At 39.6% G+C, this 1,153,433-nt stretch overlaps 1 protein-coding gene across 1 annotated transcript; it reads right to left on the reverse strand.

Annotated features, from left to right (window-relative positions):
* Window positions 1–787,627: 787,627 nt before the first annotated feature.
* On the reverse strand, window positions 787,628–789,432 carry LOC149163048 (putative N-acetyltransferase HLS1). Its single transcript, XM_089435915.1, has 3 exons — window positions 789,200–789,432; window positions 788,917–789,080; window positions 787,628–788,668 (listed from the first exon to the last, which is right to left on the reverse strand). The coding sequence occupies exons 1-3, from the start codon at window positions 789,395–789,397 to the stop codon at window positions 787,801–787,803; spliced, it is 1,230 nt and encodes a 409-aa protein (XP_089292041.1). The 5' UTR covers window positions 789,398–789,432; the 3' UTR covers window positions 787,628–787,800.
* Between the last annotated feature and the right edge of the window lie 364,001 nt (window positions 789,433–1,153,433).

Raw genomic sequence — 1,153,433 nt, forward strand, 5'->3', positions numbered from 1 at the left:
GACTAGAGTCATCTTTAGCTTTTTCTCGACTCTTTAAAACTGAAAAAGCAAGTTGTGTCTAAAGCGTCGTTATAAAATTTATTTTAAGCGGAATAATCATCACCTTTCCCTCGTTGATCGTCGAAGTTAGTCCACCACAAGTGGAAGTTCCTGTAGAATCGCTAAGAAGCCTCTTGGATAGACTAGATATGTCTGAACAACCGTCAACATCTAGGACTGTGTCGTCCGACACAGCAGCAGCAGAGCCTCCTGCTACTACTCCAATGATGTTCGATGGTATACCATCTGTCCCGGCAAATTGTCAACAACAAGCCGGAGTCCAATCAGGGACAACGACATGGTTAGTTCCTATTTCTTCATCCGGATTATCATCTGGTATTTCTTATGTTGAAACTCAACAAATTGATCCAATGTGTCTTCAAAGGCCAATTTACCCTTTAAGTACTGGATTTCCACCATATGGAGGGCAGTATGCTCTTTCATTGTTCCCTCCCAAAGAACAACCATATGGGAGTTTACAACAAAGTTCAGGTCAAACTGGAATTACATCCAGCGGTTGGGTACCAATACTGCCTCAGCAACCAGGGGTTATATATTCAATGCAACCAGTACACCCTGTGTCGAATATTCCCACCATACCTGCTATAGTGAATGTGTCGCAAGTCTCAATGACTCAATCACAATCTCAGGGTAGTGCCTCCTTATCTAGAGCGACTCAGGCTCAAACAAGTACTGTGACTCCTCATCCTGGTCAATCATCCAGTATTGGTCAACAGAAAACGGTCCAACAACCAGAGCTGGTTCAATCTCAACAACCGCCATTCCAGCAATCATATCAAGGACCTGAGCAACAAGTCTTTGTAAGTAATGAGCAACCATGCTATAATGGTTATGCCCATCAACCTTGTCAAAGTTGTCAGCATTATGCTGGTCTGCAAAGACCCATTGCTCAGGCGATACCATCTTATCCTGGATATGCTTCGCCTAACCTGAACCAACAGTTGCCCTTTGTAGCAACTCTAGAATTACCAGATCTAAACCAGCTGTCGAATGATCCAATTGCTTATGCCCCTTGGTGGCCGGCGATTCCGCATAAACTTCCATCCGACATTCCTAAATTTAATGGAAATCCGGGTGAAGATCCGTCAAATCATGTGATGACATTCCATCTATGGTGTTCATCAAACACCCTGAATGATGATTCGATAATACTTCGCCTCTTTCAGAGGACGTTAACGGGTCCAGGGGCAAAATGGTACATTGAATTGCCTAGAGCTTCGTTCGAAAACTTCAGTACCTTAGCCACAACCTTTTTAACCCATTTTCAATTACCGATAAGGTATGAAACGGGAACATAACTCCTTACCAACTTCAAACAAACGACTGCCACCCACATATCTGATCATATACATGAGTGGCAACGTCGTCGTAGGATGGTAAAAACGTACATTCCCAATTAGCTATTAGCTGAATGGTTTATCAAGTCATTACTTCCTGCCATCACGGAAGATGTGGCAAAGGGGGGAGTCGTAACGGAAGAGCAGGTTATCGCTCGTGCGCAATATCTGGACTTGTTCTATACTCAGTCCAGCACGCTCTACGACAAAATACCTGACGCCCCTAGACCGGAATTCTTAATTTCTCCTCCTCCTAAATCAAACAATGACTCTCACGCTGGCGATGGCGTGATTGGCAAGCACAAAATTTATAGTCAAAATGCAAATGAAGAACTTCTTGCCTCAGAAGTAAATGCCATGTCGACCGACAAGGGCAAACAACTAAAGCAACCAGGGGGCAAGAAGAAAAAGAAAGGGAGAAAAAGGAAACCCCCGGCAGGGTGTCATATATGCGATGAGGATCATTGGACGAAAGATTGTCCACATATAGCTAAAGTTAAGAAACTCTTTAAGAGTTCGAAAACCCCAGCAGTATTAACTGATCCGTTTCCTAATCCAGGTCAAAATCTGGTTGCTAATAGAAATGCTTCCCGATCCCAAGTGCTTATGTTGTCTACCTCAGAGCAACACAATGATGCTTTGACAAGGAATAAAGATTACGGGAATCCAAAGCTGTCGAACAACAAGGTTAATGAACGACCTAGTAGTTCAACAACAACTTTGACCGAAGTTGTGCCACCCATCATTCCTGAGCCAATGATAAAGTCACCAAAGGGAGTAGTACACAAATCGACATTTAATCCTCATGCCAAAGGAGCGCAAAATTATAATATAGTAGAGGACCTAGCCCAACCGCCGTCCTCTATGTCGACACTTGAGGTACCGCAAAATTGCCCCTCCCAAGAGCAAACTTTATTATCAGCAATAGGTGGGATTGGCCCAATAGATCCCAATCTTGTGGCCTTTGATCATAAAGGATATGACCCTCAGTTACCAGCTCAACTAGCTTTCCTTATTCAAGTGAAAGCCCTCAACAAAACTGTTCATCGAACAATTATTGATGAGGGGGCATCTACATGTCTTATGTCGATGAGTTGCTGGAAAAATTTAGGCTCACCACCCTTGTCGAAATCGTCAACGACGTTAAAAGCATTTGATGGACGATCATACACTCCATACGGGATTTTAAGTAACTTGCAAGTTGAACTGGGGGGAAAAATAGTAGAAGTTGAGGTTGAAGTAATTGATGGAAACCTCGATTACAACATCCTACTGGGAAGGCCCTGGATATATGCCATGGCCGCAGTTGTGTCGACCTACTTCAGGAAGATTGCATTTCCCTTTCAAGGAGGAATTACAGTCGTCGACCAACAAACTTTCCTCCCCGACAGTTCACAAGTTACGGGAAGCATTCCAATGATCCATGGAAGCAATCATTCGCTTCAAAATATTGGAGTAGGTCTCCTAAAAGACCCTGCCTTAATGGGTACTTTTGCCCTACCGCCCGCAAGTAACATGACGAAAGTGGCCACAGTGGAAACCTACAATATGAAATCTTCTATATCTAATGGATTTGGAAGATTCCTAAACATTTTGTCAGCGTGGATCATCGCGCTAATAGAAACACTGTAAATACAGTGGGCTCTGAGGACGGTTCTAACCTCGTGTCAACCTCATTAAAAAATGAAACAAGGAGTCATGAGGATAGTTCTTTTACTGTGTCAACCTCATTAAAAAATGAAACAATCTCCTTTCCAAAGGTAAACCTTCATTCCAACCACCAAGTTGAATGCAATGAAGCTTGGGGGGCATGCACCTCGATTTGCGTTGTTATGCTGGGGGTGTGCAAACTTCTCATCGAGCAGTTTTAGCATAAAGTTCATGCTTGTTAAAAAATAAACGCAAGATCCGAGCAGTTTTAACGCGGTCTTCATGCTCGTTAAAAAATAAATAAAAGCAGTGAGCGATGTTTCCTCCAGAGTTCAAGCTCATTTTTATCTAAAAAAAGAACCTATTCCGGTAAATAACCATTGTGATCGTAAGTTTATTAGCCATAAAAGCCTTGGTCGTGTTTGCACCCGCCACCTCCATTCCATTTGGCCGATCGTTCACCTCCATATGATTGTTTACCCATTTTGAGGAACAGCTGCGAAGAGTGATTTCACTTAGCCATCCTTGTGACACTGCCGTGGTTGGAAAATTCCAACCTGTACCTAGAATCTGCTGCTATCCCTGTTTATCACTCGTTCCTCAAAAGACGAGTCTTCTTTGAGCTCTTTTCATCTGACTCGTAAAATATGAAAAGTTTGCCGAGTTTTGGCCTTCCAGCTCGTTAAAAGGACTGGAAGAGCTATCCCTCCTCTAGATTTTAATCTTTTTGGACCTGAGGGATTATTGCACAAAAAGGTCGAGCGCTTGTTTTATTCGGCTCGTTAAAGTTATCGAAAATTCATCCTTTTGTATTGTTTTATACTTTTTCGGACTTAAGGGATTAGATGACGAAAAAGGAATTTTGGAGTTAACTTTCTGTACCTTTTCAGACTCTCTAAAAATGAAAAGGACCGAGTTGTCTTTGTCGCTAGACTCGTTAAAATGATTAAATAGCGACAAACTTGTCTTTAGACGAGAACGAGTTTCCCTATCGCTAGGCTCGTTAAAACATAGCGATGGGCTTGCCCGAAGGGCAGGTTATAGAACAAGAATATGTTATCCTCCTCAAGCTTGACAAAAATAAAGAGGTACTGGTCAGAAATGACTGGGGAAAAATTGGGAGAACCTCGAAGCTTTGATGGTAGCAAGTCGCTCTTGAACATGACACTTTGTCCTCCATACCACATCGGGTTGGGTTGTTTCATTCACCGGTCTCATCACCATGGTCCTCGCCAAACCATCCGTATTTGGGGTAATGCTACCGATCCATCACATTAGTGTCATTATATGTTCAAGAGATGTGTTCAGAAAGAGTCAACCATGTCCCATCCACTGCCATACATTATCCTTCATCCACCCATGATCGCCACCCTGAATCATATCTCACAGTTTGTTTTCACCTCCACTAAAGTCATTAGCTCCGTTCCGTGTCACTGATGTGGGATTCATTAAGGCCCTCCTTTGATGGATCGCTTCTTGTCGACTTCAGCTCATTATCCAAGAAGTTGATCTAGGAACACCCCCCCCAGTACTTTGAAGCTTGCATGCCTCAATGGCAAGTTTCTCACTTCCGGCGACAGGTATACATCAATGACCTTCGACCAGAAGATTTTGCGTGGTGTTCGACGCCAAGTCCTTTATTCACACCACGTGAATTGTACTGTAGTACCTTGAGGGTCATTGTCATTATTGGTGACTCCTCTCGCGCTTGTTAACGGTTTACATTATTGACCGGTAATCAAGCGATGTCTTTCCATGTTCGACTTCAACGCAGTTCTCACATGGATCGACCTGTACTTAGAGTGAAGATCGAACGAGATTGAAGACCCTGGATCTAGTTTCATCCATCCGGGCTGCGATATATATTCAGGAAATATAAAGACATTTGATATGTACATTGTTGCAGCAGATGATCATCCTACTCAAAGGATGATAATTTCAGCAGAGAATTATCAGTCTATCATCAGACGGTCGTCTGTTATATGTACCAAAATGAATTTATAAAGTTGAGCATGGGAATGCCCGCCTCAGCTAGATCATGAAAGCAGAATGAAAAATAATGTATTTTATTGCAGGGCACCTCTCAGCCGATTGAATGAACTTCGGATCCTCCTAATAAAGCATTTCACCCGATAAACGACCTCATACTTTAGGGGGCAACTGTTATCGACATTTTTGTGCCTATTAGCATGGAGCATGAAATGTCAATAATCTGAGGGATCCAAAGTCCCTAAACATGTTGTTCTTACCCTTAGAGGAACAAGGTCTGCAAACCACAACACTGAAAATCAGTTCTCCACCCAAAAACACTCAAAAACAGGCTATTTCTGGATCATGTCAGCTGCTCCACTGAGCATCTGCGCTGAATGTCAACTGCTCCTCCTTGTACCTACGCTGGAGGTCAAAACTGATGAAGGCTACCTGCGCTGGGCGAGATTGGCCAAGTGGCACAGTCATTCTGCAAGGTGTCAACTGCCCAGGAAGCTTCCAAACTGACACTTGGGTCAAGGAATTCGCCTAGTGATGAGTAAGAGGGTCTTGATCTCCAAGTGGAAGCAAGATTCTCCAAGTGGACTCAAGAACTGAAGATTAACTAAAGTGGGAGAGGACACAAGTCAGCTTCAGGCCAGTCTCAAGATGACTCATCCTTTCTCCAAAAACCCTATATATAGAGCTCTCTCATGAGGTCTAAGGAGGCTGGAATTTTGTGCAAGTAAGGAAGTGATGTTGGTTTGTGTATAGAGCTATTTGGTGTTTTGCTTGAAGGAGGTGAAGAGGAGATTTCTTTCAGCTGGGAGGTGTTGCTGGATTGGGCCCATTGTGGTTGTAACTCTCTCAGAACTTTACTTCTATTATCAATAAAGTATTTGAGGTTCTTCTATATGCATGTGTCTTTATGATGAATAGATGCTTGTATATTTGATTTATGCTAATCCTATAATCGATTATGGATGTATGCTTCTTGTAGTTTCTTTTTCGTGTGCTTTTACAGGATCTGTGTGTAGCTGGGCCGGTGAAAGGACAAGGAGCTAGGAGCAAGCGGCAAGGAGTGAAGACTGGGTCGACTATTAGCGCAAGATAATGGTTAGTAGATCATCCTTTTCTTCCCTCTCTCATCTCATAAAGAAGAAACTTTGAATAGCTTTGCATTCAGTTGTTGCTGGAGTACTATCACCTTCAGAGTGGGATAGAGGCATTCTGCATTAGATACTTTTCCCCCCAACAAATTGGCGACTCCGCTGGGGAGCGTATCTTGTTGGTTTGTTGTGTTTCTTGCTATTCATTTCATAAAAAAAGGGAGTACCGAATCGAACTGTGTTTGAGTCCATCAAACACAAAGTAGAGGGCAGCTACTCTAGCTCAGTTTCTGGGCAATTTTATGGTTTGAAGAGCTGATCCACAAGGACTCTAATAAGCTCTTAGTGATATCGTTTCATCCTCCTTTACATCCCTTAGTGTGTCCTTGACTGATAGCTTCTGATTTGAGCAAAAACTATGAATTTTTGAGCAATATGTGACCCGGAAACCAAGACAGACGAAAGTCTCGTTCTTCATTGCAGGCTGTACAAAGGCAGTCTGCATTTCAGCGCAGTTCCCGAAAGGGCTACCCGCGCTGAAGGTCAAACAGGCAGTGTTACACCTACGCTGGACCAGTCTTGGCTTGAGTTACTGAGGTTTCCTGTTGTGTCTTGCCTTGTTTTCACTATTGTTTTTGCTGTTTGTTGCCAGTCAGTAGGCCTATCTGAAACCATCTTCCTTTGTCATTATCCCGCCTCAGTTGTATAAAGAAACTGTATTTGTTCTTTTTTATTTCTTGTATCATTTACAGTTTCCCATAACGAAAGTGAACTAGTCTTGCTGTGACCTCTTAGATCTAGACCTGTGATTAAGTGTCATTTTGATCTTGAGAGTTAGTTTATTTGCTGTTCATAGCTGATTGAGCTTTTACTTTCGTCATATGGTTTGAGTTTATATATTTCTAGTGTCGAAACAAGTAAATCTTAAGGTGTCTTTTGATTTTGGACAATCTTGTTTGCTTTCACTTGAAATTGAATTCAAAGTTATACAACAACTTTCTTTTTGTATCGCACAAACATTAAGAAAGAGAAAAGAAATACCTGCATTTTTGCATTTTGCATATAAGTTTGTATGTTGATTTAAGGAAAAAGTGCATTAGCGAGTGCTCTTTGATCTGTGTGAAAAGATTTTGTCTCTCTTTTCCCTCAGTAGTTAAGATTTTCATAAGTCGAAAAGATTGAAAAAGCTTGCTTATCATCTTAGACTGCATTTAGGAATTTGTATCAATACATCTCGTGGTGAACCTTGAAAGGCAAACTTTAAAAAGATCAACTTAAAATATATTGAATGAACCTAACAACGCTTTGAAACATAACGCAAACATCTAGAGGTCTAAGCTAGAGACGTGTTCCGGCATCGTTAAACGTAGTGACTGTCGATCTCGACGAAGGTGGGTGATTCCTCCTAAGAGTCGGTGGCACTAATACGGACTTGTGCTCCCACGTACCGTCACGTATATATTGGGAGACCCCTATAGGCATATATCTTTTATCCATAGGAAACCGTGTCGGCCGCCCTACTGATCGCAATGCAGTGAACACAACATTCACGAAGATCGACCACTCGTACCGTAAAACGTATTATGTGGTTTTGCGAAAAGTTTGGCACACCCTCTGCCTAGATCTCCAGAGCAGTTTCTTTTGGCCTTCTTCAAACTCTATAACTGAAAAAGTCCATCCGAGCATTTGTCACTTCAGGCTCATTAAAACATCGAAGGAGACTAGAGTCATCTTTAGCTTTTTCTCGACTCTTTAAAACTGAAAAAGCAAGTTGTGTCTAAAGCGTCGTTATAAAATTTATTTTAAGCGGAATAATCATCACCTTTCCCTCGTTGATCGTCGAAGTTAGTCCACCACAAGTGGAAGTTCCTGTAGAATCGCTAAGAAGCCTTTTGGATAGACTAGATATGTCTGAACAACCGTCGACATCTAGGACTGTGTCGTCTGACACAGTAGTAGCAGAGCCTCCTGCTACTACTCCAACGATGTTCGCTGGTATACCATCTGTCCCGGCAAATTGTCAACAACAAGCCGGAGTCCAATCAGGGACAACGACATGGTTAGTTCCTATTTCTTCATCTGGATTATCATCTGGTATTTCTTATGTTGAAACTCAACAAATTGATCCAATGTGTCTTCAAAGGCCAATTTACCCTTTAAGTACTGGATTTCCACCATATGGAGGGCAGTATGCTCTTTCATTGTTCCCTCGCAGAGAACAACCATATGGGAGTTTACAACAAAGTTCAGGTCAAACTGGAATTACATCCAGCGGTTGGGTACCAATACTGCCTCAGCAACCAGGGGTTGTATATTCAATGCAACCAGTACACCCTGTGTCGAATATTCCCACCATACCTGCTATAGTGAATGTGTCGCAAGTCTCAACGACTCAATCACAATCTCAGGGTAGTGCCTCCTTATCTGGAGCGACTCAGGCTCAAACAAGTACTGTGACTCCTCATCCTGGTCAATCATCCAGTATTGGTCAACAGCAAACGGTCCAACAACCAGAGCTGGTTCAATCTCAACAACCGCCATTCCAGCAATCATATCAAGGACCTGAGGTTGGGAAGTCTAGCCCCAGGGCTACTTGCTTGTCTCTTTGAGGTTAAAGTTGCCTTCATTGGTTTCACCCCATCTTAGTTGATCTGAAGATGTTGATATTAGAATCTTTCTTTGTTCCAAGATGACTGAAAGAGCTTCTGCCCGGGCTTTCAATGGGGAGTCATCATTGTAAACTAGGTGTTATCACTCAGAATTTGTTAGAAAATTATATATTACGAAGAAATGGAACACATAAAATATTGCAGAAATATAAACACATAAAACACATAAAACAAGAGAGACACAGATATACGTGGTTCACCCAGTTTGGGCGACGTCCACAAAGAAACAACCAGTCCTTCCTTTTATATTATCCATCAAACTAAAGAGATAAAACCTACAACAGATTCGTTGTAACACCCTCTTCGCTCTCAATCTCCTCTCTCTTTCACACTGAGAATACAGATCTACATATATGCAGTACAATTCCCTCATATATAGTGAGGGGTTGCCTTCTAGGACAAAAAACCCTAAATTAAACATAACTTCTATCGTCAGATCTCCGCCTAATGAACGACCCAGATTGACTAGAAACTACTATACTTTTACAATGCAATTTTACATCTATTCTTAGCTTCAAGGGGGCTGCCCCCAAAACCCCTCGTTAGGGGGGGGGGGGGGGGGCGCTACCCAAAGGTCGTAGTCGCCCCCCCAGATCCCCCCCTGCAGTGAATATTTTTCGGGCGGCATTGTGATCCCATTTCGAACTGGGGTCCAATGTGGCAATACCTTTGAATACAGAAGATAATCAGGCTCCACACCCAACAATCTCCCACTTGGAGATTGATTATAGCAACTCCACCACTGTTTCATTTGCTGGACAATGACTCCTCTTTGGACTTGGATGTTTCTTATCTTCTTCATCATACTTGAAGACCAATTGAAACTGAACATATTCTCAGTTTCTCCCTGGTTACAACTTTTGTTAGCATATCTGCAGGATTCTGGCTAGTGTGTATCTTTTCTAGCTTCAACTCTCCATCTTCCAACACTGATCTTATGAAATGGTACTTGCGCTGTATGTGTTTAGTCCTAGAATGAAATGCTGAGTTCTTTTCAAGATGAATGGTACTTTGGCTATCACTGTATAACACACCCATATCATGCTCCTTACCCAATTCACCCATAAAACTTTGTAACCAAATCATTTCTTTACTAGCCTCCATAGCAGCAACATACTCTGCTTCCGTTGTTGAATGTGCAACAACATTTTGGATTTTTGAAACCCAACTGACAACTATTCCACCTACAATAAATACATATCATGTAGTGCTCCTACTGTTATCTTTGTCACCTGCCATATCTACATCAACATATCCCTGTAGAGAAATTTTTGAACCACCAAAGCATAATGCTTGATTTGTGGTACCTTTCAAATATCTGAGAATCCATTTCATTGCCATCCAATGTTCCTTTCCTGGATTGTTCATGTACCTGCTTACAACTCCCACTGCATGTGCAATATCAGGCATTGTGCAGACCATTGCATACATTAATCTTCCAACTGCTAATGCATATGGAACTTTAGACATATAATTCATGTCTTCTTGGGTCTTTGGGCACATTTCCTTACTAAGTTTAAAATGGCTAGCAAAAGGTGTACTAACTGGTTTTGCATTATGCATATTAAATCTTTTCAACACCTTTTGTATGTACTCATTCTGAGACAATGTTAGTTTGTGATTTTTCCTATCTCTAGTTATTCTCATACCAAGGATTTGTTTTGCAGCTCCCAAATCCTTCATTGCAAATGAATTTGCCAATTTTTTTTTGAGCACATTTATTTCCTGCATGTTAGACCTGCAAAAAGCATGTCATCTACATACAATAACAATATAATATAGCTGCCATCATTTTGCTTTTTCAGATAGACACAATGATCAGAGTGACATCTAGTATAACCTTGTTCAGACATAAACTTGTCAAATTTTAGATACCACTGCCTTGGAGCCTGTTTTAAGCCATACAAGCTCTTCTTCAACATTCACACTAGTTTCTCCTTCCCTTTTGCCTCATATCCTTGTGGTTGTTGCATATATATCTCTTCCTCAAAATCCCCATGGAGAAAGGTCGTCTTTACATCTAACTGCTCAAGATGCAAATCTTTAGCTGCTACTAGACTTAGAATAGTTCTGATTGAAGTCATTTTAACAACAAGAGAAAATATTTCATCAAAATCAATACCTTTCTTTTGTGCAAACCCCTTCACCACAAGTTGGCTTTGTACCTCTGTTTTCCGCCATCTTCTTCCTTCAGCGTGTAAACCCATTTATTCTGCAATGTAGTTTTACCTGCGCAACTTGAATAAGTCCCAAGTCTGGTTATGCATTAAGGAGTCCATCTCTTCTTCCATGGCTAGCTCCCACTTCTTCTTGCTTTCAATCTTCATTGCTTCTTCATAACATTCGGGTTCACCAAAATCAGTCAACAATAAATAATATAATGAAGGAGAGTATCGTTCAGGGGGTCTACTTATCCCGGTAGATATTCTAACACCACTTTCAGGTGTTTGGGGTGCTTGTTTCTGTTGTGGTGGTTGTTGTTGTTGTGGTTGTTGATTATTATTATTTTCAGGCACCTTTACTTTTTCAGTGATCTCATTAAGAATTGTGTATTCCTTGTTTTCTTTTTCCTGTTTCTTTTCCTACAACTGATTCTTATACAAGACCTTTTCATTGAATATTGCATCTCTACTCCTAATGATTTTGTAATTTTCATAATCATATAAGCGATAACCAAAATCATTAACACCATATCCAATAAAGGTACATTTCTTTGATTTTGCCTCAAGCTTTGTTCTATTTTCTTTATTAATATGGACAAAGGCCTCACAACCAAAAGGCTTTAAAAAAGAGTAGTTTACCTTTTTACCTGTCCATGCTTCCTTTGGAACACCACCATCCAGGGAACTTGAAGGCCCTCTGCTTATTAGATAAGCAATAGTATCTATAGCATCTGCCCAAAATTGTAAAGGCAATCTTGCATGCAATATCATGCACCTTGCACACTCCATGATTGTTCTGTTCATCCTTTCTGACACACCATTTTCTTGTGGTGTTCTTGGAACTATCTTCTCTCCGCGAATTCCATGCTCTGAATAGTACTATCAAACTCGTTGCTGTAATATTCACCTCCATTGTCTGATCTGTGACACTTCAATTTCTTTCCTGTCTTAATCTCAACCAAAGTTTTCCATTTCTTGAAAGTACCAAATACATCAGATTTATTCTCAATACAATAAATCCAAGTTTTTCTAGTTGCATCATCAATAAAAGTAACATAATAATGAGAGCCACTGAGAGATGATACCTGAGCAGGTCCCCATACATCTGTATGCACAAGCTCTAATTTTTCACTCTTCTTTTCTTTCCCAACTCTGAGAAATCTGACTCTCTTCTGTTTTCCATAAATGCAATTCTCATAGAAGTCCAAATCAACATTCTTCAAACCCGGTAACACATTCCTTGAGTGAAGGATCTTCATCCCCTTCTCACTCATGTGTTTGAGCCTATGATGCCATAATGCTACATCTGCTCCTTTGGAAGTCAAGGAATTAACAGAGTTAGAAATGCCATTGCATAAATACAATGTACCAACCTTTTTGCCTTTTTCTATTACCAGGGCTCCTTTGGTGACCTTCCAAGCTTTATCTATGAAATTTTTCACACAAACCTTCACTTCTTGACTGCCCTACTGAAATCAGATTTCTCTTCAGATATGGAACATGCCTTACCTCCTTTAGTAGCCATTGGTTTCCATTCTGCTGTTTTACAAGAACCTTACCCTTTCTAACAATTTTACAGGGCTTATCATCACCCAAATAGACTTGTCCAAAATCTCCTTGAACATAGTCATGAAAGTATTTCTTATCAGGTGTGGCATGGAATGAGGCCCCTGAATCTACCACCCAGGAATCAGTAATATTTTCAAAAGAAAGAATCAAAGCATCTTGTAACACCTCACCTGTCACATTTGTTTCATGATTGTTTTCTTTCTATGCATCTCCTTATTTTCCCTTCCGAGATCTATCGACTTTCTTTAGGTGTCATTTCTTTCCGCATTTCCAATAGACTATCCCTGATTTGGACTTGGATCTACCTTTCCTTGATTTACTACGATATCCTAAGCTCTTTCCTCTTTCCATTTTTCTTCCCCTAGACTCTACACTCAAAGCATTACCCGATGTCTCACCGGAGCTTTTTCGTTGCATTTCCTCGCTAAGGATAGCACCAACAACATCATCAAACTTTAAAGTACTAGATCCAGAAACAGAGTTACTAATGGTCATTACTAAATCATTCGAACTTTCTGGCAATGAGCACAAGAATAACAGAGCTCTAACTTCATCATCAAAGTTTACCCCTACAAAACTTAACTGACTTGTAACAGTATTAAAATCATTTAAATGGTCTGCAACAGATCCACCTTCCGACATCTTCATATTAAATAAACGCTTCATAAGAAATACCTTATTTGAGGTCGAGGGTTTTTCATATAGTTTTGCCAATGCCTTAATCAAACCCTCTATCGTTCTTTCCTTCGAAATGTTGAAGGTGACCGATGTTGCGAGGCACAACTGTATTGTTCTGAGTGCCTTTCTATCGAGATGGTTCCATTCTTCATCTGTCATACCCATTGGCATCTTTGTTTTTCTGCCCAATGGTAGGTATAGATCTTTCTGATACAAATAATCTTCCATTTGCATCTTCCACAATGAGAAGTTTTGGCCGTTAAATTTCTCGACCCTAAACTTACCATCTTCTGCCATTACTCCCACTCGAACCAGGAATGCTTCTCTCCTGCGAGTTTGTCAGCCAAAAAAAGACCTTCGACTTTGATACCAGTTGTTAGAAAATTATATATTACAGAGTAATGGAACACATAAAATATTGTAGAAATATAAACATAGAAAATGCATAAAAAAAGAGAGACACAGATATACGTGGTTCACCCAGTTTGTGCTACGTCCACGGAGAAACATCCAGTCCTTCCTTTTATATTATCTAGCAAGCTGAAGAGATAGAACCTACAAAAGATCTGCTGTAACACCCTCTTCGCTCTCAATCTCCTCTCTCTTTCTCACTTAGAATATAGATCTACATAGACGCAATACAATTCCATCATATATAGTGAGGGGTTGCCTTCTAGGGCAAAAGACCCTAAATTAAACATAACTTCTATCGTCACATCTCTGCCTAATGAACAACCCAGATTGTCTAGAAATTACTATGCTTTTACAAGGCACTTTTACATCTATTCTTAGCTTTGGGGGCGCTGCCCCCGAAACCCCCCGCCAGGGGGGCCTCCCCAAAGGTCATAGCCGCCCCTCTTGGACCCCCCCTACAGCGAATATTTTTCGGGTGATGTTGTCGCCCCATTACGAACCAGGGTCCAATGTGGAAATACCTTTGAATACAGAAGATAATCAGGCTCCACACCCAACAAAATTTTCTAAAGGTTAAAGAAAGAAATTTCTAAGGTAACCATAAACCAATCTTTTAGACTCGGGTTTTAGCCAACCTAAGTGTAGAGAGGGCTCTCTCTTTATGATTTAGCTATGTTTGAAAGGATTTTAGGCTAGTTATTAATGTTCAATGAGGTTGTTTTGTTTGAGAGTGGTGGGGTTCTGAAAGAAATGGGTAAACTAGGCTTTTAGGCCATTGGGCTATGGAGCCAAGTAGGGATAATTCACTGGAATAAGTCAAATTGCGGAGGTAGAATTTCAACAGATAGGATAACAAAGTCAAAAAAAACTTTGGGGCTTGAATGGATGATAGTTCTTCTCAAAACTAGAGGGCGATCAAGAATCCTCAAGTTAGGATAAGAAATAAGAAGGGAAGATAGGTCAACCAGCAAAGGGCAATTAAGAATCCTATACTATTATAGACATTTTTGTGCCTTACAACTTTGAGCATGAAATGTCCATAATCCAAGGGATCCAAAGTCCCTAAATATTTTGTTACAGCTCCTAAAGGAACAAGTTCAACCAATGACAACTCCTCCCAGAAGTTCTCCACCAGAAACTGCTCAAAACTAGTCAAATCAGGATCAATTCAGAAGCTCCACTAGCTGCCTGCGTTGCAAAGCACCCAAATACACTGGCTAGGTGCGTTTCAACGCACTTGAATGCACTACCCAGGTGCGTTGAGCGGGAAATGACAAGTGGCAGAGTCATTCAACGAGGTGGAAAGACCATGGAAGCTTCCAGAATCTTCTCCAATGACACTTGCCTCACTGAATTCGACCAAGTGATGAGTAAGAGGCTATCAGTCTCCAAGTGGAAGCAAGAACTGACAGAGAGAAGCCACAAGTCAAAACATAAGCTGACTCATCCTCTCTGCTTACATCTATATATGGATCCCTCATCCCAGAGATCCAGAGGCTGGAATTTTGTACTTTGCAGAGAATTGTTGTTGGTTTGAGATTGAGATTAGTACATTGGGTGATTTATGCTTTGTTGGAGGAGAGGAAGGGATTCCTTTGCTGGGAGGTAGATGCTGGATCGAGACTCACTTGGTTGTATCTCCTCATGGACTTTCTTATCATATCAATAAAATTATTTGAGTTTTTCCTACATGCTGTGTATCAATGATGTTTTGTTATATTTGCATGTTTAGCTTAATCTGATCCTGAGCTTTTTATGAATGTATATCTATATCTTCGTGTAGTTTCTCTCTCTTGTGATATTGCAGGAATTCGGTGACGCTGGGCTGGTAAGGGAGCAGGGAGCTGGGAGCTATTGAAGAGAGGAGCGATTGGATCAACAAACTAGCGAAAGACACAGGTTAGTTACATCCTTTCCCCTCATTTACATTTCATAAAGAAGAATACTCAAGTAGTTTTCCTTGTTTGTTGCTAAGGCACTGTCACACCATAGAGTGGGATAAGGGCATTCTGAATAGATACTTTTCCCAACAATAAATTGGCGACTCCGCTGGGGATTGTATCTACTTAGTTTGTTTGTGTTTCTATGGTTGTTCTTCTCATAAACTTAGGAGTGGCGAATCGAACTGCATTTTCCATTTACAAATGCAAAGTAGAGATCTGCTACGCTAGTCCATTTACTGGACCTGTTTATGATCTGAACAGCTGATCCACAAATGCTCTAACTGCCCTTTGTGATAGCTCTTAGTCCTCCTTTAAATCGTCCTTCTAATTGTACCTTATTGATAGCTTTTATCCGGCCAAAAACCATAGATCAAACTGCAAACCGTGACCCAGAACCCAGAGACAATTCTCGTTTCTACTTCATCGAAGGCTCTGTGAAGAGACTCTGCATTTCAACGAAGGTCTCGAGAGGGCTACCTGCGCTGCAATTCAGTTTCTCTGTGCAATAGGTGTGCTGATCAGCCTTTGCCCTGTGCAGCTGTGGTTCTTTACATCCTTGTGTTCATTTTTATCTTTGTTTTTGCAGCCTGTTATCATTTTGTGTACCTATCTGAAAACCCCTTTTCTTTGCCTTAATTCCGCCTCAGTTGTATAAAAGAAACTTTATTTGTTTTTGTGTATTTTTTACATCATTTGCAGTTTCCCATTACAAAAGTAAACTAGTCATATTGTCGCCCTTAGATCTAGACCTGTCGTAAGTGTCGTTTTGATCTTAGGAGTAAATTTGTTTGCTATTGACAGTTGATTGCACTTTTACTTTTGTCTTTTGGTTTGAATTTGTGAATTTCTAGTGTCGAAACAAGTGTTTACTTCAAAATCATATAGTGTCGTAATCATCTTTTTGATTTCAAAAAGAAACTTCTTTGTGTTTTCACTTGAAATCGAATTCAAATTTGTACAACAACTTTCTTTTTAGGCATCAATATTAAGAAAGTGAAAATAAATACATGCATTTGTGCATTTGCATATTGATAGTTTGTATGGTTTGATTTAGGAAAAGTGCATTTACAGTGTGCTCTATGGTCTTTGAGAAAAGATTGTGTCTTTATTTTCCCCTTGTAGCTAGGATTTTCATTGTTGAAAAGAGATAAAAGCTTGCTTATCATCCTTAGACTGCATTTAGGAATTGTATCTACATCTCGTGGTGATCCAAAAAGGCAAACTTCTAAGAAAGATCAACCTAAAATAAATTGAATGAACTTAACAACGCTTTGTAACTTAACGCACAACATAGAGGTCTAGGCTAGAGACGTGTTCCGGCGTCGTAAAACCTGGTGACTGTCGGCCTCACTGATGGTTGGGTGATTCCTCCTAAGAGACGATAAGTGCCAGTACGGATTGTGATCCCACGTACCGTCGAGTATATATTGGGAGACCCCTATAGGAATAAAACCTTTATCCATAGGAAGTCGTGTCAGCCGCCCTACTGATCACAATGCATTGAACACAGCATTCGGGAAGATTGACCGCCCGTACCTTAAAAAGTATTCTGCGGTTTTGCGATTCGTTTGGCACACCCTCTACCTAGAACTCCAGAGTAGTCCCTTGCATTCCTTTTCAGACTCCTTAACGGAAAAGGTCCATCTGAGCACTTTTCACTTCACGCTCATTAAAAATCGAAGGAGACTAGAGTCATATTTTGCTTTTTCTCGACTCTTTAAAATTGAAAAAGCAAGTTGTGTCCAAGCGTTGTTAAAATTTATTTTAAACGAAATATTAATACCCTTTTTCCTGCATTGATCTTTAGGTTGAGAAAATGGAGCCTACCAACCAAGGAATTCCCCTTGGTGGAAATCCTAGTCCTTTCTCCTCTTGGGGAGATGTTGCTGCGCCCCATATGGCCACATTGTCGCTTCTAGGGCTGACAATTGGCTTGCCAGTCTGGCTCTTCTCAACCAATGTCGTTCAGAACACCACTATTCCTAATAGTCGAATTAGCAGTTAGACCAGTCCAGAGTTACCCACCAACCTTCTACTTCCTCTAATTCTTCCTCTCTCCCTTCCTCTTCTCTTGACGGGACTGGCAAAGCTAAAAACCAAGTTCCTAAGGAGAAGAAGGAAAAGAAGAAGAAAGAGAAAAAGAAGAAGGAAAAGAAGAAGAAAGAGAAAAAGAAGAAGGAGCAAAAAGCGACTAGGGGCAAACGAGTGTTGTCTAACGAAAATCCACACACTGCACTGACCAGGCCTAAATCGCCATGTGTCATTTGCAAGGGAGACCACTTTCACAAAGATTGTCCCTGCATCCCTCGGATACTAAGGGACTGGTCTCCCCGTTTGCACAATCCGGTGGCGTCAACCTCTGATAGCCATGTAGAAAGCACACCGTCAACTAGCGAAAGTGAAGTCCCAGGACAAAAAGGGAGAGCTAGATCTCCATGTAAATTGTGTGAAGGCAATCACGCCATCCACCATTGTCCCTTCTTAGACGAAGCTAAAAGAGTTTTGGATGATTGTCTGGTTTCACCGTTACGACTTCCTCCTGGATATAAAAAACTCTTACCGAGTCCTTCATTAGTTGAGAATCCAGCTGGCCCGCTCAAGTGGTCAGCTGAAGCGCTGGTCATTGAAGATGAATGAGCTGAATCCATACCCGACAAAATTCAAAAGGTCGAGGCGGTAGTTGACCCGGTCTTGCCTTCAGAGGATTTATCTTCGAATGACACAGTCATTGAAAAGAACAAGGATGACACCATCCAAATTCTCTTCATCAACACAGACCCCGACGAACACGGGGGCAACCTACCCATTGCTTTATCGCAGGAAGGAAGTTCGTCAGAGCCGTACCCGACCGTTTACTCGGTCCCACCTCCAAGCAACCTAGTTGTCTCCTTCGACTGGAATCAACTAGGCAGACCCCGTTTACCAGCAAACATACCATTCAGAATTATCGTCCAAATATACAGAATGGTCATGGCTGGCACCATCATTGATGAGGGGGCATCTGTGAGTATCCTTTCCTCTACTGCTTGGAAAGCACTGTGTTCGCCATCGCTTTTGCCTAAAATGAGAAATATAACAGGCTTTGATAAAGGAACCAGTCGACCTTTAGGGATCCTCCCCAATGTGCCCATAACATTGAAAGGGAAGACCGTTAAAATGAACGTGATGGTTTCAAGGACCCTTGGATTATAACCTACTCCTTGGACGAGACTATATATATTGCATGGGAGCCATCGTCTCCTCACTCTTTAGAGTAATGTGTTTTCCGCACGAAGGAAGAGTGGTCAAGCTTGTGGATCAGCTTTCATTTCCCGGACCACGCGTGGAAAATAGTCATATACCATCCCTAAATGGTCTCTTCACGCAAGAAATGTCTCAACCTACGGTCCATCCTCCCGATGAGCGCGAGTAATTGGGAGGGATATGACTGGAACCCAGGGGGCATGCGTCCTGGTCTGCTCCTGCAGGAAAATTTTGGGTATAGGGTAGGTTTCCGCGGGAGAATATGACTAGTCCGTACCCTGTCCATGATTGGAAGAGGGGTTGTTGTAGAATAAGATTCTTTCTTCAAAGTTATGTGTTTGGCACTCGTTGTCACTCACCTTTGTCTATCTCGGTAGACATCGCCGCAGAAGTGTTTTGTTTGAAAGATTAATAGAACAATCTTTGGTAACCTGAAAGAGGTAGGCCTCTCCCGGTTAAACAAATGTTTTTCCTGCAAATTGAGGGGTAACCTTGAAACTCTATTTTATACCTGGGGGAATGCAAAACTTTTGTAATGCAAGCAAGGGGCGGCTATTTATTTTTTAAATTTTTAGGTCCTCCCTTTAAACCTGTAGGTCTAACCCTTTAAACTCGTAGGATTAGGCGTTTCTGAACTTGCATAACGAGAGGATGCGGGGCATAGCTTTGTAAGGCGCAATCTCCATAAAAAACGGCATTTTATATGAGACATTCTTATCATATGACTGGATTATTGAGCAGTTTTAGCGCATAGTTCATGCTCGTTAAAAAATAAACATAAGATCGAGCAGTTTTAGCGGATAGTTCATGCTCGTTAAAAAATAAACATAAGATCGAGCAAGTGTTTTAACCCGCGTTTAAGCTCGTTAAAAAATGAACTATCCTCTGGTAAATGACCACCGTGAATGTAGCATTATCAGCCATTAAAGCCTTGGTCGTGTTTGCACCGTCACCTCCACTTTTCCATTGGCCGATCATTCACCTCCATTTGATTGTTTACCCATTTTGAGGAACAGCTGTGAAGAGTGATTTCATTAGCCATCCTTGTGACACTGCCGTGATTGGAAAATTCCAACCCTTACCTGGAATCAGCTGCTACCCATTTTATCACTCGTTCCTCAAAAGACGAGTCTTCTTTAAGCTCTTTTCATCTGACTCGTAAAATATGAAAAGATTGTCGAGTTTTGGCCTTCCAGCTCGTTAAAGCGACCTGAAGTGCTATCCCTCCTCTAGATTTTAATCTTTTTGGACCTGAGGGATTATTGCACAAAAAGATCGAGCGCTTGTTTTGTTCGACTCGTTAAAACTATCGAAAATTCATCCCTTCTGTATTGTTTTATACTTTTTCGGACCTAAGGGATTAGATGACGAAAAAGGACTTTCGGAGTTAACTTTACGTACCTTTTCAGACTCTCTAAAAATGAAAAGGACCGAGTTATTTTTGTCGTTAGACTCGTTAAAAACATTAATAGCGACAAACTTGTCTTTAGACGAGAATGAGTTTCACTATCGCTAGGCTCGTTAAAACATAGCGATGGGTTTGCCCGAAGGGAAAATTATAGAACAAGCATATGTTATCCTCCTCAAGCTTGACAAAAATAAAGAGGTACTGGTCAGCAATGACTGGAGAAAAATTGGGAAGAAACTCAAAGAACCTTTATTGGTAGCAAGTCACTCTTGAACATGACACTTCCACTCCATGCCTGAGTCGGGTTGGGTTGTTTCATTCACCGGTCACATCACCATGGTATCGCCATACCATCCACCTTTGGGGTAAATGCTACCAATCCATCACATAAGTGTCGCCGATATGTTCAAGAGAAGTCATCCGGAGAAGTCAACCGTGTCCCATCCACTACCATACATTATACTTCATTCTTTCATGACTGCCACCCTGAACCATATATCATCAGATCATTTTCACCTCCATCAAAATCATTTGCTCCGTTCTGTGTCATTGATGTGGGATACATTAAGGCCCTCCTTTGATGGATCGCTTCTTGTCGACATCAGCTCATTATCCAAGAAGTTGATCTAGGAACACCCCCTTCAGTGCTTTGAAGCTTGCATGCCTCAATGGCAAGTTTCTCACTTCCGGCGACAGGTATTCATCAATGACCTTCAACCAAAAGATTTTGCGTGGTGTTCGACGCCAAGTCCTTTATTCACACCACGTGAATTGTACTGCAGTACCTTGAGGGTCATTATCATTATCGGTGATTCCTCTCGCGCTTGTTAACAGTTTACATCATTGACTGGTAATCAAGCGATTTCTTTCCATGTTCGACTTCAAAACATTTCTCACATGGATCGACTTGTACTTAGAGTGAAGATCGGACGAGATTGAAGACCCCGGATCTAGTTTCATCTATCCGGGCTGCGATATATATTCAGGAAAAATAAAGACATTGACATGTACAGCATTGTAGAATAGATGATCATCCTACCAAAAGGATGATGATTTCATCAGAATCATTAGTCTACCATCTAATTATTACAGGTCTCCTCCCAGCATTGAATGAACTTCGGATCCTCCTAATAAAGCATTTCACCCGATAAACGACCTCATACTTTAGGGGGCAACTGTTATAGACATTTTTGTGCCTTACAAATTTGAGCATGAAATTTCCGTAATCCAAGGGATCCAAAGTCCCTAAAGATGTTGTTACAGCTCCTAAAGGAACAAGGTCAACCAATGACAACTCCTCCCAGAAGTTCTCCACCAGAAACTGCTCAAAACTAGTCAAATCAGGATCAATTCAGAAGCTCCACTAGCTGCCTGCGTTGCAAAGCACCCAAATACACTGGCTAGGTGCGTTGCAACGCACTTGAATGCACTACCCAGGTGCGTTGAGCGGGAAATGACAAGTGGAAGAGTCATTCAACGAGGTGGAAAGACCATGGAAGCTTCCAAAATCTTCTCCAATGACACTTGCCTCACTGAATTCGACCAAGTGATGAGTAAGAGGCTATCAGTCTCCAAGTGGAAGCAAGAACTGACAGAGAGAAGCCACAAGTCAAAACATAAGCTGACTCATCCTCTCTGCTTACATCTATATATGGATCCCTCATCCCAGAGATCCGGGGGGCTGGAATTTTGTACTTTGCAGAGAATTGCTGTTGGTTTGAGATTGAGATTAGTACATTGGGTGATTTATGCTTTGTTGGAGGAGAGGAAGGGATTCCTTTGTTGGGAGGTAGATGCTGGATCGGGACTCACTTGGTTGTATCTCCTCTTGGACTTTCTTATCATATCAATAAAATTATTTGAGTTTCTCCTACATGCTGTGTATCAATGATGTTTTGTTATATTTGCATGTTTAGCTTAATCTCATCCTGAGCTTTTTATGAATGTATATCTATATCTTCATGTAGTTTCTCTCTCTTGTGATCTTACAGGAATTAGGTGAAGCTGGGTCGGTAAGGGAGCAGGGAGCTGAGAGCTATTGATGAGAGGAGCGATTGGATCAACAAACTAGCGAAAGACACAGGTTAGTTACGTCCTTCCTCTTCATTTACATTTCATAAAGAAGAATACTCAAGTAGTTTTTCCTTGTTTGTTGCTAAGGCACTATCACACCTTAGAGTGGGATAGGGGCATTCGGAATAGATACTTTTACCAACAACAAATTGGCGACTCCACTGGGGATCGTATCTAGTTATTTTATTTGTGTTTCTATGGTTGTTCTTCTCATAAACTTAGGAGTGGCGAATCGAACTGCATTTGCCATTTACAAATGCAAAGTAGAGATCTACTACTCTAGTCCATTTACTGGGCCTATTTATGATCTGAACATCTGATCCACAAATTCTCTAACTGCCCTTTGTGATAGCTCTTAGTCCTCCTTTAAATCATCCTTCTAATTGTACCTTATTGATAGCTTTTATCCGGCCAAAAACCATAGATCAAACTGCAAATCGTGACCCAAAACTCAGAGACAATTCTCGTTTCTGCTTCAGCACAGGCTCTGTGAAGAGACTCTGCATTTCAATGCAGGTTCCGAGAGGGCTACCTGCACTGCAATTCAGTTTCTTTGTGCAACAGGTGCGCTGATCAGCCTTTTCCCTCTGCAGCTGTGGTTCTTTGCATCCTTGTGTTCAGTTTTATCTTTGTTTTTACAGCCTGTTATCAGTGTGTGTACCTATCTGAAAACCCCTTTTCTTTGCCTTAATTCCACCTCAGTTGTATAAAAGAAACCGTATTTGTTTTTTTGTATTTGTTACATCATTTGCAGTTTCCCATTACAAAAGTAAACTAGTCATACTGTCGCCCTTAGATCTAGACCTGTCGTAAGTGTCGTTTTGATCTTAGGAGTAAATTTGTTTGCTATTGACAGTTGATTGCGCTTTTACTTTTGTCTTTTGGTTTGAATTTGTGAATTTCTAGTGTCGAAACAAGTGTTTACTTCAAAATCATAAAATGTCGTAATCGTCTTTTTTATTTCAAAAAGAAACTTGTTTGTTTTTTCACTTGAAATCGAATTCAAATTTGTACAACAGCTTTCTTTTTAGGCATCAATATTAAGAAAGTGAAAACAAATACATGCATTTGTGCATTTGCATGTTGATAGTTTGTATGGTTTGATTTAGGAAAAGTGCATTTATAGTGTGCTATATGCTCTTTGAGAAAAGATTGTGTCTTTATTTTCCCCTTGTTGCTAGGATTTTCATTGTTGAAAAGAGATAAAATCTTTCTTATCATCTTTAGACTGCATTTAGGAATTGTATCTACATCTCGTGGTGATCCAAAAAGGAAAACTTCTAAGAAAGATCAACCTAAAATAAATTGAATGAACTTAACAACGCTTTGTAACTTAATGCACAACATAGAGGTCTAGGCTAGAGATGTGTTCCGGCATCGTAAAACCTGGTGACTATCGACCTCACTGATGGTTGGGTGATTCCTCCTGAGAGACGATAAGTGCTAGTACGGATTGCGCTCCCACGTTCCGTTGAGTATATATTAGGAGACCCCTATAGGCATAAAACCTTTATCCATAGGAAGCCGTGTCGGCCGCCCTACTGATCGCAATGCACTGAACACAACATTCGGGAAGATTGATCGCCCATACCTTAAAAAGTATTCTGTAGTTTTGCGATTGGTTTGGCACACCCTCTACCTAGAACTCCAGAGCAGTCCCTTTCATTCCTTTTCAGACTCCTTAACGGAAAAGGTCCATCTGAGCACTTGTCACTTCAGGCTCATTAAAAATCGAAGGAGACTAGAGTCATCTTTTACTTTTTCTCGACTCTTTAAAATTGAAAAAGAAAGCTGTGTCCAAGCGTCGTTAAAATTTATTTTAAACGGAATATTCATCCCCTTTCTCCCGCGTTGATCTTTAGGTTGAGAAAATGGAGCCTACCAACCAAGGAATTCCCCTTGGTGGAAATCCTAGTCCCTTCTCCTCTTGGGGAGATGTTGGTGCGCCCCATATGGCCACATTGTCACGTCCAGGACTGACAATTGGCTTGCCAGTCTGGCTCTTCTCAACCAATGTCGTTCAGAACACCACTATTCATGAACAGTCGAATCAGCAATTAGACGAGTCCAGAGTTTCCCACCAACCTTCTACTTCCTCTAATTCTTCCTCTCTTCCTTCCTCTTCGCTTGACGGGACTGGTAAAGCTAAAAACAAAGTTCCTAAGGAGAAGAAGGAAAAGAAGAAGAAAGAGAAAAAGAAGAAGGAGCCAAAAGCGACTGGGGGCAAACGAGTGTCGTCTAACGAAAATCCACACACTGCACTGACCAGGCCTAAATCGCCATGTGTCATTTGCAAGGGAGACCACTTTCACAGAGATTGTCCCTGCATCCCTCAGATACTAAGGGACTGGTCTCCCTGTTTGCACAATCCGGTGGCGTCAACCTCTGATAGCCATGTTGAAAGCACACCGTCAACTAGCGAAAGTGAAGTCCCAGGATGAAAAGGGAGAGCTAGATCTCCCTGTAGACTGTGCGAAGGCAACCACGCCATCCACTGTTGTCCCTTCTTAGACGAAGCTAAAAGAGTTTTGGATGATCATCCCGTTTCACCGTTACGACTCCCTCCTGGATATAAAAAACTCTTGCCAAGTCCTTCGTTAGTTGAAAATCCAGTTAGCCCGCTCAAGTGGTCAGCTGAAGCGCCGGTCATTGAAGATGAACCAGCTGAATCCATACCCGACGAAAGTCAAAAGGTCGAGGCGGCAGTTGACCCAGTCTTGCCTTCAGAGGATTTATCTTCAAATGACACAGTCACTGAGGAGAATAAGGATGACACCGTCCAAATTCTCTTCATCAACACAGACTCTGACGAACACGGGGGCAACCTACCCATTCCTTTATCGCAGGAAGGAAGTTCGTCATAGCCATACCCGGCCATCTACTCGGTCCCACCTCCAAGCAACCTAGTTGTCTCCTTCGACTGGAATCAACTAGGCAGACCCCGTTTGCCAGCAAGCATACCATTCAGAATTATCGTCCAAATATATAGAATGGTCATGGCTGGTACCATCATAGATGAGGGGGCTTCTGTGAGTATCCTTTCCTCTACTGCTTGGAAAGTGCTTGGTTCGCCATCACTTTTGCCTGAGATGAGAAATCTGACAAGCTTTGATAAAGCAACCAATTGACCTTTAGGGATCCTCCCCAATGTGCCCATACCATTGAAAGGGAAGACCGTTCAAATGAACGTGATGGTCGTTCAAGGACCCTTGGATTATAACCTACTCCTTGGACGAGACTATATATATTGCATGGGAGCCATCATCTCCTCACTCTTTAGAGTAATGTGTTTTCCGCACGAAGGAAGAGTGGTCAAGCTCGTGGATCAGCTTTCATTTCCCGGATCACGCATCGCAAATAGTCATATACCATCCCTAAATGGTCTCTTCACGCAAGAAATGTCTCATCCTACGGTCCGTCCTCCCGATGAGCGCGAGTAGTTCGGAGGGATATGACTGGAACCCAGGGCGCATGCGTCCTGGTCTGCTTCGGCAGGAAAACTTTGGGTATAGGGTAGGTTTCCGCGGGAGAATATGACTAGTCCGTACCCCGTCTGTGATTGGAAGAGGGGTTGTTCTAGAATAAGATTCTTTTGTAAAAGTTATGTGTTTGGTGCTCATTGTCACTCACCTTTGTCTATCTCGGTAGACATCGCCGAAGAAGTGTTTTGTTTGAGAGATTAATAGGACAATCTTTGGTAACCTGAAAGAGGTAGGCCTCTCCCGGTTAAACAAATGTTTTTCCTGCAAATTGAGGGGTAACCTTGAAACTCTATTTTATACCTAGGGGCATGCAAACCTTTTGGAATGCAAGCAAGGGGCGGCTATTTATTTTTTAAATTTTTAGGTCCTCCCTTTAAACCCGTAGGTCTAACCCTTTAAACTCGTAGGATTAGTCGTTTCCGAACTTGCATAACGAGAGGATGTGGGGCATAGCTTTGTAAGGCGCAAGCTCCATAAAAAATGGCATCTTACATGAGACATTCTTATCATATGACTGGATTATCGAGCAGTTTTAGCGCATAGTTCATGCTCGTTAAAAAATAAACATAAGATAGAGCAGTTTAAGCGCATAGTTCATGCTCGTTAAAAAATAAACATAAGATCGAGCAGTTTTAGTGCATAGTTCATGCTCGTTAAAAAATAAACATAAGATCGAGCAAGTGTTTCAACCCGTGTTTAAGCTCATTAAAAAATGAACTATCCTCCGGTAAATGACCACCGTGAATGTAGCATTATCAGCCATTAAAGCCTTGGTCGTGTTTGCACCGTCACCTCCACTTTTCCATTGGCCGATCATTCACCTCCATTTGATTGTTTACCCATTTTGAGGAACAGCTGTGAAGAGTGATTTCATTAGCCATCCTTGTGACACTGCCGTGATTGGAAAATTCCAACCCTTACCTGGAATCAGCTGCTACCCATTTTATCACTCGTTCCTCAAAAGACGAGTCTTCTTTAAGCTCTTTTCATCTGACTCGTAAAATATGAAAAGATTTCCAAGTTTTGGCCTTCCAGCTCGTTAAAGCGACCGAAAGTGCTATCCCTCCTCTAGATTTTAATCTTTTTGGACTTGAGGGATTATTGCACAAAACGATCGAGTGCTTGTTTTGTTCGGCTCGTTAAAACTATCGAAAATTCATCCCTTCTGTATTGTTTTATACTTTTTCGGACCTAAGGGATTAGATGACGAAAAAGGACTTTCGAAGTTAACTTTACGTACCTTTTCAGACTCTCTAAAAATGAAAAGGACTGAGTTATCTTTGTCGTTAGACTCGTTAAAAACATTAATAACGACAAACTTGTCTTTAGACGAGAACGAGTTTCACTATCGCTAGGCTCGTTAAAACATAGTGATGGGTTTGCCCGAAGGGAAAATTATAGAACAAGCATATGTTATCCTCCTCAAGCTTGACAAAAATAAATAGGTACTGGTCAGCAATGACTGGGGAAAAACTGGGAAGAAACTCAAAGAACCTTTGCTGGTAGCAAGTCGCTCTTGAACATGACACTTCCACTCCATGCCTGAGTCGGGTTGGGTTGTTTCATTCACCGGTCGCATCACCATGGTCTCGCCATACCATCCACCTTTGGGGTAAATGCTACAAATCCATCACATAAGTGTCGCCGATATGTTCAAGAGAAGTCATCCGGAGAAGTCAACCGTGTCCCATCCACTACCATACATTATACTTCATTCTTTCATGACTGCCACCCTGAACCATATATCATCATATCGTTTTCACCTCCATCAAAATCATTTGCTCCGTTCCGTGTCATTGATGTGGGATACATTAAGGCCCTCCTTTGACAAATCGCTTCTTATCGACATCAGCTCATTATCCAAGAAGTTGATCTAGGAAAAACCCCTTCAGTACTTTGAAGCTTGCATGCCTCAATGGCAAGTTTCTCACTTCCGGTGACAGGTATACATCAATGACCTTCGACCGAAAGATTTTGCGTGGTGTTCGATGCCTTGTCCTTTATTCACACCACGTGAATTGTACTGCAGTACCTTGAGGGTCATTATCATTATCGGTGATTCCTCTCGTGCTTGTTAACAGTTTACATCATTGACTAGTAATCAAGCGATGTCTTTCCATGTTCGACTTCAAAACATTTCTCACATGGATCGACTTGTACTTAGAGTGAAGATCAGACGAGATTGAAGACCCCGGATCTAGTTTCATCCATCCGGGCTGCGATATATATTCAGGAAAAATAAAGACATTGACATGTACAACATTGCAGAACAGATGATCATCCTACCAAAAGGATGATGATTTCATCAGAATCATCAGTCTACCATCAGACGATTGTCTGTCCTATGTACATAAAAATGAATTTATAATTTTGAGCATGGGAATGCCCACCTCAGCTAGATCGTGAAAACAATATGAAAAATAATGTATTGTATTGTATCTTATTACAGGTCTCCTCCCAGCATTGAATGAACTTCGAATCGTCCTAATAAAGCATTTCACCTGATAAACGACCTCATATTTTAGGGGGCAACTGTTATAGACATTTTTGTACCTTACAACTTTGAGCATGAAATGTCCATAATCCAAGGGATCCAAAGTCCCTAAAGATGTTGTTACAGCTCCTAAAGGAACAAGGTCAACCAATGACAGCTCCTCCCAGAAGTTCTCCACCAAAAACTGCTCAAAACTAGTCAAATCAGGATCAATTCAGAAGCTCCACTAGCTGCCTGCATTGCAAAGCACCCAAATACACTGGCTAGGTGCATTGCAACGCACTTGAATGCACTACCTAGTTGTGTTGAGCGGGAAATGACAAGTGGCAGAGTCATTCAACGAGGTGGAAAGACCATGGAAGCTTCCAGAATCTTCTCCAATGACACTTGTCTCACTGAATTCGACCAAGTGATGAGTAAGAGGCTATCCGTCTCCAAGTGGAAGCAAGAACTGACAGAGAGAAGCCACAAGTTAAAACATAAGCTGACTCATCCTCTCTGCTTACATCTATATATGGATCCCTCATCCCAGAGATCCGGGGGGCTGGAATTTTATACTTTGCAGAGAATTTTTGTTGGTTTGAGATTGAGATTAGTACATTGGGTGATTTATGCTTTGTTGGAGGAGAGGAAGGGATTCCTTTGTTGGGAGGTAGATGTTGGATCGGGACTCACTTGGTTGTATCTCCTCTTGGACTTTCTTATCATATGAATAAAATTATTTGAGTTTCTCCTACATGCTGTGTATCAATGATGTTTTGTTATATTTGCATGTTTAGCTTAATCTGATCCTGAGCTTTTTATGAATGTATATCTATATCTTCGCGTAGTTTCTCTCTCTTGTGATCTTGCAGGAATTCAGTGAAGCTGGGCCGGTAAGGGAGAAGGGAGCTGGGAGCTATTGAAGGGAGGAGCGATTGGATCAACAAGCTAGCGAAAGACACAGGTTAGTTACATCCTTTCCCCTCATTTACATTTCATAAAGAAGAATACTCAAGTAGTTTTCCTTGTTTGTTACTAAGGAACTATCACACCTTAGAGTGGGATAGGGCATTCCGAATAGATACTTTTCCCAAACAAAGGAAAAGATATCAATGATAGGGGTGATCTCTAAATTAATTGCTTGGTTCCAGAATCATTGATCAAAGCGTATCGAACCCAGAATGGAGAGAGATTGATAGATACTTTTCCTGAATGTATTTATCCTAATCTATCCCTGATTTACAGTCGGGAGCAGACACTCAATGAGGGATAGGGGTAACAATTATAGGTCGCCTTTGGATCTCTGGGATGAGGGATCCACATATAGATGTAAGCAGAGAGGATGAGTCAGCTTATGTTTTGACTTGTGGCTTTTCTCTGTCAGTTCTTGCTTCCAGTTGGAGACTGAGAGTCTCTTACTCATCACTTGGTCGAATTCAGTGAGGCAAGTGTCATTGGAGAAGATTCTGGAAGCTTCCATGGTCTTTCCACCTCGTTGAATGACTCTTCCACTTGTCATTTCCCACTCAACACACTTGGGTAGTGCATTCAAGTGAGTTGCAACGCACCTAGCGAGTGTATTTGGGTGCTTTGCAACGCATGCAGCTAGTGGAGCTTCTGAATTGATCCTGATTTGACTAGTTTTGAGCAGTTTCTGGTGGAGAAATTCTGGGAGGAGCTGTCATTGGTTGACCTTGTTCCTTTAGGAGCTGTAACAACATATTTAGGGACTTAGGATCCCTTGATTTATGGACATTTCATGCTTATAGCTGTAAGGCACAAAAATGTCTATAACAGTTGCCCCCTAAAGTATGAGGTCGTTTATCAGGTGAAATGCTTTATTAGGAGGATCCGAAGTTCTTTCAATGCTGGGAGGAGACCTGTAATAAGATACAATACAATGCATTATTTTTCATACTGTTTTCATGATCTAGCTGAGGCGGGCATTCCCATGCTCAGCTTTATAAATTCATTTTTATGTACATAGGACAGACAATCGTTTGATGGTAGACTGATGATTCTGATGAAATCATCATCCTTTTGGTAGGATGATTATCTATTCTGCATTGCTGTACATGTCAATGTCTTTATTTTTCCTGAATATATATCGCAGCCCGGATGGATGAAACTAGATCCGGGGTCTTCAATCTCGTCCGATCTTCACTCTAAGTACAAGTCGATCCATGTGAGAAATGTTTTGAAGTCGAACATGGAAAGACATCGCTTGATTACCAGTCAATGATGTAAACTGTTAACAAGCGCGAGAGGAATCACCGATAATGATAATGACCCTCAAGGTACTGCAGTACAATTCATGTGGTGTGAATAAAGGACTTGGCGTCGAACACCACGAAAAATCTTTCGGTTGAAGGTCATTGATGTATACCTGTCGTCGGAAGTGAGAAACTTGCCATTGAGGCATGCAAGCTTCAAAGTACTGAAGGGGGTGTTCCTAGATCAACTTCTTGGATAATGAGCTGATTTCGACAAGAAGTGATCCGTCAAAGGAGGGCCTTGATGTATCCCACATCAGTGACACGGAATGGAGCAAATGATTTTGATGGAGGTGAAAACGATCTGATGATATATGGTTCAGGGTGGCGGTCATGAAAGTATGAAGTATAATGTATGGTAGTGGATGGGACACGGTTGACTTCTCTAGATGACTTCTCTTGAACATATCGGTGACACTTATATGATGGATTGGTAGCATTTTTCCCAAAGGTGGATGGTATGGCGAGACCATGGTGATGTGACCGGTGAATGAAACAACCCAACCCGACTCAGGCACGGAGTGGACGTGTCATGTTCAAGAGCGACTTGCTACCAATAAAGGTTCTTTGAGTTTCTTCCCAATTTTTGCCCAGTCATTGCTGACCAGTACCTGTTTATTTTTGTCAAGCTTGAGGAGGATAACATATGCTTGTTCTATAATTTTCCCTTCGGGCAAACCCATCGCTATGTTTTAACGAGCCTAGCGATAGTGAAACTCGTTCTCATCTAAAGACAAGTTTGTCGCTATTAATGTTTTTAACGAGTCTAACGACAAAGATAACTCCGTCCTTTTCATTTTTAGAGAGTCTGAAAAGGTACGTAAAGTTAACTCCGAAAGTCCTTTTTCGTCATCTAATCCCTTAGGTCTGAAAAAGTATAAAACAATACAGAAGAGATGAATTTTCGATAGTTTTAACGAGCGCTCGATCTTTTTGTGCAATAATCCCTCAGGTCCAAAAAGATTAAAATCTAGAGGAGGGATAGCACTTCCGATCGCTTTAACGAGCTGGAAGGCCAAAACTCGGCAATATTTTCATATTTTACGAGTCAGATGAAAAGAGCTTAAAGAAGACTCGTCTTTTGAGGAATGAGTGATAAAATGGGTAGCAACTGATTCCAGGTAAGGGTTGGAATTTTCTAATCACGGTAGTGTCACAAGGATGGCTAATGAAATCACTCTTCGCAGCTGTTCCTCAAAATGGGTAAACAATCAAATGGAGGTGAATGATCGGCCAATGCAAAAGTGGAGGTGACGGTGCAAACACGACCAAGGCTTTAATGGCTGATAATGCTACATTCACGGTGGTCATTTACCGGAGGATAGTTCATTTTTTAACGAGCTTAAACGCGGGTTGAAACACTTGCTCGATCTTATGTTTATTTTTTAACGAGCATGAACTATGTGCTAAAACTGCTCGATGCGGGTTTATTTTTTAACGAGCTTGAACCCTGCGGTAACACTGCTCATGATAAGTTTTCATGCCCCCAGCATAATAACACAAATCGAGGTGCATGCCCCCCAAGCTTCATTGCATTCAACTCGGTGGTTGGAATGAAGGTTTACCTTTGAGATTTGGAAAGGGGATTTGTTTCATTTTTTAATGAGGTTGACACAGTAAAAGAACCATCCTCAAGATTCCTTGTTTCATTTTTTAACGAGGTTGACACGAGATAAGAACCATCCTCGAAGTCCAAATCCATTAGATATAGAAGGTTTCATATTCCACTGTGGCCACTTCCGCCAGATTTCTCAGAGGCGGTAGGGCAAAAGTACCCATTAAGGCAGGGTCTTTTAGGAGACCTACTCCGATATTTTGGAGCGAATGATTGCTTCCATGGATCATTGGAATGCTTCCATTAACTTGAGAACCATTGGGGAGGAAGTTTTGCTGATCGACGATTGTAATCCCTCCTTGAAAGGGAAATGCAATCTTTCTGAAATAGGTCGACACAACAGCTGCCATGGCATATATCCATGGTCTTCCTTGTAGGATGTTGTAATCAAGATTCCCATCTATGACTTCAACATCTATTTCTACTGTTTTCCCTCCTAGTTCAACTTTCAAGTTATTTAGGATACCATATGGGGTATATGTCCTTCCGTCGAATACTTTTAACGTTGTCGCAGACCACGACAAGGTTGGAGATCCTAAATTTTTCCAGCAACTCATCGACATAATACATGTAGATGCCCCCTCATCAATAATTGTTCGATGAATAGTTTTGTTGAGGGCTTTCACTTGAATAAGGAAAGCTAGTTGAGCTGGTAACTGAGGGTCATATCCTTTATGATTAAAGGCCACAAGATTGGAATCCATTGGATCAATCCCACCTATTGCTGATAATAAAGCTTGCTCTTGGGAGAGGCAATTTTGCGGTACCTCAAGTGTCGACATAGCGGACGACGATTGGGCTAGGCCCTCTATTATATTATAATTCTGTGCTATTTTTGCATGAGGATTAAATGTCGATTTGTGCACTACTCCCTTTGGCGGATTTATCATTGGTTCAGGAATGATGGGTGGCACAACTTCGGTCGAAGTTGTTGTCGAACTACTAGGTTGATCTTTATCCTTGTTGTTCGACAGCTGTGGATTCCCGTAATCTTTATTCCTTGTCGTTATCAAAGCATCATTTTACTGCTTTGAGATAGATAACATAAGCACTTGTGATCGGGAAGCATTTTGATTAGCAACCAGTTTGGTTCCTGGGTTTGGAAACATATCAGTTAACACAGCTGAGGTTTTCAAACTTTTAAAGAATTTCTTAAGCTCAGCTTTGTATGGACATTCTTTTGTCCAATGATCCTCGTCACATATTTGACACCCGAAAGGGGTTTCCTATTTCCAAGAGGGTTTGAAGAATTTTTTTCAGGAGATGACTCATCCTTCTTCTTCTTCCCTTTGCCTTTCTTCTTCTTGCTTCCTGGTTGTTTGGTTTCTTTGCCCTTATCTGCTGATACGACATTTACTTCCGAAGCAAGAAGTTTATCTTTTGAATTTTGATCTGAAATCTTACGGGCCTTCTTAGATGTAGCCTTTGTCAATTTCGTGTCTATTTTGACAATCACGCCATTGCCGGCGTGAGAGTCATTGTTCGATTTAGGAGGAGGAGGAATTGATAATTCCGGTCAAGGGGCGTCAGGTATTTTGTCGTAGAGCTTGCTGGACTGAGTATAGATCAAGTCCAGATATTGCGCACGAGCTATAACTTGCTCTTCTGTTACAACTCCCCCCTTTGCCACATCTTCCGTGATGGAAGGCAATAATGACTTAATAAACCATTCAGCTAAGAGTTGATCGGGAACATACGTTTTCACCATTCTACGACGATGTCGCCATTCAGAACACTAGAGATTCTGGGTTCAATCCGCTCTGATCACTGATTCTGGAACCAAGCAATTAATTTCCCAGTTAAGATTAATCCCATAATTTAATTTCCCAAATGTAGATACTTTTGGTGATGCTTGGAGACTGAGAGCCTCTTACTCATCACTTGGTCGAATTCAGTGAGGCAAGTGTCATTGGAGAAGATTCTGGAAGCTTCCATGGTCTTTCCACCTCGTTGAATGACTCTGCCACTTGTCATTTCCCGCTCAACACACCTAGGTAGTGCATTCAAGTGCGTTGCAATGCACCTAGCTAGTGTACTTGGGTGCTTTACAACGCAGGCAGCTAGTGGATCTTCTGAATTGATCCTGATTTGACTCGTTTTGAGCAGTTTATGGTGGAGAACTTCTGGGAGGAGCTGTCATTGGTTGACCTTGTTCCTTTAGGAGTTGTAACAATATCTTTAGGGACTTTGGATCCCTTGGATTATGGACATTTCATGCTTATAGCTGTAAGGCACAAAAATGTCTATAACAATTGCCCCCTAAAGTATGAGGTCGTTTATTGGGTGAAATGCTTTATTAGGAGGATCCGAAGTTCTTTCAATGCTGGGAGGAGACCTGTAATAAGATACAATACAATACATTATTTTTCATACTGTTTTCATGATCTAGCTGAGGCGGGCATTCCCATGCTCAGCTTTATAAATTCATTTTTATGTAAATAGGACAGACAATCGTCTGATGGTAGACTGATGATTCTGATGAAATCATCATCCTTTTGGTAGGATGATTATCTGTTCTGCAGTGCATAAAAATGAATTTATATTGTTACCTAATTTATCCCAATTATTAAATTATATTGTTACCTAATTTCCCTATTATTTCTCTGATTTCCCTATTATAGGGATCTCTTATTAATCTTTCAAACAAAACACTTCTTCAGCGATGTCTACCGAGATAGACAAAGGTGAGTGACAACGAGCGCCAAACACATAACTTTGACAAAAGAATCTTATTCTAGAACAACCCCTCTTCCAATCACGGACGGGGTACAGACTAGTCATATTCTCCCGCGGAAACCTACCCTATACCCAAAGTTTTCCTGCCGAAGCAGACTAGGACGCATGCCCCCTGGGTTCCAGTCATATCCCTCCGAATTACTCGCGCTCATCGGGAGGACGGACCGTAGGTTGAGACATTTCTTGCGTGAAGAGACCATTTAGGGATGGTATATGACTATTTGTGATGCGTGATCCGGGAAATGAAAGCTGATCCACGAGCTTGACCACTCTTGCTTTGTGCGGAAAACACATTACTCTAAAGAGTGAGGAGACGATGGCTCCCATGCAATATATATAGTCTCATCCAAGGAGTAGGTTATAATCCAAGGGTCCTTGAACGACCATCACGTTCATTTGAACGGTTTTCCCTTTCAATGTTATGGGCACATTGGGGAGGATCCCTAAAGGTCGACTGGTTCCTTTATCGAAGCCTGTCAGATTTCTCATTTCAGGCAAAAGCGATGGCGAACCAAGCGCTTTCCAAGCAGTAGAGGAAAGGATACTCATAGATGCCCCCTCATCAATGATGGTTCCAGCCGTGACCATTCTGTATATCTGGACGATAATTTTGAATGGTATGTTTGCTGGTAAACGGGGTCTGCCTAGTTGATTCCAGTCGAAGGAGACAACTAGGTTGCTTGGAGGTGGGACCGAGTAAATGGCCGGGTACGGCTCTGACGAACTTCCTTCCTGCGATAAAGGAATGGGTAGGTTGCCCCCGTGTTCGTCGGAGTCTGTGTTGATGAAGAGAATTTAGATGGTGTCATCCTTGTTCTCTTCAGTGACTGTGTCATTCGAAGATAAATCCTCTGAAGGCAAGACCGGGTCAATTGCCGCCTCGACCTTTTGACTTTCGTCGAGTATGGATTCAGCTGGTTCATCTTCAATGACCGGCGCTTTAGCTGACCACTCTAGTGGGCCAGCTGGATTCTCCACTAACGAAGGACTCAGTAAGAGTTTTTTATATCCAGGAGGAAGTCGTAACGGTGAAACCGGATGATCATCCAAAACTCTTTTAGCTTCGTCTAAGAAGCGACAACGGTGGATGGCGTGATTCCCTTCGCACAGTTTACAGGGAGATCTAGCTCTCCCTTTTTATCCTGGGACTTCACTTTTGCTAGTTGATGGTGTGCTTTCAACATGGCTATCAGAGGTTGACACCACCGGATTGTGCAAACGGGGAGACCAGTCCCTTAGTATCCGAGGGATGCAGGGACAATCTCTGTGAAAGTGGTCTCCCTTGCAAATGACACATGGCGATTTAGGCCTGGTCAGTGCAGTGTGTGGATTTTAGTTAGACGACACTCGTTTGCCCCCAGTCACCTTTGGCTCCTTCTTCTTCTTCTCTTTCTTCTTCTTTTCCTTCTTCTCCTTAGGAACTTGGTTTTTAGCTTTGCCAGTCCCGTCAAGCGAAGAGGAAGGAATAGTGGTGTTCTGAACTGGTCTAACTGCTGATTCGACTGTTCAGGAATAGTGGTGTTCTAAACAACATTGGTTGAGAAGAGCCAGACTGGCAAGCCAATTGTCAGTCCTGGAAGCGACAATGTGGCCATATGGGGCGCACCAACATCTCCCCAAGAGGAGAAAGGACTAGGATTTCCACCAAGGGGAATTCCTTGGTTGGTAGGCTCCATTTTCTCAACCTAAAGATCAACGCAGGAAAAAGGGTATGAATATTCCGTTTAAAATAAATTTTAACGACGCTTGGACACAACTTGATTTTTCAATTTTAAAGAGTCGAGAAAAAGCAAAAGATGACTCTAGTCTCCTTCGATTTTTAATGAGCCTGAAGTGACAAGTTCTCAGATGGACCTTTTCCGTTAAGGAGTCTGAAAAGGAACGAAAGGGACTGCTATGGAGTTCTAGGTAGAGGGTGTGCCAAACCAATCGCAAAACCGCAGAATACTTTTTAAGGTACGGCGGTCAATCTTCCCGAATGCTGTGTTCAGTGCATTGTGATCAGTAGGGCGGCCGACACGGCTTCCTATGGATAAAGGTTTTATGCCTATAGGGGTCTCCCAATATATACTCGACGGTACGTGGGAGCACAATCCGTACTGGCACTTATCTTCTCTCAGGAGGAATCACCCAACCATCAGTGAGGCCGACAGTCACCAGGTTTTACGATGCCGGAACACGTCTCTAGCCTAGACCTCTATGTTGTGCGTTAAGTTACAAAGCGTTGTTAATTTCATTTAATTTATTTTAGGTTGATCTTTCTTAGAAGTTTTCCTTTTTGGATCACCACGAGATGTAGATACAATTCCTAAATGCAGTCTAAAGATGATAAGCAGGCTTTTATCTCTTTTCAACAATGAAAATCCTAGCTACAAGGGGAAAAGAAAGACACAATCTTTTCTCAAAGAGCATAGAGCACACTATAAATGCACTTTTCCTAAATCAAACCATACAAACTATCAATATGAAAATGCACAAATGCATGTATTTGTTTTCACTTTCTTAACATTGATGCATAAAAAGAAAGCTGTTGTACAAATTTGAATTCGATTTCAAGTGAAAACACAAACAAGTTTGTTTTTGAAATCAAAAAGACGATTACGACACTTTATGATTTCGAAGTAAACACTTGTTTTGACACTAGAAATTCACAAATTCAAACCAAAAGACAAAAGTAAAAGCGCAATCAACTGTCAATACCAAACAAATTTACCCCTAAGATCAAAACGACACTTACGACAGGTCTAGATCTAAGGGCGACAGTATGACTAGTTTACTTTTGTAATGGGAAACTGCCAATGATGTAACAAATACACAAAAAAAAATACAGTTTCTTTTATACAACTGAGGCGGAATTAAGGCAAAGAAAAGGGGTTTTCAGATAGGTACACACACTGATAACAGGCTGCAAAAACAGAGATAAAACTGAACACAAGGATGCAAAGAACCACAGCTGCACAGGGCAAAGGCTGATCAGCGCACCTGTTGCATAGAGAAACTGAATTGCAGCGCAAGTAGCCCTCTCGGGACCTGAGTTGAAATGCAGAGTCTCTTCACAGAGCCTGCGCTGAAGCAGAAACAAGAATTGTCTCTAGGTTCTGGGTCACGGTTTGCAATTTGATCTATGGGTTTTGGCCGGATAAAAGCTATCAATAAGGTACAATTAGAAGGATGATTTAAAGGAGGACTAAGAGCTATCACAAAGGGCAGTTAGAGCATTTGTGGATCAGCTGTTCAGATCATAAACAGGCCCAGTAAATGGACTAGAGTAGCAGATCTCTACTTTGCACTTGTAAATGGCAAATGCAGTTTGATTCACCACTCCTAAGTTTATGAGAAGAACAACAATAGAAACACAAATAAACTAACTAGATACGTTCCCCAGCGGAGTCGCCAACCAACGACTTAATTAACAAGCGCAAAAGGAAAACTGTTATAGACATTTTTATAACAGATCAATGATAGGGGTTCGATCCACTCTTATCACTGATTCTGGAACCAATCAATTAATTTAATAAGAGATCAATGATAGGGGTGATCTCTGGTTAGAGGAGGGATAGCACTTCCGGTCGCTTTAACGAGTTGGAATGCCAAAACTCGATAATCTTTTCATGTTTTACGAGTCAGATGAAAAGAGCTTAAAGAAGACTCGTCTTTTGAGGAATGAGTGATAAAATGGGTAGAAGTTGATTCCTGGTAAGGGTTGGAATCTTCCAATCACTGCAGTGTCACAAGGATGGCTAGTGAAATCACTCTTCACAGCTGTTCCTCAAAATGGGTAAACAATCAAATGGAGGTGAATGATCGGCCAATGGAAAAGTGGAGGTGACGGTGCAAACACGACCAAGGCTTTAATGGCTGATAATGTTACATTCACGGTGGTTATTTACCGGAAGATAGTTCATTTTTTAACGAGCTTAAAGCGGATTGAAACACTTGCTCGGTCTTATGAGGGAGATTAAATGGCGACTTTGCTATGTTGTTGAGAAAAGTATCTATTCAGAACGCCCCTATCCCAATCTAAGGTGTGATAGTGCCTTAGCAACAAACAAGGAAAAACTACTTGAGTATTCTTCTTTATGAAATGTAAATGAAGAGGAAGGACGTAACTAACCTGTGTCTTTCGCTAGTTTGTTGATCCAATCACTCCTCTCTTCAATAGCTCCCAGCTCCCTGCTCACTTACCGGCCCAGCTTCACCAAATTCCTGCAAGATCACAAGAGAGAGAAACTACACGAAGATATAGATATACATTCATAAAAAGCTCAGGATGATATTAAGCTAAACATGCAAATATAACAAAACATCATTGATACACAGCATGTAGGAGAAACTCAAATAATTTTATTGATATGAAAAGAAAGTCCAAGAGGAGATACAACCAAGTGAGTTCCGATCCAGCATCTACCTCCCAGCAAAGGAATCCCTTCCTCTCCTCCAACAAAGCATAAATCACCCAATGTACTAATCTCAATCTCAAACCAACAACAATTCTCTGCAAAATACAAAATTCCAGCCTCTGGATCTCTGGGATGAGGGATCCATATATAGATGTAAGCAGAGAGGATGAGTCAGCTTATGTTTTGACTTGTGGCTTCTCTCTGTCAGTTCTTGCTTCCACTTGGAGACTGATAGCCTCTGACTCATCACTTGGTCGAATTCAGTGAGGCAAGTGTCATTGGAGAAGATTTTGGAAGCTTCCATGGTCTTTCCACCTCGTTGAATGACTCTGCCACTTGTCATTTCCCACTCAACGCACCTGGGTAATGCATTCAAGTGCATTGCAATGCACCTAGCCAGTGTATTTTTGTGCTTTGCAATGCAGGCAGCTAGTGGAGCTTCTGAATTGATCCTAATTTGACTAGTTATGAGTGGTTTTTGGTGGAGAACTTCTGGGAGAAGCTGTCATTGGTTGACCTTGTTCTTTTAGGAGCTGTAACGACATCTTTAGGGACTTTGGATCCCTTGGATTATGGACATTTCATGCTCAAAGTTGTAAGGCACAAAAATGTCTATAACAGTTGCCCCCTAAAGTATGAGGCCGTTTATCAGGTGAAATGCTTTATTAGGAGGATCCGAAGTTCATTCAATGCTGGGAGGAGAGCTGTAATAAGATACAATACAATACATTATTTTTCATACTGTTTTCACGATCTAGCTGAGGCAGGCATTCCCATGCTCAGCTTTATAAATTCATTTTTATGTACATAGGACAGACAATCGTCTGATGGTAGACTGATGATTCTGATGAAATCATCATCCTTTTGGTAGGATGATTATCTATTCTGCAGTGTTGTACATGTCAATGTCTTTATTTTTCTTGAATATATATTGCAGCCCGAATGGACGAAACTAGATCCGGGGTCTTCAATCTCGTTCGATCTTCACTCTAAGTACAAGTCGATCCATGTGAGAAATGTTTTGAAGTCGAACATGGAAAGACATCGCTTGATTACCAGTCAATGATGTAAACTGTTAACAAGCGCGAGGGGAATCACCGATAATGATAATGACCCTCAAGGTACTGCAGTACAATTCACGTGGTGTGAGTAAAGGACTTGGCGTCGAACACCATGCAAAATCTTTCAGTCGAAGGTCATTGATGTATACATGTCGCTGGAAGTGAGAAACTTTCCATTGAGGCATGCAAGCTTCAAAGTACTGAAGGGGGTGTTCCTAGATCAACTTATTGGATAATCAGCTGATGTCGACAAGAAGCGATCCGTCAAAGGAGGGCCTTGATGTATCCGACATCAGTGACACGGAATGGAGAAAATGATTTTGATGGAGGTGAAAACGATCTGATGATATATGGTTCAAGGTGGCGGTCATGAAAGAATGAAGTATAATGTATGGTAGTGGATGGGACACGGTTGACTTCTCTGGATGACTTCTCTTGAACATATCGGCGACACTTATATGATGGATTGGTAGCATTTACCCCAAAGGTGGATGGTATGGCGAGACCATGGTGATGTGACCGGTGAATGAAACAACCCAACCCAACTCAGGCACGGAGTGGACGTGTCATGTTCAAGAGCGACTTGCTACCAATAAAGGTTCTTTGAGCTTCTCCCCAATTTTTCCCCAATCATTGCTGACCAGTACCTCTTTATTTTTTTCAAGCTTGAGGAGGATAACATATGCTTGTTCTATAATTTGGCCTTTGGGAAAACCCATCGGTTTTGCCTGAAATGAGAAATCTGACAGGCTTTGATGAAGGAACCAGTCGACCTTTAGGGATCCTCCCCAATGTGCCCATAACATTGAAGGGGAAGACCGTTCAAATGAACCTGATGGTCATTCAAGGACCCTTGGATTATAACCTACTCCTTGGACGAGACTATATATATTGCATGGGAGCCATCGTCTCCTCACTCTTTAGAGTAATGTGTTTTATGCACGAAGGAAGAGTGGTCAAGCTCGTGGACCAGCTTTCATTTCCTAGATCACGCATCGCAAATAGTCATATACCATCCCTAAATGGTCTCTTCACGCAAGAAATGTCTCAACCTACGGTCCGTCCTCCCGATGAGCGCGAGTAATTCAAGGGATATGACTGGAACCCAGGGGGCATGCGTCCTGGTCTGCTTCGGCAGGAAAACTTTGGGTATAGGGTAGGTTTCCGCGGGAGAATATGACTAGTCCGTACCCCGTCCGTGATTGGAAGAGGGGTTGTTCTAGAATAAGATTCTTTTGTCAAAGTTATGTGTTTGGCGCTCGTTGTCACTCACCTTTGTCTATCTTGGTAGACATCGCCGAAGAAGTGTTTTGTTTGAAAGATTAATAGAACAATCTTTGGTAACCTGGAAGAGGTAGGCCTCTCCCGGTTAAAAAAATGTTTTTACTGCAAATTGAGGGGTAACCTTGAAACTCTATTTTATACCTGGGGGCATGCAAACCTTTTGGAATGCAAGCAAGGGGCAGCTATTTATTTTTTAAATTTTTAGGTCCTCCCTTTAAACCCGTAGGTCTAACCCTTTAAACTCATAGGATTAGTCGTTTCCGAACTTGCATAACGAGAGGATGCGGGGCATAGCTTTGTAAGGCGCAAGCTCCATAAAAAATGGCATCTTACATGAGACATTCTTATCATATGACTGGATAATCGAGCAGTTTTAGCGCATAGTTCATGCTCATTAAAAAATAAACATAAGATCGAGCAGTTTTAGCGCATAGTTCATGCTCGTTAAAAAATAAACATAAGATCGAGCAAGTGCTTCAACCCATGTTTAAGCTTGTTAAAAAATGAACTATCCTCCGATAAATGACCACCGTGAATGTAGCATTATCAGCCATTAAAGCCTTGGTCGTGTTTGCACCGTCACCTCCACTTTTCCATTGGCTGATCATTCACCTCCATTTGATTGTTTACCCATTTTGAGGAACAGCTGCGAAGAGTGATTTCATTAGCCATCCTTGTGACACTGTCATGATTGGAAAATTCCAACCCTTACCTGGAATCAGCTACTACCCATTATATCACTCGTTCCTCAAAAGACGAGTCTTCTTTAAGCTCTTTTCATCTGACTTGTAAAATATGAAAAGATTGTTGAGTTTTGGCCTTCCAGCTCGTTAAAGCGACCGGAAGTGCTATCCCTCCTCTAGATTTTAATCTTTTTGGACCTGAGGGATTATTGCACAAAAATATCGAGCGCTTGTTTTGTTCGGCTCGTTAAAACTATCGAAAATTCATCCCTTCTGTATTGTTTTATACTTTTTCGGACCTAAGGGATTAGATGACGAAAAAGGAATTTCAGAGTTAACTTTATGTACCTTTTCAGACTCTCTAAAAATGAAAAGGAACAAGTTATCTTTGTCGTTAGACTCGTTAAAAACATTAATAGCGAGAAACTTGTCTTTAGACGAGAACGAGTTTCACTATCGCTAGGCTCGTTAAAACATAGCGATGGGTTTGCCCGAAGGGAAAATTATAGAACAAGCATATGTTATCCTCCTCAAGCTTGACAAAAATAAAGAGGTACTGGTCAGCAATGACTGGGGAAAAAATGGGAAGAAACTCAAAGAACCTTTATTGGTAGCAAGTTGCTCTTGAACATGACACTTCCACTCCATGCCTGAGTCGGGTTGGGTTGTTTCATTCACCGGTCACATCACCATGGTCTCGCCATACCATCCACCTTTGGGGTAAATGCTACCAATCCATCACATAATTGTCGCCGATATGTTCAAGAGAAGTCATCCAGAGAAGTCAACCGTGTCCCATCCACTACCATACATTATACTTCATTCTTTCATGACTGCCACCCTGAACCATATATCATCAGATCGTTTTCACCTCCATACAAATCATTTGCTCCGTTCTGTGTCATTGATGTGGGATACATTAAGGCCCTCCTTTGACGGATCGCTTCTTGTCGACATCAGCTCATTATCCAAGAAGTTGATCTAGGAACACCCCTTTTAGTACTTTGAAGCTTGCATGCCTCAATGGCAAGTTTCTCACTTCCGGCGACAGGTATACATCAATGTCCTTCGACCGAAATATTTTGCGTGGTGTTCGATGCGAAGTCCTTTATTCACACCACGTGAATTGTACTGCAGTACCTTGAGGGTCATTATCATTATCGGTGATTCCTCTCGTGCTTGTTAACAGTTTACATCATTGACTGGTAATCAAGCGATGTCTTTCCATGTTCCACTTCAAAACATTTCTCACATGGATCGACTTGTACTTAGAGTGAAGATCGTACGAGATTGAAGACCCCGGATCTAGTTTCATCCATCCGGGCTGCGATATATATTAAGGAAAAATAAAGACATTGACATGTACAACATTGTAGAACAGATGATCATCCTACCAAAAGGATGATGATTTCATCAGAATCATCAGTCTACCATCAGACGATTGTCTGTCCTATGTACATAAAAATGAATTTATAAAGCTGAGCATGGGAATTCCCGCCTCAGTTAGATCGTCAAAATAGTATGAAAAATAATGTATTGTATTGTATCTTATTACAGGTCTCCTCCCAGCATTGAATGAACTTCGGATCCTCCTAATAAAGCATTTCACCCGATAAACGACCTCATACTTTAGGGGGCAACTGTTATAGACATTTTTGTGCCTTACAACTTTGAGCATGAAATGTTCATAATCCAAGGGATCCAAAGTCCCTAAAGATGTTGTTACAGATCATAAAGGAACAAGGTCAACCAATGACAACTTCTCCCAGAAGTTCTCCACCAAAAACCACTCAAAACTAGTCAAATCAGGATCAATTCAGAAGCTCCACTAGCTGCCTGCGTTGCAAAGCACCCAAATACACTGGCTAGGTGCGTTGCAACGCACTTGAATGCACTACCCAGGTGCATTGAGTGGGAAATGACAAGTGGCAGAGTCATTCAACGAGGTGGAAAGACCATGGAAGCTTCCAGAATCTTCTCCAATGAAACTTGCCTCACTGAATTCGACCAAGTGATGAGTAAGAGGCTATCAGTCTCCAAGTGGAAGCAAGAACTAACAGAGAGCAGCCACAAGTCAAAACATAAGCTAACTCATCCTCTCTGCTTACATCTATATATGGATCCCTCATCGAGAGATCCAGAGGCTGGAATTTTGTACTTTGTAGAGAATTGTTGTTGGTTTGAGATTGAGATCAGTACATTGGGTGATTTATGCTTTGTTGGAGGAGAGGAAGGGATTCCTTTGCTGGGAGGTAGATGCTGGATCGGAACTCACTTGGTTGTATCTCCTCTTGGACTTTCTTATCATATCAATAAAATTATTTGAGTTTCTCCTACATGCTGTGTATCAATGATGTTTTGTTATATTTGCATGTTTAGCTTAATCTGATCCTGAGCTTTTTATGAATGTATATCTATATCTTCGTGTAGTTTCTCTCTCTTGTGATCTTGCAGGAATTCGGTGAAGCTGGGCCGGTAAGTGAGCAGGAAGCTGGGAGTTATTGAAGAGAGGAGCGATTGGATCAACAAACTAGCGAAAGACACAGGTTAGTTACGTCCTTCCTCTTCATTTACATTTCATAAAGAAGAATAATCAAGTAGTCTTTCCTTGTTTGTTGCTAAGGCACTATCACACCTTAGAGTGGGATAGGGGCGTTCTGAATAGATACTTTTCAGTGAAGTCGCCAATTTGTTGTTGGGAAAAGTATCTATTCAGAAGGCCCCTATCCCACTCTAAGGTGTGATAGTGCCTTAGCAACAAACAAGGAAAAACTACTTGAGTATTCTTCTTTATGAAATGTAAATGAAGAGGAAGGACGTAACTAACCTCTGTTTTTCGCTAGTTTGTTGATCCAATCGCTCCTCTCTTCAATAGCTCCCAAATCCATGCTCACTTACCGGCCCAGCTTCACCGAATTCCTGCAAGATCACAAGAGAGAGAAACTACACGAAGATATAGATATACATTCATAAAAAGCTCAGGATCAGATTAAGCTAAACATGCAAATATAACAAAACATCATTGATACACAACATGTAGGAGAAACTCAAATAATTTTATTGATATGATAAGAAAGTCCAAGAGGAGATACAACCAAGTGAGTCCCGATCCAACATCTACCTCCCAGCAAAGGAATCCCTTCCTCTCCTCCAACAAAGCATAAATCACCCAATGTACTAATCTCAATCTCAAACCAACAACAATTCTCTGCAAAGTACAAAATTCCAGCCTCTGGATCTCTGGGATGAGGGATCCATATATAGATGTAAGCAGAGAGGATGAGTCAGCTTATGTTTTGACTTGTGGCTTCTCTCTGTCAGTTCTTGCTTCCACTTGGAGACTGATAGCCTCTTACTCATCACTTGGTCGAATTCAGTGAGGCAAGTGTCATTGGAGAAGATTCTGGAAGCTTCCATGGTCTTTCCACCTCGTTGAATGACTCTGCCACTTGTCATTTCCCACTCAACGCACCTGGGTAGTGCATTCAAGTGTGTTGCAACGCACCTATCCAGTGTATTTGGGTGCTTTGCAATGCAGGCAGCTAATGGAGCTTCTGAATTGATCTTGATTTGACTAGTTCTGAGTGGTTTTTGGTGGAGAACTTCTGGGAGAAGCTGTCATTGGTTGACCTTGTTCCTTTAGGAGATGTAACAACATCTTTAGGGACTTTGGATCCCTTGGATTATGGACATTTCATGCTCAAAGTTGAAAGGCACAAAAATGTCTATAACAGTTGCCCCCTAAAGGATGACGTCGTTTATCGGGTGAAATTCTTTATTAGGAGGATCCGAAGTTCATTCAATGCTGGGAGGAGACCTGTAATAAGATACAATACAATACATTATTTTTCATACTGTTTTCACGATCTAGCTGAGGCGGTCATTCCCATGCTCAGCTTCAAATTTGTTGTTGGGAAAAGTATCTATTTAGAACGGAGCTATCCCACTCTAAGGTGTGATAGTTCCTTAGCAACAAACAAGGAAAGTTACTTGAGTATTCTTCTTTATGAAATGTAAATGAGGGGAAAGGATGTAACTAACCTGTGTCTTTCGCTAGTTTGTTGATCCAATTGCTCCTCTCTTCAATGGCTCCCAGCTCCCTGCTCCCTTACCGGCCCAGCTTCACCGAATTCCTGCAAGATCACAAGAGAGAGAAACTACACGAAGATATAGATATATATTCATAAAAAGCTCAGGATCAGATTAAGCTAAACATGCAAATATAACAAAACATCATTGGTACACAGCATGTAGGAGAAACTCAAATAATTTTATTGATATGATAAGAAAGTCCAAGAGGAGATACAACCAAGTGAGTCCCGATCCAGCATCTACCTCCCAACAAAGGAATCCCTTCCTCTCCTCCAACAAAGCATTAATCACCCAATGTACTAATCTCAATCTCAAACCAACATCAATTCTCTGCAAAGTACAAAATTCCAGCCTCTAGATCTCTGGGATGAGGGATCCATATATAGATGTAAGCAGAGAGGATGCGTCAGCTTATGTTTTGACTTGTGGCTTCTCTCTGTCAGTTCTTGCTTCCACTTGGAGACTGATAGCCTCTTACTCATCACTTGGTCGAATTCAGTGAGGCAAGTGTCATTGGAGAAGATTCTGGAAGCTTCCATGGTCTTTCCACCTCGTTGAATGACTCTGCCACTTGCCATTTCCCACTCAACACACCTGGGTAGTGCATTCAAGTGCGTTGCAACGCACCTAGCCAGTGTATTTGGGTGCTTTGCAACGCAGGCAACTAGTGGAGCTTCTGAATTGATCCTGATTTGACTAGTTCTGAGTGGTTTTTGGTGGAGAACTTCTGGGAGAAGCTGTCATTGGTTGACCTTGTTCCTTTAGGAGTTGTAACAACATCTTTAGGTACTTTGGATCCCTTGGATTATGGACATTTCATGCTCAAAGTTGTAAGGAACAAAAATGTCTATAACAGTTGCCCCCTAAAGTATGAGGCCGTTTATCGGGTGAAATGCTTTATTAGCAGGATCCGAAGTTCATTCAATGCTGGGAGGAGACCTGTAATAAGATACAATACAATACATTATTTTTCATACTTTTTTCACGATCTAGCTGAGGCACGCATTCCCATGCTCAGCTTTATAAATTCATTTTTATGTACATAGGACAGACAATCGTCTGATGGTAGACTGATGATTCTGATGAAATCATCATCCTTTTGGTACGATGATCATCTGTTCTGCAATGTTGTACATGTTAATGTCTTTCTTTTTCCTGAATATATATCACAGCCCGGATGGATGAAACTAGATTCGGGGTCTTCAATCTCGTCCAATCTTCACTCTAAGTACAAGTCGATCCATGTGAGAAATGTTTTGAAGTCGAACATGGAAAGACATCGCTTGATTACCAGTCAATGATGTAAACTGTTAACAAGCGCGACACGAATCACCGATAATGATAATGACCCTCAAGGTACTACAGTAGAATTCACGTGGTGTGAATAAAGGACTTCGCGTCGAACACCACGCAAAATCTTTCGGTCGAAGGTCATTGATGTATACCTGTCGCCGGAAGTGAGAAACTTGCCATTGAGGCATGCAAGCTTCAAATTACTGAAGGGGGTGTTGCTAGATCAACTTCTTGGATAATGAGTTGATGTCGACAAGAAGCGATCCGTCACAGGAGGGCCTTGATGTATCCCACATCAGTGACACGGAACGGATCAAATGATTTTGATGGAGGTGAAAACGATCTGATGATATATGGTTCAGGGTGGCGGTCATGAAATAATGAAGTATAATGTATGGTAGTAGATGTGACACGGTTGACTTCTCTGGATGACTTCTCTTGAACATATCGGCGACACTTATATGATGGATTGGTAGCATTTACCCCAAAGGTGGATGGTATGGCGAGACCATGGTGATGTGACCGGTGAATGAAACAACCCAACCCGACTCAGGCATGGAGTGGAAGTGTCATGTTCAAGAGTGACTTGCTACCAATAAAGGTTCTTTGAGCTTCTTCCCAATTTTTCCCCAGTCATTGCTGACCAGTACCTCTTTATTTTTGTCAAGCTTGAGGATGATAACATATGCTTGTTCTATAATTTGCCCTTTGGGCAAACCCATCGCTATGTTTTAACGAGCCTAGCGATAGTGAAACTCGTTCTCGTCTAAAGACAAGTTTTCGTTATTAATCTTTTTAACGAGTCTAACGACAAAGATAACTCGGTCCTTTTCATTTTTAGAGAGTCTGAAAAGGTACGTAAAGTTAACTCTGGAGTTCCTTTTTTGTCATCTAATCCCTTAAGTCCAAAAAAGTATAAAACAATATAGAAGGGATGAATTTTCGATAGTTTTAACGAGCCGAACAAAAAAAGCGCTGGATATTTTTGTACAATAATCCCTCAGGTCCAAAAAGATTAAAATCTAGAGGAGGGATAGCTCTTCCTGTCGCTTTAACGAGCTGGAAGGCCAAAACTCGGCAATCTTTTCATATTTTACGAGTCAAATAAAAAGAGCTTAAAGAAGACTCATCCTTTGAGGAACGAGTGATAAAATGGGTAGCAGCTGATTCCAGGTAAGGGTTGGAATTTTCCAAGCACAGCAGTGTCACAAGGATGGCTAGTGAAATCACTCTTCGCAGCTGTTCCTCAAAATGGGTAAACAATCAAATGGAGGTGAATGATCAGCCAAATGAAAAGTGGAGGTGACGGTGCAAACACGACCAAGGCTTCAATGGCTGATAATGTTACATTCACGGTGGTTATTTACCAGAGGATAGTTCATTTTTTAACGAGCTTAAACGCGGGTTGAAACACTTGCTCGGTCTTATGTTTATTTTTTAATGAGCATGAACTATGCGCTAAAAATGCTCTATAACATGGTCTTGTTTTGATTTTTTACCATAAATAGCTTTGCTTTTCAAAGATAGTACTGTATCTTCAATTGCTTCATCAAACTAGTTAGAAATGAACAACATTTGCCTAGAAATGGGATTAAAACACTAATATTTTACTTTGAACTACGTAAAAAGCAATTAAAAAGTGTTTTTACCTCTCATTTTACCATTTCATTTGAACTTGGTTTGTTGGAGCTTTGGAGGTGCCTCTTCCCCCTTTATTTTCATCAGCTAATTTTGGGAGATTCTGTGGACGATTCTCGGCGCCGTCTGGACCAGGTAGGAGCTAAACCTGAGCTCTTTCATTTCATGGTTTCTTTTCTGCATTCTGTGCTTTAGTCCCTGCTTTTCTGAGCCCCTGGGGTTTGATGGGTGCGTTCTGCCATCAACGCACCCTAGGCTTATCGAAACCTGCACTGATTGTGGGTCATCATGAAGGTGACTTGACATTCAACGCACCCATAACACATGTGTAGGTGCGTTGGGTGCAGAAAGGAAAGATGTAGCACAATTTTTAATGAAACTTTTCCCTGTTTCTCATCAAAATTAGGATTTAATATCCTCTCTTGTTTGTTTTTGCAGAGATATTGGAGAAAAATGACCCTTACATGGCGAGAACGAGAACATGAAGAGGACATGATTGCCCTACATGATCCTGTTACAATGAACGCGCTGCAGAACTGTGGTTTGCTTAAGTTCTTCCGCATCTCTAGCATGAGACAGCAAATCAACCTACTGCAGTATTTTCTCGATGCTTGGGACCCTATCAATCAATTTTTCCAGATTAGGGGCAAATCTATCCTCTTGACCGCAGTAGACATTTACTTCTTGACTGGCTTGTCGCGGCGGGGTGCCCCCATTTCTTTGTCAGGTTTGGCCCGAGGGAGTGACTTTGTGAGAGATTATGTCCGCCAGTATTGGAGGGAAGGATCTCAGCCGAGTAAAGACGACAAGATCATCATCCGAGATGTCAATGACAGGTCCCTCAGGTCTATCCTGTTTACTTTTGGTAGGATGGCCGCGAGTGCGTCTCTTCATGTAGCCAATAGGTCCTATATGCAGCATGCCTTGGAATGCCTCCAACCGAAAATATTCAACTGGTGTGATGCAGTACTTCTTGTGATGAAGAGTCATTTGACCAAGATAAAGGATGGGAGGTTGAAGAACTTTGGGTTCAGTTCTATTTTAACCGCCTTTGCCTTGGAGAAGATACCACTGATGCAGCCGCAGTACATTGCACTCGACATACCTCCTCATACTGAACCATGTATGCAGAGATGGGTTGACCATATGTCTAGGCATGCTGGTCAGTCTCATATTTCGTTTTCCGATACCTTCTTCAGGTGGTTTGATCGGCAGGAGATGGCTTATGCCGAGTATCCATATGCTGGCATTGATTTCTGGGGTGATCCGGATTTAGTACTACCGGATGGCGAGCAGTTTGGCGCTATTGGTAAAATCTTTGACCATATCACTGTTTACTGTTTTTATTTATAATGCCCTCATCCTTTATTTCTATCAAGACTTTTAATCAAACTCTTTTGTTCATGCAGATGTTGGTCCTGTTCGTCCAGTAGTCCATTTGAGAGTGCCAACCGCTGCCCCAGCAGGAGAGGCTGCCGAGAGGGTTATCCTTCATGACCTTGATGTGGCCAAGACTCTCACAGCTGTGCAACAGTAGGTTGAGAGCCTTACTCTCGGTATTCCCGATGTGAGGATCGACGAGCTACCTTTGTAGTTACAGTGACATACTATTGGTGTGCCTAGACGATGGACTCATCTCTTACGCATGATTGCATAGGCCGTGACTTGCTATCACGAGCATCATTAGACTAGGGTGCCCCCTAGCATTTTGATTTTTTGGGTCATGTGACCGATTTTGTCTTGGTTACAGAAATTATATGTAAACCATAAACAACTATATATATTTTGATTTTCGGGGTTTTATTCTGGTTGAGTTATATGATCCACATGTAAAACATTGATGATGTGTTCCTTTTTACAAATGTCGCAAATGCCTATCTAACACATAGTTTGCTAATGAGTCGGTTAATGTGTTTAAGTTTCTGGAAATATGTTGGTATTGAATAAAATCATATTGTCTTTCCAAAATCTTAACCCTTAGGAACATGCGATAAATAGCTGGGTTTCGGACGGAATATATACCATTGAGTTGTAGAATTACGAGTTGTGAGTCTAGCCTGACGATTAGTCGGCGTATACCATGGGTGATGGCATCAGAGAGAACTTCTATCAACGCGCTATACTCAACGATGTTATTCGTTGATTGACCGATACATACACCTCTGAAACTTACTAACTCGCCGCTTGGATCAAAAATGGCCCAGGCTGCGGAGGACAGGTTCCGAAAACTACGACTCGCTCTGTCGGCATATCCAACACATGTCTCCAAAAGGTTTGACATTTGCAATAAATTTAAAAAGGTGGATTACTCGACCAAAACGAACACTTTAGCGAAAACAAAATACAACAAAAGCATATTGGTTACTATTTAAGCATAGTAACTCTTGAGGTACAACCCATTATGAGGTTGCGCCAGTGGAATTCCGTCATAATCCATTAACTCGTAGGCTCCTTTTGCTAACACTCGTTTAACAATATAGGGGCCCATCCATAAAGAATTAAATTTACCTGCTCCCAATTTATCGGATTCTTGGTCATAAAGCAAGACCAAGTCACCTTCTGAGAAGATACGGGGTTTGACATTTTTGTCGAACTGCGCCTTGACTCGTTTCTTATGGGCTTCGTTAGCCAAAGTAGCATCACGACGGGTTTCATCCAATTGGATTAATTCCAAGAAATGGGCCTCTTCTTCTGAAGTTCCGGGGAGGATATCGATTGCGAGTTTAAGAGACGAGATTTCGCACTGGACTGGTAAGACTGCTTCCAGGCCATATACCAGTTGGAAGGGTGTGAACCCGATTGCATTCCTTACCGATGTTCGGTAAGCCCACAAGGCTGAGTATAGGATTAGGTGCCACCTTCTTTTGTGAACTCTGATCATCCTTTGCAACATACGCTTCAGGACCTTGTTGATCGCTTCCACTTGTCCGTTGGCTTGCGGATAATACGGAGTAGAGCTGTTGTGAGACAATCCTAGCTTGGCAGCTAATTCAAGCATCATGTGATTGTGAAAGTGCAATCCATGATCCGTGACTATAGCCTGTGGTACGCCGAATCTGGTGACTACATGATTGAAAAAGAAAAGGGCAGCTGTTTCACCAGTGTTATCTAATGTAGGCATCGCCTCGGCCCATTTGGTAAAATAGTCAACTGCGACTATGATATACCCATGCCCCCCGGTCGAGGTCGGGTTACATGTCATGAAATCGATGCCCCATTTGGCGAACGGCCCAACAATAACTATTGGCCGCAGAGGTGCGGGTGGTTTTCTGGTTTTGCTATCAAAAATTTGGCAAGCATGGCAACTTCTGACTGCGGATATGCAATCTTTGAACATTTTTGGCCAGAAGTATCCTGCTCGTAAGATTTTTTGTGCTGTAGCATAACCAGATTGATGCGCCCCACAAGCTCCTGAATGACACTCATTCAGGGCTTTTTCGGCCTCCTCATGGGTGAGGCACCTTCTCAGAACTGTATCGATACCACGATGGTAAAGTGTATCACCGACGATCATGTAGTCTTTTGCTTGGTATCGTATACGTTTCTTTTCAGAGTGAGAGGCGTTAGGCCTAAACTTTTGGGTTTGGAGATAAATTATTATATCTCCATACTACTTATTGCTTGTAGATATCAGAAACAGATTCTCATCCACGATTGATTCTTCGGATGTTTCATCGTTGGACGACGATGGGAGATCGCATAATAATTCTGCAAAAACTAGAGCTTTATTTGATTTGGATTTTACAAATTCCAGATCAAACTCTTGAATGATCACTATCCATTTTGAATATTTTCCCCCCAGCAACTATCGCGACAATATATAAGTCATGGGGTTGCAATCATACAGAATGGTAGTTTTCCGAAAGAGGACATAGTGTCGAAATCTTTGTATCGCTTGAACAGCTGCAAGCGCTAGTTTTTCAACATAAGAATATTTACTTTCTGTATCATTTAAGTTTTTACTTAAATAATATATAGGGTGTTCAATTCCATTGACTTCTTGAACTAAAACCATCGCGATGGTCGATTCTGCTGCAGCCAGATACAGGTTAAAATCTCTTTGATAATCGGGGGCATACATTAATGATGCTTTCATCAAGGAATCTTTTAAAGCATCAAAGGAAGCTTGCGCAACCTGATCCCAGACGAAGGGTACCTCCTTTTTCAAAAGACGTGTATAACCTTTAGCAAGTTCGGCGTAATTTGGAATGAACCTCCTCAGAAAGTTTTCTTTCCCTTGGAGTTTCTGAATCTGAACCAAATTTGAAGGTGGAGGCAAATTTATGATTGCCTGTACCTTGCACGGGTCGAGACGAATCCCATCCTTGGAGACTACAAAGCCAAGTAAACGACCAGAACTGACGCAAAATACACATTTGTGTGGATTGGGTCATATCTTGTAGTGTCGGCAACGTAGAAATATCGCTCTTAAATGCTGCGGATGATCAGTCTGCTTTCGCGAATGAGCTGGAAGGTCGTCGAGGTATGGTTGAACGATGTTCTTGATGTCATGGAAGGCATAATTCATTGCCCTCTGAAATGTCGCCCCTGCGTTCTTTAAACCAAAGGGTAATTTTCGATATGCGAATATGCCCCACGGACAAATGAATGCAGTCTTTGACTGGTCCTGTGGGCGGATATTTATTTAATTATACCCGAAAAATCCATCCATGAATGAAAAGATTTCGCATCCGACGCATTCATCAATTATCTGGTCGATGAAGGGTGTAGGGTAGTTGTCTTTCGGACAAGCTTGATTTACATCCCTATAATCGACACACACTCTAATTGTCCCTTGTTTCTTCATAACAGGGACAATATTTGATACCCAATCGGTTAGAGGAACCGGGTAGATGATACTCGAGTCGATGCCTGGCATTTCACTGTTTGACGAAGCAAAGACATATCTGAATTCGCGAAAAAGAGCGTTATATATTTCCAGTTCTGAAGGAGAACAACATTTGCCAACATATATATTCTCTACAACATCTGTTTTAGTCGAGATATTTATGGCTATAGTCTCTTCATTGTTGGATAAGTTTCGCTAGGAATCCACCGTATTTACAGTATTTGAAAGGAATTCAAAAACTGAAGGATGATAAAGGTCATCTTGAGTATCCTCTTCATAATCCGGAAGAAGGGAACGATGGTGGAAATCATTCCATGGTGCCCCTTCAATCAACATTGATTGTACAATTCCTTCGTCGGTTCCATGCACTCGCGACCAAGGATCTGAAGGGGTACCATATTCTCTAGACCTATCTACGCAAATGCTTGACGAGAATTGATTCGGGTTCGCCTCCCATGCTAGAAACATTGATTGCTATAATACTTCTAATTGGCTTGGGGGCAAAACCATTGCATGATCCATGTTGATATTGTTTTCTGAAATCTTTGTGGAAGATATCATATTGCAGGTTCCTATCGACGCTACTTCCGCCAGATTGATTAGAGGTGGAAGAGAGAAAGTTCCCATTAGTATAAGATCTTTTAGTAGGCCTACTCCGATATTCTGAAGCGAATGGGGGCTTCCATGGATCATGGGAATGCTTCCTATAACTTGAGAACCATTAGGGAGGAAGTTTTGTTGATTGACGATTGTAATCCCTCCTTGGAAGGGGAATGCAATCTTTCTAAAATAGGTCGACACAACAGCTGCCATGGCATATATCCATGGTCTTCCTAGTAGGATGTTGTAATCAAGATTTCCATCGATGACTTCAACATCTATTTCTACTGTTTTTCCCCCTAGTTCAACCTTCAAGTTATTTAGGATACCATATGGGGTATATGACCTTCCGTCGAATGCTTTTAACGTCGTCGAAGATCACAACAAGGTTGGAGATCCTAAAGTTTTCCAGCAACTCATCGACATAATACATGTAGATTCCCCCTCATCAATAATTGTTCGATGAACAGTTTTGTTGAGGGCTTTCACTTGAATAAGGAAAGCTAGTTGGGCTGGTAACTGAGGATCGTATCCTTTGTAGTCGAAGGATACAAGATTGGAATACTTAGGATCAACCCCACCAATGGCTGATAACAAAGCCTGCCTTTGTGTTATAGACAATTTTGTGCCTTGCATGAATTGTCAATAATCCAAGGGATCCAAAGTCCCTAAACATGATGTTACTACCCCTAGAGGAACAAGGTCAGCAAACCAACAGCTCTCAGATCAGTTCTCCACCTGAAAACACTCAAAAACAAGCAATCCTGAAATCAAAGCAGGTGCTCCACTAGGCTTCTGCGCTGAAACTCAACTCCTCCATGGTGTACCTGCGTTGCAAAGCAAGTGGAACAAAGGCCACCTCCGCTGAGTGAGATGGGACAAGTGGCACACTGAGTCATTGCTCTGGAATCTTCCAAAAATGACACTTGGATCAGGGATTTCGCCTTGTGATGAGTCAGAGGCTCTGTTTCTCCAAGTGGAAGCAAGGTTCTCCAAGTGGACTCAAGAACTGAAGATCAACTGAAGAGAGAGAGGACACAAGGCAGCTACACATCAGTTGCAAGCTGACTCATCCTTTCTCAATTCATCTATATATTGAGCTCTCTCCTATGAGCTCAGGAGGCTGGAATTTTGTGCAAAGTAATGATATGTTGTTGGTTTCACTATAGAGCTATTGGGTGATTGCTTGAAGGAGGTGAAGAGGAGAAATTCTTTCTGCTGGGAGGTGTTGCTGGATTGGGGCCTTCAATGGTTGTAACCTTCTCAGAACTTTACTTCTTCATTAATAAAAGCTATTGAGGTTCTTCTATATGCACTTGTTTCAATAATGCATTGTGATAATTGTATATTTGATTTTTGCTAATCCGTGAATCAGTTATGATTGCATGCTTCTTGTAGTTTCCTTCTTTGTTATTTTGCAGGATCTCATTGCAGCTGGGCCAGCAAAAGAGCAAGGAGCTGGGAGCAAGCAAGCAAAGAGAAGAGTTTGGATTCGACATTAAGCACAAGGAAACGGTTAGTGCATTTCTTCATTCTCTCTTGCTTTCATAAAGAAGTAAACCTTAAGTAGTTTTCTTTACAGTTGTTGCTGAGGTACTATCACCCTTAGAGTGGGATAGGGTCATCCGAGTCGGATACTTTTCCCTACAACAATTTGGCGACTCCACTGGGGATCGTATCTGTTTGATTGTTTGTAGTATTTTGCTATTCATTTCCTGAACAAAAGAGTACCAAATCGAAAAGCTTTTGACTATATCAAAAGCGAAGTAGAGGGCAACTACTCTAGCTCATTTCTGAGCATGTTCATGATTTGAAGAGCTGATCTACAAGGATCCTTGTAAGATCTTAGTGATAGCTTTTCATCCTCCTAATCATCCCTTGGTGTGTACTTGACTGATTGCTTCTGATTTGAGCAAAAACTGTGCATTTTTGAGAAAATTGTGACCCGGAAACTGTGAAAACGCAACTTTCTTTTTCCAAAGCAGGTAGTACACAGGCTACCTGCTTTGCAACGCAGGTCCCGAAGGGGCTACCTGCGCTGAGAGCCAAACTGGCTGAGCAGCACCTGCGTTGGCCCAATTTTGCCTAGTGCAGTTGGGGTTTCCTCCCTTTTTCTTGCCTGTTTTCACTATAGTTTTTGCAGCAAGTTGTCTCTCTTGTACCTGTTCTGAAACCAACCTTACTTGCCATCATTCCGCCTCTGTTATATAACGAAATTGTACTTGTTCTTTTGTATTTCTTACTTCATTTACAATTTCCCATAATGAAGAGTAAACTAGTCTTGCTTTGGCCTCTTAGATCTGAACCTGTGTTAGGCATTTTGCTGGTCTAAAGAGTTAGCTTGTTTGCTGTCCATAGCTGATTAGTCTTTTTACTTTCGTCATTATGGTTTGATTTCATGTATTTCCAGTGATTAAACAAGTAAATCTTAAGGTGTCTTTTGATTTTGGACAAACTTGTTTGTTTTCGCTTTAAATCGAAATCAAAGTTATATAACAACTTTCTTTTCGTAACCCATCAACATTAAGAAAGGGAAAAGAAAATACATGCATTGTGCATTTTGCATTTGACTGTTTGCATGACGATTTAGGAAATATTGCATTAGTGTGTGCTCTATGATCTGTGTGAAAAGATTTGCCTTTCTTCTCCTCAGTAGTTAAGATTTTCAAAGTTGAAAGATTGAAATGTTTGCTTCTCATCTTAGACTGCATTCAAGAATTTGTTACATACATCTCGTGGTGATCCTTAAAGGAAAACTGCTAAACAAGATCAACATTAAAATAAATTCAATTTACATAACAACGCTTTGTAACATAACGCAAACACATAGAGGTCTAGGTAGAGACGTGTTCCGGCGTCGTTAAACATAGTGACTGTCGATCTCTACGAAGGTGGGTGATTCCTCCTGAGAGTCGGTGGCACTAATACGGACTTGTGCTCCCACGTACCGTCGCGTATATATTGGGAGACCCCTATAGGAACAAAGCCTTTATCCATAGGAAGCCGTGTCGGCCGCCCTACTGATCGCGATGCAGTGAACACAGAATTCACGAAGATCGACCACCCGTACCGTAAAACGTATTCTGTGGTTTCGCGAAAAGTTTGGCACACCCTCTGCCTAGAACTCCAGAGAAGTTTCTTTTGGCCTTTTTCAAACTCTATAACTGAAAAAGTCCATCCGAGCATTTGTCACTTCGGGCTCGTTAAAACATCGAAGGAGACTAGAGTCATCTTTAGCTTTTTCTTGACTCTTAAAACATGAAAAAGCAAAGTTGTGTCTAAAGCGTCGTTAATAAAATTTATTTTAATCGGAACATAATCACCTGTTATTCCCACGTTGATCTTTCAGTTGAAAAGTATGGAGCCCACCAACCAAGGAAGTCACCTTGGTGGAAGTCCCAATCCCTTCTCCTCTTGGGGAGATGTTGGTGCGCCCCATATGGCCACATTGTCACTTCCAGGATTGACAATTGGCCTACCTGTATGGCTCTTTTCAACTAATGTAGTTCAGATCGCCACTAATCCTGAGCAGTCGAATCAACAGTCAGACCAGTCCAGAGCTACCCACCAGCCTTCCACTTCTTACAATTCTTCCTCTGATCCTTCATCTTCGCGAGGTAGAGCCGGCAAAAGTCAGCCTCCCATGGAGAAGAAGGAAAAGAAGAAGAAAGAAAAGAAGCAGAAGGGGCCTATGGTGAAGGCGACTGGGGGCAAGCAAAAGACATCTGACAAAAATCCACACACTGCACCGACCGGGCCTAAATCGCCATGTGTCATTTGCAAAGGGGCCCACTTCCATCGTGATTGTCCTTGTATTCCCCGGATACTAAGGGACTGGTCCCCCAGGTTGCACAATCCGGTAGCATCAACCTCTGGTAGTCATGTTGATTGCAGTCCGTCAACTAGCGAGAGTGAAGGATGAAAAGGGAGACCAAGATCACCCTGTATGTTGTGTGAAGGCGATCACGCCATCCACCGATGTCCATTCTTAGATGAGGCGAAGAGAGTTTTGGAAGATCGTCCGGTATCACCGTTACGACTTCCTCCTGGATACCAAAAACTCGTGCCTAATCCCTCGATAGTTGAAAATCCAGCTGGCCCGCTCAAGTGGTCAGCTGAAATGTCAGTCATTAAGAATGAACCTGCTGAATCCAGACCAGACGAAAGTCTAAAGGTCGAAACGGCAGTTGACCCGGTTCTTCCTTCAGAGGTTTCATCCTCAAATGACTCCGTCATTGAAGACCCATCTTCAAATGACACCCTCACTGAAGAGGATAAGGATGACACCGTCCATATTCTTTTCATCAACACAGACTCTAATGAGCATCAGGGAAATGCGCCCATTCCTTTATCGCAGGAAGGAACATCGTCAGGGTCATATCCGGCCGTGTATTCGGTCCCACCACCAAGCAACCTAGTTGTATCCTTTGATTGGAATCAACTAGGCAGACCCCGGTTACCAGCCAGTATCCCATTCAGAATCATCGTCCAAATCTACAGAATGGTGATGGTTGGAACTATCATTGATGAAGGGGCATCTGTGAGTATCCTTTCCTCTATTGCTTGGAAAGCACTGGGTTCCCCGGCGCTTTTACCTGAGATGAGAAATCTATCAGGTTTTAATAAAGGAACCAGTCACCCGTTAGGGATTCTCCCCAATGTTCCAGTTACATTGAAAGGGAAGACAGTTCATATGAACGTCATGGTCGTCCAGGGACCCTTGGTGTATAACTTACTCCTTGGACGAGACTATATATATTGCATGGAGGCGATAGTGTCCTCACTCTTTAGAGTCATGTGTTTTCCACACGAAGGAAGAATGGTCAAGCTCGTAGACCAACTTTCATTTCCAGGATCACGCATCGCAAATAGTCAAATACCATCCCTTAATGGTTTATTCACTCAAGGAATGCCTCCACCCCCGGTTCTACTTCCCGATGAATGCGAGTGATTCGGAAAGAAAGAACTGGGACCCAGGGAGCATGCACCCTGGCCTGCCTTGGGCAGAGGAAACCTTGGGTATAAAGTTAATTTCTGCAGAAGAATAGGACTAGTCCATACCCCGTCCGAAGGAAGGAAGAGAGGGTTGTTCTAGGATAAAGTTCTTTTGTCAAAGTTATGTGAGCGAAATAATCGTCTCCCTTTGTCTAGAAATTAGGCTCTCCTTTGGGAGGAGATCCATTTGTGGCAGCAAGTAGCCACCATCTTTGAAGGCAAGCCTCACCCATTAAAACATATGTTTTGAAGGATAAGTAGGGGCAGCCTCCAAAGAAAGAGATGAACTTGCTGCAACAAGTAGTCACCATCCTTAGCAACCTAGTAATAGACATCGCCGGAAAAAGAGTTTAGTTTGCGGCAGTGAACAAAACCATTTTTCGGATAATAAGTAAGAGGCAAACCTCCGTCCGTAACGCCAATGTTTTATCTGTTGCAATCTTGCAAAAATCAAAAAGTGAACTGATGGGAAGACAAGTACCATCGGCACCGAAAAATAACGAGAAGACAAGTATCGTTAAAAATATAGCAAGACGACAAGTAGAAAAACGGAGGTGGGACAGAGGAGGGGTAGCCTTGAAATTATACTTTATACCTGGGGGCATGCGAACCTTTTGGAGTGCAAGCACGGGACGACTATTTATTTTTTTAATTTTTAGGTCCTCCCTTTAAACCTGTAGGTCTAACCCGTTAAACTCGTAGGATTAGCCGTTTCCAGCTTGCATAAAGAAAGGATGTGGGGCAAAAGTCAAAACTTGCCAAATAGGAGCATAGCTTCGTGAGATAAAGCTCCTTAAAAAATAGCTATCTCACCTGAGGCATTTCTTGTATTATGACTGGTATAATCGAGCAGTTTTAGCAATGTTCATGCTCGTTAAAAAATAAATGCAAGATCTGAGCAGTTTTAGCACATAGTTCATGCTCGTTAAAAAATAAACATAAGTTGTGAGCAATCTTCCCCTAGAGTTCAAGCTCACCCAGAAAAAATGAACCGGTAAATAACCTTGAGAAATGTAACCTTTGACTGCCATATTAAAAGCCCTTGGTCGTGTTCTTGCAGTCTCACCTCCATCCGTTCATTTGGCCAATCGTTCATCTCCATATGTTTGTTTACCCATTTTGAGGAACAGCTGCGAAGAGTGACTTCACTTAGCCATCCTTGTGACACTGCCGTGATTGGAAAATTCCAACCTGTACCTGGAATCTGCTGCTATCCCTGTTTATCACTCGTTCCTCAAAAGACGAGTCTTCTTTGAGCTCTTTTCTCTTGACTCGTAAAATATGAAAATTTTGCCGAGTTTTGGCCTTCCAGCTCGTTAAACGACCGGAAGAGCTATCCCTCCTCTAGATTTTAATATTTTTTGACCTGAGGGATTATTGCACAAAAAGATCGAGCGCTTGTTTTGTTCGGCTCGTTAAAGCAATCGAAAATTCATCCCTTCTGTATTGTTTTATACTTTTTCGGACTTAAGGGATTAGATGACGAAAAAGGAATTTTGGAGTTGACTTTATGTACCTTTTCAGACTCTCTAAAAATGAAAAGGACCGAGTTATCCTTGTCGTTAGACTCGTTAAATTCATTAAATAGCGACAAAATTGTCTTTAGACGAGAACGAGTTTCCCTATCGCTAGGCTCGTTAAAACATAGCGATGGGCTTGCCCGAAGGGCAGGTTATAGAACAAGCATATGTTATCCTCCTCAAGCTTGATAAAAATAAAGAGGTACTGGTCAGCAATGACTGGGGAAAAATTGGGAGAACCTCACAGCTTTAATGGTAGCAAGTCGCTCTTGAACATGACACTTTGTCCTCCGTATCACATCAGGTTGGGTTGTTTCATTCACCGGTCTCATCACCATGGTCCTCGCCACACCATCCACATTTGGGGTAATGCTACCGATCCATCACATCAGTGTCGTTATATGTTCAAGAGATGTTGTTCTGCAAGAGTCAACCGTGTCCCATCCACTGCCATACATTGTCCTTCATCCATTTCATGACCGCCACCCTGAATCATACATCACAGTTTGTTTTCACCTCATCACAATCACTAGCTCCGTTCCGTGTCACTGATGTGGGATTCATTAAGGCCCTCCTTTGACGGATCGCTCCTTGTCGACATCAGCTCATTATCCAAGGAGTTGATCTAGGAACAACCCCTTCGGTACTTTAAAGCTTGCATGCCTCAATGGCAAGTTTCTCCCTTCCGGCGACAGGTATACATCAATGACCTTCGACCAGAAGATTTTGCATGGTGGTCGACGCCAAGTCCTTTATTCCCACCATGTGAATTGTACTGCCGTACCTTGAGGTTCATCATCCTTATCGGTGATTCCTCTCGCGCTTGTTAACGGTTTACATCATTGACCGGTAATCAAGCGATGTCTTTCCATGTTCGACTTCAAGAAATTCTCACATGGATCGACTTTTGCATCGAGTGAAGATCGGAAGAGATTGAAGACCCCGGATCTAGTTTCATCCATCCGGGCTGCGATATATATTCAGGATATAAAGACATTTGATATGTACATCATTGCAGCAGATGATCATCCTTCTCAAAGGATGATAATTTCAGCAGAGAATTATCAGTCTACCATCAGACGATCGTCTGTTCTATGTACCAAAATGTATTTATAAAGCTGAGCATGGGAATGCCCGCCTCAGCTAGATCATGAAAAAGTATGAAAAATAATGTATTGTATTGTATCTTATTACAGGACACTTCTCAGCAGATTGAATGAACTTCGGATCCTCCTAATAAAGCATTTCACCCGATAAACGACCTCATACTTTAGGGGGCATCTGTTATAGACAATTTTGTGCCTTGCATGAATTGTCAATAATCCAAGGGATCCAAAGTCCCTAAACATGATGTTCCTACCCCTAGAGGAACAAGGTCAGCAAACCAACAGCTCTCAGATCAGTTCTCCACCTGAAAACACTCAAAAACAAGCAATCCTGAAATCAAAGCAGGTGCTCCACTAGGCTTCTACGCTGAAACTCAACTCCTCCATGGTGTACCTGCGTTGCAAAGCAAGTGGAACAAAGGCCACCTGCGCTGAGCGAGATGGGACAAGTGGCACACTGAGTCATTGCTCTGGAATCTTCCAAAAATGACACTTGGATCAGGGATTTCTCCTTGTGATGAGTCAGAGGCTCTGTTTCTCCAAGTGGAAGCAAGGTTCTCCAAGTGGACTCAAGAACTGAAGATCAACTGAAGATCAATTGAAGAGAGAGAGGACACAAGGCAGCTACACATCAGTTGCAAGCTGACTCATCCTTTTTCAATTCATCTATATATTGAGTTCTCTCCTATGAGCTCAGGAGGCTGGAATTTTGTGCAAAGTAATGATATGTTGTTGGTTTCACTATAAAGCTATTGGGTGATTGCTTGAAGGAGGTGAAGAGGAGAAATTCTTTCTGCTGGGAGGTGTTGTTGGATTGGGGCCTTCAATGGTTGTAACCTTCTCAGAACTTTACTTCTTCATTAATAAAAGCTATTGAGGTTCTTCTATATGCACTTGTTTCCATAATGTATTGTGATAATTGTATATTTGATTTATGCTAATCCGTGAATCAGTTATGATTGCATGCTTCTTGTAGTTTCCTTCTTTGTTATTTTGCAGGATCTCATTGCAGCTGGGCCAGCAAAAGAGCAAGGAGCTGGGAGCAAGCAAGCAAAGAGAAGAGTTTGGATTCGACATTAAGCACAAGGCAACGGTTAGTGCATTTCTTCATTCTCTCTTGCTTTCATAAAGAAGTAAACCTTAAGTAGTTTTCTTTACAGTTGTTGCTGAGGTACTATCACCCTTAGAGTGGGATAGGGTCATCCGAGTCGGATACTTTTCCCTACAAGACTTTGGGATGGGCAATTTTGTAGCACCTCAAGAGTCGACATGGCGGATGGCGATTGGGCCAAATCTTCCACTATGTTATAATGCTCCGCCGCTCTAGCGCGGGGATTAAACGTCGACTTGTGTACTATTCCTTAGACGAGACTATATATATTGCATGGGAGCCATCGTCTCCTCACTCTTTAGAGTAATGTGTTTTCCGCACGAAGGAAGAGTGGCCAAGCTCGTGGATCAGCTTTCATTTCCAGGATCACACATCACAAATAGTCATATACCATCCCTAAATGGTCTCTTCACGCAAGAAATGTCTCAACCTACGGTCCGTCCCCCCAATGAGCGCGAGTAATTCGGAGGGATATGACTGGAACCCAAGGGGCATGCGTCCTGGTCTGCTTCGATAGGAAAACTTTGGGTATAGGGTAGGTTTCCGTGGAAGAATATGACTAGTCCGTACCCCGTCCATGATTGGAAGAGGGGTTGTTCTAGAATAATATTCTTTTGTCAAAGTTATGTGTTTGGCGCTCGTTGTCACTCACCTTTGTCTATCTCGGTAGACATCGCCGAAGAAGTGTTTTGTTTGAAAGATTAATAGAACAATCTTTGGAAACCTGAAAGAGGTAGGCCTCTCCCGGTTAAACAAATGTTTTTCCTGCAAATTGAGGGGTAACCTTGAAACTCTATTTTATACCTAGGGGCATGCAAAACTTTTGGAATGCAAGCAAGGGGCGGTTATTTATTTTCTAAATTTTTAGGTCCTCCCTTTAAACCCGTAGGTCTAACCCTTTAAACTCGTAGGATTAGTCGTTTCCGAACTCGCATAACGAGAGGATGTGGGGCATAGCTTTCTAAGGCGCAAGCTCCATAAAAAATGGCATCTTACATGAGACATTCTTATCATATGACTGGATAATCGAGTAGTTTTAGCGCATAGTTAATGCTCGTTAAAAAATAAACATAAGATCAAGCAAGTGTTTCAACCCGCGTTTAAGCTCGTTAAAAAATGAACTATCCTCCGGTAAATGACCACTGTGAATGTAGCATTATCAGCCATTAAAGCCTTGGTCGTGTTTGCACCGTCAACTCCACTTTTCCATTGGCTGATCATTCACATCCATTTGATTGTTTACCCATTTTGAGGAACAGCTACGAAGAGTGATTTCATTAGCCATCCTTGTGACACTGCCATGATTGTAAAATTCCAACCCTTACCTGGAATTAGCTGCTACCCATTTTATCACTCGTTCCTCAAAAGATGAGTCTTCTTTAAGCTCTTTTCATCTGACTCGTAAAATGTGAAAAGATTGCCGAGTTTTGGCCTTCCAGCTCGTTAAAGCGACTAGAAGTGCTATCCCTCCTCTAGATTTTAATCTTTTTGGACATGAGGGATTATTGCACAAAAAGATCGAGCACTTGTTTTGTTCGGCTCGTTAAAACTATCGAAAATTCATCCCTTCTGTATTGTTTTATACTTTTTCGGACCTAAGGGATAAGATGACGAAAAAGGACTTTCGGAGTTAACTTTACGTACCTTTTCAGACTCTCTAAAAATGAAAAGGACCGAGTTATCTTTGTCGTTAGACTCGTTAAAAACATTAATAGCGACAAACTTGTCTTTAGACGAGAACGAGTTTCACTATTGCTAGGCTCATTAAAACATAGCGATGGGTTTGCCCAAAGGGCAAATTATAGAACAAGCATATGCTATCCTCCTCAAGCTTGACAAAAATAAAGAGGTACTGGTTAGCAATGACTGGGGAAAAATTGGGAAGAAACTCAAAGAACCTTTATTGGTAGCAAGTCGCTCTTGAACATGACACTTCCACTCCATGCCTGAGTCGAGTTGGGTTGTTTCATTCACCGGTAACATCACCATGGTCTCACCATACCATCCACCTTTGGGGTAAATGCTACCAATCCATCACATAAGTGTCGCCGATATGTTCAAGAGAAGTCATACGGAGAAGTCAACCGTGTCCCATCCACTACCATACATTATACTTCATTATCGCTTCTTGTCGACATCAGCTCATTATCCAAGAAGTTGATCTAGGAACACCCCCTTCAGTACTTTGAAGCTTGCATGCCTCAATGGCAAGTTTCTCACTTCCGGCGACAGGTATACATCAATGACCTTCGACCGAAAGATTTTGCGTGGTGTTCGACGCCAAGTCCTTTATTCACACCACGTGAATTGTACTGCAGTACCTTGAGGGTCATTATCATTATCGGTGATTCCTCTCGCGCCTGTTAACTGTTTACATCGTTGACTGGTAATCAAGCGATGTCTTTCCATGTTCGACTTCAAAACATTTCTCACATGGATCGACTTGTACTTAGAGTGAAGATCGGACGAGATTGAAGACCCTGGATCTAGTTTCATCCATCCGGGCTGCGATATATATTCAGGAAAAATAAAGACATTGACATGTACAGCATTGCAGAACAGATGATCATCCTACCAAAAGGATGATGATTTCATCAGAATCATCAGTCTACCATCAGAGGATTGTCTGTCCTATGTACATAAAAATGAATTTATAAAGCTGAGCATGGGAATGCCTGCCTCAGCTAGATCGTGAAAACAATATGAAAAATAATGTATTGTATTGTATCTTATTACGGGTCTCCTCCCAGCATTGAATGAACTTCGGATCCTCCTAATAAAGCATTTCACCCGATAAACGGCCTCATACTTTAGGGGGCAACTGTTATAGACATTTTTGGGCCTTACAACTTTGAGCATGAAATGTCCATAATCCAAGGGATCCAATGTCCCTAAAGATGTTGTTGCAGCTCCTAAAGGAACAAGGTCAACCAATGACAGCTTCTCCCAGAAGTTCTCCACCAAAAACCACTCAGAACTAGTCAAATCAGGATCAATTCAGAAGCTCCACTAGTTGCCTGCGTTGCAAAGCACCCAAATACACTGGCTAGGTGCGTTGCAATGCACTTGAATGCACTACCCAGGTGCGTTGAGCAGGAAACAACAAGTGGCAGAGTCATTCAACGAGGTGGAAAGACCATGGAAGCTTCCAGAATCTTCTCCAATGACACTTGCCTCACTGAATTCGACCAAGTGATGAGTAAGAGGCTATCAGTCTCCAAGTGGAAGCAAGAACTGACAGAGAGAAGCCACAAGTCAAAACATAAGCTGACTCATCCTCTCTGCTTACATCTATATATGGATCCCTCATCCCAGAGATCCAGAGGCTAGAATTTTGTACTTTGCAGAGAATCGTTGTTGGTTTGAGATTGAGATTAGTACATTGGGTGATTTATGCTTTGTTGGAGGAGAGGAAGGGATTCCTTTTTTGGGAGGTAGATGTTGGATCGGGACTCACTTGGTTGTATCTCCTCTTGGACTTTCTTATCATATCAATAAAATTATTTGAGTTTCTCCTACATGCTGTGTATCAATGATGTTTTGTTATATTTGCATGTTTAGCTTAATCTGATCCTGAGCTTTTTATGAATGTATATCTATATCTTCGTGTAGTTTCTCTCTCTTGTGATCTTGCAGGAATTCGGTGAAGCTGGGTCGGTAAGGGAGCAGGGAGCTGGGAGCTATTGAAGAGAGGAGCGATTGGATCAACAAACTAGCGAAATACACAGGTTAGTTACATCCTTTCCCCTCATTTACATTTCATAAAGAAGAATACTCAAGTAGTTTTCCTTGTTTGTTGCTAAGGCACTATCACACCTTAGAGTGGGATAGGGGCGTTCTAAATAGATACTTTTCCCAACAACAAATTGGCGACTCCACCTGCATGTCCTCCCTTCATCAACCTGCATGTCCTCCCTAAGTATGTCTGTTATAGACATTTTTGTGCCTTACAACTTTGAGCATGAAATGTCCATAATCCAAGGGATCCAAAGTCACTAAAGATGTTGTTACAGCTCCTAAAGGAAAAAGGTAAACCAATGATAGCTCCTCCCAGAAGTTCTCCACCAGATACTGCTCAAAACTAGTCAAATCAGGATCAATTCAGAAGCTCCACTAGCTGCCTGCGTTGCAAAGCACCCAAATACACTGGCTAGGTGCATTGCAACGCACTTGAATGCACTACCCAGGTGCGTTGAGCGGGAAATGACAAGTGGCAGAGTCATTCAACGAGGTAGAAAGACCATGGAAGCTTCCAGAATCTTCTCCAATGACACTTTCCTCACTGAATTCGACCAAGTGATGAGTAAGAGGCTATCAGTCTCCAAGTGGAAGCAAGAACTGAAAGAGAGAAGCCACAAGTCAAAACATAAGCTGACTCATCCTCTCTGCTTACATCTATATATGGATCCCTCATCCCAGAGATCCAGAGGCTGGAGTTTTGTACTTTGCAGAGAATTGCTGTTGGTTTGAGATTGAGATTAGTACATTGGGTGATTTATGCTTTGTTGGAGGAGAGGAAGGGATTCCTTTGTTGGGAGGTAGATGTTGGATCGGGACTCACTTGGTTGTATCTCCTCTTGGACTTTCTTATCATATCAATAAAATTATTTGAGTTTCTCCTACATGCTGTGTATCAATGATGTTTTGTTATATTTGCATGTTTAGCTTAATCTGATCCTGAGCTTTTTATGAATGTATATCTATATCTTCGTGTAGTTTCTCTCTCTTGTGATCTTGCAGGAATTCGGTGAAGCTGGGCCGATAAGGGAGCAAGGAGCTGGGAGCTATTGAAGAGAGGAGCGATTGGATCAACAAACTAGCGAAAGACACAGGTTAGTTACATCCTTTCCCCTCATTTACATTTCATAAAGAAGAATACTCAAGTAGTTTTCCTTGTTTGTTGCTAAGGCACTGTCACACCTTAGAGTGGGATAGGGGCGTTCTGAATAGATACTTTTCCCAACAACATATACCAGGGACTTATTATAGAAAAACTACAGGCATAGAGGAGCAGTCAAGAATTCCTTTATCGAAATAATTTAGAAGAAAACATATAAATGGTAGACTGTTGATAGTAGAGAGCAATAAAGCTAGTTTTTGTATACTTTTACTATTTTACCATTTAGATTTAAGATGCATGAAATATTGAAACATATAGAAAACACATAAAATCACAAGGATAGAATACTTATTTGTGATCACACTGCACAAGAATCTGATGAAATGTCCTCAACTTTCATTCCTTTTCCAGCGAAAAATCAAAGTTTGATTACAAGAGCTTTATCAACTTGATAGCATAGATATACAAAAATTTAATAGAATCCACCCAAAATACTTCAAATGAAGAAGTATTTGTACTAATTCTAAACTGAAATATCTTGAAAAAATATCAAGATTGGTTTCACAAATATCTCCAACGGTTTTACATTAATAGAACTTAAATAAAGGACACTCAGAACTAATGAATCTATTTGGCACTATGTTTATGGATTTATGGTGACAAAGAAGAGAAAGTATAATTTGATAGCAACTCTTAAGTGATGACGAGGCATCCCAGTCACTAACTACATCCTTTCTTTGTGCATTCTACCCCAGAAATCCTGCAAACGTAGGGTTCAATGATACACATTTATGTCTCAATTCGAGATAGATATGTCAAAAATGAAAGAGGTTATTATAGATAAGTATGTTATTGAGATAAACCTCTCTCCGTTTCTCAAAATTCAGCTCCATATGTTCGCAATACTCTCTGCAAAAAGATGTCAAAATAGGACTTTGCACAAAATGAAAAATAGGCTGTGAAGACATGCACTTATCTCCCTTTTGGTAATACCTGTGTAAAAAGTGAGATAATTTTTTGTAGATTGGCCTGTTAGGAACAAAAAACTCCTCCAGTTTCTTGAAATAGTTCTTGGATTGGCCAGAATAGTTTCTGCAAAACTATGACTTAAACAGGAAATTTCTGAAGAATGTACCATTTCTACTCTGATTTCATCTTTTAACCTTAAATTTCTTTTAACTATTTTTCACTTTTACTTTGGATAAAATTCATTATTGCTGGTGAAAGTATTTTCATCTCTATTTAACCCTTACTGTCTCCAAGTTTACTTTTACTGTTTTACTTTTACTGCTTACTTTTATTGCTCTGTTTTTTCATCTGTCTTTACTTTGACATGAATTTGTATGCTCTATAACTGTCTGCCTGTCTTTACTTTGACATGAATTTGTATGCTCTATAACTGTCTGCCCTGTTGTTTATCTTCATGCTATATAATTTACTCGATTTGGTCTTCAGTCTGATACTCTTTAATCCTGATACACTTTGACTATTCTTTACTATGTCCTTTTACCTTCACTGTATATCTTAGGTTTTTCACTGTCTATTTCAACAGTAAATCATTTAATTCCATGTTTCCTTTGTTTGTCTTTTAACTGTATGTTTTATTTTTCATCTCTGTTTGAATAGATTTGATAACAATCTCAGAGTAAACGGGTCTTATGACTAGTATTAAGACTGTTTATCTAAGGCTGCGGTCTTTTTATTACCTGTAAAACAAAACAAACTGTTAGGAAAACGTTGGCTTGAGAGGGAGGGTCATTAATGGATTTATCGAGCTTTATAGATCTATGAAATGAGTCCAAAATGATTTTGGGAAGTAAACCATGCTTGAATTGGTTAGCAGAGGCTTCTAGTGGAGCATAAGGGTTTCATAAGTTCATACAGTAGAATGGGCGAAGGACGAGAAAACATGCATTCTTGGGGTTTTGAACTTTAATTGGAAAACTTTCAAATATAGTGCGAACTCAACTATAGATGGTTTGTCACGTAGGGGGTAGGTGGTAAGTGGGATCCATTGCACAACTTTTGGGAGGTTGGTGGTTTTGGTGGAGGGTCACGCGATGCCACAAATTGGATGACACGTAGCATCAACGAAAAGTCAAAACATCTTATATCGTGTGGTTAACGTTCGACCAAAAGGCCAACACGATATGGGCAAGAGTCGTTGGATGAGGGAAGGTCGATCAGATAGTAGTTGGTAGCGGAAAGTGTTAGGGAGTTAAATGGAGGGGCCCGATTATAACTAAAATTATTTTAATTATATCAGGGATGATATGATTAGACGAATGAAGGATTAATAACTTTAATGATATCGGAGGTGATATGATTGGCAGGGAGGCTATTAATTAATCCAGGTGATTAATTAATCCCTTCTTAACACGTCGGGGGTTTTGGCTCTTAATTAATCATGATTTGATTAATTAACCCAATTTAGTTAACTTTATTTATGGTTTATTTTTTAAACCATTGGGAAGGGATATTTATTTATTTTTGGATTTTTAGTAATAATACACCAAAGGGTAAGTTGTTTTAGGAGTTACATAAATAATAAAAATTAAAAGTTAATATGACCATGGAAAGAAAATGCACTAAGTAAATGTTTATGAAAATACATTCATCATCTAACATTATGACTTAGGCTAAAATGTGTTTGTGGGGTTTTATAAAGAACCATTTATTTTTCCTAAGTAAAAGAGTGATTTTACCTTAGGAAAAGGATTTGAAGGGGATGAATGAATTATGAAAGGGGGTGAATTTTGATGAAGGGGTTTTAGCACTTAGGCCTCACAAGTTATTGGGTCGAGGGTCGGTCCCTCTAGAAGTCAGAGAAATGCTCTTAGCCCCTTTAACTTTCAGGTTGTTGGTGCCTTTAGTACTTAAGGGAAATTAGTAAAATTTAGGGAAAAATGAGTGAGGAGGTTAATTAGTTGACTTTATGTAACTGCTCAATTATCATCCATACTTTAAGTGCTTTTGATGATGAGAGTATATGACTTGATAATCTGGATAATCACTCATCATACATAATTCTGCAACCAATCATCTACTTACCCACCTACACATCCTACCATTTTTTCTTCTTTTATTAGGGTGCACTTAAACTGGCAAACCCTTATCAAAACCTCTTTCTCTTCTTTTACAATGGTATTCTAACTAAGTCTAACCTTATTACATCCAAGGGCTCAAATTAAACTATTGAGCTCCTTTTATTCACTCTACCTATCTACTTATCTACCAAGATTAAATAGTTTGGTCAGATTTTTATTCTCTATATCTATAAACATGAAATTCAAAACATGGAATAACCAAGATTAAACTATTTGGTTATCATGGATTGTGGCATAAGTAACAAGTTGCACACAATATTTATTATACAAAAAGTAAAATAGTAGTGGCATTTGGACTTGCACACTTTCATGGTCTTTTTCCTTTTTCTTTTGGGGTTCATTTTCTTTCATTTTTTGACCTTTTCTTTATTCTTTTTGTCCTTTTATTCTTTTTCTAGGACATACCCTCTTTACATTTTTTTATTTTTGATTTGTGAATATGGAAAAAATTTGCAACAAGCAAAGGTATGTACATATTTCAGAGCTAAACCAAGTCAATCATGATATATGACACCTATTGGTATAGGAATCTAACACTAGGTTCTTCCATTTTCTCCATTTTCCATCACTTCTTTCCTGGTCCCAAAAGTCATTTACTTTGTGTAACCCTTTATCATCAGTTTCATTCTTGAGATTGACAAATTTTTCTTTTAACAGTTTAGGTTCTTGCTGCCAATTATCCTCCCAAAACCAAGCGACGTTTCCATCTCTGATCTCCCAGAAACTGTGTTTCTGAACTATGGCTCTATTTTCCCAGGCTTTGTTCCAAATGTTGGAGGCATTGATGAGTCTCGTCATCCTAATGTAATCCCTTTCATACCAATTTCCTGCATATTTCTGTTTCCATATTTTGGCCTAAGGGGAAGTCGAGTCTTTTAGCCATGGCCACCATAGTTTTTCCCCCAAGACTTTGTTTAGGGTTTCATGGTCATCAAGTCCCAAACCTCCATGTATCTTTGGCTTACATAATTTATCTTAGGCTACCAAATCCCATTTCTTCTTCTCTTCCCCCTTGCCCCAAAGAAAATCCATTTGGATATTTCTGATGTGTTGCATTACTCCTTTATGAGCTGGAAGGACTAAGAGCATGAAGATGGGGACATTTTGAAGGATAGCTTTTGTAAGTACTAGTCATCCTGCTATGTTCAAAGACCTGATAGTCCATTTCCTGATTTTGTCTTGAAGCTTATTAGTGACCGGCTCCCAAACTGCCTTTCTTAGAGGTTTGTCTATTAGAGGTACTCCCAAATATCTGGAGGGTAGCATATCTCGTTGGAAGCCTAGAATTCTGGTGAGGTTTCTTTGAATAGCAATGTCAGTATTAAAAAAGAAAATCTTAGATTTGCTTAGGCTTACCTCTATACGCATAGCCATAGAAAAGTCGTTTAAGATTTGTTTAAAGGCTTGAGCTTCCTTGACTGTGGGTATGCATTGTAGCATGGTGTCATCCACAAATTGTTGATGGGTCAGGGCATCCCCATTTAAGGTGAGTTTAAGACCCTGGACTTTTCCCTCTCCTTTGGCATGTATTAATCACATTGCCTAACCCTTCCATCATGGGAATAAATAGGAAGGGTGAGAGCAGATCTCCTTGTCTAAGTCCTCTCGAGGGATTAAAGGTCCTTGATGGTGATCCATTTAGCAGGATTGAAAAACTTGGTGTGGTTACAAGGGCCATTACCCATCTTATCCAGTTATGGCCAAAGCCATATGTTATCAGTACTTCCTTGATGTAAGCCCAGTTTAGTTTATCATAAGCCTTTTCTAGGTCAAGCTGAATGATCATACATGCCTGTTTATTGCTCTTAAGTGAGTGTACCACTTCATGCACCTGAATGATGTTATTAAGAATTTGCCTACCTTCCACATATCCTATTTTCTCCTCAGACACTAGAGTTGGGAGCAGGGGTTTAAGTCTATTTGCAATTACTTTTGAAATAATTTTATACACCACATTGCATAATGCTATGGGTCTAAACCTGTCTGGAGTGATATCATTCTCCTACTTTGGAATCAGGGCTATGAAAGAGGTGTTGAGTGCTTTCAAAACAGTTTTGTTCTTCCTTGAGTCCTCCACCACATCGAGGATATCATGCTTGACTATTTCCCAACATGCTTTGAAAAAGTCAACGTTGAAACCATCTGGACCTGGAGCTTTCACATTTTTCATTTCTTTGATGACTTCACTGATTTCCTCTTCATTCACTGGCCTGTTAATATTATAATTGTCTTCTCTTCTCACTAGCTTAGGAATATGCTTTGAGAAGTTATTGATAAATTGAGATCTGTCTATGAGAGGCTCCTTGGCTATGTCTTGGAAATGTTGAACCAGAATTGTTTCTATTTCTTGGCATGTGGTGAGTTGTTTTCCATGAGTATCTTTGATTTTTAAAATCTTGTTTTGCAACCTATGATCTATGGTAGATTTGTGAAAAACCCTTGTATTTCTTTCTCCTTCTTTTAACCATTGTAGCCTCAATTTCTGTTTCTAGAAAATCTCCTCTTGCTTGCATAAGCCTTCCCATTCTTGTTGAACATGATCAGCTTGTTCCTTACTCTCCTCTATGAATCCCTCTGTAATAATGGTTTGGTTAATTTCCTGTAGCTTCCGTTCTACTACTTTTTTGGATTTGAATATATTTCCAAATACATTCTTATTCCAATCTTTAAGCCTTTGTTTAACGTGTTTCAATATTTGTTGCAGAAGGAACGTTTTAGTACCCTGAACTTGTGTATCTTTTGTACATCATCTTTTAATATTATTGATGAAGTCAGGATGGCTAAGCCAAATGTTTTCAAATCTGATTGGTCTGCTTCTTGGAGTTCCTATAAAGGATGCTTCAAGTTGAATAGGCCAGTGGTCAGAGCCTCCAAAGGGAAGTATCATAGATACCAGGTTATGGCTTGTGATATAAGGTCCTCTGAGATAATGAATCTATCAAGTTTAGAGGCCACTTGAGCTGCTCCTCCCCTCTTATTATTCCATGTGAAAATGCCATTACTTGTCTTTGTATCAACGAGTTTCATGTTGTGTATGAAATTCTAAAATGCTATAGAATCTCTGCCTAGTGATCTGGTTCCCCATTTTTTTCCAATAGAGACCTAATCATATTGAAGTCCCCTCCCAGAATCCAGGGGATATCCAGATGTCTTGCTTTTAACTCCTCCAATCAAGTTAGTAGTCTAAGTTTATCATCCGGCTTTTGTGGACCATAAACATTTGTGAGTAAATAAACTTCCTTGTCCCTCAAAGGTTGGATAACCACTGATAAATAGTTCTTGGATGCTTCAGCATCTAGGATGCCAAGTTCTGAGGGTTCCAGAGTGTTAGAATCCCTCCTGCTACTTTGTCTGCTTTAACTTCTAGATATTCATATTTGATAAGCCATTTGCTATGTATCTCTTTTATTTTTTCTATTGAACATTTTGTTTCCTGGATGAAAATAAAATCTAGTTTTTCTTCTTTCATTCTATGGCTAAGATTTCTTTGCTTCCTTTTACTTCCTAGACCTCTAATATTCCATGTTGTGAGCTTCATTAGAAAATATTTGTAAATGAGTAACTAGTTAGGTCTTTCATATTACCTGAATCTATCATGAGTTTTCCACATTCTATCAGCAACTCATTCTATTTTTTCCTACCTGGGTTCCTAGGAGCTAGTCCTAATGTTGCCTTCATTGTTTTCACCCCTTTGTTGTCCTGATTTTCATGGTTTCTTTTGAAACCCGAACCGTTTTCCTGGGTTCTCCGTAGGAATAACTATTTCACTCTATTAAACTCCTTCTAAGGTAGCGAATCCATTCCTTTGGTAGTTCCTTGCTCCATGAACTTTTCCAGATCTAGATGCTCCCTACCAAGAATGTCCTACAGTTCATGATCCTCCGTTCCCACCTCCTTTGGGGTCATCTCTTGGTCCCTATCAAGTTCCATAGTGTTTAGCAAATCCTCCTTTTGTTGGTTGTTTTCAGGCATATCCTCCACGCTCTCTTCCTTTTACTTCTCTACAGGTATTTCCTCCAGTATCTGGTTCTCTTTATCATGTTCCTCTTCTTCTTCTAATATCTTGAACCTATTCTGACTTATCTGCTTTACCTCATTGATTTTTTTTTGGTATTTTCTCCCTCCTCTACCTCTGCTCCCCACTTTGTTGTAGCTTTCAATTTCTTTCCCTGTTGTTGGTTTAGTTATGCTTTCCACTTTGTTTAGGGGGCAGTCTTTGAATAGATGCTCGTGTTCGTGACATTTACGGCATATGAAAGGAATTTGCTCATAGTCTATTGCTCGTACCCATTCTTCATCAAAAACTTCTAGAATTAATTCATTTGGTAGAGCTCCAGAGAGGTCCATCTCTACACATATATGAGCAAAGGAGGTATACTTTTCCCGCATTGTGGCCTCTGATATTTTTACAAAATGCCCTAGTTTATTTCCTATTGCCTTTAATGATTTTGGCTGCCAATAATCTAGAGGTAGGGAATAGAGCCTTACCCAAACTGGGACTGAAGTGAATGTCTCAAACTCCAGGACAAAATTCATCACCCAAGGGCGCATATAGAGGCCTGCACTAGCATAGAAGTACAACCCTCCTTCAAAGACCCTGTCTTTATCCTCTATGTTTGTAAAAACTACAGTGAAGAAACCCTTGGATCAAAGGTGTATATCTATATCCCCTATAGGTTTCCAATGATTCTTTATCCAAACATGTAAAGTTTTCTCCATAGGCCATAACCCCATGAATTTACATATGACTGCATAAGTTTCCATGTGTTCCCTATGCGCCTGTAGCATTGGATCACTTAACACCACTCAGGGTGTGATGGTTGCCCTTGGCTTAAATGGTCCAGTCTGATTTCTTGTGTCATCATTCTAATTTCCTTCTATTTTCTTCTCCCTTCTGACTTCTTCCTGCATATCTTCCTTCCCCTTTAAGCTTTTGTTTTCCTATTTCCCTCCTCCTAGAACCCCCATTTCAGTCCCCAATGGTTTTTTGAATCTATTAGAGACTACCTGACTGTAGGAGGGAGTGGAACTCCCCCCTTTTGCCTCTCCATGGTGCCCAACACTGAACTTCTACTATAAGCCATAGCTTTGCGATTTTTCTCAATCCAGAACAAGGCAGCAACATCGTCTCAGTTAAGAAAACTCAATTAATTAATGAGTCAAATTTCAATTTACTTGTGTTGATTCCTAAAAATTTGGAGTCTAACTCAGTTAATTCGAGTTGAGGGCATGAATTTCAGTTGTATGTAGTGATTCCTATATTTTAGGATCCTAGGCTGAGTTAACTTCAGTCGTAATCAATTTAACTAGTTCTAATTGTTAATAGAACTAGTTGGTGGTTAGTTAAGTTTTGGAAAATCATTCCAACTTAGATATCATATATTTAACTAATAATTAGTTCATGCATGCAAATAATATGATTTGGCGAGTTGTGGTGTGTTATAGACATTTTTGGGCACTACAACCCCAAGCATGAAATGTCCATAAACCAAGGGCTCCTAAGTCCCTAAAAGTGTTGTTCTAACCCCTAAAGGAACAAGGTCAACATATTACAGCTTCTCCCAGAAGTTCTCCATGAAAAACTACTCAGAATTGGTCAAAACAGGATCATTTCAGCTGCTCCACTAGCTAAGTGCGTTGCATCTCACCTAAATACACTGTGAGGGTGTGTTGCATTTCAAAAATCCATTCTATGGGGTGCGATGGGTGAGAAATGACAAATGGCAGTTTCATTCCGCGAGGTGGAGAGGCAATGGAAGCTTCCAAAAACTTCTCCTGTGACACTTGCCTCACTGAATTCGACCAAGGATGAGTAAGAGATCATCAATCTCCAAGTGGAAGTAAGAACTATCAGAGGGAAGACACTAATCAAATCATAAGCTGACTCATCTCCATTACAGATATATATATATATATATGGATCCCTCATCCCAGAGATCTAGAGGTTGGAATTTTGCATATTGTAAGGAATTGTTGTTGGTTTCTTGAGAAAAACATCAGATTGTTGGGTGATCTAAGCTTTGTTTGAGGTGAAGAGGGGCTTCTTTGCTGGGAGGTTGATGCTGGGTCAGAACAACTAGTTGTAACTCCTGTTGGCTCTTTCTTGTTTATCAATAAAATCTATTCAAGTTTTCCTCCATGCTCTTGTGTCATTGATGCTTGCTACATTTGTATGGTCAATTTACATCTGATCCTAGATTGTTTATGATTATAGGTCCATGTCTTTGTATAGTGCTATGCTACTGTGATATTACAGGTACTTTGTGAAGCTGAGCGTGCAAGGGAGCAGGTAGCTAAAGACTATCAAAGAAGAGGGGAATCAAATCAGGAGATTAGCGCAAGATAGAGGTTGGTCTTTCTGTTCCTCTCTATCTATAATTCATAAAGGAAAAACGAAAGTAGCTTTTCTCTGTTTGTTTCTAAGGCAACTGTCACACCTTAGTGGGATAGAGCAGTTCTATATAGACACTTTTCCCTGTAACAAAATGGTGACTCCACTGGGGAAAAATTAGTTTGTTTGTTTATCATTCTTTGTTGTCTGTTTCATAAACTTACAGGTAGCATTCGAACTACATTTGCCATAGCAAATGCAAAGTAGATAACTGCTACTTCAATCCATCTACTGGATCAGTTTATGATTTAAGCAACTGATTTACAAACTATCTAATTGCCCTTGTGATAGCTCTTAGATCCTCCTTAGATCTACCCCTGATTGTTGCATTACTGATTGCTTTTTGCTTGGCCAAAACCCAGGAACTGAACTACAAACTGTGACCCGAAACCCAAACAGAGTCTCGTTTCTGTCCCAGTGCAGGTATTGTTTAGAGAATCTGAACTTCAGCTCACTTCCCGAGTGGACAAGGTGCGCTGCATTTCAAATTCTCTGTGTTACAGGTGCGCTGATCATACTAGGCTCTATGCAGTTTTGGTTTCTATGATTCATTCTTTCCAGTTCTATTCCTAAATTTTTCTACCTGTGATCGGGATATGTCTATTTGAAACCCCTTTTCCTTGCTGTTATTCTGCCTCCTTTGTACAAAAGAACTGTAGATGTTTTTGTGTGTTTGTTAAGTCATTTACAGTTCTCCTTTGCAAAAGTAGCATAATCGTACCGTCGTCCTTTGATTTAAAACTATTGCAAGTGTCGATTTCAATCGTAGGAAAGAGTTTGATTGCTGTTGATGGTCGATTATCTTGCTACCGTTGTTTTTGGTCTGAATTTGTAATGTTCTAGTGTCAAGAACAAGTATTCATTTCAAAATTGTAAGGTGTTTTGATCGTCTCCATTTTTTATTTCGAAAAGAAACTTGTTGATATTTGTCGCTTGAAAAGAAATTCAGATTTGTGCATCAACTTTCTTTTTAGCATTCATATACTAAGAAAGTCGAAAACAAATACATGCATGTGCATTTGCATATAGACAGTCTGATTGGCTTGATTTAGGAAAGTGCATTTAGAGTGTGCTCTTTGCTCTTTGTGAAAAGATTTTGTCTTTCTTTTCCTTAGTAGCTAGGATTTTCATTGCACAAAGAAGATAAAAAGTTTGTTTATCATATTAGATTGTATTTTAGGAATTACATCTACATCTCACGGTCAACCTGAAAGGAAAAATTCATAAACAAGATCAACTTAAAATAAATTCAATGAATCTAACAACGCTTTGGAACTTAACGCACAACATTTAGAAGTCTAGGCTAGAGACGTATTTCGGCGTCGTAAAGCCTGGTAACTGTTGTTCTCACTGATGGTTGGGTGATTCCTCCACTTTGAGACGATAAGTGCCAGTATAGACTTGTGCTCCCACGTACCATCGAGTATATTTTGGGAGACCCCAATAGTCTTAATCCTTTATCCATAGGAAGCCGTGTCTGTCACCCTATCGATCGCAATGCACTGAACATAACATTCGGGAAGATTGACTGCCTTACCGTAAAAAGTATTCTGCAGTTTTGCGATTGGTTTGGTAATCCCTCTACCTAGATTTCCAGAGCAGTCCCTTTCGTTCCTTTTCAGACTCCTTAACAGAAAAGGTCCATATGAGCACTTGTCACTTCAGGCTCATTAAAAATCAAAGGAGACTAGAGTCATCTTTTGTTTTTTCTCGACTCTTAAAAATTGAAAAAACAAGTTGTGTCAAAGCGTCTAAAATTCATTTAATTTGGAAACATACTTCCCCTTTATTTTAGTTGATCGAGTAATCCGCAATCGTGGAAGAAATTAAATTGAAACCCCATCATTCACGGAGGCTTATGAGTCAACCATCTTTGTCTCCGGAATTGAAGATAGTACGGACAAAGCAAACTCGTTTAACTGATTCCAAATCTCTTGTTGAAGTTAGAACAAGTGTTCCAACAACATCAGAGACTCCGGTTACTCCAAACATTTCTGGAATCCCTGCCTCTACAGAAGAAGTTCAGTAGCCACAGAAGGACAGTAGTACTGATCCTAGTCTGAGAGTAAACACTTGTGTTACCGAACTAGTTCCATTTACAACCGGTTCGGAGAGTCTTACTCCTCAAACATCTGTCGCTTCCGATTCCATACCTTATTCGGCACCAGAAATATTCTATGGACCTGACGGTCTACCCCTTCCACCTTGTCTGATTTCTATAGAAGAGATTGTGGAAGATCCTCCAACTAGTACTCCATCACATTTTGGAGTCGGATCACTCTGTATCCTTCTTCATTAGAAGTTAGTCTACCGCCAGCAGAAGCTGCTGTAGAATCACTAGGTAATCTTTTGGATAGACTAGAAATGTCTGAACAACCGTCAACATCTAGGACTGTGTTGTCTGACACAGCAACGATGGAACTCCTTGCTATCATTCCAAAAATGTTCGCCGGTATACCATTTGTCCTGACTAGCTCTCAATCGCTAGAAGGAGGCCACTCAGGGGCCATTTCGATGGTATGGTCTGTTCCTGTTTGTTCATCCGGAATAATATCCGGGAAGTCTTATGTTGAGTCTCAACAAATTGATCCATTTGGAGGTCAATTTGGGCAGTCCGACCCTCAAGGGCAAGCCATTCCCTTGAGTTCTGGATTACCACCGTATGGGGGGCAGTATGCCCTTTCATTATCCCCTCTGGGAGGACAACCATACGGGAGTTCACAACGAAATTCGGGTTATGTTGGAATTACTTCAACTGGTTGGGTACCGATACTAACTCAACAACCAAGAGTTGTATATTCAATGCAACAATGCTTACCTATGTCAAATATACCATCTACGCCAGCTATTGTGACGGTGTCACAAGTTCAAGCGCTGCCTGTTGTATGCCAACCTCAGGTATCTCAGGTTGTAATGCAATAGCCCCTTGACCCTACGACTCAACCACAATCGCCAACTGGTGGAATGACACAGGTTCAGACAGGTATAATTACCCCTCATCTTGGTCAAACAGTTAGTATTGCGCAACAACACATGGCTTCACAACCATGGCTAGTACAATACCAACAACCGCAATTCCAACAAGTATACCAAGGTTCTGAGAAACAAATCTTTGCAAATAGTGGATAGTCGTATATTCAAAACGGTCAAAATCAACCATTTTACAATGGTCATGCCCACCAACCTTACCAAAGTTACCAGCATCAAATGCATTATGCCGGTATGCAGACCAACTGCTCAGGCAATCCCATCTTATCCTGGGTATGCTTCACCTAACCTGAATCAGCAGTTACCCTTTGTGGCAACTTTAGAGTTACCTGATTTAAATCGGTTAACAAACGATCCAATCACTTACGCCCCTTGGTGGCCAGCGATTCCGCATAAAATTCCATCAGATATTCCTAAATTTAATGGAAATCCGGGTGAAGATCCATCGAATCATGTGATGACCTTTCATCTATGGTTTTCATCAAACACCCTAATTGATGATTCGATAAGACTTCGCCTTTTTTAGAGGACATTAACGGGTCCAGTGGTAAAAAGGTACATCGAATTGCCTAGAGCTTCATTCGACAACTTCAGTGCCTTAGCCACAACCTTTTTAACTCATTTTCAATTACCAATAAGGTACGAAATGGGAACGAAACTCCTTACCAACTTCAAACAAACGACAGCCACTCACATATCTGATCATATACATGAGTGGCGACATCGTCGTAGAATGGTAAAAACATATGTTCCTGATCAGCTCTTAGCTGAATGGTTTATCAAGTCATTACTACCTTCCATCACGGAAGATGTGGCAAAGGGGGGAGTCGTAACAGAAGATCAAGTTATCGCTCGTGCGCAATATTTGGACTTGATTTACACTTAGTCCGGCACGCTCTACGATAAAATACCTGATGCCCCTAGACCGGAATTCTCAATTCCTCCTCCTCCTAAATCAAATAATGACTCTCATGCCGGAGATGGCGTGATTGGCACAACAGACACGAAATCGACAAAGGCTACATCCAAAAAGGCCCGTAAGATTTCAGGTCAAAATGCAAAAGATGAACTTCTTACCTCAGAAGTAAATGTCGTATCGACAGATAAAGGCAAAGAAACCAAGCAACCAGGGGGCAAGAAGAAAAGAAAATGGAAGAAGAAAAAACAGGAAGAATCATCACCTAAAAATTCTTCTACAAACCCTCCTGGAGATAGGAAACCAAAAACTCCATGCTTTATATGCGATGAGGATCATTGGACCGCAAATTGTCCACACAGAGCTGAGCTTAAAAAATTATTCAAGAATTCAAAAACCTCCGCAGTGTTAACTGATCCGTTTCCAAATCCAGGAACAAATATGGTTGAAAGTGGAAATTCTTCCCCGTCTCAAGTGCTAATGTTGTCGGTTTCAAAACAGCAAAATGATGCTTTGATATCGACAAGGAACAAAGATTATGGGAATCCACAGCTGTCAAACAACAAGGATAAAGATCAACCTAGTAGTTGGACAACAACTTCGACAGAAGTTGCGTCGCCCATCATTCCTGAATTGACGATAAAACCACCAAAGGGAGTAGTACACAAGTCAATGTTTAATCCCCGCACTGGATTGGCACAGCATTATAATATAGTGGAAGATTTGGCCCAATCGCCATCCGCTATGTCGACTCTTGAAGTACTACAAAATTTCCCATCCCAAAAGCAGGCTTTATTATCAGCCATTGGTGGAATAGATCCAAAGGATTCCAATCTTGTATCCTTCGATCATAAAGGGTACGATCCTCAATTACCAGCTCAACTAGATTTCCTTGTTCAAGTGAAACCCCTCAAAAAAACTGTTCATCGAACGATTATTGATGAGGGGGCATCTACATGAATTATGTCGATGAGTTGCTGGAAAACTTTAGGATCTCCAACCTTGTCGCGATCTTCAACGACATTAAAAGCATTCGACGGAAGGACATATACCCCATATGGTATTCTAAGTAACTTGAAAGTTGAACTAGGAGGGAAAACAGTAGAAATAGATGTTGAAGTAATCGATGGAAATCTTGATTACAACATCCTACTAGGAAGACCATGGATATATGCTATGGCTGCCGTTGTGTCGACCTATTTTAGGAAGATGCATTTCCCTTCCAAGGAGGGATTACAATCGTCGATCAACAAAACTTCCTCCCCAATGGTTCTCAAGTTATAGGAAGCATCCCTATGATCCATGGAAGCCCCCATTCGCTTCAAAATATCGAAGTAGGCCTACTAAAAGATCTTGTATTAATGGGAACTTTCGCCCTTCCACCTCCAATCAATCTGGCGGAAGTAGCATCAATAGGAACCTGCAATATGATATCTTCTAAAAAGATTTAAGAAAATGATATCGACATGGATCATGCAATGGTTTTGCCTCCAAGCCCAATGGAAATATTGTAGCAATCAATGTTCCTAGCCTGGAGGGAAAACCCAAATCAACGCTCATCAAGCATTTGGATAGATAGATCTGAATAATATGGTACCCCTTCAGATCCTTGGTCGCGAGTGCATGACACCGACGAAGGAATTGTTCAATCAATGGCAATTGAAGGTGCACCATGGAACGATTCCCACCATCGTTCCCTTCTTCCAGATTGTGGAGAAGATACTCCTGATGACCTTTATCATCCTTCAGTTTTTTATTTTCTATCAAATACTGTAAACATGGTGGATTCCGAGTGAAACTTGTCCAACATTGAAGATACTATTGCCATAAATATCTCGACCAAAACAGATGTTGTAGAGAATATTTATGTTGGCAAATGTTGTTCTCCTTCAGAACTGGAAGTATATCACGCTCTTTTTCGCAAATTCAGAGATTTCTTTGCTTGGTCATATAGTGAAATGCCAGGCATTGACTCGAGTATCGTTGAACATGAAATTAAGATGTATCATGATGTCAAACCAGTACAACAACGGCTACGGTAGGTACACCCCAAGAAAGTCGCAGCCATTAAGGTAGAAGTTGAGAAACTTCTCCATGCTAGTTTCATTTACCTGGTTCCTCTAACCGATTGGGTATCGAATATTGTCCTTGTTATGAAAAAACAAGGAACATGTTAACACCCAGGTTGTTCCCTATGACTCCCAAGGGAATACGGCCGGGGTAACCACTAACCAATCTTTGGATCACTGTTTCTAGCCAAACTGTGATCAGAGAGGGCTCTCTCTTTATGATTTGTAACTGTTTATGATAGGGTTTTAGGCTAGCTATTATGCACTGGTTTTGTTTATGTTTTGGTTGAAGAATATCCTTCAGATCTCAGTGATGTAGTTTTCAAAGAGGTTGAGTACCATTGGGCAATGGAGTCTGTGGCTATATGTGTTTGAAACTTTGAGATGAAAGATGGAACTTACAGGGCCATTTGAGTGCTTAATAGAACAGATTTTTTGATTAAATGACTGGAAACAGGTAACACAAACAGTGAAAGCATTTAAGAATTTTCACTTATTGTTTATATATTCCCAACAGACAGGTTTAAGAGGAAAAGACAGAGGTCTCAGGGGCAAAAATTGAATCCCTGAGAATGCCTATCACAGTAAAAGACACAGTTTTGAAATGCAGCAATTAAGAATTACAATTCTGTTACTGTATCTGAGGAAAACATGTATAATAGCTCAGTTTGAGTCCAGGGTAATCATGGGTTAAGTCCTGGAACTATCCTTTCACCTTGCTATCAAGTGTAAAACATTTAAACAACAAAAGAGAACAAAAGACTCGAAAACATATAACAAAGAGATTTGAGAATACTTATTGTTTTATGCAACACCCTGGAATCCTGTAACATTCATCTTTCACCAAAATACATCAAAGTACACCAAGCCTTGGAAATTCCATTCTTCCTTTGTATTACTTCTCTCAAAATATTACAGTAAGAGAGAGTTCTCAAAGGAAAATTACAACAACCCTTTTCAACTGCTGTGAAGGGTGAATATATACTTGCGGTGATTTACAAAATATCTGAGTTCTGAGTTATCTCAGATTTTACATTCTTACCAACTACTTAAGATATTATGACCAAAATTTAATACAGCATTGATTACAGAGTACAGGCATTTTAATGCTCTGTCAGAAGATATTTTAGCCTTTGGAAACAGCTAAGTCGGTCGAGATATTCTGAATAAATGCTGGAAGACCTGTCTTTAAGGCTTGTACGCTGTATCCTGGACTTGTCACCTGTGATTGTGACTGCTGCTTGTGGTGAGTCAATGGTCCTGCTGAGTTGGCTCAGCCTCAGCCTCTTCCTTGTAGATATCTTTCTTCAAAATTGTGCCTGCGCATGTATGCTCATTTGCCTGGAGAATTAGCGCTACTGATTCTGGCCTGACAAAATTGTCTGTGTCAAATTTCTCCAGACATCCTGTGTGGGCAGTTGGTGTGCTAAGATTGCCCCTAGAGTTTCATCTGCTTCTGTGAATTTGAAGAAGTTAGGTGGTGTATCAAACAGATGCTCAACTTCATTCATGAGGAAAAATAGGTTCTCCACCCTGTCATACATAGTCTGCCCGGTGGCTGGCCCTGCGTCTGCTGAAGTGCTGGGCGGTTTTGCAATCTCTGCTACTGCATGGGCATCAATTCTCTTATTGTAATTGTCTAGGGTGAGCAGTCTTCCTACACTGCTTAAAATGCTGGGGAGGCCTCTGTTCTGTAGTGCCACGAATTTTTCCAGGAATCTGTTGATTTCAGTCTGCATATCCTGTGTCCTCCTCTCCAGTGTTCCAACCAAGTTCCTCAATGTTATGACTCTTTTGGCTACAGCAATTGTTTCTGTCCTGTTGGTGATTCCTATGACAGCTAATTGAGAGCTAGTCTTATAGTTCAGAATATTGATCATCCTAGTAGCAGCTTCTGGCATGTGTCCAAGGCTTGCCCTGGCTCTCTGTATTTCTCTGTTTGCTTTAGTGATGAGCACCATTTGCTCATCCATGGTCTCAATATATTGCCACTGGTTGGCAATGGACCGCCCAATGTTGCTCCATAGCACTGCTTTCATTTCAGCTGTCACTTTTTCTAGTGCAAGCTCTTTCTCTAGTTCAGCAATTCTCCTCTTAAGAGCTTTTACCTCTCTCTCCTTGGCTGCCTCATTCTGTTTGCTCTTGTCAAACTTTTCATTTACCTTAGCCAAGGTTTTCTTAAGTTCATCCAGCTCTTTCATTTGAGATTCCATGGCTTGGATCTCAGCTTGCAGCTTTTGCATGTCTAAACTAGTAGCCTGTTCTGATGTTGTAGTTGTTGTTGTAGCTTCTGTTTGCTGAGGAGGAGGAGTAGTCTTTGGAGGGACTTCCTCAAGATTTATTATCACAGGAGGAGGCTGGGAGGGTTGGCCCTCTTCTCTTTGCTTCAGTGCTTCTTGTAGTGCTGCCTTTGCAGCTTCAGTTTGTCCTAGCTGGTCTTGAGTCCTAACCAGCTCTTTGTATAGGGATACCAGCAGGTCTGTAGTATCCTTTTCTTGCCTTTGCTGGGCAACTTCATCTGTTTGTGGATGGATGGTGGCCGGGAGTTTGATTTTCTTTCTTAGGGCCGCCATGTCTGCATCCCTTATCTTCAGGAGTTCTTGGATGCCTTTGACATCTTTAGGATCATGCCCTATATCTATAATTACCTCTTCCAAGGACTTGATCCTATTGTCCTTGGCTTGTGATGATGCTCTTTCTAATTCCAGCTGAGAAGCTGTGTTATCCAGGCTGCTCTTTAGCTTGTAGTTCTCCAATGTCTCATCTGCTAGGGAGGCATACACCATTTCACCAGTTTGTTTATGTAATTCAATCTTGTCCATAGGGTGTATGTCTTTGGCAAGAACCTCCATGTTGGTTCTTAGATAGTCCGAGGTGGACTGAGGATGCAAAGTTGTGGGCATGAAGTGGCTCATTATCATTTTGCCTTCGCTCACATCGAAAGCAGACATGAGTCTCTGCTGGTTGCTAGGAGCTAGGTTTAACAAGTGATTATACAGCTGCACTTTTATGGGATCACTCCTCCTTTTGATGTCAATGAATTGCTGCTTTATACTTGACTGCCCTTCTCTATGTTGACCGGAGGAGCTGACCTCTCCTCCCATAGTCATGTCATGTCCACGCTGAGATGAGCTGGCCGAAAGTTCTCCACTGGGTGGGCCCATGCCCATGGCTTGCCTTACTGCTATGTCCTCCTCTTGGGAGTCATTCAGTCTTTGTCTCTTCTCTCCTCTGATGAAGGATGAGGTCTGGGGGGTCTCTCTCTCCCTTTTCCTGGTCAAGTCCTCCTTCTGTGGTGTTTGGAGGACTGAGGTGTCTACATTGGTGTCTGTCCTGGGAGGCACCTCTGTTTGGGGCTGCTGCTCAGTGTAACTAGGTAGATCTGTCCCCTTTTCCTGCTGCAAGGGCTGCTGTTCACTGGACTGTGCTTCTTCTTGTTGCTGCCCCAGTTCTTGCTGTTCCATTTCTTCTTGCTGCTGTAGCAAGGTGTCAACTTGTTCTTCGGTCAATATAGGTGGCTGTTCCACCTGTTTTCCTTTGTCTTTGCTTGCTGCCTGGGATGTCTTCTCAGTAGTTTGCTGCTGTGCTGCTGAAGATTTAGCAGCTGTTCCAATTTGCTTTCTGTAGGAGAGGGGCACCTGTCCACAAGTTTCCAAGTCAGCTTCTTTTTGCACATTCCTAGCTTCTTTCTCAAGTAATTCTACCTCAGTGACTTGTTCTACTAGTGTACCCTCTTCCCAATCTAGTGCATTGGCATACTTTTCAATTTCAGGTTGTCTTTTATGTGCATAGTTGCCCAATTTGTATCTAATTCTCCTGAGGGAGATAGAATGATTGGGGTCATAGGGAATCCATTCAAAACTGGTCTGCAATCTGAGGCCTTCCAGGATGATGTCTGCCTCTTTCCACCCTTCCTCTTTCCTGTTATATAGGAAGGAACCTAGCTGGTTTCTTACCTTCAATTGTGACTTCTTGTTTCTACTCTGAAAGTGAAGGTAATCTGAGTTCCCAAACTGCCTGAAATATTCTAAGGCAAAAAGCCTCATGGGGACATACCTCGGCAACCTAAATGGGTTCAATTCACAGCCATATATCCTAATGACTGTGTGGTTCTGGTAGAAGTACCAGTTGCCAATATTGTAAGATTTGTTCAAATGTAGAATCCTCTTCATATCATTTGTTAATCTAGGAGGAGGAGTACCTTGCAGCGCTGTTAGGGCTGGATGAACAAATAAATCAATAAACTCACAGTATGTATAGGGTGATACTGAGGTAGAATGAAAAACAGAGGTCCAGAAAACAACTGATCTTGGGATTCCTTGGGCATTGAGTGGCCTCAAAGGAACAGAGAAGGTAGCTGGCTGGTAGAAAAGGAATAAATGATATATATAAGAGGTGTACCTGAACAGTCTCTCCCTTTTCAAATTCATGAACTGCTCATGGATTTTCTCTGCTATGTAAGTTGCATAATCATACTGCACAGCTGGAGGCTTACCAGGGGCAAATATAGACAGCATTGCCATTATGCTGTCATCTACATCTTCCAACCCCCTGAATCCTAGGACATAGCCAATTAGATCCACCAACATTCTGCCCAACTCATTTAGATATTGGTACCCAATAGGAGGGGTTCTGACTGTTTCAGAGCCTGGTGTGACAAACAGTTGGTTGATTTTGACAATCTGGTCACTGGACAGCTTGATTCCTCTGTTAATCAGATTCTGCATGGATAGAGGGGTCAATTTCTTGGCTGTTTTGAAGCGCAGCATCTGGTTTATGCTCTCTGGGGTGATGTGGAACAGGACTAGGCCTGTGGGGCTCATGACTGCTCTTTGGCTGGGGTCATAGCATTCCTGGCAGCTATAAATGAGCTCTGGCATAGGATTGACTTGGGGAAGGTTGTATATGGGCAAATTTGACTCCCAAATCCCCAAGATATCTGCCCCACTGAGGTGCTGGGCTCTTAATTCATTCAACATTTGAATATTGTACTTGGTTCCCATGGGGAACCAATCCAGCATTTGGTAGTCCATGTCTCCCAGGGCTTTCCATGCTAATTCCTGGTGAGGAGCATTGATGGGCTTAATATTCAGTGCAATAGGGGTCTCCATAGCTCTTCAAGTTGCAAGAATTGCAGGTGGACAGGTGGAATGGTAAAAACACAGTCTGGAGGCAGTTCTCTGTGGAAACAGTTGATGTTTTGAGTATCCAAGGGGAATTCTCTCAATAGCAATTGAAATACTACTGGAGTCTAGTGACAGAACTTCTCTGTGGTCTAACTGAACTCTCCAATCGGGTGAATTATATCTATTAGGAACTCTGCCGGGAAAACGCAGAATTACAGTGGTTTTATGTGAATTGCAGGTTTCTAAAGCTCTGCAGGTACTTCTTGGCCCTCACAATGACAATGGTGGATGAACAAATGGAAATGAACGGTGCAAATAGCGTTTTTATGGTTCTACTTTCCCTCTGAGCAATTTCAAGCTTAATGAAGGTCGTATGGAGGGCGAAACGGTCTAAATACCTGTAATTCGATGAGCAGAGGTTGAAGCAAAGGTGTACAGTTGCTGCTTGAGGAGGTCGCCCGGGCTAATAGACAATTTGGCGCTTTTTTCTGCTGACGTCAGCATGACGTCATTGGGCGACGTGGCAGCAGGTGACTGGTCAATGGGCGGTGAGGTGGCAACCCAGTCAGCAGTGAGGTGGACCAATAACAAATGCAGGTATGAGCAGATAAGGACGCGGCAGCGAGTCAGCGACGGGTAGGTGGCAGTCAAACCGCAGCGGTCACGGTTAAGGCCTTAACCGCCACGGTTTCTCGGGGCGGTTTAGGTACGGCGCAGAAGCTGTCAGACTTGGCTCCGAGATGGTTGATCGATTGACGCGTGGAGAAGGCGTGACAAGGCACAACATCACTTTCTCGGAAGTTAAAGTGCCGCCATAGGATGCGCTCCGATATTAATGTGGACCGTCGGATCTGATGGGCTTGATCCGACGGCTGGCGGAGGAGAAAGGTGCGCGCTTCATACTGCGGGCGGAAAAGATTAAAGTTTGTGGGTTTTTATGGGTTTTTCAAATGTTTTCGTTTAACCACTAATGTGGTAGGATTAGGGAACGTGCCAGAGGCGGGTATTAACCTTTGCAAAGGTTTTTATAGGCAAAAGGGGTTTGGAGAGGGGGTTTTATCAATGCAGAGGTGATTTGAGGGTAAATTAACTTGCAGCAAAGGGGGAATAGGGTGGAATAGGTTCACCAAAGTGGCCAGATGCCATTTTGGTCCCTTTTGAAAAATACCCGGCTATTATGCCTAGGGGAGGGAATATAGTAGAATTAGGAGTTAATATGAATGAAGGAGGGGAATTAGAAAGGGGGTGTTAGTGATGGACTAGAGAGGAAAGAAAAAGAAGTTAGTGATCCTCTTTGCTGTGAGTTCATGGAATTCACCACTTTGTTTGCTGATAGATTTATTGCCTTGGCAAGAGACCTATTGATACCTGTGTAATGGTGATCATATTCTTTCTGCAACCACAACTGCCTACCCAACTATTTTGCCTAGCATTTTTTGTTTCTTCTTGGAGGGGCACTTGGACTTGCAACCCTCAATTGCCTTTTCTTTTCTTTGGCTTTTTCCTTTTCTCTCTATCTACTTCTACCCTTATGTCTTCCAAGGTCCCAGATTAAACTTTTGGGAACCTTTGCTTCTCTACCTGAACTACTTGTCTGCCAAGATTAAGCTGTTTGGACAGACCTCTTTCTCTATTCTACAACTCAAAATTGAAACATGGCATGATCCAGATTAGACTGTTGAATCATCCACAAAATTTGAAATAAGGTCCTCAATACTTGAAACACTTTACCCAGCTCTTGCTTCCTAGGAAATATGGGATCTTTGGGATACCAGAGCAGAGCATATTTGGCTTTTCTCTTGCCAATCATGAAATATGAAACCTATTACTATAGGTATCCAACAGTGGCTCCACATGGGGATGGTTTTTCTTTTGAAAGACCAAGAACAGCAGGTCAGATTGCCTTGTTCCTTGACTGCCCATCTTTGTCTTTGAAATCTGCTGCATGAATGTGTCAAAATAGTGTGCTTCTTTCTTGGAAGACCTCTGATTGTATCAGCCTCTTGCTGATTGGTGAATTACTTGGGAAAACTACTCTTTACAATTTAAATCAGAAAAGAATATGTACAACTGCATATATACAATGAACCTCTGAATTTCTATCATAGTGAACAGTCAAAATAGTGCTTCAGCATCCTGCCATTGACAGGACCTTCATCCAGTTCAGTTACAGTCAAACTTTTTAGGAAGTAGGTGTTATTACCTTGTACTGCTTGGACAGCAAATGGTCCTTTCCATAAAGAATCAAACTTCCCATGTTTTCCTTTCTCTTCTCTTCTTGCATCCCACTTTAAAACTTTGTCCCCTACATTGAAATCTTCTGCTTTAGTTCTTCTGTCAAAGGCCTTTTTTAGTTTCTCTTGTAGTATCTGCACTCTGCTGAAAACTTGTTCTCTGGTCTGCTGTAAACAAATTATCTGGTTAATCCTTCTTTGCATGTCATTTGGCTCTGCTTGGCTTTCTTGTAGGAGTTTCATAACCGGCACTCCTAGTGATGAAGGAAATCTGGCCTCTAATCCATAGACTAACTCATATGGGCTGGTCCCAATTGATCTTTTAGTGGTTAATCTGTCTGCCCATAAAGCATTTACTAGTTTCTTATGCCAGTTCTTTTTGTTCTCTTCCAGCACTTTCTTTATGATGTTTATCAGGTTTTTATTTGAGGATTCAGCAAGGCCATTTCCTTGAGGATAGTAAGCTGTAGAATGGCCCAAAGTAATGTGAAATTTATGGCAGAAGTTCACCATCTTCTTGGATCTGAAGGCAGCAGCATTGTCTGTTATTATCTTGTCTGGGCAGCCAAATCTAGCCAGTATATTGTTCTCCAAAAATTGAATGATTACTGAATCATTTGCTTGTCTGCATGGGATAGCTTCAATCCACTTGGTGAAGTAGTCTGTTGCTGTCAAGATCCATCTGTGTTGTCCTGAAGATGAGGGATGAATTTCTCCAATGAAATCCAAGCCCCATTGTTGAAAAGGTCTCTCTGTTGCAATGGGCCTCAAAGGAAGTGGCAGCAACTGTCTTTTGCCTTCAAACAGTTGGCACTTGTGGCATGATGTTGTGAATTTCTTCACATCAGAGAACATAGTGGGCCAGTAATAACCAGCCCTTAATATCTTGTCCACAGTGGACTTCCAGTACAAATGTCCACCACAGTCTCCAGCATGGAATTCTTGCATGATATTGTCAGTTTCACTCTCAAGAACACAGTGCAGCAAAATACCTTCATGGTTTTTCCAGAGTAGATTCTCATCTATCACACAAAATTTAGATGTTTTCATTTTTAGGAACCTAGACTTAGTTCTGGACAGTCCTGGGGGAGCACACAGGTTTTGTAACACATAACAGATATCAGAGTACCATGGAGATTGTTCAAAGGCTACATTGATCTTTGGAGTCGCCAGCTCTGTTTCACTGTCCAGTTGGTTAATATCTAAGGCTTGGAAATTTGCTTCTGTCATTAACTTGGCCAAACCTTGTCCTTTTATCAGCTTTGTAGGCTTTATTTCAATGTCAAATTCAAGTATGTTTGCAATCCATTTTCCTCTCCTACCCTCTAAGTTTTCTTGTGTGAGAATGTCTTTGACAATAGGACTTGGTACATAAGCCACCACATGGGAGTAAAGGATGTAAATCCTAAAGTCTTTGATAGCTTTGATTAAGGCATAGGCTTGTTTTTCCATTATTTGGTACTTTAGGGGGGCATCTCTAAGAGCTCTGCTGAAAAAAGCAATGGGCTTTTCATTCCCTTGGTCATCTTTCTGTAATAAAACAGCAGCAATAGTATGTTGGGAAGCAAAGGAGAAAATGATGAAGTCTCTGTCAAACTGAGGATTAGTTAACACTGGGGTTTGAGTCAAGGCCAATTTTATACTTTCAAAGGCTTGCTTTGCTTCAACGGTCCACTTAACTTTTGAATCTTTCTTTAGCATATTGTTTAGTAATCTGATTAACTCTGCTAAATTTGGGATAAACCTTCTCAAAAAGTTGATTTTTCCTAAGAATCCTTGCAGCTCCTTGACATTCCTTGGGTGAGGCATTTGTAGGATAGCTTGTATCCTATCTGGATCAATTCTTATGCCATCTTTCGAAATGATGTGTCCTAAAAGTTTCCCTTCTTCCAAACCAAATAATGACTTCTTGGGGTTTAAGGAAATGCCATATTTTCTGCATGTTATGAAGATTTGTCTTAAATGTTTCAAGTGTTCTTGGTCAGATTTTGAAAAGGGTGTAAGATCATCTAAGTAAATGACCAAGAAATCATGAATTTCCTTTGCAAAAGCAATGTCCATTGCTCTCTGAAATGTTGCCCCTGCATTTTTCAATCCAAAGGGCATCTTTACATACTTGAAAGTTCCCCATGGGGTAGTAAATGCAGTTTTGTCTTGATCATCAGGGTGTACCAGGATTTGATTGAAACCTGAGAAACCATCCAACAGTGATATCCTTGAAGCCCCTACTACCCTCTGAAGGATGTGATCCATTTTGGGTAAGGGGTAGTTGTCTTTGAGTGACACTAGGTTCAAATTCCTTAAGTCTACACAAAGTCTAATCTCACCAGTTTTCTTTCTTGTAGGGACCAAATTTGAAATCCACTCAGAAAACCTGATTGGTGCTATGATACCGGCTTTGAACATTTTTTGTAATTCCTTTTCAATGGAAGGAAGGAGCACAGGATTGATTCTTCTCAATTTCTGTTTGAATGGTTTTTGATTAGGCTTGAGGGGAATGGTGTGCTGGATAACAGAGGTATCATAAGACTTCAAGTCCTCATAACCCCAAGCAAAGACATCTTGGAACTCTTTAAAGAGATCAATATATTTGGGTTTTTGGTCAGGGGGCAAAGCAGCAGATAGCTTTATTATTTTAGGCTTGTCAGTGGTACCAATGTTACATTCTTCAATTGTTGCATCTAATGGCTGCATCTTTGGTTTCCTGGGGACATCATTCGAGTCAAAAATGTCCTCTAGTGGGGTAAGGCCTGCTGGAAGAAGATTGTCTTTGAGTTGTATGATTTCATCTTCGGCGTTGCTCAGCTCCTCACAGTCAATTTGGTGAATTTGCTGAATGTTTTCTTTGTTGAAAATGGTTGGACTGAGTAATTGTTTGGCTGTCCTAGGTGACATTGGGTGGGCAGACTGTTGAAACTGTAATTGTGATTGACTTGCTCCATTAACTATTTGAGATTGACTTGCTGTCTCAAGGTCAATATTTAATCCTGTAAACTCTTGTTGCAAGGTTAAAAAGTTGTTTATTTGCATGTCATTCTCAAATACTTGCCACTCTTTGACATTGTTTGGAATAGAAGGCCTATATTTGACCTCTGCTGTGAAACAATTGTTAGGTTGTAGTGGGAATTTGAAGGTGCTGGCAAATGTTGCCAAGCTGTGAGCATGGAGATTGTGGCCCCTTGGAATCTTTGTGATAACAAACTCGGAGAAAGTCTCTAGTATTTCAATTACAGCAGACCTATAGGACCTTAATCTTTTGTCATTGGTAACAAAATTCCCTTTCACTTGTTGAATTATTAGATCAGAGTCTCCCACGATGGAGAGTTTAGGAGCTTGTAGTGATTTTGCTAGCTTTAGACCCAATAGCAGAGCTTCATATTCTGCTATGTTGTTAGTGCATCTAAACTTCAATCTGTAAGCCCTGCCTTCTGCATAGCCTTTCTCTTTGTTATGTATCCATACTCCAGCTCCTGCCCCTAACTTGTTAACTGAGCCATCAAACTCTAGGACCCACAGACTATCTTGCTGGTCAGGAGATTTTAAATTCTTTTCATGGGATGGCAATGTGAGCATGAGTTGAGGTTTCTTTTCCCATTTGTATCCTAGGATAATTTCATCATTTGTTTGACAATCTTTGACAACTAGAGGAGGGTTAATGGGTATTGTTGGGCTGACTGAAATTCGGCAGGTGTTACTTGTTTGATCAATGTTTTGTTCTTGTATGAGTGTTTCGGTCTTAATGTCATTGTTTGAGAAGCTTGCGCTGTCATTGAAAAGGATGAAGGAGTCTATGTCCGAATGGACAGCATATATTGGAAAATTTTGAGGCTTTTCTTCACTGCTGACCATATATTTCATGAGTGTTTCCCTATAAAGTCTCTTTGGTTGTCCAAAGACAGAGATGGTTGCATATGACATGTCTAATTGCAGGGAGCCTTGGAGTTTGGCTCCCCATGATCTTGATAAGAGCATCCCATATTTGGGTGGGATATCAGCAACAACAACATCCATTAGTATGGTTTTGTTGGGAAATTGAACTAAGGACACACATAAATCCTTAATTAGGCCCAAGCATTTGACTTGACTAGAATCAAAAGAAAACAGGTCTTTGTATGGTCTTGTTACATCCAAGTTTAATCTTTCCATGACAGCTTTTGGCATAAGGTTGTGAGATGCACCTGAGTCAAACATTGCATTATGCAGTATTTTATCATGAACATGCAAGCTGACATAAAAAGGTAAAACCCCTGTGACTACTGTTTTTCCATCTACCTCTGGGCCAAACAGTAATTCTGGAGTGTCATCTAGCACATTTACATCATCTTTGCTGTTGGTGAGCTGAAGGGATTTTTTGATCTGTTGCTTATATATGTCATGCTTGGCTAGCTCTGAAAGGGGAATTGCTATCTTTAACTTGCCAATCTCTGCTCCTAGGTCAAAGGGTTTGTCCACCTGAATTTTAGAGTCACGGATAGCAGTCCTTTCTCTGTTCATTAAATCTTCTTGTTGGATTTCATCTTGATTTTGGAACCTGCCCCTTATATTGATATCTTGAGGGGTAATGTTCGGATTTGGGTGGGAGGATGAGGTTGCCGTGGGCTGTTGTGGTGTGGACAGTAATTCAGTGACTTCCTCAACCACTACTTCTTTTGTAGGTAAGTTTGTTTTGTCATTAGGTTCAGTGACTAAGGTTTCTTTAGATTGCTGTTTCTCCTTTACCTTCTCAGGTTGATTTGCATTTACAGTCCGACTTCTTAGTTTGTATTGCTTATGGACTTCATAGACAGCAGTATCATATCCTTGTTTAAAGTCAAAGGATTCTCCTGATTGAGTTTGGAATGTTTTGCTTTCATCCTCCTCATGGTCCTCCTGAGTTAAGAATACATGACTTTTGCCATCCAGACCTATTAGGTTGATTTCAAGATCCTCATTGAGCTGATTTGCTGAGGAAGTTTCTGCATAGTTTTCTTGAAAAGGGGGTCTGATATCTTGGTCAGCACCTGTCTTTCCTATATTGGGGTTCTGGACTCTCCTAAAATTTGGGTTTCTAGGAGGGTTGTTTTGTGGTGCCTCCCATGATGATTTCCTTTCTACTGATTCCACTCTCTCTCCCAATCTCTTCATGCTATTTAGAATTGCATCTAACTTTTGATCAAAACCCGAGGGTTCTTCTTTGAAACCAACCTTCTTTTCCAGCTTTGCCCTGTTTCTTTTGGCAATTAGGTTGGCCTCTACAGTGACTGCAACTCTTTGGGCTTCTGCAAGGGTTGGAGGGTCTCTTTCTCTCAACTGATAGGCCATATCAGAATCAAAACCATCAGGGAAGTTATAAAGGGCCAAATCAGGAGGGGGCCTTAAGTTCTGGGGGATAGCATTGTAGATGTTGTTAAACCTAGCACAATACTCCAACACCGTCTCTTGGGGACCTCTTTTAATAGTGTTATATTCACCAAGTATATGGTGCGGATCTCTCTTTTTCTCCCATCTGTTGGTAAATTCCTGGTATAGAACTTCAGGGGTTGCAATGGAATTTGCATTCAGGGATCTAAACCAAGTTCTGACATCCCCGGTTAAGCTTTGGACAAAAATTCTCATCCTAACACTGTCATCATCTATTTCAAAGGTCTCAAAGTGGTCTTGCATCTTCTTAGCATGCTGGACAGCTGTCAAAGGGCCCTGGGAGTCAAAAAATGAGAGTCTAGTTTGGTAGTCTTGGGGTAGAGCTGGAGCATTGGCTGGTATCTGCAGAGGTGCATATCTGTTAGCCATGTTTATGGGATTTATAGGGTTAATAGGAACAAATGGGACAGCTGGGATTACCGGTGTAACCGGGTTAAGAGGATGGGTAATAAGTGGGGAACTGGTTGAGGGAGTATGTGCAGATGGTGAAGATGGAAGGAGAGGACTTTGAGGGGTTGATGGTGAACTGGGGGAATTGGGTGTGGAACGGAAAAGAACTTTGCAAGGAGTGGGAATGAGGATAGGTTGGTCCGAACTTATATTTGAATTAGCAGGCTTGTCCTGCTTTTGCTGTCTCCTTATGTTCTTTGGTATGATATTTGGATTATCAACAATGATGGGTTGATCAGGGTCAGGGTTTGCCCTAGTGTGCCTTGGGTTTCTTTTGGGAGCCAGCTTCTAAGTATGCTTTTAGAACTTTATACAGGAGTTTTATATGTACAAGGACTGAACAAGCATTCTGGAATGACTATATAGGTCTCAAAGCTAAGATGAAGTTTCCCTAGCTAGCTCTTCCCTAAAGCTGTCCCTGTATTAGAGAAACAGTCCTAAGGCCTCTTCGCTAGTTTCGGGCTTGATGGTAGCTTTGGAAGATAGTTAGTAATTACAAAATGTTAAGGGTCCCCAGCGGAGTCGCCATTTATGTTAACACCCAGGTTGTTCCCTATGACTCCCAAGGGAATACGGCCGGGGTAACCACTAACCAATCTTTGGATCACTGTTTCTAGCCAAACTGTGATCAGAGAGGGCTCTCTCTTTATGATTTGTAACTGTTTATGATAGGGTTTTAGGCTAGCTATTATGCACTGGTTTTGTTTATGTTTTGGTTGAAGAATATCCTTCAGATCTCAGTGATGTAGTTTTCAGAGAGGTTGAGTACCATTGGGCAATGGAGTCTGTGGCTATATGTGTTTGAAACTTTGAGATGAAAGATGGAACTTACAGGGCCATTTGAGTGCTTAATAGAACAGATTTTTTGATTAAATGACTGGAAACAGGTAACACAAATAGTGAAAGCATTTAAGAATTTTCACTTATTGTTTATATATTCCCAACAGACAGGTTTAAGAGGAAAAGACAGAGGTCTCAGTGGGCAAAAATTGAATCCCTGAGAATGCCTATCACAGTAAAAGACACAGTTTTGAAATGCAGTAATTAAGAATTACAATTCTGTTACTGTATCTGAGGAAAACATGTATAATAGCTCAGTTTGAGTCCAGGGTAATCATGGGTTAAGTCCTGGAACTATCCTTTCACCTTGCTATCAAGTGTAAAACATTTAAACAACAAAAGAGAACAAAAGACTCGAAAACATATAACAAAGAGATTTGAGAATACTTATTGTTTTATGCAACACCCTGGAATCCTGTAACATTCATCTTTCACCAAAATACATCAAAGTACACCAAGCCTTGGAAATTCCATTCTTCCTTTGTATTACTTCTCTCAAAATATTACAGTAAGAGAGAGTTCTCAAAGGAAAATTACAACAACCCTTTTCAACTGCTGTGAAGGGTGAATATATACTTGCGGTGATTTACAAAATATCTGAGTTCTGAGTTATCTCAGATTTTACATTCTTACCAACTACTTAAGATATTATGACCAAAATTTAATACAGCATTGATTACAGAGTACAGGCATTTTAATGCTCTATCAGAAGATATTTTAGCCTTTGGAAACAGCTGAGTCGGTCGAGATATTCTGAATAAATGCTGGAGGACCTGTCTTTAAGGCTTGTACGCTGTATCCTGGACTTGTCACCTGTGATTGTGACTGCTGCTTGTGGTGAGTCAATGGTCCTGCTGAGTTGGCTCAGCCTCAGCCTCTTCCTTGTAGATATCTTTCTTCAAAATTGTGCCTGCGCATGTATGCTCATTTGCCTGGAGAATTAGCGCTACTGATTCTGGCCTGACAAAATTGTCTGTGTCAAATTTCTCTAGACATCCTGTGTGGGCAGTTGGTGTGCTAAGATTTCCCCTAGAGTTTCATCTGCTTCTGTGAATTTGAAGAAGTTAGGTGGTGTATCAAACAGATGCTCAACTTCATTCATGAGGAAAAATAGGTTCTCCACCCTGTCATACATAGTCTGCCCGGTGGCTGGCCCTGCGTCTGCTGAAGTGCTGGGCGGTTTTGCAATCTCTGCTACTGCATGGGCATCAATTCTCTTATTGTAATTGTCTAGGGTGAGCAGTCTTCCTACACTGCTTAAAATGCTGGGGAGGCCTCTGTTCTGTAGTGCCACGAATTTTTCCAGGAATCTGTTGATTTCAGTCTGCATATCCTGTGTCCTCCTCTCTAGTGTTCCAACCAAGTTCCTCAATGTTATGACTCTTTTGGCTACAGCAATTGTTTCTGTCCTGTTGGTAATTCCTATGACAGCTAATTGAGAGCTAGTCTTATAGTTCAGAATATTGATCATCCTAGTAGCAGCTTCTGGCATGTGTCCAAGGCTTGCCCTGGCTCTCTGTATTTCTCTGTTTGCTTTAGTGATGAGCACCATTTTCTCATCCATGGTCTCAATATATTGCCACTGGTTGGCAATGGACCGCCCAATGTTGCTCCATAGCACTGCTTTCATTTCAGCTGTCACTTTTTCTAGTGCAAGCTCTTTCTCTAGTTCAGCAATTCTCCTCTTAAGAGCTTTTACCTCTCTCTCCTTGGCTGCCTCATTCTGTTTGCTCTTGTCAAACTTTTCATTTACCTTAGCCAAGGTTTTCTTAAGTTCATCCAGCTCTTTCATTTGAGATTCCATGGCTTGGATCTCAGCTTGCAGCTTTTGCATGTCTAAACTAGTAGCCTGTTCTGATGTTGTAGTTGTTGTTGTAGCTTCTGTTTGCTGAGGAGGAGGAGTAGTCTTTGGAGGGACTTCCTCAAGATTTATTATCACAGGAGGAGGCTGGGAGGGTTGGCCCTCTTCTCTTTGCTTCAGTGCTTCTTGTAGTGCTGCCTTTGCAGCTTCAGTTTGTCCTAGCTGGTCTTGAGTCCTAACCAGCTCTTTGTATAGGGATACCAGCAGGTCTGTAGTATCCTTTTCTTGCCTTTGCTGGGCAACTTCATCTGTTTGTGGATGGATGGTGGCCGGGAGTTTGATTTTCTTTCTTAGGGCTGCCATGTCTGCATCCCTTATCTTCAGGAGTTCTTGGATGCCTTTGACATCTTTAGGATCACGCCCTATATCTATAATTACCTCTTCCAAGGACTTGATCCTATTGTCCTTGGCTTGTGATGATGCTCTTTCTAATTCCAGCTGAGAAGCTGTGTTATCCAGGCTGCTCTTTAGCTTGTAGTTCTCCAATGTCTCATCTGCTAGGGAGGCATACACCATTTCACCAGTTTGTTTATGTAATTCAATCTTGTCCATAGGGTGTATGTCTTTGGCAAGAACCTCCATGTTGGTTCTTAGATAGTCTGAGGTGGACTGAGGATGCAAAGTTGTGGGCATGAAGTGGCTCATTATCATTTTGCCTTTGCTCACATCGAAAGCAGACATGAGTCTCTGCTGGTTGCTAGGAGCCAGGTTTAACAAGTGATTATACAGCTGCACTTTTATGGGATCACTCCTCCTTTTGATGTCAATGAATTGCTGCTTTATACTTGACTGCCCTTCTCTATGTTGACCGGAGGAGCTGACCTCTCCTCCCATAGTCATGTCATGTCCACGCTGAGATGAGCTGGCCGAAAGTTCTCCACTGGGTGGGCCCATGCCCATGGCTTGCCTTACTGCTATGTCCTCCTCTTGGGAGTCATTCAGTCTTTGTCTCTTCTCTCCTCTGATGAAGGATGAGGTCTGGGGGGTCTCTCTCTCCCTTTTCCTGGTCAAGTCCTCCTTCTGTGGTGTTTGGAGGACTGAGGTGTCTACATTGGTGTCTGTCCTGGGAGGCACCTCTGTTTGGGGCTGCTGCTCAGTGTAACTAGGTAGATCTGTCCCCTTTTCCTGCTGCAAGGGCTGCTGTTCACTGGACTGTGCTTCTTCTTGTTGCTGCCCCAGTTCTTGCTGTTCCATTTCTTCTTGCTGCTGTAGCAAGGTGTCAACTTGTTCTTCTGTCAATATAGGTGGCTGTTCCACCTGTTTTCCTTTGTCTTTGCTTGCTGCCTGGGATGTCTTCTCAGTAGTTTGCTGCTGTGCTGCTGAAGATTTAGCAGCTGTTCCAATTTGCTTTCTGTAGGAGAGGGGCACCTGTCCACAAGTTTCCAAGTCAGCTTCTTTTTGCACATTCCTAGCTTCTTTCTCAAGTAATTCTACCTCAGTGACTTGTTCTACTAGTGTACCCTCTTCCCAATCTAGTGCATTGGCATACTTTTCAATTTCAGGTTGTCTTTTATGTGCATAGTTGCCCAATTTGTATCTAATTCTCCTGAGGGAGATAGAATGATTGGGGTCATAGGGAATCCATTCAAAACTGGTCTGCAATCTGAGGCCTTCCAGGATGATGTCTGCCTCTTTCCACCCTTCCTCTTTCCTGTTATATAGGAAGGAACCTAGCTGGTTTCTTACCTTCAATTGTGACTTCTTGTTTCTACTCTGAAAGTGAAGGTAATCTGAGTTCCCAAACTGCCTGAAATATTCTAAGGCAAAAAGCCTCATGGGGACATACCTCGGCAACCTAAATGGGTTCAATTCACAGCCATATATCCTAATGACTGTGTGGTTCTGGTAGAAGTACCAGTTGCCAATATTGTAAGATTTGTTCAAATGTAGAATCCTCTTCATATCATCTGTTAATCTAGGAGGAGGAGTACCTTGCAGCGCTGTTAGGGCTGGATGAACAAATAAATCAATAAACTCACAGTATGTATAGGGTGATACTGAGGTAGAATGAAAAACAGAGGTCCAGAAAACAACTGATCTTGGGATTCCTTGGGCATTGAGTGGCCTCAAAGGAACAGAGAAGGTAGCTGGCTGGTAGAAAAGGAATAAATGATATATATAAGAGGTGTACCTGAACAGTCTCTCCCTTTTCAAATTCATGAACTGCTCATGGATTTTCTCTGCTATGTAAGTTGCATAATCATACTGCACAGCTGGAGGCTTACCAGGGGCAAATATAGACAGCATTGCCATTATGCTGTCATCTACATCTTCCAACCCCCTGAATCCTAGGACATAGCCAATTAGATCCACCAACATTCTGCCCAACTCATTTAGATATTGGTACCCAATAGGAGGGGTTCTGCCTGTTTCAGAGCCTGGTGTGACAAACAGTTGGTTGATTTTGACAATCTGGTCACTGGACAGCTTGATTCCTCTGTTAATCAGATTCTGCATGGATAGAGGGGTCAATTTCTTGGCTGTTTTGAAGCGCAGCATCTGGTTTATGCTCTCTGGGGTAATCTGGAACAGGACTAGGCCTGTGGGGCTCATGACTGCTCTTTGGCTGGGGTCATAGCATTCCTGGCAGCTATAAATGAGCTCTGGCATAGGATTGACTTGGGGAAGGTTGTATATGGGCAAATTTGACTCCCAAATCCCCAAGATATCTGCCCCACTGAGGTGCTGGGCTCTTAATTCATTCAACATTTGAATATTGTACTTGGTTCCCATGGGGAACCAATCCAGCATTTGGTAGTCCATGTCTCCCAGGGCTTTCCATGCTAATTCCTGGTGAGGAGCATTGATGGGCTTAATATTCAGTGCAATAGGGGTCTCCATAGCTCTTCAAGTTGCAAGAATTGCAGGTGGACAGGTGGAATGGTAAAAACACAGTCTGGAGGCAGTTCTCTGTGGAAACAGTTGATGTTTTGAGTATCCAAGGGGAATTCTCTCAATAGCAATTGAAATACCACTGGAGTCTAGTGACAGAACTTCTCTGTGGTCTAACTGAACTCTCCAATCGGGCGAATTATATCTATTAGGAACTCTGCTGAGAAAACGCAGAATTACAGTGGTTTTATGTGAATTGCAGGTTTCTAAAGCTCTGCAGGTACTTCTTGGCCCTCACAATGACAATGGTGGATGAACAAATGGAAATGAACGGTGCAAATAGTGTTTTTATGGTTCTACTTTCCCTCTGAGCAATTTCAAGCTTAATGAAGGTCGTATGGAGGGCGAAACGGTCTAAATACCTGTAATTCGATGAGCAGAGGTTGAAGCAAAGGTGTACAGTTGCTGCTTGAGGAGGTCGCCCGGGCTAATAGACAATTTGGCGCTTTTTTCTGCTGACGTCAGCATGACGTCATTGGGCGACGTGGCAGCAGGTGACTGGTCAATGGGCGGTGAGGTGGCAACCCAGTCAGCAGTGAGGTGGACCAATAACAAATGCAGGTACGAGCAGATAAGGACGCGGCAGCGAGTCAGCGACGGGTAGGTGGCAGTCAAACCGCAGCGGTCACGGTTAAGGCCTTAACCGCCGCAGTTTCTCGGGGCGGTTTAGGTACGGCGCAGAAGCTGTCAGACTTGGCTCCGAGATGGTTGATCGATTGACGCGTGGAGGAGGCGTGACAAGGCGCAACGTCACTTTCTCGGAGGTTAAAGTGCCGCCATAGGATGCGCTCCGATATTAATGTGGACCGTCGGATCTGATGGGCTTGATCCGACGGCTGGCGGAGGAGAAAGGTGCGCGCTTCATACTGCGGGCGGAAAAGATTAAAGTTTGTGGGTTTTTATGGGTTTTTCAAATGTTTTCGTTTAACCACTAATGTGGTAGGATTGGGGAACGTGCCAGAGGCGGGTATTAACCTTTGCAAAGGTTTTTATAGGCAAAAGGGGTTTGGAGAGGGGGTTTTATCAATGCAGAGGTGATTTGAGGGTAAATTAACTTGCAGCAGAGGGGGAATAGGGTGGAATAGGTTCACCAAAGTGGCCAGATGCCATTTTGGTCCCTTTTGAAAAATACCCAGCTATTATGCCTAGGGGAGGGAATATAGTAGAATTAGGAGTTAATATGAATGAAGGAGGGGAATTAGAAAGGGGGTGTTAGTGATGGACTAGAGAGGAAAGAAAAAGAAGTTAGTGATCCTCTTTGCTGTGAGTTCATGGAATTCACCACTTTGTTTGCTGATAGATTTATTGCCTTGGCAAGAGACCCATTGATACCTGTGTAATGGTGATCATATTCTTTCTGCAACCACAACTGCCTACCCAACTATTTTGCCTAGCATTTTTTGTTTCTTCTTAGAGGGGCACTTGGACTTGCAACCCTCAATTGCCTTTTCTTTTCTTTGGCTTTTTCCTTTTCTCTCTATCTACTTCTACCCTTATGTCTTCCAAGGTCCCAGATTAAACTTTTGGGAACCTTTGCTTCTCTACCTGAACTACTCGTCTGCCAAGATTAAGCTGTTTGGACAGACCTCTTTCTCTATTCTACAACTCAAAATTGAAACATGGCATGATCCAGATTAGACTGTTGAATCATCCACAAAATTTGAAATAAGGTCCTCAATACTTGAAACACTTTACCCAGCTCTTGCTTCCTAGGAAATATGGGATCTTTGGGATACCAGAGCAGAGCATATTTGGCTTTTCTCTTGCCAATCATGAAATATGAAACCTATTACTATAGGTATCCAACAGAACAATTAGAGTGTGTGTCAATTATAGGGATGTAAATCAAGCTTGTCCAAAAGACAACTACCCTACACCCTTCATCGACCAGATAATTGATGAATGTGCCAGATGTGAAATCTATTCATTTAAGGATGGATTCTCTGGGTATAATCAAATAAATATCTGCCCACAAGAGCAGTCAAAGACTGCATTTATTTGTCCATGAGGCACATTTGCATATCAAAAATTACCCTTTGGTTTAAAGAACGCAGGGGCGACGTTTCAGAGGGCAATGAATTATGCCTTCCACGACATCAAAAACATCGTTCAACCATACCTCGACGACCTTCTGGCTCATTCGCGAAAGCGGACTGATCACCCGCAGCATTTAAGAGCGATATTTCTACGTTACCAACACTACAAGATACGACTCAATCCACACAAATGTGTATTTTGCATCAATTCTGGTCATTTGCTTGGCTTTGTAGTCTTAAAGGACAGAATTCATCTCAACCCATGTAAGGTCCAGGCAATCATAAATTTGCCTCCACCTTCGAATTTGCTTCAGATTCAGAAACTCCAAGGGAAAGAAAACCTTGTGAGGAGGTTCATTCCAAATTACGCCGAACTTGCTAAAGGTTATACGCGTCTTTTGAAAAAAGAGTACCCTTTGTCTGGGATCAGGTTGTGCAAGCTTCCTTTCATGCTTTAAAAGAATCCCTAATGAAAGCATCATTAATGTACGCCCCTGATTATCAAAAAGATTTTAACCTGTACCTGGCTGCAGCGGATACAACCATCGCAATGGTTTTAGTTCAAGAAGACGATGGAATCGAACATCCTATATATTATTTAATTAAGAACTTAAATGATACAGAAAGAAAATATTATTACGTTGAAAAGCTAGCACTCGCAGCTGTTCAAGCGATACAGAGATTTCAACATTATGTCCTCTTTCGAAAAACTACCATTCTCTCAGATTGCAACCCCATGACTTATATATTGTCGCAACAATTGCTGGGGGGCAAATATTCAAAATGGATAACAATCCTACAAGAGTTTGATCTGGAATTTGTAAAATCCAAATCAAAGAAGGCTCTGGTTTTCGCAGAATTATTATGCGATCTCCCATCGTCGTCCAATGATGAAACGTCCGAAGAAACTATCATGGATGAAATTTTGTTTCTGATATCTTCAAGCAATGAGTGGTATGGAGATATAATAATTTATCTCCAAACCCAAAAATATAGGCCAAACACCTCCCGCTCTGAACAAAAACGTATTCGATACCAAGCAAAAGACTACATGATCGTCGGTGATACACTTTACCGTCGCGGTATCGATACAGTTTTGAGAAGCGTGTGGGGGGCATCAATCCGGTTATGCTACATTGCAAAAAATCTTACGAGCAGGATACTTCTGGCCAACAATGTTTAAAGATTGCATAAACGCAATCAGAAGTTGCCATGCTTGTCAAATTTTCGATAGCAAAACCAGAAGACCACCCACACCTCTGCAGCCAATAGTTGTTGTTGGGCCATTCACCAAATGGGGCATCGATTTCATGACATGTAACCCCACCTCGACCGGGGGACATGGGTATATCATAGTCGTAGTTGACTATTTTACCAAATGGGCCGAGGCGATGCCTACAATAGATAATACTGGTGAAACAGCTGCCCTCTTCTTTTTCAATCATGTAGTCGCCAGATTCAGCGTACCACAGGCTATATTCACAGATCATGGATCACATTTTCACAATCACATGATGGTTGAATTAGCTGCCAAACTAGGGTTGTCTCAAGAAAGCTCTACTCCATATTATACGCAAGCCAACGGACAAGTTGAAGCAATCAACAAGGTCCTGAAGCGCATGCTACAAAGGATGATTGGAGTTCACAAAAGAAGATGGAACCTAATCCTGTACTCAACTTTGTGGGCTTACCGAACATCGGTAAGGAATGCAATCGGGTTTACACCTTTCCAACTAGTATACGGCCTGGAAGCAGTCTTACCAATCCAATGCGAAATCTCGTCCCTCAAACTCGCAATTGATGTCCTCCCCGGAACTTCAGAAGAAGAAGCTCGTTTCGTGGAACTAATCCAATTGGATGAAACCTGTCATGATGCCGCCTTGGCTAACGAAGCCCATAAGAAATGAGTCAAAGCACAGTTCGACAAAAATGTCAAACCCTGCGTCTTCTCAGAAGGTGACTTGGTCTTGCTTTATGACCAAGAATCCGATAAATTGGGAGCAGGTAAATTTAAGTCTTTATGGATGGGCCCCTATATTGTTAAGCGGGTGTTAGAAAAAGGAGCCTACGAGTTAATGGATTATGATGGAATTCCACTCGCGCAACCTCGTAACGGGTTGTACCTCAAGCGTTACTATGGATAATGGTAACCTGTATGCTTTTGTTATGTTTTTTTTTCTCTAAGGTGTTTATTTTGGTCGAGTAATCCACTTTTTACATTTGTTGCAGATGTCAAACCTATTGGAGTCATGTGTTGGATATGTCGACGGAGCGAGTCGTAGTTCGCGGAACCTATCTTCCACCGCCTGGGCCATTTTTTATCCAAGCGGCGAGTTAGTAAGTTTCAGATGGGTATGTATTGGTCGATCAACAAATAAAATCGCTGAATATAGTGCGTTGATATAACTTCTCTCTGATGCCATCACACATGGTATACGCCGACAGATTGTCAGGCTAGACTCACAACTCGTAATACTACAACTGACTAGTATCTACTCTGTCTGAAATCCAACTATTTATCGCATGTTCCTAAGGGTTAAGATTTTGGAAAGACAATTTGATGTTATTCAATATCAACATATTTCCATAAACTTAAATACATTAACTGACTCATTAGCAAATTATGTGTTAGATAGGCATTTGCAACATTTATAAGAAGAAACATACCATCAATGTTTGCATTTGGATTGTGTAACTTAACCAAAATAAAACTCCGAAAGTCAAAAATATATATAACTGTTTATGGTTTACACATAATGTTCTGTAACCAAGACAAAATTGGTCAAATGACCAAAAAAAAAAAAAAAACTCAAAATGCTAGGGGGCACCCTAGTCTAATGATGCTCGTGATAGCAAGTCACAGCCTATGCGATCATGCGTAAGAGACGAGTCCATCATCTTAGCACACCAGTAGTATGCCGCTGTAACCTCAAAGGTAGCTCGTCAGTCCTCACATTTGGAATACCAAGAGTGAGGCCCTCAACCTGCTCCTGTAATGCTGTGAGAGTCTCGGCCACATCAAGGTCGCGAAGGATAGCCCTTCCAACAGCCTCTCCTGCTGGGGCAACAGCTGGCACTCTCAAGCGTGCTACGGGCCGAACAAGACCAACATCTGCATGTACAAATGAGTTTGATTAAATTCTTGATAGAATAAATCACAAGGACATTATAAATGAAAAACGATAAACAGGAATATGGTCGAAGAATTTACCAATGGCGCACCACTGTTCGCCATCCGGAAATACTAAATCTGGATCACCCCGGAATTCCATGCTAGCATATGGATACTCAGAATAAACCATCTCCTGACGATCAAACCACCTGAAGAAGGTATCAGAAAATGAAATCTGAGACTGGCCAGCGTGCCTAGACATATGGTCAACCCATCTCTGCATACGTGGTTTAGTAGGTGAAGGTAAATCGAGTGCAATATACTGTGGCTGCATCAGTGGTATCTTTTCCAAGGCAAAGGCGGTCAAAATAGAACCATACCCAAAGTTCTTCAACCTCCCGCTCTTTACCTTGGACAACTGTTCTTTCATCACAGGAAGTACTGCGTCGCACCAGTTGAACACCTTTGGTTGGAAGCATTCCAAGGCATACTGCATATAAGATCGGTTGGCTACATGGAGAGCCACACCACCAGCCATCCTACCAAAAGTAAACAGAATAGTCCTGAGGGACCTGTCAGTGACATCATAGATGATGATCTTGCCATCTTTACTTGGCTGAGATCCCTCTCTGTAATACCGGTGAACATAATCTCTCACAGATTCACCTCCTCGGGCCGAACCTGATAAAGAGATGGGAGCACCCCACCTCGACAAGCCAGTCAAGAAATAGATGTCTACTACAGTCAAGGGGATGGATTTGACCCTGATCTAGAAAACTTGGTTGGTAGGATCCCAAGCATCGAGCAAATACTACAGTAAGTTGATCTGTTGTCTCATGCTAGAAATGCGGAAAAACTTTAGCAAGCCACAGTTCCGCAGTGCATTTACTGTAACCGGATCATGTAGGGAAAGCATGTCCTCTTCTTCATGCTCACGTTCTCGCCATGTAATGGTCATCTTACTCCAAAGATCTCTGAAAAACAAATAAGAGAAGAGTTAGATCCTGATTTTGGTAAGAAACAGGCAAATTTTCCATCAAAAACTGTGCATGACATTCCTTCTCTGCGCCCATCGCACCTACAGTAGTGCTCTGGGTGCATTGCATGTCAGATGGCCATTAGATAGGCCAACATCCAACGCACCTTTTGATACACAGAGGGTGCGCTGAAGGCAGAACGAGTTTTTCAAACCCTGGAGGCTCAGAAAAACCAGGAATCAAGCTCAGAATGCAAAATGGAAAGAATGAAATGAAAGAGCTCAAGTTTAGCTCCTACCTGGTCCAGACGGTGCCGAGAATCGTCCATAGAATCTCCCAAAATCAGCTGATGAAAATCAAAGGGGAAAAGCACCTCCCAAGCTCCAACAAACCAAAGTTCAAATGAAATGGTAAAATGAGAGGTAAAGACACTTTTCAATTACTTTTTACGTAGTTCAAAGTAAAATATTAGTGTTCTAACTCGTTTTTCAAGCATATATTGTTCATTTCTGACTAGTTTGATGAAGCAGTTGAAAATACAGTACAATCTTTGAAAGAACAAAGCTACTTATGGTAAAATCAAAAAGACCAATTCAATCGAGCAGTTTTAGCACATAGTTCAAGCTCGTTAAAATAAACATAAGACATGAGCAAATTTTCCCCCCCGCGTTTAAGCTCATTAAAAGATGAACTATTCACCGGTAAATAACCATTGTGAATGTAGTACTTCAGCCATAAAAGCCTTGGTCGTGTTTGCGCCATCGCCTCCACTTTTGCATTGGCCGATCATTCACCTCCATTTGATTGTTTACCCATTTTGAGGAACAGTTGCGAAGAGTGATCTCACTAGCCATCCTTGTAATACTGCCATGATTGGAAAATTCCAAACCTTACCTGGAATTAGTTGCTACCCATTTTATCACTCGTTCCTCAAAAGACGAGTCTCCTTTAAGCTCTTTTCAACTGACTCGTAAAATATGAAAAGATTGCCAAGCCATTGGCCTCTCCAACTCGTTAAAGGGACCAGAAGTGCTATCTCTCCTCTAGATTTTAATCTTCTTGGACCTGGGAGATTATTACACAAAAAGATCAACCGCTTGTTTTGTTCGGCTCGTTAAAAGTATCAAAAATTCATCCCTTCTGTATTGTTTTATACTTTTTCAGACTTAAGGGATTAGATGAAGAAAAAGGAATTTTGGAGTTACCTTTACATTCCTTTTTAGACTCTCTAAAATTGAAAAGGACCGAGTTATCTTTGTCGTTAAACTCGTTAAAAGTATAATAGCGACAAACTTGTCTATAGACGAGAACGAGTTTCACTATTGCTAGGCTCGTTAAAACATAGCGATGGGTTTGCCCGAAGGGCAAATTATAGAACAAGCATATGTTATCCTCCTCAAGCTTGACAAAAATAAAGAGGTACTGGTCAGCAATGACTGGGGAAAATTGGGAAGAAAACTTGAAGAAACTTTGTTGGTAGCAAGTCGCTCATGAACATGACACTTCCACTCCGTGTCCGAGTAGGGTTGGGTTGTTTCATTCACCGGTCACATCAGCATGGTCCCATCTTACCATCCACATTTGGGGTTAATGCTACCAATCCATCACATCAGTGTCACCGATATGTTCAAGAGAAGTCATTCAGATAATTCACCTGTGTCTCACCCACTACCATACATTTATACTCCATTCTTTCATGACCGCCACCCTGAACCTTATATCACCAGATCGTTTTCACATCCATTAAATTCATTTGCTCCATTCTATGTCATTGATGTGGGATTCATTAAGGCCCTCCTATGACGGATCGCTTCTTGTCGACATCAGCTCATTCTCCAAGAAGTTGATCTAGGAACACCCCATTCAATACTTTGAAGCTTGCATGCCTCAATGGAAAGTTTCTCACTTCCGGCGACAGGTTTACATCAATGGCCTTCGATCGAAAGATTTTGCGTGGTGTTCGACGCCAAGTCCTTTATTCGCACCACGTGAATTGTACTGCAATACCTTGAGGGTCATTATCATTATCGGTGATTCCTCTCGCGCCTGTTAACAACTTACATCATCGGCTGGTAATCAGGCGATGTCCTTCCATGTTCGACTCCAGAACAGATTTCACATGGACCGACTTGTACTTCGAGTGATGATCGAATGAGATTGAAGACCCCGGATCTAGTTTCATCCATCCGGGCTGCGATATATTCAGGGAAATAAAGACATCAAATGTACATCATTGTTGTACAGATAATCATCCAATCAAAAGGATGATGGCTCTATCAGAATCATCAGTCTACACTCAGATGATTGTTTGTCCTATGTACATGAAAATGAATTTATAAAGTTGAGCATGGGAATTCCCGCCTCAGCTATATCATGAAAATATTATGAAGATAATGTATTGTATTGTATCTTATTACAGGTCTCCTCCCAGCTTGACAGAACTTCAGATCCTCATAATAAAGCATTTCACCCGACATCAAAAGATTAACGACCTCATGCTTTAGGGGGAAACTGTTATAGACACTTTTGGGCACTACAACCCCAAGCATGAAATGTCCATAAACCAAGGGCTCCTAAGTCCCTAAAAGTGTTTTTCTAACCCCTAAAGGAACAAGGTCAATAGATTACAACTTCTCCTAGAAGTTCTCCATGAAAAACTGCTCAGAATTGGTCAAAACAGGATCATTTCAGCTGCTCCACTGGCTAAGTGCGTTGCATCTCACCTAAATACACTGTGAGGGTGTGTTTCATTTCAAAAATCCCTTCTATGGGGTGCGATGGGCGAGAAATGACAAATGGCAGTGTCATTCCGCAAGGTGGAGAGGCAATGGAAGCTTCAAGAAACTTCTCCTGTGACACTTGCCTCACTGAATTCGACCAAGGATGAGTAAGAGATCATCAATCTCCAAGTGGAAGCAAGAACTATCATAGGGAAGACACTAATCAAATCATAAGCTGACTCATCTCCATTACAGATATCTATATATGGATCCCTCATCCCAGAGATCCAGAGGTTGGAATTTTGCATATTGTAAGGAATTGTTGTTGGTTTCTTGAGACAAACATCAGATTGTTGGGTGATCTAAGCTTTGTTTGAGGTGAAGAGGGGCTTCTTTTCTGGGAGGTTGATGCTGGGTTAGAACAACTGGTTGTAACTCCTCTTGGCTCTTTCTTGTTTATCAATAAAATCTATTCAAGTTTTCCTCCATGCTCTTGTGTCATTGATGCTTGCTACATTTGTATGGTCAATTTACATCTGATCCTAGATTGTTAATGATTATAGGTCCATGTATTTGTATAGTGCTATGCTACTGTGATCTTACAGGTACTCTGTGAAGCTAGGCGTGCAAGGGAGCAGGTAGCTAAAGACTATCAAAGAAGAGGGGAATCAAATCAGGAGATTAGCGCAAGACAGAGGTTGGTCTTTCTGTTCCTCTCTATCTATAATTCATAAAGGAAAAACGAAAGTAGCTTTTCTCTGTTTGTTTCTAAGGCAACTATCACACCTTATTGGGATAGAGCAGTTCTATATAGACACTTTTCCCTGTAACATGGTGGAGTTTCCAAGGCAGTTAACTAGCAGTTGTAAACTAGTTGAGTGCAAAGGTGTTGCATGAGGTTAGGTGATCAGCCTAAGGAATTGGACAATTCAATGAGAGGAATTCCATAAATAATAAGGGTTAATTCCTTGAGGAACAACGCAAGGAAATAAGAGCTCATGCCAAGGCAAAATTTGACTATGTCTCAGTCAGAGGCCTTCAGTGAGCAAAGAGATAGGTTATGCACTTGCAGGGTGTGCTCAGTTGAGAAAAGCAATTGTAAAAAATATCCATTCATTTGATTAATGCAAGCATGCATTTGGGTTTTTAGCAATTGCTTTCCCCGGATAAAATTACTTGTTACATGTGTGCTATTTCTTCTTGCATGTCTGAGATTTTTGTTCTCAATTCTGAATTTACTTCCGTAGAGTAGGGTGTCTTGTGATTTTTATTAAAACTTCACAATCAGTTTCAAATATACACCATAATTTCTACATGGTATCAAAGCTGGATTCACATTAGAGGAGGAAATTCAAAGTTGTTTCTGAAAGGTTCAAATTTGAAAATCAATGTAATAGAATTTCTTCAAAGCTAAGAAGATGGCCTTCCATGGACTAACACTAGAGTATTCCTTGGAAGGAACCTCTAAGTTTTTTTGCATGGAAGGATCACATGGAGGCGTAGTGGATAATAATGGATAGCTAGAATACATCAAGTCATATGTTGTCAAACTACAAGCATATGATGCCCATAACCTTTCTGAGTGGAAGAAATATGTAGCCAAGGTAAGGAGAATAACCTTGGACGGAGTATGGGATCATATTGTCTTGAATATCTGTGGAAAAGAAACTCTATTCACGATGTGGAAAACAATTACAGAATTGTTCAAGAATTGAAGTGACCACAAGAAGCTGGAACTCAAGGACAAACTTCAAAGAATCAAGATAAAGAAGAATGACACAATTCTACATTATCTAAGAAAGTTTACATAGTGTCATGATGAACTTGGTGGGGTTGGTGTTAATGTCCCTAAAGAAGATATCATAAGTATATCCCTTTTGGGCCTTCCCAAGAGATAGCATAACTATCAATATTCGGTGAACGAGAGGGAGAAACTACCTAATTGGTGGTGCTTATGGTTTGATTTCATACAGGAGGAAATAAGGAAGAATAGTAGAGATGGAACCTCATCCAAAGAAGAGGAAGAGGAATTTTCTCTAGTCAGCAAAGGAATGAAGGCCAAGGGAAAGAAGTCCCAAGGTGAGGTTGAATCTAGCCAAGAGGGAAAGAAGAAATACTTTCCCAAAATTATATGATTCAACTGTCATGAATTCGAGAACTATGCCACTAAGTGTCTACACAAAAAGTCTAGCAAGAAGGATTCTATAATAACATCAGTAGGTGAAGCTTTGGCTTCATAGTTTGAGCTAGATTTCACCCTTATTGCATGCACATATATCACTGTGATGGGGAGTGTGTGGTACTTGGATTTGGGTGCCTCATTCCACATGACTGGGTGTAGAGAGTTTTTTAGTGACCTGGAGGATAAATATCTCGAGATGAATATTGATTTTGGAAACGATGGAAGGTACAACATGACTGGGATTGGTACAACCACCTTTCAGAGGGAGTTGGGATTTTTTCTCAGAATCAAGGATTTGATGTTTGTTCAAGGTCTAAAGAAAAATATAATACTCTTTGGCTTCCCTCATGACTCTTTAAATTCTTTATAAAATAACTCTTCAATTTCATTACGTCATGACTCTTCACATCCCACAATTGATGCTTGGAATTCCACTTACAAATTAATTATAAAGTAATATTATAATACACTCATACCCATATGAGACAAAATTGGGTAGAGCCAATAAGACATCCTAATAAGACAAAATAGTTAAGCTTCAGTTAGGGGAAACTACATCTCATCAACTTCCACTTGAGGTTTTTCGATCACATAACGGTGCCAAGATTTGTACTATGCAATGACATCCCCAAACTATGCAATGATGTCATCATGAAAGTGGACTCTAGATTTCATGTCATCTGGGTACACTGATTTGGAACCAGTATGTGTTTCCTTCTTGAGTAGGAGCAACATTGTATTGATTTAGATAGGGCCGCCAATGAACTTTTGCATATTTTGTATGTTTACTTCAATATGTTTCCTAATGGTGATATATCTCAAGTGCTCCAAGTGTTCTTCAATCTCCTACCTGACTTGATTCCTGCGTTTGGTCTCAATGAGTGAGCCAACTGATGGGATCTCGTGCGATTTCACCAAGAAATCGAAGTTATTGTACAATCGTGCCATTCAATGAGGCATTCGATGAGAAAGTTTTCCCCACCAAATATCCATACCAGAAACATATATCCATACCAAAAACCTATATCCATTCGATGAGAAAGTTTTCCCCACCAAAATACCTTGATTAGTGGATCTGGTCCCCAATACTACGAATTTGCATTAAATGGAAGGTAACACATTCCTAGATTTTCTTAATCATTCCCTAGAGGCACATTGGACTTGGTACTTATACAAAATGATTAGGAATCATTCCCCATGAATGGAGGAATCTTTCCCCACCAAAATACCTTGATTAGTGGAACGCATTCCTAGATTTTCTCAATCATTGGAGTTCCACAATCTGTGTCATAATTCCATAATATATTTTTGATTTATTATTTATTATTGATCCTCATGTAGTAGGGAACAAGTCCCTTAATTATCTCCTCCTCCAAATCTTCATAATCTTCCCAATATTCTCATAATATTCCACAAAAATAAATAATATTAGGCACAAATATCCAATTATTCATAAACCTTCCTAATGAATATATTAAGGTTAAAAATAAATTATCTAATGCAGAAAGAGAGGTTTAATATGCTGAAGGAATGTCATAGGCCCTAATTTATGTTTTAATTTAGAGGCATGGAACTTAATTTATGTCTAATTTAGAGGCCCATCATACCCCCCTGCTGAAAGTGTTGCTCATCCTCTGAGCAACTTAGTGACCTCATTGTGCCTCATCCATGGCCCTAGTGGCCTCTCTCTTATGCATTAAGAATATTGGCTACAAGTTTTGTAAGGACAAGCCCAAGAACATATTTGTGCAAAGAAAAATCATTGTTTCTTGAGACCATTAAGTTGCTTTCTTCTCCTTATTCAAGATGGGTTCTTGAACATCTTTCAGTTTGGCAAGGTCTTCCACACCCTTATCATCCTTCTGCTACCTTGTTCCGCCTTTTGGACACCTCTAGCACCTTAAAAATGCATTTAGATGAGAACTAGGACATCCTGTAGTAATTCCTGTCAAAACTACAAGAAACCCTATTAAAACTATAGGAAACTATTTTTGAGCATAAATGATAGACCGAGCCTAGGACAGGCCGTCAACTTGACTCTCATGCCTTTCTCTCAGTTCTATAACATTTTTTAGGCCTTGGACAAAAGCTAAAAAGAGATTAGAGACCTCTTGGAAAGCATGTTTTCATTATTGTCGTTTGAGTTCTGTTTTGATCGTGGATGTCTCATTTCCTTTTGTTTCCTTCTTCTTCTCCCTTGTGGCCTAGATGATTGCTTAATGGCCTTGGAGTTCTCTGTTTTGATTAGGTTTCTCTTAGGCACTATCATTTTCGGTTTTAGCACAATTTTTTCCCTTTCTTCCTTCTTGTAGTAGAATTCTGCCTTCCTGTAGTAGTCATTCCTTCTTCCTTTAGAGTCTTCTAACTATATGGGAGAGATGAGAAATGATGAAGAGGGATTGGATGATGATGATAGGGCTCAACAGGAGTATTGTAGGTTTGTGAAAATGGAGAGGATGCTCTGTTTGTTTTTTTTTTCAAGAATCAAATGGGATGGATGAATGATGAATATATAGTGAATATGAAATGGTTGGAGGGCTTGGAGTGTTGTGGTGACTTGGCCCTTGTAAAAATTTCTTCTTTTAACTGTTTTCCTCATTCCTTGAAATCAGTACCCTTCATAATTTGACTTTTCAATATTGCATGAGTGAAGGAGTGAGCTGCAACTAACTAGTCGAAGGTGGCTGAGACTGCTGACACATCCTTAGCTTATAAAACCTCATCTCTCATGCATTGACAACAACTTTCTAACTATAATATGCTCAAGAGAAGAGGTCAAGAATATTGCATATCTGTACCTACGTGATGGTTGTTGGAGAGACATGCATGCTGCTGTTGAGTTGATGTTGATGTGAAAGTGTTGGATGGTGATGCTGATGATCCTGATGTTGCTGCTAAGCTCTGGAGGAGCTTATTTGACCTCTAGATCTCCACGCTAAAGCTGACTACAAATCTCTGGATACTTGATCATCATATTCCCTCAATTTTTCAAAGAAACCCATCCAATTGTGCCTTGTGAATATCTCTAGTACAAGAGGGTGTTGATGAATCCTCACTGTGTTGATGGGTTTCCCTCCTTATCACTGCTTGACGAAACCAACCTCTATTTTTCCCTTTTAAAACTGCTCATTGCCAATCCTATAGGTGTTGTTCTGTATCCTGTAAGATCTCAGGGAATCCTATAGGTTTTTCAAGACAATGAATTGTTTTGTCCATATATACCAAACGATAGAATGGATTGACCTGAAACTTTCTGAGCACGTTTCCATCATCATTATGCACCTCCCCATAAACAAATTCTGGTCAATGGATGCACGGATCTTGAGAAAAACTAAAAATGGTTGAAGGTGATGGAGGCCAATTTCTTGGAAATCGTGCACTAGAATTTTATGAAATTTCTTGGGCATGTTACCATCATTCATATGCATCTCCCCATGAAACCGTTTTTTAAATGGATGCATGAATATTAAGAAAATGCAAAAATGGTTGTAGGTGATGGAGGTTGATTTCTCGAAAACTGTGCATTGGAATTTGATGAAATGACTTGGGCATGTTACCATCATCCATATGCATTTTCCTCTGAAGCCTCTTGGAAAATGGATGCACGGTTTTCAATTTATGGCAAAAAAAAATTCTGCTCTATGTATTTTTGTATCCTATAGTAAAACATAACATCCTGTAGTTTTTTAGGACAAGAAGAAAATTGAATGGTAGAATCTTGAGAATGATGGGTGGATGGTGGAAATAGATGAGGATGATGGATTGGCATGGCCTTGGCCTTGTTAAAGAATTTGAGCAAAGGAGGAGAAAGTCAAAATGTGACTTCTTTTGACTAGGCTTGACCAATTTTCCTTTTGGTACCAACTTGTTCTTGTTGCTTGCAGATGTTGGAGAGTACATGCATTCATCAAAGAGATGCATGGAGCAATGATTTCTTTTATTTCTTTTTTCTTTTTTCTTCTAGGCCTACTAGCCGCCTCAATTAGGTTTTCAACTAGTAGGTCTACCTAAGCGCCTCAAAGGAGGTTTTCACCTAGGATCTTTTCTTTTTTCTCTTTTTTTTTCCAACCCATTGATTGCCTCATTGAGGATTTCAATCAATGAGCCAATCACAGGCGCCTCAAAGGAGGTTTTCACCTGATATTTTATTTTTTCTCTTATTTTTCATTTTTTTTTTCTACCCTACCCTACTTGAAAAGCAAAATCACTTTCAAGTATAAGAATACTTCCAGTGGAGACATGTGCACATCAAGATGACAAAAAAAATGATGTGGAGGCTTGAAATGTATGCTTTTACATGTACCTAGATTTTAAAGATCAAATGATTTGACTTTGATGATATCAAACACATTTGAAGAAGAGCGTATTTCTGCAACTTAATGACTATCTAGAACCATATTTCAATATAGTTGTGATGCCCCTGGTCCACTTGCTGATTTGGATAGTCTTGGATGTCTTCTTCTACCATGGCCTTCAAATCTTCCTTTTTTTGTTGATTGTTATCGTGAATACATGGAGGATTTGATGGTAACCATGAGGGAGCTCTCTTGATCTCTTATTTTTATGTCTGTTCTTCATCGCGTGTAGCCCATGATTCTGTGGTCTTCTCATTTGAATCTTCTTCTTCTAGATGTGGTCCTTCAATGATATCAAGATAATATATTTTTTGAAATACTCTTCCTGAGCTATGGTGAATACCATTGATCTGAAGAGGAGATGTTTGGAAGCGTTGTACCTCAGCATTGTAAGTGGGCTGAGCTACTTCAATGTGTGGGTTTGGAAATGGTGGTACAGGTAGTTGAGTAGGAGTGGATATTTGAGATGGATGTGGTTGTAGTTGTGGTTATGGTGGAGATGAATAGTATGGATAACATGAAGTTGGGTATGGAGGATATTAAGGAAACTACTGAGGATATTGTGGATGCCTCTCATAAGTTCCTTGCTAACCTTGTTGCGAAGATTGGTTTTGGGGTTGAGATGGCCAATGTTGCTAAGGAAAGGGTGTGTTCCAATTACTTTGAGGTGGATGTGCATAAGCTTGAAATTGTGAATTAGGCTTTTTCATCATATCACACTGAATAGGCTGCCATGGTCCTCTTGGAGCTACATAACATAGCTGCATTGGCAATTGACTTGCTCCATTGTCCTCTTGGTGAACTTCCTTCAACCTTGGTAATGAGGAGCAACATTTAACATCATGTGATTCTGCTTGGACAACACAAACAATATCTTTTTTCTCATTTTGTATTCTTAACATTTCTACTTGTTTGGTTAGATTGCTAAGAATTTTTGTTTTAAAGTCATCAAACAAATTTCCAAGTTTAGCTTGACTTACCGATCTTGATGTTGATTTACCTACTCTTGCTTTTTCTCTTGATATGTGTTTTCATGTTCCACAAATTTCTTCAAATGATAATTGGTATACATCACCTCTACTCATGAGATGAAGGAGACCACTACACGCATCCCTAATTGTTCTAAGTACGAGGGTTTTTAGTGTGTCAGATCCTAAATGATGTAGTTTTTCCCTCTTAACATTGTACAAGAACCTCTCCATTAAATCCTCAAGGATCTCATCTTCTCTTTTGATTCATTCTAAAGATTTCTTCTTTAAGATCATGATCTTTATATTTTTCTAGAAATATCTTTTGCATCTCACTCCATGATCTTATTGAATTAATCCCTAAACTCATGAACCATTTAAGAGCTCTATCCTTCATAGTTGCTGGAAACAATCTTAGTTTTTGAGTTTTTAATAAGTAACCATAAGATCTACAAACAATTTCAAATTCAAAGAGAAAGGTTTCTGGATCCTCTGACCTTAGACCGTGAAATTTTGGAAGAAAAGATGGAGGGATGTTCTTCATGTGCACACTACCATGAGTATCTTGAATGGGAAATATGAGAGGATCTTACTCATTGTCATCATCTCCATCCATTTCTTCTACATTCTTTGCCAGATTCTTCTTCTACCTGCAAAAGTGAATGGTGATGTGGATCTAACTACACCACGTGATCAAATGGGGGAGGGTGGGTTGGCATGGGATATTTATTTGTTTTTATGATTGAATGAAAACACTAATGCAATGCACTTTTCTATTTTTTAAATGAAATATGCCTAATGCATATTTTATTTTTTAATACAAAAAGTAAAAAGAAATGAATCAACTAGGGAAGAAAACAATTCATACTTTGACACCTCCCTCACAACGGCGCCAAAAAGTGATGAGCCTTAGTTTTGCAACAAGAATGCTGCAACTCCCAAGGCTGTTGACTTTAATTATCAACCCGGGGTTCGTACAAATTTAAGAGATATCAACACTATATGTGCGACATACAATGTGTCCTTCCTTTGATATCATGATGTAATGGAGTGCATGTACTGAAGTCAAATCCTAAACTAATTGTAGAGAATGAAATGTTCGAAATGGAACCTTAACCTATTGCAAGAAAGAAAGTACAACGAAAGAGACTGAAATCAAATCCTAAAACACACCATTTTCTAACTAACTACTAAGAGGCTTTTCTTCAAAAGAATTCAAAGTTAAAATTTAGGCAATCCTACTGTCCTAAGCATGCAAATTCAAACCATCAAACCTTTTATTCATGTGCATGTAAATTAATAATTTTTTTTTTTCTTTTTGTCCTTTTTCATGCAAGAGTGTGAAAGCTAATCTCTTTTGATGATGTGGCAAGTGGCTTGGAGATAATAGTGGATGGTTGGAAGGCTTGGAAGACCCTTAGGTGACCTTGTGTGGCTTCCTCAAGGTTTTCCCTCAATTCGGCCTCAAAACAAGCCACTATAGGAAAACCTACAGGATGTACTAAAAACCTATAGGATCCCTTGAAAACCTACATGATACAGCCGAGAGGAAAACGATGGGTGTTGGAAGTGATGGAAGGATTAGGGAAGGTGTTTGGTTGATGGAATGGAGTGAGAAAATGCCTAGGATCACTCAAAACTCAAAACCAAAGTTGGGAGATGGATGGATTTGTTCAAAACGCTTGGAGAAGTTTCCTTGTGAAATGATGAAATTGGTGAGGGTTTAATGACAAATAAAATCAAATCCAAATTGGATGGGAAGAATTTTGTTATTAAATAGGATGTCTTAGGTCCTTATTCCAAGTGAAATCACTCAAAAAGACCTTTGTTAACCCATGCAAAAAAAATAAAAAACATTACTAGTCGAAAATTTAGAAATTCGAAAACTAGTGAGCTAGTAAATATAAAAAATGCCTAACCAAATCATGTGAAAATGGAAAGCAGTAATTTTTGTTATGAACTCGAATGTTTTTTTTATCTAATGCAAGTGGAACAAACTCGATTGAATCTTGTTAGCATGCTCTAAAAAATAGCAGAAATTTATTTTTCTTTGCTAAAAAGGAGGTTTAGCAATCTAGATTTGGGAATAAGAAGACTAATCCAAGCAGCTCAATGATTACTATGAACTTTCAAATATTTTCCAAGGATGAAATAATGTTTGTGATCTTGCAAAAGAAATTACATCAACCATTTAACTCAATCCTACAACAATAAATCATTAATACTAAATGCATAAATAGAAAGAAATAAAAACTAGAGATGCATGTGAATAAGAAGTGAAAAGAAGGAAAAAAGATGATACAAAAGGGCTATAAGGTTCCTGGGATGGCCAAGCCCAAGGAGAATCATATACCTATGGAGGAGAACAAGATTTAGAAGCTGAACATGACACTAATCTTCATTATTTTCATCAATAGAATTACATCCTTGCAAGAAAATACAATGGAGCTGCAAAAATACAAACTCTCTCCACAATAACACTCATGAAAATCTATCGCTAGAGGAAAATTCGACTTGGTACTTATACAAAATTATTAGGAATCATTCCCCATGAATTGAGGAATATTTCCCCACCAAAATCCCTTTATTAGTGGATCTGGTCCCCAATACTAGGAATTTGCATTAAATGGCAGGGAACACATTCCTAGATTTTTGCAATCATTCCCTAGAGGAAAATTTGACTTAGTACATATACAAAAAGATTAGGAATCATTCCCCATGAATGGAGGAAGCTTTCCCCACCAGAATCCCTTGATTAGTGGATCTGGTCCCTTGATAAGTGGAACACATTCCTAAATTTTCTCAATCATTGGAGTTCCATAATTTGTGCCATAATTCCATAATATCTTGTTGAATTATTATTTATTATTGATCCTCTTGTAGTAGGGAACAAGTCCCTAAATTATCTCCTCCTCCAAATCTTCATAATATTCCCAATATTCTCATAATATTCCACAAAAATAAATAATATTAGGCACAAATATCCAATTATTCATAAACCTTCCTAATGAATATATTAAAGTTAAAATTAAATTATCTAATGCAAAAAGAGAGTAATGTACTGAAGGATGGTCATAGGCCTTAATTTATGTTTTAATTTAGAGGCATGGGCCTTAATTTATGTCTAATTTAAAGCCCCATCAGGTTGAAGAAATAATTTTGTGCTGCAAATAGAGGAGTAAACAACATCAAAATTCCATTTAAGGCCATGTCCATGTGTAAAGTAGGTCAAGGCAGTATTAAAATAGGAGATTCTAGTTCTGCTGCTAGTAAAAACCAAAATTCAATGGAAAACATAGGCCCTCACAGTCTTGGATTAGTAAAATGGACTCCAAACTATTGTGAGATGGTGAAAATGCCTACAGAGGGATATCGTGACTTAGAATGGAAACCCCTTTTACCAGAGTTTCAGCAGGTTAACACAAAAAACTCAACTTATAAGTGGATCTTCATAAATGAGAAGCAATATTTGGGGATATTAAAGCGCAGGCAAGCTAGGAAAAGGAAACTGTTGAAGGAAAAAAGACTAAGTATGATCTTGCCGAAATTAACAAAAAAAAAACTATGTGGCAGCAACTACAAAGGGCCATTCAATAGTGAATAAGATTGAACATGGATTTTAAAAAGGCAAAAAGAAAGAGGCATTATCTTTCCGGGAAATTTTGGGGTGTGTTATATTCTTTCCACGTAGTTAACAGGGGGTTTGAGGGGCACCCGTAACCCCACTTTATGGGGTTCGGGGCAGTGCCCCAAAAAATTTTGGTTTTGGACCCTATGTTAGGTTGGGCGGACCCACCTATGATTTGTGCATAATTTTCGCACATGTTTTTTTGGACACAATGGTTTCGGTCCATGGTATTGGACGCGATGGTTTTCGGTCCATGGTATTGGATGCTTCGGCATGTATAATTATGTATTATAACATTGAAAGGAACATAATGAAAAATCAAGCTGGTAGCCTCGGTTTTGGGATCCAGGGTAAAATCTCTGTGTATATGTGTTTTATGTGTTTTGCTCTTGCATTAATTATTTTCTAGTGTTTTAGAATTCATATGCAAGTAATTTTTGTACGGGGTTAAAACCTACATTTGGTATCAAAGTTGTTTTGGCTTCAAGGGGACGCCTTTGTTGCTGAGGGGTTTCGCTCGGGCCTGTGGTAGACCCTATTCAGTGGGAGATCTGCGAGATCAATTTTGGTGGTGAAAGAAGATGACGAGAAGTGGAATGATAGAGATCGAGAAATTTAATGGTCAAAGTTTTGAGTTGTGGAAACTCAAGATGGAGTATCTGTTGGTGGATAAAGATCAATGGATCGTAGTAGATCTGGGTACTAAACTAATGGGAGCGTCCGATGAAGAATGGAAGAAGTTGGATTAGAAGGCAAAGAGCACAATACGATTGTGTGTCTCAGATTCAGTATTTCTGAATGTATCAGGGGAAGCTACAGAAAAGGCTTTATGGGACAAGTTAGGGACTTTGTACTAATCTAAGTCTCTGGTGAATAAACTATTCCTGCGGAAAAAGTTGTATAACCTGAGGATGAAAGATGGAGACTCGATGACAGAGCATCTGAACGCATTTAATACTGTGGTAAGTCAGTTGGCATCTATTGATATTAAAATTTCGGATGAATATAAGTGCATCAGTTTGTTGTGTTCTCTACTAGATTCATGGGATAGTCTAGTTATTGCAATAGGTAGCAATGCAACTGCCTTGCAGTTTGATGAAATAGTCTTAGCCTTGCTGACAGAGGAGATGAGACGGAAAAATATGGAGAGCCAAAATGGTGATGCCTTGTCCGTACGAGGACGGTCCCAGAAAAGAAACAAAAATAATCTAAATCTCTAGGAAAGCCTGTAAAGGTGGTGTGCTAGAAATGCGGAAAGGAAGGCCACTTCAAAAGGGACTATAAATCTAAAGCTCTTAACAAAGGAAAGGGATTTGATGAGGCTCCTTCTGCAAAGGCAAAAACCACCTCAAATGAAGGTGGGGATGTGTACTTGGCTTCTTCAAGTACACATGTAGATCACGAGGCATGGTTGATTGACTCAAGTGCATCCTTTCACTTCACTCCCCATAGAGAGTGGTTCTGTGAGTATGAGAAATATGATGGTGGTGATGTCTTCTTGGGGGATGATAGGAAGGCTAGAATCATTGGTTGCGGAAAGGTAAAGTTGAAGCTGCAAGGTGGAAGGGTTAGAACACTTCCAAGTGTTCTACATATTCCTGCATTAGCCAGAAATCGGATTTCTGTTAGTAAGATGGATGATGCAGGTGTAAAAAAAGTGTTCGCGAAGGATACATGCAAGAGGGTTCGGGGAGCACTAGTATTGATGCAGGGAGTTCAGATTGGAAATCTGTACAAGCTACAAGGTAGCACTGTTATTGATGGGTGCAACAGTTCTGTGGTCCTTGAAAGTGGAGCAGAAAATCTAGTGGTCTCTGGAGAGAAGACCATGTTGTGGCATCAAAGGCTTGGACATACTGGAGAGAAGGGCCTTCGAATACTTCATGGTAAAGTTATGGTAGAAGGTATGAGTAATAGCTCTCTGGATTTTTATTTTTGTGAAAATTGTGTATATGGGAAGCAGAATAGAGTGAGTTTCCCCTCTGGTAGTAAGAGGGCGAAACAGATATTAGAGCTTGTGCACAGTGATGTGTTTGGACCTGTGAAGGTTCCATCACTGGGTAAGTTTGTGTACTATGTATGATTTATAGATGAATTCTCAAGGAATACATGGATATATTTCATTAAGAAGAAATCTAAAGTATTTGATAGGTTTAAAGAATTTAAGGCTCTAGCGAAAAACCAGACAGAGAAGAAGATAAAGGTGTTGAGGACAGATAATGGTGGAGAGTTTTGCAGTAAGGAATTCAAAGAATTTCGTAAGAAGTGTGGTATATCATGGCAGAAGACTACTCCATATACACCTCAACAAAATGGAGAGGCAGAAAGAATGAACAAGACATTGATGGAAAGGGCAAGAAGCATGCTCAGTGGTGCCGGGTTAAGACAGGAATTCTGGGCAGAGGCGGTGGATACTACATGTTACCTGGTCAACAGGTCACCTTCATCAGCGTTGGAGGATAAGACTCCACAAGAGGTATGGATTGGTAAGAAACCCTCTCTTTCACATCTGAGGGTATTTGGATGTGATGCATATGTACATGTTCCAAAGGAGAAAAGAACAAAGTTGGATAGTAAATCTGAAAAGTGCATATTTATTGGGTATAAGGATGGTTTAAAGGGTTATAAGCTTTGGAACCCAGTAACAAGGAAGGTTGTGTACAGTCGAGATGTGGTGTTCAGAGAGGTGAAAGATGTTATTAAACATGAAGTCCAACCAAAGGAACATGAGAAGGTAGAGTTTGAGCTAAAGGAGGAAGAATCAAACTCTACAGCAGAGGATGAATCAGAAGATAAAGAGCCACAAACTCCAGGTGTGAGAAGATCAATTCAAGAAAGAAGGCAGCCAGAAAGGTATAGTCCATCTGCTTTCTGTTCAAATTTTTCTTTGTTTGTTATTGATGATGATCCCAGAACTGTGAAGGAAGCAGTGGATTCAGAGGATGGAAAACTCTGGAAGGAGGCCATGATTGATGAAATGGCATCTTTGCACAAAAATGAGGCTTGGGATCTGGTGGAGTTGCCAGCTGGAAGGAAACCCATTGGTAGCAAATGGGTGTTCAAAAAGAAGACAAATGCAGAAGGAAAAGTGGAGAAATACAAAGCTCAGTTGGTAGCAAAAGGTTATTCCTAGGTGCCGGGAATTGATTTTGGTGATATTTTTTCTCCTGTTGCCAAGGTAACTTCTATTAGATTACTTTTATCTGTTGCTGCTGCTTTTGATTTTGAGGTAGAACAGATGGATGTGAAGACAACATTTCTTCACGGGGATCTGGAAGAGGAAATATACATGAAGCAACCTAAAGGCTTTGCGGTGAAGGGTAAGAAAGAACTGGTATGCAAGTTAAAGAAGTCTTTGTATGGGTTAAAACAGTCACCAAGGATGTGGTATCAGAAATTTGATACATTTATACGGGGACTTGGCTTCACCAGAAGCAAAGCAGATCACTGTGTGTATTTTAAATTAATTGGTGACTGTGTTATTTGTCTGGTCTTGTATGTGGATGATATGTTGCTGGTTGGAAATGACAAACAAATTATCCAAGATTTGAAGACCCAATTGTCGTCCAAATTCGACATGAAATATCTTGGTGCTGCAAACTATATTTTGGGCATGGAAATTAAAAGAGATCAGGCAAAGAGGAATCTATGGTTAAACTAGAGGAAGTATGTCGAGACAATACTGCTGAGGTTTAATATGCAAGATAGTAAACTAGTGAAGGTTCCTATTCCTGTAGGTGTGAGGTTATCTGCTGAACAGTGTCCCAAGACTCAAGAAGAGGAAGAGGACACGTCCTGTGTTCCATATGCAAGTGCAGTCGGTAGCCTGATGTATGCAATGGTCTGTACTAGACCAAACATTGCACATGTAGTGGGAGTATGGAGCAGGTTTATGTCAAAACCAGGGAAGGAGCATTGGACATCAATGAAGCGAGTTTTCAGGTATTTGCGTGGCACTAGTGATTATGGTTTGTGCTACCAATGAAGACCAGGATTGGACAGAGTGTTGGATATTTGTGGCTTTGTTGATTCAGCCTGGGCCAGAGATCTGGATCAGAGAAGATCTACAAGTGGGTATGTGTTTAACCTATTTGGAGGTGCGGTCAGTTGGATGGGTAAGAAACAACCTGTAGTGGAACTATCAACTACAGAGGTAGAATAAATGGCAGCCACTCATGCAAGCAAGGAAGCAGTTTGGTTGCAGAGATTGTGTTCAAGTATGGGGTTAGTACAAGGAGCTATAAGGATAGACTGTGACAGCCAAAGTGCAATTTTATTGGCAAAGAACCCTGCCTATCATTCAAAGACAAAGCACATTGATGTTTAGTATCACTTTGTGAGGGATATGATAGAAGACAAAAAGGTGTTGCTGATAAAGGTGGACTATAGATGCATTGACAAAATTTGTGAGCTTTGAGAAGTTCTCCTGGTGTAGAGAAACAATGGGTGTTTCAGGGCTGGAAAAATTACTAAGCTCTCCTATGGCCCCCTGTGGAAAGAAAACAACAAGTGGGAGAATGTTGGGTTGTGTTATATTCTTTCTACGTAGTTAAAAGGGGGTTTGAGGGGCACCCGTAACCCCACTTTATAGGGTCCAGGGTAGCGCCCCGGAAAATTGTGGTTTTGGACCCTATGTTAGGTTGGGCGGACCCACCTATGGTTTTGTGCATGATTTTCGCACATGTTTTTTGGACGCGATGGTTTTCGGTCCATGGTATTGGATTCTTCAGCATGTATAAATATGTATTATAACATTGAAAGGAACATAATGAAAAATCAAGCTGGTAGTCCCAGTTTTGGGATCCAGGGGAAATTTCTGAGTATATGTGTTTTATGTGTTCTGCTCTTGCATTATTTATTTTCTATGTTTTACAATTCATATGCAGGGAATTTCTGTATGGGGTTAAAACCTACAAGAAACATATAAGACAAACAAATCAAAACTGAAACCTTTGAATTAATCAAAGGGAAGAGTAATGATGGGCATCAAAGGAACAAAGAATTATACAATCCCACAATCTTACCTTTAGTATGGTCTACAAAACTATATATAATTGATCTTATGACTATGAAAAAGAAGAATGAAATTTAAGAGGCAAAGGTACAACAAGAAGACAACCAGATAAAAGAAATCACAAATTACCTAGAGGGAGGATTGAAAGAGAGAACAGGTTGTTGAAAGAATAGGTAAGAAGCATAAAAAACAAAATGGAGAAAGAGAAACAAGAGCTAATCAACTTAAAGAAAGAAATTAGACCAAAAAAAAAAATTCATTTTGCCAATGGGAGCGGCTAACACAATTCAGATGGAAAAGTTCTAGTTAGTAATGGTAGACACAGAAATAAGAGAAAACAAGATAATGGAGAAATAAAAGAGGCTAAATCCTAGGACCAGGTAGAAAAATAACCAACAAATGAACAAAAGGAAATTATAGAAAAACAAATCAAGATACAGATGAGAGAAGAAAGGGGCAGAGAAGAAAAATCGACAAATATCATCATCAAAGGTTTGAAATACTTTTGGGAAAAAGAGAGAACAAATATTCTAGCAAGGAATTTTCTCAATGACGAGATGCCCTGGAAAGGTGGGATTCAGCAGAAAAGCATGATAGGTAATATTGTGGGAGTAGGAAGGAATAAACATGTGAGAGTTACTTTAAGAGGCATGGAGGAAAAGGTGAGGATATTAAAGAATAGAGGGCTGCTTAAAGCCACTCATATCTACTTAGATGAAGACTTAACACTCCCCCAACAAGAAGAAATGAGGAAATAATGGGAGAAAGTAAAGTCAACAAGAGAGGCAAGAAAGTGGGCATGGTTGAAAAACGGGAAAGCCCAAGTCACTGATAGGTTAACACACAAGAAATAGGGATTTAGGCCCCACAGGAGTACCTAAACATGGTAAGCTAGAATTGGAGAGGTTGTCCATGGAGAAGGGGACTAGGGTTCGGGCCCATAGTTGAGGGTAAAGACATTATTTTCCTTATGGAAACAAACAAACAAAAGGGATGTAGAATTCCAGACTTCGAAGGATACACTAAAATCTCTTTTGGAACGAAGAAACTAAATCAGGTAAAGGACATGAAGGAATAACAGTCCTAATGAAAGAAAGATGGACTAGGACTATAAAGTTGGAGAAATAAGACCCAAATAAACAATTTATATGGCTGAAAATAATAGATATGGACGCAACAATATGGATGGTTGCTTGTTATTTTGCTCCAGAAAGCTCAAAATTCTACAAAAAAAAGGAACCTAGATAGTGAAGACGCATATGGAACATTAAAAAAACACATTTCAAACTTTAGAAATATGGGAGAAATATTCTTAATTGGTAATTTTAATGCTAGAACAAAAAATAATCAATGTATTCAGTTGGGAAGCTATATGAGAGAGGATAACAATCCATTATGGCTTAGAGAGAATGAGGAGCACCCTTAGAGGAGGATATCACAAGATGGGAAAGGGAAGGTTTCACACTTTGGAGCTGAACTATTATGCCTTTATACCTAAATGACATGGTTGTATGTAATGGCATGAAAACTCGGTCGAAGTCCAACAGTATTACTTGTAAAACGTACAACGGGAAAAGCACAGTAGACTATGTTATATGCTCTCAAAGGTCTATTTCCAAGTTGTTGAACATTAATATTGAGTGATGCCCTCTAGATCTAGACTCTGAAAATTATCCTCTTCTTATTAAGCTTGGTATAAATACAGAAGATTGAAAGGGAGAACATCCCCATCATTCACACAATAATGTTTATGAGCATGGGAGAATTATCTTAAACCAAGAAAATCAAGAGCTCTTTAGGGTTTCTCTTAAAGAACACCTCTAATTGGCCAAAAACAACAATAGGGGCTGCAAGGGTGACAAAAGTGATAAAATATATATTTATAGTAGTATGTTGATTCCCTTAATACACAAATCTTTAATTGCATGTAAGAGATGTAGGCTTTTGAAGAGGATCTCAAACACCTTCCCACCTAATCCTTGGTATGATAAAGAATGCAAAGATGCAAAAATATTTCTCAAATAAGAGTCAAGCAAAGAAAGCAAGATTATATATAAACAATTAATAAAATTAAAGAAAGAAAGTTATGTGATTTCAAGAAGGAAGGAATTAATTTCTTTGAGAAAACATAGTCCCAAAGGTTTCTGGAAGGAACTACAACAAAAGAAAAAGAAAATAGAAAATAATATCACAAAGGCTCGGTGGTTAGACTATGTAAAACTTCTATATGAGTGTATAAATGAGAAAAAGCCTCCCATAATTGTCTCCTCAAAAGAGCTATTTTCGGTTGCTGATGTTGGAAAAGGTATAAAGAAACTGGAAAATGGAAAAGCGCAAGACATCGACAATTTACATGCATAATTTTTAAAATTGGGAATGAAGCTTCTAGCCCCACTGTTATAGGCAATTTTGTGCTTTACAGCAACAAGCATGAATTGTCAATAATCCAAGGGATCCAAAGTTCCCTAAACATGATGTTCCTACCCCTAGAGGAACAAGTTCAGCAAACCAACAGCTCTCAGATCAGTTCTCCACCTGAAAACACTCAAAAACAAGCAATCCTGAAATCAAAGCATGTGCTCCACTAGGTTTCTGCGCTGAAACTCAGTTGCTCCATGGTGTACCTGCGTTGCAAAGCAAGTGGAACAAAGGCCACCTGCGCTGAGCGAGATGAGACAAGTGGCACAATGAGTCATTGCTTTGGAATCTTCCAAAAATGACACTTGGATCAGGGATTTCGCCTTGTGATGAGTCAGAGGCTCTGTTTCTCCAAGTGGAAGCAAGGTTCTCCAAGTGGACTCAAGAACTAAAGATCAACTAAAGATTAACTGAAGAGAGAGAGGACACAAGGCAGCTACACATCAGTTGCAAGCTGACTCATCCTTTCTCAATTCATCTATATATTGAGCTCTCTCCTATGAGCTCAGGAGGCTGGAATTTTGTGCAAAGTAATGATATGCTGTTGGTTTCACTATAGAGTTATTGGGTGATTGTTTGAGAGAGGTGAAGAGGAGAAATTCTTTCTGCTGGGAGGTGTTGCTGGATTGGAGCCTTCAATGGTTGTAATACTCTCAGAACCTTTACTTCTTCATTAATAAAAGCTATTGAGGTTCTTCTATGTGCTCTTGTTTCAATAATATATTGTGATAATTGCATGTTTGGTTTACACTAATCCTTGAACCAGTTATGATTGCATGCCTCTTGTAGTTTCCTTCTTTGTCATTTTGCAGGATCTCATTGTAGCTGGGCCAGCAAAAGAGCAAGGAGCTAGGAGCAAGCAACCAAAGAGAAGAGTTTGGGTTCGACATTAAGCGCAAGGCAACGGTTAGTGCATTTCTCCACTCTCTTCTGCTTTCATAAAGAAGTAAACCTTAAGTAGTTTGCTTTACAGTTGTTGCTAAGGTACTATCACCCTTAGAGTGGGATAGGGTCATCCGAGTCGGATACTTTTCCCTACAACAAACTGGCGACTCCGCTGGGGATTGTATCCGTTTGATTGTGTTTGTAGTATTTTGCTATTCATTTCCTGAACAAGAGAGTACCAAATCGAAAAGCTTTTGACCGTATCAAAAGCGAAGTAGAGGGCAGCTACTCTAGCTCATTTCTGAGCAAGTTCATGATTTGAAGAGCTGATCTACAAGGATCCTTGTAAGCTCTTAGTGATAGCTTTTCACCTTCCTTATCATCCCTTTGAGTGTGCTTGATTGATTGCTTCTGATTTGAGCAAAAACTGTGCATTTTTTAGAAAATTATGACCCGGAAACTGTGAAAACGCAACTCTCGTTTTCCAAAGTAGGTAGTACACAGGCTACCTGCTTTGCAACGCAGGTCCCGAAGGGACTACCTGCGCTAAGAGCCAGATTGGCTGTGCAGCACCTGCGTTGGCCCAAATTTGCCTAGTGCATTTGGGGTTTCCTCACTTTCTCTTGCCTGTTTTCACTTAGATTTTGCTGCTAGGTGTCAGTCTTGTACCTGTTCTGAAACCAATATTACTTGCCATCATTCTGCCTCTGTTATATAACGAAATTGTACTTGTTCTTTGTATTTCTTACTCATTTACAATTTCCCATAACGAAGAGTAAACTAGTCTTGCTTTTGGCCTCTTAGATCTGAACCTGTGTTAGGCATTTTGCTGGTCTAAAGAGTTAGCTTGTTTGCTGTCCATAGCTGATTGGTCATTTTACTTTCGGCATTATGGTTTGATTCCATGTATTTCAGTGATTAAACAAGTGAATCTTAAGGTGTCTTTTGATTTTGGACAAGCTTGTTTATTTTCGATTTAAATCGAAATCAAATTTATATAACAACTTTCTTTTTGTAACCCATCCACATTAAGAAAGGGAAAAGAAAATACATGCATTGTGCATTCTGCATTTGACTGTTTGCTTGACGATTTAGGAAAAATTTGCATTTAGTGTGTGCTCCATGATCTGTGTGAAAATATTTTCCTTTCTTTTCCCTCAGTAGTTAAGATTTTCATCAGTCAAAAAGATTTGAAAAAGCTTGCTTCTCATCTTAGGCTGCATTTAGGAATTTTTCATATACATCTCGTGGTGAACCTTGAAAGGCAAACTTTAAAAAAGATCAACTTAAAATATACTGAATGAACCTAACAACGCATTGTAACATAACGCAAACATCTAGAGGTCTAGGTAGAGACGTGTTCCGGCGTCGTTAAACATAGTGACTATTGATCTCTAAGAAGGTGGGTGATTCCTCCTGAGAGTCGGTGGCACTAATATGGACTTGTGCTCCCACGTACCGTCGCGTATATATTGGGAGACCCCTATAGGCAATTATCCTTTATCCATAGGAAGTCGTGTCGGCCGCCCTACTGATCGCGATGCAGTGAACACAGCATTCACGAAGATCGACCACCCGTACCGTAAAATGTATTCTGTGGTTTCGCGAAAGGTTTGGCACACCCTCTGCCTAGATCTCCAGAGCAGTTTCTTTTGGCCCTTTTCAAACTCTATAACTGAAAAGGTCCAACCGAGCATTTGTCACTTCAGGCTCGTTAATACATCGAAGGAGACTAGAGTCATCTTTAGCTTTTTCTCGACTCTTAAAACATGAAAAAGCAAAGTTATGTTTAAAAGCGTCTAATAAAATTCATTCAAATCGGAAACACAAATTTTCCCCTTTATATTTTAGTTGATCGAGTAATCCGCAATCGTGGAAGAAAGTCAATTGAATATCTGTCGTTCTCGGAGGCTTGCGAGTCAACCATCTTTGTCTCCGGAATTGAAAACAATCCGGGCAAAGCGAACTCGTCGAACCAGTTCAAAATCTCCTTTAAAAGTTAGAACAAGTGTTCCAACAACATCTGAGATTCTGGTCACTCCAAACATTTCCGGAAACCCTGCCTCCATAGAAGAAGTTCAACCGCCACAGGGGGACAGTAATACTGATCCTAGTCTGGGGGCAAATACTTGTATGACTGAACCAGTTCCATCTGTAACTGATCCAGAGAGTTTTGTTCCTCAAACATCTGTCGCTTTTGATACAACCCCTTCTTCGGCACCGGAAATCTTTTACAGACCTGACGGTCTTCCTCTTCCACCTGGTCTGATTGCGATAGAGGAAATTATAGAGGAACCGCAAGTATCCACTCCAATTCAGTTTGGAGTAGGGGTCACTCTATTTCCTGCTACAACAAAAGTTTGTCCATCACCAGTGGAAGTTCCTGTAGAATCACTAGGTGATCAATTGGATAGACTAAAAATGTCTGAACAACCGTCAACATCTAGGACTGTGTCAAATGACACGGCGATGGCAGAATTACCTGCTGCAAATCCAACAATGTTCGCCGGCATACCATCTGTCCCAACTAGCTCTCAATTGCTAGAAGGAGTCCACCAAGAGACTATCTCGACAGTATGGTCTGTTCCTGTTTGTTCCGGAGTAATGTCTGGTAACTCTCATGGTGAGACTCATCAAATTGACCCTTTTGGGAATCTAATTAGGCCATCCAGTCCTCCAGGACAATCAATTTCCTTGAGTTCTGGATTGCTACCGTATGGGGGGCAGTATGCCCTTTCATTACCCCCTCCGGGAGGGTACCCATACCGGAGTTCTCAACCTTATTCAAGTTATGGTGGAATTACAACGAGTAGTTGGGTACCTATGCTATCCCAGCCACCAAGAGTTGTATATTCTATGCAACAGTGTGTACCTGTGACAAACATCCCAACTACACCGGCTATTGTGACCGTGTCGCAAGTTCAAACAATGCCTGTTGTATGTCAACCTCAGATTTCTCAGGTTCTCATGCAACAACCCCTTGACCCTGCGACCCAACCACAATCGCCTACTGGTGGGGCAACACAAGTACAGTCCGGTACAACTACCCCACATCTTGGTCCAATGGTTAGTATAGCGCAACAACCCATGGTGTCGCAACCGTGGATAGTGCAATACCAACAGCCGCAATTCCAACAAGTGTACCAGGGTTCTGAACAGCAAATCTTTACGAATACGGGACAACCATATATTCAAAATGGTCAAAATCAACCACTTTATAGTGGTCAAGTCCATCAACCGTATCAATCATACCAACATCAACTCCATTATGCTGGTATGCAAAGACCAACTGTTCAGGCGATTCCATCGTATCCTGGTTACGCTTCACCTAACTTGAATCAACAGTTACCATTTGTGGCGACTTTAGAGTTGCCTGATTTACATCGGTTAACCAATGATCCAATTGCTTACGCCCCATGGTGGCCAGTGATTCCGCACAAACTTCCATCCGACATTCCTAAATTCAATGGAAATCCAGGTGAAGACCCGTCGAATCATGTGATGACATTTCATCTATGGTGTTCGTCGAACACTTTAAATGATGATTCGATAAGGCTTCGCCTCTTTCAGAGGACATTGACAGGTCCAGTGGCAAAATGGTATATAGAATTGCCTAGAGCTTCGTTCGACAATTTTAGCTCCCTTGCCACGACATTCTTAACCCACTTTCAATTACCAATAAGGTATGAAAAGGGAACAGAGATATTGACCAACTTCAAACAGACAACCGCAACTCATATATCAGATCATATACATGAGTGGCGACGTCGACGAAGAATGGTTAAAACATACGTTCCTGATCAGCTGTTAGCTGAGTGGTTTATAAAGTCGTTACTTCCGGCCATAACGGAAGATGTGGAAAAGGGAGGAGTCGTAACAGAAGAGCAGGTTATCGCTCGTGCACAATATTTGGACTTAGTATACACTCAGTCCGGCACGCTCTATGACAAAATACCAGACGCCCCTAGACCAGAGTTTTCAATCCCTCCTCCTCCTAAATCAAATAGTGACTCTCATGCCGGTGATGGCGTGATTGGCACGGCAAACACGAATCCGAAAAAGACCCATCAAAAGAAGGCCCGTAAGGATTCGAATCAAAATGCGCATGAAGAAGTTCTTGCTTCGGAAGTAAATGCTGGATCGACAGATAAGAGCAAAGAAACCAATCAACCAGGAAGCAAGAAGAAACAAAACGAAGGGAAGAAAGATCAAAGAAAGTCATCTCCTCGAAAAACTCCTCGTAGAAAGGAGAAACAACCTAGGAGATGTCACATATGTGACGATGATCATTGGATGGCAGATTGCCCGTACAAAGCTGAGTTTAAAAGATTCGTAAAGAATCCGCGCACTCCAGCCGTGTTGACTGATCCATTTCCCGAACCAAGTCAGAATCTGGTTGATAGTGGAAATGCTTCCCCATCACAAGTTATGATGTTGTCAAGTTTTAAGCGCCAAGATGATGCTTTAAATTCAACATTAAACAAAAGCCATGGGAATCCGCAGTCGTTGAATGGCGAAAGAAAAGGTCGACTAGGCAGTTCGACAACAACTTCGACAGAAGTTGTGCCACCATCCAATACAAGAAGCATTCCGACGATCCATGGAGGCAATCATCCTCTCCAATATATCGGAGTAATTTTCCTAAAAGGACCTTCTTTAATGGGCACTTTTGCCCCACCACCACCAAGTAATCTTACGGAGATGGGTGCAACGGAATATGAAGCCTTCTATTTTTAATGGATCTAAAAGTTTCGAGGATAGTTCCTATCTCAAGTCAACCTCGTTTAAAAAATGAAATAAAGAGTAAAGAGGATAGTTCTTTACGATGTCAACCTCATTAAAAAATGAAATGTCCCCTTAAGGATTAGAGGACATATGCCTCGTCTGCATTATTATGCTGGGGGCATCCATAATCGAGCAGTTTTAGCAATGTTCATGCTCGTTAAAAAATAAACGCAAGAATCGAGCAGTTTTTGTATAGAGTTCATGCTCGTTAAAAAATAAACATAAATTGTGAGCAATCTTTCCCTAACAGTTCAAGCTCACCCAGAAAAAATGAACCGGTAAATAACCTTGAGAAATGACAGCCATATTAAAAGCCCTTGGTCGTGTTTATATGCCATCACCTCCATCCGTTCATTTGGCCAATCGTTCATCTCCATATGTTTGTTTACCCATTTTGAGGAACAGCTGCGAAGAGTGATTTCACTTAGCCATCCTTGTGACACTGCCGTGATTGGAAAATTCCAACCTGTACCTGGAATCTACTGCTATCCCTGTTTATCACTCGTTCCTCAAAAGACGAGTCTTCTTTGAGCTCTTTTCACTGACTCGTAAAATATGAAAAGTTTGCGGAGTTTTGGCCTTCCAGCTCGTTAAAAGGACCGGAAGAGCTATCCCTCCTCTAGATTTTAATCTTTTTGGACCTGAGGGATTATTGCACAAAAAGATCGAGCGCTTGTTTTGTTCGGCTCGTTAAAGAAATCGAAAATTCATCCCTTTTGTATTGTTTTATACTTTTTCAGACTTAAGGGATTAGATGACGAAAAAGGAATTTTGGAGTTAACTTTCCGTATCTTTTCAGACTCTCTAAAAATGAAAAGGACCGAGTTTTCCTTGTCGTTAGACTCGTTAAAATGATTAAATAGCGACAAACTTGTCTTTAGACAAGAACGAGTTTCCCTATCGCTAGGCTCGTTAAAACATAGCGATGGGCTTGCCTGAAGGGCAGGTTATAGAACAAGCATATGTTATCCTCCTCAAGCTTGACAAAAATAAAGAGGTACTGGTCAGCAATGACTGGGGAAAAATTGGGAGAACCTCACAGCATTAATGGTAGCCAGTCGCTCTTGAACATGACACTTTGTCCTCCGTATCACATCGGGTTGGGTTGTTTCATTCACCGGTCTCATAACCATGGTCCTCGCCACACCATCCACAATTGGGGTAATGCTACCAATCCATCACATCAGTGTCGTTATATGTTCAAGAGATGTGGTTCTGCAAAGAGTCAACCGTGTCCCATCCACTGCCATACATTGTCCTTCATCCATTTCATGACCGCCACCCTGAATCATACATCACAGTTTGTTTTCACCTCGTCACAATCACTAGCTCAGTTCCGTGTCACTGATGTGGGATTCATTAAGGCTCTCCTTTGACGGATCGCTCCTTGTCGACATCAGCTCATTATCCAAGGAGTTGATCTAGGAACATCCCCTTCAGTACTTTGAAGCTTGCATGCCTCAATGGCAAGTTTCTCACTTCCGGCGACAGGTATACATCAATGACCTTCGACCAGAAGATTTTGCATGGTGGTCGATGCCAAGTCCTTTATTCCCACCATGTGAATTGTACTGCCGTACCTTGAGGGTCATCATCCTTATCGGTGATTCCTCTCGCGCTTGTTAACGGTTTACATCATTGACCGGTAATCAAGCGATGTCTTTCCATGTTCGACTTCAAAGAATTCTCACATGGATCGACTTGTACATCGAGTGAAGATCAGAAGAGATTGAAGACCCCGGATCTAGTTTCATCCATCCGGGCTGCGATATATATTCAGGACATAAAGACATCTAAAAATTAAAAGGACCGAGTTTTCCTTGTCGTTAGACTCGTTAAAATGATTAAATAGCGACAAACTTGTCTTTAGACGAGAACGAGTTTCCCTATCGCTAGGCTCGTTAAAACATAGCGATGGGCTTGCCCGAAGGGCAGGTTATAGAACAAGCATATGTTATCCTCCTCAAGCTTGACAAAAATAAAGAGGTACTGGTCAGCAATGACTGGGGAAAAATTGGGAGAACCTCACAGCATTAATGGTAGCAAGTCGCTCTTGAACATGACACTTTGTCCTCCGTATCACATCGGGTTGGGTTGTTTCATTCACCGGTCTCATAACCATGGTCCTCGCCACACCATCCACAATTGGGGTAATGCTACCAATCCATCACATCAGTGTCGTTATATGTTCAAGAGATGTGGTTCTGCAAAGAGTCAACCGTGTCCCATCCACTGCCATACATTGTCCTTCATCCATTTCATGACCGCCACCCTGAATCATACATCACAGTTTGTTTTCACCTCGTCACAATCACTAGCTCAGTTCCGTGTCACTGATGTGGGATTCATTAAGGCTCTCCTTTGACGGATCGCTCCTTGTCGACATCAGCTCATTATCCAAGGAGTTGATCTAGGAACACCCCCTTCAGTACTTTGAAGCTTGCATGCCTCAATGGCAAGTTTCTCACTTCCGGCGACAGGTATACATCAATGACCTTCGACCAGAAGATTTTGCATGGTGGTCGACGCCAAGTCCTTTATTCCCACCATGTGAATTTTACTGCCGTACCTTGAGGGTCATCATCCTTATCGGTGATTCCTCTCGCGCTTGTTAACGGTTTACATCATTGACCGGTAATCAAGCGATGTCTTTCCATGTTCGACTTCAAAAAATTCTCACATGGATCGACTTGTACATCAAGTGAAGATCGGAAGAGATTGAAGACCCCGGATCTAGTTTCATCCATCCGGGCTGTGATATATATTCAGGACATAAAGACATTTGATATGTACATCATTACAGCAGATGATCATCCTTCTCAAAGGATGATAATTTCAGTAGAGAATTATCGGTCTACAATCAGACGATCGTCTGTTCTATGTACCAAAATGTATTTATAAAGCTGAGCATGGGAATGCCCGCCTCAGCTAGATCATGAAAATGTATGAAAAATAATGTATTGTATTGTATCTTATTACAGGACACTTCTCAGCAGATTGAATGAACTTCGGATCCTCTCAATAAAGCATTTCACCCGATAAACGACCTCATACTTTTGGGGGCATCTGTTATAGACAATTTTGTGCCTTACAGCAACAAGCATGAATTGTCAATAATCCAAGGGATCCAAAGTTCCCTAAACATGATGTTCCTACCCCTAGAGGAACAAGGTCAGCAAACCAACAGCTCTTAGATCAGTTCTCCACCTGAAAACACTCCAAAACAAGCAATCCTGAAATCAAAGCAGGTGCTCCACTAGGTTTCTGCGCTGAAACTCAGTTGCTCCATGGTGTACCTGCGTTGCAATACAAGTGGAACAAAGGCCACCTGTGCTGAGCGAGATGAGACAAGTGGCACAATGAGTCATTGCTTTGGAATCTTCCAAAAATGACACTTGGATCAGGGATTTCGCCTTGTGATGAGTCAGAGGCTCTGTTTCTCCAAGTGGAAGCAAGGTTCTCCAAGTGGACTCAAGAACTGAAGATCAACTAAAGATTAACTGAAGAGAGAGAGGACACAAGGCAGCTACACATCAGTTGCAAGCTGACTCATCCTTTCTCAATTCATCTATATATTGAGCTCTCTCCTATGAGCTCAGGAGACTGGAATTTTGTGCAAAGTAATGATATGCTGTTGGTTTCACTATAGAGTTATTGGGTGATTGTTTGAGAGAGGTGAAGAGGAGAAATTCTTTCTGCTGGGAGGTGTTGCTGGATTGGAGCCTTCAATGGTTGTAATACTCTCAGAAACTTTACTTCTTCATTAATAAAAGCTATTGAGGTTCTTCTATGTGCTCTTGTTTCAATAATATATTGTGATAATTGCATGTTTGGTTTACACTAATCCTTGAACCAGTTATGATTGCATGCCTCTTGTAGTTTCCTTCTTTGTCATTTTGCAGGATCTCATTGTAGCTGGGCCAGCAAAAGAGCAAGGAGCTAGGAGCAAGCGGCCAAAGAGAAGAGTTTGGATTCGACATTAAGCGCAAGGCAACGGTTAGTGCATTTCTCCACTCTCTTCTGCTTTCATAAAGAAGTAAACCTTAAGTAGTTTGCTTTACAGTTGTTGCTAAGGTACTATCACCCTTAGAGTGGGATAGGGTCATCCGAGTCGGATACTTTTCCCTACAACACCCACACATCAAGGAGATATTCAATAGAGTCAATCAAGGAAACTTTGTGGTTGAGTGGACAACTAGTGTTGTTATACCTCTTCACAAAAACAGAGACATAAATAACCGTTCTAACTACCATACTATTATGATCAACCCTCTTCTTGGAAAAAAAATTGGGAGCATGTTAGAGTGAAGAATCGGTGAATGGGTAGAAAAAGAGAGAAAAATAGAAAAGGGATAGGTTGGCTTCAGGCCTAAACATTCTACCATTGATCACTGCATCACTCTAAGACACTTCATTGAAAAAGTTTGGGACAACCAATGTGATGAACCATTTTGTTGCTTTGCTGACTTCAAAAAATCCTTCACTATTGTTCTTAGAGATAAACTATGGCAGATAATGGAAGAACTAAAGGTCCCAAAGAAATATAGGGCAGTTGTTCATAAGCTTTATTAGTGCATTAGAGACAAAATCAGAACAAAGGAAAGCATGTCTGAATTATTTTCCAGTGACAGAGGAGTCAAAGAGGGATGTCCTCTTTCCCTAGATTGTTTGGTTTATATATTAATAAGCTTAGAGAGTGGATAAAAAATACCGAAGGAGAAGGAATCCAACTACCAAGATGTGTGGTGAAACTACATTTATATGCAGATGACCTTATTCTTATCGTTAAATTGGCACTAGGTTTGAGATAACACTTGACAGCTTTGAAACTATTTTTTCAAGAGGTGGGAATGCAAGTAAATACCAGTAAAAATAAAGTCATGATTCTTTCTTTGAAAAGAAAGAAACACCAGGTTACTTTTCTCTTTGATAGAAACCCCTTGGAGGTGGTAGATGAGTACAAGTATTTAGGAATTGATATTCACTATAGGCTTAGTTGGGAGACATGTAGATCAAAGAGGATCCAAGGGGGTTGGGAATCTTCTTACCTTCTCCAGAACAGGTGTAGACATGTATAACTATGGGATTAGAAGATTAAGAAAACCCTCGTTGGTCTATTAGTGGTGCCAGTTATCCTCTATGGTTGTGAAATATGGGGGAGAAACATGTCAAGCCACAAATGGCGGCAAATAGAAAGAATTCAAACGTAGCCTCAAATTCAAGTCAATGGTCCCATATGATATCTTTTAGGTGAGGTTGGTATGTTTCCAATTGAGGCATTAACGATCATTCATTTCCTAAGTTATTTGAAGAAGGTTTAAAATATGGATACGCATCAGTGGCCTAAATTGGTTGTTGAAGAAGAGATAAACCATTGGAAAAAGACATGAATGAAACAAAATAGGAAGTGCTTAGGCAACTGGGACATAAATTTGCATGATTTACCTCATGCTAAGGAAGAGGTAAAAATGTGGGTTAGAAAAATTTAGGATTTCCATGTGGACAAAGAAGGTAAGCCAAAAGAAATCATATTATGTCAAATAATTTAACCCAACATGGAAACATGATGATAAAGAGTACTTAAGTTCATCAATCAAGGGAACAACTAAAATTTTAATTGCTCAACTCCCATCATCTAAGATGTGAAACTAGTAGATGGACGGTTCATAAAGAAGATTGGGAAGAATGAACTTGCATTTTTTGCAATAGAGGTGTGGTAGAAACATAATGTCATTTTATCAAAGAGTGTGCCGCATATGAAGTTATTTGTCATCAGTTTGATCGAATCCTAAAGGTGAACAATCTCAGTGAAATTTTTTAGGAAATAAGGCTTCACAAAACAATGAATTCCTTACTGAACATCCATAACACCAGAACCAACCTAGAAAAAAATTCTGAATATGGACTAAGCGATAGTGGGTGGTCCCTTAGACCGCGAGGTCTCGTGGATGTCATTAAAATACATTTCATTTCATTTCATTTCACGTTGACAACCACACATGAAGTACCAACACCGTAATGAGCATCGTAAGGGTTGGGTCATCACCTTTGCTCCACCTGAGGGATGACAACCCATGTTCCCAGGCTCAGCCCATTGCCCAACACGACGTATATGTCCTTGGGGAAGAATTCCACCATCCCCATGCATTGCTGATATAAACTCTTTGCTTCCACAACCTCAATATTGAGTATGTTTTATCTAGTGGAGATGCATTTGGATAGGCAGTGGAGGGGGTGGACTAATATGGCGAGTGTTCTAAATTTTATAAAGCCGAATTTCTCTACAAAAATATAGATTCACGCTTTGTTATCCTTTTTGGTGACCATGTACACATAGTCAACACCATTTGTCCTTGACCACTCTTCTATAGCTTCTACCAACCTCAATGTTGTCCTTTCAGTGACCATGTATACATAGTCAACACCATTTCTCCTCGACCACTCTTCTATAGAATCTACCAAACTCAACGTTGTTGGATAACAATAATTTTAACCTACCTTACCAACTACATTAAAGTCATCAGGAAGGTTGTCTCATGGCTTTTGGATAGTTTATCAAGCTTCTTGAAGAAATCATTGTCACTAACAATCCAGACGGTCCAGAAACTTCATCTCCATGTATAAATCTCCTTCATTAGCAATGAAATGATCATGTTGCTCAGTTTGCATACTCTAATTTGGTATCAGAGCAAGGTTGAGCGTTGACAGTGTGAATTTTTTTTGTGAGTGATCAGTCTAAGAGATCACTATGTGAGTTTGAGATAATTTTATGTTGAACAGAAGTATCAGAGAGACTGTTGTGTGAGTTTGAGAGACCGTTGTCTTGCTCAGAGGGTAATTGTAGAGAAATCAATGTGAAGCCAATGTGAGAAATCATTGAAAGTTGAGATTGTTCCATCCCCATGTGTGAGAGCCTGCATGTGACAGTGAGACTTGAAGGAGGTTTGTGTTGAAGGAATATTTAAGTTTCTCATTGTGCACAAGTCCTAGTCAAAGGGCTCTAGAACCAAGATTTCATAGTTACAACTCCTATCTCCTCCCGAAACCATAATTGTTGAAAAAAAAAGGAGGGGGTATATTTCCTTTGAAGATAGTTGCATATATCATGAAGGATTCTTGTCCATCCTCTAGTGGTGCTCATATGTTCTCTTTCTGAATATCTGATGTTAAAATTCTTATAAGGGTTAAATAATTTAGAATAGTGTTTCATCTTTATTAATCCAAAACTTTGAGTTTGAAATTTGGGAAAAATAGTTTGTGGTCGTTTTTTTGGGTTCCTAAGTTCATGGAAATTTCCAACTAAGTAAAAAGTGGTTTGTGGTGTTGATTAGTGATTGGCTTCCTAATCTTTTGAAAATTGGCATTTTCATTTTAGGATATTTTTCAATGATTGATGGGCCCTATGGTGAAATCATGCTTGGTTTTTTTTTTATTATGGAATATATATATATATATATATATATATATATATATATATATATATATATATATATATATATATATATATATATAAATGACCCTTTTTCAGTTGGTCACCAATAGTAGCTAATTTATAGTATCTTATAATGTGACCAACTTTTAGTCGTTTTTAGCTTAGTCATTAGTTGGTTGTCTCAATTTTATCATCTAATAGTACATAAGTCATAAATTTGGTCATTAATTGTGATAATTAATGACCAAATATACAACTAAATATATTACTATATGATCACCTAAAAAATTCAATTAATGACTAGATAAATATGACCAAAATATTGGTCGTGTTATAAGATACTGTAAATTAACTACTAATAGTGATATATATGCAAATTTTAGTCATCATTTGAAGCCAAGTAATGACCAAAGAAATATGACTAAATTTCAGTCGTGTTATAAGACATTGTAAATTACCTAGTAATAGTCGTATATATGCAAAATTTAGTCGTTATTTGTAATCACAAATTTATCATTTGCAATAGTAATTTATTTATTTTTTCTAGTTTCATTTTCATTATATAAATGACTAATTTAGTAGTTTATATTCATTTCATTTACTTTCATTAATAATCATTATAAATGGCTAATTTAGTTGTATATTCATTTTATTTGTGTTCATCATTAATCAATATAAACTACTAATTTAGTAGTTTTAGATTGATTTTATGTGTTCATTATTTATCAACATAAATTAATTAGTATGATTTTGCAACTAAATTAAAAAAAAAATGTCATACAATGTGCATGTTCATCTAATATGAAAATACAAAGTTACATATGTTAATTACAACACTAAATAATATCAAGTGCAACTATAAATAATTTCAATCACATAAATTATATTATATAAAATGTCAAGTTTTACAACATGAGTTTCCAACTTAATATTTGTTGGACTACAATTTACACATGAAATATTATTGTTTCATCACTTCAAAACATTGTCAAGGCATTGCAGGTGAATTCAGAAAATATAACGATTTGACCATCAGTTCGTATGTGTGTGTCTCATGTAGGGTATTGACTTTAAGGGCATCACTAGAAAAATTATCTTCTTTCTCTCTTTCTACATTTATCACTCTAGTGTTATTGTTCTCCTGTTTCTTCAATTTTTGATTCTTACGAACAATATTGTTTTCCTCTTCTAAAAATGAAGGAAGACACAATGCAGAGTAGAAGACATGAAATAAGATAAACACTAGAACATAAACTAAATTAAACTAATGTAAACTATCAAATATTTATACAACATATACCTCAACATCAACAATGTCTACCCTTTTTCTCGAGGAAAGAAAGAAACTCAAACAAGTTTTCTTGAGTGGGATGATAGTGGCCACCATGTGGTTAGTTGACCTATATAAACAAAGAAATAAAATGTCACCATAGAAAAGAACACCTTAAAAACTTAACATTCAACCTTCAAGAAAAAATTAGGCACAATCATGCTAACTAAGTTACATGCTAAAAATCTCAGGTTGTAGATATCTCGTGAAAACAAATGGAAAGAAAAAGACAAGCTATAATAAATAATGTATGACAGTTGGTTGGAAAATTGCATCATAAAAGAAACAAGAGCCACGTGGTGGCAATGTCACTGCTCTTGTTTTTTTCTCACATTTTCACGAGGTGGTTTTTGTTTATTGTGCAAGAATGACATAAGATTATGTGTGAACTTTTAGGTTTTTTTCATATAGTACAATGTTGGGTCCATTTTGAATAAATGAATTTATTAAAAGAAAAACAACCTTTTAAATAAAGTGCAAGAGTGATACACATTGCATATTAAGTCTTGATATTATTCCCTGTAAGTTAGTTGTCTGTAGTGCCATAGGATTCATTGTTGGATCTAAAGAAAATATGAGCTAAATTCGAAACATGCCTGTTAGGGCCTAAATCTACCTCGGGCTGAGAAAGGTAGGATCTAGGGTAACATCAAACCATGCTTAACCTGGTAGCTAGCCCTACCAGGTCAGGAGAGGGATCTCTCCTTGTCAATCTCAGAAAAGATGGCCTATGAAGCTTGATATGACTGATGTAATGACTGATTTTAGGTTAGGTATGTGTACAGAGGTGTTTGATTGAATTTGATGATGTTTTGTTAGCTCAAATGTGAAAGGAAGATTTGGGTCCAGGGAATGAGGCTTAGTTTTGAAAAGATCTCTATGGGGCGAGGTAGGCAAATCATTTGTTTCTTCAAATTGAGTGAGATGGAGAGCTTTTAGACTGGCGAGGAGTTGAATAGGGCATGAAATTCTCAGGGATCCTCTTCAAATAGCTGAAAACATAGATAACTAAACAAACCCTAGGTAAAGCACTGCACTTTCAATGTATTCTACCTTTATCCTTGTTTGATTTAGTTAAGATGAAGTAAAGAGAGATAATGACATACATAAAACACGTGTAAACTTACAATTACAAAAGAAAACACAATACCGAATCAAGATGCCACAAGAATCCCATAAAGTGTTGTAAACCTTGGTCTACTCCTTTGCCAAACTGCTGAAATGAGTATACAATGAAGCTCCAAGCTTTCCCAAAAGTCAAACCTTTGCCAATGACTGAAAAATTACAGGATATAGGCAACCAAAAAATCATCCTAGCCTCTAGGGGTCGAGCTCATAAGTTTAGGAACCGTTCCAACAAAATCTAAATTGAGAACTAAAAAGTAGGTAGTGGAACAGCTTGCCTCTAAAAACTAGGGCACCGATTCATTCAGTTGCAAACTATCTTTTGATGGATTAATCTACCTCTATGAGTGAAAATTTAGCATAATTACATCAAAATACATCAAGTCACATTAAATTACATCATGAGTTTGACTATTATAAAGAGAAAAGTCAAACTGTGAAGAAACTAGGCAAAAAACAAAGTTTTTTGGCCAAAATGAGCAAATTTCCTTCTATGCGCTGAGTTGATTTCCCTATGCATAGTGCCTTTTGTAGCTGATTTTGGAGGCCTTCTCGGTGTCCAAATTTTCTCCAAGTGGGCTTTTTAGAAAGGCCTACCTGTCTACTTTCTGGAACAAATGGAAGTTCTGAATTTGGCCTCCATTTTCCCCTCGAAAACTGAGTTCTCCCAACACAGCTTCATGTGTGTCCAAAAAGGGGCAGAAAGGTCATTTATGAGGTGTTTTTGACCTTTTTGGAAGCTCAAAACCTTTCAAAATTTCTTGGAAATTTGTGGGCATTCATATCTTTTCATGAAAAATCTAGAAATGCTGAGTTTTCCTCAAAAGGAGGTCCCTAGCAAAAGCGCGCGCCAGGTGGCGCGGCGCATCAGGTAGAAAAACCTGTTTTTTAGGCCAAAAATTTCAAAATTGCAAAAAGTGTCCCAAATTTCTTGAAATTTGGGCTGAGTGTCCTTCATCAAGTGTTGTTTTGGGCCAAGGAAGCCTCAGCCAAGATCTAAAGTCTATCGTGCTCTTTTTGCTTGCTCGATGCCTTCTTCAACTTGGCCTTCAAAATCCTGATTCTTGCTTTGCACACCTTGTTTCTCGCCAAGTAATGATGGGCCATGTGCCTCAACATAGTTTTCTCTCTATTGGCCTTCTCTAGCATCTTTTCCAAGTGGATATTTTCCCTCTCAAGCCAAGATTCACAATCAGCATTGATTTCTTTTTCAAGTGGTGTGAGCTTGAATTTCCTCCTCTTGGCAACTTGTCGGTTTTCTTGTATATTTTGTAGCTCCATAATGGTTTGCTGATCCTCTAGCTATTTGTTTCTTTGCTCCAGATATTTGATTATCCACTTGGCACTTTCTAGGTTGAGAGACAAATGTTGAATGTCATCTTGTTGCTCCTGAATGATCTCTCTAAGATTTGAGCTTTGTGAGCCCAAATCGGTGTCGTCATCCTAAATAAGAATGAAATCTATCTCTTGCCCTCCTGAAGGCCCCTCATCATGTAATGGGTGCTTTCCCTTGTCCTGTACCTGCTCTGCTGATGGAGGAAATGAGACCCCTTCCACCCCAGGTGGATATAATACTCGTTTTGCCGCTACAAACAACCTTCTAGTGCCCTTTTGATAGGTGACAAACACTGGCACACTAGTGGTTTGTGTCTCATGAATCTCTTGCTGATGTGAAGACCCTCCTGTCTCATGAAAAACTGCTGGGGGTACTTGAGGACCTGTGAAGACCTCATGTGAAATGAATTCCTCCCATGAAATGTTCTGTAAACCAAGATGATGCAAGGCCACAAATTTTATTAGTGCAAAATGATATATACAGTTATACTTCTGCTGAGGAGGCTTCCTATGCACTAAGGTGGTCATCTTCTCAATGTTTCAACAAATAAAATTGGGGAGATTCATCATTCTCACCCTAGTGAAGTGCATCAACAATATGATTTGATAGGCATATAGGTGAGAAAACCGGCCCTCATAGCTGAAATATTTAATTATGAGTTTCATCAAGGGAGCATATGTGTCCTTCAGATATCTGAAGGGAAAAACTCTACTGAGATGCCTCTGATAACCAACCTTGATGTAAGGCTCATAATGCTCTCTATCAATCTGCTGCCTTTTATTCCACTGCTCACCAACATTTGGAATGCCAGTTGCTTGAGAAATAGTCTCGGGTATCAAGGTGAATTTCACACCTACCAAAGTGACTTGACCATTATGAAGATGGAGCACAAACAATCTTGCCAACTCATGATGGTACTGGACTCTCTCTACCATCTCACAGAACTGATAACAAGATTGGTTTTGAAAGCATGTGACAGCAAGAGGATAGGCCAGCAACTCGAAAAGTGAAGTAGGCTCTTCTAGTACATGTTTACCACCCTTGTGAGGTCTCCTTGGTGCATGCATTTCTCTAGAACAATCACTGAGTGTCTCCTCATCTTAATCATAGGAAGGATCTGACTCCATGTTTGCCAATGTTTGAGTTTTCTTGATGAGTATGAAGAGATTTATGGTGTCTTTAGGTTTTTGCTGTCAAGGATGAGAATGTATGAGGGACTGTGGAGGGAAAGTGTATGAGGGGTTTTGGGAATGTTGTTGACAGGATTTTGGGGAATAGAAGGGTTTAGGGAACAATATTTAAGCTTTGGGGCAGCAGTTAGGGTTTGGGAATTTTTAACTAGGGTTTGGGATAGTGGGATTAGGGATTTAGAATTAGTAAACTTAGGGATATGGGGATTGGGGGAATGGGTTGATGAAAATGTAATGAGAGGGAGAAAATGAATGAGGGAATGAAAGAGTGAGGGAGTGAGAAATTTTGTGGAGTTAGCAGCAAAAAACACAAGTTGTAAACCCTATGCAATTATTTTTGACAAAAATTGCAAAGAGGTAGGGTTTCAAGTTTTTCTCATTAAATCACCATAAACCCCATAAGAAACTCATTCACTGATCATGGAGGAATGTTTGACTTACTTGAACAACTGAAGATTGAGCAAATTTGGCAATTTGGGAGGTGGTTGTGAATGAAATCGGCTTCCAAACCATGTACGTCGTGCCACAAACCTAGTGCACCGTGCCACTTCAATGCATCGTGTCTATGTAATTTTTACACTAAAGAGTGTGGCCCAATGCGCCACGCCAGATGGATGTGCCATGCCCACGACCCAATGCACCGCACGCCTGAATTTTGCCAAAGTTGCTACGATTTTTCTCTTTGGCTTCAAGACGACCTTTCTCTTGTTCACTCTTTCTCCTTTAGATGCAAATGAACTCTTTAAACATAAAAAATGGTTTATATACAAAGGATTTTAATTTTTCACATATAAAAACCCACTTTTTAATATTTGCCTTTGACTTGCTTTTAAAACTCTGTTTCTGGGCAGTTTTCTTTATTTTTGCCTTTGATGAACTGAATGCTTTGACTTTTTATTTTCCTTGCAGGTGATGGAGTTGCATAGGCTTGGCAAGGTGACCAGGGTTTCCATTGAGGTTATTACATATGAAAAAAAATGAAATTACATCAAATTTACACATGAAAACATAAAAACTCTGTTTTTCCTCAAAACAGGAAATCAATCAATGAGCAAGTGATTATGGAAATTATTGTTGCTGAAACTTTATTTGACCTCATCATGCACCTGCTGACCATTATTTAGCATTTTGAAGATCTTATTGACGAAACCCTAGACCTAATGAGACCTAAAACCCTAAAAATGACTTTTGCAAATTTAAAGACAAAAATTGACTGCAGATGATCTAGATGAATGGAAATGGGCCAGCACATGAGGGAAAATGTATAATAAGCCACTACCGTAAGATGATCTATTACCCTAATGGAATGCAGATGATTGGGTGAGACACCTAACATGCAATGCAACAAGAGAATTTGATCACTGACAGAGGGATGAAGATACCGACACTAACAATACCTATGATTTGGTCTAAAGTAAGTTCCAAGTGCTACCTTGTCTAGGTTCGAATGGTATTCTTCAACATTTTAAAAATATAATTTTAATAATCAAGGAATCCAAGAAGAAAAAGGTATTTTGACTTTATTGTTTGTACGTAAACAAAGACTTTATTACTTATAGCTCCACTGCAATCGAGGCTCTCTCCAAAAAAAATGGAGAGAAACATTCTCGAAAATGGAAAAACATCTTATTGATTTCCCCACATCATAAACATTAAAAACATTCTTGAACATGAGAAAACAATTTTATTTAGTATGGTTGTACAGGCTTGCAGAAAATTGCACCTGCATACATTGTTGTCGACCCCAGTTCCACCACAATTTGTAAGAGATGCAAAGGTGACAATAAATACTATAAATAAAAGGTAGAACAAATAACTGATTCCACAAAAATAAAAGGACCAAATTATGAAAGAACCTAATTATATTTGGCAAGTCACTCAGACCTGCAAGGGGCACCTACCTTGATTTGGCCCTGATGATGCAGATACACAAAACATATAGATCAAAAGTGAATTTATACCTTAATTCCTTCATGATAATCATAAACCTGTAATCCTAAAGTATATAACAGAACAAGGATTAAACACTCAACTCCACACACACTAAGGTTTCACATTTGACACAACTTGAACTCACTAATATTTCTACTCACTTTAAAGCAAACAAATACTAAAAAATGAACATTATCGTGGCCAATCCCACTGTCAGATATGCAATAGATGTGTCTTATGTTTCGCCACTACATACAAACAATGAGAGAAACATTAAAAAATACACATCAATATCATATATCTCTCTCTCTTTCTGCATTTGTAACTCTAGTGTTATTATTCTCCTCTTTTTTTAATTCATGCTTCTTACCATCAATATCGAGTTACTCTTCTGAAAATGAAACAAAATACAATGCAAAGTATAAGACATGAAAGACGATGAACACTGGAATATAATCTAAATTAGACTATAAAGTATTTATACAACATATACCTCAACATCAACAATGTCAATGCCATTTCCCCCAGAAAAACAAGAAACTTGAACATGTTTTCTTCAGTTGGGCGATAGTGGCCACTATGTGGCCAAATGACTTGTATAAACAAAGTAAATAAAATGTCACCATAAAAAGAACAACTTAGGAACTTAGTATTCAACCTTCAAGAAAAACATATCCATAATCATGTCAACTAAGTTACATGCTAAAAATCTTAGGTTGTAGATAACTTGTGAAAACAAATGGAAAAAAAAAACATATAATAAATAATGTATGACAGTTGGTTGGAAATTTGCATCATTGAAGAAAAAATTCCTCCTATGGTTACCCATACATGTGGGTGGGTAACATGCCCCAATATTCCATGATCCTTAGGGTCTAGAGCAAGTAAACCTCCTACTAACATAATGATTGATTGATTACATCTTTGCCTTGCTTCTCCTTTGCGAGTCCAAAAAATAAAAATTCAAACCTCCTCAGAGAAATGCCTAAAAGCGTGGGGTACAATATTCTCTTTTCCGAAAATTCAATCCACAATATGTTAACTAGGTCACCTCTTAAAGAAGTTGCTCATTCTTTTAAATGTAGGCTGGAAATGTCAACCAATTAGTTGAAAAGAAAACACAGGAAATGGGAAGCCTCTCTAAAATTAATTTTGGATTTGAAAGTATGAAAAGGTGGAGGGTTGATCTTGTTCACAAGGTCTATGTTGGGCATGGAACCCCCCAAGGCATGCTTCAGGGGCTCAAAGCCCAAGTTTTGACTAAATCGTGTTGTAAAGCTCCGCGAATTGTTGGAACGGGGCATGAAAGTATGAAAGAGTCACAGGGTTGTCCACCCTAGTTTTGTAATGTAATGTCGGCTAGATAGACCTACCCATGGTCTGTGGACCATGGGATTGTATAAATAGAGCGAGGCTCTAAGTAAAAAAGGAAAAGTAAGAAGAAGTCTAAGTCAAGGTGTAAAGTGTGTCTTTGGGTCGTAGAGTAGGACAAGGCTCTGCAGCTGAGTGCGCAAAGGCCTAGTAGTCCACAACTGAGTGCGCAGACCCCTGCAGCTAAGTGCGCAGGGTAAAGTCAAGTCTATAACTGATAAAGGAATTAATAAAGAGAAGTTTTGTTATAATTTTGTGTATCTGTTCTTGGGTTGATAAAGGATTGATATAATTTACAAATATATTGTTTATTTACTGCGTGCACCTGTATGAATGGTTTATATTGTTAAGTATACTTAAAGCACTCAAGTAGGAAAAGATAATTAACTAACATTGGAATACCTTTGAGGTCTTGGGTAATAACACATAGCACGACGTTTAGCCCTTGGGTAGGGCTGCACGAAGGCAGTATATCAGATTGCGAAGTATGTTAAAGTGCGCAAGGCAACCTGCGCGCAGGGTCAAACCGCGGACCACTTGAACTCATCAGACATCTCAACGGTGCAGAAACCTGGTTCCAGCACCCTCCCATACTACTTCAGGTGAGACCTCAGTCTGTGCTCCGCAGACTATTGCCTAAACGGCCAGTACTACCGGGATTTGTTTGGCTAATTAACTCTGAACCTGGGTCAGTCCCCTTTCTTATGTCAATCTCATCCTACTATCACAGAGCATGTTTCATTTTTTGGATAGAGTTTGATCTTATTACTGTTTATTCTTGTTCATTCATCAATTTTCATCATTGCTAGAATAAGTGACATTACAATGTCTTTTTGTTGATCCGACAGGTGTACTTTCAAACTTGTGCTAGAAGAAATATGCCTAAAACCAATAATAATGCTATAGTTTCTCCATTCTGGTCATGGTCTTCAAAGAACTCTGCAAACTGTGAGTTCCAACTACACTTCAGGGATTGAGTAATGCCACGAATCATCAATGTGGTGTATTTTTGCACTGAGGAGGCATCAAATGTGCCCAAACAAGCATATAAATGCTTTCTATTTGGAATATGAAGAGGGTTCAGCCCTAACATGGGTCTAGGAATAAGTCCACCCTAGAAATTCTTGGAATAAATTGGCCCTTGATCAAATTCCTCCTTCAAAATAACACATTTAATAGTGTAAAAACCCCCATTCTAGGCTAAATATAAGTGATGAACATGCTTTGTATAAACTCCCATACAACCCTCAATGGATTGAGCCATTCTACTCGTACGTACTCTAACATTGAAGTAGGATGGCTCTCCTTCACCTACAAAAGGCTTAATGATTTCAGAAACAAATGCACGCTCAGAATATAAGGATATGGAAACAACTCTTTCCATCTGTGTCATACTGCTTCAACTTTTGAATTTTCATGCAAGGCCATCTTGTAATCATTTGGTACTATTTTGAATTGTTTGTTTTCCACTCAAAAGGCTCCATTTGGGATATAATAGACCTTTCCCAATTCAAACTCATTCTAAAACTTCTCTGCAACTTCCTTAAACATAGTTCCCTAAATATGCTCAATTATTAGTCTAGAATTCTTGAAAAACAACAACCATAGGGACTGCATAAATCACCCTTTCCATACACCCCTTAACAAGTCTAATAATGTTGTAAATAATATGGAGTATGTTGATTAATAATTAAGCAAAAAAAGAAAAGAAAAATGTTGTCTTCAAGCTATCAATATAGATCTAAAAATATTCAATCGAGAAATGCACAAGGTATGTACCAATAATGAGGATGTTCTAATCCAAATTTGTTTATAAGAGAACAGAAGAAATATGTCGATGATGTAATGCTATAGTTGAACTTTCCCTATTTTCCTGAGTAGAGCAGCAACCTCCTGGTATATATAGAGTGTCCCAGTGGTGGTTAGGCCAAAGAATATGGATGGAGGGACCATAGGAAATCTTACAACCTTTATATCATTTGTCTCTACTACCAATACACTCCAATATCTTCTTGAATACAAATTCCTTTTGCATCTCCAGAATGTCATCAATTTGCATCTAGAATTTTCATATCATCTTACTCACAAAAACACTGAAATGTTGCTTTCACCTGTTGTCTTAACTTCTTGAAGTTTCTTAGTCTTAATTGTCAATCTTAGTGTTGTAGATGATGGTATTCCTATGGGTTTATGGGCTGCAATGTTCATTTATGATGTCTAAAGGTGTCTTCTTTAACTACTAGTATAAATGCTGCCACCAAAATGATCCTGAGAAATACATCTTTTACAGAGTTGCTACTACATATTTTGTACCTTATCATTTGTTTTATCATAACTATGAGTACCCCACATTAAATCTAGGAATGCCACATGAATTTCATTGCTTGCACAAGTGTGAAAATATAAATGTAGATGTGGGATTATGAATATAGGGGAGAGACAACCATATAAGGTCACACCTTACCACTAAATTCCTAGAAAAAATTACGAGCCTGAATTACAAAATGAATATTGGCATCAATTAACATTAACACCAGTCATCATTATGAAAACCTAGTATATCAAGGAATTGAAATAAAGAAAAGAAACTAAAGATAAAATTAGGTGCTTGTCTTTAGGTGGAAGCAGAAGAAGGAAAAAGACCAAAACAGTTCCAGCCAGAGTATGTTTAGATTCTAGAATATTAAACTGGCAGCTGAGAATTCCAATTTATTTTGTATTTACAAATCTGTGAAAGAAAAATAAGAAGGCATGAATGGAAATCAACAACTTGCAGAAATAAAAATATTATATAATAGAATATGCTTACAAGACTAGAGGTGGGTGTTGGCTATGTGGGGTCTGACCCAGGTTCAGAAGTGATCTAGCCAAGCAAATCCCAATATGGACTGAGTTCTAAAGAGAAGAGAGACCGGATCGAGGGACAAATGGAAGACACCGGTAAGTCTATTTATCTCTCTTCTTTCACATTTCATAAAGGAAGAAACCATAATAGCTGTCCTTGTTTGTTGCTAAAGCACTGTCACACCTTAGGTGGATAGGATCGTCCTGCATAGGCATTTTTCCCCAAAACAGTAGGCCGACACAAATTTACATTAAATTACATTATTTTAGGGTGGACAACCCTATGACTCATCCTAAACTTTCGTGCTCTACACCCGCATTTCGCAGAGTCTTTGTATCACATTGACCAAAACTCGGGCTTTTAACCCCCAAAACCCTACTGTGGGGGGATCCGCTACCCAACAGGCCGCCAACAGAATCATCGTGACTCGTCCCGAGTCACTCTGTGGCGATCTTGGCATGAAGTCCTTCCAACTGTGTCTGGGTTCCGCGAAGGTCCACAATGCACTACTCTGTCGTCTGTTGGATCTGCTCTACTCGCTCAACTGAATGCTCACTGTCAAAGGCAAATCCATGTCGTAAAGCTTGCATCACTTTCATTTGCATAATATTTCCTTCAATGTCGGCAGTGATGATGAAGGCTTCATCAATCCAAGGCTAGACGCGTGCTTTAATTAATGCCTCCTTTTCACTCATGACATCCACTTGTTCCTTCAACGCCTTCACCTGCTGTAGCTTCACTAGCAGCTGAGTCAGGATCACTATCTGTGTCATCCCACACACATTGTCATATTGCATTTGAAGCTCCTGTGCCTCGGTTTCTAGGCACTAAATGGTGGGGTCCTCCTGTAAGGCAGTGAGGACCTCAAAGGATTCTTCCAACAGAGTTATACAGGTCTGCACTGCTTGTCCTATTTCTTACAACCCCTTTTAGATAGCATCAACGTGTTGTTCCCAAACTTCTAGGGGCGTGGACGACTGCACCTTTAATCACAGTTCAACAATCTGTAGGTTTAGGTCCAGCTGGATGGTCCTTGCTTCCTCATTTGCCTCGTGGAATCCACTGACCAATTTGTGGATCCACACTCCTATTGGTAGGTCTGTCACAATTTCTAGCTCTGGGGCGCATCGACATACTTCCTCTATGATTTGCTGCAGTTGCTGATTCTGCGCCAATGCTTCATTGCGTTGTAGGCTAAGCTACTCGATGTTGATTCGCTATTCACTGAGAATTTGCACTGCACATCCTTCCCTAGTGCAGAGATCTGTTGTCGCTCCGTCCTGTAGTTGGTTTAATATATCTCATGGAAGGGCAGCCATGTTTAGGCAAAGTCCCTTGATCTAGACCACCACAGCTCTGTCCTCCGTGTTGTCTGCTGTCAGTGATCCTCCCAACAGCACGACGGTGTTAGCCATTTTGGCCCGCAATAGCTGCTCTTTTGCCGATGTACCCGCAGCACCGTAGGTGACTACTGTTCCTTCTTGTGGGCACTGCACCTGAAGTCCCTGCAGTTGCGCCCTGAGGGCCCCCAACACATTCTTCTGCTCCATCATTGCTTACTAGAGTGCTTCCCTGGTGACCTCGCGAACTATGTCACCGATGTCATATAGGTCACCCTCTGTCAGTGTAATAGATTCCCCATCCATCTTGGAAGCTTTGGTCTTCTTCTGTGGCCTTGTTCGTTCTGTACCGCGCGATCGTTTTAGTTGTGTAGGTGTCATGCTTAGGTCTATGCCTTTTGGCGTGTCATTTGTTCTTGTCCTATGGGCAGGTCTGGGCCTCTTTCCTCTTGCGTTGCGGTGGCCCTAGTTGCTGCTGCTTTTTTGGCGGCCTCGGTCTGCTCTGGGGCAACCTTTGATGCCTTACGGGAAGCTCTTACCTCCTCGGTAAACTGCTCATTCCACTTCTGTTGTGCCAGCAGCTTGGCGACATCCTTCTATCTTTGTATCATTGTCTCATCACACGTTGCCAGATTTGGGGCATCCCATTGAGGTGGCCATTGGTCAAGCACCATGAAAGCAACGTCATTAATTGCGATGAAAGGGAGTTTGGTCCAATTCTTCTTCGGATCCTTTCGCGCCTTGATATACACATTGTGCATATCCGTCTTAAAGTCTGCAAAGCTTCGTAGACTGGAATACACCATGGGGGATAGCCACGGCTTTTGTTGATCCACATCTGAATGCTTGCATCCATGAGTATCCAGAAGATCTTGGTCTCACGGATTCGCGTGGCGTCCTTTGTCACCCAGAGCGACGTGTATTTTGATGCATCTAGCAAGTCCTATTTAAGAGGAGGAAACTTACTGTCCTTAGGCAATTCCCCTACAACCAACAAGGTGGATAAGAGCAACCACGCGTAGTGGAAGGTCTTACCCTACTCTTGGGCCTCCTTGCAGTTCATTAGAAACTCCTTGTAGAGGAACTGCATCCAGTTGAACTGTACCCCCTCTGGAGATTGTTTGGCCAGTGTGATGACCATTGCTGGTACCTCATTGCCGCAACATTTTATCATCACTTTTCCTGCCAGCAGCTGGGTGGCTATGTGCACCCCTTTGTCTTGAATGCTAGTAATGGCGTAGCCCCTTTGTTTTTTCTCGAACTTGTATTTCTTCTTCATGGCCTCTATGAGCACCAAGTCTCTGCTTTTGCCAGCTATTTCCGTGGGGTCCCTTCTCGTACAGGGAAGCTAAGAAATCCTATGAATAAGCTCCACCATGATGGGAATAGGCTCCTCCAACCACAAGTACCCATCATGCACTAAGAAAAGTAGTTTCCTGATGACAAATATCATGATTGGTGCCTGGTGAAAGTGTGGAATCCATAGTAAGTGGAGTATCCCGACCTCCTTCACCCCATGCAGTCATTTCCGTGGCTGTGGTGTTGAAACTCATCCCTCCTTGCTTTGTTGCATGAGTTGGCTAGTCTCCAAATGTGGGAACTTTTCACTGTCTGCAAGGTCCTAATATTCAAATTTCATCGTGGGTACGCAGCCCAAGACTAAACTCTCAAATAGAATTCCATCTGGGAGGAGTGGGGTTTCGAGTGCGCTATTAACGGCATCCAAATCCTTGGGCACTTTTGCTTTCCCTCTCCGTGGGGGGACATATTTGGGCAGTTTTGCTGTAGTGTGCACTAGTTGAATGTCTTCCTCCATTTCTTCATCTGGTTTCATCTCTTCTATGAAGGCTTGTAGATCCTCCTCCTCCTCATCTGTCTCAAGATTAACCGTCTTGCCCTTTTCTTCCATAGATAGTTTACCAAACCACGCATTTCGTGGAGACATGTGGACTGGTCCTGATACCTGTGGATCCTTTTTGGGCCTCGCCATCTGGGGCGATTTAGGAATTTCTGGTGCATCCCCCACTCACGGCGTAGGGCTCTGCGCGGCTCCCTCAGCTGTTGTCATCACTCTATTCAGGAAGTCCTGCGTTTCTTTTGGCAATGTCTCAAACACTGAACTTGCTCTCAAAGCCTTTAAATTCATAAGGTCCATACCCAATTGATAGCGCACCAACTGAATTCTCAAGACACCAAGGGTTGTTTAATGGATAACCACCTGCGATTTATAGGCCTTTTTGAATTCAAATTTGACCATTCCCCCCTCATTCATCTCATTAATGTGAGATTGGCAGTAGATCATCCCAAATCTAGTTCTAACTTCGTGTATTAATTTCCCACCACCCGCTCCTTGTTGTCTTCATTTGGACAACTTGTCATGAAAAGTGACACCAACGGTTACTTCCCAACCTACCCACACGGAAATGCGTCCCACTATTCGTGGCCGTGACATCGATGACATACTGATCGTGCATGCAACCTCCTTATCGTACAACTTCCATACAGACTCTTTTATAGTTCCGCACTCTCTTTCAACTACTTGGAACATTGAGACTGTGCTCCCTATCGATAGTCAGGTGGTCACACCACCTATGCAAGGCTTCAATTCACCTTCCAACCTAGTCCGTGGACCCTCCTCAATTTCCCTTGTGACAGTTAGTGCCACACGTTCTTCCTTATGCGGTGTGCTCCTTAGTTACTTTGTCTGGTAGTGTGCGGTCGCAACCATGGTAGCAGAGCGACAAATTCTTGGCAGAAATCTTCTAATACAGTAGTATTTCAGCCCATATCTTGTCCTGTCATTCTTACTTTATTGATGTGGCATGCTTGCGCAGATTCAGTTTCTGGTTCATTGATTTCTGCATCCATTAACAAGCTTTTCTTCCTCAGTCGTACCTGATCTTTGAGTTCGTGAAACCTAAGGTTCCCCCGCCGAATGGATTCCTGAATCTGCATATGTTCAACCTCGTGCGGCTACATAATTCCTTTGTCCTAGTCCCCTCATATTGTTCCAACTATGTGAGGATTCCTTCCTCCCAAAACTATAGCCTCGACTTTTCCCGTCATCTTCAGGATCGTCTCTGCACTCAGGTTCTTGTACATGGCCATAGAGGCCCATCGGACCGCTGGTATGCACAGGTCCCAATCAATTCGTCTGGCCTGGTGAACCTTGTTCAGGATCCTGCATACCTTCTTGAATGCTTCTACATGGAATGTTTGTGGTGCACGTCGCTTTTCCTGCTATTGCGTCTAGTTCCGATTTTCGATCCTTAGTCTGGGGTGTGCTTGTGTGGACTGCAAAGCACACATCTGAACCCAACGACACAGGTGGGCGCGCAAGATACTTCGTCCTGGCTACCCGACTCTCGTTCAACACTGGTGGCTTCCAAACCATAGGCGCATCCTACTTCTACATTCGCGCCAGTTTACAATGGTCTCCTAATGTGTACTCCACCATTGTGCGGGTGTTGTGCGTAATGCCCATTCTAGCTCACCATATCGTTGTTGTTCTGGTATTGCACTTTCAAATTTGTCTAGGAATTCATCCACCACTGTCACTCCATCATATGTTGGCAGTTCCCTTGCCTCTCTCGTTACGCAATGCAGTGATCTAATCATCATGTTGCAATTCAGCATTGTCATTTCATGCAACCGGTTCTACCAATGCTCTACTTCTTCATTTGAATCCGAAGTATAGGAGTTGTTGCGCTCCCACAAGATTCTCCCATCTGCAATCAGATTCACCCAATCCTAGTCTCTCGCCGTTATCTAGTAAATAAAATCCAACTCATCGTCGCTTTCATCGTAGCGCACTAGTTCAGTGTAGCATGCTCCTTCGGCTAGGTCTAGCGAGACTACTATGCATAGTGATTTTTTTTCGAATATCATCTTTCGCTTCTTCAAGTTGATGACTCTGTTCATATCAGTGGCCCAGTTTATTCCTAACAACGTGGGATAGGGATTGTTGTCATCAACAATCTCTATTACTTCAAAATCCATCTGCGTGCTCGTGCCTTCAATATCAACTGTTACCCCCTGCAACCTCCCCATGGGAAAAATCTTTTGTTGGTTCGCCGTTTGTAATTGAATAGGGGACCACTGCAATGCAGGCCTGCCCATGTGTTCACATGTTTGCTTCGGTAACACATTTGCGTCCAACCCCAGATCTAGGATGACCTGATCCATTTCGTACTCACCAATCTGCGCCGTCAATCTCATTTCCCTCCCGGTGCACAATGCATGCTTTCCCAGTTTCCAGACTATGCACAGTTCTCCTGACCCTCCACACCTGGTGATCAGCTCATGTAGTCCCTTCACTACCTTAGTGTCGCACAGCAGTTTCATGCATGTCTCCAGAAAGGTAGTGAGCATGGAAGGATCCATTTCTGGCTCTGGTTGATCCTTACTACCTGAAGTGGAGACCTCCGTGAAGCTCTTCTTAGCTTCCATAAACATCTCCTTTGTGCATTCTAAGTCAAACTCAGGTTCCTTTGCAGGAGCCTTGCAAACCCATGTATCTTCCTCGGGCTACTTCCCCTTATCTTCCCCTATGGTCGCGCCACTTCTAAGCATCATGTTCACATTCAGGTCTTCTTCGTGTGGTTCAGACCTCATCATTTGGATATTCTGGGTCAGAGGAGGCTGAAATACCCCATTTTCATGCATATGTCTGATCAACATAGGACAATCTATTGTTTCATGATCAAACTGAGCACAGTACGAATAGAATATCCTTGTTGTATAGTACCCTAGTCTTCTGCAACTGTAACAAATTAACTGTCCACAGCCCCTTCCTTGTCCCATTCCTCCTTGTCCTTGACCTCGCCCCTAAAATCCAGCACATGCCATCCCCACAGCTATGTCGAGGGCTCGTGTTTCTGTTTGCATCCTATAGGTTGGGGTCCAATCCATCATTAGCTCATAGCTGCAACAAGTGCACTCGTTGTAGCCTACTGACCTGTAGAAATTACAAAACAACTGTTGGGGAGTTTGTGTATACTTCTACAACAAATGACAATTGTCCATCATGTGTTTTCCTCCTATCTGACAGATCACGCACCATAACGCAGGTGTCGCACTCAGCCCTACCTATGCCTCTGGCCTCAATGGCATTGGTCTCCCTCCTACCAAGTAGTTCACAAATACTGGATAGTGATCCTTGTCATGGCCGTAGCCTTTGCATTTTATGCACCATACTTCCTCGCACGCCTCTAGCCATGGTGCCCTATCTGTTGGCATTATGATTCAGGTTTAGCACTATGGCACAAGTATTGTACTTGATGGCAACTCACTCAAGTGGAAAAACTCTGTTCAGGCTCTCAAAATGATGAAAAATAAGAGGTTCGCAGGTGCAACGTTCAAAAGGTGTGGACCCGCAGGTTCGCCGACCAAGAAGTGCAGACATACCCGCAGGTTCTCCATTCAGAAGGTGCGGACCCCAGTTCACTCACTCCAATGCACAGAAGCATGCTCACGTGGGGTTTCTTATGTTTGGCCCTTGGTATTTAGCCCGTCGTTCATGATCCTATGGTTTTGCCCCATGGTATAGGATCTAAATTATTGAACCCTGGTTTGGATCCCTTGTATTGGATTTCGATGATTTTGTCCCATGGTGTGAATAAGGGCTTGACTATAAAAAGGAAAGGAGATCACTTGGCTACACTTGTGAAATTTGAATATCTTAAGATCTGAAATTTTGAGTAATCGGTTTAAAAAAGCTAGATCTAAATCAAGGTGAAGTCTGTTAAGTGTAAGGTGGATCTGTTGATAAGTCATGATCTCTTGGGTGCATGATCAAATCTGTGGATCTGACTGTCTGTGGCACATTGGAGGACTGTTAATTTGGATCTATTCAGAGGTCTGCAGGCGATCCACGGCGTAGGTACGGAGGTCCTCAGCGCAGCAGAAGGCGTAGGTGTGGAGGTCCGCAGCGCAGCAGAAGGCGCAGGTGCGAAGGTACGCAGGCAAGAAGAAGGCACTAGTGCGAGGTACGCAGAGCAGCAGAAAGCACAATGCCGAGGTACGTAGAGGAATAGAAGAACCAGTGCGGGGGTATGTTGTCAGACAGACAGTGCAGGTGAGGATCTGAGCTTAGGTACGCAGTGCAGCTGAAGGAGTAGGTGCAGAGGTACGCAGAGCAGAAGAAGGATCAGGTGCGGATCTGCATAGTTCAGGCACAGGAGAGCTGCGGACATCCGCAGGTTTATATTGCTGAATTTGCGGACTTTTCTTGAAATATTTGTTGGCTGCCTTTTATCTATTGCTGCAGAGTTCTGGGTTTAGATTACTGGTATTGGTTTTCTGTTTACAACATTTTGAGAAGCTGGGTGGTTCATTGGTTTGATTGTATAAGGATATTGGTTGATTCACATGTACTTGATGATTATTTGATGTTCTTGGATCCAGTCTAAAAAATAATGAAACGTGGTCCTTAAAGAAGTAGAAGAGAAAAGGGGGTTGTAACTCCCTTCCAGGAGAGACTGGAAAACGAGAGAGAGTTGTAGCTCTCTGCAGGTTGCAGCCTGCGTACTGGTAAAGGACTGCACCAGTACAAAATCATTGTAAAAGAAGTTTGTAATTGAAAGAAGATAGAGACATATTGCAGCAGGTGGTTTTCACCCACATTGAGTTTCCACCTTATATCTGGTGTTCTTTGGTGCGACTATCTGTTTTTCCTTGTTCTTGTTCATTATTATATGGTACTGACACACTAGCTAATGATCAATATCTGAAGAATAAATTAAAGTATAAATCTGGAAGGTATATTGAAGAGAATTTGATAATACTGATTCACCCCCCCTCTCAGTATTATTTCCAACAATTGGTATCAAAGCAAGTCCTTTAGAAGAAGCTTGATCACTTGAAGGAAGATCTTTCATCATGAGCAACTACGAGAGGGAAACATCAATCAGGCCACCGGTTTTTGATGGGACAAACTTCGTATATTGGAAGGTAAGAGTTACTGCCTATCTTCAATCTCTTGGTACAAAAGTCTGGGATATCAATACAGGGTATACTTTTCCATCAACAACTCCTACAAATCCGACTGAGAAGAAGAAATATGAAACAAATGCAAAGGCGGTCAATACTCTATTAGGATGTCTATCTCAATCAGAATTTGTCAAGGTTATGTAGTATAAATCCGCAAAAGAAATATGGGACAAGATTGTCCTCAGCTATGAAGGAGATGATCAGGTAAAATAAGCAAAACTTCAAACCCTCATAATTCAGTATGAAAATCTCAGAATGTACAATGATGAAAGTGTGGCTAACTATTTTCATCGTGTAGATGAGATTGTTAATTGTATGAAAAACTTGGGTGAAGAAGTAAAAGAGACTATTGTGGTTGAAAAAGTTCTAAGATCTCTATCCCCTAGGTTTGAATCTAAGGTTTCTGCTATAGAAGAAAAAGAGAATCTAGAAAATCTTAAAATTTCACAGCTACATGGAATTCTAACTGCTTATGAAATGAGGAAAGGAGGTCCATCGGACAGGAGAGAAGCTGCCTTCAAGGCTTCAGGCAAAGGAGAGTACTATGAGTCAGGACACGTGTCAGAAGAAGAAGAAGAATCAAATTTTGTCAGAAATCTTCAACGGGGTGCTGGACGATTCCGAGGTAAGTTACCTTTCAAATGCTTTGCTTGTGGAAGAGTTGGTCACTATGCTGCCAAATTTCCTCATAAGGATAAGATTGACAAGGGGAAAGAACCTGTTAGATGGAACAAGAAACAGAATGCAAATAAGAAAAGTTATTACACTCATGAAGATAGCTTTGGACTTTCAAATAGTGATGAAGATGAACGAGGTAATAATTATAAACTTTTACTGGCTTTTGAAGATGATGATTACATGGATGCTATAGATGAAGAAGGTTTATATGAAGAAATTTGTAAACTCAAAGTCTGTTTAGAAGAGAAAAATATGATTATTGATTCTCTGCAATGTCAACTGGTTGAAAGGGAAAAACATCATGAAAAATTGGAATGTGAAATTGTTGGTCTTAGAAAAGAGATTGAGAAAACAAAAGCTATTAATCTTAAATTTGTTAAAGGATCTGAAACTCTGGACGAGATTATCAATGTGCAGCGTTCTCCACTAATCAAGACAGGTCTGGGATATAATGGAGGAGCATCACAAGCATCCACTTCCAAAAGTTATCTTGATGGAGCAAGGAAGAGCGAGCAAAGGCCTAATAGATATCATCAGGTAAATCAGGGACAATTTTCCTCAAGAATGAACAAAGACTATCACGAAAATCGGGGACAATCTACTTTAAGGACAAACAGAAGCTACAACCAGCCACAGGTAAAACCTTCTCAATTTTCCTCAAGAATGGATGCCAATAGAAAATACAATCATTTGGCTGGTAGATTTGAAAATCACAGGAGTTTCTTCAGTGGCCAATGTTTCGCTTGCCATAACTTTGGTCACAAGGCAACTCAATGTGTTTCCTATAAGACAATCATGACTAGAGAAGCTCAAAAACAAAGAAGCATGACTGGAATCACGAAAAGGACCTATAACAACTTTTCGGCCCTTGAAAGTGAAATTGAATGTTCTATTTGTAATAACTTTGGTCATGAGGATTCTGAATGCAGGAGCAGGTTTCGGAAGACAATTTAGAAGGAACAAACCTCAAATGCCAGAACATGGAGAATGAAGGAGCTGCAACCAGAAAGATGCGGGATAGCTTTATATGCAGAAGGACGGGAAAATCAATGGTACATCAACAGTGGGTGTTCGAAGCATATGACAGGTGATAAAGAAAAACTTCAATCATATAGTGCTTTAGAAAAAGGAAAGAAAGTTTCTTTTGGAAATGATACCCCTGCAGTCATAAAAGGAAAAGGTACTGTTCAGTTGAAAGAAAAAGTCAAGGCTGGAAATGTTTTGTATGTTGATGGCTTGAAGCATAATCTACTAAGTGTCAGTTGGATGTGTGATTAAGGAACTTAGGTAATATTTCGATCAAATGGATGTAGTGTTCGTGATCTTGATACAGGGAAAACAGTGATCAAAGGCATAAGAACTCCAAATAATTTATACATATTTGAAGAAGGACAACAACAATGCTATCTGAGCAAGGATGATGAACACTGGTTATGGCACTGGAGGTTGGGGAATCTAAGCTTTTCACAAATAAGGAAAGCATGCAAATACCAGGCAGTTCGTGGTCTTCCAGATATCAAAATTCCAGACAACACAATATGTAAATCATGTCAGTTTGGTAAGCAAACCAGAACTATCTTCCATGAGAAGGAAGGATCAGCTAGCAGGCCTCTTGAGATAGTCCATACAGATGTATGTGGTCCATTTAGGACAAGGTCACCTCGAGGAGAAGAATACTTTATATTATTCATTGACGACTTCTCTAGGATGGTTTGGTTAGGACTTTTGAAGCACAAAGACGAAGCATTCGAAAAATTCAAATCCTTCAAAGCCTTGGCTGAAAACGAATCAGATCACAAAATTAAGTGTCTCAGGTCCAACAGAGGTGGGGAGTTTACCTCAAATGAATTTTTCGATTTCTGTGAAGAACATGGAATAATAACGGAATTCTCTACAGCTAGGACTCCTCAGCAAAATGGAGTGGTGGAAAGGATGAACAGAACGGTCCAACAAATGGCTCGTGCTATGCTTGATGAGTCTGGAACTCCCGCAACCTTCTGGGGTGAAGCTGCATTTGCTGCGATTTTTATTCTCAACAAAACAAATGTCCGAGTGAACAGCACTCAAACTCCTCATGAGCTCTCGTATGGTGAGACTCCTTCGGTAAAGAATTTCAAATTTTTTGGAAGAAAATGCTATATTAAGAATAATGATGAACATATTGGAAAACTTGAACCTAGAGCAGATGAAGGCATTCTCCTTGGTTAGTCTCCCCATAGCAAAGCACATAAGTGTTACAATAAAAGACTTGGAAGAATTGTTGATAACATTGATGTAGTGGTTGATGAAAAAGGATACATCCCTAGGCAAGTAAATTATGAAAATATCGAAGAGGATGAAGACTACTCTCCAAATCAGACAGATGATGAAGAAGAACCTCAAGAGGCACTAGAGGAATAGATAAGGATAGAAGAGAAGACTCCATCCAGGTACATTCAGAAGAATCATCCAGAATCTCAGATTTTGGGGCAGAAAGAGGCAGGTGTACAAACAAGAAGAACAATTGCAGAAGCCTCAAGCTATTTGGCATTGCTCTCCTCCACTAAACCACAAAATGTAAGAGAGGCATGCAAAGATGAATGTTGGGTCAAGGCAATGGATGAAGAACTTGAGCAGATCAAAAAGAATAACACTTGGGAGTTGGTTCCTAGACCAAAAGATAAGAATGTCATAGGGACAAAATGGATCTTCAAAAATAAGTTGAATGAAAATGGGGAAGTAATTAGAAACAAGGCCAGACTTGTTTGTAAAGGGTATGCTCAACAAGAAGGAATAGACTTTGAAGAAACTTTTTCTCCCGTTTCTAGACTTGAGGCCATCCGAATGTTCCTTGCTCTCTCAAGCTTTCAGAAGTTCAAATTATTTCAAATGGACGTGAAATCAGCCTTTCTGAATGGAGACTTAGAAGAAGAAGTGTACATTGAGCAACCAGATGGTTTCATCCTTGGGAATGATCCAAATCTTGTATGCAGACTAAAAGAGGCTCTCTATGGTCTTAAAAAGGCTCCAAGGGCTTGGTACTACCGTTTGGACAAATATCTTCATCAACAAGGTTTTTCAAAGGGATCACTAGATAGCAATCTTTATATAAAAATTGAAAATGACAAATTGCTAATACTTGTTGTGTATGTAGATGATATTTTCTTTGGCAGCAATAAAGAAGCTATGAGTCAAAGCTTTGCCTTGGTGATGTAGAAAGAATTTGAAATGTCGTTGCTTGGAGAACTGACATATTTTCTTGGATTGCAAATCCAGCAAAATGAAGGCGGGATCTTCTTGTCTCAAACCAAGTATCTCAAGCAGATTTTGAAGAAATATGGCATGGAAGATGCAAAACCAATATGTACCCCCATGGTCACAGGATGCAGCCTCAGTGCAAATGATGAATCAGCAGTAGTGCATCAACCAACCTATAGATCTATGATTGGATGTCTACTTTATTTGACAGGTACCCGACCAGACATCATGCATGCAGTGGGAATAGTTGGAAGATTTCAGGCAAATCCAAAGGAAACTCATCTTCAGGCAGTGAATAGAATCTTCAAGTATCTTCAAGGAACTCAAAACTATGGCTTATGGTATCCTAGAGATACAGATCTCACACTTCATGCTTATACAGATGCAGATTGGGCCAGAAGCGTGGATGACAAGAAGAGCACAAGTGGTGGTGCATTCTTTATGGGTTCCAGTTTAGTATCTTGGTTCAGCAAGAAACAAAGTTCGATTGCTTTATCTACAGCTGAAGCAGAATATGTGGCTGTTGCATCTTGCTACACTCAACTCCTTTGGATGATGCAAACCTTACAAGATTTTCAAATCACTTGTACACCACCCATCTCCATCTTATGTGATAATACAAGTGCAATCAACATTTCAAAGAACCCATTCATGCATTCAAATACCAAGCACATACCGATCAAGTATCACTTTCTCAGGGAACAAGTGCTTGAACAAATGGTCAAGTTGGAGTATGTTCCTTCTAAGGAACAAGTTGCTGATATACTCACCAAACCATTTCCCAGGGAAACCTTTGAATACCTCAGGCAAAAGCTGGGGGTAGTTGATGCATCATCTTGTTGTTGAATCTCATCTGTTTCAGAGATTTTTGGTTGTACACAAGGTTCATATGGGGTATACGCATACATTTGCTGGTTTATGGATTGGTCGAAGATTGAATGGCACAGGTTCAGGGGGAGCATATATAATGCATTTTTGGCATTATGGTAGCTCAAAAGGAGAACATGGATGCTGATCTGAATATTGCTGCAATATGTCTCTATCTCTTTCACGGTCATTTATGGTGTATGGTGGATTATGGTTCTTCTTGAAGAAATTTTTCTTCTTTTACAGATTTGGTCTATAGTTAGGGGGAGCATGATCAGCAAAGCAAAGACTTAGGCATGTTCTTAGGGGGAGCATAACCCTTTGCCCTTGATGTCAAAGGGGGAGAATGACGTTGAGGATCTTGAGGTTGCCATCAAGTCCAAAGGGGGAGATTGCTGGCATTATGATTCAGGTTTAGCGCTATGGCACAAGTATTGTACTTGATGGAAACTCACTCAAGTGGAAAAACTCTATTCAGGCTCTCAAAATGATGGAAAATAAGAGGTTCGCAGGTGCAACATTCAAAAGGTGCAGACCCGCAGGTTCACCGACCAAGAAGTGCGGAGATACCCGCAGGTTCTCTGTTCAGAAGGTGCGGACCCCAGTTCACTCACTCCAATGCACAGAAGCGCGCTCACATGGGGTTTTTTATGTTTGGCCCTTGGTATTTAGCCCATCGTTCATGATCCTATGGTTTTGGCCCGTGGTATAGGATCTAAATTATTGAACCCCGGTTTGGATCCCTTGTATTGGATTCGATGGTTTTGTCCCATGGTGTGAATAAGGGCTTGACTATAAAAAGGAAAGGAGATTACTTGGCTACACTTGTGAAATTTAAATATCTTAAGATCTGAAATTTTGAGTAATCGGTTTAAAAAAGTTAGATCTAAATCAAGGTGAAATCTGTTAAGTGTAAGGTGGAACTGTTGATAAGTTGTGATCTCTCGGGCGCATGATCAGATATGTGGATCTGACTGTTTGTGGCACATTGGAGGACTGTTAATTTGGATCTATTCAAAGGTCCGTAGGTGATCCATAGCGTAGGTGCGAAGGTCCGCAGCGCAACAGAAGGCGCAGGTGCGGAGGTACGCAGGCAAGCAGAAGGCGCTAGTGCGAGGTACACAGAGCAGCAGAAAGCACAGTGCGGAGGTACGCAGAGGAACAGAAGGACCAGTGTGGGGGTACGCTGTTAGACAGACAGTGCAGGTGCGGATCTGAGCTGAGGTACGCAGTGCAACGGAAGGAGTAGGTGCGGAGGTACGCAGAGCAGAAGAAGGATCAGGTGCGGATCTGCGCAGTTCAGGCACAGAAGAGCTGCGGACATCCGCAGGTTTATATTGGTGAAGTTGTGGACTTTTCTTGAAATATTTGTTGGCTGCCTTTTATCTATTGCTGCAGAGTTCTGGGTTTAGATTACTGGTATTGGTTTTCTGTTTACAGCATTCTGAGAAGTTGGGTGGTTCATTGGTTTGATTGTATAAGGAGATTGGTTGATTCACATGTACTTGATGATTATTTGATGTTCTTGGATCCAATCTAAAAATTAATGAAACGTGGTCCTTAAAGAAGTATAAGAGAAAAGAGGGATGTAGCTCCCTTCCAGGAGAGACTGGAAAACGAGAGAGAGTTGTAGCTCTCTACAGGTTGCAGCCTACGTACTGGTAAAGGACTGCACCAGTACAAAATAATTGTAAAAGAAGTTTCTAATTGAAAGAAGATAGAGACATATTGCAGCAGGTGGTTTTCACCCACATTGGGTTTCCACCTTATATCTGGTGTTCTTTTGTGTGACTATCTGTTTTTCCTTGTTCTTGTTCATTATTATATGGTACTGACACACTAGCTAATGATCAATATCTGAAGAATAAATTAAAATATAAATATGGAAGGTATATTGAAAAGAATTTGATAATATTGATTCACCCCCCCTCTCAGTATTATTTCCAACACTATCTTGCTTCAAACTCTACATTTCCAGGCATAGATTCTCAACCTCATCACCATTTCCAACGCTTCACCCTGGGTGGAAAGTTTATGTTGTGACAGTGTCGTCCTCAAGTGCGATGTTAAGGTTGACACAAAGCATGAGCGATGCTGGGCATCTGTTAGCATCATATTGGCCTCATGGATCGTACTCTTTAGCCATTGATCCAGATCCCAAGGGTTCTCTCTTGGAAGCATCACGATCTCTTTAAACCTGATGATTGACTGTGTCTCTAATTTTGGCCGACTAAATTCTATGTTCAACGCATTCTGGATCTCTGCTATCCCTGCATTTGGGTGGTCGTTAGAGTGCTTGATATACCATGTCAATGCGAAATCCTGCAACGCGATCACTAATGTATCCTTCTTAATGTTGTCGTTCGTGACCCCTTACACTTCCCACACTGCTCTTACCATGAACCAGAACTAGTCCGGATCTTCATTCCCTACTCCTCTGAATACGGGTAGTTTGATCGCACTCTCCATGTTGAATTGTGGGGGTGGTGGAGGTGGAGTGGGTGGATATGGAGGTGAGGGAGGTGAAGTAGGTGGTGGCGTGGATGGAAGTGGTAATTGTGGAATGCGCTGCCTTATCAAACTGACCACACTCCTTGGAGAGACCCGAGCGAGCTCTTCCTCACTGTCTCGCAAAGGTGAAATTAAGGGACTGTTTTCTAATTCCCTGATGCCTTTGTAGATCTTTCCACTCCACATCATCCTAAACATTAATGTATTCGTATAACCCGCTTCTCACATAACAACATCTTAATCCAAGTATTCAAATATTTAGTATACTTACCTTGCGGTCCCTTGAGAAAACATTGTTCTGCTTCGTTGTAGCTCACAGTCGTGTCTACCGCAAACTTAGTGATAAAACCCCCTATTATCAAGCCAATGGTCCACAACTCGTGCTATCTTATCCTGTGAGGCTTCTAGTCTGCGCACTAGCTTCGGAGTCAACACTATCGGTTAGTCGAGCCTACACCTTCCCTGGCTGTCGACTAAACTCGTTATCCACTCATATAGTTCAGATGGAATGGATGCAAAGAAAATATCGTGGATTTTCGTATACACGTAGCGATCTAGCCACATTTTCTCAGATATTTGCGGAGTTCTGTTTACCTATGTCACGAACTTGTGAATATTTTGGTCCAACCACTTTTCAATTTCCTTCTTTGTTGGGTTCCAGTGGCACAACATTAGACATCCATTAGGTATATCCCGGTCCCGGCAACGAAACCATTTGTTGGCTATGTGGGGCCTGACCCAGGTTTAGAATTGATTTAGCCAAGAAAATCCTGGTACTACTGGCACTTTCGGCAACAACCCGGAGAGCATGAACTGAGGTCTCACCCAGAGTAGTATGGGAGGGTGTTGGAACCAAGTTTCCGCACCTCGGGGATGTCTGATATGGGACGATAGGTACGCGATTCAACCTTCGTGCTTACTAGGTTACGCGCACCAGCGAGCTTCTTGCGTCTTGTGGTACTGCCTTCGCGCAACTCTAGCCGTAGTGCGACTAGTGTTAAATACCTGTCTTACTTAATTAGGTTTTGTTTGCTTAATTACTTAGAATGTTTTCATACATAAGCATTCCTACAAGTGCACGCATATAAATAAACATATACCATTAATTCATAACATCAAAATATAGATCTACGTAATAGATGCACAATATGCCAAATCAACTTAGCTTTATTAATAATCCTTTTCAAGTTTAGTTCAATACAGACTCGACTCCGCCCTGTGCACTCAACTGCAGGGGTCTGTGCACTAAGCTATGGAATCTACTAGGCCTCTATGCACTCAGCTGCAGAGCCTCTACCTACTACTACGACCCAAGACACTTCGGATCCACTTCTTTCTTCTAACGATGCCTTCACATCTATCTATTAATTGCTTCCCAAAAACTATCTTTACACTTAGAGCCTCGCTCTATTTATACAATCCCATGGTCCACGGACCATGGGTAGGCCGACACAACTTTACATTAAATTACATTATTTTAGGGCGGACAACCCTATCACTCATCCTCAACTTTCGCGCTCCATGCCTGCATTTCGCGGAGTCTTTATATCACATTGACCAAAACTCGGGCTTTTAAGCCGCAAAACCCTACTGTGGGGGGATCCACTGCCCAACAGTGAGACTAATACATTATTTACAAATAAAAATGTTGAATTTTGATTAAGAAATATTAAATAGAGCGACAATAATTTAAAAAACAACTCCCAAAAAAAACCACTTTGAAAAGTGAAATCAATTGTTCATTTTCAATACAATATTTAAAATAAATCAAATAAATTCACAATATGCAGAAACAATGTTCCAAAGACTAACCACATTGTGGTGCCTTAAGAAGTCAAGAATGGAATTAAATAGGATCAAGATACAATACACAAATACACAATCCACCAACAATATTATATCGGCTTAAATGGACGAGAAGGGATGGTTATTGCCAATAAGTAATTTATTGAAAGTTATACCACGCAAAACATGTTGGAGCGTTGGTCATCTTGCATTGGATCCCACCTTGAATCAAGTCCTTCTTATGGAGGTTCCTTAGACCACCTATAACAAAGAATTGGTTACATAATGTAGGTGTTAAATAGGGCATTATCTATTGAGCGTCAATTTTTCCTGGAGAGCCAAAAATCTTTGAAATCCGACTAACTATTTTCAAAAAATCTAACAATGGTGCTTCAATCTTGTTTTTAATGATGGAAATGGATTCAAAACCATAAAAAAAACCTTAGGGAACCCAAAATATTGAAGCTTGACAATTGTAACCCAGATTTCCAAAAATTCCACAAGATTTTATCAAAATCATGTGGGAATTTCCATTGTTTTCTGAGAAAAAATGATGCCTCGTTAGACTACAATGTTAAATATTAATGGAGCATGTAATTTTATCTTTGTTGTAGCCCTGACCTTGGTAATCATTAAAGTTGTTCAAGTGAGTTTCATAATAATTCTTTTTCAATAATATTAATAATTACATTTATACACTCTTTTTAGAGGTGTATATTTTGGAATGGGTATTTCATAATTTTAATTTAATTATCAATAATTAATAGGTGGATGGTAAGTATTTTAATTTACAAAATATTTTTAGTAATATTTATAAATAAAGGATTGAGATCCATGGTATTGGCCCATGGTATTATAACAAAGCCTTTTACAAGTTAAGAATCTCCATGTTAAAGGGGTATGCCTTTGATAATGCCTTGAGCACTCTTGCTCTAAAGAAGTTGATCTAGCACTTTTGTTAGCATCACAAAAAGGGAAAACAAAAGGTGGAAACCTTGCCAAATTTCCCTGAACAAGCTAATTTCCTCTAACCTAACCTAGTTAGTGGACAAGGAAATAACATCAATGAAAAAGGTTTCTGTCACTTTAAATTGAGAAAGGGAAAAACCCCAAGGCCTTCAACATAGAAAGAACGAATGGCCATCACATGATATCATGTGCCTTTTCAAAGTTAGTATTAATGAACATAGCTTCTAACCTAGTGTACTGGCCTTTTTAATTCCATGTTAAATTACAATGACATTGAGTATAATATAACACCCATTAGTGAAACTTGTTTGACCATGTCTAATGATCTTTGGAAAATATGTCTCAAACTTTGTGCCAATGCTTTGACTATGATTTTAAATGTGACATCGAATAACATTATCAAGTGCCCATTGGTGATTAACTCAAAATATTTAAGTTTTGCAATGAACATGATCAAACCTTTGTTTAAGGAACTTCTAAATGATTTTCAGTAAAGCGCTTCATTATACCCCTTTCATGGTTAGGTTTGACAAAATCTCGCGTAGACTTCTAAAATTCACACGAGTAGTCATTAATCCCTCGAGACTTATCATTGGCCATTTTTCCAATGCAGTGATTTAATCATTTAAAATTAAACCATGATCACATAGCCTTTGTTGTTCATTAGAAAACCATCAAGGAACTACACCAATAGACATTTGCATGGCCACTTTTCTTTTTTATATCAACTTGTGTTTGAAAAGTAATCTTATAATGATTTCAAACACTTTTTTGATATCTACTTCATTAACCCTCCCTTCAATATTGTTAATAAATTTGATCTGTTTCATTGCTTCCTTTGATACAAGGAATCTAAAGAAAGCTTTGGTTGGCCCATCTCCCATCTTTAGCTAGTGTAAGAAAGCTTGAATTTTAGCCTCTTAACCTATATACTTTTTCAATTTTAAGAGAGTATCTCAACTTTGTTGCCCTAACTTGAGTCTATTAAAAGAGTTTCCTTGCAATTGTGTAAACCCTTGTTACAATTGCTTCATTATAGCCTTATTCTTTTTTATTTTAAAAGTTAATATCAAACCTCACATAGCCTTGCACTCAAACAATGACTCATGTCTTAACATATATCCTAAGTGTATACAACTTTCGTTTTCTCTAGGTCAAGGCATCAAATTCCAAATACACTTAATAATGTCAAGAAGGTTGCTTCTTTTGAGATATATTCAACATAAGTCCTAAATTTTGATTCTTTTCCTTCATTAGAATCCAAGAAATGGGGAAAACAATATCTTGGTCATTTGAAAGGTTGAGCTCATATAAACCTTGCATTGGATTTATATTCCCATTGTTGAAGAAGGAAAAAACGTTTCTTTGATAGCATGGCTTTATCTAGCCTTTTCAAACTCTTTTAGACAAAGTGAACCATGTTGTAGGCGAGTCCTTATAACATTACAATCATACACGTTGAGTATAACCTTAAGGACATTATATGCCATATGTTCCCTTGGTGGAATGCAATTAGATAGTATATCATTTTTATGGTCTCTATTTTTCCACTAGTGTCTAAACATTATGGGGATCCTGAAGACAGTGCCATTTGACCTCTTGAAACTATTGAATTTAAGGTGTTGTCTTGAGACTGTCAGTACAGTTTCACACTTCTCTCAAACAACCACAAAATTCATATCTATGATGTTGCTTGCATCTCTTGAAAGCTGGTATCAGATACGTTGTATGTGTTGCTTGTGAGTTGTCCAAGTAATCGACCTCTAAATCATGATTCCAGAACTTCATTTAAAAAAAATACATTCATTGAGACAACATCGTTCTTGTTTTGCAACAATTTAGATTGGGTGAGGTCAATTTTGAAGCCCTATATAAGTCACCAGTTGATGATGAGGCATGATACTCTTTTGACAGAATCAGGGATCAAAATTATCATTATCATTGGATAGTAACAACTGTAACTTTCCACAGAAAGTAGGGTAGATTGTGGATAAAGGTGTAACATGGTTCTTCATAAGATGAATACCCTTATTCTACATAATATGAATCACATTTTCTACCTTTATCGATCAATAATAATCTCCAAATTTGGATCCACCCCAAGAAGGACATTACTATTTACAAAAAACACAAGAAAACTAGTGAACAGAGAAACAAATAAACACATATCACCATTCTCCACATACTAAATGCCACCAATATGTTCATCAGTACTTTTATAATTCATTTTTAATAGAATATTTTCCTAAAAAAATACACATTAATATTAACACTAATTACGTACATGGTTCACCGTCCTTATCACTAGAGTTTGGGCCCTTTCCAGAGCACACAACCTACATGTTTCACCGTCCTTATCACTAGACTTTGGGCCCTTTCCAGAGCACACAACACCATTAGAAGATACAAATGTATTACCATCATCACGAGATATTGTTTCAACTGTACTTGTATTATCTATTTCTTTTTTTCCTCTCGTTTTAGCCCTTGCTGATGTTGAAAAAATAGTGGTTGGCAACTTTGCAGTTGAGGTGGTTGTTGGAGGTGCCATTGGATGAGGATACTCAAACAATGAAGGTTTTGCATCAAATATAATGTTGAGCCTTAGTTTTGGTATTATTTTTGCTCAAATAAACTTACTTATCCATCTATTTTCCATCCATTTTCCCTTCATTTATCCCATTTTGATGTATATTTGATATCCATTCAGGTATTTAATTTTAATTTTTCAATTTCTAAAGTTTTTATGAAAATTTGGTTTTTAGTGCAAAATTGGCAGATTCAGAAATTCTCGTAATAGCTCTATGGTTGATATGGTTGCAAGACACTTGGGCACGAATGGAATGCATGGATGGACAGCTTGGGAACTAGGACTAAGCCAGCAATCCTTAGTTCGAACAGAACAAGCTTTATTAGGCCCATTTGGTGCTAGTCAACTATGACTAGTCATGCAGGAATCCCATAGAAATAAGGCAGTTTTGAGATTTCATAGGAATGGTAATCTTTCTTGGGATAGGGATAATGAATTCGACTTGGATAGGTGGATGAGAGTAGATGGGTTTGTTTGAGTGAATATAGATCAGTTTGTTCATGAGACTTCTTATTTAAAGCCAAAACTTTGATGGCTTATGTATTGATTTTGTGATATACTTTTATGCTGTGACATCTTTGGATTGAGGAGTTAATTTGAAGAATTGTGTTATTATTATTTTGCTGTTAAATACTATGGATGTGTGACTGATCTAAGCTTCTGATATCACCTCCCAAAGTGTGCAAGGCAAGGGTGGAGGGCCCCCACTCCAAGCTAAGTATACTTCCTTGTTAAACTAGTTTTATTTCCTTGTAATTTGGTTGATTGTAGCACTAGTTTTTCAAAGCTTTATTTCAGTTTGCTTTATGTTTTATGCATAATGATTGATTTCATTTGTTAATAGCCTATTCATCACTTTATTGAGTTGGAAAAACAGGTGTTCAAGTTGGGCATCCCTTCTGCTAAAATGATGAATCAAAACTAGTTTCTTTTGTTTGCATGCAAGTAGTTTTATTTTCATTAAGATTTGGATATTGAGATGAATGAATTATGATGGAATATCTTCTGTGTCTCTTAAGTTAAGATCTTCTTTCATTATTAATTTATCCATCTTAAGCTTTTGGTTTCAGTCTCTGATTCATTAAGTGATAATTGAGGTGAAGGTGGACTTCTTGAGGTCAAGAACCCTTTCAATATTTCTCTCTTTTTAAGTTGATTGAATTAGAGTTATAGATATATTATTTTTAGCTTTTGAATAACTTATCTTTTAAGGTTTGGTTATATCTGATCTTCACATATAGTGAACTTGCCTCAAAGCATAAACAACCCAGATTGATAAGAAATAATTGTGTTAATTTAGGACCATAAATTAGCCCAACATATAAATTCAAACTTTGGGGTCTTTGAGTTATTATTAAGCCAAATAAAATAAGTTGGTACAAAAGACAAGCTCAAAAAGTAGATGAGTTGATACCGATACCAAAACAATGTGAAGACTGCCATTCCAATAACTGCAATCATTCTATCATACTTATACCTAGAAGGTACTTTAATAGTAACATTCCTACCACATGCATCTAAAATACCAGAAGCCAAAATTTCACCCATCTTACTCATGGTATCCTCATGCTTATCGAGAATTATTTTCTCTAGTTGACACCTAAAACAATATCAAGAAATCATTTCAGCTTGGTGAAAATTGAAATAAATGTATATACCAACATTTTGAAAACAACTTGGTAAGCAATGGAAATATTTTCTTTTAAAATTTGAACTTCCATGAAGTACTCCTAAGCCATTGTAAAGTCTAGGGGATAACATACTTGAAGTTACCTACACGTGATTCACACGATTCATTTGTCTGAACAAGAACCATAACCATTGCTATTAAAGCTCCTTGAACAAAATCAACTACATCTGATGTTAAAGGCTCTAGCAGTGAAATGGCTTCACTCAATCCTGTACCAACACAAGAAACACCCACTACTATAGCTACTCCATACCTAACATGTGGATTGTAAGACTCGGAAAGAAAAGATACAAACTATGATGTCGATGAAAATACAGGGAAATTGTCAAATCAAAACAGGAAAATAGAAACAATAGTAATGTTGCCAACATATTTATGAAAAACATTCCACTTATGATTCTGACTAGAAAAAGATAATTCTATCGAGATGCGCAAAAAAAATTAACCTTCTCAGGTTCTGAGTATAAAACAAACCCAAGGGCCAACACTATAGTTTTTCTCACATCATCACTGACATCTGAGACAACAAAGTGGAGAAGGCGTCAGATAACCTTTGTTATGCTCTTGACCTGCGAGAAATTCTAGAACACCAGGAATGCGAAGAAATATAGCCCAAACACACAAAATAAAATAAGAAAAATTTCTAGTATTTTATTATTCATAAATAGATTCAATGTTCACTTGCCTCTTCCAGGGGGAAACCTCCGGCAGAGCAGATCTCGATTACAATAAGACTCGATAATCATTCCTTTACTAACTAAGTGTATTTATAGCTAAATGACATCCAAAACCCTAACTACTAGTGGCCCCTTACATAACACGACTTAACCACTTTATTTATTAACTATGGCCTGTTACAACAAATTGTGGTCCCTTTTCTCTAATGCGGGTCAACCACATACAATTATTAATTCGAGATTTATTTACTCTCCAACTAACTATGAATATGACTCGGCCCATTGGGCTTATTACATAAATAAATGGGTTAGGGTTGGACCCTAACATGCCCTCCCACATCAAAAGCAACCTTGTCCTTTAGGCTGAAGCTGGAGAAACTGATGAAGAATAGTGGTTGGTTTCCAGGTCACATCTTTTGGACATGTGTCTTTCCACTTGATGAGGACTTCCTTCATCGTGCAACTACGGAGATGTCTTTCATGGGTATCGAGGACCTATTCTAGTTGGAGCTAGAGTGAGCCTTCCTCATCGAATTCGGGTAGACTAGCTTGATTTCTACAATTGTTCCCCACCACTTTCTTGAGGCATGATACATGGAAGATTGGATGGATTTTTGAAGTTGGTGGCAAGGCCAGATTGTAGGCGACTGTTCCGATGCATTGAAGTATCTGATAAGGTCCATAGAATTTTGGTGCTAGTTTCTGGCAACCCTTTTCTTTGAGAGATGTTTTCTTATATGGTTATAGTTGTAGGAATACCTGATCCCCTTATTGAAATGGGCGCTTGGAACGATGTTGTTCTACATATTGCTTCATTCGATTCTGTGCTTGATGTATATTATCTTTGAGATGAGCTATCACGGCGGCATGGTTTTGTAGGATATGATTAACTACCTGCACCTTAGAACATCCATGGATATAGGAAATAGGTGAAGGTGGGAGTTGGTCATACACTGCCTCGTATGGAGTCATCTTGGTGGGTTTATGATAATTAGTATTATACCACCATTCAACTAAAGGTAGCCACTGTACCCATTGATGTTTCTTTTTTGAAGTGAAGCACCTTAGATATGTATCCAAACATTTGTTGACTACTTTTGTTTGACCATCGGTTTGGGGATGATAGGTTGTGCTTATTTGGAGTTGCATGCCTTGTAGCTTGAAAATTTCTTGCCAAAATTTTCTTGTGAAAGTGGGGTCACTATCCAACACAATGGAAATTGGCATGCCATGGATTTTGAAGATCTACTCCATGAAAGATTGAGCCACCAAAGTGGGGGTAAATGGGTGGCATAGATCACAAAAATGATCAAATTTTGAAATTATGTCCACAACCACCATGATGATGGATTTGGTTCCCAATTTTGGGATACCAGTGATGAAATCCATGGAAACATCCATCCAGACAGAGGTAGGGAGTGGAAATGGCTGTAAGGTTCCTAGTAACTTGACTATTTCTCCTTTGTTGTGTTGACACACATCACATTCAGCTACAAAAGTAAGAATTCCACTTTTCATGCTAGTCCAAAAGAAAGAATGACAAGTGTGAGCATAAGTCTTCTGAAAGCCTGAATGCCCTGTAGTTGGAGATGAGTGCAACTCTTCCAAAATATGGGTTTTGAGGGTGGATTCCAGTGATATAACTACTTGAACCTTGTAGTGAAGAATATCATCCATCCAAGAGTAGTCGGCTGACGAATTAGAATCTTCTCTTAAGTTATTAGAAAGTTGGGAGAGAGAGAGGTGTGGTAACCATCCCTTGCGAGCCTCTTCAATCTAATCTAGTATGGGTAAAGCTATTGCTAGCAGGGTGTTTTCATCCTCAAATTAGCGCAATAAAGCATTACATACTACATTGTCATGCCATTTCTTATAGATTACCTCATAATCATATCCCAGCATTTTGGCCAGCAATTTATTTTGTTGTGGCGATGATATACATTGATCCAAAAAATATTTTAGGTTTTGATGGTCCGTGCAGATTTGGAATTGTCTTCCTAACAAGTATGGTCGCCAAGTGTCTACTGCATGTAATATGGCCATTATTTCTTTCTCATAAGTAGATTTACCCATATGTTTTCCACTCATTTGTTGTCTGGTGAAGGCCAATGATCGACCTTCCTACATTAATACAACACCAATACCAGTACCAGAAGCATCACATTCAATCACAAAAGATTTGGTGAAGTCTGGTAGGGCCAATACAGGAGTGGAAAACATGGCCTATTTGAGAGCCACGAATGCCTGATGAGCTGCATCAATAAAGAGAAATGACTTTTTCTTGAGAATATTAGTGAGGGGTATTGCAATGCGACCATAATTGTGGAAAAATTTGCGATAGTAGCTAGTGACACCCAAGAATCCAATCAAACTCTTCAAGGTTTTTGGTTGGGGCCAATCTTGCATTGCCTATATTTTTTTGTGGATCAACCCTCACTCCTTCACGACCCACAATGTGTCCCGAATACTTGAATTCTTCCACACCAAAAGAGAACTTGGACAATTTGACAAATAATTTGTGATTCTGGAGCAGTTGCAAGATCAGGTGTACATGTTGAAGATGCTCGTCCCAGGTTAGGTTATAGATGAGAATGTTATAAAAGAAGACGAGGACACATTTTTGGAGATATGGTTTTATCAGGTGGTTCATGAGGTTTTGAAAAGTAGATGGAGAATTATAGAGACCAAATGGCATGACCAATAATTCATAATGGCCTTCATGAGTTCTAAAGGCAGTCTTGGGAATGTCTACTTCCTTCATGTGTATTTGGGGATAGCCCATGCGAAGATCTAGCTTGGTAAAGAATTGAGCACCATGCAATCCATCAATAATATCATAAACAACCGGAATAGGAAATTTTTCCTTGACAGTGAGCTTGTTAAGGGCTCGAAAGTCCAGACACATGCACCATTCTCCATCTTTCTTTAGCACCATGACCACTTGTGATGAATAAGGATTGACGTTGGGACGAATAACACCAGATTTGTGGAGTTCCTTGATGATTTTTTCGATTTCATTCTTTTGGGTGAAAGGATATCGGTATGGGTGCACATTAGGTGGTTGGGCCCCCAAGACCAAAGGGATGTTATGATCATATTGACCCCTAGAGGGTAGAAGCTCTTTAGGTTTGTCAAATACCTACGGGTGGCGGTCTAAGGCCTGTTACATCTCAGGATGAATATGAGTAGTAGTGGATTCAATGGCTTGGATGGAATTAAATTGGGCGATGACTCTATGATGGCCCCTTTTCAAAATCTTTTCCATTCGATGTGAGCTAATAAAAGTAGGAGCACCTGCCTAGAGTCCTTATAATGTATGAATGTGATCATTTTTCTTAAAGATCATATACAACCCTTGGAAATCCATTACGATTAGGCCTAATGTGCGAAGCCATTCAACACCCAAGACAATGTCACAACCACCCATTTCACTAGAAAACATGTGGGTCTTTAGGTGGTAGTATCCAATCTTAAGCTTAATATTTTCACATCATCCTTCACATTTCATGGTCCCCCCATCAGCGATAAGGACTTGGAAATTAGCTACTACCTGCACAAAGAAACAAACAACTTCTGTGACTCACTTATGGATAAATTTATGAGTGCTGCCACTATCAATCAATATCACAACCGATCGATGTTTAATAAAGCCTCGAATTTTGAGAGTTTGAGGCGAAGAAATGCTAGCCAAAGTGTGTAGTGAGATAACCATCTCATCCGACATAGTTGTGAAGTCATTTTCGGTTTGAGTTTCCCTAAATTTTTCCTCGAGCACCTCAAGGGATGGAGCTTCCTCATGTGAACTGTTATCAGTAGTATCAATTTGAAATAATTTTGGTTCCTTGCATTTATGTCCAGGAGATTAGTACTTGTCATCACAATAGTAGTACAATCCTTGTTTTCTTCTTTCGGCCATTTCTGTTGGTGACACCTTTTGAACCAAGTGTTTGGGTGGGGCCTTGAGCCTAGGTGGGATGTGCCTTGGCATAAATATTTGAATGATTGGATTGGAAGTTGATGTTATTTCCACTTTTAAGGCCTTTTTGCAGGCGTCCATCCAAGTAGATTGGTGGTGCATCCAAACATGGGCTTGGATGGCTTCTTTTAGGCCACTGATGAAACAATCTGATTAGAACTCATCTCCTAGACCGTCAGTTCTGATGGCCAGTTTCTCAAAGGATGCAATGTAGTCCTTTACTGTTCCAGTTTTCTGGAGATTAGTGAGATGATCCAGAAAATTAGATTCGCGGTCAAAGCGATCACATATGGATTTTGAGAACATATACCAAGTTAATTTTCCTGGATAACATTTCTGATGCCACTGGCACCATTTCCATCTCTCTTGATCCAAGTAAAGGGCTCCCACATGTAGTTTATTTTGATCTTCCCACATATCATTAAGGGAGAAATATTGTTCCATTTGTGTTACCCATACTGCAGGGTTAGAGCCATCAAGTTTGTAAATGTCTAGCTTGGGTGTCTGGTAGTTGGAAGAGTGGTGATTTCCATGGAAGTGAATGTGATGGATAGATTCTCCTTCTAGGTGTGCATCAACACTAGGCTCCTCCATATGAGGAAATCATATAATGGATTATATTTGTGAGAGGTGTTTCAAAACCATGTCGTTGAATACCTCGAATATTTCTTCAATGCTGGTGACCCTCTCGAGTGCATTTTCCATAGCCATAACTTGAGATTGGATACCCTGCATACACCAATCCTAGAAAAAAAATTTGAGCTTACTTAAGAGTATTCTTCTTAGAAAGAGGGCAAGCTCAAGATTCTAATGGGGTGGATGACTTGAGGCTGCATTAGGAAAAAATTTGGGACAGCCAAAAACTTTGGGGCTTACAAGTGAATGGTAGCACTGCGATTAGCTTGTTAACCTCAATATTATGGGCTAGGTCTCTTGCAGGTGCCCTAGGATGGTCTCTAACTCTTTTTTTTTTTTTTTTTTTACTCCAAAAGGAGTTTTACTCCCGGGTGATCAATACTGCAGTAGCCGAATTCTAGAAAACTTGATCTTGCCTAATGTCCTGTGAAATAAGGCCCGAACAGTAGTAGCAACAACCCTCACTGTAAAAAGAGTCTAATCAACACTATGAATATCCCAACTGCTAAATGTGAGTTGCATGTCGGTGGTAGAACCCCCACTGCTGGATCTGATTTGCACAGTGGCGGCAGAACCACAACTGTTGGATCTGATTTTCACGATGAAAGTAGAATACCACCTGTTGGATCTGATTTGGAAGATAAGTTAGAGGATGATCTTCAGATAGAAGATGGAACTATGGTCACAAAGGAGTGTTAGGTGCTATAGATTGAAATGTACACAAGGGTCCAACAATACTACTCGGCCCAATCTTTCAGGGCGCTAACTAAGGAGGATCGACCGTACCCTTAGCCGTACTACCTGACTACCCTATTGTAGGCACGAGTAATCTGCCCAAGTGTTTTTCTCAGTGTATTGTAGCAGCAAGATGGTCAACAACTTATCTAAGGCGAGGTTTTAGCTTATTCTAGGGGGCTTCTGATATACCCAAGGGTACGTGGAAGTGCAGTGCATGTGTAGTTCTATCTAATGCGCTACTACTCAAAGGGGTACCCATAGGGGTTACAAGGGAGTCGAACAAGTGTGACCACCTCTTGTAGTTCTTGTGTGCATGCCTCCCCAAATCCGCAGGTTTATGTTCTCAACAACAAATCTCGTGGTTTAAAGACGCCAGAACAAGTCTCTGTTAGGATATTCCTACACATAGGAAATAGTTAAGTATAACTTGGTCTAGTATAGAGCTAGGTAAAGTGTGTTTCTTTACTATGTACATTTTGTAACTTACAATCCGACGGTCACGATATGTAGTGATCCGACGGTTCATTCTCTCCTCGGTATTATAGACACTTGATCCGTGGCTTAACACCCGATTGGTCCATGACCTCTATTTAAAGAGCATGGAGGGTCATTTGTAGGTTAACCATTCATGAGAGAAGCTTATGTAAATTTTCATTCTTTTATTAATAAATTGCCTAAAGTTGCCGCGTTGGCTCAGGCCGTGGACTGTTTCCCTCTTTGAGGGTTTTAACCACGTCAAAATACTGGTGTATTGATCTGTGATCTGTGTGTGAGCGATGTCCTTTGGTCTTATGTCTGAGGAACTTACCCTGTAAATTCCTACATGGTATCAGAGCTATTTGAGGGCCGCGTCCCTTGGTGATCCAAATCTAAAGCCGGTAGAACTGCATCCGACTACCGTTTCCTAGATCTACTTTTTCTGATTGCTTTCGGGCCAAGAGGACTACTCTGTTGTGTTGGGAGCATCTTTTCCAGTGAGGAACCCTTTTCACTTCACGCGAAAAGGTTTCTGGTAGCCCTAGCTGCGTCATTTTTAAGATCTGGAGGTATATAGTGTTTATTTGCATTTTATAGTTATTTTCTCTCTGTTTATTTCGGTTTCAGTTTATTTAGCCTTTTTTATTACCGGATCTATACCTTTCATTTTTACGTATGCTCTTTGCCCCGCGACTCTATGCGATCTAGGCAAATTAGAAACAGAAAGGAAGGATTTTTCTCATGCGTATGCTCTTTTCTGTTGTGCCTTAGTGTGATCTCGGAAAACCAGAAACATTGAGGAAAATATTTAGTTTCCGGCTAAAGCTAACTTCGAGCTGCAAGGTTCGTTTTTTTTGTATGTCCGTGTTGGGTTTTGTGTTTTTTTGTTTTGTAGGGAAAAAGAGCTTTCTCAAAGCAAGCACGCAACCCAAAGCTTCAACCCGCCCCGCCCCGCCCCCCCCCCCCCCCTCTCTCTCTCTCTCTATCAAACTTTTTGTATAGCTCACTTGGTCCAAAGCTAATTTATGAGAGTAGAGGTCTTGAGTTCAAGTCTCCTTTTTGTGGGGGCAGATTTTTCATTTGCGCACATTCCCGCACTTCGTCGGCGACTTCATCAAATTTTCTTCAAAAAGCCATAACTTCTTCATCCGGAAGCCATTTTAGAACTGTTTTTTTTTTAAACAGCCTAATTTTTCGAGATCTTTCCATTGCAACACTTAGTTTCAACATCCATAGCTTCAGTTTCTGTTAAAATGGAAAGTCCATGCTAAGTTATTCTTGACAGCACCAACTACTTCCAATGGTGGTCCTACATTGTGGATTTACTTAGAAGTAAAGGTCTCTACAGAATAGCATGAGGCCAAGAAACCGAACCGAAAGATGAAGATAAGGCAGCTAAATGGGAAAATAGGCAAGATCAAGCATGTGGGTTGACAGGGATGTCTATTTCTCTAGATCTTAGATTCCATATTGTAGAACTTGATACTCCTGAGGAAGCAATGAAACAGATCACTAAAGTCTTTGGAATTAAAAATGAACTTAAAGCCCATCAACTCGAAAATGAGTTGCTTACACTGGACCCCAATAATTTTTCTTGCATTGAATATTTTTTGTCCAAGTTCAAGACCATTAGACTTCTCTTGGAAGGTGTTAAGGTTAAGAAAGAAGATAGCAGCCTTATCTATTCCATTCTTACTAAGCTGGGACCAACCTATTCTGTGTGTGTTTCCACCTTCCATTCTACAAGAGAAGCCTTCATTTCTCAAGGACAAGACTACAAGCCCGCTTCCTTTGATTCTTTTTGTGATTCTTTAATAAGAGAACAAGAAAAACTCTTACACCTTGGTCTTCTTAACCTTGGAAACTCTTCTAAGAAAGCGTTAGCCACCCATCAGCAACCAAATCCAAATAATCCTAAGAAGTTGTATCCTAAAAGGAATGGTCCCAAACCAAACAAGGGTCCTAAGCAATTTCAGCCTCAAAATTAAAAATCATTTCAACAAAATGATAAGACAAATAAAAACAAAGGGAAGAAGACTGATAGACATTGCAACCTTTGTAATCGAGATGGCCACTTAGAATCCAAATGATTTAAGAAGATGGAAGCCTTGGAAGCAGCAATGAAGAATCATAACATCCATTTGGAGCAGTCTTCAACTTCAACTTCATCTTCCAGAATGGCACTTTCTGCATGTGGTTGTCAAGCATCTCGGTCTGGCTATGCACTAAATGTATCTTCTTCTTCTCATTCTCATGAGTGGCTCAATTATTCTGGAGCTTCTTATCACATGGCCAAAAACAAAGCCATGTTTTCTTCTTTAAATGATTGTAACACCAAAAATATATATGTTGGTGATGATAGATCTCTTAGTGTTGTAGGGACTGGAACTGTTCATATAGACAATGGTCAGTTTAATGATGTATTATGTGTTCCAACCTTATCCTGCAACCTTCTATCTATATATCAGATAACTCATTCAGGTGAAGGTAAAATCGTTGAATTTTCACCTCACGATGTTGTAATTAAGGACCTAAGAGATCCTAGACAGATTTTAGCTACTGGCATTGCTGATGACTCTACAAGGTTGTATAAGTTTCATAACTTTGGGTCATCAAATCTTCCCTCAATATTTGTTGCTCATAATGATGAAGTGAGAAAACTTTGGCATGAGCGATTTGGTCACTTAAACTATCGCTCTCTTCAGAATCTATGTAAATAAAATATAGTGACAGGTCTTCCAATGGTATCTTGCAGAGATGGTGTTTGTTCCAGATGTGTACTCAAAAAACATCATCGGGACAGTTTTAAAAAACGTGCCTCTTGGCACGCCTCAGCCCCTTTACAGCTCGTGCATAGTGATTTATGTGGTCCACTTCCAGTTGTTTCATTCTCTGGCTACAAGTATTTCTTAACTTTCATTGATGATTTCTCTAGACGCGCTTGGGTATACTTCTTAAAACTCAAGAGTGAAGTATTTAACATGTTCTTGGCATTTAAGGCCTTTGTTGAAAAACAATCTGGACATAAAATTCTTAAGCTAAGATCTGATAATGGCGGAGAATATGTTAACAAAAAATTCATCAACTTTTTCACTGAGAATGGAATTCAAATGCAACATACTATTTTATATACTCCACAACAAAATGGTGTAGTTGAAAGGAAGAATCGCACCTTAAAGGAAATGGCTAATTGTATGCTTCAATCTAAAGGACTTAGTCTTAGTTATTGGGCAGAAGCAATTAACTGTGCAAATTACATAATAAATCGCACTCCTACTAAGGTTTTAAAGAATATCACTCTAGAAGAAGCATGGAGCTCAATTAAACCTGAAGTGGCCACGTTGGCTCAGGCCATGGACTGTTTCCCTCTTTGAGGGTTTTAACCACGTCAAAATACTGGTGTATTGATCTATGATCTGTGTGTGAGCGGTGTCCTTTGGTGTTCTGTCTGAGGAACTTACCCTGTAAATTCCTACAATCTCTAGACTAAAAAAATATTTGTGGAAATTAGAGGTACATTTGGCCTTGGAAAGTGCTTTGATACCACTTATTATGCTCTTAACCTACAAGAAATTCCAAAATACCATAAATGTGAAGCTCAGAACACAGAATAAAATAAGAAAAACTGCAAGTATTTTATTACTTAGAAATAGATTCAATGTTCACTTGCCTCTTCGAGGGGGCAACCTCCAGTAGAGGAGAGCTCGATTACAATAAGACTCGATGATCATTCCTTTACTAACTAAGACTATTTATAGCTAAATTACATCCAAAAACATAACTACTAGTGCTCCCTTGCATAAGACGGGTTAACAACTTTATTTATTAACTATGGCCCATTTACAACTAAATGTGGTCCCTTTTCTCTAATGCGGTTCAACCACTTACAATTATGAATACAGGATTTATTTACTCTCTAAATAACTATGTGTTGGCTTGATGGGGCCTGACCCAGGTTCGGAGTTAATTAGCCAAACAAATCTCGGTACTACTGGCCCTTTTGGCAACAGTCCGCGGAGCGCGGACTGAGGTCTCACCCGAAGTAGTATGGGAGGGTGCTAGAACCAGGTTACCGCACCCTGGAGATGTATGATGAGTTCCACTCATCCACAGTTTGTCCCTACGCACAGGTTTCTCTGCGCACTTTCTTGTTCCTCACAACCTGATATATCGCTTTCGCGCATCCCTACCCAGGGACTGTGCACCGTGTTATGCATTATTACCCAAAACCTTGCCTATATTCCAATATTAGTTAATTATCTTTGCCTACTTGAGTTCTTTAAGTTATACTTAACAATATAGAAGCTTCATACAGTTGCGCACAATAAATAAACAGTATATTTGAAAATTATATCAATCATTTATTAACCCAAGAACAGATACACAGAATTATAGAAAAAGCTCTCTTTATTGATTCTTTCCATGGTTACAGACTCGACTCACCCTACGCACTTAGCTACAGGGGTCCATGCACTCAGCTGCAGACTACTAGGCCACTGCACACATAGCTACAGAACCTTCTCCTACTCTATGATCCACAGAGACACTCTACATGTTGACTCAACCACTAAGACTTCTCATGCTCATCTATCTCTCTCCTTTTCCTTCTCTTTTACACTTAGAGCCTCGCTCTATTTATACAATTTCCATGGTCTACGGACCATGGGTAGGTCTATCCAGCTGACATTACATTACAAAACTAGGGCGGACAACCCTGTGACTCCATCATACTTTCATGCCCCACACCCGCAATTCGCGGAGCTTTTACAACAAGATTTGGTCAAAACTTGGGCTTTAAGCCCCAAAACATGCCTTTGGCTTGTTGGGGCCTAACCCAGGTTCGGAGTTAATTAGCCAAACAAATCCTGGTACTACTAGCCCTTTCGACAACAATCCGCAGAGCGCGGACTAAGGTCTAACCCGAAGTAGTATGGGATGGTGCTAGAACAAGGTTTCAGCACCCTAGAGATGTTTGATGAGTTCAACTGGTCTACGATTTATCCTTGCACATAGGTTTCTCCACACACTTTCCCGTTCCTCGCTGCCTGATATACTTCCTTTGCACAGCCCTACCGAGGGGTTGTGCACCGCGTTCTATGTTATTACCCAAAACCTTGCTTATATTCCAATATTAGTTAATTATCTTTGCCTACTTGAGTGCTTTAAGTTATAATTAACAATATAGAACCTTCATACTGGTGCGCGTATGTTGAAGCCCCGAAAATTGGGTCTACAACAAGGGGGATACCCACCTGGTTCGGACCTTGGTTGGCAGCTCCTTATCCGTTTGGTATAGCAGGTCCGACTGGGGATATAGGACCAGTTTCCCAATCTATGAGTGTGTGTGTGTGTAGAATTTGATGTTTCTGATCTAACAGTTCCTAATTAAGATATTCTAATTTTAACTTTAATCTAATGCTATGCTATTGTATTCTAATAAGCAACAACATCTAAGTCTATACTAACCCGGGATGTAATTCTTCTATTATGCGATCTAAAAATATTTCAAATAACAATTGGTAATAAAGATCATTCAGCTATTATGAGAAAAGAAATCAATAAGGATGAACCACTTCGTATAAAAAGTTAGACGAAACAGCTGTGAAAAACATATCGCATAATGAGCTATTCATACATCAAGCATAGATAAATAGCTATCACCATACAAAAGTGCCAAATGATAACTCAGGCATTCATGCAATAATACATAAACAACTAAAAACTGTATATCACTTTAACACATAAGCAGAAATGGTTAAGAGATAAAAGTACCATTTATAATTAGCCCTACTCATGAGCTTCAAGCGACAATGATTTATCTATCCTTGATCTAACATCCACTAAGAGTACAGAAGTGCAACATCAGTAGCAGATATTAAATGCAAACATCAACAAATCCTGTTCCATTCATTCATCAAAACCTCCTTGGAGGGTGCAAAAGTGCATGTTCTGAGGACAAGTTTTTGACAAATTTATGGACCCTTCTCTAAATGCATGAGAAGGGTTTTAAATACTACTAACTAAATCTAAAAATAACTTATTTACAAAAGTTCAAGATGCGGTTTAAATGACCGTCCTTTTTCTAGGAAAATAAAACAAAATTAAAGCTAAAATTGAACCTAAAATTAAACTACTTTTGTATTTGGTCTTTGAAATTGCACGTATGCAACATCTATTTAAGGAGAGTCGGCTGGCTGACTTCTACTTTTAGCTGAGCTGAGAAAAAAGAATCAACGAGAGCTGGTGCCATTTTTTCAACCGCATTTATGATACACTTAACAGTCATCCACTAGCTATGCAGCTTCACCAAGTATGCCCAGTAATACTCCCAGTTTAACTTGCTTAGCCCTTGAATTGCTTTTGCCTCTTCTTGCGCTCTCTATTTCCATTCTGCCTCTAGTTGTTGTGCGTTCGGTAAATATCTTGGAGTAGTATCTGCGATCAAATTTTCCCTATGCAAATTTTCATTTGCACAACCAATAAGACTGCTTACTGCCGTGGCTGCTCCTTTTGCCGCTTGTTCTGCCTCCCTGATTTGCTCGTCCCACATGTTAAAGAGAATTTCTTTATGGTTTTAATTTATCCTTGGTGCACCTGCTCCTTTTCCCTCGTATTTTTCTTGCCAAGCCAAATATTCAGTCACCCATTTATCAATTAGATCATAGTCACTTCATAAATCTACCACTTGATTAGTGGTTTTATCACTAATTTCACAATAATAACTCCACTGTGATATCTTTTGGCCCAACACTTCTTGCTGCTGTAGTAATTGTTCATTCAAGGAAATGGACTCTGTAATAAATTCTCTAAGCTTAGGGTCGTCTTTGTGCGTCTCCTGTAAATCCTGTAACTGCTTTCCTTTCTCATCCAAAATTTTCTGATATCCTATCTACATTTGCTGGAAGTCCTGCTCCAACCTGTCAAGCTATTTCTGTGCTTCATTATTGATGTTAGATTGTTGCAACTATTGTTACAGTACTTGTATCTGGTCTTCCCTTTCTTTTAACAACTGTTGTACCTCAGATGCTTTATCAATAGTCGCAGAGGATATGCTCCTGCGATCTGAGATTGTTTGGTGAGATTTTCAGTAGGATCGCTAGTGGGATCTTCCCACAAGACGTCTAATTGTTCTGCGCCTTGAGAGAGCGTGTTTTCCAATTTACTTTTCTTCCTCTTTCTTCTTACCACTGCTTTGTGCTGTGGGCTATAAAATATATCTAGAGGGGGGATTTCTTCTATTTTGAGTATAAGCTTAGAAGATGGGGCAACAGGAATATGCTCCATATCTGAGACATCGCTGGCTGTTCTTGTGACTACTTCTTTTGCTACCTGTGCATTGCTCACATGTGTTTTTATGGCTTGTCCTTAAAGATTGATCAAGTTGTTGAAGGTTTCCCATTCTTTGTCTAATTCGGTTATGACTGGCGGTGCTTGAATGATGAGAGGGGGAGGATCTCTTTGCGGGGAGGTAATAATCTACTGATGTGGAAGTTTCATTGACTGGGCAGTATCCTTTACTGATCCTTCGCTCTTATCCTGTTCATTTCCGGATCTTTTAGAGTGTTTAGACATTTCTTTTTCAGACTTGGGTTTAGATCCGTTAGTGCTTGAACTCCCACTAAGACTAACACCTGGAGTTGGTTCTCTTGAGGGTAGGCGTAGTTTCTCTAGAGAAATACTGGCTAACCGTATTTCTTTGTATATTTTGAACTTTTGGAATTCTTCTGGAGATAATTGCAATTGGGCTTCGTGCAGAATTTTTTCAAGTGTGCTTTTTTGTTGGAATATATCATCAAATAAATCCTTTTCTCCAGAGAACACCTTTATCTTTACTGTAGTTGTGAAATTCTGGGCAACCCCATTAGGGTCAAATGGTCTTCCCGAAAATTTGAATAGTTGTAAACACATCATATTCTTTACTTCCGTGAATGCGTGGCCTACATCAAATAGCGAAAAGGCCCCACAGGCTATAGAAATATGTGGCCATATAGCCTTCCTTTTGTCCTTTAAATCTTTAGTTAGACCACCTTCCCCACAGGTTTGATAGGAAATCTCTCGAGCTAAGAGTTTATCAGGGATATACAAAGGTAGGACATGAGGGGGTGCAGTACTTCCAAAGACCCTGACATAAGTAAACAATTCCTCCCCGAACCATATTGCGACAGGGAGGATGTCTACCTCTGCTTCAGGCGAGCACCTCGAGGGGTCTTTATCATACAACATTCTATACAAGGGCAGCATAATTCCATGACAAATCTGGTAGAAGTATGGAGTGAACTAGAGTCCCACAATTCTTTATGATAGACATGGATGGGTAAGGGGTCTTGAGTTGTCCACTTCCAACCCATAACAAGAAACTTAGAAACATAACATATTGTATCCATTATATATGCAGATAGTTAAAAAGGAGGATAAATTCTCTGGGCTGTAGCTCTTTTGGACCGGTAACTGACAATGGCCGTGACTAGGTTATCAGATAAAATTTTGGCCTAATCTACAATAGTTGCATTTGTGGCAGCATCCAATAATGGTAGCCATTCGGATGAAAATTTGTTGATATCTGGCATTCCGAATATTCTACAGAGCGTGGCAGCAGCAAAAAAATATGGGGAGGTAAGGGAACCAATACTATACATACCATGTTTATCTTTCTTCAGCGGTTCGTCTCTCCTGGACCAGTCTTTGGTGGTTTCTGCCAGGTCCTGATTTTCCTTTACAAATTTCTCCATAAATTTCTTGTTATAAGTTGCCTGTGGCTCCGGCAGATGATACATGAGCTTTAAATCCTGCGCAGCGAATGAACCGATGACTCCTTGACCATGAATTTTGAACTGTCTATTTCTGATTTTTGCGCTATCCAGTATCCACTTGACCATGTCCATGTAGGGGAGTATTTTTGGCCTTGCTGCTATCCAATGTAAGAATGAGCAAGCTAGCTCTATTAGGGATGCTTCAGAAGGACTCTGTGAGCCTGCAATAGCAGTAACTTCCATTACTCTGGGATTCTCCTCTTCGAGCAGATTATACATGCCTTCCCACATAGCTATTCCCGCATCTCTGTTACAAGCCGTGTCTGTATACAAAGGTGCCATTTCCTTTTCTTCGGAGCTCGGGGCTTTGCTTTTCTTTCCCATTTCAACCTACGTATTGCTTTGTATCGTCCTCTGTTCTCCGTTCCTGCAATTCACAAGTGAAGTAGAAATGAATGACAAGGAAGGGTGATGGGAGAGTCTTAAATGTCGTAGACATACCAAATATACCACCTTACGTGAAATGATTCTTCGAAAAGCATGCACTCATATTCCATTAATAACTAAAAACTAACTCCTTTATTAGCATTTAAAGCGCATAACCATGTGTCAGTTTATGGAAAATACTTTTCTTGAATAACGTGCCCGAAAGATCTGCGATGGAGCGATTTTGCGATTTGCTTTGCAACATCGCAGATCACAACATCGCAGAATCGCAAAAAAACAACATCACAAAAACACAACATCGCAGCGTTGATCTGGCCTAATGTTGCAACATTGCTTTATCGCGAAATCGTGATATCCCAATATCACAGATCGCAGGAGTGTTATGTATGACAAATTTCGTTTACCTACTTCTTGCGAGATGCGATCTTGTGATCGGCGTCATTGCAATTTGGCGGATTTTGAAGTGTTTCATGTAAGTTATGCTGAATGCGACGCGATATTTGTTCATTATCGCGATCTCAAAAATGTTGGGATTGTGCTTGTAAGGTGGCATCCCGCTATCTTTTTGCAATGCGATTTTCCTAATTAGAGATTTATTATCTTATCATAAACTTAGATTTTAAGAGTTTCCAAGGAGCTTCCTAAGCCTATGATGGTAACTTTATTTGCGGAAAGGAAATTTAAGCACTACTTTGATTTTCCTGGATTTTATAACTAAGAGTCCCCACTCATTTAATTACAAATAACACTAAATGAGAAGGGGGGTTGTTGTTGGCTACAACAATTGGCAATTCACTTGGAAGAACCAGTTATCTCCGTTTTTCTATTGAATTTTCTAAACTTCCAAAACTGAAAATTTTCCAGAAAGTTAAACTTTATTATGGAAAGATAAAGTATATTATGCTCTAACCTGTCAATAACATTTTGTTTCAACTATTTTCAACTTTGATTATTTTCTTCCTCAAGCTAGTCCTTGTATTTACATTAGTCATTACTTGGTCTGTAAAGATAAAACAAAGTCTTCTCTGTAACCCAGTTTTAAATATGCTCATTTTTCGTAGGTAGAGCCTTTGCTGCCAGTAGGCATTTATAGCCTCGACAAGGTTACTTGTTACCCAACAATGATCCTGTATCCTACTTAAAGCAACCTACAACTCTCAAAGAAGAATCCACATCCACACTTATTGCTTTGATTTTCTTTTTACTCTTAAAGAACAATGTCTTGGTTTGATAGCCAATTTATGACACAGTCATTCACTTGATTTATAACTTTGCTGAACAAGCTGGCTCGTGATGAGACCCCTTGTATTTTGATTGCAACAATCTTAAGTCATTGCCGTGTTGTGGTGTACAGTATTTGGCGAAGTCAGCAAGTTATAATATCTGTGATTATGATAAGTCGGCTCGTGATGAGACCTCTTATTCTTAAAGATGAAGTGTGTCCTTGGGTTGTTCCTCTGAAAGTTGTGATTTCCTTAGCAAGGAGGAAGTCATTGTTTCCTTAAGATAGCTCTGGACGACAATATTAGAGTTTTTGGAAATAGCTGTTCTACAGAGAATCTTTATTTTGTTATTGATACCTTTCATTGTACTGACATAAAACAATTTCTTCACAAAAGGTTGTTTTCATCAAACTTTATGAAGTTAAAACTAGTATCATATCTAGGCTAGAGTCTTTAATTGTATCTATCAATAATAAAGATCAATTTTCCAAAAGATTTGCTATTTATACAAGTGAAAAATCAAAATCTGAAAGAGAATTGGTATCTCATTTGTAAATGCCTAATGTAACTAACGACAATAGATTTTATTATGGAAGATATATTTAAAGAAGATGAGAGGTAACTATTCCCTTGGATATTTATATGATATGAAGAGGGCTAATTACTTCCTTTATTTTTACCTACAAACTGTTAAAAATAAACTATCAACATAACAAACTAACTAAATTAATTCTACTCCTATTTTAACTATATACATGAAATTGACTAGGTATAGTCATATTTCCAGTGTAACCATTCTCTCATTTTTATTCCTGCACATATATACATTTCAAATATTAGTACTAGAAATAAAGTTCTTGCTGAACTGAGAACATTAAATGTGGAATTAGAATGTACAACTATTGTTAGAATTTTACTTGAAATCTCCTTCTTATGAAATTTTCTTTCCAATTGAATACCTATTGGATCATAGAAATCTGGATGGATTTCTATTACAGATTGATAAACGTTCAAGGAAAGAGATGACATGCCCGATTGAAGATATGAATTTTTAGATTTAACAGCCTGTAACATACTATTAATGTTATGTGTGAAAGTTAAACTTTTGACAATTTTCGGTGAAAGAAAAGTTTCCAAATATATTTCTTTGAATGGGTCAATGAAGAATGGATGGAAATATTTCAAAGGAAAATTATCAATTAAATTGAATTGCTGGCATATTTCTAAAAATACATCCTTTTGTTGATATTGTCTTGGATAGGATAGAAGCTTTTGATAAAACATTGACATTGATTGAAATTGAAATTGAAACAGCTCTACATTCTTTTGAAAAACTTCAACTTTCCAACAGGGCAATACATCACTTGAATGTCTGATAGTAAGGTGCTCAGTATGCCAGCGTAATATATCAAAAGTCTGAAAATTAAAATCTAAAACTAAATATGATTTTATACAAAATGGGTGCAAATGGAATAGAATGCAATGACTATCTGTACAACTAGTGTTATAGCACAATTGGGATCGTTTTGAAATATTTTCTCTTTCACAAGGGTTGGCTAGAATTATGAAATTCGAGTAATTTCGAATTCCATCTTGTGAATTAGAAAGCAAATTATGATTATGAACAGGCGTGAAAGCTTGATCATGATATGAATCATAGACTGGAATACTTTCTTGGATAGTGAAATCATGCAGATGATTTGCTGCTTTAGAATGGGGATCGGTTGAAATGATTTCTGAATTAAAATACCTCTCATTCTCAGTTGTTATTTGAAGTTTCTGATGATTCTCTCGAGATAAATCAACATCTTCAATGTCAAAGTAATTATCATAAATGACTTCACAAGATTCTCTAGATTTCCCTTCAGTTTCATCCAGTATATTCAAACAAGGAGGGACAAGCCTTTCATGTTCGTTAATGGCAAAAGAATGTTCTATAATTGCTTCTCTATCTTGAAAAAAACTTAATGGTGATTTATTTAGATCAGTCTCTGTATTTTCTGAAATATCATTAATACTGAGAGGGGAAAAATTACCATCATTAAAAATATCAGGATAAAGAGAAAAATGTGACTCTGAAATAATGCATTTAAAAATATCTCTTTTTGAGAATTCTTGTGCATTATGTTCGTCGTAGATTTTAGGTTTTAGATCATACCTTTGTGTGATCATATTTTTTGGAAGAAGATTACTTTTCTATTCTAACCTTGGCATTTGCATTTGTTGAGTTGCAATCATATTTTCTGAATTTGCCTCAAAGTTGCTTCCCGATTCCAAGGCGACCTTTCTTCCAAAATTGTTGCTTTTGTCTTTTGTATTTGATCAGAAATATCCTCTAAGCTTTGGGAAACTTCTTCATCACAATTTATTTGCACATCCAAATTGGATTTCTCATTTATGTTAGAAGGGAATTGAACAAATCTTGGACTAATCTCATATGGATCGGGAATAGGAGGCAGAGAATAATTATGATCAACACAATCTAGTGATTCTTCACTTATGGGGTCATTTTCAACATCAAATTTCAAACAATTTAGATGAAATCGAATATTAAAATCTCTAACAGATTCATATTCTTTTCGTAGATACTCAATTACAAATATACCTTATCATAATCATAGCAGTCAAATTTACAAATGAAAACTGTGACAAATTGATCCCAGCTGTGAATTGAGGCAACCGGAAGGGTTCTACACTAGTTTCTAGCTTCCGCTACAAATGTGAGAGTAAAAATTCTGCATAAAATGCCTTCATGAATTCCTTGAAAATTAGAATTTGAAACATTTTGAATAAATTGAAGGGCATGATTAAAAGCAGAAGAATTTCTCTTACCATTGAATTTTACCTCAGACAAGAGCCTTACCACTTCGGGTGGAGTGTCGGAAGATGCACGTACATGGATGCAACTCCAAATTGGAAGTTTAAGAGAGGCCATCGTAATTCAAATATTAAAATTGAAAACAAACCCCAACAGACAACATGTTTCAGGCCCTCCTTCTAGCACCAAATATGTTGAAGCCCCGAAAATCGGGTCTACAACAAGGGGGATACCCGCCCGATCCGGACCTTGGTTGGTAGCTCCTTATCCATTTGGTATAGCGGGTCCGACTAGGGATATGGGACCAGTTTCCCAATCTATGAGTGTGTGTGTGTGTAGAATTTGATGTTCCTGATCTAACAGTTCCTAATTAAGATATTCTAATTTTAACTTTAATCTAATGCTATGCTATTGTATTCTAATAAGCAGCAACATCTAAGTCTATACTAACCCAGGATGTAATTCTTCTATTATGCGATCTAAAAAGATTTCAAATAACAATTGGTAATAAAGATCATTCAGCTATTATGAGAAAAGAAATCAATAAGGATGAACCACTTCGTATAAAATGTTAGACGAAACAGTTGTGAAAAACATATCTCATAATGAGCTATTCATACATCAAGCATAGATAAATAGCTATCACCATACAAAAGTGCCAAATGATAACTCAGGCATTCATGCAATAATACATAAACAACTAAAAACTGTATATCACTTTAACACATAAGCAGAAATGGTTAAGAGATAAAAGTACCATTTATAACTAGTCCTACTCATGAGCTTCAAGCGACAATGATTTATCTCTCCTTGATCTAACATCGACTAAGAGTACAGAAGTGCAACATAAGTAGCAGATATTAAATGCAAACATCAACAAATCCTGTTCCATTCATTCATCAAAACCTCCTCGGAGGGTGCAAAAGTGCATGTTCTGAGGACAAGTTTTTGAGAAATTTTTGGACCCTTCTCTAAATGCATGAGAAGGGTTTTAAATACAACTAACTAAATCTAAAAATAACTTATTTACAAAAGTTCAGGATGCAGTTTAAATGACCATCCTTTTTTTAGGAAAATAAAACAAAATTAAAGCTAAAATTGAACCTAAAATTAAAATACTTTTGTATTTGGTCTTTGAAATCGCACGTATGCAGCATCTGTTTAAGGAGAGTCGGCTGGATGACTTATGGTTTTAGCTGAGCTGAGAAAACATAATCGACGAGAGCTGGTGCCATTTTCTCGGCCGCATTTATGATACACTTAACAGTCATCCACTGGCTATGCGGCTTCACTAAGTATGCCCAGTAATACTCCCAGTTTAACTTGCTCAGCCCTTGAATTGCTTTTGCCTTTTCTTGCGCTCTCTGTTTCCATTCTGCCTCTAGTTGCTGTGCATTCGGTAAATATCCTGGAGTAGTCTCTGCAATCAAATTTGCCCTATGAAAATTTTCATTTACACAATCAATAAGCCTGCTTTCTGCCGTGGCTACTCCTTCTGCCGCTTGTTCTGCCTCCCTGATTTGCTCGTCCCATTTGTTAAAGAGCATTTCTTTATGGTTTTCATTTATCCTTGGTGCACCTGCTCTTATTCCCTCGTCTTTTTCTTTCCAAGCCAAATATTCAGTCACCCGTTTATCAATTAGATCATAGTCACTTCATAAATCTACCACTTGATTAGTGGTTTTATCACTAATTTCACAATAATAACTCCACTGTGATATCTTTTGGCCCAACGCTTCTTGCTGCTGTAGTAATTGTTCATTCAAGGAAATGGACTCCATAATAAATTCTGTAAGCTTAGGGTCATCTTTGTGAATCTCCTGTAAATCCTGTAACTGCTTTCCTTTCTCATCCAAACTTTTATGATATCCTATCTGCATTTGCTGGAAGTCCTGCTGCAACCTCTCAAGCTGTTTCTGTGCTTCATTATTGGTGTTAGCTTGTTGCAACTGTTGTTGCAGTACTTGTATCTGGTCTTCCCTTTCTTTTAACAACTGTTTTAGCTCAGCTGCTTTATCAATAGTCGCAGAGGCATATGCTCCTGCGATCTGAGATAGTTTGGTGAAATTTTCAGTAGGATCGCTAGTGGGATCTTTCCACAAGACGTCTAATTGTTTTGCGTCTTGAGAGAGCGTGTTTTCCAATTTCCTTTTCTTCCTCTGTCTTCTTACCATTGCTTTGTGATATGGGCTATAAAATTTATCCAGAGGGGGGATTTCTTCTATTTTGAGTATAAGCTCAGAAGATGGGGCAACAGGAATATGCTCCATATCTGAGACATCGTTGACTATTCTTGTGACTACTTCTTTTGCTACCTGTGCATTGCTCACATGTGTTTTTATGGCTTGTCCTTCAAGATTGATCAAGTCATTGAAGGTTTCCCATTCTTTGTCTAATTCAGTTATGACTGGGGGTACTTGAATGATGAGAGGGGAAGGATCTCTTTGCGGGGAGGTAATAACCTACTGATGTAGAAGTTCCATTGACTGGGCAGTATCCTTTACTGACCCTTCGCTCTTATCCTGTTCATTTCCAGATCTTTTAGAGTGTTCAGACATTTCTTTTTTAGACTTGGATTTAGATCCGTTAGTGCTTGAAATCCCACTAAGACTAACACTTGGAGTTGGTTCTCTTGAGGGTAGGCGTAGTTTCTCTAGAGGAATACTGGCTAACCGTCTTTCTCTGTATATTTTGAACTTTTGGAATTCTTCTGGAGATAATTGCAATTGGGCTTTGTGCAGAATTTCTTCAAGTGTGCTTTTCTGTTGGAATATATCATCAAATAAATCCTTTTCTCCAGAGAACACCTTTATCTTGACTGTAGTTGTGAAATTCTGGGCAACCCCATTAGGGTCAAATGGTCTTCCCGAAAATTTGAATAGTTGTAAACACGTCATATTCTTTACTTCCGTGAATGCGTGGCCTACATCAAATAGCGAAAAGGCCCCACAGGCTACAGGAAACTGTGGCCATATAGCCTTCTTTTTGTCCTTTAAATCTTTAGTTAGACCACCTTCCCCACAGGTTTGATAGGCAATCTCTCGAGCTAAGAGTTTATCAGGGATATACAAAGGTAGGACATGAGGGGGTGCAGTACTTCCAAAGACCCTGACATAAGTAAACAATTCCTCCCCGAACCATCTTGCGATAGGGAGGATATCTACCTCTGCTTTAGGCGAGCACCTCGGGAGGTATTTATCATACAACATTTTGTACAAGGGCATCATAATTCCATGACAAATCTGGTAGAAGTATGGAGTGAACTGAGAGTCCCACAATTCTTTATGATAGACATGGATGGGTAAGGGGTATTGAGTTGTCCACTTCCAACCCATAACATGAAACTTAGAAACATAACATATTGAATCCATTATATATGCAGATAGGTAAAAAGGAGGAAAAATTCTCTGGGCCGCAGCTCTTTTGGACCGGTAACTAACAATGGCCATGACTAGGTTATCAAATAAAATTTTGGCCCAATCTACAATAGTGGCATTTGTTGTAACATCCAATAATGGTAGCCATTCGGATGAAAATTTGTTGATATCTGGCATTCTGAATATTCTACAGAGCATGGCAGCAGCAAAACAATATGGGGAAGTAAGGGAACCAGTATTGTACATACCGTGTTTATCTTTCTTCAGCGGTTCGTCTCTCCTGGACCAGTATTTGGTGGTTTCTGCCAGGTCCTGATTTTCCTTTACAAATTTCTCCATAAATTGCTTGTTATAAGTTGCTGTGGCTCCGGAAGATGATACATGAGCTTTAAATCCTGCGTAGCGAATGAACCGATGAGTCCTTGACCATGAATTTTGAACTGTCTATTTCTGATTTATGCGCTATCCAGTATCCACTTGACCATGTCCGTGTAGGGGAGGATTTCTGGCCTTGCTGCTATCAGATGTAAGAATGAGCAAGCCAGCTCTGTTAGGGATGCTTCAGAAGGACTCTGTGAGCCTGCAATAGCAGTAACTTCCATTACTCTGGGATTCTCCTCTTCGAGCAGATTATACATGCCTTCCCACGTAGCTATTCCCGCGTCTCTGTTACAAGCCGTGTCTGTATACAAAGGCGTCATTTCCTTTTCTTCGGAGCTCAGGGCTTTGCTTTTCTTTCCCATTTCAGCCTGCATATTGCTTTTTATTGTCCTCTGCTCTCCGTTCCTACAATTCACAAGTGAAGTAGAAATGAATGACAAGGAATGGTGATGGGAGAGTTTTAAATGTCGCAGACATACCAAATACATCACCTTACGTGAAATGATTCTTCAAAAAGCATGCACTCATATTCCATTAATAACTGACAACAAACTCCTTTATTAGTATTTAAAGCACATAACCATGTGTCAGTTTATGGAAAATACATTTCTTGAATAACGTGCCCGAAAGATCTGCGATGGAGCGATTTTGCGATTTTCTTCGCAACATCGCACAATCGCAGAATCGCAAAAACAAAACATCGCAGCGTTGATCTGGCCTGACGTTGCAACATTGCTTTATCGCGAAATCAAGATATCCCAATATTGCAGATCACGGGAGTGTTATGTATGACAAATTTCGTTTACCTACTTCTTGCGAGATGCGATCTTGCGATCGGCGTCATTGCAATTCGGCAGATTTTGAAGTGTTTCATGTAAGTTATGCTAAATGCGACGCGATATTTGTTCATTATCGCGATCTCGGAAATGTTGGGATTGTGCTTGTAAGGTGGCATCCCACTATCTTTTTGCGATGCGATTTTCCTAATTAGAGATTTATTACCTTATCATAAACTTAGATTTTAAGAGTTTCCAAGGAGCTTCCTAAGCCTATGATGGTAACTTTATTTGCGAAAAGGAAATTTAAGCACTACTTTGAGTTTCCTGGATTTTATAACTACGGGTTCCCACTCATTTAATATTACAAATAACACTAAATGAGAAGGGGGGTTGTTGTTGGCTACAATAGCGTATTAAATAAAAAATATATCTACAAATTATATCAATCATGTATTAACCCAAGAACAGATACAAATAACTATAGCAAGAATTCTCTTTATTGATTATTTCCACAGTTACAGACTCAACTCGCACTACGCACTCAGCTGCATGGGTCCGCACACTCAGCTGCAGACTACTAGGCCTCTGCACACATAGCTGCAGAGCCTTCTCCTACTCTATGACCCACAGACGCACTCTACACTTTCACTCAACCACGTAGACTTCTCATGCTCATCTATCTCTCTCCTTTCCCTTCTCTTTTACACTTAGAGCCTCGCTCTATTTAGAAAATTCCCATGGTCTGTGGACCATGGGTAGGTCTATCCAGCCAACATTCCATTACAAAACTAGGGCGGACAACCTTGTGACTCTGTCATACTTTTGCACCCCACGCCTGCAATTCGCGGAGCTTTTACAACAAGATTTGGTCAAAACTTGGGCTTTAAGCCCCAAAACATGCCTTGGGGGGATTCCATGCCTAATAGGCCCCCAACACAAGCATCATGACTTGCCCTTGAGTCACTCTATTGGCGCGGCGATCTTTGTGCAGAGTCCCTCCAAATGTTCTCGAACTGCGTCAAGGTCAGCAGCACACTGAGCTGCTACTTGCTGGATCTGCTGCATTCATTGTTCTGAGACCTTTGTGTCAAGAGTGATTCTCTGCATCTGTGCCCATATCCCCTACATTTGCTTATTGTCCCACACCTTTGCCTGGGTCCTTGGAGCATGAACACTGTGCTTCTACTGGTTAGTTAAATAATCGGGCCACCTGTGTAGGGCATTAAGCGGTTGCCATTCACTTTGCCTTGGAAAGGCTCTCCATTTAGTTTGACTAGCTATACTGTGCCTCCATCTGTGACCTCCTAAACGACAAATGGTCCCAACCAATGCATTCTAAACTTTCCTGGGAATTTATCAAACTTATTGTCATACAACAACACTAAATCATTTACCTTGAAGGTGCAAAACTTAATATGGTGATCGTGTCAGGCCTTCTCATGTTGCTTTTGCACCTGTTGATGAAATCCAGCCAGGAACCGTTCCTCCTTGAGTTCTTCCAACTCTGCAAGTCTTTCTTCCAAGGCCTCATGATCCGTCATACCGATGAGCACTGCTATGCACAAACTAGGGAAAATATACTCCATTGGCATGATAGCTTCCACGCCATAAACTAAGCGAAAAGGTGTCTGTCCCATCAATTTATTGCATGTCATCCTATAAACCCATAGTACTGCAGGTACGTTCAGGTCCCAACCTCTCTGCTGCACATTGCATACTTTGGTTAGCGCAGTCTCCAGTATTTTGGTGAATGCTTCTACTGTCCCATTGGCTTGTGGGTGATACAGTGTGCTTTTCTGATGATACACCTAGAATTCTTTTGTTAGCGCGCTAATGGTTTCGTTCAGGAAATGTGTACCGCGATCACTCATTAAGATTTTCGGACAGCCAAATCGAGTCAACACGTGTTCAAACAAAAACTTCTCAGCCATGGTAGTCGTGCAGTCTTTGATCGGTTGTGCTTCTGCCCAGCGAGTCAAGTACTCCATCCCAGTGATTATGTATCGCGCATCCATTTTTCCTTGAGGTCTGATAGGTCCTACAAAGTCGATTGCCCATTTTTCAAAGGGTTGCAGCGTCATTTGTGGATTCAAAGGCATCTCGTCCCTTCGCGATGTTTTACCTGTCCTTTGACATATATCACAAGCCTTACAATGTGCTTTTGAATCCTGATGAAGGGTTGGCCACCACAACCCTGCGTGAAGAATCTTTTTTGCAGTCGCTCGTCCTACATAGTGTCCTCTTGTAGCGCCCCCATGTGCTTCCATGAGGATATGACTTCATTCAAATTCAAGTACGTACCTTCACAGTATCTCATCATTTCCCGTTTTGTATACGTGCCTTGTGATGATGAGAAAATCAATCGCACACACCACCAGTTCCTTCTACTGCTGGATGAAGTACTCCTTCGGCATAGTCCCTATTGTAAAAAAAGTGGATGATATCTTCAAAGTGTCCATTCGCGACGTGCACAACAAAGAGTCGTGCATCAGGTAATCCTTCCTCCAAACTAGTAGGTTCCTCGCCCATCTCAATCTGTGACAAGTGATCTAGTCCTGTGTTTAGGCATCCAAGCTTTACCATGACCTCAAAGTCATATTCTTGGAACAATAAGAGCCACCTGCATATGCGCCCCCCCAACACAGGCTTATTGACCAAGTATTTTAGTGCGGAATGGTCTGTATACATCTTGAAATGTCTGCCGAGTAAATAGTGCTAATATTTTTAGAGTGCATGCACCATAGCCAGCCCCTTGTGCTCGGTTGTGGAATAGTTCTTTTCTACTTTAGACAACCTCCAACTTGCAAACGTGATAGGGTGATCCAAGCCCTCTCCACCCTCTTCTGTGAGCACTACTCCCAATGCTATATAGGATGCATCAACATGGACATGAAACTCCACACCCCATTTTGGGAAGACCAAGATTGGGGTGGAGGCCAATTTCTCTTTTAGTACATCCAGGCTCTTCATGCAGTCATCATTCCAGCAAATGTGACATCCTTTTTCAATAGTTTCTCCATTAACATGGTAATCTGTGCATAGATTTTGATGAACTTCGTATAGTACCCCGTATGTCCCAAGGTAGAGCGTAATTATTTAACACTTTGCAGTGCTTTCAAATTCAGAATTACTGCAATCTTCATGGGGTCTACCATTAATCCTTGTTTGCACACCACATGTCCCAATAGGTTCCCAAAGGGAACGAGGAACGTACATTTTTTAAGGTTCAGCACGATTTGGTGTCATCGGCAAGTATCCAGCATCAAGCGTAAGCTCGCTACATGTTGCTTTACCAATCCAAATACAATCCAATCATCCAGGTAGACCTCCAGAAATTTGTGGATATATTCTTTGAATGTGGCAACAACTATTCGCGAAAAGATGGTTGGCACATTCTTTAACCCAAATGACATGACGGTGTATTGAAAGCAGCCCCATTCAATCGAAAAGGTTGTCTTGCTTGATCTTCCGTCACGATTTTGATTTGGTGGTACCTTGAGAACCCATCAGTGAAAGAATATGCTTCTTTCCCGTTGACATTTTCCAATACTTCATCTATGAATGGGGTTGGGAATGGGTCATGCACAAAGGCATCATTCAATTTCCTGAGGTCCACACATTTTCTTATGTCACCCTTCTGCTTCTTCTCTTGTACTACCATAGGGCTTACCCAGTCAGATTCTTCCACTGGTTCAATAATTCTAGCTACGAACATCTTGTTTAATTCTTCATGAACCTTTTCCTTGTACCTCGGATTCAAGCGGTAAGGCCTATGATTAACTGGCTTTGTGTCGAGTTTGAGGGTGATCTTCATCATCCCTAAATCGCCAATGATCCCCTTTAAGTCCATGATCTTGGTCGGAAATAATTATTGATACTCATGGAGTAACTCAGCAACCTTATCCACTGTGGCATCATCCTAGTAGTCGCCGAGCATTGCATAATTTGGTTAGGCCTCTGTACCAATGTTCACTTGCTTCGTCTTTACCAGTGCAGTAATGTCAGGTTCTTCAATCAACAGCCCTTGAACCTCATGATAGCCTTCAATTTGTGGAATGTTAACTTTTCACGGATCTTCGTCGTCTTCTTCAATGTTTACGTTGTAACACTCCAGCGCGTAGCTCAGCTGGGTCACCCATTCAGGTTGCAACACGTCCATTAGTTCCTGGGGTATTTTAAAGATCATTGTTTTTACTGCTTGTAGCACATCATCAACAGTATCCCACCAACTATCCTCAAACATGAAGGTTAACAGGAATCCTTCATGCAAGATATCCCATTCATTCGTGCCATGGTGGAGCTCAATCTCTATATACCAATTCATGGGTATACTATCCAGGGTATGACAAAACAGGTGCACCCACTCAGGTTGTGCTTCTTCCCCATAGACCTTTGTTCATTTTACGAGGTGTGCACGTGGATCATCTCATCCGTCATACTTGTCTTTCAATTACATCTGAGGCTTCCCAAATTGTATGTGCATCATCCTTCTGCACTTGTGCCAGTCCTCAAAACTTCTTTGGTGTGTACCCCACCATCTTGTGGGTGTAGCTCTCAGTACCCATTTCAGAGTGTTGAAACGCTGATGTTCTGGCACTTTTTTTCAAATTTGTTCAAGAAATCATCCACCTCACCCAACTCATCATACGTAGGCAAATCTCTTACCTCTGTTGTGATGCAGCACAATGAACTCGTCATCATGTTATAATTGAGCATGGTTACCTCGTGTAACTGGTTCTACCATCGTTCTATCTCTTCATCAAAATCTAATGTACATGATCTTTTACACTCCCATGAGATTCAACCATCCGCAGTCAGATTTACCCAGTCTTGATCACGCACAGTTATCTTGTAGATACAATCTAGATCATTGTCACTGTCTTAGTCGTGCACTAGATCTATGTAGCACGATCCTTCCGTAGGGTCTAAAGGTACCACTACGCACAGTGACTTTTTCTAGAAAATCATCTTGCGCTTCTTTAGATTTATCACTCAATTCATGTCAATGGCCCAATCTATTCCCAGTAGCACGGGATAGAGATTGTTGTCATCAACAATATCTATCACTTCGAAATCTGTTAGCGCACTCGCTCCTTCGATATCTACTATGATACCCTACAATCTCCCCATAGGTAGGATCTTTTGCTGGTTCGCCATTCACAGTTGGATAGGAGACCATTGCAACACAGGCCTACCCATGTGTTCCCATGTCTGCTTTGGTAGGACGTTCGTGTTCGGCCCTAGGTCGAGAATCTCTTGGTCCATCCCATATTCCTTGATCTGCACGTTCAATCTCATCTCCCTTCCTGTTCGCGTCGTGTGCTTCCCAAGCTTTCGGACTACACACAGTTCTCCTGGCACGGACCTAGCACATCTAGTTATGAGTTCTTGCATCCCCTTCACCGACTTGTTGTCGCGCAACAACTTCATGCATGTATCTAAAAACGTAGTGAGCAATGACGGGTCTATTTCCAGCTCCAGTCTGTCTTTACTCCCTGAAGTGGAGGAATTCGCGAAGCTCCTCTTGCATTCCATGAAGGTCTCCTAGCGTGCTCCAAATAAATTTTTGGTTCCTTTGTTGGGGCTTTGCGAACCCAGGTACTTTCTTCAGGCTGCTTGCCTTTGTCATCCCCTGTCGTAATACCACTTCAGAGCACGATATTTACATTGGGGTCTTCCTCGTGCGACTCAAACCTCATCATTTGCAGGTTCTGAGTCGAGGGTGGCTGGAGTGCTCCTTTATCATGCAACCTCGCTATCAGTGTGGTACAGTCCTCTGTCTCATGATCAAACTGCATACAATATAAGCATGATGGTCTCGTTGGATTTGTACAATCACGAGCATAATGCCTCGGCCCTCCACAATTGTAACATATTAGTTGTCTGCAACCTCTTCCTAGCCCCATTCCACCTCGGCCTCATTCGCGCCCCTGAAATCCAGTACGCACCATTCCTGCATTTTGATCAGGGGACGTGTTTCGGCTTGAACTCTGTAGGTAGGAGTCTGATCCATCATCAGTTCATAACTTCTACAAGTGCGCTCTCATCATGTCTTACTAACCTGTAGAAATTATAGAACAACTATTATTCTGTGTATACTTTTGTAGTAGATGGTAGTTATCTGTAGCATGTTTTCCTCCCATATGATAATTCATGCACCATAATGCAGGCACCGCACTTGGTCCTACTTGTGCCTTCAGTCTCAATGGCATTGGTCCTCCTCCCGCAAGGTAATTCGCGAACACCGGGAAGTGGTCTTTGTCGTGCCCCTGGCCCTTGCACTTTACACACCATACCTCGTCATGCACTTCTCGATGAGCCGTCCTATCTTGTTTCAAACTCTGCATCTCCAAGCACAATTTTTTCAATTGCGCGTGAATCTGTTGGACTCCCAGGTTAGGATATTTTATCGGTGTCTTGTGCAATCTCATCGCGACCTCCAAAGCTTCAGCCTGAATGGTTAGCCTTTGTTGCGATAGTGTGTTCCGTAGATGCAGTGTTAATGAAGCTACAAACCATTCACATTGTTTCCCATCTATTAAGGTCATGTTCGCTTCGCAAATTATGCACTTCAATCTTTGATCCAACTCCCATAACGTTTCGCCTAGTAGCATTGTGATTTACTTGAATCCAATGATCGACTGTGCCTCTGATTTTGTCCTGCAAAATTATTTGTTTAGCACACTTTGAATATCCGCTATCCCCACATTTAGATTGTCATTGGAATGCTTAATGTACCAGGTCAATGCATGATCCTGCAGAGTGCTGACCAATGTGGACTTCTTTATATTGTCATTCGTGACACCTTGTGCTTCCCATACAGCTTTTACCATGAACCAAAATTGGTTCGAATCTTCATTCCCTACTCCCTTGAACACGGGTAGCTTTATTGCACTGGCCATACTGCTTCGTGGTGGTGGTAGAGGTGGTATGGGAAAACTCGGGGGGAATATGGTGAAACTGGTGGTGGTGTGGGTGGGGGTGGTATGCACGGAATTCTCTACTTTATTAGATTGATCACACTTCTTGGTGAAACCTTCGGGAGCTCCTCTTCGACCCCTCGCGGAGGTGATATCAAGGGGCTAGTTTCTAGTTCTATACTACCTTTGTTTCTGTAGATTCTCCCACTCCACGTAGCCCCAAACATCAATTTATTCGCATAACCCACTTTTCACATAGTAGAATTTTAATCCAAGTGTTCAAAGATTTAATGTACTTACCTCGTGATCCCTTGAGGAAGCATCGTTCTGCGTCACTATAGATGACCGAAGTATCTACCACAAATTTGGTGATGAACCCTCGTATGATTTGATCCAGCCAGTGATCGACAACACATGCGATCTTATCTTCTGATGCTTCTAGTATGCACCAATTCAAGAGTCCACACAATAGGTTTGTTGAGTTTACACCTTCCTTGGATATCTGCTAGCTTTGCGATCCACTCGTATAACTTAGTAGGGACGGATGCAAAGAAAATTTTGTGGATCTCCGTATACAAGTAGTAATCTAACAACTCTTCCTTTAACAGTCATGGATTCCTGTTTTCTTGCACCGCAAACTCATGAATCTTTTTGTCCAACCACTCTTCAATTCCTTTCTTGGTCATATTCTAGCGATATGACATCAAACATCTCTATGTAGATCCCAGTCCTGGCAATGGAACCATTTGTTGGCTTATTGGGGCCTAGCCTAGGTTCGGAGTTAATTAGCCAAATAAATCCCAGTACTACTAGACCTTTTGACAAAAGTCTGCAGAGCGTGGACTAAGGTCTCACCTGAAGTAGTATAGGAGGGTGCTAGAACCAGCTTTCTGCACCCTAGAGATGTCTAATGAGTTCGACTAGTCCGCGGTTTGTCCCTGCGCGCAGGTTTCTCCGCACACTTTCCCGTTCCTCGCGGCCTGATATACTGCCTTCGCGCAGCCCTACCTAGGGGTTGTGCACCATGTTCTTCATTATTACCCAAAACCTTTCTTATATTCCAATATTAGTTAATTATCTTTGCCTACTTGAGTGCTTTAAGTTATACTTCACAATATAGAACCTTCATACAGGTGTGCACAGTAAATAAACAATATATTTGAAAATTATATCAACCATGTATTAACCCATGAACAGATACACAAAATTATAGCAAAACTTCTCTTTATTGATTATTTCCACAGTTACAGACTCAACTCACCCTACGCACTTAGCTGCAAGGGTCCGCGCACTCAGCTGCGGACTACTAGGCCTCTGCGCACACAACTACAAAGCCTTCTGCTACTCTACGACCCACAGACATACTCTACACTTTGACTCAACCACTTAGACTTCTCATGCTCCTCTATCTCTCTCCTTTCCCTTCTCTTTTACACTTAGAGCCTCGCTCTATTTATACAATTTCCATGGTCCGTGGACCATGGGTAGGTCTATCCAACCAACATTACATTACAAAACTAGGGTGGACAACCCTATGACTCTATCATACTTTTGCACCCCGCACCCGCAATTCGCGGAGCTTTTACAACAAGATTTGGTCAAAACTTGGGCTTTAAGCCCCAAAACATGCCTTGGGAGAATTCCATGCCCAACATTATGACTATGACTCGGCCCATTGGCTTATTACATAAATAAAGGGTTAGGGTTGGACCTTAACAACCTTGCTATTGGTTGTTCCACAATATGCCAGGATGAGTGCATACATTCCACCATATTGCAAAATAGGATCTTGATCCCATGTTATTTGTTCAATAAGTGTATCTGCCTCCTCTTCTCTTCCATAAACAATAAGGGTTATTCCAAGTGCCAAACCCCTGCATGTCATTTCTAAATTGGAATCATATCTTCTAGGTAGACCGAGGCAAAATAAGAAAATTTAATAGTTTCAAGTAAAAAGCTTATTTTGAAAGTAGAGTTCTTTGTTACATAAAAAATAATTAATACCTGATAATCTTCTCATGTTGTGTCATGTGCATATGCAAGCATTTCACTAGCTTTTTCACTTGCAGTCCCAACCATAAGGAGACCCATGCTAATACCTATAGCTTCCCCAACAACTGCACTATCTAAATAGAGAATATTCTTTATATCCTCATAAATTTCTTCATCGACAGTTCCTAAAGCTGCCAATCCCAAACCCAAGCATGCACCATGTTGAATTACTTGTAGAAATTACAACACACATCTGTAATGGCTCCCTTCAGAGAAAAACATGCTAGAAAAATAGGGTGAATCAACTTTTTTATTATAAAATAGTGCATATTTTCAAAGGAATGAGATACTTCAAGATTTGCACTATGTAAGATTTCACGAAGAAACTGTTTGATCCCTTCTCCATGATTTGCATGTATAAGTCCCAAGGCATATAGGGCTCCACCCTCAAAAAAGGGACTTCCACCTCCACTAGCACCATTCTAAGGAAGATAAGGAGCCATCAAAGAACATCCTTGTTGAATATGACCCCTATGAATGACTCCCAAGCCAACCGTAGCACTAAATTTTTCCTAGTTTGTGGCTCTGCTCAGCCATTCCTGGTAACACAGCAGATCAAAACCATAAAATACCATAATATAAAACAAAATTCTGTAAGAAACAGTTAAATGTGAACACAAACTTATTGTAAATATAAAAGCACAGTTGAATCACCAAGTTTTCCCTGAGGAAAGTGTCTGCAGTTGTTCCAACATGCATCAATGCATTGGCATAAATGGTCGCACTGTGGCATACACTATTGTGCATTTCAATATATTATTTTATGGTTTACAGTATGAGGAGATCTGACCTACACATAATAAATATTGATTTGGGTTAGAAAAATCTCTTGCATTTAGAAGTAGTAACATTGACATATCTAAACTTTCAATTTTAATTTTAAATTTAAAAAAATAAATAAAAATTAAAAAATCCAAGCAGTAGTAAAAATAGAAACCTATCCATCATTATCCCATCCCTTGGAAAAAGAAAATTACAAAACTAATTGGAGTATTGCCAATACCGAAGGTATTTAAACAACATTAAATTATATTATATGATTTACAAAAGAAAATTGATTCACCAAGGCCAACAAGGATAAAATATTTTGAGGGGGTCTTTAAGTAAGTGGGCTTGTTATTAAATAGTTGGTCACTTTAATCTAGAATATGAAGTTCCCAAAAGATCATAGCATCTCTCTTGTGTTGGCCTACAAGCGCTTGTAAGGGCTAAGGCCCACATTGAATTGTTGGCCTCTCTTATCTCTCATATAAATAGAGGAAGGAGAGTTTTTCCATTAAAATATGTTCATTCACACTAGTGCACGTTGCACACAAGGAGAATTTTGCAGGTCTAGGGTTAAGTTTTATCCCTTGGAGATTGGATATTAGGGTTTTGCGATCAAACCCTAGGGTGGAATTGTGAAGAAGAGAATGAAGAGAGGACCTCTTGATTTAGAGGATGTGTTAGAGTGATGCTTGCATATTGGATCTTCTTGGTTGCTAGGGTTTTATCGATTCACCCTAGCTAGGGTTTGGAGCACAAGGAGGGGATTTGTACCAGACTTGAGAGAAAGCCATGATGTGTACATGTACTTCATCTTGAGCATGTTAATTAAGTTTGCAGTTGTCCAAAATCTTGTGCAATTTCCAAATTTGATTTAGTTACATATGTTCTTTATGCATTGTTATTTACAACTATTATCACCTCAAGAAACTATCCTAGGTTGTATCTCAAAGATGCTCGGGAACATTACAAACTCAAAAAGTTGTTGGAAATGGATGAATGGAAGGAATGCTACATATTCAAGATAGATAACCACTTCTACTATGCTTAACGCCAGACATGGGTGAACACCCCCAGACTACAAGGCTTTAGACCACTAATTACTCACAGTTTGAGGATTAAGTGAACATGGAGAATACTGACCACACCAACAGATGCACAAGACCATGTGATGGCCGGCTGCAACCAGTAAAGAGGTCTGCAAATCTATTTCCTAATGCACAGACAAGATGACAACTCTCTAGCACTAAGTAAACAGAAACCTGCATAACAAATTCAATGACACATAATAGACTTCAACACAGAGGTGGGATGACAGCCCCTCTAATGCTAAATATCAAAAGCACATGAACAAATGCATAACAGGCACAGCCTAGAATATAGTAGAAATGGAAAGTGAGCAATTAACAACAAAATAAGCTTGTATTAATTGAAAATGAAGACCAGACGTTGCAAGTATCACAGTAGTTACAGTCTCCAGAAGTTGAACCTTACATCAAAACAACAACCATCAACCATCATCCCCTCTTGTTTCTGGGTATATATAGAGGTTGACTACAAAAATGCTTTGCTATTCTATGCGTGGAGGGGTCATAATTGACCACTAACCACATTATCTACCTAAAATGGGCCTCTGCTACATTCTGTGTGTTTTAATGAACAAATTTTACATTCTATGGTATTCTATTATACTCCTCGAGCAGGTGAAGTGTCATAAAGGATAAAATTCCTTTACTGCTGGATGAATTCAACTGCTCGAGGCATGTCCTTTTCATTCTTGGCCACTCCGTTTGTTGAATGCGGTGGTTGAAGATTAACTGCACAGAGTGCTGGTAGGTGATCGCCTTCATCCTTCGGTAGCACCGAACGGTCAAGGGTGGTACAGACAGTATGGCAGAGGCGTGAGTATGACGGGAACGATTATCGGTCGTTGGATTGCACAGATGAATGGCTGAGATTGACTTGGAGGGAGACATCAGGAGAAATGGGAGCGAACAAGCGTGAGCCGTTGGATCCTGGGCAGGTAGATCCAACGGCTATCAGGCGGATAACGTGCAGGGGCGATAGTGAGCGGGGAATGGGTGAGCAAGCAGTAAGTGGTATTCCCTGAACTGCTTCCAGAGGACGGTTGTAACCGTATGTGGGGGGAGCGATCCCATTCATTTCACGACGCGTGACAGATGCGATGGGAGGGAAACCACTTTCTCCATGGGCTAACGCGCGGGCAACTTATGGGTGCGGGAGGTGCGAATGCCATTCGATCATGATAGGATAGATCGGACAGTGCGGAGGAAATGTGCAGGTTACTCGCGATGAGGACCATCGGATTGGGCAACGTGGATCGACGGTTGCGATTGCAGCGGAGGGTTATATGGGCGTGGTTTCATGGGTTAAGCGCTCAGAGCTTAAGGAAATATAGGTTTATGGTGAAATATAGGTTCATGCTGATTTTTGAAGGAAAACATGGCTAGTGGGGGGGGTATGGGAGTGTGAACAAAGTGAAGGAGCAAGAGAAGAATGACAAATGTGAGCCCTCTTTGAACAACAGCAACATGGCCAGGTTGCTTATGACTTCCAAATATTGAAAAATGTAGCAGAGCTAACACTGGCTCCTTCTGGGGATGAGATCCTCCTTGTGAGGTCTCGGGAACCTGTAGATCAATGCCTTTCTGATGAAAAACAAATTAACAAAATTCCTAGTGTTCCATTGGGCATGGAGTCTGATTGAACCTACACTAAGACTGATAAAATCAAATATTTACAATTTTAAGGCCAAAAGACCTTAAATCACATAAATTTTCAGAAAATGCCCATTAACTGGGCCATCAAAAACTGTTTCTCCACCCACACTTTTCAGTATGAAGGTGTTGTTCCCTTGAACTTGAGAAATGATAAAAGGCCCCATCCAGAAAGCATCAAACTTCCCATGGTTTCCTTTATTTTCTTTTAGTGCATCCCACTTTAGAACTAAGTCTCCAACCTAAAAATTATTTGATTTTGTCATCTTGTCAAAAGCATCCTTGATCTTTTTCTGATGTGGTGTAGCCTTTTCAACCAACTGTTCCCCAATTTGGTGTACCTCTGCCAAATCAGTGATCCTTCGTGCCATGTCTTCTTCCTCATTCTGTTCTGGTTGCAGGAAATTCGCCACAGGGAGACTTAACTGAATCGGGAATATAGCCTCAGTGCCATACACCAACTTGAACGGAGAATTCCCTGTGGATTTCTTAATGGTCACTCTGTCAGCCCACAGTGCATACCTGAGCTTAGAATCCTAGTTCTTTTCGTTGTCCTCTAGCAGCTTTTTGATTATCCTTATCAGGCTTTTGTTAGAGGATCCTGCTACACCATTGCCTTAAGGGTAATATGAGGTGGAATGAACCAGCTTAATGCCCATTGAGTCACACATTTCCACCAATTATTTTTTCCTGAAGGCTGCTACATTATCTGTGACTAATTTATGTGGACATCCAAACCTGGTAAAGATATTCTTTGTTAAAAACTCGATGACCACATTATGATTAGCCTTTCTGGTAGGGATTGCTTCAATCTACTTAGTAAAGTAATCAGTGGCTACTAATATCCATCTGTGCTAGCCACTGGAATGTGGATTGATTTCTCCAATGAAGTCTAAACCCCACTTCTAAAAAGGTCCATTTGCATGTATCAGTTTCAAGGGTAAGGACTTCAATTGCTGCTTTCCTTCAAATCTTTGGCACCTGTCACAAGATTTAACAAATGAAAATACATTAGAAAATAAGGAAGGCCAATAGTACCTTGATCTGAGGATTTTGTGGGTTGTGGTTTTCCAATAGTGATGTCCTCCACACATGCTAGAATGAAACTGCTGCATAACTTTCATTAATGCAATATTTAGCTGCCCTAAGCTTAATAGTTATGGCTTGACTTATGCTTAAGCCTGGAGGAATTTCTAGCTTCAACAAGAAATTAGCTATTGCAGAGTACCAATCACAAGAAGCTAGATTTTCTACCACTGACTGCTTTCTCTTGGGTTCAATTGCTTCCTCTTCTTTTGTTTGACCACTTTCTGCATCTGTGCTTATGAGGTTTATGTCCAATGTTCTACAATTTTCTTCAGCTAACAATCTGGCAAGACCTTGACCTATGACAAGTTTGGTGGGCTTCAGTTCTATATTAAACTCAATTAACTTTGCAATTCATTTAGCCCTTTTTCCACCAGCATCAGGCTGTGTTAGGACATCTTTCACTGCAGCAGAGGGCACATATGAAACTGTCTTGGAATGTAGAATGTAAACTATGAAAGCTTTCAAAGATTTGATAAGAGCATATGCTTGTTTCTCAATAATTTCACACCTCAATTCAACATCCCTTAAATTTTTGCTGAAAAATGCCACCGGATGCTCTGAGCCTTCTTCATCTGCTTGCAATAAAACTGCTGCAAGGGTGTCTTCAGAGGCAAATGAAAATATATGAAACTCCTTGCTGTAATTTGGACTGCTTAGAGTAGAAGCTTCCATAATAGCTTTCTTAATGGACTCAAAGGATTTTCTTGTTGCACTAGTCCATTTGATTTCTGCCCCTTTCTTCAACATGGAGGTAATATGCTTCACCAATTCTGTAAAATTTGGTATAAACCTCCTCACAAAATTTATTTTGCCCAGAAAGGACTGGATATATTTCTTTGATCTTGGGACAGAAAAAGTCTGTATTGCTCTTACACTTTCTGGGTCAATTCAGCCACCTGCAGCAGAAACAATATGCCCCAACAGCTTGCCTTCTTCTAAAGCAAACTGTGACTTCTTAGGATTGACTGAAATCCTAAACCTTCTGCACTTTAGGAACACCTTCTTCAAGTGTTGCAAATGATCTTGATGGCTGCTGGAGTATACTGTTATGTCATCAAGGTAGATAAAGACAAATTTATCCTTCTCTCCCACAAATGCTATATCCATAGCTCTCTGAAAGGTAGCTCCAGCATTCATCAACCCAAAAGGCATCTTGGCATACATAAAAGTGCCCCAAGGAGTGGTGAATGCAGTCTTCTCTTGATGCACAACAATCTGATTAAACCCTAAAAATCCATCCAAGAAAGACATTACTTTGGCTCTTGAGACTTTTTGCAGCAAATGCTCCATCTTTGGTAGGGGATAATTGTCTTTTTTAGAGCACTTGTTCAAGTTTCTGAAATCAACACACAGTCTGATTTCTCCACTTTTCTTCCTCACCACCACCAATTTGGCTACCCATTTTGAATATCTGAGAGGGACTATGATTTTGGCAGCCAGCTGTTATGCTCCTATACCAATAGGTGTCATATTTCATGATTGACTTGATGAGCTCTGTAATATGTTCATACCTTTTCTTGTTGTAAAGGTTTTCCATATTGTCAAAAAATTAAAAAAAATTAAAAAATGTAAAGAGTGTATACCTTAAAAGAAAAATAAAATGGTAAAAAGAATAAAATGGTCAAAAAATGAGAAGAAATGAACCCCAAACAAAAATAGACCAGGAAAGTGTGCAAGTACAAAATGCCACTATTATTTTAGTTTCTGTAATAAGTAATTGTGTGCAACTTGTTAATCTTATGCCATAATTGATGAAGAGTCAAACTGTTCAAACTTGGCTCTTTCATCTTTCAATTTCATGTTGTAGAGATAGAGAATAAAATCTGACCAAACTGTTTAATCTTGGCAGATAAATAGATAGGTAGAGTAAATAAAAAGGAGCTCAACAGTTTAATTTGAGCCCTTGGATGTAATAAGGTTAGACTTAGATATATTTCTATATGTAAAAGAAAAAGTGTGATAAGGGTTTTCCAGTCTAAGTGCACCCTAATAAAGAAGAAAAAATGTCAAGCTAAAGTAGGTAGGGTAGGTAGATGATGTTGTAGAATAATACTTGTGATAAAGAAATGCTTCTAAAATGTGTTAACTTTGACTTTTATCACAAGGGCAAGGAAGACACTTTACTTGATGCAGTTCAAACAAACAGATTTAAATAACTAATTCCTCTTTACATTTTTCCCTAATCATTCACTAATTTCCCCTAAGTATCAAGGTCTTGGAAAATCAAAGGGGCTCATAGCATTTCTCTGACTTCTGGGGGGACCGGACCCTCGGCCCAATGATTTAAAAACCTAAGTATTTAATATCATCCATAAACTATTCATTTCATAAAGTTTTTTCAAGTAAAAAACCTATTTTACTTAGGAAATGCATAATATCGCTTGAAAGACCCCTTTTCCACTTTAGCCTAAGTTTGAATATATACTTCAATGTTTTTTCTTAGCACTTTCCATTACATTTTTCATATTAACTTATTAACAATTATTATATAACTCCCAACGAAATCATTTACCCATTTCCCGTATTATGTAATTATAGGTAAAACCCCGAAATGTTATATAATTCCCGCCCCAGTTAAATAAACCATAAACGCTATTTAAAAAGGGATTAATAAACTTGTCTGGAGTTTGTTAATAACCTTCCCCGCCATGCAATACGGGATTAATTAACCATTTGGGTTAATTAATAACCTACCCATCAACCAATAAAATTGGCCCCGATACGATTAAACCATGTTTTATTGTGCCGGGCCCCGCTGCATAACTCCCCGCCATCTCCAAAGCCCGTTAACCGTCCGATCAGTGCATTCCCATCTGACGGTCGACGACGATATCGCGACCACCCTTCCCACCTCATTTTAACTCGTGATCGCCTAGCAGTTTTCCGCCGTACCCCCACCACGCGTCCCCGCTCCATATGCTCGCTCGCCCTCTGTTAAAAACCGCCTAGGCCAAAAGTGGTGCGACGCTTACTGCTTAACACCCTTCCACATAATGACAAAGCATCACATCACACTGACATCATTCGCCCGATAAATGCCAAAAAGTCTCGCCAACCTTATTTTTGCTAAATAAAGCAGAAAAACATCATTTTCACTGTTATTCACTGCAGACTATGCTCCCATGCAAAACAACGTCCCAATCGACTGTTCGAGCTTGCAAACCACCACCTGGTTGAGAACCTTGCTGCGAAGCCGCCCGAAACCTGTCATCCTCCCATCTAGGCAATATTCACCATCTTGAAACAGGTATTTATCCAAGCTGCGCCGAAACCCTGTGATTTTGGTTTTTGCTTCAAATTCTACAAGAAACAGCCAAATTCAGGTCTATTCCACGTTTGAATTGGCCATACAAATCTCCCAACCTATTGTCTTGCCTATTGTCCATAGAATTTCCCCTATTTTCATCTTTGAATCCACAAGAACCAAATATTGAAACCCCTGTAGCCCTGAATGTCGCACCTATTAATGCTCCTCACAAAGACTTAGATTATCTGCCTCTCGCAGATAAATATTTCCAAATAAAATATTTATCTGGTGACAGGAACCATCTTCAGGCCTTCTTCCAAGTCAAAGATAGCTATCTAAATAAGTCTGACATTTTTGGACTGTGGGAATCTAATCTTCCCATGTATTTCCTCCCCTCAGTCCATGTTTTCCCAGAAATAATTCATCATTGTTGTGCTAACTATGACCCTGTCCATAGAGCAGTTATGTCCCCATCCCAAACTGTCCTTTTTCCCATAACTTATAAGTCCATTAATGAAATGATACAGTTCCACTCCACTGAGCCCCTCGCTCCTCTTTCCATGGGGTATCTACTTGAAAAAGCATCTACATTTTACACATCAGAGATAAGTCGTATTGTTCAGACCTTCATGCTACCAAAGCACCAACCTAAAGGCCCACCTCTTTATCTGTAGACTTTTTTCACTGACACTGGCAGACTCATTGTTGAAATGATATCCCTGATCATGGGATTCAATTCCAGTGAGTACGTTGATGATATCACCTTAGTTTTACTATCAATCTTTACTCCAATACAGACCCCTACTATCAGATATGATTATGCCACTTTCATTGCCAACAAAATCCATGATCAATTCATAAGTTTGGAGAGGGAAGGAGCCTTCAAATATACATCTTTTATATACCATATTTTGTTGTATCAATGGCCAGACAACTTTACTTTCCCCATCAGGAAATTGGACTCAAAAGGAAATCGAAGGTCTGTGATTTTTTGGAGTTTCATCTTTCATAATACCAGTGAGTCCCCTTATACTTATAATGAGTTCACTAACTGGTTTGTACTTCCAGGAAACACTTTATTGATAGGAGTTTCCCCTCCTAGGATCACTGGTGACATGAAGAAGATTCCGCAGCTCTCTAAACAAAATGGGATAGGTGACTGGTACCTATATGAAAATCACACAAAGATCAGGATGTATGGGTGTGAACTTTTCCCTTTCAAGTTACCTAAATATGTGCCTATGAGATTATTTTCACTAGAATATTTTAGACAAATGCAGACTTAGTCCATTTCCATAGCACAAAGAAAAAGGTTCAGCTAAGAATCAAGAACCAGTTAGGCCCTTTTGTCATCAATTCTAGGGATGCATGGTAAGAAGCTAAAAAGATTTTAGAAGACCACCTTAGGTTGAAGAAAAGTTTTTGGTGGGTGCCATATGACCCAAATAGTTTCATATGTGACAAAAGGACAAAAAATAGGCTATCATTTTATATACATCATATGATCCCAGAAATTGAACAGTTTGCAAATCATGATGAATGGGGAGAAGGGACCCTAATAGAAGAGATTAGTGAATAGGAAAATATGGAAAATGCTATGAGAGATCTTGAGAAAATCCTTGACCTGTATTATTTTAGGCAGGTATTTTTCAAGCTATCTCAAGGGCCAGAAAGGGGGGCATCCATTACTGGAACTTCTCAACAGCCTCCACCAGAAGTCAACATACCAACCACAAGCACACCTAAAGGGAAGGAAGTAGAGACCACAGAACAGCCCACAATGACAGATCAGCTTGGAAAGTCCAAAAAACAGGGTCAAGTACCAACTCCTCCACCTCAAACTAAAGCAGTAGAAACTCCAGTTTTGCAAACTCCTCTAAATGAGGAAAGAGGCAAAAAGAGGGACAAGGAAATCACTACTCCTGCCAGTGGACCCATGGAATAGCCTAGGACTAAAAGACAAAGATTGAATCCTGTGTCAGAAGAGGAAATGATGAAAGAGACTATATACAACCACAGAGAAGAAAAGGCAGTGAGCTAGCAAACTTCTCCATTGCGATAAACATCTCTTAGCTCACAAAGGTAGGAGCTAGAAAGACAACAGAGTGTAGACGTCTTATCCACCAGACCTCAAAGCAAACAAGCCTCGGACATTAAGAAGACATTTACAAAGATAAAAGCCAAGAATGATCCAGTCAGGGTTCAAATTTATAATCAATGTCTAAAAATGGCCCCCTCAAACCAGCAGAGATTGATGTCAGCTTATGATATTAAAGAAGGAAAAATGATAATGAGTTATTTTAAGCCAAAGGTGTAGCCCCCCTAGTCAGCAGAAGATTACATCAGAATAAATTTGGAGGTCTTAGCAAAGGATATTCATCCTATGGACCAAATTGAACTTCATAAATAGATTGGGGAAATGGTCTATTCTAGACTGGCTGATAAAGCAATTCTAGCCCATCAGTTACAAAATTCCTTGGACAACACAAAAGCGCAATAACATTTGGAGAAAGCCTCTTCTCTAGACAAGGATAACAGAATCAAATCATTAGAAGAGATCATCATTGGATTGGGACATGATCCCAAAGATGCTAAAGGCATACAGGCTCTGATCAAAAAGAAAGAAGAGAACATCGCTGCCCTGAGGAAACAGCTGAAGCTACCTCCTTCAAGGCATCCTCAAACAGCAGAAGTTATACAATAGAAATCAGAAGAAGATATGATGGACCTGCTCCTAAAACTTAATTAAAGATTGAATGATATAGAGCAGGCATTAAAGAAAGCACTGAAGGAAAAGTAGGGAGAGTCGACCTCCCATTCTCTTGAAGTAATCCCCATAGTCTCAACAGTAGTCCCTTCTACACTTGGAACAACATTAGCTCCAAACGTCCCAGCAGCCACAACAAAAGTAATCACAGGTACATCAACAGCAGGTGGCAGCACCAATTTAAGCACAGAAGAATTGATAAAGGCCGTGGAAGAAATGAAACTACAAATTTCAGAATTAAAACAAGAAAAAGAACAATTGGCTAATATAGAAAAGAAGTATGATGCCTCAAAAATAAATGTTGTAGAAAAAACCAGGGAGATTAAAGCCTTAGAAAGGAAAGTTAAAACATTAGAACAAGAGCTCACTTTTGACAAGCCTCTGATAGAGATCAAGAAAATCCTTTGGGCCAACATCATTCAATCTATAAATGATGTATGGGCATCTATCCAAGTGATCTATGAGCAGATTGATTTAGTGAAAGCAGCACATGGAGCAATTCAACAGAGAAGAGCAGAGTTAGGACAAATGCCTGAACAGGCCAATAGGCTTATACATTTTTTGAATACGAAAAATAAGGAACAACTAGAAGCACTTGGCATCCCAGACAGGACAGACACTATTTTGGAAATCAAAAGGGTATTTCCAAAAGGGTGCTAACTAAAAGAACTCTAATGCAAATCTAGAAAGAAGATGTCAAGATATGCAGGTGGAAATCAATTATTTTATGGAGAAATTCACAGTTTTGCAGAATAAAGGTTTACCAAGTCCTTTGGTCAATGACAGGTTAATGAAGCACATTGATTATGTAGATAAATTGAATAAGTATGTTGGAGATCAAGCTAGCTCATCAACAAGTGCATCAGGAATAAAAACACTTCCCACAGGCTGAATTCTCTATGACAGCTTGGAGAACTCATTCTATATTGAACATGAGGTAAAGCACTTATTTCAACTCCAGCGTAATTTTTTCAGATATACAGAAACTGATGAGACTTTGAGGAAACTTCAGAAACACAGATTGCCAGAGCAAAAATGGTGGGAAGACATATTGAAAATTTTGTAAATTTAGTTTTGGTAAAATGTAAATTTTGGACTTTTACCATCGCAAGATGAACAAAGATGAAGAGGGGTCAAACAGGTTGAAGTGTATCAGAACAGGGGAAAAGTATTGGTTAAAACAAGGAAACTAGCACAGAGTTACTAAAGAGGACAACATCAAGCCAAATAAAAGGGCTTGCCTCCAGCACATTTAGTGAGAAAAGGAACAGCACAACATCAGTTCACCTTTCTCCTATCTTCGAGACTAAGTGTCTCTATTTTGGAATAAAGTGTTGTTTGGACCAACTTTGTGGCTTGTTGGATGAAGAATTGGAGCTAAGGACTTTTCTCAAAATTCTTGATCAAACACCAGATCAATAAGTTCATCTATACCTTGCGTTTTACCATTTTCCTTGTTTAAAATATCATCTATGTTTCACATCTGAATGATAAACGAAAAAGAATAACTCAGAATTTGCTTAATGGCACTCTGATTTCAATCGTTATTATTCTCCATGTTTTCTTCTGAACTAGTATAAACAGTGAATTATTGATTGCTCATGTTTCCTAGTTTGTTCATTTTAATCATTTAATAAAGAATTTTTAATTTCGCTTTATTGATGGTTAGTCATGTTTTGCTCTTTGAAAGTATGTTAAAGGATTCTTAATTACCCTTTAACCCTTTAAAACCATCCCATATTTCAGTCTCTAATTGCTCCCTATTTGACTACCTTGCTCTGTTAAACAATCCTTTTTGAAGAAACCAAGTCCAGTTAAGCCATTTTCTTTGAATCCATTAGCCCAGTGGACTAAGCTACTCAGTCTTACCCCTTTGCTATTGAATCTCACGACCCAAACTCAAACAAAACCCCTAAACTTCACAACTAGCCTAATATCTTTCAAAACCAAGCTAAATCATAAAGAGAGAGCCCTCTCTGAGTACAGATTGGCTAAAATATGTACTTAAAAGTTGGTTTGTGGTTACCTCAGACCCCTTTCCTCTTCCCAACAACTTCTAAGAAAATCTAAGTGATAACATAGTGGCAACTCCACTAGGGATATGAACATTTTGTTTGTTACTATTGTTTACTTTATAAACTACAGATGGAGCCTGAAGTTAGCCAGGTAGCCTTTGAAATGCTCTTGCTTTGCGATTGTAGAACTAAATGAATGCTGCTTCAGTCTATCTCTGGTCTAGTTTATGGATTGAACATTTAGTTTCAAATTCTGGATTAGTTCCTTTTATCAAATAAGTCTTTAAGAGAATTTAAATCCCATATCTAAAGCTTTTAAAGAAACTGTAAGAAGTTGTTTTGCCCAACCCTTTTAAAGAAAAAACCCAAAAATAGACCTAGAAACCTCGCTTCAGAAAGGACTCGTTACACCAGAGCTAACTTTAATCCAAATCTACCCCCTATGTTCGAAAATCCTAATATGATCCCTAGGATTCTGAGGAGACAAGATAGCCAAGAGAGTTCTGCTAGTTCACGGCCTTTACATAGATCAACATCTTATCCAGATAAGTGGATTTACCTCAAGGAGGAACCTTTTGACGAGTATTTTGAGACTTCTTTATTTGTAACCTTTTCTGAATCTTCCTTAGCCCGCATGGTTCATGATCCTTTAGTCATCGAAAATTTACAACTTGAGATTGTCACTTCACATCTTGACTGACATTTGCAGAATTCCATTCAATCTAAACTTACCTCTGTAGGAACATCAAACCTTTCTGTGATCACTTCAGCCTCTCCTAATTCATCTCAACCCAGGCTACCCCTTCCACCCCGCCATCTACAACTCACATTCCCATTATTATACTTGCTCAACCATCTGTCACATCTACCCCTCCAGCCATGGCAAACAGATACACTCCTCTGCACTTACCTGCCAACCCAAGGGCTATGCCCCAAGACTATCAAAGAAAAATCACTCCTTTTGATGGCATTGGCACCTACACAGCTCAACAACATACCAAGAAAATGACTGACTATTTTGAGATATATGAAGTTGATGCTGATGAAAAGAAGAAAGACCCTCTCCATATTTTGTCAGAGCATGAAAACTTGAAGAGGGGAACACAAGAAACTGTACAAGATTATTGTACTAGGTTCAATAATGTCTACAATGCTATCCCTCAAAACCTTATACCTCCTCCATATTTGGCATTAATCAAATTCCCTAGTGGATTTGATTCAGATATGGCATACCAATTCAGGGAAAGAGCTCATCGTACCTTAGAAGAAATGCAAAGTATAGCTATTAGCATTGAAGCTAACCTAATATCAAAAAGAGCTAGAGCCATAGCTGAAAGGAGGATACCTTTGAAAGAAGAAACCTCAGCCTTTGAAAAAAAACTTGATGCTATTATTAAAGGTATGGAGAGATTAGAAGATAGAGTAGAAACAATCGAAAGGAAATCCCCTTGGGATGGACAACCTAGCAACAATGGGAGAAATCCAAATTTCAAGAAGAACCAAAATCAGAATACTGGGAAGACTAGCGTTGATCAAAACCTTAGGCCCCCTTTCCAAGAAAATTATGTTGAAGCCTCCACTTCTGATGAACCAATAGAAGATACCCAAATCAATTTGATGGGACTCAACAATGGAGAACAAGTTTTCTTGACCCAAGACGATCAAGAAGCCTACGTTCTGAAACAATTTCAAACTCAATTAGGTGAATCATTTGGCTTTAGGGAGGGATATGATACATCCATTTATGAAGTCCACAAACAATACAATCTGAGGAGCAGAAGAATAGATGTTCCTGACACTAATAAACAGAAAGCCACCAAGCAGCCTAACAAAGGTAAGACTAATAATATCCCTGTACATATTCTTTCCAAAACAAACTCTAACCTAGCTAACCCAATTATTGAACATGTATCCGATAATCAACCCAATAATAGACAACTTTCCACTTCTATTCCCTCCAAAGGAAACGTGGAAGAACCTCCAGAAGGTGATGTGGAAACAACTTCAGCCCATAACCCTACTCCTTAGAAGGAGAGAAACACAGAGAACACAGATGAAAAAGAGAATCCAGCTGTCCGGAATGCAAAAACTCAAACTGAAAAGCCTTTTAATCGGGAAGCTGAAGTAGGCAAATTAAAAATAGTTGTTCCATTGTCTGAACTAGCTAAACATGATGTCTACAGAAGCCAAATTAACAAGTCACTCAAAATCTCGATTAATGAAGATTTAGTAAATGCTTTTGATGATCAGCCTGAATTGATTTTTGGCCCTGAAGTGAATGGGAAATCAGTAGATGGAGGAGTTCCTCCTTTCTATGTAAGTCTGAACATACATGATAAAATACTTCATAATGCCATGTTTGATTCTGGTGCCTCTCATAACTTAATGCCTAAATCTGTAATGGAGAAATTAGACTTAGACATCACCAGACCATATAAAGACCTCTTTTCTTTTGATTCAAGTCAGGTCAGGTGTTTAGTTTTAATCAAAGACTTGTGTGTGTGACTAGTTCAGTATCATGCCAAAACAATTTTAATGGACATAGTAGTAGCTGACATTCCACCGAAGTATGGCATGTTATTGTCTAGGTCTTGGGGTGCAGAACTTCAAGGATCTCTACAACTAGACATGCCTTATGCTACTATTTCAATATTTGGTCAACCCAAGAAACTGTACAGAAAAAACTTAATGAAGTACGTTGTAAGTAGTCAAGAGAAACCTCAAAATTTCCCTATCTACTTAGTTCACTCTGATATGGATTATTTCATTCTCTACAATGCTGAAATTGATCCTTCAACTGAATTGGAAGTTTTAGCAGAACCAAAAGAAATTGCAAATGATAAATCTAGTGTTTAAATAAATGAAATTTCTGAAAATGATGAGACATCAGACACCCTAGAGAAAACAGAAGAAAGCAAGGAACCAGATCTCCCTATTAAACAAATTCCTAAGACTCCTAACACAAATTATGAACATGAGATTCTATGGCACTTAGAATTTGATGGTTTTGTTAACAAATTAGGAGCTGGAGCTGGAGTCTGGGTGCATAATCTTGAAAATGACCATGCTGAAGGCCATGCCTAGATTAAACTTCAGGTGCACCAATAATACGGCAGAATATGAAGCTCTATTGTTAGGTCTTAAACTAGTTAAAAAATTAGGAGCGATTAGGGTGTCTGTCTTGGGAAACTTTGAGTTAATAGTTCAACAGATTAAAGGAAAGTATTCAACAAATGATCCCAGACTGAAGTATTACAGAGATACAATGATAGAGATTCTCAACACATTTTTAGAAACTAAGCTTGCCAAAATCCCAAGAAAACATAATTTGCAAGCTCATAGTCTAGCAATGTTTGCCAGCACATGCAAGTTACCATTTGAACCTAATCATCAGTTCACAGCTGAGATTAGACATAGGCCAGCTATAGACAATTTAAAGAACTGGCAAGTGTTTGATGGTGATAAGCAAATTAATAATTTCTTAACCTTAGATGAGTAATTTTGTAACACTAATATAGATGTAGATACAGTAAATGAATTTGATCAAACAAACAAGATAGAAACAAACATTTCAAAACAAAGTGCAACTCAAATGCTTCACCCAACCAAATTCACCAATAAAGAAATGCAGGAACTTCAAGAGATGGATATTGATGAAATTGTTGAAGGAGAATCTGAAGTAATCAATTTAAAATACAATCATTTGCCTCGGGGATTAATATCTTTGGAAGATCTTTTTGATTTCAATGATATTCCTTAGAAACCCAAGATGGAACCCTTAAGAGCAGATATTGAGGACTATAATTTGGGAACTGAGTATGATCCTAAAATAGTGAAGTTATCTAAATCTTTGCCCCCTGAACAAAAACTCAAATTTGTTGAGCTAATGAGAGAGTTCCAGGATATTTTTTCCTGGAGTTATGAAGACCTGAAATCTTATGACACCTCCATAATTCAACATACAATACCTCTGCAGGAAAACCAGAAACCATTCAAGCAAAAGCTTAGAAGAATTAATCCTGTACTTTTGCCCTTAATTGAAAAAGATATCAAACGAATGTATGAAGCAGGAATAATTGCTCCCATCAGGTTTTCAGAGTGGGTGTCTAATTTAGTACCCACTAGGAAGAAAACTAGAGAAATCAGATTATGTGTCGATTTAAGGAATGTTAATAAGGTTTCTCTTAAGGAAAATTACCCTTTGCCCAAGATGGATCACATTTTACAGAGGGTGGTAGGTGCTTCTAGGATTTCACTCTTCGATGGTTTCTCAGGCTATAACCAGATTCTGGTTCATCCTGATGACCAGGAAAAAACTGCATTTACAACACCATGGGGTACATTCAAATATGTTAAAATGCCATTCGGACTTAAAAATGCAGGGGCGACCTTTCAGAGGGCAATGGACATAGCATTTGCAAAGGAAATTCATGATTTTCTGGTTATATATCTAGATGACCTGACTGTTTTTTCTAAATCAGATCAGCAACACTTGGATCATTTGAGACAAGTATTATTTAAATGTAGAAAATATGGTATTTCCTTAAATCCTAAGAAGTCATTGTTTGGTCTAGAAGAAGGCTAACTTTTAGGCCATATCATCTCCAAAGAAGGCATCAGAATTGATCCTGCTAGAATAGAAGCTATTCTGCAAATACCCCACCCTATAAATATTAAAGAACTTCAAGCTTTCCTAGGAAAGATCAATTTTTTGAGAAGATTCATATCCAATTTAGCTGAATTAATTAGATTTCTTAATAATATGTTGAAAAAGGATTCTAGTATTAGTTGGACAGTTGAAGCCAAGCAAGCTTTTGAAGAGATTAAAATGGCTTTAACTAGAACACTGGTCCTCACAAGTCCAAAGTTTGATAGAGATTTCATAATATTTTCCTTTGCATCAGAACACACTATAGTTGTTGTTTTACTGCAAAAGGATGATCAAGGATGTGAAAAACCAATAGCCTTTTTTAGTAAAGCACTTAGGGATGCACCACTGAAATACAAAATCATGGCAAAACAAGCCTTTGTACTGGTGAAAGCTATTAAAGGCTTTAGAGTCTACATATTGTATTCCCATGTAATAGCCTATGTACCAAATGTTGTTGTCAAAGACATCTTAACTCAAGATGGAATCGAGAGCAAACGAGGTAAATGGATTGTTGCTATATTGGAATATGATATTGAAATAAGACCTATGAAGCTTATAAAAGGACAAGGATTGGCTAAACTCATGACTGAAACAAATTGTCAAGCCCTAGATATTAATGAACTGGATAACGAACAGGAGATGGTGACTCCACAAATCAGCCAGGCCTTCTTAGAATCACCTTGGTATGCTAATTTAAGTTATGTATTATTAAACCTACAGGCTCCTCCAGGGTTATCCAGAACAAAGAAAAGGTTTTTAAAGCTGAAAGCCACAAAATTTTGTATTTTAGATAATGTTTTATTTTGGAAAAATCATGAAGGTATTCTATTGAATTGTTTAACAAAATAAGAAGCTGACAAGGTTCTCCAAGAATTTCATGCAGGAGACTGTGGTGGACACCTTTACTGGAAGGCAACTGCAGACAAGATCCTAAGGGTTGGATTTCACTGGCCAACCTTGTTCACCGATGTAAAGAAATTTGTTACTGCTTGCCATAAATGCCAAATTTTTGAGGGCAAGAGAAAACTACTCCCTTTACCCATGAGACCAATCTCCACTGAAAAACCCTTTCAACAATGGGGCTTAGACTTCATTGGAGAAATCCATCCTCCATGTTCTAGCCAACGTAAATGGATTCTCACCGCCATAGATTATTTCACCAAATGGATAGAATCCATTCCCTCTAGAAAAGCCAATGATACTGTGATTATAGGATTCTTATAAACCAACATATTGTCTAGATTTGGCTGTCTTGAGAAGATAATAACTGATAATGTTGTTGCCTTTAAATCCAAGAAAATGATATGTTTCTGTAATAAATACCATATCACTCTAGGCCATTCCACATCCTATTACCCTCAAGGTAATGGTCTAGCTGAGTCTTCCAATAAGAGCCTAATCAATATTATTAAGAAATTATTGGAAGAAAACAAGAAAAATTGGCACGAGAAACTTACTAATGCACTGTGGGCAGACAGACTTACTACAAAGAAATCCATTGGGACTAGTCCTTATGAATTAGTCTATGGCATGGAGGCTATATTTCCTTCATCTTTAGGAGTTCCAGTAATGAAACTGCTTTAAGAAGCTCAAGTGGAGCCCAATGATATTCAAAGAAGAATTAACCAGACCATCCATTTGCAGCAGACCAGAGAGGAAGTATATCAGAGATCTCAAGTGGTACAAGAGAAACTTAAGAAAATATTTGATAAAAGAACCAAGGCAGAGGACTTCTACATTGGAGACAAAGTTTTAAGATGGAGTTCCAGGAGAGAGGATAAGGGAAAACATGGGAAGTTTGACTTCCTATGGAAAGGACCTTTTCTTATCCTTGCTTTACAAGGGAACAATACCTACTATCTAAAAAACTTGGATGACACACAAACAGAAGAAGGGCCAGTTAATGGTCGGATGCTGAAGCATTACTATGATCCCACTTGTTAATGTATTCTAATTTTAACATGTAAATACTATATCCTTGGTAATGTCACAGTTTGGATTGGATAGTAACTTACTGGAGTTGAATCCTGGAGAGAAGGCCCCAAGCTTCAGAAGGATTATTGTCATACATACAATAAAGCAACCAATAGAAGGAGATTTCAGAGCATAGTCAAAGTCATTCAAAAGGCCATTTGACCTACTGTTCTTGACTTTCCACCAAGAAAAGCCATCCCCAAGTGGAGCCAATGTTATGCTCCTATACCAATAGGTGTCATATTTCATGATTGACTTGATGAGCTTTGTAATATGTTCATACCTTTTCTTGTTGTAAAGGTTTTCCATATTGTCAAAAAATCAAAAAAATGTAAAGAGGGTATACCCTAAAAGAAAAATCAAAGGGTAAAAGGAATAAAATTGTCAAAAAATGAGAAGAAATGAACCCCAAACAAAAATAGAATCCTTTTTTAGCATGTTGTTTAGCAATCTGATCAATTCTGCTAACTTTGGGATAAATCTCCTTAAAAAGTTGATCTTTCCCAAGAAGGCTTGTAATTCTTTAATATTTCTTGGATGGGGCATTTGCAAGATGGCCTGTATTCTGTCTGGATCAATTCTAATGACATCCTTTGAAATGATATGACCCAAAAGCTTACCTTCTTCCAAACCAAATAGAGACTTCTTAGGATTTAAGGAAATTCCATATTTCCTGCATGTTATGAATATTTGTCTCAAGTGTTTCAAATGTTCTTGGTCAGATTTTGAAAAAGGTGTAAGGTCATCTAAGTAAATAACAAGGAAATCACGAATCTCTTTAGCAAAAGCAATATCCATTGCTCTCTAAAATGTAGCTCCTGCATTTTTCAACCCAAAAGGCATTTTGACATACTTGAAATTTCCCCATGGGGTTGTGAATGTTTTTTTATCTTGATCATCAGGGTGGACTAGGATCTGATTGAAACCTGAAAATCCATCAAGCAATGAGATTCTTGAAGCCCCCACCACTCTTTGGAGAATGTGATCCATTTTAGGTAAGGGATAATTGTCTTTGAGGGACACTTGATTCAAATTCATTATATCAACACAAATCCTAATCTCACCAGTTTTCTTTCTTGTGGGGACCAAATTTGAAATCCAGTCTAAAAACCTGATTGGTGCTATGATACCGGCCTTAAACATTTTTTGTACTTCTTTTTCAATTGAAGGGAGAAGCATAGGATTGATTCTTCTTAATTTTTGCTTGAATGGCTTTTGATTAGGTTTGAGAGGGATGGTGTGTTGAATAACAGAGGTGTCATAGGATTTCAAATCCTCATAACTCCATGCAAACACATCTTGGAATTGTTTAAAAAGGTCAATGTATTTGGGCTTTTGGTCAGGAGGTAAAGATGCAGACAATTTTATTATCTTGGGTTTTTTAGTAGTTCCAATGTTGCATTCTTCAATGGCAGCATTAAGAGGCTGCATTTTTGGTTTTCTAGGAACATCATTTGAGTCAAAAATGTCCTCCAACGGAGTCAGGCCTGTTGGTAGAAAATTGTCTTTTAGCTGTATGATTTCAGCCTCTGCACCAGTTATTTCATCAAAATGCAATTGTTTAAGTTCTTGTATATTTTCCTTGTCAAAGGTTGTTGGACAAAGTATTTTATTTGATGTTTTGGGCGATATAGTTGTTCGGTCCTGTTCACTTAGTGGTTGTGTGTCTTTTACAGAATCAATGTCAATGTTCAAACCTGAAAATTCATGCTGCAAGGTCAAGAAACTATTTATCTGTGTGTCATCCTCAAATACTTGCCAATCTTTAACATTGTTTGGGATAGAAGGTCTGTGTTTAATCTCAGCTGTAAAGCAGTGGTTGGGTTCAAAAGGCAATTTGCATGTACTAGAAAATGTAGCTAAACTATGTGCATGAAGGTTGTGGGTCCTAGATATTTTGGTCATTTGAAATTCAGTGAAAGCCTTGAGTATTTCAATAGCAGCAGACCTGTATGATCTTAGTATTTTGTCATTGGTGACAAAATTGCCTTTAACTTGTTGAATAATGAGGTCTGAATCTCCCAGGATTGAAACTTTTGTGGCCTGTAAGGATTTTACCAGTTTGAGGCCTAGCAAAAGAACCTCATACTCTGCCATATTATTAGTACATCTGAAATTAAGCCTATAGGCTCGACCTTCTGCATGATTGCTTTGTTTGTTATGAATCCACACTCCAGCTCCTACCCCTAATTTGTTGACTGATCCATCAAACTCAAGAAACCAAAGGATTTCTTGATTTAGGGGAGATCTAGCAGCTTCTCTATGACTTGGGATTATAAGTTGGAGATCTTGTTTTTCATCTGGTTTGTCTTCTAGAACGGTCTCTTCAATTGATTGCCCAACCTTGATTTCTTAGGAACTTGATTGCTCACTCATATGTAGATCTTGTTCAAGTAAGACAGATTTGTCATCACATATTGGACTTATATTGTCATTGAACAGAATGAAAGAATCCATGTTAGAATGGACTGCATAGATAGGGAAATTTTGAGGTTTTTCTTCATTGCTCACCATGTATTTCATGAGTGACTCTCTGTATAGCCTCTTTGGTTGCCCAAAGACAGAGATGGTGGCATATGACATGTCCAATTGCAGGGAACCTTGGAGTTTGGCTCCCCATGATCTTGATAACAGCATTCCATATTTAGGTGGGATATCAGCAACTACAACATCCATTAAAATTGTTTTATTTGGGTGCTAGACAAGGGAAACACATAGATCTTTTATCAAGCCTAAACACTTAACTTGGCTAGAGTCAAATGAAAATAGGTCCTTATATGGTCTTGTGATGTCTAGATTCAATCTCTCCATTACTGACTTAGGCATAAGGTTATGAGAGGTGCCTGAATCAAACATTGCATTGTGTAATATCTTATCATGAATATGCAAGCTGACATAAAAAGGTAAGATCCCAATACCTCCTGTCTTTCCATCAACTTCTGGACCGAAAATTAATTCTGGGGTATCATCCAACACATTGACATCATCCTTATTATGGGTCAGTTGAAGGGACTTCTTGATTTGTTGTTTGTAGATGTTACGTTTAGCTAGCTCTGATAGAGGAATGGCTATCTTTAATTTACCAATTTCAGCCTCTAAGTCAAAAGGTTTTTCAGATTGGATCTTGGTGTTCTGGTTAACAACTTTTTCTTTCTCAATTGAGTTTTTAGAGGCTTCTTCTTGACTCTCAATCTGATCTTGAGGTTTGTCCTTTTTGCTCACTTTTTGAAAGGTGTTACTTGGATTGTGCTGTAGATGCGGTGTAGCCATTGGTTATTGATTTGAAGGAAATGCTTCGGTTACCTCTTCAACTGTTACTTCATTTGTAATTGTATCAGTTTTGTTGATTGGCTCTATGACAATAGCCTTCTTAGACTGTGGGGTATCCTTTGTTTTTTCGGGCTGTCACATTTATAGTTCTGCTTCTCAATTTGTATTGTTTATGAACTTCAAAAATAGTTGTGTCATAGCCTTGTTTGAAATCAAATGATTCACCTGATTTAGTTTGGAACGATTGATGTGATCATCTTTGTGATCCTCTTGACTCAGAAAAACTTGCTGATCATCATTCAGGCCCATCAATTTAATGTGGGTATCATCTATCTGCTCACTAGAAGTGGATGCTTCAACATAGTTTTCTTGGAATGGAGGCCTAATCTCTGGTTCAAGGCTGGCCTTGCCAACATTAGGATTTTGATTTCTTCTAAAATTTGGATTCCTGATAGGATTGTTCTGTGGTGCTTCCCATGATGACTTCCTCTCAACTGATTCTACTCTGTCACCTAATCTATGCATACCAGTGATTATTGCATCCAATTTCTGATCCCAGCCTGAAGGCTCTTCTTTGAAGGTAGTCTTTCTTTCAGTTCTGGTCCTATTTCTCTTAGCTATCAGGTTGGCTTCTACACTAACTGCTATATCTTGCATCTCAGCTAAAGTTCGGGGAGCTCTTTCTCTCAATTGGTATGCCATATCTGAATCGAACCCATCAGGAAAGGTGTATAGAGCCAGATCAGGTGGGGGTCTGAGATTTTGGGGAATAGCATTGTAGACATTGTTGAATCGAGCACAATAGTCCAAGACAGTTTCTTGGGGGCCTCTTTTGATAGTATTGTATTCAGATAAAATATGAAGTGGATCCTTTTTCTTCTCCCATCTATTGATAAAGGTTTGATACAGGGCTTCGGGGTCAGCTATGGAGTTTGCTGGAAGTGACCTGAACCATGATCTTACATCTCCGGTTAGACTTTTCACAAAAAATTTCATTCTAACCCCATCATCATCTATCTCATAATTTTCAAAATAATCCTGCATTTTCTTAGTATGTTGAAGGGTTGGATAAGAGCCAGTACCATCAAAATATGAAATCTTGCTTTGGTAATCTTGAGGCATAGGCCCTAGATTGGCAGGTAACTACAGTGGAGCATATCTATTAGCCATGTTTGGTGGGACAATAGGGATAACAGGAACGAATGGGACAAGGGGAGGAAAGGGGATGAGAAGGGTATGTGTAGTTGATGGAGGGGTTGAAAGGACACCTTGTGAAGTGGATGAAGAACTAGGAGATTGTGGAGCGGTGGTATGAGGATGTAGAGAAACCTTAGCAGGGGTTGGAATATTAGTTTGAAATCCTGCTTTAGAACTTGAATCTGATAAAGTCCCTTCTGATTTGTGTTTCTTAAGGATTCTTGGGATCAAGTTTGGGTTTTGGAACTCATGTGATGGATCTGGATCCGGGTTAGATCTTGTATAACGAGTTTTCTTCTTAGGAGCCAGTTTCTATGATTTTCTTTGGGAGCATTTTCTAAGAAGTATTGATATTCGACAAGGACTGATCAGGTATAGCACAATTGTATGGAACTTAAGAATGAATAAAGATTGACTGAGGTAGCTTATATATACTCCTGCAAATGCAAAGCAGAGGCAGTTTCTAAGGCTGTCTGGTTGTCACTCAGGCTTTATCTACAGTATTAAGAATTAGACAGGGGTTTATGAATTTCTTTCAGTCCCCAGTGGAGTCGCCATTTATGTTAACACCCAGGTTGTTCCCTTTGACTCCTGAAGGAATACGGCCGGGGTAACCACTAACAAAGCTTTGGATTACAAGTTCTAGCCTACCTGTGATCAGAGAGGGCTCTCTCTTTTAGTTTTAGCTTTGTTTTTTGAAGATTTTAGGCTAGTTATTAGGTGAGAGTTTTGTTTAAATTTTTGTTTTCAGCTATTGTTCAAAGAAGGGCATGCAAGCATCAAACAAAGTTTAGTCCATTGGGCATGTGGAGTCCAGAAATGAAAAGTATTTGGTGTCTGTGATAAAGAGAGGTTCACTGCAAGGCTAGATGGGTATTCATGATACAAACTTTGATTTTTAGAGAAGAAACAACATAAATTACACCAGGAAAGGCAATCAAGAGTTCTTTCACAGTGCAATACGAAATGAAGAACAAATCTAACTCAGCAGCAAAAGAGAATTATTGAATAAAGACTTATCATGTGATTAGGGAAAATAGGAGCATTTAAGAATTCCATAGTTGCAGCTAACCCTGAAGAAAACATATTTAGTAGTAAGGATTGTGTTTAGGGTGTCTTAATGGACAAATCCTGAACTAGTCTTTTACCTTTCTACCAAGATTAAACACCATACCTCACAGACATATTATACAAGAAATGAAACACAAATACAGTTAGAGAACACTTATTGTATCACGCCATAACATGAGAATCCTGCAGCAGTCAATAGTTTCATCACAGCACATCCAAGCCAAACATATCTTCTGGAAACCAACAGCTCCTTTTTATTATATCTTTCAGAGGTTAAACAGCCGAGTTCTCTTGAACAAATGAGTAACAACAACCCCCAATAAGCTATACGGGGGTGCATATATATACAAAATATCATAGAAATATCTCAACAGTGAGTTATTGCACAATAACGGCTCTTACCAACTTTCAACGATATTTCTTACAAAATTAAAAGCTACTTAAATGAATGTACAACAGCTGCTTGTTGTTTGTCAGAAATTCTTGACTTTTGGGGTAACTGGGTCTGCCGGGTGCTTCATATTGATTCTGAGTAATAAGCCCTTTATTGCTTTGTCGTGCTGCAGTTATTTCAGCCCCGTCATCTGCATCTGTCGGTGTTGCTTTAGTGGCCAAATTTGTTTGCTGATTTGGCTCTATCCACTCCTCTCCAGTCATAGTGAATATATCAATTTTCTAAGCATGATGACTTATAATTGATGTACAAAAATTTGGTGAAAAATCTGTTTCTTCACAGCAATGTCTGTATCATACTTGTCCACCATTCCTGAGTAGGCAACTGATGTCTCAAAATTATGCCTAAGGTTTCATCTGCCTCAGTATATTTGTAGTAATTTGGAGGCACTTCAAATAGATGTTTAATCTCATTCATGATAAAAAAAAAAAATTCTCTATTCTGTCATAGAGACTCTGCCCAGATGCAGGCCCTGTCTCCTCTAGAGCACTTGATGCTGCAGTGATCTGATTTGTAGCAAATATATTTACCCTCTTGGCATAGTTTTCATGAGATAGTAACCTTCCTGCACTGTTTAGTAAGCTGGGAAGGCCTTTGTTATGCAATGCTGTAAATTTCTCCATGAATTTGTTCACCTCTGTCTGCATTTCCTGGCACCTTCTATCCAATGTTTGCACATGATTTCTCAAAGTGAGCACCCTTTTTACTAGTAAAATGGTATCAGTTCTGTTAGAGATACCCATTGCTGCCAGCTAGGGGCCTGTGCGATTGTTAAGGAAATTGATCATCCTATTGGCTATCTCAGGCATATTGCCTAGAGATTCCCTTGCTCTTTGACTTTCTTTTTGGGCCCTGCCTATGAGATCTATATGCTCATGGATGGTTTCAATATATTGCCATTGATCTGTTATAGACTGACCAATATTGGCCCACAAGACTTTCTTGATTTCAACCACAACTTTATCAAGAGAGAGCTCTTTCTCCAGTTCTTTTATCTTCTTCTCAAGAGCCCTTACCTCTCTTGTTTTTTCAGCTACACTTTGCTTTGATTTATCATATTTTTCATTAAGTGTAGCTAATTTTTCCTTGGCCTCGTTTAATTCTGCCATCTGGGCCTCCAAAGATTGAAGTTCTTTCATCATATTTTGCATATCAAGGCTGGGTGTCTGTCCTGATGTTGTTGCTGGTGTTGAAGGGCCTGCCTCTGGTGTTTGTCCTGTGGGAGGACTTATAATTTGAGGAGGTTCCTCAAGGTTAATTATTGGCTGAGGGGGCTGAGATATCTGCCCTCCTTCTTTCTGTTTCAGGGCTGCTTGTAATGCACCCTCTGTTGCTAACAATCTTCCTTTTGTTTCTACCAATTGTTTGTGTAGTGTCAACAACATGGCCACTACATCTTGATCCTTTCTCTGCTGAGCAACATCTTCTGTTTGGGGGTGAAGCGTTGCTGGAAGTTTGACCATCTTCCTCAAAGTTGATATATCTTCATATTTTTTCTTCATGAGCACCTGCACAGCTTTAGGATCACTTGGTTCATGCCCAAGCTCTATAATGATATCTTCCAAAGACCTAATCCTGTTGTCTTTGGCTTGAGAAGAAGATTTCTCCAATTCCAGTTGGGCAGTAGTATTATGGAGAGAATTCTGCAGTTTGTGGGCTAGAAATATTTTATCTGCAAGAGTAGAGTAGACCATCTCACCCGTTTGCTTATGTAGCTCTATTTGGTCCATTGGGTGGATGTCCTTTGCAAAAACTTCTAGGTTGGTCCTGATGTAATCTGCAGCTGACTGTGGCTGCAGCAAGGTAGGCATGAAATGGCTCATAGTCATCTTCCCTTCTGTAATGTCATATGCGGACATGAGCCTCTACTGGTTGGTGGGAGCCATCTTGAGCAAATGATTGTAAAGCTGGATTCTGACTGGCTCATTCCTAGCTTTTATATCCATAAATTGTTTCTTGATTCCAGACTCTGCTCTTCTTTGCTGGCTTGAGGAACTGACCTCTCCTCCAAGTGGTCTCTCTTGTTCCTGCTGGAAGGAACTGGCTGATGCTTCCATGCTAGGGGGGCCCATACCCATGGATGGTCCAATAGGCATCTCTTCTTCAGAAAAAGGGTTTAGCCTTTGCCTTTTCTCCCCTTGTTGACTTGCTGATGTAGTGAGGGGGGTTTCTTGCTGTCTGTCCCTCTTCCTGGTTCTCTCTTCATTTATTGGGGTTTGAAGTACCGATGTATCCATTGTTGTTTCCTGCCTTGGAGGCACACTTTCTTGTGCCTGCTACTCTGTGGATACAGGGGCCTCAGCCATTTCCTCTTGTTGTTCTACCTGTTCTTTCTGTTGTTTTGTTGTTGGGAGTGTTTGCTCCTGTTTCGTTTCTTTTCCCTTTTCTGTGCTAGCTGCTTGAGGAATAGTTTGAGCTGCTTGCTGGGGAGTTGTAGAAGATGAGGCAGCTGATCCAAGTTGAGTATGATAAGAAGAAGAAACCTGTCCACAATATTCCAAGTCAGCTTCCTTCTCAAGTTTCTTTGCTTCTTTTTGTGCTATTTCCTCTTTAGTACTTGCCTCTTCTAAAGTGCCCTCTTTCCATCTTAACAGATTTGCATATTTTTCAATATGAGGCAACCTGACATGATCATAGCTAGCCAACTTATATTTGACCCTTCTAAGACTAATGAAATGATTGGGATCATAGGGTATCCAGAGGAAACTGGTTTGCAACCCGAGGCGTTGCAGGATCTTATCTGCTTCTTGCCATGCCTCTTCTCTTTTATTATAAATAAATGGGCCTAGCTGGTTTCTGACTTTGAGTTGTACCTTCTTATTTTTGTTGTGGAAATGGACCATGTCTGCATTTCCAAATTGTCTGAAATACTCTAAGGCAAAGAGTCTCATAGGGACATATCTTGGTAGCCTATATGGGGCTAACTCAAAACCATATATTCTGATCACTGTATGGTGTTGGTAAAAGTACCAATCCCCAATGCTATAGGCCTTTGAGAGCTGGAGGATTCTTTGCATCTCATCTATCAATCTTGGAGGAGGAGAGCTCAACAGCAAGGACATGGGTGGATGGATGAAAAGGTCTATGAATTCACAGTAGCTGTATGGTGAAAAAGATATGTGATGAAATATTGAAGACCAAAATACCACAGACTTTTGGTTTCCATGAGCATCAAACTTCTTGAGAGTAATAGGGAAGTTATCAGGCTGATAAAATAGGAACAAGTGATAGATGTAAGAAGTGTATCTAAATATCCTTTCCCTCTCTAAATTCATAAATTGCTCATGAATTTTATTGGCAATGTATGTAGCAAAATCATAGTGAACAGAAGGAGGCTTTCCAGGGGAGAAGATAAACATCATGGCCAGAATAGTTTCATCAACATCCTCATATGATCTATATCCCAGGACATAACTGATCATATCCACAAGCATTTTGCCCAACTCATTGAGATATACATTTCCAATAGGAGGAGTCCTCACAGTTTGAGAGCCTGATTGAATGAATAGTTGATTAATCTCTATGATTTGGGCACTGGACAGCTTGCCTCCTTGCTTTATCAAGTCCATCATAGATAGAGGAGTCAATGGCTTTGTAGTATGAAAGTGCAGCATTTGATTTATAGACCTCAGGGGTGACATGGAACAAAATTGAGCCTGCGGGACTGAGGACAGCTCTCTGACATGGGTCATAGTTGGCACTGCATCTATGGATTAAATCTGGGAGAACATTGACTTGAGGAAGATTGAAAATGGGCAAATTGGAGTCCCAAATCCCTAGAATATCCTTTCCACTGAGATGTTCGGATTTCAGCTCATTGAGTACATGAATATGGTACCTGCTGTACTCTGGGATTATTTCTGCCATCTGGTAGTCTCTGTCAGCCAGGGCTAGCCATTCTAGCTCTCTTTGTGGGGCATTTAAGGGTGCAATGTTCAATGCCACTGGAGTTTCCATGGTCAATTGGTACTTTGAATTGTATTTGAACTTGTTTTTCTGGGCACAGCAACACAGAGCAATGAATTTTGCAGGAGCAGGGCAATTTGCAGAGGGGAAGAGGCAAACTGGGGTGAAAATAAGTCAAATTGCTCCTAAGATAGATTCAGAGAGCAAATGCCAGGATTTGGGACTTGCTTTCCCGGTGAATTTATCTAGCAGAGGTTTGGATTTGCGAATGCGCAAACAGACTGTGAATTTGTGGAATTTCGGCACAATGGGGACTTTTGTGAGGGAAATTGGTCTTACAGAGTGGAAGAGGATCACTGGTTCATGAGAATTTCTTGAACTTACTATGTTTTTCTTCTCTTAGCTTGTTCAGTGAATAATGTGAAAAACCAGGCGCGGAAGGGAAATTTTGATAAATACCTGGTATACTCGGGCAATGGTGGAAGAGCAGGTGAATTCGGGGCACCAGTAGTGAGGAGCAATCTTCAAAGTTGGCGGAGAACGACGTACCTGCTCATGCAAGAGCACAGTGCACAATATTGCAAATAACACAAAAAAATGGGTTTTTAGGCAAAATAGTGAAAATTTGGCTTTTGGCACATTTTTTCAGATGATGTCAGCATGACGTCATGGGTGGGGTCAGTACGGAGTGATGACGTGGCGGCCAGTGAGTGGCTCCACGTGGGTAGGTGACATGGCAGACAGTTGGAGCAGTGGCGGGTCGGGCGCTGACATGATGCTGATTCAGCAACGACTTGGAGCTGACGTAGGGGTGACGTGGTGGGCGGTAAAACAAAAGGCGGTAAGCGTTAATATCGGACCGCTTAAGGTACGGGCACGGTTTTGGCAGGCGGCCTCCCGATACAACCCAGGAGTGACGCTTGTCCGAGCCCTGACGTCACCCTCTCACAGATTTCGAGCGCTATCATCTGGGCATCGGAGGTGGTCCGATATTGATGTGGGCCGTCGGATGGGGGGGCCCTGATCCGACGGTCGACGGGAAGAAAAAGGTGATAGGAAAATACGGCGGGGAGCGGGTAATAAAAAATTATTTTCTCTCGGGATGCGCGCCAAGGCGGGACTTTAGCCTTCGGCGGGTTTTTGGGTTTTTTCAGTGTTTTGTGGGCAAAAATGGGTTTATTGCTATTTATTCACAACAAGGGGTTAGGGCTGTTAAACCAAGTGGATCTTGGTTTAATCCCAAGATATCATATTAGCGCTATTTTGCCTTTAGCGCTCTAATTTCTTTGCGCTCTGACCTTTTGGAATCATAAGGCTATATTGCCTAGGGGAAGGGGTATATACACTTTTTGGGGGTTTTTATGTACAATAGTGATATAATAATAGGGAAAAGGGGAAGATAGGGAGCTAAGTAATAATAGGGTTAGTAGTTAGTATTGGATGGGAGATATGGAAGAGAAGAAGCAAACACTAAGCTTTTTAGGGAAGAGACTTAGTTATGAGAGTAGATCAAAATGAAAATATTTTTACACAGGAAATGTGGCTCTTTATGTAACAAGAACCAACAAAAGAGTTTGACTCCTCTTATGAACAAAGGTGACAGTGGGATGTTAGAAAGAAGTTTAAAAGGGAATGATTGGGAAGTTAGACATGCTTCAGTTTGTTGCTACAAAATTGCTGAATAGGAAGATCTGCACTTGCCACCATGTGTTTCCTTTGCTTAGGCCAGTGATATGAAAGAAATCATGCTTCTGCAACCCCATCTACCTACCCATTCTATTGCCTAGCATTTTTTATTACTTCAGGGAGGGTGCACTTAGACTTGCAAACCCTCATGTGCCCTTTTCTTTTCTTTTGGCATTTTCTTTTGATTTTCTATCTAAGGCTAGCCTTATTACTTCCAAGGCCCCAGATTAAACAGTTGGGAACCTTCATTCTCTACCTAAATACTTATCTGCCAAGATTGAACAGTTTGGACAGATTCCTTTCTCTAGTCTACAACAAAAATTGAAATGTGGCATGACCCAGCTTGGACTGTTGGATCACCCATTCAGAAGTAGGTCATGCATCAAACAACTGTAGATAGGTGTTTTCCACAAAAATATGAGATCTTTGCATCACCAAAGTAGAGCATATTTGGCACTTCCCCTGCCAATCATGAAAAATGAAACCTATTGGTATAGGTAGCTAACACCGCTTACCACCCTTCCGCATAATGAAAAAGCGTCACATCACACTGATGTCATCCCCCCAATAAATGCCAAAAAGTCCCGCCAACCTTATTTTTTCTAAATAAAGCAGAAAAACGTCATTTTCACTATTATTCACTACAGACTATGCTCCCATGCAAAACAACGTCGAATCGACTGTTCAAGCTTGCAGACCACCACCTGGTTGAGAACCTTGCTGCGAAGCCGCCCAGAACCTGTCATCCTCCCATCTAGGAATTATTCACCGTCTTGAAACAGGTATTTATCCAAGCTGCGCCGAAACCCTGTGATTTTGGTTTTTGTTTAAAATTCTAGAAGAAACAGCCAAATTCAGGTCTATTCCACGTTTGAATTGGCCATACAAATCTCCCAACCTATTGTCTTGCCTATTGTTCACAGAATTTCCCCTATTTTCATCTTTGAATACAAGAACCAAAGATGGAAACCCCTGTAACCCTGAATGTTGCACCCATTAATGCTCCTCACAAAGACTTAGATTATCTGCCTCTTGCAAATAAATATTTTCAAATAAAAGATTTATCTAGTGACAGGAACCATCTTCAGGCCTTCTACCAAGTCAGAGATAGCTATCTAAACAAGTCTGACATTTTTGGATTGTGGGAATCTAATCTTCCCATGTATTCCCTCCCCTTAGTCCATGTTTTTCTAGAAATAATTCATCATTGTTGTGCTAACTATGACCCTGTCCATAGAGCAGTTATGTCCTCATCCCAAACTGTCCTTTCTCCCATAACTTCTAAGTCCATTAATGAAATGATACAGTTCCACTCCTCTGATCCCCTTGCTCCTCTTTCCATGGGGTATCTACTTGAAAAAGCATCTCAATTGCCCACATCAGAGATAAGATGTATTGCTCAGACCTTCATGCTACCAAAGCACCAACCTAAAGGCCCACCTCTTTATCTGCAGACTTTTTTCACTGACACTGGCAGACTCATTGTTGAAATGATATCCCTGATCATGGGATTCAATTCCAGTGAATATGTTGATGATATCACCTTAGTTTTACTATCAATCTTTACTCTAGGACAGCCCCCTGCTGTCAGATATGACTATGCCACTTTCATTGCCAACAAAATCCATGATCAATTCATAAGTTTGGAGAGGGAAAGAGTCTTCAAATATACATCTTTTATATACCATCTTTTGTTGTATCATCAGCCAGACAGCTTTACTTTCCCCATCAGGAAATTAGACTCAAAAGGAAATCGAAGGTGTGTGATTTTTTGGAGTTCCATCTTTCATAATACCAGTGAGTCCCCTTATACTTATAATGAGTTAATTGACTGGTTTGTGCATCTAGCAAACACTTTATTGATAGGAGTTTCCCCTCCTAGGATCACTGGTGACATGAAGAAGATTCTACAGCTCTCTAAACAGTACACGATAGGTGACTGGTACCTATATCAAAATCACACAGAGATCAGGATGTATGGGTGTGAACTTTGCCCTTTCAAGTTACCTAAATATGTGCCTATGAGATTATTTTCACTAGAATATTTTAGACAGCTTATAAATGCAGACTTAGTCCATTTGTGTAGCTCAAAGAAAAAGGCTCAACTAAGAATCAAGAACCAGTTAGGCCCTTTTGTCATCAATTCTAGGGATGCATGGCAAGAAGCTGAAAAGATTTTAGAAGACCACCTTAGATTGAAGAAAAGTTTTTGGTGGGTGCCATATGACCCAAATAGTTTCATATGTGACAGAAGGACAAAAAACAGGCTATCAGTTTATGTACATCATAGGATCCCAGAAATTGAACAGTTTGCAAATCAGGATGAATGGGTAGAAGAGACCCTAATAGAAGAGAATAGTGAACCGGAAAAGATGGAAAATGCTATGAGAGATCTTGAGAAAACCCTTGACCTAGATTATTTTGGGCAGGTATTTTTCAAGCTATCTCAAGGGCCAGAAAGGGGGGCATCCATTGCTGGAACTTCTCAACAGCCTCCACCGGAAGTCAACATACCAGCCACAGGCACACCTAAAGGGAAGGAAGTAGAGACCACAGAACAGCCCACAATGACAGATCAGCCTGGAAAGTCCAAAGAACAGGGTCAAGTACCAACTCCTCCACCTCAAACTAAAGCAGTAGAAACTCCAGTTTTGCAAACTCCTCTAAATGAGGAAAGAGGCAAAAAGAGGGACAGGGAAACCACTACTCCTGCCAGTGGGCCCATGGAACAACCTGGACTAAAATACAAAGATTGAATCCTCTATCAGAAGAGGAAATGATGAAAGAGACTATAGACAGCCACAAAGAACAAAGGGCAGTGAGCCAGCAAAATTCTTCCTTGGGAGAAACATCTCTTAGTTCACAAAGGTAGGAGCTAGAAAGGCAGCACAATGTAGAAGTGTCATCCACCAAGCCACAAAGAAAACAGGCCTCAAACATTAAGAAGACATTTACAGAGATAAAAGATAGGAATGATCCAGTAAGGCTTCAAATTTATAATCAGTATCTGAAAATGGCCCCCTCAAACCAACAGAGATTGATGTCAACTTATGATATTAAAGAAGGCAAAATGATAATGAGTTATTTTAAGCCAAAGTTGCAGCAACCCCAGTTAGCAGCAGATTACATCAGAACAAATTTGGAGGTCTTAGCTAACGATATTCATCCTATGGACCAAATTTAACTTCATAACGGACTGGGGAAATGGTCTATTCCACAATGGTTGATAAAGCAATGCTAGCCCATCAGTTACAAAATTCCTTGGACAACACAACAGCTCAATTACATTTGGAGAAAGCCTCTTCTCTAGCCAAGGATAACAGAATCAAATCATTAGAAGAGATCATCATTGGATTGGGACATGATCTAAAAGATGCTAAAGGCATACAAGCTTTGATCAAAAAGAAAGAAGAGGACATTGTTGCCCTGAGGAAACAGCTGAAGCTACCTCCTTCAAGGCACCCTCAGACAGTAGAAGTTATACAACAGAAATCTGAAGAAGATATGATGGACCTGCTCTTAAAAATTAATGAAAGATTGAATGATATAGAGCAGGCATTAGAGAAAGCACTGAAGGAAAAGTAATGAGATTCGACCTCCCAACTCCCTGAAGTAATCCCCATAGTCTCAACAGTAGTCCCTTCTACACTTGGAACAACATTAGCTCCAAATGTCCCAGCAGCCACAATAGAGGTAATCACAGGTACATCAAGAGTAGGTGGCAGCACCAATTTAAGCATAGAAGAATTGATAAAGGCCATGGAAGAAGTGAAACTACAAATTTCAGAGTTAAAACAAGCAAAAGAAAAATTGGCTAATATAGAAAAGAAGTATGATGCCTCAAAAATAAATGTTGCAGAAAAAACCAGGGAGATTAAAGCCTTAAAAAGGAAAGTTAAAACATTAGAACAAGAGCTCACTTTTGACAAGCCTCTAATATAGATCAAGAAAATCCTTTGGGCCAACATCATTCAATCAATAAATGATGTATGGGCATCTATCCAAGTGATCTATGAGCAGATTGATTTAGTGAAATCAACACATGGAGCAATTCAACAGACAAGAGCGGAGTTAGGAAAAATGCCTGAACAAGGCAACATGCTTATACATTTTTTGAATACCAAAAACAAGGAACAACTAGAAGCACTTGGCATCCCAGACAGGATAGACACTATTTTGGAAATCAAAAGGGTGCTAACTAAAAGAACTCTAATGCAAAATCTAGAAAGAAGATGTCAAGATATGCAGGTGGAAATCAATTCTTTTATGGAGAAGTTCACACTTTTGTAGAATAAAGGGCTACCAAGTCCTTTGGTCAATGACAGGTTAATGAAGCACATTGATTATGTAGATAAATTGAATAAGTATGCTGGAGATCAAGCTAGTTCATCAACAGGTGCATCGGGAATAAAAACACTTCCCACAAGCCGAGTTCTCTATGACAACTTGGAGAAATTATTCTATATTGAACATGAGGTAAAGCACTTGTTTCAACTCCAGCCTAATTTTTTCAGATATACAGAAACTGATGAGACTCTGAGGAAACTTCAGAAACACAGATTGCCAGAGCAAAAATGGTGGGAAGACATATTGAAAATTTTGTAAATTTACTTTTGGTAAAATGTAAATTTTGGACTTTTACCATAGCAAGATGAACAAAGATGAAGAGGGGTCAAACAGGTCGAAGTGTATCAGAACAGGTGAAAAGTATTGGTCAAAACAAGGCAGCCAGCACAGAGTTACTAAAGAGGACAGCAGCAAGCCAAATAAAAGGGCCTACCTCCAACACATTCAGCGAGAAAAGGAACAGCACAACATCAGTTCACCTTTCTCCTATCTTCGAGACTAAGTGTCTCTATTTTTCTGTAAAAATAATTAGTCATCACTAGAAAATATCTCACTCTGTTATGAGATTTTTTGTAAATTTTGTTTGTATAAATACCCCCTCAATTGGAGTGTTGAGGGTGGATTCTTAGACATTGCTGTAATATTGACTATTTTGGAATAAAGTGTTGTTTGGACCAACTTTTTGGCTTGCTGGATGAAGAATTGGAGCTAAGGACTTTTCTCAGAATTCTTGAATCAAACACTGGATCAATAAGTTCATATATACCTTGTGTTTTACCATTTTCCTTGTTTAAAATATCATCTATGTTTCACATCTGAATGATAAACGAAAAAGAATAACTTAGAATTTGCTTAATTTCACTCTATTTTCAATCGTTATTATTCTCCATGTTTTCTTCTGAACTAGTATAAACAGTGAATTTTTTATTGCTCATGTTTCCTAGTTTGTTCAATTTAATCATTTAATAAAGAATTCTTAATTGCTCTTTATTGATGGGTAGTCATGTTCTGCTCTTTTAAAGTATGTTAAAGGATTCTTAGTTGCCCTATAACCCTTTAAACCCATCCCATCTTTCAATCTCTAATTGCTCCCTGTTTGACTACCTTTCTGTTAAACCATCCTTTGTGAAGAAACCAAGTCTAGTTAAGCCATTTTCTTTGACTCCGTCAGCCCAATGGACTAAGCTACTCAGTCTTACCCCTTTATTATTGAATCTTACCACCCAAACTCAAACAAAACCCTTAAACTTCACAACTAGCCTAATATCTTTCAAAACCAAGCTAAATCATAAAGATAGAGCCCTTTCTGAGTATAGATTGGCTAGAATCTATACTTAAAAGTTGGTTTGTGGTTACCTCGGACCCCTTTCCTCTTCCCAACAACTTCTATGAAAATCTGAGTGATAACACCAGCAACTTTTTTATTTCATTTTCAATCAGAGGGAGGAGCATAAGATTTATTGGTCTCAGCTTCTGTTTGAAAGGTATGGTGTCTTTCTCTAAAGGTATTTTATGCTGAATAATCTTTTTATCATAGGTTTTCAGGTCACTATATTCCCAGGAAAACACATCAACAAATTGCTTCATTAGATTGCATTATTCAGAACATTGATCAGCAAATAGATGAGAAGAAAGATTTATGTATCTAGGCTGACCTGGACTCCCTATATCATGCTTACAGACTACAGATTGGTCTTCTTTCTGGGTAGCCTTGTAAGGCACATCATTCTGGTCAAATAGTCTTTCTAGAGGAATTAAACCCTTAGGTATATGATTCCTGGGAAGTTGGACAATACTATCTTTGCCAATTTTGTTTCTAAGGTGGGATTTGGGTCTTTCTTCCAAGGCTTCATTCTCTTGGTCAATTTGAATTTCGGAAAATTCACCAATGATTTGCAAGAAACTATTCACTTCATCATCATCTTCAAAAACTTTCCAATGGTGGACATTGTCAAGCAAGGATGGTCCGTATTTCATTTGGACTTCATAAAATAGTATGGGAGGCATGGGAGGGATAAACATGCTAGCAGACACAACAAGGGAATCAACAAGATGATTTTTGGCTCTAGGGATATATGAAATACATAAATTATCAAAGGAATCTTTGAGTCTCAATACCTCATCTCTATATGCTTTCAGCCTTGGGTGCTTTGCCTTAAATGTTTTATTTACTTGCTGAATGATAAGATCAGCACCTTCGAACACCTTTATGTTCTTGATTTCTCTGTGTTTTGCTGCATTAAGGCCCAATAGCAGAGCCTCATACTCTGATATATTGTTTGTGACTTGAAAAGCCAGCTTGAAAGACAGATGGGTGCTTTATTGTTTTAGAGATACCAGCACCACCCCTACTCCTGCAGTCTCTCTGGAACATTCTCCATCCAAGAACACCTCCCAAACCTGACTTCCTTGCTCTTCCTCGGCCTGATTTGTTGGTTTCTTGAGCTGCATTGAGGTCTTCTGGGATTCTTCTATTTGGAGGATACATGCTCCAAAATCAGTGTCCACAGCATATATGGGATGATTAGTAGGATTTTTCTCATCACTGATGATGTATGCCAACTGTGCTTCTCTGTACAATCTCCTGCTTTATCCTCCAAAGACTGGGACAGTGGAATAAGATAGATCATTCTGTAATGTCCCATCTAGTCTCTTAATCCATCCTCTAGACAGCAGCATGCCAAACTTAGGAGGGACATCTGCCAGCACAATATCCATCATTATACTCTTCATGGGCAGATGAGTTAAGGTAATGGCTAGATCTTTAATCAACCCCAGACATTTCACCTTCCTTGAATCAAAAGAGAATAAATCATGATATGGTCTAGTGATATCAAGGCCTAACTCTTCCATGACAGCTTTAGGCATCAGATTGAGGCTGGCCCCTATATCTAGTAGGCAATTGTGGAGGATTTTGTCATGAATGGTCAAGGAGACATAAAATGATGGAGAATTATTATCAGCAGGTTCAATCATGGGGCTAAGCACAATGGTAGGCTTGTCATCTTGCAAATTGACAGAGTCAGTGGAGGTTTGTGTAGTTTCCAGCTCAAGAGCTTCAAGGATAGGCTTTCTAAACACTTCACTCTTTACCAACTCTACCAGAGGCACAAATATTTTTAACTTCTGGACTTCTGACTCAAAGCTGAAAGAGGAAGGTAACTTGTCAGAACCTCTTACCTCTTGAACTAGAGCTTTGAGGATGACTGGATCAGCTGCTGGTCTTCTCTGCCTGATATTCTGTGACTCTGTTTGGATAGCAGCTCTTTGGGCAGGATTCTACTTGGCATTTTTTGCATTTGACCTCAAATTATATCTTTGCTGCTCCTCAGTTTGTAGGACAACCTCTCTGTCCCACTTTTGACTGTCTTGTTCCTGCAACAATGATTCTTCATATGTAGCCAATGTCAAAAATGCAGCACTGCCTTTATCTCCCATGCAATGAATTTCATCCTCATCTTCAAACTATTCCTCCTCCATGACTACATTTTGGAAAGGATCTTTAACCTTTTGTTCTTCATTTGTTTCTTTACCCCTTTGAATGATTTGCAATTGTTCATTTACTCTTCTGAATGGATTCAGATTTCTTGGAGCAAATGTGTTTTGAAACCTTGTTTTCCCAGAATTCTGCTTGACTTTCAACTTGGATATTTCAGCGGCCAATGACTCTATCATCTTAGTCATTTTATCTAATTTGGTCTCTGAAGATGAGGCAGAGGAAGAAGAAGCCTCACCTCTCTGTCTCCTTTTGTTAGCATGTGTTTTAAGCTTTTCTGCAGCCATAATATTAGATTCTACTTCTAGGGCTGCATCTTGCATATCCGCTAGAGTGGCACATCTTCTTTCTCTCAACAATAGGCAGAAATCAGAGTCAAAAGCATTGGCATAAGTGAGTTTGGCAGAGATGGGAGTAGGCTTTACCTCAGCTAGTATCTTACTATACATACGATTAAATCTCTTATTAAAATCAAGCAAAGATTCCCCATTCCCCCTTTTTAGGTTTCCAAACTCTGTATGGTAGTAGAGCAAGCCTTTCTATCTCCCCATTGCTTCAGGAATGCATCATCCAATGCCTCAATGTCTATTATGGACCTATGGGGTAATTCTCTAAACCACTTCCTAGCCTCACCATCAAGGCTCTGGACAAAAACTCTCATCCACACATCATCCTCACTGATATCTAGGTTATCTGCATAACTATAAAAATATTCAAGGTGTTCTTCAGTTGTTACCCCCTCTGTACCAGTGAATTTAGGCATATATTTCTGATATTCTCCTGCATGCATAGCATTCAAAGGAACAGGAAAAACCAGGGGTCCATACCTAGCAGCAATAATTCTTTCCATCTTCGTAGGTGCTTGTTGTCCTGCCATGACTGGGGTATGTGGGAGGACACTGGCAGATTGGGTAGATTGAAGCAATGTAATGGATGACAAAGACAAAGGCATTTTATGGACTATATGGGAAGTTTTATTTGGACTGAGATTCAAAGGGGAACTGACTGAGAAAGGAGCTTTATTAATCTCTGAAGGAATTTCTTTACTAACAATGTTAGGCTCTAGATCTTCAAAGCGTATATTTTCAGTTATAACCTTCTCTTTCATAGATGCATAAGTTTTCTTAAGCTAATCTGATCTTGATGATCCTTTCTATGATGTTTTCTTCAATTTGACAATCTTCTCAGGGTTAGGCATTGGTTCAGCTGGTGATTTTTGAGGATTTCTTCAAGTATGCCTCACAAACTGAGCCAAAACTGCAATGTGGAGTCGCCAAAGGTTGGTATTCCTCTAGTGGAGTCGCCAGATAGATGATTACAACCAGAAATGTGCCCAGACCTTTTCTATCATCAAAATCGGGAACTGTGTCGTCCACCCAGGGAATCTGAGCTTCAATCTCCTCTCCCCGGAAACGGCGCCAATTAATGTTATCACCCCAAGAAACTCTCCTAGGTTGTATCTCAGAGATGCTCGAGAACATTACAAACTCAACAAAATGTTGGAAATGGATGAATGGAAGGAATGACACATATTCAAGCCCGATAACCACTTCTACTATGCTTAACTCCAGACATGGGTGAACACCTCCAGACTACAAGGCTTTAAACCACCAATTATTCACAGTTTGAGGATTAAGTGAACATGGAGAATACTGACCACACCAGCAGATGCACAAGACCATGTGATAGCCAGCTGCAACCAGTAAAGAGGTCTGCAAATCTATTTCCTAATGCACAGATAGGATAACAGCTCTCTGGCACTAAGTAAACAGAAACCTGCATAACGCATTCAATGACACATACTAGACTTCAACACAGAGGTGGGATGACAGCCCCTCTAATGCTAAATATCAAGAGCACATGAACAAATACATAACAATCACAGCCTAGAACAGAGTAGAAATGGAAAGTGAGTAATTAACGGCAAAAGAAGCTTGTATTAGCTGAAAATGAAGACCAGACGCTGCAAGTATCATAGTAGTTATAGTCTCCAGAAGTTGAACCTTACATCAAAACAACAACCATCAACCATCATCCCCTCTTGTTTCTGGGTATATATAGAGCTTGATTACAAAAATTCTCTGCTATTTTATGCGTGGAGGGGTCATAATTGACCACCAACAACATTATCTGTCTAAAATGGGCCTCTGCTACATTCTGTGTGTTTTAATGAACAAATTTGACATTCTCTGGTATTCTATTGTACTCCTCGAGCAGGTGAAGTGTCATAAAGGATGAAATTCCTTAACTGCTGGATGAATTCAACTGCTCGAGGCATGTCCTTTTCATTCTCAGACACTCTATTTTTTGAATGCGGTGGTTGAAGATTAACTGGGCATAGTGCTGGTAGGTGATCGCCTTCGTCCTTCGGCAGCATAGAATGTTCAAGGGTGGTACGGACAGTATGGCGGAGGCGTGAGTATGACGGGAACAATTATCAGCCATTGGATTGCACAGATGAACGGCTAAGATTGACTCGGAGGGAGTCATCAAGAGAAATGGGAGTGAACAAGCGTGAGCCGTTGGTTCCCGGGAGGGCAGATCCAATGGCTATTGTGCGGATAACATGCACGGGCGATAGTGAGCGGGTGGTAAGCGGTATTCCCCACACCGCTTTCAGAGGGCGGTGATAACCGTATGTGGGGGGAGCGATCCCATTCATCGCACAACGCGTGGCGGATGCAACGGGAGGGAAACCACTTTCCCCGCGGGCTAACGCACGGGAAACTTATGGGTGCGGGAGGTGCGAATGATGTTCGATCGTGGTAGGGTAGATCAGACAGTGCGGAGGAAACGTGCAGGTTACTCGTGGTGGGGACCATCGGATCTGACGATGTGCGATCGACCGCTGTGATTGCGGTGAAGGGTTATATGGGCGCGGTTTCGTGGGTTAAGTGCTCAGAGCCTAAGGAAATACAGGTTTATGGTGAAATATAGGTTCATGCTGATTTTTGAAGGAAAATAGGGCTAGCGGGGGGGGGGGGGGGGGGTATGGGAGTGTGAATGAAGTGAAGGAGCAGGAGAAGAATGACAAATGTGAGCCCTCTTTGAAGAGCAGCAACACGACCAGGCTGGTTATGACTTCCAAATATTGAAAAGTGTAGCAAAGCTAACAACAACCATATATGGTTTGCTCATTTGACACAAGTAAAATCATAACTGTGAAGTTATTTGACATCTGAGTGAAGAGTATAAGTTGCTTATTTTACTTTTACCATACTGCCATTATTACTGTTGTGAAAGGGTATTTTCAGATTTGGCTATTGGCAAATGAGTTTCCTTAAAATGGATTGAAACTTAACCCTTTGATTTGGTATCTTTTCTCCTTGAATTTCCAAGAAGTTTGGGTTGTTCTGAAGTGAAACATTGTACTCTTTCCACTGTTGTTTCATACAGGGTTGAGATCCGAGAAACCTTCTAGGATGAAGATGAAATTTCTTATTTACATTGAATTTTGAATTCCAAGAGATTTCCAATTTCCAAAGGTGAGGTCCAAGTAATCTGGATGTAAAATTTGTAGACGTCCTCTCTAATGGCCCAATTCAATTCTTGTCTAGTCGGCAAGGGATGGCTTGGCACATCTAGAGAGTACCTGAAGTGGGAAAGGTGCTCTAGGGAGAAGGTCATCCACTGGAGAAGTCAAGAGGCCTCTTAAAACCAATCTTGGGGATTTATAATTGATTGTGGATGCCATTAAAAGACACCACTCTTTCCAAAATCATAGAATCAATAGGATAATAAAAAGGTGTCAATTCACCTTGTAAAAAATTTCAAGTATTGATATCAGACATGTAATGAGAAACACAAAGATGAGATTATTTGAATTCTGTAGTAGGTAAAATAATGCCCTCAGATCCACACATAAGTGGTATCTTTGGGTGGGTTAAATATCAAGACAAGAATATATCAATGTTTGATGGAGCATCTGGAAGGAATTCCATCCCTTCTGAATCTGGAGTAATTTATGACACAGAAGAGTCCAAGTGTAAAGTTGCATGAAATGTAAGTATTCAATCAAGTAATATGGTAGAACCTCTGGCAGCCATGATAGGGCTTTAATTGTCAATTGATTACAAAAGCAAGCAATAATTTGCATACAATACTCAAATTGATTGTGGAAGCCATTTAAGTACACCATTTTGTCCAAAATCACAAGATCAACATGATAATATAGATGTGAAAATTCACCATGGAGAAATTTTCAAACACTAAGTTAAACATCTGATAAGAAGCATGACAAAAAGGTTCATGTGATGGAAAATGAGGCCATTGTCCCAGTGGGAGAACTAGATATCCATTTTCCTGACAATGATTTCAACATCTCAGTCCCAAGTATTCCCTAGCACCATGGCCAAGACAAATGCTTTTCAAACATTGAGATTGGAAAAGTGATGAGAAATAGTGAAAGCATATCAAAGAGGCTAATGGGATGGAAAATAAGGCCATCGCTAACACCAATGGGGGAACTAGAGATCCATTTGCACCATAGTGACATCAATGTCTCAGCTCCAAGCATTCCTTAGTACCACAACCAAGCCAAATTCTTTACAGTACATATCTTGTTACCAGTTGTATATGTATGCAATCCCAACATTTCCAACAACTGCAACTTCTGAATTCTCAGTTGTCAAGTTAATTAAATTTCATTATTTTCATAAACTTAAAAGACAGGGGAAGCATGGATATTTGGCTATAGAGTTTTACTCTTGTTTCTCGGTTGTATATTTTAATAGTGGTATTTTTCATGTCCAAGTAAAGGGTGCTTCGTGTTTCCCTCAACTTATATATGTAATCTCCAGTTCCAGTATTAATATAAATCTTTGTCATTGTTAAGAGAAAAACAATAGAAGAACTGTGACCATTTGAATTCGATGCTTAAGCTCCCCACTATGTGCCCAACTATCTCTGTAATGATGCCTTTGGACAAAATCCCAATATAATATACTCACAACATTCATTGATAGAACTTAGAACAATATTATCTTCTCATTATTTTAACATGGTTGCATACTAGTTTCATTAAAAAATCCAACTACAAGTTAAAGCACACAAAAGTCATAAATGCAGATTAGGGAATACTAAATCAAATTGCAAAAAAAATAAATTGACATTAAAAAACATTGCACAAGATGAGACTTCAGACCTGTTGTGACTGTACAAAAACTGCAATATCAGAAGTATAGCCATTTCACCAGACAAAATTCCTTTAATATTTTCTAGTCTTTCTGCATAAATGACTTCTATTTGTTATAGACATTTTTGTGCCTGACAGCATGGAGCATGAAATGTCAATAATCTGAGGGATCCAAAGTCCCTAAACATGTTGTTCTTACCCCTAGAGGAACAAGGTCAGCAAACCACAGCACTGAAAATCAGTTCTCCACCTGAAAACACTCAAAAACAAGCAGTTTCTGGATCATGTCAGCTGCTCCACTGAGCATCTGCGCTGAATGTCAACTACTCCACTCTGTACCTGCGCTGAATGTCAAAACCAATGAAGGCTACCTGCGCTGGGCGAGATTGGCCAAGTGGCACAGTCATTCTGCAAGGTGTCAACTGCCCAGGAAGCTTCCAAACTGACACTTGGGTCAAGGAATTCGCCTTGTGATGAGTAAGAGGGTCTTGATCTCCAAGTGGAAGCAAGAATCTCCAAGTGGACTCAAGAACTGAAGATTAACTAAAGTGGGAGAGGACACTAGTCAGCTTCATTCCAGTCTCAAGTTGACTCATCCTTTCTCCAAAACCCTATATATAGAGCTCTCTCATGAGGTCTAGGAAGAGGCTGGAATTTTGTGCAAGGAAGTGTTGTTGGTTTGTGTATAGAACTATTGGGTGATTGCTTGAAGGAGGTGAAGAGGAGATTTCTTTCTGCTGGGAAGTGTTGCTAGATTGGGCCTCTTATGGTTGTAACTCTCTCAGAACTTTACTTCTTCTATTAATAAAGTATTTGAGGTTCTTCTATATGCATGTGTCTTTATGGTGAATAGATGCTTGTATATTTGATTTATGCTAATCCCTGAATCGATTATGGATGTATGCTTCTTGTAGTTTCCTTTTCTTGTGCTTTTACAGGATCTTTGTGTAGCTGGGCCGGTGAAAGAGCAAGGAGCTAGGAGCAAGTAGCAAGGAGTGAAGACTGGATCGACTATTAAGCACAAGATAACGGTTAGTAGATCATCCTTCTCTTCCCTCTCTCATCCCATAAAGAAGTAATCTTGAATAGCTTTGCATTCAGTTGTTGCTGAGGTACTATCACCCTTAGAGTGGGATAGGGTCATTCCGCATTGGATACTTTTCCCAACAACAAATTGGCGACTCCGCTGGGGATCGTATCTTGTTGGTTACTTGTGTTCTTTTTGCTATTCATTTTATAAACAAAGGGAGTACCGAATCGAACTGTGTTCGAATCTTTCGAATGCAAAGTAGAGGGCAGCTACTCTAGCTCAGTTACTGGGCAAGTTTATAATTTGAAGAGCTGATCCACAAGGACTCTAATAAGCTCTTAGTGATATCTTTTCATCCTCCTTGTCATTCCTTAGTGTGTCCTTGACTGATAGCTTCTGATTTGAGCAAAAACTGTGAATTTTTGAGCAATCTGTGACCCGGTAACCAAGACAGACGAAAGTCTCGTTCTTCAATGCAGGTTGTACAAAGGTTGTTTGCATTTCAACGCAGTTCCCGAAGGGGCTACCTGCGCTGAAGGTCAAACAGGCAGTGTTCCACCTGCGCTGGACCAGTCCTGCCTTGTGCTGCTGGGGTTTCCTGCTATGTCTTGCCTTGTTTTCACTCTTGTTTTTGCTGTTTGTTACCAGTCAGTAGGCCTATCTGAAACCAACTTTCCTTGTCACTATTCCGCCTCGGTTGTATAAAGAAACTGTGTTTGTTCTTTGTGTATTTATTGTGCATTTACAGTTTCCCATAACGAAAAGTGAACTAGTCTTGCTGTGGCCTCTTAGATCTAGACCTGTGATTAAGTGTCGTATTGATCTTAAGAGTTAGTTTGTTTGTTGTTCATAGCTGATTGAGCTTTTGCTTTCGTCATTTGGTTTGATTTTGTATATTTCTAGTGTCGAAACAAGTAAATCTTAAGGTATCTTTTGATTTTGGACAAGCTTGTTTGCTTTCACTTGAAATTGAATTCGAAATTATACAACATCTTTCTTTTTGCATTTCACCAACATTAAGAAAGAGAAAAGAAATACCTGCATCTTTGCATTTTGCATATAAGTTTGTATGTTGATTTAGGGAAAAAGTGCATTAGTGAGTGCTCTTTGATCTGTGTGAAAAGATTTTGTCTCTCTTTTCCCTCAGTAGTTAAGATTTTCATAAGTCAAAAAGATTGAAAAAAGCTTGCTTCTCATCTTAGAGTGCATTTAGGAATTTGTATCAATACATCTCGTGGTGAACCTTGAAAGGCAAACTTTAAAAAAGATCAACTTAAAATATATTGAATGAACCTAACAACGCTTTGAAACATAACGCAAACATCTAGAGGTCTAAGCTAGAGACATGTTCCGGCGTCGTTAAACGTAGTGACTGTCGATCTCGACGAAGGTGGGTGATTCCTCCTGAGAGTCGGTGGCACTAATACGGACTTGTGCTCCCACGTACCGTCGCGTATATATTGGGAGACCCCTATAGGAATAAAGCCTTTATCCAATAGGAAACCGTGTCGGCCGCCCTACTGATCGCAATGCAGTGAACACAGCATTCACGAAGATCGACCACCCGTACCGTAAAACGTATTCTGTGGTTTTGCGAAAGGTTTGGCACACCCTCTACCTAGATCTCCAGAGTAGTTTCTTTTGGCCTTTTTCAAACTCTATAACTGAAAAAGTCCAACTGAGCATTTGTCACTTCAGGCTCGTTAATACATCGAAGGAGACTAGAGTCATCTTTAGCTTTTTCTCGACTCTTAAAAAGTGAAAAAGCAAGTTGTGTCTAAAAGCGTCTAATAAAATTCATCCAATTCGGAAACACAAATTTCCCCTTTTAATATTTTAGTTGATCGAGTAATCCGCAATCGTGGAAGAAAGTCAATTGAAAACTCGTCGTTCGCGGAGGCTTGCGAGTCAACCGTCTTTGTCCCTAGGATCGAAAACAGTACGGGCAAAGCGAACTCGTTTAACCGGTTCAAAATCTCCTTTGAAAGTTAGAACAAGTGTTCCAGCTACATCTGAGGTTCCGGTTACTCCTAACATTTCTGGAAACCCTACCTCTATAGAAGAAGTTCAATAACCACAGAAGGACAGTAATATTGATCCTAGTCTGGGGGCAAATACTTGTGTAACTGAACCAGTTCCATCTGTAACCGGTCCAGAAAGTTTTGTTCCCCAAACAACTGTCACTGTCGAAACAACCACTTCTTCGGCACCAGAAATATTTTACGGACCTGACGGTCTTCCTCTTCCACCTGGTTTGATTGCGATAGAGGAAATTGCAGAGGATCCGCAAGCAAGTACTCCAACTCATTTTGGGGTAGGGATCACTCTCTTTCCTTCATCAGAAGTTAATCCACCACAAGTGGAAGTCCCTGTAGAATCGCTAGGCAATCTATTGGATAGACTTAAAATGTCTGAACAACCGTCATCATCTAAGACTGTGTCAAATGACACAGCGACAGCAGAAGCCCCTGCCGTCACTCCAACGATGTTTGCCGGCATACCAGCTGTCCCAACTAGCTCTCAACAGCTAGAAGGAGTCCACCAAAGGACTATGTCGACAGTATGGTCTGTTCCAGTTTGTTCATCCGGAGTAATACGCGGTAATTCTTATGTTGAAACTCGACAGATTGATCCTCATGGAGGTCAATTTGGGCCATCTAGTCCTCAAGGACTAACAATCCCTCTGAGTTCTGGATTGCTACCATATGGGGGGCAGTATGCCCTTTCATTACCTCCTCCGGGAGGATATCCATATGGCAGTTCTCAACAGTATTCGGGTTATACTGGAATTGCATCAAGTAGTTGGGTACCTATGCTACCTCAACAACCAAGGATTGTATATTCTATGCAACAGTGTGTACCTGTGACGAACATCCCAACCACCCAGGCTATTGTAACAGTGTCGCAAGTTCAAGCGATACCTATTACATGTCAACCTCAGGTTGTAATGCAAAAGTCGCTTTACCATGGGTCACAACGACAATCGCCAACTGGTGGGGCGACACAAGTACAAACGGGTACAATTACCCCAAACCTTGGTCCAATGGTTAGCATGGCGCAACAAAACACGGCGTCACAACCATGGCTTGTGCAATACCAACAACCGCAGTTCCAGCAAGTGTACCAAGGTTCTGAGCAGCAAATCTTTGCGAATAGTGGACAGCCGTATATCCAAAACAGTCAAAACCAACCACTTTACAGTGGTCAAGTCCACCAACCATATCAATCATACCAACATCAATTACATTATGCTGGTATGCAAAGACCCACTGCTCAAGCGATTCCATCGTACCCTGGTTATGCTTCGCCTAATCTGAATCAACAGTTACCATTCGTGGCAACTTTAGAGTTACCAGATTTACACCGTTTAACCAACGATCCGATTGCTTATGCCCCTTGGTGGCCAGTGATTCCTCATAAACTTCCATCTGACATTCCTAAATTCAATGGAAATCCAGGTGAAGACCCGTCGAATCACGTGATGACTTTTCATCTGTGGTGTTCGTCGAACACCCTTAACGACGATTCGATAAGACTTCGCCTTTTTCAGAGGATATTGACAGGTCCAGCGGCTAAATGGTATATTGAATTGCCAAGAGCCCCTTTCGACAATTTTAGTTCCCTAGCCACGACTTTCTTAACTCACTTTCAATTACCGATAAGGTATGAAACGGGAACAGAAATATTAACCAACTTCAAAGAGACAACTGCTACCCATATATCTGATCATATACATGAGTGGCGTCGTCGTCGTAGGATGGTGAAAACATATGTTCCCGATCAGCTATTAGCTGAATGGTTTATAAAGTCGTTACTTCCGGCTATTACGGAAGATGTGGCCAAGGGGGGAGTCGTAACAGAGGAGCAAGTGATTGCTCGTGCACAATATTTGGACTTAGTGTATACTCAGTCCGGCACACTCTATGACAAAATACCTGATGCCCCTAGACCAGAGTTTTCAATTCCTCCCCCTCCTAAATCAAATAGTGACTCTCATGCCGGCGATGGCGTGATCGGCACAGCAAACGTGAAATCGATAAAGGCTTCATCAAAGAAAGCCCGTAAGAATTCGGATCAAAATGCAAAAGAAGAAATTCTTGCTTCGGAAGTAAATGCCGTATCAGAAGATAAAGGCAAAGAAACCAATCAACCAGGAAGCAAGAAGAAACAAAACAAAGGGAAGAAGATGAAACAGGGTGAGTCATCCCCTGGAAAGAATTCTTCAAACCCTCCTGGCAAAGGGAAACAAAATTATCCATGCCTAATATGTGATGATAAGGATCATAACACAAAGAATTTCCCATTCAAAGCTGAGTTAAAGAGGTTCTTTAAAAGTTCCCAAACATCAGCTATGTTAACTGATCCATTTCCTAACCCAGGTCAAAATCTGGTTGATAGTGGAAATGCTTCCCCGTCGCAAGTCCTTATGTTGTCGGCTTCGAAACAGCAGAATGATGCTTTGATTTCGACAAGGAACAAAGATTATGGGAATCCTCAGGTGTCGAATGAAAAAGGTAAAGATCAACCAAGTAGCTCGACAACAACTTCGACAGAAGTTGTAACACCCACCATCCCAGAATTAACGATAAAACCGCCAAAGGGTGTAGTACACAAGTCGACATTTAATCCTCGCGCCAGAGCGGTGCAGCATTATAACATAGTGGAAGATTTGGCCCAATCGCCATCCGCTATGTCGACTCTTGAGGTGCTACAAAATTGTCCAACCCAAAGGCAGGCATTTTTATCGGCAATTGGTGGGGTTGGTCCCAAGGATTCCAATCTTGTATCCTTTGATCACAAGGGATATGATCCTCAGTTACCAGCTCAGCTAGCTTTCCTTATTCAAGTGAAAGCACTCAACAAAACTGTTCACAGAACAATAATTGATGAGGGAGCCTCAACATGTATTATGTCAATGAGTTGCTGGAAAACATTAGGATCTCCGACCTTGTCGCGATCATCGACGACATTAAAAGCTTTCGACGGAAGGACTTATACCCCATACGGTATCCTTAATAACTTGAAAGTTGAACTAGGAGGAAAGACAGTAGAAATTGATGTAGAAGTCATTGATGGAAATCTTGACTATAACGTCCTACTGGGTAGACCATGGATTTATGCCATGGCAGCTGTCGTGTCGACTTATTTTAGGAAGATCGCATTCCCGTTTGAAGGAGGGATTACGATCGTCGACCAACAGAACTTCCTCCCTAATGGTTCACAAGTTACAAGAAGCATTCCCATGATCCATGAGAGTAACCATTCAATTCAAGATATCGGAGTAGGATTATTGAAAGACCCCACATTGATGGGAACTTTCGCGCTACCACCTCCTATTTATACAGGAAATGTACCGTTTGTAGCAACCTACAATATGATATCTTCCACGAAGGTCAACATGGATCATTCAATGATTTTGCCCCCAAGCCCTTTAGAAATATTGTAGCAATCAATGTTTCAAACATGGGAGGTGAGCCCAAATCAACGCTCGTCAAGCGTTTGGGTAGATAGATCTAGAAAATATGGAACCCCATTAGATCCTTGGTCGAAAGTACATGGGACTGACGAAGGAATCTTACAATCAATGATGATTGAGGAGGCACCATGGAATGATCACCACCATCGTTCCCTTCTTCCGGAATATGAAGAAGATACTCAAAGTGACCTTTATCACCCTTCAGTATTTGAGTTCCTAACGAATACTGTAAATACGATGGATTCTGAGAGAAACCTATCCAATATTGAAGAGACTATAGCCATAAATATCTCGACCAAAACAGATGTTGTAGAGAATATTTATGTCGGCAAAGGTTGTTCCCCTTCAGAACTGGAAATATATAACGCTCTTTTTCGCGAATTTAGAGATGTCTTTGCTTGGTCATATGATGAAATGCCAGACATTGACTCGAGTATCGTTGAACATGAAATTAAAATGTATCCTGATGTCAAACCAGTAAGACAACGGCTTCGGCAAGTGCACCCGAAGAAAGCCGCTGCCATTAAGGCGGAAGTTGAAAAACTCCTCCATGCTGGATTCATCTACCCGGTTCCTCTAACCGATTGGGTATCGAATATTGTCCCTGTTATGAAGAAACAAGGGACGATTAGAGTGTGTGTCGATTATAGGGATGTAAACCAAGCTTGTCTGAAGGAAAACTACCCTACACCCTTCATCGACCAGATAATTGATGAATGCGCCGGATGTGAAATCTTTTCATTTATGGATGGATTTTCCGGGTATAATCAAATAAATATCCGCCCACAGGACCAGTCAAAGACTGCATTTATTTGTTCGTGGGGCACATTCGCTTATCGAAAATTACCCTTTGGTTTAAAGAACGCAGGGGTGACGTTTCAGAGGGCGATGAATTATGCCTTCCATGACATCAAGAAAATTGTTCAACCTTATCTCGACGATCTTCCGGCTCATTCACGAAAGCAGACTGATCATCCGCAGCATTTAAGAGCGATATTTCTACGTTTTCGACACTACAAGATAAGACTCAACCCGCACAAATGTGTGTTTTGCGTCAGTTCTGGTCGTTTACTTGGCTTTGTAGTCTCTAAAGATGGGATTCGTCTTGACCCCTGCAAGGTTCAGGCAATCATCAATTTGCCTCCACCTTCAAATTTGCTTCAGATACAGAAACTCCAAGGGAAAGCAAACTTTCTGAGGAGGTTCATTCCAAATTACGCAGAACTTGCTAAAGGTTATACTCGTCTATTGAAAAAGGATGTACCTTTTGTCTGGGACCAGGTAGCGCAAGCTTCCTTTGATGCTCTGAAAGATTGTCTATTAAAAGCATCATTAATGTACGCCCCGGACTATCAAAGAGATTTTAACCTGTATCTAGCTGCAGCGGATGCAACCATTGCGATGGTTTTAGTACAAGAAGTCGATGGAATTGAACATCCTATCTATTATTTAAGTAAAAACCTAAACGATACAGAAAGTAAATATTCTTATGTTGAAAAACTAGCGCTTGCAGCTGTTCAAGCGATTCAAAGGTTTCGACATTATGTCCTCTTTCGGAAAACTACCATCCTATCAGATTGCAACCCCATGACTTATATACTGTCGCGACAGTTGCTGGGGGGCAAATATTCAAAATGGATAGCAATCCTTCAAGAGTTTGATCTGGAATTTGTAAAATCCAAATCAAAGAAAGCTCTAGTTTTTGCGGAATCGTTATGCGATCTCCCATCGTTGTCCAACGATGAAACATCGGAAGAGTCAATCGTGGACGAAAGTTTGTTTCTGATATCTGTAAGCGATAAGTGGTATGGAGATATCATAGTTTATCTCCAAACCCAAAAGTTCAGGCCTAACACCTCTCGCTCCGAACAAAAACGTATACGATACCAAGCAAAATACTACATGATCATTGGTGATACACTTTACCGTCGTGGTGTCGATACAGTTCTGAGGAGGTGCCTTACCCATGAGGAGGCCGAAAAAGCCCTGAATGATTGGCATTCAGGCACGTGTGGGGGGCATCAATCTGGATATGCAACAGCACAAAGAATCTTGCGAGCAGGATACTTCTGGCCGACCATGTTCAAATATTGCATAAACGCAGTCAGAAGTTGCCTTGCTTGTCAAATATTTGATAGCAAAACCAGACGACCACCCGCACCTTTACAGCCAGTAGTTGCTGTTGGGCCCTTCGCCAAGTGGGGCATCGATTTCATGCAATGTAACCCCACCTCGACTGAGGGGCATGGGTATATTATAGTCGCTGTTGACTATTTTACCAAATGGGCCGAGGCGATGCCTACATTGGATAACACTGGTGAAACAGCTGCCCTTTTCTTTTTCAATCATGTAGTCACAGGTTCGGTCGCATTTTATCACATGATGGTCGAATAGCTGCCAAGCTAGGGCTATCTCACGACAGCTCCACCCCATATTATCCGCAAGCCAACGGACAAGTTGAGGCAATCAACAAGGTCCTGAAGCGTATGTTGCAAAGGATGATCGGGGTTCATAAAAGATGGCACCTAATCCTGTACTCAGCTTTATGGGCTTACCAGACCTCAATAAAGAACGCAACCGGGTTCACACCTTTTCAAGTGGTGTATGGCCTGGAAGCAGTCTTACCTATCCAGTGCGAAATTTCATCACTTAAACTCACAATCGACCTCCTCCCCGGAACTTCAGAAGAAGAGGCTCGTTTCTTGGAATTAATCCAGTTGGATGAAACCCGTCGTGATGCCGCTTTGGCTAACGAAGCTCATAAGAAACGAGTCAAAGCTCAGTTTGACAAAAATGTCAAACCCCGTGTCTTCTCAGAAGGTGATTTGGTCTTGCTTTATGACCAAGAATCCGATAAATTGGGAGCAGGTAAATTCAAGTCCTTATGGATGGGCCCCTATATTGTTAAAATGGTGTTAGCAAAAGGAGCCTACGAGTTAATGGATTACGATGGAATTCCACTGGCGCAGCCCCGCAATGGGTTGTACCTCAAGAGTTACTATGCTTAAATAGTAACCTGTATGCTTTTGTTGTATTTTGTTTTCGCTAAAGTGTTTGTTCTGGTCGAGTGATCCGCCTTTTTCATTCGTTGCAGATGTCAAACCTTATGGAGACATGTGTTGGGTATGCCGACGGAGCGAGTCGTAGTTCGCGGAACCTGGGCCATTTTTGATCCAAGCGGCGAGTTAGTAAGTTTCAGAGGTGTATGTATTGGGCAATCAACGAATAACATCGTTGAGTATAGCGCATTGATAGAACTACTCTCTGATGCCATTACACGTGGCATACGCCGACTTATTGTTAGGCTAGACTCACAGCTCGTAATACTACAACTCAATGGTACATATTTTGTTCGCAATCCAGCTATTTATCGCATGTTCCTAAGGGTTAAGATCTTGGAAAGACGATTTGATTCAATTCAATATCAACATATTTCAAGAAACTTAAACACATTAACTGACTCATTAGCAAACTATGTGTTAGATAGACATTTGCAACATTTATAAAAAGGACACATCATCAAAAATTGTACATATGGATCACGTAAATCAACCATAATAAAACCCGAAAATCAAAATATATAAGCTGTTTATATAAGTTCATACATAATGTTCTGTAACCAAGACAAAATTGGTCATGTGACCTAAAAACTCAAAAAGATGCTAGGGGGCACCCTAGCCTAGTGGTGCTCATGATAGTACGTCACGGCCTATGCGATCATACGCAAGAGACGAGTCCATCATCTAGGCACACCAATAGTATGCCGCTGCATCTGTAAAGGTAACTCGTCAATCTGTACATCCGGAAGGCCACACGTAAGGCTCTCAACCTGCTCCTGCACAGCTGTAAGGGTCTCAGTGTCGTCAAGATCGTGAATAACAACTCTCCTAGCAGGCTCCCCTACCGGGGCAGCAGCTGGCGATCTAGGACGAACTGCTGGACGAATAGGACCAATATCTGCATGCACCCAAGATTACAATTAAAATTCTTGATAGAATAAAGCATAGCAACATTATGAACAAGAACAATAAACAGTAATATGGTCAAAGAGTTTACCAATGGCTCCCCACTGCTCGCCGTCCGGTAACACCAAATCCGGATCACCTCGGAAATCCATGCCTACATATGGATACTTAGAAAACGCCATCTCCTGGCGCTCGAACCACCTAAAGAAGGCCTCAGTAAAAGTAATTTGAGGTTGACCTGCGTGCCTAGACATGTGGTCGACCCACCTCTGCATGCGTGGCTCGGTCGGAGAAGGCAAGTCAAGTATGATGTACTGAGGCTGCATCAGTGGGATTTTCTCCAAGGCAAAGGCAGTCAGAATAGAACCAAATCCAAAGTTCTTCAGCTTCCCATCCTTTACCTTGGTCAATTGACTTTTCATCTGAACAAGTACTACATTTGAAGAGAGAAAAGCTAGTAATGGTAAAAAATCAAAATGTGACCATATAATCGAGCAGTTTTACTGCGGAATTTATGCTCGTTAAAAAATAGAAAAGCGAGATCCGAGCAGTTTTAGCGTCATAGTTCATGCTCGTTAAAAAATAAACATAAGCTTTTGAGCAAGGTTAAGCTCGTTAAAAAATGAAATTCCGGGTAAATAACCATTGTGATCGTAAATTTATTAGCCATAAAAGCCTTGGTCGTGTTTGCACCCGCCACCTCCATTTCATTTGGCCTATCGTTCACCTCCATATGATTGTTTACCCATTTTGAGGAACAGCTGCAAAGAGTGATTTCACTTAGCCATCCTTGTGACACTACCGTGATTGGAAAATTCCAACCTATACCTGGAATCTGCTGCTATCCCTGTTTATCACTCGTTCCTCAAAAGACGAGTCTTCTTTGAGCTCTTTTCTCCTGACTCGTAAAATATGAAAAGTTTGCCGAGTTTTGGCCTTCCAGCTCGTTAAAAGGACCGGAAGAGCTATCCCTCCTCTAGATTTTAATCTTTTTGGACCTGAGGGATTATTACACAAAAAGATCGAGCGCTTGTTTTGTTCGGCTTGTTAAAACTATCGAAAACTCATCCCTTCTGTATTGTTTTATACTTTTTCGGACTTAAGGGATTAGATGACGAAAAAGGAATTTTGGAGTTAACTTTCTGTACCTTTTCAGACTCTCTAAAAATGAAAAGGACCGAGTTTTCCTTGTCGTTAGACTCGTTAAAATGATTAAATAGCGACAAACTTGTCTTTAGACGAGAACGAGTTTCCCTATCGCTAGGCTCGTTAAAACATAGCGATGGGCTTGTCCGAAGGGCAGGTTATAGAACAAGCATATGTTATCCTCCTCAAGCTTGACAAAAATAAAGAGGTACTGGTCAGAAATGACTGGGGAAAAATTGGGAGAACCTCAAAGCTTTAATGGTAGCAAGTCGCTCTTGAACATGACACTTTGTCCTCCGTATCACATCGGGTTGGGTTGTTTCATTCACTGGTCTCATCACCATGGTCCTCGCCAAACCATCCACATTTGGGGTAATGCTACCGATCCATCACATCAGTGTCGTTATATGTTCAAGAGATGTGTTCAGAAAGAGTCAACCGTGTCCCATCCACTGCCATACATTATCCTTCATCCACCCATGATCGCCACCCTGAATCATATTCCACAGATTGTTTTCACCTCCACTAAAATCATTAGCTCCGTTCCGTGTCACTGATGTGGGATTCATTAAAGCCCTCCTTTGACGGATCGCTTCTTGTCGACTTTAGCTCATTATCCAAGAAGTTGATCCAGGAACAAAACCCCCAGTACTTTGAAGCTTGCATGCCTCAATGGCAAGTTTCTCACTTCCGGCGACAGGTATACATCAATGACCTTCGACCAGAAGATTTTGCGTGGTGTTCGACGCCAAGTCCTTTATTCACACCACGTGAATTGTACTGCAGTACCTTGAGGGTCATTGTCATTATTGGTGATTCCTCTCGCGCTTGTTAACGGTTTACATTATTGACCAGTAATCAAGCGATGTCTTTCCATGTTCGACTTCAGCGCAATTCTCACATGGATCGACTTGTACTTAGAGTGAAGATCGAACGAGATTGAAGACCCCGGATCTAGTTTCATCCATCCGGGTTGCGATATATATTCAGGAAATATAAAGACATTTGTTATGTACATCATTACAGCAGATGATCATCCTACTCAAAGGATGATAATTTCAGCAGAGAATTATCAGTCTACCATCAGACGATCGTCTGTTCTATGTACCAAAAATGAATTTATAAAGCTGGGCATGGGAATGCCCGCCTCAGGTAGATCATGAAAGCAGAATGAAAAATAATGTATTGTATTGTATCTTATTACATGGCACCTCTCAGCGATTGAATGAACTTCGGATCCTCCTGATAAAGCATTTCACCCGATAAACGACCTCATACTTTAGGGGGCAACTGTTATAGACATTTTTGTGCCTGACAGCATGGAGCATGAAATGTCAATAATCTGAGGGATCCAAAGTCCCTAAACATGTTGTTCTTACCCCTAGAGGAACAAGGTCAGCAAACCACAGCACTGAAAATCAGTTCTCCACCTGAAAACACTCAAAAACAAGCAGTTTCTGGATCATGTCAGCTGCTCCACTGAGCATCTGCGCTGAATGTCAACTGCTCCACTCTGTACCTGCACTGAATGTCAAAACCAATGAAGGCTACCTGCGCTGGGCGAGATTGGCCAAGTGGCACAGTCATTCTGCAAGGTGTCAACTGCCCAGGAAGCTTCCAAACTGACACTTGGGTCAAGGAATTCGCCTTGTGATGAGTAAGAGGGTCTTGATCTCCAAGTGGAAGCAAGAATCTCCAAGTGGACTCAAGAACTGAAGATTAACTAAAGTGGGAGAGGACACTAGTCAGCTTCATGCCAGTCTCAAGATGACTCATCCTTTCTCCAAAACCCTATATATAGAGCTCTCTCATGAGGTCTAGGAAGAGGCTGGAATTTTGTGCAAGTAAGGAAGTGTTGTTGGTTTGTGTATAGAACTATTGGGTGATTGCTTGAAGGAGGTGAAGAGGAGATTTCTTTCTGCTGGGAAGTGTTGTTGGATTGGGCCTCTTATGGTTGTAACTCTCTCAGAACTTTACTTCTTCTATTAATAAAGTATTTGAGGTTCTTCTATATGCATGTGTCTTTATGGTGAATAGATGCTTGTATATTTGATTTATGCTAATCCCTGAATCGATTATGGATGTATGCTTCTTGTAGTTTCCTTTTCTTGTGGTTTTACAGGATCTTTGTGTAGCTGGGCCACTGAAAGAGCAAGGAGCTAGGAGCAAGTAGCAAGGAGTGAAGACTGGATCGACTATTAAGCGCAAGATAACGGTTAGTAGATCATCCTTCTCTTCCCTCTCTCATCCCATAAAGAAGTAATCTTGAATAGCTTTGCATTCAGTTGTTGCTGAGGTACTATCACGCTTAGAGTGGGATAGGGTCATTCCGTATTGGATACTTTTCCCAAAAACACTATTATATCCAATTCATTATCAGATCCATTTGGAATGATAACACCATCTATCATTTGGACACCATCAGAGGTATCCATTACAACAAGTGTTTAATCCAAAGCATTGTTGCCATTATTAGAAACATCACTTGGAACAACTGAAGATTGTCCAACATCTGCACTTCTAGTGCCTTGCTACTTGAGCTCAGGAAGTTGGTTTCTAACATTTATTAGGAATCATGATCCTCATTTTCAAGAAAATCAAATGCTATCTAAAAGGCCAACAAGGCATCATCCTACAAAAAAGGGAGAAAAATATTGGTTTCAATTCTAAACAGTGAACATGCAACCCAATATCAGTTTAAGTTCATCCATTATCAAAATTTCCTTAAACAAAGAAACATGCAACCACTATCAAGATTTCCTAAAAATTTACCTTGTCCCCTCTTAGGAGTTTCTCCAATATACTTGCAACAGTGCCAGGCTCCTTCAGAAACATGAGGCACTGACAAATGCTTAAATAATCAGGTGAGGGTAGTTTTTGATATATTTTAACAAGGAGTGCAAGAATCTACAAAACCAACATAGATTTTATAAGTCAAATAACATGTTGCATGTCCTATAATGTGGTTATCTGACTCCAAATAGTTAGGGGCAATTAGAACATTAAATTGACTTAACATATATGAGTCCCAAAACAAAATAACTTTAGATGATGAACATCAAAAGCAAAGCATGACATTTACTGCAAAGAAAGTGAATTTGCAGTGGCTAAGAGTGAAATTATAAAAGAAAATCCAAGCATGTTGATTCTTTCTAAACATGGCTTGTAATTTACCAATATAAAACCATATATTTAAAATGGTACCATAGATTTTTGAACGTACCACCTTTACATGTTTTAAGATTTTTTTTGCTAATTACCATAAGAAAGCCATGCAAAAAAGGTAACTTCCAACAACAAAAAATGCCAATAATTCATTTCTTGAAAAATAGATACATGAAATGTTTAAAGACACTTGTAATTCTCTCTTAGTAATTTTCTTAATATTTGAGAAACAATAATATAGGAAGAAAGCAGTATAGTGCAATAAGACTACCTCTTCCAATCTTAACCAATATCTGGAGTATTCAACAATGCTTGTAAAAATTTGTGTCCTAAATTCCTAATTACTAGTAAAGTCCCATGCAAATGATTATAGATTAGTGAAAAACACTAGAAGGTTTAACAATCAACTAAGAAAACATATAATTTCTTCATAGATGCACAAAATTGTTAGATATCTTTACCTCATGTCGACACTCTCTTCTACCAACAAATCCATGAGAAACATTAATGCAGTATGAAAGCATTCGAGCAACAATATTACAATAGTAGGACCCAAATATAAGGGAATAGTATGTTTCCATTGTCACAAGAGAAACCCAATAGCTACTTTCTCGCACCATACATATTGTGCTCCAGTCTGAATTATATTCAAAAGAAATTTGTTAGTACTAGTAGTTGTATTTGAACTAGAAAATATTGGGGGCTACAACCATTCCTATACAACCTAAGACAAGAGAGCTAAGTTGAGCTGACGAAATCCTTTCTCTCCCCTTTGTTGAAAATGGCAACAAGAAATGGTAAAAATAGAAGTGCTAAAAATATCACTGCTATAAATAACAATTCAGGTACCAGTGCTAGACTAAGCAACAAGGAATGAAAAATGCAAGTTCTAAAAATAGCATTGCCATTTTTAGCTGTTCGGGATAGATTCCTATTTTAGTTAGTCCTTGAACTAAAATAGCGAAGTAAAATTTGAATTAATTCATTCATCTTGAGTTAATTAGTTAAGGAAAATCAAACATGAAGTCTATGTGGGGACATGCAATAGTTTCTCCATTATTTGAGGAATTTATCCATCTGTTAAAGAGATAAGCATGAGTTGTAATATTAAGTTGTAATTAGTTGGCTTAGTTAACTGAGTCAAGTCTAGTTAGATTAATTCAAACAGTTTGTTGAATTAATTGTGAGTTCAATTAGTTAAAGCTTGCATGCATGTAACTGTTGCACTTCAGATAATTGAATATTCTCTCATAAATAACTCATGCATTTCAGTTCAAATAGAGACCCAGTTGAGATCAGAGGAGGGACATTGTACTATGAGTTGGATGGATTTTTCCTATAAAGGAAACTCATCTATGCAGAAGGATTGATCTCCTTCAGGATTGCACAGTTACTATTGGGCCAAGTGAGCAGTGTGAGGTGGGAATTCACATGTGTGGAAGCACTGGACCCCAAGAAAAATTGTGCAAGGAAGTAGGACGATTGGAGGGCAGAGGAGAAGGTTTGTGAGAGGCCTTTGACTATCTATGAGTAGCAGATGGATTATACTGAGAGTTGGTTGGCTTCCAACCTAAGGCTTTGTGTAATTCTATGACTATTTTCCACTTGTATGATAATACAGAGATTGGCTTTTAGGTTGAGGCTTTGCCTGGGTTATTTCTTCTGTGTTATGTGTGATTGATTTCTCATGCTCAGCTATATGTGTTCTCTTGATCTTGCTCAATTTGATTAAGCTTCCGCAAAGTGTTGTAGAAGTAGATCTTGTATTGTGTTTTAGTATATTGCATAATCTGTTGGTCTACAGTGGGAATTTCTAACCCTTCCCCAAGCCAAATCAGGGAGAAGGAATAATTTTTTTACTTGAAATTTGTTCACTGCCATGATCGGTACCACATGAGTACTGTCTAAGAAATTGATTACATAGAAATATACATTGACAAAAAAATACCTAATACACAGAGCCTAGTAAAGAATAGTTGAACTTGGAAAGCAAACACTAGGAAACCAATGTTTTATTCCACTCAACTTCTCTTTTGTGTGATTATTTTCTTGTTTTTCTTCCTCTCATGATAGGCGGGGAACTAGTGGTCTATTTAACCACTCTTGCATATGAAGAATTCCTCTCAACACCCTAGATTGGAGGATCCTCCTTTGGTGGCTTGGCATCATAATTCAAAGCCTGTTCAACTTAAATCTTCTTTTTCCCCTCTACATCCTTTCATTTTCCTCATGGACCACCAAAGACTTAACTTCTGCTTCTTTTCCTTGTTACTTCTCACCTAATACCTTGAAATTTTTGTAGACTGAGCACAAAACCAATAATTTGGTTTGAGTGGATTGTAATAAAGGTTGTCAACATCTCCTCCTAGTTATTGTTCACATCAATTTCTGTTTAGTCAATTTAGTGTTGTCTAAATTGCTATCATAAAATCTCAACCCGGGGCTCGTAAGCTGATGAAGTGAAGGTGTACTATATGTACTTAAGCAACCTCTTAGATCTTTTTGTCGTTTGGGGTGTTGTGGTCAATTTAACTTCCTAAGATGGAGTGATGATTTTTTAAACAGATGAGTGATAGTGTGTGTAAGGTGATTTCTAAATGAGTGAGTGTGTGCAACTGGTGTTTTCTAACTACCTTCTAAACTTTGCAAAGAAAGAGATTGAAAGAAATAAACTTGAAATGAAACTGAAAGCAAAGAACCACTTTCTAATGGCACTAGTCACTACTCATGCTACTGCAAATAAAAAGGTAAGAAAAACCACTTTAAAGACCAATTATAATGTTCATCTCTTCCTAACACTCTGCTTCCAACATATAGTACTATGTGAAACACGACTAAGAAGTAGTTAGAGATAAGTCTAAAAAGTAATCAAACTCTAAGATGACAAATTATAACACCACTGTGCCTCTCTTCAACATTCTGCTTCCAACATACATTGTTATGTGTAACAAGTGAAGAAAGAGTTAGTGATATAAGTCAAAAACTACTCAAAGCAAGTTGTAATTCATTAGTATTCTGATCTCTTAAAGATGAACAAATTATGATAAGGAGACCATCAATATGTTAGCATACAACTTGAGAAACTAGACTAGAAATCAAGCTAGAAAAACAGAGTAAAGGCAGCAACTATGAATATGATAGCTGAAAATACCACCAGAGATAAAGCAAATACAACAAAGACACACAATCCCGGGCTAACACCTGCAGAAAACAATCCTGATCAGTTTAAAGTAAATGCTGGAAATGAAAGTAAATCAAAACTGTACATGTGCTAAAGAAAAGGAAAATTGCTGAATTCGAAAGAAGGAAATGGCAAGAACATAAAGGTAAATTTACTGTGCAAAGGCTGTTATGAATGGGGGCCCTCCATCCACAAAACCTAAGGAAAGATCAGCTACTTGAAGTCAAAACAACACAGTCTTCTATTAACTCATATGCAGAAATTACAGTAAAAAGTGCTGAAACAGTAGCTCTAAAACAGAGTTTCTGTATACACTAAAATTGCAGCAATTACATAAAAACAACAACTAAAGACTAATCCTTAAGCATACGCAGACGCTGGATTTATAGGCGTATGAACAACTGCCTACTGCGTAAAACATGAAACGAGAAATTAACTAACAGTCATGCTAATTGAATGGTTCAGCAACATGTAAACAGGTCCGTGTGCTTTTCTGGAGGGTACGGTCGTCATGGAGGTTGAATCCAAGGTTGGATCCTGTCTACCATAACCTGCGTAGCGTGGAGGAATCGCCATCTGGAGTGACGTGACCTTTCAGCTTACGCAGCACCGTTTGAGCTGGCTTTGTTGACCGAAGTTTGTTCCACGTTGACCGGAGGTGTGCGTGGCATTGCTGGCCGAACCAATAGCATAGGAACCTTTAACACCTTCATTCCCACGTGCCCATGTGATTCGTTTTTCAAAATGACACATGGAACATAGAGATCAATGAAAAGGCTGCGGAATGACTAGATAGCTGCGGAATTGCTGAATGGCTGCGGAATTGCCAGACAGCTGCGAAATCTCTGTGCATATGTCAAAAATCTAGACAAACAGTCAAACATTAGCAAAGTTAACCAATCATGCTTAAAGACATCAAATGTAATGATCTGGGTAGGTTTATGAGGAAAATAGGGCAAAAGAGAGGGATAAGTGAGGAAAAGCTGTAGGTAATGATAGATAATTAGCTGCAAGTTAGAGGCTCTGCATACCCCCACTACGAGGGTGTTGCATGTCCTCATGCAACGAAAACATTGTTTAATCTACCTGCTGAGATGCCTCTGCTAGGACATCTAGTCTTCTCCTCTTCCTCTGTGTAGCCACATTGACTCTTGGTTTCCTCACCAAGCGTCTGAATTTTAGATTGACCAAAGCTCCGCTTAGCTTCCTGCATTTCTTCTTTAGCTTCCTGTTTTTCCTTTGCCAAAGGCCCAGATGAAGCATGGTATTTTCGTGGATCATCTTGTCCACCTTAGCTTGCTCCTTCAATTTTTCATTCTCTTGTATGATGTGGCGATTTAAAACTTCAAGCTCAAAATTTTCCTGTTTGAGTGAGTGAATTTGCTGCTCAAGAGGTAGAACAGTGCTTGGACCAGCAGCAGCTTGTTCTAACGTCTCCAGGTAATTATAAACCTTCTGCTGATCTGGGTCAATCTCTGGTGACCTCTTTGGACTAGGCTCATGCTCAAATTCGGGTTCATGCTCAAAAGGACTTTCCTCACGTGGAGGACTAGTCTCATCATGCTCAATATGTGGAGGACTTTTCTCAAAGTCAAGTCTTGTAGCAACCTTTTCAGGTGTGCTCAAGTCAATAATGAGTGACTTTTTATCCTTTGTGGCCCCCATTTTGCCTTGTAGCCTGCTGCTCCTTCTCACGGTGGTGATGCTCTGTTTTTCCTTTTGTTGCTTTTGCTTTTGTTTTTGCATCTTCTTGGAAAGGGCAGCCTCATGAAGTTGGGCCAATCTATGTGCTAATGGCTGAGTGTCCTCTTCACTGGAATTTTCAGGAGTAAGGTAGGTTTCTTGGGCTATAGCTTTTCCTTTATCTTTCTTTTGTCTCTTCCTACTCTCCTTTTTCTTTTGAGCAGCCTCTTGGACAATTTCTTGCAGGGTTTCTGTAATGATTTCTTGGGCTGTTTGGTCAATGTCTACAACAGGCTCAGGGTCATTTTCTTCTTCAAAATGATGTGCAACAATTTCTTCTTCAACAAGGTCTTGGACAGTTTCTTCTTGGACAACAGTTTCTGGGGTAATTTCCTCTGTTCGTTTCCTTCTACCCTTTTTAGGCACTTGAGGAGAACCACCAGAGGCTTCCCCTATCTCTTGGAAATGATTCCTTACAAGAAATCTTTCCCATGTGTCTCTTTTTGCTTTCAATTGTTCTTCAACTAGTATCTTGACAAGCCCATGATGGTACAAATGTGGCTCAATGTTTCTTGGGTTTCTTTGTACTATTGAGCACATTTTTCTAAGGCTTGAGAGTAAAAAGTATGGAAGGTTAATGTCATGCTCTCCTAAGAAATGCATCATAACTTTGGCATGATAGACATACAAAACTCCAAATCTTCCTTCACATGTAAAGAATTTATGTATTAACAGAAGCAAAGTTGTCCATTCTTCTTTGACAAGACTAACAGGGATTCCCTTTGTAAAAATGCTAGTGTCCATACCTGGATTTTTCAGAATTTGCTTCCATTGCTGGTCTTGTACTGATCGGTTTTTGAACCATCTCTCCCCAGTTTGTGGTAGTGAAGTGGCCTGTGCCAAACTGCTTTCGGTGACTGTAAATTTCAGATCTCCTATCTCCACTTGGTTATCTTTGTCTCTGAAAGAACGTGCAAAAGCCTTCGTGACCTCTCTATGATAACCCTTGAATTTTTGGATGCACTGGAGCCAATTTGCCTTCTGCAAAGCGTCTTTGACTTGGGGATATCCTTCCAGAAATTTAGAGCCCTCTGGCTCTGCCCTCAAAAGTTTACCCATCAGCTCTCTGCTTGTCTTACGGCTCTGTTTTAATACTTTGGAGAAAGGGTTATACGGCTTCAACAGTGGCTTCAACACAATAGATTTACGGCTTCAACACAACAGCCGTAATACACTCACAACAGTGGTCGAAGTTTAGCAGAGGAGAAAACAGAGTATGGTTACGGTGGCAGAGTAGTGAATAAGGCAGAGCAGTGGAAAACAAGGGAAATGCGGAAGTGAATCAACAGCGTGAATGAGATTATGCGTAGGAGGGTTATGAATAATGGGAAGAAACGGTTAAGTCCCTTAGACATCGGTCATGAGTGTACATTTGGCTGCGGAATCATAATGCAGAGAGCCGTAGTACAATTGTCTACGTCACTCAGGTACAGGAATTTAAATGGAAGAGCAGCCGTGCTTGAGTTTTAAAAATCGTGATGAATAGGGACTGTCAAGGTTGAAGGATACGTGGATTTCCGGTCGAGTAATGGAAAGGACTGGTAATCATTACATTAAATGGCTAAAAACACAATCCGTAAACCATGCAAAATGTTATAACTGTAGGTTTAGAAATTAGATCATACCTCATGTATCCGCGCTTTGATTCCTTTTGCTCATCTGTGCTAACCTTTCATTGTTTATTGCTGCTACATGACCTTTTTCAATTTTTGCTGATTACTTTTGGACTGCAGATTCCTTCTTAAACAGACTGTGTTTTTTTATGCAGGTGCAGAAAGTGTATCGACTGCGGAATTGGGATGTTGGTTGCGGAATTGCTCCTCAGCTGCGGAAACTGCAGTGATACCCTTCTGTCTACACAAAACAACTTTAGCTGTGTGAAATAAATCTGACAATTACTTTATTGGTGAGATGGAATGTAATGGATGGATGGATGGAAAGAAATGAGGTGGAGTGAGAATGATTGGATGAATGAGATGGTGAATGAAGTGGATGAAATGGCGAAATAAGATGGAACAAGGAGGAGAGAGAGATTTTTTTTTATTTTTTTTTTTGGAAAATGTGAGGTGTCAGGTGACCCTAATTTTCACCTCAGATTTTCTGCATAGGACTGCCAATCAGAGACTGGTTTTTAGGCCTATACATTTATTCTTTTTTTTTTTTTTTTTCTTCTTTTTTTTTTTTCTTTTTTTTTTTTTCAAAAACCAAAGATTGGGCTGGAGGAGAAGAATCCTTCTCCACCAACCTGATTGCAGAATCTTCTTTAAACAACTTGACAAATTCCTCTTTTGAAAGTGGCTTCTGGTAGATCTTCAAGCGATGGCGATTCACAATAAGAGGATTATGAAATTCATCAATAGTTTTCACTCGAACTGCTCCATTACTAAAGACTTCATCAATCTCATATGGCCCAAGCCAATGAGTTTGAAATTTTCCTTTGAAGTCTTTAAACTTTGAATCAAACAATAGAGCCCAATCTCCTTTCTGAAACTTTCTTTCTTTGATATGACGATCATGCCATTTAGATCTTTGGTGCTGAACTAGATCAGTCCTTAGAATTGCATCTTGTCTTATTTCATCTAGCTCATTTAGCTGGTCCATTCTGTGTTTTTGGGCTTCCGAGAGGCTCATCCCCAATTGGACTGCCATCTTGAAGGTCTTGATTTGGAACTCAATGGGGAGCAGGACTTCCTTCCCATAAACAAGTTCATAGGGAGAATGTCCTGTGGTGTTCCTCCATGTAGTTCTATAGGCCCATAAGGCTTCAGGAAGCCTTTCCGCCCAATCTCTTCTATGAAGATGAACAGTCTTGGTGATAATGCCTTCAAGAACTTTATTGGTAAATTCCACTTGGCCATTTGATTGCGGATGGTATGGAGTAGATGTTCTGTGCTTGATCTTATATTCCTCCATCATCTTCTCCATCAATTTAGATGTAAATTGGCTTCCCTGATCTGTCACAATTTCCCTTGGGACACCAAAACGAGTGAAAATATCCTCAAAAAGAAATTGAACAACTGAATTTTCAGTGGCAGAAGGAAAAGCTTTTGCTTCTACCCACTTAGTAACATAGTCAGTACAAACCAATATATACTTCTTTTGCTTTGATGGTTGATTAATAGGTCCAATGAAATCTAGAGCCCATTTCTCAAAGGGTTCGATGCATACCTGTGGCTGTAGTGGCATTTCATTTGAAGGAGTTGGTCTCCCAACCCTTTGGCAGCTGTCACACCTTCTAACATACTGCTTTGCATCTTTAAAGAGAGAAGGCCAATAATATCCTAGAGAAAGGATTTTATAGGCTGTCCTCTTGTCAGCAAAGTGCCCGCCGCATGGTTCATCATGACATGCCTTAAGGATGTCAGGCATTTCATCTTCCCGAACACATCTTCTGATTATACAATCTGGCCCTGTTTTGAACAATTCATTAGAAATCCAAGAATAATGTGAACTCTCCTTAATGATTTTCCTTTTCTCATTAGGAAAAAAGTGTAGAGGTAGCTTCCCTGTAACTAGATAATTAGCAATATCTGCATACCAAGGAGTCTTGGTAGTTACTGCAAACAAGTATTCATCTGGAAACTTATCTTCTACTAGAGAATCTTCATTATTGTTTTGGATTCTAGACAAGAAATCAGCTACTGTGTTTTGTTTTCCAGGTCTATCTAACACAGTAATGTTGAATTCTTGTAAAAGTAAAAGCCATCTTGTAACTCTGCCATTAGTAACAGGTTTGTTCATTAAATATCTTATGGCAAAGTGATCAGTATGGACAAAGGTTTCATAGCCGGTTATGTAGTGTCTAAATTTATTGATCGCATGTACCACAGCTAAGAACTCTTTTTCTGTAACAGTATAATTTAACTCAGTGGGAGTCAAATTTTTACTGGTGTAATAAATGGCATAAGGGATCAAATCCTTTTGTCCCAAAACAGCTCCTAGAGCTGTATCCGAAGCATCAGTAGAAATGTGGAAAGGGAGTTTCCAATTTGGCCCCCTTAAGATGGGTGCTTCAGATATTCTAGTCTTTAAAGCTTCAAAGGCAGACTGACACTCAGGATCCCATTTGAACTCACAGTCTTTGGTAAGCAATTTGAAAAGAGGAGATGCTATCTTAGTGAAGTTTTCAATAAATCTTTTGTAATATCCAGTAAACCCAAGAAAACTTCTAACATCTTTCTGGCAATTTGGAACAGGTAACTTAGAGATGACTTCAACTTTGGATCTATCAGCCTTAATCCCATCTCCTGAAATATGATGTCCTAAAACAATCCCTTCAGTAAACATCATAAAACACTTTTCATGACTTAAAGAAATATTTGTTTCCTTACATCTTATCAGTACTTTTTCCAAATTTTCCAAAGCTTCTTCAAATGTATTACCGTAAACTGTAAAATCATCCATATAGACCTCTACACAATCATGGATTAGATCTGAAAAGATACCTAATACAGCCCTTTGAAAAGTAGCAGGTGCATTGCATAATCCAAAAGGGAGTACTCGGTAGGCAAAAGTTCCCCATGGACAAGTAAATGTGGTTTTGTCTTCATCTTCAGGTGCTACCTGAATTTGATTATACCCACTAAAACCATCCAAGAATGAGAAATACTTTTTACCTGCTAAAGTGTCTAGTACCTGATCAATAAAAGGTAGAGGGAAATGATCCTTTAAGGTTGCCTTGTTCAATTCTCGATAATCAATGCAAACTCTCCATTTACCATTCTTTTTGGGTACTATAACCAAGGGAGAAACCCATTGGATATCTGAAATGGGGTAAATGAAGTTTACCTTAAGTAATTTCTGGAGTTCTTCTTTCACGATTTCCCTAAGGTTTGGATTCATCCTTCTTTGTGGTTGCCTAATAGGTCTGCTGTTTTCTTCAATATAGATGTGATGAATACAAGTCTTAGGATCGATTCCTTTCATGTCAGTGTATTCCCATGCAAATGCAATGGAATGTTTTTGCAAAAGTTTGGTTAATTCTTCTTGTTGTGGTATTTCCAAGTTTATGTTAATGTTCAATGTTTTTCCTGGAAGGATTTCAACTGTAGAACTACCAAACTCTTCCATTGAGAAGAGAGACATCTGTCTAGAGGAGAGATATTCAATGTCCGCATCTAACTGAAACTGTGTAGAGTCATATTCTAAAGGTATTTCAAAATTTTCTAATGTATTTAGAATTTGACTGTCTTCACTGATCTCAGAGATGGTTAGAACAGGTTGTATAGTATCCTCATCATCGACCCACTCATCTTCTCCTATTTCTGTTATTGCCTTTGCTGGAGGATACAAGTTGAATTTCTTAGTGGAATTAGCATCTGATATATACATGTCTCCATACCTACAACTGATAAAAGCATCAGCTGTTTCTAGCCAAGGTCTTCCTAGGATAAGAGGATGTCCTCCTAGATTGTTCTTGGGAGTTAAAATCATAAAATCAACTGGATATTCCCAAGAGTCTAGGGAGACTAGAATGTCTTCCAATACACCATCAGGTTTAATGATTGATCGATCTGCAAGTTGCAGTAAAGTAGGTGTAAAGAGAAGGTTAGGAAGCTTTAACTGATCCATGGTCTGTCTACTCATGATGTTGATAGCGGCTCCTAAGTCAATCAAAGTATTTGGGATTTCAACCCCATTAATATGAGTCTTGACAATAGGGCTACCGGGATCCACATACTTTTGCATGGTAATCTTACCCATCATAATGTCTATAATTTTTCCAACCAGATGTATCCTTTTGGTATCTCTGGTTCTCTTTCCTGTTTTCTTCAAACTCAACTCCTTTATTGTCTTTGCTAGAATGGGAATTTCCTTAATGGCTTGTAACAAGGGGATCTTGATACAGACATTCTTCAATTCATCTCGAAAACTATAGTCAGGCAGCCAAATTTGCTTTTCCACTCCTTTGTCAATTTGTAATCTTTCAGGAAAAGGAGGTGTAGCTAAAGATGTAGGTTGCTCAACTATGGGAGTTGTAGAGGTTGATTCTTTTTCTTTTTCTTTTTGGATATTTTGGTTTTGAAGTGATACTTCAAAACCCTTATTGACTTTGAGAGATTCTTCCTCAGAAATGCTTGGTTGTTGAACACTTGTAGAAGGTTTATCTAGGATTCTACCTGATCTGAGTTGTACTTCATTGAGAGGAACAACCATATAGGTAGGGAATGGTTGACCTTCCATCATGTAAGCATTTTGAGGGTTCCTATTATTTGGATTTGGTAATGGCTGAGAGGGAAGTTGATTTGACTTCTGCTGGGATTGAAGCAAGAGTTGAGAATTTTGATTTTGTGGAGGAGGTTGTTGTTGTTGAGGGTATGGCAATGATAGTTGTTGACCTTGATTTGGAAGTTGTGGAGCTTGTTGATTCTGAAAAGATGGAGGATATTGATAGAATTGAGCAAGTCTCCCATAAGGATTTTGCATGCTTTGCATCCATGCTTGAAAAGGATTTTGAGGTTGAGGCCAAGGTTGTTGCCAAGGATTCCAATTTGGTTGGGATTGAAAATTCATAGAGTTGTTAAACCCTTGATTCTGTTGCCCTTGCCAAGGTCTCCTTGCAACAAAATAGAGAGATTCAAGTGTATTTGGATCCTCTTGAAAGACTGCTTTGAGGCCAGGAATTGAAGGACAATCCTTGGTCTCATGAGTTTCTGAGAAAATTACGCATGTTTCTACAACGTGTGCATCCAAGGGACATTCCCTTAAAGCATGTTTCTTTCTACATTTCGGGCAAAAGATGGCTAAAGCCTCAGCTTCTGCTTTTTGTTTATTGTGAATCTTAAGGGTATCTAATTGTTCACTAAGACTCCCTAAGATGTCCGTTTTGAATTCATCAAGCATATTGCCGATTTCAGCCCTACTTACTGATCCTGTTGCAGATTTATTTGCTCTAAGGAGAGAAGGATCTCTAGGCCCTTTTTGAGTTTTTGATTTGCCCCTTGAGAGATGGATACATAGTTCTGCTATATCATTGAGTGAAAGTTGAGATATATCCCCTTTCCCCATCATGTTCAAGATATCTATCCATTCATCCCTAATGGCTTTTAATAGGAGGGCTTTTAAGATCTCTTCATCCAAATTACTCATTTTTGCTCTTTTCAAGTTATATTGAAATCTTTCAAGTAAATCTTCTAAGCTCTCATCTTCTCTTTGTATCATTTTAAATACCTCGTCCTTGTGATTAGTAGGCATACAATAGTCCAAATACCTATCCAAAAATGTTTGTTTCATTTCATCCCAAGACCTAATGGATTGAGTGAGTAACCCCATGAACCATTTCAAAGCTTGATCTTTCAGTGTTGAAGGGAACAATTTGAGTTTCTGAGAGTCATCCAGATAGTCATAAGTTCGACACACAACTTCAAACTCAAATAAGAATGTTTCAGGGTCCTCAGTCCTTAACCCATGGAAATTTGGGAGGACAGATGGCGATATGTTTTTCATAGTAGCTCGAAAATCCTCATTAACAATGGGAAACCCAAATGAGTTATCCCCATCTCTATTTCCTCCTCCAAGGGGACCTCTACCTCCTCCATTGTTGTTGTTATTTCCTCCTCCTCCTCTACCTCTACCACCTCCTTCTTCCTCTGCCATAATGGTTCTCCTAGGGATTTCAAAATCTTCTGGTTCCTCTACAAAGGGTAAATGAGAAGATATTTCTCCTTCTTCTTCAGATGATTCTACTTCCTCAATTACAATTGGTCTTTCTGTAGGAGAAAGAGAAGAGTCCCTTCCTGGTTCAAATTCAATAGAAGGTGTGGGAGAGTCAACTCTTGGCTCTTGAATTCCAGAAATTCTAGGGCTAGGAGTGTCGGTTGGAGATGACGGGGGTATCTCCTGTCTATCCCTTGAAGCAGATGGACTTGTAAAAATTGAACTTCGAGCTCTAGCTAAAAACCTTCCCCTAGAATCTCTAGCTCTATGCATGTCATTTTTTTATTATTATTTTTCTTCAAGTCAAGTCAATAGTCCTTTTTCTGATCTTCCAGGTCACTCTAGGTGCAAGAAGAGAGCATACTCAAGAGACTACTAAATCAATAACTTTCTCTTTTCTGATCCTCCAGATCACTTTGAAGTGCAAGAGGAGAGCATACTTTGATAGGTTATCAACTTCTTTCCTTGAAATTTTATGTTTTTTTTTTTTCTAAGAATATGGCTACTTAATTTCACTTCCTCGGCAACGACGCCAAAATGTTTAGTCAATTTAGTGTTGTCTAAATTGCTATCATAAAATGTCAACTCGGGGCTCGTAAGCTGATGAAGTGAAGGTGTACTATATGTACTTAAGCAACCTCTTAGATCTTTTTCTCGTTTGGGGGTGTTGTGGTCAATTTAACTTCCTAAGATGGAGTGATGATTTTATAAACAGATGAGTGATAGTGTGTGTAAGGTGATTTCTAAATGCGTGAGTGTGTGCCACTGGTGTTTTCTAACTACCTTCTAAACTTTGCAAAGAAAGAGATTGAAAGAAATAAACTTGAAATGAAACTGAAAGCAAAGAACCACTTTCTAATGGCACTAGTCACTACTCATGCTGCTGCAAATGAAAAGGTAAGAAAAACCACTTTAAAGACCAATTATAATGTTCATCTCTTCCTAACACTCTGCTTCCAACATATAGTACTATGTGAAACACGACTAAGAAGTAGTTAGAGACAAGTCTAAAAAGTAATCAAACTCTAAGATGACAAATCATAACACCATTGTGCCTCTCTTCAACATTCTGCTTCCAACATACATTGTTATGTGTAACAAGTGAAGAAAGAGTTAGTGATATAACTCAAAAACTACTCAAAGCAAGTTGTAATTCATTAGTATTCTGATCTCTTAAAGATGAACAACTTATGATAAGGAGACCGTCAATATGTTAGCATACAACTTGAGAAACTATACTAGAAATCAAGCTAGAAAAACAGAGTAAAGGCAGCAACTATGAATATGACAACTGAAAATACCACCAGAGATAAAGCAAATACAACAAAGACACACAATCCCGGGCTAACACCTGCAGAAAACAATCCTGATCAGTTTAAAGTAAATGTTGGAAATGAAAGTAAATCAAAACTGTACATGTGCTAAAGAAAAGGAAAATTGCTGAATTCAAAAGAAGGAAATGGCAAGAACATAAAGGTAAATTTACTGTACAAAGGCTGTTATGAATGGGGGCCCTCCATCCACAAAACCCAAGGAAAGATCAGCTACTTGAAGTCAAAACAGCACAGTCTTCTATTAACTCATATGCAGAAATTACAGTAAAAAGTGCTGAAACAGCAGCTCTAAAACAGAGTTTCTGTATACACTAAAATTGCAGCAATTACATAAACACAGCAACTAAAGACTAATCCTTAAGCGTACGCAGATGCTGGATTTATAGGCGTATGAACAACTGCCTACTGCGTAAAACATGAAACGAGAAATTAACTAACAATCATGCTAATTGAATGGTTCAGCAACACGTAAACAGGTCCGTGTGCTTTTCTGGAGGGTACGGTCGTCATGGAGGTTGAATCCAAGGTTGGATCCTGTCTCCCATAACCTGCGTAGCGTGGAGGAATCGCCATCTGGAGTGACGTGACCTTTCAGCTTACGCAGCACCGTTTGAGCTGGCTTTGTTGACCGAAGTTTGTTCCACATTGACCGGAGGTGTGCGTGGCATTGCTGGCCGAACCAATAGCATAGGAACCCTTAACACCTTCATTCCCACGTGCCCATGTGATTCGTTTTTCAAAATGACACGTGGAACATAGAGATCAATGAAAAGGCTGCGGAATGACTAGATAGCTGCGGAATTGCTGAATGGCTGCGGAATTGCCAGACAGCTACGGAATCTCTATGCATATGTCAAAAATCTAGAAAAACAGTCAAACATTAGCAAAGTTAACCAATCATGCTTAAAGACATCAAATGTAATGATCTGGGTAGGTTTATGAGGAAAATAGGGCAAAAGAGAGGGATAAGTGAGGAAAAGTTGTAGGTAATGATAGATAATTAGCTGCAAGTTAGAGGCTCTACAGTTTCTCTTTTGATTGAGTCTAGGTCACTAGCCTTTCTTATAGTCTCTTTCGAAATGATCATTGTCATGACAAATGTTGCATTTGAAAAGGAGTTGTTTGTAACCTAGTCTATGAAGGTGACACCAATGGTTTGAGTTCAATTGAATGGCTTCAGGCATACCTTTCGCCATCTATTAACAAGTCTTTGGGACTACTCTATACAATAATTTCCCAATTCTATTTCATATAAGCTAGTAGGTCAAGTCATCCAAAAAGTGAATGAAAAGTGCAAGATGTGAACCCACACTGGAACTATCTTAGGGATGTCCTCTTCTAAATTGAAGTCCAAAGACCAATGATTCATATACACACCTTTTGATCCTAAGAAATAAGGACCACACCATGAACAAAGAAACTTATTGACCCCTTCATCAGCGGAAGCCAATATAGAGCTCAAGAAATTGGAAACATTTCATGGACCAGACAGGGGCGGAAGGGATTCAAAATTACTTAGGTTTCAACTATCAGTGTCATTTCCAGGCTTTAATGTATGCAGCAGAGGGCATACCATCTTCCTTTAGGTTTCTTATATATGTTATCAAACCCCTCCTTCAAAATTCTATTACTGTTTACTTGTCATTACCAAGTTGATATCAAGAAATGCAGTCTGCCTTTGATTTCTTGGAGATTCTGCACTTTTCAGAAGAAGGGAAACAAGCTTGGCTTGATTCCCAAGGAACTATGTTAGTAGCTAAATGCCTTGGCAAGTACTAGTATGAAATTGTCTTCAAAATCCTATGCACATCCATGGCATCTCTGATCCTTCCATACTTTGTGACATAGTTAGCCCAGTTGAAACCTTTAAATTATCTGGATCCAGTTTTCATAGTAGAATGTGGCAGGCCATAGGCTTGGAAGTTGGTATCTAAGCAGTTGCATTGGGATTCTCTAGACTATTGTCAACAATATAGAGTTTCTCCAGTGATTGAGGACAACTTGGGTAACTTCCCTCTTTTACCAACAAACACCTAATGAAAAAGGATTTCATATGTGGCATGAATTCTGGGATATGAACAAAGTGTAATGGCTATCGGGTAAGAACAAAATGTTATCATCAGCTTCAACCTGTTGAACACCTATCGTTTACTACAATATGTCAGCTAATTCTAGAAAATGTTAGTTTAAGCTGACATTAGATGTTCATGGGCTCATTTGGAAGGGACTGGTTATGGTCTTATGGGAGGCCTTGCTGAATTGTGAAATGGAAGATCAGTGGTTCTGAAGCCAGGTGGACGTAGGGTATATTGAGGTGGTTGACTTTTCATAAAAATTTTGTAGTCAAGGATGATGACATCACTCTGGTTTTAATGATTGAGATGGTTCGGTTTGTGGAAACATGAAACAGTCAAGTATGTGTTGATGAATGGTTCAATTGCCTGAACATTCAATGCTTGAGTAGCTATCGATTATAACATTCTCTTAGTTGCTCCCCTCCACTAGAAGGGATTTATGTTGGAGAAGATATTCCACTTGGAGAAGATGCAATTCAAACTTCCTTTCAATCGGTTTAAGAGTGGTATAACTAAAAAGACATAAACCAACCTCCTTAATCACCTTTGGAATGGTATCATACAAAGTTACATCCAAATTGATATGCAAATTGAGATATGTTGCCACACCAACCAAACCTTTTAAATATTACATTAGATTTGAGAACATTGTGTAGCATATGGGAAAAGTGTATATATTTTATGGAATTACTAAAACCCTTGCAACCTAGATGTTTAAATAATAATAGAGAAGTTGCACCAATGGTTCACTATATTTCTTCCTTTTCTGCATATATATGTTCTAACTATCGTGGTATTTTTCCATTCTTTCATAGAGAATACCAACTTCCTTCCTCTTTTGACTGTAGGGAAAGTCAACCTTGGATTATATGAGGGCAGTGTGTGACTGAGGAGAAAAGAGAGCTGGTGATTGGGATGGTTGGTTGAGTGGGTATCATGAGTATCAGTTTGTCCTTGGGATGAGAGCAGAGTCATAGTTTTCCCTTGTGGTGTCCTATGTCACATGGTGTGCTTTATATGATGTATTTAATGTGTTATTTTTATGTGTTTAATGATTGTTTAACTATGTTGTTCTCCTTCTACAAGATAATATGTGTTATGCATGGTGAATATGATGTTAGGCCATTATGTCTGCTCATATGCAGGGGATGGTCAATGCATAGTATTAGAAATATTAATGATTATATGAGTATTAGATATTAATGCATGGTATTTTGTATTTGACAGGTGTTTGACAAAATAACCAAAAAGAGATGAGGTTTCATGGATTGTCATAATTGCAAGATACACCCAAAATGGGTATTGGGAAAAGACATTGAAAAACTTTGGTCAAATGCTACAAGCAAGAATGAAGCCAAATCATTTTACTATTGCTAGTGTCATTGATGTTTGTTCCAATCTAACAGTCATGGAAATTGGAAAGAAGGTCCATTATTTTGTTATCCAAAGTGGACTTGGCTCAGATATCTCTATTGGAAATGCCATTGCTGACATGGATGCAAAGTTTGGAAGTTTGGGAGATGCCTGAAATGTATTTGATGAATGTGAATGTGAGATTTCCTCATGGAATGCATTACATTAACAATGGAGCATTGTGTATATGGGTGACCTTCTTGGCCATGCTGGGAAACTGGATGGTGCTGAGGATTTTATCAATAAATGTGGTTTGAGCTAAATGCTTTGGTATGGCAGACCTTGTTGTCACCATGCAAAGTCCATGGCAATTTGGATGTAGAGAAATAAGCAACATAACATATTCTCATGCATGTGCTTCCGTATTATATATATATATATATATATATATATATATGAATGTATGTATGTATATACATATATACATACATACATACATATATATATATATATATATACATATACATATACATATATATACATATACATATATATGTATACATATACATATACATATATATATATATATATATACACACACATATATATATACATATACATATATATATATATATATATATATATATATACATATATATATATACACATATACATATATATATATATATATATATATATATATATATATATATATATACATATACATATACATATATATATACATATACATATACATATACATATACATATACATATACATATATATATATATATATATATATATATATATATATATATATATATATATATATATATATATATATATATATATATATACATACATACATATATACATATATACAACTGAAAAGTGTATTATCTTGCAAATGTGAGAAAAAAAATGATGAAAGACAAAGGAGTAAAACAGAAGCTAGGATGCAACTAAATTTGAGTCTAAAATAAGGATCATCAACTTTTTTGTGAGACAAATCACACCCATAGTCAGAGGATATATATGCAAAGTTGGAGAGATGCAATGAACAGTTAAGGGATTTGGGGTACTTCCTTGCTACAATATTTGTGTTGCATGAAGTAGATGAGTATGAGAAGGAAACCATCCTTCCACTCATAGTGATAAGCTGGCAATTACATTTGGTGTTATGAAGAAATGTCGAGGACACCTATATGTATCATCAAGAATATTTTTATGTGCAAGGATTGTCATAGTGCCACCAAGCACATTTCCAGGATAGTCTCCCAAGATATATTTGTGAGAGACAAACCGTTTTCATTGATTTAAGGATGGCGTGTGTTTATGTGGAGATTACTAGTGACATTCTTGCACAGAGTGCAGACTAAATCAAAGCATTGAATGGATTAGTAGACCAAAACCAAAAATCATGGAGCAACCACTTTAGAGAGACTTGGATAAAGGTCTCGATCCAGATGTCATTACCTAAGGGGTGTCTTTAGGTAGGAAATATACAAAAAAGTGTATGTACTTCTCAATAACATAATAGGGTGTGGATCCTTGAATTATGCGGATGAGTCTCTCTATGACACTGTCATCAATGGAATTTGCAAGAAAGGGAAATTTGATATTGCTATCAAAGTCTACAATCAAATAGAAAAGGAAATCATATTGCCAAGTATTAGTAAGCACATGTCATTCCTGAGACGACTCATGAAATTGGAAGAAAACTTGGAGCTAATAATCTTGTCAACAATATCCTTTTTTTTAAGTTTGGCTTCTGATTTAATTTGAAATATATTGATTCCTTGTTTGTGTAAGCATGATAAATATGAGGAGGCATCCATTCTTCTCCTTGAAATGGAGAACTAGAGCATTCGACCAGATACATTTATGTTCAAGTCACCAATTAAACAACACTACAAAATTTGTCATATATTGTTATTTTGACTAGAGTTTGATATCTCATTGTGCAAAATTCATCAAATTTCTTTATGATGAAGGAAAGATACAAGAAGCATCAAAAATATTGTAGGAATTGGAATTATCTGAGAGTCAAGCTACTTATATTTCAACTTGATAGATTATGTGATGATAATGAACCTAAAACAACCTCCATGTCAACAACTAATACATATGGGAAAGTATATGAACTCTATTATCAAGATTTGTAAGGAAGGTAGGATGCAAGATGTTTTGATGCTTCTGATGACATGGTTGAAAAGATACCACTGCCAAATTTTAACTTATAGTGTTCTCATTAGTTCAATTTTCACAAATGATAAGCTACAAGCAACAAACAAGGTAATGAAAGAAATGCTAGTACTTCCCATCCATATCACTTCAGTGATGCACACAACAAATTGTGGAAAATGTCTGAGTGGACATATTCTCATTCATTTTGAGGAATATGTGCTTAAGTTGTATCAGGTTGAGATCTTTTGTGCTTGACTGAGATAATGAATAGAGGGAAGAGTGTACAACACTTCCACAGATTCTTTGTGTGATGTCAGAGTCTTCTTTAACGATCATCACCTTATTTTCACTGGTATGTTGCATGCTTATGGAAGGAAATAAATAAGTAAAGTTGTACATTCATTCATGACTTTAAAACAGGATAAATTTCAGTCCCTTACCTAGTAGTTGAAGTCGACACAAACCAATATCCCCTGATTCACTTGAAATCTGAAGTAGACACTCAAATGTTGGGCTGATGAAAAATCTCCAAAACCTCAACCTTGCCACCATCACTATTACGTTGTGATTCTTCTTTCTTGCCCTCAAAACTCCCTTTAAATCCTCCAAACCAGGAGCTACTCTCCCATGGCTTGAGCTGGCTCAACCCCAGGACCCCCAATATTGGCAGGCATGGGTCCATAGCCTTGAAACCTTGGAATAAAACCCTGCATATTAGGCACATATTCAACCATCAGTAGAAATTGTTGTTGCACACTCAAAATCTTATTCATCATAATCCTGACACCCTCTATCAAGGCAAGAAAAAAACCACAAAATATAGCGGACTTGGTGGCATCCCGGGTCCCTGCCGCATTTGGAGAAACCCCCCGGTGGCAATTGTGGCGATTATAGAATTCAAGGGATCCTCTTTTTTCGTGATGTACGCCACTAAGAAATCGAAATCTGAGAAAAAACATCATCATATTGTGAAGCTTCCACCAATGCAAGGGGCGTTCAACCTCACACCCTGTGTGCCACCAAGATACATTCAACCTTCTAGGAATTGTAAATTCCCTTCATCAAATGGAAGATTGATACTCCCACGTCCCCCATGCCACAATCAATTAGGAAAATAAATTTCCAAAGCAAGTTTCATCTTCATAATGGATACAGGGTTTTAAAGGGGATGATGCTAGATATGAGTCGTTAGAGATTAAACATAATAACTACCTCTCAACCTTGGCATCGAAGCTAAAAGAAGCCCATATTATGCAATGCAGCCCCTGACCTAAGGTTTTGTTTCTCAAAGAAACTTCAAGAGAAAAACACAAATATCTTCACACTTTCTATTACATCAGTTGAGCCAATTCTCACCTTTGCCAAGCCATTTTCCTGCCAAGATGACCAGAAAAAATAAGTTTTCAAACTGATTTCCATTTGGATTTATGTAAAATTTTTCAAGCTAGGTAAGAACTAAACACACCATCATCATTTTACTAGACTAAGGTTTGAAACAATTATTTCATGGGAAAATAAGAGGCATCAAGCCTACAGCCAACAAGAGATTGAAAATGATTGAAAATGTTGTCGGCCGCGGCCATCTAAGCATATATTTTGAGAAATTCCACCCTGTATAAATTTTTTCTCACCAAACTAGAGCCCCACCATTGTGGCTGGCTTGCAATGTGGAGATGTTTGTTTTCCTATTTATATATTTTATGGTATTCGAACCTAGTTCCACTAGATTGCATGGGCTTCTCATTAGAGCTCGGCCTATTTTTGGTCCCACACCTCTGAAATATGTGAAATTATTCATGGGAATGTCAATTGGTTATGTGTCCAACTTCCCGCCAATGTCTCTGATTTAATTCCCTTCTAGAAAGACCATGTACAAAGACCAAAATATTTCATTTGAGGTAATTATTTAAGTTTAGACTTGTATGTAATTATTCTATTTTTTTGTGGGTGTAAAATCGTAGAAAAAATGATGATTTTAAGATACTTCATCATAATATTGATGAACGCGGGTGAATTAGATTTTTTAAAAATGGCATTATTATTGTAATTTTTTACAGTATAGTCGATGTTATTCATATTGTCATACTATTTTATCAAAATTTATTTATATGTGTAGTAGTTGCACTACTACTTAGTGAAATTTACGCGCCAATTTCTACACTAATATTTGTATTTCATGGGAAGGGGGATGGTTATTTTGGTTTTGAAAGGATTATTTGAAGATCTTTTCCATGGAAAAAAGAGTAGTAGATATAACTTTGAGGTAGTCGAAGAGGCAGGTTAATTCACAGTTTAAGGTGTAGAATTCCTGCAGAAACTTCGATAGAGCTAGAATTCTAGTTAAATTAAACACGAGTAATTTGCTGATATTCAAGAGAGGATAGAAAGAATTTTCTCCATAAAATTAATGTATTAAATTAATGAACAATATTATTACATGAGAAACCAAGCCTCTAATCCCAAAGGGAGGTGGTTATATAGAAATTGCCGAATCTAGAAAACTAGGAAAAAACTAGTAAAAAACTAGAAAAGGCTAACAAAAGCTAAAGGGAGGCTTAAAATAGAAACAATGACTCAAAGAAACCTATGCCAACTATCAGCCATGAGGAAAGCATGAGGAGGAGTGCATTTCTGAAGGAACGCAGCTTTAAAACGTGCTAAAATGGTCTGGGGGACCAAATCCCTTGATTTAAGGGGGAATCTTCATGTGGGGCGCCAATCCTCAAATAACTCAAGTGGATGAGGTGTGGTTAGATGTGAACATGCACTTAGATGTCTAAATGGTTTAGGAAATTGGTTGGACCAATATTTCCATAATATTAAGCCTTTAAAGACAAAAAACAAGGGAAAGTTTATCCACCGAGCTAGTTTACCAAAAACCAAGTGTGAACATGATTTTTAGTGAATGTGGCTAAGTCAAGGATACTTAGGCTAAAAAATAAATGTATATGTCAAGATTATATTCCAGCACCCCCCCTTCATCCTAACTCACTTATCTAAACTGAGTCCTAACCAAGATTCCATGTTAGGTACTGAGGTACAATAAATAAAAGATCCTCATAAAATGAAGAAAGAGGGAAAACCTCGTGGGAACCCCTCCCCCCCCACCCCCCCCCCAAAAAAAGAGGAAAATAGGTCTAAGTCGCCAGAAGTGTTATAGACATTTTTGTGCCTTACAGCTCTAAGCATGAAATTTCCATAAACCAAGGGATCCTAAGCCCCTAAAAGTGTTGTTCCAGCCCCTAAAGGAACAAGGTCAACAAATTACAGCTTCTCCCAGAAGTTCTCCACCAGAAACTACTCAGAATCAGCCAAATCAGGATCATTTCAGCTGCTCCACTAGCTAGCTGCGTTGCATAGCACCCAAGTACACTAGCTAGGTGCATTGCAACACACCTAAATGCACTACCAGGGTGCATTGAGCGGGAAATGACAAATGGCAGTGTCATTCCGCGAGGTGGACAGACAATGGAACCTTCCAGAATCTTCCCCAATGACACTTGCCTCACTGAGTTCGACCAAGGATGAGTAAGAGGCTCTCAGTCTCCAAGTGGAAGCAAGAACTGACAGAGAGAATCCACTAGTCAAATCATAAGCTGACTCATCCCCTTTGCATACATCTATATATGGATCCCTCATCCCAGAGATCCAGAGGCTAGAATTTTGGACATTGCAGAGAATTGCTGTTGGTTTTGAGATAGATATCGGAGTATTGGATGATTTATGCTTTGTTCGAGGTGAAGAGGGGATTCCTTGCTATGAGGTTGATGCTAGATCAGGAATCATTGGTTGTAACTCCTCCTGGATCTTCTTGTTATATCAATAAAACTATTTGAGTTTCTCCTACATGCTTGTGTTTCATTGATGTTTGTTACATTTGTATGTTTAGCTTAAATATGATCCTAAGCTATTTATGAATATAAATCCATGTCTTTGTGTAGTTTTCTTCTTCTGTGATCTTACAGGAACTTTGTGAAGCTGGGCAAGTAAGGGAGCAGGTAGCTGGAAGCTGTCAAAGAGAAGAGAGATTGGATCAAAGGACTAGCGCAAGATACGGGTTGGTTCATCCTATTCCTCTTCGTTTATAGTTCATAAAGAAGAATACGAAAGTAGTTTTCCCTGTTTGTTTCTAAGGTCACTGTCACACCTTAGTGGGATAGGGTCATTCTGGATAGACACTTTTCCCGTTAACAAAATGGCGACTCCACTGGGGAGGGTGTCTAGTTAGTTTGTTTGTGTTCCTCTTGTTGTTTGTTTCATAAACTGAGAAGTAGCAATCAAACTGCATTTGCCATTAACAAATGCAAAGTAGACATCTGATACTTCAATCCATTCACTGGATTTATTTATGATTTGAACAGATGATTCACAAATGATCTGATTGCCCTTTGTGATATCTCTTAGACCTCCTTTAAATCTACCCTCTGATTGTGCATTACTGATTTCTTTTACTCGGCCAAAAACCATAGATTAAACTGCAAACCGTGACCCAGAACCCGGATAGAATTCTCGTTTCTGCCCCAGCGCAGGCTTTGTGAAGAGATTCTGCATTTCAACGCAGTTCCCGAGAGGGCTACCTGCGCTGCAATCCAGTTTCTCTGTGTAACAGGTGCGCTGATCAGCCTAGCCCTGTGCAGCTGAGGTTCTTTGCTTCATTTTTTCAGTTTTGTCTCCGATTTTTGTAGCCTGTGATCAGTGTGTGTCTGTTTAAAAACCCCTTTTCTTTGCCTTAATTCTGCCTCCTTTTTACAAAAATACTGTAGATGTTAGATCATTTACAGTTTTCCATTGAAAAAGTAGAATAGTCATACTGTCATCCTTTGATTTAGATTTGTCGTAAGTGTCGATTTTGATCTTAGGAGAAAGTTTATTTGCTGTTGACAGTCGATTATGCTTTTACTTTTGCCTTTGGTTTGAATTCGTGACTTTCTAGTGTCAAAACAAGTATTTATTTCAAAATCATAAAGTGTCGTAATATTCTCTACCTTTTGATTTTGAAAAGAAGCTTGTTTGTGTTTGTCACTTGAAAGCAAATTCAGATTTGTACATCAACTTTCTTTGTAGGCATCAATATTAAGAAAGTGAAAAACAAATACATGCACATGTGCATTTGCATATTGATAATCTGTTTGGCTTGATTTAGGAAAAATGCATTTACAGTGTGCTCTTTGCTCTTTGAGAAAAGATTGTGTCTTTCTTTTCCCCTTGTAGCTAGGATTTTCATTGCTGAAAAGAGATAAAAGTTTGCTTATCATCTTTAGATTGCATTTTAGGAATTACATCTACATCTCGTGGTGAACCCAAAAGGAAAACTTCTAAGAAAGATCAACTTAAAATAAATTGAATGAATCTAACAACGCATTGGAACTTAACGCACAACATTTAGAGGTCTAGGCTAGAGACGTATTTTGGCGTCGTAAAGCCTGGTAATTTTTGTCCTCACTGATGGTTGGGTGATTCCTCCACTTTGAGACGATAAGTTCCAGTACGGACTTGTGCTCCCACGTACCGTCGAGTATATATTGGGAGACACCTAGAGGTTTAAAACCTTTTATCCATAGGAAGCCGTGTCGGCCGCCCTACTGATCGCAATGCACCAAACACAGCATTCGGGAAGATTGACTGTCGTACCGTAAAAAGCATTCTGCATTTTTGCGATTGGTTTGGTACTCCCTCTACCTAGATCTCCAGAGCAATCCCTTTCGTTCTTTTTCAGACTCCTTAATGGAAAAGGTCCATCTGAGCACTTGTCACTTCAGGCTCATTAAAAATCGAAGGAGACTAGAGTCATCTTTTGTTTTTTCTTGACTCTTAAAAACTGAAAAAACAAGTTGTGTCAAAAGCGTCTAAAATTAATTTAATTCAGAAACATACTTCCTCTTTTTATTTTAGTTGATCGAGTAATCCGCAATCGTGGAAGAAAGTCAATTGAAACCCCGTCATTCGCGAAGGCTTACGAGTCAACCGTCTTTGTCTCCGGAATCGAAACCAGTACGGACAAAGGGAACTCATTTAACCAGTTCAAAATCTCCTATTAAAGTTAGAACAAGTGTTCCAACGACATCAAAGATTCTGGTTACTCCAAACATTTCTGGAATCCCTGCCTCTATAGAAGAAGTTCAACAGCCACAGAGGGATAGTGATACTGATCCTAGTCTGAGAGTAAACACTTTTGTTACCGAACTAGTTCCATCTACAGCCGGTTCGGAGAGTCTTGCTCTTCAAACATCTGTTGCTGTCGATTTCACCCCTTCTTCGGCACCAGAAATATTTTACGGACCTGAGGGTCTTCCCCTTCCACCTGGTTTGATTGCAATTGAAGAAATTGTAGAAGATCCTCAAACAAGTACTCTAACGCACTTTGGAGTCGGGATCACTCTATATCCTTCTTCATCAGAAGTTAGTCTACCACCAGCGGAATTTCCTGTAGAATCGCCAGGTAATCTTTTGGATAGACTCCAAATGTCTAAACAACCGTCAACATCTAGGACTGTGTCATCTGACACAGCGACAGCAGAACGCCCTGCTGTCACTCCAACAATGTTTGCCGGCATACCATCTGTCCCGACTAGCTCTCAACCGCTAGAAGGAGCTCACTCAGGGGCTATTTCGACAGTCTGGTCCGTTCCTGTTTGTTCATCCGGAATAATATCTGGAAACCCTTATGTTGAGTCTCAACAAATTGATCCATTTGGAGGTCAATTTGGGTAGTCTGGTCCCCAAGGGCAAACAATCCCTTGAGTTCTGGATTACCACCGTATGGGGGGCAGTATGCCCTTTCATTATCCCCTCCGGGAGGATATCCATATGGGAGTTCACAACAATATTCAGGTTATACTGGAATTACCTCAAGTGGTTGGGTACCCATACTACCTCAACAACCAAGGGTTGTGTATTCGATGCAACAATGTGTACCTATGTCAAATATACCGACTACACCGGCTATTGTGACGGTGTCACAAGTTCAAACGCTGCCTGTTGTATGCCAACCTCAGATTTCTCAGGTTGTAATGCAACAACCCCTTGACCGTGTGACTCAACCACAATCGCCAACTAGTGGGGCGACACAAGTCCAGACGGGTACAATTACCCCACACCTTGGTCCAACGATTAGTATAGCACAACAGCACATGGCTTCTCAACCATGGCTGGTGCAATACCAACAACCACAATTCCAACAAGTATACCAAGGTTCTGAGCAGCAAATCTTTGCGAACAGCGGACAACCGTACATTCAAAACGGTCAAAACCAACCATTTTACAATGGTCATGTCCACCAACCTTATCAGTCATACCAGCATCAAATGCATTATGTTGGCATGCAAAGACCAACTGCTCAGGCAATCCCATCTTACCTTGGGTATGCTTCACCTAATCTGAATCAGCAGTTACCATTCGTGGCAACTTTAGTGTTACCTGATTTAAACCGGTTAACAAACGATCCAATTGCTTACGCCCCTTGGTGGCTAGCGATTCCACATAAACTTCCATCCGATATTCCTAAATTTAATGGAAATCCGGGTGAAGATCCATCGAATCACATGATGACATTTCATCTATGGTGTTCATCAAACACCCTAAATGATGATTCGATAAGGCTTCGCCTCTTTCAGAGGACGTTAACGGGTCCAACGGCAAAATGGTACATTGAATTGCCTAGAGCTTCGTTCGACAACTTCATTACGTGACAACGGCCACTCACATATCTGATCATATACATGAGTGGCGACGTCGTCGTAGGATGGTAAAAACGTACGTTCTCGATCAGCTATTAGCTGAATGGTTTATCAAGTCATTACTACCTTCCATCACGGAAGATGTGGCAAAGGGGGGAGTCATAACGGAAGAGCAAGTTATCGCTCATGCACAATATCTGGACTTGATCTATACTCAGTCCGGCATGCTCTACGACAAAATACCTGACGCCCCTAGACCGCAATTCTCAATTCCTCCTCCTCCTAAATCGAACAATGACTCTCACGTCGGCGATGGCGTGATTGGCACAACAGACACGAAATCGACAAAGGCTACATCCAAGAAGGCCCGTAATATTTCAAATCAAAATGCAAAAGACGAACTTCTTGCTTCGGAAGTAAATGTCGTATCGACATATAAGGGCAAAGAAACCAAACAACCAGGAAGCAAGAAGAAAGGCAAAGGGAAAAAGAAGAAACAGGATGAATCATCACCTGAAAAATCTTCTTCAAACCCTCTTGGAAATAGGAAACCAAAAAATCCATGCTATATATGCGATGAGGATCATTGGACCGCAGATTGTCCACACAGAGCTGAGCTTAAGAAATTCTTTAAAAGTTCGAAAACCTCAGCAGTGTTAACTGATCCGTTTCCAAATCTAGGAACAAATCTGGTTGAAAGTGGAAATGCTTCCCCGTCCCAAGTGCTAATGTTGTCGATTTCAAAACAGCAGAATGATGCTTTGGTTTCGACAAGGAACAAAGATTACGGGAATCTGCATCTATCGAACAACAAGGATAAAGATCAACCAAGTAGTTCGACAACAACTTCGACAGAAGTTGTACCACCCACCATTCCTGAATTGACAATAAAACCGCCGAAGGGAGTAGTACAAAAGTCGACATTTAATCCCCGCGCTAGAGCGGCGCAGCATTATAACGTAGTGGAAGATTTGGCCCAATCGCCATCCGCTATGTCGACTCTTGAAGTACTACAAAATTGCCCATCCCAAAGGCAGGCTTTATTATCGGCCATTGGTGGGATTGATCCAAAGGATTCCAATCTTGTATCCTTCGACCACAAAGGATAGGATCCTCAGTTATCGGCTCAACTAGCTTTCCTTGTTCAAGTGAAAGCCCTCAACAAAACTGTTCATCGAACAATTATTGATGAGGGGGCATCTACATGTATCATGTCGATGAGTTGCTGGAAAACTTTAGGATCTCCAACCTTGTCACGGTTTGCGACGACATTAAAAGCGTTCGACGGAAGGACATATACCCCATATGGTATCCTAAATAACTTGAAAGTTGAACTAGGGGGAAAAACGGTAGAAATAGATGTTGAAGTCATCGATGGGAATCTTGATTACAACATCCTACTAGGAAGACCATGGATATATGCCATGGCAGCTGTTGTGTTGACCTATTTTAGAAAGATTGCATTTCCCTTCCAAGGATGGATTACAATCGTCGATCAAAAAAACTTCCTCCCCAATGGTTCTCAAGTTACAGGAAGCATTCCCATGATCCATGGAAGCCCCCATTCGCTTCAGAATATCGGAGTAGGCCTACTAAAAGATCCTATACTAATGGGAACTTTCACTCTTCCACCTCCAATCAATTTGGCGGAAGTAGCATCAATAGGAACCTGCAACATGATATCTTCCACAAAGATCTTAGAAAATGATATCAACATGGATCATGCAATGGTTTTGCCCCCAAGCCCAATAGAAATATTATAGCAATCAATGTTTATAGCATGGGATGCAAACCCAAATCAACGCTCATCAAGCGTTTGGATAGATAGGTCTAGAGAATATGATACTCCTTCAGATCCTTGGTCGAAAGTGCATGTCACCGATGAAGGAATTCTCCAAGCTATGGTAATTGAAGGAGCACCATGGAATGATTCCCACCATCGTTCACTTCTTCCAGATTGTGAAGAAGAGACTCAAAATGAGCTTTATCATCCCTTAGTCTTTGATTTCCTTTCAAATACTGTAAATACGGTGGATTCCGAGCGAAACTTATGCAACATTGAAGAGACTATAGCCATAAATATCTCGACTAAAACAGATGTTGTAGAGAATAGTTATGTTGGCAAATGTTGTTCTCCTTCAGAACTGGAAGTATATAATGCTCTTTTTCACGAATTCAGAGATGTCTTTGCTTGGTCATACAGTGAAATGCCAGGCATCAACTCGAGTATCGTTGAACACGAAATTAAGATGTATCCAGATGTCAAACTAGTACGACAACGGCTAAGGCAGGTACACCCCAAGAAAGCCGCTGCCATTGTTGTTGGGAAAAGTATCCAATACGGAATGACCCTATCCCACTCTAGGGGTGATAGTACCTCAGCAACAACCGAATGCAAAGCTATTCAAGATTACTTCTTTATGAGATGTAAGAGAGAGGAGAAAGAGATCCACTAACCGTTGTCTTCCGCTAATGATTGATCCAATCTTCTCTCGTTGTTGCTTGCTCCTAGCTCCTTGCTCTTTCACTGGCCCAGCTACACAAAGATCCTGCAAAAGGGCAAGAAAGGAAAACTACAAGCAACATACATTCATAACTGATTCAAGGATTAGAATAAATCAAATACACAAGTATAACAATTCACCATTGAGACACATGCATATAGAAGAACCTCAAATGCTTTATTAATGGAAGAAGTAAAGTTCTGAGAGTGTTACAACCATAAGAGGCCCAATCCAGCAACACCTCCCAGCATAAAGAAATCTCCTCTTCACCTCCTTCAAGCAAATCACCCAATAGTTCTATACTCAAACCAACAGCACTTCCTTACATTCACAAGATTCCAGCCTCTTTAGACCTCATGAGAGAGCTCTATATATAGGAGATTTGGAGAAAGGATGAGTCAGCTTGAGCTTGGCATGGAGCTGACTAGTGTCCTCTCCCACTTCAGTTATTCTTCAGTTCTTGAGTCCACTTGGAGGTTCTTGCTTCCACTTGGAGATCTAGACCCTCTTACTCATCACAAGGCGAATTCCCTGATCCAAGTGTCATTTTGGAAGCTTCCTGGGCATTTGACACATTGAGGAATGACTGTGCCACTTGGCCAAACTCGCCCAGCGCAGGTAGCCTTCATTGCTTTTGACATTCAGCGCAGGTACAGAGTGGAGCAGTTGACATTCAGCGCAGATGCTCAGTGGAGCAGCTGACATGATCCAGAATTAGCTTCTTTTTGAGTGTTTTCAGGTGGAGAACTGATATTTAGTGCTGTGGTTTGCTGACCTTGTTCCTCTAGGGGTAGGAACAACATGTTTAGGGACTTTGGATCCCTTAGATTATTGACATTTCATGCTTCATGCTGTAAGGCACAAAAATGTCTATAACAGTTGCCCCCTAAAGTATGAGGTTGTTTATCGGGTGAAATGCTTTATCAAGAGGATCCGAAGTTCATTCAATCGTTGAGAGGTGCCCTGTAATAAAATACAATACAATACATTATTTTTTCATTCTGCTTTCATGATCTAGCTGAGGCGGGCTTTCCCATGCTCAGCTTTATAAATTCATTTTGGTACATATAACAGACGACCGTCTGATGGTAGACTGATAATTCTCTGCTGAAATTATCATCCTTTGAAGAGGATGATCATCTGCTGTAATAATGTACATATCAAATGTCTTTATATCCTGAATATATATCGCAGCCCGGATGGATGAAACTAGATCCGGGGTCTTCAAACTTGTTCGTTCTTCACTCTAAGTACAAGTCGATCCATGTGAGAATTACGCTGAAGTCGAACATGGAAAGACATCGCTTGATTACCGGTCAATAATATAAACCATTAACAAGCGCGAGAGGAATCACCGATAATGATAATGATCCTCAAGGTGCTGCAGTACAATTCACGTGGTGTGAATATAGGACTTGGCGTCGAACACCACGCAAAATCTTCTGGTCGAAGGTCATTGATGTATACCTGTCGCCGGAAGTGAGAAACTTTCCATTGAGGCATGCAAGCTTCAAAGTACTGGGGGTTTTGTCCCTAGATCAACTTCTTGGATAATGAGCTGAAGTCGACAATAAGCGATCCGTCAAAGGAGGGCCTTAATGAATCCCACATCAATGACACGGAACGGAGCTAATGATTTTAGTGGAGGTGAAAACAACTTGTGAGATATGATTCAGGGTGGCGATCATGGGTGGATGAAGGATAATGTATGGCAGTGGATGGGACACGGTTGACTCTTTCCGAACAACATCTCTTGAACATATAACGACACTGATGTGATGGATCGGTAGCATTACCCCAAATGTGGATGGTTTGGCGAAGACCATGGTGATGAGACCGGTGAATGAAACAACCCAACCCGATGTGATACGGAGGACAAAGTGTCATGTTCAAGAGTGACTTGCTACCATTAAAGCTTTGAGGTTCTCCCAATTTTTCCCCAGTCATTTCTGACCAGTACCTCTTTATTTTTGTCAAGCTTGAGGAGGATAACATATGCTTGTTCTATAACCTGCCCTTCGGGCAAGCCCATCGCTATGTTTTAACGAGCTTAGCGATAGGGAAACTCGTTCTCGTCTAAAGACAAGTTTGTCGGTATTTAATCATTTTAACGAGTCTAACGACAAGGAAAACTCGGTCCTTTTCATTTTTAGAGAGTCTGAAAAGGTACAGAAAGTTAACTCCAAAATTCCTTTTTCGTCATCTAATCCCTTAAGTCCGAAAAAGTATAAAACAATACAGAAGGGATGAGTTTTCGATAACTTTAACGAGCCGAATAAAACAAGCGCTCGACCTTTTTGTGTAATAATCCCTCAGGTCCAAAAAGATTAAAATCTAGAGGAGGGATAGCTCTTCCGGTCACTTTAACGAGCTGGAAGGCCAAAACTCGGCAAACTTTTCATATTTTACGAGTCAGGAGAAAAGAGCTCAAAGAAGACTCGTCTTTTGAGGAACGAGTGATAAACAGGGATAGCAGCAGATTCCAGGTACAGGTTGGAATTTTCCAATCACGGCAGTGTCACAAGGATGGCTAAGTGAAATCACTCTTCGCAGTTGTTCCTCAAAATGGGTAAACAATCATATGGGGGTGAACAATCGGCCAAATGGAATGGAGGTGGCAGGTGCAAACACGACCAAGGATTTTATGGCTAACAAATTTACGATCACAATGGTTATTTACCGAGATAGGTTCATTTTTTATTTAAAAATGAGCTTAAACTCTGGAGGAAACATTGCTCACTGCTTTTATTTATTTTTTAACGAGCATGAAGACCGCGTTAAAACTGCTCGGATCTTGCATTTATTTTTTAACGAGCATGAACTTTATGCTAAAACTGCTCGAATCTCGCTTTTTTATTTTTTAACGAGCATAAATTTCGCGGTAAAACTGCTCGATAATACCAGTCATAAGATAAGAATGTCTCCTGTGAGATCTCTATTTTTTATAGAGCTTCATCTTCACTAAGTTTTGCTCCCTCTCATCCTTTCTTCATGCAAGTTTGGAAACGGCTAATCCCAAAAACAGATAAATAACCGCTCCTAGCTTTCACTCCAAAAGGCTTGCATGCCCCCAGGTATAAAATACAATTTCAAGGCTGCCCCTCCTCTCCCCCACCTCTATTTTTCTTTGGGTGTTCACAGCTACTTGTCGTCTTGCTAGTCTAATGTTAACGATACTTGTCTTCTCGTTATTCTTAACGGGTCTTACGCGGTACTTGTCTTCCCATCGGCCCAACTTTTGACAGCTCTTTTGCAAGATCGCAAGAGAACAGCTACTTGCGACAAGAGAAGAACACTACTCAAAGACAAAACATTGGTGTTATTGAGGGAGGCTTGCCTCTTTTTGGTTACCCAAAGATTGTTTTGTTAACACCATCAAACGAAAACATCTCTTCGGCACTGTCTACCGAAGTAGACAATGGTGAATGACCTTTGTCAAACAAGTAACCTTATCAAAAGAATCCTTTTCTAGAACAACCCCTCTTCCTTCCACGGACGGGGTACGGACTAGTCATATTACTTCGCGGAAATTCTACCTTATACCCAAGGTTTCCTCTGCCCTAAGAAGACCAGGATGCATGCCCCCTGGGTTCTAGTCCCATCTTTCCGAATCACTCGCACTCATCAGGAAGGAGGACTGGGGGTGGAGACATTTCTTGGGTGAATAGACCATTGAGGGTTGATATGTGACTATTTGCGATGCGTGATCCCGGAAATGAAAGTTGGTCTACGAGCTTGACCATTCTTCCTTCGTGTGGAAAACATATTACTCTAAAGAGTGAGGAGACTATAGCTCCCATGAAATATATATAGTCTCATCCAAGGAGTAGGTCATAATCCAAGGGTCCTTGAACAACCATCACATTCATTTGAATGGTCTTCCCTTTCAATGTAACAGGCACATTGGGGAGGATCCCTAATGGTCGACTGGTTCCTTTGTCAAAACCCGAGAGATTTCTTATCTCAGGCAAAAGCTCCGGGGAACCCAGTGCTTTCCAAGCAATAGAGGAAAGGATACTCACAGATGCCCCTTCATCAATGATAGTTCCAGCCATTACCATTCTGTAGATTTGGACTATGATTCTGAATGGTATACTGGCTGGTAACCGGGGTCTGCCTAGTTGGTTCCAATCAAAGGATACAACCAGGTTGCTTGGTGGTGGGACCAAATACACGGCCGGATATGACCCTGACGATGTTCCTTCCTGCGATAAAGGAATGGGTGCATTGCCCTGATGCTCATCAGAATCTGTGTTGATGAAAAGAATCTGGATGGTGTCATCCTTATTCTCTTCAGTGAGGGTGTCATTTGAAGATGAATCTTCATTGACGGTGTCATTTGAGGATGAAACCTCTGAAGGAAGAACCGGGTCAACTGCCGTATCGACCTTTAGACTTTCATCTGGTCTGGATTCAGTAGGTTCATTTTCAATGACTGACACTTCAGCTGACCACTTGAGCGGGCCAGCTGTATTTTCAACCAACGAAGGACTTGGCACGAGTTTTTTGTATCCAGGAGGAAGTCTCAACGGTGAAACCGGGCGATCTTCCAAAACTCTCTTCGCTTCATCTAAGAAGGGACAACGGTGGATGGTGTGATCGCCTTCACACAGTCTGCAGGGGAATCTTGCTCCCCCTCTTTGTCTTGAACCTTCACTTTCGCTGGTTGACGGTAAGCATTCAACATGATTATTAGAGGTTGATGCTCCCGAATTGTGCAAACGAGGGGACCAGTCCCTTAGTATCCGGGGAATACAGGGACAATCTATATGGAAATGGTCTCCTCTACATATGACACATGGCGATTTAGGCCCGGTCTGTGCTGTGTGTGGATTTTTGTCAGATGTCTTTTGCTTGCCCCCAGTCGCCTTAGGCTCCTTCTTCTTCTTCTCTCTCTTCTTCTTCTACTTCTTCTCCATGGGAGCTTGGCTTTTGCCGGCTCTACCTTGCGAAGATGAAGGATTGGAGGAAGAGTTATAGGAAGTAGAAGGCTGGTGGGCAGCTCTAGACTCATCTAACTGTTGACTCGACTGTTCAGGAACCATGGTGGTCTGAACTACATTGGTTGAGAATAGCCAAATAGGCAGGCCAATTGTCAGTCCTAGAAGTGACAATGTGGCCATGTGGGGCGCACCAACTTCTCATCAAGAGGAGAAAGGACTAGGATTTCCATCATGTGGAATTCCTTGGTTGGGGCGTTCCATGTTCTCAACCTAAAGATCAACGCAGGAATAGGAGGTGATTATGTTCCGTTTAAAATAAATTTTATAACGACTCTTTAGACACAACTTGATTTTTCACTTTTTAAGAGTCGAGAAAAAGCTAAAGATGACTCTAGTCTCCTTCGATGTTTTAACGAGCCCGAAGTGACAAATGCTCGGATGGACTTTTTCAGTTATAGAGTTTGAAAAAGGCCAAAAGAAACTGCTCTGGAGTTCTAGGCAGAGGGTGTGCCAAACTTTTCGCAAAACCACAGAATACGTTTTACGGTACGGGTGGTCGATCTTCGTGAATGTTGTGTTCACTGCATTGCGATCAGTAGGGTGACCGACATGGTTTCCTATGGATAAAGGCTTTGTTCCTATAGGGGTATCCCAATATATGCGCGACGGTACGTGGGAGCACAAGTCCGTATTGATACTTATCGCTTCACCGTGGAGGAATCACCCAACCACTCAACGCTAAGATATCACGTTTAACGACGCCGGAACACGTCTCTAGCTTAGACCTCTATGTGTTTGCGTTATGTTTCAATGCGTTGTTATGTAAATTCAATTTATTTTAAGGTTGATCTTGTTTAGCATTTTGCCTTTATGGATCACCACGAGATGTATAGTAACACTCCTAAATGCAGTCTAAGATGATAAGCAAGCTTTTCAATCTTTCAACTTTGAAAATCTTTAATTACTGAGGGAAAAGAAAGACAACATCTTTTCACACAGATCATAGAGCACACACTAATGCACTTTTTCCTAAATCAACATGCAAACTTTCATAATGCACATGCACAATGCAAGTATTTCTTTTCTCTTTCTTAATGTTTGTGCGACACAAAAAGAAAGCTGTTGTATAACTTTGAATTCAATTTCAAGTGAAAGCAAACAAGCTTGTCCAAAATCAAAAGACACCTTAAGATTGACTTGTTTCGACACTAGAAATAAATAAACTCAAACCATATGACGAAAGTGAAAGCTCAATTAGCTATGAACAGCAAACAAACTAACTCTTAAGATCAAAATGACACTTTATCACAGGTCTAGATCTAAGAGGCCACAGCAAGACTAGTTCACTTTCGTTATGGGAAACTGTAACTGATACAAGAAATACACAAAGAAAAAATACAGTTTCTTTATACAACCGAGGCGAAATAGTGGCAAGGGAAGTTGATTTCAGATAGGTACATTGACTGGTAACAGGCAGCAAAAACAAGAGTGAAAACAGGGCAAGAAACAGCAGGAAACCCCAGTAGCACAAGGCAAGACTGGTTCAGCGCAGGTAGTACACTGTCATTTTGACATTCAGCGCAGGTAGCCCCTTCGGGAACTGCGCTGAAATGCAGACATCCTTCACACAGCCTGCACTGAAGAACGAAACTTTCATTTCTCTTGGTTTCCGGGTCACAGATTGCTCAAAAATTCACAGTTTTTGGCCAAATCAGAAGCTATCAGTCAAGTACACACTAAGGGATGAAAAGGAGGATGAAAAGCTATCACTAAGAGCTATTTAGAGTCCTTGTGGATCAGCTCTTCAAATCATAAACTTGCCCAGAAACTGAGCTAGAGTAGTTGCCCTCTACTTTGCATTTGAAAGACCCAAATGCAGTTCGATTCGGTGCTCCCTTTGTTTATGAAATGAATAGCAAAAAACACAAACAACCAACAAGATACGATCCCCAGCGGAGTCGCCAATTTGTTGTTGGGAAAAGTATCCAATACAGAATGACCCTATCCCACTCTAAGGGTGATAGTACCTCAGCAACAACCGAATGAAAAGCTATTCAAGACTACTTCTTTATGAGATGTAAGAGAGAGGAGAAAGAGATCCACTAACCGTTGTCTTCCGCTAATGATTGATCCAATCTTCTCTCGTTGCTGCTTGCTCCTAGATCCTTGCTCTTTCACTGGCCCAGCTACACAAAGATCCTGCAAAAGGGCATGAAAGGAAAACTACAAGCAACGTACATTCATAACTGATTCAAGGATTAGAATAAATCAAATACACAAGTATAACAATTCACCATTGAGACACATGGATATAGAAGAACCTCAAATGCTTTATTAATGAAAGAAGTAAAGTTCTGAGAGTGTTACAACCATAAGAGGCCCAATCCAGCAACACCTCCCAGCAGAAAGAAATCTCCTCTTCACCTCCTTCAAGCAAATCACCCAATAGTTCTATACTCAAACCAACAGCACTTCCTTACATTCACAAGATTCCAGCCTCTTTAGACCTCATGAGAGAGCTCTATATATAGGAGATTTGGAGAAAGGATGAGTCAGCTTGAGCTTGGCATGGAGCTGACTAGTGTCCTCTCCCACTTCAGTTATTCTTCAGTTCTTGAGTCCACTTGGAGGTTCTTGCTTCCACTTGGAGATCTAGACCCTCTTACTCATCACAAGGCGAATTCCCTGATCCAAGTGTCATTTTGGAAGCTTCCTGGGCATTTGACACATTGAGGAATGACTGTGCCACTTGGCCAAACTCGCCCAGCGCAGGTAGCCTTCATTGCTTTTGACATTCAGCGCAGGTACAGAGTGGAGCAGTTGACATTCAGCGCAGATGCTCAGTGGAGCAGATGACATGATCCAGAATTAGCTTCTTTTTGAGTGTTTTCAGGTGGAGAACTGATATTTAGTGCTGTGGTTTACTGACCTTGTTCCTCTAGGGGTAGGAACAACATGTTTAGGGACTTTGGATCCCTTAGATTATTGACATTTCATGCTTCATGCTGTAAGGCACAAAAATGTCTATAACAGCCATTAAGGCAGAAGTTGAAAAACTTCTCCATGCTGGTTTCATCTACCCGGTTCCTCTAACCGATTAGGTATCGAATATTGTCCCTGTTATGAAGAAACAAGGGACAATTAGAGTGTGCGTCGATTATAGAGATGTAAATCAAGCTTGTCCAAAAGACAACTACCCTACACCCTTCATCGACCAGATAATTGATGAATGCGCCAGATGCGAAATCTTTTCATTCATGGATGGATTTTCCAGGTATAATCAAATAAATATCCGTCCACAGGACCAGTCAAAGACTGCATTCATTTGTCTGTGGGGCACGTTCGCATATCAAAAATTACCCTTTGGTTTAAAGAATGCAGGGGCGATGTTTCAGAGGGAAATGAATTATGCCTTCCATGACATTAAAAACATCGTTCAACCATACCTCGATGACCTTCCAGCTCATTCGCGAAAGCGGACTGATCATCCGCAGCATTTAAGAGGGATATTTCTACGTTGCCGACACTACAAGATACGACTCAATCCGCACAAATGTGTATTTTGCGTCAGTTCTGGTCGTTTACTTGGCTTTGTAGTCTCCAAGGATGGGATTCGTCTCGACCTGTGTAAGGTCTAGGCAATCATAAATTTGCCTCCACCTTCAAATTTGCTTCAGATTCAGAAACTCCAAGGGAAAGCAAACTCTCTGAGAAGGTTCATTCCAAATTACGTCGAACTTGCTAAAGGTTATACACGTCTTTTGAAAAAGGAAGTACCCTTTGTCTGGGATCAGGTTGCGCAAGCTTCCTTTGATGCTTTAAAATATTCCCTAATGAAAGCATCATTAATGTACGCCCCCGATTATCAAACAGATTTTAACCTGTATATGGTTGCAGCAGATACGACCATCGCAATGGTTTTAGTTCAAGAAGTCGATGGAATTGAACATCCTATATATTATTTAAGCAAAAACTTAAATGATACAAAAAGCAAATATTCTTATGTTGAAAAACTAGCGCTTGCAGCTGTGCAAGCGATACAAAGATTTTGACACTATGTCCTCTTTCGGAAAACTACCATTCTGTCATATTGCAACCCCATGACTTATATATTGTCGCGACAGTTGCTGGGGGGCAAATATTCAAAATGGATAGCGATCCTCCAAGAGTTTGATCTGGAATTTGTAAAATCCAAGTCAAAGAAAGCTCTAGTTTTTGCAAAACTATTATGTGATCTCCCATCGTCGTCCAACGATGAAACATCCGAAGAATCAATCGTGGATGAGAATTTGTTTCTGATATCTACAAGCAACGAGTGGTATGGAGATATAATAATTTATCTCCAAACCCAAAAATTTAGGCCAAACACCTCACACTCTGAACAAAAGCGTATTCGATACCAAGCAAAATACTACGTGATCATCGGTGATACACTTTACCGTCGTGGTATCGATACAGTTCTGAGAAGGTGCCTCACCCATGAGGAGGCCGAAAAAGCCCTGAATGAGTGTCATTCAGGCGCCTGTGGGGGGCATCAATCTGGATATGCTACAACACAAAAAATCTTACGAGCAGGATACTTCTGGCCAACAATGTTCAAAGATTGCATAACCGCAGTCAGAAGTTGCCATGCTTGTCAAATTTTTGATAGCAAAACCAGAAGACCACCTGCACCTCTACAGCCAATAGCTGTTGTTGGGCCGTTCACCAAATGGGGCATCGATTTCATGACATGTAACCCCACCTCGACCGGGGGGCATGGGTATATCATAGTCGCAGTTGACTATTTTACCAAATGGGCCAAGGTGATGCCTACATTAGATAATACTGGTGAAACAGCTGCCCTTTTCTTTTTCAATCATGTAGTCGCCAGATTCGGCGTACCACAGGCTATAGTCAGATCATGGGTCGCATTTTCGCAATCACATGATGCTCGAATTAGCTGCCAAACTAGGATTGTCTCATGATAGCTCTACTCCGTATTATCCGCAAGCCAACAGACAAGTTGAAGTGATCAACAAGGTCCTGAAGCGCATGTTGCAAAGGATGATCGGAGTTCACAACAGAAGGTGGCACCTAATCCTGTACTCAGCCTTGTGGGCTTACCGAACATCGGTAAGGAATGCAACCGGGTTCACACCCTTCCAACTGGTATATGGCCTGGAAGCAGTCTTACCAGTCCAGTGTGAAATCTCGTCTCTCAAACTTGCAATTGATCTCCTCCCCGGAACTTCAGAAGAAGAGGCTCGTTTCTTGGAATTAATCCAATTGGATGAAACCCGTCGTGACACTGCTTTGGCTAACGAAGCCCATACGAAACGAGTCAAGGCGCAGTTCGACAAAAATGTCAAACCCCATGTCTTCTTGGAAGGTGACTTGGTCTTGCTTTACGACTAAGAATCCGATAAATTGGGAGCAGGTAAATTTAAGTCTTTATGGATGGGCCCCTATATTGTTAAACGAGTGTTAGCAAAAGGAGCCTACTAGTTAATGGATTATGACGGAATTCCACTGGCGCAACCTCGTAATGGGTTGTACCTCAAGTGTTACTATGCATAAATAGTAACCAATATGCTTTTGTTATATTTTTGTTTTCGCTAAAGTGTTTGTTTTGGTCGATTAATCCACCTTTTTACATTTATTACAAATGTCAAACCTTTTGGGGCCATGTGTTGGATATGACGACGGAGCGAGTCCTAGTTCGCGGAACCTGTCCTCCGCAGCCTGGGCCATTTTTGATCCAAGCGGCGAGTTAGTAAGTTTCAGAGGTGTATGTATTGGTCAATCAATGAATAACATCGCTGAGTATAGCACGTTGATAGAACTTCTCTTTGATGCCATCACCCATGGTATACGCCGACTAATTGTCAGGCTAGACTCACAACTCGTAATACTACAACTCAATGGTATATATTTTGTCTGAAACCCAACTATTTATCGCATGTTCCTAAGGGTTAAGATTTTGGAAAGACAATTTGATCTTATTCAATACCAACATATTTCCAGAAACTTAAACACATTAACCGACTCATTAGCAAACTATGTGTTAGACATTTGCAACATTTATAAAAAGAAACACATCGTCAATGTTTTACATGTGGATCATATAGCTCAACCAAAATAAAACCCCGAAAATCAAAAATATATATGGCTATTTATGGTTTACATATAATGTTCTGTAACCAAGAAAAAATCAGTCACATGACCCAAAAACTCAAAATGATAGGGGGCACCCTAGTCTAATGATGCTCGTGATAGCAAGTCACAGCCTGTGCGATCATGCGTAAGAGACGATTCCATCGTCTAGGCACACCAGTAGTATTCCGCTGTAACTGCAAAGGTAGCTCTTCGATCCTCACATCTGGAATACCGAGAGTAAGGCTCTCAACCTGCTCCTACACAGCTGTGAGAGTCTCGGCCACATCGAGGTCAGGAATAATAACTCTTCCGACGGCCTCTCCTGCTGGGGCAACATCTGGTACTCTCAGGCGAACTACTAGACGAATAGGACCAACATCTGCATGTACACATGAGTTTGATTAAAAGTCTTGATAGAATAAAGCACAAGGACATTATAAACAAAAACAGTAAACAACGATATGGTCAGATATTTTACCAATAACACCCCACTGCTCGCCATCCGGCAGTACTAAATCTGGGTCACCCCGGAAGTCCATGCCAGCATATGGATATCTCCTGACGATCAAACCACCTTAAGAAGGTATCAAAAAATGAAATCTGAGACTGGCCAGCATGCCTAGACATATGGTCAACCCATCTCTGCATACGTGGTTCAGTAGGAGAAGGTAAGTCAAGTGCAATGTACTGCGACTGCATCAGTGGTATCTTCTCCAAGGCAAAGCCGGTCAAAATAGAACCGAACCCAAAGTTATTCAACCTCCCGTTCTTTATCTTTGTCAACTGTTCTTTCATCACAAGAAGTACTGCGTCGCACCAGTTGAACACCTTCGGTTGGAGGCATTCCAAGGCATGCTGCATATAGGATCTGTTGGCTACATGAAAAGACGCACTACCAGCCATTCTAACAAAAGTAAACAGGATAGTCCTAAGGGACCTGTAAGTGACATCACGGCTGATGATCTTGTCGTCTTTACTCGGCTGAGATCCTTCCCTACAATACTGGCGGACATAATCTCTCACAGAATCGCCTCCTCGAGCCAAACCTGACAAAGAGATGGGGGCACCCCGCCTCGACAAGCCAGTCAAGAAATAGATGTCTACTGCAGTCAAGGGGATAGATTTGCCCCTAATCTGGAAAACTTGATTGATAGGATCCCAAGCATCGAGCAAATACTGCAGTAATTTAATCTGCTATCTCATGCTAGAGATGCGGAAGAACTTCAACAAGATACAATTCTGCAGCGCGTTCACTGTAATTGGATCATGTAGGGCAATCATGTCCTCTTCTTCATGTTTTCGTTCTTGCCATGTAAGGGTCATCTTGCTCCGAGATCTCTGGAAAAACAAACAAGAGTGGAGTTAGATCCTGATTTTGATGAGAACAGGAAAAAATTCCATCAAAAACTGTGCAACAAATTCCCTTTCTGCGCTCAACGCACCTGCAGCAGTGTTCCAGCTGCGTTGAATGTCAAACTGCCTTCATACAGGCCAGCATTTAGCGCAGGTTTTGATGTACTAAGGGTGCGTTGATGGCAGAATGAATCCCTCAAACCCCAGGGGCTCAGAAAAATAGGGAATGAAGCATAGAATGCAAAAAGGAAACCATGAAATGAAAGAGCTCGGGTTTAGCTCCTACCTGGTCCAGATGGCGCCGAGAATCGTCCATAGAATCTCTCGAAATCAGCTGATGAAAATCGAGGGGGAAAAGCACCTCCAAAGCTGCAACAAACCAAGTTCAAATGAAATGATAAAATGAGAGGTAAAAAACACTTTTTGATTGCTTTTATGTAGTTCAAAGTAAAATATTAGCGTTTTAATCTCATTTTCAAGCAAATATTTTTCATTTCTGACTAGTTTGATGAAGCAGTTGAAAAATACAGTACTATCTTTGGAAGGACAAAACTATTTATGGTAAAAAATCAAAAACAAGACCATCTAATCGAGCAGTTTTAGCACATAGTTCAAGCTCGTTAAAAAATAAACATAAGGCATGAACAAATGTTTCCACCCACGTTTAAGCTCGTTAAAAAATGAACTATTCCCTGGTAAATAACCACCGTCAATGAAGCATTTCAGCCATTAAAGCCTTGGTCGTGTTTGCACCGTCACCTCCACTTTTCCATTGGCCGATCATTCACCTCCATTTGATTGTTTACCCATTTTGAGGAATAGCTGCGAAGAGTGATTTCACTAGCCATCCTTATGACACTGTCATGATTGGAAAATTCCAACCCTTACCTGGAATCAGCTGCTACCCATTTTATCACTCGTTCCTCAAAAGACGAGTCTTCTTTAAGCTCTTTTCAACTGACTCGTAAAATATGAAAAGATTTCCGAGTTCTGGCCTTCCAGCTCGTTAAAGCGACCGGAAGCGCTATCCCTCCTCTAGATTTTAATCTTTTTGGACCTGAGGGATTATTGCACAAAAATATCGAGCGCTTGTTTTGTTCAGCTCGTTAAAACTATCGAAATTCATCCCTTCTGTATTGTTTTATACTTTTTCGGACTTAAGGGATTAGATGACGAAAAAGGAATTTTGGAGTTACCTTTACGTACCTTTTCAGACTCTCTAAAAATGAAAAGGACCGAGTTATCTTTGTCGTTAAACTCGTTAAAAAGATTAATAGCGACAAACTTGTCTTTAGACGAGAACGAGTTTCACTATCGCTAGGCTCGTTAAAACATAGCGATGGGTTTGCCCGAAGGGCAAATTATAGAACAAGCATATGTTATCCTCCTCAAGCTTGACAAAAATAAAGAGGTACTAGTCAGCAATGACTGGGGAAAAATTGGGAAGAAACTCAAAGAATCTTTATTGGTAGCAAGTCGCTCTTGAACATGAAACTTCCACTCCGTGCCTGAGTCGGGTTGGGTTGTTTCATTCACCAGTCACATCACCATGGTCACGCCATACCATCCACATTTGGGGTAAATGCTACCAATCCATCACATAAGTGTCGCCGACATGTTCAAGAGAAGTCATCCAGAGAATTCACCCGTGTCCCATCCACTACCATACATTATACTTCATTCTTTCATGACCGCCATCCTGAACCATATATCATCAGATCGTTTTCACCTCCATCAAAATCATTTGCTCCGTTCCATGTCATTGATGTGGGATTCATCAAGGCCCTCCTTTGACGGATCGCTTCTTGTCGACATCAGCTCATTAGCCAAGAAGTTGATGTAGGAACACCCCATTCAGTGCTTTGAAGCTTGCATGCCTCAATGGAAAGTTTCTCACTTCCGGCGATAGGTATACATCAATGACCGTCGACCGAAATATTTTGCGTGGTGTTCGACGCCAAGTCCTTTATTCACACCACGTGAATTGTACTGCAGTACCTTGAGGGTGATCATCATTATCGGTGATTCCTCTCGTGCTTGTTAACAATTTTACATCATCGACTGGTAATCAAGCGATGTGTTTCCATGTTCGACTTTAGAACATTTCTCACATGGATCGACTTGTACTTCGAGTGAAGATCGGACGAGATTGAAGACCCCGGATCTAGTTCATCCATCCGGGCTGCGATATATATTCAGGAAAATAAAGACATGGAAATGTACAGCATTGCAGCAGAGATAATCATCCTACCAAAAGGATGATGGCTCTATCATAATCATCAGTCTACCATCAGACGATTGTCTGTCCTATGTACATGAAAATGAATTTATAAAGCTGAGCATGGGAATGCCCGCCTTAGCTAGATCATGAAAACAGTATGAAGATAATGTATTGTATTGTATCTTATCACAGGTCTCCTCCCAGCATTGAAAGAACTTCGGATCCTCTTAATAAAGCATTTCACCCGATAAACGGCCTCATACTTTAGGGGGCAACTGTTATAGACATTTTTGTGCCTTACAGCTCTAAGCATGAAATGTCCATAAACCAAGGGATCCTAAGTCCCTAAAAGTGTTTTTCCGGCCCCTAAAGGAACAAGGTCAACAAATTACACCTTTTCCCAGAAGTTCTCCACCAGAAACTGCTCAGAATCAGTCAAATCAGGATCATTTCAGCTGCTCCACTAGCTAGCTGCGTTGCATAGCACCCAAGTACACTAGCTAGGTACGTTGCAATGCACCTAAATGCAATACCAGGGTGCGTTGAGCGGGAAATGACAAATGACAGTGTCATTCCGCGAAGTGGACAGACAATGGAAGCTTCTAGAATCTTCCCCAATGACACTTGCCTCACTGAGTTCGACCAAGGATGAGTAAGAGGCTCTCAGTCTCCAAGTGGAAGCAAGAACTGACAGAGAGAAGCCACTAGTCAAATCATAAGCTGACTCATCCTCTTTGCATACATATATATATGGATCCCTCATCCCAAAGATCCAAAGGCTGGAATTTTGGACATTGCAGAGAATTGCTGTTGGTTTTGAGATAGATATCAGAGTATTGGATGATTTATGCTTTGTTGGAGGTGAAGAGGGGATTCCTTGCTAGGAGGTTGATGCTGGATCAGGAATCATCGGTTGTAACTCCTCCTGGATCTTCTTGTTATATCAATAAAACTATTTGAGTTTCTCCTACATGCTTGTGTTTCATTGATGTTTGTTACATTTGTATGTTTAGCTTAAATCTGATCCTAAGCTATTTATGAATATAAATTCATGTCTTTGTGTAGTTTTCTTCTTCTGTGATCTTACAGGAACTTGGTGAAGTTGGGCAAGTAAGGGAGAAGGTAGCTAGAAGCTGTCAAAGAGAAGAGAGATTGGATCAAAGGACTAGCGCAAGACACAGGTTGGTTCATCCTATTCCTCTTCGTTATAGTTCATAAAGAAGAATACGAAAGTAGTTTTCCCTGTTTGTTTCTAAGGTCACTGCCACACCTTAGTGGGATAGGGTCGTTCTGAATAGACACTTTTCTCGTTAACAAGAAGGGCCTACTTAGTTGTCGCCACCACTCCAAGCATAGCTCTGAGTTCTGAAAATTTCTTTTCAGTGAAAGACTTGGTGAAGATGTCTAAAACTTGTTGCTTAGTGGGGCAGTACTGTAGTGATATGACTCAGTCACGGACCAACTCGTGGATGTAATGCATGTGAATCTCGATGTGCTTGGTCCTCTGCCTCTGAACTAGATCAATCGATATCTGAATGGAACCCTAATTGTCACAAAATATGACAGTCGGAAATGGATACTGAATACCAAACTTGGAGAGAAGCCCCTGCAACCAAACAGCCTACGTAGCTGCATTCACTGCACCTCTATACTCTGCCTCAGCTGTAGATAAAGAAATCGTGGATTACTTCTTGCTAGAACAACAAAAATACCCTAAACCAAAGCTAGAAACATAACCAGAGGTGGACTTGCAGTCTGTACCATCGCTAGCCCAATCAGAATTTGTGCACCCAATCAGTGAAAGTGGGCAATCTGCATCATAAAAGATACCAAAACTGGAAGTACCTTTCACATATCTAAGGATTCTCTTTGCAGTTTTCCAGTGAATCTCATGGGGCTCCTACATATATCTGGAACAAACTCCTACTGCAAAATATATATCAATTCGAGTGTGAGTAAGATACAACAAACTCCCAACCAATTGTCGATACAGTGTACTGTCCACCAAAGATGTAGTACATGCATCCTCAAATCTGATCCCCGAAAGAAAGGGAGATGATGTTGGCTTGCATTTTGTCATCTGAAAGCAGACAAGTAGATCTAATGCATACTTATACTGTGCCATCTTGATCCCTGAAGTAGACTAAGAAACTTCAAGACCAAGAAAGTAGTGCAACAGTCCAAAATCTGTCATGGAAAATCGATCGCGCAATGCTAATTTTTCCGAATCAATAGTTGAGGTAAGGTTCCCTGTCATAAATAAATCATCTACATAAAGTACTATCATCAAAATGGAATCTTCATGTTGCATCAAATAAACATTCGGATCAGATTTGCATCGAATGAATCCAATGGAAAGCAGAAAAGAATCCATCTTTGCATACTATGCTCTGGGAGCCTGTTTTAGGCCATACAAGGATTTCTTTAATCCGAAAACGAGGGAAGAATTGTGAATGTATCCCTGTGGCTGCTCCATATATATCTCCTCCTTGAGATCTCCATGAATAAATGCACTCTTCACAGCCATGTGATGAACTTCCCATCTGCGAGAAACAGCAATGGCTAAAACTAAGTCGAATGGAATCCATTTTTGCAACAGGTGCAAATGTCTCTATGTAGTCTATGTCATGTACCTGTGAGTATCCTTTTTGCAACAAGTCGAGATTTTTACTTAATGATCTCACCATCTGCAGTAATGTTCGTAGATCCATCAGCATCAAGCAAGCTTTCTTCCTTTTGGAAGTGGAACCAAGTCCCATGTGTTGTTTTCCATGAGAGCGGAGTACTCTTCATCCATGCCAGCCTCCCAAAGTGGGTTTCCAACAGCCTCAGAGTGTGACTGTGGATTTGAACCAACTATGATATAGAAATGTATGGGTATCAATGGTTCGGTGGTAGCCAGGGCTTGAGGAGCCCCAAAAAAATATGATCTAGTCCTTCTCACATCCGCAGGATCACCGACTAGTTCACCCGCATCTTGCAGGGTTTTCTCTACCCAAGTTGGCAGCTAAGTTGGAGCAGCCATGACCTGCTCGTCATACTCTGAAAAAAACCCAAGAGGATTCTCTGATGGCTTCTCTAAAGTGCTCAAAGAATTTTCGGACTCCTCCTCATCAGTGGAAAAAGTTGGTTCCTCGGCAGGGTCTGCTGAAAAATCATGCAGTGATTCTTATTCAAACTTCACACTTCGAGCTACAAGGAAATTTTCAGTGTGAGAGTCCAAAAACCTATATCCTTTGACACTTTCAAGATATCCAACAAAGATACATTCAACACTTTGAGGCTCCAAAGCCTTCCTCTTATTTTTTGGAATGTGAGCCCATGCTCATGAACCAAAATGCAAAAGTGCGACACTTTCAGTTTCTTATTGGTCCAACATTCAAATGGAGTGGTGCCTTTGAGTGCTTTGTGAGGAATGTGGTTCTGAATGTATGCTTCACAATTAATAGCTTCATCCCATAGCTTAAGTGCTAATGATTTGGACTATAGCATACAATTGGCCATCTCTTTTAACAACCGGTATTTCCTCTCCGCGACACTATTCTGTTGTAGTGTATATGGCACTGTGTGTTGTAGTCATATACCTGCATCAATATAAAGTTGCTGCACATATTTGTTGACATACTCCCCCCCACTATTAGTATGGAGTATCTTAATCTTACACCCAGACTCATTCTCAGCAAGTGCTTTAAATTCTATAAGGCATTCAAATACTTCTGATTTTAATTTCAGAAAAAATACCCAAGTAAAGCGAGAGAAATCATCTATGAAGGTGAGTACATATCGAGCCTTACTAATTGAAGGCTGAGAGAATGGGCCCATGATGTGACTATGAATCAGCTCAAGAGGTGAAGAAGCTCTTTGTGCCTTCCCTTTGTCAAAATTTTTCTCCGGATGCTTGCTAAGAATGCATCCTTGACATACACCGCTTGTGAATTTAATAGCGGGCAATCGTTCTACCATGTCTTCCTTGCTGAGTTGATGTAAGTACTTATAGTTTAGATGGCCAAATATTTCATGACATAACCTGTTGATATCATTATATTGTGACAGAAATACAGTGCTAATATATTTAGGAACAAAGTGGGAGAAGAAATACAAATGAGAACCGTGATCTACAATTCCATGTGCAAGCTGTGAACCCGTGGAAATGTCGGTAATCACTGCAGAGTCCGGAGTGAACTCCACCTTCCTTCCAGAGCTGGAATGAGTGATCTGAAATATCGGGAGAAGATTTTTGAATAGCGAGGGAACATGAAGCACATTTGTGAAGCAGCCCCCTTCAAGGTCTACAATTCCTTCTCTGCACACCTTTGCGGGTGTGGCATCTCCCAAGTAAATTGGGAATTTGGTGCTTTCTTCGATGGAGGAAAATTCATCTTTTGATGCAGCCATATGGTTCGATGCACCTAAATCAACGATCCAAGCTGATGGAGTGGATTTGACAGCCATTAAAGCATTACCATCTCATGCTCTCCCTCTCCCATCTCTCGTTCTGTTATCATCCTTCTTCTTTGCATTCTTGGGCACAGTGAGATTGTGCTGCTGCAATTTCTTAGCCATCTCATCAATTGTTTTCCTCATGAAATTTTATTCGGGATGAAAACCTTTGGAACAGTAGCTACAAATTGTTCTTTCTTTCTTCTTCTTACCCTTAGGCAAAGAATAACTCTTTGAATATTGTACTTCTCCTTCTTCGATTCATTAAATTTACCCTTCCCTTTTTGCTTGTCTCTTCCACTCCTCTTTGGAGCAACAGTAGCCGCAAGTACTTGGTTCTTTGAATGCTTGATGGCACCCATTTGGACTAAATTAGCTCACTCTTGAGTCAATGCTACAATGAGGTCATTCAATCGAGGCATTTTCCATTTTTCCTGAATTAATTTAGATGCTTGAAAAGACAATACAAATACGGAATATTCAGGGCCTAATTTCGAGAGAATCAAAAGGATGAGTTGATCTTCCTCTTTCTTGACTCCACATGCATCAAGTTCAATGAGGAGGGATTTAAACTTGGTGAAGTATTCTTGCAGGTTGCTGAAATGAGTTGGACTAAGGGATATGATTTCATTCTCCAGTTGATGCGCTCTCATTTCATCTTGCTTGCTGAATAGTCCTTCCAATGTGGTCCAGACCGCATCGGGAGTAGTGGCTCCACTAACATGAAAGAGGAGTTCTTTGGAAATTGATAGGCATATCATACCAATTGCTTCATCTAAATTATTTTAATACTTGATCTTCTCCACTACAGAAGTCGGTTCAGTCTCCGTTCCCATTGTTACCCTATAAAGCCCTTTGCTTCGGAGGAGCAGAGTGATCTCTGTCTTCCATTCGAAGTAATTGAAAGGATTTGATAGAGTTTTGTGGGATAAGAAAGATTATCCATTGCTGATTTTTGCACCTCCTGATGATCTATACTTGCAAATAAAACCTTGTACAATCCACTAGATTCGAACTAGCTTTGATACCATGTAGAATTCCTACAGAAACTCCAATAGATCTAGAATTCTAGTTGAATTAAACACAAGTAATTTGTTGATATTCAAGAGAGGAGAGAAATAATTCACTCCATAAAATAAATGTATTAAATTAATGAACAGTAGTAATACATGAGCAACCAAACCCTTAATCCCAAAGGGAGGTGGTTATATAGAAATTGCCGAATCTAGAAAACTAGGAAAAAACTAGTAAAAAAATAGAAAAGGCTAACAAAAGCTAAAGGGAGGACTAAAATAGAAACAATGACTCAAGACAACGTATGCCAACTATCAGCCATGAGGAAAGCATGAGGAGGGGCACATTTCCCAAGGAAGGCAACTTTAAAACATGCTAAAATGGTCCGGGGGACCAAATCCCTTGATTTAAGGGGGATCTTCATGTGGGGCACCAATCCTCAAATAACTCAAGTGGATGAGGTGTGGTTAGGTGTGAACATGCACTTATATGTCTAAATGGTTTAGGAAAGTGGTTGGGCCAATATTTCCATAATATTAAGCCTTTAAAGGTAAAAAACAAGGGAAAGTTGATCCACCGAGCTAGTTTACCAAAAACCAAGTGTGAACATGATTTTTAGTGCATATGGCTAAGTCAAGGATACTTAGGCTAAAAATAAATGTAGATGTTAGGATTATATTCCAACATAAGGTGCTCGCAACTTTAGAGGCTAAATATAATCTTACACTCTGGTTTATTTTCCCCTCTTTAACTATAACTCTTCGAATCTCTTCCATGTGTTGAAAATGCAACAAGATGATGGAGCTTAGTGAAAAGAAGTCACCTTCACTAAGTGGGCCCGCAGGCTATTTTTGGCACAAAGTCTATTTTTAGACATATGGATCATGGTCTATGAGTTGCAGGATGATATTTGCAGATGATTGGTCATGTTGGTAAAAATAGATGGACTTCTATTTTTAGACTGCCAGGATAAAAATAGAACAGCCGAATATTATTAGCTCTTAATAATATTTGGACTATAAACATTCTCTTATCCTCTTGGAGCACTTCAGTTTGAGCTACAGATGTGGCACATGAAGCTGTCAGAAGGAAATACACTTTTCTTATGGGTCAGTTGAGCTATTGCATGGTGGACTTCAGTTAGAACTCATGTGGTTGAGTTTGGTGGAGTTGATTGTGGAGTTGATGGAGTTGTGTTCAGCTTGACTTGGTTAAACTAGTTGTATTTAGTCTAACTGCAGAATACACTAGTGATGAGTGATGTGAATTAATTGTTAATTAATTCACTAATTATTAACTCATAAAGCAACTAAAGAATACATCAGTTAACTCAGTGCATGGACAGTTCAGTGGAGACAGGTGTTAGAGGTTGAGATTGCTATCAGTTGTGACTATAGTTGTGCATGCGATTTTGCACATGCATGGATTGAGTATTGCCAATGACGATTGCGTGGTTCATCCAAGGAAATATGAGTTTGGATCAGCCATTCTCATCTATTCTCATGCATGATTGCGCAGTGGAGGAAGGCAAGAAGCGGAGGAGATTTGAACCTGTGATTGATTCAGATCTGAGATAGTTTTGTGTGTAGCAGGTCGAGATAGTACTGAGTACTGAGGAGTATTGTACTATGTATTGTTACATGTTATCAATCATTATAATATACAGATAGTGTGGGGTTTTCAGCTGTATGCTTTCCCCGGGTTACATACTGTGTTAATGTGTGCATGCGATTGATGTTTCATTGTTTTTAATTCTGCAAAATTGATGATCAACATAGAGGAGGTTATGTATTATGCATGCATTCCACAATAGTGTATAATCAGGATAATCTCTGTGAATAAGTGTCATATTATTCAAAATTTCTACATGGTATCGGAGCTGTTGATCATCAGATCTATTATTTAGAAAGTGTTTACATTTTATTTCTTCAGGGAGAGTCTGTAATCAGGCCAGGTAGCCTCTCGATTCATCCTTCGTTTGGAAGGTGAGATATCCAGTAAAAGACCATATAGTCAATCTCTATACGAGAAATACTTTGTTCTCACGAATTTTAGATCAGAAGAGGTTGAGTTTTTGAGCTGGTGGAATTCGAATTTGCAGTAGTGTTTTCTTGGTGTCAAAGTTGAAATGTCTTTCAACGGATTGCGATTGGAGTATGCTCTTGAAGGCAACTCAAATTATATTGCATGGAAAGACAGGATGGAGGCGGTGTTAGATGACAATGGGTTGAAAGATTTCATAGAGGCTGAGGTCCCAAAGCCTACTGATGTTGCTGAAGTTGTGGCTTGACAAAATAAGACAGCAAAGTGTCGAAGGATTCTGTTGGAGGGCGTGAAGGATCACATTGTGTCCAGCCTGCATGGAAAGGCTTCTCCATACTTGATGTGGAAAGCGTTGACAGATCTATTCCAAAGTAAGAGCGACCAGAGGAAGTTGGCGCTCAAGGATAAACTTAAAAACATTAAGTGTGAGAATGGAGATAGTATGCCCAAGTATCTCACGAAGTTCACCCAATGCAGGGATGAGCTGGGAAGTGTGGGGGTGACTGTCGATGATGAGGACTTGGTGAGCTTGGCTCTCCTTGGTCTTTCGAAGAGTTGGCATTCCTATGAGGACTCTATCAATGGTCAGGAAAAATTGCCAGGATGGGAGAGACTTTGGTCAGATCTTGTGCAGGAGGATATCAGGCGGAATACCAGGGACGGATCTTCATCAAAGGCATCTGATGAAGAAAATTGCGCTTTGGATACCAAAGAAAAGAAGGGGAAGGAGAAGGGTGATCTTTTCGAATCCAGTTCTTCCAATAATGGGAAGAAGGTTGACAAGTCGAAGGTGAGATGCTTTCGTTGTCATGAGTTGGGCCATTATGCTACTAATTGCCCAAAGAAGAAATCTAAGAAGGGATCCGGGGAAGGATCTGAAGGTGAGGCACTTGCTTCACAGTTTGAGTTGGATTTCACACTCTTCGCATGCATGGTTTCATCCATGGTGGGAAGTGGTTGGTTTCTTGATAGTGGAGCTTCTTTCCAAATGACCGGTGACAAGAGTTTGTTCAGTACTTTGGAGGAGAAAGATCTCCAAATACTCATACAGATGGGTAACGATGAGAAGTATAGTGTCTCAGGTGTAGGCACGGTTATTTTTCAGAGGGAGCATGGAGCTCGCCTTACCTTGACCGATGTCAAGTATGTACCAGGACTGAAGAAAAACTTGGTGTCGATCGTGACGCGAGAAGACCGAGGCTATGATGTAGTCTTCAGTAAGGGAAAGGTTTTCCTTAGACACATCATCACTAGACAGGTGAAGCAGATTGGTTCACGGGTCAAGAACCTGTATGCTCTTGAGGTTCAAGATGCATGCAAAGCCTTGAGCAGTGAGGCAACTAATGGAGACTTGGTGGTTGAGAGGGAGCGTATATTACTTCTCAACATGTAGAGCCAAATGAAGTCTCAGACGATTGTAGAGGAGCCATGATTGGTGCAGCAGCTTCAGGAGGTTGTGGAGCAGCCACAACAAGGGAAGCTGAGAGGAGATCGAGTAAAGACATCTACTCATGCAGAGACCTCCAGTAGGGGGAAACTTCGAGCCAGGTGAGCTGAGGGATCACATGCAGCCATACCTCTAGGTTGGAGGTGGGGCGATATAGAGTGATCATCCCAAGGAGGAGGGGCAGGATCCTTGAGGTGCCCAACCTCTTGGATGGGACCTTGCTATGGGAGCCCCGATGTGGAGTAACAGGAACTGAATAATTGGGTAGAGACAGATGCGGATGGAGCAGCAGAGAGAGCGACAATGTAGGGAATCCCAGGACAGCGCATAGCTAGCAGGCTGCAACAATGCGAGAGGCACAAGTGTTTTGCACAGTGCTAGGTGGCACAGAGAGGTGTGCAATGGTGTGATACGCATGGAGATGTTGCAGTAGCACAGATGTCAAAGAGGGAGCACTTGTCAGCAGCAGGTAGAGCTTCAGCATCAGAGAATGTTCCTAGCCTAACAGAGTGGCCAGTTGGGAGTGTTTTTGTTCCAAGTGTTGTTGGAGCAAGTGGACCGGGCAAATGTGTTGCATGCAGAACATTACAGAGGCAGGATAGGGGTTGCAGATAATCCATATCTTCTTGAGAGGGAGTGTTGAAAATGCAACAAGATGATGGAGCTTAGTGAAAACAATTCGCCTTCACTAAGTGGGCCCGTAGGCTATTTTTGGCACAAAGTCTATTTTTAGACATATGGATCATGGTCTATGAGTTGCAGGATGCTATTTGTGGATGATTGGTCATGTTGGTAAAAATAGATGGACTTCTATTTTTAGACATATGGGCGGAGTCTATTTTTAGACTGCTAGGATAAAAATAGAACAATCAAATATTATTAGCTCTTAATAATATTTGGTCTATAAACATTATCTTATCCTCTTGGAGCACTTTAGTTTGAGCTACAGATGTGGCACATGCAGTTGTCAGAAGTAAATACGCTTTTCTTATGGGTCAGTTGAGCTATTGCATGGTGGACTTCAATTAGAATTCATGTGGTTGAGTTTGGTGGAGTTGATTGTGGAGTTGATGGAGTTGTGTTCAGTTTGACTTGGTTAAACTAGTTGTATTTAGTCTAACTGTAGAATATTCTAGTGATGAGTAATGTGAATTAATTGTTAATTAATTCACTAATTATTAACTCATAAAGCAACTAAATAATACATCAGTTAACTCAGTGCATGGAAAGTGCAGTGGAGACAGGTGTTAGAGGTTGAGATTGCTATCAGTTGTGGCTATAGTTGTGCATGATATTTTGCACATGCATGGATTGAGTATTGCCAATGAGGATTGTGTGGTTCAGCCAAGGAAATACGAGTTTGGATCAGCCATTCTCATCTATTCTCATGCAGGATTGTGCAGTGGAGGCAGGCAAGCAGTGGAGGAGATTTGAACCTATGATTGATTCATATCTGAGCTAGTTTTGTGTGTAGCAGGTGGAGATAGTATTGAGTACTTGTGAGGAGTATTGTACTATGTATTGTTACATGTTCTCAATCATTATAATATACAGATAGTGTGGGGTTTTCATTTGTATGCTTTCCCGGGGTTACATACTATGTTAATGTGTGCATGCGATTGATGTTTCATTGTTTTTAATTCTGCAAAATTGATGATCAACGTAGAGGAGGTTATGTATTATGCATGCATTCCGCAATAGTGTATAATCAGGATAATCTCTGTGAATAAGTGTCATATTATTCAAAATTTCTACACCGTGAACCAGTTAAACAACCAGATGGAAGCCCCCTTATTGATTGTTCGGCTAAACCGAGGATGATGGGTGGATGTAACAAGATCCATTACGAATTTTTTGTTGCTAACCTTCACCAATTAGTAAACCAATGATAGTGGTTGTAAACCCAATGGCTAATCACTATAATGAACCTTCATTTTTCAATCATGAGAGATAATCACTAAAATGAACCTTGATTTTTTAGGTGAGTTGGCTTTTAGTTATGATCAGGTGACTAGTCACGATGAACATTGATTTTTCAATGACAATGAGCAATGATTTGTTATTGTTTTATAAATTATTATTTATGTTGTGGGAAATTATTGATTTAGGTTGAAGAATTTGGAAATGATTTTTTTTAGTATAATTTATTGATTTAGACATAATATTTTTAGTAATTATTGACTTAGATGGTGGGAAATAACATAAATTTGTTTTCCAATAAGAAAAAACATCATTTTTGTATTAATATTAATGCAAAGGTGTAATTTATATCATCCAACATATACTAAATCTGCTTCACATGTATGATGTGATATTCTAATATGTGCAACATTTAATGTTCGAGCAATATCAAAATCCCCATAGGATTCAAAACAATTTCATAAGAGTCTAGTATTGCTATGTTCATAATGTACGTTCAAACTAGATAAAGAACTTGATATCCAAGTTAAAAAATAGTATCTTAAGTTCAATGGATATGACCCTGATAATAAAAAATGTAAATATGCATGAAAAGTTAAGTCTTTAACTAAAGGAAATGTGTCCTCTACTAATTAACCAACACTTCTCCTTGCAATTATTCTTCATAATGTATTTGACCTAGTTGTAAGTCCACTCCCATTTTGGATAATCTCTTAGTATTTGAATTTAATTCCCTATGAATGTGATCAAAGGATATAACCCTAATGATTCTAATAAAATCCATAACTTTATTCATTCACTGATCCAATAAAAAAGTGTTTAAGGAAGTATAACCTTTCAACCAATCTTTAATGGCCTTTGAATACCCTATCACTTGTAAGTTTAGATTTTCAAAGTGACACAATTAAAATGACTAACTTAAATTATTGATTCATATTATTTTTGTACTTGTTAGTGTAGGTTTTAACCCTGTACAAAAATTACCTGCATACGAATTCTAAAACACAAAAAATAAACAATGCAAGAGCATAACACATAAAACACATATACACAGAGATTTTTTCCTCGATCCAAAAATCAGGACTACCAACTTGATTTTTCATTATGTTCCTTTTAATGTTACAATACATATATGTAAATTCTGAAGCATCTAATACAATAGACCGAAAAACCATCGTGCCCAAAACCATAGGTGGGTCCGCCCACCTAATATAGGGTCCAAAACTAATTTCCTCGGGGTGCTGTCCCGGACCCTGTAGAGGAGGGATAACTGCCTCACTCAAACCCCTTGTGATCCCCATGATGCATAGTCGGTGCAACAAAGGGGGGGCTCCGCCCTCCCTTTAACCCCCCGATTAACTAGGCTAGCTAGTCGTGGAAAGAATATAACACAACCCAACAGTTAGGTAGTTGTATTTTTGTTCTTGGACTAAATTATTCATTAACGTTAGTCATTTTTAGTTGTATTACTTATTAGTTAGTCATATATTTTAACCAGAGACTAAATCAGTCGTTCATGTTAGTCATTTTTAGTTGGGTCACTTAAGATTTCTAATTTTTGGTTGTATTTCACTAGGAAAAGTTGTAATGACTAATGTTTTTAGTCACCTAGTCACTAATTTCTAATTTTCAAATAGTTATATATATTGTCCAATGATATTTGACTAGTGAAGCTTAATAAAAAAATTGTATGATTTGTGTCTCAGGGTTTACAATAGTGTTATTTTATAAGTTTAAGTGTCATGGAAAGTGTATTAGTCGAGTCTTATCTATCTAAGTCTAACAAGTTAGATGGATAAAACTATGAAAATTATAAGTTTAACAAACTTTGATGGAAGGCTACAATATATCAACGATCGTGTTTGGAGTTGAAGACAAGCTAGAGCCCCATCAAGCCACAACTACCACAATTGACGATTGGGAGTGACAGGAAAACAAAGCAAAGGTGTTTTTGTTGATGTCCGTTAAGGACAACATTATTCCACACATTAGGGAGTGAAAAACATCCAAGGAGGCGTGGGACACTCTCAAAGGTTTGTATGAGACGAAGACTACAAACCGAATATTGTATTTAAAGAGTAAGCTTCTTTCGATTAAGATGGAAGAAAATGAAACTATCAGTAATTTTATTTTCAGAATTAAGGATCTAAAAGATAAATTGGGTGACATTGGGGAAACAATATCTAGTACCAATTTGGTTACTGTGACATTAAATGGAATACTTGATGAATATCAGATGTTTATTACTAGTCTTGCAGCTAGAGAAAAAGCTCCTATGTTTGATGAGTTGGTAGGTATATTTATGCAAGAAGAAGAATCAGGAGGAAAATTTTGAATCGGAAATCTCCCAATTCATATTTAGCATTGATGGCTAAAGGGAAGCAGGCCTTCAAAGGAAAAAAGTGGGAGAAAAATAAAGGCAAAAGGCCATAGGTAAAATCATTTCAAAGTACACCATCACCAAAATAAATTTCAAGTAGACATGATTTTTGTTATTACTGTAGAAAACCTTGTCATTTTGCTAAGAATTGTATGAAAATAAGGTCTGATCAATTTAAACAAAGAAGGCATACATGAAATTACGTTGATAGAGATGAAACAATCAGTCATGATTTTAGCAATCTTAAATAATTTGTGTCAAATGTTGCTTTATCAACAAAAACGAATGTGATAATGCTTGGTTCATATATTTTGGTGCACAAATCCACATGTCATGCAAAAGAGATCGGTTTGATACATATCGTGAAGTCAATAATGGTGCACATATTTATTTAAGAGACAATAAATTAAAGGATATGGTGATATAAGTGTTACTATACCTAATGGACAAGAAAAACAAATTCAAAATGTGGTGTATGTTCCAGGATTAAAGAAGAACTTAATTTCAGTATCTATTATTATAGATCAATATTTAAAAGTTGAATTTGTAAAATCACATTGTTTGGTAAAGGATATGCATAACAACTACAAGGTTGTTGCAGAAGGAATGAGAGTTGGGGGATTATACAAGTTGGATGTAACGAAGAATGTGAATCAAGAATTGGCATCGACAAGCATGTCAAATATAGAACTTTGGAAAAAATGTAAGGACACTTAAATCATAATGACCTAATGTCACTACAATATAAATTGATGGTAAAAGGCCTTCCAAATATTAAGGGAGGAGACTTTGAATGTGAAGGTTGTGCACTAAGATAAACATAGGGAATAATTTCATGTGCATGAAGATAGAAGAAAATGTGAAATACTTGAACTAGTGCATATCGATGTATGTGGTCCTATGTAAAGTAGGTCACTTAGAGGAGCATATTACTTTCTTAAATTCATTGATGATAACACTAGATCCTCTTTTCTGAATGGGGACTTAAAAGAGGAGATTTATCTCGTTCAAACAAAAGGATTTGTAAATAAGGGGAAAGAACAACTTGTCTGTGAGTTAAAAAATGCTTTATATGGATAAAATTAAACACCCAGATGTTCGTATGAGAAAATTGATAAATTCTTCTTTAGGGAAAATTTTAGGGGCTAATATTCCATTCTTTTTCTAAACTTTAAGATAAACTTCGATCCTTAAAAGTTTCCATGTTCTTCTTTCAACATGGATTTAACAAAAGCATAAGTAATCCTAACTTGTATATCAAGTTATATAGAAATCGAAATATAGCATTAATCTCTATATATGTTGATGATCTAAGAATAACAAGGAGTGTTGCTAAATTAATTAAGATATAAAAAGATAGTTATCAGAGGAATTTGAGATTCTTTGACAAATGCACTATTGTCTAGGTCTTGAAGTATGGAGAGATAATGGAAGGATGTTAGCCACAGAAAACAAATATACAAACGAGGTACTAAATAGGTTTCATATGAAGGGATGTAAAGAAGTGAGCACTCCATTGGAAGAAAATATCTTATTCAAAAATGACGATGGAACACAAGAGGTTAATGGAACATTGTATCGGCAATGAGTGGGAAGTCTGGATTATTGCACTACCACTAGACGAGACATTTCTTATGCAGTCAACATACTTAGTAAATTCATGGCTAAGCCTCGTGAAAGCCATTGGATAGCCGCAAAATGGGTCCTTTGATATTTAAAAGGAACACTAATTTTGGTATTGAATATACTAATGATTGTAATGTTGAATTGACAGGTCATTCTGATTTTGACTGGGTCAGGAATCCAAATGACAGGAAATCCACCATTGGATATGTGTTCAATATATGGTCAAGAGCTATATCATGGAGCAGGAAGAAACAACCAACACATTCCTTGTCATCAACTGAAACAGAGTATAAAGCATTATGTAGTGCCACCTGCGAAGCAATATGGCTGAGAAGGATACTTGAAGATGTTGGAGAAGCACAACAAGAACCTAAAATAATCCCGTGACAACCAACAATCCTGTATATCATGTAAGGTCAAAGCATATAAATAAACAACATCATTTTGTAAGAGAAAAAGTCCTATAAAAGGAAATCGACTTAATATATTGTAACACAAATGAAAATGTGTCTAACATATTCACTAAGCCTCTTGGAAAGACTCAATTTGAGATTTGTAGAATTAACTTATGTGTTGTAGAAAATTCAAAATTATGTTGTAAGCATAGCTAAGACTTAGACCAACAAGCATGCAAATTAAGAGTGTGTCTATGTCTTATGTAGTTTATTTTGTGTATTTTTCATATGATTGTAGTTAAGGGGGTCTTATGTAGTTTATTTTGTGTGTTTGTCATATGGTTGGAATTAAGAGGGAGTTTTGGATAACAATAATTCCAACCTACCTCACCAATCGCATTAAATGCATCAAGAAGGTTGTTCCATGGCTTCTGGATAGTTCACCAAAAATTCAAAGGGTCCAAAAATTCTATCTCCATGTATAAATCTCTTTCATTAACAATACAATGATCAAGTTGTGCAATTTGCATACTCTGATGAGCGCGATCCCCATATGCCTGTAAAACTATAGAAGAAAATATGAATGAATAGGTAACTGTGGGTGTACAGGACACAGAAGCCAATAATGTAAGCTATGTAAGCAAACAACAGTATTTGTTATTCCCCAGGGCGTATTTGCATATTCCTGCATACGACCGCCTTGGAAATATTTATGTGGATCAAATTCTCTTATATGAATTAACTTCTGGGATTCTTCTAAATTTCTATAAGTCAAAGCATGTACATCCATTTCTTACTGATTAGACTATTGTTTGCTACAATGGACAAAAAACTGCATGCAGGGATTCTCTAATAGTAAAACCACATAACTCTGTATATTGAACTAGTGCTCTTATGATAAACAGAGTTTAGAAGAGGTATGGAGATTGCATATATATATATATATATATATATATATATATATATATATATATATATATACAAACGGAGAGAGTGCATTGAACTCTATAATCTTGTTGCAGACACATACAAAAGCGTTGCCTTTGGACAAACTTCATGCTTCCGACAACCCTTATCTCGATTGCAAATTCTCTTAACATGATTACATGGATTCTCATACCCACTTCTCTATCACCATTTTTATAAATGAACGTTGGCATTATTACCACAATCTTTTATTGTCAGTAAAATTTTCATATCCGAGAGCCTATGTACCCTATATCTTGTTATGTTTAATGTCTCTCCTCTGTCCTCGCACTATTTATTGTGGAGCTTGAAGCATGGAACTAGCCAGTTATGATGCCTCCATGGGTCCTATGCAAAGACAAAAGTGTGGAGCTCGAAGCATGCAACTAGCTTGTTACAATGCCTCCATGTCTCCTGTGTACAGAGAAATTCAGGTTGGAGCAAGTTATTTTGTGGTTCCACACCAATAATTTGGAAACACTTATTGCCCTAGTTGTATATGTTCAGGGAAGGTATAACATGGCTTATGCTTCAATGAAATTGTATTAGCATCTCAACATAAGATATATGAGATTTGAACAGAGAAAAATTGTAAACTTGGGATTTTGTGTATTTTTATTCTTTGTTGGTGGAATGTAGTGATGGTATGATGGAAATAAATTCATGGAAAGGAAAAGAAAAAAGAAAAATTGTTTTAGTTTATGCATCAATAATATATAGATTTGAATTATAGAAATTATGAGTCGCTGAGAATGGAAGAATTAACTTTGTTTATAATTTGTAATTGAGATGTGATAAAATTCACAGCAATAATGACACATTTATGATCAATTTTAATTTTTTTCGTGTGTGTGTGTATATATATATTAAGATATATATTGGTTATTAAATACAAAAGGTTGAATATATACTTAAATATTTTAATTTTTAAACCCTTTAATTATAAAGTTTTAATAATATATAATAAATTATTATCTATTATTATTTTTATAAAAAATGTTATTAATGTAATATGATAAAATAAAGTATTTATAATATATATTGAAAGTTAATATATCTTAAAAAAAAGTGTGATTGAATAAATTTTATTTTATAAAGGTTATTTTGGGTTTTGAATGTTCTTATGAGTTCCAGAAATAATTTGCTTATTGGTCCCTATTAGTTTGCATTGACCAATGTAACTTATAATGTTTAACTTTGAAAAACATGTATTTATTTTTCAATATTCTTATTGCAATATTTGCACAAGATAATGCCATGTGAATAACTGCCTCACATATTTTATGTCATAATTTATGAATATTGTTGAAATATTCATGCATTATTTTTAGATATTTGTGTATACTTTTATTGCAATCTTTGCACAAGATAATTTCATGTGGATAACTGCCTCACATATTTTATGTCATAATTTATGAATACTGTTGAAATATCCATGCATTATTTTTAGATATTTGTGTAGTGATTTTTCATTTTTAAGCATTGAAGGAAGTATTTAACATCAATTACTTCCCACCATAATTTAAGTAAGTCATTTGCATAAGAAATGGATATGAATAAGATGTAAATAAATATATTTACTAAGAGTTACGTGTCAACGTTATTTATGTTTTCCTCGGCACTTATGTAGGAATAAAATTGTAAAATTGTAGGCTTACTAGTGGTTACTATCCTCACAAATTTATGGAAGTCCATGTGTCCACTTCACATCTCAATTTATTAGTTCCTCCCAAATCAATATTATAGGATTCCATTTTCCTATTAACCACTATTAATTTAGCTAACATTGACTAATGTGGATAATATTTTTTATACAATTTTTCCCATAACATAATCTTTAACTTGACTGGCAAGGACTAAGTTGCCTGCAACACTTGTTAATAATAATCTATTTTTAAGATGACACTCAAGTAAGGCACCAAATCGGTGTATGAGATTCCCTTATTTATGGAACAAGTGACCCACCTCCAAATAACAATTATAACTATTGAATTATTTGAAAAAAATCTAAAAATCTAAAAATTATTTAAATAAATTATAAATATTATGTAATTATTATTTGTTGATAATTAAATTATAAATTAAGGGTTGCAGAAGGGGGAGGGATTTTACTCAATCCCGAGGGAACAACAGAAATAAAATTATCTTGGGTTCTTGGAAAGAAATCCAACAACCTGGTAGAGATGTGTGGGCTTCTACAAGAACTAAACATAGCTAAAGATAAAGGTGTGAAAGATATCACTATTTTAGGAGATTCTCTACTTAATATTTAGTATCTTAATAATGAGAATAGTCCAAAAGATAATTCTCTTGGATTGGTGCTCCAAAGGATCAAAAGCTTGGGTGTTTTTTTTTCACTCTAAGAAGATTTATCATATTCTCAAAGCTAATAATGAGGAAGGAAATTTGCAAACTAATAAAGTCTGCTCCTTGGAATATGCCATGTAGAAATCAATGTGATATGGATTGGATCATAGTATTGTTTGTCATCCATATTGATGCATTGAGAGTGGAAAAAGTGGAGAAATTAGCTCATGGGACCGTTTTTACCAATGTGACCCAGTATGGCAAAAAGGGGTCTGGAACCTTTTGGGAGCATTTTGAGGCATCAAATGATGTTTTTGGGGGTAAAAAATTGCCACTTTAGAGAAACACCTTTTCATGTTATTATACACACAGATATCTCTTCAACAACATAAGAAGCACATTAATTAGAGTCTATATGAGGAAATTATGCCACTAAGAAGTTGACCTTCCTATTTTCACCACCACGGTTCAAGAAGATGTCGCGTTAGCCCCCATTATTCATGGAAAAGGGGCTAGACACATGATTGTGATGTAAAAGACTCTAGAAGAGTCCATATTGTAACTCCAGTTAAGAGTTGAGGAAGTCAAACTTAACCACTAGTAGGATATCGGTTTGTGTTATAACCAGACCAATCAGAGGAAGTGACATTCCATTCTTTTGAGAGCATTTATTCCATAGCTGAGAAAGAATAGCCAAGAGGGATAGGAGGTAGAGCACAAAAAATGGATTTATACATTGTAGCATCCCATGAACTACATGCCATACTTCCTTGTATTTGCAACCATATTTCCAAATAGAGAAAGAGAGTGGAGCGACTTCACCTTCCAACTGGGTTTTCTCCCAAAAGGGTTTCCCAGAGCATATCTTGTGTCTTATGTGTGTGTTTGAGATTTTATTTTGTCGTTCTTTATTTGCTGCATAATTTCCATTCGTATGCATGCACTAATTATAGTAAAATCTACAGATCTAGAAATTTAATAAAAATGTAATAGTGTAGAATTTTAGATTTTTAATATAATATTATCAAATCTATTGTGATGAACTCTCTAATGGAATATCCATGGAATTTTACGGATCACAGTGACTTTAAAAGAATTTTTCCAATACCCTAAGTGTTTTATGGTCACATTTGTTTTGTTGGGTGTGGAGCCTGATTATCTTCTTTATTCAGAGGTATCGCTGCATTGGACCCCAGTTCATAATGTTGTCGCTCGTTAAATATATGCCGCCAAGGGGGTCGAGGGGGATAAAATGTTGTAACTTCGTAGTCAATCTGGGTCATTCATTAGGTGGAGATATGGCGGTAGAAGTTATGTTTAATTTAGGGGCTTTTTCCCTAGAAGGCAACCCCTCGCTATATATGAGGGAATTGTATTGCATCTATGTAGATTTGTATTCTGGATGAGAAAGAGAGAGAAGATTGTGTGAGAGCAAAGAGGGAATTACAACAGATCTGTTGTAGGTTGTATCTCTTCAGTTTGTTGGATAATATAAAAGAAAGGATTGGTTGTTTCTCCATGGACATAACCCAAATTAGGTGCACCACATATATATGTGTCTCTCTTGAGTTCATAATGTTGTCGCTCGTTAAATGTGTGCCGCCAAGGGGGTCGAGGGGGGTAAAATGTTGTAATTTCTTAGTCAATCTAGGTCGTTCATTAGGCGGAGATATGGTGGTAGAAGTTATGTTTAATTTAGGGGCTTTTTCCCTAGAAGGCAACCCCTCGCTATATATGAGGGAATTGTATTGCATCTATGTAGATTTGTATTCTGAATGAGAAAGAGAGAGGAGATTGTGTGAGAGCAAAGAGGGAATTACAACGGATCTGCTGTAGGTTGTATCTCTTCAGTTTGTTGGATAATATAAAAGGAAGGATTGGTTGTTTCTCCATGGACATAGCCCAAATTAGGTGAACCACATATATCTGTGTCTCTCTTGTTTTATGTGTTTTATGTGTTTATATTTCTGCAATATATTTTATGTGTTCCATTGCTCTGTAATATATATTTTTCTAACATGTTTGGTTTCCACCTTGGTCCTTTCACTATACAAATATGGTTCACCTCAAAATTAATTATAATCCCTATCCCTTTCCCTGAAATCCCTCTTCCCTCTGCTGCATTGCTCCTTACTTCCTTCAGAATTATGTAAAATACAATAAGGTTTGGCCTTATGTTATCATTCACATCACCCTTGACGTGGAAAATATTGCAAACCACTATCATGCAGTAGCAATGATATTCCTCTCACATGCTTGGGTTAACAACATCCCTCTGCCCCAGACTTTGAATCACCCTCCTCTCAGCATAATGATGGATCTCTTTAATAGCAATATTGAGAAATTTAATGTCAATATGGTGTGAATTGTTTGACTTGGCAAGGGAATTAATGATAATTATGGGTTGAGCCCTGATCTGGATGCATTCATACCTGTGTGTGCTTCTTCGTCTGCCCAATTCTCTCAGAAGTCTGTAAATTTGGTTTTGGTGTAGTGTTGGGTTTCAAGTGTGGTGTTAAGGAGGTCAATTTTATGAATGCTTTGGAAAGAGCTCCGCTTTAGATTATTGCTTCCCCATCTATGTGATCCAGGTGGATATTGGTAGCCACCTGCATATTCCACTTGGACCCCCAACATTTTCTCTTTCAGTTTTTCGATTTCCTTAATTGTAGCACAGTTTACTATTTTTGGTAGTTTTTTGGGTCCTGAACTTCCGGAGTCGTTCTAAGGCCCTAAATGAAGTTTTTGGGGAAAACAGAGAGACTAGAAATGTCTCGAACCAAATTTCTAGTTTGCTTTTGGCCCTCTCTACGAGATTTTCGAAACGAAGTATTATGATAGCCAAACAGAGATCGTATGCCAAAGTTACGACGCCGGGAAGTTGATGTACCAATTTACCCAAGCGGGGCCCACAGTTTTGGGACTTCATCTCCTAGGGTTAGGTTTTTGGATGTTTAGGGTTTTCCATTGTTTCTCAATAATAAATAGGCCTTTGAGCCTCATTGTAACACAGTTCAGAGGTATGTAGCCGCCACATCTCTTCTTAGAGATAAGCTACCATCACCTGAGCTAGCATTATTTCCATTCTATTTGTAAGCATATTTCAGTGTATGATATTAATGAAACGAAGTGTTATTTCCACTGCATCTTTGTATTTATGGTTATATCTGTAATTTATTGTGTTCATGTTTAAATATGAATCACTATGTGGGTAGTGTTTGTGGGTTCATCACTCCAATTCATGGGAATTCTGGAAGTCGAGGCTCACTGGCTCATAGCCACCTCAACATCACCTAGGATTCCTTTCCTAATCGACATCAGTTTGGCTCAACCTCTAATTCAGGAAGGTACATCATTGTTTCTTGTTTGCATTTTGATTTTTGGAAATCTTCTCAATTTGGATGGTAATTCCAGAAGCCTAGGCTGGCCTCTTGGGGTTCTGAGTAGTAACTCATTCCAATTAAGAATTCCTAAGGCTTCGTTAGATGAGAACCCAACAACTCAGTGGTCCTTTAGAGCTTTGTGTTTGTCTTTGGTTCAAGGAAGGATATGTAAATTTGTGTTCCCTGTCATGCAGTTGACCCTAATTTCCTCATCAAAGATGTTTGAAAATTCACATCCTGGAAAAGTTGAATTGGAACATTTAAGCTCACAATTCTCTCAGACATGCTTTAAAGTCATAGTGGGGATTATTGGGTGGTTTCCCTTTGCTCTTTGTTTATTTCGAAACTCTAGTCAGTGTTCCATCATGAACTCAAATTATAACTCAGAGGACTCCTCAGTAGCTAACCCCTACATGCACTTTCTGTATGCACATGAAGCCCTCCACAGGGTAGATTATGATTTGCAAGTGAAATTTTTCCAAATATATCACATTAAAGTGGAACAAACTAAAAATGTATTAGTTCTATAGAATCGAATATCCCACTTGACTAAATCTTTTGTTTGTAAAACAAAAGACCCATCTCAAAGCAACAATTTTACTACTAAAATCAATAAAATATTATAATGACAATATCAAAAAATAAATAAATTAATAATTTAGATTGTATATCTATATATAATCTAATAAATATTATAATTAATCAAAAAAAATATGAATAAATAAATATTATAATTAATCAAAAAAAAATATGAATAAATAAAAGGAAAATAAAATTACATGAACTGTACCTTTTTATTGATTTTAATGACTAACGTTTTAATGACATTTCCGAGTATCATCTATAAGTATTCATGCCATATTTGTGAAGGTACCATGGATAATGTTTTTATGTTTTATATTTATTTTTATTTAATTAGCCATGCTTTTGTACAATATTTGTTTTATTTTTATTTAATTAGTAAAAAAAATTATGAAATCCGTTAAGACATATTTGAGTATGTTGGTGGAAAATTTTATTAATTGTTAATATTTTTGTATGAGATTTGGTAGGATATATTTAGTATAATATTTTTGATAATTTTTTAAAATGGGTGAATTATATATTTTACGTTTTGGAATAGAGATTAATTGATTAAAAAGAAATAGAATATTTTATAATAAGTTTAAAATATTAGATAGGTGATAATTTAATTTGTAACAAGTTAATGTTTTCATATAATTTTTTGGGGAAACACTTTTATTTGATAAATTCATATAATTTTTCAAAAAATTAAACGTTCCTTTTTATATAATTATGAAATTATATGACTTTATTAATATGAATAATTTTATGTGAATACAAAGGTTTATTATTACATTTTAGATATGATGAGATTTATATGATTAAGGAAGAGAAGATAAAGGAATTTGGAACTTATAAGGGCAAGGAAATATAGATATGACCAATAAATAGGTACAATGTGTGGGAAAATACATGTTACTAATTATTTTAGGAGTAGTCTAACTTATAGACGAACTAACCCTTTTTTAGGGTATTTTTCCACGTTTTTTTTTTTGTAAGCTTAGGTGGGACCTTCTCATTTTCGAGTTTTTACATGTCCGTTATTTTTCCACATTAATTTTAACCAAATCTAGTAGAGAATTTTAAAAACTTGAGTTTGAGTTGTTTAATTTGTAGAATTCGATTGCCCCAAGGAGTTTTTAGGTTGAATCCATTCATGCATCAAAAAAGTATTTTAAACAATAAAAAATCACAATCTTGCTTGAAATTGTGTCACTGAATTTAGGTGAAAAATGTTATTTCATCTACGCCATTATTTTATGTATATTTGTCTTTTATACATGTCTTGATAATATAATTTTATATTTGTCCTCGTAATATAATCTTTTGATACAGTTAATGAAAGTAACAACTTGACGATAATGGCATAATTTGAAAATGCAATTCCAGTTAATATGAATGATGGGTTCAAATATAAAATGGATCAAGATGATTGTTGAGCCTCACTCCTAATTAATGGTTATTGTATTGTCTTGCTTTGAGGATGTTGCATCTTGGAGATGGGAAGAATGGTGATAAAAGTCTAATTATGGACATTAAAAAAATATCATCAGACATGAAGAACATACAATCACATAATATGCTAAACTGACTAACATAATATGTGGAAGTAAAGAAGACAATAGTCATTTAGGCAAGATGTGGAGATGATCAATAAATTGTCTTGGATATTCCATTGGAACTGTTCATCACAATAGATCTGATAAAATATTGAAATTTTTATTATCAATGTTAATTCCTTTTAGATCTCAGATTCTTTATTTACTTTTTGTATGCTTAAAAATAAGTTAGCTAAAATGCGAGGAATATAGAATGAAAATAAATATGCACACCAACCAAAATAGGCACAATTTTTTCCCTGGGAAGCCCTTACATGAGAAAACCTAGCTAGAAGGTGTGGTTTCTTTTCTCTCTATTCTCTAGTATGGAAAAGTGAAAAATACAAAGAAAGAGGCACTCTCTATGGAGTTACCTAATACATGTGGCTTGTAAAGCTACTACAAAATATTAACCCCCTTTGTTTTTCTCTCTAACTTTCCACTCTAAGTTTATTTGCTCAAATATGGAATAAAATACAATAACATTGAATGAAACCCCTACTCCTCCTAGTGGTCCAGTAGGGTAAGGTTTGACTCCCTCAACCCTCAACTATAGTTACAATTTTGGACCTTCTAGAGTCTTTTTGAAAGCACACACATGACTGCCCCCATATGCATGAGCAGTGGGGGTTGACATGATATCTACTTTTACCATGGTGGTCAACACGATAGGCCAACTTGCATGAGGCATAAATTTTTTATACGAACTTCGAGCACTAGAGGGTCTTGCATAAGTGAGTGTTTTTACCCTAAAAATATCCTTTAATGCCTCAAAATGGCTTTGAAATGGTTTCAAACCCCATATTTCCAAATTGGGACCCATGGATAAAAATGACTGTACAAGTTGATTCCCTTGATTCCTCCACTCTAAAAGCATTGAGATAGTTGAAAAATAAAATAATGATCCAATCCAAATCATGAGAAATTAGAAATGAGAAATAGTCTTGTGATTCCCTAAAGTACATGTGAATGAAATCAAAATTGGAAGAAACTCACCCCTTAAATGATAATAAACCTATGAGAAGTTAGAAAAGTAAGTATAAAAAAATGAGGGTTTAAAGAAATGAATGATGATAAACTATTGTAGTGCTCATAACCATGACCAATCTAGAATGATGAGATGAAAATAAAAGAGTAATACATAGATACATAAAGTGAATATGTGGAAGTTTCTCAAACAAGTGTAAGAAATCAACTAGAACATGATGGAAGCCTTCAAAAGTAGGGAAAATTCATGATGAAATAAATTAGCACTCTAGTGATATCTTGTAAATGAATAAACATGTGGTAAGTGGTTGTGGAATCACATAAGTCATGTGTGGAAAAGAATTCATATGTGGTAAAGGAAATTAATTATGTAGACCAATGGGAAAACACCTAACATGAACTGTGTGAAGAAATGTTGCGAGAAATTCTATAATAAGACCATGAGAAGGATTATGCATAACTGAAAAATAATTGAGAATTGACTAGGGGAACATATACGAACATCATGGCCCTAAAGTGGCAATGGGGCCATCATGAACACGTTCCCACAGGAATGTGTGCTCGTTCTTAGGAACGCACATGTGTTCCAAGGCATTTAGGCTTAGCAAGGCCTAAGATTCCAACCAGGACATCAACAAGGTTTCCAGCTTGACATGGCTCAAAATCACATGTGCATTCTTAGGAAATCTCATTATGCAATTTGAAAACCATAATTTGTGCAATATGAAAACCCTACATTTTGTGGAATTTGAAAATCCTAGTAATGTGGAATGTGGAAACTCCAACATAGTGAGTTCAAACTTGAGTATATAATTAGAAAATCTAATTAAACTCACCATATTGATCATGCATTGCAAGTTGGAAATTTTCATCAATGTATATTGAAGTAGCATTTGAAAACCGATGCAGGAAAAACCCGCGTTATCCATAGTATGCATATAAAAATGCATAATCTCCTTCATCCCAAGAATTTCTATGACCTACTTGGTCAAACCTTCATAAGCTAAGGTTAAGGCCCTTCATTTAATCTTCATGTGGAAACATTTCATTAGACTTTCTATAGTCTAACCCTTCATCAATATTTCTATCAGAACTTTATAGCTCAATAGAACATGCCTTCGGAACTCTCGACTTGCGATATGTGATTGCCTTTCCCCAACATTGATTTCACTCAGCAGAACAATGGTTCTCGCAATATCGCATCACATCAACATGTGCTTCCATCGCCTCTCGCAAGTGACGTGCAACAACATCATCGGACTTCAAATACATTTAAATCCGCTCCTATAACCTCTTCGGGTCTGCCTTTTCCAATTTCTTTATCGCGATCTTTCTCCACCATCAATCTTACCTTCAATCCAATGGATACACTTCTTCCCATCAACAAACTAACCAGACGCTTTATAACCATTGATCAAGATCTTCTTGATCCGATGGTCCACAACAATATCGGGTGGATCATTTGCATGACCTTTAACGCTTTTACGGAGCCGATGAGAATTATAAGCTCGATCTATAGAAGTTCAGGTCTGCCCTTGTAGTTAAAGCTCGATCTCTTTACAGCCCGATATCCGTTGGATGACAAGGCTCTTAAATTCTACGATCTGCGGCCCTTCAACTAGCATGCAGGTTATCAACTCACTTAATCCTGCAGTTGACTGTGATGTGGGCATTGACTTTTGTGATTGACAACTAAGATTTAGTACAGGACTTCAACCACGATCAAGCTTCCATACTCTTTCTACACCCGCTACACTTTACTTTAGTTTTATGTTGTTTCTTCAATGGCTTTCTTTTCTGATGTCAACTTCCTTCAGGGTTCTGGTCCCTCGCTATTCTGCCACAACTGTCTCCTTAACTTAACTCCACTCGCGCCTTTATGCTCTTCCACCTTCACTGTAACACTAAAGGCTTCCTTCTTGAACTGTCGATGTGTACAAAGCTATAACACTCTATCGTTCTCTCCTCGAACCTCTTCTGACTAACAATTCTACCCAACACTTCTTTTGCTGGAATTGTTCTCTATAAGACAACTTTACACACAAGCACAACTGTGGAGCTACCTCAACAACTTTTACCCAATCGCAGTTGGAAGTTGTTCTGTTACTCTTCTCTGTATTTCGCCTCCCTTTTGCACCTGCAACATAAGTTACGTAGAATTACTCAAGATCATATACCATATACATCCTAATTACTCAATACACACACATGAACTCATAATCGAGTTGTTTGTATTAATAAACATGTATTTACATAGGAACTCTTTCCTTGGCCTGATCTTTTGTATCAGTGGCCTTTGTTCCTCCTGCCCATAGGCTTACAGTTTGACTGATTGACTCACTAACTACTCCTCTCACTACTGACTCTTTATGCCTTTTAGGCTTACATTTATACAAAAGGTTTTGTTGAACTAATTCTAGTTCAGATCCTTAACCTGTTGAACTAACTCCTACTTATCCCTAAGAATCCTCTCTAGATCCTCGAATCATGAGACCAATAAGAGTTACAATTGATTTCCAACTCTATCATCATCATTAATCACTCATGTTCTCCTACATTCGAGAGCATTTACAAATATCCTCACCTTACCTAATTAATTCCCACTTTAACCACTCAAAACATTAATAATTACATACATAGGAATCCAACTTCCTTGAAAACACAAGACCCCTAAGTTAACTAGATTATGATGAAATTGTTGAACTGAATGATCCTGCATCAGACTCCCAAGGTTAAAATAATCACGATCTCATGATCATGTGCTTTTTTTCCTTTGTCTCCCTGGATCCCATACTTTGTTTTGTGATTTGCCTTTGGTTGTTGATGTTGTTTGTTGTTGTTCTCCAGGTTTCCACACTTTATGTTGTTTTTTTGCACTAGCTATGCTTTCATAGTCTGTTGCTGTCTTTCTTTTTCTGCTGCTCCTTGGTCTTCTTACTTCTGTTTTCTTTTGAGGCACCTTCATCATCAATCTTATTGTTCTTTCAATCTCTATGTCCAATTTATCCTTTGACTGATAATTACTTTGCCAATTCTTGTTGTACGTTGTCCACTCATCTCCAAACTGCTTTTTATTATCTTCTCTTTGAAGTTGTTGGATCCTTACTACCACCCTTTCATCCTTACCCTCTTGTTGCTATCCAAACAACCTTTGTTCAATATCTGTAAATTTACTTTCAAAATGTAAATTTTCCTCCAATTTCATTTGTACTTAATTCCCCTCAAATATATCACTATGTTTTTCATCAGTTCCAACATATTTTCCTTCTTCTTCCTTGACAATCCTCAGTAATTGTCCTTCACTTTCTTGATTGATTCTAACAATCAGTTTAACTTCTTCAAGCATAGTATCTTCATGCTTTTCCTTTTCCTCATCAGCATGTCTGTCTTGGCAACTTCCAGTCTTCTTCAATTCTAAAACTGACTCCTCAATTTGAAACATGTCTATCTCATTTTCAACAAATCCTGTATGTTAGCTACCTATACCAATAGGTTTCATATTTCATGATTGGCAAAGAAAGGTCCAAATATGATCTGCTTTGGTGATGCAAAGATCCCATATTTCCAAGAGAAAACAATGTGTGTACATAGCTTGAGGTTGACTAAATTTTGATGGGTGGTCCAACAGCCTAATCTGGATCATACCATATTTCAATTTTCTGTTGTAAAATAGAGAAAGAAGTATGTTCAAACTGTTTAACCTTAGCAGACAAGTAGCTTAGGTAGAGAAGTAAGGTTCCCAACTGCTTAATCTGGGACCTTGGAAGCAATAAGGGTAGTTCTAGATAGAAAATCAAAAGAAAAAACCAAAGAAAAGAAAAGGCACATAAGGGTCTGCAAGTCTAAGTGCACCCTCCAGGAAGTAACAAAAAAATGCTAGGAAATAGATGGGTAAGTAAATGGGGTTGCAGAAATCTCATTCCTTTCAAGTGAGTGTTTGATAACATGTTTGCAAAGGAATATCAGTGGATTGAGAAGGTTCTCTTCTCCATCTTGTTGCAGCAAAACAAAGGAGCATGTCTAACTTCCCATTTTCCCCTTTCACATTCATTTACTAACATCCCTTCATCAATACAAATTCATGGAAGAATTTAAGGTTTTATGTTGGTTCTTGCTCCTGTAAAAGCCACATTTCTTGTCTAAAAATTCTTTTCATTTTGATCTACTCCCTAATCTAAGTTGTTTTCATATAAACTTAGTGATATCACTCCTCATTCACTTTTCTCACTCATATTAACCCCTAACTTCTTATTATCTACATCCCTTATGATTCCCTTCCCCCTACTACTATAACACCATGGTGTATAAATCCCTAGCATTGTATAAATATTCTCCCTTTTAGCACTATAGCTAAATAAGTTTGTTGAGGGAGACATTGGTCCACCAGGGACCAGGGTCAACCCTATCATGGGATTGCTCTAGCCTCTGGTTGGAGTAACAACCTACCCCTAAGCACTCACCTCCCCTCCGTTCAGAAATTCCACAAAGAACCCCCTTACCATTGCTAAAACCCACTAAAAACCCTTTTTCCTACAGAAAAAACCCAAAAAACCCATAAAAACCCTTAAAACCTAAAGTTCTCCGCCCAAAATATTAATTTGAATATTTTAATATGCCGGCGGGACCCCCCCCCCCCAACATGCACGATCCGTCGGGAGGCCCGCCAGCCGTCCATCGTCTGCCACCCCCGATCCAACGATGGGCGGGTATTTCCAGATCTGGATCTGCCGACCTTTAGCATCCGGGGAACGGTGGTTTTCCGCCCCGTACATGGGATGCGTGGCAGGCGGCGGGGTTGTTCGAAGCCCCCCTCCCCGATACCGCCTTTTCCCAAAGGTGGTGCGGGGAAACCGCTTACCACCATCCCCGTTACCACCTCCCCCTTATGTCATCCATGCGTCATCATGACGTAGCACCATCTCCCGCCAGCCCTCCACGTAGCCCTGCCACCTTATCCGCCCGCCACCGTGTCCGACCACGCTGGCCTACACCTCAGCAGCCACGTCACCCTCCGCACCCGGGCCCGCCATGATGTCATGCTGACGTCATCGGCGGAAAGGCGCCAATTACTCATTTTTTCCGAATTCGTCGTTAAAAGTCACGGTTTGGGCCGTTTTATGTCATTTCCGAGCGAAAAAGACATAGCCGTTGCCGTTGGTTCACTGCCAAATCGCCTCCAGACCTCCAAATTCAAACTTGCGATCGTGCCAACTCATCAACTCAGCTACATTCAGCCTTCACAGTTCGGCCCGCAGGATTTCTAAGCGATTTTATACAGGTATTCACCATTATTCTCCCATTTCGCCCATGCATACCATTTCTCTGCAAAATTCACCATTATAACACCTGTCAAGTTCCACAATTAAGCATTGTCTGCTACTTAAATGAGAGCTAAAGAAACCTGTATTGCCCCAGCACTATAAGTCAACATTGAAACAGTCAATTCGCGGACCAAAATTGTAAATTTGTCCTCCAGGTGCCCAGCATTGTTCCCTTTTACCAGGTGTAGACCAGCTGCAGCTTTTTACCAAAGTAAAACTCACATACCCTCTGCAATTTGCCCCTAGTAATTCACAATCCCTGTGAATTTACCAAAAACTGTAGAAACAAGCAGAAACAAGCCTGCCTTTTCAACTATGAGGAGAATTTCAAGCATTGTTTGCAATAAGCCTGTCACTCAAATCTTTGAGCAACCTTGCAAACCATTGTAATCACCTCTGTTAAATTCAAATTGCATAATGGCTACTCCTGCACCATCATCCCTCAGTGTTGCTCCATTAAATCCACCAAATAAAGACCTGGAGTCCTTGCCTCTTGCTGACAAGGACTACCTCATTGAAGACTTTGTGGGTAACAGGGACTTCTTGCAGACCTTCAGGCAGTTAAGAGATGACTATCTGAATGGCAAGGACACATATGGGATATGGGAATCAAATCTACCATACTACTGTCTCCCCTCTGTCAATGTTTTTCCGGAGATTATTCGCCTATGTTCTGAGAACTATGATGTGCAGCAAAGATCTATTAAGTCTCCATCTGGGAGCATCCTCTTTCACATCAATCCTGAAACCATCAATAAGATGCTCCACTTTGATCAAACTGAGCTGTTGTTCCCATTTTCCATGAATTACCTGTTGGACAATGGTGCCAAGATGACCAGTGAAGAGATCCAAAGAATCACCAAGACATTTATGAGGCCTGAGTGCTAGCCCACAGGGCCACCTCCCTACCTGGATGTCTTTTTCACTGATGTAGGCAGGCTTTTGCTGGACATGATTGCCTATGTGTTGGGGTACAGAACCATCGAGCATGTGGATGCAACAATGCTGGTATTGTTAGCTGCTTATAGCCCAGGCCAGCTCCCTGCCCGCAAGTACAACTTTGCTAAGTTCATAGCTAACAAGATCCATGATCAGTTGAGCAAAGTGAACAGACAGGGTGTCTTCAAGTACTCGGCCTATATCTATCACCTTTTCATGTACTATCAGTCTAAGGCTTTTCCATGCTACATCAAAAAGCTGGATTATAGAGGGGAAAGAAGATCTGTTATCTTCTGGACCTCTGTCTATCACAAAGTCTCAAATTCACCCTATTCCTATTGTGAATTTGTTGACCAATTTGTATACCCAGTCTCTTGCCTATTGATGAGGTCCCCTCCTCCCAGAATATCAACTGAGATACAGAAAGCTCTGCAACTTTCCAAAAAATACAAAATAGGTGATTGGTACCTATATGAGAATCATACAGTCATCAGAGTCTATGGCTGTGAGCTCTGTCCATACAGGCTCCCAAAATATGTGCCTATGAGGTTATTTGCCTTGGAGTATTACAGGCAGTTGATTCAGTCCGACCTCACCCACTTCCACAGCTCCAAAAAGAAGGCCCACCTCAAGTTCAAACACCAGTTGGGCCCCTTCATCATGAATAAGAAAGAAGGATGGGAAGATGCCAACCTAATCCTCAAAGATAAATACAAGCTGTCATATAGTTTTCGGTGGGTCCCTTATGACCCTCAAGGCTTCATTACTGCTAGAAGAACCAAGTACAGGCTTCTAGGTTATAGGCATTGTCAATACCCACACACCAGAAAGAATGGCAGCAGGGTACTCTAGTTGAAAAACTAACTGAAGAAGAGACAATGCTAAAGAATGTAAAGGAGCTTGAGAAAACTATTGACCTAGACTCTGTGCAGCAGGTACCTTTCAAACGGCCTTATTCAGTAGGAGAAGGGACCTCGGCCTCAAGGACTCCACCAGTCGCACAGGCACCTTCCACAGCAGCACCAACTACAGACAAAGGCAAAGGGATAATGGGTGCAGAAGAAGAAACGGTGAAAGAAAAGCCTGCCCCTTCAAATGAGCAGTAGCAAGAGCCCCAACAAGGGCAGCAAACAGAACAGCAACAGGAGCAGATTGCCCCTCCACAAACGGGGCTACCAGCAGCTCCAACAATGTAAACTCCACCTCCATAAACTGAGCCATTGGCTACTCCAATTTTGCAGACCCCAGCACATGAGGAAAGGGGTACGAAAAGAGCCAGAGAAGAGTCCACCCCTGCTAGTGGATCCTCCCAGCAACCCCAGACCAAGAGGCCAAGAGCTGATTCCCCGGAGGCAGAAGACATCACTGAAGAATTCCTTGACAGTTCAATGAAAAACAGGGAGGGTAGCCAGCACACAGGGACAAGCTCCTTTCAGCAGCAACAAGGATTGCAACTTGGTTTGGAGGTGTCTTCCTCCTCCCAGCAGATCAAGAAGCCCAAGAGCACTAAGGATTCTTTCAAACAAATAAAGGCTCAGAATGATCTGCTGAGGGCAGAGGTCTACAAACAATTTATAGATGCAACACCAGCCCAGCAAGAAAGGCTAATGTCTGTATATGACATTAAAGAGGAAAAAATCATCCTCAGTCACTTTAAGCCTACAATACCGCAGCCCAAGTCAGCTGCAGATTTTGTGAAGACAAGGGTGGAGGTCATGGCCAAAGACACCCATCCCATGGACCAAATTGAACTCCACAAGCAAGCTGGAGAGATGGTTTATGCAACCTTGGTGGAGAGGGCAACCATGGCCCATGAGCTAAAGGAGTCCCTAAAAAATAACAACACACAGTTGGATTTTGAGAGAATGTCCTCCCTGGCCAAAGACAATAGAATAAAGTCACTTGAGGACATCATTATTGATCTAGGACATGATCCTAGTGATCCAAAGGGTGTAAAGGCCCTTCTGAAGAAGAAAGAAGATGACCTAAATGCATTAAAGAAGAGGTTAAAGCTGTTGCCCACAGAGCACCCTCAAACAGCAGAGCTACAAAAGGAAAAACAGGTTGATGACCAACTGGACCTCATAATGCAGCTAAACCAGAGGGTCCTGGATTTGGAGAAAGAGCTGGAAGGAGCATTACAAGATAAACAGGGAGAGTCCACATCCCAATCTCCTCCAACTACTTCAACAACAGCAAAAACTACAGAGGCAGCAGTGGCCCCCACAACAGAAACAGCAGCAACAACAACAGCTCCAGATGCCAACACAAGTGTAGAAGAATTGACTAAGGCCATCAAGGAAATGGAGCTCCAAGCAGATGAAATAATGAAGGCCAAGGAAAAATTGGCAGAACTGGATGCCAAGTATGACAAATCAAAAGTAACTATAGCAGAGCAGGGCAGAGAAATAAAGGCCCTAAAAGACAAGATAAAGGCCTTAGAGAAGGAGCTGAATCTAGAGACTGCCATGGCCGACATAAAAATGATTCTATGGGCCAAAATTGGCCAATCCATCAGTCAACAATGGAGGTCAATCAAAACAATACATGAGCAGATGGACTTAATGGGCCAAGCACAAGCAGAAATCCATAAGGCCAAAACATTACTGGGAGACAGACCTGAACAGGCTAACAGAATGATAGACTTCCTGAACAGGCAAGAAAAGGAGGAACTAGTAGCCATAGGCATTGCCAACAGAAGAGAGGTTGTCCTCACTGCCAAGAACGTACTAACTCTGAGGAATTATGTACAAACAGTGGAGAGGAAGTGCTATGAGATACAGGGTGATGTGGAGGAATATAAACTCAAGATGGCAGTGCTGCAAGCAAAGGGCCCGCCCAACCTCCTAAGCGGTGCAGGAAGATTGGTCTCCCGAGATCAATTTGCCAACAGAATGGCAACTTTCATTGAAAATCAGATCACTGCATCTGGCAGTACATCTGAGAAAACAGGGCCTCCTACAGGACAGAGCTTATATGACAAACTTGAAGGCCTGTTCTTTATTGAAAATGAGGTAAATCATATTTTTGAAACTCCTCCTAACTTTTATAGATATACAGAGGCCGATGAGACTTTGATAAAAATTCAGAGACATCAAATGCCTAAGGAGGATTGGTGGCAAGCAATGCTTCAGATTTTGCCACGGTAGCCTCAGTTGTTCGGCCACTGCCAGCTCCAGGTCACTACAAAACAAACAGCATGACAAAGTCAGCATTAAAGGCAGTTGAAAGGTGACTCAGCACATGGACAATGACAGCTAGCCTAAGGGATAAGACAATACGCAAATTTTGACAGCGTATCCTCAGCCGACTCCAACAGCCGCCAAACCAACTGCTTCTGACTATTTTTGACAGCTAAGGCACTAAAGAGTTATTTCAACATTAACTCTCTCAGCTACAATGCTCCAGGAGTTGGCATAACATAAATGAGCCATTAACTCATTCTTTGATATTTTTCTTATGTAAATTTTGTATATATACCCCCCTTGGCAACGCATTAGGGGTTGGTGATTTTGACTCTGAGCCAAATCTATTGTATAATTTCAGTTGATCTAATACAAAGGGCTGGACCAGCTAAGTGATTTCCTGAAATATTTGATGTATGGATGATGCTATGTGTACTGATGCAGAATTCCTGTGCTGCCTGATGAAATAACAAGTTTTCCTCCATCTCTGTTCTTGTCTTCTTATGTTTATTAAATCATACTCATGTTACACTAAAATAGCAGTAAAGAAAAAGAATAGTGCAGGATTTGTTTTATTACACCTTGCGCTCAATTTTTACTGCTGTAAATGTTTGTCTTCAGAATTAACCATGGACATGAATTCTTAATTGCTCATGTTTCTATTAATTCTATATGTATGAATGTTATCTAGAAATTCTCCATTGCTTCCAGAATAATATTCTCACTGTCTTTCTTTAGTAGTTTATTATAAGATTCTTAATTGCCTTGCATAAACTGGATACACCACATTCAATCACCATTTCAAAAAATTGTTTCTCAGACACTAATCTGGCTCTGCATCATCACTTCATTATCACACAGCACATCAAGCAAACTAAAGGACCACTGACTCCATGCCCAATACACTAAGACATGCTAGTAAGCACCTATATATATTGACTGTAATCATCACCAAACACATTCCAAAAACAAAACCTTGAACATCATAGCTAGCCTAAAATACTATCAGAACAGAGACAAATCATAAAGAGAGAGCCCTCTCTGATTACAATTTGGCTAGAAACTGTTACCCAAAGATTGGTTAGTGGTTACCCCGGCCGTATTCCCTTGGGAGTCATAGGGAACAACCTGGGAGTTAACACTGTAATCATAAACAATTATCAGAATTAAAAATATAAGGCTTCATTACCTTTTCCTTCTCTGGAAACACATTAGTATGCTGCTCTGATTTCTCCTCCTCTATCAGCGCATCAGTATGCTATTTTGAATTCTCAAAATAATTCATGAGACTGTCAGCTAGTATCTCCTCCATACCATCTTCTTCAATGATATCTCTTTGCTCTGGTTCACAATAATGAACTCCTCCTTCTGTAATGTCAATTTGCTGAACTTTCATTACCATCTCCTTTTCCTTATGATTGTCATTCATGACAATTTCTTTGTCTTCCTTTTTCAGCAATCTATCCTAAGTATATATTCTCTACTTTTCTAACTCCCTTCTTTGAAATTCTAATTTTCCATATAACTCAATAATTTCAATTGGAGTAGAATTTGGAAATTTCACACAATTTTCCATACCTTCCTTTGTTATTGACAAATCATCAAATGTCCTTCCTCTTTTTGCTAAATCTTTTGCATAGACTTCTTCTTTCTTAACATCTTTTAGTAGATGTCATTCTTCTTCAATACATTTTTCCTTGATGTCCCTCTGTAACCCTTCTTCCAGAGTTATCCTTGTCTAATCTCTACATTAATATTCTCCTGCATTTTTTATTTATCAATAACATTAATCAAACTCATTAGATTACCTCTTTGAGAAAATATTCCTTCATTCTTCATCAGAATAAGATCCTGATCTTTCATCTCTATGACATCTTTCATAGACTCATCCATAGACTCTTCCTGCTGTATCTAGTCAAATTCTTCCTCTTCTGAGAAATTTTATTTGTCACCTTTTACTTCTAGATCTTCATCTATTCTTAAGACATTTTCAAAAGGTTTCTTTTCTCCTGCAATACCTACAATCATACACAAACTATTAGTTTTAAAAACATAAGACCTTGTGGTCTCACTTGATGCTTCAGTCATCATATCTCCTTGCTGTTCAGAATCCTTCACATGATTCATAAAATCTTCCACAGATCTCTAGTCTTGATCTTCACCCAGAATTTCACCTTGTTCTAGTTTACAAATGGAAACTTCCATTCTCAACACAGCTTCTCTGACTTCTTCCACCAGGCTCTTCACTTACCTTTTTTGTAGCCTTTTCTATAACTTAGGCCATTTCACTGCCTTTTTCCTCAAGACCCAACCTAGTCTTTGGATTTCCTTAAGTATCATCCTTAATACATTGATTTTTTCTTTCATCTCAGTTATCTCCTTGTCAATTTCCTCTTGACTCATCCTCTTGCCATTTGTCTTGGCATCCTCCCTCTTCACTTTTCTTCTGTTGTGGTCTTCCTTAGAACCTATGTTATCTCTGTTATGACTATTAGTAGTCATCTTCTTATCTATCTTAATGAGTTCCTCACTCACTTACTATGAGCTACATTAAAGCCTCTGTAATAGCAAGTCCTCCTTGCTGCCACTTACCACACCAAGCTTTCCTCTATACTTGGTCTTTTGGCAAGCACTTGGTTCTCTATTCTATGGTACCTATTTGAGCACTTCTCTCTACTCCTTCTAGGCTTCAACTCATCTGCACCTTTTAAGAACACAACTGTCATCTTGTACTTCAATCACAAATGAAATATTAGGTTCTGACCCCCTCTTCTTTCACTCAGAAACTCTTACCAGCTTTCTTCATCCCTTAGCAATTCTACCCACGTCCTTTGTGGAATTGCCTTTGAGAGCTGCAACAATACCTCTGCAGTAACAAGTATCCTTCTTGCTACATATGTCTCACTAAGCTTCTCTCTTATGAGCTCAGTCTTTTAGCATTTCTCTGGTTCTTTCCTCTAGAACCAGTTGAGCACTCCTTGCTCTAGGTTGCGGCAATCTTCTCACGTTCCTTTGTTGTCACCTGCATATCAATGTTATTCAAACCAAATATCATTCCCAATCTTTCAAAATCCTACTTCTCAGCTTCCTTCTGAGAACACTCTTATCCTCTTTGTCCAACCTTCAGTTGGATTCTTCAGGTTCACTGTCATTGCATGGCTTCACAAGCAGTCTCCATCCATTCTTCACATTTGAGTGAACCTCCACTTTCCTCAAGAAAACAAACATCACTGTGTTTTCTTTATGCTTCTACAATATCTTCTTAAGAGTATCACTTACTCTCATCTTATCTCATGCCTTTATCAGATTCAAATAACCGATCTCCTCTTTTCTTTTGTAATCACACTTGTATTCTGCACAATTCTGCTTTAATTAAAAAGATCTTTAACTGCTTTGATACCACTACGACGTAGGAAAAATCCATATTACCCACAGTATGAATGTAAAAATGCATAATCTCCTTCATCCCATGAATTTTTATGACCTGCTTGGTCAAACCTTCATAAGTTAAGGTTAAGGCCCTTCATTTAATCTTCATGCGGAAATATTTCATTAGACTTTCTATAGTCTAACCCTTCATCAATATTTCTATGGGGACTTGTAAGTCAATAGAACATGCCTTCAGAACTCCCGACTTGCGATATGTGATTGCCTTTCCCCACCATTGATTTCACTCAGCAGATCAACGGTTCTCGCAATATCACATCACATCAACATGTGCTTCCATCACCTCTCACAAGCGACGTGCAACAACACAATTACCTTCAATCCGATGGATGCACTTCTTCTCGATCAACAAACTAACCTGATGCTTTATAATCATTGATCAAGATCTGCTTGATCCAATAGTCCACAACGATATCGGGTGGATCATTTGCATGACCTTTAACGCTTTTACGAAGCCAATGGGAATTATAAGATCTCGATCTATAGAATTTTGGGTCCACCCTTGCAGTTAAAGCTCGATCCCTTTACGGCCCGATATCCATTGGATGACGAGGCTCTTAAATCCTATGATCCGCGACCCTTCAACTAGCATGCAGGTTATCAACTCACTTAATCCCGCAGTTGACTGTGACGTGGGAATTCAATTTTATGATCGACAGCTAAGATTTACTATGGTACTTCAACCACAATCAAGCTTCCGTACTCTTTCTACCCCCACTACACTTTACTTTGGTTTTATGTTGTTACTTCAATGGCTTTCTTTTCTTATGTCGGCTTCCTTCAGGGTTCTTTTCCCTCGTTGTTCTGCCACAACTCTCTCCTTAACTTAACTCCACTCACATCTTTATGCTCTTCCACCTTCACTGTAACACTAAAGGCTTCCTTCTTGAATTGTCGATGTGTACAAAGCTGTAACACAAGCTCTATGGTTCTCTCATCGAACCTCTGCTGACTAACAATTCTACCCAACACTTCTTTTGTTGGAATTGTTATCTATAAGACAAATCTACCCACAATCGCAATTGTGGAGCTACCTCAACAACTTCTACCCAACCACAGTTGGAAGTTGTTTTGTTACTCTTCTCTGTATTTCGCCTCCCTTCTGCACCTGCAACATAAGTTACACAGAATTACTCAAGATCATATACCATATACATCCCAATTACTCAATACACACACATGAACTCAAAATCAAGTTGTTTGTATTAATAAACATGTATTTACACAGGAAATCTGTCCTTGTCCTGATCTTCTGTATCGGTGGCCTATGTTCCTCATGCCCGTAGGCTTACAGTCTGACTAAATGAATCACTAACTAATCCTCTAACTACTCCTCTCGCTACTGACTCTTTATGCCTTTTAGGCTTACATTTATACAAAAGGTTCTTTTAACTAATTCTAGTTTAGATCCTTAATTTGCTGAACTAACTCCTACGTATCCCTAAGAATCCTCTCTATCTCCTCGAATCATGAAACCAATAAGAGTTACAATTTATTTCCAACTCTTTCATCATCATTGATCACTCATGTTCTCCTACATTCGAGAGCATTTATAAATATCCTCACCTTAGCTAATTAATTCCTACTTTAACCACTCAAAACATTAATAATTACATACATAGGAATCCAACTTCCTTGAAAACACAAGACCCCTAAGCAAACTAGACTATGATGAAATTGTTGAGCTGAATGCTCCTGCATCAAAAACCCTAGTTTTGTGCAATTTGAAAACCTTAGTAAGGTGGAATTCGATGGAATGGAATTAAATGGATGGACTTGTTGTTTATACCATTATGTCCAATTTATACCCAACACTATTTATCTCTCTCTCTCTCTCTCTCTCTCTCTCTCTCTCTCTCTCTCTCATTTTCCCGTAGGTACTTCATCAACTCTCATTGAAGTATTTCTATGAGCTTTCTCATCGTTGGAATCATTCGCCTTAAAATAGTGAATAGTTTAGATATGGAAAATATATTATATTGTAGTCTGTGAAAAACATTACAAAAGTATATGTAATGAATCTCAATACAAATAAAATTAATCTTTTTATATCGATTTTAAGAAAGTGAAATGAAAACTCTCTAGACATGTTCACATATAAGAATGTATTGAAAATAAAAAATAAACTAGTTCTAATTCTATAAAAAAAACATAATCAATTTTTTCTCTCAATTCCTTTTCCTTAGCATCTAACTTTAGTTTAGATGACTTTATTTCATCCCCAAAATCACTAAGGTCAGTGTCAGAATGCACCTTTTCAGCCATGTTAATGTGAATCTTATAGTTCATCGTTGGATCCCATAGTACATCAGGGGATTCCCCTTTAGAATTGCATTCTGGAAACATGCACAACTCAATAGGTTCATAGATATTTGTAACTACCAATTGAAATTTCCCTAGCATAGATATTTCTCATACAAAACAAGCAATAATTGAAATAAAAACTCCACAAACTCATCATTTCAGACATTAGAAGGAAGACTATTCAAACTCATTAGAAGAATGATCAATGCTGCCAATGAAACCTTGAGTGTTAGCAACAACTTTGTGGGTTGATATAAGTCTCCAGCTCTTCAGTGGTCATGAATATAGTTTTGATATTAATAAGTCTAAATCTCTTTAGTGATCATGAAAATAGTGTGCTCTTCCTCACAATCAAAATTGTAGCGAATAATTCCAATATGTGAATCATTTAGTGCTTCTACCACCCTTCACACTTTTGGTGTGTCTGCCACATTTCATGTGTTCAACTTGATCACACAAAGAGCATTGAGTAGACACTTGTGTTAAGTTACCAACCTCCTATTTCCATGTGGCATTGCCCTATCTTGTTAAAAAACAGACCCGGGTTAACATTCACCTATCCTGTAAAAAAAAACAGAACCAGGTTAACATTTCAATAACATGTAAACAAAATGGAGCCATCTGACTTTAGAAATTAATGCAGAAAAATTATTGAGATCAATTATTTAGAAACAATAAAATAGAGTTTCTAGTAGGATGATTTTGGCTCTTTTTTGGTTTTATGTATTTGTAAGAAAGCTCAAATTCAACAACTTTGATGAATTTGTAAGTGATTTTAGTAGAGCTTGAATAATTAAATTCCACTAAGGACATATAAGGTGGAAAATGATTGATTAATTATCGAACTATTATGCACACGAAAAATCACACATTAATCACTTATGACCCAGAACCATTATTAGTTGACTTTTGTAGGGTTAATCTGTTGTGTGGATTTGGTGAAGCTTGAGGAAATTTAGAGTCCCAATGAGAAGATCATTTTTTTAATAGTGGATAAGTGTCAATTGGAAATACATGTTAGATGGTACAAAAGTGAATTTGAATGTCAAGGAACATGCATACATTATGTATTTGTTTCAATTTAATGGGGAAATTAGATAAACTTCTCAAATTTTCAAGATTTAGGGAAAAATATCAAACAACCAATTTTCAACTATGATAAAAGCTCATGATCATGGTTTGTAGTCAATGTATTTTGGTCTTTTGCATGCATTATGATAAGGATAAACATTTTTCACACAAAAGTACACATACATATGCAAAGAAAGAGTGAAATCATAATGAGTGTAAACATGTAAGATCAATAGGTCTATGGATAACAAGTTAAGACAATGTTTTGAGTAATTATCAACTACTTAGTTCATGATAGATCTATTTTATTCCAGCCTTTAGTGACAAAGACTTATGATTTCTTAGATGAATGGAAACATTATAATATTTTGAATCTCATTTTGTAATTCTATGGCCCTTAAGGGTAGTTTTGGTTGTCTTGTGTTGTAGTAAGAAAATAGGTAGCATAGAAGTTTTTATAATTTTGTGAATCACTAAGTTGTGTTTATGGTATAACTAATGTAGTATAGGGTGGTTATGAACACCATTATAAATATTATAGATATGGGATAAGAGAGCTTGCTAATTTTCTACATTAGTTTTGATGTAAAATGATTTTAATATATTGAAAATACAATATATCCTTTTGTTACTCTTTTATACACTTGAATGCAACATGGTAAGACAAGAAGAAACACTAGTTTTGGTCATTTATAATTTTTTAGAATGAAGAACGAAATATAAGGGACAATAAATGATGGCTTGTAATATTTCACAATCTCTCTAGCTTTCCTATTAAAATTGCATCCATGGTCTTCACCCAATTCTGATTAGGTAAGCCTCTCTAATCCTAGTGCTTAGTTCATTCATAGACGTAATCACAAGGTGAGGACAATGAGTGACAATGGGGTTACTTGGAAGCTTGGAGAGAGCGAGGGAATGGTGGTGGATTAGGGTGCAAAATAAGCTTATGCAAAATAGTGGTGTTTGGCTTGACTAGGAAACAAAATTTTCCTAACATGATATGTTCTTAGTGCTTAGTGCTCATAAGGGTTTGAAGTTACTAGCTAGGAGCAAGTAGAAATTTATTTATGATTGGACTATTTTTTATTGTCATTTTCCTATGGTTATGTTGGTAATGTTGAAAAGTTTTTGTAAATATATTTTATAAATTTTGAAATGTTACATATTTGTTTTAATTTACCACAAACAACACATTCACAACTACTCTTTAAAGATGATTATCCAGAATTTATTTTGAAATGTGATATTTTTTTAGTCGCATGTACTTAATAAAAAAAAAATCATGTACTCCCTTTTTTTTAATAAAAAACTAAATATATATTTATTTTAGTTTAATGATTAACATTTTATTATAATTATATAATATTATCTATTTATAAACAATCAATTTTACAGTATTTATTAATTACACTATAATAAAAAATTTAATATTGTATTTTTTAATTAAATTATATTCTTTTGCTCATTTTAATTTTCATATTATTTGATTTTAATTTTTTTATTAATACATATATGACTAGTAATTATCTTTCTAATTTGTTTCTTTTCCCTTTCCTATTAGTAATCGTATATGCTGGATGGATTTATAAACTCACTTGTTACACAAATTTTTAAAAGATAAAAAAATTATTGATGCAGGAGCATCCAGACACCTCAATGAAAAAAAAAATAGAGAAAGAGGACACATGGACAACCACATGGACAACTAGGCCAACCTTGAACAAGATTTGGTTAATGAACTAATTTTAGTTAAAAATTCAGTTAAAACTGAATGTATGTATAATAAGATATTGAGAATTCATTAGGAAGTGAAGAAAGAGAGGATAAAACCATGTGCGTGTGAGAGAGGGAAAAATGTAGTTGCTGGAGAATTCTTGATTAAGGTTGAGATGCCTTAAATTGTAATCTGAGTTTGTAAATAAATAAAATGCCTCTTTGTGAATTTGTGCCTTTGTATGTTTTTGCCTGGATTGTTTGCCAGTGTTCTTGTTTTATTTTTTTTACTTTTGTGAACCAGATAATGGGCATCTGACTGATGTAGATATGGGACTAGTCCCTAAAAGTACTTCGACCCCACATGATTCTTTGATTTCAGAGATTGGACTTCCATGTTTTCAGGATGTTGCAGTACATAATGATGTTAAGAAAGGTCAAGAAGTTCCTAAAACTGCTTCTGAAGGCATTAATCATGCAGATCAAACCAAATCAGTCTATGATGACAATGCGGCAGCGTTTTCGGAGCAACCATTGAATGAATCTGTATCAGAGAAAATTAAGCTGAGTGAGAAGGTTATAAATGGGTGCAACAACTTGGTTAATTTGATAGGGCCTGAAAATTTTGACTGTGATCATAAAACAACTGTAGATGCACATAATCTTCGGGTGGTTGCATATGTTGGCTCTGCCACTGCACCTGACAGTGAACATGTTTCAAAAAATAGGGTCAAAAGCCTCAAGCTTATAAAGCTTCGAACAGAATTTGAGCCCAGTTTTTCTTGCAGTGGAAGAAAGATGGAACTCTAGGATGAAATAACTGAGTCTCTATGAGAATAATAGGTTTTTAGGGATGCCCAGCAGATTGGCAGGTCACCATATCTTACGCGGTAGAGAGTTTCTAGTCTACGAAACATGAAAAGTCATTGATGATCGAACATATGTGGTTGGCGTGGCTTCACTTCCAAAACAGTTGGGAAGAGAAGTATTAATAGAGAACAACTAGTGAGTGCAGGGAGAGCTTGAATTGGGTTGGGTCATTCAAGCGCTTGAAGAAAATAGATGTTGTAATCTCATTTTTCAGTGCAGGTGAATCCTTGAGGATTGGCTGGTCGTGGTGGAGCAAGAATCTACAGAGGAAGCATGGTGGCCACAAGACGATTTTATTGGGGAAATGGGATTTTGGTTCAACCCAGAATCTCATCACCATTAAGTGGTATCAGAGCGGGAAAAGATTTCCTGTGGAGAGGGGTTTTTTCATGGGAAGAAAGAAGAGGTATAGTTGTTGAAGATTTGTAAGCTTGTAATTTATTTTTTTTAATTTATTTTGTGAAGATGAGAAGATTGCAGCAAACCTGGAGCAGGAGTGATCAATTGGTTCAAGAGGAGAGAACCATGAAGATGCCGAGAGGACTAAGCTCAGGAGAGAAGCTTGGTAGGGCATCTGGTAGAAGGGGGGACTTGCTATGGCAGAGGTTTGGTTGCAGCTCACAGAAGACCATGAAGGCAGTTCCACTGAAGAAGTGAAATAGTGGGTAGAGTTGCTAGGGAAACGCATATGACCAGGAGGTCATAATTTTTGTACCTCGGGAGCATATGACCAGGAGGTCATAATTTTTGTACCTCAGGAGTCTGATGCAGGAGCATCTGGACACCTCAATGAAAAAAAAATTAGAGAAAGAGGTCACGTGGACAGCCAGGCCAACCTTGAATAAGATTCTGGTAATGAACTAATTTTAGTTAAAAATTCAATTAAAACTGAATGTATGTATAATAAGATATTGAGAATTCATTAGGAAGTGAAGAAAGAGAGGAGAAAACCCTGTGCGTATGAGAGAGGGAAAAATGTAGTTGCTGGAGAATTCTTGATTAAGGCTGAGATGCCTTAAATTGTAATTTGAGTTTGTAAATAAATAAAATGCCTCTTTGTGAATTTGTGCCTTTGTATGTTTTTGCTTGGATTGTTTGCCAGCGTTCTTGATTTATTTTTTTACTTTTATGAGCAAAATAATGGGCATCTTACTAATGTAGATATGGGACTAGTCCCTAAAAGTACTTTGACCCCACATGATTCTTTGATTTCAGAGATTGGACTTCCATGTTTTCAAGACGTTGTAGTACACAATGATGTTAAGAAAGGTCAAGAAGTTCCTAAAACTGCTTCTGAAGGCATTAATCATGCAAATCAAACCAAATCAGTCTATGATGAAAATGCGGCAGCGTTTTCAGAGAAACCATTGAATGAATCCATATCAGAGAAAATTAAGTTAAGTGAGAAGGTTATAAATGGGTGCAGCAACTTGGTTAATTTGACAGGGCCTGAAAATTTTGACTGTGATCATAAAACAAATGTAGATGCACATAATCTTCGGGTGGTTGTGTATGTTGGCTCTGCCACTGCACCTGACAGTGAACATGTTTCAGAAAAGAGGGTCGAAACCCTCAAGCTTATAAAGCTTCGAACAGAATTTGAGCCCAGTTTTTCTTGCAGCGGAAGAAAGATGGAACTCTGGGATGAAATAGCTGAGTCTCTGCGAAAAGAACAGTTTTTCAGGGACGCCCAGTAGATTGGCGAGTCAACATATCTTACACGGCAGCGAGTTTCTATTCTGCGAAACATGAAAAGTCATTGATGATCGAACATATGTGGTTAGCGTGGCTTCACTGCCAAAACAGTTTGGAAGAGAAATATTAACAGAGAACAAGAAGTGAGTGCAGGGAGAGCTTGAATTGGGTTGGGTCATTCAAGCGCTTGAAGACAACAGATCTTGTAATCTCACTTTTTCAGTGCAGGTGAATCCTTGAGGATTGGTTGGTCGTGGTGGAGCAAGAATTCGCAGAGGAAGCATGGTGACCACAAGACAATTTTATTGGGGAAATGGGATTTTGGTTCACCCCAGAATCTCGTCACCATCAAATATAAAAAATATATATGAAATTTAAACTTACAAACTATGATGGAATATATTTACTTAAACTTGGTTTATTAATAATAATAAGAGTGGGCACACTGCAAGAAATGAGTATTGAAATTGAGCCATGAAAAAAATAAATTTCAAATGATTAGTAATGCAGCTAATATGTTAATTGGTGGGCATATGCAATGTGCATGGACAATAAACATAATGAATTCAGCCCGATAGATTCACTCTCTTTTGCGAATAGTTGATGACCCAGTAGCCATACCATTTAATGCGGTCTGTTGTTTCAGCTGGTACCCCAAAGTTCGTATATTTTTCACAATGTAATGGTTTCTCCCTCAAAATCTACTAACCATTCTTGCTAGCCCTGAGTGTCCATAGTGTCCCCTAGAACAAGTCACATGAAAATTGTGCACAACAAGGTTTGCATCCACAACAACAATGCATATATGAATGCAAGTTTGAGTGTTCTTATTGGAATTGCATCCATTCTATGTGGTGATCACATTTTTTTGACTTGCAATGGATTTTTTTTAAATTAGAGCGTAGGTCTGAAATACTGTTGCGGCATTCCCAAATATGAAATCCACGGTGCCAGAAATATTTCATTCCCTGTAGAATTGGTGAAGATAATGCTTGTAACACTGATTAGCTTGATGTTTTTCTGTGACGAATGCTGTCTTGAGCCATAAATCCCTTCCCTACTCCACATATGTTTAAACATTTCATGAATATCAAATTTGAAAGAAGCAACCTGCTCAAAATAATTTTGGTCAGAATCGTTACCTAAAATTATACTAAGCTATATGGATAATATGTGGACCAAAGAATAGAATAGCCATAGAAAGGTGAATCGTTCAACTTCTTTTGGTCCCTTTTGTGTCTCAGAATGGCAACAACAACTTGTTCTGCCATGGCCCCCTCACGACTCCTCTTTTGCCTACAGTATTTGAACTAGTTCCTTCCAAATCCATTCAAATCAAAATTACACCGAAAATTCAAAATGAGATTTTGAAATTCAAAATTTAAACTTAGTTTAAATGAAGCCCATAAACATTGTACGTGTAAATAAGATCCATCCATCAAGATGAGCTCATGGATCCATGGGTTCTAAAGGTGGGTATGCATAATTGGTATGTATATCCGCATCAATCGGACTCCATAACATCCACACAGGGGTTAAATTTGACGCGTGCTGATGAGCCCCAAATTTGCTAACATTTTGGGCTCATTTGGCCTAACTACCTTTGCTCAATCCTTCATTTTTCATAACTTATGCATCATTTTTTAGTATGTTTATGTCATTTGTATGAATAAGGGCAGTCACTATTCCTAGGTGGATAACACGTGCTCATTTCAGGTTTTTTGACACATGATTGGAACAAAACTGAGCAGATAAGGACCAGGAGACAGCCAAGATGGGGTTGAGGATTCGTAGGAGGGCTGTCCACAGCATTAAATGGCCTTCCTCTGGATCTTCACCCCCAACTCCGAGCTCCAGCAACCACCACAACTAGATTTAAAGACAGCCAAACGGATTTTGAGGAAGCCGCAGTTCACTCCTAGTTTGGTCATCCAAGCCCCACTGATTTAGGAGGCTAGCTTGGGGCCTCGTGATGTATAAATGATAGGGATTTAGCCTTCGAAAAGGACTTTTGAAACATTGTTGCACATCCTGCACTACGAGCTGCTAGCTTAGTTTTGCTCTTTTGTAGCCATTGTTGGCATGCTATTTGACTTATGATTATTATTTTTTAATGGAGAGTAGTCAGATTTCATCTCAGTTCTGAGCTTTTAAAGGAGCCATAACTCTCGGGGTTGGGCCCAACCTGAGAGCCTAAGGCCTCCTTCTTCTGTATTATTATCCTTTCTTTCAGCATTATGGTTTTTATTTACATGCATTTGAAACACAATTTGTTGAGTTAGATTTCTTGGTGTGGTTAAGTAGGTCATTGGTAGAATATAGAATTGCTTTAGCTGTTTAGAATAAATTGAAGAGATTTGAGTTGATAAAAGTTCCCGAAAAGGGTTGCTTGCACACTCATTTTCACCTCTTTCTAGGGGCTGGAATTGCAGATAGTGCTACCCACCAAAAACATTGGTTTACGAGTACATGTAATTTGTGGTGCAATATTTTTGTTTGTAGAAGTTGTCCATGCATTTAGACCTCTTGGAATATCTCCTTGCTTCAGTACTATACATGGTTTTCCTTAAGAATAATGTTGTTGTTCATTGTTTCCATTAAACAGTTAGGAATGTTTTGATTTTATGCAGGACGTGGAAGAATTTGATTCAGTTTGCACTGTGCAGTGCTACTCCCTCACTCTCTCATCCTTCTAAGCCATGCCCAGGCCAACTACTCATCTTCCCATTAAGCCCCTTGTCTCTCAACTCCTCTACCACCCACGTTCTCCCACCTTCTCAGCCTTCCATTCCCTCTACCCTCCTTTAGACAAACCAGCTTAGCACACCCCCTCATCATCTCATCTCTCTGTCACTAAGGCATTACAAACCCCTCTCCTACCTCCCTATCCACCCATGCAGCCTCTTCCACTCACCTATCACCCAAAAATCCAATTGTATAACATCATGTAGGAATTACTGAACATCCTGTAGAAGTTCTGAAACATCCTGTAAAACCCCTGCAGACTTCATGTAGAAGCTCATAAACACGGTTTCTTGGGATCCAAACTTTGTGAGACTCTCTGGAAGGGTGTTAGGGACCCCTTAGACCCTCTCTGAACTTTCCCAACCTTTTTCAAACCTTCCACCTCCTTCATCCACCTCTGCACAGTAAAAATCTAGTTAAAAGCACATGCATGATAATTCTAATAATTGGAACAAAAATACAAAAAGTGTTTTCTTCAGATAGAGGTAGTCTAAACACCTGCATTTCACATTCATAGAAGTAATGGCATCGCTTTCAATAGTTTGCATCCCCATCTCTGCATCAGTAAGACTAGCTGGTAGAATTAGGGTTTGCTAGGGTTTGTATTTCTTGTTGGCTTTCAATTCCTTTTTGCAAATAGATTAGCTTCTTTTGATATTAGCTTTCACCCATCAGTTCAAAAGCTTCTTCTAAGAGCTCATAGAAGTTCGCTTGAGCCCCTAGCGGACTTGTGCCAGCTGACCAAGTGACAGTTGTGACAAGAGCTAGTACTTGTGCATACAGCACCGTCGCTTCCAAGTTTGTTACGAACTACCGGGTTGATAAAAGTAAAGAAAGAAGCTCCAGGAGTTGTAGCATTATTGCTACAATACTGGAGCCCACCATCTTTTTGGCGCCGTTGTCGGCGAAGCGTCGGAGTATTGGTGATTGTTGCTTTTCTTCCACTTTCCTAGTCTTGCCTTCTGCTAAGTAGTATTTCATTTCCATTCTACAATTTCCTTTCTGCAAGAGTAGCATAGACATTTCTTGCTTTCATAGATTAACATTTCAATCCCGCAATTTCCTTTCTGCAAGCGTAGACTAGCATTTCAATTCTGCAAGCATAGCTTAGCGTTTCATTTCTACAATTTCATTTGAGCAAAGTAGATTAGTTCTTTCATACTTTCATTTCAATTCCACATTTCCATTTCAGCAAGATAGTTAGTTGTAGTTCAATCTGTTTTAGTTTTGCAGGTACCAGAAAAAACAAAAGCAATCAGAAGTATTTTCATTTCATGCCTCGTAGAAACCGCGATAAAACAGGCAAATTCTTACCCAACACCCCCACCACATCACTGAGTCACCCTTGTATCTTCTTTGGTGACAGTGATCCAGAAGAACCTATAGGTGAACCTCCTGAGATATATGAAGATCCTATAGCAGAAGAAGAGTTAGAGACCACTCCATCTGAAGCTATGGCTAACAATAGGGGAGAAGATGAGAGAATTTAAGGTGCCTTCCCCATCCGAGAGACCAATGGAGACATGAAAATGAAGAACATCAGCCCCTCCGCTTTACCTCACTTCCATGGACTGACTACCGAAGACCCTGATACCTTCATGTTTGAGTTTTCTGTCCTTTTTCGAACCTATGACTATACCGAGGATGAGCAAAAACTGAAACTCTTCCCCTCTACCCTTAAGGATGCAGCACTACGCTGGTTCATGGGCTTACCTGGGAACAGTATCACCACTTGGGCCCAGATGCAGCAAGCTTTCAATACCAAATACCGGGACTACTATAGGTCCAAGGAAACCAAGTGGGAAATCTTTCGGATGACCATGGGGAATGATGAGTCTTTAGAAGATTACGAGGAAAGGTTCCAACTCAGCTATAAATGGGTCAGGTGCACACTTGACCCTGAATCCCTCATGTTGGTCCTGCTCCGAGGAGTCCCTGAAGACCTCTTGGATACCCTTCACATGCTAGCTGGAGGGGATATTTACCAACTACCTTATGAGGACATAAAGATTGTGTTTAGAAACCACTCTAGGGCAGCCCGGAAAAGAGGTAGAGGAAACCCCCTCTCAGCTGGTGTTCCTTTCTCCAAACATGAGTTTGAAAATCAATTAGAGGATCTCAAGAGTGAGGTGAGATAGACCATCGCCATGCAACTTGATACATTCCGAATCCAGCAGAAGAAAGAGGAAGTTGAGAGGGCTTTGGCTATTTTCTGCCCTAGGTGTACAAGGAAACACCCTAAGAATGAGTGCCCATTACATTCGGTTGAGGTATGTTTTGTCTGTGAGGAGGACCACCCCACAAACCAATGTCCAACTTTACCTGGGCTTAAAGCCATGTATCAAGGGACAGAAGCGCCCACTGAACCTCTCTATTTCCGCAACCAAAGAAGGCCACATGGACCTCGACCTTACCAACAGGGGATGCAAGGGACACCCCAAACCTATTACAGCCCCAACCAATCTGCTCCTATGCCTTCCTGGGGACCCCATGTTCATCCTTCCTGGTCTATACCTCCTCCATGGTATTACCCACCTCAGTACCATACTCAGCCCACTACTCCTTCGTTTCACTCACATGCCCAGCCACCGCCTCAGTGGAATGCACCTCAACCGGGGTGGAGGCCCCAGTACAATACTCCTCCTGCCATTTTGCCTCCACCACCGGCTCAACCACAACCATTACCTCCTGCTCCTCCAAGGCAACCCCAAATGCCTGCTCAACCGAACCCGAACCCCAACAACAGACAGGCCCAACAGGTATATATTGGGGAAAAATCATGCCCTACCTATGTTGTGGAGATCCAGGAGATCAATCTGCGATCTGGAAAGACTCTTCCGGATCGCCAACCTCCTCCCCCAGAGGACGAGGAGGATAAACAGGAAAGTGAACCAAAGGCTATTCCACCCTTTCCTGAGAGACTAACGACCACCACACAACCCAACCCAGAGGAGGATGAGCATCTGGGAGAACTCAAACAGTTGTGTGTGAGGATACCACTTCTCCAAGCCATCAAAGATGTGCTGATATACAACAAACTCGTGAAGGAAAAGTGTTTCAGACACCTAGGCAGGCGAAAATGAGATGCTTCAACCATCAATGTCATAGGACAACTGTCCAATCTTATGTTGGGGCAGGCCATCTGCCCAAAGTATCTGGATCCTGGGAGTCCTGTAGTGGATGTACACATCAATGGCACCATCATACCTCACACATCGATTGATCTAGGGGCTACCATTAATGTGATGACCAGAGATACCATGCTCAAACTCAACCTTTAGGGTTCCTTGAGAAAGACCTCGACAGTCCTACAATTAGCAGATCGCTCCACCGTGACTCCCGAAGGGATTGTAGAGGATGTCTTGGTCTCTGTTGACTCTTGGGAGTACCCTGCAGACTTCTTGGTTTTGAAACCAAAGGAAAAGCTTACGGGATACCCTCTCATTCTGGGAAGGCCTTGGTTAGCCACTGCAAATTCTTACATAAGCTGTCGTGCAGGAAACATGACCATCAAAAATGGTCCTATGTCCAAGCAGCTAGTCGTGTACCCTCCTGCCCAACCCTTATTAGAGCATGACTTACCACTTTGGTTGGAGGAAGGAGAAGAGGATGAGGTGTACTCAACACCTTTGTGCACCCTAGACACCACTAGGGGAGGCCTCCCAACAGAGGATGATTTGATTGAGACCTTGATCCAGACTCCACCTCCCAGTGCATTGTCCTTAGAGGAATTGGTGGAGGACGCCCAAGCCAGCACCTTAGTGGACCTTTGTGTGACCGAGCCTGTCACTCCCAGAGTCAAAAATGTGGAGTTCGGTCCTGAGAGAACGTTAAAGATCAGCTCCTCCCTATCTCCTTCCCAGGAAAAGGAGCTGTGTAGTCTGTTGGCCAGTCATCTAGATGCTTTTGCTTGGAACTATAAGGAGATGAAAGGAGTTCATCCTTCGGTCTGTACCCATCACATCTACATCAAAGAAGACTGTAAACCGGTTAGGCAACCCCAAAGGAGAATGAATCTAGCCCTTAAGGACATCGTCAAGGAGGAATTACAAAAATTGTTGGATGCCGGATTCATTTACCCCATCTCGGATAGCGAATGGGTGTCCCCTTTGGTGTTGGTTCCCAAGAAAAACGGGAAGGGGAGAATCTGTGTGGACTACCGAGAACTGAACAAGGCCACCAAGAAAGACCATTTTCCTCTACCCTTCATAGATCAGGTGTTGGATGGCCTGGTAGGGAAGAAGTTTTTCTCTTTCCTAGATGTGTTTAGTGGGTATAACCAGATACAAATCAACCCAGAAGACCAAGATAAGACCACCTTCACTTGTCCTTGGGGTACCTTTGCTTACCGAGTTCTTCCCTTTGGACTATGCAATGCTCCTGCCACCTTCCAGAGAGCCGTCTTGAGCATCTTTTCCGAGCTGGTCCATGATTCGGTGGAAATCTATATGGATGACTTCACTTCTTATGGGTCCAACTTCCAGGAAGCATTGTCCAATCTGGGAAAAGTCCTAACCAAGTGCATTGAGATGAACCTGTCCCTTAGTCCTGAAAAGTGTGAATTCTTGATGACTGAAGGGACCGTGCTAGGTGTTATCACCTAGAACTACAGTCCATGTACTACAGTCCATGTACATAATGTTTCCCAAACAAAAAAAAAAAATTCATTGTCAAAAGATGTGTGTCAAATGGTTATGGTCCTATGTGTGTTACTTAGGGATCATGTTTTAAAAAGGTATTGATGTGAATCATTTTCAAAACCGTTAGTCATCCTCCATCATAATTCTTTAAGGCATGTCTTGTCTTGTTTGCATCATTGGTCCTTTGCGCAGTTTCGCAGCGCAGTCTGATTGGCCAATTTGGCAGCGCAATGATGTTTCTGCTTTTTCGTAGCATGTCATCTACCAGCCATTTCGTAGCGAATTTTGTTTATTTATAACTGTTTGCGCTACGGAATCGGGGATTCGGGGTTTCTGCAGCGCGTTTTCTTGAAATGTCAAGTCTGGGGGGATGAGTCATTAGGTCCGTCCATATATTGTCAGTTGATGTCCTCTCCAGGTCATTATGGGTCATCATTCCGCTATGAGGTTCAAAACCACGCACATAAACATCATTCAAAGTGATTTTATGATGTATGGTAGTGTCATGATATTTGTTATTAGTGCGTGAACTGACTTGCTTGTATGACAAGATTATTGAAGCGAAAAGGAGCCCGAGTTTTCATTTAAAAGGACCTGATTGCAAGCGAGCCTGCATTCCAAAGTTTGAAGTTGCCTTCTGAGTTGAAGCTGTTGTTAGTTCTCTGTCCGAAAGTTTTCAAAGTAAAATGGAGAAAAGGGAACATCGATCCGGTAGGTGCCAAAGAACAGAACCGGAGGGGCTTGATATTACGTTAAAGGATGAAGGTGTGGCAAGAGCTTTTAAAAGTGCTGGTTGCTGGAGGTTTTGTGAGAAATTGCGAGGAGGGAACGCAGAGGTAACAAAAGCTTTTGCGTTGAATTTTACTGGTTTAAACTCTAAGGTGTCAATGCTAGAATTCCCTGTATCCCCAGAAGCCATTTCTAATGTGACTGAGATTCCTAGAGGTGGACATGAATGGTTCAAAAATTTTAAATTCGACATGAGCCCCTGTAAGGAATTTTTGAAGGAGCCTTATGTAAATAAGGATCTCACAAAAGCTGTGCCAAGGAGTTATGTGAAGGAACATTTTGCCCTGCTCCTCACATGCATCCAAAAATATTTAACATGCGAAGGGAGGTATAACAAAGTTTATTCATATCATTTTAAAATTTTGTTACATTTCACATGCAAAGCATCAATAAATATCCCTTTCTACTTGTTCAGAAGCCTCAGTAAAATGTGTGATAAAATTCAACTGAAAAAAGATGACTGTGAAACATCACTGTTTCATCATGGTTTGGTAAAGTTGTTAGTGTTAGATGGTTTGCAGAAGATTGGTAAAGATTGGGATTCCTTTATTTTTATGGCTGGCTTTCAGAGCAAGACAGGCCTTACTCCATTGCCTGTTAGGGAAAGAGAAAAAGCAATTGAAGAACCTACTCTTGCTGAGCTCAGAAAGGAGGTGAAAGATCAGAAGAAGTCCAAAACCAAGTTGAAGAAACCAGTGAAGCCTTTGGTGATCAAGGAGACACCTCAATCATCATCAAAAGAGAAGGTCAAACAGAAGAAGGATGCACCTGCACCAAGTGAAGTTGAAAAGGTATCAAGAGTAAAAACCAGAGGTCAGTTAAGCAAGGAAAAGGGCAAGTCAATTGCTGTTGAAGAAAGTCCTATGTCAAAAGCTAGTTTAACTGATTTACTTGAGGCAATTGAACTTGAACAAGATCAGTCAGTGCAGATTGAGCCAATAGAGTTTGAGCAGGACCAGCCAGTGCAACCAATGCACATTGACTTAACCCAATCCTCACCAGAGAGCATGAAGAAGTCAAAGGCTTCGAAAAGGTTACGGTTTGAGGAGCCTAGTGAAGAATATGTGTTCAAGCCACGGAGGCCAATTACAAGAAGACAAATGAAAGAGGCCGAGAAAGTGCATAAAGAGGAGGCAGCTGTAAAAATGCCTAGTACAGAGTTTCTTGAAGTTTTGACTAAAACAGTGCATGCAGCCAAGAGTAGAGATAAGAGTAAAAAGGTTATTATTAGCCAAGGAGGAAATGTCATAGCTATCAAGAACCAGGCAGGAACAACTCAGGAAAAAGTGGCTCAGATAAAGAGTTTTTCTAGAGAACGTGCAGTGAGATATGCTAGTTATAGAAGGGCTGTATTGAAAGGTAGCACAAGTCTACTGGGGAAAGCTGACTCAAGGTCTGATGTATTTTCATGGATGGTACCAGCACTTAAGCAAGCAAAACTCATAAGAAAGATGAACATGAGCCTGAGATCAGAAAATAAGGCTTTGAAGAAAGAGGTTAGCAGTTTGAAGGAGAAGCTAGGTAAACTAGCTCACTGATTTAAAAGGAAAGGTGTTTTTCAAGTTTTGATAAATTTTGGTTTAAGCTCCATCATTTTGAAACTATTTAGGTCCCTAACACCTGTACAAAATGTCTGAAGAAATCATGAGTTTAAGCAGAAAGCGCTTCAAGATAAATATGTTTTGTTTGGACAAAAACAGTAGTTTCGTAGCGCACTACGAAACTACTCTAGATGCTGTTTTATAAGAAAACTATGAATTTGAGGATGAGGTCAGCGAATTTTGAAAGGAATGCCTCGAGGACAGGAGGGAGATCATACAAGGCTATCATAGCAATTCAAACAATGACAGGTGTAAGTTTTGAAGAAAAAGTGAAATATTTTGTTTTTTGCTAAAGGTTTCTTAAAGGCACTTTATGACCGAATTACTAGGGTTCTGGTAGGGTTACCGGGATTTTTGGTTTGTACACCTGTTCAGTCCACAGGGCATCCAGATCATGAGGCATATGGTGTTATGCGTTGTTATTGAAGGATTAAAGAGCTTGGAGCGTGGTCTTTAAATAGTAAAGAAGAATGGAAGACAGGGACCGTGAAAATAGGGTACTCATCTTTACTAATTAATGAGCCATCTACACAGCTAGCACCCGAGGCCAGCTTGTTCAGTGAATGTTCCTCTAACATATCTCAGCCACAACAGAAAATGTACAGGTGTCAAAGCTCAAGAAAGGCATCATGCATACGAGGAGATAGAGTTGGACTTTCAATGTAATTAGGACTCTATGTATTTACAGCACAATACCTTATGTATTTAATAAGTTTGTTTAAAAATAGATAAGGTTAGTTAATGATAGACCATCGAGCTCTCCCCTCATGCTTGAGGAGGAGACTCAAGGTAGTTTTAGTTTTTGTTTTCCTATATATAGTGAAAACTCTGATGTAAGTAGGGTTGGAGATTTATGAAAAAAACAGAGTTTTTATATCAGCTTATGTAAAAGACTTTTGACAGTAATAGAAAGATTACTTTTTCTTCCCAAGATTCATCTCGTGTTCAATGCTCAGAATATATGTGGCTTTGTCTTTATCCTTTTATGTTTTACAGCTCACTAAATATGCAATCACTCTGAATTCACCTAGTGCTCAGACTTCCTGTGTATATTTATGAGTTGAGGTTCCTTTTGAGAAATGTTCTGAGTGTTTAAACATTATATGCCTTGGCTTCCATGATTAAGTAGTTAATAGTTTACTGCAGAGGTGTTTGACTCCATGAGCCCAATGGAAGAAATGTTATTTTGTTGTTCCAACCAGCTTATTTTCATAAACTGTTTGAAGAGTTAGCCATCTTTTCTTGTTAATGATTCATATCAAAAAATCTGTGAGAGAGCCCTCTCTGACTAAGGAGGCTAAACCTTAGTCTAAAGCCTGGTTTGAAATAGTTGCATGAGATCTTGCTAAGTAGCAGCCCTTAGTACACTATTTTGTGATAACACTAGGCCATACCATTTCTCGCCAAGGATTACAGGTGGATCCCAACAAAATTGCTCTCATCAAGAAGGTTCCACCTCCTCAGAAGGTAAGAGATGTTCGAAGTTTCTTAGGATTAGCGGGATATTATAGGAGATTCATTAAAGACTTCAGCAAGCTAGCCTCGCCATTGTTTAGCCTCTTGGCAAAAGATGTTGAGTTTAAATGGACTGACGATTGTCAAAAGGCTCTGAATGAATTAAAGGACAAGTTGGTGTCTGCCCCAATCTTGAGAGGTCCAAACTGGGCCCTACCTTTCCACATCCACACTGATGCCTCGAACAAATCCATAGGGGCAGCCTTAGGACAAGTTGAACAAAAACTTCCATATGCCATCTACTTTGTCAGAAAAAACTTATCCAAGGCAGAACTGAATTACACTGTAACTGAGAAAGAATTCTTGGCCGTGGTCCATGCACCGAACAAATTTCGACATTATATCACTGGATATCAAACATTTTTACATACTGATCATGCTGCAATTAGATATTTAATGAATAAACCGGATGTGAATGCTCGTATTATTATATGGTTACTTTTGTTGCAACAGTTTGATTTGACTATTGTTGACAAGCCAGGTAAATAAAATGTTGTTGTTGACTTTTTGTCTAGATTGGATTTACCTGCAGGAGAGGATGGAACAGTGGAGGACCAGATTCCAGATGAACATCTGTTTGCTATCTCAATACTCTCTCCATGGTTTGCTGATATAGCAAACTACCTTGTCTCAGCACAGTTTCCTCCGCACCTATCCTCAAGAGAGAAGAGCAGGATCATACGGAAGAGTGCCTCATTTACTTGGATCGGGGCAACCTGTTCAAGCTTGGCCCTGATCATATCTTAAGGCATTGTGTAAGGGAGGAGGAAGTCTTTGATATCCTCCTAACCTGTCATGAAGGGCCTTGTGGAGGACATTTTGTAGCCAAAAGGACTGCCTTCAAAATCCTGCAGGTAGGCTACTATTGGCCCACGCTTCATCAAGATGTCAGAAGGTATATCAGCCGATGTGACCGATGCCAAAGGATGGGGAAACCGACTCCAAGGGACAAAATGCCTCTCCAACCTCAAGTGACTTTTGAGCCATTTGAGAAGTGGGGTATGGATTTTGTGGGTCCGATCAATCCTCCTTCGAGGCAAAGGTCTTACATTATTGTGTGCACAGACTACCTGACAAAGTGGGCAGAAACCAAGGCAATCAAAGAAGCAACAGAAGAAAAGGCGGCCGAGTTCTTAAGAGAAAACATCTTCTACAAATTTGGCTACCCAAGGGAGTTAGTCACCAATCAAGGAAGCCAGTTCACCTCCAACTTAATTGAAGACCTACTCGCTCATCACAAAATCAAGCATAGGACTTCCACCCCCTATCATCCTCAAGCAAATGGGCAAGTGGAAGTCACCAACAGAGCATTAGAAGGGATCTTGACTAAGGTGGTGAGCAGTAGCAGGAAATATTGGGCAAATCTTACAACACCACTTGGAAGACCACAACCAGCTTCACACCTTATGAGCTGGTCTATGGGAAGAAATCTTTGTTGTCAATTGAGTTTGAATACAACACCTTGAGGATGGTAGCTAAGCTGGACCTGGATCTCAGCCATGCCCAACAAGAAAGGCTATTGCAGCTGAATGGATTGGACGAGCACCGAATGCAGGCCCTTCTCCACTCAGAAGTGGTTCAACTTCAGAGGAAGGTGTGGCATGACCAACACCTCAATGACAGGCAATTTCAGCCGGGAGATTGGGCGCTGTTGTATGATTCCAGGCATAAGGATTTCAAGGGGAAGCTGAGAACCAGATGGCTGGGACCATATGCAGTGGAAAAATGTAATGACAATTGATCTGTTCTTATTCGGACCATTGATGAGGAGGCCATCCCTATGCTTGTCAATGGGAATCGACTAAAGATCTACAGGAAACCTCTCCCAAGACAAGAATTCATCAAAACTGTGGAAAAATCAGTGCTGGTCATAGATCAGGGTTCTGCCTCTGTTTTGGGCATACCTTGAAGATCTTAAAAAAAATAAAAATAAATAAAATAAATAAATAAATAAAGATCCTTGGGTGAAAACCTTTCTGAGGCTCCCAAGGTAGATGGTAGGGGTGAAAACCTCATTGAGGCGTCCCTACTATCTTTCTGAAAATGTTTGAAAAAACACCCTTGAGTGAAAACCTATTTGAGGCGCTCAAGGCAGATGGTAAGGGTGAAAACCTCATGGAGGCGCCCCTGCTGTCTTTCAAAAAAAACAAAAAAACAAAAAAAAAGGAAAGCAAGTTCACAATGTGGCAATGCATGCAGGTTGCAGGTATTCTATGAAGGAAAAGAGGCCCCTCAACTCAAAGACAAGGGTCCTTACTATGCTACCAGGTGACCTCACCAGCACCCCCTCCGGAAACACTCATATTCTCCAAGTTCTGGGCACGATTCGATCACAGTTTAGCCTTCTACAGGAAGCTACAGGACTTTCTACAGGAAGTTCTGTATTTCTACAGGAAACTTCCTGTAGAAGTTTTGGACGGCCCAGAACCAATTGTGTGGGGAGATCTAATGCCCGAGGTCCGACACAGAGGTATGCAAGCTAATATTTTCTCCATCACACACTACTGTCACCTCCTTCTACCACCCCAGTTGCCATGCAATGAAAATACCTGCATAGTCAACGCAGAACATTGAATTATCAGAGGAATCAATTCTCAAATAAAAAAAAAATTGTTGCAGAGACACCATGCACTACTTATCAAAGCCATCCGAGGGTCCTGCGATCGTGACTGTGATGCCACCGTCTCCACTGTCTCAGCATGCACCTGAGGAGGAAAAACTACTATATGAAATCCTACAGGAATCCAGTAGCAGTTCATCCAGCTAGAGTGTACACCATCAAATCGCCTGCAACACATAGAGCGGGCACATGAACTACCCGCAGCCGAGTCGAAAGCTTCATCATCAGCGACAGTCTGCAAGGAAGGACCCCTAGGCCTGTGCAAATAGCAGCAGCAAGCAAATCCAATCACCCTCGTCCCGAAACCTGGAAACAACGTCGCGGCCGCATAGGTAAGTGCCTCGCCCTTTCTTTCGTCAAATTACATGAGTAATACTGTAGAATGTTTGCAAGTGTGGAAATGAATGGGTTGAGCAGTCGGGTAGCCATTCAACTAGCCACCACGACCAGTCAGATGGTCCAGTCAGATTTGGAAAGTGGTGGTCGTGGCAAGCAAAACGGGTAATGGACACGTGAGAAGCGTCCAGTCGGGGAGAAGCGGCGATTTAACGGAAATGGCAGTGGCAGATCTGCGGGGAATGATGCGGCAGTCAGGGAGATTTGCAGTGAAATGAGTAGGTGACGTCGTCCAACGGTCCGGCAGGGACAGCTCACCCCCGCGCCACGAGTTCGGCCGGGATTCAAATCCACCACCTAGATCGTCACTCCACTCATTTATCACCAGCCGTTTTGCAGTCGAGTAGCGTCTGAATTTCTCTGAAGCTCGTTACTCCAAGTCCTCGGCTCGTTCAGACGTCTAGTGGTGGCACAGAAGGAGCAGAACCACTGACGTGCTCTCTGAAACCTGTGCGCGACTTCTATAGTAAGTTGCACTACAGGAAGCTCGCCTCTACGAAGGAAAGTTGGTCTATTCACGTCAAAGGTGGAAAATTGGAAAAGGTAAGCCTGAACCTGTTCCTCCCATGCAACTGGTTTAAAGGGTGGCGAAGTCGACGTCGTCAAAAATGTAAAACTACAGTCTTCCTTTTGCATGAAAGTTTTCGTCGAAGCATATGCGGGGTTTTCTACAGGATGTGGTGTCTAATCGAGCCCCTGTCAAGGCTCATCTGTAGCTAGCGTAGAATTCACGAATTGTGTGCGTGACAGAGGCGTAGTTCTACGCTCTGTCCCAAAGAAATCCGAGAGACCATCTCTTGATACGCACCCGCCACCTTCGGCTAACATAGCAGGTTTTCACCATGCCGGGTGGATTCATCAGAAAAGAACCGATAGACTCAAAGAAACTACGGGAGAACCCGGAGGTGGTATAATTGTTCACTCGGGCACGATGGATGTCGTTCTGCAACAAACTTCAAGGCTATGATGATGAGGTGGCAGAGGAGTTCCTGCAAGCGTTGAAACCAAAATCAAAAACGCTGGCCATTGTTAATTTCAGGGGTTTGAATCTCAGACTCACCCCACAGTTCATCAGCAGAGTCACTGACCTCCCAATGGGGGTACCGTGGGACAAGGAGGAGAGGAAATTAGGCCAAAAGGCTAAAAAGGATTTCTTCCCACTAGAGGAGCAATTCTCAGAGGATAAGAACGGGGTTCGCAGAGCTAGCTTACAGCCACTTTAGAGTGAGGTCAGCCTCCAAATTATGAAATACATCACATGCGAAGGACGGTTCAGCATTGTATATGGGTACCATTTCCGGCTACTCACTGAATTGAGACACCAAATGGACCTGCCTTCAGAAAACAAGCTGAGTATTCCTTACTTCCTCCTGCAGGCTATGACTGAATGTGCCACCAAGTTAAAAGAGGGCACGCCAGACCAGGTAGCCCATCATGGGCTCATTAAGCTCCTTGTGGACGATGCTCTCCACACCTACACAGTCCCGCTCTCTTGGGAAGCCTTCCGAAATCTGAATAAGGATGGCGATATCAAGATGTTGACCGAGGAGCTCACCACCTCCAGCAGCGAGGAGAAGGAGCCAGTACACACCGAGAAGAAAGGGAAAGGCCAAGAACCCGCGGCCAAGGCACCGAAGAAAGAACAAAAGGGGAGGCAAGAGAAATCCCAGGTTGTCGAAAAGGAGGATGACAAATCCACATTGACACCCAGAGAGAAAAGGCTACAGAGTAGGATGGAAAGAACTGAACCCGTCCACGTCAGTAAAGGCACCTTGAAAGCAGCCTCAACCAAGTCAAAAGGCAAAGCACCCTCGGTCAAACAAGCTAAAACGGTGCCACCTGTTTCTACAGGAAAACCAAAAATGGCTTCTACAGGAAGCCAGAAATCAGCTGATATAGGGCCTTCTACAGGAATCCTTGAGAAAGGAAAACCAAAGGAAAAGAGAGCCGAAATTCTTGCAAGGGAGGTAGCAGCCGTGTTGGCCACCCTTAGTACACCTCCTAAGCCGAAGGAAAAATGAAAGAGGGAGATACCTCTGTACTTCAAAGCTAGGAGAAGTGTGAGAATCAAAACAGGCAGGCCACAACCTCCATCCAACAGCCCAATTACTATAGAAGATACTCCTACCTCGCCAAGGGAGAGGTCCCCCTCAAAAATATCAGTCACTTATGAGCGACGGAGCTCGAAGACAACTACTTGGAAGGAAAGAATGGACAGGTTGGCTTCAAAAGACCGGCTATAGGATGCTGAGGCCGCTCTATAGGAAACACTAGCCCGACTTAAGGAGACAGAGAGGATGGAGGGAGAAGCACCCTCATCACCACTTAGGGAAGACGAAGTAGAGCCACCAAGGGAAGAAGAGAAAGAGCATATTCCATAACCAAGTCCCCAGCCAAGCTTGAGCTCGTATTATAACTTTTTGTAGGCTGGGAAAATTATTCCACAAAAATTCACCGTGCCACTTTTCTTTGCGTTGGAGGAAGAAAGGGTGAGAACCCACACGTGGATGAAAATAGCTAAATCAAAAGGTGTGGCAGATATAGGCCCCTTGGAGGAACAACTCAAGGAGGCAAGAAAGGAATTAGCTATGGCTAAACACGTGGCAAACTGCCAGTGGGTGTTCCTACAGGAAGAGAACGAGAAACTTAGACTGCAGCTACAGGAGTTGAAGAAGGAAAAGGGCACATCCTCAGGGGACACTACAACAGAACATCAAGGTAGAGAAGGAATGCAAGTTGGTCTTGGGGAGCCAACCTCGCATCTACAGGAAGGGGAACTACAAGCACAAATCGAGATACAAGCTCTCAAACAGCAGTTGCAGCAAAAAGAGGCGCAACTGGCTTGCATGGCTAGTTGGGCCATGGATGCTCTCCAATGTAGACAGCCGGCCAAATCCTATGGCCTGTACCTACGAGACCAGTGGCTGCAATTTCAGATAAATGCATTGGCACAGAGGGGTATCTCCCAACTCCAAGACCCCCAGCAGTTCACAGCGTTATGTAATAGCATCTCATCAGAGGATAAGGCCAAAATCTCGGAGTTCTATCTCCATAATTTGGCCCTTCCTAATGTGACTACATGGGATCCCAACACAGTTGTAGGGGATATGCAATTGATGGCATTTGCCTCATGGTTGAACCATGAAGAAAAGAGGGTAGCAGAAGTCAAGGAGGTCATGGACCGAGAATTACATGAGCCGCTGCTGATCAGAGCAGAGCCAAGGGATCCCACTGCGTTGATATCGGCCCACCAACACTTGGCCACCACCCCTCAAACTTTATTGAAATACATGGATCAGTAGGCAGAGGCCATAGCACATTTCGAGGATATGGAGCGACTAATAGGGGACAACTGTGTTCATGCTTGCACCCGCCAATGGAACACATTCTCCCACAACCGTAAAATCAGAGAATACCATACTCCAACTCGAATGAGGGAAGCTCTAGCATGGGTGCCCCTCTACAAAAAGTCCATACAAAACCTTCAAGCCAGCTGGATTGATCTCAAGCTAAGCCCGCCTCTGTTGTTAGGATTGATGGAAGGCAGCATAGAAAAAGAAGAGAAAAAGCAGTGGGAGGAGGTGGAAAGGAAGGCTGGGTTCCATGCCAGTGAGGAAGAGACCACTTCAGAAGCCTGGGATGTGAGGGTGGCGGTGAAAGCAATGAAGGACGAGGAGCTGGATTAGTTGCTCAGGGATGAGCAATCATTTTAGCTGGGAAGTGATGATGAGCCCCAAATTTGGTAACATTTTGGGCTCATTTGGCCTAACTACCTTTGCTCAATCCTTCATTTTTCATAAATTATGCATCATTTTTTAGTATTTTTATGTCATTTGTACGAATAAGGGCAGTCACTATTCCTAGGTGGCTAACACGTGCTCATTTCAGGTTTTTTGACACATGATTGGAAAAAAACTGAGCAGATAAGGACCAAGAGACAACCAAGATGGGGTTGAGGATTCGTAGGAGGGTTGTCCACAGCATTAAATGGCCTTCCTTGGGATCTTCACCCCCAACTCCGAGCTCCAGCAGCCACCACAACCAGATTTAAAGACATCCAAACGGATTTTGAGGAAGCAACAGTTCACTCCTAGTTTGGTCAGCCAAGCCCCACTAATTTAGGAGGCCAGCTTGGGGCCTCGTGATGTATAAATGATAGGGCTTTAGCCTTCGAAAAGGACTTTTGAAACATTGTTGCACATCCTGCACTACGAGCTGCTAGCTTATTTTTGCTCTTTTGTAGCCATTGTTGGCATGCTATTTGACTTATGGTTATTATTTTTTAATGGAGAGCAGTCGGATTTGATCTCAGTTCTGAGCTTTTAAAGGAGCCATAGCTCTCGGGGTTGGGCCCAACCTAAGAGCCTAAGGCCTCCTTCTTCTGTATTGTTATTCTTTCTTTCATCATTATGGTTTTTATTTACATGCATTTGAAACACAGTTTGTTGAGTTAGATTTCTTGGTGTGGTTAAGTAGGTCATTGGTAGAAGATAGAGTTGCTTTAGCTGTTTGGAATAAATTGAAGAGATTGGAGTTGATAAAAGTTCCAGAAAAGGGTTGCTTGCACACTCATTTTCACCTCTTTCTAGGGGCTGGAATTGTAGATAGTGCTACCCACCAAAAACATTGGTTTACGAGTACATGCAATTTGTGGTGCAATATTTTTGTTTGTAGAAGTTGTCCATGTGTTCAGACCTCTTGGAATATCTCCTTGCTTCAGTACTATACATGGTTTTCCTAAAGAATAATGTTGTTGTTCATTGGTTCCATTAAACAGTTAGGAATGTTTCGATTGTATGCAAGACGTGGAAGAATTTGATTCAGTTTGCACTTTGCAGTGCTACTCCCTCACTCTCTCATCCTTCTAAGCCGTGCCCAGGCCAACTACTCATCTTCCCATTAGGCCCCTTGTCTCTCAGCTCCTCTACCACCCACGTTCTCCCACCTTCTCGACCTTCCATTCCCTCTACCCTCCTTTAGACAAACCAGCTTAGCACACCCCCTCATCATCTCATCTCTCTATCACTAAGGCATTACAAACCCCTCTCCTACCTCCCTATCCACCCATGCAGCCTCTTCCACTCACCTATCACCCAAAAATCCGATTGTAGAACATCCTGTAGAACCCCTGCAGACTTCCTGTAGAAGCTCATAAACACGGTTTCTTGGGAGCCAAACTTTGTGAGACTCTCTGGAAGGGTGTTAGGGACCCCTTAGACCCTCTCTGAACTTTCCCAACCTTTTTCAAACCTTTCGCCTCCTTGATCCACCTCTGCACAGTAAAAATCTAGTTAAAAGCACATGCATGATAATTCTAATAATTGGAACAAAAATACAAAAAGTGTTTTCTTCAGATAGAGGTAGTCTAAACACCTGCATTTCACCTTCATAGAAGTAATGGCATCGCTTTCAGTAGTTTGCATCCCCATCTCTGCATCAGTAAGACTAGCTGGTAGAATTAGGGTTTGCTAGGGTTTGCGTTTCTTGTTGGCTTTTAGTTCCTTTTTGCAAATAGATTAGCTTCTTTTGATATTAGCTTTCGCCCATCAGTTCAAAAGCTTCTTCTAAGAGCTCATAGAAGTTGGCTTGAGCCCTTAGCGGACTTGTGCCAGCTGACCAAGTGACAGTTGCGACAAGAGCTAGTACTTGTGCATACAACACCGTCGCTTCCAAGTTTGTTACGAACTATCGGGTTGATAAAACTAAAGAAGGAAGCTCCAGGAGTTGTAGCATTATTGCTACAATACTGGAGCCCACCACGTGCCTCTACCCGTCAAGGAATTTTTTTATGACACTTTTACTTTTAAACTGCCCATCATATGACTTTTAATATTTATTTGTACAAGTTTCATCTAATTTCAAATTGTACTCATAATTGTTGCAAATTTTCCATTCTGTGTTGTACCATTCGACTCAAGTCTCATTCCTACACTTTCTTTTGAGACCTGTTGAACAAAATTTTCTACAAATCTTCCAAGTTGTTGTGATGCAGGAGCATCCAGATAAGGGAGGTCAAGGCTAGAGTATTTGTCTTTGCAGACAGAAGAAGTTTCAGTTTTTTTTTTTTTTTTTTTAATTTTCATTTAAAATTCTAGTTAACAGCATTTAGGATCTTATGTTAAGTTTAAGGCTGTCTCAGCCCACTATTTGTTTTTGTTTACATTCTTTTCTTTTGTCTAAAATTTACTTTTAGGATACAGTCAAGAATGAACAAGTATCAATGAATAACTAAATGTAACTACTGGCAGTTTAATAACAGTACAGTGATCTTTACCAAAAAAAAAGAGGAAAACGCTACTGTAAGGATCATCATAGTGTTGAATAGAAAGAAGCATGAAAATATTCAGAAGAACAAGAAATCTGAATCCATATATTGCAGCTTAAGTATTTTCTGCCTAATTTAACTAAATTCATTTTTTCCATATCATAACGATGACAAAGTAAATAGTAAACACAGAAGTAAGAAGAACACATGGACAAGTTCAGCAAGACAACGGAGCGGGCTTGCAGAAGAATCAAGTAAATCACTGTCAAAGGAATAAACAAATAGCTACAAGTACCAATAGAACTCATATCAATCCCGTTTTACTATTTAATTACCAAAAGAAATCACTATGTGTATATATATATATATCAATATTGAATATCTACAGTCCAAGATACAGTTACCAAATATAGACAATCTGTGAAAACAGAGTTAACAGTGCCAAAAACAACTGCGAGGTCACCATAAGACTGATATAATTACAATTCATAAGTTAAATAGCTGGAAGCATAAATACACAGTGAGGCTGAAGACACAATAAGGCCAAAGCCAAACCCTCCACTACAGACCCATAGAACACCACCAACAGCAAACACCTCGGACAGACAGAGAGGAATAACAAGGAGCGACCCTACTCGATACAAGGGTAGGAGTCAGGGCACAAGACTAGTGAATGGAGAGCCTAACCGCATACCGACACGGCCAACAAACAGGCCATTTGAGCTACCAATGCAGAACCATAAATGCAAGAATTGAAAGCAGAGGTAAGGGTTTACGGAAAAACTTACCGAAGGAGCCGAGCCCGTGCGAACAAGGCAGGAAGCTGCCGACGAAGTTCACAGCCGCAGAGTGCCCACTTCTCACAAGGAGCAAGAATAGCCAGTGACAGAAGAAAATGAAGTAGAAACAAAAAGCATAGAAAGAAAACTCACCTCTGGTTGAATGCCGTATGAGAGCCGAGAGTTGAGCCACCCTACAACCATGACTTACGACAAATGCCAAGCTAATAATCAAACAATGAAGCAAGCACTCTGAAACCAACAACATAATCGAAGTAAACATATAACAAAGAGCCACAACCAAAATCATAAACAGGGGTGAGCAAGACGGAGACCAGGGGTTCCAGACCCAAAACCTCGAAACCGAGCTCAAAATAGGAAACATTGCCAATGCGTGCAGGTAGAAACCCTCATAGGGATTCATCCCAGAACTGGTAAAATGAAACCCTTGTGAAGCAACCTGAACATGAACCAAAGACCTCACCTCGCGGAGTAGCAGAGTGAAACAACGACGAAATGACTGATATTAGGGTTTCTTGGGCATAGTAAGAGGCGGGAGAAACAAGACCGAGGACAGGACAGTTGTCCTCACACCTTTAATTTGCCAGCACGTGCCATAAAGTCAATTAACAGATAAAATCATCCCATAAATGATAAGCCATAAGTGATCAGGGCTGGTCCCATCAATTTTGGTATCAGAGGAAGTTAGAGTTAATTTGTTTTTTTTACAAAATGGAAGTCAGAAGAAGAGGTCATGGCAGAGCTATTCGAAGGGTAGTAGATGAAGGATTGAGAGAAGAGATTAGGATCTTGAATGCCCATTTGGCAGCAGTAGAAGCAGGAAGGAGAAGGGATCTGGAATGGGGAGATGACAGTGAGGAAGAAGTTGTAGTTACAACAAATGGATCAGATGAGGAAGGACCTGAAATCAGATTATTAAGGTCAATTTTATTGGCTAGCAGTAAGCCAAAGCCTGAGATTTCAAACTATGATGGTAGTTTGTCCATAGATGTGTTGTTGGACTGGATCAGTGAGTTAGACAAATACTTCGAATGTGAGGAGATCAGCGAATGTAGGAAAGTTAAATTCGATGCCACCAAGTTGAAAGGACATGCGGCCTTATGGTGGGACAATGTCCAAGTAGAGAGGAGAAGATTAAATAAGCTACCCATTAGAAAGTGGACCAGAATGGTTGCCAAAATAAAGGGTAATTTTTTTCCCAAACATTACCAGATTTCTCTGTATTGATAGGTGCATAATTTGAAGTAGAGAGGAATGATGGTGAAAGAATATACTGAGGAATTTTATCGAGTGAATCTGAGAGTAGGTTATGTTGAAGACACCCCAGAAAAAATAGCAAGGTTTTTGAATGGCCTAAGGCTAGAGATATTAGACGAGATAAGTATTCTTTCTCCAAAAACTATAAAGGAAGCATACCAGAGTGTCTTAAAGGCAGAAGAAAATATTGCAAGGAAGTAGAATGCCAGAAGAGGACGTGGATCTGGCAAAGGGAAAGGACAATCCTTTGGCAAAGAAAGGACTGCCAACAACAATGAAGAAGGAAGCAGTTCAAAGACCTCGGGGACAGCAGAAAAGGAAGGTAGCACTAGGGGAGGAAGGCCATACCAAAGAGGAAGGGGTAATGGCAGAGGTAGAGAGGTTTCCTACCAGTGTTACAAGTGCCACAAATGGGGGCATAGGTCCTTTGAGTGTCCTAAAGGTGAATAGGCTAGACAAAGAGGAGCATATGTTGCTCAAACAGAGGAATCAGAGGCACCACCCCAAGAGGTAGAGAATGTACCGAAGACAGGAGAGGCCTTAGTCTTGAATAAGGTACTACTGAAACCATCAAAGGAGATAACTGAACAAACCTAGAGAAAGGCATTATTCCAGACTATGTGCAAGTCACATGGAAAATGCTACAAACTGATTATAGACAGTAGGAGCACTGATAATCTAGTTGCAACAAAGATGGTGGAGAAATTGGGTTTGAAAAGGTTGAAGCACCCAACTCCCTATAAGGTGTCTTGGTTATAGAAAGGTCACCAACTACTAGTTGATGAGCAGTGTGAGGTGGTATTCCATATTGGCAAGTATAGGGACAAAGTGATTTGTGATATCATGACCATGGACGTGTGTCATATTCTGCTAGGTAGACCCTCGCAGTATGATCGAAAAGTTGTTCATGACAGAAAAATAAGTTGTTACAAATTTGTCAAGAATGGAATTAAGCATACACTAGTACCCATCAAGGAAGAAGAAACAACAAATAATAGTGGGACAAAAGTGTTGTTGATGGGGGGAAAATAACTTTTAAAAAAGATTGAAGATAACGAAATAAAGTATGCCGTTGTAAGGAGACCGAGAGCAGTGTTGTTGCACACTGAAATTTCTGACTTACCTGAAGAAATCCAGGATTTGTTGCCGGAATTTAGCGACATTGTGGTGGATGATTTACGGGATAAGTTACCACCAAAGCGAAGTATCAGTCATCACATAGATTTCATCCCTAGAGTTAGTTTACCAAAAAAATCTGCTTACCGGATGAGTCCTAAGGACAACAAAGAGATCAGGAAGCAGGTACAAGAATTGTTGGACAAAGGATTGATACGGGAAAGTTTAAGTCCCTGTGCAGTTCCGACAGTTTTAGCTCCCAAGAAAGGAGGCGAGTGGCGGATGTGTACGGATTCAAGAGCAATAAATAAAATTACTATCAGGTATAGGTTTCCATTGCCACGAATGGATGACATGATGGACTGCTTGAGTGGAGCAACATATTTTTCGAAGATAGATCTGAAGAGCGGATACCACCAGATTAGAATAAGAGAAGGGGATGAATGGAAAACAACTTTCAAAACCAATGAAGGTCTGTATGAATGGCTGGTGATGCCATTTGGGTTGAGTAACGCCCCTAGCACTTTCATGTGCCTGATGAATGAGATGTTGAAGGAGTTCATTGGGAAATTCGTGATTGTGTATCTTGACGATATACTGATTTTTAGCAAGACCAAGGAAGAACATTTTCGACACATTAGATATGTTCTGGAGAAGTTACAACAAAATAAGTTGCTGATAAATTTGAAAAAATGTTCTTTCTTTCAGAAGGAGTTAGTCTATTTGGGTTTTGTGATTGCAGAAAATGAGCTAAAAATGGACCCAGAAAAAGTTGCAGCTATAATCAGCTGGCCATCCCCTAAGAGTCTGTTCGAAGTTTGGAGTTTTCATGGGTTGGCAAGTTTCTATCACAATTTCATAAAGAATTTTAGTGGAATCTGCGCACCCATGTTGGATACCATCAAAAAGGCAAGTCAGCCTTTCCATTGGACTGAAGCTGCAGAGAAGAGTTTCTAGATATTGAAGAAGAAGATCACTGAAAGGCCAAATTTGAGTTTGCTTGATTTTAACAAACTTTTCCAAGTTTGTTGTGATGCCAGTGGTACAACCATTGGAGCCGTACTCAGCCAGTAAGACAAACCAGTAGCTTATTTCAATGAAAAATTAAATGAAAGCAGTCAAAAATACACATCTTATGACAAGGAGTTTTACGCCATTGTCCAAGCATTGAAGCATTGGAGACATTATTTGTTGGGTAATGAGTTTGTCTTGTTTTCTGATAATTCCGCATTACACTATGTTATGCAACAGCATAAGTTGTATCATAAACACACAAAATGGGTTGAGTACTTACAGAGTTTTACATTCGTATTGAAGCATATCCGTGGTCAACCAACAAGGTAGCAGATGCACTAAGTAGAAGAGTTTTACTCTTGCAGGAGAGCACGATACAAGTGTTGGGTTTTGAACACCTTAAGGACTTGTATCAAACAGATGCAGATTTCAAGGAGGCTTATGAAGCCTACCAAAATCCATTATTGAGGAACAATAGTCCATCGCTAGACTATAACTTACAGGAGGAGCTGCTATTCAAGGGAGGAAAAATGTGTGTTTCAGAATGTTCAATGAGGGAGAACATCATCCAAGAAAAGCATAGTTGAGGTCTAGCTGGACATTTCAACATTGATAAGACCTTGGATCAGCTCAGTCATTTCTATTACTGGCCAAAGATGTGAAGAGACATGAAACAATATGTGACCAGGTGTAAGATATGTCAGTTGGAAAAGGGGCACAGTCAAAACATGGGTTTGTATACACCCTTGCCTATTCCAAACAGACCATGGGACTCAGTCAGTCTGGACTTTGTCCCGGGTCTGCCCAAAACACAGCGGGGTTTTGACTCCATCATGGTGGTGGTGGACCGTTTCTGCAAGATGGCACACTTCATTCCTTGCAAGAAAACCAGTGACGCTACCCAAGTAGCACACTTGTTTTTCACTGAAGTCATCAAAATACATGGCTTACCCAAGTCCATTGTTTCCGACAGGGATGTGAAATTCACAGCACATTTCTAGCGCACCTTGTGGAAAAAGCTGGATACAAAGTTAGATTTCAGCTTCGCTTATCACCCACAGACCGATGGGAAAACGAAGGTGGTGAACAAGAGCTTAGGAAACTTGCTACGGAGTCTAGTTGGAGAAAATTCACAAATTTGGGATCGTGTACTTGCCCAAGAAGAATTTTCTTACAACGATTCATCAAATCGAAGCACAGGAAGTAGTCCTTTCCAGATCTTGTGTGGAACACATCCCCGAGGAGTGCATGAGTTACGAGATTTGGGACAGTTAGAAAGAAGAAGTGTGATGGGGAAGATTTTGCAAGAGAAATTAACGACCTACATGAGCAGGTGAAGTCAAAATTACAGGACAACAGTCAAAGGTACAAATAGAAAGAAAATCTGAAACGACGGGAGGTACAATTTAATGTAGGGGATCAAGTTCTAGCGTATTTGCATAAAGAAATATTCCCTAAGGGCGAATACAATAAGTTGAAATTTAAGAAAATTGGACCTTGCAAAATTCTGCGTAAGTTTCTACAAATGCTTATGAGCTACAATTGCCTCCAGGCATAGGAATATCACCCATCTTTAATGTGGCAAACTTATTCCCATACACTGCTAGTCCTGAAGGGCACAGTTCGACGCAGCCAAAGCAGGATACCTAGGAAGAGAGTAGTCCATGGATGAGACAAATGCCTTCAGCTCAACCACTTGAAATCGAAGGAATCCTTGATACACAGGTGGCCAGGCGAACTCAAAGAAACGAGTACCTACAGTACCTCATCAAGTGGAAGAACCGTCTCATTAAGGACAGTTCGTGGCTTGACGCAGGTTAGATACAACGTGCAGGGTATTCTATCGAGGAGCTCATGGATCAGAGCCATGAATTTTCATCTACCCTGGAAGCCTGATGCAGGAGCATCCAGCTAAGGGAGGTCAAGGATGAAGTATTTGTCTTTATAGACAGAAGAAGTTTCAGTTAGTTTTTTTTTTCATTTAAAATTCTAGTTAACAACATTTAGGACCTTATGTTAAGTTTAAGGTTGTCTCAGCCCACTATTTGTTTTTGTTTACGTTCTTTTTATTTTTGTCTAAAATTTACTTTTAGAATACAGTCAAGAATGAACACTTATCAATGAATAACTAAATGTAACTAGTGGCAGTTTAATAATTGTACAGTGATCTTTACAAAAAAAAGAGGAAAATGCTACTGTAAGGATCATCATAGTGTTGAATAGAAAGAAGCATGAAAATATTCCGTAGAGCAAGAAATTTGAATCCATATATTGCAGCTTAAGTATTTTCTACCTAATTTAACTAAATTCATTTGTTCCATATCATAACGATGACAGAGAGTGAATAGTAAACATAGAAGTAAGAAGAACACACGGACAAGTTCAACAAGACAATGGAGCAGGCTTGCAGAAGAATCAAGTAAATCACTGTCGAAGGAATAAACAAATAGCTACAGGTACCAACAGAACTCATATCAATCCCTTTTTACTATTTAATTATCAAAAGAAATCATTGTTTGTGTGTGTGTATCTATATATATATATATATATATATATATATATATATATATATATATATATATATATATATATATATATATATATATATATATATATATATCGATATCGAATATCTACAGTCCAAGATACAGTTACCAAATATAGACAAGCCATGAAAACAGAGTTAACAGTGCCAAAAAAACCACGAGGTCACCATAGGACCGATATAATTACAATTCATAAGTTAAATAGCCGGAAGCATAAATACACAGTGAGGCCGAAGACACAGTAAGGTTGAAGCCAGACCCTCAACTACAGACCCATAGAACACCACCAATAGCAAACACCTCGAACAGACAGATAGAGGAATAACAAGAATCAACCCAACCTGATACAAGCGTAGGAGTCAAGGCATGAGACCAGCGAACGGAGAGCCCAGCTGCATACCTGCATGGCCAACAAACATGCCATTAGAGCTAGCAAAGCAGAACCATAATTACAAGAATTGAAAGCAGACGTAAGGGTTTACGGAAAAACATACAGAAGGAGCCGAGCCTGTGCGAACAAGGGAGGAAGCCGCAGACCAAGGTCACAGCCACAGAGTGCCCACTGCTCACAAGGAGAAAGAAAAGTCAGTGACAGAAGAAAACAAAGCAGAAACAAAAAGAATAGAAAGAAAACTCACCTCTCATTGAATGCCGGATGAGAGCTGAGATCCGAGCCACCCCGCAACCATGACCTACAACAAATGCCAAGAAAATAATCAAATAGCAAAGCAAGCACTTTGAAACCAACAGCATAATCAAATTCAGCGTATAACAAAGACCCACAACCAAAATCATAACCAAGGCCGAGCAAGATGGAGACCAGGGGTTCCAGACCCAGAACCTCGAAACTGAGCTCAGAATAGGAAACATCGCCAACGCATGCAGGTAGAAACCCTCATGGGGATTCATTCCTAGAACTAGTAAAACGAAACCCTTGTGAAGCAACCTAAACCAAAACCAGAGACCTCACCTCGCGGAGCAGCAGAGTGAAACAACAACGACATGACTGAGATTAGGGTTTCTTGGGCATAGTAAGAGGCAGGAGAAACAAGACCGAGGACAGGACAGTTGTCCTCACACCTTTAATTTTCCAGTATGCACCATAAAATCAATTAACAGATAAAATCATCCAAGAAATCATCCCATAAATGATAAGCCGTAAGTGATCAGGGCTGGTCCCATCATGTTGAAATGTTTTGCGTTTTTTTTTTAAAGATGGAAATAGTGATAAAATAGATGGGAATATGTTTAGAAACAACAAAAAATAATATTATAAAGTGAAAAAATATATATGCATAATTACTCTCACATGAAAATAATGAATGTTAATATTGTTGCAACAAATTTGACAAAAATAATTCACTCACACATACCATGTTTTCGATTTAAGTCACTATGATGTTAATCCCATTAAAAGAACAATAGTTGTGAAATAATTTTCAAACCAAAAACATAATGTGCATGAACTATGTAAATGTTCAAAAAGTAGATTCAATATCAACATGTACACAAACTAAATTTTGGATAGTTTCACCAAAAGAGGTAATAACACCACCATTACAACAAAATAAAAGCAAAAACTTTAAATATTTAAGATTATTCTTTCTTTAGCATCTTTCTAGATGTCATATACCCTATCCTATTCCACCATCGATGAATCAAGCCCTGTTAGAGACACCCGCATCAAGGCATCCAATGCAACTAATGATAGCTTTGTTCTTTGGACATCCTTTATCATGTTTTTTCTTGAGATTCCTTTCTCACAAGCAACTATACTTGCATGAATAGTAAGTATTGCCTGCCATAGTTTTGACATGTTAGGAAAATTTGTATGCAACCTTGTAACATAAAAAAATCCTCCATGCATCTTTCATGGATGATCCCTCACAATTAACACAAAAAGTGTCATGGATGCAACTCTTTCAAACAAGCTTCAAAATCAAATGTAGTTTTGTTTTCTTCACTTTGATAATAAGGATGTTGTAAGTGTTGAAAAATCTTTTCGAGCCAATGCTTTGAATTTCGTTCTCTGTGATGAACATCCTCTAACTAATGGCAAGGGATAAACAACCTTGTTGAGTTGAAAAATGCAAGATCAAGGAGTCTTCCTTTCAAATTCTCTACGAGAGCTTGAACATAATCCTTTGCAAGTTGTTTACAACTTTCTGTTGAATCTTCAATACACCGTTTCCATGATTGTTTTTGTGTATCAACACAATCAACATATGCATGTGGAATTGCTACAAATCGTAATTCATGATTGTGAACAAGCCTCTCCTTATCACAAATTTCTAGAAAGCCAAATCTAGAGGCATCTATAAATTTGGATAAATAACATGTGCCATCTGCAAATGTGTCGCTTCTTAAAAACACCTTTTCAAAGTGTTTACCGTGACATCTATGGCTTCCCCTAAAGAGCTGACATCAATGTACTCTTCTTGGAATTGCTTGTTCAACTTGTTTAATTCACATATTATATATGCAAGCATATGTAAACAAAATTGTACTGAAAAGATTCTTGCCTTATCATACCATGATTCTTTTCTTTCATTTTTCCACAATTTTAATATTGAAGGCATAAGTACAACAAGTCATTCAATTACTTGTCCCCTTGAAAGCCATCTAACTCCATGGATTTGAAGAGCTTGAAGAGTTTCAAGTTGCATAAGTTCCTGTAGAGCAATAAGTTGACTATTTATTTTCGTAGAATTTTGTACCCAAGAATATACCTTATTTTCTAATTTGTCAACAAATAATAATTCAGGTATTTCTTTTGAAGCATCTGATGCGGCTAAAGCTTCACGATGAGAAATGCAATGAACACCTGCAAGATTAGGTACATCTTTCTTCAAGAAAGTGATAAAACCATTTTCATTACCAACCATTGAAGAAGCGCCATATGTGGAAACTCCTATCAATATTTCTTTTGAAAGGCCCCTTGATTCCATTAAATGTTTGATTGCATCATAAGTTGTTTTCCCTCTTCCATCGCAAACATTTACGAGCTTTAAAAACTGTGAAATTGGAGGACCCAATCCTTTTGAGTTTAAAAACGTGGCATAAACCACAAGATGTTTTTCTAAACTACGGTCTGTACTTTCATCTAACATCAATGAAAAAAAGGGCTATCTAGCATTTTGAAAATTTGTAGCTCTTCAAGGTATTGAGATACAACAAAAAGGAATTACTTTGCAACCATGTGATTTGTATATGATGTATAATCTTTGTTATTTTGCATATTTGGCGTGTGTAAAGACACTGTAAACAAACAAAGATATTCATATTTTGAGAGTGGTAGATCCTCTTGCACCATCCAATATACTAATTTCATAGTAGTGATGACTCTTTCTTTGTTCATATCATCAATGTATGCAATGTGTTCTGTAATAGACTTCACCTTCTTCTCATTTCCACATATCCACTTTGCCTGTGAGAGTTTATGAATGCTTGAACTAGCATGAACAACTATAGAATCATGTTGCAATGTAGAGCAACCAGTCCCAATTCCCCATGGCCCCATTGCCTTATGCATTTCACAATATATGCATTTCATAACTATTTTTCCTTCATTCTTTGCCTCTCTCAACCACTTATACTTAGTTTTCCGATGATCACGAAACTCTCTTTTTACTTTCATTTTTCTTTTCTTTTGGGTGCTAGGTTCTCCCTGGTGGAATTCTTCATCACTTTCTTCATTATGCTCCAAGATATCATATTCTTCATTATGCCCCGAGACATCTAAATCTTCATTTAGATCAAAATCATGATCTTCTTTATCGGGCAATGAAGCTTGAGATGTAGTAGACCATCCAAACAATTTTTTGATAGAAAGTTGATTCCCTTTTTTTGAATATATTTTTGATATATAATGCCTATATAATAAAAATAAATTATTTAGTATATATGAATTTCATTTCATCAACTAAAACCATATTAAAAGAATAATCTTGCAGTGATTCAAGAAATGATATTAACCAGGGAATATACCTATTTTTTCTTTATAATATTTAATAATATACCTGTTAATTATTTATAATATTTAATAATTTCTTAACTCTAGGTAAACTTTTTTTCAATATTTACAATAAATTGTCTATTTTTTCTATCTATTTCAGTCATTTGTACAGGCGGAAAAAGTTAAATGTTTTAGCATAAATACAACGTCTGTTTTCATTTAATAATGGTGATTTCAACAACACTATTTCTTGGAGTTCAAAGTGGACATATTCAAATTTTTATTTGAGTTATTATTTCTCTATTCACCTTTTGAAAAAACAACACTAATTTTTTATTTGGTTTAGATTGTGTTAAAGCCATATATAAATACATTTTTTTCTGACATAAAAATAAATAAATTTATATATGAATTGACTTACTCCCTAAACACTTGTTGAAATTTTCCCACAAAGTAGGTTTCTCTCACTGCTTGGACTAAAAAATTTGCAGAATTGTGGTCGTTGTCTTGTTGTGGCCAAAATCAAAACAACAAATTTAACTTTTTTTAAATGCCAATAAAACGTATGAGGACAACCTGTAATATTCATTGTAAATTTCTACTAAATATTGAAGATAAATAAACGTGGAACATATCTTTTAAGATAATCAATTTATATATTCAAAAACATAAGTTTTTAAAATAATTAATTTATATATTAAAAAATACACTTTAAATAATGAAAATTTATATTTCTATTAAAAAAAATACAACAAAAAAATAGTAAAACTAATACATAAACAAATTCAAATAACTAAGGAGCAGCATACTATATAAACATAAAATAGTAAAAAAAATCCAAATAACTAAGGAGAAATATACTATATAAACATAAAACAGTAAAAATTATAAACATAAATTACTGGAACTTTGAATTACCCAAAGGTGGCAAAATATTCTGGGCTAAAAATATAGTTGAGCATGTAAGACAAATTGATACGAAGAATAATAATAATAATTACTATTCCTTCTAATGTAATCTGAGTTATTGGTTGATGAATTATTGATTTCATCTTTAAAAAAAATAAAAATTAATACACTTATTTTATTCTTACCTAATTTGATTAAAAAAAGAAAATGGACGTGTTTGTTCTTACTTGGTGTGGAAGACAGTTTGGGTTAAAAAGTTCAATGAATAATGATGCAGGAGCATCCAGCTAGGGCACCATGACCGGGTGTTGGTCTCCGCCAAGATGGAAGTTGTGTTAACAAATTGTTTTTTTTTTTTTTTTAATGTTAGTTTGTCAAGGTAGGGTGGAAGATTTTGTTTACTTTTAGTTTTAGTACTAGTTAGGGACAGTTTGGTCGGTTAGGATCATTAGTTTGTCTGTCTTTAATCAATTGAAATTTAATAATTGTTCTGTCATTTTGGAGAAAAGAACAAAATGTGTTTGATGTAAAATCTCGTCAAAAAGAAAAACCGAATGCAAGCATCGTTATGTAACTAAATAGAAATACAACTGAAAATAGTAACTGCACAGTTTAGGTAACTGTGAACAGAGACTATAAATGTACTTGAAAAATCCATTGAAAGGGTTCAGCATTTTTAGCATTCAAGCAATAGTAAGAAAAGAACAGACAATTCGAATCCATCTGTGTATCCATAGTATTTTCGTTTTTCTTCCTAATTCACCGAACATCAGAGTAATCAATACAATGCTTACATACAAGTTTATTTAATTCTTCTTTTCTAAGAAACGGAGTCCAGACAGTGAGACAGAGTTGCATTTCCAGAATGAGGGTTTGAATCCCATAGAAGAAATTAACATTGAATAAACAGGAACAAACGCAGACAAATCAATCGGACGAGTTAATCACATACAGGCCATACATTATCTTCTTAACTTCGAAATCGACCACCAGAACAAATTACCAGAGCAACTACAGAACTTTCTGTTCATGGAAAAAAAAATTACAAATACAGTTGCAAATTAACAATCGTAATTTGAAGGCGTTGAAGCCGGAATGAAAGGAATGACAGTCATCATCATTAAAATAAGGTAAACCGAAACCAATGTTTTCCTAAAAGTTTTTTTCTTTAAATTATAATATGAAAAGTATGAGCATACATAACAGAGTTCCAGAATAAACCAGAAACAGTCACATAGCCGACGGTCAACAAACCCTAGGTGAGGGTTTTGGGAAACGACTCCCACACATTAAAAGTTACAGCCAACAATCACAGAACCAAGGAAGCCTATGGTAACAAAACGACCAAGATGTTGGCTACAGCCGAGAGACAACACTAACTAAGCATTGAGGAAAACCAAATCCTCAATCTTATAGGCCTAATCCAAAAACTGAAGATTAGTTGTGTTGACAAAGCCTACCAAGCAGAGGCTGACACGTTTGTTTCAAGCATACCCAACTGTGAACCCCAATACCTTCAAAGAACCAACAAACAGTTGTTAGCAACCTGTTGATAGAGGAAAACAAAACAAGTGCATGAGTGCAAGTATACGAGGGATACATTTTCCCTACCTGAAGGATTTGCAGCGAGAATAGAGAACAAGCGTTTAACCCTCAAGTTCCAACCAATGACTGAGACAAAGGAGCAACCACATTAGGAACAGAAGAATGGAAACGACAAATTGAATCATGGATAGAAGAGGCTACCTGCATTGAAGCCGAAGACCGGAGAGCACCACTGTTTCGAAACCTGAGTGCATGCCAACTCACTGAGTTTCACAAGCAAGACAACCTCATACCAGAACCCGAGCTCGTGGAGCAGAGACCAGTTGAAACAATTGCAAAAAGAGCACAGAAATCTACTTACACAGGCGGTGGCAGAACCATTTTTGGTTGTCCAACGAATCAGGACCAAAGGTTATCCAAGCAAGTATAAGAGTCAAGCAAATATAAGAGTCACACTGTCGGACAAGAAAAACCAGAAGGTGCACCCAGCAGTTGCAGCGCAGCTGCATACACAAGTAGCAAAACCACACAAAACAAACCCTCGGCGAACAAGTGCAAAGAACAGAAATGGTTGAATGAACGACGGAGGAAGAGTTTTGGCGAAACGAGGAGCGGGAAACGCAACCCGAGGTATAGTACACAGTATTGATTGCACACATAAATGCCACCTATCATTTTCCAGAAAAATTCAAGAACATTGGTAATCATAAACTAATCCACAGCTAAATCACACTTAAATCATTTAATTGTTGATTAGTCCGAACAGTGTTGGGCTGGTCCCATCATAGTGGTATCAGAGCAGGTTGAAATTGACTGAAGAAATGGAGGTAGGAAGGAGAGGTCGTGGAAGAGGTGTTCGGAGGATAGCAGAGGAAGGACTGAGAGAGGAGATTAGGATTCTTACTACCCGTTTGGAGGCAGTCAAAGTAGGGAGAAGAAGGGATCCAGAGGTAGGCGATGACAGCGAAGAGGAAGCTGAAGCGACAACAGATGGATCGAATGGAGAGGGCCCAGAAATGTGACTATTGAGATCTGTCTTAGTGGCAAGCAGTAAACCCAAACCAGAACTCCCAAATTATGATGGAAACCTATCCATAGAGGTTCTATTGGATTGGATCAGCGAGCTGGATAAGTATTTCGAGTGGGAGGAGGTCAGTGAATACTGCATAGTTAAGTTCGTTGCGACGAAGTTGAAGGGACACGCAGCCCTATGGTGGGACAGTGTCCAAACAGAGAGAAGGAGATTGAACAAGTTTTCGATCAAAACCTTGTCAAGGATGCTGGCCAAGTTAAAGGGCAGATTTCTGCCGAAAGACTATAAAATTGCACTACACAGACAAGTGCAAAATCTGAAACAGAAAGGAATGACAATGAGGGAGTACATTGAGGAGTTTTATCGAGTGAACTTAAGGGCTGGTTATACAGAGGATACCTTGGAGAAGACAGCCAGGTATGTAAATGGTTTAAGACTAGAAATTTTAGATGAAATTAGTATTCTGTCTCCAAAGAACATTGAAGAAGCGTATCAGAGTGCTATGAAAGCTGAAGAGAAAATTACTAGAAAGCAAAATGCCAGGAGAGGACGAGGAACCGGCAGAGGAAAAGGCCAGTCATATGGCAGAGGGCGGACTGCTAGTAGTAATGAGGAAGGCAGTAGTTCTAAAGCTTCTGGATCAGCAGATAAAGGTGATAATGCGAAAGGTGGTAGGCCATATCAGTGAGGTAGGGGAAATGGCCGAGGCAGAGGAGCTGGTTACCAATGTTACAGGTGTCATAAGTGGGGACACAGATCATTTGAGTGTCCTAAGGTAGACCAAGCTGGACAGAGGGGTGCGTATGTCTCACAACCAGAAGAAGCAAAGGCACCTCCCCAAGAAGCAGAGAATGCTACGGAAACAAGGGACATGGTAAGTGTTGTAAGTTAATTATTGACAGCGGTAGTACAGATAACTTGGTGGCCACAAAGATGGTGGAAAAGTTGGAATTGAAGCGATTGAAACATCCCACCCCTTACAAAGTTTCATGGCTGCAAAAAGGCCATCAGTTGCTGGTGGATGAACAATGCGAGGTGGAGTTTCAAATAGGCAGATATAAGGATAAGGTCATTTGTGACATCATGCTGATGGATGTATGTCACATAATGCTAGGGAAGCCATGGCAGTATGACAGAAAGGTGGTACACAATGGATTGAAAAACTGCTATAAGTTTGTCAAGGATGGAATCAAGCACACACTTGTGCCCATCAAGGAGGAAGGAACAACAGGAACAAGTGAGCCAAGAGCATTGTTGGTCAGCAGAAAACAGTTTCTGAAACAAGTGGAGGATAGCGAGGTGAGTTATGCAGTTGTAAGAAGAGCAAGAACGGTACTGTTGCATACAGAGGTATCGGATTTACCCCCAGAAATTCAGCAGATGTTGAGGGAATTTATAGACATAGTGGTGGATGACTTGCTAGATAAACTTCCCCCCAAAAGAAGCATAAGTCACCACATTGACTTCATACCCAGAACAAGTTTGCTGAATAAGGCAGCATACCAAATGAGCCCCAAGGACAATGAAGAGATTAGGAAGCAGGTGCAAGAACTGCTAGACAAAGGATTGATAATGGAGAGTTTGAGCCCTTGCACAGTTCCAACGGTTCTCGCTCCTGCGAAAGGAGGAGAATGGCGGATGTGCACAGACTCAAGGGCCATCAACAAAATCACCACCCGGTATAGGTTCCCATTGCCACGGATGGACAACATGATGGATTGCCTAAGCGGGGCAACATATTTTTCTAAGATAGACTTGAAGAGCAGGTATCATCAGATCCGAATTCGAGAGGGGGACGAGTGGAAGATAGCCTTTAAGACGAATGAGGGACTGTATGAATGGCTGGTTATGCCATTCGGGTTGAGCAATGCACCCAGTACATTTATGCGATTAATGAATGAAATGCTGAAAGAATACATCGGAAAATTTGTGATAGTGTACCTAGAAAACATACTAATTTTCAGCAGGACAAGGGAGGAGCACCTTCGACATGTTCGGAAAGTGCTGGAAAAATTACAGTAGAATAAACTGCTGATAAATCTGAAGAAGTGTACTTTTCTGCAAAAAGAGTTGATTTATTTGGGCTTCATAATAGTAGAAAACGAGCTGAAGATGGATCCGGAGAAGATTGCAGTGATAGTTAATTGGCCATCTCCAAAAAGCTTATTTGAGGTACGTAGTTTTCATGGGCTGGTGAGTTTTTACCGAAAATTCATAAGAAATTTTAGCGAAATCTGTGCACCTATGTTGGACACCATTAAAAAGGCCAGTTAGCCTTTTCGATGGACTGATGCAGTGAAGAGGAGTTTTCAGCTACTAAAGAAGAATATCATTGAAAGATCGATCCTGAGATTGCCAGATTTTAAAAAGATCTTTCAAGTTCGTTGTGATGCTAGCGGTACGGCTATTGGAGCTGTACTTAGCCAGGAGGATAAACCTGTTGCATTTTTCAGCGAGAAGCTAAATGAAAGTAGACAAAAATATTCGTCCTATGACAAGGATTTCTATGTTTTTGTATAGGCATTGAAACACTGGAGGCACTATTTGATGGGAAATGAATTTGTGTTGTTTTCAGATAATTTTGCACTACAGTATGTGATGCAACAGCACAAGTTGAATCACAAACATGCCAAGTGGGTGGAATATTTGCAAAGTTTCACCTTTGTGTTGAAACACATCAGCGGGTAGGCCAACAAGGTGGCAGATGCGTTGAGTAGGAGGGCCTTACTTTTGCAGAAGAGTACTGTACAAGTGCTGGGTTTTGAGCACTTGAAAGATTTATATCAGACTGACACAGATTTTAAAGAAGCCTATGCGGCATGCCAAAATCCCTTGGTGAGAGATAACAGTCCATGGTTGGACTACAACTTGCAAGAAAAAATGCTGTTTAGAGGAGGGCAGTTATGCATTTCTGACTGCTCGATAAGAGAGAGCATTATTAGGGAGAAGCACAGTGGAGGTCTAGCTGGACATTTCGGCATAGACAAGACACTCGAGCAGCTCAGTCATTTCTACTTTTCGCCAAAGATGTGAAGGCATGTACAGCAATTTGTGACCAGATGTAAAGTGTGCCAGTTGGTGAAAGGTCACAGTCAAAACACGGGATTGTATACACCATTACCTATTCCAAGCAGACCGTGGGACTCAGTCAGCTTGGACTTTGTCTTGGGTCTACCTAGGACACAATGAGGTTATGACTCAATGATGGTAGTAGTGAACAGATTCTTGAAGATGGAACATTTTATCCCTTACAGAAAAACCAGTGATGCCACTCACGTGGCCCACTTATTCTTCACGGAGATTTTCAGGCTACATGGTTTGCCTAAGTCTATTCTTTGGGACAGGCATGTGAAGTTTACATGGCACTTTTAGCACACCCTGTGGAAGAAAATGGATACACAGCTGAGTTATAGCTCTGCTTATCACCCGCAAACCGACGGACAAATAGAGGTGGTAAACAGGAGTCTGGGAAACCTGTTATGTAGTTTGATTGGTGAGAATTCGTGGATGTGGGATCGAGTGCTTGCACAGGCAGAGTTCACTTATAATGACTCGCTTAATCGCAGCACAGGGCACAGTCTGTTATACTCCTATACCAATAGGTGTCAGATTTCATGATTGACTTGATGAGCTCTGTAATATGTTCATCCTTTCCTTGTTGCAAAGGTTTCCATATTATCAAAAAATTAAAAAAAAAAAAAAGAAAAAAAAAATGTAAAGAGGGTATACCCTAAAAGAAAAATCAAAGCGTAAAAAGAATAAAATGGTCAAAAAAGTGAAAGAAATGAACCCCAAACAAAAATAGACTAGGAAAGTGTGCAAGTCCAAAATGCCACTGCTTTTTATTTTCTTTAATAAGCATTGTGTGCAGCTTGTTAATCCATGCCACAATTGATGAATGGCCGAACAGCTTAATCTTGGCTATTTCATATTTGAATTTCCTGTTTTAGAGATAGAGAATAAATCTGACCAAACTGTTCAACCTTAGCAGATAAGTAGATAGGTAGTGTAAATAAAAAAGAGCTCAACAGTTAAATATGAGCCCTTGGATGTAATAAGTGCAGACTTAGGTAGGCTTGCTATGAAAAGAAAAGAAGATTGATAAGGGTTTGCCAGTCTAAGTGCACCCGAGTAAAGAAGGCAAAAATGCTAGGACTAAAGTAGGCAGGGTAGGTAGATTGGTGTTGCAGAATGATACTTGTGATAGATTATATCTCTAAAACTTTTAATCTTTATCTCTATCACTAGTGCAATGGCGGACATTATACTTGGTGCAGCTCAGGTGAGGCACGGTTGAATAACTAACTCCCCTTCATACTTTTCCCTAAAGATATCACTGTCAGGCCAGGTTAGCTCAGAAATTAATGAGCGCAAATCAACTTAGTGATATTATTCATTCAACTATTATTATTTATACATGTACAGAAACGGATCAGTTCATCTTCTAGATGACTGTCCGGCTTCACCTCATCCGTTTCGGATTAGGTGTCAACATTCCCCCCCTTAATCTGAAGGGATGTTGGTGAGTCCAAGCATCGTTCTGAATCTTTCAAGCTTTTCTCTTCCAAGCGCTTTGGTGAAGATGTCTGCAATTTGCTCGTTCGTGGAACAATGACGGAGATGGATTGTTTTGGCCTCAACATGATGTCGGATCAGATGATATTTAGTATTGATGTGCTTAGTACGATCATGGAACTTTGGATTCTTGGCCAACTTTATTGCAGATGTGTTATCAATCATGAGTGGAGTAGATTGTATTTGTTTTACTTGCAAATCTTCAAGAATTTTCCTGAGCCACACAATTTCTTTCGTTGCTTCAGCTGCTGCCACGTATTCTGCTTCTGTTGTGGAATCTGCTGGTACTGATTGTTTGCGTGATCTCCAGGAGACAGCTCCTGATCCAAGACTCATAGCATATCCTGAAGTAGATACCCCAGTTTCTTTGTCTCCATCGAAGTCTGAATCAGAGTATCCAATCAAGTTGAAGTCGTCCACCTGTGTATACTTGATTCCAAGGTCTTGAGTTCCCTTCAAGTACCTTAGAACTCTTTTTGCAGTAGACCAATGTCCCTCACAAGGCCTTTGCATAAACCTGGAGAGGATTCCAACAGGAAATGAAATGTCTGGTCTGGTAGTAGTGAGGTAGATGAGACTTCCTACAAGCTGTCTATACCTTGTTGCATCCTCAAATTCCTTTCCTTCAGTAGATGTGAGCTTCAAGTTTTGTTCCATTGGAGTAGAAAGGGGATTGCACTCTGTCATGCCAAATCTGTATAACAAATCTCCAATGTATTTCTTTTGAGAGAGAAATATGGACTTTGGATGTTGGGTTACTTCAATGCCAAGATAGTAATGAACATAGCCCAAATCAGTCATTTCAAAAAATTTTCCTAATTCTTTCTTTATGGATGCAATATAGCTTTCATTGTTCCCTGTCATTAAAAGATCATCTACATATACCACAAGATATACAACTGTTTTTCCAACTTTCTTGACAAATAAAGTTGCATCATCAAGATCAAAATGTTTGAAGTTGAGTTTCAGAAGATGCTCAGTTAGTTTTTCATACCAGGCTCGTGGTGCTTGTTTGAGGCCATAAAAGGACCTCACAAGTTTGCATACTTTGTGTTCATGTCCTTTCACAGCAAATCCTTCAGGCTGGGACATAAAAACATTCTCTTTTAGATCTCCATTCAAGAATGCAGTTTTTACATCCATTTGATGGACTTTCCAACCGTTCTGAGCAGCTAGTGCAAAGAGTGTCCGGATGGTGGCCCATTTTGCTGTGGGAGCAAAAGTTTCCTCATAATCGACCCCTTCCTTCTGTGCAAAACCTTTTGCCACAAGCCTAGCTTTGTGCTTGTCAAGTGAGCCATCAGCTTTGTACTTGTTCTTGTAGACCCACTTGCAGCCAATTGGTTTGGTTCCAAATGGAGGATCAACCAGCTTCCAAGTGCCATTTTTTATGAGGGCATCATACTCCTTTCGCATTGCTTCTTTCCATTCATCATGAGAAGCAGCTTCTTTGAAGGAAGTTGGTTCAAAATCTGTAGACAAGTTCAATTCACAATCATAAGTAACATCCATATCAACAGGTGAATTAGAGTTATCTACATCACCTCCATCTTGTCGGTTTGAATTTCGGGTTCCTGTTTTTCCAATTTCATCAGGATGAACACTTTCAAGTGTCTTTGTCAGCCACTTTGGGGGACCTTTCTGAGATGGTCCAGGCTATTCTGTTGATTGAGTTGGGTCTGAATCAAGATTGAGTCTCCCAATTCTATCAATTACATCACTTAAAGCATCATCCGTTGTTGGAGTGTCATGCAGGGGAGATTGTTCTTCAGAAGAAGATTCCACATGTTGATCTAGTATAGGAATCCCCCCTTCAAGATGTGGAATCTGATTATCAAACTCTTGAAATGATTTCTGTTTTGTGAATCTATCCAAGCGATCAAGTTGCCGCTCAACAACATTGACAGATTTGGATGATTCAAGAAAAATGACATCTCTAGATAAAACAAACTTTTTATTTACTTCATCATAAAGGCGGTATGCTTTAGATGTGTTTGAATACCCCAGGAAGATACACTGACGACTTCTTGCACCAAGTTTGTTTCTATGTACCTTTGGTATTAAAGCATAACAGGTGGAACCAAATATCCTGAGATGTTTTACCGAAGGAACATGTCCATACCACAATTCATAAGGAGTCTTGTTTCTTATAGCACTAGATGGACATCTATTCTTTATATATGCAGCACATAGAACAGCATCAGCCCAAAACATTGTCTTTACATTTTTGAAGAAAAGCATAGATCGTACCATATTCAAAATTGTTCTGTTCATTCTTTCAGCTACACCATTCTGTTGAGGATTATAAGGCACAGTTGTTTGATGTTTAATCCCATGTTGGCGAAGATAGTGTTCAAATTCATTTGATGTATATTCTTTTCCATTATCAGTGCGAATAGACCCAATATGAGATTGTGCATCATTTTCAATCCACTTATGAAAATTCTTAAATGTTTGAAAAGCATCAGATTTGTTCTTCAATAAGTAAACCCAACACATTCTGGTGTAATCATCAATAAATGTCATGATATATTTATTTCCATTTGCAGAAGGAACAGGCATTGGACCACATAAATCTGAATGAATAAGTTCAAGCTTCCTATGTGCTCTTGAATGTGAATCATGAAAAGACTGTTTGCTATGCTTTCCTAGAATGCAAGCATCACATTGTTTATGTTTTCTAGGAATTGTAGGCAAACCAGCAACACCATTTTTCTTCAACAAGCGGAGACTATCATAGTTTAAATGCCCAAATCTAGCATGCCATAATAAACTTGATGGAAGTGTACATTCTTCATGATGAGAAATATATGAGAAATGCTGTGCATGAGCAGAGGTTCCTTGCAGTTTAAGGAGTCTTTCTTCTTCTATACCCCTCATGACAAGTGAGTGGTCAGATGCCTTTCTTACCTCAAGCTTGCCATCAAACATGTGAATGGAGTGACCTTGCTGGCGGATGTGGACCAGGGACAGCAAGTTTCTCTTCAGCTGTGGGAGATATAGAACATGATCCAGAAGAAAGTCTGGAAGACCAGGCAGTTTAAGCCTGATTGTGCCAAGCCCTGATGGCTTGATTTTTGACTGATCTGCAAAGTATACTGCTCCATCAACATTGTTAGTGAAATCTTCAAAGAAATCTCTCCTATGAGTCATATGACAGGTTGCTCCTGAATCAAGCAACCAGTCATTTTTCGAAGAAGCAAGTGAAGCATTAAACAAATCTTCATTTACTCCAATATTACATTGTGCCTCAATATAGTGTGCAGATTCGGGTGCTTTACCTTTGTCTGAGTCATCAGTTTTACCTTTCTGCTGATTTCTTCTCTGCTCAACTTTGTCCCATGGTAGCTTGCATGTAGAGGCATCATGTGATCCATTTCGTTTGCAGCGAATGCAATGCAGATCTGCCTTTTCTGTTTGAGAATGTCTGCCCCCCTGCCTCTGGAGTATCTTCCTCTTCCTCTTCGTCCACCTCTTCCTCTTGCAGAATCTTGAGCAGGATGCTTTTCTTTTTGAGCAAGGCAAACAGTCTCTTCAGAAGATTCAGGGACTGTTTTCTTTCCAAAGGCTTTCTCTCTTTCAGCAAACTTTTTCACAAGAGAGTCAAAGGTTATATCTTTAAGGTTTCCATTTGCTTGTAAAGACTCAAGATAATTGGAGTAGGTAGGATAGAGTGCTTTGAGAAAGGCAATAAGAGAGATATCCAGCTCAACCTTAGTGGATTTTATATCATGCATTATAGACTTTATTTCAGATGCAAGAGCAAGAGGATCATTATTTTTCAGTTCAAGAGTGAAGAGTTTAATCATGAGCTGCACAACTTCAAGTGCAGAATGTGTATCATAGAGTTCTTTCAGCTTTTGTATAGCTTCAAAAGCAGTGGAATAGCAGGAAATATGACGACTTACTTCCTCATTGACAGATGCTGCGATCAATGCAAAGGCTTTGTTGTTCTTGTTTTCCCAAATGGCGAGTTCTTTGTCTGATGTGGGCTGCACAGGGTCTCTGTCTTCTTCTCCGACACACACACCTTTCCACAACTCATTGTAGATGAGGGTGTGTTTCACCATCCGAGACCATTCAGAATAATTCTCCTTGCCAGTGAGAACTATTCCGACCATTGAAATGATTGAATGCATTCTGAAAAAAAATTATCTCTGCCAAAAAAGCTTCTGTTGATAGAAAACTTCTGCTGGGAAAAAAAAATCCTTATGTCACAGCAAGAATTCTGCTGGAAAAAAAATCTTATATATATATTAGTGTTCAACAGAGAAAAAGAAAGCGCTCATATGTATCTTCAACATATATCACTGTTCAATAGAGAAAAAGGAGAGTGCTGTATCTTCAACATATATCACTGTTCAATAGAGAAAAAGGAAAGCGCTGTATCTTCAACATATATCATTGTCTCAATGAAAAAATCAAGGGCGCTTACTGCTTATATCTTATATCTCGCATCAATATCTCACAACAAAACATATATCAATATATCACAGTTTAAAAGAGAGGGTGCTCTTCGTTGCCACAGATGTCTGGAAACTAGTATGAGGGCGCTCTTCAATGTCGCTTTTTCCTTTGCTGGAAAGTTATTGCAGTAAAACAAGAAATTAACAATATCAACAACCAATCTGGTGTAAACATTAGGTTAAGCCGTGCGTTTGCGTGTAATCCAATTCTGTTGGAGGCCTACATAGAAAGTCATTCTTATCTGAACACAGTTTCACACATACCAACACGATTTCTTGCCGAGAATAGTCCTTTTAAAAAAAACGCAGTCACTCTGATCCTCATACTGTGGTCTGAACTTCATACATATATTAAGTTCTATGATGGTTATATGTGGCCTCTGTGCTTCCTAGAATAACCAAGGGATTCTTCTTATCTATCGACTAATACCATCATTCATTGTTCAGAGAATGATGACGAAGCAAGCCGAAGAATTGAAGGAATATGGCAATCTATGCTTCAGAAAAAAACGTTTTATAGCAGCAATTGATGCATATACGGAGGCTATAACCCTTTTCCCAAATAATGTAATTTATTGGACAAATCGAGCACTTTGTCACATGAAACAAAATGATTGGAGGCGGGTTGAGGCTGATTGTAGGAAAGCTTTGGAGCTTGACAAAGACTGTAAAGGAGAAAACGCAGCAATACCATTAACCCAGTCTTCGATGACCATTACAAAAGGCAGTGACCGATCCACCATAAACTCAGGTTTTAATACAGTCAATCGATTTAAAAAACGCAGTCTTTCTTAAAAGACGCAGTCACCAGCACCATATACCACAGCGTTTAATAAAAAAGACGCAGTCAAGGCATTACAAACGCAGTTTTCAAAAATTACAGTCACAGCCTCAATACAAGATCACAGCCTCAATGTCAGATCAATACAACGACGCAGCTCTCAATACATTAACCCAGCTTCAATACATTAACGCAGCTTCAATAAAAACGGCAGTCATCTTACAATAAAACGCAGTCATCTTACCGTATGCAGCGATGTCAGAAGGGATGTCAGGCCATTCAGAATAGCAGAGAGCGTATGCAGCGCTGGTGCGCCAGGGAGCAATGGCAGCAGAGGAGTTACGCTATTTCTGAAGCCTAGGACCTGTGCTCTGATACCATGTCAGGCCAGGTTAGCTCAGAAATTAATGAGCGCAAATCAACTTAGTGATATTATTCATTCAACTATTATTATTTATACATGTACAGAAACGGATCAGTTCATCTTCTAGATGACTGTCCGGCTTCACCTCATCCGTTTCGGATTAGGTGTCAACAATCACTAATTTCCCCAAAGTATTAAGATCTGTTCTTAATATCACTCATAAACCACTTCATCTTATTTTATAAAGATTTCTCAAGTAAATTCCTACTTTACTTAGGAGAATGCATAATATCACCTGAAGATCCCTTTTCCCACTTTAGCCTAAGTTTTAAATGTAAATTGTTAACATTTTAACTTGGCGCTCACATTTCATGAATTCATATTAATTTTTAACCTTTATTATTTAAATCCCATAAAGACATAACCCTTCCCGTATTATGTAAATTACATACAAAGCCCCGATATTTTTAATATATTCCCGCCCCGGTTGAATACAGCCATAAACAGTGTTTATCAAGGGTTAATAAGTTTACCCGGGTTAATTTATAAATCGGCCCCGACCAATATAACCGACCCTGATATGGTTAAAACTTTATTTTATTACATCGGGCCCACCACATAAACCCCCGTCATCTCCGACGCCCGTCCACTGTTCGATCAACCCGTTCTCATCCGACGGTTGATAACTATATCGCGACCCCCCAACCTCCGCCTTTTAACGCGCAATCGGCCAGCGGTTTTCCGCCATACCTCTACCACGCGTCGCCCATCCAGGGTGCTCGCTCCCTCCCCTCTCAATACCACCCAGCCCCAAAAGCGGTGCGGGGTAAACCGCTTACCGCCCTCCATGTCTAATCAGAATGGAAAATGGCATCAGCCCATGGTAGTCATCGACCCATGGAATTTACCCATGGTATTGTACATGGCATCCGCCCATGGTATTGTAAAATCCACCCATGGTACTCATCCACCCATATTATTCATCAACCCATGGAGTTAGCCCATGGTATTGTAAATGGCATCCGCCCATGGTATTGTAAAATCCACCCATGGTATTCATTCACCCATGGAATTGACCCGTGGTATTGTAACTGAAAAATACTATAAGTAATAAGTCACATTTTGTAAAAGGACAGATTGTTTGCCACAATGTAGCCTTTACAGTTCAGAGGCATGTAGCCGCCACATCTCTTCTCAGAGATAAGCTACCATTTCCCTAGCTGGTTTATTTCCACTTGGGTTTTAATAAAAAATATCTTTGTGGTTTTTTTTATTGGGCATTCTCCTCTCTTTTTTTTCTTCTCGCATTTCAATTTTTTTCGGATCTTGGGGGTCTCTCCTCCCAAGATCCATTTCAATCTTTTAGATCTTGGGGGCCTCCTCCCAAGATCTAGATCAATGGTATCAGAGCAGGTTATGATTCCATGGGAATGAGGGTTTGATGCATATTTCAGTTTAAAATTTTGCAGCAATATTCAACAAACTTCAGGCATGTGCGACAACTTCCACAAAACACTTTCTTGGGTTCTGTAATAGACTTCACCTTCTTCTCATTTCCACATATCCACTTTGCCTGTGAGAGTTTATGAATGCTTGAACTAGCATGAACAACTATAGAATCATGTTGCAATGTAAAGCAACCAGTCCCAATTCCCCATGGCCCCATTGCCTTATGCATTTCACAATATATGCATTTCATAACTATTTTTCCTTCATTCTTTGCCTCTCTCAACCACTTATACTTAGTTTTCCGATGATCACGAAACTCTCTTTTTACTTTCATTTTTCTTTTCTTTTGGGTGCTAGGTTCTCCCTGGTGGAATTCTTCATCACTTTCTTCATTATGCTCCAAGATATCATATTCTTCATTATGCCCCGAGACATCTAAATCTTCATTTAGATCAAAATCATGATCTTCTTTATCGGGCAATGAAGCTTGAGATGTAGTAGACCATCCAAACAATTTTTTGATAGAAAGTTGATTCCCTTTTTTTGAATATATTTTTGATATATAATGCCTATATAATAAAAATAAATTATTTAGTATATATGAATTTCATTTCATCAACTAAAACCATATTAAAAGAATAATCTTGCAGTGATTCAAGAAATGATATTAACCAGGGAATATACCTATTTATTCTTTATAATATTTAATAATATACCTGTTAATTATTTATAATATTTAATAATTTCTTAACTCTAGGTAAACTTTTTTTCAATATTTACAATAAATTGTCTATTTTTTCTATCTATTTCAGTCATTTGTACAGGCGGAAAAAGTTAAATGTTTTAGCATAAATACAACGTCTGTTTTCATTTAATAATGGTGATTTCAACAACACTATTTCTTGGAGTTCAAAGTGGACATATTCAAATTTTTATTTGAGTTATTATTTCTCTATTCACCTTTTGAAAAAAAAACACTAATTTTTTATTTGGTTTAGATTGTGTTAAAGCCATATATAAATACATTTTTTTCTGACATAAAAATAAATAAATTTATATATGAATTGACTTACTCCCTAAACACTTGTTGAAATTTTCCCACAAAGTAGGTTTCTCTCACTGCTTGGACTAAAAAATTTGCAGAATTGTGGTCGTTGTCTTGTTGTGGCCAAAATCAAAACAACAAATTTAACTTTTTTTAAATGCCAATAAAACGTATGAGGACAACCTGTAATATTCATTGTAAATTTCTACTAAATATTGAAGATAAATAAACGTGGAACATATCTTTTAAGATAATCAATTTATATATTCAAAAACATAAGTTTTTAAAATAATTAATTTATATATTAAAAAATACACTTTAAATAATGAAAATTTATATTTCTATTAAAAAAAATACAACAAAAAAATAGTAAAACTAATACATAAACAAATTCAAATAACTAAGGAGCAGCATACTATATAAACATAAAATAGTAAAAAAAATCCAAATAACTAAGGAGAAATATACTATATAAACATAAAACAGTAAAAATTATAAACATAAATTACTGGAACTTTGAATTACCCAAAGGTGGCAAAATATTCTGGGCTAAAAATATAGTTGAGCATGTAAGACAAATTGATACGAAGAATAATAATAATAATTACTATTCCTTCTAATGTAATCTGAGTTATTGGTTGATGAATTATTGATTTCATCTTTAAAAAAAATAAAAATTAATACACTTATTTTATTCTTACCTAATTTGATTAAAAAAAGAAAATGGACGTGTTTGTTCTTACTTGGTGTGGAAGACAGTTTGGGTTAAAAAGTTCAATGAATAATGATGCAGGAGCATCCAGCTAGGGCACCATGACCGGGTGTTGGTCTCCGCCAAGATGGAAGTTGTGTTAACAAATTGTTTTTTTTTTTTTTTAATGTTAGTTTGTCAAGGTAGGGTGGAAGATTTTGTTTACTTTTAGTTTTAGTACTAGTTAGGGACAGTTTGGTCGGTTAGGATCATTAGTTTGTCTGTCTTTAATCAATTGAAATTTAATAATTGTTCTGTCATTTTGGAGAAAAGAACAAAATGTGTTTGATGTAAAATCTCGTCAAAAAGAAAAACCGAATGCAAGCATCGTTATGTAACTAAATAGAAATACAACTGAAAACAGTAACTGCACAGTTTAGGTAACTGTGAACAGAGACTATAAATGTACTTGAAAAATCCATTGAAAGGGTTCAGCATTTTTAGCACTCAAGCAATAGTAAGAAAAGAACAGACAATTCGAATCCATCTGTGTATCCATAGTATTTTCGTTTTTCTTCCTAATTCACCGAACATCAGAGTAATCAATACAATGCTTACATACAAGTTTATTTAATTCTTCTTTTCTAAGAAACGGAGTCCAGACAGTGAGACAGAGTTGCATTTCCAGAATGACGGTTTGAATCCCATAGAAGAAATTAACATTGAATAAACAGGAACAAACGAATACAAATCAATCGCACGAGTTAATCACATACAGGCCATACATTATCTTCTTAACTTCGAAATCGACCACCAGAACAAATTACCAGAGCAACTACAGAACTTTCTGTTCATGGAAAAAAAAATTACAAACACAGTTGCAAATTAACAATCGTAATTTGAAGGCGTTGAAGCCGGAATGAAAGGAATGACAGCCAATCATCATCATTAAAATAAGGTAAACCGAAACCAATGTTTTCCTAAAAGTTTTTTTCTTTAAATTATAATATGAAATGTATGAGCATACATAGCAGAGTTCCAGAATAAACCAGAAACAGTCACATAGCCGACGGTCAACAAACCCTAGGTGAGGGTTTTGGGAAACGACTCCCACACATTAAAAGTTACAGCCAACAATCACAGAACCAAGGAAGCCTATGCTAACAAAACGACCAGGATGTTGGCTACAGCCGAGAGACAACACTGACTAAGCATTGAGGAAAACCAAATCCTCAATCTTATAGGCCTAATCCAAAAACTGAAGATTAGTTGTGTTGACAGAGCCTACCAGGCAGAGGCTGACACGTTTGTTTCAAGCATACCCAACTGCAAACCCCAATACCTTCAAAGAACCAACACACAGTTGTTAGCAACCTGTTGATAGAGGAAAACAAAACAAGTGCATGAGTGCAAGTATAAGAGGGATACATTTTCCCTACCTGAAGGATTCGCAGCGAGAATAGAGAACAAGCCTTTAACCCTCGAGTTCCAACCAATGACTGAGACAAAGGAGCAACCACATTAGGAACAGAAGAATGGAAACGACAAATTGAATCATGGATAGAAGAGGCTACCTGCATTGAAGTCGAAGACCGGAGAGCACCACTGTTTCGAAACCTGAGTGCATGCCAACTCACTGAGTTTCACAAGCAAGACAACCTCATACCAGAACCTGAGCTCGTGGAGTAGAGACCAGTTGAAACAATTGCAAAAAGAGCACAGAAATCTACTTACACAGGCGGTGGCAGAACCATTTTTGGTTGTCCAACGAATCAGGACCAAAGGTTATCCAAGCAAGTATAAGAGTCAAGCAAATATAAGAGTCACATTGTCGAACAAGAAAAACCAGAAGGTGCACCCAGCAGTTGCAGCGCAGCTGCATACACAAGTAGCAAAACCACACAAAACAAACCCTCGGCGAACAAGTGCAAAGAACAGAAATGGTTGAATGAACGACAGAGGAAGAGTTTTGGCGAAACAAGGAGCGGGAAACGCAACCCGAGGTATAGTACACAGTATTGATTGCACACATAAATGCCACCTATCATTTTCCAGAAAAATTCAAGAACATTGGTAATCATAAACTAATCCACAGCTAAATCACACTTAAATCATTTAATTTTTTATTAGTCCAAACAGTGTTGGGCTGGTCCCATCATAGTGGTATCAGAGCAGGTTGAAATTGACTGAAGAAATGGAGGTAGGAAGGAGAGGTCGTGGAAGAGGTGTTCGGAGGATAGCAGAGGAAGGACTGAGAGAGGAGATTAGGATTCTTACTACCCGTTTGGAGGCAGTCAAAGTAGGGAGAAGAAGGGATCCAGAGGTAGGCGATGACAGCGAAGAGGAAGCTGAAGCGACAACAGATGGATCGAATGGAGAGGGCCCAGAAATATGACTATTGAGATCTGTCTTAGTGTCAAGCAGTAAACCCAAACCAGAACTCCCAAATTATGATGGAAACCTATCCATAGAGGTTCTATTGGATTGGATCAGCGAGCTGGATAAGTATTTCGAGTGGGAGGAGGTCAGTGAATACTGCATAGTTAAGTTCGTTGCGACGAAGTTGAAGGGACACGCAGCCCTATGGTGGGACAGTGTCCAAACAGAGAGAAGGAGATTGAACAAGTTTTCGATCAAAACCTTGTCAAGGATGCTGGCCAAGTTAAAGGGCAGATTTCTGCCGAAAGACTATAAAATTGCACTACACAGACAAGTGCAAAATCTGAAACAGAAAGGAATGACAATGAGGGAGTACATTGAGGAGTTTTATCGAGTGAACTTAAGGGCTGGTTATACAGAGGATACCTTGGAGAAGACAGCCAGGTATGTAAATGGTTTAAGACTAGAAATTTTAGATGAAATTAGTATTCTGTCTCCAAAGAACATTGAAGAAGCGTATCAGAGTGCTATGAAAGCTGAAGAGAAAATTACTAGAAAGCAAAATGCCAGGAGAGGACGAGGAACCGGCAGAGGAAAAGGCCAGTCATATGGCAGAGGGCGGACTGCTAGTAGTAATGAGGAAGGCAGTAGTTCTAAAGCTTCTGGATCAGCAGATAAAGGTGATAATGCGAAAGGTGGTAGGCCATATCAGTGAGGTAGGGGAAATGGCCGAGGCAGAGGAGCTGGTTACCAATGTTACAGGTGTCATAAGTGGGGACACAGATCATTTGAGTGTCCTAAGGTAGACCAAGCTGGACAGAGGGGTGCGTATGTCTCACAACCAGAAGAAGCAAAGGCACCTCCCCAAGAAGCAGAGAATGCTACGGAAACAAGGGACATGGTAAGTGTTGTAAGTTAATTATTGACAGCGGTAGTACAGATAACTTGGTGGCCACAAAGATGGTGGAAAAGTTGGAATTGAAGCGATTGAAACATCCCACCCCTTACAAAGTTTCATGGCTGCAAAAAGGCCATCAGTTGCTGGTGGATGAACAATGCGAGGTGGAGTTTCAAATAGGCAGATATAAGGATAAGGTCATTTGTGACATCATGCTGATGGATGTATGTCACATACTGCTAGGCAAGCCATGGCAGTATGACAGAAAGGTGGTACATGATGGATTGACAAACTGCTATAAGTTTGTCAAGGATGGAATCAAGCACACGCTTGTGCCCATCAAGGAGGAAGGAACAACAGGAACAAGTGAGCCAAGAGCATTGTTGGTCAGCAGAAAACAGTTTCTGAAACAAGTTGAGGATAGCGAGGTGAGTTATGCAGTTGTAAGAAGAGCAAGAACGGTACTGTTGCATACAGAGGTATCGGATTTACCCCCAGAAATTCAGCAGATGTTGCAGGAATTTACAGACATAGTGGTGGATGACTTGCTAGATAAACTTCCCCCCAAAAGAAGCATAAGTCACCATATTGACTTCATACCCAGAGCAAGTTTGCCGAATAAGGCAGCATACCAAATGAGCCCCAAGGACAATGAAGAGATTAGGAAGCAGGTGCAAGAACTGCTAGACAAAGGATTGATAAGGGAGAGTTTGAGCCCTTGCACAGTTCCAACGGTTCTCGCTCCTAAGAAAGGAGGAGAATGGCGGATGTGCACAGACTCTAGGGCCATCAACAAAATCACCATCCGGTACAGGTTCCCACTGCCACGGATGGACAACATGATGGATTGCCTAAGCGGGGCAACATATTTTTCTAAGATAGACTTGAAGAGCAGGTATCATCAGATCCGAATTCGAGAGGGGGACGAGTGGAAGATAGCCTTTAAGACGAATGAGGGACTGTATGAATGGCTGGTTATGCCATTCGGGTTGAGCAATGCACCCAGTACATTTATGCGATTAATGAATGAAATGCTGAAAGAATACATCGGAAAATTTGTGATAGTGTACCTAGAAAACATACTAATTTTCAGCAGGACAAGGGAGGAGCACCTTCGACATGTTCGGAAAGTGCTGGAAAAATTACAGCAGAATAAACTGCTGATAAATCTGAAGAAGTGTACTTTTCTGCAAAAAGAGTTGATTTATTTGGGCTTCATAATAGCAGAAAACGAGCTGAAGATGGATCCGGAGAAGATTGCAGTGATAGTTAATTGGCCATCTCCAAAAAGCTTATTTGAGGTACGTAGTTTTCATGGGCTGGTGAGTTTTTACCGAAAATTCATAAGAAATTTTAGCGAAATCTGTGCACCTATGTTGGACACCATTAAAAAGGCCAGTTAGCCTTTTCGATGGACTGATGCAGTGGAGAGGAGTTTTCAGCTACTAAAGAAGAAGATCATAGAAAGATCGATCCTGAGATTGCCAGATTTTAAAAAGCTCTTTCAAGTTCGTTGTGATGCTAGCGGTACGGCTATTGGAGCTGTACTTAGCCAGGAGGATAAACCTGTTGCATTTTTCAGCGAGAAGCTAAATGAAAGTAGACAAAAATATTCGTCCTATGACAAGGAGTTCTATGTTGTTGTATAGGCATTGAAACACTGGAGGCACTATTTGCTGGGAAATGAATTTGTGTTGTTTTCAGATAATTTTGCACTACAGTATGTGATGCAACAGCACAAGTTGAATCACAAACATGCCAAGTGGGTGGAATATTTGCAAAGTTTCACCTTTGTGTTGAAACACATCAGCGGGTAGGCCAACAAGGTGGCAGATGCGTTGAGTAGGAGGGCCTTACTTTTGCAGGAGAGTACTGTACAAGTGCTGGGTTTTGAGCACTTGAAAGATTTATATCAGACTGACACAGATTTTAAAGAAGCCTATGAGGCATGTCAAAATCCCTTGGTGAGAGATAACAGTCCATGGTTGGACTACAACTTGCAAGAAAAAATGCTGTTTAGAGGAGGGCAGTTATGCATTTCTGACTGCTCGATAAGAGAGAGCATTATTAGGGAGAAGCACAGTGGAGGTCTAGCTGGACATTTCGGCATAGACAAGACACTCGAGCAGCTCAGTCATTTCTACTTTTCGCCAAAGATGTGAAGGCATGTACAGCAATTTGTGACCAGATGTAAAGTGTGCCAGTTGGTGAAAGGTCACAGTCAAAACACGGGATTGTATACACCATTACCTATTCCAAGCAGACCGTGGGACTCAGTCAGCTTGGACTTTGTCTTGGGTCTACCTAGGACACAATGAGGTTATGACTCAATGATGGTAGTAGTGAACAGATTCTTGAAGATGGAACATTTTATCCCTTACAGAAAAACCAGTGATGCCACTCACGTGGCCCACTTATTCTTCACGGAGATTTTCAGGCTACATGGTTTGCCTAAGTCTATTCTTTGGGACAGGCATGTGAAGTTTACATGGCACTTTTAGCACACCCTGTGGAAGAAAATGGATACACAGCTGAGTTATAGCTCTGCTTATCACCCGCAAACCGACGGACAAATAGAGGTGGTAAACAGGAGTCTGGGAAACCTGTTATGTAGTTTGATTGGTGAGAATTCGTGGATGTGGGATCGAGTGCTTGCACAGGCAGAGTTCACTTATAATGACTCGCTTAATCGCAGCACAGGGCACAGTCTGTTATACTCCTATACCAATAGGTGTCAGATTTCATGATTGACTTGATGAGCTCTGTAATATGTTCATCCTTTCCTTGTTGCAAAGGTTTCCATATTATCAAAAAATTAAAAAAAAAAAAAAAGAAAAAAAAAATGTAAAGAGGGTATACCCTAAAAGAAAAATCAAAGCGTAAAAAGAATAAAATGGTCAAAAAAGTGAAAGAAATGAACCCCAAACAAAAATAGACTAGGAAAGTGTGCAAGTCCAAAATGCCACTGCTTTTTATTTTCTTTAATAAGCATTGTGTGCAGCTTGTTAATCCATGCCACAATTGATGAATGGCCGAACAGCTTAATCTTGGCTATTTCATATTTGAATTTCCTGTTTTAGAGATAGAGAATAAATCTGACCAAACTGTTCAACCTTAGCAGATAAGTAGATAGGTAGTGTAAATAAAAAAGAGCTCAACAGTTAAATATGAGCCCTTGGATGTAATAAGTGCAGACTTAGGTAGGCTTGCTATGAAAAGAAAAGAAGATTGATAAGGGTTTGCCAGTCTAAGTGCACCCGAGTAAAGAAGGCAAAAATGCTAGGACTAAAGTAGGCAGGGTAGGTAGATTGGTGTTGCAGAATGATACTTGTGATAGATTATATCTCTAAAACTTTTAATCTTTATCTCTATCACTAGTGCAATGGCGGACATTATACTTGGTGCAGCTCAGGTGAGGCACGGTTGAATAACTAACTCCCCTTCATACTTTTCCCTAAAGATATCACTGTCAGGCCAGGTTAGCTCAGAAATTAATGAGCGCAAATCAACTTAGTGATATTATTCATTCAACTATTATTATTTATACATGTACAGAAACGGATCAGTTCATCTTCTAGATGACTGTCCGGCTTCACCTCATCCGTTTCGGATTAGGTGTCAACATTCCCCCCCTTAATCTGAAGGGATGTTGGTGAGTCCAAGCATCGTTCTGAATCTTTCAAGCTTTTCTCTTCCAAGCGCTTTGGTGAAGATGTCTGCAATTTGCTCGTTCGTGGAACAATGACGGAGATGGATTGTTTTGGCCTCAACATGATGTCGGATCAGATGATATTTAGTATTGATGTGCTTAGTACGATCATGGAACTTTGGATTCTTGGCCAACTTTATTGCAGATGTGTTATCAATCATGAGTGGAGTAGATTGTATTTGTTTTACTTGCAAATCTTCAAGAATTTTCCTGAGCCACACAATTTCTTTCGTTGCTTCAGCTGCTGCCACGTATTCTGCTTCTGTTGTGGAATCTGCTGGTACTGATTGTTTGCGTGATCTCCAGGAGACAGCTCCTGATCCAAGACTCATAGCATATCCTGAAGTAGATACCCCAGTTTCTTTGTCTCCATCGAAGTCTGAATCAGAGTATCCAATCAAGTTGAAGTCGTCCACCTGTGTATACTTGATTCCAAGGTCTTGAGTTCCCTTCAAGTACCTTAGAACTCTTTTTGCAGTAGACCAATGTCCCTCACAAGGCCTTTGCATAAACCTGGAGAGGATTCCAACAGGAAATGAAATGTCTGGTCTGGTAGTAGTGAGGTAGATGAGACTTCCTACAAGCTGTCTATACCTTGTTGCATCCTCAAATTCCTTTCCTTCAGTAGATGTGAGCTTCAAGTTTTGTTCCATTGGAGTAGAAAGGGGATTGCACTCTGTCATGCCAAATCTGTATAACAAATCTCCAATGTATTTCTTTTGAGAGAGAAATATGGACTTTGGATGTTGGGTTACTTCAATGCCAAGATAGTAATGAACATAGCCCAAATCAGTCATTTCAAAAAATTTTCCTAATTCTTTCTTTATGGATGCAATATAGCTTTCATTGTTCCCTGTCATTAAAAGATCATCTACATATACCACAAGATATACAACTGTTTTTCCAACTTTCTTGACAAATAAAGTTGCATCATCAAGATCAAAATGTTTGAAGTTGAGTTTCAGAAGATGCTCAGTTAGTTTTTCATACCAGGCTCGTGGTGCTTGTTTGAGGCCATAAAAGGACCTCACAAGTTTGCATACTTTGTGTTCATGTCCTTTCACAGCAAATCCTTCAGGCTGGGACATAAAAACATTCTCTTTTAGATCTCCATTCAAGAATGCAGTTTTTACATCCATTTGATGGACTTTCCAACCGTTCTGAGCAGCTAGTGCAAAGAGTGTCCGGATGGTGGCCCATTTTGCTGTGGGAGCAAAAGTTTCCTCATAATCGACCCCTTCCTTCTGTGCAAAACCTTTTGCCACAAGCCTAGCTTTGTGCTTGTCAAGTGAGCCATCAGCTTTGTACTTGTTCTTGTAGACCCACTTGCAGCCAATTGGTTTGGTTCCAAATGGAGGATCAACCAGCTTCCAAGTGCCATTTTTTATGAGGGCATCATACTCCTTTCGCATTGCTTCTTTCCATTCATCATGAGAAGCAGCTTCTTTGAAGGAAGTTGGTTCAAAATCTGTAGACAAGTTCAATTCACAATCATAAGTAACATCCATATCAACAGGTGAATTAGAGTTATCTACATCACCTCCATCTTGTCGGTTTGAATTTCGGGTTCCTGTTTTTCCAATTTCATCAGGATGAACACTTTCAAGTGTCTTTGTCAGCCACTTTGGGGGACCTTTCTGAGATGGTCCAGGCTATTCTGTTGATTGAGTTGGGTCTGAATCAAGATTGAGTCTCCCAATTCTATCAATTACATCACTTAAAGCATCATCCGTTGTTGGAGTGTCATGCAGGGGAGATTGTTCTTCAGAAGAAGATTCCACATGTTGATCTAGTATAGGAATCCCCCCTTCAAGATGTGGAATCTGATTATCAAACTCTTGAAATGATTTCTGTTTTGTGAATCTATCCAAGCGATCAAGTTGCCGCTCAACAACATTGACAGATTTGGATGATTCAAGAAAAATGACATCTCTAGATAAAACAAACTTTTTATTTACTTCATCATAAAGGCGGTATGCTTTAGATGTGTTTGAATACCCCAGGAAGATACACTGACGACTTCTTGCACCAAGTTTGTTTCTATGTACCTTTGGTATTAAAGCATAACAGGTGGAACCAAATATCCTGAGATGTTTTACCGAAGGAACATGTCCATACCACAATTCATAAGGAGTCTTGTTTCTTATAGCACTAGATGGACATCTATTCTTTATATATGCAGCACATAGAACAGCATCAGCCCAAAACATTGTCTTTACATTTTTGAAGAAAAGCATAGATCGTACCATATTCAAAATTGTTCTGTTCATTCTTTCAGCTACACCATTCTGTTGAGGATTATAAGGCACAATTGTTTGATGTTTAATCCCATGTTGGCGAAGATAGTGTTCAAATTCATTTGATGTATATTCTTTTCCATTATCAGTGCGAATAGACCCAATATGAGATTGTGCATCATTTTCAATCCACTTATGAAAATTCTTAAATGTTTGAAAAGCATCAGATTTGTTCTTCAATAAGTAAACCCAACACATTCTGGTGTAATCATCAATAAATGTCATGATATATTTATTTCCATTTGCAGAAGGAACAGGCATTGGACCACATAAATCTGAATGAATAAGTTCAAGCTTCCTATGTGCTCTTGAATGTGAATCATGAAAAGACTGTTTGCTATGCTTTCCTAGAATGCAAGCATCACATTGTTTATGTTTTCTAGGAATTGTAGGCAAACCAGCAACACCATTTTTCTTCAACAAGCGGAGACTATCATAGTTTAAATGCCCAAATCTAGCATGCCATAATAAACTTGATGGAAGTGTACATTCTTCATGATGAGAAATATATGAGAAATGCTGTGCATGAGCAGAGGTTCCTTGCAGTTTAAGGAGTCTTTCTTCTTCTATACCCCTCATGACAAGTGAGTGGTCAGATGCCTTTCTTACCTCAAGCTTGCCATCAAACATGTGAATGGAGTGACCTTGCTGGCGGATGTGGACCAGGGACAGCAAGTTTCTCTTCAGCTGTGGGAGATATAGAACATGATCCAGAAGAAAGTCTGGAAGACCAGGCAGTTTAAGCCTGATTGTGCCAAGCCCTGATGGCTTGATTTTTGACTGATCTGCAAAGTATACTGCTCCATCAACATTGTTAGTGAAATCTTCAAAGAAATCTCTCCTATGAGTCATATGACAGGTTGCTCCTGAATCAAGCAACCAGTCATTTTTCGAAGAAGCAAGTGAAGCATTAAACAAATCTTCATTTACTCCAATATTACATTGTGCCTCAATATAGTGTGCAGATTCGGGTGCTTTACCTTTGTCTGAGTCATCAGTTTTACCTTTCTGCTGATTTCTTCTCTGCTCAACTTTGTCCCATGGTAGCTTGCATGTAGAGGCATCATGTGATCCATTTCGTTTGCAACGAATGCAATGCAGATCTGCCTTTTCTGTTTGAGAATGTCTGCCCCCCTGCCTCTGGAGTATCTTCCTCTTCCTCTTCGTCCACCTCTTCCTCTTGCAGAATCTTGAGCAGGATGCTTTTCTTTTTGAGCAAGGCAAACAGTCTCTTCAGAAGATTCAGGGACTGTTTTCTTTCCAAAGGCTTTCTCTCTTTCAGCAAACTTTTTCACAAGAGAGTCAAAGGTTATATCTTTAAGGTTTCCATTTGCTTGTAAAGACTCAAGATAATTGGAGTAGGTAGGATAGAGTGCTTTGAGAAAGGCAATAAGAGAGATATCCAGCTCAACCTTAGTGGATTTTATATCATGCATTATAGACTTTATTTCAGATGCAAGAGCAAGAGGATCATTATTTTTCAGTTCAAGAGTGAAGAGTTTAATCATGAGCTGCACAACTTCAAGTGCAGAATGTGTATCATAGAGTTCTTTCAGCTTTTGTATAGCTTCAAAAGCAGTGGAATAGCAGGAAATATGACGACTTACTTCCTCATTGACAGATGCTGCGATCAATGCAAAGGCTTTGTTGTTCTTGTTTTCCCAAATGGCGAGTTCTTTGTCTGATGTGGGCTGCACAGGGTCTCTGTCTTCTTCTCCGACACACACACCTTTCCACAGCTCATTGTAGATGAGGGTGTGTTTCACCATCCGAGACCATTCAGAATAATTATCCTTGCCAGTGAGAACTATTCCGACCATTGAAATGATTGAATGCATTCTGAAAAAAAATTATCTCTGCCAAAAAAGCTTCTGTTGATAGAAAACTTCTGCTGGGAAAAAAAAATCCTTATGTCACAGCAAGAATTCTGCTGGAAAAAAAATCTTATATATATATTAGTGTTCAACAGAGAAAAAGAAAGCGCTCATATGTATCTTCAACATATATCACTGTTAAATAGAGAAAAAGGAGAGTGTTGTATCTTCAACATATATCACTGTTCAATAGAGAAAAAGGAAAGCGCTATATCTTCAACATATATCATTGTCTCAATGAAAAAATCAAGGGCGCTTACTGCTTATATCTTATATCTCGCATCAATATCTCACAACAAAACATATATCAATATATCACAGTTTAAAAGAGAGGGTACTCTTCGTTGCCACAGATGTCTGGAAACTAGTATGAGGGCGCTCTTCAATGTCGCTTTTTCCTTTGCTGGAAAGTTATTGCAGTAAAACAAGAAATTAACAATATCAACAACCAATCTGGTGTAAACATTAGGTTAAGCCGTGCGTTTGCGTGTAATCCAATTCTGTTGGAGGCCTACATAGAAAGTCATTCTTATCTGAACACAGTTTCACACATACCAACACGATTTCTTTGCCGAGAATAGTCCTTTTAAAAAAAACGCAGTCACTCTGATCCTCATACTGTGGTCTGAACTTCATACATATATTAAGTTCTATGATGGTTATATGTGGCCTCTGTGCTTCCTAGAATAACCAAGGGATTCTTCTTATCTATCGACTAATACCATCATTCATTGTTCAGAGAATGATGACGAAGCAAGCCGAAGAATTGAAGGAATATGGCAATCTATGCTTCAGAAAAAAACGTTTTATAGCAGCAATTGATGCATATACGGAGGCTATAACCCTTTTCCCAAATAATGTAATTTATTGGACAAATCGAGCACTTTGTCACATGAAACAGAATGATTGGAGGCGGGTTGAGGCTGATTGTAGGAAAGCTTTGGAGCTTGACAAAGACTGTAAAGGAGAAAACGCAGCAATACCATCAACCCAGTCTTCGATGACCATTATTCATTACAAAAGGCAGTGACCGATCCACCATAAACTCAGGTTTTAATACAGTCAATCGATTTAAAAAACGCAGTCTTTCTTAAAAGACGCAGTCACCAGCACCATATACCACAGCGTTTAATAAAAAAGACGCAGTCAAGGCATTACAAACGCAGTTTTCAAAAATTACAGTCACAGCCTCAATACAAGATCACAGCCTCAATGTCAGATCAATACAACGACGCAGCTCTCAATACATTAACCCAGCTTCAATACATTAACGCAGCTTCAATAAAAACGGCAGTCATCTTACAATAAAACGCAGTCATCTTACCGTATGCAGCGATGTCAGAAGGGATGTCAGGCCATTCAGAATAGCAGAGAGCGTATGCAGCGCTGGTGCGCCAGGGAGCAATGGCAGCAGAGGAGTTACGCTATTTCTGAAGCCTAGGACCTGTGCTCTGATACCATGTCAGGCCAGGTTAGCTTAGAAATTAATGAGCGCAAATCAACTTAGTGATATTATTCATTCAACTATTATTATTTATACATGTACAGAAACGGATCAGTTCATCTTCTAGATGACTGTCCGGCTTCACCTCATCCGTTTCGGATTAGGTGTCAACAATCACTAATTTCCCCAAAGTATTAAGATCTGTTCTTAATATCACTCATAAACCACTTCATCTTATTTTATAAAGATTTCTCAAGTAAATTCCTACTTTACTTAGGAGAATGCATAATATCACCTGAAGATCCCTTTTCCCACTTTAGCCTAAGTTTTAAATGTAAATTGTTAACATTTTAACTTGGCGCTCACATTTCATGAATTCATATTAATTTTTAACCTTTATTATTTAAATCCCATAAAGACATAACCCTTCCCGTATTATGTAAATTACATACAAAGCCCCGATATTTTTAATATATTCCCGCCCCGGTTGAATACAGCCATAAACAGTGTTTATCAAGGGTTAATAAGTTTACCCGGGTTAATTTATAAATCGGCCCCGACCAATATAACCGACCCTGATATGGTTAAAACTTTATTTTATTACATCGGGCCCACCACATAAACCCCCGTCATCTCCGACGCCCGTCCACTGTTCGATCAACCCATTCTCATCCGACGGTTGATAACTATATCGCGACCCCCCAACCTCCGCCTTTTAACGCGCAATCGGCCAGCGGTTTTCCGCCATACCTCTACCACGCGTCGCCCATCCAGGGTGCTCGCTCCCTCCCCTCTCAATACCACCCAGCCCCAAAAGCAGTGCGGGGTAAACCGCTTACCGCCCTCCATGTCTAATCAGAATGGAAAATGGCATCAGCCCATGGTAGTCATCGACCCATGGAATTTACCCATGGTATTGTACATGGCATCCGCCCATGGTATTGTAAAATCCACCCATGGTACTCATCCACCCATATTATTCATCAACCCATGGAGTTAGCCCATGGTATTGTAAATGGCATCCGCCCATGGTATTGTAAAATCCACCCATGGTATTCATTCACCCATGGAATTGACCCGTGGTATTGTAACTGAAAAATACTATAAGTAATAAGTCACATTTTGTAAAAGGACAGATTGTTTGCCACAATGTAGCCTTTACAGTTCAGAGGCATGTAGCCGCCACATCTCTTCTCAGAGATAAGCTACCATTTCCCTAGCTGGTTTATTTCCACTTGGGTTTTAATAAAAAATATCTTTGTGGTTTTTTTTATTGGGCATTCTCCTCTCTTTTTTTTCTTCTCGGATTTCAATTTTTTTCGGATCTTGGGGGTCTCTCCTCCCAAGATCCATTTCAATCTTTTAGATCTTGGGGGCCTCCTCCCAAGATCTAGATCAATGGTATCAGAGCAGGTTATGATTCCATGGGAATGAGGGTTTGATGCATATTTCAGTTTAAAATTTTGCAGCAATATTCAACAAACTTCAGGCATGTGCGACAACTTCCACAAAGCACTTTCTTGGGTCAAGCAGGAACAATTTTTTTCTCATTTTTTTGCAGGAAATTTTTTTTTTTGGGTGGCGACTTTGTAGATCAGATCTGAAACATTTGGTACAAAATTTACAAAAAAAAAATACCAGATCTGGATTCCTCTAAAAAAATCACCCAATTTCAAAAAACAATGGGTCGAATCGGAGTTCGGATGTGGGAGATATCGCTGATTTAAAATCAGTTATTTTATCAGAATTTTTGTGACGACGGAACTGTTGCAGCGCGAATCTGAGATATCAAAGTATCTAGATAAAGATTTCCATCACATGGGAAGATGCAAAATGGTCCTTCTGCTTCCAAAAACAGGTTATAATAAATATTGTGAGTTATATTGATTGAGTTATGCCCATTTTAATTCTAGAGCAGCATTCAGAGTGGGTTCTCATTGGAGACGTGCCCTCCCACCCCACTTTAGTAGGCACCTGCTTCACATTCATCAGTTTCAACATAGCAGCATTCAACTTAGGTTATTTGGAGACGTGCCCTCCCACCCCAGCCTATGTAGCCACCTACTACTTCATCAACAACCAACATCACGGTTATGGGTCAACCACACAAAATCCTTGGCATCGAAGTCCATTTTCTAGGCCTCACACTGTTAGTATCACAGTTGGTCACAAGCATTACAGGGTATCTCTATCCTCGGATCTTCATTCGTCATGGTTATGGGTCACCCACAAACCCACACTTCATCAAAGTCCATTTGCTAGGCCGCACACTGTCAGAACCACAGTTGGTCACAAGCATTACAGGGTATCTCTATCCTCGGATCTTCATTCATCATGGTTATGGGTTACCCACATAAAAACCTTATCTTCAGTGACTCTTCATATTCAACAAAGGCTTTGCAGGAGGGAACTTTACGCAATGGGGACCATTGCTTCTTAAGGAGGGAGGAATGATCCGAATGGAAAATGGCATCAACCCATGGTACTCATCCACCCATATTATTCATCGACTCATGGAATTTACCCATGGTATTGTAAATGGCATCCGCCCGTGGTATTGTAAAATCACCCATGGTACTCATCCACCCATATTATTCATCGACCCATGGAGTTTACCCATGGTATTGTAAATGGCATCCGCCTGTGGTATTGTAAAATCCACCCATGGTATTCATTCACCCATGGAATTGACCCGTGGTATTGTAACTGAAAAATACTATAAGTAACAAGTCACATTTTGTAAAAGGACAGATTGTCCGCCACAATGTAGCCTTTACAGTTCAGAGGCATGTAGCGACCACATCTCTTCTCAGAGATAAGCTACCATCGCCCTAGCTGGTTTATTTTCATTACTATTTTAAATAAAAGTTTCTTTGTGGTTTTGTTTATTGGGCATTCTCCTATTTTTCTTCTGGCAATGCAAGTTTTCAGATCTTGGAGGTCTTTCCCCCAAGATCCATTTCAATCTTTTAGATCTTGGGGGCCTCCCCTCAAGATCCGAATCAACGTCGCGACAAACCGCTTACGTCATCCGTTGACGTCACTATGATTCCGCTGACGTCATCTGCCACGTCATCCGCTGACATCATCCACCACGTCACCTGCCACGCTGACGTCACTCTGATACCACTTACGTCATCCGCCAAATCAAATCCAAAAATCCCACCAAACCTTCGTTTTGTCAAAAAAACAAATAAAAGCCATTTTCATTGTTATACATTGTAGATTGTGCTCACATACAGAACAACTTCCAGGCCAGCAGTTCAGTTACAAACAGGCACCCGACCACAAAGACACCAGCACCAAGTCCGCAGCTTGTCAGCCAACCCGCATTTGTATTGTTTTCCTCTTCAACGCAGAAAGCACAAATTGACAGAGATGAACAGGGTAAACATGGTCAAAGTGTATCAGATCTAAACATGGTCAAAGTGTATCAGATCAAAATAGGTCAAACAGTATCAGTTCATAGGATTAAAGAGTATAAGTGAAAACATGGCAGCCAGCGCAGAGTTACTGAAGAAAGCCAGCTGCAAGCCAACTCATAGGGCCTGCCTCCAGCACATTCAACAAAAACAAGACCAGCACAACATCAGTTCATCTTTTCCCTATTTTCAAGGCTCGCTGTTTCTATTTCTTGTAAACTATTTTTAGTTATCCTAGATATTATCTCACAGCTATTATGAGATATTTGTTGTATAATTTTGAGCATAAATACCCCCTCCATTAGAGTATTGAGGGGGGATTCCTAGACTTTGCTGTAATATTGAATTTTTGGAATAAAGAGTTATTGGAATCAACTATTGTATGGCCTACGGGATGAAGAATTGAAGCAGAGGACTTGTCACAGACTTCTTGAATCAACCACCAGATCAATAAGTCCTCTATATCTTGTGTTTAAAGTTTTCTTGTTTATTATATCATCTGCGTTTCATAATTTGAATGATAAAGAAAAGATTTAATTGCAGAATATGCTTGATTGCACTCTGTTTTCACTCATTATTGTTCTCTTTGTTTTTCTTCAGAATTAGGATAAACAGTGAAATATTAATTGCTCATGTTTCCTAATTCTTTCATTTTGATTATTTGTTAAAGAATACTTCACTGCTCCTTATCAGTAATCATCCACTTTCCCTATTTAAATAGGTTGAAGGATCCTTAACTGCCCTTCACCCAATTTGAGTCCATTCCATCTGTTTCAAGTCTTTATTTGTTCCCTATTTAACCACCTTTCTCTGTGAAACCATCCTCTGTTAAGAAACCAAATCCAGAAAGCCATCTTCTTTGACTCCATTAGCCCAATGGACTGAACTACTCTATCTTACCTCTCCGTTCTATTGAATCTCACCACCCAAACTCAAACAAAACCCTTGAACTTCATAACTAGCCAAATACCTTTAAAAAACAAAGCTAAATCATAAAGAGAGAGCCCTCTCTGGTTACAGATTGGCTAGATTCTGTATCTAAAAGATTGGTCTGTGGTTACCTCGGTCTCCTTGCCCCTTCTTACAACTTTTGGGAAAACTTGAGTGATAACACAATCCATTTCAAATCTTGTACGGCATGCATCCTTGCGGAGTGCATGAGCTACGAGATCTCAGACTATAAGAAAGGCCAAGCGCAAATGGAGAAGATTTCGCTAACGCGATGAGAGATTTGCATGAGCAGGTGAAAATTAAATTGCAGGACAACAGCCAAAGTATAAACAACAAACAGATTTGAAGAGAAGGGAAGTACAGTTCAATGTAGGAGATGAAGTCCTCGCACATCTGCACAAGGAACGCTTCCCTAGAGGTGCATACAATAAGCTGAAGTATAAGAATATAGGTCCCTACAAAGTCCTCCGGAAATTTTCAGCGAATGCCTATGAGATACAGCTGCTACCAGGGATAGGCATTTCACCCATCTTTAATGTAGCAGACCTGTTTCCTTACATTGCTGACCCAGAAGAAGAAGACAGAACCACACGGCCTACACGGAATAACCAAGATGGAGGAGAATATTGGATGAGACAGATGCCTTATATTCAGTCTCCCGAGATCGAGAGCATCCTCGATACTCAGGTGGCCAAATGAACTCGGCGGAAGGAGTATCTGCAATACTTGGTCAAGTGGAAGAACTGTCCTATTGAGGACAGTTCATGGCTTGATGCCAAGAAAATTGAGTAGGCGGGTTTTTCAGTCGAGAAGCTCATGGACTGGAGTCATGATTTCTTTTTACCTCGGGAGCTTGATGCAGGAGCATCCAACTAGGGCACCATGACCGGGTGTTGGTCTCCACCAAGATGGAAGTTGTGTTAACAAATTGTTTTTTTTTCTGTTATTTTGTCAAAGTAGGGTGGAAGATTTTGTTTACTTTTAGTTTCAGTACTAGTTAGGGACAGTTTGGTCCGTTAGCGTCATTAGTTTGTCTATCTTTAATCAATAGAAATTTAATAACAGTTCTGTCATTTTGGAGAAAAAAACAAAATGTGTTTGATGTAAAATCTTGTCAAAAATCAGAACCGAATGCAAGCATTGTTATGTAACTAAATAGAAATACAACTGAAAATAGTAACTACACAGTTCAGGTAACTGTGAACAGAGACTATAAATGTACATGAAAAATCCATTGAAAGGGTTCAACATTTTTAGAATTCAAGCCATAATGAGAAAAGAAAAGACAATTTGAATCCATCTGTGTATCCATAGTATTTTCGTTTTGCTTCCTAATTCACTGAACATCAGAGTAATCAATACAATGCTTACATACAAGTTTATTTAATTCTTCTTTTCTAAGAAACAGAGTCCAGACAGTGAGACAGAGTTGCATTTCTAGAATGAGGGTTTGAATCCCATAGAAGAAATTGACATTGAATAAACAGGAATGAATGCAGACAAATCAATCGGATGAGTTAATCACATACAGGCCATACATTATCTTCTTAACTTCGAAATCAACCACCAGAACAAATTACCAGAGCAACTACAGAACTTTTTGTTCGTGGAAAAAAAAATTACAAACACAGTTGCAAATTAACAATCATAATTCGAAGGCGTTGAAGCTAAAATGAAAGGAACGACAGCCAATCATCATCATTAAAACAAGGTAAACCGAAACCAACGTTTTCCTGAAAGTTTTTTTCTTTAAATTATAAGATGAAATGTATGAGCATACATAGCAGAGTTCCAGAATAAACCAGAAATAGTCACATAGCCGACGGTCGACAAACCCTAGGTGAGGGTTTTGGGAAACGACTCCCACACATTAAAAGTTACAGCCAACAATCATAGAACCAAGTAATCTTATGCTAACAAAATGACCAGGACGCTGGCTACAGCCGAGAGACAACACTGACTAAGCATTGAGGAAAACCAAATCCTCAATCTTACAGGCCTAATCCAAAAACTGAAGATTAGTTGCGTTGACAGAGCCTACCAGGCAGAGGCCAACACGTTTGTTCCGAGCATACCCAACTGCAAACCCCAATACCTACAAAAGAACCAACACAGAGTTGTTAGCAACCTGTCGACAGAGGAAAACAAAACAAGTGCATGAGTGAAAGTATAAGAGGGATACATGTTGCACAAAATATTGTCACCATGACATTCTGCAATCAGTGTGAGTCTATCACCACTCATACTTTCCTCCGATGCAAGTCTTAAACCTCAGCTCTTCATGTCAAGCCTTGAAAAATGAAAGAAAGTCGCTGAAAATCTCTAAAACTCTGGTTCCGCACGTTCTCTTAGCATTACCTGTCGTCCCGCACCCCCTGGTCATGTCCCCTGCGGACCTGCCTGCTCTGTTTCTGTGTAATGGGTGCGGGCCCCTGTAAAAGTAAAAAAGGTGCAAGTACATTCTTAAAAATTCACTTTGGGTTATTCTAGAAGCTTCTAGAGGGAATCTTGAGGTGGCAAGTTCGCTCCTTGGTGGTTCATGCATCCCATAACTAAAGGAGCTAACCCCTTGATGTGAGGAGCTTATCCCTTTGAAGGAGGAATTTATCCCTTCATAGGTGGACCTGGTAACTTCCTTCCTCTGCACTATAAAATAAGGCATTGGGCTGGTTACTAGGGAGGTTGAAAGCTGAATATTTTTTAGGGTAAATGCTGTTGGAATTTAGACTCCCTAATTGAGCTTGAGAGGAGAGATTACATACCTTTTGATCTCATTGGGAAGAGTGTGAAGCTTGTCAAAGTAGAGGAGATTCTTACTTGGAACCTGGGAGGAGCTTGTACAACATCAAGGCACCAAGGTTATAAAGTTCTTCTTTGTTTAAAGTTAATACAATCAAGTTTATTTTTCTCAATAAGTTGTCTCTTATGGTTTATTTCATGGATTCCTTGATCAGCATGATGAATATGATTTATTATATTGGCTATGCAGGTGTTATTTGATGTGTGCTTGTTTGTGTTTGCAGGTTCTCAAAAGGAAGCTCATTCAAACGGTCTCAGCCTGGCTGCTGCAAACTAGTGTTGGACTTAAGGTAGGGTCTAAAACACCTCTTGGCTTTCATTTATAAATCACAATATTTAGAGAAAGGTAGAATTTGCTTGTTTTGCTTGTCGCTAGATATTTGTAGATACTAGGGAGATTGGTCTTGTCCGCAAGAACGATTTATCCGGCCAACAATACATTTTCCCTATCTGAAGGATTCGTAGCGAGAACAGAGAACAAGCCTTTAACCCTCGAGTTCCAACCGACAACTGAGACAAAGGAGCGGCCACATTAGGAACAGAAGAATGGAAATGACAAATTGAATCATGGATAGAAGAGGCTACCTGCATTGAAGCCGAAAACCAGAGAGCGCCACTGTTTCGAAACCTGAGTGCATGCCAACTCACTGAGTTTCACAAGCAAGACAACCTCATACCAGAACCCGAGCTCGTGGAGCAAAGACCAGTTGAAACAATTGCAAAAAGAGCACATAAATCTACTTACACAGGCGGCGGTAGAACCATTTTTGGTTGTCCAACGAATTAGGACCAAAGGTTATCCAAGCAAGTATAAGAGTCACACTGTCAGACAAGAAAAACCATAAGGTGTGCCAAGCAATTGCAGCGCAGTTGCATACACAAGCAGCAAAACCACACAGAACAAACCCTTAGTGAACAAGTGCAAAGAATAGAAATGGTTGAATGAACGATGGAGGAAGAGTTTTGGCGAAATGAGGAGCGAGAAACATGACCTGAGGTATAGTACACAGTATTGATTGCACACATAAATGCCACCTATCATTTTCCAGAAAAATCCAAGAACATTGGTAATCATAAACTAATCCACAGCTAAATCACACTTAAATCATTTAATTGTTGATTAGTCCGAACAGTGTTGGGCTGGTCCCATCAAAAAAGGTAAATCCTCAAACTGATATTGGGTTGCAAGACTGGTATTTTCTAAATGTCTTACGGTCTTGACAGAGACTTGTCACTTGTAATTTTAGCACAAGCATTTCCAAAAAAATGCCTCCCCTTCTTGATTACTGTACATCAAAATTTAAAATGAATAAAATATAATTTGAAAATATTATGATATCACAGAGTGTTACCAGTCTCCACCTATTTCCATTTAAAATAATTGCACCTTTCAAAATGTTGTAAAATATAACTAGTAGCTAATCATCACATGGGTAAATTCCTTTTCCAACTTCCAACAATTCTTTGAAAGACCATTACTCTATCTAATTTTTCTACCGACTCCAATAAGATATTGTGGCTATTGAGGAGGAATTATGCTCCTCTCTCATTGCAGGTAAAGGTCCTCTTCTTATTGGTTTTCTTTTATCCTAACCTCAAAATTTTAGAGTGTGGTTTCTTTTCCCAAAGCTGTAGAAACCCTTACAATTTATTTTTTTCTTTCTTTGGTTTTGTACAGGTTCACTAGATGCCAAGTCCGTTGTCAGTATAATGCTCCTTCTCCAAATTACAGTCAGCATAATTCTTCCTTCTTCACCTCAACTTTTAGGTTTCCTTAACATTGCTCGAGTTCTATTCACAAAATTGAATTAGGATTTCTTTTCATAAATTGAATTAGGATTTATTTTCATTTCCTTTAGAGAGGGTTTTAGAATTATCAGTGTTTAATGGCTATAGCGTATATGTCAGAAATGAGAACTATAGTTGTAATAACTTTTAAATATCCCTTGGATTTCCCTCTAAAGTGTAGCACACATTCCACTGCAGCGTATATATATAAACTTTTATAAAGTATTTTTTATATAATTACATTTAATTTGATTTAACTTCTACTTATGTATTCTATTATGAACAATATATCCAATATACCAAAAAATCTATGAAAATAGAAAAACAAATTTCTTCTTCTAATTATATTTATTTTCATTTAATTCCTTTTTCTGTAATATATCATGAACCGTATACCCAACCCTATCAAAAATCTTTGAAATTTGAAAAGATACCAAAAAGATTTAGAAAAATTCCCTGACATACTCATATTTATTTTAATTTAACTTCAAGTTATGTTTTCCATTATAAACAATATATACCAAAATGCTCCAATGGTTGGCTAAAAAGATTTTGAAAAGTGAGTAGAGATGCATTGTGAATATATTCAATCCCTGCAAAAAGGTATGGGAGGACTAAAAAGAAGTAAAACGGGAGCTTCGAAAAGTGATAGCCAAATATTTGGCGATGATTATTGGAACAGTGAAATATGTGAGAAATCAATCATGCTCCAGAGTTGTTTAGAAATTAGGGTATCCCAAATCAAAGATTCTTTCCAAATACGCCAGTGAGGGAAATTGGAATAAGTCCTGGCTAGGTCATGGCAACAAATCAGGGTGAATTGATGGCGAAGGCAAACAAAACCATAGTAATGATGTGTCCAAAGATTATTTATTACTCATTATGCTAGATCTGAAGTCAATCCATTGAGATGGATTGCATGGTTTTTGGTTTCTTGAAATGGGATATATATGTGTGTGTGTGTGTGTGTGTGTGTGTGTGTGTGTGTGTGTGTGCATTGCATGAGTATCGGAGAGAGAACAAAAGAACGTGTCACATGTGTGATGAGTATGGGGAGAAGAGCCTAAGTCGAATGCGGACTAAGTAGCCCAAAAAACAGTTTTGATAATAAGTGTTATTTAGAGTTCCCATGCTCAGCAAGATGAAAGGAGAAAATAATCATCTATGTCAAAACTTGCTATAATTTTCAGTCATTCCATGCCTGCAACTCAAGACAGTGTGACGAGGGAGAGGTGTAACCAGGGTCCCTCTCCTGTTGGATAGACCACCTACCATTGTATGTGATCATGTGCATGTGATCATTTCCCAAGTTCACAGTGAATGCATTGTGAATATATTCAATCCCTTCAAAAAGGCATGGGAGGACTGAAAAGAAGTAAAACAAGGGCTTCGAAAAGTGATCTAAGATGCATTGTGAATATACATCTTGAGTGGGCCTAATGGTTAAGAGCATGTGTTTCCTCCTAAGAGGTCACAGGTTCAAAACCAGAGGGGGGGTAGAGTATGTATGCCTTCGTAGACTTAGCAGTCAAATCACTGTGCGAAGGTGGGTCCCTTGTCCCACAAACAAGGGGGTCTCATACACCAATTTGGTGTCTTGCTTGGCTGTGACCTTAAAAATGGATATTATTATTCTTATTATTAAATCTCTAAAGAAAGAAAAGGAAGACTGAAAACAACTACAACCTATGATTTCGTGACCATGGCACGACCACTGAATGAACCCCATCCTTAACTGACCATCGATCTTGATAAGGATTCCAGAGTAACCTTACTTCCTCGTCCATTTCAATCATGGCCCATATATATCCATTTTCATCAATCTGAGCCGGAAGTCCTTAAAGCTAGGCGTGAGGGTAAAGATGATAGGAAGAAATTATTATCGAAGCATTCATATATATTTTTTTAGATGGCCAGGCTCTAGGGTTTATTTCTCTATCAATGTTGTGATAAATATAACACACCCATCACATAATAATAAAACCACAATCAAAATACACAAAGCCAAGTAAAGATAGAGAAAAATTCAATTTATTAAAAATTAAAAAAAGCAAAACACTACTTCCTCAGAGAGATATCTAGCAAGCATGCATAGAAAAACGAATAGATATATCTAGCAAGCATGCATAGAAAAATGAATAGAGCAGAGCATCTCTCTCAAATATAAGTAGTGTGAAACACTGTCTATGGCTATCACTCACTAGTTACTTTGTCGGCTAAGTTCTAGGTTCTGTAGCATTCGAAGTTCCAGACTTTGCAGAGTTTTTCTTATGCCCCTGCTCCTCACCACATTCAACAATGAATAACTTACATATTACAGTTGATTGGAATTTGACACGAATTGGAAGTTGCAACTTGCAAGCGAATCACCATAAATTCGTAACATAACTGGGCAGTGGGTAGCTGGGAATTAATTATTATACCATTTACCTCTTGGAAATTGGAAGTTGACATTTTTATGAATTAGTTCAGAATCCAGATAGTTGTCACTTGCGAAATTGAAATACGGGTAACGGATCCAAGGATTATTAAATAAGATATTAATAATGTTAATGAATCACGATTCACAATGATTCACTCTCCATTCTACTCAAGGTTATATATATATATATATATATATATATATATATATATACAGTCGAGCCTGCTTACGCATCCTTATCAGTCGAGCCCCCTAAAGGGTCCTTATCAGTCGAGCCGATGGTGGCCTTATTAGTCGAGCGTGCTTACGCACCCTGCCGGTCCTCAACGAAGACTCAACTAGTAAGGAGAAGACAAGCGGCTATGGGTCAAGAGAATCGGTAAGGTTATAAGTTCCCGTAGTGACGAGTGTAGCTTTGGTCTACCCTGTGTCTTTAACGAATGCGGGGAATTCTGCCAGTTAATGTTTTATATATATATATATATATATATATATATATATATATATATATATATATATATATATATATATATAACTTTTCGTTTTTTAGTATGCCCGTCATATTGACGTTTTTAAAAATTGTTGGCAAGTTACAAATGACGTGGAGATTTGGAACTAGAAAGTATTTTACGTGTAAAAAGGCCAAACACTGGTATACGAGCGTCAAATTTAACCCTTGCATCCATAGTTTGATTACTGGAAAAACGCTATACGCACGTGTCAACAGCGAGTTTGATTGCTGGAAAAATGTTATACGCACGTGCCAACAGCTAGTTTGAATGCTGGGAAAACGTTATACGCACATGCCAACAACTTAAGGCTCATTAAGATATGTCTCTTTGTGGGATGGGGCATATGCATGGCCATCCAACCTGCAATGTCTTAAAAACTTTTCAGTCAAGGCATAGCGCTTGGCCTGTGTTATTTGCTATTCTATCCAGTCATAAATGTGAGGTGCAGTATATGCTCACCATAGTACATTATTTGAGGTGGGCATATATTATATTACCTGGCACATTTATTATTAGATAACATGGCGAGCTTTATTTTTTATGTTATCGAGTCATAAATGTGCGGGGCAGTATATGCCCATCATCAAATCGAAACAAGTACATTATTCAACGATGAGCATATACTGTGTCGCCCCTTTATCACTGGATTTCCTATGTTATCGAGTCATAAATGTGCGGGGCAGTGTATGCCCACCGTCAAATCGAAACAAGTACATTATTCAACCATGAGCATATACTGCCCAGCCCCTTTATCACTGGATAACATAGCAAATAAGGCCGTAGTATAATGAGATTGCTTTTTTGCCCTGAAAATCATGGAAATTCCGGCCATATTTTGTTAAAATCGTAATCGGAATTTTTATGAATCCAAGTTATCGCTGTCAAACTTCAATATTTTAGGTGCCCTAGAAGTTTTTGATGGTGTTGAATCCATTTCCACCATCAAAAACATGATTCAAACACTACTACTGCAAGATATTTTGAAATTTTTTTGCCCAGATTCCGACCAATTTTGGCTATTCGGGCAATTCCTCCGCCTCTGTAAACAACTCTGCAAATAAGGCCCGCATGGGGAAGAACAAAAAAAAGATATAACAAAATCTTTCAAAATAAGTTTCTAGCCCTTGTCCTACATACTGTGGGAGGTACATTGAAAAGACACACGACCGCAGGGGTTCTCAATGGAAAATTGTCTTATATGGTAATATTGTGGGAGGTACATTGAAAAGGCACACGGCGGCAGGTGTTCTCAATCGCAAAGTTTTCCCACTATAGTGGTGGGATGCAAGATTGGAATTTCAAAATAGACTCGCCCTTTAAATTTCACAGTTTTTACATCTCCCTAACCTGTCTTCACAATTTTAAAGAAATATTTTGACATTTTTACAAATTTTTGAACCATATTTAATGAACAAATAACCACATGACAAGTAATTTACCCTTCAAATTCGGCAATTCCTATTTTCACCTCTATCAGTCCATAAATGCGCCCATATATGCGCTTTCGATATAACACACGCGCGATGATGGCTAGATAAAAAAAAATAACAGCGTGTTATATCAGGTATCGAGAGCGCATGTATAGACGCATTTATGAACTGATAGTAATAGAAATAAGAATTGCCCTCAAATTCCATCATGGTGGGATGGATAACGGATGAAAACAGAGACGGAAAAGGCCATGCTGGCCACGTGGGCAAGCCCAAATAACCTGCAATCGAGATAAGTTGGGCGCATGCTTCCCACGCCGAAAAATCTAATGCGAGTTTCGTCCGTCCAGCGTGGGGTCTGCGATGATCACAGACAACGTCACTATGGTTGAATGACAATTTAATTTTTGTCTACGTTCTTGACATGATATTGGCCAAATTAATTTCAAAGACAATTTAATTTTTGTCTACGTTCTTGACATGATATTGGCCAAATTAATTTCAAAGACAATTTAATTTTTGTCTACGTTCTTGACATGATATTGGCCAAATTAATTTCAAAGCTGGTGCAAAACTGTTGATTTAATGGATCTCGAGCGTAAAGAGGGGGATAATGACCTTGGTGTTAAACCCATATCAAAATTAAATTATACTGGAGTTTTATTAGTGTCGTGGGGTGAGGAAGTGTCGACATTTGGATTTGGATTTTTCATTTAAGTATTTAATAGAGTAGGTAGTCTTGGAAGGGAACAGGTTTGCTAAGGGAAGTCAATGAAACATTGTCTTTGCCCCCAAGGACGTAAGTGATTTGCATACTCACGTCTCCTTATATTAAAGGAATTATGTATCAACTTTTCCCCTATATCAACCAGTTGTATTTAGGGCGGAGTAAGTCTCTCTATATATATATTTTAAATCAATTGTATGTAGGTCAGGGTAAGTCCCTATATATATTAAATTAGATTTGAGAATAGTTATTATGTTAAAAATATAAAGTTATAGTTTAAATATATAATTAAGTTGAAAATATTAGATATCGTTCTAATATAATTTGTATAAATGATTATTTATAGAATTTTGATTTTGAAATTTTTGACCAATTTTTTTTAAAATTTGTAATATTTCATTTGTACATTATCTAATATTGATTTAATAAAAATAAAAATTTACAAAGTATCAAAATGTCACATTAAACCACAAGAAAATATTCCTCAATTTTGATTTTTGAATCTCTTTATTAACTATTAAGGAAGGGGGACATGCCCCTTTTTTCCCTACCACCAAAGTTCACCTTAAATTACTCTTAACCACAAATTAGTCATGTGATAAACCTTGGAGTGATTTGATATGAGAACACGGAGACGTTTCTTCTTAGGGATAGACTGATACAATTGATAAATCCATTTGAAAATCTGACTTAACTTTATATATGTGGAGAGAGATCTTTAATATAAATGGTGAATTATATTCAAAGAATCACCAAAAACAATCACCTCATTCCATATTCACAATTATTTTCAAACCCTAATATAAAGCATAGGCTTTAGCAACATTATTGGAAATATATTTTAAACCTCAAATGTACTTATATTCTTCAAAATAAAATATTATACCTCTTCCCTAAAAGATTATATATTTTAAAATTTGTATTAATTAAATTATTATTTAAAAAATTAATATTGTTAAATCTAAGACTTTTATGATCCATAATGTAAATATAAGTTTTTCAAATTAATCATCTAATTACAATTTAATTGATATTTCAAACCAATTAATATGATTCATTTAAAAAAATATATTAATTAAATTATTATTTAAAATTTTAATAATTCAATATAAAAATTGATTATTTTATTTTAATAGGAAACTTAATCAAACCTAAATGCATTAAAACAAAAATACAACCTCCCAATAACCTCTCACCTAAAACTTTTCCATAAAACTTACACATATATAACTCGTCTCTTCAAAATCGAAAACTTTGAAAGTGATTTGAAAAAAGGAAATATAAGTTGCCACGCCACATGAAATTAAAAATTATGATATCGTATAAACCCATACCCTTTGACATTACCAAAAACATGTATTCGACAGCGTGACATTACCAAATATATGCATGCCTTAGATGGGCATCCCAATTATTTTGTCCATAGCGGAAAAAGGTAGACCTTATATCATCCATCCAATAGGATAATGTTGGGCATTAACGTGATCAAAACATTCCACCAATAATATATTTTATATCGAACATTAATTTATTTATTTATTTTTGTCTTTTTAAGGGAAATAAAACTTATTAAATTTCGCAGTAAATAATATTTTAGGTCTAGATTCTTAAACTTAATAATTAAACATTTTACATTCCACATTCTCGATACTCCATTTTATTGGCAAAACAATAGTTGAAAATGATGGGTACCCTCGAAATAGACCAAATTACATCCTAATTAATTGTTATAGAGATGTATTTAACGAGTGTCGTTAGGATGGAAATTCCTTGTACAATCTCTTACTTTGATATTAGAAAAAATAGGTGTCCATCTCATTAAACCTTTGATAATATTAATGCGTTAATGTTATTAATTTGTCTCTCTTTAGTGAAATATTTATTTTTGGAAAATCTCTGTCAAACTGTGTAAATCAAAACATGTGTAGAAAATATATATTAGGTATGACTTAAATATGTTATATTTTGAAGTTTTGGTTAAAATTTGATGATTTTTTTTCTCTATTTTAATTTTATTGCGTAAAATGATTTTTTGATTTTATATATGGGTTGAATATTTTTAAAAAAAAATTGGATACTAGAATTTTGGAGAGTTTATAATTTAAATTTATGATTCTAGTAAATTCCTACTGAATTCTCGACAAATTAGACAAGAAAATATGCCAAACAAAACTCTCCAAAAAACATAACATGTTGTAACATATTTGGTTTTGATAAATTAGTTTTTTTTACAAAAAGAGAGTATAAAAAAATAAAATAAAAAAATGAAAATGCAATAAAAAATGATGAAAAGAAACTCCATAAAAAAAAAAAAGAAATTTTTTTTTGTATAAGTGAGCAAATTTAAATGCCACTAGAAAGTGATAATATTTGCATTAGAAATAAATTTGGGTTTTTGTGTGCAGCTTGTTTAAATGCCACAACCTAATATTCTGGTTTGAATCATATAGTTTAACCATGATCAAATCATTTAAATTTTTGTCTCTAGATTAAAGAATAAGTTCACCAAATTGTTTAATCTTGGTTGAACATGAATTAGATAAGATAGAATAGGAAGAAAAATTGACCACATATACTCAAAACTTGGCCAAATACAAATATATACTAGAGTAGGGTTAGGATAGAATTAGGAAATATAAAATGACCGCTAGATCAAATGTGCCTATTCAATAAATTAATTCTTCTTTAATTAGAAGTTAACCGCTTTTTTAAGGGTGATTAATTATATGTAATAAAGTTATGAAATGATTTTATTCCAAAGTCACAAAATGAAAAATGTTTATTGTCGCCAAGCACTATTGAGCGACTTGTTTTCAATGGTGATCATTTTCCCTGCCCAGATCAACGACGAGGAAATCATTTGCATCCTCTTCCCCCATTTTGCGTTAACGACAAGGGGGCGGGGAGTCTGAAAAGTGGTATCCTTTCGGCGGGCCCCTTGCGACGTGTCATCCCCTTGCAGCTTCACAACCCCCCACTCAATATTGCTTACCACTAGCCCCCCCATTTGAAATCTGCTCATCTTGCTCACGTTAACACGTCATCCCGCCAACGGTTATCACATCACTTCCTGTGCATTCCCTTCGCTAATCATATTCAGCCACTTGTCCATACCCGTTGCTACATTCTCGTTATCATTTTCCCGCTACACTCATGTCCGTTACCAGGCTTTCATTTTCAATCAATGCTCCTAAATCCCATTTGGTAACAGTTTAATCCTAATGGTAATTGATTTGCAGTTATAAATAAACCCTCCATTCCTTTTGCGCAATTCCCCTGACTTCATCGCTATTGTTTGAAATTACAGGTTTTAAATATCGGCTCTGGTAAAACTCTGTTACCAACTACGCTTACTTTTTCAAACAGATACCAGGCTCACCTGTGTCTACAAAGACTATCCTTTGATTCAGGTATCTATCCTATCAATATCCTGTTACTCGTCCTCTTTGTTTTATCAGAATATGGCACCAAAGAGAAATGACCAGCCCTCTGGCAGCAAAACCCTGACTCAAGAAAATCCTAAAATTTTTGATACCCTAGAGCTTGACCATATCCCCTTAGCAGACCAGTTCTTCAAAATCACTGATACAAAGTGTGAATTCGACCTTTTTCGAATTACACCACTGGCTAAAACAAACTTACCAGGATTCATAGGACGAGATTAATCTGTGGGAATCCTTGTTGCCCATGTTTATGTTCCCTCAAACCCACTTATTCCTTGATTTGGTCATGTGGTGTTAGGCTAGGTATAATCCCCTCCAAATAACCATTGTGGCCCATAATGGAGACATTCTAATCTCTATTACACCTAAAACCATAAAAAAAATGTTTTTAATTCCCGAGAATGACTCCCTTAGCCATTTTTTTGTTGTTGTCCTCATGGATTTACATCATAAACTTACTTTCCCCCAAAGAGCTCAAATTTTCGAAATCTTTCTTCGAGAAGATGCTGAGCTTCCAAAAAAGAATCCTCAATATCCAACCTCTATGCTCCTAGAGAGAGGCAAACAAATCATCTCCCTAATTTCTTACATGTTAGGTTATCAGACAGACCAATGGGTAGATGAACCTATTCTAGGTTATCTATCCATCTTCTCCAAAAAAAACACAAGCCAACATTCATGTATAACTACACCAATTTCTAGCTGAAAATATGCATGAACAAATGATCAAGATGACTAGAGAGAGTGTGTTCAAATACTTTTCTGTACTAGTTCATATGTTCCTAGTTCATATTAATAATATAGAATTTATAGATTTTAAATAATTATGAAAGTCTACCACTTTTTAAACTATATATAATTTATTAATAATACAAAATTTATATTTTTTAAATAATAATAGAAATCTACCACCTTTTAAACTATTGAATTTCTTTTAATATAAAAAATATTTTAATAATATAAACTTTATAGATTTTATTGGAAGTCTACCACATTCTAAATCACCGAAAAGTTATTTCAAATAAATAAGTTTTATTTACACATTATAACATTATTTTGGATTAATATTAACATCTTAAAATTATATTAATGACACTTAATATTGTTTTGTACTGTTCAAAACCCCCATTTTAATATATTCTAAATTTCTTATGAAATTTATTATATTACGATATGGACCTTTTAATTTTAGAAAAATTTTTGATTTTATTTATTTAAAAAAATTAAAATTAAAAAATAGAAAACCAACATAAAAATTGTTAATAAAAACCCATAACCAAAGTTTAATATTTAGACTTTTTAATAAAAACCCAGGTATTAAACCTTGATTATCCAAAAACCAAATTTTAAAATATCCCCTGAGACCAAAACTATACTTAGGCTTCAAAATACCTTAAGTATTAAATAATAATGGGTTATTTAAATAATCAAAGTATTTTTTTTTTTAATTCTCGAAGGTCAAAATCTTTATAAATCTGACTCACCACTTTCCCGCATTACAAAAGTTCCATAAGGCAGAGACCCCTCCGCCAACTCCATTGCGATTGCAATATCATCCCTGTCACGCCCTCAATTCTTTTTTCATGAATTGGTCTACGTGCAGCACCGGCCAAATGCCTAAACATTTTATTTTCTAAGTCATTTCCCGGACTACACCTAACACATTCATCTTTAGAAATTTCATTATATTAGTTTGCAGAATAAACATAATCTTTCATCAACATAAAGTATGCAAGAGACACTTCACAAGTATATAATATCAACAATAATATTGTATTTCTGTTTTTATACAATTCTCGAGAGTAAACTCAATCGAGTTCATAAATTACAACACATAGGCAAATATCGTTCAGCTTGGCCGGTCGACTTGCACAACCCGGCCACTGCACCGTTCAACCCCGCCTCGGTCTACCCAAACTTCTACACGTTGTCGCAACTTGATGTTACCGTTGTGTTGAGTTATGTCTGCTCGTCGCGTGAACTGTCCACGTACCCAAGCCGTGATCGTGTTGGATCGCCCAAAAACGACTTCCGACCATTACCCGTTCTGCTCTTCCACCCGCTACCCGTTATGCAACCCAATTGCTATACCCGCGAGTAGACCCGCCCCTATACGACCCAACTGTCATCAACCTGCAGTAACCCAAAATCTGTTTTTCACTAAGTCTTCTCGCCTGTCATCGTGGACTCATCCCACCTTCAAGCTCGCTCGTCTCTACCCAATAGGTGGGACTTGTTTTCTTGCGATGATTGCTTTTTCCACTTCACCCCCTTGCAAATATATACACCTGCCAACTGTGGATATGGGTCGGGGCACTATCCAACCGACCCTCCATTTTGACACTTAGCCAATTTTAGTATGTCGTCCCAAGGGTGGGGGTGCCCTAGCTCGTTGCTCCCCTATAAGGAAAGTTGACTCATGCTCTCCAACACTTAGCCAAATTTTGTCTCTGGTGTAGACGCGCCCCTCAACTCATTGGTTGACTCGACTCGTCGGTTGGGCGCGCTTGTCGCGACTCGTCGGTTATGTGCGACCACCCAACTCGTCCACCAATGCGCCCTGACGAATCGTCCTCAACTTGTCGATTAAACGCATCCATCGTGTGCGCCTGACTCGCCCAAGTGCGATGATGACTCAGGGGCGTGACATCTTCCCCCACCAGAAGTCATTGTCATCCTAAGCATCCATATACTCTTCTCAACTTCTCGTCGTACTTTGTAATATCCTTCCTCCATCTCTACAATGAATCCTCCATCTCCTAGCTACTCTCCTCTGGTGCATCCTTCCATCTAATGAATAATTCTCGTCGCATGTTACTCCCAAGTCCCGTTGTTCGAAGATCCATGATCTTTTCCCAAACAAGGTTCGGTCTGTCAACAATCATGGCTGGTCCCCTCAATGGTTATGTCTTGTCTGGATGGTGTACATCAATTCGACACTTCTTCAACTGAATCATATGGAAAACAGGATGTTTCGAACGCATGTGGTTTGGACGCTCCAACTCATATGCAACTTCTCCCACTCTCTTCTTCACCTAGGATGGCCCCTCATACTTCCTCATCAAAGATCTCACAGTCCCTTTCGGTGGCTAAAACTGATCCCCTATAATCCTGAGAAAATCCATATCCCCAACACTGAAGTGTACGTCTCGTCTATACTTATTCGCCCATTTCTTCATCTTCCTTGCAACTTCATGCAAGTGCACCCATGCTAACTCCAAGGTATCCTCCCATGCTATCATAAATATCTTCGCATGTGGACTCCTTAAGAAAACTCTCGATAATACGGTGTGAGGAGAAACTAGCATCTATCCATTTACCAACTCAAATGGACTATAGCCGGTTGCGGAACTCTTCTGCATGTTATAGCTAAACTGCGCTACATCTAAGAGTCCAAGCCAATTCTTCTGATCAGCCATCACATAATGTCTCAAGTAGTCCTCTATCAATGTGTTAATTCTCTCAGTCTATCCATCTATCTACGGATGGTAAATTGAACTCATGAACAACTCTGTCCAAATCAACTAGAACAAAGTGGTCCAAAATCTGCCTATGAATCATGGATCTTGGTCCGATACAATACTCAATGGCATTCCCCAATACTTCACAATGTTCTTAAAGAATAACCCTACAGTTTTCTCAGCTCCACAAGGTATCTTCATCAGAATGAAGACGACATACATGGAAAAATGATCGATCATGACCATAATTCCATTATACCTCTAAACCTGTGGTATCTGAGTAATGAAGTCCATCAAAACACTCATCCATGGTCTCTCTGGAATTGTAAAGGTTGCAACAATCCTCCCTGTCTCTTGTTATCAGATTTGTCCCACGGACAAATAATGCATGTATGCACATACTCCTCTACATCCTCCCACATCTCCTACCAAAAGAATCCTCTCTCCAACAATGCCGAAGAATGACGCTGCCCTGGGTGGCCATCCCATGGAGAAACGTGGCACTCCTTCAAAAGGTGTCTTTTGAGCCCTGATGACTTCGGAATGTAAAGTTGGTTCCCAAAGAATAAGATTCCATCTCGTAGAAAGAACCTTCATGACTTCCCCTCCTTTACTTGCTTCACAATACTCTGTGCTTGAGTATTAGTCTCAATGATTGCCTGAAGCTTATTATTCATCTCATCGGTCATCTGTACCCAAATCCTACTTTGTGCTTCCTGGTCTTCTTCCTCCTCAAGTGCATCTAATTGTCTCTTCCTGTTGAGGGCATCTGCAACTGCATTAAGTCTACATGGTCTGTACTCAATAGTCATGTCAAACTCTATCAAAAAGTCTTGCTAACAAGCTTGCTTCATTGGCAGCTTCGGTTGTGATACAAAATAACTTGCTACAACATTTTTAGTCTTGACAATAAAAAGTTTCCCAAATAAGTAATGCCTCCATACCTGTAAACAATGGATGATCGCAGTAATCTCCTTCTCATGAACGGAATACCTCTGTTCCTTGTCTTGCAACTTCCAACTCTCATACGCCACTAGACGCCCTCCTACATAATAACTCCCCTTATCACAAAATATGAAGCATCTGTGTGTACCTCAAACGGTCTCTCAAAGTCAGGTAACTTCAGTATTGGTCTTGTAACCATCCTCTTCTTTAAATCTTCAAACATTGTATGACACTTCTCCATCCAATTCCATTGATTATCCTTCTTCAAAAGGTCTATCAGTGATGAGGTCACTTTGGAATACCCTTCTACAAACTTCCGCTGGTAGTTGGTCATCCCCAAAAACAGCCTCATATCATGGGAATTCTTTGGTTCGGCCCAATCCTCTATCGCCTTCACTCTGCTCAGCTCCATTTGTATGTGCCCTTGGCCTACAATGTGTCCAAGGAACATAATATCGGTCTAGGAAAACATACACTTCGACTTCTTTAAGTACAATTGATTCTTCTTCAGTGCCTCAAACACCAAAGCCAAGTGTTTCTTATGATCCTCCATGTTATCATTGTATATCACAATATCGTCCAAGTATACTACTATGAACGAATCCAAAGATGGATGCAGTATCATTCATCAAAGTTGTTACGGGAATAAGTACCCTAGGGCCTTGGATTAGAACCCCAACAGAGCAGAAGCAGACTACAACAAGAAACACTCATACAACTCAAGAAAAATGCCTATATAAACAAACTATGTGAGAGCGACTGTACCTAGATTTCCTTCATTCGAGTAGGTCCCACAGGGTTCAGACCCTCTGCAACTCCCGATGTTCTTCAGACCTAAAAATCATTCAATTCAAACATACATAGCAATATAGAAGTAAAGCATATTCACAAAATTTGACTTTATATCATATAAGATAATGATCCCTTATACATCAAAACAACATTCATACATGAATTACAACACAATTTGATGCATAAACAAAGTTATTTTTTGAAACAAGACAACATTTGTTTTATTGCAGTAAGCTATAAATAACATGGAGAGAATTCATCTGAGTCTTCTTCTTCCAGCTCCAAGCAGAACTGTCCTCCGGATTCGCCCTATCCCAGCCTTCAACAATCTTCTTCCATAACCAACACCATGATATCTCAAGCAAGAGGGAGAATATCTATAATCAAGGAAACAAGGGTTTCTTGAAGCTTGGGGAAGTGCACGAGGCATAGGGATTCATCAGACTCAGTCAGGGATAATCTCAGTATAATAACTCTATCTCTTCTCCTCCTTAAGGCCATCCCATAGAATTCTATTTATACTTCTCCCAATTAGTTTTTTAGTTGGGAAACAATTGTGCCACGGGCAATAGGAGGTAATCGATAAGTAAAACCCATGAAATCCACCCATAATTAAGGAAATTTAATTTTTTTAAGTGTTTTAACACATATATGCTTGTTGGGTATTGACTGACCCACGTGTAAACGCTTTTAACTCAGGGCAAAGTAGCGTATAGGGAATAAAACATTGTTTTTAATATATTTGGACCAAGTCTAGAAGGAAGGGTTGCCCTAGGCCATAAACTAAGCATCACAAATACCAAGGGTGATAAATGGTGCTATAACAAAAGTGCAAAATGTGGCAAGACCATTGCACAACCCGAATGGCATAACAAGGAATTCAAAACTTCCATACCTTGTCACAATCCTAGTCTTCCTCTCACCTCCTTCTTGTAGGAATTTATAGGGTAAGTTCCTCAGACAGAACAACAAAGGACACCGCTCACAAACAGATCACAAAACAATACACCAGTGTTTTGACGTGGTTAAAACCCTCAAAGAGGGAAACAGTCCACGGCCTGAGCCAACGCGGCCACTTCAGGCAATTTATTAATAAAAGAATGAAAATTTACATATGCTTCTCTCATAGACGGATTACCCTACAAATGACCCTCCATGTTCTTTAAATAGAGATCATGGACCAATCGGGTGTTAAGCCACGGATCAAGTGTCGGTAATACCGAGGAGAGAATGAACCATCGGATCACTACATATCGTGACCGTCGGATTGTAAGTTACAAAATGTACATAGTAAAGAAACACACTTTACCTAACTCTATACTAGACCAAGTTGTACTTAACTATTTGCTATGTGTCGGAATATCCTAACATCGCCCCTTAAGAACAACTTGGGATAGGATTGAAGGATTTACAAATATGACACAATAGGAGAAGGAAGGAGGCACTAGAGCCTATCCCCCCTTAGTGACAACTTCCTGAACTCCAACCATAAATCGAAGTTTAGTGAACTTCGCCTCTATGAGAGCCTTTGTAAAGATGTCTGCAACTTGATCATTTTTTGAACAATATTGCACTTCAAGGACATGGTCATGAATGAGCTTTCTGATGAAGTGCATGTGTAGTTCAAAGTGTTTGTTGCGCTGATGTTGGACTGGATCTTTGCATAGCTGAATGGCACTTTGATTATCACACCAAAGTGTAGTCGGATGCTGCAACTGAAAGCCAAACTCTGACAGGATCTGACGAAGCCACAAGGCTTCCTTACTAGCTTCTATGGCACCACGATACTTTACTTCTGCTGAAGAAAGAGAAATGGCATCTTGTTTCTTGCAAGCCCATGTAATAGGTCCTAAACCAAGAGTGAACACATAACTTGCAGTAGACTTCCGATCATCAGGGTCACCAGCCCAATTGGAATCAGTGAAACCAACCAATAGAGGAGTTGCTTTGGCACTATAATGAATCCCAAACTGAACTGTACCTCGAACATAACGAAGTATTCTTTTAGCTACTTTCCAATGACTTTCATGTGGGTTTTTCATAAACCGAGTAACAAGGCCAACGGAAAAGGAAAGGTCAGGACACGTATGGGTTAGATACAAACGTTTTCCTACAAGTTGACGGTATAAGGTAGCATCAACTTCAGGAGAAGTACAAGTGACTGAAAGTTTGACTCCAGACTGAAAGGGAGAAGGGGCTGGCTTACAGTCTTCCATGTGAAAATGGCGTAGAATATCACATGCATACTTGGACTGAGAAATGGAAATACCTTCCTTGGATTGCAAGACTTGAAGACCGAGAAAATAATGTAAGTGTCCTAAGTCTATCATTTCAAACTTCCTTTTAAGGCTAGACTTCACAAGGTTTATAAGGTTGGGATCACTACCAGTTAGGATAAGATCATCAACATAGAGAACAAGAATGATAATAGACTTGCCCACTTTCTTGGTGTAGACAGTATTGTCAGAATGACACTTAGAGAAGCCAGATTCTAAAAGAAAGTTATCCATTTTGGAATACCAAGCTCGAGGAGCTTGCTTGAGACCATAAAGGGATTTCTTAAGCCGACATACAAGGCTGGAGTATGTTTGTATAAAGCCAACAGGTTGTTCCATATAGATTTCTTCATGCAAGTCCCCATGCAAGAAGGCTGATTTAACATCCATCTGATGGAATTCCCATTTGAAAGAAGCAGCAAGGGAAAGAACAAGGCGGATAGAGTTCATTTTGGCAACAGGGGAGAAGGTTTTAGTGTAGTCAATGCCTTCAACTTGTGAAAAACCATTAGCAACAAGACGAGCTTTATGTTTATCAACTTTCCCATCTGGTCCATACTTGGTTCTGTAAACCCATTTGCATCTAACAAGTTTTCATCCCTTTGGTAGAGGAACAAGATCCCATGTATCATTTGCCAATAATGAATGATATTCTTCATTCATAGCTGCTTCCCAATCTGGATGGCCTCAATCTTCTGCAAAGGTGTCAGGATCATAATTCACTGAAGCTTGAGCCAGTAAAGAAGAGGCTCTCTCAAACTGAGAACGTGTACGTCGCTGATCTGTAGGATCACCGACAGATCACCTGCTGCATCCCAAGTAGCACGGACCCATTTTGGAAGCTGTGGAGCTGAAGGAGGATCCTAAGAAGGTGGGGGAGGATTTTCATACTCGCTTTCATCATCTGAAGAAGAAATATTTTCAAAAGTAGAAGAGATAGGGAGAGGTGGCACATCCGCCGAACTAGGCTCGCAAGCCGATATATTTTCAGTAAACTTTACATCTCTTCTAATGATAACATTTTTGGAATTAAGTGGAATAATTCTATATCCTTTGACATCTTTAGAATATCCAACAAAAATACATTTTTCACTCTTAGGTTCTAAAGCTTTATGTTTCTCACATGGAATATGGGCCCATGCTTCACTTCCAAAAACACAAAAGTGACTTACATTTGGTTTGATTGAGCTCCATGCTTCTTCTGGAGTGATATTCTTTAAAACCTTAGTAGGAGTGTGATTTATTATATAATTTGCATAGTTAATTGCTTCTGCCCAATAATTAAGACTAAGTCATTTAGATTGAAGCATACAATTAGCCATTTCCTTTAAGGTGCGATTCTTCCTTTCAGCTACACCATTTTGTTGTGGAGTATATGGAACAGTATGTTGCATTTGAATTCCATTCTCAATGCAAAGTTGATGAATGTGTTTTTAACATATTCTCCGCCATTATCAGATCTTAGCTTAAGAATTTGATGTCCAAATTGTTTTTCAACAAAGGCCTTAAAGGCCAAGAACATGTTAAATACTTCACTCTTGAGTTTTAAGAAGTATACCCAAGTGCGTCTGGAGAAATCATCAATGAAGGTTAAGAAATACTTGTAGCCAGAGAATGAAGCAACTGGAAGTGGACCACATAAATCACTATGCACGAGCTGTAAAGGGGCTGAGGCGTGCCAAGAGGCACGTTTTTCAAAACTGTCACGATGATGTTTTCCAAGTATACATCGGGAACAAACACCATCTCTGCAAGATACCATTGGAAGACCTGTCACAATATTTTCTTTACATAGATTCTGAAGAGAGCGATAGTTTAAGTGACCAAATCACTCATGCCAAAGTTTGCTCACTTCATCATTATGAGCAACAAATACTGAGGGAAGATTTGATGACCCAAAGTTGTGAAACTTATACAACCTTTTAGAATCATCAGCAATGCCAGTAGCTAAAATCTGTATAGGATCTCTTAGGTCCTTAATTACAACATCGTGAGGTGAAAATTCAACGATTTTACCTTCACCTAAATGGGTTATCTGATATAAAGATAGAAGGTTGCAGGATAAGGTTGGAACACATAATACATCATTAAATTGACCATTGTCTAGATGAACAGTTCCAGTCCCTACAACACTAAGAGATCTATCATCACCAACATATGTATTTTTGGTGTTACAATCATTTAAAGAAGAAAACATGGATTTGTTTTTGGCCATGTGATAAGAAGCTCCAGAATCAATGAGCCACTCATGAGAATGAGAAGACGAAGATACATTTAGTGCATAGCCAGACCGAGATGCTTGACAATCACATGCAGAAAGTGCCATTCCTAAAGATGAAGTTGAAGTTGAAGATTTCTCCAAATGGATGTTATGCTTCTTCATTTCTGCTTTTAAGGCTTCCATCTTCTTAAAGCATTTGGATTATAAGTGGCCACTCGATGAAAAATGTTGCAATGTCTATCAGTCTTCTTCGCTTTGTTTTTATTTGTCTTATCATTTTGTTGAAATGATTTTTCATTTTGAGGCTGAAATTGCTTAGGACCCTTGTTTGGTTTAGGACCATTCTTTTTAGGATACAACTTCTTAGGATTCTTTGGATTTGGTTGCTACTGGGCGGCTAATGCTTTCTTAGAAGAGTTTCCAAGATGAAGAAGACCAAGGTGTAAGAGTTTTTCTTGTTCTCTTATTAAAGAATCACAAAAGGAATCAAAGGAAGGGGACTTGTAGGTTTGTCCTTTAGAAATGAAGGCTTCTCTTGTAGAATGGAAGGTGGAAACAAACATAGAATAGGCTGGTCCCAACTTAGTAAGAATGAAGTAGATAAGGCTACTATATTCTTTCTTAACCTTAACACCTTCCAAGAGAAGTCTAAGGGTCTTGAGCTTGGACAAAAAATCTTCAATGCAAGAAAAATTATTGGGGTCCAATGTAAGCAATTCATTTTCAAGTTGATGGGCTTTAAGTTCATTTTTAATTCCAAAGACTTTATTAATCTGTTTCATTGCTTCATCAGGAGTATCATGTTCTGCAATATGGAATCTAAGATCTGGAGAAATAGACATCCCTATCAACCCACATTCTTGGTCTTGCCTATTTTCCCATTTAGTTGCCTTGTCTTCATCTTTCGGTTTGGTCTCTTGGCCTATGGCTATTCTGTAAAGACCTTTACTTCTAGGTAAATCCACAATGTAGGACCACCATTGGAAGTAGTTGGTGCTGTCAAGAATAACTTGGCATGGACTTTCCATTTAAAAAAATGAATCTATAGATGTTGAAACTAAGTGTTTCAATGGAAAGATCTTGAAAAATTAGGCTGTTTAAAAAAAAACGGTTCTGAAAACGTCTTCCGGATGAAGAAGTTATGGCTTTTCGAAGAAAATTTGATGAAGTTGCCGACGAAGTGCGGGAATGTGCGGAAATGAAAAATCCTCCCCCACAAAATGGAGACTTGAACCCAAGACTTCTACTCTCATAAATTAGCTTTGCACCAAGTGAGCTATACAAAAAGTTTGAGAGAGAGAGAGAGGGGGGGGAGGTGGTTGATGATTTGGGTTGCGTGCTTGCTTTGAGAAAGCTCTTTTTCCCTACAAAACAAAAAACACAAAACCCAACATGGACATACAAAAAAAAATGAACCTTGCGGCTCGAAATTAGCTTTAGCCTAAAACTGAATATTTTTCAAAAACGAACCTTGCGGCTCGAAGTTAGCTTTAGCCGGAAAATAAATATTTTCCTCAATGTTTCTGATTTTCTGAGATCACACTAAGGCGCAGCGGAAAAGAGCATACGCATGAGAAAAATCCGTCCTTTCTGTTTCTGATTTGCCCAGATCGCACAGAGTTGCAGGGAAAAGAGCATACACAGAAATGAAAGGTATAGATCCGGTAATAAAAAAGGCTAAATAAACCGAAACCGAAATAAACAGAGAGAAAATGACTATAAACTGCAAATAAACATTGTATGCCTCCAGATCTTAAAAATGACGTAGCTAGGGCTACCGGAAACCTTTTCGCGTGAAACGAAAGGGGTTCCTCACTGGAATAGATGATCCCAACACAACAGAGCAGTCCTCTCAGCCCGAAAGCAGTCAGAAACAATAGATCTAGGAAACGGTTGTCGGATGTAGTTCTACTGGCTTCAGATTTGGATCACCAACGGACGCAGCCCTCAAATAGCTCTGATACCATGTAGGAATTTACAGGGTAAGTTCCTCAGACAGAACACCAAAGGACACCGCTCACAAACAGATCACAGATCAATACACTAGTATTTTGACGTGGTTAAAACTCTCAAAGAGGGAAACAATCCACGACCTGAGCCAACGCGGCTACTTCAGGCAATTTATTAATAAAAGAATGAAAATTTACATATGCTTCTCTCATAGACGGATTACCCTACAAATGAACCTCCATGCTCTTTAAATAGAGATCATGGACCAATCGGGTGTTAAGCCACGGATCAAGTGTTGGTAATACCGAGGAGAGAATGAACCGTCAGATCACTACATATCGTGACCGTCAGATTGTAAGTTACAAAATGTACATAGTAAAGAAACACACTTTACCTAACTCTATACTAGACCAAGTTGTACTTAATTATTTCCTACGTGTCAGAATATCCTAACACTTCTGCCATCTGCACCTGATAATACCCATGCCTCAAGTCTAGCTTGGAAAACACTCGGGCCTTCGCAAGCTTGTTGAAACAATCCACAACTAATGGTAAAGGATACTTTTTCTTTATCATTTTCTTGTTAAGAGAACGATAATCACAACACATACGTAGCTCATTCATATATTTCTTCTGTTGGAATAATACTAGAGCTCCATATGGGGACCTTGAAGGTCTTATGAAACCTGCATCAGTCAAGGTCTTCAACTGTTGTTTTAACTCCTCCGATTCCGGTCCTGACAATTGATAAGGAGCTTTTGCCGGAGGTTGCTTCCCTGGCTCTAGCTCAATGCTATGGTCCACTCCATGCCTTGGTGGAAGTGTTTTTGGTAGCTCATCGGGCATCAAAATTGTATATTTGGTTAGCACATTGGAAATATTAGTTCGAACAGGCGTCCTCACTCCATCATCACTATCAACCTCCTTGATGACTGTCGCATATGTCTCTACATCTTACTCTCACATAGATTTCTCCAAACTTAGTGCAGAAACATTATGAACTTTAACTTCCTTCCTTTGCTTATGAGTAGGAAAATTCCAAGTTTGTGAGCCTCCAATGAACATATTCTCAGCACAAAAGGGGACAATAATTTCCTTATTTCGCTTTATAAAATCCTACCCCAATATAATGTCAAATTCGTTCATCTCCATCACCGCGAAGTCCAATCGATATTGCTAGTCTCCAATTCGAATTGGAACATCATTTTCCAACCCTAACACTAGCATTCGAATTCACTACCTTGATTTCCACATTAGATGGAATAATTTGCAGCCCAACTTCTCTTGCCAAATGTGTAGTCATGAATTTATGTGTGGCATCCATGTCCACCAATGCTTGGATAGTTTTTGCATGAAATTCCAAGTCTAGAAACCCCAAACTATGAATCCAAGGTTTCCTTTCCAAAACTTCATATTGCATACATACATGGTCTCTGCATCTTGATGTTTTCCTCTAATACCATATGTCAGGCCCCCAATTCTTTTTTCATGAATTGATCTACGTGCAGCACCAGCCAAATGCCTAAACATTTTATTTTCTAAGTCATTTCCTGGACTATGCCTAACACATTCATCTTTCGACATTTTCATTATATTATTTTGTGGAATCACATAATCTTTCATCAACATAAAGTATGCAAGAGACACTTCACAAATATATAATATCAACAATAATATTGTATTTTTGTTTTTATATAATTCTCGGGAGTAAACTCAACCGAGTTCATAAATTACAACACATAGGAAAATATCGTGTAGCTCATTCGGTCGACCTACACGACCCAGTCGATGCACCGTTCAGCCCCGCCCCGATCTACCCGAACTTCTACACACTGTTGAAACCTGTTGTTACCACCGCGCTGCGTTCTGTCCGCCCGTCGCATGAACTGTCCACCTACTTGAGCCGCAGTTGTGTTGGCTCACCCAACCACGACCTGTGCTCATTACCCATTCAGCCCTTCCACCCGCTACCTGTTCTGCAACCAGGTCGCGATACCCATGGGAAGACCTGACCCTCTGCAACCCAACTATCCTCAGCCAGTGGTAACTTAAACTTTTTTTTTCGCTAAGTCTTCTCGCCCGTCACCGCAGGCTCATCCCACCTTCAAGCTTGCTCGTCTCTACCCAATGCGTGGGACTTGCTTGCTTGTTGGCTTGTGATTATTCCTTTCTCCACTTAACCACCTTTATAATACATACACTTTCCAACCGTGGAGATGGGTTGTGGCACTATCCAACTGACCCTCTATTTTGACACTTAGCCAATATTAATATGTTGGAACAAGGGTGGGGGCGTCCCAGCTTGTCGCTCCCCTATAAGGCGAGTTGACACACATTCTCTAACACTTAGCCAAATTTTTACTCTAATGTAGGTGCGCCCCTCAACTTGTTGGTTGACCTGGCTCGTCGGTTGCGTGCACTCGTCGCCACTCATCGGTTATGTGTGACCGCCCAGCTCGTCTACCAACACACCCCGACGACTCGTCCTCAACTCATCAGTTAAATGCGCCCATCGTGCGCGCCCGACTCACCCAAGTGCAATGGTCACTTAGGGGCGTAACAACCCCATATGTGAAGAAGTAAAGTGTTCCCTGTGCAGACAGAGGCAACCCCTCTAGCCCTAGAGTGGGTCCAGTCACAACAAGGACAAAACAACAATTAATTCCATTAAATAGTCATCATTGGAGGCCTACCTCAAACCAGAGGTTGATGAAGTTTCGTTGCACTGCTCCAACTTCCGTTTCCTTCACCTTAATGAGCAATCAACCCGAAACACCACAAGAAAGCAACAGAGCACATCACTGAGAACAAAAATGATCTATTTACTCATAAAGTCAAGAAGTCATGAGCTATCAAGTAAATTACATACAAGACATAGGAAATCATCATTGATTGTATTAATGATAAATCAAAAGCAAAGCTTACAAACAAGTCTTGACGTTGCAATCCTTCTCAGAGGGTCCAGCCAGCATGCTTCTTCAAGCATTCACTCTCAAATATGGGTCTCCCAAATAACAATATCTCTCTCTCACTCACAAGCTTTAATACAAGGTTAAGGGCACTCCACAACCTCTTGCAAACTATTAAGCAATCCTACACTTGTCACACTCACACCAAAGCTATCTACCAAAATCAAAAGAAACAACAGCACTGCACAACCAAAAGAACTAAAAACTAGCAACTAGTAGATCATAGCAATGGTGAGTGATTTTATAGGAGGAGGAGCCTCCATGAAACGAGGGAGAGGGAGCTTATCCTTAAGGGAGGTTGCACAAGAAGTGGAACCACCATCCCAGAGGTGGAAAGGCGACCCAAACTGACCCAACAACCAGCTCTAGAAACATCTAGAAGGCTGACTATTTGAACTAATTCACCAAATCTGGGACTAGTGGTGACGTCGCAACGATACAATGCATGACAGAGAAGCGTCGCGTATTTTAAGGGTTTACTAGCGACGATGCACGCACTTAGTAAAAAAGGGTCAATCTTCAGCATCAGAGAGCATTTGTTTAATCTTCTTACATGAGTGGGAAGATATGAACATGTTTATTTGACGCATGACATAGCAGAGGGACTGAGATGAGGACAATGACAAATTACTGTGTAATAGATGCCCCCTAAAGCATGAAGCCCGAGAGAGTGGGAGGGGTGAAATTCTTTATGAAACTATCTGAACTGGAACACCACATGGAAGAACTTGCAGGCGCAAGTACAACTGATATCTCTGATAGTGAAATACATGTAGTCTATCCATGGGCGCAGCCATCCAAAAGACATATAAAACTTGGTCTGTGGTATGGACACAACCACCCAGTTGATAAGACCATATATAATGACAAAGGTATGGTTGCAGCCATCCATGAATACTCAGGAATGGTCGCAACCATCCATAAAAGAGTCATATATGTATCATGAACCAATCCACACAGCCCGAACATATGTAATCTTAGTCCGGGGTCTTGAAACCCAACCAATCATAGTACAAATTCTAGCATGCGAACAGATGTGCTTAGGTCAAGCATGATAGAAAGTCACTTGATTATCTATCAATGATGAAAACCATTAACAAGCATGAGAGAAACCACCAATAATGCCAATGGCTCTCAAGGTACTATTTATTACAATCCACTAAGTGTGAAAAATGAGCTGAAGTTGAACACTCGTGGAATCACCCAATCAAAGACCAATGATGAAAGTCTATCGTCAGGCGCGAAGAATTTTCCATTGAGGCATGCAAGCTCCAAGGTACCGAAGGGGATATCTAGATCAATCTCCTGGATAATGAGCTGGCGTCGATAGGAGACAATCCAGCGCAGGAGGGCTTTAATGCTTCCCTCATCAATGACACAAGATAAGGAACAAGTGGTAGATGGTGAAATAGAGTATTAGAGGAGGAAGTAAGGGTGTGAACTGCAGAAGGATTATACTCTTGAACATGTCATCGACATGACTCTGGGAGGTGGTAGCATTCAGGTACCAAGGGATCAGAGGTTTGAAGAAGACAACGTGGATCATATGGAATGAGGCGAAATGGCAACCCAAAATCCCGGAAGGCCAAATAATGATGTATGGATATCCCAACCCGACAAGAAGCAAAAGTGTCGATGTTCAAAAGTGACTAGATGCTATAGGTAACCAATGATGACTTCCAAATTTCTCCCCACCATTGCTGGTGAGTACCCCAATTATTTTTGGAAACAAGCTTGAAGGGAATAGCATATGCTTGTAATATAAGTTCGACCATCGGATAAATCCAACTTAGTGATAGTTTAATGAACTCTAGGGAGGAGAAGCTCGAGTCTCGTCATGGTGATGAGTCCAATTTCTTTAGGGTTTAACGAGTCCGACATAGGGAAAACTCGGAGTCTTTTTCATGTTTAGAGAGTTTGAAAAAGACACGGAAAAGAAAACTCCAGGGGGTCCTTTTTCGTAAATTTGTGTCCCTCGAGCCCGAAAAAGTAGAAAACAATACTCGAGAGAACCGCTTGACCATTACGATCGAGGAGTACTTTTCGTAATTAGTGGTCCTGATCCAAAAAAGTAAAAAAGAGATCGGAGACCCATCATTTCATAACCAAAATTGAACTTGAAATGACAAAATTCCGGCTATCTTTTCACATTTATACGGTCGGAAAAGAGCTAAAAGTGGACTGCCTTTTTAATTCCATTTAACGAGTCAAAAAGGAAAAACTCGAAAATCGTTTCATATTTTACGAGTCAAAAAAGAGCTTAAAGGTGACTCATCTTAGAGGAACGAGTGGTATAAAGGGTAGCCACTGGTTCTGACAATGGTGGAACTGCTCAAAACATGTAATGGTCAAGAGGCTGGCTAATAAAACCACTCATTGCTATGGTTCCTCAAGAAAGGAAAAACAACCAAGTGAAAGCATATGATCAGCCAAAGAGATGGTGGTGATGAAATGAAACAACCAAGGCTCATCTACCAGAATTTTGTGGATAAATGACAATCATGAGATGTAAATCAGGTATGGGTTCATTTTTACACAAGCTTGAACCATGGAGCGCTTTGCTTGGATTCGGTTTCATGTTTACACAAGCTTGAAACAAAAAACTATGCTTGTTATGAGTTCGCATGCCCACAGGTATAATGACGCAAATCGAGGTACATGCCCCCAAAGCTTCATTGCATTCAACGAGGTGGATGGAATGAAGGTTCACTTTTGAGATCTTGGAAATACTTGACTTGGATTTTACGAGATCTTAATCAAAGACTCGATTTGGAAAAGGGAGTTGTTTCATTTTTTTTTAAATGAGGTTGACACAGTAAAAGAACTATCCTCATAACCCTTGTTTCATTTTTTAACGAGGTTGACACAAGATCAAGAACTTTCCTCAAGACTCCTTGTTTCATTTTTTAACGAGCTTGACACAAGGTCAAGAACTATGCTCATCACCCCTGTTTTCATTTTTTAATGAGTTTGAGATAGGAACAAACTATCCTTGTCACTCCTTGGTTCATTTTTTAATGAGGCTGACACAGGAACAAACTATCCTCGTAACCCCTTGATTCATTGGCCATATGAGAACATGGCTCCCAAGAGATCTTCACAGGATGGAAGAGACGCACTCTAGGAGGAATGCATGTCATGAGGCACTAATGACAAATCGGGTTCCAATGCCGCCAGTACATGATGTATGAGACCATCTGCATGATCAGTAGAAGAGGCAGCGATGGAATGGGTAGCCACATAATTGACACGTGGCAAGGAAGGTACTCCTTGCAGACAAGAACCAATGGGGTATGATGGTGGTACAAAAGGCACCTAGTGACTAAAGAATGACAATTGATTAATAGTCACCATTCTTCCATCATGCGGAAAACAAACCACAAAGAAAAGTGAAGAAACAAGAGCTCCCATGGCATAAACATAGTCACGGCCAAGGAGAAGATTGAAATCTAAAGCACCTTGGACAACCATGACATCTATATAGACGGTTTTGCCCCCCAAAGTAACAAGAAACTTTAGGAGGATCCCTAAAGGTTGACTGGTTCCTCCGTCGAATGCCAACAGATTCTGTGTGACTGACACAAGATGTGGGGAGCCCAAAGCTTGCTAAGTAGTGGGAGGCATAAGACTGACAGACGCACCCTCATCGAAGACAGTGCCAGGTACTGTCTTATCATAGGCATGTACCGTAATCTGGAAAGGCAGATAGGATGGAAGGCGGAAAGCAGTCAAGTGACTCTAGTCAAATGAAATGACCGAACTACTTGGTGGGGGTATCATATGATTTCCCCCATGCTCTACAGGAACCAAAGAAGGACTCTCTTGATCAACGAGGATAGGAGGGTCGCTTTCAAACTCAGTAGAATCGGACGAGACGAGAAGAACATGAGTAGTGTAATCATGATGCTCTTCCGGAATGGTGTGATCAACAGGTGGTGAATCCAAGTCGACACTCTTTCTGACCAATGGTTGGTCAGGAACAGGCGGAGCACAACCAGGCTCGGAAGGAGGAGGACGGACAAGAGAAGAATCTAAGTCAATCTCTTTGTTGATGGGGAGAGGGTCTAAAGAGAGCCTCTGATAACCAACGGGAAGTTGGGGTGAAGAAGCTGTAAGACTTTCCAAAACGATGGAAGCTTTATCCATGAGCGGACAAAGGTGAAGGGGATGGTTTCCTTCGCATAGCCTACAGGGGAATTGAATCTTCCCTTTCTTATTACTGTTACCAGTTGATAAGGTATCATTTCCATGAGCTTCAGAGGATGATGAGGGATGAGCCAGATCGTGAGACCATACTTCTAAGATCCTAGGAATACCAGGACAATCACAAAGAAGATGGTCACCCTTGCACAATTTACAAGGAAACTTAACCTTTTGCAGAAGAGCAGAAGGTGGTCCGACCTGAGATGTACTCAGAGCAATAGCTGCACAGGTGGCCTCGTGTTTATTGGATTTCTTCTTCTTCTTCATCTTCATCTTCTTCTTCTTAGTCTCTTGGTTACTAGATGTGGAACTTTCACTAGGCGAAGGAGGAGAGGAGGAAGAAACAAGGGAAGAAGGTGTAGGCTCAACCTTGAATTCATCGTGTCATGGTTCGAACGAAGGAGACAGTGGAACAGGAGTCATGATTCTAGGGACCACCAAGGTTGAAAACAACCAAACATGCAAATCGATGGTTAACCCAGGTAAGGACAGTGTTGCCATATATGGAGCACCGGTATTTCCAAAAGGAGGAAACGGATCAGGATTTTCATCTGGGGGAAGACCTTGACTGGTAGACTCGGGGACTGTTGCCATCAGGAACGAGCCTGAGAAACACTCTTATCACAACTAAGAACTTGAACTGTTACCGAGAATATTTCGTGGGTAGTAAATTTTATGACATAGGAACAAAACTTGACCTTTTCATGTTTCAAGAGTCGAGAAAAGGATGAAAAGGTGACTCTATATCTTTCGAGGTTTAATGAACCTGAAAGGACAAGTGCTCAGATGGTCCTTTTGTTTTAAGGAGTCGAAAAGGAACAAAAGTTACTACTCTGGAGAAACTAGGCAAAAGGTTTACCAAAAAACCCGTAAAACTGCATATACACCTTGGCGATCATATGAAAACCAAGGACTTCCCGTACGACAGTCAATCTTCCCCAATGTTGTGTTCAGTGCATTACGGTTTGCAAGGCAACAGAAACAGCTTCTTGAGGATATAGGATGATAACCTAGTGGGGTCTCCCAACATATACGCGATGGTACTGGGAGCACAAGTCCTTACTAGACCGCTATTGAGTCACAGAAGGAGGAATCACCCAACCTTAAGTGAAAACAATAGTGATTAGGTTTAACGATGCCAGAGCACATCTCTAGCCTAGACCTCTAAATAATGTGCACTATGTTCCAATGCGTTGTTAAGTTCATTCAGTTCATTTTAGAGTTGATCTTGAATTATGTTTCAGTTTCCAAGCCTTACCGTATGTATATCAAAAAAACAAGGATGCAGCTAGAATGAGTAAAGCATATTTTACTTCAATGAACACCTACCTATAGGAGGGTAAAGAGATCATTCCCAAACCAAAAAACCAAGATCAGCTAATAGAGACAATGCATAAACACATCAATCCTACAGTGCACAGATACTACTGATGATAGATTTTAATATTTGCTTTCCAATTTCGCAAACATGAAAACTCGAACTGCAAATATACTTTCACTTTCGTATACTAAATGAATGCAATATTTTGATTTTGATTGTTTTGAATTTAAAGAGACAAACAAGCAAGTGCAAAACTAGTCGATCCAAAGAATTGTGATCTATGTTTGGTAGTGAAAAGAAATCGAATCAATATCAAAGATTGGTTCAATAATTATCACTAAAAATCAACCAGCAAGAAACAAGCAGAGAAGAAGCCTCAAACAAATCAACAAGAAGGTTGCAGATGAACCTTGGAAAAAAAAGCAACCGAGTCAAGTAATTCAAACAAATTTGAAAAAAAAAACTAGGTCACAAAGCCAAAAATACAAGATCCACTCAATGAAACAAAAAATGAGTATCTTAAATAGAAGCAATTAAAAACAAACTAATGGGCAAGAGAAAGATAACAGGGGATCATCAAGACTGGTGAATTTAGGAGGTATAATTGAAAAAACAACTCTGGAGGAATCATCACGGGCATAACACCAGCAACTAGGGATGATCAGCCACTAGCTGTAGCAATAGAGAAACGTCGTCACGAGAGTACACATCTCTTCCGCGATGGGCCGATTTCAGGAATCGTCTTGACTATACGAAAGGATTCAACGATGCACAGAACTTTAAAATAGAGACAAGGTGAATGTGGCGCGACTGTTAAGCTTTTTTGGTGACAATCTCAAAAACAATGAAAGACAAACAAAAAGTCCCAAACAAAGACTAGCCTATCCTTACAGATAATCAGGGGACTTCCCAGATTGACCTAGGTAACCCAAAAGACTGATAGTTTAACCCCAAAATTCAAGAGACACTATATCAAAACCAAAACAAGAGCAAACAAGAGAAAAAACATGCGAAGGACTCCCCAGCAGAGTCACCAACTTGTGAAGTAGGAAAGTGTTCCCTCTGTGGATAGAGGCAACCCCTCTAACCCTAGAGTGGGTCTAGTCACAATAAGGACAAAACAACAATTAATTCCCTTAAATATTCATCATTGGAGGCCTACTTAAAACCAGTGGTTGATGAAGTTCCATTGCACTTCTCCAGCTTCCGTTTCATTCACCTTAATGAGCAATCAACTTGAAACACCACAAGAAAACAACAGAGCACATAACCGAGAAAAACAATGATCTATTTACTCATAAAGTCAAGAAGTCAAGAGCTATCAAGTAAATTACATACAAGACATAGGAAATCATCATTGATTGTATTAATGATAAATGAAGAGCAAAGCTTACAACTAAATCTTGACGTCGCAAGCCTTCTCGGAGGGTCCAGCCAGCATGCTTCTTCAAGCATTCACTATCAAAGATGGGTCTCCCAAATAACAATATCTCTCTCTCACTCACAAGCTTTAATACAAGGTTAAGGGCACTCCACAACCTCTTGCAAACTATTAAGCAATCCCACACTTGTCACACTCACACCAAAGCTATCAACCAAACTCAAAAGCAACAACAGCACTGCACAACCAAAAGAACTAAAAACTAACAACTAGCAGATCATAACAATGGTGAGTGATTTTATAAGAGGAGGAGCCTCCATGAAATGAGAGAGGGGGAGCTTATCCTCAAGGGAGGTTGCACAAGAAGTGGAACCACCATCCCAGAGGTGGAAAGGTGACCCAAACTGACCCAAAAATCAGCTCCAGAAACATCCAGAAGGCCGATTGTTTGAACTAATTCGTCAAATCTGGATCATCGCTGGTCAGGAATGTTATCGGGAAATCTAGTGTCCACTTGGAGCTGCTAGTCCCACTAAGACTGGTAGCTATCTTAGAAACAAACAAACTAAAACCACTTTCGTTTTCCTTTATGAGAAGTAGATAAGAGGGGAATGAAGGACACCAACCTCAGTCTTGCGCTTGGTTCCTTGCTCGGTGCCTCTCCCTTCTGACAGATCCTTGCCGCTTCTCCTTCATCTACACAACTTCAAAGAGCACCTGTGGAATCAAAGCAGCATAACTCGAAGAACAGAGATCTACAATCATAAACAATATAGGACCAGATATATATTGACCACACAAATGCATATATCATCAAAGATACAAGAATGTGGAGGAAAACCTTAATAGCTTTATTAATAATCAAGAATAACAAAGAGGAGTACAACCAACTGTTCTGACCTAGCGTCATCCTCCAGCATGAAAGCCCTTCTTTCACCTCATGAAACCAACAGCACTTCCTTACAAGATACAAACTTTCATCCTCTAGATCTCTGGGATGAGGGATCCATATATAGATGATTGCAGGGGGGTGAGTCAGCTTCTGGGATTTTGATTAGTGTCCTCTCTAATAGTTCTTGATTCCACTTGGATATTGATGATCTCTTACTCATCCCTGGGTGAATTCAGAGAGGCAAGTGTCATAGGAGAAGTTTCTGGAAGATTCTATGATCATCCACCTCACAAACTGTCTCTGCCATTTGTCCACTCTCGCTCAATGCACCCCACAGAAGGGATTTTTAGTATGCATCGCACCCTTTACACTGGGCAGGTGGGATGCATCACACCCTCAGCACTGAGCAACCTATATGGTCTAGTTTTGACCAGTTCTGAGTAGTTTCCAGTGGAGAACTTATGGGAGATGATGTAATCAGTTGACCCTGTTCCTTTAGGGTATGAAACAACACTTTTAGGGACTTAGGAGCCCTTGGTTTATGGACATGCATGATTCGGGTTGCAGTGCCCAAAAATGTCTATAACAGTTGCCCCCTAATGCATGAGGTCGTTAATCTTTCGATGTCGGGTGAAATGCTTTATCATGAGGATCTGAAGATTTTTCGAGCTGGAAGGCGAATTGTAATAAGATAAAATACAATACATTATCTTCATAATATTTTTCATGATCTAGCTGAGGCGAGCATTCCCATGCTCAGATTTTATAAATTCATTTTCATGTACATAAGATAGACGATCGTCTATGCGGGAGACCGCTGATTCTGATAGAGTCATTATCCTTTGATTCAAATGATCATCTGTGCAGCAACGATGTACATTTGATGTCTTTATTTTCCTGAATATATCGCAGCTCGGATGGATGAAACTAGATCCGGGGTCTTCAAACTCGTTCAATCTTTACTTGGAGTACAAGTTGATCCATGTGAAAGATGTTCTGGAGTCGAACATGGAAATACATTGCCTAATTACCAGCCAATGATGTAAGCTGTTAACAGGCGCGAGAGGAATCATCGATAATGATGTGAAAAGGGACTTGGCATCGAACACCACGCAAAATCTTTCGGTCGAAAGGCCATTGATGTAAACCTGTCGCCGGATGTGAGAAACTTGCCATTGAGGTATGCAAGATTCAAAGTACTGAAAGGGTTGTTCCTAAGTCAAATTCTTGGATAATGAGCTGATATCGACAAGAAGCAACCCGTCGTAGGAGGTCCTTAATGAATCCCACATTTACGACACAGAACAGAGCAAATGATTTTGGAGGTGAAAACGATCTGATGATACAGGGTTCAGGGTGGCGGTCATGAAAGAATGGAGTGTGAATGTATTGTAGTGGATGAGACACAGGTGAATTCTCTGAGCGACTTCTCTTGAACATATCGGTGACACTGACATGGATTGGTAGTGTTAACCCCAAATATGGATGGTGCGGTGTGTTAGCTACCTATACCAATAGGTTTCATATTTCATGATTGGCAAAGAAAGGTCCAAATATGCTCTGCTTTGGTGATACAAAGATCCCATATTTCTAGGAGAAAACATGTGTACATAGCTTGATGTTGACTCAATTTTGATGGGTGGTTCAACAGCCTAATCTGGATCATGCCATGGTTTAATTTTCTGTTGTAGAATAGAGAAAGAAGTCTGTCCAAACTGTTTAATCTTGGCAGACCAGTAGCTTAGGTAGAGAAGTAAGGTTCCCAACTGCTTAATCTGAGACCTTGGAAGCAATAAGGGTAGTTATAGATAGAAAATAAAAAGAAAAGCCAAAGAAAAAGAAAAATGCACATAAGGGTCTGCAAGCCTAAGTGCACCCTCCATGAAGAAACAAAAAATGCTAGGCAAGTAGATGGGCAGGTAGATGGGGTTGCAGAAATATCATTCATTTCAACTGAATCTTGTTGGTCTAACATAAAAGAAACATCAAGGCATAGAGAAGCTTCTCTTCTCCATCATGTTGCAGCAAGGCAAAAGAGCATGTCTAACTTCCTGTCTCCCCCCAGCACATTCATTACTAACATCCCTACACCAGTTGCCTTCATGAAAGAATTCAACGTCTTATGCTGGTTCTTGGTTCTTTAAGAGCCACATTTCTTGTCTAAAAATTCTTTTTATTTTGATCTACTCTCTAAACTAAGTTGTTTTCATATAAACTTAGTGTTTCACCCTCTCATCCCTTTCCCCCCTTCATATTATCCCCTAACTTCTTATTATCTAAATCCCTTATGTTTCCCTTCCCCCTAGTATTATAACACCATTGTGTATAAACCCCAAAACATGTATAATATCCCCCCTTGTTAGCACTATAGCTAAATAAGTTTGTTAAAGGGAGACATTAGTCCACCAGGGACTATGGTCAACCCTGTCATGGGATTACTCTAGCCTCTGGTTGGAGTAATAACCTCCCCCTAATCCATCCTCTCCCCTCTTTGCAAAAAATTTTCACAAAAGGCCCCTTTCCCTCTGCTTAAACCTAATCATAACCCTTGTTCCCCCTACAGATTAATTCAAAAACTCAAAAAACCCACAGCAACCCTTTAATCCAAAGTCCCACCTCCCAAATATTAAATTAAATATTTGAATACACGGGCGGGACCCAACCCAAAGCTGCGCAGTTGACCAACTTTACCAACCAACCGTTGATCGTCCGTCGGGGGCGCGGTCAATCTTGGATCCCGACCTGCCTCCCTTTAACGTCCGGGGAAGGGCGGTATTGGGGGCCGTACCCAGGATGCATGGCATGCGTTGGGGTTGTTCGAAGCCCCCCTCGCCGATACCGCCTATCACCAAAGGTGGTGCGGGGAGACCACTTACCGCCTCCCTGATACCGCCCATCCGACGCACGTCACCCTCACGTCAGCCTGACGTCGTGTCGCCTCCGCCCACCCCCGCGCCCCGTGGCCCTCCACATAGCCCTCCCACTGCATCCACCTACCACCGTGTCCAGCCACGCTGGCCTCCAGCTCAGCGTCCACGTCACCCTCCGTACCCGGGCCCGCCGTGACGTCATGCTGACGTCATTGGCAGAAAAAGCGCCAATGACCCGTTTTGTCCAATTTTGTCGTTAAAAACGCCCAAACTAGCCGTTTATTGTCATTTTCACGCGAAAACGAAGCAGCCATTGTCAACTTGTTCGCCGCGAAATTGGCTCCGAGCCATCAAATTCAAAGTCGCGGCCGCCATCACTTGTCAATTCAGCTGCAGTGAGCTCTCCCTCCTCGGCCCGAAGACATTCAGTGCTATTTTATCCAGGTATTCATCGCGAGTTCCTTATTTCGTCCCCATGCTTGCCATTAATCTGCAAATTCTCCACTAAGCATCGCTAAAATCCTAAATTACACATTGTCTACTACTTAATTTGCCATTAAATCCACCTGCATTACCCTTTGCCCCGAGGATTCGGTATTAGAACGATAATTCACGGTTGAAATTTACAAATTCGGGCTTGAACTTGCCCGGAATTGTTCCCTTTTTCCGAGTGGAGGCCCAAGGCTGCATGTCACCAAATTGAAGCCAGCTCACCCTCTGCAATCATCCCCATCAATTCACAATCCCTGTGAATTTACCAAAAACAGCAGAAACAAGTCTGCCAAGCCTGCCTTTTCCACTGTGAAGAAGATTTCAAGCATTGTCTACAGTGAGCCTGTCACTCAAGCTCTGAACAACCTTGCAAACCATTGCACTCACCTTGTTCAAAATCAGATTACACAATGGCTGCTCCTGCACCCTCAGCCCTCAGTGTTGCTCCTTTAAACACACCAAACAAAGACCTGGAGTCCTTGCCTCTTGCTGACAGGGACTACCTCATTGAAGACTTTGTGGGTAACAGGGACTTCTTGCAGACCTTCAGGCAATTAAGAGATGACTACCTGAATGGTCATGATACATATGGGATATGGGAGTCAAATCTGCCATACTACTGTCTCCCCTCTGTCAATGTTTTTCCTGAGATTATTCGCCTATGTGCTGAAAACTATGATGTGCAGCAAAGAGCTATTAAGTCTCCATCTGGGAGCATCCTCTTTCACATTAATCCTGAAACCATCAATAAGATGCTCCACTTTGATCAAACTGAGCTGTTGTTCCCATTTTCCATGAATTATCTGCTGGACACTGGTGCCAAGATGACCAGTGAGGATATTCAGAAGGTCACCAGGACATTTATGAGACCTGAATGCCAGCCCACAGGGCCACCTCCCTATCTGGATGTCTATTTTACTGAGGTAGGAAGACTGTTGCTAGACATGATTGCTTATGTGTTGGGATACAGAACCAGTGAGCATGTGGATGAAACAATGCTGGTATTACTAGCTACTTACAGCCCAGGCCAACCCCCTGCCCGCAAATATAACTTTGCCAAGTTCATAGCTAACAAGATTCATGATCAGCTATGCAAAGTAGACAGACAGGGTGTCTTCAAGTACTCATCCTATATCTACCACCTTTTTATGTACTATCAGTCCGAGGTTTTTCCATGCTACATCAAAAAGCTAGATTATAAAGGGGAAAGAAGATCTGTTATCTTCTGGACATCTGTCTATCACAAAGTCCAAAATTCACCCTATTCCTATTGTGAATTTATTGACCAATTTATATACCTTGTCTCTTGCTTATTGATGAGGTCCCCTCCTCCCAGAATATCAACTGAAATTCAGAAAGTCTTGCAGCTCTCCAAGAATTACAAAATAGGTGATTGGTACCTATATGAGGAGCATATAGTCATCAGAGTCTATGGCTGTGAGCTTTGTCCATACAGGCTCCCAAAATATGTGCCTATGAGGATATTTGCCTTGGAGTATTATAGGCAGTTAATTCAATCTGACCTCACTCACTTTCACAGCTCCAAAAAGAAAGCCCATCTCAAGTTCAAGCACCAGGTGGGCCCCTTCATCATGAATAAAAAAGAAGGATGGGAAGATGCTGACCTAATCCTCAGAAACAAATACAAGCTATGACATAGTTTCCGGTGGGTCCCTTATGACCCTGAAGGCTTCATTACTGCTAGAAGAGTCAAGTACAGGCTACTAGGTTATAAGCATTGCAAATATCCACACATTGAAAAATATGCCAACCAGCAAGAATGGCAGCAAGATACTTTAATTGAAAAATTAACTGAAGAAGAGACAATGTTAAAGAATGTCAGAGAACTGGAAAAGACTCTTGACCTAGATTCTATGCAGCAGGTACCCTTCAAACGACCGCACTCAGCAGGAGAAGGGACCTCGGCCTCAAGAACTGCACCAGTCACCCAAGCACCTTCTGCAGCAGCACCAAGTACAGACAAAGGGAAAGCGATAATGGGTGCTGAAAAGGAAACCGTGAAAGAAAAACCGCCCCTTCAAGTGAGCAGCAACAAGGGTAGCAACCAGAGCAGCAACAAGGGCAACAACCAGAGCAGCAACTAGAGCAGAAACAAGAGCAGACTCCCCCTCCACAAACTGAGCCACAAATAGCTCCAATTATGCAGACCCCAACACAGGAGGAGAGGGGTACAAAAAGAGATAGAGAAGAGTCCACTCCCTCTAGTGGATCCTCCCAACAACCCCAGACCAAAAGGCAAAGAGCTGACTCCCCAGAGGTAGAAGACATCACTGAAGAAATCCTTGACAGTTCAAGGAAAGACAGGGAGGGCAGCTAGCATACAGGTACAAGCCCTTTCAATAGGAGCAAGGATTAAAACTTGGTTTGGAGGTGTCCTCCTCCTCTCAGCAGAGCAAGAAGCCCAAAAGCACTAAGGCTTCTTTGAAGCAAATTAAGGCACAGAATGACTTGCTGAGGGTGGAAGTCTGCAAACAATTTTTAAATGCCACACCAGCCCAGAAAGAAAGGCTAATGTCTGTATATGACATTCAAGAGGAGAAATTTCTCCTCGGCCATTTCAAACCTACAATGCCCAATCCAAAATCAGCGGCAGATTATGTGAAGACAAGGGTGGAGGTCCTAGCCAAAGACATCCATCCCATGGACCAAATTGAACTCCACAAGCAGGCAGGAGAAATGGTCTATGCAAACTTGGTAGACAGGGCAACCATGGCCCACGAGCTGAAAGAGTCACTAAAGAATACCAACACTCAGTTGGATTTTGAGAGAATGTCCTCCCTAGCCAAAGATAACAGAATAAAATCACTTGAGGACATTATTATCGACCTAGGACATGATCCTAAGGATCCAAAGGGTGTAAAGACCCTTATGAAGAAAAAAGAAGATGACCTCAATGCATTAAAGAAGAGGTTGAAGCTGCTGCCCACAGAGCACCCTCAAACAGCAGAGCTACAAAAGGAAAAGCAGGTCGATGAGCAACTGGACCTCATAATGCAGCTAAACCAAAAGGTCCTCGATTTGGAGAAAGAGCTTGAGAGAGCATTACAAGATAAGCAGGGAGAATCTACATCCCAAGCTCCTCCAACTACTTCAACAACATCAACTACTACAGAGGCAGCAGTGCCCCCCACAACAGAAGCAGTAGCAACAACAACAGCTCCAGATTGCAGCACAAGTGTAGAAGAATTGACTAAGGCCATCAAAGAAATGGAGCTCCAGGCAAATGAGATAAAAAAGGCCAAGGAAAAATTGGCAGAACTGGATGCCAAGTATGATAAATCAAAAGTGACTGTAGCAGAGCAAGGCAAAGAAATAAAGGCCCTAAAAGAAAAGATAAAGGCCTTAGAGAAAGAGCTAAATCTGGAGAGTGCCATGGCTGAGATAAAAAGAATTCTATGGGCCAAAAGTGACCAATCCATCACTCAACAATGGAGGTCAATCAAAACTATACATGAGCAGATGGATTTAATTGGCCAAGCACAGACAGAAATTCAGAGGGCCAATGCATTACTGGGAGACAAACCTGAACAGGCAAACAGAATGATAGATTTTTTGAATAGGCAAGAAAAGGAGGAACTAGCAGCCATCGCCATTGTCAACAGAACAGAGGCTGTCCTCACAGCCAAAAAGGTGCTAACTCTCAGAAATTATGTACAAACTGTGGAGAGGAAGTGCTATGAAATACAAGCTGATGTGGAGGAGTATAAAGTCAAGATGGTAGTGCTGCAAGCAAAGGGACTGCCCAGCCTACTAAGCGGTGCAGGAAGACTGATCTCCCGAGATCAATTTACCAACAGGATGGCAACTTATATTGAAAATCAAATCACTGCATCTGGCAGCACATCTGAGGAAACATGGCCTCCAACAGGACAGAGCCTATATGATAAACTTGAAGGCCTGTTTTTTATTGAAAATGAGGTAAATCACCTTTTTGAAACTCCTCCAAAATTTTACAGATATACAGATGCCGACGAAACTTTGATAAAAATAGAAGACATCAGCTGCCCAAGGAGGATTGGTGGCAGGCAATGCTTCAAATTCTGCCACGATAGCTCCAGTTGCTCGGTCATTGCCAACTCCAATTAACTAGAAGACAAACAACAGAAAAAGTTAGCATTTAAGGCAGCTGAAAGGTGACTAAGCACATGGAGAATGACAGCTAGCCGAAAGGATAAGAAGATACGCGGATTTTTGGACAGCGTACCCTCAACCGACTCCAACAGCCACCAAGTCAACAGTTTCTGACTATTTTGGACAGCTAAAGCACTGAAGAGTTATTACAGCATTAAATTTCTCAGCTACAAGGCTCCAGGAGTTGGCATAACATTAATGAGCCATTAACTCATTGCTTTGATATTTTTCTTATGTAAATTGTGTATATATTCCCCCCCTTAGCAACGCATAAGGGGTTGGTGGTTTTCACTCTGAGGCAAATCTATTGTACACTTTCAGATTATCTAATACAAAGGGCTGGACCAGCTCAGTGATTTCCTGGAACTTTGATGTCTTGCTGATGACATACGTGCTGTTGCAGAATCCTTGTGCTGTCTGATGAAATAATAAGTTTTCCTTAATCTCTGTTTTATCTTCTTATGTTACTAAATCATGCTCATGTTTCACTAATCTAGCAATAGAGAAAAGGGAGAGTGCAGGATATGTTTAGTTACACCTTGTGCTCAATCTATTATTGCTGTAAATGTTTTCTTCAGAATTAACTATGGACATGAATTCTTAAATGCTCATGTTTTTCATTAATTCTATAATGTGAATGTTGTCTAGAAATTCTTCACTACTTCTAAATAATATTCTCACTTCTTTCGCATATCAGTTTATTGGAAGATTCTTAACTTCCTTTCATGAACTGGACACATCAAACTTAATCACAATTTCAAAGCATTGCTTCTCAAACACTTATCCAGCTCTGCAGCATCACTACTGTATCAACACAGCACACCAAACTACTAAAGGACCACTGACTCCATGCCCAATGGCCTAGAACATATTAGTGAACACATATATATCTTGATTGAAACCATCACCCAACCAAGTCCAAAAACAAACCTTGAGCATCATAGCTAGCCTAAAATCCTTCTCAAAACAGAGACAAACCATAAAGAGAGAGCCCTCTCTGATTACAGTTTGGCTAGAAGCTGTAATCCAAAGATTGGTTAGTGGTTACCCCAGCCGTATTCCCTTGGGAGTCAAAGGGAACAACCTGGGTGTTAACACGGTGGACCAATGGTGATATGACCGGTGAACGAAACAACCCAACCCGACTCGGATGCGGAGTGAAAGTGTCGTGTTCAAGAGCGACTTGCTACCAATAAAGTTTCTTCAAGTTTTCTTCCCAATTTTTCCCCAGTCATTGCTGACCAGTACCTCTTTATTTTTGTCAAGATTGAGGAGGATAACATATGCTTGTTCTATAATTTTCCCTTCGGGTAAACCCATCTCTATGTTTTAACGAGCCTAGCGACAGTGAAACACGTTCTTGTATGTATGGACAAGTTTGTTGCTATTCGGTTTTAACGAGTTTAACAACAAAGATAACTCAGTCCTTTTCATTTTTAGAGAGTCTGAAAGGGACATAAAGGAAACTCCAATAATCCTTTTTCGTCATGTAATCCCTTAAGTCCGAAAAAGTATAAAATAATACAAAAGGGATGAATTTTCGATAATTTTAATGAGTCGAACAAAACAAGCACTCGATCTTTTTGTGTAATAATCCCTCAAGTCCAAAAAGATTAAAATCTAGAGGAGGGATAGCACTTCTGGTCACTTTAACGAGCTGGAGAGGCCAATTGCTCGGCAATCTTTTCATATTTTACGAGTCGGGTGAAAAGAGCTTAAAGGAGACTTGTTTTTTTAGGAACGAGTAATAATTTCGGGTAGCAGTTGATTCCAGGTAAGGTTTGGAATTTTCCAATCATGGCAGTGTCACAAGGATGGCTAACAGGATCACTCTTCGCATATGTTCCTCAAAAGGGGTAAACAATCAAATGGAGGTGAATGATCAGCTAAAACAGAGTGGAGGTGATGATGAGAACACGACCAGGGCTAAAAAGCTAATGATAATGCATTCACAATTTTTATTTACCGGGAATTGGTTCATTTTTTAATGAGCTTAAACTCTGGGGGAACGTTTGCTCATTGCTTATGTTTAATTTTTAACGAGCTTGAACTCCACATAAAAACTGCTCGTGCCAGTCGTATAATAAGGACATCTCATCTAAGATGCCATTTTTTATGGAGCTTGCACCTTTCAAAGCTTTGCCCCAGATCCTTTCTTTATGCAAGTTAAGAATGAGCAATCCTACGAGTTTAAAGGGTTGAGAAACTACAAACTATGAAAATAAATTGTCGCTCTTCGCTCACATGCAAAAAGGTTTGAATGCCCCTAGGTATAGCAAAACGTTTCCAGGTTACCATATGAAAGCTCTCCATCCGCATCGCAAACAAAATTCTTCCTTGGCGATGTCCACTGAAATAGAAAAAGTTGAGTGGCACAGTTGCCTCCACTCACATAACTTTGATGAGGGAATCTTATTCCGGTCTAACTCCCTTTTCCTCTTTCGGACGGGTGTCGGACCGGTCATTTTCCTTCGCAGAAACTTACTCTATACCTAGAGTTTCCCTGCCGGAGCAGGCCAGGGTGCATGCCCCCTGGGTTTCATTCATGTCCTCCCGAATCACGCACGCTCATCAGGTGGACGGACTGGAGATTGATGAGACATTCCTTGCGTGAAAAGACCATTTAGGGATGGTATTTGACTATTTGCTATGTGTGAGCCGGGGAATGAGAGCTGGTGTACGAGCTTGACCACTCGTCCTTCATGTGGAAAACACATTACTCTAAAGAGTGAGGAGACAATGGCTCCCATGCAATAAATATAGTCACGCCCAAGGAGTAGATTATAATCTAGAGGTCCTTGGACTACCATTACATTCATGTGAACGGTTTTCTTTCTCAATGTTATCGGCACATTGGGAAGGATCCCTAACGGTCGACTCGTTCATTTATCAAAGATTGTCAGATTTCTCATCTCAGGCAGAAGCGATGGCGAACCAAGCGCTTTCCAAGTAGTTGAGGAAATGATACTCACAGAAGCCCCTTCATCTATGATGGTACCGGCCATGATCATTCTGTATACTTGTGCAATGATTCAGAATGGTATACTAGCCAGTAAACGGGGTCTGCCTAGTAGGTTCCAATCTAAGGAAACAACTAGGTTGCTTGGAGGTGGGACAGAATAGATGTCCGGATATGAATTTGATGAACTTCCTTCCTGCGGTAAAGGAATGGGTAGACTGACCCCATGTTCATCGGAGTCGGTGTTTACGAAAAGAATTTGAATGGTGTCATTCTCATTCTCTTCGGTGATTGTGTCATCTGAAGATGGACCTTCCGAAGGCAAGACTGGGTTGACTACCGCCTCAACCTTTTAACTTTCATCTGGTATGGATTCAGTGGGTTTATCTTCAATGATAGATGCTTCGACTAACCACAATGGCATGTCAGTCAGATTTTCAACTAGTGACGGACTCGGCAAGAGTTTCTTATATCTAGGAGGAAGCCGTAGCGGTGAAGCCGGACGGTCATCCAAAACTCTTTTAGCTTTGTCTAGGAAGGGACAATGGTGGACGGCGTGATCGCCTTCACACAGTTTACAAGGAAATTTACATCTCCTTTTTTTTCCAAATGCTTCGCTTTCACTAGTTGGTGGTGTACTTTTAACATGGTCTTCAGAGGTTGATGACACTAGGTTGTGCAAACGAGGAGACCAGTCCCTTAAGATTCGAGGGATGTAGGGACAATCTCGGTGATAGTGGTCTCCTTTGCAAATGACACATGGATATTTAGGTTTAGATGGTGCAGTGTGTGGATTTTCACTAGATGATGCCTAGTTACCCCTTTTCGCCTTTGGCTCCTTCTTATTCTTCTCTTTCTTCTCCTTCCCTTTCTTATTCTTCTTAGTTACTTGATTTTTAGCTTTACCGGCTTTATCAAGCGAATAGGAAGGAGGAGAGGGAGAATTGGATGAAGTAGAAGGTTGGGGGGTAACTTTAGTATCATCTAGTTGCTGACTTGATTTCTCAGGAATCACGGTGCTCTAAATGACAGAGGTTGAGAAGAACGATATGGGCAAGCCGATTGTCAATCCTGGAAGTGACAATGTGGCCATATGGGGTGCACCAACATCTCCCCAAGAGGAGAAAGGACTAGGATTTCCTCCAAGGGGAAATCCTTAGTTGGTGGACTCCATTTTTCTCAACCTCAGACAAACACGGGAAAGGTGGTGCTATTCTGATTAAAATAAATTTTAGACACTTTGACACAACTTGTTTTTTCAATTTTTAAGAGTCGAGAAAAACAAAAGATGACTCTAGTCGCCTTCGATTTTTAATGAGCCTAAAGTGACAAGTGCTCAGATGGACCTTTTCTTTTAAGGAGTCTGAAAAGGAATGAAAGAGACTACTCTGGAAATCTATGCAGAGGGATTACCAAACCAATCGCAAAATTGCAGAATACTTTTTACGGTACGACAGTCAATCTTCCTGAATGTTGTGTTCAGTGCATTGCGATCAATAGGGTGGCAGACATGGCTTCCTATGGATAAAGGATATAGCCTATTGTGGTCTCCCAATATATACTCGACGGTACATGGGAGCACAAGTCCGTACTGGCACTTGTCATCTCAAAGAGGAGGAATCACCCAACCAACAGTGAAAGTGACAGTTACCAGGCTTTACGACGTCAGAATACATCTCTAGCCTAGACCTCTAGATGTTGTGCGTTAGGTTCCAAAGCGTTTTTAGGTTCATTAAATTTATTTTACAGTTGATCTTTCTTAAGAAATTTTCCTTTCAAGTTTACCGCGTGATGTATATGTACAATTCATAAAACAAAATCTAAGATGATAAACAATCGTTTAATCTTCTTTTTGCAATGAAAATCCTAGCTACTAAAGAAAGAGAGATGATATTCTTTCAACATAGAGCAGAGAGCACACACTAGATGCACTGTCCTAAATAAAACCAACAAGCAGTCTAAATGTAAGTACACATGCATGTATTTGTTTTCTGCTTTCTTAATGTGTGAATGACAAGAATAATGCTAAGTACAAATCTGAATTATCTTTTCAAAGCGACAGTACTAACAAATTTCTCTTCAAAAATGAAAGGAAGATAATGACGACACTTTACTATTTTGAATTGAAAACTGCTTTCAACACTTGAAAAACTACTAATTCAAATCAAATACAAGAGTAACTATATAATCGACCATCAAGAACAACAGAATTCTTTTCTTTGACTGAAAACGATACTTGTGACACTTTCAAATCAAAAGACGATAGTTTGACTATGCTATACTTTGTAAAAGAGAACTGAAAATGGCGGAAAATACATAAAAACATTCACAATTCTTTGCACAATGGAGGCGGAATGATGGAAAGAAAGGGGGTTTCCACAATGGTATACTGATCACAGACAACAAAACTCCTGAATAGAGTTGAAGAGAGTGAACACAGAAACCAAAATCTGAGGGCAAAAGAGGTCTTGTCTGATCAGCACACCTGCAACATAGGGAAAGTGTGATGCAGCGCACCTACTGCACACGGGAAGTGCGATGCATCCAGATTCCCAAGAGTAAAAGGTGCGATGGTCCAGGGACGAGACTTCAACTGGGTTCTGGGTCACATTTTGCAACTCAGTTCAGGAATTTAGGCTGAGCAAGTGATGTACAGTAAATATAAATCACAGGGGTCGATCTAATGAGGTTACTAGAGCCACCACTAGGGCAATTAGAAGGTTCGCAAATCAATTGTTTAGTTTATAAACAAAACCCAGAGATAGACTAAAGCAACATTGATCTACTTTTCACTTGCATAGAAAATGCAGTTCGAAGGCTAGCTGGCATGAATTCAGGCTTCGTCTATAAGTTTATAAAACAAACAAATATAGACAAGAAAACAATCTATTCGCTCCCTAGTGGAGTTGCCATTTTGTTATCGGGAAATCTAGTGTCCACTCAGAGCTGCTAGTCCCACTAATACTGGTAGCTATCTTATAAACAAAAAAACTAAAATCACTTTCCTTTTCCTTTATGAGAAGTAGATAAGAGGGGAATGAAGGACACCAACCTCAGTCTTGTGCTTGGTTCCTTGCTCGGTTCCTCTCCCTTCTGACAGATCCTTTCCGCTTCTCCTCCGTCTACACAGCTTCAAAGAGCACCTGTGGAATCAAAGCAGCATAATACTATCAAAGAACATAGATCTACAATCATAAGAAATATAGGACCAGATATATATTGACCACACAAATGCATATATCATCAAACATACAAGAATTTGGAGGAAAACTTGAATAGCTTTATTAATAATCAAGAATAGCAAAGAGGATTACAACCAACTGTTCTGACCCATCGTCATCCTCTAGCATGAAATCCCTTATTTCACCTCATGAAAAGCTTAGATCACCCAACACTATGATATTCCAACAAGAAACCAACAACACTTCCTTACAAGATACAAAATTCCAGCCCCTGGATCTCTGGGATGAGGGATCCATATATAGATGATTGCAGGGGGGTGAGTCAACTTCTGGGATTTTAATTAGTGTCCTCTCTCTGATAATTCTTGATTCCACTTGGAGATTGATGATCTCTTACTCATCCCTGGGCGAATTCAGAGAGGAAAGTGTCACAGGAGAAGTTTCTGGAAGATTCTATGATCATCCACCTCGCAAACTCTCTCTGCCATTTGTCCACTCTCGCTCATCACACCCTACAGAAGGGATTTTTAGTATGCATCGCACCCTTTACACTGGGTAGATGGGATGCATTGCACTCTCAGCACTGAGCAACCTGTATGGTCCAGTTTTGACCAGTTCTGAGTAGTTTCCTGTGATGAACTTCTGGGAGATGATGTAATCAGTTGACCTTTTTCCTTTAGGGTATGAAACAACACTTTTAGGGACTTAGGAGCCCTTGGTTTATGGACATGTATGATTGGGGTTGTCATGCCCAAAAATGTCTATAACAATGAACTGGGGACTAGCGATGATGTCGCAATGATACAGTGCATGACAGGGAACCATCACGGATTTTAAGGGTTGACTAGCGAAGATGTAGGAACTTAGTAAAAAAGGGTCAATATTCAGCATCAGAGAGCATTTGCTTAATCTTCTTACATGAGTGGGAAGATATGAACATGTTTATTTGACACATGACATAGCAAAGGGACTGAGATGAGGACAATGACAAATTCCCGTGTAACACCAGACTTGACGGAAAAGAATATGTAATTCTATAAATCTCCTACGTCCGTAGATGGCAATGACCGCAAACTTAAGTCTCAGCCTTAACCAATTGTGATATGCCATATAAACCAGACCCAATGGGAAAACCAATCGTAATTCATAAAATCAGCGTCTGTGGCTATCGCAAATCCCAAAAGGTCATGCCTCCTGCCTGATGCTGATTGTAATATGCAATATAGCCAGACCCAACGGGATTATACAATGCAATCCATAAATCCCTGTGTCCATGACTATCGCAAAAGTTAAAAAGGTTCTACCCTGCTACATACCACCAATTGCGATTACAATATAAGGATTGGACCCGACACATAACTTAAAATTTATCTATAACATTTCATGTCTAGGTCCTTTGCAACTTTCATAGTCCTGCCCATTCCTTTGCCTCCACTCTGAACGTTGATTGCGATAATACGAGAAGCCCAACTTGTCATGTAAAAATAAATGGCTCAGATCTAAATTGCCTGGATCAATGTCAAAGAAGATTTCAGATCCCCGTGCACTCAACTTTAAGTTTCTTAAAGGGTGGGTACGAAAAGTGATTTTTCCAACCAACCCTATATTTTTGTGTCACTCCTTTTTTTCTTTCAGACTACCCTCTTCAGAAACTACTTACCACTTCGAACCCCCTCCGAAAAAACCAATAACCCTCCCATTTTCATCAACGTATGCTTTGTGATTTGCGATAAGACAGTAAAGTTCGCCTCTCTTATCACAGACCTAACTCCACATTCTTCTCCATGATGTATATGTTCGAGATTTATTACGCTCTATAGTTTTATCTTGATTTCCTGCAAAACATGATTTGTTTCAAATGAAACTCGCTTATCATTCTCATTTATTTTTAGCTTATCGATTCTTGTTTTCCGTGTTCAGGCTCATGAAAGAAGAGGATAGTGTTATAGAAATTTTTGTGCCTTACAGCTATAAGCATGAAATGTCCATAATCCAAGGGATCCAAAGTCCCTAAAGATGTTGTTACAGCTCCTAAAGGAACAAGGTCAACCAATGACAGCTTCTCCCAGAAGTTCTCCACCAAAAACCACTCAGAAACAGTCAATTCAGGATCAATTCAAGTGCTCCACTAGCTGCCTGCGTTGCAAAGCACCCCAGTACACTATCTAGGTGCGTTGCAACGCACTTGAATGCACTACCTAGGTGCGTTGAGCGAGAAAGGACAAGTGGCAGAGTCATTCAACGAGGTGGAAAGACCATGGAAGCTTCCAGAATCTTTTCCAATGACACTTGCCTCACTGAATTCGACCAAGTGATGAGTAAGAGGCTCTCAGTCTCCAAGTGGAAGCAAGAACTGATAGAGAGAAGCCACAAGTCAAAACATAAGCTGACTCATCCTCTCTACTTACATCTATATATGGATCCCTCATCCCAGAGATCCAGAGGCTGGAATTTTGTACTTTGCAGAGAATTGCTGTTGGTTTGAGATTGAGATTAGTACATTGGGTGTTACACTAAAAAATGTCACCATGGCTATTTACAATCGGTATGGCTCAATCAACAGTAATACTACCCTCTTGAGCAAGTCTTATGCCTCTACTATCCATGTCAAACTCCAAGAAAGAGAGAAAGTCTTTATAAACATGTTTATCTCTGGGTACGCAGGTTCTCTCAAGCCTTTCCTGCAGGTACGCACCTTTTGTTCATAAGGTCTGCATCCAAGGACGCTCCATATCTAAAGGGGCAGGTGTGTCCCTCTGAAAAGGTTAAAATGTGCAAGTTTTATCTTCAAAAACTTACTTGTGGTCATTTCTAGAGAATTCTAGAAGGTTGTTTGATGTGTATTGAGCGCCTCCAGATGGTTCATGCACTCCTATCAAAGAGGAACTTATCCCATCAATAAGGGAGTGATCCCATCCAAAGAGGGGGAATATCCCATTGATGGTGGACCTGATTAACTTCCTCTTGAGCACTATAAAAAGAGGCATTGAGCCAGAAGGAAAAAGGTTGAAAGCTATAGATTTCTAAGGGTAAATGCTGCAGGAATTAGGACTCCCATTTAGAAGCTTGTGAGGAGAGATTGTCATCTTTACTTGTTCTATTTGGAAGTGGGTGAGCTTTGTCAAAGTAGAGGAAGACTCTTGTGGACCCTGGAAGGAGCTTGCACAACGCCAAGGCTCAGGTTGTAATGGTTCCTTTTGATTACCTTTAATGCAAATTGGTCCATTCTTCTCAATAACTTGTTGTTAATGGGTTATTTCATGTACTCCTTGGTCTATGTGTTGAATATGCTTTGTTTTATGTTATAATCAGGTGCTATTTAATTGTTTGACTGTCGGTGATTACAGGTTTTGGAGAAAAGGAGGAGCTCATCCAGATCAACAAAGCTTGGACTTCTACAACAGCGTTTGGACAAAGGTAAGAACGAAACACTTGATTTCTCATATCATAATGTATGTTTAGAGAAGGATAGCTCCAGTTTGTTTTGTTTGTCATTAGAATGTCTTAGACTTCTAGGAAGGTCAGTTGTGTCCACACCCTTGACTGATTCCGTGTGACAAATTGGCGACCATACTGGGGAACCATTGATTTCAAAGTCTTTTCCTTTGTGTGAACTTTGCTCTGAGAAAATTGGTTTATTTTTCTGGTTTTTGGCTCTGTGTTTCTGTTTCTGGGTGGGTTAGCTTAGGATTAGTTTTATTTTGGTTTTTCTTGAGTTTTTCAGAAGGACGCACCCTCTGAGTGCTGCACAGTGCGTCCCTGGACGCACTTTCGCAGTGTGCACAGAGCGGGCCCGCAGCTGGTGTAACTGGTTGCCTGCGTCCCCTGCTAAAATTTAAGAAAATTCCATTTTTTTCATTTTGTCCTCTTAGATTTTGCTTTTTCTTAGTTTTTACTGCCGAGATCCATTAGTCCCTTGCCAAGAATCTTCACCTAAGCTTGTTTCATTGGCATTCCTGCTTTAAGCTTTCATCAATTGGGTGTTTTGAGTCTCTTTTTTGAGAAATTCTTGATTTGATTTCCTTTGGTCATTACTTGGAGGTTTGTCTCAGTCCTTTCACAATTTTGCATCTTTTTGCTTGTGTTTGAGTGTTAATCGCCTTTGAGTGTTTTTATTTTTTGATCTTTGGAACTCTCACCCAATTTTCTCGACTTGCACTTGATTGGTTCTTAGATCACATTAGAATCATCGTGTGTTTGAGAATTCTCTTGCATAGATCACATTTGCATAATTAGAATTCTCATTTTCAGAATATTAATGAAAAATGTGCATAGATTACATTTGCATACTTTTCAAGTGAATTGTGCATAGATTGCAATTGCATAGTTTACATTCTGAAAAAATCAATTGTAGATTTAGATCAGCTTTCTTTGATTTGAATTTACACAGAAATAAAATAAAAAAATGGTTTGGAATTGATTTGCATTAGTTCTTCTTGATGAAATTAGTGCATTAGAGAATTTGTTATATTTTCTCTTAGTGATCAATTTTTTGCATTGTTGGAAGTGAATGGAAACTCTCTCCTTACTTTAGTTAGGATTCATCGAATTGAAAATATTACATTATCATATTCGATTGCATTCAGTTGAGTCGGGTCATAACACCATTGGTTTCGTATCCATTTACCCATTTGAGTAATAACAGCCTTAATAACACAACGCTTAATTAAAATTCATCTAGTAATTTTTACATTTCTAGGGCTCTGAAGCACCAACATAGCTTAGGCTAGTGTCTTGGAGTAGGTGAGTACTTAACTCTCCAAGACAGTAAAACCAAACAAGTAGCTGATCTTGTGATAGAATCAAATCCAATTGTTACATTTACACTCTGGGAAAGCTCCTCTTAAAGGAGAAGCACGAGCTCGTGTCCGAACGAGTGAGGGGATCCATCCTCCCTCGTTGGGAACGACGCCAGACGGTACATATTACAAACGGTAAACCTCGGATTAACCATTGTCGAGGAGCCAGGGGTCACTTATCGGTAAACCTTGGATTACTGTCAAGGAGCCGGTAAGGGGATTGAGCTTGCTACTCTGCCCTTGCGTGCTATCGGAGTTTATACTGTTCCCCCAGGTGTACGTGTTGCCGTTGGTAACCTTAGTGACCATAATCTTTAGGATTCTACCCAAGGTGACGGTGGAGGGAAGGTCCCACTGTACCTGGAGCAGACGTTGGTTATACTCACTTGGATTTTCTGGGGGGTTCACTTCACTTCGAGACGGTTAAAGTGGAGGAACTTGTGCCGGTCTATTCATTAAGCAGGTTGCCGGGGTAACTGTTCCACCCACTATTTCTGTACTGGATTCTGCGAGGTTGGGCTTAATCACCAACTAGTGTTTTCGGTCCGGAGAGCTTACTGTTTGTGTGTGGTTTGACTCCTAGATTTGATAGCGCGTGTTAATTTGTTTGTTTTTACTTTTAGAGACCATAGGTGTGAATTGTGAATTTTAATTGTTAGGTGTGAATTGTGAATTGTTAATTTTAGTTTTAAATTGTTAATAAAATTCACTGAAGTTGAATATAATGGAAAATGTTCCGGAATTTATCAACCTAGGAACCCCTCCTAACGAGAATCCTAGTACCTTTCCTTACTTTGGAAATGTTGGTCCTCCTTACATGGCTACTTTGTCATTACCTGGATTTACAATAGGATTACCGATATGGTTATTTTCAACTTCGTTGGCCCAAAATACTCCAATTGTTCCATCTCAACCGGATGCTTCACTGCAACAGAGTTCACCATCTCAACATCACCAACCCTTTGTTGACCCTTTACCTTCTTCGCCTAATTTTTCTTCCTCCATTTCTTCCTCTTCGCCTGGTAAAAGCCTTGAGGCTAGTAACCAGGAGGCTAAGAAGAAGAAGAAAGGGAAGAAGAAGAAGAAGAAAGGGAAGAAGAAGAAGAAGAAGAAGAAGAAGAAGCAAGATAAGAAAGAAGTCAACCAACCAACCATGGTTGTAAGTGTTAGTTGTGTTGAGGAAAATTCCGACATGCACCGTAAACCCAAATACCCTTGCAGGCTTTGTAAGGGTGACCACTTCCTTGTCAATTGTCCTAGCATTCCAAAGATCTTGGAAGTATGGTCAGAAAAATCTCATCAACTTTCCATTGATCCATCAACCAGTGATAGTCAGGTTCCTGGGAAAAAGGGTAAAGTTAGGTTTCCTTGTAAGTTATGCAAAGGGAGTCATCAAACTCACATTTGCCCTCACATGGATGAAGCCTCAACATTGTTGGAAAACCTTACTGTTCCACAGCAAGAATTTCCAACTGGTTACCGTAAACTTTCTCCCAACCTACCGTCAACTGACGGAGTAATTGATCTCGTTTCAAGTACCGTCGATCACACTCTTCCATTGGAGAGTGAAACTCATGTCACTCAGGTTGATGATCCGTTAGTTGATCAAGTGGTCGATTCAATTTCACATTCGGTCGATCCCACTTTCCATTTAGAGAGTGAACTTCATACCGCTCAGGTTCTTCTTGTTACATCAGATTCTTCTATGCCCGGGGGCATTTCACCTGTTTCTACAGAACCCCCTCCAAGCACTGAGGTCTTTTCCTTTGATTGGAATAGACTGACAAAACCTCGTCTTCCTTCCTCCATCCCTTTCCAAATCATTGTGAAGGCTGGTGGTAGGGACATACACCGTACTCAGGTAGATGAAGGTGCTTCTGTTAGTATTTTATCCTCAACTGTTTGGAAAGCTTTGGGTTCCCCTCAGCCTGCGCCTATTACGCAGAATCTGAAAGCTTTTAACAGAACCGTTAGTGAACCTTTAGGGATCCTTCCTAATTTTTCCATTACCTTGGAAGGTAAAACTGTCTGTATTGATCTTATGGTGGTTCGAGGTCCCTTGGATTTCAATTTACTCCTTGGACGAGACTATGTTTATGCAATGAAAGCTGTCGTATCGACACTCTTTCGCGTGATGTCTTTCCCTCACAATGGCAGTATTGTGACTGTAGACCAGCTTTCGTTCCCTGGTCTTGTTTCAACTACCAATAATATGACACCCCTAAATGTTCCTGATTCTAAAGTGGTATCTACCCTGCCACGGGTTAATTATGTGGCAACTGGTCCCATGTTTTCAGTTACCGATGTAAGTGAGCCTCTCACTGTTGATTTAGATCCGGTAATTGACATGGAGAACTCTATGGGATTACTTGAACACGATGTTCTTCTCCCTTTGGAGTCCCTTGACATGTGTTCCTTCCAAAGAAGTATTCTTCCTTCTGATGAAGACCTCTTGGAAGCCATGATCAACGTGTGTCCATTGACATGTCTTTCTTCCAGTTGGAAGCCATGATCAATGAGTGCGAGGATAGTTTCTTCTAGTCTCAACCTCGGTAAAAAATGAAACTGGATGAAGCGAGGACAGTTCCTTTTCCTGTGCCAACCTCATTAAAAAATGAAACAGGTGTCCCCGAGGATAGTTCCTGTTACTGAGTCAACCTCGTTAAAAAATGAATCAGTGTATGCGAGGATAGTTTTTTCCTGTATCAACCTCGTTAAAAAATGCAACATGCTAGCATGAGGACAGTTCCTTTTACTGAGTCAACCTCATTAAAATATGAATCAGCTAGATTTTAGGATATGTAGGTAGAATTGTAGAAAGTAGGATTTTGAGGACAGTTCCTGTTACTGAGTCAACCTCGTTAAAAAATGAATCAGGTTTGAGGATAGTTCCTGTTACTGAGTCAACCTCGTTAAAAAATGAATCAGGTATGAGGATAGTTCTTTTCTTGTGTCAACCTCCTTAAAAATGAAACAACTCCCTTTTCAAGTTAAATTTTGAAAGTAAACCTTCATTTCGTCCAGCCAGTTGAATGCAATGAAGCCTGGGGGCCATGTACCTCGCTTTGCATCATTATGCTGGGGGCATGCGAACTTTTTGAGCATAGTTCCTTGTCTTGTGTCAAGCTCGTTAAAAAATGAAACAAGGGTAGGTTAAGTAGGTATATTGTAGAGAGTAGTCATGAGCATAATTCCTTGTCTTGTGTCAAGCTCATTAAAAAATGAAACAAGGATTTTCGAGCATAGTTCCTTGTCTTGTATCAAGCTCGTTAAAAAATGAATCAAGGTTTTAGAGTAAAGTTTTTGTTAAGTAGATTGTAGAGAGTAGTTATGAGCATAGTTCCTTGTCTTGTGTCAAGCTCACTAAAAAATGAAACAACTCCCTTAAGTCTTTCCAAGATCTTGAAAGTAAAGCTTCATTCCATCCACCTCATTGAATGCAATGAAGCTTGGGGGGCATGTACCTCGTTTTGCGTCATTATGCTGGGGGCATGTGAACTTATAACAAGCATAGTTTTTCGTTTCAAGCTTGTGTAAACATGAAACCAAAACCGAGCATAGTTCTTTTCCTGTGTCAAGCTCATTAAAAAATGAAACAAATCCTCCTCTACTTGAGTCGAGAGATTGACTAGATCTCATAAATGTTAAGTTGTATTTTTAGGTTAGTTATTTCAGTGTTTTGCATAATTTTCTTACAGTTTTAGGTCGAGTCTTTCAAACGATCTCGTACTTGAACCTTCATTTCATCCAACTGGTTTAATGAAATGAAGCTGGGGGGCATGCACTCTAGCAGTTATGCTTAGGGGGCATCAAGCACAGTTTTCTCTCTATTTCAAGCTTGTCTAAAAATGAAACTACTTTGAAGCATAGTTTTTCTTTGTTTCAAGCTTTGTAAAAATGAAACCTATCTCGAGTCAATTTCGGTTATTTTCAAGACTCGTTAAACTCATGAAAATCCCGAGATTATTTTGCTATTTTTCATTCTCGTAAAACAAATGAAAATGCCGAGTTCTTTCCGTCTTTTCCTACTCGTAAATTAAATTGAAAGTCGGCCATATGAGTACATTTTTATCATTTTTTCGAACTCATTAAAACTTACGAAAAAATGAAAACCATGAGTACATTTTTATCCCTTTTTCGAACTCATTAAAACTTACGAAAAAGTGAAAACCATGAGTACATTTTTATCCCTTTTTCGAACTCGTTAAAACTTACGAAAAAGTGAAACCTCAGAGTCATCTTTTAAGCCCTTTTCTGACTTCTAAAAAATGAAAAGATTGCCGAGCGTTTCTTTTACGCTCGTTAAAACGGAATTAAAAGACGGTCCCCTTATAGCTCTTTTCTGACCGTAAAATCAGGAAAAGATTGCCGGGTTTTTGTCGTTTCAAACTCGATACTGGAAATAAAACGACGTGTCCTTGATCACTTTTTACTTTTCAGGTCAGTGACACTAATTATGAAAGTACTCCTTGGTCGCAAGATCAAGCGGTTCCCTCAGGTATTATTTTATACTTTTTCGGGCTTGAGGGACACAAATTTATGAAAAAGTTCAACTTGGAGTCTCCTTAAGTTTTTCAGACTCTCTAAAATTGAAAAACGCCGAGTTTCTCCTATACTGGGCTCGTTAAACATTTCACAGTAAAGGACCTGTTCAATTACAAACAGGAACGAACCACTCCTTCCTAGGGTTCGAATCAAAACTAGGTTGGACTCATCCGAAGGATGAGCTTATAATCAAGCATATGTTATCCTCCTCAAGCTTGTTAAAAATAAAGAGGTACTTGCCAGAAATGGTGGGGGAAAAGAGAGAAGAATGAGCCTATTTGTTACCTTTTGTCTCAGAAGAAACTTTATTACCACTCTTGAATACGACACTTTTTCACCTGGGTTGGGAAATCCTTTACCTCACAGTTGATCAAACCACTTTGAAAGTCTTCAGCCGGGTTCCGGGGATTAACTTTGAGTTATTCAGCACCAAGCCATCTGTCGTGTCGTTATGTGTTCAAGAGGTCTGCAAACAAAACTTTCATCTGCAAAATACTTGTAATCCATTTGACCATCCCTGAGTCAGTCCTTACAGCAACATTTCTTCAACTTGAACAATGATTTCGTGTTGTGGGCTTGCCTGCAACGGGTCGCTTTCTATCGACATCAGCACATTATCTAGAGAGATGACTTAGAAATCGTCAGTACCTTGAAGTCTGCATGCATCAATGGCAGGTTTCTCGCCTTTGACGTCAGTTTACATCATTGACTTTCGATCAAAGGATTCCATGAAATGTTCGACATCAACTCATTCATTCACATCTCATGGATTGTACTGGGTACTTTGAGAACCATTGACATTACTGGTGGTCTCTCTCATGCTTGTTAACAGTTCACATCATTGACTGGTAATCAAGTGGTTTCTACCATGTTCGACATCGACTCATTTATTCGCATGGCTAGAATCGTACCAATTCGAGAAGTAGGAATGAAGACCTTGGATCAAATCTTTACCATCCAGGCTGCGAGGAGTTTTGTATTCATTATCTAAGTAGACTAATCATAAACAGATGGCTGCGCCCATACTGTGTCTACAAAAGTCTATGATTATCATGTACTGCAAAATCATTCCTGTATCAGAGTAGTTAGTCTGTTAGTTAAAATTTTTTATCTGAGTATGGGAATGCCTACCTCAGTGATGATATAATCTTATCCATGTATTTTGTGTTGAAAATTGCAGGTTCCAACCAGGTTCTCCACGAGATAAGCCTCGAAATGATAAAGCGCTTCACCCTTCCTAGATAATACAAAACCCTAATCTATTCCAGGCTTCGCACTTTAGGGGGCAATCTGTTACACTAAAAAATGTCACCATGGCTATTTACAGTCGGTATGGCTCAATCAACAGTCATACTACCCTCTTGAGCAAGTCTTATGCCTCTACTATCCATGTCAAACTCCAAGAAAGAGAGAAAGTCTTTATAAACATGTTTATCTCTGGGTACGCAGGTTCTCTCAAGCCTTGCCTGCGGGTACGGACCTTTTGTTCATAAGGTCTGCGTCCAAGGACGCTCTGTATCTAAAGGGGCAGGTGCGTCCCTCTGAAAAGGTTAAAATGCGCAAGTTTTATCTTCAAAAACTTACTTGTGGTCATTTCTAGAGCATTCTAGAAGGTTGTTTGATGTGTATTGAGCGCCTCCAGATGGTTCATGCACTCCTATCAAAGAGGAACTTATCCCATCAATAAGGGAGTGATCCCATCCAAAGAGGGGGACTATCCCATTGATGGTGGACCTGATTAACTTCCTCTTGAGCACTATAAAAAGAGGCATTGAGCCAGAAGGAAAAAGGTTGAAAGCTATAGATTTCTAAGGGTAAATGCTGCAGGAATTAGGACTCCCATTTAGAAGCTTGTGAGGAGAGATTGTCATCTTTACTTGTTCTATTTGGAAGTGGGTGAGCTTTGTCAAAGTAGAGGAAGACTCTTGTGGACCCTGGAAGGAGCTTGCACAACACCAAGGCTCAGGTTGTAATGGTTCCTTTTGATTACCTTTAATGCAAATTGGTCCATTCTTCTCAATAACTTGTTGTTAATGGGTTATTTCATGTACTCCTTGGTCTATGTGTTGAATATGCTTTGTTTTATGTTATAATCAGGTGCTATTTAATTGTTTGACTGTCGGTGATTACAGGTTTTGGAGAAAAGGAGGAGCTCATCCAGATCAACAAAGCTTGGACTTCTACAACAGCGTTTGGACAAAGGTAAGAACGAAACACTTGATTTCTCATATCATAATGTATGTTTAGAGAAGGATAGCTCCAGTTTGTTTTGTTTGTCATTAGAATGTCTTAGACTTCTAGGAAGGTCAGTTGTGTCCGCACCCTTGACTGATTCCGTGTGACATTGGGTGATTTATGCCTTGTTGGAGGAGAGGAATGGATTCCTTTGCTGGGAGGTAGATGCTGGATCGGAACTCACTTGGTTCTATCTCCTCTTGGACTTTCTTATTCTATCAATAAACTATTTGAGTTTCTCCTACATGTTGTGTATCAATGATGTTTTGTTATATTTGCATGTTTAGCTTAATCTGATCTTGAGCTTTTTATGAATGTATATCTATATCTTCGTGTAGTTTCTCTCTCTTGTGATCTTGCAGGAATTCGGTGAAGCTGGGACAGTGAAGGAGCAAGGCGCTGGGAGCCACTGAAGAGAGGAGCGATTGGATCAGCAAACCAGCGGAAGACACAGGTTAGTTACATCCTTTCTCCTCATTTACATTTCATAAAGAAGAATACTCAATTAGTTTTCCTTGTTTGTTGCTAAGGCACTATCACACCTTAGAGTGGGATAGGGGCGTTCTGAATAGATACTTTTCCCAACAAAAAATTGGCGACTCCACTGGGGAATGTATCTAGTTAGTTTATTTGTGTTTCTATTGTTGTTCTTCTCATAAACTTAGGAGTGGAGAATCGAACTGCATTTGCCATTTACAAATGCAAAGTAGAGATCTCCCACTCTAGTCCACTCACTGGACCTGTTTATGATCTGAACAATCTGATCCACAAATGCTCTAACTGCCCTTTGTGATAGCTCTTAGTCCTCCTTTAAATCATCCTTCTAATTGTACCTTATTGATAGCTTTTATCCGGCCAAAAACTGTAGATTAAACTGCAAACCGTGGCCCAGAACCCAGAGACAATTCTCGTTTCTGCTTCAGCGCAGGCTCTGTGAAGAGGTTCTAAATTTCAACGCAAGTCCCGAGAGGGCTACCTGCACTGCAATTCAGTTTCTCTGTGCTGGGGTGCGCTGATCAGCCTTTGCCTTGTGCAGCTGTGGTTCCCTGCTTCCTTTTGCTCAGTTTTGTCTCTGTTTTTTGCAGCCTGTTATCAGTGTGTGTACCTATCTGAAGCCCCTTTTCTTTGCCTTAATTCCGCCTCAGTTGTATAAAGAAATTGTATAATTTTTTTTTTGTGTATTTGTTACATCATTTGCAGTTTCCATTACAAAAGTAAACTAGTCATACTGTCGCCCTTAGATCTAGACCTGTCGTAAGTGTCGTTTTGATGTTAGGAGTAAGTTTGTTTGCTGTTGACAGTTGATTGCGCTTTTAATTTTGTCTTTTGGTTTGAATTTATGAATTTATAGTGTCGAAACAAGTGTTTACTTCATAATCATAAAGTGTCGTAATCGTCTTTTTGATTTCAAAAAGAAACTTGTTTGTGTTTTCACTTGAAATCGAATTCAAATTTGTACAACAGCTTTCTTTTTAGGCATCAATATTAAGAAAGTGAAAACAAATACATGCATTTGTGCATTTGCATATTGATAGTTTGTATGGTTTGATTTAGGAAAAGTGCATTTACAGTGTGCTCTTTGCTCTTTGAGAAAATATTGTGTCTTTCTTTTCCCCTTGTAGCTAGGATTTTCATTGTTGAAAAGAGATAAATGCTTGCTTATCATCTTTAGACTGCATTTAGGAATTGTATCTACATCTCGTGGTGATCCAAAAAGGCAAAATTCTAAGAAAGATCAACCTAAAATAAATTGAATGAACTTAACAACGCTTTGTAACTTAACGCACAACATAGAGGTCTAGGCTAGAGACATGTTCCGGCGTCGTAAAACCTGGTGACTGTCGATCTCGCTAATGGTTGGGTGATTCCTCCTGAGAGACGATAAGCTCCAGTACGGATTGTGCTCCCACGTACCGTCGAGTATATATTGGGAGACCCCTATAGGCATAAAACCTTTATCCATAGGAAGTCGTGTCGGCCGCCCTACTGATCGCAATGCACTGAACACAGCATTCGGGAAGATTGACCGCTCGTACCTTAAAAAGTATTCTGCGGTTTTGCGAAAAGTTTGGCACACCCTCTACCTAGATCTCCAGAGCAGTTCCTTTTGGCCTTTTTCAGACTCTATAACGGAAAAAGTCCATCCGAGCATTTGTCACTTCGGGCTCGTTAAAACATCGAAGGCGACTAGAGTCATCTTTTGCTTTTTCTCGACTCTTTAGAATTGAAAAAGCAAGTTGTGTCCAAGCGTCGTTAAAATTTATTTTAAACGGAATATTCATACCCTTTTTCCTGCGTTGATCTTTAGGTTGAGAAAATGGAGCCTACCAACCAAGGAATTCCCCTTGGTGGAAATCCTAGTCCCTTCTCCTCTTGGGGAGATGTTGGTGCGCCCCATATGGCCACGTTGTCGCTTCCAGGACTGACAATTGGCTTGCCGATCTGGCTCTTCTCAACCAATGTCGTTCAGAACACCACATTCCTGAACAGTCGAATCAGCAGTTAGACCAGTCCAAAGTTACCCGCCAACCTTCTACTTCCTCTAATTCTTCCTCTCTCCCTTCCTCTTCGCTTGACGGAACTGGTAAAACAAAAAACCAAGTTCCTAAGGAGAAGAAGGAAAAGAAGAAGAAAGAGAAGAAGAAGGAGCCAAAAGCAACTTGGGGCAAACGAGTGTCGTCTAACGAAAATCCACACACAACACTGACTAGGCCTAAATCGCCATGTGTCATATGCAAGGGAGACCACTTTTACAGAGATTGTCCCTGCATCCCTCGGATACTAAGGGACTGGTCTCCCCGTTTGCACAATCTGGTGGTGTCAACCTCTGATAGCCATGTTGAAAGCACACCGTCAACTAGTGAAAGTGAAGTCCCAGGACAAAAAGGGAGAGCTAGATCTCCCTATAGACTGTGCAAAGGCAACCACGCCATCCACCGTTGTCCCTTCTTAGATGAAGCGAAAAGAGTTTTGGATGATCGTCTGGTTTCACCGTTATGACTTCCTCCTGGATATAAAAAACTCTTGCCGAGTCCTTCGTTAGTTGAGAATCCAGCTGGCCCACTCAAGTGGTCAGCTGAAGCGTCGGTCATTGAAGATGAACCAGCTGAATCCATACCCGACAAAAGTCAAAAGGTCGAGGTGACAGTTGACCCGGTCTTGCCTTTAGAGGATTTATCTTCGAATGACACAGTCACTGAAGAGGATAAAGATGACACCATCCAAATTCTCTTCATCAACACAAACTCCGACGAACACGGGGGCAATCCACCCATTCCTTTATAGCAGGAAGGAAGTTCGTCAGAGCGATACCTGGTCGTCTACTCGGTCCCACCTCCAAGCAACCTAGTTGTCTCGTTCGACTGGAACCAACTAGGCAGACCTCGTTTGCCAGCAAGCATACCATTCAGAATTATCGTCCAAATATATAGAATGGTCATGGCTGGCACCATCATTGATGAGGGGGCATCTGTGAGTATCCTTTCCTATATTGCTTGGAAAGCACTTGGTTCGCCATCGCTTTTGCCTGAAGTGAGAAACCTGACAGGCTTTGATAAAGGAACCAGTCGACCATTAGGGATCCTCCCCAATGTGCCCATAACATTGAAAGGGAAGACCGTTCAAATGAATGTGATGGTCGTTCAAGGACCCTTGGATTATAACCTACTCTATGGACGAGACTATATATATTGCATGGGAGCCATCGTCTCCTCACTCTTTAGAGTAATGTGTTTTCCGCACGAAGGAAGAGTGGTCAAGCTCGTGGACCAGCTTTCATTTCCCAGATCATGCATCGCAAATAGTCATATACCTTCCCTAAATGGTCTCTTCACGCAAGAAATGTCTCAACCCACGGTCTGTCCTCCCGATGAGCGCGAGTAATTCGGAGGGATATGACTGGAACCCAGGGGGCATGCATCCTGGTCTGCTTCGGCAGGAAAACTTTGGGTATAGGGTAGGTTTCCGCGGGAGAATATGACTAGTCTGTACCCCGTCCGTCTTGGAAGAGGGGTTATTCTAGAATAAGATTCTTTTGTCAAAGTTATGTGTTTGGCGCTCGTTTTCACTCACCTTTGTCTATCTTGGTAGACATCGCCGAAGAAGTGTTTTGTTTGAAAGATTAATAGAACAATCTTTGGATAACCTGAAAGAGGTAGGCCTTTCCTGGTAGAACAAATGTTTTATCTGCAAATTGAGGGGTAACCTTGAAATCGTACTTTATACCTGGGGGCATGCAAACCTTTTGGAGTGCAAGAAAGGGGCGGCTATTTATTTTTTAAATTTTTAGGTCCTCCCTTTAAACTTGTAGTTCTAACCCTTTAAACTCGTAGGATTAGTCGTTTCCGAACTTGCATAACGAAAGGATGCGGGGCATAGATTTGTAAGGTGCAAGCTCCATAAAAAATGGCATCTTACATGAGACATTCTTATCATATGACTGGATTATCGAGCAGTTTTAGCACATAGTTCATGCTCGTTAAAAAATAAACATAAGATCGAGCAGTTTTAGCACATAGTTCATGCTCGTTAAAAAATAAACATAAGATCGAGCAAGTGTTTCAACCCGTGTTTAAGCTCGTTAAAAAATGAACTATCCTCCGGTAAATAACCACCGTGAATGTAACATTATTAGCCATTAAAGCCTTGGTCGTGTTTGCACCGTCACCTCCACTTTTCCATTGGCCGATCATTCACCTCCATATGATTGTTTACCCATTTTGAGGAACAGCTGCGAAGAGTGATTTCACTAGCCATCCTTGTGACACTGCCGTGCTTGGAAAATTCCAACCCTTACCTGGAATCAGCTGCTACCCATTTTATCACTCGTTCCTCAAAAGACGAGTCTTATTTAAGCTCTTTTCATTTGACTCGTAAAATATGAAAAGATTGCGGAGTTTTGGCCTTCCGGCTCGTTAAAGCGATAGGAAGAGCTATCCCTCCTCTAGATTTTAATCTTTTTGGACCTGAGGGATTATTGCACAAAAAGATCGAGCGCTTGTTTTGTTCGGCTCGTTAAAACTATCGAAAATTCATCCCTTCTGTATTGTTTTATACTTTTTCGGACCTAAGGGATTAGATGACGAAAAAGGAATTTCGGAGTTAACTTTACGTACCTTTTCAGACTCTCTAAAAATTAAAAGGACCGAGTTATCTTTTTTGTTAGACTCGTTAAAAATATTAATAGCGACAAACTTGTCTTTAGGCGAGAACGAGTTTCACTATCGCTAGGCTCGTTAAAACATAGCGATGGGTTTTCCCGAAGGGCAAATTATAGAACAAGCATATGTTATCCTCCTCAAGCTTGATAAAAATAAAGAGGTACTGGTCAACAATGACTGGGGAAAAATTGGGAAGAAACTCAAAGAACCTTTATTGGTAGCAAGTCGCTCTTGAACATGACACTTCCACTCCGTGCCTGAGTCGGGTTGGGTTGTTTCATTCACCGGTCACATCACCATGGTCTTGCCATACCATCCACCTTTGGGGTAAATGCTACCAATCCATCACACAAGTGTCGCCGATATGTTCAAGAGAAGTCATCCAGAGAAGTCAACCATGTCCCATCCACTACCATACATTATACTTCATTCTTTCATGACCGCCACCCTGAATCATATGTTACAGATCGTTTTCACCTCCATTAAAATCATTAGCTCCGTTCCGTGTCACTGATGTGGGATACATCAAGGCCCTCCTTTGACAGATCACTTCTTGTCGACATCAGCTCATTATCCAAGAAGTTGATCTAGGAACACCCCCTTCAGTACTTTGAAGCTTGCATGCCTCAATGGCAAGTTTCTCACTTCCGGCAACATGTATACATCAATGACCTTCGACCGAAAGATTTTGCGTGGTGTTCGACGCCAAGTCCTTTATTCACACCACGTGAATTGTACTGTAGTACCTTGAGGGTCATTATCATTATCGGTGATTCCTCTCGTGCTTATTAACAGTTTACATCATTGACTGGTAATCAAGCGATGTCTTTCCATGTTCGACTTCATAACATCTCTCACATGGATCGACTTGTACTTAGAGTGAAGATCGGATGAGATTGAATACCCCGGATCTAGTTTCATCCATCCAGGCTGCGATATATATTCAGGAAAAAATAAAGACATTGACATGTACAGCACTGCAGAACAAATAATCATCCTACCAAAAGGATGATGATTTCATCAGAATCATCAGTCTACCATCAGACGATTGTCTGTCCTATGTACATAAAAATGAATTTATAAAGCTGAGCATGGGAATGCCCGCCTCAACTAGATCATGAAAACAATATGAAAAATAATGTATTGTATTGTATCTTATTACAGGTCTCCTCCCAGCATTGAATGAACTTCGGATCCTCCTAATAAAGCATTTCACCCGATAAACGGCCTCATACTTTAGGGGGCAACTGTTATAGACATTTTTGTGCCTTACAGCTATAAGCATGAAATTTCCATAATCTAAGGGATCCAAAGTACCTAAAGATGTTGTTACAGCTCCTAAAGGAACAAGGTCAACCAATGACAGCTTCTCCCAGAAGTTCTCCACCAAAAACCACTCAGAAACAGTCAATTCAGGATCAATTCAAGTTCTCCACTAGCTGCTTGCGTTGCAAATCACCCCAGTACATTGTATAGGTGCGTAGCGACACACTTGAATGCACTACCCAGGTGCGTTGAGCGAGAAAGGACAAGTGGCAGAGTCATTCAATGAGGTGGAAAGACCATTGAAGCTTCCAGAATCTTCTCCAATGACACTTGCCTCACTGAATTCGACCAAGTGATGAGTAAGAGGCTCTCAGTCTCCAAGTGGAAGCAAGAACCGACAGAGAGAAGCCACAAGTCAAAATATAAGCTGACTCATCCTCTCTACTTACATCTATATATGGATCCCTCATCCCAGAGATCCAGGGGCTGGAAGTTTGTACTTTGTAGAGAATTGCTGTTGGTTTGAGATTGAGATTAGTACATTGGGTGATTTATGCCTTGTTGGAGGAGAGGAAGGGATTCCTTTGCTGGGAGGTAGATGCTGGATCGGAACTCACTTGGTTTTATCTCCTCTTGGACTTTCTTATTCTATCAATAAACTATTTGAGTTTCTCCTACATGCTGTGTATCATTGATGTTTTGTTATATTTTCATGTTTAGCTTAATCTGATCTTGAGCTTTTTATGAATGTATATCTATATCTTCGTGTAGTTTCTCTCTCTTGTGATCTTGCAGGAATTCGGTGAAGCTGGGCCGGTGAAGGAGCAGGGAGCTGGGAGCCACTGAAGAGAGGAGCGATTGGATCAACAAACCAGCGGAAGACACATGTTAGTTACATCCTTTCTCCTCATTTACATTTCATAAAGAAGAATACTCAATTAGTTTTCCTTGTTTGTTGCTAAGGCACTATCACACCTTAGAGTGGGATAGGGGCATTCTGAATAGATACTTTTCCCAACAACAGATAGCTATGCTGATAAGTGGCAGTTCAGTTCAAGTAGATGGAAAAACATCCAAATAATCCAATGGAACAAACAAAGTTGATGAAGACAACAAATCACATCCAAAAATTCCTACCAAAAAATTGTTTTCCTTTAAACGTTATTGAAAGGATCTATTTAAATGCCCTCAACACTATGCACAATACATTCAATTGTTTTTCTGGTATTTAAGCTTTCTTTTTGTATGAAATTAAGTCCTAAATTTTATGAAGAAAGTCTTATGAAATATCGCACTATTGTAATTTCATACTTTTCTCAGTAGAACGACTGGAACATTGTTTAAGGAATTTTCATAAACAATTTTGGGAAGTTGCATTTCTGTAAACGTGAAATCATCTTTGTGAGAAGGACTAAACTACTGCTATTTCTTTTATGAGATGAGCAATGTGCATCTAGTATTTCTATCTTTGTACCTATGTTTTATTCATAAATAAATAGTGAATTTATCTTTTCAGATTGCTTATTACATGGTATTTAAAGAACAATGTTACATGTATTCATTTTTTGATCATGCTTCCATTAATATTTTTTCAATACATGTTAAGAAATTTTCTTTGATATTCTATATGTGATATGAGTTATACACATTATTTTGATTAATGATTTAATCAAAATAATCATCTTGAAATATTTTCATTTCCATTAGTGTTTGAGCAATCTATATTGTCATTTACTAAGGAAAATCATTATAGATCGCATCTAGATAAATGTTAAACAATCCTGGGTTATAGAGTAGATTAATGCATATGTTTTCCATTTTATTCATTGCTGAAAATCCATCTATTTCACTCCATTATAAGCATTACACATTCATTCAATCACCTTTCATTGGGAAACTGGTCCCATTATATCCAGTCGGAGCGACTACCTAAACGGAAAATGAGTTTTCTTAAGGTCAAAACTAGGTGGTTTTCCCCCATGTTGATGCAATGATTTTCGAGGTCTTAACACCTTTTGTGCTAGAAGGAGGGTCTGCAGACTATGAGTGGAAATTAAGTCCAATCCAAAAAAAAGGCCATTCCAAGAGTCATTTCCCCTCCAAATCTCCTGCAACTTCCAAATCCCCTCCAAAATCTCCTACTTTTAGATAAGGAGTTGTAAAATCACTTCCCAAGTGACCTAGAATACTTCCTGAGGTAATCCCTGCGGATTATACTCCAGAATCACTAGAAATTGTATCTTTGATAAAGAAATTGGAATACGTCTCCATTTCAGCAGAAAATCTTTAATCATCTGAAGTTTCTGAAGGAATTATAACTTCTATTTTTCACGGAACTGGTGTTTTGACTTAGTCTCGAAGTGCAAAACTTGGCATCTCGCCATTTGAATTTCCACTTCAATCCCGTCGAACGAAAACTGCTACATTAGATTCCCAACATCTATTAGTGAGATTACCTCATTCTCTCATTCACAAACATATCCATTTATTCCCTTTTCATTTCCTTTTTCACTACCGATAACTTCATCTATTTCCATTTCCTCTACACAAACGACTAGTGTTGCCTCAAGCAGTACTATCACAACTGCCAGTTCTTATTTCATCAAATCCAATTCCCCAATTGTTACAATGGAAGCTATACCATGGTACAATCCGAGAGTTCTGCAAATGCCAGCACAACTTCATCCTCTACCAAAAAATCCTTAAAGATGGCTTCCAAAATTTAATCCTAATGATGGGTTACCTGTTGAAGAGCACCTTCATAATTATATGTTAGCCATCAATCTTAATGAGGTAGTTGAAGAAGAAGTTCTTGTTAGATTATTCTCATACACTCTTATAGGATCAAAAGGGTCTTGGTACTTTTCATTGCCAACCAATTCTATTACTAGTTGGGATATTTTTGAAGAACAATTTTTGACTAAATTTGGTGATGATCGCTCAACCGTGTCTCTTATCAATGACCTTTCCAATTTAAAAATGAATTCAAGAGAAAAGATAAAATGTTTCAATTCTAGATTTAACAAAATGCTAAATAAAATCCCTACTACTTCTAGACTTGGTGTCGATGTACACATTGAATGGTATATCTCATCTCTTCCTTCTAGTGTAGAAATTTTTGTAGATAGAGGTATTAAAATACCTTGGTTGATCCAGATTTAAATAGGAACGCAACAAATTATAGATATAACCACAAACAAAAACATGCTGTAGAAATAAAATTTCATTTCATTAATGTTAAATATTGAAATATGCTTACAAATAGAATGGAAATAAGACTAGCTCAGGCAATGGTAGCTTATCTCTAAGAAGAGATGTGACGGCTACATGCCTCTAAACTGTGTTACAATGAGGCACAAGGGCCTTTTTATTATTGAACAATAAGAGAAAACCCTAAACAACCAAAACCATAACCTGAGGAGATGTAACACCAAGAGATTGTGGGCCTCATTGGAGTTGGTTGGACAACCAACTTCGTGGGGTCGCGACTTGGTCATATTATCTCTGTTTGACACCCATGATACCTCGTTGGAAATATCTCTCTAAGGAATATGATAGAAAATATGATTTTTAATTAAAACAAAATCTGGCAGTATATTTTCAATAAAGAGTCGTTTAGGGCCTCAAAACGGCTTTAGAAGTTTATGACCCGCAAAACTGCTAAAAATAGTAATTGTGCTACAATTAAGAAACTGAAAGAAACAATGGTGGGGGTCCAAGTGGAATTGGTGGGTGGCCACCAATATCCATCAGGATCATTCCTTCCCCCTTAGGAAGCAATGACCCCCATTGCATTGAGTTCCTCCATGAGATGGGGAAACTTCTGCTAAACTTGGTCCCCGGGGAGCCACTTGCCCTGGTGAAGGAGTTGGCCTGCTTTGACAACTTGATATAGTTGGATCTTCTACTGGTGAGTGTGCTTGATCTATGTTTCCATTATCCAATCAGTTGTGACTTGTTCCATGCAATCTCGATTTAACTCTGTAGGCGTGATTTGTTCTGCAATGTCTGATGTGTCTAGTAATGGTTGGAAGTATGGTCGAAGGCGTTACACATTGAACACTAGGTGCAGGCCAAGGAATGGGGGAATGTTTGTTGGAAATAATACTGAGAGGGGGGGTGAATCAGTATTATCAGATTAATCAAACTTTTTAAATGCTCAGAAACATATACGCTACTTCAGTTAAGTTAACCAGCGTGTACACGCTACTGTGACGAAGTAAAACAGCGTATAAGAAGAAAACTCACAATTTAGTTAGCTTATTCTTCAATTAAGTGCATCAGGACATTATTCACCACATTAACAGTAAACATGTGCAGTATAACAGAACAGATAAAAAGCCACACACATGAACACCAAGATATAAGGTGGAAACCCAATGTGGGTGAAAACCACCTGCTGCAAGTTGTCTCTATCTTTCTTTAATATGAAACTTCAGTTTACAATCTTTTGTACTGGTGCAGCCTTATACCAGTACGCAGGCTACAACCTGCAGACGGCTACAACCTTCTCTCGTTCTCCAAACTTCCTTGGAAGGGAGCTCCAACCCCCTTTGCTCTTGTACTAGCCAAGATACTAGTACGTAGGTGCTGACCTACAATCTTCCTTCTTTCAGATATCACTTTTCATACATTTTCAGACTTGGATATTCCTGAAGCACAACATTACAATCTGAAGACCACAAATCATTCAATTTCCACAACGGATCATTGAAGCATAAAACAACCAAACTTTGAATCACTGAACCACTGAACCCTGTCAATCACCAGTTACCAGAACACAGAGCAGACTGCAGAACTCTGCAATAACAGTCAGACCCCACTGTAAACCCAAAATCAAGCTTCAAAAGATATACGCTACTTCAATGAGCAAAACCCGCGTATACACGCGCTTTTAACGAAGCCAACCTGCGTACAGATCTAAAAATAACCTTTCTTAATTTGCAGCTGTACCAGACATTAGTTAGATCCAAAACGTAACATTGCGACAATATGCAGATCTAGAAATACGCATAATCAACCATATCATGATAGTGCATTTCAAACCATTAGATCCCGATCTATCCTTAGATCTAGTCTTCCATCAACCGATGTGATCTCTCCTTGGCTTAGATCAAGCAACCCAGAACCTGCATATCAGATCTCTTTCTCTCTTAGATATTCAAGCCTTGTCGAAAAGATGATTTTGCCTAATGATCTTCTTCTCCTTATATAGTCTTAGGCCTAGCTCAATACCAAGAGCCAAAACCATAGTAACACAATACCATCAACTTCAAAACTAGGGATCGACACGCCCGTCGAGACACAATGGTCCGAAATCATAGGCACAACTTCCAAGGACTAACCACCATGGACCAAAGGAACCTTTCCACATACACGCGCTTTTTATGAATCTAACTAGCGTGTACACGCGACTTGGGCTTAACGAAACGGCGTGTATGAGCTTCCTTGGCATGCTGTACTGAGATCTGTCTTCTGATTAAGTTGCCATCACCTGTACCAACCTCTGAGCACCTGTACCATCCTCTGAGTGAGTTGCCATCAAGGACAACACTTGAATCATAATGCCAACAATCTCCCCCTTTGGACTTGATGGCAACCACCACACCAAGTCACTCTCCCCCTTTGACATCAAGGGCAAAGGGCTGTGCTCCCCCTGAGGACATGCTGATACCTCTGCTTGGCTGTGCTGACTCGTGCTCCCCCTGACAGTAGGCCAGATCTGAAAAAGATGTTCTTCAACAAGAACCAAGATTTATACACCATAAGGGACCTTCCTATCACCAAAAGACTCAATACATACATCCATACTCCCTACCAAGAGGGGACATATCAGAAACAACCAATTATATTACAGCATTCATCCCAGGCATAGTGGGGAAACCAACATAGGCCGTTACATGACCTTGACACCATAAAAGAGATATGACAAGAGAGATACATGACATAGAGACAACAGATCTAGACCAAGACTTAGGAAAGACACCAGCAGCATCTGATAAACATCTTGTTAGATCAGCAACCAGAATTTCTTTCTGAGCTCCTTCTCCTGAAACCAACAACCAAAACATCTGAATGCCAACAATGCTTTATGAGACTTTTGAGCTGCTCCCCCTGAACCTGTGCCTGTTGCACTCCCTGAAACTGTGCCTGAAGAATTCTGACATTCCTATTGCTGTTCAGAACTTCAGAGTTTTCCCTTGTTGTTCAGAACTTCATATACGCGTTTTATCCTGTATAAAACAGCGTATGTACGCGGATATTCTTTCTGCAACAAGCGTCCAGTATACACGCGACTTGCCTAGCATTAATCCGCGTGTATACGCTCATATCCCTTCCGTAACCTGCGTATACCAACTTTTCTGTAGAACAAACAAACTTCAACAACAGGATGAAGCATCAACTACTCCCAGCTTTTGTCTGAGATATTCAAAAGTTTCCCTGGGCAGTGGTTTTGTGAGAATATCAGCAACTTGCTCCTTAGAAGGAACATACTCCAACTTGACCTTCTGCTCAAGCACTTGTTCCCGAAGAAAATGGTACTTGATTGGTATGTGCTTGGTCTTTGAGTGCATGACAGGATTCTTTGAAATGCTGATTGCACTTGTATTATCACATAAGATAGAGACAGGTGGAGTGCAAGTGATTTGAAAGTCCTGCAAGGTCTGCATCATCCAAAGAAGTTGTGTGCAACAAGATGCTGCAGCCACATATTCTGCTTCAGCTGTAGATAAGGCAATCGAACTTTGTTTCTTGCTGAACCAAGATACTAATCTGGAACCCATGAAGAAAGCACCTCCACTTGTGCTTTTCCTATCATCCACACTTCCAGCCCAATCTGCATCTGTGTAAGCATGAAGAGTGAGATCAGTATTTCTAGGATACCATAAGCCATAGTTTTGGGTCCCTTGAAGATATTTGAAGATTCTTTTGACTGCCTGAAGATGAGTTTCCTTTGGGTTGGCTTGAAATCTTCCAACCATTCCTACTGCATGTGTAATATCTGGTCGAGTACCTGTCAAATAAAGCAAACTCCCAATCATGGATCTATAAGTGGGTTGGTGAACTGCTGCTGATTCATCATTTGCACTGAGGCTGCATCCTGTAACCATGGGTGTACATACTGGCTTTGACTCTTCCATGCCATACTTCTTCAAGATCTGCTTGAGGTATTTGGTTTGAGACAAGAAGATACCTCCTTCATTTTGTTGGATTTGCAATCCAAGAAAATATGTCAATTCTCCAAGAAGTGACATTTCGAATTCTTTCTGCATAACCAAGGCAAAGTTTTGACTCATGGTCTCTTCATTGCTGCCAAAAATAATATCATCTACATAAACAACAAGGATTAGCAATTTGTTATTTTCAACTTTTATATAGAGATTGCTATCTGCTGATCCTTTTGAAAAGCCTTGTTGGTGAAGATATTTGTCCAACCGATAGTACCAAGCCCTTGGAGCTTGTTTGAGCCCATAGAGTGCCTTTTTCAATCTGCATACAAGGTTTGGATCATTTCCAAGAATGAACCCATCTGGCTGCTCAATATATACTTCTTCTTCTAAGTCTCCATTCAGGAAGGCTGATTTCACGTCCATTTGAAATACCTTGAAGTTTTGAAAGCTTGAGAGAGCAAGGAACATTCGGATGGCCTCTAGTCTTGCCACAGGAGCAAAGGTCTCTTCAAAATCTATTCCTTCTTGCTGTGCATACCCTTTACAAACAAGTCTGGCCTTGTTTCTAATTACTTCTCCATTTTCATTTAACTTATTCTTGAAGACCCATTTTGTTCCTATTACATTCTTATCTTTTGGTCTAGGAACTAATTCCCAAGTGTTGTTCCTTTCGATTTGCTCAAGTTCTTCATCCATTGCTTTGACCCAACATTCATCTTTGCATGCTTCTTTCACATTTTGTGGTTCAATGGAGGAGAGTAGAGCCAAGTAGCTTGAAGCTTCTGCAAGTGTCCTTCTTGTTTGTACTCCTGCTTCTTTCTGCCCCACAATCTGAGTTTCTGGATGATTCTTTTGGACATATCTGGATGGAGTCTTCTCTTCTATTCTTGTCTGCTCCTCTGGTTCTTCTTGAGATTCTTCTTCTTCTTGAGGTTCTTCTTCTTCATCATTTCGCCTTTGAGAGTAACCTTCATCTTCTTCAATGTCTTCATGATGAACTTGCCTAGGAATATATCCCTTCTCATCAACCACTATATCAATACTGTCAACAATTCTGCCAAGTCTTTTATTGTAGCACTTGTATGCTTTGCTATGTGGAGAATAACCAAGAAGAATGCCCTCATCTGCTCTAGGTTCAAGTTTGCCAAGTTGCTCATCAGTATTCTTAATATAACATTTGCTCCCAAAGATTTTGAAATGCTTCACGGAAGGAGTTTTACCACTCCAAAGCTCATGAGGTGTTTGAGTGCTGTTTACTCGGACATTTGTTTTGTTAAGAATGATAACAGCAGCATGTGCAGCTTCACCCCAGAAGGTTGCAGGAGTACCTGATTCATCGAGCATAGCACGAGCCATTTGTTGGATAGTTCTGTTCATTCTTTCCACAACCCCATTTTGCTGAGGAGTTCTAGCTGTAGAGAATTCTCTTCTTATCCCATGTTCATCGCAGAAATCGAAAAATTCATTTGATGTGAACTCCCCACCTCTGTCAGATCTGAGGCACTTAATTTTGTGTCCTGATTCATTTTCAGCCAATGCTTTGAAGGATTTGAATTTTTCGAATGCTTCATCTTTGTGCTTCATAAGCCCTAACCAAACAAACCTTGAGAAATCATCAATGAATAATATCAGATATTCTTCTCCTCGAGGTGTCCTTTTCCTAAATGGACCACATACATCTGTATGGACTAGCTCAAGAGGCAAGCTAGCTGATCCTTCCTTTTCTGGAAAGTTAGTTCTGGTTTGCTTTCCAAACTGACAAGATTTGCATATAGTGTTGTCTGGAATTTTGATATCTGGAAGATCGCGAACTGCCTGATATTTGCATGCTTTTCTTATTTGTGAGAAGCTTAGATGTCCCAACCTTCGATGCCATAACCAGTGCTCTTCATCCTTGCTAAGATAGCATTGTTGTTGTCCTTCTTCAAATATGTACAGATTATTTGGAGTTCTTTTGCCTTTGAGAACTGTTTTACCTGTATCAAGATCACGAACAAGACATCCATTCGATCTGAAAATAACCTCGGTTTTTTGATCACACATCTGACTGACACTTAGAAAATTATGCTTCAATCCATCAACATACAAAACATTTCCAGCCTTGACCTTTTCTTTCAAAGGAGCAATACCTTTTCCTTTTATAGTTGCAGGAGTATCATTTCCAAAAGAAACTTTCTTTCCCTTTTCTAAAGTAGAATAAGATTCAAGTTTTTCTTTATCACCTGTCATATGTTTCGAACATCCACTGTCAATGTACCATAGATTTTCCTGTCCTTCTGCATAAAACGCTATCCCACATCTTTCTGTCTGAGGTTCTTTTATTCTCCATTTTTTGGTGCTCGTGGCTTGTTCCTTTTTCTCCTGAAACCTGCTCCTGCATTCAGATTCTTTATGACCAAAATTATTGCAAATAGAACATTCAACTTCATTTTCAAGAACTGAAAAGTTGTTATAGGTCCTCTTTGTAATCCCTGTCATACTTCTTTGTTTTTGAGCTTCCCTAGTCATGATTGTTTTATATGCAACACATTGAGCTGCTTTGTGACCAAAGTTATGGCAAGAAAAGCATTGTCCATTGAAGAAGCTTCTGCGGTTATTGAATCTACCAGCCAACTGATTGTAATTTCTATTTTCATCTATTCTTGTGCCAAACTGAGAAGATTTTACCTGTGGTTGGTTGTAGCTTTTGTTCACCCTTAAGAAGGATTGTCCCTGATAGTTTCTGTTTGTAATTCGTCCCTGCTTTACCTGATTATCTTCATTGTTCTTCTGCTCATTTCTTCTTGCTGCATCAAGATAACTCTTTGAGGTGGATGCTTGAGAGGTTTCTCCATTATAGCCCAAACCTGTCTTGTTTAGAGGAGACCGCTGCACATTGATAATCTCATCCAAAGTTTCAGATCCTTTGACAAACTTAAGATTAATAGCTTTTGTTTTCTCAATTTCTTTTCTGAGACCAACAATTTCACCTTCTAGTTTTTCAAGATGTTTTTCCTTTTCATCAATTTGAAATTGCAAAGTATCAATGATCACACTCTTTTCTTCTATGCATCTCTTGAGTCTAGTAATTTCATTATAGAGATTATCCACATCTACAGCATCCTCATAATCATCATCTTCAAATGCCATTAATAGCTTATATTTATTACCTTGTTCATCTTCATCACTGTTTGATAAGCCATCACTATCTTCATGGGTGTAGTAGCTTTTCTTATTTGCACTTTGTTTCTTATTCCATCTAGCAGGTTCTTTTCCTTTATCCTTATTAGGACATTTTGCAGCATAATGACCTACTCTTCCACAAGCAAAGCATTTGAAAGGTAGCTTACCTCTGAACCTTCCAGCACCCCTTTGAAGATTTCTGACAAAATTTGATTCTTCTTCCTCTTCTTCTGGAACATGGCTTGCTTCATAGTAATCTTCTTTTCTTGATGCCTTAAAAGCAGCTTCCCTTCTGTCTGATGGACCTCCCTTTCTCATTTCATAAGCAGTTAGAATTCCATGTAGCTGAGACATAGTGAGAACTTTGAGATTTTCCTTTTCTTCTATTGCAGATACTTTAGATTCAAACTTGGGGGATAATGATCTTAGAATCTTTTGAACTACTATAGTCTCTTTTATTTCTTCACCCAAATTTTTCATACAATTAACAATCTCATCTACCCGAAGAAAATAATTAGCCACACTTTCATCATTATACATCTTGAGGGTCTCATATTGAATCCTGAGAGTTTGAAGTTTAGCTTGCTTTACCTGTTCATCTCCTTCATAGCTAGTGATCATTTTGTCCCATATCTCTTTTGCTGATTTGAAGTGCATGACCTTCATGAATTCTGTTTGAGATATACTTCCTAATAGAGTACTGACTGCTTTTGCATTTGTTTCATATGCCTTTTTCTCAGCTGGATCTGTAGGAGTAGCTGAAGGAAAAACATAGCCTGTTTCTACAATGTCCCAAACTTCTGTACCAAGAGATTGAAGATATGCAGTAACTCTTACCTTCCAATAATTGAAATTTGTTCCATCAAAAACCGGTGGCCTGATTGATGCTTCTTTCTCGTAGTTGCTCATGATGAAAGATCTTCCTTCAAGCGATCAAGCTTCTCTGAAGGACCTGCTCCGATACCAATTGTTGGAAATAATACTGAGAGGGGGGGTGAATCAGTATTATCAGATTAATCAAACTTTTTAAATGCTCAGAAACATATACGCTACTTCAGTTAAGTTAACCAGCGTGTACACGCTACTGTGACGAAGTAAAACAGCGTATAAGAAGAAAACTCACAATTTAGTTAGCTTATTCTTCAATTAAGTGCATCAGGACATTATTCACCACATTAACAGTAAACATGTGCAGTATAACAGAACAGATAAAAAGCCACACACATGAACACCAAGATATAAGGTGGAAACCCAATGTGGGTGAAAACCACCTGCTGCAAGTTGTCTCTATCTTTCTTTAATATGAAACTTCAGTTTACAATCTTTTGTACTGGTGCAGCCTTATACCAGTACGCAGGCTACAACCTGCAGACGGCTACAACCTTCTCTCGTTCTCCAAACTTCCTTGGAAGGGAGCTCCAACCCCCTTTGCTCTTGTACTAGCCAAGATACTAGTACGTAGGTGCTGACCTACAATCTTCCTTCTTTCAGATATCACTTTTCATACATTTTCAGACTTGGATATTCCTGAAGCACAACATTACAATCTGAAGACCACAAATCATTCAATTTCCACAACAGATCATTGAAGCATAAAACAACCAAACTTTGAATCACTGAACCACTGAACCCTGTCAATCACCAGTTACCAGAACACAGAGCAAACTGCAGAACTCTGCAATAACAGTCAGACCCCACTGTAAACCCAAAATCAAGCTTCAAAAGATATACGCTACTTCAATGAGAAAAACCCGCGTATACACGCGCTTTTAACGAAGCCAACCTGCGTACAGATCTAAAAATAACCTTTCTTAATTTGCAGCTGTACCAGACATTAGTTAGATCCAAAACGTAACATTGCGACAATATGCAGATCTAGAAATACGCATAATCAACCATATCATGATAGTGCATTTCAAACCATTAGATCCCGATCTATCCTTAGATCTAGTCTTCCATCAACCGATGTGATCTCTCCTTGGCTTAGATCAAGCAACCCAGAACCTGCATATCAGATCTCTTTCTCTCTTAGATATTCAAGCCTTGTCGAAAAGATGATTTTGCCTAATGATCTTCTTCTCCTTATATAGTCTTAGGCCTAGCTCAATACCAAGAGCCAAAACCATAGTAACACAATACCATCAACTTCAAAACTAGGGATCGACACGCCCGTCGAGACACAATGGTCCGAAATCATAGGCACAACTTCCAAGGACTAACCACCATGGACCAAAGGAACCTTTCCACATACACGCGCTTTTTATGAATCTAACTAGCGTGTACACGCGACTTGGGCTTAACGAAACGGCGTGTATGAGCTTCCTTGGCATGCTGTACTGAGATCTGTCTTCTGATTAAGTTGCCATCACCTGTACCAACCTCTGAGCACCTGTACCATCCTCTGAGTGAGTTGCCATCAAGGACAACACTTGAATCATAATGCCAACAATGTTGAGCTCAAATGCATTGTCTCCGACAGCCTTGGTATTGATGTAAGGACCATATCAGAGTGGTTTGAGTTTCTGATAGGCTTTGGTAAGGCATTCCTTTTGCAAATTCAACTAGACTTTGTCGCCCACCTGAAACTTGTGTGGCACCCCATGTTGATCATGTCGCTTCTTGTACTTGGCATTTGATTTCTCTAGAATTTCATGGACCTATTGGCAGATATGTTGGATGTGCTCAATGAAGTTGTTTGCCTTATCGGTTTCAGACTAAACATGAGTCGAATCTGCCTAAGCAGCTACCAATGGCATGGCCACATCAATGGGACATAGTGGCTGGAATCCCAAGCCCACCTGAAAAGGGTTGTGGCCAGTTGAGTTGTGGAGATCCCAGTTATAGCTATGCTAGACATAGGGAAGGCTCTAATCCCATGTGCATGGATGCTTTGAGTTGTGCATGCACAAAATATGTACGATCATTCTCTTGACGACCTCTATCTATCCATCAGTTTGGGGATGGAAAGTTGTGGATTTAGTGAGCTTGGTGTCTAGCATCGACTAGAGATTAGGCCAAAATGTACTAAGTAACTTGTTGTCCTGATATGAGATGATAGACTGTGGGATCCCAAAGTGTACCCACACTCTTTCAAAGAAGATTTTAGCAGTGGCTTCCACTATGATATTCTTCTTGCAGGCAGCCATAATGGCCATCTTCAAGAATCTATCGACAACCATAAAAGCACAGTCATTGCCATGCTTAGTAGAAGGAATGCCCGACATGTAATCCATGGAGATGGATTCCCAAGGTCGACTAGGGGTAGGTAGCGGAGTATATAGGCCTTGCTTCTTAATGGTCAGTTTGGAAATGGCATAGGAAGTGAGGGATATAATTTACTTCCTGACATCCTGTTGAAGATTCAGCTAATAGAAATACTTCTGCAGTACTGCCACCATTTTCTCGACCCCAAAATTCCAAGCGGCCCTGTTGGGTGTGATTTTTAACCTATTTTCTACACATTCTTTCCCCTGTTTTGACCTTTTTGTCCTCCAAGCTTGTGCCCTTGTATGAACAAACTCCCTGTTTTCTTACCTTTTTAATCCATTTTACTGTCATGTTATTTTATTATATTTTACCGAATAATATGAGGCCTTATTCCTTGTTGTGGCTAACTAGGAGAGCATTGAAGAAGTATTTTGCGAAGTTCGTCTTTCAAGTGTTGGCTCGAAAGAATGAAGTTATGAAGTAGACAGGCAGCAAGGATTAAATGCAGGAAAGGGTAGAACAGTTCGTTGTTACACCCCGAGTGTTGTTACAGGTTGCTGCTACACACTTGTTGTTGTTGCATATTACTGTTACACATTGGATGTTGTTACAGATTGTTGTTACACATTGGATGTTGTTACACCTCACGTTGATCCGCCGTCACAACAACAATGTTGTCGTTAGTTATTCCGCGTCATCTCGAATCACCATTCCGTTAATGTTGTTGCACCGAAGCTAGAAATGTGGGTACTATTCCACATAAGAGTTGTCGACAGTAGGGATTGCTTATTTTTGAAGCAACAAGACTCCAACAGTTGCAACTAATGTACATTTATTTAGTAATAGGTTGTAACTTCTTTATTTTTTATCAGCATGAGAATCCGAAGATTCTCATGAATGATCTGTTTCTAATTTTTGGGTTGTAATAGTTATAAAATACTCGACTTTTTATGTATCAAGGGACAACATATAGAAGAGTACCGTTACTCTGTTTCTGTAATTCTGAATTTATTTTAATATCAATTAGCATGGTGATGTTGTTATTGCTTTCCAATTGATTCGTTAATCACTTTAGTGTTCTTCCTGCGCCCTGATAAGCAGGAAGGGCCCTTCTCTTTGGCGAGGATTGCAGTGATATAGGTAGTGTACATTCTAGTTTAGTTCATTGATTTATGGTTTCTCGCTATTGCTGTACAAATCATGGACCACATTCGTTGTTGTTTCTATTTATCTTATGTTGTTACACTACGTTAATCAGCAAAGTGGTAGTAACCAGTTGGAGTAGATGTTAGTTCTTGTGTGGCGCGCCCTTACCTTAATAGCCGCAAGTTGTGATTTAATTATGTAGAGTGTTCTTTATATCTAAACGCATGGTTTGATTTATAAATTTATATTAGCGACATCATTTACAGTTTTTTGCATTTTCTTTTGCTTGGTTGGAGTGTATTGGCATAGATAGTGCGAACTCCATTGAAATAACAAGACCTACCCTGGGTTGAGAATTAATGTTTCAGGTTAAAACATCACTACATTTTGGTGTCGTTGGATGGTAAGTTGATGATACAGTCAGCCAAGTTGTTTGTTTGATATAGAGTGCTCCTAGTCCACAGTTGTCGGGTGGTAAGACGAGAGGTAAGAACCTGTGCATCGCTCTAACATACCTGGGCAGGCTCAAACATTATGATTACTAGGACACTTAGGATACTTTGATGGTTTGTTAGTGTGTCTTCAACTCTTCAGTCGTTGGGCAATAAGATGAGACATATGAACCTGCGCATCGCTCTATCATGCCTAGGCAAGCTCACCATTTTCGAATACTGAGACACTTAGAGTGTGATTTAATACACATAGGGTCCATGTGTGCACTTATACAACTTACAGAGATACTAAAATCACCCCCACTCTAATAATTCACAGGAACGATGGGTCATAAAAAGGAAACGAAGGGTGAAGATTTAGGAAGGAAGACATTTATCTAGGAATTAATCTCCAAGGTGGAAAAAGAGCAGTCCAACTCTCAAAAGAATGTAATGAAAATAGGGTGACAGAAGGCTATTACTCCCATAGCAAAAGCAGAAACCTCCAATCCCTCCATCTCGAGACTATATCATTCTAAGGCTAGCACTCATACCCCCAAGATCAAGGATTTGATTTATGAGCAAGAATGGGAAGTTAGTAGCCAGAATTTGAGGACTGAGGGACAAGGGGAAACTGAGGGGGAAGAATGGACACCTGAGATGGAAAAGAACCTATTGATTTATCAATATCTAGATACGGGTAGTGTGATGAAACAACCAGCCCCATGGGTATTTGAGGCACTAATCACATCTGCAGGGCCATCACAAACGAAGCTCGAAGAATGTCTACTACAGAAAGGGTTAGAATAATTAATCACAGTAGACAACAATGATAACAATGCTAAAATAGGCACCACTATCATTACCTTCGAGTTCCCAATCGGGAATATCGGAGGTGAAGCTCCTACGAAAAATATTCCTCTATCTTGCTGACGATCCTTCTGGGGGATGACTGTGGAATATCCAGATACATTTCTATTTTAGTTTGATGTCCTATGTAGAAGTTATGATTATACAGCAGATGCTCAGTAGTTAAAGCTATTTCCTGCTACCTTGAAAGGATCAGCCTTGAGATGGTTCATGGGATTAGGCCCCACTTTCATTTCAACGAGGAATGCCATGAAGGAGACGTTCTTGTCAAAGTACTAGGGATATTGTAGGACCAGGGCCTTAAGGGAAGATATATTTATAATGACACAGAAGGAGGAAGAAATCCTCGAATATTATGTGGAACAATTCCACTACAATATGCAGAGGTTGAAACACAGTGAGTTAGACCTAGAAATCTTGAATATTATATTCATCAGAGGAATGAGGGATGACGACCTTTACATCCTAAACCTACTAGGAAAATGGGATATATCACAAGATCCATTCGCTGAAATTTTAAATCTTTGCCTACGATGCTCTCGAGGATTGTCTAAAGGAAGAAGTACAATTCGGGATGCCTATGTTTGCATACAAAAATCTACAGGCAGAGGAGTCACTAGAGTGAAGATTGGAAATTTGTTTGAAAATTTCAAGGCCGATATCCTCAGTACTCTCTCAACCCAGATAACAACAACATAGATAAAAAAGAAACAAGAAGAAGTTGATACACCCCTAGCCATGTTCTGTCCGACTTGTCGGAAGAAACATCCTTGCAGGGAATGTGAAATGAACATCATCGGCTTGTGTAATATTTACAAGCTGGAGCAATCAACAAAGAAGTGTCCAGAGCTTCCTAGACTAGAGGCAATACTCAGAGAATTAAGAGAAGAGGTGCAATCCTCTTACTTCATCGCACCAAGGAGGCTATGACAACCGTGACCTCCAGGTATGTCTCAAGACTTTTCCTCTTTCAATTCGTGGAATAATGCATATAATAACGGACAATACCCATGGTAATATTTTTCCCCTCCTTCAGCACAGTTCCCTTCACGCTTGAACCAATGGTCTCCATCTCCTCCTATTCAATATCCTCAATCTCAGCCATACCCATGGAACCAAAGTTGGAGAGGAAATGCCTAGAATTTAGCTCTGCCTACACCACCCATGCAGCAACAGCTGCAGTTACCTCCTTTCCAAGCTCCTGCTCCTCCACCACCTGTGCAACCCCAACTACCTGTGAAACCTAACCAAACACAAACAATAAAGTAGCTCAGGGCATAAAGGCTCCTATGACCTTCCAGACCTACCTTATTACCCTCGTGGAACTTAATGAAACACAATTGAGATTGGCACAATAATTAAACCTAGTTACTCCCCTATCATTACTAAGGAGGACTGTGAACAATCCAGAGGCAAAGCTAGAGGCTCTGTAGCGGCTACTGGGCCTACAATAGCTGATATAGAAGAAGTTGTTACATCTATAACATACGACCCGCGAAGAACTGTTACATCTGTAACAGCTAATTCGGGGAAGGCTGATACACTTGTAACAATAGATTTGACTGTTGTTATGCAGGACCCCCCATACCCTCAGATACTAATCGAACCTAGGATGGCTTCACAGCCTGAATCTGATTTTCTTAAGGAGTTGCAAAATTTATATGTACAAATTCCTCTATTGCAAGCCCTTAAAGAAGTACCCATCTATGCCAAGACAGTGAGAGATTTTTGCATCAAGAAGCCTGGGAGGAAGCCTAAAGACCCTGCCACCATACATGTGATGGGAAAGTTATAAAATTAATGTCTGCTCGGCCTCTCCTTACTAAGTAAAATGATCTAAGAAATCCTACAGTCACTGTCTACATTAATGACCAACCCATAAGCAATAGATTGATTGATCTTCGGGTTACCAATAATGTAATGATGAAAGATCTCTTTATCACTCTCAAGCTACAGGGACTCAGACACACTCCTACTGTGTTGTAATTGGCAGAAAGGTCCTGTGTTAAACCCGAGGGTATGTTAGAATATATAGTGATTACGATAGATTCATGGAGATACTCGGTTGATTTCCTTATCCTACATCCCAAATCAAATTTGGGGGGGCATCATTTGATCCTAGGGAGACCTTGGCTGGCCACTATAGATGCATTTCTAGGCTGCAGGACGGGATCCATGGTGATCTCAGATGGATAGGCAACACATAACCTTAATATTTATCCCCCAAAACCAAACATGGATGTGTACAACCCTTGGTGGGATGCGTTTGAGCCTGACTCAAATCTTTCCCTATCACTCCTCACTCTGGGGAAATCCCAGTATTTCAAAGATGAGACAAAAGATGATGTTATTAATGGTTTTATTAGTAATTCACTTTTTGTTGCTTATGTTAAAAACGCAAATGAGGAGGAAGATATGGAAGATATAGATTTTGAACAAATGAGAACCACTCCGAATATTGCTAGCAGTCCAATTGAGATTGAATCTGGAAAGTTTTTTAATGTTAATCCCAATTTGATTATTGAATAGAACCAATGACTATTACAACTATTACAAAAGTATAGAAAGGAATTTGCATTGGATTATACGGATATGAAAGGGATCCACCCTAACCTATGCACTCACCGTATTTATTTGAAGGATGGCTTCAAACCAGTCAGACAGCCACATCGCCACATGAACCCTTCACTAAAGGAAGTGGTGAAAGAAGAACTACAAAAAAATCCTGAGTGCTAATTTTATTTATCCAATATCTAATAGTTAGTGGATGTCACCGCTTGTCATCGTTCCTAAAAATAATGGCAAATGGAGAGTATGTGTTGATTATAGTGAAATAAACAAGGGCACTCAGAAGGACCATTTTCCATTACCATTTATAAATCAGATCCTTGATACTCTCTCCGGAAAGAAATTCTTTTCGTTTTTGGATGGATTTAGTGGCTACAATGAGATACAGATTGCCTCGGAAGACCAAGATAAAATGACCTTCACCTATCCTTGGGGAACCTACGCATACAGAGTGCTACCTTTTGGGCTCTGTAATGCACCAGCAACCTTTCAAAGGGAAATACTGGGAATTTTTTCTGACTTATTGAATGACTGTCTGGAAATCTTCATGGACGATTTCACACCTTATGGAGATGCTTTTGAAACAACATTAGTTAATATGAAAAAAGTTCTAGAGCGATGTGTACAGAATAATGTTGCCTTGAGCACTGAGAAATGTCACATGATGATGACTGAAGGGATCGTGCTTGGACATTACATTTTTGCTGATGGAATCAAGGTAGACCCTGCAAAAATAGAGGTAATTCTAAAAATCCCAACCCCCAAAATGCAGAAAGAGGTACGTAGTTTCTTGGGGAATGCAGGGTATTACAAAAGATTTATAGAAAATTTTTCAAGAATTACATCGCCATTATTTTCCTTGCTCATGAAGGATATTGATTTCTTGTGGACATGGAAGTGTGAGCAGGCCTTCTTAAAGTTGAAATGTTGTGTATCAGCAGCTCCAGTCTTGCGAGGACCTAAATGAGAACTGTCGTTTCACATAGCTACGGATGCATCAGATATTGTTGTAGGTGTTTTTTTGGGCCAACTTGAGGATAACAAACCTTACGCTATTTACTACATAAGTAAAAATATAAATCTAGTTGAGCTCAACTACACAATGAATGAGAAGGAGTTCTTAGCAGTTATGCATGCCATCAATAAATTCTGGCATTACATCACTGGGTATCAAGTATTTGTACATAATGACCATTCTAACATTTTTTTTTAATAAATAAGCCAATTACATATGGTAGGATTACATGTTGGTTATTGTTGTTACAAGAATTTGATATCATTATTGTAGATAAGCCTCAAAAAGATAATGTAGTAGCTGACTTTCTTTCTAGGCTAACTATTGATGACAGTTGGACTCCTACTGAAGATTCTTTCCTTGATGAATATCTTTTTTCTATTTCTACTTACTCACCTTGGTATGGAGATATATCCAATTATCTTGCTGTAGGGAAGCTTCCCCAGTGTTTGTCCTCCAGAGAGAAAAGGAAAATCATACAACAAAGTGTTACATATACCTGGATAAATGGGACCTCTACCACACTGGACCTGATTTCCAGATTAGATGTTGTGTTAGAGAGGACGATGTCTTTGATATTCCCAAAGCCTGCCATGAGGAACCTTGCAGAGGACACTTCGCAAACAAATAGATAGGATACAAAGTCCTTTCAATAGGGTACAACTGGCTGACAATGTTCCAGGATGCCAAGAAGTTTGTGAAGCAATGTGATAGTTTTCAAATGATGGTCCAACCACTGCAATCAGATGAGATTCCATTATAGCTCCAGATCATCATAGAACCTTTTGAGAAGTGAACTCTAGATTTTGTGGGACCAATCAATCCGTCATCTAGATAGAGATCCTACATACTAGTCTATACTGACTATGCCACAAAATGGGTTGAGGTGAAGGCACTAACCAGAGCCATGAAGTAGGTTGTATCAGACTTTATTTTTGAAGACATCTTTGTTCAGTTTGGCATACCTAGAGAGATATTCATAGACAGAGGGCCACAGTTCACATATCATAAGATTCAAGATTTGGTCGAGAAATATAAAATCCATCACAGAATCACAACGCCTTATCATCCACAAACAAATGGCCAAGTAGAAAGCACTAACAAAGTCATTTAGGGGATCCTTACTAAGACTATGGCCAGTCATCGAATAAATTGGGTTGACAAACTTCCAGAAGTGTTATGGGCATATAGGACTACATGGAGGAACACCACTAGATTCCCACCATATGAATTTGTGTATGGAAAGAACCCTTTATTCCCCATTGATTTTGAAATTAAGACACTAAGGAAAGCATTGTAGGTCAATTTTGATTTGGCTGCAGCACAAAGGTAGATATTGAACCAGCTCAATGAATTGGAGGAAAAAAAGTTGGTTGTTATCCAGCAAACAGAGATTATCTAGCAGAAGAGAGCTAAGTGGCATGACAAATTTATAAAGAAGAAGTAGCTCGAGAAAGGAGATTGGGCTCTCTTATATGACTCAATGTGATCTGATATGACCATATACTAATAACTGGTGTAGAATGGATTAGCCATTAATGAGTTGGGTGTTAACTGAAAGTGCGAAAATTGAGGAAAAATGCTGGAGCAGAACACTTTACGATAGTTGATAAACCATAAGAAAGATGCAAAACAGAAGTATAAACAGAAAAAACATAGTTATGCCAGACAACAATATTGATTACTGAGTCCATCCTTGATGGACTACGTCTCTGGGTTCGCTTTCAAGATGGGTGACCATTTTATAAGGAATGAGAAGAAGAAGTGGATTACACAGTGATTTAGCTAGACTGAACTTTTATACAAGCAATTTTGACCTCTGTCATTAGATAACTCTTTGAACCAGCTTTCCAACGCCACTGATGGTTTCCAAATCCGACTCTCGATGCTCTCGAAACTCTTAAAACAAAATCCGACTCTAACCTCCAGAACCTGCACATGAAAAGCTAGAAACCACTCTAGATCCCTCTTCCATGAGCAAAAATGCCTCTTATAGGCTTGCAAGTACATGGTAACCTCCTTAGGCTCAATTAGGCATGAATGTGCTAACTTCTGGGTTAAAAATGCCTTGGTTTAGTAATTGTTTTCCACCTAGGGTAAGTTGCTTGGTCCTCGAATTAATTTAAAACTAAATTAACAATAAAAACCCACTTTCGGACTTTAGAATAGCCCTGAAACTACAAAATGTTTTCTAACCGCGTGGAAAAATAGACAACTTATGTGAACATCTAACTAACCACGGTTAGCACGCCGGAGGTTCTTGATGACGGCGCGGGCTCACAGTGACTATGATAGTGGCGGTCACATGCTGACTATTCTGACACGACGACAGTTTCTATTTGCAGTTAGGGTTGATGGTGGCGGTGGTGGTTGCGCTGCGTTCACATGACACAGTTGATCCCACTACGATTTTCAACACGGTTTTGTAACCTGTGGTTAGGTGCTCTAATAGCTGTCCCCAATGGTCTTTTGTAGTGTTCACATAGTGGCAGTCCCACTGCGGTTTGTGGACGCAGTTAGGGACTGTCATATGTATTTTGAAATGTTTTGTGTGGTATTTCAAAGGCCGAGGACTATAGTATTTTAAATACATTTTATTTGTAATGCATTTTGAATACATAGATTAATGTATTAGGGTGAGGGTTATAACATAGGTTTAATACATGAATTTTGGCATGAATTTGATTGGGGAAAAAATGCATTAGGATTCTTAGGGTAAACAAATGATGAAAAGATAGCTTAGGACTTAGGGTTTAGGTATAGGCTTAGGTAAAGAGTTTCTTTTAACTTTTCAAGACCCATGTCAGCTCTGCAAAGCGACATCGGTGAAACTGAAGCCTTTACCAGACGATCGACCCTTGTACATCCTTGTGGTCTTGTGTGACATTCGTCAACATTGCATCATGACGACCATCACATATTTGTAACTGACACTGGTGGCAATGACGATAAGACTATGTCGTCGACCAGGTACTTTAACTTTGAATCCTTTTACATAATCAACTGAATTCCATGAAACCACAACTTCGAACATTACCTGAACAACCTGATCATAACCAACACTGTCGATCTGTCGAAGCTGAAGTGAGGCGACGATGACATTGAATAACACCCATGAATAATGATAATGACACTTCGAACACTTGTGCAATTGGATCGATGGATCCTCCTAGATCATTCCTCTCCACTTGAAAGCTTTGGACCACAAAAATTTGACTAAAAATTTAGTCTATGAGGGTAGAACTTCCTCTCTTTCCACCTTGACCTGACGATGTACCAATGTATTCGATCAATCACCTATATGTGATGACCCTGATGATGCTGACCATGATACATTTTGATTCAGTGACCTGTTTCTTCCATCTGCAGTATGGCCAGCTTGCGAAAATGTGCAAACAACCTGTTATCAACATGGAAATTGAATTCTTTCCACAAAGAATCATGAGTTAGTGATTCAAAAACATCTTCGAAAACAATATTTGTAGAACTTTGTTCAATACATTTGATGGGTATTAACAATATACTTTGCGGAATAACTGAAATATTCAAAGACTCCTTTGACTTTGACTTCATATCAATTACTTGACTTGATTTACTTTCCTGTTGACTGATTACTAAGTGAACTTGCTACACAGAACTCATCTAGTTGTGATGTAAAAACTGCTGCAACTTAGTTTGAATTTGAAAGTATCTAAGTAATTGTTGATTTACTTGAATCACTACTTCTTTGTATATTAACTGATATTTCCACTGACTTACACTTTCATTTAATGCATTATTTTTCAAATCATGATAAGGAAACTTCAGATCTGCTTTCAAAAATTCTTTGTTATGAAAACTTATAGACTTCCTCTCCACTTGAAAAGAGGCTTCATTACTTTTTAAAGCATGAAATGATGATGCAATACCAAAGAATTGTAACACTGACTTTCCCCAATACTGACCTACACCCCTGAAACTGAAAATAAACATACCATCTGAAACAAGTCTCTGATTGGACTCACATGTACCATTCCCTGCAATACACTGCTAATGATGATAGCTTATAGAATTTAATTGAATGAATGAATTGAGATTCATTATGTCTTTAAGAAGATGTTCATAGGACATTAAGTGTATCTCATGTTGCTTATCCTGTTTATGAATAAGATTTCTTGGAAAATAATTAACCACCTTGACCAATAGATCTATAAACGGAATCTCGCATCTCGAACAATCAACCTTGTGTTGTTCCTTAATAAAAATGAGTACATATTTACTTGAACTTATTAACTGCTTAACTTGATTTGTAACAATTAAATCCAAGTTTGATTTGACTTTATGTGCCCTAACAATAAATTCAACCCCTTCTTTCTTTAGGTCATATTTATGTTCTCTTCTGTAAAACACTGAATCTCTATCATAAAGATAAGGACTTCATATGACAACTCCACATACGTCTACTGGGACCACATCTAATTCCACTTCATGAATGTACTTAGATGTAATTGCAAATTTTAACCGACATTACTTTGTGACATGTATCTGAGTTGATTTATTAATCCAACCTAATGGGTATGGTCTTAGATGATTCTGTGTTTCCAATCCCAATTGATTAACTATATGTTCAAATATTAAATTTGCTTGCGATCCACAGTCAAACATTGTGTCAATATTTGTATCCTTAGAAGTTATCCTTATGTGGAATATTTCAACTCTTTTATCCTCATGTGGAGGATTTTGGTTTGAAACTTGAACCAGTATCAGAAGTTTTACCTGTCATAACCATGATGGTTATCCTGCTTTCATCACCTGAATCTGAACCTAGATCCTGTTGGACTGCTTTAATGGCCTTCTTTTCATCCTTCACCTTAAGGAACTTTTTGGGCTTAAGTTTTGGATGTTGTTTCCAGCACTTTGGTTCATCATGACCGATTCTCTAGAAAACTCTTAAAACAAAATTCGCCTCTAACTTCCAGAACCTACACATGAAAAGTTGAAAACCACTCTACCTCCCTCTTCCATGAACAAAAATGCCTCTTATAGGTCTGCAAGTACATGGTAACCTCCGCAGGCTCAATTAGGCATGAATGTGCTAACTTCTGGGTTACAAATGCCTTGGTTTAGTAATTGTTTGCCACCTAGGGTAAGTTGCTTGGTCCTCAAATTACTTTAAAACCAAATTAACAATAAAAACCCACTTTCTGATTTTAGAATAGCCTATAAACCACAAACTATTTTCTAACCACGCGGAAAAGTGGACAGCGCATGTGAACACCTAACTAATTGCGGTTAGCATGCTGGCAGTTCCGGATGACATCGCAGGCTGACGGTGACTGTGACAATGGCAGTCACATGCTGACTATTTAGACATAGCGATAGTTTCCGTTAGCAGTTAGGGTTGACTGTGGCGGTGGCGTTGCGCTGTGTTCACATGGCATAGTTGACCTCACTACGGTTTTCAACACAGTTTTGTAACCTGCAATTAGGCACTCCAATAGCTGTCCCCGATGGTTTTTTTGCAGTGTTCACATAATGGTGGTCTCACTGCGGTTAGGGACTGTCATATGTATTTTGCAATGTTTTGTATGGTATTTCAAAGGTCGAGGACTATAGTTTTCAAACTACATTTCATTTGTAATGAATTTTGAATACATAGGTTAATGTACTAGGGTGAGGGTTATAACATAGGTTTAATACATGAATTTTGGCGTGAATTTGATTAGGGGAAAAAATGCATTAGGATTCTTATGGTAAATAATGATGAAAATGTAGCTTAGGAGTTAGGGTTTAGGTCTAGGCTTAGGTAAAGGGTTTCTTTTAACTTTTCAAGACCCATGTTGGCTCTGCAAATCGACATCGTTGAAACTGAAGCCTTTACCAGACGATCGACCCTTGTACATCCTTGTGGTCTTGTGCGACATTCATCAGCATTGCATGATGATGACCATCACATATTTGTAGCTAACATTGGTGGCAATGACGATAAGACTATGCCATCGACCAGGTACTTTAACTTTGAATCCTTTTACACTATCAACTGAATGCCATGAAAACATAACTTCGAAAATTACCTGAACAACCTGATCATAACTAACACTGTCGATCTGTCGAAGTTGAACTGAAGCGATGACGACACTGAACGACACCCATGAATATTGATAACGACACTTTGAACACTTTTTCAATTGGATCGATGGATCCTCCTGGATCACAAGGTTTAAAGACTTCAAGGGTAAGATCTGCACCAGATGGCTAGGTCCTTATGAGGTAGATGTAGTCTTTGACAATGGTACTGTAAATTTGGTGACCATTGACAGTGTGAGGACACCATTACTTGCAAATGGGGACCTTCTTCAGTTGTATCACAAACCTACCTCCAAGGATTCATTTGTCAACATTGTCACAAATTCGGATCTACAGGTTATAGGAACAGGGGAAAGCCCCCATGTGCTACAAAAATTTTAATTTTTCCAATAAGTGTAACAGCTCAAAACTACCTAGTGGTGGCTGTTACACCTTCAAACTTTAAAAAAATAAATAAATAAATGTAATAATAATAATAAAAATTTGGTTGTGAAAACCTTTCTCAAGCATAGAAAGACACTTTTGTAGCAGTTGAAAACCACTTGGCTGCGGCTATTACACCCTTTGTAACAACATTTTTTATTCCAAAGTATATCATGTGATAAGTGTTGTTACACGATACTTTCTTCTTTATCTTTTTGTAGAAATTAAATTAATATATATCAGTCGTCTTGGTTGTTACATCGATAACAATCGACAACTTTTCAGGAATAAAACGAGATATCTTATTGTAATAAATAGCAAGAACATCACTGTGATCCTTGCCATTAGAATTTAGTCCATGTGTCTCGCTACCGAGTATGATTCGACATCGTGCCGCCCATTACTTCACCCCACATCACCTAGGTATGTCATCAAAAGGGTAATATTGAATTCTTTTTATTTTGTAATTATGGCAACTTAACATGACTATTAACAACCAAGGACAGTTGTCATAATTAAGCTAGGGGGGTGGGAAACGAATCATATTGCAACATGATCGTCGCATGATTTGTAATTATTTGAAAAATCCAGCAATTAAGGCATGCGACCTGGTAATTATTGTTACTTAATGTCGAATCATACGAAAAATGGTAAGTGCACCATCGATGAGACCTCCCCATGACTCACCATTAAGGAAAAATTCATTGTGCAATATGAACCATGCATGCCAAATCCTAATCCAAAATCTTCACTTGCACCACCCTACCACCCTACCATTTACCCCTGCTAGAAGTGCTGAATCCCATTCAGAGTGTGTAGAGAGGAGGAAGATCGCAATACAGCTTGAAACAACTAGAGTGTGCATCGAAGGGAAGGATAAGCAGGTGAAACACCACTAAATTGCATAAGCAATGGGAGGAGAAGCAATATGGCATGAGCCACGGTCTACAGAAGCCTTGGAATATTTCCTTGAAGCATGCCATGTTTTCAAAGACGCAGGCTGGTTCGAATTCTTCCAAAGATTGGAAGGATCAGATAGTGGTATAGCCATGGAATTTGCAAAGATTCTGGAGAGAAACCAAATGGAAGTCAGAGGGTTGAAATTGGAGGTCACGGAAGAAGTTATTGCAAGAGTAATATGATTGCTAGCAGAAGGGAAGAGATGGTTTACGAGGAAGGTTAATGACCCCTCACTGAAAGGGGATTTTCTCCAAGAAAGTGAGTCGCTGGTTAAGAAAGGCAAGGGAATTGATAGATTGTCACTCTCCCAGCCATGGGTGAATGTTTCTCTCTTCCTCATTAAGTACATTACTTGTGAGGGAAGGGAAAAAATTGTGTTTACTTATCATTTTCCATTGTTGAACCATCTCCGGCATCAGCAACTGATAAACCTTCCTTATTTCTTGTTGGGCAATATTAGGCACATGGCCGCAGCTGTGAAAACAGCTGCACATCTAGAAACGTGTGTTTCTAACCATGGCCTTATTAAACTCATTGTGTTGGGTGCCTTGAGCTGACAGTGAAAGAATTGGGAAGAGTTCATGTGGAAAAGGCCCAGGAACACTCATAGAAGGAAAATAGAGATGGCTAGGGAAACTCCAAAGGTGAAAAAGGAGCAACCCTAGTCCTCGACAGTCAGGGTCAGCAAGAAGTTGGTTGATAAATCGATTAGCAACAGAAGGCTGAAGAAGAGAAAAAGGGTTGGCGAGCACCCATAGTCCCTATCTAGGTCAAGAAAGAACAAAGAAGCAGTCGAGAAGAAGGACAAGGAGCAAGCTCAGCTAGAAAAACCTCCTTCACCTGGTAAGAGTGAAACCCAGTCTTTGTTGGCGAAAATTGAAATTTTAGAAAAAGAAATTAAAGAATTGAGGGAAAAACTAGCAGTAGGAAAGGCAGATCTAAGAGCCTCGGGGCTAGATACTTTGGAAGAGGTCATGGATAGGGACATAAGGGGAGAAATCTCGGGCACCCTGTGCATAGCTTGTGCTGAGAAGTTGGTGGAAGGAGGATTCAAAGTTTATTTAGCAGACACTACCTCAAGGGGGACTCAAACTAAAATCCGGGAAGCTGTTACACCAGAGCCTGTCAAGGACATTGCTGCTACATAAGAACTAGCAACCGAGACAGCACAATCCACAGAGAGTGATCAAGCAATGGATACAGAGGAACCCTTGGCTGAAATTGTTGTTTCATCAGAACCAACAGTGGAGGGGGAAATCAGCCAAGAGGAGGAAGAGAAATATAATATCCATGAGCTAATGGTCAATGTTGTTGTTACACAAGAACCAACAACAAAGACCGAAGCTAGTCTGGAGGAAATCAATAGACAGAAGCTTGTGGATATCACTACTGCCACACAAGAACCAACAGTGAAAATGGATGCTGACTGGGAAGGTAAAGAAACTGTGATAAAACACACTGACAAAGTTGTTGTTACACAAGAACAAACAATTGAGGTGGGACAGTTTTACCTTCAGGAGGATGCTACACCCTCATTTTATAGTGCATGTGGAAGAACGCAGGGTCCTGATGAAGGATGGTGTTCTGAGAAATTGTTGTTATTGGCAGAGCTACAAAAGTGGAAGCAGTTGGCGCTCTCTCTATAGGAGGGAGTGATTCCACTCAGGACACATAAAAGAATGATGGATTCCCTGAGAGAAAAATGGCTAAAAGAAGAATGGGAAAGAGAAGAGGAGGCACAAAGGCATAAAGAAATTATGAAGAAAAAGGATGAACAGCTGTATCAGCTGCATTAGGAGGTCTCCAACCTGACGTTTGATAAGACCAAACTCCATGACCTTACTCTAAACCTGCTAGCATGCAGGTAGGCATCCCCGTCATACCTTGTGTTCCTATGTGAACGTTACTACTTATTTCAGTTAAGGGTAGTTTATGAGAACAGATCTTATATGGGTTCTTTAACCCACACCTTTTTGGAAATTTTCTGTTCCTGTGATGTTGATAATCAGAATTTGTTGTGCAAGCTGGTTTTACACAATATGTTGTGCGAACATGTGAGCACGAGGATGGTGGCAAGTGTCCTTTCCTTCATGGGAGACTTGCAGTTGCGGGTATTCCTCTCATTTATGAGGAATCGGATTGAGTGGCAATTGGCCCAGAAAAAAGCAAAGGCCAACGAGGAAAAGACAACATTATGGGTCAGCTCTGAACCAGGAATGGCTTACGAACTCTGGTGAGAGTTCAGGCAGTTCCTAAGCAATTCAAAAATCAGAGATCAAGTGGCCATTTATAGAAGAAGAATCGCAAGGATCTGCCTCAACTTGTGTGCAAATATGAAGAGCCAAGCGCTAGTTGGATCTGTGAAGCACACTGAGGTCTGTAGTGCAGAGTTGCAGGAAGGGGACCCCTTTGAGTACAAGAAACTTGTGGTTGATGTTACACGGGTGCCGGAATATGCTCAGATTGTGCTAACACTGGGGGTGTTCTGGATTGGCCTCAGGTTCAAATTCCCTTTGATATGGTTTCCATTGGAGGAGTGTCAGCCTAATTATCGGTTATGTGATTACGAAGAGGAATATTTTCCACGTGAGTTAATGGCCGATCAAGGATTCAGAGCTCCAGGCGATGATACTACTAGTGCATACAATTTAATAAATTTCCACTAGGGGCACAGTAGAAGGAACTGAGATTCTGCATGGGGACATATAGTTGCTTTAGTCGGGGGAGATGTTGGGTGTGGTTTTTTACCTATTTTATGCACATTCTTTCCCCTATTTTGACCTTTCTGTCCTCCAGGCCTATGCCCTTGTATGACCAAACTCTCTCTTTCCTTACATTTTTAATCCTTTTTACTGTCATGTTACTTTGTTATATTTTACCGAATAATATGAGGCTTTACTCCTTTTTTTTGGCTAACTAGGAGATCATTGAAGAAGTATTTTGGGAAGTTCATCTTTTCAGGTGTTGGCTCACGAGAACGAAGCTATGAAGCATACATGCAACAAGGATTAACTGTGGGAAAGGGTAGAATGGTTCACTGTTACACCCCGAGTGTTGTTACAGGTTTCTGCTACACACTTGTTGATGTTATAGATTGTTGATGTTAAATATTGTTGTTACACGTTAGATGCTATTACAGAGCGTTGTTACACATTGGATGTTGTCACACCTCACGCTGATCCACCATCACACCAACAGTGTTGTTGTTAGTTATGTCGCATCATCCCGAATCATCATTTGCTCAATGCCGTTGCACCGAAGCTGGAAATGTGAGTATTATTCCACATAACAGTTGTCGGCAGTAGGGATTGTTTATTTTTGAAGCAACAAGACTCCAACAGTTGCAAATAATGTATATTTATTTAGCAATAGGTTCTAACTTCTTTATTTTTTATCAGCATGAGAATCGGGAGATTTTCATGATTGATCTGTTTCTAATTTTCGGTTTGTAATAGTTATAAAAGACTCGAAGTTTTATGTATCAAGGGACAGCATATAGAAGAGTATCGTTACTCTGTTTCTATAATTTTGAATTTATTTTAATATCAATTAGCACTGTGATGTTGTTACCGCTTTCCCACTGATTCATTAATCACTTTTGTGTTCTTCTTGTGCTGTGCTAAGGAGGAAGGGCCCTCCTCTTTTGCAGGGATTGCAGTGATATAGGTAGTGTACATTCTAGTTTAGTTCATCGATTTATGGTTTCTCACTGTTTTTGTAAAAATCGTGGATTACATTCGCTGTTGTTTCTATTTATCTTATGTTGTTACACTGAGTTAATCAACAGAGTGGTGGTAACCAGCTGGAGTAGATTTTAGTTCTTGTGTGGCGTGCCCTTACTTTAATAGTTGCGAGTTGTGATTTAATTCTGTAGAGTGTATTTATATCTACATACATGATTTGATTTAACAATTTAGATCAGTGACATATTTTACAGTTTTATGCATTTTCTTCTACTTGTCTAGAGTGTATCGGCACAGATGGTGCGAACTCCATTGAAACAACAAGACCTACCCTAAGTTGACAATTAATGTTGCAGTCTAAATCAATTAAGTTTGATTAAAACAACACTATAGGCCTGACTGTAGTTTTCTTCCCAAATCATCTTGGCACACTTGCTTGGAGGATCACAAAGGTGTCCCAAGTGGAATAATAGGGCATCCTGGAGGTGAAAATCTGGAACTTGCTAACCCTCCAAGAGTGTCTGGTATGTGTGGCCGAATTCTGGGTCACTTTTGTAGAGAAGTGGCCAATTATAAGTCTTGTGCCCACAAGAGTTGAGCACGGTGGTCCACGCCATGCTCGGTGGTCGATTGAGGCAATCTACAACATTATTAGTGTTGCCCTTCATATTCTTGATATTCAAGTGGAACTGTTGCAAGTATGTGGACCACTTCTGATGGCGATCATTATGCAAATTCCCTTAAATCTGTTTGAACTATAGGGGCCTGTGGTATGTGTGGATGATCATTTACTTCCCCAAATGTAATGCTCCATTGTCGATAGGCCTGCACAATGGAATACATCTCTTTGTCATAAGTGGGATACTTCTGGACTGTGTCTGAAAGTGTCTCACTGTGGTATGCCACTGGATGCCCCTGTTGAGTAACGACTGCCCCAATAGCATAGTCAGAGGCATTTGTCTCGATCTCACATGGTTGTTGCAAGTATGGTAATGTGAGCACTGGTGCAGAGTAGAGGTGATGTTTCAAATCTGTGAATGCTTTTTGTTGAGATTCAGACCAAAATAATTTTTCTTTTGCTCCTCCCTTGGTGACTTGACTCAAGGGCCAAGTGATATGAGAGAATCCCAACATGAACCTGCAGTAGAAATTGGCAAGACCCAGAATGCTACGGAGCTCTGTCAGATTGGTTGGAGCTGACCAATCCCAAATGACTTGGATCTTGGCTGGATCCACATGCACCCCTCATTCATCAATAATGTATCCCATATACTAAACCTGGGTCATGTAAAAAGTGCATTTTTCCAAATTGGCACATAGCTTTTGTTTCCGTAGTGTTTGGAGAACCTTTCAGATGTGGTGGAGGTGCTCTTCCCAACTCTGGTTGAAGATCAGGACATTATCCAAGTATACCACTACAAATGAGTTGGTGAATGGCCACAATATGTCGTCCATCACCCTCATGAAGGTTGTAGGAGAATTCGTCAACCTGAAAGGCATAACCAACCATTCGAAAAGGCCCTCCTTGGCCTTGAAGGCAGTTTTCCACACATCAGAGGGTTCAATTGGTACCTGGTGATATCCTGATTTCAAGTTGATCTTCCTCAAATATTTTTCCCCCTTCAGTTGGTCTAGAAGGTCATCAATCCATGGGATCAGGTACCTATTCCAAACAGTGATCTTGTTCAGTGTCTGATAGTCAATACATAGTCTCCAAGTCCCATCCTTCTTCTGTACCAAAATGATCGGGATCCCACAGGGCGATATACTTGGACATATGTAGCCTTTCTGCAGCAGCTCCTGAATCTACCTATTGATTTCTTCATTCTCTAGAACGGAGCACCGATATATTGGTCCATTGGGAAGCAGTGCACCTGAGGTTAGGTTAATGGAGTGCTTGACTTGACAGTGCAAGGGCACCCCTGCGGGGGAGGTGAAGATGTCCTCGTACTCTTCCATGACCTTGTCCATCTGTTGTTGTCGTCATGTGGAGGGGCCCTGTCTGGAGGTCATGGCCATCATCTTATTCTTTCCTTGAGGGCGTATCATCAGGAAGACAAATTTCCCAGTTTTGGAAATGAGCTTACTGCATTGTTTTGCAGTAACCAAAGAGATGGTGGTAGGCGATGCTACCTCCGGTATCTTCTACAACTTATTTCCCAAAGTAATAATAACATAGCGAGGCCTTGAATCATACACAACATGTCGCTTCCATAAGTATGGTTGGCCTAATAATATATCACAAACATAAAGGTGAGAAACGTCACACAATACCTCATCCGTGAAGAGCTTGATGTTGTATGGAAGGTGACACTGCTAGCTCATGCGAAGATCCTGTCCTTGGTGAAGCCCTAACTCCTTATATCCCCGACCTCGTTGGGGACATGCAAAGAAAAATAGAGAAAGAGAAGACCACTCTGATACCACTGATCCAAGTTTAAATAGGAACGCAACAAATTATAGATATAACTAGAAACAAAAATATGCAGTATAAATAACACTTCATTTCATTAATATCAAATACTGAAATATGCTTACAAACATAATGGAAATAAGATTAGCTTAGTCAATGGTAGCTTATCTCTGAGAAGAGATGTGGCAGCTACATGCCTCTGAACTATGTTACAATGAGGCTCAAGGGCCTTTTTATTATTGAAAAATAAGAGAAAACCCTAAACAACCAAAACCTAACCCGAGGAGATGTAGCACCAAGAGTTTATGGGCCTCGTTGGGTTAGTTGGATAGCCAACTTCTTGGGATTGCGACTTGGTCATATTATCTCCTTTTGACACTCATGATACCCCATTGGAAAGATCTCTCCGAGGACTACGACAAAAAAGACAATTTTTGATAAAACTCGTTAGTGGTAGATTACCAAAAAAACATCGTTTAGGGCCTCAAAACGGCTCTGAAATTTTAGGGCCTGAAAAACTGCTAAAAATAGTAATTGTGCTACAATTAAGGAAACTAAAAAACTAAAGACACAACTGTGGGGGTCCAAGTGTAATTGGCAGGTGACCACCAATATCCACCTAGATCATTGGTAGAAAACATGAAAGAAACTGTGTCTGTAGAGAAGAGGATAACTGCACTAGAAAAGAAAAAGGGTTAAGAAGACAGAAAATTAAAAAGAGCTACATTTAATGATGAATCTAAAAATAAAGCACTTGAAGATCCCTTTGACCTTGAAGGCTTGCAACAAGTCCTTGAAACTTTGTCTAACGAGATGGTAGAGATCAAAAAACAACTATTTGAATATTCTTCCAAAAAACCTTTTAGAACATACATAATAAATCAGCCACCTAATCCATAACCTCCAAATATGATCTCTAATGCAGAAACTGATGATGAAGATGAGGAGGAAGCAACATTTTCTGTTGATGAATCCCAAGATGAACAAATAACTGAGTTAAATGGAATGTGGTATTTTATTCTTCCTATTTATGATAGTGAAATGAATATGAAGCATTACCTTTAGGCACAAGAAGTAAAGGTACAATTGATCTTATAAAACCAATTCAATAACAGAAACCTTCAACTTCTACTGCTAAAGATAAAGCCATTGTTAAAAAATCCACTTCCACTTCCCCCCAAGTAATTTTGTCTTCATCCAATTCTCCATCTTCACCGAGAACCTTAGTAGTTTCAGATACTATTGAGTACAATATAGTTGAGGGATATGAAAAAAATAAAATCAAACATTTCCCTTCATGAACTCATTAATATTAAACAACAACAAGAATTTTTACTGAAAGAATTGAATGCATTACCTACTTCTCTTGTTCCTGATGTTGTGGTACCCAAAGCTTCTAACGGAATGGGTAAATCCGCTGGTCATTCATTATTTGATTCGTTTGATGATATTCTGATAAGTGACGAGTCTAATTTACATACCCCTCATTTTCTTTTGACTTTTGAAATATTTAATAAAAATGTACATAATTGCTTGCTATATTCAGGGGCTTCTTTGAATATCATGTCGTATTCAATTTGTCTGAAACTAAACATGTCACCCCAGAAAACTACAGTTCACATTGTGCAACTCTATAGGAGAAAAGTCAAAGTCATAGGAGAAATGAATTCAATTCTTATTAGATTATTTTTGAATCCTTAAGTTTGTGAAATAATTGAGACACTAGTTGCGGATATCCTAGATTTCTACTATTTAATTCTCAGTAGAGATTGGTCAAAAAAACTACACGGTTTTTTTTCACTGATTGGTCTCACTTAGGGATCCCATTTAATGGAAATCTAAATCAAATGAATCAACTAAGAAAAACACATGAAATATTTGGTAACAAATTTTGAAGCTGAAAATGAGGTAGTAGCATTTAATAACAACATTCTTGGAAACTACTCTACTAAATCATTTTTTGAGAATTTTAAAGCACAACCATTTCTGAGTAATTTTGTAACTTCTCAAATTGAAAATTTTTCACAGATAGACATTTCCAGATGTGTAAATACGCTAGAAAAACCATTAGTTAGTTCTTTATTCTAGACATTATATTTTGATGGGTCGAAATCAAGTGATGGTGCAGGAGCATCTTGCATATTGATTAATATTGCAGGTGTGAAGACAATTCTGACTTGAAGATTGGAATTCAAATGCACAAATAATATTGTAGAACATGAGGCATTGGTCCAAGGTAAGTACAAAGCAATTAGCCTTGACATTAAATACCTTCACGTTTTTGGAGATTCAAAATTTGTAATTAAACAAGGAAGAGATGCATTGTATCTCTACACACTTGAATCACTATCAGTCTTTAGTTCAATCTCTCACTTCACATTTTTTAGCGTTTAACATTTATGTTATTCCTAGGATTCAAAATTCCAATGTTGACCTTCTTGCTAACATTGCATCAAAATTGATCCCATCCGAAGATTACAGTCCCGATAGATTTTATGTAGAGTTAATATTTAGACCATCCATTCCTGATAATATCAACAATTGGCGGATATTTAATGATGATGAAGAAATTTTAAGCGTTTTAACTTTTGAAAAATCATACGATGACCAAATAATTGTTGAGGATGAACACAATGATAAATTAAAACTAAAATTCAATGATAATCCCATACCCAAATATGTAGTAAAACTTGAGGATCTCTATGATTTAAAAGACAAATTTAAAAGAGTTACTAATTCAAAACTACAGAGTTCAATTTTGAGATTTGAATTAATAAACCTTGGGACAGATCTTAAACCTCATAACATCAATTTAGGACGTGGTCTCTTGTCTGAAGAAAGATTATCCTTCATTCATTTGTTTAAAAAGTATAAGGATGTCTTTGCTTTGATTTATGAAGATCTCAAAACATTTGACACTTCCATCATTCAACATACAATCTTGATGTTATCAAATGATAAACCTTTCCAACAAAATTTAAGGAAAATTCACCCGAACTTAGAAAATCAAATCAAAATAGAATTGAATAAACTCCTTAAGGATAAAATCATTTTTCATGTTAGGCATTCAAGATGGGTTTCCAGCTTGGTACATGTTAGGAAGAAAAATGGTGATATCCTCATTTGTAGAGATTTTAGTAATCTTTTTTTTTTTTTTTTCTCGTTAAGACTATGCTATTCTATTATGTACATAAATAGGAAAACAGTTACAGTCATGAGGTAATATTGCCAGAGGCCAAGGATGGCACTCTGGACTGACAGTGATCAAAAAAACATCCCACGCAGGGGCCACACCATCGAGACAAATCACCCGCGCAGGGGCCCTACCACAGAGACAAGTCACCCGCGCAGGGGCACCACCACTGAGACAAATCACCTGCGCAGGGGCACCACCACTGAGACAAACCATCCACGCAGGGGCACCACCACTGAGACAAATCACCCACGCACGAGCGTTAAACCGTTGAGGTGCAGTAAGAGCAAAAATTGACATCCCATGCAGGGGCACAAAAAAAAAAGAGAAGACCTTCATAAGGATCCCTTAAAGGGGCATTGACAAACATTGAACAGGATAATTCTCGAACCAAACAGAAACAACCAAAATATACAGTAAGCCATTGTAGCAAACATAGCAAATCATAAGAGAACCTGAGCAGCGTCTGAAGGGGAGAACCTGAGCAATCGGACAACTATTTGTCTGACTCCTCCTCGATGATCCAGCACATACCTTCCGGGAGAGAGTCCCAAGCGGCCTTGTCCTTCTCTGGCAGAGGTGCTGCCTAAGTCGAAGGTGGAATGTCAGCAGGCTCCGGGCTAACCTCTGGCAAACCCTTAGCATCCCTAGAGCTTCCAGCCTGGTGAAACTTTGTGCTGGGTTGTTCCTCGCCCTCCTCCTTCGGTTCTTCAAGAAAAAGGACCAAGACATGGGCGTTGATGCGAGAATTGCCCTGGGAACTGTTGAAGGAGAAGACTGCAGTTCCAAATGCAGGTAGCGGAGCCGAGTCCGGATCTGGATTGTTGGAGTCCAGGAAGTGGCTCGACTGGATGGGATGAGCCTCTGCAACTTGATGGCATAGACATCTACAGCAGCGGGAAGAGGGAGTTGCCACTGAGGGGTGAGAGGACCCGCCTCTGCTAGAGCCTCGACGGCTAAGAAGGCGCTATCGAGGCCTGACCAGGTTTCCACTGATAGCAGGAAAACGAAACAGAGCAGGATAAGAGGAGTCGAAGAGATTGAAACACCCTTCACCCACCCTCGCAGACCTGAAACCACCGTCAATTGCCAAAGGGACGACGTGAGCACCAGCTCTGTGAGCCGTCGACCATAAACCCACTTCCGAAATCTGAACTCGACCCAACACATTACATTCCATTCCCTCACCATTCTTATGCTCCTCTGCTCTTCCTCGAACTCCGCATGCCATAACTACACTTTGAATTCGCATTTGAAACCCGGACAGAGTAATGAATTGCCATCCCTTATCGTCCCTGCACCCACGCTTGAGATCCATGGCGGCGGATCGCAGTAAATGCGAGTCTTAAGCTTGGGGCTACCCATGGTGACCATGTGGCACCGCATTCTCAGCCGTCGTGTCACCCGCATCCGGGGTAGATTTTAGTAATCTTAATAAGGCTAGTCAAAAGGATAATTTTCCGCTACCCACTATGGAACATATTTTATGATCAGTTGATGGTTCCGAACTTATGTCTTTCCTTGATGGTTTCTCAAGATATAATCAAATCATGCTCCACCCAAATGATAGGCTAAAAACTATTTTCAGAACTAAACAGGGAACTTATGCCCACCAAAAAATGCCATTCAATTTAATAAACGCAAGGGCCACTTTCCAATGATCCATGGATATAGCTTTCAAAGGCATGTTAAACAAAATAATTGTTGTTTATCTGGATGACATTACTATTTATTTAAAGAACATAAATAATCATTTGCAGGACTTAAGACAGATTTTGGAATGTTGTAGAAAATATGGAATTTCATTAAATTCGAAAAAGTATTTTTTCGCTCTTAGTGAAGGGAAATTTTTAGCATCCATTGTGTAAAAAAATGGAGTTTACATTGACCTTGATAGAATAAAATAAATTTCATAAATTTCTCCACCATATAACAAAAAAAACATGCAATCATTTTTTGGACAAATCAATTTTGTCAAAAGGTTTGTCCTTGATTTCTCACAAATTATTTTTTCATTACAACAAATGATTAAGAAAGATGCAATTTTTAAATGGGGTCATAATGAGAGACAAAATTTAGACTCAATCAAACAAGCAATCATTAATTCTCCCAATCTAAGTACTCTGAATTTCTCTGATCATTTCATCTTGTATACTTTCGCTTCTTCGATATCTTATGCTATTGTTTTAACACAAATTAATGATTGATCCAAATGGAAAAAGGCATCAACCCATGGTACTCATCCACCCATATTATTCATTGACCCATGGAATTTACCCATGGTATTGTAAATGGCATCTACCCATGGTATTGTAAAATCCACCCATGGTATTCATTCACCCATGGAATTTACCCATGGTATTGTAAATGGCATCTGCCCGTGGTATTGTAAAATCCACCCATGGTATTCATTCACCCATGGAATTGACCCGTGGTATTGTAACTGAAAAAAACTATAAGTAACAAGTCACATTTTGTAAAAGCATAGATTGTCCACCACAATGTAGCCTTTACAGTTTAGAGGCATGTAGCGACCACATCTCTTCTCATAGATAAGCTATCATCACCCTAGCTAGTTTATTTTCATTACTATTTTTAATAAAATTTTCTTTGTGGTTTTGTTTATTGGGCATTCTCCTATTTTTCTTCGGGCAATTCAAGTTTTCAGATCTTGGGGATCTCTCCTCCCAAGATCCATTTCAATCTCTTAGATCTTGGGGGCCTCCCCCCAAGATCTGGATCAATGGTATCAGAGAAGGTTATGATTCCATGGGAATGAGGGTTTGATGCATATTTCAGTTTCAAATTTTGCAGCAATATTCAACAAACTTCAGGCATGTGCTATAACCTCCACAGATCACTTTCTTGGGTCAAGCAGGAAGAATTTTTATTTTCTCAATTTTTTGTAGGAATTTTTTTGGGCGGCGCCTTTTCAGATCAGATCTGAAACATTTGGTAAAAAAATTACAAAAACAAATACCATATCTGGATTCCTGTCAAAAAATCACCCAATTTCAAAAAAACAATGGGTCGAATCGGAGTTCGGATGTGGGAGATATCGCTGATGTAAAATCAGCTATTTTATTAAAAATTTTGTGACAACGGAACTGTTGCAGCGCAAATTTGAGATCTCAGAGTGTCCAGATAATGATTTCCAACTCATGGGAAGATGCAAAATGATCCTTCTGCTTCTAAAAAAAGGTTATAATAAATATTCTAAGTTGCATTGGCCGAGTTATGTCCATTTTAATTCTGGAGCAGCATTCGGAGTGGGTTTCCATTGGAGACGTGCCCTCCCACCCCACTTTAGTAGGCACCTGCTTCACATTCATCAGTTTCAACATAGCAGCATTCGGCTTGGGTTATTTGGAGACGTGCCCTCCTACCCCAGGCTATGTAGACACCTGCTACTTCATCAGCAACCAACATCATAGTTATGGGTCAACCGCATAAAATCCTTGTCATCGAAGTCCATTTGCTAGGCCGCACACTATCAGAATCACAGTTGGTCACAAGAATTACAGGGTATCTCTATCCTCAGATCTTCGTTTATGAGGGTTTTGGGTTAACCACATCAAACCCTTATCTTCAATGGCTCTTCATATTCAACAAAGGCTTCGCAGGAGGGAACTTTATGCAATGAGGACCATTGCTTCTTAAGGAGGGAGGAATGATCCAAATGGAAAATGGCATCAAACCATGGTACTCATACACCCATATTATTCATTGACCCATGGAATTTACCCATGGTATTGTAAATGGAATCTGCCCATGGTATTGTAAAATCCACCCATGGTATCCATTCACCCATGGAATTTACCCATGGTATTGTAAATGGCATCTGCCCGTGGTATTGTAAAATCCACCCATGGTATTCATTCACCCATGGAATTGACCCGTGGTATTGTAACTGAAAAAAAATATAAGTAACAAGTCACATTTTGTAAAAGGATAGATTGTCCGCCACAATGTAGCCTTTACAGTTCAGAGACATGTAGCAACCACATCTCTTCTCAGAGATAACCTACCATCACCCTAGCTGGTTTATTTTCATTACTATTTTAAATAAAAGTTTTTTGTGGTTTTGTTTATTGGGCATTCTCCTATTTTTCTTCTGGCAATGCAAGTTTTCAGATCTTGGGGGTCTCTCCTCCCAAGATCCATTTCAATCTTTTAGGTCTTGGGGGCCTCCTCTCAAGATCTGGATCAATGATCGAAAAATTGAAGCACCCATCTCTTTTTTCAGTTCAAAGTTTGAGGGCGCTGAATTGAATTATTCAGAAGTAGAAAAACAATCGTTTGTTGTATATAAGTATGTAAAGAATTTTAGACCTTTTATTTTAAAAACACACAAGAAAGTAATAGTCCCATTCCCAGCAGTGAGGTAATTACTAATGTAGAAACAATTAGGAGAAAAGAGAGAAAATTGGGTAACAGCTCTGCAGGAGTATGATATTGAAATTAAACCAGCCAAAATTGTGAGAGGGCAAGGTTTTTGCAAGCTACTTACAGGAGAATCCTACATACAAGTCGAAGGGGACATAGGTAACGATGAACACGTTTATGAGGTAACTGTAACTGATGTTGAGTTCTAATACACTGATTTAATTTTTTATTTGAAAAATGAATATGCTCCTCCTGAACTCAATCATAAAATAAAAAGAGCTTTACGATTAAAAGAAATTCATTATGATATTGTTGATAACATGTTATTTAGGAGAAACTATGATTCGATATTGTTAAGATGCCTTGAAAGTTTTGAAGCACAAACAATTTTGCAGGAACTTCACGATGGGCCAGCAGGTGGACACTTTGGAGGAGATACTACTGCACACAAAATCTTACATGTTGGATACTACTAACCCACTCTCTTCCAATATACCCATGCATATGTAAGGAAATGAAAAACATGTCAAACTACTTCTGGAAGACAACAAAAACTAGCCTTGCCTCTGCAGCCAGTCAACATTGAACAACCTTTTGAAGAATGGGGACTAGATATCATAGGTGAGATTGTTCCTCGTTATTATAAACAACATAGATATATTTTGACTATTACAAATTACTTCACTAAGTGGGTGGAAGCAATTTCGCTAAAGGTAGTCAATTCTGAATCTGTTATTGAATTTATTGATCAATTTATCATTACAAGATTTGGTTTGCTTTCTACACTTATATTTGATAATTCATCTTATTTTTTGGGTACCAGTATGCTTGAATTTGCAATTAGAAGAGGTTTTAAACTTAAATATTTTGCTAATTATTATCCCCAGGGAAACAGTTTGGCAGAATCCACAAATAAAAATCTTCTTAGAATAATCAAAAGAAATGTTGATAAAAAAAAATAAAAAAAATAGCACAAAGCTTTAATATTTTCTCTATGGGCTGATAGCATAACTCAGAAGGCCTTTATAGGCACTTATCCATTAAAATTAGTATATGGGAAGGAAGCCATCATTCCATCACATTTAGCTCTTCCTTCATTAGCCCTAGTTCAATTTATTTAAGAAACACCCTCTTCTTCCTTGAAATTAAGAAATTCAGAAATCCTAAAACTAGAAGAAGAAAGGGAAAAGGCCAAACTCACACACCAAACATAAACAGGTGGTGAAAGCTTCTTTTGATGCAAGTTCACTCACACAATGATCCTTCCAAGTTGGATATCTAATTCTCATGTGGGACAAAGCACACGAAGAAAAAGGAAAACATACCAAATTTAAGAAATTATGGCTTAGTCCATTTCAGATTGTTGAAAAAATAAGCCCGTCTACATTTATACTTCAAGATTGATCAGGAAAGAGAGATTCTCTTCCTGTAAATGGGCTCATAAAGAAATTATTTTCTTAAAAAAAAAAACTAAAAATAAAATAAAAATAAAAAATTAAACAAATAAAGTAAAAATAAAAATTAAATATCTATAAAAAATCACTTCCATTGTACATCTCGCTTGCAATTTATTTTTCCTTTACATATTTTGTTAATAAAAATGTTAAATAGTACTCTATTGACTTTTCAAACATCTCTCAAAGTTATTTTTCATTTTTTCATTTTGAAGGTAGGAATTTTTTAAGAAGTGGTTACCAAAATTGAAAACTAGATAAAAATTATATAACTCTGAAAATTTTCCATTAAGTTGTGAAATCTTTTAAAAAACTCAAAAATTATATCCTTTTACTCTAGTTTCAATCAAAAAGGTTATCCTTAAAAACTAAAGACTATCTTATAACTAAAGCACTTTCAACTCGGATTTGTCATCCAAAACTCTTAAGGAGTCAATGATCCTCCCCATCCATTAAAAAGAGAATTTTTAGAGTGTAATTTTAAAATATAATAAATCTAAAAAGATAAGAGGTCTCATCATGAGCCTGCTTACCATGATCATAGGGAACCAATTAAACTAACATTACCATACTGAATACCAAATCAGGGTAATGGCTTATGATTTTTCAATTATAAGACAAGGGGTCTTATCACGAGCCAGCTTGCTCAGTTTGATTATTACTAGTGAATGACATTGTCGTTATCTATTCACCAAATGGCTTTTTAGCATTAGTTAAAACAAAAAAGAAAATAAAAGAAAAATAAAGTTACCTCTAATTATTGCACTATTAAATGGATGTGACACTAGATTGTTGTTGGTTAAAAGGTAACCTTGTTGAGGCAATGAACGCTTGCTAGTAGCAGTGGCTCTATCTGTGACAAATGAGTACACTACAAACTAAGTCGTAAAAGGCCCCCTACTTTATTTTTATAAACTGATTACCAATTGATACAAGTAAATAGGTGTTTTTCATTCACGAAAGATTTTTAAAATAAATTGCAATTTAATGAGTTTTATAGTCGGAGTAATTTTATTTATCGAAATGTTTCAAAAAGTAGTTTCCACTTCCTAAATGATTTTTACTGGATCTTTGAAGAAATTCGTCATTTATCAGAGATAACTGGTTCTTCCAATGAATCGCCAATTGTTGCACTATTCAACAACCCCCATTTTAATATATTATAAATTTCCTTGAAATTTTTTATATTAAAATAAGACCCTTTAATTTTATAAAAGATTTTGATTTTATTTCTTTAAAAAACTAAAAATTAAAAAATAGAAAACCAACATAAAAATTGTTAATAAAATCCCATAACCAAATTTCAATACTTAGGCCTTTTAATTAAAACCCAAGTATTAAACCTTGATTATCCAAAAACCAAATTTTAAAATAGCCCCCGAGACCAAAACTATACTTAGGATTCAAAAAACCTTAAGTATTAAATAATAATAGGTTATTTAAATAATCATTTTTTTTAATTCCTGAAGGTCAAAATATTTATAAACTCTGACTCATCGCTTTCCCGCATCGCAAAAGTTCCATAAGGCAAAGACCCCTCCTCCAACTCCATTGTGATTGTGATATCACCCCAGACCCAACGGGAAAGATAATTAAATTCTATAAATCTCCCACGATAGTATGTCGCAATGACCGTAAACTTAAGTCTCAACCTTAACCGATTGCGATATGCAATATAAACCAGACCCGATGTGAAAATTAATCGTAATTCATAAAATCTCGTGTCTGCCACTATCGCAAATCCAAAAATGTCCTACCTTGTGCCTCATGTCAATTGCGATATGCAATATATCTGGACTTGACGGAATTATACAATGCAATCCATAAATCCTCGCATCCGTGACTGTCACAAAAGTTCAAAAGGTTCTCACCCACTACATACGATCGATTGCCATTACAATATAAGGATCGAACCCGACACATAACTTAAATTTATCTATAACATTTTGTGTCCGAGTCCTTCACAACTTTCATAGTCCTTCCTGTTCCTTTGCCTCCACTTTGAACACCGATTACGATAATACGAAAAATCCAACTTGTCTTGTAAAAATAAACAACTCAGATCTAAACTGTCGGATCAACGACATAGAAGATTTCAGACCCCCCTTTTCTCAGTTTTAAGTTTCTCAAAGGAAGAGGCCTGAAAAGTGGTTTTTCCATCCAACCTATATCTACATGTCACTCTTTTGTTCTTTCGGACTAACCTCTTCACAAACTATTTACCACTTCGAACCCACTCTGAAAAAACTGCTAAGCCTCCCCTTTTCATCAACATCTGCTTTGTGATTTGCAATAAGACCATAAATTCTGCCTCTCTTATCACTGACCTCACTCTACATTCTTCTCCATCATTTCTGTGTTTAGAATTTATTACACTCTACATATTTATCCCGATTTCCTACAAAACGTGATTTGTTTCAAATGAAACTTGCTTTTCATTCTCATTTATTTTTAGCTGATCGATTCCTATTTTTTGTGTTCAAGTTAATGAAAGAAGAGGAAAGTTGTGCTGATAAGTGGAAGTTCAGTTCAAACAGACGGACAAACATCTAGATAATTTGATGGAACAAACAAAGTTGATGATGGCAACAAAATCACATCTAGAAATTCCTATCAAAAAATTGTTTTCCTTAAGTGTTATTGAAGGGATCTGTTTAAATGCCCTCAACGCTATGCACAATACATTCAGTGGTTTTTCTGTTATTTAAGCTTGCTTGTTGTATGAAATTAAGGTCCTGAATTTTATGAAGAAAGGTTTATGAAAGCTTGTACTATTGTACTTTCATACTTTTCTCAATAAAACGATTGGAACACTGTTTTAGGAATTTCCATAAAGAATTTTGAGAAGTTGCGTTTTTGTAATCCTAAAATCATCTTTGTGAGAAGGATTAAACTACTGCTATTTCTTTTATGAGCTGAGCAATGTGCATCTGGTATTTCTATCTTTGCAACTCTATTTTTTTCATAAATAAATAATGAATTTATCTTTTCAGATTGTTTTTACATGGTGCTTAAAAAATAATGTTACATGTATTCGTTTCTAATCATGCTGCCATTGATATTTTTTAAATACATGTTAAGAAATTTTCTTTGATATTCTAAATGAGATATGAGTTATACACATTATTTTGATTAACTATTTAATCAAAATAATCATCTTGAAATATTTCCATTTCCATTGGTGTTTGAGCAATCTATATTGTCATTTACTAAGGAAAATCATTATAGATCGCATCTAGATAAATGTTAAACAATTCCAGGTTATAGAGTAGATTAATGTATGTTTTCCATTTGATTCTTTGCTGCAAATCCATTTATTTCACTGCATTATAAGCATTACACATTCATTCAATCACACCTTTTATTGGGAAACTGGTCCCATTATGTCCAGTCAGAGCCACTACCTAAAAGGAAAAGGAGTTGTCTTAAGGTCTGAACCAGGTGGTTTTCCCCATGTTGATGCAATGATTTTTGAGGCCTCAACATATTCTAAACTTTAATTTTATAAAATAATTAATGTATTTTAAGTTATAATAAGAAAGTTATTTATATTAAAATCAATATACTACATATTTTTAAAATAAAGTGATGAATTAGACTGAATATTGAATTGTTTCTGGGCTACCAACAATTTATTTTAAATGAATAAGTTTTGTTTATATGTTAGAATATTATTTTGGATCAACATCTTAAAATTATATCAAAAAAAACTATATCAATAATATTTAATACTGAATATTTTATCTTTTATAAAAAAAATAATATATTTATGTTATAATAGAAAAGTTGTTTATATTTTTATCTTGTTAATATACTACATATTTATAAAATCATTTCTAATTCATAATGAAATAAATATTAAGATTAACATCATTTTGTCAATGTAATTCCTTTTTCATGATTGTGATATGACTTGGTTATTTAATCATATTCTATAATTGTATGAAAATATAATGGTTTTGTTTTGAAACATATAAAGGCTTATGTTAACAATATTAATAGTTGCTATGTAGTATAGTCTTTGCATCTACTGCTACAACTATTTAATTGATTAAAGGTTGCACAAATTACAAAGCCAACTCCACATATTGAAAGCAAAAATATCTTCACACAAAGCTCTCTGCACAATGAAAGTTCTTTTCACTAATATCTCCGTAGAGTGAAAGTTCTTAGCACAACGCTCTCTGCACAATGAATGCTATCCACAAATAAAGCTCACCACACAAGGAAAGATTTCCGCAAAACGTTAAAACATTATCCACACAATTCTCTTTGCACAAGGATGAAGCTTTAAATATTTGACTGTTAAGACATCTGTTAATCTATTAATAATAAAGTAATTACTCATGTTCTGCGACACTGTAAAAAATGAAGCGTGTTTGCAAGTAATTTTAGATTCAATGATGGGAAATTTTTGTGTGTGTAAACTTCAGAATTTGCCTTAAATTATGAATTGCTCTGTGTAGATGAAGCCTTCAAGATTTTACTGTGCGGACCTATGCTCTTCACACTCCAAACAATCTATTAATAATAAAACATGAAGTGTGTCTAATTAAAGAGTTCTACACACTCTTCCTCCACATAGGCTTTCTTCGTACAAATATCTCTACACAATCTCTTTTTAACCAAAAATTTAATTGATTAAAGGTTGTACGGAGTGCAAAGAGAAATTTGCAAATTTAAAGAAAAAATATTTTCCACCATGGAAGTTCTTCACGTTAATATTTCCAAATAGTGAAAGTTGTTGGAAGAATGCTCCTAACATAATAAAAGTTCTCTGCACAACTCTCTCTCCACAATGAAAGTTATCTGCACATAAGGCTCTCTGCACAATAAAAGTTATCCACACAATGCTCTCCGCACAAGGAGGAAGCTTTCAATCTTTGACTGCATGGATTTGTGCTATTCATATAATATGAATAATAAAGCAACCATTCGTGTTGTGCAACACTGTAAGAAATGCAACATGTTTGCAAGTAATTTTAGATTTAGTGATGGCCAATTTTTGTGTGTGTAAACTTTAGAATTTGCCTTAAATTATGAATTGCTCTGCGTGGAAAAAGCCTTCAAGATTTAACTTTGTGGACCTCTCCACTCAACACTCTGCACAATCTATTAATAATAAAAAATGAAGTGTGCCTAATTACAGCATTTTGCACACGCTTCCTCTGCATAGGCTTTTTCTGCACAAATCTCTTTGCACAATTGCTTGTTAGCAACAAATACAATTTTTTCACAGTGTTTTTCATTTCCATATAATAATCCATATGTTCATGTTTCAAATACCACTATTGTCAAAAAAACATGTGGTAAAACATCCATTTGGGATAGAGGAAGTTTTAGCGGGTTTTAACAAAACTTCATCACAACTGAAAAAATCTAGGTGGCCGAATATTCTAGCGGAATTTTTTTTTGTGCTTAATGGAACAAGTAGCCCCAGGGCACTACATACATAAAAGCACCAAGTAACATACATAACTAAAATCACTTAGGCATTGAATCTAAAGAATACTAGTGCGTAATATATACTACACCAGTGCTAAGAGATTAAAAAATCCCCGAGGTGTTCTTATAAGGAATGACAATGTGGCAAGCAAAAATAATTGTTGTGTCAATGTTTTTAACTTGCAGCGCCAATGCGTATTGTTAATAAAAAGGCCCCGGTGCATTAGTTATATAAAATTTTCGGTGTTGTTAGCTTTCATAGAGCATCGGGTTGGAAATAATATTTTGTAGGACCAAGGAGTTAGTTATATGAAATCATTGGTGCATTAATTTCCAAAATGACCGATGCTTGAAGTGATAAATGAATTGGTTCTCTTGTTTTCTTAAAAGGAATCGGGCATGCAAATATATGCCATCATGATGCTTTTATATAACACAACACATCGATTCTTTTATATGCTATAAATGCACCAATTTTTTAAATGAGATTTTCTCTTTTGAGAAACATCGACATGTGACAGTGCAATTGTGTAATTTTTTTAATCCGTTATTCACCGAAAAATCGACATATATCTTATAACAATATTCATATAAATTAAAATTCGGTTAGTGCATTTAAATATGATGTTTGGATTAATGTTTTATATTACCATATTTCACATCTCTTCATTATAATATTTAATCATCCATTTATTTAATCAGTGGTGTAACATTTCACAATGACATTGGATAACATATTAGAATAAATTGAAATGTATTTTATTATATATCAATAAGAGGCTCTTTGTCTTACAAAATGGGATTGTTATTGGTAACCCATTGTCTTTCAATTGGGACATTATGTCCTTTACATTAGACAAAATATCTGATTTTCACAGAAAATTATTTTAAAAAATACGACAACTTGCATTGATATCCAAATAGATCATCATTCTTCGCTAGAACTATTGTCAGTGCTCCAACTACTTCCATGATTTGGGTTATCTGGACGAATGTTTTGTTGCTTGCATCGATTGTTTTCCTCTTCTTTCTCATGTTGCATGTGTAAATATAAAAATAAAGTGTAATGAGTGTATCTACATTGGTGAGAATAATGAAAATTGAAATAAATAATATGCATCAATGTAAGTCGAATAGTAATGTACCATAGAAGGAAGCAACTCATAAACTATGCACATGGTTTGAAAACCAAGTCTCATGCCTTGTTGCAACAAGTATTCTGCTGGCGTAGTTCCATACTTTGTTTCTTGCATGTTTTAAACCCCATTATAAATTATAGATTTAATATAAAGGATTTTTGTGTTCTATTAATAATAAAACTCAAAGAATTAAAACAAAATAGATACTTATAAATTACAAAATTAATTAATGTCAATCAATTCTTCTAATGGCTCTTTTTTGTATGTTAGTACCTATTTGAAGACATTCAAGGACGGTTGTTGTAAAACAACTTAAAATATACAATAATGAAACCTTGATTTGTTATACATAAATGTTAATAATTTCTCACAAACTTTGAAATCAACCATTTCATTCCTTATCATCCTATTTTATGCATTGAATGAGTTCCATCTTGTTTTCTTTTCTCCAAGAAAATACTTGAAAATTAATATTTAATGCTAATCTATTTTTTTATATGTATGTTGTAGTGGCTGGAACACCCTCCAAAATTTTGGCCTGCATCCAATTTCGGAGCCTTGGTTTTTCCTTGATGATTGCAAACACTTGGGCCATCATATGAGCTCGTGTCGAGTCTTTACACCTTCTTTGCTTGACCGATCACCTGTCGTCTTTTATCATGTTGGTTGCAATGTCATGCGTGTGTTATTGTTCTAGCTATGTTGAAAGTTTGTCTTTGTGTGTACAAGTTTTGTTCGTTATGTAAACATATGTCACACTCACACATGAATTTGTATGCAATGTCGCGCAAGTATCATCACGGTCGTTCAATCAGGGATAGTGTACTATTAGTTGTATAATTTTCCGAGTTTTACAAATGGTACATGCAATCAGTAGAAGGCCTATGGATGGATTGTGCAATTATGAGTGGGGAGTTTCCCAAATAAATATGGGATAATTCTCTCAGGAATTGTGAAAATAAGTAAGGGCTTGGAAGGCATCATATTTGGCTAACTGTTGTCTTGAACTAGTTTGTGAAGCAGTGAGATAGATTGTGCTTATGCATAGATTGTTCAGGCTAAATAAGAATTGTATTTTCTTCTCAGATATTCTGGTTAATGCAATATAGATAGTCGTGGTTTTGAGCAGTTGCTTTCCCTAGAAAAATATTGTGTTATGTGCGATTGAAATTCTTCATTTTTTTCTTAGTGTTCTCATCAATCAATTTTTGTTTCCACTGATGAGTAGAGTAGATTCATGTCTTTTGTTTTAGAATATCACATAAGCAGTTTGAATCTACAATAAAAATCTACAAAAAGTTCATGTAATAAAAGTTAATAAAGGAAAATTAAGATCATGGTTAAGGGACACTTATTCCAAGCTGAATGTTGGGTAAAGGTATCCTAGAGGGCATCACTAGATGTGTTTATGACTAAGGAAATTGGCAAAGGTGATGGCTAAGGCATTAAATAGGCAAAAAGGCATTTTTGGGACATTTAGTTATGAAAATTAAGGAGAAAAGGAAGTGAAAGGTCACAAGTTGCATGTGAGGAGGAAAATGAAGGAAAGTAATGGAAAATGAAGAAAATAGAGGCCTCATTGATAAAAAGGCTTCTGAGGATCAATTTGTAACCTTTTTTTAGTTCCGTTTTGGAGCTCTCTCATTATTCTCTCTCTCTCTCTCTCACTCTTGGACACTTAGATTTGTCTTGGATCATTTTAGCTTCGGTGCAAAGGAAGTACAATGAAAAGGAAGGAAAGAACATATCAAGCAAGGAAGAGTAGGATCAAGCAACTTCAACAAAATACTTGGAGATAACAAATTGCATGTGTGATTTCCTAGCTGGTTTTGACATCCATGTTGATATATGGTTCTCTTGTTGTTGATGGCATGTTTTTTCCATGTTATGATAGTGGTTTTCATCCTAGCCTTACCTTTTCCAGATAGCCATAGTGTGATGGGATTTTTTTCTCGGTTTTCAGCTTTGAAATTTCTAGATGGTTTCAAAATTCAGAGCAGAGGTGGTCTCAGGAAAAACCCAAAGTCCTAGGGATCCCTTGAATGGTTTTGGCTGGATATATGGTAAAGCATGATGGTGGAGTCTTGGTCTAGGATCTAGTGATCCGGTGTGGATTGTGGTAAAGCCTAAGAGACTAGTGTCTTAGTTTAGGGCCTAGTGATTCGGTGTGGATTGTAGTAAATCCTGAGAGACAAGGAGACATAAAATTCCTCAAGGATAATGATGGAGTCTGGAAGCATTCCAATTTCAGTTTAGTTTTGTGATCTCGGTGCTGGTTTTGGTGAGATCACGATTTCGTGAGGGTGGATGTGGTTTAACCTCTGGATTCCCTTAGTTGTTTTTGGATTAGTTTACCAATGAGATCCCACATTCATGCTTGAAATATGGCATGAGGATGATTGAATGAAAGAAATATTTGGTTCACCCATGTCTACGGTTCGGTGATACGTGGAAATCTCGAACCTGGTCAACTTTTCCTATGATTAATAAAAGCTAAGTTCTCTTTCTTTTGTACTTGTTAATATATGGCTTTAATGGTTGTTATCGCAATATTATTTTCATGGTTTAATGCTAGTTATAAGCATGGTTATATGATTGGTTATTGTCATGGTTATTTCATGTATTTACTTGTAACTGAAAGGAAAATGGATGCAAGACCTAATTGATGTCAAAGTAGTTAATAGAAGAGGGTGGTGATCATTCTTTTCAAGTCAAAAATGAGTTACCAATATTTTGTTCTATGTATGGTATTCATTTCCTATAGATTGCATTGATGTCAAGTGTTTGACAAAAAGTCAGCCCCGTTGGGGATGTTCAAGCCTAGTCTTGGAGTCAGTTTTGATTTGTAATTCTTGTGGTCATGTAATCTATGAATTTTGAAAGTGTCTTTGAGTTATGGGTAGTGGTCTGGGCTCTGGGCTTGAAAAAGTGGCTCAAATCCTGGAGACACAGGCACAACACTGGGCAAAAAATTCTCTGGACGCATGCATACCCATGTTGTGGGAACATCTGGAGCCTTCTGGACACATGCTTGTCCATATCAAGGGAGCGTCTGGGGGTTTAATGTTCTAAAATTTAGTCGGACCTAGGGGCTAGTTACTTGAGTGGTTGGGAAGGTTCTTGGGAGTCTTGTTGCTAATGTGGAAGGTTGTGTGGTATGTTTCTGTCAGTTCCACTTCCTTAAGGTGACTTAGGAGGTCGAATCATATCATAGTAACTTCTCATCACATGTTTACCCCGATTGGCTAGTTACCTGGGTAGATGTGGGAGGAGGATCGTTACAGAATATCAGATGTTTATTATTGGTCTTGCAGCTAGAGAAAAATATCCTATGTTTGATGAATTGGCAGATATACTTATGCAAGAAGAAGAATGGAGGAAAGTTTGAATAAGAAATATCCCAGTTCAAATTTAGCCTTGATGGCTAAAGGGAAGTAGACCTTCAGAGGAAAAAAATGGGAGAAAAGTAAAGGAAAAATGTCATAGGTAAAATCATTTCAAAGTCCACCATCACCAAAATCAATTTCAAGTAGACGTGATGTGTGTTATTACTATAGAAAACATATTCATTTTGCTAAGAATTGAATGAAAATAAGGTTTGATCAATTTTAAAAAAGAATGCATAAATGAAATTATGTTGATAGAGATGAGACAATTGGTCGTGATTTTAGCAATATTAAATTATTTGTGTCTAGTGTTGCTTTATCAACAGAAACGATGATGATAATGCTTGGTGTTGGCTAGTTGAATTGTTTATTAATTAACAATCAAGTACCACATTAAATTGTCAACCTGGGAAAGTCTTTTTATTTCAAAGGCTACTGCGTACTGTATGTACTTAACTCTAAAAGCATTAAAAAGCTATAGTATACGTAATTCTCACGTTATGTCATAACATTGTATGGTAAAGATAAAATGAAAGCAGTTAATTTAAGATAACAAATCCGAAAAGAAGAGTGATGGATGCTCTGTTATCAGAGGATCAAGACCCTATCCTCCAAGCAAGGACGTTCATCACCTGCCCCTGTAACCAGATTGCTAATACACACTGAAATTCTAATTCACCGGTGAAGTACAGCTTCAAACGATTAACGAAACAGGGTGCCATCAAAAAGGAAATTATCAGAGGTAATGCTACAGAATCCGAAACAGAGTATCAGCATAAAGAAATCACCAAACACACTTACACACTTGACAGAAAAGTAAATGGGTGAATCTTGTGAAGAAGGTGGGCCCAGTCCCTCTCCCAAGATTCCCCAGAACACAACTATTGGATTAAGTACTCAGAACAATCTTCTATTCATCTGCCAAAAGATTCAGTACAATAAAAGTTCAGACTTTGTTGTTGTCTTTCAAAATTCCCCTTACAAAACTATTTTGCTTCCCCCCCCTCTCTAATGTAGATGTCTCCTCTTTATAGAGGAGACATCTATTACAATAGATTATCACAATTCATTTAGTTAACCAAAAATAAGAGTTACAGAATATTGTTATAATAGTGCGATCGTGTATTCCTTCTTGAGTTTGTTTCTGTTACATAGCTGGTACCCGAACTTCGCCCGTGCTCTTGGGATCCTCGTATTATCCTTCGTCGTTTCCCCATGGTGCTGATTCAGTAAACCCGTGCTATTCTTTATACTTTAGCAATCATAACTGTGTTTTGCCCTTTTTGGACAGTTGCTGATTATGCCGCGTCAGCGTGGAATTCTGGAAATCTCCAGATAGTTGTCGTTTGTTATTTCCAGTTGTTGCAAAAATAGCATTCTCCTGCTTTTAGATGGTTGTCGTTGCTGGCTGTAGCAACTGCATAGTTGCTGCTTCTGGTGTTGCAACAACTGCGTAGTTGCTATTTCTGGTGTTACAGCAATTGTAAATTATAATTCCTGCAGACTTTAATCAGTCCAGCGATTACTTGGCAACTTAATTAACTTTTCCAAAGATAAATATAAAGATATTCATGAATATGCAATGAAAAATTAAACATATAGATATGTGGAAAGGTACTTCGTACCTTGGGGTGATTAAGTCATTATACAATCAAAGCTTCCAACCTATGACTGAAAAAGGATAATATTATGGCAAAAATATAAGGTCAAAATTGGTCAATTTTGAGTCCTAACATCCCCCCCAACTGAAGAGATTGCATGTCCCTATGCAATGCTTACTCTGAGTCTAAGTCGGAATACTGGGATGAACAATGTATATTACTGAGACAATAGTTATAGGAAGTGGCATCAAACTTCTTCCTGAACCCACAAACAGTCTGTATTTTCCTCCATGCTACTGCTTCTTCCTTGTTGGATAATCCAAACTGGCCCTTGTATTGTTCACCAGATAACCATAGAAGTGGAAATTTAAATCTATAACCCATCCAATTTTCAGCACAGTGTTGCATGCATCTAACATAGTAAGGTACCCTTGAGAGTGCTACTTGTAAATTAGGTGGATTATAAGGGTGATATTCCTGCCTCTCCTTGGGGCAGTTTTTTCAAAACAAGTTATTTGCCTTGACAGCCAAGGGTGCCTTAGTTCTCACATAATGTTGACAGTCTCTCAGGACCACTACTTGTAGTTGCCTGACGTGGTCCTTCATTTCAGGATCACTTACCATTCTTAGATGTTGTGCAATGAAGGTGGTTGCGTTCTGCAGTTCAGCTCTAATCCACAGAAGACAATTCTGTTCATTATGTTGAGCCGAGGTAAAGGCGTTCTGCCATGTAAGTTGGTTAGCTAAAAAGGAGATGAAGGCTCTCAGCTGTATGTCGCCAACAACAGGTATCATATTCATGTTTCTTTCTTCGGACATGGCTTCATTATGGAGATAGAGCTCGCATAACAAATTTTGATCATTTTTAGGTGCCTCTGCAAAGGTTTGCATAAATTGCTCTGATGTAACCACCTGATGACGTCTACCTTCTCTAACAGCCTTTATCTGTAAGAATGTTGTGCTTAATATGATATTTCGGAAGCGTATTTTTGAAGCCATGAGATTTGAAAGGAGGTCCTCCATCTGTGACTAATTCTCTAGGCAATCCAAATCTAACAAAGATTTCTTCAAATAAAAATGTTAATACTGCTTCTTCATTAGCTTTCAGGAGTGCCTTAGCTTCTACCCATTTAGTCATGTAATCTGTGCATACTAATATATACACTCTTTGGTTGGATGGAGGATTAATGGGACCTATAAAATCTAATGCCCATTTCTCAAAAGGTTCAAGAATTACCTGGGGATTGAGAGGCATTTCATCCCTGTGATTAGGCTGGCCCATTCTTTGATAGCTATCACAGGCCTTGACATATTTTCTAGCATCTTTAAAGAGTGATGGCCAATAATAACCCATTCTGAGTACCTTGTGTGTTGTTCTTTTATCTGCAAAATGTCCTCCACAAGGGCCATCATGACAAGCTTTTAGTACATCATAAATTTCATCTTCACCAATGCACCTTTGGATTTCCTGATCAATTCCTGTATGGAAAAGACACCCACTTATCCAGCTATACCTAGCACTTTGCTGGATGATCTTTATTCTTTCCCTGTGTGATAGGTGTGATGGTAATTTTCCTGCAACTAGATAATTGGCAATGTCTGCATACCAAGGTGAGTGAGCAGATACCGCAAATAAATATTCATCAGGAAAAGAATCATCTACTGGAGCATTTTCATCAATTTTTAATCGAGAAAGGAAATCAGCAACTACATTTTCTTTTCCTGGCCTATCTACAATTGTGGTATCAAATTCTTGCAATAATAACAACCATCTGGTGACTCGGGCATTTGTAACTGATTTATTCATCAAATATTCAATGGTCGAGTGATCAATATGCACAAAAGTAGTGTAGCCAGTAATATAATGTCAAAATTTATTTATTGCATAAATAACTGCTAGGAATTCCTTCTCAGTGACTATATAATTTAATTCAGCTGGTGTCATGTTCTTACTGATAAAATAAATGGCATAGGGAAGACTATTTTCTTCCTGACCCAAGACAGCTCCAATTGCAGTGTCTGAGGCATCAGAGGATATATGAAAGGGTAGTGCCCAATCAAGTCCTCTCAAAATGGGAGCTGCAGACAACTGATGTTTAAGTTCATTAAATTCTTTTTCACAATCATCAGTCCACTTAAATTCAACATTCTTTGTTAATAACACAAATAAAGGAGAAGTTATTTTGGAAAATTTCTTAATAAATCTTCTATAGTATCTAGCATGTCCTAAAAAGCTTCTTACATCAGTTTGTGTTTTGGGGATAGGGAGAGTCTGAATTACCTGTATTTTACCTGGATCAACTTGAATTCCTAGGAATGAGACAAAGTGACCCAATACAATACCTTGATTCATCATCATATGGCACTTTTCAGTGCTTAAGGCAAGTTGTGCTTCTATACACCGCTTAAGTACTTTTTCAAGATTTTGCAGTGCATCCTCAAAAGTCACTCCATAAGGAGTAAATTCATCCATAAATATTTCTAATGAATCATTTAACATATCAGAAAAAATCCCTATCACTGCTCTTTGAAATGTTGCTGGAGCATTACATAGCCCAAATGGAAGTACCCTGTAAGCAAAGGTCCCCCAAGGGCTAGTAAACGTGGTCTTGTCCTGGTCTTGGGGTGCAATCTTAATCTGATTATATCCACTGAACCCGTCCAAGAATGAAAAGAACTTCTTACCTGCCAAATTATCCAATACCTGATCGATGAATGGTAAAGGGAAATGGTCTTTCTGAGTGGCTTTATTCAGTGCTCTGTAATCCACACATACTCTCCATTTACCATTTTTCTTGGGTACAATTACAAGTGGGGAAACCCACTCACTATCAGATATAGGGTATATAAATCCTGCATTCAAGAGTTTCTGAAGTTCCTCCTTCACAATTTCCCTTAGATTGGGATTCATTCGCCGCTGGGGTTGACAGACTGGCCGGGATCCTTCTTTAATATAAATCCGGTGACTGCATAGCTCAGGGGAGATCCCTTTCATGTCTGTATAGTCCCATGCAAATGCTTCTTTATTTTCCTGGAGTAACTTTATTAATTGTTGTTTTTCATTGTCACTTAAATTAGGATTTATATTTAATGTTTTGCCAGGCTCAATTTCTATTGTTGTACTTTTGGAGGGGCTGCCTACTGCTGTCTGAAATAAATTCTTATCTTCCAAGTTCTGCTGAGTTTCAGATTCCAAGATTGCAGTAAAGTGACTGTACATTTCTGGGTTGACCGAAGAAGGTTCAGAAATGAAGCTGCTGATTAATTCATCTTCGGTAGAATCTTTGAAATTTAAAGCTTGTCTGATAGTCAATATAGGTTGGGTTTCTTCATCCTCATAATCCACCCATATAGAGCTTTCATTATTAATCATGGGTGTAGCATGAGGATAAAGGGTAAGCTTTTTTGTTTCCTGTCCGTTAGAGATGGTCATTGATCCTGATCTACAGCTAATGAAAGCATCTGCTGTAGCTAGCCAAGGTCTTCCTAGAATCAGCGGATGACACCCCAACTTTGTTTTAGTCTGTAACACCACAAAGTCGGCTAGGTAATTCCAGGATTCTACAGAAATTATTAAATCTTCAATGACCCCCTTAGGTTTAATTGTAGAGCGATCAGCCAGTTGTAGGATGGTTGGTGTTTCCCTAATAAAGTTTTTTAACTGAAGAAATTGTGTTGTTTCCAGTGTCATAATATTTATTGCAGCTCCTAAGTCTACTAGAACTTTAGAGACAAGAGTTTTTCCAACCTGCATTGTTACTGTAGGGTGACCAGGGTCACCATATTTCACAGGAGGATCTTATTCTGTCATTAAAGCAGTCAGTTCTCCCATCACATGAACTGTGAGGGGGTCCTTATCTTTTCTTCCAGGTTTTTTTATGCAGATATCTCTAACAGTCCTAGCATAAATGGGAACATCTCTTAGCGCTTGCAACAATGGAATTTTAACGTATAAATTCTGTAGTTCACCCAAAAGGTTAAAAGCAGGTTGCTCCAGTGTTTTAGTGAGAGCCAATCGTTCAGGGAATGGTGGATCTGTTGTCTGATCAATGTTGTTAGATGTTGATTCGACTGTTTCAGCATTATTGTTAGCAGGTTTTTATTGTCTAACTTCCTCTTTATCAGAGTCAGTGATGTCATCAATGATGGGTTCAACAATTCTCCCTGAATGAAGATGGATATCGTTACATTGCATGGGGAAGACAGGCTGATTTTGAATATCAATTACTTGCAAAGCTTTATTATTATTTGGGTTGGGGTTGGGTTGCACAGGCAGCTGCGGTCTAATTGCCTGGTTATTTGGAGGAGTATTAGATGGTAAGGAAAGAGACTGTTGTTGTTGAGGAAATGGCATCTGTTGGGCTGCCCAGCCTGGGTTCCATTGATTGAAATATGGTTGCTGGGGAGCCCAAGGATTCCATATGGTAGGATCAGGAAAAGGGAGATTTGGTTGTTGCATAGGTGGAAAACTCATTGTGTTAAAGGGTGGGTACTGCACTTGGTTCATGGGTGGGTAATTTGTTTGAAAAGGAGAATGATTATTCCAACGATTAAATGTTGTGTTAGAATTCATACCTTGTCTTTGTGGCCATTGCCTCCTCTGTATCATCAGGTACACTGCTTCAGCCTCTTCTTCAGTTGACTGCAATGCTGCTTTAATTCCAGGCAGAGAGGGGCATTGCTGGGTCTCATGGTCCTTTTCGCAGATCGTGCAGATTAGTACCTTATCTAGTGGGCATTCCCTGAGTGGGTGTTTTTCTCTGCATTTGGAACAAAAAATAGCTAGGGCAGCTTTTGCTTCTGCCTGTTTCTTCTTTACCTACAGAGCATCAATTTGTGAAGCAAAAGAGCTTAACATCTCAGTTTTAAATTCTTCTAATAAATTACCTATTTTAGCCCTTGTTGCTCCTCCGCTTGCTGACTTCTGAACTCTTGAATATACATTGTCCCTACTTTTTGATCTGCTTACTGCTCCTCTTGAACATCTCATGCAGAGATTGATAATTTCATCAAATGGTTCTTTGGAAATGTCCCCTTTTCCCAGCATGTTTAACATGTCCAAGCAGTCATCTCGTACCCCTTTCAGCAATATAGCCTTCAAAATATATTTACTCATATTAGGATGGTCAGACCGCTACAGATTATACTGCAATCTTTCCACAAAATCTTCCAGATTCTCGTCCTCCTTCTGAACCATTTTAAACAATTCTTCCTTCCTTTCTATTGTCCGGCAGTAATCTTGATACTTAGCCAGAAAGCTTTCTTTCATCTGATCCCAGGTAGTGATTGCCTGAGCTCCTAAGCTCATAAACCATCTTAACACATTCCCTTTCAGTGTTGCTGGAAACAGTTTTAGTTTCTGATTAGGGCTCACATAATCATAACTTCTAAATAGTATGTCGAATTCAAAGAGGAATTCATCCGGGTCTTCAGAGGATAACCCATCAAAGTTGGGTAATGCTGAGAGTGGAATGTTTTTGCCCCTCTCGGGAGCTCCCCAATAGGGAATTCCAGGGTAGAGAGTGAATTTTCCCCTCTTCCTTCTGTTCTATTATCCTCCATTGGTCTTTTTCCTGAATCACTTGCTTTATCTTATGTATCTTTTGTTTCTTCAGGTTCTTCTACCGGTTCCTCAGTGTATTCTAGTACTTCCAGCTTCCTTTCAGGTCCCAGTACTTCCTCCGTCTATCGATATGTTTGTGAGGAATACTGGATCTGAGGTCTCCGGGAACTTGTCCTCTGTGATGTTTCAGCTTTTGAGATGATTTCATCAATATTTTTTCTTCCTCCTCCTCCTTTGTCGCTTGTGAAATTAGGTTTCTTGTGTCCTCTCATGCACCTATTATTCTCCAAAAGAAATGATTAATGCCTTTAGAAATATCTAGTTGCCTTCCCCGGCAACGGCGCCAAAATGTTGGCTAGTTGAATTGTTTATTAATTAACAATCAAGTACCACATTAAATTGTCAACCTGGGAAAGTCTTTTTATTTCAAAGGCTACTGCGTACTGTATGTACTTAACTCTAAAAGCATTAAAAAGTTGTAGTATACGTAATTCTCACGTTATGTCATAACAGTGTACTGTAAAGATAAAATGAAAGCAGTTAATTTAAGATAACAAATCCGAAAAGAAGAGTGATGGATGCTCTGTTATCAGAGGATCAGGACCCTATCCTCCAAGCAAGGACGTTCAACACCTACCCCTGTAACCAGATTGCTAATACACACTGAAATTCTAATTCACCGGTGAAGTACAGCTTCAAACGATTAACGAAACAGGGTGCCAGCAAAAAGGAAATTATCAGAGGTAATGCTACAAAATCCAAAACAGAGTATCAGCATAAAGAAATCACCAAACACACTTACACACTTGACAGAAAAGTAAATGGGTGAATCTTGTGAAGAAGGTGGGCCCAGTCCCTCTCACAAGATTCCCCAGAACACAACTGTTGGATTAAGTACTCAGAACAATCTTCTATTCATCTGCCAAAAGATTCAGTACAATAAAAGTTCAGACTTTGCTGTTGTCTTTCAAAATTCCCCCTACAAAACTATTTTGCTTCCCCCCCCTCTCTAATGTAGATGTCTCCTCTTTATAGAGGAGACATCTATTACAATAGATTATCACAGTTCATTTAGTTAACCAAAAATAAGAGTTACAGAATGTTGTTATAACAGTGCGACCGTGTATTCCTTCTTGAGTTTGTTTCTGTTACACAGTTGGTACCCGAACTTCGCCCGTGCTCTTGGGATCCTCGTATTATCCTTCATCGTTTCCCCATGGTTGCTGATTTAGTAAACCCGTGTTGTTCCTGATACTTTAGCAATCGTAACTGTGTTTTGCCCTTTTTGGACAGTTGCTGATTATGCCGCGTCAGCGTGGAATTCTGGCAATCTCCAAATAGTTGCCGTTTCTTATTTCCAGTTGTTGAAAAATAGCATTCTCCTGCTTTTAGATGGTTGTCGTTGCTGGCTGTAGCAACTGCGTAGTTGCTGCTTCCGATGTTGCAGCAACTGTGTAGTTGTTGTTTCTGGTGTTACAGCAACTGTAAATTATAATTCCTGCAGACTTTAATCAGTCCAGCGATTACTTGGCAACTTAATTAACTTTTCCAAAGATAAATATAAAGATATTCATGAATATGCAATGAACAATTAAACATATAGATATGCAGAAAGTTACTTCTACCTTGGGGTGATTAATTCATTATACAATCAAAGCTTCCAACCTATGACTGAAAAAGGATAATATTATGGCAAAAATATAAGGTCAAAATTGGTCAATTCTGAGTCCTAACACTTGGTTCATAGGTTCTGGTGCATCATTCCACATGTCCTGTAAAATGGTGCACATATCTATTTAGGAGATAATAGATCACATGAAATTAAATAATATGGTGATATGAGTGTTAATATGCCTAATGGACAAGAAAAACAAATTCAAAATGTTGTCTATGTTCCAGGATTAAAGAACTTAATTTCAGTATCTATTATTACATGTTAGCATTTAAAATTTGAATTTGTGAAATCACAATGTTTGGTAAATGATATGTAGGAAAACTATAAGGTTGTTGCAAAAGGAATGAGAGTTAGGGGATTATACAAGTTGGATGTAACAAAGAATGGGAATCGAGCATTGACATCGACAAGCATGTCAAATATAGAACTTTAGCATCAAAGGTATGGATGTTTAAATTATAATGACCTAATGTTACTACAAAAGAAATTGATGGTAGAAGGCCTTCCAAATATTAAGGGTGAACACTTTGAATGTGAAGGTTGTGCCTAGGAAAACAACATAGGGAAGAATTTATTGTGCATCAAGATAGAAGAAAATGTGAAATACTTGAACTAGTGCATACTAATGTATGTGGTCCTATGTAAACTAGGTCACTTGGAGGAGCATATTACTTTCTTATATTTATTATGATAATACTAGAGACACTTGGGTGTACTTTATAAGAAATAAAAGTGATGTGTTTGAATACTTCAAAGAATTCAAGAATATGGTTGAAAAACAAACATGAAAGAGCATTAAAATTCTTCGATCAGATAAAGGTGGTGAGTATAGTTCAGGAGCTTTTATCAAATACTACAACCAAAATGGAATTTTGCAACAATTTACAGTACCACATACATCTCAGCAAAATGGATTAGTTGAGAGAAATATTAGAACATTAGTTAAATGTGCTCATAGTATGTTAAAAAGTAAAGGACTTTCTAATCGTTTTTGGGCTAAAGCCATTAATACAATTGTATACCTAAAAAATAGAAGTCCTACAAATATCTTGAACACAAAACACCATTTGAAGCATTTTATGGTTTTAAACAGAAAGTTAGTCATTTAAGGAGATCTGGATGTAAGGCATTTTCTCATATTCCTAAAGAGGATAGGATAAAATTAGATGCCAAAGCTATCAAATGCATTTTTATTGGATATTGTACTGATTAAAATGCAAATAAAATGTATGATCCAAGTACTCACAAGCTCTTTGCAAGTAGAGATGTTATATTTCATGAGTATGTAGATAAATAAATAAAAGAAGATGAACATAATGTATGGCATCCTCCTTATGACAAATTTAAGGAAGAAAAAGAAGAAGTTGTGGAATCGCCTTAATCAAGCATGGACATTCTAGAAGACATTTCAAGAAGTCAAAGTCCACAAAGAAGTGATGAAGGTAGTCCATAGAGAAGAAGAAGAGGAGAAGGTACTCCCCTCTCTAATGTAGATGTCTCCTCTTTATAGAGGAGACATCTATTACAATAGATTATCACAGTTCATTTAGTTAACCAAAAATAAGAGTTACAGAATATTGTTATAATAGTGCGACCGTGTATTCCTTCTTGAGTTTGTTTCTGTTACATAGCTGGTACCCGAACTTCACCCGTGCTCTAGGGATCCTCGTATTATCCTTCGTCGTTTCCCCATGGTTGCTGATTTAGTAAACCCGTGCTGTTCTTGATACTTTAGCAATCATAACTGTGTTTTGCCCTTTTTGGACAGTTGTTGATTATGCCGCGTCAGCGTGGAATTCTGGCAATCTCTAGATAGTTGTCGTTTGTTATTTCCAGTTGTTGCAAAAATAGCATTCTCCTGCTTTTAGATGGTTGCCGTTGCTGGCTGTAGCAACTGCGTAGTTGCTGCTTCTGGTGTTGCAGCAACTGCGTAGTTGCTATTTCTGGTGTTACAGCAATTGTAAATTATAATTCCTGCAGACTTTAATCAGTCCAGCGATTACTTGGCAACTTAATTAACTTTTCCAAAGATAAATATAAAGATATTCATGAATATGCAATGAAAAATTAAACATATAGATATGCGGAAAGTTACTTCGTACCTTGGGGTGATTAAGTCATTATACAATCAAAGCTTCCAACCTATGACTGAAAAAGGATAATATTATGGCAAAAATATAAGGTCAAAATTGGTCAATTTTGAGTCCTAACATCCCCCCCAACTGAAGAGATTGCATGTCCCTATGCAATGCTTACTCTGAGTCTAAGTCGGAATACTGGGATGAACAATGTATATTACTGAGACAATAGTTATAGGAAGTGGCATCAAACTTCTTCCTGAACCCACAAACAGTCTGTATTTGCCTCCATGCTGCTGCTTCTTCCTTGTTGGATAATCCAAACTGGCCCTTGTATTGTTCACCAGATAACCATAGAAGTGGAAATTTAAATCTATAACCCATCCAATTTTCAGCACAGTGTTGCATGCATCTAACATAGTAAGGTACCCTTGAGAGTGCTACTTGTAAATTAGGTGGATTATAAGGGTGATATTCCTGCCTCTCCTTGGGGCAGTTTTTTCAAAACAAGTTATTTGCCTTGACAGCCAAGGGTGCCTTAGTTCTCACATAATGTTGACAGTCTCTCAGGACCACTACTTGTAGTTTCCTGACGTGGTCCTTCATTTCAGGATCACTTACCATTCTTAGATGTTGTGCAATGAAGGTGGCTGCGTTCTGCGGTTCAGCTCTAATCCACAGAAGACAATTCTGTTCATTATGTTGAGCTGAGGTAAAGGCATTCTGCCATGTAAGTTGGTTAGCTAAAAAGGAGATGAAGGCTCTCAGCTGTATGTCGCCAACAACAGGTATCATATTCATGTTTCTTTCTTCGGACATGGCTTCATTATGGAGATAGAGCTCGCATAACAAATTTTGATCATTTTTAGGTGCCTCTGCAAAGGTTTGCATAAATTGCTCTGATGTAACCACCTGATGACGTCTACCTTCTCTAACAGCCTTTATCTGTAAGAATGTGACTCTTTCCCTCAAAAATGTTGCATAATTGAAAGAGGGTTTCCTCGTGGCAAGTATTCTTTGGAATAACTCAAACATCTGGGACAATCTGGCTTTTAGCTCCTTAATTTCTTTGTACTGAGCTCTACACTGCTCAAGTGCTTCCCAGTTCTTATATGCATAATTGAACCAGGTCCCCTTTTGCTGTTGGAATGCTTTGCCTTGTGACAGCTCATATTCTCTCCACCATTTTCCTTTTAGTTCCTGAAAACTGTCTGTTTCTGTGCATGCATCACTAACAGAGGGAAGTTCTGTTTGTGTAAAGGCATCAACAAGGGTAATCTGCTCTGTGATAATTGGAGTAGGCCGGGATGATCCAATGTCTTCCTTTCCATTTCCAGCTACTGTTTCTTCTTCATGTTCTATATTCTGTACTGATTCCTGTGTATTTGATTCCTCTTCTTGTTCTGTGGCGATTTGGGTAGGCCGAGGTGAGTCTATATTTTCTTCTTCATTTTCCTCTTTTTCTATGGCAGTTTGAATAGGCCTGGGTGAGTCCATATTCTCTTCTTCATTTTCTTCTGTTTCCATGGCAGTTTGAATAGGCTTGGGTGAGTCCATGTTTTCTTCTTTGTTTTCTTCTGTAACCATTTCTTCCTCTTGGGTAGGCCGGGGTGAGTCTATGCCTTTTTCCTCATTTCCTGCTGTAACTTCTTTTTCTTCTCGTTCCATGGCAATTTGGGTAGGCCGTGGTGACTTTTCCTCTTCTTTATTCTCTGTTACCTCCTGCATAGTTTCTGGAGAGCTTACTGGTTCTTGTGTGTCAGTAAGTTCTTCTATTTGCTCTGGTGCAGTTTCTGGAGAGCTTACTGGTTCTTGTGTGTCAGTAAGTTCTTTTGTTTGCTCTGGTGCAGTTTCTGGAGAGCTTACTGGTTCTTGTGTGTCAATAAGTTCTTCTGTTTGCTTTGGTGCAGCTTCTGGAGAGCTTACTAGTTCTTGTGTGTCAGTAAGTTCTTCTGTTTGCTCTGGTGCAGTTTCTGGAGAGCTTGTTGGTTCTTGTGTGACAACAGGTTCTTCTTTCTGTTCCTGCACCGTTTTTGGAGAGCCTGTTGGTTCTTGTGTGACAACAGGTTCTTCTGTCTGCTCCTGCACCTTTTCTGGGGAGCCTGTTGGTTCTTGTGTGAAAACAGGTTCTTTTGTCTGCTCCTTCACCTTTTCTGGAGAGCCTGTTGTTTCTTGTGTGACAACAGGTTCTTCTTTCCAAGCAGAGGGTTGTGGTGTTTCCATCTGTGTAGCAACAGGTTCTTTTGTTTCATCCACAACAGCAGGGTCTTCATTCATTGGTTTTGTCACTATCTTGTATCCTGCTTGAGTATATATGTCACCACAACTGGTACACACAAATTCATTGTCCTTACTCTTCTCTGCTGCAGATGCTACTCGTGCTAAAATATGCAGGCTAAATTCATTTTGGTAGGCTTCCTTGACCCTTATAATTTCCTCCTGGTAGTCCTAAATTTGAGCTTTTAAAAATTCAATTTCTTCCTGCAGAGCCGATATGGTGGGCTGAGCTTGTGGAGCAGCAGGTTCCAGTGGAGGCAGAGGTTGTGTTTCATCATTAATTTGATCCCTTATACTCTCGACAGGTGGTTCTTGTGTGTCACCTGGGGTAGTGGTTGTTTCTTGAGTTGCATCTTCTTGGCCAATATTACCTTGGGTGTCGGCAGCTGGTTCTTGTGTGTCAGCTGCCTTAAAATATGATGTCACGAAATAGTGAACACTCTGCATCTCGGCCTCCGAGGGTGAGGGAGAGGAGTTTCGAGGGCTGGTGGAAATGCGGGTTTTCAGGGTGATGGGCGGTGAACTGGGAGGGGTATGGCTAGGAGATTCAGCTATTGCAGACGACCGAGTCCTTTGCTTGGGTAGAGAAGCAGGGAATTCAGGCTTTTTTCTTTTCAGACCGGTTTTCTTTAGGATAGGGACAGTGGTAGAAGTAGCAGCTGCTTTAGCCGAAGCCCTAGTTCTTCTTCTTTTTGGTGGGGTTTCTATTTTCCTCTGCATTTTTCATTTGAGCAAGGTAATAGGGATGTTATCATCAGAGTCATCGGTAGAAATACCAAGTATGGGAATGGATGGATTGGTTCTATCAAGGGATGGCGTTGTTTCCGCGGGTATTTCTACTACTGATGGTTCATTTTCAGCAACTTGCGGGGGTGTTTGCTGGAGGACTTCTTTGGGAATTTGTTCTGGGATGTCGTCTGCGTGCTGAGGGATTTCTTCAGGTATTTTCTCAGGAATATTCTCTGCTTGCTGAGGGATTTCTTCATCTTGCTGAGGTATTTCTTCATCTTGCTGAGGTATATCTTCAGCTTGGTGAAGGATTTCCTCTTCTTGATGAGGGACTTCATGTTCTGGCTGGGGAATTTCTGCCTCTTGATGGGGATTAATGGGGGGTGGAGGGTTATTTAAAGCAAGGCCTCTATTTATCAGCAATTGAGCTAGACGGTGGTGTTTCAAGGAAAGAAGCGGACGCTTTGCATTAACAGTATAACGTGACATATTTTTAAGACATCCCAATAAATAATATGGCATGTTTATCAACTGACGATTTCTCAAATGATTCAACAAGACGAAATCGTGCTGGTAAATTACCTGGTACCGGCCTTCGCACGTCAGGTATTGCTTTACAAATTCAGCAACTTTCAGCCATGGTTGAGGCAATGACTGAAGTGCTACACCTCTGCCCTTCGGTTCCACCTGCTCGCCAGGTTGAAGAAAATCCTGCTGCACATTAAGGATCAAGTGCTTTCTACTGAACCACTGTATGCCATTAGCTGGTAGCCCAGTAACTTGGGCTATGACTTCCTCCGTGACTAGGATTTGGACTCCTTGAACAACAGAGAATCCTTCTGTTAAATTGCATGCAAATTCGAGGACTTTCTGCTCGTCGAAGTCTGGAAGTCTCTGGAAATAATCTAGCCATCCCGCTTGCAGAAATATTTGATAAACCTCGGGATAGAGCTCAAGAAGTGTTGTTGTGCTAGGTTCATGTGTGATGAGATTTCCTCCCATAGCTGTTGTTCCAGTGAATTTCACAGTTCAGAGCCGAGTTTCCGAATTCAGTTCAGAGTAAACCGTTGCAAATGGTAACATGCCGTGATAAGGTGACTTTTACATATTGTCGGGAGAGTTTAAGGACGAAGGCAGTTGGCGTAGTATGTAATTATGAGAGAGCTTTGGTAATCCCCCCCCCCCCTACGCGTAAGTGATATGATTAGAAGTACAATTATTTGGCAGTCCTATCAGCTTCTCCGCATTAACTATTATTTAATGTCCATACATAATCATGCGTACCTTTATGTTTTACCTTTTTGGTTGCTGCATCAAAAAGTCTTGTCTTATCTTTTGCTGGATTATAATGATTACCACGGGTCTAGGAGCATGGGAATACCAGCGATTTCTATTAATAATGACGGGAAGTGATAGTGAAGGATTGTAATCATCACAAAAAGTGGTGTATTTTATAAAAACTCGTTTCTTGGGGGCTGAGGTGATAAGACTGGTGTTTTTGTAAATGAGAGGATTGCTAAAAAGGTATTACGGGATCGGGAAGGGGTGTTGCAGCAACGGGGATCGGTGTTGCAGCCACTGGGAATGATGTTACGTCATCGGGAAAAGATGTTGTAGTAACGTGAAAAGGTGTTGTAGCAACGGGGATCGGTGTTGCAGCAACAGGAAATGGTGTTGCAGCAACAGGAATTGGTGTTGCAGCAACGGGAATTCCAAATCCGCAAAGTGATTCCTTTAAAGCTTTCGTTCTCAGCTATTTCCCACAGCTCAAATCTGCAAAATACTGAAACATAATATGGTAACCTTTGGCAGGGATTATTAGTAGTTAAATAAAACGAATATCTAATCTAAAAAAAAATGCATAAGTAAACAAAGATTTAAGTTCTTTGAGGGACAACAAGTTCCCCCGGAAAAGAATACTGTTTAATTTCCATGAAAGTGGCTTTAAAGTCTTCTTTAGAAACAGGCCTCTGATATAACCGAAGTCGATAGCCATTCACTAGTAGCGGTGTTCTGCTTCCATCAATTGTTAAAAGTCTAACTGTCCCATTTGGAAAAACAACATCCACTTCATAAGGCCCTAACCACCTTGTTCTTAACTTACCTTGGAAATTCTCAAAACGGGAATCATAGAGTAGAGCCCAGTTACCTTTCTGAAACTGCTTTTGCTTTATGGTTCTGTCATGCCACCTGCTCCTTTGTTGCTGTATCATGGTTGTCTGATGGATGGCATCCAGTCTTTTCTCATCCAATTCTTGAAGTTGCTGTAACCTAGCTGTCTGTGCATCAGTCAAATCAAGGTTAACACCTAAAGCAGTTCTTAAAGTTTTGATCTCAAACTCTACAGGGAAAATAGCATTCTTTCCAAAAACTAATTCATAGGTTGAAAAACTTGTGGTACTCCTCCAAGTAGTTCTATAGGCCCACAATGCCTCGGGCAACCTTTGAAACCAGTCCCTTCTGTTTTCCTTTATTGATTTTTTTAAGATGGCTTCTATGACTTTATTGGTGCTTTCTACCTGCCCATTTTCTTGGGGGTGGTAATGTGTAGTCATTTTGTGCTTAATATGATATTTCGGAAGCGTATTTTTGAAGCCATGAGATTTGAAAGGAGGTCCTCCATCTGTGACTAATTCTCTAGGCAATCCAAATCTAACAAAAATTTCTTCAAATAAAAATGTTAATACTGCTTCTTCATTAGCTTTCAGGAGTGCCTTAGCTTCTACCCATTTAGTCATGTAATCTGTGCATACTAATATATACACTCTTTGGTTGGATGGAGGATTAATGGGACCTATAAAATCTAATGCCCATTTCTCAAAAGGTTCAAGAATTACCTGGGGATTGAGAGGCATTTCATCCCTGTGATTAGGCTGGCCCATTCTTTGATAGCTATCACAGGCCTTGACATATTTTCTAGCATCTTTAAAGAGTGATTGCCAATAATAACCCATTCTGAGTACCTTGTGTGTTGTTCTTTTATCTGCAAAATGTCCTCCACAAGGGCCATCATGACAAGCTTTTAGTACATCATAAATTTCATCTTCACCAATGCACCTTAGGATTTCCTGATCAATTCCTGTATGGAAAAGACACCCACTTATCCAGCTATACCTAGCACTTTGCTGGATGATCTTTCTTCTTTCCCTGTGTGATTGGTGTGATGGTAATTTTCCTGCAACTAGATAATTGGCAATGTCTGCATACCAAGGTGAGTGAGCAGATACTGCAAATAAATATTCATCAGGAAAAGAATCATCTACTGGAGCATTTTCATCAGTTTTTAATCGAGAAAGGAAATCAGCAACTACATTTTCTTTTCCTGGCCTATCTACAATTGTGGTGTCAAATTCTTGCAATAATAACAACCATCTGGTGACTCGGGCATTTGTAACTGATTTATTCATCAAATATTCAATGGCCGAGTGATCAATATGCACAAAAGTAGTGTAGCCAGTAATATAATGTCAAAATTTATTTATTGCATAAATAACTGCTAGGAATTCCTTCTCAGTGACTATATAATTTAATTCAGCTGGTGTCATGTTCTTACTGATAAAATAAATGGCATAGGGAAGACTATTTTCTTCCTGACCCAAGACAGCACCAATTGCAGTGTCTGAGGCATCAGAGGATATATGAAAGGGTAGTGCCCAATCAGGTCCTCTCAAAATGGGAGCTGCAGACAACTGATGTTTAAGTTCATTAAATTCTTTTTCACAATCATCAGTCCACTTAAATTCAGCATTCTTTGTTAATAACACAAATAAAGGAGAAGTTATTTTGGAAAATTTCTTAATAAATCTTCTATAGTATCTAGCATGTCCTAAAAAGCTTCTTACATCAGTTTGTGTTTTGGGGATAGGGAGAGTCTGAATTACCTGTATTTTAGCTGGATCAACTTGAATTCCTAGGAATGAGACAAAGTGACCCAATACAATACCTTGATTCATCATCATATGGCACTTTTCAGTGCTTAAGGCAAGTTGTGCTTCTATACACCGCTTAAGTACTTTTTCAAGATTCTGCAGTGCATCCTCAAAATTCACTCCATAAGGAGTAAAGTCATCCATAAATATTTCTAATGAATCATTTAACATATCAGAAAAAATCCCTATCACTGCTCTTTGAAATGTTGCTGGAGCATTACATAGCCCAAATGGAAGTACCCTGTAAGCAAAGGTCCCCCAAGGGCTAGTAAACGTGGTCTTGTCCTGGTCTTGGGGTGCAATCTTAATCTGATTATATCCACTGAACCCGTCCAAGAATGAAAAGAACTTCTTACCTGCCAAATTATCCAATACCTGATCGATGAATGGTAAAGGGAAATGGTCTTTCTGAGTGGCTTTATTCAGTGCTCTGTAATCCACACATACTCTCCATTTACCATTTTTCTTGGGTACAATTACAAGTGGGGAAACCCACTCACTATCAGATATAGGGTATATAAATCCTGCATTCAAGAGTTTCTGAAGTTCCTCCTTCACAATTTCCCTTAGATTGGGATTCATTCGCCGCTGGGGTTGACAGACTGGCCGGGATCCTTCTTTAATATAAATCCGGTGAGTGCATAGCTCAGGGGAGATCCCTTTCATGTCTGTATAGTCCCATGCAAATGCTTCTTTATTTTCCTGGAGTAACTTTATTAATTGTTGTTTTTCATTGTCACTTAAATTAGGATTTATATTTAATGTTTTGCCAGGCTCAATTTCTATTGTTGTACTTTTGGAGGGGCTGCCTACTGCTGTCTGAAATAAATTCTTATCTTCCAAGTTCTGCTGAGTTTCAGATTCCAAGATTGCAGTAAAGTGACTGTACATTTCTGGGTTGACCGAAGAAGGTTCAGAAATGAAGCTGCTGATTAATTCATCTTCGGTAGAATCTTTGAAAGTTAAAGCTTGTCCGATAGTCAATATAGGTTGGGTTTCTTCATCCTCATAATCCACCCATACAGAGTTGTCATTATTAATCATGGGTGTAGCATGAGAATAAAGGGTAAGCTTTTTTGTTTCCTGTCCGTTAGAGATGGTCATTGATCCTGATCTATAGCTAATGAAAGCATCTGCTGCAGCTAGCCAAGGTCTTCCTAGAATCAGCGGATGACCCCCCAACTTTGTTTTAGTTTGTAACACCACCAAGTCGGCTAGGTAATTCCAGGATTCTACCGAAATTATTAAATCTTCAATGACCCCCTTAGTTTTAATTGTAGAGCGATCAGCCAGTTCTAGGATGGTTGGTGTTTCCCTAATAAAGTTTTTTAACTAAAGAAATTGTGATGTTTCCAGTGTCATAATATTTATTGCAGCTCCTAAGTCTACTAGAACTTTAGAGACAAGAGTTTTTCCAACCTGCATTGTTACTGTAGGGTGACCAAGGTCACCATATTTCACAGGAGGATCTTATTCTGTCATTAAAGCAGTCAGTTCTCCCATCACATGAACTGTGAGGGGGTCCTTATCTTTTCTTCCAGGTTTTTTTATGCAGATATCTCTAACAGTCCTAGCATAAATGGGAACATCTCTTAGCGCTTACAACAATGGAATTTTAACGTATAAATTCTGTAGTTCACCCAAAAGGATAAAAGCAGGTTCCTCCAGTGTTTTAGTGAGAGCCAATCGTTCAGGGAATGGTGGATCTGTTGTCTGATCAATGTTGTTAGATGTTGATTCAGCTGTTTCAGCATTATTGTTAGCAGGTTTTTATTGTCTAACTTCCTCTTTATCAGAGTCAGTGATGTCATCAATGATGGGTTCAACAATTCTCCCTGAACGAAGATGGATATCGTTACATTGCATGGGGAAGACAGGCTGATTTTGAATATCAATTACTTGCAAAGCTTTATTATTATTTGGGTTGGGGTTGGGTTGCACAGGCAGCTGCGGTCTAATTGCCTGGTTATTTGGAGGAGTATTAGATGGTAAGGAAAGAGACTGTTGTTGTTGAGGAAATGGCATCTGTTGGGCTGCCCAGCCTGGGTTCCATTGATTGAAATATGGTTGCTGGGAAGCCCAAGGATTCCATATGGTAAGATCAAGAAAAGGGAGATTTGGTTGTTGCATAGGTGGAAAACTCATTGTGTTAAAGGGTGGGTACTGCATTTGGTTCATGGGTGGGTAATTTGTTTGAAAAGGAGAATGATTATTCCAACGATTAAATGTTGTGTTAGAATTCATACCTTGTCTTTGTGGCCATTGCCTCCTCTGTATCATCAGGTACACTGCTTCAGCCTCTTCTTCAGTTGACTGCAATGCTGCTTTAATTCCAGGCAGAGAGGGGCATTGTTGGGTCTCATGGTCCTTTTCGCAGATCGTGCAGATTGGTACCTTATCTAGTGGGCATTCCCTGAGTGGGTGTTTTTCTCTACATTTGGAACAAAAAATAGCTAGGGCAGCTTCTGCTTCTGCCTGTTTCATCTTTACCTGCAGAGCATCAATTTGTGAAGCAAAAGAGCTTAACATCTCAGTTTTAAATTCTTCTAATAAATTACCTATTTTAGCCCTTGTTTCTTCTCCGCTTGCTGACTTCTGAACTCTTGAATATACATTGTCCCTACTTTTTGATCTGCTTACTGCTCCTCTTGAACATCTCATGCAGAGATTGATAATTTCATCAAATGGTTCTTTGGAAATGTCCCCTTTTCCCAGCATGTTTAACATGTCCAAGCAGTCATCTCGTACCCCTTTCAGAAATATAGCCTTCAGAATATATTTACTCATATTAGGATGGTCAGACCGCTACAGATTATACTGCAATCTTTCCACAAAATCTTCCAGATTCTCGTCCTCCTTCTGAACCATTTTAAACAATTCTTCCTTCCTTTCTATTGTCCGGCAGTAATCTTGATACTTAGCCAGAAAGCTTTCTTTCATCTGATCCCAGGTAGTGATTGCCTGAGCTCCTAAGCTCATAAACCATCTTAACACATTCCCTTTCAGTGTTGCTGGAAACAGTTTTAGTTTCTGATTAGGGCTCACATAATCATAACTTCTAAATAGTATGTCGAATTCAAAGAGGAATTCATCCGGGTCTTCAAAGGATAACCCATCAAAGTTGGGTAATGCTGAGAGTGGAATGTTTTTCATGGGAGTTGCCCCTCTCGGGAGCTCCCCAATAGGGAATTCCAGGGTAGAGAGTGAATTTTCCCCTCTTCCTTCTGTTCTGTTATCCTCCATTGGTCTTTTTCCTGAATCACTTGCTTTATCTTATGTATCTTCTGTTTCTTCAGGTTCTTCTACCGGTTCCTCAGTGTATTCTAGTACTTCCAGCTTCCTTTCAGGTCCCAGTACTTCCTCCATCTATCGATATGTTTGTGAGGAATACTGGATCTGAGGTCTCCGGGAACTTGTCCTCTGTGATGTTTCAGCTTTTGAGATGATTTCGTCAATATAATTTTTTCTTCCTCCTCCGCCTTTGTCGCTTGTGAAATTAGGTTTCTTGCGTCCTCTCATGCACCTATTATTCTCCAAAAGAAATCATTAATGCCTTTAGAAATATCTAGTTGCCTTCCCCAGCAACGGCGCCAAAATGTTGGCTAGTTGAATTGTTTATTAATTAACAATCAAGTACCACATTAAATTGTCAACCTCGGAAAGTCTTTTTATTTCAAAGGCTACTGCGTACTGTATGTACTTAACTCTAAAAGCATTAAAAAGTTGTAGTATACGTAATTCTCACGTTATGTCATAACAGTGTACTGTAAAGATAAAATGAAAGCAGTTAATTTAAGATAACAAATCCGAAAAGAAGAGTGATGGATGCTCTGTTATCAGAGGATCAGGACCCTATCCTACAAGCAAGGACGTTCAGCACCTGCCCCTGTAACCAGATTGCTAATACACACTGAAATTCTAATTCACCAGTGAAGTACAGCTTCAAACGATTAACGAAACAGGGTGCCAGCAAAAAGGAAATTATCAGAGGTAATGCTACAGAATCCAAAACAGAGTATCAGCATAAAGAAATCACCAAACACACTTACACACTTGACAGAAAAGTAAATGGGTGAATCTTGTGAAGAAGGTGGGCCCAGTCCCTCTCACAAGATTCCCCAGAATACAACTGTTGGATTAAGTACTCAGAACAATCTTCTATTCATCTGCCAAAAGATTCAGTACAATAAAAGTTTAGACTTTGCTGTTGTCTTTCACAATTCCCCTTACAAAACTATTTTGCTTCCCCCCCCACTCTAATGTAGATGTCTCCTCTTTATAGAGGAGACATCTATTACAATAGATTATCACAGTTCATTTAGTTAACCAAAAATAAGAGTTACAGAATGCTGTTATAATAGTGCGACCGTGTATTCCTTCTTGAGTTTGTTTCTGTTACACAGCTGGTACCCGAACTTCGCCCGTGCTCTTGGGATCCTCGTATTATCCTTCGTCGTTTCCCCATGGTTGCTGATTTAGTAAACCCGTGTTGTTCCTGATACTTTAGCAATCGTAACTGTGTTTTGCCCTTTTTGGACAGTTGCTGATTATGCTGCGTCAGCGTGGAATTCTGGCAATCTCCAGATAGTTGCCGTTTGTTATTTCCAGTTGTTGAAAAATAGCATTCTCCTGCTTTTAGATGGTTGCCGTTGCTGGCTGTAGCAACTGCGTAGTTGCTGCTTCCGATGTTGCAGCAACTGTGTAGTTGTTGTTTCTGGTGTTACAGCAACTGTAAATTATAATTCCTGCAGACTTTAATCAGTCCAGCGATTACTTGGCAACTTAATTAACTTTTCCAAAGATAAATATAAAGATATTCATGAATATGCAATGAACAATTAAACATATAGATATGCAGAAAGTTACTTCTACCTTGGGGTGATTAATTCATTATACAATCAAAGCTTCCAACCTATGACTGAAAAAGTATAATATTATGGCAAAAATATAAGGTCAAAATTGGTCAATTCTGAGTCCTAACACTTGGTTCATAGGTTCTGGTGCATCATTCCACATGTCCTGTAAAATGGTGCACATATCTATTTAGGAGATAATAGATCACATGAAATTAAATAATATGGTGATATGAGTGTTAATATGCCTAATGGACAAGAAAAACAAATTCAAAATGTTGTCTATGTTCCAGGATTAAAGAACTTAATTTCAGTATCTATTATTACATGTTAGCATTTAAAATTTGAATTTGTGAAATCACAATGTTTGGTAAATGATATGTAGGAAAACTATAAGGTTGTTGTAAAAGGAATGAGAGTTGGGGGATTATACAAGTTGGATGTAACAAAGAATGGGAATCGAGCATTGACATCGACAAGCATGTCAAATATAGAACTTTAGCATCAAAGGTATGGATGTTTAAATTATAATGACCTAATGTTACTACAAAAGAAATTGATGATAGAAGGCCTTCCAAATATTAAGGGTGAACACTTTGAATGTGAAGGTTATGCCTAGGAAAACAACATAGGGAAGAATTTATTGTGCATCAAGATAGAAGAAAATGTGAAATACTTGAACTAGTGCATACTAATGTATGTGGTCCTATGTAAACTAGGTCACTTGGAGGAGCATATTACTTTCTTATATTTATTATGATAATACTAGAGACACTTGGGTGTACTTTATAAGAAATAAAAGTGATGTGTTTGAATACTTCAAAGAATTCAAGAATATGGTTGAAAAACAAACATGAAAGAGCATTAAAATTCTTCAATCAGATAAAGGTGGTGAGTATAGTTCAGGAGCTTTTATCAAATACTACAACCAAAATGGAATTTTGCAACAATTTACAGTACCACATACATCTCAGCAAAATGGAGTAGTTGAGAGAAATATTAGAACATTAGTTAAATGTGCTCATAGTATGTTAAAAAGTAAAGGACTTTCTAATCGTTTTTGGGCTAAAGCCATTAATACAATTGTATACCTAAAAAACAGAAGTCCTACAAATATCTTGAACACAAAACACCATTTGAAGCATTTTATGGTTTTAAACAGAAAGTTAGTCATTTAAGGAGATCTGGATGTAAGGCATTTTCTCATATTCCTAAAGAGGATAGGATAAAATTAGATGCCAAAGCTATCAAATGCATTTTTATTGGATATTGTACTGATTAAAATGCAAATAAAATGTATGATCCAAGTACTCACAAGCTCTTTGCAAGTAGAGATGTTATATTTCATGAGTATGTAGATAAATAAATAAAAGAAGATGAACATAATGTATGGCATCCTCCTTATGACAAATTTAAGGAAGAAGAAGAAGAAGTTGTGGAATCGCCTTAATCAAGCATGGACATTCTAGAAGACATTTCAAGAAGTCAAAGTCCACAAAGAAGTGATGAAGGTAGTCCATAGAGAAGAAGAAGAGGAGAAGGTACTCCCCTCTCTAATGTAGATGTCTCCTCTTTATAGAGGAGACATCTATTACAATAGATTATCACAGTTCATTTAGTTAACCAAAAATAAGAGTTACAGAATATTGTTATAATAGTGCGACCGTGTATTCCTTCTTGAGTTTGTTTATGTTACATAGCTGGTACCCGAACTTCGCCCGTGCTCTTGGGATCCTCGTATTATCCTTCGTCGTTTCCCCATGGTTGCTGATTTAGTAAACCCGTGCTGTTTTTGATACTTTAGCAATCATAACTGTGTTTTGCCCTTTTTGGACAGTTGCTGATTATGCCGCGTCAGCGTGGAATTCTGGCAATCTCCAGATAGTTTCTATTTGTTATTTCCAGTTGTTGCAAAAATAGCATTCTCCTGCTTTTAGATGGTTGTTGTTGCTGGCCGTAGCAACTGCGTAGTTGCTGCTTCTGGTGTTGCAACAACTGCGTAGTTGCTATTTCTGGTGTTACAGCAATTGTAAATTATAATTCCTGCAGACTTTAATCAGTCCAGCGATTACTTGGCAACTTAATTAACTTTTCCAAAGATAAATATAAAGATATTCATGAATATGCAATGAAAAATTAAACATATAGATATGCGGAAAGTTACTTCGTACCTTGGGGTGATTAAGTCATTATACAATCAAAGCTTCCAACCTATGACTGAAAAAGGATAATATTATGGCAAAAATATAAGGTCAAAATTGGTCAATTTTGAGTCCTAACATCCCCCCCAACTGAAGAGATTGCATGTCCCTATGCAATGCTTACTCTGAGTCTACGTCGGAATACTGGGACGAACAATGTATATTACTGAGACAATAGTTATAGGAAGTGGCATAAAACTTCTTCCTGAACCCACAAACAGTCTGTATTTGCCTCCATGCTGCTGCTTCTTCCTTGTTGGATAATCCAAACTGGCCCTTGTATTGTTCACCAGATAACCATAGAAGTGGAAATTTAAATCTATAACATATCCAATTTTCAGCACAGTGTTGCATGCATCTAACATAGTAAGGTACCCTTGAGAGTGCTACTTGTAAATTAGGTGGATTATAAGGGTGATATTCCTGCCTCTCCTTGGGGCAGTTTTTTCAAAACAAGTTATTTGCCTTGACAGCCAAGGGTGCCTTAGTTCTCACATAATGTTGACAGTCTCTCAGGACCACTACTTGTAGTTGCCTGACGTGGTCCTTCATTTCAGGATCACTTACCATTCTTAGATGTTGTGCAATGAAGGTGGCTGCGTTCTGCGGTTCAGCTCTAATCCACAGAAGACAATTCTGTTCATTATGTTGAGCTGAGGTAAAGGCGTTCTGCCATGTAAGTTGGTTAGCTAAAAAGGAGATGAAGGCTCTCAGCTATATGTCGCCAACAACAGGTATCATATTCATGTTTCTTTCTTCGGACATGGCTTCATTATGGAGATAGAGCTTGCATAACAAATTTTGATCATTTTTAGGTGCCTCTGCAAAGGTTTGCATAAATTGCTCTGATGTAACCACCTGATGACGTCTACCTTCTCTAACAGCCTTTATCTGTAAGAATGTGACTCTTTCCCTAAAAAATGTTGCATAATTGAAAGAGGGTTTCCTCGTGGCAAGTATTCTTTGGAATAACTCAAACATCTGGGACAATCTGGCTTTTAGCTCCTTAATTTATTTGTACTGAGCTCTACACTGCTCAAGTGCTTCCCAGTTCTTATATGCATAATTGAACCAGGTCCCCTTTTGCTGTTGGAATGCTTTGCCTTGTGACAGCTCATATTCTCTCCACCATTTTCCTTTTAGTTCCTGAAAACTGTCTGTTTCTGTGCATGCATCACTAACAGAGGGAAGTTTTGTTTGTGTAAAGGCATCAACAAGGGTAATCTGCTCTGTGATAATTGGAGTAGGCCAGGATGATCCAATGTCTTCCTTTCCATTTCCAGCTACTGTTTCTTCTTCATGTTCTATATTCTATACGGATTCCTGTGTATTTGATTCCTCTTCTTGTTCTGTGGCGATTTGGGTAGGCCGAGGTGAGTCTATATTTTCTTCTTCATTTTCCTCTTTTTTTATGGCAGTTTGAATAGGCCTGGGTGAGTCCATATTCTCTTCTTCATTTTCTTCTGTTTCCATGGCAGTTTGAATAGGCTTGGGTGAGTCCATGTTTTCTTCTTTGTTTTCTTCTGTAACCATTTCTTCCTCTTGGGTAGGCCGGGGTGAGTCTATGCCTTTTTCCTCATTTCCTGCTGTAACTTCTTTTTCTTCTCGTTCCATGGCAATTTGGGTAGGCCGTGGTGACTTTTCCTCTTCTTTATTCTCTGTTACCTCCTGCATAGTTTCTGGAGAGCTTACTGGTTCTTGTGTGTCAGTAAGTTATTCTATTTTCTCTAGTGCAGTTTCTGGAGAGCTTACTGGTTCTTGTGTGTCAGTAAGTTCTTCTGTTTGCTCTGGTGCAGTTTCTGGAGAGCTTACTGGTTCTTGTGTGTCAATAAGTTCTTCTGTTTGCTTTGGTGCAGTTTCTGGAGAGCTTACTAGTTCTTGTGTGTCAGTAAGTTCTTCTGTTTGCTCTGGTGCAGTTTCTGGAGAGCCTGTTGGTTCTTGTGTGACAACAGGTTCTTCTTTCTGTTCCTGCACCGTTTTTGGAGAGCCTGTTGGTTCTTGTGTGACAACAGGTTCTTCTGTCTGCTCCTGCACCTTTTCTGGGGAGCCTGTTGGTTCTTGTGTGAAAACAGGTTCTTTTGTCTGCTCCTTCACCTTTTCTGGAGAGCCTGTTGGTTCTTGTGTGACAACAGGTTCTTCTTTCCGAGCAGAGGGTTATGGTGTTTCCATCTGTGTAGCAACAGGTTCTTTTGTTTCATCCACAACAGCAGGGTCTTCATTCATTGGTTCTGCCACTATCTTGTATCCTGCTTGAGTATATATGTCACCACAACTGGTACACACAAATTCATTGTCCTTACTCTTCTCTGCTGCAGATGCTACTCGTGCTAAAATATGCAGGCTAAATTCATTTTGGTAGGCTTCCTTGACCCTTATAATTTCCTCCTGGTAGTCCTAAATTTGAGCTTTTAAAAATTCAATTTCTTCCTGCAGAGCCGATATGGTGGGCTGAGCTTGTGGAGCAGCAGGTTCCAGTGGAGGCAGAGGTTGTGTTTCATCATTAATTTGATCCCTTATACTCTTGACAGGTGGTTCTTGTGTGTCACCTGGGGTAGTGGCTGTTTCTTCAGTTGCAGCTTCTTGGCCAATATTACCTTGGGTTTCGGCAGCTGGTTCTTGTGTGTCAGCTGCCTTAAAATATGATGTCACGAAACGGTGAACACTCTGCATCTCGGCCTCCGAGGGTGAGGGAGAGGAGTTTCGAGGGCTGGTGGAAATGCGGGTTTTCAGGGTGATGGGCGGTGAACTGGGAGGGGTATGGCTAGGAGATTCAGCTATTGCAGACGACCGAGTCCTTTGCTTGGGTAGAGAAGCAGGGAATTCAGGCTTTTTTCTTTTCAGACCGGCTTTCTTTAGGATAGGGACAGTGGTAGAAGTAGCAGCTGCTTTAGCCGAAGCCCTAGTTCTTCTTCTTTTTGGTGGGGTTTCTATTTTCCTCTGCATTTTTCATTTGAGCAAGGTAATAGGGATGTTATCATCAGAGTCATCGGTAGAAATACCAAGTATGGGAATGGATGGATTGGTTCTATCAGGCGATGGGGTTGTTTCCGCAGGTATTTCTACTACTGATGGTTCATTTTCAGCAACTTGCGGGGGTGTTTGCTGGAGGACTTCTTTGGGAATTTGTTCTGGGATGTCATTTGCGTGCTGAGGGATTTCTTCAGGTATTTTCTCAGGAATATTCTCTGCTTGCTGAGGGATTTCTTCATCTTGCTGAGGTATTTCTTCATCTTGTTGAGGTATATCTTCAGCTTGGTGAAGGATTTCTTCTTCTTGATGAGGGACTTCATGTTCTGGCTGGGGAATTTCTGCCTCTTGATGGGGATTAATGGGGAGTGGAGGGTTATTTAAAGCAAGGCCTCTATTTATGAGCAATTGAGCTAGACGGTGGTGTTTCAAGGAAAGAAGTGGACGCTTTGCATTAACAGTATAACGTGACATATTTTTAAGAAATCCCAATCAATAATATGGCATGTTTATCAACTGACAATTTCTCAAATGATTCAACAAGACGAAATCGTGCTGGTAAATTACCTGGTACCGGCCTTCGCACGTCAGGTATTGCTTTACAAATTCAGCAACTTTCGGCCATGGTTGAGGCAATGACTGAAGTGCTACACCTCTGCCCTTCGGTTCCACCTGCTCGCCAAGTTGAAGAAAATCCTGCTGCACATTAAGGATCAAGTGCTTTCTACTGAACCATCGTATGCCATTAGCTGGTAGCCCAGTAACTTGGGCTATGACTTCCTCCGTGACTAGGATTTGGACTCCTTGAACAACAGAGAATCCTTCTGTTAAATTGCATGCAAATTCGAGGACTTTCTGCTCGTCGAAGTCTGGAAGTCTCTGGAAATAATCTAGCCATCCCGCTTGCAGAAATATTTGATAAACCTCGGGATAGAGCTCAAGAAGTGTTGTTGTGCTAGGTTCATGTGTGATGAGATTTCCTCCCATAGTTGTTGTTCCAGTGAATTTCACAGTTCAGAGCCAAGTTTCCGAATTCAGTTCAGAGTAAACCGTTGCAAATGGTAACATGCCGTGATAAGGTGAATTTTACATATTGTCGGGAGAGTTTAAGGACGACGGCAGTTGGCATAGTATGTAATTATGAGAGAGCTTTGGTAATCCCCCCCCTACGCGTAAGTGATATGATTGGAAGTACAATTATTTGGTAGTCCTATCAGCTTCTCCGCATTAACTATTATTTAATGTCCATACATAATCATGCGTACCTTTATGTTTTACCTTTTTGGTTGCTGCATCAAAAAGTCTTGTCTTATCTTTTGCTGGATTATAATGATTACCACGGGTCTAGGAGCATGGGAATACCAGCGATTTCTAATAATAATGACGGGAAGTGATAGTGAAGGATTGTAATCATCACAAAAAGTGGTGTATTTTATAAAAACGCATTTCTTGGGGGCTGAGGTGATAAGACTGGTGTTTTTGTAAATGAGAGGATTGCTAAAAAGGTATTACGGGATCGGGAAGTGGTGTTGTAGCAACAGGGATCGGTGTTGCAGCCACTGGGAATGATGTTACGTCATCGGGAAAAGATGTTGTAGTAGCGTGAAAAGGTGTTGCAGCAACGGGGATCGGTGTTGCAGCAACAGGAAATGGTGTTGCAGCAACAGGAATTGGTGTTGCATCAACGGGAATTCCAAATCCGCAAAGTGATTCCTTTAAAGCTTTCGTTCTCAGCTATTTCCCACAGCTCAAATCTGCAAAATACTGAAACATAATATGGTAACCTTTGGCAGGGATTATTAGTAGTTAAATAAAAAGAATATCTAATCTAAAAAAAAAATGCATAAGTAAACAAAGATTTAAGTTCTTTGAGGGACAACAAGTTCCCCCGGAAAAGAATACTGTTTAATTTCCATGAAAGTGGCTTTAAAGTCTTCTTTAGAAACAAGCCTCTGATATAACCGAAGTCGATAGCCATTCACTAGTAGCGGTGTTCTACTTCCATCAATTGTTAAAAGTCTAACTGTCCCATTTGGAAAAACAACATCCACTTCATAAGGCCCTAACCACCTTGTTCTTAACTTACCTTGGAAATTCTCAAAACGGGAATCATAGAGTAGAGCCTAGTTACCTTTTTGAAACTGCTTTTGCTTGATGGTTCTGTCATGCCACCTGCTCCTTTGTTGTTGTATCATGGTTGTCTGATGGATGGCATCCAGTCTTTTCTCATCCAATTCTTGAAGTTGCTGTAACCTAGCTGTCTGTGCATCAGTCAAATCAAGGTTAACAGCTAAAGCAGTTCTTAAAGTTTTGATCTCAAACTCTACAGGGAAAATAGCATTCTTTCCAAAAACTAATTCATAGGTTGAAAAACTTGTGGTACTCCTCCAAGTAGTTCTATAGGCCCACAATGCCTCGGGAAACCTTTGAAACCAGTCCCTTCTATTTTCCTTATTGTTTTTTTTAAGATGGCTTCTATGACTTTATTGGTGCTTTCTACCTGCCCATTTTCTTGGGGGTGGTAATGTGTAGTCATTTTGTGCTTAATATGATATTTCGGAAGCGTATTTTTGAAGCCATGAGATTTGAAAGGAGGTCCTCCATCTGTGACTAATTCTCTAGGCAATCCAAATCTAACAAAGATTTCTTCAAATAAAAATGTTAATACTGCTTCTTCATTAGCTTTCAGGAGTGCCTTAGCTTCTACCCATTTAGTCATGTAATCTGTGCATACTAATATATACACTCTTTGGTTGGATGGAGGATTAATGGGACCTATAAAATCTAATGCCCATTTCTCAAAAGGTTCAAGAATTACCTGGGGATTGAGAGGCATTTCATCCCTGTGATTAGGCTGGCCCATTCTTTGATAGCTATCACAGGCCTTGACATATTTTCTAGCATCTTTAAAGAGTGATGGCCAATAATAACCCATTCTGAGTACCTTGTGTGTTGTTCTTTTATCTACAAAATGTCCTCCACAAGGGCCATCATGACAAGCTTTTAGTACATCATAAATTTCATCTTCACCAATGCACCTTCGGATTTCCTGATCAATTCCTGTATGGAAAAGACACCCACTTATCCAGCTATACCTAGCACTTTGCTGGATGATCTTTCTTCTTTCCCTGTGTGATAGGTGTGATGACAATTTTCCTGCAACTAGATAATTGGCAATGTCTGCATACCAAGGTGAGTGAGCAGATACTGCAAATAAATATTCATCAGGAAAAGAATCATCTACTGGAGCATTTTCATCAGTTTTTAATCGAGAAAGGAAATCAGCAACTACATTTTCTTTTCCTAGCCTATCTACAATTGTGGTGTCAAATTCTTGCAATAATAACAACCATCTGGTGACTCGGGCATTTGTAACTGATTTATTCATCAAATATTCAATGGCCGAGTGATCAGTATGCACAAAAGTAGTGTAGCCAGTAATATAATGTCGAAATTTATTTATTGCATAAATAACTGCTAGGAATTCCTTCTCAGTGACTATATAATTTAATTCAGCTGGTGTCATGTTCTTACTGATAAAATAAATGGCATAGGGAAGACTATTTTCTTCCTGACCCAAGACAGCTCCAATTGTAGTGTCTGAGGCATCAGAGGATATATGAAAGGGTAGTGCCCAATCAGGTCCTCTCAAAATGGGAGCTGCAGACAACTGATGTTTAAGTTCATTAAATTCTTTTTCACAATCATCAGTCCACTTAAATTCAGCATTCTTTGTTAATAACACAAATAAAGGAGAAGCTATTTTGGAAAATTTCTTAATAAATCTTCTATAGTATCTAGCATGTCCTAAAAAGCTTCTTACATCAGTTTGTGTTTTGGGGATAGGGAGAGTCTGAATTACCTGTATTTTACCTGGATCAACTTGAATTCCTAGGAATGAGACAAAGTGACCCAATACAATACCTTGATTCATCATCATATGGCACTTTTAAGTGCTTAAGGCAAGTTGTGCTTCTATACACCGCTTAAGTACTTTTTCAAGATTCTGTAGTGCATCCTCAAAAGTCACTCCATAAGGAGTAAAGTCATCCATAAATATTTCTAATGAATCATTTAACATATCAGAAAAAATCCCTATCACTGCTCTTTGAAATGTTGCTGGAGCATTACATAGCCCAAATGGAAGTACCCTGTAAGCAAAGGTCCCCCAAGGGCTAGTAAACGTGGTCTTGTCCTGGTCTTGGGGTGCAATCTTAATCTGATTATATCCACTGAACCCGTCCAAGAATGAAAAGAACTTCTTACCTGCCAAATTATCCAATACCTGATCGATGAATGGTAAAGGGAAATGGTCTTTCTGAGTGGCTTTATTCAGTGCTCTGTAATCCACACATACTCTCCATTTACCATTTTTCTTGGGTACAATTACAAGTGGGGAAACCCACTCACTATCAGATATAGGGTATATAAATCCTGCATTCAAGAGTTTCTGAAGTTCCTCCTTCACAATTTCCCTTAGATTGGGATTCATTCGCCGCTGGGGTTGACAGACTGGCCGGGATCCTTCTTTAATATAAATCCGGTGAGTGCATAGCTCAGGGGAGATCCCTTTCATGTCTGTATAGTCCCATGCAAATGCTTCTTTATTTTCCTGCAGTAACTTTATTAATTGTTGTTTTTCAATGTCACTTAAATTAGGATTTATATTTAATGTTTTGCCAGGCTCAATTTCTATTGTTGTACTTTTGGAGGGGCTGCCTACTGCTGTCTGAAATAAATTCTTATCTTCCAAGTTCTGTTGAGTTTCAGATTCCAAGATTGCAGTAAAGTGACTGTACATTTCTGGGTTGACCGAAGAAGGTTCAGAAATGAAGCTGCTGATTAATTCATCTTCGGTAGAATCTTTGAAATTTAAAGCTTGTCCGATAGCCAATATAGGTTGGGTTTCTTCATCCTCATAATCCACCCATACAGAGCTGTCATTATTAATCATGGGTGTAGCATGAGGATAAAGGGTAAGCTTTTTTGTTTCCTGTCCGTTAGAGATGGTCATTGTTACACTAAAAAATGTCACCATGACTATTTACAGTTAGTATGGCTCAATCAACAGTCATGCTACCCTCTTAGGCAAGTCTTATGCCTCTGCTATCCATCTCAAACTCAAAAAAGAGAGAAAGTCTTGTAAAAATGTGTTTATCTCTGGGGACGCAGGTTCTCTCAAGCCTTACCTGCGGGGACGCTCACAATGTTCACAAAGGCTGCGTCCTTGGACGCTCTGTATGTTAAGGGACAGGTGCGTCCTTCTGTAAAAGGCAAAATGCGCAAGTTTCATCTTAAAAAAGTTACTTGTGGTTACTTCTAGAACTTTCTAGAGGTCGGTTTGATGAAATGGATGCGCCTCCAGTTGGTTCATGTATCCCTATTAAGGAGGAACTTATCCCATCAATAAGGGAGCTATCCCACCCAAAGAGGGGGATTATCCCATTGATGGTGGACCTGAATAACCTCTTTACAGCACTATAAATAAAGACATTGAGCCAGAGGGAGGAGAGGTTGGAGCTATACATTTTCTTTGGGTAAATGCTGCAGGAATTAGGACTCCCATTTAGAACCTTGTGAGGAGAGATTGTCTTTGCTTGATTCTACTTGGAAGTGGGTGAGCTTTGTCAAAGTAGAGGAAAACCCTTGATGGACCCTGGGAGGAACTTGCACAACACCAAGGCCAGGTTGTAAGAGTTTCTTTGTTTCGTTATTAATACAAACTGGTTTATTTTTCTCAATAGCTTGTGTTAATGAGTTATTTCATGTGTTCCTTGGTCTGCATGTTGAATATATGTTTTATTATATGAAATGCAAGTGCTTGGTAATTGTTTGATTGTTTGTGGTTGCAGGAATTGACTTGAAGGAGGAGCTCATCCGGATCGTCAAGAACGGACTTCAACAACAGCGTTTTGGAATAAGGTAAGCCTAAACACTTGTAGTTTTCATGTTGTAAAAGGTGTATTTAGAGAAAGATCACTCCATTTTGTCTTGTTTGTCATTAGAATGTCTTAGACTTCTAGGAAGGTCAGCCGTGTCCGCACCCTTGACCAATTCCGTGTGACAAATTGGCGACTCCGCTGGGGATAGATTCCATTGATGAGAAAAGTCTTTTCCTTTATGTGAACTTTGCTTTAAGAAAATTGGTTTATTTTTCTGGTTTTGGCTCTATGATTCTGTCTCTGGGTGGGTTAGCTTAGGATTAGTTTTATTTTGGTTTTTCTTGAGTTTTTCAGACGGACGCACCCTCTGAGTGCTGCACAGTGCGTCCCTAGACGCACTTTTGCTGTTTGCACAGAGCGGGCCCGCGCCTGTTCTAACGGGTTGCCTGCGTCTTCCTGTAAAAATTTAGGAAAACTCCATCTTTGCTTTAATTGCTTTTAGATTTTGTTTTTTCTTAGTTTTTTCTGCCCAGATTCATTAGTCCCTTGTCCAGAATCTTCACCTAAGCTTATTCCTGCTTTTAGCTTTCATCAATTGGGTGTTTTGAGTCTCTTTTTTGAGAAATTCTTAATTTGATTTCCTTTGGTCATTACTTGGAGGTTTCTCTCAGTCTTTTCACAATTTTGCATCTTTTTGCTTTTGTTTTTGCAAAAAAATTTCCCCCTCATTCGCCGGGGGGGGCTAAATTGTGTATGAGTGTTAATCGCCTTTGAGTGTTTTTATGTTTTGATCTTTGGAACTCTCACCCAATTTTCTCGACTTGCACTTGATTGGTTCTTAGATTACATTAGAATCATCTTGTGTTTGAGAATTCTCTTGCATAGATCACATTTGCATAATTAGAGTTCTCAGTTTCAGAATATGAATGAAAAATGTGCATAGATTACATTTGCATACTTTTCATGTGAATTGTGCATAGATTACAATTGCATAGTTTACATTCTGAAAAATCAATCGTAGATTTAGATCAGCTTTCTTTGATTTGAATTTACACAAAAATAAAAATAAAAATTGGTTTGGAATTGATTTGCATTAGTTTTTCTTGATGAAATTAGTGCATTAGAGAATTTGTTAAATTTTCTCTTAATGATCAATTTTTTGCATTGTTGGAAGTGAATGGAAACTCTCTCCTTACTCTAGTTAGGATTCATCGAATTGAAAGGATTGCATTATCATATTCGATTGCATTCAGTTGAGTCGGGTCATAACACCATTGGTTTCATCTCCATTTACCCATTTGAGTAATAACAACCTTAATAACACATCGCTTAATTAAAATTCATCTAGTAATTTTTACATTTCTAGGGCTCTGAAACACCAACATAGCTTAGGCTAGGGTCTTGGAGTAGGTAAGTACTTAACTCTCCAAGACTACAAAACCAAACAGATAGTTTATCTTGAGTAGAATAAATCCAATTGTTTCAATTGCACTCTGGGAAAGCTCCTCTTAAAGGAGAAGCACGAGCTCGTGTCCGAACCAGTGAGGGGATCATTCCCCCCTCGTTGGGAACGACGCCAGACAGTACGTATTACAAACGGTAAACCTCGGATTAACCATTGTCGAGGAGCCAGGGGTCACTTATCGGTAAACCTTGGATTGTTGTCAAGGAGCCGGTAAGGGGATTGAGCTTGCTACTCTGCCCTTGCGTGCTGTCGGAGTTTAGACTGTTCCCCCAGGTGTATTTGTTACTGTTGGTGACCTTAGTGACCATAATCTTTAGGGTTCTACCGAGGTGACGGTGGAGGGAAGGTCCCACTGTACCTGGAGCAGACGTCGGTTATACTCACTTGGATTTTCCGGGGGGTTCACTTCACTTCGAGACGGTTAAAGTGGAGGAACTTGTGCCGGTCTATTCATTAAGCAGGTTGCCGGGGTAACTGTTCCACCCGCCATTTCTGTACTGAATTCTGCGAGGTTGGGCTTCATCACCAACTAGTGTTTTCGGTCCGGAGAGCTTACTGTTTGTGTGTGGTTTGACTCCTAGATTTGATAGCGCGTGTTAATTTGTTTGTTTTTACTTTTAGAGACCATAGGTGTGAATTGTGAATTTTAGTTGTTAAGTGTGAATTGTGAATTGTTAATTTTAGTTTTAAATTGTTAATAAAATTCACTGAAGTTGAATATAATGGCAAATGTTCCGGAATTTATCAACCTAGGAACCCCTCCCAATGAGAATCCTAGTACTTTTCCTTACTTTGGAAATGTTGGTCCTCCTTATATGGCTACTTTGTCATTACCTGGATTTACAATAGGATTACCGATATGGTTATTTTCAACTTCGTTGGCCCAAAGTACTCCAATTGTTCCATCTCAACCGGATGCTTCACCTCAACAGAGTTCACCATCTCAACATCACCAACCTTCTGTTGACCCTTTACCTTCTTCGCCTAATTTTTCTTCCTCCATTTCTTCCTCTTCACCTGGTAAAAGCCTTGATGTTAGTAACCAGGAGGCTAAGAAGAAGAAGAAAGGGAAGAAGAAGAAGAAGCAAGATAAGAAAGAAGTCAATCAACCAACCATGGCTGTAAGTGTTAGTTGTGTTGAGGAAAATTCTGACATGCATCGTAAACCCAAATACCCTTGCAGGCTTTGTAAGGGTGACCACTTCCTTGTCAATTGTCCTGGTATTCCAAAGGTCTTGGAAGTATGGTCAGAAAAATCTCATCAACTTTCCATTGATTCATCAACCAGTGATAGTCAGGTTCCTGGGAAAAGGGGTAAAGTTAGGTTTCCTTGTAAGTTATGCAAAGGGAGTCATCAAACTCACATTTGCCCTCACATGGATGAAGCCTCAACATTGTTGGAAAACCTTACTGTTCCACAGCAAGAATTTCCAACTGGTTACCGTAAACTTTCTCCCAACCTACCGTCAACTGACGGAGTGATTGATCTAAATTCAAGTACAATCGATCACACTCTCCCATTGGAGAGTGAAACTCATGTCACTCAGGTTGATGATCCATTAGTTGATCAAGTGGTCGATTCAATTTCACATTCGGTCGATCACACTCTCCTTTTCGAGAGTAAATTTCATACCGCTGATGTTCTTCTTGTTACATCGGATTCTTCTATGCCGGGGGGCATTTCACCTGTTTCTACAGAACCCCCTCCAAGTACTGAGGTCTTTTCCTTTGATTGGAATAGACTGACAGAACCTCGTCTTCCTTCCTCCATCCCTTTCCAAATCATTGTCAAGGCTGGTGGTAGGGACATACATCGTACTCAGGTAGATGAAGGTGCTTCTGTTAGTATTTTATCCTCAGCTGTTTGGAAAGCTTTGGGTTCCCCTCAGCTTGCGCCTATTACGCAGAATCTGAAAGCTTTTAACAGAACAATTAGTGAACCTTTAGGGATCCTTCCTAAGTTTTCTATTACCTTGGAAGGTAAAACTGTCTGTGCTGATCTTATGGTAGTTCGAGGTCCCTTGGATTTCAATTTACTCCTTGGGCGAGACTATGTTTATGCAATGAAAGCTGTCGTATCGACACTCTTTCGCGTGATGTCTTTCCCTCACAATGGCAGTATTGTGACTGTAGACCAGCTTTCATTCCCTAGTCTTGTCTCAACTACCAATAATATGACAGCCCTAAATGTTCCTGAGTCTAAAGTGGTATCTACCCTGCCACGGGTTAATTATGTGGCAACTGGTCCCATGTTTTCAGTTACCGACGTAAGTGAGCCTCTCACTGTTTGCTCATCTTCCTTTGATTTAGCTCCGGTAATTGACATGGAAAACTCTATGGGATTACTTGAACACGATGTTCTTATCCCTTTTGAGTCCCTTGACATGTGTTCCTTCCCAATAAGTATTCTTCCTTCGGATGAAGACCTCTTGGAAGCCATGATCAAGGTGTGTCCATTGACATGTCTTTCTTCCAGTTGGAAGCCATGATCAGGAACGAGGATAGTTTGTTCCTCTCTCAACCTCGTTAAAAAATGAAACTGGATGTAATGAGCATAGTTCCTTGTCTTGTGTCAAGCTCATTAAAAAATGAAACAAGGAGCTGCGAGGATAGTTTTTTCTTGTATCAACCTCGTTAAAAAATGAAACTGGATGTAGTGAGGAAAGTTCCTTTTACTGTGTCAACCTCATTAAAAAATGAATCAGTGTGTGCGAGGATAGTTTTTTCCTGTATCAACCTCGTTAAAAAATGAAACAGGCTAGTGCGAGGATAGTTTTTTCTTGTATCAACCTCGTTAAAAAATGAAACTGGATGTAGTGAGGAAAGTTCCTTTTACTGTGTCAACCTCATTAAAAAATGAATCAGTGTGTGCGAGGATAGTTTTTTCCTGTATCAACCTCGTTAAAAAATGAAACAGGCTAGTACGAGGATAGTTTTTTCCTGTATCAACCTCGTTAAAAAATGAAATAGGCTAGCATGAGGATAGTTCTTTTACTGAGTCAACCTCGTTAAAAAATGAATCAGGTACAAGGATAGTTTGTTCCCGTCTCAACCTCATTAAAAAATGAAACTGGATGTAACGAGGATAGTTTTTTCCTATATCAACCTCGTTAAAAAATGAAATAGGCTAGCATGAGGATAGTTCTTTTTACTGAGTCAACCTCGTTAAAAAATGAATCAGGAACGAGGATAGTTCTTTTCCTGTGCCAACCTCGTTAAAAAATGAAACAGGCTAGTATGAGGATATTTCTTTTACTGAGTCAACCTCATTAAAAAATGAATCAGCTAGATTTTAGGCTAGGTAGATTGTAGAAAGTAGCGTTTTGAGGACAGTTCCTGTTACTGAGTCAACCTCATTAAAAAATGAATCAGGTTTGAGGATAGTTCCTGTTACTGAGTCGACCTCGTTAAAAAATGAATCAGGTTTGAGGATAGTTCTTTTCTTGTGTCAACCTCCTTAAAAATGAAACAACTCCCTTTTCAAGTTAAATATTGAAAGTAAACCTTCATTTCATCCAGCCGGTTGAATGCAATGAAGCCTGGGGGGCATGTACCTCATTTCGCATCATTATGCTGGGGACATGCGAACTTTTTGAGCATAGTTCCTTGTCTTGTGTCAAGCTCGTTAAAAAATGAAACAAGGGTAGGTTAAGTAGGTAGATTGTAGAGCGTAGTTATGAGCACAGTTCTTTGTCTTGTGTCAAGCTCGTTAAAAAATGAAACAAGGATTTTAGAGCATAGTTCCTTGTCTTGTGTCAAGCTCATTAAAAAATGAATCAAGGTTTTTAGAGCATAGTTCTTTGTCTTGTGTCAAGCTCGTTAAAAAATGAAACAAGGATTTTAGAGCATAGTTCCTTGTCTTGTGTCAAGCTCGTTAAAAAATGAATCAAGGTTTTTTAGAGCACAGTTCCTTGTCTTGTGTCAAGCTCGTTAAAAAATGAATCAAGGTTTTTTAGAGTATAGTTTTTTGTTAGGTAGATTGTAGAAAGTAGTTATGAGCATAGCTCCTTGTCTTGTGTCAAGCTCACTAAAAAATGAAACAACTCCCACAATTCTTTCCAAGATCTTGAAAGTAAAGCTTCATTCCATCCACCTCATTGAATGCAATGAAGCTTGGGGGGCATGTACCTTGATTTGCATCATTATGCTGGGGGCATGTGAACTTATAACAAGCATAGTTTTTCGTTTCAAGCTTGTGTAAACATGAAACCGAATCCGAGCATAGTTCTTTTCCTGTGTCAAGCTCGTTAAAAAATGAAACAAATCCTCCTCTACTTGAGTCGAGAGTTTGACTAGACCTCATAGATGTTAGGTTGTATGTTTAGGTTAGTTGTTTTAGTTACAGTTTTAGGTCGAGTCTTTCAAATGATCTCATATTGAACCTTCATTTCATCCAACTGGTTGAATGAAATGAAGCTGGGGGGCAATGCGCTCTAGCAGTTATGCTTAGGGGGCATCAAGCACAGTTTTATCTCTGTTTCAAGCTTGTGTAAAAATGAAACCTATCTTGAGTCAATTTTAGTTATTTTCAAGACTCGTTAAACTCATGAAAATATCGAGATTATTTTGCTATCTTTCATTCTCGTAAAACAAATGAAAATGCCGAGTTCTTTCCGTCTTTTCCTACTCGTAAATTAAATTGAAAGTCGGCCATATGAGTACATTTTTATCATTTTTTCGAACTCATTAAAACTTACGAAAAAGTGAAAACCATGAGTACATTTTTATCCCTTTTTCGAACTCGTTAAAACTTACGAAAAAGTGAAACCTTGGAGTTCTCTTTTAAGCCCTTTTCAGACTCTTAAAACATGAAAAGATTGCCAAGCGTTTCTTTTACACTCGTTAAAACGGAATTAAAAGACGGTCCCCTTTTAGCTCTTTTCTGACCGTAAAATCAGGAAAAGATTGCCGGGTTTTTGTCGTTTCAAACTCGATAAGGAAATAAAATGACGTGTCCTTGATCGCTTTTTACTTTTCAGGTCAACGACACTATTATGAAAGTACTCCTTGGTCGCAAGATCAAGCGGTTCCCCCAGGTATTATTTTATACTTTTTCGGGCTTGAGGGACACAAATATACGAAAAAGTTCAACGTGGAGTCTCCTTTTGTTTTTTCAGACTCTCTAAAATTGAAAAACGCCGAGTTTCTCCTATACTGGGCTCGTTAAACTTTTACAGTAAAGGACCTGTTCAATTACAAACAGGAACGAACCACTCCTTTCTAGGGTTCGAATTTAAACTAGGTTGGACTCGTCCGAAGGATGAGCTTATAATCAAGCATATGTTATCCTCCTCAAGCTTGTTAAAAATAAAGAGGTACTTGCCAGAAATGGTGGGGGAAAAAGAGAGAAGAATGAACCTGTTTGTCACCTTTTGTCTCAGAAGAAACTTTATTACCACTCTTGAACACGACACTTTTCATTCACCTGGGTTGGGAAATCTTTTACCTCACAGTTGACCAAACCACTTTGAAAGTCTTTAACCGGGTTCCGGGGATTAACTTTGAGTTATTCGTCACCAAGCCATCTGTCGTGTCGTTATGTGTTCAAGAGGTCTGCAAGAAAAACTTTCATCTGCAAAATACTTGTCATCCATTTGACCATCCCTGAGTCAGTCCTTACAGCAACATTTCTTCAACTTGAACAATGATTTCGTGTTGTGGGCTTGCCTGCAACGGGTCGCTTTCTATCGACATCGACACATTATCTAGAAAGATGACTTAGGAATCGACAGTACCTTGAAGTCTGCATGCATCAATGGCAGGTTTCTCGCCTTTGACGTCATTTTACATCATTGACTTTCGATCAAAGGATTCCGTGAAGTGTTCGACATCAAAACATCTATTCACATTTCACGGGTTGTGCTTGGTACTTTGAGAACCATTGACATTACTGGTGGTTTCTCTCACGCTTGTTAACAGTTTGCATCATCGACTGGTAATCAAGTGGTTTCTAACATGTTCGACATCGAATCATTTAATCACATGGCTAGAATCGTACCAATTCGGGAAGTAGAAGTGAAGACCCTGGATCTAGTTTCTACCATCCAGGCTGCGAGGAGTTTTGTATTCATTATCTATGTAGACTAATCATAAACAGATGGCTGCGTCCATACTGTGTCTACAAAAGTCTATAAAAATGATGTACTGCAAGATCATTCCTGTATCAGAATAGTTAGTCCATTAGTTAAAGTTTTGAATCTGAGTATGGGAATGCCTACCTCAGTGATGATATAATCTTATACATGTATTTTGTGTTGAAAATTGCAGGTTCCAACCAGGTCGTCCACAAGACAATCCTTGAAATGATAAAGCGCTTCACCCTTCCTAGAATTACAAAACCCTAATCTATTCCAGGCTTCGCACTTTAGGGGGCAATCTGTTACACTAAAAAATGTCACCATGACTATTTACAGTTAGTATGGCTCAATCAACAGTCATGCTACCCTCTTAGGCAAGTCTTATGCCTCTGCTATCCATCTCAAACTCAAAAAAGAGAGAAAGTCTTGTAAAAATGTGTTTATCTCTGGGGACGCAGGTTCTCTCAAGCCTTACCTGCGGGGACGCTCACAATGTTCACAAAGGCTGCGTCCTTGGACGCTCTGTATGTTAAGGGACAGGTGCGTCCTTCTGTAAAAGGCAAAATGCGCAAGTTTCATCTTAAAAAAGTTACTTGTGGTTACTTCTAGAACTTTCTAGAGGTCGGTTTGATGAAATGGATGCGCCTCCAGTTGGTTCATGTATCCCTATTAAGGAGGAACTTATCCCATCAATAAGGGAGCTATCCCACCCAAAGAGGGGGATTATCCCATTGATGGTGGACCTGAATAACCTCTTTACAGCACTATAAATAAAGACATTGAGCCAGAGGGAGGAGAGGTTGGAGCTATACATTTTCTTTGGGTAAATGCTGCAGGAATTAGGACTCCCATTTAGAACCTTGTGAGGAGAGATTGTCTTTGCTTGATTCTACTTGGAAGTGGGTGAGCTTTGTCAAAGTAGAGGAAAACCCTTGATGGACCCTGGGAGGAACTTGCACAACACCAAGGCCAGGTTGTAAGAGTTTCTTTGTTTCGTTATTAATACAAACTGGTTTATTTTTCTCAATAGCTTGTGTTAATGAGTTATTTCATGTGTTCCTTGGTCTGCATGTTGAATATATGTTTTATTATATGAAATGCAAGTGCTTGGTAATTGTTTGATTGTTTGTGGTTGCAGGAATTGACTTGAAGGAGGAGCTCATCCAGATCGTCAAGAACGGACTTCAACAACAGCGTTTTGGAATAAGGTAAGCCTAAACACTTGTAGTTTTCATGTTGTAAAAGGTGTATTTAGAGAAAGATCACTCCATTTTGTCTTGTTTGTCATTAGAATGTCTTAGACTTCTAGGAAGGTCAGCCGTGTCCGCACCCTTGACCAATTCCGTGTGACAGTCATTGATCCTGATCTATAGCTAATGAAAGCATCTGTTGTAGCTAGCCAAGGTCTTCCTAGAATCAGCGGATGACCCCCCAACTTTGTTTTAGTCTGTAACACCACAAAGTCGGCTAGGTAATTCCAGGATTCTACAGAAATTATTAAATCTTCAATGACCCCCTTAGGTTTAATTGTAGAGCGATCAGCCAATTGTAGGATGGTTGGTGTTTCCCAAAATAAAGTTTTTTAACTGAAGAAATTGTGCTGTTTCCAGTGTCATAATATTTATTGTAGCTCCTAAGTCTACTAGAACTTTAGAGACAAGAGTTTTTCCCACCTGCATTGTTACTGTAGGGTGACCAGGGTCACCATATTTCACAGGAGGATCTTATTCTGTCATTAAAGCAGTCAGTTCTCCCATCACATGAACTGTGAGGGGGTCCTTATCTTTTCTTCCAGGTTTTTTTTATGCAGATATCTCTAACAGTCCTAGCATAAATGGGAACATCTCTTAGCGCTTACAACAATGGAATTTTAACGTATAAATTCTGTAGTTCACCCAAAAGGATAAAAGTAGGTTGCTCCAGTGTTTTAGTGAGAGCCAATCGTTCAGGGAATGGTGGATCTGTTGTCTGATCAATGTTGTTAGATGTTGATTCGACTGTTTCAGCATTATTGTTAGCAGGTTTTTATTGTCTAACTTCCTCTTTATCAGAGTCAGTGATGTCATCAATGATGGGTTCAACAATTCTCCCTGAACGAAGATGGATATCGTTACATTGCATGGGGAAGACAGGCTGATTTTGAATATCAATTACTTGCAAAGCTTTATTATTATTTGGGTTGGGGTTGGGTTGCACAAGCAGCTGCGGTCTAATTGCCTGGTTATTTGGAGGAGTATTAGATGGTAAGGAAAGAGACTGTTGTTGTTGAGGAAATGGCATCTGTTGGGCTGCCCAGCCTGGGTTCCATTGATTGAAATATGGTTGCTGGGGAGCCCAAGGATTCCATATGGTAGGATCAGGAAAAGGGAGATTTGGTTGTTGCATAGGTGGAAAACTCATTGTGTTAAAGGGTGGGTACTGCATTTGGTTCATGGGTGGGTAATTTGTTTGAAAAGGAGAATGATTATTCCAACGATTAAATGTTGTGTTAGAATTCATACCTTGTCTTTGTGGCCATTGCCTCCTCTGTACCATCAGGTACATTGCTTCAGCCTCTTCTTCAGTTGACTGCAATGCTGCTTTAATTCCAGGCAGAGAGGGGCATTGCTGGGTCTCATGGTCCTTTTCGCAGATCGTGCAGATTGGTACCTTATCTAGTGGGCATTCCCTGAGTGGGTGTTTTTCTCTGCATTTGGAACAAAAAATAGCTAGGGCAGCTTCTGCTTCTGCCTGTTTCTTCTTTACCTGCAGAGCATCAATTTGTGAAGCAAAAGAGCTTAACATCTCAGTTTTAAATTCTTCTAATAAATTACCTATTTTAGCCCTTGTTGCTCCTCCGCTTGCTGACTTCTGAACTCTTGAATATACATTGTCCCTACTTTTTGATCTGCTTACTGCTCCTCTTGAACATCTCATGCAGAGATTGATAATTTCATCAAATGGTTCTTTGGAAATGTCCCCTTTTCCCAGCATTTTTAACATGTCCAAGCAGTCATCTCGTACCCCTTTCAGCAATATAGTCTTCAGAATATATTTACTCATATTAGGATGGTCAGACCGCTACAGATTATACTGCAATCTTTCCACAAAATCTTCCAGATTCTCATCCTCCTTCTGAACCATTTTAAACAATTCTTCCTTCCTTTCTATTGTCCGGCAGTAATCTTGATACTTAGCCAGAAAGATTTCTTTCATCTGATCCCAGGTAGTGATTGCCTGAGCTCCTAAGCTCATAAACCATCTTAACACATTCCCTTTTAGTGTTGCTGGAAACAGTTTTAGTTTCTGATTAGGGCTCACATAATCATAACTTCTAAATAGTATGTCGAATTCAAAGAGGAATTCATCCGGGTCTTCAGAGGATAACCCATCAAAGTTGGGTAATGCTGAGAGTGGAATGTTTTTCATGGGAGTTGCCCCTCTCGAGAGCTCCCCAATAGGTAATTCCAGGGTAGAGAGTGAATTTTCCCCTCTTCCTTCTGTTCTGTTATCCTCCATTGGTCTTTTTCCTAAATCACTTGCTTTATCTTATGTATCTTCTGTTTCTTCAGGTTCTTCTACCGGTTCCTCAGTGTATTCTAGTACTTCCAGCTTCCTTTCAGGTCCCAGTACTTCCTCCGTCTGTCAATATGTTTGTGAGGAATACTGGATCTGAGGTCTCCGGGAACTTGTCCTCTGTGATGTTTCAGCTTTTGAGATGATTTCGTCAATATAATTTTTTCTTCCTCCTCCGCCTTTGTCGCTTGTGAAATTAGGTTTCTTGCGTCCTCTCATGCACCTATTATTCTCCAAAAGAAATCATTAATGCCTTTAGAAATATCTAGTTGCCTTCCCCGGCAACGGCACCAAAATGTTGGCTAGTTGAATTGTTTATTAATTAACAATCAAGTACCACATTAAATTGTCAACCTGGGAAAGTCTTTTTATTTCAAAGGCTACTACGTACTGTATGTACTTAACTCTAAAAGCATTAAAAAGCTCTAGTATACGTAATTCTCACGTTATGTCATAACAGTGTACTGTAAAGATAAAATGAAAGCAGTTAATTTAAGATAACAAATCCGAAAAGAAGAGTGATGGATGCTCTGTTATCAAAGGATCAGGACCCTATCCTCCAAGCAAGGACGTTCAGCACCTGCCCCTGTAACCAGATTGCTAATACACACTGAAATTCTAATTCACCGGTGAAGTACAGCTTCAAACGATTAACGAAACAGGGTGCCAGCAAAAAGGAAATTATCAGAGGTAATGCTACAGAATCCAAAACAGAGTATCAGCATAAATAAATCACCAAACACACTTACACACTTGACAGAAAAGTAAATGGGTGAATCTTGTGAAGAAGGTGGGCCCAGTCCCTCTCACAAGATTCCCCGGAACACAACTGTTGGATTAAGTACTCAGACCAATCTTCTATTCATCTGCCAAAAGATTCAGTACAATAAAAGTTCAGACTTTGCTGTTGTCTTTCAAAATTCCCCTTACAAAACTATTTTGCTTCCCCCCCCCTCTCTAATGTAGATGTCTCCTCTTTATAGAGGAGACATCTATTACAATAGATTATCACAGTTCATTTATTTAACCAAAAATAAGAGTTACAGAATGCTGTTATAACAGTGCGACCGTGTATTCCTTCTTGAGTTTGTTTCTGTTACACAGCTGGTACCCGAACTTCGCCCGTGCTCTTGGGATCCTCGTATTATCCTTCGTCGTTTCCCCATGGTTGCTGATTTAGTAAACCCGTGTTGTTCCTGATACTTTAGCAATCGTAACTGTGTTTTGCCCTTTTTGGACAGTTGCTGATTATGCCGCGTCAGCGTGGAATTCTGGCAATCTCCAGATAGTTGCCATTTGTTATTTCCAGTTGTTGAAAAATAGCATTCTCCTGCTTTTATATGGTTGCCGTTGCTGGCTGTAGCAACTGCATAGTTGCTGCTTCCGGTGTTGCAGCAACTGTGTAGTTGTTGTTTCTGGTGTTACAGCAACTACAAATTGTAATTCATGCAGACTTTAATCAGTCCAGTGATTACTTGGCAACTTAATTAACTTTTCCAAAGATAAATATAAAGATATTCATGAATATGCAATGAACAATTAAACATATAGATATGCGGAAAGTTACTTCTACCTTGGGGTGATTAATTCATTATACAATCAAAGCTTCCAACCTATGACTGAAAAAGGATAATATTATGGCAAAAATATAAGGTCAAAATTGGTCAATTCTGAGTCCTAACACTTGGTTCATAGGTTCTGGTGCATCATTCCACATGTCCTGTAAAATGGTGCCCATATCTATTTAGGAGATAATAGATCACATGAAATTAAATAATATGGTGATATGAGTGTTAATATGCCTAATGGACAAGAAAAACAAATTCAAAATGTTGTCTATGTTCCAGGATTAAAGAACTTAATTTCAGTATCTATTATTACATGTTAGCATTTAAAAGTTGAATTTGTGAAATCACAATGTTTGGTAAATGATATGTAGGAAAACTATAAGGTTGTTGCAAAAGGAATGAGAGTTAGGGGATTATACAAGTTGGATGTAACAAAGAATGGGAATCGAGCATTGACATCGACAAGCATGTCAAATATAGAACTTAAGCATCAAAGGTATGGATGTTTAAATTATAATGACCTAATGTTACTACAAAAGAAATTGATGGTAGAAGGCCTTCCAAATATTAAGGGTGAACACTTTGAATGTGAAGGTTGTGCCTAGGAAAACAACATAGGGAAGAATTTATTGTGCATCAAGATAGAAGAAAATGTGAAATACTTGAACTAGTGCATACTAATGTATGTGGTCCTATGTAAACTAGGTCACTTGGAGGAGCATATTACTTTCTTATATTTATTATGATAATACTAGAGACACTTGGGTGTACTTTATAAGAAATAAAAGTGATGTGTTTGAATACTTCAAAGAATTCAAGAATATGGTTGAAAAACAAACATGAAAGAGCATTAAAATTCTTCGATCAGATAAAGGTGGTGAGTATAGTTCAAGAGCTTTTATCAAATACTACAACCAAAATGGAATTTTGCAACAATTTACAGTACCACATACATCTCAGCAAAATGGAGTAGTTGAGAGAAATATTAGAACATTAGTTAAATGTGCTCATAGTATGTTAAAAAGTAAAGGACTTTCTAATCGTTTTTGGGCTAAAGCCATTAATACAATTGTATACCTAAAAAACAGAAGTCCTACAAATATCTTGAACACAAAACACCATTTGAAGCATTTTATGGTTTTAAACAGAAAGTTAGTCATTTAAGGAGATCTGGATGTAAGGAATTTTCTCATATTCCTAAAGAGGATAGGATAAAATTAGATGCCAAAGCTATCAAATGCATTTTTATTGGATATTGTACTGATTAAAATGCAAATAAAATGTATGATCCAAGTACTCACAAGCTCTTTGCAAGTAGAGATGTTATATTTCATGAGTATGTAGATAAATAAATAAAAGAAGATGAACATAATGTATGGCGTCCTGCTTATGACAAATTTAAGGAAGAAGAAGAAGAAGTTGTGGAATCGCCTTAATCAAGCATGGACATTCTAGAAGACATTTCAAGAAGTCAAAGTCCACAAAGAAGTGATGAAGGTAGTCCATAGAGAAGAAGAAGAGGAGAAGGTACTCCATAGTGCAATGAACCTCTAAGAAGGTCAACACAACAAATTCAAGCCCCTATCAAGTATAAATATTATGCTTTAATGTCTCAAGTGATGACTGTTGTTGAGCCTTTAAATTATGAACAAGCTAAAAATCATAAAGAATATATGGAAGCTATTAAAGAATAATATGACTTTATAATGAAAAATGAAACTTGGGAATTAACAAAATTACCTGAAAATAAAGTCCCTATAGGATAAAAATGGTTGTACAACACAAAATTTAATGCAGATGGTAGAATAGACAAATATAAGGCAAGATTTGTTGCAAAATGTTATTCTAAAAAAAAAAGTATAGATTATGAAGACACTTTTGCATCAGTTGCAAAAATGAATAAAATCATAATAATGATAGCATTAGCCACTAAGTATGATTAGAAGCTACATCAATTAGATGTGAAATCAACTTTTCTAAAAAGGCCTTATATGGACTAAAACAGGCACCTAGAACTTGGTATGAGAAAATCGACAAATTCTTCTTTTAGCAAGGATTTAACAAAAGCATAAGTGATGATAATTTGTATATCAAGTCAGATAGAAATGGAAAAATAACATTAATATGTGTGTGTGTGTGTGTGTGTGTGTGTGTGTGTGTGTGTGTGTGTGTGTGTGTGTGTGTGTGTGTGTGTGTGTGTGTGTGTTGATGATCTAATAATAACAAGGAGTGATGCTAAATTAATTAAAGATATAAAAGGACAGTTATCAGAGGAATTTGAGATGAAAGATCTTGGAAAAATGCACTATTGTCTAGATCTTGAAGCATGGAGAGATAATTGAAGGATTTTAGTTACACAAAGAAAATATAAAAATGAGGTACTAAATATATTTCATATGAATGGATGTAAAGAAATGAGTACTCCATTGGAACACAATATCACATTCAAATATGTTGATCGAACAAAAGAGGTGAATGGAACATTGTATCGGCTATAACACCCTCCTCACACATCTACCCAAGAACCAACCAACTGGGTTAAGCTTGCGACGATAGGTTATTATGATTTGATTCGACCTCCTATGTGACCTTAAAGAAGTGGAATTGATGGAACACATTAACCAACCTATCCACATCAGCAACAAAACCCTTAGGAGACATGTTAGCCACTCATACATCTTGTCCCTGGGTCCCATTGATGTTATGGACATATTATGCCTCAGTCGCTCCTATGCTATAGGCAAGAGAGCATCCAAAAACCGTAAGAAGCTCTCACAAGCTTGTCTGCCAATAACCAGAGACTAAATTTGTCATTTCTATGCCAACGACTATGGGATTTGAGCCAGTTTTTCAGGCCCAGATCCTAGGTCACTACCCAGAATGGAATGATAACTGGAGAAAAATAAAAGAACATGGAAACAATGATGAAAAATCAATAAGTTGAAGAATACCTTAATAAGATCCCTACTAGCCATGCCAGTCATTTTTTCAAACATATCATCAACATGTAACCTACATGTGTAAACAACAAAATTAAGTGTATGAATCTCATACTTATCTGAGATTTGTTGTGAACTATTGTCCCCTCATGTCATTTGTTGCATTACCATCTATTAGGCCATAGATACATTATCCATTCATTCACTAGTAAAAATATTTTGAAAGCCATACATAATTGCTATCATAAAACATACATATAACCAACATAATAGGGACATAAATATCATAAGTATATCATCCATGAAATGCACATATACATCAATACATTTGCACATGAAAATCAAGGGAATGGATTTCTCATTAATGAATGCAACAAACCAGCTAGTGATGGGACTACCACGTACCCAACCATAGAATGGCTGAGCCAAATATCTCTTTAGCCATTCACCCCCGTGCCATATTCCAAGCATGAATGTGGGACTCAAACCAAAAGAACCAACTAGGGCATACCAAGGCTAAATCACCTCACCCTCATCGATAGAAACCAAGCTTTACTATAATCCATCCTGGATCACGAGGCCAACACAATGAACACATCATAATAGGCTTTATCGTGATCTCCACTTGATCACTAGGAGAAAACAAGCATGGATACCATCGAATTTCTCCACCTACACCATGAGAAATTTTCCTATCTCCTAGTCTCTCAGGCTTTACCACAATCCAAACTTGGATCACTAGGCCCTAAACCGAGACCCACTCTCGAAACTTTACCACATATACCAAACTTGGGATTACTAGGCCTAATGGAGAGCAAAACACCTCTTGCCTTTACTTTATATCTTGTCATTCACCGACAAGGATTACTAGGCTTACTGAGGCAACACAATCAAGGCTTTACCGCAACCCACAGTCTGGCTCAGGGATCACTAGGTCAGTGGCTCTACCGTGATCTACAGTCTGGTTCAGGGACCACTAGGCCATGTGCCCTATCATTCAGAGATCCGCCCCACTCAACTTCGAATCCACCCGACAATCCAACTCAACCAAAACATGAGAACCTGTTAGGCATGGGATTCCCTGCAACATGTTTTTGGGGCTCAAAACCCAAGTTTTGGTCAATTAAATTGTAAGACTCTATGAATTGCGGGCGCGAAGCACGAAGTCTAGGATGAGTCATAGGGTTGTCTACCCTAGAATATTGTAATTTAATGTAAATTTGTGTCGGCCTATAAATAGAGCGAGGCTCTAAGTGTAAAGAGAGGTAATAGTAGAGAGAATAGTGAAGGCATGGTTCAGGATTAGAGTTGGATCTGAAGCGTACTAGGTCATAGTAGTAGGAAGAAGCTCTGAAGAGGAGTGCGCAGAGGCCTGGAAGAGTCCGTAGCTGAGTGCGTGGACCCCTGTAGCTGAGTGCGCAGGGTGGAGTCGGGACTGTAATTGGGATTGAAAGTTAATAAAGAGAACTTTACTCTATGCATCTGTTCTTTAATCTGTATTTTGATGTTATGCATTAATTTTACTCTGTCTATTTACTGCGCGCAATTGATAAATACTTGTATGGATGCGTATATATGAAACTAATCTAAGTAATTAGCTAATATAGCCTAATTAAGGAAGACTTATGTAAATAACATGGGTCGCGCTGCGGCTAGAACTGTGCAAAGACAGTATCGCAGGGCATGGGGTGCCCACTGGTGCGCGTAGTGCAGTAAGTGCGAATGTTGGACCGCATACCAATCACCTCCTATCAGACATCCCTAGGGTGTGGAAACCTGGTTCTAGAACCCTCCCATACTACTTCAGGTGAGACCTCAGTCCGCGATCCGAGGACTATTTCCGAAAGGGCCAGTAGTACTAAGATTTGCTTGGCTAAATCACTTCTGAACCTGGGTGAGGCCCCACTAAGCCAACAAATAAAAATTGCGCACATTTTAAAAAATAACAAAATTGGAACCACTTTCAAACCCATGAACACCATCAGCAGATGCCTAAAATTGGACATCTGCTTTGAAAACTCTAAGGTGGTAGCCAAAATTGATCATTATCACCATAGAAAACTGAGAGAAGCCATAGAAATAGGTAGAAAACCTAACAACCTCAATCGAGATGAAGGATGGAAAACAAGTGATAACTGGATTCCTACTTTAAAGTCCTAGAAAACCCTCTGTCAACTCAACCCTTTCCCCATTATGCTTGACCTCCCTCCCCAACCTTCTCCCTCCACACTTCACACTAGTACTAAACACTTACCCTAATTTCCAATTCTTAAAATTAAAAACATTAATTTACATCTTAAACTAAAAACTATGAATCTTAGATTACTAATATTAACATCAATACCTTTTAGAACTATAATACCAAGTCATATTAACTTAGATTAGAAGAATTTTATAAGAATTTCATTTAAGGAAAATTGATAGAAAATTAATAGGAATCTCAGATAAATGCAAATAAATTCTAAACAAATAACTAAATTAGTTTTCATCACTAACATTAACATTAATATTCATAGTATTTAAACATATAAACCATTAGATCATAAATATAATGAAAAACACTAAAATTACAAAAATTCTAGAAACAAGCACTAATATTAAAAAACTAGTACTAATTAACATTAAGATTATTATTAAAATCAAACTAATTAATTTACTCTAAAAGCAAGAACAAAACTAAAATAAAATTAATTATAAAATAAAGTAGAAACAAACATAATATAATTAATTATAAATAAAAATTTATTTTAATATTAATATTGGAAATAAATAAAAATCCCATTACATAATTAAATATTTCTATCTAGATTCACTTTATGTTTATTTTATTTTCATTTTCATTTTCATTAGATTGGAATTAATTAAAAATCTTATTATATAATTAAATATTAAAAATATTAATTTACATTTTAACTAATAAACAAAGAATCTTAAATTAAATAATTAAATTATTTTGTATTATTGATATTAACATTAATATTAATTATTTTATTATATAATTAAATATTTCATTTTAAATTTAAATCATTCTATTTTATTATTAGTATATAATTAAATTAAACCCAAATATTACAAAACAATTTTGGCAAGGTCAGCTTCCATTCCCTGTGCATCTCTTGACCCTATTTATTCAAGTCCAATGAGATCCATCCTACACAATTACTGATCTATCCTGATAATAAGCTATGGTGGATGGCTCGAAACGTCGATACAAACAATCATGGATGCGAGGACTCTGGAAGAAAACTACACACAAAGCACGGATCGCAAAAGCCTCAAAATAGTAATAGAGATTGTCGATAACAACAATCCCTATGCCATGTTATTAGGAATAGACTGGGCCACCGATATGAACGGAGTCATCAACCTAAAGAAGCGCAAAATGATCTCCGAGAAAAATTCACTACGCGTAGTAGTCCCAACGATGATAGAGACGATGATCTTGATTGTATTTATAAGATAATTGCGTGAGACCATGATTAGGTGAATCCAACTACAGATGGGAGGATCTTGTGGGAGCTTGAAAGCTCCTGCACTTCTGATTCAGATGAATAAGTAGAACAATGGTAGAATAGGTTGCACGAAGTGATGACGCTAAATTGCAACATGATGGTTAGATCACTGCGTTGCGTGACAATGAAGGCAAGCGAGTTGCCAACATATGATGGACTGACAACGATGGATGAATTCCTGAGCAAATTTGAAAGCGCACTACTGGAAAAACAGTGGTTCGATGCGTTGAAATGCGCACTATGCATAACACCCGCACGATGGTGGGGTACACATCAAGGAAATTTTGAAGATTGGCGCGGATGCAGAAGGATGATGTGCCTACGATTTGGGAAACCACAACTATGGTTGGAAGACAAATATGATGGACGAGATTACCCATGCACGCACCTCGCGAAATGGACGAAGGTCTACGGGGAAGAACCACGCCTGAATGGGTACACTTATTCTACCATACCCTGGATGTCATACCCATGAATTGGTATACTAAGATAGAATTCCAACATGGTACGGGCGAATGGGATGTCTTGTGTGAGGAATTTTGTTAACATTCACATTTGAAGACTGGTGGTTGGATACTGTTGCGATGTGCTGCAAGTAGTAAAATACGCCATCTTCAAAATACCATAGGAGCCACTGGAATTGCTTCAACTAGTATGGGCAACCCAATTAAGCAGTGCCCTAGAATTTTATAACGTGCAGGTGGAGGAGGATGATGACGACCCCCAAAATATTAATATTCCAGAAATCGAAGGTAGTTGCGAGGTTCGAGGACCATCAATTGAGGATCCCGACATCACCGCGCTGTTAAAAACAAAGCAGGTAAACGTTGGCACAAAAGTGGAGCCGAAGTATTCAACGCTTGGGGACTATTGGGAAGATGCTACGGTAGATAAGGTTGCTGAGTTACTCCGTGAATACCAAGGCTTGTTCCTGACCAAAATCACGGACTTAAAAGGGATCATTGGTGACTTAGGGATGATTAAGATCACTTTGAAACCGGACGCAAATCTAGTTAAGAAGCGGCCTTACGGCTTGAATCCAAAGTATAAAGAAAAGGTCTACGACGAATTAGACAAAGTGCTCGCAGCCAGAATTATTGAACCAGTGGAAGAATCCGATTGGGTGAGTCCTATGGTATTGCAGGAGAAAAAAGAGAAAGGCGAAATAAGAATATGTGTGGACCTCAAGAAGCTTAACGACGCCTATTTTCACGATCCATTCCCGACACCATTCACAGATGAAGTATTGGAAAATGTAGGCGGTCAGGAAGCTTACTTATTCACGGATGGCTTCTCAGGGTACCATCAGATCAAGATCGCACCAGAAGATCGAAGCAAAACAACCTTCGCCATAGAATGGGGCTGATTTCAATACACCGTTATGCCCTTTGGACTGAAGAACATGCTAGCAACATTTTCACGCATAGTGGTGGCGGAGTTCAAAGAATACATCCACAAGTTCTGGAGGTCTATCTAGATGATTGGACTGTCTTTGAATTAGTTAAATACCATCAAGCGAACTTACGTTTGATGCTGGATACTTGCCGCCGACACCAGATTGCGCTGAACCTTAAAAAGTGGACCTTCCTCGTTCCCTTTGGAAACCTATTGGGCCATGTGGTTTGCAAACAAGCCCTGATGGTGGACCCTGCGAAGATTGTTGTTATTCTGAATCAGGAAGCACTACACAGTGTCAAACAATTACGCTCTACTTTGGGGCACACTGGCTACTATAGCAAGTTCATCAAGAGCTATGCCCAAATAACAATGCCGATGGAAAAACTATTGAACAAGGATGCTACATATTGTTGGAATGATGATTGCATGCAAAGTTTGGATGTCCTTAAGGAGAAACTGGCATCTGCTCCCATTTAGGTCTTCCCGAAATGGGACGTGGAGTTTCATGTACATGTTGATGCGTCGTGTATTGCGGTGGGAGTCGTACTCACACAGGAAGGTGTGGAAAGCGTGGATCACCTGATCGCGTTTGCGAGTCAGAGATTGTCCAAAGCTGAAAAGAACTACTCTACTACTGAGCACGAAGGGCTGGCAATGGTGTACGAACTCCAAAAATACCGACACTATTTACTTGGCTGACATTTCAAGATGTATATCGATCACTCCACGTTAAAATACCTAGTGAGCAAGCCTATGTTGGGGGGCGCACTTTCATATGGCTGTCACTATTTCAAGAATATGACTTTGAGGTCATCGTCAAGCCCGGATGCCTAAATGTAGGGCCATATCACTTGTCATGAATTGAGACAGGCAAAGAGCCAAAAAATTTGGAGGAGGGACTACATGATGCACAGCTCTTCGTAGTGCACGTCGCAGATGGCCATTTTGAAGATGTAATCCATTTTTTAACCCATAAGGATTGCGCCAAAGGAATACTCAGTCGCGGCAAACTTTTTTGTCATCGCGGGGCACCTCTACAAAATGGGAAACGATGAAATATTACGACGATATGTACCTGAACTTGAACAAGGTGAGATCCTCGTGGAAGCACATGGGGGTGTTGCAAGACGACACTATGCAGGCTGCGCAACTACACAAAAGATTCTTCGCACTGATTTATGGTGGCCAACCCTACACCAGGATTCAAAAGCACACTGTCGGGCCTGCGACATATGTCAAAGGATTGGAAAACCATCACGAAGGGACGAGATGCCACTAAATCCACAAATGACACTGCATCCATTTGAAAAATGGCAATCTACTCCATGGGATTGATCAAACCTCTGGGAAAGACGGGTGCGCGCTAAATCATCACCGCGACGGAGTACTTGACACGATGGGTGGAAGCGCAACCAGTAAAGGACTGCACGACCGCTATGGCTGCGAATGTTATGAAACCAGCTCAAGAAAAGATAGAAAAGATAGATCAACGCCTTAGAATTCAGCCTCTTCGAGGGGGCAACCTCCTTTACATTACATAAATGAACAATTCTTGGATGATTCAAATGACAAAACCTCCTTTCTATATATAGGAGTCTAAGGAGTCACAATATAATCCAGCCGACCTAACAATAATAATATAAAGCCACAAAAATAACAATAGAGGGATTCTATGGGCACATTAATAACAATATGGGGGCAACGGGGGCACAACAATATAAATAAGGGGTATAACTACAATAGTAATGGGGTAATCACTAGTATTATAGGGACCCAACATGCCCCTCTCCAAAAAAGTGTTGTCCTCAACGCTTGAGTACTTCTGGATATTTCTACATAAAATTCTCATCCTCCCATGTGGAATCTTCAGCGGATAAGTTCTTCCACTTGATAAGGTACTCTGAAATTGATCGATTTCGTAGCTGTCGAGTTCTTGTTTCTATAACCGCTTCCGGTTCCAATATAATTTTTCCTTCCTCGTCAAGTTTTGGCAATATTGTTTGAACTGGGAGCTTGTCACCTATAACCTTCTTTAAGCATGAAACATGGAAAACTGGGTGCAATCGAGAAGCTGCAGGAAGCTCCAATTTGTATGCCATAGTACCAGTCTTTTGCAACACCTTGTACGGACCATAATACTTTGGTGATAATTTATTATCCTTCTTAGCTCACTTGAGGGACATTTTCTTATATGGTTGTAGTCGTTTCATTCTATTCTATGCCAACATGAGGTTATCCTTTAAGAGTTGGAGGACTTGTTGTTGATGTTCGATGTGATGTTCCACTTCCTAAACCTTAGAGTTTTCTCTTAAATATGATGTGATGGATGGTGGTTGATACCCATAAAGTGCCATAAATGGGGTCATTTTTGTTGCTATATGAAAGGAAGTGTTATACCACCATTCAGCCAGAGGCAACCATTTGACCCATTGTGTCTGTTTATCAGATACAAAGCAACGAAGATATCCTTCCAAAAATTTGTTTACTATCTCAGTTTGCCCATCAGATTGAGGATGATAAGATGAGCTATGAGCTAATTGAGTACCAAGATGAGAAAATAATTATGTCCAAAAATTTCCAGTGAAAATGGGATCTCTGTCACTTACAATAATCTTTGGGTTTCCATGTAGCTTTTGAATTGTTTCCATAAATGCAGTAGAAACTATACTGGCTCTAAATGGATGTCATAATGCACAAAAGTGTGCATACTTGGTAAGTCTTTCAACTACCACCATGATGACACTCTTTCCCTCAAACTGGGGTAAACCTGTCATAAAATCCATTGATACCTCCTCCCAACGTTGGCTTGGAAAGGATAAAGGTTGTAATAGATGATAAGAAATGCAGAAGACCGACATTTGGACAAACACACGGGAGCTCACAGGTGCAGATCACCAGGAGCTCCCTCGAGCAAATGCATTCGCTCCGTTGTTATTCATTAATCATCAAAAATTAAATAGATACATAGGCATAAAACAGATTCCTAATTAATAGGAACTGAATGTCAAATAAAGAGAAAATCATAACTACGTAACCTATTCTCCATTAATTTCTAACATCCCCCTGTAATGGAGAAAGGGATTTTTAAACACACCTAAAGTGTCCCTAAACAAATCAAACTTCAGTCTTCCTAATGGCTTAGTGAATATGTCAGCCATATTATCACAAGAATTACAATAGTCTACAGAAATCTCTTTGGACTGCACTTTCTCCCTAACAAAATGAAATTGAGTGTCTATGTGCTTAGTGTTTTTATGAAACATAGGATTGTAAGCCAGTTTGATGGAACTTTGATTGTCACAATTGATGATCGTAGCTTCTGTCTGTTCTTCCCCTGCATCTTAAAGAAGTCTACGCAACCAAACTGCCTCACATGTCGCTGCACACATAGCTTGATATTCAGCTTTTGCTGAGGATAAAGCAACAGTATGCTACTTCTTGCTGCACCAAGAGATGACCCTGGAACCAATGTTCAAGGCGTAACCTGTAATTGATCTTCTGTCATCTAGATTTCCCGCCCAATCAGAGTCTGTATAACCTGTCAACTTGACATCAAATGAGTCAGAATACAAAATACCAAAATCTGATGTTCCTTGCAGATACCTTAATACTCCTTTCGCTGCACTCCAGTGACTGTCATGAGGTTGAGTCATAAACTGACTCAAAACACTTGCTGCATAGGCCATGTCAGGTCTTGTTGTAGTCAAATAAATAAGACTACCAACTAACTGTCTGTACAATGTTGCATCTACATGTTTCAAACCATCATCCATCTGAAGTTTGCTATTCTACTGTAAAGGTATGCATGAAGGCTTACACTCATCCATCTTAAACCTGGATAACAGACTCTTTGCATACTTACCCTGGGACAAGAAAGTTTGACTTGAATCTCTCCAAACTTCTAGACCCAAACAGTATTGCATTTCTCCAAGGTCCTTCATCTCAAATTTCTGTGATAATTGCTGTTTGATTTCTTCAATGAGATTATCTGCACTTCCTTTTATTATCAAATCATCTACATACAAAGAAATCACCACTATCTGCCCCTCATTATTAAACATGGTATATAAATTGGGATCATTTTTGCTCCTTTCATAACCATTCATGAGGAAAAAAGAATCATTTTTTTCATACCAGGATCTAGGTGCCTGCTTTAAACCATATAAAGCTTTCTTTAATCTACACACTAGATGTTCTTCTCCCTTCTTAACAAATCCTTCAGGCTGTACTAAGTATACTTCTTCTTTTAAATCACCATTTAAGAAAGCAGACTTAACATCTAATTGATGTATTTTCCAATGATGTTTAGTGGCTAAAACAATGATCATTCTGATGGTGTTTAATTTTGCAACAGGGGCAAATGTCTCTTCAAAATCAATACCTTCTATCTGGGAATATCCCTTTGCCACCAACCTTGCTTTATGTTTATCAATAGACCCGTCTGCTCTAAATTTCAACTTAAATAACCATTTGCAACCTATAGGTTGTTTATCATCAGGAAGTTTTACTAGATCCCACGTATTGTTCTTAATGATGGATTCATATTCCTCATTCATTGCTTTCTTCCATTCAAGACTTTTACTAGCTTCATAAAAGTTAGAAGGTTCTGCAATGTTTAACATACTAGTCATAAGCGCATAATCCCTATATCGAGCTGGTAACTGTCTTGGCCTGTTTGATCTTCTGAGTGGTGGGGTTTCAATTATTCTGCTTATTTCTTCCCTTTGTGGACTGAACTCCACATTATCCTGCTGCTGTTGTACCTGTTGTTGTTCCTGCTTATGTTCATGCTGCTGACTCTGTTCCTGCTGCTGACTTACTCCTGTTTCAGTATCCTCTTCTGAGAGTAAGGGCACATGCCATTCTTCATTGTTTTGGACAGGATTTTCATCGTCAATCTGTTCATGGAATAATACATCTCTACTAACAAACACCTTGTGAGTAGCAGGGTCAAACAATTTATAAGCCTTATACTCACTGCAGTATCCAATGAACGTGCATTTAATGGCCTTTGAATCTAACTTCTTCCTATTCTCTTTAGGAACATGTGCAAAAGCTTTACAGCCAAATACTCTAAGATGACTTACTGCAGGCTTGAAGCCAAACAATGCTTCAAAAGGAGTTTTATACTCAAGACTTTTAGTAGGACTCCTATTCTTTAAATACACTGCAGTATTAACAGCTTCTGCCCAAAAACCATTGGTTAGATTCTTACCTTTCAACATACTGCGAGCACACTCCACCAGTGTTCTGTTTTTCCTCTCAGCAACTCCATTCTGCTAAGGAGTGTAGGGTGTTGTGAATTGCTGTTGTATCCCGTGGTTGTTGCAATATTTGGTGAAGACTCCTTTCTTGAATTCCCCCCCTTGATCTGATCAAAGAATCCTGATGAATTTTCATGTTTGCTTCTCAATCATGTTTCTGAATTGCTCGAAATATTCAAAAGCATGACTCTTCTGTTTAAGAAAATACACCCATGTGAATCTTGTAAATTCATCAACACAGATTAAAAAATAATAGGCCCCCCCTAACGACCTCGTCTGCATCGGGCCACATAAGTCAGTGTGTACAAGTTCAAGTATATCCCTCTGTTTTCTATCTTTAATGATAGGAAATTCATCTCTATGTTGTTTACCGAACGCACATGCCTCACAATCAATATGCAACTTTTTCAAAACAGGAAGACCCTCTACCATACCTTTGTTTTGCAGCAGAAAGAGATCACCAAAATTAATATGCCCAAGTCGCTGATGCCACAAATTTTCAGCAGACTTATTTGACGCCATCAAGGCTTGTTGAGGCGTACTTTTCACATCCAACTTGTAGAGTCCTCCTATGCGAATACCTGTAGCAATGGGCTTCATCTGATCCAACAAATCTTTAATAATGCAATAAGATTTAAAAAATTCTACCTTGAGGTCCTGATCTGTAATCTTGGACACAGAAATCAGGTTCTTCTTAATGCCAGGAACATACCACACATCAGATATATTCCTGATCTTACCATCAGGCAGAGTAACAAGGACATCTCCATGTCCCTTGATCTCGTACCCACTATTATCTCCAAGATAGAATTTTACTCCATTGTTGGATTCTTTAAAATTTCTGAACCATTGCTTTTTACCTGACATATGCGAGGAGGCTCCAGAATCCACGAACCAAATATCTAATTCATCCTCCTCAGTAGCAGTGTCAGCCTCGGCCATAAATAGTCTAACATCCAGATTCTGATCTGGGTCTGTATCTGCATCTGCCATCTGAGAATTCATCTTGAAAAAAAACAGGCTACCCAGCAACTTAAAAAAACGAACAACTCTCGCAACAGATTGAATATGATTGAATTACAACAGTTGTGAAATACAAATTATGAATAAAAAATCTGACTGCAGCCTATTGAAAAGAAAATCTTTTTTCCTGTGTGTTTAGCAGACAGAGTTTCTGCATCAGGCGAAGGTCACTAGTTTGAGCAAAGTAGCGCAGATCACAGATCCTTCAAGGGATCGAGCAATGTTCTCACACCGTTGCCTTACAATCACGCATCCTGCACTCTGCAATGAAGAATCAAACGCTCATCGATCGACCACCGCGATCCACCACTACAGCGCACGAGCTTCTCCGCTCGACCTCCCAACAGCCTCCACGCTCAACCTTCGAGCTTCTTCAGTGCCACAGTCCACCTCTGCTCTTTGGATTTTCGGCTCTTACTGGTTCCTCCCACCACGACTCACGATCTATACAGAAGATCGCTCCATGCTGCCACCACAGTTGGCTGGTGCCGTCGGTTCTTCTTCCAAAGAACGCAACTCTTAGATCTCTGTCGCCACACACACAGGATCCTTGACCACGTAGGCTCCTTGAACAACCACGCAGTAAGCTATAGCAGCTCTTGTTTCACGCGGGTTCCTTGACCACGCACGCAAATTATCTCAATCACCATGCTTCACCAACACCACAGCTTCTTCTGCGAACAATGAGAATTTCTCTGCTCTCAGATTCACATCAACACGAGGCAAGAACTCCTCCTCTGTCAGTTTTTGCGTTCACACAACAGATCTACACACCTTCGCTGATATGTTCTCAGATCCACCAACAATTCTGATCCAACAATTCAGTGGCCAATTCTTGCCTGAAGCGCGCAGCACATAGGCTTCATGATCAAGTTCTCGGCACAGTGGAGGACGAAGGTATTCAAGAAAAAACTCGGAGTCCTCTCCCACGCCACAGATCTCACCGGTAGCTCTGATACCATGATAAGAAATGTAGAAGACCGACGTTTTGACAAACACACGGGAGCTCACAGGTGCAGATCACCAGGAGCTCCCTCGAGCAAAAGCATTCGCTCCGTTGTTATTCATTAATCATCAGAAATTAAATAGATACATAACCCGGTGTCTTAATTGTTTCAACTTTATTTTGTTGGCAAACCAAACATTCTGCCACAAACTTTTGAATATCTGATTTAAGGCCATCCCAAAAAAATTCCTTCTTAACCCTGTGGTAAGTTTTTAAAAATCCTGAGTGCCCTCCTAAGGGAGAAGTGTGCAATTCCATAAGAATCTTTTGTTTTAGCTGGGAATTCTTACAGAGGTATAAGCGACCTTTGTACCATAACGAATCATTTTTCTAGCTAAATGTATCAGACGTACTGGAATCTTGTTGTAGCTTTCGAATAAGTGCCCACACTTCTTCGTCATTCTTCCATTCCTCCCTTGCTTCATTTATCCAATCTGGTTGGATGATAGAAATAGCGCACAACAATGCTTCCACATCCTCATCCTTTCTTGAGAGTGCATCTGCCACCACATTTTGCTTCCCTTTTTTGTAGATGATTTCAAAGTCATAACCAACATCTTTGTGACCCACTTTTGTTGCTCTTCAGAGGATAATCTTTGTTCTAAAAAGTATTTAAGGCTATCATGATCTGTTTTTACCTTGAAGTGTCTTCCCATTAGGTAGGGTCACCATTTCTTAAGTGCATGGAGTATTGCCAACATTTCCTTCTCATAAATAGCTTTTCTTAGAAACTTTCCCTTGATTGGACGAATTTCAAAAGCAATGGGTCTTTCATCTTGCATTAGAACAACACCAATTCCATTTCCTGAAGCATCACATTCCACAATAAAGGTTTTTGTGAAGTCCGGTGTAGCTAAGACCGGTGCTTGGCACATTGCCTCTTTAAGATGTTCAAAGGCCTTTGTTGCTTCCAGAGTCCATGAAAATGCATCTTTCTTCAATAATGTCGTTAGAGGTGCTGCTATTCTCCCATAATTCTTAACAAACTTGCGATAATACCCTGTCAACCCAAGAAATCCGAGCCAATGCTTTATGGATGTGGGGATTTTCCATTCCTTAATGGCTTTAATTTTGCTAGGGTCTACCTTAACTCCTTCATGAGATACAATATGACCCAAATATTCCACCTCCTGGACTCCAAAAAAACATTTGGATCTTTTGGCATATAATTGTTTCTCCTCCAATAGTTGTAGCACCTTGTCAACATGTTCCACATGATCCTTCCAAGACTTGTTGTAGATAAGTATATCATCAAAAAATACTAACACAAATTTTCTAAGGAATGGTTTGAAAATTGAATTCATCAAACCTTGAAATGTTGAAGGTGCATTGGTAAGGCCAAAAGGCATGACCAAAAATTCATAATGACCCTCATGAGTTCTAAATGCCGTTTTCGGAATGTCTTCAATCTTCATTCTGATTTGATGATATCCTGAACGAAGATCCAACTTGGTGAAGTAAATTGATCCATGCAATTCATCCAGTAATTCATCAATGACAGGAATGGGGAACTTATCTTTAATAGTGAGCTTGTTGAGCTCCCTATAATCCAGACACATGCACCATGATCCATCCTTCTTGTGCACCAATACTACTGGAGCAGAGAAAGAACTTTGACTCGGTTGAATTATACCAGCCTCTAGCATTTCTGCAACCATACGTTCAATTTCACTTTTTTGGACATAGGGATATATGTACGGCCTAATGTTTGGAGGAACACTTCCTGGAATCAGATGAATAGCATGATCATGATCACACATAGGTGGGAGACCTTTGGGAGTCTCAAATACCTTGGAATGATTGTCCAAGACTTTTTGGAGATCTGGAGAAATAGATGATTCTATTGTGGAAACATCTAGCGAACATAATTGTGCAATTACACCCCTTTGCTCCTTTTTTAGAAGCTTTGTCATACCATTAGAGCTGATTATCTTTCCTGGTTTCCCTGCAATACCCCTTAATTCAACTTCCTTTCCTTCCGTAGAAAATTTGATGAAAAGTTCTTGAAAATTAAAAGCTATTGTACCCAAGGATTGTAGCCATTGGACTCCTAGTACAACATCAGCACCTCCCATTGGAATGGAAAGCATTGGGCTAGTCAATACATATTCTCCCATGGATAGCTTGATATTATGGCACTTTCCAGAGCAATTTATTGTTCCTCCATTTGCAATCATCACTTGACACTTTGGTGCTGGATATAGGAAGCAATTCAATTCTTTTGCTACCCTACAATGAATAAAATTGTGGGTGCTTCCTGAATCAATCAACACTATTACCTTTTTCTTCTTGATTTGTCCTTCTATCTTGATGGTTTGAGGAGTGGTGATTCCCGCCAATGCATTACAAGATATGGTTGGATTTATTTGTTCTTCATCTAGGCTTTGTTCCTGGAGCATATTTTGTTCTTTTGACCTTTCTTGCTCCTTTTCTTCTTCCTCTTCACAATCTATGTAGAATAGTTTCTTCTCAGCACACTTATGACCTTTAGTGTATTTTCTATCACAACTATAACAAAGCCCTTTTGCTCTTTTTTCTTCCAATTTTTGTGGTGTCAACCTTATAGGTTGTGGAAGACTAGGGGCAACTGCACTTCCGTCTTTATAGTTGTGAGTGATATGCTTCCTAGTTGCCATAATTTTGCTTTCCATTTTTCTTGCTAACCTGAATGCCTTCTCTAATGAATCAGGTTCCCAAATTCGAACATCATGTTGGATATTATCCTTTAAAGACCCTATGAACACATCAATCCTATGCTCCTCCGGAATATCTTTTACCCTTATGTTCAATTTTTGGAACTCCTCAATGTGCTCCATTATTGAACCCTTTTGTTTGAGACTTATCAATTGGCTAAAAAAAGTGTTGCTTTTTGTATCCTCATAATGTGCTATCAATTCTTCCGTAAAAATTGCCCAAGTGATAAATTGTTTACGAGAGCAAAGCCATTGATACCATACAAACTAATTTGGTTCCAAATATAAAGTTTCCATACGTACCTTTTGTGTGTTTTGCACATTATTGAGATCGAAGAACTGATCCATCTGTAATATCCATGTGGCGGGATCCTTGCCATCAAACTTCCTCATATCAATTTTTGGAATATGGTGGGTCTTCGATCCAACATTAGAGTCTATGGAATCATGATTAACATTTCTTTTGTTCACATCATGAGTTTCCTTTACAACCTTTTCACCATTAGGAAGTATTTCTTGTAGAAAATTTGTCAAATCTGTCTTCAAATATGCCATGTCTGTCTTCAAATCTATCCTCAAATCTGCCTTCAGATCATCCATCTTAGCTTCCATGCCCTTTATCTTAGATTCCACGCCATTTATCTTAGCATCTGTTAGCTTTTGTGAGCGTGACATTTGTTGCATTTGTTCTTGTAATTTTGATATATCATGTAGCATTTCTTCCTCTTCTTCATGAGTCATGCTAGAGCTTTCAGGTTCCTTACTAGGTGTTTTCATTTTCTTTCCTCGGGGCATCAGTTACTGATAATAATGCTTTACTATGCCCTTTGAATTCCTTCAAACCAAGCTTATGCAAAAAAATAAAAAATAAAAACTACACACATTTTTTTTACTTTGTAGAAGCCTGATATTGAATCTGATGTATCTCTGTAATTTCGAATCATCCAGTTCTGAAATTGTGACTTGTAGTAGCCTTCTATGTCCTCTTTCCAATGCCACTAGTCTGATCCAAATTGGATTCTCCAAGAAAGAGTTATGCACAATCTCCCGCAGTGACCTGATTATATACTAGTTCAGTAGAGCGAACTTGTATGAAGCGCGACGTGTCACTGTTTCAACATTTGACTCTGAAAAATATATAAAAGAAAACTAAAGTCCGTCCTCTTTCTGTAACTTCTTACGAAATTTCAATCCGATGCTCAGAAAGAAAGTTATGACGATTTTCCCCAAGTCGCCTGTTTTGCGTGTAATTTAGGAGTCAGCAAAAAGACCAACTTCCTCAGATCATATCTCCGAAAATATCACGCGAAAAGATCTGAAATTCGGACCCAAGGTTCAGCGCGATTTCTTCTCAAATGGGTTTTTTTTACTACTTCTGAAACGTCACATAAAAAACGTTATAGTGAAAATGCCACAATGACCTGTTTGGAGCAGCGAAACCCTAGAATCCAAAGCTCTGATACCAAATGTTATGAAACCAGCTCAAGAAAAGATAGAAAAGATAGATCAACGCCTTAAAATTCAGCCTCTTCGAGGGGGAAACCTCCTTTACATTACATAAATGAACAATTCTTGGATGATTTAAATGACAAAACCTCCTTTCTATATATAGGAGTCTAAGGAGTCACAATATAATCCAGCCGACCTAACAATAATAATATAAAGCCACAAAAATAACAATAGAGGGATTCCATGGGCACATTAATAACAATATGGGGGCAACAGGGGCACAACAATATAAATAAGGGGTATAACTACAATAGTAATGGGGTAATCACTAGTATTATAGGGACCCAACAACGAAGTTTTTGTTCGACAACATGTTGACACGATTTGGTTGCCCCAAAATCTTAATGAGTGACCATGGAACACACTTGAACGAAACCATCAACAAGCTCATAGAGGACTTCCAGGTGTATCATCAGTAAATTACGCCATACCACTCGCAAGCTAATGGGACAGTAGAGACATTCAACACAATACTGGAGACTACGCTAACCAAAGTACGTAACGCGTAGCGAAACGACTAGTACCTGCGCATACCTTCCGTATTGTAGGCATACAGAACCACGTGAAAAAAATTGACGGGTTAGACACCTTTTCGGCTAGTCTATGGAGCAGAAGCTATCATGTCGATGGAATACATCGTACCTAGTCTGTGAATAGCAACACTCACAGGCATGTTGGACTGCAAAGCCTTGGAAGCGAGCTCGCGCAATTAGAGGAGCTTGAAGAAGAACAATTTCTGGCCAGATTTCACCAACAGGTACAAAAGCAGCGTGAAAAAGTCTGGCACGACCGCCATATCCAGTTGCACACCTTTAAGATAAACGACTTAGTGCTATTGTATGATGGCAAGTTTGAAAAATTTCCTGGAAAATTCAGAATGCACTGGTTGGTACCATATGTGGTAAAAGAGGTCACAGACGGAGGCATGGTCCAGTTAGTCAAACTTAATGGAGAACCCTTCCAAAGAAAAATAAACGGCAGTTTCCTGAAGCCCTACACGGGTGGGTCGGCTATCTGACTAACCAACCGAAGCACAGTCTTCGCGACTCGAAGAGTCGGACAAGGCCGCACTATAAATACAAGCATTAGAAGTTGGTACCAAGGAAGAGACACGAGTCAGATACAGATGATTCAAAAGCAGGAATGGAGTAGATCCAACAAAATTCAAATCAATGTGTCGCGGCCCTCCGAGAAGCGAAGGACCGGTTGGAGGGGCTTCGTGCCAAGATTTGCGCACCAGCAGAGTGACTCGGGATGAGTCACGATAATTGTGTTGGGGGCCTGTTGGGCATGGGATCCCTCGCAGCATGTTTTTGGGGCTCAAATCCTAAGTTTTGGTTAATTAGATTGTAAGACTCTGCGAATTGTGGGCGCGGAGCGCGAAGTCTAAGATGATTCATAAGGCTGTCTGCCCTAGAATATTGTAATTTAATGTAAAGTTGTGTCCGCCTACCCATGGTCTGTGGACCATGGGATTGTATAAATAGAGTGAGGCTCTAAGTGTAAAGAGAGGTAATAATAGAGAGAATAGTGAAGGCATGGTTCAGAGTTAGAGTTGGATTTGAAGCGTACTGGGTCATAGTAGTAGGAAGAGGCTCTGCAACTGAGTGCATAGGGCCTAGAAGAGTCCGCAACTGAGTGCGCAGACCCCTACAGCTGAGTGCATAGGGCGAAGTCGGGACTGTAATTGGGAATGAAAGTTAATAAAGAGAAGTTTACTCTGTGCACTTGTTCTTGAATCCATATTCTGATGTTATGCATTACTTTTACTCTGTTTATTTACTGCGCACAATTGATAAATAGTTGTATGAATGCTTATATATGAAACTAATCTAAGTAATTAGCTAACGAAGCCTAATTAAGGAAGACTTGGGTAAGTAACACGAATCGCGTTGCGGCTAGAACTGCACGAAGACAGTATTGCGGGGCGCGAGGTGCCCGTTGGTGTGCATAACACAGTAAGTGCGAAGGTTGGACCACGTATCAATCACCTCCTATCAGACATGCCTAGGGTATGGAAACCTGGTTCTAACACCCTCCCATACTACTTCAGGTGAGACCTCATTCTGCACTTCGCGGACTGTTGCCAAAAGGGCCAGTAATACCGGGATTTGCTTGGATAAATCACTTCTGAACCTAGGTCAGGCCCCACTAAGCCAACAGAACTCATCAGACCATGGCTATCCGGAAATGGTAAGGCTAGGCCGAAAACACTGTTACACCTGGAAAAACCCATGCCACGATAGAAACGAACCACATGCAATACCATTCATGCCAAATATAGCAAGGAAAATACACATGCAAATCAATATCTACAAAGAATCATGTTGTAGCTACTTGATCTTTCAATTTTCTGCTTGATATTTGCTTCCTCTTGTCTTATTTTCCTTTCTAGCTCCAATGCGAAAATGCTCTAACAAAACTCTAAATTTCCAAGAGTAGAGAGAGAGAGATAGAATAATGAGAGAGCTCCAAAACACAACTGAAAAAAGGTTACCAACTGATCCTCAAAATCCTTTCAATGAATAAGGTTTCTATTTTCTTCATTTTCCATTATTTTCATTCAATTTTCTCCTCACATGCAACTTGTGACCTTTGACCTCCATTTTCTCCTAATTTTCATTATTTTCATAAATAAATGTGCCAAAAATGTCATTTTGCCTTTCAAAATTCTTAGCCATTGTATTCACCAATTTCCTTAGCCATAAGCAATCAAATGAACACTCAGTAGGATGTCTTGCCCAACATTCAACTTGGAATAAGTGTCCCATCAACCGTGGTTATTATTTTTGTTTTTATTAACTTTATTACATGGAATTTTCACGAGGGTTATTACATCAACAATTAGTGGGAAGTTTGAATTATCTCACTACCACTAGAGAAGACATTTCTTATGCAGTCAACATACTTAGTCAATCATGGCTAACCCTCGTGAAAGTCATTAGATAGCTGGAAAAAGGGTCATGCAATATTTAAAAAAAAATATCAATTTTGGTATTGAATATACTAATTATTGTAATGTTGAATTCACAAGTCATTCTAATTTTGACGGGGTTGGGAATCCAGATGACTGGAAATCCACCAATGGATAAGTGTTCAATATAGTCATGAAGTATAACATGGAGAAGTAAGAAATAACCAACTTGAATTTCCTTGTCATCCACTGAGGAAGAGTATAAAACATTATGTAGTGCAACTTGTGAAGCAATATGGCTCAGAAGGATACTTGAAGATGTTGGAGAAGTACAACAAGAACCTACAATAATTAGATATGACAACCAAAGCACCATCAAATTGGTGAACAATATTGTATATCATGCAAGGTCAAAGCATATAAATACGCAACGTCATTTTGTAAGAGAAAGTCCAATAAAATGAAATCAACTTAACATATTGGAACACAAATGGAAATGTGGCTGACATATTCACTGAGCCTCTTGGAAAGACTAAATTTGAGATTTGTAAAAGTAAGTAGTGTTGTAAAAAAATTCAAATTATGTTGTAAGCTTAGGTGAGACTTAAACCAGCGAACATATTAATTAAAAATATGTTTATGCTTTATGTAGTTTATTTTGTGTGTTTGTCATATAGTTAGAATTGAGAAAAAGTGTTGTATCCAACCTACCTTACCAACCACATTAAATGCATTAGAAAGGTTATCCAACCTACGTTCGAAACCGCACTAAATACTTTGGGAAGGTTGTCCCGTGGCTTTTGGATAGTTCACCAAGCTTCTTGAACAAGCCATTGTCACTCGCAATCTAGACCGTCCAAAAGCTTAATCACCATTAACAATGCAATGATCAAGTTGTTCAGTTTTCATACTCTGATTAGCGCGCTCCCCATATGGCTGTAAAATTATAGAAGAAAAAGTGAAAACTATTTAATGTTGTACCTGTGGGTGTGCAGCACTCGGAAGCCTAGAATGTAAGCTACGTCGGTGAACAGCGTTATTTGCTGTCCCCGGGGCCGTAGTTGCATATTCCCGCATACGACCGAGCCTCTGATCACCCCCACTATATCTCTCTCCGCCCCGTACTCTGCAACCTGCGTCATACAAAATAAAATTTGAAGGGTGATAAATTGTTTTGATATTGAACGTCCAAATATCAAAAGAAAGAATGAAACGTGCCATCATTGTATAGGCGGGACTGTGGTGGATCCTACAGATGGGGTCACCCATGTTGTCTATGTAAAGGGCGACGCTGCCACTCGGCCCAACTTCACAACGTTTCTCCAACTCTCCAACTTTTTGGAAATCTTTCTGTCCATCAAATTCTCTCATATAAATGGACTTCTGGGATTCTTCTAAATTTCTATAAGTCAAAGCAATCACAGCCATTGCTTACGAATTAGACTATTGTTTGCTACAATGGATGAAAAAACTACGTGCACATAAGTGACAGATTCTCTAATAATAAAAACACAGAACTCTGTATATTGAACTGGTGTTTCACAGAGCTTAGAAGAGGTGTCGAGATTGCATGAAATCTACAAGTATATATATAAAAATATACAAACGGAGAGGGTGCATGAAACTCCACAATCTTGTTGCAGACATACAAAAGCGTTGGCTTTGGAAAAGCTTCATGCGTCCAAAAGTCAAATCTAATGCGAGTTTCGTCGGCGATGATGCCCATCACTGCGTGGTCGCATCTGCATGACGTGTTGATGAACAAAATTGCGACAGACAACGTCACTATGGTTGAACGACAATTTAATTTTTGTCCACGTTCTTGACATTATATTAGGAAAATTAATTTCAAAAGCCGCTGCAAAATTCATAATTTAATTGATCTTGAGTGTACAGAGGGCGATAGCGACCTCTGTGTTAAATCCATACTCAAAATTAAATTCTATTTGAGTTTTATTAGTGTCGTGGGGTGGGGAAGTGTTGACATTTGGATTTGGATTTTTCATTTAAGTATTTAATATAGTAGGTATTTAAGTATTTAATATAGTAGGTAGTTTTGGAAGGGGACGAGTTTGTTAATTTGCCCCCAAGTAGCGTACATGATTTGCATGCTCACGTCTCCTTATATTAAAGGATTTATGTATCAACTTTCCCCTATATCAATCGTTGTATTTAGGTTGGAGTGAGTCTATATATAATATTTTTTAAAACTAGAATAGTTATTATATTAAAAAATATAAAATTAAAGTTTAGTTTAGATATATAATTAAGTTCAAAATATAAACATCGTCTCAACAGAATATGTATGAATGATTATTTATAAAATTTTGAACTTCAAATTTTTGAATAAAATATTTTAATATTTATAATATTTGATTTGTGCATTATTCAATATTAGCTTAACAAAATCAAAATTTACAAAGCATCAAAATGTTACATTAAATCACAAGAAAATATTCTCCAGCTTTAATTTTTGAATCTCCTTATTAACTATTAAGGAAGATAGACATACCCCTTTTTCCCCTACCACCAAAGTTCACCTTAAGTTAGTCTTAACCACAAATTAGCCATGTGATCAACCTTGGAGTGATTTGATATGAGAACATGGAGACATTTTTTCTTAGAGATAGATTGATACAATTGATAAATCCATTTGAAAATCTAACGTAACTTTATATATGAGGAGAGATCTTGAATATAAATGATGAATTATATTAAAAAAAATCCCCTCTTTCCATATTCACAATTTTTCATAAACCTTCATATAAGTCCTAAGTTTTAGCAACATTATTTAAAATATATCCTAAACTTTACATATACTTATATTCTTTAAAATAAAATATTATACCCTGTTATAGACATTTTTGGGCACTGCAACCCCAAGCATAAAATTTCCATAACCAAGGGCTCCTAAGTCCCTAAAAGTGTTGTTGGAACCCCTAAAGGAACAAGGTCAACTGATTACAACTTCTCCCAGAAGTTCTCCATGAAAAACTACTCTAAACTGGTCAAAACAAGATCATTTCACCTGCTCCATAGGCAAAGTGCATTGCATCTCACCTAAGTACACTCAGTGGGTGCGTTGCATTTCAAAAATCCCTTCTATGGGGTGCGATGGGCGAGAAGAGACAAATGGCAGTGTCAATCCGCGAGGTGGAGAAGCATGAAATTTTCCAGAAACTTCTTCTGTGACACTTGTCATTCTGAATTCGACTAAGAATGAGTAAGAGATCATCAATCTCCAAGTGGAAGCAAGAACTATTAGAGGGAAGACACTAATCAAATCAAAAGTTGACTCATCTCCCTTACAGATATCTATATATGGATCCCTCATCCCAGAGATCCAGAGGCTGGAATTTTGCATCCTGTAAGGAATTGTTGTTGGTTTCTTGAGGCAACATCATAGTGTTGGGTGATCTAAGCTTTGCATGAGGTGAAGAAGGGCTTACTTGCTGAGAGGATGATGCTAGGTTAGAACAACTGGTTGTAACTCTCTTGGCTCTTTCTTGATTATCAATAAAGCTATTCAAGTTTTCCTCCATACTCTTGTGTAATCTATGTTTCATGCATTTGTATGGTCAATTTACATCTGATCCTAGATTGTTTATGATAATAGATCCATGTTCTTGTATAGTGTTATGCTGCTTTGATTCTACAGGTACTCTGTGAAGTTGGGTATACAAGGAAGCAAGTAGCAAAGGACTATTAGAAGAGAGAGGAATTGAGCAAGGAACCAAGCGCAAGAGAGAGGTTGGTCTCTTTTATTCTTCTCTCATCTATCTTTCATAAAGAAAAACAAAAGTAATTTTACTTTGTTTGTTTCTAAGGTAGCTACCACACCTTAATGAAATTAGCAGTTCTACATAGACACTTTTCCTTGTAACATACCCTCTTTAAAAAATAATATATATGATAATATAGTTTAAGATTATATATATAGTAATAATAGTTTTAAAATTTACATTAATTAAATTATTATTTAAAATATTAATAATTCAATACTTATACTATCGTTTTAAAAGTTTTATTAGTTAAATTATTACTTAAAAATTTAATAATTCAATATCTAATTTAACTAGGAATTCGTTATTTTATTTTATTGTGAAACTTAATCAAACCTAAATGCATTAAAAAAGAGTGCAACCTTCCTATTACCTCTCACCTAAAACTTTTCCATAAAACTTATACATATATAACTCGTCTCTTCAAAATCGAAAACTTAAAAAGTGATTTGAAAAAAAGAAAATATAGGTTGCCCAAGCCACATGAAAGTAAAATTTATGTTATCGTATAAGCCTTTTGATATCACAAAAAAATATGTATTCAACCCTTTGACATTACCAAAAATATGCATGCCTTAGAGATGGGCATTCCAATTATTTTGTCTATAGCGGAAAAAGGTAGACCTTAGATCATCCATCCAATAGGATAATGTTGGGCATTAACGGGATCAAAACATTCCACCAATAATATATTTTATATTAGATCGAACATTAATTTTTTTTTTTTTGTCTCTTTTCGGGAAATCAAACTTATTAAATTTCACAGTAAATAATATTTTAGATCTAGATTCTTAAACTTAATAATTAAACATTTTACTTTACCGATACTCCATTTTATTGGCAAAACAATCGTTGAAAGGGATGGGTACCCTCAAAATAAACCAAATGATGGGTACCCCTCAAAATAAACCAAATTATATCATAATAATTGCTACAGAGATGTATTTAACGGGTGTGGTTAGGATATAAAACTTCTTGTTCACTCTTTGACTTTTATTTTAGAAAAAATACGTGTCCCTCTCATTAAACCTTTGATAAGATTAATGATTAATGTTATTAATTTGTGTCTCTTTAGTTCAAATATTTTCTTTTTAGAAAATTTCTGCCAACCTTGGATTCGGAGAACAGATATATTAGGTATTGTTTAAATAGATTATATTTTGAAGTTTTTGTTAGAATTTGACGTGTTTTTTTTCCTTATTTTTTAAACTGAGTTTTTTATTTTATATATAGGTTTTAAAAAAATTGGATATTAAAATTTTGGAAAACTTACAACTCAAATTTACGATTTCAATAAATTTCTACGAAATTTTCTACAATTTAAACGAGAAAATATGCCTGAAAACATTTTCGTAAAATTAAAACAATTAAACTACAAATTTGGTTTATTTATGGAAATAATCTTAAAAAAATAATGATAAAGAAAAAAAAAGTCATTTGTAAGTACATGATTTTATTATTATAAATTATTATAATAATTATTTATAATAATTTGGATCATTATAATAGTTTATAATAATTTAAGAGATGATTTAGAATAAATATTGAATTGTTTTTTTAATGTTATCTCAATTGAAATTGTATTGAAGTATTTGAGTGTTTCTTTATAATATAATTTATATCAATGATATAAACTTTATAGATTTTAAATAATAATGAAATTCTACCACTTTTTAAACTATATATATATTTTATTATAAAAAAATTATTAATAATATAAAATTTATAAATTATATATATTTTTTGAGCTAAGGTTTTGTGATTCTTTGAGTTTGAATTTCCTAAATTCCAGAACAGTAACAAGGACATTGTTGTTCTAAGAGCTGACAAAGGGGTGTCGCTGTCATTCTTAACAAGGAGGATTACCGAAATAAGATGTTAGATCACCTTTGCAATAGCGGAAGCTATAGAAAGCTTGCTAAGAACCCCCTAAAAAATATTTCTAAAATAGTTGCTCTTGCCATTAAATCAAGTAGCACTGTTAGCTCCCTTAGTAAGAAGCTTATCGAAGGCAACCCCCTTACTCCTAGAATCTATGGTCTCCCCAAGATCCATAAAGAAGGGGTCCCTCTTCACCCCATTGTCAATACTATCGATGGGCCTACTTATCTTTTAGTGAAGTTTCTTGCTAACAAGCTCAAACCTCTCGTAGGCCGAACTGAATCCTTTGTTAAAGATTCATCTTCATTCGTTAACGAGTTAAAAGATTTTAGATTTGACCCTGAGGATCAATTGGTGAGTTTTGATGTGGTCTCCTTATTCACCAATATCCCCATTAATGAGGCCATTGATGTTATCAATCGCATCACTGATCCTGCTATTGCTTTTTTAGTTAAGATTTGCCTCACCTCTACTTTCTTTAGTTTTGAGGGTGAATTCTATGAGCAAACCTGCGGTGTGGCTATGGGTTCCCCCCTTTCCCCAGTTGTGGCCAATCTCTTCATGGAGGATTTTGAATCCAAAGCTTTGTCTTCCGCTCTTTACCAACCCAAACTTTGGAAAAGGTTTGTGGATGACACTTGTGTCGTCTGGTCTCATGGTAAAGAGGAGTTGGAGTTGTTTTACCATCATCTTAATAGTCAATCAAGTTTCATAAAGTTCACCATGGAATTCGAAGTTGATGGTAGCCTTCCCTTTCTTGACATCCTTATCTCGAAGAAGGATGACGGTTCTTTTTCTCATCAAGTTTTTCAGAAGAAAACTCACACAGAGCAATATCTTCATGCTAGTTCCCATCATTTTCCTGCTCAAAAGCTAGGCGTTCTCAACACCTTAGCCACTCGGGCATTGCGGGTTTCTAACGAAAATCACCTTGAAGATGAGAAGAACCACCTCCTTAAAGTCTTTAATAAAAATGGTTATAGCAAGTCTCAAGGTCTTAGGGCTTTTCTAAATGCTGAAAAAGGTCCTAAGAATAAGATTGAACCCAAGGATTGGTCTTCTGGGGTTCATCTTCCTTTTATTCAAGGGACTACAGATAAAATCGCTAGGGTCTTGAAAAAACATAAGATTCATTCCTCTTTTAGACCCCTTAACACTATTCGGAGTTCTCTTCGTTCTGTTAAAGACCCGGTTAACCCTAAGGATGGGAAAGGTGTTTACATTATTCCCTTCTCCTATGGAACTCCTTATATAGGGGAGATCGATCGATTTATTAACCAAAGGATTTGTGAACATGCTACAGACATCAAGCATGGGAGGTCTCGCTCCTCCACTTTGGCAGAACATGCAGAAAAAAACAATCATCACATATGCATCGAAGAGGCTAGGGTCATTGCGAGGATCGACCATTTTCATCATCGTAAATTTAGGGAGGCCCTAGAAATTGAACAACGTCCTGTTAATCTAAATAGGGACGATGGTTGGAGCATCAGCAGATGCTGGATTCCTGCGCTTTCTTCCTAAATTGTCAAAAAAAAATATTTATTTATTATTATTTATTATTCTTTTTCGATATTCCCTTAAACAATATTAATATTTTTTTATTATTATTTATATATTTTTATAATATTATTAATCATCCTTCTATTATTTATAATTGACTCTCTTAATTTAATTTTATTAGTTAAGATTTGGGATTGAAATAAGATTTTAATATTATATAAATTAATATTTATTAGGGTTATAAAGGGTTAAATAAATTAATTATTATAACTTCTTATAATATTTTCATCAAAATAATAAAATTTTAAATTATTTTTTTACCTTAAACCTTCTTCTTTTTTTCGATATTCCCTTAGACAATATTAATATTTCTTTTTAATATTATTTATATATTTTATAATATTATTAATCCTCCTATTATTTTTAATTGACTCTCTTAATTTAATTTTATTAGTTAAGATTTGGGGATTGAAATAAGATTTTAATATTATATAAATTAAGATTTATTAGGGTTATAAAGGGTTAAATAAATAAATTATTATAACTGCTTATAATATTTTTATAAAAATAATAAAATTTTAAATTATTTATTTACCTCAACCATTTTTTATTCAAATCTTTTCTCTGCCCTTTGTCAAACTAGTTGTTATTCGCTAACGGCCAGTTAGCAGCTATCTGCATCTATTTATTTCATTGCCTGGATCTGGTTCCTCATCTTATCCTGAAGATTAACCACACTGGCTAGTTCGAAACACGTCGATAAGAATATATCTTATGTGATTTTTTCTGAAAGATGTTGTTAATTATATAGATACAGATATATATATATATATATATATATAGAGAGAGAGAGAGAGAGAGAGAGAGAGAGAGAGAGAGAGAGATGCTTGATGGGTAACTCTTGCATAATCGAAGTGCCCTAGAGTTTTTTTAGGGTGTTGAATCCATATATACAGTCAAAGAACTAGTTCAAATAACACAAATCAAGATGTCACCTCAAACTTTTCCGTCGGATTCCAACACCGGAAAGTCCAAAAAATCGCACTAAAAACAACCCGGAATTTAAATCATAATGGAAATCTACTACCTTTTAAACTATTGAATTTATTTTAATATAAAAAAGTATATTAAATAAAAACATTATAGATTTTATTGGAAGTCTACCACATTCTAAATCACCAAAAAGTTATTTTAAATAAATAAGTTTTATTTACACATTATAATATTATTTTGGATCAATATTAACATCTTAAAATTATATCAATAACAATTAACATGGTAAACTTTATTTTTATAAAAAAATTAATATATTTTAAGTTATAATAAGAAAGTTATTTATATGATGTTTACAATATTTATTTATTTTTTGGGTGTGTTTAATGGAACAAGTAGCTCGAGTGTGCTACATACATAAAAACACTAAGAAACATATATAACTAAAAGTACCGAGGCATTGAATGTAAAGAATACCAATGTGTAATATATACTACACTAGTGCTAAGAGATAAAAAAATCCGTGAGGCATTCTTCTAAGGAATGACACCGAGGCAAGCAAAAATAATTGTTTTGTCAGTATTTTTTTTAAACCTGCAGCATCGATGCATATCGTTAGTAAAAAGGCTCCGATGCATTAGTTATACAAAATGTTCGGTGTTGTTAATTTTCATAAAGAATAGAGTTGAAAATAATATTTTGTACGACCAGGGAGTTATTTATATGAAAGCATTGGTGTGTTAAGAATTAAAATGCACCGAGGCGTTAATATCAAACAAGATCGGTGCTTGAAGTGATAAATGCACTAGTGCTCTTGTTTTCTTAAAAGGAACCGGGCATGCAAAAATATGCCATCATGGTGCTTTTATATAACAACGCACTGATGCTTTTATATGTTATAAATGCACCAATTTTTTAAATGATATTTTCTCTTTTTGGGAAACATCGACCCATGATTTTTTCTTTTTGACATATATCTTATAACAATATTCATATAAATTAAATTTTTATTAGTGCATTTATATATGATGTTTGGATTAATTTGTTATATTATCAGTTTTCGCATCTCTTCATTATAATATTTAATCATCCATTTATTTAATGAGTGGTGTAACATTTCATAATGACATTGGATAACATAATAGAATAAATTAAAATGTATTTTATTATATATCTATAAGAGGCTCCTTGTCATACAAAACAGGATTGTTATTGGTAACCCTTGTCTTTCAATTGGGACATTATGTCCTTTACATTAAACAAAATGTTTGATTTTCACAGATAAATATTTCAAAAAATACAATAGCTTACATTGATAGCCAAATAGATCTATTGACGCAGCGAATGTTCGCTATGCCAACAAGGGGAACTAACCCGATTGCAGACCCCAATTAGATCTGCTTTCATTTGGAATGGCTAGTTCCGATGGGTTTTAAAGGATCTCGTAAATTGTTGTATGTGTTGAAATATTGCTTCTTGGAGGAAGACTTCAATTAAATCAACAAAAGAAACAAATAACCTATATGTATCAAATCCTATCTACATTAATTCTAACTACTTATGCTAGTCCTAACTATCCTAATCTATCCTGCAGGAGCATAACAGAAGGAGATTGAACATCATCTATAGATTCCAAATCCAAATGAATCAATTATTGTTTCATAGTTGAACAAGGAAGTATTAAATCTTAATTGTAATCGAATTACTCATACAGGAATACACATTCCTTTCCATACAAATAAAACTTGCAACTGATGTTTAACAAGGTCTTGAATCAACAAACGTGCATGAATTAACCATGGCAACAAATCATATTTGAATAACCAAGACTAGTTATGGACTGTCTGTTATCAAAATGCACAAAAACAAATCACATTTATCTTTATGCCAGCAACAACATCTTGATTCTAAACACATGAAAGAAGAGGCAAATGAATCTGAAAAAGGGCTCTTTCTTGACCAAACAATATTTTTTATTAACACAATAAATCAAAAGTTGTTCTACTCGAAAAAAGTCCTCCCCTCATCTCTGGAGGTAATACTTATGTAGAAGGGAATGACCCTCGGTCTTCCCTTAACCTTTCACCTTCCCCTGGCTTTTCAATATACAAATCAGAATATACAGACGCAAAACAGTTGGTGTAACCACTAACACGTAAAGGGTATAACTCTTGGAGCGCTTCTTTTCCTGGGGAAATGAATAAATGCTGATGAAAAGGAGCATGACTGCATGTCATCTCTTCATGATGAAACCCGGGACATCTTCATTTTCGGAATACACAAGAAACACATGGAAACCTGACCGAGAACACCTAAGGTCGGATCTTTAAACAGAACACACCCGCAAATATGAACTTCTCGAACCCGCTCGTGCGTCTTTTACTCTTCGCCTGCAGAGATAATTAACATTAGCTTTATGATTATGAAACATATGGTAGAAACGCCTACGAACAACTCTTGCCATCATTAAAACTTTATAAAATGATAAGGCACAATAAAATCAAAAGGAGTGAGAGTAAAAGAAACGGCCCCTGGTTCAACCAAGGTTGTGTTGCGATTGAGTCGCAATTGCACATTGCAATGGGCAATCACATGCAACATCACCCCTATCTTTTTTTCCTTTGAAAACCTGGGCCACAACATTTTATCGAATACACAGGAAAACACGGGAAAACCCACGGCCGGACCATAAGGCCGGACTTCAAATATTATGCACCTGGGCGTATAATTATCGTTGGGTCCACCATATGGTATCACATCTTATGTATAAGCGCTGGGCTCTGCCGACTGCAATTTGTGATTAGGGAAGCGAACCCGAAATATATATGTGCCGCGGTTAATAATCCCATCGGATCCACCATATAAGACTTTCCTTTGAAAACTCGGACCACAACACTTTATCAAAAAAACACAGGAAAACCCGCGGCCAAACCATAAGGCCAGACTTCAAATATTATGCACCCAGGCGTATAATTATCGTCGGGTCTGCTCATCGCCCCTTCTTATATCGCATGGGCTTCACTTTCGCCGACTGTCAATTGCGACTAGCGATAAGTTGGACCCAAAAAATATATATGCTGTGTTTAATAGTATCGGTGGGTTCGGTATATCGCATTGTGCCTTACGTATAAGCCTTGGGCTCCGCCGATTGCGATATGCGATTACGCTGGACCCAAAAGATATATATGTCGTGTTTAATAGTCCCAGCGGGTCTGGTATATCACGGTGCACCTCATGTATAAGCATTGGACTCCGCCGATTGCGACTTGTGATTGGGCGGATAATACCCAAAAGTATATATATTGTGGTTAATGATCTCAGCGGGTTCGCCAATGTCGCGACATGTTTGAAGCTTGGGCCTATATACTGGTTGAGAGTGCCGAATGCGAAAAGTAATGTAATCAGAGACTTGATCGCATCACAATTATTCATGGGAGATGGAACTTTAGCCTTTGCCAATGCGAAAAGCGATATGCGTTGGAGGCATGGACAAGCGATTGTGATAAGTGATGACGGCATGCATTGAGAGATGTGTAAAGACCGAGGAAGTGCGAAAAGGGTAAGTTATGCATATGCTTGCAAAGTGTTTCTGTCACACAAGTGTTATAATAGAAATAAAGGTGCGATGGAAGGTTTTCAGAGTTGAGTCCATAATCACTCATAGTAAAGAGTGGGGGTTGATCATATGTGTGGGCATAGAGTGCCATGAAGGTTTATGAGGATTGAAAGAGACTCGATGAAGGATATGAATGAAGGGCTAGAATGGGTCATGAATGAATCATGTAGCAGAGATTTTAAAAAGGGGGGTCTTGACCATTAAGAATTGAAGATTTGACTTGGCACAGAGTTAAAATCCCTGAGATAAAAATAGATCATTCGAATAAGTGAAAGATCAAACTTCTAGGGGACCCATTCAAATTTACTACTAGAGCATGTTTTAATAGGGTGGTGGTTGTGGCCACAACAAATGGCGAACCACTGGGCGAACCAGTTATCTTTGTTTCCAAATAAACTTTGGATCAATAGAACATCAGGGTGTTAAGATAAACTTGAAATGCAAACTGTATAGATGGACAGGCATGGGTTCCACTTCAACATTAATTGCTTCAGGTGGGATAAAGACAAATAGCTTTTACTTACTGATAGGGTTTTGACAGGCATTCTCCAATGGTCACATTATGGGACTTATTGACCTTCCTTCATCTGTTTTCTACTTTCAAAATCCTTTCGAGGCCATCACTGGTCTATCAATACCTGTTTAGGTGTGTACCTCAGCTCTTTATCGCTCATCAAACTTGATGTAGACACGTTTATTTGCACTTTATGTAAGAATTTTAGTGATGTACTTTTGTGTTATTGAATGGGGCACAGTCATGGATCATGCCATATTTTTAAACCGCTTAAGCAAGGTTGGGATTGCTATGTCAACTGGTACTCTAAGTCCAACAATAGTCCCTACTCCAACTGGCTTCCCAAACAACCTATCCTTCTAGATTGGCACAAGGACTCAACATTTCATTTTCTTTTACATAAGTCCTTCTAGTTTCAGGCACAAGGACTCAACATTTCATTTTCTTTTACATAAGTCCTTCCAGTTTCAGGCACAAGGACTAGAGCATAATTAAATTTGCCACAGGATATATGACAATGAGCTTATCCCATGAAACGGGGTTTACTTGTAGATGACAGGTATTGGAAAACTTAGTGTGGTGGATGGAACCAATGGAGAATGACTGTAAACCTTATAGATAAGTATAGGCTAGGTCTGGATGGGATTTTAAAAATGTAGCATTCTGCCATGCCAGTTCATTTGTGGTTACACATTTTTCGTTTTGTAAAGATGCCCCTACATGCTCCAGTATGCAGGTTATCAACAAATCCTACCTAGTTGCCAACAGATGGCAATGAGTGGCTCTGATTTGAATTTCACCACTAATTTTCCATTTCTCATAGGCTCATTGAAAGTTTTCTTGATTTTCAAGGTAATGATGAATTTAGGATTGGCAGACTCATCAGCAGGTTACTAAGGGCAGGGACGAGACCAAGATGTGCCAGAGTTCACAAATATTTTTCATACCCTTCGCATACAGTTGGGTATCAAAGATTCTGAGCTGCATCTGGTACTCAAATACCGCGGCTGCCTACACAGATACATCCAGGAAGAGATGGAATTCTTGAACATCTCCTCACTCGACACAACATACCGATACGCTGTCAAAATCGAGCAAAAGTTCAAACAGAAGAAGCGAGACTTTGGATCTGCAAATCCGAAGTCCAAAGGACAAAGCCAAGGCGGGGTGAGCCAAGACAACCCGTCAAAGCCGCAAGAAAAGAACACCACCACGAAGCCGAAGAAGGACACAGGAAAGTGGTGTGAGTTCCACAAGAGTCCCACTCATAACACAAGTGAGTGTCGGACCAAGCAGTCGCTGGTGGCCGAATTGAAGGCTTCTGAATCAGATGCATGTTTCGACTCTGAGTCATAACCCGACAAGGGGAATGACAAAGGGAAGCAGATCATTGATGCGGATCCTAGCGCCACTGTTGCTACTGCCAAGATCCATAAAAATGAGCCCGAAGATCCAGAGGAGGGGGAACGTCTTTTCCACTCACAGATGTGGGTGAAGGGTTCGCCGCTGCAATTCATTGTCGACAGTGGCAGCCAAAAGAACTTCATTTCAGCAGAGGTCGTGAAGCGGTTGGGCCTACCAACTACACCACACCTACAGCCGTACAATATCGGTTGGCTTCACGAAGGACGAGATCTCAAAGTTCGCCAGCAGTGTCGCCTTCCCTACAGCATCAAGCCCTTCACAGACGAGGTATTGTGTGATGTTACACCTCTAGATGTTTGTGATGTACTATTAGGCCAGCCATACTTATGGAGGCGACATGTTGTGTATGAGTTAAGGCCTCGCGCTGTCATCATTTCTTTGGATAATTCATTATACAGGATACCGGAGGTAGCCCCACCTACCGCCACCTCTTTGATCACTACTAAGAAAGGCAGCAAGCTCATCTCACAGACTAGGAAATTTATTTTTTGTCTGGTTCGCTCCCAAAGTAAGGGGAAGATCGCTGCTACATCCATGACCCCCGCGAAGGGTTCCTCCACACAGCAGCGGCAACAGATGGATACAGTCATGACAGAACACAGGAAAAACTTCTCCTTACCCGGAGGGGTACCACACAAGTTTTAGATGGGCGACAAAGTTTGGTTACATTTGCAGAGGGAGCGCCCTACCAGCACCCATCAGAAACCCAGACCACTTCGACATGGTCCTTACACCAGTAACAAGGCTACGGGAAACAATGCTTTGAAGCACAACATTCCTCCATTCCTTCGCTTGCACCGAGTGTTCAATGTGGACCATCGCCGACCATGCTCCCCACCATTTCTGGACACATCAGAGATTGCAGAACAACTCACCAGAGACCCAGCTCAGCAGAAGCTTCCTCATCTCAGGGAGGAACTCAACGCAATGGGGACCATTTCTTCCTAAGGGGGGAGGAATGATCCAGGTGGATGTTGGGGGACACCCACCTATCCCATTTGGACCCCCACAATTGTCTCTTTCAGTTCTTCTGTTTCCTTAATTATAGCACAATTTACTATTTTTAGCAGTTTTTTGGGTCCTAAACTTCCGGAGCCGTTTTGAGGCCATAAATGATGTTTTTTGGGAAATCCACCGCCAGCGATTTTTCTGACTAAAATCATCTTTTTCGTCGTAGTCCTCGGAGAGATCTTTCCAACGGGCTATCATGCGCGTCAAATGGAGATAGTACGACCAATTCGCGACCCCGGGAAGTTGATGTACCAACTTACCCAAAAACGGGGCCCACAATTTGGCGTTTCATCTTCTAGGGTTAGGTTTTGGAATGTGAAAGGTTTTCCATTGTTTCTCAACAATAAATAGGCCCTCGAGCCTCATTGTAACACAGTTTTTGGAGAACAGTTCAGAGGCATGTAGCCCACACATCTCTTCTCAGAGATAAGCTACCATCGCCCTAGCTAGGTTATTTCCATTTCTATTTGTAAGCATATTTCAGTATTTTACAGTAATGAAATGAAGTATTATTTCCGCTGCATATTTGCCTTTATGGTTATCTCTGTATTTTATTGTGTTCCTGTTTAAATCCGGATTAAAAGGTGAAGACGAGACTGAAGGACCAAAATCAATTGACTAAAAAGGACTGAAATTCAAAACAGAAGGACAATAAACTTTGTGGAAAAAACAAGAACGGATAGGACAAAAATATAACTAAGGTAATACAAAAAATAAAAAATGAATCCTAACCTACCCAGGAGGTAACCACCATATGGTGGTTACTGGAAGTACCTCTTAAGATGTTGGCCATTAACAAGGAGTTTTTCGGTTTCACCTGTAAAGTTTTCAATCTGTAGGTTCCCTAACCAATTTTTTCTTAAACTTGGAATGGGCCCAGCCATAAGTGTTGGAATTTCATGTGCTTACCTTTTGGCTTCTTAAATTTATCATGCAGGTCATAAAAGTGTTCCATCTTGACAATTGACTTTGGGATTATACTGGGCTGATCATTTTCCTCATCTTCACTCCCGTTCATAAGTTTGTCATGCTCCTTTTCATCAATTATTGCATTTTTGAATGTTTTTTCACAATGTAGGAACTCAAGGATTTGCTCATCACCTTTGAACACCTACCAATTTGAGATGTTATTAGGCACGGATGGTCTAAAAATCAATTCAACATAATATTTATTCTTGTTTAATCTAAGATCAGGAAAAAGTTTCGCAGCCATACCAATCATTAGATGGGCATCTCAGTTTTTCCCTTGAGGTATGTATGTGATATTAAATAACCCAAACTGTCAATTAAGCTCCATACCTCATGTTGGTATCTTACCAGGTGTGGCGAATTGCAATGTATCCTTTTCCTTACCTACTTCGCAATTATCTGTGAGTCACCAACAACTTTAAGACTTTTCACCTTCATATCAATGGCTTTTTCTAGGCCCTGCAACAAGCCTTTGTATTCTACCGTGTTTGTTACACAGTAATTTGTCACCATTGGTCACCGTCCCTGTTACCCCTTTCCCGTACTTTGGAGGACTCATTCCGGGACCTATGAGCAGTGACATAACTTAAAAACACTTGCATTATGTTCCCCTAAGTATGGACTTCATGTGCCCTGAAGACACCTCCTGCAAAATATCCCTGAAAAGTGCCCTTTTTCCATTACCGCGGGTCCACAGTGTACTACCCGCGCCAATGAGGGAGATCCTCAAAAGAAGGCGCGCCCATTGGCGCTCTGTCTTAGAGTAACACCCGCGCCAACCAAGTTTGGAAAAGATTTTTAACAAACGCGCGCCCGGATGTTTTTTCCTTTCAAGTCATGAAGTCTTTTGAGGATAAAGCTAATCTTCTAGATGTCGAGATTCATCATCTATCCCTTACATCTATCCACAGCGGCTTTTTGGAGATAATGCCAATCCATAATGGGTGTCTTGATGCATTGTATCTTCCTCCCCTTCTCCATCTATAAAAGTCCGTCCTCATGCATTTGACAAGCTAGTTTTTTTAGTAGTGGTGATAGTGCTAGTAGCGATAACACTTGTTTTGAGTGATAGTAAGAGTCTTGGAGCATAGGGAGGTTATGCTGCCAGAAGTCTGAGCTGAGAGAAAGGTCTATTGCAAGACATATGTAGCTGCTCGCCCAGCCAGAGGAGGGATTCAACATCAGAACTTTGGTTGTATTTTTCTTTGTTGATTATTCATTAATAAACGACTATCATTATGGTTCCGATCTTATTGTTCGTTATGATAATGTTTGATCTATATCTTTTCTGACTGATATATAGTTGTATTTAGTGGATTTTATGCTTGTATTCGCTTCGTTCTTTGCATGTGCAGGTATCCATTCGCAGATGTCGTGAGGATCGTGACCTGCAGGAGCAAGGGAACGGGAGTATCAACTCTTCTACGACACTAGCATTGGACTCCAGGTTGGTTCTCATAATCCAATTTCAATTTGCAACTAGGAACTTGCATGGTAGCGTTGATTGATTGTTTCTAGACCCATTTTTGGCTAGTGGGATCGCCTCTGTCCGCAGAGGGGATTTACCTCTACAACAGTGTTGTTGGTGCACGCGAACTCCAACTGGTTGGCCATCAGATGTTGGTTCCGTTGTGGGTCAATGAGAATGCTCCCAGCACCTGCGCCTTCAAGGCAGTTAGAGCCATCAAAGTAGAGTGTCCAAAATATAGAGTCTAATGTTACATCAAATGACCTACTTCCTACGAAATTAGTTCTATCATCTACTATATTACAGGATGGTTCATTAGTTGGACTACGGGGAAGATCTTCCAACCGTGTGTTTATTGCAGTTTCTTCAATTATATCTACATGGAATTCTCCAAAATAGGTTTTCGTGGCACAAATATTGAAACTATAATTCCCAAGGATAGAGTTGGTAAATATTACAGGTTCATTAGGGTCGTTTAGTTCTGTCACCACATACTTCATGTATCTTTCTCGATTAACACTCAGCGTATCACCTTTTCCCTTTTGAGGCAGCAAGAGATCGGACCAATCAATTGAGAAATATCCATTAAATTTTGCTGACCAGTCCTTACTGAGAAGCATTCCATAAGCCTTAGGTATGTCGACTACCACTATGTCAATGACTTGTGTGTACTGTGCTTTAGCAGCCATCCGAATCAGCACATCTTTCAATTCTCTAATTACTTTTACATTCGTTCTGTCCAATTGCATAATTCGAGTTCCAGTTTTCTCGGGTATCGCATGAAGTATTTTAGCAACAACGTAAGGCATAACATTGGACGAGGCACCAGAATCTACGAGGAAATTGTATATGTTCATGTTGAAGATTTCAAATGTGTTAAGGAAAGGTGGAGTCATGGATTTTGATTTCCTTCCTATCATGGCCGCACTGACATCTTGGGGGGTTCAATTCATTTTTGACAGACTGACTTCCATGGCTGGTGGCGTTTGGGATGTACTAGAGGTACTAACGGGTTTGGACGCTGACTTCTTGGTTTGGCTGCTCAGAATGGTGGGAAATTTGCAATTCCATTCATTAATAGCTTTCAATAGCAAATCTCTTTGCTGCGTTATCTTTAACAAATCGAAGTATGTAATATTAGCTCGTGATTTCTTAAGATCATCCATAATATTGTAATCAATGTTATAAACAGGGTAGGGCAAAGTAAACATACCAGTTTTGCCATTCTTAGGTGGGAGTTTACCATTTTGAGTCACCTTCGTTGCAGTCGGAGATGTGTTATCTTTCTCTGGATAGTTTGAAACTGGAGTATTCTTGGAATCACCACTAAGTCTACCGTTCTCAACAGGAACTTTGAGAGCGGATGCCTTCAAAGGGCGAACATCTTTCTTTGTCTGGTCTACAGTCTTCATCACGCCCGAAAGTGGCCCTTTACTTCGTGTGTGGATTTGATTAGTGTGGATTTCTACCGTACTAACTCCTTTGTCATCATTGTTCTCACTTGTATAGAAATCCCACAGTACATTGATTTGAGATTCTTCATCCAAGGGCTCTTATACTTGGTATTCTTCCTCATTTTCTTGTTTTGGCTCCAGCTCTACTATAGGTTCCTTGTTGTTAACGAGAAATCTAATAAGAGCCAGCTCTTCCATATTTAGATTCCCTTCATTGGGTGGAGCAAGCAGTGCAAGTTGACCATGACCACCTTTTGTCTTCTTACGATAGAAAGGTTTGAAAGATTTTCTGCTTTTGTAATCTCCTCCATTCCCACTTGTACTCTCTCCAGAATTTCTTTCCATATCAATGACTGTGTTTGTCAATTTCTTAATGATCCGATGCAAACCTTCCACATCTATGGTGTCCCTTTCTTTGACCTCAGACACTTTGTTATCACTCCTATTATTCTTCTTGGACGACTCAGAGGTTTTCTTTTCTTCGGTTGTATGATGACATGTCGTGAGACTGATCATTTCATTCTCGACTTTTACTACTTCATCGATAGCAACTTGCAAAGTCTATGTGTTACTCCTCTTGACCCACATTACAGTAGGGACAGGGAGAGCAGTGATGTAGAATTCCATGAGCACCTCCTCAATAGGTCTAGCATTAGCCGGGATTCTCTTGAACAGTGTTAACCGGATGTTAAAATCCTTGACCTTTTCTTTGGCTTCCATTTTCAAACGGGATAGTTCTAAAACTAAGGCCACAGGTGTTTTGTCATCGCCAAACTTGTCTAAAAAGGTCTCTTGAAAGGAAACCCATGAGGTGATCGATCCTATTCTCAAGCTAAAGTACCATGTGGAGGTCGCACCAATTAGAGTAGAGGGGAATAAACAACATACTACATCTTCATCGGCTACCCCCAACATGTGCATGGCCAGGAAGAAAGAGTGATTATGGTTATCAGCAATGTCTCCTTGCTTAGGGTCAAATTTAGGCAGTACTCTTTCTGCATTCTTGGGTAAGGGATGCTGCTACCCAGGGACCACTACGGCATCCCGAGCGAGGTAGGGAGGGAGTGCTGGAGGTTGGTTCCCACTCGGTAGAAGCTTATTCCAACCTAGAAGAGGAACGTTAGCCATATTATGGATAGGGAGGTTCTAGTCAAAGGTTTCTTCAAGGCATTATTTATTAGGATTTCCCAAATCGAGCCAGGGATTACCTTCATAGAGTGGATCCTCGGGAATTTATTCCCAAGGAGAGTCAATACTTTGCAAGGACTCTAGCACAATATCTTCAAGAGAAGGGGCTGTAGATGTCTCTTCGTTTATGGGATAGATCCTTGGATTTCTTTTAGTTGTCAGAGGTAAAGAGTGAAATATGGGGAGCTAAGAGAGGAAACAAGCGTAAGCCCGAGTAAGTACTCTGATGGTTGTTCCTGAGTGATAGGATACTCCCACAATGTCTCCTCTTCGGGTAACCCAAACACTGGATTTAGAGGGATCTCTATTTCTTCGAAATGAGGCTTTTCCAAATGGGAGGAAGGATCTTTTCGACCTTTACGATCCATGCATTAATCTTTTTGAATCCATGCATGAAATTTATAGATGAAATCATAAAAAAAATTGGATGGTGGTTCAGGCCCTCCTTCTAGCGCCAATTTGTTGACGCAGTGAATGATCGCTATGCCAACAAGGGGAACTAACCCGATTGCAAACCCCAATTAGATCTGATTTCTTTTGGAACGGCTAGTTCCGAAGGGTTTTAAAGGATCCCGTAAAGTGTTGTATGTGTTGAAATATTGCTTCTTGGAGGAAGACTTCAATTAAATCAACAAAAGAAACAACTAACCTATATGTATCAAATCCTATCTACACTAATTCTAACTACTTATGCTAGTCGTAACTATTCTAATCTATCTTGCAGGAGCATAACAGAAGGAGATTAAACATCATGTATAGATTCCAAATCCAAATGAATAAATTACTGGTTCATATTTGAACAAGGCAGTATTAAATCTTAATTTCAATTAAATTACTCATACAGGAATACACATTCCTTTCCATACAAATAAAACTTGCAACTGATGTTTAACAATGTCTCGAATTAGCAATCGATGTTGGGTCCCTATAATACTAGTCATTACCCCATTACTATTGTAGTTATACCCTTTATTAATATTGTTGTGCCCCTATTGCCCCCATATTGTTATTACTGTGCCCCATAGAATCCCTCTATTGTTATTTCTGTGGCTTTATATTATTATTGTTAGGTCGGCTGGATTATATTATGACTCCTTAGACTCCTATATATAGAAAGGAGGTTTTGTCATTTGAATCATCAAAGAATTATTCATTTATGTAATGTAAAGGAGGTTGCCCCCTCGAAGAAGCTGAATTCTAAGGTGTTGATCTATCTTTTCTTGAGCTGGTTTCATAACATTTGGTATCAAAGCTTTGGATTCTAGGGTTTCGCTGCTCCAAATAGGTCATCGTGGAATTTTCGCTATAACGTTTTTTCTGCGATGTTTCAGAAGTTGAAAAAAACACCCATTTGAGAAGAAATCACGCTGAAACTTGGGTCCGAATTTCAGAGCTTTTCGTGCTATATTTGCGGAGATATGATCTGAGGAAGTTGGTATTTTTGTAGACTCCTGAATTACATTCCAAACAGGTGACTTGGGGAAAATCGTCATAACTTTCTCTCTGGGGATCTGATTGAAATTTCGTAAGAAGGTATAGAAAGAGGACAGACTATAGTTTATTTTATGCATTTTTTAGATCCAAAGGTTGAAACAGTGACTCGTGGCATGTCATACAAGTTTGCTCTACTGAACTAGTCTATAATCAAGTCACTATGGGAGATTTCACATAACTCTTCCTCGGAGAATCCAATTTGGGTCAGACTTGTGGCATTGGAAATAGGACACAGAGGGCTACTACAGGTCACAAATTCAGATCTAGATGATTGAAAAGTACAGAGATACATTAGAGGCAATATCGAGCTCCTACAAAGTGAAAAAAGGTGTGCAATTTTCTTAAATTTTTGCTTAAGCTTGGTTTGAAAATTTATTTTGAAGGAATTCAAAAGGCATAATAGAGCATTATTATCGGTAACTGATGCCCTGAGGAAAGAAAATGCAAACACCTAGTAAGGAACCTAAAAGCTCTAGCATGACCCATGAAGAAGAAGAAGAAATGCTATATGATATATCAAAATTAGAAGAACAAGTGCAACAAGTGTCACTTGCACAAAAAGCAACAGAACCTAAGATGGATGGTTTAAGGAAAGATGTAGAAGCTAATATGGATGGTTTAAAGAAAGACGTAGAAGCTAATATGGATGGCATGGAAGCTAAGGTGAATGGCATGGGCGCTAAAATTGATGGCATGGATGATAAGATGGAAGAATTGAAGATAAATATGAATAAGTTGCAACAAGAAATGGTCACTAAGGGTGAAAGGGTACTAAAGGAAACTCTTGATGAGAACAAAAGAAATGTTAATCATGATTCCATAGACTCTAATGTTGGATCGAAGACTCACCATGTTCCAAAAATTGATATGAGGAAGTTTGATGGCAAGGATCCCGCCACATGGATATTACAGATGGAGAAATTCTTCGATATCAATAATGTGAAAAACACACAAAAGGTACGTATGGAAACTTTATATTTGGAACCAAATTAGTTTGTATGGTATCAATGGCTTTGCTCTCTGTTAGGTTCCCATTTTGTCTATTTTTGACTGTATATTTTGCCATTGTATTACCCTCTTCAACCCTTAAGTGAAAGCCTTTGCTAGGTGTTTTGGCTTAATCACTCCAAAAGGTACATAATAACTTTCCTCATTACTACATGTTTAATTATTTAACACATAATCATGCTATATTTATAATTATTTCCTGAAGTTGATTAAAGTATTGACTAATTGCTGAAACTGCCTAACTGGCAGGATCACATTCTGTCGTTGCTGAAACAGCGGAAACAGCGCAAACTGTGAAGCTGAAACAGCAAGAACAACATGAACCTCGATGCTGAAACACCACGAACAGCATGCGCACTTTGAGGAACAGTTGGGATTTGCGTAACAAATCTGCACTGGCAAAAGAATCTGACCGATTACTATATTGGTCATAATGATCATGATCCTCATGGCTGTAACAATATTTTGTTATCAAGAACTGGATTTCTTAGTTTTGGTACAAAAGGGTTGAAACCGAATGTATGAAAATCTGTTGTAATAGATGTCTCCTCTATAAAGAGGAGACATCTAGATTAGAAAAGGGGGGTAACAACTGGTAACACAGAACTTGTAGTGAAGTGATGAGACTGAATCTCTTTCTGTAATATGAATACAATTCTGTTCTGAGCATTTTATTTTAATTCCTTTATTCTAGGGAATCTTGTGAGAAGGACAGGGCCCACCTTCATCACAAGATTCACCCATCTTCTTTCTGTTATGTGGTGTGTGTGTGTGATTTCTGTTTATATTACAGTTAGTGCTTCTAATGATATTTACTTTTGCTAAAACTCTGTTTTCCTTTTAGCTGATTGATGTTGCATATGAGTACCTCACCGGTGATTAAGATTCACAGAGTGTATGTGTGAACTGGACAACAGAGGCAGGTGTTGAAAGTCCTTCCTCTGAGGATAGGGTCCTGATCCTTTGTTGCAGGACAACCATCACTTCCTTTTGCAGACTTGTTTCTTTTAAGTTATTTGTTCTTACTTCACTTTCTGAAATAAGCTATAACTACTGTAACTGTTGTAACACAGAATAGGGATTTCATAAAATAAGTAGACAGTTTATACTACAGCTTTTAATACCATTAAGATTGAGTACATACAGTACGTAGTCACCTTTGGAATAATCAGACTTTCCCGGGTTGATAATTAATGTGGCACTCGACTATTTTATCATTAAACAATTAAAGTGACCAACATTTTGGCGCCATTGTCGGGGAAGGCGACTGAAGATTTTAAGGGTATTAACATTTTTCTTTAGAAATGCAGGATGCATGAGAGGACGCAAGAAGGTTAACCATTCAGGCGGTAAAGGCAAGGGAGGAGGAAGAAAAACTTTTATTGATGATATTATTTCAAAAGCTGAGACATCCCAGAGGTTAAGCTCTCGGAGGCCACAGACCCAACACTCTTCCCAGACAGATTTTCAGACAGAGGAAGTAGTGGGGCCAGAGAGGGTTATAGAATCATCAGAATATTCTGTGGAACTGATGGAAGAAGATGAAGGGAACCAATAGAGGAAGTTAAGGTGGAGGAACCAGTGCAGGACATTGAAATTCCAATAGAAAATTATGAAGACCGGGCAAGCGCATCATGAAAACAACCAATGGAGGATAACAATGAAGGACGTTTCGGTGGAGGTCGCAGAATAGAGGGAATGGGAGAAAATTCTCTCTCCACCCTGGAATTCCCCATTGGAGATCTCCCCAGAGGAGAAACTCCTATGAAGAATATCCCACTTTCGGCATTACCCAATTTTCATGGGTTATCCATAGAAGATCCTGATGAATTTCTTTTTGAATTTGATATATTGTGTAGAAGCTATGATTATGTTAATTCTTCTCAGAAATTAAAATTGTTTCCAGCCACATTAAAAGGGAAAGCATTAAGATGGTACATGAGCTTGGGAGCTCATGTGATTACAACATGGGACCTGATGAAGGAGATTTTTTTGGCTAAATACCAAGATTATTGTCGAACAAGAGAAAGGAAGGAGGAATTATTCAAAATGACTCATAAGGAGGACGAGAGTCTGGAAGATTTCGTGGAAAGGCTACAATATAATTTACAATGATCTGATCATCCTGATATGAGTAAATATATTCTCAAGTCAATACTGCTAAGAGGGGTACGAGATGATTGTTTAGATATGTTAAATATGCTTGGAAAAGGAGACATATCTAAGGAATCCTATGATGAGATTATCAATCTCTGTAAAAGATGTTCGAGAGGAGCAGCAAGCAGACCAAAGAGCAAAGACAGTACATACTCAAGGGTCCAGAAATTAGCATGTGGAGGAGCAACACGGGCCGAAATAGGTAACTTACTTGAAGAATTTAAAACTGAAATGTTAAGCTCTTTTGCTTCACAAATTGATACCTTGCAGGTTAGAAAGAAGCAGGAAGAAGTAGAAGCTGCTCTGGCTATTTTCTGCTCTAAATGCAGGGAGAAACACCCACTAAGGGAATGCCCCCTGGACAAGGTACCGATCTGCATTATCTGTGAAAAGGACCATGAGACTCAACAATGCCCTTCTTTGCTAGGAATAAAGGCAACACTACAGCCAACTGAAGAAGAAGCTGAAGCAGTGTACCTCCTCACACAGAGAAGACAATGGCAACCACGAGGACCAGGTACGAATTCTAACATGTCGTTTAATCGTTGGAATAATCATCCTCCTTTTCAAACAAATTACCCACCCTTCAACCAAATGCAGTACCCACACCTTAATCAAATGAATTTTCCACCCATGCAGCAACCAAGCCCTCCTTTTGTTGATCCTATGATGTGGAATCTAGGGGCTTTATAGCAACCCTATCAATGGAACCCAAATTGGACAGCTCCACAGATCCCATTTCCAAACCAATTACCTCAGTATCAGCAATCTCTCTCCTTACCATCAAATGCCCCACCTAATAATCAGACAATAAGACCTCAGATGCATGTACAACCTAACCCCAACCCGAATAATAATAAAGCTCTGTAAGTAATTGATGTTCAAAACCAACTAGTTTCCCCTCTGCAATGCAATGACATTCATTTACACTCAGGAAGAATACTTGAACCCATTATTGATGACATCACTTCTGATTCTGATAAGGAAGAAATCGGAAAAGAAAAGTCATCTAATGCTGAAACAGTTGGATCATCCTCTAATGACAATGCTGAAACATCCTCTAAAAAGATTGCTGAAGCAGCAGAGCCACCATTCCTTAAACGTTTGGCTCTTACCAAAACACTTGAGCCACATGCTTTTAATTTGTTAGGAGAGCTGCAGAATTTATATGTTAAAATTCCACTCTTACAAGCACTAAGAGATGTACCGATTTATGCCAGAAATGTTAGATATATTTGTATTAAGAAACCTGGGAGAAAAGCTAAAGACCCCCTCACAGTTCATGTGATGGGTGATTTAGCTGCTCTAATGTCAGAAAAAAAAATCCCCCTATGAAATATGGTGACCCTGGTCACCCTACAGTCACAGTTCAGGTTGGTAAAACCTTTGTTTCTAGAGTTCTGGTAGATCTGGGTGCTGCAATAAACGTCATGACACTTGAAACATCACAGTTACTGCAGTTAAAAAATTTTATTAGGGAAACCCCAACCATTCTAGAACTGGCTGACCGCTCCACAATCAAACCTGAAGGAGTCACTGAAGACCTGATAATTTCAGTCAAATCTTGGAACTACCCAGCTGATTTTGTGGTGTTAGAAACCAAAAATAAGTTGGGGGGTCATCCATTGATTTTAGGGAGACCTTGGCTGGCTACAGCAGATGCCTTCATTAGCTGTAGGTCAGGTTCAATGAAAATTTCTAATGGATGTGAAACCAGGCAGCTTACTCTGTACCCTTATGCCACACCTATGATTAACAATGATAATTCAGTATGGTTAGATTATGAGGATGATGAGACTCAACCCATTTTGACTGTCGGACAAGCCCTAACTTTTAAAGATTCAACCGAAGATGAATTAATTAGTAGTTTTATTTTTGAACCTTCTTCGGTTAATTCTGAAATACATGATCACTTGGCTTCAATCTTTGAATCTGAATCACAGCAAAATCTTAAAACTGAAGACTTATCTCAGACATCAGCTGACACCCCCTCCAAAAGTATAGCAGTCGAAATCGAGCCTGGCAAAACATTAAATATAAACCCTAACTTAACAGATGCTGAAACACAACAGTTAATGAAGTTACTACACGAAAATAAACAAGCATTTGCATGGGATTACACAGATATGAAGGGAATTTCTTCTTAATTATGTACTCACCGAATTTATATTAAAGAAGGATCTCACCCAGTCTGCCAACCCCAACGACGAATGAATCCCAATTTAAGGGAAATTGTGAAAGAAGAACTTCAAAAACTGTTGAATGCATGATTCATATATCCTATATCTGATAGTGAATGGGTTTCACCATTAGTGATAGTACCTAAGAAAAATGGAAAATGGAGAGTGTGTGTGGACTCTAGAGCTTTGAATAAGGCTACTCAAAAAGATCATTTTCCCTTACCATTTATTGATCAGGTGCTAGATAATTTGGCAGGTAAGAGATTCTTTTCCTTTTTGGATGGGTTTAGTGGTTATAATTAGATCAAGATTGCACCCCAAGATCAAGACAAGACCACTTTTACTAGTCCATGGGGAACTTTTGCCTATAAAGTTCTTCCATTTGGACTATGTAATGTCCCAACAACATTTCAAAGGGCGGTGATAGGAATTTTTTCTGATATGCTTAGTGATTCCTTAGAAATATTCATGGATGACTTTACTCCTTATGGTGTGACTTTTGAAGATTCCTTACAAAATATTGAAAAGGTACTTAAACAGTGTATAGAAGCACATCTTGCCTTAAGTACTGAAAAATGTCATATGATGATGAATCAAGTTATTGTTTTGGGACACTTCATTTCATTCCTAGGAATTCAAGTTGGTCCAGCTAAGGTACAAGTAATTCAGACTCTGCCTATCCCAAAAACACAAACTGATGTAAGAAGTTTTTTAGGACATGCTGGATATTATAGAAGATTTATCAAGGATTTTTCTAAAATAGCTTCTCCTTTGTTTGTGTTACTTATGAAAAATGCTGAATTTAAGTGGACTGATGGTTGTCAAAAAGCATTTAATGAACTTAAACATCAATTGTCTACAACTCCTATTTTAAGAGGACCTGATTGGGCACTCCCCTTTCATATATCCTCTGATGCTTCAGACACTGCAATAGGAGCTGTCTTGGGTCAAGAAGAAAACAATCTTCCCTGTGCTATCTATTTTATTAGTAAAAATATGACCCCTGCTGAACTTAATTATACAGTTACCGAGAAAGAATTCTTAGCAGTTATTTATGCTATTAACAAGTTTCGACATTATATTACTGGTTACACTACTTTTGTGCATACTGATCACTCGTCCATTAAATATTTAATGAACAAATCAGTTACAAATGCTCGAGTTACCAGATGGTTATTATTATTACAAGAATTTGATATCACAATTGTAGATCGACAAGGTAAAGAAAATGTAGTTTCTGATTTTCTTTCTCGGCTAAAGACTGATGAAAATATTCCAGTAGATGATTCTTTTCCTGATGAATATTTATTCGCAGTATCTGCTCACTCACCTTGGTATGCAGACATTGCCAATTACTTAGTTGCAGGAAAACCACCATCACACGTATCGCACAGAGAGAAAAGAAAGATCGTTCAGCAAAGTGCTAGGTACAATTGGATAAGTGGGTGTCTCTTTCACACTGGACTCGATCAGGAAATTCAAAGATGCATCAGAGAAGATAAGCTTATGATATATTGAAGGCTTGCCACGATGGCCCTTGTGGAGGGCATTTTGCAGATAAAAGAACAGCATACAAAGTTCTCAGAATGGGTTACTATTGGCCCTCACTTTTTAAGGATGCAAAGAAATATGTTAGGGCCTGTGATAGCTATCAGAGAATGGGCCAGCCTAATCACAGGGATGAAATTCCACTTAACCCCCATGTAATACTTGAACCTTTTGAAAGATGGGCACTAGATTTTATAGGTCCCATCAATCCTCCATCCAATCAAAGAGTTTATATATTGGTTTGCACAGATTAAATGACTAAGTGGGTAGAAGCTAAGGCACTCATCAAAGCTAATGAAGAATCAGTGTTAACTTTTCTATTTGAGGAAATCTTTGTTAGGTTTGGTTTGCCTAGAGAACTAGTCACAGATGGAGGACCTCCTTTTAATTCTCGTGGCTTCAAAGATATATTCCAAAATTATCACATTAAGCATAAGATGACTACACCTTATCACCCCCAAGCAAATGGGCAAGTGGAAAGTACAAATAAATTCATAGAAGCCATTTTAACAAAGATAGTCAAGGAGAATAGAAGGGACTGGTTTCAAAGGTTGCTTGAAGCATTATGGGCTTACAGAACTACTTGGAGGAACACTACGGGTTTTTCACCCTATGAATTAGTCTATGGTAAAAATGTTGTTTTTCCTGTGGAATTTGAGATCAAAACCTTAAGGACTGCTTTAGCTGTTAACCTTGATTTGACTGATGCACAGACAGCTAGGTTACAGCTGCTTCAGGAATTGGATGAAAAAAGGTTGGATTCCATCCATCAAACAACCATGATACAACAACAAAGAACCAGGTGGCATGAAAAACTATTAAGCACAAGCAGTTCCAAAAAGGTAATTGGGCCTTACTGTATGACTCCCGTTTTGAAAACTTTTAAGGGAAATTAAGAACAAGGTGGCTAGGACCTTATGAAGTAGATGTTGTTTTTCCAAATGGAATAGTGAGACTCCTAACAATTGATGATAGCAGAAAACCATTATTAGTGAATGGGTATCGACTCCGTTTGTATCAACGGCCTATTTCTAAAGAGGATTTCAAAGTTACTTGCATGACAGACATACAATATACCTTTTTGGGGGAATCTGCTATCCCTCAATGCACTTAATTTCATATTTATGTATTTATTTTTAGATTAGATTTCTTAACTAATAATCCCTGTCAAGGGTTTCCATGTTACAACTAATTATTTTGCAGATCTTAGCTTTGGATGGTGGCTAAAAAAAAAAAAAAGAATCCAGGATAGGAGGAATTAATCTGCAGATTGGAAAAGCATTGTCATTCCAGATCATACACCATTTTCTTGTTACTGATACATCATTTCCCGTTACTGATACACTATTTTCCTATTGCTGATACACCATTTCCCGTTGCTGAGACACCATTTTCTTGTTACTGATACAACACTTCCCGTTGCTGATACACCATTTTCCTGTTGCTCATACACCATTTCCCGTTGCTGATACACCATTTCCCGTTACTGATACACCATGTTCCTATTACTGATACACCAAAACCCACTGCTTAAACACCAATCTTTTCTATTTTTCCTAAATATCCCCATTCGTACTCCCGAGAATGAACTATTATTCCAAAAAAAAGAAATATATCATTCTTGATTCAAGGGAATCAACCATTTATCCTATTAATAATACCCCTTCACTACTACTTCTCGTGAATAATAAAAACCCCGAGGATAAAAACCCTTACACCTTACAAATCCTTTTTGATCATTAACCTATTAAGGACGAGGTAACACTTTTCGGCGCAGCAACCAAAGGTAATTGTAAAGGTACGCATGTTATGTGTGAATATTAAATTTTAGATAATGAGGAGATAGTTGACATGACCGCTAAAAGCGTCGTACTGCCAACCATATCATTCAGCCGCAGTTGGGGGGGATTACCAAAATATTGAAATCATTATATGACATGCCTATCACCGCCATCCCTATTCCTCCCGGTTGTGTCTAATCCACCCCGCTTATGCCTGACCACGTCATAGTTCTATTTTGCAACATTCTGCTCTGTTTCGACTTCGGCAACTCGGCTCTGCACTCTGTATTCTGCCTAAAACAGTAACCATGGGTGGAGATGCTGTTAGACATGAAGTGGGCTCGACAGCATTACTGGAACTTTACCCAGACGCATACCAAATCTTCCTTCAGGCAGGATGGGTGGACTATTTTAGAAGACTCCCGGAATTTTATTTGCAGCAAGTTCTTGAATTTGCATGCAACTTGAGGGAGGGGTATTCTACTGTCCAAGGGATCAGAATCCCATTAACAGAAGAAGGCATAGCACAAGTTTCAGGGCTTCCAACCAACGGCATTTTCTGGTTCAACAGGAAGCATCTTATCCTCAATGCACAGCAAGATTTCCTGCTATCCGGGGAGCAGGTGGAAGCAAAAGGCAGGGGTGTTGCGCTTCGGTCATTACCACCGCCTTGGCCAAAAGTTGCAGAATTCGTCAAGCACTACTTCACTTGCGAGGGCCGCTACCAGGTAGTCTACCAACATGATTTTGTCTTATTAAATCATTTGCGGCATGGTCGTCTTGTAAATATGCCTTATTATCTGCTTGGATGTCTGAAAAATATGGCACATTACACTGCGAACGCTAGGCATCAACTCCTCTGTCTCACACACCATCGCTTGGTCCAACTCCTGATAAATAGAGGCTTCACTCTGCATAACCCGCCTCCCCCCATTAACCCTCCCCAGCAAGCTGAGGAAAATCCTCAGCAAAATGAAGGAAATTCCCAGCAAGAAGCTGAAACTCAGCAACCAGCAGCAGGAACACCCCAATTAAGCACTGAAAATCCACTGCACTCCTCATCCCATGATGAAGCCGAACCATCCACTCCCATAGTTCACATCCCTACCGATGATTCAGACGAGGATACCCTCATCACTTTCCTAAAAAGAAAAAAACAACAGAAAACTGCAACCCCGTCAAAAAGAAAAACCAGGGCCTCAGTAAAGGCAACCACTAGTCCTGATGATTCCCTGAGTAAAAGTCCTCACAAGAGGAAAACTACTGTCTCCCCTAGTTCCCTACCTCGTCAACGAATGAGGTTGTTTGCAGCAACCGAGGTCGTTCCTCCTATTATTTTAAAACCTCGTATTTCCCATAGCCCTGAACCTTCACCTCCTTCACCCTCAGATGCCGAAATTCAAAGTGTTCACGATTTTGTAACATCATTTTTCTCAACAGAAGCAGCTGTTCCACAAGAACCAGCTGCCGACAAATTCAAACCAGACATCCAAGCTGATATAGGACATGTGGCTGTTACACAAGAACCAGCCACAGACCCAATAGGTGAAACACAAGAACCACCTGTTGGGGAGCAAAAAGAAGACGACCTGCATGTGGCTGTTACACAAGAACCAGCCATAGACCCAATAGGTGAAACACAAGAACCACCTATTGGGGAGCAAAAAGAAGACGACCTGCATGTGGTTGCTACACAAGAACCAGCCACAGATCCAGTAGGTGAAACACAAGAACAACCTGTTGGGGAGCAAAAAGAAGGCGACTTGCATGTGGCTGTTACACAAGAACCAGCCACAGACCAAACAAGTGAAACACAAGAACCACCTATTGGGGAGCAAGAAGAAGATGCCCTAGGTGAAACTGATACACAAACAGAACCAATAGGTGAAACAAAACAACCACATGTTCGGGACACATATGAGGAAGATAATGTTGAACAACAATTTTATTTTCCTTTGGAATCTGTAACTGTAGCCCAGTCACTCTAGCCTCCCTACAAGAAGAAAATGAGTTCTTAAAATCACAAATTAAGGCCTATCATAAAGAATTAGCAATGGCTAGGGAAGCCTATAAAGAAGAACTCAACCTGTACATGTTAGCTCAAGTAGCATCTCAAGCTGAAAAGAGTGTAGAGAAAGAACAATACAGTGAATACATGTGCATTGAATGTGGGGATATCTATACTCAGGTAGGATATAAAATAATTGCAGTCCCATTGACTGGAGCTAGTCCTGTTATATTTAAAAAGGAACACCCTGTTGTTCCACAAGAACCAGCAGGGTCTTCAAGGATTTCAGAGGAAGAAACAAAACCACCCTGGCCTACCCAAATTAGTGATCAGCAGAAATCTGAAGAGGAAGCAGAACCACTTCGGCCTACCCAAATTATTGATGAGCAGAAACCTAAAGAGGAAGCAGAACCACTCCGGCCTACCCAAATTATTGATGAGCAGAAACCTGAAGAGGAAACATAACCACTCCGGCCTACCCAAGTTATTGATGAGCAGGAACCAGAATCAAAATCTTTCACAACTGTGCATATACAAACTGAACCTCCCTGTGTTAGTGATGCTCATGCACAGACTTCTACTTTTCAAGAATTAAGCTACACATGGAAAGCAGAATATGAGCTTTCCCAAGGAAAGGCATTTCAACAACAGAAATCATTATGGTTTAACTATGCCTATAGGAATTGGGAAGCAATGGAACAGTCTCGTGCACAGCACAAAGAAAATAAGCAATTAAAAACCAGACTGTCCCTTATCCTTGATTTGGTCCAGCGCTTATTGGCTTCAAGAAAGCCTTCTTTTAATTAATCTGTATTCTTGAGAGAACGCTTGGCGTTCCTTCAATTGAAAGAAATAAAGGATGGCAGACCACACCAGGTCTCTACACCACAGCAATTCATTGAAACTTTTTCAGAAGCACCAAACAATGATCAGAATTTGTTGTGCGAACTCTATCTTCATAACGAGGCTATGCCTGAAGATAGAAAGATTAATTTACTTCCTATTTGTGGTGATATTCAAATAAGAGCTTTTATTTCCTTTTTGGCCAACCAATTCACTTGGCAGAATGCTTTCATGTCTGCACAACACAATGAGGAGAACTGTCTTCTCTGGATTCGCCCGGAACCACAGAATGTAGCCATCTTCCTCATGGAACATCAACGGAATCTACGAGAAACAGGCATAATTGATCACATTAGGAATCTGCAAGCAGCAGTCTTGGAAGACTGCCAGCACTATGTCAAAGCTAAAGGACCTTTGGCCATAAAAGCAAATGAATTTTTCTGGGAACAGTGTCCCAAAGAAAGAAGGGAATACCATCCCTACAATCCCCTCAATCTGCAGGCAGCAATCTCAAGGATACCTTCTTATGTAGAATGCATGAGACAATGTGCTGAACGGTGGAATGGGTACCGTTTTCATTTCCCTCTCTTATGGCTTCCTGGAGAACAATACAAGGCTCAATTTTCATTGACTAAAAAGGAAGAATTGGCAGCATGGAAAAGGATTCAGAATGCCCAAGGGTTCAGAGACATCGTTGACAGCACTTTCTACACTTACTGTATAAGCAATCTACAATGTTCAGCCCAGTATTCTGATTCCGATTCAGATTAGGCGTTGCATGTGGACTTGCAACATTTTCAGTTAGGGGGGATGTTAGGTTCCCATTTTGTCTATTTTTGACTGTATATTTTTCCATTGTATTACCCTCTTCAACCCTTAAGTGAAAGCCTTTGCTAGGTGTTTTGGCTTAATCACTCCAAAAGGTACAGAATAAATTTCCTCATTACTACATGTTTAAATATTTAACACATAATCATGCTATATTTATAATTATTTCCTGAAGTTGATTAAAGTATTGAATAACTGCTGAAACTACCTAACTGGCAGGATCACATTCTGTCGTTGCTGAAACAGCGGAAATAGCGCAAACTGTGAAGCTGAAACAGCAAGAACAACATGAACCTTGATGCCGAAACACCATGAACAACATGCGTACTTTGAGGAACAGTTGGGATTTGCGTAACAAATCTGCATCGGCAAAAGAGTATGACCGATTACTATATTGGTCGTAATGATCATGATCCTCATGGCTGTAACAATATTTTGTTATCAAGAACTGGCTTTCTTATCTTTGGTACAAAAGGGTTGAAACCGAATGTATGAAAATCTATTTTAATAGATGTCTCCTCTATAAAGAGGAGACATCTACATTAGAAAACGGGGGTAACAACTAGTAACACAGAACTTGTAGTGAAGTGATGAGACTGAATCTCTTTCTGTAATATGGTTTACTGGCAGATGAATACAATTCTGTTCTGAGCATTTTACTTTAATTCCTGTGTCTTGGGGAATCTTGTGAGAAGGACAGGGCCCAACTTCATCACAAGATTCACCCATCTTCTTTCTGTTGTGTGGTGTGTGTGTGTGATTTCTGTTTATATTACAATTACTGCTTCTAATGATATTTACTTTTGCTAAAACTCTGTTTTCATTTTAGCTGATTGATGTTGCATATGAGCACCTCACCGGTGATTAGGATTCACAGAGTGTATGTGTGAACTGGACAACAGAGGCAGGTGCTGAAAGTCCTTCCTCTGAGGATAGGGTCCTGATCCTTTGTTGCAGGACAGCCATCACTTCCTTTTGCAGACTTGTTTCTTTTAAGTTATTTGTTCTTACTTCACTTTCTGAAATAGGCTGTAACTACTGTAATTGCTGTAACACAGAGTAGGGATTTCATAAAATAAGTATACCATTTATACTATAGCTTTTAATACCATTAAGATTGAGTACATACAGTACGTAGTCACCTTTGGAATAATCAGACTTTCCCGGATTGATAATTAATGTGGCACTCGACTGTTTTATCATTAAACAATTAAAGTGACCAACACTCTCGTAAACAGTTTATCACTTGGGAAATTTTTACGGAAGAATTGATAGCACATTATGAGGATACAAAAAGCAACACTTTTTTTAGCCAATTGATAAGTCTCAAACAAAAGGGTTCAATAATGAAGCACATTGAGGAGTTCCAAAAATTGAACATAAGGGTAAAAGATATTCCAGAGGAGCATAGGATTGATGTTTTCATAGGGTCTTTAAAAGATAATATCCAACATGATGTTCGCCTTTGAGAACCTGATTCATTAGAGAAGGCATTCAGGTTAGCAAGAAAAATGGAAAGAAAAATTATGGCAACCAGGAAGCATACCACTCACAACTATAAAGACGGAAGTGTTGTTGCCCCTAGTCTTCGACAACCTATAATGTTAACACCACAACAATTGGAAGAAAAAAGAGCAAAAGGGTTTTGTTACAGTTGTGATAAAAAATACACTAAAGGTCATAAGTGTGCTGAGAAGAAATTATTCTACATAGATTGTGAAGAGGAAGAAGAGGATCAAGAAAGGTCAAAAGAAGAGGATATACTCCTAGAACAAAGCCTAGATGAAGAACAAATAAATCCGACCATATATTGTAATGCATTGGCAGGAAATACCACTCCTCAAACCATCAAGATAGAAGGACGAATCAAGAAGAAAAAGGTAATAGTGTTGATTGATTCAGGAAGCACCCACAATTTTATTCATTGTAAGGTAGCAAAAGAATTGAATTGCTTCCTATATCCAGCACTAGAGTGTCAAGTGATGATTGAAAATGGAGGAACAATAAATTGCTCTAGAAAGTGCCATAATATCAAGCTATCCATGGGAGAATATGTATTGACTAGCCCAATGCTTTCCATTCCAATGGGAGGTGTTGATGTTGTACTAGGAGTCCAATGGCTACAATCCTTGGGTACAATAGCTTTTAATTTTCAAGAACTTTTCATCAAAGTTTCTACGGAAGGAAAGGAAGTTGAATTAAGGGGTATTGCAGGGAAACCAGGAAAGATAATCAGCTCTAATGGTATGACAAAGCTTCTAAAAAAGGAGCAAAGAGGTGTAATTGCACAATTATGTTCGCTAGATGTTTCCACATCGGAATCATCTATTTCTCCAGATCTCCAAAAAGTCCTGGACAATCATTACAAGGTATTTGAGACTCCCAAAGGTCTCCCACCTATGCGTGATCATGATCATGATATTCATCTGATTCTAGGAAGTTTTCCTCCAAACATCAGGCCGTACAGATATCCCTATGTCCAAAAGAGTGAAATTGAACGTATGGTTGCAGAAATGCTAGAGGCTGGTATAATTCAACCGAGTCAAAGTTCTTTCTCTGCTCCAGTATTATTGGTGCACAAGAAGGATGGATCATGGCGCATGTGTCCAGATTATAGGGAGCTCAACAAGCTCACTATTAAAGATAAGTTCCCCATTCCTGTCATTGATGAATTACTGGATGAATTGCATGGATCAATTTACTTCACCAAGTTGGATCTTCGTTCAGGATATCATCAAATCAGAATGAAGATTGAAGACATTCTGAAAATATAATTTAGAACTCATGAGGGTCATTATGAATTTTTGGTCATGCCTTTTGGCCTTACCAATGCTCCTTCAACATTTCAAGGTTTGATGAATTCAATTTTCAAACCATTCCTTAGAAAATTTGTGTTAGTATTTTTTGATGATATACTAATCTACCGCAAGTCTTGGAAGGATCATGTTGAACATGTTGACAGGGTGTTACAACTATTGGAGGAGAAACAATTATATGCAAAAAGATCCAAATGTTTCTTTGGAGTCCAGGAGGTAGAATATCTGGGTCATATTGTATCTCATGAAGGAGTTAAGGTAGACCCTAGCAAAATTAAAGCCATTAAGGAATGGAAAATCCCCACATCCATAAAGCATTTGCGAGGATTTCTCGGGTTGACAGGTTATTATCGCAAGTTTGTTAAGAATTATGGGAGAATAACAGCACCTCTAACAACATTATTGAAGAAAGATGCATTTTCATGGACTCCAGAAGCAACAAAATCCTTTGAACATCTTAAAGAGGCAATGTGCCAAGCACCGGTCTTAGCTACACCGGACTTCACAAAAACCTTTATTGTGGAATGTGATGCTTCAGGAAATGGAATTGATGCTGTTCTAATGCAAGATGAAAGACCCATTGCTTTTGAAAGTCGTCCAATCAAGGGAAAGTTTTTAAGCAAAGCTATTTATGAGAAGGAAATGTTGGCAATACTCCATGCACTTAAGAAATGGCAACCATACCTAATGGAAAGACACTTCAAGGTAAAAACAAATCATGATATCCTTAAATAATTTTTAGAACAAAGATTATCCTCTAAAGAGAAACAAAAGTGGGTCACAAAGATGTTGGGTTATGAATTTGAAATCATCTACAAAAAAGGGAAGCAAAATGTGGTGGTAGATGCACTCTCAAGAAAGGATGAGGATGTGGAAGCATTGTTGTGCACCATTTCTATTATCCAACCAGATTGGATAAACGAAGCAAGGGAGGAATGGAAGAATGACGAAGAAGTGTGGGAAATTATTCGAAAGTTACAACAAGATTCCAGTACGTCTGATACATTTAGCTGGCAAAATGATTCGTTATGGTACAAAGATCGCTTATACCTCTGTAAGAATTCCCAGCTAAAACAAAAGATTCTTATGGAATTGCACACTTCTCCCTTAGGAGGGCACTCAGGATTTCTAAAAACTTACCACAGGGTTAAGAAGGAATTTTTTTGGAATGGCCTTAAATCAGATATTCAAAAGCTTGTGGCAGAATGTTTGGTTTGCCAACAAAATAAAGTTGAAACAATTAAGACACCGGGTCTATTACAACCTTTATCCATTCCAAGCCAACGTTGGGAGGAGGTTTCAATGGATTTTATCACAGGTTTACCCAAGTATGAGGGAAAGAGTGCCATCATGGTGGTAGTTGACAGACTTACCAAGTATGCACACTTTTGTGCATTATCACATCCATTTAAATCCAGTATAGTTTCACTGGAAATTTTTGGACAGAATTATTTTCTTGTCATGATACGCAGTTAGCTCATAGCTCATCTTATCATCCTCAATCTGATGGGCAAAACTGAGATAGTAAACAAATGTTTGGAAGGATATCTTTGTTGTTTTGTATCTGATAAACACACACAATGGGTCAAATGGTTGCCTCTAGCTGAATGGTGGTATAACACTTCCTTCCATACATCAACAAAAAAGACCCCATTTATGGCACTTTATGGGTATTAACCACCATCCATCACATCATATTTAAGAGAAAATTCTAAGGTTTAGGCAATGGAACATCACATCAAACATCAACAACAAGTCCTCCAACTCTTAAAGGATAACCTTGTGTTGGCACAAAATAGAATGAAACAACAGGCAGATCAACATTGCAGTGAAAGAAGTTTTGATGTAGGTGATTGGGTATTCCTACGACTACAACCATATAAGAAAATGTCCCTCAAGCAAGCTAAGAAGGATAATAAATTATCACCAAAGTATTATGGTTCGTACAAGGTGTTGTAAAAGATTGGTACTATGGCATACAAATTGGAGCTTCCTACAGCTTCTCGATTGCACCCAGTTTTCCATGTTTCATGTTTGAAGAAGGTTATCGGTGACAAGCTCCCAGTTCAAACAATATTGCCAGAACTTGACGAGGAAGGGAAAATTATATTGGAACCAGAAGCAGTCACAGAAACAAGAACTCGACAACTACGAAATCCATCAATTTCAGAGTATCTTATCAAGTGGAAGAACTTATCTGCTGAAGATTCCACGTGGGAGGATGAGAATTTTATGCAGAAGTACCCAGAACTACTCAATCGTTGAGGACAACACTTTTTTGAAGGAGAGGGGCATGTTGGGTCCCTATAATACTAGTCATTAGCCCATTAATATTGTAGTTATACCCCTTATTAATATTGTTGTGCCCTATTGCCTCCATATTGTTATTACTGTGCCCCATAGAATCCCTCTATTGTTATTTTTGTGGCTTTATATTATTATTGTTAGGTCGGATGGATTATATTGTGACTCCTTAGACTCCTATATATAGAAAGGAGGTTTTTTCATTTGAATCATCAAAGAATTGTTCATTTATGTAATGTAAAGGAGGTTTCCCCCTCGAAGAGACTGAATTCTAAGGCGTTGATCTATCTTTTCTATCTTTTCTTGAGCTAGTTTCATAACAATCGCTCATGAATTAACCATGGTAACAAATCATATTTGAATAACCAAGAATAGTCACGAACTGTCTGTTATCAATATGCACAAAAACAAATCACATTTATATTTATGCCAACAACAACATTCTGATTCTAAACACATGAAAGAAGAGGCAAATGAATCTAAAAAAGGGCTCTTTCTCGACCAAACAATCTTTTTTATTAGCACAATAAATCAAAAGCTATTTTGCTCAATAAAAGTCCTCCCCTCATCTCCGGAGGTAATACTTATGTAGAAGGGAATGACCCTCGGTCTTCCCTTAACTTTTCACCTCCCACTGGCTTTTCAATATACAAATCAGAATATACAGATGCAGAACAGTCGGTGTAACCGCTGACACATATAGGGTATAACTCCTGGAGTGCTTATTTTCTTGGGGAAATGAATAGATGTCGATGAAAAGGAGAATGATTGCATATCATCTCTTCATGATGAAACCTGGGATAACTTCATTTTTGGAATACATGGGAAACGTGTGGAAACCCGACCGAAAATGCCTAAGGTCAGATCTTTAAACAGAACACACCCACATATATGAAATTCTCAGATCTGCTCGTGCGTCTTTTATTCCTCGCCTGCAGAGATAATTAACGTTAGCTTTATGATTATGAAACATATGGTAGAAACGCCTAAGAACAACTCTTGCCATCATTAAAACTTTATAAAATAATAAGGCACAATGAAATCAAAAGGAGCGAGTGTGAAAGAATCGACCCCTGGTTCAGCTAAGGTTGTGCTGCGATCGAGTCGCAATCGCACATTGCAATGGGAAATCACATGCAACATCACCCCTATCAGATTTTCCTTTAAAACCCCAGACCACAACATTTTATCGAATACACAGGAAAACACGGGAAAACTCACGGCCGGACAATAAGGCCAAATTTCAAATATTATGAACTCGGGTGTATAATTATCACCAGGTCCGCCATATGGTATCGCACCTTATGTATAAGCGCTGGGCTCTGCCAACTGCAATAACAATTGGGGAATTGGACTAGAAATATATATGTGTCGCGGTTAATAATCCCATCGGATCCGCCATATAAGACTTCAATTTGAAAACCCGGACCACAACACTTTATTGAAATACATGGGAAAGCATGGAAAAACCACAGCCTGACCATAAGGTTGGACTTCAAATATTATGCACCCGGGCATATAATTATCGACAGGTCCACTCATCGCCCCTTCGCATATTGCATGGGCTTCACTTCACCAACTGTCGATTGTGACTAGCGATAGGTCAGACCCGAAAAATATATATGCTACATTTAATAGTATCGGTAGGTTTGGTATATTGCATTGCCCCTTACATATAAGCCCTGGGCTCTGCCGATTTTGATATGCGATTAGGCCAGACTCGAAAGATATATATGCCGCATTTAATAGTCCCGACGAGTCCGGTATATCGCGATGTGCCTTATGTATCAGCGTTGGGCTTCGCCGATTGTGACTTGCGATTGGGGGGAGCAGACCCGAAAGTATATATATTGTGGCTAATGATCCCAGCAGGTCCGCCAATGTCGCGACATGTTTGAAGCTTGGGCCTATATACTGGTTGAGAGCGTCGATTGCGAAAAGTGATGCAATCAGAGACTTGATCGCATTGCAGTTATTCATGGGAGATGGACCTTTAGCCTTTTCCAATGTGAAAAGCGATATGTGGTGGAGGAATGGACAAGCTGTAGGTTTTAACCCCGTACAGAAAGTACTTGCATAGGAATTCTAAAACACATAAAATAAATAATGCGAGAGTAGAACACATAAAACACATATACACAGAGATTTTCCCCTAGATCCCAAAATCGGGACTACTAGCTTGATTTTTCATTATGTTCCTGTAGGAATTTACAGGGTAAGTTCCTCAGACAGAACACCAAAAGGACACCGCTCACAACCAGATCGCAGATCAATACACCAGTATTTTGACGTGGTTAAAACCCTCAAAGAGGGAAACAGTCCACGACCTGAGCCAACGCGGCCACATCCGGCAATTTTTTAATAAAAGAATGAAAATTTACATATGTTTCTCTCATGCACGGATTACCCTACAAATGACCCTCCATGCACTTTAAATAGAATTCATGGACCAATCAGGTGTCAAGCCACGGATCAAGTGTCGGTAATACCGAGGAGAGAATGAACCGTCGGATCACTACATATCGTGACCGTCAGATTGTAAGTTACAAAATGTATAACGGTAAAGAAACACACTTTACCTAACTCTACACTAGACCGAGTTGTACTTAACTATTTCCTATGTGTCGGAATATCCTAACATCCCCCCTGACGAACAACTTGGGATAGGATTGAAGGATTTACAAATATGACACAATGGGAGAAGGAAGGAGGCACTAGAGCCTATCCCCCCTTAGTGACAACTTCCTGAACTCCAACCATAAATCGAAGTTTAGTGAACTTCGCCTCTGTGAGAGCCTTTGTGAAGATGTCTGCAACTTGATCATCTGTTGAACAATATTGCACTTCAAGAACATGGTCGTGAATGAGCTTTTTGATGAAGTGCATGTGCAGTTCAATGTGTTTGTTGCGCTGATGTTGGACTGGATCTTTGCATAGATGAATGGCACTTTGATTATCACACCAAAGTGTAGTCGGATGCTGCTGCTGAAAGCCAAACTCTGACAGGATCTGACAAAGCCACAAGGTTTCCTTACTAGCTTCTACGGCACCACGATACTCTGCTTCTGCTGATGAAAGAGAAATGGCAGCTTGTTTCTTACAAGCCCATGTAATAGGTCCTGAACCAAGAGTGAACACATAACCAGCAGTAGACTTCCGATCATCAGGGTCACCAGCCCAATCGGAATCAGTGAAACCAACCAATAGAGGAGCTGCTTCGGCACTGTAATGAAGCCCAAACTGAACGGTACCTCGAACATAACGAAGTATTCTTTTATCTTCTTTCCAATGACTTTCACGGGAGTTTTGCATGAACCAAGCAACAAGGCCAACAACAAAGGAAAGGTCAGGACGAGTATGGGTTAGATACAAAAGTTTTCCTACAAGTTGACGGTATAAGGTAGCATCAACTTCAGGAGAAGTACAAGTGACTGAAAGTTTGACTCCAGACTGAAAGGGAGAAGGGGTTGGCTTACAGTCTTCCATGTGAAAATGGCGTAGAATATCACAGGCATACTTGGACTGGGAAAGAGAAATACCCTCCTTGGATTGCAAGACTTGAAGACCGAGAAAATAGTGTAAGTGTCCTAAGTCTGTCATTTCAAATTTCCTTTTAAGGCTAGACTTCACATGGTTTATAAGGTTGGGATCACTACCAGTAAGGATAAGATCATCAACATAAAGAACAAGGATGATAAGAGAGTTGCCCACTTTCTTCGTGTAGACAGTATTGTCAGAATGACACCTAGAAAAGCTAGATTCTAAAAGAAAGCTATCCATTTTGGCATACCAAGCCGAGGAGCTTTCTTGAGACCATAAAGGGATTTCTTAAGTCGACATACAAGGCTGGAGTCTGTTTGTATGAAGCCAATGGGTTGTTCCATATAGATTTCTTCATGCAAGTCCCCATGCAAGAAGGCAGATTTAACATCCATCTGATGGACTTCCCATTTGAAAGAGGCGGCAAGGGAAAGAACAAGGCAGATAGAGTTCATTTTGGCAACAGGGGAGAAGGTTTCAGTGTAGTCAATGCCTTCAACTTGTGAAAAACCTTTAGCAACAAGACGAGCTTTATGTTTATCAACTTTCCCATCTGGCCCATACTTGGTTCTGTAAACCCATTTGCATCTAACAAGTTTTCGTCCCTTTGGTAGAGGAACAAGATTCCATGTATCATTTGCCAACAATGAATGATATTCTTCATTCATAGCTGCTTCCCAATCTGGATGGCCGGAAGCTTCTGCAAAGGTGTCAGGATCATAATTTACTGGAGCTTGAGCCAGTAAAGAAGAGGCTCTCTCGAACTGAGAACGTGTGCGTCGCTGATCTGTAGGATCACCGGTAAGATCACCTGCTGCATCTCGAGTAGCATGAACCCATTTTGGAAGCTCAGGAGCTGAAGGAGGATCCTGAGATGGTGGGGGAGGATTGTCATCCTCACTTTCATCATCTAAAGAAGAAATGTTTTCAAAGGTAGAAGAGATAGGAAGAGGTGGCACATCCGTCGGACTAGGCTCACAGACCGATATATTTTCATCAAATTTTACATATCTTCTAATGATAACATTTTTGGACTTAAATGGAATAAGTCTATAGCCTTTGACATCTTCAGAATATCCAACAAAAGTATATTTTTCACTCTTAGGTTCTAAAGCTTTATGATTTTCATCTGGAATATGGGCCCACGCTTCACTTCCAAAAACACGAAAGTGACTTACATCTGGTTTGATTGAGCTCCATGCTTCTTCTGGAGTGATATTCTTTAAAGCCTTAGTAGGAGTGCGATTTATTATGTAATTTGCACAGTTAATTGCTTCTGCCCAAAAACTAAGACCAAGTCCTTTAGATTGTAGCATACAATTAGCCATTTCCTTTAAGGTGCGATTCTTCCTTTCAGCTACACCATTTTGTTGTGGAGTATATGGAACAGTATGTTGCATTTGAATTCCATTCTTAATGCAATAGTTGATGAATGTGTTTTTAACATATTCTCCGCCATTATCAGATCTTAACTTAAGAATTTGATGTCCAGATTGTTTTTCAACAAAGGCCTTGAAGGCCAAAAAAGTGTTAAATACTTCACTCTTGAGTTTTAAGAAGTATACCCAAGTGCGTCTGGAGAAATCATCAATGAAAGTTAAGAAATACTTGCAGCCAGAGAATGACACAACTGGAAGTGGACCACATAAATCACTATGCACAAGCTGTAAAGGGGCTAAGGCGTGCCAAGAGGCACGCTTTTCAAAACTGTCCCGATGATGTTTTCCGAGTACACATCCGGAACAAACACCATCTCTGCAAGATACCATAGGAAGACCTGTCACCATATTTTCTTTACATAGATGCTGAAGGGAGCGATAGTTTAAGTGACCAAATCGCTCATGCCAAAGTTTGATCACTTCATCGTTATGAGCAACAAATATTGAGGGAAGATTTGATGACCCAAAGTTGTGAAACTTGTACAACCTTGTAGAATCATCAGCAATGCCAGTAGCCAAAATCTATTTAGGATCTTTTAAGTCCTTGATTACAACATCATGAGGTGAAAATTCAACGATTTTACCTTCACCTGAATGAGTTATCTGATATACAGATAGAAGGTTGCAGGATAAGGTTGGAACACATAATACATCATTAAATTGACCATTGTCTAGATGAACAGTTCCAGTCCCTACAACATTAAGAGATCTATCATCACCAACATATATATTTTTGGTGTTACAATCATTTAAAGAAGAAAACATGGCTTTGTTTTTGGCCATGTGATAAGAAGCTCCAGAATCAATGAGCCACTCATGAGAATGAGAAGAAGAAGATACATTTAATGCATAGCCAGACCGAGATGCTTGACAACCACATGCAGAAAGTGCCATTCCTGAAGATGAAGTTGAAGTTGAAGATTGCCCCAAATGAATGTTATGCTTCTTCATTGCTGCTTCCAAGGCTTCCATCTTCTTAAAGCATTTTGATTCTAAGTGGCCATCTCGATTACAAAAATTGCAATGTCTATCAGTCTTCTTTCCTTTGTTTTTATTTGTCTTATCATTTTGTTGAAATGATTTTTCATTTTGGGGCTGAAATTGCTTAGGACCCTTGTTTGGTTTAGGACCATTCTTTTTAGGATATGACTTCTTAGGATTCTTTGAATTTGGTTGCTGCTGGGCGGCTAACGCTTTCTTGGAAGAGTTTCCAAGATTAAGAAGACCAAGGTGTAAGAGTTTTTCTTGTTCTCTTATTAAAGAATCACAAAAGGAGTCAAAGGAAGGGGACTTGTAGTCTGTTCCTTGAGAAATGAAGGCTTCTCTTGTAGAATGGAAGGTGGAAACAAACACAGAGTAGGCTGGTCCCAACTTTGTAAGAATGGAATAGATAAGGTTACTATCTTCTTTCTTAACTTTAACACCTTCCAAAAGATATCTAAGGGTCTTGAACTTGGACAAGAAATCTTCAATGCAAGAAAAATTATTAGGGTCCAATGTAAGAAACTCATTTTCAAGTTGATGGGCTCTAATTTCATTTTTAATCCCAAAAATTTTATTGATTTGTTTCATTGCTTCATCAGGAGCATCAATTTCTGCAATATGGAATCTAAGATATGGAGAAATAGACATCCCTATCAATCCACGTGCTTGATCTTGCCTATTTTCCAATTTAGCAGCCTTATCTTCATCCTTCGATTTCTTTTCTTGGCCTGAGGCTATTCTGTATAGACCTTTACTTCTAAGTAAATCCTCAATGTAAGCCAACCATTGGAAGTAGTTGGTGCTGTCAAGGGTAACTTGGTATTGACTTTCCATTTCAATGGAAACTGAAGCTAAAGATGTTGAAAATAAGTGTTCCAATGGATAGATCTTGAAAAATTAGGCTGGTTTAAAAAAATGGCTTCCGGATGAAGAAGTTATGGCTTTTTAAAAAAAATTGTTGAAGTTGCCGACGAAGTGCGGGAATGTGCGGAAATGAAGAAGTCCGCCCCCACAAAATGGAAACTTGAACCCAAGACCTCTACTCTCTTAAAATAGCTTTGAACCAATTGATCTATACAAAAAATTTGAGAGAGAGAGAGAGGGGGGGGTGCTTTGGGTTGCGTGCTTGCTTTGAGAAAGATCTTTTTCCCTACAAAACAAAAAACACAAAACCCAACACGGACATGCAAAGAAAACGAACCTTACGGCTCAAAGTTAGCTTTAGCCGAAAAACTAAATATTTTCAAAAATGAACCTTGCGGCTCAAAGTTAGCTTTAGCCGAAAAACTAAATATTTTTCTCAATGTTTCTGATTTTTCGAGATCACACTAAGGTGCAGGGAAAAGAGCATACGCATGAGAAAAATCCTTCCTTTCTATTTCTGATTTGCCCAGATCGCACAGAGTCGCAGGGCAAAGAGCATACACAGAAATGAAAGGTATAGATCTGGTTAAAAAAAAGCTAAATAAACCAAAACCGAAATAAGCAGAGAGAAAATAACAGTAAACTGCAAATAAACACTGTATACCTCCGGATCTTAAAAATGACGCAGCTAGGGCTACTGGAAACCTTTTCGCATGAAACGAAAGGGGTTCCTCACTGGAACAGATGCTCACAACACAACAGAGCAGTCCTCTCAGCCCGAAAGCAATCAGAAACACCAGATCTAGGAAACGGCAGTCGGATGCAGTTCTACCAGCTTCAAATTTGGATCACCAACGGATGCGGCCCTCAAATAGCTGTGATACCATGTAGGAATTTACAAGGTAAGTTCCTCAGACGGAACACCAAAAGGACACCGCTCAAAACCAGATCGCAGATCAATACACCAGTATTTTGACGTGGTTAAAACCCTCAAAGAGGGAAATAGTCCACGGCCTGAGCCAACGCGGCCACTTCAGGCAATTTATTAATAAAAGAATGACAATTTACATATGTTTCTCTCATGCATGGATTACCCTACAAATGACCCTCCATGTGCTTTAAATAGAATTCATGGATCAATCGGGTGTCAAGCCACGGATCAAGTGTCGGTAATACCGAGGAGAGAATGAATCGTCGGATCACTACATATCGTGACCGTCAGATTGTAAGTTACAAAATGTACAACGGTAAAGAAACACACTTTACCTAACTCTACACTAGACCAAGTTGTACTTAACTATTTCCTATGTGTCGGAATATCCTAACAGTTTCTTTCAATGTTATAATACATATTTATACATCCCGAAGCATCCAATACCACGGACCGAAAACATTGTGTCCAATACCATGGACCGAAAACCATTGCGTCCAAAAAACATGTGAGAAAATCATGCACAAAACCATAGGTGGGCAGCCCAACCTAACATAGGGTCCAAAACCAAAATTTTCTGGGGCACTGCCCCAAACCACATAAAGTGGGGTTATGGTTGCCCCTCAAACCCCCTGTTAACTACGTGGAAAGAATATAACACAACCCAACATTCTCCCACTTGTTGTTTTCTTTCCACAGGGGGCCACAAGAGAGCTTAGTCATTTTTCTAGGCCTGAAATGCCCATTGTCTCTCTAAACCAACAGAACTTCTCAGAGCTCACATATTTTGTCAATGCATCTATAGTATTCTACAAAGTGTCCACCTTTACTAGCAACACCTTTTTGTCTTCTATCATATCCCTCACAAAGTGAAACTGAACATCAATGTGCTTTGTCTTTGAATGATATGCGGGGTTCTTTGCCAAGAAAATTGCACTTTGGCTATCACAGTCTATCCTTATAGCTTCCTATACTAAACCCATACTTGAACACAATCTCTGCAACCAAACTGCTTCCTTGCTTGCATCAGTGGTTGCCATGTATTCTACCTCTCTAGTTGATAGTGCCACTATAGATTGTTTCTTACTCATCCAACTGATTGCACCTCCAAATAGGTTAAGCACATATCCACTTGTAGATCTTCTCTGATCCAAATCTCCAGCCCAGTCTACATCAACAAAGCCATGAATGTCCAAAATTCTGTCCAATCCTGGTCTTCCTTGGTAGCACAAACCATAATCACTAGTGCCACGCAAATACCTGAAAACCCGCTTCACTACTATCCAGTGCGCCTTCCCTAGTTTTGACATAACCCTGCTCAATACTCCCACTGCATGTGCAATGTCTGGTCTAGTACAGACCATTGCATACATCAGGCTACGAACTGCACTTGCATATGGAACATGGGACATATCCTCTTCCTCTTCTTGTGTCTTGGGACACTGTTCAGTAGATAACCTCACACCTACAGGAATAGGAACCTTCACCGATTTACTATCCTTCATATTAAACCTCTGCAGTATTTTCTTGACATACTTCCTCTGGTTTAACCAGAGCTTCCTCTTTGTACGATCTCTTTTACTTTCCATGCCCAAAATATAGTTTGCAGCACCAAGATCTTTCATGTCGAATTTGGAGGACAATTGGGTCTTCAAATCTTGGAGAATTTCTTTGTCATTTCCAACCAGCAACATATCATCCACATACAAGACCAGATAAATAACACAGTCACCAATTAATTTAAAATACACACAATGATCTGCTTTGCTTCTGATGAAGCCAAGTCCCTGTATAAATGTATTAAATTTCTGATACCACATCCTTAGTGACTGTTTTAACCCATACAGAGACTTCTTTAACTTGCATACCATTTCTTTCTTACCGTTCACCACAAATCCTTCAGGTTGCTTCATGTATATTTCCTCTTCCAGATCCCCATGAAGAAATTTTGTCTTCACGTCCATCTCTTCTACCTCAAAATCAAAAGCAGCAGAAATAGATAAAAGTAATCTAATAGAAGTTACCTTGGCAACAGGAGAAAAAATATCACCAAAATCAATTCCCGACACCTGGGAATAACCTTTTGCTATCAACCGAGCTTTGTATTTCTTCACCTTTCCTTCTTCATTTGTCTTCTTCTTGAACACCCATTTGCTACCAATGGGTTTCCTTCCAGCCGACAACTCCACCAGATCCCAAGCCTCATTTTTATGCAAAGATGTCATTTCATCAACCATGGCCTCTTTCCAGATTTTTCCATCCTATGAATCCACTGCTTCCTTCACAGTTCTGGCATCATCATCGATAACAGACAAAGCAAAATTTGAACAGAAAGCAAATGGACTATACCTTTTTGGCTGCCTTCTTTCTCGAACTGATCTTCTCACAGCCAGAGTTTGTGGCTCTTCATCTTCTGATTCCTCCTTTGCTGTAGAGTCTAATTCTTCCTCTATCTCAAACTCTATCTTCTCAAGTTCTTTTGGTTGGAATTCATGTTTAATAACATCTTTCACCTCTCTGAACACCACATCTCAGCTATACACAACCTTCCTTGTTACTGGGTTCCAAAGCTTATAACCCTTTAAACCATCCTTATACCCAATAAAGATGCACTTTTCAGATTTACTATCCAACTTGGTTCACTTCTCCTTTGGAACATGTACATATGCATCACATCCAAATACCCTTAGATGTGAAAGAGATGGTTTCTTACCAGTCCATACCTCTTGTGGAGTCTTATCCTCCAACGCTGGTGAAGGTGACCTGTTGACCAAGTAACATGCAGTATTCACCGCCTCTGCCCAGAATTCTTGTCCTAACCCGACACCAATAAGCATGCTTCTTGCCCTTTCCATCAATGTCTTTGTCATTCTTTCTGCAACTCCATTTTGCTAAGGTGTATATGGAGTAGCCTTCTGCCGTGATGTACCACACTTCTTACAGAATTCTTCAAATTCCTTGCTGCAAAACTCTCCACCATTATCTATCCTCAACACCTTTATCTTCTTCTCTGTCTAGTTTTCCACCAGAGCCTTAAATTCTTTAAATCTATCAAAGACTTCAGATTTCTTCTTAAGGAAATATATCCATGTATTAACAGTGTAAACTTTGAAACAGGAACTGATACTGTTACTCGTTTTGTAGAGATAGCAAAAAAGTGACCTGATTTTGAAAAGGGGTGATGCAGAACACACATGTTTTCTTTAGAGCATAGTTTTTGGCAATTTAATTTTTTTATGTACATTACATTTTAGAATGGTAGTGATTTTCATGCTGATTTAAAAAAGTGAGTGTTTTGCATCACACCCTTTTTTTAAAAGACCTATTTTTTTACTCTAAATTTTCTAATGTATGAAATGTAAATAATTATTTTCTAAATTTGATAGTTTTTGAAGTGGTAGTTTTCTTCCTATTTTCTTGTTTTTTATTTTAATTTTAATTTTTTTTTGTAGTGAGGTTTTTATTGTTTTGTATTTTTAAATTAGAAAGTCGATATTTTGAATTTTCGATAATCTACATATTTATACATCCTTAATTAATTTTTCAAATCCACATGAAATAATTGTTTCTAAAAAACAATATTTTTTAACAATGGACATAAAAATAACCATTTTTAACATAAATATAACAAAAAACTACACGTTTTGATAATTTTTTGCTAGAATTGACATGTCAAAATCACAATTTTATACGAAAATTTTAACTAAAAATGGTTAAATAAGAGTTTTTTTTATGAGTTTCATGTCAAAAAAATAATAATAATCACTTTCTTTTCAAAAAATAATGATTAACTTAAAAATCAATGCGAAAATCACATATTACAAATATTGAATGCATAACAACCTTAATTGATTGATTATTCTTCTCATAAAATATCAAAGTCAAAACATTGCAAAGCTTGATTTCCAAGCATAACTTAAATTTAATCAACAATGTCAAGTAATCCAAACTCTTCATCCTCTAGAGTTTCATCATTGTCTTCTTCCACAATATTTTCTGCTTGCTTTTGCTCATTTTCCTCTTTTAATGGATCTTTGATGTCCGCGAATCTCCCAATGTATGTCTTTCCAAACATTCCATGTAATGGTGGTTGGGGTTCCTTTGCATTTTTTGCCACACGTGATTCACTAAAGTCCCCTTTCTTCAACACAATTTCTTGTGTTGCATCTGGAAGAAATTGAAGAGCATTAACTCTTTGCTGAATGAAATTGCACTGTAATGGATCTTTCTCAATTGCAATGCAATTTCTTCCTTTTTGAAGGCAGCATGCTAGTGTTGTACCTAATTATCAAGCACAAAAGAAATAATGAAGTAAATTAGTACAATGACATATTAATTAAAAAATAACATATTGAAATTCAATTCCATATAATAAAACTTACCTGAGCCAGAAAATAAATCCAAAACCCAATCTCCTTCATTTGAACATATGTCTATAAGATAGTTAATCAATAATTGTGGTTTTTGATAAATCTTAACTATCTCTCCTTTTGTTTTTTTGTCTTCATATGTTAGTTTTCTCACAACAACATCATAAGTCAGTATTTGGCTATGACTATTTCCGTCCACCCGATTAAAAATCATAGACATATGGCTATCATCTTTTGCCCAACTATCAATATGAATGAACTCACAGTCATTTATAAATTGTTGATCTTCATTGTTAAGAAGATTTGACTTTTGTTTGTAACATGAAATAGTAAAAGTTCAATTAACTTGTACATAAATGAATTTTTCAACATTAATCAAATATACATTTTAAACATCTTACCATGTAAGCTGCATCCTTGAATTTGTTTTCCCCTTGAAGCTTGACAATATCATTGCCAATTATGTGTCTGAATGAAATGTCACAAATCTCCATAATGGTGATGACGTCACTTCTACAAATCCCGCAACCACTTTATTAAAAGCTCGATAAGTATAAGGGTCACTATCCTAGTAAATGTTTGGAATATTGAAACCATGGGGAATATCTGCAATAACTAGGGCATAATCCCTTTTTGGTATGAGTTTAGCAATGTCTTCACAGTCTCCTTGTATTACTTGATATTGAATAGTGTCTAGCCAATTCCAAATGAAATGATTAAGAGTTGGATCAAGTTCAACATTCTTAATACTTTGCGTCTTCAGTCTTTCGATCTTTATTTTTTCAATAAAATTTTTGAAACTGTCTGGTGCTCCATTATCTTCCTTCCTCATCTTTTATAAAATAAACAAATATATGTGTAAGTTATAAATTAAAAATAGTACACAGATGAATAAAAATGAATGTATAAATCAAGGTACCTTTTTAAATGCAAGATAAAAAGCTTTTAATGTTGATGTAGAACTTGAATCTGGATAGTTGCGTACAACATCATCCCAACTATCTTCATTCAACAATCTAATCATTTGTTCTTGAATTTTCATGTAAACTTTGTGACTGCATAGATAAAGTAAGAAAAAGTTAATATAATGATATGTATAACAAATACTACCAAGAACAACATGTTTTATTTAAAATATAACTATAATCTAGAAATAAATAAAAATAATTCAGCAAACTTACTTTTGAAATTCTTCAGACATTTCCTCCAATGATAATACCATTACCTCACACGAGATAATATTGTTTTGACAATTTTTTCATCTTTCACTCCTTGCATCGCCCTCCAAGGCGTGATAGTCATATCGTATGGAAGTTGTTTTAGTTCAGGAGCTTATTTACTATTGCTACATATCAATGGATTAGAATTTTTGACCCTCTGGTTTTTAATGCCAATGTCTTCTCACATGCTAAAAATCTCATCAATCAACTTCCAAACATCTCCAATTCTAAATGCCAATTGGAAAATGTTATCAACACCTTTGAATAAATCACTATTTTTTTGTCTTTTCCACCTTTTGAATTGGTTTTATCTTCAATTTGATAGCCTATTTCCATACAACATTCCTTTCGGAAATCTGCAATAACATTTATCCTATCCCCACCACATTTTTCTTGAAATTCACTATGAATAAATCTAACCCTTTGGATGAAAGTCATAGACATCATATATTAATTATCTGAATTATGATCTGATGCCACTAACTTTGCTTCTGTTTCATTTAAACCAGCATAAATGATACATTTGATTGTTTCAAAACATGGGTTATTAGGATATTCGTCCTCAATTGTCTTTGAGCTTCTACAGAATGGTTCCCCCCAAGCACATAATAACTGTATTCAAAACATTTTGACTTATCAAATGCTTCTTTGTTGGGAACTTCAAGTGGATCAACAAGAAGCACATAACTAACCACATGAGCATATGGATTGTACCTCATCAATGTCTTCAAGTTATGAACATGCAGATGATGTGGCTTTCTGACTTGATATTGACATTGTCCTTCACTTTCCTTATAGGTTTGTCTGACATTAAGCTGAAATGTACGACCACCATCAATTAAGTTTCTCTTTGTCAAATTCTATTGAATGGCATTTTGTTTTGTTTTGATAATGCCATTATCTAAATCGGCTCCTGGTGTAATGATTTCTCTGCTTTCTTTTGAAGTTTCACTAGGTACTTGACTGGTGGTAATGACTACTTCAAAATCTTCAACTTTACTTTTCTTTGTCATAACATTCTCAACAGATTTATTCTTGGGCATTCTTACTTTTGGTCTTTTACGAATTTTCTTAGTTCCAATGTCATCTTCAGTCATGGCAACATATGCTTCACTGTCAATTTCAACTTCATCGTCCTCAAAAGTAACATGTTTACCCTTGCTAGATTTATCCACCAGAGGCCTTTTTTTCTGGTTCTTTGGATTTAGTTTTGTAGCATCATCAATTACTACATTTTGCCTGTTTTTCATATCTTCTTCTGACACTGAGTAAAAACTGTTGACAACTTTCATGATATCATGCTCTATGAAATGAATGACTCCCAACCTAATTGAACAACTTTCAACAAAATTCTGCCAAACAAAATATCATATGTCAATAAAAACAACGTTAAAAAAATATAGAGAGACACTTTCAAGAACACAAAATACAAATATAAATAACAATACTTACGATGTTTTGTGTCATCTCATCTACGATTTGTTTACACAACTTTGTAGATACCTCTCTTGTGTCATACAATGAATATGATAGTCGATATTTAATCCTTTCATGTGACTTGGGAGCTTTTGTAAGTACGTAAACAACTTCAGTGTTCGATACCGAACACATATCTATGACTCTTCCCATCACCTCAAAATTTCCATTATCATTCGGTATATCAATATATAGATATATATTCATATTTGTGCTTTCTTTTTCTTTCACATACCAGACTCTTGATGGAAATTTCACCTCTTTTGAATTCTTCTAGTCTAAAATTATCTTCTTATCACTTGAGGCACTTGAAAGATTTGTAGCCATGAGCTCAGGTGGAGTTTGTTCACCAATGTTTTTTGAAGATGCACCTTTAAGAGTCTTTGGTCCAGAAAGATTCATAGAAATTTTCTTTGATGGAAACACATAAATCAGTAAATAACAAAAACATATTAACTTAAATTAACAACAAAAATATATCATAAATTTTTTATTTGTATAATCAGAACCGCCCATCTACCCCTAATGGGTGGGCGGGAGGGAGGTCGGGTGAGGGACAGCGGGGCGAGGTGGACAGTCGGGCAGGTGAGGGCGGGCGGGGTCTGCGGGCTGGCCGGGTGGGTGTGGGCAAGAGGGGTGTGCGGGTGTGGGCGGGGGCAAGTGTGCAGGGGCACCGTACCCATCCCCCTTCCACCCCCACACACCCACGCCGACCCTCTTCCCTCACACCCACTCACCTCTCCCCCATCCCTCTCACTCCCCCTCAATTGCACACCCTCCTTGCCACCCTCTCCACCCACGTGCCCCCACCTCCCCCCAAATGCACGCTCCCCTCACCCACCCCCTCGCGCCTTGCCCCTCCCTCTCACCCCCCTTCACCCACACCCACCCCCACCCCTGCACCCCCTCCCCCCTACCCCCCCCCCCCTCCACCCACCCTCCCTGCCCTCCCCCTCCAGCCCCCGCCCACGACCCTTCCCCTCCCCCTGCCTGCCCCCCTTCCCGCCTTCCCCCCCCTCCCATGACCCTTCCTCTCCCCCGACCCTCCCCTCACACTCCTCACCCCGACCCTCCCCTCACACTCACCACCCCGACCCTGCCCCTCACCCATGACCCTTACCCTCCACCTACCCCCCATCACACTCCCCCCATGCCCCCCACAACCCCTCCCCATCCGAACCCTATCCCCACCCACGACCCCTCCTAACCCCCACTCTAACCCCGCCCATGACTCCTTCTCACACTCCCCACCCCGACGCCCCCCCACCCATGACCCTTCCCCTCCCCCTACCCCCCCCTCACACTCCCCCCACGCCCCACCCCCCCTCACAATCCCTACCCCCCCCCTCACAATCCCCACCCCCTCTCCCTCCTCCACCCACACCCTCCCCCCGCCCACGACCCCTCCCCACTCCCTACCCCCCCTCACACTCCCCACCCCTCTCCCCCATCCACCCACAACCCCTCCCCACCCCCTACCCCCCCTCACACTCCCCACCCCCTCTCCCCCCTCCACCCACACCCTCCCCCCGCCCACGACCACTCCCCACCCCCTACGCCCCCTCACACTCCCCAACCCCTCTCCACCCACACCCTCCCCCCGGCCACGACCCCTCTCCACCCCCTACCCCCCCCCCCTCACACTCTCCCTCCCTCGCCTCTCCCCCCTCCCCTCCCCTCCCACGGCCTCCCCTGCCCCTCCCCACCCCCTCTCCCCCTCCCCTCCCGCCCCCTGTCGCCCACGACCCCTCCCCACCCCCTCTCCCCCCTCCCTCCCTGCCCCTCCTCCCCTCCCTGCCTCCTTCCCTCCCCTCCCATAGCCTCACCCGCCCTCGCCGGCGACCCGCCCCCCTGCCCGATTGGCGGCCAAGCGAATATCGGAATCTCCCAGCCGCCAGTCGGGTGGGGGGGTTGGCCGCCGGCAAGGGCGGCGGAGGCCGTGGGAGAGGGGGAGGGGGCGAAGAGGGGGTGGGGAGGGGCGGGAGGAGAGGGAGGGAGGGAGGGGAGGAGAGGGGAGGGGGCGTGGGGAGGGGCCGTGGGTGGCGGGGGGAGGGAGGGGCGGGAGGGAGGGAGGAGGGGAAGCAGGGGGGAGAGGGGTAGGGAGGGGGGCGAGGTGAGGGAGGGGAGTGTGAGGGGGGGCGGGGGGGTAAGTGAGGGGTTCAGGGCGAGGGAGGGGCAGGGGGAGTGTGAGGGGGGGCATGGGGGGAGTGTGTGGGGGTGGGGTGCGGTAGAGGCAGAGGAAGGGTCGTGGCTGGGTGGCTGGGGCTCGCGGGGAGGGGGGGAGTGTGAGATGGGGGTAGGGAGAGGGAAGGGGTCGTGGATGGGGGGGGTAGAGGGGGGAGAAGGGGTGACGAGTGTGAGGGGGGGTAGGGGGAGAGTGTGGGTGGAGAGGGGTAGGATGGGGACGGGTCGTGGGTGGGGGGGACGGGTGTGGGGAGGCTGGGTGAGGGGGTAAGGAGCGAGCTAGGAGTGGTGGAGGGTGGGCATGGGGGGAAGGGGTGGGGTGAGCAAAGCAGGGGAGCGGGGGGAGTGGGAAGGTGGGTGAGGTGGGCGGAAAGGCGAGTGTGAGGGGGTGGGGAGGGTAGCCTCGCGGGGAGGGCGCGTGAGGTGAGGGGTTGGATGACGGGGAGGGCATGTGGGTGAGGGGGCAGGTGCGGGTAGGGATGGGAGTGTTGACGAGTCATGTGGGGATGTGGAGGGGGGGTAAGGAGGCAAGGGTACGAGGTGTGGTTGAAGGGGGTCAAAGTGTCGAGAGTGGGGGGTTGGTGATAGGGGGTGAGTTTGGCTGCGGCGTCCACCCCAGCAGCTCGCCCACTCGTAGCAGGGTTTGGGCGATTCTAAGAATAACCCAACCCTCACGATAGGCAAGCGAGCCACAAGTGGGAGCCGCAGCCCTCACACCCCTCCCCCCGCGCCCTCACACCTCGCCCAACCTTCCCGCCCACCGCGCAAGACCACGGCGGCCCACCCACAGCTATTGGGCAATTGAGTTTGATAGGGTCCACCATGCTCATGATGAATGTAATTGTTATTCTGGCTCAGAAAAATTATTAATACAAAAAAAAAAAAAATCTTCTTCATTAAATTAATTTAATATGAAATATTTCAAGAAAAAAAATTTAGCTTGGCTTTCAATTGTGACAATTCTTCGTTGAATAAATTGTTGATGGGAATATAGGTGCTCCACAAATTCATGAGTCTTTCAACGAATTTTAGAAAACCTTGATGTGATGTGAGTAATAGTGATAATAAAATTTAATATATAAGTGAAATTATGGAGATGTTTTACCGTACAGTTAATGTGGGATAATTTGTTTTAAAATATTATAAAGCGAATATTGTAGAATTGTTTTACAATGGGTTGAATGTGGGATTAATTTGTTTTATAATATATTATAAAAATTAAAAAGAATTCAATTGTTTAGTAAATATTATATACTTTAACTATTAAAATAATTAATGTAGAAGTTGTAGTTTACAATTTTAATTTTAGTGATTTATTTCATAAAAAAATTTAGTTTACATTTTTCAATAAATTGTAGAATAAAATAATGAAGGTAAATAAATCTAACAAACTTTTTGGAGGGAAATATTTTTGCGAAAATTTTTGGAGGGAAATATTTTCGCGAAACTTTTTGGAGGGAATAATTTTGGAGGGAAAATTTCATTCTTTAAGCTATATAATATCCTTAGGAGAATCTCCATTTGTATCATTCAACATCCTCTATTTGAAAGGGATGGATTGTTCTGATAGTGAAGTTTCAATTTATACACTATCAACATCTTCATCACGTAACAACTCTATTCATATTGATGAATATAGCGGGAATTATTCAACTATGAATAGAAAGTCAATTCTTCCACTTAATCCTGATTCTAAGGACTATGAGAGCAGCATTGATGAAAGAGGGGATGGAGAATTTCAAATAAATAAAGATTCACAGATTCCACTTAGTCCTAATTCTAAAGACTATGAAAGCAGTAGTGATGAAGAGCATGATGGTGAAGTTCAAAAGAATGGAGTGTCACGATGTCCACTTATTCCTAATTCTGAGGACTATGAGAGTAGCAGTTTTGAAAAGCATGATGGTGAAGTTCAAAAGAATGGAGTGTCACGGTGTCCACTTAGTCCTAATTTTGAGGACTATGAGAGCAGCAGTTTTGAAGAGCATGATGGCGAATTTCAAAAGAATGGAGTTTCACGGTGTCCACTTAGTCCTAATTCTAAGGACTATGAGAGCAGCAGTGATGAAGAGCGTGATAATGAATTTCAAAAGAATGGAGTGTCAAAGTGTCCACTTAGTTCTAATTCTAAGGACTATGAGAGCAGCAGTGATGAAGAGCATGATGATGAATTTCAAAAGATCGGAGTGTCACGGTGTCCAGTTAGTCCTAATTCTAAGGACTATGAGAGCAGTAGTGATGAGGAGCGTGATGATGAATTTCAAAAGATTGGAGTGTCACAGTGTCCACTTGGTCCTAATTCTAAGGACTATGAGAGCAACAGTTATGAGGAGCGTGATGATGAATTTCAAAAAAATGGAGTGTCACAGTGTCCTCTTTGTCCTCATTCTAAGGACTATGAGAGCAGCAGTGATGAAGGACAGGATGATGCACTTAGTTCTAATTCTAATGAGTATAAAGGTAGCAGTGACAAAGGACAGGATGTAGCATCTTCAATAAGTAAACAGTCACATTTTCAACGTAGTCCTAATTCTATGGACTATGAGAGTAGCACTGACAATGCACATGAGGAAGAATATCCATTAAACATCGAGTCAAATTTTCCATTCAGTCCAAATTCTAAGGACTATGACAGTAGCACTAAAGAAGGGGAAGATGAAGAATATCCTCCAAGTCAATATTTAAAAAGCAGAGTTGATCATAGTGTGGATAACATTCCTCTTAATGATGATGACAATCCTTATACAAATGATGATCCAATGATGGAGATGTTGCCAAGAAATATTGTATCGGGGAGTAGGTGCAGACCTTTTCATATCAATGAAAGCTATTCTAGTTATACAAGGGGTAGAGAAGAATATCTAACGAGAAGAAGTTCTATCAGCGCTCTCATTTCAAGTGAATGTTGCCAAAAAAATTGCTTGAAACATATGGATTTCACATATGCATTAGAAAGCAGGAAGAGATATTTTTCAATGAATAAAAGCATGCAAAATTCATATTTAGTTGGGTGCATGCAATCTACATTGTCAGGTTTTGATTATCATATTAGGAATTTATTTATGTGTAGAAAAGCTTATAAAATGTTTCATTCGATTGGGAATTTCCATCTCTCGAGAATTCAAGAAAATTTGGAAAAGGATCCCACATTTTATTCAGAAGTACATCATAAAAGACAGTTTGGGCCATTATCAAATACTGCAATTTCATGGATGAAATATTTCTTTTCAAAGCATGGAGTGTGTATGCCAAATAGAGATACAATACATATTCCAGATAATTTTTCAAGACGAGAAATCTACAACTTATACAAAGAATATGCAGAAGGTGCTGAGGGACATGGCCAGTTTATTACATATCAATATTTTATGAAGGTATGGAAGAAAGAATTCAACAATGTTCGTATTCCTAAGAAGACAAGGATGGGGATTTGCAATACATGTGCTTCTCTTAAATAAAAAAGGAACAAATGTGAAGGCTCAGAAAGAGGTAATCATTCATAACTTTAACTTCTAAAATTGTATAGTCATCAACTGAAAACATATTTCTTAATGAATTTCTTTTATGTTGTGTAGATCTGATAGTCAAAGAAATTCAGGAGCATCGCGAACAACAAACAAATGAAAGGAAGAAGTTGTACAAGCATCAAAATAAGTGTTACGATAATCCGAATAAATATTTGGGTTTGATAATTGATGGTATGGACCAGAAGAAAACACTTTTACCACATTTTGTTCGTACACCTAAAAATTTACAGGAGGAAAATTTTATTCATTTTCACTTGGTGGGTTGTATGGTCTTCAATGGGAAAGTGTTGCCAAGGGTGTACTTCACAGCTCCAAATATTCATAATGATGCAAATCTAACCATAACCATAATTCATGATGTGATTTCTCATTGGTCTGGTAATCTTCCTGAAGTTTTGTATCTACAATTGGACAACACTTGCCGTGAAAACAAAAATTAGGTTGTTTTTGGATATCTAAACATGCTTGTTGAATTGAGAATTTTTCAAAAGGTAAAAGTTGGTTTCCTTCTTGTTGGGCACACTCATGACCATATTGATCAGATTTTCAGTCGTTTTTCAGTCACATTGGGGAGGAAGGAAGTTGGGAGCTTGCTATCACTAATTGAATGCATTAAGAAATCATACATGCTAGAGCCTACTTTTGATGTGTTGGAAGAAACTGTTGACATGCGAAGGTTTATTCTAGGATCATATGGTGAGGGGAAATGCATTGAACAACTTAATGACATTAGCTTCCAACATCAATTTCATATCAAAAAATTGATGGGAAAACACTAATATGGGGCAAGAAGTATTCAACTACTACAGAATGGGCACCGTCATCAGGTTTGCAATTTTTGAAGTTCATTCTAGATCATCCAATATTTGCATCAAAAATATTGTTATTACAATCAGTTGGTGAAGTTCAGAATGCACGCAGACAGAATAGATATATAAATTATTCTAATTGCCTGGAAGAAATTAAAAAATGTATTAGATATACATATGAGTACTTTGACATTGCTGATTTAGTTTGGTGGGAGTCATTTTTCAATAATCAAAGTGATATCATTTCAACAACAAAAAATGAAGATATACCTTTGAAAAATCCATTTATTTGGCCACAAAATGTGTCGAATGAACATGAGGAAGTTAACATTGTTTGTTATGCTCTTAACCTGAAAAATGATACCCAAATACAGAATATGCGAAGAAAAGATACCCAGAACACAGAATAGCAATGATTTTATTATTCAGAGAGTAATGTTCACTTGCCTCTTCGAGGGGGCAACCTCCAATAGAGAAGAGCTCGACTACAAAATAAGACACAATGCTCCTCGCAGGGAGTCTCTATCCTTTATATATGACTCATACATGTAATACCACGGGCCAATACTGTGGGTTTTATTAATACCATCTATCTAATACTACGGCCCATTTGCAACTAACTGTGGTCCCGTCATTAATCGCAGGTTAACCACTTAAAAATATTAATATGGGCTTTATTGACTCTTGACTATGACGTGATCCCATGACATAAATAAGGGGGTTAGGGTGGGACCCTAACATGCCCTCCCCCTTAAGACTAGCCTTGTCCTCAAGGCTGAAGCTGCGGAAACTGCTGAAGAATAGTGGTTGGTTCCCAAGTTGCATCTTCCAGAGAGGTGTCTTTCCATTTGACGAGCACTTCCTTAATCACGCGAATGCACAGGTGTTTGTCTCGTGTGTCTAGAACCTGTTCGGGTTGAAGCCAGATTGACCCTTCGTCGTCCAATTCAGGTAGACTGGTTTGAACACGACAATTGTTCCCAATCACTTTCTTGAGGCACAATACATGGAAAACTGGATGGATTTTTGCCGTAGGTGGCAAAGCCAACTTGTAAGCCACTTCTCCAGTATGTTGAAGTACTTGGTATGGTCTGTAGAATTTTGGAGAGAGCTTTTGACAACCCTTGACTTTGAGTGATGTTTGCTTATATGGTTGCAGCCTCAAAAAGACCTAATCCCCTTCTTGAAATTGGCGCTCTGAGCGATGCTGGTCGGCCTGTTGCTTCATGCGGTTCTGAGCTTGATGAAGATTCTCTCTAAGATGGGCGAGCATGGTTGCGCGGTGTTGTAGGAGTTGATCCACTGCTTGTACTTTGGAGCACCCCTTGAGATAAGAAGTAGGGGAAGGCAGAAGTTGACCATATACTGCTTCATAGGGAGTCATTTTGGTGGTGGCATGATAGTTGGTGTTATACCACCATTCAGCCAGAGGTAACCACTGTACCCAAAGGTGTTGCTTTTCTGAAGTGAAACACCTAAGGTAGGTTTCTAGACATTTGTTGACGGCTTCGGTTTGACCATCTGTTTGCGGATGATATGAAGTACTGAGTTTGAGTTGAGTGCCTTGTAGTATGAAGAGTTCCTGCCAAAAATTACTGGTGAAGATCGGGTCGCGGTCGGACATAATAGAAGTGGGCATGCCATGCAATTTGAAGATCTGATCCATGAAAGATTGAGCAACCAAAGTTGGTGTAAACGGATGGGGTAGGGCGCATAAATGAGCATACTTCGACAGTCGGTCCACAACCACCATGATGACTGACTTGTTCCCTGACTTTGGAAGACCTGTAATGAAATCCATAGAAACCTCCGTCCAAATTGATGTTGGAATGGGCAATGTTTGTAATGTGCCTGGTGTGTTGACGGTTTCCCCTTTGTGACGTTGACAGACATCACATTCTGCTACGAAAGTAAGGATGTCCTTTTTCATGCCTGTCCAAAAAAATGATCTTCGGGTGCGAGCATACGTCTTCTGAAAGCCTGAATGTCCTGCAATGTGAGATGAGTGCAATTCTGCCAAAATGCGACTTTTGAGGTTGGATGTTGGTGATATTACGACTCTGTCCTTGTAGCGAAGAATATCATTCTGCCAGGAGTAGCCCTTGCTAGAATTAGGATCTATCTGCAATTGAGAAATGAGTTGGGAGAGCCCGGGGTGTGAAAACCATTCCCTGTGAGCCTCTTCAATCCAGTCTGGAATGGGGAGGGAAATTGCGAGCAGAGTACTTTCCTCCTCAAATTGGTGAGATAATGCATCTGCTACACTATTGTCTTTCCCTTTCTTGTAAATGATCTCATAATCATATCCCAGCTTTTTGGCTAACCATTTATTTTGTTGTGGGGAGGATAGGTGTTGCTCCAAAAAATAGGTGTTGCTCCAAAAAATATTTAATACTATGATGATCTGTGCGGATTTGGAAATGTCGCCCTAATAAGTAAGGTCGCCAGGTCTCTACTGCATGTAAGATGGCCATCATTTCCTTCTCGTAGGTAGATTGGCCCAGATTCCTCCCACTGAGTTGTTGGATTGTGAAGGCCAATGGTCGCCCTTCCTGCATTAAGACCGCCCCAATACCTATACCCGAAGCATCACATTCAATGACAAAGGATTTGGTGAAGTCAGGTAGTGCTAAGACTGGAGTGGAACACATGGCGTTTTTTAGAGAGGTAAATGCCTGTTGTGCTTCCTTGTTCCAGAAGAAGGAATTTTTCTTTAGGAGTTGAGTGAGGGGCTTCACTATGCGGCCATAGTTGCGGACAAATTTACGATAATAGCCTGTGAGACCCAAAAATCCTCTCAAGCTCTTCAAGGTCTTAGGTTGAGGCCATTCTTGCATTGCCTGGATCTTTTTGGGGTCCACCTTGACACCTTCACGCCCCACAATGTGGCCCAAATACTCAACTTCTTCCATGCCAAACGAACACTTGGACATCTTGACAAATAATTTATGCTTGCAGAGTAGTTGCAAGAGTAGATCTACATGCTGAAGATGTGCAGCCCAAGTGCCACTATAGATGAGGATGTCAGTGAAGAAGACAAGGACAAATTTTCGGAGATATGGTTTGAGAATGTGATTCATAAGGCTCTGAAAAGTAGAGGGGGCATTACAGAGACCAAATGGCATGACCAGGAACTCATAATGGCCTTCATGAGTTCTGAAAGCCGTCTTGGGAATGTCAACTTCCTTCATGCGAATTTGGTGGTAGCATGAGCGAAGATCCAACTTAGTGAAGAATTGAGCCCCACTGAGTTCGTCCAGCAAATCGTCAACCACCGGGATGGGAAATTTATCTTTGACTGTCAACTTATTGAGGGCCCTGAAGTTGGGACACATCCGCCAGTCCCCATCTTTCTTGAGCACCATGACCACTGGGGATGAATAAGAACTAATGCTGGGACGAATGACACCTGCTTCCAACAGTTCCTTGATGATTCTTTCTATTTCATTCTTTTGGGTGAACGGATATCTGTATGGCCGCACATTTGGGGGTTGGGCCCCTGGAACCAAGGTGATTCTATGATCATGTTCCCCTCGCGAGGGTGGAAGCTCATGAGGCTTGTCAAAGACCGTCCATTGGTTATTTAAAATATGTTGCATCTCAGGATGAATTGGCAGAGACATGGTTTCGACTACCTGGATGGCATTAAACTGAGATACCACTCCATGATGGCCCTTTTTTAACAATTTTTCCATCCTATGCGAGCTGATGATAGAGGGGGCTCCCGCCTGGAGTCCACGGAGAGTATGTGTGGAGTTGTTCTGCTTAAAACTCATATATAACTCCTGGAAATCCATTTTGATTGGCCCAAGAGTGCGGAGCCATTCAACGCCGAGGACAATGTCGCTACCCCCCATGTGTATGGCAAACATGTGGGTTTTCAACTGATAATCCCCCATTTGAAGTTTGACATTTTCACAGCGGCCTTCACATTTTATTGTGCCCCCATCCACAATTTGTACTTGGAAGTTAGAAACTGCTCGTACAAAACAATACGCTGCTTCTGCGATTTTTTGATGGATGAAATTATGGGTACTTCCACTATCAATCAAGACTACTATTGGGTGATGTTTAAGAAAACCCCGGATTTTGAGAGTTTGAGGGGAAGAAATCCCTGCCAACGCATGTGGCGAAATAACTGGTTCGTCAGAGACATTCTCCTTTGTGTTGTCTTCTTCTAGCGCCTCATGTTCCTCAAGTGGTGGATCTTCCTCTGTTGAGCTGTAGTCAGTGGCATCTATTTCAAAAAATTTGGGCTCCTTGCGTTTATGACCTGGGGAGTATTTTTCATCACAGTAGTAACATAGTCCTTGCTTCCTTCTTCCGGCCATTTCCGCAGGTGACACCTTTTGCACCTTAAGTGTTTGAGTCGTGTTGTGAGCCTGTGGGGGACGACCTTTAGCGGGGAAATTTGGGCGACTGTATTGGGCTGCTAATGCACGTTCCACCTTACGAGCTACCTGGCAAGCCTCCGTCCACGTGGGAGGGTGGTGAAGTAGAACTTGAGCTTTGATGGCTTCTTTAAGACCACTGATAAAACATTCCGTGTAGAACTCATCTGTGAGACCCCTAGTGCGGAAGGCTAAGGCTTCAAAAGCGGTAATATATTCAGCCACTGTACCAGTCTGTCGGAGCTTAGTGAGACGACCCAAAAAAAAGTCTTCCTAGTCAAAGCGATCTCGAAGAACTTTGGTAAATTGGGTCCAAGTCTTAAAAGGTCCATTGCAACACTGATGCCATTCCCACCATTGCCAACGTTCATTATCCAAGTACATGCTCCCCAACATAAGCTTAGTCGCATCCTCTGGGATATGATTCAATTTGAAATACTGCTCCATTTGTGCTAGCCATGTGGACTGGTGAGAACCGTCAAATTTATGCATATCCAACTTGGGAGGTCGCTGACTGGGTGGTGGATGGGTGTGCCAGATGTGAGGAGAGTGGCTAGACTCACCCTCATTGTATTCATTTCTATTATACTCCTCCTCGTGGGCTTGCTCCTTGTCCTTCGGAAGACATTGCTGTATCTGGAGACTTAGTCCTCGAAACTCCTTTTGGAGGGATTGCACGGATTCTTCCAGTTTGTCCATCCTTTCATTTGCCATCGCTTGAGCTCTAGTCTCTACCATACACCAACCTGATGAAAAATTGGGACCGCCGAAAAAATTTGACTAATAATTTGAATGGTACCACCTTGCTCAGCTCGTCGTCAATGTTGCCAAAAGTCCTGCGAAAATTATACCCCGGTATAGGAACCCTTCACAACAACTCCGATCTGGTGGGTCTGAGAGATCTGAATCGCGGAACATCTGCTGCGGCGGATCTGATGGATCTGATGTCTACTGCTGCTGCACCTCTTTGCACCCGTGGATCGGGAATAGATGATGTGTGATCCCCCAACAGAAAAGGAAACTATGGTCGTGAGGAGTGTCAGGTGCTACAGATCGCAATATACATAAGGGTCTGGCAGTAGTACTCGGCCCAATGTTTCAGGGCTCTAACTAAGGAGGATCGACCGTACCCTTAGCCGTACAACCCGACTTCCCTATCGTACGGGCGAGTAATCTCTCCGAGTGCTGTTCTCGGTGTACTTTAGCCACAAGACGGCCGACGGTTTATCTATGGAGAGGTTTCAAGGGAACCTAGGGGGTTTCCGATATACCCAGAGGGTACGTGGAAGACAGTCCGTGCGCGGTTCTGTCTAATGCACTACTACTCGAAGGGGTACCCACAGGGGTTACAAGGGAGTCCAACAGACGTGACCACCTCTTGTATTTCCTGCGTGCATGCCTCCCCAAATCCGCAGGTTTATGCGCTTAACGACAGATCCCGTGGTTTAAAGACGCCGGAACACGTCTCTAGCCGAATTTTTTTTTTTGCTAAGAATTGGAGATCCCACCGGCCCTGGAAAGTGCTCTGATACCACTTGTTATGCTCTTAACCTGCAAAATGACACCCAAATACAGAATATGCGAAGAAAAGATACCCAGAACACAGAATAGCAATGATTTTATTATTCAGAGAGTAATGTTCACTTGCCTCTTCGAGGGGGCAACCTCCAATAGAGCAGAGCTCGACTACAAAATAAGACACAATGCTCCTCACAGGGAGTCTCTATCCTTTATATATGACTCATACATGTAATACCACAGGCCAATACTGTGGGTTTTATTAATACCATCTATCTAATACTACGGCCCATTTGCAACTAACTGTGGTCCCGTCATTAATCGCGGGTTAACCACTTACAAATATTAATATGGGCTTTATTGACTCTTGACTATGACGTGATCCCATGACATAAATAAGGGGGTTAGGGTGGGACCCTAACCTTGTTGAACAACAACAATCTCAAGGTATTATTAATTCTTCATAGGCAGCGGAAAGAGAGATGTATATTGGTTCCAGAAGATCTCGTGCACAACGTGAAGCCATAGAATACCTTTATAGGGGTTCAGTATAGGATATTAAGGAGGGTTGCATGATTGCAGTGCTAGCAGATGGAGATCCCAATGGCTATCCATTTTGGGTTGCTAAAGTTACAAGGTCTTTACAGAAAATGAGGATGTTACAAGTGTTGAAGTACATTGGTATGCCATAAATACACACCCATTCAATGGTGTGTATAAGCTAGAGATAGTAGTTGACAAAAAAATGGCGTAAAGAGAAAAATAAAGGGTACAAATATAAATTGTCACCGCACAGACATATTAAAATTGGGGGATGTTGACATACTTGTTTATGACTTCAATTTAACAAAGAGGGAACTCTTTGCTTCAAGATGATAGAGATTCTTAAAAGGTTGTTACCAGAAGGAACGGTGTTGACATGGGAGTTTGCTGAAACCAGTCGTAGATCTCGAATAATTTTAAAACCTGAAATGTTGGGCATGCATGTGGACTCAGATGGGGCACTAGTTGATGAAAGAGAAGAATATGGAACATCTTCGTCAGCATCCAGTCACTCATCTGAAGATGTGAATTCTGATGGTGTGCAAGAAAATATGAGTGATTTTGAATAATTGTTTAAGACAGTTTATATAACTGATGTATGCAACGTATCTTCAAATAAAATTAATGTTTTCCATATGGTGTTAAATGAGAAGTTATGAGGCATGTTTATGTTGTTGGATTATATGTCTTAATTATGATAAATTTTATTGTTTAAAATATCTAAAATGCAATATTAAATTAGAGATATAATGTATGTTTTATTCAATATACAAATAATGACTTTTGAATTCATTTAGTGATGTAATTTGTTCATAATGTCATGGTTTTTAATTTTATAGTTGAAAAAATTTCAATTTCTTTTGTATCTAGCATGTTATGGTTGAAAACATCTTGAATTTATACGTAGGAAAGAAAAATGATATTCTACCAAAAACATTAATGTGTTCTTTTCCTCATAAACAACTTTGTTTGACACATAAAAATTTGGTTTTATTAGCATTTTTTTAAAATTTTGAAAATTGACCCTAAAAAAAAATCATTGTTCCAGTGTCATCACTTTTGTTTTCAAGCTATATTTTGCACGAAAATTTCATAGTAAATTTTGTAGTCACTTCCATTTTTAAAACATGTTCAAAATTAATGCCTAAAAAATAAAAACATCGTTCCAGTATACACACTTTTCGTTTTTAGCATTGTTTTTGATGTTTTTTTGGGTTTTTTGGACAGAGTTCCCATTTGAGTTTATAGTTCCTGTTTTAAAGTTTACATTGTTTATTCCTTGAGAAGTCATCGATAAATGATACATAGTGCACAGGCTTACCCAGTGATGGAACCTTCATAGGTCCAAACACATCACTGTGCACAAGCTCTAATATCTGTTTCGCCCTCTTACCACCAGAGGGGAAACTCACCCGATTTTTCTTCCCATATACACAGTTTCACAGAAATCAAAGTCCAGAGATCCATTACTCATACCTTCTACCACGCCTTTACCATGAAGTATTCAAAGGCCCTTCTCTCCAATATGTCCAAGCCTTTGATGCCACAACATGGTCTTCTCTCCAGAGACCACTAGATTTTCTGATCCACATTCAAGAACCATAGAACTATTGCACCCATCAATAACAGTGCTACCTTGCAGTTTGTACAGAGTTCCAATCCGAACTCCCTACATCAATACCAATGCTCCCCAAACCATTTTGCAGGTATCCTTCTTGAACACTATTTTTACACCTGCATCATCCAGCTTGCTTACAGAAATCAGATTTCTGGCTAATGCAGGAATATGTAGAACACCTGGAAGCATTCTAACCCTTCCACCTTGCAACTTCAACTTTACTTTTCCGTGACCAGTGATTCTAGCCTTCCTATCATCCCCCAAGAAGACATCACCACCATCATATTTCTCATACTCGCAGAACCACTCTCTATGGGGAGTGAAGTGAAAGGTTGCACCTGAGTCAATCAACCATGCCTCAGGATCTACATGTGTAGTTGAAGAAGCCAAGTACACATCCCCACCTTCATCTGAGGTGGTTTTTGCGTCTACAGAAGGAGACTCATCAGATCCCTTTCCTTTGTCGGGAGCTTTAGATTTACAGTCCGTTTTAAAGTGGCCTTCCTTTTCGCATTTCCACCACACCACCTTTACAGGTTTTCCTGGAGATTTAGATCTCCCTCTAGATTTAGATCTCCCATTTGATGACTTATTTTTGTTTTTGTTCTAGGACCGTCCTCGTACAGACAAGGCATCACCATTGTTTCTCTCCATATTTTTCCGTCTCATCTCCTCCGTTAGCAAGGATGAGGCTATTTCATCAAACTGCAAGACAGTTGCATTGCTACCTATTGCAATAACCAGACAATCCCACGAATCTGGTAGAGAACACAACAAACTGATGCACTTATCTTCATCTAAAATTTTAATATCAACAGATGCTAACTGACTTACCATAGTATTAAATGCGTTTATATGCTTTGTCAGCGAGTCTCCATATTTCATCCTCAGGTTATACAACTTTTTCTGCGGGAACAGTTTATTCACTAGAGACTTAGATTGGTACAAAGTCCCTAACTTGTCCCACAAATCCTTCACCGTATCTTCCCTAGATACATTTAGCAATATTGAATCTGAGACACACAATCGTATTGTGCTCTTTTCCTTCCGATCCAACTTCTTCCATTCTTCATCAGACACTCCCATTGGTTTAGTACCCAGATCTACCGTGATCCACTGATCTTTATCCACCAACCGATCCCCCATCTTGAGTTTCCACAACTCAAAACTCTGACCATTAAAGTTCTCGATCTCTATCTTTCCACTACTCACCATCTTCTTTCACCACCAGAATCGATCTCGCAGATCTCCCACTGAACACGACCTACCACAGGCCCGAGTGAAACCCCTCAGCAACAAAGGCGTTCCCTTGAAGCCAAATTTGCTCTGATACCAAATGTAGGTTTTAACCCCATATAGAAATTACCTGCATAGGAATTCTAAAACACAGAAAATAAATAATGCGAGAGCAGAACACATAAAACACATATACACAGAGATTTTCCCCTAGATCCCAAAATCGGGACTACTAGCTTTATTTTTTATTATGTTCCTTTCAATGTTATAATAAATATTTATACATGTCGAAGCATCCAATACCATGGACCGAAAACCATCGCATCCAATACCATGGACCGAAAACCATCGCGTCCAAAAAACATGTGAAAAAATCTTGCACAAAAACCATAGGTGGGTCCGCCAAACCTAACACAGGGTCCAAAACCAAAAAAATTTGGGGCGCTGCCCCGGACCCCATAAAGTGGGGTTACGGGTGCCCCTCAAGCCCCTTGTTAACTACGTGGAAAGAATATAACACAACCCAACACAAGCGATTGCGATAAGCGATGATGACATGCATCGAGAGATGTGTAAAGACTGAGGAAGTGTGAAAAGGATAAGTTATGCATATGCTTGCAAAGTATTTCTATCACACAAGTGTTATAATAGAAATAAAGGTGTGATGGAAGGTTTTGAGGGTTGAGTCCATAATCACCCATAGTAAAGAGTGGGGGTTGATCATATGTGTGGTCATAGAGTGCCATCAAGGTTTATGAGGATTGAAAGAGTCTCGATGAAGGATATGAATGAAGGACTAGACTGGGTCATGAATGAATCATGCAACAGAGATTTTAAAAAGGGGGGTCTTGAACATTAAGAACCGAAGATTTTACTCAGCACAGAGTTAAAATCCCTGAGATAAAAACAAATCATTTGGAGAAGTGAAAGATCAAGCTTCTAGGGTACCCATTCAAATTTTCTACCAGAGCATGTTTTAATAGGGTGGTGGTTGTGGCCACAACAAGATTATCATTCTTTACTAGAACTGTTGTTATTGCTCGAGCTACTTCCATGAATTGGGTTATGTGGATGAATGTTTTGTTGATTGCATCGATTATTTTCCTCGTCTTGCTCATGTTCCATTTGCAAACATACAAATAAAGTGTAGTGAGTGTATCTACATTGGTGAGAATAATGAAAATTGAAATAAATAATATGCGTCAATGTCAATTGAATAGAAATGTACCATAGAAAGAAGTGACTCTTAAACTATGCATATGGTTTGAAAACCAAGTCTCCTGCCTTGTTGTAATAATTTTTCTGCTAGCGTAGTTCCATACTTTGTTTCCTGCATGTTTTAAAACCCTTTATAATTCATAGATTTAATAAAAAGGATTTTTTCTCTTTTAGTTATAAACTCAGAGAATTAAAACAAAATAGATACTTACAAATTACAAAATTAATTTTTGATATGCCAACATATGCTCACAACCCTTAATGTCAATCAATTATTTTCATGGTTTTTCGTTGTATGTTAGCACCTATTTGAAGACATTCAATGATGGTTGTTGTAAAACAACTAAAAATATACAATAATGAAATCTTGATTTGTTATAAGGAAATATTAATAATTACTCACAGACTTTGAAATCAACCATTTTCTTCCTTCTCTCCCTATTTTATGTGTTGAATGAGTTCCATCTTGTTTTCTTTTCTCCAAGAAAATACTTGAAAATTAATATTTAATGCTAAATTATTTTTTTATATGTACAAAGTCACTCATGATTACATACATTTGAAGCATGTTTTTCTTGAGATGGCTCTTCTTGGGATTCAATTATTTCTATTTCTTTGACCATCTCCTTATACACTTTTTTGGACATTCCTACTAACATGTTTCACATATCAACACATTGATCATTTGGGATTTTCATAATCTTCGTGAAAATAGTAATAAACCAATTTTATGAAGATATACGAAAACTAAATATAACATAATTGATATTAAAAAATTAATGGTTTATAGTAATATATACATATAATTCTAGAAATTCATTTTATGCAATTAGGAATATTACCTTTTGAGTGATTCTTTTTTGTTGTTGTATGTTTTTGCTATTGCAAGTCTGACATGTCTCATTGACCATTGCTCTGGAAACACATCCTATAGTATAGATATAATTTGGTTCTTAGAATCATTGGATTGATTTTTGTATTGTAAGTGGAACTTACATCTATACGCTCGTTACATTAAATCCCTCATAGTTCTGTAAAAAAAATTCCCCCTTTATTAACCGCCAACACCACTCTAGATGAGCCAAGGACCAATTAATCGTCATTTACATGTTCTATAATTTTTGTTTTCTGAGAAGGACATTGATATTTTCCTTCATTGTTTCTCCTGTGTATACAATGCCGAGGTCACCCAAGCCGAAGCCCACCCCTGTTAAAGAGACCCATAAACCAAAGAAGGATAAGCCGAAGAGGTCGGTGCCAATGTGCGAGTCGTCCAGGAAACATGCGACCACTCAAAAGTAGAAGAAAGACAAGAAGCTTGAGAAGCTTGTGGATTTGGAAGCTGAACAAGGCGTTGAGGATATAGATGATGAGGGAGTGGAGCCCATCACTAAATTTCCTAAATATATCCCTCTGTGAAAAGGGAAGGTGAAGGTCCCCAAGGACCTAGACTCGAACAAATTCCTCATTCACACGCCCCTATTGCTAGAGAAGATAAATTTTGAAGGATTGTGCCTTGCGCGGGTTCCCCTATTAAAAATGGAGGATTGGGACCTGGCTGACCATGAGCGGTTCCCTCACCTCACGACAAAAAATTATATGAGGCATGTGTATTACTGAGACTCAGGTGTCACTGAGTTGGAGACAGTTGAATGGATCCTTTGATTGGAGCAATCCGGGTTGTTGAACCTACTGTGGGTGCCCCACTACCACTGCACTAATATTAACACCACCTGTGTGCGGCAACTACTTACTCTAGTGCATGATGGGTGCTTATGGATTGGCACACCTATACCCATCACAAATATGATCGTCCACAAGATCACGCACCTACCGCAAGAGGGTTTGAATCTAGCCAAGGAGTTTGGTGGAAAGACAGGCAAGAGAGACTTGGCAGAGACGATGAAAAATAAGTTCGATCTTATCAAGAAGCTGCACGGCTATTCCATCACATCCATCAATGGTCCTGTGGTGCAGATTTCCACCCAAATACTGGCCGAAAAAGTTATGAGGAAGTTCCACGCAAACGAGGTTCCAATGCCTATGATATGATTGGCTGCACAATGCACGGATAGCGTGCATTTTAACTGGTTGCATTATTTATGCAGTGAATTTCTTGCAAATTTCTACAAGGCCCAAGATAAGAGCAAGCCCTACCACTATGCGTGGATGTTGCTCCCCATTGTGTTGGTCGCATGGGATCTACCAGAGGAGAGCCAGTTTCCTCCATTGAAGGAAGAATTGTTAGAGGCCACGCAATTCACCTCCCTTTGGGCCACCAAGGACCCCACGCGGGTCACAAAGATGAAATTTTTTTGGGTATTGATGGAAACAAGCTTCCGCATGGCCATCAACCAGCACCCAAGGTTGTCCCCAACCTTGTATGAGTAGTTTTCTGCGTATGATGAGTTCAAAGAAAATTTCCACTACGTCTACATTAGGGCGTGAAAGGATCTACAATAGAAGTGGTTCGATTTTATGAACTTGGTCACCGATGATGACATACAGGAAGTGATCAAGCACTGGCTGGAAGATTGACACACCCCATCCTACTTAGAGGTAGGCACTAGCAAAGGTGCGAGGAGCTCATCCGAGAAGAAACGAAAGGATGCATCAAATCAGTGACATAGAAGTTGGCCGTGTAGTGGAAGAAGGAGGCTGAAGAAAAGACTTGAATGGAAAAGGAGTGTGCTTCAAAGGAACAGGTTGAAAAAGAACAACGTGACTCTGAGCAAAGCGGCAAATCCCTTTCGCTTGAAATCGAGGAGGAAGAGCAGTCTACGTAGGGTGGTGGTAGCAATGAGGGGTAGAGAACCCCATTTAGGCTAAGGAAGCATAGATAATAACAGCAACAGATGGGTTCCTGCAAAAAGACGAAGTTGGCTAAAGCACAACAAGATCCCATCACCCTGACAGAGGGCGATCTCGACGAGATCGGTGACAAGGTGAATGACACTAAAACCGAATTATTGTAGCAATTTGAGCAATAGTACATGCAGTCACTGGGAAACGTCTAGAAGAATCTGTAGGAACTGAAAATCCAAACTAGCCGAATACAGGTGGGCGTAGGACAAGTGAGTGTCACACAAACGAGCCTGGCACCGGGGACAAGTTAGGCTGCAGAATTGGTAAGGAGAGTGGACCTTAGAATATTTGTTATGCCAAAAGGGTCCCTGAGCACAGAATCGGTCAATGACAAGATCATCCTAAGTACCCATTATCACCTCAAGAAACTCTCCTAGGTTGTATATCAGAGATGCTAGGGAACATTACAAACTGAACAAAAAAGTTGAAAAATGGAGGATGAATGAAAGGAATGATTCATATTCAAGCCAGATAACCACTTCTACTATGCTTAACCCTAGACATGGGTGAACACCCCTAGACTACAAGGCTTTAGACCACCAATTACTCACAATTTTAAGGAAAATGTGATGATGGAGAATACTGATCACACCAGTAGATGCACAGGACCCTGTGATGGCCAGCTGCAACCAGTTAAAAGGTCTGTAAATCTATTTCCTAATGCACAGATAGGATGACAGCTCTCTGGCATTAAAATAATAGAAACCTTCATACAAATTCAATGATACTAACTAGATTCTAACACAGAGGTGGGATGATAGCCCCTCTAATGCTAAACACCAAGAGCACATGAAAAATGTATAACAGGCACAGCCTGGAACAAAGAAGAAGAAGTGGAAAGTGAGCAATTAATATCAAAAGAAGCTTGCATTAGCTGAAAATGAAGACCAGAAGCTGTATGTATCATAGTAGTTACAGTCTCCAAAAGTTTAACTTTTTATCAAAATGACATTCATCAACCTCATTACATTTTCTTTGTGGGTATATATGGAGGTTGAATACAAAAATCTCTGCTAACCTATGCATGAAGGGGTCATAACTGACCACCAACCACATTTATTATCAGATATGGTCTTTGACACAATTTGATTGTTTTAATGGACAAAATGACCTTTGTTGTACTTCACAAACAGGTAAATGTTGTGTTTATCTGCTCAAGGCTGTCCTTCGCGTCTTTGATCATGTTGTTCTTTGAATGTGGTAGCTGAGGATTTAATGCGCAGAGTATTGAATCATGGGCTCCTTTCTCCTTCGGTTGCACAGGACTACCAAAACATGAAAGTTGCATTGAAAATGAACGAGGAGCCGAGAATGAGTGCTAGCTGTTGGATAACTCAGATGGATGGGCGGGATCTGATGGCGGGAGGGGATGGACGACACAGAGGCACAAGAGGGATCAATAGTAGTTGTTGGATTAAACAAACGAGTGGCAAAGATCAGTCTACAGAGGATATCGGAAGACAATGGGATCAGACAAATGAGGGTCGTCAGATTGCAGTTAGGTAGATCCGACGGCTATCGGGTGGCGAAGGTGAGCACAAGTTAATGTCACACGGAATTTGTCAAGGGTGCGGACACGACTGACCTTCCTAGAAGTCTAAGACATTCTAATGACAAACAAGACAAAATGGAGTGATCTTTCTCTAAATACACCTTTTACAACATGAAAACTACAAGTGTTTAGGCTTACCTTATTCCAAAACGCTGTTGTTGAAGTCCGTTCTTGACGATCCGGATGAGCTCCTCCTTCAAGTCAATTCCTGCAACCACAAACAATCAAACAATTACCAAGCACTTGCATTTCATATAATAAAACATATATTCAACATGCAGACCAAGGAACACATGAAATAACTCATTAACACAAGCTATTGAGAAAAATAAACCAGTTTGTATTAATAACGAAACAAAGAAACTCTTACAACCTGGCCTTGGTGTTGTGCAAGTTCCTCCCAGGGTCCATCAAGGGTTTTCCTCTACTTTGACAAAGCTCACCCTCTCCCAAGTAGAATCAAGTGAAGACAATCTCTCCTCACAAAGGCTCTAATGGAAGACCTAAATCCTGCAGCATTTACCCAAAGAAAATGTATAGCTCCAACCTCCTCTCCTTCTGGCTCAATGCCTTTATTTATAGTGCTGTAAAGAGGTTATTCAGGTCCACTATCAATGGGATCATCCCCCTCTTTGGGTGGGATAGCTCCCTTATTGATGGGATAAGTTCCCCCTTAATAGAGATACATGAACCAACTGGAGGCGCATCCATTTCATCAAACCGACCTCTAGAATGTTCTAGAAGTAACCACAAGTAACTTTTTCAAGATAAAACTCGCGCATTTTGCCTTTTACAGAGGGACGCACCTGTCCCTTAACATACAGAGCGTCCATGGACGCAGATTTTGTGAACATGGTCAGCGTCCCCGCAGGTAAGGCTAGAGAGAACCTGCGACCCCAGAGATAAACATAGTTTTTACAAGACTTTCTCTCTTCTTTGAGTTTGAGATGGATAACAGAGGCATGAGACTTGCCTAAGAGGGTAGCATGACTGTTGATTTGAGCCATACTAACTGTAAGTAGTCAAGGTGACATTTTTTAGTGTAACAGATTGCCCCCTAAAGTGCGAAGCCTGGAATAGAGTAGGGTTTTGTAATTCTAGGAAGGGTGAAGCGCTTTATCATTTCAAGGATTGTCTTGTGGATGGCCTGGTTGGAACCTGCAATTTTCAACACAAAATACATGGATAAGATTATATCATCACTGAGGTAGGCATTCCCATACTCAGATTCAAAACTTTAACTAATGGACTAACTATTCTGATACAGGAATGATCTTGCAGTACATCATTTTTATAGACTTTTGTAGACACAGTATGGACGCAGCCATCTGTTTATGATTAGTCTACATAGATAATGAATACAAAACTCCTTGCAGCCTGGATGGTAGAAACTAGATCCAGGGTCTTCACTTCTACTTCCCGAATTGGTACGATTCTAGCCATGTGATTAAATGATTCGATGTCGAACATGTTAGAAACCACTTGATTACCAGTCGATGATGTAAACTGTTAACAAGCATGAGAGAGACCACCAGTAATGTCAATGGTTCTCAAAGTACCAAGCACAACCCGTGAAATGTGAATAGATGTTTTGATGTCGAACACTTCACGGAATCCTTTGATCGAAAGTCAATGATGTAAACTGACGTCAAAGGCGAGAAACCTGCCATTGATGCATGCAGACTTCAAGGTACTGTCGATTCCTAAGTCATCTTTCTAGATAATGTGTCGATGTCGATAGAAAGCGACCCGTTGCAGGCAAGCCCACAACACGAAATCATTGTTCAAGTTGAAGAAATGTTGCTGTAAGGACTGACTCAGGGATGGTCAAATGGATGACAAGTATTTTGCAGATGAAAGTTTTGCTTGCAGACCTCTTGAACACATAACGACACAACAGATGGCTTGGTGACGAATAACTCAAAGTTAATCCCCGAAACCCGGTTAAAGACTTTCAAAGTGATTTGGTCAACTGTGAGGTAAAAGATTTCCCAACCCAGGTGAATGAAAAGTGTCGTGTTCAAGAGTGGTAATAAAGTTTCTTCTGAGACAAAAGGTGACAAACAGGTTCATTCTTCTCTCTTTTCCCCCACCATTTCTGGCAAGTACCTCTTTATTTTTAACAAGCTTGAGGAGGATAACATATGCTTGATTATAAGCTCATCCTTCGGACGAGTCCAACCTAGTTTAAATTCGAACCCTAGGAAGGAGTGGTTCGTTCCTGTTTGTAATTGAACAGGTCCTCTACTGTAAAAGTTTTAACGAGCCCAGTATAGGAGAAACTCGGCGTTTTTCAATTTTAGAGAGTCTGAAAAAACTAAAGGAGACTCCACGTTGAACTTTTTCGTATATTTGTGTCCCTCAAGCCCGAAAAAGTATAAAATAATACCTGGGGGAACCGCTTGATCTTGCGACCAAAGAGTACTTTCATAATAGTGTCGTTGACCTGAAAAGTAAAAAGCGATCAAGGACACGTCGTTTTATTTCCTTATCGAGTTCGAAACGACAAAAACCCGGCAATCTTTTCCTGATTTTGCGGTCAGAAAAGAGCTAAAAGGGGACCGTCTTTTAATTCCGTTTTAACGAGTGAAAAAGAAACACTCGGCGATCTTTTCATGTTTTAGGAGTCAGAAAAGGGCTTAAAAGATGACTCTGATATTTTTGTTTGTGAAAAATTACAATTTCCCTCGAAATCCCTTTGTCCTGCACAAAAGCAACACATTACTCATACCTGTTTAAAATAGGCAAAAATACATTCAAAAACATCTTTTCATGGTAAAAAATGAACTAATTCATCCAAAAAACCTATAAAAAGACCTTTTACCATATCATTTTTACCGTTTCACTGTTGAGGTTGAAAAAGGAGCTTTTGACAAGAAACTTCCCGTGGTCGCTGCGGAAAATCTGACCGTCGGAATCGAACGCCGTCTCATCCAGGTATTTTACACATCCTACTCTGCATTTCTATCCGTTTAGAATTAATTTTTAGGTCTTAGTTTCATTTTTTGGGAGGGTTTTGGTTTTGGAATGCGCCTCTCGGCGGACGCAGGTGCCCTTCGGGTGACCTGCGTCCCCCGACTTTTTCTCATACGGGAAAACGGTCGGAAGACGCAGCCTGCCTTCAGGCCAGATGCGTCCGGGCGCCCTGTGCTACAAAGCCGGGGTGCGTCCTCCGAGAAACGCGCATTTCAAAACCCCAACTCTCTCAAAAAACCACCAAAAATTCCCAAATCAATTTCTAATTGCTATTTTTGATATGCAGGGCATTAATCATGTTAGACTGGAGAGAAAGAGAGCATGTAGAGGAAGATGAAGCTGCAATAAATCATCAACCTTCCCTGGATGCCCTAAGAGCATGCGGATTATACAAATATTGGACCATACCGGGCATGAGGGGTCAGGTAAGATTCTTGGAATGGCTGGTTGAGCGATGGAACGTTCAAGAACAATGCTTTTACATAGGAGGGCACCAGCTCGAGATAGAGCCCTCGGATGTATACTTTCTCACTGGCTTGCCAAACAGAGGTGAGCAACTCAGTCTTGCGGGGACTAGGCCGGGTGGCCAATCCCTTGATAGTCTCCGCGAGGATTGGTGCACACGTGGGGCTCACCATTCAAAAGGCATAGAGATAAAACACATCACTCTACCGGAACTCAAAGTCATAGCGTTCACGGTTACCAGAATCTGCGGCGCGGCCGCTTTACACATTGCTTCCGGATCCCAAATGCGGATGGCAATTGACTGTTACCAAGGCACCATTTTCAACTGGTGTGAAGCTGTGTCGGCTCATATGAAGAGCCAACTGACCAAGGCAAAGAACGGACGACTAAAGACTTTTGGATATGGGCCTATAGTCGTGAGCTTTGCCTTGGAGAGAATTCCAATGCTGATCCCTCAGCAACTCACTGTTGATATCTTGGGTCCTCGGCAGCCAAAGCTGATACGATGGGTTGCGGTGATGGCCCGGCATCCTGACGAGGGCGCGACAGTAGTTCGATTCTCAGATAGTTATTTTGACTGGTTAGAGGGCCAGCTTTTTGTGATACAGGACTTTCCGTATGCCGGAATGGATTTCAGAGGTGATCCGGACATGGTTCTTCCACAGGGAGAACAATGGGACGACAGAGGTACTTTTTATTTTCACAAGTTTTCTAGTTATGTATTTTTTGTATTTTTTATATATATCGTCTCAAAATTAATAGTAAACTTTTTTCAAAATGCAGATGTTGGTCCACAGCGTCCAGCCAACCTCCGGCCTTATGATAGACTACATCCAGCTGCACCGGTACCGGCCCCACAGGATGCGACAGCAGAAGTACTAGCTGAGTTGGAGCATGATCTAGAGCGTCTCACGGCAGATATACCTGAGACTACTATGGACGACATTCCTATCAGGCTTCAGCGCTTCGTAGTCGCGGTCCCTGGACCGTTTAGGAGATTTTTGCGTAAGGTAGCCCGCGCAGTGGTGTTGTACAGAGAGCACCACCAGTGATTGACTAGTCACTTTTGTAGTCACATGTGACATTTTTGACTTTGTGTACTATCATTTTGCCGATCATAAGGTGTTTTAAACCTATGATCGAAGACGATGTATATATTTTTTGACACACTTCTATCTATATATATCACTATTACCGGCTTATCTTGTTTAACATATGTGATGAAATGTTTTTAAATTTACTTGCATGATTATCGTAAATGTCTGTCCAACATTCGAGAAGCAATTGCATCTGCTAATGTATTCAAAGACCTTGGAATATGTTGATATTCAATGTAATCAAATTCACGTTCCAAGAGACGCACTCTCAAAAACAACCTTAATAACACAGGATTTCTAATGGCATAAACTCTATTAAGCTGTAATACAACAAGTTCAGAATCTAACCTCACTATCAAACGTCGAATTCCAAATGAAATAGATTCGGATAATAATTCAACCACTGCACTGTATTCTGCAATGTTATTTGTTGTTTGACCGAGGCTTACCCCATGCATAGAAACTAACTCGTCAGAGGGCGAATAGATAACCCAAGCTGCGGAAGAGATATTCCGTGTATTACGACAAGCACCATCAGCAAATCCAATGTATGTTTGGAGAGGCGTCGACATCTACAATATCAAGAGTAAAACCAAGATAAGCCAGAATAATGACGAAAAACCACACTCGCTAAGCTAAGCACACTGACTAAACTAACACACTTGCTAGCTAGAAAGGAAATCTAACCTATCTAAAAATTTCTCCATACCCATCATTTTAAGCATAATACCTCTTTAGGTAAAGTCCATTTCTGGGTTTACCCAAAGAGTCCCCATCAAAATCAACTAACTCATAAGCCCCTTTTGCTAGCTTTCGCTTTACAATGTAGGGCCCATGCCACATGGGAACGAATTTTCTAGCACCTAGCTTATCGTTAGCTTGATCATATAATAGTACTAGGTCTCCTTCCGAAAAACTTCGAGGGGTTACATTTTTATCGTACTGAGCTTTCATTCGTTTCGCGTGAGTCTCGATAGCTAAAGTAGCGTCACGTCGAGTCTCATCTAATTTAGCCAAGTATAATAACCGTTTCTCCTCTTCGGAAGTAGCTGGAAGTAATTCGACAGCCATTTGAAGTGATGGGATTTCGCATTCAATAGGTAACACAGCTTCTAAGCCATAAACTAGCTGGAAAGGGGTGAAACCTGTTGAATTTTTCACTGAAGTTCGATATGCCCATAGCGCCGAAAATAACATGTTATGCCAATTCGTTCGATGGATACCAATGATCCGTCGAATCATGATGACTAGAACTTTGTTGATTGACTCAACCAAACCGTTGGCTTGCGGATAATAAGGAGTAGAGCTATCGTGGCGCAAACCAAGCTGGCTTGTAAGCTCAGTCATCATGACGTTTCGAAAATGGCTCCCATGGTCAGTAATGATTGCTTGTGGGACACCAAACCTAGTTATGATATGATTGAATACGAAAACTGCAGCTGTCTTGCCGCTTGCGTCGAATGTAGGCATCGCCTCGGCCCATTTTGTAAAATAATCAACCGCGAGGATGATATACGCATGCCCCCCGACCGAGTGAGGGTTACAAGTAATAAAGTCAATGCCCCATTTGGCGAATGGACCAGCGGCAATTATAGGGTGGAGAGGAGCAGGTGGAGCGCGCATCTTTCGATCAAACACTTGACAGTTGTGGCATGTTCTGACAGCAAGGATACAATCTTTAAACATAGACGGCCAGAAATAGCCAGCGCGCAACACCTTCTGAGCTGTGGCATACCCAGACATATGACCGCCACATGCTCCAGAGTGACAATCATTCAAAACTCTCTCAGCCTCTTCGTGAGTTAAACAACGTCGAAAAACTAAGTCTGCCCCCCGGCGATAAAGTGTATCTCCAATAATTCTGTATTGCTGGGATCGAAACCGAATTTTTCGACGGTCTTCCTTGGAAGCTTCAGGCCGAAAGGTTTGGGTTTGGAGATAGATGATTATATCCCCATACCACGGATCTAAAGTGCTAATAAGAAACAAAGATTCGTCCGCAATGGACTCCTCTGCCACAGTCTCTGTGTCAGCACTCGGGAAATCACACATCAATTCCGCAAAAACTAAAGATTTCTTAGACTTGGACTTCTCGAACTCCAAGTCGAACTCTTGCAGGATAACAATCCATTTAGAGTACTTGCCCCCTAGCAGTTGTTTTGTCAAAATATAAATCATAGGGTTGCAATCCGAAATAACTGTAGTCTTGCGGAGAAGAATGTAGTGACGAAAACGCTGGACAGCTTGAACGGCTGCCAGGGCCAATTTCTCCACATGCGAATATTTTAACTCAGTGGGATTTAAGGTTCTACTAAGATAATATATCACATGCTCTGCTTTGAATTCATCTTCTTGAACTAACACCATTCCAATGGTGGAATGCGAAGCTGCGAGGTATAAGAAGTAGTCCTGGTTGTAGTTGGGAGGATGCAATAACGGTGCATGGGTCAACGCGTGTTTCAGTGCATCAAAAGATTGTTGGGCAATCTCGTCCCAAAAGAATTGTGCGTTCTGTTTCAACAACCGTGTAAAACCTTTAGTGACCTCGGCGTAGTTTGGGATGAATCGGCGTAAAAAGTTCGCTTTCCCTTGCAAACTTTGGAGTTGGCGCAAACTCGAAGGAGGAGGCAATTTGATGATAGCCTCGACTTTCGAGGGATCGACGCGAATGCCGGCTTTTGAAACAACAAATCCCAGCAATCGACCTGTTTCTATACAGAAAACACACTTGTGGGGATTCAACCGAATCCGATAATGCCTACACCTCATAAAGATTGCTCGTAGGTGGACAAGATGATCAGCTCGATGTAAAGAATGAGCAGGCAAATCATCGAGATAGGGTTGCACAATGTGCTTGATGTCATGAAATGCATAAGACATTGCCCGTTGAAAAGTGGCCCCGGCATTCTTAAGTCCAAAAGGTAATTTGCAATAAGCAAATGTCCCCCATGGACAAATGAATGCCGTTTTTGGTTGATCGGCAGGTAGAATATTGATTTGATTATAGCCTGAGAAACCATCCATGAAGGAAAACATCTCACTTCCGGCACAATCATCAATAATTTGATCGATATAAGGCGTAGGATAGTTGTCTTTTGGACAAGCTCGATTTATATCCCTATAGTCGATACAGATTCTTATTGTTCCTTGTTTTTTATTGACGGGAACAATATTCGATACCCAATCCGTTAACGGGATTGGATAAATGAAACCTGCTTTCAACAGCTTTTCGACTTCTGCTTTAATCGCAGCCGCTTTTCGAGGGTGAATCTGACGCAACCGTTGCCGAATGGGTTTAGCATCCGGGTAGGTTTTGATTTCATGAACAACAATGGCAGGATCAATTCCCGGCATTTCCTCGTAAGACCAGGCAAACACGTCGCGGAATTCTTGGAATAGGGCCTTGTAAGTTTGGATTTCTTCTTCAGTACATGCGGCACCTATATGAATGTTCTCCTCGATTCCGGGCTTCACTGAAATATCAATGGGAATAGTACGAGAAATATTCCCTAAATTCAGCTCTGAATCAGAATGTTTCGTTGGATCCTGAGCGTCTTTGACATATTCAGCGGTAAAGATAGATGAAAAATCATTTTCAAATGCATCATCCTTAGGTAAAAACGAAGATCTGTGATGGAGATCTTCCCATGGTAGATCATCTACACTTAGGATTTCGCGAAGTTGTTCGTCAGATGACACTTCTTCGGGAAACGTTATCCGTTCTAAGGGTGAGGTGAAAAGTGACTCTTCACTGACCACATTCATTTGGTCGGTTTCGGTTGAATGAAAGTCGGTAAAAGACATAAGAGCTTCATAAGCAATCTCATACGGACTCAACGGCATAACATCACCGAGTGAGTCTAGCTCAGAGTCAGAGGGAACATACCAAGGATCATCATAAATAATGTTTTCTGACGTGATCATATGAATCGTTGCAAACGAAGGGTCTGCATTGAGTGGAGGGAGAGGAAAAGTTCCCAGTAAACCGGAATCCTTAACTAAACCTACACCAATGTCCCTATAAGGGATTGTCGTTTTGCCAACATGCTGGATAGTTTCTGAAGAGGTTGGGTCGGATGAAAAGTATGTCAGCTGATCAATAGTCACGATCTTACCGTTATGTGGAAACTTAATGACTCTGAAGACCGATGAAACGACCGCTGTCATAGCATATGACCAACTTCGACCCAAAAGAAGGTTGTAGTCTAGAGGGGCATCAACCACTTCCACATCCAGACTAACGGTTTTACCTTCGACCCCTATAGGCAATTCTTGTAGAATACCAAACGGACGGAACCCACGGCCATCAAAGGCCTTAAGGATGGTGGGGGATTGGTTCAACGAAGGAGAACCAAGCGATCTCCAACATTGAATCGACATAATACACGTAGAAGCTCCCTCATCAATCACAGTCCGATGAATAGGCCTGTTTTTGACTATCACTGGAATTTGGAAAGCCATTTGATGGGGGAGACGCGGTGTACTACTTTCTAGATCAAAGATCATTAGGTTCGGGTCCTGAACATCGACAGCTCCAATGGCCAACAAAAGCAATTTTCGTTGCGCTGGACATGATTGCAGCACTTCGAGTGCCGACATTGCTGAAGGTGAAACAGCTAAGTCTTCAACAATGTTGTAATTCTGGGCTGCTCTCGCATGTGGATTGAAAGCAGACCTTCGAAGTACACCCTTGGCGGGCGGCTTAATCACTAAGTCTGGGTTAGGTTTTTCGATCTGTAGTGGATCGGAACCAGGAGCTGAGGTTGATGGGTTAGAGTGAGAAGATTCTGCTTCCTTACCATCAACAGGAGCCTTACTACCATAATCTTGCGATCGAGTCGCAATCCTGACATGAGACATCATCAAAATGGGTTCTTCACTGGCATTCGAAGAAGAACCTATCATCTTATTCTCCTGCTCTGGAAACGGATTTTTTAACACAGCAGGAGTGGGAGAACCTTTGACTATTTTCACTACCTCGGCCCGATGAGGGCAGTCTCTCGTAAAATGATCTTCTTCACAAATAAGACAAGGATATCGAGGTTTGCGTTTTTCGTCATTGGTTTCCGACTTTTCCGTTTTCTCCTTTGGAGCCTTGTCTGCTTTAGCCTTCTTCTTTCCTTTCTCCTTTCCACCGTTTTTTGATTTGGCCGTAGATGACTCTACAGCGTGAATGTCGGCGGTAAGTTCAGGAGGAGAAGACTCTCCTGTCGGAGAATCAGGCAAGGTGATAATTGGAGTATTGGAGGCCTTGGAAGACTTCTTCTTACTCTTCGTAGTCACGATACCAATCATACCATCAGCGGCATGAGATCCCGAAGGAGCAGCAGCGATTTGGTTTGACTTTGGAAGATCCGGAATTTTCTCGTGTAACGTACCCGACTGAGTGTAAACTAAGTCAAGGTATTGTGCCTGAGCAATGACTTGCTCCTCAGTAACTACTCCGGCCTTAGCTACATCTTCAGTAATTCTTGGTAATAATGATTTGACAAACCATTCAGCTAAGATTTGGTCCGGGATAAAAACTTTCACTAATCTTCTTCGACGTTTCCACTCATGAATGTGATCAGAAATGTACGTGGATGTCGATTGTTTTAGCGAAGTTAATAATTCTGTACCATTATCATATCTGACTGGTAACTGAAAATGAGTTAAGAACGAGGTAGCTAACTGGCTAAAGTTGTAAAAAGAGGCCCGTGGTAACTCAATGTACCACTTGGCTGCGAGACCAATGAGTGTACGCTGGAAAAGACGTAAGCGGATAGAATCATCTGAGATGGAATTTGATGCACACCAGAGGTGGTAAGTCATCACGTGATTAGACGGATCCTCTCCAGACTTACCTTCGAACTTGGGTATATCGCTGGGCAACTTATTTGGCATTGGCGGCCAGAACTGAAGATATTGAATTGGATCGTTCGTTAGGCGCGTCAAGTCGGGTAAATCTAAAGTCGCAATAAACGGTAACTGCCGGTTAGGATCTCTAAAATTCTGAGTCACAATACCAACCGGTTTACCAGTATCAACCGTATCCTGGGCACACTTATCAACAACCTCAGCAACCCCAGTACGGTCCGGTTAATCCTGGTTTTCCAGGAGGATATAATATCCCAAATGCGACTCCTGTTCCTAGTTATCCTGGATATCCTCCTCCTGGGGCTGGACACGACTGACCTTCCTAGAAGTCTAAGACATTCTAATGACAAACAAGACAAAATGGAGTGATCTTTCTCTAAATACACCTTTTACAACATGAAAACTACAAGTGTTTAGGCTTACCTTATTCCAAAACGCTGTTGTTGAAGTCCGTTCTTGACGATCCGGATGAGCTCCTCCTTCAAGTCAATTCCTGCAACCACAAACAATCAAACAATTACCAAGCACTTGCATTTCATATAATAAAACATATATTCAACATGCAGACCAAGGAACACATGAAATAACTCATTAACACAAGCTATTGAGAAAAATAAACCAGTTTGTATTAATAACGAAACAAAGAAACTCTTACAACCTGGCCTTGGTGTTGTGCAAGTTCCTCCCAGGGTCCATCAAGGGTTTTCCTCTACTTTGACAAAGCTCACCCTCTCCCAAGTAGAATCAAGTGAAGACAATCTCTCCTCACAAAGGCTCTAATGGAAGACCTAAATCCTACAGCATTTACCCAAAGAAAATGTATAGCTCCAACCTCCTCTCCTTCTGGCTCAATGCCTTTATTTATAGTGCTGTAAAGAGGTTATTCAGGTCCACTATCAATGGGATCATCCCCCTCTTTGGGTGGGATAGCTCCCTTATTGATGGGATAAGTTCCCCCTTAATAGAGATACATGAACCAACTGGAGGCGCATCCATTTCATCAAACCGACCTCTAGAATGTTCTAGAAGTAACCACAAGTAACTTTTTCAAGATAAAACTCGCGCATTTTGCCTTTTACAGAGGGACGCACCTGTCCCTTAACATACAGAGCGTCCATGGACGCAGATTTTGTGAACATGGTCAGCGTCCCCGCAGGTAAGGCTAGAGAGAACCTGCGACCCCAGAGATAAACATAGTTTTTACAAGACTTTCTCTCTTCTTTGAGTTTGAGATGGATAACAGAGGCATGAGACTTGCCTAAGAGGGTAGCATGACTGTTGATTTGAGCCATACTAACTGTAAGTAGTCAAGGTGACATTTTTTAGTGTAACAGTTAACGAGCGGAGAGCCGTACGTATGGGCGGTAAGCGGTTTCTCCGCACCGCTCATGAGAGATAGGTAGTTTTAGTACATGGAGGAGCAATCCAGTAAACAAATGCTGCGCAGCGGATGGGACGGCAGGGGAAACCACTTTCGCCGTTGACTAACAGGTGTGCAAGTTTGCGGGGCGAGAGTAGCGAAAAGCATCGGATCCCAAGGCGGAGGATCGGACGGCCCAGGTTTAATGCACACGTTTAGAGTGATGTGATAGGTGAGGGCCCCAGCAGGTTATGTAATTTTCAAAGGTGCGCAGTTATAAAGGGTTAGGACTTTAGCGTCGTGGACTAAACGAAGAATGGGTTTATACGGGGTTTAAATGGGTTATCGGGGTTTATAAAGGCAAACACAAATAATGAAGTTAGGGATAATAAGGAGAATGAAAGGGACGGAGGAAATGGGGATAGTGGGAGTTATAAGGGAATAAGGCAAATGAAGGGGGAAAAGATTAAAATAAATTGTTGCAAACCCTTTGCAACCCAAACCAGCACTACCTAATCTGATTTTATCCATCAAATGTTGCAAACTATAGCAGAGCTAACACTGGCTCCTTCTAGGGATGAGATCCTCCCTGTGAGGTCTCAAGAACCTGCAGATCAATGCCTTCTTGATTTTTAGAGCCTAGATTCGTCTCAGGCTGAAAAGACAAGGTTCTAGGTCCACATCAAACCACGCTCAGCCTTGTAGCTAGCCCTACAAGGACAGGAGAGCTCTCTCTCCGAGTCAATCTCGGCAAAAGGTAATCAATTAGACTCGAAATGACTAAATTTGCAACTGATTTTAGGCTAGGTATTAAGTGGAAAGGGTTTGAATTGAGTTTTTTAGGGTTTTTTTGAAAAAATGGGAAAGGCAATTTGGGCTCGGGGATGAGGCACAGTTTCTGCAGAGGTCTGATTGGGGCAAGGAAGGCGATCATTTTGATGCTTTAAATCAAGTGAGATGGGTAGATCATATAGGTGAGGGGCTAAGGAGAGCAAGAGAGACTCAATAATTCTCCTTAAACTGAAGAAAACATGAAAATTTAAACAAATTCAAAGGCAGAGCATAACAGTTATGGAATCCACCTTAATCACTCATTTGTTTCAAATTCAGATGAAGAAACTTGAATATGATACACAAAACACCAAATAAACTTACAATTACTCAGAGAAGCACACCATCAAAACATAAAGCCACATGGATCCCAAACAGTGCTACAAAACCCTAGTCTTTCCTTTGCCAAAAAGGCAGAGATACAATGTACAATAGAGTGCCAAGCTTTTCCCAAGAGTCCAACCCTGAAAATGACTTAGAAATTACATGATATAGACAAGCCAACCTCTTCCCTTTGCCTCTAGGGGTCGAGCTCATCCTTCTAGGAGCTGTTTCAACCAATTCTAAACAAAGCACTAAAATCTAGGCAGTCAAAACAACTTGCCTCTATAAGGTAGGAAACTGATTCATTCATTAAATTTTCACTCTTTGGTGAATGAATCTTCTAGAACAAGTAACTAAGTGTCAAAATTACATCATGTTCACTCAATTACATCAAGATAAGTCAAGAATTACATCAAAAAGCAAAACTAGTCAAAATGGTCGAATTTCTGAGCTGGAAGATGAAAAATTGGGCAAAAAACCTCTGTGCGCCGCACCAATTTCTATATGAGCCGTGCTAATTTGGTGCTGATTTTGAGGCACTTGATGAAGTTCAAATTAAGCCCAAGTGTACTTTTTGGAAAGCCCTACCTGTCTACTTTCCAACCCAAGTGGAATTTCTGAATTTGGTGCCCATTTGCCCCTCCAAAATCTCAATCTCCCAAGACTGCTTCCTGTGTGTGAAATTAGGGGTAGAGAGGTCATTTTTAGGGTGTTTTTGACCTCCTGGGGACTCAAAGCTCACCCAAACTTCTTGTCCATGCACCAGCAGACATGATTTTTCATGCTGAATCCAAAAATGTAAACCATTTGTGATTTGGAGCTACCAATCCTAAGCACAGGGAGAAAAAACCTGTGTTGTGCCCAAAAATTTGTCATCCTTTGATGATGGTAGTGAAACTGAGTGTTGTTGTGATATCTTCCACCAAGGGGAAAAATGTAAAAATGGAGTGTTAGGAAGTGGAATAATATGATGGGAATAGGGGTTATGGGGGGGAATTTTGTTTAGGAACATGTAGGAGGGTTTGGGGATTTTATAGGGTAGGGTTTAGGAGTTTTGGGATTTGAGTGCAATGTTGGATTGATGAGATTGATGGGTGGGGTAGGAAATGAGGAAACAAAAGGGAAATGGGGAAGGGGAGAGTCCTTGGTGACCAATCAATAATTCAAGACCCCACAGCAAATTTCCTTTGAATGTATTTTAAAGGGAGTGTTTAGATTTTGATTCAAAGCAACAGCAAGAATGAGGGCCTACCTGGTGAATTCATGCAAGGTATGGGCGAATTGGTGAAATTCCAAGCAAGTTTCAGGCTTGAGGCTATACGCGCCGTGCTCAAAACCCAGTGCGCTGCACTCTTTATATGCACCGCGCCCGTTATAATTTACACTAGGTGAAAACTACCAGTGCGCCACGCGCTCTATGTGCGTCGCGCCACTTGCTATATGCGTCGCGCTGCCTCCAAGTCATGCAATCAGCCTCTTCCACTCACTATTTTTCTCTTGCACTTTCAAAGCACAATTTCTCCCTTGGATTATGAAAGACACTTGTTGCAAAGGGATAAATAGCTTAAGAAATATCTTGACAAGGGATGGTTTTGATTTTTACTTCTTCAAAACCCAATTTGCAATGTTTTTGACTTTGGCACTTTGCCTTTTAATGAAATTCTGTCTTTTGGCTGTCTCATTGATTTTCTGAGTTTTGAGCTGATGAACTTGGTTGTTTTTTACAGGGATGTTGGCGTTGATGTTTGACAAAGGAAAACCAGAGCCTGCTTTGAAAACTCCATGGCTAAAAAAATAACATGATTATTACAAAAAATGAATTCGACAATTTCTTACTCAAAACAGAGTTTTGAACAAGAAATGTCATCAAATGAGTTTGATGATGAGCTTTTGAACTAGGAACCTCTTCGAAAACCATCTTCATGGCCTACGGGCATTATTAAACATGTTTGAAGACCAACCACTAGACCTAGACTCTTAAAATAACTCTTTTTGACCAAAATAGCATAATGACTATGAATGACTGAAATGAGCTTTGATGAACATAGAGAAATTTTGACTAGCCCGGGCAGGTACAAGCATGAGGGAAACAAGAACACCAAACCCTTCCATCAGACAATGGCATGCCCTAGCGAAATGCAAGTGATCGAAAGCGATGGGACACCTAAACATGAAATGCAAAAAGAGTTTTGATCTCTGACGGAGGGATGACCAGACCGACTCTAACACTGATGAAAACAAATTAGCCAAAATTCCTAGTGTTCCATTGGAACTGGAGTCTACTGCACCTATACTAAAACTGATAAAAACACAATATTTACAACTTTAAGGCTACAAGACCTTAAAACACATAAATTTTCAGAAAACGCCCATTGACTGGGCCATCAAAAACTGTTTCTCCTCCCATACTTTTCAGTATGAAGGTGTTGTTCCCTTGAACCTATGAAATGATGAAAGGCCTTGTCCAGAAAGCATCAAATTTCCCATGATTGCCTTTCTTTTCCTTTAGTGCATCCCACTTCAAAACTAAGTCACCAACCTAAAAATTATCTGTTTCTGCCTTCTTGTCAAAGGCTTCCTTGATCTTTTTTTGATGTGTTGCGACCTTTTCAACTAGCTGATCTCTAATCTGATATACTTCTGCCAAATCAGTGATCCTCTTTGCCACGTCTTCTTCCTCATTTTGTTCTGTTTGAAGGAACTTTGCCACAGGGAGAGTTAGCTGAATTGGGAATATAGCTTCAGTACCATACACTAGCTTGAAAGGAGAATTCCCTGTGGATTTCTTAATAGTTACTTTGTTAGCCCACAGTGCATACTTGAGCTTTGAATCCCAATTCTATTTATTGTCCTCTAACAATTTCTTGAATATCCTTATCAGGTTTTTATTAGAGGATTCTGCCAAACCATTTCCTTGAGGATAATCTGAGGTGGAATAAACCAGTTTAATACCCATTGAATCACACAAATCCACCAATTTGTTTGCCCTAAAGGTTACTGCATTATCTGTGACTAGTTTATGTGGACAACCAAATCTGCTGAAGATATTTCCTGTCAAAAACTTCATGACCACATCATGATCAGCCTTCCTGGTAGGAATTGCTTCACTCCACTTAGTGAAATAATCAGTAACTACTAATATCCATTCGTGATGGCCACTGGAATGTGGATTGATTTTTCCAATGAAATCCAAGCCCCACTGCTGAAAAGGTCCTTTTGCCTGAATTGGTTTTAGGGGCAAGGATTTCAATTACTGTTTTCCTTCAAATATTTGGCACCTATCACAAGATTTAACAAAAGAAAATACATCAAAAAATAAAGTGGGCCAATAATACCCAGTTCTGAGAATCTTATGGGCTGTAGTTTTCTAATCATGGTGCCCTCCACACACATTATTATGTAACTGCTGCATCACTTCCATTGACTGTTCTTTGTCCAGACACCTTGAAAATACTCCAGATGGATCCCTCCAGTAGAGCAGATTTTCATTAATGCAATATTTAGATGCCCTAAGTTTTATAGTTATGGCTTGACTTTGAGTAAATCCTGAAGGGATTTCTATCTTCAGCAAGAAATTAATTATTGCAGTATACCAATCACAAGAATCTAGATTCTCAGCCACTAACTGCTTTCTTTCTGGTTCAGCTGCTTCCTCTTTTTTTGCCTGACCATTTTCTGTAATTGTGCACAAGAAATCAATATGTAAAGACCTGTAATTTTCTTCAACCAATAACTTGGAAAGCCCTTGACCTCTGACTAGCTTGGTGGGCTTCAGCTCCATATTAAATTCTATCATTTTTTCAATCCATTTAGTCCTTCTTCCATCAACATCAGGTTGTGTTAAGACATCTTTAATTTCATGAGAGGGTACATATGCAATTATCCTCGAATGCAAGATATAAACTCTGAAAGCTTTCAAGGATTTGATAAGAGCATATGCTTGTTTTTCAATAATATCATATCTCAGTTCAGCATCCCTCAAGATTTTTCTTTAAAATGCTACTGGATGTTCTGAACCTTCTTCATCTGCTTGCAATAAAACTGCTGCAATGGTGTCTTCAGAGGCAAATGAGAATACATGGAACTCCTTTCTGTAATCTGAACTTATTAAAGTGGGAGCCTCCATAATAGCTTTCTTGATGGAATCAAATGATTTTCTTGCTGCATCAGTCCATTTTACTTCTGATCCTTTCTTCAACATGGAGGTCACATGCTTAACCAATTCTGCAAAATTTGGAATAAACCTCGTGACAAAACTATTTTTTCCCAAAAAGGATTGGATATCTTTCTTCGATCGTGGGACAGACAAAGTCTGTATTGCTTTTACATTTTCTAGGTCAATTCGAACACCTGAAGTAGGCACAACATGTCCTAACAGCTTGCCTTCTTCTAAAGAAAATTGTGATTTTTTAGGATTGACTGAAATTCCAAACCTTCTGCACTTAAAGAACACTTTTTTTAAATGCTGCAAATGATTTTGATGGCTGCTGGAGTAAACTGTTATGTCATCAAGGTAGATAAGGACAAATTTATCCTTCTCTCCCACAAATGCTATATCCATAGCTCTCTAAAAAGTGGCTCCAAAATTCATCAATCCAAAAGGCATCTTAGCATACATAAAAGTGCCCCAAGGAGTGGTGAATGTAGTCTTCTCTTGATCATCTAGGTGCACAACAATCTGATTAAAGCCTGAAAAACCATCCAAGAAAGACATTACTTTAGCTCCTGAGACCTTTTGCAGCAAATGCTCCATCTTTGGTAGGGGATAGTTATCTTTCTTTGAGCACTTGTTTAAATTTCTGAAATCAACACACAGTCTGATTTCTCCACTTTTCTTCCTCATCACCATTAGATTGGATACCCATTTAGATCTAAGAGGAATTATGATCTTGGTAGCCAGAAACTTTTTAATTTCTTTTTCAATCAGAGGAAGAAGCATAAGATTTATTGGTCTCAGCTTCTGTTTGAAAGGAATGGTATCTTTCTCTATAGGGATTTTATGTTGGATTATCTTCTTATCATACGTTTTCAGATCACTATACTCCTAGGCAAAGACATCAGCAAATTGCTTCATTAATTTGCAATATTCAGCACTTTGATCAGTTGACAAATGAGTGGACAAATTTACATATCTAAGGTGACCTGGACTTCCTATATCATGATTACAAACTGCAGATTGGTATTATTTTTGGGAAGATTTTTATGGCACATCATTTTGGTCAAACAGTCTTTCAAGAGGAATTAGACCCTTAGGAATATAATTACTAGGAAGCTGGACAATGTTGTTTTTACCAATTTTATTTCTAAGCTAGGAGTGAGGGCTTTCTTCCAAGGCTTCATTCTCTTGATCAATTTGCATTTCAGAAAACTCATCAATGACTTGCAGAAACCTATTTAGCTCATCATCATCATTAAAAACTTTCCAATGCTGGACATTATTAGGCAAGGATGGTCTATATTTCATTTGGACTTCATAAACTAGTCTGGGAGACAAAGGAGGTATAAATAGACTAGCAAACACAGCAAGGGAATCAGCAAGCTGATTTTGGGCTCTAGGAATATATGAAATACAGAAGTAATCAAAAGAATCTCTGATTCTCCATACCTCATCTCTATATGCTTTCAGCCTTGGGTGCTTTGCTTGAAATGTTTTATTTACTTGCTGAATGATCAAATCAGCATCTCCAAATACCTTTATGCTTCTAATTCCTATGTCTTTTGCTGCATTAAGGCCCAATAGTAGAGCTTCATATTATGCTATGTTGTTTGTGACTTGAAAAGTGAGCTTAAAAGACAGCTGAATTCTCTCTTGCTTTGGAGATACTAGCACCACTCCTGCTCTTGCAGTCTCCTTGGAACACGCTCCATCAAAGAACATCTCCCACACTTGACTTCCTTGCTCTTCCTTGGCCTGAACTGTTGGTTTCCTAATCTGCATTGAGGCCTTCTAAGATTCTTCTATTTGGAGAATACATGCTACAAAATCAGTGTCCACAGCATAAATGGGATGATTTGTAGGATTCTTCTCATCACTGATGATATATGCCAGTTGTGCTTCTCTATACAATCTCCTGCTTTCTCCTCCAAAAACTGGGACAGTGGCATAAGATCGATCAATTTGTAATGTCCCACCTAGTCTCTTAATCCATCCTCTGGACAACAACATGCCAAACTTGGTAGGGACATTTGCTACCACAATATCCATCATCATACTCTTCATGGGCAGCTGAGTTAAGGTAATGACTAGATCTTTAATCAATCCAAGACATTTCACTTTCCTTGAATCAAAAGAGAATAAATCATGATAGGGTCTGATGATATCAAGGCCTAACTCTTCCATGACAGCTTTAGGCATTAGATTGTGGCTGGCCCCTGTGTCTAGCAGACAATTGTGGAGGATTTTGTCATGAATGGTCAAGGAGACATAAAAATATGGGGAATTATTGTCAGTAGGTTCAATCATGGAACTAAGCACAACAACAAGCTTATCATCTTGCAAATTGACAGAGTCAGTGGAGGTTTGTGTGGTTTCTAGCTCAAGGGCTTCAAGGATAGGATTTCTAAATACTTCACTCTTTACCAACTCTACCAGAGGCACATATGTTTTCAATTTCTGAACTTCTGACTCAAAGCTGAAAGATGAAGATAACTTATCAGAACCTCTTACCTCTTGAACTGGAGCTTTGAGGATGACTGGGTCAGCTACTGGCCTTCTCTGTTTGATATTCTATGACTCTGTTTGGACAGCAGCTCTTTGGGCAGGATTTTCTTTGACATTTTTTGCATTCGACCTCAGGTTATATCTCTGCTGCTATTCAGTTTGTAGAACAGCTTCTCTATCCCATTCTTGACTATCCTGTTCTTGCAGCAGTGATTCCTCATAAGCAGCCAAAGTAAAAAATGTAGCATTGCCTTTATCTTCCATGCAGTGAATTTCATCCTCATCTTCAAATTGTTCCTCCTCCATGACTACATTCTAGAAAGGAGCTTTAACTTTCTGGCCTTATTTTGATTCTTCACTTCTCTGCATAATTTGTAACTGCTCATTTTCCCTTCTGAAAGGATTTGAGTTTCTTGGAACAAATGTATTCTGCTGCCTGGTCTTTCTTGAATTCTGCTCAACCTTTAGCTTAGAAATTTCAGCAGCCAATGACTCTATCATCTTAGTCATTTTATCTAATTTGGGTTTTGAAGATGAAGCAGAGGAAGTAGAAGCTTGACCTCTCTGCCTTCTTCTGTCAGCTTGACTTTTTAGCTTTTCTGCAGCCATGATATTAGACTCTACTTCTAGAGTTGCATCCTACTTGTTTGCCAGCGTAGCACATCTCCTTTCTCTCAACAATAGGCAGAAATCAGAGTCAAAAGCATTGGCATAAGTGAGTTTGGCAGAGGTAGGAGTAGGCTTTACCTTAGCTGGTATCTTACTATACATACGGTTGAATCTTTTATTAAAATCAGGCAATGATTCACCATTTTCCCTCTTCAGGTTACCAAACTCTGTATGATAATACAACAAGTCTTTTTTATCTCCCCAGTGCTTCAAAAATGCATCATCTAAAGCTTCAATATCTATTATAGACCTCTGGGGTAATTCTCTAAACCACTTCCTGGCCTCTCCATCAAGGCTCTGGACAAAAACTCTCATCCATACATCATTTTCACTTATATCTAAATTATCAGCATAACTGTAAAAAGCTTCAAGATATTCTTCTGCTGTTACTCCCTCTGTGTCAGTGAACTTAGGCATATATTTCTGATATTCTCCCACAGGCATAGGGTTTAAAGGAACAATAAGGACCAAAGGTCCATATCTGGCAGGTACAATTCTTTCAATCTTCGTGGGTGCTTGCTGGCCTGCCATGATTGAAATATGTGGAAGGATACTGGCAGCTTGAATGGTAGGAAGTAATGTGATGGATGACAAAGATAAAGGGATGTTTTGAACTGTATGGGAAGCTTTCTTTGGACTGAGATTCAAAGAGGAACTAACTTCACAAGGGGCTAAATTAATCTCTGGAGGAATTTCCTTATTAAAAGAGTTGTGCTGCAAATCTTCAAACTGTAAATCTTCAGCTATCACTTTATCTTTCAGAGATGCATGAAATTTCTTAGGCCTACCTGATCCTGATGCTCCTTTCTATGATGCTTTCTTCGATTTGACAGTCCTCTCAAGTTCAGGCACTGGTTCAGCTGGTGATTTCTGAGGATTTCTTCGAGTATGTCTCACAAACTGAGTCAGAACTTCAATGTGGAGTCACCAAAGGTTGGTCTTCCTCCAATGGAGTCGCTAGATAGATGATTACAACCAGAAACTGTGTTCAAACCTTGCCTATCATTAAAGCTTGAAACTGTGTCATTCTCCCAGGGAAGCTGAGCTTCAATTCTCCTCTCCTCGGCAACGGCGCCAATTAATGTTATCACCCCAAGAAACTCTCCTAGGTTGTATATCAGAGATGCTCAGGAACATTACAAACTGAACAAAAATGTTGAAAAATGGAGGATGAATGAAAGGAATGATGCATATTCAAGCAAGATAACCACTTCTACTATGCTTAACCCCAGACATGGGTGAACACCCCCAGACTACAAGGCTTTAGACCACCAATTACTCACAGTTTTAAGGAAAATGTGATGATGGAGAATACTGATCACACCAGCAGATGCACAGGACCCTGTGATGGCCAGCTGCAACCAGTTAAAAGGTCTATAAATCTATTTGCTAATGCACAGAAAGGATGACAACTCTCTGGCATTAAAACAACAGAAACTTGCATACAAATTCAATGATACTAACTAGATTCTAACATAGAGGTGGGATGACAGCCCTTCTAATGCTAAACACCAAGAGCACATGAAAAATGTATAACAAGCACAGCCTGGAACAAAGAAGAAGAAGTGGAAAGTGACCAATTAACAGCAAAAGAAGCTTGCATTAGCTAAAAATAAAGACCAAAAGCTTCAGGTATCACAGTAGTTACAGTCTCTAGAAGTTAAACTTTTTATCAAAATGACATTCATCAACCTCATTACATTTTCTCTTTGGGTATATATAGAGGTTGAATACAAAAATCTCTGCTAACCTACGCGTGGAGCGGTCATAACTGACCACCAACCACATTTACTATCAGATATGGTCTTTGATACAATTTGATTGTTTTAATGGACAAAATGACCTTTCTGCTGCTCACGAATAGGTAAATGTCGTGTTTATTTGCTCAAGGTTGTCCTTCTCGTCCTTGACCGTGCTGTTCTTTGAATGTGGTAGCTGAGGATTTAATGCGCAGAGTATTGAATCATGGGCTCCTTTCTCCTTCGGGTGCACAGGACTGCCAAAACACGAAAGTTGCATTGAAAATGAACGAGGAGCCGAGAATGAGTGCTAGCCGTTGGATAGCTCAGACGGACGGTCGAGATATGATGGCGGGAGGCGATGGAAGACACAGAGGCGCAACGGGGATCAATAACAGCCGTTGGATTAAACAAACTAGCGACAGAGATCAGTCTACGGAGGATATCAGAAGACAACAGGATCGGACAAGCGAGGGCCGTTGGATCGCAGTCAGGTAGATCCGACGGCTATGGGGCGGTGGAGGTGAGTGCAGGTTAACGAGCAGGGAGCCATACATATGAGCGATAAGTGGTTTCCCCGCATCGCTCATGGGAGACAGGCAGTTTTAGTACATGGAGGAGCGATCCAGTAAACAAACACTGCACGACGGATAGGATGGCAGGGGAAACCACTTTTCCCACTGACTAACAGGCGTGCAAGTTCGCGGGGCGGGAGCAGCAAAAAGTGTCGGATCCCAAGGCGTAGGATCAAACGACTCAGGTTTAATGCACACGTTTAGAGTGATGTGACAGGAGAGGGCCCTGGCAGGTTATGTAATTTGCAAAGGCGCGCAGTTATAAAGGGTTAGGACTTTAGCGTCGTGGACTAAACAAAGAATGGGTTTATACGGGGTTTAAACGGGTTATCGGGTTTTATAGGGTTTATAAAGGCAAACACAAATAATGAAGTTAGGGAGAATAAGGAGAATGAAAGGGAAGGAGGAAACGGGGATAGCGGGAGTTATAAGCGAATAAGGCAAATGAAGGGGGAAAAGATTAAAATAAATTGTTGCAAACCCTTTGCAACCCAAACCAACACTGCATAATCTAATTTTATCCATCAAATGTTGCAAACTGTAGCAGAGCTAACAGTACCCTGAAGAACATCGACCTCAATATCACAACGCTCCCCAACAAATTTCTTCATGTGCTGCAGATAGGGGTGATAGCGGAACTAAGAGCTCAAGAGCAACATTCTCTCAGTGTAATAAGTGAGTACCGGGTGAACAATGAAAAAATGTTCACTGATAAGACACAGGCCCTGAAGGAAATGGATACTATCCAGGCGCAGAGTTCCGAGCTGGCAGTCGTGGTTGTAGAGGCATCCAGAACATTGCTAGAGTTGCACATACCTGAGGACGTACAACCAAAGGCCAAGATTCAAAAACTAGCTGCACGCGTCCACGATGCAAAAGCAGAGGTGGAAAGAGTTCAATTTGAACTCAACATGAAAATCACAGAGTTGCATCTCAAGTCACAACCTTCGACTCCGCCCGAGGTCAGGGAACAATGCGGAGCTGCCATCAAGGAAGGTATGGCTACTGTCGATGCCGTAGTCGTTGATAGCACAACTTTGTTTGAACAGGAAATGGATTTGGTGACGACCCTGTAGGAAGACCCAAACCTATAGATATTGAGTATAGAGATCCGTGAGCTCCAAAGGTAGTATGACAAGGCTAGGGTGACAGTGCGCTTAATTGCTACAGCTCAGTGCCTCGCTAAGTTACAGAAGGGGAAGCATCTCCTTGCATGGGTGGAGGAAACTCATAAAAAAGAGGCAGTGCTTAAGGCAAGGTTGGTTCCTTGGTTGGAAGAATCCTACCAAGTCTCAACCAACATTCAGGAGAAGCTGATGAACTTGTAGCTCATAGAGCAAAAGATGAAGTTGGTCGGCAAAGGACCAACTACGGAGCAGCTCATCAAACAAGTGAAGCAGATAGCTACACGGAGCACTGCTGAGGTAGCAATTGTGCAAGTGGAGTTGGGGGATCTCCATAGTAAGATCAGTGCACGAGCTAAGTGACTCAAGGGCGAGTTACGATCTTTGTGTTGGGGACCTGTTGGTATGGGGTCCCCTAGGTTAGTTTTGGGTTAAAACCCATGTTTTGATGTAAATTTTGACAAAAATATGTAAACACTCATTGAATTATGGATACGGAGTGCGTAGGTAGATAAGAGTCAAAAAGGGTTTTTACCCTTGTTATGTAATAATTGAGTTGGCTTTGAGATCTATCCTTGGTCCACAGACCATGTGAGTGTATAAATAGTTGTGTCTTAGAGAGTTTAAAGAAGATCTATGTCTTTGTCTATGGGTACGACAAGTGGAGTCCTAGGGAGTTAGCATAGAGAAGTAAATCTTAGAGGAGGAAAAGGCTCTACAGTTGAGTGCGCAAAGGCCTAGAGTAGTGTCCGCAGCTGAGTGCACAGGGAAGTTTTAAGTCTGTAACATTGTATAAGATCAATAAAGAAGGTTGTTGGAGAAATTCATATGTTTTATATGTTCCCTTATGTTGTTTATGTTGCGATATGTGTTGTGATGAGATAATGTATTTATGAAATAATGATGTATTGATGCGCGAACCTATTGGATAAGCCTTATTAGTATAATGCAATGCATGTTAACTATTTACGTGAAGATTATAATACTTTATGCTAAGCTTATTAAGCACTTAAGAAAATCTATGTGGATTCTGATCCAATACTAGTCTATGATGCGTGTAATTAAATAACCTATCTGTTAAGGGTTCGTAGAATCCGATCATAGACCTTCACATAGGTCTAAAGGCCATTTGAAGGAAACTACAGCAGCAAGCCCTAAGGGCTTAGAGATTTGCACGAAGGAAAATCTAGGACATAAAAAGGACATCACACTGATCTCTAGATGCAGAAACTTGGTTCTATCATCCCCCCTTACTGCTTCGGGTGAGACTTCAGTTCCAATAGTGTAAGGTTCTTTTTGGCACAACTAACTTTGAACTTGGGTCAAGACCCACTAAACCAACACCTCCTATGATTGAAGATCAAGGAGAGAATGTTCAAATTCCAACAATAGAATATTTCTCTCCTTAATATTTAGAAGAATTGTAGCAAGATACTATTCTTGACAGGAAGATAAGGAATTCATGTAGGAGCAATATGGAGTACCTTCATTTGAGGTTCAAGGGAAATAATCCAAGTAAGGCCAGGTGGATTGAGATCAGAAGGGTGAGGGAGCTATACCCTCACCTACTTGCTTCAAAAGCTTCTAATGGGGAGGAATGATCCAGGGGATCAAGGAAATGCTCAAATTTGAAACCACTCCAAATCACTTGAAACCAACACTAGATCTTAGTGCTTGTTTTCCTAAATCCAACGTCACTTGAATCGCCTCAAACTGACAACGTATTTTCAAGATATTGTATTATGGAGTTCTGGACAAACAACTAAAAAGTCAAGCAGCAGGGTTGACTGGACTGTTGACTAGGAAGATTGTATGTTGATGTCAGTTTCTTACTGGACATGCAAAGTGAGCTATACAAACCATTCTTGTGTTGCCACATGGAAATACCATATAGGACTGGGTGGCGCATTGTTATTGGTCGAAGGTTTTGGTATGGGCCAATTATGGAGTGACATGTGGCCCAATGCTAGGGTGCCACGTGGCACTCCAGGAGAGGCCAAAATGTGTTATTCAGATTGTCCGTCCCCACCGAAGTCGAATAGAGAGACCTCATCCAAATGAACCAACGACTTAACTAATAGGCCACGCTAATAGATCTTAATAGTTATTGGGACCCGGTTATAATAAAATAATAGCTATTGGCGCATTGGATGGAGGGGTAGGGCACTTGGCCCTAGCCCCTGGTCTTGTCAACACCCATATGAATATGTAGAGGAGTTATTGGAGGGGTCGGTGGTCGTTAATCCCTAGCCTTAGTTATTTCAGTGTTCATACGACTAGTATCGCGGCAGAGGGGGCAGACCGAGTGGCACCTAACCCATGTTGGCTCCCGGTCCCATGAACCACTATGTGACCATATGCCGAGAGAGAGGGAGCAGAGCGATAGGGGCAAGATGTTCCCTCGGCCCTTGGCCACATGGAATTATTTGACCTTGACCAGTGCTTAAGCACACTTAAGGAGGTGACAATTTGCCCCACTAGTGGGAATTTCATTGGTGCTAGGTGAAATTATTGTTTGGCAGTTGGAAAAAAGGTGGAATTTGTAGGATGATTAGCCAAAATTGCAAATTTGCATAATAGTTAGCAGAATTTGTTCTAGGAGGCATACCTTGCTCATTTTTAAAACTTTTTCAGCTCAAGAAGAGCCTCGATGGGGATTTTTGAGCATTCTAAATCCATTGGCAACACTATTTTTTCAATTTGAGCACTGTAAACTAATGTACTTTCATATTTGAGCATATAATTGAAGAGGCCCAAAATTGGAAGTTGGACCCAGTGACGTATCCTGTAGAAATTTCACCATAGATCACCTGATAATGCAATATACTAAAGCAAAATACGTGATCTACTTCTACTATCAAACTTTGCGGAAGCTTAATCAATTTGTGCAAGATCAATTGGAACACATATAACAGAGAGGAAGAAATAATACACATGAAACACAGAAGAATACTCAGGGGAAAGCCTCAGCTAAAAACCTTGCTATATGTATTTTCATACAAGTGGAAATATCTCAGGATTACACAAAGCTTTAGCTCTCAAGCTATCCAACTCTCAGTACAATCCCTCACTGCTACTCATAGACAGAATAGACAACACATATGCCTTCCTTCAGTCCTCCAAGCCTCCTATTTCCTTGCGCAGTTTCTCCCGGGTCCTCCGGCTGCCTCCTATGTGATTCTCACCTCACACACAACACTGACCTCTTAAATAACTGCACAATCCTGAAGGAGATAATTCCTTCTGCATGGATGATTTTCCTATATAGGAAAACTCCTCCAACTAATAGTACACTATCCCTTCCTTTAATCTCAACTGGGTCTTTCTTTGAACTAACATGCATGAGTTATTTATGAGAGAATATTCAGTTATCTAGAGAACACTAGTTGCATGCATCCATGCAAAAAGTGACTAAAATCACAATTAGTTCCTCCAACTGTTTGGAACTAATTTAACTGGACTTAACTCAGTTAACTGAGCTAAATAATTACAACTCAAATACAATCCATCCTTATCTTCTTAATTAAGGGATAACTTCCTCAATCAAAGGGATAACTGTTGCATGTCTTCACAAAGACTTCATGTTTGATTTTCTCCAACTAACTAACTCAAGATGAATTAATTGATTATTTTTCAAACAGCTGCTGAGACTAAATTCGAATTTTAATTCAGCGACTAATTAAAATTGGAATCTATCCTGAAATTCTATTTTTAGTAATGTTGTTTTCAGCATTTCTATTTTTTTCTATTTCCAACAGAGTTGGAATATATCCTGAAATGTTATTTATAGCAATGCTATTTTTAGCATTTCTATTTTTAGAATTTCTTGTTTCTATTTTCAACACTCGCTCTCAACAAAAAAAGGCATTCAAATCGACCCCAATCCTAAACCTTTGGAATGTTTTGCATGCAACACTTCTCTTAAGTGTTGTTGCTCCAACAACTCCGAAACAAAAAATATCCAACCTAAATCAGAATGATGTCTCTATCATCAATGTCTCTGACTGCTATTGCCTTGTCGACTGAAGACTCTGCACCTCTATGCTCTTTAGTATCTAATTGCTCTAGCCTCTGTCACTTTGATTTCTCACTGCATCAATCCCACTGATTCCTCCTCTCATCATGTTGCATCATGCTGTCCACTGCTGCACTGCAAATCAGTTACTGAGAAGTAAGTAACTGATCTCCCAACTGACCTCCTTGTTGGGCTAGAAACACCCTCTGATGCTGAAGATCCCTCTGTCGCTGACAAGTGCTCCTTCTCTGACCTTTGCAATTTTGCAACAACTCCCTGCATCTCGCACCATTACACACCTCTCTGTGCCATCCTTCACTGGTGCAACACTCTTGTGCCTCTCGCATTGCTGCAACCTGCTAGCTCTGTGCTATCTTGGGACTCCTGCACTGTAGCTCTCTACCACTCCATTCGCATCCGTCTCTACCCACCCAGCCAGTCCTGCTACTCATCGTTGGGTCTCCTGTAGCAATGTCTAATCAAAGAGGCTGGGTACGTCAAGGATCCTGCCCTATTTCAGCCTTCTTGGGACTATCACTTCACATCGCCCCACCTCATACTTGGAGGTATGGTTGCATCTGATACCTCTACCCACTTGGCTTGAAAGTTCTCCCTACTGGAGGTCTCTGCATGAGTGGATGCCTCCACTCAGCTGCCTCTCTGCTTCTCTAGTTATGGCTGCTCCACAACCTCCTGAAGTTGCTTTACCAATTGTGGCTCCTCCACAATTGTCTGAGACTTCTTCTAGCGCTACATGTTGAGAGGTAATGTACTCTCCCTCTCACCCACCAAGTCTCCAACAGTTTCCTTTCTCCTCAAGGCTTTGCATGCATCTTGAACCTCAAGAGCATACAGGTTCTTGACTCGTGAACCAATCTGTTTCACTTGTCTCATGGTGATGTGTCTAAGGAAAACCTTTCCCTTACTGAAGACTACATCATAGCCTTTGTCCTCCAACATCGTGATCGATACCAAGTTCTTCTTCAGTCTTGACACATACTTCACATCTGTCAAGGTGATGCGAGCTCCATGCTCCCTCTGAAAAGCAACCGTGCCCACTTGTGAAACACTATACTTTTCATCATTACCCATCTCTATGTGCATCTGGAGGTCCTTCTCCTCTAAGGTACTAAACAAACTCTTATTTCCAGTCATGTGGAATGAGGCTCCACTGTCAAGAAACCAACCACAACCCATCATCGATAAAGCCATGCATGCGATGAGCGTAAAATCCAATTCAAACTGAGAGGCCAATGCCTCACCTTCAGATCCTTCTGAGGATCCCTTCTTGGATTTCTTCAATGGAAAATTAGTTGCATAATGGCCCACCTCATTACAATTAAAGCATCACACTTTAGATTTGTCAATCTTCTTCCTTCCATGAGAAGAACTCGATTTGGGATGAGAATCCTTCTCCTTCCCTTTCCTTTCCTTACTGGCTAAGGCTAGATTTTCTTCATCATCCTTAGATGAAGAACCGTCTCTGGTGCTCCTTATGATCTCCTCCTGCATGAGATCCGACCACAATCATTCCTAATCTAGCAGTTTCTCTTTTCCATTCACTAATTCCTGGTAGCTATGCCAACTCTTAGGAAGACCGAGGAGAGCAAGACTCACCATATCATCATCGGCTGTCGTGATTCATACACTTCCAAGCTCATCTCTGCAGGTGGTGAGCTTGTTCAAATATGTAGAGACCGTGTCGCCCTTTTCACACTTGATTTTACGAAGCTTGTCTTTCAGCGCCAGCTTCCTCTTATCATTGTTGTTCTGACATAGATCCTATTATGTTCCTATACCAATAGGAGTCATAATTTTTGAATGGATGAGGTCAAAACTATAATATGTACATACCTTTTCTTGCTGCAAATGTTTTCCATATTCAAAAAATCATAAAAATTAAAAATTGTAAAGAGGGTATGTCCTAAAAGAAAAATCAAGGGACAAAAAGAATGAAAAAAGGTCAAAAAGAAAAGATGAAAATGAACCCCAAGGAAAAAGAGAAAGACCATGAAAGTGTGTAAGTCGAAATGGCACTGCTATTTTACTTTATCCACAATAATGATTGTGTGTAAATTGTTGTTATGCCATAATCCATGGTAACCAAATAGTTTAATCTTGGTTATTCTATGTTTTCAATTTCATGCTTAGAGATAGAGAATAAAATCTGACCAAACTGTTCAATCTTGGCAGATAAGTAGATAGGTAGAGTAAATAAATAAGGAGCTCAACAGTTTAATTTGAGCTCTTGGATGTAATAAGGATAGAATTAGATAGATTGCTATTGTAAAAGAAAAGAAAAGTTTGATAAGGGTTTGCCAGTTTAAGTGCACCCTAACAAAAAGTAGAAAAAATGGTAAGATGAGTAGGTGGGTAAGTAGGGGAATGGTTTTATAATTATGGTGATTTATTGGATAAAATCATATCATTTATTGTCATCATCAAGTTACTAAAGTATAAATGACAATGGAACAGTTACAAAGTCAAGTGATTAATTTCCCCCATTCATTTTACTTGTTCACTAATTTCCCACAAACAAAAATCAAAGTACCTAAAACCTTAAGTTAAAGGGGCTCAGAGCATTTCTCTGACTTCTGGAGGGACCGAACCCTCAGCCCAATAACTTATAAGGATTAAGTACTTCAACCCCCTTACAAACATTCACTCTCTCCATAAACATTCATCTGACCTAAAAATCCCTTTTCTTAAGGTGAAATTACCATTCACCTAGGGAAAGTAATAAGCCTTACCTAAAACCCCCTTTGTTTACATAAAAACCCATAAAAGAGCATTAAGCCTAAGTTAGGATGTGTAAATTTAAATTCACGAACTAATGTGTCAAGACATTATACTTAGCGCAATTTGTTCTAATTTCCATTTCATATTAACTTTAATTTTTATTATATTTAATTCCCGAAAATACACCCCTTTCCCGTATATTTAATTAAAAACCTATATGTTAAATATCCCACCCCGATGGTTTGAAATATAAACCATAAATAGTAAATAATTAAATGGATTAATTAGTTGATCCACGGCTAATTAAGAGCCATAACCCCTGCCAAACCAAAAAGGATTAATTAATCAAACAGTGATTAATTAGTAACCTTCCTCCAATCATATCGCCCCTGACGTCATCAAGCCGCCCTAACCCGCAACTAAAATCCCGTTGGGCCCCTCCCTTAACTCCTCAATCAAATCACACTCATAATCATCGTACGATCTGACCCCTTCAGATCTGACAGCTATCGCTCATATCGGGAGACCTCCGATGCTAACCTTTACCCGCCCGATGTGAGCGGTTTTACTATTCACCCTATTGCTATGTGTCGCCCGATAAATGGCATCGGGTGGACCACTCTATTATATACATATTTGGGCACTTCAACCCCAGTCACATATGTCGATAAAATAAGGACTATTTAACCCCTAAAAGTGTTTTTTCATACCCTAAAGGATCATGGTCAACTGATTACATCATTTCCCAGAAGTTCCACCTGAAAAACCACTCAGAACTGGCCAAAACTAGACCATACTAACTGCTCCATGGTCAAGGTGTGATGCATACTGGCTGCTACACTATCCAGGTGTGATGCATATTGAAGAGGCCCCCTATAGGGTGCGATGAGCGAGAATGGACAAATGGCAGAGATAGTTTGCAAAGTGGAAGCTCATGGAATCTTCTAGAAACTTCTCCCACGACACTTGCCTCTCTGAATTCGCCCAGGGATGAGTGGAGATCAATGAAATATCCAAGTGGAACCAAGAACTATCAGTGGAATGACACTAATAAAAAACCCAAAACTGACTCACACCCTTGCAAGACATCTATAAATTGATCCCTCATCTGAGAGATCTAGGGGCTGGAATTTTGTAATTTGTAAGGAAGTGATGTTGGTTTATCTTTGAGAAGAGACATTGTATTGTTGGGTGATCTTGCTTTCATGAGGTGAAGAGGGCTTTGATGTTGGATCAGACAGCTGGGTTGTAATCCTCTCTTCTACTATTAATAAAGTGCTTTGAGTTTTCCTCCATATAATCTTGTATTTGTGAATCTTGTTATTTGTGAATGCAATTGTATGGTCATTGTATTTCTGATTCTGCATTGTTTATGATATTATAGTTCGAGATGCTTTGATGGTGTTTTGTTACTTTGACTCTACAGGTATTCTCTAAAGCGGGACAAGCAGTAGAGGAGTTGCAAACTCTATCAAGGGAGAGAGAAATCAAGCAAGGAGCCAAGCGGAAGATCCAGGTTGGTGCCCTTTGCTTCTCTCTTATCTATCATACATAAAGGAAATCACAAATTGCTTTGATTGTTTGTTTCTATGATAGCTACCAATCTTAGTGGGACTAGAAAATTGAAAAGACACTAGTTTTCCTCGAAACAAAATGTCGACTCCACTAGGAAGTGAATAGTTTGTTTGCTTGTTATTGTTGTTTGCTTTATAAACTACAGACGGAGCCTGAAGTTAGCCAGATAGCCTTCGTACTGCTCTTGCTATGCAATTGCAAATTAGATGAATGTTGCTTTAGTCAATCTCCAGGTTGGTTTATGAACTGAACATCTAACTTAAAAGCACTCTAAGCACCCTTGTGGTAGCTCAATAACCTCCTAAGATCATACCCCTCTACTTTGTTTTTAATGTTCATAATAGCTTATACTAAATCCTTGAACTCAGCTGCAAATTTGACCAAAAACCCAACTCAGTTTCGCTCCCTGGCCCATCGAACTGTCTGTAATTGGAAACCAGTATGCATCGCACCTCTCATGTGTAGCAGGTGAGATGCATCCCTGTTTCTAGGAAGCACAGGTGCGATGACTGAGTGATCTCATTTCTCTCTTTGAAATTTTGGTTTTTTGTTCTTGTTTTTAGCTATGTTTGATTGTGTTTCTGCTTATGATCAGTATCTCATTGCTGAAGCCTCCTTTCTTTACATATTTCACCCTCCATTGATTAGGATTAGTAAATGTTTTTATGTATTTGTCCATCGTTTACAATCCTTTGTCAAAAAGTAGCTTAAATCGAACTGTCATTTTGATGCAAAAAAGTGTTGTAAATTTCATTTTGAGTCAAAAAAGAAGAGTGTCGTAAAGTCTTCCTCCTCTAGATAGTCGATTGTACTTTTTGTCATATATTTGATTTGAATTTTTAATATTTGAAGTGTCGAAAGTAGTTTTCTATTCGAAATTGAAAAGTGTCATTTAGTCTTCCTTTCATTTTGAAAAGAAATTGTCGAAATTTCGCTTTGAAGAAAATAGTTCAGATCTATACTTAGTTTTCCTTTTTGGCATTCTCACATTAAGGAAACCAAAAACAAATACATGCACTTGCATTTAGACTGTATGCAGAAAATGATTTAGGAAAAGTTCATTTAGTGTGTGCTCTTTGCTCTCTGTTGAAAGAATCGTAATCTTCTTTCCTTAGTAGCTAGGATTTTCATTGCTAAAAGAAAATAAATGATTGTTTATCATTTTACATTGCATATTTAGGAATTTTACATCTACATCACCCGGTGAACCTTGAAAGACAAACTTCTAAACAATATCAACTCTAAAATAAATCTCAATGAACATAAAAATGCTTTGGAACATAAAAATGCTTTGGAACCTAATGTAGCATATCTATAAGTCTAGGCTAGAGACGTGTTCCGGCGTCGTAAAACCTGGTAACTATCGTTTTCATTGAAGGTTGGGTGATTCCTCCTCTTTGATATGACAAGTGCTAGTATGGACTTATGCTCCCCGTACCATCGAGTATATATTGGGAGACCACAATAGGCTGATATCCTTTATCCATAGGAAGTCGTATCTGCCGCCCTATCGATCGCAATGCACTGAACACAGCATTTGGGAAGATTGACTATTGTACATAAGTCCTTGGTAATTTCTCTTTAATTATCACCAAGGTGTATTTTGCAGTTTTGCGATTGGTTTGGTAATCCCTCTGTCTAGATTTCCAGAGTATTCACATTTGTTCCTTTTCGACTCCTTAAAAGAAAAGGTCCATCTGAGCACTTGTCACTTCAGGCTCATTAAAAATCGAAGGTGACTAGAGTCATCTTTAGCTTTTTCTTGACTCTTAAAAATTGAAAAAGAAAAGTTGTGTCAAAGCGTCATTTAAAATTTATTTAAATCAGAATAACATCCTTGTTCCTTCGTTGATCTTAGGTTGAGATAATGGAGTCCACCAATCAAAGAACCCCTCTTGGAGGGAATCATAATCCTTTCTCTTCTTGGGGAGATATTGGTGCTCCATATATGGCTACATTGTCCCTTCCAGGAATCACAATTGGCCTGCCAGTATGGCTATTCTCAACCTCTGTCGTTCAAAATACCGTGATTCCTCAGCAATCGAATCAGCAACTAGATGATACTGAAGTTGTCCCTTCACCTTCTACTTCGCTTGTTTCTCCCTCCCCTTCTTCCTCTTCGCTTGGTGAAACTAGTGATACTAAAAACCAAGTAGCTGAGAAGAAGAAGAAAGGGAAGGAAATGAAGAAGAAGAAGTCAGTTGAGCAAGAGGGCAACCATGCATCATCCGGTGAAAATTTGCACACTGAACTTTCCAAACCCAGATCTCCATGCATAATTTGTAAAGGAGACCATTTTCATCGAGATTGTCCTTGCATTCCCCAGATCTTGAGAGAACGGTCTCCCTGTTCACACCATCTAGTTTCATCAACCTCTGGCAATCAAGTTGACAACACACCATCAACCAGTGAAAATGAAGTCAATGGACATAAAGGAAAGGTCAGATTTCCATGTAGGTTATGTGAAGGTAATCATGCTCTTCACCATTGTCCCTTTTTGGACGAAGCAAAAAGTGTCTTGGATAACTGTCCTACTTCACTGCAACGACTTCCACCTGGATACAAGAAATTCTCACCAAGTCCGTCGCTAGTTGAAAACCCGACTAGCATAACTCAATTGTCGGTCGAAGCGCCTATCATTGAAAGTGAACCATCTGAAGCCATACCGGACCAAAGTCAACAGGTCGAGATCACAGTCAACCCAGTCTTGCCTTTAGAAGGTCCACCTTTAGATGATACAATTTCCAAAGAGAATGAGAATGACACCGTTCAAATTCTTTTTGTCAATATAGAGTCTGATGAACTTGGGGGAAATCCACCCGTTCCTTTACAACAGAAGGAAAGCCCCCCAGTTCATCAGGTTCATCCAGCCATTTATCCAGTACCTCCTCCAGGCAGTCTAGTCGTTTCCTTTGATTGGAATCAACTAGCAAGACCCTGCCTTCCACCTAATGTACCATTCTAGATCATAGTATAAGTTTACAAAATGATCATGTCTGGCGCTATCATAGATGAAGGGGCTTCAGTGAGTATCCTTTCCTCAACTGCTTGAAAAGCACTTGGTTCACCATTGCTTCTGCCTGAGACACAAAATTTTTCAGGCTTTAACAAAGGAACCAGTCGACCGTTAGGGATCCTTCCGAAGTTTCCAATAACTTTGAAAAGGAAAATCGTTCACTTGAACGTGATGGTAGTCCAAGGACCATTAGATTACAATCTACTCCTTGGGTGTGACTATGTTTATAGCATGGAAGCTATTGTTTCCACACTCTTTCGAGTGATGTGTTTCCCACATGAAGGAAAAATGGTACATCTTATCGACCAGCTTTCATTTCCTGGTTCAAACACAACTACGAGTCAAACATCATCCCTAAATAGTCTCTTTGCATCAAGAATGTCTCTTCAACCTTCATTTCATCCACCTAATTACCACGAGTATTCCGGTGAATGTAACGAAGCTTAGGGGGCATGCACCCTTATCTGCTTCAGTAGGCGAACCCAACTAAAAAGATAAGTTTCCCGACAGGTTATGTGATTGGAAGCTCACACCATTCACCTTCGTCTATTTCGATGGACAAAGCCAAGGAAGTGTTTTTGTCTAACCACTGACAGAAACAATCCTGCCTAACCGTAGGGACTTCCATATGGTGACTTGGAAACTCTCCTTTTCTCAATACCTGGGGGCATGAAAACTTTTGTATACAAGTGAAAAATGACCAATTTCATTTTTTAGATTTTTAGCATTTATAGCTTTTTAGCTTTTTAGTTCAACTTCTTAGGTTAGGTGATTGGTTTGATCCACCATTCACCTTTGTCTGCATTGCGGGAACGAAGCAAAGGAAGTGTTTTGTCTAGATGAAAGACAGAACTATCCTACCTAACCTTAGTAGTTCCTTAGCTTTAGTGTAGTTAGCTTTGTATTTTGGTCATTTCTAGCTTACATAGAAAGGAAATGAGCATATGTTATCGTAGATTTCAAGCTCACTAAAAAATAAACCTATCAATGAGAGACATCTTTAAACAATTGGTGTGAGTAAAGTTTCGCATGGTGCAAGCTCGCTAAAAAATGAACCTACTAATGAGAGACATCTTTAAACGACTGGAATGAGCAATGTTTCCGCAAGGTTCAAGCTCGTTAAAAAATAAACCCACCTATGAGCATAGTTTCTCCTAGTTCAAGCTCATTAAAAAATGAATCCACCCTCGGTAAATAACCTTTGTGATTACCCTTCTATCAACTTTTCAAAACTTGGTTGTGTTCCTACCGTCACCTCCATTCTTTTGGCCGATCATACACTTCCACCTGATTGTTTACCCTTTTGAGGAACAGCTGCGATGAGTGGTCCTGTTAGCCACCTTCTTCACATCACCATGTTTTGAGATGTTCCAATCTTACCCGGAACCAGTTTCTACCCCAAAACACCACTCGATCCTAAAAACGAGTCTCTTTTAAACTCTTTTAGACTCATTAAATATAAAGAGATTGTCGAGCTATTGGCCTTTCCAACTCCTTAAAGTAAGGGGAAGCGCCATCCCTCCTATACATTTTAAGATTTATTGGACCTGAGGGATTATCAAACAAAAATATCGAGTTCTTGTCTTTCTCGGCTCGCTAAAGCGATCGAAAATTCATCCCTTTCATATTATTTTATACTTTTTTGGACTTAAGGGATTATGCTACAAAAAAGGAATGCTGGAGTTTCCTTTTTGTCCCTTTTCAAACTCTCTAAACATGAAAAGGACTAAGTTATATTTTTCGTTAAACTTGTTAAAACAATAGCGACAAACTTGTCCATCTAGACAAGAATGAGTTTCATTGTCGCTAGGCTCGCTAAAACATAGCGATAGGTTTGCCCGAAGGGAAGATTATAGAACAAGAATATGTTATCCTCCTCAAGCTTGAAAAAAATAAAGAGGTACTGTTCAGCAATGACTAGGGAAAAAGGGAAGAAAACTTGAAGAATTTTATTGGTAGCAAGTCGCTCTTGAAAATGACACTTAATTCCATCACCATGATTGAGTCAGGTTGGGTTATTCCATTCACCAGTCATATCACCATTGGTCCTCCGTACCATCCACATTTTGGGGTTAACGCTACCAATCCATCTCAGTGTCACTGACATGTTCAAGAGAAGTCATTCAAAGAATTCACCATCCAGCTAATGCCTCATCCACTACAATACCTTCACACTTAAATTTTAAAGACCGCCATTCCTGAACCTTGTATCATCAGATCCGAGTCACCTCCAGAAAAAATATTTGCTTCATTTCATGTCGTAGATGTGGGATACATCAAGGCCCTCCTACGACAGGTCACTTCTTGTCGACATCAGCTCATTATCCAAGAAGTTGACTTAGAAACAACCCTTTCAATACTTTGAAGCTTGCATGCCTCAATGGCAAGTTTCTCACTTCCGGCAACAGGTTTACATCAATGGCCTTCGACCGAAAGATTTTGTGTGGTGTTCGACAACGACTCATATATCCACACCATGTGAATTGTAATGTAGTACCTTGAGGGTCATTATCATTATCGATCACTCCTCTCGTGCCTGTTAACAGCTTACATTATTGGCTGGTAATCAGGCGATGTCTTTCCATGTTCAACTTCAGAACATCTTTTCACATGGATCGACTTGTACATCGGGTGAAGATTGAACGAGTTTGAAGACCCCGGATCTAGTTTCATCCATCTGGGCTGCAATATATTCAAGAAAATAAAGACATCAAGTGTACACAGAAGCTGCACAGATAGTCATCTAAGCCAGGGAATATGATTCTTCATGTGAAGAATCACTAGTCTGCAACAACAGATGATTGTCTGTCCTATGTACATGAAAATGAATTTATAAAACTAAGCATGAGAATGCCCGCCTCAACTGGATCATGCAAATAATATGATGATGATGTATTGTATTGTATCTTATACAGGTCACCTTCCAGTTCGAATACCTCGGATCCCCATGATAAAGCATTTCACCTGACATCAAAAGATTTACGACTTCATGCTTTAGGGGGCAACTGTTATAGACATATTTTGGCACTTAAACCCCAGTCACATATGTCGATAAATCAAGGACTCTTTAACCCCTAAAAGTGTTATTTCATACCCTAAAGGATCATGGTCAATTGATTACATCATTTCCCAAAAGTTCCACATGAAAAACCACTCAGAACTGGACAAAACTAGACCATACTGACTACTCCATGGTCAAGGTGCGATGCATACTAGCTGCTACACTAGCCAGGTGTGATGCATACTAAAGAGGCCTTCTATAGGGTGCAATGAGCGAGAATAGACAAATTGCAGTGACAGTTTGCTAAGTGGAAGCTCATGGAATCTTCTAGAAACTTCTCCAATGACACTTGCCTCTCTGAAGTCGCCCAGGTGGAGATCAACGAAATATCCAAGTGGAACCAAGAACTATCAATGGAATGACACTAATAAAAAACCCAGAGCTAATTCACACCCTTGCAAGACATCTATAAATGGATCCCTCATCTGAGAGATCTAGGGGCTGGAATTTTGTAATTTGTAAGGAAGTGTTGTTGGTTTATATTTGAGAAGAGACATTGTATTGTTGGTTGATCTTGCTTTTCATGAGGTGAAGAGGGCTTTGATGTTGGGAGGATGATGCTGGATCAAACAGCTGGGTTGTAATCCTCTCTTCTACTATTAATAAATTTCTTTGATTTTTCCTCCATATAATCGTGTATTTGTGAATCTTGTTATTTTTTAATGCAATTGCATGGTCAATGTATTTCTGATTCTGAATTGTTTATGATATTATAGATCGAGATGCTTTCATGGTGTTTTGTTACTTTGACTCTACAGGTATTCTCTCAAGCAGGACAAGTAGGAGAGGAGTTGCAAACTCTATCAAGGGAGAGAGAAATCAAGCAAGGAGCCAAGCAGAAGATCCAAGTTGGTCCCCTTTGCTTCTCTCTTATCTATCATACATAAAGGAAATCACAAATTTCTTTGATTTTTCGTTTCTAAGACAGCGACCCATCTTAGTGGGACTAGCAAATCGAAAAGACACTAGTTTTCCCGGAAACACTCTCCCAATACCGCCAAGTCTCCAAAAGTGATGCGATAGATTCCACTTACCACCTCCACTACACGACAAAAAGTCACCTCCGTCAGTTGGCGCCAGCTGTCGTTTTCCATTATAACCGCAAAATCATTAACTTTGCAGATAAACCAAAAATAGTCATTGTTTCCATTTTTTACCAAGAAAAGAACCTTTTGTTCTCAATGCAAATAAAAAGTACATTCGAGTTGTCAACCTGCTACCAACCATCAACCTTCCATAGCCGCTGAACTCCAAACCACTGTGCAGACCTGTGCGCTTCCTGCAAACAGTGCACAGCCACCATTTTACCATTCAAACAACCTAACCCAAGTATTTATCCTATTTTCGATTGATAAACCTTGTTTTCATGCCTAACCTGAGCTAAATTTCCTTAAAACTTAAGTAATTTAGTAAACTAAGCTATCTAATAGTCCTAAACACTCTTAAATAAACCAATTGTGTCTAATTTCCCTGAAATCCTTTGCCCCCGTCTTTGAATCCACAAGAACCAAAGATGGAAGCCCCAATTGCACTAAATGTAATGCTCATTACTACTCCCCACAGAGATTTAGACCACCTTCCACTTGCAGACAAAGATTTGTTAGGATATTCCGACACATAGGAAATAGTTAAGTACAACTTGGTCTAGTGTAGAGTCAGGTATAGAGTTAGGGAAAGTGTGTTTCTTTACCGTTGTACATTTTTTAACTTACAATCCGACGGTCACGATATGTAGTGATCCGACGGTTCATTCTCTCCTCGGTATTACCGACACTTGATCCGTGGCTTGACACCTTATTGGTCCATGAATTCTATTTAAAGCGCATGGAGGGTCATTTGTAGGGTAATTCGTGCATGAGAGAAACATATGTAAATTTTCATTCTTTTATTAATAAATTACCTGAAGTGGCCGCGTTGGCTCAGGCCGTGGACTGTTTCCCTCTTTGAGGGTTTTAACCACGTCAAAATACTGGTGTATTGATCTACGATCTGATTGTGAGCGGTGTCCTTTTGGTGTTCTGTCTGAGGAACTTACTGTGTAAATTCCTACATGGTATCAGAGCTATTTGAGGACCGCATCCGTTGGTGATCCAAATCTGAAGCCGGTAGAAATGCATATGACTACCGTTTCCTAGATCTGTTGTTTCTAACTGCTTTCGAGCCGAGAGGACTGCTCTGTTGTGTTGGGAGCATCTGTTCCAGTGAGGAACCCCTTTCGTTTCACGCGAAAAGGTTTCCAGTAGCCCTAGCTGCGTCATTTTTAAGATCTAGAGGTATATAGTGTTTATTTGCAGTTTACTGTTACTTTCTCTCTGTTTATTTCGGTTTCGGTTTATTTAGCCTTTTTATTACCGGATCTATACCTTTCATTTCTGCGTATGCTCTTTGCCCTGCGACTCTGTGCGATCTGGACAAATCAGAAACAGAAAGGAAGGATTTTTCTCATGCGTATGCTCTTTTCCCTGCGCCTTAGGGTGATCTTGGAAAATTAGAAACATTGAGGAAAATATTTAGTTTCCGGCCAAAGCTAACTTTGAGCCACAAGGTTCATTTTTGAAAATATTTAGTTTTTCGACTAAAGCTAACTTCGAGCCATAAGGTTCGTTTTCTTTGCATGTCCGTGTTGGGTTTTGTGTATTTTGTTTTGTAGGGAAAAAGAGCTTTCTCAAAGCAAGCACGCAACCCAAAGCACCCCCCCCCCCTCTCTCTCTCTATCAAATTTTTTGTATAGATCAATTGGTTCAAAGCTATTTTAAGAGAGTATAGGTCTTGGGTTCAAGTCTCCATTTTGTGGGGGCGGACTTTTTCATTTCCGCACATTCCCGCACTTCGTCGGCAACTTCAACAACTTTTTTTCAAAAAGCCATAACTTCTTCATCCGAAAGCCGTTTTCAGAGCCGTTTTTTTTTAAACCAGCCTAATTTTTCGAGATCTATCCATTGGAACACTTATTTTCATCATCTTTAGCTTTAGTTTCCATTGAAATGGAAAGTCAATACCAAGTTACCCTTGACAGCACCAACTACTTCCAATGGTTGGCTTACATTGAGGATTTACTTAGAAGTAAAGGCCTCTACAGAATAGCCTCAGGCCAAGAAAAGAAACTGAAGGATGAAGATAAGGCTTCTAAATGGGAAAATAGGAAATATCAAGCACGTGGATTGATAGGGATGTCTATTTCTCCAGATCTTAGATTCCATATTGCAGAAATTGATACTCCTGATGAAGCAATGAAACAAATCAATAAAGTTTTTGGGATTAAAAATGAAATTAGAGCCCATCAACTTGAAAATGAGTTGCTTACATTGGACCCTAATAATTTTTCTTGCATTGAATATTTCTTGTCCAAGTTCAAGACCCTTAGATATCTTTTGGAAGGTGTTAAAGTTGAGAAAGAATATAGTAACCTTATCTATTCCATTCTTACAAAGTTGGGACCAGCCTACTCTATGTTTGTTTCCACCTTCCATTCTACAAGACAAGCTTTCATTTCTCAAGGAACAGACTACAATTCCCCTTCCTTTGACTCTTTTTGTGATTCTTTAATAAGAGAACAAGAAAAACTATTACACCTTGGTCTTCTTAATCTTGGAAACTCTTCCAAGAAAGCGTTAGCTGCCCAGCAGCAACCAAATTCAAAGAATCCTAAGAAGTCATATCCTAAAAAGAATGGTCCTAAACCAAACAAGGGTCCTAAGCAATTTCAGCCCCAAAATGAAAAAACATTTCAACAAAATGATAAGACAAACAAAAACAAAGGGAAGAAGACTGATAGACATTGCAATTTTGTAATCGAGATGGCCACTTAGAATCAAAATGCTTTAAGAAGATGGAAACCTTGGAAGCAGCAATGAAGAAGCATAACATCCATTTGGGGCAATCTTCAACTTCAACTTCATCTTCAGGAATGGCACTTTCTGCATGTGGTTGTCAAGCATCTCGGTCTGGCTATGCATTAAATGTACCTTCTTCTTCTCATTCTCATGAGTGGCCCTTATCACATGGCCAAAAACAAAGCCATGTTTTCTTCTTTAAATGATTGTAACACCAAAAAGATATATGCTGGTGATGATAGATCTCTTAATGTTGTAGGGACTGGAATTGTTCATCTAGACAATGGTCAGTTTAATGATGTATTATGTGTTTCAACCTTATCCTGCAACCTTCTATCTGTATATCAGATAACTCATTCAGGTGAAGGTAAAATCGTTGAATTTTCACCTCATGATGTTGTAATCAAGGACTTAAGAGATCCTAAACAGATTTTGGCTACTGGCATTGCTGATGATTCTAAAAGGTTGTATAAGTTTCACAACTTTGGGTCATCAAATCTTTCGTCAGTATTTGTTGCTCATAACGATGAAGTGAGCAAACTTTGGCATGAGCGATTTGGTCACTTAAACTATCGCTCCCTTCAGCATCTATGTAAAGAAAATATGGTGACAGGTCTTCCTATGGTATCTTGCAGAGATGGTGTTTGTTCCGGATGTGTACTCAGAAAACATCATCGGGACAGTTTTGAAAAACGTGCCTCTTGGCACGCCTCAGCCCCTTTATAGCTTGTGCATAGTGATTTATGTGGTCCACTCCCAGTTGTGTCATTCTCTGGCTGCAAATATTTCTTAACTTCCATTGATGATTTCTCCAGACGCACTTGGGTATACTTCTTAAAACTAAAGAGTGAATTATTTAACTTTTTTTTGGCCTTCAAGGCCTTTGTTGAAAAACAATCTGGACATCAAATTCTTAAGTTAAGATCTGATAATGGCGGAGAATATGTTAAAAACAAATTCATCAACTATTGCACTGAGAATGGAATTCAAATGCAACATACTGTTCCATATACTCCACAACAAAATGGTGTAGCTGAAAGGAAGAATCGCACCTTAAAGGAAATGGCTAATTGTATGCTACAATCTAAAGGACTTGGTCTTAGTTTTTGGGAAGAAGCAATTAACTGTGAAAATTACATAATAAATCGCACTCCTACTAAGGCTTTAAAGAATATCACTCCAGAAGAAGCATGGAGCTCAATCAAACCAGATGTAAGTCACTTTCGTGTTTTTGGAAGTGAAGCGTGGGCCCATATTCCAGATGAAAAGCATAAAGCTTTAGACCCTAAGAGTGAAAAATGTACTTTTGTTGGATACTATGAAGATTTCAAAGGCTATAGACTTATTCCATTTAAGTCTAAAAATGTTATCATTAGAAGAGATGTAAAATTTGATGAAAATATATCGGCCTGCGAGCCTAATCCGGCGGATGTGCCACCTCTCCCTGTCTCTTCTACCTTTGAAAACATTTCTTCTTAAGATGATGAAACTGAGGATGAAAATCCTCCCCCACCATCTCAGGATCCTCCTTTAGCTCTTGTGCTTCCAAAATGGGTTCGTGCTACTCGATATGCAGCAAGTGATCTTGTCGGTGATCCTACAGATCAGCGACGCACACGTTCTCAATTCGAGAGAGCCTCTTCTTTACTGGCTCAAGCTCCAGTAAATTATGATCCTGACACCTTTGCAGAAGCTTCAGGCCATCCAGATTGGGAAGAAGCTATGAATGAAGAATATCATTCATTGTTGTCAAATGATACATGGGATCTTGTTCCTCTACCAAAGGGACGAAAACTTGTTAGATGCAAATGGGTTTACAGAACCAAGTATGGACCAGATGGGAAAGTTGATAAACATAAAGCTCGTCTTGTTGCTAAGGGTTTTTCACAGGTTGAAGGCATTGACTACACTGAAACCTTCTCCCCTGTTGCCAAAATGAACTCTATCCGCCTTGTTCTTTCCCTTGCTGCCTCTTTCAAATGGGAAGTCCATCAGATGGATGTTAAATCTGCCTTCTTGCATGGAGACTTGCATGAAGAAATATATATGGAACAACCCATTGGCTTCATACAAACATAATCCAGCCTTGTATGTCGACTTAAGAAATCCCTTTATGGTCTCAAGCAAGCTCCTCAGGCTTGGTATGCCAAAATGGATAGCTTTCTTTTAGAATCTGGCTTTTCTAGGTGTCATTCTGATAATACTGTCTACACCAAGAAAGTGGGCAACTCTCTTATCATCCTTGTTCTTTATGTTGATGATCTTATCCTTACTGGTAGTGATCCCAACCTTATAAACCATGTGAAGTCTAGCCTTAAAAGGAAATTTGAAATGATAGACTTAGGACACTTACACTATTTTCTCGGTCTTCAAGTCTTGCAATCCAAGGAGGGTATTTCCCTTTCCCAGTCCAAGTATTCTTGTGATATTCTACGTCATTTTCACATGGAAGACTGTAAGCCAGCCCCTTCTCCCTTTCAGTCTGGAGTCAAACTTTCAGTCACTTGTAATTCTCCTGAAGTTGATGCTAGCTTATACCGTCAACTTGTAGGAAAACTTTTGTATCTAACCCATACTCGTCCTAACCTTTCCTTTGTTGTTGGCCTTGTTGCTCGGTTCATGCAAAATCCCCATGAAAGTCATTGGAAAGCAGCTAAAAGAATACTTCGTTATGTTCGAGGTACAGTTCAGTTTGGGATTCATTACAGTGCCGAAGCAGCTCCTTTATTGTTGGTTTCACTGATTCCGATTGGGCTGGTGACCCTGATGATCGGAAGTCTACTGCTGGTTATCTGTTCACTCTTGGTTCAGGACCTATTACATGGGTTTGTAAGAAACAAGCTGCCATTTCTCTTTCATCAGCAGAAGCAGAGTATCGTGGTGTCGTAGAAGCTAGTAAGGAAGCCTTATGGCTTCGTCAGATCCTGTCAGAGTTTGGCTTTCAGCAGGAGCATCCGACTACACTTTGGTGTGATAATCAAAGTGCCATTCAGCTATGCAAAGATCCAGTCCAACATCAGCGCAGCAAACACATTGAACTGCACATGCACTTCATCAGAAAGCTCATTCATGACCATGTTCTTGAAGTGCAATATTGTTCAACAGATGATCAAGTGGCAGACATCTTTACAAAGGCTCTCACATAGGCGAAGTTCACTAAACTTCGATTTTTGGTTGGAGTTCAAGAAGTTGTCACTAAGGGCGGATAGGCTCTAGTGCCTCCTTCATTTTCCTATTGTGTCATATTTGTAAATCCTTCAATCCTATCCCAAGTTGTTCTTAAGGGGGGATGTTAGGATATTCCGACACATAGGAAATAGTTAAGTACAACTTGGTCTAGTGTAGAGTTAGGTAAAGTGTGTTTCTTTACTGTTGTACATTTTGTAACTTACAATCCGACGGTCACGATATGTAGTGATCTGACGGTTCATTCTCTCCTCGGTATTACCGACACTTGATCCGTGGCTTGACACCCGATTGGTCCATGAATTCTATTTAAAGCGCATGGAGGGTCATTTGTAGGGTAATCCATGCATGAGAGAAACATATGTAAATTTTCATTATTTTATTAATAAATTACCTGAAGTGGCCGCGTTGGCTCAGGCCGTGGACTGTTTCCCTCTTTGAGGGTTTTAACCACGTCAAAATACTGGTGTATTGATCTGCGATCTGGTTGTGAGCGGTGTCCTTTTGGTGTTCTGTCTGAGGAACTTACTGTGTAAATTCCTACAAGATTTCAAAATAAAAGTCACATCAGTCTCAAAATCCCCCCTGAAACTCTTCTACAAGTATATAGACCAGTACCTGAACCATGCTGACTCCATTGGACTTTGGGAATCAGGGTTACCTAAATACTAGTTCTCGACTATGCATGTGTTCCCAGAAATTGTACATTACTGCCACATGAACTACGACCCTATCCAAAGGGTAGTAAGAGCTCCTGACCAGTCCGTTCTGTTTACTATCACTGTTGAATCCATTAACTAGATGCTTCAATTGCAGCCAAGCCAAAACCTAACTCCTCTCTCCATTGGAGACATGTTGAACAAATATCCTACACTCACTTCAACCAGACTAGCCCAGTTATTCCATATTTTCATCAAAGAAGAGCAATACATCCCAAAGGACCCTCCTCCTTATATATGGACTATATTCTCCAACCTTGATCGAGATATTATAGATATGATATCTAGTATACTAGGATGCACCACTAGTGAATTCGTCAATGAGATCATAATATCCATCATGTCAATCTATTCTCTTGGCCAACCACCGGCCATCATATTTGACTATGCAAATTTTATTGCTGATAGAATGGATGATCAATTTATGAGGGTGTATAATGAAAGGGTGTTCAAATATTCCTTATTTTTGTACCATTTATTCTTGTACTATCAAGCTGATAAGTTTCCAGTGGCCCTCCAAAAACTCGATATTAAAGGAAACCCCAAATCAGTGATCTTCTAGACTTCTCTAATTCATCAATTTGATTCTCAATACTCCTACACTGACTTCATAGACCTCTTTGTTTATCCTATGATAACCATGTTGCAAGGAAGACATCCACCTAGGATCAGTGCAGACATCAAGAGGGTCTTGCAATTGTCAAAGCAATACAAAGTAGGGGATTGGTACTTATACCAAAACCATACAGAAATCAGAATCTATGGATGTGAGTTCCCACCTTACAAAATGCCAAGGTATCTCCCCATGAGATTATTTGCTCTAGAGTACTACAGGAAAATGATCAATTCTGATGAGATTCATTTTGTTAAAACCAAGAAGAAGGCCCAACTAAGAATCAAAGATCATCTTGGCCCATTCATTAGTAACAGTAGAGAATCAGGAAAGGAGGCAGATGAAATCCTCCAAAGGTTGAGATTAAAACAAAGTTTCATATGGACCTATGATCCCCATAGCTTTATTTGTAATAGGAGGTAGAAAAATAAGCTATCTCCTTACATCCACCATAGGATCCCAGAAATTGAACAGTATGCCAATCAATCTGAATGGATGGAAAACACATTAGTAGATCAAGATAGTACACATGTTGCAGTTGACAATGTATTGATGGATTTATAAAGGAGGCTTGATAACGATTTATTTGTACATGTACCTAGAGAAAATCAATCTCAAAGGTATTCACAGGAACATAGTGGATAGACTTTGAAGCAAGCAGGGCCATCAGGCCAACTAGGATCATCAGTGCAGGAAAAATATTCAGAGCTACTTGAGATTTCAAAGGAGCTCAATCAAACAGAACATAATATGAGCAATCCCCCCATTTTGCAAACTCTTATAAATGAGGAAAGAAATCCAAAAAGAGATAGGGAGGAGGCCACTTCTTCCACCATACTTGTTAATCAAACCTATGCTAATAGGAAAAGGTTAAATCCATTTTCTAAACAAGAATATACCGAGGAAACAACATGCAACACAGTGGTAGACAGAACTGATAGTGAGCATACTATCCCTTTAGGAGGTACACCATCTACCTCATAGTTCCAGGCATTAGAAAGGCAACAGAGCACAGAGGTATCTTGCTTCAGGGCTCCTTCTAGTCAGAGCCAGGATATCAAAGAAAAGTATAAAGAAATCAAAGCAAGAAATGAGAAACTAAATGTTCAAACCTATGCTCATTATCTCATAATGGCTCCAACCAATCAGACAAGGCTGATGTCAGCCTTTGATATAAAAGAAGGAAAAATGCAAATGAGCTTTCTTAAGCCAACTGTGAAACAACCAAGATCAATGGCTGACTATTTGAAAACTGATTTTGAAGTTTTGGCAAAGGATATTCATCCTACTGACTAAATAGAGTTGCATAAACAAACAGGTGAAATGGTCTACTCTACATTGACCAACAAAGCAATCACAGCTCATCAACTTTAGAACTCATTGAGTAACACATATGCACAACTTCAATTGGAAAAGGCCTCTTCTCAGGCCAAATACACCAGAATAAAGACTTTGGAGGACTTGATCATAGATCTGGGACATGATCCCAAGGATGTCAAAGCAGCAGAGAAATTAATAAAGAAGAAAAATGATGACATAGCTGCACTGAAGAAGCAGCTCAAGATCCCTCCTCTTCACCATCCTCAAACTGCTAAAGTTATAGAAAAACAAAAGGAGGAAGAACTTATGGACCTAGTCCTTAAGTTGAATGATCAATTAAATAAATTGAGAAAGAATTGGAGAATGTGATACATTATAAGCAGAGTGAGTTGGCCACCGCTGCTCAGACTGTAATACCTACAGTTTTCACAGCAGTACCCTCCACCCTGGCAGCTTCCTTGGCACCAACGATTCCAAGAGTTACAACATTGGCAGTAGCAGGTACTACTTCAGCCACAGGTACATCAACCAGTACAGGGACAACAACAGAAAGAAAAGATGAATTGGTTAAGGCTATGGAACAAATGAGCATCCAAGCCACAAAACTGAAGAAGCTCAGAGACCAAGTGACAAGTTTGGAAACAAGTTGTGAACTTGCACAAATTCAAAATAAAGAAGAAGCACGAAAAAACCAAAGGATGGTGGAAAGAATAAGAATCCTTGAAAAGTATTTGACACTAGAAAAGCCATTGGGAGATATCAAGGATATACTGTGGACCAATATCATTGATTCCATCATTGATATTTGGTCTTCCATTCAGGTTATTTTTTAGCAAACTGAGTTAGTCAAAACAACCATGGAAGCCATACAAAAGACAAAGGAAGAACTGGGAGATAAGCCTGAAGAAGAAAATCAGTTAATAGATTTTTTGAACAGTAGAAACATGTACCAGCTAGATGAATTAGAAATTCATGATAGAACAACAACTATTATTGAGACAAAAAAGGTTCTTACTAAAAGGAACCTGATGCTTAATTTGGAGAAAAGATGTCAAAGCATTCAAGCAGACATCGATAGTTTCATGTTAAAATATGGCATTTTGAGAGAAGGAGGAATTCCTAGTCCTCTGGTCATACATGACAAATTAATGACGCAGGAAAATTATATTGAAAGACTGCACAAACAATCTAGGAGCCAAGCTAGTTCTTCAGGAGTAAAAGCATTACCTATAGGAAAGGTAATTTATGATGGCCTGGAGAATCTGTTCTACATAGAACATGAAATCAAGCACTTGTTCACCAACAAACCCAATTTTGCCAAATATACAAAATCCGATGGAGTCTACAGGAAAATGATCAAAATAAAATTACCAGTTAATGAATGGTGGACCAGTTTTACAGATTTACTATAAGTTAATATAGTAAATCTAGAGGGTAATGATAGCTGCCACGTGAAAACAGGTAATCCAAGATTAATCAACACTGTTAAAGAGTATCAGTAGGTTAAATATAAGAGTGAATCCATCAAATAACTACCAAGGCAACTGCAAGAGCCAAATCTGAATTCCAGCAGCCAGCACATTCACAAATAAAGGGACAACAAGAAAACGGATTTCCATTTGCCTCTATCTTCATGTTGAAGATATTTTTTGTTTCCTAGATTAATTCTCATATAGTTATGAGATATTTTGTATCAAATTTTGTATAAATACTTCACAAGTCGAAGTAATTAGGGTGGATTAAAAAGCATTTCTGGAGACATTTTGTTGTAAGCTAAGGAGCTATTGTACTCAAGACTAGACTGGTTTACTGTATTATGAAATAACGCTGAGGACATTTCACTCGATTCTTGTGCACATTTGGAACAAATAAGTATCATTTTCTCATGTTTAAATATTGTATTCTCTTTAAGTTACGAAATATTCATGTGTGTTTCTTATAAAATATTAAAAGCAAACAAGAAACATATAATCAGAATTAGCTTAAGTGTTCTCTTTTTTAACTGTTTGCTTTATTCATGTTTTTTTCTAAACTGCCTTGGTCTGGAGATTCTTAACTGCCTCCTTACTTTCATAGTTTATCCCCCTTTTGACCCATACTACAGGATTCTTAATTTCCCTTTGCTACTGGCCATACTCCCTTTCCTCATCTTAATCCCTGTTAAGGATCCTTCATTGCCCTTAGCCCTAGTTAGGACTACCATCCATTGAAACCTGCAAATTTGTTCTTGTTGTGCTAGCCTGCCTTGTGGACTCTTACCTTAGTAATAGATCAAATCCAGTTAAGATTTTCTTGATTGACTCCATAGCCCAATGGCCTAAATATTTGCTTTTCCCATTTGTCTTCTTAATTCCACCACCCAATCAAAACAAAACCCTAAACATTAAGAACTAGCCTGAAATCATATTCAAACAAAGTTAAATCATAAAGAGAGAGCCCTCTCTAGACTTAGGTTGATTAGAACCCGAGTCTAAAAGTTTAGGTTTGTGGTTACCTCGGGCCATTCCTTCTTCAATAACTTCTAAGGAAAAAACATGAGTGATAACATAGTGGCGACCATACTGGGATTCAAAACCATCAGTTTTAGTATACCTTTGAGGAATTCAAATTTTTATTTTTAAGCATCTTAAAGGGTTATTAGAAGTTATTTTCAAAAGTTCATAAAAATTTAAAACAATCATAAAAAGCTTGAAATCTGGCTTTAGGGAGAACTCATTATACCAGGGCTAACCCTGATCCAAATCCTCCCCCTGTATTTGAAAATCCCAACCTTATTCCGAGAATAATCAGAAGATTGGAAATTTCAGTAAACCCTAGACCTGTTTTTAGATCCAATTCATGCCCTAATGAGTGGTTATTCCTTGTAGACATCCCTTTTGATGAGTATTATTGTCTCTCTCTGTTCAGAACCATGTCTGATAGTGAACTGTTGGACCTAGTCCCAGATCCAAAATTCATTAGAGAACTTGAAATCCAACGAGCCAACTTGTTAATTGATCAAAATCTACTAAACTCCCCTCAGTCATCCCTTACCACTGATAGACTCCTTGAACTTTCTAAAACAACCTCAACATTTTTTAGCTCACCATCATTTCCCCACACTTCTGAAGATCATCCCTCAACCTCATCTCCATTCATACCTTTAATCCCTCAACAGCCCATCACTACCCTTCAAACACCCATTAACCCTGTTATACCAACTCTCGTTGTTGTCCCAAATCCTCCAATTACCCCAACTCTTGCTCTCAATCCTGTGCAACTCAAAGCCATGGCACTCAGATATGCTTCCCTCATAATGCCTGCACCTCAAGGTGTCTTTCCAACAGATTACCAAAGTAAAATTACCTCATTCGATGGCACTGGAACATACACAACACAACAACACACTAAGAAAATGAAAGATTATTTTGAACTGCACGAGATTGACATAGGAGATGTCAAAATGAGAATATTTGTTCAAAGCTTAGCTGGAGAAGTGAGAACATGGTTTAGATCTTTGCCCCTTAGAGCATAAATAGTTTAGAAGTCCTTTATCAACAGTTCTGAAATAGGTGGGAGAAAAAGAAGAACCCCCTTCAAATTCTATCTGAATATGAAAACCTTAAAAGGGGACCAAACGAAACTGTTCAAGACTACTATAGCAGGTTTAACAATGTGTACAATGCAATCCCTCTTGATCTTAGGCCTCCACCTAGTTTAGCCCTGATTAAATTTCCAGGCGGATTTGACACATATATGGCTTTTCAACTTAGAGAAAGGAATCCCCCCACACTTGAAGATATGCAAAGTGTAGATGTTAGCGTAGAAGCTAATCTGCTGTCCAAAAGGGTTACAGTTAGAAATGAGAGAAGAACACCTTTGAAAGATGAAACTTCACCCTTTGATTAGAAAATGGATGCTTTAGCTAAAGGAATGGAAAGTTTGATGGATAGAATAGAAGTCATTGAAAGAAAACCTCACTGGGATAATCAACAGGCTAATGCAGTAATGAATCCAAACTTTAGGAAAAACAAGAACTAAAACACAGTAAAAATGGTCCTAAGCAGAACATTAGACCACCTTTCCAAGAAAATTATGTTGAGACTTCCCACTAAGAAGACCCTGAGATAGACACTCAGATCAACCTTATGGGTTTAGATAATGAAGAAACTATTTTTCTAACTCAGGATGATCAAGAATTATACATGCTTCAACAACTACAAACTCAAACAAGAGAATCTTTCGACTATAAGAAAGGGTATGACTTTTCTATTTTCAAAGTTCATAAACAGTACAACTTGAGAAGTAAGAAGAACACTGATGTTTCTGATTAGAATAAGAAAGTAATACCTAACCAACATAAGAAGGTAAAAGCTACAAATCAGAATCCTCAAGTTACAAAAACCTTACAAATCCTTTCTAAACCACATCAAAATCCTCCTAGTCCCATCATTGAAGATGTAACAGATAACTAGCCTTCTAATGAGCAACCTTCCACTTCAGTCCCCCTCAAAGGAACAATGGAACAACCTCCAGAAAACATATTAGAAAATCCGGATAAAACCACTCTTAACAATGAAAAATAAAAACATACTACTCAGAACTTTGGCTCTAAAATCCTAAATATTCAAATAGATAAATCTCCTCTTCCTTTCAATTTGGGAGCAGAGGTGGCCAAACTCAAAATTTCAGTGCCTTTGACAAGGTTGGGTAAACATGAAACTTACAGATCTCAATTTATTAAATCTCTGAACTTCGTTGAAAATGAAGACTCTGTGAATCTATTTGATGACCAACTTGAGTTAATTATTAGACCAGATGTCAATGGTAAGCTAGTTGAAGGAGGGGTACCACCCTTCTACATCAGCTTTAACATCCATGATAAAATCCTACATAATGCCATGCTTGACTCTGGGGCCTCACATAATCTCATGCCTAAGTCTGTAATGGAAAAGCTTAACTTGGATATCAATAGACCTTATAAGGATCTCTTTTTCTTTGATTCAAGCCAAGTCAAATGCTTAGGTCCCATAAAATATTTGTGTGTCTCCCTAGTTCAATACCCTGCCAAGACCATACTTATGGACATAGTTGTTGCTGGCATACCACCCAAGTGTGGTATGCTATTATCTAGATCTTGGGGCGCCAAACTCCAGGGATATCTTCAACTGGACATTTCCTATGCTACCATATCAGGTTTTGGACACCCCAAAAAGCTATATAGAGAGACTTTGATGAAGTATGTAGTGAGTTACTAGGAGAGGCCTCATAATTTTCCCATATATTCAGTACATTCTCATATTGATTCCTTCATACTTTATAATGATGAAAATAATCAAGAAGATTCTTCAAGTAGTATAACAGCAGAACCAAAAGAAATTGCAGTATTAAAGGGAAATCAAAATGTCCAAATTCATGAAACATCAGATAAGAAAGATGATCTAGATACCCCAATCAAGAAGGATTCCACTACCCCAGATGAAAATTATGAGCATGAAATCCTGTGGCATCTTGAATTTGATGGGTCAGTCAACAAATTAGGTGCAGGAGCAGGTGTATGGATTTACAACTTAGAAAACGATTATTCAGAAGGTCATGCATACAGGTTGAACTTTAAATGTACAAACAATATGGTCGAATATGAAGCACTTCTGTTAGGTCTGAAACTTGTTAAAAAGTTAGGAGCCATTAGAGTCTCTATCATGGGAGATTCTGAGTTAGTGATTAAACAAATTAATGCCGTGTATATGACTAGGGATCCTAGATTAGGATTTTATAGAGGAACAACCATAGAGATACTAAATACCTTTTTAGAAACAAAACTTGTTGTCATTCCAAGAAAACACAACATGCAGGCTCATAGCTTAGCCATGTTTTCTAGTACTTGTAAGCTTCCCTTTCAGCCCAACCATCAGTACACTGCTGAGGTTAGGCACAGACCTTCCATTCCTGACAATTTAAAGAACTGGCAAGTATTTGAGAATGATCAGCAAATTAACAATTTTTTAACTTTAGATAATGAATTTGTAAATACTAACATAGACACTGACATAGCAGTAGATTTGGATTGCTCTGACGAAGTAGAAATTAACAAACTAGAAGATGATCAAATAGATAGTATTCACCCTACAAGGTTTGCTAAAGCAGATATTCGAAACCTAAAACAGATGGAAATTGATGAAGTCATTGATGATGAAACTGAAGTCATAAACCTCAAAGACAATTTTTTACCGAAAGGATTAACTCCTTTGGAGGACTTATTTGACTCAAACGATATTCCTAAAAAGCCTAAAATGGAACCCTTGAAATCAGACATTGAGGAATGTAATATAGGATCTAAAGAGAATCCCAAACTAATAAAGTTGTCAAAATCATTACCTCCCAATGAAAAACTGAAATATATGGAACTAATAAAGAATTCCAGGATGTTTTTTCCTGGAGTTATGAGGACCTGAAATTGTATGATACTAGCATAATACAACACACTATTCCCTTAAAAGAATATCAAAAGCCCTTTAGACAGAAGCTTAGAAGAATTAACCCTATTCTACTGCCTTCTATTGAAAAATAGATCAAAAGAATGTATGAAGCTGGGATTATTGCACCTATTAGGTTCTCAGACTGGGTTTCCAATTTGGTACCCACTAGAAAGAAAACAGGTGAAATTAGGTTGTGTGTTGATCTTAGGAATCTGAATAAAGTTTCACTTAATGATAACTATCCTCTTCGGAAAATGGATCAGATACTACAAAGGGTAGTATGTTCCTCCAGGATCTCACTGCTAGATGGGTTATCTGGTTATAACCAAATCCTGGTCCACCCAGATGATCAGGCAAAGACTGCATTCACTACTCCATGGGGCACTTTCATGTATGTGAAAATGCCATTTTGGTTAAGAAATGTAGGGGGCACCTTTCAAAGAGCAATGGACATAGCCTTTTCCAAAGAAATCCATGACTTCCAAGTAATTTACCTTGATGACCTCACAGTCTTCTCTAAATCAGATCAACAACACCTGGATCATCTTAGGCGGTCTTTATTAAATCCAGGAAATATGGAATTTCTCTGAATCCTAAAAAATATTTATTTGGGTTGGAATAAGGGAAATTATTAGGCCACATTATCTCCAAAGATGGTATCAAGATTGACCCAATAAGAATATAAGCTATTTTGCAGATACCACATCCCAGGAATACCAAAGAACTTCAAGCATTTCTAGGAAAGATAAACTTTTTGAGGAGGTTTATCTCTATTTTAGCTGAGTTAATTAGATTACTAAACAACATGTTAAAGAAAGATTCGACTATTAAACAAACTCTAGAGGCTAAAAATTCATTTGAAGATATAAAGTTATCCTTAACACAAACGTCAGTTCTCATCATTCCAAAGTTTGATAGGGAATTTATCATATTTTCTTTTGCTTCAGAACACACCATTGTTGCAGTCCTTTTGCAGAAAAATGATCAGGGTTTTGAATAGCCAATAACCTTCTTCAGTAAAGCTTTGAGAGATGCACCTTTAAAGTATAACATAATGGAGAAACAGGCTTTTTCTCTGGTTAAAGCCATAAAAGATTTCAAAGTTTATATTTTGTACTCCCATATAGTAGCTTATGTTCCCAGTGTTGTGGTTAAAGACATTTTAACTCAGAATGGACCTGATGGAAAAGGAGGAAGGTGGATACCTACAATACTAGAGTATGATTTAGAAATTAGACCTACAAAATTGATCAAAGGCCAAGGTTTGGCTAAGCTCATGGCTGAATCAAATTATCACGCCCTAGACATAAACTTCATTACAAAACTGGATAATGAGGAGGAGATGGCGACTCCACAGATCATCTAGGCCTTTATAGATTCACCATGGTACACTGACATAATATATGTTCTACAAAACCTTCAAGCTCCTCCAAAGCTATCCAGAACTAAAAGTAGGCTTTTAAAGATGAAATCTTCAAAGTTTTGCATAATTGATAATGCCTTATTTTGGAAAAATCATGAAGGCATATTTTTGAATTGTTTATTAAAAGAGGAATCTGATAAAATTTTGCAAGAGTTTCATGCAGGTGACTGTGGGGGACATCTCTATTGGAAAACAACAGCTGATAAGATCTTGAGGGCTGGTTTTTACTAGCCCACTCTGTTTGTTGATGTCAAAAATATTGTAACCTCCTGTCACAAATGTCAATTTTTTGAAGGAAAAAGAAAATCACTACCATTACCTTTGAAACCTATATCAACTGAAACACCATTTCAACAATGGGGTCTTGACTTCATTGGTGAAATTCATCCCCCTTCCTCTGCCCAGCATAGATGGATCTTAACTACTACAGATTATTTTACAAAATGGATAGAAGCCATACAATCTAGACAAGCCACCAATATTGTCATGATAGGTTTTCTTGAGGCCAACATTATGTCCAGATTCGGTTGTCCCACTAAAATCATCACAAACAATGCTGTAGCCTTTAAATAAAAAAGGATGATTGATTTTTGCAACAAGTATCACATAACCCTTGGCCATTCCACAGCCTACTATCCCCAGGGAAATGGACTTGTAGAATCATCCAATAAAAGCCAAATGAATATTATCAAAAAATTATTGGAAGACAATAATAAGACCTGGAATAAAAAACTAGTGAATGCTTTGTGGGCAGACAGACTGACCACAAAGAAATCTATTGGCACTAGTCCCTATCAGCTAGTCTATGGAATGGAGGTTGTCTTCCCATCTTCTTTGGGAACTCCAGTGATGAAATTACTCCAAGAAGCACAGGTCAAGCCCAATGACATTCAAAGAAGGATCAACTAGACTATTCATTTGCAACAAACCAGAGAACAAGTCTACATCAGATCCCAAGTGGTGCAAGAGAAAATTAAGAAAGCATTTGATAAAAGAACCAAGGCAGAAGATTTATATCTAAGAGACAAATTATTGAAATGGGACTCAAGAAGGGAAGATAAAGGGAAACATGGGAAGTTTGACTTCTTGTGGAAAGGTCCTTACATTATTTATGCTTTCAGAGGCAATAACGCATATTTCCTTAAAGAATTGGATGGTGCAGAAATAGAAGGAGGACTAGTCAATGGTCGAATGCTTAAGCACTATATAGATCCCAGTCACTAATTTCAGTAATCCCTTGTATATACTATATCCTTCATAAAGTTCACTGTGGATTGGATGGTAAACTTTGGAGTTGAAGCCCGAAGAGAAGGCCCTAAGCTTCAAAAGTTGTACTATCAGTAAATATCAATAAAGCAGCAAGGTAAAAGGAAAGTTGCAGAGTAAAATCACAGAAATTCAGAAGGCCATTGATCTACTAGTTCTTGACATTTCACCAGGAAATTCCATCCCCAAGTGGAGCCACTATTATGTTCCTATACCAATAGGTGTCATAATTTTTGAATGGATGAGGTCAAAACTGTAATATGTACATACCTTTGCTTGCTGCAAATGTTTTCCATATTCAAAAAATCAAAAAAATTAAAAAATGTAAAGAGGGTATGTCCTAAAAGAAAAATCAAAGGACAAAAAGAATGAAAAAAGGTCAAAAAGAAAAGATGAAAATGAACCCCAAGGAAAAAGAAAAAGACCATGAAAGTGTGCAAGTCCAAATGCCACTACTATTTTACTTTTTGCACAATAATGATTGTGTGAAAATTGTTTTATGCCACAATCCATGGTAACCAAACAGTTTAATCTTGGTTACTCTATGTTTTCAATTTAGCTTAGAGATAGAGAATAAAATCTGACCAAACTGTTCAATCTTGGCAGATAAGTAGATAGCTAGAGTAAATAAATAAGGAGCTCAATAGTTTAATTTGAGCCCTTGGATGTAATAAGGATAGACTTAAATAGATTTCTGTTGTCAAAGAAAAGAAAAGTTTGATAAGGGTTTGCCAGTTTAAGTGCACCCTAATAAAAAGTAGAAAAAATGGTAGGATGAGTAGGTGGGTAAGTAGGGGAATGGTTGCAGAATTATGGTGATTTATTGGATAAAATCATATCATTTACTTTCATCATCAATTTACTAAAGTATAAATGATAATGGAATAGTTACAATGTCAAGTGATTAATTTCCCCCCTTTCATTTTACTTCTTCACTAATTTCCCACAAACAAAAATCAAAGTACATAAAACCTTAAGTTAAAGGGGTTCAAAGCATTTCTCTTACTTCTGGAGGGACCGGACCCTCGGCCCAATAGCTTATAAGGGTTAATTACTTCAACCCCCTTGCAAACATTCACTCCCTCCATAAACATTCATCTCACCTAAAAATCCCTTTCCTAAGGTGAAATTACCATTCACCTAGGGAAAGTAATAAGCCTTACCTAAAACCCCCTTTGTTTACATAAAACCCATAAAATAGCATTAAGCCTAAGTTAAGATGTGTAAATTTAAATGCATAAACTAATGTGTCAAGACATTATACTTAGCACAATTTGTTTTAATTTCCATTTCATATTAACTTTAATTTTTATTATATTTAATTCCCGAAAATACACCCCTTTCCCGTATATTTAATTAAAAACTCATATGTTAAATATCCTGCCCCGATGGTTTGAAATATAAACCATAAATAGTAAATAATTAAATGGATTAATTAGTTGATCCATGACTAATTAAGAGCCATAACCCCTGCCACACCAAAAAGGATTAATTAATTAAACAGTGATTAATTAATAACCTTCCTCCAATCATATCGCCCACGACATCATTAAGCCGCCCTAACCTGCAATTAAAATCACGCCGGGCTCCTCCCTTAACTCCCTGATCAAATTACACTCTCGATCACTATATGATCTAACCCCTTTAGATCTAACGGCTATCGCTCATATTGGGCAACCTCCGATGCCAACCTTTACCTGCCTGATGTGAGCGGTTTTACTATTCACCCCACTGCTATGTGTCGCTCGATAAATGGCATCGGGCGAACCTCTCCCAACACTGCTAAGTCTTGAAAAGTGGTGCGATAGATTTCGCTTACCGCCTCCACTACACGACAAAATGTCACCTCCGTCGATTGGCGCCAGCTATCATTTTCCATTATACCTGCCAAAATCATTGACTTTGCAGATAAACCAAAAATAGTCATTGTTTCTGTTTTTTAACCAAGAAAAGAACCTTTTGTTCTCCATGCAAACACATAATAGTTCGAGTTGTCAACCTGCTACCAACCGTCAACCTTCCACAGCCGCTGAACTCCAAACCACTGTGCAGACCTGTGCGCTTCCTGCAAACAGTGCACAACCACCATTTTACTGTTCAAACAACTGAAACCAGGTATTTATCCTATTTTCGACTGAGAAACCCTATTTTCATGCCTAACCTGAGCTAAATTGCTTTAAAACTTAAGTAATTTAGTAAGCTAAGTTGTCTGATAGTCCTAAAACACTCTGAAATAGACCAATTATGTTCAATTTACCTGAAATCTTTTGCCCCCATCTTTGAATCCACAAGAACCAAAGATGGAAGCCCCAATTGCACTAAATGTTATGCCCATTACTACTCCCCACAGAGATTTAGACCACCTTCCACTTGCGGACAAATATTTCCAAATAAAAGACACATTAGTCTCAAAATCCCCCCTGAAACTCTTCTGCAAGTATAGAGACCAGTACCTAAACCATGCTGACTCCATTGGACTTTGGGAATCAGGGTTACCTAAATACCAATTCCCTAGGGTGCATGTGTTCCCAAAAATTGTACATTACTACCACATGAACTACGACCCTATCCAAAGGGTAGTAAGAGCTCTTGACCAGTCTGTTCTGTTTACTATCACTGCTGAATCCATTAACCAGATGCTTCAATTGCAGCCAAGCCAAAACCTAACTCCTCTCTCCATTGAAGACATGTTAAACAGATATCCTACACTCACTTCAACCAGATTGGCCCAGTTATTCCAGATTTTCATCAGAGAAGAGCAATACATCCCAAAGGACCCTCCTCCTTATATATGGACTATATTTTCCAACCTTGGTTGAGATATTATAGATATGATATCTAGTATACTAGGATGCACCACTAGTGAATTCGTCGATGAGATCATAATATCCATCCTGTCAATCTATTCTCTTGGCCAACCACCAGCCATCATATTTGACTATGCAAAGTTTATTGCTGATAGAATGCATGATCAATTTATGAGGTTGGACAATGAAAGGGTGTTCAAATATTCCTCAGTTTTGTACCATTTATTCTTGTACTATCAAGCTAATAGGTTTCTAGTGGCCCTCCAAAAACTCAATACTAAAGGAAACCCTAGATCAGTGATTTTCTAGACTTCTCTAATTCATCAGTTTGATTCTCAATACTCCTACACAGACTTCATAGACCTCTTTGTTTATCTTGTGATAACCATGCTGCAAGGAAGCCCTCCACCCAAGCTTAATGTAGACATCAAGAGGGTCTTGCAATTGTCAAAGCAATACAAAGTATGGGATTGGTACTTGTACCAAAACCATACAAAAATCAGAATCTATGGATGTGAGTTGCCACCTTACAAAATGCGAAGGTATCTCCCCATGAGATTATTTGCTCTAGAGTACTACAGGCAAATGATCAATTCTGATGAGATTCATTTTGTTAAAACCAAGAAGAAGGCCCAACTAATAATCAAAGATCATATTGGCCCATTCATTTGTAACAGTAGAGAAGTAGGAAAGGAGGTGGATGAAATCCTCCAAAGGTTGAGATTAAAACAAAGTTTCATATGGACCTATGATCCCCACAGCTTTATTTGTAATAGGAGGTAGGAAAATAAGCTATCTCCTTACATCCACGATAGGTTCCCAGAAATTGAATAGTATCCCAATCAATCTGAATGGATGGAAAACACATTAGTAGATCAAGATAGTACATAGGTTGCAGTTGACAATGTATTGATGGATTTAGAAAGGAGGGTTGATAAATATTTATTTGTACAGGTGCCTGGAGAAAATCAATCTCAAAGGCAATCATAGGAACACAGTGGACAGACTTCGGAGCAAGCAAGGCCATTAGGCCAACCAGGATCATCAGAGTAGGTAGAAGATTCAGAGCTACCTGAGATTTCAGAGGAGCTCAATCAAACAGAACATAATATGAGCAATCCCCCCATTTTGCAGACTACTCTAAATGAGGAAAGAAATCCAAAAAGAGACAGAGAGGAGGCCACTCCTTCCACCATACATGTTAATCAAACCTACGCTAAGAGGCAAAGGTTAAATCCATTTTCTGAACAGGAATATACCGAGGAAACAACAGGAAACACAGTGGAAAAAAGAACTGATAGTGAGCATACTATCCCTTTAGGAGGTACACCATATACCTCATAGTTCCAAGTGTTAGAAAGGCAATAGAGCATAGAGGTATCTTCCTTCAGGGCTCCTTCTGGTCAGAGTCGGGATATCAAAGAAAAGTATAAAGAAATCAAAGCAAGAAATGAGAAACTAAAGGTTCAAACCTATGCTCATTATCTCAGAATGGCTCCAACCAATCAGAGAAGGTTGATCTCAGCCTTTGATATAAAAGAAGGCAAAATGCAGATGATCTTTCTTAAGCCAACTATGCAACAACCAAGATCAATGGCTGACTATTTGAAAACTTATTTTGAAGTTTTGGCAAAAGATATTCATCCTATTGACCAAATAGAGCTGCATTAACAAACAGGTGAAATGGTCTACTCTACATTGACCAACAAAGCAATCACAACTCATGAACTACAGAAATCATTGAGTAACATATTTGCACAGCTTCAATTGGAAAAGGCCTCTTCTCATGCCAAAGACACTAGAATAAAGACTTTGGAGGACTTAATCATAGAGCTGGGACATGATCCCAAGGATGTCAAAGCAGTAGAGCCATTAATAAAGAAGAAAAATGATGACATAGTTGCACTGAAGAAGCAGCTCAAGATCCCTCCTCTTCACCATCCTCAAACTGCTGAAGTTATAGAAAAAGAAAAGGAGGAAGAACATATGGACCTAGTCCTTAAGTTGAATTATCAATTAAAAGAAACTGAGAAAGAATTGGAGAATGTGATACGGTCTAAGCAGAGTGAGCTGGCCATCGCTCCTCAAACTGTAATACCTACAGTTTCCATAGCAGTACCCTCCACCCTAGCAGCGTTCTTGGCACCAATGACCAACATTAACAGCATTGCCAATAGCAGGTACTACTTCAGCCACAGGTACATCAACCAGTACAGGGACAACAACAGAAAGAACACATGAATTGGTTAAGGCTATGGAACAAATGAGCATCTAGGCCACAGAACTAAAGAAGCTCAAAGACCAAGTGATAAGTTTGGAAACAAGTTGTGAACTTGCACAAATTCAGAATAAAGAAGAAGCACGAAAAAACCAAAGGATGGTGGAAAGAATAAGAATCCTTGAAAAGTATTTGACACTAGAAAAGCCATTGGGAGATATCAAGGATATATTGTGGACCGATATCATTGATTCCATCAATGATATTTGGTTGTCCATTCAGGTTATTTTTTAGCAAACTGAATTAGTCAAAACAACCATGGAAGCCATACAAAAGACAAAAGAAGAAGTGGGAGACAAGCCTAAAGAAGCAAATCAGTTAATAGATTTTTTGAACAGTAGAAATAAGTACCAGTTGGATGAATTAGAAATTCAGGATATAATAGAAATTATTTTTGAGATAAATAAGGTTCTTACTAAAAGGAACCTGATGCTTAATTTGGAGAGAAGATGTCAAAGAATTCAAGCAGACATCGACAATTTCATGTTAAAATATGGAATTTTGAGAGAAAGAGGACTTCCTAGTCCTCTGGTCATACATGACAAATTAATGACGCTAGAAGATTATATTGAAAGACTACACAAACAATCCAAGAGCCAAGCCAGTTCTTCAGGAGTAAAAGCATTACCTACAGGAAAGGTACTTTATGATGGCCTGGAGAATCTGTTCTACATAGAACATGAAATCAAGCACTTGTTCACCAACAAACCCAATTTTGCCAAATATACAGAAGCTGATGAATTTTGTAGAAAAATGATCAGAATAAAATTACCAGATAGTGAATGGTGGACTAGTTTTACAGATTTACTATAAGTTACTATAGTAAATCTAGAGGGTAATGATAACTGCCAAGTGAAAACAGGTAATCAAAGATTAATAAGCACAAGTAAAGAGTATCAGTCGTTTAAAGATAAGAGTGAATCCAGCACATAACTACCAAGGCAACTGCAAGAGCCAAATCCGAATTCTAGCAACTAGCACATTCACAAATAAAGGGACAGCAAGCAAACGGATTTCCATCTATCTTTATCTTCATGTTGAAGATATTTTTTGTTTCCTAGATTAATTCTCATATAGTTATGAGAAATTTTGTATCAAATTTTGTATAAATACTTCACAAGTTGAAGTAATTAGGGTGGATTAAAAAGAATTTCTAGAGACATTTTTTTGTAAGCTAAGGAGCTATTGTACTCAAGATTGGATTGGTTGACTAGATTATGAAATAAAGCTGAGGACATTTCACTCGATTCTTGTGCACATTTGGAACAAATAAGTATCATTTTCTCATGTTTAAACATTGTATTCTCTTTATGTTATGAAATATTCATGTGTGTTTCTTATAAAATCTTAAAATCAAACAAGAATGTTGGGTCCCTATAATACTAGTGATTACCCCATTACTATTGTAGTTATACCCCTTATTTATATTGTTGTGCCCCTATTACCCACATATTGTTATTTCTGTGCCCCATAGAATCCCTCTATTATTATTTTTGTGGCTTTATATTATTATTGTTAGGTCAGCTGGATTATATTGTGACTCCTTAGACTCCTATATATAGAAAGGAGGTTTTGTCATTTGTATCATCCAAGAATTGTTCATTTATGTAATGTAAAGGAGGTTGCCCCCTCGAAGAGGCTGAATTCTAAGGCGTTGATCTTTCTTTTCTATCTTTTCTTGAGCTGGTTTCATAACATTTGGTATCAGAGCTTTGGATTCTAGGGTTTCACTGCTCCAAACAGAGTTTTTCGCGCGATATTTTCGGAGATATGATCTGAGGAAGTTGGTCTTTTTGCAGACTCCTGAATTACACTCAAAACAGGTGACCTGGGGAAAATCGTCATAACTTTCTTTCTGAGCATCGGATTGAAATTTCGTAAGAAGGTACAGAAAGAGGACGGACTGTAGTTTTCTTTTATATATTTTTCAGAGTCAAAGGTTGAAACAGTGACACGTGGCACGTCGTACAAGTTCACTCTACTGAACTAGTCTATAATCAATTCATTGTGGGAGATTTCGCATAACTCTTCCTTGGAGAATCCAATTTGGGTCAGACTCATGGCATTGGAAAGAGGACACAGAGGACTAGTACAGGTCACAAATTCAGAACTAGATAATCAGAAAGTACAGAGATACATCGGAGGCAATATCGAGCTCCTACAAAGTGAAAAAAGGTGTGTAGATTTTCTTTAATTTTTGCTTAAGCTTGGTTTGAAAATTTATTTTGAAGGAATTCAAAGGGCATATTAGAGAATTATTATCGGTAACTGATGCCCCGAGGAAAGAAAATGCAAACACCTTGTAAAGAGCCTGAAAGCTCTAGCATGACTCATGAAGAAGAAGAAGAAATGCTATATGATATATCAAAATTACAAGAACAAGTGCAACGAGTGTCACTTGCACAAAAAGCAACAAAATCTAAAATGGATGGTTTAAGGAAAGATGTAGAAGCTAAGATGGATGGTTTAAAGAAAGGTGTAGAAGCTAAGATGGATGGCATGGAAGCTAAGGTGAATGGCATGGACGCTAAAATTCATGGCATGGATGATAAGATGGATAAGTTGCTACAAGAAATAGTCACTAAGGGTGAAAGAGTACTAAAGGAAACTCATGATGAGAACAAAAGAAATGTTAATCATGATTCCATAGACTCTAATTTTGGATCGAAGACTCACCATGTTCCAAAAATCGATATGAGGAAGTTTGATGGCAAGGATCCCGCCACATGGATATTACAGATGGAGCAATTCTTCGATCTCAATAATGTGCAAAACACACAAAAGGTACGTATGGCAACTTTATATTTGGAACCAAATCAGTTTGTATGGTATCAATGGCTTTGTTCTCATAAACAGTTTATCACTTGGGCAATTTTTACGGAAGAATTGATAGCACATTATGAGGATACAAAAAGCAACACTTTTTTTAGCCAATTGATAAGTCTCAAACAAAAGGGTTCAATAATGGAGCACATTGAGGAGTTCCAAAAATTGAACATAAGGGTAAAAGATATTCCAGAGGAGCATAGGATTGATGTGTTCATAGGGTCTTTAAAGGATAATATCCAACATGATGTGCGCCTTTGGGAACCTGATTCATTAGAAAAGGCATTCAGGTTAGCAAGAAAAATGGAAAGCAAAATTATGGCAACTAGGAAGCATACCATTCACAACTATAAAGACGGAAGTGTTGTTGCCCATAGTCTTCCACAACTTACAAGGTTGACACCACAAAAATTGGAAGAAAAAAGAGCAAAAGGGCTTTGTTACAATTGTGATAGCAAATACACAAAAGGTCATAAGTGTGCTGAGAAGAAATTATTCTACATAGATTGTGAAGAGGAAGAAGAAAAGGAGCAAGAAAGGTCAAAAGAAGAGGATATATTCTAGGAACAAAGCCTAGATGAAGAACAAATAAATCCGACCATATCTTGTAATGCATTGGCGGGAATTACCACTCCTCAAACCATCAAGATAGAAGGACAAATCAAGAAGAAAAAGGTAATAGTGTTGATTGATTCAGGAAGCACCCACAATTTTATTCATTGTAGGGTAGCAAAAGAATTGAATTGCTTCCTATATCCAGCACCAGAGTGTCAAGTGATGATTGCAAATGGAGGAACAATAAATTGTTCTGGAAAGTGCCATAATATCAAGCTATCCATGGGAGAATATGTATTGACTAGCCCAATGCTTTCCATTCCAATGGGAGGTGCTGATGTTGTACTAGGAGTCCAATGGCTACAATCCTTGGGTACAATAGCTTTTAATTTTCAAGAAATTTTCATGAAATTTTCTGTGGAAGGAAAGGAAGTTGAATTAAGGGGTATTGCAGGGAAACCAGGAAAGATAATCAGCTCTAATGGCATGACAAAGCTTCTAAAAAAGGAGCAAAGAGGTGTAATTGCACAATTATGTTCGCTAGATGTTTCCACATTGGAATCATCTATTTCTCCAGATCTCCAAAAAGTCCTGGACAATCATTCCAAGGTATTTGAGACTCCCAAAGGTCTCCCACCTATGCGTGATCATGATCATGCTATTCATCTGATTCCAGGAAGTGTTCCTCCAAACATCAGGCCGTACAGATATCCATATGTCCAAAAAAGTGAAATTGAACGTATGGTTGCAGAAATGCTAGAGGCTGGTATAATTCAACCGAGTCAAAGTTCTTTCTTAGCTCCAGTAGTATTGGTGCACAAGAAGGATGGATCATGGCGCATGTGTCCAGATTATAGGGAGCTCAACAAGCTCACTATTAAAGATAAGTTCCCCATTCCTGTCATTGATGAATTACTGGATGAATTGCATGGATCAATTTACTTCACCAAGTTGGATCTTCGTTCGGGATATCATCAAATCAGAATGAAGATTGAAGACATTCCGAAAACGGCATTTAGAACTCATGAGGGTCATTATGAATTTTTGGTCATGCCTTTTGGCCTTACCAATGCACCTTCAACATTTCAAGGTTTGATGAATTCAATTTTCAAACCATTCCTTAGAAAATTTGTGTTAGTATTTTTTGATGATATACTAATCTACAGCAAGTCTTGGAAGGATCATGTTGAACATGTTGACAAGGTGCTACAACTATTGGAGGAGAAACAATTATATGCAAAAAGATCCAAATGTTTCTTTGGAGTCCAGGAGGTGGAATATTTGGGTCATATTGTATCTCATGAAGGAGTTAAGGTAGACCCTAGCAAAATTAAAGCCATTAAGGAATGGAAAATCCCCACATCCATAAAGCATCTGCGAGGATTTCTTGGGTTGACAGGGTATTATCGCAAGTTTGTTAAGAATTATGGGAGAATAGCAGCACCTCTAACAACATTATTGAAGAAAGATTCATTTTCATGGACTCTGGAAGCAACAAAGGCCTTTAAACATCTTAAAGAGGCAATGTGCCAAGCACCGGTCTTAGCTACACCGGACTTCACAAAAACCTTTATTGTGGAATGTGATGCTTCAGGAAATGGAATTGGTGTTGTTCTAATGCAAGATGAAAGACCCATTGCTTTTGAAAGTCGTCCAATCAAGGGAAAGTTTTTAAGCAAAGCTATTTATGAGAAGGAAATGTTGGCAATACTCCATGCACTTAAGAAATGGCGACCCTACCTAATGGGAAGACACTTCAAGGTAAAAACGGATCATGATAGCCTTAAATACTTTTTAGAACAAAGATTATCCTCTGAAGAGCAACAAAAGTGGGTCACAAAGATGTTGGGTTATGACTTTGAAATCATCTACAAAAAAGGGAAGCAAAATGTGGTGGCAGATGCACTCTCAAGAAAGGATGAGGATATGGAAGCATTGTTGTGTGCCATTTCTATTATCCAACCAGATTGGATAAATGAAGCAAATGAGGAATGGAAGAATGACGAAGAAGTGTGGGCACTTATTCGAAAGCTACAACAAGATTCCAGTACTTCTGATACATTTAGCTGGCAAAATGATTCATTATGGTACAAAATCGCTTATACCTCTGTAAGAATTCCCAGCTAAAACAAAAGATTCTTATGGAATTGCACACTTCTCCCTTAGGAGGGCACTCAGGATTTTTAAAAACTTACCACAGGGTTAAGAAGGAATTTTTTTGGGATGGCCTTAAATCAGATATTCAAAAGTTTGTGGCGGAATGTTTGGTTTGCCAACAAAATAAAGTTGAAACAATTAAGACACCGGGTCTATTACAACCTTTATCCATTCCAAGCCAACGTTGGGAGGAGGTTTCAATGGATTTTATCACAGGTTTACCCAAGTCTGAGGGAAAGAGTGTCATCATGGTGGTAGTTGACAGACTTACCAAGTATGCACACTTTTGTGCATTATCACATCCATTTAAAGCCAGTACAGTTTCTACTGCATTTATGGAAACAGTTCAAAAGCTACATGGAAACCCAAAGATTATTGTAAGTGACAGAGATCCCATTTTCACTGGAAATTTTTGGACAGAATTATTTTCTTGTCTTGGTACTCAGTTAGCTCATAGCTCATCTTATCATCCTCAATCTGATGGGAAAACTGAGATAGTAAACAAATGTTTGGAAGGATATCTTCGTTGCTTTGTATCTGATAAACAGACACAATGGGTCAAATGGTTGCCTCTGGCTGAATGGTGGTATAACACTTCCTTCCATACAGCAACAAAAATGACCCCATTTATGGCACTTTATGGGTACCAACCACCATCAATCACATCATATTTAAGAGAAAATTCTAAGGTTCAGGCAGTGGAACATCACATCGAACATCAACAACAAGTCCTCCAACTCTTAAAGGATAACCTCGTGTTGGCACAAAATAGAATGAAACAACAGGCAGATCAACATCGCAGTGAAAGAAGTTTTGATGTAGGTGATTGGGTATTCCTACGGCTACAACCATATAAGAAAATGTCCCTAAAGCAAGCTAAGAAGGATAATAAATTATCACCAAAGTATTATGGTCCGTACAAGGTGTTGGAAAAGATTGGTACTATGGCATACAAATTGGAGCTTCCTGCAGCTTCTCGATTGCACCCAGTTTTCCATGTTTCATGTTTAAAGAAGGTTATAGGCGACAAGCTCCCAGTTCAAACAATATTGCCAGAACTTGACAAGGAAGGAAAAATTATATTGGAACCGGAAGCAGTCACAGAAACAAGAACTCGACAGCTACGAAATCGATCAATTTCAGAGTATCTTATCAAGTGGAAGAACTTATCCGCTGAAGATTCCACATGGGAGGATGAGAATTTTATGCAGAAGTATCCAGAACTACTCAAGCGTTGAGGACAACACTTTTTTTAAGGAGAGGGGCATGTTGGGTCCCTATAATACTAGTGATTACCCCATTACTATTGTAGTTATACCCCTTATTTATATTGTTGTGCCCCTATTACCCACATATTGTTATTTCTGTGTCCCTTAGAATCCCTCTGTTGTTATTTTTGTGGCTTTATATTATTATTGTTAGGTCGGCTTAAGTGTTCTCTGTTTTAACTGTTTGCTTTATTCATGCTTTCTTCTAAACTTCCTTGGTCTGGAGATTCTTAATTGCCTCCTTACTTCCGTAGTTTATCTCCCTTTTGGCCCATAGTACAAGATTCTTCATTGCCCTTTGCTATTGGCCATACTTCCTTTCCTCATCTTAATCCCTGTTAAGGATCCTTCATTTCCCTTAGCCCTAGTTAGGACTACCATCCATTGAAACCTGCAAATTTGTTCTTGTTGTGCTAGCCTGCCTTGTGGACTCTTACCTTAGCAATAGATCAAATCTAGTTAACATTTTCTTTATTGACTCCATAGCCCAATGGCCTAAATATTTTCTCTGCCCATTTGTCTTCTTAATTCCACCACCCAATCAAAACAAAACAACCCTGAACATTAAGAACCAGCCTGAAATCATATTCAAACAAAGTTAAATCATAAAGAGAGAGTCCTCTCTAGATTTAGGTTGGCTAGAACCCGAGTCTAAAAGATTAGTTTTGTGGTTACCTCGGGCCATTCCTTCTTTAATAACTTCTAAGGAAAAAACCTAAGTGATAACAGATCCTTCAATTTATTCCACATTGAAAACGGTGTATCCTTCCCATGGACACTCAAGACAATATGGTCTCGAACTCCCTCTAGAAGAATCCTCCTCGCTCTAGCCACACATTTCTTCCATTCCGCCAATTATTGGGCATTAGCTGCTAATGGCTTGGGGACTTCTTGATCAATGAAGTCCTTCAAACCATTGTCCTCTAATACCGCTTCCATGCAATCCTTCCAGGTTATGTAATTCAAGCTGCCATCGAGTGCATACTCGAGTCTCAAGTGTAGGAATTTACAGGGTAAGTTCCTCAGAAAGAACACCAAAAGGACACCGCTCACAACCAGATCACAGATCCATACACCAGTATTTTTGACGTGGTTAAAACCCTCAAAGAGGGAAACAGTCCACGGCCTGAGCCAACGCGGCCACTTCAGGCAATTTATTAATCAAAGAATGAAAATTTACATAAGCTTCTCTCATGCACGGATTACCCTACAAATGACCCTCCATGCGCTTTAAATAGAATTCATGGACCAATCGGGTGTCAAGCCACGGATCAAGTGTCGGTAATACCGAGGAGAGAATGAACCGTCGGATCACTACATATCGTGACCGTCGGATTGTAAGTTACAAAATGTACAACGTTAAAGAAACACACTTTACCTAACTCTATACCTAACTCTACACTAGACCAAGTTGTACTTAACTATTTCCTATGTGTCGGAATATCCTAACATCCCCCCTTAAGAACAACTTGGGATAGGATTGAAGGATTTACAAATATGACACAATAGGAGAAGGAAGGAGGCACTAGAGCCTATCCCCCCTTAGTGACAACTTCCTGAACTCCAACCATAAATCGAAGTTTAGTGAACTTTCTGTGAGAGCCTTTGTGAAGATGTCTGCAACTTGATCATCTGTTGAACAATATTGCACTTCAAGAACATGGTCGTGAATGAGCTTTCTGATGAAGTGCATGTGCAGTTCAATGTGTTTGCTGCGCTGATGTTGGACTGGATCTTTGCATAGCTAAATGGCACTTTGATTATCACACCAAAGTGTAGTCGGATGCTGCTGCTCAAAGCCAAGCTCTGACAGGATCTGACGAAGCCACGAGGCTTCCTTACTAGCTTCTACGGCACCACGATACTCTGCTTCTGCTGATGAAAGAGAAATGGCACCCTGTTTCTTGCAAGCCCATGTAATAGGTCCTGAACCAAGAGTGAACACATAACCGGCAGTAGACTTCCGATCATCAGGGTCACCAGCCCAATCGGAATCAGTGAAACCAACCAATAGAGGAGATGCTTTGGCACTGTAATGAATCCCAAACTGAACTGTACCTCGAACATAACGAAGTATTCTTTTAGTTGCTTTCCAATGACTTTCACGAGGTTTTTGCATGAACCGAGCAACAAGGCCAACAGCAAAGGAAAGGTTAGGACGAGTATGGGTTAGATACAAAAGTTTTCCTACAAGTTGACGGTATATGGTAGCATCAACTTCAGGAGAAGTACAAGTGACTGAGATTTTGACTCCAGACTGAAAAGGAGAAGGGGCTGGCTTACATTCTTCCATGTGAAAATGACGTAGAATATCACAAGCATACTTGGACTGGGAAAGGGAAATACCCTCCTTGGATTGCAAGACTTGAAGACCAAGAAAATAGTGTAAGTGTCCTAAGTCTGTCATTTCAAATTTCCTTTTGAGGCTAGACTTCACATGGTTTATAAGGTTGGGATCACTACCAGTAAGGATAAGATCATCAACATAAAGAACAAGGATGATAAGAGAGTTGCCGACTTTCTTGGTGTAGACAGTATTGTCAGAATGACACCTAGAAAAGCCAGATTCTAAAAGAAAGCTATCCATTTTGGCATACCAAGCCCGAGGAGCTTGCTTGAGACCATAAAAGGATTTCTTAAGTCGACAAACAAGGCTGGAGTCTGTTTGTATGAAGCCAATGGGTTGTTCCATATAGATGTCTTCATGCAAGTCCCCATGCAAGAAGGCAGATTTAACATCCATCTGATGGACTTCCCATTTGAAAGAGGCAGCAAGGGAAAGAACAAGGCGGATAGAGTTCATTTTGGCAACAGGGGAGAAGGTTTCAGTGTAGTCAATGCCTTCAACCTGTGAAAAGCCCTTAGCAACAAGGCGAGCTTTATGTTTATCAACTTTCCCATCTGGTCCATACTTGGTTCTGTAAACCCATTTGCATCTAACAAGTTTTCATCCCTTTGGTAAAGGAACAAGATCCCATGTATCATTTGCCAATAATGAATGATATTCTTCATTCATAGCTGCTTCCCAATCTGGATGGCCTGAACCTTTTGCAAAGGTGTCAGGATCATAATTTACTAGAGCTTGAGCCAGTAAAGAAGAGGCTCTCTCGAACTGAGAACGTGTGTGTCGCTGATCTGTAGGATCACCGGCAAGATCACCTGCTGCATCTCGAGTAGCACGAACCCATTTTGGAAGCTCAGGAGCTGAAGGAGGATCCTGAGATGGTGGGGGAGGATTGTCATCCTCAATTTCATCATCTGAAGAAGAAATGTTTTCAAAGGTAGAAGAGATAGGGAGAGGTGGCACATCCGCCGGACTAGGCTCGCAGGCCGATATATTTTCATCAAATTTTACATCTCTTCTAATGATAACATTTTTGGACTTAAATGGAATAAGTCTATAGCCTTTGACATCTTCAGAATATCCAACAAAAGTACATTTTTCACTCTTAGGTTCTAAAGCTTTATGCTTTTCATCTGGAATATGGGCCCACGCTTCACTTCCAAAAACACGAAAGTGACTTACATCTGGTTTGATTGAGCTCCATGCTTCTTCTGGAGTGATATTCTTTAAAGCCTTAGTAGGAGTGCGATTTATTATGTAATTTGCACAGTTAATTGCTTCTACCCAAAAACTAAGACCAAGTCCTTTAGATTGTAGCATACAATTAGCCATTTCCTTTAAGGTGCGATTCTTCCTTTCAGCTACACCATTTTGTTGTGGAGTATATGGAACAGTATGTTGCATTTGAATTCCATTCTCAGTGCAATAGTTGATGAATGTGTTTTTAACATATTCTCCGCCATTATCATATCTTAGCTTAAGAATTTGATGTCCAGATTGTTTTTCAACAAAGGCCTTGAAGGCCAAAAAAGTGTTAAATACTTCACTCTTGAGTTTTAAGAAGTATACCCAAGTGTGTCTGGAGAAATCATCAATGAAGGTTAAGAAATACTTGCAACCAGAGAATGACACAACTGGAAGTGGACCACATAAATCACTATGCACAAGCTGTAAAGGGGCTGAGGCGTGCCAAGAGGCACGTTTTTCAAAACTGTCCCAATGATGTTTTCCGAGTACACATCCGGAACAAACACCATCTCTACAAGATACCATAGGAAGACCTGTCACCATATTTTCTTTACATAGATGCTGAAGGGAGCGATAGTTTAAGTGACCAAATCGCTCATGCCAAAGTTTGCTCACTTCATCGTTATGAGCAACAAATACTGAGGGAAGATTTGATGACCCAAAGTTGTGAAACTTATACAACCTTGTAGAATCATCAGCAATTCCAGTAGCCAAAATCTGTTTAGGATCTTTTAAGTCCTTTATTACAACATCATGAGGTGAAAATTCAACGATTTTACCTTCACCTGAATGAGTTATCTGATATACAGATAGAAGGTTGCAGGATAAGGTTGGAACACATAATACATCATTAAACTGACCATTGTCTAGATGAACAGTTCCAGTCCCTACAACATTAAGAGATCTATCATCACCAACATATATATTTTTGGTGTTACAATCATTTAAAGAAGAAAACATGGCTTTGTTTTTGGCCATGTGATAAGAAGCTCCAGAATCAATGAGCCACTCATGAGAATGAGAAGAAGAAGACACATTTAATGCATAGCCAGACCGAGATGCTTGACAACCACATGCAGAAAGTGCCATTCCTGAAGATGAAGTTGAAGTTGAAGATTGCCCCAAATGGATGTTATGCTTCTTCATTGCTGCTTCCAAGGCTTCCATCTTCTTAAAGCATTTTGATTCTAAGTGCCCATCTCGATTACAAAAATTGCAATGTCTATCAGTCTTCTTCCATTTGTTTTTATTTGTCTTATCATTTTGTTGAAATGATTTTTCATTTTGGGGCTGAAATTGCTTAGGACCCTTGTTTGGTTTAGGACCATTCTTTTTAGGATATGACTTTTTAGGATTCTTTGAATTTGGTTGCTGCTGGGCGGCTAACGCTTTCTTGGAAGAGTTTCCAAGATTAAGAAGACCAAGGTGTAAGAGTTTTTCTTGTTCTCTTATTAAAGAATCACAAAAAGAGTCAAAGGAAGGGGGCTTGTAGTCTTTTCCTTGAGAAATGAAGGCTTCTCTTGTAGAATGGAAGGTGGAAACAAATACAGAGTAGGCTGGTCCCAACTTAGTAAGGATGGAATAAATAAGGTTACTATCTTCTTTCTTAACCTTAACACCTTCCAAAAGATATCTAAGGGTCTTGAACTTAGACAAGAAATCTTCAATGCAAGAAAAATTATTAGGGTCCAATGTAAGCAACTCATTTTCAAGTTGATGGGCTCTAATTTCATTTTTAATCCCAAAAACTTTATTGATTTGTTCCATTGCTTCATGAGGAGTTTCAAGTTCTGCAATATGGAATCTAAGATCTGGAGAAATAGACATCCCTATCAAACCACATGCTTGATATTGTCTATTTTCCCATTTAGCAGCCTTGTCTTCATCTTTCGGTTTCTTTTCTTGGCCTGTGGCTATTCGGTAGAGACCTTTACTTCTAAGTAAATCCCCCATGTAGGACAACCATTGGAAGTAGTTGGTGCAGTCAAGGGTAACTTGGTATTGACTTTCCATTTCAACAGAAACTGAAGCTGAAGATGCTGAAATTAAGTGTTCCAATGGATAGATCTCGAAAAATTAGGCTGGTTTAAAAAAAAACGGCTCTGAAAAAGGCTTCCGGATGAAGAAGTTATGGCTTTTTGAAAAAAGGTTGTTGAAGTTGCCGACGAAGTGCGGGAATGTGCGGAAATGAAAAAGTCCGCCCCCACAAAATGGAGACTTGAATCCAAGACCTCTACTCTCTTAAAATAGCTTTGAACCAATTGATCTATACAAAAAATTTGAGAGAGAGAGAGAGGGGGGGGGGGGGGGGCCTTGGGTTGCGTGCTTGCTTTGAGAAAACTCTTTTTCCCTACAAAACAAAAAACACAAAACCCAACACGGACATGCAAAGAAAACGAACCTTATGGCTCGAAGTTAGCTTTACCCAAAAAACTAAATATTTTCAAAAAATTGAACATTGTGGCTCAAAGTTATCTTTAGCCGAAAAACTAAATATTTTTCTCAATGCTTCTGATTTTCCGAGATCACACTAAGGTGCAGGGAAAAGAGCATACGCATGAGAAAAATCCTTCCTTTCTGTTTCTGATTTTCCCAGATCGCACAGAGTCGCAGGGCAAAGAGCATACGTAGAAATGAAAGGTATAGATCCGGTTAAAAAAAGCTAAATAAACCGAAACCGAAATAAGCAGAGAGAAAATAACAGTAAATTGCAAATAGACATTGTATACCTCCAGATCTTAAAAATGACACAGCTAGGGCTACCGGAAACCTTTTCGCGTTAAACGAAAGGGGTTCCTCACTGAAACAGATGCTCCGAACACAACAGAGCAGTCCTCTTGGCCCGAAAGCAGTTAGAAACATCAGATCTAGGAAACGGCAGTCAGATGCAGTTCTACCGGCTTCAGATTTGGATCACCAATGGACGCGGCCCTCAAATAGCTCTGATACCATGTAGGAATTTACAGGGTAAGTTCCTCAGAAAGAACACCAAAAGGACACTGCTCACAACCAGATCACAGATCAATACACCAGTATTTTTGACGTGGTTAAAACCCTCAAAGAGGGAAACAATCCACGGCCTGAGCCAACGCGGCCACTTCAGGCAATTTATTAATCAAAGAATGAAAATTTACATAACCTTCTCTCATGCATGGATTACCCTACAAATGACCCTCCATGCGCTTTAAATAGAATTCATGGACCAATCGGGTGTCAAGCCACGGATCAAGTGTCGGTAATACCGAGGAGAGAATGAACTGTCGGATCACTACATATCATGATCGTCGGATTGTAAGTTACAAAATGTACAACGTTAAAGAAACACACTTTACCTAACTCTACACTAGACCAAGTTGTACTTAACTATTTCCTATGTGTCAGAATATCCTAACATCAAGCCATTGAACGTCATTGGTGAACTTTGAGATGTGATAAAAGTTCGATTTCTATAATCAAGAACTTCAAACTTTGAGCTTCTCCCTTATTTGTATATTGTTCTCCACTTTGATCACCTTTGCTCCGATACCATGTAGAAATTTCACCATAGATCACATGATAATGCATATATATTAAAGAAAAATACTTGATCTACTTCTACTATCAAACTTTGCGGAAGCTTCATCAATTTGAGCAAGATCAATCGGAACACATATAACAGATAAGAAGAAATCATACACATGAAACACATAAGAATACTTAGGGGAAAGCCTTAGCTAAAAACCCTGCTATCTGTATTATCATACAAGTGGAAATATATCAGGATTACATAAAACTTTAGCTCTCAAGCTATCCAACTCCTAGTACAATCCCTCACTGCTGCTCATAGATAGAATAGACAACACATATGCCTTCCTTCAGTCCTCCAAGCATCCCATTTCCTTGCGCAGTTTCTCCTGGGTCCTCTAGCTGCCTCCTATGTGATTCTCACCTCACACACAACACTAACCTCTGAAATAACTGCGCAATCCTGAAGGAGATAATTCCTTCTGCATGGATGAATTTCCTATATAGGAAAATTCCTCCAACTAATAGTACATTGTCCCTTCCTTTAATCTCAACTGGTTCTTTCTCTAAACTGACATGCATGAGTTACTTATGGGAGAATATTCAGTTATCTGGAGAACACTAGTTGCATGCATACATGCATCAACTGACTGAACTCACAATTAGTTCCTCTAACTATTTGGAACTAATTTAACTGGACTTAACTCAGTTAACTAAGCTAACTAATTACAACTCAAATATAACTCATCCTTATCTCCTTAATTAAGGGATAACTTCCTCAATCAAAGGGATAATTGTTGCATGTCTTCACAAAGACTTCATGTTTGATTTTATCCAACTAATTAACTCAAGATGAATTAATTAATTATTTTTCAAACAACTGTTGAGACTAAATTCAAATCTCAAATCTCAATTTTAATTCAGGGACTAATTAAAATTGGAATCTATCTTGAAATGCTATTTTTAGCATTTCTTGTTGCTATTTTCAACATATCCCAGGAGGGGTGAACTCCATTATAAAATTGTTGTTTTGTGTTGTTGTTCATGGTTCATTTTTCACTATTTTATTTATGCACACTATGCTTAAAAACACTAAGTTGATTTACTTTTGTAACTTGATCCGTTGCCCACAAGACATAAATTTGCTTGCAAATTTTTAATAAACCTTCAAGTTTTTAATATCAGACTATATATATATATATATATATCCCAACATGGGCGAAAGTTCAGAAGATGGTGTGTTGTTCATATATATGCATAGGCATGTATATGAACACAAAAATCAATCTCTCTCTCTCTCTCTCTCTCTCTCTCTCTGTGTGTGTATGTATATATATATATATATATATATATATATATATATATATATAGATATATGTTGAATAAGCTTGCAACTTGGCTTAGCCATTTTTCTTGAGCTTATACAATGGAGCCAAGGTCCAGTATAAAATTGATTTCAGTTAGATTTAAGCAAAGATTTAAAACTTCCTTTCAAACTCAGGCTATTCAAGCCAACTACCACCACACATTAGCTCAGAATTTTACATGCTCTTCTAGACTAGAATTTAGCATTGTCAGGCCAGGCAGTAACTCCACAAAACAAATAACTGATTCGTCTATTATTCCATAGGTAGGTCATTGCTATCTACAATAGGAGTGATTGTTCAGTTCATCTCCTGATGACTGTTCACATTCCTAATTTATTTATTTACACAAAATTCCCCCAGTCATGAAGATTAGGTGTCAACATTCCCCCCTTAATCTGAAGGGGTGTTGGTGAGTCCAAGCATCATTCTGAATCGTTCAAGCTTTTCCCTTCCAAGTGCTTTAGTGAAGATGTCTATAATTTGCTCATTTGTGGAACAATGACGAAGATGGATTGTTTTGGCCTCAACATGATGTCGAATCAGATGATATTTAGTATTGATATGCTTTGTTCGATCATGGAACTTTGGGTTCTTGGCCAACTTTATTGCAGAGGTGTTGTCAATCATGAGTGGAGTTGATTGTACTTGTTTTACCTGCAAATCATCAAGAATTTTCCTGAGCCACACAATTTCTTTCGTTGCTTCAGTTGCTGCCACGTATTCTGCTTCTGTTGTGGAATCTGCTGGAACTGATTGTTTGCGTGATCTCCAAGAGACAGTTCCTGATCCAAGACTCATAGCATATCCTGAAGTAGATACCCTAGTTTCTTTGTCTCCACCGAAGTCTGAATCAGAGTATCCAATCAAGCTGAAGTCTTCCACCTGTGTATACTTGATTCCAAGGTCTTGAGTTCCCTTCAAGTACCTTAGAACTCTTTTTGCAGCAGACCAATGTCCCTCACAAGGCTTTTGGATAAACCTGGAGAGGATTCCAACAACAAATGAAATGTCTGGTCTGGTAGTAGTGAGATAGATGAGACTTCCTACAAGCTGTCTATACTTTGTTGCTCCTCAAATTCCTTTCCTTCAATAGATGTAAGCTTTAAGTTTTGTTCCATTGGAGTAGAAAGAGGATTGCACTCTGTCATACCAAATCTGTTTAACAAATCTCCAATGTATTTCTCTTGAGAAAGAAATATGGATTTTGGATTTTGGGTTACTTCAATGCCAAGATAGTAATGAACATAGCCCAAATCAGACATTTCAAAAATTTTCCCCAATTCCTTCTTTATGGATGCAATGTAGCTTTCATTGTTCCCTGTCATTAAAATATCATCTACATATACCACAAGATATGCAACTGTTTTGCCAACTTTCTTGACAAATAAAGTTGCATCATCAAGATCAAAATGATTGAAGTTGAGTTTCAGAAGATGCTCAATTAGTTTTTCATACCAGGCTCGCGGTGCTTGTTTGAGGCCATACAAGGACTTCACAAGTTTGCATACTTTATGTTCATGTCCTTTCACAGAAAATCCTTCAGGCTGGGACATAAAAACATTCTCTTTTAGATCTCCATTCAAGAAGGTAGTTTTTACATCCATTTGATGGACTTTCCAACCGTTTTGAGCTGCTAGTGCAAAGAGTGTTCGGATGGTGGCCCATTTTGTTGTGGGGGAAAAATTTTCCTCATAATCGACCCTTCCTTTTGTGCAAAACCTTTTGCCACAAGCCTAGCTTCGTGCTTGTCAAGTGAGCCATCAGCTTTGTACTTGTTCTTGTAGACCCACTTGCAGCCTATTGGTTTGGTTCCAAATGGAGGATCAACCAGCTTCCAAGTGTCATTCTTTATGAGGGCATCATACTCCTTTTGCATCGCTTCTTTCCATTCATCATGAGAAGCAGCTTCTTTGAAGGAAGTTGGTTCAAAATCTGTAGACAAGTTCAATTCACAATCATAAGTAACATCCATATCAACAGGTGAATTAGAGTCATCTACATCACCTCCATTTTGTTGGTTTGAGTTTCTGGTTCCTGTTTTTCCAATTTCATCAGGATGAACACTTTCAAGTGTCTTTGTCAGCCACTTCGGGGGATCTTTCTGAGATGGTCCAGGCTGCTCTGTTGATTGAGTTAGGACTGAATCAAGATTGAGTCTCCCAATTCTATCAATTACATCACTTAAAGGATCATCAATTGTTGGAGTTTTATTCGGGGGAGAGTGTTCCTCAGAAGAAGATTCCACATGTTGATCTAGAATAGGAATCCCCTAATAAAACTTTGAATTGGAATCTTCTTCTGAGGAACACTCTCCCCCGGGTGAAATTTGAATTGTTTAGAAAGATGCTAGGAGTCCAGGAGAACCCTTTCTCCATTAAGGGGGGGAGTTGAGAATAATTAATATTATTTTGATATTAATGGAGAAAATAGTTACATTGTTGTAACTTTCTCCCTAGTTTAGGATTAGTTCCTATAGTTATGGGATTTGGGTGCAACTTCCTATTTCCTAGTATTGTATTTAATGATGTAATCTTTGATTGTTTGGAATAGAGTGGACGAGAGTGATCTCTCAAGTTTTGTGAGTGTAGTCCCCAGGTGCAGGCCACACCTGAGAGCTACATCTCTTTCTTTTCAATTCTGTTCACATTTTATCTTGGTATCAGAGCTCAGCTTGAGTGAGCCTGATCTTTTGTCACCTGTGTGGCGGAATTGCCTGTGTGGCTGGAATAGCCTGTGTGGCTTGAAGTGCCTTTGTGGTTGTGTGTACACGAGAGCTGTGTGCTCAATTGAGCAGGTGGATTGCAGAACACCTGGCTCGGACTCGGAAATCTTTTTTTCTGAGTGGAAAGGCCGATTAGCGCGGATTTTGCGCTGACAGTCGCGCCAGAAGCCCGATTAGCGCGGATTTTAAGGGATAAATCGCGCCAACGCGCCAGAAAACCCGATTAGCGCGGGATTTTACCGGGAAAGTCGCGCCAATTACTTACACCATTTTTTAATTAGCGCAGAATTTTCGCTCGGGGTAGCATGAAGGGGATCTGTGAATAGTGTGAACTTCATTTGGCGGTTTGCAAACGGTGCAGATCAGCGGAGTTGCAGATCCTTCCGGGAGAGACAGATCGAGAAAGCACCAGAGGAGATCTGCGGGAAACCTCGACTTCGTTTGGCGATCTGCAGGGTGAGCAGGATTGACAAAGTGGCAGATCAGTCCGGGAGAGGTGGATCGGATCAATTGTGATCAGATCATTATTTCGACTGTGTTGAAAACGCCGAATTTTCTCATTGGAGCAGGAGTGCCAGACACTGTAGATCGGTGGCATAGGTGATAGATCCATCTGACAGGTATTGTTTTTTGTTGTTGTTAAGTAGATTCACAATGAGTAATATGATGGAATCTTACCTTAACGAATCTGGTAAACTCAACGGGTCTAACTTCACGAATTGGAAGTTTAAGATCCAGACCCTGCTCGAAGGTGCGAATACTTGGACTATAGTGAAAGGCGATGAGCAGAAGCCGACTACAACCACACAGAAGGAAGACTAGGAAAAATGAGAAAACAAGGCCAAAGTCCTGTTGAAGATGTCTGTGAAAGACAATGTCATTGCACACATCAGAGACTGTAAAACGTCCGCAGAGATTTGGACGAAAATCAAAAGTCTGTATGAGACCCAGAATGAAAACAGAGTTTTGGCTCTGAAAAGCAAGCTATTTTCAATGAGGATGGACGAAAGGGAGTCTGCTACTGCATTTGTCGCGTGAATTAAGGATGTTAAAGACGGATTGGGGGCCATTGGAGTGGCGGTGGCTGATGAAGATCTTGTTGCAATTACAATGAATGGGATGCGTGATGATTTCCAAACCTTCATCATTGGAGTCTCGGCAAGGGAGAAAACACCCACGTTTGATGATCTCACTGCGATCTTGCAGCAAGAGGAAGAGTGACGGCAGAACCTGAATCTGAACCCCCAAAGTGACGATCTTGCGCTAGTGGCAAAACGACGACTATCTAAAGGGAAGCAGTCACAGCAGCAATCAGTCCAGAAAGGAGGAACAACACATAAACATCACTGTCATAAAGGTATGCTTGCAAATCATTCTGAAAAGAAATGCTTTTATTTTGGAAAGAAGGGTCATATACAGAGAGATTGTTATTATAAGAAGCAGGCTGATGAGGCAAGGAGGAGACAGGTAAATCCAAAACACAGAGGATATTTTGTTGAAGAAGAAGACTTCAGTCATGAATTTCGACTGTTCATAGTCGACTGTGCCCTTTCAGCATCGAATGAAGATGACATCTGGTATGTCGATTCCGGAGCATCCTCTCACATGACAGGTAACAAGGAATTTTTTGATACTCTTGAAGAAATTATAAATGGATCAAAAATATATCTAGGGGATGATAATGGATATCAGATTAAAGGTCATGGGGTGATTTCAGTTAAGTTACCAAATGGAAAGATTAGTCACCTTTCAAATGTTTTATATGTACCTGGAATAAAGAAAAACCTGCTAGAGTAACATCAGATACCACAAAGAACAGTACCACAAAGATACCTCAACACGCTTTTTGCTGCGGTCCAGTGACTTTCACGCGGTTTCGACATGAATTGGCTCAACACACTAACTGAGTATGCCAAGTCAGGTCTGGTTGTTGTAAGATATATAGTTGAGAATAATTAATATTATTTTGATATTAATGGAGAAAATAGTTACATTGTTGTAACTTTCTCCCTAGTTTAGGATTAGTTCCTATAGTTATGGGATTTGGGTGCAACTTCCTATTTCCTAGTATTGTATTTAATGATGTAATCTTTGATTGTTTGGAATAGAGTGGACGAGAGTGATCTCTCAAGTTTTGTGAGTGTAGTCCCTAGGTGCAGGCCACACCTGAGAGCTACATCTCTTTCTTTTCAATTCTGTTCACATTTTATCTACAAACTCAGTTCATATTCCCTTCAACGCATTCAAATATCTACAAAATATTCAATATATATATATATGTTGGTTAATATATATCATTCAATATATATGTTGGTCAATATATACCATTCAACGCATAAACCCATAGCGCACATATAAACCCACAGCGCACAGTTTTAATATCATATAAACCACAGCGTTAATACGCATTTAATAAACAGTTGCACATGTGCAGGCATATGTATAAGCCCACAGACTTCAACGTGTATCCAACAAGCAAGTAATGCGGTCAATAGTAGTGCGATTACAGCGTGTCAGGCATAATGAAATTTAAGGATAGCTAGCATAATTTCTCCCTTTTGACAGCTCAAATAAACTCACCCACCAAAGAATTTCTTTAATCCTGTGTATAAAAATAATTTCGGTTTCTGTTGATCCCTTGATACTGTGGTAGAAAAATTTTCTTGGAACTTGGCCGCTGGTCAGTAAAAAATAGTCGGTGTCCAGCTGGGAAGAAGAGAGGTTCAATTACGGCTCTCCAAGAACATGCTCATCCCCTCGATCCGCTCAAAGAAGGCCCGACATCTCGGGTTCACATCTCCATTCGACCTCGGTTCGCATCTCCATTCGACCAGCGATAGAGTAACGTGACCAGGTTTGGGATTTACGGACTCCAAGCTCACGGCATCTCCACGATACCATGCATCTCTACTTGACCAGACTCCAAACAGAAACCAGTTCTATTTGTCAGGCCAGGAGTGCGTTACTACAGTTCTGTGTGTTCTGAGTTTTGGGCAGCAACCATTTTGGATATAATTGTTTGAACAGAGATGTAAAGATGTTGGCAGTGGGTTGGAAAAAGAATGAGCAGGCTCTGGAAAAATCACATGCGTCACCCCCAAGCAGGCAGAGATTGCGCATTTACACTTCTCAGAATCTGGACCAAATGCAGTACCATGAAGGACAGCGCTAAAACATTATGAAACGTTTATGTATTCTAAAGAACAGGCAGAAAGAAATTAATGAATTCAGAAGAACAGGCAGGCGCAGGCTTGGATTGAGACTCACAACGAATCCATGCGTATAACGCATAGCAAAATGGAACTCACACACAACGAAATTATTAAACAGTGACTGAGATTTCGCAGGGATATGACAGACATGTCATCCTGTAGAACATGGGCAGAGTATGAGCAGACTATGCAGGAGGGAGTTACAAAGAACAAGAGCTAAAAAGAAGCTGGCTCTGATACTGTTAGGCCCCTATACTACTAGTGTAACCCCTTATTGTTATTAGTATAACCCACTTATTATATTGATGTACCCATGTAGTGCCCATATTGTTACTATTGTGCCCCATAGAAGCCCACTATTGTTATTATTATGCCCTTACATTATTATTGTTATGTCGGCTCTGATTATGTTATAACCCCTTAGACTCCTATATATAGAAAGGAGGTCTTTTCATTTGTATCATCCAAGAATTGTTCATTTATGTAATGTAAAGGAGGTTGCCCCCTCGAAGAGGCTGAATTCTAAGGCGTGGATCTCTCTTTTCTATCTTTTTGTGAGCTAGTTTCATAACATTTGGTATCAGAGCTTTGGATTCTATGGTTTTGCTGCTCCAAACAAGTCATCATGGAATTTTCGCTATAACTTTTTTTCTGTGACGTTTCAGAAGTCGCAAAAAAAACCCATTTGAGAAGAATTGACGCTGAACCTCGGGTTCGAATTTCAGAGATTTTTACGTGATATTTTCGGATATATGATCTGAGGAAGTTGGTCTTTTTGCAGACTCCTTAATTACACTCAAAACAGGTGACCTGGGGAAAATCGTCATAACTTTCTTTCTGAGCATCGGATTGAAATTTCGTAAGAAGGTCACTGCGGGAGATTGTGCATAACTCTTTCTTGGAGAATCCAATTTGGATCAGACTTGTGGCATTGGAAATAAGACACAGAGGACTACTACATATCACAATTTCAGAATTTAAAGATCTGAAAGTACAGGGTTACAGTCGTTTCAAGGTAGAGCTCCTAAAATCAATAAAAATCAAGATGAGGAAGTTTGATGGCAAGGATCCGGTAAATTGGATACTTCATATGGAGCAATATTTTGATATACATGGTGTACAACTGTTACAAAAGGTATGTATTGCATCTTCATATTTAGAACCAGATCAATTTTTATGGTACAAAGGGCTTTGTTCTCGTAAAAAACTTGTTACGTGGTCAATTTTCACGGAGGAAATGATAGCTCATTATGAGGATACAAAGAGCAACACCTTCTTTAGAGCAACACCACAACAATTGGAAAGAGTAAAAGGGCTTTGTGACATAATGGAAAGCAAAATTATGGAAACCAGGAAGCATACCCCTCACAACTATAAAGATGGAAGTGTTGTTTCTCCCAGCCTTCCACAACCTACAAGGGTTACACCACAACAATTGGAAGAAAAAAGAGAAAAAAGGCTTTGTTACAATTGTGATAGCAAATGCACTAAAGGTCATAGGTGTGCTGAGAAGAAATTATTTTACATAGAATATGAAGAGGAGGAAGAAAAGGATCAAGAAACATCAAAAGAAGAGGATATACGTCAGGACACCACCCCAGAGAAAGAAGAAATGAATCAGACCATATCTTATGAAGCATTGGAAAGAATTACCACTCCTCAAACTCTCAAGATAGAAGCACATATCAAGAAGAAAAAGGTGCAAGAAGTGAAAGATCACATCGAGAAAGAAGAAATGAATCCAACCATATCTTGTAATTCAATGGATGAAATTACCACTCCTCAAACTATCAAGATAGAAGGACACATCAAGAAGAAAAATGTTCAAGAAGTGAAAGATCACATCGAGCATCAAGAAATGAATCCGGCCATATCTTGTAAAGGACTGGAAGAAATTATCACTCCTCAAAAGATAGAAGGACATATCAAGAAGAAAAAGGTTCAAGCAGAGAAAGATCATATCGAGCATCAACAACAAGTTCTCCAACTTTTAAAGGATAACGCCACTTCGGTGCAAAATCAAATGAAACAACAGGTAGATCAACATCGTAGTGAAAAATGTTTTGATGTAAGTGATTGGGTATTTTTACTGCTACATCTCAAGCAAGATATTTATGAGAAGGAAATGTTGGCAATACTACATGCACTTAAAAAATGGCGACCTTACCGAATGGGAAGACGCTTCAAGGATGAGGATGTGGAAGCATTGTTTTGTGCTATTTATATTATCCAACCAAATTGGATAAACGAAGCAACGGATGAATGGAAGAAGAACGAAGAAGTATGGCCACTTATTCAAAAGTTGCAAAAGATCCCAATTCAAGCAATATTGCCAGAAATTGAAGAGGAAGGAAAAATCATATTGGAACCTGGAGCAGTCACAGAAACAAGAACCCGACAGCTACGAAATTGATCAATTTCAGAGTATCTCATCAAGTGGAAGAACTTACCCGCTGAATATTCCACATGGGAGGACAAGAATTTTATATAGAAGCATCAAGAACTACTCAAGCGTTGAGGACAACGCTTTTTGAAGGAGAGGGGCATGTTAGGCCCCTATACTACTAGTGTAACCCCTTATTGTTATTAGTATAACCCACTTATTATATTGATGTACCCATGTAGTGCCCATATTGTTACTATTGTGCCCCATAGAAGCCCACTATTGTTATTATTATGCCCTTACATTATTATTGTTATGTCGGCTCTGATTATGTTATAACCCCTTAGACTCCTATATATAGAAAGGAGGTGTTTTCATTTGTATCATCCAAGAATTGTTCATTTATGTAATGTAAAGGAGGTTGCCCCCTCGAAGAGGCTGAATTCTAAGGCGTGGATCTCTCTTTTCTATCTTTTTGTGAGCTGGTTTCATAACAGATACCATGTCAAGCCAGGCAGTAACTCCACAAAACAAATAAATGATTCGTCTATTATTCCATAGGTAGGTCATTGTTATATACAATAGGAGTGATTGTTCAGTTCATCTCCCGATGACTGTTCACATTCCTAATTTATTTATTTACACAAAATTCCCCCAATCATGAAGATTAGGTGTCAACAAGCATAGACCGGTTCGATATTATGTACAATAATTCATCCATTCTTCCATGAAAACAAACAATAAAAACAACATTTAATCAACATTATTTAGCCATTGAACATCACAGTAGTCACACATATGACATTCATGAGCATAGGATACAACATTATCCATTCACACAAGAAATAACATTAACAAGGAATTAACGCAACACCTTCATCACATGTATAACATTCAATTGTACAAGAGCTTGGAGGAACACTTATTTTTATAAAGAAGATATGACAACTGAGATTGGGACTATGACTCTTCACCTAACCTTAAATTGGGTTGCATTGTGACCCTTCTTGTAGCCAATCACCCTTGAGCCAGATTCCAGAGCTTGAGGAGGTTTTTAGAAGGGATAAAACCAATATTGCTAGTTGAAACAAGGACTTCAAAGGACCAACCACCTCCAACCATGAGATACTCTATGTAGTGAATTAAGCACAGATAATCTATAGGTCTGCCATCTCCACCCTTCAGTCACTTAATGAATTAAATCACATGATGAAATATGGAATCTATAGGCCTCCAACATCCACCCACTCACCAACAAGGGAATGCAGAGATTTATATCTCCACACTTAATAAATAAGGGGATTTATAGACTTCACCTCCACCTCCAATAATTAGGGAATCTAGAGACTCAAGTCCCCACCCTCAAGTAAGCAAGGGAATCCATAGGTTTATACCTCAATCCTCAAATGGATTATACATCGTAGTTCCACCCAATGCTAGGAATTTAAAACTTATTGCAAGAAAACCAAGAAAGCAAGGAGATGAGACTTCATAACTCTCCTTACTAGGAATCCAAGGAGTGGGCCTCCATCGTAGTTGTCAAGTGAATCCAAAGAAATCCCATCTCCACCCTCTAGACAAATAGGGAATCCAGCGACTATTGTCCCTAACCTGAGAGAGATTCTTCCATTCTACTCGTGCTCAACCAAAATTTCCTTCATTATGTTCTTTGTAGTAGTCTAGGACTTCTCTTTTGTCAGGCCAGGTAGTAACTCTCCAAAGGCAGTAAAACTGATTCGTCTATTATTCCATAGGTAGGTTATTGTTATATACAATAGGAGTGATTGTTCAGTTCATCTCCCGATGACTGTTCACATTCCTAATTTATTTATTTACAAATTCCCCCAATCATGAAGATTAGGTGTCAACATTCCCCCCCTTAATTTGAAGGGATGTTGGTGAGTCCAAGCATCATTCTGAATCGTTCAAGCTTTTCCTTTCCAAGTAATTTGGTGAAGATGTCTGCAATTTGCTCATTTGTGGAACAATGACGGAGATGGATTGTTTTGGCCTCAACATGATGTCGAATCAGATGATATTTAGTATTGATATGCTTTGTTCGATCATGAAACTTTGGGTTCTTGGCCAACTTTATTGCAGAGGTGTTGTCAATCATGAGTGGAGTTGATTGTACTTGTTTTACCTGCAAATCTTCAAGAATTTTCCTGAGCCACACAATTTCTTTCGTTGCTTCAGCTGCTGCCAAGTATTCTGCTTCTGTTGTGGAATCTGCTGGAACTGATTGTTTGCATGATCTCCAGGAGACAGCTCCTGATCCAAGACTCATAGCATATCCTGAAGTAGATACCCCAGTTTCTTTGTCTCCATCGAAGTCTGAATCAGAGTATCAAATCAAGCTGAAGTCGTCCACCTGTGTATACTTGATTCCAAGGTATTGAGTTCCCTTCAAGTACCTTAGAACTCTTTTTGCAGCAGACCAATGTCCCTCACAAGGCTTTTGCATAAACCTGGAGAGGATTCCAACAGTAAATGAAATGTCTGGTCTGGCAGTAGTGAGGTAGATGAGACTTCCTACAAGCTGTCTATACTTTTTTGCATCCTCAAATTCCTTTCCTTCAATAGATGTGAGCTTTAAGTTTTGTTCCATTGGAGTAGAAAGAGGATTGCACTCTGTCATGCCAAATCTGTTTAACAAATCTCCATTGTATTTCTTTTGAGAAAGAAATATGGATTTTGGATGTTGGGTTACTTCAATGCCAAGATAGTAATGAACATAGCCCAAATCAGTCATTTCAAAACTTTTCCCCAATTCCTTCTTTATGGATGCAATGTAGCTTTCATTGTTCCCTGTCATTAAAAGATCATCTACATATACCACAAGATACACAACTGTTTTTCCAACTTTCTTGACAAATAAAGTTGCATCATCAAGATCAAAATTAGTGAAGTTGTGTTTCAGAAGATGCTCAGTTAGTTTTTCATACCAGGCTCGCGGTGCTTGTTTGAGGCCATACAAGGACTTCACAAGTTTGCATACTTTACGTTCATGTCCTTTCACAACAAATCCTTCAGGCTGGGACATAAAAACATTCTCTTTTAGATCTCCATTCAAGAATGCAGTTTTTACATCCATTTGATGAACTTTCCAATCGTTCTGAGCTGCTAGTGCAAAGAGTGTCTGGATGGTGGCCCATTTTGTTGTGGGGGAAAAATTTTCCTCATAATCGACCCCTTCCTTCTGTGAAAAACCTTTTTCCACAAGCCTAGCTTTGTGCTTGTCAAGTGAGCCATCAGCTTTGTACTTGTTCTTGTAGACCCACTTGCAGCCTATTGGTTTGGTTCCAAATGGAGGATCAACCAGCTTCCAAGTGCCATTCTTTATGAGGGCATCATACTCCTTTTGCATCGCTTATTTCCATTCATCATGAGAAGCAGCTTCTTTGAAGGAAGTTGGTTCAAAATCTATAGACAAGTTCAATTCACAATCATAAGTAACATCCATATCAACAGGTGAATTAGAGACATCTACATCACCTCCATTATGTCGGTTTGAATTTCTGGTTCCTGTTTTTCCAATTTCATCAGGATGAACACTTTCAAGTGTCTTTGTCAGCCACTTCGGGGGACCTTTCTGAGATGGTCCAGGCTGCTCTGTTGATTGAGTTGGGACTGAATCAAGATTGAGTCTCCCAATTCTATCAATTACATCACTTAAAGCATCATCCATTGTTGGAGTTTCATGCAGGGGAGATTGTTCTTCAGAAGAATATTCCACATGTTGATCTAGTATAGGAATCCCCCCCTTCAGGATGTGGAATCTAATTATCAATTTCTTGAAATGATTTCATTTTTGCGAATCTATCCAAGTGATCAAGTTGCCGCTCAACAACATTGTCAGATTTGGATGATTCAAGAAAAATTACATCTCTAGATACAACAAACTTTTTATTTACTTCATCATAGAGGCAGTATGCTTTGGAGGTGTTTGAATACCCCAGGAAGATACACTTACGAATTCTAGCACCAAGTTTGTTTCTATGTACCTTTGGTATCAAAGCATAACAGGTGGAACCAAAGATCCTGAGATGTTTTTACCGAAGGAACATGTCCATACCACAATTCATAAGGAGTCTTGTTTCTTATAGCATTAGATTGACATCTATTCTTTATATATGCAGCACATAGAACAGCATCAGCCCAAAACATTATCTTTACATTTTTGAAGAAAAGCATGGATCGTACCATATTCAAGATTGTTCTATTCATTCTTTCAGCTACACCATTCTGTTGGGGATTATAAGGCACAATTGTTTGATGTTTGATCCCATGTTGGCGAAGATAGTTTTCAAATTCATTTGATGTATATTCTTTTCCATTATCAGTGCGAATAGACCCAATATGAGATTGTGCATCATTTTCAATCCATTTATGAAAATTCTTGAATGTTTGAAAGGCATCAGATTTGTTCTTCAATAAATAAAACCAACACATTCTAGTGTAATCATCAATAAATGTCATGATATATTTATTTCCATTTGCAGAAGGAACAAGAATTGGACCACATAAATCTGAATGAATGAGTTCAAGCTTCCTATGTGCTCTTGAATGTGAATCATGAAAAGACTGTTTGCTATGCTTTCCTAGAATGCAAGCATCACATTGCTTATGTTTCCTAGGAATTGTAGGCAAACCAGCAACACCATTTTTCTTCAATAAGCGGAGACTGTCATAGTTTAAATGTCCAAATCTAGCATGCCATAATAAACTTGATGGAAGTGTACCTTCTTCATGATGAGAAATATATGAGAAATGTTGTGCATGAGCAAAGGTTCCTTGCAGTTTGAGAAGCCTTTCTTCTTCTATTCCCCTCATGACAAGTGAGTGGTCAGATGCTTTTCTTACCTCAAGCTTTCCATCAAACATATGAATGGAGTGACCTTGTTGGCAGATGTGAACCAAGGACAGAAAGTTTCTTTTGAGCTGTGGGAGATATAGAACATGATCCAGAAGAAAGTCTGGAAGACCAGGCAGTTTAAGCCTGATTGTGCCAAGCCCTGATGGCTTGATTTTTGACTGATCTGCAAAGTATACTACTCCATCAACATTATTAGTGAAATCTTCAAAAAAATCTTTTCTATGAGTCATATGATAGGTTGCTCCTGAATCAAGCAACTAATCATTTTTCGAAGAAGCAAGTGAAGCATTAAACAAATCTTCATTTACTCTAATGTTACATTGTGCCTCAATATAGTGAGCGGATTCAGGTGCTTTACCTTTGTCTATATCATCAGTTTTACCTTTCTGCTGGTTTCTTTTCTGCTCAATTTTGTCCCATGGTAGCTTGCATGTAGAAGCATCATGTGATCCATTTCGTTTGCAGCGAATGCAATGCAGATCTGCCTTTTATCCTTGAGAATGTCTGCCCCCCCTGCCTCTGAAGTATCTTCCTCTTCCTCTTCATCCACCTCTTCCTCTTGTAGAATCTTGAGCAGGATGCTTTTCTTTATGAGTAAGGCACATAGTCTCTTCAGAAGATTCAGGGGTTGTCTTCTTTCCAAAGGCTTTCTCTCTTTCAGCAAACTTTTTCACAAGAGAGTCAAAGGTTATATATTTAAGATTTCCATTTTCTTGTAAAGACTCAAGATAATTGGAGTAGGTAGGATAGAGTGCCTTGAGAAAAGCAATAAGAGGGATATCCAGCTCAACCTTAGTGGATTTGATATCATGCATTATAGACTTTACTTCAGATGCAAGAGCAAGAGGATCATTATTTTTCAGTTCAAGAGTGAAGAGTTTAATCATGAGCTGAACAACTTCAAGTGCAGAATGTGAGTCATAGAGTTCTTTCAGCTTTTGTAAAGCTTCAAAGGCAGTTCAATATGATGAAATATGGCGACTCACCTCTTCATTTACAGATTTTGCGATTAATGCATAGGCTTTGCTATTCTTGTTTTCCCAAATGACGAGCTCTTTGTCTGATGTAGGCTGGACTGGGTCATAGTCTCCTTCTCCGACACACACTCCTTTCCACAACTCATTGAAGATGAGGGTGTGTTTTATCATCCGGGACCATTCAGGATAGTTCTCCTTGCCAGTGAGAACTATTCCTACCATAGATATGATTGAATGCATTCTGTAAAAAAAAACTTCTGTTGATAAAAAAAAAACTTCTGCTGATATACAGTGAAATTGTACTCAAAAGGGAAAAAGGATTTCAAATTCTTTATGCACTATGTTTTCTTCAAATGTCTCCAAAATTTATAAAATATCCTCATATAATATTTCCATATCACCTCCCCTTTTATTTTCTTTTAAGCAAGAGCTCCACGCACAAATGAAAACCATTCAATATATATATCATTCAATATATATACCATAGACCACTCGCTGGACCTATTCAAATGCAGTTCATAGGCGGTGTATATTACTTAATAAAGCCGCAATTTAAATACTATTTCAACCGCACGGTGCTGAACTATTCAAATAGTGTTCACTCCACAGTTCACAATACTCAAAAAAGGCATTAATGTCATTCAAGTTAAACGCACCAAACTGAACACGAAACTGAACTGAGCAATAATTTAATACTGCGCATTTTAAAACAACACCATTCAAAACTTCATTTGAATCTATATCCGTTGCGCCAACTTAGATTGTTCAATCCAATGGTAAGACAACAGAATGTTTGGGGAGTGGGCTTTGTTCGAATGAAACCATAGGTGGCGCATATCATGAATATGCACCCAAAAACTTTAATACAGAGATATATTTACAGTCAGAAGGAAGAGGAATGACACGATACTTCAAGGGTTCCAGACCTATGATCTTCGAATTTAAACGGGAACGTTTGTGATGTCCAATCTAGTAGATGCCAGCGGACAAGCCAGAAATCTTGACTTCATAGGGAATGCGTTTATCAGAAGCTACTCGATGAGGAGGCATCCCATTGCCCTAAATGTGATGTGTATCTCGGCTGTGTGCTTGTAGAGAAACTTAGTTGGAGTGGATGGCAGGATTAGTGAATATTCCAACAATGCAGTTGTTCGATCAATATACTATGCAAGCTCACGAATTGTCTCAATCTTTTGAGCACCGAATTGGAGAACTTGAAGGCGGAAATGACCAATTTGCAGACAGACAGACAGCGCTTTAAACATATGAGACAGCGTTTTAAAAAAATACATACAGATAGCGCTTTAAACATTTGAGACAACGATTTTAAAAAAATTATGGAACAGTGGCAACATTCATAGAAGCGCAGAGAGCGAAATGAGCTCGGATAGGCCTGCCGCCCCTAAAACAGCTAGAACATGGCAGAATGAGCTCGGACGGTTATGCATAGAGGCACCAACGCATATCTGGGCAGGCAATGGAATATGGAGCAGAGCACAGGTTATGTCAGGACAGAGGGGAATATGGCAGTGGAAAATTATTTCAGGATAGAGGCAGAGCAGTGCTGGAAGGACAGAGGAGTTACAGGAGCATAATAGCTAAACACAAGGAGCTGGCTCTGAACCATATCAAGCCAGGCAGTAACTCTCCAAAGGCAGTAAAATTGATTCGTCTATTATTCCATAGGTAGGTTATTGTTATATACAATAGGAGTGATTGTTCAGTTCATCTCCCGATGACTATTCACATTCCTAATTTATTTATTTACAAATTCCCCCAATCATGAAGATTAGGTGTCAACATCTTTTCTTCCACCACTACCACGCTAAACTATTTTATGCTCTTTCTCATAGACACCCTGTGATCAACCATATTCTTTTCTCTTACCCCCCTATCTAATTATCCTGCCATTTTTTTCTTTCTTTGTCTATTACTTTTTCTTCTATGCTCTCTTTGTCTCAATGTACTCTTCTTGTGCGCAATCTTCATTATCTTCCTCTCTCATATTTTCCTCTTCGCCCATGTTTCTTGCATAGGAACCTTTTATGTTTGGTCAACATTTTCTCTAGACTATGGAGTGATGCCACCTAGGCTCTTGTCTCCTCACAACCCTTTTCCTTGTTGTTGGTTGTTGCAATGAATGGCCAATCCTTCTCTATGTCCTCTCTGCAATGATTAGAATTTTCAACGGCATGGCCATTTCCTTCTTTTAAATTTGTCATTTCCTGCTTGTATATTGTAGTAAGAAGTATGATCCTAGTCCTTTTCTTGCTAGTTAATTTCTAAGGCATGCCCTTTGAGTACAGTTGCTTGCCTCCCATGGTTGTCATTTAATTAACAAAGACCCTTGAAATTCCCAAGCAATTACCCTCCTTAACTCTGGAAATATGTGTCCCAAGACCTCAACCTGTTTTTACATTAACAAATAATTACAATTATTTACAATGAGTGGGAAAGTAGCTAGGGGCTATCACATAGACAATGATAATTGAGCTAGTGGAGGACCTAGTTTCTTATGTGGTAAGCCTCTTCTAGGACTGATTTAGCCCAAACACACACACACACACACACACACATATATAGAGATTATGCTTTCTACTTTCAGTGCAAAGAAGATGCGTAATTCCTTCATAGATTTGACACTTGTCATTAAAAATTTCAGATTTATCATAAGCCTAGAGAGATGAAATCGCTAAAAGTACAAACATTTCCTTTAATTTTTATTTCTCTGAGCTCATGATAAATCCAAAATTAAGATAAACATACACTGCTAATATTAAAAATATTATTACATCTAAATTTCTAAATTTAAAGTGTCATAAATTTCAAAATAATTATCACAACATTAATCTTTATCCTTCCAAATTATCAAAATTTTTGTAATACTAAAACACTCCTTAATCTTTATAAAAAAATAGTAAAGCTATAAATTTATTATAGCCATCAAATATTTACCTAGTTTCCTTTTCACCAACACAATATCTAAAAATTAACTCTGAAAATAAATATATATATATATAATATTTTTTTAACGATTCTAGTTAACAATAAATTAAAAATAAATTGAAGAGTATAATGCTATTCGTACAGTGGATGAGAGAATATGTTGTATGATGTCGGTGCTATTGGTAGGCAAAGCTTGACGTGGCAATGTCGGGCTTAAGGTTCCTGCCACGATTTCAGGGTAAGGTTGATGTGATAGCCGGTGAACGTCCCGGATTGGAATAACCCTATTATTTCTTAGCATCCTCCTTAAACACATCTGTCCCATCATCCATAAGCCGGTCTGCAGCTCTTTGGAGGCCCCTATGCACATATTTCCCATTGAAGCGTCGGCTACCTTTAAAGCGTGAGTTAATTTGAGTAAAATTCGAGTTCAATGTTATATTTGAAAAGGTTAAATTTAATTTGTGTTTGCATATTGAAGTTTGAGTAAAATTCGAGTTCAATGTTATATTTGAAAAGGTTAAATTTGTGTTTGCATATTGAAGTTAGTGTGAGTGAGTATTACTTGATTTACTAATTAAAAAGCCTAATTATTTTAAATTAAATTCATTGTAATGAATAAAGTTTATGTGATGAATAAAGAAAAGTCAACGAAAGGGTCAATGAGAAGGTGCCTTTCAAAAGCCTTTTGAAGCATATTAAGGGCAAGTTCGTAATCACGTTGGCTTTTTAAGTGGTTTATGGATACGTAAGAGATTCTTTTGAATTTTTATTTTTTTTATTATTATAAAATTATAAAAAAGCTTATTCAAAAAAGCTTTTTTATAAAAAGATATAGAGGGATTTTTTTGGGTTTTTATTTTTTATTATTATTATAAAAAGGTTTATTCCAAAAGTTTTCCTTTTAAAAAATATTGAGGGATTTTTTTGAATTTTTTATTATTATTATAAAATTATAAAAAGGTTTAGCCTTCTTTATAAAAAAAATATAAAGGGTTTGTTAAAGTGTTTTTTCTGAGCTTTTTGAAAAAGGATATATAAAGTTTATAAAGGGCTTTGTTAAGGGATTTAAAAAGGTTTTTATAAAAAAAATGTTATTTTTTTTTATTATTATTTAAAGAGGAGATTTTAAATATGGCTTTGTTGAGTTTCTTGGTGTAGTTGCTACGGTCTATAGGGATGAACTATGATATGAGGGCTATTAAGATGGAGACGATATTAAAGACTCATGATGTTTGAGAGTAAATTAGGATTATATTTCTGAAACGTGAGAATGAAGAAGCAGAACAAGCCCTCACACATGTACAGAGGAAGCAATTGAGAATACACAAAAAGAAGAATGCACAACCATTACAACTTATCCAACATGCAGTGTTTAGGAAGATTATGATCACATCTTCAACAAAGACAACATGGAAAACTTTCGCAGCAAGATATCAAGGTATGACCAAATTCAATATTGTTAAGTTGCAAATACTAAGAGAGATTTTGAAAGCTGCAGATGAAGGAAATAGAGGGTATCGATTCATTCATAAATCAGGTTTTGACTATTGGAAACCCGTTAAAGATTTATGGTGATGACATTAAAGATTAAATAGTGGTTGAGAAGGTCCTCAGGTCTTTGTGTACTAATTTTGATGTTGTAGTAGAAGCTATTGTAGAAACCAAGGTTTTGGCAACACAGTTGATGAATTGATGGCATCACTTCTATCCCGTGAGGAGAGGATAGAAAAAAATAAGGATTCCTCCTTAGAAACTTCTTTTTTAAAGACAAGTTTCTATCTCAAGAGATAGAGGTCAAAAGATGTAGATGGAGAGGCAAAGTACAAGACAAAAGCAATGGTGGTCAAAGAGATGGAAAAGAAGAATAGGAACAAGAAAGTGGAAGCAATAAGAAAAGCTTTAACAACAATCAAAGAGTCGATAAATCAAAAGTGAGATGTTATTATTGCAATAAGTTTGGTCACTATGCACGTGATCATAGGAAGATGATAGTTGAACAAGGACAACATAGAGATAATGTGGCTACAAAAAATAGTGGCTTAATGTTCCTAGCTTGCCATATCATCCATGAACCTTCTAATAATGTTTGGTTATTAAATAGTAGTTGTGGTAACCACATGACTAGTAACAAGAATCTAGTTGCAAATCTGGGTCAATCTGTCAAGGCAGAGGTAAAATTGGGGACTACAAGACTATGGATGTGGATGAAAAGGAGTGGTTAACATTTTGACCAAGTAGGGGGAGCCAAAGACAATCTCAGAGGTACATTATGTTCCTAGTTTAAAACATAATTTGATAAGTGTTAGTAGTTAATGTAGAAAGGATACAAGGTTAACTTTCAAGGACAAGAATGTTTTATATATGACAAGCCCCCAAGTAAACAGTTGATAGTGAAGGTGCAAATGATGAGGAACAAATTGTTTCCTCTAATCATGAATTGAAAAAATCAAGTTAGTTATTTTACAGTTCCATGTTCTAATGATTATTGGTTATGGCACTTTCAGTTTGGTCATTTTATTTTCTCTGGTTTAAGATTCTTGTAGTAGAAATAAATGGTTAGAGGAATGCCTCCCATTAAAGAACCTGCGCTAGTATTTGTGAGTTTTGTATCTTGGGAGAAACATCATGAAAGCTTTTCGAAAGGGGTTGCATATAGAACAAAGCAACCACTATAGTTGGTTCGTACAAACTTGTGTGGACCCATGTGGACATAGTCGATTGGTGAAAGTTATTAGTTCTTCACATTTATTGATGATTTCAACAGGAAGACATGGATTTATTTTCTGAATCAGAAGTCTGAAACTTTTGAAAGTTCAGAGAATTCAAAGCCCTAGTAGAGAACCGAAGTGATCGTCAAATCAAAGTATTGAGATCAAATTGTGGTGGAGAATATGATTCGAAGGAATTCCATGCTGATCATCAAATCAAATTATTGAGATCAGATTGTGGTGGAGAATATGATTCCAAGGAATTCCATGCTTACTTCAAACAACATGGAATCAGAAGGTGTTTTACAACCAGATACACATCACAACATAATGGTGTAGTATAGAGAAAGAACAGAACAATTATGAACATGGCAAGAAGCGTGTTGAAAGGAAGAAACTTGTCAAATGAGTGTTGGGCATAAGCAGTTACATGCATTTTTATGTGATAAACAAATCTCTTATAAAGAGCATAATGAACATAGATCTATAAGAAGCATGATTAGGTATGCCTTGTAGTGTGTCTCATTTCAAGGTGTTTGGATGTGTAGCATATGCACATGTACCTAAAGAGCTAAGAGGGAAGTTAGATGATTAAAGTTAAAAATGCATATTTATTGGTTATAGCGAACATTCAAAATCATATAAGTTATATAACCTTGTCAGCAAAAAGACTATAATCAACAAATATGTTGTGTTCAAAGAAAAAAATCATTGAATGGGACTATAGACAATACAATTGATGCAAGAGGACCACTCATGGGAGAAGAGGATGTTGCAGAAAATGAGCATCAAGGATCACAAGAGAAAACACCAAACAGAGTCACACTAGTAAGGACTCCAAGATTTTTTGAACAACATGGATCTTTAAGAAGATCAACATATCAAAATACTCCCAATTATCATTGATGTGACGAATCAAGCAATGGTAAGAGAAAAATGAGAATTTTGCAAGATATTTATGACGATTTGGATGTTACTTCAAATTTTGCATTATTTTCATTTCAACCTTCATTGTTTGAGGAAGCTATTGAAGATGGGAATTGGATGCAAGCTATGGATGAAGAAATAGAATCTATAGAGAAGAATGATACTTGGGATTTGGTTGAGTTACCAAAATATAAGAATCTCATTGGTGTGAAATGGGTGTACAAGATGAAGTTGAATTAAAAAGGAGAGATTGACATATTTAAGGCAAGATTTGTAGAAAAAGGGTTTTCGAAACAACTATGAATAGACTTTGGAGAAAAATTTGCTCTGATAGCTAGATTGGATACTGTAAGAGAAACCTTGGTGGCAACAACTCAGAACAAGTGGAAAGTGTATCAAATGGATGTGAAATTAGCCTTCTTGAATGACATTCTAGAAGAAGAAATCCATGTGCAACAACCTCTAGGTTTTGAAGTTGAAGGTCATGAAGATAACGTTTATAGATTGAAGAAAGAACTCCATGGACTCAAACAAGCACCAAGAGCCTGGTATAGTAGAATAGATAGTTATATGATCAAGAATGAATTTAGTAGAAGAAACATTGAACCCACCTTATACACAAAGGTAGATGAGCATGATTGGGTTTTGATTGTTTGCTTGGATGATATGATTTATATTGGTAATCTTGAACTATATCAATTTAAAGTTGCAATGAAGAAATAATTTGAAATGACAGAGTTTGGTCTTACGAAATATTTTCTTGGCATAAAAGTTGAACAATCAAAGAAAGATATTTTTATTTGTCAAAATAAATATGCTAAAGAATTGTTGAAAAGATTGAGAATTGAAAGTTGTAAACTTGCTCTTACACTGGTACCGACAGGTACAAAGCTAAGCAAGGATGATGAAGGATTAGATGTCAATCCAACTCTATTCAAAAGATTGGTTTGTAGCCTTATGTATCTCATAGCTACAAGACTAGATATTATTCAAAGAGTTAGTCTGATTCCTAGATTTATATAGTCTCCAAAAGACTCACACTGGAAAGCTGGTAGAAGGAGTCAGTCTGACTCCTAGATTTATGGAGTCTCCAAAAGACTCACATTGGAAAGCTGGCAGAAGGATTTTGAGATACATCAGAGGAACTACAAATTGTGGCAAATTATTTGAAAACACAAAAATAAAGATTTGGTTGGATATACTGACAATGAATTTGCAGGAAGTTTGCATGATAGGAAAACACTTCTGGCTATGTGTTTCATCTTGGTTTAGGCGTGATATCATGGGAATCTAAGAAGCAACCTATTGTGACACTCTCATCAGTAGAAGAAGAATATGTAGCAATGACATCAACAACATGCCAAACAATATAATTACAAATACTTTTGGATGGACTGCAACAGAACAAGAAATATCAACAACAATATATTATGACAACACCTTAGCCATTCCACTATCCAAACATAGTGTGTTTCATCAAAAGAACTAACATATTAATACAATATATCATTTTATTAGAGAACTTTTGAGCAATGGAGACGTTTATTTAGAGCCTTGTAAATAGAGTGATCAATTTGTTGATATATTCCCTAAGCCATTAGCAAAAGATGTATTTAATTTTCATAGAGGAAACTTAGGTGTTGTAAGACTTATACCAGCATGCATGGTGGTTGAGTTGTCATGAGTCATGTCTTAAATTAGTGGTCGTAATTAAAGGGGAGTGTTAAAAATAGCTAATTACTCTTGCATGAAGAGAACTCTAGATTTAGAGTGTGAGTTAATTTGAGTAAAGTGTGTGTCAATTTTATTTTAGTCTTATGTTTAAAGGTTGAATTTAGTGTGTGTTTGCATGTTGAAGTTAGTTTGAGTGAGTATTAGTTGAGTTGCGAGTTAAAAAAAAAATTACCTGATATTGAGTTCATGGTAATCAATAAAATTTGTGTGGTCAATGGAGAAAAGTAACAACTCCTATTATTGTTTGTGTTTGTGAAATTTTGTACCTTTCCTCCTCTTTCCAACACACCTTTTCCAACACACCATGTGGAAGCCATTGCTTTAAAACCTTTCGCTAAAACTTCTATCCTAGTCTATTTTGAAACTCAAATTAATATTATTGAGGACAAAACACTATACCAAACTGCAATTTTTTCAGAAACCCGATTTTAAGGACAACGACACCAAAGTTCGAACACTAATCATACCATTCCCATGAATTTGAGCCAAAATGTTTCAGCAGCGGTAGCCAGTTTGGCTTTCCAAAGGGATAAATGGTTATTTATTTGAAATAAATGGAATGCTGGTTGGAGCGTTAGACCAAATTTTCCCAAAGAAGAGTGGTAAGAAGACTTGTAAATTTGATAAAAACAAAAGTAATGAAACAACAATGCCCAACAACCGTCTGCTCTCGAAGCTTTTGTCAGTGATAAGCCTCAACCATGGTAAATCCTCTTCTCTTTCTCTCTCATGAGTAACAAAGTTGGTTGACTTTTTTTTGCTTTACCGTTTTTTTGTTGAAGTAGTTCAAAGTTTTTCCATCCAACACAAACAAATCCATAAATCCAGATTCCAAACTCTTTTTTTTTTAAATGATGGTCTGAATCTTTTTTATTTAAAATTATAATATTAAGATATTATATTATTTTAACTTTTTTCTTTATAAATATATATTAAAATTTTGATTCCAAATTAAATAAAATAAGGTTTCACTCTATTCAAGTCTCTCATAAACCAAAATCATTCAATAATCCACCATTAAAGACCTCAACCTCGTCTTTAGGTTGCAATTACAATATGCAAATTATATTTATAACCAATGAATGTAGGCTACTGCTTTAATTTTCATTTGCATTGAAGGGTTTCACTTCTCAGTGAGATTCCCTTTTAATAGCAGGGAACCTTCGAGAGAGACCATGATAGGCGAAGGCTCAGAATTCTCTTGGATCAACAAAGAGCCTAACACCAGGCACTGAATTGCTCCAATCATATTCCTCTTCCCCTTTTGCTTTTGCACAAGTATATGTAAGCTTCTTCATGCACCAGACGTCCTCTGTACATGAGAAACAATTCCAGTGGGGAATGTAGTTCTTCAAAGGGTCACAACCCCCAACTTCGGTGGCTATAAGTCGGCACCCTTTTTCCTTCGCTAAATTATGAGCAAAACGGCAGAGATGCTTCATCAACTCTCCGCCCCTCGGTCCCTCTGCGTACACTCCGTACAGAAAAGCAACGCCAAAGAAACAGGAAACGTCAGGTACCGACGGGATGTTGAGCCACGGCAACACCCTGTCAAAAAAACGGCTCATAGCGGCATATACACGCGTCATCTTGCGCACACCCTTTACAGATACCTTGAACACCTCTGACGTGTTCCACACGCTGACAGCCGCCCATGAAGTAGGACCACCTCGACGAGCACCGTAAGGGCCGGGCCGTTGCCATTGCTCAGCCCGAGGGACGGCCACCCAAGTTCCCAGGCTCAACCCGTTGCCCAGCACGGCGTCCATGTCTTTGGGGAAGAATTCCACCGTCCCCATGCACTGCCGATATAAACTTTCCGCTTCCACAACGTCAAGCTTCAGTATGTCTACTCCAGTGGAGATGCGTTTGGAGTGGCAGTGGACGGGGTGGACTAAGATGGCGGGGCTTCTAAATTTGGCGAAGCCGCATTTCTCTACGAAAAGCTTGATGCACGCTTCATTGTCCTTTTCCGCGGCCATGTACACATAGTCGGCACCATTTCTCCTCGACCACTCTACTATACCTTCCACCAACCTCAGAGCGATCCCCATATTCCTGTTAAATTATAGAATAAAAGATGAATGAATGTATAGTTATTTAGCTGAAATAAGTTCATTTTACAGTTTAGTTTAGTATGATGTATAATTTTGTTAATTAGATCAAAATAAAAAATTACACAAAATATTTAAATAATATTAATCTATATATTTTAAATACATATTTAAAATAAATCTAATATTTAATCCATATCTGTAAATACATATTTAAAATAAATCTAATAATTAAATTATTTAATGTAATACCTGTGGGTGTGCAGAACTCGGAAGCCAAGAATGTAAGCTGCGTTGGTGAACAACGGTATTTGCTGTTCCCCGGGCCGTAGTTGTTGCTTATTCCCGCATACCACCGCCTTAATGGAGGCTCTAATGACCCCCACCATCTGTCTCTCCACCCCGTACTCTGCAACCTGCGTCACACAAAATAAAATTTGAACGCTGATAAATTGTTTTTTCTATTTAATGGATTTTCCTCTTCCCATAGATTGACATTGAACGTCCAAATATAAAAAGATGAAATGAAACGTACCAGCATTGTATAAGCAGGACTGTGGCGAATCCTACAGATGGGGTCACCCATGTTGTCTATGTAAAGGGCGACGCTGCCACTCGGCCCAACTTCACAACGTTTCTCCAACTCTTCTACTTTTTGGAAATCTTTCTGTGGATCAAATTCTCTGATATGGGATTCTTCTAAATTTCTACAAGTCAAAGCATGCACAGCCATTGCTTACTGATTAGACTATTGTTTGCTAAAATGGATGAAAAACTGCATGCGGGGATTCTCTAATAGTAAAAACCCAGAACTCTGTATATTGAACTCAGAGCTTAAAAGGGGTGTGGAGATTGCATGAAATCTTCTAGTATATTTATAAGTATACAAACTGAGAGGGTTCATGAAAGTCTACAATCTTGCTACACACATACAAAATCATTGACTTGGGGCAAGCTTCATGCTTCCCACGATTGGCAAATGTGTGTAAAGTCTTGGTTTCAACATTGACGGCCGGGCAATGTCGCTCTGTCAAGCGTGCCGCCGGGGATGATGCCAATCAGCGCGTAGTGGCATCTTCATGACGTGTTAACCATTACTGCCGACCGCAGTTACAACGTCACTGTTGTTAAACGGAAATTTAATTGAGTTGTTTTTGGTGGGATTTTTTTAAATTTTTTTTGAGTTGTTTTTAAAGAGATTTTTTGGAAGCTTTTTCGGTGGGATTTTCGGATCAAATTTCTCTAAAATCCGGCAGCAATTTATTGAAATCGCAAGTTTGTTAGCTAATTTCTGCACAATCAAAGCATCCCAGGGGTTTTTCAGGGTGATGAATCCAAATATGCAGATAAAAAACCATTTTAAATAATACAAATCAAGATTTAACCTCAATTTTTTTCCCGGATTCTGTCACCGGAATCTCCTAAAAATCGCACTAAAAACAACTCCGTTGTTTTATGAGTTTTGAAATTTTTTTTAAATTTTGACAAAAATTTATTGAAATTATAAATATGATGAATAATCTTTACATATCTAAAATTTTTCGAATGATAAATTTATATATACAATAAAAAAATTTAATTTAAATAACATAAATCAAAATTTCATCGCAATTTTTTACTCCAAATTCCTGGATCAAAAAATCTCAGTGAAAACAACTCCCAATTTAACTTTTGCGTACATTTAACGTGACTACGGCTGAACGGAAATTTATTTTTTGTGTACGTTCTTTTCATGGTACGTTGAAAATTAATTTGAAAGAAGGAAAGGCGGTGCAAAATTCTTAATTTAATTCGATATTCTGCCCTTTCTTGAACGAAACCTATCCGTCGTGATTGAGTTGTGGGTAGAGTCTAAAGAGGGGAAAGCGACGTATAATTTCAAACAAGATCACTATTATATATTATAATTTTAGTATTGTCGTGTAGGCCGCATTCAGATTTGGATTTTAATTAAGTATTTAATAATGTGGGTTGGCTTGTAAGGGGACAAGTTGGGAGTTAGGGGAAGTCAATGAACCATTGGGTTTGCTGCAAGTCGCGTTATTTATATTCAATTATTTTTGGGAATTGAGCGATTCTTAGGGGCCAACCGATTGAAAAAGATGCGAGGAAAAGCATGTGCTCACGATTAGGAATCAGATTTTAAGGGAAGGGTTGTATTTCAATTAGAAGAGTTAATTTCATTTTGTCTTTTTAATATGGATAAGTTAAAATAAATTGATTTTTTATAAAAAAAAATAAATAACAATTTTAATGGGGGGTTGAAAATTATTATTGGCAAAGTTTCACTAGATTGCCTCAAATTTAATAAGAGATATTCTTTTCATTAATGAAATGTAAAAGCAAATGAGGACAGTGATGTTTTTTTGTTATATATGTTAGTAGTAATTTTGTTGCAATTTTAGGTTTTGTTTTTTTGGTTTTATAATTAATTTTAAATTGTTTAAATAGACAAAAGCTTTGTTGCTATATTTTTAGTTCGTGTTTCTAGTGGTAGGCCAATAAGTATAAAGCATGATGTATAATTATTTATGAATGAGTAATACAAATGTTTCCTAACTTAAGTAAAGAAAAAAAATCATGTGCACGTCACAAATGACTCATTTTATTGTGTTAAGCACACAAACTAGACCAAAACTCTAAGTACACTTGAATAGGTCCACATAGACAACATTGGTCCAACATTGGTTCACTAGTATTAAAAATATATAGGAATCATATGGCAAAATTTTAATAGAACTATTTAGTTACACTCTATATAGATATCATATGGAGGAAATTCAATTGGACCATTTATTTATAGTTAATATAGGAATCATATAGAGGGAATTCAATAGGACTTTTTTCTCTTTCATCTCCTGAAAACCATTCATCACATACAATGAAATTGTTATACGATGAAACTATTCTTCTTTATTATAGGTTCTTATGAGACGAATGGTCCATTTGTTAAAACCATTGCAATGGAATTTTTAAAGACAATCAAAATATAACATTATTGTATAGACATCACTACAATGTCCAACTAAAATGAAAAACAACAATTCTTTAAAACCTCCAACAACAAAATTTTCTATAAAATAAATATAAATTTCAAAAACATTTTTCCATAAGAATTATAGGGCTAAACTTGATTGGTGCACATGTGCAATATGATGCATAATACTATGTGCAAAAAAAAATAGAAACAACATTATTTTCTGTCAACGAAAACAAATGCTTAAGTTGAATAATATTTATTCAGTATGAGTCTAACCTACATTAAATCAATTTTGATGCTTAGTATTCATTTTCATGTCTTCATATTAGCAGGTATAATGAAGAGATGCAACTAATATTCATAAATCCAAGCAAGTTGAGAAAGTAGAAAATGCAAGCAAGCAGAGTATTTAATAGGCAAGTTCAGTGAATAGTTGTACATGCATGCTTGATCTCCATAACAATACGATTCTATTGTATAAAAATGATAACATTTTTTTTTTAAGTATCATGATATGGGGAAAATTTGTTAATATTCTACTTTTTTATTTTTGTGGTATATATAAAAATGACTAATAAAGAAAAAAAAGAAAAAAACATAAACACAATGACAAGTAGAACATATTATGAAAATTTTTCTTTCCTTTCAATTGACAAAATCAGGAATAATTTCAAATTGATAAGCAATTTGTATCTTAATTTTCATTTGCAAGAGAAATAATTTTATGTCCTTCTATGGCAGGTTAAAGAGATCTTAAAGGGAAATGTCGACTTCAATTTTGGACACTGATATTCACTTCTCCTTATATTAAATGGTTTATGTATAAACCTTTCTCTTATATCAATCGATTATGGTATGTTTGCATTAGATTGTATTATTTTTAATATCATTTTGTATTTAGGTTGAGTAAATTTATATATTGGTTAGAAAATAATTTATTTAATAATGAGATGTGTGTGTGTGTGTGTGTGTGTGTAATTTTATATTAAGTATGTGCTTGGTCATAGTAAATACCCAAGAAATTTATACATTTGTTCATCTATTCATATAATGTTTGGTCTCGTTGTGTAGTGATTTCTAATACATGAGGGATAACATGGTGTTTCGAAATTCACTAAATTTTTGCAGGAGTACATATTACAAAATCTTCCTAACAAACGGAAAAAATAACAGTGGACATACATCAATGCATATTATTACTTTCCTCTTCCACTGATTCGTTGAGGTTTGGGGATAATCCTTCTTCTTTCTGGCTTGCGGCACTGGGTTCCTTGTGACTGAGATTCAAAGCATAAATTTGTTCCCATAGAGAATCAATCTATTGATGTAGTGCATCAGTTCCATCCATTTGTCTGGCTAGCCTTCCCTTCAAGTCTTGTATTTCCCCCATCAAGTTTACCATGGTTCTCAGTTACTCCTGCTATTTCATATGCATGACCAATATTTCCAATTACATGACATTCATTTGTTCAATAATTTGTGTGCCTCTCTCTTGACACTTGCATTTAGTACACTTGGCTTGTTGCTGGTGCCAAATTTGTTGTCTTTACCAGGCCACACCATGGTCCTACTAGATAGAAAAGATAATGGTGTGTTGTTTGTTCTCTTGAGACTCTCCCCCTCTCGACAGACGATACCATTTTCATCTTCAGTTGCCAAATAAAATTAGGACTCCGATCAATTTATCTATTTGGCCAACCATTCTTCTACTTGGCCTAGGGGAATTTCATCATTGCACACCTCCTATTTTTACTAAGGGTTTGAGGCCTAATCATCCAAGAATACTATTATATATTGAACTAATTCGAGTCCTTCCCCAGTAGTTTCCCAACACGATGGAAGCCCTCTCATTTACACAGTAAAGTTTGTAACCCCCTTTTGAAAGCAAAGTCAGAGCACATGATGCACTTACACACTCGTTACCCCCCCCCTCCCCCCCCCATTTTTACAACCTTCGACTCTCCCTTGCTTAAACCAATGGCCACAATTATACATGCAAGACTTAGAATAGGAAGGAGTATTAACCTGGAGACTTATTACTTCATTGAAGATGATAAGCTTACCATTTTTTTTGGGGTCGCTCCATGAGACTTGCCAAATTCGTTGGTAAAGTCCTTTATATTTCAACTTTTATATTTCTAGTTGAATTGAATTCTTGGAATGACAAGATAAAATGAGGAGTGAGGCAGTGGTTTCACCATCACATAACACATCCTCTTAATCCTACATGTGCCTAGTACCATAATTCTTCAAAAATTCCTTCACCAAAGATGTGTTTAATGCTATGTGCAAGAGGCCTAGAATAAGACTGTTATGTTTCCTTTGCATCATGTGGTTTCTATGGAGTTGATGAAGAGTAATGTGTGCAATCATTGAGATCATGTGGAATTATTTCAAGCCCCCACCTTCATTTTCATATGGCGCCTCATAAAATACTTCCTCCCAGACCTTAAATTTATATTTCTTGATCTGGTCGTAATAGTTTTTATTTATAATGACAAATTCCTTGATTTCCTTCATTATAAGTGTAATAGTCATTGAAATTATGGAAGATTCCACCATCTTATTTCTTCCTTCATTTTTAATTGCCCAACCCGGAGCTGATAGCATTTGTTGGCACATTGGTCAACTTCATTATTTTGGCTTCTGAGGATGTGGAAGTATTTTTTCCTTGGGATGTCTTCCATAATCTTGCTTATTATTTTCATTATAGTTTCCATATGTTTATTTGTGGGCCAAGTTATTTTATATCGGTGTTGGATGATTATGAGAGCTTCCCCTAAGATTATGATGTATGTGACCTGTAAATTTTTGGCTAATATGACTCCTTGTTACAACCCATACGATTCTTCTAGATGATTTGTCTTATGGTCCAATCCCTAAGAAAACTTCTTGACTCTGTTTCCTTTAGGGTTATATAAAACACCTCCCCCTCCTGCCACCCTGGACTTTTTTTTGAAGCTCTATGAAAATGGAGGATCCAGATTTCCTATTTCTTCTTTCATTATTGAAGGTTGATCAATTAGTCTTAATTTCCAGCTTCTATCAGCTTGTATTTCCTTTCTTACTACAATTATAATTCCTTTTAGTGGGCTCAAATGCAAGAAAATCCAGAGTTTCATTGGGCCAAAAACGTGATTGTATATGGGAGACAAAGCTTCTTCCCAGGCTTGCTTGGTGTATGGTCAATGTAAAAAAAGATGTGAGAATGGGCATCTCAAGGGTCTCTGGATTCCTTGCTTTCTGATATTTTTAGATGTAAGTATTTTATAATGTGCTAACAACTAGCAAATGGTATTAATTTTTGGAATTAAATTAGCTTGTCATAGTTTCTACCATAAATTTGATTTTGGGTGTAATTGAGCTGAGAATAACAAATCCTCATAGCTAGCTTTGATAGTTTATGTGGATTATTTCCATCCTACTCGTCCATTTTCTTGTTGATTCCAAGGAGCACAACCTATTAGTTTATTCTTCAGGAGCATAGCTAAGGGTGCAAGATGGGATGGTATGTCTCTAAGATTCCATCCCACTAGTGGCCAATTCTATCCCAGATAGAATTGTCTACCAACGAATATTTTCGTCGAGCATCGAGAATTTCCTTTAATGACAATAACTCCATTGATATTCCTACAGAAGGTTTTTCCTTGATGTGATCATTCTAGATGTTGATTTTCATTCCATTCATTAGAATCTTGTAGAGGAATTTATTAATAATAGGAGAAACATTGGAAAAGAAGTTGCTAGATCATCGATCCCATTCAAGTGTGGTATATTTTCCCTAGACTTCTTTCATAATTAGACGGGATGTGTTTTACTTGGAGAATTGATTTCCACCAGTCCTCTTTCTGTGTCACAAACCTCCAAACTATATTTTCCCCAAGATATTTGTTCATTAGGATAGAGTCTCTAATTCCTAGGTCACCATGAGATTTGAGGGCCTTAATAATAGCCCATTTAATTAGATGAAATTTATTTGTGCTTGATTTTCCTCCTTCTAAGAGGAAACTCCTTATTTATTTGGCGAGTTGATTCAAGACATTGTGTGGATCCATAAGAGCACAAAACTGATAAAGAGGAAGGGTTGATATTACATCTTTTATTAAGACTATACAACTTACAAGATTGAACCACCAAGCTCCCCATGCATTGAGTTTGTCTTTAACATTGGAGAGGAACCCTATCTAGGATTGCTTCATGTGAGTTTTAGGCATATTAGGATTCTCAAGTACTTGAATTATTTCCATGATTCCATTGGTTAGAATCCCAAGAGCTCACCAATTTTCCTCTGTTTAACTACTGATATGTTAAGTATTGGGGTTTTCGCAGTGCATTATATTAGATATCATTTTTTGTGATTCAACTGTGTTAAGTAAGTCATTCATCTCAGAATATATTTTGGATTTGTTTAATTTTTTTTCCCACTTGATGGAGAAAATAAGTTATTCATTACCACCTTCAATATTTTGGCTATGATGATTGATGCAATGCCTAGTAGGAGCATGTCATTCACAAATTGTGAGTGATTAATTCTTCTGACCCCTCTTATATATCTTATTTCAGGGATGCTTGCAATCATTCTCTCCTATAACAATTTCTGACTAAGAGTGTCTGCCATGATTATGTATAGAAAGGGGGACAATGGGCATCCTTATATGATTCCTCTTGTTACTGCAAAAATATTGCCACCTTGCCATTAACAAGTGGGGCTATCCTCAAAAACTAATACACAGGGCCACCCATTGTATAAACCTTGCATCAAATCCAAATTTCTTCATTACCTTAAATAGGAAATTGTACCTGACATAGTCAAATTCATATACCATATCCAATTTAGCTATTATTCCTTTATCCCCACATCTGATTAGAATTGATTGCTTCTTGAACCAAAACTATATTGTCTAATATATATCACTGAGGGAAAAATCTGTCTTGGTTTTTAGAGATAATTTTTGGGAGGATTTTCTTGAATCTTTCAACCGAATTTTTTGAAATAACATTGTAAGAAACATTGCATAGAGATATTGGATATAAATGAGAAAAGGAAGACATATTAGATTCTCTAGGGACCAGAGCTAGGAATGAGCTATTTCCACCTCCTCCTATGCAATTCACTTTTAAAGGGTATCCCACCATCTTGCACAAATTAGATTTAATTACTTCCCAAAAGATTTGGTAGAAATGAGCTGAGAAACCATCCGACTTGAGGGATTTATCCAAATTGAAGGAGAATTCTACTCTCTCGATTTATTCTTCCAAGGGGGTGTCATTAACCACTAGTTTGGTTTTTTTGTTATGAGTTTAGGCATGTGTTCAACCATGTAATTTTCAGCGTCCACATGAGGGGTCTCTGATTGGTTATACAAGGCTTGAAAATGGCGCACAACCTCTTCTTTGATTTGTTGGAAATTGTCAACTAAGGTCCCCCTTACCTTTATTTCCAAATGTTATTTCTTCATTCTTTAATTTTGGTCTGTTTATGGAAGAAATTTGTGTTCCTATCTCCTATCTGTAGCTAGTCACTTCACAATTTCAAACTCCACATTTCTTCCTTCTCTTTCATAAGAGCATGATATTTTCCAAATATTTCCTTTTCTGTTTGGAAGATTTCATTTGTAAGTGGACCATCTTCATTTCATACTATATTTTTGTCATCTTTCCTTCATTTTATTGAATTTTTTCCTGCCTTTCTATCCTTAATGCTTGAACCCAAGTCTTAATATTTTATTTTAACCTTTTGATTTTTCTCTCCCAAATCTTAATAGGGCTGCATGTGACCCACTCTTTCCATTTTGATGCCACTAGATATGTGAAACCTTGTTTCTAAACCCAAAGAACGTTGAGCCTGTAGGGTTGTTATCACTCAACAAATGATCACCCAACCATTTCGTACTAGGTTGATCAAAATACACCATGTACTATGGGTTTTTAAAAATTAAAATCCATTTTCACCTTAGGAAAAAATATATCAAACCACTTTCCTAAATTATTCCTTATTAAAATTCAAAAAAACCCATGACAATAATTAAATAAATATTTATTTATTTATTATTCTCTTAAAATAATTATTTAATGATTATTTCTAACCGTTATTTACTTTTTTCTTGGTCAAGTAAGAGTGGAGCCTTCTATTAACCGCAAGAAAAATTACATATATTGCATGTCTTTACAAGTGTAAAGACCAGCAAGGGCTAACCCGATAAAGATTAACCAGAAATAACATGAAACAGACCCGAAACAAACCCGAAAACTTATACCTAAATCTTACATCTAAACCTCTACCCATTATCTAACCTAATGGCCATTCGATAAGACCCCTAGTGATCCAACGGTCGTTAAAGAAATCGCTTCGGAGATATGCGCGACCTTTACCAGCTTTACGGAGCTGACATGGTAAATAAAATGTCAAAGTATAAAACTTCGGGTCCATTCTTGGACTTAACCTCCTCCCATGTTGAAACCCAATATCCTTTTGATCCAAATCCCGTAAGATCCGACGGTCATGAACACTATCACCTCGGAAACATGCGCCCCTTTTACCTGATTCATAAATCTGATAAGGATTATGAGCCATTGGTTTATAAATGTTTGGGTCCAGTCTGAGACTTAATCTTCGATTACTTTTAGAACCTGATATCCATACGATTAGGTCCCTGTTGATCTGATGGTCCTCTGAGATATCAGATCTCAAAACTTGCATGGTCTTTACCCTCTTTACGGACCCGATGAAGATTATGAACCGTTGATCTAAAAATCTTCGGGTCAGCTTGAATAGTTAAACTTCGATCATAGTGTTAGCCTCCTATTGCAATAGGTTTCATATTTCATGATTGACTGTTCTACATGCCAAATATGTCATCTTTGCATGCTGCAAGGTTCCATATTTCCAAGAAGTTCCATTTTGAAGAATTATACCATTTTTGAAGAGTTTTACAGATAAGGGAAAGCCAAACAGCTTAATCTTGGCTTCCCTAGGTTTAAATTGCTTGTTTTAGAAGATAGAGAATGAATATCTATCCAAATAGCCTAAGCTTGGTAGATGAGTAGCTAGGTAGAGAAATGAAGGAGCCCAATTGCTTAATCTGGGCCCTTGGAAGAGACAAGGGTAGATTTAGATAGGAGGGCAGTCAAAAGAAAAGAGGATAATCAGGGTCTGCAAGTTCAAGTGCACCCAAACCAAAAAGAAGAAAAAATGCTAGGTAAGTAGGCTGGGTAAGTAGTTTTGTGGTTGCAGAATCAAGCTATGTGATCCATTTCCTGTTTTCAAGTGTTATATCTATTCAGATCACAATTATGAGGCAGTTTTTCATTTGGAGGAGCTCAAGTGAGGCATGTCTAACTCCCCCTTCTTCTTATTCCCCAAATCATTCACTAACCTCCCCAAAGAGGTCAAGATCTGCTTGATATCTCTTAAGTTTCATCATTTGTCATATCATTGGCCTAAGTAAAGGTTTGCTTTGCTTAGGAGTACTCTTATTCACTCTATAAGTCATTTTTCCCTTTTAAGTGGCCTAAGATCTCTAAACTTAGCGCTTTCTTGTCATTTTCATATTAACTTCTAACATTATTATGTAAATCCCTATCTATTTCCCCTTCCCCTTACTAAAAAGCACTAAATAGCTCCCCTATGTACATATTCCCATCCCCTGGCACTATAGCCCTATAACATCAGTTTGGGGAAATGCTGAGTTCATTTGGGGCTTAGCATTAGCCTTCCGCGTCCTAACCCTAGGATTAACTTAACATTTGGTTAAGTTAATAACCTCTTTCCTCACCCCTTTACCCATAACATTTCATCATTTTTACCCTCTCGCGCTCATCGTTTAAAGTTTAGTGTTAAAATGTTTGAATAAACATTAAACACCACCAGCGCATAACCCACAAACCCAAAGTTTTTGAACCCCCCGCACATAAATAAATCAATCTAATATTCAGCGGGCCTAGTACATTCACCTGCCACCAGCTCCTTGCTCTGTCGGCCCTCCGATCCACCCTCCCAGATCCAACGACCCAGGTGTATTTCGGAGCCGCCCCAACGTCCGACGCTTAGCCTCCGATAGGCTAGTGGTTTCCCCACCGTACAAAAGACGCGTGTCTCCACGCAATTGTATCGGAGCCCTCTGACACATACCGCCCTCGTACAGAAGGCGGTCCGATAAAACCACAAACCGCCTTCTATCTCTCCGCCCCTGACGTCAACACCACATCAGCGCTATGTCACCTCTGCGTCAAGCCCCCACTGCTACGTGTCACTGCCACCGCATCTGTCTCCGTCCCTACCCCGCCACCGTGTCCTGTGCCATGTCACCCTACCATACTGCCATGTCACCCTACCGTAATGCCATGTCACCCTGCCGTATTGGGACCTGCCGCTGATGTCATGCTGACGTCATCACTGAAAAGGGCGCGAAGGGTGAAAATCGCAGCAAAGAATGCCCGAAACCAGAAACAGAGGCAGTTTTCGCGCTAATTGCGCATCGTTAAGAAAAATTGCTCAAAATGGAGAGCCTCCTATTGCTTGGCTACCAGCAGGTCCAAAAAACGTAGATTAAAAGCTAGCCTCAGGCTAGCACAGTTATCAGGTTGCATTCCTCCTCCATTATTTGACAGGATTTCTTCATGAATGTTCATATTCAATCAGCCAACATTGATAGCATTCTAGAGGCCACGAAAAGCATTTGCAGTAGTTATTTTTGCCTTGAAAGGGCAGAAAAGGGGCGATTTGACAGTTACAAGCATATCAGAGGAAAGATAAAGCCCTGGTTCAATTAAAGAGTATTAGTGAAGCGGCAAAGAGTATCAGATCGGCAATATCAAGCGGGTGAACATTAAAGGCCTCCATCCAAGTCAAAGAAGTAGTAAAGGCCATTCAAAGCTCATCAGATTGGGATTAGTGCACATTAAAGCCACCTAAAAGTAGCAAAACCGCCTAAGAGGTACAGATAAAAGACAAGGCATAGTTATTGCAGAAACACTGCACCGAGCTGCCAAGGACACCATATTAACTCATTTTAATATAGCTGCCTCCAGTGCAGCTCAAATAAATATCTTCTTGCATTAATTTAAGGACAAGATTAGGTTAAAGAACTCATTTCCCTCAGATCTGGTTAAGATCCGTTGTAATAGATATTTTTGGATATTTTCTCTATATAAACCACCCTAAGTCATTGTTTAAAGGGTTGGTTGGTTGATAATCCTCATTCTAGACTTGCGCTGTATATTTTGAGAGCTCTATAATCAAATACTGTTGGAATGCTTTCGATGAAGGACTGACTGTTGTGTTATTTAATGGCCAAAGAGTGATTGTGGAATTCCTGTGCTACTACATGGCTCAATAAGTGTTTTCTTACCTCTGTTTATAGTTTATATATGTTTACTCCACCTGAGTTACCACCTAAATAGCAAGAAAGAAGAATAGCTTAGGCTTTTCTTAACTGCACTCTATGCTCAGTTCTTGTTATTTCTATATGTTTTCTTCAGAAACGGTTATGAATATGCATACTTAAATGATCATGTTTACCCTGTTTCTTTCACATATGACTGTTATTTAGAAATTCTTGACTGCTCCTAGACAAACTTTCATTCACCTTCCCTCTCAGTTAGCTAATGAAAGATTCTTAGTTGCCTTTCATCTCTGACCTTCATTCCATCTTTATTCCAGCCTGGTATTGTTCATGTGTAGCTATCCTGCTCTATATTCCTCTTGTGACCAAGAAAATGCAACAGCAAGCCCTAATCCATGACTCCATGCCCAATGGTTTGAACTTCTCACTCTATGCATCCCAATTTCGCTTGAAAACATCATCCTTCCCACCAAAATCAAAACAGAACCCATGTACACCATAACTAGCCTAAAATCAACCCAAAAAACAAATTTAAATATTAAAGAGAGAGCCCTCTCTGAATGCAGGTAGGCTAGGACCTGCAGCCCAAAGATTGGTTTGTGGTTACCTCAGCCATATCCCTTAAGGAGCCAAGGGACAACCTGAGTGATAACATCATTGGCGACTCCGCTGGGGACCTTATTCAGAAAATTCCAAAAAACAAGTTAGAAGCTGGCTCCCAAGAAGAAAACACATAATACTAGGTCAAATCCAGACCCAAATCCACCAGCTATTTTTGAAAATCCCAATTTAATCTCTAGAAACCTTAGCAAACAAAAACAAGAAGAGTTTGCTGATTCTAGTCCTGAAACAGTTCAACCAAGCTGTTTTCCAACCCGTGTTAAAGTTTTGTTTCGTTCAACCCCTACGTCCCCTTGTTCTTCATCCACCTCTCCAAGCACCTTTTCCACACCCCCATTCACTGCGCATACTACCACTACCACCCCTGTTAGTACAGTTGTTCCAGTCATTCCAATTATCCCTGTAAATATGGCTAACAGATATGCACCTTTACAGTTACCTGCAAATCCAGGGGCTATGCCTCAGGACTATCAAACCAAAATCACATATTTTAAGGTACTGGTTCTGGCACAACCTTGCAACATACCAAGAAAATGCAGGACTATTTTGAGAGTTATGAAATAGATGATGATAGTGTAAGAATGAATATTTTTGTTCAAAGTTTAACAGGAGATGTAAGGCCCAGGTTTAGAGCTCTTCCTGCAGATTCCATAGCTGACCCAGAAACTCTTTACCAAACATTTCTTAACAGATGGGAGAAGAAGAAGGACCCTCTGCACATATTATCCAAGTATGACACTATCAAAAGAGGCCCTCAAGAAGCTGTCTTAGACTATTGTGCCAGGTTTAACAATGTTTACAACACTATTCCACAAAACCTTAGGCCTCCACCTGATCTTGCTTTATACAAATTCCCTGATGGATTTGATTCAGACATGGCTTATCAGTTAAGGGAAAGAGCCCATCAAACCTTAGCAGACATGCATAATATAGTTGTTAGTGTGGAGGCAAATCTGATTGCCAAGCGAAATAGAGCAAGAGCTGAGAGAAGAACAACTTTTAAAGATGAACCTTCAGCCTTTGAGAAAAAATTGGACACAATCATCAAAGGTATGGACAGTTTTGAAAATAGAATGGGAACTATTGAAAGAAAAGCCTCATGGGAAGGACAACAAAACAATCCTATCAGAAATCCAAACTTTAGAAAAAATCAGAACCCAAACGTTGGAAGGGCAAGTCCCGACTGGGATATAAGACCTCCTTTTCATGAAAACTATGCTGAAGCATCCACATCTAGTGAGCAGATAGAGGACACTCACATAAACTTGATGGGTTTGAAAAGTGAACAAGTATTTCTAACCCAAGAAGACCAAGATAACCATGATATAAATCAATTTCAGACAAAGTCTGGAGAGTCATTTGACTTCAAACAAGGCTATGATTCAGCTATCTACGAAGTCCATAAACAATACAAATTGAGAACAAGAACCATTGAAGTGTCTGATCCCATCAAGCCAAAGGATGCCAAGCAGCCTAAGAAAGTAAAAGTCAAGGCCGCTATCACAGAACCTGCTGAGAAAACAGACCCAAAATTAAAAGAAGTGTGACCATAGAGGATGTATCTGACATGTAGCCCTCTAATAACCAGCCTTTTGTATCCTTTCCCTCAAAAGAAAATGTAAATAGCACTCCTCAAAGCCTTCCCAAAACAGAACAATCTCAAGAAATCACTGATAACCAAGAGAAGATCACTAAAGATACAATTGAAAAGGAAAATCTGCCAGTCACAATACTAAAACATAGTCAGAAAAACCTTTTGATTTAGAAGCAGAAATTGGTAAATTAAAGATATCTATTCCCCTCTCTGAGCTTGCCAAACATGATGTGTATAGACAACAAATCAAAATATCATTGCAAATGCCAGAGAACAGGGATGATGTTAATGTCTTAGATAATCAACCTGAATTACTTTTTGGTCCTGAAGTCAATGGTAAATCAGGACATGGAGCTGTTCTACCCTTTTATGTCAGTTTTCACATTCATGATAAAGTGTTGCACAATGCTATGTTTGATTCAGGTGCTTCACACAATCTAATGCCCAAAGCTGTAATGGAGAAGCTAAACCTTGATATCACTAGACCCTACAAAGACTTATTCTCGTTTGATTCTAGTCAGGTCAAGTGTTTAGGCTTAATCAAAGACCTTTGTGTGTCTTTAGTCCAATTTCCCAACAAAAAGATCCTAATGGATGTGGTGGTTGCTGAAATTCCACCAAAGTATGGCATGCTCTTATCAAGATCTTGGGGAGCAAAACTCCAAGGATCTCTCCAACTAGACCTCTCTTATGCCACTATTTCAGTCTTTGGGCAACCAAAGAGACTGTATTGAGAAACACTGATGAAGTATGTGGTAAGTAGTGAGGAAAAACCCCAAAACTTTCCCATTTACTCAATCCATTATGATATGGATTCCTTTATATTGTTCAATGATGATAGCTGCCCTCCCACTGATGAGAAGCCTTTGCCTTTAGAACAAGAAACATGCATCAATCAAGAGTCGGTTGCCCATACCCGTAAAACTATTAAAACAATTAGTGCAACCAGCATACAAGAAGAACCACATGAAGCGCAAAACCTAGGTCCGCCCAATCCTAAAATGACTGAAACTCTTAATACTAACCACAAGCAAGAAATCACATGGTATTTAGAGTTTGATGGTTCTGTTAATTAGCTAGGAGCAGGGGCAGGAATATGGATTCACAATACAGATAACAACCATGCAGAGGGTCATGCTTACAGACTAAACTTCAAATGTACAAATAACATGGCAGAGTATGAGGCTCTCCTTTTAGGCCTTAAACTGCTGAAAGCTCTAGGAGCTGCAAAAGTGTCCATTCTAGGTGACTCCGATTTGATCATTCAACAGATGAAAGGTAAATTTGTTACTAATGACAATAGGATAAGAGCTTATAGGTATGCTGCCACAAAAATACTCAATTCCTTCACCGAATCCAAGCTTACTAAGATTTCTAGAAGCCATAACATGCATGCTCATAGTCTAGCTACTTTTGCTAGCACTTGTAAGCTGCCCTTTGAGCCCAATAACCACTTTACTGCTGAGATAAAGCACAGGCCTGCTGTCCCTAACAATATCAAAGATTGGCAAGTGTTTGAGGATGATGCTCAAATCAACAATTTTCTTACCTTACAACAAGAATTCTCAAGCTCAAACATTGATGAAGATGCCATGGATGACCCACAACAACAAATGAGCCAAAATGAGCAAACTATAACAGCTGAAGCAGCAAATCAAATGCTGCACCCAACCATTTTTGATGAGAAAAACATGCAAGAGCTAAAGCAAATACATTTAGATGAAATAGCTGAAGCAGAGGCCGAAGTGATTGATTTAAAGGACAATTTTCTACCTGCTAGCCTCACTCCATTAGAAGACATATTTGATTCAAACGATATCCCCAAAAAGCCAAGGATGCAGCCCTTAAATGATGCTATAGAAGACTGTAATATTGTGACAACAAAGAAGCCCAAAATGATTAAACTGTCCAAGTCTTTGCCTCCCGATCAAAAACCAAAATATGGTTTCAAGATGTATTTGCCCGGAGTTATGAGGACCTTAAGTCCTATGACACCTCTATTATTCAACATACCATTCCCTTAAAGCCAAATCAAAAGCCCTTCAAACAGAAACTAAGGAGAATCAATCCTGTGCTTCTCCCTTTGATTGAGAAAGAAGTGAAAAGAATGTTTGAGGCCGGTATCATAGCACCCATTAGATTTTCAGAATGGGTATCCAATCTTGTTCCCACAAGGAAGAAAATAGGGGAGATTAGACTATGTGTGGACTTAAGAAATCTGAACCAAGTCTCCCTTAAAGATCACTACCCTCTGCCAAAAATGGACCACATTCTACAAAGAGTAGTGGGGTCTTCAAGAATTTCTTTGCTAGATGGCTTTTCAGGTTTTAATCAAATACTTGTTCACCCGGATGACGAAGACAAGACAACCTTTACAACACCGTGGGGAACCTTTAAATATGTGAAAATGCCTTTTGGACTAAAACATGCAGGTGCCACCTTTCAAAGGGCCATGGACATTGCATTTGCCAAGGAAATCCATGATTTCCTAGTGATTTACCTTGATGACCTTACTCCTTTCTCAAAATCTGATCAAGAGCACCTTAAACACCTAAGGCAAGTGTTCCTAACCTATAGGAAATATGGAATTTCCTTAAATCCTAAGAAATCTCTCTTTAGCCTAGAAGAAGGCAAATTGCTAGGCCATATCATTTCAAAAGATGGAATTAGAATAGATCCGGAAAGAATCCAAGCCATTTTGCAAATCCCTTATCTGAGAAACATCAAAGAACTGCAAGCATTCCTAGGAAAGATCAATTTCCTAAGGAGATTTATCCCAAACTTGGTTGAGCTGATAAGAATGCTAAATAAAATGTTAAAGAAGGATTCCAAGGTAAAATGGACTTTAGAGGCCAAGCAAGCCTTTGAGGGCATAAAATCTGCCTTAACTCAAGCCCCAGTCCTCACAAGTCCTCAATTTGATAAAGATTTCATCATTTTTTCATTTGCATCTGAACACACCATTGTTGTTGTCCTTTTGCAAAAAGATGATCAGGAAAATGAAAAGCCAATTGCATTTTTCAGCCGAGCCCTTAGAGATGCACCCTTGAAGTCCCAAATCATGGAGAAGCAAGCATATGCCCTTGTTAAAGCAATCAAAGATTTCAGAATTTACATTTTATCTTCACATGTGATTGCTTATGTGCCAAATGCTGTTGTAAAAGACATATTAACTCAAGAGGGCGTAGAAGGAAAAAGAGACAAATGGATTGCCAATATCCTTGAATATGACATTGAGATAAAACCCACCAAGTTGATAAAGGGACAAGGTTTAGCTAAACTGATGACCGAAACCAATTTTCAAGCCTTAGACATTAATCAACTGGACAACGAACAGGAGCTGGCGACTCCACAGATTAGTGAAGCTTTTTTGCAATCCCCATGGTATGCTGATATATGTTTTATATTTTTAAACCCATGTGCTCCTCCAGGGTTGTCGAGAACCAAAAAGAGATTTTTAAAAATGAAAGCATCAAAGTTTTGTGTCGTAGATAGTGCCCTGTTTTGGAAAAATCATGAAGGAATATTGCTGAATTGTCTAACTATGAATGAAACTGACAGTGTCATGAAAGAATTTCATGCAGGGGACTGTGGAGGGCACTTATATTGGAAGTCCACTGCTGATAAGATACTAAGGGCTGGTTTCTATTGGCCCTCTTTGTTTGCTGATGTGAGAAAGTTTGCTGTTTCATGCCACAAATGCCAAATCTTTGAAGTCAAAAGAAAGCTTCTGCCCTTGCCCCTTAAGCCCATTTCAACCGAGAAGCCTTTTCAATAATGGGGTCTTGACTTCATTGGAGAAATCCATCCATCCTCTTCTGGCCAACATAAGTGGATTCTAACAGCCACAGATTACTTTACCAAGTGGATTGAAGCCATCCCATGTAGGCAAGCCAATGACTCCACCATCATCCAATTCCTTGAAACCAACATTTTGTCTAGATTTGGCTGTCCCGAGAAGATCATTACAGATAACACTTCTGCCTTCAAATCCAAGAAAATGATCAGTTTTTGCCACAAATTCCACATTACCTTAGGTCACTCCACAGCCTATTACCCTCAAGGTAATGGCTTGGCCGAATCATCCAATAAGTCTTGGAGGAGAACAAGAAGAACTGGCACAAAATGCTTGTAAATGCCCTATGGGCAGACAGATTGTCAACCAAGAGATCCATTGGGATGAGCCCATATGAGTTAGTCTATGGCATGGAGGCCAAGTTCCCCTCTTCTTTGGGAATCCCTGTTATCAAATTGCTGCAAGAGATTCAGGCAGAGCCAAATGATATTCAAAGAAGAATAAACCAAACCATCCATTTGCAGCAAACAAGAGAGAAAGTGTATGACAGAGCTCAGATTTTGCAAGAGAAGCTCAAGAAAATGTTTGAAAACAGAACCAAGGCTGAAGATTTCTACATAGGCAACAAATTCTTAAGATGGGATTCAAGAAGAGAGGACAAAGGAAAGCATGGCAAGTTTGATTTCCTGTGGAAAGGCCCTTTTGTTATTTCTGCTATTCAAGGCAACAACACATATTTTCTGAAGAGTTTGGATGGAAGCACAGCTGAAGAAGGCCCTGTCAATGGTCGAATGCTAAAGCACTATCATGATCCCTTTTGTTGAACGCAACACAGCTCTGTATACTATCTGTACATTAATATTTGTATTTTCAGCACTTTTTCTTATAACAGGCCAATAAGAGGGAACAACGCAACAAATTTTGAAGGGAAGATCAAAGAAAGCTCTATTTCAATTCTCTGTTTTTTGAAATATGTTTCCAAGCACCCAAAGGCAAGAAGCAGAGCTGTATTGTTTCTGCAAATCAGCTCAAAAGGATATTGCATATCAGCTTATAAGAATTCAGTCAAAGGCATTGAGAAGAAGGAGAATTTCAGTTTACAACAACAATTGAAGATCAAGGCATTCTGACCTACTGTTCTTGGCTTTTCATCCTGAAAAACCATCCCCAAGTGGAGCCACTGTTAGCCTCCTATTGCAATAGGTTTCATATTTCATGATTGACTGTTTTACATGCCAAATATGTCATCTTTGCATGCTGCAAGGTTCCATATTTCCAAGAAGTTCCATTTTGAAGAATTATACCATTTTTGAAGAATTTTACAGATAACAACTTAATCTTGGCTTCCCTAGGTTTAAATTGCTTGTTTTAGAAGATAGAAAATGAATATCTGTCCAAACATCCTAAGCTTGGCAGATGAGTAGCTAGGTAGAGAAATGGAGGAGCCCAATTGCTTAATCTGGGCCCTTGGAAGAGACAAGGGTAGATTTAGATAGGAGGGCAGTCAAAAGAAAAGAGGATAATTAGGGTCTGCAAGTTCAAGTGCACCCAAACCAAAAAGAAGAAAAAATGCTAGGTAAGTAGTTTTGTGGTTGCAGAATCAAGCTATGTGATCCATTTCCTGTTTTCAAGTGTTACATCTATTCAGATCACAATTATGAGGCAGTTTTTCATTTGGAGGAGCTCAAGTGAGGCATGTCTAACTCCCCCTTCTTCTTATTCCCCAAATCATTCACTAACCTCCACAAAGAGGTCAAGATTTGCTTGATATCTCTTAAGTTTCATCATTTGTCATATCATTGGCCTAAGTAAAGGTTTTCTTTGCTTAGGAGTACTCTTATTCACTCTGTAAGTCATTTTTCCCTTTTAAGTGGCCTAAGATCTCTAACTTAGCACTTTCTTGTCATTTTCATATTAATTCTAACATTATTATGTAAATCCCTATCTATTTCCCCTTCCCGTTACTAAAAAGCACTAAATAGCTCCCCTATGTACATATTCCCATCCCCTGGCACTATAGCCCTATAACATCAGTTTGGGGAAATGCTGAGTTCATTTGGGGCTTAGCATTAGCCTTCCATGTCCTATCCCTGGGATTAACTTAACATTTGGTTAAGTTAATAACCTCTTTCCTCACCCCTTTACCCATAACATTTCATCATTTGTACCCTCTCGCGCTCATCGTTTAAAGTTTAGTGTTAAAATGTTTGAATAAACATTAAACACCACCAGCGCATAACCCACAAACCCAAAGTGTTTGAACCCCCCACACATAAATAAATCAATCTAATATTCAGCGGGCCTAGTACATTAACTTGCCGCCAGCTCCTCGCTCCGTCGGCCCTCCGATCCGCCCTCCCAGATCCAACGGCCCAGGTGCATTTCGGAGCCGCCTCGACGTCCAACGCTTAGCCTCCGATAGGCTAGTGGTTTCCCCACCGTACAAAAGACGCGTGTCTCCACGCAATTGCACCAGAGCCCCTCTGACACATACCACCCTGGTACAAAAGGCGGTCCGATAAAACCACAAACCACCTTCTGTCTCTCCGACCCCTGACATCAGCACCACGTCAACGCTACGTCACCTCTGCGTCAACCCCCCACTGCTACGTGTCACTGCCACCGCATCTGTCTCCATCCCTACCCCGCCACCGTGTCCTGTGCCACATCACCCTGCCACGTCACCTTGCTGTATTGGGACCCGCCGCTGATGTCATGCTAACGTCATCACCGAAAAAGGCGCGAAGGGAAAAAATCGCAGCAAAGAATGCCCGAAACCAGAAACAGAGGCAGTTTTCGATGCGTGATTAGCGCTAATCGCGCATCGTTAAGAAAAATTTCTCAAAATGGAGAGCCTCCTATTGCTTGGCTACCAACAGGTCCAAGAAATGCAGATTAAAAGCTAGCCTCAGTCCAACACAGTTATCAGGTTGCATTCATCCGCCATTATTTGACAGGATTTCTTCATGAATGTTCATATTCAATCAGCCAGCGCCGATAGCATTCTAGAGGCCACGAAAAGCATTTGCAGCAGTTATTTTTGCCTTGAAAGGGCAGAAAAGGGGCGATTTGAAAGTTACAAGCATATCAGAGGAATGATAAAGCCCTAGTTCAATTAAAGAGTATTAGTGAAGCGGCAAAGAGTATTAGATCGACAATATCAAAGCAGGTGAACATTAAAGGCCTCCATCCAAGTCAAAGAAGTAGTAAAGGCCATTCAAAGATCATCAGATCGGGATTAGTGCACATTAAAGCCACCTAAAAGTAGAAAAACCGCCTAAGAGGTACAGATAAAAGACAAGGCATAGTTATTGTAGAAACACTGCACCGAGCCACCAAGGACACCATATTAACTCATTTTGATATAGCTGCCTCCAGTGCAGCTCAAATAAATATCTTCTTGCATTAATTTAAGGACAAGATTAGGTTAAAGAACTCATTTCCCTCAGATCTGGTTAAGATCTACTGTAATAGATATTTTTGGATATTTTCTCTATATAAACCACCCTAAGTCATTGTTTAAAGGGTTGGTTGGTTGATAATCCTCATTCTAGACTTGCGCTGTATATTTTGAGAGCTCTATAATCAAAGACTGCTGGAATGCTTTGGATGAAGGACTGATTGTTGTGTTATTTAATGGCCAAAGAGTGAATGTGGAATTCCTGTGCTACTACATGGCTCAATAAGTGTTTTCTTACCTATGTTTACAGTTTATATATGTTTACTCCACCTGAGTTACCACCTAAATAGCAAGAAAGAAGAATAGCTTTGGCTTTGCTTAATTGCACTCTATGCTCAGTTCTTGTTATTTCTATATGTTTTCTTTAGAAACGGTTATGAATATGCATACTTAAATGATCATGTTTACCCTGTTTCTTTCACATATGACTGTTATTTAGAAATTCTTGACTGCTCCTAGACAAAATTTCATTCACCTTCCCTCTCAGTTAGCTAATGAGAGATTCTTAGTTGCCTTTCATCTCTGACCTTCATTCCATCTTTATTCCAGCCTGATATTGTTCTATGTGTAGCTATCCTGCTCTATATTCCTCTTGTGACCAAGAAAACGCAATAGCAAGCCCTAATCCATGACTCCATGCCCAATGGTTTGAACTTCTCACTCTATGCATCCCAACTCCGCTTGAAAACATCATCCTTCCCATCAAAATCAAAACAGAACCCATGTACACCATAACTAGCCTAAAATTAACCCAAAAAACAAAGTTAAATATTAAAGAGAGAGCCCTCTCTGACTGCAGGTAGGCTAGGACCTGCAGCCCAAAGATTGGTTTGTGGTTACCTCGGCCGTAATTCTTAAGGAGCCAAGGGATAACCTGAGTGATAACACATAGCCATTCGATGGCAAAGGCTATCAAGATCTATGGTCAGTGACCTACTAATAAGCTTGCTATTTACCAAGTTCCCCTTCGCTGTAGAAAGCTCTGCTTTACACATTTTTGAGGGATCAACGGTTAAGAAAGCCTTTCGCTTCCGCTTACTCCTGCTTCCACTAGTCTTCTTTCTTGTTCATTCCTAATAGTCTGGAAGTTCTCCATATCTTTGGCCACCTGTCTTTGACAATCCTCACGCAATTTTCCTGAGGGTGTCAAATCCCAAGAATACCTGCTGTAACTTTCTTTGCATAACACTCCTTCATTCGCCAGATGATCAGCTAACATATTGGCTTTTCTTCACACATGAACGAAGCTAACCATTCTCAGGGTTTATAGGTGGGTATGAATGTGCTAAAAGACTGCAAAAGCCGCCAATGTTTTGAAACTTTCCCCGGTGCTTTTCCATTACATATCTTCTTTGCCGCATTCATAATCAATTCAGAGTCTGCTTCAATGATGGCATTATGTAGATTTGACTTGATCAGCATTTCCAGACACTACTCTAAGGCCATGAGATCTGCCATGTTATTAGTGGCAGTCCCCAAATGACTGTGAAAGATATCCTTAATGCACCCTTGCTCATCTCTGATGATCCCTCCAAAACCAGCCATCCCTGGGTTACCTTTAGAGGCTCCATCTATATTGAATTTCAAGAAACCATGAGGAGGAGGTTATCAGAAGTCTTTACTAGCATTTATCTAGCTCACACCCTTGTTTATGCTCTAGGGAACTAGCAAATGGAGACCCAACTTCAGCAGTATACGAGCATCCTGGGGCAGAGTAGGGTCCTCAGGAGGTCTCTCGAAAATGGCTCCAACAGTGTCTTTGAACTGTCTTAATATTTGTGGAATAATGTTCTAGGTTGAGCCAGTTTTATTATTGAAAATCCTACCATTGCGTTCATTCCAGACATCCCAAATTAAGAAGCCTGGAACCAGAGTCCAAGCTTTGTTGATGATTTCATTGCCTAAGAAGTCTTTTCTCCAATTCTTCAAAGTGTTGGTAATACTGAGTCTGTCCCTGTCAGTCTGCTTGAAGATTGAGGCCACCCAATCCCACAAGGTAGAGGTGAAAGGGCAGAGGTTGAGTAAGTGTTCCATTGTCTCCTCTTGTGAACCACATAGATGGCATTTGGATGGGCTAACAAAACCCATTTTCAGAAGATTTTCCCAAGTTAGAATTTTATTTTGTTGAACCAACCACATAAACAGATTTATTTTCATCCAATGCTGGTGCTGCCAAAGGTCCTTCCATACGTTATCATGGTTTTGATAATCAAACCCTAGGGATATTCATTTAGCTTCTTTGAGGTTAAAGTTACCTTTTGTGTTTCTTCCCCATCTCAGTTGGTCAGACGAGGATGATACCAAAATCTTCCTCTGTTCCAAGTCCTGAGCAAGAGATCCAACCTGAGCTTTCAGAGGGATCTCTTCACTGTAGCCTAGATCCTTCCATATTCTCCATTTACGATTGTTCCTTGCCTGATCCTATAAGTCACTTACCATGCATTAGCCTTTGTTGTTAGTTTCATTCTTGAGAGCGGTTAGTTCTTCCCTAAACAAGTTTGGTTCCTGCTGCCAGTTGTCCTCCCAGAATCTTGCCAGGTTCCCAGCTTGGATCTCCCAGAAGTTGTGCTGCTGGACAATGGCTCTATTTTCCCAAGCAAGATTCCAAATGTGGGAGCCCTTGATAAGTCCAGACATTCGGATATGATCCCTCTCCTACCATTTTTTTGCATATTTCTGTTTCCAAAGCTTGGCCCAAGGGGTTTCCTATTCCTTAAGCCATCTCCACCAAAGTTGTGCACTAGAAACTCTGCTGAGGGTTTCAGGGTCATGAGTCCCAAACCACCATGGGACTTAGGTTTGCAGATCTTGTCCCAAGCTACCAAAGCCCAGTTCTTTTTCTCTTCCCCTTTGCCCCAAAGAAAATGTCTTGAATGTTCCTGATCTATTGCATAACTCCTATGGGAGCAGGAAGAGATGACATCATAAAAATGGGTATGACCTGTAGGACAACCTTCGTAAGCACAAGGCGCCCTACCAAATTTGAAGATCTCCATGTCCATTTCTAGATCCTATCTTGAAGTTTGTTAATTACCGGCTCCCACACTCCCCTACTTAGAGGTTTGTCTGTAAGAGGGATTCCAAGGTACTTAGAAGGTAACTGATCCCTTTGAAACCCTAGAATTCTTGTGAGGTTTCTCTAAATAGCAATGTCAATGTTAAAAAAGAAAACTTTTGATTTGCTAAGGCTTACCTCTGTACCAACGGCCATAGAAAATTCTTTCAATATTTGTTTAAAAGCTTTGGCTTCCTTGACTGTGGGAATGCCCTGCAGCATAGTATCGTCCACAAATTGTTGGTGAGTTGAAGCAGCTCCATCTATGGTAAGTTTCAGTCCCTGGATTAATCCTTCAACACTTTCGCTTTTTATCGCTCTGCCTAGCCCTTCCATCATGAGCATAAAGAGGAAAGGGGAGAGAGGTTCTCCTTGTATGAGACCCCTAGAAGGCGTAAAGGGTCTTGAGGATGAGCCATTAAGCATGATTGAAAAACTAGCCATGGATACCAGGGCCATAACCCCATCTAATCTAGTTGTGGTCGAAATCATAAGCTCTCAGCACTGCCCTCATGTAGGACAAGCTTAGCTTGTCATAAGCTTTCGCCAGGTCAGGTTGTATGATCATACCAGCTTGCTTATTTCTCTTAAGAGAGTGTACCACCTCATGAGCTTGTATGATGTTATTGAGAATCTGTCTTCCTTCCACATAACCAGTTTGCTCCTCTAAGACAAGAGATGCAAGAAGGGGCTTGAGTCTATTAGCGATCACTTTGGAAATAATCTTGTACACCACATTACATAAAGCTATGGGTCTGAATCTGTCCAGTGTCATAACTTTTTCCTGCTTTGAAATCAAAGCTATGAAAGAGGCATTGAGAGCCTTCAAAACCGTTTTGGATCTTATGGAGTCTTCCACTACATCAAGGATGTCTTTTTTGAATGTTTTCCAACATGCTTTGAAGAAGTCCACATTGAATCAATCCGGGCTAGGAGCTTTCCCTTTTTTCATCTCATTGATAACTTCATTGACCTCATCTTTAGACACTGACATGTTAAGATTGTGATTGTCTTCCCTTGTTACAAGCTTGGGAATGCACTTTGTGAAATTGTTAATGAACTGTGACCTATCTAAGAGAGGCTCCTTTGCAATGTTAAGGAAGTATTTTACTAGGACAAATTCCATTTCTTTGTGGGAGACAAGCTATTTCCTTTGAAAATATCTGAGTTTTGAAATTCTATTATGTGACTTGTGATCCAAGGTTGATTTATGAATAAACTTTGTGTTTCTTTCCCCTTCTCTAATCTACTACACTCTCGATTTTTTCCTCCAGAATATCTCCTCTTGGATGCACCTATCTTCCCATTCCTTCTGAAGAGATACAGCTTGAGTTTTCCTTTCCTCAGTAAAACCATCTATGATTATGATTTGATTAATCCCCTAGAGTTTCTGTTCAACTTCTATTTTGGCTTTAAAAATATTACCAAACTCTTTCTTGTTCCAATATTTGAGTCCGGATTTGATGTGTTTAATTCTTTGTTGCAACATTTTAGTGCCTTGAACGGGCAAATATTCCATCCATCATTTGTCAATATTGCTGGTGAAGTCAGGGTGAGAGAGCCAAACATTTTCAAACCTAAAAGGTTTGTTCCTCAGTGTACCCATAAAAGCGGCTTCAAGCTAAACAGGCTAGTTGTTCGAGCCTCCAGAGGGAAGGATTAGAGCTGACATGTCAAGGGCAGTTAGAAGGAGGTCCTCTGAGATTATGAATCTATCTAGTTTAGAGGCAACTTGAGAAGCCCCTCCTCTCCTGTTGTTCAAGGTGAAAGTTCAATTTATTGTTTCAGCATCCACTAGTCTCATTTTATTTATGAAGTTCTCGAAGGAAATGGAGTCTCTACCTAGTGTTCTGGTGCCACCTTTTTTCTCTGTAAGAGATTTGATCATATTGAAATCACCTGCTAGAATCCAGGGCATATCAGGATATCTCTCTCTTAGCTCCTCAAGGGAGGTGAGAAGCTTGAGTTTTCCTTCTAGTTTTTGAGGATCATAGAAATTTGTAATCAGGTAAGTCTCCCTATCACCCAAAGGTTGAATCACCAGCGATAGATAGTTCCTGGATGATTCCGCATCCAGGATTCCAAGTTTCTGGGGATCCCAAAGCATAAGAATCACTCTTGCCAAGTTATCTACCTTAACCTCTATATACTCATACTTGCTTAACCATTTGCTATGTATTTCTATGATCTTGTCCATCGAACACTTAGTTTCCCGAATAAAAACCATATCTGGTTTTTCTTCTTTTATTCTACTGCTAAGATTTCTTTGTTTCCTTTTACTTCCTAGGCCCCTAATGTTCTAGGTTGTAAGCTTCATTAAGAAGGGTTTGTAAAGGAGTACCTGGTTACATCTCTCATTTTACCTAAGTTAACCATGAGTATTCCACATTCGGTCAATAACTCATTCTGTCTTTTTCTTCCTCTTTTCCTACCCAGATTCTTGGAAGAGTTCCCCAGTGTTTCCTCCATTGTTTTCATCCCTCTATTCTCCTGGCTATCATGGTTTTTTTGACTCCAGATCCCTTTGATTAGGATATCTAGAGGAAGAGCTGTTGAACCCTGTCAAACTCCTCCTTTGGTAGGGAGTCAACCCCTTTGGCAATACCCTGCTCTAGAAACTTTCCTAGATCTAAGTTCTCCCTCTCAATAATCTCTTGTAGTTCATGGTCCTTCATTACTGCCTCTGTTGGGGTCATCTCATGGTCCCTACTGAGCTCCACAATGCTCGGTAGATCGTCCTTTTTCCGGCTGTTCTCTGGTATATCCTCCATGCTAGCATCCCTATCCTTCTTATTGGTATTAGTCTCTGATTCCTGGTTTTCCCCGTTGTTTCCAACTTCTTCTTCTAATATTTTGAAACTATTGTGGCTCGGTTGCCCATCCTCATTGATTTTATTTTGGTACTGCTTTCCTCCTTTCCCTTTGCCCCCCACCTTAGTGAAACCCTCGGGATCTTTGCTTGTGGTGGTTTTTGTGTTGCTCTCCAGTTTGCTTGATGGGTAGTCTCTGTATAGGTGCATGTGTTCATGGCACTTATGGCACCTGAATGGGAAATGTTCATAGTCCACCACCTGCACCCATTATTCATCATAACCTTCTAAAATGATCTCATCCAGAAGTGCCTCAGATAAGTCCATTTCCACACAAATCTGGGTGAATGAAGTGTATTTACCTCTTAGAGTCGCATCTGATATTTTTATAAAATACCCTAGTTTATTGCCGATAGCCTTTAGAGACTCCAACAACTAATAATCTAAAGGAAGGGAGTATAGTCTTATCCATATCGGTAATGAAGTGAATGTTTCTCATTCTGGGACAAAATTCATCACCCATGGTCACACGTAAACGCCGACAACAGTGTGAAAAAAGGGTCTTCCCTCGAACACTCTGTCTTTATCTTCTAAGCTCATGAAAACCACCGTAAAGAAGCCCTTGGATCCAAGGTGAAGGTTTATTTCCCCCTTTGGTTTCCAATGGTTCCTTATCCATGCGTGTAAGGCCTTCTCCGTTGGCCAAATCCCCATAAATTTGCATATAACTGCGTGTTCCTCCATGTGTTCTCTATGCGCCTGTAGCGTTGGGTCACTTAAAACGTCCCGAGGAATAATGGTTGACTTGGGTTTACAAACACCTGTCGCACTCATAGGTGCAACTTTCTGACTGCGACCCTCTTTCCTCTTATCCCTGCTATCTTCCTCATGATTTTCTTTTTGTCCGTGAGTTTTGATATTGTGTTAATATCCTTAGTTATCACCTCCGGTGGTTTCTTGAAGTGATGCAGACTAGTTCCCTTGCTTCTATTCGTGACTATTTGGCTGTAGGAGGGAGCATGACACCCTCCTCCACGACCCACCATGGTTACCAGCGCCAAACCCTAACTCAAACTCTAGTTTAGATTGCAGAGCCACCAGTCGTCAAAAATCCTTGAGCCAAATCTAACATAACTATCATTACCTCTCCTAACCATTATTTACTTAATGAATCAGAAATAATTAAATAAATCATTATTTATTTATTATTCCATATTTATCCCTTATTTCTCTCATGAGATAATTATTAAATAACTATTTAATAAACTATTTTAAATTCATCTTTAACTTTAACCCCTTAAAACAATTAATAAATCATTTTTTATTTGTTAATTACTTTAACCATTTTCTAAATAAAAATATTTTATCATTTCAAATAATCTTTCCCTCTAAAATATAATAAAATATTCCTAGCGACTAGATATTGACTTAATCTAACATTTATTATTATTATTATTATTATCCTAGATCTAGATCTATCCTAATATTTTATTATAAATAGAGGGGTGTTCTCCTCATTCTACACATGACCATTCTCACCGTCCTCATTATTATCCTGTGAGATTTAAGCCTCCCATTTTTTAGTTCAAGTCACCATTAAAACCATTTTCCCATTACAACTAGTAGGAGAAAGAGACCCGAAGTTGAAGCAAAAGGTATTCAAAGACCCATCCCACAGAGGGGGATTTGTAGACCCAAGTATGCACATTTTCCTCACCAGGTGTATTCATTTTAACTCAATAATAATAAAGATTATTCCTTTTCCATTGGGTCTCTTACATTTCATGTACTACTATTTGCTATTATATTTTGCGTGATATATTTTGCAAGATTTTCAATGTTTATTTTGTAGATCTGAAGAACAACTGCAACTATCATCTTTTGTTTTTAGGGCTATTTGTAACCAATAGCTTAAGTGAATCTTTTTGGTACACTTATTGTCAGGCTAGGAGGTAACTCCTCAAATGTAATTGTATTATTCATTCAGGGTGTTCATTATTATATACAAGAGGAAGTGATTTTTCAGTTCATCTCCCGATGACTCTCTATTTTCTCTATTATTTATTTACACTAATTACAGTTGTTCACCCAATCCCTATGATTAGGTGTCAACATTCCCCCACTTAATCTGAAGGGATTTTGGTGAGTCCAAGCATCGTTTTGAATCTTTCAAGCTTTTCTCTTCCAAGCGCTTTGGTGAAGATGTCTGCTATTTGCTCATTAGTGGAACAATGGCGAAGATGGATTGTTTTGGCCTTAACATGATGTTGAATCAGATAATATTTTGTATTGATGTGCTTCATTCGATCATGGAACTTTGGGTTCTTGGCCAACTTTATTGCTGAGGTATTGTCAATCACGAGTGGAGTCAATTGTACTTATTTTGCCTGAAAATCTTCAAGAATTTTCCTGAGCCACACAATTTCTTTTGTTGCCTCAGCTGCTACCACATATTCTGCCTCTGTTGTGGAATATGCTGGAACTGATTGTTTGCGTGACCTCCAAGAGACAACTCCTGATCCAAGACTCATATCATAACCTGAAGTAGATACCCCAGTTTCTTTATCTCCATCGAAGTTTGAATCAGAGTATCTAATCAAGCTGAAGTCGCCCACCTGTGCATGCTTGATTCCAAAGTCTTGAGTTCCCTTCAAGTACTTTAGAACTCTTTTTGCAGTAGACAAATGTCCCTCACAAGGCTTTTGCATAAACCTGGAGAGGATTACAACAACAAACGAAATGTTTGGTCTGATAGTAGTTAGGTAGTTAAGATTTCCTACAAGTTGTCTATACTTTGTTGCATCCTCAAATTATTTTCCTTCAATGGATGTCAGCTTTAAGTTTTGTTCCATTGGAGTAGTCAGAGGATTGCATTTAGTCATGCCAAACCTGTTCAACAGGTCTCAAATGTATTTCTTTTGAGAAAGGAATATGGACTTCGGATGTTGAGTTACTTCAATACCAAGATAGTAATGAACATAGCCCAAATCAGTCATTTCAAAACCTTTCCTCAATTCCTTCTTTATGGATGAAATGTAGCTCTCATTGTTCCCCGTCATCAAAAGATCATCTACATATACCATAAGATATACAACTGTTTTTCCAACTTTCTTGACAAACAAAGTTGCATCATCAAGATCATAATGTTTGAAATTGAGTTTCAGAAGATGCTCAGTTAGTTTTTCATACTAGGATCACGCTGCTTGTTTGGGGTCATACAAGGATTTCAAAAGTTTGCATACTTTATGTTCATGTCCTTTCACAAAAAATCCTTTAGGGTGGGACATAAAAACATTCTCTTTTAGATATCCATTCAAGAAAGCAGTTTTTACATCCATTTGATGGACTTTCCAACCGTTCTGAGTTGCTAGGGAAAGGAGTGTCTGGATGGCAGCCCATTTTGCTGTGGGGGTGAAAGTCTCCTCATAATCGAACCCTTCCTTCTGTGCAAAACCTTTTGCCACAAGCCTGGCTTTGTGCTTGTCAAGTGAGCCATCAACTTTATACTTGTTCTTGTAGACCCACTTGTAGCCAATTGGTTTGGTTCCCAATGGAGGATCAACCAGCTTCCAAGTGCCATTCTTTATTAAGGCATCATACTCCTTTTGCCTTTCTTATTTCCATTCATCATGAGAAGAATCTTCTTTGAAGGAAGATGGTTCAAAATCTGTAGATAAATTCAATTCACAATCATAAGAAACATCCATATCAACAGGTGAATCAGAGTCATCTACATCACCTCCATTTTGCCAGTTTGAATTTCTAGTTCCTACCTTTCGAACCTCATTAGGATGAACACTTTCAAGTGTCTTTGTCAGCCACTTTGGGGGACCTTTCTCAGATGGTCCAGGCTACTCCATTGATTGAGTTGGGATTGAATCAAGATTGAGTCTCCCAATTCTGTCAATCACATCACTCAAAGTATCATCCGTTGTTGGAGTTTCATGCGCGGGAGAGAGTGCTTCAGAAGAAGATTCCATAGGTCGATATAGTATAGGAATCCCCCCTTCAAGATGTGGAATCTTATTATCAAATTTTTGAAATGATTTTGCATTTGCAAATCTATCCAAGCGACCAAGTTGCCGCTCAACAACATTGTCATTTTTGGATGATTCAAGAAAGATTACATCTCTAGGTACAACAAACTTTTTATTGCCTTCATCATAGAGACGATATGCTTTGGAGGTGTTTGAATACCCTAGGAAGATACACTTATGACTTCTTGCACCAACTTTGTTTCTATGTACCTTTGGTATCAACACATAACATGTGGAACCAAAGACCCTGAGATGCTTTACTGAAGGAATGTGCCCATACCACATTTCATAAGGAGTCTTGTTATTAATAGCATTATATGGACATCTATTCTTTACATATACATCACATAGAACTACATCAATGCAAAACATCAATTTTACATTTTTGAAAAACATCATGGAGCGCACCATATTTAAGATTCTCCTATTCATTCTTTCAGCTACTCTGTTCTATTGGGGATTATAAGGCACAATTGTTTGATGTTTGATCCCATGTTGGCGAAGATAGTTTTCAAATTCATTTGAAGTGTATTCTTTTCCACTATCAGTTTGAATAGAGCCAATATGAGATTGTGCATCATTTTCAATCCATGTATGAAAGTTCTTGAATGTTTGAAAAGCATCAGATTTTTTCTTCAATATATAAACCGAACACATTCTGGTGTAGTCATCAATAAATGTCATCATATATTTATTTCCATTTGCAGAAGGAACAAGAATTAGATCACATAAATCTAAATGAATGAGTTCAAGTTTTCTATGTGCTCTTGAATGTGAATCATGAAATGACTGTTTGCTATGCTTTCCTAGACTGCAAGCATCACATTGCTTAAGTTTCCTAGGAATTGTAGGCAAACCAATAACACCATTTTTCTTCAACAAGAAGAGGTTGTCATAGTTCAAGTGTCCAAATATAGCATGCCATAATAAAATTGATGGAAATGTACCTTCTTCATAATGAGAATTGTATGAGAGATTTTGTGCTATGATACCATGTCAGGCCAGGAGGTAACTCCTCAAATGTAATTGTATTATTTGTTCAGGTTGTTCATTATTATATAGAAGAGGGAGTGACTGTTCAGTTCATCTCCCGATGACTCTGTATTTTCTCTATTATTTATTTACGCTAATTACAGGTTTTCACCCAATCCCTATAATTAGGTGTCAACACTTATACAAAAACTTCATACTAACAAATGGTGACTCCACTGGTCTAAAAATTCAAATCCCTAGTGACTGTTGTTTCAACATTTATCTTTCTCTCATTTTATATTTCTGTTTTTAGATTTTTACTTTTTACTAGAAATGTATTTGTTCTTATGGGTTTCTATTTCTTTTTCGCAGGTCACAAGTACCAGCCACATAGGAGACGACATTGTTTGTAATAGATATGTGAAGCAGGAGACTTGGAGGGATAACACACTTTTTGGAGTAGAACCTGTGTTGACTAGCACATTTTTTGGGCTAATAACTGCACCAGAGCACAAGAAAAATGTCATAACCTACGGTGCTAACTTTTCACATATTCTTTTGCAATTTTTAGATATTTTCTGAGATTTTTGTTTGTGTATCGGGAAGGGTTTATTCACTGTTCCTTTTCATTCCTAGGCCTAGATTCTCTTAGTTCTTTTTCTCATTTAGAGGAAGGGAAAAACCCCTTAGGTTTTAGAGTACACCTCTCCCATTTAGTAGAAAATTGGTTGACTTGAGGAGTTTAGTTTGCATAACTTTCAGCCACTATTTTACAACATTTTTTCCATCATTTTTTAATCCTTTTTAGGCCATATATAAAAAATTGTTTGTCCATTTTAGACTTGTATCGCATCTCTTCTTTAAGACCCCCTTGAGTATCCTTCCTTTTGCATTTTGTTTTCTTCTATATTTTAGCACTTTGTATCTCATCTTTGCTGGTTTTTTTCAGCATCATTTCAACAAATTTAGCCTTAGATCCCAGTCCCTTTAGACATTAGATCTTTTTGTCTTTTAGTTTCTTTGGGTTGCTTGTTTTTTTCTCATTTTTTTCTTATTGCTTCATAACCTTTTTGGGTGGGGAATTTTGCGTTTAATCTTGTTTTTATATTATTGTTCATTTTCAGTATCATTTGTAGATTTTACACTTTATTTCTTAGAAACATTGGCATCATAAAACATGCTTTAAATCAACCCATTGAAACACACATTACTTCATACACATTCACACCCTAAGCGAATGAGATCTTGGTTAGCACCACAAATCCAAGACTCTAAACACTCCAAACTTATAACTTAACTCACATAGATTTAAGCCACTTGGGCATTAGAACAAAACAATCTTGTAGTTAGGTTTTATATCAGTGGGATAGGATTCCAAAGCCAACCACCGATAACTTACACTGAGACATATAAATTTGTACTTGTAGGGAGCTTGAAATCCTTCACCATAACATAATAAAGCTAGAGTGGCATAAGAAATTTGTTTGAGAGGGGGTTAGGCTTAGGTCTCAGTGTGTGTGGTCCTCCATGAGGCTACCCGACTCATTGGTCTAGCATCCCACATCAATTACTGACTACCAAGAAGCCCAAGATTCATGTTCCCCAGTGGGATGACGGTAACCTTCGTGGCTAGTCTTACGAAAACACCCTATAAGGGTGGTTGTTGGAAAAAACCATACCTCTACCTTACCTTCCCTTACATGTCTATGCTTGCGGACATCAAATCCCATCAAGTAAGAAGTCTTTTAGAAGGCCATATAAAACTATATAATTAGGACTTGTTTGAGGCTTAGACAACCTTTAGGTTAGGTGTCATTTTTCTTTGATAGGGCACGTTCTCTTGAATTAGAGTATCATATCATTATAAATAGCTTACACATTGCACCATTGCACTAGGTGTTTGCTTATTGTTTGTTTCTCTCTTTCTTTACCCTTACCATTTAGCTTTTAGAGTCCTTATTTTGTCCTAACATCATTGTTGTGCTCCCTTGGCACTTGTCTGTTGTGGGGAAAAATGCCTATGCAGGACGATCCTATCCACCTAAGGTGTGACAGTGCCTTAGCAACAAACAGAGACAACTATTCTAGTATTCTTCCTTTATGAATTAAGAATGAAGAGAGATGGATGGACTAACCGGTGTCTTCCGTTTGTCCCTCGATCCGGTTTCTCTTCTCTTGGAGAGTTCCCAGCTACTTGCCTGCTCGCTCGCCCAACTTCAAGAGGTTTTTGCAAGATCACAAGAAGAGAACACTAGACAAGACATGGATTCATATTCATAATTAGTTCAGGATTAGAAATAAACTAAACATACTAATGCAATCATACATCAAAAATACATCAGTATATAGGAGAAACCAAGATAGCTTTATTGATGAATAACAAGGTTCAGGAAGAGATACAACCCAGAGGGCTCCAATCTAGCATCTCCTTCCCAGCAAATGGAATTCCTATCTTCACCCCCTTCAAAGCATTAAGCACCCAATGATTCAAATCTCAAACCAACAACAATTCTTTGCAATAACAAAATTCCAGCCTCCCAGATCTCATGGAGGAGAGATCCATATATAGATGTTTGGAGAGAGGATGAGTCAGCTTGAGATATGACTAGTGTCCTCTCCATCTGTCAGTTCTTGATTCCACTTGGAGGTTCTTGATTCCACTTGGAGATTTGGAACCTCTTACTCATCACCAGTCGAATTCCCTGAGGCAAGTGTCATTTTGGAAGCTTCCTGGGTTTTGACACCTTGAGAAATGAACTTGCCACATGTCCATTCTCGCTCAGCGTAGGTAGCCAGTGTTGCCTTTGACATTCAGCGCAGGTAGCCAGTGTTGGCTTTGACATTCAGCGCAAACAACTAGTGGAGCCACTGAAATGATCCTGAATTGACTTGTTTTTGAGCAGTTTCTGGTGGAGAACTTCTGTGAATTGCTGTGGTTTGTTCGCCTTGTTCCTCTAGGGGTAGGAACAACATGTTTAGGGATTTTGGATCCCTTAGATTATGGACATTTCATGCTCAATGCTGTAAGGCACAAAAATGTCTATAACAGTTGCCCCCTAAAGTATGAGGCCGTTTATCGGGTGAAATGCTTTATCAGGGCGATCCGAAGTTCATCCAATGCTGGGAGGAGACCTGTAATAAGATACAATACAATACATTATTTTTCATACTGCTTTCATGATCTAGCTGAGGCGGGCATTCCCATGCTCAGCTTTATAAATTCATTTTTCTGTACATAGAACAGACAATCGTCTGATGGTAGACTGATAATTTTGATGAAATTATCATCCTTTGAGTAGGATGACTACCTGCTACAATGATGTACATGTCAATGTCTTTATCTTTCCTGAATATATATCGCAGCCCGGATGGATGAAACTAGATCCGGGGTTTTCAAACTCGTTCGATCTTCACTCTAAGTACAAGTCGATCCATGTGAGAAATGTTCTGAAGTCGAACATGGAAAGACATCGCTTGATTACCGGTCAATGATGTAAACCGTTAACAAGCGCGAGAGGAATCACCGATAATGATAATGACCCTCAAGGTACTGCAGTACAATTCACGTGGTGTGAATAAAGGACTTGGCGTCGAACACCACGCAAAATCTTTCGGTCGAAGGTCATTGATGTATACCTGTCGCTGGAAGTGAGAAACTTGCCATTGAGGCATGCAAGCTTCAAAGTACTGAAGGGGTTGTTCCTAGATCAACTTCTTGGATAATGAGCTGGTGTCGACAAGAAGCGATCCGTCAAAGGAGGGCCTTAATGAATCCCACATCAGTGACACAGAACGGAGCTAATGATTTTGATGGAGGTGAAAACGATCTGTGACATATGATTCAGGGTGGCGGTCATGAAAGGATAAAGGATAATGTATGGCAGTGGATGGGACACGGTTGAATTTCCTGAACGACTTCTCTTGAACATATGGCGACACTGATGTGATGGATCGGTAGCATTACCCCAAATATGGATGGTATAGTGAGACCATGGATGTGATCGGTGAATGAAACAACCCAACCCGATTGTGGTACGGAGGAAAAGTGTCATGTTCAAGAGCGACTTGCTACCATCAAAGTTTTCTGGAGTTTCTCCCAATTTTTCCCCAGTCATTGCTGACCAGTACCTCTTTATTTTTGTCAAGCTTGAGGAGGATAACATATGCTTGTTCTATAACCTGCCCTTCGGGCAAGCCTATCGCTATGTTTTAATGAGCCTAGCGATAGTGAAACTCGTTCTCGTCTAAAGACAAGTTTGTCGCTATTTAATGATTTTAACGAGTCTAACGACAAAGATAACTCGGTCCTTTTCATTTTTAGAGAGTCTGAAAAGGTACATAAAGTTAACTCCAAAAGTCCTTTTTCGTCATCTAATCCCTTAGGTCCGAAAAAGTATAAAACAATACAGAAGGGATGAGTTTTCGATAGTTTTAACGAGCCGAATAAAACAAGCGCTCGATATTTTTGTGCAATAATCCCTCAGGTCCAAAAAGATTAAAATCTAGAGGAGGGATAGCACTTCCTGTCCCTTTAACGAGCTGGAAGGCCAAGGACTCGGAAATCTTTTCATATTTTACGAGTCAGTTGAAAAGAGCTTAAAGAAGACTCGTCTTTTGAGGAACGAGTGATAAACAGGGTTAGCAGCTGATTCCAGGTACAGGTTGGAATTTTCCAATCACGGCAGTGTCACAAGGATGGATAGTGAAATCACTCTTCGCAGCTGTTCCTCAAAATGGGTAAACAATCATATGGAGGTGAACGATCGGCCAAATGAAAAGTGGAGGTGACGGTGAAAACACGACCAAGGCTTTAATGGCTGATAAGGTTACATTCACAGTGGTTATTTACCGGGTAGTGGTTCATTTTTTATTTTAAAATGAGCTTAAACGCTGGTGGAAACACTTGCTCATTGCTTATGTTTATCTTTTAACGAGCATGAAGTCCACGTTAAAACTGCTTGGATCTTGCGTTTATTTTTTACCGAGCATGAACTGTGTGCTAAAACTGCTCGATTATACCAGTCATATGATAAGGGTGTCTCATTGAGATTCTATTTTTTATGGAGCTTCATCTCACGAAGCTTTGCCCCGCATCCTTTCGTTATGCAAGTTCGGAAACGACTAATCCTACGAGTTTAAAGGGTTAGAGGTCCTAAAAATTTAAAAAATAAATAGCCGCCCCTTGCTTGCACTCCAAAAGGTTTGCATGCCCCCAGGTATAAAACAGAGTTTCAAGGTTACCTCTACTTCACTTCCGCCAAAACATTTGTTTTAACGAGAGAGGCTTACCTCTTTCAGGTTACCCAAAGATTGTCTCGTTAATCTTTCAAACAAAACACTTCCTCGACAATGTCTACCGAAATAGACAAAGGTGAGCGACGATGCCCGCCAACTCACATAACTTTGACAAACGAATCTTATTCTAGAACAACCCCTCTTCCTAGACGGACGGGGTACGGACTAGTCATATTCCCCCGCGGAAACCTACCCTATGCCCAAAGTTTTCCTGCCGAAGCAGACCAGGACGCATGCCCCCTGGGTTCCAGTCATACCCTCCCGGATTACTCGCGCTCATCAGGAGGACGGACCGTGAGTTGAGACACTTCTTGCGTGAAGAGACCATTTAGGGATGGTATATGACTACTTGCGATGCGTGATCCGGGAAATGAAAGTTGGTCCACGAGCTTGACCACTCTTCCTTCGTGCGGAAAACACATTACTCTAAAGAGTGAGGAGACAAGGGCCCCCATGCAATATATATAGTCTCATCCAAGGAGTAGGTTATAATCCAAGGGTCCTTGAACGACCATCACGTTCATTTGAACGGTCTTCCCTTTCAATGTTATGGGCACATTGGGGAGGATCCCTAAAGGTCGACTGGTTCCTTTATCAAAGCCTGATAGATTTCTCATTTCAGGCAAAAGCGCTGGCGAACCAAGCGCTTTCCAAGCAATAGAGGAAAGGATACTCACAGATGCCCCCTCATCAATGATAGTGCCAGCCATTACCATTCTGTATATTTGAACGATAATTATGAACGGTATGCTTGCTGGCAACCGGGGTATGCCTAGTTGGTTCCAGTCGAACGAGACAACTAGGTTGCTTGGTGGTGGGACCGAATAGATGGCTGGGTATGACTCTGACGAAGTTCCTTCCTGCGATAAAGGAATGGGCAAATTGCCCCCTTGTTCGTCGGAGTCTGTGTTGATGAAGAGAATCTGGACGGTGTCGTCTTTATTCTCCTCTGTGATGGTATCATTCGAAGATAGAGCCTCTGAAGGAAAAACCGGGTCAACTGCCACCTCAACCTTTTGACTTTCATCAGGCATGGATCCAGATGGTTCATCTTCAATGATAGGTGCTTCGGCTGACCACCTGGGCGGGCCAGCCGGGTTCTCAACTAGTGAAGGACTTGGCAGGAGTTTTTGATATCCAGGAGGAAGTTGCGCTCGTAAGATCGGGCGATCTTCCAAAACTCTTTTAGCCTCGTCTAAGAAGGGACAACGGTGGATGGCGTGATCACCTTCACACAGTTTGCAGGGAAATCTAGCTTTCGCTCTCTGTCCTGTGGCTTCACTTTCACTAGTTGACGGTGAGCAGTCAACATGGCTATCAGAGGTTGACGCTACCGAATTGTGCAAACGGGGAGACCAGTCCCTTAGTATCCGAGGGATGCAGGGACAATCTCTATGGAAGTGGTCTCCCTTGCATATGACACATGGCGATTTAGGCCTAGTCAGTGCTGTGTGTGGATTTCTGTCAGACGACACTTGTTTGCCCCCAGACGTTTTTGGCTCCTTCTTCTTCTTCTCTTTCTTCTTCTTTTCCTTCTTCTCCTTGGGAACTTGGTTTTTTGTTTTACCAGTTCCGTCAAGCGAAGAGGAAGGAGGAGAGGGAGAATTAGATGAAGTAGAAGGCTGGTGGGCAACTCTGGTCTGGTCTAACTGTTGACTCGACTATTCAGGAATGGTGGTGTTCTGAACGACATTGGTTGAAAAGATCCAGACCGGCAAGCCAATTGTCAGTCCTGGAAGCGACAATGTGGCCATATGGGGCGCACCAACATCTCCCCAAGAGGAGAAGGGACTAGGATTTCCACCAAGGGGAATTCCTTGGTTGGTGTGCTCCATTTTTTCAACCTAAAGATCAACGCAGGAATAAAGGGTGATTGTTCCGTTTAAAATAAATTTTTAACGACGCTTAGACACAACTTGCTTTTTCAATTTTAAATAGTCGAGAAAAAGCTAAAGACGACTCTAGTCTCCTTCGATGTTTTAACGAGCCCGAAGTGACAAATGCTCGGATGGAATTTTTCTGTTATAGAGTCTGAAAAAGGCCAAAAGAAACTGCTCTGGAGTTCTAGGCAGAGGGTGCGCCAAACTTTTCGCAAAACCGCAGAATACTTTTTAGGGTACGGGCAGTCGATCTTCCTGAATGCTGTGTTCAGTGCATTGCGATCAGTAGGGCGGCCGACACGGCTTCCTAAGGATAAAGGTTTTATGCCTATAGGGGTATCCCAATATATACTCGACGGTACGTGGGAGCACAATCCGTACTGGCGCTATCGTCCCTCAGGAGGAATCACCCACCATCAGCGAGATCGACAGTCACCAGGCTTTACGATGCTAGAACACGTCTCTAGCCTAGACCTCTATGTTGTGCATTATGTTGCAAAACGTTGTTAAGTTCATTCAATTTATTTTAGGTTGATCTTTTTAGAAGTTTGCCTTTCAAGGTTCACCACGAGATGTATGATACAATTCCTAAATGCAGTCTTAAGATGATAAGCAAGCTTTATATCTTTTCAACTTTGAAAATCCTAGCTACTAAGGGAAAAGAAAGACACCATCTTTTCTCAAAGAGCAATCAACACACTCTAATGCACTTTTCCTAAATCAATCATGCAAACTATCAAAATGCAAATGCACAATGCAGGTGTTTGTTTTCCGCTTTCTTAGTATTGATGCCTACAAAGAAAGCTTTTTGTACAACTTTGAATTCGCTTTTAAATGACAAGTACAAACAAGTTTACTTTTTCGAAATCAGAGAGGGTAGAAGAGATTACAACACTTAACGATTTTCGAAATTAATACTTGTTTCGACACTTAAAAGAGACAAACTCAAACCAAATGCAAAGGTAAATGTATAATCAACTGCAAACAGCTAATGAACTCTCTTCTAAGATCACAATCAATAGATCTGAATCAAGGGCTACAGGATGATTATTTCACTCATGCAAAGGAAAACTGCAAATGATGCCACAAACACATAAAAACACTCACAGTCTTTTTGTACAAAAGGAGGCGGAATTTAAGCAGAGAAAAGGAGTTATCAGACTGGTACCTATGCTGGTTACAGGCTGCAAAAATTAGAGATCAAAACAAGGCAAAACAGAGCAGAGAACCCCAGCTGCACAAGGCCAAACTGGTTCAGCGCAACCTCAACACAGGGGTTTTGACATTCAATGCAGGTAGCCTTCACAGGACCTACGTTGAAATGTAGAACCGATTCACAGCTGTCGCGCTGAAGGAGAAACGAGAGTTTCTCACTGGGTTCTGGGTCACAGATTGCTATTTAATCTACTGTTTCAGGCCAAATAAAAGCAACAAGAAAGGTACAATCAAAGGGATGCTTTGAGGGGTACTAAGATCTATCACAAAGGATCATCAAATAATTTGTGAGTCCATTGTTCAGATCATAGACAAGTCCAGTGATTGGATCAAAGCAGCAACTGTCTACTTTGCATCTGGGAATAGCAGATGCAGTTCGATTGTTGCTGTCAAGTCTATGAAACAAACAATGATAGAAACACAAATAAAATGACTAAACAGATCTCCCCAACGGAGTCGCCAATTTGTTGTGGGGAAAAATGCCTATGCAGGACGATCCTATCCACCTAAGGTGTGACAGTGCCTTAGCAATAAACAGAGACAGCTATTCTAGTATTCTTCCTTTATGAATTAAGAATGAAGAGAGATGGATGGACTAACCGGTGTCTTCCGTTTGTCCCTCGATCCGGTTTCTCTTCTCTTGGAGAGTTCCCAGCTACTTGCCTTCTCGCTCGCCCAACTTCAAGAGGTTTCTGCAAGATCACAAGAAGAGAACACTATACAAGACATGGATTCATATTCATAACTAGTTCAGGATTAGAAATAAACTAAACATACTAATGCAATCATACATCAAAAATACATCAGTATATAGGAGAAACCAAGATAGCTTTATTGATGAATAACAAGGTTCAGGAAGAGATACAACCCAGAGGGCTCCAATTTGGCATCTCCTTCCCAGCAAATGGAATTCCTATCTTCACCCCCTTCAAAGCATTAAGCACCCAATGATTCAAATCTCAAACCAACAACAATTCTTTGCAATAAAAAAATTCCAGCCTCCCAGATCTCATGGAGGAGAGATCCATATATAGATGTTTGGAGAGAGGATGAGTCAGCTTGAGATCTGACTAGTGTCCTCTCCATCTGTCAGTTCTTGATTCCACTTGGAGGTTCTTACTTCCACTTGGAGATTTGGAACCTCTTACTCATCACCAGTCGAATTCCCTGAGGCAAGTGTCATTTTGGAAGCTTCCTGGGTTTTGACACCTTGAGAAATGAACTTGCCACATGTCCATTCTCGCTCAGCGTAGGTAGCCAGTGTTGCCTTTGAGATTCAGTGCAGGTAGCCAGTGTTGGCTTTGACATTCAGCCCAAACAGCCAGTGGAGCCACTGAAATGATCCTGAATTGACTTGTTTTTGAGCCGTTTCTGGTGGAGAACTTCTGTGAATTGCTGTGGTTTGTTAGCCTTGTTCCTCTAGGGGTAGGAACAACATGTTTAGGGACTTTGGATCCCTTAGATTATGGAAATTTCATGCTCAATGTTGTAAGGCACAAAAATGTCTATAACATTGTCGCAAAGACTTCATGGCCTTTGCCACCAGTTTCCTTTAGGATATCCTCTCACCCCTGCTTGATGAGTTAGGGTTCCTCCATCTTTTCCACCACCTAGTCCACATACGAGTTATAGTTCTTTTGATTCTTTTAGCTCCTTCTTAGATTTTGCATCCTCCCAACCCCACACTACTACCATGTCAGGTGCAAATGCGGGTGGTGAAAACCCAGGTGGTAACACTGGACTTAACTAGGGTAAACCTTGAGGAAGAAATATCATAACCTATTCAGGTATGGCTGCTAATCAGCCTTTTCTTCCCTACATGGCTGGTTTGAGCCTCCCCAATTTATACCAGGTCATCAATGATCCCCTTCTCCATGACCATAATTGGCCTCCCATGCGAACCAAAATTCCCTCAAAAATCCCCAAGTTTGAAGGGAATCCTGGAGAAGACCCTACCAATCTTGTTCACTCTTTCCATATGTGGTGCTCTTCTAACTCCATCATTGAGTACTACATTTGTCATCTCCTTTTCCAACACACTCTAATTGGAGCTGCTTCCAAGTGGTATGTCGACCAACGACATGCTTCTCATTCCACCTTTGTGACTCTTGCCAATGCCTTCCTATCATATTTCCGTTTACCTCTTCCATATGAAATTGTTACCAAACTTTTGACGTTTGTCAAAATTCTTCCACTTTCCTTTCTAACCATGTACAAGAATGGCGTTGAAGGAGGATCCTTTATAAAGCTCCTTAATTTTAGGAGCATGTCTACATGGACTAGTTTTTGAGAAATCTCTTGGACCCTATAGGTAACTAGTTCACCTCTAACTTCCCTCAAATTGAGGAAAAATATCTCTAGATAACATTGAAATATGACATGATATATGCCCAAGGATGTTATGTTTATACTATCCTTCCTGATCTCCCTAGACCTGTTGCTGCTTTTGCACCGGAGGCATCACATACTATTGACAATATCATTGAATCCTTCTCTTACCCTTACTCATCACCATATTATCAACCTCCTATGAGTTATGGTCAACCCCAGGGGGAGACTAGTTCCACCTACACTTATCCTCCTCCCGATCCTTCATGTGTCAAATATTACCAAGGTATGGGTACATAATATGCATTTGGCCATTCACATCAACCAATTCCATGGTCAGCTGTTACTCAAACTATTTAAAATAATGTTAATGTGAAACCTTATGTTGACGGTGTTGGAACCGCCAACATCTCAAGGGGAGCTCCCCGGTAAGACGTCCCGATTAGACTTCAGACCGTTTCGTGTAGGAGTCCCAACAGTGGGTCATAAGGTAATGCCTTTACCACGATGTTGCATAGAGGCAAGTAGGATAACTTTTTCAGTAACAAGGGTGTGACTACTACATTGAGTCAAGGAATATGTATGAGAGGTTCTAACACAAAATGGGGAGAAAAGGGTGAAGGTGAGTTCAAGGTTGAAAGGGATCAGTCCTAACTTAGCTAGGAACACACAACAAAAAAGGACATTCATAGCATCTGGCAGAGCAGTCCACTCGGATGCGATAGTCACAACATACAAGGTAAGATAACACGTACAACACTCATGGATTAGTTCGAACGAGTGAAACGGTTGTTACAACAAGGTTCATGTGAAAGGTCTATCTACTGTCCAGCAAAGCAGTCGATACGGGTGGTGACAACATTAAAAAAATATACAACACATTTGCAACAATATTCATGTAATTGCATGTGAATCAGTTCATACACAAATACATAAGTTAAACAACATATATCATTAAGGAAACCATAGCAGTCCAGCTACAATAACAACATATGCATGAAAATGTGCTAGCTCTTATTATATAAAAGTGTAAGTTCCAATCATACAATACTGTTATAGACAATTTTGTGCCTTACAGCAACAAGCATGAATTGTCAATAATCCAAGGGATCCAAAGTTCCCTAAACATGATGTTCCTACCCCTAGAGGAACAAGGTCAGCAAACCAACAGCTCTCAGATCAGTTCTCCACCTGAAAACACTCAAAAACAAGCAATCCTGAAATCAAAGCAGGTGCTCCACTAGGTTTCTGCGCTGAAACTCAGTTGCTCCATGGTGTACCTGCGTTGCAAAGCAAGTGGGACAAAGGCCACCTGCGCTGAGCGAGAAGGGACAAGTGGCACAGTGAGTCATTTCTTTGGAATCTTCCAAAAATGACACTTGGATCAGGTATTTCGCCTTGTGATGAGTCAGAGGCTCTGTTTCTCCAAGTGGAAGCAAAGTTCTCCAAGTGGACTCAAGAACTGAAGATCAACTAAAGATTAACTGAAGAGAGAGAGGACACAAGGCAGCTACACATCAGTTGCAAGCTGACTCATCCTTTCTCAATTCATCTATATATTGAGCTCTCTCCTATGAGCTCAGGAGGCTGGAATTTTGTGCAAAGTAATGATATGCTGTTGGTTTCACTATTGAGTTATTGGGTGATTGTTTGAGAGAGGTGAAGAAGAGCAATTCTTTCTGCTGGGAGGTGTTGCTGGGTTGGAGCCTTCAATGGTTGTAATACTCTCAGAACCTTTATTTCTTCATTAATAAAAGCTATTGAGGTTCTTCTATGTGCTCTTGTTTCAATTATATATTGTGATGATTGCATGTTTGGTTTACACTAATCCATGAACCAGTTATGATTGCATGCCTCTTGTAGTTTCCTTCTTTGTTATTTTGCAGGATCTCATCGTAGCTGGGCGAGCAGAAGAACAAAGAGCTAGGAGCAAGCGGCCAAAGAGAAGAGTTTGGATTCGACATTAAGCGCAAGGCAACGGTTAGTGCTTTCTCCATTCTCTTTTGCTTTCATAAAGAAGTAAACCTTAAGTAGTTTGTTTTACAGTTGTTGCTAAGGAACTGTCACCCTTAGAGTGGGATAGGGTCATCCGAGTCGGATACTTTTCCCTACAACAAACTGGCGACTCCGCTGGGGATCGTATCTGTTTGATTGTTTGTAGTATTTTGCTATTCATTTCCTGAACAAAAGAGTACCAAATCGAAAAGCTTTTGACTATATCAAAAGCGAAGTAGAGGGCAGCTACTCTAGCTCATTTCTGAGCATGTTCATGATTTGAAGAGCTGATCTACAAGGATCCTTGTAAGCTCTTAGTGATAGCTTTTCATCTTCCTTGTCATCCCTTAGTGTGTGCTTGACTGATAGCTTCTGATTTGAGCAAAAACCGTGAATTTTTGAGAAAATTGTGACCCGGAAACTGAGAAAACGTAAGTCTCGTTTTCCAAAGCAGGCTGTACACAGGCTACCTGCTTTGCAACGCAGGTAGCCCCTTCGGGACCTGCGCTGAATGTCAAACAGGCAGTGTACTACCTGCTTTGATCCAGTTTTGCCTAGTGCAGTTGGGGTTTCCTCCCTTTTTCTTGCCTGTTTTCACTACAGTTTTTGCAGCAAGTTGTCTTTCTTGTACCTATTCTGAAACCAACCTTACTTGCCATCATTCCGCCTCTGTTATATAACGAAATTGTACTTGTTCTTTTGTATTTCTTACATCATTTACAATTTCCCATAACGAAAGTGAACTAGTCTTGCTTTGGCCTCTTAGATCTGAACCTGTATTAGGCATTTTGCTGGTCTAAAGAGTTAGCTTGTTTGCTGTCCATAGCTGATTAGTCTTTTTACTTTCGTCATTATGGTTTGATTTCATGTATTTCCAGTGATTAAACAAGTAAATCTTAAGGTGTCTTTTGATTTTGGACAAGCTTGTTTGTTTTCGCTTTAAATCGAAATCAAAGTTAAATAACAACTTTCTTTTTGTAATACATCAACATTAAGAAAGGGAAAAGAAAATACATGCATTGTGCATTTTGCATTTGAAAAAGTTTGCATGATGATTTAGGAGAAAGTGCATTAGTTTGTGCTGTATGAACTGTGTGAAAAGATATGCCTTTCTTCTCCCTCAGTAGTTAAGATTTTCATCAGTCAAAAAGATTTGAAAAAGCTTGCTTCTCATCTTAGACTGCATTTAGGAATTTGTATCAAACATCTCGTGGTGATCCTTAAAGGCAAACTGCTAAACAAGATCAACATTAAAATAAATTCAATTTACATAACAACGCTTTGTAACATAACGCAAACACATAGAGGTCTAGGTAGAGACGTGTTCCGGTGTCGTTAAACATAGTGACTGTCGATCTCTACGAAGGTGGGTGATTCCTCCTGAGAGTCGGTGGCACTAATACGGACTTGTGCTCCCACGTACCGTCGCGTATATATTGGGAGACCCCTATAGGAACAAAGCCTTTATCCATAGGAAGCCGTGTCGGCTGCCCTACTGATCGCGACGCAGTGAACACAGCATTCACGAAGATCGACCACCCGTACCGTAAAACGTATTCTGTGGTTTCGCGAAAAGTTTGGCACACCCTCTGCCTAGAACTCCAGAGAAGTTTCTTTTGGCCTTTTTCAAACTCTATAACTGAAAAAGTCCATCCGAGCATTTGTCACTTCGGGCTCGTTAATACATCGAAGGAGACTAGAGTCATCTTTAGCTTTTTCTCGACTCTTAAAAAGTGAAAAAGCAAGTTGTGTCTAAAAGCGTCGTCATAATAAAATTCATTTTAAACGGAACATAATCACCTCCTATTCCTGCGTTGATCTTCAAAGTTAGTCTTTTGGCATCGTAAGTTCTTGTAGAATCGCTAAGAAATCTTTTGGATAGACTAGATATGTCTGAACAACCGTCGACATCTAGGACTGTGTCGTCTGACACAGCAGCAGCAGAACCTCCTGCTGCTACTCCAACGATGTTCACTGGTATACCATCTGTCCCGGCAAATTGTCGACAACAAGCCGAAGTCCAATCAGGGACGACAATATGGTTAGTTCCTATTTCTTCATCCGGATTATCATCTGGTACTTCTTATGTTGAAACTCAACAAATTGATCCAATGTGTCTTCAAAGGCCAATTTACCCTTTAAGTACTGGATTTCCACCATGTGGAGGGCAGTATGCTCTTTCATTGTTCCCTCCTAGAGAACAACCATATGAGAGTTTAAAACAAGGATCAGGTCAAACTGGAATTACATCCAGCGGTTGGGTACCAATACTGCCTCAACAACCAGGAGTTGCATGTTCAATGCAACCGGTACACCCTGTGTCAAATATTACCACCACCCCTGCTATGGTGAATGCGTTGCATCAATCACAATCTCAGGGTAGTGCCTCCTTATCTGGAGCGACTCAGGCTCAAACAAGTACTGTGACTCCTCATCTTGGTCAATCATCCAGTATTGGTCAACAGCAAATGGTCCAACAACCAGAGCTGGTTCAATCTCAACAGCCGCCATTCCAGCAATCATATCAAGGACGTGAGCAACAAGTCTTTGTAAGTAATGGGCAACCATGCTATAATGGTTATGCCCATCAACTTTGTCAAAGTTGTCAGCATTATGCTGGTCTGCAAAGACCCATTACTCAGGCGATACCATCTTATCCTGGATATGCTTCACCTAACCTGAACCAACAGTTGCCTTTTATAGCAACTCTAGAATTACCAGATCTAAACCGGCTGACTAATGATCCAATTGCCTATGCCCCTTGGTGGCCAACGATTCCGCATAAACTTCCGTCGGACATTCCTAAATTCAATGGAAATCCAGGTGAAGATCCGTCGAATCATGTGATGACATTCCATCTATGGTGTTCATCAAACACCCTGAATGATGATTCGATAAGACTTCACCTCTTCTAGAGGACATTGACAGGTCCAGCGGCTAAATGGTACATTGAATTGCCAAGAGCCTCTTTCGACAATTTCAGCTCCTTAGCCACGACTTTCTTAACCCATTTTCAATTACCGATAAGGTATGAAACGGGAACAGAACTCCTTACCAACTTCAAACAGACAACGGCCACTCACATATCTGATCATATACACGAGTCGCGACGTCGTCGTAGGATGGTGAAAACTTACGTCCCCGATCAGCTGTTAGCTGAATGGTTTATAAAGTCGTTACTTCCGGCTATAACGGAAGATGTGGCCAAGGGAGGAGTCGTAACAGAGGAGCAGGTCATTGCTCGTGCTCAATACTTAGACTTAGTATATACTCAGTCGGGCACGCTCTACGACAAAATACCTGACGCCCCTAGACCTGAATTTTCAATTCCTCCCCCTCCTGAATCGAATACTAACTCTCACGCCAGTAATGGCGTGACCGGCAAACACAAAATTTCTAGTCAAAATGCAAATGAAGAATTTCTTGCCTCAGAAGTAAACGCCATGTCGACTGACACGGGCAAACAACTGAAGCAACCAAGGGGCAAGAAGAAAAGGAAAGGGAAACCCCCGACAGGGTGTCATATATGCGATGAGGATCATTGGACGAAAGATTGTCCACATATAGCTGAAGTTAAGAAACTCTTTAAGAGTTCAAAAACCCCAGCAGTATTGACTGATCCGTTTCCTAATCCAGGTCAAAATCTGGTTGCTAATCAAAATGCTTCCCGATCCCAAGTGCTTATGTTGTCCACCTCAAAGCAGCAGAATAATGCTGCGATAAGGAATAAAGATCACCGGAATCCAAAGCAGTTGAACAACAAGGCGAGTAAACAACCTAGTAGTTCAACAACAACTTTCACCAAAGTTGTGCCACCCATCGTCCCTAAGCCAATAATAAACTCGCCAAAGGGAGTAGTACACAAATCGACATTTAGTCCTCGTGCAAAAATAGCACAGAATTATAATATAGTAGAGGACCTGGCCCAATCGCCGTCCGCTATGTCGACACTTGAGGTACCGCAAAATTTCCCCTCCCAAGAGCAAGCTTTACTATCAGCGATAACTGGGATTGGCCCAATGGATTCCAATCTTGTGGCCTTTGATCATAAAGGATATGACCCTCAGTTACCAGCTCAACTAGCATTCCTTATTCAAGTGAAAGCCCTCAACAAAACTGTTCATCGAACAATTATTGATGAGGGGGCATCTACATGTCTTATGTCGATGAGTTGCTGGAAAAATTTAGGCTCACCAGCCTTGTCAAAATCTTCAACGACATTAAAAGCATTTGATGGACGATCATACACTCCATACGGGATTTTAAGTAACTTGCAAGTTGAACTGGGGGGCAAAACAGTAGAAGTTGATGTTGAAGTAATCGACGGAAACCTCGATTACAACATCCTACTGGGAAGGCCTTGGATATATGCCATGGCTGCAGTTGTGTCGACCTACTTCAGAAGGATTGTATTTCCTTTTCAAGGAAAAATTACAATCGTCGACCAACAAACATTTCTCCCCAACAGTTCTCAAGTTACGGGAAGCAGCACAATGATCCATGAAAATAATCAATCGCTCCAAAATATTGGAGTAGGTCTCCTAAAAGACCCTGCCTTAATGGGTACTCTTGCCCTACCGCCGGCAGGTAATCTGGCGGAAGTAGCCACAGTGGAAACCTACAATATGAAATCTTCTATATCCAACGGATTCGGAAGATTCCTAAATATTTTGTCAGCATGGATCATCGCCCTAATGGAAATACTGTAAATATAGTGGGCCCCGAGGACGGTTCTTATCTCGTGTCAACCTCGTTAAAAAATGAAACAAGGAGTCATGAGGATAATTCTTTTACTGTGTCAACCTCATTAAAAAATGAAACAAATCCCCTTTTCAAAATTCAAAGGTAAACCTTCATTCCAACCACCAAGTTGAATGCAATGAAGCTTGGGGGGCACCCTCCTTTGACATGCGTTATTATGATGCTGGGGGCATGCAAGATTCGAGCAGTTTTAGCAATGTTCATGCTCGTTAAAAAATAAACGCAAGATCGAGCAGTTTTGTACAGAGTTCATGCTCGTTAAAAAATAAACACAAGTTGTGAGCAATCTTTCCCTACAGTTCAAGCTCATCCAGAAAAAATGAACCGGTAAACAACCTCGAGAAATGTAACCTTTGAAAGCCATATTAAAAGCCCTTGGTCGTGTTTATATGCCATCACCTCCATCTGTTCATTTTGGCCAATCGTTCACCTCCATATGTTTGTTTACCCATTTTGAGGAACAGCTGCGAAGAGTGATTTCACTTAGCCATCCTTGTGACACTGCCGTGATTGGAGAATTCCAACTTGTACCTGGAATCTGCTGCTATCCCTGTTCATCACTCATTCCTCAAAAGACGAGTCTTCTTTGAGCTCTTTTCACTGACTCGTAAAATATGAAAAGTTTGCCGAGTTTTGGCCTTCTAGCTCGTTAAAGGACAAGAAGAGCTATCCCTCCTCTAGATTTTAATCTTTTTGGACCTGAGGGATTATTACACAAAAAGATCGAGCGCTTGTTTTGTTCGGCTCGTTAAAGAAATCGAAAATTCATCCCTTCTGTATTGTTTTATACTTTTTCGGACTTAAGGGATTAGAAGACGAAAAAGGAATTTTGGAGTTAACTTTTCGTACCTTTTCAGACTCTCTAAAAATGAAAAGGACCGAGTTTTCTTTGTCGTTAGACTCGTTAAAATGATTAAATAGCGACAAACTTGTCTTTAGACGAGAACGAGTTTCCCTATCGCTAGGCTCGTTAAAACATAGCGATGGGCTTGCCCGAAGGGCAGGTTATAGAACAAGCATATGTTATCCTCCTCAAGCTTGACAAAAATAAAGAGGTACTGGTCAACAATGACTGGGGAAAAATTGGGAGAACCTCACAGCATTAATGGTAGCAAGTCGCTCTTGAACATGACACTTTGTCCTCCGTATCACATCGGGTTGGGTTGTTTCATTCACCGGTCTCATAACCATGGTCTTCGCCACACCATCCACAATTGGGGTAATGCTACCAATCCATCACATCAGTGTCGTTATATGTTCAAGAGATGTGGTTCTGTAAAGAGTCAACCGTGTTCCACCCACTGCCATACATTATCCTTCATCCACTTCATGACCGCCACCCTGAATCATACATCACAGTTTGTTTTCACCTCATCACAATCACTAGCTCCGTTCCGTGTCACTGATGTGGGATTCATTAAGGCCCTCCTTTGACGGATCGCTCCTTGTCGACATCAGCTCATTATCCAAGGAGTTGATCTAGGAACACCCCCCTCAGTACTTTGAAGCTTGCATGCCTCCATGGCAAGTTTCTCACTTCCGGCGACAGGTATACATCAATGACCTTCGACCAGAAGATTTTGCATGGTGGTCGACGCCAAGTCCTTTATTCCCACCATGTGGATTGTACTGCCGTACCTTGAGGGTCATCATCCTTATCGGTGACTCCTCTCGCGCTTGTTAACGGTTTACATCATTGACCGGTAATCAAGCGATGTCTTTCCATGTTCGACTTCAAGAAATTCTCACATGGATCGACTTGTACATCGAGTGAAGATCGGAAGAGATTGAAGACCCCGGATCTAGTTTCATCCATCCGGGCTGCGATATATATTCAGGACATAAAGACATTTGATATGTACACCATTACAGCAGATGATCATCCTTCTCAAAGGATGATAATTTCAGCAGAGAATTATCAGTCTACAATCAGACGATCGTCTGTTCTATGTACCAAAATGTATTTATAAAGCTGAGCATGGGAATGCCCGCCTCAGCTAGATCATGAAAAATGTATGAAAAATAATGTATTGTATTGTATCTTATTACAGGACACTTCTCAGCAGATTGAATGAACTTCGGATCCTCTCAATAAAGCATTTCACCCGATAAACGACCTCATACTTTAGGGGGCATCTGTTATAGACAATTTTGTGCCTTACAGCAACAAGCATGAATTGTCAATAATCCAAGGGATCCAAAGTTCCCTAAACATGATGTTCCTACCCCTAGAGGAACAAGGTTAGCAAACCAACAGCTCTCAGATCAGTTCTCCACCTGAAAACACTAAAAAACAAGCAATCCTGAAATCAAAGCAGGTGCTCCACTAGGTTTCTGCGCTGAAACTCAATTGCTCCATGGTGTACCTGCGTTGCAAAGCAAGTGGGACAAAGGCCACCTGCGCTGAGCGAGAAGGGACAAGTGGCACAGTGAGTCATTGCTTTGGAATCTTCCAAAAATGACACTTGGATCAGGTATTTCGCCTTATGATGAGTCAGAGGCTCTGTTTCTCCAAGTGGAAGCAAAGTTCTCCAAGTGGACTCAAGAACTGAAGATCAACTAAAGATTAACTGAAGAGAGAGAGGACACAAGGCAGCTAAACATCAGTTGCAAGCTGACTCATCCTTTCTCAATTCATCTATATATTGAGCTCTCTCCTATGAGCTCAGGAGGCTGGAATTTTGTGCAAAGTAATGATATGCTGTTGGTTTCACTATTGAGTTATTGGGTGATTGTTTGAGAGAGGTGAAGAAGAGCAATTCTTTCTGCTGGGAGGTGTTGCTGGGTTGGAGCCTTCAATGGTTGTAATACTCTCAGAACCTTTATTTCTTCATTAATAAAAGCTATTGAGGTTCTTCTATGTGCTCTTGTTTCAATTATATATTGTGATGATTGCATGTTTGGTTTACACTAATCCATGAACCAGTTATGATTGCATGCCTCTTGTAGTTTCCTTCTTTGTTATTTTGCAGGATCTCATCGTAGCTGGGCGAGCAGAAGAACAAAGAGCTAGGAGCAAGCGGCCAAAGAGAAGAGTTTGGATTCGACATTAAGCGCAAGGCAACGGTTAGTGCTTTCTCCATTCTCTTTTGCTTTCATAAAGAAGTAAACCTTAAGTAGTTTGTTTTACAGTTGTTGCTAAGGAACTGTCACCCTTAGAGTGGGATAGGGTCATCCGAGTCGGATACTTTTCCCTACAACAAATACATCCATGTAAACCTACTAGCCCCATATGTGAAACATTACAACCACATCCTCCTGCTCCTCCAAAGACATGTACTAGCTCCGTGCAGTGGAGAAGCCAAGACATGTTACAATACTGTCTTCTTCAAGATAGTCTTAGTAGAAGCTTGGTTGACCAAAAGCCTCTACAATGAGTTATGAGGGACTATTTAAAGCAAAGGGTGGTGTGACCCTTGACATTCCCCTTTCTGACAGTTCAACTACCCTCATGACTCTTCACCTACTCTGTGACTGTTACATCCAACCATTGACACTTGACTTACACTTGACATGACTCAACATTACAATGCACATGTACTCACGTGAGACAACATGGCTTGAGAAAGCCTTGGAAGACATCACTGACACTTGGTCTACTGTGATGAGACCAAGTGATAGTAGAAGTGATCGATAGTGCATGCAAAATGTGAATGAAAGATTCAGAAAATAGATCAACATGCAAGTGGGTGAGGGAGTTCACCAATTGGGTGAATGTCCGTGCAAAATAGTTTCATCCATGTGATAGAAGTGAGATAGTAATGAAAATTGAAATAGAGCTAGGAAAATCTAGAATACATGTAAAAAACAACAAGCATTCAATGAAATCAAGCAAATAGTACTCACATAAGAGAAAACACAAAAAGACAGAAATGCAGCACAAGGCATGGGAAGCAGGCTTACCCCAAAACAACTGAGCTAATGTGATGACTGCTCCTAGATGTGATGTGGGATGTCAGAGCTACAAGTTTGATGTGAGGAATGAGCTCTGCAGTGCCTGGTTGATGAGTTTTGATAACATCGAGGTTGTGACGCGCATGCCACAAATTTAGGGGAAGTGACACTTGGTGGGAGGTTTTTGAATTTATCCTTGCATGTAACCTCTAACTGCTAAACATAGATCCCTGAGACAAGGGATTCCTTTGCATGCTACCTTGCGAGAAGTATCCTATTCATGCAAGTCTATTTTGCTCGGTCCCGGAGGGAATCAGTCAACTTAGCTGCACATGCAAGAGGTTATTCGACTGCTTGAAGGAAATGCGCATTTCTGGCTGGGAACTATGCTAACTGCCTAGGAGATTTGCACAAATTTTGGGCTGGGAAATGTTACTGGGGAAATTTACACAAATCCTGTAGGGAGTGTTGGCAGGTAGGATTGTGAATCCTAGGCCTAACAAGCTGCCATAGAGGATTGTGCAACTTATGGAGGGAACATTGGTTACTCTCCAGAAATGCGCAATTTTCAAGGGGAAGTTGCTTAGCCTGCAGGTGGACCAAGTTTGGGTAAACAACCTGTGAGGGGAATGGATCAAGTTGTGACCAACAGGCTGCCAGACACTGAAGCTTGTGAACTTGATGATGTCAGACAAGCTGTTGTGAAGGTTGGAAGGGAGGCTCCAAAATGAGGCTAAGGAATTTTTTTTTGAGGGTGGTTGTAGCCACTACAACACTTGGAAACACACTGGTATAACTCCATCTTTTTGAATGGACCATGTTCGTGAAAAGCACGACTAACACCTCTCGAAGTATTATTCAATTTTCAGCTCATCTTGGTTTCACACTAACTTAATTGTAAGATGTAGCATCTGCCAAACCCTTGGTCGATTGACACACATTCCAATCCAAGGAAACACAGTTGTTTTGATTGGGGTTGAGGGGTATATAGGTGCACAAGCAATATAGCCATCAGAGTCTTAGTTTCATCTCTAGTGTTGCTCCACTTCCAGCAGGCCTGGACAGTACCCCGGTGGAGTCACATAGGAACACAAGCATGGCTCTGCTACTAGCGAGCCTAGTAAGTACCCCGACGAAGTTACTTGCATCACCTCCCTGTGCAGGAAGCCTTTCTCTTCTTTCACCTTATTCATTTTTCATTTTTCATTTTTGACTTTTCATTTTTTCATTTTTCACTGTGCATAGTGCTTATTCATTTCATAGGCGAAAGAGGGATCCTAATTTATTGAGAGAAGAAGAGGTTGTTCTAGCAGATAAGTAGTTTATTGTATCTCTAACGTGCTTGTTAAGGTTTTCCCTCTTACCTTAATCTACTTGACTGAGCTGACAATGGTTAACTAAAAAACAATCGACTAGAGAAGGTGACACTAGTTAGCACGCAAGTGTTGTGTTTACACCAAGGTTTACTTCAAATAGTACGTATTTTCCTTCAACGTATCATGGACTAAAAGTAACAAGCTCATCATACAGAGGGAAGATGACAGATACCCAAGTAGTGATAGCTGTACAAGCCCTCTTATACTTTACCCAGCTCGCTTCAAGAGTCATAGATGGTTTCATGAAAAACTAACCTATGAATGAAGCAAGCGAATGAACCAACAATCAATAAAGCAAAGCAAGAGCAAAAGAAAACGAAAGTGAAGAAAGTAAAAAAAAGCAAATAAAGCACATAAGCAAACAAGCATGCAAGAAAACAATTGAAAGTAAACACTACTCCTACTCCCACACTAATGATACATGGGCCTAATCACGTGAAGTGATACTTCCAATGTAGCCATCGACGCATTGGTAGACCCATGTTGGTGAAGGCTTGGTCCACGAGCAATCCAGTTGTGTGAACCAACAAGCAAGAAAGATATAACGATGAAGACAACCACACTTCGTGATTCAAAGAACCCATGGGACATAAGTGAGTGCGTGTGCATGACGGGAAGTTCACGGACTTATCATGGTGCTGTGTGCCACTACATGCAACTTTGAAGCATAAGCACACTCTTGACCATGACATGCAAGCAAATGAAAGAAACAAAGATAACTTTCGTCACACACGAGTGCTTGTAATGTAAGAATCCTCCAATGCATGAGTAACAGGATCGTGTAGTTTGAGTGGAGGAAGTAAAATCTAAGTGTTAGATTGATCTTGGGTGCATACAGATGAGTGATGAGGAGCCTTGAGTGTTTGAACAATTTCCTAATTGGAAGCAAAACCAACCTCAGAACAGTGAGGGCCTGACATAACCATCAGCTTGGGTTAAAGTGCCTCAACGGTCTGTGGGGTTTCGACTTCATTGATAGATGGATCTTCATAGACTAGTGGCTTAGACATATTAACAATGAGTGAATCAACATCATGATCAAATGATGAGGTGAAGAGATCACGACAACCAAGATCAGAAAATTCAGGATGTTGGTCGACATCCTCATGGTTTGATGAATCACATAGAGGGGTAGATGAGGAGGAAGGTGTTGGGTGTGGAGCTTTATTATCTTCTATATTCAAAGGTATCGCCACATAGGACCCTAGTTCGAAATGGGGGCGGCAACGCCACCCGTAAAATATTCGTTGCAGGGGGGGTCTAGGGGGGGCGGCTGCGACCTTTGGGAGCCCCCCCCTGGCGGGGGATTTCGGGGGCAGTGCCCCCGAAGCTAAAAACAGCTGTACAATTGCCTTGTAAAAGTGTAGTAATTTCTAGTCAATCTGGGCCATTCATTAGGCGGATGATCTGACGGTAGAACTTATGTTTAGTTTAGGGTTTTTTTCCCTAGAAGGCAACCCCTCTCTTTGTATGAGGGTATTGTATTTGAGGCTGTGTGATAGATGTGTATTCTGTGAGAGAGAAACAGAGAGGTGAGACTGTGAGAGAAAACAGAGGATATTACAACGGATTTGCTGTAGGTTGTGTCTCTTCATTTTGCTGGATAATAGAAAGGAAGGACTGGTTGTTAGGGGTGGACGTAGCCCAAACTGGGTGAACCACGTATATCTGTGTCTCTCTTGTTTTGTGCATTTTCTGTGTTTATATTTCTGCAATATTTTATGTGTTCCATTGCTTCGTAATATATAATTTTCTAACAGAAGGATGTTCATCCTCTTCGTTTCCAGAAAAAGAAGATGAAGGGTCAAGTGGATTTAGAATGAATGATTGGTCCTCTCCGTTGTTGGATGATAGGCTAACATGCGGTGTGTCCTGCAAAAGATCAACAATGGGTGCATCCATGGATGAAGACACATGCGAAATCAAGGATGGCAGGTTCAATAACGATGTTAGGAAAGAATGGAGGGGGCTCAGACGAAAGGGACTCATCCTTCCACGAGTGTTGATGCTGAAACTCCCACTCATACTCTTCATGAATGACAATGCATGTTGGTTGTGCGACACTAACTCCGTCAGTGGTTTTTTCCTTGTTCACAACAAGTGAAGGGTCTGGAATGGACGAACAAAAGAAAACATCATCTGGAGGAACATCCGGGTGTGAAGACAAAGGTCGTAGAAAATAATGCATATGAGGACTCGAAGGACTCACAACCAAATATGTGCAAAAATTGAGTGAAGTGATGCTGGGAGGGTGTTAAGGATGAACAGGTGTGTGAGCATGATCCTCAACATCACTGGGTAGTGGTGGAGCTGTTGAATAAGAGGAAGGCAGACAGTCAGTTGAAACAGTGCCTGCTTCCACATGAGATTTCAAAACTCCATCAATGAAGAATGTTTAGCGAGCCTTGATCTCAAAATTTCTCTTGGGATGGGCAGATTTCTTAAGGCAGTACTCGAACGAGTCCCAAAGATAAGCAAATTTCATCTGGCTCCTCACAGCTTGAAACTACAAGTCACAAAAGCACTGCCAAAAATCAATAACTGATTCATGTGGAGCCCTACATTGTTGTAACAATTTCCAGTCAAGATGGTCTAGATCAAAGTGATAGAATGTGTCTTCTATTAGATCATAGAAGTGCTCAAATGAGTGCATGGTGTCAGTCGGTAGGCTGAGCACCCAATGAAATGGATATTTGCGAAGTGAGTATGAAAGAAAAAAACAGACCTGTTCATCAGAAAACTCATCTTTGATGGGTCCAGCCCAACACTGTTTGGACTATTAATAATTAAGTGATTGTAATGTGATTTAACTATGGATTAATTTGTGATTACCAACGCCCTCGGATATTTCTGGAAAGTGATAGGTGGCATTTATTTTTACAATAAATGTTTTGTACTCACCTTGGGTTGCGTTTCCCGCTCCTCATTTTGCCAAAACTCCTCATTTGTTGCTCATTCAGTCATTTTGCTTGTGCTCTTGGAGGGTTTGCTCTAGTATGGTTCTGTTAGTTGGGTATGCAGCTGCACTGCACCTTCTGGTTCGTTTGCTGGTTTGACAGTGTGAGTTCCGTGCTTGTTTTCTTTATGCCTGTGTGGATAGTTTCTAGCCCTGGCTCCTTGGGCAACTGAAAATGATTCTGCTGCTGCCTGGGTAAGTAATGTTTTGTGCCTTTTCTGCTATGGCCTCGACCAGTCTTTGTTTCTCGAGCTCGTGGTTTGGTATGATGTTGTCTTGTTTGCGAAACTCAGTGCTCGACATGCATTCAGGGTTCGAAACAACTACATTCTTCGGTGTTCGGCTTCAATGAAGGTAGCCTACTCTCTCCTTGAATCAATTTTCCACTTTCATTACTCTGTTTCTAATGTGACTGCTGCTTTGTCTCACCCATTGGTTGGAACTCATGGGTTGAAGACTCGTCCTCTGTTCTCACTGCAAATCCTTCAGGTATGGTGAATGTGTCTTCTATATATTTGCTTTCATGCACTGTGGTTTTGTTTCCCTCTGCCAGTTTACGCTAACAACTATGTGTTGGCTCCTCTGCAGGTGTTGGGGTTTGCGGTTGGTGGTACTTGGAACGAACACATCGGTCTTCGCCTGGTAGGTTTTGCCAACATAAATTGTCTTCAATCTTTTCTTGTCTTTAGAACAGGCCTGTGGGTATGAGGGTTTGTCTCCCCTCGATGCTTAGTCGATGTGGCTTCCAATTGTAGCCAATGTTCTAGCCGTTTTGTTGTCCTTAGGCTTTCTTGTTCTAGTGCTTGTTGGTTGTAACTTTTTATGTATGGAAGTAGTTCTAAAAACCCTCACCTGGGGTTTGTCGACCATTGGCTTATATGACTGTCCGTGATTTATTTTGAAAGTCTACTATATATTCTCATACATTTCTTTTTTTATAATTCGAAGGAAACTTTCAAGAAAGAATATCGGTTTCAATTTACCTGAGTTTTAATGATATGAATAGGCTGTTTTTCTTTTCAATCTGGATTCTACGCCTTCGAACTTCAATGGTTGATTTGCGACTGTGCTTGTACGATTTTCCACGAATAGAAAATTTCTGTGGTTGTTCAGTGAATTTGTTTGGTGGTCGATTTCGAAGTTAAAGATTATTGTAGGGCCTATAGGTGCTTTACTTGCCCCGGTATTTAGTTGCATTCGCTCCTGCTTATTCAGTTCTGTTTTCTTCTATGGAAATACAAACCCTTGTTCTGGCATTTGCATTTCTGTCTCACTGTCTGGACTGTCTTCTTAGGAAAACAAAAAGAATTAACTGAATTGGTCCGAGAACATTTTATTTTCTATTTAGATGTTTAGTGAATTAGGAAGCAAAACAAAAATATAATTAAACACACAGATGGATTGAGTTGTCTACTCTGTTATTATTATTACTTGAATGCAAAGAAATGTTGAACCCTGTACATGATTTTCATTATTACATTTATATGCTTTTGTCTATAGTTAATGAAACTGTGCAGTTACCTTCAGTTGTAGACTTTATAGTTACATAACTATTAAGTGTTCGGTTCTGTCTTTATGACAAGATTTTACATTTAGACACATTTGTCTTTTTCTCTTAAAATGTTAGGATAATTATTAATCTACGGTTTATTAAAGACAAACAAATAAATAACCCTAGTTGACCAAACTACCTTTGACTAATACAACGATTAAGATAGAAACAAAATCATACCTCCTACTCTAACAAACTAAACATATAAGACAAACAATATGTTAATTCAACTCTCCAACCTGACAGAGACCAACACCAGTCATGGTGCCTTAGATGGATGCTCTTGCATCAGGCTCCCAGGGCAAAAAGAAAATCATGGCTCCGGTCCATGAGCTTCTAAACTGAAGAACATGTCTGCTCGATCTGCCTGGCATCAAGCCACAAACTGTCCTCAATAGGACAGTTCTTCCACTTGACAAGGTATTGCAGATACTCCTTCCACCGAGTTCGTTTGGCCACCTGAGTTTCGAGAATTCTCTCAATCTCGGTGTTATAGACATTTTTGTGCCTTACAGCATTGAGCATGAAATGTCCATAATCTAAGGGATCCAAAGTCCCTAAACATGTTGTTCCTACCCCTAGAGGAACAAGGCTAACAAACCACAGCAATTCACAGAAGTTCTCCACCAGAAACTGCTAAAAAACAAGTCAATTCAGGATCATTTCAGTGGCTACACTAGCTGTTTGCGCTCAATGTCAAAGCCAACACTGGCTACCTGCGTTGAATGTCAAATGGAACACTGGCTACCTGTGCTGAACGAGAGTGGACATGTGGCAGGTTCATTTCTCAAGGTGTCAAAACCCAGGAAGCTTCCAAAATGACATTTGCCTCAGGGAATTCGACTGGTGATGAGTAAGAGGTTCCAAATCTCCAAGTGGAAGCAAGAACCTCCAAGTGGACTCAAGAACTGACAGAGGGAGAGGACACTAGTCAGCTCTCAAGCTGACTCATCCTCTCTCCAAACATCTATATATGGATCTCTCCTCCATGAGATCTAGGGGCTGGAATTTTGTTATTGCAAAGAATTGCTGTTGGTTTGAGATTGGAATCATTGGGTGCTTAATGCTTTGAAGGGGGTGAAGATAGGAATTCCATTTGCTGGGAAGGAGATGCTGGATTGGAGCCTTCTGGGTTGTATCTCTTCTTGAACCTTGTTATTCATCAATAAAGCTATCTTGGTTTCTCCTATATACTGATGTATTTTTGATGTATGAATGCATTAGTATGTTTATTTTATTTCTAATCCTAAACTAGTTATGAATGTGAATATCTATCTTTGTGTAGTGTTCTTCTCTTGTCGCAAGTAGCTGTTCTCTTGTGATCTTGCAGGAACCCGTTGAAGCTGGGCGAGTGAGAAGGCAAGTAGCTTTGAACACCCAAAGAGGAGAGAGACCGGATCGAGGGACAAACGGAAGACACCGGTAAGTCCATTTATCTCTCTTCTTTCACATTTCATAAAGGAAGAAACCAGAATAGCTGTCTCTGTTTGTTGCTAAGGCACTGTCACACCTTAGGTGGATAGGATCGTCCTACATAGGCATTTTTCCCCACAAAAAATTGGCGACTCCGCTGGGGACATCTGTTTAGTCATTTTATTTGTGTTTCTATCATTGTTTGTTTCATAGACTTGACAACAACAATCGAACTGCATCTGCTATTCCCAGATGCAAAGTAGACAGTTGCTGCTTTGATCCAATTGCTGGACTTGTCTATGATCTGAACAATGGACTCACAAATGATTTGATGATCCTTTGTGATAGATCTTAGTACCCCCTCAAAGCTTCCCTTTGATTACACCTTGCTTGTTGCTTTTATTTGGCCTAAAACAGTGAATTAAATAGCAATCTGTGACCCAGAACCTGTGGGAAACGAGAGTTTCTCCTTCAGCGCAGACCCAGTGAAGGGATTCTGCATTTCAACGCAGTTCCCGTGAAGGCTACCTGCGCTGAATGTCAAAACCCCTGTGTTGAGGTTGCGCTGAACCAGTTTGTCCTTGTGCAGCTGGGGTTCTCTGCTCTGTTTTGCCTTGTTTTGATCTCTGATTTTTGCAGCCTGTAACCAGCATAGGTACCAGTCTGATAACTCCTTTTCTCTGCTTAGATTCCGCCTCCTTTTGTACAAAAAGACTATGAGTGTTTTTATGTGTTTGTGGCGTCATTTACAGTTTTCCTTTGCATGAGCGAAATAGTCATCCTGTAGCCCTTGATTCAGATCTGTTGATTGTGATCTTAGGAGAGAGTTCATTGGCTATTTACAGATTGATTATACATTTGATTTTGCTTATTGGTTTGAGTTTGTCTCTTTTAAGTGTCAAAACAAGTCTTCATTTTGAAAATCGTTAAGTGTTGTAATCTCTTCTACCCTCTCTGATTTCGAAAAAAGTAAACTTGTTTGTATTTGTCATTTAAAAGCAAATTCAAAGTTGTACAAAAAGCTTTCTTTGTAGGCATCAATACTAAGGAAGCGGAAAACAAACACCTGCATTGTGCATTTGCATTTTGATAGTTTTCATGTTGGATTTAGGAAAAGTGCATTAGAGTGTGCTGATTGCTCTTTGAGAAAAGATGGTGTCTTTCTTTTCCCTTAGTAGCTAGGATTTTCAAAGTTGAAAAGATATAAAGCTTGCTTATCATCTTTAGACTGCATTTAGGAATTGTATCATACATCTCGTGGTGAACCTTGAAAGGCAAACTTCTAAAAAGATCAACCTAAAATAAATTGAATGAACTTAACAACTCTTTGCAACATAACGCACAACATAGAGGTCTAGGCTAGAGACGTGTTCCGGTGTCGTAAAGCCTGGTGACTGTCGATCTCGTTGATGGTGGGTGATTCCTGCTGAGGGACGATAGCGCCAGTACGGATTGTGCTCCCACGTACTGTCGCGTATATATTGGGAGACCCCTATAGGCATAAAACCTTTATCCTTAGGAAGCCGTGTCGGCCGCCCTACTGATCGCAATGCACTGAACACAACATTCAGGAAGATCGACCACCCGTACCCTAAAAAGTATTCTGCGGTTTTGAAAAAAGTTTGGCACACCCTCTGCCTAGAACTCCAGAGCAATTCCTTTTGGCCTTTTTCAGACTCTATAACAGAAAAAGTCCATCCGAGCATTTGTCACTTCGGGCTCGTTAAAACATCGAAGGAGACTAGAGTCATCTTTCACTTTTTCTCGACTCTTTAAAAGTGAAAAAGCAAGTTGTGTCTAAAGCGTCGTTAAAATTTATTTTAAACGGAACAATCACCCTTATTCCTACGTTGATCTTTAGGTTGAAAAAATGGAGCACACCAACCAAGGAATTGCCCTTGGTGGAAATCCTAGTCCCTTCTCCTCTTGGGGAGATGTTGGTGCGCCCCATATGGCCACATTGTCGCTTCCAGGACTGACAATTGGCCTGCCTGTCTGGCTCTTTTCAACCAATGTCGTTCAGAACACCACCATTCCTGAACAGTCAAGTCAACAGTTAGACCAGACCAGAGTTGCCAACCAACCTTCTACTTCATCTAACTCTTCCTCTTCTCCTTCCTCTTCGCTTGACGGAACTGGTAAAACAAAAAACCAAGTTCCTAAGGAGAAGAAGGAAAAGAAGAAGAAAGAGAAGAAGAAGAAGGAGCTAAAAGCGACTGGGGGTAAACAAGTGTCGTCTGACAAAAATCCACACACAGCACTGACAAGGCCTAAATCGCCATGTGTCATATGCAAGGGAGACCACTTCCACAAAGATTGTCCCTGCATCCCTCGGATACTAAGGGACTGGTCTCCCCGTTTGCACAATTCGGTAGCATCAACCTCTGATAGCCATGTTGACTGTTCACCGTCAACTAGTGAAAGTGAAGCCACAGGACAGAAAGGGAAAGCTAGATTTCCCTGCAAACTATGTGAAGGCGACCACGCCATCCACCGTTGTCCCTTCTTAGACGAGGCTAAATGAGTTTTGGAAGATCGCCCGATCTTACGAGCGTAACTTCCTCCTGGATATCAAAAACTCCTGCCAAGTCCTTCACTAGTTGAGAACCCAGCTGGCCCACCCAGGTGGTCAGCCGAAGCACCTATCATTGAAGATGAACCATCTGGATCCATGCCTGACGAAAGTCAAAAGGTCGAGACGGCAGTTGACCCGGTTTTGCCTTCAGAGGCTCTATCTTCGAATGATACCATCACAGAGGAGAATAAAGACGACACCGTCCAAATTCTCTTCATCAACACAGACTCCGACGAACAAGGGGGCAATTTGCCCATTCCTTTATTGCAGGAAGGAACTTCGTCAGAGTCATATCTGGCCGTCTATTCGGTCCCACCACCAAGCAACCTGGTTGTGTCCTTCGACTGGAACCAACTAGGCAGACCCCGGTTGCCAGCAAGAATACCATTCAAAATTATTGTTCAAATATACAGAATGGTAATGGCTGGCACTATCATTGATGAGGGGGCATTTGTGAGTATCCTTTCCTCTATCGCTTGGAAATCACTTGGTTTGCCAGCGCTTTTTCCTGAAATGAGAAATCTATCAGGCTTTGATAAAGGAACCAGTCGACCTTTAGGGATCCTCCCCAATGTGCCCATAACATTGAAAGGGAAGACCGTTCAAATGAACGTGATGGTCGTTCAAGGAACCTTGGATTATAAGCTACTTCTTGGATGAGACTATATATATTGCATGGGAGCCATCGTCTCCTCACTCTTTAGAGTAATGTGTTTTCCACATGAAGGAAGAGTGGTCAAGCTCGTGGACCAACTTTCATTTCCCGGATCACGCATCACAAATAGTCATATACCATCCCTAAATGGTCTCTTCACGCAAGAAATGTCTCAACCCACGGTCCGTCCTCCTGATGAGCGCGAGTAATCCGGGAGGATATGACTGGAACCTAGGGGGCATGCATCCTGGTCTGCTTCGGCAGGAGAACTTTGGGTATAGAGTAGGTTTCCGCGGGAGAATATGACTAGTCTGTACCCCGCCCTTGCTGGAGAGGGGTTATTCTAGAATACGATTCTCTTGTCAAAGTTATGTGTTTGGCGTTCGTTGTCACTCACCTTTGTCTATTTCGGTAGATATCGCCGAAGAAGTGTTTTGTTGAAAGAATAACAGAACAATCTTTGGGTAGCCTGAAAGAGGTAGGCCTCTCCCGGTAAAACAAATGTTTTATCTGCAAATTGAGGGGTAACCTTGAAATCATACTTTATGCCTGGGGGCATGCAAACCTTTTGGAGTGCAAGCAAGGGGCGGCTATTTATTTTTTTAAATTTTTAGGTCCTTCGCTTTAAACCTGTAAGTCTAACCCTTTAAACTCGTAGGATTAGTCATTTCCGAACTTGCATAACGAAAGGATGTGGGGCATAGCTTTGGTAAGGCGCAAGCTCCATAAAAAATGGAATCTTACATGAGACATTCTTATCATAAGACTGGGTAATCGAGCAGTTTTAGCACACAGTTCATGCTCGTTAAAAAAAAAACATAACACCGAGCAAATGTTTCCACCCGCGTTTAAGCTCGTTAAAAAATGAACTATCCCGGTAAATAACCACAGTGAATGTAATATCATCAGCCATCAAAGCCTTGGTCGTGTTTGCACCATCACCTCCACTTTTGATTTGGCTGATCGCTCACCTCCATATGATTGTTTACCCATTTTGAGGAACAGCTGCGAAGAGTGATTCCACCTAGCCATCCTTGTGACACTGCCGTGATTGGAAAATTCCAACCTATACCTGGAATCAGCTGCTAACCTTGTTTATCACTCGTTCCTCAAAAGACGAGTCTCCTTTAAGCTCTTTTCATCTGACTCGTAAACTATGAAAAGATTGCCGAGTCCTTGGCCTTCCAGCTCGTTAAAGGGACATGAAGTGCTATCCCTCCTCTAGATTTTAATCTTTTTGGACCTGAGGGATTATTGCACAAAAAGATCGAGCGCTTGTTTTATTCGGCTCGTTAAAACTATCAAAAACTCATCCCTTCTGTATTGTTTTATACTTTTTTGGACTTAAGGGATTAGATGACGAAAAAGGAATTTCGGAGTTAACTTTATGTATCTTTTCAGACTCTCTAAAAATGAAAAGAACCGAGTTATCCTTGTCGTTAGACTCGTTAAAATCATTAAATAGCGACAAACTTGTCTTTAGACGAGAACGAGTTTCACTATCGCTAGGCTCGTTAAAACATAGCGATAGGCTTGCCCGAAGGGCAGGTTATAGAACAAGCATATGTTATCCTCCTCAAGCTTGACAAAAATAAAGAGGTACTGGTCAGCAATGATTGGGGAAAAATTGGGAGAAACTAAAGAAAACTTTGATGGTAGCAAGTCGCTCTTGAACATGACACTTTTCCTCCGTACCACAATCGGGTTGGGTTGTCTCATTCACCGGTCACATCCATGGTCTCGCCATACCATCCATATTTGGGTTAATTCTACCAATCCATCGCATCAGTGTCGCCATATGTTCAAGAGAAGTCGTTCAGAAAAGTCAACCGTGTCCCATCCACTGCCATACATTATCCTTCATCCTTTCATGACCGCCACCCTGAATCATATGTCACAAATCGTTTTCACCTCCATTAAATTCATTAGCTCTGTTCCGTGTCACTGATGTGGGATTCATTAAGGCCCTCCTTTGACGGATCGCCTCTTGTCGACATCAGCTCATTATCCAAGAAGTTGATCTAGGAACAACCCGCTCAGTACTTTGAAGCTTGCATGCCTCAATGGCAAGTTTCTCACTTCCGACGACAGGTATACATCAATGACCTTCGACCGAAAGATTTTGCGTGGTCTTCGACGCCAAGTCCTTTATTCACACCACGTGAATTGTACTGTAGTACCTTGAGGGTCATTATCATTATCGGTGATTCCTCTCGCGCTTGTTAACGGTTTACATCATTGACCGGTAATCAAGCGATGTCTTTCCATGTTCGACTTCAAAACAATTCTCACATGGATTGACTTGTACTTAGAGTGAAGATTGAACGAGTTTCATCCATCCGGGCTGCGATATATATTCAGGAAAGATAAAGACATTGACATGTACATCATTGCAGCAGATAATCATCCTACTCAAAGGATGATAATTTCATCAAAATTATCAGTCTACCATCAGACGATTGTCTATTCTATGTACAGAAAAATGAATTTATAAAGCTGAGCATGGGAATGCCCGCCTCAGCTAGATCATGAAAGCAGAATGAAAAATAATGTATTGCATTGTATCTTATTACAGGTCTCCTCCCAGCATTGGATGAACTTCGGATCCCCCTGATAAAGCATTTCGCCCGATAAACAACCTCATACTTTAGGGGGCAACTGTTATAGACATTTTTGTGCCTTACAACATTGAGCATGAAATGTCCATAATCTAAGGGATCCAAAGTTCCTAAACATGTTGTTCCTACCCCTAGAGGAACAAGGCTAACAAACCACAACAATTCATAGAAGTTCTCCACCAGAAACTGCTCAAAAACAAGTCAATTCAGGATCATTTCAGTGGCTACACTAGCTGTTTGCGCTGAATGTCAAAGCCAACACTGGCTACCTGCGTTGAATGTCAAATGGGACACTGGCTACCTACGTTGAACGAGAGTGGACATGTGGCAGGCTCATTTCTCAAGGTGTCAAAACCCAGGAAGCTTCCAAAATGACACTTGCCTCAGGGAATTCGACTAGTGATGAGTAAGAGGTTCCAAATCTCCAAGTGGAAGCAAGAACCTCCAAGTGGACTCAAGAACTGACAGAGGGAGAGGACACTAGTCAGATCTCAAGCTGACTCATCCTCTCTCCAAACATCTATATATGGATCTCTCCTCCATGAGATCTAGGGGCTGGAATTTTGTTATTGCAAAGAATTGCTGTTGGTTTGAGATTGGAATCATTGGGTGCTTAATGCTTTGAAGGGGGTGAAGATAGGAATTCCATTTGCTGGGAAGGAGATGCTGGATTGGAGCCTTCTGGGTTGTATCTCTTCCTGAACCTTGTTATTCATCAATAAAGCTATCTTGGTTTCTCCTATATACTGATGTATTTTTGATGTATGAATGCATTAGTATGTTTAGTTTATTTCTAATCCTAAACTAGTTATGAATGTGAATATCTGTCTTTGTGTAGTGTTCTTCTCTTGTCGCAAGTAGCTGTTCTCTTGTCGCAAGTAGCTGTTCTCTTGTGATCTTGCAGGAACCCGTTGAAGCTGGGCGAGTGAGAAGGCAAGTAGCTGTGAACACCCAAAGAGGAGAGAGATCGGATCGAGGGACAAACGGAAGACACCGGTAAGTCCATTTATCTCTCTTCTTTCACATTCCATAAAGGAAGAAACCAGAATAGCTGTCTCTGTTTGTTGCTAAGGCACTGTCACACCTTAGGTGGATAGGATCGTCATGCATAGGCATTTTTCCCCACAACACTCGGGAGGCTGAATGTAAGGCATTTGTCTTATCCAAGCTTCTCCTGCATTCTGGGTATTTCGTGTAGGCCGCATGGTTCTGTCTTCTTTTTCTTCTTCTAGGTCAGTAGTGTAAGGGAACAGGTCTGCTACATTAAAGATAGGTGAAATGCCTATTCTAGGTGGCAACTGTATTTCATAGGCATTCACTAAAAATTTTCAGAGGACTTTGCAGGGACCTATCTTCTTATACTTCATTTTATTGTACGCGCCTCTAGGAAAACGTTCCTTATGCAAATGCGCGAGGACTTCATCTCCTACATTGAACTGTACTTCCCTTCTTTTCAAGTTTGCTTGTTGTTTATACTTTTGGTTGCTATGTTGCAATTTAATTTTCACCTGCTCATGCAAATCCCTCATCGTGTTAGTGAAATCTTCTCCATCTGCGCTTCGCCTTTCTTGCAGTCCAAGATCCCACAACTCATGCACTCCACGAGGATGCATGTTGTACAGGATTTGAAATGGACTGTAGCCTGTGCTGCGATTAGGCGAGTCATTATAAGTGAACTCTGCCTGTGCAAGCACTCGATCCCACATCCGCGAATTCTCACCAATCAAGCTTCGTAGCAGGTTTCCCAGACTCCTGTTTACCACCTCTGTTTGTTCGTCGGTTTGCAGGTGATAAGCAGAGCTGTAACTCAGCTGTGTATCCATCTTCTTCCATAGGGTACACCAAAAGTGCCCTGTAAACTTCACATCCCTGTCTGAAAGAATAGACTTAGGCAACCCATGTAGCTTGACAATCTCTGTGAAGAACAAGTGGGCCACGTGAGTGGCATCACTGGTTTTTCTGCAAGGGATAAAATGCGCCATCTTCGAGAATCTGTCCACTACTACCATCACCGAGTCATAACCCTGATGTGTCCTAGGTAGACCCAAAACAAAGTCCAAGCTGACTAAGTCCCACGGTCTACCTGGAACAGGTAACGGTGTGTACAGTCCCGTGTTTTGACTGTGACCCTTCGCCAACTAGCACACTTTACATCTAGTCACAAATCGTTATACATCCCTTCGCATCTTTGGCCAAAAGTAGAAATGACTGAGCTACTCGAGTGTCTTGTCCATGCTGAAATGTCCGGCTAGACCTCCACTGTGCTTCTCCCGAATAATGTTCTCCCTCATCGAGCAGTCAGGAATGCATAGCTGTCCTCCTCTAAACAACAGTTTCTCTTGCAAGTTGTAGTCCAACCATGGATTGTTATCTCTCACCAAGGGATTCTGACATGCCTCATAGGCTTCCTTAAAATCTGTATCAGTCTGATATAAATCCTTCAAGTGCTCAAAACCCAACACTTGCACAGTACTCTCCTGCAGAAGTAAAGCGATCCTACTCAGTGCATCTACCACCTTATTGGCTTGCCCGCTGATGTGTTTCAACACGAAGGTGAAACTCTGCAAATATTTCACCCACTTGGTGTGTTTGTGATTCATCTTGTGCTGTTGCATTACATACTGTAGCGCAGAATTATCTGAAAACAACACAAATTTATTTCCCAGCAAATAATGCCTCCAGTATTTTAATGCATGTATAACAGCATAGAACTCCTTATCATAGGACGAATATTTATGTCTGCTTTCATTTAGCTTCTTGCTGAAGAATGCAACAGGTTTATCCTCCTGGCTAAGTACTGCTCCAATAGATGTACCACTAGCATCACAACGAACATGAAAAGGCTTCTTAAAATCTGGAAATCTCAGGATCGGCCGCTCTATGATCTTTTTCTTTAATAGCTGAAAATTCCTCTCCACTGCATCAGTCCATCGAAAAGGTTGACTGGCCTTTTTAATGGTGTCCAACATAGGTGCACAAATTTCACTAAAATTTCTTATGAATTTCCGATAAAAACTTGCTAGTCCATGAAAGCTATGTACCTCAAATAAAATTTTCGGAGATGGCCAATTAACTATTGCCACAATCTTCTCCGGATCCATCTTCAGTTCATTTTCTGCTATTACAAAGCCTAAATAAATCAATTCCTTTTGCAAAAAAGTACATTTCTTCAGATTTATCAGCAGTTTATTCTGCTGTAATTTTTCCAGCACTTTCCGAACATGTCGAAGGTGCTCCTCTCTTGTCCTACTGAAAATTGGTATGTCTTCTAGGTACACTATCACAAATTTTCCAATGTATTCTTTCAGCATTTCATTCATTAACCACATAAATGTACTGGGCACATTGCTCAGTCCGAATGGAATAACCGGCCATTCATACAGTCCCTCATTCATCTTAAAGGCTGTTTTCCACTCGTCCCCCTCTCGTATCTGGATCTGATGATACCCGCTTTTCAAGTCTATCTTAGAAAAATATGCTGCCCCACTTAAACAATCCATCATGTCGTCCATCCGTGGCAGTGGAAACCTGTACCGGATGGTGATTTTTTTGATGGCTCTCAAGTCCCTGCACATCCGCCACTCTCCTCCTTTCTTGGGAGCGAGAACCGTTGGAACTGCGTAAGAGCTCATACTCTCCCTTATTAATCCTTTGTCTAGCAGTTCCTGTGCCTCATTCCTAATCTCTTCATTGTCCTTGGTGCTTATTCGGTATGCTACCTTGTTCAGCAAACTGGCTCGGGGTATGAAGCCAATATGATGACTTATGCTTCTTTTGGGGGGTAATTTGTCTAGCAAGTCATCCACCACTATGTCTGTAAATTCCTGCAACATCTGCTAGATTTCTGGAGGTAAATCCGATACCTCTGTATGCAACAAGACTATTTTTACTCTTCTTACAACTGAATAACCCATCTCGCTGTCCTCAACTTGTTTCATAAACTATTTTCTGCTAATCAACAATGCTCTTGGCTCACTTGTTCCTGTTGTCCCTTCCTCTTTGATAGGCACAAGCGTATGCTTGATTCCATCCTTGACAAACTTATAATAGTTTGTCAATCCATCATGTACCACCTTTCTGTCGTACTGCCAAGGCCTGCCTAGCAGTATGTGACATACATCCATTGGCATGATGTCACAAATGACTTTGATCCGGACTTAAACAGGAACGCAACAAATTACAGAGATAACCATAAACACAAATATGCAGCGGAAATAATACTTCATTTCACTAATGTAAAATACTGAAATATGCTTACAAACAATAATGGAAATAAACTAGCTAGGGCGATGGTAGCTTATCTCTGAGAAGAGATGTGGTGGCTACATGCCTCTGAACTGTGTTATAATGAGGCTCGAAGGCTTATTTATTGTTGAGAAACAATGGAAAACCCTTAACATTCCAAAACCTAACCCTAGAAGATGAAACGCCAAACTGTGGGCCCCGTTTGGGTAAATTGGTACACCAAATTCCCTGGGTCGTAACTTTGGCATACGATCTCCGTTTGACGCGTACAATAGCTCGTTAGAAAGATCTATCCGAGCACTACCACTTTGGGAGGCAACATCGGTCCATGGACCCATGTTGCCCCAGATTTCCCAAAAAACGTCGTTTAGGGCCTCAAAACGACTCTGGAAGTTCAGGACCCGAAAAACTGCTAAAAATAGTAAGTTGTGCTACAATTAAGGAAACTGAAAATGCTAAGAGAAACAATGGTGGGAGTCCAGGTGGACTTGGCAGGTGGCCACCAATATCCACCTGGATCAATCCTCCCCCTTTAGGAAGCAATGGTCCCCATTGTGTTGAGTTCCTCCATGAGATGAGGAAACTTTTGCTGAACTTGTTCCCTGGTGAACCACTTGCCCTGGTGAAGGAGTTGGCCTACTTTGAAAACTCGATACAGTTGGATATTCTATTGGTGAGTGTTCTTGATCTGTGTGTCCATGATCCGATCCGCTGCAGCTTGTTCCATGCAATCTGGATTTAGTTCTGTGGGTGTGAGCTGTTCTACAATGTTAGATGTGTCTAGCAATGGTGGAAAGTATGGCCGAAGGCGGTCCACATTGAACACTGGGTGCAGGCCAAGGAATGGGGGAATGCTGAGCTAAAATGCATTATCTCCCACAGCCTTAGTAATTGTGTAAGGACCATATCAGAGTGGTCTCAGTTTCCGGTAGGCTCCAGTAAGGCGTTCCTTTTGCAAATGCAACCAGAATTTTTCGCCCAACTGAAACTTATGTGGCACCCGACGTTGATCATGTCGCTGCTTGTACTTGGCATTTGATTTCTCCAGAATTTCATGGACCTGCTGGCGAATATGTTGGATGCGCTCAATGAAGCTGGTGGCCTTATCTGTTTCGGACTGGACATGAGCTGAATTTATGTGAGTAGCTGCAAGTGGCATGGCCACATCAATGGGGCATAGTGGTTGGAATCCCAAACCCACCTGAAAAGGGCTATGGCCAGTCGAGCTGTGAAGAGCTCGGTTGTAGCTGTGCTGAACATAGGGGAGGCTCTCGTCCCATGTGCGTGGATGCTTTGAGTTATACATGCGCAGAATGTGCACAATCATCCTATTGACGACCTCTGTTTGGCCATCAGTTTGAGGATGGAAGGTTGTGGATTTAGTGAGTTTGGTGTCTAGCATTGACCAGAGACTGGACCAAAATGTACTGAGGAACCGACTATCTCGATCTGAGATGATAGACTGTGGGATCCCAAAGTGCACCCACACTCGTTCAAAGAAGAGTTTAGCAGTGGCTTCTGCTGTGATATTCTTCTTGCAGGCTACCATAATGGCCATCTTCGAGAACCTGTCGACGACCACAAAAACAAAGTCATTTCCATGCTTAGTGGAAGGAAGGCCTGACATGTAATCCATGGAGATGGATTCCCAAGGTCGACTAGGGGTAGGCAGCGGGGCATAGAGGCCTTGCTTCTTGATGGTTGGTTTGGCAATGGCACAGGCAGTACATGATCTGATGTACTTCCCAACATCCTGTCGAAGATTCGGCCAATAGAAATAATTTTGCAGTACTGCCACTGTTTTCTCGACCCCGAAATGCCCAGTAGCCCGACTGTAGTGTGCTTCCCAAATCAACTTGGCACGCTCGCTTGAAGGAACACAAAGGTGACCCAGGTGGCATAACAGGGCATCCTGGAGGTGAAAATCTGGAACGTGTCGACCCTCCAAGAGTGTCTGGTATGTGTGGCCAAATTCTGGGTCGCTTTTGTAGAGAAGTGGCCAATCAGAAGTCTTGTGCCCCCAAGAGTTGAGCACGGTGGTTAACGCCATGATCGGTGGTCGACTGAGGCAATCTGCAACATTATTGGTGTTTTCCTTCTTATACTTGATATTCAAGTGGAACTATTGCAAGTATGTAGACCACTTCTGATGGCGATCATTCTGCAATTTCCCTTGGGTCTGTATGAATTGCAGGGGTCGGTGGTCTGTGTGGATGACCATTTCCTTCCCCAAAATGTAATGCTTCCATTGTCGGTAGGCCTGCACAATGGAATACATCTCTTTATCATAAGTGGGGTACTTCCGGACTGTGTCTAAAAGTGTTTCACTGTGATATGCCATTGGATGTCCATGTTGAGTAAGGACTACCCCAATAGCATAGTCAGAGGCATCTGTCTCGACCTCAAATGGTTGTTGTAAATCTGGTAACGCGAGCACTGGTGCCGTGTAGAGGTGATCCTTCAACTCCATGAATGCCTTCTGTTGAGATTCAGACAAAAAGAATTTTGCTTTCGCCCCTCCCTTGGTGTCTTGACTCAAGGGCCAAGTAATATGAGAAAACCCCAACACGAACCTGCGGTAGAAGTTGGCAAGACCTAGAAAACTACGGAGCTCTGTTAGAGTGGTTGGAGATGGCCAATCCCGAATGACTTGGATCTTGGCTGGATCGACATGCACCCCCTGTTCATCAATGATGTATCCCAAATATTGAACCTGGGTCATGCCAAAAGTCCATTTCTCCAAATTGGCACGTAGCTTGTGTTGCTGCAGTGTTTCGAGAACCTGTCGGATGTGGTGGAGGTGCTCTTCCCAACTCTGGCTGAAGATCAGAATGTCATCCAAGTATACTACTACAAAGGAGTTGGTGAATGGCCTCAAGATGTCATCCATTAGCCTCATAAAGGTTGCAGGAGCATTCGTCAATCTGAAAGGCATGACCAACCATTTGAAAAGGCCCTCCTTGGATTTGAAGGCAGTCTTCCACACATCAGAGGGTTCGATTGGTGCCTGGTGATACCCTGACTTCAGATCGATCTTGCTGAAATATTTCGCCCCCTTTAGTTGGTCCAGGAGGTCATCAATCCGCGGGATCGGGTACCTATTACGGACAGTGATCTTGTTCAGCGCCCGATAGTCAATACAAAGTCTCCACGTCCCATCCTTCTTCTGTACCAACACGATCGGGCTCCCACAAGGCGATGAAATCGGACGGATGTGACCTTTCTGCAGGAGCTCCTAAATCTACCTCTTGATTTCATCTTTCTCCAGAATGGAGCGCTGATAAATTGGTCCATTGGGTGGCGGCGCGCCTGGGGTTAGATCGATGGAGTGCTTGACCTGATAGTGTAGAGGAACCCCTGCGGGGGAGGTGAAGATGTCCTCGTACTCCTCCACGACCTTGTCCATCTGTAGTTGTCGTGCAGAGGGGCCCTATCTGGAGGCCGCGAGCACTGTCTTCTTCTTTCCTTGAGGGTGTATCATCAGAAAAACAAATTTCCTGGTTTTGGAAATGAGCTTACTGCATTGTTTTGCAGTAATCAAAGAGATGGCAGTAGGTGGTGCTACCTCTGGTATCCTGTACAACTTATTTCCCAATGTAATAATAATAGCACGGGGCCTTGATTCATACACAACATGTCGCTTCCACAAGTATGGTTGTCCTAATAATACATCACAAACTTCAAGGGGAGAAATGTCACACAATAGCTCATTCGTGAAGGGCTTGATGTTGTATGGAAGGTGGCACTGCTGGCTCATGCGAAGATCTCGTCCTTGGTGAAGCCACCCAATGGTGTATGGTTGTGGATGTGTTGTGGTCGGTAGGCCCAACCGCTTCACGACCTCTGCTAAAATGAGGTTCTTTTGGCTCCCGCTATCAACAATGAATTGTATCGGGGATCCCTTTACCCACATCTGGGAGTGGGAGAGACGCTCCTCCTCCTCTGGATCTTCAGGTTCATTTTTCTAGATCTTGGCTATAGCAACAGTGGCGTTGGGATCCGCATCAATGATCTGCTTCCCTTTGTCATTCCCCTTATCGGGTTCTGACTTAGAGTTGGAACATGCATCTGATTTTGAAACCTTTAGCTCAGCCACCAGTGACTGCTTGTCCCGACACTCACTTGTGTTGTGAGTGGAGCTCTTATGGAACTCACACCATTTTCCCATGTCCTTTTTTGGCTTTGCGGCACTGTTCTTTGCTTGCATCTTCGGCAGGTTGTCTTGGGCTTCCCCACCTTGGCTTTGTCCTTTGTTCTGTGGTTTCGGGGCACCTTTCCCCTGCTTTGGATTCATAGATCCAAAGTCCCACTTCTTTTGTTTAAACTTCTGCTCGACCTTGACGACATATCGGTATGTTGTGCCGAGCAAGGAGATGTTCAGGAATTGTATTTCTTCCTAGATGTACTTGTGCAGGCAGCCACGTTATTTGAGTATCAAATGCTGCTCCGAATCCTTGATACCCAACTTTGTGCGAAGGGTATGGAAAAGATTGGTGAACTCCGGCACGTCTTGGTCCCTTCCCTGCTGCAGCGTGGTCCACTTTATGTATTCATCCTCATAGCTTCCGACAGGGTAGTACTACTCCTTGATGGCATCCCGAAATGAATTCCAGGTGGGTGCGGCTGAAAATAGTGAGCCAGTACATTCATCCTTCTGCTCGCAGTAGGTTTCCCACCAGTCCTTGACGTGGGGGGCTGCTTTGAGAAGAGTGAAAACAATCTTTTCCCGACTCGAAAATTCATGAATAAAAAAATAACCCTCTAGCAGATTTAACCATTTATCTACGACATCTGTGTCTATCTGACCCTCGAATATGGGGATTTCAAAATTAACTTGTACCTTAAAGGGCGTGGCGTTTCCAGAGTAGCTGTTGGAAGCCGATGCGTCGCTTCTGGGTAGCCGCTGAAGGATCTAAGCAAAGTTGTCCATCATCGCGTTCCGTTGTCACTCGAGGGCTTCTTCGAGCAAGATTTTGATAGGATCTCCTGTCCCCTCGTCTTTCTTTTCATCCGCCATGGGAGGCCGTTGGGATTTGCGAGGCTGGTCTTGTAAAGGTTCGACCAATTCAAGCCCTAACTCCTTATATCCTGACCTTGTTGGGGACATGCAAAGAAAAACAGAGAAAAAGCAGACCGCTCTGATACCACTGATCCGGACTTAAAGAGGAACGCAACAAATTACAGAGATAACCATAAACATAGATATGCAGCGGAAATAATACTTCATTTCACTAATGTAAAATACTGAAATATGCTTACAAACAATAATGGAAATAAACTAGCTAGGGCGATGGTAGCTTATCTCTGAGAAGAGATGTGGTGGCTACATGCCTCTGAACTGTGTTACAATGAGGCTCGAAGGCCTATTTATTGTTGAGAAACAATGGAAAACCCTTAACATTCCAAAACCTAACCCTAGAAGATGAAACGCCAAACTGTGGGCCCCGTTTGGGTAAATTGGTACACCAACTTCCGGGGTCGTAACTTTGGCATACGATCTCCGTTTGACGCGTACAATAGCTCGTTAGAAAGATCTATCTGAGCACTACCACTTTGGGAGGCAGCATCGGTCCATGGACCCATGTTGCCCCAGATTTCCCAAAAAACGTCGTTTAGGGCCTCAAAACGGCTCCGGAAGTTCAGGACCTGAAAAACTGCTAAAAATAGTAAGTTGTGCTACAATTAAGGAAACTGAAAATGCTGAGAGAAACAATGGTGGGGGTCCAGGTGGACTTGACAGGTGGCCACCAATATCCACCTGGATTAGACTTTATCCTTATATCTGCCTATTTGAAACTCCACCTCGCATTGTTCATCCTCCAACAACTGATGGCCTTTTGCAACCATGAAACTTTGTAAGGGGTGGGATGTTTCAATCGCTTCAAATCCAACTTTTCCACCATCTATGTGGCTACCAAGTTATCTGTACTACTAGTGTTAATAATTAACTTACAACACTTACCATGTGACTTACAAACTGTTCTAAACAAAGCCTTCCATTGTGTTTGTTCGACGACTTCCTTGGCTGGTTTCATCAACACCTTGTTCAGCACCAGGGCTTCCCCTGTTTCTAGAGCATTCTTTGCTTCTTGGGGAGGTGCCTCTACTTCCTCTAGTTGTGTGACATACACACCCCTCTGTCCAGCCTGGTCTACCTTAGGACACTCAAATGATCTGTGCCCCCATTTATGACACTTGTAACATTCATAACCAGCTCCTCTACCTCGGCCATTTCCCCTACCTCCCTGGTATGGCCTACCAACTCTCGCATTATCACATTTATTTGTTGATCCAGAAGCTTTGGAACTGCTGCCTTCCTCATTACTACTAGCAGTCCGCCCTCTGCCATATGACTGGCCTTTTCCCCTGCCGACTCCTCGTCCTCTCCTGGGATTCTGCCTTCTAGTAATTTTCTCTTTAGCTTTCATTGCACTCTGATATGCTTCTTCAATGTTCTTTGGAGACAAAATACTAATTTCATCTAAAATTTCTAGTCTTAAACCATTTACGTACCTGGCTGTCTTTTCCGAGGTATCCTCTGTATATCCGGCTCTTAGGTTCACTCGATAGAACTCCTCAGTGTACTCCCTCACCGTCATTCCTTTCTGTTTCAGATTCTACACTTGTCTATGTAGTGCAATATGATAGTCTTTCGGCAGAAATCTACCCTTCAACTTGGCCACCATCTTCGACCAGGTTTTAATCAGAAACTTGTTCAATCTCTTTCTATCTGTTTGGACATGGTCCCACCATAGGGTTGCGTGTCCCTTCAACTTTGTTGCAGCGAACTTAACTCTATGGTCTTCACTGACCTCCTCACACTCGAAATAATTATCCACCTTGCTGATCCAATCCAATAGAACCTCTATGGACAGGCTACCATCATAGTTTGGGAGTTCTGGTTTGCGTTTACTGCTTGCCACTAAAATAGATCTCAACAGTCTCATTTCTGGGCCCTTGCGATCCGATCCATCTATTGTCACTTCAGCTTCCTCTTAGCTGTCATCGCCTACCTCAGGGTCTCCTCTTCTCCCTGCTTCGACTACCTCCAAACAGGCAGTAAGAATCCCGATCTCCTCTCTCAATCTTTCCTCTGATACCCTTCGAACACCTCTTCCAAGACCTCTCCTTCCTACCTCCATTTCTTCAATCAATTTCAACGGCTCTGATACCACTATGATGGGTCCAACCCAATACTGTTCAGACTATTAATAATTGAGTGATTGGAATGTGATTTAACCATGGATTAATTTGTGATTACCAACACCCTCAGATATTTCTTGAAAGTGATAGGTGGCATTTATTTTTACAATCAATGTTTTGTACTCACCTCGGGTCACGTTTCCCTCTCCTCGTTTTGCCAAAACTACTCCTTTGTCACTCATTCAGTCATTTTTCTTGTGCTCTCTGAGGGTTTGCTCTGGTATGGTTCTGTTAGTTGGGTATGCAGCTGCGCTGCACCTTCTGGTTCATTTGTTAGTCTAACAGTGTGACTTCCGTGCTTGTTTTCTTTATGCCCGTGTGGATAGTTTCTGGCCCTACTTCATTGGGCAACCGAAAATGATTTTGCTGCCACCTGGGTAAGTAATGTTCTGTGCCTTTTCTGCTATTGCCTCGACCGGTCTTTGTTTCTCGAGCTCGTGGTCTGGTATGATGTTGTCTTGTATGAAAAACTTAGTGTTTAGCATGCATTCAGGGTTTGAAACAACTGCATTCTTCGGTGTTTGGCTTCAATGCAGGTAGCCTACTCTCTCCTTGATTCAATTTGCCACTTTCATTACTCCGATTCTAATGTGACTGCTCCTTTTTCTCAGCCGTTGGTTGGAATTCGTGGGTTGAAGACTCGTCCTCTGTTCTCACTGCAAATCCTTTAGGTATGGTGAATGTGTCTTCTATATATTTGCTTTCATGCACTGTGGTTTCCTTTCCCTCTGTTTGTTTACGCTAACAACTATGTGTTGGCTCCTCTGCAGGTGTTGGGGTTTGCAGTTAGTGGTACTTGGAACGAACATGTCGGTCTTCGCCTGGTAGGCTCTTCCAACATAAATTGTCTTCAGTATTTTCTTATCTTTAGATCAAGCCTGTGGGTATGAGGGTTTGTCTCCCATCGATGCTTAGTTGATGTGGCTTCTAATTGTAGCCAACGTTCTGGCCATTTTGTTGTCTTTAGGCTTTCTTGTTCTAGTGCTTGTTGGTTGTAACTTTCTATGTATGGAAACAGTTCTCAAAACCCTCACCTAGGGTTTGTCGACCATTGGCTTATATGAATGTTCGTGATTTATTTTGAAAGTCTACTGTATATTCTCATACATTTCTTTTTTTATAATTCAAAGGAAGCTTTCAGGAAAGAATATCGGTTTCAAGTTACTTGAGTTTTAATGATATGAATAGGCTGTCATTCTTTTCAATCTGGATTTTGTTAGTGTTGGTATCTTCATCCCTCTGTTAGAGATCAAATTCTCTAGTTGCATTTCATATTAGTTGTCTCACTTAGTCAACTTCATTCCATTTGGAGCATGGATCATCTGAAGATAGTGGCTTGTTGTACATTTTCCCTCATATCCTTTACCTGCTGACCCATTTCCATTCATCAAGATCATTTGCAGTCACCTTTTGTATTTAAATTTGCAAGAGTCATTTCTAGGGCTTCAATTTCATTAGGTTTAAGGTTTCATCAACAAGGTTTTCAAAATGTCCAATAACAGTCAGCAGGTGCATGAGGAGGTTCCAGTACCAATAAATTTCATAATCAATTGCTTAGAAATGTATTTTTCCTCAAAACTCTGTTTTGAGGAAAACAAAGTATTTTAGGTTTTTGTTGTATAACTTCATGTATTTTCAGTTCTCTTGTATGTAAATCACTTCAGTGGAAACCCTGGTCACCTTGCCAAGCTTCAGTCACTCCATCCCCTGCAAGGCAAACAAAAATCAAGTCATTTAGTTCATCAAAGGGCTCAAATAAAGTGAACTGCTCAAAAAACAGAGTTGAAAAGTAAAGTCACTTTGCAAACATTATAAAAGTTGGTTTTTGAATCAAAAATTAAAAATCTCTTGTATATAAATCATTTTTTACAATTCAAAAGCTCATTGGCATTCCAAGAAGAAAGAGTGAGCAAAGTGACAACTGTGTTGGAAAAGGGAGAGAAAATCACAACAAAGGCACTCGGTTTTGGAGGTGTGGCACATAGGGTGAGAGGCACGGTGCACAAAGGAGGCACGACACGTTGGGTATGAGGCGCGACGCATAGAGCTGCCAAGCCCAATTTCATCCTAAATTCTCTCAAGTTGCCAAAATTTCTCAAATCTTCTAGTGTGCAAGTAAGTTCAGCTCTCCTCTTGGCTAGTGAAGGAGTTTTCATAAAGTTTATGGTGGATTGTGTAAGGAAAATCAAACCCTACCTTCTTGCCATTCCCAAGAAACTGCTGTCTAGGGTTTGCCATTTGTCATTTCACTGCCAAGTTCATTCTGCCGCTCCCTCACTTTTTGACGACTCCATTTATTTTTCATGTTCATGCACCTTCCCCTATCCTTAATGTACCTTGTTAAACACTTCCCATCACTGATATCCCTAAAATTCCTCATTTTCCCACAAACCCTAGTTTCTTGCTACAATTTGGCAATTTTCTAGGCTAGGCCTATGTTTTGCCCTTTTGGTCCTCTTCCCCTCACTCAATATTTGAAATTCCACTTTCCCCTACTTTCTAACATCCCTCCCTATTTCCAAAAATTTTCTCAAGAATTTAGAAGCCCCTTATCCCCTTCATTTCACTTCATTTCGACAAATCCCCTGTTCCACACATTGGGATAGGTTTTACTCCAATGATGTTTCTGAGAAATAAAAGATGAATTTGGGACAATTGAGAGAGGTTTTTTTCCAAAATAGGCCAAGGAATAAAAACCTCCTTCCCTTTTTACACAGGTGTCATGGGTTTAGAGAAATGTCAAAAATACAGTTGCCTCCGGAGAATTGATGCACCTCTGAAGTGACCTTGGGACAATCAAGTTTTCTCCTTGATTTGTTGGCCAAATGACTTGCTTGATGAGTCAAATGATAACGAGACACAAATATATTTCCAATGAGCTATCATGATCTCAATATAGAGTTGGGGAAGACCTTCAAAAGTTGACTGCAATAGCACTCTGACTTTAGGCAGCTTCATTTTGCACATTTTTACCAGGCTTGGGAGATTTGATTGTTTATAGGGAAAGTGGAAGCCAAATTGAAAAATTCCACTTGGGTTGGAAAGTAGACAGGTACACCTTTCCAACAACCACAATTGGAGCAAATTTGGACACTAGGAAGGCCTCCAAAAGTGGGTCCAAACAGGCGCTATGCATAGAGAATTAGGGGCAGCGCATAGAGGAAATTTGGCCCAGTTTGACCAGGAATGCTCTATTTTTCACCTAGCTTTTACCAGTTTGACTTTTTCACCTTATTAGTGTCAAATTTGTGATGTAATTTAATGTACATTGATGGATCATGATGTAAATATGTCAAATTTTCACTTGTGAGGGTAGATTCATCTATTAAAAAGTTGTTTGAAACTGAATGAATCAATTCCATTGTTTCTAGAGGCATGCTGTTCCAATACCTAATTTCTAGTTCTCAGTTTAGAATTATTTGGAACAAATCCTAAAAATGTGAGCTTGAACCCTAGAGGCTAGAATTATCTATGGTTTGTCTATATTATGTGGTTTTTTAGTCATTAGCATGGTTGGACTTTTGAGAAAGCCTTGAGCTTCATTGTACACTCATATCAGCATTTTGGCTAACGAATTGAGACCAGGATTTGCAGCACTCTTTGGGATCCCTGTGGAATTTTGTTTTGGTACAGTGATTTTATCTGTAATTTTGAATTTAATTATGTGTTATGTATGACATTATCTATATTTTTTCTTCCTAACTAAATCAAACAAGAGTGTAAGTAGAATCTATTGAAATTGCAGTGCTCTACTTGAGGTTTGCTTTAGTTTCTTGATGTTTTCAGCTGTTTGGAGAGGATCCATGATTTATCTTGCCCTCTTCAACTCCTCACCTGTCTAATCCATCCATCTCATTCGATTTGAAGTGCCAAAATAAGTTGCCTACCTTGCCCCATTGAGATCTCTGCAAAGCTGAGCCTCATTCCATGCACCCAAAATCTACCTTTCCATTAGAGCCAACAAAAACATAATTTCATTCGATCAAACTCTTTCACACATATAACTAGCATAAGATCAATATTTCTATCAGTCATCTCAAGCCCTCATAGATCATAATTTGCTGAGATTGACCCGGAGAGAGCCCTCTCCCGACCTGGTAGGGTTAGCTACCAGGTTAAGCATGGTTTGATGTTGTCCCTAGATCCTACCTTCCTCAGCCTAAGGTAAATCTAGGCACTAACAGATTCTACGCCTTTGAACTTCAATGGTTGATTTGCAACTGTGCTTGTATGCTTTTCCAAGAATAGAAAATTTCTGTGGTTGTTCTGTGAATTTGTTTGGTGGTCGATTTCGAAGTTAAAGATTATTGTAGGGCCTATAGGTGCTTTACTTGTCCTGGTATTTAGTTGCGTTTGCTCCTTCTTAGTCAGTGCAGTTTTCTTTTATGGACATATAAACCCTTGTTTTGGCATTTTCATTTCTGTCTCGCTATCTGGACTGTCTTCTCAGGAAAACAAAAAGAATTAACTGAATTGGTCCATGAACATTGTATTGTCTATTCAGAATTTTAGTGAATTAGGAAGCAAAACGAAATATAATTAAGCACACAGATGGATTGAGTTGTCTACTATGTTATTATTATTACTTGATTGCAAAGAAATTTTGAACCCCGTACATGATTTTCATTGTTACATTTATATGCTTTTGTCTACAGTTAATGAAACTATGCAGTTACCTTTAGTTGTAGACTTCACAGTTACGTAACTATTAAGTGTTCGGTTATGTCTTTATGACAAGATTTTACATTTAGACACATTTGTCTTTTTCTCTTAAAATGAAAGGATAATTATTAATCTACTGCTTATTAAAGACAAAAATAAACCTAACCGACCAAACTACCTTTGACTAATATAGAGATTAAGATAGAAACAAAATCCTACCTCCTACTCTGACAAACTAAACATATAATACAAACAATATGTTAAATCAACTCTCCAACCCGACAAAGACCAACACCCGGTCATGGTGCCTTAGCTGGATGCTCTTGCATCAATCTTCCTCACGAATCATAGAAAGAAATTTATGTAAGTTCTCAGGCCAGGCCACTTCGCCTTCACCATCATACCTGTGAGTGGAAAAGAGACTTAAAGTCTTCCCCGTGATGGAGACATCTTCACAATTCGAACAACACCACGGGGGAAGAAGAGTGCAAGTCTCCATGAAATATGTATAAAGGTTCAAAACTGGATGAGAGGACACAACTTGTCATTAGGCCCTCCTTCTAGCACCAGAAATGTTGATGATGTTGGACCCGCCAACATGTCAAGGGGATCTCCCTGATAATAAGTCCCAATTAGACCTTAGACCATTAGGTGTAGGAGTCCCAACAGTGGGTCATAAGGTAATTCCTTGACTGTGATGTCGCACAGAGGCAAGTAAGATAACTCTGTCAGTAGCAAGGGTGTGACTACTGTAGTGAGTCAAGAAAGATGTATGAGAGGTTCTAACACAAAAGGGGGAGAAAAGGGTGAAGGTGAGTTCTAGGTTGAAAGGGATTAGTCCCAAATCAGCTAGGAATACACAACAAAAAAGGACATATACAACTTCTGGCAGAGTAGTCCACTCGAATGTGGTAGTCACAACATACAAGGTAAGATAACACGTACAACACTCACGGATCAGTCTGAATGAGTGCAATGGTTGTTACAACAAGGTTCATGTGAAAGGTCTGCTCGGTGTCCAACATAGTAGTCGACACGGATGGTGAAAACATTAAAAACATATACAACACATTTGCAAAAATATTCATATAATTGCATGTGAATTAGTTCATACATAAAAACATAAGTTAAACAACATATATCATTAAGGCGACCAGAGCAGTGAAACTACAATAACAACATATGCATGAAAATGTGTTGGATCTTATTATATAAAAGTGTAAGTTCCAATCATACAATACATCCATGTAAACTTGCTAGCCACATTAGTGAAACATTATAGCCACATCCACTTGCTCCTCTAAAGATATGTACTAGCTCCATGTAGTGGATAAACCAAGGCACATTACAATGTCCAAGCCTTCTTCAAAATAGTCTTAGTAGAAGCTTGGCTGACCAAAAGCCTCTACAATGAGTTATGAGGGACTATTTATAACAAAGGGTGGGGTGGCCCTTGACATTCCCTTTTGTGACAGTTCAACTACCCTCATAACTCTTCACTTACTCTATGATTGTTACATCCAACCATTTACACTTGACTTACACTTGACATGACTCAACATTACAATGCACATGTACTCATGTGAGATAACATGGCTTGAGCAAGCCTTGCAAGACATGACTGACATTCGGTCCGCTTTGATGAGACCAACTCTTTGACATGCTTGTGATGGTGAAGGTGGTGAGCTGATGCCAAGCCTGGTCATTCGTGGTGGTGTGTATGCACCTCATGGCGACATATTGCTGAAGAAAACTCTTGCCTCCATTGCAACCAGTGCATTGATTTGGCCCCTTCATCCAACTCGTCTGCTAACATGCACATGGTATTCTTAGGTCTCCAGTTGGACTTGCTTCTTGTCTTCGCCTTGGTGAGTGTGTTGAATGGGTTGGATTGCATGCATGCACCCAATGACATGCATGTTGTTGAATCCCTTGCATGCGATCACCAACACTGCTTACCATTTATACTCTGTTTTAATTTTTGGGATGGATCTTTAACTTGTACGGGAGCAATTTCATCCATGAGTACATGATGGGCCCACTGCTGTTCCTAATCCTGCTGCAACTCATTCATATATCTATGTAGCTTCATGTTCTTCCTTTAGTTATTGCTTTAGCACATGCAACTACTTATTTGTTCCATTCTTTGTCTTCGCACAATCTTCATGTCATGTCGTCACCTCATAGCTTGAGTCTCCAAAGTTGATTTCATCATCAATGGATCTGCTTGAGCTTGAAACCTTGTTCTGCCTCCGTGTTGTCAACAACCCTCCTCTTGCATTCGTTGCATTTGGTATGATTTCTTCAGTTGCTGTTCATGATGTTGCTGGTTGTGACACTTCTGTTGTCATAATATGATGTCCTTGTCTATGAACAACTTGATGTCTTCGTGGGTAGGCAAGTCCATAGACATGATTGACTGCATCCCTAAGTGTGCTCTAAATGATGTCTTCATCTCTACTCTCCTGGAAACCATTTTACCTGTACTGCTGAGAGGAAGATGAACACTTGCAATACTTGGAGACATGGCAACAATCATGGCAAGTAATCTGTTAGTCAAAAACCAAAATGAACTTGAGAACTTACTTGCAACATACCTGGGTGAATGATCATGAAGGTTGCGCAATTTTGGTCGGGAGGTTGGGAGACCGACTGCCAAGACTACGAAAGGCACAATCTGGGCTGCTAGGATACTAACTGACTAATGGAACTGTGCAATGCATAGTCTAGTCTAGATGTTGATTGTTGGGAATGCGTAATGCGCAATTCCAGCTGGGAAGGATTGCTGGCCTAGGGATATATTTGTGCAATTCCTTGGGCCAAGTAGTTACTGTCCTATAGAAATGCGTAAAACAGTCATGGAGGCCAGTGTTGGGAAGGAATTCACATTTCTGTAGAGGAAGGCAAACCTTCCTTCCCCAGATTGTGCAATGCAGCCTTGGTGGAGGCAGAGTCTGGGCCAAGGTTGGCTCAACTCGCCGAAGGTCAAATGAAAGCAAATAAGTCAGTGAATGCATGTGATCCAGGTGGATATTGGTGGCCACCTGCCAAGTCCACCTGGACCCCCACCATTGTCTTTCTCAGCATTTTCAGTTTCCTTAATTGTAGCACAACTTACTATTTTTAGCAGTTTTTCGGGTCCTGAACTTCTGGAGTCGTTTTGAGGCCCTAAACGACGTTTTTTGGGAAATCTGGGGGCAACATGGGTCCATGGACCGATGTTGCCCTTCCCAAAGTGGTAGTGCTCGGATAGATCTTTCTAACGAGCTATTGTACGCGTCAAACGGAGATCATATGCCAAAGTTACGACCCTGGGAAGTTGATGTACCAATTTACCCAAACGGGGCCCACAGTTTGGCGTTTCATCTCCTAGGGTTAGGTTTTGGAATGTTAAGGGTTTTCCATTGTTTCTCAACAATAAATAGGCCTTCGAGCCTCATTGTAACACAGTTCAGAGGCATGTATCCATCACATCTCTTCTCAGAGATAAGCTACCATCGCCCTAGCTAGTTTATTTCCATTTCTGTTTGTAAGCATATTTCAGTATTTTCCATTAATGAAATGAAGTATTATTTCCGCTGCATCTTTATGTATATGGTTATCTCTATAATTTGTTGCATTCCTGTTTAAATCCGGATCAGTGGTATCAGAGCGGTCTGCTTTTTCTCTGTTTTTCTTTGTATGTCCCCAACAAGGTCGGGATATAAGGAGTTAGGGCTTGAACTGGTTGAACCTTTGCAAGACCAGCCTCGCAAATCCCGACGGCCTCCCATGGCGGACGAGAAGAAAGACGAGGGGGCAGGAGATCCCATCAAAATCTTGCTCGAAGAAGCGCTCGAGCGACAATGGAACGCGATGATGGACAGCTTTGCGCAGATCCTTCAGCGGCTACCCAGAAGCGGCGCATCGGCTTCCAGCAGCTCCTATGGAAACGCCACACCCTTTAAGGTACAAGTTAATTTTGAAATCGCCATATTCGAGGGTCAGATAGACGCCGATGCCGTAGATAAATGGTTAAATCTGCTAGAGGGTTATTTTTCTGTTCATGAATTTTCGAGTCGGGAAAAGATTGTTTTTGCTCTTCTCAAAGTAGCCCCCCACGTCAAGGACTGGTGGGAAACCTACTGCGAGCAGAAGGATGAAAGTACTGGCTCACTATTTTCAGCCGCACCCACCTGGGATTCGTTCCGGGATGCCATCAAGGAGCAGTACTACCCTGTCGGAAGCTATGAGGATGAATACATAAAGTGGACCACGCTGCGGCAGGGAAGGGACCAAGACGTGCCGGAGTTCACCAATCTTTTCCATACCCTTCGCACAAAGTTGGGTATCAAGGATTCGGAGCAACATTTGATACTCAAACATCGTGGCTGCCTACACAAGTACATCCAGGAAGAAATACAGTTCCTAAAAATCCCCTCGCTCGGCGCAGCATACCGGTATGCCGTCAAGGTCGAGCAGAAGTTTAAACAAAAGAAGCGAGACTTTGGATCTGCGAATCCAAAGCAGGGGAAAGGTGCCCCTAAACCACAGAACAAAGGACAAAGCCAAGGCGGGACAACCCAAGACAACCAGCTGAAGCTGCAAGCAAAGAGCAACGCCGCGAAACCGAGAAAGGACACTGGAAAATGGTGCGAGTTCCATAAGAGCTCCACTCACAACAAAAGTGAGTGTCGGGCCAAGCAGTCACTGGTGGCTGAGCTAAAGGTTTCAGAATCAGATGCATGTTCCGACTCTGAGTCAGAACCCGATAAGGGGTATGAAAAAGGGAAGCAGATCATTGATGCGGATCCCAGCGCCACTGTTGCTACCGCAAAGATCCAGAAAAATGAACCCGAAGATCCAGAGGAGGAGGAGCGTCTCTTCCACTCCCAGATGTGGGTAAAGGGCTCCCCGATACAGTTCATTGTTGATAGCGGGAGTCAAAAGAACCTCATTTCGGTAGAGGTCGTGAAGCGGTTGAGCTTATCGACCACAGCACATCCACAACCATACACCATTGGGTGGCTTCACCAAGGGCGAGATCTTTGCGTGAGCCAGCAGTGTCGCCTTCCATACAACATCAAGCCCTTCACGGATGAGGTATTGTGTGACATTGCTCCCCTTGAAGTTTGTGATGTATTACTAGGACAACCATACTTGTGGAAGCGACATGCTGTGTATGAATCAAGGCCCCGTGCTGTTATTATTACATTGGGAAATAAGTTGTTCAGGATACCAGAGGTAGCACCACTTGCCACCATCTCTTTGATTACTGCAAAACAATGCAGTAAGATCATTTCCAAAACCAGGAAATTTGTTTTCCTGATGATACGCCCTCAAGGGAAGAAGAAGACAGTGGCCGCGGCCTCCAAACGGGGTCCCTCTGCACGGCAGCTACAGATGGACAAGATTGTGGAGGAGTACGAAGACATCTTCACCTCCCCGGCAGGGGTTCCTCTGCACTGTCAAGTCAAGCACTCCATCGATCTGACCCCAGGTGCACTGCTACCCAATGGACCAATTTATCGGCGCTCCATTCTGGAGAACAATGAAATCAAGAGGAAGATTCAGGAGCTCCTGCAGAAAGGTCACATCCGTCCGAGTTCTTCACCCTGTGGGAGCCCGATAGTGTTGGTACAGAAGAAGGATGGGACGTGGAGACTCTGTATTGACTATCGGGCGCTGAACAAGATCACTGTTCGTAATAGGTACCCGATCCCGCGGATTGATGACCTCCTAGACCAACTAAAGGGGGCGAAATATTTCAGCAAGATCGATCTGAAGTCAGGATATCACCAGGTACCAATTGAACCCTCAGATGTGTGGAAGACTGCCTTCAAATCGAAGGAGGGCCTCTTTGAATGGTTGGTCATGCCTTTCGGATTGACGAATGCTCCTGCAACCTTTATGAGGCTAATGGATGACATCTTGCGGCCATTCACCAACTCCTTTGTAGTAGTATACTTGGATGACATTCTGATCTTCAGCCAGAGTTGGGAAGAGCACCTCCACCACATCCGACAGGTTCTCCAAACACTGCGGCAACACAAGCTATGTGCCAATTTAGAGAAATGCACTTTTGGCATGACCGAGGTTCAGTATCTGGGATACATCATTGATGAACAGGGGGTGCATGTCGATCCAGCCAAGGTCCAAGTCATTCGGGATTGGCCCTCTCCAACCACTCTAACAGAGCTCCGCAGCTTTCTAGGTCTTGCCAACTTCTACCGCAGGTTTGTGTTGGGATTTTCTCATATTTCTTAGCCCTTGAGTCAAGTCACCAAGGGCGGGGCGAAAGCAAAATTCTTTTGGTCTGAATCTCAACAGAAGGCATTCAGGGAGTTGAAGGATCGCCTCTGCACAGCACCAGTGTTCGCGTTACCAGATTTACAACAACCATTTGAGGTCGAGACAGATGCCTCTGACTATGCTATTGGGGCAGTCCTTACTCAACATGGACATCCAGTGGCATATCACAGTGAAACACTTTCAGACACAGTCCTGAAGTACCCCACTTATGATAAAGAGATGTATTCCATTGTACAGGCCTGCCGACAATGGAAGCATTACATTTTGGGGAAGGAAACGGTCATCCACACAGACCACCGACCTCTGCAGTTCATACAGACCCAAGGGAAATTGCAGAATGATCGCCATCAGAAGTGGTCTACATACCTGCAACAGTTTCACTTGAATATCAAGTATAAAAAGGGCAGCACCAATAATGTTGCAGATTGCCTCAGTCGACCACCGATCATGGCGCTAACCACCGTGCTCAACTCTTGCGGGCACGAGACTTCTGATTGGCCACTTCTCTACAAAAGCGACCCAGAATTCGGCCACACATACCAGACACTCTTGGAGGGTCGGCAGGTTGCAGATTTTCACCTCCAGGATGCCCTATTATGCCACCTCGGTCACCTCTGTGTTCCTTCAAGCGAGCGTGCCAAGATGATTTGGGAAGCACACTACAGTCGGGCTGCTGGGCATTTCGGGGTCGAGAAAACAGTGGCAGTACTGCAAAACTATTTCTATTGGCCGAATCTTCGACAGGATGTTGGGAAGTACATCCGATCATGTACTGCCTGTGCCATTGCCAAACCGACCATTAAGAAGCAAGGCCTCTATACCCCGTTGCCTACCCCTAGTCGACCTTGGGAATCCATCTCCATGGATTACATGTCAGGCCTTCCTTCCACTAAGCATGGAAATGACTGTGTTTTTGTGGTCGTCGACAGGTTCTCAAAGATGGCCATTATGATGGCCTGCAAGAAGAATATCACAGCAGAAGCCACTGCTAAACTCTTCTTTGAACGAGTGTGGGTGCACTTTGGGATCCCACAGTCTATCATCTCAGATCGGGATAGTCAGTTTCTCAGCACCTTTTGGTCCAGTCTCTGGTCAATGCTGGACACCAAACTCACGAAGTCCACAGCCTTCCATCCTCAAACTGATGGCCAGACAGAGGTTGTCAATAGGATGATTGTGCACATTCTGCGCATGTATAACTCAAAGCATCCACGCACATGGGACGAGAGCCTCCCCTACGTTCAGCACAGCTACAACCGAGCTCTTCACAGCTCCACTGGCCATAGCCCTTTTCAGGTGGGTTTGGGATTCAAGCCACTATGCCCCATTGATGTGGCCATGCCACTTGCAGCTACTCACATGAATTCGGCTCATGTCAATTCCGAAACAGATAAGGCCACCAGCTTCATTGAGCGCATCCAACATATTCGCCAGCAGGTCCATGACATTCTTGAGAAATCAAATGCCAAGTACAAGCAGCGACATGATCAACATCGGGTGCCACACAAGTTTCAGGTGGGCGACAAAGTCTGGTTGCATTTGCAAAAGGAACGCCTTACTGGAGCCTATCGAAAATTGAGACCACTCCGATATGGTCCTTACACCATTACTAAGGCTATGGGAGACAATGCATTTGAGCTCAGCATTCCCCCATTCCTTGGCCTGCACCCAGTGTTCAATGTGGACCGCCTTCGGCCATACTTTCCACCATTGCTAGACACATCCGACATTGCAGAACAGCTCAAACCCACAGAAATAAATCCAGATTGCATGGAACAAGCTGCAACTGATCGGATCATGGACACACAGATCAAGAACACTCGCCAACAGAATATCCAACTGTATCGAGTTGTCAAAGCGGGCCAACTCCTTCAGCAGGGCAAGTGGCTCACCAGGGAACAAGTTCAGCAGAAGTTTCCTCATCTCATGGAGTAGCTCAACGCAATGGGGACCATTGCTTCCTAAGGGGGGAGGAATGATCCAGGTGGATATTGGTGGCCACCTGCCAAGTCCACCTGGACCCCCACCATTGTCTTTCTCAGCATTTTCAGTTTCCTTAATTGTAGCACAACTTACTATTTTTAGCAGTTTTTCGGGTCCTGAACTTCTGGAGCCGTTTTGAGGCCCTAAACGACGTTTTTTTGGGAAATCTGGGGGAAACATGGGTCCATGGACCGATGTTTCCCTTCCCAAAGTGGTAGTGCTCGGATAGATCTTTCTAACGAGCTATTGTACGCGTCAAACGGAGATCGTATGCCAAAGTTACGACCCTGGGAAGTTGATGTACCAATTTACCCAAACGGGGCCCACCGTTTGGCGTTTCATCTCCTAGGGTTAGGTTTTGGAATGTTAAGGGTTTTCCATTGTTTCTCAACAATAAATAGGCCTTCGAGCCTCATTGTAACACAGTTCAGAGGCATGTAGCCATCACATCTCTTCTCAGAGATAAGCTACCATCGCCCTAGCTAGTTTATTTCCATTTCTGTTTGTAAGCATATTTCAGTATTTTCCATTAATGAAATGAAGTATTATTTCCGCTGCATCTTTATGTATATGGTTATCTCTGTAATTTGTTGCGTTCCTGTTTAAATCCGGATCAGCATGGCAACACTAAGTGATATCAGAATTGATCGGCAATGCATGGAAAACATGAATATAATATTCAGCAAATAGATCAACATGGATGTGGGTGAGGGAGTTTGCCGTTTGGGCCAACGTCTGTGAAAAACGTCTGTGAAAAACAATTTCATGCATGCGACAATAGTGAGATAGCAACAAGTATTGAAAGAGATCCAGGGAAAGCTAGAATACATGTAATCGACAGCAAGCATTCAAAGAAATCAATGAAACAGTACTCGTATAAGAGAAAACACAAAAAGTGACAGAAATGCAGTAAAAGGCATGGGAAGCGGGCTTACCCCAAAACAACTGAGCTAAATGTGCTGACTGCTCCTAGATGTGATGTGGGATGTCAAAGCTACAAGGTTGATGTGAGGAATAAGCTCTGCAAGATCTGGTTGATGAGTTTTGATAACATCTAGGTTGTGACACGCATGCCAAAAATCTAGGGTAAGTGACACTTGGTGGGAGGTTTATGAATTGCTCCTTGCATGTAACCTCCAACTGTTAAACATAGATACCTGAGACAAGGGATTCCTTTGCATGATACCTTGGAAGAAGTAGCCTATGCATGGAAGTCCATTTTTCTCAGTCCTAGAGGGAACCGGTCAACTCAATTGCACATGCAAGAGGTTTATTGACTGCTTGAAGGAAATGCGCATTTTTGGCTGGGAGCTAGGATGACTGCCTAGGAGATTTATGCAATTTTTGGGCAGAGCAGCTGACTTCTGCCCAGATTTACACAAATTCTGGGCTGAGCAGCCTTGCTATGAAATTTGCGCAAATCCTGCTGGGAGTGTTGGCAGGCAGGATTGCACAATCCTAGAGCCCAGTAGGCTGCCAGAGAGGATTGCGCAATTTCTAGAGGGAAGTCTAGTTAACCTTCAAAAATGCGCAGTTTTCAAGGGGAAGCTACTCAGCCTGCAGCTAGACCAAGTCCGGGTGAACAACCTATGAGGGGAATGGATCAAGTTGTGACCGACAAGCTGCCTTTGTCCAAGAAAGACATTGAAGCCTGTGAACTTGATGAAGCTAGGCAAGCTGCTGTGAAGGTTGGAAGGGAGGCTAAAAAACGAGGCTAAGGCAAAATTTTGGAGGGTGGTTGTAGCCACTACAACACGTTATTATCCATGTAAACCACCTAATTCTCTAGCCTATATGACACCAACACCTCCAACTCTTATGCCTCAACCATATCTGTCATAGTAATAACTACCTCCGTAGAGTCAAGTGTATGCTCAGTAAAGTGCTACCGTTTTTCCCAACCCAAAGTAAAGGAATAAGAGGAAAGGTAACCAGAATTAGCCATCTTACGGTAATCAAGGAAACCAAGGCGGACAACCTAATGTCAATAAGGATGATAAGTCCAATCCCGTAACCTAGAAATAGGGCATCCAACCCAAGAAGAACAAGGCTCTCAAAACCAATAAACCTTGTGCTCATTGTGGGACTTATGTTTATTACACTCATGAGTGTCCCCTTCTCCCTCAGATGTGCAAAGCATGGGAAGACCAGGAAGTTTCCCCTAAGGGGAAAGAACCTATGCATCCACCCATTCCTTCCTTTACGTAGCTTGTCTTTATTACTAATATGTTCCCCCACCAAGGATATATGGCCACCAAATCTAGCCAAAATCATCCACCTCCTCCACCATTGCAACCAGGGAATGGACCTTATCATATTATCATGATGAATTTTGAAGATATCAACCTCCAAACTTATTCATGCTTGTTATCGGGAAAACTAGTGTCCATTCAGAGCTGCTAGTCCCACTAAGACGGGTAGTTATCTTAGAAACAAACAAACTAAAGTTACTTGTGTTTTCCTTTATGAGAGATAGATGAGAGAGAAGTAGAGAGTACCAACCTCAGTCTCTTGCTAGTCTCCTTGCTTGTTTCCTCTCTCCCTTGATAGAGCTTTCACCACTCCTTTCCTGCTTGTCCCGCTTCAAAGAACACATATAGAGTCAAGGCAGCAAAATAACATCAAAGCATAAAGATCTATAACCATAAATAATGTAGGATCAGATATACATTAACCATATAGATGCATATACAAATACAAGATTCAAACATATACAATCATATGGAGGAAAAATAAAATAGCTTTATTGATAGAAGTAGTACAAGAGAGGATTACAACCAGGCTATCTGATCCAGCATCATCCTCCTAGCATGAAAGTCCTCTTCACCTCATACAAAGCAAGATCACCCAACAATGTCTTCAAAGAGAAACCAACAACACTTCCTTGCAAATTACAAAATTCCAACCCTTTGGATCTCTAGGATGAGAGATCCATATATAGATGTTTACAAGAGAGTGAGTCAACTTCTAAGATTTTGAGTGGTGTCATTTCACCGATAGCTCTTGGTTCCACTTGGAGATTTCAGATCTCTTACTCATCCCTGGGAAAATTCAAAGAGGTAAGTGTCATATGAGCAGTTTCTAGAAGATTCTTTAGGTTTCCACCTAGCAAACTACTTCTGCCATTTGTCTGCTCTTGCTCATCGAACCCTACAGAAGGGCTTTCTAGTATGATTCGCACCCCCTGTGTGTAATAGGTGAGATGCATCGCACCCTATGCATGGAGCAGTCTGTATGGTCCTGTTTTGACTATTTCTGAGTAGTTTTTCATGGAAAACTTTTGGGAGATGACGTAATCAGCTGACTTTGTTCTTTTAGGGTATGAAACAACACTTTTAGGGGTTTAGAAGCCTTTAGTTTATGGACATATGTGATTTGGGTTGCAGTGCCCAAATATTTCTATAACAGTTGCCCCCTAAAGCATGAGGTCGTAAATCTTTTGATGTTGGGTGAAATGCTTTATAATGAGGATCCGAGGTTTTTCAAACTGGAAGGTGACTTGTAATAAGATACAATACAATACATTATCTTCATAACATTTTCATGATCTAGCTAAGGCGGGCATTCCCATGCTCAGATTTATAAATTCATATTCATGTACATAAGACAGACAAACGTCTGTGTGGCATACTGATGATTCTAGTAGAGCCATCATCCTTTAGTTTGGATGATTATCTATGCAACTATGATGTACATTTGATGTCTTTATTTTCCTGAATATATCACAGCCTGGATGGATGAAAATAGATTCGAGGTCTTCAAACTCGTTCAATCTTCACCCGAAGTACAAGTAGATCCATGTGAAAAGATGTTCTGATGTTGAACATGGAAAGACATCGCCTCATTTCCAGCCAATGATGTAAGCTATTAACAGGCATGAGAGGAATCACCGATAATGATGATGACCCTCAAGGTACTGCAGTACAATTCACGTGGTGTGAATACATGAGTTGATGTCAAACACCAAGTAAAATCTTTCGGTCGAAGGCCATTGAGGTAAACCTATCGCTAGAAGTGAGAAACTTGCCATTAATGCATGCAAGCTTCAAAGTACTGCAAGGGTTGTTCCTAAGTCAACTTCTTGGATAATGAGTTGATGTTGACAAGAAGTGACCCATCGTAGGAGGGCCTTAATGAATCCCACATCTACGACATGGAATGGAGCAAATTATTTTGTGGAGGTGAAAATGATCTGATGATATAAGGTTCAGGGTGGCGGTCATGAAAAATGGAGAGTGAAGGTATTGCAGTGGATGAGGTGTTAGCTAGGTTGGTGAATTCTCTAAGCAACTTCTCTTGAACATACCGACGACACTGAAATGGATTGGTAGTGTTAACCCCAAGGTGGATGGTACAGTGGACCAATGGTGATATGCCCGGTGAACGGAATAACCCAACCCGACTCAATCATGGCAACGGAGTGAAAGTGTCATGTTCAAGAGCGACCTGCTACCAATGAAGCTATTCAAGTTTTCTTCCCTTTTTCCCCAGTCATTGCTGACCAGTACCTCTTTATTTTTGTCAAGCTTGAGGAGGATAACATATGCTTGTTCTATAATTTTCCCTTTGGGAAAACCTGTCGCTATGTTTTAACGAGCCTAGCGACAGTGAAACTCGGTCTTGTTTGCATGGACAAGTTTGTCGGTATTGTTTTAACGAGTTTAACGACAAAGATAACTCAGTTCTTTTAAATTTTAGAGAGTCTTAAAAGGGATGGAAAGGCAACTCCAGTAGTCTTTTTTCGTAATGTAATCCGTTAAGCCTGAAAAAGTATAAAATAATACGAAAGGGATGACTTTTTCGATAGTTTTAACGAGCCAAAAAAGACAAGAAGTCGATCTTTTTGTGTAACAATCCCTCAGGTCTAAAAAGATTAAAATCTAGAGGAGGGATGGCACTTCTGATCGCTTTAACGAGCTGGAGAGGCCAATTGCTTGGAAATATTTTCATATTTTATGAGTCAGATGAAAAGAGCTTAAAGGAGACTCGTTTTTTGAGGAACAAGTGATGTTTTTGGATAGCAACTGGTTCCAGGTAAGGTTTGGAACTTTTAAATCATGGTAGTGTACAGAAGGTGGCTAATAGAATCACTCGTCGCAACTGTTCCTCAAAAGGGTAAACAATCAAATGGAGGCGTATGATTGGCTAAAAATCAGTGGAAGTGATGGTAAGAACATGACCAAGGTTCAAAAGCTGATAATTATGCGATCGCAAAGATTATTTATTGAAGGTGGGGTTCATTTTTTAATGAGCTTAAACTCTATGGGAACACTTGATCATCGCTAGGTTTATTTTTTAATGAGCTTGAACTTCGCGTAAAACTGCTCATGGCTAGGTTTATTTTTTAACGAGCTTGAACTTTGCGTAAAACTACTCGTGATAATAGTTAGAGACGTTGATTTCACCATTAACACTATGTTCTTTTGACGGTCGTGCTGCCTGTTCAATTACTCCATCAAATTGATTTGAAATGTAAATACATGCTTGAAAATTGAGTTAAATAAAAATATTTTACTTGAACTACATGAATAGTAACATAAAAATAGTTTTTACCTCTCATTTTTACCATTTCATTCAAATTTTGGATTTTTGGAGCTCTGGAGGTGTTTTCCCTTTTGATTTTCACTAGCTGATTCCTGGAGATTTTTTCGACTATTTTTGGCACCATCTAGACCAGGTAGGAGCTAACCCTGAGCTCTTCAATTGCATTCTTTCCTTTTCTGATTCTGAGCATGTTTTCCTATTCTTCTGGGCCTTTGGGGTTTGAACAATTCGTTCTCTCCCCATCGCACCTAATGTACATCGAAAGGTGCAATGCATACTGAGCTGGCCATTGGCCAGTCAGGATGCATCTCACCCAATACATAGCTGGGGTGTGATGGGTACAGAAAGGAAAGTTTATGCACTGTTTTTTCATGGAAATTTTGCATGTCTTTACCTGAATCAGGATCCTAACTCTTCCCTTGTTTTCTTTTCAGAGATTCATTGGACCAAGATGGTCGTTACATGGCATGAACACGAGCATGAAGAAGAGGACATGGTTGCTTTACATGACCTAGGTACGGTGACTACATTGCAGAACTGTGGCTTGCTCAAATTCTTCCGCATATCTAGCATGAGGCAAAAAATCAATTTGTTGCAATATTTTCTCGATGCATGGGATCCTATCAACCAAGTGTTCCAGATCCGAGGTAAATCCATTCCTTTGACAGTTTAGGACATCTACTTCTTGATCGGTTTATCGAGGCATGGTGACCCTCTCTCACTATCAAGATCCACCCGTGGAGGTGAATTTGTGAGGGGTTATATTCGCCGATTTTGTAGAGATGGATCTCAGCCGAGTAAGGATGGCAAGATCAGTATTCGAGATGTCACTGACTAGTCCTTGAGGACTATCTTATTCACCTTTGCTAGATTGGTTGGTAGTGCGACTCTTCATTTGGCCAACAGGTCTTGTATGCAGTATGCTCTGGAATGCCTTGAACCAAAGGTATTCAACTGGTGTGATGCAGTACTTCCGATTATAAAAGAACAACTTACCAAGGTGAAGAACGGAAGATCTAAGAACTTTGGTTATGGTTCTATTCTGATCGCTTTCGCCTTGGAGAAGATTCCACTGATGTAGCCATAATACATTTCACTCATACCTCCAGTACCGACAGAACCACTGATGCAGAGATGGGTCGATCTTATGGCTAGACATGCTGGTTAGTCACAAATTTCATTCTCTAATGCCTTCTTTGAGTGGTTCGACCATTAGGATATGGCCTTTGCTGAGTATCCATATGCTGGGATGGATTTCCGGGGTGACCCAGATTTGGTGTTGCCGGCTGGCGAGCAGTGGGGTGTTATAGGTAAAAGATATGAACATATCTCTGTTTATTATTTTTATAATGTTCTTATGTCTTTTAAATGCTACCAAGACTAATCAAACTCATATATTCGTGCAGATATTGGACTGGTGCGACCAGCAGTGAGCCTAAGGGTAGCAGCTGCTGTTCCAGTAGGAGAGGCTGTAGGGAGGGCTATCCTTCACGATCTGGACATAGCCGAGACCCTTGCAGTATTGTAGGATTATATTGAGGGTCTCACCCCTTGTATCCAGGATGTGAGGACTGATGAGTTACCTCCAAGATTACAACACCATACTATTGGCATGCCAAGTCGATGGACTAGGCTCTTACGTGTGATTGCACGGGTGGTGACTTTTTATCACCAACACCATTAATCTAGGGTGGTTTTCTACATTTTTGAGTTTTTGGGTCATGTGACCGATTTTTTCTTGGACACAAAACATCTTTTATAAACCATAAACAATTATATATATTTTTGATTTTCAGAGCTTTATTTTGGTTAAGATATATGATCCTAATGCAAATTTTGATTGAAATGCTTTCTTTTATAAATGCTGCAAATGTCTATCTAACACATAATTTGCTAATGAATCAGTTAATGTGTTTAAGTTTCTGGAAATGTGTTGATATTGAATAGAATCAAACTGCCTTTCCAAAATCCTGACCCCTAGGAACATACGATAGATAGTTGGATTCCAAACAGAATATATGCCAGTAAGCTGTAGGATGACAAGTTGTGAGTCTAGCTTGACAAAAATTCGGTGTATGCCACATGCGATGGCATTAGAGAGAAGTTCTATCAACGCGCTATACTCAGTGATGTTGTTTGTTGATCGACCAATACACACTCCTCTGAAACTCACTAACTCACCGCTTGGATCAAAAATGGCCCAGGCCACAGAAGATAGGTTCTGCGTACTATGACTAGCTCCATCAGCATATCCAACAAATGATTCCAATAGGTTCGACATCTACAACAAATGTAAAAGTGGATTACCTAACCAAAACGATCACTCTTGACGAAAACAAAAATGTAACAAAAGCATATAAAGAGGTTACTACACTTAGTCAAGCATAGTAACACTTAAGGTACAACCTATTTCAGGGTTGCGCCAGTGGAATTCCATCGTAATCTACTAGCTCGTAGGCTCCTTTTGCTAACACTCGTTTAACAATGTAGGGACCCATCCATAAAGATTGGAACTTACCTGCTGCCAATTTATCGGATTCCTGATCTTAAAGCAAGACCAGGGCACCTTCTGAGAAGACACAGGGTTTGAAATTTTTGTCAAACTGTGCCTTAACTCGCTTCTTATGGGCTTCGTTAGCCATGGTGGCATCACAACGAGTTTCATCCAATTGGATTAGTTCCAAGAAATGAGCCTCTTCCTCTGAAGTTTTGGGGAGAAGGTCGATTGTGAGCTTGAGAGATGAAATCTCACATTGCATTGGTAAGACGGCTTCCAGGCCATACACCAGCTGAAAGGGTGTAAACCCGGTCGCGTTTCTTACCAAGGTTTTGCATGCCCACAAGGCTAAGTACAGGATTATGTGCCAAATTCGTTTGTGGACTCCAATCATCCTTTGCATCATGCGCTTCAGGACTTTGTTGATGGCCTCAACTTGTCCGTTAGCTTGCGGATACTATGGAGTAGAGATGTCGTGGGACAATCCTAGTTTGGCAGCCAATTCGACCATCATGTGATTGCGAAAATGTGATCCATGATCTGTGACTATAGCCTATGGAACATCGAACCTAGAGACTACATGATTGGAAAAGAAAAGAGCAGCCGTTTCGCCACTGCTGTTTAATGTAGGCATCACCTCGGCCCATTTTGTAAAATAGTCCACTGCGACTATGATATACCCATGCCCCCCTGCCGAGGTGGGGTTACATGTCATGAAATCTATGCCCCATTTGGTGAATGGCCCAACAACAACTATCAGTTGCAAAGGTGCGGGTGGTATTCTGGTTTTGCGGTCGAAGATTTGACAAGCATGGAAACTTCTGATTGCGGTTATGCAATCTTTGAACATTGTTGGCTAGAAGTAACTTGCTTGTAAAATTTTTTGTGCCATAGCGTAACTAGATTGATGCCCCCCACATGTGCCTAAATGAAAATGATTCAAGACTTTTTCGGCCTCCTCATGGGTGAGGCACCTTCACAGAATTGTATCGATACCACGACAGTAAAGCGTATCACCGACGATCATGTAGTCTTTTGCTTGGTATTGAGTATGTCGTGGTTCAGAGCGAGCGGTATTAGGCCTATATGTTTGGGTTTGGAGATAGATGATTATATATCTATACCATGGATTGCTTGACGATATCAGAAACAAAGATTCATCCACGATTGTTGCTTTGGATGTTGAATCGTTGGACGACGATGGGAAATCACATAATAACTCCGCGAAAACTAGAGATTTCTTTGATTTAGATTTTACGAATTCTAGGTCAAACTCTTGAAAAATAACTATCCATTTTGAATATTTGCCCCCAAGTAACTGATGTGACAGAATGTAAGTCATAGGGTTGCAATATGATAAAATGGTAGCTTTGCGAAAGAGGATATAGTGTCGAAATCTCTGTACTACTTGAACAGATGCAAGAGCCAACTTTTCAACATAGGAGTATCTGCTTTCTGTATCATTTAGGTTTTGGCTTAAATAATAGACAGGATGTTCGATTCCATTTTCTTCTTGAACTAAAACCATTGCGATGGTTGTATCTGCTGCAGCTAGATACAGGTTAAAGTGCTTTTGATAATCAGGAGCGTACATTAATGATGATTTTATTAGGGACTCCTTTAGAGCATCAAAGGAAGCTTGTGCAACTTGATACCAGTTGAAGGGTACTTCTTTTTTCAAAAGACGTGTATAACCTTTAGCAAGTTCAGCATAATTTGGAATGAACCTCCTCAGAAAGTTTGCTTTCCCTTGGAGTTTCTGAATATGAAGCAAATTTGAAGGTGGAGGCATATCGATGATTGCCTGAACCTTACATAGGTCGAGTCGAATTCCATCCTTAGAAACCATGAAGCCAAGTAAATGACTAGAACCAACACAAAACACACACTTGTGTGGGTGAGTCGTATCTTGTAGTGTCGGAAATGTGGAAATATAGCTCTCAAATACTGCGGATGATCAGTCCACTTTCGTGAATGAGTGGGAAGATCGTCTAGGTATGGTTGAATGATGTTCTTGATGTCGTGGAAGGCATAATTCATAGCTGATCCGGATTTAAACAAGAACGCAACAAATTACAGAGGTAACCATATACACAAAGATGCAGCGGAAATAATACTTCATTTCATTAATGGAAAATACTGAAATATGCTTACAACCAGAAATGGAAATAAACCAGCTAGGGCGATGGTAGCTTATCTCTGAGAAGAGATGTGATGGCTACATGCCTCTGAATTGTGTTACAATGAGGCTCGAAGGCCTATTTATTACTGAGAAACAATGGAAAACCCTTAACATTCCAAAAACTAACCCTAGGAGATGAAACGCCAAACTGTGGGCCCCGTTTGGGGTAAATTGGTACATCAACTTCCCGGGGTCGTAACTTTGGCATATGATCTCCGTTTGACGCACACAATAGCTTGTTAGAAAGATCTATCCGAGTACTATCATTGTTGGAACGGAATAGACCATGTTGCTCCCGGATTCCCCAAAAAACGTCGTTTAGGGCCTCAAAACGGCTCCGGAAGTTCAGGACCCGAAAAACTGCTAAAAATAGTAAGTTGTGCTAGAATTAAGGAAACTGAAAATGCTGAGAAAGACAATGGTGGGGGTCCAGGTGGACTTGGCAGGTGGCCACCAATATCCACCTGGATCATTCCTCCCCCCTTAGGAAGCAATGGTCCCCATTGCGTTGAGCTCCTCCATGAGATGAGGAAACTTTTGCTGAACTTGTTCCCTGGTGAGCCACTTGCCTTGCTGAAGGAGTTGGCCTGCTTTGACAACTCGATATAGTTGGATATTCTGTTGGCGAGTGTTCCTGATCTGTGTGTCCATGATCCGATCAGTTGCAGCTTGTTCCATGCAATCTGGATTTAATTCTGTGGGTTTGAGCTGTTCTGCAATGTCGGATGTGTCTAGCAATGGTGGAAAGTATGGCCGAAGGCGGTCCACATTGAACACTGGGTGCAGGCCAAGGAATGGGGGAATGCTGAGCTCAAATGCATTGTCTCCCATAGCCTTAGTAATGGTGTAAGGACCATATCGGAGTGGTCTCAATTTTCGATAGGCTCCAGTAAGGCGTTCCTTTTGCAAATGCAACCAGACTTTGTCGCCCACCTGAAACTTGTGTGGCACCCGATGTTGATCATGTCGCTGCTTGTACTTGGCATTTGATTTCTCAAGAATGTCATGGACCTGCTGGCGAATATGTTGGATGCGCTCAATGAAGCTGGTGGCCTTATCTGTTTCGGACTGGACATGAGCTGAATTCATGTGAGTAGCTGCAAGTGGCATGGCCACATCAATGGGGCATAATGGCTGGAATCCCAAACCCACCTGAAAAGGGCTATGGCCAGTGGAGCTGTGAAGAGCTCGGTTGTAGCTGTGCTGAACATAGGGGAGGCTCTCGTCCCATGTGCGTGGATGCTTTGAGTTATACATGCATAGAATGTGCACAATCATCCTATTGACAACCTCTGTCTGGCCATCAGTTTGAGGATGGAAGGCTGTGGACTTCGTGAGTTTGGTGTCCAGCATTGACCAGAGACTGGACCAAAAGGTGCTGAGAAACCGACTGTCCCGATCTGAGATGATAGACTGTGGGATCCCAAAGTGCACCCACACTCGTTCAAAGAAGAGTTTAGCAGTGGCTTCTGCTGTGATATTCTTCTTGCAGGCCACCATAATGGCCATCTTCGAGAACCTGTCGACGACCACCAAAACACAGTCATTTCCATGCTTAGTGGAAGGAAGGCCTGACATGTAATCCATGGAGATGGATTCCCAAGGTCGACTAGGGGTAGGCAACGGGGTATAGAGGCCGTGCTTCTTAATGGTCGGTTTGGCAATGGCACAGGCAGTACATGATCTGATGTACTTCCCAACATCCTGTCGAAGATTCGGCCAATAGAAATAATTTTGCAGTACTGCCACTGTTTTCTCGACCCCGAAATGCCCAGCAGCCCGACTGTAGTGTGCTTCCCAAATCATCTTGGCACGCTCGCTTGAAGGAACACAAAGGTGACCGAGGTGGCATAATAGGGCATCCTGGAGGTGAAAATCTGCAACATGCCGACCCTCCAAGAGTGTCTGGTATGTGTGGCCGAATTCTGGGTCGCTTTTGTAGAGAAGTGGCCAATCAGAAGTCTCGTGCCCACAAGAGTTGAGCACGGTGGTTAACGCCATGATCGGTGGTCGACTGAGGGAATCTGCAGCATTATTGGTGTTGCCCTTCTTATACTTGATATTCAAGTGGAACTGTTGCAGGTATGTAGACCACTTCTGATGGCGATCATTCTGCAATTTCCCTTGGGTCTGTATGAACTGCAGGGGTCGGTGGTCTGTGTGGATGACCGTTTCCTTCCCCAAAATGTAATGCTTCCATTGTCGGCAGGCCTGTACAATGGAATACATCTCTTTATCATAAGTGGGGTACTTCCGGACTGTGTCTGAAAGTGTTTCACTGTGATATGCCACTGGATGTCCATGTTGAGTAAGGACTGCCCCAATAGCATAGTCAGAGGCATCTGTCTCGACCTCAAATGGTTGTTGTAAATCTGGTAACGCGAGCACTGGTGCCGTGCAGAGGTGATCCTTCAACTCCCTGAATGCCTTCTGTTGAGATTCAGACCAAAATAATTTTGCTTTCGCCCCTCCCTTGGTGACTTGACTCAAGGGCCAAGAAATATGAGAAAACCCCAACACAAACCTGCGGTAGAAGTTGGCAAGACCGAGAAAGCTGCGGAGCTCTGTTAGAGTGGTTGGAGAGGGCCAATCCCGAATGACTTGGATCTTGGCTGGATCGACATGCACCCCCTGTTCATCAATGATGTATCCCAGATACTGAACCTTGGTCATGCCAAAAGTGCATTTCTCCAAATTGGCACATAGCTTGTGTTGCCGCAGTGTTTGGAGAACCTGTCGGATGTGGTGGAGGTGCTCTTCCCAACTCTGGCTGAAGATCAGAATGTCATCCAAGTATACTACTACAAAGGAGTTGGTGAATGGCCTCAAGATGTCATCCATTAGCCTCATAAAGGTTGCAGGAGCATTCGTCAATCCGAAAGGCATGACCAACCATTCGAAGAGGCCCTCCTTGGATTTGAAGGCAGTCTTCCACACATCAGAGGGTTCGATTGGTACCTGGTGATATCCTGACTTCAGATCGATCTTGCTGAAATATTTTTCCCCCTTTAGTTGGTCTAGGAGGTCATCAATCCGCGGGATCAGGTACCTATTACGGACAGTGATCTTGTTCAGCGCCCGATAGTCAATACAGAGTCTCCACGTCCCATCCTTCTTCTGTACCAACACGATCGGGCTCCCACAGGGTGATGAACTCGGACGGATGTGACCTTTCTGTAGGAGCTCCTGAATCTGGCTCTTGATTTCATCGTTCTCCAGAATGGAGCGCCGATAAATTGGTCCATTGGGTAGCGGCGCACCTGGGGTCAGATCGATGGAGTGCTTGACTTGACAGTGTAGAGGAACCCCTGCCGGGGAGGTGAAGATGTCCTCGTACTCCTCCACAATCTTGTCCATCTGTAGTTGTCGTGCAGAGGGACCCCGTCTGGAGGCCGCGGCCACTGTCTTCTTCTTTCCTTGAGGGCGTATCATCAGGAAAACAAATTTCCTGGTTTTGGAAATGATCTTACTGCATTGTTTTGCAGTAATCAAAGAGATGGCGGCAGGTGGTGCTACCTCTGGTATCCTGAACAATTTATTTCCCAATGTAATAATAATAGCACGGGGCCTTGATTCTTACACAGCATGTCGCTTCCACAAGTATGGTTGTCCTAATAATACATCACAAACTTCAAGGGGAGCAATGTCACACAATACCTCATCCGTGAAGGGCTTGATGTTGTATGGAAGGCGACACTGCTGGCTCACGCAAAGATCTCGTCCTTGGTGAAGCCACCCAATGGTGTATGGTTTTGGATGTGCTGTGGTCGGTAAGCCCAATCGCTTCATAACCTCTGCCGAAATGAGGTTCTTTTGACTCCCGCTATCAACAATGAACTGTATCGGGGAGCCCTTTACCCACATCTGGGAGTCGAAGAGACGCTCCTCCTCCTTTAGATCTTCCGGTTCACTTTTCTGGATCTTTGCGGTAGCAACAGTGGTGCTGGGATCCGCATCAATGATCTGCTTCCCTTTTTCATACCCCTTATCGGGTTCTGACTCAGAGTCAGAACATGCATCTGATTCTGAAACCTTTAGCTCAGCCACTAGTGACTGCTTGGCCCGACACTCACTTGTGTTGTGAGTGGAGCTCTTATGGAACTCGCACCATTTTCCAGTGTCCTTTCTCGGCTTCGCGCGCTGTTCTTTGCTTGCAGCTTCGGCTGGTTGTCTTGGGCTGTCCTGCCTTGGCCTTGTCCTTTGTTCTGTGGTTTAGGGGCACCTTTCCCCTTCTTTGGATTTGCAGATCCAAAGTCTCGCTTCTTTTGTTTAAACTTCTGCTCGACCTTGACGGCATATCGGTATGCTGCGCCGAGCGAGGGGATGTTTAGGAATTGTATTTCTTCCTGGATGTACTTATGCAGGCAGCCACGGTATTTGAGTATCAAATGTTGCTTCGAATCCTTGATACCCAACTTTGTGCGAAGGGTATGGAAAAGATTGGTGAACTCCGGCACGTCTTGGTCCCTTCCCTGCCGCAGCGTGGTCCACTTTATGTATTCATCCTCATAGCTTCCAACAGGGTAGTACTGCTCCTTGATGGCATCCCGGAACGAATCCCAGGTGGGTGCGGCTGAAAATAGTGAGCCAGTACTTTCATCCTTCTGCTCGCAGTAGGTTTCCCACCAGTCCTTGATGTGGGGGGCTGCTTTGAGAAGAGCAAAAACAATCTTTTCCTGACTCGAAAATTCATGAACAGAAAAATAACCCTCTAGTAGATTTAACCATTTATCTATGGCATCTGCGTCTATCTGACCCTCGAATATGGGGATTTAAAAATTAACTTGTACGTTAAAGGGTGTGGCGTTTCCAGAGTAGTTTCTGGAAGCCGATGCGTCGCTTCTGGGTAGCCGCTGAAGGATCTGGGCAAAGCTGTCCATCATCGCGTTCCGTTGTCGCTCGAGGGCTTCTTCGAGCAAGATTTTGATGGGATCTCCTGCCCCCTCGTCTTTCTTCTCGTCCGCCATGGGAGGCCGTCAGGATTTGCGAGGCTAGTCTTGCAAAGGTTCAACCAGTTCAAGCCCTAACTCCTTATATCCCGACCTTGTTGGGGACATGCAAAGAAAAACAGAGAAAAAGCAGACCGCTCTGATACCACTGATCCAGATTTAAACAGGAACGCAACAAATTACAGAGGTAACCATATACACAAAGATGCAGCGGAAATAATACTTCATTTCATTAATGGAAAATACTGAAATATGCTTACAACCAGAAATGGAAATAAACCAGCTAGGGCGATGGTAGCTTATCTCTGAGAAGAGATGTGATGGCTACATGCCTCTGAACTGTGTTACAATGAGGCTCGAAGGCCTATTTATTTTTGAGAAACAATGGAAAACCCTTAACATTCCAAAACCTAACCCTAGGAGATGAAACGCCAAACTGTGGGCCCTGTTTGGGGTAAATTGGTACATCAACTTCTCGGGGTCGTAACTTTGGCATATGATCTCCGTGTGACGCATACAATAGCTCGTTAGAAAGATCTATCCGAGTACTATCATTGTTGGATTCCCCAAAAAACGTCGTTTAGGGCCTCAAAACGGCTCCGGAAGTTCAGGACCCGAAAAACTGCTAAAAATAGTAAGTTGTGCTACAATTAAGGAAACTAAAAATGCTGAGAAAGACAATGGTGGGGGTCCAGGTGGACTTGGCAGGTGGCCACCAATATCCACCTGGATCAATAGCCCTCTGAAAATTTTCCCCTACATTCTTTAAACTGAAAGGTAATTTGCAGTAGGCGAATCGGCCCCACAGACATATAAATGCAGTCTTCGACTGGTCCTGTGGGCAAATATTTATTTGATTATACCTGGAAAATCCATCCATAAATGAAAATACTTTACATCCGGCGCATTCATAAATTATCTAGTCGATGAAGGGTGTAGGGTAGTTATCCTTTGGACAAGCTTGATTTACATCCCTGTAATCAACACACACTCTAATTGTTCCTTGCTTTTTCATCACAGGAACAATATTCGATACCCAATCAGTTAGAGGAATCGGGTAAATGAAACCAACATCTAAAATTTTTTCAACTTCTGCCTTAATGGCAGCCACTTTCTTCGGGTACACCTGCCAAAGCCGTTGTCGTACCGGTTTGACATCTAGATACATCTTGATTTCGTGTTCAACTATACTCGAGTCAATGCCTGGAATTTCTTCGTATGACCATGAAAAGACATCTCTGAACTCTCGAAAGAGAGCACAATATATTTCCAGTTCTGAAGAAGAACAAGATTTACCGACATGAATATTCTCTACAACATTAGGTTTGATCGAGATATTTATGGTGATAGTTTCTTCAATATTGGACAGATTTCACTCGGAATCCACCGTATTATAGTATTTGATAGAAAATCAAAAACTGAAGGATTATTGAAGTCATTGGAATAATCTTTGTTGTAATCCGGAAGATGGGAACGATGGTGGTAATCTTCCCATGGTGCCTGTCCTATCATCATCGACTAAATAATTCCTTCGTTTGTAGAATGTACATGTGACCAAGGATCTGAAGAGGTGCCATATTCCTTTGACCTATCTACCCAAACACTCGATGAGCGTTGATTTGGGTTTGCTGCCCAGGCTGAGAAAATTGATTGCTACAAAATATCTATTGGGCTTGGAGGCAAAACCTGTTGATGATCCATGTTAATAAAATGTTTGGAAATCTTCTGAATGGAAGATATCATATTGCAGGTTCCTACTGTTACCACTTCTGCTAGATTACTCGGAGGCGGTAGGAAAAAATTACCCATCAAGGTAGGGTCTTTTATTAGGCCTACTCCGACATTTTGAAGTGAATGAGAGCTTCCATGGATCATTGGAATGCTTCCTGTAACTTGTGGACTGTTGGGGAGAAAGGTTTGTTGATCAACGATTTTAATTCATCCTTGGAAAGGAAATGCAATCTTTCTAAAGTAAGTTGATACAATAGCAACCATGGCATAAATCCAGGGGCTTCCTAGTAAGATATTGTAATCGAGGTTTCCATCGATAACTTCGACGTCAATTTCTACTGTCTTGCCCTCCAGTTCAACTTGTGAGTTACTTAAAATCCCATATGGGTTGTATGTTCGTCCATCGAATGCTTTTAATGTTGCTGATGATCTTGACAAGGGTGGTGATCCTAAAGTTTTCCAGCAACTCATTGACATAATGCAGGTAGATGCCCCTTCATCAATAATTGTTCGATGAAAAGTTTTGTTGAGGGCTTTCACTTGGATGAGGAAAGCGAGTTGAGTTGGTAATTGAGGTTCAAATCCTTTATGATTAAAGGCCAAAAGATTGGAATCCGTTGGGTCAATCCCACCTATTGCTGATAATAGAGCCTGCTTTTGGGAGGGGCAATTTTGCAATACTTCAAGTGTCGACATAGCGGATGGCGATTGGGCCAGATCCTCTACTATATTATAATTCTGTACTACTCCCTTTGGAGACTTTATTTTTAGCTCAGGAATGATGGGTGGCACAACTTCGGTTGAAGTTGTTGTCGAACTACTAGGTTGATCTGCAGCCTTGTTGTTCGACAACTGTGGATTCCCGTAATATTTGTTCCCTGTCGATATCAAAGCAGCATTTTTCTTGTTTCGAAATAGACAACGTAAGCACTTGGGATGGGGAAGCATTGTCACTAGCAACTAGATTGGTTTCTGGGTTTGGAAATGGATCAGTCAATACCGCTAAATTTTTTGAACTCTTAAAGATTCTCTTAACTTCAGCTTTATATGGACAATCTCTTGTCCACTGGTCCTCATCGCATATGAGACATGGTTGATTAGGTTTCTTTTTCCCAGAAGGGTTTGCAGAAGATTTTTCAGGAGACGAATCATCCTGTTTCTTATTTTTTCCTTTCCCTTTTTTCTTGCCCCCTGGTTACTTCGGTTCTTTGCCTTTATCGGTCGACACAACATTAACCTCCGAGGCAAGAAGTTCTTCACTTGAGTTTTGACCAGAAACTGTACGAGCTCTTTTAGATGTAGCCTTTGCAGTGTTTGTGCTCGTAGTTCCTATCATGCCATCGCCAGTATGAGAGTCTTTGTTTGATTTAGGAGAAGGAGGAACGGAAAACTCTGGTCTAGGAGCATCAGGGATTTTGTCGTAGAACGTGCCAAACTGAGTATAAATCAAGTCTAGATATTGTGCACGAGCAATGACTTGCTCTTTAGTGACAACTCCCCCCTTAGCCACATCTTCTGTAATAGAAGGTAATAATGACTTAATAAAACATTCACCTAGTAGCTGATCAGGGACATATGTTTTTACCATTCGATGACGACGTCAACACTCATGAATATGATTAGATATATGAGTGGCTATCGTCTGCTTAAAATTGGTAAGAAGCTCCGTTCCTATTTCGTACCTTATGGGTAACTGAAAATGGGTTAAAAATGTTGTGGCAAGGGCGCTGAAGTTATCGAATGAAGCTCTAGGCAATTTGATGTACCATTTTGTTGCGGGACCAGTTAACGTTCGCTGAAAGAGGTGAAGTCCAATCGAATCATCATTGAGAGTGTTGGACGAACACCACAGAGGAAAGGTCATCACATGATTCAACGAATCTTCACCCAAATTTCCAGTGAATTTAGGAATATCTGATGGAAGTTTATGAGGAATCGCAGGCCACCAAGGGGCGTAAGCAATTGGATCATTTGTTCGCTGATTTAGATCTGGTAATTCCAACGTGGCGACGAAAGTAAATTGTTGATTTAGGTTTGGCAAAGCATACCCAGGATAAGATGGGATCGCCTGAGCAGTGGGTATTTGCATACTAGCATAATGCATTTGATGCTAATAACTTTGATAAGGTTTATGGGCATAACCATTATGATATGATTGATGGTGACAGTTTTGAATATACAGTTGCCCATTACCTGCAAAGCTTTGTTGCTTAGGTCCTCGGTAAGCTTGTTAGAATTGTGGTTGTTGATATTGCACTAGCCATGGTGTGAAGCCATTTGCTGTTGTCCAATACTAGATGTTTGACCTAGATGAGGGGTGATAGTACCCGTTTGAGCCCGAGCCACTTCAGTTAAGGAGCCACTAATCGAAGATTGTGGTTGAGTCGTTAAGATGAGAGGTTGTTGTATTATGACTTGAGAGACTTGAGGTTGACATACAACAAGCAACGCTTGTACTTGAAACACCATTACAATAGCTGGTGTAGTGGGAATATTCGACATAGGTAGATTTGGTTGCATTGAATATACAACTCTTGGCTGTTGAGGTAGTATTGGCACCCACCACTGGATGCAATTCCAGCTTGACCCGAATCCAGTTGTGAACTCTCATATGGTTTTTCTCCTGGAGGGAACAATGAAAAGGAATAATACCCCCCATATGGCGGCAATCCAGTTTTCAAAGGAAAAATTGGTCCTTGTAGACTGGACTACCCAAATTGATACTGTTGTGGAGGATCAATTTGCTGAGACTCAACATTAGAAATTCCAGATATTATTCCGAACGAAAAAATGGGAACAGACCATACTGTTGAAACAGTCCCTGGGTGGACTCCATCTAGTGGTTGAGAGCTAGTTGGGACAGATGGTACACCAGCAAACATTGTCAGAGTAGTGGCAGGAAGTTCTGCTACTGCTGTATCGGATGACATAGTCCTAGATGTCGATGGTTGTTCAGACATATTGAGTCTATCCAAAAGACTTCCTAGCGATTTTACAGGAACTTGCGATGAAGGTTGACTATCTTTTGAATTAGAAGGATATAGGTAGATCCCAGTTCCAAAATGAAGTGGGGTACTAGATAGAATATCCTCCACAATCTCTTCTATTGCAATCAGTCCAGGTGGAAGAGGCAGACCGCCAGGTCCGTAAAATATCTCTGGTGCTGAAGAAGGTGCACAATCTACAACGACAGATGTTGGAGGGTTAACACCTTCCGAATCAGTCCTAGATGGAGCTAGTTTAGGAATAGATGTGTTTACCATTATAGTAGGATCAGTTCTAGGGTCCTCTTGTAGCTGTGGAACTTCTTCTGTAAAGGAAGGGATACCAGAAATAGTTGGAGTACTGGAGTTTTTGAGGATGTTGAAACACAAGTTTCAAACAAACCAGGAGACTTTGACCTAGTTAAACGAGATCGCTTAGCCCAGAATAGTTTCGTTTCTGGAGTCAGAGAAGGTTGACTCGTTAGTCTCCGCGAACGACGGGGTTTTTATTGACTTTCTTCCACGATTGTGGATTACTTGATCAACTCAAAATAAAAAGGGGAAAATGTTATTCTGAATTAAATTAATTTTATGACGCTTTGACACAACTTGCTTTTTCAATTTTTAAGAGTCGAGAAAAAGCTAAAGATGACTCTAGTCGCCTTCGATTTTTAATGATCCTGAAGTGACAAGTGCTCAGATGGACCTTTTCTTTTAAGGAGTCTGAAAAGGAATGAAAGTGACTACTTTAGAAATCTAGACAGAGGGATTACCAAACCAATCGCAAAACTGTAGAATACCTTTTACGGTATGACAGCCAATCTTCCCGAATGCTGTGTTTAGTGCATTGCGATCGATAGGGCGGCAAACATGGCTTCCTAAGGATAAAGGATGTATCCTATTGTGGTCTCCCAATATATACTCGACGGTATGTGGGAGCACAAGTCCATATTGGCACTCGTCGTCTCAAAGAGGAGGAATCACCCAACCTACGATGAAAGCGATAGTTACCAGGCTTTACGACGCTGGAATACGTCTGTAGCCTAGACTTCTAAATGTTGTGCGTTAAGTTCCAAAGCGTTTTTATGTTCATTGAAGTTTATTTTACAGTTGATCTTTCTTAAGAAGTTTTCCTTGAAGGTTCAGCACATGATGTAGATATACAATTCCTAAATATGCAATCTAAGATGATAAACAGTCGTTTATTTTCTTTTTGCAATAAAAATCCTAGCTACTAAGGAAAGAGAAATGAAATTCTTTCAACATAGAGCAGAGAGCACACACTAGATGCACTTTTCCTAAATCAACTTCAGCATGCAGTCTTAATGAAAATGCACATGCATGTATTGTTTTTTAGTTTCCTTAATGTGAGAATGACAAAAAGAAAACAAAGTATAGATCTGAACTATCTTCTTTCAAAGTGACAGTACCAACAATTTTCTTTTAAAAAAAATGAAAGTAAAGCCAAGACGACACTTTGCGATTTTGAATTTAAAATTGCTTTCGACACTTGAAATACTAATTATTCAAATCAAATACAATGGCAAAAGTGTAATCGACTATCTAAAAGAGGAATGCTTTGTGACACTCTTTTTCTTGACTGAAAACGACACTTGTGACACTTTCAAATCAAAAGACGAAAGTTCGATTAAGTTACTATTTGCAAAGGAGAACTGTAAATGATGAAAAATACATAAAAAAACATTCACAATTCCTTCTAATGGAGGTTGAATAATGCAAAGGAAGATGGTTTCAATAGAGATATACTGATCATAGAAAACAAAACCACTGAATAAAGCTAAAGACAATGAAAAAAAAACCAAAATTTGGAGGTAGAAACAGTCTTAGTCAATCATCGCACCTGTAACACAAGGAAACAGGGATGCATCTCACCTGCAACACATGGGAGGTGTGATGCATCTAGGTTGCCAAGAAGAGATAGTGTGATGGTCCAGGGATGACACTGTGCTTGGTTTTCACTCACAGTTTGCAGCTAAGTTCAGGGATTTAGGCTGAGCTAATGATTGTCAATAAACAAAAAGTATAGGGGTTGATCTAATGAGGTTATTTGAGCTGACACCAGGGCACTTAGGATGTTTGCAAGCTAGATGTTTAGTTCATAAACCAACCCAGAGATTGACTGAAGCAGCGTTGATCTACTTTTTAGTTGCATAGCAAAAGAAATTCGAAGGCTAGCTAGCTTAACTTCAGGCTCTGTTTATGGTTTATAAAGCAAACAAAAGTAACAAAACAAAAAAAACTATTCGTTCCCCAGCGAAGTCGCCATTTTGTTATCGGGAAAACTAGTGTCCATTCAGAGCTACTAGTCCCACTAAGACGGGTAGCTATCTTAGAAACAAACAAACTAAAGTTACTTGTGCTTTCCCTTATGAGAGATAGATGAGAGAGAAGTAGAGAGTACCAACCTCAGTCTTTCGCTAGTCTCCTTACTTGTTTCCTCTCTCCCTTGATAGAGCTTTCGCCACTCCTTTCTTGCTTGTCCCACTTCAAAGAACACCTGTAGAGTCAAGGCAAAAAAATACCATTAAAGCATAGAGATCTATAACCATAAATAATGTAGGATCAGATATACATTAACCATATAGATGCATATACAAATACAAGATTCAGAGATATACAAGCATACAGAGGAAAACTCAAATAGCTTTATTGATAGAAGTAGTAGAAGAGAGGATTACAACCAGGCTATATGATCCAGCATCATCCTCCCAACATGAAAGCCATCTTCACTTCATACAAAGCAAGATCTCCCAACAATGTCTTCAAAGAGAAACCAACAACACTTCCTTGCAAATTACAAAATTCCAGCCCTTTGGATCTCTAGGATGAGGGATCCATATATAGATGTTTACAGGAGAGTGAGTCAGCTTCTGGGATTTTGATTAGTGTCATTTCACTGATAGTTCTTGGTTCCACTTGGAGATTTCAGATCTCTTGCTCATCCCTAGGCAAATTCAGAGAGGCAAGTGTCATATGAGCAGTTTCTAGAAGATTCTCTGTGTTTCCACCTAGAAAACTGCTTCTGCCATTTGTCTACTCTCACTCATCGCACCCTATATAAGGGCTTTCTAGTATGCATCGCACCCCCTATGTGTAATAGGTGAAATGCATCACACCCTATGCATGGAGCAGTCTGTATGGTACTATTTTGACCAGTTCTAAGTAGTTTTTCATGGAGAACTTCTGGGAGATGATGTAATCAACTGAATTTGTTCCTTTAGGGTATGAAACAACACTTTTAGGGGTTTAGAAGCCCTTGGTTTATGGACATATGTGATTGGGGTTGTAGTGCCCAAATATGTCTATGACAATGCTTATGAAAACCCTCCTGATAAGTCAATGGTTGATTCTCAACCCAAAGTTTCCACTAATCCCCTTTCACCACAAATTTTTACCTTACAAATCCATTAACCTAAGGTAGAGGTTCAACCGAAGATCACCAGAGGACCATTACATTTAAATGTTGCTAGTTCTTGAGTCGCCCACACTTATAATATAGTAAATGACTTGGTGCAATCTGTTGTCGTCATGTCAACACTGGAAGTCCTCCATATTTTCCCATCCCAACAGAAAAATCTACTATCCACTTTGGGAAGAGTGGATCCTACTGATGATCACATGATCATGTTTGACATTAATAAAGTGCATCATCCTCCTCTTCCATCCTCCATATCATTTCAGATACTAGTCTCCATAAAAAATGTTGTTGTTCAACGGTGTATAGTTGACGAAGGTGCGCCCACTTTTGTGATGGTTTCTAGTGTCTAGAAGAAACTTGGTTCCCTTGACCTATCACCATCAACCATCACTCTTCATGCATGGGATGGTCGCCCCTCACAACCTCTTGGTTTATATTGTAATTTTCCCATAGCCATTGCTGGCCATCAGGACATGATCAATATCAAAGTTATTGACACCCCTCTCAATTATAACCTCTTTATTTGTCATAGGTTCATGTATTCCATGTCAACGGTTGCATCTTATGTCTTTTTTCATATGTGATTTCCCCATATTACAAATATCTTCACCAAGAATAAACTGACTTACTACGACCCTCAATCCCAAACCTCTTCTCAAACTATCATTTCATTAATGGAAGGCAACAAGAACACCCCTACCTGCACTGATGGTTCCTCTGAAGTATATAAATTTTCCATGCTTATTGGCTGCTATCACGACCCACCACTCGTTTCCACTAAGCCCAAATATTCAAGTGTTTGCATGCTTCAAGTGTCATGGGCCGCCAACAAGCAGTCTCATATGTCTTCCCAACATCCAACTTATGTTGCTCAAGACTTAACTCGTCCTTTAAGAAGAATTCTGCCAAGCCATTTCATTTCAGGTGGATTTTCTCTGGTCCACCCTCCCTCAAGAGGAGCTCCTCCAGGTCATTTCCCTTTGATCAGATACCTTTCTTATTCTCATCCAACAAGAATATTTTCTACTCTTGTAATGTCTATGTTGAGTCTCCCTAACATGAATTTGGGGATCCTAGTTTGGTACATTGATCCTCTTACAAACAACCCGCCTAACTAGCTCAAAAATTATATGGCTTTGAATCTAGTACAACCTATTTCTACCACCCCTTTCTTTGCTTTAGTTCCTCATCAACCTCAATAGGAAGCTACTCCTATTGTGAAAGCATCTAGTGAGGGGGGAAAAGCCCAAAAAAAAGAGGGCAAGGATAAGGCAACGCAAGGGGAAACCACTACTAATAAACCATGGAAGCTTACTCCTCCATGTTTTTTATGTGATGTTTATGGTCACACCATTAATAATTTCCCTGATCTTCCCCACATTAATGGAATGGTTTCATAATTCGAAATTCAACCCAATCTTAACATACCTGATGTATAAGTCACCTTATCTGAGTCCGCCAAGAAGAATAAATTATTACACACGAACCACACTTGTGCTTTGTGTGATATGTAAAGATTTTACTATCATCATTGTCCTCATCTTGACATATTTTGTGATAAAATTAATGTTCTTCATGAACTAGATATCGCTCATAGTGATCCTCCTCCTCCTTCTCTACCTGCGGGTCGTAGTACCATCACGATTCTCCCTCCTAATGTTAAAATGATGGATAATTGAGTACCCATATTCTACCTATCATCATCCAGGGTATCAAATTATTCAGACTCCTTAGGAGTTTCTGAATGTGCTTCTTCAAAACTATCCTTTGAAGATGCTTCGGTCTCGATGTTGGTAGATTCATCCATTGGTCCTATGTATCCTCTTATTGATGATGTGTATGTGAACCATGTCTCCCATGATGATTATTAGTTCCATTACCAATTAATTTGAACCCATAAATCCAGACCACATACACCATGTGGCCATTACATTGCCACAAAATGTTTCGGTAAGGGGGCATCCACTTTTGAGAGTCCAGGAGAAGCAATTTTCCTCAACTCTCCTATTGCATCTGGTAGTTTCAATTCTAATCCCATCATTCTTCCATATTTTGAAGAGCCTATAGAGTCCGATATCACCCTTAGGATTATCCACTTAATCGATCCCGTATCTTACCTCAATAGCCCAATCCCTCTCAAACTGTTGTTCAACCATCGTGTCCTATAGGTGAGCATAAGTTCATTATTTCCAATGGAACCCTTTTCTATGGTGACACCATGTATGAGAACCTATAAATTTAGTCCATTTGACTCCTATATGCAGTGCCAAATGAGATTGTTAATCCACCATTTCCTTTCTCTTACTGCATCCTTTAGCCATTCTTCCCACAAGAATAAAACCATAATAAGAAATGGTGAGACCACAATAATGTGCAGAACCATATTATGTACCAAAAAATCCATAATAAGCGTTTAGAGTCCATTATTCTAAATACATATGACATGTACATAACATCATATAACCATAGATACAAACTGGGGGGCACCTATGACCCTAAATCTACTCATCATCCTCAAGAGGATCTCGTGCTTGTAGGGCCAGATGATCAAACCCCTTATTCGAGCATTCGGAACATAACGTCACTCCACAAATTCATCTAGATGTATCCATATTTTTTTTCCTCTATGAGCTCACCAATATTTAGGGCATCCTCCTCCTATCCAACTTCACTAATAGCTCAATGTGTAAATGAATTAGAATTGGGGAAAATAAGCCCTTTTATAGGAAAAACCCTAATTTTTCCCTTGGTCATTATGAGAAAACCATAGCTCGGTTTGACAAACCATCTACACCATTGGAAATATCTTGCCGAACTCTATAGTGGGTCTTCCTTCATTTTTGGTAATTTCAAACTTCACTGTGAAGTTGATTTTTCCATGAGGTCTCACTTTGCCATCTATTAAAATCAAATATTTCCATATGAGTCATCCTTATTTTGGCATTGTTTTGTCTTTACACTTGTTGAATTATATGTATAGTTTTGTGATGAGTAACCTCTATTTAGTCACCCTTGTTCATAGCATCAGAGATGAGTCACCCCTACATCCATGGAGTCTATTTAGTGTCCCATTGAGTCTTGTTATAGTATATTATCCCTCTATGTGTCACATTCATCCCATATTTCTCACATTTGGTATCTAGGTTTCTTCTTTTGTCTTTGAAAAGCCTCATCTAAGTAATTGATGTAGGAATTTACAGGGTAAGTTCCACAGAAAGAATACCAAAAGGACAGCGCTCACAACCAGATCTCAAATCAATACACCAGTATTTTTGACGTGGTTAAAACCCTCAGAGTGCAAGGAGGGAAACAGTCCACGGCCTGTCCCAACGTGGGTACTACAGGAAATTTATTAATCAAAGAATGAAAATTTACATAAGCTTCTCTCATGCACGGATTACCCGAACAATGACCCTCCATGCGCTTTAAATAGAACTCATGGACCAATCGGGTGTCAAGCCATAGATCAAGTGTCGGTAATACCGAGGTGAGAGTGAACCGTCGGATCACTACATATCGTGACCGTCGGATTGTAAGTTACAAAATGTACAACGGTAAAGAAACACACTTTACCTAACTCTAACCTAACTCTATACTAGACCAAGTTGAACTTAACTATATCCTATGTGTCGGAATATCCTAACATCCCCCCTTAAGAACAACTTGGGATAGGATTGAAGGATTTACAAATATGACACAATAGGAGAAGGAAGGAGGCACTAGAGCCTATCCCCCCTTAGTGACAACTTCCTGAACTCCAAGCATATATCGAAGTTTAGTGAACTTCGCCTCTGTGAGAGCCTTTGTGAAGATGTCTGCAACCTGATCATCTGTTGGACAATATTGCACTTCAAGAACATGGTCATGAATGAGCTTTCTGATGAAGTGCATGTGTAGTTCAATGTGTTTGCTGCGCTGATGCTGGACTGGATCTTTGCATAGCTGAATGGCACTTTGATTATCACACCAAAGTGTGGTTGGATGCTGCTGCTCAAAGCCAAACTCTGATAGGATCTGACGAAGCCACAAGGCTTCCTTACTAGCTTCCACGGCACCACGATACTCTGCTTCTGCTGACGAAAGAGAAATGGCAGCCTGTTTCTTACAAGCCCATGTAATAGGTCCTGAACCAAGAGTGAAGACATAACCGGCAGTAGACTTCCGATCATCAGGGTCACCAGCCCAATCAGAATCAGTGAAACCAACTAACAGAGGAGCTGCTTTGGCACTGTAATGAATCCCAAACTGTACTGTACCTCGAACATAACGAAGTATTCTTTTAGCTGCTTTCCAATGACTTTCACGGGGGTTTTGCATAAAACGAGCAACAAGGCCAACAGCAAAGGAAAGATCAGGACGAGTATGGGTTAAATACAAGAGTTTTCCGACAAGTTGACGGTATAAGGTAGCATCAACTTCAGGAGAAGTACAAGAGACTGAAAGTTTGACTCCAGACTGAAAGGGAGAAGGGGCTGGCTTACAGTCTTCCATGTGAAAATGACGAAGAATATCACAAGCATACTTGGACTGGGAAAGGAAAATACCCTCTTGGGATTGCAAGACTTGAAGACCGAGAAAATAGTGTAAATGTCCTAAGTCTGTCATTTCAAATTTCTTTTTAAGGCTGGACTTCACATGGTTTATAAGGTTGGGATCACTACCAGTAAGAATAAGATCATCAACATAAAGAACAAGGATGATAAGAGAGTTGCCCACTTTCTTGGTGTAGACAGTATTGTCAGAATGACACCTAGAAAAGCCAGATTCTAAAAGAAAGCTATCCATTTTGGCATACCAAGCCCGAGGAGCTTGCTTGAGGCCATAAAGGGATTTCTTAAGTCGACAAACAAGGCTGGAGTCTGTTTGTATGAAGCCAATGGGTTGTTCCATATAGATTTCTTCCTGCAAGTCCCCATGCAAGAAGGCAGATTTAACATCCATCTGATGGACTTCCCATTTTAAAGAGGCAGCAAGGGAAAGAACAAGGCGGATAGAGTTCATTTTGGCAACAGGGGAGAAGGTTTCAGTGTAGTCAATGCCTTCAACCTGTGAAAAGCCCTTAGCAACGAGACGAGCTTTATGTTTATCAATTTTCCCATCTGGTCCATACTTGGTTCTGTAAACCCATTTACATCTAACAAGTTTGCGTCCCTTTGGTAGAGGAACAAGATCCCATGTATCATTTGTCATTAATGAATGATATTCTTCATTCATAGCTGCTTCCCAATGTGGATGGCCTGAAGCTTCTGCAAAAGTGTCAGGATCATGATTTACTGGAGCTTGAGCCAGTAAAGAAGAGGCTCTTTCAAACTGAGAACGTGTACGTCGCTGATCTGTAGGATCACCGTCAAGATCACCTGCTGCATCCCGAGTAGCACGGACCCATCTTGGAAGTTGAGGATCCTGAGAAGGTGGGGGAGGATTATCATCCTCGCTTTCATCATCTGAAGAAGAAATGTTTTCAAAAGTAGAAGAGATAGGAAGAGGTGGCACATCCGCCGGACTAGGCTCGCAGGCCGATTTATTTTCATCAAATTTTACATCTCTTCTAATGATAACATTTTTGGACTTAAATGGAATAAGTCTATAACCTTTTACATCTTCAGAATATCCAACAAAAGTACATTTCTCACTCTTAGGTTCTAAAGCTTTATGCTTTTCATCTGGAATATGGGCCCATGCTTCACTTCCAAACACACGAAAGTGACTTACATCTGGTTTAATGGAACTCCAAGCTTCTTCTGGAGTGATATTCTCTAGAACCTTAGTAGGAGTGCGATTGATTATATAATTTGCACAATTAATTGCTTCGGCCCAAAAACTAAGACTGAGTCCTTTAGATTGCAGCATACAATTAGCCATTTCCTTTAAGGTGCGATTTTTCCTTTCAGCTACACCATTTTGTTGTGGAGTGTATGGAACAGTATGTTGCATTTGAATTCCATTTTCGGTGCAAAAGTTGATGAATGTGTTTTTAACATATTCTCCACCATTATCAGTTCTTAGCTTAAGAATTTGATGTCCAGATTGTTTTTCAACAAAGGCTTTGAAGGCCAAAAAAGTGTTAAATACTTCGCTCTTGAGTTTTAAGAAGTATACCCAAGTGCGTCTGGAGAAATCATCAATGAAAGTTAAGAAGTACTTGCAGCCAGAGAATGAAGCAACAGGAAGAGGACCACATAAATCACTGTGCACAAGCTGTAAAGGGGCTGAGGCGTGCCAAGAGGCACGTTTGTCAAAACTGTCCCGATGATGTTTTCCGAGTACACATCCGGAACAAACACCATCTCTGCAAGATACCATAGGAAGACCTGTCACCATATTTTCTTTACATAGATGCTGAAGGGAGCGATAGTTTAAGTGACCAAATCGCTCATGCCAAAGTTTGCTCACTTCATCATTATGAGCAACAAATACTGAGGGAAGATTGGATGACCCAAAGTTGTGAAACTTATACAACCTTTTGGAATCATCAGCAAGACCAGTAGCTAGAATCTGTTTAGGATCTTTTAGATCCTTGATTACAACATCATGAGGTGAAAATTCAACAATTTTACCTTCACCTGAATGAGTTATCTGATAAACAGATAGAAGGTTGCAGGATAAGGTTGGAACACATAATACATCATTAAACTGACCATTGTCTAGATGAACAGTTCCAGTCCCTACAACATTAAGAGATCTATCATCACCAATATATATATTTTTGGTGTTACAATCATTTAAAGAAGAAAACATGGCTTGGTTTTTGGCCATGTGACAAGAGGCTCCAGAATCAATGAGCCACTCATGAGAATGAGAAGAAGAAGAAGATACATTTAATGCATAACCAGACTGAGATGATTGACAATGACATGCAGAAAGTGCCATTCCGGAAGTTGAAGTTGAAGTAGGCTCCACATGGATGTTATGTTTCTTCATTGCGGCTTCCAAGGCTTCCATTCTTAAAGCATTTAGATTCTAAGTGGCCATCTCGATTACAAAAGTTACAATGTATATCAGTCTTCTTCCATTTGTTTTTATTGGTCTTATCATTTTGCTGAAATGATCTTTCATTTTGAGGCTGAGATGGTTTAGGACCATTCTTTTGAGGATATGACTTCTTAGGATTCTTTGAATTTGGTTGCTGCTGGGCGGCTAACGCTTTCGTGGAAGAGTTTCCAAGATTAAGAAGACCAAGGTGTAAGAGTTTTTCTTGTTCTCTTATTAAGGAATCACAAAAGGAGTCAAAGGAAGGGGCCTTGTAGTCTTGTCCTTGACAAATGAAAGCTTCCCTTGTAGAATGGAAAGTGGAAACAAATACAGAGTAGGCTGGTCCCAACTTAGTAAGGATGGAATAAATAAGGTTACCATCTTCTTTCTTAACTTTAACACCTTCCAAGAGATATCTAAGGGTCTTGAATTTGGACAAGAAATCTTCAATGCAAGAAAAATTATTAGGATCCAAAGTAAGCAGCTCATTTTCAAGTTGATGGGCTCTAATTTCATTTTTAATCCCAAAAACTTTAGCAAGTTTTTCTAATGCTTCATGAGGAGTCTCAAGTCCTGCAATGTGGAATCTAAGATCAGGAGAAATAGACATCCCTATCAAACCACGTGCTTGATCTTGTCTATTTTCCCATTTTTCCGCCTTGTCTTCATCTTTTGGTTTCTTCTCTTGGTTTGTGGCTGAAGAGACCTTTACTTCTAAGTAAATCTTCCATGTATTCTACCCATTGGAAGTAGTTAGTGCTGTCAAGAATGACTTGGCATGAACTTTCCATTTTAAAAAAAAACTGAAGCTGAAGATGCTGAAAGTAAGTGTTCCAATGGATAGATCTCGAAAAAATAGGCGGTTTTAAAAAAAACGGCTCTGAAAAAGGCTTCCGGATGAAGAAGTTATGGTTTTTTTAAAAAAATTGTTGACGTTGCCGGCAAAGTGCGCGAATGAAAAAATCCACCCCCACAAAATGGAGACTTGAACCCAAGATCTCTACTCTCTTAAAATAGCTTTGAACCAATTGATCTATACAAAAAATTTGAGAGAGAGAGAGAGAGAGAGGGGGGGGGGGGGGGGGGGGGGGGCTTGGTTTGCGTGCTTGCCTTGAGAAAACTCTTTTTCCCTACAAAACACAAAACATAAAACCCAACACGAATATGCAAAGAAAAACGAACCTTGCGGCTCGGAGTTAACTTTAGCCAAAAAACTAGAAATTTAAAAAAAAAAAATCTCAAAGTTAGCTTTAGCCGAAAAATTAAATATTTTTCTCAATGTTTCTGATTTTCCGAGATCACACTAAGGTGCAGGGAAAAGAGCATACGCATGAGAAAAATCCTTCCTTTCTGTTTCTAATTTGCCCAGATCGCACAGAGTCGCAGGGCAAAGAGCATACGCAAAAATGAAAGGTATAGATCCGGTTAAAAAAAAGGCTAAATAAACTGAGACCGAAATAAGCAGAGAGAAAATAACAGTAAACTGCAAAAGAAACACTGTATACCTCCCGATCTGAAAAATGACGCAGCTAGGGCTACCGGAAACCTTTTCGCATGAAACGAAAGGGGTTCCTCACTGGAACAGATGCTCTGAACGCAACAGAGCAGTCCTCTCGGCCCGAAAGCAGTCAGAAACAGCAGATCTAGGAAATGACAGCCGCATGCAGTTCTACCGGCTTTAGATTTGGATCACCAACGGACGCGGCCCTCAAATAGCTCTGATACCATGTAGGAATTTATAGGGTAAGTTCCACAGAAAGAATACCAAAAGGACACCGCTCATAACCAGATCTCAAATCAATACACCAGTATTTTTGACGTGGTTAAAACCCTCAGAGTGCAAGGAGGGAAACAGTCCACGGCCTGTCCCAACGTGGGTACTACAGGCAATTTATTAATCAAAGAATGAAAATTTACATAAGCTTCTCTCATGCACGGATTACCCGAACAATGACCCTCCATGCGCTTTAAATAGAACTCATGGACCAATCGGGTGTCAAGCCACGGATCAAGTGTCGGTAATACCGAGGTGAGAGTGAACCGTCGGATCACTACATATCGTAACCGTCGGATTGTAAGTTACAAAATGTACAATGGTAAAGAAACACACTTTACCTAACTCTAACCTAACTCTATACTAGGCCAAGTTGAACTTAACTATATCCTATGTGTCGGAATATCCTAACAATTGACCATACCCTCAGGAGTCGTGTCAGTCGTTGTCAGGTCAACCTTGCATAGTATGATATGAAAATGGAAGTCATAATTCCATGAGTATTCTTATTTACCAATCATCATACCTGGTGTCAGTCTCTATCAGTCATATTGCTATGATCCCCGTGAATTTTTTGAGGACTCCTCATTTCCTCAACCCCGGTGGGTCCTGTTTTGGTGACTTTAAGACATCTATTCTAGGAGAGTGGTCTAGAGTGTGGCATACCTTGGTTCCAGCCTTCATAAATTTTTGGTGCCTTAAAGAAAGCAAAGGGAATCATTATTTCCCTTTAACTTGGTTATTCCTTGCGTTCTCGACTTCAACTCATTATTGAACGATTCAAAATCATACACTTGATGGTCCAATGATCCAACATATTGTCCCAACATTCTCTAGGTGTGTGTGATATTTTCCAGACCTCATGAGGGGGTTTCCCTTCAGGTATCTCCCCACATGCCCAGATGTCAGGATATCATGATCCAACCTTAAATGTAGTTCTGTAGATTTGATTGGAACAGATTCCACTGATCACATAACTCACAACAAGCACCTCTCTTTCAGATGGCTCTTTAGATCCCTCTCCTATTGGACATGGATTCTTTGGTTTTGATCTCACCTTCATATCCCCTTGGGGGCATTATATCCTATATACCCCATTTAACAAATTTCATTGTATCAGTCCTAGCCTCTGTCTTCCAGGAAACTTATGTATATGGGAATCATTATATCATTGCATTACTTTCTAGCCCATTGATGTCAACATACCATGTATCATGTACTACTTTTCTAAAACCCACATTGTTGGGCGCACCATTATATTGTACTTAGTTATCTCCATGGGTATGGGTATACCTCCCTTATCTCATTGAGATATTCTAATCATCATCAAAAGAAAACTTATATCTAAAATGTAGGTCTCCCCCCCTCTAGTTTTAGTCCTTCCCGATGTTCCAACGCTCTCTCTCTATCTATCTCTCTCTCCTCTATGAATCCCCTTTGGTGTCTCGTGAAAGTGAACCTACAATGTATTTCGGCCATATCATGTTCTATTGACACTTTCGTTGAGGGGAAATCTGTTATCACCTAAAAAATGGTCACCTAGCCATTTCCCACTAGGATGATCAAAATACACCATGTAGGAAAAGGGTTTTCACATTAAAACCCACTTTCATTTCAGGAAATAATTTAGCAAACCATTTTCCTAAATTATTCCTCTTTAAAATCCAAAAAACCCCATGAGAATAATTCAATAAATCATTATCTATTTATTGTTCCATATTTATCCCCTATTTCTCTCATGAGATGATTGTTAAATCATTATTTAATAAACTATTTCTAATTCATATTTGACTTTACCTCCATAAAATAAGTAATAAATCGATTTTTATTTTTTAATTAATTTAATGATTTTCTAAATAAATATATTTGATCATTTCAAATAATCTTTCCTTCTCTAAAATATAATAAATATTCCTAACAACTAGATCTTGATTAGTCTAACAATTTTTTATTATTATCCTAGATCTAGACCTAACCCAATATTTCATTATAATATAGGAGTTTTCTCTTCATTCTACTCATGACCATTCTCATTGTCCTTGTTGTACCTTAAGAAACCAATTTCTTGGCTGTATAGAAATTGTGCTTAAGACATTAATAATTACAAAGATTGTCACTTGTTTGTCACTCAATTATATATTGCGTTCTCAAATGAAGGACCTGGGAAATTTGGTTCTTGATCCTCAATACTTAGGTAACATGATAACATTAGAATTCCATTTGATTGTTGAATATAAATGATGAATGAAGAAAGATTGAATAAGTCATAGACAATATGTTGTTTAACACAGGATCTACTATCTGTGACACTAGGAGAAGTTATAGATAATATGTTATTTTATACAAAAACTACTATATGTAACTTAGAAGAATTGCAGAGATGGTAACTTCAAGTATAGGAGCGCTCCTTAAGAAATTTAACTTTATTTACATAGGCAAATGAAGACCCACAACTTCAATTACTATACTCAAAGGAAGAAAACATAAGATGACACATAATAGAGAAAAGACAAAATCATACCCAACAATGTATGGAAAACTTATGATTCTTCATTAATCAACAGTTGTATCAAGAATTCAGTAGCTTAGTCTCCATGTTCTCCAAAATTCCAACCCCTTCTTTCTAAATTTACCTTTTTTTATACCTTACAAGACAGTTGGTGATCACTAAAACTGTCAAATTGCTTAATTATTTTCCTAATTGTCTAGAGTAAAATTATTACAAAACATTACATAGAGGGTAAAAGAAACCTCCTTCTAAAGAATATAGAATAACATGAAGTAACGGAAGTTAGACAATAATGATAACTGCCAGCTTTTCGGCTCTATTGTTCGGCTGCTGAGTTTCTCTATAGAAGCTTTGATAATGATTAAACCATTTTAATTATAATAAAATTTGACAAAACACCATGCATGAACTCGGGCTTACGTATGTATCGGGCACGTTTTGATTGGCCAAAACACAAGAAAACCCGACCAATCACCTTCCTTTGAAGTTTTAGTCATCCACCGCTAATTCTGATTATCTCACTTAAATAGTAGAATTGGCCATTTTACGCAAACATTAGTTTTCTACGGAACTGAAAAGATTTAAAAATTTGATTCATAAACCCATAGAGTCTTCCTTGGCTGTGCGTGAGCCGTCCAATCATTTGTTCAATCAACGGTCTGATCCTCCAGAACCCATGAGTTCTTAAACTAGTTTGAAATAAATCCTATCGAGTCCACCTATTCAATGCTCCATTGACTCCTATATAGACCCAATGGGAAATATATATCACTAGTTAATAATATATTGGGTCTGACTTTAGCACTAAAACCCGATAATTTCTTTGCCTGATATTCGTTGGATCCCGTATTTTTGGATGGATGGTTGAGATTAACCTGGACTTCAGCAATCTTGAACTACATTTGATATATTATTGCATCCCATAAGTTGTCACCTGATTGCTGTTGGATCAGTGGCTTGTCGATCAACGACCCAGATCTTCTCACAAGTATACCTTCGCATTGGATTTCTGAAACAAAACCATTCTAGCTGACTTGTACGATTACCGTTGGATCTGTGGCTTGTCGATCAATGGCCTAGATCTTCTCGCAGGTACACTGTCACATCAAATTTCCGAAACAAAACTCGTTCAAGTTGAATTATGCGAAATCAAACAAAATACTTCAATTATCTTAGACTTTGCGGGGGTAAAGCATGTAAGGGAACTAAATTGAGAACGAAGCCTCACAATGATTCTAGGCCACACGTTGTGGTCAACCATGCTCACATCACGGTCAACTGCGGGGTTGAGCCTTAATTAAACTTCAGACTTGTTGTTTTCTTGCAGTACACCTCATCATACTCATCAAGCTATCGCTTGATCATGCCTCTTAAACCTGCATGGCCTTTAAACAAAGGTTTTATTTTTCTTTTCTTTTGATTTTTCTTTCATTTTGTGATAAAACTGAAAATAAGGCTTAAATCACAATATAAGCTACAACATCTGGCTCCACTTGGGGATAGTGCTTTTGCCATAAGAAGCACTAAGAACCGTAGATCAGTGCCTTCACCTCGGGCATGGAGTCATATATTTCTTAATCAATTTAAATATTATGGCATTTGCACACTGATTTCACTCAGATATCTATAATAATTGGATGCTTGTGCTTTGATAGCAAGGTGCTGAGAATCGTAGATCAATAGCCTTAATTGGGCATGGAGTCCAAAACTCTGAAAACCTTGAAATTTGAAAAACTAAAACCTGACATTCTTGAAGTCTGAAACCTCTACAAACTGGTTTCCAACTGGGGCAATCACTCTTATTTATCTGCTAAAATTAAACTAAATAACTGCAACTGGAAACCAAATACTCAACACCTGAGCTTATTTATGTATAGGTTCCTACCTATGTTCATGACTGATCTTCATCAGGTGAATTAAATCTTCCAATGGTACCAGGTTAGCATTTGAGTGCCTGAACTAGAACCATTCTGCCAATGAATTTTGAAAATACAATTCATCATGAACAAAAAATAAATTATGCATAAGGGAAGTTCTCAACAAAAATAAGGAATATATCCACAAGATGGTATGTGTAGGTTGTTAATAAATTTCTCCATGTAATCTACCACAGGATCTTCAAAAATATAAGAAAAAATATTGTCCTGATCAGCTCCAAAAAAGAAAGTCTCTATGTATGAAGGTTATTGCTCGAATAGACCTTCTATTGGGATGATATGCTAAATAGAACAATCAACAACATCTATAAGAAAATGATCTATGTCACTTTTATGTCTCCACTTTTCATCTATGAGCTTTGCTTGAAAATAATTTGTAATTGTGACCTCAGGAAGAAAAAGAAAAATTTTCACATCAGTATATGACATATGGCCAACTTCAAAAATATTGTTTACCTCTGATCCATGGGCATCATTGTGTTCTTAAATGCAATGATATGCACTCTCTTTATCAACTTTTTTTTACATAAGATAGCCTCTTTTGCTATGATAAATGGTTCAATATATTGTTGTCCAACATTTCCCACTTGTTGGTTTCCTTTTCTATGTTCAACACCCAACTGATGAAATTGAAGACCTTCTTCCTATTCCTCATTTATTTCTCCCTGTTCTTGATTGTTGGGCATAAATTCTTGATGCATGTTTGAACTTTTCTCCATTTGAATACTCTCTTGATTTGCTTGGAATAGAGTCAACCAATTCTCTGCTTGTGAGGTTATTGAAGAAAAGTCATTTATAAAATTTTCCACATCACTTTGAGAAAATGATAGTTCTTTGCTTCCAGAGACTTGCTCATAATTAATTTGGCTATAACCTCTATGAATTCTTGATATATTATCAACATGATCATTAGTTTCTTCAGCAGGATTATCATGAGCTTTTAAAATTTCTTTAGAATCATAATATTCACAACAACCTTCAAAAAGAAACTTGTGTGCATAAGAATTTCTACAAAAAGAATTGAATATTGAATGGAAATCTTTCAAAGATGAAATGATTGAACGAGGTCGGGACTTGTACCAAACCCTAGCTTCTTGGTCCAAATAAAACATAAACAACTTCATCTTCACATCTTCATGAATGATGCTCTGCTGCTCCATGCATTCATGAAACCCTTGGAGGTGCTGAACTGTATCTTCATATTCATTTCCACTGAATCTTGGAAGATACTCATTCCACTCATGAAATGTAGGCATATCATAAGGATAGCCAGTGATGCCAGTAAAATCTAGTGGGACAAATTTATTGACTAAGAATGCAGGGATAGCCATTAAATCCCAGAAAAGAAAACTTCAAAGTGAAGATCACAGGTATGAATGTAAAACCATCTACTGAAACTTGTCACCCTCAAGAATCAGCTTCTAACTTAATAAACCCCAGGGAAAAGTGTTCTTATTCAATTTTTTTGCAGGCTGTGGTTCTTGTTCATGTGGAGTCGCCTTTTATTGCTTTTATTCAAAACAACCAAATATTTCCTCCTCACTGAACAACGAGAGGAAAATATTGAAAACCCAGGGAAATGTGCTCTTGTCTTCTCTCCCCAGCAACGGCACCAATTAATGTTGTACCTTAAGAAATCGATTTCCTGACTGTATAGAAATTGTGATTAAGAGATTAATAATTACAAAGATTGTCACTTGTTTGTCACTCAATTATATATTGCGTTCTCAAATGAAGGACCTAGGAAATTTGATTGTTGAATATAAATGATGAATGAAGAAATATTGAATAAGTCATAGGCAATATGCTATTTAACACAAGATCTACTATCTGTGACACTAGGAGAAGTTATAGATAATATGTTGTTTTATACAGAAACTGCTATCTGTAACTTAGAAGAATTGTAGAGATGGGAACTTCAAGTATAGAAGCGCTCTTTAAGGAATTTAACTTTATTTACATAGGCAAATAAAGACCTGTGGATTTAATTACTATACTCAAAGGAAGAAAACATAAGATGATACATAACAGAGAAAAGACAAAATCATACCCAACAATGTATGGAAACTTCTGATTCTTCATTAATCAATAGTTGTATCAGGAATTCAGTAGCTTAGTCTCGAGGTTCTCTAGAATTCCAACCCCTTCTTTCTAAATTTACCTCGTTTTATACCTTACATGACAATTGGTGATCACCAAAACTGTCAAACTGCTTAATTATTTTCCTAACTGTCTAGAGTAAAAGTTATTACAAAACATTACACAAAGGGTAAAAGACACCTCCTTCTAAAGAATATAGAATAATAGGAAGTAACGGAAGTTATACAATAATGATAATTGCTATATTTTTGGCTCTATTGTTTTAATTATAATAAAATTTGACAAAACCCCATGCGTGAACTCGGGCTTACGTATGTATTAGGCGCATTTTGATTGGCCAAAACACAAGAAAACCCGATCAATCACCTTCCTTTGAAGTTTTAGTCATCCACCGCTAATTCTAATTGTCCCAATTAAACAACGGAATTGGCTATTTTACGCAAAACATTAAATTTGCCACATAATTGAAAAGATTTAACAATTTGATTCATAAACCCATCAGGTCTGCCTTAGTTGTGCATGAGCCGTCTGATCATTCATTCAACCAATGGTCTGATCCTATGGAACGCACAAGATCTTAAACTCGTTTGAAATAAATCCTATCAAGTCCGCCTGTTCAACACTTTGTTGCTTGCCATACGGACCTGATGGGAAATATATATCACGGGTTAATAATCTATCGGGTCTGACTTTAGTGCTAAAACCCGATCATTTCTTCGCCGAATATTTGTTGGATCCCATATTTTTGGATGGACGGCTGAGATTAACCTGGACTTCAGCAAGCTTGAACTACATTTGATATATTGTCGCATCCGATAAGTTGTCGCCTGATTGCCGTTGGATCAGTGGCTTGTCGATCAATGACCCAGATCTTCTTACAAGTATACCTTCACATCAGATTTCTGAAACAAAACCATTCTAGCTGACTTGTGCAATTACCGTTGGATCTGTGGCTTGTCGATCAACGACCTAGATCTTCTTGCAGGTACACCGTCGCATCGGATTTCCAAAACAAAACTTGTGCAAGTTAACTTGTGCGAAATCAAACAAATTACGTCAATTCTCTTATACTTTGCAGGGGTAAAGCATATAAGGGAACTACATTGAGAACAAACCCCCATAATGATTCTAGGCCACACGTTGTGGTTAACCATGCTCATGTCGCTGTCAACTGTGGGGTTGAGCCTTAATTAACCTTTAGACTTGTTGTTTTCCCGCAACACACCTCATCATACTCGTCAAGCTATCGCTTGATCACACCTCTTAAACCTGTGTTGCCTTTAAACAAAGGTTTAATTTTTCATTTCTTTTGATTTTTCTTTCATTTCATGATAAAACTGAAAATAAGGCTTAAATCACAATATAAGCTACAACAGTCCTCATTATCATCCTGTGAGATTTGACCTCCCATTTTCGAGTTCAAGCCACCATGAACACCATTTTCCCAACTACAACTATTAGGAGAGATAGAGATAAGACTGAAGCGCAGGGTATTCAAGGACCCATCCCACATGGGGATATTTGTAGATCCAAGTCTGCACATTCTTCTCACCAGATGTGTTTATTTAAATTCAATAATAATAAATACCATTCCATTTCCATTGGGTCTCTTTGATTTAATGTGCTGCTATTTGCTATTTTTTGCATGAAATATTTTGTAGGGTTTTGAATGTTTATTTTGTATATATAAAGAACAACTACAACTATCATCTTTTGTTTTTAGGGTTGTTTGTCACTAGTTGATCCAGGGGATCAAAAATATGCTCAAAAATGAAAATGATCAAATTCTACTAAAAATAGTGCCAAATTGTATATCTCGTTGTTGTGATTCTAATGACACTTGAATCGCCTCAATCTGACATCGTATGAGGAAGTTATCACATTTTGAAGTTTTTGGCCAATAACTAAAAGGTCAACTTGTAGGGTTCACTGGGTAGTGTATGGCTGCCACGCGACAGTTTGTACGATGACATCGTGCTGATGTTAGTAGGCTGATTGGAGGTATGGTTGTCAAATAGGCCAATTTCGATATGACATGTGTCATTTAGATATTAGACAACAATGAGTGAATTGAGTTTGGATAATTTGGCCAGTAATTGGGTGACACGTGGCCCAATCACAAGGCACCATGTGGCACCCCATATTGGGCCAAAATTGGTTGGTGTCAGCTGATAAAAACTCCACATGGATCAAACTTGCAACATCTCACAAGCCAACATAGCACATTATCGTTAGACCATCATAGGGATTTGTTAACGATGGTGATGACATTTAGTAATAAATTGACTAGGTATGAATATTGGGGGAAGGATCAGGTTGGCAAGCATGCTCGACTAACCCAGCCCCAAGGTACATGGTAAAAAACAAAACCAGCGGTATATTAGTGAGGATGTTGTAGCCAACAGATAAGTGCCAAGGTTATGGCCCCATGCCATATCACCCTCACACGACCACTGGTGGGCGTTCAGGAGGTGCAAGGCATGTGGCACCCTATCCATGCCCTGACCCATGGTTACATTAATGGACAGGTGACTAGGAGTGGGAATGGGCGGTGCATGGCTTATGGCCTCCCCCCCATAGTCATATTTACTACCATGTGACTAACCAAAGGTGGAAGAATAGGGATGTGACCAATTTTTTCGGTTAACGGTTCTAGATTTTGCACTCAAGACAACGAGAATCATGGGCCGATCCCGCCAAATTTGGTGGCTAAAATTGTGCCTTCCTAATTTTCCAGAGAGTAGTTTCATTGCCATTTTTGTAGGGAGGATGAATTTGCTAAATAGTTAGTAGGGAAATGGAGAATGAGGCCTAACTTGTCCATTTTCAGCCCTTTTGAGCCGAAGAATAACCTACATAGGGGTTTTTGGGTGTTTTGGACATAATGCCAGTGTTATTTTTGAAATTTGAACATTTTATGTCAATGTAATTTCAAATTTTGGCATATAATATAAAGAGTCACCATTCAAAGATAGACCCAAAGACGTAGCATAAGAGGGGTGAACTCCATCATCAAATTGTTGTGTTGTGATGATGCTTGTTGTCTACTTTTTACCATTAAAATATGTAAAATTTAACTTAGTTTGTGTGTTTTTTCAATATCGATCCATTGTCCATAAGACAAACTAGATTGTGAAACTTTACATGAAACCCTCAATTTTAATTTCAGATCCGTTTAGTATCAGAGCATGGTTTTTGTGAAGGTTTGATATATTTTGCAAGTGTTTTATTGAATGACTACAAGGTCTAAATTGAAAATAGGAGAAGGAGTGATTGAAGAAAAAAACCCTCAAATTGGCTCAAGGAGGCCACAAAATCCACAAGTCATGCCACATAAAGAAGGATAAGAACTGATGTCTGAGAATGAGATATCTTTTAAAAAAGATTTCTATGATAGGTTTGAGATGGTGAAAGTGTTGTACAATGATAAGACAACAAGGATGCAAGGAGAAATATATAATCAACCAAAAGGTAATGGTGGTGATGGGAACAAGCCTCCACCTCTAGCTCCTCCTTCACCTCCATCTTCACCTACAACCTCACCTCCTTCTTCACACACTTCCTCTGATAGACCTAGTCCTCCTCCATATCCCAAAGGAGATGCTAAGGATCCTTTGATTAAGCTTGATGTCGAGTTTGAATTTCCAATGTACAATGGGGAAGTAAATTATGAAAAGTTAGATAATTGGGTTCATCAAATTGTAGTCTATTGTAGGATTAAAAATATTGATGATGATGTCAGAAAGATCCAGCTTGCTTCCCCTCATCTGGAACATGCAACTCTCATCTAGTGGGAGGCCAAACCTCAAGAATATTTGAAGAAAAGTGGTAAAATTATCTCTTCTTGGAATTATTTTATAGATGCATTAAGAAGGCAATTTTATCAATTAGATTACATGAAAAAAGAAATTATGGATTGGAAAAATTTTAGACAAGCTAAAGGTCAGAGTGTCCAAAGTTACACGCAAGAATTTAGAAGAAGATCTTTAATCTTTGGTGTTGATTTATCTACACAAGATACCCACCTTAAATACATAGGTAGATTACATAGTTATTTTAGACTTACTATACTTATGTTTAATCCCACCAATCTAGATGAAGTATGTGTTCAAGAAACATATTTAGAATAAAGAGGAAAGAATGTTCCTCAATACACTAGAAAGAAACCTTCTAAATATGGAGACAAAGGGAAGAGGAAGTTTAAAGGCAACACCAAGAAGAATGCTACTGTCAAGAAAGAGGGAGAGAAACTTACTTGCAAAGATTGCTCAAAAGATGGCATGAGGAAGACCGCTGTTGGAAATTACATCCTAAAATGAGACCAACAAAGTTCAATAACAAGGGGAAGCAAAAGATTGTTGTTACAACTCAACAATATCTATGATCTTATTCAGCTGATGAAACTAAAATCCCAACCATGGGAATGAAAGGTATAGCTTCTAATGCAAGTACTAGTTCTTCTAGTAAGCCTATTGAATCTCAAAATGATAAAGAAAGAAGAGAGATTTTTCATATCAGTGTCATTACAAAAAATACAATGGTTGATACATTACTTTATAGTGGATCCCAAGTCAATCTTATCTCTGAAGCAATTGTCAAGAAACTTAATTTATAAAATACACCTCATACTAAACCTTACCCTTTGGGTTGGGTATGTGACGATTCCAAATTACAAGTGACAGAAAATGTAAACTCAAATTCGCCATCACTGCTAATTTGATAGATGAGGTATAGCTTGATGTTATACGACTTGATAATTATAGGATTGTCTTAGGGATTCCATACTTGTATGAACTAAAAGCCATATTCTATCATCATGAAAACAAATGTCATCTTTTTAAATATGGAATTGATTATATTTCTAGAGCACATCACAAGAGGATGAAATTATCTCTTGTTAGTGCTGGTCAGATGAAAAGGCTTGTAAATGCTAATAAGAATTTTGTGTTTTTGATGACTAAAGCTAAAGATAATGCTAAATCTAAAGATTTCATAGAATGAGATTCTAAACTCAAGCATGAATTGGTTGAATTTGTTAACACTTATGACAAGATGTTTGAGGAACCTGAAGGGTTATCTCAAAAAATAGGAATCCAACATGAGATTCACTTGCAGCAGGATGTACCACTACCAAATATTGGCATGTATAGAATGTCAGTTTTGGAGAATACAAAGATCAAGAAGAAAATTCAAGATCGGCTTGAAAAAGGGGTCATCAGTCCTATGATATCTCCTTGTGGGTCTCTTATTGTCTTGGTTCTAAAGAAATATGGTATATGGCACATGTGTGTGGATTTCTGAGCATTGAATAAGATCATGGTAAAGAATAATTATCCTCTTCCTTGCGTTGGTGATTTTATAGAGCAGTTAAAGGAAGCTGTTTACTTTAATAAGCTAGATTTGAGAAGTGGTTATCATATGATAAGGATTGTTGAAGATGATATTTGGAAAATTGTTTTAAAGACAAAATAAGGTTTGTTTGAATGGTTAGTTATGTTTTTTGGGATTTTCAATGCACTTCCACATTCATGAGACTTATTAATGATGTGTTGTGACCATGCCTTGATGATTTTTTCATAGTCTACTTAGATGATATTTTGATTTTCAGTAAGACTCATGAAGAGCATGTAAAGCATGTGAAACAATTTCTAGATGTCTTGAAAAAGGGAAATTTTTATTTGAAGATGTCTAAACGGGGAAAACCTCTTTGGTTTATTTGGGTCATATTGTAGGAGGGGGTGAATTGAAGATTGATCCCTCAAAATTTGATGTCATTGTGAATTGGCCTAAACCCAACAATGTAACAAAAGTAAGGAGATTTTTGGGAGAAACCAAATATTGGAGAAACTTTATCACTATATTTGTTACACATTATTTTATCACCGACCCCGCATCCCTGATCCCGGGTAGAGTCGGTCTTTGAGTGACATCTGCTCTTTGTCATATTCCAAAATATGTGTCCAAATCTTCTATATTACTCAAGAAGATTGCCTAAGCTCATTAATCCTGAAGTTGACGGATTTGTGCTCCCCGTACCGTCGAGTATATATTGGGAGAACCCACTAGGTTATCATCCTATTATCCATAGGAAGTTGAGTCTGCTACCTTATGAGTCATAACGCACCAAACATAGCATTCCAGAAGATTGACTGTCGTACGGAAAATCCTTGGTCATTTCTCTTTCATTTTATTGCCAAGGTGTATATGCAGTTTGACGATTTTTCTGGTAAACCTCTTGTCTAGTACTCCAGAGCAGTCACTTTCATTCCTTTTTGAATCTTTAAAAGTAAAAGGATCATTTGAGCACTTTTCCTTTCAGGCTCATTAAACTTCGAAAGCGATAGAGTCACTTATCGCCCTTTTCTCGACTCTTAAAATATTAAAAGGAAAAGTTTTGTTTCAATGTTGTAAAATTAACTACCCACGAAATATTAGTGGTTGCAGTTAGAGTTTCTTTCAAGTTAATTCCAGTGGAAACATTTCCAGAGTCTATCAGTCAAGGTCTCCCCCCGAATGGGAATCCTAGTCCTTTTCCTTCTTTTGGAAATGATGGTGTTCCTTATATGGCAACATTGTCCCTGCCTGGGTTAACCATTGGCCTACCTGTTTGGTTGTTTTCAACCTCGATGATCCTGAGTGTCTCGACTCTGGCCCTGCCGTCTCCTTCATTCGAATCATGCCATGATGATTCTAAGGTTGACCCTTCGCCTACTTCCCATATTTCTTCACCCTCCTCTTCTACTTCGCTTAGTGAAAGTTCCAAATCTAGTAACCAGGAGGATAAGAAGAAGAAGAGGAAGACGAAGAAGAAAAAGCTAGATAACTGAGAGGCCAATCGTGCGACTATTGCTCTGAGTGCACCTCCAGTAGAAAAATCCTCTGATCCTCCATGAAAGATTAAATTTCCTTGTAATTTGTGCAAGGGTGACCATTTTCTTCGTGATTTTCCTGATATTCCTAAGATCTTAGAAGTATGGTCTCAAGATCTGACTCGTCAATCCTTATCACCATCTCAAGATCATATTGATGTTACACCCTCAACTAGCAGTGGTAAGATGAAAAGGAAGATTAGATTCCACTGTAGGTTATGTGAAGGTGAACATATTCTTCACCTTTGTCTGCTTATGGATAAAGCTTCCACCGTTTTGGAAAATATTACAGCTCCTTAAACCCAACTTTTGGTTGGTTATTAGAGGCTTTCTTCTCACCCTCTCTTGATTGACAAAGAGATTGACTTGGTGTTAATGGGAAAAGTGTCTATTCAGAACGAGCCTATCCCACTAAGGTGTGACAGTGACCTTAGAAACAAATAGAGTTAACTACTTTTGTATTCTTCTTTATGAACTATAAACAAAGAGAAATAGGATGAACCAACCTGTGTCTTGCCCTAGTCCTTTGATCCAATCTCTCTCCTCTTTGACAGCTTCCAGCTACCTGCTCCCTTACTCGCCCAACTTCACCAAGTACCTGCAAGATCACAGAAGAAGGAAACTATACAAAGACATGGGTTCATACTCATAAAAATCTTAGGATCAGATTTAAGCTAAACATACAAATGTAACAAACATCAATGATACACAAGCATGTAGGAGAAACTCGAATAGTTTTATTGATATAACAAGAAGATCCAGGAGGAGTTACAACCGATGATTCCTGATCCAGCATCAACCTCCCAGCAGAGAAGCCCCTCTTCACCTCCAACAAAGCATAAATCACCCAATACTCTGATATCTATCTCAAAACCAACAACAATTCTTTGCAATGTACAAAATTCCAGCCTCTGGATCTCTGGGATGAGGGATCCATATATAGATGTATGCAAGGAGTATGAGTCAGCTTATGATTTGACTAGTGTCTTCTCTTTGTCAGTTCTTGCTTCCACTTGGAGACTGAGAGCCTCTTTCTCATCCTTGGTCGAATTCAGTGAGGCAAGTGTCATTGGAGAAGATTCTGGAAGCTTCCATTGTCTCTCCACCTCGTGTAATGACTCTACCATTTGTCATTTCCCGCTCAACGCACCCTGTTAGTGCATTTAGGTGCGTTGCAACGCACCTAGCTAGTGGACTTGGGTGCTATGCAACGCACTTGGCTAGTGGAGCAGCTGAAATGATCCTGATTTGACTGATTCTGAGCGTTTTTGGTGGAGAACTTCTGGGAGAAGCTGTAATTTGTTGACCTTGTTCCTTTAGGAGTTAGAACAACACTTTTAGGGACTTAGGAGCCCTTGGTTTATAGACATTTCATGCTTAGAGCTGTAAGGCACAAAAATGTCTATAACAGTTGCCCCCTAAAGTATGAGACCGTTTATCGGGTGAAATGCTTTATTAGGAGGATCCGAAGTTCTTTCAATACTGGGAGGAGAGCTGTAATAATATACAATACAATACATTATCTTCATACTGTTTTCATGATCTAGCTGAGGCGGGCATTCCCATGCTCAGCTTTATAAATTCATTTTCATGTACATAGGACAGACAATTGTATGATGGTAGACTGATGATTCAGATAGAGTCATCATCCTTTTGGTAGGATGATTATCTGTGCTGCAATGTTGTACATTTCAATGTCTTTATTTTCCTAAATATATTTCGCAGCCCGGATGGATGAAACTAGATCCGGGGTCTTCAATCTCGTCCGATCTTCAATCGAAGTACAAGTCGATCCATGTGAGAAATGTTTTGAAGTCGAACATGGAAAGACATCGCTTGATTACCAGTCAATGACGTAAACTATTAACAAGCGCGAGAGGAATCATCGATAATGATAATGACCCTCAAGGTACTGCAGTACAATTCACATGGTGTGAATAAAGGACTTGGTGTCGAACATCACGCAAAATCTTTCGGTCGAAGGTCATTGATGTATACCTATCGCCGGAAGTGAGAAACTTGCCATTGAGGCATGCAAGCTTCAAAGTATTGAATGGGGTGTTCCTAGATCAACTTCTTGGATAATGAGTTGATGTAGACAAGAAGTGATCCATCAAAGGAGGGCCTTAATGAATCCCACATCAATGACACAGAACGGAGCAAATGATTTTGATGGAGGTGAAAACGATCTGATGATATATGGTTCAGGATGGTGGTCATGAAAGGATGAAGTATAATGTATGGTAGTGGATGGGACACAGGTGACTTCTCTGGATGACTTCTCTTGAACATGTCGGCGACACTTATGAGATGGATTGGTAGCATTTACCCCAAATGTGGATGGTATGGCGTGACCATGGTGATGTGACCGGTGAATGAAACAACCCAACCCGGCTCGGGCATGGAGTGGAAGTGTCATGTTCAAGAGCGACTTGCTACCAATAAAGATTCTTTGAGTTTTCTTCCCAATTTTTCCCCAGTCATTGTTGACCAGTACCTCTTTATTTTTGTCAAGCTGGAGGAGAATAACATATACTTGTTCTATAATTTTCCCTTCGGGCAAACCCATCGCTATGTTTTAACGAGCCTAGCGATAGTGAAACTCATTCTCGTCTAAAGACAAGTTTGTCGCTATTAATCTTTTTAACGAGTCTAATGACAAAGATAACTTGGTCCTTTTCATTTTTAGAGAGTCTGAAAAGGTACGTAAAGGTAACTCCGAAATTCCTTTTTCGTCATCTAACCCCTTAAGTCCGAAAAAGTATAAAACAATATAGAAGGGATGAATTTTCGATAGTTTTAACGAGCCGAACAAAACAAGCGCTCGATCTTTTTGTGCAATAATCCCTCAGGTCCAAAAAGATTAAAATCTAGAGGAGGGATAGCACTTCCTGTCGCTTTAACGAGCTGGAAGGCCAAAACTTGGCAATCTTTTCATATTTTACGAGTCAGTTGAAAAGAGCTTAAAGAAGACTCGTCTTTTGAGGAACGAGTGATAAAATGGGTAGCAGCTGATTCCAGGTAAGGGTTGTAATTTTCCAATCACGGCAGTGTCACAAGGATGGCTAGTGAAATCACTCTTCGCAGCCGTTCCTCAAAATGGGTAAACAATCAAATGGAGGTGAATGATCGGCCAATGGAAAAGTGGAGGTGACGGTGCAAACACGACCAAGGCTTTAATGGCTGAAATGCTTCATTCACGGTGGTTATTTACCGGGGAATAGTTCATTTTTTAACGAGCTTAAACGCGGGTGGAAACATTTGCTCGTGTCTTATGTTTATTTTTTAACGAGCTTGAACTATGTGCTAAAACTGCTCGATTAATCCAGTCATATGATAAGAATGTCTCATATTAAAATGACAACTTTTAGATTTTTGCCCCACATCCTTTCTTTATGCAAGTTAGGTGACGACTAATCCTACGAGTTTAAAGGGTTAGCCTACGGGTTTAAAGGGAGGACCTAAAAATTTAAAAAATAAATAGTCGCCCTTCGCTTGCACTCCAAAAGGTTTGCATGCCCCCAGGTATAAAATATGGTTTCAAGGTTACCCCTCAATTTGCAGACAAAACATTTGTTCTATCAGGAGAGGCCTACCTCTTACAGGTTACCAAAGATTGCTCTATTTGCGGTGCAAACAAAACACTTCTTCGGCGATGTCTACCGAGATAAACAAAGGTGAGTGATGACGTCCGCCAACTCACATAACTTTGACAAGAGAATATTATTCTAGAATAACCCCTCTTCCACCGACGGACGGGGTATAGACTAGTCATATTCTCCCGCGGAAACTTACCCTATACCCGAAGTTTTCCTGCCGAAGCAGACCAGGACGCATGCCCCCTGGGTTTCAGTCATATCCCTCCGAATTACTCGCGCTCATTGGGAGGACGGACTGGGGGTCGAGACATTTCTTGCGTGAAAAGACCATTTAGGGACGGTATATGACTATTTTCTATGCATGATCCAGGAAATGAAAGCTGGTCCACGAGCTTGACCACTCTTCCTTCGTGTGGAAAACACATTACTCTAAAGAGTGAGGAGACGATGGCTCCCATGCAATAAATATAGTCTCATCCAAGGAGTAGGTTATAATCCAAGGGTCCTTGAACTACCATGACGTTCATGCGAACTGTCTTCCTTCTCAATGTTATGGGCACATCGGGAAGGATCCCTAAAGATCGACTGGTTCCTTTATCAAAGCCTATCAGATTTCTCATCTCAAGCGATAGCGATGGCAAACCAAGCGCTTTCCAAGCAATAGAGGAAAGGATACTCACAGAAGCCCCCTCATCTATGATGGTACTAGCCATGACCATTCTATATATTTGAACGATAATTCGGAATGGTACGCTTGCTGGTAGGCGGGGTTTGCCTACTTGATTCCAGTCGAAGGAGACAACTAGGTTGCTTGGAGGTGGGACCGAGTAGACGGCCGGGTATGGCTCTGAAGAACTTCCTTCCTGCGGTAAAGGAATGGGTAGATTGCCCCCATGTTCGTCAGAGTCTGTGTTGATGAAGAGAATTTGGACGGTGTCATCCTTGTTCTCTTCAGTGACTGTATCATCCGAAGATAGAACCTCTGAAGGCAAGACCGGGTCAACTGCCGCCTCAACCTTTTGAATTTTGTCTGGTATGGATTCAGTTGGTTTATCTTCAATGATAGGCACTTCAGCCGACCACCTGAGCGGGCCAGTTGGATTCTCAACTAGTGATGGACTCGGCAAAAGTTTTTTATATCCAGGAGGAAGTCGTTACGGTGAAACCGGACGATCATCCAAAACTCTTTTAGCTTCATCTAAGAAGGGACAACGATGGAGGGCATGGTCGCCTTCGCATAGTTTATAAGGAAATCTAGCTTTCCCTTTTTGTCCTAGGGCTTCACTTTCACTAGTTGACGGTGTGCTTTCAACATGATCACCAGAGGTTGATGACACCGGATTGTGCAAACGAGGAGACCAGTCCCTTAGTATCCGGGGGATGCAAGGACAATCTCTGTGAAAGTGGTCTCCGTTGCAAATGACACATGGCGATTTAGGCCTGGTCGGTGCAGTGTGTGGATTTTCGTTAGACGACACTCGTTTTCCCACATTCACCTTTGGCTCCTTCTTCTTCTTCTCTTTCTTCTTCTTTTCCTTCTTCTCCTTAGGAACTTGGCTTTTAGTTTTACCAGTTCCATCAAGCGAAGATGAAGGAGGAGAGGAAGAATTAGAGGAAGTAGAAGGCTGGTGGGCAACTCTGGACTCGTCTAATTGCTGATTCGATTGTTCAGGAATGGTGGTGTTCTGAATGACATTGGTTGAGAAGAGCCATACTGGCAAGCCAATTGTCAGTCCTGGAAGCGACAATGTGGCCATATGGGGCACACCAACATCTCCCCAAGAGGAGAAGGGACTAGGATTTCCACCAAGGGGAATTCCTTGGTTGGTAGGTTCCATTTTCTCAACCCAAGATCAACGTAGGAAAAGGGTATGAATATTCCATTTAAAATAAATTTTAACACGCTTTGACACAACTTGTTTTTTTCAGTTTTTAAGAGTCGAGAAAAAACAAAAGATGACGCTAGTCTCCTTCGATTTTTAATGAGCCTGAAGTGACAAGTGCTCAGATGGACCTTTTCCATTAAGGAGTCTGAAAAGGAACGAAAGGGACTGCTCTGGAGGTCTAGGTAGAGGGAGTACCAAACCAATTGCAAAACTGCAGAATACTTTTTACGGTACGACAGTCAATCTTCCCGAATGCTATGTTCGGTGCATTGCGATCCGTAGGGCGGCCGACACGGCTTCCTATGGATAAAGGTTTTAAGCCTATAGGGGTCTCCCAATATATACTCGACAGTACGTGGGAGCACAAGTCGGTACTGGCACTTATCGTATCAAAGTGGAGGAATCACCCAACCATCAGTGAGGACAACAGTTACCAGGCTTTACGACGCTGGAATACGTCTCTAGCCTAGACCTCTAAATGTTGTCCGTTAAGTTACAAAGCGTTGTTAAGTTCATTGAGTTTATTTTAAGTTGATCTTTCTTATGAAGTTTTCCTTTTGGGATCACCACGAGATGTAGATGTAATTCCTAAAATGCAATCTAAAGATGATAAACAAACTTTTATCTCTTTTCAGCAATGAAAATCTTAGCTACTAAGGGAAAAGAAAGACACAATCTTTTCGCAAAGAGCAAAGAGCACACTGTAAATGCACTTTTCCTAAATCAAGCCAAACAGACTGCCAATATGCAAATGCACATGCATGTGTTTTTTTTTTCACTTTCTTAATATTGATGCCTAAAAGGCAAGTTGTTGTACAAATCTGAATTTACTTTCAAGTGACAAACACAAACAAGCTTCTTTCCGAAATCAAAAGGTAGAGATGATTACGACACTTTATGATTTTGAAATAAATACTCGTTTCGACACTAGAAAGTCACAAATTCAGACCAAAGGCAAAAGTAAAAGCATAATCGACTGTCAATAGCAAATAAACTTTCTCTTATGATCAAAATCAACACTTGCGACAGATCTGAACCAAAGGACGACAGTATGACTATTCTACTTTTGCAATGGGAAACCGTAAATGACGTAACAAACACACAAAAAAATCTACAGTTTCTTTTATACAACTGAGGCGGAATTACAACAAGGAAAAGGGGTTTTTAAACATACACATACACTGATCACAGGCTGCAAAAATCAGAGATAAAACTGAAAAAATTGAGAAAAGACCTCAGCTGCACAAGGCTAGGCTGATCAGCGCACCTGTTACATAAAGAAACTGGATTGCAATGAAGGTTGCCCTCTCGGGAACTGCGCTGAAATGCAGGAACTCTTCACAATACCTGCTCTGGGGCAGAAAGGAGAATTCTATCCGGGTTCTAGGTCACGGTTTGCAGTTTAATCTATGGTTTTTGGCCGAGTAAAAGCAATCAGTAATGCACAATCAGAGGGTAGATTTAAAGAAGGTCTAAGAGCTATCACAAAGGGCAATTAGATCATTTGTGAATCAGCTGTTCAAATCATAAACAGATCCAGTGAATGGATTGAAGCAGCAGATGTCTACTTTGCATTTGTTAATCGCAAATGCAGTTCGATTTGCTACTTCTAAGTTTATGAAACAAACAACAAGAGAAACACAAACAAACAAACTAGACAATCGTCTCCCCAGCGGAGTCGCCATTTTGTTAACGGGAAAAGTGTCTATTCAGAATGACCCTATCCCACTAAGGTGTGACAGTGACCTTAGAAACAAACAGAGAAAACTACTTTTGTATTCTTCTTTATGAACTATAAACAAAGAGAAGTAGGATGAACCAACCTGTGTCTTGCGCTAGTCCTTTGATCCAATCTCTCTCCTCTTTGACAGCTTCCAGCTACCTGCTCCCTTACTCACCCAGCTTCACCAAGTACCTGCAAGATCATAGAAGAAGGAAACTATACAAAGACATGGGTTCATACTCATAAAAAGCTTAGGATCAGATTTAAGCTAAACATACAAATGTAACAAATATCAATGATACACAAGCATGTAGGAGAAACTCGAATAGTTTTATTGATATAACAAGAAGATCCAGGAGGAGTTACAACCGATGATTCCTGATCCAGCATCAACCTCCCAGTAGAGAAGCCCCTCTTCACCTCCAACAAAGCATAAATCACCCAATACTCTGATATCTATCTCAAAATCAATAGCAATTCTTTTCAATGTACAAAATTCCAGCCTCTGGATCTCTGGGATGAGGGATCCATATATAGATGTATGCAAGAAGTATGAGTCAGCTTATGATTTGACTAGTGTCTTCTCTTTGTCAGTTCTTGCTTCCACTTGGAGACCGAGAGCCTCTTACTCATCCTTGGTCGAATTCAGTGAGGCACGTGTCATTGGAGAAGATTTTGGAAGCTTCCATTGTCTCTCCACCTCGTGTAATGACTCTGCCACTTTTCATTTCCCGCTCAACGCACCCTGGTAGTGCATTTAGGTGCGTTGCAACACACCTAGCTAGTGGACTTGGGTGCTATGCAATGCACTTGGCTAGTGGGGCAGCTGAAATGATCCTGATTTGACTGATTCTGAGCGGTTTCTGGTGGAGAACTTCTGGGAGAAGCTGTAATTTGTTGACCTTGTTCCTTTAGGAGTTAGAACAACACTTTTAGGGACTTAGGAGCCCTTGGTTTATAGACATTTCATGCTTAGAGCTGTAAGGCACAAAAATGTCCATAACACTTGGATTGATCTCTTTCCCATCCTACTCTTCCTGAGCTTGACTCTGTTATGTCTATCCTGACCAACCATTGGTCGAAAAGGGTGTTGACTTGGTTTCGCCACCAGTTTTTCATTCTATTAGGGAAGAGCATAATGAACATACTACTCATGTTCTTCTCGTCTCTTCAGATTCTCATGGATCAAAGGATGGCCCTCCTATCCCTGCTGCTCAGGAGAGTCCTTCTTCTATTCCTATAGCGCATGGGGGCAATCATTAGATACCCCCACCAGGTCATTCTATCGTTTCCTTCGATTGGAGTCATTTGACTACTTTCTGCCTCCCATATTATGTGCCTTTCCAAATCACTGTACACGCCTCTAATATGGCAGTACTTGGAACTCTATTGGATGAAGGTGCGTTTGTTAGCCTCTTGTCTTCCACTACTTGGCAAGCTTTGGGCTCCCCCCAGCTTGTGCTTGTCACCCAGAACCTGTTGGCTTTCGATGGAGGAACCAGTCAACCCTTAGGGATCTTTCCGAGGTTTCCTAAGGGTAAAACCAACTATATATACGTGATGGTCATCCAAGGTGCATTGGATTTCAATATTCTCCTTGGACGCAACTACATTTATGTCATGGGAGCTCTGGTTTCTTCAATTTTCCATGTGGTTTGTTTTCCGCACGACAAAAGAACTGTGACACTTGATCAATTGTCGTTCATTAGTCACCAGATACATCCTTTGCAACCATCATTCCCTATTAGCTCTTGTTTTCCAGCAGTACCTTCCACACCACAGGTCAATTATGTGGCTACCCATTCCACCTCCATTGGTGATCACGCAGATGATCTAGTACATCATGTACTGGGGGCATTGGGACCTGATCTGTCATTGGTACCCAATGACTTGTATTCCTCCTGGAACATGGTCCTTCCGTCTAGTGAAGACCTCTTGGGAGCCTTGTTTTCATATGGGCCATGAACAAGAGTCCTGAGGAGAGTTCTTTTTTCTTATGTCGACCTCGTTAAAAAATGAAACAAGAGCCCAAGGATAGTTATTTTCTTGTGTCAACCTCATTAAAAAATGAAACAATGAGTCTCGAGGATAGCTTGATCTTGTGTCAACATCGTTAAAAAATGAAACAAGGGGTGATGAGCATAGTTTTTGTCTTGTGTCAAGCTCCTTAAAAAATGAAACAAGGGTCTTGAGGAGAGTTCCTGTTGGGTCCCTATAATACTAGTGATTACCCCATTACTATTGTAGTTATACCCCTTATTTATATTGTTGTGCCCCTATTACCCCCATATTGTTATTTCTGTGCCCCATAGAATCCCTCTATTGTTATTTTTGTGGCTTTATATTATTATTGTTAGGTCGGCTGGATTATATTGTGACTCCTTAGACTCCTATATATAGAAAGGAGGTTTTGTCATTTGTATCATCCAAGAATTGTTCATTTATGTAATGTAAAGGAGGTTTCCCCCTCGAAGAGGCTGAATTCTAAGGCGTTTATCTATATTTTCTATCTTTTCTTGAGCTGGTTTCATAACATTTGGTATGAGAGCTTTGGATTCTAGGGCTTCGTTGCTCCAAACAGGTCATCGTGGCATTTTCACTATAACGTTTTTTCTGTGCTGTTTCAGAAGTCACAAAAAAAAACCCATTTGAGAAGAAATCTCGCTAAACCTTGGGTTCGAATTTCAGAGCTTTTCGTGAGATATTTGCGGAGATATGATCTGAGGAAGTTGGTCTTTTTGCAGACTCTTGAATTACATTCAAAACAGGTGACCTGGGGAAAATCGTCATAACTTTCTCTCTGGGGATCGGATTGAAATTTCGTAAGAAGGTACAGAAAGAGGATGAACTGTAGTTTCTTGTATGTATGTCTTAGATTCAAAGGTTGAAACAATGACTCGTGGTATGTCGTACAAGTTCGATCTATTGAACCAGTCTAAAAGCAAGTCACTGTGGGAGATTTCACATAACTCTTCCTTGGAGAATCTAATTTGGCTCAGACTTGTGGCATTGGAAAGAGGACGCAGAAGGCTACTACAGGTAGCAATTTCAGAACTGGATGATCTGAAATTACAGAGATACATCAGATTCAATACTAGGCTTCTATAAAGTGAAAAAAGGTGTGTAGTTTTTTTTTTTAAATTTTTGTGTAAGCTTGGTTTAACGTAATTCAAAGGGCATAGTAAAGCATTATTATCGGTAACTGATGCCCCGAGGAAAGAAAATGCAAACACCTAGTAAGGAACCTGAAAGCTCTAGCATGACTCATGAAGAAGAGGAAGAAATGCTACATGATATATCAAAATTACAAGAACAAGTGCAACAAATGTCACGCTCACAAAAGCTAACAGAAGCTAAGATAAGTGGCGTGGAATCTAAGATAAATGGTGTGGAATCTAAGATAAAGGGCATGGAAGCTAAGATGGATGATTCAAAAACAGATTTGAAGAGATACATGGCAGATTTGAAGATAGATTTGAAGACAAACATGGAAGAATTGAAGAAGTTGCTACAAGAAAGGGTCACTAATGGTGAAAAGGTAGTAAAGGAAACTCATGATGAGAACAAAAGAAATGTTAATCATGATTCCATAGATGCTAATGTTGGATCGAAGAATCACCATATTCCAAAAATCGATATGAGGAAGTTTGATGGCAAGGATCCCGCCACATGGATATTACAGATGGAGCAATTCTTCGATCTCAATAATGTGCAAAACGCACAAAAGGTACGTATGGCAACTATATATTTGGAACCAAATCAGTTTGTATGGTATCAATGGCTTTGCTCTCGAAAACAATTTATCACTTGGGCAATTTTTATGGAAGAATTGATAGCACATTATGAAGATACAAAAAGCAACACTTTTTTTAGCCAATTGATAAGTCTCAAACAAAAGGGTTCAGTAATGGAGCACATTGAGGAGTTCCAAAAATTGAACATAAGGGTAAAAGATATTCCAGAGGAGCATAGGATTGATGTGTTCATAGGGTCTTTAAAGGATAATATCCAACATGATGTTCGCCTTTGGGAACCTGATTCATTAGAGAAGGCATTCAGGTTAGCAAGAAAAATGGAAAGCAAAATTATGGCAACCAGGAAGCATACCACTCACAACTATAAAGACGGAAGTGTTGTTGCCCCTAGTCTTCCACAACCTATAAGGTTGACACCACAACAATTGGAAGAAAAAAGAGCAAAAGGGCTTTGTTACAGTTGTGATAGCAAATACACTAAAGGTCATAAGTGTGCTGAGAAGAAATTATTCTACATAGATTGTGAAGAGGAAGAAGAAAAGGAGCAAGAAAGGTCAAAAGAAGAAGATATACTCCAGGAACAAAGCCTAGATGAAGAACAAATAAATCCGACCATATCTTGTAATGCATTGGCGGGAATTACCACTCCTCAAACCATCAAGATAGAAGGACAAATCAAGAAGAAAAAGGTAATAGTGTTGATTGATTCAGGAAGCACCCACAATTTTATTCATTGTAGGGTAGCAAAAGAATTGAATTGCTTCCTATATCCAGCACCAGAGTGTCAAGTGATGATTGCAAATGGAGGAACAATAAATTGCTCTGGAAAGTGCCATAATATCAAGCTATCCATGGGAGAATATGTATTGACTAGCCCAATGCTTTCCATTCCAATGGGAGGTGCTGATGTTGTACTAGGAGTCCAATGGCTACAATCCTTGGGTACAATAGCTTTTAATTTTCAAGAACTTTTCATCAAATTTTCTACGGAAGGAAAGGAAGTTGAATTAAGGGGTATTGCAGGGAAACCAGGAAAGATAATCAGCTCTAATGGCATGACAAAGCTTCTAAAAAAGGAGCAAAGAGGTGTAATTGCACAATTATGTTTGCTAGATGTTTCCACATTGGAATCATCTATTTCTCCAGATCTCCAAAAAGTCCTGGACAATCATTCCAAGGTATTTGAGACTCCAAAAGGTCTCCCACCTATGCATGATCATGATCATGCTATTCATCTGATTCCAGGAAGTGTTCCTCCAAACATCAGGCCGTACAGATATCCCTATGTCCAAAAAAGTGAAATTGAACGTATGGTTGCAGAAATGCTAGAGGCTGGTATAATTCAACCGAGTCAAAGTTCTTTCTCAGCTCCAGTAGTATTGGTGCACAAGAAGGATGGATCATGGCGCATGTGTCCGATTATAGGGAGCTCAACAAGCTCACTATTAAAGATAAGTTCCCCATTCCTGTTATTGATGAATTACTGGATGAATTGCATGGATCAATTTACTTCACCAAGTTGGATCTTCGTTCGGGATATCATCAAATCAGAATGAAGATTGAAGACATTCCGAAAACGGCATTTAGAACTCATGAGGGTCATTATGAATTTTTGGTCATGCCTTTTGGCCTTACCAATGCACCTTCAACATTTCAAGGTTTGATGAATTCAATTTTCAAACCATTCCTTAGAAAATTTGTGTTAGTATTTTTTGATGATATACTAATCTACAGCAAGTCTTGGAAGGATCATGTTGAACATGTTGACAGGGTGCTACAACTATTGGAGGAGAAACAATTATATGCAAAAAGATCCAAATGTTTCTTTGGAGTCCAGGAGGTGGAATATTTGGGTCATATTGTATCTCATGAAGGAGTTAAGGTAGACCCTAGCAAAATTAAAGCCATTAAGGAATGGAAAATTCCCACATCCATAAAGCATCTGCGAGGATTTCTTGGGTTGACAGGGTATTATCGCAAGTTTGTTAAGAATTATGGGAGAATAGCAGCACCTCTAACAACATTATTGAAGAAAGATTCATTTTCATGGACTCTGGAAGCAACAAAGGCCTTTGAACATCTTAAAGAGGCAATGTGCCAAGCACCGGTCTTAGCTACACCGGACTTCACAAAAACCTTTATTGTGGAATGTGATGCTTCAGGAAATGGAATTGGTGCTGTTCTAATGCAAGATGAAAGACCCATTGCTTTTGAAAGTCATCCAATCAAGGGAAAGTTTTTAAGCAAAGCTATTTATGAGAAGGAAATGTTGGCAATACTCCATGCACTTAAGAAATGGCGACCCTACCTAATGGGAAGACACTTCAAGGTAAAAACGGATCATGATAGCCTTAAATACTTTTTAGAACAAAGATTATCCTCTGAAGAGCAACAAAAGTGGGTCACAAAGATGTTGGGTTATGACTTTGAAATCATCTACAAAAAAGGGAAGCAAAATGTGGTGGCAGATGCACTCTCAAGAAAGGATGAGGATGTGGAAGCATTGTTGTGTGCCATTTCTATTATCCAACCAGATTGGATAAACGAAGCAAGGGAGGAATGGAAGAATGACGAAGAAGTGTGGGCACTTATTCGAAAGCTACAACAAGATTCCAGTACTTCTGATACATTTAGCTGGCAAAATGATTCGTTATGGTACAAAGATCGCTTATACCTCTGTAAGAATTCCCAGCTAAAACAAAAGATTCTTATGGAATTGCACACTTCTCCCTTAGGAGGGCACTCAGGATTTTTAAAAACTTACCACAGGGTTAAGAAGGAATTTTTTTGGGATGGCCTTAAATCAGATATTCAAAAGTTTGTGGCGGAATGTTTGGTTTGCCAACAAAATAAAGTTGAAACAATTAAGACACCGGGTCTATTACAACCTTTATCCATTCCAAGCCAACGTTGGGAGGATGTTTCAATGGATTTTATCACAGGTTTACCCAAGTCTGAGGGAAAGAGTGTCATCATGGTGGTAGTTGATAGACTTACCAAGTATGCACACTTTTGTGCATTATCACATCCATTTAAAGCCAATACAGTTTCTACTGCATTTATGGAAACAATTCAAAAGCTACATGGAAACCCAAAGATTATTGTAAGTGACAGAGATCCCATTTTCACTGGAAATTTTTGGACAAAATTATTTTCTTGTCTTGGTACTCAGTTAGCTCATAGCTCATCTTATCATCCTCAATCTGATGGGCAAACTGAGATAGTAAACAAATGTTTGGAAGGATATCTTCGTTGCTTTGTATCTGATAAACAGACACAATGGGTCAAATGGTTGCCTCTGGCTGAATGGTGGTATAACACTTCCTTCCATACAACAACAAAAATGACCCCATTTATGGCACTTTATGGGTATCAACCACCATCCATCACATCATATTTAAGAGAAAATTCTAAGGTTCAGGCAGTGGAACATCACATCGAACATCAACAACAAGTCCTCCAACTCTTAAAGGATAACCTCGTGTTGGCACAAAATAGAATGAAACAACAGGCATATCAACATCGTAGTGAAAGAAGTTTTGATGTAGGTGATTGGGTATTCCTACGGCTACAACCATATAAGAAAATGTCCCTAAAGCAAGCTAAGAAGGATAATAAATTATCACCAAAGTATTATGGTCCGTACAAGGTGTTGCAAAAGATTGGTACTATGACATACAAATTGGAGCTTCCTGCAGCTTCTCGATTGCACCCAGTTTTCTATGTTTCATGTTTAAAGAAGGTTATAGGTGACAAGCTCCCAGTTCAAACAATATTGCCAGAACTTGACGAGGAAGGAAAAATTATATTGGAACCGGAAGCAGTCACAGAAACAAGAACTCGACAGCTATGAAATCGATCAATTTTAGAGTATCTTATCAAGTGGAAGAACTTATCCGCTGAAGATTCCACATGGGAGGATGAGAATTTTATGCAGACGTATCCAGAACTACTCAAGCGTTGAGGACAACACTTTTTTGAAGGAGAGGGGCATGTTGGGTCCCTATAATACTAGTGATTACCCCATTACTATTGTAGTTATACCCCTTATTTATATTGTTGTGCCCCTATTACCCCCATATTGTTATTTTTGTGCCCCATAGAATCCCTCTATTGTTATTTTTGTGGCTTTATATTATTATTGTTAAGTCGGCTGGATTATATTGTGACTCCTTAGACTCCTATATATAGAAATGAGGTTTTGTCATTTGTATCATCCAAGAATTGTTCATTTATGTAATGTAAAGGAGGTTGCCCCCTCGAGGAGGCTGAATTCTAAGGCGTTTATCTATCTTTTCTATCTTTTCTTGAGCTGGTTTCATAACAGTTCCTTTTTCTCGTGTCAACCTCGTTAAAAAATGAAACAAGAGGTGGAACATAGTTCCTTGTCTTGTGTCAAGCTTGTTAAAAAATGAAGTAAGACATTTTGAGGAGAGTTCTTGATCTTGTGTCAACCTCGTTAAAAAATGAAACAAATGTCTTGAGGATAGTTCTTTCACTATGTCAACCTCATTAAAAGAAATGAAACAACTCCCTTTTCCCAATTGAGTCTTTTATTGAGATCTCGTAAAATCCCAGTCGAGTCTTTCTTGGATCTCGAAAGTGAACCTTCATTATGTCCACTAGGTTGAATGCAATGAAGCTTGGGGGGCATGTATCTCGATTGAAACATTATGTTGGGGGCATGCGAAACTTATTCAAGCATAGTTTTTCATTTCAAGCTTGTATAAAACATGAAACTGAATCCAAGTAGAGTTCTCCATGGTTCAAGCTTGTGTAAAAATAAACCAGCACTTGATTTACGTCTCGTGATTGTCATTTTTATCGGCTAATTTCTACTAGATGAGCCTTGGTTGTTTCATTCCATTGTCACCATCTCTTTAGCTGATCATATGCTTTCACTTGGTTGCTTTCCTTTCTTGAGGGACCGCATCAATGAGTGGTTTTATTAGCCAGCCTCTTGACCATTACATGTTTTGAGTAGTTCCACCATTGCCGGAACTAGTTGCTACCCTTTATACCACTCATTCCTTCAGGACGAGGCACCATTAAGGTATTTTATGACTTGTAAAAGATGAAAATATTGCCGGGTATTTTTTCCCTTTTTAACTCGTTCAAGAGAATAAAAATGGGGGGTCCGCTTTCAGCTCTTTTCCGACCCTTTAAAAGTGAAAATATGGCCGAGCCCTTGTCATTTCAAACTCGTTAATGGATGCAAAACATCGTGTGCCCAGTAGAAGTTTACCCCTTTTTCGGGCTGGGAGGCACTACTTATGAAAAGTACTCCTTGACTGAAATGGTCATGCAGTTCTCTCGAGTATCATTTTCTACCTTTTCGGGCTTGAGAGACACAAACATACGAAAAGGGCCCCTTTGGAGTTTTCTTTTCCGTGTCTTTTTCAAACTCTCTAAACATGAAAAAGACTCTGAGTTTTACCTATGTTGGACTCGTTAAACCCTGACGACATTGGACTCGTTGCCATGATGAGACTCGTGCTTCTCCTCCCTAGGGATCATTAAAATTTCACTAGGTTGGATTTTTCCAAAGGACAAACTTATATTGAAAGCATATGCTATCCCCTTCAAGCTTGTGTTTCAAAAATAATTGGGGTACTCGCTAGCAATGGTGGGGGGAAAATTTGGAAATATTCTGTTGATTACCTACGACAGCTTGTCACTCTTGAACATCGACACTTTTTTGCTTCTCGCCAGGTTTGGGATATCCTCACTTCGTCATTGGCCTTCCGGGATTTGGGTTCTTCATTTTGCCTCATTCCATTCGATCCCTGCTGTCTCCACATGACCTTCGATCCCTTGGTACCAAAATGCTGCCACATTCCGAAGTCGTGTCGCCGATATGTTCAAGAGCTTAATCCTTCTGCAATTTTCACCCTTACATCCTCCTATGATTCTCTGTTTCATCCATCTACATCTTGTTCCTTTGTCTCGCGTCATTGATGTGGGAAACATTATGGCCCTCGTGCGACGGAAATCTTCTTGTCGACATCAACTCATTATCCAGGAAGTTGATCTAGAGACTCCTTTCGGGTACCTTGGAGCTTGCATGCCTCAATGGCAAGCTCTTCGCATTCGACGACAAACTTGCATCATTGGTCTTCGATCAGGTTATTCCACAAGTGTTCAACTCTAGATCATTCTTCACACTTTGTGGATTGTACTAGCAATACCTTGAGAACCATTGGCATTATTGGTGGTCTCTCTCGCACTTGTTAATGATTCACATCATTGACCGATAATCAAGTGATTTTCTAGTATTCTCGACTTCAACACATTTATTCGCATATTAGAAATTATACAATAGACAGGTCGAGATTCAAGACCTTGATCTCAGATTACACAAGTCCAGGTTGTGTGGATTATTTATACATGAATCTTTTGATTGGATGGCTGTGACCATACCTGAGTCTTTCTGGATGGCTGCATTCCTACTTGTGTTTTCATATGGTTTTTCGACTGGATAACTGCGTCCATACCACATACCAGTTCTATTTGTCTTTTGGATGGTTGTGCCCATACCTCAACTATATGTATTTCTTTCACTATTAGAGATATCAGTACTTGCGTCTGTAGGTTCTTCGTGATAGTGTTCCGGTTCAGTTATGGTTTCATAAAGGATTTAACCCCCCCACTCTCTCGACCTTCATGCTTTAGGGGGCATCTATTACACAATATTTTTCATCGACCTCGCATCCCCTGATCCCGGGTAGAGTCGGTCTCTGAGCGACATCTGCTCTTTGTCATATACCAAAATATGTGTCCAAATCTTCCATATTACTCAAGAAGATTGCCTAAGCTCATTAATCCTGAAGTTGACCCCTTTTTACCCATGTTTCAAAATCGTCTTAGGTCATCAGTGTCCTGCCTACGATGATAGCCCATAATGAACTAATTCCTCGTCACGACATCTCCAAAAATAGGTGTACTCTTGTGATTGTCTCCGAGTCTTGGTGTTTGACCTGTGATGACTCAGATATGCTTTTGGGTGGTTCTGGAGCTAGTTGTTGGGTCAAAGAAGTTTGCCTTTCCTCATTTGAGGTGGTGGTTCCATCTTTTGAGTAACCTCCCTTGAAGATAAGCTTTCCTCTCCCCTCATTTATGGAGGCTCCTCCTCTTATAAAAGCATCGTCCATGACTATGATCAGCTAGTTCGTAGCTCAGAGTTCTGAGAGTGCTACTTGAGCTTTTGGTGTGCTAGTTCTTAGCTTGTTGGATTGATAGCTTGCAGTTTGGATTGCCTTTCATGTTGTGAGAGTATAAATGGTTTTGTAAGAAGGAAGCCTTAGTTTCATACTTGTGCTTTTGGGTGAGAGTTATAGTCATCAGTCTTTCTAGCAGACCTTTGAGAGTCAATGCTTATGGAGACATACTGATCAGACCCTTCAAGGAAGCTTGCGATGTCAAGGCGTGGTTGTAAGCTTTACTTTTGCTAATATTAGTACAATCAATGGTTATTTCCTATATCATGTATGAAATATATTTGATAGCTTATGGTTCCTTGACTCTGTAAGTGGATAGTTCATTGTTGTGCTCTATTATGTGTTTCGTTGTTCTCTTATGTTGTTTCAGGTGAATCACTCATCAAGGAGAAGAAAACGATAGCTGGAGCAATGTAACGAAGACTGCATCGAACATCGGCATAAGGTAGGCTCTTTCAACGATGACTATTTAAGGAATTAGCTGTTGTATTTGTCTTGTTGTGACTAGACCCACTCTAGGGCTAGAGGGGTTGCCTCTGGCTGTAGAGGGAACTTACCTGCATCACAAGCTTGAATCACTCATTGAAACACCATTAAATGCTTTGGAAAGTGTGAAACAAGTCTTTCAGTTGGGAGGAAAGTAGCACAAAGACTTCAATACTTTGAAAGAGAAAATCAACACAACACCAGTTCTAGCACTTCCAAATCTTAAGAAACCATTTGAAATTAAAACCTTTTCAAGTGAATATGTTTTGGGGGCAGTTTTGATGCAACATTGTAATCCAATATGTTATCATTTTGAAACCTTTACCAATGAAGTAATTAATTATCCAACTTATGATAAAGAATTGTATGATTTGGTACAAAGTGTGAATAAATGGAAGCATTATTTGATGGGAAAAGAAATGATTATTCATATTGACCATCAACCTTTGTAATCTTTACAATTTCAAACCAAGCAACAACAAGCTAGACATTTCAGGTGGATGGGATTCCTACAATAATCTTAATTGGTAATTAAGTATAAGCAAGGTATATTCAACAAAGTTGCATATATGTTATCAAGGCCTATTATTAATTAATCCTTTATTCTTAAGCATAAATCAATTATGCATAAAAGTTATATTGAAGAATATGATAAATATGAAGATTTTAAAGATGTTTATGCAACTTTGAGTCAAGGAAATCATGTTGAAGATTTGGATTATCATGTTCATAACAAGTTGTTGTATCATCTTGGAAAGTTATGTATTCCATAGGGTGAAAGAATCAATGTCATAAGGGAAGCCCACATTGAAAAATATGCTCAAGATGAATATTTTAAAGATGTTTATGCAACTTTGAGTCAAGGAAATCATGTTGAAGAGTTTGATTATCATGTTCATAACAAGTTCTTGTATCATCTTGGAAAGTTATGTGTTCCATACGGTGAAAGAATCAATGTCATAGGGGAATCCCTCCTTTTATTGTTGGCCACTTTGGAGTAGGCACAAGAATTGCTTAAATTTAGAGGTATTGTTATTGGCCTTTCATGAATGAAATTGTTTCAATATACATGAAAGGATGTTCCATGTGTGCTATTGCCAAGCCAAGTAATAGGAAATTGAGTTTGTACACTCCACTACCTATTCCTTATTGTCCCTAGGAAAGTATTCTTATGGATTTTTTTGGGGGACTACCAATGTATAGGAAAGGTCATGGTTATCTATATGTTGTTGTGGATCGTCAATTAAAAATTCAACTTGAGGGTTTGGCTGGGCAGCGTATGAATGCCACATGGTAGTCCATATGATGATAGTAGCAATACGTACGATGAATCTCTAAACTTTAGCTTGCATAAAAAATTTCAAATCCATATTTCCTTTTACATGTAATCTAATGGATAAAATTTCCTTCATAAAGCAACTATAAAATTGTTCCACGAAGAGGTAATTCCTTCATAATGTAACTATAAAAGTGTTCCAAGAAGAGATAATTTTACCACTTTTCTTCAAATCTTCTTGAGTTTTGGCCTCCCACCAAATAACATTTTCACCTTCCAAGTGAAGAGAAGAAAATTGAATCTTTGTGACATGTTGTCGCTGCGACAGATACCCTCTAAAATATGGTCTAAAATTGAATTTTTGAGCCTATTGTGGATTTTGGGCTCGTTCGTTACATAGTCCCTTTATGTTCGATTGATAAGTGTCAAACACACATGCTTAAACATTCTCACACATGCTCAATACACAACAAGTTCATGAGCACACTCTTTTATGCAAGCTTGAACAAACATAACACAAGTCCATCAAGATAGTGCATGTGTGATGTTCAACCTGTGTTGATAGTCAGTGTACAATTTCATCGACAGTCTCTCACTTTTGGCTGCAAAATCATGTACTTCAATTTCAGTGAGTTTTCTTAATTCTTGTTTTTGTGCGACTTTGCTTTCATGAGTGTCACTTTCATGTATATATTGTCTCTTTGGTTTTATTTCACCTTAATTAGTGTCGTTTTCATGTGTTATTTTCTCTAGCATGTGTCACTTTCGTTGTCATTTGCATATTTCAAGTGTCGTTTGCATTTTTCTCTTCATATAGGAAATGTCTTCATTTCAAATAGGAAGTGTCACTTATCGTGTAGAGTGGAGTTTTGGATTGTTTCAAAGGGTAATTTTGGTGTTTATGAGTCCTTCTATTAATGTAGACATTTTTTACACTCATTCCGAAATATTTATGCACTATCGCACAAGTGTCTTCGCTTTCATCGCACATTGTACCTTTTGTGTTGCACTTGGAGGGGTATGTTGTATCACCGTCGCATTGAGGACATCATATTGTTCTTGTTTTTTGAGTGATAAATATTGTTTCATCCACTATTTGAGTGTGCTATCATGTTATAGTTTTGTATCCGTTTACCCAAGCTTGACTTATCCCACACTTAGTCTTATCTAGAAAATTTTACTCCCATGCAACTTGAGTTCACTCAGCCTTCCTAAATTGTGCGTTGTATAGTCTTAACCCTCAAGTCCCAACCTCTCCTATTTGAACTACACATTTTGCAGTCATAATGCCCAACCTTGACCCTTGATCTCCAATAATTTTCAATTTATTCCCTCTAGTCAGCCACAACTACACACTACGTAGTGTTAAGCCTCAAGCTTCTTGTTTGACACCTTGAGTTGTGCAACTGTGAAATCCATGAGATTGTTCTCCTTCTAGAACTGTGCATTGGAAAAAGTCAAGCCTCACACCTCAAACTTGAGACCTTGAATCCCTGAACTACACAATCTCCTAGCTTGTTCTCCTGCCAGAACTATGAATTAGGAAACTCCAAGCCTCAAGCCTCAACCTTGAGCTCTTAGTCCCATCAATTAGGAAACTTCAAGGCTAAATCCTTAAGATTGACCTCCTTAGTCCCTCAACTGAGAAATTCCTTAAGTCTGTCCTTCCATAAATACGCATTGGGCAACCTCAAGCCTCAAGCCACAACCTCGAGCTCCTGAACCCCTCAATTGCACAATCCTTTGACACTAGCCATCCTGAACTACGCATTACGTAGTATCAAGCCTAAGTCCAAAACCTTGGCCTCTAGAACTATGCAATCCTTGAGTCAATCAGTCACCCAGTTCTAGCCCTAATAAGTGATTTCATGAAACATGTTAGCTTAGGAGTTTTTGGACTGATGTTGACTTGTCATGAGTGTTTTCAGTTGCAAGTATTTTATCTAATCATGACAAGATTATGATGGATGAAAAGGAGAAGGAGACCATTCTAGAAGACACATATGGATCTGAAGAGGTAAGATGATCATCAAGTGAGAAGACGAAGGAACACCAGAGTACAATAGAAGATCAAAATCAATACCACATTGAAGACTCCTTACTTTAAAGCTAGATGAAGGAGGAAGAAGAAGATCTTGCACCATCTCTTAAGAAGATTGAAAGATAACAACAACAATAATGGATTGAAATTGCCATGTCATTAATGTCTTGTCATATCTTGTCAAAGTGCCATGTCATCATTGGCCACATCATTTGTGGGTTATGTAATTTCAATCTATATGAAATGTAATGTAAAGTGGAAGTCCTAGATACATATATAGAATGTGAAAAGTCATGAGGGAGTCAAAAAGACATGGAGAAGTCAAATAGTCATGAGGGTAGTGCAAGAGTCACAAGGGAGGTGAATGTTCACTTCATTTGTTATATGTACACCCTCATATCTCATGCAAAAGAATTTTCCACTTTGCTCCTCCTACCAATAATTTCAGAGGAAGATAGTTGTTTTGGAGGAGCGAGTGACTGCTCTGATGCTCCACTATTGGTGCTAGTGGTGTTCACTATCATGATGTATCTTGGAACTTTTACTTAATTCAATAGCTCGTTGAGCTAACACAATTTCATGCATATGTCATGAATATTGTAAGAATATTATTTGAATGTTTGAGATGCGTGTTGTGTTATCACTTAGGTTGTTCCCAAAAGTTGTAAGAAAGGGAATACGGCCGAGGTAACCACAAACCAATATTTTAGATGTAGATTCTAGCCAATTTGCATCTAGAGAGGGCTCTCTTTTTAATTTAGCTTTGTTTTGAAGTATATTAGGCTAGTTATGAAGTGCAAGGGTTTTGTTTAGAGTTTTGGTTCGAAGTATGGGGACTCAATAGAACAGTGAGGTAAAACTGAAACATTTCAGTCCATTGGGCATGATGGAGTCAAAGAAGGATGACTTCCTGGGTTAAGTTTCTTATCAGAGAATTTATCACAGAGCAAGGTACTCAAATATGGAACAATTATAACCTGGAATCAGATGGAATGGAGTCAATGGGTGAAGGGAAATTAAGAATCCTTCATCATGTTGACAGAGGGAAAATGGATGACTACTGCTAAAGAGAAATTAAGAATTCCTTAGCTAATATTCAAGATGAAAGAACCAAGGGAAACAGGAGCAATCAAGAATTCACTGTTTATGCTAATTCTGAAGAAAACATTTATAATAACATAGATTGAACACAAAGTGCAGCCAAGCAAATTCTGAGTTATTCTTTTTCTCTATTATTTAGAACATGAAATATAGATGATATAAGAAACACAGAAACTATAAAACACAAGTTAGAAGAGACTTATTGATCCATAAAATGATTCAAGAATTCTGCAACATGGTTCTCAGCATCAATTCTTCATCCAGTGAGCAAGACAAATGGTTCCAACAACCTTTTATTCCAAAAATTGTTCAGTGTTACAGTCAAAACTATGAACATCCACCACCAACCAACCCCAAATACCTTGTCTGGGGGGGTATTTATACACAAATGCCAATATATTGTGCAAAATATCTGATAGAAATAAATATCTGCTTACAATTAATGTTTCTTTTACATAGATAGAGAAAAACAGTCTCGAAAATAGGGAGATAATAAATAGATGTAATAAATTCGTGTTGTGCTGGTTGATCCAAATTTATGAGAAGTACTGGAGGTAGGTGCTGCAAGTTGGTTTCCTAGCTGTCTTCCACTGATCCTCTGTGCTAATTTTCATCTTTGGCTGGACTTTCTTTAATGCTGATGTGATATGCTTTGATTTGCAGGACCGTGATTTATTTTTGTTTTTTGCATTATAATAAATGGTGCATTATTTTGTATTTGACCAAAGATAAATTTACAGGATCTCTAGCATGCTTTGCCACCACTCTGGTCCTGGTATTTGATGTCTCTGTAGCTTCCTTAAAGTCTCATCAGTCTCTGTGTACCTGAAGAAATTAGGTGGGATGGTGAAAATATGCTTCACCTCATGCTCTACGTAAAAAATATTTTCCAGGTTGTCATAAAGGGACTGGCCAGATGGAAGTGCCTTTTCTGTTGAAGTACTTGAAGATGCACTAGCTTGATTGACATAAAATGTATTTAATTTGTGTATATAGTCCTTGTGCTTCATCAGACGATCATTATCTCCCATAGGACTTGGCAAACCTTTTTGATTCAGGACTGTAAATTTGTCTATGAAAGAGTCAATTTCTACCTGCATGTCCTGACATCTCTTGTCCAAGTTTTGCATTAGAGTTCTCATGGTTAGAACTTTCTTGATGTCCAAAATGGTACCTGTTTTGTCTCTGATGTCCAGTGCTTCCAGCTCTTCACTGGTCTTGGTATTCAAAAAATGGATTAGCCTATTAGCTTGCTCAGGCATTTGCCCCAATACGGCTCTTGTTTTCTAAATTTCTACTTGGGCTACTTTTATCATATCAATCTGCTCGTAAATGATTTGAATAGATCTCCATATACCACTAAGTGATTGAATGATGTTGGTCCACAAAATTCCTCTGATCTCTGCTAGAGGCTTATGCAGAGAGAGATCCTTTTTTAAGGATCTTACCTTATTTTCCAATGCTTTAACTTCTCTTGTTTTCTCTACCACATTCATCTTAGGTTTATCATAGCTTTGCTCAATCTTTGCTAGTTTTTCTTTGACTTGCTTCAATTCAGATACCTGGAGTTTCAACTCCTCCATGGCTTTGATTAGCTCCTCTGTGGTCATAGCTGTACTACTGCCTGGTGTTGTTGCTAATGTACCTGTGGTGATTTTTGTAGTTGATGCTAGGATAGTGGAAGGTATTGCTGTTACAACTGTGGAAGGTGCAACTGTGGCTATTGGAGTTACTTCAGGTGGCTGGGAGGTCAGCTATCCCTGCTTTTCTTGTAGTGCTTTCTCCAATGCCTTCTCTGTCTCACTCAATCTCTCATTCAACCTCATAAGTAGGTCCATCATGTCCTCCTCAGATTTCTGCTGAACCACATCTGCTATCTGTGGATGCATAGAAGGAGGCATTTTGAGCTTTTTTCTGAGGGCAACAATGTCCTCTTACTTCTTCCTCATTGGTGCTTTTATGCCCTTGGCATCTTTGGGATCATGTCGTAACTCAATGATAATATCCTCCAAGGATTTGATAATGTTTTCCTTTCCTAGGGAAGAAGCTTTCTCTAAATCTAGATGAGGAGAGGTGTTTTCCAATGAGTTTTGCAATTTATGAGCCAACATTGCTTTGTCAGCTAGTGTAGAATACACCATCTCTCCAGTCTGTTTGTGCAGCTCAATCTGGTCTATTGGATGAATGTCTTTGGCCAAGACCTCCAGATTTGTCCTAATATAATCAACTGCCGATTGTGGTTGTTGCACCTTAGGTTTGAAGTAGCTCATGATAATTTTGCCCTCCTTTATGTCATAGGCAGACATCAATCTTTGCTGCTTTGTGGGGGCCATCTTGAGATATTGGTCATAAATTTGCAGCCCCAATAGATCATTTCTAGCCTTTATCTCTGTGAATGTTCTTTTGACATTAGAGGCCTTCTTGCTTGGTGGCCTTGTGGATGAAACTTCCACACTATGTTTCCTTTCTAGCTCCTGCCTGTGTGAGCTGGTTGATGTGTCTATTACTAGGGATGTCTATGGGTTGGTTGCCCTCTCACCTCTTAGGCTTTTTATTGTTTCTTCAATGATTTCCTCTTCAGATAGAGGATTCAGTCTTTTCCTTTTACCACCTAGCTATTTTGCAGGTCCACGGATGGGCGTGGCCTCTTCTCTGTCCCTTTTCTTGCCTTTTTCCTCATTTAGAGGAGTCTTTAGTGTTGGTATCTCTAGTGATTTGGTCTGTACTGGAGGAATTTGCTCCTGCCGATCTGTCATGGCTTGCTGCTCTGTGCCTGCTACTTCCTTTCCCTTTGAAGAACTTGAAACTAGTGCGCTGGCCTCTTGTATAGGTTGCTGTGAAGTCCCAGCAGAAGATGTACCCACTCTAGCTTGCTGAGGCAGCTTGAAAGATACCTATCCAAAAGAGTCCAGGTCACGGGTCTTTTCTAAATATTTCATAGCTTGTTCCAATTTTTCTTGCTGAGTAAATTCTTCTACTAATGTACCCTCTATCCACTCATCCTGATTAGCATACTGTTCTACTTTAGGGATCATATGATGTGTGTAAGCTAACAACCAGTTTTTTACTTTTGTTTCACTTATAAAGCCATTTGGGTCATATGGTACCCATCATAAGCTTTTCTGCAATTTAAGGTCTTCCCCTAATATTTTATCAACATCTTCCCATGCTTCCCTTTTATTAATGATAAAGGGGCCTAATTGGTTTCTTATCCTCAGCTAAGCTTTTTTCTTCACATTGCAAAAGTGAGTCAAATCTGCATTAATAAGTTGCCTAAACTATTCCAGAGAAAACAGTCTCATAGGCACATATTTGGGCAGCTTATAAGGGCATAGTTCACAGCCATATATCCTGATTTCAGTGTGATCCTGGTAGAAATACCAGTCACCTATCTTGTAGTTCTTGGAGAGCTGCAAAATCTTCCTTATGTCACCAGAGAGCCTAGGAGGAGGAGCTCATATCAATAGAGTGGAGGCTAGATGTATAAACAAATCAATGAACTCACAGTACGTATAAGGGGATTCAACAATTCTGTGGAAGATAGAGGCCCAAAATATCAAAGACCTCCTTTCTCCTTTGGAATCTAATTTCCTGATGGGAAATACAAAAATGTCTGGGTGATAATACAACAATAGATGGTATATGAAAGTTGTGTATTTAAACACTCCTTCTCTTTCCAAATTCATAAATTGAGCATGGATTTTGTCAGCAATGAAAGAGGCATAATCATATTTAATAGCAGGGGGTTGTCCTAGAGTAAAGGTGGATAACAGAACCAAGACCATCTCATCCAAAAATTCACTGGACCTGAATCCCAAGATTACTGATATCATGTCAAGAAGAATTCTTCCAGTCTCATTGAAGGAGACATATAAATAAGGAGGTGGGCCTTGGGGCTGGCAATCTGGTCTCATGAATAACTTAGCAATCCAGGCTATTTTTGCACTGGAAAGTTGAGAGCCTTGGTCCAGCAAATATCCCATGGAAGGAGGAGAAAGAGGTTGAACTGGATGGAAGTGTAGCATTTCATTGATAGACTCAGCAGTTATGTAGAAAAGGACAGCTTGTGATTGAGAGATAACTGCTTTACTGACAGGGTCATAATTGGCACAACAATGGTGAACAATATCTGGGAATATATTGACTAAGGGAAGGTAATACATAGGGATATTGGACTCCCATATTCCATAGATATTAGAGTTGTTCAAATGACTATTTCTGACTAGGAAAAAAGTATGAAGATGATTTTGGCAACCAATTGGGTCTTTTATTTGGAAATCTCTGTTGGCCAAGGGTAAATGATGATGGTCTGTGTGAGGTGCAATGAGAGGCGTGACATTGAGGGCCACAGGGGCTTCCATTGTTCAATTCTCTGTGTTTTGAACTGGAGGTTGAATTTCTATGGAAAAAAGGACAAAAAAGCAGTTCTAAATGGGATGGTATGGTAATCATGCACTACTTTGGCTTGAATTTGGCTCTTACAGGTACAATTTTGCATAGAAAAACCAAAAACACAGGTTCGAGGGGTGGAACAGGGTAAATACCTATGTTTTGGAAGTGCACGAGAGTAATTTACAAGCTGACTGACGAGTTGAGAGCAGGATGCTGGACTTTGTTGGTCGGGGTGGCGGACTGGAGCTTGCGCAGCTGCTTGGACGTTAATTTGCATGCAACAGTCTCGTGAAAACAATGAATGAAAATGAAAGAAAATGACAACTTTACAAGTTTTTTAAAAAAAATTGGCTTCACGGGGATTTTTGGCACTTTTTGGTCAGATGACGTCAGCATGACGGGATAGTTTGTCACGACGCGGGGTATGGAACGCTGACGTGGAGGTGACGTTACGATGACATCAGCAGGAGGGTGGTAAGCGGTATCGGCCCGCACCACTTATATGCTATGGTGGTTTTGGGTGGAGGGGCTGCCAGCATGCCGGGAGGGCGCTGCGTGTCCCAGGTAAGGAGGGAATACCGCTGGCTCCCCAGGCGGTAAAGATCAACGTGGAAGGGCCTCATGATATGATTGCGAGCTGTCCGATCAGCGGGCCTAGATCCAATGGCTGGCGAAGATGAGAGGTGGCGGAGGGCTACGACGCGGGACCCATATGTTAAATAATTATTTTTTAACCATATCGGGGTGATTTCTATTTGCTGTCGGTGGGATCAAACGGTTAATTAACTGGGTGTTAATTAACTTTAGAATATTTGCGCGGCAGAGGTTTTTAATGCATTCCAAGTGAACCATTAAACCCTTATTTATAAAGTGTTATGGTCATAGATTAACCAGGGGTGGGATATTAAATTTTTTGGGGTTTTTCATATGTTTACATAATATGGGCAGGGGGGAGAACATAGGGATTTATATAATACTGTTAATGTGTTAGAGCGAGGGATATGTTTGATAAAAAAACACTAGGTTATAGAGTCAAAAAACTTAGGCTTAGGGAAATGAAAAGGGTTTTACACCAGAAATGTGGCTTCTTTGCCTATGGCAAGAATGTTATACTTCTCAGGCTTTTTCATGAAATGGAGTGATTTAGGAATATTGAGCAGATCTCAATATCCTTGGGGGAGGTTAGTAAGTGTTTTTGGGAGAAGTGTGAAGGGAAGTTAGACATGCATCAATTGATTTGTAGCCAAACAATTTCCATTGCACTTATGATATCAATAAGATGAACCTCTTGAGAAACAAAAATTAATCATAAGCATGCTTCTGCAACACCAAAACTACCTACCCAACCTATTATACCTAAGATTTTTTCTCTTCTTCCATGGGTACACTTGGACTAGCAAACCCTTACTCTGTTCTTTTCTTTTGACTGCAATCCTATCTAAGTCTGCCCTTATTTCTTCCAAGGGCTCAAATTTAACAGTTTTGCTCCTTTGCTTCTCTACCTAGCTATTTATCTGCCAAGATTGAACTGTTTGGACATATTTTATTCTCTATCTCTAAAACAAGAAATTCAAGCATGTACTGGCCAAGATTAAGTTGTTTGGCCATCCATCAACTCTAACAAGAGCGAACTAATTGCACACAAAATAAGATTCTTTTGCAAAATAGAATAGTAGTGGCATTTTGGACTAGCACACTTTCCTGGTCTTCATTATTTGGGGTTCATTTCCTTTCTTTTTTGACCATTTCATTCTTTTGGCCCTTTGATCTTTCTTTTAGGGCACACCCTCTTTACATTTTTTAAGCTTTTTGATCTTTTCAAAATATGGAACCTTTGCAGCAGGGAAAGGATGAACATATTTGGGATTTTACCAGTCAATCATGAAATATGACACCTATTGGTATACGAGCATAACACTGGCTCCACTTGGGGATGGATTTTCTTGGTGAAAAGTCAAGAACAATAGGTCAGATCTCCTTATGTACAATTCTTGCTCCATTCTGAAATCTTCCTTTACTGTAAATAAATAAACTGTACAGAGGACCATATAAAATATACACGTCTCCTTATGAGTTGATCCAAACATTAGCACTTCTATTTTGAATACTTTGTTTGAATGTTTGTTCTCATATTTTCAGCTCCCAAGTCTGCTACAATTTCTGGTAAATTTTGGAAAAAAGGTAACACAAACAGGTGGCACAATTCCTTGATTGTTTCTCAAAATTTCCTACATATTCTTTCACATTTTTGCTGTAATAAACTGCAGAAAATAAGCATCGTTATGTACAAGTTAGAGTCCTAACATATCAACAAACTAGATCAAAATAATACTTCAACATCCGACCATTAACTGGTCCATCTCCTGCTTCTGTACCATCCAGGCTTTTCAAAAAGTAGGTATTGTTTCCTTGTGAGGCCTGAATAACAAAATGTCCCTTCCACAGGAAGTCAAACTTCCCATGTTTTCCTTTATATTCCCTTCAGGAATCCCATTTCAGAACTTTTTCTCCTATTAAGAAATCCTCTGCCTTAGTCCTCTTATCAAATATCTTCTTGAGTTTTTCTTGTAGCACTTGAGATATTTGATACACCTCTTCTCTAGTCTGCTGCAAATGTATAGTCTGATTTATTCTTCTCTGAATGTCATTGGGCTGTACTTGGACTTCTTGTAACAATTTCATTACAGGTATTCCTAAGGAGGAAGGAAATACAGCCTCCATACCATATACAACCTCATAGGGACTTGTTCCAATGGATCTCTTGGTAGTCAGTTTGTCAACCCATAATGCATTTATAAACTTCTTGTGCCAATTTTTTTTGTTTTCTTCCAATACTTTCTTAATGATATTCATGAGGCTTTTATTGGATGACTCAGCTAGACCATTACCTTGGAGGTAATAGGCTGTGGAGTGGCCTAAGGTAATGTGGTATTTGTGACAAAAATTGATCATTCTCTTGGATTTAAAAGCAGCAGCATTGTCTGTTATAATTTTTTCAGGACAACCAAATCTAGACATGATGTTGGTTTCTACGAATTGCATGATCACTGAATCATTGGCTTATCTGCAAGGGATGGATTCTATCCACTTGGTAAAATAATCTGTAGCAGTCAAAATCCATTTACGCTAGCCAGAAGAGGGAGGGTGAATTTCCCCAATGAAATCTAAACCCCATTGCTGAGATGGTCTTTCAGTGGAAATTGGTCTAAGGGGTAGAGGCAGAAGTTTCCTCTTGCCTTCAAAGATTTGACATTTATGGCAAGCAGTAACAAAGTTTTTGACATCAACAAACAAAGTGGGCTAGTAAAATCCAGCCCTTAGGATTTTATTAGCAGTTGATTTCCAATACAAATGTCCACCACAGTCCTCTGCACGAAATTCTTTTAGTACCTTGTCAGTTTCATCTTTAATTAGAAAATTTAATAGAATACTTTCATGATTTTTCCAAAAGAGAGCACCATCCAAAATACAAAACTTTAAAGATTTCATTTTAATAAACCTTTTCTTTGTTTTGGATAACCCTGTAGGAGCCTGCAGGTTTAATAATACATAACATATATCAGCATACCAAGGTGATTCAAGGAAGGCCTGGTTGATTTGTGGAGTCGCCATCTCCTATTCGTTATCTAGTTCATTGATATCTAGGGCTTGGCAATTGGTTTCAGTCAAGAGTTTATCCAATCCCTGTCCTTTTATGAGCTTTGTAGGTTTTATCTCAATATCATACTCTAATATAGTAGCAATCCACTTACCTCTTTTGCCTTCAATCCCCTCTTAGGTCAGGATATCTTTGACAACAGTTCTTGGCACATAAGCTATTAGATGAGAGTATAGTACATAGACTCTAAAATCTTTGATGGCTTTCACAAGTTCATAAGCTTGTTTTTCCATGATTGCGTATTTTAGAGGTGCATCACTCAGTGCTTTGCTAAAGAAGGCTATGGGTTTTTCACATCCTTGGTCATCTTTCTGTAGCAAAACAGCAGCAATAGTGTGTTCAGATGCAAATGAAAATATTATGAAGTCTCTGTCAAATTTTGGGCTTGTGAGGACTGGTGTTTTAGTTAAGGCTATCTTGATTTCTTCAAATGCTTGTTTGGCTTCTAATGTCCATTTGACTTTGGAATCCTTTTTCAGCATATTATTCAACAATCTTATTAGTTCAGCCAAGTTGGGTATGAATCTTCTTAGGAAATTGATTTTCCCTAGGAAAGCTTGGAATTATTTGACATTTCTGGGATGAGATATTTGTAAAATGGCTTGTATTCAGTCAGGGTCAATTTTGATGCCATCTCTTGAAATTATGTGACCTAACAGTTTGCCTTCTTCTAGGACAAATAATGACTTCTTTGGATTCAGTGATATACCATATTTTCTACAGGTTAAAAACACTTGTCTGAGATGATCTAGGTGCTGCTGATTTGATTTGGAAAACACAGTGAGATCATCTAGGTATATGACTAGGAAGTCATGAATTTCTTTAGCAAAAGCTATGTCCATTGCATGTTGGAAGGTTTCCCCTGCATTCTTGAGTCCAAATGGCATTTTCACATATTTGAAAGTTCCCCATGGAGTTGTAAAAGCAGTTTTTTCTTGATCATCAGGGTGAACTAAAATCTGGTTGAAGCCTGAAAACCCATCTAGCAGTGAAATTCTAGAGGCACCTACTACCCTTTGTAAAATGTGGTCCATCTTAGGTAAGGGGTAGTGGTATTTTAAAGAGACTTTGTTTAGATTCCTCAAATCAACACACAGTCTGATCTCTCCTGTTTTCTTTCTAGTGGGCACTAAATTGGAGACCCATTCTGAAAATCTAATGGGTGCAATTATCCCAGCTTCATACATTCTTTTGACTTCTTTTTCAATGAGAGGAAGGAGTACAGGGTTGACTCTTCTGAGTTTTTGCTTGAAAGGTTTCTAATTTTCTTTGAGGGGTATTGTATGTTGAATCATAGAAATATCATACGATTTGAGATCTTCATAGCTCCATGCATAAACGTCTTGAAATTCTTTGAACAGTTCAATTTATTCCAGATTTTGGTCAGGAGGCAAAGTATTGGACAATTTTATCATTTTAGGATTTTGTTCAGTGCCTATGCTACAGTCTTCAATTTCTGCGTTTAATGGCTGCATTTTGGGTTTCCTTAGGATATCATTAGAATAAAAAATGTCTTCCAGACGAGTTAATCCTGTGGGTAAAAAATTGTCCTTTAAATCAATAACTTCAGATTCTCCTCCAACAGTTTCATCAATGTTTATTTCTTTGAGCTCTTGCAACTCTTTGCTAGTAAATTTTGTTGGATGTAGTATTTGAGTTGTTGTTTCAGATGAAAATTGTGTTTCAATTTTGTCTATTTGATCAACTTCACAAACGGTGCCTGTGTCTATATTGGTGCTAGAAAATTCTTCTTTCAAGGTCAGGAAATTATTAATCTGAGTGTCATTGTCAAACACTTGCCAAGTTTTTACATTGTCAGGTACAGTTGGCCTGTGTTTAATTTCAGCTGTAAAATGATGATTAGGCTCAAATGGGAGTTTACAAGTGCTGGCAAATGTTGCCAAGCTGTGAGCATGCAAAATTGTGTTTCCTTAGAATTTTGGCAAGTTGGGTTTCAAGAAAGGTATTGAGTATTTCAATTGCTGCCCCTCTATAAGACCTTAATCTGAGATCATTTGTGAGGAAGTTTCCTTTCATTTGTTGAATAAATAAATTAGAGTCTCCCAAAATTGATATTCTAACTGCCCCTAAACTTTTGATCAATTCAAGTCCTAGCAAGAGGGCTTCATATTTAGCCATGTTGTTAGTACATCTAAACTTCAACTTGTATGCATGTCCTTCAACATGGTCATTTTCCATATTATGTATCCAAATTCCTGCTCCTGCTCTAGTTTATTGACTGATCCATCAAATTCTAAATACCATAGGACTTCTTGATTACAGCTAGTATCAGGGGTCTTAGAAATTTGCTTTCAAGGGAGATTTGGATCTTCAGTTTCATTTCCCTTGAGTGTCTGTTATAACAACTATTTCAACAATTTCTTGGGTTTGAGCACTAGGTTTTTCGTTTATGATCTCTTCTTGTTCAAATGCTAAGACCTTGTCATTAGTTGGAAGGTAAATTTCAACATTATATAGGATAAAGGAGTCCATATCAGAATGCATGGAATAGATGGGAAAATTTTGGGGTTTCTCTTGTGTGCTGACCACATATTTCATCAAATTTTCTCGGTACAATCTCTTTGGCTAACCAAATACTGAAATGGTAGCATAGGACATGTCCAATTGTAAAGATCCCTGGAGCTTTTCACCCCAAGATCTGGACAACAACATGACATACTTTGGTGGAATATCAGCTACCACTACATCCATTAAAGTTGTCTTGGCAGGGTATTGAGCTAATGATACACATAAATCTTTGATCAATCCTAGACTTCTAACCTGGCTTGAATCAAAAGAGAAAAAGTCTTTGTATGGCCTGGTGATATCTAGGTCCAAATTTTCCATCACAGATTTGGGCATTAGATTATGGGAAGCTCCAGAATCAAACATTGCATTGTGCAGTATTTTGTCATGAATGTTCAGAATAACATAGAAAAGAGGAACCCATCCATCTACTGATTTATCATTTACCTCAGGACCAAAAATTAATTCTGGTTGGTCATTAAGGACATTTACTGCATCTCTGTTTTCTGAAATTTGAAGTGATCTGCTGATTTGTTCTCTATAGAGATCATGCTTAGCCAATTCTAATGATGGAATTGCTATCTTCAATTTGCCTATTTCAGTCTCAAGGTTGAAAGGTTTTTCTGTTTGAATTTTTTCATTCCGGGCAGCGAAATTTTCTTTTTCAGCTATTTTTTCAATGCCTTTTCCTTTAACAGGAGTAGTGTTATGGGCTGAGGTTGCTTGTATGTCAATTTGTGTAGGTTCTACCGCAATTTCCGTGGAAGAAATGGGATCTGAATACTATTTATTAGGCTGCGGATTATCTAAAACATCTTCAACTGTTGGACTGTTTGGGTTAGGAACTGTTTTAGGAGGAGTTTGCATAGGAGGGTTCTTGACTTTAGCTCTGCTAGATTGTTTAGTTTCTTTCTGTTTATTGTCATCAGGGACATCTATTCTCCTGCTTCTCAGATTGTATTGCTTGTGAACTTCATAGATGGTAGTGTCACATCCCTCCCTAAAATCAAATGATTCACTTGATTGGATTTGAAACTGATTAAGAGTGTGAGCCTCTTGGTCTTCTTGGGTTAAGAAAATTTGTTGTTCACTATTGAGCCCCATAAAGTTAATTTGAGTGTCTTTTGTTGGTTCACTAGAGGTTGAAGCTTCAGCATAGTTTTCTTGGAATGGAGGTCTAATTTTTTGGTCAGGGCCAACCTTTCCAATATTGGGATTCTGATTTTTTCTAAAATTTGGGTTTCTTGCAGTGTTGCTTGGTTGACCGTCCCAAGGGGACTTTCTCTCAATTGTTTCTATCCTATCACCAAGTGTGTCCATGCCTTTGATGATAACATCTAATTTCTACTCAAATGCAGAAGGTTCTTCTTTAATGGGTATCCTCGTTTCAGCTCTAGCTCGAGCTCGTTTGGAAATCAGGTTGGCCTCAACACTGACAGCTATACTCTGCATGTATTCTAGACTTCGAGGAGCTCTTTCTCTAAGCTGGTGTGCCATGTCAGAGTCAAATCGATCAGGAAATTTGATTAATTCCAAGTTTGGTGGAGGCCTGAGATTCTGAGGAATACCATTGTATACATTGTTGAATCTGGTGCAGTAATCTTGAACAGTTTCTTGTGGACCTCTCTTTAAGTTTTCATACTCTGATAAAATGTGGAGGGGATATTTTTTCTTTTCCCATATGTTTAAGAAGGTATGATAAAGAGCTTCAAAATCATTGATAGTATTTGTAGGGAGTGCTCTAAACCAGGTTCTAACATCTCCAGTTAAGCTTTGGAAAAAAACTTTCATTCTTACATCATGATCATCAATCTCATAGTTTTCGAAATAATCCATCATTTTCTTGGTGTGTTGTTGAGTTGTGTAAGTGCCAGTACCATCAAAATAGGTGATTTTGCTTTGATAATCTTGAGGCATAGCCCCTGGATTTGCAGGTAATTGCAAGGGAGCATATTGGTTTGCCATATTAGCATAGATAAATGTAACAGCTGGGAGAACAGGGATACCAGTTGAAATATGTGCTATGGATGGTGGAGTGGAAAAGATGGTTTGAAGTGCCGATGATGAACTAGGAGAAACAACAGTAATGGTAGAAAGGACTGATGCTTTTTTAGGAATAAGCTCAGATTGGGTAAGGTTCTGCTGGCTTCTAAGGTTCTTGGGAATCAAATTAGGGTTCTGAAACACAGGTGGGGGATTTGGATCTGGATTTGATCTAGTGTAATGGATTTTCTTTTTTGAGCCAGCTTCTGAATATATTTTTGGTTTTTCTTGAAATATTTGAAGTATACAACTTTAACAGTGTCTTTCTAGGAAGTTTTAAATATGGGAGTTATGAATTTTCCTAAAGATCTATTGAAACAGGGAACTGATCAAATATTTGAGACAACTGTTCAAAGCCCAAAACTATACTGGAGATAGACTGAAGTAGCTTTTATTTACTCCTGCAATTGCATAGAAAAAGAAGTTTCAAAGGCTACCTGGCCAACTTTAGGCTCCATCTATAGTTTTTTAAAAAATAAACAACAGTAACAAACAATTATTCAAATCCCCAGTGGAGTCGCCAATGATGTTATCACTCAGGTTGTTCCCAAAAGTTGTAAGAAAGGGAATACAACCAAGGTAACCACAGACCAATCTTTTAGATGCAGATTCTAGCCAATCTGCATCCAGAGAGGGCTCTCTCTTTTTAATTTAGCTTTGTTTTGAAGTATATTAGGTTAGTTATGAAGTGCAAGGGTTTTGTTTAGAGTTTTGGTTGGAAGTATGGGGACTCAATAGAATAGTGAGGTAAAACTGAAACATTTCAGTCCATTGGGAATGATGGAGTCAAAGAAGGACGACTTCCTAGGTTAAGTTTCTTATCAGAGAATTTATCACAGAGCAAGGTACTCAAATATGGAACAATTTATAAGCAGGAATCAGATAGAATGGGGTCAATGGGTGAAGGGCAATTAAGAATCCTTCATCATGTTTACAGAGGGAAAATGGATGACTACTGCTAAGGAGCAATTAAGAATTCCTTAGCTAATATTCAAGATGAAAGAACCAGGGGAAACGGGAGCAATTAAGAATTCACTGTTTATGCTAATTCTGAAGAAAACATTTATAATAACAGAGATTGAACACAGAGTGCAGCCAAGCAAATTCTGAGTTATTCTTTTTCTCTATTATTTAGAACATGAAATATAGATGATATAAGAAACACAGAAACTATAAAACACAAGTTAGAAGAGACTTATTGATCCATAAAACGATTCAAGAATTCTGCAACATGGTCCTTAACATCAATTCTTCATCCAGTGAGCAAGAAAAATGGTTCCAATAGCCTTTTATTCCAAAAATTGTTCAGTGTTACAGTCAAAACTATGAGCATCCAAAACCAACCAACCCCAAATACCTCGTCTGGGGGGGTATTTATACAAAAATGCCAAGATATTGTGCAAAATATCTAATAGAAATAAATATCTACTGACAATTAATGTTTCTTTTACATAGATAGAGACAGATAGTCTCGAAAACAGGGAGATAATAAATAGATGTAATAAATTCGTGCTGCATTGGTTGATCCGAATTTATGAGAAGTACTGGAGGTAGGTGCTGCAAGTTGGTTTCCCAGCTGTCTTCCACTGATCATATATGCTGATTTTTTGCTTTGGCTGGACTTTCTTTAATGCTGATGTGATACGCTTTGATTTGCAGGACTGTGATTTATTTATGTTCTCTGCATTATAATAAATAGTGCATTATTTTGAATTTGACCAAAGATAAGTTTACAAGATCTCTAGCATGACCTGCCACCACTCTACTAGTATTTGGTGTCTTTGTAGCTTCCTTAAAGTCTCATAAGTCTCTGTGTACCTGAAGAAATTAGGTGGGATGGTGAATAGATGCTTCACCTCATGCTCTATGTAAAAACGATTTTCCAGGCTGTCATAAAGGGACTGGCCAAATGGAAGTGCATTTTCTGTTGAAGTACTTGAAGATGCACTAGCTTGATTGACAAAAAATGTATTTAATTTGTGTATATAGTCCTTGTGCTTAATTAGACGATCATTATCTCCCACAGGACTTGGCAAACCTTTTTGATTCATGACTGTAAATTTGTCTGTGAAAGAGTCAATTTCTCCCTGCATGTCCTGGCATCTCCTGTCCAAGTTTTGCATTAGAGTTCTCATGGTTAGAACTCTCTTGATGTCCAAAATGGTACCTGTTCTTTCTCTGTTGTCTAGTGCTTCCGGTTCTTCACTGGTCTTGTTATTCAAAAAATGGATTAGCCTATTAGCTTGCTCAGGCATTTGCCCCAATACGGCTATTGTTTTCGGAATTTCTACTTGGGCTACTTTTATCAAATCAATCTGCTCGTAAATGATTTGAATAGATCTCCATATACCACTAAGTGATTGAATGATGTTGGTCCACAAAATTCCTCTGATCTCTTCCAGAGGCATATGCATAGAAAGATCCCTTTTAAGGATCTTACCTTATTTTCCAATGCTTTAACTTCTCTTGTTTTCTCTCATCTTAGATTTATCATAGCTTTGCTCAATCTTTGCCATTTTTTCTTTGACTTGCTTCAATTCAGATACCTGGAGTTTGAACTCCTCCATGGATTTGATTAACTACTCTGTGGTCATAGCTGTATTGTTGCCTGGTGCTGTTGCTGATGTTGATCCGAATTTAAACAGGAACGCAACAAATTACAGAGATAACCATATACACAAAGATGCAGCGGAAATAATACTTCATTTCATTAATGGAAAATACTGAAATATGCTTACAACCAGAAATGGAAATAAACCAGCTAGGGCGATGGTAGCTTATCTCTGAGAAGAGATGTGACGGCTACATGCCTCTGAACTGTGTTACAATGAGGCTCGAAGGCCTATTTATTGTTGAGAGACAATGGAAAAACCCTTAACATTCCAAAACCTAACCCTAGGAGATGAAACGCCAAACTGTGGGCCTCGTTTGGGGTAAATTGGTACATCAACTTCCCGGGGTCATAACTTTGGCATATGATCTCCGTTTGACGCGTACAATAGCTCATTAGAAAGATCTATCCGAGCACTATCATTGTTGGAATGGACCCATGTTGCCCCCAGATTCCCCAAAAAACGTCGTTTAGGGCCTCAAAACGGCTCCGGAAGTTCAGGACCCGAAAAACTGCTAAAAATAGTAAGTTGTGCTACAATTAAGGAAACTGAAAATGCTGAGAAAGACAATGGTGGGGGTCCAGGTGGACTTGGCAGGTGGCCACCAATATCCACCTGGATCAGATGTACCTGTGGTGATTTCTGCAGTTGATGCTGGGATAGTGAAAGGTACTACTGTTACAACTGCGGAAGGGGCAGCTATGGCTGTTGGAGTTACTTCAGGTGGCTGGGAGGTCGACTCTCCCTACTTTTCTTGTAGTGCTTTCTCCAATGCTTGCTCTATCTCACTTAATCTCTCATTCAAACTCATAAGTAGGTCCATCATGTCCTCCTCGGATTTCTACTGAACAACATCTGCTGTCTGTGGATGCATAGAAGGCATTTTGAGCTGTTTTATGAGGTCAACAATGTCCTCTTCCTTCTTCCTCATTAGTGCTTTTATGCCCTTGGCATCTTTGGGATCATGTCCCAACTCAATGATAATATCCTCCATGGATTTGATCCTATTGTCCTTTGCTAGGGAAGAAGCTTTCTCTAAATATAGCTGAGCAGAGGTGTTTTCCAATGAGTTTTGCAATTTATGAGCCAACATTGCTTTGTCAGCTAGTGTAGAATACACCATCTCTCCAGTCTGTTTGTGCAGCTCAATCTAGTCTATTGAATGAATGTCTTTGGCTAAGACCTCCAGATTTGTCCCGATATAATCAGTTGTCGATTGTGGTTGCTGCACCTTAGGCTTGAAGTAGCTCATGATCATTTTTCACTCCTTTATGTCATAGGCAGACATCAAACTTTGTTGCTTTGTGGGGGCCATCTTGAGATATTGGTCATAAATTTGCAGCCTCAATGGATAATTTCTAGCCTTTATCTCTGTGAATGTTCTTTTGACATCAGAGGTCTGCTTGCTTGGTGGCCTTATGGATGAAACTTCCACACTATGCTGCATTTCCAGCTCCTGCTTGTGTGGGCTGGTTGATGTGTCTATTACTAGGGATGTCTGTGGGCTGGTTGCCCTCTCACCTCTTAGGCTTTCTATTGTTTCTTCAATGATTTCCTATTCAGATAGAGGATTAAGTCTTTGCCTTTTAGCACCTGGCTATTCTGCAGGTCCGCTGATGGGTGTGGCTTCTTCTTTGTCCCTTTTCTTGCCTTTTTCCTCATTTGAGGAGTCTTTAGTGATGGTATCTCTGGTGCTTTAGTTTGTACTGGAAGAATTTTCTCCTACTGATCTGTCATGGCTTGCTACTTTGTGCCTGCTACTTCCTTGCCCTTTGAAGAACTTGAAACTGGTGTGTTCGCCTCTTGTATAGGTTACTGTGAAGTCCCTGTAGAGGATGTACCCACTTCGGCTTGTTGAGGCAGCTTGAAAGATACCTGTCCAAAAGAGTCCAGGTCAAGGGTCTTTTCTAAATCTTTCATAGCTTGTTACATTTTTTCTTGCCGAGTAAATTCTTCTACTAATGTACCCTCTATCCACTCATCCTGATTAGCATACTATTCTACTTCAGGGATCCTATTATGTGTGTAAGCTGACAGCCGATTTTTTACTTTTCTTTCACTTATAAAGCCATTTGGGTCATATGGTACACACCAGAAGCTTTTCTTCAATTTAAGGTCTTCCCCTAATATTTTATCAACATCTTCCCATGCTTCCCTTTTATTAATGATAAAGGGGCCTAATTCGTTTCTTATCTTCAGCTGAGCTTTTTTCTTCACATTGCAAAAGTGAGTCAAATCTGCATTAATAAGTTGTCTGAAATATTCCAAAGCAAACAGTCTCATAGGCACATATTTGGGTAGCTTATAAGGGCACAGTTCACAGCCATATATCCTGATTTCAATGTGATCCTGGTAGAAATACCAATTACCTATCCTGTAGTTCTTAGAGAGTTGCAAATTCTTCCTTATGTCACCAGAGAGCCTAGGAGGAGGAGCTCCTATCAATAGAGTGGAGGCTAGATGTATAAACAAATCAATGAACTCACAGTAGGTATAAGGGGATTCAACAATTCTGTGGAAGATAGAGGCCCAAAAGATCATAGACCTCCTTTCTGCTTTGGAATCCAATTTCCTGATGGGAAATATAAAAATGTCTGGGTGATAATACAATAGTAGATGGTATATGAAATTTGTGTATTTAAACACTCCTTCTCTTTCCAAATTCATAAATTGAGCATGGATTTTGTCAGCAATGAAAGAGGCATAATCATATTTAATAGCAGGGGGATGTCCTTGAGTAAAGGTCGATAACAGAACCAGGACCATCTCATCCACAAATTCACTGGACTTGAATCCCAAGATTACTGATATCATGTCAAGAAGAATTCTTCCAGTCTCATTGAAGGAGACATATAAATAAGGAGGTGGGCCTTGGGGCTGGCAACCTGGTCTCATGAATAACTTAGCAATCCGAGCTATTTCTGCACTGGAAAGTTGAGAGCCTTGCTCCAACAAATATCCCATGGAAAGAGGAGCAAGAGGCTGAACTGGATGGAAGTGTAGCATTTCATTGATAGACTCAGCAGTTATGTAGAAAAGGACAGCTTGTGATTGAGAGATAACTGCTTTACTGACAGGGTCATAACTGGCACAGCAGTGGTGAACAATATCTGGGAATATATTGACTGAGGGAAGGTAATACCTGGAGAGATTGGATTCCCATATTCCTTAGATATTAGAGTTGTTCAAATGAATTTTTCTGACTAGGCAAAAAGTATGAAGATGATTTTGGCAACCAATTGGGTCTTTTATTTGGAAATTTCTATCAGCCAAGGGTAAATGATGCTGGTTTGTGTGAGGTGCATTGAGAGGCACGACATTGAGGGCCACAGGGGCTTCCATTGTTCAATTCTCTATGTTTTTGAATTGGAGGTTGAATTTCTATGGAAAAAAGGACAAAAAATAAGTTCTAAGTGGGATGGTATGGTAATTATGGACTGGTTTGGCTTGAATTTAGCTCTTACAGGTACAATTTTGCAGAGAAAAACCAAAAACACAGGTTCGGGGGGTGGAACAGGGTAAATACCTGTGTTTTGGAAGCGCACGATAGTAATTTACAAGCTGACTGACAAGTTGAGAGCAGGGTGCTGGACTTTGCTGGTCGGGGTGGTGAACTGGAGCTTGCGCAGCTGCTTGGACGTTAATTTGCATGCAATAGTGTCGCAAAAACAATGAATGAAAATGAAAGAAAATGACGATCTTATGGGTTTTTTAACAAAAATTGGCTTCGCGGGGCTTTTTGGCGCTTTTCGGTCGGATGACGTCAGCATGACGGGAGAGTTTGTCATGACACGGGGTACGGAACGCTAATGTGGAGGTGATGTGGCGATGACATCAGCGGGAGGGCGGTAAGCGGTATTGGCCTGCACCGCTTATACGCTATGGTGGTTTTGGGTGGAGGGGCCGCGAGCATGCCAGGAGGGCGCCGCGTGTCCCAGGTACGGCGGGAATACCACTGGCGCCCTAGGTGGTAAAGATCAGCGTGGAAGGGCCTTGCGATATGATTGCGAGCCGTCCGATCAGCGGGCCCAGATCCAATGGCTGGCGGAGATCTGAGGTGGTAGAGGGCTACGGCGCAGGACCCATATGTTAAATAATGATTTTTTAACCATATAAGGGTGATTTCTATTGGCTGTCGGGGGGATCAAAATGTTAATTAACCGGGTGTTAATTAAATTTAGAATATTTGCGCGACGGAGGTTTTTAATGCATTTTGGGTGAACCATTAAACCCTCGTTTATAAAGTGTTATGGTTATAGATTAACCAGGGGTGGGATATTAAATTTTTTGGGGTTTTTCATATGTTTACATAATACGGGCAGGGGGGGACAACATAGTGATTTATATAATACTGTTAATGTGTTAGAGCGAGGAATATGTTTGATCAAAAAGCACTAGGTTATAGAGTCAAAAAACTTAGGCTTAGGGAAATGAAAAGGGTTTTACACCAGAAATGTGGCTTCTTTGCCTATGGCAAGAATGTTATACTTCTCAGGCTTTTTCATGAAATGGAGTGATTTAGGAATATTGAGCAGATCTAAATATAATTGGGGGAGGTTAGTAAGTGTTTTTGGGAGAAGTGTGAAGGGAAGTTAGACATGCATCACTTGATTTGTAGCCAAACAATTGCCATTGCACTTATGATATCAATTAGATGAACCTCTTGAGAAACAAAAATTAATCATAAGCATGCTTCTGCAACACCAAAACTACCTACCCAGCCTATTATACCCAACATTTTTTCTCTTCTTCCATGGGTGCATTTGGACTAGCAAACCCTTACTCTGTTCTTTTCTTTTGACTGCAATCCTATCTAAGTCTTCCCTTATTTCTTCCAAGGGCTCAAATTTAACAGTTGAGCTCCTTTGCTTCCCTACCTAGCTATTTATCTGCCAAGATTGAACTGTTTGGACAGATTTTATTCTCTATCTCTAAAACAAGAAATTCAAGCATGTACTAGCCAAGATTAAGTTGTTTGGCCATCCATCAACTGTGACAAGAGTGAACTAATTGCACACAAAATGATATTCTTTTGCAAAATAGAATAGCAGTGGCATTTTGGACTAGCACACTTTCCTGGTCTTCATTATTTGGGGTTCATTTCCTTTCCTTTTTGACCATTTCATTTGTTTGGCCCTTTGATATTTCTTTTAGGGCACACCCTCTTTACATTTTTTAAGCTTTTTGATCTTTTCAAAATATGGAACCTTTGCAGCAGGGAAAGGATGAACATATTTGGGATTTTACCAGTCAATCATGAAATATGAAACTTATTGGTATAGGAGCATAACATGTTGTTTTCATCCGTACTAAGGAAATTGAAATATTTCGCTGTCTTCGGTACTTATCTTCGTAGAAATTCCTTGTATATTCAAAATTCTTATGTAATTTTCTAAAAAAGAGACTTGAATCTACTCTACTCTTTAGTGGAAACAATTAGTCGATCAATAAATCACAACATAAACATGAGACAAGATTCAATCACATATGCTCAGATATTTATCTAAGGGTAAATCTTGTTGCTCAAAACCCCTTCCTATATGTATATTGCATTATACAATAATATTCCTCATCCAGATATCTTCACAAGCTTCTTGAATAGCAGCGATGTACTCTACTTCTGGTGAAATGAGTGCAACTGATCTCTGCATCCTATTGTATGAATAAACTGTTTCTGACCCAACACTGAAGATTCCTCCTGATGTGCTCTTCCTGTCTATGGACTACCCACCAAATCTGCATCTGTGAAGCCTTGAAGCTTCACTCCCTTTTCCCGTTTGTACCAAAGACCATACTAAGTAGTGCCTTTGAGGTATCTCAAGACATGTTTGGTTGGTTTTAACCATTGCTTGACTAAGCTGGTTAACTGCACAACACATGTATGATTGTGTGTTCACAAAATAGATAAGTGAACCCACAACCTTCCTGTAAATAGTGGCCTCCACCTCCTCACTTGAAGCGACATCCTCTTTCCTCCAACTAACTGCTAGAGGAGTGTCCATGGGTTTGCTACTCTCCATGCAGAACTTCTTCAGTATCTCATTGGCATACTTTTCCTCGAGAGACAAATAATTCCCCATCTCCTTGTAATACTTCCAAACTAAGGAAATAATGCATGAGTCCCATGTCCTTCATCTCAACTTCTCTTGAAATATCCTCTTTACAAGACTTGATCAAGTTCTCATCACTGGTTAAAATTAAAGCATCGACACTACTATAATCAATAATTTACCTTCAACAACAATATGGTAAAGGTTTGCATCTGTTTCACTTTTGGTGAAGCCCAACCTGGTGAAATAGATGTCGATCCTGGTGTACCAAGCACAGGGTGCTTGTTTCAACCAATACAACACTCAAATGATTCTTCACACATACCGTTGGACAGTTGCAGCCCGCCACCCTAAATTATTATTTTTTTTTTATTTTTTTAATAAGTCATTGGTTAAAAATTTTCCCCCAAAATTTAAGGGTCATTGGGCGAATTAAAGAGGTGAAAATTTCACCTTTTTCGGTGGCTATATTCCATGTGCCAGGACTCTGCCAAATTGTTGCCTTGTTAGTGAATACCACTTGTCAAATTTGACTAGCTATAACTTGAGCATACGAAATCGAATTTGAGTGTTGTTCACACCGTTAGAATCAGGGCGACGAGCACTACGATCTATTCTTGGTTTCACCTCCTTGTGATGACTTTGATTTTTTAGCTATTTCAAGGCCACTTCTATTTTTGGATCCATCTGGAGCATTCCTCCCCACTAATGAGATTTTGGACCGCTGAAATATTTATTAGTCAAATGGAAAGTGAGGGAATTTCTCCCTCACTTTCTCCTTTTCCATCCATTGAGCCTTACTTGGATGCATTCCGTTGAAACCAATATGAAGGTACTCCATGTCTCCCCGTTGTGAAGTCCTCGTCTTTCTGTCAAGAATGATGTCCTTTAGTAGCTTTTCCAAATATTCAAGTGCAAAATCGTCCACTATAGGAACCTATCCAACCTTTCAGCGTCCATGATCAACAGAGGCTCATAAAGCTTCAAGTTTTCAACGTTCATGACTCAGTACATCTGCATGTATGTTGGAAAATCAATACGAAAATCATTGTCTCCAATCTTCTCTAATATGGTGAATGGGTCATATCAGATTCATCGCAACTTCTTTGCTTCCCCTTTCATCCTATATTTGTTGATGTGGAGCTATAATTTATCCCCAACCTAGAACTGGTGATCGAATTGGTGCTTGTCATGTCAGGCTTTGTATTGAATTTGACTCTTCTCTAACTGCTCCTGCCATGCCTGGCGAATCATCTAAATTCGCTAAGTGAACTTCCGCACTTTGTCACTGTCATCTTGTCCACTAGAATATTCATCTATTCCAAAGACCATGTTTAAGGTATCGTTTGGAAAATAGCCAAATCATGTCTCAAACGGTGATCTATGAGTGGATGAATGCACTACCCGATTGTATGGATGTTGTAAACAAGGAAGTTTCTCGTCCCACAACTTGGGATACTTGCCATAATAGCCTCAGAGTAAGTGTATCATTGTGTAGTGGAAAACCTCTATTTTTCCATTAGTATGTGGATGAAATGTCATGCTCCTCTTCAACTTGGTTCCATCATTCTCCACAAACTCATCCAAAAATCTCCAAGAAAGTGAGAGTCTCAATCAAACATAATGGATGTGGGCAGGCCAAAGTGGGCCCATACAAATTGGAAGAATACATGAGTAGTCTACTCTGCAGTGATCTACTTTTTACAAGGCATTAATATACACATTTTTCTAAATTGATCCACAATGACATACAAATATTCATGACCTCTGCTAGACAAAGGAAAACTTCCAACAAAATCCATTGACACACTTTCCCATGGATGAATTGGAACACAGAGTGGTGTGTAGAGCCCCAATTTTCTATTAGTGGGATCGCTATCTGAACACAACACACATCCATTTACATATCAAGTCATAACATTTTTCATGTGAGTCCAATAACACAACCTCTATAAATGACACAAAGTTTTCCCTACACTAAAATTACCTAACACAAGAGAGGTATGTGCCTCTCTGATTACATGTATTCATTTATTGGTGAGGATACAAAGTTTTCCAAGGTGATACAACAAGTTTCCCTGCAAATAGTAATTATCGACTCGCGATCCATGAGTTATCGTTTCATAGATCTCCTTAAAATCATCATCATGAACATATTGTTTAGCATAAATTTGAAAAGATAAAGAGGCATTTTGTAAAAATATAGATACAGAAATAAGAGGGCGAGAAGGCATATTTGCCACTTTGTTGTTGGTTCCCTTCTTTTATTTTATTACCAAGTGAAACTGTTGAAGGAATCCCATCCATCTGAAATAAGGTGCTTGTTGAAGCTTGGTATGAAACTATTGGTACTGTAAGGGCTGGTGATCTCTGTGAATGATGTTCTCCTTGTTGACCAGATAGTGCTTCCACTTCTTCACGCTTTGAACCAAGGCATACAACTCCTTGTCATATGTGGGATAGTTCACGAAAAATTTGGAGAACGTCTTTGAATGGTAACATACAAGTTTTCTCTGCTGCATCAATACTGCTCCCATGGTGTATCCACTGGCATCAGTCTCGATCTCAAAACATTGTTGGAGGTTAGTTAAAGCGAAAAAAGGTGCAATTTTGATATTCTATTTTAGTGCATCAAATGATTTTTGCTAATTTCCTCCCCACCGAAAGGTTTTATTCACACTCATTAACGAATGTAAAGGGATTGCAAGACAAAGAAGTTTGCAATGAACCTTCTCTAGTATTGTACTGCACCCAAAAAACTATGAACCTTTGAAACATTGGTGGGTTTAGACCACTTTACAATCACATCAATTTTAGAGGGATCTATTTTCAATTGTCCACCATCGACAATGTGAACCAAGTAAACCAAAAAGTTCTTACCAATTTCACACTTAGACATGTTGACATACAATCTTACTTTTTTAAGAACATCAAGAATTTTTTTAACATGACTCACATGATCATCCCATGTCCTACTGTAAACAAGATACACAAGTACAAAAATCATCAATAAAAGGCCTAAAAATATCATTCGTCACCCTCATGAATGTGGCTAGAGCATTGCATAGTCTGAATGGCATCACCAACCATTCAAACAACCATTTTTTCATCTTCAATGTAGTATTCCATACATCTTGTTCTGCAATCCTGACATGATTATAGCAACTGCGTAAGTCCAATTTTGTGAAATAGATAACATTTTTTAGTTGATCTATCAAATCATCGATGCGAGGGAGAGGTTGCTAATCCTTCACTGTTATTTTGTTGACTGCCCTGTAGTCTACACACATCCTCCAAGTGCCATCCGTTTTCAGCACCAACATGATAGGTGAACCGCATGGAGAAGAAATTTTCCTTATGACCTTGGTTCAAAAATTCCTGTACTTGCTTCTTTATCTCCTCCATCTCAATAGTTGGAAACCTATACATACAATGTTGGGTAAAGCAACATCCTGCTGCAAGTGAATTTCAGGTTGGATCTCATGCTTTGGAGGAAACCCACTTGGTTCCTGAAACAAACCGTTATAGTTAGAAACATTTTCATACAATTCCTTTTTATGAGTGTGATCACAACTTTGGAAAGCTTCAGATCTCTCAACATATTTTTCTCTCACAACCATGAGCATACACCCTTTCGTAGAATTAATCAATCTATTCATCTGAATTTCACTTACAAGACTGGCACTCATTTTGGCACGATGAGCTCTAAAAATGTATTCCATCTCATATTTCATGATATGATACTTGTTTTTGTGGTGAAAGAAAACTGCTTTCCTGTCATACAAATATGGATTCCCTAATACAATACCACATATATACAAGGGTACAACATCAAGATTAACCTCATCTACTAGTTTGGATGCAATAAAAAATATAGCTATACAATACTTGGTTACATGTAATTTTTCTTTATCACACAGCCAGGCAAGAGGGTATGGTTTTAGATGAGGCTTGGTCTCTATCCTAACTTTTTAACCAAAGGATTCTGAAATTAAATTTTATTATGATCCTAGATCAAACAAGGTTTCCACTTTAGTATGTTTCATTACGACTATAATGTGGAAAAATTCAATTATATTTTGTTCATTAACAAGAAGCTCATTTGAAGAACTTGTACTTGCATGTGATTAAGAATTTTCATTAGCATGAAGAGAAAGAGTAGTAGTACCTTGTGTGCCCACTATTGTGATCAATGTCTCATCACTGGAATTGGATCCAAGGTCCTGTTGCACGGTTGCCACCATCTTTTGCTTGTTATTCCCACCAAATATGTTTGGTTTCAACTCCATATGCAACTTCCAACAATGTTCATCATCATGGCCTTCCTTGTTACAATGTGTGAAATATGGCTCTGCTCCTTCCTCCTTCTTGGTTGTAGTTAACTTCTTGTCATTTCCCTTTCCTTTTCCTTTGAACTTGCCATTATGAGGTTTGAAAGATGATTTCTTTGGTTGTTATTCTTTATCATTCTTGCCCCTACTTTCAAGATGAATGGCCTTCACAGTGGCCACATAAATATTAGTAGGCTAAAATAATAAAAAATAATGCTTAATGTAACTATGTAAAGTACCAATATACTGTGTTATAGTTTCGGGTGAATCAAGTGAAATGCCAAAATTCAATCCTTACTTTCTAAACTCTTTTGTGAAGCTTTGTGCATTTTGACCCTTTACTTGCCTTAAATATTGACATTCCATTAAATCTTTTTGTCGATAACCCAAAGGATAAAGCTTATCTTTTAATGCAAAAACAAATTTGGACCAAGAAGAAAGGTGATTACCCAAGTTTCTTTTGCCTTTCTGCAACTTTTTCTCCCAACAGACGAGAGCGGTGCCATCAGCTAAAGAGATGCTAATTGGATATTTTCCTCATCTTCCTCTATATGCTAAATCTGGAAATAAGCCTTGATATTTCTAATCCAATTTTTTAGTTTCTATACATTACATTCTCCATTATATGTGGGAAAATCAAGCTTTACATCTAGCTTAAAAAATGGCTTCTTAGATGTATTCCAATGATGCTTGCTAGAATGATGAGGAAAATAAGAAGAAGAACTATCGCTATAGGATGGAGAGGGAAGTTAAGGAGGCTCTCCTCTTCCTCATTCATGATTTTATGATGCATGGTCATCTAACTCTTTCTTCTAAGGCTTGATTGTCTTCTCATACTCTGTAAACAACTTGTCAACTTTCTCTGCCATGATGAAGAAAATCTTGGATAATTTCACTCTTCCTCCATTCTAGCTTCCTCATCTACCATGTTCCGTCTTCATGGTGCACACCTCACTTTGGGATAAAAGGATTTAAGTTTTTCTTTTTTATTGGAGCTTGTTCTTGATTAGAATTCACTCATGCAACTCACATCAAGAAGACCTACTCTGATACCAAACTTGATCCATATCTTTTAACTTCAAGGATGCAGACATAATTTCATATCAAAGAGAATTTTAACCAAGTAACTTAACACATGAAAAAGAAGCAAAAATCATAAAGGAACCATGAGATCAAAGGAGCACAAACAATTTGATTACGAAGTTCGCCTAATGTGGGCTACATCTTCGGGCCTTACTCAAAGTGGGTAGGCATTCTTTCATTAAATGGCAGTAAAGAAATGGATTACAAACATCTTTACAAAATGACCCTTATATCACCAATCTCTATCATGGACAAAAAATGGAGACCTTGGTTGGAGAAACTGACTACACGGTTGGATTCCTAATGAGAAAACATGCAAAATCAATTATAAAAATGTCAAATTATGACACTAGAACCTCTAGCCCTCCAAGGGAATATTATCAATGTCAAGATAGATTCCTTGCTCATGGTTCTAGCCATCCCAACCATTCAAGGTTCCGATGGTCCGCACTTGGTTGGTCTCATGGAAAATGAATTGAGGTTATATATTAAAACTAGGGCAGAACCACCAACATGGGGTCATTGGCCCGTTGGTGGTAGTGGCGTGCAACATGGAGTCATTTCGGTTCAAATACTATCGCATACCATATGAGGGTTTGACCATTGTTAAATGTGGTGTTGTGTTGTTTAAATGCGATTCAGTGAGTGGTCTCGGTAACCATGGCTCTAGTGGGGGTTGGGCGAGTCCTCTGGGGGTGGCTTGCCCACCTTATTTAATATATATATATTATAATATATCATTGGATCGTTGGGTGGTGGCATCTCGACACCCTAAAGTATTATTATTTTTAATTTTTAATAAGACATTGGTTAAAAAAAATCTGTCAAAATTTAAGGGTCACTAGGAGAATTAAAGAGGCGACAAATTCACATTTTCTGGTGGCCGAATTCTGTGCATTGGGACTCTGCCAAATTGTTGCCTTGTTAGTGACTACCACTTGGCCAAGTTTGACCAGAAATTTGACCAACTATAACTTGAGCATATGAACATGAATTTGAGTGTCATTCACACCATTGGAATCAGGGCAACGAGCACTATGGTATGGTCCTATTGACATGGTGAATTTTTGCTATACCAACAAAGGGAACTAACCCGATCACAAATCCCAATTAGATCTATTTTCATTTGGAGTGGCTAGTTCCAACATGTTTTAGAGGACCCCGTGAACTGTTATAAGTGTTGAGAGATGGCTTCCTGGAGGAAGAATTCAATTAAATAAAAAAAATGAAACAGCTAACCTATATGTATCAAATCCTATCTAAACTACTTAAGCTACTCTAATCTAGTCCTAACTATCCTAATTTATCCTGCAGAAGAAAAACAAAAGGAGGTTAAACAACATATATAAGTCCCAAGTCCAAATGAATCAATTACTGGTCGACATAAGAGCAAGGATGTATTAAATCCTAATGGCAATCCAATTACTTACATAGGGATATACATTCCTTTCCATACAACTAACACTTGCAACTGATGTTTAACAAAGTCTGGAATCAGCAACCTTTCATGAATTATCAATGCTATTTAATTACATTCAAATAACCAAGAACAACAATGAACTGGTAATTAACAATATGCATAAAGAAAATCACATTTATCTTCATGCCAGCAACAACACACTAATTCTAAACATACAAGAGAAAAGAAAAATCAATCTGAAACATAGGCTCCTTCTTGAACCAAACAGTCCTCTTTATTCACAATAAATCAAAGTTGTTTTTCCAAAAAAAAGACCTTCTCTCATATTTGGAAGTAATATTTATGCCTCAGGCCATGACCCATTGTCTTCCCCTATTCTTTTCAATATACTGATCCGAATGAACAGATGTAGAGCCATTGGTGTCACTACTGACACGTAGAAGGCATTTCTTGTCACTGGAGCGCTTCATTTCCTGATGAAATGAATAGATGTTGATTAGAGGATGATGATTGTGCGTCATCTCTTCATGATGAGAAGTGGGGCAGTTTCTCTTTCGGAATACACAGGCAACACCTAGAAACTGACTGAGAATGCCAAAGGTCGGCTCTTTCAACAGAGCACACCCGTATATATGAGTTCTCCAGATCCACTTATGCATCCTTTAGTCATTGCCTACAGAGATAATAAACACCAGTCATGCTTATGAAAATATGATAGAAATTCTTTAAAAACATAATTCTTTCCTTCATTGAATGTTTATTACATCAAATGTGAAAGAATCGGCCCCTAATTCGTAATTTATGCATTGATTAAGTCTCGCGAGTGCGAATCCGATTTATATTGAAAGTCGTGGCATAACACATAACTGGATGGCATTTCGGAAGGGGTGCAAGTGCTAACAGGTATTGTGAGGAAGGCCCCCGATTCCGCTCTTCAAACGACACGTAGCAGCTAGGAGGAAAGAGGATACCTCTTTTCAGGTGGGTATTCCTCCAGCTATTTGTTCACTCGAAATCTACGTGGACTGTTGGATCCACAAAAGCTAGATCAATGTTGGAGGATTGGTGAGGTGGACATGAAATGCATATGAGCTGCATTTAATGATCCCTTTGGATCTGCAGCATAAGCTTTCCCTTTGAAAAATCCCCGACTTCAATGTTTTTTGAAAAACACAAGAATACATGGGAAAACCCGCATTCGACCATTAGGTCGGACTTCAAATTTTATATACCCGAGCCTATAATTATTGGCGGCTCCAGTCATCACCCCTTCGCTAACTACATAACCCTCGATCTCCACTGACTACGATAAGCGATCGGGGAAGGTGGACCTGATATATATATATATATATATATATATATATATATATATATATATATATATATATATATATATATATATATATATATATATACTGCACGTAATAGCCCTAGTGGGTCCGCAATGTATGATTTTCTTTGAAAATCCTCGACCTTAACACTTTTTTCGAAACACAAGGTTATACGAATTCATGATCATCGACGGGTTTGGGTGATAGCGGTGTGCCTTATATATAGGCCCCGGACCCTCCCGATAGCTATAAGTGATGGGGCTCCAGACATGAAATATATGCATTTTGGTTAATAAAACCATTGAGTCCAGAAGCCATGTATGTGTTGTGTTTTAATGTTGATTGCGGTAGGCGAAAAGGGGTGATTTATGCATATTGATGAAGGATTTTCATTATAAAGAGTTATAATGGGAATGAGGTCCGATAGAAGGCTTTTGGAGGGCTAGGAAGGGTTACAATGGAGGAAATGAATGGAGGGTCCAACCATTAGGAATTGAAGATTTGACTCAATAACGAGTTAGAGTCTCTAGGCTAAAACAAATCATTACGATGGAGGAAATGAATGGAGGGTCCAACCATTAGGAATTGAAGATTTGACTCAATAACGAGTTAGAGTCTCTAGGCTAAAACAAATCATTATAATGGAGGAAATGAGTGGAGGGTCCAACCAGATCATTCAGAGGGGTGAAAGATCAAATTTTAGGGGACCCATTCAAAATTTCTGCCAAGGCAAGTTTTGATAGGGTGGTGGTTGTGGCCAGAATAAATGGCGAACCGCTGGGTGAACCCAAAATCTCTGTTTCCAAATAAACCTTGGATCAATAGAACATCAGGGTGTTGAGATAAACGTGAAATGCAAACTGTATAGATGGAGAGGCATGGGTTCCACTTCAACATTGATTGCTTCAGGTGGGATAGAGACAAATAGCTTCTACTTACTGATAGGGTTTTGACAAGCATTCTCCAATGGTAGTATTATGGGATTTATTGACCGTCCTTTACATGTTTCCCACTTTCAAAAATCCTTTTTGGGCCATCATTGGTCTATTAATACTTATTTAGGTGTGTACCTCAGCTCTTTATTTCTCATCAAACTTGATGTAGATACGTTTATCTACACTTTATATAAGAGTTTCAGTGTTATATTTTCACATGATTGAAAGGGGCGCAGTCATGGATCTTGCCATATTTTTAAACTTCTTAAGCAAGGTTGGGCTTGTTGTGTCAACCGGTACTCTCAGCCCAGTAACAGTCCCTACTCTTACCGTCTTCCCAAACAACATGTCCTTCTAGATTGGCACAAGGACTTGACATTTCATTTTCTTTTAAATAAGTCCTTCCAGTTTCAGGCACAAGGACTAGAGCACAATTTGATTTTCCATAGGGTATATAACAATGATCTTAGCCCATGAAAGGAGGTTTACTTGTAGATAACAAGAATTGGACAATTTAGTGTGGTGGGTGGGACCAATGGAGAATGACTGTAAACCTTACAGGTAAGTATAGGCTAGGTCTGAGTGAGATTTATTTAAAATGCATCATTCCTCCATGCCAATCTAGTTGTAGTTACACATTTTTTGTTTTATAAAGATGCCCCCACATGCTCCAGATATCCAATTTATCAACAGATCTCACATAGTTCCCAACAGATGCCAATGAGTGGCTTCGGTTTGAATTCCACCACTGGTTTACAAGTTCTTATGGGCTTATTGAAAATTTGTTCGATTTGAAAGGTAATGATGGATTTAGAATCAACAGACTCACTAGCAGGTTAATGAGGAAAGTAAAGGCTGATGGTGGTGAATGAGTGCAATCTAAAAAGGTAAAATCAAGACTGGAGGATCGAAATTAGTTGGTTGAAAAGGACTGTAATTCAAAACAGAAGGAAAATGAATTTTGCAGAAAAACGAGAAAGGAAAAGGTGGAAATGTGACTAAACTAACAACAAAATAAAAATAAATCCTAATCCTACTCAGGAGGTAACCAACATGTGGTGGCTATTGGAAGTATCTTTTGAGATGTTGGCCATTAACAAGGAGTTTTTCAGTTTCTCACTGTAAATTTTTCAATCTGTAAGTTCCCTGACCAATTTTTTCCACAACTTGGAATGGGCCCAACCATAAGTGTTTGAATTTCATGTGTTTACTTTTTGGCTCACTCAGCTTGTCCCATTTCAGGACTAGTTCCCCTACCTGGAAATCTTTATCTCCTGCCAGATGATGATAAAACCATATTTCACAATCATTTGGTGATTTCTGAATTTATTTTTGGCTTTATCTCTCGATTCCTCCAACCTCATTAGTTGGTTGATCCTCTCTTGAAGCAAGGGTGAAGGGGTTCCTCTTGAAGCTTGGGAGAGCTGTAGAGAGGGGAGGGTAACATTGGGAGGCACGATGGCTTCCTGTCCATAGACAAGGAAGTATGGGAAATTTCCTAAGGCCACTTTTGGGGTGACTCTATCGGCCCAAAGGGAATTTGTTAGAGCGTTGTGCCAGTTCCTCTGGTTGTCAGCGATAGACTTATGGATTATGCGTATGAGGTTCTTATTTGAGGGCTCTGCAACTCGATTTCCCTTGGGGTAATAGTTTGATGCATACCGTATGTGAATTGATTTGTCAATAGAAAATTCTGTCAGTTTCAGTGATGAAAAGTAAGAAGAGTTATCAAATATGAGAGCGTTAGGGATGCCATACTTGTTGATAATGAATTTCTCAATAAATGATATTACCTTGTCTTCATTTACCTTCCGAAGCAGGATGGCTTCGGTCCGTCTGGTGAAGTAGTCGGTCTCTATGAGTATATACTTATGCTGTTGCGAAGAGTTTGGCGTGATCTTGCCTATGACATCTAGGCCCCATTGCTAGAATGGGTGAAAAATCATAACGGGCCTAAGGGGAACAACATGCTTTCTTTCTCATCCTGCGGCGGTTTGACACACCTTGCATCTGTGAGCATAGGCATGCGAGTCTCTGAACATGGGACAATAATATCCATCTCTTAATATTTTGTGAGCAGTGGTCTCTTCGCCATAGTGACCACCTGCTGGGACGTCATGCATTTCTTTCAAGACATGGTTGGCATCATCCATTTCCCACCTCAGCCAAATTCCATCATATTTTTTTCTGTGTAATATGTTATTGGCTAAATGATACTGATTAGATTTCAATATGAGCGCTCTCCTTTGTGATACATCCATGTGTTTAGGACATGATCCCTGTATTAGATAGAAGCGTATGTTGTAGTACCACGACATAGGATCCAAAAAGGTTTCCGACGTTTCTCGTTCATACATCAGTGCTTCGTTAATCCATAGGGGATCCTTCCTAAATTCCATTTATTCATACTACATGCTTTCAGTTTCTGGTTCTTCAGACACCCCTTCTTTATCCACCAAGGCTTTTGCTTCTAGCCTGCAAAGTCCTTGCCCTCGAACCATCTGTGCCGGCTTAATCTCGAGGTCAAACTCTTGAAGGGTGGTTATCCAATTCCCTCTCCATTCTCCATTTCCTTTGGCATGAAGAGGGCTCTTATAGCAGGATGGGGAATGATTACTTTGGTTCTAGCCTTTAGTAAACAAGGGCATAAATGTTTTACGGCCTTGAAAACCGCAAAGACCTGTTTCTCCACGTTCGGGTAGTTGAGTTTTACCCCTTGGAGATTAGAGCTCATATAAGAAATAGGGACTTCGTTGCCTTCATTATTTTTCTGAGTGAGTATTGCGGCATATGAAACATCAGAAGCAAAAGTGTACAAGAATAATTCCTTGCCAAAATCGGGGCTGACCAATGCAGGAGCTTCAACGATGGCTTCCTTGATTCGCTGAAACGCTTTCTTGGCTTCATCGCTCCACTTATACACAACGTCTTTCTTCAACATTAGCTGCATGGGGTGTACTATTTCGACAAAACCTGAGACAAATTTCCTAACGAAATTGATCTTCCCCAAGAAATATTACATTTCTCTTTTATTTGCAAGGGTTGTAATCTCATGATAGTGTCTATTCTTTCAGGATCAATAACAATGCCTTCTTTATAGAGGATATGACCCAGTAGTTTCCCCTTTGTGACTGTGAAAATGCTCTTCTTGGGATTCAATGATATCTCGTATCTTCGACATCTTTCGAAAATTTGTTTCAGGTGACAAATATGATCCCTTCTATGATATGAATGCACTGTAATGCCATCTATATATACTATTATTGATTTGTTAATCAACCCTCAGAAAGCTATATGCATAGTTCTTTGGAATGTGGCGCCCACATTAATAATTCCAAAAGGAATTTTGCGATATGCGTAGGTGCCCCATTTAGTGTTGAAGTTTGTCTTAAGATAATCCCCATTAGATACTAACACTTGATTGTATCCTGAAAATCCATCTAATAGGGACAACATTTCAGACCCATATACGCACTGAAGAATGGGCTCCATAGAAGGGACATGATAGTTATCCTTTTGCAATGCTTTGTTCAGGTTTCCGAAATCAATACATAACCCGATGTCTCCATTTTTCTTTCTTAGTGGCACAAGATTGGCTACCTAGCATGTGTGCTTGACACGAAAGATGATTTTAGCATCTAGCATTTTGTTTAATTCTTTCTTCACCAATGGTTCTAGGCTTGGATGCATCTTACAAAGCTTTTGTTGGTAGGGCCTAGCCTCCTTTTCCAAAGGAATTACATGTTGCATAACGCTGGTATCAAAGGTTTCTAGGTCTCCATATGTCCATGCAAAGACGTCCTTTTATTCATTAAATAGCTTGACAAATGCAGCCTTCTCTTGTGGAGAGCACCCTAAGCCAAAATTAACATTTTTCGGGTCTTCTTTGGTTCCCAGGTTGACCGATTCATACTTCATGGATGAGATATGTGTTTTGTAGTTAGTCGGCTTCTTGAATTTCTCATGCAAGTCATACAAGTGCTCCATATTAACAACTTACTTGGGAATCACATTGGTCTGATCCTTTTCCTCATCTTCCCTCTCGTTCATAAGCCTGTAATGTTTTTTTTCATCAATGACTGCATCCTTGAATGTCTTCTCGCATTGCAAGAACTCAAGGATTTGCTCATCATCTTCAAACACCTGGTAATTTGAGAAGTTATCAGGCACGGATGGTTTGAAAATCAATTCAACATAACATTTTTTCCTCTTTAATCTAAAATCAAGCAAAATTTTAGCAGCCATACTAGCCATAAGATCAGCATCTTGGTTTTGTGCTCGAGGTATGTATGTGATATTAAAAGAATCAAAACTGTTAATTAAGCTCCATACCTCATGATGGTACCTTACCAGGTGTGGAAAATTGCGATGTATCCTCCTCCTTACCTGGTCCACAATTATCTGAGTCACCAAAAACTTTAAGATTTTTCACCTTCATATCAATGGCTTTCTTCAAGCCCCACAACAAGCCTTCATATTCTGCCGTGTTGTTGGTGCACATGAACTCCAACCAGCTGGCCATCAGATGTTGGTTCCCTTGTGTATCAACAAGAACGCTCCCAGAACTTGCACCTTCATGGCATTTAGAGCCATCAAAATAGAGTGTCCAAAATATAGAGTCTAGTGTTACATCAATTGAATTGCTTCCTACGAAACTGGTTCTATCATCTACTATATTACAAGGTGGTTCATGATTGTAGGGGAGAGCTTCCAACTGTGTGTTTATTGCAGTTCCTTCACTTGTTTTTTCATGGAATTCTCCAAAACAAGTCTCTGTAGCATAAACATTGAAACTATAGTTCCCAAGGATAGAGTTGGTAAACATTATAGGTTCATTGGGACCATTTAGTTCCGTCACTACATACTTCATGTATCTTTCACGATCAACTCTCAGCATATCACCCTTCCCCTTCTAAGGCAGCAAGAGATGGGACCAATCACTTGAGAAATATCCATTCAATTTTGCTGACCAATCCCTACTAAGAAGCATTCCATAAGACTCAAGTATATCGACTACCACTATATCAATGACTTGAGTGTATTATGGTTTAGTAGTCATTTGAATCAATACATCTTTTAATTCCCCAATTACTTTCACACTTGTATTGTCTAATTGCATGATTTGAGTTCCAATTTTCTCATGTATTGCATGAAGTCTTTTAGCAACAGCGTAAGGCATCATAGTGGATGAGGCACCTGAGTCTACCAAGCAATTGTGTACGTTCATGTTGAAGATTTCAAATGTGATTAGGAAAGGGAGAGTCATGGATCTTTATTTCCTTCCTATCATGGTTGCACTGACATCTTGGGGGGTTTGATTCATTTTTGATAGGGTGGCTTCCATGGCTGTTGTCTTTTGGGTAGTGCTGGGAGTACTAACAGGTCTAGAGACCAACTTCTGGGTTTGTTTGCTCGGAATGGTGGGAGTTTTGTAGTTCTGCTCATTCATAGCTTTCAAGAGCATATCTCTTTGTTGTGTTAATTTTAACAAATCAAAGTATGTTAGATTAGCCCTAGATTTCTTAAGATCATCCACAATATTGTAATCAATTTTATAAATAGGATAGGGTAGAGTAAACATACCAGTTTTTCATTCTTAGGTGGAACTTTACCATCGTGAGTCACCTTCGTTGCATTTGGAGATGCATTTTCTTTCTCTGGATGATTTTCAGCTAGGGTATTCTTGGACTGACTACTAGGTCTGCCCTTCTCAATAGAAACTTTGGGGGTGGATGCCTTCACAGGGAGAACATCTTTCTTGGTCTGATCTACAGGCATCATCACACCTGCAAGGGGCCCCTTGCTTTGTGTGTGGATTTCATTAGTGTGGATTTCAGCATAATGTCTTCTTGGTCATCCTCGTTCTCATTTGTATAGAAATCCCACAGTACGTTGATTTGAGATTCTTCTTCCAAGGGTTCTTCTACTTGGTATTCTTCCTCATCTTCTTGTTTTGGCTCTAGCTCCACTATAGGTTCTGGTTAAGGAGTGATCTAATAAGAGCCAACTCTTCTGTATTTAAATTCCCTTCATTGGGTGAAGTAGGCAATGCAAGTGGACCATGACCACCTTCTATCTTCTTACAATATAAATGTTTGGAAGGTTTTTTTTGTTATACTCTCCTCCACTCCTGCTTGTACTCTCTCCAAAATTCCTTTTAATATCGATGACTGTGTTTGTCATTTTCTTAATGATCTGATGCAAACCTTCCACATCTGTGGTGTCCCTTTCTTTTTCCTCAGTCACTTTGTTATCACTCCCATTATTCTTCCTGGATGACTGAGAGGCTTTCTTTTCTTCGGTTGGATGATGACATGCTGTGAGACTGATCATATCATTCTCGACTTTTACCGCTTCATCGATAGCACCCTGTAAGGTTTGTGCGTTACTCCTCTTGACCCACATCGCAATAGGGACAGGAAGAGTAGTAGAATTCCATCAACACCTCCTCAGTAGGTCTAGTGTTGTCCAAGATTCTGTTAAATAGGGTGTTGAACTAGATGTTAAAATCGTTGACCTTTTCTTTGGTTTCCGTCTTCAAACGGTATAATTCTTGAACTAAGGCTGCAGGGGTTTTGTCATCACCATACTTGTCTAAAAAGTCTTGTTGAAAGGCATCCCACAAGGTTATTGATCTTGTTCTCAAGCTAAAGTACCATGTGGAAGCTACACCAATCAGGTTAAAAGGGAATAGGTGGCATACTATATCTTCATTAGCTATCCCCAGCATGTGCACGACCACGAAGAAAGAATGAATATGGTTATTAGCGGTGTCTTCATTCTCAGGGTCGAATTTAGGTAGTACTCTTTTTGCATTCTTGGGTAAGGGATGTTGCTACCCAGATACCGCTACGAAGTCCTGAGCAAGCCAGGGAGGAAGTGCTCTTGGAGGAGGTGGGAGTTGGTTCCCACTGGGTTGAGGAATATTAGCCATTTCGTGGATAGGGATGTTCTAGTTGAAGGTTTCTTAAAGGCTTTCTTTATTAAGACTTCCCAAATCGGGCCAGGGATTACCTTTAAAGAATGGATATTTAGGAATTTATTCCCAGGGAGTGTCAATACTTTACAAGGATTCAGGCACAATATCTTCAAGAGATGGGGCTGCAAATGTCTCTTCATTTATGGAACAAATCCTTGGTTTTATTTTAGTTGTCGAAGGTAAAGAGTGAAATATGGGGAGCTAAGAGAGGGAATGAGCATAAGCCTAAGTAAGTATTCTAACTGGTTGTTCAAGAGTTACAGGATACTCCCACAGTGTCTCTTCTTCGAAATGAGGTTTTTCCGAATGGGAGGAAGGGTCTTTTCGACCTTCACGATACATGCATTAATCTTTTCGAGTCCATGTGCGAAATTTATAGATGAAATCATGAAAAGCTGTGGACGGAGGTTCATGCCCTCCTTATAGCACCAATTTGTTGACATGGCGAATTTTTGCTATACCAACAAAGGGAACTAACCCGATCACAGACCCCAATTAGATCTGTTTTCGTTTGGAGTGGCTAGTTCGAACGAGTATTAAAGGACACCGTGAACTATTATAAGTGTTGAGAGATGGCTTTCTAGAGGAAGACTTCAATTGAATCAACAAAAGGAAACAACTAACTTATATATATCAAATCCTATCTAAACTACTTAAGCTACTCTAATCTAGTCCTAACTATCCTAATTTATCCTGTAGGAGCAAAACAAAAGGAGGTTAAACAAAATATATAAGTCCCAAGTCCAAACGAATCAATTATTGGTCCACATAAGAGCAAGGATGTATTAAATCCTAATCGGAATCCAATTACTTATACAGGAATATACATTCCTTTCCATATAAATAACACTTGCAACTGATGTTTAACAAAGTTTGGAATCAACAACCTTTCATGAATTATCAATGCTATTTAATTACATTCAAATAACTAAGAACAACCATGAAATGGTAATTAACAATATGCACAAAGAAAATCACATTTATCTTCGTGCCAGTAACAACACACTGATTCTGAACATATGAGAGAAAAGAAAAATCAATCTGAAACATAGGCTTCCTCTTGAACCAAATAGTCCTCTTTATTCACAATAAATCAAAGCTGTTTTTTCCAAACGAAAATCCCTTCTCTCCTATTTGGAAGTAATATTTATGCCTCAGGCCATGACCCTTCGTCTTTCCCTGTTCTTTTCAATATACTGATCCGAATAAATAGATGTAGAGCCATCAGTGTCACTGCTGACATGTAGAAGGTGTTCCTTGTCACTAGAGCGCTTCATTTCTCTGTGAAATGAATAGATGTTGATTAGAGGATGATGACTGTGCGTCATCTCTTCATGATGAGATCTGGGGTAGTTTTTCTTTCGGAATACACAAGCAACACCTGGAAACCGACTAAGAATGCCAAAGGCCATCTCTTTCAACATAACACACCCGCATATATGAGTTCTCTGGATCCGCTTATGCATCCTTTACTCATTGCCTGCAGAGATAATAGACACCAGTCATGCTTATGAAAATATGACAAAAATGCTTTAAAAACATAAGTCTTTCCTTCATTGAATGCTTATTACATAAAATGTGAAAGAATTGGCCCCTCATTTTTAATTTATGCATTGATTAAGTCCTGTGAGCGCAAATCTGATTTATATTGAAAATCATGGCATAGAACATAACTGGATGGTATTTCAAAAGGGTTGCAAGTGGTAACTAGTATTGTGAGGAAGGCCCCCGATTCCACACTTCAAATGAAACGTAGTAGCTAGGAGTGTCGGCCGGATAAGTCGTTCTTGCGGACAAGACTAACCTCCCTAGTACATATGGATATCTAGCGACAAGCAAAGCAAACAAATTCTATCTTTCTATAAATATGTGATTTATAAATAAAAGCTAGTAGATGTTTTAGGCCTACCTCAGATCCAGTGCTAGTTTGTGGAAGCCACACTCCATTGATCCAAATGAGCTCCCTTCTAAAGAATCTGCAAGCACAAACAAGCACACATATTAAATAGCACCTGCATAGCCAATATAATAAAGCATATTTATCATGATGATCAAGGAATTCATGAATTAAATCATACAAGACAATTTATTGAGAAAAATGAATCTGATTGTATTAAATTTAATCAAAGAAGAACTCTAAAACCTTAGTGCCTTGATGCTGTACAAGCTCCTCCCAGGGTCCAGCAAGAATCTCCTCTACTTTGACAAGTTTCACTCTCTTCCCAATGAAGCCAAAAGGTATGTAATCTCTCCTCTCAAGATTAACTAGGAAGTATCAATTCCAACAACATTTACCCTAAAAAATGTTCAACTTTCAACCTCCCTAGCAACCAGCTCAATGCCTCAATTTATAGTGCAGAGGAGGGAAGTTACTAGGTCCACCTTCAAAGGGATAAAGCCCTCCTTCAAAGGGATAAGCTCCTTTCATCAAGGGGTTAGCTCTTTTAGTTATGGGATGCATGAACCACCTAGGAGCGAACCAAGCACGTCAAGATTCCTTCTAGAAGCGTCCAGAATTAACCCAAAGTGAGTTTTTAAGAATAAAATTGCGCCTTTTTTACTTTTACAGGGGTCCGCACCCACTCCTTTAGAGACAGAGCGGGCAGGTCCATAGGTAACATGACCAAGGGGTGCAGGACCGCAGGTAATGGTAAGAGAAAGTGCAGAACTAGAGTTTTATTGATTTTCAAGGACTTTCTCTCATTTTTAAAGCTTGACATGAAGAGTTGAGGTTTGAGACTTGCAAAGGAGGAGAGTACGAGTGCTGATAGACTCACACTGATTGCAGAAAGTCATAGTGACAATATTTTGTGTAACAGATTGCCCCCTAAATTGCGAAGTTTGTAGTAGATGAGGATTTCATTTATCATCTAAGAAGAGTGAAGTACTTTATCATTTCGAGGATCATCTTGTGGAGAGCCTAGTTGGAACTTGTAAAAACATTCAATACAAAATATATATATGAGATCATATCATGGCTGAGGTAGGCATTCCCATACTCAATTCAAAACTGACTAGAAAACTAACTAAACTGCTCTGATGTAGGAATGATCTTGCAATACATCACAAGTATAGACACGTGTAGACATAGTATGGGCACAACCATCTGTTTATGAATAGTCCACTGTATAATGAATACAAAATTCCTCGCAGCCTGGGTGGTGGAAACTAGATCGAGGGTCTTGATTTCTACTTCCCGAAATAGTACGATTCTATCCATGTGAATGAATGTGTTGAATTTGAACATGGTAGAAACCACTTGATTACTAGTCAATGTGTTGATGTAGAACATGTCACGGAGTTCTTTGATCGAAGGTCAATGATGCAACCTATCGTCGAAGGTGAGAAACCTGCCATTGAGGCATGCAGATTCCAAGGTACTGATGATTTCTAGATCATCTTTCTAGATAATGAGCTGAAGTCGATAGAAAGCGATCCGTCGTAGGCAAGCCCACAACACGAAATCATAGATCACGTTTGAAGAAATATAGTTGCAAGGACAGACTCAGGGATTGTCAAGATGGATGACAGATATTTTGCAGATGAATTGTTTATTTGCACTGACCTCTTGAACACATAACGACACTGCAGATGGTTTGGTGACAATTGACCCAAAGCTAATACCCAAAAACTGGCTGAAGACTTTCAATATGGTTTGATTAACTGTTAGGCAAAGGATTTCCCAACCCAGGTGAACAAAAAGTGTCATGTTCAAGAGTGGTTAAATGTTTCTCTGAGACACAAAGTATGACAAGCAGGTTCATTTTTCTCTCTTTTCCCCCACTATTTCTGGCAAGTACCTCTTTATTTTTGACAAGCTTGAGGAGGATAACATTTGCTTGATTCTAATCTCATTGTTCGGATGAGACCAACTTAGTTTAAATTCGAACCCTAAGAAGGAGTGGTCCGTTCTTGTTTTTAATTGAACAGGTCCTTTACTGTTAATTTTAACGAGTCCAGTATAGGAGAAACTCATCATTTTTCAATTTTAGGGAGTCTGAAAAAACTTAAGCCATGGTTGTCCTTTTTCGTAAATTTGTGTCTCCCAAGCTCGAAAAAGTATAAAATAATACTTGAGAGAACCGCTTGATCATTACGACCAAGGAGTACTTTTCATAATTAGTGTCTCTGATCCGAAAAAGTAAAAAAGCGATCAATGACACATTTTTTTATAACCAATATCGAATTTAAAACGACAAAAATCCGGCAATCTTTTCATGTTTTTATGGTTAGAAAAGAGCTGTAAGTGGACCGTATTTTTAATTATGTTTTAACAAGCTTAAAAAGAAAAACTCGACAATCTTTTCATATTTTAGGAGTCAGAAAAGAGCTTAAAGGCGACTCTAATGTTTTTTGTCAAAAATGACCAATTTTGCTTGAAAAATCCGTTATCCTGCACAAAAACTCAAACATTACTCATACCTGTTTAAAATAAATAAAAATTCTTCAAAATTTACCTATTTAAAGTGAAAAATAAAGAAATTAAAAATTCATTTATTCAAAAAAGCTTATAAAAAGGGCTTTTGTAAATTCATTTTTACCATTTGACTTCAGAGTGAGAAAAGAGAGCTTTTGGTAAGAAACTTCCCGTGAAGTTGCGGAAAATCCGTCCGTTGGAATCGAACACCGTCACCTCCAGGTAATCCACATCATCTTACTCTTGAATTTCATCCGTTTGAAATTTGTTTTTAGGGTTTTATTTTGATTTTTAGGAAATATTTAGGTTAAAATACCGTGCGCGGGGTCCGTAGGCACAGTATAGGAAACCTGCGGACCCTGAATTTTTCATAAAAAGAAAAAAGTGAAGGGTCCGCACCTGCTGTATAGCCAGAGACCTACGCACTATCTCTAATATAGAGGGTGTGGTCCCCGCAGCATATGTTTTCATACTTAAATTTTTCAAATTTTGCCCAAAAACTTTGATTTAAGATATTCTAATCCACCTTTTTATTGAATGTAGGATATACACCATGCTTGACTGGCGCGAAAGGGAGCACGAGGATGTGGACGTCGCCACGATCAATCATCAACCTTCGATTGATGCATTGAAGGCATGCAGTTTATTCAAATTCTGGGCCATACCTGGCATGAGGGCCCAGGTGGCCTTTTTGCAGTGGCTGGTAGATAGGTGGAATGTACAGGACCAGTGTTTCTTTATTGGTGGCCACCAGCTCGAAATGGAGCTGGAAGACAATTACTTTTTGACTGGTTGCCTAAGAGAGGTGAACAATTGACTCTATTTGGGGCTAGGCTAGGTGGCCAGTCTGTCGATAGCCTCAGGCTAGAGTTTTGTAACGACCAAACCAAGGACAAAGGGATTGATATCAAAACCATCTCCCGTCTTGAACTCAAAGTGATTGCATTTACTGTCACCAGGATCTGCGGAAGTGCAACACTACATATGGCCATTGGATGCCAAATGCGGATGGCAGTAGATTGCTTTTAGGGCACCACCTTCAATTGGTGCGAAGCTGTGTTGGCTAATGTAAAAGGCCAACTGACTAGAGCAAAGAACAGACAACTGAAAAAATTTGGATATGGTTTCTTAGTTGTGAGCTTTGGTCTAGGAGGGTCCCAATGTTGGTCCCACAACATCTTTCCATTGGATTTGGACTTCCCCGAGAGCCCAAACTAATGCGTTGGGTTGCAGTTATGGCCCATCATCCTCAGGAGGGTTCAGAAGTTGTTCGATTTCCTCTTGAGTATTTTCATTGGTTGGAGAACCAAGTTTTTGCTATTCAGGATTTTCCTTATGCTGGGATGGATTATTGTGGTGACCCAGACATGGCTCTTCCACCAGGAGAGAAATGGGATGACTCAGGTAAAATCATTTTCAACATTTTCTAATTTATTTATTTTTTGTTTTTAAATCGTCCCAAAATTGATAGTAAAAAGTTTCAAATGCAGATGTAGGTCCACGGTGACCAGCCACTCTCCAGCCCTATGAGAGGAAACAGCCAGCTGCAGCAGCACCAGCCCCATGGGATGAATCTACAGAGACCCTGGCCGAATTGGAAAACCATCTAGAGCGTTTGACAACAGACATTCCAGAGGCCAACATAGATGACATTCCTCTTAGGCTACAGTGCTATGTGATTGGAGTCCTAGGACCTTTCAGGAGGTTCCTTTGTAGGGTGGCCTGTACAGTGGTTTGTTATCGTGATCATCACCAGTGATAGGATGATTGCCTGTTGTAGACTCATATGACATTTTTGCTTTTTGTAATATCATTTTGCCGATCATAAGGTGTTTTTCAACCTATGATCGAAGACGATGTATATTCGACACACTTCTATGCTATGCTATATCACTATTACTAGTTATCTTGTAAAACATGTTATGGAATGTTTTAAAATTTACTTGTTTGATTACTGCAAATGTCTACTTAACATTCGAGAAGCAATTGCATCTACTAATGTATTTAAATATCTTGGAATATGTTGATATTCAATATAGTCAAATTCACGTTCCAAGAGACGAACTCTCAAAAATAATCTCAATAACACTGGATTTCTAATGGCATAAACTCTATTAAGGTTCAATACCGAGTTCAGAATCTAACCTCACAATCAAACTCTGAATCCCAAATGAGATGGATTCAGATAATAACTCAATCACTGCACTATACTCTGCAATGTTGTTCGTTGTTTGATTGAGGCTTACCCCATGCATAGATACCAACTCATCAGAGGGCGAATAGATAACCCAAGCTGCAGAAGAAATGTTCCGTGTATTACGACAAGCACCATCAGCAAAACCAATGTATGTTTGGAGAGACGTCGACATCTACAATATCAAGAGTAAAATCAAGATAAGAAGGAATAATGACAAAAACACTCTCTAAACTAAGCACACTTTTCTAATCTAAAACACACCAGTCTAGAAAGAAAAACTAACCTAACTAAAAATCTCCACACCCAGATTTAAGCATAATATCTCTTCAGGTAAAGACCATTTCTGGGCTTTCCTAAAGAGACTCCGTCAAAGTCTACCAATTCATAGGCCCCTTTTTCCAGCTTTCACTTAACAACATAATGACCATGCCACATGGGTACACATTTTCCAACGCCTAATTTATCATTTGCTTGATCGTACAGTAAGACTAGTCTCCTTCCGAAAAATTACAAGGTGTAACATTTTGATCATACTGAGCTTTAATACGTTTGGCATGAGCTTCGATTGCTAGTGCAGAATCATGTCGATTCTCATCTAGCTGAGCTAAGTACAAAAAATGTTTTTCCTCTTCGGCAGTGGCTGGAAGTAATTCTATGGCCATTTGCAATGACGGGATTTTGCATTCAAAGGGTAACACAGCTTCCAAACCGTAAACTACTTGGAAAGGAGTGAAACCAATTGATGTTTTTACTGAGGTTCGATACGCCCAAAGCGCTGAAAATAGAATATTATGCCAATTCGACCTATGAATCCCAATGATTCATCAGATCATAATGACTAGAAATTTGTTGATGGCTTCAACCAGACCATTATCCTGTGTATAATATGGAGTTGAACTATCATGACGCAGGCCAAGTTGGTCTGTTAGTTCAGTCATCATAATATTTCAAAAATGACGCCCATGATTAGTGATAATTGCTTGTGGAACACCGAACCTAGAAATTATATGATTGAAAACGAAAATCGCAACAGTTTTGTCATCTTTCGCAAATGTAGGCATCACCTCGGTCCACTTGGTAAAATAATCTATCGAAGGATGATATACGCATGCACCCCGACCGAGTGAGGGTTACATGTAATAAAATCGATACCCCATTTCGCAAAAGGACCACGACAATTATAGGGTGGAGAGGAGCAGGTGGAGCGCGCATCTTTTGATCAAAAATTTGGTAGTTGTGGCATTTTCAGATCGAGTTAATACAATCTTTAAACAAAGACGGCCAGAAATAGCCAGCACGCAATATCTTTTGGGCTGTGGTAAACCCAGAAATATGATCACCACAAGATCCAAACTGACAGTAATTTAGAACCCTTTCAGCTTCCTCATGAATTAAACAACGTTGGAAAACAGAGTCCGCCCCACGACGATAAAGTGTGTCTCTAATAATTTTGAATTGTTGGGATTAGAATCGTATTTTTCGACGCTGAGATCTTGAAATTTCAGGCCGAAAGGATTGGGTTTGGAGATAAACTATGATATCTCCATACCATGGATCAAGAGTGCTAATTAGAAACAAGGATTCATCCGCAATGGGATCTTCCACCACAGTTTCAGTATCAGCACGCGGGAAGTCACACATCAACTCCGTTGAATTCAAAGTGCGACTAAGGTAATATATCACATGTTCACTACTGAATTCATCTTCCTGAACTAGTACCATTCCGATGGTGGAATGCGAGGCAGCGAGATATAAGAAGTAGTCTTGGTTGTAGTTGGGAGGATGCAATAACGGTGCATGGGTCAACGTGTGTTTTAATTCATCAAAAGATTTGTCAGCTATCTCATCCCAAAAGAATGGAGTATTCTGTTTCAACAACCTGGTAAAACCCTTTGTGATCTCGGCATAGTTAGGAATGAATCGACATAAAAAGTTTGCTTTCCCTTGTAAACTTTGGAGTTGGTGAAGACTCGAAGGAGGAGGCAATTTGACAATAGCTTCAACCTTCGAGGGATCGACGCGAATGCCAGCTTTCAAAACAACAAATCCTAGTAACCGACCCGTTTCTATACAGAAAACACACTTATGTGGATTCAACCTAATTCGATAATGCCTACACCTCATAAATATTGCTCGTAAATGAATGAGATGATCATCTCGATGTAATGAATGAGCAGGTAAATCATCGAGATAGGGTTGCACAATGTGCTTCATGTCATGAAACGCATAAGACATGGTCCTTTGAAAAGTTGCACCGACGTTCTTGAGCCCAAAAGGTAATTTGCAATAAGCAAATGTCCCCCATGGACAAATGAAAGATGTTTTTGGTTGATCAGCAGGTAGAATATTTATTTGATTGTATCTGGAAAAACCATCCATGAAGGAGAATATTTCACTGCCGGCACAATCATCAATGATTTGATCAATATAGGGAGTTGGGTAATTGTATTTTGGACAGGCTCGATTAATATCCCTATAATCGATACATATTCTTATTGTTCCTTGCTTTTTGTTAACAGGAACAATATTAGATACCCAATCCGTTAAAGGAATTGGATAAATGAAACCTTCTTTAAGTAATTTCTTAACTTCTGCTTTAATAGCAGTAGCTTTTCGCGGGTGGATCTGATGCAAATGTTGCCAGACAAGTTTAGCATCCGGCTAAGTTTTGATTTCATGAAAAACAATTGCTGGGTTAATTCCTGGCATTTCCTCATATGACTAGGCAAACACGTCATGAAATTCTTGAAATAGGGCCTTATATGTTTGAATTTCATCTTCCATACAAGAGGCACCTATATGAATGCTTTCAACAATTCCAGGCTTAACCGAAATGTCAATAGGAATAGTTCGAGAAATATTTCCCAAATTTAACTCAGAATCAGGATTTTTCAATGGATTTTGAGGCTCATTGACATAATCAGTCGTAAAAATAGATGAAAAATCATTTTCAAAATGGTCAATCTCAGGTAAGAACGAAGATCTATGATGAAGATCTTCCCATGGTAAATCATCAATAGACAAGATTTCACGAATTTTCTCATCAGTGTGAACAAGTTCGGAAAATGTTGTTGAATTTGAGTTTGATGTTGAAAGTGATTCTTCATGGACTACATTCATTAAGTCAATTTCAGTTGAAGAAGGGTCGGAAAATGACTGTACGGCCTGATACGCAATTTCATATGGACTCAAAGGCATAGTATCACCAAATTAATCTATCTCAGATTTGGAAGGTACGATCCAAGGATCATCATAAACAATAGTGTCTGATGAAATCATATGAATGGTTGCAGTAGAAGGCGATACATTGGGAGGAGGAAAGGAAAAAGTTCCTAGTAAACCAGAATCTTTAACTAGTCCTACTCCAACATCCTTATAAGGGATAGTTGTTTTGCCGACATGCTAGATACTTTCAGAAGAGGTCGGGTCAGATGAAAAGTAAGTTAGCTGGTCTATAGTTACGATCTTTCCATTATGAGGAAACTTTATAAGCCAAAAGACCAATGAAACAACAATAGTAATAGCGTAAGACCAACTACGACCCAAGAGAAGGTTGTAATCTAGAGGGGCATCAACCAACTCCACATCTAGATTAACAGTTTTACCTTCAACCCCTATAGGTAAATCCTGTAGAATGCCAAAAGGATGGAACCCATGGCCATCAAAGGCCTTTAGAATCATCGGGGATTGATTAAGTGTTGGAGAACCAAGCGATCTCCAACACTGGGTCGACATAATACACATTGTGGCTCCCTCATTAATCACAATCCTAGAGCAAGGTCTGTTTTTGACTAACACTGGAATCTGGAAATCCATTTGATGAGGTAAGCGAGGTGTACTGTTTTCTAGATCGAAAATTATCAGGTTCAAGTCCTAAATATCAACAGCTCCTATAGCCGACAATAGCAATTTACGTTGTGCTAACATGATTGCAGCACCTCCAAAGCTGACATTGCTGAGGGTGAAATAGCCAAATCTTCAACAATGTTATAGTTCTTAGCAGCTCTCGCATGTGGATTGAAAGCTGACTTTTGAAGTATACCCTTGGCGGGCGGTTTGATTACTAAGTCTGGATTAGGTTTCTCGATCTGTAGTGGATCGGAACCGAGATTTGAAGTTGATGGGTTCGAATTAGAAGATTCTGCTTCCTTACCACCAACAGGACTTTTACTTCCATAATCTTGTGATCGTGTCACAATCCTAACATGGGACATCATCATTATGGGTTCTTCTGAGGCATTTGAGGAAGAACCTATCATCTTACTGTCTTGAATAGGAAAAGGATCCTTCAAAATAGCAGGCGTTTGAGAACCTTTGACAATTTTCATAACCTCAGCGCGATGAGGGCAGTCTCTTGTAAAATTCTCTTCATCACAAATGAGACGAGGATAACGAGGTTTGCGTTTCTCATCAGTAGATTCCGTTTTTTCTGGTTTCTCTTTCGAATTTTTATCTGTTTTATTTTTCTTCTTCCCTTTCTTTTTACCGCTGGATTTTGATTTGGCCGTAGATGACTCTACAACATGAATATCGGTAGAAATTTCTGCGGAAGAGTCTCCTGTCGGGGAATCTGGTAAAGTTATGACAGGAGAATAATTCTTGGAAGATTTCTTCTTACTTTTGGTATTAACTGTACCAATCATACCATCAGCGGCATGAGACCCTGAAGGAGCTACAGTTATTTGATTTTGTTTAGGAGGATCGGGGATTTTCTCATGTAACGTACCCGACTGCGTATAAACAAGGTCAAGGTACTGAGCTTGAGCAATTACTTGCTCTTTAGTAACGACTCCTGCTTAACTACATCCTCAGTGATTTTAGGTAATAAAGATTTGACAAACCATTCTGCTAAGATTTGATCCGGGATAAAAACTTTCACTAAACGTTGTCGACGTCTCCATTCATGAATGTGATCTGAAATGTAAGTGGATGTTGACTGTTTTAATGAAGTTAATAATTCCATGCCATTGTCATATCTGACAGGCAACTGAAAATGAGTTAAAAATGAAGTAGCTAACTGACTAAAATTATAAAAAGTGGCTCGCGGTAACTCAATGTACCACTTGGCCGCAAGACCAATTAGAGTGCATTGAAAAAGCCATAAACGAATTGAATCATTTGAAATGGAGTTAGATGCACACTAGAGGTGATAAGTCATCACATGGTTCGACAGATCCTCTCTTGATTTACCTTCAAACTTAGGAATATCACTAGGCAACTTATTCGGCATTGGCGGCCAAAACGGAAGATAATTAATCGGATTGTTCATAAGGCGCGACAAGTCAAGCAAGTCAAAAGTTGTAATGAACGGTAACTGACGATTAGGGTCCCTGAAACCCTAGGTCATGAGACCAGCACCAGGAGGAGGATATCCAGGATAACTAGGAATTAGAATTGCATTTGGGATATTATATCCTCCCGAAAAACCAGGATTAACCGGACTGTACTGGGGTTGTTGAGGTTGGTGATAAGTATACCTAGGGTACGATTGATACTGATAGACCGGGTTCTGCACAACAGGACCGAATTGGTATTGTCCCTGGTACGATTGATAATTAAATTGAGGTTGAATTGTGACAACCGTACTTGGACCAGGTTGTCCTACAGGAATTTGAATCGAAGTCTAAATTATGGGTCCAGACTGAGGTAAAGATGCATGAGGAATTTATGCAGGAACAGTAGAAATCGGAGCTGTCGATACTCCAAAAGTAGCTGGGGTAGATGGAACAGATGTTGCAGCAGTTGCAGTAATTGTTTGAGGCGGAGTTTGAGACGAACTAGCCCCAAGCTGAAAAACTACAGAAGGTGCAGAAGTTTGAATGGTAGGCTGGACAGGTTGCTAGGTTGAACTAGAAACCAAGGGTTGTCCAGATTGATATGACAACTGCACATTCGGTTGTAAGATCTGTTGAGATTGAGATGGATCCACACTAAGTTCATTCCGGGGTATAGACCCATAGAAGGTTGAGCATATTGAGGACCATAATCGGGTTGAGGGTAGGGTTGATAATTCAAAGGTACATTTCGAGTTCCTTGGACAAATGATTGATCGGAAGGTGGTTGGAAACCTTGGGTTGGGTACTGACCTTGAGGTTGATAACCTTGAGGCACGTACTGATACTGGGGTTGACCTTGAGGTACATATTGATACTGGGGTTGACCTTGAGGTACATAGTGAGTTTGGGGTTGACCTTGAGGAATGTATTATCCCGTAGGTATGTACTGTCCTTGAGGTTTCCCCCCAAACAGTAATTGGGTACCTTGAGGTTGCCCCCCAGGCGATAATTTAGGACCTTGAGGCTGCCCCCCAGGCGGTAACTGGCCACCTTGAGGTTGCGGGTTTGGAATGGTACCTGACATCATAAGAATATCTTCTACACTCAATGGCTTAGTTCCGTTATTACCAGTTAATAACCCTTGTTCAACAGGTTGAGGAGATGCTCCCAAAAAAGTACCAGTAAGAGACTGATATGCAGAGGGAACAGAAAGACCGCAATATAAAAAGGTTTCTGGAGATTGAGAAAACATGGACGACTGTCTCGACATATTCAAAGGAGGATAATAACCCCTAGGTGTTGGATGAAAAGGAATGCGAGGTGGTGAAAAACTTAGTCCCGGGTTGTCCAAAAAATTGGTCAATGAAAGATACCAAGCATCCCTCCTAGGTGGACGGTAAAATATCGATTCACGCTCCCTAAGTTCTATAGCTGGTTGATTTTCAGGGATAGGTATACCTTCTTCTGGAGTAACAAGTTCTTCAATAGCAATAAGTACAGAAGGAAGATTTTGGGTAATGACTCTTTCTACCCTGGGTGAACCAGGATCACTGGAAGTTGGAGAGGCAAATCCTGATGTTGGAGTAGCAGCAGGTTCAGTTTCAGGTTCAGATATTTCAGGTTCCTCGGCTAATTCACTAGTAGAAGAAAAACTACCAGTAACTTCGGAAAAAGAAACAGGTTCAATAATATACTCTGGTGCTTGCACTTGATAGTCAGGATGTACAATTAAAGAAGACTCTCCCTTTTCAGGTGACCCAACTCTACTATCACTAGGAGTTACAAGGGTTCGTAGCCCTTCAAGTTGGCTCGGTGAAAACTCAGGAGGTTAGCCCCAAATTCTACGGGACTTCCTCGGTAATTCAGCCAAGATTAAATATTTTAACTACTTCACACGCAAACAAAGAAAAAAATCAATGAAAACCACCTAAAGTCTCTAAAGAACCAAACAATTTTGAATCACATGCCTAAAGAATCTAGGAGGTCAAACCACACACAAACAGTAACTTTCCGTACCGAGAACACTAGTTGGTGATGAAATCCAACGTCGCAGAATTCAATACAGAAATGGCGGTTGGAACAGTTACCCCATCAACCTGCTTAATGAATAGAGTGGCACAAGTTTCTCCACTAAACTGTCTCGAGTGAAGAGAACCCCCTAGAAAATCCAAGTGAGTCTAGCCGACGTCTGCTCCAGGTACAGTGGGATCTTCCCTCCACCTTCACCTTAGGAAAGAATCCTATAGATTATGGTCACTATGGTTACCAACGGAAACAAATATACCTGGGGGAACAGTTTGTGATCCGATACACACGCAAGGGCAGAGTAGCAAGCTCAATCCCCTTGAAGGCTCCTTGAAATAATCCAAGGTTTACCAACAAGTGACCCCAGGCTCCTCGACAATGGTTAATCCGAGGTTTACCATTTTAATACGTGTATATCTTGTATCATTCCCACTGAGGAAGGATTGATTACCCCACTGGTTTGGACACAATCTCGTGCTTAACTCCTTTAAGAGGAGCTTCCCAGAGCATATATGTAACAATTGGAATTTATCTCCTACCGCAAGATATAGCTACTTGTTTGTTTTACTATATTGGAGAGTTGATTACTCCCTACTAAGCCTAAGCTATGTTGGTGATAAAGAGCCCTAGAAATAAAAATATTACTAGATAGATTTTACTTTAAGCGTTATTTTTATTGGTTTTTTCTTAAGTCAAAAGGTGTGGATATGAAACTTTATGGTGTGAAGACTCGACTCCAAAACACTAAAAATGCACTTAAGATGATAAACAATCCTTTCCCTTCAATGAATTTCTAGCTAAAGAAAGAGTTGAGAATGCAAATGCTTGTAAAAACAAATATTTCCTTAACAAACAAATAAAAAGAAGAACTTTATGTCTTTTTCAACAATCTCAAAACAAGACTACTAATTATGCTCACGAAAATTTCCCTTTCTTTTCAAACACTCAAATGCTACAAAATCAAACTTTTTCAAAAGAGATTTTTTTTTAAATTTTATAAAACACTCAAAACTATTGAAAAATCTAATCTTGAGATCTATAAATTCTAAAAAGCTAATTGAAGTAAAATCTTACAAGATTTCTTTTCAAGGATGTTTTACTTATTTATGAGCAAACTAAGGACTAATTTGTCCAGAATCACAAATTAATAAAAAAAACCAGATTTTGTTTTTTTTTTTTTTAAATGAAATCCAAAACTTTCAACACAAGTTCTTTGGAAGCTTCGCAAAGAGAAAAACAAGATGTATTCCTCAACAAAGGCAGATTTTACAAATCGGTTAGACTCATAAGAAGACCAACAAAAACCAGGGTGATTTGAGGTTTCTAAGGCTTCTAAGCTCTGAGTTACTACAAAGACCAAACGAAAATCAAGCCAGGCACACAAAGCTTCTAGAAATTCACCTAAAACCTAAATGCCAATGGAATTAACCTACGAAAAGTTTCTGACAAGACACGTGCAAATCTGGGCAGAGGCTAAAACACATAAACAAATCCTAAGCTGACTGAATGAGAAAATTTTAAGTTTTTCAGAATTTTGACAGGGTCCGCAGGCTCCCAGTATACCCAGGTGTAGTATCGCTCTGTATGTAAAGCAAAAGTGCGGGGATGTCCTCACTGTGTTACAAACAGAGGGTGCGGTCCTCTTCCAAAAGCATGAAAAAAAAATAATAATTCAAGATCTACAGAACGTACCCAATCCCACACAACAAGCAAAAACCAGAAACAAAGAAACAATTTCTCAAGTCAAAGTAAAAGCAAAGGAAAAAACCAAAAATTCAAGTCCCCAGTGGAGTCGCCATTTTGTTGGCTGGATAAGTCATTCTTGCAGACAAGACCGACCTCCCTAGTATCTATCGATATCTAGTGACAAGCAAACCAAAAAAATTCTATCTCTCTCTAAACATGCGATTTATAAATAAAAGCTAGTAGATGTTTTAGGCCTACCTCAGATCCAGTGCTAGTTTGTGGAAGCCATGCTCCGTTGATCCAAATGAGCTCCCTTCTAAAGAATCTGCAAACACAAAAAAGCACACATATTAAATAACACCTACATAGCCAATATAATAAATCATATTTATCATGATGATCAAGGAATTCATGAAATAAATCATAGAATACAATTTATTGAGAAAAATGAATCTGATTGAATTAAATTTAATCAAAGAAGAACTTTACAACCTTGGTGCCTTGATGCTGTACAAGCTCCTCCCAGGGTCCAGCAAGAATCTCCTCTACTTTGACAAGTTTCACTCTCTTCCCAATGAAGCCAAAAGGTATGTAATCTCTCCTCTCAAGCTTAACTAGGAAGTCTCAATTCCAACAGCATTTACCCTCAAAATGTTCAGCTTTCAACCTCCCTAGAAACCAACCCAATGCCTCAATTTATAGTGCAGAGGAGGGAAGTTACTAGGTCCACCTTCAAAGGGATAAAGCCCTCCTTCAAAGGGATAAGCTCCTTTCATCAAGGGGTTAGCTCCTTTAGTTATGGGATGCATGAACCACCTAGGAACGAACCAACCACATCAAGATTCCTTCTAGAAGCATCCAAAATTAACCCAAAGTGAGTTTTTAAGAATAAACTTGCGCCTTTTTTACTTTTACAGGTGTCCACACCCACTCCTTTAGAGATAGAGTGGGTAGGTCTGCAGGTAACATGACCAAGGGGTGCGGGATCGCAGGTAGTGGTAAGAGAAAGTGTGGAACCAGAGTTTTATTGATTTTCAAGGACTTTCTCTCATTTTTAAAGCTTGACATGAAGAGCTGAGGTTTGAGACTTGCAAAGGAGGATAGTACGAGTGCTGATAGACTCACACTGACTACAGAAAGTCATAGTGACAATATTTTGTGTAACATGGAGGAAAGAGGTTACCACTTTTCGGGCGGGTATTCCTCGAGTTATTTGTTCACCTGAAATCTACGTGGACCGTTGGATCCACAAAAGGTAGATCAATGGTGGAGGATTGGGGAGGTGGACCTGAAATGCATATGAGCTGTGTTTAATGATCCCTTCGGATCCACAACATAAGCTTTCCCTTTGAAAAACCCCCGACTTCAATGTTTTTCGAAAAACACAAGAATACACGGGAAAACCCGCATCTGGCCGTGAGGTCGGACTTCAAATTTTATATACCCGAGCCCATCATTATCGGCGGGTCCGGTCATCACTTCTTCGCTAACTGCAAAACCCCCGGGCTCTGCTGACTGTGATAAGTGATTGGGGAAGGCGGACCCATATATATATATATATATATATATATATATATATATATATATATATATATATATATATATATATATATATATATACTACACTTAATAGCCCTGGCGGGTCTGCAATGTATGATTTTCTTTGAAAAGCCCCGACCTTAACACTTTTCGTGAAACACAAGATTATACGGGAAAACCCGCGTCCGGCCGTAAGGCCGGACTTGAAATAATATATGCCAGAATTCACGATCATCGACGGGTCCGGGTGATAGCGGTGTGCCTTATATATAGGCCCCGGACCCTCCCAATAGCGATAAGCGATGGGGCTCCGGACCCGAAACATATATATCGTGGTTAATAAAACCATCGAGTCCGGTAGATGGTGGTGCTATATATATATATATATATATATATATATATATATATATATATATATATATATATATATATATATATATATATATATATATATATATATATATATATATAGATAGATAGATAGATATATATAAGTGATTGGGCTCGGGACCCGATAGATATATGTAATATGGTTGATAATGCTGTTGGATCCAGAAGACAGTGGAGTGCCTTATATAAAAGCCGGGGACCCCGCCGATAGCAATATGCGATGGGGCTCCAGACCCAAAATATATGCATTTTGGTTAATAAAACCATTGAGTCCAGAAGCCATGTATGTGTTGTGTTTTAATGTTAATTGCGGTAGGCAAAAAGGGGTGATTTATGCATATTGATGAAGAATTTTCATTATATAGAGTTATAATGGGAATGAGGTGTGATAGAAGGTTTTTGGAGGGTTAGGAAGGGTTACGGATGAGGAAATGAATGGAGGGTCCAACCATTAGGAATTGGAGATTTGACTCGGTAACAAGTTAGGGTCTCTAGGCTAAAACAGATTATTCATAGGGGTGAAAGATCAACTTTTAGGGGACCCATGCAAAATTGTTGCCGAGGCAAGTTTTGATAGGGTGGCGGTTGTGGCCACAACAGGTCCCAGTTCCAGTTCTATCCGATGACTCTTATTTTTAAGTTATTTCAAGGCCAATTCTATTTTTGGATCCATCCGGATCTTTGATTCACCTTGTAGATCCACTTGGAACCTACCATTGACTTATTCTATGATCTTGGTACAACTTACCAAACATTATTTCACACTATGGAATCATATTCCTCTACCATGGCATCAACCTATACTATATTCTGCATTTCTTCCTCGAATGAGGATGGTTCTATCTCAACTAGCTCACTCATTAGAGCCATGTACCTAGTGTACCGATCTAGTGACCTCCTCTTCCTACGTTGTGATGCGGGTGCTACCACATTCTCTATAGCATCATGAAATAATTTTTCAGCTTCCCTAGTGTGCTTCCTTCCATCTCTCGATGTCTCTGCATGAGTGGGTGCATCCACTGTCTTCTACTATGCTTGTGGCTTCTCCACAACATCCTGAGGTTCTTCATTTGGAGCCAAAATCTCCTCATCTGCATGCAATTGAAGCTCCCTCTCAGGGGAACGTCTCATGGCCTTCTCCTCATTGAACTTCACATATCTACTAACAACTATCATCTAGTGATATGGAATGTACACCCAATAGTTTTGAGGTGTATTAATGTACCCCATAAATATTCCAACCTCGGTTGTCAGCTCTAGATTTTTCCTTTCATGCTTGGAAACATGATAGTAAACTGGTGAACCAAATATCCTGAAGTGTGACACATCTAGTTTCTTCCCTGAAAATATTCTTCTGGTGTACTCATCCTGAGAATCTGATGAGGACACCTGTTTTGCACATATACAGTTGCATATCATGCTTCAACCCACAAGTGCAATGGTAGGCCCTGATCATGCAACATCAGTAGTGTATCTCCCACAATACTTTTGTTCTTTCACTCATCCACCCATTCTGTTGTTGTTTATGGGGAGAAATTAACTCTCGTTGAATGCCTTCTGATGCATAGAAGTTCTTGAACTCATTCAACACATATTCACCACCATTATCGCTCCTAAGAGCCTTCACTTTATTGCTAGTGTATTTCTCAACAAGTGCTTTAAATTCACGAAATTTGGAGAATTTCTAGTCTTTCTTCTGGATGAATAAAATCCATCACTTACGTGAGAAATCATTTACAAATAAAACATAATAATCGTGCTTGGCCATGGAGGTTGTCGAGAAGGGTCAATGCACATTTGAGTGAAGTCTTTCAAGGACTTCTTGCACTCTACTGTCCTTATCATGAAATGTGGATTTTCTGTATTTCCCCAGTGTACACCATTTGCATGTATCTCGCTCCTCTAGTGCACCCTTGATAAGTACTGTAGAAATATTCTACATGATCTTCAAGGCTCCACGGTGAAAATGGAAATTTCTCCTATGCCATAATTTGTCGATGTCTTGGCTCTACACCTTCTTCACTTTTGTGCTGAAAGAAACACAATCTTCTACATCTAATTTGTAAAGGTTCTTCACCCAAACCCCAAACCGCTTCACTTGTACCTTGGAGATATGTCTAAGGAAAGCCTTTCCTTTGCTAAATATCACATCGTAGCCACAGTCTTCCAACATAGCAACTAAAACTAAATTATTCTTCAGACCCGAAACATACATGACATATTTTAATGTGAGAGGAGAACCAAACTCCCCCTAAAAAGTAATTTTATCAATATTAGTCATGCTATACCTTCCACCATCTCCCATCTCAATGCGCATCTAGAGGTCGTTCTATCCAAGTCATTGAAAATTTCTTTGTTTCCTGTCATATGGAATGAGGCTCCACTATCTAGATACCACACAATACCCATTAATGATGTAACCATGCATGCAATGAGTGTAAAATCCAACTCAAATTTTGAAGCTAGAGCTTCACCTGATACTCCTCCTGAGGGCTTCTTGTCGACCTTCTTATATGAACACTTAGTGGCATAGTGTCCCAACTCATGACAGTGAAAACATTTAATCTTCGATAAGTCTTTCTTCTTTCCGCCCTAACCAAAATCTCCTTTGGATTTGGATTTCTTTCCTTTCAATCCAAGGCACAATTCTCCTCATCATCATGCTTGGATGATGTTCCATCTCTACCGTTCTGCCTTATTTCTTCCTGCACCAAGTCAGACCACAATAGCTCCCAATTTGGTTGCTTCTCCCTTCCATTTACTGAATCGTAGTAGTTGTGCCAACACTTGGGAAGGCCTAGAAGTTCTAGGCTTACCAGATCATATTCAACAAGTGTAATACCAAAACTACCAAATTCATCCCAACATTGGGTTAACTTGATCAGGTATTGTGGTATTGTGTTTCCATTCTCCATCTTGGTCTTCCAAAGCCCTTTAGTGCCAACTTCCTATGGTCACCGTTGTTCTGAAACAAGTCTATCAAGGCTTGCCACATTGCATATGGGGTATCATTCCCATGGAGAATTGAGAAAATATGATATCAAACTCCTTCTGGTATGAGCCTCCTCACATTTGACTCACATCTTTCTCAAGTCTACCAAATTTTGAGCATCAGTTGTTGGAGGCTTAGGAATATCATTGTTTATGAATTCCTTCAGCCCGTCATCTTCTAACACTACCTCTATCTTTTCCTTCCAAGAAATATAATTCGATCTACCCTCAAGGGAATACTCGAGTTTCAATCCATAAAATACATCCTGCTGGCTTTGAAGAATGATCCTAAAAATTCAATTTACCTACAAATACAAACTCAAATTCTTCTCTTATATTGTGATTCTTGCTCTTATACCATGTAGAAATTCCTTGTAGATTTAAACTACTTATGAAATTTGCTAAAAAAAAGGACTTGAAAGTACTCGACTCATCAATAGAAACAATTAATCGATCAAGAAATCACAACATAAACATGAGACAAGATTCAATCACATACCCTCAGATATTTATCTAAGGGGAAAGCTTGTTGCTAAAAAACCCTTCCTATTTGTATATTGTATTAGATCTGAAAAATAGAGAAGAAAATACAATGCTTGTTAAAACTGAACAATCTCTGCACAACTATAATCTATCTCACTGCTTCATAAGTTGACTCTGGCCAATACTTAGCCAATTTTGTTGCCTACCAAGCTCCTATTTCCTTGTGCTATTTCTCAAGGAGTTAGCCCGCTATTAATTAGGGAAATCCCCATCCTTAATTGCACAATCCCTATAGGCCCTTCTCGGATGGCATGAACCACCAGTACAACTCGAAAAATTAGACAACTCATAGTACCTTTCCCATGAATTCCAATATCAACTGGTACCTCAAATTGTATGCATGCATGGGTTAATTATGGTTGATTTATCAGTTAATTGGTTGAACACATGAAGTTGCACCCCACTACTAGACCTCCTACTAGGTCCTCTAACAGTTGGAGCTAATTTAACTGATATTAACTCAGTTTAACTGAATTAAACTATTACAACTCAAACTAAACTCAACCTGGGATCCTAAAATTTAGGAACCACTCTACATGACTCAAGTTAAACCCTCAACTCGAATTAACTGAGACAACATAGTGAAATTAACTTAGTAACTCATTGTTGCTGTCTTATGATGTCAAATTACAATTTTCTCCTAATTTAATTTAAGGGAAACTTAAATTAGGATTTTCTTGTTTCCATTTTCAACAATCTTGTTGAAGGTGTGTTGTATTTTGTTTAACAATCCTTGTTTCCTTGTGAATTATTTCATTGGTTGATCAATGATTCATTCATATGTATATGCTCATGTTACTTTTCTAGATTAGTACTATTACTTCTCATTAAAGGGCCCACTTTTCTCTTCCCTTTCAGTAGAAGGACCTTGATACTTTCCACAGCTGAACATTTCACAAGGCATACTCACTTGTTGATCTAAAAATACCTATGCATTGCTCTATTATGTTGAACGTTGTAGCCAAGGAAAATGTATAAAGATATAAGGAAGTCAAGCCGATACTCTAGATGGGGCTCCTACTCCAAAGGGTGTGAGGTCTAACTGGGACTTCACATCAAGGAGAACCCCTTGTGGATTTCCAACACCGTAAACAAATGGCACTAGAAGGAAGACTAGATGGAAAGTTGTGCCTGTTGAGTTTATTTTGAACCTATTATCTAAAATGGCTCACCCTCAAATCATGATCCTAGGGTGTTTTTCTAACCTATCCCCTGGTAAACTTTCAATCATCGAAGAGCCTCTCCATGACTTGTCTCAATACAAGTTTGATGGTGTGGGTGATACATCCATTGCCGAGCATGCATATATTTTCCTTAAGTTCTGTGAATATTATGAAATTGATTATGAAGATTTCGATTGTATTATCTTCTTCCTCACCCTTGAGGGTTGATTTAGCCAATGGTGTCAGACTCTAACACTTGCTTATATTCATTTTCTTGAACACATCATCAAGGAGATTCATTTAGCATTTGATAGGTATGATTACCAAGATGTTTATAAAAGGATTAATCAATTAGTAATGAAGCCTAATGAATCAATTGAGTATTTCTCTGATTGATTCCTTCATCTCTTTTATGAATTTATTAAAGAAGACACAAATTGGGATTTCTTTAAACAAAATTTTCAGCATTTGGTTCATATCTCTTTTCACAATGAATCTAAACATCCTGATATTGTTTATTCCCCATCTCTTGTAAATCATGAGACACCTCTAATTTCAAATGATGAGCCTACTTATCCTTTTGTTCCTTGTCCTCCTCCTTTTTTTGTTCTGATGTGGGTGCCTACTTGTAATGATGCTGAAGTTGGGGAAATATAAAAATCAGATAATCAATACATCTATTCAACCTTCATCCACCTCTCATGATTTAGATCCAATGGAGGAAACCTTGGAATGGTTCGTGGAATCTACAGTGAAGGATAATCCTTTCATTCCTCAAGATCACCTTAGCACTATTAATCTCAATCTTGAATCTAGTTCCACTAAAATTGTCACTTCATCAAGCGACATATGTCATCCTCTACCATCTAAATGCCATGACTCTTTGTACCATGATCCACTCGATCAATATGCTCCACCAAATAGCTCTTAACACGCTCTTGATTTTCAAGTTGTTGGTTCAGATTATGATTAGGTACAAGTCAATCACATTACACAGGTAGAGGAGTAGGAAAATGAAGATAATCTTAATCTTTCTTCCCTCTTTCAAAGCCCCTCATATCAAGATGATGCTCTTCCATTCTTGGTTGATTTTGAATCCACTAATCTTAGTAATGAATCAATATGAAATATTGAAAAACAATCATCCTAACGATGATGACTATGTTTATGTATGCAATGATCAATGCCAAAGTGCACCGGTTGAAATTTTGGTTTCTCATCCAGAATCTAATTTGGTCAAAGAATATACTCTTATCCAAACTTAGTCTTCATCTCAGTATGCCTTGTGTTCTACCATTTGTGATGCATCTACCTGTAATGAAGATACTCCATGCTTTTCAAGTTCTTCATCTGATGAGTTAACTTCTCATTTGACACAAGTTAGTGAGGTTATCCATGATGGAAAGGAAAATAATAGAATCATTGAACATTATTTCTATCCCTCATTACCTCCTGTTTTGCATAAAAAAACTCTTCAAATCATTTTTCTCATGAAATTTCTTCGAATCATACATCTCTAGATTCACAATAAACATAATATTTAGACTTAAGAAATCTGGTTATTGGAGTTGTAAAATTAGGTCAAATCAATGATAGAGATGGCTGCCATCCGATTAGTAGTGGTCCTATTGAAATTACTGGTAACAATTATCCGCATACCATGCATTATCTAATCCAATCTTCAAAATTTGATTTTACAATTCTTGAAAGTTCTGGGACTTGTCAGGTAGTCGAGGCACTTCAACTTATGTTGATGGTTATGGAAGGATCTTGTGACTTTGGTAAAATCCTCGAACTAAGTCAGATCTTGTTTTTCTTGCGAACTTCATTTATTTGCATGAAATATGTTTGGTATTTTGGATGTAATTTTCGAAATTTCAAGATTTGATTTCTAATCAGAATCAAGATCTTATTTCAGTTGATTCAATTCCATCCAAAGATCTTGCACTTAACTCAGGTTTGGAATGTATATCCCTCATGGAAAAATGGAACTATGAATTTCATCACTTCAAAGATCATCTTTGGCTAAAGGAATCATGTCTATCAGATGCATTCAAAATAATCAACTCCTATTTTTTCTTCCAAATGTTATATTGTGAATATTTTTCTTCATCGCACTTGGAATCCTCTTGAGTGATAATGAATGCATGAGTTATTTGGTGAATAAAAATCTTCTTCATTCATTCCATCTTAGGCCTCATGTAGTGGCATTCCTTTTCACTTCTTTTGACGATTATGATACTAGTGCCGTGCGTAACCAGTTACAAGGAAATGGTTTGTTACATTCATCATATGAGGAAGATAATTCTATTATTTAGAGAATTTGCAAAACTGTTCAGTTCGATCTATCTTTTGTATCTATTAACCGAGAACCTCATGTTGTAATCAGTCCATCTGATCACTATGCTTACTTTAGTAATTGTCATTCAACTTATATTTTTCTCACCAATATATCCAATGACAATTGTTCTACATTATTTTATCTTTACAGTCTATCACACTATTCATATACTTGGCAAGGAGTTGACGCACTTCAACCTTCGATGATGGTTATGTTAGGCCCTCACTATCTTGGTTAGTCTTCTAAAAATGATCCTGATCTCGCGCTTTTAATTTGACATTCATCTTTTCAAATATTTTAAGATTTTCAAGAGGACTTTTTCGAATTTCATGATCCAATCACTAAGTGGTTGGAAAACTATTACCTAGCAAGCTTTGTCGTAGATAATAAGTTTTGATCTTTCCTCACGCTTGCTAAGGAGTAAAGTGAAGATGAGGATACATTCATAAGAATATTCTGAGGTTTGTTTAATTATGGTCATCGAAAAGTTAAGAATGTGAGCTGGTTAGAAGTAGTGGCTATGACATATCTTTCTACTAACAAGAAAGAACTTCAATTTTTTGTGTAAGTTATTCAAGTTATTATCTTTTCCATTGCACACTATTTTATATTTGTTTCAATTTCTTGTATCTCTGTGAATGCAGGCTGGGAGTAGCTATGATGGTTACATTGGAAATTTCATTATACGTGACCCTAACCTTCTAGCTGGTTAGGTTAGGAGTAGGTCTAGATACATATTAACCTCCCTTTCATACTCATCCTACACTCACTTTATGTGCTCTTTCCTATGTTTTAGTTATTTTATCTTGCATCTTGTTTTTGGTTTAGCATCCATTTTCCTTGTCCTTTTCATTTTATTTTCTTGTTGTGTATTGCCTCATCTTTCCTTTTGTTTAATAAGACTTTGCATGAAAGAGGCTCCCTTCAACTTGAATTATAATGTGGAAAAATATAAAATGGATTTGTGACACTACAACATTTGGCTAACCTTTAGTCCTTCTTCTTCGTCTTTGTTACACCTTTTGGTCAATGATGTTTTGACGAAAAATATGATCTTGGTGTAAGGAAATATTTAGGTCAAACCATGATATTTGTATCTTTTATAGGATCCACATTCAATGCTCTCTTCTTTGTGTTTCATTTTTTTTCTAGCTGATCCGATCAAGTATTGAAGGACAAGGGGAAAATCTAAATGAGAAAACCAATATTAGAGGTTTTATATATGATTATTTGAAGGAAAAACCTCTTATACTCTCAATAATTCAGGATCCCCCTTCCACCCATGAAATGAATAAGTGCCAATACACAACCCTCTATAAAATAAATAAATAAAAGTTGCAAGAAGAGAAAGGCTTATTTCATAAGGAGGTGAAGAAAGAAACTCCATCGAGTTGCTACCTAGGCTTGCTGGCAGTGGAACAATGCTTGTGTTCCTGAAGTGAATATGTCGGGGTACTATCCAGGCTTGCTAGTAGCAGAGCAACACTAGAGATGAAAAACTATACTTTGAGTATATTAAGCTCACGAATAACATTATCATTCTCATGATTCAAAACATTGCAATATAGCTTTCCCTGTGACTGTGTTCAACTGAGAATGGATGAAGGGGACTGTGTTTATACATGAGGTAAGTAAGGAAGCTGTTGTAGCCAGCAACACCCCCCCTTGTTCATTTAAGTGTTGTCCAAAATACTAAATGAATGGGGACCCTTAGTTAAATTTTAAAGAAAAAAGCAAGAGTTTCCTTTCTTCAAAATAAGGTTACCATCCTAAGCTTAGAAAGGTCTTTTGAATATTTTTTAACCTAAGTCTATGATAAGGGAAATATCTTTAATGCCGCGTTGCAAAAAAGATAGGAAATGCCTCCAGTTCTCTATAATATCGGTATGCGCAAGACTCTCGTGTTAAGCATAATATCGCATCGCAATAAAGTAATGCTCATAAGGAAAAAACTTCAAGATTTATCGATCTGCGATAACACCGATCGCAAGATCGCATATCGTAGAAATGAGCTGACAAGATTTGGCAAACATTAAACTTCTGCAACCTGCGATGTTGCGATCGTTGCGATATTATATTCGTATGTTTGCGCGATCTGCGATGTTGCGATTTGCGATGGCGCGATCTGCGATGTTACGTAAGCAAATCATAAATCACTTCATCGCGAATCCTTCAGGCACGCTATTCAAAGAAAAGCCACTTACCATAATCTGACTCAAGATCATGCGCTTTTAATGATAGTAAATGAATTAGTTGTTAGCTATTAAATGAAATGAAAACGTGTGCTTTTGTAAGAATTACTTCACGTAAGGTGGCATATTTGATATATCTGCTGCATTTAAAACTCTCCCATCACCTTTCTTGATCAGTCATTTCCATTTCACTTGTAAGCTGCAGGAATGAAAAACTAAAGACAATTCAAAGCAAAACGCAGGTTGAAATGGGAAAGAAAAATAAAGCTCAAGGCTCTGAGGCCAAGGAAAAGACGAAGGAGATGGCGCCTTTGTATACAGACACAGCCTGTAACAGAGACGCAGGGATATCGACATGGGAAAGCATGTACAAACTGCTCGAAGAAGAGAATCCCATAATAATGAAGGTTGCTGCGGTCGCGGGCTCACAACGCTCTTTCGAGGCGTCCTTAGAGGAGCTAGCATGTTCATTTCTTCACCGGATAGCAGCAAGGCCCAAAATTCTACCATATACGGACATGATCAAGTGGATACTTGAAAATGCAGAGATGAACAACAGACAATTCAAGGTTCAAGGACATGGGCTCATCGGATCATTCGCTGCACAAGATTTAAAGCTTATGTATCATCTTCCTGAACTGCAGGCGACTTACAATGCACAATTCGTTAAGAAATTTGTGGCAGAGAACCCAAACCTAGCAGAGACCACCAAAGATTGGTCTAGAAAAGAGGAGCCGCTCAAAAAAGACAAAAATGGTATGTACAGCACTGGTTCCCTCACCTCTTCGTATTGTTTTGCTGCAGCCATGCTTTGTAGATTGTTTGGGATGCCAGATATCAATAAGTTTTCATCTGAATGGCTACCATTAATAGATGCTACCACAAATGCCGATATTATGGATTGGGCCAAAATCTTTTCTGATAATCTATACATGGCTATTATCAATTACCGGTCTAAAATATCCTTGTCTCAAAGGATCTGTCCTCCTTTTTATCTGTCCGCATATGTTATGGATTCTATTTGTTATGTGTCTAAATTTCCCACTATGGGTTGGAAATGGACTACCCAGGACCCATTACCTATCCATGTTTATCATAAGATGTTATGGGATTCTCAGTTTGTCCCACACTTCTACCAGATTTGTCACGGGCTTATCTTACCTTTGTATAGAATGATGTATAATGAAGACCCCCCGAGGTGCTCACCCGAGGCACAGATAGATATCATCCCCATCGCAAGATGGTTCGGGGAAGAGTGGTTCACCTATATTAGAGTGTTTGGAAGCACTGTACCTCCTCATGTCTTGCCTCTGTATATCCCCGATAAACTTTTGGCTCGGGAAATTGCATATCAAACCTGTTCATAAGGCGGCCTGACCAAAGACCTAAAGGACAAAAAGAAGGCCATATGGCCTCAGTTTCCTGTAGCTTGTGGGGCCTTTTCATTGTTCGATGTAAGACACGCTTTCACCGAAGTGGAGAATGTGACGTGTCTACAATTATTTAAATTCCCAGCAAGGCCATTCGACCCAAATGACGTTGCCCAAGATTTCACAATGAACGTCAAAATAAAAGTATTCATTGGAAAGAAAGATTTGTTTGATGATTTATTTCAGAGTAGAAGCTCACTCCAGGAAATTTTGCGGGAAGCTCAGTCGAAGTTGTCTCCATATGACCTCCAAAGATTCATGTTATACAGGGAAAGAGACTGTGTGAATGAGAATTTACACAGGGCCAATTTAATCGAAGAGGCCACCCCGGGGTACCTACCAAATAAACTACGACTGGAAGCAGAATGGAAGCAGAAGGCATAGGAAAAGGGAAAAGCGATCCAGGCATTAAACAGGTTAAATTGGGAGTGTTACTGGGCATACTTGGTAAAGCCGCATAGTCAATGGATGACTGTGAAATGCATCATAAATGCGGCCGAAAAAGTAGTGCCAGCTCTCATAGATTTTGTTTTCGTAGCCCAGCTCAGCGCAGAAGTCAGCCAACCGACTCTCCTCAAGCCCATGATGAACACTTGCAGCTTTAAAGACCAAATTCAGAAGTAGCCTTATTTTAGAATGTTGTTTTTTCTTTAAAATTAGATTAGAAAAAGGACGGTCATTTGAAAACCGCATCCTAAATTTTGTAAATAAACTATTATTAGAATTAGGAAGTAGTATTTTAACCCTTCTCATGCATTTAGAGAAGGGTCCAGAAATTTGTCAAAAACTTGTCCTCGGAACATGCACTTCTGCACCCTCAGAGGAGGTTTTGATGAATGGATGGATCGAGATTTATTAATGTTTGCATTTGATGTCTGCTACTGATGTTGCACTTTTGTACTCTTAGTAGATGTTAGAACAAGTAGAGATAAATTGTTTTTGCTTGAAGCTTATGAGTAGGATTAGTCATAAATGGTACTTTTATCTCTTGGCCATTTCTGCTTATATTCTTAAAGTGATATACAGTTTTCAGTTGTTTATATGTTACCGCATGAATGTATGAGTTACCATTTGGCACTTCTGTACAATGGAGTCATTTATTTATGTTTGATATATGAATAACTTATTATGCGATATGTTGTTCACAACTATTTTGCCTAACTTTTTATGCAAAGTGGTTTATCTTAATTGATTTCTATTCTTATGATAGTTGAATGATCTTTATTACCAGTTATTGTTTGAAATCCCTTTAGATCGCATAGTAGAAGAAATACACCCGGGGTTAGCGTAGATTAGATGTGTTGTTTCTCATTAGATTACAATAGCATAGAGTTAGTTTAAAAGTTTGAATTAAATTAGCTTTAAGTACTCTTAGATCAGCATCATCCAACTCTGCACACACACACACACCCTTAGATTGGGAAACTGGTCCCATTATCCCCAGTCGGACCCGCTATACCAAACGGATAAGGAGCTGCCAACCAAGGTCCGGACCGGGTGGGTATCCTCCTTGTTGTTGACCCGATTTTCGGGGCTTCAACAGAAGCCAAATTAATCTGAAAGGTTAATCAATACTTCCTGAGAAACTAGGTCCTTGCACATAAGATTTGACCAAGGCAGATAAGCTAGAGTCCTACCAGTGTGTCACCAAGTGTTGTCGCTTCAAAAAACACCCTCCAAAATTTGGTCTGCACTTGAATTTTGGATCCTACAATAGATCTTGGGATCGTTTGTTTCATAGCCACTTTTTGTTTGATCGATAAGTGTTGAATGCACATACTCACACATTCTTAGTACATAACAAGTTCATGAGCGTGCTCTTTTATGCAAGCTTCAACAAGCATAGAACAATTCCATCAAGATAGTGCTTATGGGTTGTTCAACCTGTGTCGACAGTTAGTGCGCAATTCAGTGATAGTCTCTCACTTTTGGTTGTGAATGTACTTCGATTTCTGTGAGTTTTCCAAACTGCACTTTTGCGCGCCTCCACTTTCGCAAATGTCACGTTAATTTTTTTACTATCACTTTCACTTGATTTCACTTTAATTAGTGTCATGTTCATGTTATCTTTTCTCTAGCATGTGTCGCTTTCACCATTATTTCCACTTTTCTCTTCATAGAGAAAATGTCGTCTTTTTGCATGGGAAGTGTCGCTTATCGTGTAGAGTGGAGTTTTGTCTTGTTCAAAGAATAAATTTGGTGTTGATGAGTCCTTCTAGTCATGTAGACATGTTTTACTCTCATTCCCAAAGATTTATGCATTGTCACAAAAGTGTCGTCACTTTCGTTGCAAAGTGTACCTTTTTTGTTGTACTTGGAGAGTTATTTTGTATCATCATCACGTTGAGGAACTCATGTTGTTCTTGTTTTCTAAGTGATCAATGTTGTTTCTTCCACTACTTGAGTGCGTGATCATGATATAGTTTTGTCTCCATTCACTTAGCCTTATCCCACTAATCCCACACTAATCCCACACTTAGCCTTATCCTGAAAATTTCACTCCTAGGAAACTTGACTTCATTAAGCCTTCCTAAAATGTGCATTGCATAGTTTCAACCCTCAATCCATAACCTTTCCTCTTGGAACTGCACACTACAAATTCATAGTTCCCAACATTAACCCTTGAACTCTAGAACTGTGTTGGGAAACTTCAAGCCCCAACCCTCAAGCTTTAAACCTTGAACCCCTCAACCGCAAAATCACCCATCTTGTTCTCCTGACGGAATTGTACATTGGGAAATGCCAAGCCTCAAGCCTAAAACTTGAGCTATTGAGCCCATCAATTGTATAGCCACCTAGCTTGGGCTCTCAACACTGTGCATTGGGAAAATTCAAGGCTCTAGCCTCAAGATTGACCTCCTGAGTCTCTCAACTACACAATTCCTTAAGTCTTTCCTTCCAAAACTACGCATTGGGAGATCTCAAGCCTCAAGCCCCAAGAATGAGCTATTGAACCCCTCAATTATGCATTTCTTTGACCCTAGCCATCCCAAACTGTGCATTGCGTAGTCTCAAGCCTAAGTCCTAGACCTTAGCCTCTAGAACTGTGTAATCCTTGAGTCAAACACTCAATCAACCATCTAGTTCTATCCCTAACAAGTTATTTCATGAAACATGTTAGATTAGTATTTTTCATACTGATGTCAACTTTTCATGAGGGGTTTTTAGTTCCAACTATTCTATCTTATCATGACAGGATGATGATGGAGGGAAAGGAGAAGGATACCATGCTAGAAGACACTTATAAAGCTAAAGAGATAATATAATCATTAGGAGAGAAGACGAAGGAACACCATAGTACAATAAAAGATCAAAACCAAGACCACGTTGAAGAGTCCTTATTTTAAATCTAGATGGAGGGGAAGAAGAAGAACATGAACCATCTCTCAAGAAGACTCAAAGATAGCAACAACAATAATGACTTGACATTACCATGTCATCCTATAGTCCATGTCATCAATGAATTTTCATATCTTGTTAAAGTGTCATGTCACCATTGGCCACATCATTTGTGGATTATGTAATTTCAATGTATATGAAATGTAATGTAAAGTGGAAGTCCAAGAGCCATGTATAGAATGTGAAAAGTCATGAGGGAGTTGAAAGGTCATGGAGAAGTCAAACAGTCATGAGGGTAGTCCAAGAGTCACAAGGGAGGTGAATGTTCACCTCATTTGTTATATATACACCCTCATAGCTCATGCACAAGACTTTTCATCTTGGCTCCTCCTACTAGAATTGAAGAGGAAGATAGTTGTTTTGGAGGAGTGAGTGAGTATTTTGATGATCCACCATTGGGGCCAGCGGTGTTCACTGTCTTGATGTATCTTGGAACTTTTACTTAATTCAGAAGCTCGTTGAGCTAGCACGCTTTCATGCATATGTCGTGAATATTGTAAGATTATTCTTTGAATTTTTGTGATGTATATTGTTTTCATATGTACTAAGGAAATTGAACTATTTCGGTGGCTTTGGTACTTATCTTGTTGAAGGTGTGTTGTATTTTATTTAACAATTGTTGCTTCCTTGTGAACTATTTCGTTGGTTGATCAATGATTCATTCATATGTATATTCTTGTGTTCCTTTTCTATATTATTATTATTAGCTGTCTCTAAAGGGCCCACTTTTCTGTTGCCTTTCAGTGGAATGACCTTAATACTTTGTGCAACTGACATTTCACAAGGCATAATCACTTGCTGATCTGAAAATACCTTTGTATTACTCTCTTGTGTTGAACTTTGTAGCCAAGGAAAATCTATAAGGATAAATGACAACCGGTTCGATACTCTAAATGGAAATCCTACTCCAAATAGTGTGAGGAATCATTGGGACCTCACATCGAGGAGAACCCTTGGTTGATGGATTTCCAACACAGTCAACATGCAATCATCATTAATATTTTGAATCCTACAATATACTTCAATTTGACAAACCCAATTATCCAACTTTTTAGCATTTACTTCCCCATTGTACATAGGCAATTCACGCTTCTCATCAAGCTTAATCAAAGGATACTTAGCATGTACTTTTGGAGATGGAGGAGAAGTATGTCTATGAGATGAAGGGGGAAAAGAAGGAGGTGAGGATAGAGGTGAAGATGGAGTTGAAGGAGGATATGGAGGTGGAGGCTTGCTTCCATCACTACCATTACCTTTTGGTTAATTAGAAATTTCCCCTTGCATCCTTGTTGTCCTCTCATTATACAACACTTTCACCATCTCAGACATATCATAGAAATATATTCTAAATGCTCTCCCATTCCCAGACATTAATGCTTTTCCTTCTTCATGTGTCATGAATTTTGGAGTTTGTGGCCTCGAGCCAATTTAAGGGTTTGGTTATTCAAGCACTCCTCCTCTTTTCAATTTAGACCTTGTAATCATTCAATAAAACACTTGCAAAATCTGTCAAACCTTCACAAAACCATTAAAATTGAAATAACTAAAATTACATGCTGCTACCACCGTGAAAATTAAAATTACATGAAATAAATAAATAATTAAAATTAAAGGTTTCATGTAAAGTTTTTCAAGCTATTTTATGTCTTATGGGCAATGGATCGATATTGAAAAAGTGCACAAAATATGTTAAATTTTACGAATTTTAATAGTTAAAAATAAACAACAAGCAATGTCACAACACATCAATTTGATGACGAAGCTCACCCCTCCCGGACTACATCTCTGGGTCTAGCTTCCAATGGTGGCCCTTTATATTATATTCTCAAATTTGAAATTAAATAAACTTAGAATGCTCAAATCAAAAAAATAACACTGCAATTGTGTCCAAAACACCCAAAAACCCTTGTGCAGGTTCTTTTTGGGCTAAAAGATGTAGAAAATGGCTAATTTAGGCCTCATTCTCTATTTTCTTGCTAAATGTTATACAAATTCATCCTCCTTGCAAAAATGGAAATGAAACTGCTCTTTGGTGGACTAGGGAAGTGAAATTTCATCCACCATAGGTGGTGGGATTGGCCCATGATTGATGCCATGTTAGGTGCAAAATGTAGAACCATTAACCGAACAAATTGACCGCACTCTTATTCTTCTAGCTATAGTCAGTCACATGGCTATAAATATGACCACGGGGTGCAGGCCATAGGCCATGCACTGCTCGGCCCCACTCCTGATCACCTTTACATTAGCATAACCATTTTTCGGGGTGCGAGCATGGTGCCATGCGCCCTGCCACTCTTGAAATCCCTCTGGTGGTCATGTGAGGGTGATATGGCCTAGGACCATAACCTTGACACTTATCTATTGGTTGCAACCTCTCAACTAATTCATTGTTAGTTCGGGTAGTTACCATGTACCTTAGGGCTGGGTGAGTTAGGCTTTCCCATAGACCCGACCCTCCCCCCAACCTTCAAACCCATACACTTTATTAATAATGCCTGCCACCACCGTTAACAAGTCCCAACGATGGTCTAATTGTAATGCAATCCATTGGCTTGTGAGAGGCTATGAGTTCAATCCCTATAACGTGTTGATCGGTCGATGCTAAGAAATTTTGCTCTAATCCACGGTGCCATGTGGCACCTCATGATTGGGCTACATGTCACCTGATTACTGGCCCAATTGTCCAAACGAAATTCACTCGTTGTTGTCCAATCTCTAAATGCCACATGTCAGATTGGGATTGGAGCATCTGACAACTATATTGCCTAGTTAGCTTACTGACATCAACATGATGTCATCATATGGACTGGCACATGGCAGTTGTACACTACCCAGTCAACCCTGGAAGTTGTTGGCATTATGATACATGTGTTGTACTTGATGGAAACCCACTTGTAGTAGAACAACTCACTTGTATATGGTAACTAGATGAAACTATAGGAGAGATATCAGAAGTGATAGAATGCATGGTAGTTGTGTTTACAGATGTGACAAAAATGCAAGGTAGTTTAAAGGAATCATTTCAGAAGTAATATGGAAAATCACATTATAACAAGTCTATTCAGAGGGAACAAAGTAATGGTACAAATGAATAGGGTGAAGGAAGAAATGACTACAGATCAGAATCAAGAAATTGAAGAAAGAGAATGGTTTAAGAAGTATACGCTAGTTCACCTTGTCCAAGTAGTGTATACACGCAGGCTCATGGAGAGGAAGAAGCATATACGTATGCGCGCACTTTCACAGAAGGAAAAGCGCGTATGGGATGGAAAATCAAGGTTTTTGTCCAAGGTATTTTGGGTCCATGGTATTGGTCAAAGATATTTGGTCCGAGGTATTGACCCTAGGTATTTGGTCCAAGGTATTGGTCAAAGGTTTTGGTTCAAGGTTTTGGTCCAAGGTATTGGTACAAGGTATTTGGTCCAAGGTATTTATTTCGAGGTATTGGTCTAAGGTATTTGGTCCAAGGTATTGGTATGAGGTATTTGGTCTGAGGTGTTGGTCTGAGGTATTGATCCTAAGTGGTTTTGGTCCAAGGTATTGAGAATGTCATAAAACTATATAAGGAGGAGAATATCAAAGGGATAAGTGTATAAGTAATGAATATATTATGAAGTGTTAGAGCAAAAGAAATATGCATGTTATGGGTTTCTGATGCCTTGCTTGATCTAGACAAAATATGCACTTGAGCATTTGATGATGGATGAGATCTAATGATGGATCAGGATCATAATGACTTATGATTATGTGATCGGATAATGGATGGGATAGATTTGATTGTTAACACATGTTTTATCCTTTATATGTAATGATCTAGGTATGTCTAATGTAGAGAATTGTAGCAAAGTTATAAGTAAATATTTGTGGATCTATATGCTGGTTCGCTTTGGTGAAGATGCGTATACACGCTGGTTCGACTCTTCCAAGTAGCGTATGCAAAAGAAAAGCTTGAGTATCAAGGATGATTGATCTATCAGAGCAGTGTTGCTGTTTTACTGATGTCTAACAATGAAGTCTTCTTAGATCTAAAAATAAAACTGAATGCATAAAGAGTTTTTGTCTCATTGACTAATTGATTGAGAAAGAAGGGTGATCCTTGTTTCTATCTGTTTAGAACTTTGTAATATGATAGTAGATCTTCAAAATGTCATTGATTGGTATAGTTTGTGGTTTATAGGTTTTATGTTTCAGTATCTTTAGAGGTATATGCAGGTTGGGCTAAAGGAAGTAGCGTATACATGTAGGTTTGCTTCAAATTAAAGGAGCGTATACATTCTGACACATGCCTTTTGAGGTTATAGTTAGTTTTGGTTGTTGATGTGGTGTTTTGGGTTCAGATCTATGTACTGGTTACAATGATCTATATGTTCTAGTTGATTGGTTGAATTTGATTAAGTTTGAATGAATGATTGATTCAATTGTGTTAGAGGTTCAATGATTGTTTGATTCACTTGTTTAGTGATTATTTTATGTCAGAGGTTTCAGTGATTGATTGATTCAGAGATTGATGATAGTGAGATCAGATATTGATGATTGAGTTTCAGTGATTGGTTGATACAAATGTATTTGATGGATGTATTTTAGTGGTGATTGACTTTGAGCTTCAATGTTACTAATGGTTCTAGTATGAAAATTTGATGAAACGTGGCCTACATATACTGTTGTTGTGTACCATGAGTATCCAGTGTGAAAATTTATGAAACGTGGTCCCTGGAGGATACTGAGGGTTGGAGCCTTTAGTGAGGAAGTCGAAGATTCCTGCCAGTAATGGCTAGTGATTTGATCAGGGGGTTGGATCTCCCTTCCAGTAACAATTGGAGAATGAGTGAAGGTTGTAGCCTTTTGTAGGTTGGAGCCTACGTACTAGTAAATATATCGGCTAGTATAAGAACTAGGGGGTTGTAGCTCCCTTACAGAAGAAGCTAGAGAATGAGAAAAGGTTTTAGCATTCTACAGGTGGGTGCCTGTGTACTGGTATGAGTCTGCATCGGTACAAGATTGTAAATAGATTTTCTTATGATTAAAAGAAGACATAGATGACAGGAGTAGGTGTTTTTCACCCACAATGGGTTTCCACCTTAAATCTTGGTGTTCATGTGTGTTTCTTATGTGTGATGGTTTATTTTATTATTATTGCATATGGTTACTGTTTAATGTTTAATAAAGTATTGATGCATTGATTAAAGATCAACATATGATGAATTAACTGAACCATAAGTTCATTGGATATATGTTGGTTACTTAAGAACAGTTGCGTGCACACACGATTTTCCTTCACTGAAGTAGTGTATATAAATCTGATTATGGAAATGAAAAAGTTATTGATTTGTAAACATTGATTCACCCCCCCCTCTTAGTATTATTTCCAACAATCGGTATCAGAGCAGGTCATTTGGTAGAAGCTTGATTGCTTGAAGGAGATCCATAGTAACAATGGGAAAAAAGCTAAAGAAGACATCTCAAAGGAACTGTGATAGTGGGAGAGATGATTGAGCTTTATGTGGAAGCAACTCTTCAGATTCAGAATCACCTCAGAATGAAGATGAACAAGCAAAAGAACTATCAAGTACGAATTTTTTGTCCTTTGGCGATACATTTCTTTGTTCTTTTGAAGATAATGAAAGTGATAGTGAAACAATTGAATTTTCTCGTACGGGTGAAAGAGAAAGAAATCAAATAGAGGAAACATTTGAAAAGCTCATAGACACAATTAGAGATCAAAAAGATCTATTGGACAAAAGGGAGTGTACCTACAAAGAATAAATTACAAGGTTAAAAGCTCAGTTAGAGGAAGGAAACAAAGTAAGGAAACAATACGAGGAAAAGGAAGATCAAAGTCAAAGGTTGCAGGATGAAGTGACATCTTTGAGAAATGAAGTGAATGGAAAGGACACAACAACCAAAGAACTTATAGAAACAACCAACTACTGTGAACGTCTTGAAGCTATGGTCATTTCTCTAAAAGAAGATCTCAAAAGTTCAAATAAGTAGAATGAAGTACTCCAAGCATTTGAAGAAGAAGAAAATGAAGTTCTCAAATTAAGGCAACAAGTGGAAGAAGGAAGAAAATTTGAAGAAATCATGTAGAAGAAATATCTTGAAAAGGAAGAGCAATATCAGGTTGAGGTAAATATCCTAAAAGGTAAATTAGAAGAAAATGATCAACTTTTACAATTTCAAGATAGTACTAAGATTTTGGATGATATTATTAGTAGTCAAAGGTCTCCTGCCATCAAATCTAGTCTTGGTTTTCATGAAACTGTTAAAGGTGAATCTAGCTCTCAAACTAAAGCAAGGAACTCTAATGCAAAATCTGAAATGCTCAACAAGGAGCTAAGAGGTGAACCCAATCAACAACCAAGGATAGAAAGTCTTCAAAGAAAATAATTTACTCCTAACTATGGAAGTGATAATCGGTTCTTTCCTCTGATGAATAATGTTGAATGTTTTATATACCATAATTTTGGACATGTTGCAGCCAGATGGAGAAGCAGAATGATTCAAGCTAATAACTGTCACACAAAAAGATCATCAACTTCCAAGTACTTTAAGGGATATTGTTTTTCTTTCAATATGTTTGGTCACAAAGCCATTGACTACTATAGAGGGAATATGAAACAAATAAGATGTTATGCTTGCAACAAGTTTGCAAATATAGAAAAAGAATGTAGGAGAAAATTTCAGTGAACATACCAAAAGGAGCAAACTTCATCACACTCCAAGGTATGGAAGAAGAAGGAAGTACAGTAAAAAATATGTGGCATAGCTCAGTATACAGACATAACATACTCAAGAGGAACTAAAAGTATGGAATTTCAGTGCTCTAATTCTCTTACGAAGTTATAATGAATGCAAGTCACATATATACACAAGTTGGAAGCTGCACAAACACATATATGTTGGTTTGATGAAGAAGCAGTGGGACGGACTCAGAAAAATGATCTGATATGGTTCAGACAATTTTATGTATTTATGATTAATGACTACAGTCTTTGGATTTTATTTAGAAGTTATTTTGACCCTCATAAGTTGTTGATGACTTGATGTATAACTAGTTGATGATGATGCCTTGATGACCCTTACTGATATATGCAATGATCAGATCTGACAGTGAACAGGTGGCATATGTTCAGGGGGAGAATATGCTACGCTTCTAATAATGCATTTTTGGTATTATGTTTAGAAGTCTTTGGTACATAACAATTCTTATCAATGGTGAGGATGCTTATGTTGTTGAAGTGTTTAAATGATACATCATGCTATGTTGTAGTCATAAGTTGCCTATGATGAAATCTTAGATGATACTTATATTTCTTGAGCCACATAGTTATTATTCAGATCAAATTTATGGATGATTGTGGATGACTCTTTTTGATGATGCATATATGGTATGTTTCTTACATGATGATCTTCATAAGAAAAAGGAGAAGAACAAAGCTTGAGTACACAACTTCATTATTTGATAAGTGTCATTTCTTTTATCATACCTTCAAAGATGCATAAACTTCATATGGTGCAGTTATGGATGAGGATTCCTATAGTTCTTGGCTCTCACATGGTTGAGGATTGCAGCTGCTAATGGTATCAAGAAAGCTTTTCAAATGACTATGAGCTCTTAGTTTTCTAGATACATATTGTTGGATACACATTATGTTGGATACAAGGATGATTACTTAAGTTGCATATCGATAAATATTATTGGTAGGCCAAGAGAATGGTGTTGTTACAGGTTCCATGAAGACATATCTATTCAGAGACATGGCTTACTTAGTCACATAATGATGATGACTTCTTACTTTATGATGATAGGTTTGATACTCACATATGGTTGATTCTTATCAATATATGGGATGTTTCCTAGTGATGATACATGGTTGATATATTGAGGGTTCTTGTGGAAAGATCATGCAGTTCTTGATGATAATGTTATGATCATAGATGATGACTATGGTTATTTCACATAAATATGATATTATGTGAATAATTTTGTGTTACTGCTTGGAGATATGACATATGCTTAGTTGATTCATGCAAGGCTATGATAAGGCTCTTTCTACTAAGGAAACAAAGTAAGTTGATCTTGACGAGATCAAGAGGATGAGTTGATATCTATATGCGGCATACTTTGTCATAGGTTGATGATATTTACTTTGTCATATCTTCGGAACTTATGATGGACATATACAGGTTGCGGGTCTGGATGTTGCTGATAGATGCTTATGGTACATATCATATATGGTGTATGATAGTTTTTAATGACTATCATGGTCTTGTTTAGATCTTTGGTATTTGTTATAAATGTCATGTATATCACTCGCTAAAAAGGTCATATAAAGGCCCATGATGTAATAATATGTCTCTCTTTGTCATAGTATTTTAATGAGTCCTTTTGGTCAAATGATGTAATTTATACCCCCACTATGCATGGGAAGGATGATTTAATCATTGCAATATTTCAGTCATGTATAAACATTTGGTATATCCCCACTTGGTTGGGTAGATGAGTCAAATTTGGTATATCCCCACTTGGTTGGGAGATTGATGTATGTATGCGTCATTGGTGATAGGAAGGTCATACTGTTACACTAAAAAATGTCACCTTGACTACTTACAGTTAGTATGGCTCCAATCAACAAGTCATGCTACCCTCTTAGGCAAGTCTCATGCCTCTGTTATCCATCTCAAACTCAAAGAAGAGAGAAAGTCTTGTAAAAATCATGTTTATCTCTGGGGTCGCAGGTTCTCTCTAGCCTTACCTGCGGGGACGCTGACCTGTTCACAAAATCTGCGTCCATGGACGCTCTGTATGTTAAGGGACAGGTGCGTCCCTCTGTAAAAGGCAAAATGCGCAAGTTTTATCTTAAAAAAGTTACTTGTGGTTACTTCTAGAACATTCTAGAGGTCGGTTTGATGAAATGGATGCGCCTCCAGTTGGTTCATGTATCTCTATTAAGAGGGAACTTATCCCATCAATAAGGGAGCTATCCCACCCATAGAGGGGGATGATCCCATTGATAGTGGACCTGAATAACCTCTTTACAGCACTATAAATAAAGGCATTGAGCCAGAAGGAGGAGAGGTTGGAGCTATACATTTTCTTTGGGTAAATGCTGCAGGATTTAGGTCTTCCATTAGAGCCTTTGTGAGGAGAGATTGTCTTCACTTGATTCTACTTGGGAGAGGGTGAGCTTTGTCAAAGTAGAGGAAAACCCTTGATGGACCCTGGGAGGAACTTGCACAACACCAAGGCCAGGTTGTAAGAGTTTCTTTGTTTCGTTATTAATACAAACTGGTTTATTTTTCTCAATAGCTTGTGTTAATGAGTTATTTCATGTGTTCCTTGGTCTGCATGTTGAATATATGTTTTATTATATGAAATGCAAGTGCTTGGTAATTGTTTGATTGTTTGTGGTTGCAGGAATTGACTTGAAGGAGGAGCTCATCCGGATCGTCAAGAACGGACTTCAACAACAGCGTTTTGGAATAAGGTAAGCCTAAACACTTGTAGTTTTCATGTTGTAAAAGGTGTATTTAGAGAAAGATCACTCCATTTTGTCTTGTTTGTCATTAGAATGTCTTAGACTTCTAGGAAGGTCAGTCGTGTCCGCACCCTTGACAGATTCCGTGTGACAAATTGGCGACTCCGCTGGGGAATCCATTAATGAGAGAGTCTTTTCCTTTATATGAACTTTGCTTTGAGAAAATCATTTTTATTTTCTGGTTTTTGACTGTGAGAATTAGTATTTGGGTGGCTTAGCTTTAGATTTAGTTGGCTTTAGTTTTTCTTCCTTTTTCCAGAAGGACGCAGTCTATGTGTGTTGCACAGTGCGTCCTTGGACGCGCTGTTGTCGACTGCACAGTGCGGGGCCGCACCTGTGACAACGGGTGGCCTGCGTCTTCCTGTAAAAGTTAAGAAAATTCCATTTTTGCCTTAAATTACTTTTAGATTTTGTTTTTTCTTAGTGTTTTCTGCCCAGATCCTTTAGTACCCTGTCAAGAATTCTTACCTGAACTGGTTTTGTGAGCTTTGAGTGTTTTAGTGGTTTTCAACGAAGTTTAGACCTAGGGTTTGATTTTTGGAAAGGCTTTGTAGTAACTTTGAGCTTAGAAAGTTGTTCCAGCCTTAGATATCTCTGGTTAGTCAACCTTCTTAGAAGTTGAGCCTGTCATAAAGTCTCCTTGTTTGAGCAACTTGTCATTTGAGTTGTTTTGGGTCAAATTTCGCTTTGCTTGTTTTTAAAGTTTTGATTTCCATTTTCAAAAAGGACAAAAAGATTAGAATTTTGTTTTGACTAGTTTTTGGTTCTGCAATAAGCTAGTCCTTGATTTGATTGTGATCAAGTAAAACACCTTAGAAATAATCATTGTTAGTTTTGGCCTCGTTAAGATTGCTTAGAGTAAATTTGCTTTTAGTTTGCTTATGAGTGCATTTTCATAGATTTTAAGAGTTGTTAAGATTGATTTTTGGTTATATTAGATTTACTTGCTTTATTAAAAGAAAAATACAAAAACATCTTCTTAAAAAGTCTTGTTTCAAGTAGCTTTTTGTTTTCAAAAGAAGAAAAGAGTTTTTTCGTGCATGTAAAGAGAAGTTATGTTTTTATGCTTGGAAAAGAAAAACGAATTGTTTCTTTGATTGTCTTCAATTAAGAAGTTGCTTTTATAAAGATTGCATTCTCTCAACTTTTTAGTTAAGCAATTCATCGAAAAAGTAAAGTAGTGGATAAATCATTTTAGGTGCATTTTGTAGTGGTTTCGAGTCGAGTCAACACACCACTAGTTTCACTTCCATCACCTTTTGACTTAAGAAACAACCTTAAAAGTAACGCTTAAATTAAAATCAATCTAGTAATCTTTATTTTTCTAGGGCTCTGAAGCACCAACATAGCTTAGGCTAGGGTCTTGGAGTAGGTGAGTACTTAACTCTCCAAGACTACAAAACCAAACAGATAGTCTATCTTGAGTAGAACAAATCCAATTGTTTCAGTTACATTCTGGGAAAGCTCCTCTTAAAGGAGAAACACGAGCTCGTGTCCGAACCAGTGAGGGGATCATTCCTCCCTCGTTGGGAACGACGCCAGGCAGTACGTATTACAAACGGTAAACCTCGGATTAACCATTGTCGAGGAGCCAGGGGTCACTTATCGGTAAACCTTGGATTGTTGTCAAGGAGCCGGTAAGGGGATTGGAGCTTGCTACTCTGCCCTTGCGTGCTGTCGGAGTTTAGACTGTTCCCCCAGGTGTAATTGTTGTGATTGGTAACCTTAGTGGCCATAATATCTAGGATTCTACCCAAGGTGACGGTGGAGGGAAGGTCCCACTGTACCTGGAGCAGACGTCGGTTATACTCACTTGGATTTTCTGGGGGGTTCGCTTCACTTCGAGACGGTTAAAGTGGAGGAACTTGGTCCAGTCTATTCATTAAGCAGGTTGCCGGGGTAACTGTTCCACCCACTATTTCTGTACTGAATCCTGCGAGGTTGGGCCTAATCACCAACTAGCGTTTTTGGTCCGGAAGACTACTGTTTGTGTGTGGTTTGACGCTCTAGATTATTTAGGCGTGTGCTTCAAATTTGATTGGTTCTTTAGAAGACTTTAGGTGGTTTGATTTGAAATTTTTTACTTTGTTTTCGTGTGTTGTAGTTAAAATCTTTAATTGTGGCGGAATTACCGAGAAGGTCCCGTCGTATTGCGGGCCAGTCTCCTGAAGTTGTATCTGTGGCCGAATTGTTGAGAAGATCCCGTGAACTTAGGGGTTCACCTCCTCGAGACGACCCCAGTTATTTAGAGGGTTTAAAGGTCCTTGTAACTCCTCCTAGTGGCAGTAGAGTAGGTTCACCTGAAGAAGGAGAATCTTCTTTGGTAGTCCATCCAGATTACCAAAGATTAGAAACAGGTTACAATCCCGAAGCTGTTACAGTTTCCGAGCTTGCTGGTAGTTTTTCATCTGCCAGTGAAACAGGCGAAGAACCTGAAATTTCAGAACCTGTTACTCCAACTCCTAGTGTTCCTGATTCACCAAGAATAGAAAGAATTATCACCGAAAATCTTCCTGTTGGATTAATTGCTATAGAAGAACTTGTTCCAGAGGAAGAAATAGGCGTTTCTGATTCTGAAGATCTAATTACCCTTGATCTAAGGGAGCGTGAATCCATCTTTTACAGTCCTCCTAGAAGTGAATCTTGGTACCTTGCATTAACCAATTTTTTAGACAACTCAGTAGGTTTTTCTACACCTCGTACTCCGGTTCCACCTAGAGGAATTCATTCTCCTGTAAATATGTCTGGTCAGTCATCTGTGTTTTCACAAAGTCCTGAATCATTTTTACATGGCGGTCCTTCTGTTCCTACTGGGTATCAATCACTTTCTGGTACCTTTGCGGGAGCATCTCCTCAACCTGTTGATCATGGGTTATTAGTTGGAAACAGTGGTAATGTACCATTGAGTATAGGTGAAGTTTATATGATGTCAGGTTCAACTCCCATTAACCAACCTCAAGGTGGCCAATTACCGCCTGGGGGGCAACCTTCGTTAATGCCTGGGGGGCAACCTCAAGGTACTTCATTTGTGACTGGGGGGCAACCTCAAGGGTATCAACCCCAAGGGTATCAACCCCAGCCTCAATATGTACCCCAAAGTCAACCTCAGTATCAGTATCAACCTCAAGGATGGCAACCTCAAGGATGGCAACCCCAAGGGTATCAACCCCAAGGGTATCAACCTCAAGGATACCAACCTCAAGGTCAAGGTCAACCCCAGTATTCGTATTTACCTCAAGGTTATCAACCTACGGGTCAATACCCTGGTCAAGGTTATCAACCACCTCAAGGGCAATCATATGGGACTGCACCTTACAGTTATCAACCCTATCCTCAATACGGCTATGGATCTCAGTATCCTCAACCTGTTACGAGTCAATACCCTGGAATGTTAACATGGGATCCGTCACAGGGTCAACAGATGTCGCAACCAAGTATACAGTCGGTACCTCAAGCAGGACAACCTGCAGTTCCTGGTCCACCCCAGCAACCGCAACCTGTCCAGTCAAGTGTTCAGACCCCTGTAACTTCCGTAGTTACTCAGCCGCCAATTGCACCTAGTACTCCTCCTCACACGGCTGCAGCAACTACCGCTTCATCTACCATGTTTACTTCTGGAGTATCGGCAGCTCCGGTTTCTACTGTCCCTGTAACCACTCCTCAGACATCTGTACCGTTGTCTGGACCCACGGTTCAAACCACAGTCCAGATGCCTGCAGGCCAACCTGGTACAAGTACGGTTGTTACTACTCAACCTCAATTTGTTCAACCTCCGTACCAGGGACAGTATCAACCTGGGCAAGCTGCCCAACAACCGGTTTACCAGTATCAACCGTATCCTGGGTACAATTATCAACCACCTCAACAACCCCAGTACGGTCCGGTTAATCCTGGTTTTCCAGGAGGATATAATATCCCCAATGCGAATCCTGTTCCTAGTTATCCTGGATATCCTCCTCCTGGGGCTGGTATTGTGACTCAGAGTTTCAGAGATCCTAACCGGCAGTTACCATTTATTGCAACTTTAGATTTACCCGACTTGACGCGCCTAACGAACGATCCAATTCAATATCTTTCGTTCTGGCCGCCAATGCCAAATAAGTTGCCCAGCGATATACCCAAGTTCGAAGGTAAGTCTGGAGAGGATCCGTCTAATCACGTGATGACTTACCACCTCTGGTGTGCATCAAATTCCATCTCAGATGATTCTATCCGCTTACGTCTTTTCCAGCGTACACTCATTGGTCTCGCAGCCAAGTGGTACATTGAGTTACCACGGGCTTCTTTTTACAACTTTAGCCAGTTAGCTACTTCATTCTTAACTCATTTTCAGTTACCAGTCAGATACGATAATGGTACAGAATTATTAACTTCGCTAAAACAATCGACATCCACGTACATTTCTGATCACATCCATGAGTGGAGACGTCGAAGGAGATTAGTGAAAGTTTTTATCCCGGACCAAATCTTAGCTGAATGGTTTGTCAAATCATTATTACCAAGAATTACTGAAGATGTAGCTAAGGCCGGAGTAGTTACTGAGGAGCAAGTCATTGCTCAGGCACAATACCTTGACTTAGTTTACACTCAGTCGGGTACGTTACACGAGAAAATTCCGGATCTTCCAAAGTCAAACCAAATCGCTGCTGCTCCTTCGGGATCTCATGCCGCTGATGGTATGATCGGTATCGTGACTACGAAGAGTAAGAAGAAGTCTTCCAAGACCTCCAATACTCCAATTATCACTTTGCCTGATTCTCCGACAGGAGAGTCTTCTCCTCCTGAACTTACCGCCGACATTCACGCTGTAGAGTCATCTACGGCCAAATCCAAAAACGGTGGAAAGAAGAAAGGAAAGAAGAAGGCTAAAGCAGACAAGGCTCCAAAGGAGAAAACGGAAAAGTCGGAAACCAATGACGAAAAGCGCAAACCTCGTTATCCTTGTCTTATTTGTGAAGAAGATCATTTTACGAGAGACTGCCCTCATCGGGCCGAGGTAGTGAAAATAGTCAAAGGTTCTCCGACTCCTGCTGTGTTAAAGAATCCATTTCCCGAGCAGGAAAATAAGATGATAGGTTCTTCTTCGAATGCCAGTGAAGAACCCATTTTGATGATGTCTCATGTCAGGATTGCGACTCGATCGCAAGATTATGGTAGTAAGGCTCCTGTTGATGGTAAAGAAGCAGAATCTTCTCACTCTAACCCATCAACCTCAACTCCTGGTTCCGATCCACTACAGATCGAAAAACCTAACCCAGACTTAGTGATTAAGCCGCCCGCCAAGGGTGTACTTCGAAGGTCTGCTTTCAATCCACATGCGAGAGCAGCCCAGAATTACAACATTGTTGAAGACTTAGCTGTTTCACCTTCAGCAATGTCGGCACTCGAAGTGCTGCAATCATGTCCAGCGCAACGAAAATTGCTTTTGTCGGCTATTGGAGCTGTCGATGTTCAGGACCCGAACCTAATGATCTTTGATCTAGAAAGTAGTACACCGCGTCTCCCCCATCAAATGGCTTTCCAAATTCCAGTGATAGTCAAAAACAGGCCTATTCATCGGACTGTGATTGATGAGGGAGCTTCTACGTGTATTATGTCGATTCAATGTTGGAGATCGCTTGGTTCTCCTTCGTTGAACCAATCCCCCACCATCCTTAAGGCCTTTGATGGCCGTGGGTTCCGTCCGTTTGGTATTCTACAAGAATTGCCTATAGGGGTCGAAGGTAAAACCGTTAGTCTGGATGTGGAAGTGGTTGATGCCCCTCTAGACTACAACCTTCTTTTGGGTCGAAGTTGGTCATATGCTATGACAGCGGTCGTTTCATCGGTCTTCAGAGTCATTAAGTTTCCACATAACGGTAAGATCGTGACTATTGATCAGCTGACATACTTTTCATCCGACCCAACCTCTTCAGAAACTATCCAGCATGTTGGTAAAACGACAATCCCTTATAGGGACATTGGTGTAGGTTTAGTTAAGGATTCCGGTTTACTGGGAACTTTTCCTCTCCCTCCACTCAATGCAGACCCTTCGTTGCAACAATTCATATGATCACGTCAGAAAACATTATTTATGATGATCCTTGGTATGTTCCCTCTGACTCTGAGCTAGACTCACTCGGTGATGTTATGCCGTTGAGTCCGTATGAGATTGCTTATGAAGCTCTTATGTCTTTTACCGACTTTCATTCAACCGACCAAATGAATGTGGTCAGTGAAGAGTCACTTTTCACCTCACCCTTAGAACGGATAACGTTTCCCGAAGAAGTGTCATCTGACGAACAACTTCGCGAAATCCTAAGTGTAGATGATCTACCATGGGAAGATCTCCATCACAGATCTTCGTTTTTACCTAAGGATGATGCATTTGAAAATGATTTTTCATCTATCTTTACCGCTGAATATGTCAAAGACGCTCAGGATCCAACGAAACATTCTGATTCAGAGCTGAATTTAGGGAATATTTCTCGTACTATTCCCATTGATATTTCAGTGAAGCCCGGAATCGAGGAGAACATTCATATAGGTGCCGCATGTACTGAAGAAGAAATCCAAACTTACAAGGCCCTATTCCAAGAATTCCGCGACGTGTTTGCCTGGTCCTACGAAGAAATGCCAGGAATCGATCCTGCCATTGTTGTTCATGAAATCAAAACCTACCCGGATGCTAAACCCATTCGGCAACGGTTGCGTCAGATTCACCCTCGAAAAGCAGCTGCAATCAAAGCCGAAGTCGAAAAGCTGTTGAAAGCAGGTTTCATTTATCCGATCCCGTTAACGGATTGGGTATCGAATATTGTTCCCGTCAATAAAAAACAAGGAACAATAAGAATCTGTATCGATTATAGGGATATCAATCGAGCTTGTCCAAAAGACAACTATCCTACGCCTTATATCGATCAAATTATTGATGATTGTGCCGGAAGTGAGATGTTTTCCTTCATGGATGGTTTCTCAGGTTATAATCAAATCAATATTCTACCTGCCGATCAACCAAAAACGGCATTCATTTGTCCATGGGGGACATTTGCTTATTGCAAATTACCTTTTGGCCTTAAGAATGCCGGTGCTACTTTTCAACGGGCCATGTCTTATGCATTTCATGACATCAAGCACATTGTGCAACCCTATCTCGATGATTTGCCTGCTCATTCTTTACAACGAGCTGATCACCTTGTCCACCTACGAGCAATCTTTATGAGGTGTAGGCATTATCGAATTCGGTTGAATCCCCACAAGTGTGTTTTCTGTATAGAAACAGGTCGATTGCTGGGATTTGTTGTTTCCAAAACCGGCATTCGCGTCGATCCCTCGAAAGTCGAGGCTATCATACAATTGCCTCCTCCTTCGAGTTTGCGCCAACTCCAAAGTTTGCAAGGGAAAGCGAACTTTTTACGCCGATTCATCCCTAACTACGCCGAGGTCACTAAAGGTTTTACACGGTTGTTGAAACAGAACGTACAATTCTTTTGGGACGAGATTGCTCAACAATCTTTTGATGCACTGAAACACGCGTTGACCCATGCACCGTTATTGCATCCTCCCAACTACAACCAGGACTACTTCTTATACCTCGCAGCTTCGCATTCCACCATTGGAATGGTGTTAGTTCAAGAAGATGAATTCAACGCAGAGCATGTGATATATTACCTTAGCAGAACCTTAAATCCAACTGAGTTAAAATATTCACATGTGGAGAAATTGGCCCTGGCAGCCGTTCAAGCTGTCCAGCGTTTTCGTCACTACATTCTTCTCCGCAAAACTACTGTTATTTCGGATTGCAACCCTATGATTTATATCTTGACAAAACAACTGCTAGGGGGCAAGTACTCTAAATGGATCGTCATCCTGCAAGAGTTCGACTTGGAGTTCGAGAAGTCCAAGTCTAAGAAATCTTTAGTCTTTGCGGAATTGATGTGTGATTTCCCGAGTGCTGACACAGAGACTGTGGCAGAGGAGTCCATTGCGGACGAATCTTTGTTTCTTATTAGCACTGTAGATCCGTGGTATGGGGATATAATCATCTATCTCCAAACCCAAACCTTTCGGCCTGAAGCTTCCAAGGAAAACCGTCGAAAAATTCGGTTTCAATCCCAGCAATACAGAATTATTGGAGATACACTTTATCGCCTGGGGGCAGACTTAGTTTTTCGACGTTGTTTAACTCACGATGAGGCTGAGAGAGTTTTGAATGATTGTCACTCTGGAGCATGTGGCGGTCATATGTCTGGGTATGCCACAGCTCAGAAGGTGTTGCGCGCTGGCTATTTCTGGCCGTCTATGTTTAAAGATTGTATCCTTGCCGTCAGAAAATGCCACAACTGTCAAGTGTTTGATCGCAAGATGCGCGCTCCACCTGCTCCTCTCCACCCTATAATTGCCGCTGGTCCATTCGCCAAATGGGGCATTGACTTTATTACTTGTAACCCTCACTCGGCCGGGGGGCATGCGTATATCATCCTTGCGGTTGATTATTTTACTAAGTGGGCCGAGGCGATGCCTACATTCGACGCAAGCGGCAAGACAGCTGCACTTTTCGTATTCAATCATATCATAACTAGGTTTGGTGTCCCACAAGCAATCATTACGGACCATGGAAGCCATTTTCGAAATGTCATGATGACTGAGCTTACAAGCCAGCTTGGTTTGCGCCACGATAGCTCTACACCTTATTATCCGCAAGCCAACGGTTTGGTTGAGTCAATCAACAAAGTTCTAGTCGTCATGATTCGACGGATCATTGGTATCCATCGAACGAATTGGCATAACATGTTATTTTCGGCGCTATGGGCATATCGAACTTCAGTGAAAAATTCAACAGGTTTCACCCCTTTTCAGCTAGTTTATGGCTTAGAAGCTGTGTTACCTATTGAGTGCGAAATCCCATCACTTCAAATGGCTGTCGAATTACTTCCAGCTACTTCCGAAGAGGAGAAACGGTTGTTATACTTGGCTAAATTAGATGAGACTCGACGTGACGCTACTTTAGCTATCGAGACTCACGCGAAACGAATGAAAGCTCAGTACGATAAAAATGTAACTCCTCGAAGTTTTTCGGAAGGAGACCTAGTACTATTATATGATCAAGCAAACGATAAGCTAGGTGCTGGAAAATTCGTTCCCATGTGGCATGGGCCCTACATTGTAAAGCGAAAGCTAGCAAAAGGGGCTTATGAGTTAGTTGATTTTGATGGGGACTCTTTGGGCAAACCCAGAAATGGACTTTACCTAAAGAGGTATTATGCTTAAAATGATGGATGGAGAAATTTTTAGATAGGTTAGATTTCCTTTCTAGCTAGCAAGTGTGTTAGTTTAGTCAGTGTGCTTAGTTTAGCGAGTGTGGTTTTTCGTCATTATTTTGGCTCATCTTGGTTTTACTCTTGATATTGTAGATGTCGACGCCTCTCCAAACATACATTGGATTTGCTGATGGTGCTTGTCGTAGTACACGGAATATCTCTTCCGCAGCTTGGGTTATCTATTCACCCTCTGACGAGTTAGTTTCTATGCATGGGGTAAGCCTCGGTCAAACAACGAATAACATTGCAGAATACAGTGCAGTGGTTGAATTATTATCCGAATCTATTTCATTTGGAATTCGACGTTTGATTGTGAGGTTAGATTCTGAACTTGTTGTAATAGAGTTTATGCCATTAGAAATCCTGTGTTATTAAGGTTGTTTTTGAGAGTGCGTCTCTTGGAACGTGAATTTGATTACATTGAATATCAACATATTCCAAGGTCTTTGAATACATTAGCAGATGCAATTGCTTCTCGAGTGTTGGACAGACATTTATAATAATCATGCAAGTAAATTTAAAAGACATTTCATCATACATGTTAAACAAGATAAGCCGGTAATAGTGATATATAGATATAGATAGAAGTGTGTCCAAAAATATATACATCGTCTTCGATCATAGGTTTAACACACCTTATGATCGGCAAAATGACAGTACAAAAAGTCAAAAATGTCACATGTGACTACAAAAGTGACTAGTCAATCACTGGTGGTGCTCTCGGTACGACACCACTGCGCGCGCTACCTTACGCAAAAATCTCCTAAACGGTCCAGGGACTGCAACTACGAAGCGCTGAAGCCTCATAGGAATATCGTCCATAGCAGTCTCAGGTATATCTGCCGTGAGACGCTCTAGATCATGCTCCAAATCAGCTAGTACTTCCGCAGCCGCGTCCTGTGGGGCCGGTGCCGGTGCAGCTGGATGTCGTCTGTCGTAAGGCCGGAGATTGGCTGGACGCTGTGGTCCAACATCTGCATTTTTAAAATTTTACTGTTACTTTGAGACGATATATATGAAAAATAAAAAATACATAATTAGAAAACTTGTGAAAATGAAAGTACCTCTGTCATCCCATTGTTCTCCCTGTGGAAGAACCATGTCCGGATCACCTCTGAAATCCATTCCGGCATATGGAAAGTCTTGTATCACAAAAAGCTGGCCCTCTAGCCAGTCGAAGTAACTGTCAGAGAATCGAACCACTGCAGCACCCTCGTCAGGATGCCGGGCCATCACCGCAACCCATCGAACAAGCTTTGGCTCCCGAGGACCCAAGTCATCAACAGTGAGTTGCTGAGGGATCAGCATAGGAACTCTCTCCAAGGCAAAGCTCACGACTAAAGGCCCATATCCAAAAGTCTTTAGTCGTCCGTTCTTTGCCTTGGTTAGTTGGCTCTTCATATGAGCCGACACAGCTTCGCACCAGTTGAAGATGGTGCCTTGGTAACAGTCAACTGCCATCCGCATTTGGGATCCGGAAGCAATGTGCAAGGCGGCCGCGCCACAAATCCTAGTGACCGTAAATGCAATAACTCTAAGTTCCGCCAGAGCGATGTGCTTTATCTCCACGCCCTTTTTATGGCGAGTCCCTGGTCTGCACCACTCCTCGCGGAGATCATCAAGGGATTGGCCACCCGGCCTGGTCCCCGCAAGGTTGAGTTGCTCACCTCTGTTTGGCAAGCCAGTGAGAAAGTATACATCCGAGGGCTCTATCTCGAGCTGGTGCCCTCCAATGTAAAAGCATTGATCTTGAACGTTCCATCGCTCAACTAGCCATTCCAAAAATCTTACCTGGCCCCTCATGCCCGGTATGGTCCAATATTTGTACAATCCACATGTTCTTAAGGCATCCAGAGAGGGTTGGTGGTTAATCGCAGCTTCATCGTCTTCTACGTGCTCTCTCTCTCTCCAGTCTAACATGTTTTGGGCCCTGTGCATCAAAAGAGTCAATTAGAAATTAATTTGAGCAATTTTGGTGGTTTTTTGAGAGAGTTGGGGTTTTAAATGCGCCCTTTGCGGAAGACGCACCCCGGCTTTGTAGCACAGGGCGTCCGGACGCAGCTCGCCTGAAGGCGGCCTGCGTCCCCCGACCTTTTTCCCGTGTGAGAAAAAGTCGGGGGACGCAGGTCACCCGAAGGGCACCTGCGTCCGCCGAGGGGCGCATTTTGAACCCAAAACCCCCCCAAAAAATGAAACAGAGACCAAAAACAAAAATCTAAACGGATAAAAATGAAGAGTGGGATGTGTAAAATACCTCGGTGAAGCGGCGTTCGATTCCAACGGTCAGATTTTCCACAGCAACCACGGGAAGTTTCTTGTCAAAAGCTCCTTTTTCAACCTCAACAGTGAAACGGTAAAAATGACATGGTAAAAGGTCTTTTTATAGGTTTTTTGGATGAATTAGTTCATTTTTTACCATGAAAAGATGTTTTCAAATGTATTTTTGCCTACTTTAAACAGGTATGAGTAATGTGTCACTTTTGTGCAGGACAACGGGATTTCAAGGGAAATTGTAATTTTTCACAAACAAAATTTCAGAGTCATCTTTTAAGCCCTTTTCTGACTCCTAAAACATGAAAAGATTGCCGAGTGTTTCTTTTTCACTCGTTAAAACGGAATTAAAAGACGGTCCCCTTTTAGCTCTTTTTTGACCGTAAAATCAGGAAAAGATTGCCGGGTTTTTGTCGTTTCAAACTCGATAAGGAACTAAAACGACGTGTCCTTGATCGCTTTTTACTTTTCAGATTAACGACACTATTATGAAAGTACTCCTTGGTCGCAAGATCAAGCGGTTCCCCCAGGTATTATTTTATACTTTTTCGGGCTTGAGGGACACAAATATACGAAAAAGTTCAACGTGGAGTTTCCTTAAGTTTTTCAGACTCTCTAAAAATGAAAAACGCCGAGTTTCTCCTATACTGGGCTCGTTAAACTTTTACAGTAAAGGACCTGTTCAATTACAAACAGGAACGAACCACTCCTTCCTAGGGTTCGAATTTAAACTAGGTTGGACTCGTCCGAAGGATGAGCTTATAATCAAGCATATGTTATCCTCCTCAAGCTTGTTAAAAATAAAGAGGTACTTGCCAGAAATGGTGGGGGAAAAAAGAGAAGAATGAACCTATTTGTCACCTTTTGCCTCAGAAGAAACTTTATTACCGCTCTTGAACACGACACTTTTCATTCACCTGGGTTGGGAAATCTTTTACCTCACAGTTGACTAAATCACTTTGAAAATCTTTAACTGGGTTCAGGGATCAGCTTTGAGTTATTCGTCACCAAACCATCTGCTGTGTCGTTATGTGTTCAAGAGGTCTGCAAGTAAAACTTTCATCTGCAAAATACTTGTCATCCATTTGACCATCCCTGAGTCAGTCCTTACAGCAACATTTCTTCAACTTGAACAATGATTTCGTGTTGTGGGCTTGCCTGCAACGGGTCGCTTTCTATCGACATCGACACATTATCTAGAAAGATGACTTAGGAATCGACAGTACCTTGAAGTCTGCATGCATCAATGGCAGGTTTCTCGCCTTTGACGTCAGTTTACATCATTGACTTTCGATCAAAGGATTCCGTGAAGTGTTCGACATCAAAACATCTATTCACATTTCACGGGTTGTGCTTGGTACTTTGAGGACCATTGACATTACTGGTGGTTTCTCTCACGCTTGTTAACAGTTTACATCATTGACTGGTAATCAAGTGGTTTCTACCATGTTCGACATCGAATCATTTAATCACATGGCTAGAATCGTACCAATTCGGGAAGTAGAAGTGAAGACCCTGGATCTAGTTTCTACCATCCAGGCTGCGAGGAGTTTTGTATTCATTGTCTATGTAGACTAATCATAAACAGATGGCTGCGTCCATACTGTGTCTACAAAAGTCTATAAAATGATGTATTGCAAGATCATTCCTGTATCAGAATAGTTAGTCCATTAGTTAAAGTTTTGAATCTGAGTATGGGAATGCCTACCTCAGTGATGATATATTCTTATCTATGTATTTTGTGTTGAAAATTGCAGGTTCCAACCGGGCCATCCACAAGGCAATCCTTGAAATGATAAAGCGCTTCACCCTTCCTAGAATTACAAAACCCTATTCTATTCCAGGCTTCGCACTTTAGGGGGCAATCTGTTACACTAAAAAATGTCACCTTGACTACTTACAGTTAGTATGGCTCCAATCAACAAGTCATGCTACCCTCTTAGGCAAGTCTCATGCCTCTGTTATCCATCTCAAACTCAAAGAAGAGAGAAAGTCTTGTAAAAATCATGTTTATCTCTGGGGTCGCAGGTTCTCTCTAGCCTTACCTGCGGGGACGCTGGTCATGTTCACAAAATCTGCGTCCATGGACGCTCTGTATATTAAGGGACAGGTGCGTCCCTCTGTAAAAGGCAAAATGCGCAAGTTTTATCTTAAAAAAGTTACTTGTGGTTACTTCTAGAACATTCTAGAGGTCGGTTTGATGAAATGGATGCGCCTCCAGTTGGTTCATGTATCTCTATTAAGAGGGAACTTATCCCATCAATAAGGGAGCTATCCCACCCATAGAGGGGGATGATCCCATTGATAGTGGACCTGAATAACCTCTTTACAGCACTATAAATAAAGGCATTGAGCCAGAAGGAGGAGAGGTTGGAGCTATACATTTTCTTTGGGTAAATGCTGCAGGATTTAGGTCTTCCATTAGAGCCTTTGTGAGGAGAGATTGTCTTCACTTGATTCTACTTGGGAGAGGGTGAGCTTTGTCAAAGTAGAGGAAAACCCTTGATGGACCCTGGGAGGAACTTGCACAACACCAAGGCCAGGTTGTAAGAGTTTCTTTGTTTCGTTATTAATACAAACTGGTTTATTTTTCTCAATAGCTTATGTTAATGAGTTATTTCATGTGTTCCTTGGTCTGCATGTTGAATATATGTTTTATTATATGAAATGCAAGTGCTTGGTAATTGTTTGATTGTTTGTGGTTGCAGGAATTGACTTGAAGGAGGAGCTCATCCGGATCGTCAAGAACGGACTTCAACAACAGCGTTTTGGAATAAGGTAAGCCTAAACACTTGTAGTTTTCATGTTGTAAAAGGTGTATTTAGAGAAAGATCACTCCATTTTGTCTTGTTTGTCATTAGAATGTCGTAGACTTCTAGGAAGGTCAGTCGTGTCCGCACCCCTGACAGTTTCCGTGTGACACATACTCACATAGTTGAGTTCTAGAGTCATGTTATTCTATTAGAAAATATATTTGTAGACTCTACATATGCTCAGGGGGAGCATGGATGGTATAGTGCATCTCAGCATGTACAAAGGGGGAGTTTAATAAGAGAATTCAACATGTGCCTAGGGGGAGCATGATCAATGTTAATATTCAGATGTTCAGATATTAAAGTCTTCATTTTGGTTAGCCCTTTACCCTTGATATCAAAGGGGGAGAGTATCCATGTCCGCCCTTTGCTATTGATGTCAAAGGGGGGGAGTATTTTCATGTTGCTTGTTATCTCTAACAGTTTCTACAACTTGTAGTAATCGACACCAACATGGTTGCCATCAAGTCCAAAGGGGGAGATTGTTGGCATTATGATACATGTGTTGTACTTGATGGAAACCCACTGGTAGAAGAAAAAATCACTTGTATATGATAATTAGATGAATCTACGTAACTAGATGAATCTATAGGAGAGATATCAGAAGTGGCAGAATGCACAATAGTTGTGTTTACAGATGTGACAAAAATGCAAGGTAGTTCAAAGGAATTATTTCAGAAGTAATATGGAAAATCATATTATAACAAGTCTATTCAGAGGGAACAAAGTAATGCTACAAAAGAATAGGATGAAGGAACAAAGGGCTATAGATCATAATCGAGAAATTGAAGAAAGAGAATGGTTTAAGAAGTATACATTAGTTCACCTTGTCCAAGTAGCGTATACATGCGGGCTCATGGAACAGAAGAAGTGTATATGCATGCACACACTTTCACAGAAGGAAGAGTGCATATGGGATGGAAAATCAAGGTTTTGGTCCAAGGTATTTTGTTCAAGGTATTTTGGGTCCAAGTTATTTGGTCCGAGGTATTGACCTTAGGTATTTGGTCCAAGGTATTTTGGGTCCAAGGTTTCGGTCTAAGGTTTTGGTCCAAGGTATTGATCTGAGGTATTTGGTCCAAGTTATTGGTCCGAGGTATTTAGTCCGAGTTCTTGGTCCGAGGTATTTGGTACAAGGTATTGGTTTGAGGTATTTGGTTCGAGGTATTGGTCCGAGGTATTTGGTTTGAGGTATTGGTCCTAAGTGGTTTTGGTCCAAGGTATTGAGAAATGCCTAAAACTATATAAGGAGGAGAAGATCAAAGGGAGAAGTGTACAAGTAATGAATATCTTACGAAGTGTTAGAGAAAAAAAAATATGCATGTTATGTGTTTCTGATGCCTTGCTTAATCTAGAAAAAATATGAACTTGAGCATTTGATGATGCATGAGATCTAATGATGGATCAGGATCATAATGACTTATGATTATGTGATCTGATAATGGATGGGCTAGATCTAATTTTTAACACATGTTTTATCCTTTATATGTGATGATCTGGATATGTCTGAAGTTGGGAATTGCAACGAAGTTATAAGTAAGTACTTGCAGATCTATACGCTGGTTTGCTTTGGTGAAGATGTGTATACACGCTGGTTCAGCTCTTCCAAGAAGTGTATGCAAAATAAAATCTTGATGATCAAGGATGACTGATCTACCAAATCAGTGCTTTTGTTTTACTACTGTCTGTCAATGAAGTCTTCTTAGATCTGAAAATAAAACTGAATGCATAAAGAGTTTCTATCTCATTGATTAATTTATTGAGAAAGAAGGGTGATCCTTGTTTCTATCTGTTTAGAACTCTATAATATGACAGTAGATCTCCACAATGTCACTGATTAGTATATTTTGTGGTTCAGAGGTTTTATGATTCAATATCTTTAGAGGTATACACAGGTTGGGCTAAAGGAAGTAGTGTATACATGCAGGTTTTCTTCATTAAAGGAGTGTATAAACGCTGACACATGCCTTTTGAGGTAAGAGTTAGTTCTGGTTATTGATGCAATGTTCTGGGTTCGGATCTGTATAATGGTTATAATGATCTGTATGTTCTAGATGATTGGTTGAATTTGATTAATTTTGAATGTATGGTTGATTCAGTTGTGTGAGAGGTTCAATGATTTTTTGATTCAATTGTTTAGTGATTGTTTTGTATCATAGGTTTTAGTGATTTATTGATTCAGAGATTGATGATTGGGTTTTATTTATATCAAATATTGATGATTGAGTTTCAGTGATTGGTTGATACAGATGTATTTGATGGATGTATTCTAGTGGTGATTCACTTTGAGCTTCAATGTTACTAATGGGTCCAGTGTGAAAATTTGATGAAACGTGGCCTACATACAGTGTTGTTGTGTACCAGGAGTATCCAGTGTGAAAATTTATGAAACGTGGTCCCTGGAGGATACTGAGGGTTGGAGCCTTCAGTGAGGGAGTCGAAGCTTCCTACCAGTAGTGGTTGGTGATTTGATCAGGGGGTTGGAGTGCCTTTCCAGTAACAACTAGAGAACGAGTGAAGGTTGTAGCATTCTATAGGTTGGAGCCTTCGTACTAGTAAATATATAGGCTAGTACAAGAACTAGGGTGTTTTAGCTCCCTTCTAGAAGATGCTGGAGAACAAGAGAAGGTTGTAGCCTTCTGCAAGTGGGTGCCTGCGTACTGGTATGAGTCTACACTAGTACAATACATATTTTCTTATTATTAAAAGAAGACAGAGACGACAACATCAGGTGGTTTTCACCCACATTAGGTTTCCACCTTAAATCTTGGCGTTCATGTGTGTTGCTTATGTGTGATGGTTTATTCTATTATTACTGCACATGGTTACTATTTAATGTTTAGTAAAGTATTGATGCACTGATTAAAGATCAACACATGATGAATTAGCTGAACCATAAGTTCACTGGATATACGCTGGTTACCTTAAGAATAGTTGCATGCACATGTGAGTTTCCTTCACTGAAGTAGTGTATATAAATCTGATTATGGAAATGAAATAATTATTGATTTGTAAATATTGATTCACCCCCCTCTTAGAATTATTTCCAACACAAGTTGACTTTTTAAGTTTTTTTCCTAAAGCTTTAGAACACGATAAATTTCTCATACAATGTTGAATTAAGGTGATTCACGCATCATTGGAATCAGAATGGCAAGATCTATGATTTGGTGTTGGTTTCGATAGAATTTGAGCACTTTCATCTTGAGCAATTTTTTGTTTCCGAGATCATTCCTCCCCACTAGTAGGTTTTGGACCATCAAAAGTATTTTTTTACTCAAAAAGTAAGTGAGGGTACAAGTCCCTCACTTTCCTGATCTCTATCCATATTTCTTTTCTCCGATTGGTACCTTTGAGCCCCACTCGAACATACTCCACTTATCCTCTATGTGAAGTCCTAATCCTCCTGCCAAGAATTGAGTCTTCCTACAACTCCTTTAAATATTCAAGAGAAAAATATTCTATAGAAGGAATTTGAACATTTACTTCTTGATCATCAATCATTGGAAGTTCATACAATCTCAAGTTTTCCACATTCACAACAGAATAAATTTGCACGTGAGGTTGCAAAACTAATGAGAAATCATTGTACCAGTCTTCTCCAAGATTTTGAAAGGACTATATTTCATTGGCTTAAGCTTCTTACCTTCACCTTTTAATCTTTCCTTGCCGATGTACAATCAAAATTTATCTCCCACTTGGAAATATTTATTAACTTGACACTTATCATGTCTTGATTTGTATTTGGCTTTGCTTTTCTCCAGCTGTTCTTGTACCCTTTAATGCACTAGCCGAATTTGTTAAATGAAATGCTTGTATTTTTCCACATCACTATTTCCATCTATTGCAATACCTTTACCAAATATGAAATCCAAAGGAGACTTTGGAAAATAACCAAAACAAGCTTCAAATGGAGATACTTATGTAGATGAATGCTTAGCATGATTTTAGGCATGCTATATGTAATGAAATTATCATCCCAAAGTTTAGGATGCTTACCGTAATATCCTTCAAGGAGATGCACTATTGTTTGTTCACTACTTATGTCTATATGTATGTTTGTGGATGAAATTTTGTGCTCTTATTCAACTTTGTGTCCATGAGTTCCCATAAACTTGACCAAAAATTCTCGACAAAACAAGAATATTGATAAAAAATAATAGAAGTGGGTAACCCAAAGTGAACCCATACATTTGGGAAGAACATCTTTGTGGTATGTTCAGTTGTAACTTGTTTCTTACATGGCACGAACACACACATTGATCCACAACAACATATAGATAATCATGACCTTTCCTAGACATTGGTAGTCCCACAACAAAATCCATAGAAATACTTTCGCAAGGACGAGAAGGAATAGTAAGTGGAGTGTACAAACGCAATTTCCTATTACTTGGCTTGGTAGTATCACACATGGAGCATGCTTTCACATATATTGAAACAATTACATTCATGTGAGGCCAATAACAATACCTCTGAATTTAAGCAACTGTTTTTCCTACTCCAAAGTGGTCAGCAATAAGAGAAGTGTTGGATTCCATTATGACATTGATTTTTTCACAGTGTGGAACAAATAACTTGCCAAGATGATACAACAAAGTGTTATGAACATGATAATCCAACTCTTGAACGTGATTACCTTGACTCAAAGTTGCATAAACATCTTTAAAATCTTCATCTTGAGCATATTGTTCAATATAAATTTCATACATAATTAAGTTATGATTAAGAATAACAAATGCATTAACAATAGGACTAGATAACATATCTGCAACTTTTACTTTTCTTATACCTGATTATCAAATGAAATTTCTATAGGAATCTCATCCATCTGATGTCTAGCTTATTGTAGCTTGGTTTTCGATTGTAAATATTGCAAAGTTTGATGGTCAATATGAATATGGAATTTCTATAGGAATCTCATCCAACTGATGTCTAGCTTATTGTAGCTTGGTTTGCGATTGTAAATATTGCAAAGTTTGATGGTCAGTATGAATAATCATTTCTTTACCCATCAAATAATGCTTCCATTTCTTCACGCTTTCTACCAAAGCATACAAATCTGTATCATAAGTTGGATAATTAATTATTGCATTGGTAAAGGTTTCAAAATGATAACATATTGGCTTACCATGTTGCATCAAAACTACTCCCATAGCATACTTTCTTGCATTAGTTTGAATTTCAAATGTCTGCTTAAGATATGAAAGTGCTAGAACTGGCGTTGTACTAATTTTCTCTTTCAAAGTGTCAAAGGCTTTATGCTGCGTACCTCTGCACAAAAATTCTTGTTTCATAATTGTCAAAGCATGTAATGATGCTGCAACAAGTGAGAAGTTAGAGAAACAAATTCTCCAATATTGAGTTGCTCTCAAAGCTCCTAACTTTTGTTACATTACTTGGTTTAGGCCAATTCACAACGACATCAAATTTTGAGGGATCAATCTTCAATTCACCCCCTCCTACAATATGACCCAAATAAACAAAAGAGGCTTTCCCAAATTCACATTTAGATTGTTGAGAAATGTGGGGAATCAAAAGATAGATTATTTATCTACTTTGATAATTACTTGTGAGTGCCTTTTAAATTTTGATTATGATCTTCTCCTTCTTATGTTATTATTGTGTTCTTTTCATCAAGACAATTACCAATTCATGAATAATCAAGAGACAAGAGACACAATATTTAGGATGTCAACCAGCGCCAAAACCTCTCACTCTTTGAGAGGAAGACCCAAACAAATTGTTCTTCGATAACCTTCAATTGACGAATGCCAAGACCGTGACAAAGACCCTTGACACTAGATCCCTTCCAATACGAATTCACAAGCCTCCTCTTCACCCTTAGATCAATGCTACTCTTCTTCTTCCTCCTCTTCTCGACTTCCTTCATAATTTCAGCCTCTTATTGTAAGTGTGCAAATTTTTTATTCACAACAGGAACCCTAGATTAGTTTTTGATCCTTGAATAGTCTCCTTTTAGACAGAGACTCTTTTCACTTCTACTTGGATTTCTTTAGCGAAGTATTCAACCAATCTAAATCAACCTTATATGACTAAAACCTTCAGCCTTCTTCAAATCTGTAATATTATCACATGTGAAGGTAGTGTTACCTTTAGGGGGATTGACCTAGGTTCAGAGTTGTTTGTGCCAACCAACAAAACCTTAATTGCTGGCCCTTTCAGAAACAACCTGCATAGCACAGGCTACAATCTCACCCGAAGCAGTATTGGGGCATGCTAGAACTAAGTTTCAGCATCCAGGGACATGTGATAATTGTTTTTAAAGCTCCGACAATTTAGATTTGCCTTTGCATAGATCGGTGTCCTTCTAGGGCTAGTTATATGAAATGGGCTAAAATGGCTTCTAGACCTTCATGAAGGTCTACGATTAGTCTTTGTGGACCTTAAACATGTGATTTATCCACTTTCGCGCACCAATAAACAACCCTACACCTCCTTTCACGTAGATATATCCAATTTGTTAGAAAACATAGCATAATTAACTGTTAACTTTGCGAACACAAATAATTATTTGAAACATGTATAAATAAGATAGATTTAGAAGTTTTGTGCAACATTCATACATTATTTCATTGAAACATATAATTAAGAGACATAATATAACATAAACAGAAATGCTCAGATTGCACAATAATTCTTCAAAATCAATCTTTATTTATCTTCAATGTTTAGATTACAGACTCTTCCACCCCGTGCACTTAGATGCAGGGATCCACGCACTCATATGTGGACTTACCAAGGCCTCCTGTGCACTCAGTTGCAGGAGCCTTCCCCTTATCACCTAAGTATAGGAAGCAAAGCCTTCCTGCCTTAGCACTCACCCAAAACAGTCTCTATCTTGCCTTAGCTTACTTAGTTACCTCTTCTAGACTCACTATCACTCAAATATATAGCATTTTCAATACAATACCATGGTCTGCGAACCATGGGTGAGTCTCAAAACATATTTACTTCTCCAAAAAAGGGTCGAAGACCCCTTTGACTCCTATCTACCTACGCGCTCCACATCCACATTTCACGGAGACTTTACATCTTCTACAAAAAATTATACAAAACTTAGGTTAACTAACCCAAGGCTGACCTTAGGGACCCTAAGCCAATAGGACCCCAACACAAATACCATGACTTGTCCTCAAGTCACTCAGTTGGCGCCTCGATATTGCTGCAGAGACCACTGATCTCAACCTGTAACACTACAAATTTAATAGCACTATGTGCCATAGCCTATTGCACTTCTTCAACCAATTTTTCTATTATTGGGCCCTCCACTACTAGGTACATTGTCCTCTGTGTCTGTTGTAGCACCTTAATATTTTCATGAAGTGACAGAGTAAGATGACAAGCTTCCTCTAGCCATGGATAGAATCTTGCCTTAAGAAGGGCCTCTTTCCTCTGCAACTCTTCCACCTGTGCTTGCAGCTGCTTTCCTTCCTATAGATTTGTGAGGTGTTGTGCTGGTGCCAACTTGCGTGCAATCGATCGGACCTCATCATACTTCAGTTGTGTCTTGCGGACATCAGTGTTCAGCTTCTATAGGTTTGGGTCCTCCTGCAGATTTGTCCATAATTTCATTGCTGTGTCGAACATCGTTGTGCAGTCATTGACTGCGGTATGCAATGTGCCCATATTTTCCTTGATTACTACTCTGCACTACCCCCGAACCTCTGGTGAAGTCGTGGGATGCAACCTCAATTGTAGCTTTGCTATCTTCATCTAGAAATCAAAGGTAACCCTGCCAACCTCGTCCTTTGATGTGCGTATCGTGGTAGCCAATTTCCTTACTTTCGCTGAGGCTTCAGCATCCTATGGTATGTTCAATTTAGGTACTGACTTGCAGGCCTACTCAATTGCTATCTCTAGACTCTAGATTCGTGTCTACATATCCTCCTTTCCCTTCAGTGCCTGAGTTGTCTCCACAAAAATCTTTTCATTGTTGACCTTAAACCTCACTTATGATTGTGAGGGCACGCTACTCTCAAATCCTCAGTTTTGATCTAAAACCCCCTGATGCAGCGCATGGAGGGTCTGGAGTGGCAATGTGACCAAATTCAGCCCCATGGCTTTCACTATGTTGATGACAACATGATCCTCATCTGACTCTACGTGAATAGACCCTTTTGGAAATGGTATGACTCTGAGGTCCAGATTTTGTTCCAGCTCCGCTACTGTTCCACTTCCCTCTGTCATGCTTGCTTGCACACCGCTCTCTTTCCCAATGCCTGCTTGAATCCTAATATCCTGGTTCTGCAGCTCATGTAAATCCTTTTGGATGCTCCATAGTGTTTGCATTTACTGTTGCTCAAACTCTCACAACACCTCATTCATTCTCACCATGTCACCAATTTCATCGAGATCGCCTTCTGCCTGTTGGGTGTGGAGCCTGATTATCTTCTTTTTTTAGAGGTATCGCCACATTGGACCCTAGTTTATAATGTGGTGGAACCGCCACCCATAAAATATATGCTGCATGGGGAGTCCAGGGGGGGCGGGGGGATTGGGGACAACACCCCCGAAGTTAAAAATAGATGTAAAATTGACTTATAAAAGGTTGTAATTTCATAGTCAATCTGGACCGTTCATTAGGCGGATATCTGATGATAGAATTTATGTTTAATTTAGGGTTTTTTTCCCTAGAAGGAAACCCCTTGCTATATATGAGGGAATTGTATTTCATCTATGTAGATCTGTATTCTAAGCAAGAAGAGAGAGGAGACCGAGTGAGAGAGAAAAGGGAACTACAACAAATTTGTTGTAGGTTGTATCTCTTCAGTTTGTTAGATAATATAAAAGGAAGGACTGGCTATTTCTCCATGGATGTAGCCTGAATTGGGTGAACCGTGTATATCTGTGTCTCTCTTGTTTTATGCATTTTCTGTGTTTATATTTCTACAATATTTTATGTGTTCCATTGCTATGTAATATATAATTTCCTAACACTGCCAGCACCATCGAGTCAATGCGTGTCTGCTTATTAGACTTATTCTTTTTTCGCTGTCCACCCATCTATTCGTGCTTGCACCTCTTCAAGGTGAAAGGAGTGCTATTCGCCTTGTAGAATTCTTGCAGAAACTCTGATAGATCTAGAATTCTAGTTAAATTAAACACAAGTAATTTGTTGATATTCAAGAGAGGAGAGAAAGAATTTTCTCTATAGAAATAAATGTATTAAATTAATGAACAATAGTAATACATGAGCAACCAAACCTATAATCCCAAATGGAGGTGGTTATATAGAAATTGTCGAATCTAGAAAACTAGGAAAAACTAGTAAAAAAAACTAGAAGAGGCTAAGAAAAGCTAAAGGGAGGCCTAAAATAGCAACAATGACTCAAGAAAACCTATGCCAACTATCATCCACGAGGAAATCATGAGGAGGGGTGCATTTTCCAAGGAAGGAGACTTTAAAACATGCTAAAATGGTCCCGGGGACCAAATCCCTTGATTTAAGGGGGAATCTTCATGTGGGACGCCAATCCTCAAATAACTTAAGTGGATGAGGTGTGGTTAGGTGTGAACATGCACTTAGATGTCTAAATGGTTTAGGAAAGTTTTTGGACCAATATTTCCATAATATTAAGCCTTTAAAGGCAAAAAACAAGGGAAAGTTGGTCCACCGAGCTAGTTTACCAAAAACCAAGTGTGAACATGATTTTTAGTGCATGTGGCTAAGTCAAGGATACTTAGGCTCAAAAATTAATGTATATGTTAAGATTATATTCCAACACGCCCCCTTCATCCTAACTCACTTATATAAACTGAGTCTTGGCCAAGATGCCATGTTAGGTACTCAGGTACAATAAATAGAAGATCCTCATAAAATGAAGAAAGAGGTAAAACCTTGTGGGAAACTTCACCCCCCACCCCCCCCTCCCCCCCCCAATAGAAAAAAAGAGGAAAAAAGGGCTAAGTGGCTAGAAGGACCTATTCAGCTGTCTCCACCACTCCAAGCACAGCTCTCATTTCTGAAAATTTCTTTTCAGTGAAAGACTTGGTGAAGATGTCTGCAACCTGCTGCTCAGTGGGGTAGTACTGTAGCGATATGACTCGGTCACGGATCAGCTCATAGATGTAATGCATGTGAATATCGATGTGCTTGGTCCTCTGCCTCTGAAATGGATCAATAAATATCTAAATGGACCCTTGATTGTCACAAAATATGACAGTTGGAAGTGGATACTGAATACCAAACTCGGAGAGAAACCCTTGCAACCAAATAGCCTGTGTAGCTGCATTCATTACACCTAGATAAAGAAATCATGGATTGCTTCCTGCTAGAACAGAAAAAAGGCCCTAAACCAAAGCTAAAAACATAACCATACGTGGATTTGTGGTTTGTACCATCACCATCCCAATCAAAATCTGTGTACCCAATCAGTGAAAGTGGCAATTTGTAGCATAAAAGATACCAAAACTCGAAGTACCTTTCACATATCTAAGGATTCTCTTTGCAAATTTGCAGTGAATATCATGGGGCTTTTGCATATATCTAGAACAAACTCCTACTACAAAAGATATATCAGGTCGGGTGTGAGTAAGATATAACAAACTCCCAACCAACTGTCGATACATTGTACTGTCCACTAAAGGTGTAGTGCCCTCATCGTCAAATCTGATCCCCGAAAGAAGGGGAGATGTTGTTGGATTTCATTCTATCATCTAGCAGACAAGTAGATCTGATGCATACTTAGACTGTGCCATCTTGATCCTTGAAGTATACTGAGAAAATTCAAGACCAAGAAAGTAGTGCAACAGTCCCAAATATGTCATGGAAAATTGATCGTGCAATACTGATTTTGTCGAATCAATAGCTGAGGTAAGGTTCCCTGTCATCAGTAAATAATCTAAAAAAAGTACTATCGGAAAAAGGGAATCATCATGTTACAACAAATAAACATTCGGATCAGATTTGCATCGAATGAATCCAATGGAGAGCAGGAAAGAATCCATGTTTGCATACCAGGCTCTGGGAGCCTGTTTTAGGCCATACACAGATTTCTTTAATCTACAAACGAGGGAAGAGTTATGAATGTATCCCTATGGCTGATCCATATATATCTCCTCCTTGATATCTCCATGAAGAAATTCACTCTTCACATCCATGTGATGAACTTCCCATCTGCGAGAAGCAGCAATGGATAAAACTAGTCAAATGGAGTCCATTTCTGCAACAGGTGAAAATGTCTCTGTGTAGTATATGCCATGTACCTGTGAGTATCCTTTTGTAACAAGTCAAGATTTGTACTTTCTGATCTCACCATTTGCAGCAATATTTTTTCGATAGATCCATTGGCATCGAACAAGCTTTCTTCCTTTTAGAAGTGGAACTAAGTCCCATGTGTTGTTTTCCATGAGATCAGAGTACTCTTCATCCATGGCAGCCTCCCAAAGCGGGTTTCTAGCAGCCTTAGAGTGTGACTGTGGATCTGAACCAAGTTTCATATAGAAATTTATGGGAAGCAATGGTTTGGTGGTAGTCAGGGCTTGAGGAGCCCCAAAAAACTATGATCTAGTCCTTCTCGCATCCGCAGGATCACCGACTAGTTCGCTGCCATCTTGCAAGGTTTTCTCTGCCCAAGTTAGCAGCTGAGTTGGAGCAGCCATGACCTGATCCTCATCCTTTGAATCAGACCCAAGAGGCTTTCTTATGGCTGCTCTAAAGTGCTCGATGAAGTTTCAGGCTCCTCCTCATTAGTGGCAACAAGCAATTCCTCGGCAGGTTCTGCTGAAAAATCATGCAGTGATTCTTCTTCAAACTTCACACTTTGACCTACAAGGAACTTTTCAATGTGAGAGTCCAACAATCTATATCCTTTGATACTGTTAGGATTTCCAAAAAAGGTACATTCAACACTTTGAGGCTCCAAATCCTTCCTCTTATCGATCTGAATGTAAGCCCATGCTCGTGAACCAAAAATGTGAAAGTGCGACACTTTCGGTTTCTTGCTAGTCCAACATTCAAATGGAGTGGTGCCTTTGAGTGCTTTGTGAGGAATACGGTTCTGAATGTATGCTACACAATTAATAGCTTCAACCCATAGCTTAGGAGCTAATTATTTGGACTGTAGCATACAATTGGCCATCTCTTTTAACGATCGGTTTTCCTCTCCACGACACCATTCTGCTGTGGTGTATATGGCACTGTGTGTTGTAGCTGTATACCTGCATCAATACAAAGTTGCTGCACATATTTGTTGACATACTCCCCACCATTATCAGTATGGAGTATCTTAATCTTACACCCAGACTCATTCTCAGCAAGTGCTTTAAATTCTCTAAGGCATTTAAATACTTCCGATTTAATTTTAGAAAAAATACCCAAGTAAAGCGAGAGAAATCATCTATGAAGGTGAGTACATATTGAGCCTTATTCATTGAAGGCTGTGGAAATGGGCCTGTGATGTCACTATGAATCAGCCCAAGAAGCGAAGAAGCTCTCTTTGCCTTCCCTTTGTCAAACTTTTTCTCTGGATGCTTGCCAAGAATGCATCCTTGACATACACTGCATGTGAATTTAATAGTGGTCAATCCTTCTACCATGTTTTCCTTGCTGAGTTGATGCAAGAACTTATAGTTTAGATGGCCAAATATTTCATGCCATATGTTGCTGATATCATTAGATTGTGGCAGGAATATATTGCTAATAGATTTAGGAACAAAGTGGGAGAAGAAATAGAAATGAGAACCATGATCTGCAATTCCATGTGCAAGCTGTGAGCTTGTGGAAATGTCGGTAATCACTGCGGAGTCTGGAGTGAACTCCACCTTCCTTCCAGAGCTAGAACGAGTGATGTTATATATCGAGAGAATATTTTTGGACAATGAGGGAACATGAAGCACATTTTTGAAGTAGCCCCCTTCAAGTTCTACAATTACTTCTTCGCACACCTTTGCGGGTGTGGCATATCCCAAGTAAATTGGGGATCTGGTGCTTTCTTTGATGGAGGGAAATTCCTCTTTTGATGCGGCCATATGGTTCGGTGCACCTGAATCAAGGATCCAAGCTGATGGAGTGGATGTTACAGCCATTAAAGCATGACCATCTCGTGCTCTCCCTCTCCCATCTCCCATTCTGTTATCATCCTTCTTCTTTGCATTCTCGGGCCTATTGAGATTGTGTTGCTACAATTGCTTAGCCATCTCACCGGTTGTTTTCCTCATGAAATTTTATTCAGGATGAAAACCTTTGGAACAGTAGCTACAAAGTGTTATTTCCTTCTTCTTCTTACCCTAAGGCAAAGAAGAGCTCTCTGAATATTGTACGGGTCTCTCCTTCTTCGATTCATTAAATTTACCCTTCCCTTTTTGCTTGTCTCTTCCACTGCTCTTTGGAGAATCAATAGCCGCAAGTGCTTGGTTCTTTGAATGCTTGATGGCACCCGTTTGGACTAAATTAGATTTCTCTTGAGTCAATTCTGCAATGAAGTCATTCAATGGACGCATTTTCCATTTTTCCTAATTCAATTTAGATGCTTGAAAAGACGATACAAATATGGAATATTCAGGGCCTAATTTTGAGAGAATCTAAAGGATGAGTGATATTCCTCTTTCTTGACTCCACATGCATCAAGTTCAACGAGGAGGGATTTAAAATTGTTGAAGTATTCTTGAAGGTTTCTGAAATGAGTTGGATTGAGGGATATGAATTCATTCTCCAGTTGATGCACTCTCATTTCATCCTGTTTGCCAAATAGCCCTTCCAGTGTGGTCCAGACCGCATCGGGAGTAGTGGCTCTGCTGACATGAAAGTGGAGTTATCTAGAAATTGATAGGAATATCAGCCCAATTGCTTCATGTAATTTGTTGAAATACTTGATCTTCTCTGCTGCAGAAGTCAATTCAGTCTTTGTTCCCATTGTTACCCTGTAAATCCCTTTGCTTCAGAGGAGCAGAGTGATCTCTGTCTTCCATTCAAGGTAATTGAAAGGATTTAGAATGAGTTTTGTGGGCTAAGAGAGATAATCCATTTCTGCTTGCTGCACCTCCTGATGATGTATACCTACAAATAAAACTGTGTGCACTCCACTAGATTCAAACAAGCTCTCATACCATGTAGAATTCTTGCAGAAACTCCGATAGATCTAGAATTCTAGATAAATTAAACACAAGTAATTTGCTGATATTCAAGAGAGGAGAGAAATAATTTGCTCCATAAAAATAAATATATTAAATTAATGAACAATATCAATACATGAGAAACCAAACCTCTAATCCCAATGGGAGGTGGTTATATAGAAATTGCCAAATCTAGAAAGCTAGGAAAAAGCTAGTAAAAAAACTAGAAAAGGCTAAGAAAAGCTAAAGGGAGGCCTAAAATAGTAGCAATGACTCAAGAAAACATATGCCAACTATCATCCACGAGGAAAGCATGAGGAGGGGCGCATTTCCTAAATAAGGCAACTTTAAAACATACTAAAATGGTCCGGGGGACGAAATCCCTTGATTTAAGGGGGAATTTTCATGCGGGGCATCAATCCTCAAATAACTCAAGTGGGTGAGGTGTGGTTAGGTGTGAAAATGAACATAGATTTCTAAATGGCTTAGGAAAGTGGTTGGACCAATATTTCCATAATATTAAGCCTTTAAAGTAAAAAAACAAGGGAAAGTTGGTCCACCGAGCTAGTTTACCAAAAACAAAGTGTGAACATGATTTTTAGTGCATGTGGCTAAGTCAAGGATAGTTAAGCTAAAAAATAAATGTAAATGTTAGGATTATATTCCACTCACCACCACCTCCTTCATGTTCTGACAGCTCTTGCTCATCTGTGTGCTACTTTGAGCATTCTTCTGTATCCTGACATTTTTTTTCTACCTGCTCTTTGGAAACGCACTATTTTTCCACCCGTTGTTCCTCTAGATTTGCCTCAGTAGCAACTTCCTTTTTCTTATACTCAGTGAGAGCTCACATGACCTTCTGAGCAACTTCCTTATGCTTCTACACAGTAGAACTCTCTGTCCCTTTTCTTGTTCACACATCAAGCCCCATGGGTTCGCACCACTCTACTGTCCAATACCCCACGATCTCCTACACGTCCGTCTCAGATACCAAATAGGGAAACTTGTGCCATATTGTCTTTGGGTCCTTTCGCACTTAGATTGACACATTATGGGAATTTTCCTTGAACTCCACGTAGGTCGTCAATTGCAAGAACAAGGTTGGGGACAACCTTGGCCTCTGATTGATAACCATTCGAAGGTCCATCTCCATCGGGATCAAGAAAATTTTTGACTCCTTGATTCTTGCCAGATCCTTTGTAGACCACAACGAGGTGAAACGTGCTACCTCAGGTAAATATTCCTTGTGTCGGGGGAACTCACTGTCCTCTGGAAATGATCAAGCTACTAAAAAATAGATAATAAAATCCATGCATAATGGAATGACTTGCTCTCCTCCTTAGCTTCCTGATAGTTTGCGAGGAACTCCTTGCATAGATATTTTTCCTAGTTTTCTTGCACTCCCTTCACACATTGGGTTGCTAGTGACACTACCAACACTGGAACCTCATCTGCGCGACACTTCCTCATGATTTTTCCCGCAATAATATGGGTAGTGAACTACACTGCTTGATGATGAATAGAGCAGATAGAGTATATGTGTGACTTATTAACAAGACCATACACAATATTCATCTTATCTGATAATTTTTTTCCCCACTTTTCCCTCCAAACTCCTTGGCAGGGTTCGTTCCTTTGTAAGGCAGATTTGTTATCCGATGGATTAAAATGTTTGTAATTGGGATGGGCTCCCCAAGCCATAGAAACCCATCGTGCACAGTGCGAGGAGCTGGCACACACACACACCGTGTTGATAGTTGATTGAAGATAATGTAACACATAGGGCATGTGTAGCAGCCCAACCTACTCAACACCTCTAACCCACTTCATGGGCTCTAATCACGTAACCCTAGTCTCCTCATAGTATATTTTTGTGATATACTTGTTGGTCACCAAATGTGGGAACCTCTCATGGTCCGTGAGGTCCCAATCCTCAATTTTTGGCACTAGAATGCACGCTAATGTAGTACCTTTAGATTCCACCTATTCAGGTAACAGGGGTGTCAAAACTGTGAATTTCCCAGAATCTGGGTCCTTGGTAACTTTGGTTCTTCTCTTCCGTAGAGGGATATACTCGGGAAGCCATGAGATAGGCTCTACCTCTTCGGCATCCAATTCCTCTACACTTTGATATTCGTTGTCCTCTAAATCAACCACTTTCTCTGACTGTTTGTCCTTTTTCTCCTTTTGTCGCACCTCCGATTCTTCCTCAGTGACATTGTCACCGGCATTGGCTTCTTCTGATTTTGTTTGGTAGTAGATTGCTTTTCTCTTTCTGCGAATTTCTTCAACCTTAGCGACCTCAACGTGGTAGGCATAGGGGTTGTAGATTCCATACTTGAACTGTCAGGGCCTGACGTGTCAGACACAAAAACTTTGAAACTTACGGATTCGACAGGGTTTGTAGTAGTCATTCATTTATTAAATAGATCTTGGGCTACTCTAGTGTAGTTTGCAAAAGAGGGGCATGTCACAAATTCTTCCAAGAATTGACAATTCATAAGCTTCCAACAACAAGGCACCCAAACAAATCTCAGAACTCAAAGTGTTCTTCGGTGGACCAACACTCGTAATTTATAAGAAGTTTTGAATTGAAATCTGACTGTTCCCACCAAATTCTGATAATAAGTGCATCTTTGGTGGCATATATCCAAATATTTTTTCCATAAATAATGCTTACGCAGTCCTCTTAATGGAGTTTTGGCCACCAAATCATGAATAGTAACCTCAACGACTACTTTTGGACCCCTTTGCGTGACACCATCCTCCATGGCGCAACTCATCTAGCACAACTCCACCTGTCATGCCCCTGTCATCCATGACGTAGCCTGCCTACCACATATTTTACTTAGTTGGGTAGCATAGTTTATAGTCCCAAAATCCCTTGCAACTACCTATATTACTAAGAATGTCGTGCTTTCATATAGTCATTGGATAGGGGCATCATCTCTTGTGTACAACTTCAACCTACTTTCGTTTAGTTTTCCAGGGAATCATTCCCCATTCAGCTTCGCAAGCTGAATTGTGCCACCATCCGTGATTTCCTTAATAACATACAATGCCAACCAGTGCATTTGAGACTTTCCTGGGAACTTCGTAAACTTGTTGTCATACAATAACACTAAATCATTTACCTTGAATGTGCACAGCTTAATATGTTGAACATGCCATGATTTCTTGCATTCCTTTTGCACTTGCTGGTGAAATCCTCCAAGGAAGCAGTCTTCTTCTAACTCCATGACCTGTTTGAGCCATTCCTCCAGTGTATCGAGGTCTTCCATCTTAGTCAAGGCTGCAATTCATAAACTTGGCACAACATACTCCATCTGCATTACTACTTCATATAAGACCATAACACCACAGGTACATGAATGTCCCAATCATTTCGTTACGCATTGCATATATTCATCAATGCATGCTTCAAAATTTTGTTAAAAGATTCCATCATTTTGTTCGCTTGTGGGAAATAGGGCATGCTGTTATGATGATACACCTGGAATGTTGGCATTATGATTCAAGTGTTTTCCTTGATGGCAACTCACTCAGAGGTTGGTACAGGTGCTCAGAGGTTGGTACAAGTAATCAGAGGACAAATCTTAGTACAGCATGCCAAGAAAGTTCATATACGCAGGTTCTCTATATATCAAGTCGCGTGTACACACTGGTTGGCTTCAGTAAAAGCGCGTGTATGTGGAAAACTTCTCTTTGGTCCACGGCGGTTATTCCTTGGAAGTTGTGCCTATGATTTTGGACCTTGGTGTCTCGACGAACGTGTTGATCCCTAGTTTTGAAGATGATGGTATTGGATTTCTATGGTTTTGGCTCTTGGTATTGAACAAGGCCTAAGGCTATATAAGGAGAAGGAAATCATTAGGCAAGTGTATCTGAAAAAGTCTTGAATATCTGATGAAGTATTAGATCCAGTATGCAGGTTATTGGTTAATGAGGTATTGCTTGATCTGAGCTAAGGAGAGATCTCACCGGTTGATGGAGAACTAGATCTAAGGAGAGATCGGGATCAAATGGTTTGAAATGAACTATCTTTATATGGTTGGTTATGTGTATTTCTAGATTTGCATAGTGACGCACTGTTATGTTCTGGGTATAACTGAAATCTGGTACAGCTGCAAGTTATGAAAAATTATTTTTAGATCTGTACGCAGGTTGTCTTTGGTAAAACCGCGTGTATACGCGGGTTGCCTTCATTATAGTAGCGTATATCTTTTGGAGCTTGATTTTTGGGTTGCAGCTGGATCTGACTGTTATTGCAGAGTTCTGTAGTCTGCTCTGTGTTCTGGTGACTGGGTTTGACAGGGTTTCAGTGGTTCAGTAATTCAAAGATTGATGATGCTAGTATTGGTTGTTTCATGATTTGTGAATGAATCATGGTCTTCAGATTGTAATGTTGTGCTTCAGGAGTATCCAGTCTGAAAATTGATGAAAAGTGGTACCTGAAGGAAAGAAGATTGTAGGCCAGCACCTACGTACTAGTATCTTAGCTAGTACAAGAGCAAAGGGGGTTGGAGCTCCCTTCCAAAGAAGTTTGGAGAACGAGAGAAGGTTGAAGCCTTCTGCAGGTTGTAGCCTACATATTGGTATAAGGCTGCACCAGTACAAAATATTGTAAACTAAAGTTCTTATTAAAGAAAGATAGAGACGACTTGCAGCAGGTGGTTTTCACCCACATTGGGTTTCCACCTTATATCATGGTGTTCATGTGTGTGGCTTTTGTGTGATGATCTGTTCTGCTATACTGCATCTGTTTACTCTTAATATGATGAACAATGTCCTGATGCATTTAACTGGAGATAAACTAACTGAATTATAAGATTTATGGTTATACGCTGGTTTCTTTAGACACAGTAGCGTGTACACGCTGATTCACTTAACTGAAGTAGCGTATATGTTTCTGAGAATTGAAAAAGTTTTATTGATCTGATAACACTGATTCACCCCCCCCTCTCAGTATTATTTCCAACAATTGGTATCAGAGCAGGTCCTTCAGAGAAGCTTGATCGCTTGAAGGTAGATCGTTCATCATGAGCAACTACGAGAGAGAAGCATCAATCAGGCCACCGGTTTTTGATGGGACAAACTTCAATTATTGGAAGGTAAGAGTTACTGCCTATATTCAATCTCTTGGTACAGAAGTCTGGGACATCGTAGAGACAGGCTACACTTTTCCTTCAGCTACTCCTACAGATGCAGCCGAGAAAAAGAAATATGAAACAAATGCGAAAGCAGTCAATACTCTATTGGGATGTATATCTCAATCAGAATTCATGAAGGTAATGCACTATAAATCTGCAAAAGAAATATGGGACAAAATTGTCACGAGCTATGAAGGAGACGAACAGGTAAAGCGTGCTAAACTTCAAACTCTCAGGATTAAGTATGAGACTCTCAGAATGTATAATGATGAAAGTGTGGCTAACTATTTCCTTAGGGTTGATGAGATTGTTAATTGCATGAAAAACTTGGGTGAAGAAATAAAAGAGGCTATTGTGGTTGAAAAGGTTCTAAGATCTTTGTCCCCCAAGTTTGAATCTAAAGTGTCTGCCATAGAAGAAAAGGAAAATCTGCAAATTCTTACTATGTCTCAGCTTCACGGGATTCTAACCGCTTATGAAATGAGAAAGGGAGGTCCATCAGACAGAAGAGAAGCTACCTTCAAGGCTTCAGGCAAAGGATAGTATTATGAAGCAAGTCACGTGCCAGAAGATGAAGAAGAGGAATCAAATTTTGTCAGAAATCTTCAAAGGGGTTCTGGAAGGTTCAGAGGTAAGTTACCGTTTAAATGCTTTACTTGTGGAAGAGTAGGTCATTATGCTGCCAGATGTCCTCACAAAAACAAGAATGACAAGGGAAAGGAACCTGTTAAATGGAACAAGAAACAAAATGAAAAGAAGAAAAGCTATTACACTCATGAAGATAGTGATGGTCTTTCAAATAGTGATGAAGATGAACAAGGTAATAGATATAAATTGTTAATGGCTTTTGAAGATGATGACTATATGGATGCTATAGATGTAGAAGGCTTTTATGAAGAGATGAAAGATCTCAAAGTTTGCTTAGAAGAGAAGAGTGCTATTATTGATTCTCTACAATGTCAACTAGCTGAAAAGGAAAAACATCTTGAAAAATTGGAATGTGAGATTGTCTGTCTTAGAAAGGAGATTGAGAAAACAAAAGCGATTAATCTTAAATTTGTTAAAGGATCTGAAACCTTGGATGAGATTATCAATGTGCAGCGATCTCCTCTGATCAAGACAGGTCTTGGATATAATGGAGAAACATCTCAAGCCTCTACCTCTAAAAGCTATCTTGATGCAGCAAGGAGAAGCGAGCAAAGGCCGAATAAAAGTCATCAGGTGAAGCAGGGACAGTTTACCTCAAGAACAAATAAAGACCATCAAGAAATTCAGGGACAAACTGCCTTAAGGACAAACAAAAGCTACAATCAGCCCCAGGTAAAATCTTCCCAATTTGCTCCAAGAATGAATGTGAATAGAAGCTACAATTGGTTGGATGATAGATCTGATTATCGCAGAAGTTTCTTTAATGGCCAATGCTTTTCTTTCCATAACTTCGGTCACAAAGCAGCTCAATGTGTTGCCTACAAGACAATCATGACTAAAGAAGCTCAAAAGCAAGGCAGAATGACTGGAACCATGAAAAGGACTTATAACAACTTTTCGGTTCTTGAAAATGAAGTTGAATGCTCTATTTGTAATAACCTTGGTCATGAAGACTCTGAATGCAGGAGCAGGTTCCGGAAGACAACTCAGAAGGAACAAACCTCAAATGTCAGAACATGGAGAATAAAGGAACCACAACCAGAAAGATGTGGGATAGCCTTTTATGCAGAAGGTCAAGAAAGTCTATGGTACATTGACAGCGGATGTTCGAAGCATATGACAGGGGATAAAGAAAAGCTTGAGTCATATACCGCATTAGAAAAGGGGAAGAAAGTTTCTTTTGGAAACGATATCTCTGCAGCTATAAAAGGAAAAGGTGTTGCTCCATTGAAAGAGAAGGTCAAAGCTGGAAATGTTTTGTATGTTGATGGACTGAAGCATAATCTTCTGAGTGTCAGTCAGATGTGCAATCAAGGAACAGAAGTAATATTTAGATCAAACGGATGTTGTGTTCGTGATCTTGATACAGGTAAAACAATGATCAAAGGAAGAAGGACTCCAAATAATCTATACATATTTGAAGAAGGACCACAACAATGCTATTTGAGCAAGGATGATGAACACTGGCTATGGCATCGAAGGTTGGGGCATCTAAGCTTTTCAAAAATAAGGAAAGCATGCAAATATCAGGCTGTTCGTGGTCTTCCAGATATTAAAATTCCAGACAACACTATATGCAAATCTTGTCAATTTGGAAAGCAAACCAGAACTAACTTTCCAGAGAAGGAAGGATCAGCCAGCATACCTCTTGAGCTAGTCCATACAGATGCATGTGGTCCATTTAGGAAAAGGAAACCTCGAGGAGAAGAATATTTGATATTATTCATTGACGATTTCTCCAGGTTTGTCTGGTTAGGGCTTATGAAGAACAAGGATGAAGCATTCGAAAAATTCAAATCCTTCAAAGCCTTGGTTGAAAATGAATCAGGACACAAAATTAAGTGCCTTAGATCTGACAGAGGTGGGGAGTTTACCTCAAACGAATTTTTCGATTTCTGTTAAGAACATGGGATAAGAAGAGAATTCTCTACAGCTAGAACTCCTCAGCAAAATGGGGTTGTGGAAAGAATGAACCGAACAATACAACAAATGGCTCGTGCTATGCTTGATGAATCAGGTACTCCCGCAACCTTCTGGGGTGAGGCTGCACATGCTGCGGTTATTATTCTTAACAAAACAAATGTCCGAGTAAACAGCACTCAAACACCTCATGAGCTCTGGAGTGGTGAGACTCCTTCGGTGAAGCATTTCAAAATCTTTGGGAGCAAGTGTTATATTAAGAATACTAATGAGCAACTTGGAAAACTTGAACCAAGAGCAGATGAAGGCATTCTTCTTGGTTACTCTCCACATAGCAAAGCATACAAGTGCTACAACAAAAGACTTGGCAGAATTGTTGACAGCATTGATGTAGTGGTTGATGAGAAGGGATATATTCCTAGGCAAGTTCATCATGAAGACATTGAAGAAGATGAAGGCTACCCTCAAAGGCAGAATGATGAAGAAGAAGAATCTCAAGAAGAAGAAGAACCTCAAGAAGAACCAGAGGAGCAGACAAGAATAGAAGAAAAGACTCCATCCAGATATGTTCAAAAGAATCATCCAGAATCTCAGATTGTGGGGCAGAAAGAAGCAGGAATACAAACAAGAAGAAGAATTGCAGAAGCTTCAAGCTATTTGGCATTACTCTCTTCTACTGAACCACAAAATGTGAAAGAGGCATGCAAAGATGAATGTTGGGTCAAAGCAATGGATGAAGAACTTGAACAGATTGAAAAGAACAATACTTGGGAATTGGTTCCTAGACCAAAAGATAAAAATGTCATAGGGACTAAATGGGTCTTCAAAAGTAAATTGAATGAAAATGGAGAAGTAATTAGAAACAAGGCCAGACTTGTTTGTAAAGGGTATGCGCAGCAAGAAGGAATAGATTTTGAAGAGACCTTTGCTCCTGTTGCAAGACTTGAGGCCATCCGAATGTTCCTTGCTCTCTCAAGCTTTCAAAACTTCAAGGTATTTCAAATGGACGTGAAATCAGCCTTTCTGAATGGAGACTTAGAAGAAGAAGTATATATTGAACAACCAAATGGTTTCATTCTTGGGAATGATCCAAACCTGGTATGTAGATTGAAAAAGGATCTCTATGGTCTCAAACAAGCTCCAAGGGCTTGGTACTATAGGTTGGACAAATATCTTCACCAACAAGGCTTTTCAAAAGGATCAGCAGATAGCAACCTCTATATAAAAGTTGAAAATAACAAATTGCTAATACTTGTTGTTTATGTGGATGATATTATCTTTGGCAGCAATGAAGAGACTATGAGTCAAAACTTTGCCTTGGTTATGCAGAAAGAATTCGAAATGTCATTACTTGGAGAATTGACATACTTCCTTGGATTGCAAATCCAACAAAATGAAGGAGGCATCTTCTTGTCTCAAACCAAGTACCTCAAGCAGATCCTGAAGAAGTATGGCATGGAAGAGTCAAAGCCAGTATGTACACCCATGGTTACAGGATGCAGCCTCAGTGCAAATGATGAATCAGCAGCAGTTCATCAACCAACTTATAGATCCATGATTGGGAGTTTGCTTTATTTGACAGGTACCCGACCAGATATTATGCATGCAGTAGGAATTGTTGGAAGATTTCAAGCCAACCCAAAGGAAACTCATCTTCAGGCAGTCAAAAGAATCTTCAAGTATCTTCAAGGGACCCAAAACTATGGCTTATGGTATCCTAGAGATACAGATCTCACTCTTCATGCTTACACAGATGCAGATTGGGCCGGAAGTGTGGATGATAGGGAAAGCACAAGTGGTGGTGCTTTCTTCATGGGTTCCAGATTAGTATCCTGGTTCAGCAAGAAACAGAGTTCGATTGCCTTATCTACAACTGAAGTAGAATATGTGGCTGCTGCATCTTGTTGCACACAACTTCTTTGGATGATGCAGACCTTGCAGGATTTTCAAATCACTTGCACTCCACCAGTCTCTATCCTATGTGATAATACAAGTGCAATCAGCATTTCAAAGAATCCAGTCATGCACTCAAAGACCAAGCACATACCAATCAAGTACCATTTTCTTCGGGAACAAGTGCTTGAGCAGAAGATCAAACTGGAGTATGTTCCTTCTAAGGAACAAGTTGCTGATATTCTCACAAAACCACTGCCCAGGGAAACTTTTGAATATCTCAGACAAAAGCTGGGAGTATTTGATGCTTCATCCTGCTGTTGAAGCTTATCTGTTCTACAGAAAAGTTGGTATACGCAAGTTACGTAAGGGATATACGCGTATATACGCCGAATTATGCTGGGAAAGTCGCGTATATGGTGTACGCATGTTGCAGAAAGCATATCCGCGTGCATACGCCATTTTCTGCAGAGGAAGTCGCGTATATGGAGTTCTGAACAGCAAGGGCAGACTCCGGTCAGAGAAGGTCTGAGATGGGTATGCCAGAATTCTTCAGGCACAGGTTCAGGGGGAGCAGATTAAAGTCTCATAAAGCATTGTTGGCATTTAGATGCTTTTGGTTCTAGTACACAACTGTTGTTGGTTTCAGGAGAAGGAGCTCAGAAGAAAATCTTGGTTGCTGATCTAAAAGATGTGTATCAGATGCTGCTTGTGACTTTCATAAGTCTTGGTCTAGATTTGTTGTCTCTATGTCATGTATCTCTTCTGTGATATCTCTTTTATGGTGTCAAGGTCATGTAACGGCCTATGTTGGTTTCCCCACTATGCCTGGGATGAATGATTTAATATAATTGGTTGTTTCTGATGTATCCCCTCTTGGTTGGGAGTATGGATGTATGTATTGAGTCTTTTGGTAATAGGAAGGTCCCTTATGGTGTATAAGTCTTGGTTCCTTTGAAGAACATCTTTTGCAGATCTTGCCTACAGTCAGAGGAAGCATGTTTCAGCACAGCCAAGCAAAGATATCAGCATGTACTCAGGGGGAGCACAGCCCTTTGCCCTTGATGTCAAAGGGGGAGAGTGACTTGGTGTGGTGGTTGCCATCAAGTCCAAAGGGGGAGATTGTTGGCATTATGATTCAAGTGTTGTCCTTGATGGAAACTCACTCAGAGGTTGGTACAGGTGCTCAGAGGTTGGTACAAGTAATCAGAGGACAGATCTTAGTACAGCATGCCAAGAAAGTTCATATACGCAGGTTCTCTATATATCAAGTTGCGTGTACACGCTGGTTGGATTCAGTAAAAGTGCGTGTATGTGGAAAACTTCTCTTTGGTCCACGGCGGTTATTCCTTGGAAGTTGTGCCTATGATTTTGGACCTTGGTGTCTCGACGAACGTGTTGATCCCTAGTTTTGAAGATGATGGTATTGGATTTCTATGGTTTTGGCTCTTGGTATTGAACAAGGCCTAAGGCTATATAAGGAGAAGGAAATCATTAGGCAAGTGTATCTGAAAAAGTCTTGAATATCTAATGAAGTATTAGATCCAGTATGCAGGTTATTGGTTAATGAGGTATTGCTTGATCTGAGCTAAGGAGAGATCTCACCGGTTGATGGAGAACTAGATCTAAGGAGAGATCGGGATCAAATGGTTTGAAATGAACTATCTTTATATGGTTGGTTATGCGTATTTCTAGATCTGCATACTGACGCAATGTTATGTTCTAGGTATAACTGAAATCTGGTACAACTGCAAGTTATGAAAAATTATTTTTAGATCTGTACGCAGGTTGTCTTTGGTAAAACCGCGTGTATACGCGAGTTGCCTTCATTATAGTAGCGTATATATTTTGGAGCTTGATTTTTGGGTTGCAGCTGGATTTGACTGTTATTGCAGAGTTCTGTAGTCTGCTCTGTGTTCTGGTGACTGGGTTTGACAGGGTTTCAGTGGTTCAGTAATTCAAAGATTGATGATGCTAGTATTGGTTGTTTCATGATTTGTGAATGAATCATGGTCTTCAGATTGTAATGTTGTGCTTCAGGAGTATCCAGTCTGAAAATTGATGAAAAGTGGTACCTGAAGGAAAGAAGATTGTAGGCCAGCACCTACGTACTAGTATCTTAGCTAGTACAAGAGCAAAGGGGGTTGGAGCTCCCTTCCAAGGAAGTTTGGAGAACGAGAGAAGGTTGAAGCCTTCTGCAGGTTGTAGCCTGCGTACTGGTATAAGGCTGCACCAGTACAAAATATTGTAAACTAAAGTTCTTATTAAAGAAAGATAGAGACGACTTGCAGCAGGTGGTTTTCACCCACATTGGGTTTCCACCTTATATCATGGTGTTCATGTGTGTGGCTTTTGTGTGATGATCTGTTCTGCTATACTGCATCTGTTTACTCTTAATATGATGAACAATGTCCTGATGCATTTAACTGGAGATAAACTAACTGAATTATAAGATTTATGGTTATACGTTGGTTTCTTTAGACACAGTAGCGTGTACACGCTGATTCACTTAACTGAAGTAGCGTATATGTTTCTGAGCATTGAAAAAGTTTTATTGATCTGATAACACTGATTCACCCCCCCCCTCTCAGTATTATTTCCAACATGGAATTCTTCAACCATCATCCTGATTGTTTCATTCAAAAAATTCCTACCCCTATCACTCATCAAAATCTTAGGGCATCCAAACCTTGTTAAGACATACTTGAAAAGAAACTTTGCAGCAATGGCCGTTGTACAATCCTTCACTGGCTATGCTTCCACCCATCTGGTTAAATACTCTATTGTAGTAATAATATATCGTGCACCCGTCTTCTTTCCTGGTGGTTGTATAGGACCTATAAATTCAATGGTCCACTTATCAAATACCTGCAACGAATCCTAAGGATTTAAAGGCAATTCATCCCTTCGCAAAGGCTTCCTCATCCTTTGGAAAGCATCGCATGCCTTACAGTATTCCTTATAATCCTTTTGTAGTGTTGGCCACCATAGCTCAATGCGCAAAATCTTCTGTGCGGTTGCTTTCCCTGCATAGTCACCCCCTGCCACTCCTCCATGAGCTTCCACTAGGATACTAGGATGTTCAAACTCTGGAAAATACCTTCGCAATATCTCACCCGACCCCATATTATACAAATGACCTGCAATTACCGAAAAATTCGTGGTGCGAACTAATAACTCCTTATTTGGTTGAGTGGAATAACCTTCCAGAGCTGTTCTTATTTTTAATAACTGAATAATATCAGAAAAATGATTGTTCGTGATGCGCACCACAAAGATATGAGTGTCGGGCAGTCCTTCCTCCAAACTACTTGGTTCCTCTCCTGTTTTAATCCTTGATAGATGGTTTGGGCCTGTATTTAGCCATCCAGGATACACAATTACCTGAAATTCATTCTCCTAGAACAATAGTAACCATCCACATATTTCCCCCCAAACACAAGCTTATTGACCAAGTACTTCAGTAGGGAGTGATCTGTATACATTTAAAAGTGTCCACCCAACAAGTAATGCCTAAAATTCTGTAGTGCATTGACCATCGCCAACCCTTCACTCTCTGTGGTGGAGTAATTATTCTCTACTTTCTATAAATTCCTACTCGCAAAAGCTATTGGATGACCAGTCTCTTCCTCTCCTGCTTGTGTTAATACTGCTCCTAGTGCAATACATGAGGCATCAACATGCACATGAAACTCCTTTTTTCAGTCCGGAAACACCAAGATAGGCATTGTCACCATCTTCTCCTTCAAGACATCCAAGCTACACTAATAGTATTCATCGCAGGAAAACATCGCATCCTTCTTTAACAATTTCTCCATCGGCATGGTTATCTGGGCATATGCCTTGATAAACTTCCTGTAGTACCCAGTGTGTCCCAATGCCATGCACAACTGTTTCACATTCCTAGGTTCTTCCAAGTTCACAATTACGACGATCTTCGCAGGGTCCACCATCAATCCTTTCTTACATACAACATGGCCAAGAAAAATCCCAAAAGGCACACATAATATACACTTTTTCAGGTTCAACGCGATCACAACATGGTGTTTCACCAACCCAAATACAATCCAATCATCAAAATATATGTCCAGGAACTTATGCATAAACTCTTTGAACACCGCAATCACTACCCAGGAAAAGATTGCAAGCGTATTCTTCAATAAGAATGGCATAACTATATATTGGAAGAAACCCCACTTAGTCACAAAGGTTGTTTTGCTTTGATCCTCTGACACAATCTTTAATTGATGATAACCCTCAAACCCATCAGTGAATGAATATGCCTCCTATCTACCCACATTCTCTAGTACTTCGTTATTAAATGGTGTCGGAAATGGATCATGCACACAAACGTCATTTAACTTCCATAGATCTTTTCATATGCAGATTTCACCCTTCTATACCTTTTCTTGGACCACCATTAGGCTTACCCAATCAAATTCTTCTACAAGCTCAATAATACCAGCGTCCAACATTTTATCTAGTTCTTGGCGTACCTTCTCCTTATACATTGGATTTAGTTGATAAGGCCGCTACTTAGTAGGATTCACATCTAATTTCAAAGTGATCCTCATAATACCTAAATCTTTGACAATCCATTTCAAATCTAAAAACTTCGTTGGGAACAAGTCCTAGTATTCACACAATAACTTAGCTACCTTATCAACCATATCTTGGTCCCAGTAGTCTCCTATCTTCACGAACTTAAGTTCTTCTTTAGATCTAATTTTTACCTATCGATTTTTCAAAGGCTCTGATATATTCAGGTTTTCCACCTTCGGTCCTTTGACTTCGTGTTGTCCTTTAGTTTCAGGAATGGTAATATTCTGCAGATCATCCTCTTCTTTAGTAGTCACATTATAACATTCCAGCGCATGTCGCAATTATGTACTCCAATCTGGCTGATTTCATTTTACCGGTTCCTTTGTCATTCTAAATATAGATGTTTTAATTTCTTTTAGTGCCTCATCAGTGCTCTCAAAACCATCCTCGAAGCTGAAGGTTAATCAAAAACTCTCCTTAAAACGTCCCATTCAGTTGTTCCATGGCAAAGCTGTGTTTCCAAATACTAGTTCATTGGGATTGTATCTAGTGTATGACAGAAGATATGCACCCATTCCGGTTGTGGTTATATTCCCTAGGCCTTAGTCCATCATTCTAAATGATTGCGCGGATCATCCTTCCCACTATACTTCTCTGTCAGTCTAGTATTAGCATAGCCAAACCTTAACTTCATCATTCTTTTGTATTCTCTCCATCCAGCAAAGCTCTCATTGTGCGTACCCCACCAACAGGCAGGCGTAGCACGTAGCACCAATTCCAGTGCCTGGAATTGATGTTATACTAGTACTTCCCTTTCATATTCATCCGAAAACAATTCCACATCAGTCAAACCATCGTAATGCAGAATATTTCTTACCTCAGTCGAGACACACCTCAACGACTTGGTCATCATGTTGCAACGGAGTGTAGATACTTCATGCAACATATTCTTCCAATGTTCAAGATCTTCATATGAATCTGAGGCATAGGAGCTATCACTATCCCACGTAATTCATCCATTAACTGTAGGATTTACCCAATCCTCATCTCACGTTTTTACCTTATATATCTGATCTAGGTCATCATCACTTTCTACATAATCGCGCACTGGTTCAGTATAATGTGCTCCTTCTGTAAGGTTTAAGGGAACTATAACCCTGAGCAACTTCTTCTCAAAGGACATCTTCTGTTTCTTCAGGTTGATTACCCCATTCATATCAATAGCCCAGTCAATTCCTAACAGCGTAGGATATGGGTTACTATCATCCACTAGCTCAATGACCTCAAAGTCAGCCAATGCACTCGCACCTTCACTGTCCACCATTACACCATATAAGCACCCCATTGGAATAATCTTCTACTGATTTTCCATGCACAACTGAGTAGGATACCACTACAGTGCAAGTCTCCCTATCCTTTCCCATGTCTACTTCGGTAGGACATTTGCATCGGACCCCAGATCCAAGATTACCTAGTCCATTTCATAATCACCTATCTGCGCAGTTAGCCTGATCTTGCACCTTGTTCATCCCTTACATTTACCAATATTTTTTATTGTACACTGCTTCGTAGGAGTCTTTTCCTTATTGGCACATTTGTATATTAAGTCTTGCAATTCTTGAATGCTTTCTGATCACGCAGAAGCTTCATACAAGTATTCAGAAAGGTAGCTAGAATTGAAGGATCTACTTCTTTGCATTAGTCTCTGGCATTTTTCCTAACTTCCTAAGGTGGAGGCCTCAAGAAAGTTCTTCTTGGCTTCCATGAAGGTCTTCTTAGCTTGACTAAGATCAAAAAAGACTTCCTCCTCAGCAGCCTTGCACACCCATCCATCTTCCTCAGGCTGCTTGCCCTTATCTGCACCAGTTTTCATACCACTTCTCACCACAATATTTATGTTTTTATCCTCTTCATAAGGCTCAGCCCTCATCATCTGAATGTTTTTCATAGGCTCCTCGAGCTGTGCCTTCTTCTCTTGCATATTTTCGATAAGGACTGGACATTCCTCTATGACATGGTCAAACTATTGACAATACTGACATGAGGGATGCATGGGGTTTGTACAATCTCACGCAAAGTTCCCTGCTTCACCATAGTTATAGTAGATTACCTACCCACGCCCTCGACCTGGTCCAGCGCCTCTTTCTCATCCTTGGCCTTGGAATCCTCCACGTGATGCTCCTGCACCTTGATCATGATGCCAATTTTCTGCCTGCATTCTTTAGGTAGGGGTTTTATCCATCATCAACTCATAAGTCCTACAATGGAATTCATCATGTCCTACAGGTTTACAAAAATTGCAAAATAACTATTGAGGGGTCTATACAAAATTCTGCAATAGATGGTAGTTATCAGTAGCATGTTGTCTAGTAACATAACAAATAGTGCACATAGCGCAACTCCCATGCTTTTCCCCACATTATTCTATGGTTTGAGGGGTATAGGCCCTTGCCCTATAATATAATTCTTAAATACCTGGAAATGATCCTTATCATGTCCATGACTCTTACATTTCAGACACCAGATCTCAGTGTGCACTCCGACTGAGCTTCCATTCCTTCCTTCAAGCTCTGCAACTCCAAGTGCAGGCTCTCCAACTGTGAATGAATTTTGTGCACTTCCAAGTTCGTATCTTGCATAGGTGAGGCATCCAATCTCATCGCGATCACCAAGGCTTCTTCTTGCATTGCTATTTTTTGTTGCGATAGAGGTATTCTTAAATGTAGCAAGAGCGATGCTATAAACTAGTCGCGATGTTTGGAATATGAGATTTACCTATTAGCCTACCTGATCAGGAATTTCAACCTATGATCAAAGTTCTAAGGTGTCTCATCGACCTTTTGTCGGATTTCCTTAAATTCAATTACTGACTACACCTCAGACTTAGGCTTACTGAACTCCTTGTTCAAATCTAGTTGGGTATCTGCCAATGATGTGTTGGGGTTATCAGTGCAATACTTGATATACCATGTCAATGCGTGGTCTTGTAAGGCTGTAACCAACTGCACTTTCTTAATATTAGCATCCGTAATCTGTTGTGATATCAAAACAACATCTGTGACAAACCAAAACTGTTCTGGATCTTCGGTCCCTGTTCCTTTAAAACCAACATCTTCATCATGTTTTCCATGTTGAATGGTGGGGGTGGAGGTGGAGGTGGAGGTGGTGAAGGGGTAGGTGTATGATGCGGAGGTGGAGGTGGAGTGGACGGATGCAATATCCTTAGAATACCTTGTGTAATTAACTTGACCACACTTCATGACGTAGTCAACGCTGTCCCTTTATCGTTGGTTGAAGGGGGTTCAATGAGTGGACTATATTTTGGGCAAGATCCTCTGTTTCTTCTAAAGAATCTCCCAGTTAGCGTAGCCCCAAACATTGAGGTAACTGCATAACCCTCTTTTCACATAAAAACATTTTAATCCAAGTCTTCAGTGAGTTCAAATACTTACCTCTTGGTCCTTTCAAAATTCTTCACTCCACTTTGCTATAACTGATATTCCTATCGATCGCAAAATAGGTCACAAAGCTTCCCAATGTGCGATCAATCTAGTGGTCCACAACTCGCACAATATTACTTTTTGATTCTTCCAGACGTCGCGCCAGTCTAGGATTCCACACTATAGGGCCTTCGAGCCTCCACATCCCTCAACTATCGACTAATTTATACAGCTACTCGTATAGTTCTTCATGGAAGAAGCAGAAGAACGTGTTGGTCTTGTTTGTGTACAAAAATATCTACAACCACTACTCCTTGGATAATTTAGGGCTCGTTTTCTCCTAAGCCATGAACGCATGCAATTTTCGATCAATCCACTTATCAAACTCTTTCTTCATAGGAAACCATTTATCACACATCTCTCAGATAGATCACGGTCCCAGCAATAGAACCATTTGTTGGCTTAAGGGGGCCTAACATAGGTTCAGAGTTGTTCGCGCCAACCAACAAAACCCTAACTTCTGGCCCTTTTGACAACAACCTATAAAGCGTAGGCTGCAATCTCACGCGAAGTAGTATTAGGGGATGCTAGAACCAGGTTTCTACATCCAGGGACATGTCATAAGTGGTTTTTAAGCTCTGACAGTTCAAATCTGCCTACGCACAGATCAATATCCTTCTAGGGATGGTCATAGGAAATAAGGTAAAATGCCTTCTAGACCTTTCGAAGGTCTACAATCAATCTTTGCAGACCTTAAACATGAGATCTAACCACTTTTGTGCATAAATAAATAACCCTATATCTTCCTTTGTGCAAATCTATCCAATTTGTTAGAAATTTTGGAAACATTGAGAGGGGGGTTGAATAATTATTCCTTTTCAATTGTTACTTATACCAGTTAAATGAATTATATTTAGAACACAAAATAATCAATAGGAATAAATTATTTCATTAATATAATATTTATAATGAATCAAGTACAATATATAGGGCTCCAACCCTTGATGAAGACACCGATCTTCAATTCCCAGGATCCAACCTGTTGCCAAGCACTAACTTGGTCTTTTGTGAGGCTCCAAACTCTAGGGATCTGACCCTATCTTGTCAAGGCACCCACCTTGGATTTAGGAGAAGCAACTCCAAGGACACCAATACTTCCAATTCTAAGGCACAAACCCCAAGGGATTCTACCCTATCTTGTCAACGAACCAACCCCAAGGGATCCAACCCTATCTTGTCAAGGCACCAACCCCAATGGATCCGACCCTATCTTTTCAAGGCACCAAACTTGGATTTAGGATCATCAACTCCAAGGACACCAATCCTTCCAATTCTCAGGCACCAACGCTAAGGGCTCCGACCCTATCTTGTCAAGGCACCAACCTTGGATTTAGGAGCACCAACTCTAAGGACACCAATCCTTGCAATTCTGAGGCACCAACCCCAAGGACTTCGACCCGATAGTTTTTCTTTGTCAAGAAATGTTTTGATTGTATTACACTAATCTCAAAATGTTCTTCACTATGTTCTATCAATCTACAGCTTCACTACTACATTAATGACAACCTGTCTTCATATGAAGGACTCTTCACAATTCTTCATATTGCCCAAACAGAGTTTGCAGAGTTACCTCATGATGATTTCAAATAGCCATCATGATCTCCAATAATGTCTCTGATATCTGTTTATTATTTTCAACAAGATATCTTTGATAAGCTGCACTAAGCCTCAATGTTTGCACAAAAACAATTCTCTATTTTTCAACCCTCTGTTCTTATTGTCGCGGTAACTACTTCCGGAGTAACTGTCAAGGTATCTTACTTGAAAGGAACAAACACACAAATAATTCAATGTTGATGTTGTCTACTGCTCCCTTCAAATGATGACTAATGAAATCTTACTTCGTTGGTTCGAGGTCATACAGATCTTCACAAAACTATTCTGCGGGTTGCAGTCTGTACTTCTTCCATAGATCAATTCATCACAGGTACGAACTATATGAATGACCCTATGCACAGTCAATCCTAGCTTTCTTTGTTCTTCAATTCTTAATGCTCTTCTTTATTTCTCTTTTGATTGACCTTTGACTTCCTTTCCTTCTTCTTTTTATCTCTTCCTTTGACTTATTTGAGTTCATGCATTGTGAACTGTTACTTCCTTTCTGTATTCAATTCCCGAGATCGATACCTTTAGTGAAACATTTTAACCTGTATTTATAGAAGTTTCACCAATGACTGAGAGAGACATTTATTGGAGGGAGGCCGACTTGTTTATTTACTGAGAAACCAGAGAGGCTATAACCATATTATAATAGAAGTCTGGCAGTCCACACATACCATGTCACCACTAATTGCAATCTCAACTTTCAGAGGTTTCTTATTACAAAATATATTGGAGAGGCCCTTTTTAATATTCATCCAATGCCCACATGGAGGTCCCACATGCCATGCTATTAGTCGCAATCGCAATTTTTCGAACTCCTACAATTGCAACTCGTGAAAATCCTGTAATCGCAACCTTATGGCTTCACAATATAACATCTTGATAACCCTAATCACAACCTTATCACAATCAGAGGTTTTATGCATCATCCTATTGAAACTCGTGATACTGTAGATGGGATATTATTTAATTCATGTCTTAATGGTGCAGTCAGGTCTCCAATAATAGCACAATCAAAGGTTTTACCGTGACAAACCTTTAAGAATTGCTATATGAAACTTCCCATGTGACTGATGTGATATTTCTTTAGGGCATATCATAATGGAGTGATTGGGTCCGTAATACATATCGTAATTGAGGGTTTTATTGTGATGGATTGAGAAATTATCGATATTGTATAGGCTTGTTAACATAACCTGTTTCGGGTCCGCAGTGATATAAAAATTGTGGATTTTGGTGTGACATACCTTTAAGACTTGGTGATACCTTCTGATGTGGAGGATGCGATGTTGTATTACAGAATATTGTAATGGAACCAATGGGTCTCCAATAACCCTTGGATATCACTGTTATATTAAGGCAGATACAATATTACATTAAACCTGTGTCAATAGTCCTATTGGGTCCGTAATTCTCATATTGCAATCTGGGGTATCAATGCGACACATAATAAATCCGTTGATAAAGCACTGATATAATTTTCTCGATGCATTGTGGAATTTTGTTAAAAGGTTTCCATGGTTTGTTTCTCAAAATGGATTCTTAGTTCTTTCGATATCTTAACTCCTTATTAACACTGTTTTACTCCTATAAACTGCTTCTGATAAACTACTTCTCTTCTCTTGTTGGCTTTCAATGAATTCTTCCTCTTACTCTTTGGCTTTATGATGGATTCCGACAATTTTTCAATGGCTTCTCGTCTTTGGCTTCTTGCTCTTGTTACTTCACATCATCATTTAGTATCCCAGAATATTTCCATATTGACATCAATGACAATCTAGATCAACAAGAAAAAAAGTAGAATTAACCCTTAACTTCGCAAACACAGATAATTATTTAAAACATGCATAAATAAGATAGATTCAAGAGCTTCGTGCGGCATTCGTACATTATTTCATTGAAACATATAATTAAGCGACATAATATAACATAAACATAAATGCTTAGATTGCACAGTAACTCTTCAAAATCAGTCGTTATTGATCTTCAATGACCAGATTACAAACACTTCTACCCTGTGCACTCAGCTGCAGGGGTCCATACACTTAGTTGTGGACTTACCAAGGCCTCCTGCACACTCAGCTACAAGAGCCTTCCCCTTCTTGCCTAAGTACAAGAAGAGAGCCTTCCTGCCTTAGAACTTGCCCAAAATAGTGTCTATATTTCCTTAGCTTACTTTGTTACCTCTTCTAGACTCGCTATGACTCAAATATATATCATGGACCATGGGTGAGTCTCAGAACCGACCAATTTACTTCTCCAAACAAGGGGCTAAGCCCCTTTGACTCCTATCTACCTACACACTTCACATCCACATTTCGCAGAGACTTTACATCTTTTACAAAAATTTATACAAAACTTGGATTAACTAACCCAAAACTAACCCTAGGGACCCTATCCCAACAAGTAGACTAGCCCAAAAAAAGCCACACAATGATGTTACTACCTTCACTATCCCTTCCTCTTCCTTCGGTGATGTTAAGGCTTCTTCTAAGATGTTTTTCACGCTTGGTTATTTCAGACCTTCTTGACCGAATTGTTGTCCTGCAAATGAGGTTGAACAATGCTATATACAGTGGTTTGTCCATGACTATTAAGCCAACATGATCACTGGAATAGGCCAGCATTTTTGAAAATAGCAACAAGAAATGCTAAATATTGAAATGCTAAAAATAGCATTGCTATAAATAACATTTTTGGATACACTCCAATTTTAGTTAGTCCCTGAACTAAACTTGAGAATTAAAATTTGAATTTGATCTTAATAATTGTTTGAAAAATAATTAATTAATTCATCTTGAGTTAATTAGTTGGAGAAAATCAAACATGAAGTCTATGTGAAGACATGCAACAGTTATCCCCTTGATTGAGAAAGTTATCCCTTAATTAAGGATATCAGGATGAGTTGTACTTTGAGTTGTAATTAGTTAGCTTAATTAATTGAGTTAAGTCCAGTTAGATTAGTTCCAACAGTTTGTGGAGTTGATTGTGAGTTCAGTTAGTTAATGCATGCATGCATGTAACTAGTGTACTTCAGATAACTGAATATTCTCTCATAAATAACTCATGCATGTCAGTTCAGTCAGAGACCCAGTTGAGATTAGAGGAAGGGACAATGTACTATCGGTTGTAGGAATATTCCCATGAGGATACCTCTTGCATGCAGAAGGAATTCATTCCTTGAGGATTGCGTAGTTTAGTATGAGGACAGTGTTGTGTGTGAGAGGAGAATTCACATAGGTGGCAGCCAGAGGACCCAGGAGAAATTGCGCAAGGAAATAGGAGGCTTGGAGGATTGAAGGAAGGCATATGTGTTGTCTATTCTGTCTATGAGCAGCAATGAGGGATTGTACTGAGAGTTGGATAGCTTGTGAGCTAAAGCTTTGTGTAATCCTGAGATATTTCCACTTGTATGATAATACAAATAGCGGGGTTTTTAGCTGAGGTTTTCCCAAGAGTATTCTTCTGTGTTTCATGTGTGATTGAATCTTCTTCTTTGTTATATGTTTTCTGTTTGATCTTGCTCAAAATCGATTAAGCTTCTGCAAGTTTGTTTGTAGAAGTAGATAAAGTGTTTTGATTTTGTATATTGCATTGTCAGGTGATCTACAATGAGAATTTCTACATGGTATTAAAGAAAAGGTGATCAAAGCAAAGAACAATATACAAAGAAGGGAGAAGTTCGAAGTTTGAAGTTCTTGATTATAGAAATCGAATTCTTATCACATCTCAAATTTCACCAATGGCGTTTAATGGTTTGAGACTTGAGTATGCCTTGGATGGAAGCTTGAATTATATAGCCTGGAAGGATTGCATGGAAGCGGTATTAGAGGAAAATGGGTTGAAAGACTTCATTGATCAAGAAGTCCCCAAGCTAGCAACTGCTAATGCCCAAGAATTGGTGGAATGGAAGAAATGTGTGGCTAGAGCGAGGAGGGTTCTTCTGGAGGGAGTTCAAGAGCACATTTTCTCGAGTCTCCATGGGAAGGAGACACCATTTTCAATGTGGAAAACATTGAAGGATATATATCAGAACAACAACAATCAAAGGAAGATAGCGCTAAAAGACAAGCTTCAGAAAATCAAGTGTGAAAAGGGCGACATGATCTCTACATATCTGAACAAGCTTACCACCTGCAGGGATGAGCTTGGAAGTGTAGGAATCATGACAACTGATGATGACATGGTGAGTCTTGCTCTCCTCGGTCTTCCTAAGAGCTAGCATCGGTACCAAGACTCAGTAAATGGAAGAGAGAAATTTCCAAATTGGGAATGACTGTGGTCAGATCTGATTGTAGGAGGAGATCAGGAGAAGCACCAGAGATGGTTCTTCATCAAAGCATGATGATGAATAAATTCTAGCCTTAGCGAGTAAGGTGAGGAAAGGGAAAGGGAAGGCTTCGCATTCTAAATCGAGTTCTTCCCATGGTGGGAAGAAGATTGACAAATATAAAGTTCGATGCTTTAATTGTCATGAGGTGGGCCATTATGCAACAAATTGTCCACATAAGAAATCCAAGAAGGGATCCTCTAAAGGATCAGATGGTGAGGCATTGGCCTCACAGTTCGAATTGGATTTCACCCTCATCGCATGCATGGTTTCATTGATGGTGGGTTGTGTTTGGTACTTGGATAGTGGAGCCTCATTCCACATGACTGGTGACAAGAGTCTATTTAGTACCTTGGAGGAGAAGGACCTCTAGATGCGCATAGAGATGGGTGATGATGGAAAGTACCATGTTTCAAGTGAAGGAAAAATTGTTTTTCAAAGGGAGCATGGAGCTCCTCTCACCCTGACTAATGTAAAATATGTGCCTAGACTGAAGAAGAACCTGGTATTCGTCGTAATGTTGGAAGGCAAAGGCTATGATGTAGTGTTTAGTAAAGGAAAGGCATTCCTGAGACACATCGGCACTAGATAGACCAAGAGGATTGGGGTTCGAGTAAAGAATCTCTACAAGCTGGAGGTAGATGATTGTGCTACATTGAGTTCCAAAGCAGAGTTGGTGCAAAGCCAAGATATTGGCGAGCTATGGCATAGAATATTGGGCCACTTGCACCATGGGGCCTTAAAGATCATGCAACAGATTTCTACTGGACTTCCCAAGGGTAAACTGGAGCAAGTGGATACATGCAAAGGTTGTACCTTGGGTAAGTATGCAAAATATTCCTTTCAGGATCGAGACAGTCAAGTTAGAGAAATCTTGGAACGAGTCCACACAGATATGTGTGGACCATTCTCGATAGCCTCCACCGTTAAACAATGGTACTATGTTATTTTCATTGATGATTTTTCTCATAGATGTTGGATCTACTTCATGCAGAAGAAGGATCAAACCTTCTCAAGGTTTTGTGAGTTCAAAGCCTTGTTTGAGAAAGAATCAGGAAAGAAGATAAGGGCCTTGCAAAGCGACAATGGTGGAGAGTATGTATCTCAACAGTTTAAGGAATTTTTTGTAGCACAAGGAATTAAACGGGAGTTGGCGACACCCCATAACCCATAGCAGAATGGGGTGGTCGAAAGGAAGAACAAAACAATTGTAGGAGCAGCTCGAGCGGTGCTGCATGACCAAGGCCTACCACTTCATTTTTGGGTTGAGGCATGCAATACAATAGTATACTTGCAAAATAGAAGCCTGCATTGTATACTGGGGATGAAGACACTAGAGGAGGCTTTCTCCAGGAAGAGAACAGATGTGAGTCACTTTAGGATCTTTGGCTCATCGGTATTTTGCCATGTGACCAATCATGCCTGGAAGAAGCTAGAGCCAATAGCTGAGTTGGGGATACTTGTGGGGTACACTGATACACCCCACAATTTTCGGGTGTTCTTGCCTACCAGTCAGAGGACAGTGGTACGTAGAGATCTAAAGTTTGATGAGCAGAAGGCCATGCAAGTATCCCTTGGGAGGGAGCTCAAGTTGCATGCAGAGGAGGAAATTTTGGTTCCTAAGGAGGAGGAACCTCAGACTGATGCGGAGCATCTGCATGTAGAGGATCCATGATTGGAGATAGAGGATCCATGAGTGGAGACATCCACTCATGAAAATTCTTCCAGAGATGGGCATAAACACTCAAGAGAGGCTGATAGATTTTTGATGGATGGGAGAGACAATGTGGGACAACCATATTCTCAACGTAGATAGAGGAGGTAACCTGAGCGGTGCACTGGTTACATGGCCCTAGTTGGGGAATGTATAGAGACAGAACCATCTTCCTTTAAGGAAGCAGTGCAGCAACCAGTTTGGGTTGATGCTATGGTGGAGGAGTATGAATCCATAGTTTGGAACAGTATTTGGGATGTTGTTCCAAGACTGGAGAACAAGTTAGTGGTGAGTTCCCGATGGCTTTACAAGGTAAAGAAAGCAGTTGATGGTAGTGTTGAGAAAAATAAGGCAAGTTTTGTTGCCTGTGGTTTCTCACAGGTCGAGGGGATCGGCTATGATGAGAATTTTTCTCCTATAGCAAGGTACTCATCTATCAGATCGATGTTGGCACTACCAGCATAGATGGGTTGGAAGATCCATGAGATGGATGTGAAGATTGCGTTCCTTAATGGCAAGATTGAGGAAGAGGTGTACATAGAGTAGCCAGAAAGATTTGAGAACTTTGATCATGAGTCTCATGTGTGCCGACTCAAGAGCGCTTTGTACGGGTTGAATCAAGCACCTCATGCTTGGTACACCAGGATCGACAACTATTTCACCGGGTTGGGCTTCACAAAGAGTGAAGTGGATGCAAACCTATACCACATCATGGTAGAAGGTAAGCCATTTATCATTGTTCTTTATGTTGATTATCTAATGTTGACAGGTGATGATGAGTTGATCAAGTTTTGCAAGGAGGACCTTGCAAGAGAGTTCGAGATGAAAGACATGGGTCTCATGCACTACTTTCTAGGCATGGAAGTGTGGCAGAAAGATGGGGAGGTGTTTGTATCTCAAGGCAAGTATGCCAATGCGATACTCAAGAGATGCCACATGGAGAAGTGCAAGCCCATGCAGACTACTCTAGTAGGTAACTAGAGGAAGGAGGATGCTACTTCAAGCTACTTTAGGTTGAAGCTACTATTGTTTATCGGCAACTTGTGGGTTCATTGATTTATTTAGTGAACACACGACTAGATTTGTGCTTTGCGGTTGTTGTGGGGAAAAGTATCCGATGCGGATGACCCTATCCCTACTCTAAAGGTGACAGTCTTTAGCAACAACTGAAAGTAAAGCTTTGATGTTTTCCTTTATAAAAGTATAGAGAGAAAGAAGAAATGATTAACCAACCTGGTGTCCTTCGCTTAGTCGATCTTGATCCTCTCTCTTTGTCTCTTGTTCCCAGCTCCTTACTCTCTTTGCCGGTCCAGCTACACACAGATCCTGCACAAAACAAGAGAGGAAACTACAAGATACATGTACTCATAACTGATGCATGGATTAGAGTGAATCAAATATACATGTAAATACAATACATCAATGCAATACAAGTATATAGGAGAACATGCAAAACTTTATTGATAGAAGTAACAGGGTTCTGAGAAGGTTACAACCAATGATGGCTCCAATCCAGCAGCACCTCCCCAGCAGCAAGAACTCTCCTCTTCACCTCTAGTAAAACAATCACCCAATAGCTCTAGCTGTAATCCAACAGCACCTCCTTGCTTTACACAAAATTCCCGCCTCTTTAGACCTCATAGAAGAGCTCTATATATAGGATAGAAGAAGAGAGGATGAGTCAGCTTGAGACTGACATGAAGCTGCCTTGTGTCCTCTCCCTCTTCAGTTAATCTTCAGTTCTTGAGTCCACTTGGAGATCCTTGGTTACACATGGTGATCAAGTACCTCTTACTCATCACAGGGCGAATCTTATGAACCAAGTGTCAGTTTGGAAGCTTCCTGGGCAGTTGACACCTTGCAGGATGACTGTGCCACTTGGCCAATCTCGCCCAGCGCAGGTAGCCTTCATTACTTTTGACTTCCAGCGCAGGTACAGAGTGGGACAGTTGCATTCCAGCGCAGAAGCTCAGTTAAGCAGCTGACATGATCCAAAATAAGCCTGTTTTGAAGTGTTTTCAGGTGGAGAACTGATTGGAAGTGCTGTTGTTTGATGACCTTGTTCTTTTAGGGGTAAGAACAACATGTTTAGGGACTGAGGATCCCTGTAATTATTGACATTCCATGCTCCATGACGCGAGGCACAAAAATGTCTATAACGGTTGCCCCCTAAAGTATGAGGCCGTTTATCAGGTGAAATGCTTTATCTAGAGGATCCGAAGTTCGTTCCAGTGCTGAGGAGAGTGCCCTGTAATACAATACAATACAATACATTATTTTTCATTCATCATTATTCTCATGATCTAGCTGAGGCGGGCATTCCCATGCTCAGCTTTTTATAAATACATTTTGGTACATATGACAGACGATCGTCTGAAGATAGACTGATAATTTTCTGCTGAAATTATCATCCTTTGAGTAGGATGATCATCTGCTGCAATGATGTACATGGCAAATGCTTTTATATTTCCTGAATATATATCGCAGCCCGGATGGATGAAACTAGATCCGGGGTCTTCAAACTCGTTCGATCTTCACTCTAAGTACAAGTCGATCCATGTGAGAATTGCGCTGAAGTCGAACATGGAAAGACATCGCTTGATTACCGGTCAATAATGAAAACCGTTAACAAGCACGAGAGGAATCACCAATAATGACGATGACCCTCAAGGTACTGCAGTACAATTCACGTGGCGTGAATAAAGGACTTGGCGTCGAACGCCACGCAAAATCTTCTGGTCGAAGGTCATCGATGTATACCTGTCGCCGGAAGTGAGAAACTTGCCATTGAGGCATGCAAGCTTCAAAGTATTGATGGGGGTGTTCCTAGATCAACTTCTTGGATAATGAGTTGAAGTCGACAAGAAGCGATCCGTCAAAGGAGGGCCTTAATGAATCCCACATCAATGACACGGAACGGAGCTAATGACTTTAGTGGAGGTGAAAACAAACTGTGACATATGATTCAGGGTGGCGATCATGAATGGATGAAGGATAATGTATGGCAGTGGATGGGACACGGTTGACACTTTCAGAATGACCCCTCTTGAACATATAACGACACTGATGCGATGGATCGGTAGCATTACCCCAAACGTGGATGGTGTGGCGAGGACCATGCTGATGAGACCGGTGAATGAAACAACCCAACCCGATGTGATACGGAGGAAAAGTGTCATGTTCAAGAGTGACTCGCTACCATTAAACTTTGAATGTTCTCCCAATTTTTCCCCAGTCATTTCTGACTAGTACCTCTTTATTTTTGTCAAGCTTGAGGAGGATAACATATGCTTGTTCTATAACCTGCCCTTCGGGCAAGCCTATCGCTATGATTTAACGAGCCTAGCGATAGGGAAACTCGTTCTCGTCTAAAGACAAGTTTGTCGCTATTTAATCATTTTAACGAGTCTAACGACAAAGAAAACTTGGTCCTTTTCATTTTTAGAGAGTCTGAAAAGGTACAGAAAGTTAACTCCATGATTCCTTTTTCGTCAGCAAATCCCTTAAGTCCAAAAAAGTATAAAACAATACAGAAGGGATGGCTGTTCGGTACTTTTAACGAGCCGAACAAGACAAGCGCTCGATCCTTTTGTGCAATAATCCCTCAGGTCCAAAAAGATTAAAATTTAGAGGAGGGATAGCGTTCCGGTCATTTAACGAGCTGGAAGGCCAAAACTCGGCAAACTTTTCATATTTTACGAGTCAGTGAAAAGAGCTAAAAGAAGACTCGTCTTTTGAGGAACGAGTGATAAACAGGGATAGCTACAGATTCCAGGTACAGGTTGGAATTTTCCAATCACGGCAGTGTCACAAGGATGGCTAGGTGAAATCACTCTTCGCAGCTGTTTCTCAAAAGAGGTAAACACACAAATGGAAGTGAATGATCGACCAAATGAACAGTGGAGGTGATGGATGAAAACACGATCAAGGTTCTTATGGCTGATGAATTTACGATCTCAAAAGGTTATTTACCGGTTCATTTTTTCCATGAGCTTGAACTCTGAGGGAAACTTTTGCTCACACTTTTCTATTTTTTAACGAGCATAAATTCAGTCCTAAAACTGCTCGGATTTGCGTTTATTTTTTAACGAGCATGAACTATATGCTAAAACTGCTCGAATCTTGCGTTTATTTTTTAACGAGCATGAACTATGTGCTAAAACTGCTCGAAGATAAGTTTGCATGCCCCCAGCATAATAATGCAAAACGAGGTGCATGCCCCCCAAGCTTCATTGCATTCAACTTTGTTGATTGGAATGAAGGTTTACCATTGAGATCTGGAAAGGGGATTGTTTCATTTTTTAATGAGGTTGACATAGTAAAAGAACTATCCTCATGGTTTTTTCATTTTTTAACGAGGTTGACCTGAGATAGGAACTATCCTCGACTCCTTGTTTCATTTTTTAACGAGGTTGACACGAGATAAGAACCATCCTCGGCGCCGACAAAATATCTAGGAATCTTCCGAATCCAACCAGAAGATTGGATTAGATTTCATTTTGTAGGTTTCCACTGTGGCCACTTCCGCCAGATTACTTGGAGGCGGTAGGGCGAAAGTACCCATTAAGGCAGGGTCTTTTAGGAAACCTACTCCAATATTTTGGAAAAAATGATTCCTTGCATGGATCATTGGAATGCTTCCTGTAACTTGTGAACTGTTGGGGAGAAAAGTTTGTTGGTCGACGATTGTAATTCCTTCTTGGGAGGGAAATGCAATCCTCCTGAAATAGGTCGACACAACCGCGGCCATGGCATAGATCCAGGGCCTTCCTAATAGGATGTTGTAATCGAGGTTTCCATCAATTACTTCAACATCAATTCCTACTGTTTTGCCCCCCAGTTCAACTTGCAAGTTACTTAAAATCCCGTATGGAGTGTATGACCGTCCATCAAATGCTTTTAACGTCGTTGATGATTTTGACAAGGGTGGTGATCCTAATTCTTTCCAGCAACTCATCGACATAAGACATGTAGATGCCCCCTCATCAATAATTGTTCGATGAACAATTTTGTTGAGGGCTTTCACTTGAATAAGGAAAGCTAGTTGAGCTGGTAACTGAGGGTCATATCCTTTATGATCAAAGGCCACAAGATTGGAATCCATTGGGCCAATCCCACCTATTGCTGATAATAAAGCTTGCTCTTGGGAGGGGTAATTTTGTGGTACCTCAAGTGTCGACATAGTGGACGACGATTGGGCCAGGTCCTTTACTATATTATAATTCTGTGCTCCTTTGGCACGAGGATTAAATGTCGATTTGTGTACTGCTCCCTTTGGTGACTTTATTATTGGCTCAGGAACGATGGGTGGCATAACTTCGGTCAAAGTTGTTGTTGAACTACTAGGTCGTTCATTAACCTTGTTGTTCGACAGTTTTGGATTCCTGTAATCTTTACTCCTTGTCAAAGCATTATTCTGTTGCTTCGAGGTAGACAACATAAGCACTTGGGATCCGGAAGCATTTTGATTAGCAACCAGATTTTGACTTGGATTAGGAAACGGATCGGTCAATACTGCTGGGGTTTTTGAACTCTTGAAGAGTTTCTTAACTTCAGTTATATGTGGACAATCTTTCGTCCAATGATCCTCATCGCATATATGACACCCTGTCGGGAGTCTCCCTTTCCTTTTCTTTATCTTCTTGCCCCCTGGTTGCTTCAGTTGTTTGCCCTTGTCGGTCGACATGGTATTTACTTCTGAGGCAAGAAGTCGCTCATTTGCATTTTGACTAGAAATTTTGCGTTTTCCAGTCACGCCATTACTGGCGTGAGAGTTAGTATTCGATCCAGGAGGGGGAGGAATTGAAAATTCAGGTCTAGGGGCGTCAGGTATTTTGTCGTAGAGCGTGCCCGACTGAGTATATACTAAGTCTAAATATTGAGCACGAGCAATGACTTGCTCCTCTGTTACGACTCCTCCCTTGGCCACATCTTCCGTTATAGCTGGAAGTAACGACTTTATAAACCATTCAGCTAACAGCTGATCGGGAACGTAAGTTTTCACCATCCTACGACGACGTCGCCACTCATGTATATGATCAGATATGTGAGTGGCCGTTGTCTGTTTGAAGTTGGTGAGGAGTTCTGTCCCTGTTTCATACCTTATCGGTAATTGAAAATGGGTTAAGAAAGTCGTGGCTAAGGAGCTGAAATTGTCGAAAGAGGCTCTTGGCAATTCAATGTACCATTTAGCCGCTGGACCTGTCAATGTCCTTTGGAAGAGGCGAAGTCTTATCGAATCATCATTCAGGGTGTTTGATGAACACCATAGATGGAATGTCATCACATGATTCGACGGATCTTCACCAGGATTTCCATTAAATTTAGGAATGTCTGATGGAAGTTTGTGTGGGATCGCTGGCCACCAAGGGGCATAAGCAATTGGATCATTCGTCAGCCGGTTTAGATCTGGTAATTCTAGAGTTGCTACAAATGGCAACTGTTGATTCAGGTTAGGCGAAGCATATCCAGGATAAGATGGTATCGCCTGAGCAATGGGTCTTTGCAGACCAGCATTATGCTGACAACTTAGACAAGGTTGATGGGCGTAACCATTATAGTATGGTCGCCCATTACTTACAAAGACTTGTTGCTCAGGTCCTTGATATGATTGCTGGAAAGGCGGTTGTTGAGATTGAAGCAGCTCTGGTTGTTGGACCATTTGCTGTTGACCAATACTGGATGATTGACCAGGATGAGGAGTCACAGTACTTGTTTGGGCCTGAGTCGCTCCAGATAAGGAGGCACTACCCTGAGATTGTGATTGAGTCGCTGAGCCAAGAGGTTGTTGTATTACAGCAGGTAACGCTTGTACTTGCGACACATTCGCCATAGCAGGTGTGGTGGTAATATTCGACACAGGGTGGACTGGTTGCATAGAATATACAACTCCTGGTTGTTGAGGCAGCATTGGTACCCAACTGTTGGATGTAATTCCGGTTTGACCTGAACTTTGTTGTGAACTCACGGATGGGCATCCTCCCGGAGGAGGTAATGAAAAGGCATACTGCCCCCCATATGGTATCAATCCGGAACTCAAGGGGATCGATTGCCCAGGTTGACCTCCAAATGGATCAATTTGGCGAGTTTCAACATAAGAAATACCAGATGATAATCCGGATGAAGAAATAGGAACTAACCATGTCATCGTCCCTGATGGGACTCCGGCTTGTTGTTGACAACTTGCCGGGACAGATGGTATACCAGCGAACATCGTTGGAGTAGCAGTAGAAGCCTCTGCTGCTGCTGTGTCGGACGACACAATCCTAGATGTCGACGGTTGTTCAGACATATCTAGTCTATCCAAAAGATTTCTTAGAGATTCTACAGGAACTTCCACTCGTGGTGGACTAACTTCGAAGATCAACGCGGGAAGGGTGATGATTATTCCGCTTAAAATAAATTTTATTAACGACGCTTTTAGACACAAACTTGCTTTTTCATGTTTTAAGAGTCGAGAAAAAGCTAAAGATGACTCTAGTCGCCTTCGATGTATTAACGAGCCCGAAGTGACAAATGCTCGGTTGGACTTTTTCAGTTATAGAGTTTGAAAAAGACCAAAAGAAACTGCTCTGGAGATCTAGGCAGAGGGTGTGCCAAACCTTTCGCGAAACCACAGAATACGTTTTACGGTACGGGTGGTCGATCTTCGTGAATGCTGTGTTCACTGCATCGTGATCAGTAGGGCGGCCGACACGGTTTCCTAAGGATAAAGGATAAATGCCTATAGGGGTCTCCCAATATATACGCGACGGTACGTGGGAGCACAAGTCCGTATTAGTGCCACCGACTCTCAGGAGGAATCACCCACCTTCGTAGAGATCGACAGTCACTACGTTTAACGACGCCGGAACACGTCTCTACCTAGACCTCTAGATGTTTGCGTTATGTTACAAAGTGTTGTTATGTAAATTGAGTTTATTTTAATGTTGATCTTGCTTAACAGTTTGTCTTTCAGGATCACCACGAGATGTATTGGTACAAATTCCTAAATGCAGCTAAAATGATAAGCAAGCTTTACAATCTTTTTAGCTTTGAAAATCCTAGCTACTGAGGGGAGAGAAAAACAATATCTTTCCACACAGAGCATAAAGCACAAACTAATGCACTTTCTCCTAGATCAGACACACAAACTTATCAAAAATGCAAATGCAAGATGCATGTATTTCTTTTCTTTTCCCTTAATGTTGATGTAAGACAGAAAGGAAACTGTTGTATAATTTTGAATCCGATTCGAAGCGTAAACAAACAAGTTTCGTCTAAAATGAAAAGACACCTTACAGGTACTTGTTTCAACACTAAAAATATATGAATTCAAACCATAATATGAAAAACAAACAAACTCAAACAGCCATGAACAGTAATAAAACTAGCTCTTAAGATCACACAAAAAAAACTTTTACAGTTCAGGATCTAAGAGGCCACAGCTATACTGGTTTGCTTTTCACAATGGGGAACTGTAACTGAAACAAGAAATACTGAAAGAACATTCACAGTTTCATCACACAACTGAGGCGGAATAATGTCAAGGAGAAGTGGTTTACAGCAAGTACAATGATCAGCAAGCAATCAGCAAAAATCAGTGAAAACAAGGCCAAGACACAAAGGGAAAGCTGAGCAAGACAATGGCTAACTGGACCAGCGCAGGTTCTAGTCTGCCAGTTTGACTCTCAGCGCAGTTCTCGAAGGGAGCACCTGCGCTGTAATGCAGACTGCCTTTGGACAGCCTGCACTGACTCATGAGAGTTACGTCTACAAAGTTTTCTGGGTCATAAAAAGCTCAAAAATGCACTGTTTTTGCTGAAATAAAAAGCTATAGGTCAAGTACAGGCTAAGGGATGATCAAGAGGATGAAAAGCTATCACAAAGAGTAAAGAGTCTTTTGTAGATAAGCTCTTCAAATCTTGAATTCGCTCAGCAAATGAGCAAGAGTAGCAGACCCTCTACCTCGCTTTTGATATAGTCTAAAGCTTTTCGATTTGGTACTCTTTTCTTCAAGAAATGAATAGCAAAATACTACAAACACCAACAAGATACTAGGCTCCCCAACGGAGTCGCCAGTTTGTTGTGGGGAAAAGTATCCGATGCGGATGACCCTATCCCTACTCTAAAGGTGACAGTCTTTAGCAACAACTGAAAGTAAAGCTTTGATGTTTTCCTTTATGAAAGTACAGAGAGAAAGAAGAAATGATTAACCAACCTGGTGTCCTTCGCTTAGTCGATCTTGATCCTCTCTCTTTGTCTCTTGTTCCCAGCTCCTTACTCTCTTTGCCGGTCCAGCTACACACAGATCCTGCACAAAACAAGAGAGGAAACTACAAGATACATGTACTCATAACTGATGCATGGATTAGAGTGAATCAAATATACATGTAAATACAATACATCAATGCAATACAAGTATATAGGAGAACATGCAAAACTTTATTGATAGAAGTAACAGGGTTCTGAGAAGGTTACAACCAATGATGGCTCCAATCCAGCAGCACCTCCCCAGCAGCAAGAACTCTCCTCTTCACCTCTAGTAAAACAATCACCCAATAGCTCTAACTGTAATCCAACAGCACCTCCTTGCTTTACACAAAATTCCCACCTCTTTAGACCTCATAGAAGAGCTCTATATATAGGATAGAAGAAGAGAGGATGAGTCAGCTTGAGACTGACATGAAGCTGCCTTGTGTCCTCTCCCTCTTCAGTTAATCTTCAGTTCTTGAGTCCACTTGGAGATCCTTGGTTACACATGGTGATCAAGTACCTCTTACTCATCACAGGGCGAATCTTATGAACCAAGTGTCAGTTTGGAAGCTTCCTGGGCAGTTGACACCTTGCAGGATGACTGTGCCACTTGGCCAATCTCGCTCAGCGCAGGTAGCCTTCATTACTTTTGACTTCCAGCGCAGGTACAGAGTGGGACAGTTGCATTCCAGCGTAGAAGCTCAGTTAAGTAGCTGACATGATCCAAAATAAGCCTGTTTTGAAGTGTTTTCAGGTGGAGAACTGATTGGAAGTGCTGTTGTTTGATGACCTTGTTCTTTTAGGGGTAAGAACAACATGTTTAGGGACTGAGGATCCCTGTAATTATTGACATTCCATGCTCCATGACGCGAGGCACAAAAATGTCTATAACAGCGGTGAACCAACTGAGTCAAGCTATGGTTTAGCCTACCAAGATTTTTTGGAATGCAGCGAAGAATGTGTAGAGATACCTTAGAGGCACATCTCAGTATCGATTATGGTACAGATGAATAGAGGGAGTGAAACTTCAAGGCTTCACAGATGCAAATTGGGTAGGGATTCCATCAGATCGGAAGAGCACTTCAGGAGGAATTTTCAACCTTGGTTCAGCTGGAAACAGAGGTTAGTTGCACTTAGCTCAACAGAGGTTGAATACATGGCTGCCAGTTAGGAAACATGTGAGGCCATTTGGATGCGAAAAATTCTTGTTGGATTGTTTGATCAGAGGATGGATCCAACTATGATCTATTGCAATAACCAGAAATGTATCAAACTTTCTAAGAATCCAGTATTTCATGACAAGTCCAAGCACATCAATATCCAGTATCATAATCTTCAAGACTGCATGGTGAAGAGGATCATGTTGTTGCAGTATGTTTTGACTGAGGAGAAGGATGCTGATATTTTGACTAAGGCATTGTCAAAATGAAAATTTGAGTTCCACAGAGATAGGATTGGGGTGACAGATAATCCCTTTCTTGCTGAGAGGGAGTGTTGAAAATAGCAACAAGAAATGCTAAAAATAGCATTGCTATAAATAGCATTTCGGGATACATTCCAATTTTAGTTAGTCCCTGAACTAAAATTGAGAATTAAACTTCGAAGTTGATCTTAACAGCTATTTGAAAAATAATTAATTAATTCATCTTGAGTTAATTAGTTGGAGAAAATCAAACATGAAGTCTATGTGAAGACATGCAATAATGATCCCCTTGATTGAGGAAGTTATGCCTTAATTAAGGAGATCAATATGAGTTGTACTTTGAGTTGTAATTAGTTAGCTCAGTTAACTGAGTTAAGTCTAGTTAGATTAGTTCCAATAGTTTGTTGAAATGATTGTGAGTTCAGTTAGTTAATGCATGCATGCATGTAACTAGTGTACTTCAGATAATTGAATATTCTCTCATAAATAACTCATTCATGTTAGTTTAGTCAGAGATCCAGTTGAGATTAGAGGAAGGGACAGTGTAATATCAGTTGCAGGAATATTCCCATGAGGATATCTCTTGCATGCAGAAGGAATTCATTCCTTGAGATTTGCGCATTTTAGTCTGAGGATAGTGTTGTGTGTGAGAGGAGAATTCACACAGGTGGCATCCAGAGGACCCAGGAGAAATTGCGCAAGGAACTAGGAGGTTTGGAGGACTAAAGGAAGGCATATCTGTTTTCTATTCTATCTATGAACAGCAGTGAGGGATTGTACTGAGAGCTAAAGCTTTGTGTAATCCTGAGATATTTCCACTTGTATGATAATACAAATAGCAGGGTTTTTAGCTGAGGCTTTCCCCAGAGTATTCTTCTGTGTTTCATGTGTGATCGAATCTTCTTCTCTGTTATATGTGTTGTATTTGATCTTGCTCAAAATTGATTAAGCTTCTGCATGTTTTTTTTTAGAAGTAGATCAAGTATTTTGATTTAGTATATTGCTGCATTTTCAGGTGATCTACAGTGAGAATTTTTACAGACATCATCTCTCTAATATAATCCCTTTCATTATAGGCCAACTTGAGAGAGGACTAATGACAAGGTCTTGGAGGGTGAATTAGAAAAACAAAATTTTCTTTTACAATGTGTAACATGCCTTCAATACATGACAATGAATCTTTGGACTTCTATGACTAGATGGAAAAATCCCTAAGGGCTCACAATGGGATCCTTAAATAAAAATAAAATCTCTTGCTCATGAAACCCATGAGGCAAGCATTACAACAATTTTATTTTTCTTCTTTACATCTTTTACATAAGATCACAATTACATTTCATTATGAAGACCGAACCTAGTTACACTTTTCAGAAATCCCTCTTAACTAGGGAGATATTCATAATGGTACTTGGTCATTCTCATTTTGAAGAATTTTTCATTAGAATAATCAAATTGGTAACCAATCTATATAGCATCATATCAACTATAATTGTCACATATCAAGGCCTTGAGTAACAAATCTATCTCTCCACAAGATATGAGCTCAATGGTAGCAAGACTAATGTTTTATAGACACCCTTATCATTGTTTGTCTTGGAACATACCCCACTCAGGTTCTCAGGGTATGTTCCATCAGGACTATTCTTATCTTGGATTCCCAGTCCTCAAATAATATCGGTCCTTTACAAATACTCTTATATTGGATGCCCCATCTCATCCTCAAAGAGCATCGAATGCTAGATGATTACCCAATCCTCCATTCTATCTTCCCAAGTGAAGACTGGAATGATGTGTCTATCTCTTCTTCTCAATTAGGGAGGACATATGCTTTCAAGTTTCTATCAAGAAAGAAAGCTTGTTTCCATGCTCCCTATTAGCTAGGGACCTACAACAGCTCCTCGGGTGGAGTTGAAAAGACAAACAGTTGCTTGAAGAGTTCCTTCCTTTGATGTCAGAATTTCTTCTTTGTTATGGATTCTTCATCTTTTGGGACTTCTTCATAGGGAACAAGCCATCCACCAATTCCATCCATGAGTCATTCATGTGATCATTCCTTTGATTAGAGATTGATCTATCAATATACATTTTTCCTTGCTTCATGTCATGATGCCTTCTTCACACTATCTTCTTTGGAAGGATCTTACATCCTTCTACATGGTTCTCTTAGAAGACATTCATAGTTCTTCCCTTGGCAATCTTGCATAATCCCATATATAAATTTGTTCACAAAAAAGAAATGAACATTTCAATAATTTTTTTTACCTTTGTGATGGTCTCTCATCATGACATGTTTTTGTTGGCAGCAGCATCCTTCATATAAGTTGACACATTTCCCAAAGATGTATATTGTCAACGGTCTCTATCTTTTTTAGACTTTCATCAAAGTCTTCATATCTTTCTGGGAGATATCATAGTCAAATATTTCAGTTCTCAGATGTTGATTTCCTTATTCCATGGTTGCATAGTCTATGATCTCTTCCTTCCTTTCATGTTTCATTCCCGTGAGCTTCCAATAAGAGTTCCTCCAGTTATGTCAATCACCTCATATTCCATATGAGGACATATTATGTTGTTTTTATCTAGTGTCACTCATGCCTTGCTGCATCTTTATATAGAAGACAATCCTTTCCCTTTGATCATGCTTCTCAAGATAGAGCAGTCATCCATGTTACCTACAACAATTTGACATGACTTTGTAATATATGCATACCTCATTTTTCCTTTAGGCCATCTAGGCTTGTTTCAACAGCTTCCTTAATTGAAAAGAGCTTCAATACTTGATCTTCTTCATCTCTTATGTCATCAACCATCATCCCATGAATTATACAAGTTGGATTTCTTGATGAAACACTTGTGTCCTTTCTCGATTGGTGAATCTTCTAATGAATATTCCATCAAAGAATCTTAAGGATCTTGCATATCCCTATCTTGAATATGTTACCTTTTGATTGATGTATGATGAGACTTGTCCTAGATGACTTCTTCATTTTCCCCATAAGTGTCACTCGATCTTTCAATGAGGTTCCCAAGAGCTATATCCTTCATAGTTGACTTCCATAGATTTGTGTCATACATCCTTCATGTCTCCTATGGTGATGTTTCGATTTCTTACTTCTAATTCTCTCATCATAATTTCATCTTCTAATATGATGCATCCTACAATTCTCCCTATATAATTTAGACAACTGAATAGTACTTGGTGGAGGAGATTATCGAAATCATATTAGAGAACTCTCACCTCATCCTTCTTAAGATTATTCTTCTCAGGTTCTTCCACTTCTTCGGTAATATGGCCTTCTTCCTTATTTCTATTGTTATTGTCCTTCTTTAAGTTTTGGAAAATATGTTTTATAGTTCCCATACTCTTGACATCCATAGAATTGAATCTTAGCCATGTTCGTCTTCTTTTTTTGAGGACCAAATTTACCAAACTTTCCTTTTCTCTTTTTCATAGCAGCGTATGCTTGATTTTTCTCATTTGATCCTACATCAGGTTTTTCCTTCAGCCTAGTTTCTTCAATCTTTCCTAATGACCACAGATCTTGGAAAGGAGTGACTTCTTTCTTCCCATAAATACTTGAAGTGAAGTTACCCCATTCCTCTGGTAGTGCATTTAATACTACGGTGGTCATTTTTTTTTCAGACATCATTTTACCCAGATCTTGAAGTTGATCTCCTATTTTTGAAACCCTTATGAAGTATGAGGTTATTCCTGAAATCTTCAATTTGTAGAGTTCTCGCCTTAGTGATATAACTTCTCCTGCAGTACTCACGGAAAATATCTCTACCAATTTGTTATATATATCTTTTGAAGTGATTAATTTTGATACATATGGGATGAGGGAGTCCTTGATGGATTCTATGGGGATCTTCTGAGCCCTCACTTCCCCTTTCATATACCTGGCAAGTTCTTGAGAGTATTCTTTAGGAGGTGGGGTTATTGACCCCTTGATATGTTACATGAATTTATTATCAATAAGGTTTATATCTGTTCTTTTCTTCCATGCAAGAAATTTTGAAGCCCCAACTAATTTGTTTCTCTCCTTGTAAAAAGACATTTTTATAGATTTAGATGAAGTCATAAATATACTTACTTGAGTAGATGTTGCTTTCTCCACTTTCTTCCTCCTTTAAATTGATAGTGATATAGATAGTAGTAGTCTTCTTTGTAAATTTATTTTACAAGAGTAATCCTTGATCTCTTTGGGAGAGAGATCACTTTGATGGTGTTCTTCAAAGGTTAAAGCTTTGCTTTAATGCAAGATATCTTGATTCACAAAGCCTTTTGAAGACAATGACAATGTTCTTTGATCTAGCCTTATTTAATCATTGAAAAATATTTTATTCCTTAGATCATGGTTGAGTGATGATCTCGAAAATGCTTCTAGGGTTTTTGGTCTTTCTTTCTGCTTCCTCCTTGATAATAATTCCAAGGCTTTTGCTAAAGTAGATTTTTTTGATGTAGGGTTTTGGTATGATGCAGATCTTGAACTTTTGATTTGGTATTATTCAACTCACTTTGATCACTTTTTCAAAACTTGATCCTTGTGTGTCTCTTTGATTAGATGCCCTCTTCTTGACTTTTTCACCTTAGCTCTGATACCATGTTGAGAAATCCAAGGCAACAAAAGGTAGATGATTTCTCTACTTTGATAATTACTTGTTATTTCCTTTTTAATTTTTTTATTATAATCTCCTCTTTCTTATGTTATTATTGTGTTATTTTCATCAAGTGATCCAAATTGGATCATTATATTGTTTCTCATCCATGTTGATGCATTTGGAGTGGAAAAGGTGGAAGAATCAACTCATGGAACCATTTTTACCAGCGTGACCTAGTTTTGTGAAAAGTGATCCAAAACCTTCCGGGAGAATTTTTAGGCATCAAATGATGTTTTTTGGGGGTAAAAATTGTCACCTAAGCATGAAACTTTTCATTCTATTCTACACATAGATACCTTTCCAACGATGCAAGAAGCACGCCAATCAGAGTTTGTATGCAACATTTATGCCACTCAGAAGTTGACCTTCCTATTTTCACACCTATAGTTCAAGATGATGTCGCATAAGCCCCCGTTATTCATGGAAAAAGGGCTAGCCAAGTGTTTGTGATGTAAAAGAATTGTTACACAAAAATATCGTCACCATGATTATTTGCAGTCAGTATGGGTCTATCATCACTTGTATTGTCCTCCTAAGCAAGTCTCAGACCTCAGCTCTTCAAGTCAAGCTTTGGAAATGAGAGAAAGACATTAAAAATCAATGTAACTCTGGTTCCGCACTTTCTCTCACTGTCACCTACGGTCCCGCACCCTCTGTGTACAAAACCTGCGGACTTGCCCGCTCTGTCCCTAGCGGTGTAGGTACGGACCCCTGTGAAAGTCAAAAGGCGCAAGTTTTATCTTAAAAAACTCACTTTGGGTTAATTCTAGAGGTTTCTAGAAGGAATTTTGACGTGGATTGTTCGCTCTGAGGTGGTTCATGCATCCCAAAAGAGAAGGAGCTAATCCCTTGATGGGAGGAGCTATCCCTTTAAAGGAGGGCTTTATCCCTTTGAAGGAGGACCTAGTAACCTCCCTCCATTGTACTATAAATACAGGCATTGGGCTGGTTGCTAGAGAGGTTAGAAGTGTTACACTAAAAAATGTCACCATGACTATTTACAGTTAGTATGGCTCAATCAACAGTCATGCTACCCTCTTAGGCAAGTCTTATGCCTCTGCTCTCCATGTCAAACTCCAAAAAGAGAGAAAGTCTTGTATAAATGTATTTATCTCTGGGGACGCAGGTTCTCTCAAACTTACCTGCGGGGACGCTCCCAATGTTCACAAAAGCTGCGTCCAAAGACGCTCTGTATGTAAAGGGACAGGTGCGTCCCCCTGTAAAAGTTAGAATGCGCAAGTTTCATCTTTAAAAAGTTACTTGTGGTCATTTCTAGAGCATTCTAGAAGGTTGTTCGACGTGTATTGGGCGCCTCCAGATGGTTCATGCACTCCTATCAAAGAGGAACTTATCCCATCAATAAGGGAGTGATCCCATCCAAAGAGGGGACTATCCCATTGATGGTGGACCTGATTAACCTCCTCTTGAGTACTATAAATACAGGCATTGGGCCAGAAGGAGGGGAGGTTGAAGCTATACATTTTCTAAGGGTAAATGCTGCAGGAATTAGGACTCCCATTTAGAAGCTTGTGAGGAGAGATTGCCATCTTTGCTTGTTCTATTTGGAAGTGGGTGAGCTTTGTCAAAGTAGAGGAAGACTCTTGTGGACCCTGGAAGGAGCTTGCACAACACCAAGGCTCAGGTTGTAATGGTTCCTTTTGATTACCTTTAATGCAAATTGGTCCATTCTTCTCAATAACTTGTTGTTTATGGGTTATTTCATGTACTCCTTGGTCTATATGTTGAATATGCTTTGTTTTATGTTATAATCAGGTGCTATTTAATTGTTTGACTGTTGGTGATTTCAGGTTTTGGAGAAAAGGAGGAGCTCATCCAGATCAACAAAGCTTGGACTTCTATAACAGCGTTTGGACAAAGGTAAGAACGAAACACTTGATTTCTCATATCATAATGCATGTTTAGAGAAGGATAGCTCCAGTTTGTTTTGTTTGTCATTAGAATGTCTTAGACTTCTAGGAAGGTCGGTTGTGTCCGCACTTTGGACTGATTCCGTGTGACAAATTGGCGACTCCGCTGGGGAAACCATTGATGAGAAGAGTCTTTTCTTTTGTATGAACTTTGCTTTGAGAAAATTGGTTTATTTTTCTGGTTTTGGCTCTGTGATTTTGTCTCTGGGTGGGTTAGCTTAGGATTAGTTTTATTTTGCATTTTCTTGAGTTTTTCAGTAGGACGCACCCTCTGAGTGCTGCACAGTGCGTCCCTGGACGCACTTTTGCTGTGGGCACAGAGCGGGCCCGCACCTGTGCTAACGGGTTGCCTGCGTCCCCCTGCTAAAATTTTAGAAAACTCCATTTTTTGCTTTTTGACTCTTAGATTTTGTTGTTTCTTAGTTTTTTCTGCCCAGATTCATTAGTCCCTTGCCAAGAATCTTCACCTGAACTTGTTTTCATAGCATTAAGTGTTTTAGTGGATTTCATTGAAATTTAAGCCTAGGGTTTGATTTTTTGAGTAGATCCTGTAGTGACTTTAATGGTGGAAGTTGTCAAGCCTTAGATCTCTCTGGTTTGGTCAACCTTCTTAAGAGTCGGATCTGTCGTAAGTCTACCCGTGTGAGCAACCAACCTGTTGAGTTGTCTCTTTGGTCAAATTTCAAAGTGCTTGTTGATTAAGTCTTGAATTCCATTTTACAAAAAGAACAAAAAGATTTGAGTTTTGTTTTGATCAGCTCTTGATTCTGCAATAGCTGGTCCTTGATTTGATTTTGGTCAAGTAAAACAACCTAGAAACATCCTTGTAGGTTTTGGCCTCGTTAAGTTTGTTTAGAGTAAATTTACCTTTTAGTTTGCTTGTGAGTGAATTTTCGTAAATTTTAATAGTTGTTGAGATTGATTTTTGTTAAATTAGATTTATTTGCTTTATTAAAAGAAAAATACAAAAACATCTTCTTTAAAAGTCTTGTTTCAAGTAGCTTTGAAAGTTTTGAAAGAAAAAGAGTTTTTCGTGCAAGTAAAGAGTGGTCATGTTTGTGTGCTTGAAAAGAAAAAGAGAATTGTTTCTTTGATTGTCTTTTCTAAGGAAGTTGTTTTCTCTAAAATTTGCATTCTCTCAACTCTCTTAGTTAAGAATTTCATTGAAAAAGGAAAGTAGCGTAAATCATCTTAGGTGCATCTTTGTAGTGGTTGGAGTCGAGTCTACACACCATTGGTTTCACTTCCACTACCTTGTGACTTTAAAGAACAACCATAAAAGTAACGCTTAAAGTAAAATTGAAATAGTAACTTTTATTTACTAGGGCTCTGAAGCACCAATTTAGATCAGGCTAGTGTCTTGGAGTAGGTGAGTAATTAACTCTCCAAGACAACAAAACCAAACAAGTAGTTTATCTTGTGATAGAATAAATCCAATTGTCTCACTTGTACTCTGGGAAAGCTCCTATTAAAGGAGAAGCACGAGCTCGTGTCCAAAGCAGTGAGGGGATCATTCCCCCCTCGTTGGGAACGATGCTAGACAGTACGTATTACAAACGGTAAACCTCGGATTAACCATTGTCGAGGAGCCAGGGGTCACTTGTCGGTAAACCTTGGATTATTGTCAAGGAGCCGGTAAGGGGATTGAGCTTGCTACTCTGCCCTTGCGTGCTGTCGGAGTTTAGACTGTTCCCCCAGGTGCATTTGTTGCGGTTGGTAACCTTAGTGGCCATTATCTTTAGGATTCTACAGAGGTGACGGTGGAGGGAAGGTCCCACTGTACCTGGAGCAGACGTCGGTTATACTCACTTGGATTTTCTGGGGGGTTCACTTCACTCGAGACGGTTAAAGTGGAGGAACTTGGTCCAGTCTATTCATTAAGCAGGTTGCCGGGGTAACTGTTCCACCCGCCATTTCTGTACTGAATCTAGCGAGGTTGGGCTTCATCACCAACTAGCGCTTTTGGTTCGGAAGACTACTGTTTGTGTTTGGTTTGACGCCCTAGATTCTTTAGGCGTGTGATTCAAATTTGTTTGGTTCTTTAGAGACTTTAGGTGGTTTGATTTGAAATTTTATTTTGTTTTCGTGTGTAGTAGTTAAAAGTTTTTAGCTGTGGTGGAATTACCGAGACAGTCCCGTAGATTGCGGGGCCAGTCTCCTGAAGTTGTTTCTGTGGCCGAAATGTTGAGAAGATCCCGTAGACTTAGGGGTGAACCTCCTCAAGATGAGTCCAGTCATTTAGAAGGTTTAAAGGTCCTTGTAACTCCTCCTAGTGGCAGTAGAGTAAGTTCACCAGAAGAAGGAGAATCTTCCTTGGTGGTCCATCCAGATTACCAAAGTTTAGAGACAGGTTATAATCCCGAAGCTGTTACAGTTTCTGAGCTTGTTGGTAGTTTTTCGTCTGCTAGTGATACAGGCGAAGAACCAGAAATATCCGAACCTGTTACTCCGACTCCTAGTGTTCCTGATTCACCGAGAATAGAAAGAATTATCACCGAAAATCTTCCTGTTGGTTTGATTGCTATTGAAGAACTTGTTCCAGAGGAAGAAATAGGCGTCTCTGATCCTGAAGATCAAATTACCCTTGATCTAAGGGAGCGTGAATCTATCTTTTATAGTCCTCCTAGAAGTACTACTTGGTACCTTTCGTTAACAAATTATCTAGACAACTTTGGGCTAGGTTTTTCTACACCTCGTACTCCTTTTCCACCTAGAGGTATTCATACTCCTGTAAATATGTCTGATCAGTCGTTCGTGTTTACACAAAGTCCTGAATCTTTTTTACATGGCGGTCCTTCTGTTCCTACTGGGTATCAATCTCTTTCTGGTACCTTTGCGGGAGCGTCTCCTCAACCCGTAGATCATGGGTTATTAGTTGGAAACAGTGGTAATGTACCATTGGGTGTAGGAGACATTTACATGATGTCAGGTTCAGTTCCCATTTCCCAACCTCAAGGTGGCCAATTACCGCCTGGGGGGCAACCTTCGTTAATGCCTCGGGGGCAACCTCAAGGTACGTCATTCGTGTCTGGGGGGAAACCTCAAGGTCAGTACGCTCCTATGGGGCAATACATACCTCAAGGTCAACCCCAGCCTCAATATGTACCCCAAGGTCAACCTCAGTATCAATATCAACCTCAAGGATGGCAACCTCAAGGATGGCAACCCCAAGGGTATCAACCCCAAGGGTATCAACCTCAAGGATACCAACCTCAAGGTCAAGGTCAACCCCAGTACCCGTATTTACCTCAAGGTTATCAACCTCAAGGTCAATACTCAGGTCAAGGTTATCAACCACCTCAAGGTCAATCATATGGTCAAGGTATGGGAACTACACCTTACAATTATCAATCCTATCCTCAATCCGGCTATGGATCTCAGTATCCTCAACCTGTTATGGGTCAATACCCTAGAATGTTAGTGTGGGATCCTTCACAGGGTCAAAAGATGTTGCAGCCAAGTATGCAGTCGGTACCTCAAGCTGGACAACCTGTAGTTTCTGGTCCACCCCAGCAACCGCAACCTGTCCAGCCAAGTGTTCAAACCTCTGTAACTTCGGTAGTTACTCAGCCGCCAATTGCACCTAGTACTCCATCTCAAACGGCTGCTGCAACTACCGCCACATCTACCATACTTACTTCTGGAGTATCGACGGCTCCGGTTTCTACTGTCTCTGTAACCACTCCTCAGACATCTGTACCATTGTCCGGATCTATGATTCAAACCACGGTCCAGATGCCTGTAGGCCAGCCTGGTATAAGTACGGTTGTCACTACTCAACCTCAATTTGTTCAACCGCCGTACCAGGGACAATACCAACCTGGGCAAGCTGTCCAACAACCGGTTTACCAGTATCAACCGTATCCTGGGTACACTTATCAACAACCTCAGCAACCCCAGTACGGTCCGGTTAATCCTGGTTTTCTAGGAGGATATAATATCCCAAATGCGACTCCTGTTCCTAGTTATCCTGGATATCCTCCTCCTGGGGCTGGCATTGTGACCCAGAGTTTTAGAGATCCTAACCGGCAGTTACCGTTTATCGCAACTTTGGATTTACCAGACTTGACGCGCCTAACGAATGATCCAATTCAATATCTTCCGTTCTGGCCGCCAATGCCAAATAAGTTGCCCAGCGATATACCCAAGTTCGAAGGTAAGTCTGGAGAGGATCCGTCCAATCACGTGATGACTTACCACCTCTGGTGTGCTTCAAATTCTATCTCGGATGATTCGATCCGCCTACGTCTTTTCCAGCGTACACTCATTGGTCTCGCGGCCAAGTGGTACATTGAGTTACCACGGGCCTCTTTTTACAACTTTAGCCAGTTAGCTACCTCGTTCTTAACTCACTTTCAGTTACCGGTCAGATACGATAACGGTACGGAGTTATTAACTTCACTAAAAAAATCAACCTCCACGTATATTTCTGATCACATTCATGAGTGGAGACGTCGAAGAAGGCTAGTGAAAGTTTTTATCCCGGACCAAATCTTAGCTGAATGGTTTGTTAAATCATTATTACCAAGGATTACTGAAGATGTAGCTAAGGCCGGAGTAGTTACTGAGGAGCAAGTCATTGCTCAGGCGCAATACCTTGACTTAGTTTACACTCAGTCGGGTACGTTACACGAGAAGATTCTGGATCTTCCAAAGTCGAATCAAATCGCTGCTGCTCCTTCGGGATCTCATGCCGCTGATGGTATGATTGCTATCGTGAATACAAAGAGCAAGAAGAAGTCTTCCAAGGCTTCAACTACTCCAATTATCACTTTGCCTGATTCTCCGACAGGAGAGTCTTCTCCTGAACTTACCGCCGATATTCACGCTGTAGAGTCATCTACGGCCAAATAAAAAAACGGTGGAAAGAAGAAAGGAAAGAAGAAGGCTAAAGCAGACAAGGCTCCGAAGGAGAAAACAGAAAAGTCGGAAACCAATGACGAAAAGCGCAAACCTCGATATCCTTGTCTTATTTGCGAACAGGATCATTTTACGAGAGATTGCCCTCATCGGGCCGAGGTAGTGAAAATAGTCAAAGGTTCTCCCACTCCTGCTGTGTTAAAAAATCCATTTCCGGAGTAGGAGAATAAGATGATAGGTTCTTCCTCGAATGCCAGTGAAGAACCCATTTTGATGATGTCTCATGTGAGGATTGCGACTCGATCGCAAGATTATGGTAGTAAGAATCCTGTTGATGGTAAGGAAGCAGAATCTTCTCATTCTAATCCATCAACCTCAGCTCCTGGTTCCGATCCACTACAGATCGAGAAACCTAAGCCAGACTTAGTAATTAAACCGCCCGCCAAGGGTGTACTTCGAAGGTCTGCTTTCAATCCACATGCGAGAGCGGCCCAGAATTACAACATTGTTGAGGACTTAGCTGTTTCACCCTCAGCAATGTCGGCATTAGAAGTGCTGCAATCATGTCCAGCACAACGAAAATTGCTTTTGTCTGCTATAGGAGCTGTTGACGTTCAGGATCCGAATCTAATGATCTTCGATTTAGAAAATAGTACGCCGCGTCTCCCCCATCAAATGGCTTTCCAAATTCCAGTGATAGTAAAAAACAGGCCTATTCATAGGACTGTGATTGATGAGGGAGCTTGTACGTGTATTATGTCGATTCAATGTTGGAGATCCCTTGGTTCTCCTTCGTTGAACCAATCCCCCACCATCCTTAAGGCCTTTGATGGCCGTGGGTTCCGTCCATTTGGTATTCTACAGGAATTGCCTATAGGGGTAGAAGGTAAAACCGTTAGTCTGGATGTGGAAGTGGTTGATGCCCCTCTAGACTACAACCTTCTTTTGGGTCGAAGTTGGTCATATGCTATGACAGCGGTCGTTTCATCGGTCTTCAGAGTAATTAAATTTCCACATAACGGTAAGATCGTGACTATTGATCAGCTGACATACTTTTCATCCGACCCAGCCTCTTCAGAAAGTATCCAGCATGTCGGTAAGACGACAATCCCTTATAGGGACGTTGGTGTAGGTTTAGTTAAGGATTCCGGTTTACTGGGAACTTTTCCTCTCCCTCCACTCAGCGTAGAACCTTCGTTTGCAACAATTCATATGATTACATCAGAAAACATTATTTATGATGATCCTTGGTTTGTCCCATCTGACTCTGAGATAGACTCACTCGGTAATGCTATGCCCTTGAGTCCATATGAAATTGCTTATGAAGCTCTCATGTCTTTTACCGACTTTCATTCGACCGAGGTCGACCAAATGAATGTGGTCAGTGAAGAGTCACTTTTCACCTCACCCTTAGAACGGATAGCGTTTCCCGAAGTCGTGTCATCTGACGAACAACTTCGCGAAATCCTAAGTGTAGACGATCTACCATGGGAGGATCTCCATCACAGATCTTCGTTTTTACCTAAGGATGATGCATTTGAAAATGATTTTTCATCTATCTTTACCGCTGAATATGTCAAAGACGCTCAGGATCCAACGAAACATTCTGATTCAGAGTTGAATTTAGGGAATATTTCTCGTTTAATATTCCCGTTGATATTTCAGTGAAGCCCAGAATTGAGGAGAACATTCATATAGGTGCCGCATGTACAGAAGAAGAAATCCAAATTTACAAGGCCCTATTCCAAGAATTCCGCGATGTGTTTGCCTGGTCTTACAAGGAAATGCCGGGAATCGATCCTGCCATTGTTGTTCATGAAATAAAGACCTACCCGGATGCTAAACCCGTCCGGCAACGGTTGCGTCAAATTCACCCTCGAAAAGCGGCTGCGATTAAAGCAGAAGTCGAAAAGCTGTTGAAAGCAGGTTTCATTTATCCGATCCCGTTAACGGATTGGGTATCGAATATTGTTCCGGTCAATAAGGAACAAGGAACAATAAGAATCTGTATCGACTATAGGGATATCAATCGAGCTTGTCCAAAAGACAACTATCCTACGCCTTATATCGATCAAATTATTGATGATTGTGCCGGAAGTGAAATGTTTTCCTTCATGGATGGTTTTTCGGGCTATAATCAAATCAATATTCTACCTGCCGACCAACCAAAAACGACATTCATTTGTCCATGGGGGACATTTGCTTATTGCAAATTACCTTTTGGGCTTAAGAATGCCGGGGCCACTTTTCAACGGGCGATGTCTTATGCATTTCATGACATCAAGCACATTGTGCAACCGTATCTCGATGATTTGCCTGCTCATTCTTTACGTCGAGCTGATCACCTTGTCCACCTACGAGCAATCTTTATGAGGTGTAGGCATTATCGAATTCGGTTGAATCCCCACAAGTGTGTTTTCTGTATAGAAACAGGTCGATTGCTGGGATTTTTGTTTCAAAAGCCAGCATTCGCGTCGATACCTCGAAAGTCGAGGCTATCATCAAATTGCCTCCTCCTTCGAGTTTGCGCCAACTCCAAAGTTTGCAAGGGAAAGCGAACTTTTTACGCCGATTCATCCCAAACTACGCCGAGGTCACTAAAGGTTTTACACGGTTGTTGAAACAGAACGTTCAATTCTTTTGGGACGAGATTGCCCAACAATCTTTTGATGCACTTAAACACGCGTTGACCCATGCACCGTTGTTGCATCCTCCCAACTACAACCAGGACTACTTCTTATACCTCGCAGCTTCGCATTCCACCATTGGAATGGTGTTAGTTCAAGAAGATGAATTCGGAGCGGAGCATGTGATATATTATCTTAGTAGGACCTTGAATCCCACTGAGCTAAAATATTCGCATGTGGAGAAATTGGCCCTGGCAGCCGTTCAAGCTGTCCAGCGTTTTCGTCACTACATTCTTCTCCGTAAAACTACAGTTATTTCGGATTGCAACCCTATGATTTACATTTTGACAAAACAATTGCTAGGGGGCAAGTACTCTAAATGGATCGTTATCCTGCAAGAGTTCGACTTGGAGTTCGAGAAGTCCAAGTCTAAGAAATCCTTAGTTTTCGCGGAATTGATGTGTGATTTCCTGAGTGCTGACACAGAGACTGTGGCAGAAGAGTCCATTGCGGACGAATCTTTGTTTCTTATCAGTACTGTAGATCCGTGGTACGGGGATATAATCATCTATCTCCAAACCCAAACCTTTCGGCCTGAAGCTTCCAAGGCAGAACGTCGAAAAATTCGGTTTCAATCCCAGCCATACAAAATTATTGGAGATACACTTTATCGCTGGGGGGCAGACTTAGTTTTTCGACGTTGTTTAACTCACGAAGAGGCTGAGAGAGTTTTGAATGATTGTCACTCTGGAGCATGTGGCGGTCATATGTCTGGGTATGACACAGCTCAGAAGGTGTTGCGCGCTGGTTACTTCTGGCCATCCATGTTTAAAGATTGTATCATTGCAGTCCGGAAGTGCCCCAACTGTCAAGTGTTTGATCGAAAGATGTGCGCACCGCCTGCTCCTCTCCACCCTATAATTGCCGTTGGTCCATTCGCCAAATGGGGTATCGACTTTATTACTTGTAACCCTCACTCGGCCGAGGGGCATGCGTATATCATCCTCGCGGTTGATTATTTCACTAAATGGGCCGAGGCGATGCCTACATTCGACGCAAGTGGCAAAACAGCTGCATTTTTCATATTCAATCATATAATAACTAGGTTTGGTGTCCCACAAGCAATCATTACTGACCATGGGAGCCATTTTCGAAACACCATGATGACTGAACTTACAAGCCAGCTTGGTTTGCGCCACGACAGCTCTACCCTTATTATCCGCAAGCCAACGGTTTGGTTGAGTCTATCAACAAAGTTCTGGTTATCATGATCTGACGAACCATTGGTATTCATCGGTCGAATTGGCACAACATGTTATTTTTGGCGTTATGGGCATACCGAACCTCAGTGAAAACCTCAACAGGGTTCACTCCTTTCCAGCTAGTTTATGGCTTGGAAGCAGTGTTACCCATTGAATGTGAAATCCCATCACTTCAAATGGCTGTCGAATTACTCCCAGCTACTTCCGAAGAGGAGAAACGTTTATTATACTTAGCTAAATTAGATGAGACTCGACGTGATGCTGCATTGGCAATCAAGACTCACGCGAAGCGAATGAAAGCTCAGTATGATAGAAATGTGACCCCTCGAAGTTTTTCGGAGGGAGACCTAGTGCTTTTATATGATCAAGCTAACGATAAGCTAGGTGCTGGAAAATTTGTTCCTATGTGGCATGGACCCTATATTGTAAAGCGAAAGCTAGCAAAAGGGGCTTATGAGCTGGTAGATTTTGATGGGGACTCTTTGGGTAAACCCAGAAATGGACTTTACCTAAAGCGGTATTATGCTTAAATGGTGGGTATGGAGAATTTTTAGTTAGGTTAGGTTTTCTTTCTAGCTAGTATGATTGTTAGTTAGTCAGTGTGCTTAGCTTAGTGAGTGTGTTTTTCGTCGTTATTCTGGCTTATCTTGGTTTTACTCTTGATATTACAGATGTCGACGCCTCTCCAAACATACATTGGATTTGCTGATGGTGCTTGTCGTAATACACGGAATATCTCTTCCACAGCTTGGGTTATCTATTCACCCTCTGACGAGTTAGTTTCTATGCATGGGGTAAGCCTCGGTCAAACAACGAATAACATTGCAGAATACAGTGCAGTGGTTGAATTATTATCCGAATCTATTTCATTTGGAATTCGACGTTTGATAGTGAGGTTAGATTCTGAACTTGTTGTATTACAGCTTAATAGAGTTTATGCCATTAGAAATCCTGTGTTATTAAGGTTGTTTTTGAGAGTGCGTCTCTTGGAACGTGAATTTGATTACATTGAATATCAGCATATTCCAAGCTCTTTAAATACATTAGCAGATGCAATTTCTTCTCGAATGTTAGAGAGACATTTACGATAATCATGCAAGTAAATTTAAAAACATTTCATCATACATGTTAAACAAGATAAGCTGGTAATAGTGATATATATATAGATAGGAGTGTGTCAAAAAATATACATCGTCTTCGATCATAGGTTGAAAAACACCTTATGATCGGCAAAAATGATAGAGTACAAAAAGTCAAAATGTCACATGTGTCTACAAAGTGACTAGCCAATCACTGGTGGTGCTCCCTGTATGACACCACTGCACGGGCTACCTTACGCAAAAATCTCCTAAACGGTCCAGGGACTGCAACTACAAAGTGCTGAAGCCTGATAGGAATGTCATCCATAGTAGTCTCAGGCATATCTGCCGTCAGACGCTCTAGATCATGCTCCAACTCAGCTAGTACTTCTGCAGCCGCGTCCTGTGGGGCCGGTACCGGTGCAGCTGGATGTCTCCTCTCGAAAGGCCGGAGGTTGGCTGGACGCTGTGGACCAACATCTGCATTTTGAAACTTTTCACTGTCAGTTTTGAGACGATATATATAAAAACAAAAAAATACATAATTTGAAAACTTGTGAAAAATAAAGTACCTCTGTCATCCCATTGTTCTCCCTGTGGAAGAACCATGTCCGGATCATGTCGAAAATCTACTCCGGCGTACGGAAAGTCCTGGATCAAGAAAACCTGGTCCTCCAACCAGTGAAAGTAACTATCAGAAAATCGAACAACTGCCGCGCCCTCGTCAGGATGCCGGGCCATCACCGCAACCCATCGTACCAGCTTTGGCTCCCGAGGACCCAAGATATCAACAGTGAGTTGCTGAGGGATCAGCATCGGAACTCTCTCTAAGGCAAAGCTCACGACTAAAGGCCCATATCCAAAAGTTTTCAGTCGTCCGTTCTTTGCCTTAGTCAGTTGGCTCTTCATATTAGCCGACACAGCATCACACCAGTTGAAAATGGTGCCTTGGTAACAGTCAATTGCCATCCGCATTTGGGACCCAGAAGCAATGTGCAAAGCGGCCGCGCTGCAAATTCTGGTAACCGTGAAAGCAATAACTTTGAGTTCACGCAGAGAGATGTGTTTGATCTCCATGCCTTTCGAATGGTGTGCCCCAGGTGTGCACCAATCTTCCCGGAGACTAACAAGGGATTGGCCACCCGGCCTAGTCCCAGCTAGATTGAGTTGCTCACCTCTGTTTGGCAAGCCAGTGAGAAAGTATACATCCGAGGGCTCTATCTCGAGCTGGTGCCCTCCTATGTAAAAACATTGCTCTTGAACGTTCCATCTCTCAACCAGCCATTCTAAGAATCTTACCTGAGCCCTCATGCCCGGTATGGCCCAGTATTTGTATAACCCGCATGCTTTTAGGGCATCCAGGGAAGGTTGGTGTTCTATTGCAGCTTCTTCAACCTCTTCGTGCTCTCTTTCTCTCCAATCCAACATGGTGGGTGCCCTACACACCAAGAAATGATGATTAGAATTAATTTGGGGAAATTTAAATGGTTATTTGTGAGGATTGGGGTTTCAATTTCCGCGTTCCACGGAGGACGCACCCTGCGTTTGGAACACAGGGCATCGGGACGCAGCTGGCCTGAAGGTGGGCTGCGTCCCCCGACCATTTTCCTGTATAGAAAAAGGTCGGGGGACGCAGGTCGCCCGAAGGGCACCTGCGTCCACCGAGGAGCGCATTTTGAAACCTAAACCCTCCCAAAAAACAAAACTGAAACCTAAAAAACAATTTTAATCGGATAGAAATGAAGAGTAAGATGTTGTAAAATACCTGGAAGAGACGGCGTTCGATTCTGACGGTCGGATTTTCCGCAGCGACCACGGGAAGTTTCTTGTCAAAAGCTCCTTTTTCAACCTCAACAGTCAAACGGTAAAAATGACATGGTAAAAAGTCTTTATATAGGGTTTTTGGATGAATTTGTTCATTTTTCACCATGGAAAGATGTTTTTCGATGTATTTTTGCCTATCTTAAACAGGTATGAGTAATGTGTCGCTTTTGTGCAGGACAAAGGGACTTAGAGGGAAAATTGTTATTTTTTCACGAACAAAATATCAGAGTCATCTTTTAAGCCCTTTTCTGACTCCTAAAATATGAAAAGATTGCCGAGCGTTTCTTTTACACTCGTTAAAACGGAATTAAAAGACGGTCCCCTTATAGCTCTTTTCTGACCGTAAAATCAGGAAAAGATTGCCGGGTTTTTGTCGTTTCAAACTCGATACGGAAATAAAATGACGTGTCCTTGATCCCTTTTTACTTTTCAGGTCAGTGGAACTAATTATGAAAGTACTCCTCGGTCGCAAGATCAAGCGGTTCCCCCAGGTATTATTTTATACTTTTTCGGGCTTGAGGGACACAAATCTACGAAAAAGTTCAACTTGGAGTCTTCTTAAGTTTTTCAGACTCTCTAAAATTGAAAAACACCGAGTTTCTCCTATACTGGGCTCGTTAAACATTTCACAGTAAAGGACCTGTTCAATTACAAATAGGAACGAACCACTCCTTCCTAGGGTTCGAATCAAAACTAGGTTGGACTCATCCGAAGGATGAGCTTATAATCAAGCACATGTTATCCTCCTCAAGCTTGTTAAAAATAAAGAGGTACTTGCCAGAAATGGTGGGGGAAAAAAGAGAAGAATGAACCTGTTTGTTACCTTTTGTCTCAGAAGAAACTTTATTACCACTCTTGAACACGACACTTTTCATTCACCTGGGTTGGGAAATCTTTTACCTCACAGTTGATCAAACCACTTTGAAAGTCTTTAACCGGGTTCCGGGGATTAACTTTGAGTTATTCGTCACCAAGCCATCTGTCGTGTCGTTATGTGTTCAAGAGGTCTGCAAGCAAAACTTTCATCTGCAAAATACTTGTCATCCATTTGACCATCCCTGAGTCAGTCCTTACAGCAACATTTCTTCAACTTGAACAATGATTTCGTGTTGCGGGCTTGCCTGCAACGGGTCGCTTTCTATCGACATCAGCACATTATCTAGAGAGATGACTTAGAAATCGTCAGTACCTTGAAGTCTGCATGCATCAATGGTAGGTTTCTCGCCTTTGACGTCAGTTTACATCATTGACTTTCGATCGAAGGATTCCGTGAAATGTTCGACATCAACTCATTCATTCACATCTCATGGATTGTACTGGGTACTTTGAGAACCATTGACATTACTGGTGGTCTCTCTCACACTTGTTAACAGTTTACATCATTGACTGGTAATCAAGTGGTTTCTACCATGTTCGACATCAACTCATTTATTCGCATGGCTAGAATCGTACCAATTCGGGAAGTAGAGATGAAGACCCTGGATCTAGTTTCCACCATCCAGGCTGCGAGGAGTTTTGTATTCATTATCTAAGTAGACTAATCATAAACAGATGGCTGCGTCCATACTGTGTCTACAAAAGTCTATGATTGTGATGTACTGCAAGATCATTCCTGTATCGGAGTAGTTAGTCTGTTAGTTAAAGTTTTGATCTGAGTATGGGAATGCCTACCTCAGTGATGATATAATCTTATACATGTATTTTGTGTTGAAAATTGCAGGTTCTGACCAGGCTCTCCACGGGATAATCCTTGAAATGATAAAGCGCTTCACCCTTCCTAGATATTACAAACCCTAATCTATTCCAGGCTTCGCACTTTAGGGGGCAATCTGTTACACTAAAAAATGTCACCATGACTATTTACAGTTAGTATGGCTCAATCAACAGTCATGCTACCCTCTTAGGCAAGTCTTATGCCTCTGCTCTCCATGTCAAACTCCAAAAAGAGAGAAAGTCTTGTATAAATGTATTTATCTCTGGGGATGTAGGTTCTCTCAAACTTACCTGCGGGGACGCTCCCAATGTTCACAAAAGCTGCGTCCAAAGACGCTCTGTATGTAAAGGGACAGTTGCGTCCCCCTGTAAAAGTTAGAATGCGCAAGTTTCATCTTTAAAAAGTTACTTGTGGTCATTTCTAGAGCATTCTAGAAGGTTGTTCGACGTGTATTGGGCGCCTCCAGATGGTTCATGCACTCCTATCAAAGAGGAACTTATCCCATCAATAAGGGAGTGATCCCATCCAAAGAGGGGACTATCCCATTGATGGTGGACCTGATTAACCTCCTCTTGAGTACTATAAATACAGGCATTGGGCCAGAAGGAGGGGAGGTTGAAGCTATACATTTTCTAAGGGTAAATGCTGCAGGAATTAGGACTCCCATTTAGAAGCTTGTGAGGAGAGATTGCCATCTTTGCTTGTTCTATTTGGAAGTGGGTGAGCTTTGTCAAAGTAGAGGAAGACTCTTGTGGACCCTGGAAGGAGCTTGCACAACACCAAGGCTCAGGTTGTAATGGTTCCTTTTGATTACCTTTAATGCAAATTGGTCCATTCTTCTCAATAACTTGTTGTTTATGGGTTATTTCATGTACTCCTTGGTCTATATGTTGAATATGCTTTGTTTTATGTTATAATCAGGTGCTATTTAATTGTTTGACTGTTGGTGATTTCAGGTTTTGGAGAAAAGGAGGAGCTCATCCAGATCAACAAAGCTTGGACTTCTATAACAGCGTTTGGACAAAGGTAAGAACGAAACACTTGATTTCTCATATCATAATGCATGTTTAGAGAAGGATAGCTCCAGTTTGTTTTGTTTGTCATTAGAATGTCTTAGACTTCTAGGAAGGTCGGTTGTGTCCGCACTTTTGACTGATTCCGTGTGACAAGAAGCTGAACATTTTTGAGGGTAAATGCTGGTGAAATCAAGACTTCCTAGTTGAGCTTAAGAGGAGAGATCACATACCTTTTTAGCTTCATTGGGGAGTGAGTGAAACTTGTCAAAGTAGAGGAGACTTCTTGCTGGACCCTGGGAGGAGCTTGTACAGCGTCAAGGAAAAGGTTGTAAAGTTCTTCTTCTTTTGAATTAATACAATTAAACTCATTTTTCTCAACAAGTATCTCATGTTATTTGATTCATGGACTCCTTGACTTTCATGTTAAATATGTTTTATGCAATTGGCTTTTCAGGTGCTATTTAATTTGTTTTCCTTGTTTGTGTTTGCAGATTCGCGACAAAGGAGCTCATTTGGATCGAAGGAGCGAGGGAATCCACAAGCTTGCGTTGGACCTAAGGTAGGCCCTAAAAAAACTTGTTTTCCATTGTTTATCAAAGAATATTTAGAGAAAGATAGTGTCTGGTTGGTTTTCTTGTCATTAGGTCTTCTTTAGATTCTAGGAAGGTCTATCTTGTCCGCAAGATTGACTTATTCCGTGTGACAAGAATCTAGAAGAGTCTATTTTGTAACTCTAGTTAAGAGTTGATGTAGTCAAACTTAACCACTAGTATGCTATTGGGTTGTGTCATAATCGGGCCACTAGGAGGAAGACGCATTCCATTCTTCCGAGAGAATTTTGTTCCATAGCTGAGAAAAGATAGCAAGGAGAGTATTGACGATGTTGGACCTGCTAACATGTCATGGGATCTCCTCGATAAGAAGCCCCAACTAGACCTCAGACTGTTTGGAGTAGGAGTCCCAACAGTGGGTAGTTTGGTATTGCCTTGACAATGAGCTGCGCATAGAGGTAAGTAAGATGTCCTTGTTGGAAGCAAAGTTGTGACCTTGCAGCAAGTCAAGGAAGTTGTATGAAAGGTTCTAACACACAGAAGGGGAGAAGAGTGCACCCCTTAGAAGCCTGTGATAGAATGTAGCTTGAAAGGGGACACATGAGCTGAAAGACATCATGAGATGGAAAGCAGGATAACCGACAATCCAAGGTGATGAGTTATACCAACAACACGCTTCGATAAGATTCATATGAACACATCGAGAATATTCCATACATACATGCATAAATTACAGCTACATAAATCGTTAGAGTAACTAGGATAACCGAACTACAATAACAATATATGCATGAAACGTGTTGGCTCTATTATATTAAAAGAGTGAAAGATCCAATCATACATACAACCATGAGAGCCACTAGCCTCAATAGTGGAACATTACAGACACTACCGTCTGCTACTCCAAAGAAATGTACTCGCTTTGCACTATGGAGAAGGCAAGGCTCGTTAAAATACACTCCAAGATTTCTCTAAGTTATACCTATAAGAAGGTTTGCTCCCAAAATCTTGTACAATGAGTTATGAGGTTCTATATATAGCAAAGGGTGGGGTGACCCCTGACATTCCCCTTTTTGACTCTTCAACTACCCTCATGACTCTTCAACTTACACATGACCATTTACATTCTAATATTGACACTTAGTCTTATACTTTACAACATGTTTACAATAAAATATGCACATGTACATGTGTGAGACAAAAATGGGATTGTGTAGGCCATGAAAGACATCACTGAGACTCAGAAAACTGTGGGAAGACTAATTTGTTGATATCCTCTTGGTGATTGATGGTGGCGAACTGATTCCAAGCTTGGTAATCTGTTATGTTGTCCGTGTACTATGTGGTGACATCCTTCTGAAAGTGAACTCTTGCTTCTGTTGCATCCGGGTGTTAGTGTCAGTCTTTGCAGCCTTCCTCTAGTGATCAAACATGCTCTTACAAAGTGGTCTCAGAGTGTCAAGATCAAATTTTGTCATTTCAGTAAGTCTTCAAGCAAAATTTGGTCACTGGGCATTAGATCTAGGGTTTGCTTTTATTCCTGTCAAAGTTGTCCAAATGTCGGTCCATGTCACCATTCAGCTGATTGTACCATCATTCATAGGGTTTTCATTATCATGTCAAGTCCCACTGGGTCATTTTACACCTTGTTCATGCTTTAGTTGCGCCTAGCTACAATCATTTCCCTCTCTTAAGGTTTTGAAGGCAATTTCTCTTGGACGGTCAAATCATCGGAAAAACTTGTATCCTGATGTTCATACACCTTCACCTATCCTTAAAGTACCTTATCAAACACTTCCCATCATTAAGGTCCCCCAAATTCCTCATTTTCGCACAAACCCTAGTTTCTTGCTACAACCTGGCAATTTTCTAGGTTGGACCTGTGTTTTTCCTTTTTGGACCCCTTCCCCTCACTCAATCTCTGATATATCATTTTACCCTACTTCCTAACATCCCTCCCTACTTCGAAAAATTTCCTCAAGAATTTAGATGCTCCCTATCCCCTTCATTTCGCTTCATTTCGACAAATCCCTTGTTCCACACATCGGGATAGGTTTCACTCAAATGATGTTTCTAAGCAATAAAAAATGACTTTAGCAAAAATGAGAGAGTTTTTTGTCCAAAAAATGCCAAGGAAGAAAACCCTCCTTCACTTTTTACACAGGTGTCATGGTTTTTGATAAATGTCAAAAATATAGTTGCCTCGGGAGAATTGATGCACCTCTGAAGTGACCTTGGGAAAATCAAATTTTCTCCTAGCTCAGTTGGCCAAATGAATTTTTGATGATTTAAATGATACCTAAACGCAAATATATTTCCAATGAGCTATCATGAGCTCAATTTGAAGTTGAGGAAGGCATTCAAAAAATGACTGTAACAGCACTCTGCCTTTAGGCAACCTGATTTGGCACATTTTGACCAGTCTTGGGTGATTTGATTTTTGACAGGGAAAATGAACTCAAAATTGAAAAATTCTAGTTTTTTTTGGAAATTAGACTCAAATACCTTTCCAACAAGCTATCCTATGCCCAATTTGGACACCGGAAAGGCCTCTAAAAGTCTCCTGTAACAACTGCTACGCACAGGTTATATGCGCCGCGCCTCAAGCCCAGTGCGCTGCGCACTGGCGCGACGCTAAAAATCTAGAACTCAAAATGAGGAATGGTTTGCATTTTTGGATTCAGCATGAAAAATCATGACTATGGGTGCCCGGACAAGAAATTTGGAGCATTTTTGGGGCATTTTGGGTCACATGACAAATTTTTGGGCAAAATACAGGGTTTTTCTCCCCAGTGGCGCGACGCTAAAAATCTAGAGCTCCAAATGAGGAATGGTTTGCATTTTTGGATTCAGCATGGAAGATCATGACTACTGGTGCCTAGACAAGAAATTTGGGCAAGATTTGAGTCTCCAGGAGGTCAAAAACACCCAAACAATGGCCTTTCTGCCCCTTTTTTTGACACACAGGAAGCAGTCTTGGGAGAATGAAGATTTGGAGGTGAAAATGAGCACTAAATTCAGAAATTCTAGTTGGGGTGGAAATTAGACAGGACAGGCTTTCCAACAGGCCCAATTGGGCACATTTTGGACACTTGCAAGTGCCCCAAAATAGGCCCCAAAGTAGTGCGACGCACAGAGAAAATGGCGCGGCGCACAGAGGAAAAATTGCCAATTTTGCTTCCATTTCACGAATTTTCGGTTCGCGACTTCTCCAAGTGGGCCCGCTCATCTACACTTCAGTTTTTTGGCACCAAAGGTGGCATTTAAAGTATTTTTTCTCTAGATTGGCTTCTATCTAAGTGGTGAAGGAAGGCAAACGGTCACCCAAGCCATTTGTCATGTTTGTAACGCTGCACCTGTAGCTGATGGTTGGCTCTTCATCTCCATGTTGTAATGATTCAAGTAACTCCCCAACCCTTGGGCATTCTATCTCTACCTTACACATTCTATATATTGTATGCTAGCTATTTGCAAAGGGTTGGTTGGCTTGTAACTTCTAGGAGACTGTGGGAAAGAAACTTTGTTTCTTCATTGTGTATTTTTGACAGAGAATTAATGAAAGGGAGCGGCTCTGTTTCGTGAGATTCTTGTGGTTGTGAGTGTATCAAATGTGTTTCTTATGTTTTCATATGTATTTGATTATGTTTCATAATTCAATTCATGTTCATTTCCAGTGAAATTTTCTGAGTGAGATTAGGTAGAATTCAATTTTATTGCTCTGCCTGTGGGAAAATTTCATGTTCAGTGTTATTCTTCTGTTGAAAAGGATTCATGTCACTATGCCCTTTTCACTTTCTTCAGCAATCTATTCATGCAGCGGTACCTCAAACTAAATTGTTACATTTTCCACCTACCTTGCCTCATGGAATAATCTGTGCCTTTGTATTAAATTCTTTGTTCTTTGCTGAGCGTCAGTCCCATAAGATCCCAGAAGCTCAGGCATTCATGAAAATTGTTTCTAGAATCCCTATTCACTTACTAGCCTAAGGTAAATATTTCATTGTAAGTCATCTCAGACTGTTTTCAATTATCTATCCACTGAGTGTGACTCGGAGAAAGCCCTCTCCTGCTCTGGTAGGGCTAGCTACCAGACTGAGCGTGGTTTGTGGTTACCCTAATTTTTGCCTTCCTTCAACCTAAGGCAGATTTAGGTGCTAACACCGGGTACACTGATTTGGCACCTCTGTGCAACTCATCAGATAACATGCACATCATGGTCTTGAGTGTAGCCAGACTAGCAACATATCGGTACATAGTGTTTGCACTCATCCACAAGTCTACGTTGGTAGCTATGTGCATCAACTCCTCGAAGTACATGTCCAGCTCCAGTTGGACTTCATTATTTACCTTCCCCTTGGTGAGTGTGCTAATGGATGGGATCACATGCATGCACACAATGACATCCATGCTCCTGAACACTCGTGCATGTGAAGCCTGTAAGATGGTGATGAGCTATGGGAGTTCCTCATAGTTTCGGAGCTTACTCCGGATGCATGCCTTCAACTCCATTGCCTTTGGCTTCATCATCTTTGGAAAGTACAAATGGGATCCCTTGTACCTCATTTTCCATATCTACATGTGATTGACAACGACATGTGTATCTTTCAAGATGTGTTCTCTCCTAACATAATGTTGATGCCAATCGTTAAGATGGAAAACTGACTTATGCACAGTAACAAACCTGAAGTACAAATTACACAAGATTGTCTCGAGAGACAATACTTCATCAAGTATTTCTTTCTTCAACTCTGCTTTGGCAGATGCTGTAGCTTGGTCTTCTCTTTGCTTGGTCGTTTGTAACTCCTTATCCATGCGCTCATTCTCAGCTATGAATAATCTCACACTTGAGCTAGTGGCTTCAGCGTATGCCTTTGTAGCATCGACCAATGCAGTTGGATGTTTTCACGCATCGGACACAATCACTCATTCTTGAAAATGCACAAGAGATACATGGAAATCCAAAGTGGAAACTCTACGTGAATACACAAATCTTTGTTGTGACTCATCAAAGGATTTTGTGTGCACACCTACTTCTGGATTGTCCTCAAGGATTTCAATGTCTCCTTGATCACTTGGGACTTTCTCTGCTCTCGGATCTGGTGAAGCTAATGGAGTTATCTCCTGGTCTTTGGGCATGAGGTCCACATCCTGATATTTCTCTGGTTGAATCACATCCATGTCCATCTTTTCCAAGATATTTTCAATCCCATGAGCGAAGTCCTGCTCCTATGACTTCTCATCCTATTTTCTATCCACTAGCTGTTTTGATGACTCTATGACTTGTATTGGTGGAGTTTCATCTATGTGTGCACACTATGCTTCCTGTTGTTCCTACCCTTGCTGCGCTTCCTTCTCCTTTCAGTGTAAATTTTGTTCTTCCCTTAGTTTTCGCTTCAATTCCTTCAACTTCTTCTTTGCCTCCCCCAGTTTCTTCTTCTCACTCTATCTTTGCACAATCCTTCTGTAGCTTTTTCAATTCTTTGCCTCAATCTCTACAGTTTCTCTTGTTACTAGTGGATCTTCATTGAACTTGTAGCTTTTCTCTACCTCTGTGTTGTCAGGAACTTTCCTCTTTCCTTTGTCATACATAGGTCTGCTGCCCTCAACTATTGCTGATGTTGCTTCTCTTTGAGATGTTGTTTCCTTGTGCATTTCTAACCATTCTACAACTACTCTGACTAGTTCATTGAGCCTTGAGGAGTTGTGAAAATATCTCCATTGGTCTTCCTCAGGCCAATGACATGCCTCGTGGATCTAAGGATGATACGCTCTCACACAATGGTCTTCCACTAAGCAATGTGGGTCATATGGATTAAAAATTTTGGTCTCGCAGGTGAACCTCTTGAATTCCTCTGTCTCGTCCTCAATGTTCTTGATATTCTGGATCTTAGATGACCCGATCCACAAAGGAAGAGAAGGCCAAGGTGCCTTCTTCTTCATGTGTAGTCTTTTTGACAACCCCGTGAAGATGTGGTATGTAACCTCTTGCATGACCAGCTTGTCCATGGAAAAATTTGGTAACACATGCAGAGCCTTCTCCACGCTGTACATCTAGATTAAGGTGCCAAGGGGTGAGGTATACCAATCTTCTATGTTAACCAATGCCTCCATTGCTTCTTGTGATATGCAAGGCAAATCCTGCTCAAAGATAATCATGTACACAAGGGTGACGAAGTGGTCTGATAGTTGTAGTATAACTCCATCGAAGCTGCACTCAAAGAAAAACCTGCAATATGTGTGCACAGAGGTTTCTAAAGGTGTCCATGCCCAACCCAAGCCAAGGAACTGCTGACGGGAATAGATTGCATCAGTAATGTAGGTAGACATGAAGAGATTTACTTGCTGACACTTTGGTAGATGTCAAGCATCTGTTACTTGTCGGACCAATTGAAAGGTATTCCTTCATTTGCTAGCTGATCCAACAAAATAACCCAACTATATGGGAAGGTTTCTATACTCTCTTGGCCTTATTAGTGGCACGTAAAGACGACCAAGAACTAATAAGCCTTCTGTAGTATCTTTGTCTTGTATACTTGGTTGGGTGTTTTCATGAACTTGGACAGCTCTCTTATGTAGCTCATCAAGATGTCTCTTGAGTTTTCACTGCTGTTGGGATTGGTGAAGGGTGCATCCATTCTGTTCACTGGCCGTGGAAAGTGATACATCTCTTGAAATTTATCCTCCATAAATATAGAAATTTTTGTTCCATTGACACTTCTCACACCATTGTCTCTTAATTAGTAAGCAATAAAATCCAGTGGATCATGTTTGTGCATGGAAATGCGGGATACTTGCATGCAACCAGGTACAAGCCAAAATTGTGTATGTTCACATAGACTCTGCAGTCCTCCATATTCTCCTCAAAGGTGCCTGAAAATATTTCATTGATATCATGCCACTTGATATTGATCTCCTTGTCTATGAACATCTTAGTGTATTGATAGATTGGCAAGATCATAGACACTTGCTTGACCACATCTCTAGTTGTGCTGTCAATGGTGTCGTTTGACCCTTCTCTCTTGGAAGCCATTGTACATCTACTGCTGAGAGACTGATCAACACCTATGATACCTAGAGATAGAGTAACACTCATGGCAAGAAAAATTTCAGTTGAAAACGAAAACCAACTCGAGGATTGACATGCAACACAACTAGGTGACTAACTGGAAGATTTGTGCAATTTTCACTAGGAGGCTAGGAGGTTGGCTACCATAACTATGCAGAGCATAGTCCAAACTACATGTGAGATGCCTAACTACTGAAACTATGTAGACCATAGTCCAGCTTGGCTTGCTGAGGACTAGAACTGCGCAATTCACAATTTTAGTCAGCATGACTGTAACCTAGGAAAATTGCATTGCATAATTTCTGGGGTCAACTGAGGCACTCCCTCTCAGAATTACGCAGAGAAACTCTTGAGAGGCTAGTGTGATGTAAGCTTTGCACAATTATTTGGATCAACGAAAGGCCTTCCATCCTAGAAATGTGGAGTGCAAGTTAGGCAAGCCAAGGTCCGGGCCAAGGCAACCCAGACCCGCTGATGAGCGATTGAAAACAGAAAGGATTGAATGCATGTGTAAAGATGGGTGCAGATATGAGTGAATGAACATGCATGAAATCAGTAAGTGTAGGATTTAGTAAAAAGGGAAAACAACTAAGTGTGTGAAGTGAGTTACTGCAATGACGATCCCTAGTGCAAAAACAGTGCGATGCATGCGACAACAAGGAGATGCAATGGAAAACTTGAAGAAATCCCTATACAAGCTAACATACATTAAAATGACATAAAGCATTAAAAAAAACAAGCAAACAACACTCACACAAACCGAAATGAAAAAAGCGACAGAAAATCAACAAAAGACATGAAAAGCAAAATTACCCAGAAAAACTTGTGTTGAGCATGCCAAAGGCTCCTAGATGTGTTGGGAATGCCAGAGCTTCAAGATCAAAGTGGAGAATGAACTATGAAGCATAGAATAAATAGTTTTAACAATATCGAGGCTTATGATGCACATGCCACAAATCTAGGAAAAAGTGACACTTGGCAGGAGGTTTCTAAAACGGATTTTGCATGTAATCCCCATCTACTAAATATAGATCCCTAAAATCTAGGGACTCTTTTTTCCTTTTTTCTTTTTTGGGAAAAATATGCCCGTGCATGCAAGGCAATATTGCACAGTCCTGGAGGGAACCGATCAACTTGTGAGCACATGTAATGGAAAACAATCCATAGGATGACTTCTACGTAGTTTCTGTGTTGAGTGGCTTTTGTTGCTCCTTAAGCTCTGTACAATTTCTGGACTGAAGCCAAGGCTTCTAGCCAGAACTATGCAAATTATGAGAGAAATCCTAGTGATGGGTTTCTCTGTACAATTTTCAAGGGGAAGGCTGCCTGCATTCTCTACGTAATTTTGGAGAGCAACTGGCTGCCTTGATGCACTGCCTAATTTTGGAGAGCAAGGCTAGTTTTCTTCCAGTTCTGCCAATCCTCCAAGTCAGCACAAGAACTAGTCGAGGACCAAGTCACAAGAAGTCAGCTTGCAGGTGAAAGACAAACAAGTTAGTGAACACAAGCTGATAAGCCAAAGAAACTCAACTGAAAACATAAGTACATAGGTAGTGCAAGACATGCTGCTAAGGATGGTTGTTAGGGAGGTCCAAAATGGGGCTAAGGAGAAATTTTGGAGGATGGTTGTAGCCGCTACAACATTGGTGATACACTGGTAGAACTCCAACTCTCTAAATGGACCTTGTTTCATGAAAAGCAAGTCTAACTACTCAAGAAGTATTATTCGATTCTTTGGTCATCATGGTTTCCACACTAGCTTGAGTGAAAGATGTAGCACTTTCCGTGATCTTTATCAGTGAGGACACATTCCAAGCCAAGTCAACTTAGGAATTTCAATTGGGGATGAGGGGTATATTGGTGCACAAGTAATATGAATGTCATAATTTAAGCTTGATCTTTGGTGTTGCTCCACTGCTAGCAAGCCTGGACAGTACCCCAACGGAGTCATGCAGGAACACAATCATCACTCCACTACCAGTGAGCCTGGTCAGTACCCTTATGGAGTTACTTGCATCACCTCTTTGTTCAGGAAGCCTTTCTCTTATTTTCCCTTATTCATTTTTTGCATAGTTTCATATTTTCATTTTTTCAAAGAACTGTGCATAGACACTTATTTATTTCAGAGGCAGAAGAGGTATCCCGAATTATTGAGAGCATAAGAGGTTGTTCCTTCAGAGAATTATTTTAAATATACCTCTTACATACTTTTTAAGGTTTCCCCCCTCAGCTTACTCTACTTGACTGAGCTGACAAGGGTTAATGCAAAAAAAACAGAATAGAGTAGGTGGTACTAGTTAGAGTGCAAGTGTTGTGTTTTCCCTAATATTCACTCTGAACATAACGTATTTTGCATTGGTGTATCATTGAATGAAGAGAAAAAGTTTTCATAAAGAGAGAAGAAAAAATATAACCAATTTTTGTTAGTTGTACAAGTCCTCTTGTATTTTTGTTGGCTACGTGGGGCCTGACCCAGGTTTAACAGTGAGTTTAGCTGAGCAAATCCCGATACTATTGGACCTTTTGGCAACAATTTGAGGAGTGCAAACTGAGGTCTCACCCAAAGTAGTATGGGAGGGTGCTGGAACCAGGTTTTCGCACCCTAGGGATGTCTTGATGAGGGTTCTGGAGGTTCGCGATCCTAATCTGCGTGCTGTGCTGCTCTGCGCAACTTTCTATTCTTCGTAACCCGTGTGCACCTTTGTGAATACTGCATTATTCCAATCTGATCCTTACTGTGCTATTATATTATTACTTAACTTAGTTTGTGTGGGCCCAATATTCTTATTACTTGTTCAACTTTCAGATTAGCGCGCGTACTCGAAAATAATATAAATGCATAAAGATAGCCAGAACATAGAAATACATATCTACAAACAGACGCACGATATTCTGAATCAATCTTATCTTTATTAATACTCAAGTTCAGTTACAGAACCGACTCTACCCTACGCACTCAACTGTAGGGGTTTGTGCACTCAGCTGCAAAGCCTCTGCCTACCACTATGACCCAATATACTTCAGATCCACTTCTATCTACTAACCATGCTTTCCCATCTATCTATTACTTGTTAAAACTCGGAACTATCTTCACACTTAGAGCCTCGCTCTATTTATACAATCCCATGGTCTGTGGACCATAGGTAGGCTGACACACTTTACATTAAATTACATTATCTTAGGGAGGACAACCCTAGACTCTCACGCTTTGTGCCCGCATTTCATGGGTATTTGCATTACATTGACTAAAACTTGGGCTTCAAGCCCCAAAAACATGCTATGGGGGGATTTGCTGCCCAACATGCCCCCAACATAATCATTGTGACTCATCCCCAGTCGCTTTTCTGGTGTGGCGATCTTTGCATGAAGTCCATGCTGCAGGCCTTGCGTAGCTTAGGTGTTTGTAGCACATTGTTACACTGTTTGTTGTACTTGTTGCACACGTATCTCTGAACTTTTGTGAGCAGGGTCACATTATTGTCCCATCGCATATAGTTCCTGCATCTGTGCTAGCTTCCCTTCATTGGTAGCTGTAATTGTGAATGCTTCATTGATCCATGGTTGGATGCATGCTTTAAGTAGGGCTTCCTTTTGGTGCGCGACGTCTAATTGGTCCTTCAGTGCCCCTGCCTGCTCTATTCTGGCTAGTTGTTGAGTAAGGGAAACCATTTGCACAGTGCCTCGGACACTGTCATACTCCTGCTGCAACTTGCACGCCTTTGTCTCTAAGTGCTGTAGGTTCGGGTTTTCCAATAGGTTCGTAAGTATGGTTAGTGCTTGCTCCAACATCCCGGTGAACCCATGCGTCGCCTAGCCAATTTTTTCCAACCCCATTTGGATAGCGCGGGTGTGCTACTCTCTGACTTTAGGGGGTGTGGAGGGTTGTGCCTTCAATCGCAGCTCAATAATTTGAAGGTTTAGCTCCAACTGAACCTTTGCCATTTCATCCCAGGCCTCGCGGACTTTGGTCGCCAATCTATGGACCCACTCTGCTGTTGGTAGCTCTGCTGACATGGCCAACTCTAGAATGCTCTTGCATGCATCCTCTATGGCCTACTCCAATCTGCTAACCTGTGCAACCAACTTGTTGGCTTGTTGGCTTGTTGGGACTTGACCCAAGTTTAGAAGTGTATTAGCCGAACAAATCCCACACTACTAGCCCTTTCGGTAACAGTCTGCGGGCGTGGACTGAAGTCTCACCCGAGGTAGTATGGGAGGGTACTGGAACCAAGTTTCTGCACCCTTGGGATGCCTTGATGTGGACTGGAGGGGTCGCGAACTGTCTGTAGTCTTCGCGCTTCTCCCTATTGTTATCAGACTCTCGCTTAGATCCACGCTTATGCGCTTTATTATTAATAAAAGTATTACATATGTTATCTTTGTGTTACAGTCTTTAAGAAAACATTTAACTTTAAAACCCCATGCGCACAATTATAACAGATAATGCATAAAATAAGCAATAGATAGAGCCGCAAGAAAACACACAGTGATTTAGAAATTCTTATCTTTATTGCTCTTCCCTTCAGTACAACTAGATTCGCCTTGCGCACTCAGCTGCAGGGGTCCGTGCACACAGCTATGGACTCTACCAAGCCTCTGCACACACCGCTGCAGAGCCTTTACCTACCAACACCCTTGACTCAGACTTACAGACGCTCAAGGACTTCTTTCTTCATAAACCCATTACTTTCGAGATCAAAAATACATACTCAAGAACTAACTTCTACCCATAGAGCCTTGCTCTATTTATACATTTCCATGTTTTGTGGACCATGGGCAGGTCGACTCACTTCCTATTATTTGATATTATTTTCGGGTGAACAATCCTTTGACTCGACTCATTACAATTCACACTCCACGCCTCTTATAGAGTCTTTACCATACTTTTACCCAAAATTGCAGGCTTTGAGACCCAAAACCATTACGCGAGGCTGGCACTACCCAACAGGCCCCCAATAAAATCATCGTGACTTGTCTCGAGTCACTCGGCTGGTGTGCCAATCTTCGTGTGGAGGTCAGCCAACAACTTCTGTGCTTTGCTTGTACTTGCAACAAATTCTTCAGCCATCTGCTGTACCTGTTCTACGTAGGCCACCGACACATCAGCATCTGTTTCAGTTGCTTTGTTGGGTGCATATTCTGCCTCCATGTGTGACAACTTACACTTGATAGTGGTGGACACTACGAATGCCTCATCAAGTCATGGCTGGAGACGCTCTTTAATCACTGCTTCCCTTTGTCAGGCAGCATCAGCTTATATCTTCAGGGCCGGGGTCTCCCTCATCTTGACCAAGCACTATGTAATAGCAACTGTCTGCGCGGTCCCTCTGACATTATCATAGGCTTGTTGGAGCTCCCTTGCCTCTGTTTCCAATCACTGTAAGGTTGGATCTTCCTGGAGTGAAGTGAGCATAATAAGCGACTGATCCAACAAGTTGGCACACTCCTTTATGGAACGTGTGATTGTTTCCCGCCCAGATTGAATGATGCCTCTGCGCTGATCGGTGACCTCCGGTGGTGTCAATGGCTATACTTGTAGTTTCACTTCTACAATCTATAAGTTGAGGGCCAAATGAACCTTCACAACTTCTTCTTTTGCTTCGCGGAACCCACTAGCCAACTTGTGGATTCATATGTTGACAAGTAACTCGGCCTTAATCTCCAGCGCAGGGGGCACGAGCACATGCTTCTCCTACAACTTGTTCCACCTGTCGATTTTGTGCTATGGCTTTGCCTTGTTGGAGGCTCAATTGTTCTATATTAATTCGCTAATAACTGAGTACCTGTATCGCATGGCCTTCCCAAGTGCATAGCTTCATTGTTGCGCTGTCCTAAAGCTGGTACAAGCTCTTGCGAGGGAGGGTAGCCAAATTTAATCCAAGCCCCTCAAACTGGCCCACCACAGCTCTGTCTGTCTCATTTTGTGTTGTCACTGCTCCTTCTAGGAGTGGGATAGTATTATCTAATTTGGCTTGTAAAAATTTCTTAGTGGTTGACAAACCCGAAGCTCCATGTGTAGTAATGGTTTCAGGTTGCGAGGCTCGCATCCCAATTTCCTGCAGTTGCGCGCGGCGTGCCCCCAACACAATCTATTGCTCTGACATGGCTTCGTCGAGTGCCTCCCAAGTGACTTCACGAACTGTATCCCCTATGTCATCGAGATCGCCCTCGGTCAATGTAATAAGTTCCCCATCCCATTTAGATGCCTTGGCCTTTTTCCGTGGCTTCATTCACTCTATCGGCAATGGTAGTTTTAAGGGCGACCCGGTGGTGGTTGGCACCATTCCTTCCATCTCTATATCTAAGGCCGGCTCTATGGCTACTTTCGGACTGCTTCTGTCCTTTGTCATCATAGTCGCTCCTATTAGCACTTTGCTTGTCGAAGTCTATTCCACCTCCCGGGCTGCCTGTACTTGCACAACATGCTGTTCGTTTCGCTTTTGTTGTGCTGCGTGCTTAGCTTCAGCCTTTTGTTTTTGGATAGTGGCCTCATCATGCCCCACTGCATCTGGTCCACGCCACTCTAGTCGCCAGGTATCCAATACTGCATAGATAGCTTCGTCAATGGCAATGAAAGGAAGTGTGTTCCACGTCTGTTCGGGGTCCTTGCGTGCCCGATGTAGACAAAGTGCCTATTGGCCTTAAACTCGGCTACATCCTTTACACTGTCATATACCTTGGTGGAAAAATGCGATTGTTGGTTGATCCATTAGCAGTCATTTGCGTCCATTAGTATCCAGAAAATCTTGATGTCTTGGATTCTAGCAGCGTCCTTGGTCGCCCAGAGTGATGCATATTTGGCAGCTTCTGGCCAATCCTAGTCTAAGGAGGGAAACTGGCTATCTTCGAGTAATTCACTTGTAACCAGCATGATGGACAACAACAACCACGCATAGTGGAAGATCTTGCTCTCCTTGGACCTCCCTGCATTTGGTCAGGAATTCGTCACAGAGGAACTGTGCCCAATTGAACCATTCCCTTCGATGCATTGCTGAATGAGCGCAATGACTATTGCTAGAACCTCATTTCCATGCCATTTCTGCATCACTTTCCCTACCAGTAACTGGGTAGCAACGCGGACTGCTTTAGCTGGAATACTATCGATAGCATACCCTCGTTGCCCTTTCTCCAGCTTTTTGTGGAGTACTAAAAAGGTGTTTTTTTGATGATCATTTCAGTGGCTTCTCAGTAGAACTTGTAAACCTTTCGCATCATGAACTTGGAAAACAATAAAGAATTATAACAAAACATGTGAGATTAATATGCAAGACTTAACCGCTAATAATCGTCATTCTCCCGTGTAGGAAAGGGTGAAAATGAGGAGTTGCTGTTCCAAAGAAAAAGACAAGGACAAGGTAACTGTTGTCCCTTTGACGGGAGACCGAGTGCAAACAAGGCTAAGCAGATCAAAGCAAATCAGCCATGAAAAGGAGGAGAAGACACTAGCTCAGTGCAGGAGAAAAGAGTTGATTAAGGATTAACAGTTTGGCGAATCCCTCAGGATCAAAGATCCTGAGGGATCGCTGCTTTATCTATCTTGTTACTTAGACATCTCTGTCGTCACCCTTATATAAAGGGACAACACTGTCAACTTTAGGGGGATTATGCTTTTATGTAATTTCTGTTAAGATCAGAACTTTGATCATTGAGTCTCGATAAGAACTGGTTCATTTTACTTTTGTTTCGTGCATTAATACAAACTTGGTGATTATCTTATCTCTGCGTCTGGATTAACCTAAAGCGGTGTACCCTTGGAGGCTAAGGGCTCGGCCCCGGAGGACACTTCCTTCTGTATTACTACAATTTGATTTCTGCGTGATTTTCTTATCGTCGTTATTTGGTAATCTGATATGCTTTACAAGTTTACATCACACGCTCTGTTAAGATTAATTCATTAAGATTTTTACAAATAGAACTATTGTATTGACTCTGCATTATATTACTGTTCCTTTTAGAGTTGATTGAATATTATTAGTCTTAAATGAATATCATTACTATTTTGTTATAGAGCTTTTGTGCTGTACATTCATGTTACAGAATTCATCTCAAAGTTGTGTTCTTTACGATTGTTGGATTCAGAAGTAATGTTGTTCTATTTTGAAACGCAGTCGTATTCCTTTTAATTAAGGTTGATGCTAGATCAGATTACTATTCAAGCGTGTTGTGAGCATATATGATTTTCAAGCGTTGTTCCATAACTTATCAGTAATTAGTGTTGTTCTATTAGTGTGTGGTGCTTGATCTGCCTTAAGAGTGAAATATTGCTGTTTGATTACGATGAATGCATTTGAGTTAGTAGATTAAGTTTGATTACTGCTCGCGAGACTTAGTTGTTTAACTGCTGTTCCTTTTAAGAATTGTTGTTCCATTCCAGATTTGTTGTTCGATTTCTTATTTGCTGTTCCATTTTTCTATCTGCCGTTCCATTTACTAGCATTTGTTGTTTTGGTGTGAGAGACGATCTAAGGCTGTAGTGAGCCTCGAATTTACTGTCTAGCTCCCAGACCCATGGTCCGTTCTCTAATTTCCTTTCCATCAGTTTCCAAAGGGATGGGTTATAAATCGAACCCTTGATTGATAAGTTGCTTAGTTTTCTGAGTGTGCAATTTATTCTTTTGAAGTAATTTAGTTATAGACAAGCATCCGTTTACGCTTGTATTTTTAAACCCTGTACTACTAGCATTACTCTGACAAATGATAGCCTCAAACTGAGACACTCTTTGAAATAACAAAACGTTCCCGGATTGACATATTAATGTGAGGTAATTAGAGGTGAAAGAGACCCTTTTTATAGCTCTACATTTTGGCGCCGTTGCTGGGGAAAGAGTGTAGCCATTTGTCTTTTTTTTCAGAGTAGTGTACGAACCTTCTAGGGAAGAGTTGGATCTTAAAAACGAAAGGTAAGAACCTGCGTACGGAGCATGTAAAAGCCCTGCTCCACTCTTTTCTTTCCTAACAGATTTGTTGTTGCTTTATAATTTAGTAGTTCATTTAAGTGCATGACTAATCAGAAAAAACCAGAAAAGAATATCAAACCTCCACCCAAACCTGAAAAAGCTAAGCGACCGGTGACCCTTGGCCGAATGACCTTCATAGACGAAATCTATAAGAAAACAGAATCTCAGCCATCAGTAGGCCCTAGGAAAATCATTTCTAGATAGCCTACTAGTTCCCTTCAGGCCACCGGATCACCACTTGTAGCCTTTGCTAAGGTGCATAGTCAAACTGAAGAGCAGGACTTTCAAGAAATTGAAAATTCTACTCCAGAACTATTACAGGAAGGGAATTTCAGCAACCTTTGTGAAGGAGAAGGAGAAACAGGGGAAACCGAGGAACCAAGATCTCCTATTGGAACAAATCAGCCATTAAATAGCCTAGATAAGGGGAGTGCTGCAAAAATCATTGTTGAAGGAACCCAATCTCCTCAGACATCAGGTATTCTCATTATCCTAGATAAAGGAAGTGCTATTAAAACTATCCCTGTCAAAGCCATTCCCTCTCAACCTAGGAATACCCTCCTAGATATCCCATAAGGTTACTGGCATATATTCGATCCTATGGCTCAAAATCAGCCAAACACTCAAACTTCTACATTACAATACCCTATAGTGGATTCTGCAGCAAATTCGCCCATGAAAGAAATCCCTCTTCAACATATCCCTACATTTCACGGTCTCACATCAGAAGATCTGGATGCATTTTTATTCGAATTTGATGTGTTTTATAGGGGATATGATTACACCACTGATCCCCAGAAATTGAAATTATTTCCCTCTACATTAGAAGGGGCTACTTTAACATGGTTTATGGGATTAGGTGGTGGGGTCATAAACAATTGGGATCAAATGAAAGAATCTTTCTTAAAAAAATATCACGATTATTGCAGGTCTAGAGAATTAAAGGACAAAATATTCCAAATGACAGCCAAACCGAATGAAACATTAGAGGAGTATGTGGAACGTTTTCAGTAAAATCTACAAAGATCTCCTTATGCATCACTACCTTTACCTGATATTGTGTTAAAAACTACATTGATAAGGGGCATGAAGGAACAATGGATTGAAACATTAAACATCATGGGAAAAGGGGATATTTATCAAGAGAATTTTGCTGACATCATTGATTTATGTATTAGGAGTTTGAGAGGCAGCACAAGAGTAAAACTGGCAGAACATGATCGGTTTGTAAGAGATAACAAAATATCAACAGAAGGAGTAACACATGTGGAAATTGGAAATTTATTAGAAAATTTTAAAACTGATATTCTGGGGACACTGACTACACAACTTGATATTATGCAGGCTAAACAGAAGAAGATGGAGGCAGAACAGAATTTGGCGATCTTCTGTCCCCGATGTAGGAAAAAGCATATTGACAAGGAATGTCCATTGGATACAGTCCCAACAAGCGCCATCTGTACAAAAGATCACCTTACAGAGAGCTTCCCCTCACTTCCTGGATTGAAAGCGGTATATAAGGAAGCGGAAGAAGAACTAGAATCAGTGTACTTGATCAACCAGCACCGCCAGTGGCAGCCGAGACAATCTGGTATGTTTCCAGACCCAACTTCTTCTTTTCAGCCTCCACAGTATAATGCTCAACAATATAGTATGTGGCAAAGTCAGTTCCAACCCCCATTTTCAAACTGGTCACCACAGTCGTTTCCTTCTTCAAACCTGTGGCTGAATCAGGCAAGCCAATCTGGTTGGCCGAATTTCCCTTACACTCCACCATATTGGCAAAATAGCCCATATCCTACACAATGGACTCCCCCTACTTCACAAAGTTCAGCCTGGCAGACAAACTGGCAAAGACCGATGCACCAGCCAGTAGGAACTATTCCGCTCCCTCAACCTACTCTGCCAGCCTTACAACAAAATCCCCAGTCTAGTCTGAGATCGCAACTCCCAGCCAAACCCAACCCCAATCGAAATAACAGACCAGTCCAATCTCTCCAAATCATAGAATCACCAGAAATAGGACCCGACCCGAGGGAGTGTAATGATCTTCAGTTACGATCTAGACGTATTATTGAAACTGAGGGAGATAAAACAGTTCATATTGAAGATTAGTTACCAAAAGAACATATGTTGCAACAAGAGGATGTGAATAAGCAACAGTCTCATAATCAAGCAACCACATCCTCTCCTTTGTTCCCAGAACAATTAGTCATACCTCGACCTTTACAGTATCCTGACTTCAAAATTCTGGGAGAATTACAAAATCTGTACATAAAAGTTCCATTCCTCCAAGCCATTCAAGACATTCCTATATACGCAAAAACCATCAAAGAATTGTGCATAAAGAAACCAAGGAGGAATATAACAAATAATCCAAGAGTCCAAGTAGTCGACACTTTATCTGATTTACTATCAGGGAAAGAAACACCTGTTAAACATGAAGACCCAGGAAATCCAATTGCAACTGTTCAAATTTATGGTCAGACCCTGTCTAATGCCTTAGTGGATCTAGGAGCTGCAATTAATATTTTAACAACCACTACTTGCCAAAAGCTCGGCATTACATCTGTAGAACCCACCTATACTTTGTTAGAATTGTCTGACCGATCTGTGGTTAGACCGGAGGGTACTCTACATGATGTCACGGTCTCTGTAGATTCGTGGGAATATCCAACCGATTTCCTGATAATTAATCCAAAAACCCGACTTGATGGACACCCGCTAATTCTAGGTAGACCTTGGCTTGCCACTGCCGATGCTTACATTGGCTGTTGGCAAGGAAATATGGCCATAACCAAAGGACCAAATATCAAGAATTTAGTTCTATATCCTCCAGTGCAACCAAGTGTCACAATAATTAAAACTAACAAGCACCCTGTATCATACCTTACTGATAACATTAGATCTCCATTAACTATACAAGAGGCACTTGATTTTAAAGATCAAACAGAAGATGATGCCATTAATAACTTCATTAGTCAAACTGAATCTAGATCCTGCACACAGTGTCACATGATAGAAGCAGCATTTGATAATGAATTAGAAGAAGATCCTCTGAAAGATACACATGATCAAACAATACCTGTTACTTCTGTTGCAAATAGTAAAATTGTGGAAATTGAACAAAGAAAAACCTTAAATATTAATGTCAACCTCACACCTGAACAAGAAATGAAGCTCATCCATTTGTTAAGAAAATATCAAGAAGCATTCGCATGGGATTACCCTGATATGAAAGGAATTGATCCCCAATTATGTACACACCACATTTATATAGAAAAAGATGTCAGACATGTTTGTCAACTGCAAAGGAGACTTAATCATCATCTAAAAGATGTGGTAAAAGCTGAACTTCAAAAACTTTTAGATGTCAATTTCATCTATCCTATCTCCGATAGTAAATGGGTCTCTCCACTTGTGGTGGTACCAAAAAATAATTGGAAATGGAGAATCTGTGTGGATTATAAGGAACTAAATAAAGCAACACAAAAAGACCAATTCCCTCTCCCATTCATAGACCAAGTATTAGATACTTTAGCAAGAAATAAATTCTTTTCTTTCCTGGATGGCTTCAGTTGATACAATCAGATTTAGATTACCCCTGAAGACCAGGACAAAACTACTTTTACTTGTCCTTGGGGAACATTTTCCTATTGAGTTCTACCTTTTGGATTATGTAATGCTCCTGCCACATTCCAAAGGGCTATCCTTAGTATTTTTGCAGATTTAATAAATGATGGACTTGAAGTATACATGGATGACTTTACACCATATGGAGATGATTTTGATCCAGCACTAGACACCCTAGAAAAAGTCGTACAACGCTGCATCACTACTAGGCTTTGCTTAAGCCATGAAAAATGTTACATGATGATGACTGAAGGACTTATCCTAGGACACTATATTTCAGCAGCCGGCATTCAGGTAGACCCAGCCAAAATCCAAATACTTTTGCTTATTCCCACTCCTACTACTCAAACAGAGGTACGCAACTTGCTTGGATTTTTTGGTTATTATAGACGATTTATAGAACATTATTCGCACATTGCTGCACCTTTATATGCACTAACTGGTAACGTTGATTTTCTTTGGACAAAAAAATGTGAGCGTGCTTTCAAGGATTTAAAGAAGCTCGTATCCGCAGCCCCAGTCCTTCAAGGACAGAACTGGGATTTACCATTCCAGATATCATCTGATGCCTCAGATACAGCCATTGGCGCAGTCCTTGGGTAGGAAGAGGATAAAAAACCATATGCTATCTATTACATCAGCAAAAATTTATCCCCTGCTGAATTAAATTACACTATTACTGAAAAAGAATTCCTAGCTGTAATACATGCTGTCAATAATTTTAAACATTATATCACAGGATATCATGTTATCTTGTATACCGATCATTCTGCCATAAAATATTTAGCAAATAAGTCTGTCACAAATGCCAGAATAACTAGATGGTTGATTTTATTGCAGGAATTCGATATCACAATCAAGGATTGGCCTGGCAAAGAAAACCCTGTAGCCGATTTTCTCTCAAGAATGCCAAATCCAATCGATGCAGCAACATTTGAAGATCAATTTCTAGATGAACATCTATTTGCTGTTGCCATTCAAACACCTTGGTATGCTGATGTTGCCAGTTACCTCGCAGTAGGTAAACTACCAAAACACATAACCCCTAATGAACGCAAACATATTTTTCAGAAGAGTACTTGATTCTCGTGGATTGGGGGCTATTTGTTTCACACAGGGGCAGACATGCATATCAGGAGATGTGTTCGAGAAGATGAAATCATTGACATCCTAAAAGCCTTTCATGATGGACCGTGTGGTGGACACTTCGCTGAGCACAGAACTAGACATAAAGTACTGCAGACAGGATATTATTGGCCCACGATTTTCAGAGATGTAAAGAAATTTGTCCAAGCCTGTGACAGCTGCCAGCGAGTAGGACGTCCTGGTCAATCTGACAAGATGCCTCTAAAACCACAGTTAGTCATTGAACCATTTGAGCGATGGGCTCTTGATTTCATTGGACCCATCAACCCATCATCAAATTAGAAAACATATATCTTGGTGGCAACAGAATATGTCACCAAATGGGTTGAAGCAGAGGCATTGCCAAGAGCCACAGAGGACTCTGTCATACAGTTCCTGTTCCATCTATTTGTACGTTATGGCCTTCCAAGGGAAATAACTACAGACGGAGGACCACAATTTGTTGGGAATAGATTAGCTGCAACACTCAACAATTATCACGTCCAGCATAAAATCACTACTCCATACCACCCACAGGCGAATGGACAAGTAGAAAGCAGCAATAAGGTAATAGAATCAATCCTAACGAAAAACATTGCGTGACATAGGCGTGATTGGGCTGCCAGACTACCTGAAGCACTCTGGGCCTATAGAACAACATGGAGAAGCACCAATGGTTACTCACCTTATCAATTAGTGTTTGGAAACCAACCCATTTTTCCCATAGAATTCGAAATCCAAACATTACGAACAGCACAAGAAGTTGGCTTAGATCTAAGCGAGGCACAGATTAATCGACTACAACAGATCAATGAGTTGGACGAAATTAGGCTCTCTGCACTTCAAAATACTAACTTGATTCAACAGCAGCGAGCTAAATGGCATGATGCTCTCATTAAAAACAAAGTATTCCATGAGGGAGACTGGGCTCTGTTGTACAACTCTAGGTTTCAGGACTTGCCTGGGAAACTCCAGACTCGTTGGTTGGGACCATATGAAATCCAGAAGGTACATGACAATGAAACCCTTACTCTAATCACCATTGATGGTTCTGGATATGCCTTCAAAGTAAATGGCCACCGAGTTCGTCTCTATCGCAAACCACTCACTCGGGAATCCTTCTGCCAGCAGCTACGCCGAGACACTGATATGGAGACTTTGGGAGAGGAAGAGAAGTCTTCCTCACCTGTAATTCATTAAGGAATTCATTTCTTTTTACAATTTTTACATAAGTTCATACAAACGTTTAGGGGAAAATGTTCGGCCTTTGGGGAAATTATGGGGTTTTAAATTTTTAGTGGGCGAATATTTTGTATCATAGTACATTTTTACAAATCACCTCAAATAGGCCACCTTATTTTAAGGGAGAGGGTAAAAAAGGTAAATTTAGCCCTTGAAATTAGGAGTTACAACCTTCCATTCGTCCATTTTCAAGAATAGGTTTTATTTAAGTGAATCCATTCGCCCATTTTCAAGAATAAGTTTTATTTAAGTGAATCTTATGGGCCAAAGGCCCAAATACCATATTTATAAAAGAGGTATGGTAAATTAATAAAAATATAAATAAATGAGAGGTATGGTAAATAAATAAAACATTTTTTATATTTACTCCATAAGTCACCTTATATACATGCAAGGATGTAAAAAAATAAAAATATAAGTAAAGTGGAGGTATGGTAAATAAATAAAACATCTTTTTATACTTACTCAAAAGGTATGGTAAATAAATAAAAATATAAATAAACTAGACGCATGGTAAATAAATAAAACCTCTTTTTATATTTAGTCCATAAACCTTGTTCTATTTATGAAGGCTCAAGAAAGAGGTTTTATTTAAGTGAATCCTATGGGCCAAATACCATAGTTGTAAAAGAGGTATGGTAATTAATAAAAATATAAATAAACGAGAGGTATGGTAAACAAATAAAACATTTTTTTATATTTACTCCATAAGTCACCTTATATTTACGAACACTCAAAAAATGCGTTATATTTAGGTGAAACCTATGGGCAAAATACTATGGGACAAATACCATGGACTAGATTGTTATTAATACCATGCAAAAAAATATTATTAACCCTAATATTAGTATTAATAAAAATAAAAATGGCACATGGTATTGACCCATGGTATTCACGAAAATTGCACATGGTATTGACCCACGGTATTCACCTGGAATGTAGCCTATTTAAATGGGAGAGTTAAACTAGCATAGATCCATATTTACTCTGGATCTACTAACCCCCGAGAGGTATCAAATATCGTGATATGCAAACTAGCATAGAGTGAAAAAATATTTGATCCGATCAAGAGTAAAAAAGGATGTTGTATTTAATGTATGTTAAACATTTTAGCTTGGTTAAAAGAAAAAATAAAATAAAAATCAACTACTAATTTTATTAATTTTTATAAATTACTAATAGTAATTTTTAAGCTCCAGGTTTATGATAACCCATGGTATTGACCCATGGTAATACCATGGTATTCATGTGAGCATAGACTATTTAAAGGGGAAATTCTATCATCTTAGATCCATCTTAATACTGGGTCTACCAAGTGCTCAGAGGGATAAATAGATTTCATCCCCCTAAGAGTGGTAGATGTGGAGTTAAGATGGATAGAGGTTGGTTTTTATGATAATGAAGATATTAAATAGACTTAGGAAATTATATTGTAAAAACATCTTAAGGTGAATGGTTAAAGCATAGACATTGGACAAGTATATTTGTATACTTCTGTTTTAAACTGAAACAAATCCAGGGCTAAAAGGAATGGATTGATTGCACTAGTCATCCTTCTATAACTTTCTAACATATGCTGGAGTAAAGAGATTGTAATTTGGGTAATTTTTCTAATTGAAAATAGGAACATACTTGTGTATTGGCAGGGCGGTTACGAGGTCCCTAGAAGTGACAACCCATGGTATTGACCCATGGTAATACCATGGTATTCATGTGAGCATAGACTATTTAAAGGGGAAATTCTATCATCTTAGATCCATCTTAATTTTGGGTCTACCAAGTGCTCAGAGGGATAAATAGATTTCATCCCCCTAAGAGTGGTAGATGTGGAGTTAAGATGGATAGAGGTTGGTTTTTATGATAATGAAGATATTAAATAGACTTAGGAAATTATATTGTAAAAACATCTTAAGGTGAATGGTTAAAGCATAGACATTGGACAAGTATATTTGTATACTTCTGTTTTAAACTGAAACAAATCCAGGGCTAAAAGGAATGGATTGATTGCACTAGTCATCCTTCTATAACTTTCTAACATATGCTGGAGTAAACAGATTGTAATTTGGGTAATTTTTCTAATTGAAAATAGGAACATACTTGTGTATTGGCAGGGTGGTTACGAGGTCCCTAGAAGTGATGAATTTGAATTTTTCTTGGTTTTATATAGTATTAGGTTTTTTCTCATGCTTTCTGTGAATGGCACAAGTGAATTTTATCCTACACCCACTAGGTTATCGATATGTAATTTTGATTTCAAAAGATATTTTAAATAAATTCAATGATTTCCTTTGTGTATTCAATAAACACAAGATTTTACAATTGAGTAAAGTATTCGCCATGCCTGGTGAGAGATTCACCAAAAAATTATATATACATATCATATTATTGATAAAATCGCCTTCCATTTTTCCTATATACCATGGAGATTCGCCCATTTATTATATATGTAAATTTGGGGGGTTCTTAAAATTTTCCCTGCATAAGTTCTTTTCTTTGAAGTCTTTCTTGTACATATGTTTGAACTAATGTTTTCTTGTCATTTTTGTTGTTCCTTTTTTTCAAAAGAACATCATTTCGATTTTTGTCGTCCCTTTCCAAAAGGATGGCATTTGTGTGTTTCTGTTGTTCCTTTTCTAAAGGAACAACATTCTTGATTTTCTGTTGTTCCTTTTCAAAAGGAACAACATTCCTGATTTTCTACTGTTCCTTTTCTAAAGGAACATCATTTCTATTTTTGTTGTTCCTTTTTCAAAAGGAACGACATTGTTGTATGTTTGTTGTCCCTTTTCCAAAGGAACAACATATTTTTGATTTCTGTTGTTCCTTTTCCAAAGGACGACATTTTTGCATCTTTTGCTGTTCCTTTTTCAAAAGGAACAGCATTTCGAGTGTTTTGCTGTTTTTTTTTGTTTTCAAGAGAATAGCATTTTTTTAATTTTTGCCGTTCCTTTTTCAAAGGAACGACATTGGTGTGTTATGCTGTTCCTTTTTCAAAGGAACGACATTTGCACTTTTGATATCTATGCTCCTTTGTTGTTCCTCTTTCAAAAAGGAACACCATTAGCATACTTTTTCTCTCCTTGTGAAACAGCTTATTCCTTTTGCTGATCTAAATTGAGGATGCTTCTTGCTCCTGTTCTTTCAAGTCTTTAAGATACAACTATGCACTTATGCAATGAACAAAAAATCACAACATACTGAAATCCGCAAATCATAAATCGCTATCTTTATAAGGCTCTGTATTGGTAAGAGGACAAAAGGAAGGACACACTTATTCATCATCTTTTGCTGTCATTGCCTTACTAATTTTGCTTTGATTGGTTATCTTTATCATGACAATCCCTTTAATCCTCTTTGATTATTGTTTAGGAATAAGAGAAAAGGGTTTATATCTTCCTATTGAGATGATAAGACTTCTTCCACCGTTCCTACTCTTAAGGAGTGTTGAACCACCCTTTGTGTATAAATAAGGAAAAGTACTTTATGAAAAAGAAAAAAGTAAACATAAATTATAAGTTGTCAAATGCAAGATAGGGGGTATCATCAGGAGCCAACCTACCATGATCATGAGGATGGAAGTGAAGTGGCATTCCCACTATGGCCACCACACCAGGGATATGGTCCAAAAGGTATATCAAATAAACAAACCTTGGAACAGGAGGTCTCATCACGATTCGACCTGCCCACTTTTCGCTCCTTCCTCGTGAATGGAATTATGGTTAACTGGTTACCAAGCTAGCATAATGGCCTACATTTTGACATTATACTCCTTAGCATACACACAAAGGATCATGGTTACAGGGGTGAAATAAACAACTCTGCAAAGGTTATGGACACCTGTCGGTAGCAGAGCACTGTTAATGATATTGAAGTCACATTGGTTACACCAATAGGTAAGATACTGATACTCTTTTGTTTCTTATATCCTAGGAACTAATCATATATCATTTCCTGACTTATATATCGCATGAAAATTTATTACCACCAATCATGGCAAAGTAAGTGACATTGACCACATGAGATTTGGCAAGTACGACAGACGTCCTATCCCCCCAGCCTCGCATCATATCACAACAACCTCTTACGTAATACGCGATCCAACTTTACGCTTCGATTTTAGTAATTTGTTGTTTTTCTAAACATGGTATATTTTCATACGGTGTTCCTTTATGAATCTATTGCAAATTGGGTGCTGCTCCTTTATTTGATGGCTGGGACAGCCTATCACATTGTGGGGGGGGAGGTTAACCTCATTATTCCCTGGATTACGTGTCAGCTCACTATTCGAGAAAAGTAGTGTATTAGGGTATGGCATGGATTAACGGCATGATATTTCTATTTTTGTTACAAAAGTTGTTGTTCATAAGCCATTTCTATTTCATACTCTGTTTTTTTCAAAATCTTGCGACTATTACCCTCTCTGTGTTTCAAACAGCACAAACAGTTGCTGTTCCATTGAGAATCCACAGTGAAACCATGGGAGGAAGGGCGATTCGAAGGGAACCGCAGGTGTTGACAGTCTCCGCTGCTGCCTGGGAGATCCTGGAAAGAGCAGGGTGGTTGACTTATCTCAACCACTTGCAGGAGTCTAACGAAACAGTGGCGATTGAATTCCTGCAGAATCCGCAGGAGGATTACTCCATAGTAAGGGGGAGACAGATATTAGTCATCGATGATATAATCGCAGAAGTCTCGGGACTACCAGCCACTGGACCTGTATGGACGCTAAAAAAGGAAACACTACAGAAGATTATAGAAATCTTCCAGGATGAAGGCTAGAGCTTGACGATTAAAGGGAAGGGAGTTCTGCCAGCAATGCTAGGAGAGCCCTGGGCAGAATTAGTAAGAACCGTTCAAAGCTACATCACCTGCGAGGGTAGAAAAGACGTGGTAAGACCACGACATCTTAAACTCTTAGCTGTTTTAAAGAAGAAATGCTCTGTAAATCTGCATGCACTTTTGAATTCGTTACTTCATGACGGTGCACGAAGCTTAAAAAAGGCACAACATGTAGAGTCAATTGTCAGTCACCACGGGTTAATTCGATTAATTGTTAGTCATAGCCTCACCCAGCAGCAAAGCAGCTGGGAAGAGCTAATTGCAATAATTGAGGGAAGGGTGACAGTAGCATCCCCAAAACGTAAGCATACTACCAGCACACAAGAACGTCCAGAAAAACACAGAGAATTGGTAAAACAAAAACATGTCACCAGTACATCCGAACGTCCAGAAACATTCCAGGAATCGACAAAGCATAAGCATGCCACCGGTACACCCGAACGGCCAGAGAAACTTAGGAAATTGGTCTGGTTAGCTCGGATACGAGGAAGGCTGGAAAAGCTCCCAGAAAGCACCAGCCAGCCAGTAGAAATTGAGGATGAGCAATCCTCATGACTAGAAGAAGAAGTAGAGCAATATGAAGGAGAAGAGAAAGAAGAGGACGATCAATCTGAAGAGGAGGCCGAGCAATCCGAAGAAGAAAATGAGGAAGAAGCTGAGCATTCTGAAACAGAAGCTGAGAATTCTGAGGCAGAAGCTGAACAATCCAAGCAGGAGGGGGAAATGGGACAGCAAGAAGGTAGCCCACCATAGGACCCAGTGGGAGAAGATGAATTAGCCGCAGTTTTGGCCAATATGAGTGAGTATGGCCAACCTTCCAGTCCAACAGACCTCCACGACAAACCCCAAGAGGAAAATGCATCTGAAAAACCACATGCAAAAGAGGCAGAAGAAGGAAATCTTCCTGTTCATGATGAAGAAGAGATAAGAGATACTGAACAGGAACAATCCATTCCTAAGGCACCGGAAGAAATTCCGGAGGAAGTAGGGGCAGAAAAAGAAGTTGCCCAGGAATTGACAGAACCAGCTAAGGTTCCTACCACAGAACAACCAGAGCAGAACAATGAAGAAACACCCCAGGAGGAAGATCTAGGGACTAGTCACGGCCCAAACCGCAGCAGATAGCCTGCTGTTCCTTCTAATGAAACTTTGGAAATTAAAGAATTGCGAAAGGAACAACAGAGATTATTAAGCATAATAGCCCATCTCCACCAACAGATCAGGATCCTGAAAGCAAGGCAGAGGGTAAGAAAGACAGCAGGGAAGAAAAAGGTGACCACTTCAGTAAAACTCCGCAAGGCAAAAAGGCGGAGGACCAAAAATCGCCCTGCTGTTCAAAACCCTGTTGAAAATCCAGTTGTTGTTCCAAATGATGCTGAAGAACAGACTGTTGTTCCATTTGAAAAGGAACAACAACAAACTGATATTCATGTTAAAATAGAAATGGATGATATGATGACTTGTGACAAGGAAATTCAGACGGAGGCACCACCCTCAGGGGTGATAAGGGTTCTGAACTCAAAGAAACGCAATAAGAAAGTTCAGGTAAAACTCCCGGCCTCCACTGCTGCATGGAGAAGAGATCCAAAGACAGTAACCTTGTGCAAGGGGTTGAAACAGGCTCAGCAAGAAGCAGAAAATCTTAGAGAGCAAACGGTCCCTCGCGAGAAGTATGAAGAACTACAGCAGCAACTTAGGAACGTCAATCAATCCGAAAGCCAGGCCTTTGAAGGTTGGCGGAAGGAACAAGAGAAAGTTGCAAAGGTAACTCGTAGGCTAGATACTGTTATCAAGCAGATGGATACCTTGTGTTCTTTATACAATGACGTTTTAGCATGTAGGGCCCCTGCCAAAAATTATGCTCTGTTTTTATTGGAATGGTATTTACAATTAAAAATAAAAGTTGTCAACTACAACGTTTTCATGAGGGCATTAAATAGGGTAAGCAGGGGGGTGTGTGGAGTACTAAAAAGGTATGTTTTTGATGATCATTTCAGTGGCTTTTCAGTAGAACTTGTAAACCTTTTTGCATCATGATCTTGGAAAACAATAAAGAATTATAACAAAACATGTGAGATTAATATGCAAGACTTAACTGCTAATTATCGTCATTATCCCGTGCAGGAAAGGGTGAAAACAAGGAGTTGTTGTTCCAAAGAAAAAGACAAGGGCAAGGTAACTGTTGTCCCTTTGACGGGAGACTGAGTGCAAACAAGGCTAAGCAGATCAAAGCAAATCGGCCCTGAAAAGGAGGAGAAGGCACCAGCTCGGCACAGGAGAAAAGAGATGATTAAGGATTAACAGTTTGGCGAATCCCTCAAGATCTTTGATCCTAAGGGTTCGCTGCTTTATCTATCTTGTTACTTAGACATCTCCGCCATCACCCTTATATAAAGGGACAACACTGTTAGCTTTAGGGGGATTATGCTTTTATGTAATTTATGTTAAGATCAAAACTTTGATCATCGAGTCTCGATAAAAACTGGTTCATTGTACTTTTGTTTCATGCATTAATACAAACTTGGTGATTATTTTATCTCTGCATCTGGATTAACCTAAAGCGGTGTACCCTTGGAGGCTAAGGGCCCGGCCCCGGAGGACACTTGCTTCTGTATTACTACGATTTGATTTCTGCGTGATTTTCTTATCGTCGTTATTTGGTAATCTGATATGCTTTACAAGTTTACATCACATGCTCTGTTAAGATTAATTCATTAAGATTTTTACAAACATAACTGTTGTATTGAATCTGCATTATATTACTGTTCCTTTTAGAGTTGATGGAATATTATTAGTCTTAACTAAATATCATTACTATTTTGTTACAGAGCTTTTGTGTTGTACATTCATGTTAGAGAATTCATCTGAAAGTTGTGTTCTTTACGATTGTTGGATTCAGAAGTAATGTTGTTCTATTTTGAAACGCAGTCGTATTCCTTTTAATTAAGATTGATGATAGATCAGATTACTATTCAAGCGTGTTGTGTGCGTATATGATTTTGAAGCACTGCTCTATTAGTGTGTGCTTCTTGATCTCCCTTAAGAGTGAAAGATTGCTATTTGATTACGATGAATGCATTTGAGTTAATAGATTAAGTTTGATTACTGCTCGCGAGAATCAGTTGTTTAACTGCTGTTCCTTTTAAGAATTGATGTTCCATTCCAGATTTGTTGTTCGATTTCTTATTTGTTGTTCCATTTTTCTATTTGTCATTCCATTTACTAGCATTTGTTTTTTTGGTGTGAGAGACGATCTAAGGTTGTAGTGAGCCTCGACATTTACTGTCTAGCTCCCAGACCTGTGGTCCGTTCTCTAATTTCCTTTACATCAGTTTCCAAAGGGATGGGTTATCGCTGCCGAACCCTTGACTGATAAGTTACCTAGTTTTCTGAGTGTGCAATTTATTCTTTTGAAGTAATTTAGTTATAGACAAGCATCCGTTTACTCTTGTATTTTTAAATACTGTACTACTAGCATTACTATGACAAATGATAGCCTCAGACTGAGACACTCTTTGAAATAACAAAATGCTCCTGGATTGACATATTAATGTGAGGTAATTAGAGGTTAAAGTGACCCTTTTTATAGCTCTACATTTTGGCGTCGTTGCCGGGGAAAGAGTGTAGCCATTTGTCTTTTTTTCAGAGTAGTGTACGAACCTGCTAGGGAAGAGTTGGATCTTAAAAACAGAAGGTAAGAACCTGCGTACGGAGCATGTAAAAGCCCTGATCCACTGTCCGCTTTCCTAACAGATTTGTTGTTACTTTAGAATTTAGTAGTTCATTTGAGTGCATGACTAAGCAGAAAAAAACAGAAAAGAATATCAAACCTCCACCCAAACCTGAAAAAGCTAAGGGGCTGGTGACCCTTGGCCGAACGACCTTCATAGACGAAATCTATAAGAAAACATAATCTCATCCATCAGTAGGCCCCAGGAAAATCATTTCTAAACAGCCTACTAGTTCCCTTCAGGCCACAGAATCACCACCTGTAGCCTTTGCTGAGGTGCATAGTCAAACTGAAGAGTAGGACTTTCAAGAAATTGAAAATTCTACTCCAGAACTATTGCAGGAAGGGAATTTCAGCAACCTTTGTGAAGGAGAAGGAGAAACAGGGGAAACCGAGGAACCAAGATCTCCTATTGGAACAAATCAGCCATTAAATAGCCCAAATAAGGGGATCGCTGCAAAAATCATTGTTGAAGGAACCCAATCTCCTCAGACATCAGATATTCTCATTATCCCAGATAAAGGAAGTGTTATTAAAACTATCCCTGTCAAAGCCATTCCCTCTCAACCTAGGAACACCCTCCTAGATATCCCAAAAGGTTATTGGCATATATTCGATCCTATGGCTCAGAATCAGCCAAACACTCAAACCTCTACATTACAATACCCTATAGTGGATTCTGCAGCAAATGCGCCCATGAAAGCAATCCCTCTTCAACATATCCCTACATTTCACGGTCTCACATCAGAAGATCCGGATGCATTTTTATTCGAATTTGATTTGTTATGTAGGGGATATGATTACACCACTGATCCCCAGAAATTGAAATTATTTCCCTCTACATTAAAGGGGCTGCTTTAAGATGGTTTATGGGATTAGGTGGTGGGGTCATGAACAATTGGGATCAAATGAAAGAATCTTTCTTAAAAAAATATCACGATTATTGCAGGTCTAGAGAATTAAAGGACGAAATATTCCAAATGACAGCCAAACTCAATGAAACATTAGAGGAGTATGTGGAACGTTTTCAGTAAAATCTACAAAGATCTCCTTATGCATCACTACCTATACCTGATAATGTGTTAAAAACTGCATTGATAAGGGGCATGAAGGAACAATGGATTGAAACATTAAACATCATGGGAAAAGGGGATATTTATCAAGAGAATTTTGCTGACATCATTGATTTATGTATTAGGAGTTCGAGAGGCAGCACAAGAGTAAAACCGGCAAAACATGATCGGTTTGTAAGAGATAACAAAATATCAACCGGAGTAACACATGTGGAAATTGGAAATTTATTAGAAAATTTTAAAACTGATATTCTGGGGACACTAACTACACAACTTGATATTATGCAGGCTAAACATAAGCAGATGGAGGCAGAACAAAATTTGGCGATGTTCTGTCCCCGATGTAGGAAAAAGCATAGTCACAAGGAATGTCCATTGGATACAGTCCAAACATGCGCCATCTGTACAAAAGATCACGTTACGGAGAGCTGCCCTCACTTCCTGGATTGAAAGCGGTATATAAGGAAGCGGAAGAAGAAACATAATTGGTGTACTTGATCAACCAACGCCGCCAGTGGCAGCCGAGAAAATTTGGTATGTTTCGAGACCCAACTTCTTCTTTTTCGCCTCCACAGTATAATGCTCAACAATATAGTATGTGGCAAAGTCAGTCCCAACTCCCATTTTCAAACTGGTCACCACAGTCGTTTCCTTCTTCAAACTCGTGGCTGAATCAGGCAAGCCAATCTGGTTGGCCGAATTTCCCTTACACTCCACCATATTGGAAAAATAGCCCATATCCTCCACAATGGACTCCCCCTACTTCACAACGTTTAGCATGGTAGAAAAACTGGCAGAGACCGATGCACCAGCCAGTAGGAACTATTCTGCTCCCTCAACCTACTCTGCCAGCCTTACAACAAAATCCCCAGTCTAATCTGAGACCACAACTCCCAACCCAACCCAACCCCAATCCAAATAACAGATCGGTCGAATCTCTCCAAATCATAGAATCACCAGAAATAGGACCCGACCTGAGGGAGTGTAATGATCTTCAGTTACGATCTGGACGTGTTATTGAAACTGAGGGAGATAAAACAGTTCATATTGAAGATCAGTTGACAAAAGAACATCTGTTGCAACAAGAGGATGTGAATAAGTAGCAGACTCATAATCAAGCAACCACATCCTCTCCTCTGTTCCCAAAATAATTAGTCATACCTCGACCTTTACAGTATCCTGACTTCGACATTCTGGGAGAATTACAAAATCTGTACATAAAAATTCCATTCCTCCAAGCCATTCAAGACATTCCTATATACACAAAAACCATCAAAGGATTGTGCATAAAGAAACCAAGGAGGAATATAACAAATAATCCAAGAGTCCAAGTAGCCAACACTTTATCTGATTTACTATCAGGGAAAGAAACACCCATTAAACATGAAGACCCAGGAAATCCAATTGTAACAGTTCAAATTTATGGTCAGACCCTGTCTAATGCCTTAGTGGATCTAGGAGCTGCAATTAATAATTTAACAACCACTACTTGCCAAAAGCTCGACATTACATCTGTAGAACCCACCTCTACTTTGTTCGAATTGGCTGACCGATCTGTGGTTAGACTGGAGGGTACTCTACATGATGTCATGGTCTCCGTAGATTCCTGGGAATATCCAACTGATTTCCTGATAATTAATCCAAAAACCCGACTTGATGGACACCTGCTAATTCTAGGTAGACCTTTGCTTGCCATTGTCGATGCTTACATTAGCTATTGGTAAGGAAATATAACCATAACCAAAGGACCAAATATCAAGAATTTAGTTCTATATCCTCCAGCGCAGCCAAGTGTCACAATAATTAAAACTAACAAGCACCCTGTATCATACCTTACTGATAACTAGATCTCCATTAACTATACAAGAGGCAGTTGATTTTAAAGATCAAACAGAAGATGATGCCATTAATAAATTCATTAGTCAAACTGAATCTGGATCCTACACACAGTGTCACATGATAGAAGCAGCATTTGATAATGAATTATAAGAAGATCCTCTGAAAGATACACATGATCAAATAATACCTGTTACCTCTGTTGCAAATAGTAAAATTGTGGAAATTGAACCAGGAAAAACCTTAAATATTAATGCCAACCTCACACCTGAACAAGAAACAAAGCTCATCCATTTGTTAAGAAAATATCAAGAAGCATGCGCATGGGATTACCCTGATATGAAAGGAATTGATCCCCAATTATGTGCACACCACATTTATATAGAAAAAGATGTCAGACCTGTTCGTCAACCACAAAGGAGACTTAATCCTCATCTAAAAGATGTGGTAAAAGATGAACTTCAGAAACTTTTAGATGTCAATTTCATCTATCCTATCTCTGATACTAAATGGGTCTCTCCACTTGTGGTGGTACCAAAAAAGAATGGGAAATGGAGAATGAAGAATCCTTAAACTGGGATCAAGATGAGGAACAGAACGAGATCAGTAGCAAGGGGAAACTAAGAATCCTTTACTATGGAACTAAGGGGGAAAACTACGGAAGTAAGGGAGCAATTCAGAATTCCCAGACCAAGATAGTTTAGTAGAAAACAATGAGAAAGTAAACAGTTAAGAAAGAGAGCATTAAAGCTAATTCTGGAATATTTGTCCTTGTTTACTATTCGGATTTCATAGAAAAAACATGTGAATATTTATAACATGATAAGAAAAAAATAATTAAACATGAAGAGATAATACTTATTTGGTTCCAACTATGCACAAGAATCTAGTGAAATGTCTTTAGCTTTATTTCATGACCCAGCAAAACCAGTCTAGTCTTGAATACAATATCTCCTTACCTTGATATAAAATTTCTACAAAAATATATTTTAATCCACCCTAATTACTTCAAAATATGAAGTATTTATACAAGAAATGTTACAAAATATCTCGTAACAATATGAGAATTAATCTAGGAAATCAAAAATATCTTCAGGCATGAAGATAGAGACAGATGGACAACATAATTCTTGTTGTCCCTTTTATTATGATTGTGCTGGTTGTTGTAATTAAAATTTGGCTCTTTCAATGTCTTAATATCTATGTGCTAGAATCACCTTATGTCTTCAACCTATTGATACTCTTTACCTGCTATATTTTGACCATGTTTCATCTGTTTTACCTGGCTGTTATGTGGGATTTAAGATAGTAACTTTTATAGTAAATCCGTCATGTTTGTCCACCATTCACCTTCAGGTAATTTCATCCTTATCACCTTTCTTTATACCTTATCAGCTTCGGTGTATTTGGCAAAATTTGGCATGTTGATAAATAGGTGCTTTACCTCATGCTCTAGGAAAAATAGATTTTATAGATTATCATACAATACCTTTCTTGTGGGAAAAGCTCTTACCCCTGAAGTACTAGCATGGTTGCTTGCTAACTGCTGCAGTCTTTCAATGTAGTCATCTTGAGTCATAAGCTTGTCATTAATAACCATTGGACTTGGAAAGCCTTTTTCCCTCAAAATACCAAACTTATCCATGGATCTATTAATATCAGCTTGGATACTTTGACATCTCTTCTCAAGATTGAGCATAAGGTTCCTTTTGGTAAGAACCTTCTTGATTTCTATGATGGTGGCTCTCTTATCTTCTATGCCTAGTTCATCCAACTGATACCTGTTTTTGTTGTTCAAGAGTGTTATCATTTGGTTGGCCTCTTCAGGCTTGTATCCTAACTCTTATCTTATTTTGTGAATAGCTTCAGTGGCCACTTTCACCAGTTCAGTTTGCTAAAAAATTATTTGAATTGATGGCTAAACATCATTTACAGAGACAATGATGTTGAACCAGAGCATTTCCTTTAAATCTGCTAGTGGTTGTTGTAATGTCAAGTCTGTTTCAAGGATTTTAATCTTCTCACCCATTCTCTGACACTTCTAGGTTTCTTCTTTCTACTGTATCTATGCAAGTTTGCAATTAGTTTCCAAACTTGACACTTTTTCTCTGAGTTTCTTAAGTTTAGTAACCTGGATGGTCATTTCTTCCATCGCTTTTACTAGATTGGTTGTTTTTTGTATGGAAGTACCTGTGCTTGTAGATGCACCTGTGCTTGCTGATGTACTTGTGACTGGTATGGCTGTAGCTGGTGGAACTGTTGGTGCTAAGGAAGCAGCCAATGTGGAGGGTATTGCAGTAGATACTATAGGGATGACAGTTTGAGGAGTGGTGGCCTACTCACTCTGTCTAGACTAAACCAAGTTATCCAGCTCTTTCTCTGTTTCTTTTAGTTGATCATTTAGCTTGAGGACTAAGTCCATAAGCTCTTCCTCCTTCCTAGTTTCTAATACTTCAGCTGTTTTTGGATGATGCAGAGGAGGAATTATGAGGTGCTTCTTCAATGAAACTATGTCATCATTTTTCTTCTTCATTAGCTTTTCTACAGCCTTTACATCCTTGGGATCATGCCCCAGCTCTATGATTAAGTCCTCTAAGGACTTTACCCTGGTATCCTTGGCATGTGAAGAGGCCTTCTCTAGCTGGAATTGCATTGACATATTAGTCAATGAATTGTGGAGTTGATGTGCTACCATGGCCTTACTGGTCAATGTAGAATAGACCATTCCCCCGGTCTGTTTGTGTAATTCTATTTGGTCAATATGATGTATATCCTTCACCAACACCTCAAAATCTATCTTCAAATAATCTGCTATAGACCTAGGCTACTGTGGTAGGCTTCATGAAACTCATCTGTATCATACCTTGTTTTATATCAAAGGCTGACATTAGCCTTGTTTGATTAGTGGGAACCATTTTGAGGTAGTGTGCATAATTTTGGGCCTTCAATATTTCATTTATGGCCTTTATTTCTTTGTATTTCTCTTTAATGTCCTAGTTTTGTCCTGTTGGAGTCCTGAATGAGGATACTTCCACGCTCTATTGTCTCTCTAGCATTTGAGCCTGTGTAGTGGAAGGTTTTTGTGTACCTCTAGAGGGAGTGGTTTGCTTGCTTTCTACTCTTTCTGCACCTGTAGTTCCAGCTGTTTCCTCTGTGAACTCTTGTTCAGAAAAATGATTCAACCTTTGCCTCTTGACATAAGTCTGTGCAATAGGTCTACTGGAAAGAGTGGCCTCCTCTTTATCTCATTTGGGATTCTTCTCCTCATTTAGAGGAGTCTATACAATAGGAGGATTACTCATAATGTTTTCTGGTTGAGCCAGCTCTTTTGATATGTCTAGTTGCTCTAATTCTTCTTTCTCTTGATGTCCTTCTTCTATTGGTGGCTCACTGTGTTCGACTGTTTCCCTTTGTGATTGGGATTCTCCTGGCACCTGTACAAAAGAATCTTCATCAAGTCTTCTTTCTAAATCAATAAGCACATTATTGACAACAACTTCTGTATTATCTTGGTCTACTAAAGTGTTCTCCACCCATTCTGGTTGATTTGCATACTATTCTATTTTAGGAATTCTATGGTGAATATAGGGAGATACGTTTTTATTTTGTCTTCTGTTGCAGATGAAACCTAAAGGGTCATATCTCCATATGAAACTTTGTTTCAGTTTCAGAATTTGAAAGATTTCTTCTGCTTCCTTTCCTGCTTCCCTATTTTTGCATATAAAAGGGCCAAGTGGGTCTTTTATTCTGAGTTGAGCTTTCTTCTTGGCCTTCACAAAATGTACCTCATCTGAATTAATCATTTTCTTGTAGTACTCGAGAGAAAATAATCTCATGGGGAGGTATTTTCGCAGTTTGTAGGGTGCTAGTTCATAGCCATATATCCTGATTTCTGTGTGATTTTGGTATAAGTACCAATATACGACTCTATATTGTTTAGACAACTATAGGACCCTCCTGATATTTGCATTGTTTCTGGGGGGAGGAATTCCTAACAACATAGTTGCCACTAGGTGCACAAAGAGATCTACGAAATCTCAATAGGTATATGTAGAGTCAAATTGATGGATTAATGAAGTCTAGAAGACCACTAATTTGGGGTTGCCTCTGGTATCAAGCTTTTGGAGTGTGAATGGGAATTTATCACCTTGATAATACAGGAAAAGATGATAGAAAATTGATGAATATTTGAACACTCTTTCATTTTCCATTCTCATGAATTAATCATGCATCTTATCTGCAATGAACTTAGCATAGTGAAACATGATGGCTGGGAGATGTCCAGGTGTGTAAATGGACATGAAAGCTATGATAATCTCATCAAAAAATTCAATTGTAGTTTGGCCTAACACACTGGATATCATTTTTGTGATGTCTCAGCCAAGATCAAAGAATATGGTCCATATGTGTGGGGGAGGGTCCTTTGGAATTTATTATTCTTCCCTAATGAAGGTCTGGAATAACTGAGCAAGTTTGATGGAGGTGAGAGTAGGGAATCTATTAACCAGGTCCCCAATAGAAAGGGGGTCAGGTTTTGGCTTGGTTTCCACTACAACATTTCATTTATGGATTCAGCAGTGATGGTAAATAGTACAGTCTGGTCAGGAGTCATCACTGCTCTTTGGATGGGATTGTAGTTCATGTGGCGACAGTGGACAATCTTAGGGAAGATATGACCTCTAGGGAATTGATACTTGGGAAAACATGATTCCCAAAGACCTATTTTGTCTGCATGGTTCAAGTATTGGTCTCTATGTCTGTAGTATAATTTCAGTGGGTATTCTTGGATAGAGGTATCTTTGATCTGAAAACCTTTATCTACTAAGAGTAGATGGTCTAAGTCCCTGTGGGGAGTAGAAATTGGTAGGATATTCAATGCAACTGGCGTAGCCATCCTTGGTTCTTGTCGATTCAAGGATGGGGGCGAAAGGTTTTCTATGGTATTTAGGGAAAATTGGTGTAATTCAGAGTGTTCTTGAGGTGGGTGAACCATTCTTCTACTTAATTACTTAATAATTGAAGCAATTGAGTAATAATTTTGAGAATGGGACAGGGTTTCTCGGCGAATTTGAGTAAATACCTGGTTTTGGCCCTGAACAGGGTTGATGGATGAATGTGCACAGTTGCAGGAGGTATTGGTAACTGAAGAGTGAACTGGGAGTTCAACGGCTTCTACAGGTTGATGGTTGAATATGGGTTGGCAGTTTGTATGTTATCTACAACTTGCATGGAGGTCTAGGCGCGATAGAACCAAAAATAACAAGTTTTTTAATTTTATTTGTGAAGTCAACTACTTGGCGGGCTTTGGTGACAGGTACGTTTGGATTTTAGTGGGAGATGGGACATTTTTTTGTCATCTAGTGGGAGGCGGTAAGCGGGTTTAGATCGCACTGGTTTTGGGATGGAGTGGTTTTGGAGGGAGGCCACCCAATGTCACTCATCGGGCACCACGTAGCAGCGGGGTGAATAGTGAAGCCACCCATATCAGGTAGGTAAAGGTCGGCCTTCGGAGGCCGCCCAATATGATCGTCAACCGTCAGATCAAATAGGGCCTGATTGTACGGTGATTGGGGCAGGGATTTGACATGAAGTTTAATGAAGGGGTCTAGCAGAGGATTAAGTGTGGCAGGATTAATTAATCAAGGTTTATAGTGGGTTAATGGCGTCGGGGATGATTTCAATGGCAGATGGTTTGACTTATTATTAATCATAGGTTGATTAATTATGTCAGGTTTTACTATAAATTTTATGTTTCAAACTTTTGGGTAGGATATTAATATTAAGGGAATTTTAATACAAACATAGGGAAAGGGTTATTTTCTTGGGAGTTTAATATAAATATAGTTAAGAGTTAATATAAAAATGGTGGATAATGTTTTAGCGTTAAGTGTAAAATGAATTCCTTTGCAATTTGTTTCTTGCTTTCACATAGAAAACATAGAAACTTAGGCTAAACATGATTTGTGGGTTTTTGATGTGGAAATGAGTTATGCGGGGGGGGGGAATACTTTCCTAGGCTAAAGTAGTTTAACCTTAGAAAAAGGGTTTTATTAGGGAAAATGAATTTATTTGGGAATATGAGTGAATTATGGAAGGGGTGAATGCTTATGAGGAGACCTTTAGTACTTGGGATCTATAAGTTATTGGGAGGAGGGTCCGGTCCATCCAGAAGTCAGAGAAATGATCTGAGCCCCTTTAACTTAAGATTTTAGGTACAATCATTAATTTGATATAGGTTTTTAGCTAGAGCTCTGCAACCTCTCGGATGTACAGGCCCCTGCCGCCGCCATCTCTGAAACTTACAGGAACAACCCAGGCTTTGCAAGGCCAGAGGCCGGTCTACGAGTGACACACCTCGATGGCTGCGCCTGCAGGAGGGGAAGGCTCTGCCTCCCCTCCCTCGAATGATACCTTCAGCGGAATAGAAAAAAATGCGCCGCCGCCCCCTCCTGAAACCAATCGCGAGAAAAAGAATAGGAAAACTCATGAGTACGAAATCCCTGCAGACAAGGTGGCAGCCACGGATTCGGACACAGAACAGGCTCCAGAAGGCTCTGCGTCACAGCCAAAGGCGACTTCGGCTACCTGCATTCCCAAATCGACAGAGCGCATCAAGATCGAACTGCCCAGTCACAGGATCAATGGAGAAATACAGTACATGCAAGACCACGCTCTGATAGGCAAATTCTTGGGATTCTGGCC

This window comes from Pinus tabuliformis, chromosome 5_2 (genome assembly GCF_031772625.1).
Source record: "Pinus tabuliformis cultivar Carrire ecotype Pingquan chromosome 5_2, CPIR1, whole genome shotgun sequence".
In the NCBI taxonomy this organism is placed as follows: Eukaryota; Viridiplantae; Streptophyta; class Pinopsida; order Pinales; family Pinaceae; genus Pinus; species Pinus tabuliformis.

Coding starts and splice junctions, on each gene's coding strand:
- LOC149163048 (XM_089435915.1), bottom strand. CDS start 789,397: ATGGCTGTGCATGCTTTGACTTGTAGAAATTTAGAAGAATCCCATATC. Junction 789,081..789,199: donor GTCCTGCTTATACAATGCTG/GTACGTTTCATT, acceptor TGTGTGACGCAG/GTTGCAGAGTACGGGGTGGA. Junction 788,669..788,916: donor CGAGTTCTGCACACCCACAG/GTATTACATTAA, acceptor ATAATTTAACAG/GAATATGGGGATCGCTCTGA.